Here is a 1,153,433-nt window from a genome sequence, read left to right as displayed (position 1 = left end):
AGAGCTTCTGAAAAGATGCCTTGAGTGAGGAAGGCATTGAGAATGTCAAGGAGGGGTGTGAGTGAATTTACAGGGTGTGCTTTGATATTTTGGTTTTGTGCAGTCAGTGGTCACTGTTATGAGTTGTAAGTGTCAAGCTATCATTTATAAGAAGGATGGCATGGCTCCTTAGTTTTAGAGGGTTTCACACAATTCCCGACAAGTATAGCAAAGGCTTTATTGTAAGCTGTGTAGCTGCTGAGCCTGCATGACTGATCTCTAATGTATTTATCAATACATGTCCTGATAACGTTGCTGAGATAGGGAAGCCTTTAACAATCCATTATCAGAGACCTGAAGGGGAGATGATGAGAATGGAGTATTTAAAAAGCTGAGGAAGTGGTGGATCATGCAGGCAGAAGGATACTAAATGATTGTTTGCACAAGCAACACACTGGCATGTTCTATATTCTATACTTTCATACAGCTAACACCTTCTAAAGCTACCCAGCCCCTCTCATTCTACTTATAAAATATGTGGCAAAAACAAGAATACTTTATCATTATGACGTTTGTGATAAGTGTGGGTTTCCTAATGTCAAATGTGTGCCTTTCTTCCTCTGTTGAGATAGTGTCAAAATTATACAAAAGGACACATGTATTAATAAATAAACAAACAGATAGATAGTCATGTAAAGGTTCATCAAGGCCTTCATGCAGCCACAGTAGTGTAAAATACAGAATTTACCTGCCATGTAGGGAACTGGGTACTCTGTAGGAGATCAAAGTATTCTACAAGCAAAATAAGTGTACAGAGGAGCAACAAACAGACCACATGCACAATCTACAACACGCTTGTTGATATTTGCAAAAGTGAAATAAAGAAAATAATCCAGGCAGAGAGGAATGCATAAAGTGCCAGCTAGCACATGTAATGCTGATGTTGTTGGAAAAATCCATTAAAACGAAACTTCCCGTCAGGAAAACTATTGCCAGCGTTGTTAAGTTCTTCCCTCGGCAAAAACGATTCCCCTTTTCCTTGTACCCACGTTGGTTCCAGCGGCATCCTCACTCCTGGGGGCTTTTGCAGAGGCTGTTCTTAGAACTATCTTCCTCAGGATTAACTGCCACTCAAGATGGTGGCCGCAAATCCTTGTGAGGTCAGCGCTCTAGTGTTTCTACCTTAGTCTCGTGCTGAAGCTTCCCTCCAGCTGTTTCTCTCTCTGGGAGCCCTGCACTTCAACTGTCAGCCTGAGGAGAATGGGCACTCTTCCGGAGGTGCTTCGTTTCATGGAGAATTCTTCCAGTTTTGAGTAATTCATTCTTTTTCTTGTTACTGTGTGTACACTAGCTACTTTTTCCCTTTTGAAGAAGCTGAATTTTTTCCTTCTTCCAACAACTGGCTATCGGCTTTCTGAGGAGAATTCATTTTGGCTAAACAGAACTTTAAGCAACTGCTGTAAGGAATCCTTTGGTATGATTTCCAGACTTGCCAATATATATATATATATACATATATATTCAAGAACTCTTTGCTTTGGAGACTTCTCAGTCTTAGAGATAAACCTCAGTGCTCAGACTAATTCCTAGAGACTGTTATCGAGGAGAAAACTGAACCTTGAGAAGGAGTTTTCATTTCCTGTAAAAGACATTAGTAGTTTGCATTTTTGTGAACCTTTGAACTGTTCTCCAGAGAACCTTGGAAACCTCTAACTCCTGGAGAAAAGAAGATATTAAGTTAACATTGTTCTCTTACAGAGAGGCTAGTCTCTCAAAAGATCCAGGTTAGGAGAACAATGGAATTGGGTGAATGTGAATGGCTGAACAGTTGAATGCACAGTAGGAATATACTTATCTATGCTCTTATCACCTGACTTCAGGTCCTTCCTTTAAAGAAATCCCAATAAGAAGAAAGGTGCAGGTTTTCAGAAACACACACCAAATATCCTATCTTCATGTGGGAAACACAGGCTGGGACTGGATCTGGAGGCACTATTTTCTATTCCCATTCTCCTTTACCCCTAGCGGATGCAGGGTGTAGATAATAAGTTAAAGTCTGACCACGCATCTGTTGGAGAGAGTTGAGTAAAAGGCATCTGCTCCTTTGGAAGTTTGATTTAAAGGATAATCTTCTGACACATCCACCTTAATCTACCTTTCTCATGCAAGTGATTGGCCAGCCAGGTGCAGGTCTACGAGATAATTTGATCTATTTAATTTTCAAGTTCAGCCTTATAGCTCTACAATTCTTATCAAATTCCACAAGGAATTACTTATAATGGAATCGCTGTTAAATAAAAATAAACCCCAGTTGACTGCACATAAGGTAACTGTTTTTTTAGTTTTTCATGAATGGCAATTAGATGAGAAAGTTGTCACACTTAAAGTTTGTCATCTTTAGGCATGCAAGGCAAAATAACTCATTGCTGGAGTAGCAATGATGTAAAAGTTGGTCTGGGGCTGTGCATCAAATGGATAGTAAAATCCAGTGAGGATTGCAGGATAATTAATATGAATTTAATGGAGGTGACGTTACATGCAATGAATATCAGAAGATACTATTTACTGATTTATTCACCTTAATGGAAATCATTTGGCATTTACTGCTCTGTGGGTTGGAAGAGCACATATGCTAAAACTGGTTAATTGTACAACCTAATGCCCTCATTTTAAGTCTGGCAGAACATGTTAGAGTATTTACCACACATGATAAAATACAATTATCCTGGTGAGATATTTGCCATGTATGGTAAATATCTTCTATTACAAGATTTTAACAAGAAAATGAGGGATAAAATGCTGAACCATTTTCTAACAAAACAAATTATGCCTGTTTTTTTTTTCTGGGCCTTTGACCTGAAAGGTTTTCAGAAGAAAACTGAGAGGGAATGAAAAACATCACAAAACATGTACTTCTGAACCCTATACAAACAAGTGTTTGGACAGGGATAGGACTTTAGCCTTTATCTTGTAATGTGGGACATATTCCTTCACTAGGTACGTGACTGAAGTAGACAATTCTCTAAAATCACTGAACATTATATTTAGAAGCCTATGTGGCTGTTAAATATTCTGGCTGATAAGCGGACTTTGAAACCTGCAGGATAGATTACGAAGAGTGGAATGCCAGCTCAATTGTAGAAACAGAAATTATATACAAAGAAGAATTAACTCATCAGGTCTGATTATACTGTTCACTGCATTCATACGCTAGCTCTTAGCCTGACATAGAACCACCGTAAAAAATGATGATTTTATTTCAACATTTCATGTGTCATCATCAAGCACAAGTAAATATATCCATAAAGCAAGACAATATTATAGGATTTATAGTATACTTTGGTACATATATGCTAGCTAGTAGTTAAACATAAAAAATCTTTAAAATAAGTACCCTGTTTTAGTAGATATTCCAGAAACAGAAGGGTGAAGTGAACACATAATAAATGCAATACTTACAAAAATACATTACTTTAAAACTTCATTATACTGGTTCTATGTTATTTTCTTGACCACATAATTATTTAGCCTTGGGAATGACTCCAGCACATCCTGCCACTGTACATACATCTCACCAGTGCTTTCACACTCAATAATTTCGTGTACCATTCTTCTCTGCGTTTGCCAATACCAGCGCTGTTTACTGAAGCCAGGGCAATAAGTGTCGCATTAGAGGCAAAGTGCAAGCTAAACAGCTCAGCAGCCTTCTGCTCAGGAACAAACAATGTGCACTAACGGTATTCCTGCATCCAGTGCCTTCAGCTCCAATTGCAAGACCTCTTCAAGCAGCAGACTGGGATCAAGTCTTCAGGCATGGACCCCAAGTGAGCAGATTCATGCATCACCAACAGTCTCTTCAATTGTAACACCAACTGAATGCAACTGACAAAAGGTCGGGGACAAAGCTCACAATGTGTCTAACAACCAGAGACACTGCGATGATATTTTAGTGGTCCTTCCAGTATCTGCTTGTGTGTGATGTATACGGGACACTGGTATTGCAAACTTTATAGAAGAACAGTGGATCGGGACTTATAGCTCAACATAGTGGCCGTCTTAGTATCGAGTCTGTCCTCTGTTTTTAGAAGGCCATGCTCTTTTCAGAATGACCAAGAAGCCCAAAGGTAGTGCAATGAAGGATGTGAGGGTGCCAGGTTGCACATGTATTTTGACCACAAAATCAATTGCAGGTAAAATGATGGGTATGGGCATTCATGGCTGACATAAGAGTGTAACTGTTAATGAAGCTGCTAACTCCCAACACTGTGAATACTGTGATCTGCAGCAGTGCTGTTGTGCTCAAGGCTTTGGAAGTGCATAAGTATAAACACAAGTAGAGTCAGGATGGTACCCTGCTGCAGAACGTGTTTTAGAAGCCACTTTGACACCAAGAATAAATAAATAAAGAAGTAATTATGCGATGTGTGCAGGGTCTGTGCTGCTTTCTCCAGCCACAGAGTGTTACTCACACTAGTGTTGCCAACTGGCCAGCAAAGAGGGTAAGCTTGATGCACCTCTCCGGGCCAAAGGGCCCCTTTCTATATGTTGTGTTGTACTATGTTATGTTGTGTTATGTATATTTGTTGGGTGCACTATGACCCAGGAGAGTATCCCAGTGGTGAGCAGCTGTGCATCTAGTCAAACAAAGGGCCTAGTAAGACTATTCGAAATGACAGGTCTTCAGCTTCCTGTGTGTAGTGGCAGGTCATTTCACATTTTAGGAGCAATGTAGGAGAAGGCTCAACTGCTGGATCTGGTTTTCTGTATGCGTATGATGTGTGCAAACAGGGGTCCGGATGAGCAGAGGTGCCTGGAAGGCTTGTGAAAGCAGATGTGATTGTTGAGGTATGCTAGACCAGCATTATGTAGTGCCTTGAAAGTGTGGTTGAGAAGTCTGAATTGTGCTTGTTTGTGTTTGTAGAGCCAGTGGAGCTTCTTCAGGTGTGGTGTGGTATGATGCAAGTCCAGCGTGGAAGACTTAGAGTGATTCTGGCCACCGAGTTCTGAATGGTCTGCAGCTTTCTGGTGAATATTTTGCTGATTTTGGTGTAGAGAGACTTTCCGTAGTCCAGTTTGCTTGTGACAAGGGTGGGTGTGACAGTTTTCTGGACGCTGATTGTGAGCCATTTGAAAATCTTCCTCATCATCTTCCAGGTATGGATGCATGAGGCACTGACAGTGCTGACTTGGAAAGTCATATTGAGTTTGCTATCAATGACGATCCTGAAGTTCTTGATGTGGGTGCTGGGGGTGGATGTTGTTCCTAGCTTTATTGGTTACTAAGTGGAGTCTCACACAGGGCTTGAAAGATATACTCAACTACTCACTATGGTCAAGCTATTTTTAGGACTTATTTGCCTCTTCTGGCAAGTTGACAAAGAACAGGTATTCTGTTTAGTCAGAAGGTTGAGGAGCAATACAAGATGTTCAGGTATGTCAAATTTGCACTGTGTTCACAGATAGAGTTCAAAAGTTAGTTTGTCTTACAACTGATTTTCCTTCTGACTGCAGAGTTCCAGGATTTTTAAAGGTGAACTGTCTGACCTGCTGTTTAGTGTGTCAAATAAAAGGCTATAGGGGGTCAGATTTTTCCTAACACACAACATTTAAATGACTAAGTCAACTGTACAAACATTTCATAATGTACTTCAGTAATTGTGAAAGCCCATTTTTTATACTTGTGTGATGAAAATACTTTAATAGGATGAAAACAAATCAGAATACGTTACGTGCTGATATGCAAAGGATATGTTTTTTGAAACCCAATTATCACAGATTGTTAATACACTATGGAGTTTTATCAGTAAAGCTGCAAAATAGTGGAAAGGTTTTTGGACATTTCTTGGAAATGTACTGTGCCTAGATTACACAGTATGCTACCACATCATGGTTTAGTAATATCAAAGTGAGTGTTTAAACAAACTGAGAGACACTCCTGACCTAATGAAATTGCTATTAGTGAACTAAAAGCAAGTCATAGGTCATGTTTCTCCTCTATGGGGGCTAGATTCTTGTGCTACATGGAGCAAACTTTAGTCTAATTAATCAAACACAAGAGGTTTTTTTTGTACTGCAGGAATTTTGAATTCACATATTTGAAGGTCCAGTCATATGTGAGAACGAAGAAAAAGGCGACTCTAAACTATTTGGCTAGTATTTCACAGTCTGAGAGCCATTTACAAGTCAAGTACATTACATTCAAGTTACTTGACCTGCATGTCTAGTAACATTTTATTGATTTTTTGAGGCCCGCTCCCAGTAAAGTGCTCTTGCAGAAGATAACGATTTAGGTCCTGTCAGTGTTCCGCTTTAGGCAACTGGTCTTCATCCCGCAGGCGATTTCAGTCAATGAGCCACTGAACTTGATTTGAGTACTGGGCATGTTGTATGAGGGAGAGAATGAGTTCCTTGACGCCGTAGTAAGAAAGTACATTGATGTTGTGAGAGCAGATGATGCTTGTTAAAAGGATCATGTATGCATTGAAGAGGGCCTATTCAGGGAGGATCCATCAAATGAGGCCACGAGTGTCTGAGGTGTACGGTGCCAGGATGACTGACTGGGTCGTTCTAGTCAAAAAGTGTCCGATCCACTGCAGTGAGTGTCTTTGGAGTCCTCATACCAAATAACTTTATCCTTTTATACAAATCTCTACCTCACCTCTCTGCCCCTACATTTATTACCTAACTTCTCTCTCCTTCTTTCTGTTTCTCCCTCTTTTTCATTCTTTAGATCCATTCCAATATCACCAGCTTTATCCTCCTCACCTCAATCTCCCTATTTCTGGGCTTTGCCTGAGAACTGGTGCTGACTGGTGCTGACAATGTTTGTTATCTCTGACATCCAGGATCCAAGCTCTTAATGAAGGGAGTGTTAAATTCACATAATTTGTTTTACTCAATTAAGTAAACTATATTTTAATGCAAAATGTGTCCTTGCATAAATGTTTTACACAAGGATGCATCTTGTGTTAAAAAATACAGCAACACACCACTGCTAGAACAACAATACTCCTGATCGCCAGTGCTATAATTTTGCCATGAACTGCGGCACAATTACATGATGAAGCCTAATTGTATAACATCGCAAAATTTGCATAACATGAAAAATTCACCAGTATAAACAAATCAGATATTTCTTAGATTATTATATTTTAAAAATCAGGGTTCCATCTAAATTAAAACACCCAAGGTGCAAAGCAAATTTTAAAAATGACCCAACACTAAAACACACTAGAAGAGAGCTAAGATGCTGAATAAACTACAAGTCAGGTTTGCCCTTAACCAGGCCTGCGCTCGTTAGAAATGAGAATAAAAATAATTTAGTGTAAACACAATAGAATTTGCAAAACAGTGTATAGTGCAATAGGTTATGTACATTGTGTTCATCACAGGGACATATCATGATGGTGGAATGATCAAACTGGCTAAGAGGGAAAAAATAAGTGGCTTCTAATAGCCCATAACTTAAGTTTCGTAAGTAGGATCCAGTCCCAGGTACCACACACAGTATCGAAAAATGGCTCTGGGCCCATAGTAATTCATATCCTAGAATAATCAGCATTAGTTGGCTTTGTTAATTTCCTGTCACTTAAGAATGAGGAAATTCACTTGTAGACAACCTTTCACTTTTTCATTTAATTCCTTGCGATTAAAAAGACTGAAGGCATACCTAGTATAGTACAGATCTGTGTAAAAAAAGGAAATCCATGGACTTTGACAGCTCAATCACAGGATAAACAGTCATCCATAATCTCCCTGTTAAATGTAGCATGCAGATTACACCAGATCGAACACCATAACAGAAGGAGCGAAATTAATATGATGTTTGCCAAAGGCATGTACCATCCCCTCCTAGATTGCATAGGCAGGACAGCTAATTGAGAGGCCTAAAATATGTCTACAAAGGCTGTTCTCCATCCCTGTATGGTCCTCACATTTTTATACCCGAGACTCCTGAACCATAAGTTAATACTGGTAAGCACTTTCCCCTATATACTTCTAAAAGTGGGGTGACAAGTTTCCTACCGATTGAGAATGCCAAACTGAACAAAACCCAATGGTATTCAAACATTACTGAATTCTCTTGGCCATGCATGTAGTCCAAGAGCTCTGCGAGTTAAAAGTTGCAACCAAGTAAGTAAACTCAGGGGTTCCTAGAAATCGGTTTACTCCGGCAATGAGACCTGAGATGGGGCCATACCACTGGCCATGTCAGTAATGCTGAATGTGTATGTGGGAGGTAGTGGAGGTGAAGGACCTCACCCGGGACCTACAGGCTATAATGAAAATAGCATGTATGGATGGGCTCCATACTTGCCACCACTTGGTGGCCATTGAGTGGAACCCTCTTCCACCAGCTCTTCAGGGAAGTTGATCATCCAACTCAACCAGGTATGTGTCCCAGGCATCCAGCGAAGGTGTCCCTCCTCTTATCAATGGCAGTGATCACCATGTCACCACCTTGGCGGAGAACCATTTAAGAAGATCCTTCAGCCAGAGTGACAGAGGCAATGATAGGGCTGATTGCCAGGTCACAGCGATACGGCACTTCAGGAAAACAAATGCTGGGTCTAAGAATCTATGCACATTCTCGTTCTTCCACGTTCAGGTAGTTAATCCCAGCAGGCAGTAAAACAGATTGCACTGCAGTGGGTGATCCATAACTTCAGATAATGCCTGAGTTGCTTCACCCCAGAAGTAGGTAATCAAAGGGCATGGGCATAGGATATAAATCGGCCTCTATCTAGGGTGCAGAGGGGGCATCTCGGGTGACACCCAGAAAAAAGCAGTGCAGATGCACTGGGGACAAGTAAGTCTGGTGTACGTAATTAGACAGTATATATTTCAGGTGGGCACTCCTAGAGACGCCCTGAACTTGCTGTAGTGTCTGTGTCCACTGTTTGTCCGTCAACTCCTGGCCCATAGACTGGGCCCATTTGTGTCATTTGTCTCATAATGCCTGAGGGTTGGCGCCTCGTGTTCCAACAATCCGCCACAAAGAATTGTAATCAATACGGCTGCAACAGCCACGACCTAGCAATGTTTGCAGGGCCAAGGATGTGGGTGGTTCAGCATGGTCAGGTCCCCACATAGCTTCAATTACTGCCACCAAAGCATTATAAATCAAGAATTGAGCCCCTGAATCTCATATCTCACTTGGAGATCCTGAAAAGGCATTGGAGATTGTGCTCATAAAGATCCCCTATCGTAACAACACCAACATCCACCCATGCACCCACGTCATAATGTTCAGCAATCCAGGAGAATGTCAGGAGCACTCATAACTGCAAGGGAGGGGCATATGGAACCGGGCTGCACCATGGAACCACATATCAGTTCCAGCAGTACTTAGCCACTCTGACCAAATGTCCCATCCACTTCACGTCCCATCCAGAACCCATAAGCCAACCCAGGGTGTCCTTCCCACCCAAGTGACGGGTTATGCAAGTGAGGGACCCATTTAGAGCCATCTTATCTGCCACTGCAATTGAGCAGCCGCATAGTACATTTCCCAGCATGGTGCACCTAAGCCCCCTTTTCTGGAGGAGTAAACAGCTTCTGAAAAGTCACTCTCTTCCTCCTGAGGTCCCAGATTAAGGTAGTGAGGAACAATTTCATGCCCTTGAAGAAGCGTAGAGACAGGAAGACAGGTAGGGCTGAAAGTGGTAAAGCAACCAGGGCAGTACCAGCATCTTCGAGATGGATACCCTGACCATCAGAAAGGGGGGAAGGGAGTTCCAGAAGGTTAGCAAACGGCGAGCACCAGCTAGAGCCTCACTTAGGTTGCCATCCACCAGATCCCGCTTGGCAAGATAGATTTTGATGCCAAGGTAGTGAAAGGTGTCAAAGTGCTACATCAGTCCTGAGTCATGGGGACCCTCGTGTTCCAAAACCGAAACATCTTCAAGGGGAAAGAGGCAAGACTTGGACCAATTCAGCCATAAGCCTGAGTTCCTACCGAAGACATCCAACAACTCCATCATCACTGGCAAGTCACAATGAAAGTCCAGAAGAAATATTAATGTGTTGTCTGTGTAAAGCAAGATCACCTCCCATGAAACGACACTCCATATGCCCCACTGTGGACCCTGTTGTCCAGAACAAGCCCGCTAATGGCTCTAAAGCCAGGCCGAATAGGATGGGAGACATCGGACACTCCCAGCAGTTGCCCCTCCTGATCCAGAACAGCACCCATATATTCCTACTGGTCTGCACTCTAGCAACTGGATCAATATGCAAGAGGTCTATACACTACAGTATCTCTGGACACATCAACATGCATCACAGCAATCCTTGGAGGTAAGGCTAGCCCAGCAAATCAAATGCCTTGCCAATGTCTAACGAGAGGGTCACCTCTGATGATTGCTCATCCATTAGATGTGTTTCTCCCCGGGATAAAGCTGTACTGGTTGGGGTGCACCAAACCACTAATGCAGGGCAGTAAACAATTTGCCACAATTATTCCCAGGACTTTACAGTCCATGTTAAGGAGCAAAAGTGGGTCCTAGGAGCCCACTTCCAACGGATCTTTGCCTGACTTGGGGACTACCACTATCAGTGCCTCCTGCAATTATGCAAAAGGTCCCCTGCTATCTGGCCAATTGAAACAACTGCAAGAGCTGCTGATATGCCATGCAGAACTCCAGGGGAAGTCTATTTTCCCCTGGTGTCTTATTGTGTGCCATCTGATTCAAGGCCAAACGGATCTCAACAAGTGTCAATGGGGTGTCTAGAGCTTAACAGTGGAGAGGGCCAAAGCAGGGAACTGGTAGGCTGCTCAGGTACTCCGAGAACATGGACTCTGCCACCCCTACATCCTCCTGATGGAGGGCACTGTAGGAATCAAAGAAAGCCTCATTTATGGCCAACTGTGACGTGAGTATGTCACAAGTCAGGGACCTAATGGCCGTCAACTTGGGCCGCTCACTCTCAGAGCACAGTAACCAAGCCAGGACACGTCCAGCAAAATCACCCTCTGCATGCTGTATAGCAGTGTATTATGCATAATCCAGATTCTCCAGTCTGCCAATTAGAGCCCTATGGTCTGCCTCAAGGGAGGTAATTACCACTCTCTGATCCTCCCCTGTACCGACCTAATTTCTGCCACACAAATTGCATTCTCCGTCAGTTCATGCATCAAGGTCACCTTCACTCCATATTCGATCTTGATACAGAGCACTCACATGACAACTTCAAATGCGTCCAATTCCACCCTTATATCTGATGCAATGTTCTTGTTAAACTCAAAGTACTGCAGCACATGTGCCCCCACAGCTACAGGAAACACAATGTCCTGGAGTGCACGCATAGGCAGCCTCCATGTAGGAATCGGAGTCTGTCGCCTTCCCTACTTCAACATGACCAGCTGAGGGCTATAGTCTGTTAACATACACCCCCAGTTTTTCAACAGAGGGAATGATTGTGAGCATCGCCTAAGAGTAGATAAATTCTATTATGGAGCTGTTGGAACTGTGTCAAATGGGACTACTCCCTTGTAAGGGGATTTAGAGAGTGGCAGATATCCAGAAGCCCGCCATGCCTCAGCCAGTCCGCCAAGGAGTGTGCTATTCTGATCACTTGTGTGCTACACAGCAGAGGAGTGGGACTATCTATGTTAACATCATTTATGCAATTAAAGTCTCCCTCCTAAAAGCTTGGGACTTGTAGATCTTGAAGTATTGTTGGTGGGATGGTCTCTAAGAAGTGGGTTTGACCTGTTTTGGGTCCACAGAATGCCACAAGAGCAATGAGTGCAGCATGTAGCTAAGTCTCAACTACAACATCTTGCCCCTCTGGATCTACTCTCTGGCATTCAATCTGGAACAGCACTGTAGGCACCACCCTGATCAGCACCCTACGTGCCCTCCAGCAGCGCTGGCGGCACACCAACTCTACCGATGTCATGGATGTTTCCATGAGCTATGGAATGTGGATGTACCTGCACCTAAGGTATTTTTATACGTGGTGTCGTCTACGAGTCCCCATCCCCAGTATATTCCAGGATAAGCAAATTGCAGAAGGGGGGGAATCAGTAGTTCTAGTTCTCATCACAGAAGTGCCAGAGCACTCACCCCCGTTCATTCCCTCATGCCGCATGCAAATCCACCCACAACCTCTCCCCAGCATCCAACTTGCAATTGTTCACAGACAAAATTAGGAAAGAAAATAAATGTATCTACAAAAACAGTAACCCCAACTCCCCTGCCCAGGTCGAAGCAGAAACAAGCCCCAGACCAGTAACAAATGAACAATGAACATAAGTCAAAAAAAGTCCACCAAGGTTGAGGGGGAATTGAAGCCAGCAGTAATGAAGGCATAGAGAGCTCGGCTCACCCTCCCCGATGGAGGTGTGCGAGATCCCCACTTACTATGGGGCACAGCCACCATTAACCCAACTGTCACAGACAAAGGATATAGGGCTTCCACTCAAATTACCAGGTCAGTCGTCACCGGAGTAACAGCTGATCCATCTCACAACTCTGCGGGATGTCCATCATGGGGCACATCTGGCCCTCTTCCAGAGGGGATAGCAACTGGGAAGGGAAGCCCATGGTGCATATATGGTGGGATTCTAGTTCAGCCACCACCAAAGCACGCTCCCTGTTACTCCGACGGCTTGCTCCTAGGGTGGCTATTGCCCCACTGCCAGCAGAATGGGTGCCATCACCGCCCACCCACAGGGCCCGTCACCCCCAAGCCAACCCATTCGGCTCTAGCCACTCCCAGGCTTTGCCTGGAGTCATGAAGAAGCGAGTAATGTCAGAGTCCAACACTCACAGCTTGGCTGGAAACATTGAGGAGCATCGAAGCCCATTTAGCGAAGCTGATGTTTGACCAGCATGAAGGAGCCTTGTTGGGATTGCAAGTCTGGGTATATGTTCACTGGCCTTTTTTCCACTTGCCAGGAGCCCTTTGTACAAGCAACTTGTAACATGTGGTCCCAGTCACAATAATTAGAAAAGCATGCCACCACAGGCTACTGGGGGACCCAGGCTGGGGCGACCCACCAGGCACCCGGTGTGCTTGTTTCACAGAGAAGAAAAATGACCTCCGTCCCCAGCACCGTGTAAAGCAGAAAGTCTTCCAGGAAAAGGTCCATGTTGGGGCCCTCAGCCCCCTCTGGTAGCCGCACAATTAAAAAATTATTGTTCCTTGATCTGCCCCCAGCATTGTTTGCTTGTTTAAGCAATAAAGTCACCTCTGCCTGAAGGGCCTTCAGCTGGGATTGCATGTCCTGCAAGAAGGGGCACATGCTTGTGCGTGATTTGTTGGTTTCTACTTTGTCTCTTAACTTGGCCTAATAAGCCTGGAGCAGACTAATTTCAACTATTAGTGCATCCAACTTAGGGTCCAGGGTAGCCTTAACATCTCCAATGGCCCAAAGAGATCATCAAATTTGCCCAAAGCCATGAACCCTTCATCCCAGTCGCTGGGCCTCCATCCACCAGGGGTACAGGGCCTTGGGGCGCAGCCCCCGGTTCAGTTCCCCCTTTATGCCATGCTGCTTAATCATAATGGCAGTGCAAGTTCTCAGTGTAGGAAGTCAGCTAGTATGGATCGGGAGCTGCGATCAGGCCCCTGGCACCAGGCCCCCGCCATCTGCTGTCATATCACCACACTTACTGGACACAGAGTTCCTATGTTCGCACCAGGCTGGAAGGCGATTCACAAAGGGGCAGCAACAAAGGCCGGGTATGGGGACCAATGCAGATCCAGCACTCCTGCATGGATTTTGCCACTCCAGTCCGAGAATCAGGAGTACCTGATCCACGACCACTCCATCCACAGGGCTCGTCTTTATGTGCCAGTTTGTGATGGTCACTTTCACCCTGATCATGAGCCAGGGTGATCCATGTAGGGGGTCCCCGAGCAGCGGACCAGTGCAGATGGACGCAGTCTGTCTCCTGAACACCTCTCTTGCACAGGGCACTGATGCAGGAGAAATTCTGGGCCAGGGAGAGGGAGCCAATCACTCCTTCAAAATACACAGAGTCCCCCTCATTTGCCTGAAAGAAAAAAAAGGGGGGGGAGCAGCCTCCCTGCAGGCAGCCCTGTCTGCCCCAGTCCAGTATCTTGAATCATCTTCCACTGTGTTGCTAAGCAAATGACATGTCAAGAACCGAGAGAGGAGGCGGAGCCCCAAATGCACTATCTTCACTCAGTGGCCATCATGCAGCAGTCCACATGGCCCCAGGGCAGGTAAGACCCATGGCACTCAACAACAGGAATGGGGGGATGACCCAATCCCCCCAAGGCCACGTCTTTCCCCCAACTCCCTCTCCCATGTCCTTACTGCTGGCGGTGACCCAATTCCCCCATCTGTCTCACAGGGCTCCCACACCGAGTGGGCCACAACTGATGCAAACTGGCCCAAGGCAGCCTCTCGGCCACCACTCCAGGCAGGGCCTCCGTAGAGACAAATCCTTTGTGCCCGATGTGGGAACTCCAGTGGGGCAATTACAATGTAACAGGCCACAGTGTAGCTGTAGCACACGGCCCAGCTCTCATCCTCCTTCACCACTCTCCAGCTCAGAAGGAAAAGCCATCCTTCCTCCAAGGCCTGCAGAGGCTGCAAGAATAGCGCAGGCTGCAGGTTGGGTGCCGGTGTCACAGGGAGGCACCTCACCTTGCCATCAGGATTGTGGCTCTGCTATTTGAGGGTGAGGCAGAAAGGCAAACACTGATTAATGGAGCAGGATCTCTGATGCAGTTAGATGTCTTGCAGGCGATGCGGGCGGATCTCTTTCTCCGCGGATCCATCCTGTCCGTCATCTTGCCCATGCGCCCCCAATAAGACAATGTTCCACAGTACCTAAGCCAGCTCTGAACCCATACTGTATCCTTGAAAGAACATGGTTGTCACACATCTATGTTGTTAACCTATCTAGGACCACCCGGACCCACGATCTTCACAACATAATCTAAAACAGAAATTGGGGAGCAACAACTGGGGCTTGCACAATTCCCTTTTTTAATTAAGGAGACAACAAGTGCAGAGTGCCAGGATTGAGGGAAATCAGACTTACAAGTAACATTGATATAATTAGTAAACAGTGCCCTCCATATTATAGGTTAGGCTTATAAAGATATATAGTGACCCCATCCAGCCTAGGGGCATTATTACCCAGGCTATTACTGTCAGCCTCAAAAACCTCATCCACAGAAAAAACAGAATCACATAATTTGTTGGGTTATAAATATTACAGAAATGGCCACCCATTGATCTGGGTCTATGTTAGTACAAATAGAACTATTGCTGCTTTTGGACAATTTATTACGATTAACTACATGGAAAAACAAACTGGTGTTTCTAACTTTACATTATAAAACCAGATTATGCTAGATGTCAGACTGCACATCCAATTTTCTTTTACACAGTACCTACTTATACTCCCTTCTGCATTCAGCAAATAATCTCCTATCGTTCAGACTCACATGCAGTGCAGTGCTCTAAGGAGACATTTATTTTTTAACCTGCACATACTATCAAACCACAATGGCTGAGTATCATCCCTGGACCTTTAGGTCTTCAAAAATGCATCCCTGATTAAAAGACCTAGTTGAACATTGGCCATAGCTCAAAACTGAGACAACAGTATATATCAAAGCCTACATAACAAATCATCCATATCTGATGTACAACAAACTAATTTTTGACTGTTGTCCCTAGTAAAGATATTCCCAGCCCCTCCCGTTTTTCTTAGTACTTTCATCAGGCCTACGTAGGGTAACAGACAAGGGGTTGTGATCACTGAAAATGAAACATTGAATCGACCCATCACTGATTAGGTTGAAAAAGTGACATGTATAGTGAATAAAAGAGGCACACTCCATGCTCTTCTCCCTAGCCCTTTCCCCCCATTCCCGATATAGGTAGCAACAGTAGAACAGGAGGGACAAACCATCTCAATATCATTGCAGAGGTCATATTACACCAAAATGAGAGTGATGCACATGGCCCCTACGTTCCACTCCTTGAAATGTACTATCTGAACATGCAATCTCAAATTGTAACCTGATTTATTGGGGAAATGTGCCCCAATTTCACATTAAAGTGCCCCATCACTATCACATTCAGCTCATTTCCCTTGTCAGCATATTTCCAATCAAGTTCACCTATGCAATCAAACAGCAAGTTTAACTTCGGATTATTCTTAATTGTAAAATTGTCATGATAGGAATTAATAATAGCAGCACTAAAATTGCTTGGCCAGCTCTCATAAAAGTCTAGAAAAAGGCCACTCTTATAGGAGATAGGAGATATAGTACAATCTACAGAGGTCTTAAAAAACGCCCGACGCACACAACCTGCATTAAAGACTATAGCAGGGACAGAACAGCAAATAAAACCTTCACAAAATACATCTGTGGTTGCCCACGTTTCCAGGAAGAGGATAATGTCATATACAAAAATGTATCCCAGCCAATTATCCAGCCCCAATGTGTCAGAATACCAGCAATATTCCATCTCAATAATGTATTTGTATTGGAAAGAGATGTTTTAATAATGGAAGTAATTAGAGAAGAGGATAAGAACCAAGACAAAAGAGCTCTATCGCATGCAGCTGTCCCAGTACCCTTGCTTGCACTTGGCTCATTTAAAATAGGCATAATCGAATTATAGGGCTGAACAAACCTGAAAAACTTGTTTTGCAACCAGGCCCCCTGCCAATGATTGTTTCCTGGTAGATCTTATAAAACAGGATACCAATTTTGGACTGGAAAAAGACTATGTATTGGGAGAGGCACAGTAGCTGGCAAAGAGGGAGGTCCAAGGGTAGCGGTTCATGGTGTCTACAGAAATAACCGGAGAAGAAAACCTTAACCTCAGAAACTCTAGTTAGGCCCAGAAGTGAGGCTTATTACAAATCACATGCAAAGAGCGGATTTCTGATGTTGACAACAATACAGTCCCCCTGGAATTCCTTACCCATAGGGCCTACCCATTGCACTATTCGGGCAAACAATATTAATTACACAGTGTGCCCTTACATTTGAGATGAGTGTTACTTGTTTATTACCTGCCCTGTTGGCTCAGTTACATGTTGGGCTAACCTAGGGACATTGCCAAAATCACCACATACAGAGCTATTGGTGGTCGTGGTAAGTGGCACATGATTTTGCTTCTTCCCTCCTAATGACTCCAAACCTTTGATTGGAGAATTTGGCATTGAATGCTGTGAAAGAGTACTCCCTAGCCTCCAAGTTAAAATAATCCTTCAATGGCCAATGATGGGTACTAATTGAATGTACAGTGATAAAAGCACCAGGCCCTAAAGCCACTGGTGTGGACGAGGTGAGGGTCTGGGTAAATAAATAGTTTGAAGGTTTAATGTAAGGACCAGGTCCCTGTCTCCAACTTGGCCCGGTCCCTGGAAGGATAGTTTATCCTCAACTAAGTCCGGCCGGTCATACAGAGGGAAAAAGACAATCACTCAATACCTGTTTAAGCTGATCACTAGTCTGAGAAATTAAGTCACTTTTAAATGTGCCCAAGGAGAGGGGGGGACATAAGGGAAGGCTGACAAGGTGTCCTTTCTGGACCACTAATCAAAATCTTCCAGCTTTTTCCCCACTTTGAAACTTCACTAAAAGTGTTGTGGTTGGTGAAGGAGATACATAATTCACTGTAGTAGGCAAAGGATCCCCACTAATACTAGCATGGGCTGAACTAGGCCAATCATCTTCCACAGTACCTAGAGAGGGGTACTGATCATAGACAGGTCCCCATTGCCTTGAAACAAAGAATAGCATTTTTCAGCAAGCTAGATTTCCTCATTAATGACCCCCCCCACCACCACTGCTCACTTGAAAAAACATCAAAAGTAGCATTTCTAGCACCACGGGGTTTATGTGCAGCTAATTTGCACTTAACAATGCTGCCACCAAAAAAGGAATCAAATCCTGAGGTTAGACACAAATATCTTAACTTCACCAACCGCCGAAGACTAAGGACTAGAAAGTCCCTGGTTGGCTTCTTAGGTAGGCCTTGAAACAGGAACACAAAAGCATACACTTACTGACAAAGGAGATATTAGACTGATGAGGCATGAGGGGGGCCCGACCAGCCTCCTCTGGTCAAAGATAGAAGAAGATGGCCCTGCGCTTAAGGGCCGTAGCTTGGTCAGTAAGATTCGTGGGGGTGAGCTTCAGATTTCCCAACAATCAGGGTGGCATGTCATATAAATTTAGATTATATGATAAACAGGGTGCATGAGGGGGGTAGAGAGGCAGTAGAAAGGGAGAGGAATGCAGATTGATAGGGGTACTATGTGAGGGAAAACAATATTTTGTAAAATAGCCAATAGTTTTGAGGACTTTCCAAACAAAGTTAGAAAGACAAAATGTGTATTTTTGTCTGTGTTTATGTAAAAATTCCAGGTGATATCCGACAGACCCCTCACCATACCTGAATGAAAGTACCCGTACCCAACCACTTACCAGAAAATACATTTATTAGTCAGGTGTAATACCCCAAATACCCCCTAAAGCTACACCCCTGCTGCCCTTGGCCTAGGTTTAGTCCAGGCATGGCCCGCATGTGTCCTGCACAGTAGGTTCAGCGGCAGAGCTTTGTAGTGTGAGTGGACTCCACCCGTCTCTTTCTTGGAAGGCTTGCCCCAGGTCCTCGCTGTCTCCCTGCAGTCCCCTGCAGAAGTGTGCAAGCTCTCCAGTGCAGCGGAGTCAGGAACAGCATTTTGGAGCACAAATTGACTCTGCACCCCCTCCTTCCTGAGTGGCTTGCATTAAGCACCTGTTGTTTCCCGGGACCTGCAGTGCTCTGCAGTCGTGTACAAGATCTCTCACGCAGAGGGGTCAGGGACATAATTTTTAGTGTGAGTTGACTCCACTCCCCCATTCTTCAGGTCTGGCTAGCCTTGGGTGCTTGCTGTCTCTTGGGACTTGAAGGCCCGTCCATAAATACATGAGATCTCCCGTGCAGCAGGATCAGTGGCAGCACTCCGCAGCACAAGTTCACTCAAACCCCTCCTTACTGCATGGATTGTCCTCAGGCACTCTGTCTGCTAGGGCCTGCAATTTCTTTCAGAAGCACAGAAAATATTCATTACAAGAGAGATGGAAAACACCTGCACGTGATATACCATGGCGAAGACCTTACACTTTTGTGAAAGGGAGTCATTTCCCATCATGTATGATGAAGCACTACGAAAGGTATTCACTCTGTGTAATTAAACAACATACTCGCAAGTTCCTGGCATATCTGGTAACAATGCCAAATAACATCCGAAAGATAATTTTACATACATCTGGGTTAAGCATCATAGTTGAGGAAAGCAACTGTGCATCTAAGCAGACCTGTTTGGGAATCATGGAATGAAATGTGGGAAATTGTGTATACTATGTGAAGCCAATAATGAAGACTTTTTGCAAAATTATGGTTTCAAATAAAAAATGTATATGCTTCTAATAATAAGAAATATCTGCGATGGTCATCTAGATGATCTGTTGCCCCATCCTTTTTGACTCCTATTATGTAAATTGCCCCCCAGTGCAGCATAATTCAGTTCTGTTCCTTAGATTTGACTAGTGGTGTGTGAAATGTTCTTGCGATTTCAAGGTCAAAGAAAAACATGCAAAATCCGAGTTTTAGAGTGAAATATAGCTCATTGGTATCTTGTGTATTTTTTTCACTTCAGCAAGCACTTTGAATAACAAAATAATCTAGCAAGATTTTACAGTGGACTGGTTTGAGCAGAAAATTTCTTTCTTCAAGACATCTTTTATGCGATCTAGCCTCCATCACAAGACCTGTTCAGACATGGTGCATGCTTGTTTAAAAACCTTATGCAAAATCGCATAATGAGAGGTTTAAAGAAAATTCTATAATTTTGTCCGGCATTATTAAAATTTTACCCAGGCCTTGATTTAATGCACGCTACTAAGGAGGCCGGATTTAGGATTTGGCAGATTGGTTACTCTGCCACAAAAATGCTAAATATCCCGTCCACTTTATTACAAGTGTCTAAGGATATAATGCATTTGTAATGAGGCGTGCATTATGTCTGCCATAATTGTGAGAGGGTAACCCATTGTCAAACAATTAATAAGGCCCTAAGTGTGTAATGGGAAACACTGGAGTGGATCTGGGGAATTGACCCACTTGCAACTAAAGAATACTAGCCATAAATAACATGAACTTTCAATGTATTGCTATACGTTTCAATCTGTCAAAACAATGCTGAGCAGTGAAAGTTAGAATATTCAGACCAGTGCAATCAAATAAAATGAAAAACTATAGTCATGTGACTGAGTTAAAACACCTCTCACTGACAACAGCAGCTGGAGATCATCAATCAGCAAGAACAGTGGTAAAGTCTGGATGGGGGTATATTGTCTAGGTACTGAAGGGAATGTGACTTCATCCCCGTTTTCTTTGAAATGGAGGGAGTTGACCGACTGGGGGCCCAGACCATAATTGAAAAATCTATCACCGGAGAGGAACAGTGAAGAATATATGATCACATAGCACAGCACAATTACGCTTGACGTTGTGATGTGGGACAATGCCAAACCAACATAATTGAAGTAAAAAAGAAATCTGACCCCTAAATACACGTAACGGAAAACTATCAATGACAAATTCCCTCTGATGAGAGCGGAACATCACCAAGTAAATCTGTCGCGAACTTTAACAGTCAAAATGGGGAGCACCCTGTCTTCCATTCCAGCATTTGTGACCCCAAGGCATCATGGTAAATGCAGTCATTAGCACGAATTTGAACAGAGTTTTAAAAGTTTTTCACCATAAGTTGGTGCGGCGAGTGCCGTATCTTCGGACACGTGTTTCTGGCTATTTGGCCGTCGTCAGCGAAGAGCAACGTGTAGCTGGCGGGGTTGCTTGAAATGCCGCCTTGAAAGTATTCACAGGTTTATGTACCACTCAAGAAGGCGCACAGGTGCTTCACCCGAGCTCGTCAGCTCAGAGGCTCACGGGAGCCTTAATTACAACAGTCAAAATGGGGAGCACCCTGTCTTCCATTCCAGCATTTGTGACCCCAAGGCATCATGGTAAATGCAGTCATTAGCACGAATTTGAACAGAGTTTTAAAAGTTTTTCACCATAAGTTGGTGCGGCGAGTGCCGTATCTTCGGACACGTGTTTCTGGCTATTTGGCCGTCGTCAGCGAAGAGCAACGTGTAGCTGGCGGGGTTGCTTCAAATGCCGCCTTGAAAGTATTCACAGGTTTATGTACCACTCAAGAAGGCGCACAGGTGCTTCACCCGAGCTCGTCAGCTCAGAGGCTCACGGGAGCCTTAATTACAACAGTCAAAATGGGGAGCACCCTGTCTTCCATTCCAGCATTTGTGACCCCAAGGCATCATGGTAAATGCAGTCATTAGCACGAATTTGAACAGAGTTTTAAAAGTTTTTCACCATAAGTTGGTGCGGCGAGTGCCGTATCTTCGGACACGTGTTTCTGGCTATTTGGCCGTCGTCAGCGAAGAGCAACGTGTAGCTGGCGGGGTTGCTTCAAATGCCGCCTTGAAAGTATTCACAGGTTTATGTACCACTCAAGAAGGCGCACAGGTGCTTCACCCGAGCTCGTCAGCTCAGAGGCTCACGGGAGCCTTAATTACAACAGTCAAAATGGGGAGCACCCTGTCTTCCATTCCAGCATTTGTGACCCCAAGGCATCATGGTAAATGCAGTCATTAGCACGAATTTGAACAGAGTTTTAAAAGTTTTTCACCATAAGTTGGTGCGGCGAGTGCCGTATCTTCGGACACGTGTTTCTGGCTATTTGGCCGTCATCAGCGAAGAGCAACGTGTAGCTGGCGGGGTTGCTTGAAATGCCGCCTTGAAAGTATTCACAGGTTTATGTACCACTCAAGAAGGCGCACAGGTGCTTCACCCGAGCTCGTCAGCTCAGAGGCTCACGGGAGCCTTAATTACAACAGTCAAAATGGGGAGCACCCTGTCTTCCATTCCAGCATTTGTGACCCCAAGGCATCATGGTAAATGCAGTCATTAGCACGAATTTGAACAGAGTTTTAAAAGTTTTTCACCATAAGTTGGTGCGGCGAGTGCCGTATCTTCGGACACGTGTTTCTGGCTATTTGGCCGTCGTCAGCGAAGAGCAACGTGTAGCTGGCGGGGTTGCTTGAAATGCCGCCTTGAAAGTATTCACAGGTTTATGTACCACTCAAGAAGGCGCACAGGTGCTTCACCCGAGCTCGTCAGCTCAGAGGCTCACGGGAGCCTTAATTACAACAGTCAAAATGGGGAGCACCCTGTCTTCCATTCCAGCATTTGTGACCCCAAGGCATCATGGTAAATGCAGTCATTAGCACGAATTTGAACAGAGTTTTAAAAGTTTTTCACCATAAGTTGGTGCGGCGAGTGCCGTATCTTCGGACACGTGTTTCTGGCTATTTGGCCGTCATCAGCGAAGAGCAACGTGTAGCTGGCGGGGTTGCTTGAAATGCCGCCTTGAAAGTATTCACAGGTTTATGTACCACTCAAGAAGGCGCACAGGTGCTTCACCCGAGCTCGTCAGCTCAGAGGCTCACGGGAGCCTTAATTACAACAGTCAAAATGGGGAGCACCCTGTCTTCCATTCCAGCATTTGTGACCCCAAGGCATCATGGTAAATGCAGTCATTAGCACGAATTTGAACAGAGTTTTAAAAGTTTTTCACCATAAGTTGGTGCGGCGAGTGCCGTATCTTCGGACACGTGTTTCTGGCTATTTGGCCGTCGTCAGCGAAGAGCAACGTGTAGCTGGCGGGGTTGCTTGAAATGCTGCCTTGAAAGTATTCACAGGTTTATGTACCACTCAAGAAGGCGCACAGGTGCTTCACCCGAGCTCGTCAGCTCAGAGGCTCACGGGAGCCTTAATTACAACAGTCAAAATGGGGAGCACCCTGTCTTCCATTCCAGCATTTGTGACCCCAAGGCATCATGGTAAATGCAGTCATTAGCACGAATTTGAACAGAGTTTTAAAAGTTTTTCACCATAAGTTGGTGCGGCGAGTGCCGTATCTTCGGACACGTGTTTCTGGCTATTTGGCCGTCGTCAGCGAAGAGCAACGTGTAGCTGGCGGGGTTGCTTGAAATGCCGCCTTGAAAGTATTCACAGGTTTATGTACCACTCAAGAAGGCGCACAGGTGCTTCACCCGAGCTCGTCAGCTCAGAGGCTCACGGGAGCCTTAATTACAACAGTCAAAATGGGGAGCACCCTGTCTTCCATTCCAGCATTTGTGACCCCAAGGCATCATGGTAAATGCAGTCATTAGCACGAATTTGAACAGAGTTTTAAAAGTTTTTCACCATAAGTTGGTGCGGTGAGTGCCGTATCTTCGGACACGTGTTTCTGGCTATTTGGCCGTCATCAGCGAAGAGCAACGTGTAGCTGGCGGGTTGCTTGAAATGCCGCCTTGAAAGTATTCACAGGTTTATGTACCACTCAAGAAGGCGCACAGGTGCTTCACCCGAGCTCGTCAGCTCAGAGGCTCACGGGAGCCTTAATTACAACAGTCAAAATGGGGAGCACCCTGTCTTCCATTCCAGCATTTGTGACCCCAAGGCATCATGGTAAATGCAGTCATTAGCACGAATTTGAACAGAGTTTTAAAAGTTTTTCACCATAAGTTGGTGCGGCGAGTGCCGTATCTTCGGACACGTGTTTCTGGCTATTTGGCCGTCGTCAGCGAAGAGCAACGTGTAGCTGGCGGGGTTGCTTGAAATGCCGCCTTGAAAGTATTCACAGGTTTATGTACCACTCAAGAAGGCGCACAGGTGCTTCACCCGAGCTCGTCAGCTCAGAGGCTCACGGGAGCCTTAATTACAACAGTCAAAATGGGGAGCACCCTGTCTTCCATTCCAGCATTTGTGACCCCAAGGCATCATGGTAAATGCAGTCATTAGCACGAATTTGAACAGAGTTTTAAAAGTTTTTCACCATAAGTTGGTGCGGCGAGTGCCGTATCTTCGGACACGTGTTTCTGGCTATTTGGCCGTCGTCAGCGAAGAGCAACGTGTAGCTGGCGGGGTTGCTTGAAATGCCGCCTTGAAAGTATTCACAGGTTTATGTACCACTCAAGAAGGCGCACAGGTGCTTCACCCGAGCTCGTCAGCTCAGAGGCTCACGGGAGCCTTAATTACAACAGTCAAAATGGGGAGCACCCTGTCTTCCATTCCAGCATTTGTGACCCCAAGGCATCATGGTAAATGCAGTCATTAGCACGAATTTGAACAGAGTTTTAAAAGTTTTTCACCATAAGTTGGTGCGGCGAGTGCCGTATCTTCGGACACGTGTTTCTGGCTATTTGGCCGTCGTCAGCGAAGAGCAACGTGTAGCTGGCGGGGTTGCTTCAAATGCCGCCTTGAAAGTATTCACAGGTTTATGTACCACTCAAGAAGGCGCACAGGTGCTTCACCCGAGCTCGTCAGCTCAGAGGCTCACGGGAGCCTTAATTACAACAGTCAAAATGGGGAGCACCCTGTCTTCCATTCCAGCATTTGTGACCCCAAGGCATCATGGTAAATGCAGTCATTAGCACGAATTTGAACAGAGTTTTAAAAGTTTTTCACCATAAGTTGGTGCGGCGAGTGCCGTATCTTCGGACACGTGTTTCTGGCTATTTGGCCGTCGTCAGCGAAGAGCAACGTGTAGCTGGCGGGGTTGCTTCAAATGCCGCCTTGAAAGTATTCACAGGTTTATGTACCACTCAAGAAGGCGCACAGGTGCTTCACCCGAGCTCGTCAGCTCAGAGGCTCACGGGAGCCTTAATTACAACAGTCAAAATGGGGAGCACCCTGTCTTCCATTCCAGCATTTGTGACCCCAAGGCATCATGGTAAATGCAGTCATTAGCACGAATTTGAACAGAGTTTTAAAAGTTTTTCACCATAAGTTGGTGCGGCGAGTGCCGTATCTTCGGACACGTGTTTCTGGCTATTTGGCCGTCATCAGCGAAGAGCAACGTGTAGCTGGCGGGGTTGCTTGAAATGCCGCCTTGAAAGTATTCACAGGTTTATGTACCACTCAAGAAGGCGCACAGGTGCTTCACCCGAGCTCGTCAGCTCAGAGGCTCACGGGAGCCTTAATTACAACAGTCAAAATGGGGAGCACCCTGTCTTCCATTCCAGCATTTGTGACCCCAAGGCATCATGGTAAATGCAGTCATTAGCACGAATTTGAACAGAGTTTTAAAAGTTTTTCACCATAAGTTGGTGCGGCGAGTGCCGTATCTTCGGACACGTGTTTCTGGCTATTTGGCCGTCGTCAGCGAAGAGCAACGTGTAGCTGGCGGGGTTGCTTGAAATGCCGCCTTGAAAGTATTCACAGGTTTATGTACCACTCAAGAAGGCGCACAGGTGCTTCACCCGAGCTCGTCAGCTCAGAGGCTCACGGGAGCCTTAATTACAACAGTCAAAATGGGGAGCACCCTGTCTTCCATTCCAGCATTTGTGACCCCAAGGCATCATGGTAAATGCAGTCATTAGCACGAATTTGAACAGAGTTTTAAAAGTTTTTCACCATAAGTTGGTGCGGCGAGTGCCGTATCTTCGGACACGTGTTTCTGGCTATTTGGCCGTCATCAGCGAAGAGCAACGTGTAGCTGGCGGGGTTGCTTGAAATGCCGCCTTGAAAGTATTCACAGGTTTATGTACCACTCAAGAAGGCGCACAGGTGCTTCACCCGAGCTCGTCAGCTCAGAGGCTCACGGGAGCCTTAATTACAACAGTCAAAATGGGGAGCACCCTGTCTTCCATTCCAGCATTTGTGACCCCAAGGCATCATGGTAAATGCAGTCATTAGCACGAATTTGAACAGAGTTTTAAAAGTTTTTCACCATAAGTTGGTGCGGCGAGTGCCGTATCTTCGGACACGTGTTTCTGGCTATTTGGCCGTCGTCAGCGAAGAGCAACGTGTAGCTGGCGGGGTTGCTTGAAATGCTGCCTTGAAAGTATTCACAGGTTTATGTACCACTCAAGAAGGCGCACAGGTGCTTCACCCGAGCTCGTCAGCTCAGAGGCTCACGGGAGCCTTAATTACAACAGTCAAAATGGGGAGCACCCTGTCTTCCATTCCAGCATTTGTGACCCCAAGGCATCATGGTAAATGCAGTCATTAGCACGAATTTGAACAGAGTTTTAAAAGTTTTTCACCATAAGTTGGTGCGGCGAGTGCCGTATCTTCGGACACGTGTTTCTGGCTATTTGGCCGTCGTCAGCGAAGAGCAACGTGTAGCTGGCGGGGTTGCTTGAAATGCCGCCTTGAAAGTATTCACAGGTTTATGTACCACTCAAGAAGGCGCACAGGTGCTTCACCCGAGCTCGTCAGCTCAGAGGCTCACGGGAGCCTTAATTACAACAGTCAAAATGGGGAGCACCCTGTCTTCCATTCCAGCATTTGTGACCCCAAGGCATCATGGTAAATGCAGTCATTAGCACGAATTTGAACAGAGTTTTAAAAGTTTTTCACCATAAGTTGGTGCGGCGAGTGCCGTATCTTCGGACACGTGTTTCTGGCTATTTGGCCGTCGTCAGCGAAGAGCAACGTGTAGCTGGCGGGGTTGCTTGAAATGCCGCCTTGAAAGTATTCACAGGTTTATGTACCACTCAAGAAGGCGCACAGGTGCTTCACCCGAGCTCGTCAGCTCAGAGGCTCACGGGAGCCTTAATTACAACAGTCAAAATGGGGAGCACCCTGTCTTCCATTCCAGCATTTGTGACCCCAAGGCATCATGGTAAATGCAGTCATTAGCACGAATTTGAACAGAGTTTTAAAAGTTTTTCACCATAAGTTGGTGCGGCGAGTGCCGTATCTTCGGACACGTGTTTCTGGCTATTTGGCCGTCGTCAGCGAAGAGCAACGTGTAGCTGGCGGGGTTGCTTGAAATGCCGCCTTGAAAGTATTCACAGGTTTATGTACCACTCAAGAAGGCGCACAGGTGCTTCACCCGAGCTCGTCAGCTCAGAGGCTCACGGGAGCCTTAATTACAACAGTCAAAATGGGGAGCACCCTGTCTTCCATTCCAGCATTTGTGACCCCAAGGCATTATGGTAAATGCAGTCATTAGCACGAATTTGAACAGAGTTTTAAAAGTTTTTCACCATAAGTTGGTGCGGCGAGTGCCGTATCTTCGGACACGTGTTTCTGGCTATTTGGCCGTCGTCAGCGAAGAGCAACGTGTAGCTGGCGGGGTTGCTTGAAATGCCGCCTTGAAAGTATTCACAGGTTTATGTACCACTCAAGAAGGCGCACAGGTGCTTCACCCGAGCTCGTCAGCTCAGAGGCTCACGGGAGCCTTAATTACAACAGTCAAAATGGGGAGCACCCTGTCTTCCATTCCAGCATTTGTGACCCCAAGGCATCATGGTAAATGCAGTCATTAGCACGAATTTGAACAGAGTTTTAAAAGTTTTTCACCATAAGTTGGTGCGGCGAGTGCCGTATCTTCGGACACGTGTTTCTGGCTATTTGGCCGTCGTCAGCGAAGAGCAACGTGTAGCTGGCGGGGTTGCTTCAAATGCCGCCTTGAAAGTATTCACAGGTTTATGTACCACTCAAGAAGGCGCACAGGTGCTTCACCCGAGCTCGTCAGCTCAGAGGCTCACGGGAGCCTTAATTACAACAGTCAAAATGGGGAGCACCCTGTCTTCCATTCCAGCATTTGTGACCCCAAGGCATCATGGTAAATGCAGTCATTAGCACGAATTTGAACAGAGTTTTAAAAGTTTTTCACCATAAGTTGGTGCGGCGAGTGCCGTATCTTCGGACACGTGTTTCTGGCTATTTGGCCGTCGTCAGCGAAGAGCAACGTGTAGCTGGCGGGGTTGCTTCAAATGCCGCCTTGAAAGTATTCACAGGTTTATGTACCACTCAAGAAGGCGCACAGGTGCTTCACCCGAGCTCGTCAGCTCAGAGGCTCACGGGAGCCTTAATTACAACAGTCAAAATGGGGAGCACCCTGTCTTCCATTCCAGCATTTGTGACCCCAAGGCATCATGGTAAATGCAGTCATTAGCACGAATTTGAACAGAGTTTTAAAAGTTTTTCACCATAAGTTGGTGCGGCGAGTGCCGTATCTTCGGACACGTGTTTCTGGCTATTTGGCCGTCATCAGCGAAGAGCAACGTGTAGCTGGCGGGGTTGCTTGAAATGCCGCCTTGAAAGTATTCACAGGTTTATGTACCACTCAAGAAGGCGCACAGGTGCTTCACCCGAGCTCGTCAGCTCAGAGGCTCACGGGAGCCTTAATTACAACAGTCAAAATGGGGAGCACCCTGTCTTCCATTCCAGCATTTGTGACCCCAAGGCATCATGGTAAATGCAGTCATTAGCACGAATTTGAACAGAGTTTTAAAAGTTTTTCACCATAAGTTGGTGCGGCGAGTGCCGTATCTTCGGACACGTGTTTCTGGCTATTTGGCCGTCGTCAGCGAAGAGCAACGTGTAGCTGGCGGGGTTGCTTGAAATGCCGCCTTGAAAGTATTCACAGGTTTATGTACCACTCAAGAAGGCGCACAGGTGCTTCACCCGAGCTCGTCAGCTCAGAGGCTCACGGGAGCCTTAATTACAACAGTCAAAATGGGGAGCACCCTGTCTTCCATTCCAGCATTTGTGACCCCAAGGCATCATGGTAAATGCAGTCATTAGCACGAATTTGAACAGAGTTTTAAAAGTTTTTCACCATAAGTTGGTGCGGTGAGTGCCGTATCTTCGGACACGTGTTTCTGGCTATTTGGCCGTCATCAGCGAAGAGCAACGTGTAGCTGGCGGGGTTGCTTGAAATGCCGCCTTGAAAGTATTCACAGGTTTATGTACCACTCAAGAAGGCGCACAGGTGCTTCACCCGAGCTCGTCAGCTCAGAGGCTCACGGGAGCCTTAATTACAACAGTCAAAATGGGGAGCACCCTGTCTTCCATTCCAGCATTTGTGACCCCAAGGCATCATGGTAAATGCAGTCATTAGCACGAATTTGAACAGAGTTTTAAAAGTTTTTCACCATAAGTTGGTGCGGCGAGTGCCGTATCTTCGGACACGTGTTTCTGGCTATTTGGCCGTCGTCAGCGAAGAGCAACGTGTAGCTGGCGGGGTTGCTTGAAATGCCGCCTTGAAAGTATTCACAGGTTTATGTACCACTCAAGAAGGCGCACAGGTGCTTCACCCGAGCTCGTCAGCTCAGAGGCTCACGGGAGCCTTAATTACAACAGTCAAAATGGGGAGCACCCTGTCTTCCATTCCAGCATTTGTGACCCCAAGGCATCATGGTAAATGCAGTCATTAGCACGAATTTGAACAGAGTTTTAAAAGTTTTTCACCATAAGTTGGTGCGGCGAGTGCCGTATCTTCGGACACGTGTTTCTGGCTATTTGGCCGTCGTCAGCGAAGAGCAACGTGTAGCTGGCGGGGTTGCTTGAAATGCCGCCTTGAAAGTATTCACAGGTTTATGTACCACTCAAGAAGGCGCACAGGTGCTTCACCCGAGCTCGTCAGCTCAGAGGCTCACGGGAGCCTTAATTACAACAGTCAAAATGGGGAGCACTGTGTCTTCCATTCCAGCATTTGTGACCCCAAGGCATTATGGTAAATGCAGTCATTAGCACGAATTTGAACAGAGTTTTAAAAGTTTTTCACCATAAGTTGGTGCGGCGAGTGCCGTATCTTCGGACACGTGTTTCTGGCTATTTGGCCGTCGTCAGCGAAGAGCAACGTGTAGCTGGCGGGGTTGCTTGAAATGCCGCCTTGAAAGTATTCACAGGTTTATGTACCACTCAAGAAGGCGCACAGGTGCTTCACCCGAGCTCGTCAGCTCAGAGGCTCACGGGAGCCTTAATTACAACAGTCAAAATGGGGAGCACCCTGTCTTCCATTCCAGCATTTGTGACCCCAAGGCATCATGGTAAATGCAGTCATTAGCACGAATTTGAACAGAGTTTTAAAAGTTTTTCACCATAAGTTGGTGCGGCGAGTGCCGTATCTTCGGACACGTGTTTCTGGCTATTTGGCCGTCGTCAGCGAAGAGCAACGTGTAGCTGGCGGGGTTGCTTGAAATGCCGCCTTGAAAGTATTCACAGGTTTATGTACCACTCAAGAAGGCGCACAGGTGCTTCACCCGAGCTCGTCAGCTCAGAGGCTCACGGGAGCCTTAATTACAACAGTCAAAATGGGGAGCACCCTGTCTTCCATTCCAGCATTTGTGACCCCAAGGCATCATGGTAAATGCAGTCATTAGCACGAATTTGAACAGAGTTTTAAAAGTTTTTCACCATAAGTTGGTGCGGCGAGTGCCGTATCTTCGGACACGTGTTTCTGGCTATTTGGCCGTCGTCAGCGAAGAGCAACGTGTAGCTGGCGGGGTTGCTTGAAATGCCGCCTTGAAAGTATTCACAGGTTTATGTACCACTCAAGAAGGCGCACAGGTGCTTCACCCGAGCTCGTCAGCTCAGAGGCTCACGGGAGCCTTAATTACAACAGTCAAAATGGGGAGCACCCTGTCTTCCATTCCAGCATTTGTGACCCCAAGGCATCATGGTAAATGCAGTCATTAGCACGAATTTGAACAGAGTTTTAAAAGTTTTTCACCATAAGTTGGTGCGGCGAGTGCCGTATCTTCGGACACGTGTTTCTGGCTATTTGGCCGTCGTCAGCGAAGAGCAACGTGTAGCTGGCGGGGTTGCTTGAAATGCCGCCTTGAAAGTATTCACAGGTTTATGTACCACTCAAGAAGGCGCACAGGTGCTTCACCCGAGCTCGTCAGCTCAGAGGCTCACGGGAGCCTTAATTACAACAGTCAAAATGGGGAGCACCCTGTCTTCCATTCCAGCATTTGTGACCCCAAGGCATCATGGTAAATGCAGTCATTAGCACGAATTTGAACAGAGTTTTAAAAGTTTTTCACCATAAGTTGGTGCGGCGAGTGCCGTATCTTCGGACACGTGTTTCTGGCTATTTGGCCGTCGTCAGCGAAGAGCAACGTGTAGCTGGCGGGGTTGCTTGAAATGCCGCCTTGAAAGTATTCACAGGTTTATGTACCACTCAAGAAGGCGCACAGGTGCTTCACCCGAGCTCGTCAGCTCAGAGGCTCACGGGAGCCTTAATTACAACAGTCAAAATGGGGAGCACCCTGTCTTCCATTCCAGCATTTGTGACCCCAAGGCATTATGGTAAATGCAGTCATTAGCACGAATTTGAACAGAGTTTTAAAAGTTTTTCACCATAAGTTGGTGCGGCGAGTGCCGTATCTTCGGACACGTGTTTCTGGCTATTTGGCCGTCGTCAGCGAAGAGCAACGTGTAGCTGGCGGGGTTGCTTGAAATGCCGCCTTGAAAGTATTCACAGGTTTATGTACCACTCAAGAAGGCGCACAGGTGCTTCACCCGAGCTCGTCAGCTCAGAGGCTCACGGGAGCCTTAATTACAACAGTCAAAATGGGGAGCACCCTGTCTTCCATTCCAGCATTTGTGACCCCAAGGCATCATGGTAAATGCAGTCATTAGCACGAATTTGAACAGAGTTTTAAAAGTTTTTCACCATAAGTTGGTGCGGCGAGTGCCGTATCTTCGGACACGTGTTTCTGGCTATTTGGCCGTCGTCAGCGAAGAGCAACGTGTAGCTGGCGGGGTTGCTTCAAATGCCGCCTTGAAAGTATTCACAGGTTTATGTACCACTCAAGAAGGCGCACAGGTGCTTCACCCGAGCTCGTCAGCTCAGAGGCTCACGGGAGCCTTAATTACAACAGTCAAAATGGGGAGCACCCTGTCTTCCATTCCAGCATTTGTGACCCCAAGGCATCATGGTAAATGCAGTCATTAGCACGAATTTGAACAGAGTTTTAAAAGTTTTTCACCATAAGTTGGTGCGGCGAGTGCCGTATCTTCGGACACGTGTTTCTGGCTATTTGGCCGTCGTCAGCGAAGAGCAACGTGTAGCTGGCGGGGTTGCTTCAAATGCCGCCTTGAAAGTATTCACAGGTTTATGTACCACTCAAGAAGGCGCACAGGTGCTTCACCCGAGCTCGTCAGCTCAGAGGCTCACGGGAGCCTTAATTACAACAGTCAAAATGGGGAGCACCCTGTCTTCCATTCCAGCATTTGTGACCCCAAGGCATCATGGTAAATGCAGTCATTAGCACGAATTTGAACAGAGTTTTAAAAGTTTTTCACCATAAGTTGGTGCGGCGAGTGCCGTATCTTCGGACACGTGTTTCTGGCTATTTGGCCGTCATCAGCGAAGAGCAACGTGTAGCTGGCGGGGTTGCTTGAAATGCCGCCTTGAAAGTATTCACAGGTTTATGTACCACTCAAGAAGGCGCACAGGTGCTTCACCCGAGCTCGTCAGCTCAGAGGCTCACGGGAGCCTTAATTACAACAGTCAAAATGGGGAGCACCCTGTCTTCCATTCCAGCATTTGTGACCCCAAGGCATCATGGTAAATGCAGTCATTAGCACGAATTTGAACAGAGTTTTAAAAGTTTTTCGCCATAAGTTGGTGCGGCGAGTGCCGTATCTTCGGACACGTGTTTCTGGCTATTTGGCCGTCGTCAGCGAAGAGCAACGTGTAGCTGGCGGGGTTGCTTGAAATGCCGCCTTGAAAGTATTCACAGGTTTATGTACCACTCAAGAAGGCGCACAGGTGCTTCACCCGAGCTCGTCAGCTCAGAGGCTCACGGGAGCCTTAATTACAACAGTCAAAATGGGGAGCACCCTGTCTTCCATTCCAGCATTTGTGACCCCAAGGCATCATGGTAAATGCAGTCATTAGCACGAATTTGAACAGAGTTTTAAAAGTTTTTCACCATAAGTTGGTGCGGCGAGTGCCGTATCTTCGGACACGTGTTTCTGGCTATTTGGCCGTCGTCAGCGAAGAGCAACGTGTAGCTGGCGGGGTTGCTTGAAATGCCGCCTTGAAAGTATTCACAGGTTTATGTACCACTCAAGAAGGCGCACAGGTGCTTCACCCGAGCTCGTCAGCTCAGAGGCTCACGGGAGCCTTAATTACAACAGTCAAAATGGGGAGCACTGTGTCTTCCATTCCAGCATTTGTGACCCCAAGGCATTATGGTAAATGCAGTCATTAGCACGAATTTGAACAGAGTTTTAAAAGTTTTTCACCATAAGTTGGTGCGGCGAGTGCCGTATCTTCGGACACGTGTTTCTGGCTATTTGGCCGTCGTCAGCGAAGAGCAACGTGTAGCTGGCGGGGTTGCTTGAAATGCCGCCTTGAAAGTATTCACAGGTTTATGTACCACTCAAGAAGGCGCACAGGTGCTTCACCCGAGCTCGTCAGCTCAGAGGCTCACGGGAGCCTTAATTACAACAGTCAAAATGGGGAGCACCCTGTCTTCCATTCCAGCATTTGTGACCCCAAGGCATCATGGTAAATGCAGTCATTAGCACGAATTTGAACAGAGTTTTAAAAGTTTTTCACCATAAGTTGGTGCGGCGAGTGCCGTATCTTCGGACACGTGTTTCTGGCTATTTGGCCGTCGTCAGCGAAGAGCAACGTGTAGCTGGCGGGGTTGCTTGAAATGCCGCCTTGAAAGTATTCACAGGTTTATGTACCACTCAAGAAGGCGCACAGGTGCTTCACCCGAGCTCGTCAGCTCAGAGGCTCACGGGAGCCTTAATTACAACAGTCAAAATGGGGAGCACCCTGTCTTCCATTCCAGCATTTGTGACCCCAAGGCATCATGGTAAATGCAGTCATTAGCACGAATTTGAACAGAGTTTTAAAAGTTTTTCACCATAAGTTGGTGCGGCGAGTGCCGTATCTTCGGACACGTGTTTCTGGCTATTTGGCCGTCGTCAGCGAAGAGCAACGTGTAGCTGGCGGGGTTGCTTGAAATGCCGCCTTGAAAGTATTCACAGGTTTATGTACCACTCAAGAAGGCGCACAGGTGCTTCACCCGAGCTCGTCAGCTCAGAGGCTCACGGGAGCCTTAATTACAACAGTCAAAATGGGGAGCACCCTGTCTTCCATTCCAGCATTTGTGACCCCAAGGCATCATGGTAAATGCAGTCATTAGCACAAATTTGAACAGAGTTTTAAAAGTTTTTCACCATAAGTTGGTGCGGCGAGTGCCGTATCTTCGGACACGTGTTTCTGGCTATTTGGCCGTCGTCAGCGAAGAGCAACGTGTAGCTGGCGGGGTTGCTTGAAATGCCGCCTTGAAAGTATTCACAGGTTTATGTACCACTCAAGAAGGCGCACAGGTGCTTCACCCGAGCTCGTCAGCTCAGAGGCTCACGGGAGCCTTAATTACAACAGTCAAAATGGGGAGCACCCTGTCTTCCATTCCAGCATTTGTGACCCCAAGGCATCATGGTAAATGCAGTCATTAGCACGAATTTGAACAGAGTTTTAAAAGTTTTTCACCATAAGTTGGTGCGGCGAGTGCCGTATCTTCGGACACGTGTTTCTGGCTATTTGGCCGTCGTCAGCGAAGAGCAACGTGTAGCTGGCGGGGTTGCTTGAAATGCCGCCTTGAAAGTATTCACAGGTTTATGTACCACTCAAGAAGGCGCACAGGTGCTTCACCCGAGCTCGTCAGCTCAGAGGCTCACGGGAGCCTTAATTACAACAGTCAAAATGGGGAGCAAACTTTGTCAAAAGCCAGAAAGTTTACAATAATTAATATATTTTTCCAGGAAGCTGTGTATGATCGCATCTTTGTAATTTTTATTTTCCCACACATATTATATAATTTATATAATTTATTTTTTCTGCTGAAATTCCTCTCAAGTGCTTTGATGCATTTAATTTTGTCTATTTTACTATTTAATTGTGTGTGTTCAATGCATTGACTTGCATTTCATTTTGTTAAGCATGAAAGGCTTGGGTATCTGAAACAGAAACAGATAATTAATTCTAGACTTTAAGTAAACTCTTATGTCACACCAGAGTTTGATATGTGGTTGATTGGTGCCTGTCAGCTTCCTTAAAACAAGAGACTTTTTACCTAATGAATTTCAATGACATTATGAACAGCTGAGCTCCTCCAAGCTGAACACCAACACTGAAGCAGGGGAAGAACTCAGAAGTTGGTGATAATCACTTTGCAAGGCAATTGTAGGAGGCTTGACTTTCTTCTCACAGGCTATGGAAACTGTAAATTGTTTGCAGATGTCTATACCCCGAACTTGGTACCCTAATGGTATGTGTTCTATAAACACTTCATTCAGCAATACTATTTGTTCATCAACACTCCTGTCAGTATGTTCTCTCCTCAAGTGGTAGCTGCAATCCCACACTAAATAGACCTTTCAATATCAGTGAAGAACACAGAGCACAAATATATGATACATTTTTCACCTTACATAGATTAAATCTGCAGACAAGCTCATATTATAACACTCATCATCATAACAATTAAAACATACAGAGAGTCCTCTTATAGAGATGATTTCGTTTCTAAAAAAATTCTAGAAGAACTTCTTGTCACTGAATCTGTAGACATAAAATAAAATGCATCTTGGTATCATTAGTCCAACTGCATTTCACAACAATTTTACATCTTCATTCCTGAGTTTGAATCAACAATGGCAATCACACATTGGTAGAATATATCAATAATTTGAGTGCCAGTGCCAATATAGCACTGATAAAGAGATTCCAGCATCACACATAAATGAGTTTCTCCCAACTCTTTCAGTTCTAATTTATATGTCAAAAATGATAAAGAAAAGTATCCTAAATGGCACACAGCAATTTAAGATGTTCAGCCATACTCATTCTGGGTAGGACTAGGACATCACTGCAGCTATATAATCCTTAAAGCTCATTATTGAACATCAGTATGCAAATTACATGTTTATTAAAAGAACATCAACCTTATTAAAGCATATCCACAATGTGCCCTATCTTTAATATAAAATCTCTCCCGCACTGCTATATTTCTGCAGAAGGATATCTCTGTTTCACGCAAATATGTGCTCAGACTTGATGTCACAAAGCTTAAGTGGTAAGTGTTCATGGACCATATATACAGGACAGCTGCACCAAACACTGAGCAATGTTAAAAACAGATGTAGTAGAAATCTGGCAAATCTGCCTGATAAATCATGTGAACTGAGATCTACAAATGTGCAATAAATATGGATGGTGGTTAAAAAGATACCAAGTTTTCAGGCATGTTCTATAAATTAATAAGATGTCACAAATGCACACAATTTGTATCTGGTAGGCTGCTCTGCTAAATGTAGGTAGCTGCCCATTGTTAGACCAGTGAAATAAAGTGTTCTACACTAGCTTGCAAACAAAATATGGATTAACCTGAAAGACATTATGAACACCAACAGAAGCTGCCAACAATCAAGGGCCATGAGTGTAAGCAGTCTGGACACGAAGGCTTGCTTTCGTCAAAACAACTCAATACATAAATGCTTCAACAAAAAACAGCCATGGTCGACTAGACAATGAGCAGCCACAATAAGGGTTTTACAAATAGTTGAGACCAGTTTGGCAATACAAAATTCTAATGCAATGGTCTTTAAATTGAATCTAGATATTAGCTGAATTTTCAGATCCAGCACTGGGTACGAAAATACACATCAAATCTGTAAATGTGTAAAAAAGAAATGTAATGAATGGCAAGCTAAAACATGTTCTTTCCTTATCAAACATAGGACATTACTTTGGGGATCTTGCAATGTTTGCCCTGACCCCAAATACTCAAAGTGACTAAATGTCAAGTAATTATCAACCTTTACCCAGTCAGATCTGGATTAGGGTTTCAAAACTGATGAAATATTGAGAAGCTCTGGATGTACTTTTCCAGCTGATAAAAATCATTTGTATCAATTATTGTCTACAAACTATTATTCTTTTTTAATTTCTCAAAGTAAAACATAGAATGTTAACATTTTTAAAAAACCGACACATTTAATACAAAGCAAAGTCTTTTCCAGACAGTAATGTTCCATCATGTAGTAACTTCGCAATATAGTCCCATACATTGTAGAAAGGGGGAAGCTTTTTTTTCTCTTAACAAAATGCGCAATCTCTTTTCACTGATCTCCACCAAGTTGTATGTTAAAATGATTGATACTGGGCCATCCAAAGGTTTTCAATTGCAAACTTTTCTGAGAATTGGATAAAAAGGGGTAAGAAGCGGGCCATAAAAACACTGCAGCAACTGTCTCAATGTTGTAGCACTGAGGAGTCACTATGTTTATCTTTTTTAGCATGATCCTTGTACAAACATGTCCATACAAACAGAACTCTACTTTTGCAAGACTATTACTGGTGAGCTACATTTTGCTTCTCTGTTTGAAAGGTATTATTGATAAAGACAAACTCGAGGTCTAAAAACACAAATGTAAACAGTTAAACTTTGAACAAGTCGGATTACACTATACACAAGAAGTATGGAGTGTTTTTTGAGTACCAAGTGCAAAGAAGTTGCCCTGGAACCTTTGTGTATCTCGAACTACGAGGCTTGTTTGTGTGCTGAATGTAGCTGTCCGGAGGGGAATTTCCCATGTTCCCCCTGTCTGGACGAGCATGGCCACGCCCCACGCTTCCATGCCTGTGCCTTCACGGGCTACAGTCTCCTGTGTCTGTACAATAGCCAAACAGGAGGCTACTTATCATCAGACTCTCGCTGACCCGAATTCACACACAGTCGGGGATGGGATCAGACTAGGTGCGCACAAGAGCGCCACCCTTTGAAGTAGTGAATCCACATGGGGCACTCATTGCAACCCGCACACAACCTTCTACACTGACCCCTGCCCCACCACCCCCCTCCGGGGGTGGGTAAGATCTTATTGCTTGCAATTTCTTTTCTTTACTTGCATTTTTTCTTATTGTCACGTATGTGAACAGCAGCCATCACAATGTTATGTTGTATGTATTGTCTTGAGAGATTAATTTAAAACATGAGTCTCCACAGACATAAACCGCTCTGCATACTGGCTATTTTATGTTTTATGTTTCATGTCGGCATTAATTCTTGCATTTATCTCGTTCCTAGATACATTGCGCTGCCCTTCCCTGCTTACTGCATTGGCGCTAATTAGTCTCCTAGCTATGGACTCACTCTCCATTTTGGCATTTCTCCTGTTTACAATGTGTGACTATAAGGGGACACTCGTCCTCCTCTAGACCCGGGGTGAATTGCCCTGGAGTTATAGGGTAAAAGACCTCCTTTCTTCCTCCCTCCCGCAATCTGGGGCACTATATCCCACATCCAGTGTGATTATTTGTGAAGATGTTGCATGACTATTTGCTTGTTTGAGCATGCTTTTTCACTTCTTTGTGTGCTGTGGTTTGCTGTGTAGCACCTAGTCAGTATGTCTTAATTAAACATCTCTCTCCTTTTCATATATAGGCCTCTGTGGTCAAGTGTTCCACAGGTAGGCCCTTTTTCCCATTACCACTAGTTGGCCGCCTCCTACTGAGGTAGCCATTCTCTCTTTCCCTCTGCACTCGAATCGCTAGTGCTCGAACCTAGGGATCCTAGGCCCTGACCAGTGCCCCCAGACAAGTCCCCCCAGACCTTCTGTGGCTCTAAGTAGTGGGAAGAAACATGTTGGCCAGTGAATAGTAGGTGACCCTTCGAGTCATTACCCTCAATAGGTGTTCCACCACTTGTTTTTAATCTCACCAGCAGTCACCACAAATAAAGGTGTATTATAACACAGGTGACTGATTAGGTGTTTTTATTATTTTTTCTGTAGTACAACTGGATCCCACTTCTATCCAGAGAACCTTAATCTCTGCACTCCCTCCGAGTTCTTTGCAAAATGCAACCGAGTGCTACATTCAGCACACAAACAAGCCCCGTAGTTTGAGATACACAAAGGTTCCAGGGCAACTCCTTTGCACTTGGTACCTAAAAAACACCCCACTACTTGTGTACTTGATTGTGTAACTTGGGGAGACAGTATAGGGTCTTGGTTCCTTCCCTCTCCCCGACTCTCCCTTTGTGTTAAGATGATTACACTATCAACATTTACAATTTAGTTAAAATGCTAAGTACTAACCTCACTGGTGGCAGTCTCGTTATTGACGGTTCCATCCTGTAAAACAATAGGATCCCAATCTTTTTCAGTAAGGTTATTGATAAGAGTACTTGTGCTTATGTTACTGTTTTGTATGCCATTGCTGCAATGATTATTTATAGGTGCTTCACAAGAATAGTTTTGTAGAAAGGCTTTAACACCATCTACACCACTGAAGTTAGAGGTGGTAAGACCATTGCATTCCACTGCTACTGGTCCCAAATATTTAGATTCTTTACGTCTAAATAACTTAATGGTTAACAATACAATTAAACATATGAGAAAGAGGCAAGAGATTAAGACAATGGCAATCACCAGGTAAAATGTGAGGTGGGAAGCAGAATCCTTTGAAGGTTTGATGCTGCTTAGATCAGAGAGTATTTCCGGGATACTGATAGCCAACACTACAGTGAGTCACACTTGCAGACAGAGCAGGCTGCCCATTGTACTTTTACTGAAATAACAAGGGTTTGCTTGGAAGCATCCTTCTCTAGAACGGATCGAGCAGTTCTGATTTCTTCATTATTAATCCCTATTGTGAAAAGTGCAGATCAATATCTCTCTGCATGTGGTAGGAAAGCCAGAATTTCTGCCCAGAGTCAGCATCTACAGCTACTACCTTAGTAATAAGGTAGCCTGGTACAGAGGAGGGAAGAGCCAGTTCCTCTCCACTGGACTCTTCTGTTATAGGAGAGGGATATACAATTTGAAGAATATTGTCATTTTGGTCCACAACAAGAGTCACTGTTGTATTGCTGCTGAGAGGTAGAATACCGCCATCTTGAGCTTTCACTTGAATTTTAAGCTCTTAAAACTGTTCATATTCAAACGAGCGTAATGCATAGATTACACCAGTGTCCAAATTTACTGAAAGATATGAGGAGACGGGTCTTCATAGTTAAAACTGTTCATTAATGAGTATGAAATTCTGCTATCTGCCCCCAGTCAAGGTCTGTAGGCTTCACTGAGAAAATGGAAGCTTTTTTTCGGGTTGTTTTCTTTAACATATGCTGTATAGGATGGGAGGTCAAAAACAGGGTGGTTGTCATTTATGTCAGAAACTTGAGTCCTGAGTAGTTGGGTGGTGGACAGGACAGGAGCACCATGGTCTTCGGCCATGATCGATATGCTGTACTCAAAGGTTTCTTCTCTGTCCAGTAGTTGAACAGTCAACAAACTGTAAAAGTTATCAAATGAACCTTTTAATTCAAATGGGAGGGTGTCCTGGACCGAGCAAGCTACCTGGCCATTTTCTCCAGAATCTTTATCATGCACACTGAATACTGCAAGAACTCTAACAGGCAGAGCATCTTCTGAAACCAGTGGGGAAACAGTTGTGATGGTTATCCAAGGAGGGTTATCATTGTTATCAACTACTTCAACCTGGAGTTTGTTCTCAGCAACTAGTCCTCCATTGTCTTTTGCCTGAATTTTTATTTCATAAAGATTTCTGTCTTCAAAATCCAATTTACCAGTCAAATATATTCCTCCTGTCTTGGAGTTCATGCAAAATAATGAAGCCTCACTCGAGTGGCATCTTAGAGTGTATGCATGATTTCCCCATTTGATCCCTCATCACCATCTGTTGCTGTAACCGTTGTCAGTAAGGTGTCTTCTCCCACATCTTCCTGGACACTTACTTTGTAAACAGAGTGAGTGAATAGGGGTGTGTGGTTGTTCGTTTCAAGAACTACAACTCTTAGTTGCATTGTGTCTGACCTGGCCAGCTCTCCTCCATCTATGACCGTGAGCATTAGGTCAGGAAAAGGCAAATCCTCACGGTCTAGTGGATTTTCTACTAACAGTTCCGGTCCCACCTTGCTGACGTCTTCGCCGACAACAAATATTTTAAAATACTTGTTATGTTGGAGATTATATTCTTGCACGGAACTGATGCTCACGTCTGGATCATTGGCTTTCGTTAAGGAGAAGCATGATCCTGGCGTAATGAATTCCCTGATCTCGAGCACAGCCTTCTCTCTAGGAAATCTTGATGCATTATCATTAATGTCCTGAATTTCCACTTCTGCTCGGTAAAGCTGGACTGGATTCTGTGCAATCATCTGAACGATGAGCAGACACAGGCTTGTCTGCGCACATATCTGCTCTCTGTCAATCTGTTCATTAAAACACAAGATTCCATTCCTCGTACTGAAAACAAAGTGCCGGTCCTTACCTCTGGACACAATCCAGACGCTGCGCGCTGACAGCAACCTCGACGCTCAGCCCTAAATCTTTAGCGACGCTACCCCCAATGGCGCCTTTTTCCATCTCCTCCAGGATGGAATACCGAACCTGCCCGTAACCAGCCATCGATCCAATCAGAAAACGAAACAGCTCCCCCAATGCCCAGCCTGGAGGCCAACGGTGACCTGTGATTTCCATTTTAATGAAAGTCTGTTGCCTTAAATTTCATATAGTGGCATGTGCCCTAATAGGTTGCTGCTGGCAATCTTACAGAGTGGGAGCAGTAAACATCTCTGTGAAACTGACCCACTGTATGCTTTCCAACGTCATCTACTTGGCATTTGTGATTCCGTGAGTGTTTTTTAAAACATTTCATGTTGAATTTGAGTCAAATTGGTGAACCGCTGGATTCCTCTGGCAAAAGAGAAGGGTTTAGAACAGATCTGATCTGATTTTGAATGAGGAATACTGCCATGTTTCTTCAAAGCAACACGAATCTCAGCGGCACTGTAGTTGGGAGGCGGGATACCCCTCTTGAGCTTTGACCTGAACCCCAAGCTCTTCAAACTTTTCATAACCAAACAGGAGCATGACATGAATTTCACCTGTATCCAAAAGTATAGACTTATAGGAGAGTGGGCCATCTGGGTTAAAACATCTAATTAACAAATAGGAGATTCAGGTACTCTGCCACAATCACTGTCTGTTGCCGTCACTGAGAAAATGGCAGCAGTAGTGGAGCAGTTCTCAATATCATGGGCTGTATAGGGTGGGAACCAAACACAATTGACACTAAGGGGCGTATTTATACGTGTTATGTGCCGAATTTGCATCATTGTTTTTTTTTTACGCAAACTCGATGCAAAGCTAACTCCATATTTATACTTTGGCCCTAGACCCGTCTAGCACCAAATTTATGGAGTTAAAGTCATTTCTTGGACATGGAAACCTACTTTGCATCAATGCCATGCAAAGTAGGCATTCCTGTGTAAAAAATGACTATGGCCTTAGTGCTATATTTATCCCCCCGTGCTAAAATCACACACAGGACGGAGCAGTGGTCAAAAAATGGTGCAAAGCTTGCTTTGCACCATTTATTAACGCCTGGGTCAGGGTAGGTGTTAGGGGACCTGTGGGCCTATTTCCATGGTGGAACACCATGGAATAAGCCCACAGGTGCCCTCCCCAGGCCCCAGGGACAACCACACCAGAAGGTCAGTGGAGGATGGGGGACCCCGTCCCAGGTAAGTATAGGTAAGTACAGGTAAGTATCTTTTTTAAAGTGCCATTGAGGGCCCTGAAATGGGCCCCCCTACATGGCATTTGGTGCAATGGTCATGCCCAGGGGACCCTTGTCCCTTGTGCAGGCCATTGGGGTGGTGGGCATGACTCCTGTCTTCTGTAAGACAGGAGTCATGTGGTATGGATGTTTTTTTTTACAGAAAATGGCTCTAGGCAGGTTAGAGTCATTTTTGTTTACTCTAACCTGCCGAATATCATTTTTTGGTGCAAAACCTCCTTCTTCCATACCGCCAGCCCCACCCGACTAACGTCTTTTTTTGTTATACGCTAGCCTACCCTTTGCACTGGCTTGCATCATTCCATACATATGGTGCCTGGCTGGTGCACAGAAATGGTGCAAGCCGGTGCAAAACTGCATTAGTGTTTGGGGTAATGGGAGGGCAGTCATCAGGGAGTAGCTTCAGGGCCCCTAATAAATTAATTTTTGATAGTTGGGTACAGATGCTTTCAGTTGGGTATGGTTAGATGTCCGCCGGATTTCACCAGGAATTTTTACATATATTCAGACTAAAATGCGCACACACACTCTCTAACTCTCAGTTTTTAAAGTCGTGAAAAATATTGGTAATTTTACAAAATATTGCGCATTCCCTCACTTTGTAACCCTACCGTTCCGGTTCCTCTTTCTTTCCACTGCCCCTTAGGCCCCTTCCATGCACTCTGCTTAGCGTATAATGTGGTTAAACATTATATGCCAGTCTGACTGTCCAAAAATCTGAAGCTTCCAACCCCTACCCCTCTGCCTCTCGCCCCTCCAAAGGTACGCCCCTGTCAGTCCACCGAAGTGCTGAGGAAAGCGTTGTGACTGTGATCTTTGGCAGGTTACCATTAACATTGGCCGTTTCCAGCTGAACTGTATTGTGGGAAACCAGAGCAACGGAGTATTTAGACTGAACCTGTAGCTCGTAAATTTCGATGATTTCAAATCATGTTTTCCCCTCTGATATATGAGTCTTGCATCTGACTCTATATCGCGATTCGAGCTGCAGCTTAGTAGATGATTAACAAAAGGGGCTGTTTACGACTGCAAAAATGCATTTCGGTATGTATGTATTCCAATTTGCAATTTGGTTACATGTTACAGACTCACAATTGAGAATTGCGCATACATACCGATTAGGTAGTAGGAAGGGGCATGTCAAGGGCGTCCCTTCCTAATACTGAATCACAGCACTATGTAGGAATGTTTTGTGACAGAAATGCGGTCGCAAAACATTAGCATTTTATCACCTACTTCAAGCAGGAAGTAATCCATTGCACACGGGAAGGGGCCCCCAAGGGACCTCTTCCCCTCTGTGAATGCGTGCAAAAAACATTTTTAGGAGCAGGCAGTGGTCTCTTTTCTGCCCCCGCTCAGGCCCTCTGTGTCCTGCTGTTTTTTTCTGCTCGGCTCCCCTCCTGCCCCGTGCCCCCCACCCCCCAATGCAGGACCTACTTAATGGTGGTTGCCGCATGACCCCATTGAGCAGGCCCCTCTGGCTCCCCCGGCTCTACTGCTAAGTGCTATATAGAGCCTGGAGTATGGTGTCACCCTTGCTTCTTCCCCCTGGTTGCTGCCTCCTGTTGCCCTCCTAGCATGCTCTTCAGGACCACTACCTCCCCTGCACTTTTCCCGCTCATCTCTCCCCCGCTCAAGCCCTCGTGTCCCGCCGTTTTTCCTGATCGGGTCCCCTCCCACCCCCCCACTTAAGAGCAGTCGCTGTGCAACCGTGCAGTGGGCGTGCACAGCAGGTGTGCCACTGGTGCGCTGAAGACACACCAAAGGCGAGTCCGTCTGCTCCCATCCGCACCTGGACCAGTGCCAGGACCCCTGGTTCTGCAACTCAGCACTGGTACTCCTCTGACGAAATCAAAAACCTCAGGCCAAAGACCCGGAACTCTAACTGCAGCATCGCCTCACCTCGTTCCACCAAAGGTTTCTTCTCCTGTCACAACTGATGTTTCTCCTGTGGCGTAGAAACCAATGCAATCTCCACCAAGCAGTCCCCCAGCCACAAACTTCCACTCCACTGCTTACTACTCAATGTCAGATCCCTCTGCAAGCACGCCATAGGAATCTGGGACACCATTACCACCCTTGCACCCTACATAATTTTCTCATCACTGAAACCTGGCTCACCTCCCATTTGCACCAAACATTGCCACTGTGACATAACCCCTCCCCGGGATATAAGATGATCCACCGCAACCACTCTAACAGAGACAGCAGTGCCATCGCCATCATCCACAAGGATTCTCTCTACTGCACTGCCTCAGACGAAAGAACACCAATCATGGAATACCTCAACTTCGAGATGAAACCTGATGCCAAAACCACTATCAGAGAAACCCTTGCCTACAGACCCCCTGTCCCCCACCACAGACTCTGCAACTCCATCCCGGACTTCACTGCCCCCCTGGCAAGCAACTCCAACCACTAGATCTTCCTAGAGGATCTGAACTTCTACCTAGAAGATCCAGACGATTCCAACTCCACCGTATTCCTCAAAAACATAAGCATCATCAGCCACTCTCAGCTGATCACCGCCCCCCCACACAGCACAGAATACACACTGGATCCCCTTTTCTCCACCAGCGACAGATCCAAGTTCTTCCACACCAATGAAGTAACATGGACCGACCACAAAATCATCCACTTCACCATCAATGGACTGCTTGAGCCCCGATGAGACCCACCTACCCTCCCCACCACAACTGGGGCAAAGTCAATGAAACACCCTGGATCACTGCCCACAAAGAAGCTAGACGTATCCCCACTGACATCCTCGAACACTTTGTTCAAAACATCTCCAATTGGTTCTCTTCAGCCAATGGCACTATTACCCCACTGAAGAGTACCACCAGCATTAAGCCTCTGAAACAAGCCAAATGGCTCACCCCAGAACTTCTGATCCTCGAACGTCACTGCAGGAAACTAGAGAGACAGTGGCGCTCCAACAAGACCCCTGCCAACCTCGACTCCTTCAGGTTCGCCCTCAGCAGATACTATCACTGACTTGGGAGACCAAGAAAGATGCACTCACCACCTGCATCGAGGCAAGCACCAACCACACCAATGCACTCTTCAGCATTGTCAGAGAATTCTCCTGCGACTCAGCCCCCCAGCCCACCGACCTTGACCATCTCGCACCCTAAATCACCCTCTCCCCCAAAGGATCACCAAATGGAACCAGCTATGTATCGAAGACACCATCTGCATCATGACCTCCATCCAATCCTGATCCGCCACGGACCACCGCCCTCACCGCTTCTACAATTTAGGAAGAGAAGCAATCAGAGCCTCCCTCACAGAACTCCTCAACACCTCCATCTCCACAGCCACTGCCCCCAGCACCTGGAAGCACGCCAAGGTCAAGCCCGTCCTGAAGAAACCCCAACAAGCTCGAAAACTACCTCCCCATCTTGCTCCTTCCATTCCCTACCAAAGTCTTGGAAAAGGCCATCAACTGCCAGCTCACAGACTACCTCGAAGACAACAACATGCTTGACCCATCCCAATCTGGCTTCTGGCCCAATCACAGCACAAGACTGCATTGATCGCAGCAACTGACAACATCAGATGCCTCCTTAACTTAGGGGGAACAGCAGCCCTCATTCTCCTCAACTTTTCTGCAGCCTTCAACACCGTCTCCCACCACACTCTCATCACCAGACTCCACAGCATTGACATCCAAAACAACACACTAAATTGGATCTCCTCCTTCCTCACCGGCTGAATGCAGAGGATCCTCCTCCCTCCCTATGTCTCAGCACCCAAAGACATAATTTGTGGAGTCCCCCAGGGCTCCTCTCAGTCCCACCCTCTTGAACACCTACATGACTTCACTAGCAAACATCACACGCACCCACAGACTTAACATCGTCTCTTACACCAATGACACCCAGCTCATCCTATCCCTCACAGATGACACCACCACACAAACAACCTCCAAAACACCATGACCAACATTGCCACCTGCATGAGGACCAACTTCCTCAAGCTAAATTCAGACAAAACGGAGATCTTCATCTTTGGGAACAAGCCCTCCCCTTGGGATGTCACGTGGTGGCCTGCCACCCTTGGTCCCCCACCCACACCCACCGACCATACGTACAACCTCAGGATTATCCTGGATACCCAACTGACCATGAAGCAACAGATCAACAATGTTTCATCTGCCTCCTTCCAAATCCTCTGCATGTTCCTCAAGATCTGCCTATGGATCCCCCATCTCTACCAGAAAAAGTCACCTATGCCCTCTCCTCCAGCTTACTCGACTACAGCAACATGCTCTATGCCGGAACCACAAAACAGGTCATGAACCGTCTCCAGACCATCCAGAATGCAGCAGCAAGACTAGTCCTCAACCTCCCCGGAAGAACCAGCATCACCCCCACCTCAGGGCCCTCCACTAGCCCCCCCCTCCAGCAAAGATGCCTCTTCAACTTCCTCACACATGCATACAGGGCCCTCCACAACGCCGGACCAGCCTACATCAACAACCGTCTCACATTCAACTGACCAATCAGAGAAATCTGCTCAGCCTCCCTCGTCCAGGCCCACGTCCCACACATTCAACGCAAACATTTTGTAAGTTGTTACTTTTCCCACCTCACTGCCAGGTCCTGCAACAACCTCTTCCTCCACCTGCGTACCTTCCCTTCTCTGAAGGACTTCAAGAAGCAGCTCAAGACTTGGCTCTTCGACCATCGGCAGCCAGACGAGGCCTGCAGCGTCTCTCCAGCTCCTAGAGACACCCCGGCGTAACAAGTTTGCGATCTACAAGTCCCTTCAATAAATGATTGATTAATTGAACAATGAATTTACTGAAGCAGATAAAAAACTATTCTTTTTCAGTGCAGCTCGGTGCTTTCCCTCATAATTGCTAGGTTTATACAGAAAGGCCCAACATGCTCGCCTTTGGTGCTTTTAGCTATTGAGCACCATTCATTAGCCCATTACATGGTAATGTGTCCATATGGGTCCCAAAAATAAGGAAGAGGTAAATGTTGAACCTTGCTTTGAATGCAGAAATAACCTGAAGTAAAACTGCCTCTCTCATTTCGCCCTGATGCATTTTGTCTTTTATTTCCCCTCAGTCTTTCTTCCCCTTTCATCCTCCTCTCACAAGCCCTTTTATAACCATCACTTTAGCCATTCGCTTTGACTTCTGGGACTTGAAGTGCTCAAGGCTTAAATTAGCATTCGGATGACAGAGAAATGTCCAAGGGGTTTACAGGGGACATCACCTCCGCCATTTCAATGGTACTCTGCCCACCAAATGTAGTGATGGCCACTGACTCTGAGGTTATCTTTGTACATTAAACGGAAAGGCCATCATCGCAGATCCCTTCAAAAGCTTTTCCTCTATCCAGGGTTACTGACAGGGCCTCATCTGGCTACTTATGAGTATGCAACAAATAGTGTGCTGGTGTTTTCAGAGGGTACTGGAGTAATGACCTGGCACAACTCCTACTTGTTATTCATGGGTTAAGGAGGAAACAATCTTGCATTGATGTCCCCCAGTATTATGGTCAGCATTTTGAGTTCTATGCCTATGATAGAAATGGGTAAATAACTGTTTCAATTCCTATGGGTGGTTTCTTTCTTTGCAACAAGTGTGATAATGGTTTTATTAGAAAGGTGTTGTAAGGAACCTCTTTGTGCTGACTTTTTGAAAGCTGTAAATAGCGTAGGAGGAATGTTTCTTGACAGTTTTATAGTTTTCTATAGGGAACTCATCTTCACCTATTGACTTAAATGTAGGGATTGCTGCAGTGGCTACTGAAATCTCTTCTGGGATAATTTCACTAAGGTGACTGCCTTATGGTGAAAAGTATGCTATTTGCCTAAAGAGTTAATCTTCAGCTGCAGTTGAGGATGATGATTTGAGTCCTACAAGGAATCATAGTACAAAGCAAATGCTCCTGTGACTTCTACTGAGTGTGTAAGTAGTCTGATCATTTTGTCTTGCATAGCTTCTACTGCTGTCTGGGAGTCTCTGTGGCACAGTTTCAGTCTCCTGGCATTTTCTCCATGCTCATAGTGTCATTCTTTGGGTTTGACTAATGTGCGCTCTGACTGGACGAGTGTATAGTGAAATAATATAATATTTCTCTGAGACCAGTTGTTGTAAAAGCGAAGATGTCAGGAATGTATTGTTTGGCTGGATTCTGATCAATGTTTCAAATTGTCTTCCTTAATGGAACAGTGCCTGACTCTAGCACAGTCAATTGTCATGTGGCTGATTCATGTCACCTTGCCTGTGGCCCATATTATTTATGCCGAAATGACATAAGGCTTGTTTTCTGACTTACACAGCTCTATGTGTGATGAAGGTCTTCTTAGCCTCAGGTTGCCTATATGTTGTGCTGCAGAATGAAGCACACAAAGATAGAGGAAACAACAAGGAGGAATATAGATATCTCTCTTTGTTACACCTCCACTGGGGAGGCACAGCATTTTGACACGTTCCCAGCTGCACTACTAATGGTAAATCTGGGAATGCAGCAAAATCCACGAGAGGATGCACAGGGATACCCATGGTCCACTCATGGAATGCCTCTTAGGGGCACAGTTACGCAAGACAGAAATTTGTGCTGGATTGCTCTACTGCAGATTTATAAAGCCATGCAGGGCCACGCAAGGTGTCCTTGCATGGCTTTATAAATCTAACTTTAGTGTTGAATCTCCCTTGCGCCGCCACTGCATGGCGCAAGGGAGACGCAACAGTATGATAAATATGAGCAATAGTGCATAAATGGAGCCAGTAATCAGAAGGTGTCAAGAAGTTTGAACTTGGCACACGCAAATCTACCCTCTGACCCATTACATGATGCTGTACAAGTTACTTACCTTTAGTAACAAAAAATCTGGTAGTGACATATTCTAGTTGCAGATTCTTACCTTAGAATTTTCCCCCAGGCATCAGACTGGATCCAGAGATTTTTCTTTGAGTAATACCCTTTGCGCATCTGTAGGTGGCGTTGGTCGACTCCACAGGCATCGTAGGTGTTGTGGTCGCCGTGATGACATCAGGAGTAGTACATAGATGCCGCCCTTGTGCAGTGATGTCAGTTTCTTTTAATGACCTTCCATACCAGAGCGCAGAGTTGCTAACAACACTGAGATTGGTGCGCCAGAGCTAAGGACCTGAAAGGGGGAATCCTTGTCCCTAGAAATCAGTTCGCAAGCGGGGAGGATTGGTGGGCAATAAGGAATCTGCAACTAGAATATGTCTCTACCAGATATTTTGTTACCAAAGGAAAGTAACTTGTACATCTGTTAGAGACTTCTAGTTGCAGATTCCTTACCTTAGAATAGATCCCCAAGCAATGCCATCCTCGGTGGTGTGCTGCAAACCAAGATCATACTAGAAAGTCCTGTAGGACCGAACGACCAAAATAGCTGTCTCTACGGATCTGACTGTCCAAGCAGTAGTGCTTAGCAAATGTGTGCAGGGACGCCCACGTAGCTGCCTGGCAGATATCCAGGACAGGAACTCCGCTTGCTAACGCAGCGGAAGCAGCAGTTGCTCTGGTGGAATGAGCACGCAAGCCTTCAGGAGGTTACTTCTTGGTCAAAGCGTAGCACATTTTGATGCAAAGAAGCACCCATCGAGAGATGGTACGCTTTTGCACCGCCTTCCCTTTTGTCGCACCCACATAGCCAACAAAGAGTTGATCGTCCACCTGGAAATCTTTAGTATGATTGAGGTAGAACGCCAATGCTCTTTTTGGGTCCAGACGGTGGAGTCTCTCCTCCTCATGGGAAGGATGTGGGGGTGCGTAGAAGGTAGGATAAGTGATGGATTTACCTACATGAAATGGTGTTACCACCTTAGGAAGGAAGGAAGCTCTAGTGAATAACACTACTTTGTCGGCATGTAGAGACAAGTATAGAGGTTTTGAGGAAAGGGCCTGATGCTCACTCACTCTGCGAGCAGAACCTACTCACAATAGGAGATTTAAAGAGTGAAGGTTGATCAGGTAGCCTAAGAACGGCGGAAATGGCAGATAAATACCCTTTAAGGGTGCCCAAAGAAGAACCCTGCTAGGCTAAAGAAAGAATGAACAGAAGCACCTCTGACAGAGGAGCAGAAAGGGGATCAACAGATTTGTTGGTACACCATGCCACAAACTTATTCCAAAGACAGGCGTATACAGTTTTAGTCGAGGGACGCCTGGATGCCAAGATAACATTGCAGACTTCGGGTGGAAGGGCAAAAGCCGTCAACTGTTGTCGCTCAATCTCCACACATGAAGGTGGAGGTTGGTCAGGGTTCGGGTGAAGAACCGTCCTCTGTTGCTGCAACAGAAAATCCGCCCGAAGAGGCAGTCTGAGTGAAGGATCGAATCGACATGCTCAATAGCTCTGGATACCACACTCTTTGAGCCCAGTCCGGAGCCACCAATATGACTTGGGCCCGGTCGGTCTTGATTTTCTTGAGAACTCTCGGCAGAAGAGGGATAGGCGGGAAGGCGTAAAGGAGGCCGGAGTTCCACTCAAGACGAAAAGCATCTCTGAGCGAGTGCTGCCTTGGAAACTCCAACGCGCAAAACAGCTGACATTGCACATTCTCTGCTGAGGTGAACAGATGTAACTAAGGCTCTCCCCACTGCTGAAAGAGACCTTGCGCCACCTCCAGATGGAGACGCCATTCGTGATCGGCTGTGCATCGACGGCTGAGTTCATCTGCTCTGGCGTTCAGGGATCCCGCCAGATGTTGAACCATTAGGTAATGCCTTGATGTTCCAGCCATGTCCGGAGGCGTAGTGCCTCCTGACAAAGGGTCCAGGACCCTACTCCGCCATGTTTGTTGGAGTACCACATGGTGGTAGTATTGTCCGTGAACACCTGCACTACTTTCCCTTTGAGAGAGGGAAGAAATGCTTTCAACGCAAGCCTGATCGCCTGGAGCTACAGCAGATTTATATGGAGTCTGGACTCCGCCGGAGGCCAGAGGCCTCTGATCTCTGCCTCTCCCATGTGGCCACTCCAACCCAGAAGGGACACATCTGTCACTATAGAGAGATCTGGTTAGGGGAGGGAGAGGGATTTGCCGTGGACCGAATTTGGATTCAAATACCACCACTGCAGGTCTTTCGCAGTTCCCTCTGAAATCTGGAGCAGGTCGGATAGATTCCCCTGATGCTGCACCCACTGGAACTTCAGGTCCCACTGCAGAGCCCGCATATGACATCTGGCATCTGTTACTAGCAGGATGCAGGAGGCCATGAGGCCCAGCAGCCTCAGAGTCAATCTCACTGAATCCCAAGACCAAGGCCGAAAGATCAGAATCATAGCCTGAATGTCTTGAACTCATTTGTCTGGAGGATAATCCCAATACTGCACTGTGTCCAGAACTGCCAATAAAATGGAGCGACTGAGAGGGAGTCAGGTGTGACTTCGGCACGTTGATAGAGAACCCCAGTGTGTGCAGGAGGTTCGCCGTAGTCTGAAGGTGGGAGACGACATTCCGGGGTGAGTCCGCCTTCAACAGCCAGTCATCGAGGTAGGGGAAGACTGAGACCCCTAACCTGCGCAGATGAGCTGCAACCACCGCCATCACTTTCGAGAACACCCGAGGGGCGCTGGTAAGGCCAAAGGGGAGCATGGTAAACTGAAAGTGCTTGTGACCTACCACTAATCGTAGTAAAGTCTGTGGGCAGGCAGGATGGGGATGTGGAAATAAGTGTCCTGCAAGTCCAACGCTACCATCCAGTCTCCTGGGTCTAAGGCAGACAGAACCTGAGCCAGGGTGAGCATTTTGAATTTCTCCTTCTTGAGGAAGTAGTTCAGGTCCCGAAGGTATAGGATATGACGTAAGCCCTTGTCCTTCTTTGGTATCAGAAAGAAGCGGGAATAACAACCACAACCTACTTCTGGCACAGGGACCTTTTCTATAGCTCCCTTGGCCAAGAGAGCTGTGACTTCTTGGCGGAGAGGCGCCAAATGATCCTCTGGAAGGTGATTGAAGGAGGGTGGCATGTGTGGTGTAGCAGATTCAAAAGGGAGGGAGTAGCCCTTTCGAACGATCTGCAAAACCCACCCGTCCGTGGTGATATGTTCCCAGTGGGGCAGGTGATGGCGAGTCATGCCACCAACTGGGTAGGAGCGAGGGGAGGGACTAGGAGGGTTTGGAGGCTGCAGCTGGGGCAGAGGTGGACTGGGCAGACCTCTGGTTCCCAGTCCCAAGGCCACGTGGGATTCTGCATCTTTGGCCATGCATCGGCTGGCTAGTGTGCGTGGCATGGTGGCTGTGTGGAGGACGCGACAGGGCGCCCCTTCCATGTCCACGAAAGGGGCGAAAAGCGGACAGTGGTAGGCGAGAGGATGAGGAATGACCAAGGGACCGAGCCGTAGCCCAGGAATCCTTGAATCTCATCAAGGCCGAGTCCGCTTTGTCTCCAAAGAGACGTGTGCCATCAAAGGGCATGTCCATGAGTGACTGTTGGACATCCCCCGAGAAACCAGAAGTGCGTAACTAGGCTTGGCGCCGTAAGGCCACTGTCATTACAAATGATCTGCCCAGAGAGTCAGTCATATCCAGCCACAACGGATTGTGAACTTTGCCGTGTCTCTCCCATCGTTCACTGCTTGGGAGACGATAGCACGGGCCTCCTCCGGTATCTGCGGCAGGACTTGCGCAACCGTATCCCACAAGGAGTGGGTATAATGGCCCAAAAGGCATGCTGTGTTCACAGACTGCAGTGCTATACTGGAGGATGAAAACAACTTCTTGTCAAATTGTTCCAGCCTTTTGGATTCCCTATCCAGGAGTGCGGAAGGGAACGCGCCTGAAGAAGAGGAAGCCTGGATAACAAGACTCTCAGGCATGGGGTGTCCAGACAGGAATTTAGGGTAGTTTGGAGCGGGCAGATGGCGGCGTGCGATAGTCCTATTCACAGGAGCCCTGGTGTTGGGTTTGGACCATGTACCCAAAAGGACATCTGTGAGGACTTCATTAAATGGTAAAAGGGGTTCTGAAGTAGAAGTCCCAGGCTGAAGCACCTTTGTCAGGAGATCAGACCTGATCTCTACAGTAGGAAGCTCAAGGCAGAGGACCTCAGCTGCCCTACTGACCACTGTACCATAAGTTGCTCTCTCCGCCATAGCCACGGTAGGAGGAGACAGCATGACAGCATCAGGAGAAGTATCCAGACCACTGGCTTCGCCAAATTCCGGTGCCCAATCCACAGGAGTGTGATCCTGGAAAGGGACCCCTCCAATTCCTCCCCATATTCGTACCTATAGGAAAAAGGGTCCGAATCTGACCTGGGGCAAATAAGCCTCACCGAAGCCGGCTGACGGCGCTCTGACTCTGAGTTGTCGGGGATAAGAATTGGGTCAACGTCGATAGTGGGCACCACCGACGTCGGGAGCGTCGATAATCGACCCGGCACCGGGTAAGGTCTCGAGGGTGCGACCAGCGCTGGTGCGAATCCACGCATGTATCCGGAGGTGTTCTCGGTGACTGGTGCAGAACCCGAAGGCCCCTCAGCCAAACCCCTATGGCCCGAAAGCGCTGTATCGGGGTCGGCCCGCCCAAATAAGAGGCGCATGGCCTTGAAAAACTTTTTTACTTTGGCAGAGGTCGCTCCAAATCCGGGAAACCCGGGGAAGCGTGGAGATGGCCCAGGGACAGGCTCAGAGGACGGAGGACTCGTGCGTGGACGCTCCTCCTGTGTCGCGTCAGCCGAGCAATGGGGCGAAGTCTGAGAGCGATGGGACTTCTTTGACTTCTTCTTCTTCTTACCTTGACCCGAAGATTTAGAAGATGACGAGTGGTGATGACTCTGCAACCGATCTGGAGACCTTCCTCTTGAGCGAGACCAGGATCTATTCGGAGTCGAGTGCCGGGTCGCCATTAGCTTTAGGTACTGCTTCCTCAAAGCCTTTGGGTGTATGGCCCGACACTCGGAGCACGACTTCAGGTCACGGTCGCGCTTGAGGCACCACAGACAAACGCGATGACGATCCATCACCAACATCATTTGATGGCAGTCCTCACAAGGCTTGAACCTGGTCTTCGGGGACATCCTCGAAGCACCAAAGTGGCACACAAAAAACTTCAACAAAACGGTTGAATTCGGCCAAAAAATAGCCTAGGGTAGCTCTGTCCGGATCAGCGCGTGGCGCGGAAAGAAAAGAACTGACGTCACTGTGTGAGGGTGGCATCTATGTACTACTCCCGACGTCATCACGGTGACCACGATGTCTACGACGCCTGCGGAGTCTACCGACGCCACCTACCGACGCGCATGGGTATTGCTTGAAGAAAAGTCTGACATTTGGGGGAAAATTCTAAGGTAAGGAATCTGCAACTAGAAGTCTCTATCAGATATAAGTTTACAGGTGCAAGAAAATGGCTTTTTTGCATAGTCACCCTGCCACTTCTTGTTGATTTTTTTTTGCAGGTGCATAGTGCCTGAACACTATGGTGTTGCCATCTAACACACAGGGTATGTGCTCTGACAACTAAAAGCATGTCGAATTGGCTAATGTCACTGTCATATTTAACTTACCTTTAAGTTCATAGTATATGGTACTCTGGGCAACCAGGACCTGTAAGTTAAATATTACTAATGGCCCACAGAATGTTTTGTGCCACCTCTAATGTGACGATACATAGCATGCCTACAGGCCTGCCACTGCAGCCTAAATATTCAGTTTGAAAGCTGCAAATTTAACATGGCAAAATAATCCATTTGCCAGCTGTAAACATTCCTTTTCAATACTTATAAGTCATCCCTAAGGTAGGCACTATTGCCCTCATTATGACGTAGGCGGTAAATGCTACCTACCGTCCGCCATATTATGACCGTATGTGGAAATCCGCCAGAAGGCTGGTCGAATTCAGGCTACGGTCATGGCGCCGGATGGTGGCAAGGTGGCGCTGCTGCCAGCAGCAGCACCACGCCAGTAGAGCGCCGCCAACCGTATCATGGCACATGATATAGCCTGGCGGTGTTCAGCTGGCGGATGCTGCTGCTGGCAGCAGCGCCGCATCCCGTCTCCTGCCGGAGGAGCCCCTGCAAGCAGGTAAGTTGTTGTGTGTGTGTGTATGGGGGTGTGTGTGACTGTTTTTGTGTGCGTGCATGCGGGTGTAAGGCGTGTGGCTTGCAGGTGTGCATGAATGGGTGTGAGTGTGCGTAATGTTGTGTGAATGCGTGTGTTAGGATTGTGTGAATGCGTGTGTTAGGATGTATGTCAGTGTGTTTTGATGTGTGTGTGTATGAATGTATGCATGCGTGGGTGAATGTGGGTATGCCTGTGTGTATGTGTGTGCGTGTAGGTGTGTGTATATTGGGGGGGTTTGAGGGGGCTTGGGAGGGTGGGCTCTGGGGAGGTGGAGGGGCCGGGGAGATCCCTATCAGTGTCAGGGAAGGAATTCCCTGGCACTGATAGTGCCTACCGCCATGGTTTTTGTGGCGGTAAGATTGCCACGAAAACCATGGCAGTAGGCGGGGTCATAATCCCGAGGGTGGGACTGTGACGGCCACCTGGCTGGAGACCGAAATCTCCAGCCCGGAGGCTCTTACCGCCATGGCAGACGGAGTGGTACATTGGCGGTTTGGCTTGAGCCAAACTGCCAATGTCATATTTTGGGGAAAGGTACTGCCAGCCTGTTGGCAGTACCTTTCTCCAAAATAACACCATCCGCCAGGGTCATGAGGGCCTAAATGCCTGTAGGGCAGGGTGCATAGTACTTGAAAAGCAGGAAATATGTACTTACGTTTTACATGCCCTGATAGTAAACATTTCCAACGTTGTTCTTCAATGTTGCAAGATTGTCTCTTCCATAGAAAAGCATTGGGTTACATTATGTGGGAGTTCTGTATCCCTAAACAAGTTGTACTAGTACTAGTAACTAGAGTATTAACCCAAGGTTCACGAGGCAGTATGTAAAAGAGACAAGGTCTAGTCAATAAAGAAAGGACTGACTCTAAAGTGAGGTCTAGAGTGGAATTTAGAAAAAACATGATGGTTTATTACAAAATGCAAAAGAGTACAATACAGAAAAGATAAAGTGCAAGTGTAGTAAATTTCATTTAGATGTATAAAATCAAGGACATGAAGATTCTTAGTAATAGGAACAATGCCATTAATAGGCAGAATCAGAAATGTGCTGAAGAAAATAAGAAATCGGACAGTATCCACAGTATCATGGAAAAGGTCTCCAAAGAGTTCTAGTTCACCCCCAAATGTTAGGGTTTCTATAGCCATTTTCGCCATAAATAAGCCTTAGGATGCCATAGTCACTGTGGTGTGACTAAAGAAATAGACTATGAACAAATCAAATACAGATTTTAAAAATGTCACATAACCCTACCATCTTAGCACTAAGCTACTACATGAATAATGATTCAGTCCCTTGGATCTGTCATCCACAGGTATCATAATAAACTAGTTACATAAACAACAGCGAAACACAGTTAATGAATACAATACCACAAGCAAATGGGAGGTCCTTGAAAAAGTGATGCAGTAGGCTTAAGGGCTTATCTTCAAAAACAGTGTAATTCAGAAATAAATAAACACATATATGTGCAACAGAAACATTATTAGAAAACATGATACTGTGGCATCCTTTTCGGATAAATGGGTGTAAAGGCCTTATTGAGACATAGTTAGCGTAAGACTGCAAAACACTTCAATAAGACATGGCAAATTTGTTTCTACTGCATTATTTTCATATCAGTATGCGTACATAAATTAATAGCTCTGTATAGTTTTAATAATGCACATTTTGAACAGGACACATAAATGCATCATCAAATATAACACCTTATAATGCATAATGTCAGCCTGGGAATAGCTAGAGACATGATTCAAGGACTACAATTAATAGTAATTTTAAATCCAATCTAATGCTTGAGTCGGATTTTAAATTGCGATTTTGAAAATGCAACTTTTATAAAGTTGTCATTTTCCTGCCTCAAACCTCTAATAGCCTTGTCAGAGTTAATTCCCAATTGTCACCTGGCAGCCTGTTGGCCTCCTGCAAAGAAGTGCGAATAACTCTAAGGAGAGGGAACAAATGGGTCTTGGCTAGGAGAAGGTGTGACATTCTCCTGACAGGGTGGTCTGCTATAAAGGGGCATCCCCTGTCATAGACAGAAGTACCTCACACCTAGGCGTGTTGCTGCCACTGTCCAAGTACCCAGAGTGGCATCAATCCCAGTGGGGGTTGAGGTGGCTGTTACAGAACCAGTTTGCAGGGGCAGTTCCTCATTTTCCTAGTACACACCTCAGGGGTGTGCGTAGAGCTCTGCACAAGGGACGAAAGGTTCTGACATCTTGGTTTCAGGTAGAGTTCATCAATATGGGATTGTTTACAATACAACACAGGGAATGATGCAAAAGTGGGTCAGACAATCCTGGGTACTACTTCCTCATTAGCTAGGGAAGGTGTCAGGAGTTTTCCCCATCCACAGGCTGGCAGCAGGCATAAAAGTGACACCCTCAGTACCATCTTCAAAACATCTCTGGACCGTGGACAGAAGAAGGACTGCACCTGCTGTTTCATAAGTGGAGAGAAACCCATGGACTGGACCTGCTTCCCACTTGTACCCTGGACAGAAGAGTGGACTCCAAGGACTACTTAGCTAGCCTCCTGTTCAGCTCCAGGAACACAAAAGCTGCAAGAAGCTGAAACCTCAGCTGAGCCCAGGAAACCAGTTCCAACTCTATTTGCCCTGTACCCTACTGGTGGCTCCTGAGAGATTGTGACCTACACTCAAGTAGATCTCAAAAGGTCCTGAATCCTTGGCTGGTGTTAGAGTGTACTCTTTCCCACTTCAAATGTATCAAGACTGGATACTTAGAAACTTTTTCTGAGCACCCTGCAAAAAGAACCAGAGGTTACTAGTGGACCGCCGCCAAGCCACCAACGTCGAACTGCAGGTCGGACTCAACCTGGTGGTTTCCCTAGCTGAAAGGATCCTGACTTACAGAAATGTTTTTGTAGTCCGAACATAGAGGATTTTACTGGGGCCAATGTAAAGTAACAAACCAGATGATAACATCTTCCTTGGCCCTGACTTCAGCAACTCTGAGTTTTCCCGCAATTGACAGCCTCAAACCTCCCACCGGAGCCAAGGCTCCCACCAAGGTCCTGCTCTTCCCCTGGCTGCCATCAGCGAGTTCCGCTTCAGATCCAGCTGGCACACCAACCCACTGACAACCTCGTTAATGAGGACTTTTCTCCAGTAAAATGATTATGTCAGAAGGAAAGCTTTTCACCAGTAAGCACTTGGTTCCTGCATCCGACCCGTGCTCCATCGTGGTCAACCATAATTTTTGACATTGACCCAGGACTAGTGCAACCAGATACTTGCGCTTTGTGCTTTTTGGTACTAGAAACACTTAAAAAACATCAGAGATTCCGCAGGTCAAATTTTTGTCATTCTGTTCATTAAAATTTTCTCTGTTTTTATACATAGGAATGGGATTTTTATTTTGTTGTGTTTTCTATTTTTTTACTTGTTTGGAAATGGTAATTGCTTTACACATTTCTCCTATGTTCAGCTTGCCTGCTTTGTGCTACAGCTACCAAGAGTTAATCTCAGGTTTAAATCATTGAGACCTCAGTGTATCTAGTAATGAATCGTGCCATTAATACTTGAAGAAGACTAACATTCACTTTAACTAGTAATCCATTGTTTTCATAACAGGGAAGGGATTTGCAAAGGAGGATCACTACAGCACACTTTCAGAAGTCGAGTCAGACATACAGCTACTACTCAAGATCCTACCCTCTAGTCATGCAAGTTTAGAACACTTTACTATAGCCAATGTCTCCGTCCGTGGCTCTGTGGGTGTGGTCACATGGTTGTGAGTGGTAAAATTCAAAATAGTATCATATTTCCTCTCATTCCGGTCTGCGATTGGTTGGGTTGGGGCCCCAAGGGGGTGGCTAATGGTTGATAAGGTGTTCCTTAAAAGGGTTAGGAGAAATGGACCAAATAAACAAAGTGAAAAAATTGGCAGACGAGCTGAGGATGTTAGGGGGACTGCTCCTTATCAATAGTTGGTAATCTGTTTTTTTCCATAGCCTGTGAGCTGTTCTTCAGTCCTATTTCTGAGCAGTTCTGGGCTGTGTTAAACCAAACAGCAAATTGAAAATGGCAAGGTAATTTGTTGGTGTCTTATTCTGAATTGCTCAAGCAGGTAGCTGTAGAGTTTCCAGGTGGAAGGAGCACTTTGGCACACTAGTAGTTGTCCCAGGGGACCGAAATGTATTGGAAATGCAACTGCATCTAGTCATATGTTAGAGTAGGATGACTAGACATTGTACCAATGGGTCTGACGTGCATGTAGGGATAAGAGATCATATGATTACATTATGTTCTCAACACAGTTCTAAACTTTACAAGTATAATATCCAAGATATTAGTAGAATACGTACAAACATGTTTCAGGATTTCAAGTCAGAAAGAGTTTCATCTGCTTATGCTCTATCAAGTCGCTTTCCAGATCAATAATTATTTGAGTTCAATCTCTTCTTGAGCCAGTGGTTTCTGGTGAATTTATTTACGGTGTCAGTCTTCAGAGGTGAACAGGACTTGTCTGTAACTCATGCCAAGGTGTCTACAGTCCGGATTGCAGCAGGTCAGTTTGGATGAGGTGTCTTCAGGTTCCAGTGGTAGTGACAGTCTTCTCAGGTCTTGGGATCTTATATTTGCTGCAGTCTCTGCAGTGAAATCCTCCATGCAAAAGGATTCAAATAATCTCTACATCCTCTGGATCATCATATTATCTTTTGCTTAATTGTATACCGCACATATCATCCGGGAGGGTTTTCTTTGGGCCAAAGAAGCTTAGAACTGTCCTGGGTAGCACCTATAGGCTGCTTTTCAGTTTCTTGCAAAATGTTTGAGGGAGCTGGTGATCTGATGTTAAATGGGAAGTTGTTCCAGGCTTTGGTAGCAAAAGGCTCAGCCTCTGGCTGGCAGATGCAGTGGACATGACCGAGGAAAATGGTATCTGAGCGGCGGTGTCTGGTTGGTGTGTGGAATTTGATGCAGCCATTAAGGTATGCTCAGTCTTCCTTGTGTAGTGTCTTGTAGTTGTGCATGAGGAGCTTGAAGAAAGCACATTTGTTTATTGGGAGCCAGTGGAGGTTCTTGAGGTGTTTGGATAAGTGCAAGTGGAATGGGAGCCTGGAGATTTGGGAGAAGATGCTGATGTACAGGGAGATTCTGTAGTCCATTCTGCTGGTGATCATGGCTTGTGTGATGGTTCTTCGAGAGGCCAGCGGAAGCCAACGTTAGACTTTCTTCAGGAGCTTAAGCTTGTGGAAGCAGTTGGAATGCGTTTACTTCTGGCCCTAGATCCTTACAATAGTTTCCCCTAAAACATTTTGTTTTGTGTGTGGAGACTCTGCAGTTACTATAGAGAACTCTGCAAGTAAAACATACCTTTTGCAATAAGTTTTGTAGTACTGCAAATCGTATTACAAAGTGCAGTTTGTGAATCAGTCCCTCAATGTGGAACCCATTATGCTTCCCCCCAGGCAGAGCATGTTATGAAGGAACATGCACAGACAGGCCAACTTATGTATTCCGTGTCACACATTGGGGCAGCGCGTCTGGTCTGGTCTGGCATGAAGATCCAGGGCTTCCATGCAGGAAATGTTGCCCTGGAGCTGCCTGAGACAATGTACACACAGGTATTGCGACATGGCAGGTCCTGTTCATGGAAATAGTGTACATCACCCAGCCAGCATCAACTTCTGTCAAACAGTCTGGTAGATTGCGTATTCTCAGGTGTAAGTGCAAAAAAAAAAGAAAATCCCACACTTTGTCCCTCTCTGAACTGCACAAAACAATAACGCACTGATCCCCCAGTCAGCATCTGTTGGCAAAGACTACACGCATGAACTTGAAGTGCCTAATGTATCCAGTCTGTTAAGATCTGTCTCATACAAAAAATCAACCAGAGTAATCTTCAATTGACTTATCTTTCACCCCCAGCTGAAAGTGATGCCAAGCCTCTCTGGAATCATAGCTACTCTCTTGATTAAACTATTTTGAAGCTGCAGTGATGGAGGACTGACAATCATACTCCCTCTTTGTACATTCTTACACAGCAAGAGGATACTAATGGCTAATAGAATCACTGACAATGTTACAATTGACAAACTGGTTGCCTGGAAACATGAATCTGAACCTAGCATATCTTGATATTGGTCTGTGTCGATGAACCTTTCTCTGGTGCATATACTCCACCCCTGGCAATCTCACCCTGCCCAGACTGCTACAATCATATACTGATGCTTTAAGCACAGTGACATCTCTATATATGGTGCCACATACTTACTGGGAGAGGAACAGTTCATGTCATACAACAGTACTGCAACACTCTGGGGATAGACAGCATTATCCTGGACTGACAGCCCATATATCTGCTACTTGGCCCTTATGGCACCTGCTGTTTCTTGAGGCCATTGCGGGCAAAATGCCCTCAAACCAGATAAATATGTCCAGAGCCCTAATGTCACATTAGATACTCAAATGAAGGGACTCTTAAACATCAGCTTCTCTATAGAAAAGATGGTGCCCGAAGTCCCTGAAATGTCAAGAGAAGCCAAATTTATATGCGCAGACCGCAACACATTCCACACTCATCTTGATACAGCCAAATACGGACTGACAGGTGGAAAATAAATTCAACCCTATATCACATTGGGGCTAGGAAGTATAAAATATGCAATGCAAATTGACAATTTGTGCCTGTCCCAGGTGTATTATTTATTTTGAGGTCCTACATAATCCAACAGAAATCTGGACAAGAAAATAAACTGAACTACAAGAAGCCCTTAATTCCTTGAGTGCTGGGTGTCATCTTTCAAGTACCTCTGAAAATTCTAAGAGACGCTGGGCGTCATCTTTCAAGTACCTCTGAAAATTCTAAGAGGTCACTGTATCCTAACAAAGAACCCAAATAATACCACAGTACTAAAATTGATTACCCCTCTGACACCAACATTTGAAAGCAGTATTACAGGGGAAATGGAAGAAGAGTGACCTAGAAGAGTGACCTTTTCTGTATCAGAGGCCTCGTGACCCATGTTTCAGCAGACCACTCACTTGACCAACGTTGATGGAGGAAATGTTTTCTGGCACTGCACTGTTGTTTAAAATACTGGATCATACTACAGAAAATATCACTACAGAAAGCAGAACTCAATGCCTTCAGGAGAACGGAATTTGTGGACCAAGATGCTGATGGATCAGCTCCTTACTCCTAAGATGTACCCACACAGTCAACCTGTACTTGTCTACTGCCTTTAACCTGGTCTTAGTGCAAAGTTCACAGGGCTCCTCTCCACAGATGGTTGCCAGAAGTCTCTATACTGTTGTTCATGAAGGTCTGTAACCCTGTTACGTGTTGGTCAGGGCCCCGGGCTATGGGGATAGACCTGGTGCCATCTTAGTTGAGGAAGCTTCAAAGCAGGTTGGATATTTTTATTCAGGCCAATCCTTGCCTCTCCTTCTGCTAATCTAAGTCTGTATATGATATCTGGATTATGCTCTTCAGATAACATAGGTGTTTAAGACCTAGTTTCAATCTGCTGGACTTGGAATGGTCTTTAGGCTTTCTTAAGGAGTGTTTTGAGATCCTGGGAGAATCCATGAGTGCAGGGTGAGCTCTCAACTCATATTCCCATTTTAAATGGCAACTCTGCTTGATGCCAGTGAGTCCAGAAAAATAAGTCATTTTAAGGTGTGATAGCACATACTGTTATGCCAGCTGTGCCATCTGCATGAATCGAGTCTCAGTCTTTACTTTTCTATTCACAGCATTTGAGGTCTCCACACAGGGATTTTAGTAATGCAGCCATGTGTATCACCTTTTGAGGTTTAGAGGCAATTATGGGTGTATAATGTATGCTGTAGTCCATGATGCCTCCCACATGGTGGCCTATTCTCATTCTCCTTCCGTTCACCATTTTACCAATGCTGTCCTCCTTGCACCCTTCTAACAGCATGTAAATAATTAATAGAGCTACTAAGTTAAGAGGTACTGTTCTCACTTGAAACTAGGCCCAGGTGAACTTTTGTTTACAACAGTGTAATATAATGTAATTTCTGGCATTCCAATTTATGCTTGTAATGCAAAATGCCCAAGCTCTAACCATTATGCCACATCCCATAACTGAGGTTGAATTCTGGTACAAATCCTATCAGAGGAACATGTGGACAATGTAAACAGAACACAAGCGTCTCTTGTTTGAGTCACGGTTTTGTCTTTTTTTTAGTGGAAATGCCATCCTCACATCCAAAATAGGCGCAAGGAGGAAGTATTTATCTATAAAAAAAATATACTAAATGTCAGACTATCATTTTTTGTAATAATGCATACGTTTCAATAATTGAGGAATTTTCACAAAGTAAACTACTCAAATTTGCCCATTTCTACCTTAAACTGTCTTACTATTTAGGGGCTCTCAATAATCTCTGTGTACACCAGACCACAAGCTCCCCTTATGACACTTACCTTGAGCAATTTTAAATGACCACAACTGGCCAACCACCTGGTTGTCAGGCAGAAGTAAATTAAGACCTACTAAAGAAACATGGGGCATAGTAAATAGCCATTGGCATGTTTTGAATAGCACAATAGCCCAGCGCCACGTCCCCTTGCCCCCAGCACTCCCAAACCCCGCAGCACCGCTACGACCCCACCTCCCTCCACGCCCTCAACCCGGGGCGCTCCAGAACCTGCTTCCAAGCCAACCCTAAACGCACCCATGGACCCTTCGCATGCCTCACCTGCAAACTCACCTTCCACAGCGACTCCACCCCGCCCGCCAGCCCACGTGCCAACAACCACCTCAAATGCACCCTGATCAACGCACGCTCCGTCCACAAGCACGCCATTGAACTATGGGACCTCCTAGACTCCACCGCACCGGACGTCGCCTTCATCACTGAGACCTGGATGAACGCCTCTTCGGCCCCGACATCGCCATAGCCATCCCCGACGGCTACAAGATCACCAGGAGAGACCGCACCAACAAAGTCGGTGGAGGAATCGCCATCATCTTCAAGGACTCCATCAACGTCACCACCTCCACCGAAGACACCCCCCTCGCCGCCGAACACCTGCACTTCCAGATCCACACCAACCCCAGGACCACCCTCAGAGGAACTCTCATCTACAGACCCCCTGGACCACGCGCCCTCTTCAGCGAATCTATCACTGACTTCATCTCCCGGCACGCCCTTGCCTCGCCGGACTACATCCTCCTCGGTGACCTCAACTTCCACCTGGAACAGAACAACGACCCCAACACCACCGCCCTGTTCGACAACCTCGCCAACCTCGGTCTCAAGCAACTGGTGAATACCCCCACCCACTTGGCCGGACACACGCTCGACCCCATCTTCTCCGCCAGCAACCACGTATCCTTCAGCCACTCCTCCGTAATACACTGGACTGACCACAGATGTGTCTACTTCACCTTCAGATGGGAGACTCTCCACCTCCGCACACAACCCATCCCACGCAGACATTGGAACAAAATCCCCACGGAACAGCTTCTCTCCACTCTCAGCGACAACCAACCCACCTTCTTCACCAACCCCAACAACGCAGCCCTCAGCCTCACGCATTGGATCACCAACTGCGCGGACAACCTTGCACCCCTCAGACGCCTCCCAAGACATATCAACACCAGGAAACCTCTGTGGTTCACAGACACCCTCAAGGAATCCAAAAAAAACAGCTGCACCCTCGAGAAAGCCTGGCGCAAGGACCACACTGCAGAAAACATGTCTGCCCTCAAAGACGCCACCCGCGAACACCACCAACTGATCCGCGCCACCAAAAGAACTTCCTTCACAGACAGACTGGACAAGAACACTCACAACAGCAAAGAACTCTTCAACATTGTCAAAGAGCTCTCCAATCCTAACGCCAACTCCAATGCCATCACGCCCTCACAAGACCTCTGCAACTCCCTCGTCACCTTCTTCCATTGTAAGATCACCGACCTACACGACAACTTCGGACACCAGACCCAGCCAACCACCACAGAACCTACAACCCCAGCCATCACCCTCAACGCCTGGACTCACATCAGCACGGAGGAGACCAAAGCTACCATGAACTCCATCCACTCCGGTGCCCCCTCGGACCCCTGCCCACACTTCATCTTCAACAAAGCCGACAACATCATCGCCCCGCATCTCCAGACCATCATCCACAGCTCGTTTGCTTCTGCCACCTTCCCCGAGAGCTGGAAACACGCAGAAGTCAACGCCCTACTGAAGAAACCTACGGCGGACCCCAGAGACCTGAAGAACTACCGTCTATCTCGCTCCTCCCCTTCCCTGCCAAAGTCATAGAGAAGACCGTCAACAGGCAACTTACCAACTTCCTTGAAGACAACAACCTACTCGACCTCTCTCAGTCCGGATTCCGAGCCAATCACAGCACAGAAACCGCCCTCATCTCAGTCACAGACGACATCAGAACTCTGATGGACAACGGAGAAACAGTCGCCCTCATCCTCCTCGACCTATCGGCTGCCTTCGACACCGTCTGCCACCGAACCCTAACATCCCGCCTGCGCTCCACCGGTATCCAAGGACATGCCCTGGACTGGATCACCTCTTTCCTCTCCAACCGCTCCCAAATAATCTACCTCCCTCCGTTCCGCTCAGACCCCACCGAGATCATCTGCGGCGTCCCACAAGGCTTCTTGCTCAGCCCGACTCTCTTCAATGTCTACATGAGCCCCCTCGCCGACATCGTACGCAAACACAACATCAACATCACCTCCTACGCCGACGACACTAAGCTGATACTCTCCCTCACCAAGGACCCCACCAGCGCCAAGACCAACCTGCAAGATGGAATGAAAGACGTCAAAGAATGGATGAAACTCAGCCGTCTGAAACTCAACTCAGACAAAACGGAAGTCCTCATCCTCGGAAACACCCCGACCGCCTGGGACGACTGCTGGTGGCCCACGGCCCTTGGCACCGCACCAACCCCCTCAGACCACTCACGCAACCTCGGATTCATCCTGGACCCACTTCTCACCATGACCAAACAAGTCAATGCCGTATCATCTTCCTGCTTCCTCACCCTCCGCATGCTCTGAAAGATCTTCCGTTGGATCCCCGCCAACACCAGAAAGACTGTGACCCACACCCTCGTCACGAGCCGCCTAGACTACGGAAACACCCTATACGCAGGAACCACCGCTAAACTCCAGAAACGTCTGCAGCGAATACAAAACGCCTCCGCCCGCCTCGTCCTCGACATACCCCACAACAGCCACATCTCCGCCCACCTGAGACACCTGCACTGGCTTCCCGTCAACAAAAGGATCACCTTCCGGCTCCTCACCCACGCACACAAAGCCCTCCACAACAAGGGACCCGAATACCTCAACCGTCGCCTCAGTTTCTACACGTCCACCCGTCAACTTCGCTCCGCCAACCTCGCACTCGCTGCCATCCCTCGCATCCGCCGCACCACGGCAGGTGGGAAATCCTTCTCCTACCTGGCGGCCAAGACATGGAATTCCCTCCCCACCAACCTCAGGACCACCCAGGACCACCTCGCATTCCGGAGGCAACTCAAGACCTGGCTCTTCGAGCAGCAGTAACCCCCTCCCCCTAGCGCCTTGAGACCCTCACGGGTGAGTGGCGCGCTTTATAAATGTTTTTGATTTGATAGGGTAGCAGACCCTTGTAGGCCTGACTCCCACTCACAGTATATGGCTGCAGTGCAAAGGCAACACCAGAGAAATTATGTAGGGAATGAATAAAAAACACCAACAGAAAGGCAAGGATTCTCTGGCTTGCTCACTTTAAATTAATACAAGCTATAGAGTGCAGTCGCCATTCAAAAGAGGATGACTCAGTTGGGTGATCAAAACAGGAAATTTCTGTAATTCTATAGTGAATTTCCTTTTAAATGCTGTGAATCATCCTCTGACCCGGTGACCTCCGTCAACTGTGCTACTTTTGCCTATTCCTTCCAACATTAAGGTCAAAAGTCTGTCTAGAGCTCTCTCCTACAGAACAACCGGGTACCTGCCAGGTTCTCCTACAATGCCCACAGCAGCATACACTTAATTTACAGTTCTGGGGAGTAATGCAGCATACAGCACTATCAGTTCTTTTGCAGATAATTGCATCTGAGATCAGACACACATGATCTTGAGTTTGCCAATTCAACCTGACCACTTTCCTCATCCTCCCACTAAGAAGAGGCAATTAATCTAGTCACATGACTCAGAAAGCCTTCTAGCATTGTGGACCAAGCAGTAATAAAGGGATGGTGATAACAGTGGATCTAATGGAAATTGCCTTTTGAACCCTAACTGAAATCTTAAAGGTGACAAAAAAGTGACAATGGATGTAATATTATGTTTGCGAGTGTGAATAAATGCAAATGTATGAATGACGGTCGGCATTAGATGATTATATTTTAGCTAAACAGTAGCAGAAGCACATTTCCCCTTTACAATTGTGGTAGAAATTACTGAGAAATTATACCATATGTAGTACTCTCTAAACCTTGGCCTCCAAGGATATTGTTGAATTTACAGTTTCAGACATATAAGACACACTAAGGGCCTGATTACGACCCTAGCCATCCAATGATGGCCAGGGTTGTGGTAGCAGTCGGACTGTTGCCAATGCGGCAGTTTGACCACCACATACCGCTGCGGTCAGACCGCCAGTGGCACCAGATTATAACTGAATGTCGGTCTGGCGGTGCTGGCAGTCCTAATTGGCCAGGGCAGTGCTGCAAGCAGCATGGGCACTACAGGGGCCCAATGTTCACTGTCTGCTTTGCAGACAATGAACATTATGATGGGTGCTGCTGCACCCTACGCACTACAGCATTTCCGCCAGCTCTATTATGAGCCGGAGACAATGCTGTAGGTCGTTTCCGCTGGGCCAATGGGCAGGAAACTCATAATGGGCCTGACAGGAACGCTGCCGCATTGGGGGTAACCTACCCATCAGGACATGGGCAGACAGGCTTTTCTATCCGCTGAAGTCATGCTAAGGCCCTAAGAGTGTGAAGGTGATCTAAGGAATCTGGTAAATATTATATGGCAATGGACTTATTTTTGGAACAACTGGTAGTTTGGCTTCCTGTTATATGGAGATTTATAAATGCCTGGATAACGTATTCCAGTATAAAAAGGGGTGAGAACATTACCTGGTATCTACGGACTAATATTAATGGATTTTTAGTCACACTTTCACCAGATTACTGCTAAAAAGAGCCCTAACCTAGAAGGGTAAAGGAAAAACACTGTCCGAAAGATAAGCAGGTTTTCAAAAAAGGGTTTGCAATGTGTACTTATGTTTTAGATTATGTGCAATATTTGCACAGTAAACAACGTTTAGAAAGCATCCTACTTATTTAACATTTATATATATGAAGCCAGTATTAGATTTTGCAGCCCAATCAGAACTTTGTGTTATACTACCAAACTGTATGAAAGGGATGACATTCCATCCACCTGAATACATCTTTTAAGGAATTTGCACAGGAGAAATGTAGATAAAATATGGTACAATAACCAGTGGTGTATAACAGCTCTGCTGCAGGCTTAAAAAACCTGACCAGGCTTGCCCAAAAATTCATTCGCCTATATAATGTTATAATTTCTTGGGCCACTTAAAAAAAGCCACAAATAAGCTCATGCACATGCTATTCTGAGCTGCACTGACACTTTAACGGATACTGGCAGCTCAGCATGCTCTACACTTTTACCTTATGGATGACCTGTCACAATTAGCACTTTATCTTAGCATAATCTTGAGCTATGCTTTCAATTTTTGGTACTGTCTCTATTTTAGCCATCCTGCGTAATTGTTTTATTTGCTGAAAGTTTTTTTTGTATCCAAGGCTTATTATGTATACTTTTGTGAAAAGGTTTCAATTAAGTAAGGACTTTAATAAATTTAAAGTGAAACTGAACTGGCTGAGCAAGGGCCATTAACAGAAAAGATCAGAAATGGCTGTGATCTAGACCTTAATTTATTCATCCTATTACTTGGTAAAATGGAGGCCGGTCTTATAATACTTAAAATGAAAAGCACCCCTTAGCCAATTATATTAGTTGTGGACAATCCTGAAATGTTAACTTTTACAGAATTGACAAAGGAAAAATTCTTAGAGGGTTCTATTAATGTTCTAGTAAAACAATGGTAGTGTGCCTGAGAATGGGGCTCAAGAGAGGGTCAATGGCATTTTGTTGGAATGTGGGTCAGCTTTCAATTACTTCGAAGTGCAATGTGAAAGTAGCATCTTCTTCTGTCTCCCCAGATTGACAAGTCATCTGTGTATGATGCAATCTACCAGTGTAATTATGGGTTCAAAGTACTACAGGTTTTTGCAGCCTTAAACAATTTAAATCGCTTTTTGCGAGTGCAAATTTGTACCATTTTTACAACATAGCACAGCATATCAGAAGTCAGTACATTTTTACTGATACCTAAAAGGGCTTTGCAACTCCAAATCAAATTGCCTTTTGGAAGGGGTCTGTTGTAGACATGCTTTATAATAAATGATAAATCATTGAAAGTGAAAAACATAGAGGAGAACTCACATAACTCTAGACAATTAAGGTGCAATTAAGGTAGCAACCGAAAAGATTGGGGTCCAAGAAAGCCAGAGCAGAACCGTGGGAGAAGGCCACTGGCTGAAGTGGGAAACGGATCCAAAAGGAGAATGATGAACCTGTATCACAGGGTCTTAAACATTCCTTAAATAAAGGTCCATACCCTATAAAACTGAAAATAAATGATCCTCAGTCAAACTACAAAATGTCTGTTCACGCTGTTTGGCTTAAAAGGTTACTTCTACCGAAACAATGCATATGAAAGGTTTACTAATAACACAGAACCTTTCCTCGTTGATGGTTTATTAGCTACTGTCACTGCATTGTTCACGTTAGAAAAACATTGCTTAACAGAATGAATTAAAAGAAATGACAAGGAGATCTTAAAACTCCAACTAACACCTTCAAATGAGAAAACAGTTTTTATCATTCATAGGTCATCTAACCAAAACAGATCCGGAAACAGGTGTATCTCCCTAATGCTCATTAATTTTCCTTCTTGCCTTGTTTGGGATGTGTGGGTATGGAAAACACAAAGGTATGCCACACTTAAGTTTGTGTGTGCTCCTCCACCACGTCAGGCTATCTCACATTTCTAGTGACAACAGAATCAGTACTCCAAATGCCTGCTTCACCGGGAACTATGATAAATGTTGTTCAAATGGAGGTGAACAGATGGATATGACCTTTGGGAACAACAAAAACACCGTCTTTATGTGGCCATGATGTTGGGGACCCTAAAGTATTGGAGCATTTTAATTGGCATGGATACATTAAAACTGTATAATCAGTTTGAGTGCCCTGATAATTACATTCTTGCTTCCAGAGATCCTGGGACCATACCACATCATTTTCCTAGCCAAAGTATCATGTGATTTTCCAGCTGGAAAAATTGAGTCATATTTTCCCACTTCAGGAAAAAAAGAAATAGAAAATCTTAACTACTTGGCTTAACTACTTAGCTGAATTTCAAAAGTATATCTTGGAAATCTGTGAGCATAGAAAGTAGACAGTATTCTAGATGGCACTTGTCTGAAATTACCATCAGAAGCATTCTATATTGTAAAAGTTAAATGAGTTGCAAAAATCAGCAATGTATGTCGCTTTAAAAGAGAATGCAGGACTGTGAGACTAAACTACAAATGGCATGTGAATTGTCAAGATCTGTAGTACCCTGTGGCACCACATTCATCTACTCTGTTTTGCTAACAGGCAGTCTTGTCACCACTCATGCAAAGATATAATGTTGACTTTAATGTTTTGCTTTTGATAACTGACAGAAAAAAAGGTTTCAGTGACTATTATGTTATGTATCGGTTTGTGGAGGAGTGTGTTTAATTACTTTCTATAGAAAGAGGCATAGATCTTTGGAAAATACCTGAAGTTTGAGATCAGGGGGTGGAATTATCAAAAAGCCACACAACCCAATGCATCAAGACATATTTCTGCGCTGCATGACAAGGAGAGAGCAGAAATGCCCCATATCTACTAATATATGTTGCAGTTCTGCTCTCTCCCTGCACTGATGCACTGAGCGCTCCCTAGTGCCGGTGCAAGGGTGTCTGAGTTACAGGCAGGATTGTTTTTGTGCAGGAAGGGTTACCTTTGAGACATTTTCCTCTTGAGCACAAGTAGAAAGAGGAAAGAAAGAAGAGGAATAAAGATATTTCTCCCTGTTATGCCTCTTTTGGGAAAGTGTACTATTGTGACGTAATGCCAGGTTTACTTGCCTCAGTAAACTGGGATTGCCTCAAAAATCCATGGGTGTACGCATGGGAACACCCATGCTCCATCCATGGAATGCCTACCCAACGCAGAGTAACGCAAGGCAGCAATCTGCACTACCTTGCATTACTTTGGATTTACTAAGTCATGCAGAGCTATGCAACGTGGCTTTGAGTGGCTTAGTAAATCCCACTAAAGGGCTTGCTTTGCCTTTTGTCACCTTGCATGATGCAAAACCCTTTGAAAATCTTCCCCCCACTTTGTGACTAGAAATAAAACCCATCCAGTGTCAGTCTTTTCTGTTTAGAAATCCTTAAGATTCTCACAGGCGCCAACTTTGGCAGAATACTATGAATATGAACTTCTTATTGGAATGTCTTATATAAAGTCAGAACAGAATTATAGGACTGTATTGGACTGGCATTTGTACACTGCTTTCCTACCTTGTGCAAGGCCTAATGCACTTTGTATTACTAATCAGAAATAATCAGAAATAAACATCATTGATGATACCAGGCAACATAAGTATATTCAAATTAAATATAACATTGACTAAAATTAGATCAAATGCAAAATATGCACGATGATTCCATATTGTGTAAGACAATGAAGCATGAATACATTTAAGCCACTTAAGAATGTATACATTATTCTGTTCTATCTGTATAGCATCAGCATGTGAAAAAAACAACTTGTTTTAAAAAAAGCAGTGTGTGTTCCACATTGGCTCTTTCCAACCTCAGGATATGACTCATATTAAATATTTTAAACATTCAGGCCCTCATTATGACATTGGAGGTAAATCCCGCTTACCGCCGTGCTGACGGCCACCAACTTACCACTGCACTTGTGAATATCCATTCACCATATTATGACACACACACACACCAAACCAACAGAATACAGCCACATACACAAATCCGACAGACCAGGGGTCAGTGATAAAATGGCGATCCCAAAACCCACACAGTTATGCCAACAGAACAACGGCCATCACATTGACCCACAAATCACCACGGCGGACATTCAACGGCGCTAAACCATTGGCGGTACATACCACTTCGCTCACAATGGACACCCACAGACAAAACAACATCACATTGGCCAATTCAAACAACACACACCTGACATTCATACACACACCACACCCACACCACTATAAAACACAAACCCACATTACCCACAACCCTTTACGAATACAAATCATTGCCACCAGACTGACACCAAAACCACTGTGACAACTAGACACACACACCACTCACAACCATACACCCCTCATGCACTCCACAACACACATCCCAACACATTACCAAACACACCCTCACCAACACACATCACATAACACCCATGGCACCACAAATGCACCCCCGTTTCACTGAGGAGGAGTTAAGGGTCATGGTGGAGGAAATTGTCAGGGTAGAGCCACAGCTGTTTGGAGCACAGGTGCAGCAGATACCAATAGCAAGGAAGATGGAGCTATAGCTCAGAATCATGGACAGGAATGGGACAGCACCCAAGAACAAGGGATGACATCAGGAAGAGGTGGAACGACCTACGGCGGAAGGTACGTTCCATTGCAGCAAGACACCAGCTCGCCATCCAGAGGACTGGCGGTGGACCCCTCAACTCCTCCCCTACAACTCACAGCATGGGAGGAGCAAGTCTTGTCAATACTGCATCCTGAGGGACTCGCTGGAGTTGGAGGAGGACTGGACACTAGTAAGTCAACTTTTTACAATTATCACCCCCCCCCATACCTGCATGCCATCACGCACCCACACTCCCATCACTCGATTCCATCCCACACACACCACCATCACAGCACACTTATCCCAATGCCAAGGCCACCATGCTGTACCAATGTATGGACACCCCTCCCAGCCCTGCATGGACACTCATCACCAAAGCATGCACAGCATAGGGAAACTATCATAACCACAATACACCAACACACACAAGCAAAAGCTGGCAGGGGAACAACAACCATAGAGGGGAAGCTGCAGAATTACAAATGTCAGACACCTGAAGCATAATACATCATTTACATCCCCACAGGTAACACAGCGAATGTAACTGGAGAGGAGGTGCCACCTCTATCCAGTCCTCCGTCCTGGACTTCAGGATCTGGACAATCTACCTGGCCCATCAGGAACCACTGGACAGTCGGTCACCCAAGCCCAGTTACAGATCACCACAGAGCCTCCCCCATCAGGAATCAACACCACAGCTCCCACGCAGCATACCAACACCTCTGTCCCCAGGACACGTCAATCAGCAGTGTGCCCACTTGCACAGGGACCCCAGGCCACACCTCGTACACAAGACAATCAGAGACCTGGGGTCAGTGGCAGTGGGCACACCGTTCAGGGGACAGAGGCACAGGCCAACAGGGACACTGGGAGGACTGCTGTGTGCCAGGGGGATGACAGGACCAGGGAACTGACCCTCCAGGAGGCACTCTCTGAAATCCTGGGAGCCTACCAACATTCCCAGGACACGTTGGGCCAGATCCTAGACAATGTGCAGGAGAACAGGGGGCTGCAGGAGGGACAGTATCACGGGATCAGGGAGGACATGTAGGCCAATAACACCACCCTTGTCTCTACAGCAAGGGTGCTGGCAGACATGGCCAACAGCACTAGCCAGTCATCTGAACAGCCCTCCACTTATGCAGCCGCTTGTGGCCAGGAGGCCCCACCACAGGGCCAACAGGCCACCAGCACCCCCTGCAGAAGGTGGACCACCCCGCAAACGTTCCCTGAAAACCAGACACATGCCAAGACCACCACCGGGAAAGTAGACTCTCCTGATTGTCCCCCTTGTGTCCCAGTCAGTCACCTTGTCCACCTTGAATTGCCACTGCTCCCCTTCCTATGCCCCCATGGACACTGCACCTGTGCTACAAACAGACTCGAACAATACCCTGGACTTTCCTCCATCATCACCCCATTCCATTGCACTTTTCCCTAAATTTCATAGCACTACAATGAACACCCTTGGACAAAACACGACTTCTAGTATTACATGTATTGCAAATTTGTATTGATTGAAACCATTCCAAATGACCTGTACATAGAATGAGCATAGAATTTATGACCTGTAGCTGGCTGTTGTGATCACACCAGGAGAATGTGTCATATCATCAACATCTGCAAAATTAATATAGAGAGGTAACAGTAAGTAGGGAAAAAAGTGGGTAACACCAGCATGCCAATGCCACACAGAATACAACAATAGTCATAGAAATGTAAAGTTGCACCGTCTCCCCTGTGTGTCATTGAAAGTACTGACGGATCACAGATGTTCTGTTGTCCTCATCCTCATCCTCTGCCTCCTCATCCCCATTGTCCTCAGGGTCCACTGCTGCCACAGGGGCATTTACAGTCCCCTCCTCCTTCAGAAAAGGTACATGGCGTCTGAGGGCCAGGTTGTGCAACATGCAGCATGCCATTACTATCTGGCAGACCTTCTTGGGTGAGTAGCACAGGGATCCACCTGTTCGATGGAGGCACCGGAACCTGGCCTTCAGGAGGCCAAAGGTCCTTTCAATGATCCTTCTGGTTCGCTTATGTGCCTCATTATAACGTTCTTCTGCCCTTGTCCTGGCATTCCTCACAGGGGTCCGCAGTCATGATAGATTTGGGTAACTAGAGTCACCTGCAAATATTGAGGGACAACATTTAGCTACAAACTATCCTATATGGCCAACATCATAAGCATACACCAACATATATTGGGTGGGAACCAGGGCTCACCTATTAGCCACACTCTGGCCCTCTGTAGTTGGGCCATCATATTTGGGATGCTGCTATTACTCTAAACAAAGGCATCGTGCATCGACCCAGGATACTTAGCAGTGACGTGGGATATGTACTGGTCCGCCAAGCACACCATCTGCACATTCATGGAGTGGAAACTCTTATGATTCCTGAACACCTGTTCATTCTGGCGGGGGCACAAATGCAATATGTCTTCCGTCAATCGCACCAGTTTGATTGGCGATATGTACCATTGCATAGAATCCGGCCTTCACAGTGGCCAAATCCTCAACCTGGGGGAAAGCAATGTAGCTGCACATGTGTTTCATCAGGGCAGACAACACGCTTGTTAGCATGTTTGAGAACACTGGCTGTGACATTCCTGCTGCCAAGCTCACTGTTACTTGGAAAGAACCAGGAAATGGAGCACTGGTAGCACTTGTCCAAGAGGTGGGGTTCCCAGTGGGGTAATGGATAGCAGATATCAGGTCAGGCTCCAATTGAGCACACAGCTCTGTGATTGTGGCCCTGTCCAGTCTATAGGTTAGTATTATGTGCCTGTCCTCCAGTGTAGCCAAGTCCACCAGGGGTCTGTTCATGGGGGTACATCTCCATTTCCTATTTATCTGCAGCGGTATGTATCTAAGGGACACCAGAGTGAATAGGCTTTCAAAAACTGAACAATGGAGCCACAACAGCAGTCCGCAATGTGCAAACATGTTATGGGACAGTGTAATTAATGAAGTATGTGCCTATTTATCCTGTGATCCAGCAATAATTCTATAGGCCTGTTCAACCCCCCTGAAATGGCAACCACCTGTCCTGTGTGTAGGGACAGGTGGAAGTGAGGTAATGCTGCTGATGTCGTGCGCCGTGGCGGTTGGCTGTCTTGAACCGCCGTGCAATTCCTCATTGGTTAATGTTGGGCCCTATGGTGTACAGTGGCCAATGGTGATCCACGCTGGCGGTGACAGTATGCACCGCCGCAGACATGACTGCAATTTTCTATCTGAGTCCTCATTTGTTTTCTGACCTTCCATTGGAGAGGATCTACACTGCATGTGCTGCTGTGACCTGTATCTGGAACCTATCATGGCCCGTGTGCCTGGGGAAAGGGTCCCAGCCTTCACTTCGGAGGAGTTGGACAGACTGGTGGATAGGGTCCTACCCCAGTAAGGACTGCTGTATGGTCTTCCAGACCAACAGGTGAGTACACCTTGCGCACAAAGCATGTGGCATGAATGCATGAAGTTGTGTGTGAAGGACTCGTGTAAGGGGGGTGGGTGGATGTCCTCTTGGCGGTGTACATGTTGTGGGCTGGGCTATGTGTGTGCCAATGGTGATGCAAACGGGTATGGTGGACCGTGTGTGACAGGTTGGACTGTTTGTCTAATGGTGTTCTCCTGTCTGTATCGCCTCTGCAGGTCAGCGCACATCAAAAGAAAGGAATATGGCGTGCCATTGCCAAGGAAGTGCGGACCCAGGGGGTCTATGGCTGGTGAAGCACCCTCTGTCGCAAACGGTGGGAGGAGCTGACACACTGGGTACGAAAGACCACTGAGGCCCAGCTAGGGATGGCCTCCAAACGAGGAAGGGGTGCCTGTCTGACCCTGACCCCCTGATGGCCCGCATACTGGTGGTGGCCTACCATGAGCTGGATGGGCGCTTGAGGGCATCACAGCAGCCACAAGGGAGTGAGTACAGTGGCTATCATTACAACTTACAGCTGGTGTGGTGGTATCCGGATGGTGGTTGTGTGTCCTTGGGTACCCCTAGGCCAGGCCAGACATAGAAGTGTAGGTCCCCTGGTGGCTAAGGGTTGGAATATGAAATACTGTTTATCTAGCTGTTTAGTATTCACTCCTGGGCAGGGCACTGTGGGTCCCAGGTGTGCTGCATTTGGCGGTGTGCCCCTACTCATTCCTTGGTGACTAGCCATTTCACTGGTAGTCCCATGGATAGTGTGTAGGCCTGTTTCCTGTGTGTGAGAGTGCTATGTACGCCAACGGTGGTGATGGTGCAGTCATTGATGCTGTGTATCGTTTGTCTCTCTCCTCCCCTTTCTTGTTTTGTCATCCTGTCCTTATGTGCATTAGCATCATCTGGCAGAGGAGCAGAGGCACCGGCAACAGAGGGAGCTGCATCCCACAGGACCCTGGAGGCAGAGTCCACTGATGCTGAGGGGAACCAGTGGAACGGAGGGAGAGGGGAGCACCACGGCGGAGACTGGAGGGGACAATTTAGACAAGTATACCTCCTCTAATGAGTGCTCCCTGGGGGTGGCGGACACCTCTGTGACCACCCCAGCTACTGGTAGAGCCACCACCCCTGTACCAGCACCACCCTCCCAGTAGCCCCTTAGTGAGTTGCCCGTGACTGCTCACCCAGGAGGGTGGGCATCTCCTTCACCCCAGGCGCCTCAGGCCCTGTCCCAGTGAGCCCTGCTGCCTGAGTGAGGAGGCTATTGACCTCCTGAGATCCGTCTCTGTAGGGCAATCAACCATTGTGAATGGCATTCGGCGGCTGGCAGCCCAGCTGCAGCAATCAAATACTCTCCTGGAGGGCATTCACGGTGGATTGGCAGCCCAACAGAGATCGATTCAGGCTCTATCCTCCTCTCTGATGGCAGCCATTGTCCCTGTTTCAACTGCCCCTCCTCCAACTTCAACTTCCCAGTCCCGTTCTCCTCAACCCCAACCCATCCCAAGCACACAGCCAGATGAGCATGCACACAAGACAACACACAAGAGTGTCACAGGAAAACACAAGCACCTCACTTCATCCCACAGGCACTCACACAAACACCATTCAGTTGCAGACACAAAACATCCACAGGCTCCACAGCATCCAGGCACGCGTCCCCTGTCTCCTCTCCCACCGTGTCTGTCCCCCCCTCACAAGGTACACAAACTCAAGTACTCAGACACCCAACAGCCATCCACCTCACAACATCATACAGCCCATGCACCTGCACCCAAATCCAGCAAACAGCTCCAATAACCACTCCCTCATCCTCCGCTCCCATTACTCTTCCCTCTTCCCACCCTAACATCCCTAAAAAGCTTTTCCTTTCCCAGATTGACCTCTTCCCTACCCCTCCCCCGTCTTGCACGTATGGGCAGGGTGGCAAGGACCCAGCTAAGCACCTCAGCCAAACAGTCCACAGGCCCAGTGGGAGAACCACCTACTTGTGGTGGTAATGATTCCAGGCCAACAATACTGAAGGGGAAGGAGCCTTCACCAGCTGCAAAAAGGGGGAAGGAGCATGCACCAGCGGCAAAGAAGAGGAAGGAGCCTCCACCAGCTGCAAAGAAGGGGAAGGAGCTCGCGCCAGCTGCAAAGAAGGGGAAGGAGCCTGCACCAGCAGGCAGAGGGGGAAGATCCCATCCACCAGTGCCAGGAAGGGTAAAGGACCCCCAACCCATGAGCAGGAGGAGAAGAGTCAATCTACGCCAGCGGAAGCTGCCAGCCAAACACTGCCACCACCACCAGCTGTCACAGGGCCCCAACTGCCAGCCGTGGTTGTGCAGCCATCAGATGGTGCAGAGGCTGAACAGGAGCCTCCCACAACCACCACCACAGTGCAGCCATCAGAGAGTGCAGGAGCTGAACAGCAGCCTCCCACAACCACCACCACAGTGCAGCCATCAGAGGCTGCAGGAACTGAGCAGGAGCCTCCCACAACTACAACCGGAGTGCAGCCATCAGAGGGTGCAGTGGCTGAGCAGGAGCCTCCCACAACCACCATCACAGTGCAGCCATCAGAGGGTGCAAGGGCTGAGCAGGAGCCTCCCACAACCACCACAACAGTGCAGCCATCACCGCCGGCGGACGCAATATAGTCCAGCCTCCAAGGGCAGCTCTGCGGCCTGCCCCCACCAAAACCAGTGGGGTAGACACCCACTTGAGAGACTGTGGCCTTGCACTCCCCAGGACAAAGCACAGGGCGCATTGCCCCCTCCAGAACCAGTGGGCAAGACACCCACTCCAGAGACTGTGGCTTTGCACTCCCAAGGACAAAGAGCACAGGGCATGTTGCCCCCTCCAGAACCAGTGGGCAAGACACCCACTTGAGAGACTGTGGCCTTGCACCCCCCAGAACAAAGAGCATAGGGCATGTTGCCCCCTCCAAAACCGGTGGGCGTGTTCCCACATCTAGCTGATGCGCCCCACCCATCCCCCTGAGGTGACTGCCTATCTGACAACTGATGCCCCTGCAGTGTTCTATCCGGATTGGTTCAGGATTCGAGTGGGGGCTTGGGCCATGCCCTGTGGCCATGTGGGCCCTTTGAACTATGAACTGGGGAGTGTCCCTTTTTCATACAAGTTTACTGTTCTGTTTCATTGCCAAATCAGATTTTTCATTTTTTTGTTGGACTAATTACAAATCATTTTCGTACATTCATGTTGCCTTTGCATTATTCTGCAGATTTTTGTGGTCAAATTGTTTTTGGAATGCATCTGGTTGTGTGTATGGCGTTTGTATGTTGTTTGTATGTCGGGTGTGTGTGATGCGTGTGTGTTTCCTTCTCGTTTTCCTCCCCTCGTCCCTTGTGTGCTTGGCGGCCGTACTCATTGTCATCGTCTTCGCCGGCGTTGGTGTTCCAGGTGGAGCATAAGGTAGAAGATCATCTGAAAGACTTGCAGTTCGGGTTCATTGGCGGTGTGGTTCGTCTCCAGTGGTGAGTCCTTCTCTTCTGTGATGTTTTACCACCAGGCTTTTGATGGTGTTGGAGCCGCACCGGAAAAGGTGGAGGAATCCTGTGTCAAAATATGGTGGGCGGAACTTTGACTTCCGCCTGGCTGTGGGCGGTTACCGCCGTGGTGACTGCTGTTTCTGCCCTGGTGGTCGGTGTGGTACATTGGCTGTCTATGGGCGATATCACCTCCATGGTCATAATTTGGCGGGACTTACCGCCGGCCTGTTGGCGGTATTACCGCCACTTTATCACCCACCGCCAAAGTCATAATGAGGGCCTCAATGTCTAAATTTAATCTCATCATTTTGGATAACAAAGCACTTTTGTTTTCATGTGTTATTTTATATTTGCCTCTTTCTTGTCTGAATTCTTGACCATTAATATCTGCAATACTGTGAATGCCCATGAACCAGGCATGTAGCTAGTAAACTTTCATAAACCTTTTATAAACCAATAAAATCTCTTTTCATTTCATATAGCTTCTGTTGAACTCACACACTAAAATATATCTTGGGTAAGATAAACGTTAATGTGCTTCTGTCTCCGTTTAAACATTTTCTATTACATAATTTTAGTAAATAAAGAATTGGTGATAGATCTTCAGCAAAAGAATTATAGAGCATTTGTAAAGTTGTGTTAATGGGTACATAACTGACTCTGTGTTGAAGAAGTTCTAAGGTTAAACAGATTCAACATAAAATTATAAACATGACAAGATTTTTTAAATCTACAAAATAAAATAAAAATCGAAAATGACGTCAAAGACTGACACGTTGTCAGGTAAGCCAATTTACCAATCCTGTTACATCTCCTTAAACAATATTTAGACGGCACTTGTGCTTACTCTCTCTTCCAAGTAAATTATTTTCTAAAAGTATCAAAAGTGCATCATCAATGTTGACACATCTTGCTCTGATTTATATACATTTCTGTGACACTAATGAGCTTAGTGCACAGGTTTGTGTCTGTCACATGATCAGATCTTGCTTTCACACAGAGCCACCAACTTTTCCTGTACAGGTTAATCTAAATCTAACCTTTCAACTTTCCATCCACTTGCATGGTACCGCTCCGCCTCTATCACACCACCTTCTAGCATTAACATGCTTAGCGGTAGAACCACGTTCACCATAAAATGGATGGAGCCCATAACTAAATATAATACAAGGCACACAATACTCTCCTAACAGGATGCACATAAACCACGCATCTCTTGACCACATCTGCAAGCTCCATCTTGCTCACCAAACACATAAGATCACAGCACTATAAAAACATACACATGGCAGCAGGGTGATATTAAATTCACAAAAGCTGGCAGTGACCCTCTAGAAGAAGCATTATTGTGCATGTGTTGTTCATAATCTTAATTCTCTGCCAGGTCTTTCAATGTCAATTAATTTAACTACTTTGCATTAAAAAACGATGATCTTGTTTGCTTAGCAGTATGGAAAAGCACAAGATTTATTGTTTGTTAGGGATATCCTTGAATCCCTGTAATTCAAATGGTTGTTTAACGGTTTGTCCCACAGTTTGATCGTCAACACTTTTTAAGAGACGGTTTTAAACACAGTGCCATAGGTTGGTAGCTTGTGGGCAACTTAGACATAGTTACTTTTGAAATGGGGCACCATATTTCTCTCACATTTTAAGAATGATAATATGTTGCCAGTATTTTAATCGAGATTGAGGTGGTGTGGGTAATAACTACAAAAGGGAAGAAGCTTAAGAAGACCAGCAATTTGCATTAGTCACTGCCTATGTAACTAAAAGCACAGCATAATACAAATGAAATAGAATCCTGTGCTCAAAGGACCTAAGCACACATCCCAAACTCAGAGGCACCAGGCAGTGTAGACACACACCCTATGCACACAGGGTCCAGGTGCACACTCCACACTCATTGGCACATACATTTTACAATGCAATAAAGTTCACGCCTTGCATTGCTGCTTCCCCTGATTTATCTCTCTTGTAGTTTACTGAAGCTTGGTAAAAAAAAATGAACTATGCGAAGACTAAGGGGGTCATCATTCTGACCTTGGCGGACGGCAGAGGCCGTCCGCCAAGGTACCGCCGTCAGAACACCGCACCGCGGTCAAAAGACCGCGGCGGTGATTCTGAGATTTGCCCTGGGCTGGCGGGCGGCCGCCAAAAGACCGCCCGCCAGCCCAGGGCAAATCAACCTTCCCATTAGGATGCCGGCTCAGAATTGAGCCGGCGGAGTGGGAAGGTGCGACGGGTGCAGTTGCACCCGTCACGTATTTCAGTGTCTGCTACGCAGACACTGAAATACTTTGTGGGGCCCTCTTACGGGGGCCCCTGCCGTGCCCATGCCATTGGCATGGGCATGGCAGGGGCCCCCAGGGGCCCCGCAGCACCCCCTACCGCCATCCTGTTCCTGGCGGGAGAACCGCCATGAACAGGATGGCGGTAGGGGGTGTCAGAATCCCCATGGCGGCGGAGCGTGCTCCGCCGCCATGGAGGATTCTGACGGGCAGCGGAAAGTCAGCGGTACACCGCCGGCTTTCCGCTTCTGGCCGCGGCTGTACCGCCGCGGTCAGAATGCCCGGCGGAGCACCGCCGGCCTGTTGGCGGTGCTACCGCCAACCTCCGCCATGGCGGTAATTACCGCCGGGGTCAGAATGACCCCCTAACTAACAGTCACTGCCAATGTTTGTTGTCATTCATGATGTAAATGAAAGACCGGGCCCCCCAAAATATGTGAATAGGTTTTCATAGTTCCCTGGTAACTCCAAGCTACGCCACATTTTCAGCTAGTTTCAGCTTTTTTTAAACAACATAGGTTTAATGCTGGCATTTGTAGGTCAATATTGTCAACGCTAAAAACGAAACTACAATTACTAGAAGGGAAGGTGTTGTTGGTTAAAAGACCAGAAGTGACTTGACTGAAGGTGCCACAAGTGACGTGAACCCTTTGAACATGGAGTTGTCATATTTGAAATGGACAAGGTGACTTTATAAAATGTCAAAGCAGAAAACGTTACTATGTTTTTAAGATGTCTGTTTTTTCTTGGTGATAATGAAAACCTAATGTAGGAAAAGGTAGTGACTGCTTTCAAGTGTTGATATTCTCGTTAAGGTGCAAATGGGAAACATTTACACTCATTTATTACTATGGAGCCTGCATAGTAAGAAGCAATGTTGCCTAGCACAATGAGAGACCACAGGGGTTTTAAGAGGCTAGAGCATATGGCTAAACAAAGTGAGATTTAGTCTTACTCCTCCTGTGACAATGGGATCCTGCTAGCCAGGACCACAGTGCTCATAGATAAAAACCTATATGTCAGTATGTTTTGCCTGTCTCACTGGGATCCTGCTAGCCAGGACCCCAGTGCTCATAGTTTATGGCCTAATGTGTATGCCTGTGTAGTGCCTAACTGTGTCACTGAGGCTCTGCTAACCAAAACATCAGTGCTTATGCTCTCTCTGCTTTTAAGTTTGTCACTGTAGGCCAGTGACTTCACTTACCAATTTCAATTGGCATACTGGACCCCCCTTATAAGTCCCTAGTATATGGTACCTAGATAACCAGGGCATTGGGGTTCCAGGAGATCCATATGGGCTGCAGCATTTATTTTGCCACCCATAGGGACCTCAGACAAACCCTTACACATGACTGCCACTGCAGCTTGCGTGAAATAGTGCACAGACTATTTCACAGCCAATTTCACTGCACTTAAGTAACGTATAAGTTGCCTATATGTCTAACATTCACTTGCTGAAGGTTAGGTGCAAAGTTACTAAGCGTGAGGGCACGCTTGCACTAGCAAAGGTGCCCCCAGATAGTTCAGGGCCATTTCCCCAGACTTTGTGAGTGCTGGACCGCATTACACGCGTGCACTACATATAGGTCAATATCTATATGTAGCTTAACAATGGTAACTCCGAATATGGCCATGTAACATGTCTAAGATCATGGAATTGTCCCCCCATTCGAAATCTGGTATTGGGGAGCCAATTCCATGCATCCTGGGGACTCCACCATGGACCCCAGTACTGCCAAACCAGCTCTCTGAGGCTTGCACTGCAGCTACAGCTGCTGCCACCTCACAGACAGGGTTCTGCCCTCCTAGGGTCTGGGCAGCCCAGTCCCAGGAAGGCAGAACAAAGCATTTCCTCTGAGAGCAGGGTGTTACATCCTCTCCCTTTGGAAATAGGTGTTACAGGCTGGGGAGGGGTAGCCTCCCTCAGCCTCTGGAAATGCTTTGAAGGGCACAGATTGTGCCCTCCTTGCATAACCCAGTCTACACAGGTTCAGGGAACCCTTCTCCCCTGCAATGGCGGGAAACTGGACAAAGGAAAGGGGAGTGACCACTCCCAATTCCATCAGCACCCCAGGGGTGGTGCCCAGAGCTCCTCCAATGTGTCCCAGACTTCAGCCATCTTACTTTGCAAGGTGTGGGGGCACTCTGGAGGGCTCTGAGTGGCCAGTGCCAGCAGGTGTAGTCAGAGACCCCTCCTGATAGGTCCATATCTGATAAGGTAGCCAATCCCCCTCTCAGGGCTATTTAGGGTTTCTCCTGTGGGTTCTCTTCAGATTCTGCTTGCAAGTTTCCATCATGAATCCTCTGCAACAACTTCAGACTCTTCTGACCTCGTATCAACCGCAGCCTGCTCCAAGAAACGCTGTAACTCCAACACAGTGTCTACAAGAGACACTTTTCTTCAGCAACCTCAGCTCCAAGTCAGCAACTGCAACAGTTTCCATGGTGTGCATGCTCTGAGGACTCCCTGCCTTCATCCTGCACCAGAAGGACCAAAGAAATCTCCCATGGAGTGACAGAGTCACTCTCCTGCTCCAAGCAGGCACCTTCCAAGATGACGACCGGTACCCTGGGACTCCTCTCACAACGACGAGCATGCTCCTAAGGACACAGAGGGTGGACATCATCGACACAGACTTTCCTGAGGTCCTGCTGATGCAATTTGGAAGAGGTAAGACCGTGTTTTGCACCTCCTTTGAACCTGGATCGTGCGGCTTCTGGGGGTGCTGGCTGGCATCCTTAGGGCTCTTTAAAGTGCTGAGTGCCCTCTCTTCTTCCTCAACCAGAGTTGAGGCCCCTAGGTCCCTCCTGGGTCCATCCAGCGCCGTTTTAATGAAAAACACACTTTTTCAAAGCAAAGGCTTGTTGGTGCCTTCCAACGCAAAATCTCATCTGCAATGATCTTCACTCCATGGGACATCTTTTGCATTACGCAGGAACCAGCTGGCATCTTCCTAGGGTGCATTTATGCAGTCTTCGACTAACAGGGGACTCTTCTTTTGCACCCTCTTCTAGGTTGGCAAGGGCTCCTCTCATTCCTGGAACTTATTTCAACTTCTGGACTTGGTCCCCTTCCTTTGCAGGACTTCAGTTCCAATAATCCAACAGTTGTTCTTTGCAGACTTGGTTGGCTGCTGCAAAATCCCAAAAACGAGGTGTAGTGTGTCCTAAGTAAACTTGCAGTACTTTACTTCTGCTTTTCTGGGTGGAGTAATTTACTTACCTTTACTGTATTCTTACTCTCCCAGCGATTCTGCACACACTACACTTGTGTAGGGGGGAATTTGTGATTCACATTCCACTTTTTTAGTATATGGTTTGTGTTGCCCCAAGACTTATTTTCTCCCATTGCAGTCTATAGGATTTCCTACTGTTTACATTGTTCTATGACTATTTACTTGTCTATTTTTGGTGTCTAGTGTATATATTGTGTATAATACTTACCTCCAGAAGGAGTTTTGTCTCTAAGATATTTTTGGTACTTTAGCACCCAAATAAATACCTTTATTTTGGTAACACTGAGTATTGTCTTTACTTGTGTATAAGTACTGTGTAACTATAAGTGGTATTGCATGAGCTTTGCATGTCTCCTAGTTCAGCCTAAGCTGCTCTGCTATAGCTACCTCTATCAGCCTAAGCTTCTAGAACACTACTACTTTACTAATAAGGGATAACTGGACCTGGTATAAGGTGTAAGTACCCAAGGTACCCACTACAAACCAGGCCAGCCTCCTACATGGCGCCAAGCCTCCAAGGATTATCGGCTCTCAGTTTGCCTCTGTGAAAGGCAGTTTTTTTTTTTTTTTTTAACCTCTGCTTGCAGAGAACAGACATACAAGGCCTGGTGGGGCTGTTTCAGGGTTTAATTAAGTGCAATGCTAGGGATCAGCCCTTCGAAGTGTTGACTGACTGCTGATAGAGGATTGTCTGCAATCTATCAGTGTCTGAAAACTATAGGACTATAAAGTACCACTAGCACAAAAACGCCTAACCCTTAACACGGAAATAAATATCTCATAAGGTGTTAAAGAAAAAGCAAGGTAAAAAAAAAAAGAACATTGACACCTCTGCATGCAATATGCAAATTGTAAATTAGAGGTACAAAAAGAGCTTGACTTTCTTGGGTGCTGTTATTTCTAGCAAATACAGAAAATCAATATGTATTTTATCTGATTTGTGTAATAAATTAGGCACTGCAATCAAAAGTATGGATCTGAACATAGCGAATGAAGACCCATTGACTTGAAGATAGTATTAGTTAGTTAGCTTCATCTATCCTCAAAAAATAAACTTAAAATAATTAATTTGTATACAGTAGATGTAAATATATCCACATTTTCCAAGAGTCACCAAAATACTAAAAATATTTTCAAATACAACTAGACAAAGGTGATACAATATATTTGAGTTATTATGCAACAGATACAAAAAGAAAGCATCTGCCAATTGAAACTGTGAATCACCAGACATGTTTTTTTCTGCTCCTCGGTTCTGACTTTGGCTGTGGACCGATGATGATATGTCTCCTCGGTCTTAATTTATTTCTGTATAAATAGCCAATCCTTGTAACAGTATAAACTACACTGGTAACACAGCAAAGCTAACTCAATAAACACCCAGTTGATGTGCACATGAATATATCAGTTAATTAAACATGCACATGGAAAGGTGTCCCGCATGCATGAAGGTAGAACCCTTGCAAATCAATATGCTACATTTAAAGATCAATATGCTACATTTAAAGGCACACAGGGGAAACTTGGTAATTAATTGTGATGCTCAATGACTGACGTTTTACTGGGGGTACAGCCACATTACATTAAGATCTTTCAACATACAGTGCATGGTAATTCAGCATGCAGCTCAAAATACTTTTTAACATTGTTCTTATTGTATGGTATGGTTTTTTAACTTCCCTGAATCTGAAATCATATTAGTAAAATCTAATGCCTAAAGTACATTTGATGACATTTGAAAGTAAAATATCAATTTTGTCAGACAATGTATTTATCCAGTATAAACAACATTCTCCTGGCAGAGGAAGAGCTGAATAAGCTTATATAATATGTTTATTAATATGTCTGGACAGATATAGGTTTAAGTATCAAACTCAGAAGAACACAAATCAATATGATGGCATATATGGTAGACAAAGTATTTAAGAAGAGTCCAACCCAGACCACTGTTTTAGTGGCAGTTAACCCTTGTGCGCTGATGAGAAAAAACATAACTTTGATGTATGCTACAAGGGAAAATATGCCTCCTATGAAGAAGTTGAACACCTGAGTTATATTTGAAGTAAACATACTTATAATAGTGAATTTGTCATGCACAAATCAGGGCATTTGTATGTGTCACACTTTGGTTATAGTGGCTGGTGCTCAGCTTACAGAAAGTCTGGATTGTGTTCTCTCTGGGTTTGAAAACCACAACAGTTAGAGGATTATTCATTTTGGCCCCATATGTCTGGCATAAAACACATACATTCAAGAGGTTTAATTATCTGAAAGCTGTGGGGTCCAGAAAAGCAGAGGAGTCCCACAAACTTGCAAAGATCCCCTTCTATGAAATAGACAAGACTACTTTAAGTGCACTGAGAAAAACACCAGTATCCACTACCAAGGTGGTGTACTGGGGCTCCGTCATCAATCAGGCAACCCAAAGATTCCTCTCTGATCAGTGACGTTAACAAAACATCAAATTCCAGATCCCTGAATGGTGTCTATTCTTGTCAGTGGTACAACTTAATTGCCCAAGAGCAGTGTGTTCTCTGATAAACTCACAGAACGATATGTTGATGCACCAGTACCAGCTCCAATAGTGAAAATATGTACATTTTAATGGCTTTGTAACATATCCATATAGAACATTTTTAGTCTGCAAGTCATATCAACCAGGAGCTCGCCCACAACACATTAAAAAAAAGTGCAGGCCGTATAGGGTTTAGCTTTGACGTGGTCAAAACTGAAGATGATAGTGCTTCGTTTAAATATTAATTATGAAATTAACTTTATTCACCAGGAAAACATGGTAACTGATGAGACTACTGCAAAGGCCAATAGAGACATTTAGATATGTATATTAAATATTCTACAGACACTTGTATGTCTTAAGTATTAATGAGGATCACATTTCAACAAGGACATAAAAGCTGTATCCAAGTGCTTTTTCCACATCAATTAAGTCTATAAACTTTTCATGCTTTAAAGTTAATTATAAAGAGGCTACAAACAAAGAAACATTTCACAATAGACAAGACCGCTACATAACTCAAACATAAAACAAGCATAGCTCTAAACATGCTCACTTTAATTCAGTATTAAAAAATGTGTGCCATAACAAAATTAAGGGAAATTGGCAACCTCATTGTTGATCTGCTCGTTACCAATATTTCCACTGTGTAACCAAATGAGGTCCCAATCATTTGGCACGAGGTTATTGATAATAGTACCAGTGTTGCTATTGTTGTGTCTGTTTCCTGAATCCGTAGTTAAAGTCACCTCTTGTGAGTAGGTCTGTAGAAACGCTCTAACCCCATCAATGCCCACACACTAGGAGGAAGGACGGTCAGCGCGCTTTAAGCTTGTACTTTTAAAATGTTTTGATTCCTTCAGTTTCATGAGCCTTTTTGCTAGAAGCACTATTAGAAGTAGTAAAAACAAGCAGGAGATGAAAACGATTGATATCACCAAGAATAATGTTAGGTTAGTGTTTATTTCTTCCTTTGCACTCTTAGTATTGTTTTCATCAGACAGAATTTCTGGGATACTGTCAGATAGCAGTACAGAGACGGTCACAGAGGTTGAGAGGGAAGGACGGCCGTGGTCCTTGACTAACACAACCACATTCTGTCTCAGAGCATCTTTTTCCTGAAAGGCACGAGCTGTCCTTATTTCTCCATTGTAAAGATTCACTGTAAAGAGCCCATTCTCTGACGCCTTCTGGATTTGATAGGATAGCCAGGCATTTTGCCCAGAGTCTGCATCAACAGCCACTACTTTACTCACAAGTTGTCCTGGAACAGAAGAAGGTGGGGCCAACTCAACACCAGTAGACCCATCTGTGGGCAGTGATGGGTATAAGATTTGAGGGGAGTTATCATTTTGATCTACAATATAAAGTATCACTGTTGTGTTAGCGCTCAGTGGTGGGGAGCCTCTATCCTGGGCTTTAACATGGAGCGTGAATTCACTGCACTGTTCATAATCAAATGAGCGCAAGGCATAGATGATTCCAGTGTCGGCATTAACAGAGACATAAGAGGAAGGGTTATCCTTAAAATCATGAATTAATGAATAGGATATTTGGGAATTGTGGTCCCAGTCAAGGTCTATGGCCTTTACAGAGAAAATTGAGGTAGCTGTAGGATTGTTTTCCTTAACAAATATGGTGTATGAAGGGTTTTCAAACACAGGTGGGTTGTCATTAATATCGGATATCTCAAGTGTTAACACGTGTGTTGCAGAAAGGACAGGCTCACCGCAATCTTCTGCTGTAATCAATATTTGATACTCAGAGGCTTCCTCCCTGTCTAGTGAGTGACCAGTCACTAAAGTGTAGTAATGATCAAAAGACGTTTTCAACTGGAAGGGGAGATTTTCAGAGATGGAGCAAGTTATTTGGCCATTTTCTCTAGAATCGGCATCATAAACATTAAAAATAGCGATTACTGTGCCTGGGGTACAGTCCTCTGATACTGAATTAGAGAAAGACGTGATTGTGATCTGAGGTGGATTATCATTAATATCAACAACTTCTACCAACATTTTGCTTTGACCCACTAGGCCTCCATTACCTTTGGCCTCAATTTCAATCTCATAAAACTTTGTGTCTTCAAAATCCAGTTTTCCATCTAGGAAAATGTTCCCCGTCTGGGAATTCAATTTGAAGATGGGGATGCTGGTCTCTGGGTGACTTCCGAGCAAATGATAGTTGACCTCTGCATTTGATCCTTCGTCTGCATCTGTTGCTCTGACTGTAGTCAGAAGGGTTCCTTGGGCCTCATCCTCTCTAACACTCACTTTATACAGAGACTGGGTGAAGACAGGTGGGTTGTCGTTAATGTCTAGAACTACGACCCTGATTTGCAGTGTGCCTGATCGGGCCGGGTCTCCCCCGTCTGTGGCAGTGAGGATCAAGCGATGTACAGCCACGTCCTCACGGTCCAGAGGCTTTTGAAGAACAAGCTGCGCTTGCTTTTTCTCGTCGGTAACACCTTTTTCCTCGAGTTCGAAATACTCATTTTCACCAAGAGAATATGTGCTAACAGAGAACCACCCCTCGTCAGGATCGCTAGCTCTAGGTAAGGACAGTGCTGTACCTACAGCAGCGATCTCACTGATTTCTAACTCCATTTCATCATTTAGGAAACGTGGATCGTTGTCGTTTATATCCCGAACCTCCACTTCGGCGCGGTAAAGTGCCATGGGACTCTCGGCAATAAGCTCGAAGTGCAGCAGGCACGGGCTCGCGTGTGCACAGATCCGCTCCCTGTCGATCTGATCGTTGATGTACACAAAACCGTTTCTAGAACTGAAAGCGAAGTGCTGACTCTTACCTGTGGAAACCAAACGAACCCTGCGGACTGATATTTCTTCCACGGTCAACCCCAAATCCTTCACAATGTTCCCCACGAACGAGCCTTCCTTCATCTCCTCATGGATGGAATAGCGAATCTGCGCTGCGGCAACTGCCCAAGCAATCGAAAACCAAAACAGCGACCGCCATATAGGAGCCGAATGAGTTTGCGAGCCAACCATCATCTGTTTGGTAAAATGAAATCTTGAAATTCTACAGCTGCAAAGGACGATCTTCCGAGAGTATTTACAAGCCCCAGAACGAGGGAGATCTCAGATCTTCCACCACAGAGGATGTATGGTCTGCATACAGAGGGATATCTCCGTGTTTGTGAGTATCCCATTTCCTGTTCACGTGAAAGGCATGTCAGAGTGCTGCGTAGTGGGCTAAGAATGGCCAACAGCGACGCTTTGTGTCCACAATGAAAACAGCAGCTCATGTTAGCATTTTGTAGTATTAGCTATAATTTAATGGCCCGCGGCAATCTTCCCTTTACATAGTAGATGAAACCAACTCTTTTTTTAAATAAAACTATTTAGTATTTTCACATTTTAATTATCAACTAAATTTACAATTTTAAAGAGGAAATTATTGGGAGAACCTCCGACTGTAATGTGCCCCGAAATTAAAACATGCCCCATAAAACAAACACACACAAACATTGAACGGTTTCATATATTCGGACACTGGTTAATAATGTATGCTGAGCAGCATACTCCAAGTTTTATATTTAAAGAAAACAATGCAAGCGATGTCTATTTTTAGAAGGGGATTGGGATATAATCGAAATAAATGTGCTTGGAAAGATCAAGGCAAATCGTTGTTTTTAAGATTCAGTTTGCCACTCTGCGAATGAGTAAAGGAGAACTGGCCTGGGAGGTGTTTTAGCAGTATTGCTAAGGGCCTTTCTACACCTAACTCACGCAGTAAGACTTATAGGATGAAGGTTGTCTTTCCCAACTAATAGTTTACTTTACATATATATATATATATATATATATATATATATATATATATATATATAAATATGAAAGAAAAGATGTCCTGATCTGCGTGTTACGGCGCACTTAATTCTCCGGTGGTGCTGGTTTGAGGCAGGACAACCATATTTTCAAAAAACAAGATTCTCTTTCTGTTTTAGCAAGAGAAGACCGCACTCTGTCGTTGTGCCAAAAATACCTTAACTTTTAATACATTAGTGATATCATAAACAAACAAACAGGAATCCCCTGACGCGTTTCGGTCTCACCAGACCTTGTTCACAGGTGTTTCCTGTGTGCTAATTTCGGCGCTTAAAATAAAGTACTCCAAAGTAACAGAAAAAATACTCAAGTTACACCACTTATCAAGAGTTACTCCATAACATCACACATGGTAATGAGAATCCTTTGCTGTTGTCCAAAGGGGTGGTCGTGTGTGCACAGGATTTAAATTGAAAAGTGAAGTACATTAGTGGGATCTACAAGCAAAATAGAGTTGTTTTATGCACAATGGAGGAAAGAGAAGCTATACGAACTGCAACAGCTGCAGAGATTTTTAATGAGGCGACAAGTAGCTCAAACTTGAATGGCAAAAGTAGTGGAGTGGCGCAGAATCATGGTGGTGTGAAGATGAAATTACGTGAATGGGAGAAACTATCACGCAAAGAGATTAATAAATGGTGGGAACTTTTTACCCTGAAGAAATATGTTGAAGTGAACAGAATCCCAAGAGGCCTGCGAATTGGTATCATGCCCAGTCACCAAGATGCAAGCAGTGCACTGTTGGAAGAATGGGGTGCACATATCTTGGATTCATCAAAGGGATTAGTTTTGATATTAATCAAACATGTGGAAATAGCATTGAATAAAATTCAGATTGAATTGAAGGCTTTAGAACAAGAAATTGCGGGCATAAAATTAACTGAAGAAGAAAGTAAAATCAGGAGTGAAATGGCTTCAAAAATTCAACAACATGAGGAGACTGTGAAAACACGCAAACAAACTCAATTTCAAAGGGACAAAAGTGACTATGAAGAGGGGAGAATTTCCACCTTTGCAAGGAGATTTCAATATGCAAAGTTGAAGGAACAAATAGATGTATCCCAATTTGAAAAATCGGATAAATCAAGTAATGAATCAAGGTCAACTGATAATGAATCCAGTGAAGGAGAATCAACCTCAATAAATACACAGGGAGTAAAATTAACTTTGTTAAACGAGATGCGCCTCGCCCTCCAACAACAATCCAAAGATCAGCAAGTCAAAACAAGAGGGAGAGGAAGAGGACGAGGCGCAAAAGGAATAAACCCACACGAAGGGGACAAAGAGGGAAGACAAAGAAAAACCAGGGCTCAAACAGCGGCAACTTTCGAGAGCTAAATATTATTAATCTTTCCACCAGAGAAATGTCCCAATCGGAGGAATCTGTCCTAAAAAAGGGGCTACAATTCTGTCCCTCTACAGATTTGGATTTAGTACAAACACGCATAGACTTTTATAAGTATATACGCAAAATCAAACTTGCCAAAACCTTTGCGGAAACTAAAATGAAAGAGAAAAATGATCCACCAACACAGGAGTATGACCTTACTGTGGGAGATAAAGAGACGTTGATGACTCTGGTGAATTTAGATCTGGGAAACAAACCATTGGAAGTTACTGAAATAGTTAAACCCCTTGGGGCGGGCCTGACAGATAAAAGACCACCTTCCAAGTCTTACCCAGCACTACAAGCAGGGAATAAAATAGATTTATTTGCGGAGATGGTCATTCATGATCTTTATAAAAAGAATTGGAATAAGAAAGAGGAGAACTTAACCATACCAGAGAAACAGGCGTTGCACAGACTTCAGATGGAAACAATGGTTGAAATCAAACCTGCGGACAAAGGTGGAAACATTGTAATACAAAATAAACAGGATTATGTGAAAGAAGCGATGCGGCAATTGTCGGATAAAACCTGTTATGCACTTGCTACTGGGAACCCAGTAATAAAACTGAAGGAGGAGATAAATTAGTGTATCTTAAGGTGGGAAGATCAAGGCCTCATTGATCAAGTAGAGGCAAAATATTTGTTAGTGGAACATCCTGTAACTCCAACAATATACTTCCTCCCTAAAATTCATAAAAATTTGCAACATCCACCAGGTAGACCTATAATATCAGCCAAAGCATCTCTATTAGAACCTATGTCAGAATACATAGATTTCTTTCTAGCACCCTTGGCAAGAAATTTGAACTCCTATTTACGTGATACAGGAGACTTACTGTTACAATTGGAAGGGATACCTTGGCAGGACACCTATAAATTAGTAACAATGGATGTAGTTTCGCTGTACACGAACATTGAACATCAAATAGGAATCCAGGCATGCAAACTCTTTCTCAACCAAAGGAATATACGTTTTTATCAACACAATGAGATGCTTCTGGAAATGATTAACATTTGTCTAACAAATAATTATTTTTTGTTTAACCAACAACTGTATCTGCAAATTAAGGGCACAGCAATGGGTTTTTCTTCTTTTTCTCCCAATTTTGCGAATCTGACGATGGGATGGTTTGAACAACGAATAGCTTGGGCAGAAGAAAACGAGATTTACCAACAAAAAGTAGTGACTTGGTTGAGGTTTATTGATGACCTTTTTCTTATCTGGGATGGTACTGAGTCAGAATTTGATGAATACTTTAAGATCTTGAACTCTAATGTAGCCAAACTTAATTTCACCTACGACATCAGTGCAACACGTGTGACATTTCTAGATACAGAAATTTATGTTAAAGAGGGGACAATTCAGACTTCATTGCACAGGAAAATAACAGCTACGAACTCCAGCTACGAACTCCATATTACATGCTAACAGTTTTCACCCACCACGAACAAAGTGGAACATTCCCTATGGTGAATTTCTACGAATAAAGAAAATCTGCTCAGAGCCGGAAGAGTGTGAGAAGCACTTGAAATTAGCGGAGGAGAGATTCCTGGCAAGACAATATCCGAAAAAGTGTTTAGCTATGGCACAGAAACGTGTGAAACAATCATCAAGAGAACAACTAATTCATGGAGGAAACCAAGCCATTAAACATGCCAAACAACAACAGCTGAGGTTCATAACAACATACTCACAGAGTGCTACACAAGTTCGTAAAATCTTGAAAAACCATTGGGCAATTTTACAAATGGACCCAATAGTGGGGGAAATCATGGGACAATACCCATTAATGACTTTCAGAAGAACAGCAAACTTAAGGGATAAATTAACGCACAGCCATTTCCAAACTACAAAAGCAAACTGGTTACAGAAAACTGGCTTTTGGAAGTGCAGCAGCTGTAAGGCATGTAAAATTGGGGTGAATAAGAAAGAGTACTCAACAAATACTGGCATGGAGAGAGTGATACGTAAGTACTTGAACTGTAAAAGTCGATTCACAGTATATGTGATTGAATGTCCTTGTGGGTTGAAATATGTTGGCAGTACCATATGTGAGACTAAAAAGCGAATTTTAGAACATATTCGAGCAACTATCAATATAGATAGGAGCTATGCAACAGCGAGACATATGGAACAGAAACATGATAGCAAGTGGGAACTCATGACATTCTATGTAATTGATCAGGTACTAAAATCAGAACGCGGTGGTGACAGAGAAAAGAAATTGCGTCAACTAGAATCCAGACATATACTTGATATCCGATCTCTCACCCCGCTAGGTTTAAACCAGGATGAGGAGTTATTTGTACACCTATAAGAGTTGTCATAGCTCAGAAGATGTTGCCATTCATTTATTTTATGTCATTTCCACCAATTGATAAGATGCTTTCTTTCCCGTTGTCATTTGTCAGATAGACATACAATTTTGGTGCTATAAATATAAATTGACTGAAGGAATAATACCCAAACATTAATTTTCTTCCATCAGAGGTGCAGGATTTAGCGAGGGCCTTGTTTAAAAGAAACTTTGGGGATTGTGCTATTGTAGGTAACATGCAATACATGAATATGAATCCAATGTGAATATAAATTAAAAACTAATGAGGGCCCCTATATTTTGTTAACACACCTCAGAAATTGTTTTGAAGTCTCCATTAGTCGCTGAAACAAGATTTTATGACATATATTTAAAAATAATTTGATTTAATGAAATGCTATAAACTACATATACCAGAATGCAATGTGGAACTCAGTGAAAAACACCTTGGATTGTAGTCAAAACACTGTTACAATTTGGTAAATATGTATATAGAAAAACGTTTAATTTTTCTTTGTTAAAGTATATATATTTAGTGATGTTATGGAGTAACTCTTGATAAGTGGTGTAACTTGAGTATTTTTTCTGTTACTTTGGAGTACTTTATTTTAAGCGCCGAAATTAGCACACAGGAAACCTCTGTGAACAAGGTCTGGTGAGACCGAAACGCGTCAGGAGATTCCTGTTTGTTTGTTTATGATCTCACTAATGTATTAAAAGTTAAGGTATTTTTGGCACAACGACAGAGTGCGGTTTTCTCTTGCTAAAACAGAAAGAGAATCTTGTTTTTTGAATATATATAAATATATACATACGCGATCCTCTGTGTCAAAACAGGGGGTGTTACCAAAATAAAGGACAGGAGGCTCGGTGGCGGGAGACAGATTCACCACCCTCTGTACTCAGATATTCAAGCTTATCATATTTTTGACCTTTCAGCACCTGTTTTACTCGCATGCGCAGAAATACACTCTCCTACACCTACGCCCCCGTTTTCGCTGCCTCGCTTACATCATATTAACTGTCACTCACAGGCACGAGCACACACACATACACAGGCAAACAAACGCAATACGTATACACACACAAACGCGCCCGTTTGCACACATATGCATAAATCCAGCATCTGTTTTTATAAATATCCACATGAATAGTTGAGCACAAATACACGATTTGTTGACATACCACAAGTTCTACTAGTCGGATGCAACATTCTTTGGTTAATACAAAAACACTAGAGCCTGTTATTTTAAGAGGAGTTTACTTGAGTTTTGCATCAGTACACTTGGATAGATCCCCGATATGAACTACCGACTTAATTTTTGTTATTGTTTTTTCCTTAAGGAAAATTCATAACATGCTCTTAAGAGTTGCTGCCCAAAAATCGTTTTGAATCGTGACGACGGCAAAACGCGAACATCTACTCCAGCATTCCAAAATTCAGCTTGCTTTAGCACTCTGTATTAGCTCAGGTAGCTACTAAAAACTATGATGTTTTGTAATCTGACCGTTCTGCTTATGCTGTTCACAAGCCAACATTCTTTGCATCAAAGGGAGTCTTTAGAAGCATGTTTTATCCGACACCGCCCCCGAATGGACAGCTAAATTGCAGACAGAGTTACAGTGAGAAAGAAGAACGTTGTTGCTAAAGATCACGTTTGCAATTCAAACATGATTTCATACTGCATCAGCATCTGAAAATATTAGAGGGCAAAGCGATCACCGGAACCCGCCATTCGTCACTGAGGCATTCAATAGACACAGAAAGTTTCTCTGTAAAAAGCTGAATAAACAAAATTTAATGGTTTCTGAAATAACTGCAACTTTGTGCTGTTTAAACTTGGACGAAAATCGTAATATGTACAACACATTTCAGTCGTTCATTCCGTTTGCGAACTAGTCCTTCTGCCCTTGGAGTAAAATGTACATTTCCACATTTGCCAATGGCTTTTAAGACAAGGAGAAGTGCGCAGTGTCGGTTTTCACCATGGCTTGTGTATTCGGTAATTTAGGAATAATTATGTAAATTTAACAAGTACGCCGAGTTATCTTTTCAGCACGTTTTCATGCTTATATGAGCTACTGTAATCATTTACATAAGATATGTTTATATTTTCAGACATCCTTGAAAACATGTCTCTTTCCGGTGTGGGGCGACCCTCCTGCCACTTTGCACACGTGTATGTTCTTGTTAGTACTTTAAATAACCAAATAAATGTTATGTGGGTGCTGTGAGCTCAGGCTCAATCTGATATTTGCCATTAAACCTCGGATTTATACCGACACATCAATACCTGTCACATTACAACTCTCGGAAGGACTACAAGGGCTGCTAAATTCACGTATTTACGCAAAAAAAAAAAGTTCTCAAAAACGTATTGAGTTTTTAGTTAGCAGTCCGAATTTGAACAACTAAGAAATTGCCTTTGGATCGGTCGGCGGCCTGAAATGTCATTAGTAACAAACTATTCAATGGGTATTTAGCATTAATTAATATAGGCGGAGACAACAATCACCGGCTGTCTGAACTAGCGGTGCCCTCCAAGCTAGCTTCCAGTAACATGTATTTTTTTTTTTTTTGCAGTTTTATAGCGCGTGAATTCCGAGGAAAGGTATTGGAGCGCTTTACATGAGCCCAAACTACAGTTTGATTTTCGGATGCACGGATTGATTACGTGAGTTGCCCAGCATCTCAGAATAACGATCCGACGTCAAGACTCGAACCTAGTTCGCCACCTCTTTTTTTTTTTACTATATGTGTCTGATTAAGCAACCGCCTGGACACAGACTCCAGTGCAGTAAAGACCAGTAATTGGCTACTGATTAAGAAAGCCAAATACAAACAAATGACACTTGAAAAAAACAGTCTCTTGGGTAAAGCCTCTCAGTCTTACAGGGGGCTACTGGTTGGCGACAGTGAATTGACCCCGTTGGGGATTACGTGATAGATGGACTTCGTGGATTAGGCCAATCCGCCCAACATATACAAACCCGCGACTTTACACAACTCGGGCTTATTTTGCCTGCTCTGATTGTGGTGGGTGAACGTGTGTCTTAAACTGAGATGGCGGCTAACCAGCAGGGCAAAAACACAACCACATGGCCATTTCATCTTTACGACCGTCTATGAGGGAGAAATACGTTAATCTCCCACACAGAATCTCTGGAACATTGGAGGGATGAAGACTTGACAAACCTGCCCAGCATCTGTGGAAGGAACTTCAAACCAGCATTTGTGTTTCGCTTGCCTAGTTCGGGTCCGTGGTGCACATTCGATCATGCCCAGGCCAGCACTGACCCAAATGGCTGATGTCTTCGAAGAGACAGAGAGCCTACCAAGGTGTCATCTCAATTTAACAGCTATTACCGAAACCGGAACTATGCCCCGGACTGCGTAAAAAGTTAAGACTCCACTCCTACACTTCGTGCCCTGCCGCTGGTTATATGTCTGTCTGGCACGCTGGCAAGGAGGAGCCTTTGTCTAGCGTGAGGAGCACACCTAGATCATAATCAACTCATTCAGTGATCATCACGATGTATGGAAGCGGCGGCTAGCGATGGTCGGTTGTACAGACTCCCCGGAAATTGCCACTCAGAACAAAAACATAGGTAACTTGTCAGCAGCCCCGCCCTGCTACGTTAGTACGTCACTACGTGACCTACTTTTGGAGTGGTATGACGATGTACCTGTCCTGTGGTCATTACTGCCTGTACATCCTGCATGCAAGGTCACGGGTGTTCCGACAACACTGTAGCACTGACGAAATAAAATATAGGGGTGCGGATAGACCCCTGTGATGTGGATAGCATACTGGGTGGGTGTGGAGTGTAATTGTCTAATGGCATTGTCAGAATCGCCAACAGAATATGCTGAGTCAACTGTTGCGGATTGTTTTGAGGGGTGAACTACCATTATCCAGGATCACAAAATCGTGTTAGGTCACTGAATGCTTCACACTGATGGTTTGTAAAAACAACAGGACGAACCTTGAGACAAACTGGGATCATTTTATGCCTGGTTTATTTGCTAGCATTTGGCAATGTGTCCTGTATCTTTCTCATAGTCCAGAGTTTCATAAAACTCAAACTTCTAAGTAGTGGTATTTTCATTTTGGTGAAGTTCTTCCACAACATAGACCATTTTGTGTTTTGATTCTATTGAAAGAAGTGACAAAGAGACTCAGTGGGAGGCTATCTTGAAGATCTGACGCAGACCCAGCCCTACCAGCCATCGGGGACCTATGCTGGACAACTCAGTCATAAAATAATGAATGATGACTCTGCAGAAAACATGAATTAAACAAGCACGAGCATTTTCACTTCTATACATAACAAATGGCCCTGTGGGATACAACCTGCAAACCAGAAGATATCTTTGAACTACTTCCTAAAATATAGATTCCAAACTGACACAAGTTTTAGATTTATTTTAACTACTAACAACCATAACTGAAATCACTGAATACAATCTGTCAGCATTGACGTATATTAATATGTCAGCATACAATTACATTTAAATTTTACAGTTACTCTAATACTGACCTTTACTCAAACCAGTGCTCAACAATGAAGAAACAATGAAGAAACAAAATGTGAAAAAGGAGACGCACTAGTCAATTCATTTGCACCACCGAAAATACCAGCAGTTAATTCAATGAGTTCCAACGGGTGGGGTGCAATATAATGCAAATCCTTTCTGCCCCACTGACAAAAGAGTCTCCGAAAATCATCCAACTTTCGCTCCAAAAAACAATCTCTATGTGCTCCTGAGGCCATCCGCATCCTGCACGAGGCAACCAGCTATTCGGGAGTGCTTTGTCTTGATCGAGTCTTCTCAGTCAGATGTGATTTCCTCTTCCTTTTTATGCACACCCACTAGACGTCTGTGACTCACTACAGAGACAGAGGTCGTGGCTTTGGAGGTTTGGATGGATCGCTTTCTTGTGGGGCAAAGGAGCAATCTGCCTAAAGTGGGCCTTCAACTCTAACAACAGAATACAGCTACACATTATTGCCATAGCAATACAAGGAAATACCAGCGTTTCTGCAATGAAAACAGAGACAAAAATCAAAGGTACACGAGTAGACCTATGGCATTCATTATTTCACTGAATACATTGAATACTGTACAGGTAGCACTGTGCAGTATTGAGTGCCAGATACATTTGCAACCTGGCAACAAAAGTGATGGGCAGGGAGGCGGGGAACTGTTGCGAGGGGGTAAGTACCCACCTTAGTTGTAGTCACAGTCTTTGTCAGGGTGAACTGAAAACCACTAAAGTCACTAAATAAACCTGAGCTCAACCTTCTGCACAGAGCAGAGAGGCTCAACTTAGAGACAATGGGCCAGATGTAGCAAAGGTTTTTACCCATTCTGTGTCTATGGGAAAAAGTGTTCGTACATATGGCCCAATGTGTTATGGAATTATGTAGTACTAAAACAGTGTTAAAGTTGAAATGCAAAAAACAATAAAAATCCCCAAACGAATTGAAAAAATAAAACAACATGTAATAAACGAAATTGCACCAAAATGACAAAAATCCCATGGGGGGGAAGCAGATATATGGATTTTCAAAGTTTTAAGCAGATATAGAGCCAAGAAATACAAATTGCCACAGATAGTCAATTGGCTGCAGTAGATCAGGACAAATGTGCAGAACGGGGCTACAATGGCAGACATGAAGGCAGGTTTTACAGTGCTGCTATAGTGGGTGGCATAATGAGTGCTGCTGCCCACTGTAGCATTGACTGTACTGGTCCTAGGTACACTTAGTACTGAATACTAGGGCCTTTTAGGCAAACTAAACAAACCAATCTGGAGTATACCAATTTTACCATGCTGAAAGGTGAAGCATATGCACTTTAATGCTGGGGTAAAAGGCAAATAAGGCTAAAGCCATCAAAAATAGAGCTCAGCAAAAAAGGCAAAACATCTGAGGTGACCATTCAGAAATATTTCATTTCCAATATAAATAAAATCACATAACCCATATTTACAATTGGAGGCACAAAGGGAAAAGTGGTTTGTCCAGAATAATACATTTGTTTGGTTAAGTGCTATTTACTGGCACCAGTGGAAATCTTATTATTTTCCCAGTGTCAGCAAATAAGACATTAGTAGTGAGTTTTTCAGCATACAGAAAAGCACATTATGGAGCTTGGTTTACAGGAGGTACCTCCATTCGCAAATGCAGCTTTAGCGTTCATTTATTAAATTTTCAATTTTTGGGCTGGAGGCACAACAGTTCTGCTACATTAGCTACATATATGTAATGTGACATTCATGCTAGTCTATCTTAGTTTACATTTAGGATTGAGGAGTAACCACAATTTTACATGAGTATAGTAAACAGCCCCTCTTTCATCTGAGATCTTTTGAAGGATTCAGATATGTAAGGTCTCTTGAAAGAAAAATAACGTCAAATCTAGTTAAAGCTTCTTGCCTTGGGGGCAACTTGATTAAAACAGGCATACACAATTTTATAGGCTGCCTGTGATGGCAATATTTGTCAGTCACACCATTTTACATTTTAAGTAAAGTAAATTGCTCATTTTGGTTCAGTCTTCATGGTTGATGTGATTTAAGAATCACCTGAAGGTGATTTGTTACACTTAACAAGAGTGTATTCTCCAAGTTATTCAGCTGCATTTTTTTTAGCATACATAGTTTTAGTTACAATTATATTAAGTTAAGATGGCCTATCACGTTGATTATCCTCTTTGGTTTGTGGTGTGTCCAACAGGATTATTTGGATTTAATTCAACCAATCGGGCCTAGTCTTTCTTTTTGAGTTTTAGGTTTCCTTTGCTCATGCAGTGAAAAAGCAGGTACTTTTGCCTGCACCCTGATTCTGATTTCTACTATCTTGTGGAGGTTCGAAATCTGTAGGTCCAGTTCTTTGTGGCAAATTACATGTCTTTATTTCATTTGATCTTGTTTTACGTGGGATGCACATTTTTGCTGAACCTGGTACAGATAATGTAATTTATGTGCTATTTCTCTATAAACTCACATATTTTGTAAGCATTTTGCAGCACTAGGGTTTGTGTACCTCAGGATTTTGCATGATTGGGCACCCATCTTGATTGTGGCACCTATACTAAAACAACATGTTATCAAAATGCTCTTCACTGAAGGACTTTCTAGAAACTGCTGGTGAAGTTGTATCTGTCCTTGGGACTTTCTGGCCACTTCCCCTGTTGCTGACCATTTGCCTCCTATTCCAGACTTCTTCTAGATTCATGGCAGGGCAATGCAAATTAAGGCTTGTTGATTCACCGCATATGATGGAGTTAAGCACTCCTTAGATTATTTTTGCAGCCTACTATGAAGAATTCAAGAAACACTTTAAGAAATTTCCCTCCAATTTTGCTGGATTACTGCTGCTAAAGGTGAAGCTGTGGCTAACTTTGGGACAGGGGACACAAAAAAAATAAAATGCTCAGGATCACATTGTCCCAAATGTGACTTTCTCTCTGATGTGCTATAATCCTCTGCTGTAGAAACCTCAAGGTGATAGCAGTTCTTTATAATTTTATTGAAAATGGAATGTCCCACTTAGGGTAGACTAGTGGACCCACCTTCATGAAAAAGTGATTACAGCTCAACAAGGGTGTCTTTGAGGATTTATGGGTTCTTATGGGATTAGACATATTATTGGTTTGGTGTTGATGGACTGCATCAATCTCAGTTGTGCCTCTTCATATCATGATTGCTTTTCTGTGTTCATGGAATTTGCGTGGTTAGGTGGCGACGCTCTTGGAAGTCTTGGTAGGTGTGATCATTTGTCAGTTTGTAAAATGATTGTAAAAATGCAAGCCCGATCCGTTCAATAGAGCTTTTTAAAATCTTACACTATCATCAATTAAAACGTCAGTCTATGTTGCACCAAGATAGGGTGTTGTCTGAAGGCCACAAATTAATAGTTTCTGGTATCTTGGCTTAATTTTCTCAGTCTTATCTCCCCAGGCACGCATTCCTCCCCAGATGATACCTACTTGCACCCAGGTGATACCGTCTTGAATGAAAGTTGTTATTACAAAATCTCTATTCAATTACTCTCTTTACAACCATGCAAAATACATCTTGGCTTGGATAAATGCTTATCCAGATGCCTTCCAAACAATTCGAGAATGAGGTTTATTGAATATGGGGCAAATTCATTTTGCAGATTATATTGGTTGGTGTAATTATACATATATTTGTAATGATTGTGTGATGACAAAGGGGGTGATTCTGACCCCGGCGGCGCCAGGGTCGGCGGCAGCCCCGCCGACAGGCCGGCGGTGCCCCGCAGGGCATTCTGACCGCGGCGGTTCGGCCGCGGTCGGATGCGGAAAACCGGCGGTCTCCCGCCGGTTTTCCGCTGCCCTTGTGAATCCTCCATAGCGGCGGGGCGCGCTCCGCCGCCATGGGGATTCTGACACCCCCTACCGCCATCCTGTTCCTGGCGGGTCTCCCGCCAGGAACAGGATGGCGGTAGGGGGTGCTGCGGGGCCCCTGGGGGCCCCTGCAGTGCCCATGCCAATGGCATGGGCACTGCAGGGGCCCCCGTAAGAGGGCCCCACTTTGTATTTCAGTGTCTGCTATGCAGACACTGAAATACGCGACGGGTGCTACTGCACCCGTCGCACCTTCCCACTCCGCCGGCTCAATTCTGAGCCGGCGTCCTCGTGGGAAGGATGATTTGCCCTGGGCTGGCGGGCGGCCTTTTGGCGGTCGCCCGCCAGCCCAGGGCAAATCCCAAAATACCCTCAGCGGTCTTTCGACTGCGGAGCGGTATTTTGGTGGGGGAAGTCTGGCGGGCGGCCTCCGCCGCCCGCCAGACTTAGAATGACCCCCAAAGTCTTCTTGACTTTTGTAAATATTACGCTATCATATTGCATATTCATTTGTGACCTTCCTTCCTTCCTTCAAAAATAATATTTTGCTTGGGTTTGGGTTCTAATGGAGGGAGCAATAGTTACACACTACATCAATAGTTTATGAAAGTGCACTCCAAAACACAGGGAGCATTTTGCTTTAGGTTCGGAGGACCTGATAAACCTACCGACACAAGCACAGCTTTTGCATCCACTGCAGCTTTGCTTCTGGTGTCAGATGGTGAAAAAGGACATCTGCAGCTGTAAAACGCAAACTGCTTGTTTTACCAGGAGCTCTTGTGGGATGGGAAATACAGTTACTTAAACCTCAGCACGGTGGGCCCCTCAGACTCTTTGTTCTATTTTCACAGGGCTACACTGTATATTCAGCTTTTCTTCACCATCCTCCGAGTACGAGAGAGGTGGAGGGACACGAAGGGACGCAACAAGGTTGGTTTTCTGCAGGCAATTCTGCCCAAGCTACTGGCCATCAGCTTTCCAAAACTGATGCAATTTTAAATTGCACATACTCTGTTCCCTCAGCTCTCACACTTCTTCCCAGCCCAGAGTGATCCTGGCATGCCTCCATAGACATACACAGGTGTGAACAATTCTAAAGGCGGCTAGGAAACATGAAAGTCCATTTCTCATGGAGGGAAACAGATACACATAATGGTGGACTTCACATACTAAACAGCCGCGGAGCACAAACAAAAGCCTGGCCCTCTTTGCCCATCTTCGCCATCATATATTTTACAAAACAAGGAAAATCCATGGATTACAAGGAACCAGGGATACATATGAATAGCAAGGAACAGCAGTCCTTCATCAACACATTTGAAAACGGTAACATTGTAGCACAATCATGCCCATATACATAGTACGATCAACATGGAGAAAACTATACTTTAATTTTGAATTGATACAAAAATAGGAAAGAGTGGGAAGAAGACAAGCAACAACCAAGCAGTGTAAATATAAAACTCAGGCATATATATGACAATAATCAAGCAATTGCCACTATCGGAGAAAAACACTACAGTGCTTATTTGCAATAGCAGAAATGGCAAAGGGTCGGAGTGTCAAAGTCGATGATGTTCCTATCCTCCACATAATGCTGGTATCATCATCAGGACATATAAGTAATCATTCCCGAGAAAGAAATGACTGATCGGTAATGTACCACAGAATTAGAAACCGCAATGGGACATCAAAAAGGCTAAATAGCAGTGAGGTCATGGGGCAGTGGATCGCATTTCCCTAGTGAGCTTCACATGCGAATACCGTCCCTGCCCCTTATCCTAAAATGATGCTCTCTCATGCATTGAGACACCACCCACTTCTGGAGGACTCAGGGTTAGAGTTTGGCTCACAGACTATGGTAAAGGCTTGAACCCTACCCCATCTTCCCCTACTCCTTTTAGGCAACAGTACAGATTCAGAGATCCTTCCTTCCGCCCAGCACTGCAGACAAGGATTTGCATCCATATTCATCATATGCTCTGTGATGCCCACTGTTCCACTCTCCCTACCCTTGAATGCATACTTCCAGCCTGGCCATGACTACGCCGCTACCAACTCGGGTCCCGGTGACAATGTTTTCCCTCAATGTGAATGACGGACTGAATAGCTACATCAAGCAACAAAAACCTGAAACATATAAAAACAGGTAACACACTGCTTCAAGAAACCCATCTCTCCCCTACAGAGGCAGACCAACTGAAGAGGAGCTGGGTGGGATGAGTGGTGCATAGTTGTAGAAGAGACCCAGTGGATGTAGCGGGCCACCCCCACTGCTAATATCATAAAGAAGTGTGGCATTGTCATCCTCATCAGCAAAATCTTCCTGTATATTCTACTCTACACTTGGAAAGACCCGAAGGATAGGCCATCATTGTCAAACTCAAATAATAAAATCATAGGGAACACGTTTATAGTTGGCTCAGTCTATGCACCCAGAGTGAGTAAATCATGCTTCGGGACATGCATCTCATGGCTTCTCACAGAGTTTGGGACCGTCCTGGTGGTAATGGGGCAGACTGGAATATCATTATTGACTGCAATCTAGATCTGGCTGTACTGCCGACATTAGAATTGACCATGCTTTCACAGATGTATGGTTGCCTCTTCCATTCAACAGCTAGATATTATACCTGCTGTTTAAGGGTCCATGGCACATTCTCCAGTATTGATTGTTTTCTCACATGGGGCCTTCTACCTCACTATGCGTTCTAAGTGACTATTCTACCTGGAGGGATCTCGGATCATTGCCTGTTCAAACTTGCCATACATCTGGAGCATATGCCCCCCCCATTCCCTCCCTTCGCCGCACTCCCCTGGGGAGAGGTTGGCCAATAAATATGGCCAACTATATGACACCCAAGGATAAATGCTTGCTGCTCTCACATGTCTGGGAGTACCACTCAGAAAGCGTTCTTTATCCTCTGGGTGGCAGGAAAGGCTTCATGACAGGGGCTATTAATGAAGGGCACAGCCATTAAGTGCCACAAAGCCCGGATAGAGAGAAGCCATTTAGATGGGGCTGTGGAATGATACACGACTGCCTATAATGCAGCCCATTGTCCATGAAGAATAATGCGCCTGCAATCTGTGGTGCTTGCTTCACCCCCATGCAACTACTGCAAACATCTTTCCCTGGTTACCATCTGCTGTAAGGAAAAACGTGGTCCAGTCCCTGGTTATAAACTAACTAGATTACGGCAATGCCTTATTCTTGGCTACTAATAACACCTTACTGGTCAAACTTCACGTAGTGCAGAATGTTCACTTGGTTTGCAATCTGTCTGAAGATTCTCCATTGGGGCCAAATTTGAGATCTTTGCACTGGCTGCTCGTCAGAAAACACATTATTTTCAAGATCTGCTGCCTCACTCATAAGGCCATGAAGAGTTAACTGGGGTAGTAATTTATCTCCAAAGTGGATTGGCTCTATCACAAACTGAAGCTAGGTTCAATTGCGGTGTGTTATTTTGTCTTGTAGTATCCCGTACAACTGCGGTACAGCCAAGGGTGCCCTCTCTCGTTGCAGCTGTTTTTGCTGGTCTTAGGAAACCTTGGCCTCAGTCAGAAGAACCTCACCCCAGATTCACAGCATGGAACTGGGTGGTGTCACAGTTAAAGTCCTCTTTTACATGGACAACATTTTAATGACAGTGACTAGGTCAGAGGACTCTCTGCAGGCCCTAACCCGGCTACAGGATACCTCCTCCAAATTTTAGGTTACAAGGTCAAACAGTTCAAAAGTCAGGTGATGTCACATCCCGGTTCACCATCAGAGCCTGTGTTGAGGATTTCAACTATAAATTCGTGCTCAAGGGCATGAAGTATCTTGGGATCTGGCCGAACACGGATTTAGCCCACATAGTAGATGACACACTGCTAGCCTTGCTTACTAGGACTAATTTCACCAGCTGGACACCGCTTCAGCTCTCCCTATGAAGCAGAGTTGAGGCCATGAAAGTGATCATTGCCCCCAGTTGTAGTTGTGACTTCAGAATGCTTCCGCTTCTGGCCCCCAGACATTGCTGTCACTAATTGAGGATACCATCAAGTCCTTTATCTGAGGTGAGATGTGGCTCAACTGAAGTTTGACAAACTTTATGGTCATGCAGAGTCTGGTGGACTCTGCCTACCCCATATGTCCTCATAATATGTGGTGCACCACCTCTTCCAGCTCATGTGTTGCCTAGCCTGAGTTCCTGACCCGTCCATGTGGGCTGCCATTGAAACAAGTCTACTGAACTGTGGCAAGTCCCTTGATGCTTTATAGTGAGAAATCGTAGGCACACTGAAGCTGGCCAATTCAATAATTGGGGCCATGATTGTGACAGGCCTCCTACAATCTTCTATTAACCAACCTGTGGCTCCATACCACTGCCTCTTTCTGGAATAACCATGGGATGTGCAAATGCGACAACTCCATATCCTGGGCCACTTGCAGAGTGCGGGAGTAGGGAATGTTGGCCAGTTTTTGGACGGGGTAGGCTTTAAGCCGTTCCCGGCACTTCAGTCGGAATTTGGTCCCCCGCGTCCAAATAACTGACCCAATGTCCAACTACGTCACTGCCTCAAGAAACACCTGGGTACTGCATCTGAACTCCCCCGTTCTCCATTCAGACAGTACCTGGAAATCTTGGGGTCCCACAGGCGGGTGATCAGCAGCTTCAACAATTTGCTTAAATATCATCAATTTCCCCTGCCTATAAGGGGACAGGTGAAGAGTGAATGGCAGCCATTGCTGGCCAGTCACTATACTGATGATGAATGGTGGAACCTGCATGACACACTCTTGTGAGAAGCCAAATTGAAATTCCACTCTTTTGAATTGCTACATGGATGGCACTGGATGCCCCAACAACTGCACAGGGCAGGCCTCTTACTGCATGCTTATGCTGGAGGTATGGCACTGGGGACATATCCTGTGGCACTGCCCAGCACTCCAGCCACACTGGTCCGCGGTTCGGTCAACATTGTCTATTTGGGGTCTGTCCATACACCCTTCTATACATTTGGCTCTCCCTTATGACAGTCTGTGTAACCCAATCCATACATAAATAACACTGGTTAGCAACGGCCCTTTCTTCAGCCAAAGTGGACATCCTCTGAAATTGGAGGCAATCTTCCCTTCCAACATTATCAAAATAGCTTGTGGAGCTTGCCCGGGCAGTGGACTGAGATCGTCTGATTCACTAACTCAATGATCAGATGGGAGTATTCAAGGCCATATCAGAGCCCTTTCGGCACCCCCAACCCCTGCCCATAGCCTTGGAGGATACTGCTTTAACATTGGTGGGGGACGGCTTATACTGAGGATGCAATCTCCTCCCACCCAGTGTCATGGTCCCTCTTTGTTTCACAGAAGTGACCTCCACAGCCCTCCAAAGCACCACAGAAGTAGTGCCACCCCTAACAACCTCGCCTGGCTTGGTCCATCACAGAACTTGGAAGGGACTACTGTGGATGCATACAGGCCCACCGTTTTCACCCCCTGTGCCAGTTCACCCACCAGTCTGTCACAGTTATTGATTGGTAGTAGGTACACTGCGCTCCTCTTCCTTTGATACTAGGTTGTGCTTTATCTTATGCAATTGATTACTTATGGTATTGTGTTTGTACTTGATGCATATGGCTTTCTGTTATATGGCAATCACATATTCTTCGGGCGGATTATTTATGTTATAATTAGTGAATTTGAAACTGAAACATACAAAAAAGAAATGATTAAAAAAAAAGTAAAATCAACAACTCAATCCAAGGTTGCAAAGTTGGCAAATTCAGCTGTCACTGTGTGATGCACAGAAATAACTTTAGCATATCATCACATCACAGAACAATAGAGTTCTGAAATTGAACACATGGAGGAGCCTTGGGGGTGTGTGCCTATAGATAACATTTTGCCAAAAAAGTCTGCAAAATGATTACACTTTTTACTTTAAAAAGAGTACAATGTTTTTCACCTTATTAAGACACTGAAAGCAGGCAAATATGTTTAGGGTTTAGAGCGTTAAGGGTCTTAGAGAATCTGCATCCTTCCGCTACATAGCTGTATACTGCAGCACCACGTCAGGCCAGGTTACCCTTATCCTAGTCTGAAGAATAATCAGGAATAAAAGATACATTGTGTGTCTTATGTTATGAGTTGGATTAATGCAATAATTTATTTTCCTATATCAAGATTTTATGTAACCTCAATTAACCACTAAATGTAAACCTTCTCTTAGGATCTTATTTAGATTCCAGCAATGCATAAGATAAAGAAGCTATTTTAACAAATCATGTGTTGGCTGACTAAATTATATCCATAATGTAATTTGAGACATATAATGGAATAATCGATCTTTATTAAAATACATTTATTTTAAAAACTAGTACAGCACCCACCCTTGGTTTAACTAGCTAGTCACTAGTTGCCAGTAATGCAATTCATAATCTAAGGCTCAAAAGGTCACTCATTTTCCCTGACTAAATTTCTTGCAAGCAAGAAATTTGTAACACAACATCTATTCATTTTTTGCATGAAACCTCTCCCACCCAGGACTCACTCTCTAGCACCCCCGATGATTTGGTGCCAATTGATGTTCCCAGTAAAACCTGAAACCCTAAAGTTCAGGTATCACCAGGCGAAATAAACAGCACCATTTGCAAGTTTGACTCTAAAAAAGGGAGCACAACATGTAGATTTCAGTGAAGAAAGTACCAAAATTCACATGCCTCAGTACATACCAGACTTATACAGATTCCGAGGATTCAGTTCCTTTTGGAATACAAAGTGAAATCTGATTCCCTAGTGCCTGGAAATCAATAGGGGCAATGAACAGATTAGAAAGAACATAAAATGCAGATGTTGATGCTTTCAGCCCCAAAGCTTGCATGCCCCAGTATGTAGATGAGCCATTTTCTCCCATAAACTTTTGGCAGGTTTAACGTGCCACAACTTAAAGGAGAAAAAGTGTTAAAGGTCTGAACTTCATTGCACCAAGTGCAGGAGCGTAGCTTCAGGGGGGTATTTGGGGAACTACTCTCCCCTAATAAACGTATTTTGTGATAAATAGTTGGCTATTTGTGCTCTCAGTTGGGTATGATGCGATGTCTGTCGGATTTCACCAGGAATTTTTACACACCCAGGCAAAAGTGCACACACATTCTCTCCCTCTCATTGTTTGAAAAAGACTTTTAAAACTGTTGGTTATTTTACAAAATAATATGCTTTCCCTCACTTAGAACCCTTACCAATCTGCATCCTCTTCCCTTCCACTGCCCCTTAAGGCCCTCTCGTGGGCCCTGCTTGTCGTATAATGTATGTTACCATTATGTGCCAGCCTAGTTGTTGGAAAATATGAAGCCCAAAACCCCCACCCCACAATCTTACTGACCAAGCTACACCCCTGACTATGTGCAACTGTAATCTTTTGACAAACAGATGTTTGTGCTGGGGCCTTTATTTAAAACAGACTCGTAATCAAAGCAACAAAATTGTCTTTTGCTGTAAATAGTAGGCAGAAAATCTACTTATGAATTAATGTTTCCCTACATTCTTTTAGAAATCCAATCTTTGTGAAGGGTGCAATATTTGAAATTATTTTACTAAGATTCTTTTTTTTTTTAACACATGCACACCCTTAGGGAAAACCTACAAATAATTGATATTCTGTGCCCTTGTGTTGATGTCAACAAATGAAGAGCATCTGTAACTTTGATCGTTAAAAAACAATTATGAAAATAAAGCAAGCACAGGATGAAATGAATACAGAAAAAAGCAATATACTTCATTTTAACTTTCAATGAAATGTCTATAGTTTATTGCTGACTAGTGATTTAGTGAAACACAGAGACAGTGACATTTTTTTTCTTGATGAGCAACCTTAATCTGGTTAGTTATTGATGTATGGGATAGCTGTTAAGCAGGGAAGCACATCATTCATACACCAGTACAGAAAATAACAAAGAATGCACCATTGAATCATTAAAATATATTAAAGGGGCTTACTTCACTAGTGGCATTATCTGCACTGCCGTTCCCATCTTGCAGCATTAGTAGATCCCGGTCCATCGGAGTCAAATTATTAATGCATTTATTTGTGCTACACGCATTCTGGAACTTGACATCTGAATTTTCAGAATAGGATTTCAATGTCATGTCATGTGAGTAGGCCTCCAGAAATGCCCGCACTCCATCTATTCCCACAAACTGTGAGGCAGGAAGATCAGTGCAATGTATGTTTCCTGGTGCTAGTGGTTTTGAGTTATTCTCTTTGAGAAGTTTGAGGACCATCAATGCTATCAAGAAAGCTAAAAACAAACATGAAACCAAGGCAATTGAAATCACTAAATACAGAGTAGTGCTGGATTCATTGTCACGAAAAGGTTCAGGAATGGAATCGTCTGGAATCATCTCAGGGATGGTTTCTCCTAAAAATACAGTGACAGTGACTGTAGCAGACAGAGATGGGGTGCCATTGTCCTTGGCAGAAATAACAAAGGTCTGCTTAAGGGCATCTTTCTCTAGAATGGCACGTGCTAACCTAATTTCTCCATTGTGCTGTCCAACAGTGAAAAGACCAGAGCTGGTATCTCTCAGCAGGTGGTAGGAGAGCCAAGCATTGGGCCCAGAGTCTGCATCTACCGCCACTACTTTAGAGATCAGAAAATCTGGAACAGAAGAACGGGGAGCGAGCTCGACTCCTGTGGACCCGTCCATAGCAAGTGAAGGGTACAGGATTTGGGGAGCATTGTCGTTCTGATCCACAACACAAAGAAAGACGGTAGCATTACTGCTAAGCGAAGGGGATCCACCATCCTGTGCTTTAACTTGTATAGGAAGCTCCCTGAGCTGTTCGTAATCAAAAGAGCGCAGTGCATAAATTACTCCGGTATCAGAGTTAATAGAGACATATGAAGACATGGGATCAGCTTGCTTGAAACTGATAATTAACGAGTATGAAATTTTGCCATTCTGACCCCAATCTGCATCTGCGGCCTTAGCAGAGAAAATGGAAGCCCCTCTCGGGTTATTTTCCATGATATAAGCTGTGTATGATCGATGAGCAAACAAGGGAGTGTTGTCATTTATATCGGAAATTTGGACCACAACACTTGTTGAAGTGGACAGTACAGGTTTCCCGTGGTCCTCTGCTGTAATAGCAATGGTATACTCGAAGGCTTGCTCTCTGTCAAGGGACTGATCTGTCACCAAACTGTAGTAGTTGTCGAACGATGGCTTCAGCTGAAACGGGATATTATCTTGAATTGAGCATGTTATTTGACAGTTATTGCCCGAGTCTCTGTCTAGCACATGAAAAACAGCAACAACAGTGCCAGGGGCGGAGTCTTCCGACACCGGTGAGGAAAGCATGGTGATGGAAATCACTGGTGGGTTGTCATTTATATCAGTGACCACAATCATAATTTTGCTTTGTGCAACTAGACCTCCAATGTCTCGTGCCTGGACTTTTAGGTCAAAAAAGGGTGTTTCCTCAAAATCCAATTTTTCTTTCAAATAAAGGTCTCCGGTTTTGTAATCAAGCTCAAATAGAGAGATGACACTGGCTGGGACCTTACCAAAAGAGTAGACGACCTCCGCATTAGACCCCTCATCGGCATCTGACGCAGTAACCGTAGTCAGCAGAGTTCCTTCAGGCACATCTTCCATGACATTCACTCTGTAAACGGAATGGCTGAATATCGGCGCATTGTCGTTAGTATCTAAAACGATTACTTTGATTTGTAGCGCACCTGACCTGGCTGGTTTTCCGCCATCTGAAGCAGTAAGAACTAGATGGTGAGTTTCCATGTGCTCACGGTCCAGGGCCTTTTCTAGCACAAGTTCCGGCTCTGCCTCTTCTCCAGCTTCATTTGTAGCGCCTAGTTTAAAATACGCATTCTGCTGCAGAGTATACTTTTGTATGGAATTTACGCCGATGTCTGGATCGCTGGCTTTCAACAGCGACCAATATGCTCCGGGTGCACTTATCTCACTGATCTCCAGCAGCAATTCACTGTCAGGAAAGGTGGGCGCGTTGTCATTTATGTCCTGAATTTCCACTTCAACTTTGTAAAGCGCCACGGGGTTCTGTGAAATAAATTCGACCTTTAACAGGCACGGGCTTATCTGCGCGCATATCTGCTCTCGGTCTGCCTGCTCGTTGAGGTACAAATAGCCATTTGTCTGACTGAAGGCAAAGTACGCGGTCTTACCTCGAGAGACCACTCGGAGCCCTCGCTGGGACAGTTCTTTTATACTCAGCCCCAGGTCCTGAGCTAGGTTTCCCACGAATGACCCCTTCTCCATTTCTTCCGGGATGGAATAGCGAATCTGACCTCGGACAGCAACGGTCGTCCATAAAAAACACAATAAAACTAGCTGTTTAAGATGGCACTGTATGTGCGCCGCAGGCACTTCCATCTCGGGGTTGATGCTGCGACGTATTGCTTTGATGTACTGCGCACCGCGAATTGTTCCACCGATAAGCTCGATTTTGCAGAGAATCTCTGAAGTACATCAACTGAGGAGCAGATTGTGAGAAAGATGTAAAATAGCGTTTATATTAAAGCTGTATATGCTTGTCTGACCCCACGGCATCTATGTTTGAGCATAAGAATGGGTGTGGATGAAGAGATGTCTCGTTGAATCTTTTCAAACTGCTGGTGAACAGCGACACCCAGTGTATTTAACGAGAGCAACACTCTTGTGTAGCATCCAACACTTCTCAAGGCTGCCTCATCTGTAACAACGCTTGTAGCCTATCCTTGGTAAAGAACGCGTAAAACCATAAAGTAGTTGACAATAAAATGGGGCTGCACGCGGTGCAGTCACCAAAAAAACGGCAAAGGCTTTTGCGTGACTTGTATTTCATAGCGTTGATGTATTTTTCGTACTACATTTGCCAATTATGTGCTTAATTATATAAACGGAGATGCATTTCTACCCGCTTAAAACTGGGGTATCTAAATGATAAAACGTATTTAGCTATCAGTAAAAATGCATTTTTTTTTTCTTTTATATGGGCAGAGAATGGGCATTGTTCCAACGGCCACGTGTTCATGAGCGTGAATAGACGCGAACTTTGATAACAATTCAAAGTCCTGTTTAGATGTACTGATTCTCCAAGTCGTACGGTTATATTTATATACTTGTTTGTTTTGCTTTGTATAACAACAACGTTTGTCAGTGCTTAAAGAGCATTTTGTACAGCGCATGCACGATCCGAGGATTTTTAATCCAAGATAAACCTTGTCATTCTGAGCATTTTGGCAATCTGGTGCAGCTGGGAGTTTTACGGGCTAGATTTCAGACTAGGTCACAGCGTTGAAAGCGTTTCCCTCAAATCTCGGAGCAAGGCCATGTTTTAGATTAACCAACATGTATCTGTGGCTAGTGATACAACGGGAATCATTGTCAGAAAAACAAACATGCAGAATTGGAAGATTACGAAAATTTAGTGAACACTAGAAAAGTAATGTTTTAAATGTCAGAAAAATAGGTAAAACAATCCTTGTTTACAGTTATTTGGAGAGGCCCGGTAAACTATGGGAAACGCGGGTGCTGGCTGCATAGGAGAGGTTCATTCCTATGTGGTGAACAGGTTTTAGAGAAGCAAAGATTGGAACTGAGTTGGGTGACAAGAAATGCTAGTCCCCTCGATAAGATCCGGAGTGGTATCATGAAGGTGTGCGTTCCTGCAGGGCACGGACGTCTTCCTGTTTTTCTACATGACACTTTCTAAAGCGCATAGAGGTAAGTTGTTTTTGTTCAGTTTTAGAGTGAGTGCTGAAGAGAGCACTACTTGGGAACGGTGGGCGGGGACTGACTTTCTTTCCAGCTCCGCTGCCTGCTGCACACTCTCCGGGAAATCCCGAGTTGAGTGCTGCTGCTTTAGCAATACATCCACGTAAAAAACCGCACAAACTGTACCATAGTTCGGCCCTGTATTCGTAGAGCAATTATTGACCATTCAATAAAATAAAATGCATTTAATCTAGTCTGGGAGAATTCAGGGACACTGTATCTGGGCTGCCCCGTCTGCTTATGGGTGCATAAAACCCGTATGAGTCTTGTCATGTTCGTCACTCTGCGGTGGCCCTGCCGCATTAATGGCATTCTAGCCCTAGCTCAGTACACTGAATACGAGGGAAACAAACGCATTACAGAACAACTGCCGGCAAACGCTTTACCGTCCAGATGTGGCAGAGATGGCAGGAGTGCAGTGGTCTTCTGCAATTACAGATACTTTGTATTCAAAGGCCCCTTACCTGCCCATGGGACGCCGAGTAACTGCGCCGTAGGAGTTTCCGATGATGCCAGTGATTAGGAAGGGAGACTTTCAGGGAGGAAACGGGCTATTTTCCCATTGTCGCTGGAATCTAAATCCTGGGCTTTGAATCTAGAGATCCCTGTGCCAACGGGGCACGTTCTGTCACTGGTGCCCCGTTTGTGATCACTGGGGAGCTACTACTTACTAAATAATCTCGGCTAAATGCTTACAATGAACTGCTAACCTTAGAGTGTCATTTGCCTGAATTTCTAAATGCTAGAACTCCTCTAATTCAAAAGCAAACCTCGCAACTGAAAATTCACTCCTACTTTTGAATCAGCTTTAAATCATGCATTTGAGCTAAGTGGCCTATTACAAACAGAGTACAAGACCTGAGCACCGGCATCTGTTGCCGTGACTTTAGTTCGCCCCGACACTCACTGTGTGAACTGAGGGACTTAATTTCTCCTTGTTTTTTCCTCTGTGGGCTGCATTCTGCCGCACACATAGAAAGAGGAAAATGCCTCAGGACTTTTTTTGCCCAGGAAGGTGCCCTTTCCTGCACAAAAGCAATCCTGCCAACAGCTTCGGCTCATTTGCACCATGGTGCACAGGTGCCCGAGTTGGCGCTTGGCTGCTGAAAAGGAGCCAGTGCAGGGGGAAAGGGAAGGAATGCCCCATATGGCATAAATACTTTGCACTCCTACCTTTCTTTTTGGTGTAGTGACTTGCTGCGCTGGCATATGCCAAATCCTCATAAATGAAGGCCTGCGTGCACAAGCACTGGCAAGTTGTCATTAAAATCTTAAAACATCTATTTTGATGTACTGGTGTCCTGTTCCTCATTTGTGTCTGTGAGCACCTGGTGATGTACAGCCACCTCTTCGCGGTCTAGTGATTTCTCTAACACAAACTCTGCCTGCTTATCATTGGTGCAGTCACTATACATTTAGGGCCATATTAATGGCCAAGTGACACAGTGCATTATGGTGCAAGGGTGCCTCTATTGTAAGGAGGTTTGTTTTTGTGTAGGTAGGGGCACTTTCCTGGACAAAAACACTCCTCAGGCATATTCCTCTTTCTGTGTGTGCTGCAGAATGCTGCACACAGAGAAAAAGGAAAAAACAAGGAGAACTAAACATATTTCTAATCATTAAGCCTCACCTGGGAAGGAGTAGAATTTTGGAGCATTCCCAGGTGTACCACTTCTGATAAATCTGGGAATGCATAAAAAACCATGGATGTTGCGTGGGAACACCCATTGAACCCCGCCCTAGGCAGAATAGCACAAGAGCAATTTGCACTGTGTTGTTTTACTCAAGATTTATGAAGCCACTCAGGGCCATGCAAGGTGGACTTGCGTGGCTTCATAAATCTCATTTTGGGCTTGCGTCGCTCTGGATACAACAGGGCTCATAAATACTCCCCTAATTTTATACTAGTGCCGTTTCCTTGAACATATTTCTGAATTGAACGGATACTCTTGGTGAACTGCTCACTTTCTGGAGGGGCAGGCTTGTCTGTGGCAAAGGTACCTCACTAATCTCTAAATTCTAAACCATCTCCTTTCTAGGAACATTGGGCGTCTTATCAATAATGCCAAAAGTTTCTATTTGTACTCGGTGACGCTTCAAAGATTCCTCAGCAATAATTTCAAAAGTCAGCAATAATTTCAAAAGTCAGCAATGACCGGTTCGTTTACGCATCGTCCCGGTCCATTCTCACCTTCACGTGAAAATCACCGTTATTTAGAATGAAGGCAAAGTTCTGGGTTTTCCCGCCAGGCACAATCTTGAATGTGTGAGCCCGTATCTGTCAGACCGATCCCTATGTCTTTTGCAACATTATTCACGAATGCCTCTATTTCCACTTCCTCGGGCACAGAGCATCGAATCAACTCAGAAACAGCTACCCACCCGGTTAAAAAAAACACACGACATTCCTTCTGAACTACGGGTGTCAGTTGACCAGAAATGTCCAATATCGTCGAGAACACGCATCATGGTTCCGCTGTGCTCCCAGTCCAGTGCTTGCCGCGGTATGGACTGCCAAAGCTCGCAGTATCTTTTCAGAGTGAATGCATCCACTTTCCAGCCACTGGATTTGTGTAACGCGTGTCCTTATATCGTTCACTCTTAACACAAGCCGGCACCTGCGTCATCTGAAAGGGATGCCATTCATGTCACTGGAAAGGCATGACAATAGCTAGCTGTGTGTGCTTTGTTGGTGATCAGCGACACTCAGTGGAAACCACAGGAATTGCAGGGCTTCGCCGCATTCTGCTAATCGTGATTGTTTTTTTTTTTAACCATTTTAAGTAATGATTGTTTCTTTTGGGGATGCAAGAATGGTCAGCGTATTTCGGAAAATGAGGGGCGCTTGGTTATTTACTTCTTTCGAAATAGCGATGACAGATGCCAAACGCACTCTTGCGCGATTTATCACTTCACAAAGAAAGAGTGTTTCAAAATATTTTCTCCGTGGGGAAAATGTGCACTTTGGTGCGTGTGTAAACTGTACAATCTGTGCTAACATGTCTTCGTTACAGTATAATAACTATCACATTGCATACATTTCTGATCAGTGCCCAAACCGTGCTTTACAAGAATAGCACCTGAACACCAGCGTGATCCTTTTACAGTGGGATTTGAGCGGTACACGATTTTCTTATTCAAGTTCTCACAGTGAATACACCATTTTCCTTCTAAGTACACAAACAGAACCCCGAATACTGAAGGATCAAACAGTTATCAATGTGAATGATTTTGTTGTTTAAAAATATTTTCTGGAATACGCCGTTTGAGATGTGCATTCAGCGACGCGCTGCTCTAATATTGGTACATATTGCATCTACCCGCAACCACTAACCGTTTGTGAGGGCATCATTGCAATTTAGCGATGTCCACATTATAATAAGCAAAGGTTATTGGTGGTTATTTATCTGTTTATATTGCTGCCATATTTAATGTCTGCAAAATGGCAAACTTAACAGAAACTTTATCGCCATATATGTTTCCCTCGTTTTGGCATGCTTTAATAATGGCACGTGTCTAACCATCTCACCTCAATGTGGATCCTTTGGACTAAATGCCATAAGAGACCTCTGAGGAAGACCTTACCTTATCCCTAAGGCCAGCTGTCCTCTCCAGCACAGCCCCAGCCCACTCCCGCTGAAATGTTTTAGGGCCAGTTATCATACACCTAGCTCGCTCTCTCCCGCCACTGTAAACACATGCGGATCCAAAGGAAAACTGAGGACACGGAAATACTTTCTCTGTTTGACTGAGAAAGGTACGACCCTTTTTCTCACACAAATCCAACGACCCCCTCACTCCTCCGGGAACAGGTGTAGCCTAGGATCAAATCCATTTCACAATATGTGCCACCCTATTGACCAAACAGAGATCATAATAAGAGTACTTTAACTCATAGCACCGTAACTACCTCCACCCCCACGGCCCCCACATAACCGAGATTTATACCTTGGCAGTTCATACTGCGAGGTAAACAAATGGGTGTGAGAATTCCCTTGCAACTGGATTCACCCGGAACAAACATACACACTCAAACACACACGCACATTCCGACCTCCCTCTCATTTTCACTTGAAAAACACATACATAATCTGCAGCCATCTTATCACTCCCTTCACATTACTGTACCTCCGATCTACTCGATAAAGGACTTAATCGCCAAGGACCACCTGGGGTCACCGAAAACGGCCTGCTGTTCTACAGACATGCACACACTCAGCGCAAGCAACCACACAATAGATGTCCATTCACATTTAACATTAATATCTGCAGGAAGTTGTTCCCCACCTGGACTCTGAAGCAGCTGGTTCTTCGGTCCAATCTGTAGAGTCCAGCTTGACTCGTTCTAGTGTTTCAGTATCCACTTGGCTGAGAGCTGGCTTTACACACACACCCCACACCAATCCAACACAGGCGTCACCGGTCAGGTGACCCTGCCAATAAAAAGGGCCGGGTGCACGTGCCCGTGGCCAGTTACCAGAACAGTAACCATGTGTCTGCGTCACCTCATTTTAGTAGCATGAGGAGCTAGGACCCCCAACACTACATTGGCAACAAGTGGGTACAGCAACCTCACGTGGCCACAGACAGCAACTTCGACATTGTGCATGGGGGAAAGAATGCCTCTGTATAAGGCACCCGCACGCCTGCCAGCATGACAGCAACCGGTGCAGGGAAAGCAGCATGTGGTTGGGGATCCCTATGATGAAGAGACAGAAAGGTGTGTCGTAGTCCCAGCCCCGTCAGCACATGACGAGATGGTAGGGCCTGGCAACCCACCACAGCATGCATGGTGGCCAGCAGCACTGCGCAGACGGCTGCGGTCGCATAAAGAGATGTGCGACTGTGCTAGAACGCACAAGGTGAAGCGCCCGAGGCAGCCCCCCTCCCCTAGCAAGCACCCACCATGTGGTATAGCGGCCTGCAACGCTGCCAGGATGGCTGGGTCACCGCGAAGGCTAAGGCGCAACGGTGCTGCCTCACTCCTAATTAGGAGCGGAGAGCCCACGGCTGCCCCCCGTCTCAGCAATATGGCCCGCAGCATCAGGGGAACTGTCACAGCAGAGAAGAGGGAGTCGCGATGGTGCTGCTGCGCACCACGGAAGAACAGGCAGAGAAATCCCAAAGGCCGCCCCCTCCCTGAACCACCATGAGACCGGGCAGCCACCTGCTGAAGAAGGTGGTGAAGAGTTACAGTAGACAGGGGGCATCCTCATTGCGCGAGGTAGGCCACACCAACGATGAGGAAAATACCCTCATTCCCCTGGTAGCACCCATGTGGGTGAAGAGACTGTGCACATCTTACACCAATTAAAGTTTGTGTGGAGCTGCTGCGGAATGAGAGCCTGCACACACCGCTTAATGACCCCCGACCTCCACTCACTTTTGCGCAAGGTTTGTCCGAGCACCTCCACAGCCTGAATTTAGGAGGCCCGCATGCGATGGACACCCATAAAGGAGCTCCAACCCCGCCCGCAACACGGGATGCAAGAAAAGGAAGAATGTGCGTGGTAAGGAGGGCAGATGAACGGGGACAACCCGCCTCGAGGGAAAAGAAGCACTCTAACTGCACGCTAATGCTTGCCCCCACCTCCGCATCAAAAGAAGACAGCCCGTGAGGGCTAGCACGGCCCCGATCTTTGGGACGGCTGCCATGGCACAGTAGGAGACTGCTGAGCCCCCACAGCATGGTGCCGGCCTCTTCCCACAAGACTGTGTTTTATATTTGGAAAATAAAGAGATAAATAAAATGACACTTACCTGAAGCCCAGAACATGTGGAACCAAGAGCCCCCACCAGCCTGACAAACTGCTCCCAGGAAGCATGGCTCCTCACCGGCATCTCTTTTGACAAACAAGGCCCGGTAAGAGGAAAGACAGTTTCTGGACTGAAAAGAAGTGCCACAGTGGCATCTAGTGGCCAAAGAAAGGTACTGCACCCCTTTCCTATTTTAAAAGGGAAAACAGGCATTGGGGAAGGCAAGTTGACAGCAGCACCCCCAGAGAGTGACTGCGCAAGACCAGCAGCACGTCCACAGACGGAAACGGCGCAAAAGAGGAATTGACGTGTGCAACCACTGCACAGCGGACAAGACTGCAGCTGCCCCAGCCAAGCTGCAAAAGTAGGAAACGGACACAAGTGCAACGTAAGGTACTAGGAGAGCGCGCATAGCCTGCGCAGCCCCTGGCGGCCATCTGCCGCTGCCAACATGGAAAGAGCACCACATGCCCCAGCAGTGATGGACATCACTGCAAGATAGGAGAGGGATATGCCAGGCGCCAGCAAAGGATGCCCAGATGGAAAAGAGTCAATTTCAGAGGTGCACAGAGAGCAGCGCCACTGAAGTGGACAACACCGGCAGGAGCCAGAGAAGATGGAAAGAGGCCCCAAGAGCATGACAGAATGCCCGGGAGATGAGGCCATGCCAGGCAGCCTTACAGCAACACAAGATGGCCACTATTGGCCCATCTTACAGCAGGTCGAGAGAAGCAACCAACCCTGCAAAGCACGCCCAGGCTCAAGCAGGACCTAGTGCCGCGACAGCGCTGCCTTGAGGCGCAAACACTGCCCTAAGTTGAAGAGGAGGCGGGAAAGGAAGTGACCCACCGTCCTTGCTCTGCAATGGGCCAGAGACTGATCAAGGAGTGTCCTCCCCCACACTGCCTCAAGACGGAGTCGGCAGTGACTCACAACAGGCAAGAAGGGAGTAGCACACCCGAGTGGCACAATGCCACCATGGAAACACTGAGAAAACGCATAGTCCCTGGACAGGACAGGGCCTTCGAAAGGTCCACACAAAAGGAAGATAGGTGGCGGGATGCCGCAGCAAAGGAGAAGAGAGCGTGGCCCGACACCATGCTGTGAAGTAGGAAGAGAGGAGATTGTGTGACAACACCTGTCACAGTGCAACGCCTGACGACCACAGAAGTACAAGAGCGTAAGTCACAGGGTAGAGAGATAGAGGACTCATGCCACAAGGGAAGAGTGCACCCACAGACAAGACACCCACCGGGGTGCAGCGACGCCACTGGAGAGAGCTCAGAGGGAGTACCAAATGTAAGACACCTGCATGGGCGAACCGCGTACTTGCCCTACGCTGCACAGTGCGACCGTCCAAGACACCTGTCACCGGCTGCTTGAAGCATATGGGATCACTGTTAGCATCTGCACATGAGGAAAAGAAAGACTACACTAGCTATGACGAAGTCCCTTCAGTCAACCTCACTATAGCATCAATCACTTGTCGTCCAGGTCTCCGAATGGTAAGCACCATCATTGCCATGTGCATCATGGTATCCATCAAAGGAGCAGTTAAACAACCAGAGTGGAGTCCTACACTGTTGCTGTGACGCTCTGGGGAATCAGTCAAACAAAGACCACCTGCTCACCCTGCCTGTATCCTGCTCTTGGTGGCATGAGCAAGTTGTTACATGGACACATCTAACCATCTGATTGCACAAGCGACTAGGCAGTGGCTCCTTGGAGGTCTTGCAGCTGCCCTGATGTGGCACACAAGCAGCCCCATCGCAGACCACAAGCAGTCCCGTGGCAACCTAAACAAGGGGCCTCCCCAAGCACGAGAGAGGGACTTGACATTGCCCCACCAATGAAGTCGAGGAGAGAGCAAGGCTGTGCAATGGAGACTCCAACAGGTCATAGCACACCTAGACTGTCTTCAGTGAGTTAATACGACACCAACAAGACACCCTCTTGGTAACATGAGAGGCAATTTCCCTGAGACCATCTGAGAGCCCACCTGCACTTGGTCCATGTTGGCAAGCACACTGACTACAAATCATCCACCCTTGCACGAATGACTCGACCTTGGCTCCTGTCGGAGAGCCTGCGGTGGCCCACAGATGGCCCACACACAGCCCAGCACAGTTGACACCGGTCCTGTGGCAAACCCACTGAAAGAGCCTCAAGGAAGTTCCAGAGTGAAGAATCCACACACAAGTGGTTGTCTGGAAGCTGCTCCACCGACAAAGTATCAGGATGTGCCAAGGCTTCAGAGGAGGACTTCACACCATCACAGATGTCGTCAGTCTTCGAGGGATTGGCCGTTCATGAAACCAGGATGTCTCAAGAAGCATATTCACAGCAGACTCTACCAATGCTACTGATTTGAACAAAGTGAACTGTATACACCAACAGCCTCACCACGAGTGCCGCAGGACTGATCCACAGTGCATGAGTGGACACTGAATCAACCATCTGAACGTCACCGAGTCCAGACTTCATCCACACAGTGTTCGTGCTCAGTTGTACCTGGTTAAATCATGGACTTGTGCAGAGGTGTCCGGGTGCTCACATCTGCACCTGTCCACTGCAATACTGTGGCCTGCCTTTTCGAGGCTGAGAGACCGATGGTGGTGTTTAGTTATTGTGTTTTTTTTTTACAGGTTGGACTTTGTTTTGTTCCTCAATAAGGTTTGGGAGGAACGTAGAGTCTGTCTGGACTCGTTCTAATGTTTCACCAGCCACTCAGCTAAGGGCTGGCTTTACCCCCCACCCACCCATCCAACACAGGTGTCACCGGTGAGGTGACCCTGCCAATAAAAAGGGCATGGTGCATGTGCCCAGTTGCCAGAACAGTAACCATGTGTCTGCGTCACCTCATTTTAGTAGCATGAGGGCCTAGGGCCCCCAGCACTACACAATCTGCCATGTGTCCATTGAGTTTGTTGCTTTCCTGAATATTTAAAGTGATGTAAGTTTTTTTTTTTTTTTTTCTGGAAACATCTATGGATCTTGAAGAGTGCTTTAATGCAGATGGTTCTGTCTTAACTACTTTACTGGGATCGTTTGATGAAAGGATATCACTTTGTGCTGCTCTTTTAGGGCGGGTTGTTGCTCAGCACAGAGGGGTTGGTGAGGGGGTCAGCAGACTGTTCATTCTAGCAGCACTATTTCTGCGGAAAATGAGACGTTTATGGAAGAGGGGAGTGAGTAAGAGGAGTGGGTGGAGGAGGTGAAATGGGAGGGGTAGGGTAGGGTGAATGCAGGAATGTGCAACTGAAAAGGAAGAGGGGAGTACATTTGAAGGGACGAAGCACTCCTCCATAATTTGTACCTAGAATTTACCTGTATCAGGCAACCAAGGTTATGAATACAAGAGATTTTCATGCTCATGTAGTTGTAAGTACTAGTACTTATTGCTTCATAAATAAACCATAGAAAGAAAAACATGCAGGAGAACTTTAAAAAAACAAATTCAGAAGATAATAAGATGGTCATGATGATAAAAACACTAAAAGGAAGTTCTTAAAACACAATTAGATGTGCAGCACAATAAAAAAGGGCATTTAAAAATGCTTATACAATAAAGACAAATTGTCCCCATGTTATCAACCATGCAGAACACATGGAGGATGCTACAGGCCTATAGACAGTGTCTGTTTCTGTCCTGTAGCACAGCACCACCATATTCCTGAAATTCTTTTCATCATAAGTGTTAAACAGGGGTACCAGCCAGCACCGGTGCTATTCCATAGTTTTGGTGCAGAATATGATAAAGTGCACAATTGTTTGGAGTCCACCAAACTTACAGTCACAGGAACTTTGGGTGCTCTTAATAGGATTCCATCTTATCATTTAGGCACTAACAAGCAGGACCCCTAAGTCTAAGTCTCATATACCATGTACAGCATGTTTCCAGTGCAATATAGTATGGATATGCTTCAAATCCATGTGTGTCTTGGCTGCTGTACACTTCACTGTTGAATGTCGTCTGCAGCACCTTTAGCACTTTTTAGCACATAATTCTAAGTCTTTCACAGTCATTTTGTAAATTGTGGTTGGATTTACCAAGGAAGAGTTAGACCATACTTCCCCAAACCAACGCTCTTAAAGGTCTTCTGTACACAGTAGAGTCATGGGCAGAACTCACATAGTTTTACTCCACAAAATTCTGTGGAGTTACATAAAAACTCCATGAGACACCATGGAGTTCCGCAAACGGGCGGAATTCGGCACATCACGGTGCCTGCATTCATTTTTAGTACTGAAAGTTTTTTCCGGAATAAGAAATCAGCATGAATGGCACCACATGGATCACTAGAAGGCACTGCTGCTCTAGCTGTAGCTCCAGTAGATTTTCTACTCGAGCAGCAGCTTTCCCAATGTGAATGGTCGCAGCGACCCACAGCTGCCAACTTTGGGTAAATCACATCATGCGCACTCCTAGTCCCAGAAAATTGCATTAGGAGATGCCAATTCTTGCTCACACCTACAAATTTATCATTGGCAAGTCGTGCAGGAGAAAAAACTCCACCATGCCGCCATCAGCAGAATTTGGCCAGAACTCTGTGTTAAATGCGTAACGTGAAGTGGCCAAAACTCCCCTAATTCCACCTGTAGGGTGGAATTTACTGCTCATCCCTAGCATTTCCTTGAGCCTTCCATGCTCCTTAGATCCAGAATATAACTTCATTATACTTAATTGAGTTAATTCATGTGAAGCTTTGCTCAAAACAATGCAGAACGCTAAATTTCATGCCTAATTGTAGCCCTAAGAAGATCAGCGCAGAAGTGATCTCATCTAAGCTTTCTGTCATATGGCTGAAGGTAGCTGGAGTGGTGTGTTGATGGTTAAGTTGGGATGAATGTAAAATGTTAGGAGCCTGTGTGTTGAATGTTTGGAAATGTGTTGAAAAATGTTAGTTGAGAGACACCCATACAGGAGTGGAAGCGTCATTTTCTTATGCTTGAGAAAATATTCGAACTTACCTGTCCTATTCTCCATCTGTATTACACTGGTGACAATGGTGATGAAAGGAGCTAAAGCCGCTGACGTCAAGTGCTGGTGAGCAGCAGCACCAGAGTCTGAGTGTAGCTGAAATTGAGTTCTCTCTTGCTAGGGTGGCAAACTACCCTATTTTCTGCAGGTCTATCATCCTTTTTGTGTGTTGGTCTTGATTCCTCCACTCAGCTTTTTCAGCATGCCAAGTGCCTATCTCTTTGGGGCTAAAGATCAGTGGACCAGCTACTGAAGCCCTCAGTCACATGATAATGAGGTGACCCATCAAGTGTGGAAGTAAGCTCATGGTCAGACTTCTCTCCACATCCTCGTGCACCTTAAAAACAAAACAAAAAAAATGGGCCCCACCAGAGGCCATTAAGACCCACCAGAATCTTGACAATCAGCTCTGCCAATGAATGAGTAAGTCCCACTCAGATGTGAGCCATGCCAGAAGAATTCCCTAAGAAACTGAATGAAACCCTACTGAGAAATGAATTATGAGACCACAACTGGCCCCTGACTCAGACTGCAAATCTATTTACTAGAAAAAGCCACAAGATGGAGCATCCAACTTAGATGTCCAGAAACAGTCACAAAGTGCCAACCCAATCCCTCTGTGAAGAATTAAAGTTCCAAAATCCTGTTGATGAATGTCTAGATGAATGGCCAATTTTAATAATTTTTTGATGGAAGATGCTAAGTTGAACAGCAATATGACTGCCAAATATAAGCCTATCCTACTGCAGGGTGGCCATGGTTCCCCTACCTTTTCCTGCCACCCGGAAGAAATGCTAGGTATTGAGCAGCAAAAGAAAAAAAAATAATAGACAAACAGTTTATTGCGCTTTCGTCACAGATGAACCCCATTAACATGAAAGAACCTGTCCCCTCCAAGAGAACCATGTCGGATGGTCTTCGACACCCAATATTGAGCAGCCGAACATGCATCTGCTCAAGCACTTAACTGAATTATTAACACCTTAAAAGAAACCTTATTACACTAAACTCTCCTATTAATTATATGAAACCTAGCTAGGACTGTTTGTGGAAATATCTGTGTGCCAACCAAGATATATTTGCAAGCAACAGATCAGGTAAGTTACGCCCTCCATGTTGGGCCAAGTCACTGCCACAAGACAATAAGTCCCCAGATTACTGAAAAAATATCGTGGTAAACAATATTGTTGATAAAACTATCATGCCAAAAATATTGTTTACCACAATATTGTGCTCTGATAATTATAATGTTAAGTACAAAAACAGAAACATATATTTTCAGGGGTGTGGAATTTAATAAAACATCTACTTGTCAATGGGACAGGTTGCTTCTTAAATATTCTTGTCCTGGAAAAAATCTACTTGTCCCTTTGGTGCCATGTAGTGTGGCAACAAATTATGACACCAATCTTATAATGTAACAGCTTTGATATTAGCCTCTCCGATTATGCCAGGGCTACTACTATAGTAGGGCTTGAATACTAGCAACTTCAATCTACTATAGCAATTTCCTTATTTTGCCACCATTCTGCAGATCTACATACTGGGGTTGGATGAAGCAGTAAGCAATAGTTCCAGGGCTGGAATGCCTTTGAGCCTGCAAACCTACTAACTTGCGTGTTTTAAGGATTTTCACCAGCTCTTCTCTAATCTTTTCCCATAATGAGAAAAGTTCAAAATTTACTCCTGACAATGACAGCAGTAGAAGTTCTTCCAGGGTTGGGAAAAAAAGTGGTCGGAGGGACAGTGAACTTGTAAACGCTCAATAGATTTTCACATGAACAAATCTACACATGCATATTTGCTCGTGCTAAAATACAGTTCACAAATATTTTCTAGGAGTACAATTTCCTGGTCTTCTTCTGAAAGGTCTTGTGAATTCATGAAAGCCGCTAATTCAAAGACATACACAATGGGTGCACTTTTGTGACTTTCTTTAAGAATTGGGTCCCTAATTAGGTCTGGCAATAACAAATACATTTTGTTTTTATTAAACTTCTATTTCTGTCTCCATCTATGAGCTGGCTTTACTGTGAGTGATCGCATTCTGCTCTTCCACAAGGAGCATATTGGCACACAAAGTAGTTTTGTTCACTGCCAGGAACTACTGTGGCAATCGCTGGTGTAACGAAACTGGAGTGGTGGGCTGCAAAGAACATGGAAGCCCCCCAGACTCACTCATGGCAGGTGCTGTGCTCGGGGACTCCCCTGAAGGGGGTCTACGGGGCCTTTGTTACGCCACCAGTGGCAATGTGTGCTTTTTGAGACCAAAAACCTTTTTTTCTTTTTGCCAGTGTTTGTTACAATGATGGGGGCCTGGCAGCTCTCACAACAATAAAGTGTTAAAAAGCCATGTCAAAAGTCGGATTGGTTAGCTTTGCTAGTGCTTGTTTATTTTCATGCTTCCCATAATCTTGTTGAAAATGGTTACACTGATTTTTCATTCGGAACATTGTTTGGAAATATTTGCACGTATCAACACATTTTACTAAATGATGCTTCAAAGAAATGGCACCTAAAATATCATATTAGCAAAACGTTTTTTTTTCCTGCTTGCATTTTTTTCTGACCATTTTATTTTGAAAGCAAAGAATGATCACTCTTGCTTACAAGCTTCTACAAACATTTACATCTAATCAAAGAGCATTCTGGGAGCATTATACTTAGCCTCATATTGTTAAACTTTTCAAACGTGTGTACACTTTTTTTTTTAAACTGGAGCCACTGTCAGTAGTGCAGTTTCACCTTAAAACGATTCTTTACAGCGCTCACCTTAATAATGAAGGCTTTTCATGAATGAACCATAAATACAAGTTCAAATAACATTAACACACAGACACACATAATACCTCAATTGCAGACAGTGCCCTTCTCTGTAAAATGGTAGCAACAGGGTTTGTGTTGCAAGGGGGTGGACTTACTTGTACCAACAACAAAATAAAGATGAAAACTTGTTGCCCTTGACCCTAAACAATATGTGTCAGACAATAGGAATTCCACATCCATGGTTTGACACTAGTATCTTCCAAAAATAGACAAATATATCATTTTGTAATATAAAAGAGGTTAAAGTAGTAAATGTTAAATATTTTAAGAAATACATTTAATATCATGTAAATTAAATGTATTGCAAAAACATTTATACCTATAAATATAATAATGTATACTTATATAAACACACATATATATGTTTATGTTCAATAAAACATATGTATAGTAACATAATAAAAATACGAATTGTACATCTATTTTTTATATTTTAAATGTATTTGTATATATATATATATATACACACATATATAGAGAGGGGGAGGGAGTAATATAATTCAAAAATTATTTATGCTATGTATTTTATAATATTTTATGAATATATTAAAAGTATCACTTCACAAAACATTTAATATAGTCTTAAAACAATATAATGTAAAATAAATAATTTATTAATTATGTTACAATATCTATCTATTGAGAGAAAGAGAGAGTATAACATAGTTAATAAATTATCTATTTTACATTACATTTCTTTATGACTATATAAAATGTATTCCTAGGAACTGCAAAAAATGTAGTATATTTATAATATATATATATATGCATATATAGATAGATAGAGATCTTCCACAGACAACCTGGCGAATGGAAGAATGCACAAGCACTTGAGCATTCACATGCACTCGAGCAGCGTGCTAATCATCATCATGAGCTCTACCTTTATTACTCTATTAACCCATTGTAAACAGCAGCCTGACGGATGGCAAACCAATTCAATTGGTTAATGAAGTAATAAAGCTGACGATGATTAGTAGGACGCTGCTCGAGTGCATGTGAATTCTTCTGTTCGGAAGGTTGTTTGCACAAGAAAGTGCTGAGAGATAGTGACTCTGCTGCAGCACGGGCCCGAGAGATGCAGTATGTATGAATCTATGTATATATGTATGTGTGTGTGTGTATATATAGATATATATATATATATATATATATATATATATATTCAGCCAAAAACCAAACACATTTATAAAAAAATAGTATAAAAATTAAACTATTTTTTTTAAAAAAAAGACATTTTTGCAATACTAGGGACAGTGTTTGACTTAGCAGGGATTAGATTTACTCATCCTACTCCAGTTACGGCAATAATAGGAAAAATATTGGGCTTCGGAGGAGATACATTTATTATTCCTACTCCAAATGGAGCAACAGTCAGGAAAGCATTGGACTTTGGAGGGGTGAAATTTACCATTCCCACTCCAGTCTAAGCAACAGTAGGGAAAGTATTCGAAGTCGGAGAGCTGAAATTTACTATTTCCACTCTAGTCTACACAATGGTAAGGAAAGTGTTGGAGTTTTCAGAGGGGTGACATTTACTATTCCCAATTCAAACAACACAACAGTAGGGAAACTGTTGATCTTCAGAGAGCTTAACTGTACTAAACTCATTACAAACCGAGCAAAAGCAGGAAACCAGTGGATTTCAGAGGGGTAAAATGTACTCTTCCCACTCCAGTCTCTGCAGACCTGGGTAAAGCATTGTATTTTGGAGTAGTGAAATTTCCTATTCTCACTCCAAGCAGCCAAACTGTAGGGAAAGTGGTGGATTTCGGATAGGTAAAATTTCTTATAACCACTCCAAACTGTGCAACAGTAGGGAAAGCTTTGACTCAGCGGGGTGAAATTTACTATTCACACTCCAACCAACATAACTATAGGGAAACTCTTGAACTTCAGAGGGCCCAAATTTACTATACGGACTACACAAAGAGCAACAGCAGCACAAACATTGGACTTTGGAGGAGTGAAATTTACCATTTCCACTCTAGTCTAAGCAACAGTAGGGATAGCGTTGGATTTCGGAGGGGTGAAATTTATTATTTCCATTCTAGTCTACATAACTGTAGGGAAAATGTTGGAAGGCTCAAATTTACGATTCATACTCCAAACATCACAACAATAGAGGGAAAGTGTGGGATTTCAGAGGGGAAATGGAATTTATTATTTCCATTCTAGTCTACATAACTGTGGGGAAAATGTTGGAGGGTTTAAATTTGCGATTCATACTCCAAACATCACAACAAAGTGTTGGATTTCAGAGGGGAAAATGTACTATTCCCAATGTAAACAGTAAAACAGTAGGAAAAATGGTTGACTATGGTGGGGTAAAATATACTATTCCAGATCCAATCTGTGCAACATTAGAGTAGGTGTCAGACTTCAGAGGGGTTACATGTACTATTCCCACTACAGAGAACACAACAGTAGGGAAACTGTTGAACTTCATATTGGGTAAATTTGATACTTCCTACTCCATTCTCTGCAAGATTAGGGAAAGTGTTGGATTTTAGAGGGGTGAAATTTATGATTCCCACTCCAAACAGTGCAAGAGTAGGGAAAGCATTGGATTTCGGAGAGGTAAAATATATTATTACCACTCCAAACAGCGCAACAGTAGGGAAAGTGTTGGACTTCGGAGGTGTAAAATTTACTATTCCCACTCCAAACTGTGCAACAGTAGGGAAAGTGTTAGACTTCAGAAGGGTGAAATTTACTATTCCCACTCCAAACACCCCAACAGTAGTTAAATTGTTGAACTTCACACTCCAAACAACATAACATTTCGGAGCAGCAAAATGTAATCTTCCCACTCCAGAGTCCACAACAGTAGGGAAAGCATTGGACTTTGGAGGGTGGCTATTTACAACTCCCACTCCCACTCCAAACACCACATTAGTTGGGAAAGAGTTGGACTTTGGAGGGGTAAAATTTACCTTTACCACTCTAGTCTGTGCAACAGTAGGGAGAGAATTGGATTTCGGAGGGGTGAAATTTACTATTTCCACATTAGTCAGCACAACAGTAGGAAAAGTGTTGGACTTTGGAAGGATAAAATGTACTATTCCCACTTAAGATTCCTAGTACAGTATATGTAAGAGTAGGAGAAATAATCCAATTTAAACACATTAAATAAACAAGTAATCACATGAACTATAAAAATATTAAAATCTTAATACAAATATGAATTAACATCATATATCATAAAAAAGTACAACCAATCAATTTACATATTTACTATTCACTAAAATAATCATCAAGTAATACATTATTGGTATTCCCAGTTATTACTGAACATCCTACCCTGTACTTCTACAAACCTAGCAGCATGCACCTAAAAAAATAACTAAAACATAATATTCCATAATGTACATATTTAAAATAAATTACATAATTAACAATTAATAACTGTTAATTATTAATTACTTAATTAACTACCTACCCTGGAAACCCAAGTCAGTAAATAACATATACCAAACATAAATCAGTATTACGTAATTTTCGATAATAAACATCATAAAATAAATCCAATTTATTAAATAATTCCTAACTAATTATTACCTAATTAACTTCCCACCCTATCACCCTACAAACCAAGCAATCCGCTAAGACACCATGGATCCCAATTAAAAATTAATAAGACATTCTAATCACTTATAATTACAAGGTATATTTTAAAAACAAATAATGACATTTATATAAACAGAAGTAACTCATGAAATGATTATATCAACTGAGACATATTAAAACAGTTAACAAACAATATTTGTAACCACTTTATTAGTGTAAAAGATATTAGCATTGTCAATATTATTTATAATGATATTACCTCAAAAACAATATTTTTGCCAACAATATTAGTGCATCACAATATTTGTGTGTGGCAATATTTAATTTCCTAAATTTCTGTCCCTTGAAAATTTTGGAAGTCAGCCTTTTGTCCAAACACCTAACTCACCAAGGCAGGTGACAGGCTTGCTCCACATATTCTGTTTAGCTACCTATGTCATCTTTTAAGATGCAAATGTCTCTGCTGCTGACCCTTCTCATTGAGTGAAACACACTTCCATGGTCCATTTCTTAAAAGCGACTGCCAGGAAAGTCTCCTTGCCTCTGTCCATATAGCAATGCTCAAAGATTAAAGTCACATGAAAACTATTTCACCTAATGCACAACAATATGGCAGGAACATCAATGGATGAGAAACAGTCCAGGTAGCAAACCAAAAATGACAACATCAATATTATTGCAAGGCTAAAGCATCCTCAGGAGCACACAGTACTTGAAAAAGTCACACTTCAATCTACCAATTCTTTGGAGCAGTCCAGCTTTGGAAGCACACTTCACAGTAGATTTGTCTGTCCTAATCCAGAAAGAATGAGAGCTGAACTGAGAGGCAGCAGTCCCAGGGCTTTTGCAAGAACCCTCCTGAACTAAATCCTTGACAGGGGAACCATATTAGTGTAAACAAGGAGTGTGTTAGCATTACCTGCAGGGCAAATCTTAATGTACTCCCTAGGTGCCATCACCAGTCAACAGTTGTGCCTGATTGCCCAAATGAGGACTATGTAGTTTCCCCCTTTCCACTTGGTCAGATTTAGAGAAGGAGAGGGACATGGAGAGTGACTCCTCTGGCCAGCTGATGTTCTCCAAAAGCAAACTAATCTTAAAATCACACTTATACTTACCCACTGGATCACTGAACCTGAATGCCCATAAAAATCAAGACAGCGGACTACGTCAAAGAGAACCACTTTCTGGCATCCTGCTTTATCCCTCTAGTGTCTCTCATTCTCTAAGGACCCCCTTAATATGTAATGAAACAGACAGATCCCAAGACCCAGCCTCTATTTTCTAAAAAGCAAAAGTCCAGACTGCAATGTGTCTCTTAGTAGTAGTAGAAGTAGTACAGGAACTCTCTGGTGACTCTCGTCTATCTAAGCCACCTGATCTTGACTCTAAAAAATGTAATGACTTGGCAATTTTCTTTGAGGATAAAATTGACAAAATCTACGCCGAATTCCACAATTACTCTAATCATCCCAGTACCAGTGCTAAATCCCAATCCACTCACTTTTCACCTTCTCCTATCATTCAAGAAACAATTCAAGCTAATAATTCTAACTTACTTAAGGAATGGCTCCCTATGGACACTGCCTCATTTCTTAATATTCTCACAAGCATTAAGTCTGGTTCCCCTCAAGACCCTATTCCTATTTCGGTACTTCAAAAGTTAGATCCCTCCATACTTCTCTTCATTATGCAGTTTCTTAACATGTCACTTACGGAAGCTTATGTTCCTGCATCGTGGAAGCATGCAATGGTTCTCCCCTTACTTAAGAAAATTAACTCTGATCCTGAAATTTTTTCTAATTTTCGCCCAATTTCTCTTCTGCCTGTTTTTTCAAAAATTTTGGAAAAACATGTTAATCTTCAATTGTCCCAGTTTGTTGAAACCAGTAATATCCTCCACCCTTCTCAATCTGGCTTTCGTGCTGGTTATTCAACTGAGGCAACTTTACTGGGTGTGACTGAAAATATCCGCCAGCAAATTGACAAAGGAGAAACAGTAGCTCTTATCCTATTGGATCTAAGCGCAGCTTTTGATACTGTATCGCACTCATCTCTCCTAAAAACCCTCAATATCAAGGGTATTGGCGGAAAAGCCCTCTTGTGGTTGTCCAGTTTTTTTATCTAATAGGACTTTTCAAGTTTTCTCTCATATAGCCTCTTCTCTGACTCATGCATCCTTTTATGGAGTTCCACAGGGCTCCATTCTCAGTCCACTACTTTTCAATATATATGTCAGTCCTTTGGCGAGCATAGCAGAACAAGCTGGTCTAACTATTTTTTCTTATGCTGATGACACTCAACTTATTTTTTCACTCTCTTCCATAGAAACCTCTAACCCTCCCTCTTTGCAATTAGGACTATCTAAGATAGCCAGTTGGATGCATTTTAATAAACTCAAACTCAATGGAGGAAAGACAGAACTCCTCATATTTGGAAAGAATAAATCTCTTTGGGGCCCCCAACATTGGCCCTCTGAACTGGGCACCCCACCATTCCCTTCTCTTTCTGCACGTAACCTGGGCATCATAATTGATGATCAGCTGACTATGAAACAACAGGTGAGCAAAGTAGCTTCTATCTGCTTTGCTATCCTGAAGTGGCTTCGTAAAATTCTCTGGATGCTTCCTGTGGCTGCCCAAAGAACTGTGGTCCAAGCGCTGATTATTTCCAGACTGGACTACGGAAACGTGCTCTTTCTGGGTGCGAATAAAGGAGCGCTACACAAACTGCAAGTTGTTCAGAATTCGGCGGCCAGGCTTCTTTGCCAACTTCCCAGAATCACTCCAACTTCTGGTGCACTTCGTGAACTTCATTGGCAAAGAATTGAGAATCGTATTAAATTCCAAGCCCTATGCTACATGCATAAAATTAATACGGGCATAGCTCCCAACTACCTTAAAATCTTGGTCCAACATTATCGGCCCTCTCGTCCACTTCGATCCTCTAATCAACAAAAATTCCAGGTGCCCAAATTCCGACGTGCTAAAATGGGGGGACGCTCTTTTGCTTTCCTAGCTCCCTCCCTCTGCAATTCTCTTCCGTCTTACTTACGTCGTGAAAGGGTGTTCATTAGATTTCGTAAGGAGCTGAAGACATAACTCTTTAACCAGTAATCACCCAAGCTGCTCTCCTGAGCTTGCCTTTGTTTTGCAGTGTCTTAAGCGCCGGGAAACCTTAGGGTAGCTGTGCGCTATATAAAATCAATAAATAAATAAATTGTAATTGTAATTGTAATCGTATTTATATAGCGCTTACTACCCCTGACGAGGCGTCGAAGCGCTTTTCGATGAGTAGCACGCTACTCCGGTACCCAACAAGAATTAGTGATGGATTAGTATAATTTAATAAGGAGTACAGTTTTAGTATTATTATGAGTTAATTTGAGTTGCAGATATGAGAGTTTGTTAGTTAGATTGACTGGAGTAATGGAGGGGTGGAGGAGGAAAGAAATCCAGAAGTGTTAATTGGGAGTTTATCCTTCATTTACTCAATCCAAAGGCTTGAGATGAATAATAGGGGAGCGGAGGGAAAAGAGGATGTGGATGGGTTAGGGAGAGCATAGAAGTAGGGTGAGAAGAATGCAGGAGAATTTAGTAGGGTTGTGTGGGAGGTCACAGAGGTAGAGTGAGGTTTGGTGAGTTAGATGTGGAGGTGGAGGGGAAGAGCTTAGGCAGAGATATTTAGGAGATGAAAGTGGTCGAAGGGATTTGGGATGAGTCCGAGTGAGAATGGAGGATAGTTAGATAGAGACATGACATAAGAGTGATGGGTAGATAAGTGTGATAAAAAGAGAGCAGAAATTCATAGATATCAGGAGCCATGCAATGATCAATAAACATGCCAGGCACAGAAACAACATATACACATACATACAAACATAGATATATATTTATACACACACACACATGAATAAAACACACATATGCACATACAATACATAATTAGAATCATGGGTAAAAAATACTTAGTCAGACAGGTTTAAAGAGTGTGTGTGTATTTTATTGTTATTGGTTTAGTTTCTGTAAAATGAGCATCGTGGCCTACCCAACCGGAGTATTTTCTACGAGTATGTCAGTAAGCGTTGCCTAGCATGTTTTATACGCCCCGTTTATATTGTATAGTAAGAGTACGTGATGGGCCATGGGGTAAAAAACGTCTTCAGCAAACCTTGTGTGCCATTGGCAATGTGATTGTTACTAGTGCGTCTTTGTGGATATGTCCTCGTGCTTCTGAGCATCAACAACGCACCACCGGAATCGGTGGTAAACGCAGTGGGGTCGTTTGGAAAGCTGTCCATCATCGTGGTAAAAGGCGGGAATTCCTTTACCTACTTCGAGGGTGGGCGGGGTGTGGCTCAGCGGGCGGAGCTTACAGGTGCTTTATAAAGGGAGAAACTTTCTACTCTGTGTCTCCAGCAGAGGAAGATAGAACCTGCGCGTCACAGTCAGATACAGATTACGCTCTAGTACATCATCAGTTCACCTCCAGGATGGATTCTAGATCTTTTTCTGCTATGGGATCTCTGAGCGCACAGCCTTGCTTTATCTTTGCCAAGCCCAAGAGTTAGGGTGGCTTGTCCTTTCCAGAAGCTGAGCTTCAACTGCGGCACCTGCTACGATTATATTTGTAAGTGCTTCTTTTGAGGTTTAGTTTCTGTAAAAATTGAGCATCGTGGCCTACCCAACCGGAGTATTTTCTACGAGTATGTCAGTAAGCGTAACCTAGCATGTTTTATGCGCCCCGTTTATATTGTACACTAAGGGTACGTGATGGGCCACGGGGTAAAACGTCTCCAGCAACCTTGTGTTCCTTTGGCAATATGATTGTTACTAGTGCGTCTTTGTGGAGATGTCCTCGTGCTTCTGAGCATCAATAACGCACCACCGGAATCGGCGGTAAACGCATTGGGGTCGTTTTGGAAAGCTGTCCATCATCCTGGTAAAAAGGCGGGAGTTCCTTTACCTACTTCGAGGGTGGACGGGGCGTGGCTCAGCGGGCGGAGCTTACAGGTGCTTTATAAAGGGAGAACCTACTACAAAAACGATTTTGTGTTTATATTGTACACTAGGGGTACGTGATGGGCCACGGGGTAAACGTCTCCAGCAACCTTGTGTGCCTTTGGGAATGTTATTGTTACTAGTGCGTCTTTGTGGAGATGTCCTCGTGCTTCTGCGCATCAACAACGCACCACTTGAATCGGCGGTAAAACGCAGTGGGGTCATTTTGGAAAGTTGTCCATCATCCTGGTAAAAAAGGTAAAAGGCGGGAATTCCTTTACCTACTTCGAGGGTGGACGAGGCGTGGCTCAGCGGGCGGAGCTTACAGGTGCTTTATAAAGGGAGAACCTTCAACTCTGTTTCTCCAGGAGAGGAAGATAGAAACCGCGCGTCACAGTCAGTTACAGATTACGCTCCAGTACATCATCAGTTCACCTCCAGGAAGGATTCTAGATTGTTTTCTGCTTTGGAATCTCTGAGCGCACAGCCTTGCTTTATCTTTGCCAAGCCCAGGAGTTAGGGTGGCTTGTCCTTTCCAGAAGCTGAGCTTCAACTGGGGCACCTGCTACGTTTATATTTGTAAGTGCTTCCTGTTGAGGTTTAGTGTCTGTAAAAATGAGCATCGTGGCCTACCCAACCGGATTATTTTCTACGAGTAATTCAGTAAGCGTTACCTAGCATGTTTTATATGCCCCGTTTATGTTGTTACACTGAGGCTACGTGATGTACCAAGGGAGAAAGTCTCTAGCAACCTTGTGTGCCTTTGGCAATGTGATTGTTACTAGTGCGTCTTTGTGGATATGTGCTCCTGCGCATCAACAACGCACCACCGGAATCGTCGGTAAACGCAGTGGGGTCGTTTAGGAAAGCTGTCCATCATCCTGGTAAAAGGCGGGAATTCTTTTACCTACTACGAGTGTAGACGGGGCGTGGCTCAGCGGGCGGAGCTTACAGGTGCTTTATAAAGGGAGAACCTTCAACTCTGTGTCTCCAGGAGAGGAAGATAGAAACCGCGCGTCACAGTCAGATACAGATTACGCTCCAGTACATCATCAATTCACCTCCAGGAAGGATTCTAGATTGTTTTCTGCTTTGGGATCTCTGAGCGCACAGCCTTGCTTTATCTTTGCCAAGCCCAAGACTTAGGGTGGCTTGTCCTTTCCAGAAGCTGAGCTTCAACTGGGGCACCTGCTACGTTTATATTTTTAAGTGCTTCCTGTTGAGGTTTAGTGTCTGTAAAAAGAGTATTGTGGCCTACCCAACCGGAATATTTTCTACGAGTATGTCAGTAAGCGTTACCTAGCATGTTTTATACGCCCCGTTTATATTGTACAATTAAGGGTACGTGATGGGCCACGGGGTAAACTTCTCCAGCAACCTTGTGTGCCTTTGGCAATGTGATTTTTACTAGTGCGTCTTTGTGGAGATGTCCTCGTGCTTCTGAGCATCAACAACGCACCACCGGAATCGGCGGTAAACGCATTGGGGTCGTTTTGGAAAGCTGTCCATCATCCTGGTAAAAAAGGCGGGAATTCCTTTACCTACTTCGAGGGTGGACGGGGCGTGACTCAGCGGGCGGAGCTTACAGGTGCTTTATAAAGGGAGAACCTTCTACTCTGTGTCTCCAGCAGAGGAAGATAGAACCCGCGCATCTCAGTCAGATACAGATTACGCTCCAGTACATCAACAGTTCATCTCCAGGATGGATTCTAGATCTTTTCTGCTATGGGATCTCTGAGCGCACAGCCTTGCTTTAGTTTCCAAAGAAACTATAAATGAATAGAAATATACATATAATCTGAAAAAAATAATTATCCACATAGGCATATGCAGTTCGTAGTTGCTTGAAAAAGGTGGTTATGAAGGAAAGAGCCAACTCTTGAGTAGTTTCCTGAAAACAAGAAAGTTATCTGTGGCTCCTATAGTTGGGGGTAATGAATTCCATAGTTTGGCTGCTTGGACGGAGAAGGATGTACCACCTACAGTCTTTTTCTTGTATGGTGGTGTTCTAAGGCGGGGTGCCAGTCTTGAGCGGAGGGTTCTTTGTTGGATGTATTTGGTAAATTTTTTTCTGATGAAAAGCGGTCCTGTTCCATGTATAGCTTTGTGGGTGATACAAAGCAGCTTGAAAGTGCATCTTCTGGCAACGGGTAACCAGTGTAGTGCTCTCAAGGCAGGGGAGATGTGGGCTTGCGGCTTTATATGTAGTAGTAGCCTGGCTGCGGAATTCTGGATACGTTGTAGTTTTTTCATAACAGATAGAGATGATCCATGGTAGAGGCTATTGGCATAATCCAGTTTGGATAATACAAGTGAGATAGTAGCTTGCACCTTGTGTGGAAATCCGAGGTGAGGGAAAAATGCGTTGTAAAGTCTTTAAGGTGATGAAGCTTGTGCGTGCTAATTTGTCTACTTGGGCATTCATAGTTAGTTTGGAATCCATGGTGATTCCTAGGTTTTTCACTTCCTTGGATGATTGAGGAGGTGGTCCGAGATCGTCAGGCCAGACGCACAGAGGGTCATAATGTTTCCAGTCACCACATATGAGTATTTCTGTTTTGGAGGTATTTAGTTTGAGATGGCTCCAGGTCATCCACTGATCAACGGCTCTGAGGCAACTGAAGATTTGAGAGTTTTCAATGTTTTTGGGGTCTTCTAATTGAAGTAGTATTTGTGTGTCATCAGCATAGTTGTAGCATGTGAGATGGAAATCATTGATCAGTTCTGGTAAAGATATCATGTAGATGTTAAAAAGCAAAGGTGAGATGATTGACCCTTGGGGGACCCCTGTTTTTGTAGGGTAGGGTTCGGATGAGAAGGGGGGTGAGTGGATGATATTCGCTCTTTTTTGGAGATAGGAAGTAATCCAGTCGAGCGCAATCCCTTGTATGCCGGCTTCGTGGAGTTTTTGAGTTAGGGTGTCATGGTCAACCGTATCAAAGGCAGCTGAGAGGTCCAAGAGAAGTAGTGCAGCAACTCCATTTCGGTCAACTGTGTTTTTAAGATCGTCCCAGATTGCCATGAGTGCCGATTCAGTGCTTCTTCCTGGGCGGAATCCAGTTTGGGAGTCTGAAAGTATAGAATTGTCTTCAATGAATTGTGACATCTGGGCGAATGCTGCTCTTTCTATCAATTTGCCCAGGAAAGGTCCATTTGTGATAGGTCTGTAGTTGTTGGGGTCTTGTGGGTCTAGATTTGTTTTCTTTAATAATGGTCGTATGTATGCCTTTTTCAGGTCTGTAGGAAAAGTTCCTGAAGTTGAAAAGTTGTTGATGATTCTTCTTACAGGTGTGGCAGCGGAAGTAGATAGCAGGATGTTCTTGAAGATCTGTGGTGGGCAAGGGTCAGAAGGGCAACCAGAAGGTCTGCTTGCTTTGACCAAATCCATAAATTCATCCTGGGATATTTGTTTGAAGGACTGTAGAGGTTGGGATGTTTTATTCTTAAAGGGTATTTTAGTAAAGGGGTTGGTGCTGATGGTTTTCTTCTGTTTTAAATAGGAGTCCAATGTGTCTGCCTTGGTTGTGTAGTGAGTTGCCAATTTGTTTGTGAAATCTTGAGTGGTGGGATGACTTCCTTCCATGCATGTGGGTTTTCGAAATTCATTGAGAATTTTGAAAAATTCCTTGGTTGTAGATTGAGCATTTAGAATTCTGTCTGAGTAGTATCTTTTTTTAGCTTTTTTGATTGATGATTTGTATATCCTGTTAAGTTTGTGTAGCTGCAGTTTGTCTCGACTGTTGTTTGTTTTGAGCCAGGTCCATTGCAGCTTTCTGATTTGTTTCTTTATCTTTTTAAGTTCTGTGTTTCTCCAAGGTGTTGGTTTTCTTTTGTCATGTTTAGTTTTTCTGAGTGGTATTAGGACATCAAAAGCTTCCTGTAGCCACTCATAAAGTTTAGGTACAGAATTGATTGTATCTAGATCTGTGTTTGCTGTTAGTTGTGTTTCTAAGTGATCCAAATTGAGTTTTCTCCATGGTCGATAGGTGTATGTATGTAAGTGGTTGTGGGGTGTGTTGATTTGTGGAGTTGTCTGTTGGAAAGTTATCAGATGGTGGTCTGACCAGGTGGTTGGTGTGATGCTATGAATAGTAACAAGTTCAGGCTTTGCAAAAATTACATCTAGGATGTGACCAGCGATGTGTGTGGGATTGTGTACAATCTGATGTAGATTCAATGCGAGTAGGCCAGTGGTGATAGCTTTTGGATGGGGCATATTGGGTTTGTCAAACCAAATGTTTAGATCTCCAAGAATGCATAAATTGGAGTATAATGTAATAAGGTTTGAGACTATGTCAAGAAAGGCATCTGGGAAAGTGGAGTTGTTAGGTGGAGGTCTGTAGAGGAGGAGAAAGTTACAGGTGGAAGTTGGAGTAGGGTGGCATCTGGTAAGGAGGGCTTCACAACCTTGTATGGAGATGTTGTCTGTTTTACTGAGGTTTATTGCCTGTTTGAATATAATAGATAGTCCACCTCCTCTCTTGCCTATACGGTTTTGTGTGATGGTTTGATAGCCTGGAGGAAGGGCTTCATGCAATACTGGTGCCATGTTATCTCCCAACCAGGTTTCTGTAATGAATAGTAAGACAGGTTGTGTGTCTGTGAGAAGGTCGTAGATGTGGTGCTTGTTTTTTGAGAGTGATCGAGCATTTATGAGCTGGCAGTTTAGATAGGGTGTGTTAGTGGTGGTGTTGTTTTGTTTAGTAGAAGGGTAAGTAGTATAATGTGAGCTTGAAGCAGGAGTGTTGCTAGTTGTGTTAACTGTTTGAGGCTCCCAATAGTCTTGCTTTTCAACATAGTGTTCCTCTTCCAGCAGGTTAAAGAGGCATTTTGTTGGGTCTGTGTGTGTGGGTGGTGAACTTGGTGGCTGAGAGAGCCATGAGGAGTATAGTGTTTTTTGTAGGGTAGTTTTATTATGAAACAAACAAGGGGATGCGAGGTTGCTATGAGTGGCATGTTTTTTATTTTGTTTGCGTCTGTTTAGTGTGGATGGAGTATGGGTTAGGGGTGGTGGAGGAGCATGTGGATCATGATGTAAGGCTCTAAATTGTGCAATGGAGGAGAGGCGACTGAAAGAAGGTTGCTGGGATGGGGTGCTTGTGGTAGGTGTTTGTGAAGGTTGGGGGGGTAGGGGTGGAGATAGGGTGGAATTTGTATCCTTTGTGTAGTCTTGGGGGTGAGAGTGGGTATGATGATGAGTGTAATGTAAGTTTGTGTTGCTTTGATGTGCTGATGTTTGTGGTTGGTATTGTTTTTGTGGAATAATGAGAGGGGCTATTGGTGTAGTTGTTTTTGGTGAGGGACTTGTATGTGTGTTAGTGCTGTTAAGTGGAATTTGAGTGTTAGATGGGGTGTTGATGTGTTTTGGAGATGAATGTATGAGGTGTATATGAGGTGGTGGATGTGTGTCAGGGAGATGAGTATTAGTTGAGAAGACTGGAAGAGATAATATGTGTGGTGGAGTGAAATGTGGGGATTGTATGGTAGTGTGTAATTGGTGAGCAGAGGGGAAGAGTGTGTGTAGATGATGTGTTTGAATGCAGGGTTTGGGCATTGTTATGAGTTCAGGCGGTCTGTGTGAAGCGAACAGCGGATAGTGTTTTTGGTTAGTATGTGTAGAGAGTGTGTATCTGGGAGACTGAAACTGAGAGAATTGTATGTTGTAGTTTTGTATTGTGTGGGTGGTGGCAGGTAGTGTTAGTGGGAGGGGACAGAGTAGTGTTTGCTGTGAGTATGAAGGTGTTTGACTGTAGTAGTTATGGGGTGTATGTGTATATGTGTTGTATGTAGGGTATTGTGTTGGGTGGTGGGGCAATGTAATATGTCTATGGTCGGTTTGTGATGCATGAGTTGGATATCTTTGCAGATAATGTGTTTGCATGTTGAGGGATGTGTTGGGGCAGAAACCATTCCTGGTGGAATGGGAATTGGGCAGCATTTCTGGCCCTAGACCCTACCTGTCCCGAACAGGCCCAAACAGACAACTGCCCTTTGCCTCGACGCCCGGGCTGAGACGCCCTGAATCCTAGCCTTTTATAGCCCTACTGGCCAATAAGAAGCTGGTCCTAACCCTAGCCAATCCAATTTTAAACCCTGATTTAGCCAATTAATGGGAGGCCCAGCCCTAATCACCAGTCACAGCCCTATTTCCTGACCCCCAATCACAGCCCCAGCCCTAAAACCAACAGCCAATCAGAATCCTAGTCCTATCCTCCAATCACAGCCCTAGAAACCAACAGCCAATCAGAATTCCAGCCCTATCCACCAATCACAGCCCTAGAAACCAACAGCCAATCAGAAATCTAGCCCTATCCACCAATCACAGCCCTAGTACCAACAGCCAATCAGAATTCCAGCCCTATCCACCAATCACAGCCCTAGAAACCAACAGCCAATCAGAATCCTAGCCCTATCCTCCAATCATAAATGCATCCCTGGAGCTAGCAACCAATGAAACACCATCTCCCAGAAACCAATCACAACAGCATATGCAACAGCCACGAGGAACCTATATAAGGAGCAAGTTAACTAAAGTCCAGTCCCTGGGGCCTGGGGGGAGGCTATTGTTGCTCTATTCAGTATCTCCTTGGATACAGACAGGCTGAATCCACACTTTCAAGCTAGCAGAGTCTACTTTTCAGGTAAGGGGGAGATTGTTTAAGAGACAAACACTGCAATAGTTCTGGGCGCACACTCTAAAATCGGGCTTTTTTTAAGGCAAAAAAATACAGGGGGGGCAGACAGCTTTTAAGTACTATTTAGATCACATAAAACAGATTAAAAACAGTCTCCTAAAACCACACTCTTGAAAGATCTAGGTAGTCTTTTTACTAAGAATAGGGGTGAAAAAAAGGGGGGCAGAGGGGGTGAAAAAAAGGGGGGGGGGGAGCCACAAACTAGCAAGGGAATTCACACAGTCACAGCAAAAACGATTTTGAAACAAACACCACTTTAAAAGAGGCCAGGCTGCCTGAAAACACAGAGAGTCCACAGTAAAACAAACACTTTTTGAACAATTAATACTATTTGACTAGAAAAATATCTTTGGGCTCCTTACCTAGGTCTCTTTGCAATCCTTGAACACTGGGCTGTATCAGGACACAGGAGAAGATGCACAGAGGAACACAAAATGGACGAGCCTGTCTTTGGCCTTCCCTCCACAAACTTAAGGAGCCAGAGCAGGTGGGGGGGGCGGGTCTCAGGTGCAGCAAATATAATAATATAAGCAAAATAATAGTAAAGCTACTGACAAAAACCCCTCACCCCTACAGAAGGAATGTGAGAAAAGCAACCATATAGTCCAGTGAGAACACCACAGGCCCACAGGCCCATATAGCACATCCAATTAGTGTTGAAAAGCCCCCTCAAAGGCATTTCTGTTTTTGGAGCGGAGCCTTGTGAGATGATTCCAGAGAGGATAATATACCATGAGTCCAGAAATGCATGGGACATGGGGTGGGCTCTTCTTCTGCCTATGGATGGAACCTCAGGAATTCTTACATCCTACAGCAACATAGAACATTGACAACAATATTCAACACACCACATACATGCTGGGTCATCCTGCATGTGTCATGCTGCTGGTAGATTAACTCCACTACTGTCATATTGTCTGACCAGAACATCACAGACTTATACCAAAATTGACCAGCCCCGATACATAAAGCTGCCATAATGGGGAACAATTACAGAAATGCAACATTCCATGCCAAACCAAACTCAAACCATTCAGTGTAACACTTCTTTGCACACCACTCGGTCGCCATAATTGCTCAAAACATATGATCTGTTCTGCATCTGTGAATAAACACTATTCCTGACTTGACATCATACAGGCTGGCCACAACACACTACCTTTAAACCCCTGAATGAATAAGGACCAACTCTGCAACTCATGCTTAATTTTAGTAGACAGCCTAGTCCAGTGTTTTTTCTCCTGAAGGCCAGACATGGCCTGAGCAACCGATCTGGGGGGAGGGCAGCCAATAGGAAAGATGCATAAAGCAGAATTCAGTTGGCCATCCAACACCTGCAGCTTAAGTAAAGTAACTGTGCCCAGGCATATAGGGATAGATCTCTTGAAAATAGTTACCTTTTCTGAAGCCAGTGTCCACAATCCTAAAACTGACAATTTCAATCCCAAGAAACATTGCAGGTGTTAAAAGGCTGCTCTTCTTTTCTTTCACTAAGGGCACCCTAAATCTGCTCAGCAAATCAATGAAAGCTGCCACAAATTATCTGCAATGCAGACTCAGGGGGACCCAGGAACGAAGGATCATCGAGATAATGCAGAACAAGGTCAGATCAAGACTCCTTGCTAAGCATTCACACTAAAAATGTACTGAAAACGTGACAGCACACTGCATGGACATACATTTGCCAAAAGGCACGCTCAAACTAAATTCACATCAACTGACAGTCAGGGGAGGGCCATGAAAGGGGACTCTCTGTCAGCTTTTGCGAAATGGGCACCAACTCCCCTAGTGCAAAGAGTGGGATCAATTTAATTATCACAGTCTATCTGAGCGTGGAGAGTCCGTGAATAAGGCACATTTGGTTCCTTCTTCCGGACAACCCCTTGAGGGGAGCAGACACACTCTTCACGAGGTTCTGATTCAAAAGGTCTTGCCACCTTACTGAGGTCCCTCTGCTTCTTAATCTTCCTTTTTGCCATCCTTCTGTTTGTCTATAAGGTTTGCTGATTACCACACCCAGCTATCACCCCATGAACAAGGATCCTAAATATAAATTTAAAAAAGTAAAGCTTCTGCACCTCAAGACCATCTTGATAAAGTTCTAACCAAGAAATACACATCTGTATATCAACCGATTCAATCAATTTACTTTATTTGATCACATGAATATGGATCATAGACACATCATAAAAACGCAATACACAATCACCATATCAAAAACAGATAAAAAAATTAATGAATAAAATAACAAATATAAAACGAGTCATACTATCAATTCCACAGGGAATACCTCCACTACCAATGACACTGAGCTCACTGCAACTCAAGTACTCTTTTACCAATTAATAATAATGATTAAAATAGCATTGATTTGCGCATCTGCACAGCTTTTGTTTTAAAAAAGGAACCAACTATATGAAGTGAAGAGTCCCACGAAAGCGCTGGAGTGAAACAGTCTTTAATATTTAGAAAGACAAGCTTTAAGTATTAAGAGTAGTATTACAAAGGGCACAGAGGGAAGAGAAGACGTTCACCTCAGTCCGTTGGTATTATGTGGAATGCCGAGACATCAGCAAGCTGTGTCAGAGGATTCCACATGACACAGCGGCATTCTATGCCACATCACAACATCTTCCCCCTTTCTTTAATTTAACATTGTTCTTAATACATTTAGAATAAAACAATACTATAAATATAAACAAAAGTGTCCTACTGAAATTGAAACAAGAGTAACTTATAAACAGCACCTAATAAACTATGTATAATCAAAGTGAAAAGTAACAACCTACTAAACAAATAATACACATATCTCACTTTCACGACATAATATAATCATGAAATTTAACAGGTTTGCGGCATTCCCGCTTACCCTTCTTCTCAAAAGTTTTGTGTGCATTCTTTCTCATACATTCAGGAAAATGACTGGAATCAACTTCTTTTCCATTGGAATGAATGGACAACTTGTGATTACTTTCAGACTCACTTCTAGAATGAACACTGGGATCTAACGCCAAACGTGAGACACCCCACCAATTCCCATCAGCCAGCCTAGCTGCATTTTTACATACCTCTAGAATTTGCTGTGGTTCTCTAAATTTTGACAAGCCTTTTTGGACTAATAAAGGATCTTTAACTCTTACCCAATCTCCAACCTGGAGATCATGATTTTTTTTCCTTAACGGTATTGCCCTCAATCTTCGCTTTCCCATTACATCAGAATTATCTTTTGCAATTTGCCACTCCTTCTTAAGATCATACCCCTCATGAAATAAATCAATTATCCAAAAAGGACATAATTCTGTCGTCGCGATCCTCCCCCTCATTAACTCAAAAGGAGTCTTACCAGTAGCAACATGAGTTCTGGTGCGATGAGACCAGATCAATTCTTTAATAGCTTGTCCAACAGGCATATTGTTCCTAAGAGTTGCTTGTATACATTCCACAAGTACACGATTGAAACGTTCAACAACACCATTACTCTGGGGATTATAGAGAAGAGTTCTGATGTGTTTAATGCCACATCTGTGCAAGAATTGACACATTTCTGTGGATACAAACTGTACCCCATTATCGGTCATTATTTGTTCAGGCAAACCTTCCCGGCTAAAAACGTCTTTCAGACATTTAATAACACTTTGAGTGGTGGGAACCCTGATAGGCAAAACCTCAACCCACCTGGAAAGGTGATCCACTATAACCATGAAATACCTCATGTCTGGCGGCAGTACATAATATGGTCCAAGAAAATCTAAACCAATTTTCTGCCATGCCCGAGTTGGCGATGGAGCAAAGGAATCAGTCCTTCCCTGGGTAACAAGAACCTTGTCACTTACACAACACCTAGGACACTTTTTAACCAACTCCTCAATTTCCTTATCCATACTAGGCCACCAGAAATTTGATCTCAGTTTCCTTTTGGTAATAGTGGAACCAAGATGTCCTACATGTGCTTTAAGAATCAAATCCTTCCTGAGACACTCTGGAGGAATAAGTTTGTCACATCTAATGAGCATGTCACCTTCAACAGATAATTCTTCCGATACCTTCCAATAAGGTTGTAATTCAGACGACAGAGTTCTTTCTCTTGGCCACCCAGCCTTAACATATTGCATAACTTCACACAACCACTTGTCATCTTGCAATGACTTGATCCAAACATTTTCATCCAAAGTTCCAGTAATACACGCTATTAAGCACTCTTCTACTTCAGTCTCCCATTCTAGTTCTTCCTCATCTAATATGGGAAGACGGGATAAACAATCTGCTCTACTGTTTTTTCCTCCTGGAATATACTCGACAGAAAAATTGAACTCTAATAATTTACCAGACAAACGAGCAATTCGAGCAGTGGAACGTTTAATTTTCTTACCAGATAAGATTTCCACCAGGGGGCGGTGATCGGTTTTTAAGACAAAGGCGGTCATTCTGACCGTGGCGGTCGGCGGTCGCCGCCCACCAAGCGGTTCCCGCCGAAAGACCGCACCGCGGTCAAAAGACCGCGGCGGTCATTCCGGCTTTCCCGCTGGGCCAGCGGGCGACCACCAGAAGACCGCCGGCCGGCCCGGCGGGAAAGCCCCTTCAACAATGAAGCCGGCTCGGAATGGAGCCGGCGGAGTTGAAGGGGTGCGACGGGTACAGTGGCACCCGTCGCGATTTTCACTGTTTCCTAAGCAGACAGTGAAAATCTCTGTGGGGCCCTGTTAGGGGGCCCCTGCACTGCCCATGCCAGCGGCATGTGCAGTGCAGTGGCCCCCAGGGGCCCCACGGCACCCGTTCCCCCCATCCTGGTTCCGGCAGTGGACACCGCCAGAAACAGGCTGGCGGTAAGGGGGTTGGAATCCCCATGGCGGTGCTGCAAGCAGCACCGCCATGGCGGGTTCCCTGGGCCAGCGGGAAACTGGCGGGAAACCGCCGGCTCCCCTTTTCCGACCGCGGCTTTACCGCTGCGGTCAGAATCGCCAAGGAAGCACCGCCAGCCTGTTGCCGGTGCTTCCGCCACACTCCGCCATGGCGGTCATGGACCGCCAAGGTCAGAATGACCCCCAAAGTGTCTACCCCAAAGGTACTGTTTACATTTCTCAGCACTCCAAGCACAAGCAAGAAGTTCCTTTTCAATAACAGAATACTTCCGTTCAACCTCCCGCAAGGTCCTAGAAGCAAACCCAATGGTTCTTTCCTTGCCTCCATCAGAAACTTGTGTCAAGACAGCACCTAATCCATACTCACATGCATCCACTGTTATAATAGTTTTTCTTTCATCAGAAAAAGGTTGTAACACAGGAGAATTGACAATTTGTTGCTTAACCAGCTCAAAAGCGCCATTACACTCTTTAGACCAAAGAAACATTTGTTTATTTTTAAGAATGGCTCGAAAACACTCAGTGGTCTTGGCAAAGTCTTTTAAAAACTTTGCATAAAATTCACATAAACCTAGGAAAGAAAGAAGCTGCTCCTTGGTTTTAGGTGCAGGAGCTTCTAAAATGTTTTTCACTAACTTGGGCCTCGGTTTAACCCCCCTGTTCCGATAAAACATGACCCAAGTACTCGATCTCCCGCGTCTTGAAGAGACATTTGTCTCCTCTCAAAGTGACTCCTCTATCTTCCAAAGTTTTCAAAACTTCTTCCACAACCCTGTCATGTTCCATTTCAGTGTCAGCAAAAATCAGGATATCATCCTGAAATATGACAACATTGGAACTATTAGGAAACATGTCAGTCATTAATCTTTGAAAGACAGCAGCAGCTGACGCCAAACCAAAAGGTAATCTACAAAACTGGAAAGTACCATCAGGTGTCACAAAAGCAGTGAGATAGCGTGAGTCAACATCAAGTTCAACCTGATGGTACGCCGATTTGAGATCTAACTTCGTAAACCAACTGGCTGAACCCGCTTTGGCTATGAGATCATCTATTCTGGGCAACGGGAAACTATCAACCCAAATTGCCTCATTCAGGCTTCTTAAGTCCACACACATCCTAAGGTCTCCAGAGCTTTTCTTCGCTAAGACAATGGGGGATAACCATAGAATTGCCTCAATCTTTTCTATTATCCCCTGTTCGCACATGTCCCTTAATAAATTGGACAATTCTGCCCTCACGCTAAAAGGAACATTCCTCAATTTATGCTTGACCGGGGTTACTCCTTGTTTCAACCTGATTGTGTGTGTGTGTAGTTTGTAATTTTACCTAACTTGTCCTGGAACAAACGTTTGAATTTTTGTTGCCAAAAATGCTTTGAATCATGTAATGTGTTAATACAATTGGTGTTGCTACAGTCAATCGAGACAGGTTTCTCCCTTCCCGGTTTAATGACCAATTTAAAATCCACTTGGTGAATTAAGCCCACCACATTAATGCCTTTTCTTGCTACATACACCTTGCCATGGAGTGTCTTACCAAAAACAGACAATGAAGTAAAAAAAAACAGACTAAATCAATTTTGCTCCCCTCAAAGGCTAATGTAGTGACATCAGGAGGAAAAAGAATACTACCACTCCAAAACTCATTGAATTTTTCTAATGAAACAATAGTAATGCGTGCACCAGTGTCTACTAATAATTTGACAGGCACACCACCCACCAGTACCTCAACATCAGGGTCTATTAACACTTTACTAAGAGAGGGATTGTCATCTTTGATAACCAAAACAAGCTCATTGTCATCCTGTTGTGCATTTTCCTTATCTCCATCTAGTACACAACGGATGCTACTCCTTTTTCCACCTCTACATACACGTGAGAAATGACCCAGTTTATTTCAGTTCCTGCATTGTTGATTAACTGCCGGACAGCTCCTGAAAGATGAAACGGGAGTTAAAGAACCACATCTGTAACACATAGTTTTAAGGTTGCTTTTGAAAGGTAAAGTATTCCTAGCAGGTGGTGAGCAATCTTGGTTTTTTTTAGTACGAAGCAGTCTCTCGTGATCAAGATTTTGTGTATTCATCACCGCACCTGAAATAGAAACGTTAGACATAGACAATTCCAACTGTTTAGCATCCTCCAATGAACATTCAATGCTTTTTGCTATATCAATAGCTTTGTCTAATGACGGGTCTTTACATGTAAATAACTTTTCTTGAATTCTTTTCGAAAAACACCTTGCTACCAGTTGGTCACGTATAAGTTGCGAAGTAAAGTTTTCACATTCACATTTGGCCGCCAGTACTTTTAAAGCAGTAATGAAAGAATCAACACTTTCATTAGGATTTTGTGCTCTGGTAAAGAATTTGTACCTATGGACAACTACATTCTTAATCTTAGTGAAATGTTTGTCCAGCTGCGCAACCGCCATCTCAAATTCATCCAACTCCTCATCCTCACGTAATTCATAAACTGGAAGATGATCAAAAATGTTCTGTCCTTCCACTCCTAAGTGATAGTACATTAAACTTTTTTTTCTTTCTGGCCTGAATTTATGACCGTCTATAGCTCCCAGGTATGCCTTGAATGAACGTAACCATAATTTCCACTCTAAAGAGGATCACCTGGATCTTGCAAAAAAGGTGATGGTGGTAATACATTCTGCATTTTTTTTTTTTTTAAACAGTCTCTACAAAAAACAAAAGAAAAGGGAGAAAAATAAATAAATAAATAAATAAATAAATAATGGATGTTAATACAAATAATATGTATATGTATGATAGACCAAAGAAAGATGGCCGATTTCTATGTAGAAGGGACCAAAGTAAAAAAAAAAATTGTCCCTCATCTGTGTCAATGACAGGTGAAGTGTCCTTCTTCTATTTCCATTACTCAACAAATGACGTGAAAGCCAGGCAGCGTCGTTTCAATATTGATGGTGGCTCGAAGGGAAAAAAAACGTCCCCTAGCTGAAATGCCGATTAACACAAGGTAGGAGACAACCTTATGCCGTGCGCACAGACTGAAGAGCTCGCGTTTTAATATACATGTGTGCTACAATACTCGCGTCTCCGGACACGAGCGAAAACACCTGTGCCTCGCGTCTTCAAACACACGTGCTACAATGCTCGCGTCTCTAGACACGAGCTGAGGCACCTGTGCCTCTCGCAGTTCGCGCGCGCTGTGAAGCACCAACTGGAAATACCGTTATGCTAACGGTATTCTCCTTAGTACCCTCTGTACCTTCTGTGCCCTCAAATACATACAGGATCGCAGCGATGAGGGAAACACCAAAAAACAATCCTGGAGATGCCGTTCCACATAAGTCAGTCAAAGAATAAACGATCCCAGGAACACCAAAGTCTTCACACAGGTGGAAATGGGCTCGTCATGGACCAGAAACTCGTCGCCAAACTTGAAGTGAAGAGTCCCACGAAAGCGGTGGAGTGAAACAGTCTTTAATATTTAGAAAGATAAGCTTTAAGTATTAAGAGTAGTATTACAAAGGGCACAGAGGGAAGAGAAGACGTTCACCTCAGTCCGTTGGTATCATGTGGAATGCCGAGACATCAGCAAGCTGTGTCAGAGGATTCCACATGACACAGCGGCATTCTATGCCACATCACAACACTATGCTACATACCAAAGGCCTTTAGGCTGCTGGACAAAAGTCAGCAAGACTCTGCATCTCCTACGTTTTGGGGGTCGCAGTAGAGGAATTAAATACTGTCTAGTTATGTGGGCACAACATTTACAGAAAAAAACAAAGTGGAGTAGAGTCTGGGTGGACGTTTCATCGTAGGGGCATAACAGAATATCAGTGGGTGCAAATTGCCTCAAGGGGAAGCATAACTGCCACCTAATCATACCATATTGAAACCATGTGAGCAGAGCCTACTCCAGTGAATTCTGAACGAGGACCAAATAGGGGGTTACAGCATCCAATAATTCCACCCTCTTCCGTTGGTCCTTTCTATAGGCCAAAATCTGATCCTTCAGCCACCATTTATCCCTCTTACTGATGCTGCTAACGTTGTCACAAATATGGGGGCAGCCTAGGTCCTGAGTGGCCACACTTATGTACCTAATCCAAGGGATTTTGGACCCATAATGAAACAAGAGGTAGTCCATAATAATAAGATGGTTAACCACTGCCTCTTCATTAAGCATAATGGAGAACCATATTAATAACGGAGTGAGGCTTATTAAATCCTCTACGTACTCTAGGCTAAACTACTGATGGATTTTAAAATGAGAGGTGGATGTAGAAACATTCAACAGCCATCGGCAGACTTTATTTTTCTCCACTTGAACCCTTGTGATATCTTTATAGCCCCAAAAATCAGAGCCATACATCAAGGAAGGAAAACACATCATTCTGTAATCTTCTAGAACTGATCAGATGGACTTATCCCCGGGGGTGGTGGCCAAGGAAAATAATGATCCTACTGTGTGAGCAAACAGGTTAATCCTATTTGCAAGACACGATGACCAGAAGCAAGCCTCATCAAAATTAACCACAAGATATGGAAACTGACTCACTCTAGCAATAGCTCTACCATTTATACAGACTGGGTGTGTTTTCGTGCTCTTGAGACTGCATATCATAATATGCGCCTTCAATAGGTGAGTCTGCAAATCCAGCTCCTCCATGAAATTAAAAAAAGATGTGATTAACAATTTTAGACTATTAGCAGTTCTGGTCAATAGCACAGCATCATCTGCACAGAAAAGCGCCCGCATTGGCTTAGTGCCTGTAACTGGTACATCAGCCCTCACCAAACCTAGAGCTGACTCAATCATATCAATGTACAATAGAAATAGGACTGGGGTGAGCACGCACCCTTTACACATGTCTCACCTAACATCAAAGGTCGGGAAGCACTCATTATTATTACCTAATCTAACAGTGGATTTCAGGTCTCAATGAAGATGACATAGAAAGGCGACAAGTTCAGCCTCCAAGCCGACAGATGTTAGAATGGCCCAAAGTTTTGACCGATTTACGCAGTCAAAGGTGCTAGACAAGTCCATAAACACCAACTTAATGGATGAGCCCTTAGCCGCCTTATATTTTGCAACTAACAAGTGGAGATTAAGGCACTGTTCCACAGTTTCTAAGCCTTTTTAGAACCCATACTAGACTGAGAAGATAATAATATTGCTCGAGACCCAGTCTAACAATCAGTCCAAAACAACTCACCCAATTATTTTCATCACTGAGTCGAGAAGGGAGATGGGACAGTAACAAGCAGGGCCTGTAGACTACCCTTCTTAAAAACAGGAACAATAACTGATTCCTGCCAGGACATGGGGATACGAGCCTTGAATGCGATGTTGAAAACATTAGTAAGTAGAGGGGATCAAAATTCTGGATTGGTCTTAAATAGGTCCATAGGGATCCCATCCAGACCACGGGCATTTTGGCCACGCTTATGGATGGCAGTAAGTTCCTCCCCCTCAGAAAAGGTGATGCCCAATGGCAAGAGGTATGCCTATCAACCCATCACCATCCTGGTTAGAGTCAGATAGATAGATAGTGCTGAAGTACTTTATCCAAGAGTCAGAATTAATGTGAGTGTTACCATGTCAGGAGACTCCCCTTCTGGACTGTGGCGGACCTAACTAACTTCCAATACCTTTGGGTGTCCCTCAGCTGACAAGCAGGCACTAAGCTGTCCCAATTTTTAACCTGCAGCTTGGCCTTTCTTCTCTTTGGGGTGAGTTTATATTTTTTCCTATAGGCTCTGCTAAACCTCTCTTGAGCGGGACTTCAAGGCAGAATGCAGTTTATCCCTAGTGACTCTACTAGCCCTCTCAGCTCAGGACTTCTCCTTCACGGTGGTGGAACAAAGGGGCTTGCAAAACATGCCTTTGATATAATCTGAAGGGCTTTAAAGTTGGCAACAACAGTGGGTGCTCCAATGACTCCTAGCGGCACCCAAGGATAAGTAAGGTGCACTCTCTATTCAAACTTGTCAACAGATTGTCCATGTCAGAGGAGTGCCAAACCAGTCAGAGGCCCCCATCCTTCACAGTTAGAGGCAGTTTATTACCTTTGGAACTTGCAGACTTTTTTTTAAGATTACTAGAGAGTGCAAGGGGTATATGATCATTGCATAGTGTTGGGATTACCCTCCCATCAGTAAATCAACTGGAAAGGGCATCTTGAGCAAAAGTTGCCTAGGTTCACTATTTCTGAGATGCCTTGTGTTTTCTGTTTTTAAAGCACTTAAGACCAGGATGGGCTGGTCGGCCACAAATAGAGCAATTATGTTTGAACTTACAGGTCTCCTTTTTTTTCTCCCTAAAGCTCTGCAGCAACCAACTACCTCCTTCCCCTTTTTAAGTAACATTCACTGCAGCCAGGCATTTAAATTGGTCTGGTCTCCAATCCTATTGGGATTTGAAGCTTTCTTCCATCAAAAAGCCACATCAAACTCTTTCCATCAGTTTTCTCTAAAGTCCTCCTGCATAATAACTGTTCACTTCTGTTGAGAGAATAGCTTTGGGTCCAAATCCTATAAAAAGTCAGCAAAATAGACTGGTAAATACTGAAGCCCTTTGCCCAATTAGCAAGCTTCTCCTCAACCTTGGGCCTGTGCTGCTTATCCTCCCCTGCACCTGGGGTCTAAAATATAAGGTCACAAATGTTCACAAAAGCACCCTTGCAAATCTGTTCCCTAGGCTACATAGAGGTATGTAACTTCAATAAGTCATGGCTGGACAAAATAGAACTTGGTGCTTGTGCTGAAGGGAGCTTTTGCTCATCTTTCATATTCAGGTCCACCTCTCTTGACCTTAGCTCCATGGGGAGCATAGACTACAACTGTTGCAGCTGAACAGTTAGCCCACTAGTGTAGGGCTCCTGAGCTGGAGGTTAAATAATAGTGTGTAAATGAACAGGATGGCCCACTACGCTAGTAGAGAGAACCCTCTGAGTAATGGATTGGCTGACCAATAAATAAATAAATAGGTTGTCCTACTACCCTACTGGCAAACTACCAGCAGGAAGCAGTTCACCCCTTCGGATGCAGAGTTTCGTTAGCCCTATTTGTCCACATCTACAAAGGTAACAAATATCTTGGCTGCAACCAAATTATCCTCCTTTGAACCAGACACCCCAACTCTACAGCAAACAACTACAGACAGACCACCCATGCCCTGTGTGAATAACCATGATAATACATGGACAAGACTTACCACTAGGTCAGTGTATGATTTGCCCATTAGATCACCAATGGGGGCAGGGAAGGTTCTAATCACGAGGCCCTGGGATTGTGCTCACCAGGGAACTACCCACTGGACAAGGGAACCTGCTCAGGTTATGCCAGTGATTATTGGCAGAATAGTTTGACAAACGTGGCACTGCATATCAAAAATGTAACTTCCAATAGACTGGCCACTTTATTTGGTGGACGGTTAGGGTCTTTTATGGAAACAAAGGCATGGGGATTTTGTGAGATCTATTTTCGGGCACCTGGGCAGTGGTCAATTTCTTGGCAATACATGTGGTGCATGCTGGTCTTGACAGTAGTTTTTACACTGGATATTATTAATTTTGGGCTAGATAACTAAGTTATTCCATTTCTATGCTTGACTCTCCAGGGGTAGCAATGAATAACAGTTAAAACTTATTCCAGGAGGAATAAGGGGAGCTTATCCTTATTTTGGAGCATGGGGAAAATGCCCTGTTAAGAACCTGTCTAGTGATGGAGGGTTTGGATATCAATGGCAGCAGTAGAACCATCATCTAGAGGTGTGGTGAGCAATGATTGTGCTTGTACTCGGGCTTGTACTGTGGGTGCTATTTTGAAGACAAGGGTGGTCATTATGAACATGACGGTAAACACTGCCCCGCCGGCGGTGGCGGTAACTACCGCCAACATAATGGCGGTCCGGATCGCCAAATAATGAAGCCAATGAGAAACAAGTAGTGGTCCATCCACACACTGCCATCTTTGTAGTCCCGACGAGGATTGAGGAGGCCGCTCTCAGGCCGGTGGAAAGGTCCTAACCACCCATCAAATAATGAAACACAAGACCACCATCATTTCCGGGGCCCAAACCACCGCCAGGCAAAGCGTGGCGGAAACAAACAATATAGAAGGACACACTCACCGGAGGCACACAGAACTCACCGACGCAGACATGGAGAGAGAGTTGTACATAATGTCAGTGCTGCTCCTTGCCATATACCTCCAGTACCATGACAGAGAACGAAGACAACAAGGGTAAGTACCACAACCTAGTTCACATGGGAAAAAAGGACACAATTACACACCCACCCACCCTGCAACACACTCCAAACCCCTCCCACATCCCAAGCCAACATACCATAACAAAATGTACTTACCAGACACAAGCCAACAAAGACCTGCACCAAAGAACACACATGTGCACACCACACCCCTGCAGTGAAACATGAAAAACGTCACTATATTGTGCCAACAGCACTACTGGGCACTGATATTTATTTGAAAATCCAAAACTAATCTCCAAATAAGACCATTAGCCAGTCCATCAGTAAGTCCTTGAAGGGCCACTATACCCCAAACTTGACTCCCAGGTGTGCAAAGGGTACTCCACTGGAAAGAGGCATCAATGGGGCAGTCAGGCACCTCAAGAAACAGAGGTGGGCATGGGGACTTCTGTCTGGAAGTGCGGGGGCTTGGGCATTAGGTTTGGGAGATGGAGGGGGTTTGGGCTTGCCCTTGGAAGGAGGGGGAGTGCGGCTTGGACCAGGGGTTGGCAGAGGGACCTGGGGCAACAGAGGGCTTCTTCCTCCCTGGGGAAAGGGCACAGGAATGGGAAGGGTGGACTGGGTGGACTTGGACATGGAAAGGGTGGACTGGGGAAGGAGATGGGCATGTTTAGGGACAAGACGGGGTGGGTCAGTGGGTTCTAACAGGTCAATACGGTAGAGGAAAAGCTTCTTAGGGGCAGTTGGAGGGGATTTGGAGGCAGGTCTGGGAGTGGAGGTTGAGGGAGTGCTTGTATCAGGTGTAGATGTGTTGGACATGGTTTCATGTGCCTGTAAAGTATGCTGATGTCTGGTGGATGTGTGTGGTGTGGATGTCTGTGAATGTCTGAGTGTTTTGGGAGGAGAGGGGGGTGGACACAGTAGGATAAGACAGCCTGCCAGTGTACATGGATGTTGTCTGGGTGTCTGCAGGTCTGGTGAGTGTGCTGCAAGTGTCCGTCAATGTAGGTGTGGTGAGTGCAGGTGTGGTGTCCGGGGTGCATGTCTGGATGTCAGATGTTGTGGTGACTGCATGAATGGGGGCAGCCGCAGTGACTGAGGGTGCAGTGCATGTGGGTGTGCATGGTGAAGTGACAGATAGGGTGGCGGGAGAGGTTGACACACTGGAGGAAGTGGATGTTGTTGTGTGTGCTTTTGTATGTTGGGTGTGTGCTTGCCTGTGGTGGGAAGTGTGGTGCTTGTGTTTGGCTGTGTGCTTCTTGTGTGTTGATCTGTGTGCATGGCTGTCCGTACGTGTGCTTGGGATGGGTGAAGGGAGTGGGGTGCTGAAAGGGGTAGAGGTGGTGGGAGGGGAACGGAAAGACCAGGGGCACTGGATGCTGCCAAAGAGGAGACCAGAGCCTGAAAAGATCTCTGTAGGCCAGACATGGCACAGTGAATGCCTTCTAGGTATGCATTGCATTGCTGCATCTGGGATGCTAGACCCTGGATGGCATTCACAATGGTTGTCTGCCCTAAAGAGATGGTTCTCAGGAGGTCAATAGCCTCCTCTGTGAGGGCAGCAGGGCTGACTGGGGCAGGGGATGAGGTGCCTGGGGAAAATGAGACACCCACCCTCCAGGGTGAGCGGGCATGGGCAACTGGGTGGGGAGCAACTGGGAGGGCGGTGATAGCATGGGGGGTGGCAGAAGATGGCATAGAATGGGTGTGCCCAGTAGGGTCCGCCACCATCAGGGAGCTGCCATCGGAGGAGTTATCAGTCACTACCTCCAGTGGTAGTTGCCTCCCCCGTGGTACTCCCCTCGCACTCCAACCCACTGATCCCCTTGGCTTCGCTCGACTCTGCCTCCTTGAACCATGGGCTGCTGCATCTCCACTCGCCAGTGCCACTGCTCCCTCGCCAGATGATGCTGATGTACAAAAAAAGAACACAAGAGCACAGGGGTGGAGAGACAAAACAAGGGAGAACTTTGTAAAAAACTGAATATATGTACATCTCTGGCCCACACACACTTCCATCCAGGTCACACACCTACACGCAGCACCTACAACATACGTCATGTCTGTGCCCCTGTCTAGTGGTCATTACCCCAGAATAAACCACATAACTCACAAAGAGCACGGACCTGATACACTGTATGGAGTACACCCATGAGAGACCATGCCTAGCCAATGCATTTACAAGTCCATGAGACCACAAAGCATACCTGATGACAGAAAGGGGACCCCCCATGGGCCTATAGAGACTGTCCAAACTAGCCCTCACACCATGCCAGGGACTTTCAGGGGGCAGGACTGCAGGAACACACCTGTCCAAGTGCCTGGCTCTAGAATGCATACATACCACAGCACCAACATACATCCATCTCAGCAGTCTCACAACAGTGTAGGTACTCACCCCCTTGTGGCTGCTATGCTGCCTCCAACTTCCCATCCAAATCCAGATAGGCCACCGCCAGAATGCGGGCCATTAGGGGGGTCAGGGTCTGACAGGCACCCCTTCCTCATTGGGAGGCCTTCCCCAGCTGGGCCTCTCTGGTCTTCCTTGCCCAGCGCCTCAGGGCCTTCCACCGCTTCCTGCAGTGGTTGCTCCACCGGTTGTAGACCCCCAGGGTCCGCATCTCCTTGGTGATGGCTTGCCACAGGCCTTTCTTTTGATGTGTGCTGACCTGCATGGGACACACAGAGCAAAAGAAAATGATGTCAGAATGTGAGCACCGAATACAGATAACATGTTGTTCCCTATGGAACGGCCATTGTTGAAAGGCAAGTTATCAACTCACACACAGTACATGCCAGACAGTCTACGACGGGCAGTCACACATCGAACACACATGCATACAGGCATCCGCCACAATCACACACATTTACGGATGACAGATGCCAACTCAACTGCTCCTCTGGTCACCCATACAACTTGGCATACAGGGGTAGGACCCCGTCCACTAGCTTCTCCAGCTCCTCCTCAGTGAAGGCCGGGGCCGGTTCCCCTGTGACCCGCGCCATCTCAGGGACCAGAGTCAGGACATAGCAGCACACGCAGTGGAGTAATAGCCTGCACGGGAATCAGGAGTCAAGTGTCTGACGAAATTGTGTAGGTACCGCAGCGGTGTGCTCCGTCACTGCCGGCGACGATCATGATTGGCCCAGGTTCCCCATTGACATCAATGTAATCCAATGATCGGGTGCACGCCGGTGAACACCCCCTTCTGCCATGACGATTAGCACCAGTGGAATGAAGTCACTTCCACTCTCTCATACCTGGATGGCAGGAGGCTGCCATTTTGCTACCACCACGTCACCATGGCCTGGCCAGGGGCCTCATGCAGGGCCTCAAAATCTCCGACCTTAGTCGCTTGCTAACATGAGTCTAGGATCCTCACATGTACCCATCTTTGGAATTGTGTTCACACTGGGATGCCATTATGACAGGGTTAACTCAGCACAAATATGCCGGATGGTGTAGTTCATACTTTACGTCTGTGTGTGGTACCTACGTGTCGCACTTACAAAGATACAGTGACATCATGTGATGGAAGTGTATGTTTACACTCAATATGTGTTCTTTCCTCCTCCATAGGTACAAACCCATGTGGCGAGGGAGGGACCCATCTGTTTCAGACCCCTGGTTGATTTGGAAACTATGGAGGAAAGTCACATCATTGTCACCTACAGACTCAAGAGAGCTACTGTGCATTAATGGATCCTCTACTGAAACCGGCTAACCAGAATCAGCATGCCATCCCTACAACTGTGCAAGTGCTATCTGTACTCCACTTTTTGGCTACCAGCTCATTTCAGGTGACAGTGGGCATGGGTGTAGGGGTCTCACAGCCAATGTTCAGCCTCATCCTGTCAAAATTCCTGGATGCATTCGTCCAACACCTGCAAACATATGTCCAGTTTCCTCAAGGGCTAAATTCCCCACCATCAAATCTGGATTTTATGCCTTTGCTAACATCCCCCATGTGATAGGTGCGATTGATGGAACCCACACAGCTCTCATACCCCCAAGAGTGAATGAACAGGTGTACAGGAATCGGAAGAACTATCACTCCATGAATATACAATTGGTGTGTACAGCTGACCAGTACATATCACATGTCAATGCCAGGTTCCCAGACTCAGTCCATGATTCCTTTGTCCTGATAAACAGCAGTGTACCGCACTTGATGGAACAACTACGAAGGGACAGAAGATGGCTCATAGGGGAGTGTGTATTACACTGGATCTTTTCATAGCTGGCAGCCAGGCTATGTGCATGTAAAGACAGTTTTTTAAGGTCCTCCTTTGCCCACTTTTGCAGATGATTCTGGCTACCCAAACTTGCAATGGCTCCTGACACCTATGGGGAATCCCAGGACTGATGCAGAGAGGAATTATGAGGCCCATGGACGTATTTGGAGGGTGACTGAGCGCACTATAGGTCTCCTGAAGGCTAGATTTAGTTGCCTCCATCTCTCTGGGGGGTCCCTGGGCTATGTCCCTAACAAGGTGTGTAGGATAGTTGTGGCCTGCTGCATGTCTCCCTTTTAGAAGAGGAGGGTGCTGTACAACCAGCCCAGCAACATCAGAGAGGGGATGAGAGTAATGGTGAGGAAGGAGCGGGGGAAGATATCAACTCCAGGAACCAGCTTATCCACCTATACTTCCAGTGACTATAAGGTACTGTTCAATGATGCTGATGTCTTCACTGCATAGTTTCAGTCTGACTCATGTAATTGGTAATGTGGTGTCTATAGTAAGTGACACTGTTAACTGATGTCTGAAGTGGCATATGCCAGGTAACCCAATATTGTATACAGTGTGTTGGATCCCCTCCTGCAATAGAGGTATGATTATGTTATTGACTGGCTAATGCATACACACTCACAATTGATATCTCATATTGATGAGGACATACGATTTGAGTGCATAGGTGGATTTATTAAATGCTAAAATATACATATTCCGTGGGACAGTGATAGGGAGGGGGCACATGGTGCATATCCATACTCTGGTACATATGCTCAGCTGTTGGTATCACTGGGTTTTGGTCAATGTGGCCATTGGTAGATGGTGTGATGGCAATGGCATGTCAACAAGGGAGCACAGTGGCACACAAGGGAGACAGTGCAGGGCAGAGTCACTTCCTAGCGGTGAGCTTGGTCTTGGTTGGTGTTTCAGTGGCATGTCTGGGTCTGAGGGCACGTTTGCTTGGCTGGAGCTGGGTTGCAATGGGTAGGGGTGTTGTTTCCTGTGTGTCCTCTGGCAGTGGCACCAGTTTAGTAGCTGCTGCAGATGTAGAGGGCAGGGCAGTGTCCTGGCTAGTGGTGGGGGCTTGTAGGAGGGTGGAGGACTCAGGCTGGCTTTGGTACTGGTGCTGCAGCACCCTTGCAATGGAGACCACGGTGGCATTGAGCAGTTTCCATTGCTCCATGACCTCCTGGTGGCGTGCTACCTGCAGCCTCTGATTCAGCTCCAAGGTGGCCATGATCTGGCCCATCCTGTCCCGAGAATGGTGGTATGCTCCTAGGACCTCAGGTATCACCTCCTGGGCTGCTGCATCCATCCTTTGGCCACACCCCTGGTCCATTGATGCCCTCACACTGGCCCTAGCCCCCTATGCCTGTGTCCCCTGCACAGGTCTGGCAGTCCCCCTTGCAGTTGGCCCTTCATCATCCTGCCTGTTGGTGGGTGGAGACTCTGGCCTCTGTACATGTGGGCCACCAGTCAGTGGCCAAGAGACACTGGTGTGGGGTCGTTTGGCCAGAGCTGATGATGGTGGCTGTGTGGTAGGGCTGTCAGTGGTATCCTGGTTTGGGCTGCTGGAGTGTGACTGTCCAGGACTGTGTGATGGGCCAGGGTATTCCTCAATTTCCAGACATCCCTCTGCACTCTCCTGAGTGGGACCTCTGACTTCATCTGGGGCGCTGGCACTCCTTGGCATTTCCGTCTGGGCGGGAATGGACTTGTGCGTGTCAGGTACTTTTTCGGCAATTGATGCACTGCTCTGCCCTATTTTGTGCTAATATTCCCCTGTCGTGGCATGGGAGGTCCCTTCCTGTACATTTCTTTGCATTTTATGTGGGGGGTGGAGGTGCATCGTGGGTGCTGTAGTGCCACTGGGAATCCATGCAGGGGTAGGTGACTGTGCACAGGGGGCAGGATGGAGGTCTCTTTGTGGGATGGTGGGCATGCAGGGTAGTTGGATGTGGGTGTTGTGGACTGGCTGGGGATGGGGTCCTGGTGGGAGTGAGAGGGGTGGGGTGATACATGTATTATAGGTGGGGTGAATTTTAAGGTATAGTAGTTGACTTACCAGTGAGGCCCTCCGGGTGCAGGATAGCCAGGACCTTCTCCTCCCAGTCAGTTTATTCAGGGGGTGTAGGTGGGGACTGCCACCAGTCTTTTGCACAGCGATGCTGTGCCTGAATGCCATTGACTGAACCTTCCCACGCACGTCGTTCCATATCTTTGGGATGTCATCCCTTGTGCGTGGATGGTTTCCCAATGCGTTGACCTTGTTGACTATTGTCTGCAAAAGCTCTATCTTCCTGGCCACGGGTATCTGCTGCACATGTGCCCCGAATAGTTGTGACTCGACCCTGAGTATTTCGTCCACCATGGTCCTTATCTCACGGTCTGTGAAGCGGGGGTGCCATGGTGTGTGTTGTGGGTGGTGTGTTGTGGGTGTATTGGTGAGGGTGCTGTTGTGTGGTTGTGTGTGTGGCTTATAAAGGTGTTTGGGGTTTGTATGTGTTTCGGTGGTGTATTTGTGTATGTGACTTGTGTTATGTTGTGTTCAGTGTATGCGTGTTGTGTTGTCAATCTCAGTCGTGCTATTGGCGATGCAAAGGATTGTGGGGTATGTGTGCAGGTGTTTTATAGTGTTGTGGATGTGTGTCAGCTGTGGGGGTTTCAAGGTTGCCAATGTGTGCATTTGATGTTGATGCGTCCCATTGCTGGCCATGGCGGTCCATACAGCCAATGGTCGTTTAACATCCACTATCCCCCACACAGATTTGTGCTTCATTATTTGGTGGGTGGAAGATTTGTCTGCATGGCGGTGGCGAGGTGGGGGTGTACTGATTTCTGCCATTGTAGGCCCTGGCAGTGGGTGGAGGTTGCATGATTTTTGGAGGTCTGACTTTTTGGCTTTGTTATTCGGTGGTTTCCAGTCTACAGCGACTGGCGGTCTTCTGTTCACCATCGCCACGGCGGTCGGCGGTGATTACTGCCAAGTTCATAATGAGGGCCAAGATGTGCATTTAAAAGAATTAGGCTCTAAGCAGTCTAGAAGTATTGGAAAGGGACTACTTCCAAAAAATCCAACCAGCACAATTAAATAGACATGCCACACATTACCTACTCACTACAGGAACTTCAACATTCAATTTTTCCTCATAATATTTTTTGGTATCATCATATATACATTCATTAATTTGCAGGTATTATAAGTGGGGAGATGATGGGTATGCATGAAGATATTTGCTTGAAGAGATGTTTGTGATGGATTTTATAATGTTAAGTGCATGTGAATGGAACATATGGGTGTGTGTGTTCAAAGGTATCGGTTGAGAAGCACTCAAACATTAGTGGATGAGCTAGCTGGGCACTCCTCTGCAATGTGCCTTTGTCTTTTTTCTTGAATGGAGAAATGAATTTACCTGGACTGGTGCCTGTCTTTATTACACATTTCTATTTCTTCTTATAGCGCTAGTCCAATAGAGGGTGAGTGCCCCATCAATAATAAAAAAAAATGTTGCCAATAAGACCGAATAAAAGATTAATTAGCCTACACAATTCTGTCAGTTTTGGATGATTTGTCAGCCAGGGGAGACTGGTTCATGACAAAAATATGTTGTTCAAGAAAATACTTTTTCCATGAACCAGTGTTCTGACAGTATCTTGTGTGCCTTTTTTATGTGAGATATTCTCCCACTTGAAATTTACACTTAAGAAACAGACAGATCACAGTTTACATAATTTCACATAACTTCGCCTATGTTTTCCCAGATTTTCACAACTTTCATGTAATAAATGATGTGGTTTTGCACACCTTGAACTACCACACAGATAAATCTTGGAAAGTCCACAGCTATGGATGAAATAACTGCTAGCATCACAGGGGAGGACAATGATGTAAGGAATCTTGACATCTATAGCTATTTCTGATCTATAACTGAACAAATACAAAAGAGAATGAGTGAGCTTGGAGTTCCAGATTTTTTATGCTCCAAATGAAATTGTCATCAAGTCTAAGGGGCAGATTTACAAGAAACTGGCGCATCAGCACTGACGCACCAGTTTGCGTGCGTCACCCCTATCCCTCCCAAACAACACCATGTGTGTGCTGTATTTTTAACATGGTCCACCATGGGGCACGTTAGGCCAATAGCATCAACATTTTTGATGCTATTGTGGTGCTTTGCTACCCTAGCATGAAAAATGTCGACACTAGTGGAGCAAAGTGCAAGGAGGCCCCTTGGGTAATATGGGTGTGCCGTTTCAATACCTGTTCTTAGCAGGTGTTACAAATTACGTCATAAATGGTGCAGTGAAATTCTGTAGGTTTCACTGTGCCATTTTTGCGGGCCTCCTAATGCCGGAACTCCCCCCTTGAATACATTATGCCTGGCACAGGCATAATGTGGCGCAAGGGGATGCAAAGTGGTGCAATGCATGCGTTGCACAACTTTGTAAATCTGGCATGGCAAAAACACCTTCCTAACACCACATTAACCTAAAAAATGACCCTAATATAGCACAAGGAAGTGTTAGAGGCCTGTAAATCTGCCCCTACGTTTGTTATTAGCTCCCTTTTTCTAACTCAGAGCGACCTAATGAGGTCTATTAAATCTGAAGGGATGGACACAGTGCGTCACTATAAAGAGATAACCTCCAGTGATCAGAGCGAGCCTTACTTAGCTTGGATTTCCAACCAGGAGCAACGTTTTAAGCTTACCCCCTTTAAGTAGAACAGTGTTCATTTTCTAGTGGCCTTCCCACAACTGGGCGATTGGTTTTCCTCACTGCCATGCTGTCCTTGTGATAATTTGAGTCAGCAATATTGCATGCATTTTATGTATTTTGTAAATTTTATATTATTCCCAGAAATCAATATATTTGCCCTATTTTGTGGTATTTTAACAGCAGATGTGTTGTGATGTGGCATAGAATGACGCTGTGTCATGTGGAATCCTCTGACACAGCTTGCTGATGTCTCGGCATTCCACATGATACCAACGGACTGAGGTGAACGTCTTCTCTTCCCTCTGTGCCCTTTGTAATACTACTCTTAATACTTTAAGCTTGTCTTTCTAAATATTAAAGACTGTTTCACTCCAGCGCTTTCGTGGGACTCTTCACTTCAAGTTTGGCGACGAGTTTCTGGTCCATGACGAGCCTATTTCCAGCTGTGTGAAGACTTTGGTGTTCCTGGGATCGTTTATTCTTTGACTGACTTATGTGGAACGGCATCTCCAGGATTGTTTTTTGGTGTTTCCCTCATCGCTGCGATCCTGTATGTATTTGAGGGCACAGAGGGTACTAAGGAGAATACCGTTAGCATAACGGTATTTCCAGTTGGTGCTTCACAGCGCGCGCGAACTGCGAGAGGCACAGGTGCCTCAGCTCGTGTCTAGAGACGCGAGCATTGTAGCGCGTGTGTTTGAAGACGCGAGGCACAGGTGTTTTCGCTCGTGTCCGGAGACGCGAGTATTGTAGCACACGTGTATATTAAAACGCGAGCTCTTCAGTCTGTGCGCACGGCATAAGGTTGTCTCCTACCTTGTGTTAATCGGCATTTCAGCTAGGGGACGTTTTTTTTTCCCTTCGAGCCACCATCAATATTGAAACGACGCTGCCTGGCTTTCACGTCATTTGTTGAGTAATGGAAATAGAAGAAGGACACTTCACCTGTCATTGACACAGATGAGGGACTATTTTTTTTTAACTTTGGTCCCTTCTACATAGAAATCGTCCATCTTTCTTTGGTCTATCATACATATCCATATTATTTGTATTAACATCCATTATTTATTTATTTATTTTTCTCCCTTTTCTTTTGTGTAGAGACTGTTTAAAAAAAAAAAAAAAATGCAGAATGTATTACCACCATCACCTTTTTTGCAAGATCCAGGTGATCCTCCTTTAGAGTGGAAATTATGGTTACGTTCATTCAAGGCATACCTGGGAGCTATAGAAGGTCATAAATTCAGTCCAGAAAGAAAAAAAAAGTTTAATGTACTATCACTTAGGAGTGGAAGGACAGAACATTTTTGATCATCTTCCAGTTTATGAATTACGTGAGGATGAGGAGTTGGATGAATTTGAGATGGCGGTTGCGCAGCTGGACAAACATTTCACTAAGATTAAGAATGTAGTTGTCCATAGGTTCTAATTCTTTACCAGAGCACAAAATCCTAATGAAAGTGTTGATTCTTGCATTACTGCGTTAAAAGTACTGGCGGCCAAATGTGAATTTGAAAACTTTACTTCGCAACTTATACGTGACCAACTGGTAGCAAGGTGTTTTTCGAAAAGAATTCAAGAAAAGTTATTAGCATGTAAAGACCCGTCATTAGACAAAGCTATTGATATAGCAAAAAGCATTGAATGTTCATTGGAGGATGCTAAACAGTTGGAATTGTCTATGTCTAACGTTTCTATTTCAGGTGCGGTGATGAATACACAAAATCTTGATCACGAGAGACTGCTTCGTACTAAAAAAGAAACAAGATTGCTTACCACCTGCTAGGAATACTTTACCTTTCAAAAGCAACTTTAAAACTATGTGTTACAGATGTGGTTCTTTAACTCACGTTTCATCTTTCAGGAGCTGTCCGGCAGTTAATCAACAATGCAGGAACTGCAATAAACTGGGTCATTTCTCACGTGTATGTAGAGGTGGAAAAAGGAGTAGCATCCGTTGTGTACTAGATGGAGATAAGGAAAATGCACAACAGGATGACAATGAGCTTGTTTTGGTTATCAAAGATGACAATCCCTCTCTTAGTAAAGTGTTAATAGACCCTGATGTTGAGGTACTGGTGGGTGGTGTGCCTGTCAAATTATTAGTAGACACTGGTGCACGCATTACTATTGTTTCATTAGAAAAATTCAATGAGTTTTGGAGTGGTAGTATTCTTTTTCCTCCTGATGTCACTACATTAGCCTTTGAGGGGAGCAAAATTGATTTAGTCGGGTTTTTTTTTTAACTTCATTGTCTGTTTTTGGTAAGACACTCCATGGCAAGGTGTATGTAGCAAGAAAAGGCATTAATGTGTTGGGCTTAATTCACCAAGCGGATTTTAAATTGGTCATTAAACCGGGAAGGGAGAAACCTGTCTCGATTGACTGTAGCAACACCAATTGTATTAACACATTACATGATTCAAAGCATTTTTGGCAACAAAAATTCAAACGTCTGTTCCAGGACAAGTTAGGTAAAATTACAAACTACACACACACAATCAGGTTGAAACAAGGAGTAACCCCGGTCAAGCATAAATTGAGGAATGTTCCTTTTAGCGTGAGGGCAGAATGTCCAATTTATTAAGGGACATGTGCGAACAGGGGATAATAGAAAAGATTGAGGCAATTCTATGGTTATCCCCCATTGTCTTAGCGAAGAAAAGCTCTGGAGACCTTAGGATGAGTGTGGACTTAAGAAGCCTGAATGAGGCAATTTGGGTTGATAGTTTCCCGTTGCCCAGAATAGACAATCTCATAGCCAAAGCGGGTTCAGCCAGTTGGTTTACGAAGTTAGATCTCAAATCGGCGTACCATCAGGTTGAACTTGATGTTGACTCACGCTATCTCACTGCTTTTGTGACACCTGATGGTACTTTCCAGTTTTGTAAATTACCTTTTGGTTTGGTGTCAGCTGCTGCTGTCTTTCAAAGATTAATGACTGACATGTTTCCTAATAGTTCCAATGTTGTCATATTTCAGGATGATATCCTGATTTTTGCTGACACTGAAATGGAACATGACAGGGTTGTGGAAGAAGTTTTGAAAACTTTGGAAGATAGAGGAGTCACTTTGAGAGGAGACAAATGTCTCTTCAATACGCGGGAGATCGAGTACTTGGGTCATGTTTTATCGGAACAGGGGGTTAAACCGAGGCCCAAGTTAGTGAAAAGCATTTTAGAAGCTCCTGCACCTAAAACCAAGGAGCAGCTTCTTTCTTTCCTAGGTTTATGCGAATTTTATGCAAAGTTTTTAAAAGACTTTGCCAAGACCACTGAGTGTTTTCGAGCCATTCTTAAAAAGAAACAAATGTTTCTTTGGTCTAAAGAGTGTAATGATGCTTTTGAGCTGGTTAAGCAACAAATTGTCAATTCTCCTGTGTTACAACCTTTTTCTGATGAAAGAAAAACTATTATAACAGTGGATGCATGTGAGTATGGATTAGGTGCTGTCTTGACACAAGTTTCTGATGGAGGCAAGGAAGGCACCATTGGGTTTGCTTCTAGGACCTTGCGGGAGGTTGAACAGAAGTATTCTGTTATTGAAAAGGAACTTCTTGCTTGTGCGTGGAGTGCTGAGAAATTTAAACAGTACCTTTGGGGTAGACACTTTGTCTTGAAAACCGATCACCGCCCCCTGGTGGAAATCTTATCTGGTAAGAAAATTAAACGTTCCACTGCTCGTATTGCTCGTTTGTCTGCTAAATTATTAGAGTTCAATTTTTCTGTCGAGTATATTCCAGGAGGAAAAAACAGTAGAGCAGATTGTTTATCCCATCTTCCCATATTAGATGAGGAAGAACTAGAATGGGAGACTGAAGTAGAAGAGTGCTTAATAGCGTGTATTACTGAAACTTTGGATGAAAATGTTTGGATCAAGTCATTGCAAGATGACAAGTGGTTGTGTGAAGTTATGCAATATGTTAAGGCTGGGTGGCCAAGAGAAAGAACTCTTCCGCCTGAATTACAACCTTATTGGAAGGTATCGGAAGAATTATCTGTTGAAGGTGACATGCTCATTAGATGTGACAAACTTATTCCTCCAGAGTGTTTCAGGAAGGATTTGATTCTTAAAGCACATGTAGGACATCTTGGTTCCACTATTACCAAAAGGAAACTGAGATAAAATTTCTGGTGGCCTAGTATGGATAAGGAAATTGAGGAGTTGGTTAAAAAGTGTCCTAGGTGTTGTGTAAGTGACAAGGTTCTTGTTACCCAGGGAAGGACTGATTCCTTTGTTCCATCGCCAACTCGGGCATGGCAGAAAATTGGTTTAGATTTTCTTGGACCATATTATGTACTGCCACCAGACATGAGGTATTTCATGGTTATAGTGGATCACCTTTCCAGGTGGGTTGAGGTTTTGCCTATCAGGGTTCCCACCACTCAAAGTGTTATTAACCGCTTTGGTGCGGGCGTCGGCCAGTGGCCGACACCCACACACCCTCCCTGGTGCGGGTCACGACCAGTGGCCGACACCAGGAAGGGCATTAATAAATCCTCAGGTGCGTCGCACCCGAGGATTTTATTTTTTATTTTTTACTCCCCCCGGGAGACACGGAAGCTACCGTGTCTCCCCCCGCCCCCCACCCGCCCCTTTGTGACGTCAGCGTGCCACGAGGCGCGCTGACGTTTCAAAGGTGTTTTCCCCATCAAAGCAGGAAGCAGCCTTGCGGCCGCTTCCTGCTTTGATGGGGAAAACGGCCTTTTCCACGTTCGGGAAGGCCTCGTAAGAAAGGGGAGAGTCTCCCCTTTCTTACGAGGCCTTCCTGAAAGTGTTTCCTGGCCCCCGAGCACAGCACAGCTCCGATCGGGGGCCAGGAAACACTTTCAGGAAGGCCTCGTAAGAAAGGGGAGACACTCCCCTTTCTTACGAGGCCTTCCTGAAAGTGTTTCCTGGCCCCCGGTCGCAGCTGTGCTGCGATCGGGGGCCAGGAAACACTTTCAGGTTTCCTGGCCCCCCGATCGCAGCACAGCTGCGATCGGGGGGCCAGGAAACACTTTGAAAAGGCCTCGTAAGAAAGGGGAGAGTCTCCCCTTTCTTACGAGGCCTTCTGAAACGGTTTCCTGGCCCCCGATCGCAGCACAGCTGCGACCGGGGGCCAGGAAACCCCACTAGACACCAGGGATTTAACTTTTGGGGGGCGGCCCCCCCGGAAAACGCCAGGGGATTTTTTTTTTTTTCAAAAAGAAAAAAGAAAATGAAATGACAGGGGGTCGCCCGTGGGCAGGGTGATCCCCTGTGGGGGCAATTTTTTTTTAGATGTTGTAGGGTTTCCCTGGGGGCCATTTTGGCCCCCAAGGAAACCATACAACAACTAAAAAAAAATATATGTATATATATATCTATATATATCTATGTAGATAGATATATATAGGTACATGGATATATCTATAGATATATCTATGTAGATATATATATATATATATATATATATATATATATATAGGTAGATCTGTATCAAAGAGATTTATAAAGCGCGCTACTCACCTGTGAGGGTCTCAAGGCGCTGGGGGAAGGGGGGACGGGGGGAGGGAAAGGGGCTGGGAGGTTCACTGTTCAAAAAGCCAGGTTTTGAGGCCCTTCCTGAAAAGAAGTAGGTTTTGGGTATTGCGAAGGTGGGTTGTGAGTGCGTTCCAGGTTTTGGGTGCAAGGTAGGAGAAGGATCTGCCCCCGGTGGTGGTGTGTTTGATGCGGGGGACAGAGGCGAGAGAGAGGTCAGCTGAGCTGACGTTTCGTGTGGGGGTGTGGAAGGTGACTCTCGTTGAGGTAGGCAGGGCCTGTGTTGTGGAGTGATTTGTGTGCGAGGATGAAGATCTTGAAGGTGATCCTTTTGTCAATGGGGAGCCAGTGGAGGGATTTGAGGTGTGGAGAGATGTGTTCGTGTCGGCGGAGGTCGAGGATGAGTCGTGCTGCTGAGTTCTGGATGCGTGTAGTTTGCGCTTGAGTTTTAGAGTGGTGCCAGCGTAGAGGGCGTTTCCGTAATCAAGCCTGCTGCTGATGAGTGCGTGAGTGACAGTTTTTCTGGTCTCTGTGGGGATCCATTTGAATGTTTTTCAGTATACGGAGTTTGTTGAAGCATGAGGAGGTAAGAGCATTGATTTGTTGGGTCATCGAGAGGGAGGAGTCTAGGATGATGCTGAGGTTGCGTGCGTGGTTGGCGGGGGTGGGTGCAGGGCCTAGCGTGGTGGGCCACCATGGGGGGTCCCAGGTGTTTTTGTGTGGGCCAAAGAGGATTATTTCGGTTTTGCTTGAGTTGAGTTTCAGGTGGTTGGCTGTCATATATATATCACTTTTGTCAATATGTGTGTGGTTTCCCTGGGGGGAAAAGGGTCCGACTTGTCTAGTGGCAGTTTTAGTGCCATAAAGAAGCGCAGAAGGTTTATATGCCTACTGCAAAGAGCACATCTGTATTTTATGTAAATAGCTGAGTACATTAGTAAAGTCTATGGAGAGATGAAGGGCACTTTTGCTGGGTGGTAATGAGGGAATCCGAGGAGGAGGGAGTGGGAGCACCAATAATGATTGTTGGACTGGGCGCAGGAGGTGCTAAAGACTGTGACGAATGGTATGTGACAAGGTGTTTTTTGAGTGTCTTGAAAGTACGTGCTGATTGAGGGAAGAAGCGCAGGTAAGGTGGCCTCTACTGTTGCACGTATCTCACACACACCATCGATTTTGTGACTGTCTACGTAGGCTAGTGTTTTAGAGCAACAGTTTAGCCAATAGCAGAGATGGCATCTTGATGGATGACTGCTGCCTGCACTCGGGTTATAGAGGACCGCTCTGACATAGGATCAGAGACTGAGACATCAGATACTGAGACAGCATCTGAGGGATAGGACAATGGCGCAGACTCTGGGAGTGATTTTTCAGTCAGAGGAGTCCCATTCGAAAACTCCTCTTCCAGTACATTATGAGGGAGGTGATGAGGACAGTCCTGCTGTCCCTTCGCAAGCTGTTCGTGCAACTGGGTAATAGTGGGTTAGGCCAACCAAGAGAGCAGGTGAATGCGGCGGCAAGCAGAGAGAGAGTGCTCTCTTGGGAGCTCCCCAATTTATCTGCCCCAAATTCCACCACCCAAATCATATTGTGGAGACAACAAAATTGTCTATGGCAAAACAAACTGGTTTTGTAAGGCAGACACCTGTGTTTTTGGTCCTGGATTCGGCGGCCATATAGAGAAACACACTAAACCCAAACATTTCTGGAAACTAGACATTCGGGGGAGTCCACAGAGGTGTGACTTGTGTGGATTCCCCAAAGTTTTCTTACCCAGAATACCCTGCAAAGCTGAAATGTTGAAAAAAAACTAAATTTTTCTCGCATTTCTGTCACGCAAACTACAGGAATATGCTGGGATCCACAACATTCCTACCACCCAGTGACTCCTCACCTGTCCTGATAAAAACACTACCCCACTTGAGTGCCTACACCTAGTGCCTGTGTCAGGAATGGATCACCCCAGGGTCAACAGCTGCCTCAGGTAAGGACCAACATTGACCGTTGTGTGATCTATTCCTGTCGCAGGCACCAGGCCTAACCACACAAGTGACGTATCATATATATCGGGAGACTTGGGGGAACGCTGGGTGGAAGGAAATTTGTGGCTCCTCTCAGATTCCAGAACTTTCTGTCACCGAAATGTGAGGAAAACGTGTTATTTTAGCCACATTTTGAGGTTTGCAAAGGATTCTGGGTAACAGAACCTGGTCCGAGCCCCACAAGTCACCTCATCTTGGATTCCCCTGGGTTTCTAGTTTTCAAAAATGTGCTGGTTTGCTAGGTTTCCCCAGGTGCCGGCTGAGCTAGAGGCCAAAATCCACAGGTAGGCACTGTTTTCTATGAAAAAATGTGATGTGTCCACGTTCTGTTTTGGGGCATTTCCTGTCGCGGGCGCTAGGCCTACCCACACAAGTGAGGTATCATTTTTATCGGGAGACTTGGGGGAACGCCGGGTGGAAGGAAATTTGTGGCTCCTCTCAGATTCCAGAAATTTCTGTCACCGAAATGTGAGGAAAACTTGTTTTTTTAGCCACTTTTTGAGGTTTGCAAAGGATTCTGGGTAACAGAACCTGGTCCGAGCCCCGCAAGTCACCCCTCCTTGGATTCCCCTATGTCTCTAGTTTTCAGAAATGCACAGGTTTGGTAGGTTTCCCTAGGTGCCGGCTGAGCTAGAGGCCAAAATCTACAGGTAGGCACTTCGCAAAAAACACCTCTGTTTTCTTCAAAAAATTTGGATGTGTCAACGTTGCGCTTTGGGGCATTTCCTGTCGCGGGCGCTAGGCCTACCCACACAAGTGAGGTATCATGTTTATCGGGAGACTTGGGGGAACGCTGGGTGGAAGGAAATTTGAGGATTTTCTCAGATTCCAGAACTTTCTGTCACCGAAATGTTAGGAAAACTTGTTTTTTTAGCCACTTTTTGAGGTTTGCAAAGGATTCTGGGTAACAGAACCTGGTCCGAGCCCCGCAAGTCACCCCTCCTTGGATTCCCCTAGGTCTCTAGTTTTCAGAAATGCACAGGTTTGGTAGGTTTCCCTATGTGCCGGCTGAGCTAGAGGCCAAAATCTACAGGTAGGCACTTTGGAAAAAACAGCTGTGTTTTCTATAAAAAAAATAGGATGTGTCCATGTTGTGTTTTGGGGCATTTCCTGTCGCGGGCACTAGGCCTACCCACACAAGTGAGGTATCATTTTTATCGGGAGACTTGGGGGAACATAGAATAGCAAAACAAGTGTTATTGCCCCTTATCTTTCTCTACATTTTTTCCTTCCAAATATAAGAGAGTGTGTAAAAAAGAAGTCTATTTGAGAAATGCCCTGCAATTCACATGCTAGTATGGGCATCTCAGAATTCAGCGATGTACAAATAACCACTGCTCCTCAAAACCTTATCTTGATCCCATTTTGGAAATGCAAAGGTTTTCTTGATACCTCTTTTTCACTCTTCATATTTCAGCAAATGAATTGCTGTATACCCAGTATAGAATGAAAACCAACTGCAGGGTGCAGCTCATTTATTGGCTCTGGGTACCTAGGGTTCTTGATGAACCTACAAGCCCTTTATATCCCCGCAACCAGAAGAGTCCAGCAGACAAAACGGTATATTGCTTTCAGAAATCTGACATCGCAGGAAAAAGTTACAGAGTAAAACATAAAGAAAAATGGCTCTTGTTTTCAGCTCAATTTCAATATTTTTTTATTTCAGCTGTTATTTTCTGTAGGAAAACCTTGTAGGATCTACACAAATGACCCCTTGCTGAATTCAGAATTTTGTCTAGTTTTCAGAAATGTTTAGCATTCCGGGATCCAGCATTGGTTTCACACCCATTCCTGTCACTAACTGGAAGGAGGCTGAAAGCACCAAATATAGTAGAAATGGGGTATGTCCCAGTAAAATGCCAAATTTGTGTTGAAAAATTTGGTTTTCTGATTCAAGTCTGCCCGTTCCTGAAAGGTGGGAAGATAGTGATTTCAGCACCAGAAACCCTTTGTTGATGGCATTTTCAGAGAAAAAACCACAAGCCTTCTTCGGCAGCCCTTTTTTCCCATTTTTTTGGAAAAAACAAAATTTTCACTGTATTTTGGCTATTTTCTTGGTCTCCTCCAGGGGAAACCACCAACTCTGGGTACCATTAGAATCCCTAGGATGTTGGAAAAAAAGGACGCAAATTTGGCGTGGTTAGCTTATGTGGACAAAAAGTTATGAAGCCCTAAGCGCGAACTACCCCAAATAGCCAAAAAAGGGCTCAGCACTGGGGGGGGGAAAGGCCCAGCAGCTAAGTGGTTAAATGTCTGAAAGAAGTTTTTAGCCGGGAAGGTTTGCCTGAACAAATAATGACCGATAATGGGGTACAGTTTGTATCCACAGAAATGTGTCAATTCTTGCACAGATGTGGCATTAAACACATCAGAACTCCTCTCTATAATCCCCAGAGTAATGGTGTTGTTGAACGTTTCAATTGCGTACTTGTGGAATGTATACAAGCAACTCTTAGGAACAATATGCCTGTTGGACAAGCTATTAAAGAATTGATCTGGTCTCATCGCACCACAACTCATGTTGCTACTGGTAAGACTCCTTTTGAGTTAATGAGGGGGAGGATCGTGACAACAGAATTATGTCCTTTTTGGATAATTGATTTATTTCATGAGGGGTGTGATCTTAAGAAGGAGTGGCAAATTGCAAAAGATAATTCTGATGTAATGGGAAAGCGAAGATTGAGGGCAATACCGTTAAGGAAAAAAAATCATGATCTCCAGGTTGGAGATTGGGTAAGAGTTAAAGATCCTTTCTTAGTCAAAAAAGGCTTTTCAAAATTTAGAGAACCACAGCAAATTCTAGAGGTACGTAAAAATGCAGCTAGGCTGGCTGATGGGAATTGGTGGGGTGTCTCACGTTTGGCGTTAGATCCCAGTGTTCATTCTAGAAGTGAGTCTGGAAGTAATCACAAGTTGTCCATTCATTCCAATGGAAAAGAAGTTGATTCCAGTCATTTTCCTGAATGTATGAGAAAGAATGCACACAAAACTTTTGAGAAGAAGGGTAAGCGGGAATGCCGCAAACCTGTTAAATTTCATGATTATATTATGTCGTAAAAGTGATATGTGTATTATATGTTTAGTAGGTTGTTACTTTTCACTTTGATTATACATAGTTTATTAGGTGCTGTTTATAAGTTACTCTTGTTTCAATTTCAGTAGGACACTTTTGTTTATATTTATAGTATTGTTTTATTTATTCTAAATGTATTAAGAACAATGTTAAATTAAAGAAAGGGGGGAAGATGTTGTGATGTGGCATAGAATGCTGCTGTGTCATGTGGAATCCTCCGACACAGCTTGCTGATGTCTCGGCATTCCACAGGATACCAACGGACTGAGGTGAACGTCTTCTCTTCCATCTGTGCCCTTTGTAATACTACTCTTAATACTTAAAGCTTGTCTTTCTAAATATTAAAGACTGTTTCAATCCAGCGCTTTCGTGGGACTCTTCACTTCAAGATGGGCTAGAGAAATCTTTACAATTTTGCAGTCTTTGCCTACTGAATTTGTTTGCCATGCTGCTATCAGCGTTATTTGTAATGCTCTTAGGTTTCAGAAACAAATAAGGATATATAATATTTATCTGTTAAAGTGCAGGTCAAAATGATTAAGATCCAATAAGTATATGTTGAGATATCACTGTAAAAGGGATATAAAGGGGGTGATTCTAATACTGGCGGGCGGCGGAGGCCGCCCGCCAGAATTCCGCCCCCATAATACCGCTCCGCGGTCAGAAGACCGCGGAGGGTATTATGAGTTTTTCCCTGGGCTGGCGGGCGGTCTCCAAAAGACCGCCCGCCAGCCCAGGGAAAAACTCCCTTCCCACGAGGATGCCGGCTCGTAATCGAGCCGGCGGAGTGGGAAGGTGCGACGGGTGCAGTAGCACCCGTCGCGTATTTCAGTGTCTGCAAGGCAGACACTGAAATACCTTGCGGGGCCCTCTTACGGGGGCCCCTGCCGTGCCCATGCCATTGGCATGGGCACGGCAGGGGCCCCCAGGGGCCCCGCGACCCCCCCTACCCCCATCCTGTTCATGGCGGCTTTCCCGCCATGAACAGGATGGCGGTAGGGGGGGTCAGAATCCCCCATGGCGGCGCAGCTTGATTCTGAGGGCAGCGGTAAACCGGCGGGAGACCGCCGGTTTACCCTTTCTGACCGCGGCCAAAGCGCCGCAGTCAGAATGCCCTGCGGGGCACCGCCGGCCTGTCGGCGGTGCTCCCGCCGACCCTCGCCCCGGAGGTCGAAGACCGCCGGGGTTAGAATCATGGCCAAAGTGTCTTTAATATTTTAAATGCAATAAATGTATCTTTCAAGCACAAAGTACCTGGTTTGCATTCAAAATCTCCGCAAAGAACTGCAGAGGAGGAGATGCGTGGAAAACAAGGAGGTGTGTGTTGATTTCTCAGGCCGCACATGGGGATGCATCATTTAGTTTTCACTCAGTATGGCTGTGCTTCGATTTCTAGTCCTCGGTCGTGGATCTTCTTCGGGTTGCAGGGTTTTCGGACGCCCCGGGAACGATGCGTGGATTTCTGGCCCTGACAGGACGAAGTCACAGGCGCTGCGTCGATTCCTCTCTCGAAGTCGGGCTGCGTCGTTCCGGCTTGGCTATGCGTCGATCCAGTGGGCCATGCATCGAATTTCAGTCGCTACGCAGGTGCTGCATCGATCTCCTCTTTGCGAAGTTGGGCTGCGTCGTTCCAGTTCAACGTGCGGTGAATTTTTCACCCCAGTGCAGGCTGTGCATCATTTCTGGCAGGCTGTGCGAGGATTTTCGCCGCACAAGGAGTCCTTCTTGTAGAGATGAAGTCCTTTTGGTCCTGAGACTTCAGGGAACAGGAGGCAATCTCTATCCAAGCCCTTGGAGAGCACTTCTCACCACAGCCAGAGAGCAGCTAGGCAGCAGGGCAACAGCATGGCAGCAGTCCTTCACAGAAAGCAGACAGGTGAGTCCTTTGGGCAGCCAGGCAGTTCTTCTTGGCAGGATGCAGGTTCTGGTTCAGATTCTCTTCTCCAGGAGGCATCTGAGTTGGTAGGGGCAGAGGCCCTGTTTAAATACCCAAATGTGCCTTTGAAGTGGGGGAGACTTCAAAAAGTGGCTTAGAAGTGCACAAGGCCCCCTTTCAGTTCAATCCTGTCCACCAGGGTCCCAGTAGGGGGTGTGGCAGTCCTTTGTGTGAGGACAGGCTACTGTTCTTTGACATGTGTCAGGCCCTCCACCCTCCCAGCTCATGAAGACCCATTTGAAATGCAGATGTATGCAAGTGAGGCTGAGTATCCTGTGTTTGGGGTGCGTCTGAATGAATGCACAAGGGAGCTGTCAACTGAACCCAGCCAGACTTGGTTTGTAAGGCACAGACAGATTTGAGTGCAGAGAAATGCTCACTTTCTAAAAGTGGCATTTCTAAAATAGTAATATTAAATCCAACTTCACCAGTCAGCAGGATGTTGTATCACCATTCTGGCCATACCAAACATGACCTTCCTACTCCTTTCAAATCAGCAGCTACCACTCAAACAGTATATGAGGGCAGTATATGAGCCTATGAAGGGAGCAGGCCTCACAGCAGTGTAAAAACTAATTTAGGGGTTTTACACTACCAGGACATGTAAACTACACAGGTACATGTCCTGCCTTTTGCCTACACAGCACCCTGCCCTATGGGTTACCTAGGGCCTACCTTAGGGATGACATATATGTAGAAAAAGGGGAATTTTAGGCTTGGCAAGAACTTTTAAATGCCAAGTCGAATTGGCAGTGAAACTGCACACACAGGCCTTGCATTGGTAGGCCTGAGACAAGGTTAAGGAGCTACTTAAGTGGGTGGCACAATCAGTGCTGCAGGCCCACTAGTTGTATTTAATCTACAGGACTTGGGCACATATAGTGCACTTTACTAGGGACTTATAAGTAAATTAATTAATCCAATTGGGTATGACCGAATGTTATCATGTTTAAAGGGAGAGAGCATATGCATGTTGGCACTGGATAGCAGTGGTAAAGTGTGCAGAGTCTTAAAACCAGCAAAAACATTATCTAAAAAGTGGAGGGAGGGAGGCAAAATGTAGGGGTGACCACCCTAAGGCTGTCAGGTCTAACATGCATATTGTAAAAAATCTACACAGGAACACTGGGCCTGATTTTACCATCTGGAGAATGTAGCTGGTATAAAAATGCCTTAGGAAAGGGCTGCATTGAAGTCTGTACATCTTCTTCATACCCCAACCCACCCTCAGACAAGACTCACCTCGTCAGCCACCTTTTTCCCCTTCCCTTACCTACCCATGCTCCCATACATTGTGCACAGGAGTCCCCATAGAGCAGGTGGCAAATCCCCTCCACCCAACACTGCTGGTATTGGGAATTTTGAGAGGAATTCCACCTAGTAATTGAGTCTGCAATTCAAGGGGTGGAACTCTTCATTACTGGAATTCTCTCTGGAGATTGTGTCCGGTAACAGAATTTCTGGCCACTCGGAGTCCATGCACATAATCCTTCCAACTTGTAATAAACACCATGAAGCTAAAAGTGAAGAACCTGTCCATGCAGGTATGAAGGGTAAGAAAAGGTCACGCAAAGACACACTGAGCATTCTCCCATGGCAACAGTACACTGTTGTTAGAAAGTGATTTATTAATTGGGTCTCCAATTGGTAGTCCACCACAAGTAACAAAATTACTAACCTCTTAGGTCTAGGCAAAGGTTTCAATAATTTAAACCTGAGACCAACATTGATAATTATGGTCCGGCGCACAGGCTTAACTCAGAGAAAATGTGTGAAGTATTTATAAGTACCAAAACAGTTCTAAAGCCAAAAACACAACACATTAAAAAAATCCACTCTAATTTATAGAAATAAAGAAAATTTATTTAAAATTGACAAAAATCCAGTAAAGGGAACCAGAGATGTGAATTTTTAAAGATGTAAGAGAAAAAGCAAAGTGCCAATAGAAGGTACTGTTAGCATGTGCAATTTCAGGCAGACCATGGTGGAGTGCGGGTCAGATACTTTAAGCAGGTTCGCCCCTGCCAAAGATTTTACCTTCCGACTTAGGGCCTGATTCAGACACCGTCGTACTGGCCTGTCCACCACAATGTCCACGGAGACACTGCCCGTCAAAATCCAAAACCCGTAGAATGTAATGGGACCCAGACCTCAGCGGATAGCACACCTGCCACAGCAGCGACGGAGCAACCTGCCTGCCAACATCCAAACCAGGCCCCCCGTCTTTGAAATGGAAGCAAAAATCCTCCAGTGGGGCAAGGATGCAGGCTGTATCCAAGGAAGTCCTCTCAAAGTTCAGTAGCCATTAGACCTGGTACCACTGAAGCCATTACTTTTGGTGGAGAAGCTCCCAGCTGTAAAAACTGAACCGTTGCACCCAGAGAGATCTCTCATCATCTGGATAATTTTGGAGCCTTTGGCCAGTAAAGGTGTTTACCTTTGGATTTAGTCTCTGGTTTGGAGCTCGGATTGCCCCTGCGGGTCTAGGCAGCACGCTGTATCAATGAAAGTTGCACTGTTGAACTGGACTTTCAGGTGGAAAGAAAGCTCAGAGTAGGACCAACTTGATTTTCTTGCCCAGTGAGGTCACACTTTGACTTGATTGGATGGACTTGATTGGATTGACTTGATTGGTTGGGTTTTAAATTCCAACTTTGCATAGATTGTTGTAGAACTCCAGCTAGACACAGCTAAGAGTCCCTGCACCAAATGGACAACACTTAGAGTCAGAGAACCTTCTGCAGCAGAGAGCAGAGGCCATAGTAGGGTCAGTCCAGGTGCAGCTGCAACTGTTCAGGTGGAAACTTCAGGAAAAGGGCCTCTTGCAGATTGCTTTGTCCTTGTAGCCACACAAAAGGTGAGCCAAATGTCTCTTGGAGTCCACAACTTTGTTGAAGGGGCAAGTGGATTTAGGCCCAGCCCTTCTGGTCTCCTCACAGGTCTCAAACAACATGTGCAGTGCTTCTTCTGTCCATCCACAGGTACAGAATCAGGTTTGTGGTGCTAGTGATGAGAAACACTTTTGTACAGTTCAGTAGCCAGTGGGTGGAGGTGACTTCTGGACACTTGCTTGAAGGGAACTTGTGTGTCAGTCAGGGGTGTGATTACAGTAATGAGCAGTTCCCTCCTATTCAGCTACATCAAACTGATTCTGAGAACAGCCCCCCCCCACTGAGCTGGTGTGCCTAAAGAGCAAAGACTGTACCTTCCTCAGGTCTCCCCTTACACTACGTTATGAATAGACAGACATCACCTCTGCCCCTATCAAGTTAATGTCAAGAGTCAAGAATCTCCAGATTCCCATCTGAACTGATATGTATGACACACTCCAAGCCCAGCATATTTGTTCACCAGGACTAAGCCATTGTCTTTGCTCTGGAAGCAGTTTTCACACCTCATTAAGGTCAAGTACCGGCAGGGCAGCTGCTGTCAGGCTAATACAAATTCACCTGCATGAGCTCCAGGCAGGGGAAAGGTAGCTTTCTAAAAGTTACCTCTCCTAATATTGTATCATACTTAAGTCGTTTCTACTTATTTACTTCCCCAATCACTGCCAGGGTGTAGCCTCTTAATACTACGTTAAATGCTTCCCAGAGGGTGCCTGCGGAGTCTATGGATACTATGTTTTCTTTGAAATTGTTTTCCGCACCCTCTCTAATTTTCCTCTGCAGTGTGCAATCTTTGAGGTGCACATAGCTATCCTGGGAGGCAGGGACATGGTCCCCAAGGAGCCTTTCAGTATGACAACTGCTGGGGATTGGTCTGAGACTCCCCGAGCCAAGTGTCTTGCGTCATGGAATCTACCTGCATTTGCCCCATGTGTGAATAAATAATCCAGGTGGGATAGGCTTCTGTGGGATGCCGAGAGGTGCGTAAATTGTCAGGCTTGGGGATTGTGATCCCTCCACAGATCTACCAATCTCATGGAGTCCACAGAGGATCTCAAATGGGTCATGATAGCCCCAGGCCTAGCACTGGTCAGCCTATCACATTCTGGGTTCATGGTGTCATTCATGTCTCCCCCTAATGATAAGGTGCCTACTGGCATTTCTAGCAGCACTGTTCCCAGCGCTGGAAGCATTTCACCCTGCACCATGGACGGCACATATACAGAGCAAATGTTTAAGGTCTGACCATTCCAGGTGCCAGTCTGTGCCACATAGTGACCTAGAGGGTCAGTCCAGACCAGGCCTGGAATAAATGGTGTGGAAGTTCTGAGAAGAATCCCCCCCCTAGAATTAGTGGTAAATCCAGCGTGCATCAGTAAGGTATATCCCATTCGATTTACAGTCCTATAATTATAGCCTTTTAAGTGAATTTCCTGCAATAGGACTATATCTGGGGCTTGGTGTTCATCAATAAATTGCAGTACTAGCGTAGGTTTAGGCCCTCATTATGACACTGGCGGTAAGTCCCGCTTACCGCCATGCTGACTGCCGCCAACATACCGCAACCGCGGTGGTATACCGCTACCCATATTATGACCCACACATAGCAATCCATCACTATACGGACACACACAAGTCTGCCAGCCCAAAGGTCAGTGATAAAATGGCGGTAGCAAAACCACACCATTACACCAAAAGAACTATGTCCACAGCATTATGACCCACAAATCACTGCGGCGGAGATTCAACCACGGTAAACCATTGGCGGTACATACCGCCACGCTCAAAATATACACACACATACAAAACAACACCACATTGGACAAACTACACACACCTGACACTCACACACACCACACCCACACCCCTTTACGGCTCAAAGAAATTGACAACTGAGAGAGAGACAGACCAGGGCACCCACAGAACCAGATCCACAGAACACCATCACCCATACACCATCCATGCACCTCACAGCACACACCCCAACACATCACCCCACACACATCACACACACTACACCCATGGCACCACAAAGACACCCCAGGTTCTCATAAGAGGAGCTAAGGGTCATGGTGGAGGAAATCATCTGGGTAGAGGCACAGCTATTTGGATCACAGGTGCAGCAGACATTCATTGCAAGGAAGATGGAGCTATGGCGGAGAATAGTGGACAGGGTCAACGCCGTGAGACAGCACCCCAGAACAAGGGATGATATCAGGAAAAGGTGGAATGACCTACGGGGGAAGGTGCGTTTTGTCGTAGCAAGACACCAGCTAGCTGTACAGAGGACTGGCAGAGGACCTCCACCTCCTCCCCCACGACTAACAACATGGGAGGAGCAAGTCTTTGCAATATTGCATCATGAGGGCCTGGCAGGAGTATCAGGCGGACTGGACTCTAGTAGGTCAAACCTTTTTAATACTTTCACCCCCCTACCTGCATGTCATCACATACCCCCACCCTCACCCTCACTCCACCACCTCCCACACACCCCATCATTACAACCCACCCATCCCAGTACCCAGCACTGCATGCACCACCAATGTATGGACACCACTCACAGCCCTGCATGGACACCCATCACCACAGCATGCACACTAGAGAGAATCACCTAGCCCACAAAATACCTACTCACACAAGGCAAAGATGACAAGGCACTCACAACCATAGAGGCCAACATACCCATGCACACGATGTCACACGTCGAAACAATAACACTGCATTTACATCCCCACAGGTCCCCCACACGTCGTCACCGGAGAGGAGGTGCCAGCAACATGCAGTCGCCCCACAGAAGAGGCCCACAGTGATGACAGCAGCTCTGCTCGCCTGAATCAGGATGACCAACCTGGCCCATCAGGGACCTCTGGACAGTCGGTTACCCAGGCACAGTCCCATACCACCACAGAGCCACCTCCCCCTCAGGAAACACCAGCACAGCACCCACCCAGCAGGCCTATTCCTCTGTCCCCAGGACACGTCAATCAGGAGTGTGCCCACCACTACAGGAACCTCAAGCAACCTTACAAACACAGGATGACCAGGGACCGGGGGTCAGTGGCAGTGGGCACACGGTTCAGGGGACATTGGGCACAGGACAACAGGGAAGCTGGGAGGACTGCTGTGTGACAGGGGGAAGACAGGCCCAGGGAACCGACTCTCCACCAGGCACTCACCAACATCCTGGGAGCATACCACCATTCCCAGGAGACGATGGGCCACATACTGTCCAAGTTGCAGGAGACCCAGCGGCTGCAGGAGGGACAGTACCTGAGGATCAGGGAGGACCTGAGGGACATCCACACCACCCTGGTAACCCCTGCAGGGGTGCTGGCAGACATGGCCAACACCATGAGGGAGGCAGTGGCACTCTAACGGGCCCCTGACACTAGCCACACCGATGAACAGCCCTCCACCTCCACTGACGCTAGTGGACAGGACGCCCAGCCACAGGAACAACAGACCACCAGCACCCCTCCCCCTGCAGAAGGAAAACCACCCCGCAAACCATCCCTGCGGTCCAAGTAGAAGCCAGAGAACATTGCCCAGACTCCCACCAGGAAATAAGACTCTCCCGATTGTCACCCTTGTGCCCCACTCTGCCACCCTGCCCACTTGAACTGCCATTGCGCCACTTCCTATGCCCCCTTGGAAAATGCATCTGTGATACAAAGAGACTTGACCCTATCCTGGACTCTCCTCCACCATCACCCAAGCCCACTGCACATCTCCATTAAATTTCCAGCAATTAAATAAACACCCTTTTGAAAAATACAAGTAGGTAGTATGTCAAATGATTTAAGTATGTATTCCTTTAACAATCTGTAGACATTGCAAGTAGACTGTACAGTACTGTATACATAGGTATGACCTGTATTGTGCTGCATTAAATACACCTGGAGCCAGAGTAAGGCACAAATATCTGTGAATAGACATGTCAAAGGGTACAGTAAGTGGCCATAGTAGTGGGAACCGCAGCCTGCCAGTGAAAATTTACAACACATAACTGTCAATGAAGGTGAAGTTACAGTGTCTTACCTGTGTGTCACTGGAAGTACTGTCGAATGATAGATGTTCTGTTGTCCACATCCTCATCCTCTGCCTCCTCTTCGTCACTGTCCACAGGCTCCACCGCTGCCACACGCCTATCTCCAGCCTCATCCCCCTGCAGAAAAGGCACCTGGCGTCTCAATGCAAGGTTGTGCAACATGCAACATGCCACGATGATCTGGCACACCTTCTTGGGTGAGTAGCACAGGGATCCACCTGCTAGATGGAGGCACAGAAACCTGGCCTTCAGGAGGCCAAAGGTTCGCTCTATAATTCGTCTTGTTCGTCCATGTGCCTCATTGTAACGTTCCTCTGCCCTTGTCCTGGGATTCTTCACAGGGGTCAGTACCCATGAGGGGCTGGTGTAACCAGAGTCACCTGTAAATATCGAGGGATACCGGTTAGCCAGACACTCACCCTTAGGGCCAACCCCACACCCATATACCAACATACATTGGGCAGCGACCATGGGCTCACCTATTAGCCACACCCTGTGCCTCTGGAGTTGAGCCATCAAATACGGGATGCTGCTATTCCTCAGGATAGAGGCATCATGCACAGACCCAGGATACGTTGCATTGACAGGGGAGATGTACTTGTCCGCCAGGCACACTATCTGCACATTCATGGAGTGAAAGCTCTTTTGATTTCTGAACATATGTGTACCATCAATTGCCGCAACAATGTTGGGGATATGACCCATTGCATAGAGGTCAGCTTTCACTGTGGCTCAGTCCTCTATCTGGGGGAAAACAATGTAGCTGTGCATGTGTTTCATCAGGGCAGACAACACTCTAGTCAGCACGTTTGAGAACATTGGGTGGGACATTCCTGCTGCCATGGCCACTGTCACTTGGAAGAAGCCACTTGCCAAGAACTGGAGCACAGATAAGACTTGCAGAAGAGGATGGGATCCCAGTGGGGTGACAGATAGTTGAGATCAGCTCTGGCTCCAATTGGGCACACAGATCTTGGATTGTGGGCCTATCAAGTCTGTAGGTGAGGATAATGTGCTTGTCCTTCATTGTTGCCAAGTCCACCAGGGGCCTGTACACAGGAGGATGTCTCCATCTCCTAGTCATCCTCAGCGGTTGTACTCTAGGGGGCAAAACAATAAGCATCTGGTCAGTTTTCAACATTTCCTCAATGTACAATGCATTGCATGTTGTGACAGAAACAGCATGTTTATTTTTATTCCCAAAATGTGCTTATGTTGGCTGTGACTCAGTTAGGTGCCATGGTCTGCCCCACCCCTGAAATGGGGTATGCCTGTCCTGTGTGGAGGGACAGGTGGAAATGAGGTAATGGCGCTGACATTGTGCGCCGTTGCGGAAGGCAGTCGAGTACCACAGTGCAACTCCTCATTGGTTATCATGGGGCCCTATGGGTTACAGTTGCCAATGGTGATGTACACCGGCGGTGACGGTACACACCGCCGGGGACGTGACCGCCATTTTCTATCTGTTCACTCACTTGCTACCTGCCCTTCAACAGGAGAGGACTTACACTGCAAGTGCTGCTGTAACCAGTGTCTGGAAACAACCATGGCTCGAGTCACTGGGGAAAGGGCTGCTGCCTTCACCGCTGCCGAGTTGGAGAAACTGGTGGATGGGGTTCTACCCTAGTACCGATTGCTTTATGGGCCTCCAGACCAACAGGTGAGTACACTGTAGGCACAATGCATGGGGCATGAATGCATGGTGTGATGTGTGTGAAGGCCTCATTTAACGGGGTGCTGGTGGAGGGGTCCTGGGCAGCGTGCAGGATGTATGGTGGGCAACGTATGTGCGTAAGGGGATGGGAGGGATATGGTGGACCAGGGGTGTAAGAGGCCAGACGGTATGACTGATCCCTTTTTCCATTTTTCGGCAGGTCACCACCCATAAGAAAAAGGGTATATGGCGTGCCATTGCCAAGGACGTGTGGACCCTGGGGGTCTACGGCAGGCAGAGCACCCACGGTCACAAACGGTCGGAGGACCTGAGACGCTGGGCAAGGAAGACGGCGGAGGCCCAGCTGGGGATGGCCTCCCAACAAGGAAGGGGTGCCCGTCGAACCCTGACCCCCCTGATGTTCCGCATACTGGGGGTGGCCTATCCGGAGCTGGATGGGCGCTTGAGGGCACCCCTCCTTGCCAGGATGAAGCACACTGGGCACAAGGCCCCCTCCAGAACTAGTGGAGAAGCCATCCACTAGAGAGACTGTGGCTTTGCATTCCCCAAACCACCCACTTGAGAGACTGTGGCCTTGGACTCCCCAGGACCAAGCAGTGGACAAACCACCCTCTTGAGAGACTGTGGCTTTGTGCTCCCCAGGACCAAGCAGTGGGCAAACCACCCACTTGAGAGACTGTGGCCTTGCACTCCCCAGGACTAAGCAGTGGGCAAACCACCTACTTGAGAGACTGTGGCTTTGCACTCCCCAGGACCAAGCAGTGGGCAACCCACCCACTTGAGAGACTGTGGCCTTTCACTCCCCAGGACATCGCAGGGGACATGTAGCCCCCTCCTGGAGCAGTGGTGTTGTACCATCTTCCAGCTGAGGTGCCCCCCTTCCTCCTTAGAAGCCTGTGTATTTTCGACCTGATGCTCCAGCAGTGTTCGCTCTGTATTGAGGCAGGAGTCAAGTGGAGCCTTGGCCTATGTGATATGGCCCACAAACAATATGTACTGGGCAGTGTCCCTTCATTTGTATATCTGTAAATACTGTTTTGATTTTTGAGGGCGTATTTCTACTTATTTATCTTATTACACTCACTTTCTTCAAATCACTTTGTCCTTGCAATATTCCTGAGGGGTAGGGGGTGAATATGTAATGCTGTTGCATCTGTTTGGGTGTATGGTGTTGGGGGTGGCGGTGTTGTGTGTGTGTGTCACTCTCTTTTTCCTCCCCACTCCCCTGTGTGCTAAGCGGCAGGAGGTAGACCAGCATGTGGAACACCTGCAGTTCGGGCTCCAGGGCGTTGTGTTTCTTCCTTGGGTCTCCAGAGGTAAGTCCTTTGCCTTCTGTGTACTATTTCCGCTGTGCTTTTGATGGCATTGGTGCTGCCACGGAAAAGGTGGTGAATAGGCCAGTTGTAATATTGTGGGCGGTACATTGTCTTCCACCTGGCTGTTGGCGGTTACCGCTGCAGTGCTTGTTGCTACCGCCGTGGCAGTCAGTGTGTTAAAGTGGCTGTATGTGTTGGGGGTTTCCGCCATGGTCATAATTCTATTTTTTTTACCGCCAGCAGGTTGGCGGTATTACCGCCGCTTCATCACCGACTGCCAGGGTTGTAATGAGGGCCTTAATCTTGTTGCCCAGGCCATTAACATTCCAGGTCATTGCCTTCAGCTCCCCTTTCTTGGTTGTCTGCATTGCTTTGGTGTCCGTATAATGAGTCCTGTGCTGATATAACAATGGGGCATCTCTTTCCCCTCCCTCCTTCCCCTGCTCTCCTCCCTCCATCTAGCACAGTTGGTCTGAGCAAGAAACAGTATACAATAGCAAAAAGAAACAATTCCCCATAATACTCCCCCCTCCCTGAAAACCAGCATAGTAGGCTCAGAACTACCCACTCTCGCAACTTGCAGAGCACCTGTTGCCCGTTCCTTAACATCAAACTGTATTTTGGGTTTCTTAGCTCTGCCTATAGTAACTATGGGATAGTTACCTGTGTATGAACCCCATAGATGTGGCTGTTAGTTGGCCCCTGATTACGAGTCCTAACATGTGAGATGAACTATTATGCTGAGTACACAAGGAATTGCAGTCTCCTTGACTTAGGGATGTTACAGCTATGTGAGATATACCCAGTTTCCCTCTCCCCACCTACCCCATCTAGTCTTATCTGCATTATGTGACCCCTCAGGATGACTCTCAGCCCTTTTCTGACTCTGTATCCTTTGCACGATGCATTGAGGGATCGTCTGATCTTCGGGTGTCTTGTTCGCTCCTCACCACCTTTCTTTGTTGGGGTTGTCCGGCTTTCCACCAACCCTCGATCCAATCCCACGCCTCCTTTGGCCAAGTGAAGAACCAGGATTTGCCTCTGTGATTATCTGCAGCCTCGCTGGAAACAGCATCATGTATTTGATTTATTTTTTGCACAGGACTTTTTCAACTTCCTCGAAGCTACGCCGCAGATTTTGGACCTGGCGCGTGAAGTCTGGGAAGATTCTAATTTGCGCATTTTCATAAAGTAGGTCTCCATGAGTCCGGCGTGACTTGTAGGATGGTACCCCGGTCTCTGTAATTGAGGATCCGTGCTATAATGGTTTCGGCAGTAGGATCGGCGCCCAATGAGCCCTTTCCACCGAAAAGAAGTTAGGTAGTCGCTTTGGTCGAAGTTTATTGAGAATAAGATCTTCCAGGAAGAGATCGACACTAGGGCCTTCTGCCCCTTTCGGCACCCCAACCACTCTGATGTTGTTCCTTCTTGCTCTTCCCTCTTGGTCTTCAAGCCTGGCCTCCAAGATGTTCTGTTGCTTGGTGAGTAATTGGACATGTTCCTCTAAACGTTTAGACGTGTACTGCAGGGCCTGGATATGGTTTAAGCTTTACTGACTTTGTCTGTAATTTTTTGAAGGTCCGCTCTTAGAAGGGAGACATCTATTGCCACTGCATCGAGTTTTGGTTCCAGTGTCTATTTCAAATCTGAGATGGTCGCCATGATACTGTTTAGTGATGGCTCAGGCGTACCGATGGTGTCTGAGGTCTGGATGTGGCCTGCACCCTCGGTACTGCGTATTTGTCCAGTTTGTTGAATTGTGCCTGAGTTTGGTTCTTCAGTTTGACCATGGCTTACGAGGCTCTCCTGCCTCTTGCGGCGGGATCGAAGGCAGGGGGGGTCCTCCCTTTCACACCCCCCACACCTGGGACTGGGGTCAGGGAGGGGGTTCCAACTCCCAGGTTCCGTGCTACTCTCCTGCAAGGTCACTCCAAAAGCTTCACTGCCCCCTCCATTCATCTGGATGGTCTATGTTTTAGACACTTATTCAGGGCCTTGTCTCAGGTAATCACTCCTTCCCGCCGATTCCCTCTCATCTAGTTCTGGGGGGGCCCAGGAGGGGCCACGTCTCAGTCCTCTTCACCCTATTTCTCCATGTCGGTTTGATTTTTGCCCCCCCCCCCCACTGTGTCGGACGTACCTCCTTGACCTTGCGGGAAATGCCCTAAAGACGCTCTGCTCTTATTTCTGAGGAGGCTCTCCTCGGTTCCTGTCGTGCAGTCTCTCCTGCCTGCTCGCTGTATGCCTCTCTCCTAGCCTCAGCTTGGCCTGGGAGACTCTCTTGGTCTCCTGTCCTCCGGCCTTCCCCACACTTTGCGGCCTGGGCTGGGACTTATCGCACCGCGCTCCCCCTCAGTCCGGTCTCCTCGATCCACAATGGGAGCGGATGCTATGGCGCCTCTCCTATTTCCTGCGTACTTGTCTCTGCCGCAGTGTGCACCACCCTTGAAGCACCCGCTGCCGCGTCTCATTCGTCTCAGATCTTCGGGCTGACTGGGTGGTTTTTCCCTCTAGACTTTTCTGGTAGATCGCTGGTGCGACCGCCAGTGCTGGCTTCCTAATTTCCCTTCAGCTGACCTCCGATTGTGGACGGATGGTGGGGTTTAGAATTTTAGGTTTGTCATGCTCCGCTAATGTGCGGCCATTTTAATTGCATGCTAAGCAATGGCCCTCCAAGTTTTAGTTTTATTGGACAAATTGTGAACATGCGATAAGTAGTTTTAGGAAACCTAACTTAGCAGGACTGCACTGAGAAGAAGACAGCATTTGCCATTTTGCCACTGCATTTGCCCATTTTCTATCTTGCCATTAACACTGCCATTATTTTCTTGAGCGTCTTGAGCGCTTTACTGCTTAAAAGACTTTGCCTTTTCTGAACTTTGATACTGAATCCTGATGCCTTGCTGACCGAACTGATGTCCTGAGGACGAAGACTGATGCTGCTTGCTGATCCATACTGAGGATAGGTATAATGACAATGGTGTTGCTCGCTATGTCTATTTGCTTTTGTTTCTAGGTACCAACCTTAATATTTGATAGAGCCATAGGTGATTTTCCAAATTTGTGTTGACTAAATTGTTTTGCATGAAGCCGAACATGCTAATTCTAATCTGATGATTAGTTAGGGGGGCTCAGTGATAATGTTCGCTATATGGAATAACAATTGAGGTCTTTCTTTGCTGAAACTAAATGTATGTGATATCGTTTGCGCAGTTATTCTTGTTATTAATTTGTACTGTAACTCTAGAATGTGTCGTAGATCAAGCTTTGATTAGATTGTGTTTCTTTCACCGCTTTGGACTGCCAGTGTTGTTTCTGTATGTTTATCATCTGATTTTGAGATTAACTTATGTGACATTTGCATTGTTAATATAGGGAAATAAATAATCTAACTTTTACATAAAGGTGTGGTTATTTATGACTGCAAGGTCATGGAGTGTCAATCACGACTCTAATGACTACTAATGTTATTGATTATTATTGAAAATTGATGTTGATAATTGACAATTGGTTATTGATCAATAGTGGTAAATGGCCTATATGGTGGGAACATCTCAAGCGTTGGTCAAAAGGTTCATTGACCTATTTGCGTTCCCTTGTAAGTTTACATATTAAGGTCTGACGCACTGACATTGGCAACAGATAAAAGATATAGAACAATGTATATCACTGTGAATGTTTGGGGACTAAGGATTGACTTACAGCTAAATTAAGGGGCATTGCCATACCCCAGAGGATAAACATACACACAAAACAGTGAGCAATATGGGATGGCTGTCTCATACAATGGATCAGAAGGATCCACCTCGTTATTTTAAAGATAAAAGGCCATCCACCTTCTGACCCTTGTACCATGATCAAGACAGAAAACAAGACAAATTCTATATACTATTGTTCATTTCACAATCTAGGAAGGGCTATGAGAAAAGAGAGCCACTACCTACCATTAGGAAATATAATTCAAAGACCGCATTCACAAGATTGGGGATAGAAAATTGGGAGAAATGTTCAGGATGCCACATATTGATTACAAATATGAGATTAATACAAAACGAAACAGCATTTAACATGGTTTGCAGGAGTGGGTTGGTGTTCAAGTAAAATTAACAACATTTGGGTGTTCATGACTGGCACTATTAATGTCAACTTAAGTACGACAGTTGGGGAAGGAGAAGAAGATCACTGCTGTATAAGTCTGAGACAATTCACACCTCAGTATTGCAAAGGAAATAGGCTGTGCAACATTCATGTACTAGTGTAAATGATAACCCAGTCTGGACAGTAGATGATCCAAAGGCTCATTCTAAACATGCAACGCTACAGGTTAGGCACTCGAGTCATCCACCACCCAGTGAACATATACTTGCAACTGCACCATCTGTGTGGTATGAAAACAGGAAGCCAGAGTTGTAGAATTTCAGGAGGTATTGCAAGACAGCAAACTCAGTGATTTGAATACAAGTGACTTATTTTAATGTTTTACATACAAAATATGGTGAAATTAATAAGTATTATTTCTGCAAATGAGTGGAGCCGATGTGGACCTCTTCTATAAAAGACAAACATGAACCACTTCAGGCAAAAAGGCAAAGCTTACAGACTATGGGCCCAATTATGGGTTTGGCAGACTCATGACCGTCAGACTCATGGTGGTGCTCAGACTGCCCACGTCAGGTGATCCGACTGCCTAATGAGGACCCTGGCGGTCGGACTGCCAGGGGACCGCCGTCACCATCAGGAATGTAGTTCCCAAAGGGGTGAGGGCAGTAAGACTTGTGGTCAGCCACAGCGGCGCTGAGTTCAGCACCACCGTGCTGATCACTACTCCACTTTCCGCCAGCCTTTTCATGGAGGGAACTGGTGAACACCCAGTTCTGGGGGTCACAGGTGGGCCACTGCAGTGCCCACACCCATGTTGTGGGAGGTGCAGGGGCCCCGCTGCCTAGCACCCTCGGAATACACACTGTCTGCTACTGCAGACAGTGTGTATTCCGAGGGTGCTGGGAGCACCCTCTGTGCAATGGCATTGGCCTCGGCTCACTTAGGAGCAGAGACCATTGCCCTTGCACGGTGTGTACTGAGCTGACCAGCTCAGCCCTCCACAGGGCTTGGTCGCCCCACTCACTGCTGCCGCTCCTGCCTGCCTTTGCCGCCTCCTGCCTGCAGATTCCTTCGCTCGCTGCTCCTGGGATTTCCCGTCGCTGCCTCCCTGCGGCCCCCCCCCCCCTGTGATTCCATTTGCCAGACCGCTCCCGCCACCCAGCTGCTCCTCCCTCCCGGCTCCTTACTTATGACGCCCCCAGAGCGACCGCGCAGTGGACGCGCGCAGCGGGAGCACCGACTGAGCGCCGAAGGTGCGCCAAAGGTAAGCCCGTCTGCGCCCGTCCGCGCCTGGACCGCGCCCAGCGCCAGACCCCCTGGTCCTCGCCCTCGCCAGCACACCCTGCACAGCTACGATGCCAGAACCCTCCACGCACTCAACGCCGGCCGAAACACCGCCTGCTACCGAGCCACCCCGAGACGCACCCACGGACCCTTCACCTGCCTGACCTGCCGCTTCACCAGCCTACGACCCAACACTGCACCTACTAAACCGAGCCCCAGCAACAAACACCTGATGTGCATCCTGCTCAACACCCGCTCCGTTCACAGGCATGCCGTCGAACTCTGGAACCTCCTCGACTCGACAGCACCAGACATCGCCTTCCTGACGGAAACCTGGATGAACGCCTCCTCAGCCCCCGACGTCGCTATCGCCGTCCCAGAAGGCTACAAAATCACCAGGAGGGACCGCGTCAACCAGACAGGAGGAGGCATCGCCATCATCCACAAGAACACCATCCGCATCACGACCAACTCAGATGACACCTTCACCTCCGCCGAACACCTCCACTTCCAGATACACACCAACCCCAAGACCACGCTCAGAGGCACCCTCATCTACAGACCACCGGGACCACGCACACAGTTCAGCGAAGACATCACAGACTTCGTCAGCCCCCACGCCATCAATTCCACCGACTACATCCTCCTGGGGGACCTCAACTTCCACCTGGAGGACGACAAGGACCGCAACACCACTGCTCTACTGGACAACCTGGCCAACCTCGGACTCAAGCAACTGGTAACCACCCCTACCCACCACGCCGGCCACACGCTTGACCCAGTCTTCTCATCCAGCAAATATGTCACCTTCAGCCACTCCACCAATCTCCAGTGGACTGACCACAGCTGCGTCCACTTCAGCTTCAGTAAAACGACGACCCACCACCACCCTCAACAAACCCCCCGCAGGAGCTGGAACAAGATCACCGGCGACCAGCTCACCACCTTCCTCAGCCAGAACCCCCCCACCAGCTCAACGGACCCCAACGAAGCCGCCAACCACCTCACACAGTGGATCACCAACTGCGCAGACGCCCTCGCACCACTGAAGAAGAACCCCCCCAGCAGACGCAGCAGCAAGAAAGCCTCCTGGTTCACCGACGAGCTCATCACCTCCAAGAAGAACTGCCGCTCCCTGGAGAACACCTGGCGCACCAACCAGACCACAGACAACATGACGGCCCTCAAACACGCCACCCGCAAACACCACCAACTGATCCGCGCCACAAAGAAGACAGCCTTCAAGGAACGACTGGACAACAACACCCACAACAGCAAGGAACTCTTCAGCATCGTCAAAGAGCTCTCCAACCCCGACGCCGGAAACAATGACATCACTCCCTCGCAAGACCTCTGCGACTCCCTCGCAGCCTTCTTCCACGACAAGATCGCCAACATTCACAACAGCTTCGGCCCACCAACCACAAACCCCACCACCGAACCGATGCCCCCCACCGCCACCCTCCGCACCTGGACCCCAGTCAGCACCGAAGACACAACACGCACAATGAACACCATCCACTCCGGATCCCCTACGGACCCCTGCCCACACCACATCTTCAACACGGCCGACCACATCATCGCACCCCACCTCCGTGACATCGTCAACGCCTCCTTCAACACCGCCACCTTCCCGGAGTGCTGGAAACACGCCGAGATCAGTGCCCTGCTGAAGAAACCAACTGCAGACCCCTCCGACCTCAAGAACTACCGCCCCATCTCGCTCCTCCCGTTTCCTGCCAAAGTCATCGAGAAGACCGTCAACAGACAGCTAGCTGCCTTCCTCGAGACCAACAGATCCCTCGACCACTCGCAATCCGGCTTCCGAGCCAACCACAGCACGGAGACCGCCCTCATCGCAGCCACAGACGACATCAGATCCCTAATGGACAATGGGGAAACTGCGGCCCTCATCCTCCTGGACCTCTCCGCAGCGTTCGACACTGTCTGCCACCGCACCCTGGTACAGCGCCTGAACAACACCGGCATCCAGGAGAAGGCCCTGGAGTGGATCACCTCATTCCTCGCCGGAAGAACCCAGAGAGTCCGCCTCCCCCCGTTCCGGTCAGCGGCCACCGAAGTCATCTGCGGAGTTCCACAAGGGTCATCGCTCAGCCCCACCCTCTTCAACGTCTATATGAGCCCCCTCGCAACCATCGCACGTCAACACAACCTCAAGATCATCACCTACGCCGACGACACCCAGCTGATCCTCTCCCTCACCAGCGACCCGGACGCCGCCAGAGCCAGCCTACACGAAGGGATGAAAGACGTCGCCGAATGGATGAAGATCAGCCGCCTGAAACTGAACTCAGACAAGACGGAGGTCCTCATCCTGGGATCATCACCATCCGCCTGGGACGACTCCTGGTGGCCCCCCGCCCTGGGAGCCACCCCCAAGCCAACGGACCACGCTCGCAACCTAGGCTTCATCCTGGACTCCTCCCTCTCGATGACCAGACAAGTCAACGCCGTCTCATCTTCATGCTTCAACACCCTGCGCATGCTTCGAAAGATCTTGCGGTGGATCCCCACCGAGACCAGGAAGACGGTCACCCAGGCCCTCGTCACCAGTCGGCTGGACTACGGGAACGCCCTCTACGCCGGCACCGCCGCCAAACTCCAGAAGAAACTCCAACGGATCCAGAACGCCTCAGCACGACTCATCCTGGACATCCCCCGACACAGCCACATCTCCGAACACCTGAGAGACCTGCACTGGCTCCCCGTCAACAAAAGAATCACGTTCCGACTCCTCACCCACGCACACAAGGCCCTCCACGACCTGGGCCCCAAGTTCCTCAACAGCCGCCTGACCTTCCACAAGCCCACCCGCCAGCTCCGCTCCGCCAGCCTCGCTCTCGCCACCGTCCCCCGCATCCGCAGAGCCACCGCCGGAGGAAGATCCTTCTCCTACCTGGCAGCCAAGACATGGAACTCCCTCCCCATCCACCTCCGGACAACGCAAGACCATCTCGCCTTCAGGAAGCAACTCAAGACCTGGCTGTTCGAGCAGTAGCGTTCCCCCCCCCCAGCGCCTTGAGACCCTCCGGGTGAGCAGTGCGCTATACAAATGCCTTTGATTGATTGATTGATTGACCAGCGGAAACCTCCGATTTCTGAGGTTTGCGCTGGTCAGCCCAGTGAAAACCTCATAATAGGGCCTGGAGGGAGACCACCAGTTCCGCAGAAGTCTCCTCTCCCGGCGGTCGGCCCACCAACCTCATAATGAAGCCCTATGTGAATGATTTGTTTTGTTTCACATCAAGACCAGAAGTGTAAAATGTGCCTTAACTAAAGTAGCATGAAGTGCATCACTGGCATAGGCAGCCAGTTTCATGGAGGCCTAAGAAGATCAATGTTCTTATTTCATCACTATGATGTTGAGTTACCTTACAAACTTTATTCCATGAGTTATGAGCTTGGGTTTGCGTTCTATGGAAGTCTGTTCTATCACACTGTCTCAACAACCCATGATGGTTTGCATGCGGTATAGGAAGGGCTATATTTATTAGAAGACCACTGCACAATCTCATGTTTATGAGTTACCTGAAACAACATATTTCCTGTTTACGATAAACACCTATGCTAGCTTTGAACCTTATTTTTGATATTATGTTTGTAAGGAAATTTAGTCAAAAAGAATGATGATCAAAAAAAAAAAAAAAAATTGCATGTATTTGCACTTTAAAAATATCCATACACTGTCAAATTTCTGAGAGTGAAAATGATGCTAGATAGAGTTATATGTATGTGTTGAAATCTATGATCTCCATGTATAGTCCTTGAAATCTGCATGAGTCTGTTGGCATGTGTACATCTATTCAAGTCTTTGTTGCAAAGCTAAAAGTTGTATATTTCGATATGTTGTCTGATTTATTATGATTTTTATTTTTCTATTCACCGTAATTTCCATGTTACCTCTGACATTATTTTCAACTTTTTTGTATTCATCAATTAAAACAGAAAAACTTTGACAAAATAGAACCATATATTTAACTCTCTATAATGAGAAAGTTCAAGCTAATGCATGGTTATTTGTCCACAAACGGCATCAAACAGTTAAGCAAAGTGAAACTGCAACAAAACAACCCGATCTGATATTTGTTTTAGAAAACACCTACTAGATTTAAGTTGTATGCTTCATAAAGGACTTATGCTTGCTAGGATAAAAGTTTAGTGAAATGTTGAATCCAAAATTATCTATCTACAATTCAATCATTACCAAAATGAATGTAAAAGTAATAATGATCTCTACAAAACAACAGAGGTCAAAAATGGAAAAACCGAATGTGCAGTGTTCCTTGATGTACATATTTAGATACTTTTAAAATAACTCTACATACCAAAGATACTATAAGGAACCTGTAAGTAAATGTGAAACTGCTTATGATGCAGTTGTGCATAAAAATAAATAAGAAAAAAATATACCTAATTATGTTGATCTGTTTGAAAATATGCACAAGCATGTACATAGAAACAAAGATTTTCAATATTAATAAAAATAACTCACCCCATTGCTGACTGCTTCATCTGCAACTTGTCCATCTTGCAAGACAATAAGATCCCAATCTCTTGGAGTGAGGCTATTAATAAGAGTGCCTGTGTTGCTATTTGGATGGCTTTTCGTTCCATAACCATTTGTTGAACTCACTTCATGTGAGTAGGTTCTCAGAAAAAAATATAAGAAACAAGCAGGAAATAAGCACAATGGCAATCACCAAATACAAAGTAGGGCTTGTTTCAGAGACCACAGAGTTTGGATGGCTGCTTAGATCTGACAAAATGTCAGGGATGCTGTCAGATAATAAGACAGTGACAGTTACAGTGGAAGACAAAGAAGGCTGACCACTGTCTTTTACTGAAACTACCAACATCTGCCTCAGGGCATCTTTCTCAAGGAAGGAACAAGCTATTCTTATTTCCCCATTGTGAAGCCCAACAGTGAAGATGCCAGGGTCTGTGTTCCTTAGTATCTGATAGGACAGCCATGAGTTTGACCCAGAGTCAGCATCAACCGCCACTACCTTAGTCACAAGGTAACCTGGGTCAGAGGAACGAGGAACAAACTCCACCCCAGTGGACTCATCCATTGAAGGTGAAGGAAATAAGATTTGAGGACGGTTGTCGTTTTCATCCACAACAACAATAGTTAGAGTGTCATTATTGCTGAGTGGTGGGGAGCCTCCATCATGTGCTTTTACCTGGACTTTTAACTCTTTGAATTCTTCATAATCAAATGATCGAAGGGCATAGATGACCCCAGTGCCCGAGTTAATGGAAAGGTATGAAAAGCGAGAAGCATCCTCTTTAAAATTGTTCATTAAAGAATATGTGATTATGGCATTCTGATCCCAATCACTGTCTCTGGCCTTCACCGAGAAAATTGATACTGCTTTTGGATTGTTTTCCATGACATATGCTGTAAAGGACGGGCTATCAAAGACAGGTGCATTGTCGTTTATGTCGGAAATTAGCAGCCTGATCATTTCACTGGTTGTCAAGACAGGTGTTCCATGATCTTCGGCTATAATCGATATGTTGTACTCAAAGGCTTCTTCTCTGTCTAATAACTGAACTGTCACCAGACTGTAGTAATTACTAAACGAATATTCCAAGTGAAAGGGGAGATTTTCAGAGATGAAACAAGTCACTCTGCCATTTTCCTGGGAATCCCTATCATGCACATTCAAGATAGCAATCACTGTGCCAGGCTTCGAATCTTCTGAAATGGGTGTGGAAAGAGATGTGATTGTAATTGTGGGAGAGTTATCATTTCTATCAATAACTTCTATCATAAGTCTGCTTTCACCTACCAAACCTCCGTTATCTTTTGCGTGAATTTTAATTTCATAGAATGCAGTGTCTTCAAAGTCCAGTGTTCCCGTAAGGTAAACGTCTCCTGACTGGGAGTCAATTTGTACTTTTGGAGGGAGCCCCAGTGGAGGAAGGCCGACAGAATAAGTGACCTCGGCATTAATGCCTTGATCAGCATCTGTTGCGGTAACTGTAGTCAGCAGGGTGCCTTCTGCCACATCTTCGTCGACAGTCACTTTGTACACATAGTGGCTGAACACAGGTGGGTTGTCATTATTATCTAAAATAAACACTCGGATTTGCAATGTTCCTGACCTGACTGGGTCTCCCCCATCTGTGGCTACAAGTATCAGGTGATGCACAGATACATTTTCGCGGTCTAGGGCTCTTTCTAATATTAGTTTTGCCTCCTTTTGATCCCTGGTTTCGCTGACTACCGTTTTAAAATGTACATTCTCCATCAGGTGATAGTCTTGAATGGAATTCACACCCACGTCTTGGTCGCTGGCCCTCGGCAGTGACAAAAGTGTTCCTGGAACACTGATCTCACTGATGTCCAGCAACAGCTCCTCTTCTTGGAATCTAGGCGCATTATCATTAATATCCTGAATTTCGACTTCAAACTGGTAAAGTTGCAAAGGATTTTGCGCAATTAGTTCGACAATTAGCAGACAGGGGCTTGTGTGCGCGCATATCTTCTCTCTGTCTATCTTTTCACTAATAGAGAGATAGCCGTTTGTCAAACTGAAGCTGAAGTGCTGCGTCTTACCTCTGGACACAATCCGGACGCTGCGCTTCGACAGGTCTTCAGTTTGAAGCCCGAGATCTCTCGCGATGTTTCCAACGATTGACCCCTTTTCCATTTCCTCGGGAACGGCGTAGCGGATCTGATCCGCAGCTGCAGCCCACGCCATTAAAAAGTAAAATAGCACTCGTCCATCTAAATGCATGCGCCTTGAAATGTCATCAGTCTTCATTTCAAAATCTGGAAATTGATTTTTCACGTCAACGGTATCCGCGAAAGCAGCTCCAAGTGAGTAACATAAAAAATCAACTCAAATGGCAAGCCCTTCTTCCGTATGTGTTATTTTCTTCGTACAAACAATGCATGGTGTACTGTATATGGGCTGCAATTTCTCAATAGCTTGGTTAACAGCGACACCCAGTGTCTTATACCGGAATACAATTCGATTCCAGTAGGGTGAACGTTATTTTTTTTTCTTTTTCGAGACTATCGACCAATTTTGACCTAATAAAAATTATACAGACGCAATCGTCTTTAATCCTTTCAGAATGACATTGATACATCAGCTCTATTACGACAAAGCTAATAGATGCTCAGTAGATTCCGTGGATAAATCCCCACGCATTTACTGTGTAAAATATAGGGCTATATATCATATCTCAACGTTTGAAGAACACGTTTAAAAGCGCGAGCGGTTTCGTTATTGTGAAAAAATGTCTGATTTCGGGACGTTCTTGGGCAATTGTATTTGCTGCAGCCCGTTAACAAAGTTAAAGTCTACTCGGACAGTTCACTATAGAAGTTTAGACGTCACAAACTCCTTTGCACATCAACCTGCGCCAATCACTTCTGTCCTAACACAATTCAGCTCATTAATTTAAGTGCTGTAAATATGTGAACCGTTGGTGTCTCACTGCAATCCATCGAAGAGCCTCTCTCTTTATAGTACAAAGGCTTCACCTTTTGCTGGTGGGAGGGCACATCACAACTGGAGTTTAAACCCTTGGTTAAACTTACTGTTTTCCCGCCGCTTCGGGTAAACCCCTATATTTTACCGGGAATACAACACACAGTATTTCAATATCAATAAAATAAACAGATATGCATGTATCTGCCAGCTTCAATTCAAATAAGTTCTTTAGATCAATAGGAATGAATAGCCATTGGTAAAACTGATTTTAGCAGCCCTGCCAAGTACCACCCATTAGGCGTGAGGCTAACTCATTTCAGTGTGGTGGTCCGCATCACCGCACTGAAATACAAAATCACACATTATTACGCCTCTCACAGTTGTAAAGCTGGAGCACCTATAATGCATGCACCATACTGAAAGCTGTGGCAGTGCGCAATGCACGCTGCTCCCCAGCAGGCTTAGGGGGTTGGCAATCTTCTGCTCACACTAGCAATAACTATGGTACAATGTAACACAACCTGACATCACCACGGTGGCATGATAACTGTGACATCAGAGTCACTGTCAAAGCGCCCAATGGCTATTGTAGATACGGTGTGTGAGTCTCTCACAATTGTAAAACTGTTTTAATTGGTGTGTTGTCCTGCTGCCCCTGAAGCAAGCGGTGCAGTCAGTATTTTGAAGTTAATTATCAGGCTGCTCAGCATTGACAGCGCAGCAGAAGTGAACATGCCACTCGAACTGCCTCTGTATGCTCTGTGCAGTGTGTGCTGTGCTCTGCAGTATGATCATGATTCCGCGGACTAGAGGTCGACAGACTCGGACCCTACCACACCAGCAGGGCCGGTACCTCGATTTGATGTGCAAGACTAAGGGCCTGGTTACGACCTTGGCAGTTGGGATACACAGTCACAAATTTGACTGATATCCTGTCCGCCATATTACAAGTTCCATTATATCCTAGAGAAATTGTAAAACGGCAGGCGGGATATCCGTTACGTTTGTGACAGAGTATCCCATCTGCCAAGGTCATAATCAGACCCTAAGTCTGTCCCTACTACAATAACTGACTTTGGTGAAACTTGCAGAAACTTTACTTTGTTTGAAGTGGCGCTACAAGGAGTGCAGATCTGAGTCCTCATTTTGTTTAACAGCATGATCAGGTTACAAGGGCACTAGGTGCTTCAATTTCTAGTGCTTTGCAGCAGTTTTAAGATCTTCTTAAAATTTCTTGTTGCTCAAATCACTATAATTTCTGATATTTATATTTTCCTGGTCTTTGCGGCTTAATTTTGCTTGTGAGAAAGTGTCACTTATAGTTGTTGAAATGTCACTTATAATTACACTGAGATTATGAAAATGTCATGAATGGCACTCTGCAACCTTGGCAGCTATGTTATAGCTTGCGTGTAGTTCAATTTATACAAGCTGTTATTGTTATTATAAGGTCACTAGACAAGAAAGACTACCCCTGTGCCTAAAATAAGACTACTTGCAACACTTTTAGCAAGCTGAATCTTTGAATGAAGAAAAAGAGGTAAACACATTCCGCTTCGTTGATGTACATTAGGAATGTGTTTAAGTGCTTCAAAGACATGTGTAATATTATAAATATTTTTTAAAACCAAGACATTAGTCATAATTGGAGGTTTATTTTTCAAGTTTAATGATGTTTCAGAGGTGTCAAAACATAACATTACTCAATATCTAAGTGTAACATCTGGCCTTTCAGTTGGACAGTATGCACAGTACATGTTAGGCATCTTTAGTTTGTATGTTTCCTTATGTTTTTTTAAGCATTATTAATCAGCTAAATGTTTTACCACATTTGTAGCATCTAGTGAGTTTCAGACCAGCATGTTGAGTGGCTGTGGATGCATGAATGCAGATTTCCTACTAGAAAGGAAACACACTATCAAACAACACGCAACCACCAATCACCTGAACGGAGTCAACTACACAATACACCACCCCTCCAGGGTCGGATTGGGATCAAAATTAGGCCCAGTCGCTCCTGGGGAAGTGCAACCTTACCAATTATATATTTTATGTTGCCCTTCTACTGAGCCCACTCCTGACAATCAGTTCTTTGTGGTGCTATTTTAGGAGAAATCAGCTTCAATACAAATGCTATTATTAATGAGAGTTTAGGAAAGTTAAATCATTTTATTCAATCTCAAAATAATAAGTTTAGTCAATATAATTACAGAACATTGCATGAAGTGTGTTCTGAATCTGTCCCTACTCTATTCATCTTAGTATATTTAGCAAGAATTCCCTGTTCTCATGAAGGATACAGTAGAAGCTTGTATGAATTAGTCTAGTCAGACTGAAGAAGTAGACAAAATGTTATTGCAAATTTCAGAAAGTAATTATTTATCCTATCTCTAATTCAGTTTTGACAACTATCAGCTAAGTAAGGTTCAGCTATTGCATTATTCTGTAACAGTTTATCCAGTTCCCTCTCTCTTTGTGTCTCTTAGTGTCTACCTCCTTCTGCATCTAAAGCTCTCACTCATTCTTCTCCCATTCACTCTGTCCCGCACTGCTTGTCTCTAGCCTCTTCCTCACTATATCCCCTGGACACCTTATATAATACATTTCATACAATACAATCTTTAAGAATTTGTTATGAATGTTACTCATTCTTCTCGAAGTTGAAACTTCTGAAGCAGAAATCAAGTTGAATTAAAAAAGGAACTGACTACATTGCCCTGTCTTCTCATGCATACTTTGCATCTAAAAAATGAAATACATGCATGATTGTCTGTCGTCATCTCCTTTCTTACAGCTTTCACACTGTAAGTCCATTCATAAGAGAACCAATTTAGTATATAAATTGTGCAGTTCAGCGCATTCCAAAGTAAGTCAGTAAGGCAAAAAGTATAACATAAGGCTGCTTCCAATGTTAAGATGGAAGAAGTTTAATAACATGCATAAGCCATGCAATGTTCGGTAATGAAACATTATTATACTCTAAAGAATGTGTTACCGTTAACAGTTTTTGCAGGTCAGGCAGTATAGGTCAGGCAGAGCTTAAAGCAAGTTTATGACTACAGAAAGCAGCTTCAGTTAGACGAAGCCCTATTCACACACTTAGAAATTCCATATTTTTTTATTTTTATTGAAAGCTTTCACACTACCAAAAAAAGTGTCCCACTTTCCTGGATCATCCCTTACATGGATTGCCATTTGATTAGTCTCATTAGACACATTTGTTTAGAAATGTTTATTAAATTAAGTATTTTAAAGCTTCAAAAACTGCAACACCACTAAAAACTAGAAGAACTGCAGTTTGGCCGGAATACCAAGATGAAATAAAATGGTCCAAATGCCACAACACCTGATCTGGTTAGTGTTGCCACCTGACTGTATTTTTATCAGCTGACCTGTATCTTAATGTCCAGACTGGAAGGAAAATGTGTACTAAAGCTGACATAATGACCCATGACTGATAGTAAAACCAGACAAAGGCAGAAAACCCTTGTTAAAAATGAATAAAGATGTTTATACGAGTCCTCTTCATTTATCATGCTCAGGGCTTTGCAGATTCTCAATCTGGCCAGATATTTTGTGCTTGTCTAGTTTTTTTATAGTGCGAGCCTGCACCAAAGGCACTGGAGCAATTTACATGAGCACTAGTTACATTACACAAGATCAAATTAATTTTTATTTTAGATGTAGGGAGATTGTGATTTGCCCAGGATCACAGGATGCTGAGCCGATGTTGCAACTCTGTCATTTAATCCTCTCTCTTTTTCTCTTTGGGACAAGTGGCCTCAGGGCAAGAGCTATGCAAAGGCACCCCCACCCCACCACCACCAAGGCCTTAAAGACACTGGGGCTGAGGTGACAACACCTGGTCCCAAGCAAGGCTCCTGCATACTCTACCCTTCCCTGCCCACCGTGGCCTGAATGTGGTGGCATGGCTGGGAGGGGTCCGGGGAAAATCATTTGTGCTGGGCCGCATCGGACAGATGGAGGTCGAGGTATGTGTGTTCCAAGGGCCAGAGAAATACCTGGGATTCAGCCAGGCTTGGCTGGCCAGAAGGCTACTATACTCTCACCATCCCACCTCAGTTTGACAGCTTGGCAGGAGAGTGGGACACTAATTCTGAGGGTCTGAGCCATCCCCATGGGGACCAAGATGAAGTCTGCTAGGGCCAGAACAATACTGGTCTAGCACCTGCCCTCTGAGCGCCTACCTGCCCATAATGCTGCCCCACATTACAGTGACCTTCTGACCCCCTTCTATTCCTTCTCAAAGAAGTGCCTAAAAAGTGATATGTGAATCCATCAATATTAATATCCTTGGTGCTAGTTAAAAATGTAACAATGTGTAAATCAAAGAGCAATTACAATGCTTTAAAATGAAGTATACATTTTCTGCGGTAGTGCCTTAAGGCTTTCTGATGGTCAGTAATAATAAATTGACACCAATAATAAAAACAGTAATCAGTAGTATCATTATTTTTAACTGAAGGGGATGTATGGACCTGCATCCTTGTAAAAAGTACAGAAATTCCAAATGGCAATTGAAAAAAACAATAGCCAAAACAATAACTAACCCAGAGTTGATAGGAATAATTCAAAGCCTGTAAAAGGAAGATTAGCAATTTGTTACTCAAAAATTGACACTATGTGTTTAGAAAATATTCAAAGCAACTGAAAACATCAATTTTGTCTCAGAACAGGTTAAATATAATATTATTATACAGTTTGCTATACACATATAACTTTTCTCTTCTACCAAGCCACGGCCATACTGAAGCCCTTTCCACGTGCATCAATAGTTAACTTTATCATTGTACCTTCTCTTTCTCAGCCTATAAATGTTAGACCTAATGTCTTATAATCTTCCTTGTGATAACTAACCTGATCAGTTCTCAACTCCTCTTGGATGCAGAGCATTCTACCCTTAAGACGGAAATAAATTATAATTCAAGTAGTATCTTTCCTCCGGGATTAATTACAGAAGCTTCAAATGCACTTACTAAAATCAGTAGATCTCCTACAGGTTGATTCCCCAATAGACTGTTGTACAGAATTGAATAATGTTTTGCTAAATGACCAGCTAAGATTTATGGAGGAAACTGAAATTGTCAGGGCTCTGTCATTTCTGGGAGTAGCACCCCATTTGACACACCAACCACTATTTTCTGCCACCAGAAACAGACTCATTTGGATTTAGGGCAGAGCTCCCAGAAATATTGAACTATGTATGCCTAATCAAATTGAACACAGTCTCTCCTTAACGTTATAACATAACAACATGGTAAGTGGATTTTCACAGGGCTTTCTCTTAATCTTTTTATTTTAGGTTCATCTGAATGCTCTTGCAAACAGCAACACATATCATAACTGTCTTTAAATACAGCCCTCAATACTCAGATATTATTTAACGTGAAATAACCATCAGTTGAATGAATGTGCTTTATGCAGATGTATAAGCAAGATTTGGTGGGGTATGTGTGAGAACATTTGACAATGAAACTCTAGTAAGATGAAGCCTTATTGTAAGGACAAGGAATCAGGCCAGTACTCCACATCTACGACCACAGCCTCTCTGCCAATGTCTGAAATCGGGCCAATATTCGGCCATTCTTAATAAAAGAGAATTAACCTTACTAAATACATTCCGAATGCAAAGACAGAGACACATTTACCACTTAGGCCCTCATTATGAGTGTGTTTGATCAGAATTCCTACCCCAATATCTGACCCATCTGTTTTTGAATGGCCATGATTTTTCACACCTGGTTGTCCAGAACATTAGACTGATTTGGCGTGGCTGAAAAAAAAAAGAAACAGTAAATTCACCTTAGGCTACAACAGCAGCCAGGCCTTCTCACCTTGCCCTTTCTGGCCTCTTTCTTTGGCAAGAGAGGAAGAGGGGGGCGCATACAATGCTTCCCCTGCCACAAAAGGTCTTTCCTTTCAGTACACTCCGAACACTCCTCTCATCACCACCAGGCACACAAAGACACCTGCTCTGCTCCTATTTGTAACCTGCTCAGAGCAAGTGGCACATAGGAGCGTTAAACCCCAGACAATTGGAAATTCTATGCAGTTTAATGGTTGGTAAAATCAATCTGCTTAGTTATTTACCATTCCATGGGATTTACCGAATAATTTCATGGCACTGGTGCGGTTTTACTGCATAAACCAGTAATTAAGGGAGCAGCGTTTGCACCCCACCAGTACTGTGCAACTCATAATTGAAGCCTTGGGATACTTGTGTTTAGAGACTGTAAGCCTGCTAGTTACTGAAAGAGTCAAAGTAGTCACTTTGTTTGCTTAATCACACCTAGATTATTTCAAGACCCAGTAGCAAAGTTCCAATGGTTTTCTACCCATGTGTCTCCTGAGACTCCAAAACATGGCAGGCAACAATGCCTACTGCAACTCCAAAACGTGGTAGGCAGCAACATCTCCAGAGCATGAAAAAAATGACAGGCAGCAAAGTCTCCTGAGACTCCAAAACATGGCAGGCAGCAAAGTCTCCAGAGATTGCAGAACATGACAGGCAGCAACGTCTCCCATGACTGCAAAACATGGCAGGCAGCAACGTCTCCCATGACTGCAAAACATGGCAGGTAGCAACGTCTCCCTAGAATATCTAGAACATGCATGCAACATCTCCCAAGACTCCAGAACAAACAGGCAGGCACTTTCATTACAACCCTGGCGGACAGTGTTAAAGGTGCAGTAATACCGCAAACAGGCCGGCGGACCAAAAAAGGGAATCATGAACCTGGCGGAAACCGCCAACAAAGACAGCCACTTTAACACACCGCCCGCCACGGCGGTACAGACAAACAGCGCGGCGGTCACCGCCAACAGACAGGCAGAAGACTATGTACCGCCCATAGTATCACAATCCGCCACCTTTTCCGGGGCGGATTCCCCGTGGATAAAAACACGGCGGAAATAGCCATTTCAATGGGAAACCGCTCACCTGAACACATCCCACGAGGAAGGAGGACTCCATGGAGCCGGAACTCCAAATACTCCCTTCGCTTGTCTTTCTGCTCCTCTACGATCACCATCTACGTAGGCACCGAAGACAACGGTGAGTACTGCACCTATGACATGGGGGGGGGGGAGGCAAAAGTCAGGGGGGACTCACGCAACACCCCCACCCTCGCATATTACAATACACACACCAATGCATTCACAAAAATCACAGTAACAACCCACAACCCCCCCGGAAGAATGCAAAGACAAAACGAAATCAGTCCAAACATTGTAATGTATCAATATACATGTCTCAAAAATATACACATATATTAGAAATTCATACAAAAGTATATACATTCCGAGAAGTAGTGCAGATATGCACATATCAATATCCGTGCACCACTAGTCCAAAAATGCATGGGCGAGGCTCACAAAAGATACCTGTCCACACACGGAGAGAACACTGCCGGGGCATCAGATCAAAATACTACAGGCACCTAAGGGGGGAGGCACCTCAGCCGGAGGAGTGCAAAGCCAGATCCACGACGGGGCTCCATGCCCATTGATGTATCCTGGGGAGTGCAAAGCCACAGTCTCTCAAGTCTCTACAGTGGGTGGGTTGCCCACTGTTCCATCCTGGGGAGTGCAAAGCCACAGTCTCTCAAGTCTCACAAGTGGGTGGGTTGCCCACTGTTCCATCCTGGGGAGTGCAAAGCCACAGTCTCTCAAGTCTCACAAGTGGGTGGTTTGCCCACTGTACCATCTTGGGGAGTGCTAAGCCACAGTCTCTCAAGTCTCTACAGTCAGTGGTGTGCCCACTGTACCATCCTGGGGAGTGCAAAGCCACAGTTTCGCAAGTAGATAACAGCCTCCACTGGTTCTGGAGGGGGACTGGTGCCCAGACTGGATTGGTTTCCCCGTGGAAGTTCCTGTCCCGTCACTGTCCCACCTGCACATGGGATAACGATGCTTGAAGTGGCGGCCTTTTCATTCTTCCCCGGTGCATGCCCTGTTCAGCGGTGCTTTGCCATGGCGTTTCTGGACTGTTCAGCGGTGCTTTGCCATGGCGGTGTCTGGACTGTTCAGCAGTGCTTTGCCATGGCGGTGTCTGGACTGTTCAGCGGTGCTTTGCCATGGCGGTTCTGGACTGTTCAGTTGTGCTTTGCCATGGCGGTGTCTGGACTGTTCAGCGGTGCTTTGCCATGGCGGTTCTGGACTGTTCAGCGGTGCTTTGCCATGGCGGTGTCTGGACTGTTCAGCGGTGCTTTGCCATGGCAGTGTCTGGACTGTTCAGCGGTGCTTTGCCATGGTGGTTCTGGACTGTTCAGCGGTGCTTTGCCATGGCGGTGTCTGGACTGTTCAGCTGTGCCTTGCCATGGCGGTTCTGGACTGTTCAGCGGTGCTTTGCCATGGGGGTGTCTGAACTGTTCAGTGGTGCTTTGCCATGGCGGTTCTGGACTGTTCAGCGGCGCTTTACCATGGCGGTGTCTGGACTGGGCATTGGTGTGTGGCATGATGTTCTCTGGACTGGGCATTGGTGTGTGGTATGACGTTCTCTGGACTGGGCATTGGTGTGTGGCATGACGTTCCGTCATTGCCCAGCGGGGCTGTGGCAGCCGGGGCCCTCCTGGGCACTGACTCCGGCGGTGGTCTCCTGACAAGTGACGATACTTGGGCCCTCCTGGGCACTGACTCTGGCGGTGGCGGTGGTCTCCTGACCAGTGACGATACTTGGGCCCTCCTGGGCACTGACTCCGGCGGTGGCAATGGTCTCCTGACCAGTGACGATACTTGGGCCCTCCTGGGCACTGACTCTGGCGGTGGTCTCCTGACCAGTGACGATACTTGGGCCCTCCTGGGCACTGACTCCGGCGGTGGCGGTGGTCTCCTGACCAGTGACGATACTTGGGCCCTCCTGGGCCCTGACTCCAGCGGTGGCGGTAGTCTCCTGACCAGTGATGATACTTGGGCCCTCCTGGGCACTGACTCCAGCGGTGGCGGTGGTCTCCTGACCAGTGACGATACTTGGGCCCTCCGGCGGTGGCCTCCTGACCAGTGAGGACGGTGCTGGCGGTGGCGTCCCGACCGCCGGGAAGGATGCCGCCCTTCTCCGCCGTGCTGCTCACACTAGGCTGTGCAGACTTCCTCTGGCCCTTCCCCACCTTTGGAGGAGTCACAGCTGACTCTGCAATCCCCCTGAAACCCCTGTGAGTTGTTTTGCCTCCAGGAGTCTTCACAGGGTCCCGTCGCCCACTTTCCAATTTCAGAGCCTTTACAGGGGGTGGGCTGCCAGTGCCTTGGCTCCGGGTCGCACTGCCTGCCCTGGTGGCCGGTGCACTCCATACACCTTGAACAGGCACCACTGGTTTTGGAGGCTTTTTGGCTGAGGCGCTACGACGCGACTGATGAATTGGAGGGGGGGGGGCAAAAAGGTCAACTTTACACAGGGACAGTTTCTGACGAACACTGGGGTGGGAAGTTGGAGGGGGTCTGGGAGTGGAGGAAGAGGAGGTGGTTGTAGGAGGTGTCACTTTAGGTGTTTTGGGTGCAGGTTCTGGAGGCTGTGGTGAGGTGGATGGATGTTGGGTGTGTGGGTGGCCGCGTTTGTGTACTTTGGGAGGGGGTATCACAGACACACTGGGAAGGACACAGGGGAGGTGTAAATGGGAGTGGAGGTGGTGAGTGCAGGTGAGCGGGGTGTGGTGCTGGGTGTACTGCTGCGAGTCTTAGGCCTGTAGATGTAGTGCATGCAGGTCAGAGTGTAGACGACACTGGGAGGGAGGAGGGAGATGACGAGGAGGGGGACACAGTGGAGGCAGTGGATGTTGCTGTGTCTACACGTGGGTGATGCTTGTGTGTGTGCCTGTGGGTTGTGTGGTGCCTATGTTTGCCTGAGCTACTTTTGTGTGTTGAGGTGTGTGCATGCTGGTCTGATGGTGTGCTTGGGATAGGCTGCAGTACAGGGGACTGGGTCTGGGTGGAGGAGGTTGGAGGGGGGAGGCTAGACACAGGGACAATGGCTGCCATCAGTGCTGAGGCCAGAGATTGCAGGGTTCGCTGAAGGACAGCCTGACCAGAATGAATGCCCTCCAGGAATGCATTACCATGTTGCAACTCCCTTTCTACACCCTGGATGGCATTCACAATGGTAGACTGCCCAACAGTGAGTGACCTGAGGAGGTCAATGGCCTCCTCACTGAGGGCAGCAGGGGTGACTGGGGCAGGGCCTGAGGTGCCTGGGGCGAAGGTGATGCCCACCCTCCTGGGTGAGCAGGCACGGGGCAAACGCTGAGGGGCTGCTGGGAGGGCGGTGCTGGTAGGGGAGGTGGTGGCTGTACCTGTAGAAGTGGGGCGCACAGATGGTGCCGCCACCACAAGGGAGCTCCCATCGGCGGACGAGTCCGTGTCGCTGCTTGGTGATCCGGTGGCTGACGTGAAGCTCCCCTCGCCCTCCGTCCCACTGGTGCATTCTGAGTCCGTGGTGTGGCCCTCCATGGCCATGTGGGATGCAGCTCCCTCGTGCCCCGGTACCACTGTACCTCCGCCTGATGATGCTGATGCACAAAAGAACTGGGAGAGCACAAAAAGGGGGGGGTTACAGATTGAGTACATGGCATACCGCGACCGTTGGCGGACAATACAGACACAGCAGCCCCCTCCACTACGCCGTGCTCCAGGCCTCTACAGATGCAATTCCTGGGATCTGGCCTACATGGCTATGGTGGACATCTGCACACGTGGATGCCAAAGGGGCATCTATACCTGTACATGGCACTCTACTGCGGTGGGGTAGGGTGCCACATGGCCTGCATTACCGAGGGGCCTAGTCTACCTATTTCTGCCTGGCCTAGGTACACCCACAGGCCTCCTCCCCCACCCAGACCCCTCCACTGCGCGCAAAGTCTGCAGAATGATGTTGTACTCACCCCCTTGTGTCTGCTGTGATGCCCTCAAGCGCCCATCCAACTCAGGGTAGGCCACCGCCAGGATCCTGAACATCAGGGGGGTCATGGGGCGATGGGCACCCCTCCCACGTTGGGAGGCCATCCCCAGCTGAGCCTCCGCCGTCTTCTTGCTCCAGCGGCGAATGTCCTCCCATCTTTTCCGGCAGTGGGTGCCCCGTCTCTGGTGGACCCCCAGGGTCAGGACGTCCTTGGCGATGGCATGCCAAATGTCCTTCTTCTGGTGGGCGCTGACCTACATGACATGCACAAGGGAAGAAGAGAAGTCATTAACAACCGCACCGTCAATGTGCGTGGCCCCCCTCCCTACCCTAGCCATGTGGCACATTCATTCACATGCATTAATGTTCCCTGAACTCTGCCCCCTTCCCTCTTACAACCAGCCCTCTCCACCCAGGCCTAGCCCATACAACGTGCTACCTGTGTAATAACCTGTTGGTCTGGAGGACCGTAGAGTAGCGTGTACTGGGGGAGGACCCCGTCTACCAGTCTCTCCAACTCCTGAGCAGTGAAGGCAGGGGCCCTTTCCCCAGACGCAGCAGCCGTTGTCTCTTCCAGACCGAGGTCACAGCAGCAATTGCAGTGTAGGTCCTCTCCTGTCGAAGATCAGGTATCTAGTGATTCAACAGATAGAAAATGGTGGTGACGTCCGCGGCGGTGCGTATCATCACCACCGGCGCACTTCCTCATTGGCTCGTGGGACCCATAGGGTTCAATGTTAACCAATGCAGCATTGCGCCGCGGTCTACGACCGCCTACCCCAACAGTGTGCAACGGCAACGCAGTTACCCCGCAATCCCATTGTCCCAGTTTAGAGGTCAAGCAGCCGCCATTTCAGGGGCCCACATGTCTTCATTTACTTCTGCGTCACACATAGCTAGGCCTACACTCAACACACATACAGGAAGGGTTTTGTGTTTGGTGTCGTGTTCTGTGTAACAGTGGGTACATACCTGGAAAAAAGTTGACCCGATCCTCGCTGTTGTCCTTCCTAGGCGCCGTCAGCTTGGACATTTGAGAAGATGGAGGAATCCTTCCGTGTACTGACCGCTGGTGGACCTGTTGACAATGGAGGAGCAACATTTAATCGTGACCTACAGGTTTGACTGTGCCACAATCCATGAACTATGTACCCAGTTGCAGCCAGACCTGATGTCACCAATCCGCCATCCCACTGGAATCCCCCCTGACGTGCAGGGGCTGTCAGTGCTCCATTTCCTTGCAAGTGGGTCTTTTCAGACAACAGTGGCCATGGCATCAGGGATGTCCCAGCCTATGTTTTCCAACGTGCTGTAAAGAGTGTTGGCTGCCCTGCTGAAACACGTAAGGAGATACATAATTTTCCCTGAGGTGGAAGATTTGGCTACAGTGAAAGGTGACTTCTATGCCCTTTGACATATCCCCAACGTCATAGGTGCCATTGATGGGAGCCATGTAGCTCTGGTCCCCCCCCACAGGAGTGAACAGGTGTACAGGAACCGTAAGAGTTATCATTCGATGAATGTACAAATGGTCTGTTTGGCAGACCAGTACATCTCCCAGGTAAATGCTATGTTCCCTGGCTCAGTGCATGATGCCTACATCCTGCGGAATAGCAGCATCCCTGATATGATGGGTCAACTCCAGAGGCACCGTGTGTGGCTATTAGGGGACTCTGGTTACCCCAACCTTTCCTGGCTATTGACCCCAGTGAGGAATCCCAGGACCAGGGCAGAGGAACGCTACAATGAGGCCCATGGGCGGACTAGGAGGGTGATCGAGCGGACCTTCGGCCTCCTGAAGGCCAGGTTCAGGTGCCTCCATATGGCAGGTGGTTCCCTATTCTACTCACCGAAGAAGGTGTGCCAGATCATCATCGCCTGCTCGATGCTTCACAATCTTGCTTTGCGATGCCAGGTGCCTTTTCTGCAGGAGGATGGTCCAGATGACGGTGTTGTGGCAGCTGTGGAGCCTGTGGACAGTGATGAGGAGGAAGCTGAGGAAGAAGACAACGACAACAGGGAGTCAGTCATACAGCAATATTTCCAGTGACACACAGGTGAGAACATTTTCATTTTTTACATTACATTCACTGTCACACGTCTTACTCTATCCTGTGTATAATTTACTGGGATTATTTGGTAACTATGTTGTTCCTTTCCATTACGGTTTCACAGGTGTGGTTACCAACGTGTGTCATCTGCATGCATCCTTCAAGGACTTGTGATGTGTGACATTGGTATGTTGCCTTAACAATTATAAATGCATTTTGACAATGTAATTGATAATACATTTTACAATATCATAGACTGACTCCAGAATGTTTTGTGGTTCAACAGTGTTTATTCAAGTGCTCAAAAATGGAGGGGGGTTGTAAAATGGTGATGGGTGATGGGTGATGGTGGAGGAATGTCCATGGCAGAGTCCAGTCTATTAGTCTCACAGGTGCACTGCCCATCTGGGCATAGGAAGTGGAGCTGGGCAGTTTAAGTATGGACAGGGTAACAAAGTGGGTCAGTGGGGTGACAATCAGGGTGGTCTCATTTCCTGGCGGGGGTCTTGCCATCTTGCTCTGTCCTGTTCCTGGATCTCAGGGACCTCTTGCGTGGTGGTTGTCCGTCTGCAGGGGGTGGGGTGTTGGTATGGTGGTCCTGTGGCGGGGCGTCCTGTCCACTATCGCCGGCAGAGGTGGTGGGCAGTTCATCGGCCTGGCTAGTGTCAGGGGCCCCTTGGAGTGCCACGGTGTCCCTCAAGGTCTGCTGTATGTCCTTCAGCACCCCTACGATGGTGCCCAAGGCGGAGCTGATGGTCCTGAGCTCCTCCCTGAACCCCAAATACAGTTCGTCCTGCATGCGCTGGGTCTCCTGAAACTTGTCCAGGACCGTTGCCATCGTCTCCTGGGAGTGGTGGTATGCTCCCATGATGGAGGAGAGGGCCTCGTGGAGAGTGGGTTCCCTTGGCCTGTCCGCCCCCTGTCGCACAGCAGCCCTCCCAGTTCCCCGTGTTCCTGTGCCTCCATCCCCTGGACCGTGTGCCCACTACCACTGTCCCCAGGTCCCTGTTGTTGTTGGGGTGGTGGGTTATCCTGGGTTCCCTGTAGTGGTGGACACACAGCTGATTGACCTGTCCTGGGTACGGAGGTTTGGGCCCGCTGGGTGGGTGCTGGGCTGGTGTTACCAGAGGGTGGAAGGTCAGTGTTGGGCTGTGCCTGTGTGAGGGGAACCGACTGTCCCGAGGCCCACAATGGTCCGGGCTGGTCATCAGGCTCCAGTAGGGCAGAGCTGCTATCATCACTATGGGCCTCTTCTGTGGGTGGAGTGGAGATGTCTGGACCTTCCGGTGTGGTGACGGTCCTTCGTGATCCTGCAGGGGCATAAGAGCATGATTATTGCATGTGTGTGTGTGATGGTGTGCAATAGGTGGGTGTTTGTGTACCCCAGTGCTAGCATTCCTGTGTGGGGGCTTGTGTGATGATGGTTAGGGGGTTGTTCTGGGTATGTGCAGTGAGCATGCTTTGGTGAGGGGTGACCATGCTTAGTTGTGTCATGCAGGGCTTGGTGTTGGGATGAGTGGTTTGTGTTATTAGTACATTATTGAGGATTTGGGGTGATAGGGGAGGGTGTGAGGGTGGGGGTGTGTGATAGCATGCAGGTAGGGTGGGGGATATGATAGTTAAGATTTGTCTTACCAGTGTCCATTCCTCCACCGACTCCTCCGAGGCCCTCTGGATGCATGATGGTCAAGACTTGCTCCTCCAATGTTGTTAGTTGTGGGGGAGGAGGTGGGGGCCCGCCGCCAGTCCGCTGTACCGCAATGTTGTGCCTGGAGACCGCTGAACGCACCTTCCCCCATAGGTCGTTCCACCTCTTCCTGATGTCTTCCCGATTTCTTGGGTGCTGTCCCACTGCGTTGACCCTGTCCACTATTCTGCACCATAGCTCCATCTTCCTGGCTATGGATGTGTTCTGCACCTGTGAGCCAAATAGCTGTGGCTCTACCAGGACGATTTCCTCCACCATGACCCTGAGCTCCTCCTCGGAAAAGCGGGGGTGTCTTTGGCGTGCCATGGGGTGGTGTGTGTGATGTGTGAGGTGGTGTATGTGGTGATGAGTGTAGTGATGTGTAGTGGTGTGTGGTGTTTTGTGCGTGGATGGTGTGTGGGTGATGGTGTTGTGTGCCTCTGTGTGGTGGGATTGTCTAATCAGTGCTGTCTCTCTGGCCTTCGTCTCTAATTATTGGTTGTAGGGGTTTGTGGGTGATGTGGGTGTGTGTTTTATACTGAATTGGGTGTGTGTATGTGTATCAGGTGTGTGTATTTTGATTGTCCAATGTGGCGGTGTTTTGGAGATGTGTGTGTATTTTGAACGCGGCGGTGTGTACCGCCAATGGAATACCGCAGTTGAAAGACTGCTGCGTGGATTCGTGGGTCGTAATAGCATGGGCGTGTTTCTGTTGGCGTGGAGGTGGAGGTTTTGTTTTCGCCAGTTTAACACTGACCTTTGGTGTGGCGGACTTGTGTGGGTGACTGAATTTCTGCGGATTCCGAGATGTGTGTCATAATAGCTGTGGCGGAATTCCGCGGCGGCGGCGGTGTATTGGCGGTCTTCTGCACGGTGGTAAGCACCTTTTACCGCCAATGTTGTAATGACCCCCTTATTGCATCAAAGTTTGGCACATAATTGTGCCAATGATTAAGCAGTTTCTAAATTGTATCTACTTTAAAAATGCTCTCACTCTTCTCTCTTCCATCCTTCTCTCTGTCCAATTCTTAATTTCAGCATGTCACTCCCTGCATTCAACTGTTACTCTCCAGACAACTAAACTGTCTTGTACACTATGATACCCACGTGTCCTGTAACTATTAAACCACTCAATTCATGTCTACTTCATTACCTCTGTATTTTTTCATAGTTAATCTGCTTGCTTTAAAAACTCATTTGTCATAAGCCTCTTAAAATTGTGGCCCATTGTTGTTCTTCAAAAAACTTCAACTTGGGCCTTATCACAGATAGGACACACTGCCCTTGTCTGTTCAAGATGCACCTTCAACTGGGGGAACATGACGGCCGTGTAGCTCCGCGGTCGGGAGCTTACGGTTTCCGGCCGGTGTGCGCGCAGCTTGATACGCCATCGCTACGCACGAATGAACATGAACGCTGTGAGGCCCTGCTGATAAGCCTTCCTCGCGGTTCTAGCCCCCGGCGTGTTGCAGGGCATTCCGTGGAGGTGAATCATCGCATTGAGATGCCGAGGATCGGCGCCTCGAGTATCAAGCCCTGGGCAGAGGCTGCTCGGGTCCTACATCAGGGGAGACGTGGGTTTGCTCTCTGCCACTTCCGGGGCTCCACATCACAACAGTTCTCTGCACTTTGACGAGTGAGGTGGGAAAGTGAACCCAGCTTTGCAGCAAGACCAACCCGGCTAGTACGGTAGGAGATAAGTTGTTTATGACGCCAGTGAAGTTAAGGGCCCACCAGTAGAGGGCCCACCAGTAGAGGCCCACCACTAGCGTGGAAGCAGCAGCAGCATTCTACCGGGGAGGGTAGTGTGCCCCCGCGTGAGGGTGCTACTGGAGGCTCAACAGCACTTGGCCAGGAGGGGCTCTGCAAAAAAAAGGGAAGGGGGCTATAAAAACTAAAAAAGGGAGTTCCTTGGCACCCCCGCAGTCAGAAGCCAAATTACTGAGCAGGCGCAGCAATAAACCGGGTAACCCCTTTAAGGCTCCTAGTGCTCAAGTTCATTTATCAGGAACAGGGAGCTTGGGGCCAGATGTAGCAAAAATTTGCGAGTCGCAAATGGCCCGAATCGCAATTTGCGCCCCCGCATAATCGGAAATGGGATGCAAGAACCCCATTTCCGAATCGCAAATTGCGACGCAAGCCATTACCGACTCGCAAATTCTGCGACCCCATTGTGCGACTCGCAAATAGGGAGACGCAATTTGCGAGTCGCAAACCATATGAAAAAGCCATTCGCAAATTGCGACTAGTCGCAAAAAGCCCATTTTGCACACCCAATTTACCGTTAACTCAGAGCAGGTGGTAACCATAACCAAAGTATAAAAGGAGACCCAGAAGGCATCTGGGTTACTCAAGATGGCGGAGATATATGTGGTAGCAAGGAGGAGGAGAGTCCACGCTGCACAGCAGAGGAGGAGGAGGAGCCAGAGACAGGAGAGGATATACAGAACCAGGCAGACACTTTTCCAACAAACAGAGGAGGAGATATATGATAAATACAGACTCAGCAGTGCAGCAATATTCGAATTAATAGATCTACTCAATCCGCAGCTGCAACGCCAGACTGTGCGCGGCAGCGCCATCCCCACACATGTGCAAGTGCTATGCTCACTGCACCTCTTGGCCTCGGGTAGCTATCAGGGGGTCATTGCTGTGGCAGGTGGGGTATCCCAAAGTGCACTCTCACGGTTCTTCAGATGTTTCTTAGATGCCATACTCACACACATGTCCAGATACATATACCTGCCCAGGAATGAGGCAGAAATCAACAGCACCAAGTTGGAATGCTACAGGATTGCCAACTTCCCTAATGTAATAGGGTGTGTAGACGGGACACATATACAAATATGCCCTCCTGCAAATCTGGAATATCTGTTCCGCAATCGGGAAGTGTACCCACTCACTGAACATCCAGGTGGTATGTGACGCCCATTATGTCATCACTGACATGGTAGCCAAATTTCCAGGGAGTACACATGACTCTTACATTTTCAGGCACAGTGGGATACACCAACGCCTAGAACGTGGGGAGTTTGGAGACTGATATCTCTTAGGTATTGATGCAGACAACCTGAAGACATACACACAGGTCACAGTAGAAACCATCCATGCCCTGCTAACATTGTCCATTTTTGCCAAACAGGTGACAGTGCATATGCGCTACGACCATGGATACTTACCCGTTACCTAACACCCAGCAAAGAGAATGTGAGGCGATATAACAGTGCACATAGGACCACCAGAAATGTCATAGAGAGGACCTTTGGACTGTTAAAGGCAAGATTCCGATGCCTCCACAGAAGTGGAGGTGCGCTCCAGTATGCCCCAATAACAGCATTCCAGATAGTTGGTGCATGCGGTATACTACACAACATTGCCACCAGACGTGGGCTACATCTCACCCCTGAAGACCCAGATTCGGAGGATGACGAGCAAGAGCTACCACATCGCCATCCTGGGGATAGAAGCATTGCAAATCAAGGCAGACAGAGACGGGACCACATTGAAAACCAATACTTTAGAATGTACGTGGTAACTGTCACCACACACACTAATGTCACACACAAAGAGCCCAGTTGTGAAGTGGAACAAACAAGAACTTTTATTGAGTGAACCTAATTAGTGAAGAACTGAACTTTTGTGAAGGGGCTGTAAATGTCCACCTGCAATGAGGACACATTCACTTCATGTGCCTCATGTGTCCTGCAGTGCATGGGCTCAACACCTCTGCCTGGGACTCCCAGCATGGCTAGTGCTCGGTGTGTCAGCAGACCCCTGACGTGCACTGCCACTCCTCAAGACTCGTGTGTCCGTGGCAGATGCACTGCGGACGGTGGACCCCTCCTCACTATCCTGAGGTGTCTCTGCCGTGCCCCTAGCCACCTGTCTAGCCTCCAGCATGTCCACAGCGTGGCTGATGCGACCCAGTCCCCGAGCCACATCCCCTGCAAAGTGGCCCAAGTCCACTTGCAAACTAACAGTACGGTGTGACAGCCCTGTGGTGTTGACTGCCAGGTGGACGATGGATGCAGCCATGCGGTCCAACCTGTGTATGAGTTGCCGCTCACAGCGCCTTGCACTCTGTCTCTCTGACACAAGTGCTGTTACGAGTTGACGTATGGAGAGTGCAAGGTCACTGACTTTCTCGTTCAGACGTGTGAACTGTGTGTTCACCTGTGCCAGCCCTGAGGTGAAATTACGCTCCATCCGTTGCACTGCCCCTGATATTATTCTCATCTGCCTTGTTTGCAGGCGCTGACCAGATATGAGGGCTGCCTCCGCGGCAGACATAGATGAGTCACCTACATCCTCCTGGGACATGGAGTCTGCGATGCGGTGGAGCTTCAGGGTCCTGCTGTATGACACTGTGGCTGGGACCAGGTGCTGTGTCGATTTCCACAATGTCCATTGGTGCAGCTGGAGGGGGCTGTGGTGGTGTGGTGCTGGGCCCTGTAGTGGCTGCTTCGGACTCCTGTGCTGCCTGTTGGCTGCTCTCTGCACCCTGGACGGACTGGCTGGTGGAGGTGTCTTGTGGGAGACCTGTGGGACATAGGAAACACACTGTCAGTATCTAACATCTGTTGTATGCCTCCTAATAAACTGTTGCCTATCAGCTGACTACTGAACTACATTGCCCATAATGCACCATTCTGGTGGTTGCAAGTCTGGAATGGAGCTAGTTTGGTTGTGCATGCTGCTGTGTACTGGGTGGGTGGGTGGGTGGGTGTATGGCAGTTATGGGTGTTCATGCATGTTTCATGGTACTCACTTGTTGATGTCCCTGGCGCTGACGTGTCCAGCACTCCCATTCCAGCCACTGCCTCAGGCTCAAGGGTCTCTTCCACAAGTTCCTCCATGGGTGTGGGTGGTGGGACGGTGGATGGGCCTCCTCCTGTGCCCCTCATCTCCCGGAGGCGCTCTGCCACCCTCTCCTTGGTCCTGGAGCGCAGGTCATACCACCTCTTTTTTATCTCTTCTATACTCCTGTGGCTCACCTCTGTGGCGTTGACCCTCTCCTGGATGTCATTCCAGATCCTCCTTTTTTCCGTGTCTGGAACACTCAGGGCAGCCCTTGCGAAAAGCTGGTCATAGTGCTGGCAGCATTCCTCTGTCAGCACCTCAAGTTCCTTTTAAAAAAACTTCAGTTTTCTCTTCCTGCCTGCACTGCCAGAGTCTTCCATTCTTGCTGCTGTTCCTCCAGGTGGTTGCTCAGCAGTTGGAAAAGGGTGTGGTCCTCCCTCCTCCCAGGTGTATTTGATAACTTCCTGGCTGTGATGTCATCAGCAAGAGCCAGGAAGTGTTTTTCAAACTGTTATGCTGCACCTGCATGCAATTTGCAGCACAATCGCAATTTGTGACACCCACTCGCTATTTGCGAGTCCGTTTTTAGCGAGGTCGCAAAAAGCGACCTCGCAAACAGCGGACTTGCAATCTGCGGTGCGACTTCATTTGCGAGTCGCTTTTTCTTGTTGGATACCGTTTTGCGAGTCGGAAATTGTGAGTTGCAACGACTCGCTATTTCCGACTCGCAATTTTTTAGCTACCTACATCTGGCCCCACGAGTCCCCCCTTATGCCCTTTCTAAGAAGAATCACTTGCAGTTCCAAGATGCAGTCTTCACAAAATCTTGAGATATTTTCGCCCTCCCCGGTCTCTTTGGTTCCCCCCTCTGGGGAGTTGGTTGGTGATAAAGAGGTAACACAAGCTTCATCTGTAGAACACGGTGGAGTACATGGCTCTATAATGATGAAGGCAGTAGAGCCAGGCCCATCCTTCCAGGATTCCGCCGTGCAGAACCTTCTAATATTACTATCAGAGGAGATTAGGGGTAAATTTGAGATATCTGAACATAACCAAGCAAAAATTTGAGAATCCTGTGCTACATTGGAATGTAAACTTAACGTGCTGGCAGAGAGGATGAGTAAGCTGGAGACGGTTGTTTCAGAGCAAGAGGCCCGAGTGCTAACCAACTCCCAAGATATCTCCCAGTTGACACGTAAGGATGAGAGGCTTCAAGAGAAGCTGGAATCTTTGGAGAATGGTCTGCGGAGGAATAATCTCAGGTTGTTGAATGTCCCCAAAGGGCTGGAATGGGATAACATTAAGCTTTATGTAATGACGCTGTTTAAGACATTTTTTCCTACTATGGATCATTTAAAGTTGGAAGAAGATATCCAGAGAATGCACCGCAATCCCTTTAGGAGAAAGCCCGGCAGGAAGACTCCCAAGAAAATTCTTGTTAACTTTGGTACTTATATTATTAAGGAGAAAATCCTATCAGAGGCCCGAAAGGCGGGTAGCTTCTCAATGGGCGATTGGTCGCTTAGGATAGGTTCAGAACTTTCTAAAGTAACGCTTGACAGGCAGTGGGAGTTGGGAAAGTATATGCAGGAGCTCAGGTCTCTTGCTGCCACGGTTCAAATGAGATTGCCTGCATTTCTGAAGATTATGTGGAATAACACTATATTTAATATCAGAGGCCCCGCAGATGTTCAGGGTTTACTTGAAAAGATGAAGTATTCGCGTTGATGGCTTACTCTGTTGGTTTGCTTTATTGACAAGTCAGCTGGAAACCAAGCTCATATGGGTGGTTGTAGTCACCTAATCAGAAGGCAAGGGAAGGTTCCCGTGTGCGGTGGGTGGATGGGGTTTACTTGGTTTTGTAGGTTTGGTGGGCCGTTTGCACTAGGAATGTGGTATGGAGGCGGGGAAATATGCATTTGTTTGAAAAAGTCCTCAATAGTGTGGTGAGCGGCTATGTGAGGGATTTTTGCTATTTTTTACGCTCACTGTCTTTTTTGTTTTATCTGGCCCCTCTTTGATCAATGGCTAGTCGAAACAAGGTGTTGATGAAATTCTTATCTTGGAACGTTAACGGCCTGTATGCTCCAGGGAGGAGGAGGAGAATTTTTGAGTTTTTAAAAGGGATAGAAAAAGAGGTGATTATTTTACAGGAAACTCACCTACTAGAATGGAAAGAGTATCTTAAACATTTGAATTGGGTGGGTTTCTGTGCATGCACTAATCAATCTTGTGTTGTGAAGGGGATGGCAATCCTCATTAAGAAGTCGGTTACTATGAAAGTTGCAAATGTTAAAAAGGATCCTAAAGGTAGGTGGTTGGTTGTGGAGGCCGCCCTACATGGGGTTTGGTTTACCATAGCTGGGTACTATGGGCCTAATATTGACGACCCCTTACCATTTCAAGATCTTTATAGCCATCCTGTGGCTGCTAAGTACCAGCTTTTAGTTGGTGGGGACTTTAACATTTTATTAGACCCAACTTTAGATAAATCTACGATAAGACCCACTGTGAATTCACCCAAAACTCAGTTGTGTATAAAACAAGGAATGTTAGATCTTGGTCTGATAGACATTTGGCATCAGAAAGGTGGGGGAGGTCTGCGGTTTACATTTAATAATAAAAGGTATGGTCATTGCTCCAGGATTGATTTCTTTTTCCTACAGCAACAGTTGAGGGATATGGTGAGATCAGTAACTCATGCTCCAGCACATCTCTCGGACCACTCAGCTGTAAGAATGCAGGTTCTTAATATTTAATATTAATATTTTACCATCTATTCCTAGGTGGTGAGTTAATCGTGCTCTCTTTTTGGCTGCATTGATAGTAGAGGGCTTGAGGAGGGACACTAGAGAATTTTTTTAACTTAATTACCGATATACTACACTTCAGACACAGTGGGATGCTTAAAAAGCATTTATTAGAGGCAGGCTTGTGGCTTCAGCTACTTGTTATTATAGGGAAGATAAGAATCAGCTTAAGCAACTTGAGCTTCGGGTCGCCTCCTTGAAGGAGGCCACCCTAAGAGTTGAAGAGAGCCAGTTGGGCTCTTTGAATACTCAGTTGGAGATGGCTAGAATGGAATTGGGGATATATCTTGAGAAGAAAATTAGAAGGTCGTGGGATTGCAGTAGGTTTGCTCATTATGAGTATGCGGAACATTGTGAGAAGCTTTTAGCTTGGAAGACCAAAACAGATTGCTCTAGGAATTTTGTCTCTTCCATTAGATCAGAGACTACTGAAGCCATAGCTACAACTGAAGTCGAGATAGAGGAGGCTTTTATAGGTTTCTTCCAGAATCTCTATACTGAAGACCTGCATTTTTCCAAATCGTCGGCAAGAGCTTATCTGGATGTCCTTCATCTCCCTCAGTTATCAGATGAGGATCAGAAACAACTGGTTAGGGAGATAGATTGTGAGAAGGTGCAGGCAGCAATTCAGAATTTAAAGAAGAACGAATTATATGGCAAGTTATGTGAGGAGTTAATTCCAATCCTGACAGACTTGTTTAATCTTCTTTTACAGGAAGGGGCTGTTATGCCCAAATCTTGGGATGAGGCAGTTATAAGTCTCCTTCTGAAGCCAGGGAAAGATTCAGTCAATAGGCCAATTTCCCTGTTGAACTCGGATTATAAGCTTTATACCCATATTTTGTCTAAAAGGCTTCAGGACGTGATTTGCAAATTGATACACGCGGATCAGAAGGGATTTGTTAGAGGTAGACAGCTGCATGAGCTAACTCATGATCTGTTGGGTGCGGTGGACCTGTCGGCCTCTAAAAAAGGTTCTCTTATCGGTCCTCACCTTTGACGCGGCCAAAGCTTTTGATCGCGTCAATTGGGGCTTTTTGCAATGTGTTATGGAGAGTTTTAAATTGGGCTCCAAATTCATTGGGGCTATTTAGGCCATACATAAGGACCCGTTCGCTGGTATCTTGATAAATGACAGGCTTTCTTCTAGAATTAGGATTGAGAGAGGGACGCGTCAGGATTGTCCCCTGTCTCCCCTTCTCTTTGACTTATATATTGAGCCTTTGGCTGTGACAATTAGGGCAGACACTGATATGCCCCCCTTTTAAGTGTTTGGGTTGGGGAAAAAAGTAGCTTTGTATGCGGACGACCTTATGATTTACACTGGTCATTTGACACATGTTTTTCCCAGAATTGTACAATGCTCAAAGGACTTTGGTGAATTGTCGGGCTATTCTTTTAACCCTGAGAAAACTGAAATAGTGTGTTGGAATACCACTCATAATAGCACTTTAGTCAAGCAGCAGATTAAGTATTTGGGGGTTCAATTAATTCCTGACCTGAACGATTTAGCAAGGCTTAACTTTGAAAAGCTTTGTAAGGAGACTCGCGCTTTGCTTAAGATCTGGGCAGGGCTTTCTCTATATTTTATAGGAAGAGTTAACATCCTTAAAATGATCATCCTTCCCAAATTTACCTTTCTGTTCAATGCTATCCCTCTGGAATTCAAGAAGAGTTGGTTTAAAAAGATACAAGCAGACCTAACTTTGTTTGTATGGTCCTCCAGAGGGGTCAGGATTGCTTGGCAAAAGTTGTGTAGGCCTAAGGGAAAAGGGGGGATTGCTGCTCCAGACTTTTATAAATATTATCTGGCTTTTCATCTGAAGAATGTTCGGATCCTACTTCATGACAGTTCTGAATATACCTCCTTGTGGGGCGCAATGACTCAAGAGTTTCCAGCGGCCAGGATTTTTTTCTTGTATAAGTTTGGTCATCCTAAATTTTTCAAAAAAAATTGAAGCTTCTTAAGGATGCTGCTAGAGTCTGGTGGCTGGCTCGACAAGTATTAGGTATTCATTATTACAGTTTTTGGGCCCCGATTTGGGTATCTCCGGGTACTCCTGAGTTTCTTTTAGATAAATTAGCTCTTCCATTGAAGGGTGTAATGAGATGGGGACAAATTCTGGAGGAGTCCAGGTTGGTGTCTTGGTTTAGGCTCGGGGAGCCAAGAGACTATAGGCTTTCCAAATTTAAATACCTGCAGTTACTGAGTTGGGTGGCTTCCCTTAAAGAGGAGGGGGGTCTCAAGAACTACTGGGAGGAGAGACTATTAACAGGTTTGGTTCGTAAAGAAATTTCTGTTTGGCATCAGGCGTTACTTGAAGCCTCAGATTCAGAGGTCTCCCTTCCAGAGAAGAAATGGGGAAGTGTCTTGCCATCCCTAGATATAGCACATATTTGGGAGTCTTCATTTACCATGCTTTGGTCCGTAACTAGATCAGCTGCTCTGCAGAAGAATCATTTGTTCACAATACACAGGGTTTACTGGTCACCCCAGAGATTAACTGCTTCGGGGAAAGTAGAAAAGAAGTGTCCACACTCTGCGGAGCCCAATGCTGATGACATACATATGTTTTAGAGTTGTCCTAATCTCTTTTCTTTTTGAACCTTGATTAATAGTTTTCTTAAACAGGTCATTAGCACTGATGTGGAAGTTACCCCTGTATTAGTGTTTTTGGGGGTTTCTCCGGTTACCTCATGGGACTCCAAGCTGTCCAGGTCATATAAGGGTATGATGTTTTTATTGATGCTGCTGGCCAGAAGACAAATATGCTTAAAATGGATTAAGTCTACACCTCCGAACATACGCGATTGGTTTGCATCTGTTAATTAGTTTTGTGGTTTGGAACATATTGTCCCGCTGGGTAAAAGAGATGAACTTTGGGCCATTTGGGAGAACTTTTTGCAAATTGTTACCCCAGATTTATAGTGCAATGATTATTACCACCTCCTCATGTCCTCTTCCTCGCCCCTCTCCTCTCTCTGGGCTGGTTGTTGGTTGGGGCTGTTAAGGTCATGAGTTTTGGTTCTGTCTGGGAGAGGTGAATAGTTGCACCTGCCCAGGCTTGATCCGTTTATATTGTATTACCTCACTAGACGCAGGTTGATGACCCTCACGGAGCAAGGTGGGATTTTTCCTTTCTATGAGGACAAATAATAAAAAAAAGATGCACCTTAGCTGAAGGTGCATCTGCTTGCTTTAAAACTACATTTGTCATAAGCCTCTTAAAATCATGCTCCATTGTAATTCTTCAAAAAATGTCCACTTGGGCCTTATCACAGATAGGACACACTGCCCTTGTCTGTTCAAGATGCACCTTCAACTGTGTGCACCAGGCACAGAATGGGTCTGTGCACACTGTCACATGAATGCACTACCCACAGTACAGCAACAAACGTGTGCTTACCCAGAGGGGAGTGCTTGAATGAAAGGAGAACCAGCTGTTTGAAGCAGCTCGTTCGCCTTTCACTATGCATTTGAAAGAAGTGTCACAGAATGCTCTGCAGGCAAATGCAGTGAGTGACTGAACCCACCTGAATGGGATATCTGAGGGGTTTCTTATCACCTCCTTTCCCCCATTCCAGGAGAAACCTTTGAGGGCACCACTTTTCTGTGGTGCAGTCTATGCACCCGCTAACTGCACCTTTACTTATGCACCTGCATCTGTAACATGAGCAGAAGCAAACTGTTTCCTCACTTGCATGGGGTCCCAGCCCCATAGAAAAGAAGACATTTCTCTTTGCGACAATGGCAGTGCATTACACAGGGGGCTGTGCATGTGCCCAAGGACTTATATGGAATGCCAAAATGACCTGGAGCACAAAAGGTGGGTGTACATGCCTGTGTCTAGAGGCCACTTGTGACAATAGAGCCCTGTTTTTCATACTGTCGTAGATCTACACAATTATTGCACAATTAGATTTAAACTGGTTAAGCTGCCGTTTCTCATTCAATACTGGCATGAGCTCACCTCACAGCTTGGTTTCTACGGTCTTCATGTTACAGAAACATTCTTATGCATGTCTCAAACTTTATTTCAGTGGCCAACTACAGACATTTCTATACCTTCTGATTTGTCTCGACCTTTAGGTCCAGGAACTCTATTTAATGCAATACTGTCCTCGTGAACGTTTGGTTAGCCTTGTGCCTCTTCACTTAGGGGAGATTACCAAGATGTCAATGCCAGTGACCACCTAGAAGGGGTGAAGGGAGAGCCCAGAAACATCATCCTAAATTGTCCCTGGCAGGGTTAAGTTGTTTTTTAACAATTAGGTTCCGTGTTGGTAATGTAAATATTTCTTGGGCTACAGCTACGCTTTTCCTCCAATGACAGAGTCAACCGAGCTCATCTTTAAAATCAAGCAGGCACACAGTAGATGGGACCATCTTTTTACTCTATCCAAAGAGGATGGTGGAGAAAATGTGTGCTCAGTGCAAATGTAATGTTCTGTAGGACATATATGTGGATGTGGGCCTTCCATTTGAGACCATGCTAAATTATAATTTCCCAACCTTAATTGGATGACATTTATCACTCTGCAATTTCATGGAAGTGTAAGTTTCTTAAATTGTTGTTAATTACGCCTCAGTTGACCTTCCGGTATTTTTCTAGAAAAGTTTCACACAAGAAATTAAGTTGTGGGTTGTTTCAGAACTCTGTTCTCAGAAAAATAAAACATTAATGGCCAAGCATCGTTTTTTTTTTTTTTTTTTAACCCGCAAAACCTATTTTGTGGACCTTTTCACACACTATCAAAATCATACACAGTTTGTTGAATCTTCTATGAAGTTTCCCAAAATGTGTAGAAGTGAAATACTACAAGATTGCACACCCATCCTCAAGTTTCGAACATCAAATTCCCCATCAAAAAGTTGTCTGCTTGCTTATTAAGATGTGTTTTCCAAGCACTAGTCGGAAGGTTTAATCGCACATCTGGTCACGCTCTAAAACTGGTTTCCTGCCTCAACTCAAGTAGCAAGCCTTCTAGATGTTCACATTTCCTGAAAATCTACTCAAAAAGTTTAAGGGAAAGTTCTGGTCTCTCTGCAATAGTATATAAAATATTCTTATCATCCTCATGGGACTGCTGTGCTTCTTGAACATTGAGATGCATGCTATGTCTCCGCGAGGCAGAAAATATGTTTGTAGAGTAGTGTTAATGTGCTCAGTACCTATCTCTCTAAATCGTCGCCTGTCTATAAATAGAAACCTATCCAGTGAAAAAAGATCATACAGATTTTTAATCTCCACTTCAATAGAGACAGGGGAAGAGCCACTGATAAACAAATTAAGTGCCTCAAAGCACACCCCTGCCGTACTAGCACTGACAATGCCAGATGAAAAAACTTGTGTGCATTTCAAATAGTTTTTTTTGTTAAAATGGGGTGAGTCCTATCCTGTTATCCCCAGTGCCTTTAGTCTCTCACCAGGTTGGTATTGACCATGGAACACCCCATCACCTTCACCTAGGTGCTGAAATAAATGTCCTTGAGCTAGATGCTTCCCCTGTGAGGCTGAGGAGTTTCACCAATGATCCTGCCCAGGCCCCACACATCTAATTCTCATTATCAGGTGAACAAGGCTCTGTTCATCACACTTGAAGCTGCTGGGGTTCATATTGCAACTTTATGTTTTTGATTTAGCAGACTTTTAATTCCCTATATTTTTAAGAAGATGGTCTAGTTCAACATGTGCACTGGAATATGAAATTGCTCCATACAAACACTCATTTGCATTGGTGAACTCTACTGTAATCAGCAGAAATTATGAAAATTTCACACAACCCTAATTATTATTACTTTGTTACTGTAGAGATACTCAGAGTAGTAGCTAGAAAACCAGCACTGCATGTCTTCTGGAAGCACAGGGACTTTAGCTTAAAGCAGGACTACATACAAACTAACATCTAGAGAGCCAGTCAACAATCTGAGAAAGAACCCTGCCACCCAACATTTGTCCTAAATACAGAGGGAGTCAAATGTCTGATTTTCAAAGAATATGAGATAATAATGCAACCAACAGCCGAAGTCAAAATGGTTACTAATATCTAATTATATTTTGGTGCATTGGGCCAATTTATGTACCTCCCTTCTTCCATGAAGAAGATATGTTTCAAAGTCATTAAATAGAGTTGTTTGAGATAGCCATTCTTGAAATATTGTAAGATGTGTGTAATTATTTAAACTATGGTCCATACCTCAACCATTTGTGTCTTCTCACCAGCACTCACTGACCGCAGCGTTTAAAAGTTAAAACATATTAAATCCCCAATGCACATACAACATTCACTATCATATCAGGAGCAAACCAATTCCACTTAAAAACAATACGAATCTGATTAGAAAAATAATTCTGAATGAAGATGACTAATTGGGTAATGCAATGAAGATGTCTTATGTTTATACCAAATATAGTCATCGAAAACCTGCAAATCCATTTTGAAAACCTGGCCCTGCCTACAACATTCGATTTTTGATGTCTCTTGCCCCAGGAAATACGAGAAAAAACTAGCTGCTCGAGTATAATAACTTATTGCAGCTGAGTTGTGGTGTCATAGTTCCTGCTGCCAGGGTAAAAGGCTGCAGCTGCAGTTTAAATACAGAAAATGGGAACCGGAATTTCATTCTAATAATCTATTTTTATAATGAACAGTGGCAGAAAGAAGAGACATACAGCTAGGTGTTTATTATTTGCACATACGTCAGAATCTCTCTGAATGTAATTACTCATTCTGAGGCACAACACTTCTTTGATATGGTCTACATTAGAGTGATTCTAATATATTATTTGCAACAAAATACTAATTGCTTTTTGGTTTGTTTAATTTTGCACAGCACATTCAACTTTTATTATTCATGACTGCAACCACACTATCTCTTTCATTTAAATAATCATAAACCCGGAGATTTAAGAGGTTTCTGGAAAGAATAACGACGTAACCATGAATTAAAAGTAAGAAAGAGCTCTTTGCCACATGTTTGTATTAAAAGGATATTGCCGGACACAGTAGTGTCCCAAGACCTTACAAAGGAGCTCAGCCTTTGGCTTCTTTACTCTATGTGGGTACACAATATCTCAGTGACTTGCAACACTATTACAATGTTTGAGAGGGGGCACATGTTGCCATATAAATGAGTGTAATAATTTCGAGGCACCATGAGACCATCACAAATTAATGTATTAATAAATAATTGAAGTGTTATGTAACCCCGGAATTAGTCTCATAAATCATATTTTTGATCATTTAGACTTCAGTGTTTCACGTAACTGTTGTGATATGAAACTTTGCAAAATAATGATATTGTTGTATTTAATGTAAGTGGAAATGATTTAAAATAGTTTGTATGTCAAAGAAAAAACTGCTAACAGTGCTGTGTCATCTCTTCTGAGGGGGACTTGGTTTTGTAACATTAGTTTCGAATTAGCCTCCAATTCATGAAACGTGTGTTTTTGTCTTTTGTGGACAGATCTTAAAGCACTAAAAATAACAATTCATGTGACACGGAACTATTTGTCTTGTAAAGAAATAAACCTCCTAAATTTGGCAAGGAACTTCAATGTCTACGTTGAAAAGAAAATATTAAGCGACAAAACTTTTCAAATATCAAACAGTAATCTGTCACAGTGCAAGTGAATATTAGCTTGTACAATTTAATTTAGTTTAAAATATTTAATATAATTGAATTTATTTTAAAGAACTATAACACATATTTAACTAATGAAGTGACAGTACAGAAAATTATATGCTCATACTTTAACACACACTAGTCATAAACAAACACATATGGGTTACAATGTGTAAAAAACAAACATATTAAATGGCACTGAAACTACTGACCTCATTGGTGATTACTTCTTTGCTGGTATAAGATCATGTGGAGTGAGGCTGGGGTGGGGGGGTCGGTTTGCGACCGATGAAGCCGCACGCTTAACGTGGCGCTCCTGGCGGCTGTCAGTGCGCCCTTAACTTAAAATCCTGATGACACAGCGGCCTCAAGAAAAGTTTTGAATGGGAGCTCTGAGAGACTGGGGCACCGACACCTGCCAATGCCGGAACTAGGAGAGGCGACAGAATGCCACGTAGAACCCTCGGGCCCAAGCTGGGGTGAAACAAAATGTCAGCCGCGGTCCGAGCGTAGGAAGAGACCGCGCGGCTCGCACCGAGCAGAGCCAGAGGCGAATCGGATGCATAGGCGGTCGAAAATAAAATAAAACCAGGTACGGCACGAGCGATCACACACCCCTTCCAAGCATCTCAGAGTATTTCTAACAGAAGATAAACAGGGACCGTGCTTCAACTTACTAGAGCAGGAGGCTCGCTCTGTTATTGTATGCCAGTTCATGAGGCTTGGGGGAGATGGCTTGATCCGTCCGCAATGCACCCTCCAGCCCCCCCTCAGTGCTAAGGGATTGGGAGATGTAAGCGCAACCCCTCCGTGCCGCAACTGGCCCTCAACACATAATTCAGTGCAGCGGAGCGCAGCTAGGGACACAGATACCCTGGCACTCGAAAACCCTGAAGAGAGTGGCATGGTGAGCTGAGGTGTCCTCATCATGAGCAGCAGCGGCGAAATAAAGCACAGGAATACAACCCGATAGATCTACAAGGCTGCATCACCACCCAGCAATGGGCACCAGGACTAACCAGGGAATAATTGGCCCATATGAGCTGATCCCCTCCAAAATTACTGGAGATTTGAATGAGCAGGTGCGGGTGCTGGTCGACTTGTCCACTGGATTAAACAAACACTAGCACTCTGCGGTTGCCGACGGCGCTTGATCCTAAAGGAAGTGGGAGAGAGTCTGGCATGATGGGCAAGCCAAAAAGGAGTGAGGGCCAGGAAATGGAGGGTATGGGAGCTGCAAAACCACCTGAGCAAGCTACTAACGCTGGGGCAAGCGGCACTGCACCAACCCCTGAGACAACACTGGACACTATACTCCAGGTGATCCACCACTCCCGAGAGGCCCTTGAACATAAAATAGATACTCTAACTGTGGATCTTTCCTTGTTGAGGCATGGCCATCGCAGGCTAACAGATAGAGTTGCTTCCAATGAAAGGACTCTGGAACAATTGGCCCCAGACCAAAAAGCCCTCTCTGCAGACTTGATAGGGCTTACCTCCCCAGTAATAATGCTGGAAACAAGAGTGGAAGACGCAGAAAACCATGCCCGCAGAAGCAATATCGACTAGTGGGACTTCCTGAAAAGGTGGAACAGAGAGCGGCGAATATGGAGACTTTCCTAGAGAAATGGATAAAGGAAGCAGTGGCTCCAGAGGGCTTGTCCCTCTTCTCTGCCATTGAAAGAGCCCACAGAGTACCAGCTAGACCTACTCCCCCAGGAGCAGGACCTCACCCGGTTGTTGCCAAATGACTCAATTTTAAAGACAGAGATTTTATCCTTACACAGGCAAGACTGAAAGGGGATATAACGCTGAAAAACTAATGGATAATGATATTTCCAGACTTTACCAGGGAAATGCAAAAGCAAAGAGCCTCTTTCAAAGATTCTAAAAGGTGGCTTTGTGACCATGGAATTCAATATGCTATGCTCTTCCCGGCTAAACTGAGAGTATCCTACTGTGATAAGACACACTTCTTCACCTCGCCCCAATTGGTATGGGACTAGTTGGAATCTCTTGACCCATCGACCTCCAGTCCAGAGCAGGGAACCCCAGTGCAACCAACAGGAGGCACAACAGGTCCAGCAGGCGAGGAACGAAAGTGGCGCCTCCGCAACACCAGGCATCGCAGGAAATGGAGAAGCAGTGGATGTTGCAGCAGTTATGAGTGGGGGGAATTCTGCTTTCACTCAGTTCTCCGATGCCCTTTCTGATGATGACTCCAATTTTGGTAGTAATTCCGTCTCATCTCCAGACACATCCGTCAGCATACCTAAAGTAACCCCGAGATCCTCAGAGGATCTTATTTGAACACCATGTACATGGATGCTTAGGATCTTGGAGAATGACCATGCTGTCGGACTGTAACAGTTTATTTTACAGTACAGGGTGGGATATTACACAGTAGATGCATTTGTCCTGCGAGGGGGAGAGGGGAGGTTAACTCAAAGTGGCTCACTGCGGGGTTCTATCTTCTGACTGCACAGCATAATAACCCATGATAGATATAGGGGCAGCTGTGTAATAAGATTGTTGGAACATGATTCAGCCTGATTGGGCCCCAAGACGCGCCGGGACGTGGGCTCTCGGTTTCTGGGGTGTCGCCCTACTCACATGATGTTAGTTACTACTTTAGCAGCTTGGATGGGGATAGTTTCAGATACCAGTCCTGGGGAAAGGGAGTTGGAGTATTGGGGTTTTAGTTATGCGCATTGTAGTAGATTTGCTCCCAGTACAGTGACATTAGCAGTACTTCAAACTAGGAATGCCTTTTTGAGGATAAGTCCTAAGCTGTTGTGTGGGAGTAAATCCAGCATGACGTCTCACACTTTATGGGTTCCCCCTTGAATTATAAAGTTGTTACCTGGAATGTCAGAGGTTTGAATAGTATGTGTCAGAGGTACAAGGTATACAATCAGCTTAAGAGAAGGGGAGTCCACATAGCCTTATTACAGGAAACACACCTCTTAGAACAAGAAGTCAGGGCGCTCGCGAAGAGATGGCGTGACCAAATATTCGCGACAACTTACTCAACCTTTGCAAGAGGTGTCTTAATATGGGTTCGCCCTGGAGTACCTTTCCAAAAGTTGCATGAAATTATAGATAAGGAGGGGCAATATGTTTTAGTGGCTGGGAGACTGGAGGGTAGAAATATCACAATAGGGGGCATATATGCAGCAAATCAAGAACAGGGAGCCTTTCTTAATACGCTTTCACAGGAAGTGGGACCCTACTTTACACGAGCTACTCTGATAGGGGAGACTTTAATTGTATTGCAGACCCTGAATTGGATAGGTCGCACCCCCCCTGCTACAACTTAAGTGGCTAGACTGTTCTCTGAATGGCAGCGACAGTGGAGGTTTAGTGATAGATGGAGACACATTCACCCTGTAGCCCGAGACTATTCTTTTCATTCTACACTACACCAATTGCATGTTCATCTGGATGCATTCCTTGCCTGCCCTGAGATACAAAGAGTAGTAGAAGCAGCGGAATATCTATGCTGCACTATTTCAGATCATAATCCCCTGCTATTATCACCAAAATGTTGGGAAATGGGTTATTGGTAAGGGCAGGTAAGTACCTACACTTAGCAATAGGCCACTAACCTCCACTTAGGTCCAGTTAGGTCTCAGTACATTAAACCTAGCTCAACCCTTGGTAGCTTGTCAACGAGAGACAAGGCTTAATTTAGGAGACAAAGTGTAAAGCATTCAAATATCACAAAACAGTAATTAAATAAAACACAGGAAACAGTTTAAATATTCAAAATCAATTTATAAAAATAGGAAATATTTTAAGCTTTCAAATGACACTAAAATGAATAAAATCAGATAAGAGGAACCAGACATATGATTTTTTTAAGAATTAATGCTTTCTAGCGCATAGAAACAAAAAGCCCCAATCTGGTCATATGGTCGCACCTCGACCGGGGCAAAGTCACAGTTTATGGCCGACCGTGATGGAGCTCGGCTGGGCTACAGCCCGCGGGAGGCCTCGGTCAAAAGTTTACCTTAGGACTTAGTCGATTTTCTGGAGACTATCTTCAGCAGGACGAACCTGCCAGTCCAAGCCGACCTCCTGGATCTCTTCCTCGCATACGCGTCACGGGAGCCCTCAGTGGAGATTTTTACCTTCAGACTTAGTCGTTTTTTCGAGGTGAAAATCCTTCGACCGGGGCAAACCTGAATCTTGATCCGACGTCCCTGGAGCCCTCTTCGGATACACTGCCTGGGAGGTCCCGGTCAACTTCCTACGTTCAGACTTAGTCACTTTTTTGGAGATTTTCTTAACCAGGACGAACCTGTAAGTCAGGTCGGGTCGTGGTTGAGGCAAGCTGGCTAGTGTTGCCACAGCGGGTCAGTCCCTCTATTGTATGGAGCTTTTTTCCAAAAGTTCTCCAAACTTCTGGATCTTCTTCCAGATGTTCTTTTAAGGTTATTTCGATGTCCTCAGTTCACCCCAAGGTTCCAGAAGCTCTGAGATCTCCGTGAGGGTGCGGACTACAACTCCCAGAATGCACCTGTCACAAACTCCTTTTTGGCCACTAGACAGTGGTCAGCTGGTTGGTTTCTTCAGGAGTTGGTGCAGGGGACTCTGCTTAGCAAGTTTTCACCTGTAGCAAACAGGGAGTCCCTCCATGAACCAGTTGAAGCCAGGCAAAGTCCTTCTTGTAGTGAAGCCCAAGTGTGCAGTTGGTGCAGTCCTCCAGAGTGCAGTGTCCAGGTGCAGGCCAGGGGTCCAGCAGGGCAGTCCTTCTCCTTCTTTAGTTCTTCCTGGTAGGGATCTGGTAAGGAACTGAGGTGTGGGTGCAGGTCTGCCAGTTTTATCCTTGCTCCTGGGTGAAAAACAGGGGGGTCCTGGTTCTCCAATCAGGGACAGGGTCCTTCCACCTGTGATGATCACTTCCTGGGAAGTGTGGCAAAAATCAATCCCAGGGAGCAACATTCCTCAAAAAGCCATCATGGCTAAAAGTGATTTTTGGAGGTTACATCTGGCTGAGCCCACCCACTGTTGTGGCTACAAATCCTAAACACACCCCTCTCCTGCCCTCTCCTAATCTAATCAATGGGGCACCTAATTGTCTGGATTTTCAGGATGTGAGGGTGTTGCTGGTTTGCTGCAAATGTCCTTCCCTGCCTTTGAAGACCAGTTTGGCAGCCCTTCCCCCTTCCTGCTTCCCCATCTACTGAGGGGAGATCCCCCCCCCCCCCCACAGGCACATCTCTTTGCGTTGAGGCTGGCCACTTCACACCTCATCAAGGCAGCCTGGCCAGCCTGCCAGAGACTGGCCAATCAGAGCAAATCAGCAAATACACTGCAGGGCTGAAGTTGGCAACTTTTCAGGTAAACTGGAAGTTGTGGGATATATTATAACAATTAATTTGATACCTAACTTGTGGTACATGTTACTTAAGGGGACTTTTAAAATTAAAATAAAGTCTCCCCATTCTAGCCTATGGAGGCCATTCACTACAATAAACGAATTTGGCTGTTTTACCTCACCAGGGCTTATAAAACTATTTTTATAAGGTCCCTGCTTATAATTACATGGCACCCGGCCCCAGGGGCACATAGGGCACACATTAGGGGTGAGTTATATGTACAAATAAGGTAGTTTAAGACTTTGAACTACTTTTAATTCCAAAGTCGAATTTGCATGGAACTTTATTTTAAAAGCAGCCAGCAAGGCAGGCCTGCCTTTAAAATGACACTGGGCACCTCAGCAGTGCACCTGTGGGTGCACTACCTATGCTAGGGTCCCTAAACCTACATGCCCTACCATATACTAGGGACTTATAGGTAGGTTGACTTAGCCAATTATAATTAGCCTAATTTGCATACTGATTTTTCACAGAGCAGGGGCCCTAGGACTGGTTAGCAGCACCCAGGGCACCATCAGAGTCAGGAAAACACCAGGAAAAAGTGAAAAATGGGGCCACAAAGTTAGGGGGTCTCTGCAATCAGCCCTGTTCTCTCACAATAATCCCCTGCTATTATCACTGACCTGGCGCAGAGAAAAACCAAGCATACCAACTTGGCATCTCAAGGCAGAAATGCTTGAGGATGAGGCATTTAAACACTCGATATCGACTGCAACAAAGGATTTTTGTTGCTTACAATACAGGAACCGCGTCCTCCAGAGCGATTGAATGGGAGACATTCAAAACGGTCATTAGGGGAAAGTGTATAGCGGAGAACGTAGGGGTTCATAGGATCTTAGAACTAGATATCCAAAAACATGAAGATTCCCTTAGAGACATTGAGTGTCGCAGGACCAATAACCCAGCTCTGGCCCTCTTCTCTCTGATGTCAAAGAAAAAATTGCAACAGAAAAGTTGAGCCGTTTTGATTACAGAAAGTACTTATCTAGGCAGCACGAAGAGGGAGACAAAGCGGGCTCACTTCTGGCATGGCTTGCGGCTCCACCGAGACCTCAGACCTTGATAATAGAGTTTGAAGACACAGCAGGCTGTTGTCTCTATGGGCAGAATGAAATAAATGCCAGGTTTACTAGCTATTATTCCCAACTATATGCCCCACCTGTGGAGGCTCTGAGCGCCACCCAAGTAAAAGATTTGGACGAACTTGACCTCCCACGGCTGGGGGAGGAGGACAGACAAGCCCTCGCTGAGCCAATCACGAACACGGATATTAAAGCTGCTGTCCAAAATATGGCAAAAGGAAAGATTCCGGGGGCTGATGGACTCTCTGTGGAGTTTTACAGTGTATACCGGGAACAGCTGCCCCCACACTTGTGCACCCTATATGCAGAGGCGAAGGAGATGGGGTCTCTGCCTCAGTCCACAAACAAAGCTGTCATGATACCCCTTCTAAAACCTGGCAGGCCGGAGGGGGATGTGCGCTCCTACCGCCCCTTGTCCATGCTTAACATGGACTATAATATACTTAGTCGAAAACTTGCTGCCTGCCTTCTACCCTATATGACGACACTGATCCACAGGGATCCATCTGGGTTTCTCCCTAACATAGAACAGCACAGAACATAAGACGATTGGTCTCAATACTGCACTCTGCGTCTCCAACCTTGCAGCGGACGGCGATTATTTCAATGGATATTGAAAAGGCTTTTGATAGCCTTAGGTCGAATTTCCTGGAGAAGGTAATGCTGAGATTGGGACTGGGGCAGGACTTTATCCGTTGGATGCAGCTGCTCTATACGAATCCCAGAGCGTGAGTACATACGGGCAGAACAATTTCTGATCCATACCAAATCGGCAGGGGCTCCAGTCAGGGCTGTCCCCTGTCGCCCTTGCTTTTTGCAATTGCGGTGGAACCACTTGCCCGAATGGCAAGATCAGGCACCTATTTTGAAGGGCTCCGGGTGGGAACATAAGAATATCATATTGCATTATATGCGGACGACATGCTGATCTTCATGGGGGACACAGAAACTGGCCTGCTGGGAGCTATGGCTATGTTGGAGTGAATTGCGGGTGCATCGGGTTTGCGGATAAATTTACAGGAATCTTCCATCTTCCCCCTAATAGAGGGGGTCCCGAAGATCAATGACACGCGAAGGCTAACTTGGGCACCCACTACATTTTGTTACCTAGGATTCAACATATACCATAAATCAGAAGACTTATGAGAGGGGAATAGACAACAGGCAATAAGGAAATTGAGAACTGACATGCAGTTCTGGGGAAAGCTTCCACTATCGGTCACAGGGAGAGTGGCATTACTAAAAATGATAATGTTGCCAAGATTGTTGTACTATTTCTCTACTCTCCCGCTGATTGTTCCAAAATCAGTATTCAGAGACATTAACTCTATGATGACTAGTTTCATCTGGGGATCGGGCAGGCACAGAGTGGCATTGGGCACTCTTCAGAAACATACTTCAGAGGGGGGCTGGCTGCACCAGACATGGAGATATATTATTGGGCTGGGCAACTGCAATGGCTGGCAAGATCCCTAGGTGAAGAACCAGCAGAACGGAACTCACAGTATAATTTAGGTGGATCATCTCACTCTCTCCTGAGCATGCTGCTGAGCCCTAGAGGGAAACAGCAGCAGCTACCACAAGAATTGCATACTATACAGGTATGTTGGGAATGCAGTCTGCAGCGCTCACGTACAGCACTCCCATATGCTCTGGAAATACCAATTTCCAGGTCCTGGAAGTTGGGGTGTCATGAACCACCTATACATGAAGGATGCCACATTATTTGCTCACAGGGGGGGAGAAAGGGGTGTGATATCAGCAATTTACAAGGCCTTACACAAAGACACAGCCATTCCTTTGGATAAACTCAGATTGAAGTGGCAGACAGAGTTGGGGATACCTATAGATGAGCAGAGATGGGCCAGGATTACTACACACATATATTCAGCAACTAGGAATGCTCACTTTAAATTAATAAACCTCTACATCTACCACAGAGCTTATCTTACCCCAAAAGAATTACAAAAATGTATGCTACCGGAGGTGGGGATTGCTCCCGCTGCCCAGAACCAGAGGCAGGATGGGAACACATGCTGTGGCACTGTCTGAAAATAGTGCCTTACTGGCAAGAGGTATTCAAGAACTTGGCTGCGGTTACAGACAGGAAACTGAGGCTGTCACACTTGACAGCACTATTAAGAAATGTTCCCTGCCCTTCTCCCAAAAAGACTACTAATAAATATATTGACTGAGCACTAATTTCAGCCAAAAGAGAAATTACGATTCATTGGAAGGACGCTCGGGCCCCCACATTCAGAGGTGGCAGAACACAGTGATAAAATGGGCAGAGGCAGAGGGAAATATATTACATCAAGAGGCAGCGCAGGGGAGAGGAACTCGAGAAACGGCATGACACTGGGACACACTGTTATATTGCCTTAAACACCCAGGTGACACGATATCAGACAACTCATGAGCAACCTCTGAGTATGACACAGACAAAGACTCTACTACATAAAAGTACAATAAATAGTGAAGGATTAGCTTTCTTATTTGGAGAAACTACAATATTTGAGAAATGCCATGTTGTTTACTGGGAGCGAATTTGGGAGGAGGGCATGGGGGAAGTATAATGTTTGTTCTATATGGTAGTTGTACCTTGCTTGCAAAATTAATAAAAGATATTTTTAAAACATGTGACGTGAGGCTGTTGGTAAGAGTGCCTGGGTTGCTACTTGGGTGGTTCTTCATTCAACAGCCATTTGTTAAACTCACCTCATGTGAGTAGTTTTGCAGAAAGGATCTCACACCATCAATACCCATAAACTGGGAGGTAGGAGGGGCAGAGTCATTTACATACTTTGGCCCACAGTGTTTAGATTTTTTCCATTTAAGCAGCTGAAAAGCCATCAAAACTATCAAAACTATGAGGAATAGGCAGGATATGAACACAATTGTGATCACCAAGTAAAACGTTGGGTTGGATTCAGAGTCCAGCAATGTTGAGGTGCTGCTTAAGTCTGACCGAATTTCAGGGATGCTGTCTGATAGCAAGACAGTGACGGTTACACTGGAAGACATAAAAGGCTTTCCATTGTCTTTAACTAAAACTACCAAAATCTGCTTCAGGGTGTCTTTCTCTAGGAAGGCATGAGTGGTTCTAATTTCCCCCTTGTGACTTCCAACAAAGAGCCCGTGGTCTGTGCTCCGTAGTATTTCATAGGCGAGCCAAGAATTCTGCCCAGAGTCAACATCAACAGCCACCACTTTGGGCACAAGATATCCTGTGTCAGAAGAATGGAGTGCAAACTCCAATCCAGTGGACTCTTCTGTAACAGGTACAAGAAATAAAATGTGGGGGGCATTGTCATTTTGATCCATCCCAACAATAGTCAAAGTGATATTACTGCTAAGAGAAGGGGACTCTCCATCATGTGCTTTCACTTTGACTTTCAACTCCTTGAACTGTTCATAATCAAATGACCAAGGTACATATACGACCCCAGTGCCCGAGTTAATGGAAACATATGAACAGATAGGCATCCCCTTTAAAACTGTTCATTAAAGAGTATGTGATTCTAGCATTCTGGCTCCAATCACTGTCTCTGTCCTTTACCGAGAAAATGGAGGCTGCTTTAGGGTTGTTTTCCATGACATAGGCTGTATAGGATGGAGTGTCAAAAACTGGTGCATTGTCATTTATTTCCGAAATTTGTAGCCTGATCATTTCACTTGTTGTTAGAGTAAGTGTTCCATGGTCTTCAGCTATTATTGATATGTTGTATTCAAAGGCCTCTTCTCTGTCTAATGGCTGAACTGTCACCAAACTGTAATAATCAGCAATGGGAGATCTCAATTGAAATGCAGTGTTGTCTGAGATGGAACAAGTTACTCGGCCATCTACTTTAGAATCTTTATCCTGCACACTGAATATGGCAATTACTGTGTCAGTGGGGCAATTTATGGAATTGGTGAGAAAAGAGATGCAATAGTAATAGTGGATGGGTTATCGTTTATATCAACAACCTCAATCACTAATTTGCTTTCAGCAGCTAGGCCACCATTGTTTTTTGCTTGAATCTTCATTTCTAAAAATTCATTTTGTCAATTCAACGTCCAGCTTCCCCCTCAGATATACATCTCCAGTTTTGCAATTCACCTGCAGCTTTCGGGTGTGCTCCACTGGAACGCTGCTGAAAGAGTAGGTGACCTCAGCGTTTGATCCCTCATCTGTATCTGTTGCTGTGACTGTAGCCCAAGGGTACTTCGTCTACATCTTCTCTGACACTGACATTGTACACAGACTGACTAAATACCGGTGGGTTGTCATTAGTATCTAAAATCACAACTTTGACTTGCAGTGAGCCTGTCCTGGCGGGGTCCCCACCATCTATATCTGTCAGGATAAGGTTATGCATGGGCATATCCTCACGGTCAAGTGGATTTTCGAGTATAAATTCGGGCTCTATTAAATCACCACTTTCACTGGTAACTTCTGTTCTGGAATAAGGACTGGGGCTCAGAATATAATTTTTAAGAGCATTGTTAACCACGTCGGGGTCGCTGGCCTTTGGGAAGGACAGGTGAGTTCCAGGTGCACTTATCTCACTGACCTCCAATACCACCTCCTTTTTAGGAAAGCTAGGTGCATTGTCATTTATGTCCGTAATTTCAACTTCAAACTGGTAAAGTTCCAGAGGATTCTGTGCAATCAACTCTGCAATCAATAGGCAGAGACTTGTTTTTGGACATATGTGCTTTCTGTCTATCTGCTCACGGACAGACAAATAGCCGTTACTCAAACTAAAAACAAAATGCTGTGTCTTACCTCTGGAAATAATCTGGACGCTGCGCTCTGACATTTCTGCGAGTTTAAGTCCAGTATCTTTTGCAATGTTTCTCACAAAAGATCCCTTTTCTATTTCTTCAGGAATGGAATAGTGAATCTCTCCGATCGCTGCCGATAACACAATGAAAAGGCACAACAGGAAAAGCCCCGTGAAACAAGGATGGCTGTTTATATGCTGCATTTGCATTCGAATGACGATAAACATTCTCTTCTCTAAATATCCTGTAACATTACTTGTGTAACTAATATTTAAGATTCAATCATTCGAACAAAGGTTGTATTTTCCAAAATATTGCAGGAAAACGATGCACCTCTGTAGCGTTCTGCGCTCAGCCCCGATGACGTAGCTGTATCCTGCATCTAATTATACCTGTAACAAATGTGCTGATTTAATGGAGTTGGTTGTAAATCAGTATGCTGGGCAACAGCGGCACCTAGTGCATCCAATATGAACAGCAACATGACGAATTTGGATTTTCCAAGTCTATATATAATGTTTTTTGATCCACTGCAATGATTCTTCTTATTAGACAATATTAAAAGTTTGTGTACCATCTCATATTAATTAAAAACTGCATTAAGTATGTGTGTGTTTCCAAATCATGCTATTTTATACAGTGAATTGTCATTACAAATAAGCATTTTAGAGGACAACATTATACATTAAAATATAAAAACGACTACAAAACATCCGTATTGCATAATTGTCTGTGGTAACTGAAAGTGGGATAATTTGAAAAAATATTTTTCAGTAGAGTCAGTTAAATAGTTTGGAAACAGGAAACATGGACGGAACTTGAAAAGGCATATTTGCGCTCCCACTAATAATGGTGCATTTTCGTGGCAATACTATTCACGTTAAATTATTTAGTCAGTAGTATCTAACAGCAATGCCATTCTTTTCCAAAAGTACACTTAAACACAAAGCAACGCGCCTTCCATTCTCAGGGAATTTGAAAGAGATGTTTGAGAGCAGAAGCCATCGCATTAATTCTGAACGAGCAGCCTGCAAGCACTGACGCATTAATCACCTTTCCTTGTGGTTGCCGTTCATCATCGTCCGGAAAATAACATGTATTTCAGCAAAGCGACAAATGGAAATATTCTGAATTTGTCTGTATTTTTATTTTTATTAAATCAGCTAATTCTCCTTCTGTCAGAAAAAGCACAAAACAATGCATTCTGTGTTACTCTTGGGCCAGTCAGCTGAAATGACACCAAACCAACACACTGTCACACTCACAGCCTGATTTGGAACTCGGGGGAGGGTGGGTTACTCCATCGCAACGGTGATGGATATCCTTACCGTCACCATAGCAACGAAGTAAACCCTCCGCCGAGATCTAAATCAGGTCCACAATGTATATATGTAGGAGTGTCGAAATGGCAAGTACACACTTTGTGCAAGCCTAATGAATTATAACCTATTACCCCTGTTTTGCATTGTTTGTTGGTTCTACTATAGTTGCAAAAGATGATTTAGGTGAAGACACAATGTTTCAGTTGCAGACACAGTGCATCCTAAACTTTTATTCCAGTGGTGGCATGTTATGAAAGCATCAATGGCAGCAAAGTGCGGAACAACACTGCTCGTTTTATTGGGAGAAGACGGGGGCCCAATTCACAAAGGTAAACTTAGATCAAAAGTCTAAGTTTAGACCAAAAGTCTAAGGTTAGACCTAAAGTCTAACTTTACTATGAGTAACATTAGACTTTTGGCCTAAGTTTACCTGTAAAGTTAGACTTTTGGCCTAAGTTTAGGCTTTTTGCCTAAACATACACCAAAGGTCGAACTTTACTATGAGTAAGGTTAGACTTTAGGTCTAAACTTAGACTTCTGGCCAAAACTTCGACTTTTGGTCTAAGTTTACCTTTTTGAATCAGGCCGAGTTGTTTAACAAGAGGCAGTCCCGGGAGACAGGAAACCAGCATCCAAACTTGATAACTAATATACCTCTAAGATAAAATCAACAAGATTGCACACGGCACACAATAAACACATCCAATTACATATAACATTAAACCTCCCTAACAATGAAATGTTCAGAGTGCAGAGCTTCTTGTGTTGGTCAAACTCAACTGGAGCCTCAGGGAGAAATAGGACCTAATTTGCTTGAAGTGGGCTCTATAGCCCCCACCTTTCCCTAACCGGTAAGACCTCCACGCTCACTGTGAGTGCTGGTTGCGCACCGAAAATGACTTCATTGCTGACTGCTCCAAAAGCAAAAACTGACTGTCCATCTGGAGTAGTGAAAACTATTTTCAGCTTAAGCTAATGCTGGCTGAACAGCAGGACCGCTTTCTAAATTACCTACAAAATGGTTATTGCTCAGATATGCATTGCTAGCAGGGTTGTAAAAGATGCTGCACTAACGTATGTGCACTATCACAAAAAACACACACAAGTTTATTTATCATTAGTGTCTCAGAAGCTCAGGCATCGGGGCTCAAGTGTTTGAAAGCTGACTGCATTACATTTATAGCTGCCTTTAACTGCCCTACTTGGAGGTAGAGCAGCACAGGTTCCTGGTATTCTGGTCAATGACAACTTCACTATGCCAAGGGTAGCACGTGCCAGCAAACCAATAACAACAAGGATTGGCTGATCTCTCCTGCTCTAGATCAGTAATCCATATTTTGAGGGCCAGAAGATTTAGACTACTACTCCAGTGCAGAAGATATCAGCCAATCGGAGGTTTTATGTTATGCTCCCAAGCCACCAAAGGTAAAAATGTGTCCACTATTTCATGGTGTCAATGTTTTAATGAGGAACTACATTACATGGCACTCCATAGATTCAATTTATATACATGCAGATGTACTACTTGTGATACTGCATTTATATATGGGTATTTATAAAGCCTAGACATAGCTGATAAGAAACTGTGAGCTATACAAATTGAAGGGGGGCTGTGAGAGACAGGATGTGTATTAAGTGCACTTTATTTACAAGAATGGACTCTTGTGCTGCATGAGCTTATCTGTGATGGACATTGATTGTGATTACATGACAATGAGTTTGAGAAGACCAGATACAGAATGCTGCAAGTTACAGTGACGTGTTCCTATCGTAAGTTTATTTGTAGATGCTGCGATTGATTGGTCCGATGAGAGGCCTCTATCGCAAGAGAGAGAGTCGAGCAAGGCTACTTGTCAACCAATATCTGTACTTTACATGTGGAATATCAACTTGCCTCACCGTGCAACCAGTGTAGAATGAAGCTCCATGATAGATTTGTTAAAAATGGTAATGCAGCCCTATTAGACTTCGTGGCACATCCACTGGCTCAGGAGCAAAATGCTAAAAAAGCATGTCTTGATCAATTTGATGGCTAGAAGGATGGCTGCTAGAAAGGCACTTAAGAGTGTTCACATTTCAGACATATCTGATAACCAGTGTTATCGTGGTCGAGCATATAGCAATATATACAATATGTCTGTCATTAAAGTGTAGCTTACAAAGAGATGCAAATCCCGTTAGCAATGAGTGATATTACCATATGGGCCCTGACAAAGCATCGCACACTCTCATTTCCGGAATTATGTGTGCATGACCATGCTGCCACCCATGTAGAATGATATAACAAAGCATACCCACAAATGGAGGGTGGTGCAAAGTTTTTACATTGCCCACACAGTTTAGTGAACTGATGGACATTTTTCCAGTGAACATCGGCAAAGCCTCCGACTTTGTCTGATTTCGCCCGATAGAAGTGAGACTTTTCCAGCCTCATTGAAGGCTGGCTTTGCTGACCTACAATCTCCTGTGGGAGGTACATCTTACTAAAGGAAATCTACAGCACCCTGTCAGCTAGCTCTCCCTGTGCAGGTGCAAAGTATGCAGAGGAGCGGAGGGGAGTGAACTGTGTGGAGGACACAAAGCTGAGATTGCCCCGAACAGTCTGGGTGCCAGAGGTACAAGCACGGCTGCCACAGGCAAGCCAGGGACCAACCAATGATGTCTCAAATGCGGAGGGGTAGGTTTCTCTAAGAAAACTGGGCACAAGTGCAGCCAGGGAACCATGTGACAGCAGTGGCATCAATCCTGGTAACGGGAGGTGCAACCACCATGGCCAGTGCCAGGGTGGGGCATGGATCACTGTACAGGGACTGCAATCGATTGGTGGTAGTCAACCGACTGCTCTGAGGAACCCTTCACTGTATCTTCAATTCTTATTCAGCTCAATATGTCTACAACATTTGATGTGTTCGCTTTTAATATCACCAAGTAGGGCATCGTATCAGCTGCTAGTCTTGATGTTCATGAAACCTAAACAAAGTTTGCATGTAAGTCATGAAAGCGGTCATTTTTTTAGTCTCATAGTGATAGTTCGTTCTTTTTTCAAAAATCGTTACAAATGCATTGTGCATTGCTATGCATTTCTAGAAGGATAACATTGTCCTCACAGGGTAAGGTTGACTCGAGAGAAAGAGAAACACCATACACTCCGGAACCTTTAATAAACGTCACTAGATGCCTTGGTAAATCATGATTTCAAATATTGTGATTTACTTTACGTTAAAACATTGCTTTCACACCCTTTCCTATCACTCTTTCTCATTATAATCCTCTAGAACATGCCCGCAGGTATTCAAAGAACCTGATCAGGGTTTGACTCACAATTCATCTTTACCTTAACCACACATTATTATCACAGTTTTCGTTTTTGGTGCCCTAGCACACTTTCAGAGGTGAGTGGCATGAGCACTTCACTTGTTCACTCAACGAAAGACCATGACACAATGGAAGATTGGTTGCATCCCTCTTCATTGGCTAAAAACTCAAACTTTCATTTGACTTTATCATCTTGCCTGTAAGTTGCTGTCAATAACACTTTATACATTTGCTACACATGATAAAATAAATATCTAAGTTACAGAAGAAAATACAGTTTAGGGGCATTTGTAGCCAATATGTGTTTCATATAAATGTCACTTCTACAATGCAAAATACAAATAAATGAGCTTCAATCAAAACTTGAGTAATCTAACTAAATTACTAATTGAGCACATTTGATGATGAATATTAAGCTTCATTTAGACACTTGAGGTCAGTCGGGTGTCCCTCCAAGTATAGAGAGAACATGGTCTTGACTCATCAGGTAAAGGACAACATGCCAATGTTAGAGATCCCTATTAGTCAGGCAGGGATCTCTGTGCCTCAATTAAAGCTGCAGGTGCAACAAGTCAACTCGAGTCCTTACACATTGACAGGAACAAATTCCCAAAGCAGAAATGTTCTCTTGCAGAACAAAATACAATTCCATTGACAGTGTGATTTACCTAGTCAGGAGCAATATTTCTTGAATAGATGTCCCAGATATGGAATTCCAATGATGACTGCTTGCCCAAACATCGCAGTGACCTTTCGGTTCTGTAGGAGATGAAGGTCTGGTCAGAGTTCCTGATGGCATAGTCAGGTGACACCACACCTTTAGGAAAACAACTTCTTCCTTGATTTCAAAAAGAGCAGGAGAATGGCAATTTCGGCAGACAAATAGCATTGTCAGTTTATGGTGATGAAGCCAAACGCTAAGTGACCCCCCACGGTATACACTAATTAAAGGGCATTCACAAGGTGTAGCTACAAAAAAACTGATGGGGAAACAGTTAACTAGTTCTTTGATTAACCGAGTAATATAAAACTGATCACAGAAAAATGGCAGTATTTGTGTTCTACAAGGCTTCGAAGGAAATTAAGTTAGATGGTAAAAAATATGTGAAATGATGTGCTGTTATGCTAAATGTCCCACTGGCATTTTGCTTCATTTTTGGCATGACTGTTGTTCTTGCGTCCATTTTATATGCGAAGGCAAATTTCACACAAAATAGATGTAAAATCATGTGATGCAAACAGTTACTCACAATCTGTTGATTTGCATTGTTCCAGTTTTATCCAAATAAAATCTCAATTACACAACATAGCCAAATGGCATTAAGAATAGGTTTGCGAAATGCCAGAAGTTATGCCAGAATAGACCAGTGTACATTATATTTTGTCAGTCTCATGTACAACTCATTTCTTTGCGAGCACCTTAAATGAGTCTAAATCATCAAGGTGTTTTAAATCAGAATGCATTCGGGTATCTGGGCATCAGCCACTGTGAGATGCCAGTTTTACACTTCTGGTAGTGGTTCTCACTGCACCATTCATGTATTTCCAGTATGTGCTCACTGACTGAACACGTAAAAGTGTGTGTACAGATTTGTAATCTTTCATTTTGTTTCTTGACCATCATATCTGCTGGAAATGCAGAATATTATTAATAAGTAGCACACTAAATCCTAGATGAAATGCAGGTATTGTATGTTTGCAGTTCGTACAGAAGTATTTGCCATGGTCCCTGGAACAAGTCTATATGTATTTTTGTCATTGTCATGCAACTGTAAATACAGTTTGGAAATATGAGAGCCGCCATCCATTTGGAAGAATACACATACGTCACTTTAGGTGCATGATTAAATCTGCATGTTTGCCAATGGGTTGTACTAGGAATTTCAAGGAGGCTTACTCCCTCTTATGATATCTCTTTATGAGTAGATACACAAGGAAAAATGCTAGATGTGCATCAGAATCTACACCACTCATTACATTTTGTGGTGGGTTATTGATGCTATCCGTTTTGTTTGTGGGTGTTCTGAGTCGACCTCAGGAGGTTGACTACAGTGTTCCTGGGCTAGGGGGCAGTTTCTTGTCTTGCTAGAGCAACCAGTGGTCAGAACAGAGCAGACAGGTAGGAAGATGCAGGTCAGACGTCAAAGATAACTATCATGCAGCTTCACAGTCACATGTGCTGGAGAAGGGGGAGTGTGCTATGCTGGTTACCCACTTTTGGATGTCCTTCCAGGTACTGTCGCATCCTCAAGTGCTGCGTTAAGCACTGGGTACAGAAGGAGGCCATTATTGACACAGAGTAATGGGAGACATAGAGAACCACATCTCCAACTCGCATTAGGTTTTACCGTGTACTGTATTGGGAAAACATCCTTCCCAAATCACATACCGTGCCTTTCAGATTAATTTTGTTCTTCATCTCTGAATCCTTAACTTCCTTGGAGCAGTCATGTGATAGTATTTCCACCGTATTTTCCACCGTCTTGTGAATGTGTTTAGAATTAGCTTGCAGGTGCAAAATTCAGGATGTCTAATCTCTGAATTTACTTTTGTTGTGTGTTCTGAAAATGGCGCACTATTTTGAAAATATTAAATACACCTGGGCTAAAAAAGACCCTTAAAGTCTGTGAACATAATTTGCACTAAACTAAAATGTGCAGGGCTGTAAGCACACCTCTTCCTATATAAATATTACATAATCAACAGGTTAGGATGAGATTTGGCTTATGCAGCTCCCAGGTAAGTCGTTCTTGGGAACACAAGTACACAAAATCTCAAGAATGTCAGAGAATCTACTTTCATAGACATACACCTATATTTTGAGTGCATTGCTGATTTTTAAGAATACAAAAAAAAATTCAAAAGCGAGTCAATAAAAAGATATCCAGAAGTTCTCAGGCGTGCAGTTATTTCTGCATTAAGAAGTCTAACAGACACGACTTTGCATATGCAATTATGTAAAATCACATTCACACTATTTATTTTCATTTTTTTTCCAGTGGAAAACTATTTTATCCTCGTTGAGAAACACCTCCCCCAATTATGAGTTGATTTGCTCTCCATTCCGATCTCATGCCATTGACATTAATACAATTGTTTGCGTTACCATGCTGATAAACTAAAAGCAAATAGTTGGTGAATATATGCCAAGCTAACCTACTTTGTGGGTGTTACAATGGAAGCCTCCTATACATTTCCACTAACCCTATGTGCAGTCTCTCGGCAGTGTCAGAACTTATGAATTAGCAAAACAAAATTGTGAAGACAAGGGTATTCCATTCTGTCGACTAGGAATTTAGCAATATCCTTTCAGGCCGCCACCCTTGCTAAACACATATTTCACTTACTAGATCATCACTTTTGGTAACATGAGTGTATATTCTTTTGCCAACATTTATTGTATATTGCATGCTTATGATGGGCTCTACTTCTCTTACTCTGTGGCAAGCTGCTTTCTTTAGAAAACATTTTACTTACTCATTAAAAAAGATAAAATTTAAAGGCATATGTTTTAAAAACATAAAATTTGAAAATGAGATGCAAATTGTCAGGGTCGTTTAAATAAATATGTGTATCTAATTTACTAAAAACAGCATGATCCGCAAAAGAAAAGCACAATTGGGACCAAAACAAGTACCTCTATCCGAGTGGCAGACTGAGGGCCTGATTATGAGCTTTGCAGATGGGATTCCCCGCCACAAACGTGCCCGCAATTTTACAAGTTCCATAGGAAATAATGGAACTTGTAATATGGCGGACAGGCTATCCATCACATTTGTGACGGAGTATCTCATCCGCCAAGGTCGCAATCAGGCCCTGAGTGTCCATGAAATCACTGACTCTGGACATTCGGGTAGGGACCTAAACAGAACAGAGCACAGTTATAGGAGTAAAGGGAACAGCTTTGAATACCTGGTCTGGGAGTCCATAAACCAAGCTCCTAGGTTTTATTGGCTCCATGGTTTTCTCTGAATGTTTTATTGTTACAGGGTATTTTACAGTATGGCGAGGGTACTCATAAATGTGAGTGATATTCTGTCCACTGTATTATAAGTACATTAGGCTATTATGCACTTCAGTAGGGCAACAGGATATCATCACATTTGTGATGGAGACCGGTTTGATGATCTTTAAATCTTGCTCCAAGTGTCCAACCCACATACTTTCAATTTTAAAGCTCAACTGTCCCTAATACCAAACTTCTCTTTGATAATTCTATGAAAAAAGACTCAACTTTCTCAGTGAGATCTTCCTGGAGTGTAATCTTGCCAGAGACCCGGCCAACACTGACACATCTGCATCAAAGTAGAATGGGGAAATTTGCAATATTTCTTCTTGTAGCTAACCACTAGTTACAGATACCTCAAAAATAGAAGTGGGCCAGCCAACAAATTAACAGGGAGAGGCGAGCAAGAGCTGAGCCAAGGGTGGGATGTGTCTCAAAGGGCCCATGAATGAGCTTACCCAAGGGCCGACTGTGGCTTGAAAAGCCTGTGCATGAGCCGAGCCAGTAAACATTTTTGGTATCTACATCATGCAATAAACATCATGCACAAATAAGCTAAAGCCTCTTCAAAATTCAAAAACTTAGTTAGCATCTTTGTGCATCAAAGTAAAACCCTGCACCGGGAGGTAGTTCTAAAAAGTGATAGTTTTTAAACAGAAACTTAGAAAGTTCTTTCTTCTAGCCGCGTGGACTCTGCTATGATGACAATGCCCTTAGTTAAATAAGAGATAAGTCAGTTGGCATGTAAACCTTAAATGTGGCTCCTGTTCTTGTTGTAGGCACAACAGACATTGTAGGTTATTAAGTCAAACATAAGAAGGGCTTTTGTGCAATGCACACCCTGAACTCACATATTTGAAAAGTGCTCTCAGATGTGATAATCAAGAAAAATGAGGCTTGGTGAAATAAATGTATTGCCTGGGATCACACAATGTGGTCAAGCATGAAAGCGGGGATTTGTCCCAGATTTTCCTGTTTCACACTGTACAATTCAGCCACTAGATGAGCATATTTTTCCAACTTCTAAAGTTAATGTTATGTCAGTAACTCTTTATGTATGAGATTGGAGTCTAGCTAACATGAAGAATTCAGAGGTTTTTGGAAGTTTAACACAGCAGCACACTTTATTCGAGTACATAAGAGTGTTTCACAACAGTGACAGGCTACTTTACACTTTTTTTCAGCAGGGAGATTTGCCAGAACTCACAGGATGCTGACACGAGACCTGGATTAAACCTGGTTTACCATGTTGATTGGTCAGCAGCTGTAGCCACTAGGACACACCACCTCTCATGAAAGCTTGGCTCAGTTTGGGCACAAGGTTTGAAGAGGACCTCTAGCTGAGCTACAGCCAGACTTCCGGCTCAAGCTTGGATCGACCTTTCAGTGGCTTGCCCACCTCTCTTCAAACATAGAAAACTGGACTGGGTCAGGCATGATGCTCTGTTTCCAAGACTGCTTGTAGCTATCAGTTCACAGCCCTGCTAAGCCACAGCATGCGGTCAAAGTCTCAGAGAACTAATGGGGAGCACGGATGGAGACAAAATCTTGGTTTTGGGTTACTGTGAGTCCCAAGGCATTCTAACTTAACATCAATTTCCCACAAATAAACTCAGAGAAAACATGAGTCAAGGTTACAGGCTTCCCATTGTCTGTGAAGAGATGTGTTGGTCGATATCCTCCAAACACACAGACATGAACCAGTTTTAACCTGCAGAAAAATAGATTGCCAACAGTCAAATGTGCAATAAGGGTGCTGAACACTGTGCAGTCTGCCATTTCATAACTGCTCACATGTTTAAATGTTGCAGGCTTTGAGAGGAGCACAACTTGTTATATTTGAGAAAGAGAGCGGATGGGTTCCTTGTGAAAGAGTAGAATGCTGTCACTCACAGTGAAGTTACCCGACATGGACAGACGTATTGCTCCATGTTGTATGCTCTAGGAAGAAAAACACGAGTGACACAACAGACCAATGGATGAAAACACTGTCTAAAATTCCCCATAAGCAAGTATATTAAACATGTAATTGAACTAAAATCAAACATTTTTTGGCTAACACTAGACCTATTGTCGCGTGGGCTCTCATTATTCTAAATGAGACTACTGGATTTCTAGGTAGCAGGATCGATAACGGTGTGGGGGACTGAGTCTGACCCACGTGTAAAGAACTCTGTCACCCTAAATCCAGTTTTTGCTCCGGCTAACTAGCAGTGCCTCATTTCTCCCCTGTGGAAGGAATGATTTGGCAGCCGAGCGCATGACATCTTCGGAACTTCTCAGGGAAGTCGTGGTTACTCAGATCCTAACCAACTCTCTTATTTCCAATATGATCTCATATAAAAATGACAAAGACAGTATAAGTTTTATATAATGTTTTAATAAAACGACTGTATTTTAGATATTAAGGCGTGAGCCGCAATAACCAGAACGATACAACACAGTAGGATTGTGATAGTTACCAGGAGAGTAAAACATAAAAACAAAGCTATCATATTGTCAAACAGTTTCTACTCTCCCTCTGCTTGTTCTATCTAGAGCACAGCATGTTAAGCTTCTAGTTTGCCTATTAGAATCACTATGGGGATATCAGCCCTCATACCTGAGCAAAGACCTGTGATCTTGGTTCAGCATCTGCAACGAGGCAGTCAACGTCAAGTTGTGGTTCCCTGGTCGGAATCTCCCTCTTCCGTGTATTGGGACAAGGAAGTGATTTTATAACTAACATGTCATCGTGATCACAAAATGTCCCTACGCAGGAATGCCAAGTCTAAACTCTTACCACGTCTATCGGCAATGTACCAGACTGTATCCTTGACTGAAGCACAGAGTAAATATGTTATGGAGAACTCCAGTGCTGAAGTAGGCAAAACAGTGTGATATGAATAAAAAACAACACCGTAGAACTGGCTATTTGAAAAATAACAGTACGAAGCCTAATAAAAAGCATGTAGAGCAGAGTGCACAGAGGCTTTAAGCTGTCAGCAAATGAATAAAATATATTCAGGGCTAAATGTACAAAGGCCTCAAGCCTGAAGCTAAAGCGCAATGAATACGTAAAACTAACCACACTACACCCTCCCCTTGTCGGTAGCAAGTGGTTCCAATAATATAAAAGGATGCCCTAAATATAAACAATACCTAAAACAAGTGTTTCGACAAGGTGAGAAGACAACAAAGTCATAAATTTAGGTAACATGTGGTCATAAAACCAAATTCAATATAGTGTCAATTTTGTAAAAATCCAATCGTCAGATAGAAGCAATAGAACGCAGGAGTTCCTCCACTTCGATATATGTCAATATCGGAAGATCCACGCCACAAAGTACCATGGAGCAGGTGTGATCCAAAGCCCCAAAACCATTCAGGGCGGCACCCCGTGCAGGTCCTATGAAAGAGACAATACCATCTTCCTCCAGGAAGGGAATCTCATAAACTGCCTCACGAAGCAAGCACATCCGTAGTGCACAAGTCTGGGAATGAGCCCTAATTGGGAACATCAACAGATCAGTATCGACCATTGGAGGGCGCTGCAATGAGAGACAGAGAGCCAGTGCGTGTTCAAACGAGCACCAAAGGCATCGAAACACGGGTTGCACACAATCCAAAACCGGTCTGAATGACAGAGACCAGTCGCACTCCAAATGTCCCAGGAGTGTTGCTCCAAAATGCTGCATCATGCGTTCACGACACAGCTGCGCTGATGGGAGCAGCAGTACAGGATCTCGTCGTGACGGGACAGCCATTTCGAAAAAATAGCAATAACAGCAAGACTCCAGCCAATAAAGCCAAAGTAATCGGGAAACCCCCAAAAATGCTTCCGAAAATAGAATGTATAGCCGAAGGTATCAAACCGAATATGGAAGACAAGGTATGAGCAAAACCAACACCAACGACTTTGAAAAAATGTGCAATACCAGCAGTGCTGGATGCATTAAATATACGTCCCATAAGTTCACCGAAGTGAGTCGGAAAGTTAGTATTCAAAAGGGACTGTATCTCCGCCGATGACCTTGCCACCTGAAGTGCGTAGGTCTCGCTAGCAGATGTAAGAGCCACATGCTTTTGAAACAATAAAGCTTTTAGCCGACTCAACTTGTCGAAATCAACCTTGTAAGTAGCAATATGAGGCCAGATGTCCGCTACCTCCCTAATTTGAGTGGGGGTAAACAACACATTCCCGCAGCACATAACGGCCTTGTTGACAACGACGATGTAAACTATTCCGGCACGCATGCCACAGCAGCGTTCGCCGTTAAGAACAATGTAACTGCCATTAGAAAGCACCTGGAAAGTGTTTTTAATAACCGGGACTGGAACTAATTTGAGTGGGGGGAAACAACACATTCCCGCAGCACGTAACGGCCTTGTTGACAACGACGATGTAAACTATTCTGGCACGCATGCCACAGCAGCGTTCGCCGTTAAGAACAATGTAACTGCCGTTAGAAAGCACCTGGAAAGTGTTTTTAATAACCGGGACTGGAACTCCCTTCAGATAACAAGCTAAGTTAGCAATCGAAGCGTTACACGCCCCGTGCAAGGACAGCTGTTTACAAACCATTGAATGGCTGACAGAAGCTTCGCATTCGCTGCCGCTAAGAAAAACCTCCTTCAAACCATTAACACATCTGTACTGAAAGGGAAGGTCCCACACCTCGTGTATGTAACTGTCTCCCAATAGTTCATATCTACCCACCGGAATGTGCTTCAAACACGAAGTAAATTGCAAAGTAGAGATAGGCAAATTAATAACCCCATGGATCAACCATTCAGCTGACAGGAATCTCAGCTACCGTGAAAGGCAGTTTCTCTAATTTTTCAATATTTAACATAACATATGTCGCTTCCTTTTTAGCCATCAGTTGTTGTTGACGAGTCAAATTAAAAGAGATAAAGATCTCCCTGGCACGAACGTGCTGCCATGGAACGCGACCCGCCTTCAAGGTCTGAAGAGTCCAACCCAGCTGCATGATGGACCGCGTCTGACTCTGCCCATGATATAAAGAAGACATGTCCGATTTAATAATGTCAATGGCAGAGGAAACAATGCTGTCAATCGTGTAAACACGTTCGGAAAGGGTATGCATGCCATTATCAACAACAGACAAAGTCTGCATCAGATTTTCTTGATCAATCTGCCTCAACCGGGCTGCAGCCTCTTGTTGTGAAAGCTTCCAAATCTCATTATAAACCTCGTATAAGAACCTTTTCTTCCGTGGTACTCTGGGACCTGACAAAAAATCTTGTAAATCAGTATTATTAGACAGTAACATGAGATGTGACTTAACTACATCCAGCGTGGATGACTTCAACCATTGCTGACAAAGCTTCCCCACACTGTATGTAGTTATAATATCAGCATGTTCTGGTGAAACGTAACGAGGGTCTGCCCTACTAGTCCTGAACCCCCCTGAAGAGGTGACAAAACGTTGATGACACATATTAGTGTCTACAGGCCATAATAACCACCCGCCTGGATGTAACAATGGAGTGTTAAGTGTACCATTCTGGACCCAATGTGTAAAGTCACTGAAAGTAGCATTCACATAGTGCTGCCAATTTTTTTATTTAGAAGGGACAGGTATACTAGGCAAAGTTAACTCCTTAATCGTCGCTAAGCCCAAACAGCTAGTCTGTTGTACTGTGTCATTGAGGAAAATCATCTGCACAGGGATAATACATGCTCTAAATAACGCGTCCCTGCCTTGCATTTGCCAATCTTTCGTACCCCAAACACTTTTCAAGTCAACAGTTTTGAACCAGTATTCATATCCCTCGACCGACAGTTTAGATACAAACAAATTGGAATACAGTAATTTAGTATCGGTCAATAACATTTGCTTATTAGAATACGGTGTAACTTTAAAATAGTAGGACCTAGCATTACGTGGATCATGGCCAGCAAAATATGCACATTTTTCATAATACGTTTTTGAACTCCCTTGTGGAGGAGTCGAGCAATGTTCCCATTGCACATAATTAAACATGTGCTTAGGGCTACTAGCTTTATGAATAAAGTGGTGTCCATAATAGTTGTAACAAAACATGTCACCATGATTATCTCTAAACTGGTAAGCATCTTCATCGTCATAGACAGTATAATATTGCAAATCCGTTAGCATAGAATCTACTGTCTTCACATCCCAATCATCAGAAACAATGCCAGGTATAACAATATCATTCATTGATAATTTGAGGACATACGGTATTTGAATCAATTCAGTGGGACCATATATATCAAACATTACTTTATCCCACACAATCCCATCCGGAACTGGTATAGCAGAAATGTTCACTGTGGACAAGTCTCTTCGAATCATATGAGACGCAAAATGTGGTTTCAACACAGTCTCCACGTGCTCAATGTCAGATCGATCAGGAAGAAAATGACCATGTATTATCAGAAAAAAAGTAACCACAAATCCCAACCATAATAAAATAGTCATCACGGCCAAAAACAGCCAAAAATAGTTCCAAGGAAAAACAAAATATGTTTGTTTAAGCCATCCCAGCAGCCGTCGTGGACCGTGGACAGAAGACATCGAAGACGAGGAGCCGGACCCATCATTATCAGCGTCGTTGAAGCAGCTAGAAGCAGTTCAAGCAAAAGGTGCAACTGTGAACGAAGAAGCAGACGGAGGCTCTCGCCGTGGCACGCTATAAACCACATGTTCAGAAATGTCAGTAGAACGTACAGCAATTTGATCACAAGATTCCATATAAATCGCCGTCAGTGGAACAATCGCAAGATCATCATCCACCCTCCCCAAGCTCGGAGAGGAAACAGTGTCGGTGAAAATCACCTGCAGCGGGACCTCGTCCCCAGTAGTGAGAGGGATTCCAGAACTACTGGGTGTCCCTCTTGGTCTGCAGTGCAGAATCGGCCACATGTTGTAACTTGACATTATCAATGGAAACAAAGCGATTTCCTTTGGCCCCTCGCAGCGGCGGTAAAATCACAGTTCTCGTGCCGCTTACCCCTAACACAGGGACAGGTTCTCGATAGGAAGGACCAAATTCTTTTTTAACTGCGACCTTTTCACGCACTAGATCCCCAATCCTGGGTATCCAACCAGTAGGTGTTACTGGCCCATCCTTAATTCCTGAGGAGGCAGCATTAGCAGAAGAGTTATCTTCACGGAATTGTTGTAAATCCTGCAAAACAGTGACACAATCATTTATGTCAAAGGGCGTATCTGCCGCCTCCACACCAGGACCATCAAGATCAGGAACATACATTTGTGTTCCAAACAGGCACTCATATGAAGTACGACCCCCCAGTGACCTTCTAGGCAAGTTATTAAGTGCTCTCTGTACTCCATATAGGTGGGCTAGCCAACCACGACCCGTACCTATAACTCTGGCCGTTAAGGACTGCTTTAAATCACGATTTAAACGCTCCACGACAGAATTTCCCTCGGGATGAAATGGAGACGAGAATTGGAGTTGGACCCCCAACGAAGCCATGGTGTCCCTGAATGCCTTAGAGGCAAAAGCAGCGCCCTGGTCCGAATGAAAAGCCGCAACTGCAAATATATCGACAAAGATGCGCAAATCTTTAATAACAGTGCGAGCGTCAGCCGAGCGTTGTGGCCATACCCATACAAATCTGGAGCACGAATCTACAGCAACCAATATATACTTGTATGCACTATCTGGCATCAGCAGACCACAATCATCCAAGTACACACACTGTAATGGTTTGTTTGAAATCAGAAGGGGCGTCTGCTGCGGGCGTCTAGCCGACGATGCCTTAATTTGTTGACAAATGTCACAACAAAGGACATACTGCTTCGTCTCTTTATAGAGACCAGGCCACCAGTAACAAGCCTGTAAAAGTGAAATTGTGGCAGCCACCCCAGCATGTGCAGAAGCCACCCCCTCATGGGCTGCAGAAATCAATCGAGGTCTCTCTATTTTATTCGGAATTTCACGTACACCAATGCCTGGAATTGTAACAGTAGCATTTAGCGCACCATTCAAGCAGTAACTATATTTTGAAGGAAATCCTTTAGGAAAGGGCGTGCCATCAGCAGTAGCTTTTATGGCAGCCGATATTTCTGTGTCTGGTTTGGAACTCGAACGAGTCACTGCGGCCACAGTGGCGACAGCCACTGCCGATTTCGCGGCTTCATCAGCCAAAGTATTCCCAGCAACGTGTATTCCAACGCGCTGGTGTCCAAGTGTATGCACAACATGGACTTTAGGAAGCGTTTCCTTCAGATCCGCAACCTTACCCCACAACATTTTATGCTTAATGGTGTTGCCTTTATAATCTCTGAACCCATTCATCTTCCAATAGTATAAATATTCGTTGAAAGACTGCACACAGTAGTAGGAGTCACAGACCAGCAAGGTTAAAAGTGCCGGATCCGCGTGCTCCAACGCTAACAATAGAGCTTTGAGCTCAGCCAGCTGTGCCGTGCAATCTCCCAAGGTTTTAGTATAAGTATGTCGGGGGCAGAACACTTCCCCCTCCATAGTGCCGCTCACCACCACACATGCAGCAGAATACTGTTGTTTAGTCCCAACCGCTGGTTGCGCAGAGCCATCAGTATACATGACCACTTCATATTGGTCAATAGGCAATGTACCAGCAGGAACAGGGTATTCTATTTCATATTGAAGAAATTCTTGAGTCTGCAGTTTAGGGTCAAATACATAATCTACATCAGTGGCTGTCAAAGACGTAGCCCATTGTATCCATCGCGGGTGTAGAGCCTTCGAATTAGGAACACTCGCTTTTGTAACAGCCTCTAAGGCCGGAACCGGTGAAACGACAACAATGCGTTGACCCTGGGCCAGCGGTCTTTCTTTAATAACAGCCATCTGTACTGCAGTGAGAATTTTCTCAGTTTGTGCAAAACGTTGCTCTGCAGCAGAATACAAGTGAGATTTGTATGCAATTGGGACAGTCTCCCCTTCATTAAAGGTGACATAAGTAAACCCAACAGCCCCAGGTATCACCCTGATCACTAAATGTGTCTTATTGTCCCGAGTGTGTAAGTGTTTAACTGCTAAAAGATCACTCTGTAATTCCCGCAGTATGTGTGTATGTTCAATCGTCCAAAATTTACTCGAAAAATTCGGGCGAATCAACTCGTATAAGGGTTTTATACGCGATGCATATTCAGGAATGTAAGTTCTGCCAAAATTCAGAAACCCCAACATTGACTGGAGCTTCCGAACCGTATTAGGAGGCTGCAATAAAGCACATTTCTCCAAAAAATGTGGCGCTAAGCTCTTGCCCTCACTCGACAACTCATATCCCAGGAAAATGACGCTGAGGAAGGCAATCTTTGATTTCTTAAAATTAAACTTATAGCCAATATTAGCAAACCCCACAACAATGCGCAATACGCGCCTTAGATGTTGCAGAATCTCATCATCTGTCAGATATATGTCATCAACATATGATAATGCTTCAGGGTCGAACTCATGCAGCAGTTCAGTTACACGAGCCGAAAGCAGTCCTGGGCTATTCCTATATCCCTGAGGCAAACTACGAAATTTTTTTCTGAGAGCCAAACGCACTGAAACAGGTATAGTCCCGACTCTCGGGCGCTATATTCTGGCAGAAAAATCCATTCGAGATATCTAATGTTGTCTTGTATTTTTTACGCACTATATTATTCATAAGCGCTGCGCTGTGTGAATTCTGTATTGCATATGTGCGTGTATGACTATTTAAATGTCGGTAATCCACCACTATCCTATATGAATGGTCCGGTTTAGCAACCGGAAACAAGGGATTATTCATCGGCGAGACACAGGGCTCAATTACACCCTGATACTCCAATTCTGTAAGAATTTGTCTAACCGATGCCCTAGCTTCAAATTTGATAGGATATTGCGGTTGTGGCTGAGGTTCGCCCTTTATCGGTATTACATGATAAGGTGATTGTCTGTCCCACCCCACGTTATTTCTATACAAGGCGGGAGCCTGTGCTAGAGCCCATGATTTACTATAGGACTCTGCGAGTTCTCTCGGAACAAGTGGTGAGAAGGAAGGTGTAATAACCTCCTCCCCAACTGGACAGTCGCGAACAAAGTCAGGTGGCCAATCTTGTTCGGCCAACAGAACATCATATGATTTTACCACATGGTCCCAAAAAATGGCGTTTATAATACGGTCAATGTCCCCTTCCAATCGCAGAGTTACTTCATATACTCTATCAGGATCAGAGACTCGCATATCCGCCGTTTCGACTTGTATGAAGTCATCAGTTGCTTTCACCTCCAGATGCTCTAGAAGACTCCGGCGAACTATTGTGACCTCTGCCGCGCTGTCTAACAGTGCTAACGCCCATGTCTTGTTCGTCAAGAGAACTCTCTTCTTGAGCGGCATGTCTAACTGAGACAGCTGCCACCTTCTTCTTTTTGAATTGCTGTTTCTGTTGCAGCGGTTTCTCTTCTTGTTTAATAGAAACCTCCGCTGAGCGTTGTGAATCCTGTCTCGGTTTCACGTACTCCGTTCCCCGCTCTGACCGCCCACCTCTCTCACTTCTCTTTTCCGAGGAGTCCTGAAAGGAACGAGATTGGCGTGTATCAGTATATTGATATCTATCAGGCGTCTTCAAAGTATCCCTATTCCTGAGATTATACTTATTCTGTGGGGTCTCCGGTTGCGGAGACTGCCTATCATCCTTCTTAGGTGTTTGCTGTTTCTTTTCCCAGCGCTTTTTCGAACCCTCAGGTTGTTGCTGTTTAGCATTATCTTTACTATTTTTACCGTGTAACTGGGGTTTTTGTGGTCTAGCCCCTAGGCTATCACGACCAATACTAGAATATGTTTCCGCTATTATTCTCGGAAGCTCCCGCTCCTGTTGAAGCAGCGGAACATCCCGAAGACGCATACGCACTGCTAGTGCTACTGCCTCTCCTTTGAGATTACTCAAAATAATAGAAGAAACTGTGGCAAAATTGCCCAGCAACTGCATGCCCAAATCCAAGGCAGGGGCAGCCCCATATTCATCCTGAATCTGTTTAAGTACGTCCGGTAAATTAGCTAATGTCGGTGTACCGTGTGCCGTAGTGTAGAGCGCGGCAAACACCATGCCCCAGGTATTACAAAGGTCCACCGGAGGAACCATCCCGTACGGCAAACACATCGTCAAAATTCTATGTTTATCCTGAGGTCCCGTATGGGGAAATACTGCTTCCAGCGTATTAATTTTTTGCGCCAGCCAAAACAGAGTCTCCTCTCGTTTAGCCGGTACTTTACCCATAACTGAGTGTACAGTGGCCGGATTAAGACCCGGAACCACCACCTGTGGGTGCGCTGGAGCAGCACGTGCTGCATTCGTGTTTAATGTCTGCATCACAAACTGAACTAATCGTCTATATGTAGCCGTTAATTCCGTATATAAACGACGAACTTCAACCACTGCCAATTGAGCAACCGCAGGATGTGGTGTATATGTAGCCAATAAAGGCCAGGTAGGACCATCATTACTCAGTGGCCCTAACCTTACTTGTGCTATTGTGTGTGGGAGGGCGCCATCAAGCCAATTATGGTGTTCTTGATAAGATAGAGGTATTTCTAAATAAGCGTAAGCCCTGTATTGTCCAGGGACATTCACAACTGTGTATTCGTGAAAAGTATTTGTTCCCCCATCCACGGCTGGAAAAGCGACCCAAGAATAAAAAAGTTCAGTTCTATAGGCTGCATGGGCGTCCACCACAAAAGTGACCGGACCCCCCTGGACTGTCAGTCCATGTGTCAATAGATGTCCCGTGAGCGGATGTCGCATATTAATTGCTATGTTCACTACATTAGGATTCGCCATTTTATTAAAAAACTGCTGCAGGTCAGAGAAGGCACACCAATATCGGGGTTTTTTCCTTTCAAAATTCAAGCTTGAACAACCAACCACTAAGCAATAGGACACCTATGCCGTGGCGGCGGAAACCCTCAGCCCCACGGACGTCTCCGTATACGGAACCGAGGAGTCAAAATATATATGAGACCAAGAGAGTCAGTCAGACCTAATCATTAGAGCCAGACCAAACGTTGGGCGCCATGTCGCGTGGGCTCTCATTATTCTAAATGAGACTACTGGATTTCTAGGTAGCAGGATCGATAACGGTGTGGGGGACTGAGTCTGACCCAGGTGTAAAGAACTCTGTCACCCTAAATCCGGTTTTTGTTCTGGCTAACTAGCAGTGCCTCATTTCTCCCCTGTGGAAGGAATGATTTGGCAGCCGAGCGCATAACATCTTCAGAACTTCTCAGGGAAGTCGTGGTTACTCAGATCCAAACCAACTCTCTTATTTCCAATATGATCTCATATAAAAATGACAAAGACAGTATAAGTTTTATATAATGTTTTAATAAAACGACTGTATTTTAGATATTAAGGCGTGAGCCGCAATAACCAGAACGATACAACACAGTAGGATTGTGATAGTTACCAGGAGAGTAAAACATAAAAACAAAGCTATCATATTGTCAAGCAGTTTCTACTCTCCCTCTGCTTGTTCTATCTAGAGCACAGCATGTTAAGCTTCTAGTTTGCCTATTAGAATCACTATGGGGATATCAGCCCTCATACCTGAGCAAAGACCTGTGATCTTGGTTCAGCATCTGCAACGAGGCAGTCAACGTCAAGTTGTGGTTCCCTGGTCGGAATCTCCCTCTTCCGTGTATTGGGACAAGGAAGTGATTTTATAACTAACATGTCATCGTGATCACAAAATGTCCCTACGCAGGAATGCCAAGTCTAAACTCTTACCACGTCTATCGGCAATGTACCAGACTGTATCCTTGACTGAAGCACAGAGTAAATATGTTATGGAGAACTCCAGTGCTGAAGTAGGCAAAACAGTGTGATATGAATAAAAAACAACACCGTAGAACTGGCTATTTGAAAAATAACAGTACGAAGCCTAATAAAAAGCATGTAGAGCAGAGTGCACAGAGGCTCTAAGCTGTCAGCAAATGAATAAAATATATTCAGGGCAAAATGCACAAAGGCCTAAAGCCTGAAGCTAAAGCGCAATGAATACGTAAAACTAACCACACTACACTATAATGGGGGTGAGGAGAGGAAGTTAGAGAGGGGCTAACTCTAGGGCTAATAAAAGAGCAAGAGCTCAGAGTGAGGCTTAACAGGAGAATTGGGACAGCAGGGAGAGTTGAAAAACTGCGGGTAGGAGAATGGATAGGAGTGGAGACTCAATAAGAGTGGTCCGGCAACTGAAGCTGATGGGTCAGATGAGATGGGCCAGGCAGTGAAGGTAAAATAATTATTTTCTTTACCCACCCTGATATTACTAACATTCAGCACCAGTAAGCATTCCAGAATGTTCCTGTGACCTCTGCTTAGATTTTGAAATATTACATCATCATTCACAGGATGACCCATCACATCTAATACCAAAACAACACATCAATCATTTTTAAGTGGGTAGAAAAGCATATGCACGTGATCATACCCCTGGCAACTACATGTTATAATAAGCACTGTTGTGTTTTCTAAAACATGTTTTTCCGAAGTAGCAGGAATAGTTTACATTTGGCATTAAAATTTGCATAATTTTAAACATCACTTTGAGTAATTGCTTGAGAAAGAACCAGAACAACAAATAGTCCACACTCTGGTCCATCAAAACAGTGTGCCCCTGAAATATCATAGTAGGTAATCTCAATTACTCTAAATATCATGGACACAATATCAGAGGACAAAATATCAAAAGCTACTCAAGTATGTATTTTCTGTGCCTAACTCGACATATATTTAAATTGTGTGTGTGTGAATGTACATATACATATTTTTAGGTATTAGCATTAGTAGGCAACAGTGTTATAATCTAAAATGCTGAAGGTTATAAAATAGTGGGATCATAAGATTTGCCCATTTTAGCTTTACAGAGTACCATTACATTGGGTAATAGTGATACTTGATGTCTACAGTGCTTACAAATCACAGCACTTATAAATCAAATAAGTGGGTTATCAAGTGCTATGTTTAAACCAAGTTATCATTATTAGCTGTTGTATTACTTGTATTACCTCACAAGCATACATGTTTATGTGAATACTGCTTTAAAGATGTGAAAACATAAATGCAAATTAATGTGTATGTGCATAGCTCTTCCTTGTATAATTTGAATGACATCTCTTGTTGCATATCCTTTTCTTGAAAACAGATGAGATATTTTTCCACATGCAATACACACATAAATGTTAGTTGTAATAAGAAGCACTCCTTAGAGGATCAACTTCACTCTTCTCTAACACACCAGATTAGAATCAACATCCCTTCCGGTGCAACCATACTTCAAACAATGCATGATAATTTCAAACAATAAACAAATTAGATAAAACCACTTCAGTTCATTTAGAGAATACAACCCATCACCTTCAGAGTGGAAAGAATAACGGTCCTAGTTCTTACAAACAATGTAAATTAGGTGGAACTTAATGCTCTACTATCTGCCATCATAGGGGGGTTCTCACACTAAAAATGGTTACAGATTTCCTATAGGGGAATGCGCTTCCATGTATCCATCTGTAGAATTTATTTTAATACTTTGTTCTTCATTGATGTTCTGGTAATGATGGAGGTGAAGAAAACTCAAATGAGCCTTCTTTCAATATCTGTTTTGTATTCAGGCACCCATGACAAATGATCACCATTACATATCAGATGTTGTGTTTTGATGAAAAACGTTGATGTTTCCATTACAGGGAAATATGACACTCAATCTGGATAAGTTTCTCAGCTTCTATACCATAAACAAACACAATCCTACTTAAATAACTCAATTTGTTTCCTATGGTTCTAGGATATGTTTCTTATTTTGCATGTACAATTTAAACATTGTCCTCTGGTTTCTTTTTATTGAAGCTCGAAGGCCCTCATTACAACCCTGGCGGTCGGTGTTAAAGCGGCGGTAACACCACCAGCAGGCCGGCAGTGAAAAAAATGGGATTCTGACCACAAAGTTAACAGCCACCTTAACACTCCAACCGCCACAGCGGTAGCAACTAACACCGCAGTGGTCACCGCCAACAGACAGGCGGAAGACAATGTACCGCCCACCCTATCATGAGAGGCCAATCTTCCAGCTTTTCCGGGGCGGTACCAATGACATCAAAAGCATGGCGGAAACAGTACATCGAAGGGGAACCACTCACCTTCCGACACTCCACGAAGAACCAGGACACCATGGAGCCCGAGTTGCAGATCCTCCCCATGTTGGAGTATCTTCTCATACATCAGGAAGTAGAAAGAAGGTGGCAGCGGCGATGACGGTGAGTACTGCACCTAGCCCACAGGGGAGGGGGAGAGGTAAAAGAGAGTGACACAAACACGCTGCACGCAACCCCACAACCCCCCTCCCTCACCCACAACACCATACACACTAACACATCCAACAACATTACTGATACACCCCGTCACCCCCTGGAAGAACGCAAGGACAAAAGGAAATTAGTTTAACCAGTGTTATTTTGGAACATTCAGATATAGCAATAGAATTTTAAATAATCAGTATATACAAATATTTACATTATGTACACAAGCCGTACACTGTCCCTTGTAAATGTCTGTGGACCAGTGGTCCCAAAAAGCATGGGCAAAGCCCACACATGACACCTGCCTCAAAGCGAAGAGAACACTGCAGGGGCATCAGGTCAAAAAAACACAGGCACCTCAGGGGGAAGTGGAAGGAGGGCACCTCAGCCGGAAGATGGTACTACGCCACTGCTCCTCGAGGGGGCTCCATGCCACTGCCTGGTCCTGGGGAGTGCAAAGCCACAGTCTTTCAAGTTGCTCAACTGGGTGGTTTGCCCACTGCTTGGTCCTGGGGAGTGCAAAGCCACAGTCTCTCAAGTCTGTCAAGTGGGTGGGTTGCCCACTGGTTGGTCCTGGGGAGTGCAAAGCCACAGTCTCTCAAGTGGGTGGTTTGCCCATTGCTTGGTCCTGGGGAGTGCAAAGCCACAGTCTCTCAAGTGGATGGCTTCTTCGACTGTTTCTGGAGGGGGCATTGTACCCAGTTTGCTTCATCCTGCCAAGGATTGGGGGAGTGGATGCCTTTCTCCACTGGTTCTGGAGGGGGCATTGTGCCGAGTCTGCTTCATCCTGCCAAGGATTGGGGGAGTGGATGCATATCTTCACTGGTTCTGGAGGGGGCATTGTGCCCAGTCTGCCTCATCCTGCCAAGGATTGGGGGAATGGATGTCTTTCTCCATTGGTTCTGGAGGGGGCACTGTGCCTAGTCTGCTTCATCCTGCCAAGGAGTGGGGGAGTGGATGCATATCTCCACTGGTTATGGAGGGGGCATTATGCCCAGGGATGCTGCACCTGGGGTGTGGCAGTTCACATTCTCTCACCTGGGTGTCTGAGCCACGAGATGTGCATGGAACAGGTAGCATGATGCTCCATGGAGGCGGAGCCACACTGTTTCCTGCAGCAACTTAGGCTGCAAACTGCTGGTAGCGCCAGTGCTGGTGGTGGTGCCTCATGTGTTGTGTCCAGGGTTCAGGACGTCACCTGCAGCCTCGGACGGCTGCCCACTGGTGATGCTGCTGACATCAGATGTAGTGGCACCGGTTAGGCACATGGCGGTGCAGATGGTCGTGCATGTGGCGGTGGCTGTGGCTGCCGCAGAGATGCTGTTGGGGCTGCCCGTGGTGCAGGTGTCTGTAGTGGTGGAGGGAGACACCAGACCATCTCTGGCAGCCTCGGATGGCTGATCACTGGAGAGGATGCTGCTGACTGACGTTGTGGCAGCGGCGGTGCAGGTGGTGGTCGCTGCGGCGGTGGTGACCGTGGTACAGGTCGCTGGCATCTCTGGGGAAATGGTGGTCACCAGCCCCTCACCAGGAGGCTTCGTGCCCTGAGGTGACTTGGCCTTTGTCTTGTGTCCCTTCCCCACCTTGGTAGTCGCTGCTGGGACCTTGGCACTGTCCTCTTTGTGTTTGGTTGAGGCCTTGCTGGGTGGGTGGTGCAACTTTCCCCTGCTGCTTGTTGGCACCTTCTTGACCTTGGCAGGTGGCAGGATCTGGTGGTCTTTCCCATTTGTAGGTGGCACACTGGCAGCTCTGACGGGTGCCCCCTTCGATCCTCCCAGACTTGCAGGGACCACAGCTGATGCAGATTTGGTGGCTGAGATGCTGGGCTGGGATCTAGACATCCTGGCCATAGGGGAAGGACGGGGGAGGTGTAGGGAAGAGGTTAATGTTAGCTAGGAAAAGGTTTTTTGACACACTGGGACTGGAAGATGGAGGGGGTGTGGGATTGGAGGAAGAGGTAATGGTTGTAGGATGTGTACTTCTGCTGAGTTTGGGTGAAGGTGCATGGGCTGGAGGCTGTAGTGAGGTGGATGGCTGTTGAGTGGGTGGGTGCCTGCATTTGTGTACTTTGGGGGAAGGGCTCACATACACACTGGGAGAGGCCACAGGGGATGTGTGAATGGTTGTGGGGGTGGTGATTGCTTGTGAGCGGTGTGCTGTGATGGGCGTGCTGGTGATGGAGGCAGTGGCTGATGGTGTAGTGCATGCAAGTGTGAGTGGAGACGATACTGGGATGGAGGTGGAGGACGTGGAAGAGGTGGACACAGTGGAGAAAGTGGATGTTGGTATGTGTGCATGGGTATGGTGCTTGTGTGAGTGCCTGCGTGATGATGTGTGGTGCTTATGTTTTCCTGATCCACTTTTGTGTGTTGATGTGTGTGCATGCTGGTCTGAAGGTGTGCTTGGGATAGGCTGAGGGAGAGGGGATTGGGTCGGGGTACTGGAAGTTGAAGGGGGGAGGCTGGACACAGGGACAATGGCTGCCATCAGTGCTGAGGCCAGAGCCTGAAATGCTCTCTGTTGGGCTGCCACGCCAGAATGAATGCCCTCCAGGTATGCATTTGTTTGTTGCAAATGCCTCTTGGCACTCTTGATGGCATTCAGAATGGTTGACTGCCCCACAATGAGGGATCTCAGGAGGTCAATAGCCTCCTCACTGAGGGCAGCAGGGCTGACTGGGGCAGGGCCTGAAGTGTCTGGGGCAAAGGAGATGCCCACCCTCCTGGGTGAGCAGGCACGGGAAACACGCTGAGGGGCTGCTGGGATGGCAGTGCTGGTAGGGGGGTGGTGGCTGTACCTGTTGTTGGGGTGGGCACAGAGGTGTCCGCCACCACCAGGGAGCTTCCATCAGAGGAGGAGTTGCTGTCACTGGTATCTTCTCCTGTCCCCGTCGTGGAGCTCCCCTCGCCCTCCGTCCCACTGGTGCCTTCACCCTCTGTGGAGTCACCCTCATGGGACATGTGGGATGCAGCTCACTCCGTCGCCGGTGCCTCTGCTCCTCGGCCAGATGATGCTAATGCACACAAGGATGGGGTGACAAAACAAGAAGGGGGGGGAAACAGAGGACACACATGGTCAATGCCAGCAACACCACTACCGCTGGCAGACACAACACACACTGAGCTGCCCTATGCACTAGGCCTTGCCCAACCACTCACTATGGTAGTCACCAGCCCATGGGGTATAATGCCTAATGCCAGCACCTGCACACCTGACACCCACAGGACCCTGCACACTAGTAGTTGCCCAATTGTACCATTGGGGTAGGGGCGCTTCTGAGACTGCAAACAAGAGACCTACCCTGGCATGATTGCCCTGGCCTAGGGGCACCCACATCCCCCACCCAGTTACTTCTTAAAGCGCGCAAAGTCAGCTTTCTGAAACTGTACTCACCCCCTTGTGGCTGCTGTGATGCCCTCAAGCGCCCATCCAACTCTGGATAGGCCACCGCCAGGATGCGGAACATCAGAGGGGTCATGGTGCGACGGGCACCCCTTCCATGTTGGGAGGCCAGCCCCAGCTGGGCCTCCGCCGTCTTCTTGCTCCAGCGGCGCAGGTCCTCCCATCTCTTACGGCAGCGGGTGCTCCGTCTGTAATAGACCCCCAGGGTCTGCACCTCCTTGGCAATGGCACACCAAATACCCTTCTTCTGTTGGGCGCTGACCTAGAGGGTAAACAGAGTGGAAAAATGTAATTACTCACCCGTCCGGACCGTCATACTCATTGCCCACCAGTTCCCACCAATGCCCTGACGCACAAACACTGACCACCTCACATGCAGCACTCAGGCCACCCCTCAACATGTGGCTTACATCCACACCACTCCAAACAGGCATTGCCCAAGCATCATGCTCACAGTGTACTCACCTGTTTGTCTGGAGGACCGTAGAGTAGCGTTTATTGGGTTAGGACCCCATCCACCAGTTTGTCCAACTCCTCCGCAGTGACGGCAGGGGCCCTTTCCCCAGACACTGTAGCCATTGTCACTTCCAGACTCAGGTCAGGTGTCAAGTAAGTGAATCAGTAGAAAATGGCAGTGACGTCTGTGGCGGGTGTACCGTCACCACCGGCATACATCGCCATTGGCTCCTAGGACCCATAGGGCCCAATGATAACCAATGCAAAGTTGCGCGGCGATCTTCGACCACCTACCGCGACGCTGCACAACACCAGCGCAGTTACCTCATTTCCCCTTGTCCCTCCTCACAAGTCAGGCAGCTGCCATTTCAGGGGAGCACATGGCATGGCACCTAACTGCATCACAGCACATACTGACTCACGATTTAACACACGGCTTCTGTAACGTTAATTCAGACACAGTTGTGCTATCTATGTTGTAAATTACCTTCTGCTCACCGTTCTCCTCCATAGGCTACAACCGCTGAGGCAGCATATGAGATGGCGGCATCCTCCAGTGTACAGACCCATGGTGGACCTGTCGAGAATGGAGGACAGACACATTATAATCACATACAGACTTGATTGTGCCGCAATCCAAGAACTGTGTGCCCAATTGGAGCCAGACCTGATGTCAGCTATCCGCCAGCCCACATGTATCCCCCCTCTTGTGCAGGTATTGTCAGTGCTCCATTTCCTGGCAAGTGGCTCCTTCCAAACTACAGTGGCCATGGTATCAGGGATGTCTCAGCCAATGTTCTCAAACGTTTTGAGCAGGGTGTTGTCTGTGCTGTTGAAACATATGCGCAGCTACATCGTGTTCCCCCAGGTGGAGGATTTGGCCACAGTGAAAGCTGACTTCTATGCCCTGGGACATATCCCCAACATCATTGGTGCCACTGATGGTACCCATGTAGCATTTGTCCCCACCCCGGAGAAATGAACAAGTGTTCAGAAATAGAAAAAGCTACCATTCGATGAATGTGCATATGGTGTGTTTGGCGGACCAGGACATCTCACATGTGAATGCCAAGTATCCTGGCTCTGTGCATGACGCCTATATCTTGCGCAATAGCAGTATCCCTGATGTGATGGCTCAACTCCAGAGGCAACGGGTCTGGCTAATAGGTGAGCCCAAGGTCCCGACACAGTATGAGTAGGTGTCTGGGTATGGGGTTGTCCCTGAGGGTTAGTGTGTGTCTCACAATTGTCCCTCAATATTTGCAGGTGACTCTGGTTACCCCAACCTCTCATGGCTATTGACCTGAGTGAGGAATCCCAGGACAAGGGCAGAGGAACGCTACAATGAGGCACATGGGCGAACTAGGTGGATTATTGAGATGACATTCGACCTCCTGAAAGCCAGATTCCGGTGCCTCCATCTGACAGTTGGCTCCCTGTACTACTCACCGAAGAAGGTGTGCCAGGTCATTGTGGCATGCTGTATTTTGCACAACCTGGCATTGAGACGCCAGGTGCTTTTTCTGCTGGAGGATGAGCCTGGTGATGGTCTTGTGCCAGCGGTGGAGTCTGTGGACAGTGAGGAAGAGGAGGCAGAGGAAGAAGATGTTGACACCAGGACAGACATTATCGTGCAGTACTTCCAGTGACACACAGGTAAGAGACTATAACTCCTCTTGACATTTCAGTTTACTTTAGGACATTTTACATGGCAGCCTCTTAACCTCTGTCTATGGACACTGACTGTTCCCTTTGGATTTCCTTTTTTCAGATCTGTGTACCCCATTCTGGCTTCTGCTATGTGTATTGCTGCCCAACAGCTGTCATACATTGGTATGAGTAAATGAACATATACCTTGCAATGCTTTGCTAATGTTGTAGTAATACATTGGTGAATCATCAGACTGACTCCAGATTGGTGTTTGATTAAAGGGTGTTTATTTAGGTGCTAATGAGTATAGGGGTATGTGCAAGGGGCTAGGGTGATGGTGGAGGAAGGTCCATGGTAGAGTCCAGTCTCATGGCATCACAGGTGCATTATCCAAGGGGGCAAAGAAAGTGGAGCAATGTCAGTTCAAGGTGGACAGGGTAACAGAGTGGGACAGGAAGTTGACATTCAGGAGGGTCCTATTTCCTGGTGGGGGTCTTGGCAATGTTCTTTGTCTTCCGCCTGGATTGCAGGGACCGTTTGCGGGGTGGTTCTCCTTTTGCAGGGGATGGGGTGCTAGTGGCCTGAAGGTCCTGTGGCTATGCCTCCTGTCCACTAGCGCCGGCGGAGGTGGAAGGCTGTTCCTTGGTTTGGCTAGTGTCAGGGGCCCTTTGTTGAGCCACTGCTTCCCTCATGGCCTTGCCCATATCAGCCAGCACCCTTGCTATGGTGAACAGGATGGTGTAGATTTTGGTGAGGTCATCCCTGATCCCCATGTACTGTCCCTCCTGCAGCCGCTGGGTCTCCTGAAACTTGGCCAGTACCGTGCCCATGGTCTCCTGGGAATGGTGGTATGCTCCCATGATGTTGGAGAGTGCCTCACGGAGTGTCGGTTCACTGGGCCTGTCCTCCCCGTCGCACAGCAGTCCACCCAGCTTACCTGTTGTCCTGTGCCTCTGTCCCTGAACCGTGTGCCCACTGCCACTGACGCCAGGTCCTTGATTGTGCTGGGTTAGTGGGGTTGCCTGGGGTCCCTGTAGGGGTGGACACACTGCTGATTGACGTGTCCTGGGAACAGCATTATGGGCCCGCTGGGTGAATGCCGTGGTGGTGTTTCCTGAGGGGGGAGGCTCTGTCGTGGGTTGGGACTATGGCAGGGGATCCGACTGTCCAGAGGTCCCAGATGGGCCAGGCTGGTCATCCTGATCCAGACGTGCAGAGCTGCTGTCATCACTGTGGGCCTCTTCGGGGGGGACTGGATGTAGCTGGCACCTCCTGTCCGGTGACGTTGGGTAGGGGTCCTGTTGGGATGAAAATGCATTGTTATTGTATCTGTGTGTGCCATCTTGTGCAATGGGTGTGTTTCCCTTATAGTATTGTGCTTTCCCTGTCACCTTGGACTTGTGTGATTGCTGATTGTGTGGGATGGGTGAGTCTCTCTAGTGTGCATGCTGTGATGATGGGTGTCCATGCAGGTCTGTGATGGGGGTCCATGCATTGGTGGAGCATTCAGGGCTTGGTATTGGGATGTGTGGGTTGTGATAGGGTATATGTGAGGTGTTGGAGTGATGAGGTGAGATTTGGGGTAGGAGTTAGTGACGGCATGCAGGTAGGGTGGGGGGGATACAGTAGTAAAGATTTGACTTACCAGAGTCCAGTCCTCCTGCTATTCCTGCAAGGCCCTCAGGATGCATGATTGCCAAGACTTGCTCCTCCCATGTTGTTAGTTGTGGGGGAGGAGGTGGAGGTCCACCGCCAGTTCTTTGTAATGCTATCTGGTGTCTTGATACCACAGAACGCACCTTCCCCCGTAGGTTGTTCCACCTCTTCCTGATGTCATCCCCGGTTCTTGGATGCTGTCCCACAGGGTTGACCCTGTCGACGATTCTCCGCCATAGCTCCATCTTCCTTGCAATGGAAATCTGCTGCACCTGTGATCAGAATAGCTGTGGCTCTACCCAGATGATTTCCTCCACCATGACCCTTAGCTCCTCCTCAGAAAAACTGGGGCGTCTTTGAGGTGCCATGATGTGGTGTGAGTGATATGTGTGAGGTGATGTGTTGTGATGTATTATGTGATGTGCGTGGATGGTGTATGAGTGATGGTGTTCTGTCCCTCTAAGTGAAGGTGTGCTCTTTGCTTGTCTCTCTCTGCTTGTTCTATTTTTTTAATTGTAAGGGGTTGTGGGAAATGTGGGTGTGTGTTTTATAGTGTTGTGGGTGTGTGGGTGTGGTGTGTGTATGTGTATCAGGTGTGTGTATTTTGAATTGTCCAATGTGGTGTAGTTTTGTAAGTGTGTGTGTATTTTGAGAGAGGCGGTGTGTACCGCCAATGGTTTACCGTGGTTGAAAGACCGCCACGTTGATTCCTGGGTCGTGATATTGTGGGCGTGTTCCTGTTGGCATGATGGTGTGGGTTTTGCTATCGCCAGTTTATCACTGACCTTTGGTGTGGCGGACTTGCGTGGGTGTCTGTATTGTGGTGGTATTCTCTGTGTGGGTCATAATACCCGTGTCGGTTCACCGCCGCGGTCACGGTATGTTGGCACCCGTCAGCATGGCGGTAGGCGGCATTTACTGCCAAGGTTGTAATGAGGGCCTAAATCTAAACAATTTACTCTGTCAGGTGAAATTGTGGCAGAGTGTGGAACAGTTGGTGATTCTTGAGATGTACGGAAATGTGAAACGTTGTCTCAAAAGAGAGACAAAGAGCTTGCACTGGAGGCACTGGAGAGTGGGGGGTGTTGGAATGGAAAAAAAGTGCTTCTTTGGGGCACCGGAAAGTAATGAAAGTGCATTTGGAGGTTTCAAAAATAGGAGGTCAAGAAAGTATTTGTTCAGAGAGACATAGTTGGGAAGTGTAGTAGTCTGTGCAAAATGAGAGAAAACAAATTAAGCGAAGGAAGGGGGTATTCATGCTGTGATGAGGCAATGCAGTCATGTGTGGAGGAGAAGAATCAATATCAGACTCATCTGAGGCTTAAGACAGAGACAGGGGTTAAGGTTTGGATCTCTCTGTAAAGGAGACTAGTATATTTCTAACAAACTCTGTTTGATTTCCTAAACAGATATCAGGGCCTGGATCTTGTTTTTTTCCATAATAAAAAAAATATTAATGAAATGGTAGATTTGATCAGACAGGGCGGGGAGAAGGAGAATTTATGACAATTTGATATTTTCGCTACACTCCAGAGGTATTCAGACCTCTAGCAAATAGGACCTTCCATATGGAGATACTACGGGGGAAAAACTTGAAGTCCATTTTCAGATTCTCATCCCTCAGACTGAGATATTGGTCTGTAATCAAATTTTTGGGAGTACACTCATCAACTTATTGGCTGTATTTTTCGACTGGATAGGTGTGTATAAGATCTTATGTAAATTCAGATCCTATTTAGCAAAGTAGGGCCTCCGGTCTTGTAATAAAATTGAGATTTTCCTAGCCTTGGTGTCTGAAAGGCTAGATTTTATTAAAGACACGGAGGCGAGTATTATCCCGCCACTAGTTTAACCCTCCCTGTTCTTTATTTCAGTTCCAACTCCCTCTTCCAGCGTTGGCTCTTCATAACCTACCTGAGCAACTTCCATCGACACTGGATGCTGTCATCAGTGGATATCCTCCCCGGACTCCTTTCTACACTCGCCATCTTCAAGATTGCTTTATGGACATTGTGACACTCATTTCTATTTTTTATGTCATCTTGTTGGTTACTTCTCCTCTTTAGTTTTTCGCATTAAGAAAAGAGGACATGTTGCTCACAGTTAAGATATTAGTAGAGGTATTCGACGTCCTATTGGATGGTCCTAATATGATGTCACTTTGTACTTTCTGTTTTATTGGGAAATTTAGTTTTCTTCTTGGCTGCTGTTTAAAATTAAAGCAAGAAAAGACTGCATAATACTCGCCTCCGTGTCTTTAATAAAATCTAGCCTTTCAGACACCAAGGCTAGGAAAATCTCAATTTATCACAAAATGCTACTTACTAACATCATTATTCAGCGATGAGCCACATTAAGACAGAGATGTTCCTCACATGTGCCTGGGCAGCAGATGCCATGGGTACCTCAGTGTGCTACAGGCAAACTGTCTTCTAAATATAAACATTGCCATGCCAAGAGACAACACACACACAAACCAGCACTAATATTCAAACATGTGCATACACACAAGGACACACACAGACAACCAGAACCTACACGTGTAAATAAGCCAGCAAATAGACACAACCCACTGCTGTAGCAATTAATAATTTTTTTATTACCTCTCTCCTTTACTCCACTTTCCGTTTCCCTCCTGGCCCATACTGAACCCCTCATCTCTTAGTTTGACTAGACTTATGGCAGGCCTACACAGTCTCACTTGCAAAACAATGCCTTAACCAATCACAATTCATTGTATCTTTGGCTGCAGGTTTGTTGGTTGTACGGCAGGCCCGGCACTGTCAAGCACAGTGGGACAGTGAGCCGTTGAACGTGCAAGTGGCCAATCACTATGTCACTGGCCTGCATACCCATGGTAAGACATTCCCTGGAAAAGCTACATCCAGAATAAAACAATTAACATTAAATAACATTATCTTCCGCATTTCCGCAACCACAGTTGATCACCATTAACTCCTAGGGGTCTGAAATTGGCCTCTAGTACTCATTCTCTTAAGAGATTGCCTGACCAACCAGTTGTCCAATCCGTTATTGATCTAATTCAGTAAGATGAGTTAGTTATTCGGGGTTAAAAGTTGACAGTAGGCCAAAGAGGATCAGTGCTAAAACTCCATGTATGGTTGCTAGTTTATTGAGGTCATACAATATGGAATTGCGGTGGCCTCAGTGCCTCGGGAATGTCAAAAACAAACTGACTTTATACTTCCCTAGCAGGTTGCGTACATATATAAATTAGGATGGACATAAATTGTTAGGTTATTCTAAGTGACTGCGTACATAACTACTGAAGGCACTCCAACAAACAAAACATAAGAACAACAAAATCTTCATAAAATGGTTTACAACAAGGTACTCCAAAGATTGTTCTACGTGCATCACACTGATAACAGTACAACACAGATTTGCTTCTTGTTGTATGAAAGGCCCCAGCTATAATCATTTGCCACTGCTGCATTTTATCAAAGCCCTGTACTTGAAGTCGAAAAGTAAGGAGAAACCTATCATTATGACCATCAAACCAGAAACGATACCAAGTCATGGCCCTAATTCCAAAACAAAATCTACAGTTTACTAATATTCATATTAATGCACATGGCACAGCATAAATTGAATTGATCATTTGTGCTTGCAAAATAGATGTACATAATATTTCTAATGCAGGGCTTTCACTTTTACTGCAGTTAGAAGCACATCATTCCCAAATGTCCCTGCCTACCATGGCATCTCACTACTTGCTGCAGCCAAGTAAGACTGGTGACATAAAGCACAAGAAAGGAAGAAGTTATATGTTTCGAGCACAAAGTAAACACTGTATCAGTGACTTTTACACAAACCAAATAAAATTGGTAGGATAAGTCTAGTACTAGGAAGCATTAACCCAAATATCCCTCTAAATCAAGTTGAGTAAACTTGAGTCAAGGGACAAAAACTAGCCGATTGAAAGTAATATAGCACTGGCCATATTTAGAGATTGGCAGATGCAGTGCATAATCCCAAACACAGCAGATGCCCTACCAGCCAACCTTGTAGTTCTGCCAGCTGATTTGCAGGGTTTCTACCACCAGAGCCAAATTCCTTCATCAGAAAACATTGACCTGGCAGCTCATCTTCCACCGAGTCACAGTGAGGATTGCCCGGCACTATACAGAACAGGTCAACTGTTACTGGATTTCTTTGCTCGGGATTGCCATGAAAAGCAAGGAATGAGAGTCCTGTGCAGGAAATTCAGTGGTTCTGATTTCCATGAAGAATACTTCCCTCAAGTCAGGGACATTTTGCATTTTGTTTACTGAAACAAACTCCGGATTTAGGAGTGTGGGCAAAAACACCATGCATACTGCTCTACTGAGAATGTATCCACCACATCAGCAGTTGCACTGTAGCAAGGAGACTCCTGCCAGGAACTCATGGATCTCAAAATACAGTAGGTGGTCCATGCCTTCATCAACATCCTCCACATGCTAGGTTCTAATTAAAAGGGCTCCAGGGTTAAGTTCACTGAACCCAATAAGTGGGTACAATTAATTGGACATGGCATAAAGGTACAGTTACGACGTGGACGTAGACCGTGAATAAGAGGAATGGTAAAAAATAAAAAGTTGAGTAGTTAAGCTAGGGAACAAACAACAACATTTTAGAGTAACCCTTTAAGGAAGTGTCCCCAAGTATGTTTACGTTTTCAAAATGTGCATATGAGGATCTCATTATGCCTCATTGGTGTTAGTTTTACCAGTTTTCGTATATTGTGTAAATACCAACCGGAGGCAATTGTTGCATAGGACTGGGGCTCCAACCTGTCTGGAATGTAATGTGCTGTCGTCTGTAGCATGTTGCTTTTTGGGTGTCAGTTGAGATGCATATACAGCCCTGCTTTCAGTTATTCTGCATTTGATGGGCAGACCCAACACAAAATATCTTTCCTCGGATCAACTGAGAGTATCTTCTATTGTATACAGTGTGCAGAAGTTGTATGTTTGTTAACTCATATACATAAAGGTACAATGCAAGTAATTCATCTCTCACCTGTTTTACTGATGTGCTATTGTCCATCAAATTTGGTTCAGCCTGGTGGTCAGGTATGCCCTCGTTGTTCATTGCAGTCACATGGTCAGCAGGCAAACTCGGAATTTAAATTCACTGTTCTTTGACCCCGTTGTCAGACATACCTCATAATGGTACCACTGAGACAGGGTACCAGTGCTTGTGATGTCCAACAGATCGCTTGGAATGTCCGCATAACAACAAACATTTGACAGAGCGTGACAGAAAAGCATCCTCTGACCTTTTTGAATGAAAGACATTTATGGTCATAAAAATCACAGCAGAAAGCAAAAACAACATAGAAATGACAGCCTAAGAAGTCACAGAATATATGGTAACATGCTTTTCTCCTCCTCATCAACAGTTTTTTCATGAGGTTCCAGAACCCATTCGGATACCCCATCAACTAGAAGAATATTGACTGATACAGTGGAGGAGAGAGGTGGTCGACTGTTGTTTCTCACAACAACTAAACGACTTTGCTTGATAGTATCTGCCTCAGTGAAGGTTCTAGCCGTTCTGATCGCCCCATTACTGCTTCCAATCGTGAATAAACCAGTTTATGTTGCCTTTAATAAATGGTAGGAAAGCCAGGACTTCTGGACAGAAACCGAGCCATTGCCACCACTTTGCTAACAAGAACATTGGCAGCTGCTGACTTGAGCATCAGGTCGATGAAGGGGGTCGTATTGTTCTGTACTGGATATAATATGAGGGACATATTATATCCAGTACAGAACAATACGACCCCCTTCATCGACCTGATGCTCAAGTCAGCAGCTGCCAATGTTCTTGTTAGCAAAGTGGTGGCAATGGCTGTGGTCATTTTCATCAGTGATGGAAACACTGATGTTCCCAGTGATGCTTAATGGTGACATGTCGCCATCTTGGGCTTTCACTGTAACATTAAATTGAGTTACCTGTTCATAATCAAAGGGCCTCACAGCATACATGTGTCCTTTTTTCTGGATGTAGAGACACAATAGAAGCTGGGTAGGGAGCTCTCGTTGTCAGAGTCTAGTGAATAGGTTATTTTTCCATGTTGTTTTGAATCTATGTCAAATGATTTGACAAATCCTATTGCTGTGTAGGGCTGGTGTTCTTCTTCACTGCCATAATGTAAGACAGCTGCTCAAAAACTAGGGTATTGTCATTAACATCTGATATCTATACTCTGATGGTTTGCTCGCTGCTTAGCTGAGGATGGCCCGAATCAACTGCCGTGATCATGATACTGTAATCTGATCCGTTTTCGCTATCCACTGGAAGTTCTATTACCAATGAAAAGTAAGTATTTTACCTTGATTTAAAAGCGAGGGGTGTATCGTTTTGAGCAAAACAATCAATTATTCCATTCTCACTGGAGTCCTTGTCTCTGACACATTACCGAGGCCACCACTGTACCTGGCAAAGAGCCCTCGTGTATCTGGCTGGTGATGGACGTACATTTGATCTCTGGGGATTGTCACTGATATCCAGGACCTCAATGTGCACTTTCCAGAGAGCAGACAGACCACCTCCGCCTGTAACCTGAACATGCAGTTCATAAGTTTTCGTTTCCTCAAAAAAAATAGTTCTCCATACCGCGATTTCGCCTGTAACTTGATTTAACTTGAATTTTGTGTGTTGTTCCGATATCTCGCCATAAGAGTATGTTATATCTGCATTCCAACCGTAGTCATGGTCAAACGGTCCAATTTTGCATGTCAGGTAACCCCGGGAGCAGTTTTCAACCACCTGTACTCTGCAGCTGTCTTGGCTGAACTGAGGAGGATTATTATTAACATCCAGAAAAATAACCGTTATCTGAGTGGTTCCCGATTTAGTTGTTATACCACCTTCCGTTGCAGTGAGAATCAAGGTAATTTCCGTTTGTTGTTCACGGTCTAGTTGTATCTCCAGAAATAGAGTTACATATTTCCCGCCGTCACCGCGACTGTTTGCTTCCAACCGGAAACGCTCGTTTTAACTCAGGATGTAATTCTGGATGCCGTTTTTTGCCAGCATTCTCGGGAGACAATTTTGGGTTTCTCAGAATAAGTTATCTTTTAGGGAATTCTTGAGAATTTTAATTAGCGTCTTGTATCAAGCACAATTTCAGTGGGTGAAATACACGGCTGCCCTTCCCCACACAAGCTTTCTCTGCCTAGTGTTCTTTTCCCCAACAAATCTCCTAAATACATGTTCGGCTCAAAATATCGGGCGCCGCTTTCAGTTAGCACCGTGGGTCTACATTCAGAGAGTTTGATGACATCTAGTGGGAATTTCTTTGGAACGTTTGCGACAAAAGAGCCTCTCCTCGTGTCTTCCTGTATGGAACAGCGCACTGCAGGGCCGGACAGGGAACCCAAAGCAGCCCTGGCAATTTTGTCACAGCAGCCCCCCACATGGAGGCTGGGAAAAAGTGTGAGTGGATTATTAAGGGTTGCTGCTTTTGTTACTGGGGGCCGATATTGCAACACGATTTCAAAACCGGCCGCAATAACAAAACCGTCCCTCACCCCTCCAGCCTCCCGGGAAACGCCCGATGCCTGCTTCGGCCAGTCCGGCACTGGCGCATTGTTTCTGATACAGCCCCAGGTAGAAAAAGACACAGGAGAAGACACAGCACTCGCATCGTGATGACGACCTTCCTCACGCTGCCAACTAGTCAGGGATTCCAGACCGACGGCTCCCGTCAGGCAGCGGTAGCGAAATATCAAATAATCCAGAGCCATTGCTTTCCTTCATTTTAATAATATTGCAAAAATGATGAAGGGCACGCCCGTCCAGTTAACTGTTGCGTGTCGTCATTCGATTGTACAATACATTTACCGACGTGATGTATGTTAAATAAACAGAACCGTTTGAGCAGCGCCTTATCGTAGACCACCCCCTAGTGAGTACACGTTTTACTGCAGTTTCAAATCTTTCAGAAAGTGTTTCTGATTTGTCAGTTTTACTTGAAGAGCGTCGGTATATGTATATTTTTATCACGGTTACATGTAACTATACAGCCTGACACTTAAGCCATAGGTATAAACTTACTTGTGAAATAAAGCATGCATTTTTAAAATTATGTTTGATGAGAAAAGGGTATTGCTGTCGTAATTTGCAATGAACATACGAACACAGTAATAATAATGTCACGACTGTATACATTATTTCCACGTGCCCCAAGGTAATAATATCTATGTAATACATACCCATTTTCGAAACAATATTCCACATGAATGCAACGTTTAATTCGAATTCCTTTCATTACCCCAGAATTCTGCTTCTGTCTCATAAAATCTACTTAAAATACAGTAACAATTATTAAAAATTTGAACGTTTACATTTGGTTGTGGGGATCACACGGTTTTTCTGGAAGTCTATGAAAACATTGGGATGGTTAGTCTCTTTCTCGACCAGCCTGTGTGTATGCAATGCCGCAGGATGCTAGCATAATATATCCTTACGTGGCAATACCTTTGAAATTGTGTTCTGGTGGATTTGTCAAATGAAAGGAAAAATATGATACTCTTCTAGTCGACCAAAAGTATTTATTTTCCAAGCATCCACGTAGAGAATGATTATGTGTTCATGCGACCTATCCAGGTTGCAATAAAAACTGGCTGCACCACACACACACACATCCACTCCTGCCCACTGCACTGAAGAGCTTGCCTCAGGCTGTACACTTGAACATAATTTAAGAAACACTGGCAGGGTGGCCTTTCGGATGTAATTGGTTGTTGATGCCTGGGTATGAGTTTCTTGGATGCTGTACTTAGATCCGATTGCAAATAAAATCACACATGTTCCATAAAACAGTTGTGCACTTAGTATTGCTATCCTCTTGTGAATTTGGTGCACTGTACATGTTGTGTATGTTGTCCTAACTGCAAAGGAGGCAAAATAATTCATTGCAGAGCTGCTGGTGCCGAGGTTTCATCATGGTTTTCCCATTGCTCAACTTTGATAGGTTCACCAGAGTTTTAAGTACTGAGATTAGTTTGATTTATTTTCGAGAGTTTAGTGCGAGTTTACATAACACTCCCTGAAATTTGACACAGTGTAATGTTTTATTTATATATTTCCATATTTATACGTTTGTTTGTGCGTCTATTATTTATTAATGTTTGTGTTGACTGTGAGTTTTGTGACACCAGTTAGGTGATCAATGCAGCGCATTAATTTGTCGCTCATTGTTGTAAGTGCAGTTTTGATATTGGTGCCAAACATATAAAGACTAAGGGGACGTGGGCGGTTATGTCCTTATGTAAACGAACAGGTTTATCTAAACTTGCATTACACACATCACACGACCCCGCAGTGAAGGACAAAAAATGCTGATGAATATGTCACCGTCCATAGTTACGTATGGAAAAAAATGTCCATCAGGGTAATACATGTCCTGCTTCTAACCGGTCTCGGGCTTTGAATTTGCACGTCACATAGTGACGCCAGCAATTCTTCTTATCTCTAGGCTAGTATATAGACTGAGGGAAGTGAGAGAAATCTGTTGGCTCAAAACAAGCCCACACAGTTCAAGGCTGCTCTGGATATCCACCATCAACAGCGCGCATCACAATGCCACCTCGGATGGCCGCTAACAACTGGGTGTTTCCTACTTCATCATCTTCACAAATAAATGAGGGATCCTCATGTCCACCGACCTGAAGCTGGAAAGCTCAGATTTGCAAAATCATCATTCAACAGGTATAAAATGGAGATTTTCTTAGCTTTCAGTGAAAGAAAGTCTTGATTTTATTAAAGACACGGAGTGAGTATTATGCTATCTTCTTTTGCTTTAATTCAATAGCAGCCAAGAAAACACTACAACTCCCAGCATTCCTAGCTGGGAAACTACAAAAACATGTCACAATAGAACAAACCAATCAGTACACAATATGAGTATAAACTTCTTGACTGAGAGCAACAGTCCTCTTTTCTTGCTAGAGCAGTTAATAAACTCTGAATCAAGGAAAAATAAGCATCAAAATGGAAAACATTAGAACAATCGTAAAAAAGCCTTCCAGGCGATTGATAACTTTGAAAGTCTTTTCGTTGAAGTCTGGAACAAAGGAAATATCCTCGAACCCATCCAAGAATGATGGCTTGTGAGCAGTTGCAGCCAAACCAGGAAAACGACTGAGGCGAGGATGAAGATCCTTCTCAAGATGTCTGGTTGGGAGTAACGGTTGTACCTGATAAGACAAAGAGAGGGTTAATGATAAGTGGATGGATAATACTCGCCTCCGTGTCTTTAATAAAATCAAGACTTTCTTTCACTGAAAGCTAAGAAAATCTCCATTTTATTACAAGGCATGCAGGCTCCTATTATGGTAGTTCAAAGCATGTAACTAACGAACTGGCTACATGAGAGACTGGTTTTCAATAAAACGTTCCGAAAGTTGCAACATTTGACCAATCAGCCGATTTGAGAATGTCAGCTAAACTCAATCCTGCCCAAAAGGTCTTGGATGCCATAGCTCCTTAGGTAGAATGAACACCAAAAACGGAAATGTCAATTCCCGCCAGATTCATGATCCATTTTACCCAACGGGCCAGAGTGGCAGAAGAAACGGGGTTATGCGGGGTCTTAAATGAGACTAGGAGTTGAGGTTCAGATGACTTTCTCAAATCTTTCGTTCTTGAAATATATTCTCTCAAACAACTTCCCACACATAGGTTTGAATGATCTGGAAAATACGGATAAAATACAGACATCAAATTTGTTTTTTCTTCTTCATACTTGAAAGAAAACACCTGCAGCAGTATACTGTACTAGAGCTCTAACATCTGAAATACGTTTTAGAGGTACTAAGCAGAGGAGCATAGTCAACTTTTCAGAAAGGAATTTCAGGGATAAAAGGGAATTAGGTTGTTCTGTTAGAAAAAACTGTAGAATAGCATTAACATCCCACATAGAACTATACTTAGGTAAAGGAGGTTTAGAAAATTCTACTCCTTTCAAATGACGGCATATTAGTGGATGTTCTCCAACCTGTCTATCATTAACCCGAACATGTTCGGCAGAAATTGCTGACCTATACATATTAACAGTTCTATATGCTCTACCTTGAGCGGCCGCAGAAGCCAACAAATTGACTATCAAAACTACATCTGCTGAAAAGGGATCGGCACACCTGTCCAAACACCAATTATGCCATGTTCCGCAGGCTGACTTGTAAGCATTGGTTGTTCCCGGAGCCCAGGCTTGACGTATGAAGCTTGCAGCTTCCTGTGAAATTCCTGGGGTTCTCCAGGAAGACCTGAAACCATCCATGCTACCAGCCATAGCGAATGGTCAACGATTAGATTGTGAGGGGCACCAAGAGGGTTCAGTAGAAGGGATTGAAATTGAGGAAGAAGAATTGGAAAGTCTATTGACAACTCTGGAGCTGACGGGAACCATGGTTGGCCCTGCCATAATGGGGTGATTAGCAAAATCTTCGTAGCTTGGCATCTGATGTGCGCCAAAACTCTGGAGATCATAATGAAAGGAGGAAAAGCATAATTTGTTTGGTTGGACCAATCTTGTTGAAAAGCGTTGGTAGCTAAAGCTTGAGGGTCCGGTCTCCAGCTGTAAAACCGAGGGAGTCGGGTATTCAAGCAGGAGGCAAAGAGATCGACAGAGAAGGGACCGAATCTGGAAGAAAGGTTTTTGAAGGATGAAGATGCCAATCGCTGAAGCACCAGTCTGCGATCGTCTTCATGTTTCACGGAAGATATTCTGCTTGAAAGGAAATCTGATTCTGGAGACAAAATTCCCAGAGACTCCTTGCTAATTCGGCTAAAGGTTTTGATCTTGTGCCTCCTAAATGATTTATATACCGGACCGCTGATAAGTTGTACATCCGGAGGAGAATAGAACAACTTACCTTGTCTTTGGCAAACATTTGGATCGCAAAGGAACCTGCAAGAATCTCTAAACAATTTATATGCAACAATAACTCCTCTTTAGACCATAGTCCTCCAGTCGACAACTGGCCACATCTTGCGCCCCAACCAGTCCAACTTGAATCGGATTCTAATACAAGATCTGGTGCTGTAGAGAACATTGCTCTCCCGTTCCAGGCATCCAGATGATCCAACCACCACTGGAGTTCGCTACAAGATTTGTGATCTAGGAAGACGAAGTCTTCGTAACCGCAACCCTTGCGAAGATGGAAATATTTTAGCCGTTGAAGAGCTGGATAATAGAGCGGACCCGGAAATATATCCTGAATGGAAGAGGCTAGAAGACCAATTATGCGTGCTAGACACTTGAGTGTGAGGACTGACTTGTTCAAAACCAAAAGGATCTCCTTTTTTATGTGAGAAATCTACTGGGCCGAAAGGTGAAGAATTGCTTTGTCTGAATCTATAAGGAATCCTAGAAATTCCATCTGCCGAGAAGGGTTGAGATCCGACTTCTCTTTGTTTATGAGAAATCTCAGACTCTGTGGGAGGGATATAAAACTGCCCAACTGTTCTGTGAGGACAGACTTGTCCTGGTGCAAAATAAGAACATTTTCTAGGTAAACCAGAAGTCTGACTCCCTGAGCTCTCATGTGTGTTGCCACTGGTTTCAAAACTTTGGTAAAACACCATGGAGCTGAAGAAAGACCGAAGGGAAAGCTTTTGAAATGGAAGAACTGGTCATTCCACTGAAATTAAAGGAACTTTCTGAAAGATTGGTGGATTGGAATAGAAAGATACGCATCCTGGAGGTCTAAGCGAACCATCCAATCATTTTCCAACAACGAGTCTCGGAGATGGAGGATAGTTTCCATCTTGAAATGGTGGTATACTACAAAATTGTTGAACAACTTCAAATTTATCACTAGACGATATTTTTTGTTCTTTTTTTGGATTAGAAATAAAGTACTGACAAAACCTAAAGGATGAGGGGATCATACTAACTTTGCCTGTTTGTGAATTAGGGACAGGATCTCTTGAGAGAGAAGCTTTTCTTGTTCTTTGGAAAACACCAGCAGCTTTGGAAGGCATTGTTGTACCAGAGTGGAATAAAGATCTATGCAATAACCTGAAACTGTTTGCAACACCTTCGGATCTGCAGTTATCTTTTGCCAATTTGCTAGAAACAAACTTGTCTGCCCCCCAACTAACAACGGGCCAGAAAACTGATCTCTTACCTGAATTCTGGAAACCTCTAGCTCTGTAACCACGTTGTCTGAATGAACGATTTCTCTGGGGGTAGAATTGTGTTTTGAAATCTTGCTGCTATACAAAGGAGCCGCTGTTCTGATTGACCACACCTCTTTGGCCAATTCGGCCGGCAACGCGGCTCCTACCTTTGCCAGCCCTGCCAAAAACCCGAGAATGGAAATGTTTTTGCATGGAAGATTGTGCCTTATCAGTGGACGTAAAGGTGGCCACATATTTGCTGAGCTCCTTGATGAAGGAGTCTCCAAAAAGCAATCCATTAGCGTCCTGGCCCATCTCTTTGGATGCAAGGTTGCTTAAATTTGGATACATTTTCAAAAGTAGACTCTTCTGCCTCTCCTGCGCCATAGCAGCATTAGTATTACCTAAAAGACAAATAGCCCTCTGGGCCTAATTTGATAAAATGACAGGGTTGACTTTGGTGCCCTTCATTCTGGCCTCTTCTGCCAAATCTAAAAGTCTCATTAGTAGACCAGAAAGATCCAACAATCTATCTTGATAATTGGTCCAGGCTCTATCCACCCCTTTTTTGGGGTCTTTGCCAAACTTAATAAAGAACAGTAACATATTAGGGTCAATCACAGGAGTGGCTGAAATATTATTAGTTAAGGACGGTCTAGGACATTCTGATTTTAATCTATTACGAGACAATTTGTCTAAGGATTGACGTAATTTATTGGAGACATAAGTGGCGACATGATCACAAGGCGTCCACTCAGTGGAATTTGGGTGACGGATAAGCGCAGGATCAAACATCGGTTTACCTGAAAAGTCTAAAATCGATTCATTGGAATTAGAAACTTTAGAGGACTCTTCCAGTTCAGAAAGAGAACTTTTACGCCACTTCCCCACAGGCCCTGAACAGATCATCATGTCTGGATCATCCTTGTCAGAATTATCCAAATCATCATTGTGTCTCCCAATTGAGTAATATGTATGGGAAAACTAAGGTTTGTGGATGTACCAGGCTCAGAAACAGAAAATTTTGAAGGAGAGTCCATATTTGAAGCCAAATTATCTGCCTCTCTTTTCCTGGACTTTTTAGAAGCCAGACCAGACGTATCTAAAGTTAATAATTTTTTAACAGAGGCCTCAAAAGACTTAGAAAAATCTGAAATAGAGCTTGAAACAGCTTTTTTTGGACTGAGTCCTTAATAAAAGAGTCCAAATTGTCCTTAAGAATTTGAGCTTCCTCATCTTCAGAAAAATTCTCCATATTAAAAATGTATAGAATTAGAAATAATGCATTCTAAACATCAGCTCCAGTTAAATGACGGACCAAAAGTTAACCGGCTCCATTAAATAAAGAAAATAACCCACGGACTATGAAGGGTTAATTTTCTAGCCAGAGAAAGCAAGAAGTATTCCTGTCAGAATTAATTTAAAAAAGGGGGGGTGTGGCCTAGCACTCCGGAGCAGACGGAGGCAAGACGCCTTGAACACTGGTGAAAGAAACGAAAATACCGGTGCCAAACGCTTGCAATATGAAAAAGGAGCCAACCGCTGCCTTCACAACCGCTGTAACTAACAGCCAGTAAGAGCGCTACCGTTGGAAGTGACGGTTTAGAAAGTGCGCACTGCCTGACGAGGACGCTTGTTATAGAACGCTGCGTTCTATAACGAGCAAATATGACTAACATGAACCTTATATCATTTAAACATAACCATATTAATAAAAATACTTATAAAACATTAATACAACTAACGTACTGTAAATATATAAAAATTAATATACGGTAAAAGTGGTACTTATCTTGACTGCGAGCAGCAGGAAAAGAGGATTTGTTGCTCTCAGTCAAGATGTTTATACTCATATTGTGTATTTATTGGTTTGTTCTATTGTGACATTTTTGTAGTTTTCCAGCTAGGACTGCTGGGAGTTGTAGTGTTTTCTTGGCTGCTATTGAATTAAAGCAAGAGAAGATAGCATAATAAGAGCCTCCATGCCTTGTAATAAAATCTAAACTTTTAAACACTAATGCCACCAGCAGCTTTCAAACAGCGACTCCTAGTGGTTTCCAAAACTACTTCAAATAATGAATTATGTCTGGGGTGAAGCCCAAAATGGGCGTTTCTCCATTAAAAGTGGTACATCCTCTACTACATGTATCAGTGTCTAGATTTTGGGGATCCCTCAAGCTCCCCGAAATAGAGCAGTTCGGGACATGGCTAAAGTGCAAATATTCGTGGCAAATGCGCCTTTCATGCGGCAAATTAATGCGGGGGGATTGTTTTTAAATTTGAAATCCTCGTGCGATTGGGCAGTCTTTATAAATTTCTTTAAACTAAGTTTATATATTTATAGCTTAGTGTCCATTTAATTGTGGGGAAGGGGTGGGGTAGGAGGAGTGAAGAAGCCAACACCTAAAACCGAAGCAGTAGCACCGTAAAAATAACAAATACGCTTCTACGTTACCTTTCATAGGCTGCCTGTTACAATGAAATATGTATTGTACGATTTAAAAGTACGTTTCACAAATGCAAATAACTCGTCGAAATTAAAAGAAATATTTCACTAGAATAACATCAACAACGAGAAAGTAGAGGCAACATCTTCGGAAGCTACGCTGATGTTTTACTGCTTTGTAATCCCAGTGAACCATATTTTAATTGAAACAAACAAAACCTATATTCGTGCACTCTCATGTTTATAGTCACACAAACGATACCCCTAAGCCCAACCTACCTAAGGGTTTAGAGTTCGAAATCCAGAAGGGCCAAGGGCCTGATCCGCCATTTTCTAAATCAGTGGTTCCCAACCTTTTGACTTCTGTGGACCCCCATTTTATCAATACTGGAGCCTGGGGTCCCCCACTGAATCATTATCGGAACACGGGGACCCCCACTGAGTCATTACTGATAGCTGGGAGCTAATATTATTACATTTTTTAAGCAGTCGCGGACCCCCTGAGGAGGCTTCGCGGACCCCCAGGGGTCCCCGGCCCACAGGTTGGGAACCACTGTTCTAAATCAAGCCCAAACTCAGCATTTTATCCTTCAGAAGTAAATACATTGAGTACAAATCAAGCAGGCTAAAAGACACACCTGCTATTTACAGCACTTGGAGTTAACAAAAACGTAGTCATTCCACGCTATATAAAAACATAATTATTAATCTCGCTGTGGCACATGCATGGCATTTTATTTCGACTTTGTCAAGCGAGTGGAAAACACATTAGGAACTGTATAGAAGAAATGTCCACTGTTGGGCGAGTTCAGGTCCGTTCTAGTCATTGTCCCACTCTGACATTTCCCCGTTGGGCTGCAGGCCAGAGGGTGTTTTCAGAGCAGAATGAGCACAGCGATCTTCCCTCATGCCATCCCGGTCGGCTCCGTGAACTGTTGGGACCTTTTGCACATTTTCTCTCCTCCAGGTCTGATTCTGGTTTCCGTTCCTGCCCTGAGCTAGTGCTGGCTGCGTGTGCTGCTGCGTGCATTTGCTCCTATTACACTTATAACACCATAGTGAGCGCAGGTGCGAATACATAGTTTAAATGGAATTTCGAATACCTAGGTGTTTCGCACGTTCCAGTGGCCTTAATCGATGTTTCCTGTTCCCATCACATATTGTTATTGTTGTGCCGCAGCACTACCCCCTGTCTTCAGGCCGATGTTTCTCACCTGGAGCTGTGATTCTCCTCAAGCCCCACTGCAATGTGGTGCCACCATTGCCGCCTCCCGTGGCTCCGTGGTCAATGTATCAGTTGGTTACTTTGTTGTAAGACAGTTTGGAATGTGTTTGTAAGCATGTATTTTGTACGCTGCGTTATTAGCAGGTGTGATGCGGCTTATTAACTTATGGAACATTGTTATCTGTGCTGTTTGACTGCTCAAACACATTTTGAAGCAAAACGAGAAAACACTTTATTCAAGTCCTTGGGCAAGTATTTGATAAGTATACACCCGTTTTTGCAGTCCATTTATGTTACCATGAAGGGGGACAATTCCCAAAGAATAATGTCACCAGATTTTTGTTAAACGCAACTGTCTTTGATGCATTCAATATGTAATTGAAGTGTCGAATGACTGAATGAATACATGAATGGATGGGTGAATGCTGAACGAACGAATGAATGAATGAATGAATGAACGAAGAATTTGTAAAAGTGGGACTGCTTCCCAGAAAGGGTACCTCCTTGGCATTGCAAATGAAAAACTGGCTGACGGTGGAAGAAAATGGTAGTGAAAATATTTTTTCAGAGCAGGCAGTGGTCCCACAGACCACTACCTGCTCTGGAAAAATGAAAAGAAAACTTTTCATTTTTGTTTTTGAAAAGCATTCCGTTTTCCTTTAAGGAAAACGGGCTGCATTTAAAAAAAACTGCTTTTAAAAGCAGTCACAGACATGGTGGTCTGCTGTCCCCAGTAGGCCACCATCCCTGTGAGAGTGGCCTTTCCCAATCAGGTCACAAATTGCGACCTACCTCATGAATATTTATGAGGTAGGTCATTTGCGACCCCATTGGGTTTTGCAAACAGTGTCATTGACACTGTTGAACATCCCAAGTCACAAAACCTAATATTCGTACATGTGGCCCTAAGTTTCTTATTAAACACGAGCTCTGAAAAGGAAATGCGTCTGTCTAAGGGCAATGCCTCTAGTGCTAAGGAGCCAAATAAGAAAAGGAATGGCCGCAAGTCGAAATCAACTTGCATGGGAAGTACGAAATTGTTCAGCACCTGTGAATCTCAGTGAGATCCTATTCCACATTTAAAAAGCGTCAGTGTGTCAATATCAAATACCAAAAATATATATAAGCAGAGCACTTAAATCAGGGCAGGTGGGCTTTGAACTGCACTGCAGGCCCCACCCAAGGAACAAAAAAATGTGCCCCGCAGGGCACAAAGCTGTGACAAGAGAGGGGCCTGCAATTTCTTCAGCCACTTCACAAGATCTTCTGAAGACATTCGACATTCTTCAAAGTATTGCAATATTTGAAACATGAACTTGTGGGAAGTATGTGAAGGTGATTTTTTTTGTGTGCAAAATGTAGACAATATTTTCTCTATACACCAGAGTTCCATAGATTGTTCAGCTCCCATGCCTACATAATATATAAAATGCGTATAATAAGTTTATTTTAAGTCAAAATAAACCATTGAATCTATTTTTCGACTTTGGGGGTGTGCCCTCCCAGTGCTCACTTCAAATATTTAGCCCTCTTGAAATTCTTAACATACGGCAGATATATTGTTACAAATTGATACAGTACTGGACAGCAGCTTGTGTTTCTGCAACTCTAAAGGAAAATGCAATCAAGCTCCACTAACATTTTTGACCATGGTCGCAAATTTAACATAACGTGTCATTTTAATGACAATTCTGCAGTGTGATGAGCGTTTCATCTTACGCTGAGAATGTGATATTTTTATATTGAAAGTAGATTGCATGTGATGGCATTGTGAATTACTCATAGTTTGGTTAAAAAAAAGTGACGTGAATTGCATACATTAGTTACTATGTTATTAAATGGAAGGTTATGTTATGTTAATGAATTTAAAAAGCGCATGGCTGCCCAAGGGCCTCCCGGCGCTGGGTGCGAACGTGCAACATAACTTACAGAGTGACACGAAATACAGATTCCGTATTTATTGTGGGTAGAGCCAGGCTCTGATTAACTTTCTAAACCTTAGTTCCTTATCCAAAGACCGCAGACCCGTCAGCACGGAATTCCAAAACCTGAGGACCAGATACACACAGGATCTTCCTCCCGATCTAGCTCTCTGAATCTTTGGAATCTTCAAGAGACGTCTCAGAAGAGCAAGGTGGTCTCCTTGGACAATATGGGGAGATCAGATCTTTAACCCTGGAAGGGCTTTTATTATTCAGTGCTCTTTGTGCTAAACAGAGGGATTTAAATTTAATTCTGACTTCTAGAGGCAGCCAGTGTAACCTTTTCAGCACTTCTTTCACTGGTTCCCATCTGGGAATATTAAGAAGAATTCTGGTGGCTGCGTTCTGAATCACGGGTAACTTTTTTGTTACATATTTTGGTAATCCGAGCTAGAGAGAGATCCCGTAATCCAAGCGGGATAACACCAAAGCCTGGATTACTATTCTTCTGAAATTCTCTGGAATTAGGTTTAGGGCGTTAAGCATGGCCCTTAGTAATCCAAAGCACATCTCAGCAAGCTTTTTTGCTTGGGCATCCATAACCAGGGCTGTGTCCAGCCACATTCCCAGATTTTTCACAGGAGAATTTGGGATCGGAGGAGACACCAAACAGTCAGCCTAACCAATCCTTGGGAACAGACTTGCCTGGTACCCTAAAATCATTAATTCTGTTTTGTTGACATTTAATTTTAGGCAACATTTTGCCATCCAGCTGGACACTTTTTAAGACATGGGGCTAGTTGGTGTAAGTCGTGCCAGGCTGCCAGTGAGAGACTACCAGTTGTGTATCATCCACGTAGGATTGTATAGATAGTCCGAACTCCTGAAAAATGTCTGCCAGAGGACATATGTAAAAAGTGTGGGACAGATAGCGGAGCCCTGTGGTACCCTGCATAAAACAGGCGTGATATCAGATAGACAAGAATCCTCCATAACTTGGAAGGTTCTGTTCTCTATAAAGTATATCACCCACTCCAGTGCCTTGCCATTCAATCTGACCTCCATTAGTCTCTGGATTAATATTGAGTAGACACCAGTGTCGAAGGTGGCACTTAAATCTAATAATATAAATTCAGTAGCACCTCTTTGGTCAACACGTTGTTTAAGTTACTCTGTCACTTTTGCAGGGCTGACTCTGTGCTGTGTTGGGTTTGAAAGCCTATTTGAGTAGGGTGGAGGTAATCATTATCTTCAAGGAATTTCACCAGTGCTTGATTCACATGTTTCTCTAGCAACTTCCCCATTACAGGCAGAAGTGAAATCAGTCGAAAATTACCCATGAGATTATAATCTAGATTGGGTTTCTTCAACAGGGGCCTAATCACTGCATGCTTCCATTTTTTCAGAACTACCCCTAAATCAAGGGACAAATTTAATAGTTCCATATTGGTGCTGAGGCTGCTGATCTCTGTTCTCCCGAAACCGAGGACCAGGAAAATTAAGTATTGCATCCAGAGTAATATCTGTGGTTAAAGGTCATTGCAGGCCTTGCGTGTTGATGTTTGTCACTGATGAGGCTGAGCTCGCTGAGGCGGACATAGTCATGTGCGTCTGTGGGCAAGTTCAATTGAATGCATTGGTAAGAGAACCAGAGCGCAGACAGGTTCAATGAGCAATGACGGCGGCAGTCTGACGTAGTAGAAAATGACACATTATTGGTTCCCATCCTGAAAACACTGCAAGAGCCACTGAATATAAAATACACTTGAAAAGTCCGATGGCAGAGGTTCTAATTCTAAAGATGCCTCCTGAGCATGACACAAATATCATACTGTGCGTTTCCCCCGAATAAAAATACAGATCCCTGGTATAGTAGACCGCTTGTAAGTACCAGCTAAGCTGTGCTATCAACAAAGAGGCTGCACACAAGGGAACACTGTGCTCATGGGGTCTTTGTATTGTCAATGTTTCTCCCCAAATTACCCGATTTGTAATAGCAAACGTCATTTTCATTTACTTCTTCAACAATCTTCACAAATGGTGCTCGTACCAAGACGAAATGACAAACTTCAACTTCAGTTCCATTTATATTCGAAAAACTCATCAGGGGGCTCTGCAGTCCCGAGAAAAGCTTCTGCAATATCACCAGGAGAGGGGGGACAGAAACGTAGCATAGACAACAGTGCCCTCCAGCGCTTATTGCCTAGTATCAAACCTAGTTTTATGGCTAAGGTGGCTTCACATTTTTTTGAGCCGATTGATGTCTGGTAAAATGTTGCTACGGTATAATGCCACGTAACCCCCTTTGCGGTGGAAGAACAGATCATAGACCCGCAGGGTAGATATCTACTCGTCAAAGGGAAACTGGCAGGGCGTACAATCATACTGGGCTCCCTATATGCCCCAAACACAGATCAAACTACCTTTATACACACCCTAACACGCCACCTGGCACACTGGGGCACACTCCCGTGGATACTAGGGGGAGACTTCAACAGCGTGCAAGACATGGAACTAGATCGCTCCTTTCCCCCACTGCCAACATCCCCAGTGGTGGCTGCTTCGCGAGGCCTGGTAAGCTGGACTCAGCACTGGCAACTAATAGATGTATGGCGACAAAAACACAGAGAGGACAGAACCTACTCTTTCTACTCCGCCCGCATTCCCTACACGTACGCCTAGACTACATATTCTGCACCGCGAACCTTGCCTCAGTGGTGGAGAATCCGGTATACATGGGGCACACACACTCAGACCATAACCCTTTGACAGCGCAGCTGTGCTGGGGAACACCCCACTCACCTATCCCCACGTGGAAACTGAGGCCAGAACTCCTAGAAGATGCTGATTTTAGAGCATCATTAAGTGCTGCAATTCTAGAATATTTTGAACAAAATGAAGGCACGGCTACCTCAGGACTAATCGAATGGGATGCATTCAAAGTCTCTATCCGGGGGCACTGCCTGGGAACTCAATGCAACATGTGCAAAACCATCGAACGCGACTTGCCCCGAATAGAGCGGGCCCTACCGCAGTCAGTAAACGAAACCACTCACAACCAAACTGAAAAGGCGAGACTAGCAGCACTACATACAGATCACCAGACATTACTAGAGCGTCTGAGATGCCTAAACTACACCGCACACTCCGCGAGAACTCATGCATCAGTGGACAAGGCAGGTAAATTACTGGCCTGGCTGATACGACAGGGCTCTGAGAGAAAACCGATAATGGAAATCCGCTCACAAACAGGGGAAATAGTATACACACCCGCAGAGATACAAACTGAATTTATAAGACACTATACGACCCTCTATACCACCAGAATAACCCCAGGAGAAGACTCCAGTGTGGAATTTCTTACCAAAGTGAAACTCCCAAACCTATAAACGACCAGATCGAAACTCTTGAGGCACCGCTTGACCTGGAGAAGATCAAAGCCAGTATCAAAGACCTCAATTCCGGTAAGACGCCAGGCCCAGATGGGATACCAGTTGACTTCTATAAAGCATTTGCGGTGCACCTAGCGCCTAAGTTACTCCGGATATACGAGGCAGCTGTGCAAGAGGGCCACCTATTGGATACACAAAGGGAGGCATTACTGGTCTCTCTTCCCAAATCTGGAAGAGACCCAATGGATATGGGCTCATATAGGCCACTGGCAATGCTAAACACTGATTATAAAATACTAGCCAAGATATTAGCGACAAGACTGGCACCAAGCGTACCAGAACTGATACACCCCGACCAAAATAGATTTGTACCAGCCAGAGACACCTCCCAAAATATTAGAAGACTATTCTGGGTTATGGAATATGCTAAGCGAGCCTGGCCTCGGGCGGGCTGCCTAGTCCTTGATCTGGAGAAAGCTTTTGACTCTCTGGAATGGCCTTACTTGTTCAAAGTGCTGCAAAAGTACGGCATGGGACAATTTTTTACCCGCCTAATTAAACTACTATACACCAGACCAACGATAAGGGTGGGTCTAGGCCCCGAGATATCAGAACCAATCAGGGTGGGTAGAGGCACAAGACAGGGCTGCCCCCTCTCGCCGTTACTATTCTCACTCGCAATGGAGCCCCTAGCGGCCGCCCTACGCAAAGAGGGATCCAACTGGGGAATACCTTTGGGAGACGGCTTACACATAGTGTCGCTATACGCTGATGACCTCTTACTAATTTCAGAGATATTACGCAGATTCCACAAAGGGTTGGCTCGCTCCTGCGGCACTTTGCGCAGATGTCAGGTCTTAAGGTCAACTGGTCTAAGTCAAACCTCTTCCCATTCGATCCAGGCCTACCAAATCCAAGACTCACCCTAGCTGAAAGTCCAGTCCTCTGGCAACCAAATACTTTTAGATACTTGGGCATTAAAGTCTACCACAGTGAAGAAGACATATTCGAGGGGAATCTAGTAAAAGCAACATCCTCAGTCAGATCCCAAATGGCTTTTTGGAGAACATTGCCACTATCAGTGGCGGGTAGGATAGCACTCCTAAAATTGGTGATGCTTCCGCGACTCCTATACTTCTTCTCTAACCTACCACATTATGTCCCCCCCGGCTTCTTTAAGGCACTGGAAACAGGGCTGAGAGAATTTATATGGAACAATGGCCGCGGCAGAGTAGCCCTGAAAAAACTGTACCTACCGACTGATAAGGGTGGGCTCGCGGTTCCCAACCTGGAGCACTATTACCTGGCAGCCCAACTTCAGTGGATATCCAGATGGCTGGCTGGTAAATAACTGACAGATATAACAACAGAGACAAGACCATACTCGCTCCAACAAATACAACATTTATTTCACTCTATCACACACCTGCGAACCCCACGACAAATGTCTCTTAAAACAGCTCATAAATGCTATCATAGATCACTTTGCCTTACGAAACCGTCTATTCCATTCGCACCCGCTCTAGCACTGGTGGGCACACCGAGGGGCACTAGGATCACGTCAGACACAGAACTGCACACATGGCACGAGCTAGAATTACACACACTGGGTGACATATACGACGACAACCGACTATTAACGTTTGCCAAGCTCCAAGAAATGGGGCTCCTGCCCGGCCAATTCCTTCTATACTGCTCACTGGTGAGATCTTTGAGTTCCAGGTGGGGTGACATCACAACACCTCCGCCCACCCACCTGCTGATCCAGTACCTACAGGTGGTGGGCTGCGGCCAACATCAGGTCAGCTGGCTAGCGGATGCCTTGAGAATCCAAACTGCCCCTGAAAATGATACACTACGTATGGCATGGGAAACAGACACAGGCGAACCCATCGCAATACCAAAATGGAGATCTGCCATCTCAGGCCACCTCAACATACCACGTAACTCGCGATTCAGACTAATCCAGTATTATATTGTGAACAGAGCCTACCTTACACCTGCACGCGTAAATAAGTACTTTAACCGCCAAGATGCAGCCTGCCCTAGATGTCGTGAGATTGGAGTAGACATGCTACACATGATGTGGTCCTGTCCTAATCTAGGCGCCTACTGGAGAGCGGTGGTTGACAACCTAACCATTTGCATAACACAACAAATACCCTTCAGTGGGAGGCATGCATTTTAGGACTGTTCCCAAGAAGCAAGCAACACAGAGCAGAGACACGCTTCATAGATCTAGGACTAATTGTCGCAAAACGGCTGGTGACCCAAAGGTGGAAGTCTCCAGACCCCCCACTGATACAGGCCTGGAGACGCTCACTCAGGGTATGGGCGGGAGCAGAAAACCTAGCACTCAAACGCGAAGAAACCCTAGGGCTACGACAATTCCCTATTTACATCGACTGGGAGGGCCTCTTAACCCAACTATATAATACGGAATCACACCCAACAGGGGAAAGATCAGACTAACGCTAACCGAAAAACCACAAATAGGAAGACTACATCGCATAGGGGAGTAGAACACATAGCACAATTGAGCAAACTAAGTTATTGAGAACCGAGATGGACATAAAGAACGACTTCCACGAAAGACCCTGAAGAACCAGAACCTTATGGGCCTGGCGGCGCAGGGTACGCCTGAAATCTCCTTGGATTCACCTGCCTCATCTAACAGAGACACGGGACACTCTGTCAGGCGTAAAAGATCAGATTTTATTAGCTGCAGCTAGTACAGTTGTCCAAGAAGTACACAAGGTATGTTCTCAGGAGACTGCCACTTTACTTTGTGGCGCACAATCTTATATACCGTATAAAAACATTTATTAACTACATACACTCCCAGAACACATAGAAAGGAGCCAGTAAGAATGATGTAAAGATAGAACAGAGTCAATAGAAATGTCGGAAAAACAAGACAGAACAAAGTATCAAGTGACTTAAGGTTGCCTCCCCTCCAGCTGTGTTTGTCACCCCTCCTTTGAACTAATTCATTAACCGATCCACAACGAAGTTGCATGTGGTGCGATAAGTTTGTGTGCGTTTGGAAGACAGTTGTGAAATAAGAGAATACTAGCAAAGGACAGCGAAGGCCAGACGATAAGATAAGATCGGCGGAGAATAGTGTGAGCCTACAGATAGTTGAAACAAGGATTAGAAAACCAGACAGGGATTAGTGTACTCGGTCAGACCTTAATACCAGTCTTGTAAAGATAGAGGCAGAAAGCTGTTTTGAACACCATGTTGCAGAATAAGCAGAAAAGGCAGAATGGACTTCGTTCGCTGTGCTGCCTGAGTGAAGGCAACATAAAAATGGCGGCGGGCCACAAAATGACGGGTCGATACGATCGTATTAAAAATCGAATTTCCTCAGACCCTCCTTTTGCCAGAACTCAGGCAAGATACACAAACTCATGTTAATCTGAGTCGATGTCTATGGCCATGAGGTCATCAAGCTGTTGCTGTACCATCATTTTGATATTCTCTGCTCTTTGTGACTTGGGTTTGGGAATACATGCAGTAGCACATAGGTTGCAGACAGCAGGACCGCAGTGCATACAAAGACAACAAGAGAATATAAAAGCTAAAATTACTCCAAAGAATGTCAATACCTTCCAACCCCATTTGGACAGTAATCCCCAAAACCACTCTGAAAAGGACCAATCTCCTTCGTCCTGATGAATCGATTCGGAGATTATGTGTAACTTAGAGATAGCTTGGTATACTGTCGGAGCGTCATTAGGTATGAAAATACAGCAACTTGATCCGATCAATTTGCATACTCCACCACGGTCCGCAAGAACAAAGTCTAATGCAACACGGTTCTGCAAGGTCATAAGACGATCAGCCTGTAGTTCAGCTGTAATGTTACTTAAAGCTCCTACAGTGATGTCTATGGTGGTTTCTACGACACGAACCAATTGCCTTATATTTCTGCTGTTGGCCATTGGACCCCAGAAGGGAAGAAATCCTTTGAGGAAATCTCCTCCCTCTTGTCCTGCTGTGTCTTTCGAATCCACAATCCCTCTGCCATATCTATTTTTATGATGGTTCGCAGGAGCGGTGTATGTAGGGGGAAGAAGAAAGGCTATATAACAAGTACCAGAGAAATCAGCTGGCAACCATGTATAAGCCCTATCGTGGCAAACGAAGTATGTACCTTGAGATGGTACTAACGGCGGTGAATTCAGGGCTGAATAAACATATGTATGGGAACATAAACTTTCTCTTTGTCCGGTGTTTGGAGTTCTACCATTTACTTGCAGACAGAAATTTCCTTGTTGGGGTATGACCCGTATCGGAGGAGATTTTCCTTGCTTAACCTTATCATTGAGGCTGGAAATGTAATTAGTTATGTTCCAATTGGTATATGCTTTTCTTTCATCTATGGAAGCTTCACTTTTTTCCATGATTTTAGCCATAGCTACCATTCCCTTTATCAATAAACTATGACTGAAATCTGAACCAACACTATGTGAACTGACAGGTTGTTTAATTTTACTTTGATATGCATTATTGAAAATGACAAAATAAGCCCAAGCGGAACCTTCATAGGAGAATGGAAGAACTAAATATGGCATTCCTTTTTCTACCGTATGTGGTATGAGTCCACACACCCAACAGTCAGTTGTATTGATCACTAACTGATGTTGATGTAACAACTGGACGAAGGAATTGTTAAAGTATTCAGTTCTTCTGATGAGTTCATGCTGGGGAAGAGTGTGGAATAGGTGCGGAGAGATAGTAGAAGGAGATGTAGAGGTAGGAGAAGAGACAACTTTTTGCTGCAGAGTAATAATGATCCAGTTTACAGATGCCAAAAGAATACACGACAATATAATGACGCATAGAGCAATACTACAACGACTACATATTTCTTTACAATTATTCTTTACATTTTTACTTTCTCTTTTATTTAATGTAGCCTCCATCTTTCTAAGTGGATGCTCACGGCAATCTTCCTCAATCACTGTAGTCACGATTATCTACCGTCCTATGACACTGTGAGGTCCTGCAGGCCTATTGCCACTTACTCAGGTCGTGACTAAGACTCCTACCGTGACCCTGCAACCGGGATAGAGTACTACATAGGAGAGAAATTTACAAGTTCTTTGGTCTTGGTCTCAAATTATAGCGTTCCTGTCCAGAGGCAGTCTGGTTTTGAAACAATGTTCCTGGATTTGTCGTGTTCAAGCGTCGATGCGATGGTATTGCTTCTTGAAGGATGTCGTCGTCCTCTTTCTCAGAAAGTGTTCCAATTAGACGCGCATCACTGAATGGTACAAATTGCGGAACTTTCTCACTTTCAGAGTCACTGATGCCTCTACGGACCCACTGATCGAAAGGCAAAGGCAAAGGCACTTTCTTGCAGTGCACGGCATGCACCCAGTTTTTCTTTCCTTCGACTTTAACTGCTGTTCTTGTGGTCAAAAGAACCAGGCGTGGCTCTCTCCATCGGGGCTCCAAATTTCTCTGTCGTTGGAAATTTTTCGTGCAGACCCAGTCACCTGGTCGGATGGAATGACCTGGGTCTGTGGAAGCCTCTGGTAGAGCACTCTGAACCTGTTGATGAAGAACACGCAATTTAGTTGTAAGGTCATGCAAGTAGTCAATCAACATCGGGTATGGCAAGTCTGAGTATTTCTTAGGGCGAGGAACTCCCCATACATTAGCTGGGCGACCAAATATCACTTCGTAAGGGCTAAGCCCCAAACGAGAGTGTACTGCTGTTCTGGTGGACAGAAGAGCCAATGGTAAAGCATCAGGCCAATTAAGTCCTGTGCTAGCTTGCACCTTAGCAATTTTGAGCTTCAAGGTTCCATTGTAGCATTCTACTAAACCAGCCGACTGTGGGTGATTCGCCGAGTGGAACTTCTGTTTTATGCCAAGACCTGCACAAACTTTTTGCATGACTTGACCCACAAATTCGCTCCCATTGTCACTCCAGACAATGCGCGGCAAACCAAACCTAGGGAAGAATTCTTTCAAAAGTATTTTGGCAGTTGATAAAGCAGTATTGTCCTTCAGAGGGTAGGCTTCTACCCATCTAGAAAAAGCACATACTACCACCAGAACATATTTGAGGTTGTTGCATCGTTCCATGTGAATATAATCGATCTGCAACACCTCAAATGGATATGTCGGAGGAGCAAAATGACCTGCTGGAGTTGGGGTTCCCTTTCCCGGATTGTACATCAAGCAAACAATACAATGTTTTACTACATTATTTGCACACTTTGGGATCCCCTCATTTTGCCACACTGGAGCCAGAAGTTTACATATTCCTTTTGCACTTAGGTGAGCTGGACCATGTGCCATAGTAACTACAGGTAGTACATAAGCATCTGGTAACAGCCAACGTTGATGTTCTGATAATTCAACCCAACATCCCATCTCATCTAACATTCCTGTACTTTCCTTCCACTTTCTCAACTCATTCTCCGTAGCCTCTCCTTGAATTGATTTCACACTCTCTACTGTATTTTCACACATTCCCTTTTCTCTTACGCAGTTTGCGGGACCTACAACATACATTCGACTTGTGTTGTCTCTGGCTGTCTTTTTCGCTACCTCATCTGCAAATGCATTTCCTCGACCAACATCGTCCACAATCTTTTTGTGTGCACTACACTTCACGATCGCTATCTGAGTAGGCATTGTAAGTGACTCAAGAAGTTCAGTCACTAATTGACCATGTTGTATCTTAGTACCATGGGAAGTAAAGAATCCTCTTTCCTTCCATAAGCGCCCAAAGTTAAACGCTACACCAAAAGCGTATTGGCTATCAGTGTACACGTTTACTCTTTTTCCTTTGGATAACACACACGCTCTAGTTAAGGCTATCAATTCAGCTGCCTGAGCTGAATTATGTCTAATGCGTGCTGTCTCCACAATCGTATGCAAAGTGGTAATAGCGTAGGCTGAAACTGTATCTCCATTCGGGAGCTTGAAACAAGAACCATCTACCCATAGTGTTCCATCTGGATTCACTAATGGCGTGTCTTTTAGGTCAATTCTACCCTTAGTCTCTTCTTCAGTACGGAGAAAACAATCATGCTGTTCAGAGACATCTCTCTCTTCTGGAAGAGGTAACAAAGTAGCTGGATTCAGGGTATTACATCGTTTGATGTGTATGTGACTAGCCAAAAGCGTCAGCTCATATCCGGACAACCGAGCACTCGTAAGATGCTGCGTTTTTGTCCTATTTAGTAAAATATCCACTGCATGTGGCACCATAACAATGAGAGTATTATCTAGCACTACTCCAGCAGACTGTCGAATAGAAATTGCTGCTGCCGCTGTCGCCTTAAGACAACTAGGCAATGCTTTAGCTACTGGATCTAACGTAGCTGAGAAATATGCGCATGGTCGCTGTTGGTCTCCAAAACGCTGCGTTAAGACTGACAATGCACAACCCTCTCTTTCGTGGACATAGAGCGTAAAGGGCTTACTGTAATCAGGAGTACCCAATACAGGAGCGGAACACAAAGCAATACGCAAATCAGTAAAACTCTTCTGACACTCGTCAGTCCACGGAAGAGGCTGAGGCGTATCTTTTAAAGTTAGTGCCAACAGCGGTTTAGCCAATAAAGAGAAACTCGGAATCCACTGTCTACAATAAGAAGTAATGCCCAAAAAGGCACGTACCTCTCTTTGTGTGGATGGCACTGACATTTGTGCAATTGCCTGAATTCGTTCGGGGGTCAATCGTCGTCCCTCCTTTGACAAGAGATGACCCAAATAAGTCACCTCGCGACAGACATATTGCAATTTAGAAGGAGAAACCTTGTGATTTAGATCAAACAAATGACGCAACAGTGCAACGGTCACGTTTTTGCAAATCTCCTCTGAATCAGCGGCAACTAACAAGTCATCCATGTACTGAATAAGAGCGGCACCGGACGGTAAGGAAAAGGCATCAAGATGACATTTTAGAGCTTGACTGTAAACAGAGGGACTTTCACAATAACCTTGAGGTGCGCGTTTAAACCGGAAGCTTCGGCCTCCGAGGGAAAAACCAAAAATATCTCTACTCTCTTCGGCGATGGGAATACTAAAGAAAGCATTCTTTAAATCGATAACTGAAAACCAAGTCGCTGTAGAAGGTATCATCGTCAACAGAGCAGTGATATCTGGGACTACAGGAAACTGTGGTACGACAATCTTGTTTACCTCCCGAAGATCAATTACAAAACGATAAACAGGAGGCTGAGAAGGATCAGTGCGTTTAAGAACCGGAAGAACAGGACTGTTACATGTATTTCCTCTCGTTTCCTCAACCACACCCTTCTGAATCAAATCATCGACAATTTCCAGAAGTGCTTTCTCACCTTCAGTAGAGATTCTGTATTGCGGAATACGTGGCATTTCAGCATTGGGCTTAAGAGTAACAACATAAGGTGGGATCTCAAGACAACCAACGTCATTCGGACCCGTAGCCCAAAGCGTTTCGGGAAGAGAAAGCAATTCAGGTGGGAATTGATCTTTTGATAAGTACATTGGACTAGTCATTTTCTGTCCTAGAGTGAGGTATACACCAGAAGGTGAACAATATATCGTAGCATGCATTCTTTTTAATAGATCTAAACCCAACAGATTTTCACCACAACCATTCGTCAGAAGAAGCGAAGCTTCTAAATCATAAGGACCTATTGAAACAGGCAAAGGGCAAGAAACTGGATTGCGAACAGGGGCTCCAGAAAATCCTACAGATACATTCGTTAAGCCAGACAAAGGTGCGCCAGGGAGTTTAGAATGAATGATAGAGCTTCTCATGGCACCAGTATCTAAAAGAAATGGCTCTGAAACACCCATTGTAGTGATATTAACATAAGGTCCATTCTGATCCACTGGAATTGACGTAACCCCCTTACTTTGTCCATGGCTGTCCTATTCAAAATGAAGACTTTCATTCCCTCCTTCAATATACTGATCCTCACTGTAATACTGTGTAGACCTAACATTTTGCTGGTCAAAGTAATTTCCGGAATTTGGAGGAACAAAAGAACGCTGCCCTTGGGTTAACACACCTCGACCTCTACCTCTATTTGCTGACTTAAGACCACCACGACCTCGTGAAGCAGATGTTGCTCCATTACGCTGCAACAATGCCGGACAACTGTTCTTAAAATGACCTTCCTCCCTACAATAAGCACATTGATTGGGACCTAGCAAAGGTCTTGGAATGAATGGTTCAGGCTTTTGATACAACCTCTGAAACTGCGGAGGCTGTTGAAACTGAGGCTGAACATAACGAGGAGGATAAGCCTGTTGCAAGAGAACTTTAGTTTTTAATTCTTTCGTCTTTTTCTCTTGTTTTTCCCTTTCTTCTTTGTCTCTATTTTCATAATATTGTGCAGTAGCCAATATCTGGGCGGAAGAAGAAACTGCCCATGAACTCTCAGAGTCTTTTAGCTTGTGTGATAGTTCAGGAAGCAAGTTATATACGAACTTATCCACAAATAATCGCTGTCCCCCTTCTGTAGCCATATCTTGACCACTGATCAATGAATGTCTCCTCAAATCGGGTAAAGAAATCGGAAACACTTTCATCTTTCTTTTGTTTACATGCTGCTAGCTTATCCCAATTAACTCTCAAAGCAGGCATCATTGTTTTCATTAATGTAATAATCCTACCAGGGAGTTCTGAGATCAAAGCGTCGGGTTTTGCACCACCTACTTGACCTCTATCTGCGGCAATAATAGCGTTCCAATCGCCGCCTAATTCTTGAGCGTGATCCTCTCTACGAATTTTAGCCCATATTGTCTGTGGAACTACATTTCCCATCAACATGTCAATATCTGCTAAATTCATAGTACATGCATCAACTGTTTGCGACAACTCTTTATAGTAACCAGCAGGATTTTTGCGTGAATCTGGTAGTGACTGTTTAAGTGCTAAAACTTCAGACCTTTTCCAGGGGACATGTATCCATATGCGCTGAAAATGCGCAGGAATAGCTGGATTAGCACCTGCTGCTGCAACTTCTTCCTTCCATATTGGAGAAACCTCTCTCATGGGATAGTTTTTCAGTGCTGTCCTAACTGAAGGATCAGAATCAGGAAAAGTCTGTGAGAACAATAGGGATCTGAAAGAAATAAGTGTTCTGACAGCGTTTTCAACCTTAGGACCCACAATAAGTCCTTTGTCAAAGTCAGCCTGAACATCTAACAGATCCTTTGGGACCGAACCCAAATTCATATCCTCCCATTCTTTAGCGAGAGTATCGCACATAACTCTAAAAACATATCTCTGCGTAGGTGCATTCCATTGCAGAAAGGTGGACATAATATCAGACGTACTATATTGGGGACCCTTCTTGATCCATCTACAAGCAAGTGAGTCCAATTTTTCTCGCTCTTCGGAGTCTGGGAATTGACTACGAGACTGTCTTCGAGAAAAAGCTGGAGACACGTTTAAAGCTTCAAAGAAAGGTGATAAGAGACCAGAGACAGTATCGGTAAATCGCTTACGCGTAGATGGAGAATTTGACATAAGGATAGGGGACAAGGTATTAGGTGAATTAACTAAAGGAGCATTAGGAATTGCCAAAGGAGCAGAAGGCAAAGGAGTTAAAGGCAAAGCTGGCATAGGCAATACTTGAGGAGGCAAATGTGGAAAAGCTGGAGCAGGCAGAAGCACAACTGGCGGCTGAACAGGCTGTAACATCGGGGGTGCATTAGCACCTTGTACATAGGGCGGAGGCAATTTCAATAAGTGGGACATTAAGGAATCTTCCTCAAAATCTTTTCTTTTATCAAGGGAAGAGATAGGCAACGTCGGATAGCATTTATCTATTGCCATTCGATGCTGTCTGTCTGAAATTTCCATTGCATTATCTATTTCATCATCTTTGAATTGCTGAGCAGCCTGTATAATCGTCATTCCCTGTGTTTTCCTATCTCGTTTCGCTTGTTTAATTTCTCTCTGTTTGGCTTCCTTACGCCAAAGGCGAAAAGAGTCAAACATTGCCGGCCGGGCTTTTCTTTTAAATAACGTTGCTTCTAAATTATCTAGCACATCAGTTTCGAAACTACCATTTTCTGGCCATTTTAAAACACCATCTTTCTTTGTATATCGGGTCCATGTCTTATTAAAGGCAATAGGACCAACACCATGTTTAGAATAGAGCTCATATGTGGGAGTTCCAACCGAAGGAATCGGACAGGAGTCCTCAAGCTGGGAGTCCCTATTACAACCAAAGCAACAAAGTTTTCCAAACTTAGTCAGACCAGACATCTCACGATTTTTACTGGCTGTTCACAAACATCAAGGGGGTAAAACTTTCAGTTTACACAGCACAAATGCACTTACCCCTCGGCTTTGGCCACTGCAATGGCCAAATCTAAGGACCTAAGGACAAAACAAAGACCAAAATTTGTGGGCGTGACCCACCAAATACTTAACTAAGGATGTCTTCTTACACCAACAGAGGCCCGTCTATCGTCTCGCTTTACCATACATCATCAAAGAAAGGGCCAAGGCAGGGCGGCAGTCAGGGCAGCAGTTGTCAGTAGCCGTCAGGAATGAGTAACCGCGCTGAAAAAGACCTTCGGACCACTTCGACATACAGGGGTCGCTTGACGTGGCTCGCGATTCCTCCAGAATTTTCTTGCGGGGTTCCTCACGACCTTCAGGCAGAACCGGTACCGCTGAAGCCGCCCCACGTTGGGCGCCAGTTGAAGAACCAGAACCTTATGGGCCTGGCGGCGCAGGGTACGCCTGAAATCTCCTTGGATTCACCTGCCTCAACTAACAGAGACACGGGACACTCTGTCAGGCGTAAAAGATCAGATTTTATTAGCTGCAGCTAGTACAGTTGTCCAAGAAGTACACAAGGTATGTTCTCAGGAGACTGCCACTTTACTTTGTGGCGCACAATCTTATATACCGTATAAAAACATTTATTAACTACATACACTCCCAGAACACATAGAAAGGAGCCAGTAAGAATGATGTAAAGATAGAACAGAGTCAATAGAAATGTCGGAAAAACAAGACAGAACAAAGTATCAAGTGACTTAAGGTTGCCTCCCCTCCAGCTGTGTTTGTCACCCCTCCTTTGAACTAATTCATTAAACGATCCACAACGAAGTTGCATGTGGTGCGATAAGTTTGTGTGCGTTTGGAAGACAGTTGTGAAATAAGAGAATACTAGCAAAGGACAGCGAAGGCCAGACGATAAGATAAGATCGGCGGAGAATAGTGTGAGCCTACAGATAGTTGAAACAAGGATTAGAAAACCAGACAGGGATTAGTGTACTCGGTCAGACCTTAATACCAGTCTTGTAAAGATAGAGGCAGAAAGCTGTTTTGAACACCATGTTGCAGAATAAGCAGAAAAGGCAGAATGGACTTCGTTCGCTGTGCTGCCTGAGTGAAGGCAACATAAAAATGGCGGCGGGCCACAAAATGACGGGTCAATACGATCGTATTAAAAATCGAATTTCCTCAACCCCTCCTCCCCCACCTGCTAACAGATTCGTCACTATAAATCCCCAACCTGGCATGAAAACAGCGAAATTTAAATCAATCACATAAGTATGGACATCGCCTAATGTTATTGTTACAAGTGTTTCCTTTTTTCTTTTACTTTCCTATATTTTAAAGTTAATCTATACAAAAATCATACTATCTGCTCCCCCTGTTTTTTCTCAGCAAATGTTACAATCTGACACTTGGGACATAATAATGCCACCCCAACAAGAACCGCAACTGCGATTAGTAACAAAACAATTGCAAAGACACAATGTAGTGAATATCGTATAAAAGAGACACCACTGTATTAAAAATTATGCAATAATATGATCATTAAGCGCTAAAATACACTGTACTGTATTAAACACTAACTGTGATCAGATGAGAAATGTAAACTAACAAAAAATAACAATAAACAGATTTATGGAAAAAAAATAATGCCACGTAACTATCTTTTGTAAAGATGCTCACAATTGTGTCAAACAACATCGTTGAGCGCCTGTTTAGCACAATTTTCATTAGTAGAGTGTCTAAGAAGGAAACTCATCACGAAAGAGGGTTCCTTGTAGCACCCCTCAAACCACCGTTGCTATAGAAAGGCATCATTGTGTGAATATGCGTGAATAGTGCTGTGATCTAATTTTTATCGAAAAGTGAAATATGCTGGATCATAGAAACACTGCAAATGCACAGGAAGGAAGCCAGCAATTAAATCCTCCAGACCCATTCGGTTTGGTTGTATGAAATGTCGGCCTAGTGCCGTTTAAAGGAAAGCCACATCCGACTCCCGCCAAGAGCCTACGCTGGAGCTGGAGGAGACCAGTTTTAGGCAGGACTGCACAGTCCGAGAGTCAGCTAACACAGCCGAGCGGTGATACTTACTGCCACCACAGAAAGCAGGCCAGTGAGAAGAACATAGGCAACGAAGACAGGCGCCGACCACTGCTACTCAACGGGAAACATTTCTAAACTGTTCTTGAGTACAAAGTCTGTCAGAGAGAGAACGAAAACAGCGATGCCACACGCACCACTGTGATTCAATATCCGCTGGTGTTCAGCTGGGTAAGCAGAAATGATCACAAGATCAAGGGTCAATACAATATTGATGGAGATAGGTCATTTTCATAGATACATAGAGTCCCGAGGTACTACACGGCTGGGTTACCATCATCTAATTCATGTGCCCAGACCAGCAAGGGAAAGACCACATCGTACAAGACCCCCGAACCATGCACAAGCGAACAGCACTTTTAGCCTCTCTCCAATAGCCCTGGAATGTCTATTTTTTCATCAGCAACTACGCACAAACATCATTTAGGGTTCGCCACAGGTCACAGAAGCGACCCCTGGCCTGCCCTGTGTGACCCCTGGCCTCAGAGGTGGTAAAATCAGTGCCAGGGACATCAAGGGCAGCTTCATTTTATGGACCTTAGTTGGGGCTCCACTTTCTTTGTTTTGTGTCAACTTTTTTTTATAACAATAACATTGAATAATATTTTATTATTCATTTTTAGTATAATAAAGAATGTATTACAATTAGCTGGACTATGGCCCGCTCTGGTAGCTGAGGTAAGTAAAAATGCATTTTCATGTATGTAGTAAAAGCTAAATGGTCACTAATGCTACCCCTGACATTTTTATGAATTACCGTTCCTGCAAGGCCAGCCTTAGTGCTGGTGGTGCCCTGTGCAACAATGTTTGTTGGCCCTCCTAATGACCACCTTGCCACGGACTCCCTCACTCCCACCATTAAACAGTGTCCTCGAGTCTCAGTCCACTCTCTCAGATGCAGTTGATTAGTTTTATAGCACCACTCATACTAGTGTAGGGTGGCAGAGCACTTTACATTGCACACAGATCACACAGAGACAATCAATCATAGTTGTGTAAATCAGTATATAAGAAATGTTACATAAGACAGAGGACAACAAGGTGAAGGAGTCACATGTCATCCATACTGGTAAGCTGTAAAGTTTAAAAGTGCTTGGTCTGGAGAATCACAAATTCAGAATTTAAAATGTAACAGAGTGGTTGGGGGTTTACTTTAATAATAAGAATTGCTTTCCACCCAAATGAATCCTTTTTTTTTGCAAAATTAGGATAATGAAGGACTGGGGAAAAACTCATAACACTCTAATCTGTACCTTGCAGTATGCATGTAGTTCTTTGATGACATGTAATAGCTTACTGTTCCTTATTAGGATTTTAAATATAAACTGCAAGTAACAAAATGATCTTTCTAACAAAAGCAGTAACCCACTGACATATTTGCATTATTTGAACTTTGTGATCTCAATGGCACACTTTCTTTGCAGCAGGCATATTAACCCTCTGTGTTGCCTTAAAACACCTACTAGAGAAAACTCAGATCTCTCTCAAGGAAGAACATTAATCATCAGAGCTATCTTGACATATTTATTGTTGCCTGAAAATTACTGGAGACATGGAATGCCAGAGCAGGTGCTTTTAAAACCATATTATACCTGCGAACATGGCACCCCATCTGAAATTAGCACCCGGTGCAGTGGCACCAGTCGCACTGCCCTAGAGCTGGCCTTGCGTTCATGCACCTACAGTGCATAAAACACATATAGGGGCAATTGATGGTTTTTGCTTATAAGAAGGCATGACACAGTTGTAACCAACTAAAGTTTAAAACATGCAAATCAAAATTAAAAGCATTAGAGAAAATATCTTTACAATATATAACTTAAAAGCAGAGTACAAGACAAGAGCTTGGCAGGACACGAGAAAACAACAATTCTAACGCTGCTTATCTCCTTAGATCAAGTAATGAAATGTGCAACACAGGACTATAGTAAACATACTAACAAAAATATTTCAGGCACATCACTGTCATGAGGAGCCAGAAGTAATAGCAAAAAAAAGTCAGAATATTGAAATTAGCTAGGCGATCCAAAATGAAGTGAACACGTTCAGTACAATGAGAGTAATCTTTACAGAGACATATCAGCGCTCAAAAAATCTTCTCGAGCTCTCATTTTGGTGAGTCTTATTTGATCAGGTTGAGCTATTTTAACAACTTACTTGCCTCATCTGGCAAGCTAACACTGAACAGGTGTTCTGTTCAATTGAAAAGTGGAGGGGGATAAAAGATGCCTTTAAATCTTGTTCTTATATCACATTTGCTCTGTGTTCACAGACAGAGGTCAAAAGTCAGTTTTTCTTACAATTAATGTTCCTTCTGACTGCAGAGTTCCAGGACTTTGTAAGGTGAACTGTGTGACCTGCTGCTTAGAATGTAAAAATAAAAGGATATAAGGTGTCAGGTTTTTCTTAACACACAACATTTAAATGACTAAGTCAACTGTGCAAACATTTCAAAATATTTTTCAGTAGTTGTGAAAGCCCTTTTTATATTTCTGTGTGATGAAAAAATATTTTAATAGGATGAAAACAAATCAGAATATTTTACTCAATGTGCAAAGGATATGTTTTCTGAAACCCAATTCTCACAGATTTTTAATACACTATGTAGTTTTATCTGTAAAGCTGCAAGTTAGTGGAGAGGTTTTTGGACATTTCTTGGAAAGTTACTGTGTGTAGATGACAATATGTTACCACACCATGTTTTAGTAACATATTTATTAAAACTGAGTGTTTAAACAAACTGAGAAACATTCCTGCCCTGATGGCAATGATGTTAGTAAACTAAAAGAAGTCCTGGGTTATGTGGGCTAGACGTCATGGGTATGTGGGCTAGATTATTGTGATGCATGCAACAAACTTTATTCTGCTTAATCAAACAAAAGAGGTTTTTTTGTACTGCTTGAATGCTGACCTCACATATTTGAAGGTACAATCATATGTGAGAATGAAGAAAAAGGTGACTCTGTAAACTATTTGCCTTGGATCACACAACTTGAGACTCAATGACGGGTCAAATATATTACAGTTAGGTTAAATAGATTATTTAAGTTACTCGACCTGCAGGTCTAGTAACATTTTTGTGATTTTTCGAGGCCTGCATACTTGGAGTGTTGCAAAGTCAGTGAAAACATGCTGTGCATGGTATGGAAGTTATGCTGTAATTGGATAAAAATACATTTGAGAAGAATATTACAATTTTTCCAAGATAGGAATAATTAATCAGCATAGACCTGGAGGCTACAAAATATTCCAAAAACTCTGGTCAGATTTTACCATTGACAAATTATTTCTGTGCAACATATATTTATGCCAATAAAAAATGCATTTCGTAATCCCAGAATTGAGTAAAGTGAATAAGTGCTAAAGTCAACACTTGCTTACATAAGACATCACATGAAATACATGAATGCTCAAACGGCTGGTACGAAAATGCTACTATCCTACAAATAGCATAAATCTAATGGCACCAAAACAGTATGAAAGTACTACTCGCAATCCAACATTAAGTAAAATGTGTGAATACTAAAGAGAGCACATACTTATGTGAACAAATACATGAATAGATAATAAACAGGTACTAAAGTGGCAAGAACATAGACTTATTGACATGAAAACTAGAGGATCCCATAGACTCTCCAAACCGTACCAAACAAAATGAGTTACTTAGTGATTCCAAAGTCTAGAAAGATTAAGAAACCACAACAGGACCCGAAGGAGTCTATCTTTATGCTACTAAAGTGAGCCTGGGCTAAGTGCTGGCAGAATAAAAATAAATAAAACTATGAGACTTCAAGTATTGCTGTTCTCATACAACTCAAATATCCAGAATTTGAAAAAAATACAGCCCGCAGAGATTATAAAAATTTGAAGGGGTGCCATGTAAACAGAAATCTCTTTAGACCCCACCTTCCTAGCAAACGCATCCTCAAACTTTCTTTCTTTCTTTAGACATTTTTTCAAACCAGTCTTGATTAAGGGGACTTGGTCTGTACGCCAAGACTGTAGAATCAACGAGCGGGCTATTGAAAATGCAACTAACAAAAATGTTTGTACCAGTTTACTTGCTAGGCTGCCCTGATCTACTCAATCCGAAGAGAACCAGCAATGGATCACACGCTATACCAACACCCAGAGCCCGACTGAAAGCTGAGGAGAGATGGCTCCAGAAAAGTGCTAATCTGGAGCAGGAATAAAAGGAGTAAAGTCACGCCCCCTCACTTTCCTGCTTACACTGAAAACACTGATCCCCTAGCGAGGGAAACATTCTATGGAGGGCCGCTGGGGAATAGTAGGCCATCCACCATGATAGAAATGACATTCTCTTGTAATTAGCCGCCCTAAGGGACTTGTGACCTAACAAGGAACTCTTTAGCCAATCATCCAGGGATAGCTGACATTGTGCAGCAACACCAATTTTTTAGGAGAAATCAGTGAAAATTCTCTGTGCCCTTAGGTTGTGTAGCAGCCTATACCACTTCCCAATACCCAGGTAATGGGCCCTCAAACAATGAGCGATCCGCTGATAACTGAGAAAGAAGTATTTGCAAGAGTCATCATAGTATGCAGTAATCTCTTGCCAGGACATACATTTACCGCAGAGTAAAAACTGTCCTGGTTCCGTAAACCCAGAATGGGACCAGTATCTACTCTGGAGAGGAGAAAGTAACAGGCCCACATACTTGGCCTCATAAAGACCCAAGAATGCAAACGCCTGATAGAATTTGGTTAGAGCTATAGACCAATAACAAGCGGGCACTCCAGCCCTGTATTAACTTATATCTAGTTTTTTAGGGGAGTTTAGGAATCTTGATGAAAACCGGAAGTTCATTTTTTTTAGGAAGAGTAAGTCAAAGGTTGCTTCCTTGACCAATGATCTGGCCAGGAGAGCTAAATGAGTTGCATCATAGTAAGTCTGCATTTGAGGGAGGCCAACCCACCCTGTGCAGTCTGGAGCTGAAATAATGAATACTTCACCCTGGGTGTTTTATGATTCCACAAAAACTGTCAAAACATAGGGCCTGATTTATATGTTTTTAGCGCTGCATTTGCGTAATTTTTTGACATAAAATGCGGTGCAAACTTACAAAATATAATTGAATTTTTTAAGTTTGCGCTGCTTTTGCATCAAAAAATGACGCAAATGCAGCACTAAAAAAGTGTAAATCAGGCCCATAGTATCCAAATCTCTAAACAAATTCTTATTAATTTTAATGGGAATATTAGAAAATAAAAACAGTAATAGTGGGAGAATAGACATTTTGTTAAGGGCCACCCTGCCTATCAGGGTCAATGAGAGTAGTATCCATCTATCTAAAAGGCTCTTTATTTTATGAAGCATTGGGACATAATTTAATTGAAACAACTGAGTGAAGTTGTTAGTCACATAAATCCCAAGGTAATGGATGGGGACTTGACACTGAGCTTGTTGCTGGAGGAAAGAAGGAAGACTGCTAACGGGGGTATTAAAAAGAAGCATGTCATTTTTTTGTAGATTCATTTTATCACCTCCGATTTCTTGAAACTGTTCAGACTCATCCAAAGCTCTATGGACATTCATGCTGTCAGGCTTAAAATAAAAAAGAACGTTATGGCGGACATTTTTAATTTTGGCATTCCAGCAATAGGTGCTTCAATAGACAGATTGGCCCTGAAATTGACCACAAGAGGTTCCAGAAAGAAAAGTAAAGAAAATAGGGGAACGGGGGCATCCCTGCCGGGCCCCCTATTAATATCAACAGATCCCACTAACTGAGAATTAACCATTACTTTAGCTTGGGCAACCTGTTATAGCTTTGCAAGCATATTAATAGATTGAAGCAGAATTCACATTTCTCAAGAGAGAAAAAAAGAGCATGCCAATTAACCAGATCGAAAGCTTTGTCATCATGGACCATTATGACTGTCTCTTTAGCATTATTAGCTAACAAATAGTTTAATGCTTGAACTAAAAAACAGTATTTGCAGCCATCAGCCAACCAGCCACAAAAAACAGTCTGATCCCTATGGATCAGAGCTTGAGGCAAGAGGGTAATAAGAATATCCTATACCTTAATAAACAACTTATAATTCATATTAAGTAAACTCATTGGACCATATGAATTTATATCACAAGGGTCCTTAGCTTTCATTAGAAAGCTTACTATTGTGAATTCCTTAAATGAACGGACTATCTCCCCACCTTCTACAATTGAATTAAACAAATCAATCAAGAAAGGTAAAAGATCCTTAGCAAAGATTTTGAAAAATTCAGTTGGGAATCCATCATTGCCAGCTGCCTTCCCATTTGGCATGGCAGCGAGGGCTTCCTGGTCTTCCCTAATGGATACAATGGAGATAAGCTATTCACCCTAAGAGCTTGGAGTGGGGGAGGCAGATAGATTGAAAATAATCTGAGACCTGGATCTGAGTAGTCTGATAATTAGACTTATACAAGGCAATAAAGTGCTGCAGGAGCATTTCAGAGACCTTACCAGAAATTATTTCACCCGTAGTCAAGTTTAACAATTCCACAACCAGAGAAGCATATTGCCTAACCTGGGTTGACCAGGCCAGGAATCTACCAATTTGTTGGCTCTCTTTGTACAGTCTCTGCTGATAGGCCCTTGAACTCTGAATTTTCTCTAGGGTAAATAAGTCTTGCAGGTCTTGCTTGGCTTTTGCAAGATTCACATCTGTGGAGAGTGACCCTCAGATCCTCCCATTAGGCAGTGAAGCCAAATGTACTGTCGCTTGAAGCGAGGCAATATGTTCTTTGTGATTCTTGCATTGGCAAGCCTGGTGGACAGCTATATGTCCCCTTGCCGCAGCTTTAAAAGCCTCCCACACAGAGAAAATTGAGGCCTTGCCCCGATTTAACAAAAAAAATCTTGAATAAACGGACACATGTCTACAAGCAAGCCTCATTAAATAGCAGCTACCGATCCAGCAGCCACCTGGAACTCTTATTCCTTGGTGCCTCAACCATAAACGTGACAGAGACTACAGAGTGGTCGGAAAAAGAAATGGCCCAAATATTGGATTCTAACCTCTCAATACAGCAAGAAATCAAGAAAAAAATCAATGCGGGAAGCGGAATGATATTGTCGTAAGAAACACGTGTATTGCGAGAGGATTTAATAAAGCAAAATTGTGCTTAATTTTATCTAGAACCCTTTTAGCTTTTGGTTTCAGTTGTTTTTTAGTTTTTGTCGAGGTGTCTAGAGCTACGTTTTGTATAAAATTAATATCTCCCCAAAACTAGAGGCCCATCAGCACCCATAGCAATCTTATGAATCTGAAGCAATCCATCCAGATCATCTGGAGCATAATAGTTGATCAGACTTAACGGGATGCCATTGGCTTCAACCGTCAGCCATAATCACCTGGCCGGAGGGTCTCTAATCACATCATGATTCTGCCAATAGAGCCCATTCCCGAATAGAGTTGCCACCCTCCTTACAGCAAAACAGAAGAGGCAAAAAAAGCTTGCTTGTACTTTTTGGGTATAAGGATTCTTGGGCAACTGGTCTTTAGATGGGTTTCCTGCAGGAATATGAAATCTGAGCAAAAAGCCAGCTTAGCAATCCCACATATTTCAATCTATATGACATGCCATTTATATTGCAAGACATACATCTAACTTCACATCCCATTGCAAACAGCAAACCTCCTGCTTTTTAACAAAAACCTGACACTGGTCTATCCTCATGAAATTAGTAGCTATATTTCTAGACCTCATTTCATCGCCTCCCCACACTGGTTCTAACCCACACTTAGATCTGCTCTTTTTTATTATGTGTGGATCCCAGCACCCACCCATCCCAAAACATGAATTAAACCTAAAAAAAAAAGAAGACCCCCCCTCCCTCAGCAGAAGGTGAATTGCCTGTGTGATGTCTCACTCTGGGTGCCCTGTGACGTTCGTCCCCACCCCCCTCAATGCCATAAAAAAACAAAATCCAGATTTTTGAAAAAGAGAACAATACTGCTCAAACAAACAACTTCATGACACCAAAAACCCTTATTTACCCAAAATATAATAAGGCCTAGGGACTGGCTAGCACCAATCCCTCCCAAACCTCTACTTGCCTTTGTGAGTAACCTCTACTTGCAACCTCTAGCTGCCTTATAAAGTTAACTGCAGGCCATATTAGGTCTCATTAGGCTTATCAGAAACCTCATGTAGAGGCTGCTGTGCATCTTCAATATGAGTAAAAAGATTAAATTTCCCCCGCCAGAATCTTCAATTTAGATTGTTGCACAATTGAAACCTGCAAGCCCTGGGCCTTAAATAGGTACAACAGTTTTAAAAAATGGCTCCTTCTGCGAGCCTCTGAGGCAGTCATATCAGACAAAATGCGGCATTGGGGGATCTCTGGTGTGGAGAACTGGTTACACTTAATAGCCTCAGTCAACACCTGTGTTATCGCTAGATCCCCAAAATAACCAGGAAGAACATGGGATCTAATGATGGAATTGACCCACTGGGGAGTTTGCTGACCCTCACAGCCCTCGGGGATGACCACAATATGCAGGTTAGAGTGTCTAGAGTGATTTTCCAACTCCTCCAGCTTAACTTCAAGAGATAAATTCTGCATTGTAAGCGGTATACTATGCTTTTGAAATGATGAAGCGTGTTCTTCCAGTTACAACACTCTAGTCTTCGCTTCCCTATGCCTTTCCTGGAACTGGGACATAGCCTTCTCGATTTTTGTGAGCCTGGCATGCAGATCAGCCACTTCAACAGCCTGTGATGCCTTGAGATCTCTAATCTCATAAAGTATCATATTGAGCATGGTTTAGGTGTCTGTTTCTATAGTGGCTGCCTTATCAGTGGAGGCTTGTTGCTGCACTTCCTGCTGGTCAAATCCCATGATTGCTGGCGCAGGCACAGGCACCTGAGGAATTATAACTTGAGAACCCGCCAACCGTTGCCGTGGTGGAGCAGGACTAGGAGTGGAGGCTGATTCAGGCGAGGCTATCTGAGAAGTAGCCAGCTGCACAGAATCTATAGCACCTTTTGAGAACAGGGGATAATCCTTAGCCTTAGCAGGCTTCACCACCAGGCCAGCTTCGCAGGAGAGTGATGGGGCCAAGACTGAAACAGAAGAGGAGACTGAAGAAGAGGCAGGTAGTGCTCTAGAAACATTGAGAGAATCTACAGTTTCAGCTGTTGCTTCTGCAACTAATGGAGCTACAAGGGGAGTCCACACCAAGCTCTGCAGCTCCAGTACCCTTTCTCTCCAACTGATGAGGGTCCAGCAGCTGATGGATGTTGACGGGGGTAGAAGAATTAGAAGACATCCTGGTCTTTTTGCGGGAGTGCAGGCTGCGATTCGCTCTCGCAACGAGCTGCCCTGCTCACTTTTTAATTCCTTGTCTCAGAGCAGAGGATTTCAAAATTTCTGTTGCACCTCCAGACTTAACATGTTTCCTCATCTTCTTTTCTCTGCTCCTCTTCTCTTTTAAATCAACAAAGAGGCCAGCAAGGAGGCCAGCTGTGAAAATTAAGGTTGTGGCAGGTGGCTAGAGCAAAGTCAAAACAAGGTCCAAGGGCCTCAAGCAGGTTCTAAAAAGCAATTAGAAGTCGCCAAATAATATATAAGGAGTAGTAAAGAGGTATCAGAGGCACAAACATCAGGCCCAGCCCACCGGAGACTGACCAAACTGATTGATTGACTAGACTTCAGTCCGCAGTGTTATTTGGCGGCATTTCCCCCATCAGCCATGGGCATCCAACCTCAGCCCCTCTGCTCCACTGCACCTTGCTACAGCAGAATTCGTGCCCAAATTGAAATGGTCTTGCAGCATGTACCACCAGGTGCCTCCCGGTGTACAAAAGCATAAATATAAGCTACCCTGCACGAGCTCTGCCGCCCCTACCTACCGCCTGCTAGCAAACTTTAAACCTTGCGCCACCTGCCTTGTTCCTCCTACCTCCAGCATGCCTGTCCCCGCTGCCTACCGCATTTTTTCCCTCGTTTTGCCCATATGTAAACACGTGGTGTGGCAGGTCTCCACACCTTATCACAGTAGCTTGCACATCAAACAACTTCACGTCGGCCGCAGCATGACTCACGGCTTTAGCGTTGCTGACCCAGAAGCTAACCAGGCATTTCCTGGGGATAGAGCTGACAAACGTCTCAGCAACGGAGCTTGTGGGATACGCTTGCTGCTTGTGACTTTGATCTATCCCACTTTTTTTCTTACCCAGAGTGTCCTGGAAACTTAAAACTTTGGCTAAAATTATATGTATTCCTTATATTTCACAACAGAAAAGTTCTGCAATCTGTGAGAAGCCACGAAAGCCCTACAACCCAACATTTTCACACTTCTCCTGTTAAAAAAAATTATCCCTTTGGTGTGGTTAGGGCTAGCAAAACACATGGAGAGAGTGAGGGAGAAAAAGACAACTAGGAGGAACACAACCGTACTAAGCTCCCTATGTATATAACCAGAAATCGCACAAAGAAGTACGGGGTTCACTAATAAATCAAAGAGCGAAAGTCAGGGGTACAACTTGTGCCCCCGGCTAATAGAAGTCCTTATTAGGAGAATGAGGCCAGTATGATGCTGTGGAGTATTGGAAGGACACTGGGGAATTCCCTTTACAGACTAGGTGGTCTCACACACTATATAGTGTCATGCTTCATCATTTGACCACCGAGCCCCACCCAAGTAGGACAGTGCCACCTGGGCGGACTCAACCTCACTGTTAAAAGAACAGGAGCAAGTGTGTAAATTAATTCTTGGTCTGGAGAGTTTTGGGATCCAGCTAACCTAGGGAAAATAAAAACACCTAACCAGTCACCTGTGCGAAGGTACAGTTTAATAATGGTGTCTGTTTGGTGTTTTTAGATAGGTGACCCTGTGAGTCCTTGTTCTCACGGAGGTGTCCCACTTTATGTTTTTAACCACACCAAACAGACACCATAATCTCTCCAGACCAAGTGGTTCCTTCCAGTGGCCATGGCATCAGGGATGTCTCAGCAAATGGTCTCTAACGTGTTGAAAAGAGTGTTGTCAGCCCTGCTGAAACACATGCCCAGCTACATCGTGTTCCCCCAGGTGGAGGATTTGGCCACAGTGAAAGCTGACTTTTATGCCCTGGGACATATCCCCAACATCATAGGTGCCATTTATGGTACACATGTGGCATTTGTGTCCCCCCTCCACCCTCCCCCTCCACCCAGAGAAATGAGCAAGTTTTCAGGAATAGAAAAAGCTATCACTCTCTGAATGTGCAGATGGTGTGTTTGGCGGACACGTACATCTCCCATGTGAATGCCAAATACCCTGGCTCTGTCCACGACGCCTGTATCTTGAGGAATAGCAGCATCCTATATGTGATGGGCCAACTCCAGAAGCACCGGTGTGGCTAATAGGTGAGCCCAACGTCCCCACACAGTATGAGTAGGTGTCTGGATATGGGGTTGTCCCTAAGGGTTACTGTGTGTCTAACAGGTATCCCTCGATATTTGCAGGTGACTCTGGTTACCCCAACCTCTCATGGCTACTGACCCCAGTGAGGAATGCCAGAACAAGGGCAGAGGAGCATTACAATGAGGCACATGGGCGTACAAGAAGGATTATCGAACGGACCTTCGGCCTCCTGAAGGCCAGATTCCGGTGCCTCCATCTGACTGGTGGATCCCTGTACTACTCACCCAAGAAGGTGTACCAGATCATTGTTGCCTGTTGCATGTTGCACAACCTGGCCTTGAACGCCAGGTGCCTTTTCTGCAGGAGGATGAGCCTGGAGATGGTCTTGTGGCAGTGGTGGGGCCTGTGGACAGTGAGGAAGAGGAGGCAGAGGAAGAAGATGTTGACAACAGGAGCAACATTATTCTGAAATACTTCCAGTGACACACAGGTAAGACATTGTACGTTCAAATTACATTTCAGTTAACTGTTGGACATTGTACAAGACAGCCTCTTACCCTATGTTTCTGGCCACTGACTTTATCCTTTACCATGTCTATTTTCAGATCCATGTGCCCCACTCTGGTTCCTGCTATGTGTACTGCTGCCCAATAAGGTCATACCAATGTATATAAAACTGGACATCTGGATTGAAATGTTTACAGCTTCTTAACCTAAGACATATTGCAATCAATTGACAGGCTTCGTACTTGTATTTGATCCAAGGGTGTTTATTTCAGTGCTCATAAGTAGAGGGGGATGTGCAATGGGCAGCTGTGATGGTGGAGGAATGTCCAGTTAGAGTCCAGTCTCTGGGTTTCAATGTGCATTGTCCAAGGGGGCATAGGAAGGAGAGTAATGGCAGTTCAAGGTGGACAGGGTGACGTAGTGGGACAGAAGGGTGACAATCAGTAGAGTCTTATTTCCTGGCAGGGTCTTGGCAATGTTCTCTGTCTTCTGCCTGGATCGCAGGAACCGTTTGTGGGGTGGTTCTCCTGCTGCAGGGGGTGGGGTGCTTGTGGCCTGTTGTTCCTGTGGCGGTGCCTCCTGTCCACTAGTGCCAGCAGAGGTGGAAGGCTGTTCATCTGTGTTGCTAGAGTCAGGGGCCCATTGTTGTGCCACTGCCTCCCTCATGGCCTTGACCATGTCATCCAGCACCCCTGCAAAGGTGACCAGGATGGTGTAGATGTTTGTTAGGTCATCCCTGATCCCTAGGTACTGTCCTTCCTGCAGCCACTGGGTCTCCTGCAGCTTGGCCAGTATCTGGCCCATGGTCTCCTGGGAATGGTGGTATGCTCCCAGGATGTTGGAGAGAGCCTTGTGGAGAGTTGGTTCCCTGGGCCTGTCCTCCCCCTGTCGCACAGCAGTCCTCCCAGCTTCCCTGTTGTCCTGTGCCTCTGTCCCCTGAACCGTGTGCCCACTGCCACTGACCCCAGGTCCCTGATCATCCTGTGTACAAGGGGTTACCTGGGGTCCCTGTAGTGGTGGACACACTGCTGATTGACATTTCCTGGGGACAGAGGGATGGGACCGCTGGGTGGGTGCTGTGCTGGTGTTTCCTGAGGGGGAGGCTCTGTGGTGGGTTGGGACTGTGGCAGGGGAACCGACTTGTCCAGAGGTCCCTGATGGGCCAGGTTGGTCATCCTGATCCAGGTGTGCAGAGCTGCTGTCATCACTGTGGGCCTCTTCAGGGGGTGGACTGGTTGTAGCTGGCACCTCCTCTCTGGTGACGTTGAGTAGGGGTCATGTGGGGATGCAAATGCAGTGTTAGTGTATCTGTGTGTGCCATCTTGTGCATGGGTGTGTTTCCCTGTATGACTGTAATTTCCCTGTCAGCTTGGCCTTGTGTTCGTGGTGGTTTTGTGGGCTGGGTGAATCTCTGTGATGGACATGCTGCGGTGATGGGTGTCCATGCAGGTCTGTGATGGATGTCCACGTATAGGTGTTGCATGCAGGGCTTGGTATTGGGATGGTTGGGTTGTGATGGTGGGGTATATGTGAGGTGGTGGAGTGATGGGAGTGATGGTAGGGGTAGGAGTTTGTGATGGCCTGCAGGTAGGGTGGGGGATTTAGTAGTAAAGATTTGACTTACCGGAGTCCAGTCCTCCTGCTACTCCTGTGAGACCCTCAGGATGCATGATTACCAAGACTTGCTCCTCCCATGTTGTTAGTTGTGGGGGAGGACGTGGGGGTCCACCGCCAGTCCTCTGTATTTCTACCTGGTGTCTTGCAACCACGGAACACACTTTCCCTTGTAGGTCGTTCCACCTCTTCCTGATGTCATCCGTTGTTCTTGGGTGCTGTCCCACGGCGTTGACCCTGTCCACGATTCTCTGCCATAGCTCCATCTTCCTTGCAATGGACGTCTGCTGCACCTGTGATCCGAATAGCTGTGGCTCTACCCAGATGATTACCTCCACCATGACCCTTAGCTCTTCCTCAGAAAATCTGGGGTGTCTTTGGGATGACATGGATGTGGTGTGAGTGGTAGGTGTGAGGATGTGTGGGGTGATGTGTTGTGGTGTGAGGTGCGTGGATGGTGTATGGGTGATGGTGTTCTGTGCCTCTGATTGGGTGGGTGCTCCTGCCTTGTCGCTCTCTCAGTTTTCAAATCCTTGGGCTCGTAAAGGGTTGTGGGTAATGTGGGTGTGTGTTTTATAGTGGTGTGAGTGTGTGGTGTGTGTATATGTGTCAGGTGTGTGTAGTTTGAATTGTCCAATGTGGTAGTGTTTTGTAAATGTGTGTGTATTTTGAGCGATGCGGTGTGTACCCGCCAATGGTTTACTGCAATTGAAAGACCGCTGTGGTGATTTGTGGGTCATGATACTGTGGCTGTGTTCCTGTTGGCATAACGGTGTGGGCTTTAGTACCGCCAGTTTATCAGTGACCTTTGGTGTGGCGGACTTGTGTAGGTGTCTGTATAGTGGCGGATTTCTCTGTGTAGGTCATAATACCCGTAGCGGATTTCCTCCGCGGTCACGGTATGTTGGCGGCCGTCAGCACGGCGGTAGGCGGCATTTACCGCCAGGTTTCTAATGACGGCCCAAATATCCCTACGACCAGAAGAGTCTAATAGACAGAATAGCGAGTTACTTTTTTTTGTAAATTGTCTACTGGGGCAAAAAATTACAGGTGAAAATGACATCACAAATTAGAATTTGTCCACTACTTTTTAAATTAGTTTTTAGTTCAACAATTAGTTTCTTTGGGAAACCCATGAGCAATTTACATAAGTGACTCATTGCCAAATTTGGAATTTGTATGGGTTTCAGAAATCTATAGCTTTCTGAGTTCATTTATGGGTGTTTTCATGTTTTACCCCTAAAAATTGCAAGTCAATCAATCAGAATTTATAAAGCAGCTAATCACCAAATAGGGTATCCAGGCGCTTGCAGGTCCCGGAGGCTTATTGGAACAACCAGGTCTTGAGGGCCATTCAGATTTCCAAAAGTGAGGTGATGGTCCAGAGGTGCGTGGGGAGGCTGTTACCAGGCTTTTGCTATGATGCGAGAGAAGGAGCCCTCCACTTCTGCTTCAGTAGATGAGGGGAGTATGGGCAAGTGAAAGAGAGGCAGAGCGTAGTCTTCTCGACGATTGGTGGAAGTTCAGGCGGTGGTTAATGTACGCGGGTCCTTGGTTGTGTAGAGCCTTGTGTGTGTGGGTCAGCAGCTTGAATTAGCATCTCTTCTGTATGGGGAGCCTGTGGAGTTGCTAGAGGTGGTGTGTGATGTGGATTCGTTGGTGAAGGCCGAGGATGAGTCTGACTGTGGCATTCTGTATTCTAAAACTATTAAAAAAGTAGAAAAAAATGCACTGCTACTTAGAAAAGCATAACAAATTGTTATAAAACAGTGTTTTTCTTTTACAACTTTGCTTGTTTCTGAAAGCTGGAAAGATGGTGATGTTAGCAAAGCAAAGCTTTTTTTGATGCAGTGCGTGAAAAAAAACACTTTCTAGTACAGCGCTCTTTTCCTATTGCTCAAAATATGCTATCATTGGCAAATTTCTTGATTACCTCTGGGGAAATTCATAAACCTTCAGTACATTTAGAATCCCTAAGATATGGGAAAAATAGGACACACATTTGCATGAATACCTCTAGTTGGGAAAAAGGTTATGAAGGCTTAAACACGAGGTGCCCCACACATAAAAAAGGGCTCAGCTATGGAAGAGTGGCGGGGTGTGTTCCTCTAGCAGTCATGGAGTTAAAATATGAGGAGGATATGTGATACCATTCATTACATTTTTGAGCTTGTATTTATGAAAAGATATTTTTTCATTTAAAAAACATAAGTCTTACGAGACAACAGGCAAAGCTGTGGAAAAATAAACAAGACAGGAGTAATATGAAGACAATGATCTGGAGTGATACAGTAATGTTCAAGAGCCATGTGTTAAGGAAGTAGTGACTGTGTCCAGTGAAGTATAACAGGGTGACTCTTGAGTTATTTTTCTGGCTCTGTATGAGGAAGTAACAAAAGGGTGCCCTAGCATGCAAAGCAAAGACCCTGTACCTGACACTATTTCAAAGAGCGGCATGCAGTTGCTAATAGCTCATCATAACATTGGTAGATATATGATCATGTCTCATAAAGGCAAAGTGGCAGGGCTCTTTATACCTGTGAGATTCCTCCCCTAACCAGTGGGCCCAAGATTGTTTGTGCCTCTAGAGGTTTGTAGTCCAGTGGTGCAGTAAGGGCCTCTTGATGGCCTGCTAGGGCATTTCTGAGCTCTGGGTAACAGTAGAATTAAGTTTTGTGGAGAGAGAACATGGGTAAGAAAGGATTTCATGTGGTCACCCTACCACACATCGCTCAGCTTCAACACGCTTATTCTTTCCCATCCTTTGAAGCCCTCCGGTTGTGGTACCTGGTTCAGCCACTTAACAGTCTGGAAGGGGGTTTCCAGCATCAACTTGTGGTCCCAACCCGTCAAGAGCAGCTCCACCCTCCAGGCTTGGGACACCACCCTGGTCATCTCTAGAAAGGCAGAAGGGATTGGTGTCCCATATAGCATGGCCCTGAGGTAATCAAGACCAATCAGTGAGACCTCTGTTCTAAAGGATGAGTCCTCCCCCTTGTGCACCTAGTCATTCCTCACTATGGTATGCACAGCCCAATAGCAGAGGCAGATGTCGGCCATGACCTGGCCTCCATCAAATGCGGATTGCATACATGTGTCAAAGGAGATTCTGGGAGATTACTGGCCATTATGAATTTATGGGCTTTATCAGTGATGGAATCAAACTATCGTTTGGGACAGAGAAAGGGAAATTCTGGACAAATGGCATGGAAGAATCATCATTTTATATAGAGCTATTCTACCCAACAGGTAGTTTGGTCCGTCTATCCAGCTCCTCATGAACTGCGTAGGTTAGAGGTCTAAGATTAGGGCTCCAGGCCCGGTCAGGCTTCTAGGTCATTTGGATCCCCAGAAATCCGAAGCTCAGGTGTTTTACGGGAATGTTAGGGCATCACCTTTTGTCTCCTCTATCTCCTTGCAGAGGTACCAGAAGCAATTTAGACCAGCTTACCTTTAATCCTGACACAGACCGAAAGGTGTCTAAAATAGAGATTAGATAGGGTCTCATCTCTGCTGGGCGGGACATAAAGAGGAGGACATTGTCTGCAGAAAGAGCTATCCTGTCCTCTAGGGCCATTCCCCAATCGAAACCCCAGACCTGGGTGTCGCATTGTATCCAAGTTGCCAAAAGTTCAATCGACAGGGCAAAGGGAAGGGAGGATAGGGGCTGACCCTGTCTTGGTTCCTGTTGGATCTGAAATATGGGAGAAACCTCCCCATTTACCCATGTTTGCTCATGTTGCCTGGCATTTAAAACATATACATGGGACTGGAAACGCCAATGCCCAGTTAAATCAAGACTTCATGTAAGAAGGCCCAAACTAGCGAATCAAAGACCTTCTCAAAGTCGAGAACCATTAGTGCTTTAGCACAGTGCAGCATCCAGAAGTTGGCTAGGGTGAGTTGAAATCTTCTGAAGCACTGCCTTGTGCTGCAGTGGGGTATAAAGCTGCATTGACCTGAGTGAACTAGCCAATTCAGGACATGGGTGAGCTGTCTCAACAGCATGTTCACAAATAGCTTAACTTTGATATTTGTGAGGGAAATAGGCCAGTAAGAGGTGCATCGGTCAGGTGGCTTACCAGATTTCAGCAATACCACAATCGTGGCTGGATCTATCTCCATAGGGAAGTGACCTCGCTCAATGGCTATGAGGTACATGTTTAAACGTGGCTGTCTAACAAATTGGCACATTTTGTGATAGAATTCAGCTGAAAACCCACCAGAGCCCGGGGTTTTACCTGTGTTGAGCTCCTCAATGGTCAGTGGTTGGTCGGGGGTCTCCTGCTCTATGGAGGTCAGTCTGGGCAAGGGAAAATTAGTAATTACCGGGGCAAAAATTGCTTGCTCATGTCATGTGTTTTCAGCTTATAGGAGGCCTTAGTAATATGCAAATGCAGAGGCTATATCAGGACCAGTCACAGCTCGTATCCTATCTGCATTTGTGATACTGGGAACCACTCTGGATTCTAGTTCTTTAGTTGCAAGCCAGTGAACAGCATTGCCAAATTTATCACCTCATTTATATATACATCTAGTTGTGGTTTTCCACTACCAAAGGGCTACATCCAAGCATAATTGATGCAGGGTTGCTCTCTATGCAACCAGTTGCCGGCCAAGCAGTTTCATCAGATTGCCTCCATTTCTACTCATTAGGGATACAAAAGAGGTCCATGCAAGACAAGGAGCCATGTGCTGCCGAAACATGTGCGTAATCACTATCATCAGGGTTCCATACCCTCCACAGGTCACACAACTAAAGGCCCAGCTCCCAGATGACCAGTCCTTTCCGTCCCTGACATCAGTTCCAGAGGCATGCAGGGAACCGAGGAGGCCCAGAATATCGTTAAAGTCTCCCCCTATAAGTATCTTGCTGGATGGAAGAGATAATATAAGGTCCCTGAGTGTTACCAGTGTGGAGGCACCCAATTGTGGGGGGACATATACACTTATAAGTTATGGAGGACAGGTGACCCAAGAGATCACCTTCTGCAGTGATTTATGGAGCATGATTTCCTCTCTTCTGGATCCGTGGCTAAATCCCCCATGATATAGCCTACTGCAGCCATGTCACACTAGGATGGAACAATTGGCCCCCAGGAGGTGAGTTTCTTGGACCATTACAACCAGGGGAGTGACGGTGCAGGAATTGTAGAACTGCTTCTCTTATGATCAAGTCAAGAAGACCATTCATGTTTCACGTCAGTACTGTATAATCATGGTGGCCTATACAAAAAGACATGTGTGGAGCCATGGGAGACAGGGTGAGTGCTCCCAGGCCCCAACGAACATAGGGCAGTTCCATTTGTGCTGAGTCTCAGCAATATGAACCTAAGGCGTTTAGGGCGGTGTGAATCATGTGTCATGTAATGTGTGCCCTAAAAACTAAACAAACAACATAAGAGTTCAACCATTTCCCTACCCTCCCACTCTATCCTTCCCACCTGCAAAAGCATCTGTTACCCAAACTTGAATCCCCAATCGTAACTAAGCAGTAACATAACCTTCTTGGGGTTGCCCTCATGGCTTCTTGGCCATCAAGGCTATGGTCAGGACACAGTGGTGCTGGTATGCACAAATGTGGTATGGCCAATATAGCCGCTTCTCATAGGAGAATTAATGGTCCATCCCCGTTGGGGGAGTGCCCCCTTTGGTGGCACCAGTCTCTGGTGGGGTTTGTACAACAATCTCCTCCCTCCCTAGGTCCGAAGTTGCCGGTGTCTCCAAGACGCCTGAAATCCTCTGCAAGATTGTTTCCTATGCCTAGGACCCCACTGACCTTCATCAGCTGCAGCCCAGCCCTTTGTGGTCTGGCCACAGCAGTGGCTGGGCCACCCTCAAGGATCCCTGATCTGTTAGCCAGTCCCAGGCTCCCTCCGGGGCATTGAAAAAAGTGTGATTTGCCTTCATGAATCACTTTCAACCTCACGCGGAAATAGGAACATATATTGTAATCCGATAGCTTTAAGTATTTGTTATACATGATTGTACGTTTTTCATTAGTTTTGAACTTGTCAAGTGTAATCCGGAAATATCATCACATGACCAGCTTGGTGCATGGATTGCGCTTTTACCCCTGCTCTTTGCATGATAGCATTCCTATTGCGGTAGTTAAGGATTTTGGTGATCACTGGGCGGGGATGGGCCAGGGACCTGTGTGCTCTTTTAATAATAAAGCAGGCTGAAAAAAGGTTATTGTCAAACCATGATTTCATACACTGCTCCAGCAACAACTCTTTAGTCAACCCTTCCACTACGTCTGGAAACCCAAAGAAGTGAAGGTTGCTTCTGCAGGCCCCGTTTTCACCGTTCTCAGCCCAGACAGGTTTGGAAGTCATAGTCAGGCAGGTCACGTTGGTGTTAAGGTCTTGAACTGCGTCATCCAATTCGGGGATGCACCCCATAGATATGGTTTTGGTATTACGGAGATTTGGGCACAGAAAGGCCATGTCCACTGGTAACTCTTCGATCTTAGATTTGAGGGCATTGGGTGAGTCCTGAATCGCCTGTAGGATCAATGTGGTGTCTCCACGTCCTTGTGTGCAATTGCCCCGGGGGCCTCCCTGCATACGCCATAAATGTATCTAGTAGAAATGGGGTCTCTGGTTGGCAGTCAGTTTGCCCTCTGTCCAAGCAGGGACTCTCACTCTAGTCAGGGTAAAGGAGAAGCACACCTGTGTAACACCCACTTACCCCCTTGGTAGCTTGGCATGAGCAGAAAGGCTTAACCCCAGAAGCAATGTGTAAAGTATTTGTACCAACACACACAGTAATGCAGTAAAACATTACAAAATAGACACCACACCAGTTTAGAAAGATAGACAATATTTTCTTCTAAATCAAACAAGACCATAATGACAAATATCCAACATACATAAGTCAAGATATGAATTTTACAAAGAATATCAGTCTTAGGCCCTCATTATGACCCTGCCGGAAAGTGATAAAGTGGCGGTAATACCGCCAACAGGCTGGAGGTAATTACTGCCAAATTATGACCATGGTGGTGAGAACTCCCACAGATGGCCAATGTACCACACCAACTGCCAGGGCGGAAACAACACTCACCACGGCAGTAGCCGTCAACAGCCAGGCAGTAGACAAAGTACCGCCCACCATATTATGACCCTACAATCCGCCACGTTTTCCAGGGCGGTACCAACACCATCAAAAGCCTGGCAGAAACGCATCACAGAAGAGCAAGGTCTCACCATTGGAGACACAGGGAAGAACAACGCCGCCATGGAACTAGAACTGCAAGTCTTCCCGATGCTCATCTACGTCATGCTCCACCTGGAACACCAATGCCGCTGACGACGGTGAGTACAGCCGCCTAGCACACAAGGGAGGGAGGGAGGAAAATGAGAATGACACACACACACCATACACACAACCAGCTGCAGACAAAAAACAATGGCACACAATACACGGCACAGAAATGCAAGGACAGCAAGAATGCAGTGATGAGAATGTATTGATATAAACAGCTACTAAATAAACCAATTGTACGATAAAGAGATATGTACATATGTACACAAAGGGCCACTGCCCAGTCCAATCTACTAAGGGCCCACATGGCCACAGTCCAAGGCCAAACTCAAATCCTGACTTCATCCAGGTAGAACTCTGCAGGGGCATCAGTTTGCAAGTGGGTAGGCACTTCAGGGAGATGGGGGGTGGGGGTCACCTCAGCCGAAGTCAGGAACAAGCCCACTGGTTCTGGAGGGGTCTCCACGCCCATTACTCTGTGCTGGGGAGTGCAAGGCCACAGTGTCTCAGGTGGGTGATTTTCCCACTGGTTCTGCAGGGGGCTCCATGCCCATTACTCTGTGCTGGGGAGTGCAAGGCCACAGTCTCTGGAGTGGGTGGCTTTCCCACTGGTTCTGGAGGGGGATCCATGCCTATTACTCTGTGCTGGGAAGTGCAAGCCCACAGTCACTCAGGTTGGTGTATTTCCCACTGGTTCTGGAGGGGGCTTCATGCCCATTACTCTGTGCTGGGAGTGCAAGGCCACAGTCTCTGGAGTGGATGTCTTTCCAACTGGTTCTGGAGGGGGCTCCATACCCATTACTCTCTGCTGGGGAGTGCAAGGCCACAGTCTCTCAAGTGGGTGTCTTTCCCAACTGTTCTGGGGGGGCTGAATCCCCATTACTCTGTGCTGGGGAGTGCAAGGCCACAGTCTCTCAGGTGGGTGACTTTCCCACTGGTTCTGGAGGGGACTCCATGTCCATTACTCTGTGCTGGGGAGTGCAAGGCCACAGTCTCTCAGGTGAGGAACATGCCCACTACTCCGGGGGGGGGCACATTGTGCAGCAGGCCCTGGAGGGTGGCCTACATGGCTTCCGCTGGTGGTGATGGCTGCACTGTGTCATCTGGAGGTGAGGGCTGCACAGTGTCAGCAGGTGGAGGTGCCTCCTGGGCAGCCTCTGCTGGTGGTGAGGGCTGAACTGTGGTGGCAGGTGGAGGTGCCTCCTGGGCAGCCTCTGCTGGTTGTGAGGGCTGAACTATGGTGGCAGGTGGAGGTGCCTCCTGGGAAGCCTCTGCTGGTAGTGAGGGATGAACTTCCTCAGCTGGCAGTGGGGGCCCTGTGACCACTGGTGGTGGTGGTGGTGGAGGTGTCACCCTGACAGCCTCTGCTGGAGTCGAGGGCCTCTTCCCCATCATGGCAGGAGGCATGGTATCCTTACCCTTCCTGGAAGGGGTTGAGGGCCTCTTCCCCTTCATGGCAGGTTGTGTGTGTTCCTTAGCCTTCCAGGCAGGAGTCGAGGGCTTCTTCCCCTTCATGGCAGGAAGTGCAGGCTCCTTCCTCCTCGTGGCAGGAGGTGTGGGATCCTCAACCTTCCTGGCTGGTGGAGTGGGATCCTTTACTGACTTGCCACCATGACTAGGTGGTGCCACCACTGTCTGCGTGAACTGTTTGGCTGAGGATCTGGGCTGAGTCGTTGGGACCCTGCTCTTACAGACAGGACGGGGGGAGAAGGAGGGAAGAGGTCAAGTTGGGCAAGGAAATGCTTCTTAGGGACTGTGGGGCAGGCGGATGGAGGAGGGATAGGAGTGGAGTTTGAGGGAGTGGTTGTAGGAGGTGTATGTCTGCTGGATTTGGGAGCAGGTGCATGGGCAGTGTGCTGATGTGAGGTGGATGACTGTTGGGTGTGTGAGTGCTTGCATTTGTGTCCTTTAGGAGGGGAGGACAGACAGGGTGGGAGAGGACACAGAGGACGCATGCATGGATGTTGTGGAAGTGTCTGCTACTGAGGTGTATGCTGCGTGGTGTGGTGATGCTGGTGGTGGATGTTGATGCAGTGCATGCAGGTGTGAATGTAGATGAGATGGTGAGGGAGTTGGAGGAGGAGGATACAGTGGAGGCAGTGGATGTGGTTGTGTCTGCAACTGTCTGGTGTTTGTGTGAGTGCTTGTGGGATGAAGTGTGGTGCCTGAGTTTGACTGGCTGTTGTCTTGTGTGCATGCTCGTCTGTATGTGTGCATGGGATGGGTTGGGGTTGAGGAGACTGGGACTGGGAAGTGATAGTTGGAGTGGGGACAATAGGAACAGGGACAATGGCTGCCATCAGAGAGGAGGCCAGAGCCTGAATCGATCTCTGTTGGGCCGCCAATCCACTATGGATGCCCTCCAGGAATGAATTGCATTGCTGCATCTGGGATGCCAGCCCCTGGATGGCATTCACAATGGTTGACTGCCCTACAGAGATGGATCTCAGGAGGTCAATAGCCTCCTCATTCAGGGCAGCAGGGCTCACTGGGGCTGGGCCTGAGGTGCCTGGGGCGAAGGAGATGCCCACCCTCCTGGGTGAGCGGCATGGGCAACTCGTTGAGGGGCTATTGGGAGTGTGGTGCTGGTATGGGAGTGGTGGCTGTACCTGCAGCTGGGGTGGTCACAGAGGTGTCCACCACCACCAGGGAGCTTCCATCAAAGGAGGTGTCTGAGTAAGTGTTGTCACCTCCTGTCTCCGCCGTGGTGCTTCCCTCCCCCTCCATCCCACTGGTTCCCACGGCATCGGTGGACTCTGCCTCCTGGGTCCTGTGGTGTGCAATTCCCTCTGCCAGATGATGCTAATGCACACATGGACAGGATGACTGATGAAAAAAGTTGGGGAGAGAGAAAAAGGAAACACTGGATCAATTACTGCACCAACACCACAGTTGGCATTCATAGCACCGTCACACACAGGGATCAGGCTTGAGCACTATGCATTGCACTGCCAGTGATTTGGCTAGAAGCCACGGCAAGATGAGGGCCACACACTGCCAACTGCACCCCTCCTGGGACCCACCAAGCCCTAACTGACATAGCATGCTAACAAGCTAGGTTACCTGCATTTTCCATACACACATTACCCTAGAGCTATATCACGCTGCAATGTCTGGCCTGGCGTTAGGGGCACCCACTAACTCACATCCACCACCCAAGTCCCATGCTATCTGCCAATTATTTTAATAATGCCCATTGTACTCACCCCCTTGTGGCTGCTGTGATTCCCTCAAGCGCCCAGCCAGCTCTGGGTAGGCCACCGCTAGTATGTGGGCCATGAGGGGGGTTCAGGTTCCAAAGGGCACACCTTCCTCATTGGGAGGCCATCCCCAGCTGGGCCTCCGCAGTCTTCCATGCCTAGCGTCTCAGTTCCTCCCACAGTTTCCGACAGTTGGTGCTCCGCCTGCCATAGAACCCCAGGGTCTACACGTCCTTGGCGATGGTATGCCATAATCCCTTCTTTTGATGGGCACTGACCTGCAGAGGTAATACAGACAGGAGAACACCATTAACCATACAATCTAGCCTGTCACACATATGGCCCACCAATCCCGTTTCCGTCACCATTGGCACACACATCTTCCAGACCACACCATGTACACCACCACAAGGCACCCCCCGATGACACGATGCTTGCACACATCTCCATGCATCCTTTCCACATGCATCGTGCCCAAGGTTTACTCACCTGTTGGTCTGGAGGCCCATACAGCAGTCAGTACTGGGGTAGGACCCCATCCACCAATCACTCCAACTCCTCTGAAGTGAAGGCAGGGGCCCTTTCCCCAGTCACACAGGCCATGGTAGGTTCCAGACACAGGTCACAGCAGCACATGCAGTGTAGGTGTTCGCCTGTTGAAGGTCAGGAAACAAGTGAGGAATCAGATAGAAAATAGCGGTCACATCCGCGGCGGTGTACACCGTCACCGCCGACGCAGATCCCCATTGGACACTGTACTCCATAGAGCCCCATATTATCCAATGAGAAATTGCACGGCAGTGCAAGATCGCCTTCCGCCATGACGCCCAACGTCAGTGGAGTTACCTCACTTCCACCTGTCCTCCATACAGGACAGGCGGTTGCTATTTCATGGTGGCGGACAACAGTCATATCAACCTTAACTGCATCACAACCTAGATTAGCACATTACTCGCCATTCCCAGTGTCCCATCACATAAATGCACTATGTACACTCAAGTTGTGGTTCCATTGTTCAAATTGTGAAAGCCTACTCACTCTTGTGTCCCTTAGATACCTACTGCTGTGGATAAATAGGAGGAAGAGACATACCCCCGTGTACAGACCCCTTGTGGACTTGGCTACACTAGAGGACAGGCACATTATACTCACCTATAGACTGGACAGGGCCACAATCACTGAGCTGTGTGCACAATTGGAGCCAGACCTGATATCTGCTATCCGTCATCCCACTGGGATTCCCCCGTCTTATGCAAGGTCTTATCAGTGCTCCATTTCCTGGCAACTGGTTCTTTCCAAGTGACAGTGGGCTTGGCAGCAGGAATGTCACAGCTAGTGTTCTCAATCATGCTGGCAAAAGTTTTGTCTTCCCTGGTGAAACACATGTGCAGCTACATAGCTTTCCCCCAGGTGGAAGATTTGGCCACAGTGAAGGCCTGATTCTATGCATTGGGACATATACCCAATATTATTGGGGCGATTGACGGAACACATATTGCGTTTGTGCACCCCCCGCCAGAATGAACAGGTGTTCAGAAATTGGTTTCCACTCACTGAATGTGCAAATGGTGTGCCTGGCGGACCAGTACATCTCCCACATCAATGCTAGGTATCCTGGGTCGGTGAATGGCGCCTTTGTTCTGAGGAATAACAGCATCCCAAATGTGATGGCCCAACTACAGAGGCACAGGGTGTGGCTAATAGGTGAGCCATGGTCCCTACCCACTGTATGTTAGTGTATGCCTTCAGGTGTCATCCCTATAGCATTGTGTGAGGCTAAATGTTGTCCCTCAATACTTGCAGGTGGCTCTGGCTACCCAAACCTGTCGTGGCTGCGGACCCCTGTGAGGAATGCCAGGACAGGGGCTGAGGAATGTTATAATGAGGCACATGGGCGAACCAGAAGGATCATCGAGAGGACCTTTGGCATCCTGAAGGCCAGGTTCAGGTTCAGGTGCTTCCATCTGACAGGTGGATCCCTGTGCTACTCACCTGGGAAGGTCTGCCAGATAGTAGTGGCATGCTGCATGTTGCACAACCTGGCCTGCAGATAGCATGTACCCTTTCTGCAGGAGGAAGAGACTGGAGATGCCCCTGTAGCAGAAGTAGACCCTGAGGACAGTGAGGAGGAAGAGGATGAGGATGAGGACAACAGAACATCAGTTATCCGTCAATACTTCCAATGGCACATAGGTGAGACAGTGCAACTGCCATTCCTCTGACTATTGATGTATTCTGTGTGGACTGTAGTATGATGGCATTAACTTCCTTTGCATCTCAACCTATTGTCACCTAGTGCTTGTCATTTTACAGATGTGGGTGATATAACAACTGTGAACTGATGTGCTGACTACAGACAGCTACAGGTCATTATTTCTATGCTCTCACAGTGTTCAGATCATTTGCACTAGATGTGACTGTTTCCATAAATGCACATTTTCAAAACATAAAATACTAGTTGTCAAGTTGTGTTCAAGGGTGTTTATTGTAGTGCTATGAATCTGAGGGAAAAGTGCAATGGAATGGGGGTGATGATGAAGGAAGGTCCAGGGTATTGTTCCATCCTTTTGTAGAACAGGTCTAGTGTCCAAGGGCCAATAGGAAGGGGAGCAGAGGCAGTTCAAAGTGGACAAGATGACTGTGTGGGACACAAGGGGGACAATCAGGAGAGTCTCATTTCCAGGCGGTGGTCTTGGCAGGTGTCTCTGGCTTGTGTCTGGGTTGCAGGGAATGTTTGTGGGTGGTTCACCTTCTGCACGGGGAGGGGTGATGGTCGGCTGTGGTGGGGCCTCCTGCCCACTAGCTGCAGTGGAGGTGGAGGGCTGGTCAATGGACTGGCTAGTGGTAGGGGCCCGCTGCTGTGCTGTTGCCTCCCTCATGATGTTGGCCATGTCTCCCAGTACCCCTGCTATGGAGATCAAGGGGGTGTTAATGGCCTGCAAGTCCTCCCTGATCCCCTGATACTGTCCTACCTGCAGCCGCCTGTTCTCCTGCACGTTGTCAAGGATCTGGCCCATCCTGTCCTGGGAATGTGGGTAGGCTCCCAAGATCTCGGTGAGAGCCTCCTGGAGAGTCAGTTTCCTGGGCCTGTCCTCCCCCTATTGCACAGCGGTCCTCCCAGTGTCCCTGTTGGCCTGTGCCTCTGTCCCCTGAATGGTGTGCCCACTGCCACTGACCCCAGGTCCCTGATTGTCTTGGGTATGAGGTGTGGCCTGGGGTCCCTGCACAGGTGGGCACACTGCTGATTGATGTGTCCTGGGGACAGAGATGTGGGGATGCTGGGTGGGTGCTGTATTGTTGAAAACTGATGGGGGAGGCTCTGTGGTTGACTGTGTGTAGGCTTGGGTGACGGACTGACCAGTGGTCCCTGATGGGCCAGGTTGTTGGTCCAGATCCAGAAATCCAGAGTTACTGTCATCACTGGGGGCATCTTCTGTTGGGGGGCTGGTTTGTCTTGGTACCTCCTCTCCGCTGACATTGGCTGGGGCACCTGCGGGATGTAAGTAATGTATTATGCTTCATGTCTGTGACATATTGTACATCCCTGGCTTCCCCTCTATTGTTGGTGTTGCCCTGCCACCTTTTGCTTTTGTATGGTGATGTATTGTGTGATTATTAGTTTCCCTTTGCTGCGCATGCTTTGGTGATGAGTGTCCATGCAGAACTGGGAGCGGTGTCCATGCATTGATATGGCATGCAGGATTTGGCTTTGGGGTTAGTCATCTGCGTTGGTGCAGTGAGTGAGGTGGAATGGAGTGATGTGAGTGAGGGTGAGGGTGTGTGATGGCATGCAGGTATGGGGGTGATAAGTGGTAAATGTAGACTTACCAGTGTCCAGTCCTCTGGCTACTCCAGCGAGTCCCTCAGGATGCAGTATTGTCAAGACTTGCTCCTCCCATGTTGTGAGCTGTGGGGGAGGAGGTGGGGGCCCACCATCAATCCTCTGTATGGTGAGCTGGTGCCTTGCTGCCACAGAATGTACCATCCCCCGTAGGTCGTTCCACCTCTTCCTGATGTCGTCCCTTGTTCTTGGGTGCTGTACCACAGAGTTCACCCTGTCCACGATTCTCCGACAAAGCTCAATATTCCTGGCAATGGATATCTGCTGTACCTGTGCTCCAAAGAGCTGTGGCTCTACCCTGACAATTTCCTCCACCATGACCCTTAACTCCTCATCAGTGAAACAGGGGTGCCTTTGTGGGGACATGTGTGCAACTAGCGCACTACCCCACCCCAATCATCCATCTGACGTGCTTTTTGCACTCCAGGCCCCCTAGTTTGGCTGGGGTCCCCCCAATGTCTCTACATCCCCAGGGGGACCCCTCACAGTATGGACCCTTTCAGGGGAGGTTGTCCAAGTAGTGTCCAAGTGAAATGTGAGGCAGTTATCACCAGGCCGATCCACAGGAAGTCTCAGCTCCCTTGCTGACTTCTCAATGCTTGATCCTCATCTCTGCCAGATGGGGGGGTGCAGGTGGTCACACTTTGTTGGCCATTCCCCTCACGGATTGATAAGCAGCCAGGGAGCTGCTGAGTCAGCCTGTCTCCTCCGTAGCCTATGTCAGCCGTTCCCCTCACAGCTCAATGTAGCAGTTGTGATGCAGCTGCAATGGAACATCCTTCTGGAGGGCCTCCAAGGACTGAGGCAACAGGCAGCAGCTATCATTGACTCTTACCACCATGTGGGGCCACAAGTATCAGCCTCGTAGCTGGGTTACAGCAAGAGGCTGCAATCTTGCCTCCAGTGCCGGGTGTTGAGCCTGTGCTGTGACCGACTTAGACTGTCTCGGGGGCCAACAAAGCCCCCCCAATGTGTGTCCCCAGACCAGGCAGTCCTGAGGGGGCTCAGAATGGCTGCGTTGCACGCCAGCACTGTTTCAATATGGTTCAGTCCGGTAGCTGAGCGGGAGCTCAGAAATGAATGGACGAATTGATGAACGTGTGCCACGCACAGCTATTCAGAGAGTGTTGCAACGAAAGTGTGCATACAAAAGAAGAACAGCAATTAGAGGCTGAAAAGGTGTGCTTTCAGCTGTTTACAGAAGACATTCTCATTTGACATGTTTTTGTGATGGACAGGTAGCAGGTTCCAGATCAATGCCACAGAGAGAGAGAGAGAGAGAGAGAGAGAGAGAGAGAGAGAGAGAGAGAGAGAGAGAGAGGGACAAGCCACCTCTCCTAGTTTTCTTAGAACATGGGACTGTGATAAGTTGCGCTTTCCCTGATCGTAGGGCCCTGCCAGAGGAATAGAGTTGGATTCTTCTTTTCAGAAGAGCGACCACCATCCTAGCCATCCTGGCTCTGCACACTGAAGCCCTCATTACGACTTTTGCAGTCTTTTACACAGACTGCCAAAGCCGCGGGTGCCGGAAGACCTCCAGTACTGGTGGTCTTCCAACTGTCATATTACGAGTCCCGAGGGATTTCTGCCACAATTTGGGTGGAAATCCACCAGTAGTCATGCTGGCGGTCGGAGGCGCTTGGGCGGTTCCACCACCAGCTCTGCCCCGCCAAAAGGACTCCACCAGCCATATTAGTAATACAGCCTGGCAGTGTCCTGATGGCAAAGCGCAGCTGGCAGTGGAAGTGCCCATTCCCGTTCCCTGCCGGACGCCCTCCTCCCTGGACAAGGTAAGTCGATCATCCAACAGGAGAGAGGGGTGGGAGGATGGGAGGTGTGGTGTGTGTATGTGTGAGTGGGTGTTGTCTGCATGTGTGAATGTAAGTATGTATGCATGTGTGTATGATTGTGTTCATGGGTGTTTTTGATGCATGTTTGTAAGCGTGTATGAATGCGTGTGTGCATGCGTGTATGGATGCTTGTAAGTGAATTTGTGTATGGATGTTTGTAAGTGAATGTGTGTATGGATTTGTATAAGTGAATGCATGTATGTATGTGTTGGTGAATGAGTGTTTGCGGGGTGCGTGTGGGTGTCTGTGTGCATGTATGTGAGGAGGGGAGGTGAGGGGTGAGGGTTCGGGGGCACTGTACTGGTAGGGAGGAGGGGGAAGGGGGTACTGTACTTGTGGGGGGGAGAGGGGTGCTGTTCTGACAGGGGGTGGAGGATTCTGGTGTGGAAGGGGGGTAGGGTGTATTGGTCTTGCGGGGGTGGGAGTCATCTGCCGGTGACAGGAATGAAAGTTCCTGTCACCTGTAGCCTTTCTGCCAGGGTTTTCGTGGCGGTGCTACAGCCGCAGAAACCCTAGTGGAAATCTGACTCCTAATACCGCCGGGGGATCTTCATTGGTAATCTCCAGCCTGGCGGGTCCAACCACCCTGGCGGTAGGAATGGGTAGGTGGCAGTTTGGCACAGGCTGAACCACCACACTCGTAATCTGGTGGTCTTAACCGCTGGCCCGTCAGCAGTGAGACCGTGAGTCTGGCGGTCAGTGGACCACCAGACTCGTAATGAGGGCGAGTCTGTTCCATTTTATAGTGCCATTAAAGACACACACAAATCCTTGGCTAAAAATGTTACATTACTCCTTCATCTGTTTTCCTCATCCCAGTCCTCATTGCTTGAGGTAAGGCCCCGCGCTCCAGGCAGCTTTACCCATGCCCTTAAAGAAGAATTACTATACATAGGGTAGTCTTTCTTCCAAATGCGTCATGATGACATATAAATAAACTCATCTTTCCCAACAAGGCCTGCTGAGTTCCTGTCTCCCCCAAATTAAGTCACTCTGGTGTAGTTGTGTATGGTATTGCTATTATAATAACGAAAGCTTTGTTTCACCTGGCAGACAAGAGAGATTGTGTAGCCCTCTGAGTTACGCTCCCCACTCATGCTGATGGGGTGGGGAGTTACTCGTTATCTTGCAAGCATGCCATGAGGAAGCTGTGGAGCCAGTGTTCCTGTCTAAGTGGGATGAGAGTTGGTACATGCGTGAACACTGATCATTGGCATGCACAGCGTTGAGATTTGGTTGCTAAGCAATCTATATAAACAGGAAACAGCTGCTCTTAATGCCCCCCATTTGTTAAATGTTGGTGCATGTAGGGCAGGAAATGCCCCAACAAGTCCCACCTGAGCCAGAGGTTGAGGAAGTTCTCATCCTCACAAGAGTTTACTTAGAGACTTTAATAAAGGCACCTCTGAATCCTGCTCTTAATGAGTCTCAGGCAAAAAGGCAGTGTCTAGCTCAAGATACAGATGCTGAGCTGGATGGGGGCCTAAAGGCAAATATGAGCATCTACAAGATCTTTATGTGCACTTAAGAGAGGTGTTGGGTCTTATACAGAAGTCTCAACAAGAGGGTGAGTTATATGCCTAATGAAGTGCACCTTTAGTAGATGACTTAACTCTCCATGATGTTATTAAGAATATACTTGTAAAAGAATGGAACAACATTGATAAGGTGGTCCTTTGCAGAGCTTTAATAAACAGATACCTGTGTGACAGGTGTGACAAGGAACTTCCACAAAGTCCTAAAGTTAATTCTATGGAATCCACCATGAGATCCTCATCGTTCGTCACTTCAGAAGAAACCACATTATCATCTCTGCTAGAAAAAAAAGTAGAGGCATCCTTAAAGATGTCCTTTGCTGCCCCCAACTTTACCATGAGGTCCAGTACATATGCTGCATGTCACTCAAGTTTTTTTCAAGGCCTTCCAAACTTTGATTGACTGTTTACAGGAAAATGCTGACCCTTCTGAGCCATATGGAGCTTCTGGCAGATTTTTTGTCACATGTATCTTTCTATATGTTGGGGTCAGTGGCCTCTTTGGCAGGGACAGCTGTGGGTGGTAGATGTATACTCTATGGATGAAATCATGGAAATTAAATGCCGGGCAAAGGGCTCTTATCCAGCGCCTACCAGCAGTCTATGGCCTGATTATACATTTGTAGGGGGAGACTAAATAATTTCTTCCTTCAGTGAACACAAAGAATTCGAGACAAATGAGTTCTGAGTATCACAAAAAAGGCTATTTTTTAGAGCTGAAACAACATCTGTCAAACCTTTTTCACACAACTCCTTCCCAGAGGGAAGATTTCAAAAGAGAAGCACTCCTCCAAGGAGGTTAGTCCCTGTTGCAAGGCGGAGTTGTGAGTCTACTATCCTACGATCAAAGATGGCGTGGTCCACGAGCCAAACAGCAAACTCCGTCCTGTGTTGGAGCTCAAGCTTCTGATTCAGTTTGTCTTCTATGGACATTTCAGAGTGGTTTCTGTACAGTTAGTGATTTCACTAATTTCTGAGGGAGATTATATGGCAATGTCGGACTTGCGTGGTGCTTAAGTTCCCATGCCAGTCAATCCCAAAAAAATCAATGTTTCCTTCGGTTTGCAGTGGGAATGGATCACTTCCTATTCCTAGTGCTTCAGTTTGGACTCTCTTCTTTGCCATATGTTTTTGAAAATGAACTGGCTCCTGTAGTAGACTCTCTGCAATGGGAGGGAATTCACATAGTTCCATACCTTGATGACTGGCTGATCTGTGTTTCTTCTATTTTAAAGTCAGAAGGAAACATGAAGAGAATCTGCATGGCATTGAAGGAGCTGTGATTCGTCCTAATCATTAGAAGTTTCAGCTGGTACTTGCCCAATAGAGACTTTTCATAGGAGCAACCTTTCGTGAACCAGCTATTGTCTCACTGGGTCTTGGAGGATCAGCATTATAAGAAGCTGATTCCTGTCTCTCCTCAAATAGCTCATGGTTCCCTCTACTGATTCAGTTGGCCATGAGCAACTATCTTCACCGCCCTCTGGATCCCTCTCCTCTTCAGTTTCCTATTCTGAGTCAGTCTCATCTTTCCCACCATCATCTCTTGATGTGAAGTGAAAGGTTTAACCTCCAAGGCTTGAGGTGATGGGAAGAGGTGGCATTAAGGCCTTTAGGAGACCCTCTACATTATCCTGGTATGAAAAACATTGGGGTAAGTTTGCAAAGTGGTATGCACTAAAATATTTGTATCCAGCCACCTGTGATCCTTTGCATATTGGATTTTTTGAGAGAGGAACTTATGGAAAATCTATCTCCAGCTTATTTACAAGCTCAGTGGGCAGCTATTATGGTGCTTATGTAGCGAAGTTATTCTATGTGGCCTTTAGGAGGTTTAAAAGGCCATCAAATCACCAATCCAGTTCCTACTTGGGATCCTGCAAACGTTCTCAGGGGTGTACAGGAAAAGCCTTTTGATCCTTTGGAATCATCTGGTTTTCATTGTTATAGGCTAAAGTAGCTTATTTTACTGCCATAATATCAGCTGGGAGATTGGGGGAGCCTGGAGCACTAGCTTTATCATATCCTTAACTCAGCGTTTTTCAGACTACAAATTTGTCCATACACGAAATTCACTCTAAAAGTGAATTCAAAATTTCATTTGTCAGAAGAGATAAATTTGTCACTTGTTCAGGGCTCTTCAGGTGATGCTTCTGATTCAGCTCTGGGTGCCAAAAAGGTGTTGATTGTTTACTTTGATATAACCAAGGAGTTCCACATTTCAAACCCCTTATTTGTTTCTTGTTTTTTAACAAAGGTAAGAAAGCCTCTACTTTAACTCTGAGTAGATGTGTTCATCAGACCCTGGCTCAAGCCTACACATCTGTTGAAGAGCTTGTTCCAGACACTATCCATAGGTATTCTATAAGGAGTATTTTTACATCATAGGTGGATGCATGTGGTTTTTCATTACAGGAGAGTTGTAGATCAGCCACCTTGTCCACCCCTCATAGTTCTGTTAACTCTCCCTCTGAGAATTTTGGTTCTGGAATCCTGAAGTTGACAATACAGTAATCGCTATTAATAAACGTTACAGGGGCATGATAACAGTGGTCTGTGCCTATTGTAATTGTATTGTATTGTAATAGTATTTATATAGTGCTTACTACCCCTGACGAGGCGTCGAAGCACTTTTCGGTGAGTAGCACGCTACTCTGGAACCCAACAAGAATTAGTGATGGATTAGTATCGGGAAATAATGACTACAGTTTTAGTATTATTATGTGTTAATTTGAGCCGTGGATATGAGATAGCTTAATAGCTTTGGTATATCTTCAAGAAGTGAGAGCTGAGATGAGGATGATGGGCAAAGCCGTAAAGAACGTTTTACTTATTAGTAGCTTTCTGTACCACAAGCCATAGCCCTGCTTGTCCCAGTCCTATACTCTCCTGTAGTGTCCTACCAAACACATTCTAGTGTTTCCTACAGCCACTTTGCTGAGGGCTGGCTTCCACACTCACCCCACACCCATCCATCACAGATGTCACCAGACAGGTGACCCTGTTAATAAAAAGGGCTGGGCGCACGCGCCCGTGGCCAGTGGTATGAACCCTAACCATGTGTCCATGTGATTCATTACTAGTAGCATGAGGGCCTAGGGCCCCCAACACTACAATGGCGATGAGTGGGTCTATCCCGGGTGCGTGCTGACTACCACTTTGCTGTTCCTCATGGGGGAGAGTAGCCTGTGCCTGAGACACCCCGCACCCACTGCCAGCAAGACACTGTCACCGACGTGGTCTGTGTCGTGAGTGAGGATATCAGACCAAGTGTCCAGGCTGCCGTAACCCCAGTGATGCGGTTGCAGACCGGGCGCAGTGCCCACAGACCCATGGGGTATGAGAGAGAGCCCCAGGAGGAAGAAAGATGAAGAGGAGCTCCCCCAAGGAGGCACCCGTACCTGTGGCAGCAGCTGCCTTCTGCCGCGGCCTGCTATCTTGACCGGGTAGGAGCGTGAGCCTCTTGCTGCCCCCACAAAACCCTGCTGCTGTGTTCCAGCCCAGGAGGTCTGTGCTGCGAACAAGAAGAGTCCGTGAGGGCAAAGAGACTGCAGAGCAGTTGTGCCGAGGACAATACACCACTGCCCTCCATCATCACACAACTGATGCCAGTGAGGGGTCAGCTAACCTGAAGAGGTGCTGCCAGCTGCTGAGAGGCATCCCTCTGTGTGGGCGTTTTGCAGGTAGTCAGAGGGGTACTTCTGCACCACCCCGAGTGCTGCTCCCCCCTCTTTTTCCTCACGGGTTGCAATAGCTCTCCTGAGAAAGCCACTGCGAGTCCAGGAAAAGTGGCCAAAATGCCACCTCGACAGGATCAAATTAGGATGCCCGCACTGCTGTTAAATGCCCCCACTCACTTGCGCACCGCACAATGCAGGAAGGTATGGCAGCCCTGCACGAGGCATCTGCAGGCTGTCGTCGGAGTGCCCCTCCAGCAGGGAAGAAGACTGTTCCAGCACCCTTTCTTGGTGCATCACAGTAGCTGGGCCCGCCGTGCCAGAAAGGCTCCCATGGCCACAAAGGATGAGACTGCCCAGCGTACCTGATAGGGAGGAGAGGTCCCGGCCAGGAATGTCTCCAAGAACGATGAGCTGCTCCAGTGCAGCATGGCTCCTCACCAGCATGTCCACCATGTGGAACCATCAGCCATAGAGAAGATGACATGGCTAGCAAGAAGTGCTGCTGCAGCACCATCTAGTGGACATTAGTGGTTACTGCACCCACTTCTAAAATACACTGAGTATTAGCCAAATAAAAGACCGGCAGCGCCAAGGAGGCTGCTGTGCCCACCGTTTAAGTGGCAGCAGCACCCACGGACATTGCCTGCCATGAGGAGAGACTGGGAACCACGCAAAGATTACCACAAGAAGTACAAAGCTGCCAAGCATCCAGAGAAAGCCAACAACCCAGTGCCAAGGACAGCACAAGCACGCAAGGAAGAGCACAGTGTGCTGCGCGCACACCCCCTCGTGGCCGCCCGCTGCAACCGCAGTCAAGAAAATGGCATGCATCCCCCGCAATGGGCACGAAGGGAAAGTATGCTGCACACGCAGTGCCTTAGCGGGAAACAGCCACTACCGCAGGCCCGGAGGACGGGCATGAACAGCGCCAGCAAAAGGGTGCCCATTGAGGAAGAGACAATAAACTTGACAGCACGGGCTGGAGTCCAATAGAGCCCCATAAGATGAGATGAAATGCCAGTGAAAAGAGGCTGCTTCAGTCGGCCAAACCGCAGGACCAGATGGCCACCGTTGACCCATCGTTAAGCAGGTCAGGAGAATGACCAACCCTGCCAAGTAATCGGAGGCAGGAGCATGTGCTGCGACAGCGCAGTCTCAAGGTACAAATGCTGTGTCCTTGAGTGAAGACGGGAAGAACAGAACGATGACCCTCCATTCAGGAAGCGGACCACCAAGAAGATCCAGGAACGGACCAGGAATGTAAGAGGTCTGAAGAGTGAAAGGATCAAGTCCTACTGACAGGACTAGACCTGTGAAAGGCTGCAACAGAACATCATGCACTGGCTGAGGTGCAGCACATGACCAGCAAGTGGTCCATGTGGTGCAACACCACATTAAGATGGAAAAAGAGAGGAGAGAAGAACGTGGCATGACACCACAACATGAATGGTTGAAGAGAGAAAGAGTGTAACAGACCTGTCACACAGAAGATCATGAACACCACAGGTGCTCAAGAGAAAGGGAAAAGAGCGACAGGACTGAGGACTTTAGCCAGTATACGAGAAGGCATCCATCACCCAAGCCAGCCATCGGGTGAGCAGATGTCACTGAAGATAGCTCCGCAGGTGGACCAACTGTAAGCCGCCAGCATGCGCGAACCACTTCCAAGCTCCACGCTTCTCAGTGCGACTGTCCTGCCACCTGTCACCGGCTGCTTGCCATCTATGGCATCCCTGCTGCCAACTGCGCATGCTATGCAAGAACTGCATGTGGCTGCGAAGTCCCTTAAGTCATCCCTTCCCCAAGAATGACACCGTCACTTGTTGATCTACCTACTATACTATTCGTTAAGATCGTCATCCTTACCAGGTGCATCACCCAAACCACCTAAGGAGCACAGCACCACCCGAGTGGAGACAAAGTCAGCAAAGAGACCAGAAGTTGACAAGGCATCCCTGGCACTGTGGGAGGCTAACCACCCAGAAACCTGCTGTGAGCGTCCATTAACCTGAGGACTGCCAAAAAGACCATACTCGACCATTTGGACCATCCACCCTTGAGGTTGCATGAGGCTTGGATGTGGCCCTGGTGGGAGTTCTGCAGTGAGCCCCTGGCTCAGCCTACAAATGGCCTGCATAGCCCAAACAGTCCTGTGGTAATACAGGGGCAAGGGCCTCAAGGCAATTCCAGTGAGAGGGGAATCCTGCCAAGAGAGATGTGTCTGACGCAGTGCCACAACAGGCACCGGGAAGCATTGAGGTCATGGACGGAGACTGGTCATCCAAGGCTACCAGACAACGCCAGTGCACCTGAGTCATGATGGCACAAGCATGCAAACCCTGTGACAACCACCCTTGTGGCTCCATGCGTGACTTAGATGTGGTTCTGTTGGCAGTCCTCAGCAATGCTTTTGCTTGGCCTGCGATAGGCCCGGCACAGTCCACACGGTCCCATGGCTGTCTGCCAAAGGGCCTCGAGGAGACTCCTGTCCGATGGAGTTCTGGCACGAGAGGGAAGCCTGAAGCTGCTCTACCAGCGGATATTAGGACACATCCTCAGTCTTTGGAGGTGTGCTATTCCAGGAGCCCCAGAGATCCTTGAAGTGGACTCCCAGGTGCTCCTGATGCACCCGCGTTGTACTTTTTAAGTAGACTCCCAGACCATGAACCCAGGTGGGACAGGACCTACAGTGCCCAAGTGCATTGTGATGTCATGGACAGGCGATTGAGGCATCCGTTCGTGTCCATTCATGACCATAAGCAATCTGGTTAAACTAAGGAGGTGTGCCATGATACCGAGTGCCCAAGCTGCACCTCTTCCATGCAGCAGGTCCGGTGGACCGCCTGAAGAGACTCAGTGATTGTTTTAGTGTTATGTTTCCCTCCCACAAGTTGGACTTGGTTGTTTGATTTTCAATAATGTTTTGGATGGATGTAGTGTCCTACCGGAGACATTCTAGTGTTTCCACCAGCCACTCTACTGAGGGCTGGCTTCCACACTCACCCCATACTCATCCATTACCGGGGACACCAGTCAGGTGACCCTGCTAATAAAAAAGAGCCAAACGCACGTGCCCGGGGACAGTGGTATGAACCCTAATCACGTGTCTGTGTGACTCCTTACTAGTAGCATGAGGGCCTAGGGTCCCCAGCACTACATCTCCCTCCCTTAGGCACCTTCCTTATCCTGATCAGCTTGTTACTAGCAGGCCATGTTGGGAATAAGCAGATTATGTATACGTTGTCATGGTATGTGTGTTAATAAGACTACTTTATATATAGTAAGTCTTCTATAGGAGCTTGAGTAAAGCTGTCTGGAGGATGGGACTTCACCTCAAACAGGGTTGAGAAGGGCTCCACCTAAGGGGGCTGAAAATTACCTCCAAGGTAAGAAATAAGTTATGTACCTAGGAACTCGAAAGGGTTTTGCTGACACTTACAAACCCCTAAATCGTGCCAAAGGTACATTTTTAAAAATCATAAATCGAGTACAAACTGCAAGCATATTATCCGTTTAAATACTAGATACTTTAAACTCAGTTCATTATTTGTTGCCATAAATCGTTCTATACTAAAAAGTTTTTAAACTGTAACTTGCCCTTAACATAAGAAAATACATTTATTTCAAATTTAAATCCCACAAAAGAACACTGGAGGGCGCAGTTGAGCAAACGAAGTGCATGCTCTGACCAGCGCCTCTCGTGAACAAAGCATCGAATCCCAGCAATGCAGCTTGAGAGGTTTCTAATGAATACGTGCTAATGTATACATTGCACCCCAATCACGTAATTCATTAATCGAGGCCTCCTTTTTGTCTCCGCTATGACACAACAACATTCAAGAATAAACAAACCCTTCTGATCCCAATGGAAAATAGATACTGAGGTGTGAGAGATACATACAAACATACTATAAATGGTTTAAAAAAAACGCCCTCGTATTGCGTGCGCATTTGTATTCCCAGGCTTTGAAATGCAATTATAACTCGCTGCATGGTTTGGCATCACTCGTTGCGCTGTAATGTAGAAAAAATGCTCCCGGCTACACCCAACGCTTGGTGAATGAGCCAATGTTATTTTAGGAAACGTTATTAAAGCGATGACTGCCATGTGTTTCGTATATACGACGCCTTTTCATTCACAAGTTATACCGCACCAGTGGCGTAACGATTATAGAGCGCCCCACCTCCCCCATCACTCAGAAGTACTGAGTACCGGGTACTGTGCTGAGGGGGGCCTTGGAGCTCGTCCCGCCCCACTGCCCGCACCGCGGGGGCTGCGGGAGGCTTTGTTACGCCACTGAACCGCACCCTCTAGCAGACAGTCAGGATTCTTTCGGTGTGAGGTGGATGTTGTTCACGTGTTAGTTGTCGTATGAATTAGACTGAATATAGAAATCGGTGTACTTTCCACGTCGTTTGTTTTTGACAAATTAGAAAAGCGCAGTGTGAAGTGTAACTGTGGGTTCACCTAATTATTGTTCTAAAAAACATGCATACACAGTAAAAAAAAGCCAGTGACCGCGAAATTTACTGATGCCAAGGCGCACTTATATGATACTACAACTAGGCGGTCTGCACTGATAACTCGGGAACTGCGGGTTGCTTCCCTACTAGACAAAGGCGGAAGTACATTTACTTATTGCTGAGGCAGTACACCGGGCTAGCTGTAACCTCAGTATGCGTGTATTATTAATGCAGCGTGACGCACATCAAGCAGGACAGAGCCTCCGCCCTTCTGCCGCCTTTTCCTCGACAGCCTGTAAAATATTGTCTCCTCGTACATCATGCCTGTATTGGTCTTTATTATTGTGCTAATACTGACAGTGCTGCTAGGCGGTTAGGCAACGCAGCAAGGTGCAAATATACCAACTCATTGAATACACGTACAGAGAAGTGCATGTCTTCAGCTCAGTCTCCCTTGGCCGCGTTACTTCAATCCTGGGATTAATTTGTTTGTAATTAAAAGCGCACCCAAGCAAACTAATCAGCGTGAAACGTGTTGACTATGATAACTTTGCTGTGCAATTAAAACGCATGATAACATCATAATAACGTGATAGAAATATTGCTGGTGAACAAATGAAATTCTCACAAACTGAAATGCTAACAAAGGATGATATAAATCAGAGGGCCAGATTTACAAGAGGTGGTGTAGTGCTGCGTCACTTCTAAAACGCTGGGATGTACCGTATTTACAATAATACGGCGCACTCCCGTGTTTGACTGCGCCGGTGCTAAAGCTGCTGCCCAGCGCCAAAGCAGCCACCCTTGCTCCATAGTGCAAGGATGGCTGTTTGAGGGGGAGGTTGTTTTTGTGCAAGAAGGGACACCTACCTGCACAAAACAATCTTCAATGGCGATTTGCTCTTTCTGTGTGTGCAGCAGAATGCAGCATAAATAGAAAGAGCAAAACCTAGGAGAAATGAAAGCATTTCTCCTTGTTGCACCATGCTACCGCCACACCTAGAGTGGCATTAGATTTTGGCACTGCCTCAGATTTACGAAATCTTGTAAATCTGGGCAGCGTCAAAATGCAATGGGTACGGCTGTGGAACGCCAACAGCAACACCTAGTGTATGCCCATTCCACGCAAGGTGCTGCGTGTGAAGGGGCCATATTTACAAGGTAGCGTTAAACCACAAAAGGTGGCTTAACATCACCTTGTAAATATGGCGCACTGCACAGCACCAGCGAGCGTAACAAAAAGTGACGCTCCTGTGGCGCTAGAGCCTTGTAAATCTGTCCCCGAGTGTGCTACTCCTTTCTCATTTAAACCATACATCGTAGGTTCCTGGACCCCTTTGTGTGTCATACGCTCCTCACACTGTCCGCACATGGTAGTAAGGTTCTCCTCACACAGTTGACCCTTCTGATCAAAACTCCCTTACAATGCGTCCCAAGCTTAATACCGTCATATATGTAACTCTTCATACTGTCTACATATGTCTTTCTTTGGTGCTAAGGGCCACATTTTATAACCTTGTATATTAACCTCCTCCAACTGTGTACCCCGGCATGGTAAACTCTCAGTGTATCCTAAGCTCCATACAATCTGTCCAGGTATTACAAGCTTATCATACGAGTAACTCTTGGCACTATCTGCCCATGTACTTTAAGCTCCTCATTGTCTACCCATGTTTTGCAAGGTCTTCACTCTGTTTACCCATGTTTTCCTAGCTCCTCACTCTACTTATACGTACACACATACCACTGGATTATCCTAGACAAAAGGCCAACCTGCATTCTCAAATCAATTTCATGGCCGGAAAACAGCGCTATCAACTACGTCCTTTATTGGGAATTGGCCATTGCATTTCAGAACAAGATATGAACTCTCTTACTCTTACACTGATGTTCTCTAGAATAGACTATTGTAACTCTCTCTTGGCTGGTCTCCCTAGAACCTGTGTCACCCCCCTGAAACACAGTTCGTCTATGGGCAAAAAGGAATGATCACACAGTCTCTCTCCAATGGTTTCCAATTAAAGCCAGCACTATTTACAAGAATGCTTGTGTCACCCTTAAAGCTCTACTCAGATCCACTCCCCATTACCTGGTGGAGAAACTCAAGCTATCAGGTGGCACTAGACCATCGCAAAACACTGATGCAATGCTGCTAGACCACTGTCCAACTCATGGCTCATTCCTAATCGGGTAGCTCAATCAGAATTTGGAACTCTCTACCTCCAAATCTACGCACAACCATCCACAGGAGTGACTTTCAACAAGGATCTCAAAGCCTTCTCTAACAATATTTTAGCTGAGACTGCAATTAATCTTGGCACAGACTCTAACACTGCCTCTGTTCATCAGGCATTTCAACGTCCAAAGGTGTTTTCTAAATTTATCACTAGTGATCAGTACAATTAGGAGACTTTGTGTTTATTCAGTGTGTCTAGTAGAATGTTAGCCTCCAATGGACTATACTCTGGTACATTGGTAAGCTGCTACACATAAGGTGTAAGAGCATGCTGGAGCTGTAAGGACCAAAAGAATTGTGTGTGGTGTAAGTTATATTCTGTTTGAAGGTCCTAAAAGGATTACATAGTATTGCCGGTCAAAACATCACCCAAGTTGTAAATGCAAGTTATGTCCCCTGGTTTGAATCCCTGAAGGTGTGAGACTGTGACATCATGGTCCTGCATCACAGTGGGGTTTCTTTTGTTAGCCCCTCTCTCATCCGAGGGCTTTGTGTTTGTGTCTCCCAGTTTGAAGTGTTACAGATGTGGCAGGCTATCCAGGAGTGCCCCCTATAGAACAAGTACCGTAAAGAGATACCCCGCATTGCAGTTTTTTTGGTCACAAAGGTTAGGTATGCATCGATCCACCATTGATTCACTATAATGAGGTGTGCTGCCCTATAGTACAAGGTTATGTCTGGCATCACAATGCTATTGCCATGTGTTTATTTATAGAGTTTAAAAAGAGCTAGCCTCAGTGTCCGGTGTCCCTGTAGGAAGTCGTACAATAGTGAGTCAAACTTCTTAAATGAGGTCTGGAAAATGGATAGTTATGTAAATGGTAGAGCAGCCTGAGGTAGGCTGTCATTTTGTAAATGGTATAGCACTTATAATGGTTAGTGGTAATGTTGTCCAAAATCCCAGATCTCTATGTAGGCGATCTAATTGGAGTTGGATTTTGCACTTCAAGGCGAAGTGACGGTCCATTGTAACGTACACCCCTAGCTATTGGAAACCATCTTTCAGGACCTGTACCTTGGTTGCACAGCGAAGAGTGGTTGGGGGGCAGGCCATGGGGTATATCGATGATTTAGCCCGGTTGATAGTGAGTCCTGGTAAATTTCCTAAAATGCAGAGAATCTGAAGGACTTGGGGAAAAAAGTCTTGAGGATCCTCTAGAAGTATTAAGACTTCATTGGCATATAGGGTTATTCTGTCAGATGACACAGTTGCTGGGATGGAGAGAGCCTGCACAGGCTCCCAGTGGAGCAATTCTTACCAACACTTTTAGTGCGTTCATTTCTCACAGTTAAGTTGTAACTTGTATGGGTTGCCAGTTCAGTCTTGTCAGTCTTCTCTCTGCCTTCCCTATTTTCTGTTACACAAAAACCACTCTCCCAGTCAAGCATTTGTTTTCTCTGAAATGCCTCTTACAACTGTTTCAGTTTAGCCAGTTGTATTCTGCAGATCAGAGTGAAGAGCATTTAGAGACCTAAGCAAGACACATTCACCAATTGTGACTTCAGAGCATTCATAAGGATCCTCAGATAGATCCTGTAGGAAAGTAGGCTCTTTCTGATATGGTTACCCCCACTTTTGCCTGGTGTCAGTGTGTTTTGCTAACCAGGACCCCGGGTGCATGCACCTTTCACCCCAGTTATAAGGTTATATATATAAAATTAAATATATATCCTGGTCACTGCACTGGGATCATATAAGTCACCCCTAGGGTAGGCCCTTCAGTCCAAGGCCATGGTGCATTGTTCTAAGTGGGAGGGTATTCCTGCATGTGCAGAGGTACCCCTACAAACCCTAGACTCTATTTGCTGAGCTTTCTAAGTGCAGGGAAGCCATTTTAAGGCATGTAGTGGACACTAGTCAACACAAGATGTCCACCTACATAATGACTTCACCAAACCTGGTCATGTCTGGTATCAACCATACTGGAATCATGCAACTACAGTGATTCCAGTGCTAGTTGCATGATACCATGTACTTTGGGGGTTCCTTAGAGGATCCCCTATGTCTGCCTGTGCAACCTTGCAGGGTCTGCGTGCAAGCCATTGCTGCCGCTGACCCCAGAAAGTGTTCTGCCCTCCTGCTGCTGAGCTTAACTCAGGCATGGGAAGGCAGAACAAAGGATTTCCTTTAGAGGAGAAATGTTACCACCTCTCCTTTAGAAATAGGTGTCTCAGAGCTAGGGTGGGGGTGCACCAGAGCACCACCAGATTGCTTTACAGGGCTCAATTGGTGCATTCCTTGCAAAACTGGTGTCTTCCAGTGCAGGAGCCCCTGGCTTCTGCTCTGGCATGAAAACACACAAAGTGACCACCCCCCCTGTCCAGCTCCTACCCTAGGGAGGTGCCCAGAGCTCTGTCAGGTGGCCTCTTGATTCGGCCATCTTGTACATAAGATGAGCAGAAGCCCCTGGTAGCATTTGACTCCTCAGTCCAGCAGAGTAGCATCTCTGCCCCCCCGATAGGTGGGTCACTGCAGAAGATGTATAACCCCCTTCCTGGATTACTTAAGGGCTCCCACTAGGGTGGGACACTAGATTAGTCTGCAAGATTCTTCTTCAAGACACTTCTGTAACCTGGACACAGAATTCTGCACTGGACCCAAGACAAGACTGCAACTTGTAAGAGGGCTCCTACTGCAACGTTTTCCCCGGGTATTGTAAGAACTCTTCAACTTCCATGGCTGTGCATCCTCCAGAGTCACAAGGACTCTGCCTGTACTAAGGGCATGCAGAAGGAAACTCCCTTGGAGTGAAGGAGTCTCTCCCCTGCATCCGTAGACACATCAACGTCAATGACCAGTTTGTGGATCCAGCTGTCCCAAGGACTCTCCAAGACTCTGCAAGACAAGTGGTGGTTCTGTGGCTCTCCAGAGATCTGACCTGTCTTCCTTGTAACTGGAAAGTTGGTGGTCCCCCGCTGGAGCTGCTGGAAGAAATCCTCTGTGCACTGTATCTGTTGGTCATTGCCAAGGCTTTTTGGCCCTCCGTCCAAAGGCCTCCTAGCTCCAAGAAGCCACAGCATCACAGAGCTCCAAGGCTGACGTTCTCCATGCAACTCCTGCAATTTGGACATCTATCTTCTCTATGCTACTGAAGCCTGCCTGCGACTCCCTGTGCCTGCTGCCAGTGGGTCCTCCTGAGATATCCATCTATTCCTGCTGGCTCTCCTTCTTGCTGAGGGCTGGCCTTGACTTACCCACAAAGGTTAAGTCCCTTGGACTTTGCTGTTCCCCACTTCTGCAACTCTACATGGAATGCTTCTCTCGCATTTGCCAAGTTTTGTTGGTGGTCCTGCTGACCAATGACCCTTCTGCAATTTGATGACCGGCGTGGGACAGCTCATGGATGACTCCTGGGATACCGCTGCATTGCCTGGATGCCGCAGCTGCATCTCCGCGACAACCGTCCTCCGGGAAAGCATGCATGAGAAAGGTAGGCATTGCCCTCCGGCACCCCTGGGCGACTCCGGGTGGTCTGGACTCTGTCCCCTCTTTCCACAGGTATTCCTTCTCCATAATCCATGCCAAGGTTCCACCGGCCTGGTTCACGGGTCATGACAGCAGCTGGACAGTCGGGGGTCCTCCCTGACTCCAAAGGGAGGTTCTTTCACAAATTCACCCCTATGCAATTGGGCTCTCTGCTGTAGTTACTCCACTTCTCTCGGTATCCACGGGTGGGGGAATTCTTGACCGAACGGGTTTCCTTGGGGTCCTCTGAGAAGTGTCCTGAAACATAAAAATCTAACCGCGACTTTCCCATGTTATCCTATGGACACCTGACCCGGGGTAACCTCTGTGCACACGGGCGCATGGGGAATCCTAGCTACTTACCACTGGTGTTTTAGTACTTCCCCAGTCCCTAAGAACATTGAGTGCTAGTCTTGGTTAGTTATCCTTGTCTTATCCCATGTTTGTTTTGTATATGGTTTATCCCCCCCCCCCTAATATGGACCCATGCTATTTTATGCTTTTACTTACCTGCTTCTAAGTATATTTTTGTGGGTGTTTATCTCCAGTTAGGAGATATGCTAAAGCTAGTTTAGTGCCTGTGTATTAATAAATATTACATTATTTTTCTTACACTTGTGTGGTTCTTTCTTGTGTGAACATTACTGACTGACTTTCGTGGTATTTGCAATTGCTTTACACCCTCCCTGATCAGCCTTAGCTGCTCTCCACAGCTACCCAATGAGAGCTTTGGTTATCTGGAACCACTAACACTATCACTAAGTGTTGCCTGGACTCAGTGCAGGGTGCCTCACCTATGGGTGCACACCATATACTGAGCCAGCCTCCTACAGACCCATCCTTGCACTTCATGACCCATGGTTCCATGATGTAAAGTATTCATCCTTTCCCTTTTTCCCTTGGCATTGTACCACAGTGAGGTGATATAAAAGAGAAGCAAAAAAAAAACAACCAATATCCAGACCACACTCCACAAGGTGGTTTTCCACCTCACTGACAATACATAGTAGATGCCAGAATCAAAAACATGCCAATTAATTCTATGGCCTCACATGAGGCAGCATTGTCCAATTATGTAGCTAGTGCTGTTATCCATGGTCGCCATGGGCATGGAGACATGGTTTCAGGCTTCAGAGAAATTATCATTGTAATTGTAATTGCATGTGTATACTTCTTACTACCCCTGACAAAGAGTTGAAGCACTTTACAATAAGCAGCACTGCATAGTCCATTGTAATTAGTTATTGTTAGTTATTTGCGCTCAGCAATCCATTCCATGTATTCATTCAAGTTTCTTTGTGGTTACATTAATAGGCGATATGTGTGGTCATTAGTGGAGGGGTTATGTGAGTTCATGCACATGGTTGTGTAGTTAGTAGATGCATTTAAAGAGACAAAGTATTATTATGTTCCAGGGGTATAGCTCTTAATAAATGAGAAGTTGTGATTTTTCAAATGAGTTAGGGACATTTTTCAGAAATACAGTCATAGAGATTAAGGCAAACATGCAAGTGACTTTGAGAAAGTTGTGCCCAGAGAGAGGAGGCATGCAGAGGATGAAAAGAAAGAGGAGGTCCATTTGAAAGAGAAGAGGAGAGATGGCAATCAGAAGTTTTAAGTAAAGATCTGTTGTCATGCCAGATTTAGAAATATTTAGGTTTATTTTGAGACATTAGGCAATTCAAGAAAGCAAGACAATAGAAAGTATCAGCACAATTTGTATGCAAAGACAATGATATAATATGTAATTCTGATACGTTCTAGGGTCAGGCAAACAGTCCATTTACTGAATGACTCCCTCAAGACCGCTGCTCCAGCAAAATCAGCTGATCAGCGCAGAGATTACAAAGCATACCGTAATGGCTGGACACACATAGTAGGAAATATCAAGAGCTTAAGGATGTGCTTGAAGGAAGCAGTAACCCTATTATCATAACAATATTAGAAATTATATGGATAAATATTGCTAACATTGAAAAAGAGATTCTGCAAATGCTGGAGTGGATGTATGGGGATATTTATCCTCAAGTGTGGCTCATGGTATTATAAGAAGGAAGGAGGACCCCTTTGGATTCGCCCTGGTTGTAGCATGGACAACTTCCCCAGATAGGGGAAGTGTATTGCCATAATTACTAATGGTGGAGGCTGGAGGTCCAGACATCTAGCTGAGGCAATGGTAAATGAGGTTCCCTTTGGAACTTAAATGAAGTCTTTTCAACAAGGGACTGCTGACTAAATTTCCTGAAGCACTGCTTTTTGGCAAATGGTAGGGTGGGAGCTGGACTGCAGACTCTGTTGTACAAGGTGAAAGGTATCCCTTAAGGTGAGGCCCAATCATTTATCTTTCTTGATCATAGGCAAATGTAGAGACCTCACACCTCTTTGTGCATGACCCAGGGCGAGACTACCCTGCTGTGAAAGGCATCAGTAGACAAATGCTGTGTCTGGAGAACTGCCAGGAGAGGACATATACATTCTGTCACACACACTTAGTATAGAAGCATGCAATTCAACACACTTTTTGAGGACACCAGTATTGTGTACTTGATTATCATTCAGCCCCCTATGCAAAACTACGATGAGCAATCCATGGGAGTGGTGAAAGGATGGCATACCTGCATAAGCATTTCCCAGACTTCATCATCATAAATAGGCTATTTTGGGGTGTTTACCCAAAAAACATGAAACAATTCATACAATCATAAAATGTACATCAATAAAGTTGTAAAGTAAAATGTACTGCTAAAGAGCAAAACACATACCTCGAGTTCAAAATTTTAAAATCTAAATAACATTTTTAAAATGGTAAAACTAATACATGTTATTACATACGATCCAAAATGCGCACAACAGTCCATAAGTAAGGTGCAGTGCTTTATCTTAAGATTTTGTTTTTCGGGAGTGTATTGACCAAACCCATATAAAAGGAATTTGACATTGCTGATACAATCCTTTCCAAGATTTCTGTCTTCAAAAGACTCTCAGCCTCCCAAATGTACCTTACACTCATTAAACGGCAGAGAGAATAATCAATGTTTTCTTATGTGCACAATAAGCGTGGCAGAAGAATAAAAAAGGGTGTTGTGTTTCCTTTGTTGTTAGACAGACTGGACATATCTCCTTTGCCACTATATATTTTGACTATTTAGCATAGAAGGAATTGACTGGCAAATACCTATTCGGAATTTCATGTATAAATGTCTTCATTATATGGTACAGTTCTATTCATACAGGATTCATACCATGGAGTGCATTTGTAAGATAGAAATTGGTCAGTTAACCCTCCATCTTTCTGTTCAATCCAGGTTTTCTCCCTGACATACTGCCAGTACCAAACCTTCACCCTTAGTCTAAAGCTTCCCTCCACTATTTCTGGATTCCCACATAATTCCCTAAGCCTCGGTAGCCCTGCTCTAACAAAATTAAGCCAAGGGGTAAAGCAATATTTGTCCAGGCAATTCAGATCTTTAATTGGAGCTCTATATCAGTGGTTTCCAACCTGTGGTTCGGGGACCCCTGGGGTCCGCAAAGCCTCCTCAGGTGGTCAGCGACTGTTTAGAAAATTAAATAATATTAACAGATTAGGTCCCTAGCTTTCAGTAGTGACTCAGTAGGGGGTCCCTAGATTCCAATAATGATTCAGTGGGGGTCCCCGGGTTCCAGTAATGATAAAGCGGGGGTCCACAGAAGTCAAAAGATTGGGAACCACTGCTCTATATGATTCCAGTTTGTTTGCAGATCAAATTCTTATCCAACTCAACAGTGGTTCAAGATTGGCCACATGGTCGACCATCTGTTAAGATATAGCAGAACCAATAGGACACTATTAAGAAGATTAAACAATGATCTTATAGAAGAATTTTAACATACACTTAGAGGTGCTATGTCTCCATAGCCCCATATTGCAGCCGATATAAAGCCCCCCTCATGCCTTTGCACTGTAGACCACCACGCCTGGGAAAATTTGCCTACATGATGTAGCATGATGGTATCTTTTGATCTGTGTTGTAATATCATCTTGCTTTTGTGTACTTGAGAGCCCCATGACAGAGTGTCAGTAGGTTTTACTACTAGGTAATCATCTTCACACTTTCCAAAGAAACTCCCTGTGCCAACATCCTTCCTTTATAGAAGCGATGGGGGTTCCAACCATGTGTTTAGTTTTCCCACTGTTAATCTCAAAACCCCAATGCCAAGCAGCAGAATTCATCTAGCAATGCTTGGATCCCCATAGTGGTTCTTGATATCAACAAAGTGTCACCGGCGAACATTAGTGCAGAGATAGATAACTTCCCTGATTTCAGAGTGTCATTTTGACACTTATTCAACCAGTTGACCACCCCAAGGATATAAATACTAAATACAATGGAAGCCAAGACTCCTCCCTGCCTAGCATCCTTGTTTATAGGAATCCTTCTTGTGAGCTCTCCATAATTACCCCACCTTAATTGTGCAAAGGTTCCTGTGTGAAGTTTCATTATGGTTGAAAATCAAGCCTGTGGGATGCCATGGGTGTTTAGCACTTCCCAGAGTAGATTCCTAGGAACTAAATCAAAAGCAGCCCTCATGTCAACAAAAGCCACATAAAGATAACACTGCTTAAGAGGGGTATATTTTCAGCATAGTGTTTGGAAGTGGAAAATCTGATCAAGTGTACTTACATTTGGCCAACATCCTGCCTGTAAATCTGTCAGGTTATTATTTTTCCTCATCCAAGCATTCAGGTTAGTAAAATTTGGCTGGCAGAAAATGTTTTGCAGGTTATCAATCCTGCTTGTAGGTCCATAGTTTGCAGGATTATCTTTACTTCCCTTTTTATGGGTGGGAACAATGTGCACTCCCTTCCAAGATTCAGGAATGTCCTCAAATGTAATCATGGTGTTTCATAAAATGTTTTGTAGGGGAGTGTAGAGTGGGGACGCGAATGACCACAAACTCAGACTTGTAGATAAAGGTAAGTCCGAAGTTTATTTCTAAGTTACAGACCCACAACAAAGCCAGCTGCCTCCAGCCACCGGATCAACGGCTGAAACACCATCGAACCAGAAGCTCGAGCACATTAGCAATCTGAGAGTCTAAGAACAATCCGCAAAAGAATGGTAAGAATGTTAATACATCACCAAAGAATGTTAATACATCACCTATTACATCACCTCCCTCCTTTATACAAAACAAATAAAACAAAACCCAAACAAAACATTTTTGTTTAATGTATATACATTTATACAAGAATAAAATCCTGAAATTTTGCTGGTAATCTGACTGTCCTGGAGCTACGCGTCGTTGTTGTTCCCGAAGTAGACTCAGAGGGGTTCCTAACAACAGCAGAGTTTAAACTACTATGCTGGTAAGTATCAGAAGCATTGTTATCTAAAGAATAGTTAAAATCAGATAACACATCACCCAGAGAAGAAGTCGAGCCTACTTTTGAGTGTGTATTTGACTCCAAATTTAAATATGACTGTACAATATTATGCTTTGATGATTCAGAGCCACTATCAACAGTTGTTAGCATAGAGCCTCCATCATGGATGGAGCGATAAGCATTTTAAAAAATTTGGACTTGCTGAGGATTGAGAGGAATGACACTGTTCTTATTCCACCACCCTTTGCCTTCAAGTAGAATAGATGATTTAGATGTTTTAGATATTCTCACCAGTACAGAACAGTTAGAGTCTCCTTTACACACTCGAAAAGGTTTCTTGACAAAAACCCAATCATTTACTTTTAGGTCAATCGTTTTCACATTGTTTCTCTTGTCATAATACATTTTTTGTTTAAGTTGTTTGTCTGATATTCTACTCCTTAAATTAACAAATTCCTCCTGACCCTCCTCCTGACCATGACACTTCCCAGGTAAAATATCAGATAACCAGTTCGGAGCAAGTTTGGTCCTAGGATTTCTTCCCCTGAGTAATGTGAAAGGAGTAACTCCAGTTGTAGAGTGAGGAGTAGTTAAATAAGCCCAAATCTTGTCTTGTATAAACTCAGCCACATCAGCATTGGATGCTAGTGCCGACTGAATTCCTTCTTTAAAGAAACGATTGACTCTTTCCACCAAGCCATTAGAAGATGGGCTGTATAATGCCACCTTAAGATGTTTAACGTCATGTGAGAGTAAGAAATCAGAAAACTTTGTAGAGACAAAATGCGTACCATTATCAGTAACAATGGTACCAACCGTACCTTCTAATTTGAACAATTTACTTAAAAACGTCAATGGCAACTATAAGCTATCTCATGTCTTTAGGTAATAAGTGAAAAGGTCCTGAAAAATCAAGAGCAATTTTATCCCATGGATTCTGTGGAAGGGGAACTGGAAACATGGGTTTAGTAGATGTCTTCCAGTGTTTGTCTGACACTACGCATTCGGGACACTTATTGATGAAGTTAAGAACTTGCTTGTCAAAACCTGGCCACCAGTAGGACAATTTAAGCCTCTTAGTGGTAGCGGAAATACCAAGATGACCTTCATGAGCTATCTTGATGATTCTGTCTCTGAGATCAACGGGAGGAACCACGAGATCGCCTCTCAAACAAATGTCGCCCTCACATGACAGTTTTTTGGCCACTTGAATAAAACATCTAAGTTGATGTGACAATTTCTTCTCTGGAGGCCATTTAGTTTTCAAGAACAACACCACTTTGGATAAAACTTCATTGCCAGATAATTGAAGTTACCCACTCTTGCTCCGTTATACAATTGTCAGCAACTGCCAAAATATCCAGTAAGCCTACAACACATTCTTGTTCTGAATCAATGTCCCCCGAAGTATCATGTGGTAAAGGTAATCGAGACAAACAATCTGCTTGAAAGTTTCTCCCACCCTGTATATATTTAATGTTTAAATTATATTCTTGAAATTTTGACAGCAAGCGAACCAGGCGTGCAGACACTTTTCCCAGACCATCACCATTCAATAGGAAGATGAGAGGTTTGTGATCCGTATATAGATCACAACAATTTCCCCATATGTATGTCTTAAATGTTTGAACTGCCCATGTGCAAGCCAACGCCTCTCTCTCGATCGTACTGTAGTGTGGCTCCGCCCCTGACAAAGTCCTGGAAGCAAAAGCTACGGTATTCTCTTTACCATCAACCCATTGGCCGAAAACAGCACCTACGCCTTTTAAACTTGCATCAACCATAATAAATGACTTATCCGATGGACTGAAAGGTTGCAAAGCAGAAGCATTTACAACTAAACCCTTCACTTTCTCAAATACTTCATTCAGGTTCTCATTCCAGTCAAATTTGATACCTTTTTTGAGAATAGATCTTAAAGGCTGTACAATCATAGCATATCCAGGAACAAATCTAGCGTAGTATTCACAAAGACCAAGGAATGATCTTAAAGCATCTTTGTCGGTGGGAGGTGACGCTTTCCTAACAGCATCTAAATTGCTACATTTAGGTCTAATACCAGTGCTTGAAATGCTGTGCCCCAAATACTCAACTTCTTCTACCATCAGTTTGCATGTGTTAGGCTTGACTGTCATGCCCCTGTCCTTGAGAATACAAAGAACTTTGTTTAACATTTCTATGTGTTTGGCCTCAGTGTCAGTGTGAATCAATATGTCATCTTGAAATGCTTGCGCTTCAGGTAAATCACCAAAAAGTTGGTCCATGAGCTTCTGGAATACGCTAGCCACCGAGGCAAGGCCAAAGGGTAAGCGTAAGTATTTATACGCACCAAAAGGTGTTACAAAAGTAGTTAAATCTTGAGATGATGCACTCAAGGGAATTTGGTGGTAGGCAGAGTGTAAATCGATGGTTAAAAAAACATTTGACCCTCCGACCTTGGAAGTCATCTCCTGAATATGTGGGAGGGGATGGCAATCAACTATAATGTTTTTATTCACCAATCTTAAATCTACACAAAGTCTTAAACTGTTATCCCTTTGTTTTGTGATTACAAGAGGAGAAACCCATTCTGAGGAATCAGTAGGGGCAATTATACCTTCCTTCTGCAATTTGTGTAGCAAAGCTTTCAAATCTGCCCTGACACTCAATGGAACAGGCCTCACCTTGTGTATTACAGGAACTGCACAATTCTTTAGTTTAATGCAGTGTTCGTAGCCATTCACAGTACCTACATGGTCCTTAAAGACTTCAGGAAATAGACTGATCATTTGGGTCATGGTACCGCTAGAAACGGTGACATTAGCAATGTGGTTAGGTGGCTGAGGAGTTGGTAAATCACCTAAAGCAATGGGAAAGTCATGACCGGGTTTGAGAATGATGCCTAAGTGTGTTAAGTCTTTCCAGCCTATAAGATCTCGCCCTTTGACAGCAACATAAATCTTGGTGTGAATAGTTCTGCCTAAGCATGTTAAATCAGACCAAAAATAGCCAAGCAAATCTATGTCATGACCACCAAATGCTTTCGGGGTGATGTCAGGAGTGAGTAAATTGACAGTACCATGCCAGAACTTGAAGAATGTCTGATCAGCAAGAATGGTAATAGGTGCTCCTGAATCTGCAAGTACAGGAATTTTCTTAGAAGCGACGAAAATGTCACATAAAGCAGCCTTAATGACCTTCTCGGGTTTTCTGCCAATGACGTCCGGGAAGTCAACAGTTAATAAACCATTTGAGAGCTTGTTGGAACATTGAGCAACTTCATCATCAAGTTCTACTGTGCTAATTTTGATTTTGTTGGGGAAGTTTCTTTTAGTGTTTTGAGCAATGCAAACACTGTGGAAATGACCCAACTTGCGACAGAAGTTGCACCTTTTTCCTAGTGCAGGGCAAGAGGGATCATTGCCAATGTGCAGTTTGGAACCACAACGAAAACAAATTAGTGGAGATTTCCCAGTTCGCCCACGAGAATAAAACTTTCCCACTCTGTCTTGCTTGTTAGACACAGCACAAATAGTACCATCATTGACTACACAATCAACAGTAGAACTCTGATTAGCTAAGACTCTTGAAGTAGTTATCGACCTCTTAATACTCTTTGCTAGGTTGATCACTCACTTCCTCAAGAGTAGGATTCCGGCATGCTAAAAGTCTCTCTTGTATTTTCATGTAGAAGCAATAGAAAACAAATTGATCCTGAATATAGACATCAACATTGGGTCCAAATTCGCATTTAGAAGCCAGGACCCGTAAATTGGCGACATATCCCACGACAGGTTCATCAGAAGCTTGTTTGCACATGGCAAAGTTAAACCTCTCCAGTAAGACGCTGGGCTCATCAGAGTACTGCTTCTTCATTCTTGCCAAACCTTCAATGTAGCAGTTCCATGCGTTATCACCTCCGGCAGGGGCAATGAAGGGAGGTAAGTTATCAAAAATGCGTTGGCCTGCAACTCCAAGATGATTAAAAAGTATAGCCATTTTTCTATCTGGAGGATAATCATTCGCAACTATGGCCGTTAGATAATTTTCAAATATGCGGAGCCATTCAATCCATTTGATGTCTGTTTTCCGTGCCTTGTGTAAAAACGCTGGAGGTTGTACTATTCCATAAGTGGTAGCCATTTAATAAAACAGGACAAGTTACAGGTAGAGATGTGAAGCTGAAAATTTGTTCACAAAGTTGTGCAAAATGGCTAGATATATCAATGTAGTAGCTGAATAAAATAAGCGTAGTAACGAACTCGGGCTAGACGCAGCACGTTCCAGGTAAGTGTAGTTCAATAATTGCAGGCAACCATCACAGCATTGATGTTTAATGCTGTTGGACCCGTGAGGAAGGCACGCGTGGTGTCACAGCATTGATATTTGATGCTGATGTGCCCATGAGGAAGGGGCGCGTCGCTAAGCAACCATCACCGCCTTAATGCAAATAGTTTTCATTAACAACAGGGTAGGCGCACGAAGCAGAGACGCGTTGCTAAGCAATCAGCTAAATAAACTGTCTGATGAGTGCGCACCCTCACGAGCGCGAAGGAAATGCGATCCGATGCCAAAGTCGCGTTACTAGGCAACCAGCTGAAAAAATAACTCTCACGCGCACAAAGTAAATGTGATCCAATGCCCAAAATAAGGCTCACCTGGAAGCAAATGATGGCAAAGGAAGAGTTGAGTGTCCTTCCCTCCACTTGACCACCAACAAAGGTCGAGTGTCGTTCCGTTCCCTTCGCTCAATGCAGCAAATCTGTCGGTGGGTCCCAGAAAAGCACAACGGTGGTGGTCACTCCACTCCGGGTACCAAACTGTAGAGTGGGGATGCCAATGACCACAAACTCGGACTTGTAGATAAAGGTAAGTCCGAAGTTTATGTCTAAGTTACAGACCCACAACAGAGCCAGCTGCCTCCAGCCACCGGATCAACGTCCAAATCACCATCGAACCAGAAGCTCGAGCACATTAGCAATCTGAGAGTCTAAGAACAATACGCAAAAGAATGTTAAGAATTGTTAATACATCACCAAAGAATGTTAATACATCACCTATTACAGGGAGCCATACAGTGGGTTCAGATAAATACAAGCCCTTCAGTATCTTATCAGGCCCGGGAGCTTCCCCCTTTTCAGGGAAAATGAGGCGACCTCAGTGTCTTTTAGAGAAAAAGACCAGTGGTTAAAGATATTAGCAGCTTCTACATCAAGGTAAGGAGTCCCTGGCAAACTACTTATTGATTAAGTTGTTGCATAGGTATAGGCATATAAATTTCCAAAGTTATCTTACCAAATTTCTAGCAGATCATAGGTTGACCATTTTAAGATGTATGTCCATTTCCCAAAATTCATGAAAAGGACCCTGTATCTCTAATTTCCAGAGTTTATTTCCTGTCCGTACCTTGTGTGTCCTCCCAGTCTCGTTTGCTATTCCTATGTCTATCCTTATAGATCATTCTCCTCCCCACCACTTCCGACTTTTTTTTTATCTTTTATTGCCTCAACTTATCTTGTCTTTTCACTCCTACATTCCTTGTTCTACAAATATTGATTTGATTGGGTGATTTTTTTATAGTAACTTGTTAAGAGGTCCTTTAGATTGATCAAATAGCTAGTAGTGTATTAGGATAACTGGAATGTCACTTGTCTCAAAATTCTCATCAGCTGCTAGTACAGTTAAAGATGAGTTATAGACACTGGCTGTAGTATTCGGTTCATTTGCTAACTTATTCCATTTTATATTCCTACGAATATGTAAGACTAATAAAGGGGAAATTATCCTCACCATAAATCATACCAACCACATTCTCCTGCACTTTTAAAATGAGGGCAGTATGATCGCTATCATTGTGGTCTAGAACCTCAATGTCTATCATATATGGCCACAACCGAAGGTCTAAAAATGTATAATCAATACTGCTGGTGTAATTGTCCCTTTTCAAAACGTGTTTCGCTATGTGATCTCAGTTTAAGCGACATTACAAGCTTCTAGACCTCTAGTTACAGTAATAATTGTCTTGCCACCTGTATACGTTTCTTAGGACTCACAGTATCTAGTTGGGGTATACCCCACTCTGCATTATCCTGTGCGGAAAGGGATGATAATACATCATGAGCCTCAAAAGCCCTGTTGCAGTCACCTGCTATTAACAATGGGCACTCAGGATCTCAACTAACAAGACATTAAAAGACGTACAGTCTGAGATTCACGTCTTTCCCAAACTGTTTGAATGTACATATTTATCACAAGTACACACCTAAATGTACACCCATGGGTTAATGTCACAACCAACCCCAAAATATATGGTGATCTGATTTTCAACCCTTGATTTCACATGTCAGAGAGGTTCTAAGCCAGACTGACAAACAGTCGGCGGCCCTCCCAGACTCAAATGGGCTGGCTCCAGCAAAGAAAGAGAAATAACACAACGTACACTATGTACATTTCTAATTGCCCAAGTCTATTGAAATAAGCAAAGATAATACTTTTTGACATATTCAGACGATCCAGGGTCATTTAGCTTTTCTTTTATGCCGGACACATTCCATGATCATAACTTTAAAGATACACAAACATTTTTCTGTGCATCAATAATAGGTTTCAAGATCTGTAATTTGTATACATTCTCATCTCTTTGCATAAACACAGTTCAGATGTTCCCACCACTCGTGATTGCATCACAAGTGTTAACATCAATCAGTTCCTTAGTGACCCCAAAACCCTTGTTGTAGTTTGAACCAAGCTGTCGTGAGAATGATTCAATGCTGTCAACTGTACTTGTCAGTCTAACTCTGCCAAGCCTGTTATTGATTCCTACTCATTGACCAATCTAGTTCTTTCTGCAGATGTACGAATTCCCCGAGTGATCCTGTTCTAGAGTTTATTACCTCAACTAGGGAATTGAATTTTAAACGTATGCTAAAGCCATTTTTAGGAAGTGAATGATGGTGCAGAGCCATCATCTATTTTACTAAGGTTTAGTGCTCTAGTTTGAGAGCTAAGCTTTGAAATGTTAATCATATATACGTCCCTCTCACTGCATCTCTTCATAACCTCATTTTGTTGCACTCCGCTCCTATTCAGGTATAGTGTACATGTTCCTAATGTGGATCCACTACTATTATCCCCCAAAACATTTTTTTGCTTGACTGCTTCTCAGAACTGTGGTGTGGTTGTCCCTTGTTTTCCAGCCACTATATGAGTATTCTTTGCTTGTGTATCTATTTTGTCAACCTAGTGGCCATACTTGCATATTATATTTCCTGTAGGTTCGCCATTTTCAAAGAGGGACTCTATTCCTGTTCTTTTCCTACCCATTCATTTTAGAGATTTAAAATTGTCAATTCCTCCTACCACCGAGATGTACTGTTCCCTGTTCGGAAGATGGCCAAGAGGACAAAAAACAAAAAAAAGAATGGGTGTGTGCGTGCATGGGAAAGCATGACAAATCAAGACATTACATTTACAAACATTTTAAAGTTCAATTTGCAGCACAGTACAGGACGTGTTTATTCAAATAAAAATATTGCTTACATCTTAATTCGAATTGGCAGTGTATGTAAACAGAACATTTGCCCATCTAGAATAATGCAACACCCCTTCACACTTTGTTCTGTTAACGCGTCAGACCATAATAAGTAAACTTACAAGGGGACGCGAATAGGTTGATGAACCTTTTGACTCACAATTAAGAAGTTCTTAACATAGCTCCGGTAGGTAATCATTAATCAATACATGATAATGAACAATCATTAGTAATCAAAAAACCAATAATCAATAATCAAGTCAGTAATTGTCGCGCACCATGACCTTTCAGTGATAAATAACCACACCTTTAGTAAAAGAGTGTTTATTTCCCTATATTAACAATGCTAAGGTCATGTAGATTAATCTCAAAATCAAATGAAACACATACAGAAACAATACTGGTTGTCCAAAATGGTGGAAGAAACGCAATCTAATCAAAGCTGGAATTCTAACACATTCTAAGGTTACGGTGTTACAGTGCAAATCAATAGCAGAGTCAGCTGCGTCAATGGGATGTAATACTGTCTCTTTCGCCATAAGTCATAACCTCAATTAACATTTGATAAGCACCAGCATGTTAGGCTACATGCAAAACAATTTGGTAACACCAATTTTGGCAAAACATCTAACTATGGTAGAGTCATAGACAAAACAGCGCAGTTGGTACCTAGAAAGAAAACATATATGCATAATAATCACATTTCTATTTATACCTATCCTCGGTCATGGTCAGCAAAGCAGAATCAGTCTTCGTCCTCAGGACATCAGCTGATCAGCAACGCTTCAGGCTATCAGTCAGGGAGTATGAGCCCAATGTCGGAATGAATGTCTGGAACCTAAAGTCTCCTAAAATCTCTCATCATAATCTGCTAAAGTCTCCTGAAATCTCTCCCTCTCCTAAAGTCTGAAATCTTTTCCCTCTGCGGCATTGTTATATCAAAGTCACCTAACCTATCCCCTAATTCCCTATTGGTCAGTTAATCATATGTTCACACTCTGTCCAATAAAACTACTATACCAAATCTATGGATTCTAATATTTCTCCGTTCTGATATTGTTGATTGGTTCGCCTTGCGATGTCTTCATCATCCAGCTCCTCAGGTAACAATATTGTTGCAGCTTCCACTCTAGTCAGTATCTTCATTGTTCTTGTCCTGGGAAAGTCAGTCTCACACACATTACACATAAAATGTTGCATTAGAAAGATCATAATCTCTTAGCAGTCAATTCTCATGAAAAGCTTCCATTATGAGCACATTTAAACAATACAATAGTCATTTCACAGTTTTAATTCACTTGGTCAGCATTTTTATTAAACACTAGGAAATACAGCTTCCGCAGGAGGCCTGGCAAAATAGGCCAAGACACTTGCTAAGTTAAGGCCTACAATTAATAAAGCTAAAGCATACTTCATAACCCTTAATGTGACATATTACTACATTAGTCTAACATATATTCAATATTTCATAAGTATTAATCATTGATTAGTACATTTCGTTAACATTGGTGATCATTCTTGAAGATCACATTTCAAATGCGTGCATTATTTTTCTATGTTATTTCATTTTCTACATAAACTCATTATTCAAAATACATAAACGCTCATTAATAATTTTTATTAAGACACCTGTGCTAGCAATCCCTCCTCTGATGACTATATATGTCAGCATACTAACTATTACCCACAACATTTCTCATCAGCTAAATTTCTCTTAATTCAATCCCATCATAATTTTGTTTTCCCCGTGAATTTTCCCTGTAAATATTTCCCTTTTCTTTTCTTCCCTCCTCTGATTATTCTTTGACTTTTTCAATTTAATTATTTTGCATAATTTGCTTAATCCCCATATTCCAATTAGACAAACCACAACAATTAATATCCCTGGTAGTATTTTCAATAGAACCCCATTCCAAATGTTGCTGAGCCAATTTTCCACTGAAACCCTTTACCAACCTTTTCCCAAACACCAGGTTCTTTAAATTCTTTCAAATCAGCACTTGCATTAGCCAGATTAGTAAGTAAGGGCCAGATGTAGCAAAGGTTTTTTTCTTCAATCTGTGTCAAAGGGAAAATGCTTTGGTCCATATGGCCCTAAGTCTTTTATCTCTTTACTGTTATCTGGAATATACGAACAACAATGCTTAGAATTAATCATTCTACAGACTCCTCCATCCTTCACTAAAAGAATGTCTAAAGCCAGACGATTTTCAAGAGCCATAGCTCTATCAGCAGCTAATTCAGTATCTATCAGGAGTATGGTCCCTGAAACATTTGTCAGCATGTTATCCACAACTTTCAAATCTTTATCGAGTTCAGAATGACTCCCACTGAAGGAATCACCGCTCCAAATATATCTCCCGCTATCGCAGAAGAGGATTCCCTCCTCTGTCTCTCATGATGTAATTCAGTCACTTTTGGAAACTTTTTCAAATCCTCCATTTGATAAATCTTTGGGAAAACTATCCCCAAAAACCATGTCCCATACCAACCTCTTGGAAGGTGGTAATAAGCATTAAGTTCACAAATATAGTATATCTCTGGAATTGCAGGGTCCTGTCCACTCAACATAAAAGTAAATTTACTCTGAAACAGAAACACATGACTACATTCACTCGTACCCACAAATAAAGAGTCAGTGCACGATTTAGGCCTATATATACACAGCTTCTCTACTTGTTGTGCATCTAAAGCTAATTTCCCTTGCGTCTTAAATGCACTATAAGCATAATCATTCTTGTAAGTCCTTTTCGCTAAGCCTTTTTATAATTTTTCCTTTAATGCTTTTTTTCTGTCATCTGTGTGATCTAAGAAGCTTTTCTTTAAAGGTGTAAGCAAGCATGTCAGTTATTTCTATGCGCATAAGCTGTGCCAAACGTTAATGTAGGTTCAAAGGAACCTCTAACTAATACTATGTCATTATCCTTAGCTACTTTACTAAAATTACTAATTATAAAAACAAATGAAAACACAACATCATGATTTGAGTAGAAGTATTGAATGTACTCCTGGTTATAAAACCTTGTTAGTAACAGACTACAACTTATCCTGTAGGTTAAGGATATGACATGTGACTCCTTCTTCGACTGATGAAGGAATCTCCTTACATACTAAACAATTCTTCACATCCATTGTCTCAACATACTCACTCAATAAGCGATGGAAAACGTTAGAAGAACGTTTTCCGTGCGCATTAGTATACTCATGCTAATACTTCTCATCTAATTTAAACTTCTCTAATGCCGCAAATGCAGTAGTCATTTCAAAAGCAGAAGTATGGATGGCTTTTCTCGTATCAAGAACAGACATCCCTACAATCAACACCACAAACAATATCCCACACATAACTGCTAAATCAGTGCTCATATATTTACAGTGCTTAACATCTCTACCTTGTTGAGTAATGTCAGCCATGATCTGTAAAAAATCAGAAAGCAGAAGAAATCTAGGAAAACTTGCAGCAAAAATCAAAAATAGAGAACTCTTCTTCCAAAAGTTCAGCTTCACTTCCAGGAACCTTGTTAAAATCAAGTTTCAAAAGTCAACTCAGGTTATCAACGTCTCCTCCGTTTACTCTCAACAGTCCCTTTCTCAAAATTTCTCTCAGATTGTTTCAAAAGTTCAGTTCATTGGGTTCTTTCACGTGCCAAAATACTGACCTGGAACTTCTCTATCAAAACAAAAAGACATGAACTCTTGCTGCCATTCTTTAATAGTTGCATACGCCCATTCAGGACCTGCGTATCTTCAACTTGCTATTCTCTTTCTCGTCAATTTTCGATCACCATTCAGCGCTCCTTCACTTAGATCTTCTTTCCTTGTGGTATCTATTTCTTCCTTGATTGTTGGTTCAACAACCACTTCTTTCCCTTTCTCCACTTGCAATTCCAGCCACTTATCTCCTTTCAGTGGACCCTTTGTCAGTATTCTCTTCAGGATTGAACTTGAACCTTTTCCTTGTTCACTGGTGTTTTCTCTTGACAGACATGCAACCTGTTCAGGAGGAGTTGGATCACCTTGACTTTGATCCACCTCAACTCCTTCCCCTTCTTGGTCTGGCAATTGCTCTGTTTGTCTCTCAAGATCATCTACTTCTGGAAAAGCCCTCCCCTGAATAGGCTGTACTGCTACTTCAGTTGAGATAGGCTCTACCACACCCTCCTGGAGGTCTCCTCCCTCGTCTCTCACAGGAGTGACTGAATCGTCCTCAACGAGCTCAGATCCGGTCTCAGTTCCTCTTTGTTCTCCTTCCGGCCCTAAACTTGTCTCTGTTGTTGATACTCTCAAAAACGCTTCTTCATGATCCAGTGGACATGCCACTTTCTTTGTGTGACTTGCGTGAGTCCAGTTCGGAATTCCAGCGCACTTCACAGCTGTGGTAGTCGTCAGGACCACTTGATAGGGTCCCTTCCAACGAGGCTCTAAACACGTCTTTCTCACATGCTTTCGGATGACACCCCAGTCCCCAGCTCTCAGGTTGTGGCCTGGGTCATGGATCGATGGCAGTGTGGTGGCCGCCACCTGCTGAGAAAAAGAGTGGACTACATCAGCCAGACCCTTGTAATAATCCAACACCATATCATCTGTAATGTTGACAAGTGCATTTGCTGGCACCGCTGGTAACCTCATTGCTCTGCCCATGAGGATCTCATGGGGCGACAGTCCTGTCTTCCTGTGAGATGTGTTTCTTATTGACATCAACACTAAATGCAACACGTCAGGCTATTTCAAATTCGTAGCTGCACACATCTTTGCAACGCTTGACTTCAAGGTACCATTCATCTGTTCCACTAGTCCTGATGCTTCAGGGCGGTAACTACAATGCAACTTCTGCTCAATGTTCAATGCTGCACACAGTAATTTAATTACTTCATTGTTGAAGTGACTTCCCCTGTCTGGTTCTAAAGAGATCGGAAATCCGAAATGCAGTATCAGTTCCCTAAGCAGTAGTTTTGCTACTGTGAGACTATCATTTCTTCGCGTAGGGTATGCTTCCATCCAATGACTAAAGATGCATACAATTACCAACACATATCTCAAACCTCCACACACAGGCATCTCAATAAAATCCATTTGTATTCTGCTGAAGGGACCTCCCGATCTCCCAGTGTGGCTCAAATTAACCACTGTCCCTTTCCCTGCATTTAACTGTTGGCAAATGACACAACAATGGCAAACTGCTTCAGCAACTTGTCTAAACTTTGGGTTGAACCAATAATGTTTGAACAGACGATCCATGGCATCCCTCTCAATATGTGCTTGACCATGATAGTACCTTGCCATTTGAGACAACAGGCTATTTGGCAAAACCAATTGACCCTCCTCAGAAACCCACAATTCATATTGTCTTTGCACACATTTCAATTTGCTCCATGAACTTTTCTCTTCCCTGTCAACATTATCCTGCAACGATTTTAATTCCTCCAAGGTGTCAATGATTTTCAATGCATAGCTTGTACAAGTTTCGTCTTCTTCGGGTAACTGTTCCCACTTGTCTTTGAACGATATACAGTTCAATGCACAAAATCTTGCAACTTAATCCGCATATCCATTTCCCAATGACACATAGGGGGTCATTCCGACCCTGGCGGTAAAAACCGCCAGGGCCGTGACCGACGGAAAGCACCGCCAACAGGCTGGTGGTGCTTTCCTGCCCATTCTGACCGTGGCGGTAAATCCGCGGTCAGAAAAGGGGATCCGGCGGTTTCCCGCCGGATTACCCCTGGCTGGGCTGAATCTCCATGGCGGCGCTGCAGCAGCGCCGCCATGGAGATTCTGACCCCCTTCCCGCCATCCTGTTTCTGGCGGTTTTTACCGCCAGGAACAGGATGGCGGGAACGGGTGTCGTAGGGCCCCTGGGGGCCCCAGCATGATTTTCACTGTCTGCTTAGCAGACAGTGAAAATCGCGACGGGTGCAACTGCACCCGTCGCACCCCTGCAACACCGCCGGCTCCATTCGGAGCTGGCTCCTGTATTGCAGGGCCTTTCCCGCTGGGCCAGCGGGCGCTCCCTTGGCGGGTGCCCGCCAGCCCAGCGGGAAAGTCGAAATGGCCCCCGCGGTCTTCTGACCGCGGAGCGGTCTTTTGACGGGGGAAATTTGGCAGACGGCAACCGCCGCCCGCCAAACTTGGAATGACCCCCATAGTCCTGCGACTTCGGATGTGCACTGCATTTCACCATAGCATTCTTTTCAGGCATTTGAATAGCATGCAACAACTCTTTAATTATATCACCATTTCTCACTGGTGAACTAGAAGAGGGCAGAAAACCTCCCAATGACCACAATTGACCATAATCATGAACTATTCCAAATCCATACTGGCTATCTGTATAGATTGGAACTTTTAGCTGAGCAGAAACATGGCACGCTCTAATAAGGTCTACCAATTCCGCTACTTGAGCAGAATACACTCCTCGGAGCCAAGAAGCTTCCAAGGTACCAATTGTTTACACAGCATATCCTGCTGTCAGTGTCCCTGTATTGTCTCTAACCCAAGAACGATCAACAATAATAATTTGGTCATTTTCTTCCAATCTGGTATCTCTAATGTCAAGTCTCGGTTTTGTGCCCAACTCGGTTACTTCGAGACAATCATGTTCAACATCTTCCTCTTTTTCAATATCAGCATTAGTAAGGCAGTAAGGTTGCCGGGTTCAGCGCTGTACATCTTTTCAGTGTTACATTTGGCGACCCTAAAATAATAGTTTCATATCGAGTCAACCTCGCACCAGTGAAGTGTTGGCTTTTCGTCCTTGTCAGTAAAATCTCAATAGAGTGAGGGACAATTACACTCAGGGGATATCCCATCACCATGCCCTCACACTGTGCAAGGCTTGGACCAACTGCGGCAACTGCACGCAAACAAACCAGTAAGGCTGCTGCAACTGGGTCCAAGGTAGCGGAAAAATATGCTACTGGGCAATTTACACCTCTGTGGACCTGTGTCAAGACAGACAAAGAACATGCTTTACGCTCATGACAAAACAATGTGATAGGTTTTGTGTAATCAGGCATACCCAACGCTGGAGCCCTGCACAAACTCTCTCTCAACTCAGTGAATGCTTTCATCTCATCCTGGTCTAACACTATGGGATCAGTGACTTCCTTATGAGTCAGCTTCTGCAATGGTCTTGAAATGACTGTAAAATTTGAAATCCATTGGCGACAATAGCCTACTATTCCCGAAACCATCCTGACATCTCTCTGTGTGGTTGGGGGGTTTATCTGCAATATCATTGCAATCCTCTCTCTGAATATCTTTCTTGAATGCTTCTCGAATTGGTGACCCAAATACTTCACTAGTTTCTGACAGTATTGTAATTTCAGCAGAGACACTTTATGACCATTCTTTCCAAAATGGTTCAATAGGGCAATTGTATCATACTTGCACTCGTCCCTTGTCTTGGACGCAATCAGTAAGTCATCAATATACTGCACCAAAGTCAATCAGAAAGGCAATTCCAACGACTCCAAATTATTTTTCAAAATCTGATTGAATGTGGAAGGTGACTCTGAATACCCTTGAGGAATTCTGCACCAGCAATAGACTTGATCCAGGAATTTGAAACAAAAGAGAAATTGACTATCCTCATTAAGAGGCACATAAAAGAATGTTTGCGACAAATCGATGACAGTGAATCACTCGGCATCACATGGAATCTGGAACATTATCACAGCTGGGTTTGGCACCACCGGACAACATTTGACCACAATCTCATTTATTTTTCTCAAATCCTGAACAATCCGAACCTTTCCACAGGACTTCTTCAAACCCATTATCAGTGAGTTACGTGGACTGCTCAGCACTTCTTTCAGAACCCCTTGCTTTACAAAGTCTGCAATTATCTGAGCCACTTTCATCAGGACATCTTGTGGCATGTGGTACTGCAGAAGTTGGGAAAAAACTGCATTCGGTTTTATGGTGACTTTGACTGGCTACAGTCCCTTATTCAGACCCACTTCTTTTCCTGTCAAATCCCATACCTTCTCTTGTACCGTTCCCTACAAATTAGGATAGAGCTCTTTTACTGTGAACAATGGGAAAAACTCAATCAAAGGGTACTCCTCATTTGTAGTTTCACACTCTATTTCTGGGGCTTGGTCTTCTTCATCATCACTATTCATCTGAATCTCAATTCCGTCATTTGCGCAAGTAATCAAACATTTTTTTTTACACAACAAGTCTCTTCCCAGTAGGGATACCAGACTTGAACCACAGACTAAAAATGTATGCAATACCTGGAAATTGGCAATCTCGACTTGAACTGGATCTGTAATCGGGTTTGTCAAATACTGGTTTGCTATCCCCACAACATGAACTGTCCTACCTGAAAGGAGAAATTCACATCCTCTGCACTTCTCACTGTACAGCGTGCAGCTCCTGTGTCCACCAAGAATGAAACTCTGTGACCCATAACCTTTTCTTTCACATAGTGTCCTCTCTGATCTACTTCTAAAGAAGTGGCAAGCACAAATGGATCCTCACCTGAACTGTCACTCGTTCACTCATCATTTATTCCATTCTCACTGTGTAACGGGAATTGGTGCACTGTATTACTATTTCTGTTATGCTTCTGACCTGTGACCTGTTGAGAAAGCATTATCTGTTGCTGCTCCGTCGGGGCTTGAGGTATTTGAATTTGCTGTTTAGGTACCATGGGAACTTGCTGCTGCATAGGCTGCAACTGTGACATTTGTGCACGGGGCATTTGCACCTGCTGCATGGGCTCAAAATTCTGCATTTGATTCACATTATTCTGAAAATTTGGATTGGGACCTCTCACTCTTGGTCCTCTCACATTCTGGAATGAATTGATGTCATTACTCTGCTGAACAACACCTTCTTGCACCATCATCGGACACTCCAGTTTCCAATGTTCCACAACTCCACAAAATGTGACATGCTTCTTCATTCCCTGCACATCATTCTGAACCACCACAGTATTCAAATCCAGACCACGATTCATATTGCCTCTGCGACCTTTACCTCTCATCTGGGGCTGAATCATCATATTTCCCTGCTGCTGCTGCTGTGGCAACTGCTGTGAAAACTTCCCTTGCACTCCTGTTTGAGCTGCTTTAATCTGCCTTACCATCGCTTTCTCTTTCAACTTTTTCTGCTTCAATTCAGTCTCATCACTACAGTATTTTGCATGCTGTAACACCTCATCAATCGGCTTTGCTTGGCAGCAAATCAAATCTTAATCATCTGGCTAATTTCAGGTCTCAATCCTTTCACAAATCTGAACACAAAATGCAGCATGTCTTTCACCTCAATTGTTTCTGTACCACTGTAATGCCTGCAATAAGCTCCCATATTATGCATGTATTGACTCCTTGCTTCCTGAGCTGTCCTGTCAATGCTCTGCCAATCAATATTTTTGGGTAAAATCCTCAATTTCAGAAACTCAATCACCTTATAGTGATATTTCATTACCTCCGGGGACGGTGCACCTGTATTTTTGTCTCTCTCCGTTTCACTTGTTGGCCAGTCTACACTCCTCTTACACTCGATCCACAAGTCAGCTGGAACCACTATCTCTAGTACTGTGTTCAAGCCTTCCCACAAACACTTCGCAAGTTTCACAAACCTGTCTGCTGATACCACTCAACGGGCTTTTCTCTCAATTTTGGATAATCATTTGTAAATGATAGAATGTCACTTCTGCTCCAAGGGACATGAACAAAATTTCCCCCTGGAATCTCCCTCATTGGTAAAATCTTTACTGGATCTTTATCTGTCTACACACTTTCGGTCAGCTCCAAAGAATCCCTTTTTTGCTCGTCTCTTTTCTTTACCCATTTGCCTTCCCATTTGTCTAATGCTCCCCAGGTCTGAGCACTCTGCAGCAATTCTTTAAGGTGTGCCTTCATTCCGGCCGATCTCATGTGTTCAAAATCTTTTGCCTCAAAATCTAATCTGTAACTCCTTTTAAATGCTTTGATTTCTCTATCTCTAGACGTATTTATCTGCTAAATCTGCTAATCTCTGATGCACCGTCCTCACTTCTCTCGTAATCTTTGAGCACAGGTAACTCAACTCTGCCTCTGTGTAGGGTTCTAACCTATTCGCCCCCATAGTCCCCTCAATGAGTTCACCCGCTTCCATACTTAGCCTAGCACAATTCAAATACTCCTCTCCTTTAGGGGCACTCTGTGGGGTATTCAGCTTGTCTAACCATTCAGTTAATTGCTGAGCTGTCAGTCTTTGTAACAAAATGTTACTCACTTGGACCTGTGGCACCTGCTGTGCAACTGCATTCGGAGTCTGCGGTGTCAATAATTTCAAACTCTGACTAACATTTCGCTCTGTCACTGTATCTGTAAGTGCAACAAATGGACTAAGATCTAGCAATGATCTGGATTCGTCAAAAGTCTGACCCACAGGAGAGACTACCTGAGCAGGTTCATTGTGTCCTCCCCCCATTAGGCTCTGAATCATTGCTCCCTGTTCACTTGCAGTCAGTTTCTTTTGTGCAAATAATGGTACTGCTGGACCAACAGTAATAGGTAGCGAAATAGCATCCGGGGCTGCTCTGGCACCTACACTCTGTGGGAGAGTAACTCCCATGTTCTGATTCATCATCGGAGTCATGTTTGGTTGCGTCCCTGTCACTGGAGTAAATCTTGGCATTACCTGTGGCTGCATTTGGGGCAACAAAATCAGAGTCAGCTCAGTCAGAGCCAGTATTGGTCTCGGGAAGACCAGCTCCGTGGGCACCACTAAGTTCGAGGTCATTTCCAAAATGGGAACATCAGGATAAATTCTCTGAACTTGTGGCGGTTGCATCTGTGTCTGCACTACAGAAGTAGTATTCCCATTAAGACCACTTTGTATTGCATTCTGTGTCAGGAAAGCATTAGCCTGCACCGGACTCGCTGTCCCATTAACCTGTGTCGGGCTGTCGGATCAACACTAGTACTCAGACCCGTCTCATGTTCTGTATATGGTGGTGGTCGATCCCTCAATAACAGTGCAATAAACTCCTCATAGTTCGAGTCCTCATCCACTGTGGAAGGTTTTCGAGCCTCCTTACTCTCAGACGGACTTTTACTAGTTTTCCTATTAGCTTTCCTTCCTTCCTTCTCATCCTCCTGTGCGATTGCTGGAAACAACTTAATCCCTTGCAAAGTCTCTGTTCTCCATACCTTCTGAACACAATCCCACCTAGCCTCTGCTAGAGTCTTTTCTGCCTTTCTCATCATCTGCTCAAATTTCAATTGCTGTTGCTCTCTGGCTACTAGCTCCCAAATCGCTAATGCCTCAAACTGTGCTGGTCTCGGAAAGGGCTTCAATTCATCTAGCGCCATCCGTAAATGCTCCGAAACTCTCAAATTGAATGTCCCATTTGTAGGAAACGCTAAGTTCCCATCTTTTTCTGTCAATTTGCACCATTGCTTTAACCAAAGACATGGCGCAACACCTTTCTCTTCCATTACAATGTAAGCCAGTGTACCTTCCGGCGGTGTAGCGTCACCTATACTCGCTGCAATGTACGTATCTCCCCTTAGGGCACTTTTCAAAACTTTGAAAAACTTCATCCTTTCTGCTTTTTGTTTTTTCAAAATCAAATCAGGAAGTGACTTTTAATCCCAGGATTCCTTTCACCCACATTCTCACTAATTACCTCTCACATCCGGCTGGCAATCCGTGCGTGACTCTTCTCACTAACCGACCTATCCCACTGCGGCTCCAATGACATCACACTCACATGTATTGTGGCTGACAAAGTCTTGCGGCTCGTCCTCCTAAACTTCAATTCACATAAAACTAATGCAAAATATTGCAAGCACTAATCAAAAACAAAAAAAAATAACAAAAATGCTGGTTTACTACAGGAAAGGTAATACAGTCACTTCAGAAACCTTACAGATTTTTCACTGATGGCTCTTTCCGCACTTACAGCTACTCCTTCTTTCTCGGTTTCTCAGATTCGCAAGCAAAATTCGACCCGCAAATTTTACTCTCAACTGATCAATGGGTCTGTCCTGGTGCACATAGGACTCGCCAAATCTCAGTCAAAATTTTCTTCCACTCACTTGACCACGCCCGATCAACCTTCTAAACCAGACAGATTACAACATATAGTCAAGTGCCACATACACTTTTCAATATACTCTGGAGTCTTAGACCACGCAGGGTCCGTACATCAACAACCACGTGGACAATTTTTGAGCACAAAGCGCCGCACACATATGAAGTTCGACGACTTCCCTACTCTCACACTGTGCAGTACGCACACTCCTACTACAACTTCATTTGGAGTACGCAGACTTCCTAAATCTCCTCACAACTCACAATTCACCTGCAATTTGCATAAGCTGTGCAAGCACAACCTATTTCACTCACACTATCACTAGAACGCCGGGAACATCCTCAAACACCCATTAGCAGGATCCAGGATCTGGGAAAGTAATTTCTGGGCTTAAGGGAACATCATTTTCTCGCCAATAATCATAATTAAAAAACAAAACCCAAATCTCAATAATAATGAACTCTCAAAAAGACCAACTCATCAAATTGCTACCACGTCTGTTCGTCTGCTAGTCTATACTGCTCATCTATGATAAACTCTTAAGAAGAATCATCAGTCTCTCACATTCTCTTGTTAGAACCTGTCACACTACCGGACATCTATGGCAAACTCTTAAGGAGACAAACCATCCTCTGCTACCTTGTCTGTTAGTGCATCAGACCTTAATAGGTAAACATACAAGGGGACGCGAATAGGTCGATGAACCTTTTGACTCACAATTTAGATGTTCTTACCATAGCTCCAGTACATAATCAATAATCAATATACCATAATTAATAATCATTATCAATTAATAATCAACGGAGTCTGTACTTTTCACTCACCATGACCTTTCAGTCATGACTAACCACACCTTTAGTAAAAGTTTAGAATATTTATTTCCTTATATTAACAATGCTAGGGTAATGTAAATCAATCTCAAAATCAAATGAAACACATATAGAAACAATAATAGTTGTCCAATGCGGCAGAAGAAATACAATCTGATCAAAGTTTGAACTACAATACATTCTAAGGTTATGGTGCAAATCAATAGCTAAGTTAGCTGCAACTGGTTTTAACATACATAGAATTCAGCAGAGAAATTTGTTGAACATTAGTCCCCGTTATCGTCAGTCATTAGTGAGGATCCTTAACTAATGTCAGATTAGCATAAGCATGTTGGACTTCATGCAAAACAATTTAGTAACACAAATTTGGAAAACGTCTAACTATGGTTCTATCAAAACAGCGCAGATAGTACATAGAATGAAAAAGCAAATATGCCTATATCACATTTCAGAATTATACCTATCCTCGAAATGGGTCAGCAAAGCAGAATCAGTCTTCATCCTCAGGTTACAGTCGATCAGCAAGGCATCAGGCTCTCATTCAGGAAATATGGGCAGAATGACTGCATGAAGGCAAGGGCAGAATGATCAGTCTTCTCTCAGGATTGTGTGTTGTTATATTAAAGTCACCTAAACTATCCCCTAATTCCCTACTGGTCAGTGAATCGTATGTTCACGCTCTGTCCAATAAAACTACTATACAAAATCTATGAATTCTAATATTTCTCCATTCTCATATTGTTGATTGGTTCATCTTGCAATGTTCTCATCATCCGGCTTGTCAGGTAACAATATTGTTTCAGCTTCTACTCTGGTCAGAATCTTCATTGTTCTTGTTCTGGGAAAGTCAGTCTGACACACATTACACATAAATGTTACATTAGCAAGAACATCATCTCCTAGTAGTCAGTTCTCATGAAAAGCTTCCGTTATGAGCACATTTAACCAATACAATAGACATTTCACAGTCTAATTCACTTGGTCAGCATTTTTATTAAATGCTAAGAAATACAGCTTCTACATGAGGCCTGGCAAAATAGGCCAAGACACTTGCTAAGTTAAGGCTTACAATTAATAAAGCTAAAGCATACTTCATAACCCTTAATATGACATATTACTACATTAGTCTGACATATGTTCGACATTTCATAATACTTAATCATTAATTAGTACACTTCGTTAACATTGGTGGCCATTCTTTGCGGTCACATTTTCAAACGTGTGCATTTTTTTTCTACGTTGCTTCATTTTCTACATAAACTTGTTATTCAAAATACATAAACACTCATTAATAATTTTTACTAAAGCACCGGCGCTAGCTGCGCCATTGTGCTATGGTGTGTTAGTGAGTCTAGCATAGGTTTTGTACAGAAAGGGTATCCTTCCTGTACAAAATATTTTGCCTAGACAAGGGGAAATGTTTTTCCTACTTTGTATAAGTTCTGTACAGTGCAGCACACATGCAAAGTCGGAAAAGCAGGGAGAAATAAAAAGCTTTTTCCATTTAATTCCTGCTTTTCTGCTCCCTTAATTTTTGTGGCTAAACCCTTTCTTCTGATGTTTCAGAGTAGGATTTAGTGCCAAAAAGCATGGGTGGTAGCACGCATACACCCATGTACCACCAATGTAACGCCTCCTTGATGCAAAGTAATACAAATAGTCATTTTGCGCTGCTTTGCGTTACTTTGCCACAGAAACCAACACAAATACCAATTTGAGCTGGTTTGGGAATCCCCCAAAAAGTTTAGGACGGTTTAGCGTTACAAAAGTAATGCTAACCCGACGCTAAATCTTTGTGAATCCTGGCCTAAAACTGTTTCAAAGCGCTAACGTACATGCAGCACTACATAACAACAGTAGGTTTAAACAACAGAACTTCACAAATTGTGTAATGCTGTCACCCCTCTCTCATTTCCCCATTCTGTGCCCTTCTTCTGCTGACACCCTTATCTCACGCTAAACAACCTCATCCTCTTTGGGATCTTTCGGCCGGAGTTCGACTCTCCTAATGTATCATGTCTCTATATTCACTACGGCCTTCACTGTTCAGCCTCTTCGCCAGTTACACTTCACTTCTAACCTTTGCCCCTTGACCCTCGCCTTTCCATACCCACAAGCACTTCAGTCGCCAAGCCTTCTCACACGGAACCCCTCCTTTTCGTCCATTACTGTACTTTACCTGCGGCTTGTCTCCAGAACCGGTAGCGTCCCTCTCACAGCACCCCTGCTTCCCTCTCACCCTCTGACTTTTTCCCTTCAAACTCCCTCACCTCCCCAGTATAATTTGACAGTTCTTGAAGCCCCGGTGCCCTCCCTCTGCTGTTCCTCCCACTCTTGCATCCAGGAGCAAGGGGCCCGTGGTGACCACCCTCCCACCACACTGAGCAGCTCCAGCCGGCTTCACGGCACCCTCATCCTGCCCTCCCGTAGGAGTCCGACGGCGGCTCACCCTCGGGGTGTGCCTCTCACTTCTGCTCTTCTTCGCATGTCCGTGCGGAATCCCTCATCACATTGAGGTCACCTTCTCCCACAGCACTCTCTTTGTGAGTGATCTCTATGCTTTTGATGCTGCCACGACTCATTTCAGGGGAGCGGGTGCGTTGGCACTGCCACTATTGTCCTGCATTTAGCTTGCATCACTACGTATCTCGTTCTACGTGCAAGGAGGTGTGGGTGGGTGTGCAGAATGACAACATGGGGGCTCCAATGGCATTCTTTACAGAGGCGCAGCAAAGGTCCCCAGGCACATACACTTTGCAGTGGTCATTAGCTACTCCGATGAGAGGCTAACAGAATCCTGGTCTTTCGCCTGCCCAGCCCCCACTTTTTTCTTATTTACAGTTTTGCAGGGATGCACAACCGTAGCAGAAAAGGTGCTCTATTCTTTCTGAGTCATGTAAATGGGCGGACATTATTATTTGCCCACAACGTGGTGTAATCACAAAGGTGTGGCACTGGCGGATAAGTGAGCTACTACACCCACTCCAGGGATTTGTGTTTGCCCCTCATGGTCACACGTATTCTGGTGAGTCCGCTCAGCCTCTCTTTCTTACGAAGTGTGTGAACTTGCCTTCCACAAACATGAACGTTATTTTTATGGTGGAACAAATAAAGAAAAAGTTCCAAACGTGCTGGAACACAAACTTCCCCCACAAACAGAATATTCGACAGTCGTTCAATTATCCACTACACAGACAAACTCATCAAGGGGCACCACAACAGGCACAGCTTTGCTATAGAGCACCAAATTTAGTGCGAAGCACCGAAGGCTTAAGCAGCCATCATAGAGCCACACAGCTCTAAACTTGCTACCGCCACAGGGTACAGCAGGCCTTCACATCACAGAGTGATGGGCTGCTCTGACCTGTCTATTGACAGCAGGATTGGAAGGCATCCCACAGTTTTAATACTAATAGGTGCGTCAGATGCAGAAATAACTTGCAGTCCGCTTGTAAGAGCCACCATCACATACAAAAGTTGAAGAAATAAATTGTAGGGATCCTCTTGTCTTGGATGTCTGTAGAGAAGACATGTAGGGTGACAGGACAATAATATCACGAGGCCAGTCAGTGTCATGCAGAATGAAGTAAGAGGAGTAGAGAAACTGCTGTCAGAAGAAAGATGAGAATAGAAATAGTCAAAGGTCTGGAGTAGAGTATGGGGGAAATGGTTGAGTCAAGACGTTTGGGGAGGAGAGGTGGATGAGGGTATATGAAGAATTAAAGGAGAAAAAGGGCTTGGGTGCAATTCCTAATTTGTTAAATAAGTGCAGGGGGGCAACATTTTTCTTAGCAGCCCAGCATGGCATTGCTTAATGGCAGGGGTAGTTAATGCCAAAAAAGCTAGGTTTTCATTCCACCTTTTGCCTCTTTCTTCCACCACTGCACACTGTCGCTTTATCACACTCTTCTAGGTTTGTTTCCCTCCTGCCTTCTCCCTTTGGTTTAATATTTGTTTTTCTTCCATTTTATTTTTTTGCCCATCTTTCTGTAGGTCAAAGTCTGCCGATGAAAACGAAATACTGAGCCCCCAAAATGGCCTCATTATTTACCAGTAAGCTTCATTACTATGAGCCCTAGTCTTCCTTGTCACATTCCTACATAAGCTTTTTCCTCCCAGGGCGGGGTTATGATAGAAAAATGAAACAACAAGGAAGAAATCTTTCTTTGCTAAATAAATACATCCATATGAACCAATCACAATCCTTCCTTGTTATGTAAAATATTTTATGTTGTAATGGTCTAACTAGGCTTAAACATTATAAACACACCAGTGACAAAATGTATCAATTATAATTATATCATATAATTGCCTATTCTTAATGAACATCAAGGAGGAAAAATCAGTACATCAAGTCATAATTTGAAATAGTATAACAATTTTCTTGGTACCTCACTAATCTGCATCTTTTGTCTAAATTTGCTTTATCAGTAGTTATAGTACAATCAAGTGAGAGGTAATATAATATTGGATTTAATTGAAACAATTAAAACTAGAAAAAAAGTAATGTTTTTTTATTTTGATAGTGCTGCATTCTACCACTGACATCTTTGCTGTTCCACAACTAATTTTACCAGTAACTAAAGTAAGACAATCTAAATTCCCACTAATCCCCGATTAGGACAAGTTCACTGTCTATTACTGTGCAGCATTCCGGAAGAAAAGTATCTAGTGTCAAATCATGTATTTTATCAAAATATGCCCATCTAAAAGGTCCATAGTGTGTCACTGGAAATACAATTCCTTTTAAATCCTCTGTAATCAATCATTTAAATGGATCAAACCACATACATTTTCCTAAACATAACAAAGCCACGCCAGGCTACCTTTTCTTTTTTTAATCTGCACATTAACATCCAATTTCTATATATCAGACTCTGAAAGAGTGATACTCATGTAGCACGCCCGATGGACAGCCCCAAAGTATGCTAATTGATGTCAGATGTTTACATTACAATGTTTTAAGCATGTTTTTGTCTTTATTTTCAAATATAGGAACAAAAACCACAGTTATGTCAAACGCATAATTTTCTTAGGCTTGCAGTGTCACACAGTCCCACGGGAACAGATGGGGTAGCTCATACAAAGATAAGTGGGAGGGTGGAGCCCACAAATCAACGACAAATACAATTCAGCCAGCATCAACAATGAAACAAGTGAACCCATTCCCTTCGGAAAGCAAGTAGTCAGCCCCAGGTCCCCCTGGCCAGGTGTTAGATTTAACATGTGAATCTCCTACAACACCATGGTCATCATTTCTATTTGACAGTGATACTGTACACATGTCTAAGTTATCAAGGCATCTTTTTAAACATGTTGTAGTTAAACCTACTGCATCTTGTTGTCTTTTGTACTTGCCTCCTCTAACCTTTCTAAACTTTGATTTTCTAGTCTGAGGCTCCAGCTCAACCTTCTGAATGACTTCTAGGTGCAAATAGTGGATGCAAATCGTGGAGGTAATGCAACATTGCACGTACTCGAGATAATAGAGCAGGGTAGAGGTAAAACAGGCTGGAATGCAGAGGGAAATGCAATAGAAGGCAAAATAGCAGTAGCAATGTGGGTAATTGTAATTGTATATATATATATATATATATACATATATATATATATATATATATATATATATATATATATATATATATATATATATAGTTTATATATATATATATATATATATAGTTTACTACCCCTGAAGTGGCATTGAATCGCTTTTTGGCGAGTAGCACGCTACTCCGGAACCCAAGAGGAATTAGTGGTGGATTAGTTTATGGAAATAAGAGTACAGTATTACTATAAGTTTATTTGAGCAGAGGATATGTGAGTTTGTCAGTTGGATTGACTAGAGTAATGGAGGGATAGAGGAGGGGAGGAGGGAAGAATCCAGAAGTGTTAGTTGGGAGTTTATGGTAATAGGATGAGGCTTGGGATGAGTAAAGGAGAGATGGAGGAGGGAAGAGTCTATGGAAAGGGATAAGGGATTTGGGAGATCACAGTGGCAGAAGGGGTTTTGTATGAGTCAATGGTCAGAGTAAAATGAGGGAGAATTCAGTAGGGTTGTTTGGGAGATCATAGTAGTAAACTGAGGTTTGGGATGAGCTAGATGCTGTAGAGGAGGAAAGAGCTTAGGAAGGGTTATTTTGGAGATCAAAGTAGTAGAATGGTTTGGGAGAAGTCAGAGTGGGGATGAAGGACAGATTGATAGAGACATAGGGTGATGGGGAGACTGTAAAGCTTATGAGAGAGTAAAATTTATATTATTTTTTATTTATTTATTTTAATTTAATTGTTTATTTTTAAATTGTATTTATAGATTTAATTTTATTTATTTTTATCATTTTTTTTCTCTAGTACAGTAGGACTAGAGTAATAAATAGATATGTAAATACATAGTAAGGGAATATATGTGCAAGGAATATATTAGTGAGTAAAATAATATGAGAAGTAAAGTTGTATTGTGTAAACACAGACTCAATATTTGCAATTTTGATGATAATTAATAAGTGTACTTTTATAACATTCATTTATCTTTCCTCAGTTTTATCAATAGTGAAATGTTTGCTGTTAAATAGTTAAGATAACATTTGCTCATTGTGATATAAAAAAGAAAGCAGGGATTCATAGGTGTCTAATATAACAACTTATCTAGGAGCTATGCAATGACCTATGAACATGTTAAACATAGAATAAAAAAACATATATGCACACACATGCACACTTGCGCATACACATGCATATATATATATATATATATATATATATATATATATATATATATTTATTTACCCGTGAGTAGATACACATTTGTTAAACAGGCTTAAAGAGTATGTGTATAATTTATTATTATGAAATAGTAGCTATCCATATTTTTTAAATGGCAAGCATGGATCATGTGAGCATGTGTAAGTCTCCCTTAAGGCACACCTTCTGATATTTCGTGTCCTTGCCTGTGGATAAAATATCTCCTCTGCCATAACACAGAGGGTTACTCTCCAATGACAGACTAACAACACCCTTTTACCACAACCACTTCAGATGCCATTTTATGTGCCTTTACTTTATTCTTCACCTCTCGCTTACTCTTGTGTTCTCATTTATTATGTTTGTCCTTTTGTTGTGTACAGCGCTCCTGAATCACAGTGTGAATCGACTTTACCCGAAAGCCAGGTAGCTGTGTGCTTTTAAACTCAGTGATCTTAAAGGGAGTGAGTGTATTGTGAGCCTAAAAACGAAGTGTCACTACTGACACAGCTTCGGAGCACACTCCATTGTTCTTACTTTGACATAAACAGTGCCATCTTGCGACATCTTTAATCATATTTCTCCTATCGGGTGCGCACGTTTCCAGAAAGAAACTAATATCTTAAAGGAAATTGAAAAGGGGCTCTGGCGATATTATCGGTGTTGCAGCTCGCAACATCATAAGCTCACAGTCACTAGCTGTAGCAATAGTCTCAGTTATTATTTTAATGATTAAGTGAAATTGAAAATGTACACTGAAATAGTAGCTCTTATATCCTGTCTTGATGATACCACTAGGACTTTGGTAGCGGAATTTATGGTAAAGTAAATTGTCAACTATTAAACAAGAGGTTTGGCTCATAGAGCTATTTTCTATTGAATGTAACACAACTTCGACAGTGAAAAATCTAGATATAAGTGATCTTGTGACTGGTGGCTAAACCTTAGCATGCTTGCATAGATTGAGACAAAGTTATACCTCTTCTTAAAAATAGAATATCCCCCTGCCTTAAACTCTGTTTTGTATTGTAATTTTAATGTACAGCATGAAGTAAACCTCTAGAAAGTTAGTTAAAAAAGCCCTTGTCAATTTGCCTGAAGAAAAGGTGAGCAATCACGTTGTGTAGAGGACTGCCACACTAAAAGCAGAATCTGTAGTTTTTACGTTAAGACCAACTGTACATTAGGTACATGAGACTAAACACATACAAGAGTGATATAGTAGTTCGTCCAATGAATGAAACACAGGAGATACCTTAGGGAGAAAATAGAGGCACATTAAAGTTCCTCAACATGTCTGCCTCTGAGAAGATTGCTGCTTATATACACCAAAATAAGGCTTGCCTCATAAAAACAATATACACGCAACCAGGGAATTAAAACGAAAATGTGGAATGTGTATCCATGCACGTCAATTCATGAAAATGCCAGGAGTAGCAGAAGTGACGCCCTGCTGGATGTCACCTACACCTGTCATATAAGAACACAGTTGTTGCTGGAGTAAGGACCCAAGGAGAGTATTGTATTCCATTCTCGCCACGTCTATAAAAAATTGAAGCATAGGCTGTCAGGAGAGATTTTTATTTTAGAGTACAGAGGACAAGCTCAGCTCAGCAACTGACCAAAAAGTAACTTTCAGAATCCTGAGTCAATAATAAACAGCAAGCACACGGGCAGGACAGGGGGAAAGGTAAGGCAGGGTAGCAAGTGAAGACAGATGAGGAAATAATATAACACGTATCAGGAGCAGCCAAGATAAAGTTCTTCATGTGTCTTCATTTGGCCATAACTATGGCCATTTGGATGTGCTTTCTTGTTGATTTACCGGTTTCCAGTGGATGTGGAGTTATATTATTATTTGTTGATAAAGTTACTAGCTGTGACATATGATTCATCTACACAGTATCATAACCAAATGACAAGTGGCTATGTCTTTGGTTCAAACATGTTCAGCTTCCATAGATTGACTACAATGAATGCTTCTGATCATGGCGATAGTTTTGAAACTTCTGAATTCATAAATATGAATGTGTCTCCATTAGTCACATGCTTGTAAGGTGATGACAAACAGAGTTACTAACTACTGTGTACTACAGAATCCACAGAGTAAATGGGTTTCACGGAAGTTGAATGGTCAAAATACCTGCCCCATGCTTGGTCCTCTTAACACAATGTTTGGTATTTGGTCACCAAGATTGCTTTTTTGTCAGTAACTATTGTTTGTACTCCATGTTTTTTTGCCTTTATAATGAAGATTATAATGTAACTACCAGTTACAACTTTTTGATCCATCTTGTTTTATGGAATACATCCAATCCATTCTGCACCCTGCAAAGAAGATATCAACAACGCTGATGAGCCCGCATATAATGTAGGCATGGTAAAATTGCCTGTCTACACAACATATTAACATAAGAGCAGTGTCTCTGAAGTTTTGTCTATGTTTTATCTACTATTATCATATTCAATGTATTATTAATACTGTGGTAGTATTACTATTGCTGGTTCTAATCTAAGTATTCATCCATTTTCAATGTGTCCATGTTATGCCTAGTGTCACCAGATGATAAATTTCCACTTCTAATGGCTATCTTTCATTATGCCTCAGCCGGTATTTCTAATGAAGACTTCAAATTGACCTTCATGTTGGATTCACTCTAAAGGCACTGTTGTCTATATTATGTGCTGGATTTGAAAAGCTGTGGTCCTAATCAAAACAGCTCAGAACCTCCTGAGCATGTGTAGGCCACCAGTGAGCAAGATATTTCTTTCTGCTTATCCTATCCTGCATAAAATACTATGGCCCTCATTACAACATTGGTGGTAAATGCCACCTACCTCCGTGCTGACGGCCGCCAACATACCGTGACCGCGGCGGTATACCGCTACGGGAATTATGACCCACACATAGAAATCCACCACTATACAGACACACACACAAGACCGCCAGACCAAAAGTCAGTGATAAATTGGCGGTACCAAAACTCACACCAGTACGCCAACAGAAATACACCCACAGTATCAGGACCCATGAATCACCACGGTGGTCTTTCAACCACGGTAACCCATTGGCGGTACACACCGCTGCGTTCAAAATACACACACACGAACAAAACTACACCACATTGGACAATTCAAACTATACACACCTGACTCACATACACACACTGCACCCACACACCTACACCACTATAAAACACACACACACATTACCCACAACCCTTTTAACAAAAAAAAAGATTGCCATCTGAGAGAGAGAAAAGCCAGGAGCACCCACTCAATCTAAGCCACAGAACACCATCACCCATACACCATCCATGCACCTCACAGCACACACCCCAACACTGCACCCCACACACCCTCACACATACCACTCACACATCCATGGCACCCCAAAGACACCCCAGGTTTTCAGAGGAGGAGCTAAGAGTCATGGTGTAGGAAATCATCCAGGTAGAGCCACAGCTATTCGGATCACAGGTGCAGCAGACGTCCATTCTAAGGAAGATGGAGCTTTGGTGGAGAGTCGTGGACAGGGTCAACGATGTGGGACAGCACCCCAGAACACGGGATGACATCAGGAAGAGGGGGAACGACCTAGAGGGGAAAGTGCGTTCCGTGGTTGCAAGACACCAGGTAGCTGTACAGAGGACTGGCGGTGGATCCCCACCTCCTCCCCCACAACTAACATGGGAGGAGCAAGTCTTGGCGATCATGCACCCTGAGGGCCTTGCAGGAGTAGCAGGAGGACTGGACTCTGGTAAGTCAAATCTTTACTATTATATCCCCCACCCTACCTGCATGCCATCACAGACTCCTACCCCTACCCTCACCCCATCACTCCACCACCTCACATATACCCCACTATCACAATCCACCCATCACAAAACCAAGCCCTGCATGCCACACCAATGCATGGACACCCATCACAGACCTGCATGGACGCCCATCACTAAAGCATGCACATTAGAGAGAATCACCTAGCCCACAAAATCACAACTCACACAAGACAAAGCTGACAGGGCAATCAAAACCATACAGGGAAACACACCCATGCACAAGATAGCACATGCAGATACAATAACAATGCATTTATATCCCCCACAGGACCCCCACTCAACCTCTCCGGGGAGGAGGTGCCACCAACACCCAGTCCCCCCCAGAAGAGGCCCACAGTGATGACAGCAGCTCTGCACGCTTGGATCACGATGACCAACCTGGCCCATCAGGGACCTCTGGACAGTCGGTTACCCTGCCACAGTCCCACTCCCCACTCAGGAAACACCACCATAGCACCCACCCAGTGGGCCCATACCTCTGTCCCCAGGACACGTCAATCAGCAGTGTGTCCACCACTACAGGGACCCCAGGCAACCCCACAAACCCAAGACAATCAGGGACCTGGGGTCAGTGGTAGTGGGCACACGGTTCAGGGGACAGAGGCACAGGACAACAGGGAAGCTGGGAGGACTGCTGTGCGCCGGGGGAGGACAGGCCCAGGGAACCCACTCTCCACGTGGCACTTGCAGGGATCCTGGGAGCATACCACCATTCCCAGGAGACCTTGGGCCAGATACTGGCCAAGTTGCAGGAGACCCAGCGGCTGCAGGAGGGACAGTACCTGGGGATCAGGGAGGACCTCAAACACATCCACACCATCCTGGTCACCATTGCAGGGGTGCTGGCTGACATGACCAACACCATGAGGGACACAGTGGCACACCAACGGGCCCCTGACACAAGCCACACCGAAGAACAGCCCTCCACCTCCGCCGGCGCTAGTGGACAGAAGGCCCCCGCCACAGGACCAACAGGCCACCAGCACCCCATCCCCTGCAGAAGGAGAACCACCACGCAAAAGGTCCCTGGAATTCAGGCAGAAGACAGAGAACATTGCCAAGACCCCTGCCAGGAAATAAGACTCCTCTGAATGTCACCCTTGTGTCCCACTCTGTCACCCTGTCCACCTTGAACTGCCATTGCTCCACTTCCTATGCCCCCTTGGACAATGCACCTGTGATACAATGAGACTGAACTCTATCTGGACATTCCTCCACCATCACCCCAGCCCATTGCACATCCCCCTCCAACTTTTAGCACTTAAATCAACCCCCTTGCAACAAATACAACTACGGAGTCTGTCAATTGATTGAATTCTGTATTAGTTAAACAAGCTGTAAACATTTCAAATCATATGTACAGTAATATATACATTGGTATGACCTGTAGTGGGCAGCACTAAACACACCAGGAGCCAGAGTGGGCCACAGAGATCAGAAAATAGAGATGCCAAAGGGTACAGTAAGTGGCCATAGACATAGGGAAATCAGGCAGCCATGTCCAATGTCTAACACAAAACTGCAATGGAAAGTGAAGTTACAGTGTCTTACCTGTGTGACACTGGAAGTACAGTTGTATGAGTGAGCTTCTGTTGTCCACATCTTCTTCCTCTGCCTCCTCTTCCTCACTGTCCACAGGCTCCACCGCTGCCACACGACCATCTCCAGGCTCATCTTCCTGCAGAAAAGGCACCTGTCGTCTCAAGACCAGGTTGTGCAAATGCAACATGCAACGCTGATCTGGCACACCTTCTTGGGTGAGTAGTACAGGGATTCTCCTGTCAGATGGAGGCACCGGAACCTGGCCTTCAGGAGGCCAAAGGTTCTTTCAATGATCCTCCTTGTTCGCCCATGTGCCTCATTGTAATGTTCCTCTGCCCTTGTCCTGGGATTCCTCACTGGGGTCAATAGCCATGAGAGGTTGGGGTAACCAGAGTCACCTGCAAATATTCAAGGGATACCTGTTAGACATACACTCACCCTTAGGGACAACCCCACACCCATATACCTACATCATCTGGGTGGGGACCATAGGCTCACCTAATAGCCACACCCGGTGCCTCTGGAGTTAGACATCACATATGGAATGCTGCTATTCCTCAAGATTAAGGGATCATGCACAGAGCCAGGATACTTGGCATTCACATGGGAGATGTACTGGTCCGCCAAACACTCCACCATCTGCACATTCAGAGAGTGAAAGCTTTTTCTATTTCTGAACACTTGTTCATTCCTCTGAGGGGGGACATATGCTATATGTGTACCATTAATGGCACCAATGATGTTGGGGATATGTCCCAGGGCATAGAAGTCAGCTTTCACTGTGGCCAAATCCTCCACCTTGAGGAATACAATGTAGCTGCACATGTGTTTCAGCAGGGCAGACAACACTCTGGTCAACACATTTGAGAACATAGGCTGTGACATCCCTGATGCCATGGCCACCGTCGCTTGGAAAGAGCCACTTGCCAGGAAATGGAGCACTGACAGGACCTGCACTAGAGGGGGGATACATGTGGGCTTGTGGATAGCTGACATCAGGTCTGGCTCCAATTGGGCACACAGTTCTTGGATTGTGGCCCTATCATGTCTGTCCTCCATTGTCGCCAGGTCCACGAGGGGTCTGTACACGGGAGGATGTCTCCATCTCATATTACTCCTCAGCGGTTCAAGTCTAGGGAGAAAAACAGTGAGCAGAGGGACATATTCACACATCTATTGAATTAATGATGCATCTCTTCCTTCACAAAAACAGTATGTGAATTTGAGAGTCAGTTGATGTGCCAATGTCTGCTGTGATGTAGTTAAGTGCCATGCCCTGTGCTCACCTGAAATGGCGGCTGCCTGACCTCTGTGGAGAGACAAGTGGAAATTAGGTAATTCCGCTGGCGTTGTGCGCTGTAACGGTCGGCAGTCGACGACCACCGGCAACTTCACATTGGTTAACATTGGGCCCTCTGAATTTCAGGAGCCAATGGGGATGTACGCGGGCGGTGACGGTACGCACTGCCGCGGACGTGACCGCCATTTTCTATCTGTTCACTCACTTGCTACCTGACCTTCAACAGAAGAGGACCTACACTGCAAGTGCTGCTGTGACCTGTGTCTGGAAGCAACAATGGCTCAAGTGTCTGGGGAAAGGGCCCCTGCCTTCACTTCGGAGGAGTTGGAGAGACTGGTGGATGCGGTCCTACCCCATTACACTTTACTCTATGGTCCACCAGACAAACAGGTGAATACACTGTGAACATGATATGTGGGCCATGAATGTATGGAGTGCTGTGTGTGTCAGCCTCATGTAGGAGGGTGGGCTGAGGGGTCCTGGGCAGAGTGCTGCATGTATGGTGGTCAATATCTGTGCGTAAGGGGATGGGAGGGCTATGGTGGGCCATGAGTATAACGGTCCGGACCATATGACTAATCCTTTTTCTGCTGTCTTTTCCCTGCAGGTCAGTCATACCCTGACCCCCCCTGATGTTCCGCATCAGGGGGGGTCAGGCCTATCCGGAGTTGGGTGGGTGCTTGAAGGCATCACAGCAGCCACAAGGGGGTGAGTACAGATTCAGATTCCTGACTTTGCGTGCGTTAAGGTTTTACCTGGGTGGGGGATGGGGGCTGTGGGTGCCCCTAGGCCAGGAGCGAACATGGCAGGGTAGGTCCCTTGTTGGGCAGGCTCTGAAGCACTCCAACCCCAATAGTGTTAGTGGCCATCTACTACTGGGCAGGGTCCTGTGGGTTTCAGGTGTGCAGCTAATGGCGTTAGGCATTGACTAGCTGTGTAACTGGTAGTGCATGGCCTAGTGCATAGGGCTGCTCCCTGTGTGTTGTGTACGCCAACAGTAGTGGTGTTGCTGGCATTGACAAAGTGTATCCTCTGTCTCTCCCCCTCTTTTTGTTTTATCACCCTGTCCTTGTGTGCATTAGCATCATCTGGCGGAGGAGCAGAGGCGACGGAGGGAGCTGCATCCCACATGGGCCTGGAGGCCAAATCCACCAACGGTGAGGGCACCAATGGGACGGAGGGTGAGGGGAGCACCACGAGGGAGACAGGAGGGGACACTACAGACAGCGACTCATTCTCCGATTGAAGCTCCCTGGCGGTGGGTGACACCTCTGTGCCCACCCCAACAACAGGTACAGCTGCCACCCCTGTACCAGCATCGCCCTCCCAGTAGCCCCTCAGTGTGTTTCCTGTGCCCACTCACCCAGGAGGGTGGGCATCTCCTTCACCCCAGGCACCTCAGGCCCTGCCCCAGTCAGCCCTGCTACCCTCAGTGAGGAGGCTATTGACCTCCTGAGATCCCTCACTGTTGGGCAGTCAACCATACTGAATGCCATCCAGGGTGTCGAGAGGCATTTGCAACAAACAAGTGCATACCTGGAGGGCATTCACTCTGGCGTGGCGGCCCAACAGAGAGCATTTCAGGCTCTGGTCTCCACACTGATGGCAGCCATTGTCCCTGTCTCTGGCCTATCCCCACCAACTTCCTCTACCCAGTCCCAATCCCCTCAACCCAGCCTATCCCAAGCACACCTTCAGACCAGCAATCACCCAAATAAACACACAGAAGTGGCTCAGGCAAACACAAGCACCACACTTCATCTCACAGGCACTCACACAAGCACCATCCCCATGCAGACACACCAACATCTACTGTCTCCACTGTGTCCCCCTCCTCCTCCTCATCCACCTCCCTCCCAGTAGCATCTCCACTCACACCTGCATGCACTATATCCTCATCCACTACCTCCATCACCAGCACGCCTATCACTACACACCCCGCACTGGCAGTCACCACTCCCACATCCATGCATATGTCCCCTTTGTCCTCTCCCACTGTGTCTGTGACCCCTCCTCCCAAAGTACACAAACACAAGCACACACCCTCCCAACAGCCATCCACCTCACAACAGCATCCAGCTCATGCACCTGCACCCAAACACAGCAGACTGAGACCTCCTACAACCACTCCCTCTTCCTCCACTCCCAAACATTCACCCTCTTCCCGCCCCAATGTCCCTAAGAAGCTTTTCCTAGCCAACATTGACCTGTTTCCTACCCCTCTCCCCCGTCCTTCACCTCAGGCCAGAGTGGCCAGAACCCAGCCAACTATCTCAGCCACCAAGTCCACGTCTGCTGTGGTTTCTGCAGCTGTCAGAGGCTGTAAGGGGGCACACATCATGCCAGCCAGTGTGCCACCAACTCCTGCCAAGACCAAGAAGATTCTGCCACCTGGCAAGGTAAAGAAGGGGACACCATCCAGCAAGGAGAAGGAGCGACAACCACCCAGCATGGCCACGTCAAAGACTCCAGCTGGCAGACCCAGGTGACACCACCATCTGCCAAGGGCAGGAAGTGGCACAGAACACCAGCCAAGGCACTTCAGCCATCCGAGCTTGCAGGTGAAGGACTGGTGGCTACCAGCACAGCCGCCAGCACCACCACCTGCACAGCCGCCAGTACCGCCACCTGCACCGACACAAGCACCGCCACCTGCACCGCTGAAAGTAGCACCACTACTGTCAGAAGCAGCAGCCCCAGTGGGCAGCCGTCTCAGGCTGCAGGGGAAGGGCTGGAGCCTCCCCTCACGACTGGCAGCACCTGCACCACAGCCAGCACCGCCACCAGCACCACCGCAAGCACCGCCACCTGCACCGCTGAAAGTAGCACCACTGCCAGCAACAGCAGCCCCAGTGGGCAGCCGTCCGAGGCTGCAGGGGAAGGGCTGGAGCCTCCCCTCACCACTGGCAGCACCGGCACCTGCACTGCAGCCAGCACCGCCACCAGCACCGCTGAAAGTAGCACCACTGCCAGCAGCAGCAGCCCCAGTGGGCAGCCGTCTGAGTCTGTAGGGGAAGGGCTGGAGCCTCCCCCCACCACTGGCAGCACCCCCACCAGCACCAGCACTACCACCACTGTGCAGACGTAGCCGCCGGCGGATGGACTGTAGTCCTGCCTCCATGGAGTGTCATGCATCCTGTCCACTGCAAATCTCGTGGCTCTGACACCCAGGTGAGGGACTGTGACCTGGCACCCCCCAAGTGCTGCATCACTGGGCAGAAAGCCCCCACCAGAACCTGTGGAAGAAGGCATCCACTCTCCCTATCCTTGGAAGGATGAAGCACACTGGGCACCAAGCCCCCTCCAGAACCAGTGGAAGAAGGCATCCACTCACCCTATCCTTGGCAGGATGTGTTTTGGCCCAGTGGGCCACGGACATTTTGAGTGGACATTGTCCCGCCTTGTGTAAATATTGTATATTTTGTAAATACTGTTTTTGAGTTCTAAAAGTATTTATAACTATTTCTAATATAACACTTATTTGACTCAATTCCTTTTGTCCTTGCGTTATTCCTGAGGGCTACGGGGTGTATATGTAATGTTATTGCATCTGTTTGTGTGTATGGTGTTGGGGGTGAGGATGGGGGTAGGGGTGTTGCGTGTTGCGTGTGTGTGTCACCCTCTTCCCCCCGTGTGCTAGGTGCAGTACTCACCGTGGTCGTCATCACCGGCATTGGTACTCCTGGTATATGAGCAGATACACCAGCATGGAAAAGACGCGCAGCTCGGGCTCCATGGTGTCCTGGTTCTTCCTTGAGTGTCGAGAGGTGAGTCGATTCCCTTCAGAATACTGTTTCCGCCGTGCTTTTGATGGCGTTGGTACCGCCCCGGAAAAGGTTCCCAGATTGGCCTCTCAAAACGCAGTGGGCAGTACATTGTCTTCCGCCTGGCTGTTGGTGGTTACCGCTGTGGTTCTTGTTGCTACCGCCGTGGTGGTCAGAGTGTTAAAGTGGCTGTCTGTGTTGGCGGTTTCCGCCATGGTCATGATTCTTTTTTTTTACCGCCGGCCTGTTGGCGGTGTTACCGCCGCTTTACCACCGACCACCAGGGTTGTAATGAGGGCCTATGTGATTACATAGAGTTACTTACTCCAGGTCCCTCACACTTAGGGTTTGGGATTCTCGTGCACATTCTGGATTTACACAGAGTGGTCTTCGTGGTCAGATAAGGAACCAAAATCCAACAATGTGCATTTAAACATAAGTTCCCATGGAAGAGGCGTGGATACTTAGTGGTTCACAGATCTTGGGACTTAGGACAGTGGCAACTCCTCCTTTACCTCATTCTAAACATTCCAACATGGACTCTGGGGACACAAATGGCCACATAGCTTATCAACACCTGCCTGAGACAGAAGAATTCAACAGCACATGCTAAGTTTATCATAATACAGTGTACATATAATGACTATTTCTTCTTACACAATAGAAGACACTATTTACCAATGTAAGATGGCAGACAGTATTGCTAATAATTGGGTAGCACCAAGGAGGACTTCCTAGACAATAGGCAGGATCTTCTAAACCAAAACAGTAGTAAGTATCTCCCATTGCAGATGGAATATTGAATGGTGAGTGAGGAACAGTTTTCCCAATCTCACCCAAGAAGAGAAGCTACTTATAAAAAACATTTTCTTCTGAGTGTCCGTTATCTCTCCATACTTGTATTTCAGTAAAAATCGGTTTGCTTATTTTTCCTGCCTATGTGACACCTCTTAGTGTAACCTGGATCTTAGGTGCACAGCCTCAGTTATCAGGTATTCAGTAACAATAACATTGTCTGCAAAAGTATATGAATATTCTACCTGAAAACATGAAAATGTAATAAAGAACAGGTATCATGTTATTAACACAAATAAGATAGCTTGTAAGATTATGCATCAAGCAATGGCAATGCCAACAGGCCTGGCTTATAAATGAAAGTGCCTCTTCCACCATTGATGGCTTTGATCACTGAGTCATTATCCATGCACACCTTCACTTATCATTGCACTCATCCATCCATCCATGGACTGACTCATTCTTACATTCACCCACTTTCGGAACCACACACACAAACTCACCACATATTGATCATGACCTAAAAAATAAATGCAGAAAAAAGACAACTTGCTGCAGATATACAGGAGTATCCAAGCAGAATGCAGCACACTGCAGATGAAATGAGCACCAAGCAAGAAGCTTATTAGCGCTGTCTGTGGAACTGTAGAAGGTGCTAAAAATATAAAGAAAAAAGGAGGCACAAATAAGTGATAAGGGACCATCAAAAACTGAAAATGAAAAACTAAAGGACTGGCTCATCAGCCCTGGCACTGAAGCATACTCTCATTTTCAGGCAGTTGCAATTTTAACTTATGTTAAAAAAAGCATTCAGAATTCACTGATAATGTGGAGTTAAACTTATGTCTTCTAATAATTAAAAGGGAAGTGTCTATTTACCTGACCACAGGCCATATAGTACAATATCTGTGCTATTTACCCACCAGCCAGCAGAATAGTACATAATGGGCCTGATTACACCTTGGAGGAAGGTGTTAATTCGTCCCAAATGTGACGGATATACCACCAGCCGTATTACGAGTCCATTATATCCTATGGAACTCGTAATACGGGTGGTGGTATATCCGTCACATTTGGGACGGATTAACACCTCCTCCAAAGTTGTAATCAGGCCCAATGTCTGCTGTTTAGCCAGCCATAGACTAAATGGTAGAGATGATGCACAATTTGACCAGCAGCTGGATAAATAGTGTGAAGGAGGTCTTTAATTAGCTGGTCATAACGAAAACAGGGATTACAGGCAATGGTAGTGTGGTGGCCATCTTTTAATGGGGATGCAAGATGAGTGAAGTATTTGCAAGTAAGTGCATACACAAATGTACAATAGTTTGTGAAATAGTAAGTGCATGAATTAAGTCAATCTGCTTGCAGATGAAAATAACATAAAATCAATTCTGAATAAAAACATTTATGCGATTTTAATATTCAAGGAAGACATGTAGAATTCAAATGGAAACTTCAGAATATGGCACACAGCTAGTTTGCAGTTCAGTCGGGTAGTATTAAGCTGCCAACAACAAATAGAGTATAGTTTTAAAGCATGTAACACTGTTTTTTTCACTCATGAGAATATGTTTTTTTTTTTACGTTCATGATTCTCCTTTTGATGATTTTTTAGGGCTGGGGTTATTTGGGTCTTTTTATGGAAGTGAAGGAGCATGGAGAGTTCTATATGAATAAGATGCTCCACACCTCTTGCCCCTCTGAGGTAATCTTTGGAGGGGGTATATGTATAAGTAGCTTCAATTTCTCATCAAATCAATTTGAAATTAAACATCTATAATTTACCTTGATTCAGAATCAATAATGAGAGGTGATTTTAGTTCAAAGATTTTATTTTCTCATGTTGTTCTCAAGCTTTATTAATCAATTCAAAGTTACAGAACATTGCATGAAGCATGTCAAAAATGTATCCCAATTCGAACATTCTATTCCAGTGAAACATTTAGTCAACAAAATGACTGCACAGAAATAAGATTGTTATGAAGCAGTCTAGTCAGAAAGTTGTCAGCACTCATAAAGAATACTGTAATGGAAAGAGACAATGCAGAAAACAATTTAATGTATCAAGAGTTCAAATTCGTCTAAGACTAAGAGCGAGAGAGTAAGCTGTTCTGAGTCTCTCACCTCCTGTCTGCTAATGATGTCACTGCAACTTCTCTGTTCTTTCCCTGGGACACGTTTATACATTGCAGTGAGCATTTACAAACTAACAACCACGTAACACAAACATCAGCTCATAACCAATCCGCTGTCAGGTATGTTCATGTGAAAGGGTCATTTTCAGCTTGAGACAGAAGCCGAACAATAGCTTCATATAAAAGTTTCACAATTTGTTTCTTAAGTGATTACTCTGGTAACTTTGATGTATTTTCCCGCACATTGTTACTCTCCAGAAAACAAAACACTGGTATGAATTTCTAATGCATTCCAGTTTAACACTTCCCTTCCCAAACATCTCCACACTATGAGCTTATTCATAAAAAAGCAAATTTGTACATCTAGCAAAGTTGACATTCCAAGGCAAGTTCGTTTTGATAGGAAAGAAGTAAATAATATATCTTTCATTGTTATAACAGTAAATAAGTGTTATGCAAAGGGAATGTTAAGTTTATGATAGAAAGGGGCATAGTCTGGCCACGAACACAGATGGCCGCTTGAACTGCAGGCCCGTAGTGGAGGCAGGGCCCCCCCTTTTCTGTCCCTTAGAACCAGTGGTAGTGCCCTACCTGACTCTGATGCCGCCTTGAGTTGCCAGCCTGGGGGAGAGTCGGCATCTCCCCGGTAATGGTGAGCTTACGCCGAATATGAGACGGCACTTGGACTTGGCCCTGAGCGGGGACAGAGCCGTGGCCTGTGGTGAGCGCCAGCACCGCCCGTCTACTCCCGGGGCCACACATCCGACTACTGTGGGCCCGGTGGCTCTCCTCAACACGGAGGAAGCCTGAATCTGGGTCCAGATAACTGCCCAGGGTCACCCCTCAGCTCATCACAGGACTGGCAGCATACTGTTTCGAGAAGGGAGCCTAAACGATTCACCGGAGGGCAGCTTCAAGGCCTTAGCCTGACAGAAAGATTCACCATGGGGGTAGCCTGAATGAACATTTGGAGGACTGCCCCAGGGGCTCCACTGCTACGACAGACCAGGCAGCATTGCACAACACGGGGGAAGCCTGCTTTACCCCCTGAAGGACTGTTCTTGGGACTTTTCTAGCTGCTCACAGGCCCAGCAGGATAGTAGGACGCGGGGTGCCAGCTCTACATCCCTTGGATTGACTGGGGGCACCTGTGATCAACCACATGCCCAGCAGCATAATACCATGCAGGGGGAGCCTGACTAAAAAGCTGAAAGACTGCCCCTGGGACACCTTCATCTATCACAGGACCTCACACCCCTCCTACAGGGATTGTCATTACTTCAGCCCAGTACCCCGCTCCAGCTACATGGCAGTGCCGGCCCTCGGGCTGTTACTCAGTTATGTCACCCACGGTCCCTCCCCATGGAGGCACTGACCTGATCAGAAAACAGTATTCTGAAGCTAACCAATGTTGGGGCACAGGTAGCCCTCCTCAAACACAGAGACCATCCTGTTAGACAAGACCTCTTAAATGGTCATGGGGCCTCCCACAGCGAACCAGTTACCAGCCACATGCTCTCTTGGTTGGGACCATGCCCCCTCCTCTCCCCGGATAACCGCAGAAACTGATATACCTACCTGTGCCCCCACTTGACCCAACAAAGCTGTCACACTCGCCACTGATGCACACCTGGCTGGCGGAGGAATCCAATCATGTTGTTCCCTCACACCTTCTTTACGCCTAAAGGGGGGCCCGGACCATCTGGCAGCAGAGTCACACCACAGAACATTCACCCCGCCTGCATTTTGGGACCGGAGCACTATCTGTAATATCTGCCTTGGCCACGGCCTCACCTCACAGAGCGCCGATCTGAGTTCATGCACTACTAAATTGGACTATGTGACCCTTGCTTCTGCTCCCCAGCTGCTGCTCACCGGTCCATGCTGGAGATGCCCTCTGTCAAACCCAGCATCAAACCTTCCAGCAAACCTGTACGACAACCGCTCTTCATGGAAGATCTCCTACAGGCCAGTCCTATGACCACCACAAAGGGACTGCCGGTGTCCGGCCAGGCTGATAACCCTGCTGGTTCAGCACCAGACACTAAAATTGACTGTATCCTCCAGGAAACCAAGGCACTGGGGCGTCGGCTGGAAGGCAGGGAATCCAACATCTCTGCGATCACGGCTGAGACAAAACCCATCTGCATGAATATTGTGGGATTCCAGAACTGTGTGACGGATCTGGAGCATTGTATTTCAGTGGTGGTGGATTGTCTCAATACTTTACCAGAAAGAGATCAGGAACTCATCTTCTTCCGAAGCAAAGTCATTGACTTGGAAGACAGGGGTCGCAGGGACAATGTCCATTTCTTCGGTTTTTCAGAACGTACTGAAGGATCAGTCATCAAAGTATTTCTTAAGACCATCCTACCCGCATGCACTGGCCTCACTTCTGAGCCACCCCTGGGGCTTCAGAGGGCACACCGTATGGGTCCATTGTGGAAGGACAGCTCATCACGTCCTCACTCTTATCATTGCCTGCTTTCTGATCCACGAGCAGGCTAGACAGCTCCTTACTGAGGCTCGCTCCCATGGACCATACCATTGTGAAGGGAACGAGATACGCATTGCTGCAGACTTCTCCAGGGAAACTAATGAATGCCGTAAAGCCTTCTTTTCCCACCGCCCATGACTCCACCAAATGGACATAAAATAGGGCCTCTTTGAGCCAGCCCGAATGTTGGTCACAAAGGACAGCAAATCGAGGGACGTCTTTGACCTGGAGGATCTGCTCCTCTCCTTGTAGATGAACTCACACCTCCTAAAATGGACACTGCGCCCTCGAGCCCCTCCCTCATGTGGTACAGGGAACCCATGGCCCTCCAGTCTCATTCCACTCAGGACGGCGACATCACACTGACGGTGGATCCCATCCCAGAGGCAGGGACATGGAGTGAGCCACTAGGCCACCCTGTGAGAGAGACCTGGCACTGCAAGCAGTGGCGCACCTCCCTCAAACTCACGACAGGGATAAATCATGTTCATCACTGAAGCCTACCCCTCACCCAGACTGAGATGTCTCCATTGCACTGTGTGCTCCTGACTCAGCGTGGCTGCTGTGACCAGCTTACTGCATTCATCGGACAGTTGAAAACCCTAATGCATGACTACTTATGCTTTGACTGTACTGGGACACACCATGTCATGGCTGCATCCCTCCTGGGACTGGCACTGTGATTCGCTCTCTAACCTGCCTTCTCATTTCTACCCCGATATGGTCCTGCACAATCCTCCTTACCTCCCTCCTGCCCCTGTTCTCGCTCACGTTCAGGCGAGTTCGCTGAATAACAATACTCAATGTCCTGCTTAGTAATGAAGATGTTTGAATTGTTACGTGATACCTGACTATTTCAAATGTTTCACCTGTTTCATTGTTCAAGTAGTTAATGGTTTGCATTGTAACATATGTTTATGGTACCCTATAGGCAGACCTAGAGGCCAACCTCCGGCATCATTGATCTTCCCCAATATCTCGAACGCAAAGAGCGACACAGAAGGCGGGCCTTACCCTCTGCTAGAGCCCTAGTGACTCATCCCGCCACAGCATGCAATTCTGGCTGGCCTACATCCCCCTAGCCCCTCCCCACTGCTTTATCCCCCCCTTATCCCTCACTACCCCCCGCCACATAGCACCACATAGACCTGCAGGTGCCTCCTCACAAACTGCAGGACGCAGCCAAGACTCTGACCTACCACCACATAATGGTGAGATCCTGCGGCTCCTGGTAGCCCTCCTGGCTAGCCCTCTGACAACATCAGACCCCCTCCTCACCTCCCCGCTAGTGTTCTCGATAGCCTTCAGCCCTCTTCACCCACCCTGCCTTCCAGGGGACCCCTTTTGGCGCACAGGATCCGCGGTTCACAGACCAAGACCCTTAGAGCTCTCCCTGGCCTTGATCCGGGTTCTCCACCACCCTTACTGTATGTCCTTTCTTTCTTTTCTCCTTTCTCCTGCTCTACAACCTCCCACCTCTCCACCCTCTCCCGGCACTCTGTCTTTTTCCCCCCATCCTCTTGCTTTCCTTTCAACCGCCACATTTCATACCCTTCTCCTTCTACACCCATGCCGAGACCCTACCCCCCACCCCTCATTACTGGGCCAGTGGGAAATCATACCCTCGTCCCCTCCCTAACTAAACACTCTACCCCCTCCACCTTCCCTCCTTTTTATCTACACCCCCAGCACATCCCCATACCACGGATATGGCTAGCTCAGCATCTCCTACCTTCCACTCCCTCCGGGTGCTATCTTGGAATGTTAATGGGCTGACACACTATGTGAAACAAAAGATGGTGTTTTCCTATCTCCAATCAAAGCGGGCAGATGTGGCCCTACTGCCGGAGACACACCTTGACAACCTTGAATCTGATAAAGTATGCTGTGACTGGGTGGGGAAAGTGATGCATAGCAGTTGTCCAGACCTATCAACATCAGGAAAAGGGGTAGCCAGGAAATGCGGTGTGGCGATCTTGCTCCGAAAATCGCTGCCTGTCACAATTGTCACGTCCTTGTCTGTCCCGGATGGCAGATATACCTTTGCAAAACTAAGAGTTTTGCTTTGCATTGGCTCAGTATATGTTCCCATGGGCACCAAATGCCCTTTTTTCCTTCAACTCACGTGTTTCCTCATTGAGGTTGGAGCCTCCCAGTATTTAATTTGGGGGCAACTGGAATTTTATCAGAGATGTAGTGCTAGATGGAATGGGCCCACTGAATGCGACTAACAATCAGGACAGGGCCCTGCTGGGTGATCTGCTCTCAGACCACTGCTTGGTGGACCACTGGAAACTTGCTCACCTGGCGGACAGGGAATATACCTTTCTGTCATCGGTACACAGTACTCAATCACAGTTAGATTATTTCCTCATCTCGCAGAGCCTGGTAGCTGAAGTCTGGAACTTCCAGATCTTCACCCCTGCCCTCTCCGATCACGCTCCAATCCTACTGTCTGTAGACCTAGGTCTAACCACCCTGGATCGTAAAGCTTGGTGCCTGCCAGTCCAGTGCTACCGTACCCCCCAGGGCAAATCACAGCAGAAAACGCACATCTCCACCTATCTAGGGGAAAATAAGGGTTCAGTCCCAACTAAGGTTGTGGGCAGCTGCGAAGGCAACTGTACGGGGGCAAATGATGTAATATGCAGTGCTGGCTAACAAACAAAGAGTGGCACACCAAAAAGAATTAGAAACTGATATTGCCTCCCTCACCTGTCAATACACAGCCAAACCCACACTGTCTGTCCACAGTCTGCTAGAACAGGCGCAAATAGCTGTCAATGAACTGTTCACATCTAAAGCAGAGCATGTGCTGCTATGCCTGAAAGGTCGCCAATACAAATGGGGAAAAAGCTGGTCGTCTGCTGGCGGCCCAACTGTGCCAAATGGAAGCTGCGCCGGCTGTCCCAGCCATCCACTCATCGAGCAGCGCCATCCTCACTCACCCCCAAAACACTGTTAATGAATTTGCTGCCTTTTGCTGCATGCTTTACACGCCAGAAATTATAATTAACGTGACCGGGTAGAGGCTTTCCTGGAGAGCACACAGCTACCTAGCCTTTCTGAGGAAGGTAGGGCCCTCCTTGAGGATGAGATTAGCAAAACAGAGATAGCACAACCCATAACCAAACTCCCATACCACAAGGATCTGCACTTTCCCTCGATGCCAAAAAGCCATTTGATCACATTGACTGGGGATTCCTATTTGCTACCTTGCGCCGATTCAGTCTCAGAGATCACTTCATAACTAAAATCCATTTGCTATATGACCATTCACGGCCCAGGTCAACTGTGGTGGCTTTCTGTCTGATCCTTTCCTAATCCAGAGGGGAACGCACCAAGTCAACCTGATCTCGCCACTTTTGTTCTTGCTGGTTCTGTAACCCTTAGAGGCAACCATTTGCCAATCACCCCTCTTCAGTGGCATACCCCTCCTGGGCGGGCCATCTAACCTATACCTATATGCAGATGATATCCTACTGACCCTGTATGATTTACACAATTCCCTGCTGGCGCTTCTGCAACTCATAGGTGACTTTGCAACCCTGTCTGGATACTGGGTGAACTGGGACAAGAGTGAAGCCTTGCCCCTCTCCACCATCACTACAAGGGCGGCCATCTTTCCTTTCCGATGGACGCTGTCTTGTCTTAAGTATTTGGGTATTCTTGTTAACAGGGGGCTTGACCATATGGTCATGGATAATCGAGACCCCTGATCACTCGCATGAAACAAGACTTTGAGAATTGGTTGCACCTGGGGCAATCAATATGGGGCAGGGTACAGGCAGTAAGGATGGTCACACTGCTGTGATTTATATATGTGCTGGGCATGCTCCCTCTATTGGTGCCTCTGGGGACCCTCTGACTTATAGACGTGGATATCCGAGCCTTCACATGGGGATCCTCCTGCCCCTGCTTAGCATCTACAATGGGGACATGGGACTGCCCTCGATAAAACAATACGCCTGGCCCTCCATCTTTTGCAACTGGCATACATGCTTCCTGAGCAATGGGTCTCCACTGAATGACTGCTACTTTCTGGCCATGGTGGTCTTCATCCCCTGTACAAGGTTACTCCCCCTCATCCACACTGAACCAACCCGATACTCAAGGCCATGCACAAATCTTGGCTTATGCCCCATCGCTTCCTCTGTATACACCCCTAACTTCACTTGCGGGCCCCTCTCTGTGGCAACGACCACCTACGTATTGATGGAAAGACCCTTTGCTGGACATAGTGGCACACAGTGGGCATCCATAGTCTGGATCAGGTCCTCACTGAAGAAACCTAAAGCCGTTCGGAAACCTCCAAGAGGAATATAGCCTCCCCGTGCACCAGGTATGGCAGCACTTTCAATTGTTGCACTGCCTACGGCATAGTATGGGACCCCAACCTTGGACCCTCCCTGTTTCACCTATGGTATCATACCTGAGAATTTGGGGCTGCTTCCTGGGGAAGTAATGTCAGCCCTATATGAAGTCCTCATGCGTCATCTCTTCTCACAGTCCCTCCTCAACACTCTCCATACCAAATGGCAAATTCACCTGCAGATTGAAATCGAGGAGGAGGACTGGCTGCATATTATGGGAGCTATGGGCAGGGGCACATTTGAAGCCTGCCTAAAGTTCTTCCTCTTCAAAACCTTGCATGAGTGGCACTGGATGCCAGTGAAACTCCACAGGGCGAGGTATATTTCCTCATACAAATTTCCAGGGATGCCCCGCTAACTATTGCGACCTCACCCATATCCTCTGTGAATGCCCCTTGGTCCAGCCCTTCTGGACAGCAATTAGTGACACCATGGGTACCTCTATGTCGCTCACGGAGCCCTTCTTTCCTTCACTGATCCTCCTACATGACACAAAGGATTCCCCAGATTTAACCCGCCCACAATGCCCCCTTTTACACACGGCCCTCGCGACCACCAAGATTTGCATAGACAGTAGCGATGGTCCAGACAGTGGCCCACAGATGCGCCATTTATCACCTACAGGATCAATCAGCGTTATTCCAACAGACATGGCCCCACGAACGCTTGACAGCCTGCATCAATCCATGGACAAACCACATGGTTGGTATTTTAACACCCTGCCAACTCTGCCTCCTCCTGAAACCCCCTAACACCTCCCCCAAGCTCCTACCTCCTGTTCCCCTCAACTGTGCCACCCGTCCCCTTCTGTCTTTTTCCTCCCCTTCCTCCTCCCGTCTTCTTCCCTTCCCCCACTGCCCCTCCTCTCCTTCCCCCCCCACCACTGGACCCACCCAGAGGCCCTGCCTGTATACGAATCACCTACGCTTTATCCCCAATACAGTCACAGGGCTCGCGTATCCTCCTTCATCATCCTACCCCCACACTGCCATGCACACCACTAACAGCATACTAGACCATTGCTACCTATCAACCCCACCGCGGCTCCCCCCTCAGCCCCTCCCACCAATCACCTCTGGGCTTACCTCCCCTGATTACAAGGCATACAAGGTCCTTTTAACACACAACCTAGGTTCACACACGATCCTCCCCCCCACCAAGGATGACTCTTGACAAGGTTAGGCCTAGTCATCACTCATAGAGGTCAATAATACATTTGAATCTGATTTGAATAAATCATCACATCAGAAGGTCTTGTGCTAGCTTTAAGCTTCTGTTTAGGTGGGACTGTGCTTGTTCAGTTGATCAAATCTGGCAACACAGCAGCAGTCACCAAACAGCAGCAAATAGATGGAGGAAAACCTGCAGTAGGTAACTGGTGATTAGTGATTGGTGTTTGGGGGCACAGTGCTTTAGGGGCCCTGCAGAAGATAGATTGAGTGAGACACTTCAATGGAACTTCCGTTGTATGGCAAAGTGAAAGCAGGAGACCAGTAGTTCATAGAAGGAGTTCACTTTGCTACCTGTGAATAAACACATTTTTCATGCTATTCACCCAGCAGAGTAGGTTTAGGGCATTGATGCCTATTGCTCCCGTGTCATGAGCAACCCCTTACGCCACACTGACATTTTAGTCACCTGCACAATGCATTATGGAAATGGTAGTTTTGATTTCTTAACATGTTGAGCAGTGCTTTAAGTAGGCTAAGTTCTGTCTCTACTGGACCCTCGTTTCAAAAGAAATCTGAAACCTGTATCTGCCTAAATTGATTGTGGAGGGGGTGCTGGGGAAAGAATCAGTAGTAAGAGGATAAGGCACATGAGGTGAACCCCTAGGAGGGCTAGGATGACCAGAGCCATGGAGACCAGAACAATAACAACCAGGCCCAGGGAAACCTAATCTATGAGGACCATTGTTACAAATGCCAGAGGAGACCCGGTAATAGATAGACAATGAGAAACAGGACTATGAAAAACAGGACTAGGGGGCACCGGGATCAAGGTGAAAGGCATCACGAGGGCAAGGAGGATGTGAAACCGGGGGATCTGGGCCTAGTGGACATGGGCCAGAAGGAATCGAAGGACCAGAGGTAAAAGGAACAGACAGCCCTGGACCATACCAACAAGAAGGGCTACAAGGACCTGTGTGCACTGACCAGGAGCAAAGGGAAGAGGACAGTCAGGTCTAGATGTAGCAGACCCAAGAAAATAGACCAAAGAGGATCACTATCAGGAGACCAATGGAGAAGTGGACCAGTGACAGGAGGGTCAATATCACAGACATCAGATCAAGAAGGACCAAGAGGCCAGAAGCAAATGGACCAGGTAAACCACAACCTGAAAGGATCAGGGCTAGCAGGACCTGGAGACCCGAGAATATAATGACTGTGGGTTACAAAGCACAAGAAAGTCTAGGTCTAGCGGGACTAGGATCAGAAGGTCTAGGAGTGTCAGTCTCAGGGGGATCCTAAACTAGGGCAACAAGAAATACATGAACCAGGGTGACCCACAACATAGGAACTAAGCAGACCACTGATAGAGGGATGAGGAAGACCAGGCTCAAAAGGACCATTTCTAGAAGGGTTATGATAAAGGACCATATCAATAGATAAGAACAAAGTAGAATAGGCAAACCCGGAGACCAGGAGGACTGGTAGGAGCAGGATGGGGTAGGAGGACCGGGCACCAGTAGACCTAAGAAAACCAAGGCCAGTGAAACTAACATCAGAAGACCTGATACATGATGGCCAGACAAAGGATAAGCAGGGATCAGGAAGAATGAGGTGGGCAGTACCAAGGGCACCCAGAAGACCAGAGCAAGAAGACTAAGTAAACTAAATGAATCATGACCAGGAGGACCACAAACAGGGCTAAGAGGGTCATGAAGATAAAGACCTAGGACACCAATGCTAGGATTACAAAGGGGATGGAACAATCATTGCAAGTAGGAGGGCCAGGGTGAGGATGACCGAAGGTAAGAAGGCCAACTAGCATCTGAAAGTGAGATGGACAGTGGTGAAAAGGAGGACCAGGACAAAAATGACCAAGCTCACGAGGACCTGAACAAGGAGAACATGGATCAACAGGATCTGGATCAGTCACTTCAGTACCAGAAGGACTAAAAGGACAAGGAACACATCAAGGAGAAGAAGGTTAACCCAAATCAGGAGGACAAAGACTTAGAGTGCCTGGACAGGAGAAGCCAGATGGACCAGGACCTGAGGTACCAGGGCTAGGAGGTTGACTGTGAAGAGAACTAGGCTAAGGGGACTAGTACCAAAAGGACCACAAAGGAACAGGGCTAGATGGGTCAAAACTGGGGAAACCATGAAGAGGCATGATGACCAAAAATCAAAGTTTATGATGAGCACAATAGCACAGCACCAGAAGGAACAGAATTACCAGGACAAAGGGGACCAAGACTAAGATAGCAGGAGGGTCAGATGCATGAGAATGATGTCCAGAAGAATCCGAACTATAAGGAACAGGTCCAAGCAGACAATGGGCACAGAATCTCAAGAAGGACTATGAAAAACAAGAATAGCATAACCTTGGCCAGGAGTGCCAGGTAGGTGGGACCAGGGACATAGGCAGCCAGAATCAGAAGGAAACGTTCCAAGAGGGCCAAGCAACAAAAAATAAGGGGATAAAAAGAGCAGGACCTTGAGTGACAGGACTAGTAGGGTCAGGCTGAGGAGCAAAAGGAGGAACAGTCCACGGATATCAGACCCAGGATGATCACAGCCTGGATGTCCGGGCCACAAGGCTAGGAAAAGGAATACCAGGAAGATGAGCAACAGGATGTTCAAGGCCAGGAGGGCCGGATAAAGGAGGACCATGATGAGTTTATGTAGCACCACAAGAAGAAGCAGCAGGAAGACCAGGGCCAATAGGATCAGGACCAGATCCAGGAAGACAAGATCTATGTCAATAGGGCTGGGGCCAGAATAAGCAAGGAAAGAGAGGCGGTCAGATCTAAGAATACAAGGAGGACCAGAGCCAGGAGGACTAGGACCAGAGCAAGGATAATTAGAAGGATCATAACAGATGGGACCAGGAGCAGGCCTAGGAGTGCCGGGGGGGCATGGCCATAGGACACAGCACCCTCAGTAGTAAGTGGAGCAGAAAGACAGGACTTGGGGGTAGCAGGACCAGGGGGAGGAAGATCAGGAGTAACAGAACAGCCAGAGCCAGGAAAACTAAGAGCACTGGACTTGGATGTCCAGGAGGACCATGCCCAAAATGACAAGGCTCAGTAGGACCCAAACATAGACCACAAAGACCAAGAGAGCCCAAACCATTGGGAGCAATGCCAGAAGGACTATAAGGACAAGGCAAAGGGCCAGGAGGACAAAACAATCCAAAGGAGGAAGGCAAGAGCTAAGAGGGAAAGGCAGAAGAGAGTCAGGATAAAAGAGGCCAGGTAGCCCAAGCGGACCAGCAGGACCAGAAACTGATGCATGGGGAATCAGATGAGCAGGGTGAGAACAATCTGAAGGACCAGGTTAAATGGATGAGGGTTAAGAGGTTCAGGGAAGAAAATTAATAGCTAGGGGGAGGGGGCCTGAAAGGACCAGAATAGCCACAAAGACCAAAACCAAGTGGATTAGTCATACAAAGACCCAAACAAAGAGGAACAGAAATAAAAGGATCAAGTCTATTTGACACAAAACCAAGAAGAGAGCACAGACTGTAAGGGCCAGGAGCAGAAAAGAAAGACCATTGCAAGGAAATCCAGGCTGAGAGTGAGGAAGACTATGAGAAGAGGACCTGAAGAATAAAGAGGAGTTGGACTGGCAACCGGAGCCAACGGGACAAGAGTAAGAGAACCAGTGGCACCAAAACCAAGGGGAAAAAGAAGCTCAATTCACAGACGCCCAGTGTATCAGGATATGGCATACCAGGACAAGCAGGGCCAGGATGAGGAGGAAAACGAGGCTCAGGACATGGAAGGCTAGGATTACAGGAGCCATGATCACCAAGCTGTGTGGCCAATAACAGCTAAGAACAGAATTACCTGAACAATAAGGATCAGGATAAAGTGTAAAAGTTAGTCCAGGATGACAACGAGCAGGATGTTGAAAGAGGACCCGGACATCTAGTCAGTATAGGAGTAGGTGGAGTAGGGCCATTATGACCAGGGGCCAGTTGGGGAGGATTAGGTGGACTAGAAAAATCTGAATAAGCAGGACTGACCAAGAACATGGCTAGGGGACCAGAGAGATCAGAACCAAGTGATTAGGACATGAAGTTTCAAGTGGAGCAGGAGGACTAGGAACTAGGGTACTAGGACTTATTTTTACAAGGTTTGGGGAACCAGGACAACCAGAGCCATGAGGACCAATGGGACAAACCAGGAGCAAAATGACTACACCCAGTCCAAGAGGAAGAGGACCTAATAAGGAGGACTAGGACCAGGGGAGGCAGTACCAGGAGGGCTGCAAGGAAAAGGAACAAGGTAAGGAGAATTAGGATGACCCAAACCAAGAAGAATCGGAGTGCCAGCCCTAGGAAAACCAGGTCAACAGAGCTAGGTGGATATTGACCCAGCAGGCCAGCAGGATCAGGATCAGTAGCACAAGGATCAGGAGGCCCAGGAAAGACTAGCAGAAGGATGAGCCAGGGCCAGAGTCAGGAAGACAAGGTTCATGAAGGACTTCAACCAGTACCCACAGATTCAGAAAATGAGTACGAGGTGACAAAAAATAATTTGTCCAGGACCAGGATGATAATCAGGAGAACTTTGAACTACCCAGAATGTGAGGACGTGTGATAGGACTCGGAGGAGGGCCAATGCCTAAAGGCACAGAAGGACTTGGAAGTGAAGGAACAAGACCAGGAACAGAAGGACAAATGTGTGAGTCTAGGTCACATGTATTATGATATCCCTTTTGTAAATGGTTCTTACTCATGCTTCTTATACTGCCAACTCCTGGAAATACCTACATCTTCAGCCCATGCATAGAACTGGTAAGTATTTTCTGAATAATCAGGCCATGCAAAGTGAATAAAAAGACAGGACTGTTACACACTGGCCTCTGAGTACAGAACACGTAGTTTGATGCTGGCACAATAGTCTGAGGGTGGATCGGAGGGCATAAGGACTGCAAAGTGGCAGAAGAGTTCAAAGGTAGATGGGTGAAAATAGGTGTGGTGTGGAGGATGACAGAAAATGTTTGAGAAACTCAGATGGCTAAAGTCAGGAAAAATGCTGAACTAAAGAGGGGGTGATGGAGACTCCAATGTAGATCATCTCCAATGGCCCAAGGTGTGATTCTGTGTGACCCCCAGATCTTTATGCTGGCATTCTGTGTGTGTGCTACATACCTGCCTCACATACAATGGACAGATCTGCTAGGAAGTAATGTAACTCAAAGCAGCAAGGCAACTTGCTGTACAGCATTATGTGACCAGATGAGAGCCCAATGCGCCATATCTACTAAGATATGACATATTTCTGATCTCTCCCTGCACTGGTGTACTGTGTGCTGCCTAGCACCAACATAATGTGTCACAAGTAGGATTGTTTTGTGAAGGAATGGGCATCTTCTTTAAGGAATCCTTTAAGGAATGTTCCTCTTTCTATGAGTGCTGCACAATGCAGCATGCATAGAAAGAGGAAGTAATGAGAAGCAATACATATATTTCTACTCATTATGCCTCACTTGGGAAGGTGTACCATTTAGATGCAATCCTAGGTTTACTCACCTTAGTAAATATCAGACCGCATCAAAGTCCATGGGTGGATGCATGAGAACAGCCATGCTTCACCTATGGTACACCTTCTCAACACAGGGTAATGCAAGGCAGTGATTTGCACCGTTATTTGTGCTGCCTTGTGTTACTCTCAATTTACTAAACCACACAAAGCCACACAAGGTGGCTTTGTGTGGCTTAGTAAATCCCATTTAAGGGCTTATGTTGCCTTGCCTCACATTGCTTGACACGTGGGCAACTCAAGTCTGACTCTAAGTGTGTAGTAGTAAGACTCCTTGTGTATTGATAGACTTAGTGCATGGACCAGTGAGATGCATTTTGTATGACGTGATGGAGAGTATATACAGCTTCCCTACACAGTGGGAGTGTATTGACTGCATCCCTGTGGCTGGAGACTCAAGTAAGGGAGAATGGAAAAATGGTACCCAAACATTCTGTGAGGTCTTTTTTAGCAAATGGCAGCTGATGAGTTCTTCCTGAGTGACAACATAGGGTAGATGGTAGAAGTAAGGGATCAATCATAGGTTTCTCTTGTTAAAGGTGTCAACGTTTCGAAGCAGGGATGCCCTTTTGTCTGTGCCTGATGACTACTCAGAAAGGTTGATGACAGCCATGTGACGAGATCCCAGGCTTCACTGTATCCTTGTTTTGGATTCTTTTCTTTGGAGCCAGCACTATTGCTGCTGCAGTGAGAGCCATCACCTAGCACAAAATCCAGCCATAAAAGGATATTTGAAAGAGAAGCACAGCAAACCAGTCATTACATGTCCAAGGCCAGTCTCAGCCCCCCAAAGTATGGCAGAGTCCCCCAGCAGATAAGGAGGGACCAGAAAGCTAGGTAGAATGGACCTTCCAGGCATCAGCGCATGCCCCTGGGGTGCATCGATCAGAGTGCAAATAAGGGGCCCTTGCAGGGAACATTCTATGGCCTCCAGGGCAATCCCCAAGTCCAAACAACAATCCTAGTCTGGTCCGTGCAGGAAGTTGTCTGGGAAAATCAAGGGCTAGGCTGAAGGGCAAGAGGAAGTGATGCCGCTGACCATCTGAGCACTCTCTGTTACCCTCGCAGCCTGACGCACTGCCTCTCAAGTCTCAAAGGCACCAGTGCTTAATTTGTGCTTGTTGTTTCCAGTGCGGAGCAACTTCACTTATTTTTGAGGGCTGGCACTTATTTTTCTGCCTCAAGCATTTACTGCGAGCAAAAGACACATATGGGAAAGACAGAGGAAGAGAAAAACGAAAAAGCATCACAATGGGAGAAAGCAGAACGCTGCAAGAGTGAGCTGAAGGGGCAGGGAGTGGCTGTAAATGGATTAAAAAGGCCAGAGATGGCTTCAGGATTACCCCGCCTCAGTATTCAGTGTTCACATATTTAAATGCAGCAGCCACGTGTTTAAGAGAAGCGCTTTGGGTACAGGCATGTTTTTATTTACAAATTAAGCACTGACAGGCAGCATGCAGTTCATGCAAGGTCCATGGCTTCACAGGCTGCACCCAGCTACAAAAGGAGGGCCTCGTCATCTCAATTGCATGCCTACATCAGGGTGGCATGTACAGACCCTGGAGGAAGCCCTGCATCCCCTGCACTGTGCTGGCTCCCACGACAGGAGTAGGGAGCCCGGAGCCGATTGATAGCTGCTATCGAGCATCTGGGGCCCAGGAGCTCTAACGGGAGCTGGCCAACTTGCATTGTGGTCATGCCCTATCTTCCAAACCAGTTCTGAAGCATCAATAGTGGATCCACATCCCTTACTGGAAAATTAATGTTAAATTACAGCTGTGAAAAGACTGATGAGTAGGTCATAAAAATGTTAACCATAATGTCTCGGCTTATTTGGTGTCTTATTTTTTACAATATTTGTCATAAAACCAATTATTAATAATCACTGTGAGTTTCTTTTCTTCTATGTCTTTGATGCCTATACGTCTCACTCTAATTTAATGGGAAAATACATTCATATTCCAATGACATTCAGTTCAATTAAATATAGTCCCATTCCTGTGCTTGTGGCTTATCTTCTAAACATTTCCTCTGATGGCCCGTCAAAGTACAGGCTGCCAAAGGAAGGACTTTATATAATCTACTTTATTTAAGTAAAACCTGGTTACAAGGGACAGGAAAATAAATAATGACCCCATCACCCTACGAAAAAACTCCTAGTATTTGGGACTGTTAGTTTTTTTTGTTTTTCAAAAACAAACTCAAGCCTTGGGAGTTTGCTTTTGAAAAACAAACATTTTTAAAGAACGTTTTTTAGCTGGCCATCATCTCGTACTGTACTGTCCTTCAAATGTTTCATGCACAGACAGAAACCGCCATGACAGAAGTTCCTGTCAATGTAGAGAGCTGTCCACAGGGCCCTTGGACTACTCTAAATTTGGCAGGCGAAGGCCCCTCAGGATATTGGAGATATAGTCCTCAGCCATCCTGACAGAGTTTAATTTGTACTCAAAACTCTATATCAGGCCCATAGTTTTCCTTACCTCCCTCATGAGATTTGAATGAAACCTTTCAATTGTACTCTGTAGATCACTTCATATGGGGCCCTATGCAATTGTTTATATTTTGAGAAAATCACCCTAAATATTAGAAGGTTCTGTGTTACCAGGATACAACATTTCTATTTCTTTTTTTTTTGCTTTACAAACCATTGTTTTCAGTTGTGTTAAACTTATTTGTTTAATTGAACTGAAAACAATTAATAATTCCAGAATGCACTGATTTGCTGCAGAAAAGGAGATGTTCTTATAACATTGAGCCTTTTGGTAATATTATATCTAGCCCTTGTACATTCCCATGTCTTTTTGCATAAGAGTAAGTATATATCTTTAGAAGAATAAACAACCTTAACTGGTCTTGCAAAGGTTCTAGCCATATTTATCATTAGTCACATCTGCAGGTAAGTGTAACGGAGTAGGAGCTTTGTAGAGCACAAGGCAGGTCCATAAAGGGCGTCCCAAGTCTCTACGTCTTGGCCCACAGTGTAACTGATTAGCTTTCTGTGCCCTGTCTGCCAAAATTATTCAGGGACCTTTAAACCTATACACTAGTGCTTACATCTAAGCCAGTTTAAGGACTAAGGGCCTCCTGTTGCAAATTTGCAGGTTTTGTGACCACAAACATACTTATAATTCTGCACAAAACACTTTTTATGAGATGGAAATTTCTTTAGACTAGTGAATGGACTTTTGTGATTGTTTCTAAATTGCAAACAGGAGGGTTCGTGGAAGAGGTTTCCTACTCTCCCTTTTCCAATTCAGAAAGGAATATATTGATAGTATGTGACTGCAATTGCTGTAGCAAATCATTGATGAGCTAACGACCCCCAAGTTGAGGTGGTAACTAATTTGCAAATCGGAAGAGGTAGTGGTAGGACAGGATGTTGGCAATCTCAAGTGGGGGAAGTTTTCTAAAAAGTGCCAGCCAAACAGTACACAATCGCTACTATTTAGAGAGCAACCGGGTAAATAGTGACTTTTTCTGCTATTTGCATGGCTGACGGCAAACCAAGCACAACCTCTACTGTTTAGCCAGCGGCAGGGTAAACAGTGACATTTTTCACTATTTGCACGGCTCTCGACCGAGCAGCGTAAAATCTCTAGTGTTCAGCCAGCAGCCAGGTAAATATTTACTTTTTACTGCTATTTGCACAGCCGGAGGACAAACATTGCAGAATCACTACTATTTACCAGCAGCTGAATAAATAACTACGTTTCTCTGCTGTTTGCATAACATTCAGCCAATCAGTGCAGAATCTCTACTAACTAGGCAGTAGGGGTAAATAGTGAAGGTTTTCTGCTATTTTCAAAGCCACCCCTTGATTAGTGCAGAATCTCTACTACTATGCCCTTGGCCAGATAAATAATGGTGTTTTTTCTGTTATCTGCATGGCATTCAGCAAAACAGTGCAGAATCTCTATCACTTAGACACTGGGCGGGTAAATTGTGAAGTATCTCTACTATTTTCAAGGCTGCTGGACAAATAGTAAATAATTTATACTATTTAGCCATTGACTGTAAATAGTGGGAAAAAATTACTATTTCCTGACGGCTGGGTAAATAGCTGCAACCTAATAACAAAACTTACCATTTTAAAATTAAAAAAATACTGAAATCCATCAAGTACCCATGTCTGACATAAGTATGACACCACCGTAGATTTCAGATGTCATCTGTGATGTTGTATGTGCAGTGATGAGCAGTGATTTATATGGTGCAAATTATACTTATGTCAGTTTTACATACAACTGGGAATTTTAGTATTTTTTTTATATTCTTTTTTTATTACACACACATGCACACTTATAAGAGATTTTAGCAAGAGTTATTGCAGTACAAATAATCTATCCTTGGGTTTGTCAAAAGTAGTAATCAAGACCAGCACCTTGCCTACAACAAGAATGTGTGAGATTTCATGTAAGAAAATACCTAACTGTGGGCTTTAACATGTTGCAACCACAATCCATCCTTAAGGACCCGTCACCCTTAACATATGCATTTTATGTAAAACAGGCCTTCTGCATTTATCTGAACTTTACAAAATAAACAGACCACATCTAGGGTATCTGAAATAACGTTTTCCAGAGAAACCAATCAGCTCTACAGTCTTTGGTGTTGGCTTGTCGTCATAATCAGCTCAGGCCTTGGGCCTGAATTAGAGTCTGGCAGATGAGATACTTCCTCACAAATGTGATGGATATCCTGTTCCGTTCGCTGTATTGCAGATGTAATATATCTTATGGCACATGCAATACAGAGGACGGAATATACATTATATTTGAACTCTAAATCAGGTTACTACTATACTGACCATAGGTTTTCTCACACAGCAACTACCAGGTATACTGCAACAAAACTGCAAGTATATACAAAATTACAATTGTTAAAATAATATAAAATTCCTCATAGTTCAAAACTTCTATTTCCATAGATTTATTCGAATGGTTCGCCAGTGCCACCTTTCCCAGTGAACCAATCGGACCCATAGCTTTTACCAATGGGTTGTCATCATAACCAACTGAGGTCTATTCTACTGAGGCTAAGCCTTCACACAAGGCAACCCTCAGACATGGAGTTATAAAATTACAAATGTATCCAAATTTACAATTGGCAAAGCAAAATACTGTCTCTCCTAAGTGGGCCTAACAAAGATTAGCATCTTCTATCCACACAGTTAACCAGAGATGGTAACCACCACCAAAACTCCTACTTACTAAGGTAATATGTGAAATTCCACATAACAAAACACCCTTATCTCCATAAGCTTTAATAAAGAGTAATAACATCACACCCCCACCCCCTAAAATGCCTACTGAGACTTCAACATCCAGAATTCCACTTGTGATGTTTACCTTGTTCTTGTACCCCATCTATATACTACTGTTTAGAAATATTCAGTTGTCCAGGGATTCATTGAGAACATTGATATAAGCAGCTCTTACCCTAAAATAAGCCAGACAAATTATATACAATATTCTGTGCACAGGTCAACATATAGCAGTGGTTGTTAATGACTTCTGTGGACCCACTCTCAAAACATACTGGACTACGGGGTGCAGTGATATTTGTGTTTTGACCACTGACTTTGTGTCACACCATATTGCACTTGGCTTAGCCGTCCACACATTAGTGGTCACCAGTTACAGACTCCATTTTGTATTCAGCTCACCCGTTACAGACTCCATTTTGTATTCAGCTTAGCCTTAGCTTCACTGCCACGTTAAAGGTGAAAGTAGTTTTCTGTGCAAAACATGTTATGCAACGTGTCATTAATGGAAGCCAGGTGATCTTCAAAACATTACACAAAAATACAGAAACAAGTATACAACAAACAGATATACAAATGATGAAATATATTTAGTTTGCATGAAAATACAGAAAAATAGAAATGTCAATTTAAATGAGAAGTTTGGAGCTTTTGTAAATTTGTTATTTCAGTCTAAAAGTCAAAAGATATGCTAAACTGTAGTGTATCACTTTGCATTTTTTGCTCCTAATGCATACTGTCTGTTGCCACTGCAAATGAGGCCACCTATCGTCCATACTATATTGTGTTTCCTATACTTCTGCTGCTCCTACGAACCAAGAAAAGGATATCAATTTAAATTTGGTCTCCAATTTCAAATTCCTTCACATTTACATAATATATAAAATGTTTCTATTTTACAGGTTTTTTATTTATATACACTTTACTAGTCTGCTAATTTAATTTACATGTCTATACAGTTGCCCCTCTCCACCCCACGACTAAGTGTTGCATGCCCCTGGAGGGTCCACAGGCCACAGGTTAAGAACCACTGACACATAGAATTAAACAAGGAATTCCCCTTTTTTCACCCACAAAACTGCCCAGTGTAAATAAATGTATTCATTACATTGCCCTGTTTTCAGTATAGCGTCCTCTACTTTTGATAAAAGAGAGGTTAAATTTAATCAAGTAAAAATGTCTTTCTTCCCTTTAAGTTCCTGCTCCCCTATCTATGGAAGAATATATCATGTGATCTGAAGTTCAGCTAACTTGTTACATGTTCATTATTTTTTAATGTATTTGTTACTTTTCTAGAGCTGTAATCAAACCCAAATAGGGTTCTTGCCCATGGGTGGACTGAACAATCCAAATTCCCTAAATAAAGACTAATTAGTTGAGCATTAATAACAGTTTTCTAAAAGAGACATGCACTTACTTAACTTGAAAGTGTTCCAGGTACAGGCAGAAAAAGAGAAAGGTCCGCCATCTAGCTTGAATTTCTTAATGAGAAAATATATGCCGAGTTGATGACAGAAGGCCATGGTGAGAACTGGCAAAACTTTTTTTATCAGAAAATGGGATGCCTTTAAATAGATGTTTCGATGTAAGTATTTATACAGGTGGTTTACATATTATGAACCTTAGCACAAAGCAATAGAGCAATGCCTAAAGGAGAACAGAGTGCTGGAAGGTATTGGGGAAAGAGAGGCATTGGTGTATGTATTTTAAAAGGGATTTGAGCATAAACAGGAAGACAATGGACAAGGCATAGCAGAATTTAGATGCCTCCATCACTGAATCAGCTGAGGATTTGTGCATGGTCTTTAAGTGAGCCATCACATTTTACCAAGGCCTACATAGAGGAAATTACTGCAGAAAGAATCATATGGCTGCTGAAATAGTTGACTGGTTTCCTTGTAAGGTGATGAAATTGAAAATTATGTAATGCTATTTTAGGTGAAAAAGAGGGCTTACATTACTTTGGCCAATAAAGCCCAGATCATTTAGGGACAGAACTCTTCTAGCATCATCATCTAGAAGAGGGGGTCTATAGTCACAGGTTACTTGGGAGCAAAGGCTGTTGACATCTGTGAGGCAGGGGAAAAGATTCCCTGTGTTGCCTAAAGGGCTTCATGTGTCTCAGTAAAGAAGCTTACTAGGAGCGACATCTGTCACATTGGCTCTCATTGTACCAATGAGGCTGCTGGATTTGGGCGGCAGCATCACCTGAGTTGTGGGGAACTGAGTCTTATCCCACACCATGTGACAGCTATCGGCCTACTCTATTTTCAGCAAGCTAGCAGCGCCTCACCTCTGCCCAAGAGCAGGGATGATTTGTGGCAACCGGGCGCGCAACATTGTGACTTCTCAGGGAAATCGTGGTGGATCAGATCTCATCCTTTTCTCTCAGTTACATTTGTCTCACACATGCAAAGAGCAACAGAAGCACGGAATGGTTCAATAAGAATTATTGAATCAACTGTGTCCTAGAAAAAATAACATGAACTGCAATAATTAGGATGATGAAAAATATTAGAAGCAAAATGATGACAAGAAAAGTGAAACACATGAAAAGTCCCACCATACTGTCAATATACAAGATGTATGGTTCCTACCTATGCCACTAATGTTCTATGTTAGAGCACAGCAAAATAAGCCCTAATCCACCTTTTAGGACCCCCCCAGGAAGACATCATCCCCCATACCTGTGTATGACAGTAGGTATGACAGTAGTGAAGGAGCCTGTCATCTATAGAGAAACTATCCCCATATAGGCCAGGGGACCGGTGGTCTCAGCGAGCAGTGAAGTCAGGCAGCATGCGGTCACGGTCATCTGGCTGGAACCTCCCTCTATCGTGCAGGGGACAGAGAGATGTTTTTATATTAAAATAGCTGGTGTTCTGAAAAAACTGTCCCATGTAAAAATACGAATGTTTCTATGAAACGTTAAAGATGCGGTGTACCACTTATGCCGGCAATCCTATCTGGTCGCAGCCTTGAAGAAAGCACAGAGTAAAAGAATGTCATGCTAAGAAAAGGTAAATGCTTTTCTAAGCAAAAGGACAGCAAGATAAAGGAAAATAAAACCTCACTACTAATGTGATCGTTTCTAAATGAATAAAATAAAATGAAATGTTACTAGGCTAAAGGGCACAGGCAGCAGGCCTAGTTGCTAAAATAACGTGACCACAAACATCACTAAAGTGGCTCCACAACACATCTTACCCAGCTTTCAAAATTCAAATCAAGATCCCCATTACAAAAAAATCTGACTCTCCTTTGGAAATGGACTAAGGGAGCCAGATGTGCATCACATAAATGCTCTGGTAGTGAAGTACAGATTACTTCAATTTTAGTCAGGTAAACATACAGCAAAATGTAAAACAGCATACATTCATTAGGAAATGGTCATTTGAAAAATTGCACTGGAAATCATAAGTTGTAGTGTCTCTCCACTTGACTACCATGTTTGACCCAGATGACAAACTGTTTAGTTTATCTAGAGTCCAATTTAATGCCACATGCAAAATGGACAATCAACCCTAATGACACCTGTGCTACCGGATAAAGAGCACAGTGCAATTTCTGTGATTTTCACAACATACAGCTTTACTTAGGGATTAGTGGCAGCCTGCTGTCCTACCACAGTGCCGGAGTACTGTCCAACATGGGTGGCGAGCTTCACTTGCCTAGTGAAGATCTCTGTGCCATCAAAGCAGCCTCCATAACTGTGGTACCTGAGACGGCACTGTAGCATTGCCGAACAGCTGCCATGTTTATTGCAAATTCTCAAAAAGGAGTTTGTTCTTGAAAACCGAATATCTAATATTCCTCCCCACCCTGGCAGTTTTCTCCAGCATGTCTGTTCACAACTGCCAGGCTTTTCTTCACTACACCAAACAGGAATAAAGGAATGTCAGAATATCCGCCCTAAATTGGGTGGAGGGTATGACGTGCTTCGGCGAGCCGCATGATGTCTAGGTGACCATCAGTGTTATGGTTTCCACCAGTAGGTTATGCTGGGGGAAGCATGGCACTTTTCCCACTGCTAAATAAAGCAGGCAAACCTAGAATTTGGCAGACTGGGATCTTTGCCACTATTGTCACCTTCCAAAGATAACAACACTTTGTAAATTTTACAACTTACAACTCAGGAATCACAAACTGAGCTGAAGGCACTGTTTATCTCGATTGCACAGCATGGTATCTCTGGACTACAAGGAACTTAAAACCAAGAGTTGAAGTTGGCAGCCACTATTTGCAAGTCTTGTACGAGTCCTGTGGCTCCTGGTAATGTGTATACTTTCTTTACTGCACTTGTGTCTCTTGTAGAGCATCCATCAGTAACATGAAGCTTAATACCAGGCGGTGCTCACACTGCACATACGGCCAGACTCCCCTGCTTCTGAAACTGCATACATAGAGGCAGTTTGGAGTATCCGGCCTTAGTGCAAGACCAGTGTGAGTAGGTAAGCACTGCCCACTGATCATGACAGCAGTGCAAAGAGTGCCATAAGTGCCTGGTCTGGGTATTCACAACATTTCAAGGGTGTTCTATCATAGTTATCTATAAATGAGTATAGTTTCCCAGCATCCATGGATCAGTTTCTTTTCTGTTTGAACTTCTTAGTCAATTCATAGCCAACTCCAGCTGTCAATTACAGGATACTAGTTCCTTAGACCTCAATTGCTCGGAATATGCCAGCTTTGTTCTCTGCCTGATGTTTGCACCCATTAAGGAAAGGATCTATTGTCAATGTTTCTACTTGTTGCTACCTTTGGCAGAATTGGAGAGGCGGAGATACACTCTCTGAAAAAAGCCTGTTTGGTCCTAATGCTCTCCATCATGGCACTGTACATCATCTCACCTCAAGAGTATATTCCTAGTGGTCTTTGTAGTTTGTTACAGTTGCAGTTGTATGCACCTCAAAAGCCCACACAGCCCATCATGAAGAACATTGAAATTGACCCACAGAAGGCAAAGCGCGTAGCATAGGCCATGCTTTGCTGGCCACTGCCACTTTCAATATTTGCAATATGTAAGCAATGACCACTTGGGAGATCAGTTCCCCTTTGAAGTTACAATACCCCAACCATCAAGAGCCTGTAGGTTTAGTGACACAGAAATGGGGGGGAGGCATGTTGCAGTAAATACCAACATTTTAACCAGGACAGAGATGCACACAACCACTTTGAATCTGTCAGTCAGTAGCAGGTCAAGCAGATCATTAGAGTGCATTAGGTGAATGCAATGAAATTGTAATTGTCTGTTTGCTTTTCCTTTCTAGGTACCAACTGTTCTTTTGACAGAGACCAAAGCTAGATGTTTTTCTAAATTGGTGTTACTAATTTGTTTTGCATGAAGCCCAACATGCCAATGCTAATTCGTGGTTAGTTAGGGAGTTCACTAAACTGACGCAAATAGACAAATGACCAAATCTATGCTTCGTTGAATAACGTGATGATGATACTCTGCTCAAAATAACCTATGCTGACGCCGTGTTATATTCTAATGTTTGTGATTCTTGCTTTGATTAAATCTTATCAGAATTGCCATATTGTGACTATGCTAATGTGTTTCTTGGTTTTGAGACTAATAAACTTGCTAGTAGAATTGTAATCAATAGGGAATAAACTTCACAAAATCATACTAAAACTGGTGTGGTTATTCATGACTGCAAGGTCATGGTGGTTTTCGAGTTTATTAAATGTCTTTGACTAATTTGAATTGTCGCATTACTGTGAACTTTGATGACATTATTGACATATTGATTGACATGCTGATTAGCTATCTCGTCCTAAGGTGTCTTCAATCAGGGTCAAAAGATTCATTGGCCTAAAACGAGTCCCAAAGTGAGTAAATTAGTCATAAAGGGACGCGTTAACAGTTCGGGTAGCAGAGGACGGTTTAAGTCCTTTGGGCCCTAGGACAGAGAACTATTGTTTAAATTGTTTTTTTCGAGATAATTCAAATTGGAGGTATGATGCGTTTCTAAATTCCCCATGACTTTCCCGGAATCTCGGAGCTCGCCTAAGTGAGTTGGGTATGTTCTCGGTGTTTTAGCATGTGTGGTGTAGAATTTGCGCTTGCTCAGCTTAAGCATATTGCAGGTGTTTTGTGACGTTTGTGTGGATTTAGGTCAGGTAATGTTCTTTTAGTAGGAGTGGGCGTACTCCACAGTATGAGAGTAGGGAAGTCGACGAACTTCATGTGAGTGTGGCGCTTTGTGCTCAAAATTATCCACGTGGTTGTTGGGGATGTACGGACCCGTCATGGTCTAAGACTCCAGAGTATATTGACAAGTGTAGGAGACACTTGGGTTTATGTTGTAATTTGTGCGGTTTAATAGGTCAATCGGGCGTGGTTGACAAGTCGAGTTTGAGTCAAATTGTGTGAGTGAAACCTTCGATGGAGATTTGGCAAGTTCTAAAGTGCACTAGAACGAACCATTGACAAGCTGGGAGTAGGATTTGCGGGTTGAATTCTGCTTGCGAGTGCGGGAGCTGAGAAGGAGAGAGTAGCGGCTGAGGCTTCAAGTGGAATCTCTGAAAGTTCTGAAGCGATTGTGTTAATCTTCCGGTAGTAAACCGGCAAATTTGGGTTTTTGTTGTTAAAAGGTGCTCGCAATATATTGCATTAGTTTTGTGTGAGGAGGAGAAGCTGCAAGACTTTGTCAGCTGCAGTGTGTGTGAGTGTGACGTCAGTGGTGCCGTGCTGGAATAGGTCAGTTGCTGTGAGGGGTGGCGCACGCATTGGCAGCCGTCCGTGAGAGGCAATTGGTTGAGAAAGGTGGGTGAGAGTGTTCTGGGAATTAAAGTCACTTTCTGATCAGATTCTAAACAAAATAAAAGACGCAAAAAATGAAGTTTTTCAAGCCTCTAAAGAGTGCTTTGAAGGGAGACGTATATATTAGAGCAAGTGAAGGGGACCCTACACCGCCTGAGGGTACTCCAGCTTATATCGTAATGGAGGAAAAGGGAGTCGCGCCATGTCTTTGGATGAAACAGTGGCACAAATTAACAGAGAAGGAGGGATGTTTAGTGTTTCCAGAGTACGGAACGTTTAATACAAGAATTTTGGAGAACTTGCGAATGATGTTAAGTGTGCAAAAACCGCCTCTGAGACCAGCTCAATATGATGCGTTAGCAATTTGGGATTTAATGGGCATACAACAAAGACAGCAGAAATTTGAAAGGAGAATGAAAAGAGCAGAAAAGACTTTAGCTGAGGCTAGATGGGACAATGAGACCAAGATGTGGAGAAGGGGAATAGTTGACAGACTTAAATTGTTCCCGGCAATAACACAAGAAGATGAGACACAGGGAAGGAAAGCCACCTGTAAGACAGACAAGGGCTCTAGTAAGCCAGAGGAGACTCAGAGGTCTTGGGTAGATGAAGATGATTCAGACGATGAAGAGTTTCTTAACCAGTTGTTACATGATCGCCCACCACCATATGCTATAAATGATAACGCGCAGAGCACTAGTGTAAGTTCTGAAGAGCCAGCACAGAGTAAGGGCTTCTCAAGTACAGTGCAGACAAGCGATACAGTTCTGATACAGAATGGTGTCAGTGTACCCACTGCGCCAGGGACACAGATACAGTTGCAGCCACCACAGATTCAAAGGATTTATCCAGACGTCCCAGTACTATAGACAAATACGAGTCTGATGGTGCCACCTGATCCGATATATACGAGATCAAAATTAGTGCAGATTTAGCCAACTCCGCAATTGCTGCCCCAGCCGCAGCAACAGCTGGTTCCGAGTTAAACTTCAGTTGCAGGACCGCAGTCAGTAGCTACAGCACCAAAGATGAATCAAGCTATGGGAGTTAATGCTGCACAGGGTTTGGGACCAGGTCAGACACCAGCTGCCATATCATTGCCAATTACTGTTGGTCTACCAGTACCGCTGTATGCCCAGGGTAAGCCTGGCATATGTGATCAGGGAGTAATGACCCAAGAGGCAATAAGAGGAGGGTCCATAGGACACCTGCAGGGAGAACTGACAGTCGAAAGGTCCAGGTCTTTGTTAGACTTTAGTCCAATTGGGGTTCCTTTGGAGACAATGAGGCAAGCAGGGTTGGGAATGCTAACCCCACAGGTAATGAGTACAAATACGACACTGACACCAATGGTGCAGTCTGGAAATATTTTGTTGCAAGGCTTAACAGAGCAACAATTGAACAAGTGGTTAGACAAACTCAACACTCCGCAGACTACTACAGTGACCGCAGAGAGTTCAGAAAGGGAAGAATACCTGAATTTTGTGAGACTGGGTGTAGAAGCTATGGAATTAGTGGAAGTAACAATAAGGGTAAACAGACTAGAGTCACATACGGAAGCAGAGTTGAGGTATCTGTGCCCAAAAATAACTAGAGAAGTGAGCAAGGTGCATCAGAGGTTGGCAAACCTGGCGGATAAATACAACATAGACATTGAGAGTACTAAACATTTGAAAAGAAGCTACAGATTAGACTTCGAGCCAAAAGACTTTGAGCACATGAGGTCTACCGGAATGAAAACACACCTCAAAGAAATACTGCAGTGTGCTCAAATTTGGGGAGCCTTAGAGAAATGGGAAGGCAGATGGACAAAGAAAAGAGATAAAGAGAAAGGTGATGGTCCGAAACCAAAGCAGGCTAAAGCCGCACCGGACACGGGGACAATAAAAATGTTACCGATGAGAGAGACAGCCGGAAGGGTGCTAATCCATGTACCGTGGTCTAGAGGTGACATTCTGTCATTCACAAATGACTATCCCAGGTTGAGGGAGAAGCCGATAGAATGGTATCAGCAGACGGACAGGTTTGTGAAGGTTGCGAAATGTCTCTGGGAGGACTTGAATACCCTGTTTGAGATTATAGTTCCACCTGATTTATGGCTTGAGTGCAAGAGGGGTGTGGATTGGCCGACAGAGGAGCCAGCAAGGGATAAGGTTACCAGAGCACCGTCTGAAGAGGTGATGAAATATTATCATAAAGTGACTGAGTTTTTGAAGCAGAAAGTGTCGCCGAAAGTGACTGATTGGCAGAAAATCGATCGAACCTCACAGGAAGCCAAAGAGTCGATTCATGCTTACTACGAGAGATTGTTGAAAGCGTTCAAACATTACAGTGGCACTGAAGTCATTTTGAGCCGAAAGGCATGAATCATCTTGTGTTCAGGTTTGTTGAAGGGCTGAGACCAGAAATTAGTTAGATGATTAAGAATCATTTGATCTGTTGGCAAGCAAAACCGACTGTTGAGGTATTGCAGTATGCGAAATACTGTAGTGATGAGATTAAGTTGAAGCAGAGAAAGTTGAAGGAGAAAGTGATAGTGATGCAGATTAAGGTAGAGCAAGGAGGGATACAGGGGAACGGAATACAACAGGTGGTGCAACAGCAACCGCAAGGGAATGGCATGTTTCAGGCACAACCGAGAGGTCGAGGTCGAGGAGGTTTTGTGAACCGTGGTCCAGACTTGAATACTGTTGTGGTTCAAAATGATGTGCAGGGGATGAAAAAGATGTCACCATGTCACGCGTGCGGGGGCATGGGGCATTGGAAGTGGGAATGCCCAATGGTGGTGCAGGATGGTGTTGTTCAACAAAGCAATGATGTCGGTACATTCCAAAATGTGAGGGGTCCAAAGTTGAGGGGCCAAAATCAGAACTTTCAGAATAACATGATTCAGATGCAGGGGTTACAGCCCATGCAGCAAATGCAAATGCCGCGTGTTCAACCAGCACAAATGCAACAGGTACAACAGCAGGTTCCCATGGTACCTAGACAGCAAATGCAAATACCATTGGCTCCAATGGGACAGCAACAGGTGATGCTTCCTCAACAGGTCACAGGCCAAACGATGAGTCAAAATAACACAGTACAACAGTTTCCATTGCGTGGTGAGGATGGAATAAACTATGAATGGTCGGATGATTGCTCAGACAGTGAGGAGTGCAGGCATGCAGCGTCCCTAGAAGTAGATCAGAGGGTACCCTATGTAGAGGGGAGGGTGATGGGTCATAAGGTTTCGTTCCTAGTTGATACAGGAGCTACACGCTCTACAGTCAGAAGTGCAGAGGTTCCGAAATTGCCACTTTCAGGGCGTACCATAAGAGTGGTAGGAGTAGCAAATCAGTTCCTGACAAATCCAATTACAGATCCGGTCCAAGATGAGATTGGCAACTTCCAGGGACTACACAAATTTGTAGTCTGTGATTCTAGTCCCGTATCCCTACTAGGAAGAGACTTAGGCCCTCTGTAAAGAAATGCCTCCTTGGCATGGTTACCCCCTGACTTTTTGCCTGTGCTGATGCCAAGTTATGATTTGAAAGTGTGCTGAGGCCTGCTAACCAGGCCCCAGCACCAGTGTTCTTTCCCTAAAACTGTACCTTTGTCTCCACAATTGGCACACCCTGGCCTGGCATCCAGGTAAATCCCTTATAACTGGCACCCCTGGTACTAAGGGTCCTGATGCCAGGGAAGGTCTTTAAGGGCTGCAGCATGTCTTATGCCACTCTGGGGACCCCTCACTCAGCACAGACACACTGCTTGCCAGCTTGTGTGTGCTGGTGGGGAGAAAATGACTAAGTTGACATGGCACTCCCCTCAGGGTGCCATGCCAACCTCACACTGTCCATGGCATAGATAAGTCACCCCTCTAGCAGGCCTAACAGCCCTAAGGCAGGGTGCACTATACCATAGGTGAGGGCATAGGTGCATGAGCACTATGCCCTTACAGTGTTTAAGCAAAATCTTAGGCATTGTAAGTGCAGGGTAGCCATAGGAGTATATGGTCTGGGAGTCTGTCAAACACAAACTACACAGCACCATAATGGCTACACTGAAAACTGGGAAGTTTGGTATCAAACTTCTCAGCACAATAACTGCACACTGATGCCAGTGTACATTTTATTGTGAAATACACCCCAGAGGGCATCTTAGAGATGCCCCCTGAAAACATACCCGACTTCCAGTGTGGGCTGACTAGTTTTGCAAGCCTGCCACACACCAGACATGTTGCTGGCCACATGGGGAGAGTGCCTTTGTCACTCTGTGGCCAGGAACAAAGCCTGTACTGGGTGGAGGTGCTTCTCACCTCCCCCTGCAGGAACTGTAACACCTGGCGGTGAGCCTCAAAGGCTCACCCCCTTTGTTACAGTACCACAGGGCATCCCAGCTAGTGGAGATGCCCGCCCCCTCCAGCCACGGACCCACTTTTGGCGGCAAGGCCGGAGGAGATAATGAGAAAAACAAGGAGGAGTCACTGGCCAGTCAGGACAACCCCTAAGGTGTCCTGAGCTGAGGTGACTCTGACTTTTAGAAATCCTCCATCTTGCAGATGGAGAATTCCCCCAATAGGATTAGGGATGTGCCCCCCTCCCCTCAGGGAGCAGGCACAAAGAGGGTGTAGCCACCCTCAGGGCTAGTAGCCATTGGCTACTAACCCCCCCGACCTAAACACACCCCTAAATTGAGTATTTATGGGCCCCCAGAACCTAGGAAAACAGATTCCTGCAACCTGAAGATGAAGAAGGACTGCTGACCTGGAAGCCCTGCAGAGAAGACGGAGACACCAACTGCTTTGGCCCCAGCCCTACTTCAAGAAAAGCTGCAACAGCGACGCGTCCCCCAGGGTCCAGTGACCTCTGAAACCTCAGAGGACTACCCTGCATCTAAAAGGACCAAGAACTCCAGAGGACATCGGCCCTGTTCCAAAGAAACTACAACTTTGCAAAAAAGAAACAACTTTTAAAGGACTGCACGTTTTCCGCTGGAAGCGTGAGACTTTCCACTCTGCACCCGACGCCCCCGGCTCGACCTGCGGAGAAACAACACTACAGGGAGGCCTCCCCGGCGACTGCGACCCTGTGAGTAGCCAGAGTTGACCCCCCCGGAGCCCCCCCAGCGACGCCTGCAGAGGGAATCCAGAGGCTCCCCCTGACCGCGACTGCCTGCTTTAAAGAACCCGACGCCTGGTAAAGACACTGCACCCGCAGCCCCCAGGACCTGAAGGAGCCGGCCTCCAGTGCAGAAGCGACCCCCAGGTGGCCCTCTCCCTTGCCCAGGTGGTGTCTACCCTGAGGAGCCCCCTACTTGCCTCCCTGCTTCGCTGAAGAGACCCCTGGGTCTCCCATTGAAAACTATTGCAAACCCGACAACTGTTTGCACTCTGCACCCGGCCGCCCCTGTGCCGCTCAGGGTGTACTTTTTGTGCTGACTTGTGTCCCCCCCAGTGCCCTACAAAACCCCCCTGGTCTGCCCTCCGAAGTCACGGGTACTTACCTGCTGGCAGACTGGAACCGGGGCACCCCCTTCTCCATTGAAGCCTCTGCGTTTTGGGCACCACTTTGACCTCTGCACCTGACCGGCCCTGAGCTGCTGGTGTGGTAACTTTGGGGTTGCCCTGAACCCCCAACGGTGGGCTACCTTGGACCCAACTTTGAACCCTGTAGGTCTTTTTACTTACCTGCAAAACTAACCAGTACTTACTTCCCCCAGGAACTGTTGAAAATTGCACTGTGTCTAGTTTTAAAATAGCTTTTTGCCATTTGTGCTAAAACTGTACATGATATTGTGTTGATTCAAAATTCCTAAGATACCTGAGTGAAATACCTTTCATTTGAAGTATTACTTGTAAATCTTGAACCTGTGGTTCTTAAAATAAACTAAGAAAATATATTATTCTATATAAAAACCTATTGGCCTGGAATTGTCTTTGAGTGTGTGTTCCTCATTTATTGCCTGTGTGTGTACAACAAATGCTTAACATTACCCTCTGATAAGCCTACTGCTCGACCACACTACCACAAAATAGAGCATTGGAATTATCTCTTTTTGACACTATCTTACCCCTAAGGGGAACCCTTGGACTCTGTGCATGCTATTTCTTACTGTGAAATAGTACATACAGAGCCAACTTCCTACACCCTCATTACAACATTGGCGGTAAATCCCGCTTACCGCCGTGCAGAAGCCCGCCAACACACCGCCGTGGCTGCAGAATTCCGCCACAGCAATTATGACCCACAGTTCTGAATCCACCAAAATCTAGACATCCACACAAGTCCGCCACACCAAAGGTCAGTGATAAACTGGCGTAAACAAAACCTCCACCGTCACGCCAACAGAAATACGCCCACACTATCACGACCCACGAATCCACACAGCGGTCTTTCCACCGTGGTATTCCATTGGCGGTACACACCGCCACGCTCAAAATACATACACATTTACAAAACACTACCACATTGGACAAATCGAAATACACACACCTGATACACATACACACACCACTCCCACACACCCAATACAATATAAAACACACAACCACATCACCCACAAACCCTTACAACAACAATTCACGAACGAAAGCCAGAGAGAGACAGCACCAGCAAGAACAACAGCATCCACAGGCACACAACACCATCACCCACAGAACTTCCACGCACCTCATACAACACCCCACTACATATCAGCACACTTATCACCCCACACTCCACCCTACACATCACCTACACCACCCCATGGCACAGCAAAGACATCCCAGGTTCTCGGAGGAGGAGCTCAGGGTCATGGTGGAGGAAATCGTCTGGGTAAAGCCACAGATATTCGGATCACAGGTGCAGTACACCTCCATTGCAAGGAAGATGGAGCTATGGCGAAGAATAGTGGACAGGGTCAACGCAGTGGGACAGCACCCAAGAAATAGGGATGACATCAGGAAGAGGTGGAATGACCTACGGGGGAAGGTGCGTTCCGTGGTCTCAAGACACCACCTGGCGGTTCAGCGTACTGGCGGCGGACCCCCACCTCCTCCCCCACAACTAACAACATGGGAGGAGCAGGTCTTGGCGATTCTACATCCCGAGGGCCTCGCAGGAGTACGTGGAGGAATGGACTCTGGTAAGACGAATCTTAACTATTACATCCCCCAACCTACCTGCATGCCAGCACATACCCCCACCCTCACCCACACCCCCAGCACTCCAACTCCTCACATATGTCCCAACATCACAAACCACACATCCCAACACCAAGCCCTGCATGCAACAACAAAGCATGAACACCCATCACTAAAGCATGCCCACTGCACATACTCAGACACCCCCCTAAACCATCATCACACGATGTCCCACAGAGGAATGCTAGCACTGGGGTACACGGTCACCCACCGATTGCACACCATGACACACACAGATGTAATAAACATCCTTTTATACCCCTGCAGGACCCCTACCCAACGTCACTGGACAGGAGGGTCCACATATGTCCACACCACCATCAGAAGAGGCCCACAGTGATGACAGCACCTCTGTCCAACTGGATCTAGATGACCAGCCTGGCCCATCGGGGACCTCGGGACAGTCGGTTCCCCTGACACAGTCACAGGCCACTACAGAGCTTCCCCCCTCTGAAAACACCAGCACAGCACCCACCCAGCGGGCCCATACCTCCGTCCCCAGGACACGCCAATCAGCTGTGTGTCCACCACTACAGGGAACCTAGGCTAACCCACCACCCCAACAACAGGCACCTGAGGGCAGTGGCAGTGGCAGTGGCAGTGGACACACGGTCCAGGGGACGGAGGCACAGGAACACAGGGGAACTGGGAGGGCTGCTGTGCGACAGGGGGCGGACAGGCCAAGGGAACCCACTCTCCACAAGGCCCTCTCCTCCATCCTGGGAGCCTACCACCACTCCCAGGAGACGATGGCAACGGTACTGGCCAAGTTTCAGGAGACCCAGCACCTGCAGGAGGAACAGTATATGGGCTTCAGGGAGGAACTCATAACCATCAACTCCACCCTGGGCACCATCGTAGGGGTGCTGAAGGAAGTCCTCAACACCAGGAGGGACACTGTGGCACTACAAGGGGCCCCTGACACTAGCATGGACGATGAACTGCCCACCACCTCTGCCGGCGCTAGTGGACAGGACGCCCCGCCACAGGACCACCACACCAGCACCCCACCCTCTGCAGAGGGAGAACCACCTCGCAAACGGTCCCTGAGATCCAGGAACAAGACAGAGCACGATGCCAAGACCCCCGCCAAGAAATGAGACCACCCTGATTGTCATCCTACTGTCCCACTTTGTCACCCTGTCCATCCTTAAACTGCACCAGCTCCACTTCCTATGCCCCTTTGAACAATGCACCTGTGAGACTAATAGACTGGACTCTGCCATGGGTCTCCCTCCACCATCACCCCTCACCATTTTACTACCCCCCCCCCAATATTGAGCACTTAAATAAACACACTTAAAGCACAAAACAATCTGGAGTCCGTCTGTGATTTTGAAATAGTGTATTGGCAATTACAGTGGCAAAATGTTCATTCAAATGTAATGTCAACATACCTATGTCACACAGCTCTAGTCCATGAGGAATCAAAGCAGATGTCACACAGTGGGACCCACATCTGTGAAATCGTAAGGTAAGGTGACAACTAAGTGACCATACACTGGGTGAAAACGACAGACAGTAGAGAGGCAGTAGTGTATAAGTACATGTAGTAGGCAGGTCTGTACTCTTACCTGTGTCTCACTGGAAGTATTGCTGGATCACTGAGTCACTGTTGTTCATGTCTTCTTCCTCTGCTTCCTCGTCTTCACTGTCCACAGGCTCCACAGCTGCCACAACACCTCCATCTGTACCATCCTCCTGCAGAAAAGGCACCTGTCGTCGCAAAGCCAAGTTGTGAAGCATACAGCAGGCCACGATGATCTGGCACACCTTCTTTGGTGAGTAGAATAGGGATCCACCTGTCATATGGAGGCACCGGAACCTGGCCTTCAGGAGGCCGAAGGTCCGCTTGATCACCCTCCTAGTTCGCCCATGGGCCTCATTGTAGCGTTCCTCTGCCCTTGTCCTGGGATTCCTCACTGGGGTCAGTAGCCATGACAGGTTGGGGTAACCAGAGTCACCTGCAAATGGCGAGGGACAACTGTTAGACACGCACTAACATGTAGGGATATCCCCAGACAACCATTCCCACTGACTAGCTTCCAGGTGCTCACCTAATAGCCACACACGGTGCCTCTGGAGTTGACCCATCACATAAGGGATGCTGCTATTCCGCAGGATGTAGGCGTCATGCACTGAGCCAGGGAACATGGCATTCACATGGGAGATGTACTGGTCTACCAAACATACCATCTGTACATTCATCGAATGATAACTCTTCTGGTTTCTGTACACCTGTTCACTCATGTGGGGGGGACCAAAGCCACATGGGTCCCATCAATGACACCTATGATGTTGGGGATATGTCCCAGGGCATAGAAATCACCTTTCACTGTAGGCAAATCCTCCACCTGAGGGAAAACGATGTAGCTCCGCATGTGTTTCAGAAGGGCAGACAAAACTCTGGACAACACGTTGGAAAACATAGGCTGGTACATCCCTGATGCTATGGCCACTGTTGTTTGAAATGACCCACTTGCAAGGAAATGGAGCACTGACAGCACCTGCACTTGAGGGGGGATTCCTGTGGGATGGCGGATAGCTGACATCAGGTCTGGCTCCAACTGGGTGCACAGTTCCTGGATTGTGGCACGGTCAAGCCTGTATGTGATAATCACATGTCTTTCCTCCATTGTCGACAGGTCCACCAACAGTCGGTACACTGGAGGATGCTGCCATCTCCTCACATGTCCCAGCGGACGGTGCCTATGAAGGACAACAGTGAGCACAGACTCAAACAACTCAGAGGTACGTACCCACAGTTTACACAGAACACCATTCATACACAAAAAGTGGCCTGTATGTGTGTTGAGTCTAGGCCTAGGTATGTGTGATGCAGTTGAAAATGAAGCCATGTGGGCCCTGAAATGGCGGCTGCCTGACCTCTAAAGTGGGACAATGGGATGCGAGGTAACTGCGCTGGCGTTGTACACCGTCGCGGTAGGTGGTCGAAGACCGCGGCCCAATGCTGCATTGGTTAACATTGGACCCTATGGGTCCCAAGAGCCAATGACGATGTACGCCGGTGGTGACGGTATGCACCGCCGCGGACGTGAGCGCCATTTTCTATCTGTTCAATCACTCGATACCTGATCTTCGACAGGAGAGGACCTACACTGCAAGTGCTGCTGTGACCTCGGTCTGGAAGAAACAATGGCTCGAGTGTCTGGGGAAAGGGCCCCTGCCTTCACATCAGAGGAGTTGGAGAAAATCATGGATGGGGTCCTCCCCCAGTACACGCTACTCTACGGTCCTCCAGACAAACAGGTAAGTACACTGGGAGCATGGTGTATGGGCTATGCCTGTGTGGAGAGGGCTGGATGTAAGAAGGAAGGGGGGAGAGTGCGGCATGCATGAAACAACGGTGAATGCATGTGCCACATGGCAAGGGTAGGGATGGGGGCCAATCACTTTTCTTCCCCCTGTACAATTCATGTAGGTCAGCGCCCACCAGAAAATACATATTTGGCGTGTCATCGCCAAGGACGTCCGGACACTGGGGGTCTACCACAGACAGAGCACCCACTGCCGGAAAAGATGGGAGGACATTCGCCACTGGAGCAATAAGACAGCGGAGGCTCAGATGGGGATGGCCTCCCAACGTGGGAGGGGTGCCCGTCGCACCATGACCCCCCTGATGTTCGGGATCCTGGCGGTGGCCTACCTGGAGTTGGATGGGCGCTTGAGGGCATCACAGCAGCAACAAGGGGGTGAGTACACTCTCATTCTGCTGACTTTGCGCGCAGTGGAGGGGTCTGGGTGGGAGAGGTGGGCTGTGGGTTTCCCTAGGCCAGTACGAGTTCCGTAGGCAAGGTCCCTCCGTAAGGCAGGCCATGTGGCACCCCCTCCCCACCTCTGTAGAGTGCCAAGTACACCTAGTCATGCCCCTGTGTCATCTATGTGTGCAGATGTCGTCCATAGCATTGTAGGCCATTTCCCAGGAATTGAACAGTGGAGCCAGAGAGCGTGGCGTAGTGCAGGGGGCTTCTGTGTCTGTCGTGTCCGTCAACGGTAGCGGAAATGCATGCACTCAACATGTCTTTCTTCTGTCCCCCCCTCCCTTTTTGTGGTCTCCCTGTTCTTGTGTGCATTAGCATCATCAGGTGGAGGAGCAGTGGCACCGGAGCACCAGGGGGCTGCATCCCACATGGCCATGGAGGGCCACACTACGGACTCGGACTACAGCAGTGGGATGGAGTGCGAGGGGAGCTCCACGGCGGGGACAGGAGCTGAGACCAGTGACACAGACTCGTCCTCTGATGGGAGCTCCCTTGTGGTGGCGGCAACATCTGTGCCACCCCCATCTACAGGTACAGCCGCCACCACTCCTTCCAGCACCGCCCTCCCAGCAGCCCCTCAGCCTTCGCCCCGTGCCAGCTCACCCGGGAGGGTGGGCATCACCTTCGCCCCAGGCACCTCAGGCCCTGCCCCAGACACCCCTGCTGCCCTCAGTGAGGAGGCCATTGACCTCCTCAGGTCCCTCACTGTTGGGCAGTCTACCATTTTGAATGCTATCCAGGGTGTAGAAAGGCAGTTGCAACAAACAAATGCATTCCTGGAGGGCATTCATTCTGGTCAGGCGGCCCTTCAGCGAGCTTTTCAGACTCTGGCCTCAGCACTGATGGCAGCCATTGTCCCTGTGTCTAGCCTCCGCCCTCCAACTTCCATCACCTAGACCCAATCCCCTGTACCTCAGCCTATCCCAAGCACACCTACAGACCAGCATGCACACACGTCAACACACAACGGAAGCTCAGGCAAACATAAGCACCACACATCCCACAGGCACTCACGCAAGCATCACACACATGCAGACACACCAACATCCACTGCCTCCACTGTGTCCCCCTCCTCCTTGTCTCCCTCCTCCCTCCCTATCTCGTCTATACTCACACCTGCATGCACTACCTCTACAGCCACTACATCACTCTCCAGCACACCCACCACCACACCCCGCTCACGTGCAGTCACCACCCCACTACCATTCACACGTCCCCTGTGTCCTCTCCCAGTGTGTCTGTGACGCCCTCTCCCAAGATACACAAACGCAGGCACACACCCACCCAACATCCATCCACCTCACGACAGGCTCCAGCGCATGCACCTTCACCCAAAGTCACCAAACGAACACCTCCTACAACCACCACCTCTTCCTCCACTCCCAAACCCCCTCCAGCTACCCATTCCAGTGTGTCCAAACAACTTTTCCTGTCCAACCTTAACCTCTTTCCCACACCTCCCCCACCCCGTCCGTCTCATAGGTCCCAAACTAGCACCTCAGTCACAACATCTCCGGGACCAGTGGTGCCTGTAAACACCGGAATCTGGAGTGCACCGGCCACAAGGGCAGCCAGTGTGGCACGGAACCCACAGCACAGACAGTCCCCCGCCTGTGAAGCATCAGAAGTTGGCCAGTGCCCGGCAGGAGAGGGGGAAGACTCCAGCCACCAAAGCCACTCCCAGGGGTCCCGGTGGGAGTGTGGAGTCAGCTGTGACACCTTCCAAGGTGGGGAAGGGCCACAAGAAACCCGGCAAGTCTGGGAAGAGCAGCACGGTGGAGAAGATCACCATCATCCCCGCTGCCCAGGAGGCCACCTCCAACACCATCCCAGCTGCCAAGGACAGGACCGCCAGCACCAGCCCACCTGCCCAGGACAGGACCACCAGCACCAGCCCAGCTGCCCAAGACAGGACCGCCAGCACAAGCCCACCTGCCCAGGACAGGACCGCCAGCACAAGCCCAGCTGCCCAGGGACGGACCGTCAGCACAAGCCCACCTGCCCAGGACAGGACCGCCAGCACAAGCCCAGCGGCCCAGGACAGGACCGCAAGCACAAGTCCACCTGCCCAGGACAGGACCGCCAGCACAAGCCCAGCGGCCCAGGACAGGACCGCAAGCACAAGTCCACCTGCCCAGGACAGGACCGCCAGCACAAGCCCAGCTGCCCAGGACCGGACCGCCAGCACCAGCCCACCTGCCCAGGAGGCCACCGCCAGCACAAGCCCAGCTGCCCAGGAGGCCACTGCCAGCACCAGCCCCGCTGGGCCATGAAGGACTGCCAGCAAAAGCCTCGCTGGGCCATGAAGGACCGCCAGCAAAAGCCCCACTGGGCCATGAAGGACCGCCAGCACAAGCCCACCTGCCCAGGACAGGACCGCCAGCACAAGCCCAGCTGCCCAGGACCGGACCGGCAGCACAAGCCCACCTGCCCAGGACAGGACCGCCAGCACAAGCCCAGCGGCCCAGGACAGGACCGCAAGCACAAGTCCACTTGCCCAGGACAGGACCGCCAGCACAAGCCCAGCTGCCCAGGACCGGACCGCCAGCACCAGCCCACCTGCCCAGGAGGCCACCGCCAGCACAAGCCCAGCTGCCCAGGAGGCCACCGCCAGCACCAGCCCCGCTGGGCCATGAAGGACCGCCAGCAAAAGCCCTGCTGGGCCATGAAGGACCGCCAGCAAAAGCCCCACTGGGCCATGAAGGATCGCCAGCAAAAGCCCTGCTGGGCCATGAAGGACCGCCAGCAGCTGAGTCCCTGTAATGGAGACCGCCACCTCAAGCACCGCTGAACAGGGCACCGCCGTCTCAAGCACTGCTGAACAGGGCACCGCCATCTCAAGCACCACTGTACAGGGCACCGCTGTCTCAAGCACTGCTGAACAGGGCACCGCTGGCCCATGAGCAGCAAGGGCACTAACGCTACTGAGTCCGTCATGGGGTGAATGAAGCACTGTGGGCACCATGCCCCCTCCAGAACCAGTGGAGAATGTCATCCACTACCTCTGTCCTTAGCAGGATGAAGCACTCTGGGCACAAGGCCCCCTCCAGAACCAGTGGAGAGATCCATCCACTACCTCTGTCCTTAGCAGGATGAAGCACTCTGGGCACCATGCCCCCTCCAGAACCAGTGGAGAGATCCATCCACTACCTCTGTCCTTAGCAGGATGAAGCACTCTGGGCACCATGCCCCCTCCAGAACCAGTGGATAGATCCATCCACTACCTCTGTCCTTAGCAGGATGAAGCACTCTGGGCACCATGCCCCCTCCAGAACCAGTGGAGAATGTCATCCACTACCTCTGTCCTTAGCAGGATGAAACACTCTGGGCACAAGGCCCCCTCCAGAACCAGTGGAGAGATCCATCCACTACCTCTGTCCCTAGCAGGATGAAGCACTCTGGGCACCATGCCCCCTCCAGAACCAGTGGATAGATCCATCCACTACCTCTGTCCTTAGCAGGATGAAGCACCTTGGGCACCATGCCCCCTCTAGAACCAGTGGAGAGATCCATCCACTACCTCTGTCCTTAGCAGGACGAAGCACTCTGGGCACAAGGCCCCCTCCAGAACCAGTGGAGAGATCCATCCACTACCTCTGTCCTTAGCAGGATGAAGCACTCTGGGCACCATGCCCCCTCCAGAGCCAGTGGAGAATGTCATCCACTACCTCAGTCCTTAGCAGGATGAAGCACTCTGGGCACAAGGCCCCCTCCAGAACCAGTGGAGAGAGCCATCCACTACCTCTGTCCTTAGCAGGATGAAGCACTCTGGGCACTCCAGAACCAGTGGAGAATGTCATCCACTACCTCTGTCCTTAGCAGGTTGAAGCACTCTGGGCATAAGGCCCCTTCCAGAACCAGTGGGGAAATCCATCCACTACCTCTGTCCTTAGCAGGATGAAGCACTCTGGGCACCATGCGCCCCTCCAGAACCAGTGGAGAATGTCATCCACTACCTCTGTCCTTAGCAGGATGAAGCACTCTGGGCACAAGGTCCCTCCAGAACCAGTGGAGAGATCCATCCACTACCTCTGTCCTTAGCAGGATGAAGCACTCTGGGCACAAGGCCCCCTCCAGAACCAGTGGAGAGATCCACCCACTACCTCTGTCCTTAGCAGGATGAAGCACTCTGGGCACAAGGCCCCCTCCAAAACCAGTGGAGAGATCCATCCACTACCTCTGTCCTTAGCAGGATTAAGCACTCTGGGCACCATGCCCCCTCCAGAACCAGTGGAGACTGTCATCCACTTGAGAGACTGTGGCTTTGCACTCCCCAGGATGGAACAGTGGGCAAACCACCCACTGTAGAGACTTGAGAGACTGTGGCTTTGCACTCCGTAGGATGGAACAGTGGGAAAACCACCCACTGTAGAGACTTGAGAGACTGTGGCTTTGCACTCCCCAGGATTGCACAGTGGGCAACCCACCCACTGTAGAGACTTGAGAGACTGTGGCTTTACACTCCCCAGGATGGAACAGTGGGCATGTGGCCCCATCGTGGATTTGGCGTTGTGCACTCAAGTGGCTGAGGTGCCCCCCTTTCCCTCCCCCTGAGGTGCCTGTTTTGTTGCTCTCTGATGCCCCTGCAGTGTTCTCTCCTTCATGGTCGGGGATCTTGTGTGGGCCTCGCCCATACCGTGTGGTCCCAGTGTTCCACGGACTTAATTAGAGCCCTACCTGGACTACTATGCTTGGTATATATTTTGTACATGGTGTATATACATATTTCTGCCTACTTGCTTTTAATATATTACAATGGTTACACTCATTATCTATTGTCTTTGCATTCTTCCAGGGGGTTTGGTGGGGTGTAACTGTGATGTATTGATATGCATTAGTGTGTGTGATGTAGTGGGTGGGTGTGGGGGTGTTGCATGCTGCATGTGAGTGTCACTCTCTTTTCCCTCCCTGCTCCCCCGTGGCGTAGGTGCAGTACTCACGTGGTCTTTGCCGCCGGCGTTCGTGCTCCTGGTAGAGGAGCAGGAAGACTATTGTAGGTAGAATTCGGAGTTCCGGATCCATGGCGTCCTCTTTCCTCGTGAGGTGTGTAGAGGTGAGCATTTTTCCTTCGGTATTCCTGTTTCCACCGTGTTTTTATCCGCGGTGAATCCACCCCGGAAAAGGTGGCGGACTGGCCTGTCATAAAAGTGTGAGCGGTACTTTGTCCTCCGCCTGTCTGTTGGCGGTGACCGCCATGCTGTTTGTTTGTACCGCCGTGGCTGTCGGAGTGTTAAAGTGGCTGTCTTTGTTGGCGGTTTCCGCCATGGGCGTAATTGCACATTTTGTTCCGCCGGCCTGTTGCCGGTCTTACCTCCGCTTTATCACCATCCGCCAGGGTTGTAATGACCACCATAGTGTGTAAAACTAGATGTTCGATTACCTGTTCCAATGAAGGGATTGAGGTGCAGACAAACAGTGATGACGAAGGGGAAGAGGGTCAGTTTCCAGAGTTAGAGATGGATACCGCAAATGAGGAATACCCTTTGATAACCTTATTCCCAATGCTTACAGTAACAGACTTACCACCTGAGTTGCAGGGAACAGTGACAGAGAAAGTGTGGGACCTGACAGGAAAAGAAATGGGATGAATAAAGGGAGTAGAACCGGTTAAGGCACAGGTAAAGCCGAATGCAGTGTTTCCTCAGGTATTGCAGTACCACATGGCACAAGATGTCCTCATTCAGGTAGCACAGATAATTGCGAACTTTGTGAAGCAAGGGGTTCTGAAGGAAGTGCTGAGTAGCCCGTGTAATTCACCAATAATGGGTTTGAAGAAGCCTTGTGGGAAAGTTCGAATTGTGCAAGACTTGAGGAAAATAAACAAGATTGTGGTAAAATGCTGCCCCGTAGTACCAAATCCAGAAGTGATTATGTTTCAGGTTCCATGTGATGCAGAGTGGTTCACAGTTGTGGACCTGTCTCAAGCATTCTTATCGGTGCCTCTTCATGAGGACAGCCAATTTCTCTTCAGTTTCAAATTCCTGGATAAGGTGTATAGTTGGTCCAGAATTCCTCAAGGGTTTTCTGAGTCACCTTCCATGTTCAATCAGATATTGAAGAAGAATTTGGAGTCATTAGAACTGCCTTTCAGTTCGACTCTAGTACAGTACATTGATGATTTGTTGATTGCATCCAGAACAAAAGATGACTGCAGGTATGACACAATTGCCTTACTGAACCATTTGGGAAAGAATGGACATAAAGGTGGTCATTACAACCCTGGCGGTCGGTGTTAAAGCGGCGGTAAAACCGCCAACAGGCCGGCAGAAAAAAAATTGGAATTATGACCGTGGCGGAAACCGCCAACAAAGACAGCCACTTTAACACTCCGACCGCCACGGCGGTACAGACAAACAGCGCGGCGGTCACCGCCAACAGACAGGCGGAGGACAATGTACCGCCCACAGTATCACAACCAACCAATCCACCACCTTTTCCGGGGCGGATTCACCGCAGATAAAAACACGGCGGAAACAGCCATTTCAAAGGGAAAACGCTCACCTCTACACACCCCACGAGGAATCCGGACGCCATGGAGCCGGAACTCCATATTCTCCCTGCGATAGTCTTCCTGCTCCTATACGAGGATCAACAACGCCGTCGGCGAAGAACACGGTGAGTACTGCACCTACGACACAGGGGTGGGGGAGGGAAAAACACAGGGACACACACAACCAACATCACAACCCCCACCCTGACCCTCACCCACTACAACACACACACCAATGCATAACCAAACATTACAGTAACAACCCCCAACCCCCCCGGAAGAATGCAAAGACAAAAGGAAATGAGTTGAGCCATTGTAATATATCAAAATACAGTAACCAAATATATACATATATGTATATATATACACATTAAGCAAAATATACACAACGATTAGTAGTGCAGGTAATGCACCATTCATTGTCCGTGGACCACTGGGCCCAAAATGCATGGGCAAGGCCCACACTAGATACCTGATCAAAACGCAGAGAACACTGCAGGGGCATCAGATAGAAATACAACAGGCACCTCAGGGGGAAGGGAAGGGGGGGCACCTCAGCCGGATGAGTGCACCACGCTAGATCCACGAGGGGGCTCCATGCCCATTGATGTATCCTGGGGAGTGCAAAGCCACAGTCTCTCAAGTCTCTAGAGTGGGTGGGTTGCCCACTGTACCATCCTGGGGAGTGCAAAGCCACAGTCTCTCAATTCTCTACAGTGGGTGGGTTGCCCACTGTACCATTCTGGGGAGTGCAAAGCCACAGTCTCTCAAGTGGATTACAGGCTCCACTGGTTCTGGAGGGGGACTGGTGCCCAGAGTGCTTTATCCTGTGCAGGACAGACGGAGTGGATGCATGTCTCCACTGGTTCCGGAGGGGGACTGGTGCCCAGAGTGCTTCATCCTGTGCAGGACAGACAGAGTGGATGCATGTCTCCACTGGTTCTGGAGGGGGACTGGTGCCCAGAGTGCTTCATCCTGTCCAGGACAGACTAGGTGGATGCATGTCTCCACTGGTTCTGGAGGGGGACTGGTGCCCAGAGTGCAGCACTCACCCCGTGACGGTCCCTGTTGCGTCACTGCCCCTGCCGCTAATGGGCTAGCGGTGTTTTCCATGGCGCTCTTTGCTTTGTTCAGCGGTGCTTGAGTTGGCAGTTTCTGACCTGTTCAGCGGTGCTTGCCCTGTTCAGCGGTGCATTCCATGGCGGTCTTTGCCTTGTTCAGCGGTGCTTGAGTTTGCAGTTTCTGACCTGTTCAGCGGTGCATTCCATGGCGGTCTTTGCCTTGTTCAGCGGTGCTTGAGTTGGCAATTTCTGACCTGTTCAGCGGTGCATTCCATGGCGGTCTTTGCCTTGTTCAGCGGTGCTTGAGTTGGCAGTTTCTGACCTGTTCAGCGGTGCTTGCCCTGTTCAGCGGTGCATTCCATGGCGGTCTTTGCCTTGTTCAGCGGTGCTTGAGTTGGCAGTTTCTGACCTGTTCAGCGGTGCTTGCCCTGTTCAGCAGTGCATTCCATGGTGGTCTTTGCCTTGTTCAGCAGTGCTTGAGTTTGCAGTTTCTGACCTGTTCAGCGGTGCATTCCTTGGCGGTCTTTGCCTTGTTCAGCGGTGCTTGAGTTTGCAGTTTCTGACCTGTTCAGCGGTGCTTGCCCTGTTCAGCGGTGCATTCCATGGCGGTCTTTGCCTTGTTCAGCGGTGCTCGAGTTTGCAGTTTATGACCTGTTCAGCAGTGCATTCCATGGCGGTCTTTGCCTTGTTCAGCGGTGCTTGAGTTGGCAGTTTCTGACATGTTCAGCGGTGCTTGCCAAGGCAGTCTTTCATTGCCCAGCAGGCCTTTGGCTGGCGGTCCTTCATGGGTCAGCTGGGCTGTGGCTTGCGGGGCCCTCCTGGCCAGTGATGATTGGGCTGGCCTCCTGGGGAGAGACTCTGGCGGTGGCCTCCTGGTCAGTGACGATTAGGCTGGCCTCCTGGGCAGTGACTCTGGCGGTGGCCTAATGGTCAGTGACGATTAGGCTGGCCTCCTGGGCAGTGACTCTGGCGGTGGCCTCCTGGCCAGTGACAATTGGGCTGGCCTCCTGGGTAGTGACTCCAGTGGTGGCCTCCTGGCCAGTGACGATTGGGCTGGCGGTGGCCTCCTGGGCAGCGGGGATGATGGTGGTCTTCTCCGCCGTGCTGCCCCTCCCAGACTTTGGAGATTTCTTCTGCCCCTTCCCCACCTTGGGAGGAGTCACAGCTGAGTCGACACTACCCCGGGACCCTTGTGAGCAGCTTTGCTGGCTGGAGTCTTCCCCCTCTCCCGCCGGGCACTGTCCAACTTCTGGTGCTTCACGGGGGGGACTGGCTGTGCTGTGGCTCCGTGCCACACTGGCTGGCCTGGTGGCCGGTGCACTCCACATACCTGTAACAGGCACCACTGGTCCCGGCGATTTTTTGGCTGAGGTGCTAGTACGGGACCTATGAGTTGAAGGGGGGGTGGGAAAGAGGTCAAGGTTGGCCAGGAAAAGTTTCTTAGGAACACTGGGACGAGTAGCTGGAGGGGGTTTGGGAGTGGAGGAAGAGGTAGTGGTTGTAGGAGGTGTACGTTTGGTGATTTTGGGTGAAGGTGCATGCGCTGGAGGCTGTCGTGAGGTGGATGGCTGTTGGGTGGGTGTGTGCCTGCGTTTGTGTATCTTCGGAGGGAGCATCAGACACACACTGGGAGAGGACACAGGGGATGTGTAAATGGGAGTGGGGGTGGTGAGTGCACGTGAGCGGGGTGTGGTGGTGGGTGTGCTGGTGCGGGACGTAGTGGCTGTAGAAGTAGTGCATGCAGGTGAGAGTGTAGACGAGACTGGGAGGGAGGAGGGAGATGAGGAGGAGGGGCACACAGTGGAGGCAGTGGATGTTGCTGTGTCTGTATGTGTGTGATGCTTGCGTGAGTGCCTGTGGGATGTGTGGTGCTTATGTTTGCCTGAGCTTCCCTTGTGTGGTGAGGTGTGTGCAGGCTGGTCTGATGGTGTGCTTGGGATAGGCTGGGGTACAGGGGATTGGGTCTGGGTGGAGGAAGTTGGAGGGGGGAGGCTAGACGCAGGGACAATGGCTGCCATCAGTGCTGAGGCCAGAGTTTGCAGGGTTCGATGAAGGGCAGCCTGACCAGAATGAATGCCCTCCAGGAATGCATTTGTGTGTTGCAATTCCCTCTCTACACCCTTGATGGCATTCAAAATGGTAGACTGCCCAACAGTGAGGGACCTGAAGAGGTCAATGGCCTCCTCACTGAGGGCAGCAGAGGTGACAGGGGCAGGGGCTGAGGTGCCTGGGGCGAAGGTGATGTCCACCCTCCTGGGTGAGCGGGCACGGGGCGAAGGCTGAGGGGCTGCTGGGAGGGCGGTGCTGGTAGGGGGGGTGGCGGCTGTACCTGTAGAAGTGGGGGGCACAGATTTTGCCGCCACCACAAGGGAGCTCCCATCGGAGGACGAGTCTGTGTCGCTGGTTGCTGATCCTGTCCCCGCCGTGAAGCTCCCCTCACCCTCCGTCCCACTGGTGTATTCCGAGTCCATGGTGTGGCCCTCCATGGCCATGTGGGATGCAGCTCCCTCGTGCTCCGGTGCCACTGTAACTCCGCCTGATGATGCTGATGCACACAAGAACAGGGAGACCACAAAAAGGGCGGGGGACGACAGAAGAAAGACAGGTTGAGTGCATGGCTTACTGCTACCGTTGGCGGACAAGACCGACACAGCAGCCCCCTGCACTACGTCGCGCTGTTGGGCTCTACAGATGCAATTCCTGGGATATGTCCTACATGGCTATGGTCGACATCTGCACACATAGATGACACAGGGGCATGTATACCTGTACTTGGCACTCTACAGAGGTGGGGTGGGGTGCCACATGGCCTGCATTATGGAGGGGCCTAGCCTACGGAACTCGCCCTGGCCTAGGGAAACCCACAGCCCTCCTCCCCCACCCAGACACCTTCACTGCGCGCAAAGTCCGCTGAATGATGTTGTACTCACCCCCTTGTGTCTGCTGTGATGCCCTCAAGCGCCCATCCAACTCAGGGTAGGCCACCGCCAGGATCCGGAACATCAGGGGGGGTCATGGTTCGACGGGCACCCCTCCCACGTTGGGAGGCCATCCCCAGCTGAGCCTCCGCCGTCTTCTTGCTCCAGCGGCGAATGTCCTCCCATCTTTTACGGCAGTGGGTGCTCCGTCTGTGGTGGACCCCCATGGTCCGGACGTCCTTGGTGATGGCACGCCAAATGTCCTTCTTCTGGTGGGCGCTGACCTACATGACATGTACAGGGGAAGAAGAGAAGTCATTACCAACTGCACCGTCGAAGTAAGTGGCCCACATCCCTACCCTTGCCATGTGGCACATGCATTCACAGCCCTTCATGCACACAGAACTGTGCCCCCTTCATTCTTACAACCAGCCCTCTCCACACAGGCATAGCCCATACAATGTGCTCCCTGTGTACTTACCTGTTCGTCTGGAGGACCGTAGAGTAGTGTGTACTGAGGGGAGGACCCCGTCCACGAGCTTCTCCAACTCCTCTGCAGTGAAGGCAGGGGCCCTTTCCCTAGACGCACAAGCCATTGTCTCTTCCAGACCGAGGTCACAGCAGCACTTGCAGTGTAGGTCCTCTCCTGTCGAAGATCAGGTATCGAGTGATTGAACAGATAGAAAATGGCGGTCACGTCCGCGGCAGTCACGTCCAAGGCGGTGCGTATCATCACCGCCGGCGTACATCGTCATTGGCTCCTGGGACCCATAGGGTCCAATGTTAACCAATGCAGCATTGCGCCGCGGTCTTCGACCGCCTACCGCGACGATGTACAACACCAGCGTAGTTACCTCACATCCCATTGTCCCACTTTAGAGGTCAGGCAGCCGCCATTTCAGGGGCCCACATGGCCTCATTACCAACTGCGTCACACAGACCTAGGCCTTGTCGCGCAACACAAATACAGGCCAGATTTTGTGTATGAATGGTGTTCTGTGTAGACTGTGGGTACATACCTCTGAGTTGTTTGACTCTGTGGTCGCTGTTGTCATTCCTAGGCACCGTCCGCTGGGACATGTGAGGAGATGGCGGAATCCTCCGGTGTACCGACCGCTGGTGGACCTGTCGACAATGGAGGAAAGACATTTGATCCTCAACTACAGGTTTGACCTTGCCACAATCCAGGAACTGTGTGCCCAGTTGGAGCCAGACCTGATGTCAGCAATCTGCCATCCCACAGGGATCCCCTCTCAAGTGCAGCTGCTATCAGTGCTCCATTTCCTTGCAAGTGGATCATTTCAAACAACAGTGGCCATTACATCAGGGATGTCCCAGCCTATGTTTTCCAACGTGTTGTCCAGAGTGTTGTCTGCCCTGCTGAAACACATGCGGAGCTACATCGTTTTCCCTCAGGAGAGGATTTGCCTACAGTTAAAGGTGACTTCTATGCCCTTGGACATATCCCCAACATCATAGGTGCCATTGATGGGACCCATGTAGCTCTGGTCCCCCCCCCACAGGAGTGAACAGGTGTACAGGAACCGGAAGAGTTATCATTCCATGAATGTGCAGATGGTGTGTTTGGCAGACCAGTACATCTCCCAGGTAAATGCTATGTTCCCTGGCTCTGTGCATGATGCCTACATCCTGCGGAATAGCAGCATCCCTTATGTGATGGGTCAACTCCAGAGGCACCGGGTGTGGCTATTAGGGGACTCTGGTTACCCCAACCTGTCATGGCTACTGACCCCAGTGAGGAATCCCAGGACCAGGGCAGAGGAACGCTACAATGAGGCTCATGGGCGGACTAGGAGGGTGATCGATCGCACCTTCGGCCTCCTGAAGGCCAGGTTCAGGTGCCTCCATATGACAGGTGGTTCCCTATTCTACTCGCCAAAGAAGGTGTGCCAGATCATCGTGGCCTGCTGTATGCTTCACAACTTGGCTTTGCGACGACAGGTGCCTTTTCTGCAGGAGGATGGTCCAGATGACGGTGTTGTAGCAGCTGTGGAACCTGTGGACAGTGATGAGGAGGAAGCAGAGGAAGAAGACATTGACAACAGGGACTCAGTTATCCAGCAATATTTCCAGTGACACACAGGTGAGAACACATTCCTGCCTACTACAAGTACTTTCACACTTCTACCTCTATCCTTTCTGTCGATTTCACCCAGTATATGGTAACTAAGTTGTACATTTCCCTTACGGTTTCACAGGTGTGGTTTACAACGTGTGTCATCTGCTTAGATTCCTCATGGACTTGAGATGTGTGACATAGGTATGTTGACATTACATTTGAAAACGCATTTTGTCACTGTCATTGCTAATACACATTTTCGAAATCACAGACTGACTCCAGATTGTTTTGTGGTTCAAGGGTGTTTATTGAAGTGCTCAATATTGGAGGGGGGTTGTAAAATGGTGAGGGGTGATGGAGGAGGAATGTCCATGGCAGAGTCCAGTCTATTAGTCTCACAGGTGCATTGCCCAGATGGGCATAGGAAGTGGAGCTGGGGCAGTTCCAAGATGGACAGGGTTACAAAGTGGGACAGTAGGATGACAATCTGGGTGGTCTCATTTCTTGGCGGGGGTCTTGGCATCGTGCTCTGTCTTGTTCCTGTATCTCAGGGACCGTTTGCGGGGTGGTTCTCCGTCTGCAGGGGGTGGGGTGCTGGTGTGGTGGTCCTGTGGCGGGGCGTCCTGTCCACTAGCGCCGGTGGAGGTGGTGGGCAGTTCATCGTCCATGCTAGTGTCAGGGGCCCCTTGCAGTGCCACAGTGTCTTTCCTGGTGTTAAGTATCTCCTTCAGCACCCCTACAATGGTGCCCAGGGCGGAGCTGATGGTTCTGAGTTCCTCCCTGAAGCCCAAATACTGTTCTACCTGCAGCCGCTGGGTCTCCTGAAACTTGGCCAGTACCGTTGCCATCGTCTCCTGGGAGTGGTGGTAGACTCCCATGATGGAGGAGAGGGCCTCGTGGAGAGTGGGTTCCCTAGGCCTGTCCGCCCCATGTCGCACAGCAGCCCTCCCAGTTCCCCTGTGTTCCTGTGCCTCCGTCCCCTGGACCGTGTGCCTACTACCACTGCCCCCAGGTCCCTGTTGTTGTTGGGGTGGTGGGTTATCCTGGGTTCCCTGTAGTGGTGGACACACAGCTGATTGACGTGTCCTGGGGACGGGGGTATGGGCCCGCTGGGTGGGTGCTGTGCTGGTGTTACCAGAGGGTGGAACGTCTGTGGTGGCCTGTGACTGGGTGTGGGGAACCGACTGTCCCGAGGGCCACGATGGTCCGGGCTGGTCATCTGGATCCAGTTGAACAGAGCTGCTGTCATCACTGTGGGCCTCTTCTGTGGGTGGGGTGGAGATGTCTGGACCCTCCTGTCTGGTGACGATGGGTAGTGTTCCTGCAGGGGTATAAAAGCATTATTATTGCATCTATGTGTGTTATGGTGGGCAATGGGTGGGTGAGCGTGTACCACAGTGCTAGCATTCCTGTGTGTGGGCTTGTGTGATGATGGTTGAGGGGGGTGTTATGGGTATGTGCAGTGGGCATGCTTTAGTGATGGGTGTCCATGCTTTGTTGTGTCATGCAGGGCTTGGTGTTGGGATGGGTGGTTTGTGTTATTAGTACATTTGTGAGGAGTTGGAGTAATAGGGGGGGGGCGAGGGTGGGGGTCTGTGATAGCATGCAGGTAGGGTGGGGGATATGATAGTTAAGATTTGACTTACCAGAGTCCATTCCTCCACCGAATCCTGCGAGGCCCTCAGGATGCCGAATAGTCAAGACCTGCTCCTCCCATGTTGTTAGTTGTGGGGGAGGAGGTGGGGGTCCGCCACCAGTCCGCTGTACCGCGATGTTGTGTCTTGAGACCACGGAACGCACCTTCCCCCGTAGGTCGTTCCACCTCTTCCTGATGTCGTCCCGATTTCTTGGGTGCTGTCCCACTGCGTTGACCCTGTCGACTATTCTTCGCCAATGCTCCATCTTCCTAGCTATGGAGGTGTGCTGCACCTGTGCTCCAAATAGCTGTGGCTCTACCCATACGATTTCCTCCACCATGACCCTGAGCTCCTCCTCCAAGAACCTGGGGTGTCTTTGACGTGCCATGGGGTGGTGTAGGTGATGTGTGGGGTGGTGTATGTGGTGATAAGTGTGGTGATATGTAGTGGTGTGTGGTGTTTTGTGCGTGGAAGTAGTGTGGGTGATGGTGTTGTGTGCCTGTGGATGCTAGTGTTCTTGCTGGTGCTGTCTCTCTCTGGCTTTCGTTCGTGATTTGTTATCGTAAGGGTTTGTGGGTGTGTTTTTTATATTGTATTGGGAGTGTGGGAGTGGTGTGTGTATGTGTATCAGGTGTGTGTATTTCGAATTGTCCAATGTGGCGGTGTTTTGTAGAAGTGTGTGTATTTTGAGCGCGGCGGTGTGTACCGCCAATGGAATACCGTGGTTGAAAGACCGCTGCGTGGATTCATGGCTCGTGATAGCATGGGCGTATTTCTGTTGGCGTGAAAGTGGAGGTTTTGTTTTCGCCAGTTTATCACTGACCTTTGGTGTGGCAGACTTGTGTGGGTACCTGAATTTTGTCGGATTTCGAGATGTGGGTCGTAATAGCTGTGTCGGAATTCCGCGGCCGCGGCGGTGTGTTGGCGGTGTTCTGCACGGCGGTAAGCGGCTTTTACCGCCAATGTTGTAATGACCCCCAAAGTGTCCCCAATGAAACTGCAATATTGTCAGAGAGAGGTGAAGTACTTAGGTCACCTAATTGAAAAGGGATCGAGAAAAATATCCAAAGAAAGAGTGACAGCCGTACTACAGATGAATCCCCGACAACCAAGAGAGATGTCAGAATGTTTTGGGGAATATCGGGCCATTGTCGTCAGTGGATTCCCAACTTCTCGATTATCTCTAAACCATTGGTGAAACTGACAGTTAAGGAAGTCCAGGATGACCTGGGTACCATAACCATGTCCGAGAAAGAGATGGAGGCATTCATGGAATTGAGGGAAAGCATGTGCAGGGCACCAGCTTTAGGTATGCTTGATTACACGAAGCCTTTTCTACTGTTCTGTCATGAACGTGATGCTTGTTCTTTGTCTGTTTTAACACAGGTCCATGGAGGTGCAAACCGCCCAGTAGCATATTTTTCAGCTACTTTGGACCCAGTCGCAGCAGCCTTACCGGGTTGTTTGCGTGCAGTTGCAGCAGTTGGTCAAAGCCTCATCCAATGTGAGGGCACAGTGATGGGACATCCTTTAACAGTAATAGTCCCCCATTCAGTTGAAATTCTGTTAACCCGAACCAAGAATCAGCACATGACAAATGCACGCCTTACAAAGTATGAGATCATTATACTGGGGTCTCCTAATGTTTCCCTTAAGAGATGTACTGTATTGAACCCGGCAACTTTACTTCCTATTGATAATGCAGACATTGACGGTACTGAGGAAGTACAACATGATTGTCTTGAGGTAACAGAACTATGCACCAAACCAAGACCTGACATTGAAGATACCCAATTAGAAGAAAATTATTACATTATGTTTGTTGATGGTTCATGCTTGAGAGACTCAGTAGGAGTACTGAGTGCTGGATATGCCGTGTGTACAATCACTGGTATTTTTGAAGCTTCCTGGCTCGAAAGAGTGTACTCTGCTCAAGTGGCTGAATTAATTGCCTTTACTAAGGCATGCAACGCAGCTGAAAACTTGAAAGTCACTATCTATACTGACAGCAGATACAGATTTGGAAGTGTACATGACTTTGGCCAGTTATGGTCACAGAGGGGTTTCATGAACTCTTCTGGTTCACCAGTGAAAAATGGCGAAAAGATTAAGGATTTGTTGCACGCGATTCAGTTACCTCTTGAAATTGCTGTGGTGAAATGCAATGCTCATGTTAAGTCACAAGACTTTTGTGGTCATTACAACCCTGGCGGACGGTGTTAAAGCGGCGGTAAGACCGCCAACAGGCCGACGGTGAAAAATTTGAATTATGACCGTGGCGGAAACCGCCAACAAAGACAGCCACTTAAACACTCCGACCGCCACGTCGGTACAAACAAACAGTTTGGCGGTCACCGCCAACAGACAGCGGAGGAGAAAGTACCACCCACAGTATTACAACAGTCCAATCCGCCACCTATTCCGGGGCGGATTCACCGTGGACAAAAACACGGCGGAAACAGGATCTCGAAGGGAAAACGCTCACCACACCCCACAAGGAATCCGGACGCCATGGAACCAGAGCTGCAGATCCTGCCAGCCCTTATCTTCTTGCTCCTCTTCCAGGAGCATGAACGCCGGCGGCGAAGACCACAGTGAGTACTGCACCTACACCACAGGGGAGGGAAAAAACAGGGACACACACACGCAACACCCCCACCCCCACCCTCACCCAGGACAACACATACACTAATACAGCATGATACATTATAGTTACACCCACAACCCCCTCCCCCCCGGAAGAATGCAAAGACCAAAGAAAATGAGTGGAACCATTGTAATATATTAAAATCAAGTACGCAAAAACATGTATATACACTATAAGCAAAATATACACCAAGCTTAGTAGTCCAGGTAGTGCTCCAATGAAGTCCATGGAACACTGGGCCCACACGGTATGGGCGAGGCCCACACAAGATCCCCGACCATGATGGAGAGAACACTGCAGGGGCATCAGATAGCAATGAAACAGGCACCTCAGGGGGAGGGAAAGAGGGGGCACCTCAGCCGGTTGAGTGCACGACGCCAAATCCACAAGGGGGCCACATGCCCACTGTTCAATCCTGGAGAGTGCAAAGCCACAGCCTCTCAAGTCTCTACAGTGGGTGGGTTGCCCACTGTTCAATCCTGGGGAGTGCAAAGCCATAGTCTCTCAAGTCTCTACTGTGGGTGGTTTGCCCACTGTTCAATCCTGGGGAGTGCAAAACCACAGCCTCTCATGTCTCTACAGTGGGTGGGTTGCCCACTGTTCCATCCTGGGGAGTGCAGAGCCACAGTCTCACAAGTCTCTACAGTGGGTGGGTTGCCCACTGTTCCATCCTGGGGAGTGCAAAGCCACAGTCTCACACGTCTCTACAGTGGGTGGGCTGCCCACTGTTCAATCCTGGGGAGTGCAAAGCCACAGTCTCACAAGTCTCTACAGTGGGTGGTTTTCCCACTGTTCCACCCTGGGGAGTGCAAAGCAACAGTCTCACAAGTCTCTACAGTGGGTGGTTTGCCCACTGTTCAATCCTGGGGAGTGCAAAGCCACAGTCTCTCAAGTCTCTACAGTGGGTGGTTTTCCCACTGTTCCACCCTGGGGAGTGCAAAGCAACAGTCTCACAAGTCTCTACAGTGGGTGGTTTGCCCACTGTTCAATCCTGGGGAGTGCAAAGCCACAGTCTCTCAAGTGGGTGACAGTCTCCACTGGTTCTGGAGGGGGCATGGTGCCCAGAGTGCTTCATCCTGCCAAGGACTGAGGTAGTGGATGGATCTCGCCACTGGTTCTGGAGGGGGCCTTGCGCCCAGAGTGCTTCATCCTGCCAAGGACCGAGGTAGTGGATGGATCTCTCCACTGGTTCTGGAGGGAGCATGGTGCCCAGAGTGCTTCATCCTGCCACGGACTGAGGTAGTGGATGTCAATCTCCACTGGTTCTGGAGGGGTCATGGTGCCCAGAGTGCTTCATCCTGCTTGTGACACACTCAGTAGCGTCAGTGCCCTTGGCGCTCATGGGCCAGCGGTGCTTGTGGCATCAGTGCCCAGTTCAGCGGTTATGTGGCGGCGGTGTCCTGTTCAGCGGTGCTTGTGGCGCTGGTGCCCTGTTCAGCGGTGCTTGTAGCGGCGGTGCCCTGTTCAGCAGTGCTTGTGGCGGCGGTGTCCTTTGCAGTGACTCAGTTGCTGGCAGTCCTTCATGGCCCAGCGGGGCTGGTGCTGGCGGTCCTCTCTGGCCCAGCGGGGCTGGTGCTGGCGGTGGCCTCTTGGGCAGCAGGGCAGGTGCTGGTGGTGGCCTCTTGGGCAGCGGGGATAATGGCGGTGGGCTCCTGGGCAGCAGGGCAGGTGCTGGCGGTGGCCTCTTGGGCAGCGGAGATGATGGCGGTGGGCTCCTGGGCAGCAGGGCAGGTGCTGGCCTCTTGGGCAGCGGGGATGATGGCGGTGGGCTCCTTGGCAGCAGGGCAGGTGCTAGCGGTGGCCTCTTGGGCAGCGGGGATGATGGCGGTGGGCTCCTGGGCAGCAGGGCAGGTGCTGGCGGTGGCCTCTTGGGCAGCGGGTATGATGGTGGTGGGCTCCTGGGCAGCGGGGATGATGGCAGTCTTCTCCGCCGTGCTGCTTTTCCCAGACCTGCTGACTTTCTTGTGGCCCTTCCCCACCTTGGAAGGTGTCGCAGCTGACTCCACACTCCCACCTGTACCTCTGGGAGCGGCTTTGGTGGCTGGAGTCTTCCCCCTCTCCCGCCGGGCACTGGCCAACTTTTGATGCTTCACAGGTGGGGGACTGTCCGTGCTGTGGCTCTGTGCCACACTGGCTGCCCTGGTGGCTGGTGCACTCCAGATTTCGGTGACTACAGGCATCACTGGTCCCGGAGATGTTGTGGCTGAGGTGCTAGGTTGGGACCTGGAGAGTCGGGCCCTAGGAGGCAGACGGGGTGGGGGAGGTGTGGGAAAGAGGTCAAGGTTGGACAGGAAATGTTTTTTGGAAACACTGGGACGGGTAGCTGGAGGGGGTTTGGGAGTGGAGGAATAGGTTGTGGTTGTAGGACGTGTTCGTTTGGTGACTTTGGGTGAAGGTGCATGCGCTGGAGGCTGTCGTGAGGTGGATGGCTGTTGGGTGGGTGTGTGCCTGCGTTTGTGTATCTTGGGAGGTGGCGTCACAGACACACTGGGAGAGGACACAGGGGAAGTGTGACTGGCAGTGGGAGTGGTGACTGCATGTGAGCGGGGTGTGGTGGTGGGTGTGCTGGTGATGGCAGTAGTGGCTGCAGATGTAGTGCATGCAGGAGTGAGTGGAGACGAGACTGGGAGGGAAGAGGGAGACGAGGAGGAGGGGGACACAGTGGAGGCAGTGGATGTTGGTGTGTCTGCATCTGTGTGATGCTTGCATGAGTGCCTGTGGGATGTGTGGTGCTTATGTTTGCCTGAGCTTCCCTTGTGTGTTGAGGTGTGTGCATGCTGGTCTGAAGGTGTGCTTGGGATAGGCTGAGGTACAGGGGATTGGATCTGGGTGGAGGAAGTTGGAGGGGGGAGGCTAGACACAGGGACAATGGCTGCCATCAGTGCTGACGCCAGAGTCTGAAAAGCTCGCTGAAGGGCCGCCTGACCAGAATGAATGCTCTCCAGGAATGCATTTGTTTGTTGCAACTGCCTTTCTACACCCTGGATGGCATTCAAAATGGTAGACTGCCCAACAGTGAGGGACCTGAGGATGTCAATGGCCTCCTCACTGAGGGCAGCAGGGGTGACTGGGGCAGGGCCTGAGGTGCCTGGGGCAAAGGTGATGCCCACCCTCCTGGGTGAGCGGGCACGGGGCAAAGGCTGTGGGGCTGCTGGGAGGGCAGAGCTGGTAGGGGGGGTGGCGGCTGTACCTGTAGATGCGGGGGGCACAGATGTTGCCGCCACCACAAGGGAGCTCCCATCAGAGGATGAGTCCGTGTCACTGGTGTCAGCTCCTGTCCCCACCGTGGAGCTCCCCTTGACCTCTGTCCCACTGGTGTACTCCGAATCCGTTGTCTCGCCCTCCAGGGCCATGTGGGATGCAGCTCCCTCCTGCTCTGTTGCCACTGCTCCTCCGCCTGATGAAGCTAATGCACACAAGAACAGGGAGACCACAAAAAGGGGGGGGAACGACATGTTGAGTGTATGCATTACCGCTACCGTTGGCGGACACGACAGACACAGAAGCCCCCTGCACTATGCCGCGCACTTGGCCTCCACTGTTCAATCCTTGGGACATGGCCTTCAAGGCTATGGACGACATCTGCGCACATCGATGTCACAGGAGCCTGACTAGGTGTACTTGGCACTGTACACAGGTGGGTGCCACAGGCTCTGCCAGCACAAGGGGACCTTGCCTCCTAAACTCGGCCTGGCTTAGGGAAACCCACAGCCCACCTCCCCCACCCAGACACCTCCACTGCACGCCAAATCAGCAGAATGAGAGTGTACTCACCCCCTTGTGGCTGCTGTGATGCCCCCAAGCGCCCATCCAACTCCGGGTACGCCACTGCCAGGATCCTGAACATAAGGGGGATAATGGTGCGACGGGCACCCCTCCCACATTGGGAGGCCATCCCCAGCTGGGCCTCCGCCATCTTCTTGCTCCAGCGGCGAATGTCCTCCCATCTTGTACGGCAGTGGGTGCTCCGTCTGTGGTAGATCCCCACTGTCCGGACATCCTTGGCGATGGCAAGCCAAATATCTTTTTTCTGGTGGGCGCTGACCTACATGAATTGTACACGGGAAAAAGAAAAGTTATTACCAAATGCACTGTCACAGTCATTGGCCCCCATCCCTACCCTTGCCATGATGCACATGCACTCACCGTTGTTTCATGCACGCCTCAATCTCCCCCCCATCTTTCATTCACCCCACTCCACACAGACATAGCCCATACAGCATGCTCCCAGTGTATTTACCTGTTTGTCTGGAGGACAGTAGAGTAGCGTGTACTGGGGGAGGACCCCATCCACGAGTTTCTCCAACTCCTTCGATGTGAAGGCAGGGGCCCTTTCCGCAGTCGCACGAGCCATTGTCTCTTCCAGACCGAGGACACAGCAGTACTTGCAGTGTAGGTCCTCTCCTGTCGAAGATCAGGTATCGAGTGATTGAACAGATAGAAAATGGCGCTCACGTCCGCAGCGGTGCGTACCGTCACCACCGGCGTACATTGTCATTGGCTCCTGGGACCCATAGGTTCCAATGTTAACCAATGCAGTATTGGGCCGCGGTCTTCGACCGCCTACCGCGACAGTGTACAACGCCAGCGCAGTTACCTCACATCCCATTGTCCCACTTTACAGGTCAGGCAGCTGCAATTCCAGGGGCCCACATGGCTTAATTTTTAACTGCGTCACACATACCTAGGCCTAGCCTCAACACACATACAGGCCAAATATCGGATTATGATTCGTGTTCTGTGTAAGCTGTGTATACGTACCTCTGAGTTGTTTGACTCTGTGCTCGCTGTTGTCCTTGATAGGCACCGTCCGCTGGGACATGTGAGGAGATGGCAGCATCCTCCTGTGTACAGAACACTGGTGGACCTGTCGACAATGGAAGTAAGAAATGTGATCATCACCTACAGGCTTGACCGTGCCACAATCCAGGAACTGTGTGCCCTGCTGGAGCCAGACCTGATGTCAGCTATCCTCCATCCCACAGGAATTCAAGTGCAGGTGCTCTCAGTACTCCATTTCCTTGCAAGTGGGTCTTTTCAAACAACAGTGGCCATAGCATCAGGGATGTCCCAGCCTATGTTTTCCAATGTGTTGTCCAGAGTGTTGTCTGCCCTGCTGAAACACATGCGGAGCTACATCGTTTTCCCTCAGGTGGAGGATTTGCCTACAGTTAAAGGAGACTTCTATGCCCTGGGACATCCCCAGCATCATAGGTGCCATTGATGGGACACATGTGTCTTTGGTCCCCCCCCTGCAAGAGTGAACAGGTGTACAGAAACCGGAAAGGTTATCATTCCATGAATGTGCAGATGGTGTGTTTGACAGACCAGTATATCTCCCATGTGAATGCCAAGTTCCCTGGCTCAGTGCATGACGCCTACATCCTGCGGAATAGCAGCATTCCTTATGTGATGGGGCAACTCCAGAGGCACCGTGTGTGGCTATTAGGTGAGCACCTGGAAGGAAGTCAGTGGGAATGGTTGTCTGGGGATATCCCTCCAGGTTACTGTGTGTCTAACAGTTGTCCCTCGCAATTTGCAGGTGACTCTGGTTACCCCAACCTGTCATGGCTACTGACCCCAGTGAGGAATCCCAGGACAAGGGCAGAGTACACTACAATGAGGCCCCTGGGTGAACTCTGCGGATAACAGAGCAGACCTTCGGCCTCCTGAAGGCCAGGTTAAGGTGCCTCCATATGACAGGTGGATCCCTATTCTACTCACCAAAGAAGGTGTGCCAGATCATCGTGACCTGCTGTATGCTTCACAACTTAGCTTTGCGATGACAGGTGCCTTTTCTGCAGGAGGATGGTCCAGATGGCGGTGTTGTTGTAGCTGCGGAACCTGTGGACAGTGAAGACGAGGAAGCAGAAGAAGAGGACATGGACAACAGGAACTCGGTGATCCTGCAATATTTCAAGTGAGACACAGGTAAGAATACAAACCTGCCTACTACATGTACTTTAACACTACTACCTCTCTACTGTCTGTCGTTTTAACCCAGTGTATGGTCACTGAGTTGTCACTTTCCCTTACGATTTCACAGATGTGGGTACCACTGTGTGATATCAGCTTTGTTTTCTCATGGACTAGAGCTGTGTGACATAGGTATGTTGACATTAGAATTGAAAGAGCATTTTGCCACAGTAATAGCTAATACACATTCCGAAATCACAGACAGAGTCCAGATTGTTTTGTGCTTCAAGAGTGTTTATTTAAGTGCTCAATATTGGAGGGGGTTGTAAAATGGTGAGGGGTGATGGTGGAGGAATGTCCATGGCAGAGTCCAGTCTATTAGTCTCACAGGTGCATTGCCCAGATGGGTATAGGAAGTGGAGCTGGGGCAGTTTGAGGATGGACAGGGTGACTAAGTGGGACAGAAGGATGACATTCAGGGTGGTCTCATTTCTTGGTAGGGGTCTTGGCATCGTTCTCTGTCTTTGTCCTGGATCTCAGGGACCGTTTGTGGGGTGGTTCTCCCTCTGCAGGGGGTGGGGTGCTGGTGTGGTGGTCCTGTGGTGGTGCCTCCTGTCCACTAGCGCTGGCAGAGGTGGTGGGCAGTCCATCGTCCATGCTAATGTCAGGGGCCCCTTGTTGTGCCACATTGTCCCTCCTGGTGTTGAGTACTTCCTTCAGCACCCCTACGATGGTGCCCAGGGTGGAATTGATGGCTCTGAGTTCCTCCCTGAGGCCCAAATACTGTTCCTCCTGCAGGCGCTGGGTCTCCTGAAACTTGGCCAGTACTGTTGCCATCGTCTCCTGGGAGTGGTGGTAGGCTCCCATGATGGAGGAGAGGGCCTTGTGGAGAGTGGGTTCCCTTGGCCTGTCCTCCCCCTGTCACACAGCAGCCCTCCCAGTTCCCATGTGTTCCTGGGACTGCTATAAAGACACAGGGCAAATTAGCTATAGATGCATTACATGTAAGTAGACTTTGCATATATAGGCCGAAATCTGAGCATGACACTTTATTTGTGGGAACGAGTGAATGCAGGCATGTGTTTTTGTTTCAGAGTAAATGGACATTCATGATAAATGGACAGGATCCAGTGATCCCTGGGATCTATTATATATGTGGGCTTAGTGCTTATTACCGTCTTCCAAAGGGATGCTATGGGACATGTTATTTGGGAATAGTTTTACCAAAGATCTACCAGATTGATGACTTAAAGCAAATTCCTAAAATGTCTGAATTACAACATACTAGACAAAAGCGAGAGACAGCGGCTGCTGTCATGGGTGATATATTTGGAGCCATAATTACTTCAGTAGGGGTTATCTTAAACTCCATAAAGATTCAAAAGTTGTCTACTATTGTGGATAACATGCTAACAAACTTCACAGGGGCTATACTCCTGATGGATACTGAACTTGCTGCGGAAAGAGCTATGACTCTTCAAAACCGGCTTGCTTTAGACATTCTTTTAGCAAAGAGTGGCGGAGTCTGTAAAATGCTTAATGAGCGCCATTGCATGAACTTGCAGCAGCTTGCTCTGATTCTTTGTGCAAGAGGTGCTGTTCTGGTGCGAGCGGGCCCATTTGTGGTCACAAAGAGCATTAAAGCTTGATTTCAGGAGCCACAAAGCCACTGTCAAGGGCCCAAGACTGGAGGGATGCCTCTTGGGAGTCAGGAACTGGCTGAAGATGGATCCAGGAGCTGTAGCAGATATGTTGGTAGTCTTTTGTGTCCCTGAGACTTCAGAAAAACAGAAGACAAACTAGTAAGTCCTTGGAGTCACTCCGGTCCTTCTCACTACCAGGCAAGGAGGTCAGCAGGTCAGCACTGCAGAGCAGGAGTCCAGTAGAGTCACGAAAAATCCAGCAAAGTGTCAGTTCATTCAGCAGCATAGCAGTCCTTTTTCCTAGCAGACTATTCACAGACCCAGATGTGCACTGACTTGGTAGGGTCAGACATTCAGATCTTTTAACCAGTGGTGCATTTGAAGTGGGGGAGAGTTCAAATAGAGGCCTTCAAAGAGTGCAGAGTAACTGCCCTGGCTCCAAAATAACTGCAGGGGTTTATACAACCATTTTAGATGTGTCAGCTCCTACCTCCCATCCTTCCAAGAGTGGCCCATCAGGATGTGGATGGTCCATCAGTCACACCTACGCTCCCTTTGTGTGTGACTGTCTGGAGGGAATGCACAAGAGCCCAGCTGTCACCTACCCAGATGTGTATTCAGAGTCAGGTAGAAGGTTATGGTAGAAGGTCATGGTTAAAGTAACAAAAGCCAAATTTTCTAAAGGTGGTGTTTTCAGAATTATAGTTTAAAATCTGACTTTACCATAAATTGTGATTTTAAATTGTGATTCCAGAGTCACAAAACTTGGGGGTCCCATTGCTTCGCAATTGGAAATTACACTTATAACAGGTAATAAGGCAATCCCAATGTTATCCTATGGGACAGAAAGGCCTTGCAGTGGTGAAAAACACATTTAAGAGTTTGTCACTACTAGGACATGTAAAACTTGAAAGTACATGTCCTACCTTTTAAGTACACTGCACCCTGCCCTTGGTTCTGCCCTAGGGGTGACTTGTATGTATAAAAAAGGAAGGTTTTGGCCCAGCAAGAGAGTTAATTTGCCAGGTCGAATTGGCAGTTTAAAACTGCACACACAGGCTCTGTAATGTCAGGCTTTAGGACTACTTGACAGCTACCGATGTGTGTGGCACAGTCAGTGTTGCAGGCCCACCGGTAGCAGTTAACTTACTGGCCCTAGGCACATGAAGTACACTTTACTAGGGACATAAAAGTATATTAAATATGCCAATTGTGGATTAGCCAGTGTTACCATGTTTAAAGCAGAGACCACATGCACTTTAACACTGCTTAGCCGTGGTAAAGTGCCCAGAGTCCTAAAGCCTGCAAAAACAAGGTCGGCAAAACAGGTCATAAAGCAAAAAAGTTAGGGGAAACCACGCCAAAGAAGCCAGGTTTAACACTAATGTGTTGGAATACATGTTGCAGGGAATTCACCTTCTGGTGAAGCCACAAAAGCAGCAGTTCAGACTGCTTTTGTAGCTGCAATTACACATTCTCATATGAGGATGGGTGACAACATCATGGCTGCAGTAACTGCTTCATGCAGTGGTGCACTTGTATCTAAAAAATATAGAGCAAAATATTCCCATGTGTTGAGTTCACCAAACATTGCCTTTGCTTGCATTCCCGGGGTGGGTGATCGAGTAATACACAATGAGGACCACAGACTAGAGCTAGTAATAGTTGCATATGAGGGGTTGACGTCTTCACATGCTGCTGTGGCAGGAACGGTTTCATTACTTCAGAAACACAACTGGTTGCATGGCCTGTACAAGCAGGCAAAACAATATGGGGATCATTACGACCCTGGCGGTCGGTGGTAAAGCGGCGGTAAGACCGCGAACAGGCCGGCAGCAAAAAAATTGAATTATGACCGCGGCGGTCATCCGCCACTTCACCATTCCGACCGCCATGGCAATGAAGACTGCTGGGCTGGAGATTGCGGTCTTCAGCCCGGCGGTCGTCACTAGACCGCCGACGGTATCAGGACCCTGCATACCGCCATGGATCTCGGGTGGTTGGGAACCACCATGAGTTCCATGGCGGTAGGCACTATCAGTGCCAGGGAATTCATTCCCTGGCACTGATAGGGGTCTCCACCACCCCCTCTACCCCCATGAATCCTCCCCCCCTCCACCATCCCCCCAAAGGTGGCACAACCCCCTCCCCACCCCGACCCCGAACATGCACATATACACACCCCTACACGCACACACCCCCAACATGCACATATACACACCCCTTCACGCACACATACACCGGACAACACATACCTGCACACATACAAACAGACATGCACACCGTCCGACCCGCACACATTTCCCATACACACAACACCCCCCGCATGCATACACTCACTCACTCACCCCCTCTACACTCTCACACGTACACCCCCATGCGCGCACACAACACACAACACCCCCCCAGCCCCTTCCCTAACGGACGATCAACTTACCTTGTCCGTTGATCCTCCAGGAGGGGACGGAATCCATGGGGGTAGCTCCACCACCAGAACACCGTCACCAGAACACCGCCACACCGAATCATGGGACGTGATTCAGTGGGCGGTGTTCTGTTGACGTGGCGGTGGAGGGTGAGCAACCTCCACTTTCCTGCCATCCGCCAGTATAGCTGCTGGCGGCTTTCCGTATGAAAAAGGACGGCGGGCTGCCAGCGGTCATAATACGCGGCGCGGAAGACCGCCACCACTGGCGGTCTTCAGCACAGCGGTACCTCGGCGGTAATGACCCCCTATGTCCTTATAGGTGACACTTGCCAACAAATTAAAGATTCCACAACTGCACCATTTGCCCACACAAATACCCCTCATGGTTTCAAATAAATGTCCCCGGTGCATATACTTAGTTCATTGCAGACCCTTAAACTCCTTAAATTCTGATGGCTTATTTATATCCATTCTCCTAGCTGTAGATTAATGTTCTAGGTTCCTATGGATGTGGCCAAAGCAATCAGCTGACGCTCAAACTGTTATTAAAGATTTGAAAGTCTTTGTAGCGACATATGCAGTAGCAACATTCTACTCGGCCCAGTGCCTTAGATTTGCCTCTAACACAGGATGCCATCGGAACCCTGGGTGTTGCTGTGCATTACTCTTCTCACCCTGAATTAAATTTGGTAGCAGAAAGGAAGAACCATGACTTAAAGCAGTCATCAACAGCTAAATGATTAGGTTCAGGTCAAATGTGGATCCATCACTTGGATCCAGAGAGCTTTACATAATCTGCCTAGAAGACCTTTGGGAGGCTGGATCCCCTATGAGGTCCTTTTCAGCATCCAGATGTACTTTCCAGATCTTGATAATCCTGGTACCGTGTCAGTGGGCACTCCATTCGACAGAATGAATGTTTCGCCATCTCACAGATGAGCTGTCTTCTGTGACGAGCACTTAAATGAAATCACCAAAGGGTCTGCCACTGATGAAGTAAAGGAGCAATCAAAATCTCCTGGCTGGATGCCAAAGTTTGTGGATCTAATCCACAAGAAGATTGTCAACAAGAAAGAGGTCAGCCCATCATACCTAGCACTGGCACCAGTCTTAGGCATTCAAGCTACAGGAACTGTGGTATTGCCTCTGCTTGTCGGTTGTAAAAGTATTCGCTTTGTCTCAACAGATCAGATTAAGCTACACCATGTAACCAGTCCTACACAGTAGGCCTCAAGGGCTCCTGAGTAGTTACCTGCCTCCTCTTACTACGTTGCATAAAATCCCTCTACAAGAATTAGGTAATACAAGTAATGCTGCTACCCAGCTTGGGACTACAGATGTTCAATTTCCATTGGTTCCTCTCACAACTGCTAGTACAGGACAATCTCCAGATGTCCTGTACGAGCATTAGCAACTGGAACCAATGGCCTCAAATGCTGTTTCCAACAACTTAATTGTGTATTACCAACCACCTTTTGGAGAGGCAATCAGTTCTCCTTCGCCACATGCCTCAGGTTACTTTATCAACATTTATGATTTTTCTTCAAATTCTTCACACTCTTCTTTGCATGGAGTATGTGTCTTTCTTGCCCAGCTAAAAAATACTTACCTCATTCCTCCATGGTCCTACATTTGGAATGCCATTTCTTTGTTTTTTTCTCTTAATTTGGATTGGGTTTGTTACAATGTTCTGCTTTATTTTAAATGGACATTGCCTTCCAGAATGCATTGTTCCTGAACTGGTAGCTGAAGTGTTGAAGCCTCATTCTTCCTCACAGAGGGTGCAAAAAAACCTGTCTCTTGTGACCATTTGTGCATTTTCTGTCTCTGATGGAATTGTGTGGGATAAGATTCTGTTTGATGTTTTTGGCTGTACAGAAACTTTACAGATACCATATGTTTTTTAGATTTCAATGTACAATGTTATTGTCCCTGGTGCTATCTCTGATGAATAGGATGTGACGATGGTGAGAAGTATGCTGTCCAAATTGGAAAGCCATTCTGTATATGAAACTGAGAATTTGTATTTGAATTCTACTAATTCTGGTGAAATGTTTTGCTACCATCATTATTTACGTAGGGCTAGTTCTCCCTGTGCAATTTTTACTGGGAAGATTTAGGAAAAAATGTGGCTGTTGTGGACAACGGTATGACTACGCTGTCAACTCACATTTATTCTTTGAATACTATTATGTCATCTGTATTCAATATCATATAAAATGACATGCCTTTATTACAGCGTGGACAGAATCAGCTGAGATTGATTATGCAATTGAGTTGTACATAACAAAAAAAGGGGGCAAACCCTGTAATCTGTGGACCTGGGTGAATAAGTCTGTGAACGAAAAAGGAGTCCGTGTATTAGCCTCGACTTCCACAGCATAGGTACAACCTCCCAAAAGGTAAGGTTTTTATTGTAGATTGATTTTTATTTGAAAACGTTCCTCCTTTTATTATGAAAATCAAATTCCTTTGTAAAAAGATTTTTGCAAAATAAAATATTACAGATCGAAAACAAACTCAAATCAGAACATCCAAAGTAATGATAACATTCTTACAGAAAAAGAGTGAGGAACTCCTACAAAGTGAGGGCACAGTGAAAGGTGAATAAGTGAACGTAAAGTGCACCATTGTTATTTACATGTATATGCACGAAAAATGTGTAATCTACCATGTCAAAGCCAGTAGATATGTTTTAGAGGAATGATAGCTGTGTGATGGAGGTTCAATACAAAATGGAAGCTCAAGGGGGACAGCTTTTGACCACTAACAATAGGATCACGTGACCACAGGGACCAAGCCATAATGAACATTGTGCTGGAGAACTAATGGAACAAAGAGTTGATTAATTATCTCTGTATATGTTTACACAACTACAATATACACGTGTGTACCAAAGTAAAAGCTGTCTGCAACACATACTGATGCTGATGTGCATAGTTCCACTTCCTATTCAGTTTCTTCCAAAAATCCATTATGTGAAGCAACTATAAAGACTATTCAAAAACTGCACTGTGTAGTATGTTTGAGTTCTGCAATAGTATTAAAAATGTACTATGAAATGCTATTCTCAAAACCTACATGCATAGTTTCTGCCTCTATTTCTTCTATCTTTTTCAGTGCAGAGATTGCCACCCCGTATAAGGAGTCTCCACACATATAGATATGCATTTATTTTAGTAGTAAATTTGAGAAGGACAGATGGGTGTGAGCTGAAAATTTGGGAATACATATGAATAAAGGGGTGAGGATTCAAGAGCAGTAATGAGGAGTTTAGAGAGGGTCAGAGACGGTCAGGAACTATTTAGGGAGAGATGTCCACCCACGAAAGAGTAAGCCTATTGCTATTCACAAACTGAACTTCAGAGCTGAAGTAAGTCCAGCACCACACATGGCCAAATTCAACACCTCTGATAGAAAATATTGAAGGTTGGGTTTTAAACCCCATCTGAAATAAATGATAAATGCAATTACATTTTTTAAATTAGAAAAAAATATAAATAGCTATAATTTAATGTTTAGAAATCATACACATATAAAATAGTTATAATTTATTAATTTATAAAATATTAAATAAAATACAAAATATGTTAATAAACCTTACTTTTTTAATTTTAAAATAAAGTTATGATACATGTTATAAAAATATAATTAATGTATTTTTAATGAATTCCATGTGTCACTTTTAATAACCATTAATACATAATAAAAGAATATATTTTTTTTAACTTAGGTGGATTTTTTTTTTTTTTATTAAAAGTAAGAAAAATATATTTAATATAATATTTTTACATTAATTGGAGACTTAGTTCCAAATTAAGTTAATACTGTTGTTGCATTCTTGTCTTTAGTTCTACATTTCAAATAAATACATAAATTTAATTTACATTGTTAATTAGCATAAAAATATTTTTACTCTTTTCTTTTTCGAGTTAAATTTTCCCTATACTATACCATAGGGAGACTCACAGTATAGATGGAGATCTCCACTTGAAAGAAGGTGGCTCACATTGGTTTGGAAGATATTGAAGGTGCCCCATGGAACAAATCTATCTAGAAGAAAAGCCACAGAGTCGAGCTGCCTGATGACTATTGAACTATGTAAGGACAATAGTACGTCAATACAAGATGAGGATCAGTACTACAAGGATCTCTCTTGTGACCTCCAATGTCCCTCAACCTTTAGCGTCCTTTACTGACCTCCAAACAGACCCTAAGATTGCCTTCTTCCTTTCTGACCAGAAGACAATTGTTGGGATTTTTTGATGAGACCAGGTGCATAGCTTAGTCAGTATGATTAGGGGGGTGTGAGCTTCAGATTTCCCAACAATCAGGCTGGGACATCTTGTTAACACATTATAAGAGCAGCAGGACGTGAGGGAGCTTAAGAGGCAGTGGAATGAGAGAGGAGTGTGGATTGTTAGGGACACCTAATAAAGCAATATTTTCAAACTAATCAACATTTTTAAGGTCTTCCAAACATAGATGAAAGAGTATGTGTTTTTGTCAGTGTGGGCATATAAAAATCCCAAGTGAAATCCAACAAACATTTCATATTACCCGATTGAAAGCACTTTAACTCAGCTATTTACTACAGAATACATTTTTTAAGGTGGGGTGTAACACCCAAAAACACCACCTCCCCGGAGATACCCCACTAGTTACCTAACTTTCTTAGTATGCCTCCTCAGACCGCATGCCAATCTCTGCAGTGGTCACAAAGATGTTTCACTTAGAAGCCCATTTTGTGTGTGTACTTTTGAGCACATTTTGTTTCCCAAGGTGGCCTCATTTTGGCGACGAGAGTGGTGAGGACCTCACAGACCTGAAGCCTCAACTGGACGCTGCCTTACAGCCTGTTTCCACTTCAAAATTGTTCCCGCTCCAGCTTCGAATTGAGACTGAAGCCAACTGCAGCCCAGCACATCTTTTTATCGACAAGTGAGTCTGGGGGCCAGGAACGCGGGCCAGGGAGCAGGAAAAACTCTCTCTTTCCACCTCACGCACCTGATACAAGACACGAGGCGTAAACGCTTTAGAGTGCCACGCGTGCACAGTGTCCCTGCGTGCCGGCAGCACAACGAGGTGACGCTTAGCAGCATAAAGCCGCATGCACACAGTACCTTCGCACGCCTCCTAGGCAACATAGAAACGCTTCCTTCAATGCTGCAGCACGTGCATAAAGCTGTGTGCACACAGCGTCTTCGCACGTCTCCTAGGCAACAAGAGACGCTTCCTCCTGTGTTTCTGCGTCCATCGAAGGCAACGAGGGCACGCCTAACAACACAGCTGCTTGAACCTGAAGCCGTGTGTGCACAGTGTCTTCGCACAATACAAAGAAACAAATAAATACTTAGTTACTAAGAACTTGAAGTGCATCTTTGTTTAACAACGTGGGAAACAAACATAAATATATGAAATTGGAACTTCGCAAGTCTCAGTATCTTTGATGTGACTTCAAAAGCTTCTATTAATAAGACTGTGTACTAACTAATAGTATCTTTCCTAAGGTGATGTGCTGTACTAAATAGGAAAAATTCTTGCAAACAACAAGTGGAAAACTAGTGGTTTCATTATTAATTTGTGCAAAATAATAATTTAAATCTGGTGTATGATTACGTTGTACCATCTTTAGAGTATATATAACTGTTTAAGGGAAGGTTACCTTGCCATGAGGTAGCTCCTGGATGGGTGAAACCAAGAAGAGACTGTGTGCTCCGTTACCTCATTTTGACAGTCTCTTCTTGGTTTCACCAAGTTTATTGAAGTATAAGTCCAGTGTGTAGAAGCCTAATCCTGTCAGCAAGACGTTCAAAGCCAACTGCCACACGAACCTTGCTAGATCCCTGCTATTCCATATTCCATGTCCTTAGAACTGTCTTGCTCACAAGAATGAGTGTTTCCAATAACAACAAGAGAATACATACATAGTGCTCAGCAAAAGATTACCTAATACAAAAGTCAGTGTACAATACCACACACCGCCTCCCCAGAGTTACCCCACTAGTTGAGGCTTTTCTTAGTATGCCTCCTCAGACCGCATGCCAATCTCTGAAGTGGTCACAAAGATGTTTCACTTAGAAGCCCATTTTGTGTGTGTACTTTTGAGAACATTTTGTTTCCCAAAGTACCGTACTTTTGAGCCCCTGTTGTTTCCCAAAGTGCCCTTGAAAGAAGACTATGTCAGTTCTCTTCAGCAGTTTCTTATATTCAAATATCCGAAGTGGTGTGGCATAAAATAATTCTAACCATATTCAGCAGTTTAAAATATATTTCCACATTCCCTTTCTCACTGTTCCAGGGATTGGAGTGCAGAGTCACTGGAGACCATCTTTAGCTCCTACTTGGAATCCTGCTCCGCCCATTGTGGCCACTCCACCTAACGATCATCCCATTGCATAGCAAGGTGAGCTCTTCTATCCATTTAAGCGTGGTGGTTTTATTGAGCAAGAGAAGACGTCCCAATACTTTGGTGGCATTGTGGAAATCTGAGCCAGGGAGGTTTGGCTGTGCATGGGTGAATACCCTCTGCAGCACAGCACCCTTGAGGAGCCTCAATGCCATTTTCCACATCTGACCCGCATGATTGCGCTACAATCTCCCACAAAACCAGAAAGCTTGCTGACTCAACCTTTACAACACAAAAACATTGTGTACTCTTACAACGAGCAAGCTAAGTGGGTCTGTCTGTCTCTAGGGCATTGCCACAGCACCTAGAGTCTTTTCCTAAACTATATTGCCAAATAAAAAAAAAATGTTAAGTATAGTAGGCAGGGTCTGCTTGTTATGAAGCTATTCTGTCAAAGACGATAGGCCACTACTGTATTGACTATAGCCTGTTTTACATTGCCTATTGTTATGTACCTTTATAATGCAAGGCTGGGCTGACTTTTTAATCTCATTGGCCATTTCCTCGGTGGGCTGATGCCTTTGGAGGCTGGTTTTATAAGACCCAGGGCTGCTGCTGGTACCGTGGTCACTTCATCGCAAAAGGGACTGGGGAAGGCATAAGCAAAACAAGTAAGAGGAGGAAAAAGAGAGATTGAGGAGAGATCAGAGAGAGTAAGAAGAGAGAGAGGAGGGAGAGAGAAATGGAAGATGGATAGATGGAAAGTGAGGGGGTGCAGGAGGGGGATGATTTGAACATTTTTGACAGTGCTGTTGTTGGTGCCCAATCTGGCCCTGTTGTAATGTTATATGTGGTATTTACTTGTGGGTGTAGATTAACGTACTTGGTAATGTACAAGCACAGACTGGATTGGTAGTGCTATTGAGTGTCCTTGCTTGCTCTGTTTTTTATTTTATTTTAAGGCCACGCCACTTCACTGAGTGAGCCCTGCACTGTTCTGTCTCGCTACATCGAATGCAAGGTGTTTACTTAGTTTTCAATGTTATTGTTCAATAACCCAATAAGTGGTTTTATGACACCGGAGGTGAAAGACTTTAGCAGACATATTTGGAGCTCAGTAACACCTTTTAGGTTGTGTTGTCCCTAATTCTGACGATGAAGCTTACTTGTTAGAATATGTCTTGAAACTAATGTGCAGAGAGGAGAAACTCCCTTCATTGCAGGGTAAGAGGGGTGAGAATGGGGTTGAGAGGGCCTGTTACACTGTATTCTTAGTCAGAACCAGAAAGAGAAGAAAGGGGAGAAAGTTTCCACCACTCCAAAGGTGGTGCCACCAGGAAGGGCATTATAAAATGAAATACACAGATGATGATCCTTTGGTTGCTGTTCCCATGTTAGACTGCATGTTATCGGTGGATATAGGTGCAAGTTAGGATCTGTAGTACGCGAGGTGGTACCTCTGTGAAGTACAACTGTCAAGCCAGTGCCTACAGCTCTCCTTGAGATCTTCTGCAGGGTTAGATTCCCCAAGGCTGCTATGTCTGGCCAAGAGACAAATTTAATCTTTCCCAGTGTACGAAAGACGTATAAGCAAGCTGTTGTCATTTATCACTTCTCCACAGCATATGACTGTAAACAATGGGTTGGTGGGATGCTTCAACCAGATACTTAATAGTATAATGGGAATTCCAGTGGAGGGTCTCAGGAGGTACCAGGATCTCCTGATGCCATGTTTTGTTTCGCCTACAGTTAAATTGCACAAAAAGCAGTAGGGTTTAGTACCTTCATGCTTCAGGTTGATCGTCTTGTTTGCATTCACCTGACTTTCGTCAGAGACAGCTGGGAAGGTACCCTTGAGTTACCTACTAGGGATGTCGTAGACAATATGTCTGAGGAAGTTGATGACACAACACGTGAATAAGGTGAAAATATCCCTTCAGTCTAGCTTCTAGGGTACAAGGAGAGAAGTATTTGTTCTGAAACTGATTTATCCTCACACTTTTAAAGGATACATGATGTGGCCCTTACAGTGTGGTAAGGAAAGTTTCTGGAGTATAATGCTTAGATGAGACTTGTGAAACCCAGGACCCCAGAGGCTAAGACACCTTAAAATCTACGTCTGTTAAGATTACATAGTGAACACCATCAAAATATAGAATAGGTTCAGAAGGTGAGTGATCCCCTCCCAGACCAGTTGCACGTTGAACAGAAGGATGACTCAATGAAGGTGGGTAGATGCCTCTGATCTGGCCCCTGCCTACAGCAATAGTGCACAGGTTTTAGGACAGTTTTCCCATTTTTTATCACTCGCCCCTCATCAGGACACTTGACCATGCAAAGCAAGATATAACTGATTTTGGACCAGGTCCAGGAGTGCATCAAGGCATAGATGGCTAAAATATTGGAACTAGGTGTGACTGAGAGTACATGTAGTCCATGGTCAAGTCTTTCAGTACCAGGGCTTAAGCAAGGGTCAATGGCCCTGTGCTTTTGCTTTGACAATCAGCTTCTTAACAAGCTGATGAGCTAGTGGACAATTTGGGTGCTCCATAGTACTTGAATATTTATGACCTGACCAGTGTGCCCTTGGCAATCACTTTGGCAGCTGGTGCTAAAGAAAGGAGCACATTCCCTTTAGTGCCTCTGTCAATTTCAGGTTATGTCACTTTTCTCGCCTTGATAAACTACTTGTTGTGAGGGCTGTAACAGCTCTCTATGACTTACCTCTATGACATACTATGCTCACTAGTTCATGACAGGACCACTTAAGACACCCGCAGAAGGTATTATTAAAGACTTAGGGAGTAAAACAATCAAAGCCACACAGTACTAGATGAGTACTTCTTCTGTGGTACACCTTTCACATCGGGTGCCGAACAGGAAGATGTGCTCATTGGATTTAAAGTTTGATGACTGGTAGACTCCCATCACCGAGATTCAAGAGAGAGCCTTCTTAGGCCTCACTGGGTTAGACCATTACTTTGTGGCATCAACAAACTACAGTTGCAAATCTGGAAGCCCAGACCTCCAGGAAGGAGCACAGGAAACTGGTCCAGGGAGAGGGACCTTCATAACATCTTTGAGTATCTAGAGACTGCCTGGTACAAAACACTGTTTTGAATGTCTCTTTCATCAGTCATCCCTTCATTGTACATACAGATACTTCTGACAAGGGACTCGGGACTGTGCTTGCCCAGTTCCTTGAGAAGGGCAGAGAGCATCCAGTTGATTTTGTCCATCACATATTTCTTCTGAGTTCACAGAACTGGACTGCCTTTGAAAAAGTAATTTGGCATTGTTTGATTCCTTTGAGGATCCAGACCTATTTGTTAGGTACTATGGTAGAAGTTCAGACAGGTTGCAAACTCCCTAGGGGCTGGAGGCAATGAAAGTAGAAAACTCAGACTGGTCAGGTTCTCAACATTTTTGCAAGGTGTGAAATTCACTCTTAAGCACAAGACAGGGTTGTGGCATCACTTTCCCCGGCCTGGTGACTGGGCTTGTCCAACTGAGAAGAGAATGCATGACAGTTCGATCTGGGAGCAGCACCAACTGTCATGAGACTGCCTCTAGCATGACTTAGTGGAGCATGCACCCCTGCCCTAAGTGCTCCACGGCATGTTTCTATATTTCATGCTGAATTTGTGCCACTGCTCAGATGAGAATATTATGTGTACACTGATGACTTGTGGAATGGATTGAGCCCGGTGTGGAGGGCTCTCTGGTCTGGATGAGCCTGCCAGGGAGAGCTGTGAATGGTAGGTAGTACTAAGCAGTGCTTAATTTGTGCTTGTTGTTTCTGGTGCTGAGCACCGGCACTTATTTTTGAGGGCCAGGGTTTATTCTTCTGCCTCAAGCATTTGCTGCGAGCAAAAGACACATATGGGAAAAACAGATGAAGGGAAAAACGAAAAAGCGTCACAAAGGGAGAAAGTAGAAAGCTACAAGAGTGAGCTGGAGGGGCACGGAGTGGGTGTAAATGGATTGAAGAGGCCCGAGATGGCTTCAGGATTATGCTGCCTCAGTATTCCGTGTTCGCACATTTAAATGCAGCAGCTGCGTGTTAAGAGGAGCCATTTGGGCACCAGCACCTTTTTATTTACAAATTAAGCACTGGTACTAGGACATTATGAGAGCCCTTTGAAATGGGCAACTCTATTCTCTCATAAGACTTCCATAAAACTTCACATGTTTACCTTCTTTGGATACCTGACTTGTTATGGTGGGATCCTTGATTCCTTGGGTGGTGGATTGGGCCTGCGTGACCTCCACAGAGTCCACACACAGAAGATTCCTGTATGGAGTGGGACAACAGTGGCAGGCATTTCTCCAGAGAGTGTGGCAATCACTTCCTACTCCCAGTATATGTCAATTTTGTGGATTACTGGACCACTGGCCGAGCACAACCCACCAACTAGCTCCAACCACTAGCCAGTTTCCCCTCTGGTCTGAAAAATTATTAGCACGATTCTAAGGGTGTGGGGAGTAGTATTACTATTGAACACAACCAACAAGGTCAGGGAACCCTGTGGAAATCCAGAAACTAGGTATGATTAATCTTGAAAACTTGGCATACCTGTAATCCTGAGTGGGGTTTTTAGAACTTGGAGTGATTGTGAGCACCTTCATAGCTACATGGTGTTGAGTGGGTAGATGTGGAGATGACTAGATTTTAAAATGTGGGCTTGGGGTAAACTGTAGCCAGGGATGTGCAGATATAATTGTGGATCTTACTGGGTATAACACAGTTGACCTTCTACTCACTGTTTATTAATGATGAACAATTGTACCATCATAGATCATTTTAGAACACTGAAGAAGTGGTGTTTTTGCCGTGAAACGTGCATTGCTTGTACTTGTGCTGTTTTATTATGAACTATGAAAAACAAAAATGATGTTGTTACATGGTGCTTATGAACCATTTGTGATAAATTGTGTTTTATGAGTTTTTTGAAATGTGAATTAATGTCATTTGGGTCAAAAGAGTTTCTCTTATTAAATAAGAATAAATGTTAATTCAGGTTAAGAGGATTTGCCCTGTTAGTTGTGTTGAATATAATACTATTCACCACACCTATATAATTGTGCTACTCACAGTACAGACCACGTCAAACAATTCTGAGTGGCCTGAACTTGTGGTGCAGCCAGGTACTGAAGGTTGAGACATCGAACCAAGATCCAAATACTTTAGTATAACTGTGAATGTTAACGGCTGCATTGCAACTGAGCAGGGACACTTCTGAGAGAGTATCATTAAGGAGGGTGAGACAAAGTATTTAGAGTGTGGTCAATAGACTTCAAACCCCATGGTAAACCTGCAAAACTTACAAAACTAGCACAGAAAGGCTGTAAGAGATGGGACCTATTCACCAGAAGCATCGATTTCCAGAATTCTCTTGTAGAAGAACTGCTTTCATTAGCTTCAGACTTTCATTGTCTCCAGATCACTGTGTAGCTACGTCATTATTTAAGTAGTTGGCACTATTCCATTTCAAGCACCAGCACAAATTAAGGACTGTGCAGGGTAGTAGAATAGTAGAGCATCTAAAAACATTGACAAGTATTCAATTTCTATAGGCGTTCAAGCTCAATGACTGTGGAAAAATATTATTGCATGGAGTCAGCAAGTAGACCAAACAGCTCCATAACCACTGACCGAATGCAATTAATTAAGGTTTCCCAGCATTCTCTTTCTTAGGTAACTCTGTGAACTGAGATTGGTTGATAGGAGTAGCTATCCACATCATGGAGGTAGGGATGTGTAAAATTTGCATCATTTGCTTTTCTGTAGTTATACGAAATTCAGCAAAAATTATTTGAAATTACACGAATTGCAAAACTGGCATTTAGTGCAATATGTTGGAACGAAAAACGCCCTCACGTCCATCTTTGGATGTAAGAACGCAGTTAGCTTGAAAAAAACGTGTGTGTGAACAAGACACTCTCATTCTCACCATTTGCATTTACCCCATTTTCCTGCATTAACATTTTGCAGAGGACCCACCACATGGCATAATGGTGTAATTTCTGAACTTTTGCACAACAGACATAAAGCAAAATTCACGAATTTATGTGGTGTAATGGAAATGTCACCCAAGCCTATGTAGAAGAATAACACCTGAGAGTCGTTATAAATTTTCAGCAAAGCAGTAACTCAAGGACCTCTCTACATAAAACAGAAAACATTGACCTGAATTGTACACATCCGCTTGCTGCAGGCACAATAACCCTCTATGCTTGTGTGAGTCTAACATGTGACAGGATTGCATACACATTTCTCCTGCAAGTACATTAACTATCAGAGTTATCTTACTTCCACTGGGAACTGTTGGGCACCCAAATATCTCTGCAGCAGGTGTCTTAACCTGCCAGTCTCAGCTCCTCATGATTTCACTCCTTTTTTGCTGATAAACCTGAACCCCCAATGTATGGAATCCCAGTGTATTTTTTTTCAAGTTTCCATTTCAACACTGAAAAGTCTGCTCTATTCTGGAGTGGTAATGTCTTGCCCATTAGGTATATAGACCCTCATTACGACCTTCGCGGTCGGTGGTAAAGCAGCGGTAAGACTGCAAACAGGCTGGCGGAAAAAAAATGCCACTTCACCATTCCGACCGCCATGGCGGTGAAGACCGCTGGGCTGGAGATTGCGGTCTCCAGCCTGGCGGTCGTCACTAGACCGCCGATGGTATAAGGACCCTGCATACCGCCATGGATCTCGGGTGGTTGGCAACCGCCATGAGATCCATGGCGGTAGGCACTATCAGTGCCAGGGAATTCCTTCCCTGGCACTGATAGAGGTCTCCCCCAGCCCCCGCTAACCCCCCACGAATCCTCCCCCAACACCCCCCTGCCACCCCCCAAAGGTGGCACAGCCCCCCTCCCCACCCCGACCCCGAACATGCACATATACACACCCCTACACGCACACACCCCCAACATGCACATATACACACCCCTACACGCACACATACACCCCGACAACACATACCCGCACACATACAAACAGACATGAACACCGTCCGACCCGCACACATTTCCCATACACCCAGCATCCCCTGCATGCATACACTCACTCACTCACCCCCTCTACACTCTCCCACGCACACCCCCATGCATGCACACAACACACAACACCCCCGCCCCCTTACCTAACAGACGATCAACTTACCTTGTCCGTTGATCCTCCGGGAGGGGACGCGATCCATAGGGGCAGCTCTGCCACCAGAACACCATCACCAGAACACCACCACGCCGAATCATGGGGCGTGATTCAGTGGGCGGTGTTCTGTTGACGTGGCGGTAGAGGTTGAGCAACCTCCACTTTCCCGCCGTCCACCTGTATGGCTGCTGGCGGCTTTCCATACGAAAAAGGACGGCGGCCTGCCAGCGGTCATAATACGCGGCGCGGAAGACCGCCACCACTGGCGGTCTTCAGCACGGCGGTACCTCGGCGGTCTTGCGAAAAGACCGCTGAGGTCGTAATGACCCCCATAATCCTAATTTGGAATTAGTAGCCTTAGGTGATGAGTGGAGAACTAGATTTGCATGGAGGGATTTGCATTCAAGTGAGGGATCTCCCATTCTTTTAATGAAGGGAGGGTTCCATTTGGGGTCTTTTCTACCCAAGTGAGTTGCCACCCATTGAACAATGGGCAGTTCATACAGCCTGGTGGCAGTTACACATACTTACAGGTTGCATAAATCGTCCACTTGCCTATTAACAGCCCACATTCTCTTCCATAGTTAATTATCTCTACCCCACACTTTTCTTAGGTGCACAACTCCAAAGTGGGGTGGCTAAACGCATAACAAATCTAGGAACTATCATACATATAGGCTACCAATAGCACCATGATGCCTTACAAATGGCAGATTCTGTGCTCTACGAATGCCAATAACAATTTGCATCGTCATGTGAGGTAATTTCATAATAAGAACATCGCTCCAAGTTAGCACAGATGTAATTTGCTTAGCAAGACAGTGACATTATGCTTCGGAGATACAGTAGTGCAGATGACTGCTTGAATTAAGAAGATGAAACACGGTAACATCACATTAGACCTATAATAGGAGTTCCCGTAATGTCTGCTCAGCACCGCATTATAAAAGGCTTATCTTTGACTTAGTATGTTTAAATAGGTGCCCCTCCAGCCCATTTGAGCACAATTAGCAGAGAAGATAAAAGAAGCAACGTCAGGAACGGGTTTTCCTAATGCAGTCCTATGGCCTGTATGTCCACATCCAACCTGCATTTGCAGTTACTTTGTAGACTAACAACAATCTGTCTGGTGGATGTTAAATTATGCATCGCTCGCGGTTTGTCAGCAAAGCTTCACTTTGTTTTTTGTGCTAAATGACCAACACAAACAGTGATACAGAGAAAACCACAAGTACCACAAGGCGGGGAACAGCACTAGAGCATACCCTTCCACGTAAAAAACATTCGTGATTTTTTTCAATTCAAATGTCTGAGTTTGATGTGACATCCTTTAAAAAATGAGATACGAAAACAGTTACATACATCAACAGCATTAAGGAAACATGCATGCACATTCCACTCAAGATTGCACAAGAGATCTCACACTAGCACCGCATTGAAACGTCAATAGTAAAGATAGGAAACAGTCAATCACAAGCCATTGCCGTACAAATCGTGTTAGTAAGAACAACGGGTAATGGTTCGCAACAATTATAAATCCATTTACAGATCAAATCCGACTTCCTCGACAAATTAGTATGCATTAGAGGATTGTGGTGGGCGGCAAGGGTGTCAGTGGCGAGGAGAGGCATATAACAAAACACATGTATGTCAGGGTTCATAAACTTGCCACAGCTCCTTAAACCAACGCCTTACATACGTAATTAGACAAAATAGAATAACATTGTATATACCGTTCATAACTATGCCTCACATAAAAGCTAAGGCACCACTGCACTTTGCACAGGGATAACTAACTCTGGAATGCAGACAAAACTATACAGATTTCCAGTTTCGTTGTGCAAACATCATTACACTTCATACATAACAGATTGCCATTGGGGCCACTTCCTCGTCCCATTCGTTATTCTATAACGTATCTCCCAACCATACAGGCACCTCCAATCATTTTTTCTTAAATATGCCTTCGCCTACTACTTCTCCCTGCTGCTTCAGAGGAGCCATAAAATGAGTGTACACCCATCTCACTGCTTCACCCATCTCCTTGGAAGGCATATAGGAACAGGGCCGGTTTTAGCACTGGTGGTGCCCTGTGCGACAATCTTTTTTGCCACCCCCACCTCATGGCCTCCCTTTTGGCTTCCATCACAACCCTACTGCAAAAGTGCCCCTCATCTTTCCATAGCCCCCCTCCCACATACATGTCATTTGTTTAATTCTCTGGTAAGGGTTAGCTTTATTAATCCACCCAGCTTTCCACATAAAATACAGATCTGTTCTTTGCAGCAGGCATATTATCTCTCTGCTTACTTTATGGTGAGTCAAAACTGCCACTGGACAAAACTCTGATCTCTCTCTGTCAGAAACATTAATCACAAGAGTTATCTTGACATTTTTATTGTTGCCTGACCGCTGGCGCTCATAGAACTTTACTTTAGGTACTTTTAAATTGTAAGTTATTACTAAACACAGCGACTCCTCCTCTGAGGTCAGCGCCTCCCATCCAGGACAGCGACCAGTGCGGCTGCACCAGTCGCACCCTACTAAAGCCCACCCTGTATGGAAATGCCTGCAGATATAGGAGATGTGTCGGCTCCCATCCCCGCAAATTTGGAGATGTGTCTGGAATGGAGACAAAGTGTGGCGCAGGTCTGCAATGCGGTGCTCCTCTCATCAGCGGCGATGCAGCAGCATCAACAGCGATGCAGTGTCCTCGTTCCTCTCAGCAGCAGCAATGCGTCGGCATAAATGGAGATGTGCCAGTCCTGAACAGCATCGATGTGCAGGTTCTGGCAGTTGCAGCACTTTACACCCACTTCCACAGACCCAGTACTTGATTTGGCACAACTTGGCAGGGCAAGATTTGCAGCAAGCAAAGGCCAGGTGCTGTTGCAGGATGAAGAGAAGTCTTAGATGTCCCTGAGACTTCAGAAGACCAGGAGGCAAGCAAGCCCTTGGAGTCACTTTGGTTCTGGGTTGAAGAGATTCAGGCCCAATCTTTCCCACTACCAGGCAAGGAGGGCAATAGGTCAGCAGAGCAGGAGGCCAGCAGAGTGACATTCCTTTCAGCAGCACAGCAGTCCTTCTTTCTGACAGAGTATCCACAGGTTCAGAAGTGTACTGAGTTGGTGGTGTCTGAGGTCCAGTTCCAATACCCAGTGGTGTCTTTCAAGTGGGGGAGACTTCAAAGAGAGGCCATTGAATTGCACAGAGTCCCTGCCCTTCCAACCATGCCTCCAGACTCACGACAGGGAGGTATGCATGCCTTTGTGTGGGATCACGACACAGCCCACTCAGGTGTGTCAGCTCCTCCATGCCATCCTGCCCAAGCTGGCCCATCAAGCTGTGGATGGTGCATTAGTCACACCTAAGCTGACTTGTGGGGCTGCCTGGAGAGGATGCATAAAAGCCCAATTGTCACCCACCCAGTAATGAGAAAAGCAGAAGGCATCAGATGGTTAAAGTAAGAGAACGCAAACTTTCTATAATTACCATTTTCAGAATTACAATTTAAAATCGACTGTACCATGAGTTGGGATTTTAAACTGTAAATCTAGAGACACCAAACTTGGGGGTTGTTGGAAATGGCCCTATTTGCAGAGTCATCCCAAAACCTTTTGCCTCCTTCTTCTTATTTTTTTCTGACCTGTTTTTGCTGGCTTTAGAACTCTGTGAACTTTACCACTGCTAACTAGTGCTAAAGTGCATATGCTGTCTGTGTAAATTGTATTGTTGATTGGTTCATCCATTATTGGCATATTTGATTCACTAGTAAGGCCCTAATAAAGTGCACTAGACCAGCACTGGGCGTGTAAATCAAATGCTACTAGTGGGCCTATAGCACTGGTTGTGCTAACCATATTAGTCGCCCTGTAAACATGTCACAGACCTGCCACTGCAGTGACTGTGTGTGCAGTTCAACTGCCAATTCGACTTGCCAGGCTTAAAAATTCCCCTTTTGGTACATGTAAGGCACTCTAAGGTAGGCCTAAGGGAGCTCCATAGGCAGGGTGCAGTGCATGTTAAAGGTGGGACATGTACCGATGTGTGTTACATGTCCTAACAGTGAAATACTGCTAAATACAGTCTTAACTGTTGCAAGGCCTAGCTCTCTCATAGGTTAACATCAGGGCTGCCTTTAAATATTATTAAAGTGCAAATTCCCTTTCAGAGCAGATAGAAATATGGAGTTTGGGGTCTATGAACTCACACTTTAACACACTAATACATCGTTTAGTGAAGTTGGTTTTTAGATTGTTAGTTTGAATATGTCACTTTTAGAAAGTAGGCATTTTCTTGCTTAAACTATTCTGTGACTCTGCCTGTTTGTTGATTGCCTGTCTTAGTCATTTGACAGTTGGGCTGTTTGTGAATCGCCTCTAGACAGTGAGACAAAGGGAGCTGGGGTGTTGCCTGCATATCCTGATGAGCCATCTGTGCTAGAGTGGAGGGAGGAGTGGTCACTTACACCTGAATGGGGTGTGCCTTCCCTCTCACCACTTAGTCTCAGGCAGAAAGGGGTATAAGTATTCGACCCAAAAACCCTGAAAATCGTATCACTTCTGGTTTCAAGAGGAACCTCTGCCAAGGAGAAGAGCTGAAGAGCTAAGGATAAGTGCTGCCCCTGCCTGTGACTGTGCTTTGTTGAGCTATCCTGCAGTTGCTGCTTCTTACCTGAGAAAGGGGATAAAGACTTGACTTTGTGGTATATTCCTGTTTGTGAAGAATCTCCAAGATCTTGAACTGAGCTTGCCTCCTGTTTTGAAGTCTCAAGGCCATCAAAGAATTCCTCTGCCAGCACCCGGAGTCTCTGCTGAGACTCCTGCCTGGCTAAGTGGTGCCCTATCCAGTCCCTGAGGCCTTGAAAGGTGAAGTTGGCAGAACAAGAGCTGAAAATCCATGCACAGAAAGCTGTGCAGGGAAATTTTGATGCACCATCTGCAATGCGGCTGATAAACGACACGCCGCCGGCTTTGCGGCTAAAAGCGATGCGCCACCTGCTTCGCAGCTGAGAGGTCGACGCATTGTGGCTGGAGAAATGACGCGCCACATCCGCTTGTGGCTGCTGATAACGCAAACCCCACGCAGCGCAGTTTTCTAACACTTTGCAACAGGATTTTCCACACATCATCCCTGGGCGTCAAAGTCAACCCGACTCTGCGTGGATTGGAGGTGCCCCGTCAGGAAATTGACGCATTGCTCTCTTGCAAGGAAGAAAAATGACGCATCGCCACCCCGGCTGTAGAAGAAACGACGCATGGCCTCCCCTGCGAGGAAGGAATTGACGCATTGCTGCCTTTTCCGATGCACGCTAGCCCATGCAGCTTTATTTTTTACGCTAACCGGGTACTTTGTGCAAAATCATTGTTTCCATTGTTTTCTATGGAGTAAGACTCTTAGGACCTCATTATGACATTGGCAGTAAATCCCACTTACCGCCACGCTGACGGCCGCCAACTTACCACTGCGGCTGCGAATATCCGTTCACCATATTATGACACACACACACCAATCCGTCAGTATTCAGCCACATACATAAAACCACCAGCCCAAAGTTCAGTGATAAACTGGCGGTTTCAAAACCCACACCGTTACGCCAACAGAACAACACCCACCACATTATGACCCACGAATTACCACGGCGGAGATTCAACGGCAGTAAACCATTGGCGGTACATACCTTCGTGCACAGAATGGACACCCACATACAAAACAACACCACATTGGACAATTCAAACAACACACACCTGACACACATACACACACCACACCCACACACCCACAGCACTATAAAACACACTCCCACATTACCCACAACCCCTTGCAAACAACAATTACTGGCAGGAGATTAACAACTAGACCACTGACACAACTAGAGGCACATACTATTCACACCTATACACCACTCACGCACTCCACATCACACACCCCAACACATTACCCAACACAACCTCACCAACACAAATCATACAACAACCATGAGACCACAAAGACACCCCCGTTTCACAGAGGAGGAGCTAAGGGTCATGGTGGAGGAAATCGTCAGGGTAGAGCCACAGCTATTTGGAGCACAGATGCAGCAGATGTCAATAGCTAGGAAGATGGAGCTATGGCGGAGAATCATGGACAGGGTCAACACCGTGGAACAGCACCCAAGAACTAGGGATGACATCAGGAAGAGGTGGAACGATCTATGGGGGAAGGTACGTTCCATAGCAGCAAGACACCAGAGGACTGGCGGTGGACCCCCACCCCCTCCCCCATAGCTCACAGCATGGGAGCAGCAAGTGTTGGCAACACTGCATCCTGAGGGCTTGGCCAGAGTCGGAGGAGGACTGGACTCTGGTAAGTCAACTCTCTACTGTTATCACCCCTATACCTGCATGCATCACATACCCTCACTGTCACCCTCACCCTCATCACTCCACAGCATCCCACACACCCCACCATCACAACCCACTCATCCCAATTCCAAGCCCTGCATGCTGTACCAATGCATGGACACCCCTCACAGCCCTGCATGGGCACTCATCACTAAAGCATGCACACCATAGAGAATTAACTATCCCACTATACATTAACATACACAAGTGAAAGCTGGCAGGGCAAATCCAACCATAGAGGGGAAGCCACGGATGTACAATATGTCAGACACATTAACCATAATACATCATTGACATCCCCACAGGTACACCAGTCAATGTCACCGGAGAGGAGGTGCCAGCACTATCCAGTCCCCCAAATGAAGAGGCCCACAGTGATGACAGAAACTCTGGTCTTCAGGATCTGGATGACCTACCTGGCCCATCAGGGACCACTGGACAGCTGGTTCCCCAAGCCCAGTCACATACCACCACAGAGACTCCCCCATCAGGAAACACCACCACAGCACCCACCCAGCGTACCCATACCTATGTCCCCAGGACTTGTCAATCAGCAGTGTGTCCACATCTACAGGTACCCCAGGCCACACCCCACACACAAGACAATCAGGGCACACAGTTCAGGGGACAGAGGCACAGGCCAACAGGGACAATGGGAGGACTGCTGTGCGCCAGGGGGAGGAGAGGCCCAGGGAACCAACTCTCCAGGAGGCACTCTCCGAGATCCTGGGAGCCTATCAACATTCCCAAGACACAATAGGCCAGATCCTGGACAATGTGCAGGAGAACAGGCGGCTGCAGGAGGGACAGTACCAGGGGATCAGGGAGGACTTGCAGGCATTCAACAACACCCTGAGCTCCATAGCAGGGGTGCTGGCAGACATTGCCAACATTATGAGGGAGGCAGTCTCACAACAGCAGGCCCCTGCCACTAGCCAGACATCTGAACAGCCTTCCACCTCCGCTACCGCTCATGGCCAGGAGGCCCCGCCACAGGACTCACAGGCCACCAGCACCCCTCCCCCTGCAGAAGGTGAACCACCCCGCAAACATTTCCTGCAATCCAGACAGAAGCCAGAGACACTTGCCAAGTCCTTCGCCAGGAAATTAGACTCTCCTGATTGTCACCCTTGTGTTCCACTCTGTCACCCTGTCCACCTTGAACTGCCATTACTCCCCTTCCTATGTCCCCTTGGATGCACCTGTGCTACAAACAGACCGGAACAATACCCTGGACTTTCCTCCATCATCACCCCATCTCTTTGCACTTGCCCCTCTATATAGTAGCACTTCAATAAACACACTTTGAAAAAAAAACATTTGGAGTATGTCATGTATATCAGATATATATTCATTGAAACAGGTACAAACATTGCAAATCAACTGTACAGAGAATGAGCATAGATTAATGACCTGTAGCTGGCTGTGGTGACCACACCAGGTGTATATGTCAGGTCACCAACATCTGCAAAATGATTTGCCTGAGGGAACAGTAAGTGGGCATAGAAGTGGAAAATATCAGCATGCCATTGCCTCACAAATTACAACCAAAGTCATTGAAATGTGGAGTTAGATTGTCCTACCTGTGTGCGATTGGAAGTATTGCCGGATTACAGATGTTCTGTTGTCCTCATCCTCATCCTCTGCCTCCTCACTGTCCACAGGGTCTACTGATGGCACAGGGGCATCTCCAGCCTCCTCCTCCTGCAGGAATGGGACATGGCGTCTGAGGGCCAGGTTATGTAACATGCAGCATGCCACCACTATCTGGCAGACCTTTTTGGGTGAATAGCATAGGGAACCACCTGTTAGATGGAGGCACCAGAACCTGGCCTTCAGGAGGCCAAAGGTCCTTTCAATGATCCTTCTGGTTCACCCATGTGCCTCATTATAATGTTCTTCTGCCCTTGTCCTGGCATTCCTAACAGAGGTCAGCAGCCATGATAGGTTTGGGTAACTTGAGTCACCTGCAAATTTTGAGGGACAACATTTAGCCACACACTATCCTATATGGCCCACACCATACCCATACACCAACATACAGGGCCCACCTATTAGCCACACCCTGTGCCTCTGTAGTTGGCCCATCATATTTGGGATGCTGCTATTGCTCAGGACAAAGGGATCATGCACCGACCCAGGATACTTAGCATTGACGTGGGAGATGTACTGGTCCGCCAAGCACACCATCTGAACATTCATGGAGTGGAAACTCTTATGATTCCTGAACACCTGTTCATTCTGCCGGTGGAGGCGGGGGGACAAATGCAATATGTGTTCCATCAATCGCACCAATTATGTTGGGGATATGTCCCATTGCATACAACTCGGCCTTCACTGTGGCCAAATCCTCAACCTGGGGAAAACAATGTAGCTGCACATGTGTTTTATCAGGGCAGACAACACTCTTGTCAGCACGTTTGAGAACAATGGCTGTGACATTCCTGCTGCCAAGCCCACTGTCACCTGGAAAGAACCAGTTGCCAGAAAATGGAGTACAGATAGCACTTGCACAAGAGGGGGTTTCCCAGTGGGGTGAAGGATAGCAGATATCAGGTCAGGCTCCACACAGCTCTGTGATTGTGACCCTGTCAAGTCTATATATGTGAGGATAATGTGCCTCTCCTCCAGTGTTGCCAAGTCCACCAAGGGTCTGTACACAGGGGTATTTCTCCACCTCCTATTCATCTGCAGCGGTAGGAATCTAAGGGACAAAAGAGTGACTAGCCGGTCACAAACTGAACAATGGAGCTACAACAGTAGTTTGCATCCTGTAAACATGTAATGTGTCAGTGTTATTTGTCCAGTATGTGCTAATATCTCTTGTGACGCAGCATTATTCCAGGCCCTGTCACCCCCCTGAAATGGCATCTGCTTGTTCTGTGTGGAGGGACAGGTGGAAGTGAGGTAATTCTGCTGACGTTGTGCGCCATTGCGGTAGGCGGTCGGGAACCGCCATGCAACTCCTCATTGGTTAACATTAGGCCCTATGGGGTACAGTGGCCAATGGTGATCTATGCTGGTGGTGACGGTATGCACCGCCGCAGACGTGACCGCCATTTTCTATCTGATTCCTCACTTGCTACCTGACCTTCCATAGGAGAGGACCTACACTGCATGTGCTGCTGTGATTTGTGTCTGGAACCTACCATGGCCTGTGTGACCGGGGAAAGGGCCCCAGCCTTAACGTCGGAGGAGTTGGAGAGACTGGTGAATGGGGTCCTACCCCAGTAAGGACTGCTGTATGGGCCTCCAGACCAACAGGTGAGTACACTGTGGGCACGATGCATGAATGCATGGAGGTGTGTGTCAAGGCCTTGTGTAAGGGGGCCAGGTGTATGTCCTCTTGGCGGTGTACAGGTTGTGTGCTGGGCCATGTGTGTGGCAATGGTGATGGGAACGGGTATGGTGGGCCAAATGTGTAACAGACTGGACTGTTTGTCTAATAGTATTTTCCTGTGTGTATTGCCTCTGCTGGTCAGCGCACATCAAAAGAAGGGTATATGGTGTGCCATCGCCAAGGCGGTGCGGACCCTGGGGTGCTATGGCAGGCAGAGCACACACTGTTGCAAACGGTGGGAGGACCTGAGACGCTGTGCACGGAAGGCAGCAGAGGCCCAGCTGGGGATGGCCTCCCAATGAGGAAGGGGTGCCCGTCGAACCCTGACCCCCCTGATGGCCTGCATACTGGCAGTGGTCTATCCAGAGGTGGATGGGCGCTTGAGGGCATCACAGCAGCCACATGGAGGTGTGTATAGTGCCCATCATTACAACTTATGCATGGTAGAGTAGTATCCGGGTGGTGTATGTGTGTCAGTGGGTACCCCAGGCCAGGCCTGACATTGCAGCATAGGTCCCCTGGTCGCTAGGGTTCTCAAGGCATAATCCTACTACCTAGCTCGTAGACACCCACTACTGGTCAGGGCTGCGTGGGTTCCAGGTGTGGTGCATTTGGAGGTGTTAGCCCCTCTCCATGCCTTGGTGGCAAGCTATTTCTCTGGTAGTGCAATGCATAGTGCGTAGGGCTGTTCCCTGTGTATGAGTGTGCTGTGCACGCCAACGGTAGTGTAGGTTTAGCCACTGACCCAGTGTATCCTGTCTCCCTCCCTTCTTGTTTTGTCATCCTGTCCTTATATGCATTAGCATCATTTGGCAGAGGAGCAGAGGAACCGGCGACGGAGGGAACTGCATCCCACAGGACCCAGGAGGCAGAGTCCACCAACAGTGAGGGCACCAGTGGGATGGACGGCGAGGGAAGCACCACGGCGGAGACTGGAGGGGACACTTCAGACACAGATACCTCCTCTGATGGAAGCTCCCTGGTGGTGACGGACGCTTCTGTGACCACCCCAGCTACAGGTACAGCCGCCACCGCCATACCAGCATCGCCCTCCCAGCAGCCCCTCATCGAGTTGCCCGTGCCCGCTCACCCAGGAGGGTGGGCATCTCATTCTCCCAAGGCACCTCAGCCCCTGCCCCAGTTAGCCCTCCTGCCCTGAGTGAGAAGGCTATTGACCTCCTGAGATCCATCTCTGTAGCACAGCCAACCATTGTGAATGGCATCCAGGGGCTGGCAGCCCAGATGCAACAATCTAATGTATTCCTGGAGGGCATTCACACTGGATTGGCGGCCCAACATGATCGATTCAGGCTCTGGCCTCCTCTCTGATGGCAGCCATTGTCCCTGTTTCTACCCTCCCCCTCCAACTTCCACTGCCCAGTCCCATTCTCCTCAACCCCAGCCTATCCCAGGCATTTATACAGACAAGCATGCACACAAGACAACACCCAAGAGTGTCACAGGCAAACACAAGCACCAAATTTCTTCGCACAGACACTCACACGAACACCATCCAGTTGCAGATACAACAACAACCACTATTTCCACTGTCTCCCCCTTCTTTCTCCTCCTCCTCCTCCCATCTAGTTGTGTCCACACTCACAACCGCATGCACTACATCCACCAGCAGCTGTGACGGAGCCCCCACTACTAACCATGGTTGTGCATCCGTCCGACGGTGCATGGGATGTGCAGGAGCCTCCCCCCACCAGCAGCACCACCACTGTGCAGCCCTCACCACCGACGGACGTAATGTAATCCTGCCTCCCTGGGCTGCTGTGCGAGCTGCCCCCTCCAGAACTAGTGGGCAAGACAGCCACTCGACAAACTGTGGCCCATCACTCCCTAGGATCAAGCACAGGGCATGTTGCCCCCACCAGAACTAGTGGTCTTGTTTCATATCCCAGCTGAGGTGACCCCCTAAACCCCATGAGGTGCCTGCCTATTTACCAACTGATGCCCCTGTAGTGTTCTCTCGGTGTTGAAGCAGGTGACAAGTGGGGCCTTGGACTTTGGCCTGTGGCCATGTGGCCCATGCAAATTGAGGACTGGGCTGTGTCCCTTTTTCTGTAGATTTGTATATATCTGTTATATTGCCTAACTTCTTATTTCTACTATGTTGATCTAATAACAAACACTTTGGAGAAATCGTTTTGTCCTTGCATTTTTCTGCCGATTTAGGGGAGTAACTTGTTTTCTTGGGCAGCTGGTTGTGTGTATGGGGTGTGTGTGTTGCATGTGTGTATCACTGTCATTTTCCTCCCCCCATCCCTTGTGTGCTAGGCGGCTGTACTCACCGTCATTGTCTTCGCCAGTGCTGATGTTCGTGGTGGAGCATAACGTAGAATATCATTGGAAAAACATGCAGTTCTGGTTCCATGACGGTGTGGTTCTTCCCTGTGTCTCCAATGGTGAGTCCTTTCACTTCTGTGCATTGTTTTCGCCAGGCTTTTGATGTTGTTGGTACCACCTCGGAAAAGATGGCGGCTTGTAGGGTCATAGTATGTTGGGTGGATCATTTACTTCTGCCTGGCTGTAGGTGGCTACCGCCGTGGTGGCTGTTGTATCTGCTCTGGCGGTCGGTGTGGTACATTGGATGTCTTTCGGAGATCTTTCTGCCATGGTTATAATTTGGCAGTAGTTACCTTCAGCCTGTTGGCGGTATTACCGCCACTTTACCACTGACTGCCAGAGTCGCAACGAGGGCCTTATTCTTTTGAAAATCCATATTTTAACTTGCGTATGTAGGATTTTCGTTGTTTTGGTCTTGTTTGATTCAGATAAATATTGCCTATTGTTCTAAACTGGTGTGGTGTCCATTTTTGAAGTGTTTTCACTGTATTACTGTGTGTGTTGTTCCTAATACTTTACCCATTGCTTCTGAAGTTAAGCCTGCCTGCTTTTGCCAACCTACCAAGGGGGTGAGCGAGAGTTAATTGAGTGTGCTTCTCCTTTACCCTGACTAGAGTGAGGGTCCTTGCTTGGACAGGGGGTAACCTGACTGCCAACCAAAGAACCCATTTCTCACAGGGGTCCAATCTCGTTCCAATTGGAAATTACACTTATAGAATGTAGTAAGGTAATCCCAATGTTATCCATTTGGAGAGATAGCAACGAAAAACAGATTTAAAAGTTTTTTACCACCAGGCCATGTAAAAAAGAAAAGTATATGTCCTCCTTTTTAAATACATTGCACCCTACCCCTGGGCTGTCCAGGGCCTATCCTAGAGGTGTCTTAAATGTATTAAAAAAGGTTTGGGCCTGGCAATAGTGTTAACCTGTCAGGTCGACATGGAAGTTTAAAACTGCATACACAGGCTCTGCAATGGCAGCCTTGAGGCATGTTTGTAGGGCTACTGAAGTGGGTGGCACAATCAGTGCTGCAGGTCCACTAGTAACATATAATTTTCAGGCTCTGGGCACGGGTATTGCACTTAAGTAGGCACTTATAGGTAAATTAAATATGCTGATTGTTGATAAGCCAATGTTACCATGTTTTAAGCAGAAAGCACATGCACTTTGGCACTGGTTAGCAGTGGGAAATTGCCCAGAGTTGCAGAGCCAACAAAAACGAAGTTAGCAAATAAGTGGAGGGAAAAGGTAAAAGGTTTGGGAGTGATCCGGCAGAAAGGGCCAGGTCCAACATGTACTATGAAACCATGCTTTGATAGAAACTCATTAGCATCTTGTACACGAATATATAACACTTTTAGCTGTTTCCCCCTGCCTGACTCAGCACTCACACAAGAAAGGTACACCAAATTACCCTTGAGTACCACATGTTGTAAATGGACAGTATGGCATATGAAAGCCCTAATTTACCTGCAAAAGTCAAACGCTTGTAAAATTTTGTGACTTTCACATTTAATTTGTAGTTTTTCCTAAATGTTCCAGCAGGTTGGAAGATAAAACTTTGCACATCTCTTCAAATACGTTTAAGAAAGAAGTAGGCAGATCAGAGGAAAAGCTAGAGTGTACATGGTTATCAAGGGCCACATGTACATAGCTTTTTTTGGTTAGCTTTTTTGGTTCGCAAACTGCCAAATTCACTGAATCGAGCGTTTGCGACCAAAAAAAGGCATTTTTCTATGTACAAAACCCTATTTTGCATTTGAGTAAACTATTACTGAATTGCAAAATGGCTTTGCAACTCCCTTTTAGGAATGATGCGTGTCAAGGGCGTACCTTCCTAATAGTGACTCGCAGGCAGATGTATGATTGTTTTGCGACCAGGAATGTGGCTGCAAAACAATTGCAGTTACCACCAATTTCAAACTGGTGGTAAACCATTCACAAAGGGGAAGGGATCACCTTCCCTTTTGTGAATGGGGGCGGGAACATGTTTTCAGGGCAGGCAGTGGTCCCAAGGACCACTGCCTACTCTGAAAAAATGAAACAGAAACTTTTCTTTCTTTTTTTGTAAAGTATTCCGTTTTCCTTTAAGGAAAATGGAATGCATTATAAAAAATAACTGCTTTATTTAAAAAGCAGTCACAGACATGGTGTTCTGCTGACCCCAGCAGGGCACCATCCCTGTGAGTGCGGTCATTACCAAATGGGTCACAAATTATGACCTGCCTCATGAATATTAATGAGGCGGGTCACTTGCAACCCATTTGCAATCGCAGGGTCTGAAACACTGTTGTACATCAGATTTTTCGACTCGCAAATTGCGAGTCACTAAATCTCCCAATTTGCGAATCGCAAAACCTGATGTTTGTACATGTGGCCTCTAGTTTCTAGATCAGATTTCTAGGGATGAGTTGAGTGAATGGATATAGTTGCTCATCTTTCAGTGCATCTTTGCCTCTACTTGGCCTTTAGGAAGGTGAAGATTACCTAAACGTGAGTTATGCTGAGTTCCCTGACTTGTTTATCTATGAGATAGAATGCTGAAGGGAAAAACTGAGTGCTTTAAGTCAATCAAGTTGTGGGTGAGTAGCACCCAATCACCCCCCCCAAACCACCGTATTTAGTGCTTGACCAATCATCGCATACTGGTATTCCAGATTAAAGCTACTGAGGTTGGTGAAAGAACCCTAGGACTATAGTTGGTACACCCTTTTATCTATTGAGTGAACACTATGCATTGCTAGATTGTAGATGGTGGAGCCTCTTTGAGTACATATGTGAAAGAGTGTGCTCTTGCAAATGTCAATGTCAGTGTTGTTGTTAGCGTCAGCATGTGTGCCCACATGAGGGAGTTTGTGGGTGAGAGCGGGCATATGATGCCAAATGGGTGTACAGGTACATTGTTGCTTCAGATTCCAAGTAGTGGCTACAGGTGAGTCTGCATAAGTATTGATGTGTGTGGTGTTGTAATAGGTATAGAAGTGGAACCTCGGGAGGTTCCAGAATGTGGGGGCGCGAGGTGGAACGGAGGTTGAGACGGGGGCTGAGAGGGAGGAGTGACGGTTGGCTATGGAGAGGAGGCTGGGATGTATTACGGAGATTTACTAGCAATAAATATAAGAAATATAACTTACCCGATTTGGATCTTCATTACGACACTGGTGACGAAGGTGGTCAACTTCGTGTGTGTGACATCCCAACTCCTTTTGTTGAGTTCGGTGTTTCTGTGAGCAGCTATCTATCAGGACCTGGAGAACGGCTCTTCCGGTTCAGGAGGCAGAGACGAGTTCAGATTTTCCGGCTCAGACGTGGTTGGCTGCATTTCACGGTTTGTGTTTCTGCTTCTTGGAGATGCGCAGCGAGGACGGCGTGCTGTTTCCTAGCAACGCCGGCACGGCGTCGGCTCGGCGTCTTCTTCTTGGAAATTCAGACGTCGTTGGCTGCATTTCACAGTTTCTCCGCGCTCAACGTGGTCAGCGTGTTGTTACCTAGCAACGCTGGCACAAAGTCAACTCAGTGGTTTTTTTTCTCAATTATTCAGACATCTTTGGCTGCAATTCACACTTTCTCTGAGAAATCTGGAGATGTTTTTTTTCTGCAATTCATCACCAAACAGAATTAGTTCTTCATATTTCATTGGGAAACTCTTCCAGAACATTTTCTCGAGATTTATAGTATTCATGTGATTAATCTTAGTTTTTTTGTTGTTATTTATATATATATGTTGAGATAGTTTTATTCAAACAATTTTAAACGTATCACAAAGGCGTCTTTAAGCAACTCTAGGTATAAACTTTTATTTTTTGTCACTTCTGTATTTATATATATACAGTGTGATTTAAATACTTTATTTGTGTCTACTCATTCTATCAATATGCAGAATGTTTCCTCTCCGCCTTTCTTTCTTTCCACTCCTGGTGAACCCCCAATTAAGTGGGCTAAATGGAAGAAAGTTTTTGAAAGATACTCTAGAGTGTGTGGTACATCGTTGAGCAATGAGAGAAGGACTGCTTTACTTCTTCATTGTTTAGGAACAGAAGGTCAGGAGGTTTTTGACCATCTTCCTGATCTTCCAGACAATGAAGCGATCAATTTGAATGAGTATGAAATATGTATTAGAAAGTTGGATCTGCATTATCTTCCTAAAGTTAGTACAATTCTAGAGAGGTATTATTTTGGAAAGCGTTTTCAATTGGAAGGTGAATCTATTGAAAATTATATCACGAATTTGAGACGTTTAGCTTCATCATGTAAATTTGGGTCCACAGTAGATGAAAGAATTCGTGACCAATTCATGTTGGGGTGCAACGTTGAAAAAGTAAGAAGTGAACTATGGCTTTTAGATGATCCTCAGATTGACCAAGTCATTTCTTTAGCTAAGAGGGTTGAACATTCCCTTAAGTGTGTTGATGTTGTGAAACACTGTGATTCCAAAGATGTCAATGTTGTTGGTGATGCTAAACTCAAAGTAATCAAAACTTTTGATAAAGAATTACCCTCCAGCGTTGCTAGCAAGAAATGTTTTAGATGTGGGAGAGGGGGACATCTATCCAATAGTAAACTTTGCCCGGCTATTAATAATTCTTGTTTGTTCTGCAAAAAGAAGGGTCATTTTGCAGTTGTGTGTAATCTGAAAAGAACAAAACAGCATGTGAGAGTGGTGGATAATGATGTTGATGTCTTTAAGGTTAAACCTATTTTTGACTGTGGTCAAATAATACTTCAAGTTGGTGACGGATTATCTGGCCCTCAAGATTTTATTACTGTGGAGGGTAAAAGAACCAAAGTTCTTTTTGACTCAGGGGCAAAAATTTCCATTGTGTCTAATGAGTTTTATCAGAATGAGTTAAAGGGTAAGGTTAATCTATTGGAACCTGATATCAAACCTTGTGGTTATGGTGGTGAGCCCATTGATTTACATGGTTATTTTGTTGGTTTGATAGAATATGATCAACGTTTTACTTCTGGAAAAGTCTACGTTTCTAAAAAAGGAGACAGCATCATAAGTTGGTGGCATCAGAAAGATCTTGGAGTGATGCTTGATCCCAACAGTTCACCTCCTATTATAATAAAACATTCAGGAGACGTAGATGGAGTGGATATAATGTCTACAACTAATCTCACTGAGAAATTATGTAAAGAATTTCTGAATGTTTTCAGTGACAGAATAGGTTGTATGAAAGGTTATTCTCATAAAATCAAATTGCTTCCTGATGCTATACCGTTCTGTAGTAAAGTACGGAATGTTCCGTTTGCGGTAAGAGATGAGTTACAATTGGAACTCAAAAAATTAAAAGATCAAGGGATAATTGAAGAGGTGGAGGGAACTGATTGGTTGTCTCCCATAGTTGTAGCTAAAAATCCTAATGGTAAAATCAGACTTTGTGTTGATCTTCGCAAACTTAATAGATGTGTAATGGTTGACAGATATCCACTTCCCAACATTTCTGATTTACTAACCATGGTTTCGGGTGCTAAGGTTTTCTCTACTATTGACTTAACTTCAGCTTATCATCAGATTATCTTAGATGAATCTTCAAGAGATCTAACCTCCTTTGTTACACCTTTTGGTACGTTCAGATTCATTAGATTGCCTTTTGGCTTAATCTCGGCTGCGTCTGTTTTTCAAAGGGCAATGGAACGCATTTTAAAAGGGATCAATGGTGTGTGTATATATCAGGATGATATTCTAATTTATGGGGAGAACAGTTATGCCCATGATGAAATCCTCAGAAAGGTGTTAATGAAAATTTCTGAACATGGTTTGACTATTAAGGTGGAGAAATGCAAATTTGCAGTGGAGAACATTGACTACCTTGGACACACCATATCTTGTGGTGGTTTGGTTCCCAAGAAAGATCTGGTTGACACGATTAAAAGTTTGGCTTCTCCAACCTCCAAGGAAGAGCTAATGAGATTTTTGGGGATGGCTGAATACTATAGTAAATTCGTTCAAGATTTTGCTAGCTCATGCTTTAATATGAGACAGTTATTAAAGAAAGGTAAAGAATTTCTGTGGGATGAGGTGTGTGGGAAGGAATTCATCAAATTAAAAGATTGTTTGTGTAATGCTCCCAAACTGAAGAATTTTAATCCTAAATTGCAGTCTATACTGACAACTGAAGCCAGTAGTAAAGGGTTGGGTGCTGTTCTGCAACAAGGTTTGCGTAGTGCTGAGAATACCATAGCATTCATCTCTAGAAGTCTGAAAGATACGGAGACAAATTACTCTGTTATAGAGAGAGAGGCTCTTGCGGTTTATTGGGCAATAAAGAAATTTAAAAAGTTTTTGTGGGGAAGGCCTTTTGTTGTGAAAACTGATCACAAACCATTGGTTGAAGTTTTTAAGTCCAAAGGTGTTGATGCAATCTCAAGCAGAATTACCAAATGGATCATAGCGTTACAAGAGTATGATTTTCTTGTTGAGAATGTTCCTGGGATTGATAATTACTCTGCAGATGTGTTATCAAGATTAGTATCTCCTAAAATGGCAGATTTTGAAGATGTTGAAGACTTTGAACAACTTGATAAAGTTTGTACAGTGGATTTCGAAATAATAACTGAGGAAAAGTGGCGTGAAGATACTAAGTCTGACAAAGTTTTACAAGAAATAAGTAAGTTAGTGTGTTCTGGTTGGATGAGCAAGAATCAAGGCAGTGTGGAGTGCAGAGAATTCTGGAATGTGAGGGATCAATTAAGTGTTGATGGAGATTTATTACTTAGAGGTATGAGGTTAATTCCACCATCTAGTGTAAGAGGTCTACTTATTGGTCAGGCACATGACAGTCACATGGGAATATCTAAAACGAAAGAGAGGTTAAGATCTTCGTATTGGTGGCCTGGGATGGATACTCAAGTTGAGAGAGTTGTTCGCGACTGTATGCAGTGTGCTCTTAATGAGAAGACTATGAAGTCAAGAGTTCAACCGATGATAATTAGAGATAAACCGAAGGGACCTTGGGAAGATATTTCTCTAGATATTTTGGGTCCCATATATGGTGATGGGTCTATTGACTATGTTATTGTAGTCATGGATATGTATTCAAGATGGCCTGAAGTTTTTTTTACTAAAGGGATAGATACACGAACTGTAATAGAGTGTCTTAAACCTCTCTTTACTAGAGAAGGCATCCCTTCCACTTTACTTACTGACAATGGGGTACAATTGATTTCGAGAGAGATGGAGGAATTTCTTAAGAAATGTGGCATAAAACATAAGTTATGTGCGTTATATCATCCCGAGTGTAATGGATTAGTTGAGAGGTTCAACCGAGTTTTAAAGGAAACTATATCTTTGGCTAAAGATAATCGTCTTAACTGGAAACAAGAAGTAATTAAAAAAGTTGCAGTATATAGACATACTCCACATTCCACAACAGGACAGATTCCTTTTGTTTTGTTTCGAGGAAGACGAGGGAATACTATACTTGAGCCACATTGGGTCAATGAATTTTTGGAGGAGAAAGGAAGAAAGAGTTTTAATAAGGATTGGGAATTCAGGGAACAAAAGAAAGTTTCTAAGAGTAAAAGTTATTTTGATAGAAGGAATGCTGTGAAGAAGACTTTTGTAAATATTGGTGATTGGGTTTTAGTCAAGAATCCGGTGTTGAAGACTAGTAGTAAGAAATCTTATTCTCCTTTAAAAGTTGTGAAACTTTTCACTAATGCTGTAAAACTGAGTGATGGCCGAATTTGGAACTTAAATAGAATAAGTAAGTTCAATGCTGATGCTACGAGTTTGGAAGCCTCAAAGTGTCAACATGAGGAGAACGTCTGTCCTGATGATAATATGAGAATGAGGAAATCTGAAAGGAACGTCAAGGCACCTTCACACTTGAAGGACTACATCTTATATGGATGAAGAGAATGTTTTTTTCTTCTCGTTTCTCAAATTTGGTGGATGAAAGAACAATGATATGTATCAAGACTCCTTTTCATCTCAAAAAACTTTGTTATGAAATAATATGTTTCATTGTCTTGCTTGCAATTTTGGGACTTTGAAGTTTGTGTTCTCTTTGTTATTGTAATTTAAAAAAAAAAAAAAAAAAAAAAAAAAAAATTCATGCTATTTTTTGGGTTATGTTGCAAAGGGGGGAGGTGTGTTGTAATAGGTATAGAAGTGGAACCTCGGGAGGTTCCAGAATGTGGGGGCGCGAGGTGGAACGGAGGTTGAGACGGGGGCTGAGAGGGAGGAGTGACGGTTGGCTATGGAGAGGAGGCTGGGATGTATTACGGAGATTTACTAGCAATAAATATAAGAAATATAACTTACCCGATTTGGATCTTCATTACGACATGTGGCAGTCACAATACCTTTTTAAAACTAAAACATGTATCCTTGCAGATGTGGTTGAGTCCATTTTGTGTATTTAAAAACTGAAACATTGCCCTAACAGGTTAGATGTTGTCGACATGATTGTCAGCTCACTTGTCGGCTTAGATCTCAAAGAGATCATCTAAGTGTGCATGAATGTGTATGTGTGTGTGTGTGCATACACATAGGTGTGTGGGTGTGTGTGTGTGTGTGTGCGAGAATTACTGTTGGTGTTAGGTAGGTCACTCCCCCTGCCGCTGCAGCTCCACCAGCCCATGCTCCTGAGACCTCCTAGCAAGCCCAGCGAAATCACAGTAAGTACCCCCCCACTGCCCAGCCCCTCGCCCTGCCCCGCGCTACTCACCTCCTCTCCTGCTTCTTTCCTTCATCTTTGATCTTCCTCTGTGCTCTTCATCTGTACTCTTCATCTGTGTTCTTCTTTCTTCCCTGCACCCCGTCCTGCGTGTTCTTTCGTCTGTCTTCATCTGTGTTCTTCTTCTGTGTACTTCATCTGTGCTTCTTTCTCTCTCTTCTGCACCGCGACCTGCGTGTGCTTTCTTCTTCTGTGTCCTTCTTCTAGGCTCTTCTCTCCTCTGCTCCTCTTCTTCTTCACCGTCTTCTTGGCTCTTCTCTCTGCTGCTCGTCGCTCCTCTTCTTCTTTTTCCTTCTCCTTGGCTCTTCTCTCTTCGACTCTTCGCTCCTCTTCTTCTCCACCGTCTTCTTGGCTCTTCTCTCGCCTGCTCTTCTGCTCCTCTTCTTCTTTACCTTCTTCTTGGATCTTCTCTCTTCTGCTCCTCTTCTTCTTTACCTTCTTCTTGGATCTTCTCTCGTCTGCCCTCCCGCTCCTGACTCTTCTCTCTGACCTCCCTCACTCGCCACCCCCTCTGTAACCCCCCTATCTTCCTATCTTTCTATCCTTCTATCTCTCTCCCTCATTCGCCTCCACCTCTGTAACCCCCCCTCCCCTATCTTCCTATTTTTCTTCCTAACTCCCCGCCACCCTTAACCCCCTCCCCTATCTTTTCTCCCCTCTACCTGACCCCCCTCCCTCCGCTTTCCCGCCGCCACCTCCTGCACGGCCCCCGCCCCCCAGCTCCCATTCGTCGCCCCACTCCCATCCCCCGCCCCCAGCTGACCCCTCCCCCCCTCCTCCCTCTTATGGCAGTGGCTGCGCGACAGAGTTAGTGACCCTTGACCCAAGGGTAGGTCACTCCCCCTGCCGCTGCAGCTCCACCAGCCCAGGCTCCTGAGACCTCCTAGCAAGCCCAGCGAAATCACAGTAAGTTCCCCCCCACCGCCCAGCCCCTCGCCCTGCCCCGCGCTACTCACCTCCTCTCCTGCTTCTTTCCTTCATCTTTGATCTTCCTCTGTGCTCTTCATCTGTACTCTTCATCTGTGTTCTTCTTTCTTCTCTGTACCCCGTCTTGCGTGTTCTTTCATCTGTCTTCATCTGTGTTCTTCTTCTGTGTACTTCATCTGTGCTTCTTTCTCTCTCTTCTGCACCGCGACCTGCGTGTGCTTTCTTCTTCTGTGTCCTTCTTCTAGGCTCTTCTCTCCTCTGCTCCTCTTCTTCTTCACCGTCTTCTTGGCTCTTCTCTCTGCTGCTCGTCGCTCCTCTTCTTCTTTTTCCTTCTCCTTGGCTCTTCTCTCTTCGACTCTTCGCTCCTCTTCTTCTCCACCGTCTTCTTGGATCTTCTCTCGTCTGCTCTCCTGCTCCTCTTCTTCTTTACCTTCTTCTTCGATCTTCTCTCTTCTGCTCCTCTTCTTCTTTACCTTCTTCTTTGATCTTCTCTTGTCTGCTCTCCCGCTCCTGACTCTTCTCTCTGACCTCCCTCACTCGCCACCCCCTCTGTAACCCCCCTATCTTCCTATCTTTCTATCTTTCTCCCTCACTCGCCACCTCCTCTGTAACCCCCCTATCTTCCTATCTTTCTATCCTTCTATCTCTTTCCCTCACTCGCCTCCACCTCTGTAACCCCCCCTCCCCTATCTTCCTATTTTTTTTCCTAACTCCCCGCCACCCTTAACCCCCCCTCCCCTATCTTTTCTCCCCTCTACCTGACCCCCTTCCCTCCGCTTTCCCGCCGCCACCTCCTGCACGCCCCGCCCCCCCAGCTCCCATTCGTCACCCCACTCCCGTCCCCCGCCCCCAGCTGACCCCTCCCCCCCTCCTCCCTCTTATGGCGGCCGCTGCGCGACAGAGTTAGCGACCCTTGACCCACGGGTAGGTCGCTCCCCCTGCCGCTGCAGCTCCACCAGCCCAGGCTCCGGAGACCTCCTAGCAAGCCCAGCGAAATCACAGTAAGTACCCCCCCCCAACGCCCAGCCCCTCGCCCTGCCCCGCGCTACTCACCTCCTCTCCTGCTTCTTTCCTTCATCTTTGATCTTCCTCTGTGCTCTTCATCTGTACTCTTCATCTGTGTTCTTCTTTCTTCCCTGCACCCCGTCCTGCGTGTTCTTTCGTCTGTCTTCATCTGTGTTCTTCTTCTGTGTACTTCATCTGTGCTTCTTTCTCTCTCTTCTGCACCGCGACCTGCGTGTGCTTTCTTCTTCTGTGTCCTTCTTCTAGGCTCTTCTCTCCTCTGCTCCTCTTCTTCTTCACCGTCTTCTTGGCTCTTCTCTCTGCTGCTCGTCGCGCCTCTTCTTCTTTTTCCTTCTCCTTGGCTCTTCTCTCTTCGACTCTTCGCTCCTCTTCTTCTCCACCGTCTTCTTGGCTCTTCTCTCGTCTGCTCTTCTGCTCCTCTTCTTCTTTACCTTCTTCTTGGATCTTCTCTCTTCTGCTCCTCTTCTTCTTTACCTTCTTCTTGGATCTTCTCTCGTCTGCCCTCCCGCTCCTGACTCTTCTCTCTGACCTCCCTCACTCGCCAACCCCTCTGTAAGCCCCCTATCTTCCTATCTTTCTATCTTTCTCCCTCACTCGCCACCTCCTCTGTAACCCCCCTATCTTCCTATCTTTCTATCCTTCTATCTCTCTCCCTCACTCGCCTCCACCTCTGTAACCCCCTTCCCCTATCTTCCTATTTTTCTTCCTAACTCCCCGCCACCCTTAACCCCATCTCCCCTATCTTTTCTCCCCTCTACCTGACCCCCCTCCCTCCGCTTTCCCGCCGCCACCTCCTGCACGCCCCCGCCCCCCCAGCTCCCATTCGTCGCCCCACTCCCGTCCCCAGCTGACCCCTCCCACCCCCTCCTCCATCTTATGGCGCCCGCTGCGCGACAGAGTTAGCGACCCTTGACCCAAGGGTAGGTCGCTCCCCCTGCCGCTGCAGCTCCACCAGCCCAGGCTCCTGAGACCTCTTAGCAAGCCCAGCGAAATCACAGTAAGTACCCCCCCCACCGCCCAGCCCCTCGCCCTGCCCCGCGCTACTCACCTCCTCTCCTGCTTCTTTCCTTCATCTTTGATCTTCCTCTGTGCTCTTCATCTGTACACTTCATCTGTGTTCTTCTTTCTTCCCTGCACCCCGTCCTGCGTGTTCTTTCGTCTGTCTTCATCTGTGTTCTTCTTCTGTGTACTTCAACTTCACTTCTTTCTCTCTCTTCTGCACCGCGACCTGCGTGTGCTTTCTTCTTCTGTGTCCTTCTTCTAGGCTCTTCTCTCCTCTGCTCCTCTTCTTCTTCACCGTCTTCTCGGCTCTTCTCTCTGCTGCTCGTCGCTCCTCTTCTTCTTTTTCCTTCTCCTTGGCTCTTCTCTCTTCGACTCTTCGCTCCTCTTCTTCTCCACCGTCTTCTTGACTCTTTTCTCGTCTGCTCTTCTGCTCCTCTTCTTCTTTACCTTCTTCTTGGATCTTCTCTCTTCTGCTCCTCTTCTTCTTTACCTTCTTCTTGGATCTTCTCTCGTCTGCCCTCCCGCTCCTGACTCTTCTCTCTGACCGCCCTCACTCGCCACCCCCTCTGTAACCCCTTTATCTTCCTATCTTTCTATCCTTCTATCTCTCTCCCTCACTCGCCTCCACCTCTGTAACCCCCCCCTCCCCTATCTTCCTATTTTTCTTCCTAACTCCCCGCCACCCTTAACCACCCCTCCCCTATCTTTTCTCCCCTCTACCTGACCCCCCTCCCTCTGCTTTCCCGCCGCCACCTCCTGCATGCCCCGCCTCCCCAGCTCCCATTCGTCGCCCCACTCCCCCTCCCCGCTCCCAGGTGACCCCCTCCCCCCCCTCTTCCCTCTTATGGTAGCTGCGCCGCTGGCGCGCCAAAGGCGCGCCAATGGCAAGCCCGTCTGCGCCTGGCCCGCGCCCAGCGCCACGACCCCTGGCCCCCAGCACTCCCAAACCCCGCTGCACCGCTACGACCCCATCACCTTCCACGCCCTCAACCCGGGGCGCTCCAGCACCTGCTTTCAAGCCAACCCGAAACGTACCCACAGACCCTTTGTATGTCAGACCTGCAAACTTACCTTCCACCACGAAACCACCACGTCCGCCAGCCCACGCGCCATCAACCGCCTCAAATGCATCCTGATCAACGGACGCTCCGTCCACAAGCACGCCGTTGAACTCTGGGACCTCCTGGACTCCACCGCACCAGACGTCGCCTTCATCACTGAGACCTGGATGAACGCCTCCTCGGCCCCCGACATCGCCATGGCCATCCCCGAAGGCTACAAGATTTCCTGGAAAGACCGCACCAACCAAGTAGGAGGAGGAATCGCCATTGTCTTCAAGGACTCCATCAACGTCACCACCTCCACCGAAGACACCCCCCTCGCCGCCGAACACCTGCACTTCCAGATCCGCACAGACCCCAGGACCACCCTCAGAGGATCTCTCATCTACTGTCCCCCCGGACCGCACGCCCTCTTCAGCGACTCCATCACCGACTTCATCTCCCCGCACGCCCTTGCCTCGCCGGACTACATCCTCCTCGGCGACCTCAACTTCCATCTGGAACAGAACAACGACCCCAACACCACCGCCCTGCTCGACAACCTCGCCAACCTCGGTCTCAAGCAACTGGTGAACACCCACATCGCCGGACACACGCTCGACCCCATCTTCTCCGCCAGCAACCACGTATCCTTCAGCCACTCCTCCGCTCTACATTGGACTGACCACAGATGTGTCCACTTCACCTTCCGACGCGAGACTCGCCACCTCCGCACACAACCCATCCCATGTTGACAGTGGAACAAAATCCCCGAAGAACAGCTTCTCTCCACTATCATCGACAACCAACCCATCTTCTCCTCTGACCTCAACGACGCAGCCCTCAGCCTCACGAACTGGATCACCAACTGCGCAGACAACCTCGCTCCCCTCAGACGCCTCCCAAGACAGACCAACACCAAAAAACCTCTCTGGTTCACTGACACCCTTAAGGAATCAAAGAAAACCTGCCGCACTCTCGAGAAAGCCTGGCGTAAGGACCACACAGCAGATAACATGACTGCCCTCAAGAACGCTACCCGCGAACACCACCACCTGATCCGCGCCGCCAAAAGGAATTTCTTCACAGACAGACTGGACAAAAACAGCCACAACAGCAGAGAACTCTTCAACATCGTAAAAGAGCTCTCCAACCCCAACGCCAACCCCAACGCCATCACACCCTCACAAGACCTTTGCAACTCCCTCGCCACCTTCTTCCATTTTAAGATCACCGACCTACACGACAGCTTCGGACACCAGACCCAGCCGACCACCACAGAACCCACAACCCCAGCCATCACCCTCAACGCCTGGACCCACATCAACACAGAAGAGACCAAAGCCACCATGAACTCCATCCACTCCGGTGCCCCCTCGGACCCCTGCCCACACTTTATCTTCAACAAAGCCGACGACATCATCGCCCCGCACCTTCAGACCATCATCAACAGCTCCTTTTCATCTGCTACCTTCCCCGAGAGCTGGAAACACGCTGAAGTCAACGCCCTACTAAAGAAACCTACGGCTGACCCAAGCGACCTGAAGAACTTCCGCCCCATCTCACTCCTCCCCTTCCCTGCCAAAGTCATAGAGAAGACCGTCAACAAGCAGCTTACCAACTTCCTTGAAGACAACAACCTTCTTGACCCCTCTCAGTCCGGATTCCGAGCCAACCACAGCACAGAAACCGCCCTCATCTCAGTCACAGACGACATCAGAACCCTGATGGACAACGGAGAAACAGCCGCCCTCATCCTCCTCGACCTCTCGGCTGCCTTCGACACCGTCTGCCACCGCACCCTAATATCCCGCCTCCGCTCCACCGGGATCCAAGGACAGGCCCTAGACTGGATCACCTCCTTCCTTTCCAACCGCTCCCAAAGAGTCTACCTCCCACCTTTCCGCTCAAACCCCACCGAGATCATCTGCGGCGTCCCACAAGGCTCCTCGCTCAGCCCGGCTCTCTTCAATGTCTACATGAGCCCCCTCGCTGACATCGTACGCAAACACAGCATCATCATCACCTCCTACGCCGACGACACCCAGCTGATACTTTCCCTCACCAAGGACCCCACCAGCACCAAGACCAACCTGCAAAACGGAATGAAAGACGTCGCAGACTGGATGAAACTAAGCCGTCTGAAACTGAACTCAGACAAAACCGAAGTCCTCATCCTCGGAAACACCCCGACCTCCTTGGACGACTCCTGGTGGCCCACGGCCCTTGGCACCGCACCGACGCCCTCAGACCACGCACGCAACCTCGGTTTCACCCTGGACCCACTTCTCACCATGACCAAACAAGTCAACGCCGTATCATCCTCCTGCTTCCTCACCCTCCACATGCTCCGGAAGATCTTCCGTTGGATCCCCGCCGACACCAGAAAGACCGTGACCCACGCCCTCGTCACGAGCCGCCTGGACTACGGCAACACCCTATATGCAGGAACCACCGCTAAACTCCAGAAACATCTGCAACGAATTCAAAACGCCTCCGCCCGCCTCATCCTCAACATACCCCGCAACAGCCACATCTACGCACACCTGAGACACCTGCACTGGCTTCCCGCCAGCAAAAGGATCACTTTCCGACTCCTCACCCACGCACACAAAGCCCTCCACAACAAGGGACCCGAATACCTCAACCGCCGCCTCAGCTTCTACGCTCCCACCCGTCTTCTCCGCTCCACCAGCCTCGCTCTCGCCGCCGTCCCTCGAATCCACCGCTCCACGGCGGGTGGGAGGTCCTTCTCCTACCTGGCAGCCAAGACTTGGAACACCCTCCCCACCATCCTCAGGACCACCCAGGACCACTCCCCATTCCGGAGACTACTCAAGACCTGGCTTTTCGAGCAGCAGTAACCCCTTCCCCGTAGCGCCTTGAGACCCGCACGGGTGAGTAGCGCGCTTTATAAATGTTTATGATTTGATATGATTTGAATGTGGGTGTCAGTCAGCATTAATGCCAGTTTATGTACGTGTGTTAGTGGGATTGCTAGTCATAGCAGGTTTAGATTGAGATGTGTGGTAAAACGATGAATTGGTTTGCCCATTTGTGTATCAGTAAGCATAGGTTTCCATGTGAGAGTGTGGGTGTTAGTTGCTTGTGGCAGGTCTTCAGTCTGTTGGTTGTTGTTATCTATTGCAGTTCATTGAGTCAATGTAGGTGTCGGGCGGTATAGATGTAAGCCTATAGAGACATTGTTATGTATGAGCCAAATCACGCTGTGTTATGCTAAGGCTCCTATGAAAGGATAGATTCTGTGTTTATTAAGACCTTGCTTACAAGGGTTACGCAGATAGCTATATGGCTATAAGGAATACTTCATCTCTGTTGAGTGCATGAACGGTGTTGTGTTTATTGAGCTCTGTTGTAGAATTATGTATGTAATCTCTTAGTGGTCAGTTTTGTACATAAACAGCTAAGATATGACCAGCTGTAGGCACATCTCTGCAATTTTAGATGCATGCAATATATTCTATCTAATTTGCTTTATTGGATGTTGGCGAAAAACAGAGGAAAGCATTGGGTGGTTGAGGGGGGCTAAAGTTAAAATAAATAGCTTACCATGACTTTCGGTAACAATGGAGGGTTGAGCAGAAATAAAGGCTATGGAAGGGCTGAAAAGAGGGGACCCAGGGAGAGGTGAATCAGGTTGTGGCACAGATATGAAGGTCGAAGATGGTAGAAACTCTCACCACCATGGCGATGGAAAGGCTTTTTGATACCAGGAAATGCACTGCTTATGATGGCGGAAGGGCAAGGGAGGAAATAGATGCCAGCAGCATCATCGGGATGAAATACTAGCCTATCAGTTTATGAGTGTCTCTCTATTCCTCGGGCATGTCAGCAAATCTAAGATAGCATGGAATGTATGCCACTGGAAAAGGGAACCATAATGGAGCCTTCAACCTTGCAAGTCTTCTCCGTAGGAGACCGCCAGATTCATGCACCATGTTGTAGTGGGCCATGAGGTCAGAACCCTTGCTTTGTCTTGTTTGGAGGTGGGAATGGAAAGGGGAAGTGATATTTCTGAAGAATCTTTCAGTGATGTTAGGTTGATTACTGAAGATAATAACTGCTTGAAGGCAGCTATGGTGCTGCAATTGATAGCTGTTGTACCTATCAATTGTAACCAAATCCAAATCAATGTCTAATATATCTCAAAAGCATACACATTCTTTCTGAGTGGAGAGATTATTTATATGTACAACAACATTTCTTTGTGTGATATATCTTGCACTGTAAGGAGAATGCATAACTAGTGGGCGTACATGTAGCAGTACTGGAACAGCACAATAAAAACTTATTGGTAGACTTGTAAGCTTTAGGGTGGTCTTGCCACAAACATTTCACCTTACTCCTTCATTTTTGCTGAGATCCCTTTTGTTGGACTTATGCACTTTACCACTGCTAACCAGTGCTAAAGTGTGTGTGCTGTCTTCTATAAACATGGTAAAACTGGCTTAGATCCAATTGGCACATTTAATTTATTTGAAAGTCCCTAGTATAGTGGTAGTACATGCACAGAGGGCCTGTAAATCAAATGCTACTAGTGAGCCTGTGGCACTTATTGTGCCACCCTCTTAAGTCACCCTTAAAACATGTCTCAGGCCTGCCATTTTAGCCAGGGTGGGCAGTTTAAACAGCCATTTTGACCTGGCAAAAGCCCAAATCTTTCTTTTAAAACATATAAAATACACCTAGGCTAGGCCCTAACTAGCCGATAGGGCAGGATGCGGTGTATTTAAAAAGTTGGGCATTTACTTTGAACTTTTACATGTCCTAATAGTGAAAAATCTAAAATTCGTTATTCACTACTGCAAGATCTGCCTCTCCCATACGATAACAATAGGTTAACTTATTGCATTTAATAAGTGATAACCTTCACTTGGGAATATGTGGGCATATTGAGTTTAGTATGTAAAGAATTGTAATTTAAAGCCCTTTTTAATGGTAAAGTCAGATTTTAAGTCACAATTCTGAAAATGCCACTTTCAGAAAGTTGCCATTTTCTTGTCCCAACCATTTGGTGCCTACAGCCTGTCTCACGGGTCACATGACTAGGTGTGGCTGGCAGATGGGTCTTTGTGTATTGCTCCCTGGTAGTAAGACAAAGGGGAAATAGGTTGACAGGATGGGCCATCCCGGAATTGATGAGGGGGAGGATCTGTCACCTACCACACTTGCACATTCACAAAACTTTGTCTGGGCACACTCACAAAGGGTTTGATGCTGGTCTTTTGTGACCTCAGAGAAGCTGGGGCCAGGGCAGGGAGGCAGGAAATTCCAAACACCTCTGGGGTGAAAAGTTCCAGAGCCTTCTCCAGTTTTAAAGTGCTCATCAGGTATAACTATTGAACCCTCAGACCCAACTCTTCTTCAGTACACCTCTGGACCTGTGTTAGACTCAGAAGGATTACTGTGCTGCTCTGCAAGGAAAACTGCTTATCTGCTGCCTCAGTGAAAATGATTGGACCTGCACCATGAACCCAGGACCCCCAGAGTGATTCCAAGGGTTAGTTGGCTGGTTTCCTGATCAGAGCCTCAAGGCCAAAAAAGGCTCCAGCCACTTTGAGCCCAGCACCTGAACTATGCATACTGTGAGCCTCCAAGTGGTGCCACCCTGGTCCTGGACCCTTGGAAGTGGGCCAGCCCAGCTGTGGTCCTGTGATCAGAACCGAAGAACCGATGCGCATGGCACATCTCTCCGCAGCAGTATCGGAACCTCCACTGTGCAATGCATCCCTGATGCAGCACTTCACGTTGCAGCCCGCAATCTCCTTGAAACCGCAGAGGCATGACTTGGGCTTTTGCATCCCAAACTCTTTGTCAACGGAATCCTCAATAAAAATGCAGGACTCCGCATTGCAGCCCCGCAGCTTCCTCGGTACTGCCACTACCCAATGCATCCTCGGTGCCAGACTTCGCATTGCAAGTGGGTTGCCGTATGCAATCCTCAGTGATGATGCAGGACTGCATCACAGCCCCACAGCTCCTCAGAACCGCCACTGTGCACTGCATCTTTGTTACAGGATCTTCCAGTACTTCAAAAACCCAGATTTAAGGTATTTTGTTCAGCAGGTCGAACCAGGTCCCTGTACTTGGCTGCACTCCATGTCGGTTGGCCTCAACTTGTACCTTTGGCCCAGTCTGGGGCGACCAAATAACCACATTTGGTGCTTTGTGCTTCTAAGCACTGTTTTCACTTAAATCTTTAAAATTACACACAAGCAAACCCCAAATTAAACTGTGCTTAGCTCTCTGGTAGCTTGACACAAAGCAGTTAGCCTTAACCTAGAGGCAATGTGTAAAGTAGTTATGCAGCAACAGTAATAAAATGAAAAGACAACACAAGAAAACTCCCACACCCATTTAAAAAAATACGTAAACTGTATTAAACTATTTGAGACCAAAAAGACAAAAATCTTCTGCTGATTAGATTTTTGTCTTTTTGGTCTCAAATAGTTTAATACAGTTTACGTATTTTTTAAAATGGGTGTGGGAGTTTTCTTGTGTTGTCTTTTCATTTTATTACTGTTGCTGCATAACTACTTTACACATTGCCTCTAGGTTAAGGCTAACTGCTTTGTGTCAAGCTACCAGAGAGCTAAGCACAGTTTAATTTGGGGTTTGCTTGTGTTTTACTGAGACAGGAATTGTGACTTCTGCATGATTGGGGTTTATCCCACCCCCCTCCAATGAGTAGACACATTTTCAGCACTTCTTATATCCCTTACAAGAAAATGCAGTGATGGCATGTTTTCTTGCTATATATCACAATTTGATGTGATGTGTCACCACTGATATTAGCCTGCCAAATTTGAAGAAAAAAAACAAAAACTAATATAAGAGTGTATTGTTTCCTAAAGCAATCTTTGTATGTCGTATTTTGTTTCTTAATTGCTTGGAGGGCATAATTAAATGATTATTATGCATGCATTGCATTATTTTCTATTTAATGCCTCTTCACATGACAAGCGCACCAATCCCTGATTCCAGTGTTCAGTCCATCAGCAGCCCCAAAAGCAGACAAAGAGAATACCTGGCAGGGAGGAAGATTGAATATCAGAAAGGAAAAATAGCTCAAGTTGGTTGGTTGTGAAAGAATCATGTTACTTTGGTCCACAATGAGGGAAGCAATACATTGGGAGCAGAGGTCACAGCCGCTTACCTATTCAACAATTTGGAATTGTAACCATGCCATCATGGGAAACAAGGGGAACCACAGTAATGCATGACTTTTAGGCCTGAGGACTCTTCACACGCTATTCAGGTTACATGTGCCATAAATTAGGTGACCATCCAATCGCCATGGAGAAGTTGACCAAATGTCCATGCAACATGGACACTCACCTCTCACTGGAACTGTTCACCTCAAGAGCACCAGTAAACACAACCTGCCCATCCACCAATGAGTCATGTCATCACTTGACCCATGATACCATAGATACATCTCCCCAGCACTGAACGTTCACCCAAAAATAAATGGATCCCAGTAGCTCTTGTCGGTTTATCTGACATTTGAAAATGGTGATTTGTAGGTGCACATGTGGATATACAGTTATGTGTGTTACATTGTATGTAACAAAGTGTCATGCAAGTTGTTGTTAGGTCTGGTTAGAAACAGCTATAGCTCTATGTTAGAGTTCATGCCTTACCAAAAAAAGAGAAAAGGGCACATAGAGAAAAGGGCTTGTTCTTCCTTTGTCGCAGCTTATATTTGATTAGTCAATAGTTTTGAAATCCAGTATACAGTGGAAAGTGTACTTACAAAACAGTCTTTCTCTTGGGGACTTTTGGCTGAGGCCCCTTCTATCATTGCTTTGTTAGAGTGTCATTCAGATTTTGAATCAAGCCATTGGTCTACTTTCGCAAGGTTGAGGTGATCATAAGAAGTGAACAGAAGGACCCTGCCAAACAGACAGATCAGCATAGAACCAATATGATGTATTGCAGTTTAACTAGAATGTTGGTCATCCAAGGCACTTCCTGTTGGATTGTGAGGGGGCTACCCTAATTTAAGACGTTCTCTCCATGCCAATGTTATAACAAGGAAGCCATCTTAGGAGAATGGATTCGGCTTACAACACAATGGGGTCTTTAATGTATTCTTTCAGACTTCTCCTTCACTCAGCAGCTTAGCAGTACAAATTGCACCACTGAGTGCTTGATGTCCTACTGCTGATCCAAGGACCACGTAGGTAATCCACAGGAGAGTATGGCTTTGCTGTGAGTAGTTGATCGGAATGTCCCGATAGCCCATTGTGGTTGCATTCTGTCTACTTCAAGGTGCCTCACAAGGAGGCCCTTGGTGTCCAGAAGGCAGTAGTGGATGGATGCTTATAGTGGCCATGGCTCTTAGAGCTGAACTAATCCACCTGCTTTTGGCTGCCACACATTTAACATCTCCCCACCGTCCCTTTTGCTGACCTTGGGTACTCCCCTCACATCCATTATACCTCCCTTGTAGGGCCGTGCACATGCAGAGAGTATACTGCTGCAGTAGCCTGAGAACTGAAATATGACACAGGCGAAGAACTGCTCATGCACACGCAGGAGGCTGGTGTCAGAATATGCATACTGTCCTGGCAGGTACCCAAGCAGCAGGCAATGGACAGCAGCCCAATCATGAACAATGCTTTACACATATTATCCACATACATTCCTTGCTTCAGGTGTTCTTAGGAAGTAGTGTTTCCATGCCAGTAGTTGACATTATGATTTAAAGCTTGAACCACCGATGTCTATCACTAAGAGTTACTGTCCTTTTGCACGATAGCTACATGGTTTTTATTCAATCTTAGAAATAAAGTGAATATTGTATGGTGTTCAAGTTGTGCAGTTTCTCAGAGCAGTTGTTTTTCCTACCTGCCAGGCTCACTTAACCAGGACCCTGAAGAGACGTCTTCTCCTTTGGACCAAAAGCGGGCACCAAATCTCTCAGCATGGTTCGGAAACTGAGAACCAGATTAAGTTCAAGGCTTTCTGTACTCTAGAGCCCGCTCTTTTGTTTCACCTTGCACTCTTGCAGGTACCTTTACGTTACTCTTTGAAGCAATACGAGTTTCTCACATGTGGCAGTGTGCATATGTGTACTCACTTGGATGCATGCTCGCAGACTTCAGTTGCTCCACACAGAACCAGCTTCACATAATTCAGGTAGTGGCTTAAGTCCTACGGATTTTACTTTTCCTATGAACTACTTTTAGAAACTGCAAATCAGGCAAGATTTCCTGTACAGCACTTTCAGTAATCGATCGAATCAACACTTAGACCGGTTTCAACCCAAGCCCGTCCTGATATGATTGATGAAATGCTGGAATAATTACTTTTACACACTTTCCCTGTGTAATTTTTATTTTCCTCCCCGCCTCATTCCCTATATCGGTTGGAAGTGGCCTGGTGGCATAATAGACAACTTACAAAAATATAAGTATTTGGGTTAATGATCAAAAATACAGACTGCTACATCGGACAGGAAGTCTTGTTTTAGATAAAAGACTTCCCCAACACTGGATCTGCATGTATCACTGTTTCCTCGGAGTCCTCTTATCCGTGTAAATACTGAGTCAACAAAATACCTCCAGACTCCAAATGCTGAAGAAAACCTTTTCTCTGGCCCAAGCAACTTTGTAACCTCTCTATACAGAGTGCCTGTTCTTAACTGGGTCAAACCTGCTGGTTGCTCTATTTCTGAGTCCAAGTACTCTAATATTCTTCCTACAATGAATGGTCCTGGTTCTCTTAATGTCTATGTGACAGGTAACAAGGATTAGATTTACTTTGTTTAGATTGTAAATGATAAGTGGCTAAGGTAGGAAACAAAATTCTGTCTGTGAATATGTATGTTTTATCACTGATTGTGACTGCCATGTAGAGATATGGAGAATGTAATGGGGCATTACAATGCTTGTTTTAAGTATTCCAGTAGATAGCTTGTTTATTCCAAATAATAGTTCACATTTATTGCACTGTTTGAACCTAAGGAGCATGACCTCATCTAGAATCCAATTTATGCATGTGAGGCTGAGTGGGTGGTCCAGGTGTTTAAGGAAAAGCTTCACAAATCAAGAGGATGGAGGAGGAAAGGGAGTTAAGGGATATGGAACAAGTGCCAGGACATAACTGGGAAGGGCAGAGGGAAGAGAAAGGTCCAAGTTCCTCTCCAATCCCAAAAAATGTACAACCTGGAGTAGGAGAGGGTCGGGGAAAAGAGAAATTAGAATGGGGACAATTAGGAATGTGACGTTTTTGCAAAAGCAAAATTTATGAATACACTTTTGAGATAAAACACTTCATCAAGCTGAGTTTAAAAACGTGTTAAAACACAGTTTGTTCTAGAGTATTTGAGGAAACAGGGTTCTGACTACTAAAGGCCACGTCCAATGCTATTGGTATTCAGCGGCATTGTCGGAATATTTGTTGTGAATAATATTGTCTGACATAAATATTGAGTACTAAATATCTTACAAAAATATCATCCATCTTGGTGTAGATTTTCTATTTGTTAACTCCAGTGAAGTGATATTTTTGTAAATGATATTTAGGATATTATATTTTTGTCAGATTTTTCCCGTGCTTCCCATGCCACTGGATTCAAGCTAGCCTGGCTGATGAGGGGTGAAACCCCGAAACCGGTCCCAGGATGCTTGTTTCCAGTCCAGGGAAGACCTGGCCTAGGAGTTCGGGCTGGACTGTTCCCATGGGGAACAGGGTCAAGACTGATTTGCCTATGGCTGGGTCCAAACTGGAATGGTGTGGGCAGGAAAAAAACGATGGATTTAGGCCCAGATCACTGTACTGGGGGTGAATGTTTGACAATGTTCAGCATTCCGTCCATCACTTTGAATTATATTATAGCACCATTTTTGCACACTGGCAGGATTGCAGCCTAGAATTAATTTTATAATGTCGCTCGTGTACCAATCAATTGCACCAAAATGTGGATTTGCAGAATGTTACTGAACCACCTATGTAATAAATATTAAATAGGCAGGACGCATTCTGTGACTGTTGCAAATGTCGACAAATTGAAAGGACTAAAGACATGCAAGGGATTACCAGTGGGAACGATGTACATAGCAAATCGGGTATCTCTTTATGAATCAGTTACCATCCCAATTATTTGCTAGAGAAAAGATTAATGGTTTGCAACAGCAATTGCACTTGCAAATTATTGGCACATCAAATCGCAATTCACAAAGAGGAGGTGGGCCTCCTCACACCGACTCTTATTTACGACTACAACTAATAAAAGCCCTTCTGCAAGTCACAAACACACTTCCGACTGGCTGATGGCGTTTGTTACATTATAAAACAGGTGTTTCAGTAGAATGTGTTTAACAGGGCCTCTTTTATTGAACTTCTTTTTTCAAAAAGATCACTTAGACCCATTTCATCCTTGCCTTGTACGTGTACCTGCTCGCGCAGCAGTGGAAATCAGATCCTGTATTATGGTCTGGGTATCTTCGTGCCTTTACTGTCCCCTGCAGCAAAAAAGCCGATCCTTTTTACATTTCCCTTAGATTGGCAAAACAACATTAATATTATTTGTTTTTTTTCGTTTAGAATCATTTGTTTAGGCAGTTTACAATTAGAAATCTTTTTCCGCTGAAGAGTTTCTATGCTAATGGTGAGTTCGAAAGTCTGTGCAGCATCATCAGAACATACATAAGGTAATAAGGTTTTAGAAAACTAATAAAGGAAATTCACAGCGTTACACAGCAAGGTTGTGCAGGTAATGTATTTGATGGATTTTTAAGCATGGAGTATAGGCAAATACATCCATCATTACACTAAAGTTCAATATATGAATGTGGTGCAGAAATCTGTAATATGTGGATTTTGTATGCATCTTTAAATGGAGCATATTGGATTGCACTTAAGTATGGCTTGGTTTTATTATACTTGCAGGTCTTCTCATAAAGATCAGAATTTCCTTCGTTTTGACTATACGTTACTTTCTCACTCCTATAATTTCAATTTTGAACACCTAAATTCTCGGTCGCACCCATGCTTTCCCTGCCTTAGGGAAGTTTGATAAATCTTTTCCTCATTTATTTATGGTTTCTTTCGTTTCTTTTAAGTCCAATATTCATCTCGGTTCCTAGCAAACTAGGAGAATCTACAGAGCTAAATATGACCTTGCAAAAAAGAATGGAAATGTATTAGTCACAATGAATGGGTGGCCCTGTGCCACTGACAGTGATTACTTTGTAAAAGAAGTAAGTGCCAGGGCCCTTCTCAGGAGGCCTCTGCACTGTGCAGCACCTATTGCCACCTACCAGAACTGTCAATGACAGCACCAACAGAACTAATACCCACTACACTCCTACAGTGTGTGACAATTCTGGAGAAGTGTGGCTCAATGGTTAGAGCGGCAGACCCTGAAGCAGAGATCTGGCTCAAGACCAGGGTTCAAGTCCTGCTTCGGCAGGTCTTGGGCTCAATTCCCCTTGACCAGATAATTCTCGCCTCGGTGCCTAATCTAATTCATGGGTCCCACTCTGCAACTCTGGGCAATAGCTTGCTTAATCTCCACAATGGCCCCAACAGCGCTTGGATGCCTGGCTTCACCCTGGGGGTGCTCAGGAGTGGGTGCCTCACAGGGAAAAGCCAGGAGGGGTTCCATAGCGGTATGAGTACAGCGCCTTGAGACCCTAACGGGTGAGTAGTGCGCTATACAAGTGCTAATTTACATTTACGTCTCCAAAGGTATAAAAATGGTGTGGGCAGCAGATTTTTTTTTTAATTATATTGAATGATTAAACATGCTCAGTATTAGACAAAAAATGTCACCATGTGGTAGGCAGCCTGTCACGAGAGCTGGTGTTGAGAATTAAGTGCTGGTGCTGAACACCAGAAATCACAGGCTCAAATTAAGCACTACACACATCAAAAGATGGATTCACTTGAGAACATTTTAAGATTAATGAAAAAATGAAGAAAAGGAAAAGAAGTTAGTTAAGCCTAAATTTGACGAATACAATGTATGAATAGCTAAATGCACAAAGAGGCTAGTTAATGGAAAATATTTAAGTGCACTAATCACATTCACAATTAAATACTACGAAATGTGAAAAAATATAAAGACAAAAAATGTTGCTGAAGTTCAGGTGCAATCAAGAATAACACAAATATGAGAATAATCGGCTGTATTTAGAAAACAATAAATGTAGAAGTCTGTCAATCAACTTATTTGTTTCAAATCTGAAAAACGTCTTCTAGCAGTTAATATAGTTTATATTATAATGATTTCAGTGGATGTTTCAACCGTATTGGTTAAATTGACCAGGGCCATCATCAGGGAAAATTGTCAGAAGACATTTGCAGAGAAGCAACCTAAAGAATACACATAAAAAGCACAAAGCAAATGAAGAATAATTTTGCCATGACCAAAAACACCTGGGACTGAGCTGAAGGATTCAGATTAAAGGACAACCAACTAGAGCAAGGATGATGTTTTGGGCACAGCTAGATGACATGTCAGTCATCCAAACACAAGAACCAGTACAAAAAAGTTTGCTTGAGGGAAGACAAAAACAGACTCCTTGGTCAATGTAAAAAATCCATGCGAATATCTTACTCAGGGTATGCCAACTATGGTGAAGGATATTTTCTCTGTAACAACATAAAATATAATTTGCTACTTGGTACAATTAGTCTCCAAGGTCCACCATGCGTGACACCATTAGTGGGAGACGGCATTTCTTACCCAAGAATTGTTTTTTCTTATATGGTGCCTTGGTTTGTTTTTCATCAAACGTTTGCATACGGTATAGGCTATTACCTCTTGCATCCTTTGTTTGATATATATATCATCAGATCACCACCGGATTTCTCACATCATTACTGAGACTAGCCCACTAGAAATCTCTTCAGCCTTCCCGGTGCTCTCCAATGCACCAAAGCAGACATGGCACTGCGCAGACCCATTACTGAACTACCTGTCTGAATACACTGCTTATTTGGGATAGTTGACACCATCTATCAATTTTATCCTTCTTGGGGAATCGCTAGAGCCAGATTCTGGGTTGCCTGCCACCCTTTGCCAGTCACCGTAGCCACCCTTTGATTTTGTTCAGATCCTCAAGATCGCCACTGGAGGGACTCGTTAGAGTAGGCAAGTGTGCCCCCATATGTACCTTGGAATAAGATGGATCAGACTCAAACTTAACACCTTAGTCGGGAATCCTGCTGAACATTGGCCCACATCCCACCGCAACCTCTGGGGAATAGGGGTTTTGGGTTGCCACTGCACGGCAGGAGACTCTTAATCACAACTCGGGCTGAGTCTTTTCCATGCTGGCCCTTCCTCCCTCCATTGGTGAAGCATGTTACTGGTCTGTTTTGTGTTTGCCAGCAATTTCTCCTATGCCAATCATCACCTAGGAAGCACAGTTGAAGGGGTGACTTATCCTGTCAGATCACCAACACTTATGTGGCTCTATCCCTTTCCTCACCCTGGCTTACTTACTTCTGTTCTCTGGTTGATCATCATTTCACAATGCCAACGGGCAAGTCCTCCTGGCAACTCCTCTTCATGGAGGTGATCAGCAGTGGCAACGCTGCTTCTTATCCTGCTCTACAGGCAGTCGTGGCTGGTAATCCTTAAAAGTGGTGGGGTGCAATACTTGCTATGGATCTACCTCATTGTTTTCAAAATTTGCCTTGGGTGCCCTCACACACAAATGTACCCATACACCCACACTAACTGTTTCTTACTCACAAATGCACTTGAACACACTAACTCTTTTATAATCACGGACCCTCACTCACAACAACCAATGCACAGGGCCTCTAAATTGAACTCTTGGGGAACAGATGTTGTGCTTTAATAGAGCAGCAGGTGCAAGTGCAACAGGGCTTCCATGCCCTAGTGCAACTGCACCAGTCGCACCATTGATAGAGACACCACTCAATACCTCTCCTTTCTCAATCTCCCCTCACTCACTCAATCTAACTCACTTACACTGCTTTATTCACTCCTTTACTTTCCCTTATTTATACTCACTTTCACCCAATTGATTCACACTCATTCTTAATGATACTCTAAAACACATTCAACTAACACACACTCCAACTCAATCCCATTCTTTCTCAGTCACACACAAACATACTTTCACTCATACATACATAGAGAAACAACGCTGTTTTTTTCAACCTACTTTTCTTCCTTTGCTGGCAACTCAGAGGCTCCATGGTGGTAGCAGAGCAAGAATCTGGTGCTGGACATAGCAACCAGCAAGCCATGATTCCTAACAAGGAGCCAGACAGAGCAACCAGGCTATGTTTCAGAGGAATACCCACCTCAACTCTCAGATTCGTGATAGGGCTCTAAGCACGGCTCTATAAGAAGCTGGGACAGTGGTGTGGATCCTGCCCTTGCTGCTCTTTGTGGCTTTTCATTGGCTTCAGAGATGCATTAATGTGCATTCAACAACATGTCTGAGGTATGCACAGTATGTCTGCTAAATAAAAAATATTGTGCCTGTGTTAGAGGATTGTAGTTGAACTTAGGCCCCTCAGCCATGCTCAATCCAGACATCCATCTACAGAGCGCTGTGTTTTTAAACAACACTCTAGCTGGACCATTCACCAGTCCCTTCAGCCCCCTCCTCCTCTTGTTATCAGGAGCCTGGTGGAGAGGGAGGGAGGGCTCCTCTGCTGACTGCGGAGTTCGTGTAAACATTAATAGAGATGACTACTCAGGCTAGATGGTCCATTTCAGGGGGTGACTGTAAGGGCTCTTGGACATTTTAGGCCTGTAATGCATCACCTAGGAGTGAGATTAAAGTACACAGACCAATAGTTTGAGTGATTCTCTACAAGTTTTTTGGGTTTCTAGCACTTCGGTAGGAGATTTAAGCTTATCAAGACCATCTGTTTTTGTCTTCCACCTGCCGCACAGGCCTGGACAAAGTCTTGGCAGATCTGAATAAGCAGTATCAGTATTTTCCCCAGCACTAATGAAAATAAGTAGCAGGGAGCAACAAGGTCAGTGTATGGGGGACAATGTGCCTACAGAAGGGGCAGAAGCAGAGATTGGTTATTAAAATGAACAGCATTGTCCATTTTTAAAATTGATAGAATTCCTGATAGTTCACAAGTCTGTAAACATGCTGTTCATCTGCTGTTCCCAATTTACAGTCAAATTGGAGTCATCTTTCAGGAAAATTGGGCCGAGGATAAAACCAGTATAGATGAGTTTCTTTCATTTAGTATCTCAGCTCAACCTTCAGAGAAGGGTCTAGACCGTGCCAAAGGAGGCCTATTAGTACTTTTAAACAAGAAGTTGCAATGCAACCATATGATATTAAACATTGATTCTGTTGACCTAATGGGTATACAAGTTACCTTTCAACAGAATCTTATGATTATTCTTATCAATGTTTATGCTCGGTCTATTTCACGAGGTTCTGAGTCTCAGACCTTAGTCTTATTGTCTGAATTATTGGATACCTTGCATCCTTCGACCCTTTTAATTATAGCAGGTGACTTGAACTGTACTTTTGAACCTTCCATTTTGATTAGTGGATTAATGGTTGAAGAGGATGAATTCTGGGGAATCCCACGGATAACCAATTCTCGGTATTGGACTCTTTCTCGTGTGGCTTCTCAGTTGGCTTTTTTATGTTTAAAGTATGGCCTTAGGGCTTGTAATGGTCATACGCCATCTGACTTGAACATCGCGCCCACATTTAAACGAGGTATGTTCACAAGTGTTATCGATTAATTTTTGGTGGATGTCAGGTTGTGGCCCTTGTTGAGGGACATAAGGGTGGAACCCCGATGTGAGAGTTACCATTACCCCTTGCTTCTCACTCTCTCTGGGGCTGTATTTAGGAGACCACTTAACAATCAACATACAGTGGTCCCATCTCTATTTTTGAATAACAATCATACACAGTTGGCTGGCCAAGGGTGATATCCAACCCCTATTTGATAGGTGGGATCTACCAATTGTTTGTAGATTAATTGGTAGTTTATGAGGAGCAGGATGTTAACAATATCCCTATTCTTAGTATGCATGATAATATGTTTAAGAAATTACAGAGTTTCTTTTATAAAAAGGCTGGCCTTAGGCCCAGTGATGATTATATGAATAGCAATAGATGGTTTAATGAAGCTTGCTCTAGGGCGAAGTCTGCACTAAAAACTGCCATCATGATTGGTTCCATAGGGGAGATCCAACAAGCCAGACATACTTACAAGGAGTCTATATTGCAAGCAGAAGGTTATGCAAAGATTCTATCTGGCGGGAATTATTGGGTGCCTCAAAATCTAATAATAATATGTTGTTTTGGGAATTATTGTCTAAAAGGCAAAGAGGGGGCAGGAGCAATATTAGGAATCACATACAACCAGAATGCTGGGTGGATCATTTCATCCATCTCAATGCTACACCCGATAACTCCTTGCCTTGTAATTCCCAAATTTACGATTCTGTCCCCCCACTGATGGCTAGTGTGAATACTATCCTTGATTTATTAGGGGCGGGTATCCATACCGCTGAGGACTGTATTTTCTTTTCTGTAGAGGAAACTATTGATGCAATCAATTCACTAAAATCAGGTAAAGCTCCTAGTCCGGATAAGCTTCTGGGAGGTCTTTATAAATCAGAGCCGATTATATGGTCAAGTTATATAAATCAGACCTCAAACAAAATTGCTGCAGACGGTGCAATCCCTAGTATGTGGAAAGGGGCCGAAATCATCCCTATCTATAAAAAGGGTAATGCAAATTTACCAATTAATTACAGACCTATTAGCCTCATTGATCATTTACAAACATTTTTTGCCAAACAACTAGTAGGGAGGCTAATAAGTTGCGTTCAAGATCATCAGGTCCTTTCTCCATTACAGACGGGTTTTCACCCAAAGACCAGCACGGTAGATCATGTTTTTAGGTTGGTCCTCTTACACTGGAAATATGTAGTCCTTGCCAAGCAACTTTTATTTGTTGTTTTTGTGGATCTTCGATCCGCTTTTGGCTTGGTCCCAAAAGAAAAACTGTGGGAAGTACTACATAGATTGGGAACTCCAGCTAATATAATTCAATTGTTACAGCGGTTGCATGAAAACAGATATGCGCAAGTGTGATGGGGCAATCAAGGTGAGCTGACTGAAAATATTCCTATTCAGAAGGGAGTTCGTCAGGGCTCTGTGTTGGCTCTGATTTTATTCACTTTATTTATTAATGAGGTGGTACAGGTCCTGACTTCTTGCCAGAACAATGCTCCTTCACTGAATGCACAGAAAATCCCTATCCTTCTTTTTGCTGACGATTCGCTTCTTATCTCTAAGACACCCATGGGCCTCCAAACCCTTGTTGATAGATTTAAATTATTCTGCACAGACTATGGGTTGGAGTTGAATGTCAATAAAACTAAATTGATGGTGTTTAATTCTGGACCTTGCAGGAGATCCACCATTAAATTGGATGGGGTTTCTCTAAGTAAGGTTAGTTCAACAGACTACCTGGGTGTGAGGTTAACAAGTAAATTACATTGGGAGGATCAAATCAGCAAAAGCGTGGGGCTTCTTCAGCATAGAGCGGCACCTATCCTGTGCTTTTACAAAAGTTCAGTGACAAAAGCTGTATCTCCAGCTATTACGATTTTTTTGGCAAAGGCGCAGGGAACGGCCACCTATGGTGCTGAGATATGGGGATTCTCTAAGAGTAAAAGATTAACTGTGGGTGAAAATAATGTTGCCAGGGCCCTGATTGCGTGTCCTCGCTGTACACCTTTGATCCCAATGTTTCTTGATCTGGGGCTAAATCGTGTAGCTGATCTGATAGCTTTAAGACCCTTGCTCTATTGGATAAGGATTTGGACTGTTCCCGAATTGGATATATATAGGGCCTCACTTCTTGATTTATTAAAGAGTCCGAATGTGGCTACCATTCCTTGGGTTAGACACATGTCTAATTGGTTTCGTACTTTGGGTCTGGAAAGCTTTTGGGAAAACCCACACAAGTTGGAGAAATCCCATAAAATTGTTTTGAAATCTGCATATTGGTCCCATGTAAGAAACTATTATATTTGTTGCAAATCACACGGTCGACTAACTGACCTATTTATTGATTTTAAGTGGTACCCACAGTATGAACCATGCTTAGATATAATACCAGATTTATTGGGCAAAGGTTTATACGCCTGTTTTGGTTTTGGGAGCTTACCGTTCATGCCTCTAATAAGTAGTTGGGGATCAACTGCTACCTCTGATTTATGTCCAGTATGTCGTGGTGGATCGGAAACTGTTGAACATTTTATGTTTCTCTGCCCCGCTTATTCCTCTCCTCTGTCAAAATGGGTCCGCAGAAACTGACGAGAAATGGGTCTGAAAAAATGTTGTACAGCGATAAGGGTTTTAAAAAGTAATAGTTCCTATTATTTAATTCTTGCAGTTAGCAAGTTTTTAGTGGCAGCATGGCATATACACAACTGTTTTTTAAATAAGATTTTATGATGGAGTACTAGGTGGAAGTATTTAGACATGAGAAGTTTAAGATTTTATGTATTTACTAGTTTTATTTTTATACCTGTATATGTGTAAAAAAAAAATATAATTTGATTTTAAATTGTACTGTGATGCTTTGATGGTTATTTGACCAAATAAAGCTTTGATTTATGATGCTGATGGAGTCATATGACCCAGGCCCCACCAATAAGTATCTGAACCTGGCTTCCTTGTTCTCTCGCAGGCCTCTCACTTTGTATGTTGATATTTTGACCCTCTACTTCCAGTACTAAACAAGCATGTGTAATGCAATGGGTCTCACATTTGCTTGAGTAGAGATACTGGCGTTGTAAATTTATAACTGGACTTTTGTTACCACATAGATTGGTCACCCTGCCTCATAATTTGGTATTTTCTTGCCACATAATTCCAGTGGGCCTGCATACAACTAAAGTGCACAGGTATAAATGTATGCATCTGGAGTTTTTTGCGGGAGCCGCACTGTCAGTGGGATTTTCAAAAGTGCCTCACTGATGCAAGATCTCATGTTAGTCGGTGTCAGTTCCTAGCAACCCCATGGGAGAGATAGGCTGTGGCTTTCCCAGTCCAATATCCAGAGGTGCAGAAGTGGGCATAGAAAATACACTACTTTCTCTGAAACATCAGCTTCGGGTAGTTCAGATAGTGAATTACAAGGGCCTAGTCCAGCACTTAACCTAGAAGGCTCTGAGCCTTTTTTAGGTAGGGGCAGAGGAGAAGGGGACACGCCGAGAGGGAGGAGGGGGAGAGGCAGAGGGAGAAACAGGGGCATTGCTTACTTTCAGGAACCCCATGGGGAAAGACAAACAAGGCAACAACTATACTCCTGGTAAAAGAAGTTGGACTTAATAATTAATCTAAGAGACGGATATAGAGATGATTGCCCCAGTAACGTCAGATCCCCCACTCTTAAGTGTGAAACCGACTACAGACGGTCTAGGTACCCCAATCCTAGATAACCCTGAAAACATGGCATCTATTTTCAAGCTCTCATGATTTAGACTAACAGCAGATGAATTGTCAGTGCTTAGCAAGGGCCTTTCTTTTGTGCCCACTGCCCATCCAAACTTTTTTGAGGTGAAATTAGAGCTACAAAGATTTTTTAGAAGAATACGACTGAATAACTTCTATAAGGAACTCCCGAGTGGAAACCAAACGGATGTGACAGGTCTGCGACCTCTTTCATACCTCCGTCACATACAATGCCTATTGAAATACTGACTTTTGAAAAGATGGTTTTGAAGGATATTGACACTCTAAGAAAAACGTGCAAATATGTTAAATATAACCTTACATACAACGAGAGCATAGCGCTTAAAGGGTTGAAAGATAAATATGATCTAGTAATAAAAGCAGTGGATAAAGGATGAGGGATAGTCCTACAAGATATAGGGCCTCATTACAACGCTGGTGGTCGGTGTTAAAGTGGCGGTAATACCGCAAACAGGCCAGCGGAAAAAAATGGGATTACAACCGTGGCAGAAACCGCCAACATAGACAGCAACTTTAACACTCCGACCGCCACGGCGGTAGAAACAAATAGCGCAACGGTCACCGCCAACAGACAGGCGGAACACAATGTACCGCCCACCTTATCACAACACGGCTATCCGCCACCTTTTCCGGGGCGGAACCAACGCGAATAAAAACACGGCGGAAACAGTACACAGAAGGGAAAACACTGACCTCTCCACACCCCACGAGGAACCAGGACGCCCTGGAGCCCGAACTGCAGATCCTGTCGGCGATGGTCTTCCTGCTCCTCTATCATGAGCTCCAATGAAGGCAGCGACGACCACAGTGAGTACTGCACCTACAACACAGGGGGAGGGAAAAGAGAGTGCTGCAACATTACACATACACCATCCCCACCCTCCCTTGAATAACGCAAGGACAAAAGGAAATTATTTGAACGATTGTAATCAAAAGAAATCCATCAGTCAAAACTCAAAATCCAGTATATACAATTATGTACACCAACTACACAAGTCCGGATAGTGCACCAATCATTGTCCGTGGACCACTGGGCCCAAAATGCATGGGCGAGGCCCACACTAGATACCTGACTCCAAATGGAGAGAACACTGGAGGGGCATCACATAGAAAATATACAGACACCTCAGGGGAAGGGGGAGAAGTGGGTACCTCAGCCTGATGAATGCACTACGCCTTTGCTCCACGAGGGGGCTCCATGCCCATTGATGTATCCTGGGGAGTGCAAAGCCACAGTCTCTCAAGTCTCTCCAGTAGGTGGTTTGCCCACTGCTTTATCCTGGGGAGTGCAAAGACACCGTCTCTCAAGTGGATACCAGTCTCCACTGGTTCTGGAGGGGGTTTTGTGCCCAGAGTGCTTCATCCTGCCAAGGACTGAGGTAGTGGATGCCTTTCTCCACTGGTTCTGGAGGGGGCTTTGTGCCCAGACTGCTTCATCCTGCCAAGGACTGAGATAGTGGATGCCTTTCTCCACTGGTTCTGGAGGGGGCTTTGTGCCCAGACTGCTTCATCCTGACAAGGACTGAGGTAGTGGATGTGAATCTCCACTGGTTCTGGAAGGGGCTTTGTGCCCAGAGTGCTTCATCCTGCCTAGGACTGAGGTAGTTGATGCCTTTCTCCACTGGTGCTGGAGGGGGCTTTGTGCCCAGAGTGCTTCATCCTGCTAAGGACTGAGGTAGTGGATGTGAATCTCCAATGGTTCTGGAGGGGGCTGTGTGCCCAGAGTGCTTCATCCTGCCAAGGACTGAGGTAGTGGATGCCTTTCTCCACTGGTTCTGGAGGGGGCTTTGTGCCCGGAGTGCTTCATCCTGCCTAGGACTGAGGTAGTGGATGCCTTTCTCCATTGGTTCTGGAGTGAGCTTTGTGCCCAGAGGGATCCACGTGCATTGTGGCCGCAACAATACACTCGCCTGGGTGTGTGTGCCACGAGATTGCCGAGGTACAGGTAGGTTGATACGCCATGGAGGCAGAGACAAACCCCACACTGCTGCAGGTGACAACTGTGATGACAGTGATGCTTCATGGAAGATGCCCAGGCTCCTGGAACTCACCACCAACCTCGGACGACTGATCACTGGGGATGGCAGCCATGTCTGTGATGGTGCCACTGGCTCAGGATGTCACAGGCCGCTGGCGGTGCTTGCAGCGGTGTCAGTCGCGGCAGTGCTGGAGGCGGGCTCTGTGGCAGCGGTGCTGGCGGCAGGGTTTGTAGCAGCGGTGCTGGCGGAGGGCTCTGTGGCAGCGGTGCTTGTGGCGGGCTCTGTGGAAGTGCAGGTGGCGGTCTTTTCTGCCGTACAGGTTGGTGTTGATGTGGGCAGAAGGTGTGACACTGGTCCCTCAGTCGGCGCCACCATGCCTTCTCCTGACCTGCCCTTCAGTTTCTGGCCCTTCCCCACCTTTGATGGTGGCGCAGCTGTCTTGCCACTATCCCCTTTCGTTTTCCCTGACCCCTTGGTGGCAGGTGTTTTCGGCTTCTCCCTCTGGGATGTGGGCCTCTTTTTCACCTTGGCAGGTGGCGGAATGTCCTTGCCCTCGCTCTGTGGCACACTGGCAGCCCTGATGGTTGCCGCACTCCATGACCCCGCAGATGCTAGCACCACTGTGCCTGGGGATGTGGTGGCTGAGGTGCTGGGCTGTGACCTGGAAAGCCTGGCCCTAGGGGAAGGACGGGGGGAGGTGTAGGGAAGCGGTCAATATTAGCCAAGAAAAGTTTTTTAGACAAACTGGGATGGGTAGATGGGGGGGGGTTGGGAGTGGAGGTAGGGGTAGTGGTTGTAGGAGGTGTACGTCTGCTGAATTTGGGTGAAGGTGCATGGGCGGGAGGCTGTTGTGAGGTGGATGGCTATTGGGTGGGTGTGTGCCCGCGTTTGTGTACTTTGGGAAGAGGGCTCACAGACACACTGGGTGAGGACACTGGGGATGTGTGAATGGCAGTGGGGGTGGTGAGTGCATGTGAGCGGTGTGTGGTGATGGGCGTCCTGGTGATGGAGGTAGTGGCTGAGGATGTAGTGCATGCAGGTGTGAGTGGAGACGAGACTGGGAGGGAGGAGGGAGACGTGTAGGAGGGGGACACAGTGGAGGCAGTGGATGTTGGTATGTGTGCATGGGTATGGTGCTTGTGTGAGTGGCTGTGGGCTGTGTGGTGCTTGCCTGAGCCACCCTTGTGTGTTGAGGTGTTTGCATGCTGGTCTGATGTGTGCTTGGGATAGGCTGAGGTACAGGGAATTGGGTCTGGGTGGAGGAAGTTGGAGGGGGGAGGATGGACACAGGGACAATGGCTGCCATCAGTGCTGAGGCCAGAGCCTGAAATGCTCTCTGTTGGGCTGCCTGGCCAGAATGAATGCCCTCCAGGTATGCATTTGTTTGTTGCAAATGCCTCTCAACACCCTGGATGGCATTCAGAATAGTAGACTGCCCAACAGTGAGGGATCTCAGGAGGTCAATAGCCTCCTCAATGAGGGCAGCAGGGCTGACTGGGGCAGGGCCTGAGGTGCCTGGGGCGAAGGAGATGCCCACCCTCCGGGGGTGAGCGGGCACGGGACACATGCTGAGGGGCTGCTGGGAGGGTGGTGCAGGTAGGGGGGGTGGCGGTTGTACCTGTTGATGCGGGGGCACAGAGGGTCCCGCCACCGCAAGGGAGCTCCCATCAGAGGGAGAGTCGCTGTCACTGCTGTCTGCTCCTGTCCCCGCCGTGGAGCTCCCCTCGCCCTCCGTCCCACTGGTGGCTTCAGACTCCTTTGTTTCGCCCTCCAGGGCTAAGTGGGATGCAGCTCCCTCCTGCTCCGGTGCCACTGCTCCTCTGCCTGATGATGCTATTGCACACAAGAACAGGGAGACCACAAAAAGGTGGGGGAGGGAAGACAGAAGAAAGACATGTTCAGTGGATGCAACACCACTACCTTTGGCAGACTCAACAGAAATAGCGGCCCTCTGCACTACGCCATGCACTTATAGTTCCTAGATTTATCACATGCCTATGGGGTACAAGGCCTAAGCCCGATCGCTGCACACCTTGAAGTCACAGGAGCCTGACTATGTGTAGATGGCACTAACCACTAGTGGGGTTGGGGTGCCACAGAGCCTGCCTCACAAGGGACCTTGCCTACAAAGCTCGCCCTGGCCTATAGGGGAACCCACTGCCCACCTCCCCCATCCAGACACCTTGTAATGCGCACAAAGTCAGCAGAATGATAGTGTACTCACTCCCTTGTGGCTGCTGTGATGCCCTCAAGTGCCCATCCAACTCCGGATACGCCACCGCCAGGATCCGGAACATCACGGGGGTCATGGTGCGACGGGCACCCCTCCCACGCTGGGAGGCCATCCCCAGCTGGGCCTCCGCCGTCTTCTTGCTCCAGCGGCGAAGGTCCTCCCATCTTTTCAGGCAGTGGGTGCTCCGTCTGTGGTGGACCCCCAGGGTCTGGACGTCCTTGGCGATGGCACGCCAAATATCCTTCTTCTGGTGGGCGCTGACCTAGAGGAATAGTACAGGGGAAAAGGAAAATCTTTACCTGTCCAGACCGTCATCCTCTTTCACCCACGTTCCCACCCTTGCCCTGACGCACATACACTCACCATCCGCACATGCAGGCCTCAGTCCCCCCCCCCATTTTTCTTCCATCCACACCACTCCAAACAGGCATTGCCCATGCAGCATTCTCACAGTGTACTCACCTGTTTGTCTGGAGGACCGTACAGATGTGTGTACTGGGGGAGGACCCCATCCACTAGTTTCTCCAACTCCTCCGAAGTGAAGGCAGCAGCCCTTTCCCCAGACACTTGAGCCATCGTCGCTTCCAGACTGAGGTCACAGCAGCACTTGCAGTGTAGGTCCTCTCCTGTTGAAGGTCAGGTATCAAGTGAGGGAACAGACAGAAAATGGCAGTCACGTCCGCGGCGATGCATGCCGTCACCGCCGGCGTACATCGTCATTGGCTCCTGGGACCCATAGGGTCCAATGTTAACAAATGCAAGATTGCGTCACGGTCTTCGACCGCCTACCGCGACGGTGTACAATGCCAGCGCAGTTACCTCATATCCCTTGTCCCACCTTACAGGTCAGGCAGCCGCCATTTCAGGTGGCCACATGGCATTAATTTTGACTGCGTCACACATATGTAGGCCTTGCATACACACAGTAACAGGCACATTGCGGATTAATAAATGTGTGCAAATGACCTTTTCTGATACCTCTGTGTTGGCTGACTCTCTGCTCACTGTTCTCGTCCATAGGGCACGTCCGCTGGGGCAGGTGATGAGATGGCGGCATCCTCCGGTGTTCAGACCGCTGGTGGACCTGTCGACAATGGAAGAGAGACACGTAATAGACACCTACAGACTTGATTGTGCAACAATCCATGAACTGTGTGCCCAGTTGGAGCCAGACTTGATGTCAACTATCCACCATCCCACAGGGACCCCCCCTCTAGTGCAGGTCCTGTCAGTACTCCATTTCCTGGCAAGTGGTTCCTTTCAAACAACAGTGGCCATTGCATCAGGGATGTCCCAGCAATGTTCTCTAACGTGTTGTCCAGAGTGTTGTCTGCTCTGCTGAAACACATGCGCAGCTACATCATGTTCCCTCAGGTGGAGGATTGGCCCACAGTGAAAGGTGACTTTTATGCCCTGGGAGATGTCCCCAACATCATAAGTGCCATTGATGGGACACATGTGGCCTTGGTACCCCCCCCCGCAGGATTGAACAGGTGTACAGAAGCCGGAAGAGCTACCATTCTATGAATGTGCAGATGGTGTGTTTGGCCGACCAGTACATCTCCCATGTGAATGCCAAATTTCCTGGCTCAGTGCATGACGCTTACATTCTGAGGAATAGCAGCATCCCTTATGTGATGGGGCAACTCCAGAGGCACAGTGTGTGGCCAATAGGTGAGGACAAGGACCCTATACAGTGTGAATAGTTGTCTGGGTATGGGTTTGTCCCTACCGGTTAGTGTGTGTCTAACAGTTGTCCCTCGAAATTTGCAGGTGACTCTGGTTACCCCAACCTGTCATGGCTACTGACCCCAGTGAGAAATCCCAGGACAAGGGCAGAGGAACACTACAATGAGGCACATGGGTGAACTAGAAGGGTGATTGAACGGCCCTCCGGCCTCCTGAAGGCCAGGTTCCGGTGCCTTCATATGACAGGTGGTTCTCTCTACTACTCACCAAAGAAGGTGTGCCAGATCATCGTGGCCTGCTGTATGCTGCACAACCTGGCTTTGCGACGGCAGGTGCCTTTGCTGCAGGAGGATGGTCCAGCTGGTGGTCTTGTGGCAGCTGTGGAGCCTGTGGACAGGGAAGAAGAGGATATTGACAACAGAAACAACATTATCCAGTCAGCAGAATGATAGTGAGACACAGGTAAGAAGATGTCACTGCCTCACACATCTCATACTATTGTTGGAGCTAGCATAAGTCTGTCATTTTCACTCAGTGTATGGACCCTGACTTGTCACTTTGCCTTTCCATTTAACAGATGTGGGTCCCACTTTGTGCCTCTGCTATATTTCCTCCAGCCCTACAGCTGTTTTTCATTGGTATGTGAACAATTACATTGACATTGCTTTATTCAATAGTTATTGCAATTACACATTTGTGAAAGCACAGACTGACTCCAGATTGTTTTGTGATTGAAGTGTGTTTATTTGTGTGCAAATAAGTGGAGGGGGTTGAATGTCCATGGCAGAGCCCAGTCTATTTGTTTCACACGTGCATTGTCCAAAGGGGCATAGGAAGTGCAGCAAGGGCAGTTGATGGATGGACAGGGTGACAAAGTGGGACAGAAGGGTGACATTCAGGGGGGTCTCATTTTCTGGTGGGGACCTTGGCAATGTTCTCTGTCTTGTTCCTGGATCTCAGGGACCGTTTGTGGGGTGGCTCTCCATCTGCAGGGGGTGGGGTGCTGGTGTCGTGTTCCTGTGGCGGTGCCTCCTGTCCACTAGCGCCGGCTGAGGTGGAGGGCTGTTCATTGTCCAGGCTAGTGTCAGGGGCCCCTTGTTGTGCCACAGTGTCCCTCCTGGTGTTGACAAGGTCTTGCAGCACCCCTGCTATGGTGACCAGGGTGGTGTTAATGGACTTCAGTTCCTCCCTGATACCCAGATAGTGTTCCTCCTGCAGCCGCTGGGTCTCCTGAAACTTGGCCTAGTACCGTTGCCATCGTCTCCTGGGAATGATGGTACTCTCCAATGATGTTAGAGAGGGCCTCGTGAAGAGTGGGTTCCCTGGGCCTGTCCTTCCCCTGTCGTACAGCAGTCCTCCCAGTTCACCTGTTTTCCTGTTCCTCTGTCCTGTGAACCGAGTGCACACAGCCCCTGCCCCCAGGTCCCTGATTGTCTTGGGTTGGTGGGTTTGCCTGGGTTCCCTGTAGTGGTGGACACACTGCTGATTGACGTGTCCTGGGGACAGAGGGATGGGCCCGCTGGGTGGGTGCTGTGCTGGTGTTTCCTGAGGGGGGAGGCTCTGTGGTGGCTTGTGCCAGTGTCAGGGGAACTGGTCATCTTGATCCAGTTGTGCAGAGCTGCTGTCATCACTCTGGGTCTCTTCTGTGGGGGGACTGGATATGTCTGGTACCTCCTGTCCGGTGACGTTGGGTAGGGGTCCTGCAGGGGTGTAAAGGCATGATTATTGCATCCTTGTGTGCCATTGTGTGCAATGGGTGAGTGACCCTGTACTCCAGTGCTTGCATTCTTGTCTAGGTCCTTGTGTGATAATTGGTTTGGGGTCTGTGTGGGTATTTGTAGTGGACATGCTTGGGTGATGGCTGTCCATGCATTGGTGTTACATGCAGGGCTTGGTTTTGGGATGTGTGGGTTGTGTTGGTGGGGTATCTGCGGGGTTGTTGATGTGATGGGTGTGAGGGTAAGTGTGGGAGTATGTGATGGCATGCAGGTGGGGTCGGGGGGGATAAGGTAGTAAAGATTTGTCTTACCAGAGTCCAGTCCTCCTCCTACTCCTGCAAGGCCCTCAAGATGCAGTATTGCCAAGACTTACTCCTCCCATGTTGTTAGTTGTGGGGGAGGAAGTGGGGGTCCACCACCAGTCCTCTGTACAGCAATCTGGTGTCTGGAGGCCACGGAACACACCTTCCCCCGTAGGTCGTTCCACCTCTTCCGGATGTCATCCCTAGTTCTTGGATGCTGTCCCATTGCGTTTACCCTGTCGACGATTCTGCGCCATAGCTCCATCTTCCTAGCAATGGAGGTGTGCTGCTCCTGTGATCCGAATAGGAGTGGCTCTACCTGGACGATTTCCTCCACCATGACCCTGAGCTCCTCCTCAGAGAATCTGGAGTGTTATTGAGTGTGGGTGGGTGATGTGTGAGGTGGTGTGTGTTGTGTTGTTTGAGGTGCGGGGATGTTGTGTGAGTGATGATGTTGTGTATCTGTGGATGCTGGTGTTGTTTCTGGTGGTGTCCCTCTCTGGCGTGGTATCAGAATTCTGGTAGTAAGGGTTTGTGGGTGATGTGGGTGTGTGTTTTATATTGGATTTGGTGTGTGGGTGTGGCGTGTGTATGTGTATCAGGTGTGTGTATTTTGATTTGTCCAATGTGGTTGTGTTTTGTAAATGTGTGTGTATTTTGAGCGCGTCGGTGGGTACCGCCAATTGAATTATTAAAAATACAGATATTTTGGTTACAAGCATTCCTCAACAGGAGGCTCTTAGAGTCATAACAGATGTATTATGTTCCCGTCCGCCACCAACACTGGTACTCACTGGATTTTTAGTTGCCTTGATGGAAATAGCTATGGGAAGAGATTACTTTAAATGTGACAATGTTTTTTATTACCAATTGAAAAGTGAAGCGATGGGAGCAAGTTTTGCACCGGATCTAGCAAATATTTTTATGGCTGATTATGGGTCCCAAAATATCTTCAATCAGACAAATTCTTTTTTAAACAAATAAAGAAATGGTCCAGATACATTGAAGATGTTTTCCTTATCTGGCGAGGCTCAATTGAGGAACTGCAGGCATTTCAGACTTGGCTCAATAATAGGTCAGTCGATATACAATTTACTATGGAATACAACAAAGAAAGTATCCCTTTTTTAGACCTATTGATACGAGTAGATGAGAATAAGTTATTTGTCTCTCTATATAGAAAACCAACTGAAAGGAATACACTGTTACATTACAATAGTAGTCATCCAAGAAACTTGGGAGATAATCTCCCTTTTGGGCAGGTTCTTCGGATGCGGAGAAATTGCACAAGAAAGACAGATTACTTCAAAGAATCTGACATCCTTATAGAGAAACTGATTGAAAGAGGTTATCCTAAGAGATTGGTAAAGAGAGCAAGAAAAAGAGCATGGTATAACCATAGAGAAAGGCAATTGGAGCCGAAACCTTATAAGAAGGACAATAAGAGACTAGCTTGTGTTACTACTTTCAGTCCAGCCAGTAATGAAATCAAGAAAATTGTTATGGGGACTAGTGAAGGAGCACCTTTCTACACAGGATCCCCCCCTTTTCTCCTTTAAAAGAGGGTGGAATATAAAAGATATGTTGATAAGAGCATCTTTTCCTCAAACATTTAAAATAGTACACAACACACTTTGGGGTCTTCCAGCTGTACTGGGTCACTATACATGTAGATGTTGTTCAGCATATAAATTCAGTTTTAACACAGCTGACTTTTGTTATGGGGACAATGTTTTTACGTTGATTTCATTTACACATTGTAATACACAAGATGTCATCTATTTGGTGTCCATGCAATTTTATGTACATAGGACAAATGACACAGAGAGTAAAATGCAGGATTCTACAACATAAAATTTGAATTAAATTTAAAACTGTGGGGACACCGCTGGTGGATCACTACCTTAAACATCAACATAACAACGACGATATCAGATGGCAAGTCATCGAACAAGTGAGTCTGGCACCTAGAGGAGGTGACAAGAATAATCTTCTTTCCAAACTTGAACTTTATTGGGTGGAGAAATATGGAACAATAAGTAATGGACTAAATGATCTGGAGGATTGGAAACAAGCTTCGACATTTTAAATGGACTGAGTCAGTTGAAACTACATATATAAGAATCCTAAATATTACTCTTAGAATATGTGACTAAAGAAGATACTTTTGTTTTTGCTGATATAATAGCATATGCAACAAGATTATAATTTGAAAATGTCTCATAGTTGAATAGGTCGAAATAACTAATCAATTAATTTCCAAGAGGTCAAGTCAAAATAGATAAAATAACTCTGGATTTTCCGTTTTTTGAGAAAATGAGTAAAGCAATCTATTTCCTCAAGTAATATAAGTGGATTGCTTTTATAGAATTACTACACAATATGACCAGGTTCTCAATTGTTTTATACAATTCAGTGAGCGAGTGGTTATACTGATTGGATCCTTTAAAAATTAGTTTTTCGGTCCGTGTGTATAAAAAGTTTTCTGTTTCACAAGACAGACCAGCTAAAGAAAAACGAGGTCTTCGGTTGATGAGAGAGGGCGCTGGTAATTTGATGGATGTACAACATGCATGCTCGTAGTTTACTTAAACAGTCTGTTTTGACGCGCTAGTGAGATGCAAGCACCGTCCTCCAAAGAGTCCAAACAGAGGAATTCAAATAAGTAAGTCATGCTGAATGATACTTTCTGGATACTTTTAGATTTTTTACAGAGCGATATGCTATGCTTGTAACCTATTTAATCAGTTGGTTTTCGGTGTGCTCGGAGGTTGCAGGCTGGCCTTTCCCGAGTGTCTACATAGTGTTATGTAAACAAAACAAATCGTGTTGAAGGATACCTGCTTGATTTATAGAGCGAAATGGTACGCTTTTAACTTATTTAATTAGTCAGTTTTCGGCGTACTTGGAGGATGCAGGTTGGCGTCTCCTGATCGTCCACATAGAGTTATTTAAGTAAACAAATCATGTTAAAGGATACTTTCTGGTTTGTTCGATAATTTCGGACACATTATTTCATAAAAGAATTGCCCTGCTATACAGAGTGATATAAAACAAAGTCATGGCCGTTTTATCTCTGCGAAAGCTGAAGGTTGAGACTAAATAGATGAAATTCATGTGAGTAGTGATAAATAATAATACCCGAGTTTACGTGACAATAAACAAGCTTAATAGTTAAGGCTTTAAGCTATTCATAGCCATAAAATAAAAGAAAGGGGAATTAGGCTGACACCTGGAAAAGGATTATTTACCTCACCTTGGCGGGGTGTCTTGTAAGATTTTTCTAACTTATTATAACAAAACCTTTTTCCAACAAACTATAAAATATGTTAATTATATACATTATAAAACTTTACAGTGAGACACTCAGTAATTGGTAAATTGCTTAAAGGGTATTTATCAATTTTGTTTCAGGAAAACGATCAGAAGTGTTTTTGTTAATCATTAAGAAATACTTGTGAAAATCAATGTTTAAAATCTTGGAACAATAGGTGAGTGATTTTTTAAGGTTGGTTGCCGTTTATTAAGAAGAGACTGAGATGAGGATTAGATCCTTCACGAATAGTTTATAAAATAAATATTTATTTCATTTTTATTTAGGTGCTTCCGACAGAAATAACTTTTCAGTCCTTAAGATGACCCGTTATTGATTTGTGTCTTTACATAGGCTCAAAACGTTGACTAAATTAGATGTGGATTAAAAATACAAGGTGAGTTCAAGACACCTGGAATAAAGAGGTCTTCTTGAAGTTCACTGCCCTCCTTTGCTTTTAACCATATTTTGTATATAATGTATATAACACTCTGGCACTTTAATTATCACATTACTCACTTTCACTGCACTGTCACTTTAGGAGCACCTATAAATTCAAAATGTTCAAGTTTTTTTATTAATATATAAACCTGTTTGGAATGAAAAAGATGAAATGTTTTTAAAGGAATAAAAAATAAAAAATCTGAACTAATTTAAGGACACTATACCTAGATAAAATAATTTTTTTCTAGAATTTAAAATTGCTGTGGAAGTCAAGGCATACACTTCCCCCTGGCGGCCAAGTTTGTATTCATTATTTAATTACCCAGGGCTAAGGGTTATTGGGTTTTGCCTCATGTTGTAGAGCACACTCCAATATCCTGACATGCCTCTGCAAAATCATGCATAAGGCTTTTAATCCAAATGCCTCTTCTGTTTGGATGGCACTGCAGCCTCCCCTACTGCAGACTCTCTTGCATCCTTGGTGGGATTAGAACATGCTCTTCGACCTGAAAACCTCAGCACAGGAACTCCAACATGCTGTGGAAGAAGAGTGACCGCTCTAGTGCCTGACTTCTGTTTTACGACTACCGACATCTGTGATGCATTCAGAGAAAGCCCACGTGAGACAATAAAGTGGCACGGGCTTGGTGCACTTACTTTCTGGACTCTACATTACATTTACCAGGTACCTCACACATATGCTATTTAGCTCATTGAACCAGGACTGTGTAGAGCCACAAAACACACATTAATACTGTTCAGCAACTACACTCTAACCACAGAAGCCGTTCAGAGAGAAATCAAACACAGTGTTTCCAGAGTAGGCATGCCATGTGAATTTTAAAAAGCATGTGCGCGACTATTAGGTCACATCTCCATCTGTATACATTAACAGTCGGCTGCCATGAAGCACCAAGGGGAGAGACAAAAGAAAAAAGAAGTTTGTGACATTGAAGTGTATCAGCAATTATAAGAGTCCAGTGGCAGTTTTGTATTGGCTAACTATGTGAAGTTTGCTCATGCCTACAAGGTTCATGATTACAATATTTGCAAGATAAAAGCACCACATTACATTTCAGATTAGCTCATCCCATAAAAACACTGTGGACGTAAGCTTTCACCACAGTGGTCCACATGCAAGGTCCATTGAGAAATACAGAAGACATCAGATAAATATTTTCACCCTTCTGAGTTCCATATACATTTTGCTGATTTAGAGAGAAGCCAAAGGCTGAGGCGAATACTTTACCACTACTTTTTATAATGTTTTCACAGGCTGATCTCTCAAAATTCACACACCGGAGTGTGAGTTGTTCACACCGACAATACCTTTGCTTTGCATTCATGTCCTGGAACATGAACTACTGCCCCATCAGATGCCAGGATTTTGCTGGAGGTGGCCCCTCCTCTATCCTGACTTCTGATAGAAAATAGGGATAAAGAGACAAGCCCCACTAAAACCTCATTGGCAGCCATGCTGCACTGCCCGAGGCAAGTGCTTCATATTGTCTATCTATTGTGAATGTATGAGGTGGGCTGAAGAAGCCAGCAACTGACACATGCACAGTTCCAAGGGTAGAGTGCAGCCCACTTTGTTGCTGCAAGATGTTGCACCTTAATCGGAAACAAACATTGTTTTACTGTGAAAGTGTAACATTATGTCAGTAGCGTGTTGGAGATGAGGCAGGCCTGGGCCATTGTTTCCCTTATCAAACTCCCCACCTGTTGCAATAGGATAGATGGTGCCTGCATAGGGTATTCTTTGTTTCAGCTTGCCTAGCCACTGGGAGAGTACCTTTCTACTCCTGTTGCTCTCAGCTGGGACAGATGGTTTTCATTATCCCTCTCCTAATTTAGGAACCACCCCATAAGGCCTAGTGGCTCTTGGTGGTTCCCTAATTACCAGTACTGGCCAGTCCTACTTGAGACTGCCCGATACATTTGGACTCCCTTCTAGCTATATACCTTTCTCGCTATCTTCACTTCCTCCTACAGGTCACTAGATAACCTGTCTGGTAGCTTCAGATACACTATTGCCTACAGATATAACTCTCTTGCGTAATGAGGGACATTGATTTACTCCCACTCAGATTACATGTTCAAAGTACTCACAGATAAAACACCCTATCCCTCTCTACTGGCTTAACCGCCCCCCCTACTCTCCAGACAGTGTAATTTCCCCACCCTTGCCCTTGTGAACTTACAGACTTGCACTATACTACCTCTGCTGCTTTCTCTCACCTTGTTCTTTGAGTTATACAAGACACTACTCCCTTCATCATGGAGCACCGAACCTTCACTATTATCATGCCCAGTGTTAATGGACTGATGAACTATGTGAAGCGTAAAAAGATACTAACCTACCTAGCCTCAAAAACGCAGATACTTCCTTCATACAGGAGACACATCTCAAAGTGAGAGGAAAAGAGAAACGTAAGAGGGGCTGGTAAGAAAGGTCATCTATTGCTGCAGAGCACATAAATAAACTTCCCTTTATTATTCCCCACTCTGCTGCATCAAACCCCTTGCTCAGTCCTCTGTACCTCCATTTATATTTTTTGATAGGAGGCAGTGGTCTGTGGGTGTCTAGTTTTCAGAAATGTCTGGGTATGGTAGGTTTCTCTGAATGGCAACCAAGCACAGGCTAAATACTGGAGGTGCCCCAACATCAAAACAAGTCATTTTTGTACAAGTATATTGAGGTCTCAATGTTGCAATTTGGGACTTTTATGTTTCAAGTGCTAGGGCCAGCTACAGAGGTGGAGTAGCATTTTTATTGTGCAAAGTGTGGGAATGCTGGGTGGTAGGAAATCCTCCATATTCCAAACTTTCCTTCACAGAAATATAAAGATATGCATTATTTTTGACAGTGTTTAAGATTTGCAGGGCATTTAGGGTAGGAAAATGAGTAGAATCCATGCAAAGCATATCATTCTGGACTCTTCTGGGTGTCTAGTTTTCATTAATGTCTGAGTTAACAGGGTTCCATGGGCCTCTATCAAGCGCATGACCAAATACAGCAGCTAGGCCAATTATCAAAACAGGTAGTTTTTTGACAGGAATTGCTAATGTCTCTACATTGGGTTTTGGGCCTTTTGTTTCATGGGTGCAAACCATAACCACACAAGTAGGGTAGCATTTGTATCATGAGAAGTGTGAGAACACAGAATTATATAACACATGAGTTGAATTTCTCGCCATTATTGGCTTCCATGTGTAAGCCAGTGTGCGAGGAAAGGTACTAGAAAGATCACAATTTCCAGATTTTTCTCTGAATGTCAGGATAGTATGGTAACCGCAAATTCAAAGTTGCACAAATAGCCACTAAGTCTAAAATCAGAAATGCATGGATTTCCTTGATGTCCATTTTCATTCATTTCATTTTACCTTATGTGTTGGTGCATGATCAGTACACAATAAAAGATCATTGTATGCTACAGCTCAGGCATCATTTCTGAGTAGCTTTTATTTTTGGACCAACAAAAACCACTATGGCCTTATTATGACTTCGGTGGATGGAAAAGTCTGTCCTCCGAAGTCCTGACTGGTAGGTTGCTGTTAGTGTGGCAGCCTCCCCGGCGGGCCCATTACGAGTTTTTCACCCAATGGCCTAGCAGGAAACAGCCTACAGCATTGTCTCCGACTCGTAATAGAGCCGGCGGCCATGCTGCAGTGGGTAGGGTGCACCAGCACCCTTTGCAATGTTCACTGTCTTTAAAGCAGACAGTGAACATTGGGACAGGGCTGGCCAGGGTGAGCCCTGCACTGCCCTGGCGGATTAGGACTGCCAGCACAAAGTTAAACCGTAATCTGGCAGTCTGACCAAGGCGCTACAGCTGTGGTAATAATATGGCGCTCGGACCGCCTCATTGGCGGCGGTCCAACCACCACTGTGACCCTGGGGTAGTAATGAGGCCCTATGTATCCATGCTGCCACAAGGTTCTGATGGACGGAACGATATGTTAGATTTGTGAATCAGCCATTAGGGCAAAATATTACTGCTATTTCATTTGTCCTCATTTTTTCCATGATTTTTTTAGTTTAACAACTGGTTTCTTTGGGGAAGCATTAAACTAGCTACAAAAATTACCCTTTGCTGAATTGGGGAACCTTGTCTAATTTTCAGAAACGTAAAGCTTTATGGGTTCACCCATGAAGTTCACACCTATTTTCACCATAAACTAAAAGTAGGTTAAAAACACCAAACATTTTTTACAACTCTAGTTGCTCCTGAAAGCTGGGAAATTAGTGATCTTAGTACTGCAGGCCTTTCGTTAATTTCAATTTTAGAAACAAAAATATACACCTCTATGCCCAACACTTTTCCCCCGTTTTTTCAAACAACATATATTAATATTTTAGCTTTTTTCTCCTGTTTCCTGCAGGGAAATTCACAATTCCTGGGTATCTCGAGAATCCCTAGGATGTGGGAACAAAAAGATGCATATGTGGCATGGCTACCTCTTAAGGTTATGAAAGAAACCTAAAAGGCTTAAGCACGATGTGTCCTAAATATTAAAAAAAGAGCTTAGCATTAGAGCTGGAAAAGCCTAAGCAGCTAAGGGGTTAGACACACAACACATGCACAGCATTGCATCATGCATATAAACAGATAATGATGCCTCCCAAAAGAACAGCATTCCCATTCACATCAATGGACAACGTGAACAGAGTGGAATGAAACAAGAGCTAAAACCCTTTCCACACACATTCATGTAAATATTGTGCTACAAAGATCCCTGATTCGATTGGACACATCCCATTTACTCCATTATCAAAGACAAGCCATTACTTAATAATTGTCGGTAAGTAAAACATTTTCACTGTAGTGCAATCAAAATATCACTTCTAGTTGTGAAACATCAGGGGCCATCCAGGATGCAACAGGCATTTGTACCTTATTTTAGTACCCCCAGGTCCTAGTAGAGGGCCCGGATAAGGATAGAGTTGACAATATTGGACCCATTTGCGATATGTAGAGGCACGAGATAGGGCTGTCCGTTCATCTCTGCTCACTGTCACTGGAACAGAGCCACTGGCAGATGAGGAGGGAAGACAGATGGCTATATATGCCAACAACATATTAATATTTCTATGAAAACCGGAATGGTTAGGTCCAAAGATGTTGCCAATATTACACATTTTACACAGGTTTTCAGGGCTACATATTAATAGCTCTAAATCACCTGTGTTCCCAAATGGTGAATTATACAGTGGGCACAGGATCTACGAGTGGTAGCAGATGGCTTTAAATATTTGGGAATGTATGTGACACCAAATATCCCACAAGCTTTGGATAAAAATATTCAGCGGCTAATTGATAGGTTGAATGGTGAGGTAAATTTCTGGGCAACTCCGTCACATTTCTTGTTGGGGCATTCTGCAATCTTCAAAATGGTGGCATTGCCACAACTGCCCAACCAATCACAAAACTATTGTGAAACATGTTGTGCCCAATTGCATAAGTACCTGGAACTCCTGATTGGAGGTCCTTCCTGACGTCAATCCACTCACAGCTAAAATGTTCCAAGGAGAAATACAAACGTACACAATATCACAGATCTACAAGTCCCTGGTGGTCAGTCCCTCAGATTCATTCTGCCACCTGCGAGAGGCCTGGGAGGCAGATCTGGGTCCTCTGGCAGAGGATTGCTGGAGAGAGGCTAGGGCTTCCTACCAAATAACATGCTCTTGCATTGCAGTATAGACTCGTCCAGTTGAAATACCTGCACCGTACATACCTTACTTATAAGAAACTGTAGAAAAATTAAGCTGATGAGTTCACCGTTATGTGTTCAACGCTCCTCCTGCAATGAGGATTTGATCCTTACGGTCAGGAGTTGCAGGGTGAATGTAGATTTCTGAATGGGGTACTCTCTGTGCTTGGAGTGGTGTTGGGGTGGCAGCTTCACGGAGACCCTAAAATAACTCTTTATTTATAACCATTGACTTGTACAGTAACTGGTATAAGTGACACAGCTCTTGAATGGTCTTCTAATAGCCAAAAGAGACATAGCCCAGAGGTGGAAAGACCCAAATCCCTTGAGGGTTGGAAGCAAGGTCTAGAGCACTGCATGAGCTGTGAGAGGCCAGATTTCATGGCTAGGGGGTGTCCAAAAAAACATTAAAAAATATGGAAAGACTAAGCTCAATACATGGGAATAAAGCTGGAACCCCGGGTATAACGGACTTGGTCCTTCTAAGTGGAAAGTCACAAATTCATCCTAAAAAATGAATTGTCTTAGGTTCTTAGGATGTTAACGTGTGAGGGGGTGGGAATGGAAAGAGGCTGCTGTTCCCATTTTATAACTGTGCAGACTGTCAAAGAATGATGAAAAACATTTCCGTTTTTGTTATTGAAAAACGAATAAAATGTTTGATAAAAGAGAAGCAGAACATGTAAAGAGGTCGTGAGTGAATCCTATTTGAGACTTGACAGTGCGGATGAGCGTGCCATGGTGGACAGTAGAGAGGGTTTCTGAGATACAGAATTATGAGGTGGCAGGGGACTGTGGGCACCAGGGTGTTGTTTATGATTTGTAAGGTAGATGTCTCTGTGCTGCAGTATGATGCCATATTGATGGTCATTCCAGAGATGGTTGGAATGTGAGTTGTACATAGACTGTTCATTTGAATATATTGTTGATGATTGGTTAGGTGAGCGAGAGGTTGGTAACTGGCAAGGTTATGAGGGTCTAGTGTGTGTTTCTTCGCAGGTGGCTGTCTTGAGAGCTTCTGGTTTGCTTCATAGCGAAGAGTATGCCCACTAGAAGCATTGAACGGCCTGTCGTCTGCACTATAATTCACTTTGCACCACTTTGGAAAATCAACATATTGAAATGCATTCATTACGTGAGTGGTCCCCCTTGTTTATGTTACATATTTTTACATTTGTCTGTTTTCCAACTAGTATGCAAATTTAGTCTAAATAATTGCTATGTTCCAAGAAGTGAGACCTACGGAACCTTTGCATTCTGTATGTCTTGAGTGAGTGAGGAGGGCATTAACAAATGGCAAGTAAAAGTGATAGTATTCATCAAAGGCCTCTCTGGAGACACTTTAAGTATAAGACATCATCTTCATAGCTAACTTTGACGGAGTTTAGGATGTTGGAGAGGCCTGCACGAGCCAGGGGACTGAATGATCAACGTTGATGGATGCGATGCTTATTCTTTAAAAAAATCAGAACTCAAGTTCCATTTATTGGAGTTTTGTTACTTTGGGCCTGTTGTATGTAATAAATGAAGTTATATTTTTCTAACCTGTTGTGGGATCCTTTTTGTGTGGATTTTCACCGTTTTTTTTTTGCTTGAAGTGTTGCACAAATACTTTACACAATGCCTTCAGGTTAAGCCTGCCAGCTCTCTGACAAGCTACCAGGGGGTGAGCACAGGTTAATTTGAGGTTTTCTTGTGCCTTACCCTGACATGAATTGTGGTTGCTGCTTGACCAGGGCTCTTACTTCAGTCAACTGACAACCCAATTTCTCACAGTGGCATATTCAGTATTGCAGGCCCACTAGAAGCATTTAATTTACAGGCCCTAGGCATAAGTAGTGCCACTTTACTAGGGACGTACAAGTAAATTAAATATGCCAATTGGGTATAAGCCAGACCTACAGTGTAGAGAAGAAGAGAGCAAATCACTTTGGCACTGGTTAGCAGTGGTAAAGTGTGCAGAGTCTAAGGCCAGCTAACACGAAGTAAGCAAAACAGGAGGGTTGAAGGCAAAAGGTTAAGGAGGATGCCAGGTCTAACGAATAGCATTCTGCTTTGTTCACATCTTCATTTATAGTGTTGTTATACTACTAGTTTTGACTGGTTTAGTGAGGTGTCTGTGTCTTGCAGAGAGGGACTTCATCATCATGGGTTCTATATTTCTTCTATTTGTTAAGTAGATGTATGGAACTTTTGTTATCAGAGGGGTTTTTGAAGAACCAGGATGCTGAATGGTTTGAATTACTCTTGCATGTTTTAGTTAGGGCAATGGTGTTTATATTGTTTTCCAGACACTTTTCAAAGTCATTTTGAAGGGGGTTGATGTCAAGCACTACGAATGCAGGGCATGGATGAGTTTGAGCTCTAGATTGTTGATTGAGAGGTCTTTGAAGGCTCTGAAGGTTTGTTTATATTTTCGGTTGAGTTTATTGTGTACCCTTGACAAAGAGCAGGCTGATAGTGGTGGTGAGGTGATCAGTCCAGTCCCTGCTATTAAAGGTTTGCATTGGATTGTTGGTGATGCCCAGAAGACACTCTCAAGGATTTTGCTATAGCAATGTGTTGGCTGGACAGCATGGGGTTACCATGCTGAGTCTGGCAATAATGTTGAGGAGGGTGTCTCCTGTTTTGTTTTAATCATGCTTGAGGTTTCTCTGAAATAGGTGTGGAGTTGGTATGGCAAACTGGATGGACGAGGTGATCAGGTGGTCTATTAATGATTTTTGTTTTGTTAGGGGAGGCCTTTTTGCTAGGTAGAATGTGTCGAACTAAGTTGCAGAGGTTGTGAAGTGGTTTCTGAAGAGCTCCATGGATTTGTCGCTACAACAGCCTGGTGGACTGTGTCAACTCACAAAATAATTTGAAAACAAATGGGTATTTGGTATTTTGTGAAAGTGCCTAATCAGGGATGCCTGTCTGATCCCAAATAAAAACAACTAGGAGGAACGTTTGGAGCCATTAGTTCCAAAAGGAAAACTTTTGCAGACAAAAATGTATGTCCCACCCTACAAGCAAAACCTTCCTGGGCTGTGGGGGCTTCTACAAAGTAAGGATATGATACAAATCCTTACCATGTGCTACCAGTAGCATTATCTTACAGTATGCTTTCTATTGCTTTGTTCTGTTTAGGTACAATTACATTTCAAACAAATTCCTATTTCCCAAATCCCAACTTGAAAATGTATGTGCATCCACAGAGGGGGGGTCTTAAAAGCATCTTGTTTCAGACACATTTAGGCACACACCACGGTTATCCAAACAGATTAAAGCTGCAGACCCACGTTTCAAAGACACCTTACTACTCTCAGTGACATGCCAAATAAATTAAAAGATGTTTAGATCTTCTGCTATTCCCTTGCCACTGTAATATGTTGAATATGCTTCAGATGTAATGAGTAGGGGTGGGTGAAAGTAGATGACATTTCCCTATTTTTCGTCTGTTCTTATGAGAATCACCCACATTTGTTCTGATGGAGTATCTGAGAATTGGGTTATGCTATACTTCAGAATGTTCTTCTGAATCACTCCAGAAAAGCAATGAGAATCACATGAAATTTTGAAAGCTCCAGCAGAAGGAGTAGTTCTCATGATTCTTGGGTGTGTCACTGGAACTCCTTTCTCTCATCAGAGCAAAATGAATTAACCTCAAACTGCTTAAAAACGGTCACTTTTCCTGTACCTTTTTATTCTATTCTACTCAGGAGTAAATTTTGCAGAATGTTTGGGGAATTTGCTTCCATACATCACGAAATAAAAAACAGGATTAGAACAGTGCTCGGATGATATAGTCTTACAGTGTGCTTGTGTGCTGATGCATGTACACGCTCAGGCTGTATGTACATTTTACAAAGTAAAAGTAATTTTCATCATGTCAATTGCACTCCTTTCTTATTCGAAGAATAAACATCAATTAATAAAAGACTTTCATCCGGAGATTTCTTGTTTTAAAAAGATTTTTTACTGTGTGTTTCATAAACAAAAATTAATAAACAGTGATTTAAAAAAATCAACACTACTCCACTTTTTCACAAGTGTACAAAAAGGAAATGCAATATGAATTTTACATTCAACAGTAAAGCTTAAAGACAACTATGGGTAATAGTTGCAATTGCATTCACATACACGAGCACAGAATAAATATGTTTGGGGTTTCATAAGAGCATAGAGCATACATACGTTATTTGCACATAATGTGTGTTAGTAGGGTCAACAGTTCATATTCTCATTAAAAAAAAAAATTAAACCGCGAGGGACTGTGGGGAGGTGATACAAGGTTACTGCACATAGTTAAAAGTTAGTAGATTGTATGATGTGTACGGGAATTACTGCTTATCCTGCACCTGTAACAATTAGATGCCATTTAATAAGATCTTGTGTATTCAAAGTGCAGAATGATGCAAACTTGTGGTTCTTGTTTATATTAGTAATACATGCAAAAGGCAGCCACTTTGTGACTACACAGGACAAAGGTGTGATTGGCAGGTGGTTGATATAATACAGATGTTTCAGGCAATTATTCTAAAGCACTTTAATAGCAGCAAGTATACATTGTAATGGCTGTAGATGTGTGTCTGTTGGATTTAGTGGGACAGCATGTGTTTATTGAAATTACTCTCCCTCCCCACTAATGAACACGTATCTTAGGCAATAGTTGTCTCCCCTGGGTTTACATACGTTGAGGGAAATACCTGATCTTTACAAAGGCATACTACATTTAGGTGTTACATGAGGTGGGACTTGGAAGTTAGAAGGTAAACATACCACATCCTGTCACATTTATTGTCAGACAGGCCATCCCTTTTATACCACAAGAAATATATTACTTGACAACAGTCAGCATTTTGTTTTTACTTAGCGCCAGCACATTTCTATTTGGCACCAGCCCTAAGTTAATATGTTATAAGAGCACCAGGCCATTGGCTGTATGTTAAAATACACCTGCTAAAGAGTTTAAATGGTCTTTTGCCTATGCTTCAATGCATTAAAATATATAAACTAAAATTTAGGAAAAAGTGTATCACTCCCACATCCCGCTATATCCGCCCACCAAACGCCAAGATACTTTGAGCATCTTGCTCATTAGTTCATCGCTTCTTATTGTTTACATATTATATTTGCTCCCTGATTTTCATGCTCTCCTCCTACCAGAATAAATTTCCAGTTCGATACAATCTCCTTCTCATCAAACAAAACCAAACACGAACCAGCCAAACATACACACATCCCACATCTAAAACAGTGACAGGATAGCAACACCCAAAGATGGCAATCCCAACCTCCCTTGAATATGCATCCCTTTTACTGCAGTGGTAGCAAAACTGTTAGTTTTATTTTGGATACTAATAATAAAGTGAAGGAAAATGGCTGGCACCAGGCTCAACATACCTTTGAAGACAAAATAACCCGTTTAGAACATAGATAGACATGGCAAATGTCCTGGCCTTATTGTATAAATATGTGTACAGGAGAGCTGTACTAAGAGTAGGAAGAATTTGGGATTTGCTACATACGAAATATCGGCCATTGTTACAAAAAAATCTGATAATTGAATTTCCCTTCATTGGTCACTGTTGTCAGTAGTGCTGTTTCCTTTTTCCTTTTTGTCAGTTGTCTTGGTGGTTCCCTTCTTCTTTTTCTTCTTTTTCTTGGTCTCCTCTTTCTTTCCAAAAGTTATGAAGTTACCTTTCTCAGCAGTTTGGCTGGGTGGCTGGTCCTGTCGAATGGAAATAATGGCAGGAGAACCTGGGATGATGAAATTGTCGGGGAAGTCAGGCGGGATAACTGGTGCAGGTTGTTTTGGGTTTCCAGGTCCATATTTGAAGGTCCAGCTGTTGCTGTTCACACCCGCTCCCACTGGGGGGGAAACTTCTCCTCCTCCTTCAGGTTCTAAAAGTGTAAAACATTAACAGTTAGAACAACAAAGATTGACATACTGCATTTTTCAACTCAATATGAATTTTTACATTTTAAAAAGCTATTACAATGTTGCCAAATAAAATGTGCATCATTCATATCTCTGCCAATGGGAATATGTCAACACAGATAAAAGCAGGTTACATTGTGCTCCCATAAAATAAAATGCTGCCATATTAACAATAATTTTGTTCTGTTGATTTTAGAAAAACATATTTTTGTATTCCATTTCAGTGTAAGGCACACTGTGCCTTCATCGGAACTGAGGTGCTATTTATCGCAGCTCATAAATAACTATATTTATTAGGCACAATAAATAACACCTATCACAATTTGTTTATGGTGCTTACTGCACCAAAATCCATTTAGAATGGTAAATACTGTACACTTTTCCAGTCACGGCTCGCTGACCTGTAAAGGGGCAGGTGGGTGCATCTCTTGGGGGAGGGGGTAACATTTAATTTTTTTTTTTTTATAAAAACACCTCTATTGCCGTGTTGCTCCTCTCTCCCTCGTCATCGCTGTAGGCAGGCTCCCAGCCTGCCCTGCAGCCAATCCTGTCGCTGCTCAGAACAGCGGCAGGATTGGCTGGGAGCACCCTGCCTGGGCACTCACAGGCAGACTGGGAGCCTGTGCAGGCTCTATCCAGACCGGCAACCCAATGCTGGGCTGGAGAGAGCCTACTGCTCATCTGTGTTTGTCCGGCACGAGATGGCTGGCCAAACACACATGCGCTCTGAGGGGAGTGCTCTGTGCACTCCCCTCACTGTCCGTCACCTCCATGACCCCATCCCTTTCACCACAAAGGAATAATAAACTCGGTTCATTAATCCCTTTGTGGTGAAACGTTTGTAGCTTCTGCTGCTGGTGGGGAGGATGAGGGGGGGTGACGCTTCTCCACCCTAATGGAGGAGCCACCCCTGCACTTTTCCCCAGTTAAATTCCAACACATTTGACTTGCCAATATTTAACAAAACTGTGAAACATTTCAAGCAACTGGTAATTACCAGATGCAGTAAATACCACCCAACTTGGAATTCCGAGCCCAGAGCAAACAGGGGTTTGTTTACACACCGGATAACAAATTCCAGCCAACTTGTAATCAGGTCCTGACAACTCAGTAGGCATGGAGTCCATATTAGTTGTCCCTAGAAATCTGGCATTGCCCAGCCTCGAATTCAAGAGAGGTTGACTTAACTTTTATTCACTTGAGGACTTGAAGTGAGTACCATTATGCTAGGTGATAACAGGAGTTAGCAAGAGTTTTTAAAACACTGTAATGTTTACAGCTTCATTAAAGACAATGGAGTACCAATAATCGCTGGTAAAGACCTTCTGCAACAACATTTGAATGCTTTCGTTTTTTGCTTCTCACTGTTTAATGTAAAACATTCTACCCTCAGCGGGTGAAATGTTTTAGAAGTATTACAGCTTTTCTGTCTCAGGCTATACCAGTTGTTAAAGACTCCCTCGTTGCAGGCCCTTGCTAGCTGCCCTGGTCTATCAGATGGGTTTGGGGGTCTGCAGCAACTGTTATAGACCTCAGCAGTGGGCAATAGCACTTTTCTGTTATTTTCATTATTATTAATATCAATTGTAATAGCATTATGATTATTATTATTATTATTATCATTAATAATAATAATATTTCCCCCTGTTTTTTAATTACTCACTCTAAATAAGAAGTATATTTTGATACGGGTAACCAATCACATTTAGAATAACACCACAAAGAATATTATAAAAGTAAAATTGAGGGGATGAAAATAAAACATCACCTAACCAAGCATCTTGACCCCCTCCTTAAATAGTAAACAATCATATGTGTCTGGTAGTAGTTTTATAGATGTTCTGGGAGGACATGTTAAAAGGTAAAGATTTAGAGGGACTAAAATGGAGCGCTCAGAGCCTGATTGAGATTTTTGTTGTCTCTGACCTGGACGCTACTGCTTCTAAGGAGAGACGTGGTCAGATCGACACGTAGGCTCTTTTTCTAAGGGACAAAGAAAAAACAGTGAAAGGTTGCCTTTTGAACTAATAAGCTGTATGTTTTTTGCAAAAACACCACTATCAAGATAACACTCAAAGGTCGAGAGGGGTGGGATGGGCCAAACAAAAAAACCTTAATAATTTCACCCACATGTTCTCTGAAGAGAAGCAAGGAAAAAAAAAAACGTGTTCACACCAGAGGGAAATGGGCACTGAGCAGATACGATATATAGATATTCAAAATTCAAATCCTAATAAAACAAAGAGGAGAAATATTTTCAACAAACTCTCATTGAGCTGGAGGCTGCGATATAAGGTTAGACGTAGGGAGGTTATGAAGTTAAAGAAACTGTAGTTAATTCATGAAGTGAATTGTCAGATAAAGTTGGCAGGAAGAAATAGCATTAATTCATAAAGTTCTTGGTTGCGTATATGGGTGCAAAAGAACAAGATACAGCAAATGTCTAAATACCATGTAGGATTTGCGAATGAAGAGACATTCGCAAGAGGCAGACAGAGTGCGCCTTACATTTTCCATGGTATTCTATATATGTATCAATTTATATGTATTATTTTATTAAAAAGTGCAGAATAACATAGGAAGTTCATGGTGTGCACAGCAGACATGCTAGCTTCCTGAAATGTTTTGTTGCATTGGAAGGTTTAATTTTACCACTTTCTCAAACTTTAGCTTTAATGTGTATTCTGTGTGACAGGTTGTTCTACAGTATGGGTGCCTGTATTGTGAAGGCTCCACCTGCTGTATATTGACCGTTTATGCTAGTGACTCCTCGTTGATTGGACTGAGCTTTTTTACTGGATAGGAAGTTTTGTACTTCAGTAGCAGTAATGCTACCTTTAAAGAACTGTCTGTATTTGTAGACTGCAGGTAGATTCAAGAAACGTTCCTTGGCCCACCAGCAAGGTTAAAAGGCTAATAGAAGATGTAAGCATGGTTCACTTCACACAATTGTCCTTGCTGTGTTCTAGACTGGAACTATCCGTTGCAGTAGTGTAGTAGACCTAAATATAGGGAGCTACCAAAAGAGTGAGTGATCCAGCCATTGCCTAGATGGATCCTCATGACTGAGGGCAGCTGTCAGTTCATGCAGGGATTTAAGGTGGTGGAATAAGGCACCAGGTTCATGCGTAATGAAACCTAAGATTAGAATGTAGCACTTGATAGACCGTAGTGAGGCAAACTCTAAGCTCTATTGTTAGGAACTCCTCAATGGTTACCACATTAATCTCCTCCATCCTGTACGCATTCAAATTCAAGTAAAACCTGGCCACACACATGGACAGCATTACACAGGCACAAATAAATGTGGGCTTCTAGATCCACATCTGTCCCAGGCCTAAGGACCTGGTTCTTCCACACATCTCTTAAAAGTGCTTTCAAAACACCTCCAGTACCTTTTTGATGACATAATCAGTTAAGGCAAAATGAACACTTTGAAGGGATAAGAGAACACCTCTTTACGGTTTATGGGAGAATCACATGATCTTCCAGGTGCAAACTGGGGCAGATGTCTAACAAGAGGTAAGGGAATGCATTGATACAAAGCTGAATCCTTTGGAATCTTGCGTTTTTGTTAAGCTTCATCTTAGCAGCATAAAGTGCAAATGGGCAAAATTAATTAAGGTGATAAAATAGAACCCTGTGTAACACTGGGAAAATATTCTTGATGCTGCATAGGATTGTCCGTTTCCGCTGCCACTCTGCTACTATGCATTTCCAAATCCCGGCCTGTCAGAAGTCCCATTCCTTAAGAAGGGACATATGGAATGTGGTGAATTGATAAGGCATGGCCTGCATTCCCTCCACTATGATGTGGAACGTTCAGGAGGTGTTAAATGGATAGTAAACAGCTGTTTGTTATTTCCCTGCTGCCACTTAGGGTTAAACACAACCCTGAGTGGTAGTGGGGAACACTCTACAGCCATTGTCCTGCTGTCTGATGTCCACCCCCGTTTGAGCATGAGATCTGGCTGCAGGGAATTCCTGCAGGCACGCTAGACTTTGCCTCAAGTGACGTCAGGAACGTTTGCCTGCTTTCACAAAGAGTGTTAGCTCCCAACTTCACAGTCGAAGATTAACTTTCCACACAGCCATTATAAATGAATGAGTTTGATCACCAAATTTTCTTTCCAGTGTAGAAAACAAGAGACGCTTTAAACACTACACATCTTTGGCTGGTTTTGACATGCACGGTTGTGACTGGAGAGCTATGGTTTTGTGAAATCAGCAGCATCATTCACAGTTCACTTTTGGCTGGCTGTTAAAGAGGTGTTGAAGCATTAACTAAGGCTTATGTTTTGCACTAATAGCGGGTAACTATCATTAAAATCAAGAACGTCCTCCTGGAGATCCCCAAAATGTTTGCAAATAAAAATCATAATAATAAAAATCATGACATGGCTTATTGAGGAGAGTAAGGTTAAACACGTTTTTGAAGTCCTGGAATTAATTTTAATAGATATTTTGAAACACAAATAAAATGAATAGTGTATTTGTAGGAAAGCATTAACGAAGTTAAAGAATGTACTTTTATGTTAGGTACTAAAACACATTTTTCCTATGGTCAACATGCACTCTAGCTTCCTATTTTCTGCTGTGCCTGTCATACCTCTAATTTTTTAAAACAAAGGATGGCTATAGTCAATGGTAAACATTCCTGTTTTGGATTCTTAAGTCTCTTTCTCTCTGAGAAAGTTACTTTTTTAAAGTTGTTCCATTCATGTTCTACATAAAAATTATTCATATTAGTAAACTTCAGAAAGTTGGCAGTTTAAACAATCCCGAAGATATTTAATGGATGAAGTGATAAAATAAATCTAAGAATGTTGTTCTTTAAAAAGATGCAACCAAGGCCAAACATCTCTGCACAGCTGTAGTTATTATATTTGCATTTTAATGGAAATTCCACAAAGTGCCTAATATATGAAGCTTTTTGTTCCTTTAAAGCAAACGGTCTATCGACAATTGACAAAATGCACTTTGGTTATTAGAGCAGTTGTAAACACGAAACAAAGATTCAAACTAAACATTTCAGGGGTGTTTTTTCATACAACAGAATCTCATTGCAACACTAACTGATTCTTTTTTCCTTGCCTCAGAGGCCTTCTCCTCTTCAGAAGAAAACCTGAAGCTTCCAGTTAGTAATGAAGTGTCTGACTATCCTGAAACTTTGGGTGGAACATTGCAGACTCAAACTAAACTGTGTCAAAACTGAGATTGTCTTCCTCGTTCCCTGGAACTCTCTCCAAAACCAACAGTCTTTGTCTAAAGACCCAAGTGAGCATCAGCATCAAAAGATCAGACTATCACCTGAGAGTGCTTAGAAGGATCCACAATGTTTGCCTATGCACTGGTTAATGCCAAAAACACCATGCCAATGCTATTAACTCAATAATTAATGCCAAACATTCATACATTCAAATACCAAATGGACAGGGGCCACAAAATAAAAATCACAGCTGCCAAATGGACACAGAATTGAATATAGGAGACTGACTCAGCCCTATGCTCTGAACCTCCCCAATGACCCTCCAGGGTACAGGTCATATTTATGACCTTGTGTGGCTCTCAGATTCACTGCAAACACCGCCAGCTATGTCTCCACAATAGGATATTTCGCTCCCTCTTCTAAACTCCACCAGCTATTAATGTCTGGGAACCGTCATCCAAACAGGCCAACGGTGGGTATAGATGTTTCACAGCAAATGGCTTAACTATGCAACAGTCTGTCTACGTACACCAGCAAAGACTACACCCTTAAGTCATTCAAAGAAAACTCAGCCCTTCCTCTTCTCAAAGAACCACACCGTCTCAGGCTTCTCAGATCCGGTGCAAATGCCTTGTGATGTTGGAGTCTTTCTGATCTGTGTCCCTGCCGTACACCCATTTATTTCCTTTCCCCGCAGCCCTTGGGTGAGTTCTTCCATTCTACAGTGCCACATGTAACTAAAATAATAAGTCAATAAATAAATACATTATGCGCTCTATAAGTTGTCAGCAAAATAGTAAACAATTGTAATTATTCAAGTTACTGGCTCTATAAAGCAGCTCCAGCTAAAGAGAACGCTACATCACCATGTCAGCTTTCATCAGTTCAAATTATTATTCATTTGAGCTCTACACTGGAACCATATTTCGCTAAACGTTTTTTTCTGCTTGTTTACAAAAGACAATAGCCCTCAGCCGCCAGTGTGCCACATCTCTATTTGCATCGAGCATTAAGTACACGGGATTTCAATTTGGAGACTGAAATTTTGAATTGGTACCAGGCGCCGAGTGAAAAACGTCATACTTATGATTCATTGGTTAGAGGGACCGAGCAAAAAACATGCGTCTTTGTAACACTATCCTTTATGAAGCATGAAAACAGAAACAAAGGAACTGAAGGGTGAATGCAGTGATCTGAACCCCCCCATTTTCACCCCACTCAGGTGTCTGCAATTACTGCATGCTTGAGTGTTGGTCTCCAGGAAACTGACTATCTAGGTAATGCTTCCTTTGAAATGCAAAAATAAAAGGTGTTGTGCTTGGAGGAGCGCAGCGAGCACACAGGAGGGGGCGAGAGGAGAAATGTCTGTTTGAAAAGAAGCCTAGCGCTAATATGGTGCATTTTCTCGAGAGAGAATCTCATAAAAGCTTTTGATGCAAACGCCAGAAACCATGGCACAACAGACGTCTGGGAGAACAGTGTTCACGCACATTTTCCTTTAAATCAATGGTACAGAGACACATGATTTCACACAATTATACGCCAGCAGGTGAACCTCACTATTTATTTCTGGTTTATATTAGAAATATTTTGTATCAATTTGACTCGTCTTGAAAACACATCCTCATGCTCCTCCTTCCTATACGGTCAGTCTTTGGTCCTGTGCAATGGCATATTGTAGAAAATATGCCACCGAAAACTAATATGTTTCTGATATATCATTTTCCATTAACAGAACACAGACAAAAAATGGAATAATATATCGGAGTAATTGGCAATTCACCTACTGACGAAGAATTACCAATAATCCGACATTATGGCCCTAACTAAGACAATGGAGGTAAATGCCACCTACTGCCGTGGCGACGGCTGCCAAAAGACCATCGCCGCAGCTAGGAGCCGTCTGCCAAATTATGACCACAGCTGGATTTCCGCCACCAGAAGGGTGGAAATCCGGCTGTGGCCATACTGGCGGATGGTGTTAAGATAGTGCTGCTACCACCACCAGAAGACCGCCACCAGCTGTATTATGAAAAATAATATGGCCTGGCGGTGTTCAGCTGGTGGGCGCTGCTGGCCGTAGCAGCACCCCGTCCCCTGCCCGAAGACCCCCTGGATGCAGATAAATTGGGTTTCCGACAGGGGAGTGGGGTGGGGGACTGTTGTTTGTGTGCATGAATGTGTGAGTGTGTGCGTGAATGCAAATGTGTGTGTAGTGTTGTTTGCGAGTGTGTATGCATGTGTGAAAATGCGTGTATGAATGGAAATGTGAATGCGTGTCTGCGTGTCAGTGTGAATGTGTGTTCTGATGCATGCGTGAATGAATGCGGGTTTGCCTGTGTGAGTGAGTGTGTGTATGCGTGGTGCATGTCTGCGTGTATGCGTGTAACGGGGGTAGGGGATGAGAAGGGGGGCGTGGGAGGGGGTGGGGAGCATCTGCGGAGTGTTTGGGGGGGTGGGTGAGCCTCCTATCAGTGACAGGGAAGGAAAAGAATTCCCTGTCACTGGTAGGGCCTACCGCCATGGTTTTTGTGACGTTGCGAACACCAAGAAAACCATAGCGGTAGGCAGGGTCATGACGCCGGCGGTACAATAGCGGCCACTGGGCTGGAGATTCTTATCTCCGGCCCGGTTGCTGCTACCGCCATGGCGGTCGGTATGGTAAATTGGTGGGTTGGCTGCAGCCAACCCTCCAATGTCATAATGTGGCGGTATGTACCCCCAGCCTGTTGGCGGTACTACCGCCACATTATCTCTGACCGCCAGGGTCATAATGACCCCCCTATATGTTCTGTGGTTTAACTTATTTCCCAAAAATCTGTTTTTTACACATGTATGAGACATTTTACAATGCATTATTAGTCTAAATCACCCATGGTGCTATATACACACTGGACAATGTACAGAACCAGACCATAGATTTCCCAGCTGCTGGGTAATGGACATCCTCCAGTGAGTTAAAAAGCCACAATCTTGTTTACCGTTTAAACCTCTATCAATCTGCCCTTAGACTGGATTTCCGCTAATAGTTGAGCCAGGTTCAAGCATGGCCATGTGCTTATCCTACAAAGTAAATCACCATCCAATTACTACTTTGGAGCAAGCAAGGTCACCCAAAACATTACAAGTCACTATCTGAGACCTGCCTTCTGTTAGTCCCTTGTCCTGGAAGTGAGCATATTCAGACACTTTCTGTTCTCTTGAGCAATTACTTCTTAGCATCTTGCTGGTTTATGACCAAAGCATGTTTATATAACATCACAAACTGTCTCTTTCACAAATGTTTTCGACATGGCATTTGGATTGAGAATTTTAAGGTCTGATAGTTTTCAACATGCTGGAGCGACCATGAACATATGCTATATTCAGCAAGAAGACTCACACAAACCCACAAGAGGCAGTGCTGTGCTGAGGAAGATCCCAGAGTTGGCCTTTTCTCAGTGCTTGGGTGAAAGCAAACTTAGTGCCTCCTCCTACTCGTTGTCTTTAAGTGCCTGTGTCAAAAAATTTGAGAGTATTAGGAGAAGGTGAAGGGACAAAAATTAAGAAGTGCCATGGAAGAAAAACAGGCAAAAATGCAGACATGGGTGCCAGCAGCCTTGACAAACAGTGTTTAAACACACTTTTCAATGGACCCAGGTTGGAGCGCAACTGCTGCAGTCAACTCCTGTGCCCTTCTGGAGGTTGGTGCGTTGGGCACAGGCCCATTTCACACGTGCTAAAGGCTGGCCATGCACAGAACAAATTTTCTCCTTCCCAAAAAATGCCAACTTCTCAGCAGATCTCAATAGGGATTATATATTTTAACAATATTATAAATAAAGGAGTGATATGAGGTGACAGAGACTTTTTTTATTACAAACTTAAGATTCAGTTCAATTATGAGTAGAAAAGAGTTCCTTAAAATAGGTGATTTGTGTAAGTTTCTAAATACCTACAATGAAAGCCAAACGTTCAGTTGTTTCCTGAAGGGTGTCTTGCAGTTAGGCAACAAAAGAAGAAAAGATTATAATTTAATCTCGTTCACCATGGTGTGCTTTTCGTAAACAAAGCGGCAAAGGCCATTAAAGCCTTGGTCATTTACATGTAGAGCATTGTTGCCTGACAATTGCCTTGTTGTGGAAACCAGTTGTTTGGCTCTGTCCGAGAGGGAGACCCAGACTTAACTGTTTAGTTGCTGTTTTCCTCAAATAAATGGGTCTGATGTCATGAGTGAACTTGAACAACGAAGTATGTGTGTTGACAGAATTGTTTGATGTGCAGTCATCTGGCAGAGGTATTAGAAGGCGGCAGTGATTTAATCTTTTCTTCACCACCTTCCCATTTGGAATAAAGAGCTAGTTATATTGCCTCTACGGCCAACTAAAGGGCACAGCGATAGTCCATTGTTTAGAGAGCGGTAACTCAATAATTCAACCTACTCATGAGAACCATCTTATTTAAAGCAACCTATCACCTATCTACAAGACAATACATCAACACCAGGTTCAATATAGAGGCTTTAGTTTGTCCTCTGAGTAAATGTAGTGTGATACTATCACTGAAGTGAAAGCATTGCTCCTTGGGTTCCATATTTGTAAAACTACAAGCTACATGAGGACAATAAAATGTAATAATCATTGTGAAACATTTCCTGCTATTAAAAATACTAATTTGTGATCCCATTTAAGCCCAAACATCTAAATTTACGACTTTGGGAATTCACAAAGGGAATTTACAAGTAGTATCTTTATATCCACACTCGGGTGGAGTGTGGACGTAAAGGTATTACTCATTAATGACCTTTGTGAGCTCCCAAAGTGGTAAACTTGGATGCTTGGTCTAAGTTTAGACCAAACGTCTCAGTAAACCTTTGTGAATCGGGCCCAGAGAATTTCGACATGTGATTGGTAGCTTCTGCAGGTTCAACATTCTGTGAACAATATTGGAGCTGGGGAAATAGATTCTCTCCTAGCACAACCAGTCTTGCCATTTCAATTGGTTTCTGATCTGTTTGTTCCAGCAAACAGATAAACAGAGAGAAATATAAGGGCGGGTGGGGGAGGGGGTGGAAAAGCAGAGAGAGGGAGAGAGAAACAGAAAGTTTATCTCACAATAGTTCAGACTAAGCACAGCCCAGTGATACTTGCTCTGTTCTAGGAACGTTCCTAGGCATTACTTAGGTGCTGCATTTGACAACTGGACGGCCCTGGGTTTCGCATTACTTTACCTACTCAGACATAAAATAAATAATTGGAGAAGATGATTTGCAACTCTACCCGAGTGGTGCCTTTCTTTCAAAGGAGGGATTTGGGATTAGTGAGCCATCAGTGCACAGAGCTTGGTTCTCGAAAAATATGCAACAGGGTTTGTACTTGGATACAAATATGCTGCCTTTCAATGCTATCTAAAAATTCTTAAACTGGCTATTTCCTTTTTTATGTGTGTTGCATATTGTTGCTTTGCACAAGGTACAGCTATTTGAAACAGAACTTGGGCTAAAATTATGCCCTCAACACAAGAAGGCAGACCTCAAGTAGCCGGGGAAATAACTCCAGACAAGCACCAATAAGTCAACATCATTTGACATTCTCAGGTATGTACAACTAATAGTATCTTCCTTTCATGTTCAAATGTATCATTTAATAAATAACAAGTGGACACCTTTTTATAGCGTCCGTGTTCAAACCAAGAGAAAACTAACCTAAATATTTAAAAAAAAAAAAAAAATGTCCATTTCTCTGTTATATCTGAAAGTCTAAAGTCCTTTACTTTAGTGCCATTGTTTGACAATTCATAATAACACGGCAAAATGAAGGACAAAAACCATAATTTAAGGTCTTCATCTTGTATTACGCACAGACATACTTTCATATAATGTGATATTCTCCTAAACTGGGTGAAAGAATTAGGCTTGAAAAAAAATAGAAATTCTCATTTGAGTTTGAAATCTTTAAAGAGAGAATTTTTAAAAATGTGCTTTGATATTTTATGTTGTATGAATGTGCAAAAATAGAGAATTATACAACATCTTTAGATTGATTAAATTAAGTTACTAGCAGCAAAAGACCCACCTACTTTACTGTGGTTTCTTGACCTGTTGTGCTGAAGTGGGCATTTGAGTATATTCACATGTAAATACAAATGTACATTGGAAGGCTAGATTTGAACAGGTTTGAGCAATCCAAATAATTATTTAAAAAAAGGGCAGACAGGAAACAAGCCAAAAGACCAATCAGTGTATCAGGGAAGAGGCAGCAGGTAGGGCTATATGAAAACGGTAGCAAGGAATCCCAAAGGAACTGCAGAAGTGAAGTCAATCCGCACCTTCATAGTCCAAACCAAGCAATGCAACTGATAAGTGATCAGGAATAGGTGGTGAACCACACACCGAATGACATGAAAATAAACCATTTGAGATCCGGCTCATTAAAAACATCCACCTAGAGACAATATCAGGGTAGTTGCTATGATTTGGTTGCATGCGTACAGGAAGTACCGCACCCACCAGCCTCCTCCAATGGGCTCTGTTGAGGTGAAACTGATTAAGCCATGCAGCTGGAGTAGTGGCACTGATCCTGGAGTTCAGTAACTGATGATAAGAAAGGAGAGTGAGACATACGTGGTAGGAAGGAATTCAGTTATGTGGCACAAGTACTAAGATTTGTATTGAGAACAGGACACCAGCAAAATAAGTGATGCAGATGCCATGTCTCGGTTTTTGTCAGCCGTATATTTATCCATAGACTCGAAAATGAAATACCTATGTACTGAAAATATACAGGCAACTTAGCACAAGAGAACCCTTGCTGAAATAACTATGAATATACCATTACTATTTGGGGTATAAAACCTAACGGTGTACACATCTTTTCAACAGAAATATCCGTAGGCAAGATAAGACACTAAAAACCACTCCTTATAGCTGCTTAAAAGAACTGATGGATGTAACTAATAATCTGGAACGACATTCAGTTGCATATATTGTGAGGAATGTAATGGATGGAGCAAGAGGGATGCTTCATATAGCTGCTTTGGTATGGACTGATTTATTTGGGAATGTGAATACATTGCAGAATAAAGGACTTGTATAAAGCAGCTCTGCAAACTGAAACACTAATAGGTCGAAATGGTGCAAATAATATGCACCACCACCTGTGCCCCAGCTAACAGTCCATGCATGTCACTCTTCTCATGGACGGCTGCCCTGTTAATACTCGCTTTCTGAGGGAACCATGCATAATGGATTAAAAGGTATGAGTTACTTTAAAGTTGGGAGGAGGGGTACCACAAGGTAGACCTTGGTGCTGATAGTGTTAGGGGGCACTCTCCATGGACTGAATCCTTAGTGAAGCACCTGACAACTATTGAGCAGGTTTTGATCAAATAAAAGCAGAAATCATCCACCGTAAATTGCTGTATTAGTTGGTAAATGATCTGGGGAGAATTCTGTGAACGCTTGTGAGCAAGAGACAGATGGTTGGGAAGACGACTCAGGCACTGCCAGGAAGCAAAGCTAGGAAGATGAATTTCTATGACTTCTTACTAGCGATCTTTCAAACTGATGTGTTCTGGGCCAGTTAGAGGTGGGAGACATCATGTTTATGAACACCAACTTGGAACGAGTTTGAAGAGTCCAGATGAGAATTTAAGCCCAATTTGGTGAAAAATAAGCACAGGGGCCCAAATGTTTTCGTCTGTGCTGCAGATTGCCGGGGTTGAACTATACCAAGGCTGCCTGGCTTCGATTCCCTTAATGCCACTTTCTTTGATCACTGTACACTTCCCATCTCTTTATTTCACTGTTATGCCCTTCTTTTTTATCTCTGCTTCCTCCCTTTTGACAGCTTTCATTCTTTACTGCCTTTCTCTCTCTTGTTCTCGGCCAAAGTGTGAAGATGAAACATAAGTGCTGGTCCCCAAAAATGAGTGCTGCTGCCCCGCACCTTCAACCACGGACACAAATTAAGCACTGGTTGAGAGCTGATTACAGCTCTCCCCTCAGCAGCGCGGTCATGCAAGGCATGAGGGAAGGATACTAATGAGAAGGCCGAGGTTGTGGTCGGAGGTACTGCTGACCATAACTGGACAAGGAGAGTCCTCTCGGAGTTGAAGGTGCCTCGAAGGCTTTTTGCCTTGGTGATGGAGTTAATGGATGTGCATATGTTGAGTGGTGGCTTCAGGACTAAGAGGGACGTGTCATGTGATAAAAACCTATCATTGAATAGACTGTAGCGGACATCTGAGAAACACGCCACTCAGGTTTATAATTGAGTTGCTGTATTAATTACACAACTGCTACTTTCCCATCTCACACATAGGACACAATCACTCTACGAATAAACAAGTTGAAGATCCGGTTTCCTCAGTATAATGGTGAAAAATGTGGGATAAACGCAATCTGCACCCAGTTACCCCAACGTTGACTCATTTGTGTAATTGCGGCCTGGGGTTCACAGTGTAAAGCGGGACTGGGGGTGTCAGTGATCGACATTTTACTGGTGCCACTATGTTTTATATTTCTAAGCTCGTCTTTCCTTTGACACTGCTCCTTTAACTGGAGCACACTGACGTATCCTAATTGGCACCGCGTTCTGTGCTACTAGCAAAGCCATTAAGCTGCACATACTTTCCTGCTTGTGGGTTTTGCTCATGAATGTGCTATATTAAGAACCGCAACCCCCATGGGAAGGCGGTAGCGCTCAGCAGGCCAGGTGCAGCACAGCAAGGACTGCCATACTCCATTCCTCTATACCTACGGCAGTATGAGCTACAGAGCCCCACCGTGAAGAAATACAAGCTATTTACCCGATGTACTTGGTGGCATCAGGTTTTTATACATTCTAAATATTGTGTGCCATCGTATGCTTGTTTCCCTTTTTTCAGGCAGCATTTCTGGAGAAAATAATGATTATGTGAAAGCACTGATGAGGACCTAACCCGTGCGCTTGGGCCACTCTAGGTCAAGGACCCCATTTACCAGCAGCATCGTTGCTGAGACAAGTTGTGAGCATGCATGGTTGCAGATTTATTGAGCAAACAATTCGGAGGACCCCACACAGGTGGTTAAACGTTGTTAATCGCATCCAATAAAATATAATGAGAATGCAACATGTATTAGTAATAATTATTGCTTTCCATTGTGACCGCCTGTTGTGAGTGTCTTTGCCTGTAATTTTCTTTTTGAACAATCAGCTTGTCCTTGTTCACCGGCTTCCAGGCAGGCTTTGACTGCTTCTGCCATGGCTGATTCGAGAGGTAGCCCACTCTTTTCTTTTGTAGTTGGCGCTGCCGTTTGGCATCCCAAGGCCTGCAGTGTGAACTCACGCCCTACTCTTGGCCAGTTTGTGTGGAGGGGTCTTTATTTTGAAGAGTTTGTTCTCAAGCCAGTTATTACGTCATAGATCATGCATTTTATGCTCATTATCTTGGCGGCTGCGAAATTCTGAGGATTCTTACCTGCCCAGCAGAGGGGTGGGGGACCATTTAGAAGTACTTTTCGTTTTTTTCAATGGCCTGATTGGGCCATTAATTTGAAACTTTTCAGCTGATCAATCAGTGGTGCCATGTCCTTTTTGGAGCTCTTTCAACTTGGTGCCCTAGATCCCTTTCCGCACTTCTGATATATCTGCTGTAATTTTGTGTAACTACGCTACAGCAAATTGTGTCAGTTACACCAACCTCTAAAATATGTGCATCTTTGTGTATATATATATATATATATATATATATATATATATATATATATATATATATATTATCTACCAGTAGATACTTATAGTTGAGTCTGCTTTTTCATAGGCAGAGCGTTTTTTGGTTTGCTAATAACTTTGACCTGGTTTGACTAATCTTCATGAAAAAGTCCAAAAGAAATGTTCATCCACCTCAGCTCCTTCCTGGAAAATTTTAGGGTGACTCATCAAGTGGGGTGTTGTGTAATGTAGTTCTTACTTAGAATGTAGAGTTAGTGGAATGTTTGTAGTTGAAAGAATGGAATGGGGAGGATGTGTAGAACTGGAGTAAGAGGCAGTTGGAGTTGACCAGGGTGGAGAACAGGCAGACACTGGTGTTGGCGTGCTTTCTTATTTGAATAAACTACAAGGAAACTCAATGCTGTTTGATGAGTTATACTACATGGGGGCTGAGGAAAAAAGTGGGGGTGTCCCAAAATGTAAAATCCCAAGACTGTTCCATAGACTACTTAGACACAGCAATAACTGCTGATTGGAATCACACCTAATTCAGCGGGTCACTAAATACTAGGCTGCAGATTACGCTTTTTTGTGATTTGGTGTAAATCCATTTGGTAGTTTTTGATAAATTAAGGGTCAGAAATGATTATATATTTGGAAAGCTGGGGTCATGAGAGCCCAGCGAACCTCCCACGAGAAGGCATATTAAAAAATGGAGCCCTGTGATTGGTTGGAAGGCCCGGTTTCCCCATGCGCCTTCATGCTCTCGCGGGAGCAGGAGGCTCTTGTAAGTCTCGCGAGAGCGAACACTCTGATTGGCTGGCTGTTGGAATCTTAGAAATAAAATGGGGGCCATTGTGGTTTATTGTGAAAAATTCAAGTTGTTTTGGAAATGAAGTAAAAAAACTTTATAAGAGGGCATCAGAAAGGTATGCTATCCCCCTAGATTTAGCGAGGAGGACTCTCATGGATAACTACTGTGATAAAAAATAAATCTATATTGACGTCAACTAATTTTTACTGTCTCGTGGGACTCTCACCCAATCGTGAAGAATAAAAAGGGGTGGATGAGTCCTGAATACACTTCATTAGTGGAATGCATATAGTGGTCATTGTTTTTGAGAGGAAGTGTGTATGAGATAAATACTGTGATGAGTAGATGGTTAATTCCTGTTTTCCAAAATAAGTATGATCTTGCAAGACTCTTGCAGGATTGTGAACAGTAGAAAGGAGTGGGTGATCTTTGCCTACACAGTAGTATGCACACTTACTACTGTAGTAAGGAGTGTTACTGCAGATGGTGTTTGAGTGTATTATTTACACCCATCAGCTTTGTAAGAGTTGTGAGTAGGGTATAGTCTCTTCCCATACCTTACTATGAACACCCATTACCAGAGAAAGGGGTGTTAGCAGGGAGGACAGTCCATAGAGAGAGCATACTGAACACAAATGTAATGCAAGAGAGAATTCTCAGAGGAGAGGCCAGGCTTTCTCTACACAGCCTACTATGCACACCCATCATCTGAGACAGAGGTCTGGAATGGGAAGATAGCTCATAAACACCCCCTACTATGCACAACCATCATCTGAGACAGAGTTCTGACAGAAGAGGCCAGTTCATCTACACACCCAAAATACGTACACCCATCATCTAAGAGAGAGTACTACACAAACCTGTCATTAGAGAGAGATGTCTGGAAGTAGATGGTAGTCCATGTACACACCTTACTATGCACTCTTGTTATCTGAGAAAGAGGTTTGGAAAGAGCAGGCAGTCCGTGCAGACACCCTACTATGCGCACCTCTCATGTGAGAGAGGGGTCTCAGTGGAGAGGCCAGTCCTTCCATACACACTACTACATAAACCTGCCATCTGATATAGAGGTCTGTGTGGAGAGGCTAGTCTACCCCCACATCCTACTACACACACCTGTCATGTAAGAGACAGGTCTCAGTGGAGAGGATACTCAGTACCACATATTACTATTTTCTTCCAATGTTGTTGCAATTCCGCAAGGCTATCACAAGAGTAGCTCACATGCTTCAGGGAGTGAAGCTTACTGCATGGACACGTGCAATCTTGTGAAAGGGTCGCAAGACTCGAGGGAAATTACTGATACGGCCACAAGGTGTTTTATGATCCCGTGAGCCTCTCGCAAGACCTGCATGGAAAATTACTAGGCCTGCCACAAGGTGTTTTTTCAATCCTGCAAGAGTCTCATGAGGTCTTATGGGAGGGGGTTAAAAAAGTGTCCAAAGCACAGACAATAATTACCATTTTTATCACATGGTTGAAGAAATTATGTGATGTGACTGGATGTACAACTATAGACAGTTCACATTGTTCTTGGTGACTTGGAGGAGAAGGAAGCCTGTTGGAGTTGTGCTGAATTGAAGTGACTGAATTTGGAACTGAGACAGACTGTTGTATTCAACTGCTTAAAAAACACTGCTCTAAGTATATGTAGTTACAAATATAGTTTATCAACTATGTTGAGAAGTGTCAGTAAGTGCCCTTCTGTTGGTAACCTAATCCTATATAAGGTTTAGTAAGTAAAAAGCTGTTTGTGGAGGTGCGTGTTTTTTTAATATATGTTTTGAGAGGTAAAGTTTAGAATGTAGAGAGATATCACCAAGTGTTGGACATTGTGTTAAAAAATGAAATGTTGAATCTGTATGTATGTATGTAACCTTACTGTACACATATTTTATCCCTATGAGATGAATGAGTAGAAATATTGCTATTTCTAGAATAATACAATGTCCTCACTGTGAGGAAAGGTGAGTCTAGAGGAATGTGTCATGGAACAAAATGTGATGATATGTTATAATTTTATTGAGAAACAATGTAGTGGTTAAGAGTGTTGAATTCTTCAAGAGAAAGGAATATAAGGACAGTGGTATAGTATACATAACTATGTGATTGTGGGTGCAAAATGTAAATACGCCTTAGAGTACAGAGTGAGGTATCACTGTTATCAAACATTGATCAATATGCAACTTCAAATGTTTTGGTTTTCTTGTATTTTTTGTTGGAAAAGGAAAAACAGAAGTTTTGAATACTAGAAGTTTCATGTCACAAAATATATGGAGACGTAAAACACAAATTTGGAAGAAAGAGGGAATAGTAACAGTGTGGAAAGCAGATTTTGTTTGGCAGGCTAAGGTGGCTGAATCAAAGAAAAAGAAGATCTACATACATCAACATCCAGTACCAAATGAAGCAAAAGGGAAGGATGTGTTTGTGCCGGAATGAAGAAAAAATTGTTATGGATTAGTTAAGTTTGTTGTTTTGTTTGTTTTATAGTTGTTGTTGTAGTTTTTTAATGTAATCATTGTTTGCAATGCTGGTAACTTGTTTTGTGATAGGAGGTTTAAAGCTACAACTGATTTATTTCCTTAAAAGCTTTTAAAAGTTTTAATATTATTACAGCCTTGCAATGTTGAGTTAAAGTGGCAGTTCCATCTTCAGAACTGTAACTGTGTTGTTTGAAGTATATGTATCTATCAGGTACTATAGAGAGATTAGTGCTTCTTCCAACTATAGTATACAGATTGTGATACAAGAGAAATGTTTGGGCACAAAGGCGAATGCTTCTTCAAAGTATACTATGCACTGCTGTCAGCTGGGGGAAATGGCAGTTCTTTTATTTGTTACTCTGGAGCGAGGTGTCAGAACAGAGATCTGTCTTTGCATACATCTTACTCCACATGCCTTTCCTCTTAAGGAGGCATCTGAGAGAGACATTCAAATGTCCTTACATTCAAATATGCACACTTGTTGTCCAAGACACAGTTGTCAATAGAGAGGATACTCCATTTTATACTCTACTAATGACATTCATTATCATAAAGAGAGGTATTAGCAGAGAGAGCAATCTCTACCCACATCGTATTTTGCACATGTTACTCTGGGGAGATGTCTGAGATGACCTAGCAGTCTATGTATACCTTAGTCTGTATGCTTGTCATCCAAGAGACACTTCTCTGTATACATCTTAATTTCTCTCTGCACCACAGTTGTACCTCTGTCCTTTAACAGATATGTCTCAGCAGAGAGGCCTGCCCACACCAAAACACTACTACGCATACTCATCGTCCAAGACAGAGATCTAAGGATAGGGGCCAGTCCCTCCCCACACCCTATTACACACACCCATCATCCCTGAAAGAGGTCTTAGTGGAGAGGCCAGTACCTCTTCACAGTTTACTGCACCCACCTGTGATCTGACAGAGGTCTCAGTGTAGAGGCCAGTTTATTCCTACACCTTAGTACACACACTCTTCATCCACAAGAGAGTTCTCAGTGTTGAGGCCAGTCCTCCCCCACACTGTATTGCATATCCTTACTGTCCTCGGGAGAGGTCTTAGTGTAATGACCCTGACCCTATTATGAACTACTATGTGGAGTGGTTATCCTTTAGTAAGGTGTTTTTGAAGAGCCCAGTCTGTCCTCACGCTCTACTATATACTGCTGCCTTACTGTGGAAAGGTAGGACTGGAGTGGTGACTTTTTCCTAATCTCCTAGAAGAAGGAAGTAAAAATTGTAAGTACTGTAAGAAGGAAAGTGTACATTATGGAATCTAAACAAACTTTATGATCTCACAGGAGCCTTGCAAGATTGTGGAAAAAGGAGGGTGGTAGAGAAAACTCTTTATAGAACAGTGTCAGTGCAGAGGCTTATGTGTTTGAATCCTCTATTATCCACAATCAAGGATACAGACCTGTTGTCCATGAGAAATACACAAGAATGTTCTAGCTCGCGGGACATGGAGAAATAAACAATTGAAGGCAGGCGTTTTGACTTCTCCCATACTCTCAACAGACTTGTGGAACCGTGATTAGTAAAAATGCGTAGATGAATGCACAATACATTATATTAGTAGGAATGGATATTGTGGTGCTTGTTTTTGAAATAAACTGTGTAGGAGTCATCAGTGATGTCACCAATGATGTAGAATACATCATGAGTGATGTCATTTGTGAGGTCATACACAGTGCATGGCGTGGTGCAAGTTATAGTTACTGCTACTAACTATTACTGGTAAACCTCTGTGTTTCTTTAGTTCAAAACATTAATGTTGTCACTGACAAATTCACCTAACTGTAATGTTAATTTAACCTTTGCTTAATAATGCATCAGCAGTAAATGAATGAAACCTAAGACATGGCTCAGTCAGCAAGCAAGCTTAAACTAACATGGATGGTTTTCTCCAGAGACCACCATACCTGTCAGTTAATGATGTGTATGTCTCTATTTTTGAATTTACTGGCCAGTATTGCTCTTTAAATCTTTGTTAGATGTGTATTGCCACATTTTATGCATTTCCTGATTACACACATGCGCACTGGTCAAGTGGCTAATTTCATGATGATGGACGTACAGCAGCTCTCTGACCCGCATTCTATTTGTACTATATTATGTGCACGTTTTGTTTCAAAATGTACATATATATGGGTCTCTTTGTACCATCTCATGGGAGCGTACATTACACACCTTTATGTCCTTACATGTTGCCAGTTTCAGTATGTCTATTTATTTTCCATGAACTATGTACAGACTTTCTGTATATTTCTCCCCTCAAATGTGGCCGTTGTTTGACCTGTAATGTTTGTTTAATTGTTTGAATGCTTTTTTGAGGAACTGTGTATCATAAATTCAAAACACCTACTATAAACATCAAAAACTCAATAAAGTAGCCTTGTCCAAGGAACAGTATATCTCAATAATTTGGCAATAGAATCTGAGCAGAAAAGTAGCATGATAACTCATAATAATCCAGCATGATTTCTACAGCTGGAGAAGAACAGACAAACTGTAATTGATTTCTTAGTCGCAAAATACATGTTGACCAAGTCCTTTGTCTACCCATTCCTTTAATTTTGAATAAAAAACATTGACTTTTAAATGTAAAGAATAATTTGAAATATTTTCGATTGAAACCTCTTGAGCTCAATAACGTATCCTTCTAAATTAAACCACTGATTGTTATGGGGTGAGGTGACGCACTTTTCATTTGAGGTCCCTTCTGGATCAAATATACCTCTTTCCCCTCATTCTTTACGAATATAAACAAAGGTTAAATTGACATTATAGTTAGGTATAGTAATGAGATCCTAGCTTACATCTGAAAAACCTTGAAATTAACTGAAAACAACACAAAGGTTAAAGTGACAATATTATTACGTGTTGAGATAAGACAAAACTAATGTTTAAAAAACAAACAAAAAAACACTGAAATTCTTAAGTTATTGTTTACTGAGCTAAATATTACTTTCACCTGCATCATGCACTGCTTATGACCTTACATATTACATTACTCATGACACGTTAAGCTAGATCACTAAAGACCTGAACCCAACCTCAGGATGACTGCCTGACCCCTGTGCTTTCTTTCCATATCCACTTTATATTCACATCTCCAGCCAGAAAGCACCATGAGGGAATTTAGGGCCTGATTTGGACTTTGAAAGACAGCTACTCCACCGCAAATGCAACAGATATCCTGTCTGCCTTATTACAAGTATATTATATCCTAATGCACTCGTAATTAGGTAGAGTGGATATCCATCACATTTATATTGTAGTAACTTGCCAACCTCTAAATCAGGCCCTGATTTTGAAGAATCACGCCCTAGACGTATCAAATCAATCAATAGTTTATCCTGTCGGATCAAATGCTTTTGTTGGAATGTTGTTACTGATGGTAAGTGCCATATAATATATTGCACTTGATCACATTCCATCCAAGACCACCAATTCCCCCAATGTGAACAGAGGGAATTTCAGTTCTCAGTCTACATTCTTGTGAGAAAGTGTCAGGGAAGATACATGTAGATGAAAAGAGTGAATATTTTTTATGTGCTACAACTAAGCTAACGAAACCCAAACTTAGCTTAACACAAACAGAAGTCAGTCAAACCTTCTCTAATGCCCCTTGGCTCTACATTTCATAGAATGGCAGAGCTTCGAATGTGCACTTGGACAAGGTATTCAACTTGTAAGAAACACAAGCTAAATTAAAATCAGGTGAGAGGTGTGAGGTAATGCTGTGCTGAATGTAATTACAAGGTGGATGTTTCCATAGTGGGTATTTTTGCAGGAGAGCACACAGGTTAGTCATTTGTGATGAAGAAAATGTTCTTAGCAGGTGCTAGTGTTGTCAGAATTCAAATCAGAATGCAAAATGCTCGGATTGATGCTGCAGTTGCTCTCGTCTGTTCTTAGCATTTGCAGAGTCAAAGAGTCTCAGGGAATTTGATTGTCTTGGAGTAGCCTGAAAAACACAACTTCACTGCTGGAAAGGGGGCCACATATTACTCTCAGCAGCCATGAAGAAAAGAAGATTTTAATTTCCATGTTATTCTGGGACAGAATAAAATGACAATTTCAGCCCACTCCATGAAGCTCAGGGCGAGGTACGGGGCAAGAGCTTATGCAGCTTGAAAAAGCATTAAAGAGAACCACAAAATATGAAGTCCCCAGTGGGTGTTGCCCTAGGGTCATCAAAAATAGCAGCAACTTAACATCCCTGGTTTTCACTCCTCTCATTTCCTCCAGTTTTCAGACACAGAAAAATGGTTGTTGATAACATAGGACCGGGACGCATTGCTAGATAGAGTTTCACAGGGGAAGATGTGTAGTTCGGATAAAAAAAGTAAAAAATCTTACGGAATTCTTGGGCGCTTTAGAAGAAAACACCATCTTCACCCGCTTCAGCTTATTTTTCTTTTTTGTTTTGTGGCTGGCAAATACAGGTTTTTCTCTAAACACACACTTTATTAAAATTAACGATTTTTTGTAGTTGCTTCGTAACAACTGTACAGGGCCACAAAACAAAACATATTTTTCCCATGACCTCCCTCCTAGATTCAGTGAATTGGTATCTCTGGGAGAAAGACAGGCAGCCACGCTGCCAGGTGAAGTCTTCTAGGAACATATGCGTACGAAACGCCTACAAGCACTGATTATGTGAAAATCACATTTTAGAAGTGAACCTAGCAACTCTTCATATAAGACAAGGGAACACAGCTTTGAATATCCCAATAATCAGAAGCCTTCATCTGACTGTCAAGCACCTAATTACTATTTTTTTTATTAAAGCCTCCTCAATTGTCAAACCTAAAACTACAAAAAATAAGTACAGGTATGCTTATTTTACAAGGGACTTTTTCCCAGTGTGTCTCTTAACTTGAGCAATGAGACATGTCAACACTTTCCACGGTGCAGTGTATTATTATGCAGTGCGTCACTGTGCCCTCCAGCTATACCCATGAGCAATGCAGTATCTCCACGATGTTTGGATTTGTCTTCTGCACGGTACAGCAAAGGTTATAAAAATAAAATAGTATATTTTACATAATGTGTGATACAGTGCTTCTGCGGCTCTGCAAATACCAGTTCTTACTACTGACAACATTTTTGCACTCAATTTATTAAATTATACGGAGTGCTGTTGCCTTTCCACAACACTCAACTTGCCAACCTATATGAGTGTGTGTCATGGGCATCGTGAGCAACTTTCACTGGGTGATTTGGTATTCGTATAAATAGACTGAGCTGGTGCCTTGCTTGTCTCTTACAGGAGAGTTCAAATCCCACATGCAGATTTCATTCCATTGAACACCAGTGTATATAACTGCAGCAAACCCCACCATTCTCACGAGGATAATACATATATATGTGTTCACACACCCTTAGTGTCCAACGAATTGTAGGTTGCTTCTGATTCTCAAAACAAAGAGCAAGTGCCTTTCCGGCATGGGAAGTGAGGCGTCTCTCATCCGTATTTTAGGATAATGCTGAGGAAGATATATCCGGGTAGAAAAACATCACCCCGTCAATAAAAATATGCAAATGCATATTTGCTTCCAATATGAGCTTGTAGAATTATTAGATGTAATACGGAAGTCAATTTATACATGCAGACATTTTGCACATAGGAGTACTTAATAGTACCGATTTCAGTACTCTTTCGAATTTGTTAACACCCGCGAAAGAAGGAGAAATGTACTCAAAACATAGAAATAGTTCTATGGAAGCAAATTTCTGACTTCCTTCCCCTGGCTATTGCGAAAGTTTAACCTACAGTGTTTTCAACCCATCCCTTTCATGCACTAATACTTAAGCATCTCCATGCGAACTAGCCCATGATATGTACTCTATGAAATAAATATTCTCCTATTGCCATATGCGGCCGGTGCATTATGTGAACCCTACAACTGTTAGCAGTACGGTATGAAAACAACAGAAAGATACTAACTGAAAAGGCATGCTAGGTGCTAGTGTGCAAACTAGACCGAAAGCGAGTCCTGGTATGTGCTGTGGGAGTTATAGCACTGAAACATAATGATCTTGCCGAATCGAAAGAAGCCGGGAACAATAACAAGCATAACAGAAGCTTCCTTGTCACCACAAAGAAAATCTAAAATAAATAAAACAATACATAAACAATTATGACCAAACCTTGTTGATTTAGAATTTGGTCTGTCCCTATAATGTTTGTCTGCCATCTCGACTTCTAGAGGAAAAGGTTAACGATTTCTGGACATTGAAGCCTGAAGGGCATGATGGAATGCCTTATTTTATTTAAATTGATTTTATATTGCGTTTCCTTTTACCTGCCCCTCGGTAATCGAACTACGTCTGTAATTCATATCCCAGTTCAGTTACTGTCAGACAGGCGGGAACCACAATCTTACAAACTGCCTTACCCAAGTAGGATTTAATTAGCTGAAACTGCGAGGTCACCCTGAGGGGACATTTTGTTTGCCAACAAGTCTGGATTAGCTCTTCAAATCTAGGGCGACTAAAAAACATCACCCGTTTCATACAGATTAGGCCGAAATGATTGCATTCGTAGGATAATCTTCATTGAGCCTATTACAAGGGCATCCGAGTTTGTTTCCTTAAAAGGAACGTGTTCTCAATTTTTGACTCTGAAAAATATGGGAGCTCTTAAACTGAGGTAAAATGCCAACTGATTTTCTATTGACGGCCAGTTTGACACCATTTCATAATTCATATGTATTTTGTCATTTTTTTCATTTTTTTGTAGCAGCATGTGCTGATGTGTCCAGAAATGTGGATATCATTGTGTTCGCTGAAGCCTGATAACCAAATGAAGCCCTCGGAAATGTCGTAGAGCGCGTTTCATGCTGCAGAGGCAGCTCCATGCTGTTCGGAAATGTTGCTTTATTAGTTTCATGTAGCTGAGCGAGTGCGTCCAAACGTTTGCAGGTCACAAGTCTGAAAACATGCAAGGCTGACCCAGCCTTCCATTTTCTGTGCTCATTAAATTAAGTACAATTTAACTGAATAACACACTATTATAAATATGACAGAAAAGGGGTGAGGAGTTTTTCAGAAGTGGGGCTTCTCCAAGAAGCACATTTTGTAAAAACTAAGCAGTATCAGCAGTTGATTACAGTGCCCATGTTCTGCAGCATCAACATTGGCCCACAATATAGCAGCCCACGAGGAAAGCTCCCTCCTGCATCCACACCTCTCCAGCCCAACTGTATTTCTATTGGGCCTGAGGACTCCGAGAAATGGTCTACAGTATAAGTAACGCTGTTTAAAGGTGAAAGATGCATCGGCAGCATAAAGGTGGCCTGTCTTAAGCATGCTAACATAAACAATACGGTTCCTTTCACACCTAAGGTGCTAGTTTCAATATGTAAAATATCAAAACCTCAAAGAAACATGCTTAATTGATGGCATAATTACAACACAGTCTAAAGGGACAGCTACCAAAGACCTTAAAAAGGTAAAGGCGAAAAATAGTTTGTTTGCCAAATACATAAAAACATAACATATGTGCTTGTGAGAAATTAGGAGATTCATTTGGAAGGGGATGACACCTGCCAGCTTAACCTACAGAATATGGTTGGGTCAAAACACAGTTCTGAGAGAATATCTGCTTACAAACTATTAGGTAAAATGTAAGCAGGAGGTAATCCCCAGAGAATTATGTGTTAATGTAAAGTAGTCCCAACAATATTAAAGCAAAGAACACAATGCAATAAACTTTCTAAACCAATTTAGAAAACTAAATGACACTGTAGTAAGTGAAAAGACTATAACAACATTATCATTGGATAGGGTAAGCACGGGATATACATTTTTACGGGTTTAAGACTAAAAAGTGCATAGAAAAAGGTATGCTACAGTGAAAAACACAAGTTAACAGTTGACCAGGACCTAGGAGCAATCTCAAGCTCACTGTGACAGAACAAAGGGAAGATACACCAACAGGCTCATCAACGATTTTACTTTCTGACTTAAACCCTAAAACAGAATTCAAAATCTTCCAGTGGGCATGATCTAAGACTGGGCCCAGAAAGGGTCCCTCAAAGTCAAATATGACCATTAAATCAGATTTTGAAAAGTTAGTGGGAAATAGTTTTGAATGACTTTTCTCGCATTTTCCTAGGAGAATGTAGAATTAAATATTATTGTGACAGCACACTTTTCAAATATACAGCATATATATATATATATATATATATATATATATATATATATATATATATATATATATATATATCCCTACCCTATGGGAATACAACATACAGTACACTTTAGGAGTGACTTATTAATGGATTTTCCATGGTGAAGGCACATTTCCTTGCAAATTGTAAATAGGCCTAAGAGGGTATATAAGAAAGTACAACAAATGTATTTGGGGGAGGGGTGGGTCAGAGACACATTACTACTGATTAACAATGGGAAAGCACACAGACTTCTAAAATCAGAAAGAGTCAGACTGAAAACAATCAGGGACCATAACAAAAATGATATTATTCCTCATAATGTTCAACTGAAATAAATCACAGTGGGCTTTCATACATCATGAAAAGAAAATACCATTGCTTTCTTATGCCTATGTTTAACAATTTTTTGGAGACGCCCGTTTGTGCCGAAGGGAGACGCGCGTTTGTGCAGAAGCAAGAAGTCAGCTGAGGAGTCCCTGGAGCCTGGGGGCGGGTCTGAGAGCCCGTTAAACTTGAAGAGAGCGCGCCCGCTTTGCGGGACGTGCGTTTGTGCCGAAGCAAGAAGTCAGCTGAGGAGTCCCTGGAGCCTGGGGGCGGGGCTGAGAGCCCTTTAAACTTGAAGAGAGCGCGCCCGCTTCGCGGAACGCGCCCGGGCAAAGCCCGGGCCAAGGGCGGGCCCGTCCTTTGCCCGTCAAGTGCCCGGAAGAGGCTGGGCTGGGCCACCCCCCTTGGTTTTCTCTTCCAAATTCTTTGTATATGCCTCTCACAAGAGTGTAGTGAGTGCCTTTTTCTTTTTTTCCCTGCCTTACCTATCCTACTTCCCTTGCTAGGCATGGGGAAGCGTAAGGCGCGCACCAGTCCTGATGCTGCAGGTGCTAAATCTAAAAACCTAAAACTTAATAGAGTAGCGCAAGTCCACTCAAACTGTGTCTCAAGAGAAATTGATAACTTGATTGAGGAGGTGGAATCTATTCTTAAGGAAAAGGAGAGCAAGGCCTGCAAGAGACTGAAATCGGGGACTTTACTCCCGTTCCTAACAGCAGCCCCTAACCTTTCTATTGATCTCCAGCCCTTGAATTCCCCTGTGCAAGTTTCTGTATCGCCTAGTCAGTTGGGTTTGCTTAAACCTCTGACTCCCCCCAGGTCTAATGGACAACTTTGATGCCACCTCTTACGATCTCATTCTCAGTGGCATCCTTTGCGCTAATCGGTTCTCTACGCTAGACCAGGCTGACTCGGTGGGTGCTAACCAACTTTCGATATCTTCAAACGTTGTCACTCCCTGTGACCCTCCAGGAGAAGACGTACTAACAATAGTCTCTAGCTTAAAACGTGAAGTCGGGGAGCTAAAGGGCATATTGTTTGAGGTTCTCAATCTCTTTTAAAAAAATTATTTACCTCCTCACCGTACTTTGATTCCTGTGCCGGTTCAATCTTCTTGTCCTTTGGGCCCGGTTGCACTGCCTGCTATTTCTTCAACAAGTGAGGACCACAATAAGGGCCCCTCTAATAAGCCAGGCCATAGGATCCAGCCGGCCACTTCAGCAGTACGTTCAGCACCCTCCTCTTTTGACTTTGGCCAAGTTGTGGCCCCTTCTACTCATGTGGCTAATTCAAATTGTATTTATTTGTGCAATGTTCCTGCTCTTACATCCCATAGTAGAGAAGATACCTCCTCCCTTGTCAACAAGGTGGCATATTGGATTCGTCATACCAGGGGCTGTGCTTCTATTATTCATTCTGACATTGTTTTTGCTTCTCGAGTACGTGGTTGTCCCGGTAGCAGTGATACCATCAAAATTAACCTCACTAACCCCGAATTAGTTAGGGGACTTTTACAGATGGAAGCCCGCAATACGTTAAGAACTGATTTTGATATACATTTCCGCGAACGCTTGCCTGCTACTGGCCACAAGATCTTGCCCGCACATCCTTTTAGGCCTAAGGGAAGCCCCTGCAGTGTTCCAGTTCCTGCTCCTAAGTCTGGCTTGTTGCCTTTCCCTGTTGATGGGGCTGCTTTGGTTCACAATCCTAAACATAGTGGTACTCATGATCCCGCTACTACAGGGGATACAACTGATGTGGACTGACTACTCTTCCCTAACTATTGCATACCCTGTGGTTCACTTGTACTGTCCCAAAGACCTTTAATCAGCCCAGGTGGCCCCAGCACAAGTGCTTCTTTCTGTACTCCTATAGTTAATTCTAAACTAATTACGGATACTGATCTTGGTACGCTCACTTGCAACACTCCAACTTCTGAAGGGTACTTGCTGTCCTGGAATGTGGCGGGTATTAAGAGTAAACTGCTTGATCCGGAGTGGGGGGCTTTTGTGGAATCTTACTCTATCTGCATGTTCCAGGAAACTTGGGCAATGGGTGGTATGTACAGGCAAGGTTATCGTTCTTTCATAAAAAAGGCAACTCAATCCCCCAGGGGAAGGGCGGTTGGGGGTCTATGTATCTGGGTCAAGATGTCTGAGATGGTTAGGGTCAAGGAAATTGCTGTTGATTCTTGTGATATTTTAGCCATAGTAATACAGCCTAGGTCTAGTACCCCTGTGCTGTGTATTAATATCTATAGGTCCAGATGTGTCTGATTTGGTGGGAGTCAGAGACCCAGTTTATATACCCAAAATAGCTTTGAAGTGGGGGAAACTTCAAAGAGTGGTTTTGAAGTGCATAAGTTCCCCTTTCAGCCCATTCCAGTCTGCCAGGGTCCCTGTGGGGGGTTATCAGTCCTTTGTGTAAGGGCAGGCCACTGGCCTTTCCAATGAAAGTGTGAGCCCCTCCACCCTTCCTGCCCAGGAAGACTCATTCAGTATGCAGATGAATGCAGATGTGACTGAGTGTCCCGTGTTTGTTGTTGTGTGGGTGGAATGCAAAAGGGGAGCTGTCAACCAGCACAGACCAGATGTGGATTGGAGACAGGCTATAAGGCACAGATGGCAGTAAGTGCAGAGAAATGCCCATTTTCTAAAAGCGGCATTTCTAAATTAAGAATATTAAATCCAACTTCACAAATAAGCAGGACTTTCTATTACCATTCTGAGAATACTAAGTATGACAGGGCTACTCCTTCCAGATCGGATTCTACCATATAGAGGATAGTTCTAATGCTATTCTATGAGAGGAGCAGGCCTCACAGTAGTGGAAATGAATTTATGAGTTTTTCACTACCAGGACATGTAAAACACATACGTACATTTCCTGCCTTTACCTACATAGCACCCTGCCCTATGAGTTACCTAGGCCCTACCTTAGGGGAGACTTATATGTATAAAAGTGGGGGTTTAAGCCTTGGCCGGCAGTTTTAAATACCAAGTCTAAGTGGCAGTGAAACTGCACATACAGGCCTTGCAATGGCAGGCCTAAGATATGGTTAAAGGGCTGCATATGTGGGTGGCACAATCAGTGCTGCAGGCCCACTAGTAGCATTTAACTTACAGGCCCTGGGCACTTATAGTGCACTTTACTAGGGACTTACAATTACATTAAACATGCCAGTTAGCTAGGAGCCAATGGTATCATGTTTAGTGGAGACAGCATATGCACTTTAGCACTGATCAGCAGTGGTAAAGTGTGAAGAGTCCTAACCCCAGCAAAAACAGGGTCAGAAAAATGGAGGGAGGCAGGCAAAACATTGGGGGATGACCACCATAAGGCTGTCAGGTCTAACAGGACAGTATTTTGTAAATGATAAATAGGAGACAATACTGACGATAGGCTATATTCCTGCCTTCAGTGTTCTGATACATCATAATTACAGGCTATTCATTATTTGTACTTTAACCCAACGACTTCACTTCTGTTCAATGGCCTTCGTTCTAACTCTTTTGGAAAAATAAGGGGTAGGCAGATTTGCATTTCACCTTATTTGTTTGATATTTTAATCAAACATTTGGACCAATTAGGACCTCATAGTACATAATTTCATACAGCTTGCTGCAAGATGGAGATCGTATGCAAAAGTGATGGTACTGATGCTGTGGGAGGGAAAACTTACTTACCCTAACTAGAGTGGTGGGTTCTGCCTGGCTTAAATGCATACCATTACCAACTAGAAACCCATTTCTAACACAAGCATAATGTTTTGAATGTAATTCTTGAGTCAATGGGGAGCCTTGCTGTCTCGTGTCCCTGACCCCCGCCCACGCTGCTGCTAGCGTGTTCGAGGCCCTCCTCCACCCGCAGGCATCCTCCTGCGCCTCATCCCTGGTGTCTAGTGGGCTTCTGGTAAGCGTCGCTAGACCCGTGTGCACTGTGCCGCTTTCGCCGTATCTGCGAGTGTTTTCATTCTTTCTGCGCCTTGCCTCCTTGCTCGCTTGCCCCCATTTGTGCCCCTTTCTGATTGCTGTACTCCGCTTGTGCATTGTGCCGTTTACCGTATTTTGTTAAGTGCCTTTTATTTTCAGCGCCTGCCTCCTTGCGCTCTTGCCCCCATTTGTGCCTTTTTCTGACTGCTGTATTCCGCTTGTGTTGTGCCATTTACCGCATTTGTGACTGTATTCCGTAATTTGTGATTGCCTTGTGCTTTTTTTCACTTTTTTGCCTTTTTCCGCTTGTTTTCGCCCATTGGGCACTCCCCCTTGCCGTTTCTCCCTGCCGCTGCCTCCCTGCGGCCTGCCCCCCTCGCGCCCCCATTCGCCGCTCCCTCCCGCCTCCAGCTGCTCCTCCCTCCCCCCTCCCTTCTTAATGGCTGGTGCTGCGCGTCGAGGGTGAGCGACCTCTGACCTGTTTTTGGTCTAGAGCTCACCCCCCACGTCCGCAGCACCACCTTGCTGTCTCGTGTCCCTGACCCCCGCCCACGCTGCTACTAGCGTGTTCGAGGCCCTCCTCCACCCGCAGGCATCCTCCTGCGCCTCATCCCTGGTGTCTAGTGGGCTTCTGGTAAGCGTCGCTAGACCTGTGTGCACTGTGCCGCTTTCGCCGTATCTGCGAGTGTTTTCATTCTTTCTGCGCCTTGCCTCCTTGCTCGCTTGCCCCCATTTGTGCCCCTTTCTGATTGCTGTACTCCGCTTGTGCATTGTGCCGTTTACCGTATTTTGTTAAGTGCCTTTTATTTTCAGCGCCTGCCTCCTTGCGCTCTTGCCCCCATTTGTGCCTTTTTCTGACTGCTGTATTCCGCTTGTGTTGTGCCATTTACCGCATTTGTGACTGTATTCCGTAATTTGTGATTGCCTTGTGCTTTTTTTCACTCTTTTGCCTTTTTCCGCTTGTTTTCGTCCATTGGGCGCTCCCCCTTGCCGTTTCTCCCTGCTGCTGCCTCCCGCCTCCCAACTGCTCCTCCCTTCCCCCTCCCCCTCCCTTCTTAATGGCTGGCGCTGCGTGTCTGCGCAGCGGACACGCGCAGTGGTGAGGCCGCTGGCGCGCCAGAGGCAAGCCCATCTGCGCCCGTCCGCGTCTGGACCGCGCCCAGCGCCACCCCCCCTGGTCCGCACGCACCCCGCACCACCAGACTTCGCTACTCTGCCAGCGAACTCTGTGCCCTCAACCCCGGCTCCTCCACAGCCTGCTTCCAGGCCACTCCAAAACACACCAAAGGCCCCTTCTCCTGCCGCACCTGCAACTTCACCTGCAACAGAACAAGGAACCCTGCAACAACCAACACCAACCACCTCCACTGCATTCTCCTCAACACACGCTCCGCACGAAAGCACGCCATCGAGCTCTGGGACCTGCTCGACACCAGCGCCCCAGACGTAGCCTTTCTGACCGAAACCTGGTGGAACGACTCCTCGGCCCTGACATCGCCATCGCCATCCCTGACGGCTACAAGATCACCAGAAGAGACCGCACCAACGGAATCGGAGGAGGAATAGCCATCGTCCACAAATCCACCCTCAAGATCCACACGGACGACACCCTCAAGACAGCTGAACACCTTCACTTCCGGATCCACACGGACCCCAACACCACCCTCAGAGGGACACTCATCTACCGACCACCAGGACCAAGAGCCCCCTTCAGTGACACCATTGCCGACCTCGTGAGCACCCACGCCCTCGCCTCCATGGACTACATCCTCCTTGGAGACCTCAACTTCCACCTGGAGAACAACAACAACGGCAACACCGCATCACTGACCCTCAACCTCGGACTCAGACAACTGGTCAACACACCCACCCACATCGCCGGCCACACGCTCGATCCGGTCTTCTCCGCAAGCAACCACGTCACCTTCAGCCACACCTCCGAACTCCCCTGGACTGACCACCACTGCGTCCACTTCACATTCAAGAAACACACCGAGCACCACCGCACCCCACTACTTCCTCACCGCCGCTGGAGCAAAGTCTCCAAAGACCAACTAACCAGCACCCTCGCCCAGAACCCGCCCACCGACCCTAACGACCCGGACACCGCCGCCGTCAACCTCCATCAGTGGATCCTCAACTGCGCAAACACCCTCGCACCACTCAAGAGGCCCACCGTCAACCAAGAAAAGAAAAAAGCAGCCTGGTTCACAGACAAACTCATCACCTCCAAACGCACCTGCCAGAAACTTAAGAAGAAATGGCTCCTCGAACGCTCACACGGCAGCCTGGCAACCCACAAGGAAGCCACCCGCAAGCACCACCATCTAATCCGACTCGCCAAACGATCCCACTTCACAGAACGCCTAAACAACAACGCACACGACAGCAAGGAGCTCTTCTGCATCGTGAAGGAGCTCTCCAACCCCAGTGCCAACGTCAACGACGTCCCACCATCCCAGAAACTCTGCGACGCACTCTCCACCTTCTTCTATCAGAAGATCGCCATCATCCACGACAGCCTCAACACCACACCGCCGCCAGACCCAACCCCGACAACTCCGCCTACGCCAACCGCCTCACCACCTAGACCAACGTAAACAACGCCGAAACTCGCAAGATCATGAACTCCATCCACTCAGGATCCCCATCAGACCCTTGCCCACACCACGTCTACAACAAAGCCGACTCCACCATCGCCCCCCAACTTCGAAAGATCATCAACCTATCTTTCGAAACCGCGACTTTCCTGGACAGCTGGAAGCACGCCGACATCCAAGCCCTCCTCAAGAAACCCAAGGCGGACCCCAACGACCTCAAAAACTTCCGCCCGATCTCCCTCCTCCCCTTCCCAGCGAAGGTCATCGAGAAGATCGTCAACACCCAGCTCACCCACTACCTCAAGGACAACTCCATCCTGGACCCCTCCCAATCTGGCTTCAGACGCAACCACAGCACCGAGACGGCGCTCCTCGCCGCCACAGATGACATCAGACAGCAAATGGACAACGGCGAAACCTCAGCCCTCATCCTCCTGGACCTTTCCGCTGCCTTCGACACAGTCTGCCACCGCACCCTACTAACACGCCTTCACGAAGCCGGAATACAAGACAAAGCCCTCAACTGGATCTCCTCATTCCTCTCCGGCAGAACCCAGAGAGTCCGACTCTCACCCTTCCGCACCAAAGCCACTAACCTCATCTGCGGCGTCCCCCAAGGCTCCTCTCTAAGCCCGACGCTGTTCAACGTCTACATGGCCCCCCTCGCACAACTGGCCCGTCAGCAAAATCTCAACATTCTCTCCTACGCCGACGACACCTAGCTCATCCTCTCCCTCACTAAAGATCCACACACCGCCAAAGCCAACCTCCATGAGGGATTGAAATCCATCGCCGAGTGGATGAGAATCAGCCGCCTGAAATTGAATTCCGACAAGACGGAGGTCCTCATCCTCGGACGCACCCCCTCGGCCTGGGACGACTCCTGGTGGCCCACCGCGCTGGGACCACCCCCAACACCAGCCAACCATGCACGCAACCTCTGCGTCATCCTCGACTCCGCCCTCACCATGTCCAAACAGGTCAACGTAGTTTCATCCTCCTGCTACAACACCCTCCGCATGCAACGTAGAATCTACAAATGGATCCCGACGGAAGCCAGAAAAACGATAACCCAGGCCCTCGTCAGTAGCAGACTTGACTACGGCAACGCACTCTACACAGGCATCCCAACAAAAGACATCCAACGACTCCAACGCATCCAGAACGCCTCCGCCCGCCTGGTCCTCGACGTACCCCGCTGATGCCACATCTCCCACCACCTGAAGGACCTCCACTGGCTCCCCGTGGACAAGAGGATCACCTTTAAGCTCCTCACCCACGCGCACAAGGCACTCCACAACGCCGGACCCACCTACCTGAACAACAGAATCAACTTCTACGTCCCCTCCCGCCAACTCACGCAGAACCATTTCATCTTAGTACATACGGTTATAACAGTGCATGGAGAAGTGTTTTTTTAGAACGATAGATTTCAAACATACATTCAGAAACATTCATTCTTACCACCACCTTGATAACAATGCCAATAGTGGACTAAGAAGCAAGTCAGTTGTTATCTGCACTCTTTGATTGGCCTGATTCGCTATTGTAGATGAACAACTTCATAGTTTATTAAATCAAACATAGGACAAGGGTTTGCACAGCACACATACCGAAGTCATGCATTGTGAGGTCCTCCAACATACAATAATGAAGAAAAAGAAGGGAATGTGAAATAAAACCATTGCCTAGGATAACACAATTTGGTACAGTGGGGAAGCTGAGATTAATGCCAGGTTTTCTAGTTTCACATTGTGAGATTCAGCCACTAGATCTATATGCCTTGCTGCCCCCTATACCCCATAATGCCACAACCCTCCCCACCCACAGCCTTGCCTCCCCTTGATCGCTACGCTGCTAGCATCAATGCGGCCCTCGGTCACACCACAGACCAAACTTTGTGGCCCCTGGGAAAATGTTTGCGAGTACCCATGGTCTAGAGTGTTTGGCAGAGACATCCAGAAATGGAGGCAGGGCCACTTAGGACCCATTTCTATTTACCATATCAGTAAAGCATTCACTTGGTGTCAATATTGCACTTCACACAGCTATATATAGGACAAGACAGAACAAGAGGCTCCCAAGCGCTACAAGTAAGCCAATAAGAATAAAGTATTCACAAGGTGCTCAATATTGTGTAATCAGTTGAAAATGTCTTCAAATTTGTATGTGTTTTGTTGTTGATTGAATTTCCCATCGACTTCTTCAGAGCAATATTTTGTTGCTAAGAAATGACATGTCAAACCATCAAAGGCATAATAAGGTCAGTCAAAGACTCACTCAGACCCTAAATCCTCAACAGCATTCACAGACGCATTGAGAACCCAAAAACAAAATCCTTAGGTGTCAAAACACTAGTAAATACATGTTGGCAGCTAGAACTGTGATAACACTGTGAACTGATTACACAATATTTACTTCGACTTTTTGACTTATTTGTAGAACTTAGGGGCTTCTTGTGTTGTTTCTGACTTTGTTCCAGCTGAGGTTTTTTTCGGAGGCTTTCCCTTCCACCTTCTGAGCACCCATTTGCTTGAATAATATTCATGTTTTCACTGTTGGTACTTTATTGAGTGTGCCACTTACTAGCCAGCCATCTTATATGTGTGTATCCATTGCACAAACATGAGAGAAATAAACTGATATAGTCAAATTGTAATTAAAAATTAATAGTAAAGCATTGTTTTAAAAATATTTCCAGAAAACATGGTTTCCTCAGCACTTAGAGGGTTTTTGTGGGTGAGAAAAATCTATTTAATGAACTTCGAGAGGTGGGTAATAAGGAAGTTGTCATGGTTGCAGGGTAACAGATGTTACAAACACAGGCCCAATATCACACTCTTCTTTATTGATTGTTCAACTCTCTTTCATTTGTTTCACTGCTAGTGGGGGTGTATCACCTCTGAAGCTGTCCCAACACTATTCCTGTACACTGCATGGGTACTTGCAAACACATTACAAGGGGCCAAAAAGCTTGGTCTGAGGGGTGACCAGGGGCCACAGGGTTGGGTCAGGGGAGGGCGGCTATGTAAGGTGGATGTAGGGGACGTGAAGCTTGTACATCTAATGGCTGAATCGCACAATGTAAAACCAGAAAACCTGGCATCGATCCTGTATTCCCCACTTGATGAAATTGTTTGATCCTAGGCAATTGTTTGATTTCACTTTCATATAAGAAGATGTATAAAAACATGACTTCAGGATCTGTGGCGGCGAAAAATGTATCATGTGTTTGATTTAATAAACTATATTGTTGTCCATGTATAACAGCAACCTAGGCCACCCAGAGGGTGCACATAAAATCTGACTTACCTCTGAGTTAACTATAGGCATTGTGTCAGGGTGGCATGGACATGTCTATTCCTGTTTGAAACAGCGGAGTAACAAAGGCCCCCACAACCCCTGCTGTGCGAGGTGGCCCCGAGTTTCAGGGGGGCCCTCAGCACAATACTGAACACTGAGCTCCTGGGTGAGACTGGAGGGAGAGGGCTCCATGTATTGTGCAGATAGGACACCTCAAGCTTTGTTACACCCCTGGTTTGAAACATCATTTTAAAAAACATCCTTGTCAATGACCCAATATTATCTGATGTACTAAGGTGAAACACTTCCATAATGTGAATAAAATACACTTTTTGAATTTTGAAGAGACTTTATCCTATTTTAACCTGTTTGTTGCAAGAAACAAAGGTGTTCCTAAAGTTAGGTGGTGCAGGACACCCTAGTGCAGTGGTTCCCAAACTGTGGTCCGCGACTGCTTAGAAAATTAAGGAATATTAACAGATTAGGTCCCCAGCTTTCAGTAATGACTTAGTGCGGGGTCCCAGGACTCCAATAATGATTCAGAGGGGGTCCCCGGGTTCCAGTAATCATGACGTGTGGGTCCATAGAAGTCAAAAGGTTGGGAACCACTGTCCTGGTGTACAAGAATGCCCTTTGTTCCCATCTCCAGTGAGTGGTGCCCAGCCTGAAGATTGGAGAGCTTTACATGAGCACCAGTTAAATTCCACAAGGTGACATTCACTTTTAGGCACAGAGAGATTAAGTGATGTTCCAGAAACACAGGATGCTGAGCGGACGCTGGGACTCGAACCCCAGTCCCAAAGTCGGCTGCCCTGGCCGTAAGGACGTATCCTCTCATTGCTTCTTTTTCAAACCTCGCCGGTGCAAATAACAACCTAGTGTGGGGCCAGAAAAGAATGGCGGGGTGCACGGAAAGGAGAAGGAATGAACTTCAAACACAAATTCTGAATTTAAACAGTAAACTCGTATTTATGAGCAGTGAGCTCGCTGAGGCAGTCGTTTTCAGGAAATTAAACTACTGTCAGACTGGCTTATCAAAGGACATTGCTTTTCTTATCTAGCTAAAAAAATAAACGTGGTATTAATTTATACCCACACCGGGTAGTCAGCCCTCCCTGGCACCATTTACGTCACTGACTCAGAGACAAGGATGCAGGAGCCAGACCTCACCCCCCACCTGAAATGACAAAATATGAATTCGGTGATTGGGAGGCTGCGGTTCCTTTGCCCGTGAGGAGTGGTATGTATTATTTGTATTGGATTAATGTCGCCAGTGGGTGGCGCCTATGCCCTGCTCAAAAGCGCTCACATTTTTTCTTTTTCTTTCATGTTAGTAGGGCGAATTTTTATTGTCTCCTTGAATGCGTTTTTGTGAATGTGACTGCTGCTGGCTAGCTTCCCGTTCAGAGGGCGACAGAGTGACATCGCGTCTACGTTCTGCCCATGCACGTGAATGTCGCAGTTCTATATATGGCTTCCTAATAGCAGGGGGAGCGTGGAGCTTCCTGTTCTCAGACACTGCCTGCCTCGCTCACACCCATGGTGAAATCTGCCTTGCTTTTCCTCGCTGCAGAATGATAATTTTGTAATTTCGTAGAGTGCTGTTGTATTAGGAGCACTGGCTGTTAAAGGCGCAATGTGGCGTTTATTGGGCGCGGGCTTTGATGAGAAGCGTGGTATAAGGGTGCAACGTTGCTTTCTGCAAATCCCCCGCCCCCACGCTAGATTTCTAGAAACTGTTGTCAAGCAGAAGGAGGGGAGACAGCCTGCTGTAGTGAGCAGATGTGCTTTTGCCACATGAGGTCCAACTGTTTGTCCCACTTCTCTCCCTGAAAAGGCTGCTATGTGGACATGACATGCAGCGATTTGCGTCTATGTGCCTCCCTTCCTTTCAGGCTATTGTTCGCTTTCTGCCAGATTTCAGCCTCCCTCTGCATCTCAGGAAAGATGCATAGAGGGGTAGCTAATGCTAATTCACTAAAAGCTTGTTTTACGTCACAATTGAGTTAAGATGAAGGATGTCTGGGAGAAAAGCCTTCGAAAGATTATTTAAAAAGTGGGGCACCTGGGTGAGCTATTTGTTACAGCAGCACATCAGTACAAGCATTTTCACTAAACAGGCTTCTCTTTTTTTGTTGGGGGGGGGGCGGGTAGGCTGTAGTGCTGGGAAGCCTGCCCTTAATCTGATTGTTCCTCTTGTTTCTTCGCACTGCTGCTTCCCCGTTGACATTGCAGCTGCCTCTGGCTGGAGGGGAAGGAAAGAGCCAGAGCTTTAAAGGGTATGACATTCGGAACAAGCAATGCGCGGAGAGCCGCAGACCCAGAGGGCAGGAGCGGCAGCATTGAGACGCTGTGCGCGCGCTGATGACGGCAAACGCAGTCCTTATTTTACATTTCGTGGGAGAAGGACTGGGCGTTTGTGTAGCAGCTGAAAATAATCACGTTTATTAAAAAACAAATACAGGTGGAAAAATCTAACTATTAATACCAATATCTGCAGTTGTTTTCGATCAGCACTGGAACGGAAATAGAAACTTCTCCAAAAACAGATTCATTATATTAGAGGGGGTATTTACATTTAACAAACTCCAGCCTCAAATTCATATGGTTTACTTAATTATGTTGTGTTTTTTTGTCTACAAAGCTTGCTACAAATCTTCTGGTTGTATAGGTTGTAATGAAGGGACTTTGATTCCATCCAGCACAGTGAATCTCATGGCACCCACCTCTTAAAATACGGACCTTAGACCTTCCGTCACTAGAAAATGTCTGCAGCATATGCATTAATCTACTAAATACGCCCTCAAACGTCCACTCGTTTACGTGTTCCAAACGAAAGGATTGAGCAAGTAGATAATCTTATGAAGCGACAGAAAGACGTATTTTCCACTTTCAATATACTGTGTTAAAAAGCCTCGTTTACAAAGGTGAACATCAATTTAAGTGCTTATATAAGCGTCTGTACAAAGAAAAGGCCACTCCAGCACTTTACAGGCGCTGGCTTCGCAGGGGCTTGCATTCAGCAACCAACCAGAAAACCCCTCCATACGGCCCATACCCGCAAATGATAACACCAGAGTTGGTATGTGTTTTGGAAAATTCTTTGGCCGCAGTTTATTGAACAGTTCGTTTACAGCATGCCCGCCCTGCTTTTATGAGGGCCATAAATCATTCTGTCAAGTTATTGCGAGCGATACATTGCCATGTTTGTGGTTCAGCTTGGTACATTTGTGTCATACCTCGCTTTGCCTTTCCGCTTAACAATGACTTCTTTGTTACATGCCGTCGTTCCTTTGTTTTCAATCAATCTCCCGTTTGGTCTTTAGCCGTTATTCCTTTTTCCAGTAGGAAGGTACTCGTTTCTTTAGGCTTAACTCGCTACCTTTGTTTAGTCCTTGTGTCCCGCTCTCTGGCGGACCCGGGCTGCGAGTGCCGTGTTTTCGAGTACCTCCGCTGGCTTCCTTACCCTGCCGTGAGGCATCCCAAGGTAAGTAGCCCTGCCACCCCGCTGCGTTGGGTGTGGCCTTTGTAGTTCTTGTTTATCTCTCCTTTCCGCCGTACACTGCTACTGTCCGTTGCCCCTTTTCCCAGTCTGCGACGCTCTGGGAGCCTGATGTTTAGGTGTGGGTGGGTGGGTGTCGTCTTCTCTCCTGCTGCCCGGTCTCCTGCAACTTTTGTGGGTGCTTGGAGCCGGGCAGCCTTTTATCCCCCATTTCTGCCCTCCGAGCCCATGGGGGTGGGGGGGGCGCGATTCAAAAAATGCTTGCGCCCCCCATTGGCTTAAGTGTTCATTTCCTGTCCCCCCCTTTCCGTTTCCGCCAGAACGTCCTGTTTGCGTTCTTGGCCGGAAATGGTGGGGTGATTGTTTTGCTTTGTGCGGGGCCCTTCCGGTACCCCTATTTTCTTTTTGACTTTCCGCGCCATTTTTGGCGCTTTGTTAGCTCAGGGCCGCGGTGGGGTTTCCGCTCCGGCCCTCCTGAGCTCCCTTCGGTCGCGGGCCTTTGCCCAAAACCCCTCCATACGGCCCATACCCGCAAATGATAACACCAGAGTTGGTATGTGTTTTGGAAAATTCTTTGGCCGCAGTTTATTGAACAGTTCGTTTACAGCATGCCCGCCCTGCTTTTATGAGGGCCATAAATCATTCTGTCAAGTTATTGCGAGCGATACATTGCCATGTTTGTGGTTCAGCTTGGTACATTTGTGTCATACCTCGCTTTGCCTTTCCGCTTAACAATGACTTCTTTGTTACATGCCGTCGTTCCTTTGTTTTCAATCAATCTCCCGTTTGGTCTTTAGCCGTTATTCCTTTTTCCAGTAGGAAGGTACTCGTTTCTTTAGGCTTAACTCGCTACCTTTGTTTAGTCCTTGTGTCCCGCTCTCTGGCGGACCCGGGCTGCGAGTGCCGTGTTTTCGAGTACCTCCGCTGGCTTCCTTACCCTGCCGTGAGGCATCCCAAGGTAAGTAGCCCTGCCACCCCGCTGCGTTGGGTGTGGCCTTTGTAGTTCTTGTTTATCTCTCCTTTCCGCCACGCCGACCCTCGGGTTACCGCTCGAGGGTGGCTCCCCCCATTTCATCTGAGTTTATTCGCATCCGGCCAGCTGCAGGGCAGCCCATAAGTTGTTCCAGAACACCTCAGTCCCCTGGCGGGACAGGTGTACCCCATCTTTCGCAAAGTATTCCGGCCTTTGTAGGTTGATGAGCCCATGCCTGACGCATTCCCATCCATTTTGTATGCAGAATTTTTTAACAGCCACGTTCAATTTTTTCCTTGATCTGTCCAGGGCGCCTGCTGATATGGCTCCTCTCCATTCCCTTCTCGGGATGATTTCTGACCACACCAAGGATACTTCTCCTAAGGCTCTGGCCGCTGACACGAGGTTCGCCCTAATGCTTGCCAATAGTTCCCTCCTGCCGAGATGTGCCAGGTCATTGCCCCCCAGGTGGATGATCATTACGTCGGGTTCTCGATGTCGTGAGGCCAGGAGCTCTCTGAGCCTGTCTTGGAAGTGTTCCCATTTCATGCCTGGGAAGCCGAACCATTTCACCTCTGTACAACGGGGGCGTTGCTCGTTTGTGGGGTCGCCCGATTCCCACCATGTCTGTGTTCTGTGCACGAAAGAGTGTCCGATTATCCATACCGTTCTGTGTTGACCTTAGTGTAAAAGGGGGAAAAATGAGGGTCTGGCTTTGGCTAGTGTTTTCCCTCTTTGTGCTGTCCCCTGATGTAGCCTTTGTAGGCGTTGGAGCTCCATCTCCCGATTGCTTTGATGCCGAGCTCTGGTATGCCGTAGCACGCCGCCGTGGTTGCTGCCCCTATTCTGAATGAGTGGGTGCCAAATTTGTCGGCGGGGAGCCCTACGTTGGTCAGGGCCCTCCTCAGGACTGCCTTGAACTGGTAAATGCTCAGGAAGTCTCCATTTGCGTGTTTCAGTAGAGCTCCCTGCCCTTCGGTGCTTAGTTTCATGTATTCCCGTGTGCTGCAAACTGGGCATGATTCGTGGTCGTCTAGGCACTTCAAATCTATTCTTTTGCCTTTTCCCAGCTGGTCAGTCTTGGATTTCCGTAGCATGATTTGCATGTCTCTCTCCCTTATCTGCGCATCTTGTCTCTGTATGCATGTATCTGCCCGCCCGCACTTTGCTGGGGCCACCAGCTCACTTATTCTAAAGGCTCCAAAAAAGGCCAGTGTGAATGCTGCCCTGAATAGGGTATACTCAAAGCTTTCGCGGCAGATGTGCCTGAGGGCACCGACCAGCTGCTTCAGGGTGCTGAATTCGATTGGGCGCCGTTGGTCCCGTGATGGCCCCTCCAACCGGCGCCACCCTTTCATTGCGGATTTTATGTAATGGGAGTTTGCCGGGTCTCTGCCTGTTGTCAGTTTGCTGTAATGGGCCACTGCTGTTACATGTGCTTGCGCCCAAGACTTGGTTTTCTTCTGTGTGTAAGCCCATTGTATGAAATGCTCGATAGCTCTTTGAGATTCCTCGTGGTCCTTAAAAGACTGCAGGCCTGTCACTGTTAGCACTCTGTTTGCGTAAGTAGCATAGCGTTTTGCTGTCTTGGGTGCTAGGGCGTGCTCTATTAATGCCATTAGGTCCCCTCTACCAGGCCCCATAAACTTGTGGGAAATGGTGTCATCTCTTTCTCCGCGCCTGGGGCCAGGCTCCTGAACTTCCCCATCTGGAAACGAGAGAGGGCATCAGCTTTAGTGTTTACTGCGCCCTGCACGTGTCTTGCTCTTATGTCTAGGTTGTTCTCCAGCTGTAAAAACACCATGTATCTCAGCAGTTTTAGAACGGCTGCGCACTGGGATGCCCCCCTATTGATGGCGTGCACGACCGCTTGGTTGTCAGACCATAAGGTGAGTTTCATGTTCTTTAGTTGTTCCCTCCATATGGTCAGGGACACTGCGATGGGAAATAGCTCTAAAAGTGTGATGTTCTTTGTGAGGCCTCGGGCAGCCCAGGACTCTGGCCATTTTTTGGCGCACCATTTGTCCTTTAGCAGGGCCCCGAACCCCAAGCTGCCTGCCGCATCAGTGTACAATTCGATCTGCCTGGCGGACACCCAGCCCTCTCTCCAGATCAATGTGCCATTGAAGTCTGTCAGGAATGCCTGCCATGTCTGCAGGTCCTGTTTTACCCCTGATGTCAGCCTGACGTGGTGGTGTTTCTTCTCTAAACCCTTGGTGAGCTGGGTTAGTCGCCTGGCGAATACCCTTCCCACTGGGATGACTCTTGTGGCAAAGTTGAGTTTGCCTATAAGCTCTTGTAGTTCCCCGAGGGTGGCCTTCTGCTTGCCCAATAGCCTCTTGATGTTTCTTTGGAGGTCCTTGACCTTGTCCAGTGGTATGCTGGAAGTGCCTGCTAAGGAATCCAGTTCTATACCTAGGAATACTAGCCTAGTGGTTGGGCCCGTGGTTTTATCTCCTGCCAATGGGATGGCCAGTTCGGCTGCCAGGTTTTGGAAGGCATTTAGTAGGTCTTGGCATTCGGGGCCGCTGGGTTCCCCTATGAATAGGAAGTCGTCCAGGTAGTGTAGCTTGCCGCCCCTGGGGTGTTGTTTGTGTAGAGCCCACTCCAAGAATGTGCTGAATATCTCGAAATAGGCGCAGGCAATTGAACACCCCATGGGCATTGATTTGTCGAAGTAGGTATTTCCCTCGAAACTGAACCCCAGTAAGTGATAGCTCTCTGGGTGTACTGGCAGAAGTCTAAAGGCTGCCTCTATGTCAGCCTTTGCCATCAGCGCTCCCCGCCCCTTTGTGCGTACTAAATCAACTGCATCATCCACTGAGGTGTAACCCACCGCGCAGTGGTCTGGGTCTATGCCATTGTTAACTGAACTGCCTTCTGGGTAGGATAGGTGATGAATGAGTCTGAATTTGCCTGCCTCTTTTTTGGGAACAATCCCCAGTGGGGAGACTAGGAGCTCGGGTGGGATGGGAGGTGCTAGGGGGCCCTCCGCTCTCTCTAGCTCAATTTCTTTGTCAATTTTTTCTCTTATGATTGAGGGGAACTCACTTGCTGATCGCAGGTTTTTTGGTGTTGTGTTGCGTGGCTGTGCCCGGGACGGTATTTTAAAACCTTGCTCAAAGCCTTCGCATATTAATTTAGCATTTTGTTTGTTGCCGTATTCGTTAGCCAATTGTCTCAGTCTGGCTGTATTAATGGGGGAAGCTGCTAATTCCACCTTTCTTCCCAGCCATGGAACCATGCTGGTGTGCCTACTTCTTTTTGTCTTTTTCCCTCTTGACGCTGCTTCCTTCCCCTCTTTTGCATTCTGTTGCGGGGTGACCGCCCCCGCATGTCGAGCACACGTGCCTAAATTTGCATGCTGAGCCCCATGTGCACTCGTCTTTCTCAAATTTGTAGCATACTGCTGTGGTTGCTCTGCCTGCCTGCTGCCCTTTCCATTGTGTGAACTGTTGTTTCTTGTGATAGGGCTTCGCTTTGTCATATTTGCTTTTTTGGTAGCTCCCGCGAAAGGGCTGCTCGCCTTTGTTTGCCCATGAACTAGCTTCTCTCGCTATCATCATTTTATGCATGTACCCTGCCACGTCCTCTTCATCCCATTCCATATCTGGGTGTGCCTGCATCTTTAGCCTAAAGCCTTTGTCGTAGTCTAGCCATGCCTCTCCAGCGAATTGCCTCTGCGCCTCGTGTATCTTTGACTCGTAGAGCCACAGATCTTTTGCACAATGTGGGAACTTCTCGACTATTATACAGGCCATGATTCTAAAGGCGTCTAGCCAGTTATCGAAATTCCTTTCCTTTCTGACTCTGTTACGCTCTCTCCTCTCCTCTTCTTTTTTGTCAACTGTAGTTAGGTCAAGGCCCTCTACTTGGATTTCTAGCAGCGTGAAGATGTCTATGAACTCTCTGCGCCATATCCTTTCTTTTACCGCTAGTGGGATCAGGCTTGCCAGCCCTGGCGCCCTTGCTACCATGTAAGGTCTCCCCAGGGTTCCCCTTTTGTATGTTTCTGGGGCCCGCCCGCTTGCAGATGGGCTGCGCCGCCTGCGTGTGCTCCTATCCGTGTCCCATGCCTGTGTTGGGTTAGCTGTGGGGTTTAAAGGAGCTGTCTCCTCCTCCCCACTGTCGGGTGATGGGGTACGCTCGCGCGCTGTGTCTGATCTAGGGGCCCTGGACCCTCTCCCTTTTTCTATGCTGGGGCCTGGTTTGATCCTGCTTTCTGTGTCCCCCGATTTCCTTGCCTCTGGCGTCCCCCCTGCTTTTACAAATAATAGCGGTGCCATTGATTTCAAACATTCTTGGACAATCATGCTGATCTGCTCACCATTGTTCGCCTTTGCTCTCTTGCTGGGACCCGGGGTTGCTGCTTCGGTGTGGTCGGCCGCTTCCCTTTTGTCTCCCTTTTTCGTGCTCCTGCTCGTGTTGCGCTGTCGCTTCTTTGCCTCCGCCTGCGGTTCCTCGCCTTCCGGTGCTGCGCCACCTGTTGCGTTGTCGTTGCGCTCGTCCTGCGCCATCCCTCCTTCTGTGCTTATTCCTTTTAGGATCCAGTCCTTGCTGCGTGTTGTTGCTGCTTCCCTTGCGGCTTTGATGATCTCCTCGATGTCAAGCTCTACCATTGGTCCGTTCTCCATGGTGCCTCGTTGGTCAGCCAGCTAACAGGGTCGCGTCACCCCGACTGGGCTGTCCCCTGCTGCTGTCAGATGCTCAACACGGGTCGCGTCGCCTCAAGGGCTGTCCCCGGTTGTTGCTGATGGTGGGGTTGTAGGAGTTGCAGCCAGGTCGCGTCGCCCTTTGGGCTGTCCCTGGCTGCTGGCCTTTTTTGTTTGTTGCTTGCCTGTTGTGTGGCCCTTGGTGCTCTGTTGCCCTGTTGTTGGGCCCTTGCTTCTTCCGCCAGGTGAGGGAGGGGCTTGTCTCCCCCCTACAGTTGTTTTAAAAAGTTTCCCCTCCTCTTGCTTCGTTTTTTTTTTTTTTCTTTTTTCCCAAGTTCGTATGTCCCGGCTAATCAACGGCGTTCCGGGTAGCTGCTGGATTCAAACCCCTGTCCCGGGGCGGCTTCCCGCACCGACGGTATCAGTCTTTGCCACTGAGCTACGGGCTATTGATGCCCGGGTGTTTTGCTGCAGGAGCTTGCGGCACGGAGGCTAGAGTTGAAGCACTCGCCTCCCGGAACTGGTAGAGGGCTGGGTCCTTGCCGCGGGGGCAGTGCGGTGTCTGCCGCCTGCGCGAGTGTTCGCTACGGTGATGCCAGGCACCGTTTTAGGGGAGGACAGCGCCCAGCTTTCGAGGAGGGTGCACACGGGCGTACGCACCTCCGACCTTCAGAGGGCGGGGGCAGTGCTTACCGGATCGGCGAGTTCTGGCGAGCTCCGCCCGGATGGATCCCGGGTCACTGGTTGCGGCGCAGCTGGTGAGTGTCTTCTGTCTTTTTGTGTCTCCGCCGAGCTGTTGTGCTGGACGCGTGGTTCCCGGTCGGTCCTTCTGTGGTGCCGCTGCTTGTGGTGTCGGGCTGCTTGAAAAGGTGGTCGTGCTCCGAAAAAGGTCCCAAAAGTGTCCCACGCTGGCTGGTCCAGTAAGACGTCGTCTTCTCTCCTGCTGCCCGGTCTCCTGCAACTTTTGTGGGTGCTTGGAGCCGGGCAGCCTTTTATCCCCCATTTCTGCACTCCGAGCCCATGGGGGTGGGGGGGGCGCGATTCAAAAAATGCTTGCGCCCCCTATTGGCTTAAGTGTTCATTTCCTGACCCCCCTTTCCGTTTCCGCCAGAACGTCCTGTTTGCGTTCTTGGCCGGAAATGGTGGGGTGATTGTTTTGCTTTGTGCGGGGCCCTTCCGGTACCCCTATTTTCTTTTTGACTTTCCGCGCCATTTTTGGCGCTTTGTTAGCTCAGGGCCGCGGTGGGGTTTCCGCTCCGGCCCTCCTGAGCTCCCTTCGGTCGCGGGCCTTTGCCCAGATTACTCGTACACGGTCTGCAGTAACCTCGCAGATGGGCAGTTTTTTTCAAAACACCGCAAGTATTAAACAATGGCAGTTTCTAGCAGCGTAGTGTAGAATTGGCCATGTATTTTTCAGCAAATATAAACACATTTCACTAGAGAGGACGTTTGACGATCTAACACATACGAATCGCCCGAGTTTGCGACACCTTTAGAAACACACTTTAATCAGGAACTACTTGTTTGTGCTTTCAGAAACTCTCGGGTTGATCTGCGTCACGTGAGCATGTTTATCCCGTCGTTGTTTTCTCCAGCGAATTCTGGTACTTGTAGTTCAGCTCTTGGAGCCATATTCCAGCAGAGATGCCCAGCAGACCCATTAACTTATTACAACCGCCCATGGCAGCCATGCATTACTTCTTAGTAAACAACACCTCGCTTCCGGGAATATGTATGGTCACACAGAAGATGAACTTTGAAAAACTAAATTTCCCACAATACATTGTGTTGGCTAGAAAGCCACCACAGTAGGAACACATCACAAATGATTTAACGGAATAGAACCAGGAGAACATTGAAGCCATCTGCAGCAATAGCACTTGCAAAAAACAGGGGGCTCATTTTGTGCACAACCCTGCCACGTTTCCCTTGTTCACGTGTAACTAGTTGCTCTAGTCGAGGTTTTTGCTTTGTATTCTGTGACTTGTAATCTTGTCTATATCTTTATAGAACCAGGACTACAAGTCCCACAATTCAAAGAAGAAAAATCCTGTATTGGAGGAGATCATGACGTATTACTCACTGACCTAGTAAGCTTGCCATCTATGTGTAGGGTGTCCATGCGTCCCGGATTTGCCGAGACAGTTCTGGGTTTTCGGTAGTTGTCCCGGCATATTTAAGCAAATTTGGCTTATGCCCCCTTTTTTAGGGGGATGTACTGAAACTAGTGAGAGGCTCTTTTTAGGTGTTCCAAAGCAGGGCTATTTAGCACTTGTGACAAGTATGAGATTTATGTAACAGGTATGACATTGGTTTAAAAAAAATACTCCATCCTCTTCTCCATCCCAACATTGAATCGAGTTGTCATACCGCGATGCTCTGTTAATGTAAAAATGTAGTCCCTTTTCTGTTTTTGCAAAATGTCTCAGTTTTTGGTGGTCAAGATCTGGTCACCCTATCCAGTGCTTTAAATGGAAAAATAGAAGTGCGGGTACTCTGTACCAGAGTACCTGCTTGTTTCTGAGAAGTGCCGGTACTCTCCCTCTCAAAATAAAAAAGTGCCGGTACTCAGTAACGGAGAGTACCGGCCCATTTAAAGCACTGAGTCCCTATCTATGTGTGCACCCACTACCTCTTTCCAACAAGTCCTCAAATATCTCTGCTCCCAGAAAACAATCCTGTAAAAAATCACGTTAGTTGCGCATGGCTGCCACCTCGAGATTTTAAACCAGTCGGTTTCTTACGCAGCCGCCCGACGCATGGGAGGTCATGTATATGAGGGTCGCCTGATGCCAGCGTGCTAAACGACTTTGGTTCAAAAAGGAAGGCAGGCTGAAAGTCCCCATTGTGGCACGGGGAGGTTGACAGCTAGGTGGAAGCCCGATTTGTAGACAGTGGTAGGACACCTTGAGTATTTTAGAGAGAGTGAGGCAGAGGCCAGTAAAGTGGCTGAGAATAGTTCTTAGATTGGAACAGGGACAGGAAAAGAGGGTGCAAAATGAGCAGTTATTCTGCATCCCCGGAAATATTTTTGAAATATACCTTTTTTGGTTTCACTTCAAAAGGATCCATTACATTAGAATACTTTTGTTCTTGTTGCCTGGGATCGAGAATACCTGTATGCTGTCAAACGTTGTTTCTAAGGAAAACGAAATACTTTTGAAATGCTGAAGTGGGCCGATCATTGCCTCATTCTGTACACTGTGGTGGGCAGAATTATATGAGACTGGTCAGACTCCAAAAATAGCCCCTCTGCTAGTGTTTGTGTTAGAAATGGGGTCTCTAGTTGACAGTTAATTTACACCCTGTCCAGGTAGGGACCCTAACTCTAGCCAGGATAAAATAGTCACACACATATGATAACCCCTGCTCACCCCCTTGGTAGCTTGGCTCAAGGAGTCAGGCTTATCTCAGACTTATCTCAGAGACAATGTGCAAAGTATTTGCACAGACACACACACACACATACACACACAAACAACGCACACACACACACACACACACACACACAGAAACAGTGAAAACACCGCAGAAGCAATCAACACCAGTTTAGAAAAATAGCCAATATTTATCTGAGTTAGACAAGACCAAAATGACAAAAATCCAACATACAGAAGCAAATAAATCACTTTAAAAAAGTTGCACAGTTTTAATCCAGAGGAAACAATAGTTGTCTCTTTTTAACACAGTAACTGGGATGCATCAGAACCCAAGACGATGTGGAAGGTAGAGGAGGTGAGGCACCGGAAAATGAAGCGATGCGTTGGCTTCTTACTGCACGGGGAGGTGATGCGTTGGTTCCTTACTGACACGAGTGGTGATGCACGATTCTATCCTCGCAGGAGAGGTGATGCATTGGTTCCTTACTGGCAGGGGAGATGATGTGTCGGTTCTCTCCCTGCAGGAGAGATGATGTATCGGTTTCTGGTCGCGCAGCCTCTGTTCCTTGCTGCCATGCCGGGTAGATGCGAGAATGACGTCCAGGGATGATGCCTGGAAAAATCCAGACACATGATGATGACAGAACTGCGGTGGAATAGGTGCTGCGTCAGTCCTACAGATGCTGCGTCAATCCTTCCACTTAAAGGCAGGCGCTGCATCGATCTAAAGTGTGGATTTTCTTCCTCAGGACACCAGTTTCCACTTCCAAGAGCCCAGGGACTGAATTTGGCACCAATTGGCAAGTCAGGACTCTCAGCAGAAGAGTCCAGGCACTGGCTAATGAAGTCTTTCATGTCCCTGAGACTTCCTAACAGAAGGCAAGCTCAGTTTAAGCCCTTGGAAAACCTTGGAAAACAGGATGTAGAAGGCAAAGTCCACTCCTTTCACTCCCAGGACAGAAGCAACCAGCAGCAGGCCAGCACAACAGAGCAACAGGCAGAATGGCAGTTCCTCCTACAGCATCCAGCTCTTCTTGCCGTCAGAATGTCCTCAGTCAGACGTGTTCTGAAGTTGTGGTCTCAGAGGCCCAATACGTATACTCATTTCTGTCTTTCAAGCAGGCAAACTTCAAAGGAAAGTCTTTGTAGTGCACAAGACCCTGCCTTTCCTGCCTTGGCCCAGACACACTCCAGGGGGTTGGAGACTGCTTTATGTGAGGACAGGCACAGCCCTTTTTCAGGTGTAAGTGTCAGCTCCTCCCTCCACTCTAGCACCGGAAGGCCCATCAGGATATGCAAGGCACACCTCAGCTCCCTTTGTGTGACTATCTAGAGTGAATTCACAAACAGCCCAACTGTCATCCTGGCCCAGACATGCATTCTACAGCCTAGCAGAGGCACAGAATGGTTAAGCAAGAAAATGCCCACTTTCTAAAAGTGGCATTTTCATACTTACAATTTAAAAAATAACGTCATCAAAAAATGTATTTTTAAATTGTGAGTTCAGAGACCCCAAACTCCAGGTCTCTATCGGCTCCCAATTAGAAATTACAGTTAAAAGATATTTTAAGGCAGTCCCCATGTTAACCTATGGGAGAGATAGGTCTTGCAATAGTGAAAACCCAATTTAGCAGTATTCCACTACAGGACATGTAAAACACACCAGTAAATGTCCTACCTTTTAAATACACTGCATCCTGCCCATGGGACTGCCTTGGACCTACCTTAAGGGTGACTTACATGTAGTAAAAGGGATGATTTGGGCCTGGCAAGTGGGTGCAGTTGCCAAGTCGAACTGGCACTGCAGTGGCAGAACTGAGACATGTTTACAGGGCTACTCATGTGGGTAGCACAATCAGTGCTTCAGGCCTACTAGTAGCATTTGATGTACAGGCCCTGGGCACACATCGTGGATGTTACTAGGGACTAGACAGAGAGCACTTTAGCACTGGTCAGAAATAGTAAAGTGCCCAGAGTCCTAAAGCCAGCAAAAACACATCAGGAAAGATAGGAGGAAGGCAAAACGTTTGGGGATGCCTCTGCAAAAGTGGCCAGGTCCCACAGTTTGTATTATGCACAAAGAACAAAATAATCTTTACAATGCTGACTGAGCTGAAGGTTGACTGCCAACCCTACTGTCTTTCCAAATGATCCACCTGAGCCTGGGTCTCAGAAAGCTTTTAAGCTTACAAAAAATGTCTGCCAGTGCCTTCTTCTGCACCAAGGTTGCAGCCCTCCCGTGGCATTTGGAATGGAACAATAAACCAATGTATCCCTTCCTTTCTACTACACTGAATGGCGTTACCCATCCACATCCACACTTAGCCACTAAACACCCATTCTTGCTCTTCACCTTACCTCTGGAGAGGCCAGAAAAATTATGGAGCCCCCATAGAGGCATAACAATCCCACCCACCCCTTCTCCTGGCCCCCAAAGAGGCTGAACAGTCCTTCATACCCACTTTCTCTCCCAGGGAGTGCTAATAAGGAATCTCTGGCTGTCTGCCCACTTCGGTTATCCCCAGCAGCACAGGTTGCCTGGCTTTATACTGTCTGTTAGCATTCAAGTCCACGCCCCAGAGGTGGAAAAGCTTAGGTAGCCTGGAACAGGAGACCGTACACCTGTGGAAGGTAACTATAAAAAAATCTAGGCTGCTGTATTTGTGCATATATGTGTGCCAGTGTGTCGGCGAATTTTGTGCCCATTGCAAAATGATCAATCTTGGCACAATGTTTGCCTTGGCATGATGTTGGTAATTCCTGCCAACTTGCGGGCATGCGATGTTTAACACTTATTCTCCAGTCCCAACAGTCAAACTCCCCACCATTCTCTTTCTTTTAATGTCCATCCTCCTCATCATTAACCTGCTCCTAACCCCCGCCTCCTCAAACCCTCCTAACCCCTCAGCATCATATTTAACCTGTCCACTGCTACCTAACTTGCTACCCACCTCCCTTTCTCTCAGACAATTATCCACCAACACCATGCCCCCATACCACCATTTCCACCTACATCCCTATACCTTACAGTCAACACCCTTCAACACCAGCTACTCCTTCCAGCTCTTATCATACGCATTCTGTTACCATTTTTGACACCTTATGTTTTTAGACTGCCCACAAGCCCCTGATCTACCTATCACCTCTATATCACAATTACTTCCTCCTCATTTCACACATCTTAAAGCAGGCACACCTCTTAACTTCTCTCTACCTTCCTATAACACCTCTTACCCAATACCCACACTAATCCCAGCCACTGCCCCCGTCTCATCCACAACCTACATACTCAGTGACAACTCTTCCTACCTGCTTAACTACCCCCCTCCACCACTTCTACCCACTCTAGCTTGCATCACGTTGCTCCTCATACTTTTCTCTTTCCTCTCCATTTCACACCTCTGCCCCTCCTCTACTCTTAGTTCTCCCACCACTCCCCCTTCCTTCTGTAACTAACCTGTTATCTTCTTTCACTTTCCTCCTATACACCCCTTCACAAGTGTCATGCATCACATTATTCACCTTCTTTTCAGTATTTCCACCAACATCAACCTCTAAGTCCAGCTACTTTAAGTCCACATCTCTATACTTAAGCTTACAGCAGGAGGCACTGTCACCTCATTCAGACTACCCTTCCTTTACTAGCCTTCTCCAATACCTGTCCTTCTCTTCTCTAGGATTACTATATTCCAACTAATTCATCTATCACCTCTCACCTGCCTCTCCCCAACATGCACACACTATTCACTTTTTCCCCCACCAACACTAACCCTGTAAAGGCATTCCCCGACCTCTTAAGAGTCTGATGATAAGCCACGTCTACCTCAACCCTGATCACATTCTCCCCCTTTTCTGCTCACCCCTCTCTTAGCACTAACTACTCCAAATAATAATGTCTCCTTCACCCCAGCAGTGCTTCCTTCTTAGCAATACACAACCAAAGAACAAGATCACTTTAACACCTATGACCAGATCTCAGACTAAAAACCTAACCTCCTGTTCATCATAGAAACATGTCTAGGTAAAACACACTGCTGATCTACTATGAGTCATTCCATTTGGATGAGAACTCCCAAAGCTTATAGCAAAACTGAATGTAAATTTCTTCTGATATGTTGCTTCTCCACTCTTAATTTCTGTTGACCTATAGACCTCTACTAATCAACAGAGCAAGCACGTATGCCTTGCTGCATACTGTCTTGCAGATTACAGTGAACCACAACCTCTCTGGTCTGGATAAACTGGGCTTTAAATGTATCCCAGCTTGTTTCTTGACGGACACATGCAGCTGAGCAGCTACTGGAAGCTAAAATGAGGTAGCAGGACAGTTCCTACAACTGTGCCCATATGGACACATCACACGAGTGCTCCAGGCTCTTCTTAGGCTAAATATAACAAAATACTTTGCCTTCTAACCTCTTTGTATTACCCATAAAGCCGTAAGAAATGATCCCTATTTTTCATCCAAGCTAAAATCCAAACATAGTCATAGCGTGGAACACTGAATTCAATGTCTGTATCTCACCTGATCATCCCCTCCTACAAGAAGAAACACATCAGTGGAAAGAACTTCTATGTACATGCAGAAAAATAGGGATCATACAAGATCAAACAACATCACTTGACATTTAAGAAGAAAGTAATTAACTGGATTTTTCCTAACTAGGTAGAGTGGCACTAACGAATGAATACATTCTGATGTCAAAAGGAAAATACAGAAATCAGGTGATGACAGAAAACCTGAAAATATCACGATGAAGGACGGTAGACATCATTGTCCATCAATCTTTCAAAATAATTAGATTCCACAAATAAGTACAGTCACATGTTCACAGTGACACAAGAGCTGAAAGCCTTCATTCAACATAAAGAACACCAAAATATTGCTACATAGGCCACACTCATTTCCCACATGCTTTTAACCAAACACAATAATAAAATAACTTTAAAATAACATACAAGACTAACAGTCTAGATCTCAACCATCATCGCCCCAAGACTTGTCTAAATGAAGCAACCTGTGTCACAATAAGAGAACTACTCTGGTCAACAACACAGCAGCAAAGTTATTCTCCCATGGACCACATTACAAAGTAACACACTTTCAACCGAGCACTCCCCTACAATGTGGAGTGCAAGGCATCCCCTAACACATATATGCTGATTTGCAGAGTGGGTTGAGCAAGGACAAATGTGTGTAAATTAGGGGTGGGTGGAACACACGGAATTTGACTCTTTGGAGTTACATGAAAACTCTGTGAGATTCTGTAGAGTTCCGCTGAAGAGCAGAAATAGGCACATCGCCCTGCTCACTCTGCGATTTAGCGACAAAAGTGAGTTCCACACTGACAAAACACTACAAACAGTACCATGTCTCATCCCAGAGGGCACAACTACTCAAGTTGATTTTGCTGCCACTTGAGTAGATGCTCTACTTGAGTGGCAACCTTCTGGCATGAACAGTTGTGACCACCCATGTTGGAAAAACCTCACAGGATGTCCTCCTAGCGACCAAAAGTCACATTAGGGGATTCAAAATATCTCTGGTATTGGCCAACATACCAATCTGGAGCCTCATGTGATAACAAATTCTGCCACGCTGTGATTATTGGAATTTTGCTGAAACTCCACATTACAAACGTAACGGAGTTGGCAAAATTCTTCCAAATTTGCCAGCAGAATAGAAGTTCACCCACCCCTATTTTAAATGCTTTTTTGAAGGAAATCACCATTTAGCTTACCTCAAAAAGTTGATATTCTTCAACGTTTTCACACTTTTAATTTCTTAAGTGGACTTTACTTGTCTTTTCTATCTGTCCTTGGACCTCTCTTTCATCCATGCTCTCTGCTCAAAGGCCTTCACTTTTCAAATCATGCTCCACTCTTAGCCCTTCTTATTCCCTGCAGTGCTTTGATGCAGTCGTAGGGAGGGACAATAGCTGTGCAGGTAAACAGTGTGGCTGACAAGCCAGGGCATTTCTTTTTTTGTTTGGCCTAGAGTTATCTTAACTGTCTGGCTGCCTTATAAATCATATTAAAATACAAATACATATATACATGAAATAAAGGGGGACTAGGTTAGTGCTCACCATCCACTGGTCTCTTTAAGGGTCATTCACATTTTGCTTCCACCTACCGCTGCAAAGAGAATGTGACAGTCCACTTAATCCATTGGCTGTCTTGCATTGTGAGTGACTGAGTCACTTGTGTACAACTGTTTGAAAAGAAGTGCACTTCACTGACAGGACTGGTGTCCCTACGCTGCTGGAACACACCCTTATTCATTTTTTCATATTGCTTATGCTTCTAAAAATATAAATAACTAAGCCATTGCAGGCTTGCCTTATTGGCTTCTCAAAACCTTGCCTATTTATAATTCTTTCCACAAATCAGTAGATCCAATGCATTCTTGGGAGTGTAACGGCTCCAGGTACCACAGTGCACGGGCAAGATATTAGAACACAGACCTAGGATCTGCTTTTAGCACTGGCTCATCTGTGGGCTTCAGAGGTGAGCAAGTCCTTCCTTCATGTTCCTATAAGGTACAAGTGGTGTTTCGATTAATGAGTTAGGCTGACAGAACTGTGAGTAAAGGTGACATAAAGGTATAAAGTTAAAATCAAGCTAGTGTTTTAAAAAGAAATACGTGAGGATGGCTTAATTTAATTTTCCTAACATCGAATTGGGTGATTTGTGCGAAAAAAAAGTGTTTAGCAATAGATTGCAAGTCATAAATATATATGTCCAAAATCCACTCTAAGAAAGTAACAACAACGTTTTTGTTACACAAATAATGCACTCATAAAATGAACCATATTATTGTATTGTATAATATAAGCTATTCTTTAAAAAAGAAAACCGTTTTTCAAAAAAAGCTAATCTGTTTATTAAAAGACGTAATTTATTCTTTATAAAAAAAAATAATTTGCCAATAATTAGCATAATTCGCTTTTTGAAATTCAGTATTCGTCAGGACCTCACATCGCCACACCTGCCCCCACCTTCCATTTCGCAGTGTAGCAAATACAATGATTTTAAAATCCCTTTACAGTTATGCGATGAAACACCTCTCTTCCTACTTCAGTTCTCGCCTGTCCCTGTGCATTACAAAAGCCGATTTCGCGTCTGTTAATAGGAGTTGCGAACTGCTTCATTTATGAAGGACTGGCTGTTTTATGGGTGCAGCAGGGAGAGGGGAAGGCGCCGTCGCATCTCCACTTCCACCCACACAAAACATGGTTCATATATTGATGGTGAGCAGCCAGGCAGAAAGGGTGATGCCATATTTCATAATGCACTGCGGCTGCTCACTCAGAGGCCAAGCTGTGACTCTCCTCACTAGAGAAAAATACTCGGATCTAAAAGAAGACCTCCCCCCCCCCCACCCCCGCCAGAATGTCTCCATTTGTGAGGCATTTCTGTATATTTCTATAAATAGGTTTCGCATCTGAAGACTAAGAAATACTGTCAAGAAGTAAACCCATCGTTGAACATAGATGAACATACTGGCACGCTATTATAGGGATAGGGTCATCCCTTGGTAAACTGGCATTCACTTCGCTTTTAGTAAAAGAAAGGACATGAAAGAGAGTAATACAAAGCCCACATGTATTATAAAATAAACCCGTGATTACAAAAAAATAATTAGGAAAACCAATGAAAACATCATACATAGATGAGGAAAAACTAGAATGTTCCTTAGCCCTTAGAAGGAATAAAAACGCGTGGTTATGGATCAGAATATTTTTTAAAAATATTCCCCCATTGTTGATAATAATATTAAATCTACACCCAATGAATACATATTTTTGTAAACAATATATAGACCACGATGTTCATTTCAGATGATTTGTTTGTTTTTATTATTCTGACATATAACTATAAGCCTGATTTGGAACTTGGCGGATGGGGTTACCCCATCACACAGTGACAGATGTCCCATCCGCCAAACTCTAAATCTTATTATATCCAATGGGATTTAAGATTTTGGTGAATGGGACATCCGTCACCGGGGCGACAGAGTAACCCGTCCACCAAGTTTTAAATCAGGCCCTAAGTCTCTAGGCAAAAGAAAAACACTGAATAAGGTTCTATGTGGTCACTTATGCAGAACATCAGAATAAGACATTTCGAAATTGGCTTGAATAGAGAACAGTGTCTTCCAAAAAATTGGAAGGTAACCTAAATATCACCTCAACAACAGATTAATAATCTCTAGTCCTTAAAATGGAGTTGGTAAATCAGCTCATAGGATTCTCTGAAGGCTTCTTTTCTGCTATATTAGATGTTTCTATTTTCTGTAGACTGATGGGTGTGGGTGATGGTGGCATTGGTTGGTATCGCTTGAGCTGTATGATTATTATTTTTCCATTGTGGTCTGACTTTTTTCCATCTATTGTATAAAATATTTGTGTATGTATGTTGTTCTGGTGACTGTGCTGGATAATTATCTTGCCTGTAAAGTATGGTGAATGACATTTAGGAAGGAGACTGTAGTGAGCAACTCTATATACATAGTAACCAGACAGTACAAACCTGACTCAACAACATGAACGTCGATGGCTGGGAACACCAACTCTGACAAAATGACAAATCATTCGGATTCACTCTGGACACCAACCTCTCCCTAAAGGAACACACTCCCAAAAAAAAAAAAAAAATGCAGCCAGGTGCCAGTTCTCTTTTCTAAAAAAAAAAGCAAACTGTTTCTTCAGGAAAGTAACATCAGGACTGCTGTTCAAGCCCTTGTAGTCTCCCATGACTAAAGTGGTAATGCTCTACTTCATGGCCTACCAGACTCTACAAGCCACAGCATGTCTCATCCAGGGCTTGAAGACGTATGAACATATCACCCACATGGTGATGGAACTCCACTGGCTCCCTTTGCCAGCCGCAAGCCAGCTGCATCATTTACAAAGCCATCACAACCAGCACATAAACTCACTATCTCTGGTGCTTCTTGGCACACGTGCACCTAGAACACCAATATTAAAGTGTCAAGAAGAAAATATAAGAGAACAGGCCTTCTGTAACTATGCACTGAGGCTCTGGAACAACATCCCTGAATCCATCAAGCCAACTACAACGCTGCTCCAATTTAGGAGACAGTTGAAGACTCCCTTCTTTAAAGAAAACTACATCACAATGCAATAACCACCAACAACTCAGCTTCTTCTCCTATTACTCTTTGACTCCAAGTGTGCATTTGACCATGTACTGCTACATTTTGGTTACGGCAGCATTATAGAAACGCTATATACATACATACATTCTGTTACTACCAGCTCAATATGTAATCGTAAATGTTACTTAATATTGTGTGTGGAAGCAGATTAGGGTCTGTAACTTTCTAGTCATTGTGAAACCAGCAGTCCTCACCCATCCTAATTCCTCTGATCCTACTTATTCGAAAGACAGCTTGGCATATATAAATGAGCAATTCTTTCCATGCCTGATTTGCTATAGTAAAGTCAGGGTTCCTATGCGACCATTTTATAAACCACAAAATGTAGGCAAGTGTTCACCAATTACATTAATTCAACATTTGAGGATTTGGTGACAATTACCTTGGTATTCTGAATTCGCACTAGCAGTATAATAGTTAACATTAGTCTGCTAGTGACCGTGAAAATGTGGGAAGAGCATCTTGCATGTTAAAATAGAAGTTAAATACTGTAGTCACATGCCAAAGAACTACATTTACATGAAGCTTCATTAGAATGGTTATTAAATGCACGCACATGGTAGGCACAACTTACTGTCAGCATACCCTTCAGCATTTTTATGTTACACATTTACCAAATGTTCTGCTCTGGATCAAGTATAGGTACATTTGTAATGACATATTTAGACTTTAGAGTTATCAAATTAATGAGAATCTAGAACAGAACAGTAAAAAACAGAATAGAACAAAATAGAATTTTGATCTACAGGAATATTCAACTGACTTGCAGGAAGAAGCCATCTTGAAGTACCTGTCTGCCAACCAGGCACAACAACCAATGCATTTAAGGCAATAAATGTATGTAGAGGCACATGATGGTTGTCTTGTAATGTGTGCTGGATTTGGAAATTATTCCATTGGAAAGGAATCAAATGGATCTGTAATCCACTTCCTTTACAGCGCCACCCTGAGGACTAGACATTAGTATAGTTAAATATTACCATTGTTCTGTAATAATCTTCCCTCAAAATAATCACATTTTTTCACCAGGATCCAGTTTACTAAACACTTGTGTAGTCAAAATACTGGGTGTGCTGCTGCATTTCACGCAGAATACATTTGGAATCAATGCACTGCTACTGCATTTTGTGTACACCATACCTGCATGTTCCATATGCTATTGATGGGATGAAAACAAAGTCCTGTTCTCACTAAATATCGTCAGTTTATGACAGATATCTAAACAGTATGGAAAACAGTTGAATAATCAGGTAGATTAGCCACAATCATGGTATCAGATGAGACTCATATATGCCAATAATGGTAGTGTGATGCTGGATACATTTATTTCCTCAGTCAATACCAGCGAATCCATCCCTGGATTCAAGGTGTTTACATTTTTAGTAGCAAGTATGTGGATTGGGATGCCCTTAAAAGGCCACTGCACTCATTTGTGGCTGATGTTAGGTTACCATACTAACTTCTGCATACATATCTAAATATATATATACAATGTGGTCAAAAGTATTTGGGCCGCGCACTCCACTACGATTGTTGCTTGCAATAAATACACATTCATTTTGGATTCCATGGAGTGCGGTGAAATTATTTGCTTTAATCTATCTATCTATCTATCTATCTATCTATCTATCTATCTATCTATCTATCTATCTATCTATCTATCTATCCATCCCTATATATATATATATATATATATATATATATATATATATATATATATATATATATATATATATAAGAAAAATGTTACTTACCCTGTAAGCATCTGTTTATGGCAGGTAGTGCTGTAGATTCACATTCTGTGCATACTTCAGCCATCTTGCATTGGTATTGGATGTGTATAACTAGTGTTTCTTTGAGTATTTTTGGGTCATGAGGTCTAGAGATTCCACCTATTAGTGGTATTGAGTATGGGCATGTGCTCCATTGTTAATTGTCTTTTCCACTTGTAGGGTGAAACCGAAGAGGAAGCATAGAGAATACAATAAAGATGACCATGCAAAGGAAATAAAATAAAAATGACAAGTAAAGAACAGGATCTGCAACAACCTGTCAACCTGTCAACCGGGGAGGATGGTGGGCACATGTGAATCTACAGCACTACATGCCATGAACAGATGCTTACAGGGTAAGTAACATGTTCCGCTCGTGGTATGTAGATACATCTGCTATGCATCTACTGTAAAGCAGTCCTCCTAAAAGTGGTGGCTGAGCCAGAGGATGTTGCATAAGACTGGAAAAGGGTACGTTGGACAGGCTGGTCAACTCTACCTTGCTGTCTGGCTAGAGTGTTCACACAGTTATGTTTAGAGAAGGTATATGGGGTAGACCAGGTAGCTGCACTGTAGATATCAGCTAAGGGTATGTTACCCAAGGAAGCCCCTTTCTTACAAGTGGAATGAGGTATTGGAAGTACAAGAATGGTTCTCTTAGCTTTGGCATAACACGTTTGCGTGCATTTGACTAACCAACCTGCCATGCCTGCTTTGGAAAGAGCACATCCCTTGTGAGGCTTGAAGTATGACACAAATAATTGTTGGGTCTTAAAAAATGATTTTGTTTTATCAATATAGTACATAAGTGCTCTTTTAACATCAGGAGTATGCAGAGAGTGTTTTGCTACAGATGGTGGTTTCGGAGTGAAGGCTGGCAGTTTAATCATCTAATTAATTTGTAAACTGGATACCACCAAAGGAAGGAATTTTTTGGTTTGTGCTGAGGACCACTCCAGCTTCATGTACCTGAAAAAAGGGCTCTTTTAAAGCAGGAGTGTGTATATCACTGCCTCGTCCTAAGGAAGTGATTGCCACAAGGAAGGCCACCTTCCAATATGGGAATTGCAGTGGGCAAGAGTGAAAAGGTTCAACGGGAGGACCCATGAGCCCAGTGAGGACAATGTTTAAGTTCCAACCCGGAACTAGGGGTGTCCTGGGTGGAATAACTCTTTTAAGGCCTTTCAGGAGTGTTTCATTAACAGGTATTCTCAATAAGGAAACCTGTTGTCTGTTCTCCAGATAGGCAGCTGTGGCAGCCAAGTGCAATCTGATCAAGGTATAGGTTAGGCCTGACTTCTGCAAGTGTAGAAGGTAACAAACACTATCATGTGCTAGTGCTGATTAATATGTTTTGGGATGCGTTAGTGTATAAAAAGTTTCCATTTGGCTGTGTACCAGGCCCTGGTGGTGGGTCTGCCTGGTTCTTTAAGAACAGATATACACTCTTCTGGTAGGTTTAGGCAACCAAATTCCAAGACCTCAGAAGCCAGACCACAAAGTTGAGATCCTGAAGGTTGGGATGCCTGAGAGTTCTGTGGTTTTGTGTGGGATGTTATTACTGTGGTGGCTGGTCTGACTAGCTTTGTTATAATCAGTCCCTGGAGGCGCCTTCCCCCTCCTCAGTGGAATGGTGTTTCTATCTAAATAATTGTCGGTCTTTGGCAGCTCATAAGCTAGATCTATTTACTCTTCTATCGGCTTATAGCCCAGATGTTTTGTTTCTTAATGAGACATGGTTGTCAGAGGATTCTGGTCCTGATTTGTGTCAGTTGCTCCTCATGGCTACCGTATCCGTAGACTTGAATAACAGGGAAAATTCAGTGGTGGACTTGAGATTATAGATAGTCGCTCAAATGTTCTTCATCATCAGTCACCATTCGTAATTGTGAGAGTCTGGCCTTTTCCCTAACGCTATGAATGACTTTTTTCCTTCACTGAGTCCTCTTGTACAGACCCCCTGGTCCGTTCATGCCCTTCCTTTAAGTTCATCCGGAGGTAATTTGTGGCCTAGCCATGGAAAGGCTGAATTTCACTGTACTTGTTGATTTTAATCTTCATTTGGTTGTTCTTTGCAATAATGCTTCCAAAATCTTACTCTACAACGTGGCTTCCATACATCTGCCCCAACTAGTAATAGGTCCAACCCATGACAAGGGTCACACCATTGATTTGGTTTTTGGCAATATCAAGAACTTACAGGTCTCAACCTCCCTCCCCTTAATCTTGTCTGATCACTTTCTTATCTCTTTTACTCTGCCTCTGCCCCCTCTGGTGCCTTTGGCTAAACGTTTGGTGCAATCTTGGCCTAAAATAATTATAAAGAGTTGGCAAAAGGTTTTGGAAACTAATAAACCTCACTTGCAGGTTACTGTTGATTCAGACACCCATTTCCTTAATGAATGGCTGACAAAGTCACTAGATGTTGTGCTTCTGGTAAAGTGGCAAAAAGATGCTCCGTGAGCCCACAAATCCCCCTGGTTCTCCGCTGGTCTTTTACCTTTAAAGAAATAATGTAGGTGCCTAGAAAGGAGATGGAGGCAAACTTACGATGCTTCATGTAGAGCAGCATATAGGAGCTCCATTCAGTGCTATCATACAAAGATTACAGAATCCCAAGCTGCCTTTACTCTACAAAAATCACTGATTCCTCCAGCTCCCCCAAATAAATGTTTAAGATTTTGAAAAATATTATTGAGCCTCCTTATTGGCTTCAATTGAACACTGCAATGAGTTGGCTTTTTTTTCCCTCCTTCTCCACTGCTCCCAGTTTGGCCTACCCCTGTCTCAGCAATACCTCTGGTGATCCTCCAGAGCCCACCCTTTGGGCTTGTTCACCTCTTTCTGTGTGTATGGTCAAGGATCTGCTAAACTCTGGCCCTCCATTGGACCCTGCACCTTTACATTTTCTTCGTCAAGAATCCAATATCATCACCCCAGTACTGATAGAATTACTTAATTTTTCACTTTCCCTAGGGCTTGTTCCCAAACTATGGAAACATGCTTTTGTCAAGCCTCTTTTGAAGAAACCGAACCTAGACCCTTCAAACCTGAGTAATTTTAGGCCTGTCTCTCTAGTACCTGGAGTCTCCTAACGTCTGTAAAAATATGTCAACAAGTATCTTTCAGGCTTTCTCAAATCGAATGTGCTGCTACATCCCACTAAGATAGGTTTTCGCCCTTTTCTCAGCACAGGAACTGTCTTATTGGTGGTGGTTTAGAACCTTAGAAGCATTCTTGATCAAGGAGATTCAGCAGCCATTATCCAGCTGGACCCGAGTGCTGCCTTTGACACTGTAGACCATCCTACTCTCTTACAGAGGGTCTCTAAAATCGGTGTCACGGGCAGAGCACTTGACTGGCTCTCCTCCTTTCTACAGAATCGCTCTTGCCAGGTTCAGACTTTTCTTTCGACTAGCCTCCCGTCATGTGTTGGGGTGCCAAAATATATTCAATATCTATTTACATTCTCTGTCTGAGATAGTCCAATCCCTAGGGCTATTATTGGAGTCCTACACTGATGACACCCAGCTGGTGATGTCAGTGTCTCCTGACATAAAATCTGGTCATCTATCTTTGACCTCCTGCCTTCAGGATGTTGCCAGTTGGATGTCTGATTGTAAGCTGAAACTAAATGAGAACAAAACGGAGATTATCTTGTTGAGCAATAATCTAACCATCCGATTTCGAGCCCCTCCTCAGAATATTTTAGTAAACAGCTGAGCCCTAAAGATTCAATTAGGCAACTAAGGTTCTGGCTGGATAACAGCTTGACTATGGATAATAATGCAAAAAATCTTGCCGCCAGTTGTAATTGCATTTTGAAACTATTGCAGAAGGTCCTTTACCTTCATCCTGTCACTGACAGACAAAGTGTCACCTAGGCTCTTCTGCTATCCCGTCTTAGTTCGGGGAATGCTTTGTTCCTAGGCTCAACACGCTATTTCGTCAGGAAGTTGCAGAATGTACAAAATGCACTGCACACCTGTTGACCAACACTCCTAAACATATCTCAGCCTCTAAAGCTTTGAGAGAATTGCACTGGCTCCGGGACGAATGTCGAGTAGAGTTTAAGGCCCTCTGTATTTTACATAGGGCTGTCAACAATGAAGGTCCCCTTCTGCTAAAATCTTTACCCTGACTTTATCTTCAGGGGAGAACTCTTCACTCCTCATTTGTTGAAGGTTCCTAGGTTCCATAGATTGCTCTGAGGTGGTCAGTCTATTTCCCATTTGGCCCCCAGACTCTGGAACACTTTGCCATTGGAATTGCACCTTCTAGAGTACAAGTTAGCCTTCCATAAAGCCATGAAGACCTGGATTTTTTATATCTAATTTCCTGCAACCACATCTGACCATGTCAGTGTGGGAGAAGTGGTGACAAACAGATCTATTTGTGGGAACCCCCAGATATAAAGTATTGGAATAGTATGTGGGGGTTGTTATTTATGTACTTGTTGATGCTTCTTGCTGAGCAGGTCCTCTACATCATTATCCAACCCAGGAATATGTTGTATGAGTAGGTGTATTCTGTAATGTACTGTCCACCCCCAGATCTTCTGTGTTACACTGGATAGACGTGGTGAATATGAGCCCCCTTTTTTCAGTAGGTAGAACATGGCAGCTGTATTGTCAATCCGTATCAAGACTGTCATTCTAAATGCAGGAGTCAAAAGTGCACAGAGCAAGCTGGATCACTAGCAACTCAAGTGATTGATGTGAAGAACTTACTAGGTAGGGGACCAATAACCCTGAACAGTAAAATATTTGGCATAAGGTGCCTAACCTGAGCTCGATCTTGGCTCCGATTGCTTAGAGTCCATGGGTCTTGATGCTGTATTGGGCCTTGACTCTGAATGTCTTGGCGCAAGATATCTTAGTACTAAAGATTTCAGTTCCAATCCTTTCAACGATGGTGGAAGATGCACCTTTGGGTCGGGAGCTGAAGCTGCGCTTGAGACTTGAAGTGGAACTTCAGTGCTGAATGTGTCTTGGGTGCTGGGTCGATCTCTGAAAGCTGGTGTCGACCATGGCCAGATGGCAGCGGTGCACCGGAGGCCTCATAAGCAACCTGGGAGCTAAAGGCTTGTGTCTCTGAGTGGTGATTTATGTGAAAATCCATACTCACTGCGACCTTCTGAGGGTGTTGGGCTGGCATAGGCTGTTTGGACTTGACATCCGCCTCAGAACCGACACTCCCCAGTGAAAAGGCCGACTTCATTTCTAAGCCTGAAGCATCCACCTCTTCAACATCTGACTCTTCCTGCTCTCTGTAGATGTTCGGAGTCTCCTCTACCTCTTGTCTTTGTGTCATGGCGGTGGATGCGATCTGACATGAGCATTGGTTCCGAAGAGTTTTCTTTTTTCAGAATGCAAGGCAGGTGAAGCAGGTATACTCACAGTGGTCTGGTGACAAACAGTGGTTGCACACTTCATGGATGTCGGATCTTGGATACTTGGCCCGACAACTAGTAGAGAATCGGAATGGAGGCCTTTCCTTCAGCGGAACATTCTCAACCCAAGCAACTGAGAGTCAATGGTTTTAGTTTGACACAGAGATAAAGGTACGCAACAGTGGAAAACCAATGAGAATGTGAGTTGTTTGTAGATACTGATGAGAGCACTGATCCTTGAACCAGAGCTGTGGATGACACCTCTGAACTTGATGGTGGAGGTAAAACAATCTAACAATGAAGCCAATATCCATGTGTAATATCACTAATAGGTGAAGTCGATAGACATCGTGACCCAAAAAGACTTACTCAAAGAAAAAGAAGATGTACATGTCTGAGCCCAACACTAGATGGTGAAAGTATGCACAGCATGTGTATCTACAGCTACACATGCCACGAACATATATATTCTAGACCATTTTCCTGTGTGCTATCCCTGGCGCAGTCGCTCAGCACCCCCATGAAGTAGGTCGTTGGGGGTGAGGGGGGGGAAGCTTGCTGAGCTGCAAGATGGCCACAGATGCATTCTGCTCCTGGTGTCACTGTGCAATCCTGAATAATCCTGTAGTCCCAGTATGTTATATTGCCTTATCACCCTCGGCCCGCGTCTAAGGTGATGGTAGTGGTGGCGGAGCGCCGTTTAGGACTCTGTTAGGCACTTGGCTGCTCTGCGGATTTTGCGGCTTACCCTGGTGAGCGCAGGCCAATGGTTGTGGCCAGTGATCCTGGATGAGAGTCAGAGACTCGAGGCCTGCCAGAACAATCCTGGAGGTGGGACCCCCTGCACTGCTGCTGCTGCTGGGCACGGTGGAGGAAGCAGAGCGCCTGGTGGGGAGAGCTGCCGGCTTCATTGGCCTGGTGCTTGGAGATGAAGACTGTGGCAGGATCCACAGCAGGTGGGGCCACTGGACTTTGTGGCCCAGTGGTGAGGACTCGCAGGAAGTGGGGGCCAACAGAGGAGCGACCCTACAGACGCGCTCCTGAAGTCTGAACTCAAGCAGCAAATTGGGGATCCTGTTTGAAGGTGTGGCTGGACGTGCCAAGCTCAGTGGGCAAACACCTCCCACACCACCAGGTCTGATTCAACATTGCTGGACCTGCCGAGGGCACTGATTGTATGAGGGGAGAACCCAGTGGCCCGCAGTGAGTACCTGAGATCAACCTGGGTGTGTGAGGTGGCCGGCAGCCCCATCGTTTCTTGGACAATTGACTGATGCTGTGGCGTTTGACGACGGAGGAGCCCCCCTTGGTCTGCCGGGCTGGTGATTGCCCAAATATCAAGTGGGGGCCTGGTGGATCGTCCATTGCTGAGTGAGGTGCAATCTTGGGTCTCTAGTTACTGGCCCTTCACTATAATAAAATGGGCAAAACAGACAAGCTGCAGGCAAGGTTGCATTTTGAAGTGAGCAAGACTCCAAGGAGCAGGGAGGAGTGCGCAGACGATGAGGGAGCCACTTCATGGGACTTTGGGCCCAATACGGAGGCCAAGTTGGAACATAACCTTGCAGCAATGCAGCGCAGCCTGGCCACAACAGATGGCAAAATAGACTCCCTGTCTCACAGGGTGGACAGGATGTCTTAACGATTAGATAAGCAAGCAGAGCGCATCGACGCAGCGGAGTGCAGAATCTCCGCGGTGGAAGACGACCATCACACTGATGCCCTGGCACAATGTAAAACGGATAAGACGGTGCCAGCGATGCAGGCCAAGATCGAGAACTTTGAGGCCCACTTGCTCAGGAACAACATATGAGTGGTGGGCAGTGCTGAACCAACGGCTGTTGATAACATGGAGCGCTATATTAAACAACTCCTCATTATGCTACTGGGACAAGAATCTTTTTCAGATATATTAGTGGTGGAGCGTGCTCATCACTCGTTGGCATTGCGGCCACCTCCGGGGCCGCAGCCTCACCCTATAGTAGCAAAACTCCTTAATTATAGGGATTGCAGTGTTGCCCTGAGGAAGGTGCAGGAACTTAAGACATTGAGACATAATGACTCGGATATCTCTCTATATACCAATTTCACCCAACACGTCCAGGAGGCCAGGAAGCTATTTTTGCCAGCCAAACATCAACTTCAAGAACTTAACCTGGAATATTGCATGCTTTACCCAGCCAATCTCAGAGTGATGGTGGATGTCAAACTTGCTATTTACTGACCACGAACAACTACAACAATTTAAAAAACGCAGGGTTGCGGCCATTGGGCAGAGTCTGTCACCCACATTATCTCCTTAGGGCAGGTAACACAAGATGATTCAACAGCCTATACTCCTTTAACAATCACGGTTGGAGCCCTTTGTGCATGAAGTGGTGTGGATAGCATGGTGTGGGTTTGCTGTTGGTACAAAAAAAGGGGAAAAAAAGACAGTGATGTAAAGTGTATGGGTTCTGGATGTCCACATGGTCGCTGTACTCTACCTCAGTCCATTGAACTATATTTGTCACAGAAATGATTCATAAATGCTACTACACTGACTGTATAGTGGTCTCACGCAATACACTCCAATCCTTCCTTTAAGGGCTAAAGTCAACATTGATTAGTGACCAATGGGGGTGACTATGCTTTGGCGGCTGGTAACATCTGCCCCCATTTGTGAGCCACAGAATTTTTTAATTGTTCTTACTGTGATGGAATGTGGATAGACTGGGATGGCACTTAAAGATACCGAAAAGCCAGTTGTGTGTTTGGTCTGTCGTGGGAGGGGGTGGGTTGAAGGGAATGTTCTGTTTGAAGTTTTTGTTTGCACATACGACATCTAATATCATAAAGCTGGTCTGCACTTCTTCATTCACAATACATGAACAGCAACACTTCACAGAGGTTAGCACAGGGCTCAAAGGCCCTACATGCCATGCAACTAATAAACTACTAACTTGGAATGTCAGGGGCCTCAATGACTATAGGAAGGTGAGGAAATGTATTGCATACTTGAAGCAACACCATATATTAATTCAATACTCCAAGAAACACACCTAGCCCAGAATAGTCTGGTACTGACTCGCGTGGGGTGCAGGGTCAATTTGTAGCTGCAGGATATACCTCACATTCGCAAGGGGTGCTAATATGGGCTGGTAAGACTTCAGGGGTCCAGATCCAGGAACTTGCATGCGACCCGAATGGGAGATATACTATTGTATGTTGTGAAAAAGACGTCCTATATGGTCCCAAATACTAGTAACTCACAATTCTACTATGACTTATCAGCAACATTGCCATATATGCCACAGATAAGGTGGGTGGGGGCGACTTCAATTGTGTGCTAGACCCGATGTTGGATCGCTCCTCGGGCCTCCTACATGCCCCTCAGCTGCGGCCCGCGCCATCACTGGGATTGTGACTAATCTTGGGCTAGTTGATATATGAAGGCGTAGGTCACCCACAGGGGAAGGCTACACTCACTATTTTGCAGTATATGATTTATACACACGCTGGTTTCCAGAAGTCTAGTGACACGAGTAATAGATTGTGAAACCCTACCCAGGACATACTCCGAGCATTCACCTGTTCTCCTGACTTTGGGGACCCAGAAACACAGGGCTGCCTCATTCTCATGGCGGTTTTCACCCTACCCCTTTCTAGATAAGGCATTTAAAAGTGACCTACAAAAGGCCATAGAAGAATTTTTTAGCAATAACATCGGGACGGTTTCCAAATTTAGTGTGGTATAGGAGGCGTTTAAAATATACATATGAGGATTAACCATCAGTAAGCATGCAGGTGTCTTGAAATCCATACAGGGCCGTTTGGCCCAGTTGGAGAAAGAGACAGCTGAGCTGGAGAGAGTGCACCTAACCTCAGGGGAAGATAACTTGATGGGACAGATCAAAGAGAAATCATCAAAATTTCATGACACTCCCAAGATAAAGTGCAGCACTTGGGTAAATACACAGTAGCCTGCTCCTATGAGGAGAGAGAGCATCCTAGTGCAACATTGGCAGCATTGATGGGACCCAACAAGGAATTGGATGTGGTCTTGGAAGTATTAACGGATTAGGGGGGTTCAACCTGTGACTCGCTAGGAGTTGCAAAAAGATTTAAAGACTACTACGCAGACTTATACACATCTAGGCTCGCAGGCAACAAGTCCGACACTAAATACTATCTGGAACATATTGCCATGACCTGGCTCACAAAAGACGATGGGGAATACCTCATGTCTCCATTGCAACCAGCAGAGATATGAAAGGCCCTTAAAGGTATGGCTGCAGGGAAAGCCACGGCTCAGATGGGCTTTCGGTGGCCTTTTGCAAGGCCTACTCAGAAATACTAATACCACACTTGCAGACACTGCTGAGATTGCTAGCGTCTCTCTCATGCCAGCATCTATGAGAGAGGCCATATTAATCACATTAATCCTGGCAAACCCCTGCAACAATGCTCCTCGTACAGGCCTCTACTCAATGTAGATACAAAACTGTATGCCAAAATCCATGCTAATGGATTACCGCCACTCCTGCCTAAATTGTTCAGAACAGAACAGGCAGGTTTCATACAGGGGCGTAGTTTGACAATGAATCTCAGAACCTTATTTGGCACTGTACAACAGATTGCCCCCCGCAGTACGTGCAGCAGTGGTCTTTTTAGATTCGAAAAAGGCCTTTGTTTCAGTTGAACGGAGCTTTATGCGGTAGGCATTGCATTGTCTCGGTGTGGGAGAGGTATTCCTCCAGCTAATGCGGACCCTTTACTCCAACCCAACGGCGAGAGTGAGGGTTAACAATACAGTTTTTGACAGTATAGGCTTCACCAGGGGCACCAGGCGGGGTGCTCATTGTCGCCCCTTCTTTACGCCCTTGTGGTGGAGCCATTAGATTGTGCCATACGGGAATATCATAGACAGAGGGGTATTTGCTTTCCTGGATGCACATTGACAATATCCACTTATGCTGATGACACACTGTTGTATGTTCACAATCCAGAGTGCAACCTCTCACCGTTGATTCGTGAGGTGGTGCGATTCGGAGGCCTTCTGGCTTGAAGATTAACTGGAACAAAACTATCATTTTTCCTCTCACCCCTGACACAGCCCCAGTGCCGCTGGACTTTCCCCTCACATAGGCAACAGAATCCGTCCTCTGTCTGGGGGTCCAGATACACTCAGACCCGTCAGTTGTCCTGCTCGACAATTATGGTAGAGCGATGCAAACGTTATCTGAAGCTATAGACGTAAAAGGGGAGATGGATCAGACTTCCCCTCTCCTTGATGGGGCGCATTGCCCTTATGAAAATGGTGGTCCTTCCGAGATTTTTTTTTCTGTTTCAAAACATCCCAATGCTACTCCCCCGGTCGCATTTTGGTACATTGAGATCTCTGCTGGTTAGAATTGCCTGGGTGGGGAAACAACCTAGTGTCCGATGGAATGTACTCACATCACCCTAGGATATGGGGGGGCTGAACGTCCCGGACCTTGCAGCCTATTAAAGGGCTGCACGCAACATGCTCGCGCGCAGTTAGATCCACACTGTCCATGACGCTCCCCACACTAATACTGAGCAAGATATCTCGCTCCCACACACACGGTACAGCAACAAATCTTTATACCCCCAAGACTACGATTTGGTATGCTCAACTCCCTGAATACCACAACGCTGCATGCTTAGCATGGCTTCATGACCCAGCAGGCACTCCCCCTGATGTACTCCCTGCATGTGTGGGTCGATTGCTGCACTTGGTTCCCACTGGGCCGAGATAGAGGCGCAGCCTCTGCGTTCAGTAAGCTAGGCATCAGTACCGTGGGTGATTTCTTCCAGAATGGCAATATGTGCGCGTGGGATACTTATGCTGAGCACTCTGAAACATTTACTCCACTCAGGAAATATCACTACTACAGGGCCCAACACGCCTTGTGCGATTTAGTTGGAGCTGAACTTTTAGAGCCACCTGAATTACAAACCTTCTCATGGTTAATACAAGAGACACCACAGCTGAAATTGATTACCAGATGATATGGCTTTGCACAAGACTCGCAGGTACGATTTACTAAAAGCCAGGCTCGACTGGCAGAGGGACTTAGGTACTGCACTAACAGACGCTCAATGGGCATACTGATGTACCATGACATGATCAACATAATTAAACAGGAGACACAGACTGATGCACTTCAAATACCTTTATCAGGTTTATCATACCCCTGTTATACTCCAAAGGTTTGGGCTGCGTGACACTGCTGATTGCCCAAGATGAGGGGGATGTGTCGACAATTTCTCCATATGGTATGAACCTGCCCGGGTGTCCATAAATTCTGGATGGCAATATTTCTAGAGTTGGAACAAATAGTAGGTACTAGATTGACAGCTACACCATTGTTTGCTCCTCTAGGATTTGACAATGATGTGGAGAAGGGCACTAGAAGACTGGTGGCCATGGGTCTTTTATTAGCTAAACGTCAGGTGGCAATGAGCTGGGACCGAGGGCCACTGCCTACACTAAGAGACTGACACACAGACATGACATGCTGCAACTTTCAGATTGATATGTACAATGAGATGGCTCCCCCACAAACTCGCCCTAAAAATTATTGGGGTCCATATCAGGCGTATCTGATAGATAAGGAGACTAGGGAGGCAGAGAGAGAATAACTGCACCTTCCAGAGTCAGTCATAACTTTGTTACTCTTCACCCATACCTCAGTTCCTTCTGTGTATGTCTGGGGCACCTGAAGCACTAACCCAATATATATCTCACTGCAGGCTCCCTGGGATGGAGGATAGGGCGGCTGGGGTCATGCTTTATAATAATCTGTACCCCTTTTGCATATTCTCTATACCCGAGTGTGGCGCTGTAACACAGGTAATATGCCCACTGTAACAATTATGGATCTATGTGTTGTGTAAGAAGGGTTATCTGCAGCCTTCCACTTATGTTTGGAAAGTAAATGTTGAAAAGTATTAAAAAAACAATTTAAAAAAGTAGGTTGTGGGAGGAGAAAGAAGCACCAACGGGCAGCGCTAGAACAGGCACGAATATGCGGTAAAAAGCAAGACCCAAGATACAGGTAAAGGACGAGGGGAAATGGCGAGAGAAGAGTTTGGGAGGAGGGGGGCTGATGGGGCCCAAAAGTGCAAGTAAGACAAGAGGAAGAGGAGTAGCACAAAAGGAACAAATGCAGAGCATGAAAGAAAGGCACATGAGGGGGAAAGGCCTAGAGAGAGGTACAGGGATGGAGAAAGGGGGGTGAAAAGAAAAGAACAGAAGGCTAAAAGGCACTTAGCAGGCGAGAACAGAGAGGCACTAAAACGAATAAGAGATCAGAAAGCACAAAGAGTTGAGAAAAAGAAAGAGCCACTAAAGTTGGAAACGTTGATGAAATAGAGCAGGAAAAGTGTGAGGAAGCAGGCCCAAGGCACACAAACAGCCAAAAGAGAGAAAGATGCCCCGAGGAGAGAAGGTACAGAAAGTCGAGAACAGGGATAGAGAGAGAGAGAAAAAAAAAAAAATGCAGGAAGAGCAAGGCAGAGGCCTCGAAGCGTGAGGTCGGGCGTGAGAATGGTCGGAGAACCAGTCCCAGGTAAGTGGTTGTTAAATCTTACTTCTGGCTTTTTGTGTAGCCTGGCCATCATAAATGATGCAGCAAGAACAACACATATAAGAAATTGCAAGAGAGGAATTTATAAAATGATATTGAAAGTTCTGTGACTGTGTATCAAGGTTTTTGTATTTATAGTAAAGTCACATATGCTACAGTTGCCACATCTGTAATGTCCAAGATTAAGTCGTAAACTCCATTAGGCAGTGATACAAATAAGCCTGCCTTGTGAGAGGGGTCTCTCCTGAAAGAAATGTTTACCTGGGATCTATACCATGCCATTTTGCCCTGCACTGCGTCTCTGATGACACATTTTGGATAGCCACATGTATGTCACTTTCCCCAAGATAGTTTGCTTCTGTAAAATAACTAACTTTTACTTTATGGTTCCACAGGATCCTGAAGAACTGTCCATAATGCAGGTTCTTTCTCATGCTAGGGAGTGATGACTATGACACTGTCAAAGTGATTTGTTTCTAGTTGACTTACCCTACAATGTGTAATGTACTGTTTACTAATTATAAATGTAAAGTAGGCTTTAAGTAGTTGACCATATATGGGTTTGCTGCGTGAGGTAAAGAGTAGGTCATTATCACAAAGAATCAGCCAATTTTAATGAATTTATCAAGGTCAGACATACTGCATTTCGAGATTAGAAAAATCACACCAGTATAGCAGAACCAGCAACAGATCTGATGGAAGAATAGTTCAGTGTGTGGATAGCCGCAGAAAAGAGACCCCTGCAGGAGTCATGAAATACACAGATTTACCAATCGTGGCTGTAACAGCGGCAAACACAGTTGCTGAAAAGAATTACATTACTATTAATAAGGTATGTATCAGCATGCCTTAGCGCAATACCTACCAATGGTATATTGCGAATGGAATATATTTTGCTTACTTTTCATCTCAGTTGTCAAATAAAACAGACAATAAATAATATTTTTCTCGCTATATTTTGTTTGGTTAATATTATTTCGAGCAGTCTATTTTCCCATCTTCTAACATTGGACTGTAGCCGATGGCTACCAGAGACCTACCTAAGTAACATAACAGCATGTGGCAGCTGACCTGGTTATGCTTCTGTCGATTAGGCAAGAAGAAACTCATACGGAAAAAGCATGTGTAAATCAGATGATACCACACTAAGAGCACAGTGCTCCTTCAAGCTTCTTATCGTTCTGATTTCATATCTTTTTTGCTTGGGCTGAGTTGATACGACTGCAAAGGGCCAGCTTAGCAACGCATATTATGAGGCCTTCAGATTCCTCACGGCAGCCTACCGAGCAAGAAGGTTACAGAGAGCCTTGTGGAGGACCAGGGAATAATGGTTTTGGTATTCTCGAAAAATATGCTCTGATACTCTCTGACAAGGGGAGGTAAAATACAAATCTCTTGCATTAAAGAAATTTCACTGGATGTCTGTCTGGTGCATGACCACTTAAAAAAGGCTGACGTTGATTCACAGGGACGTTCACTGCACTTAACCAGCCTATATGGAAAATATAAATGTTTTTTTTTATTGCCAGTAAACAAATCTCCATTTAAAATAAACGTTCCAGCATTTGGACATACTTGAGCTCAGTGGAAGCGCCAGTGCTTACAAGGATACATTTCTCAGCGACCGTTGGGTGTGACCTTTGAGATTCAAGTGATCTAATCGAAAAAATAGCCAACTTTGAGGCATTTCAGCCTTCCCTTTCTAGTGATTATCTTCCACTCAACAAATTTAAGCATCTCAAAATGTTTAGTACCTACAGCCAAATGGTACAAATACGTGCATGCATTTACCGATTTGTCCAATGGGAAACGTATTCTACCAATATGAGCATTAATTAGGTAGGGTTGTATCTAAGTATATAAAACCGTGTTAATAGCAAAGGTGGTTATGCAGGGCTGAGGCAGCACCAGGTTTTCTATGAACACAGACCACAGACAGGAAACCAACCTTTTAACTCATTCAGTCTATAACCACGTCCTCATCTTAGGCAGCATTTGGAGATTTTAATGAACGGGGTCTCTCCACAGTCATGTTTTCTGCCCATAATTAGATTGTGCAGTTCATAAACCTCTCTGGATATAGATGGTTGACTGCAGCTGCATCCTCTCCAAGGCAGTGTCATGTTCATAATCAGGTTACGTGCTAGCTTCAGCAAACAAACGCTGCTGTGCACGGAAGCATACAGAAGCACGCGACGCTTCCGGGGTACCTTTCACATGGAGTTAGCAGTACGCTCGACGACACGCCTTCTGCACCGAACTTGTATTTTATAAAGCCTACTTTCACATACAAATAAACATCTCCTTAACCCCTCTCTTCAGCACACAGTGGACTTGCACAGAGCCAGATTTTTGTTGGAAAGTAAAATTCACTCAATAGCCTCCTTATATGCCTGCAATAAAAGAAGAGGTCTGTTAACCTCTTCCGGATGGAACTGAATGCTATTTTATGCAGGGAGCTTCTGTTATCGGATTATATTGTGTAACTGTGCGGTGATTTGTTGGTATACTGTACACCATTTTCTAATCTTGTTTATTTATTTATCATTTATCTATGTAATAGGATGTTCTTGCTAAAAAAGGAAAACATGTATATTTCAACAAGGGAACACTAAAATTATCTCAACGGGTGCAGTAAAAACCCACAAATATGGGAAAGGGTTTGTCAGCTGCCAGACATGTCCCAATGTCAAATCAATGCAAACAGATAAAGGGACAGTCCAGCAACTGGAAGAAGTGCAAGTTGATAACTAAATGGTGACCAATGTCCCACAGGGGGCACGGAATTCCGGAGGAGCAACATAGTCCTCCTTACCAATTTTACAGAAACAAGGTATGACCAGCGCTGTCTGAGATCTCACAAAGCCAACCGGACGTATTGGTGACATTTGGCTTAAGGGTATCATCAAACACAAGGGAGCCCGCAATGCAGTCTGTTGTTCCTTTCTCTGTCTGGCAAATGTACTTGTTTTACCTTCTTTCTTATTTGAAAAGTAATTCAGAATCTAGGAGGAAATTCTATACAGACGTGTTGTTTGAAAAGGCAGATGAGCACAACACTACTCATGAAATGTTATTTTGCTTAGGGACTTTACCACAGATGGCTTTAGGAATTTTTATTTGGTTCCTAATTATGGGTGGATGATTGATACACATCCACATAGGATATATAATGTTCAGGGAAACATTCAACCCAAGTTGTGAGGAGTCTACTTGCATCCAGGTGTTTAGTCTGGGGAAAACACTTGTGGAAAAACAGTTTAAGAGTTTAGTGTATGTAAGATCATGGGATGTAGAAAAAAGGCGAGCCAAAAAGGGGTACTGGAATACCGTACAAAATGGAGAAACACTGATATCATAACAATATGTGATGCTCACATTATGTAATTTGTTTTGGGTACTATTCACTGTGTTATTATGTCTCATTGTGTACTTGGAATGAAGTAAAAACTAGGGAGTTCATTTTTAATCCAGGGTTTAATCGTGGCCAATAGAATTTATGTTATTTCTTTTATTCAAGTGCATGCTCAGTTAGTGTAAGAGGTTCCCACGCCAACCAAGACCATCAGTTTTTGAAGCTGTGACTTATCCATTTTCATAAAGCTGGGTATCATTAACCTAGAGATGGGAAACCATGGTAAATGAGTCCACTGGATTAAACTGAATGTAGCCATAATAAAAGAACTGAGCCCTCAGGCACTCTGCTTTTATGAAAAGACAAATAAATGTGGGTATTTCAAAAAGACACCTTGAATTATGGCTCTGTTTAAATGGAGTCATATGATCCCTCTGCATCCTCCAATGCCAGGGCAACAGAACAGAATTATCTGATAGTCACTGTAAGGAAATGCCTCCTTGCATGGTTACCCCCTAACTTTTTGCCTTTGCTGATGCTAAGTTTAGACTGAAAGTGTGCTGGGACCCTGCTAACCAGGCCCCAGCACCAGTGTTCTTTCCCTAAACTGTACCTTTGCTTCCCCAATCGGCACAGCCCTGGCACTCAGATAAGTCCCTTGTAACCGGTACCCCTGGTACCAAGGGCCCTGATGCCAGAGAAGGTCTCTAAGGGCTGCAGCATGTCTGATGACACTCTGGGGACCCCTCACTCAGCACATGCACACTGCCTCACAGCTTGTGTGTGCGGATGGGGAGAAAATTACTAAGTCGACATGGCACTCCCCTCAGAGTGTCATGCCAACCTCACACTGCCTGTGGCATAGGTAAGTCACCCCTCTAGCAGGCCTTAAAACCCTAAGGCAGGGTGCACTATACCACAGGCGAGGGCATATGTGCATGAGCACTATGCCCCTACAGTGTCTAAGCAAAACCTTAGACATTGTAAGTGCAGGGTAGCCATAAGAGTATATGATCTGGGAGTTTGTCAAACACGAACTCCACAGTTCCATAATGGCTCCACTGAAATCTGGGAAGTTTGGTATCAAACTTCTCAGCACAATAAATGCACACTGATATCAGTGTGCAACTTATTGTAACATGCACCCAGAGGGCATCTTAGAGAGGCCCCCTAAATACCAACCGGAGTTCTAGTGTGGGGCTGACCAGTTTCTGCCAGCCTGCCACAACCAGACGAGTTGCTGGCCACATGGGGAGAGTGCCTATGTCACTCTGTGGCCAGGAACAAAAGCCTGCACTGGGTGGAGGTGCTTCACATCTCCCCCTGCAGGAACTGTAACACCTGGCCGTGAGCCTCAAAGACACACCCCCTTTGTTACAGCGCCCCAGGGCATCCCAGCTAGTGGAGATGCCTGTCCCTCCGGCCACCGCCCCCACTTTTGGCGGCAAGGCTGGAGGAGATAATTAGGGTACAAGGAGGAGTCAATCACCAGTCAGGACAGCCCCTAAGGTGCCCTGAGCTGAGGTGACTCCTGCCTTTAGAAATCCTCCATCTTAGTTTTGGAGGATTCCCCCAATAGGATTAGGGATGTTCCCCCCTCCCCACATGGAGGAGGCACAAAGAGGGTGTAGCCACCCTCCAGGACAGTAGCCATTGGCTACTGCCCTCCCAGTCCTAAACACACCCCTAAATCTAGTATTTAGGGGCACCCCAGAACCCAGGAAATCAGATTCCTGCAACCTGAAACAAGAAGAAGGACTGCTGACCTACAAGCCTGCAGAGAGGAAGGACAACGACAACTGCTTTGGCCCCAGCCCTACCGGCCTGTCTCCAGAGTCGAAAACCTGCAACCAGCGACGCATCCAACAGGGACCAGCGACCTCTGAAGCCTCAGAGGACTGCCCTGACCCCCAGGACCAAGAAACTCCTGTGAGCAGCGGCTCTGCTCAACATCCTGCAACAAACTTGCAACTTTCCTTCAACTTTAAAGACTTCACGTTTCCCCCCAGAAGCGTGAGACTTCCCACTCTGCACCCGACGCCCCCGGCTCGAGATCCAGAGAACAAACACCACACGGAGGACTTCCTGGCGACTGTGACCACTTGAGTAGCCCGAGATGACCCCCCTGGACCACCACAGCAACTCCTGCAGAGAGAATCCAGAAGCTCCCCCTGACCGCGACTGCCTGTAACAAGGGACCCGACACCTGGACCAAGCACTGCAACCACAGCCCCCAGGACCTGAAGGAACCGAGCCTCAGTGCAGGAGTGACCCCCAAGCGACCCTCTGCCTAGCCCAGGTGGTGGCTGTCCTGAGAAGCCCCCCGCCTTGTGCCTGCCTGCACTGCTAGAGTGACACCCGTGTCCCTCCATTGTTTGCAATCTAAAACCCGACGCCTGCTTTGCACACTGCACCCGGCCACCCATGTGCCACTAAGGGAGTGTTTTGTATGCCTACTTGTGTCACCCCCAGTGCTCTACAAAACCTCCCTGTTCTGCCCCCGAGGACACGGGTACTTACCTGCTGGCAGACTGGAACCGGAGCACCCCTGTTCTCCATAGGCGCCTATGTGTTTTGGGCACCTCTTTGACCTCTGCACCTGACCGGCCCTGAGCTGCTGGTGTGGTAACTTTGGGGTTGCCTTGAACCCTTAACGGTGGGCTACCTATGCCCAGGAACTGAGACTTGTAAGTGTCTTACTTACCTCACAATCTAACCTTTACTTACCTCCCCCAGGAACTGTTGATTTTTGCACTGTATCCACTTTTAAAATAGCTTATTGCCATTTTAACAAAGACTGTATATGATATTGCTTTTATTCAAAGTTCCTAACTTATCTGTGTGGAGTACCTTGCATTTTATGTATTTATTCAAATCCTGAACCCGTGGTTCTTCAAATAAACTAAGAAAATATATTTTTCTATATAAAAACCAATTGGCCTGGAGTAAGTCTTTGAGTGTGTGTTCCTCATTTATTGCCTGTGTGTGTACAACAAATGCTTAACTCTACCCTCTGATAAGCCTACTGCTCGACCACACTACCACAAAATAGAGCATTAGAATGATCTAATTTTGCCACTATCTTACCTCTTACTTTGAAATAGTATATACAGAGCCAACTTTCTTCAGTCACTCCTAAATCTAAGATGCCAAAATCAATGGAATGGTTGAACAAAAGTAATCCACCATTGTTCACACAACCAACAACGAAGCTGACTTGAGACACAGTAGGGCATTTTCGTGCTGTTTCCCCGGCCTACACTTGTGAGAGAATTTATTGAGAAAATAATTACGTTTCTATTGTGAACTTGGACAGGACAGCAGTTGTTTGATACAGGACAAAATCTCCCTTAGCTATCTGGGTTCAAGATAATTGTCTTTCGAAATACAAGCATTCACGTAAATGCACTGAATTTGGAAATGATGAGTTCGAGAGGTTAAGAGTTTCAAGTAGCCTGAGTCAGCACTGGCATTGTGGTGGATGAGGGAAAGAAAGCCACAGTCCCTTAAACAGGGTGCGTATTTAAAGCCAACAGTGGTAAAACTGCCATGTCATCTGTGAATGGCATATAGTGATAGGTTAAGCAGGCAGGACAAGCAATATGGGGAGTAACAGCTAGTGCAATTTATTAATGTTAGTGATAAATTAGCTTTATTTTATACAACACTGGAGAGCCAAACCACTGAAGTAACACGTTTATTTTGCATACGCCAATAGTAATCATTGTATTGACTTCAAAAAATGAAAAACTGATTCATCCATTCCAGAAATGTTCCAAATTATTTTTTGCAATAGATAACTAGCACACTCAATTTTCATACCATCTGGCATGGTTTGAGATGGTGGTGTGTAAGGTAATGATTGTTCGTGAACTGTTTGTCATTGTTTTGAAAAATATCCTGAAAGAATAGAAATTACTTGTTTCAACAGGTAGTACAAATATAGAAGCAAGGAGTTCACCCCTTTCTTATGTTAAAGGTAATAACAAATGCAAACATGGGGTGATACGTGTGGAAAAATAATGTTTACTTCCAAAACAACTGAATTCTTGTTTTCAAAGTTAGTGTACTTGTTTGGTGAGAGAGAAGTTAACATGTGTCTTTAAGCTATCACTTACTGATTTCAGCACAGCATAGGTAAACTTAAACCCAGATTAATATAAAAATGTATTGACGAGTTTTCCTTTATAACAAAGAAAGTTATCTGAGGAGAAGCAAGTACTTAAGACATGAAAATGAATAGTGTCTGACCAAATGATAGGAGCTGACATCTGGTAATCTGGGATAACCTAGGCTGTAGCACCAAATCAAGGGATTACATTTTGGAAGACATGGGCTCTAACGTATGTGAAGATCAATGATCCATCAGTGATGGCAACGGAGTATATGCCAGGTGAATGTGCTAAGTACTGAATGTAGATTGTCTCACTGTGTCGCTTCTAGTGAGGAAATGACCCATCTCAAAAACAACTAATATTATATTCCCCGGTCCAGAGGGGTTGTTTTTTCACCAGAAGGGGCCTCTTTGACGATGTCCTCACCCGATTCATTTTCACTCAGTTTCCTGTCAGGTCTTTTCTATCAAGAGGAATACACAGATATGTGGACTGGGATAGATATAAAAAATTGATTTTGTTTGGTTGCATCCTATGTGCACAAATGCACCTAATCCAACATATTCTCTGGTACATGTCAAAAGGAGGAGGAAGCCCAACAGTAATTCAAGCAACTAAGCTAGCAGGAGAATCAGAGTGGTGCAGCTTCTCCTTTCGCAATATGGCTATCTACTTTACCAGACGGAACACCGTCAGACATACAACATACAAACAGGTGGATATTATCCCTTACTATGAGTATGGAATATTGTTGTGTCGGTGAAGGAATCGTGTTATGCAGGATGAAATGCTGTGGATCCATCATGAATAACATGTCATATGAAATGCGCAGCTCCTATAAATAGATGGGGAAAGAGTGCACATAATTCTGGCTCTGATGAGTTTCCATAGAATTACAGTCTGGGAACAAAACACATATTGGCAAGAGCATTTTAAAGTCTTTGTACGATCAATAAAATTTGGAAGTGAAAAATCTACATGAAATATGAACGTGTCATGATCAGTCTAAGAAAAGTATGTGAAACTAACCCATACTAAATGACTGGAATTTAGAGGTGTGCAGACACAATGGTGTATGAAAAGAAATTTGCATCTGAGGCCACCAAGGCCCAGAGTTTTCCAGAGAGGAGTTGTTCCTTCAGGATTCAAGATATGACAGGCTTTTCCCACAAATAGCTTTGGGTTGCACTTTGGAGTAGATGCATGGAAGTGCCAGCTTTATCAGATCTGTTATCATACACTCTTTATTCCCTAGTGATGTCATATAGTTTACCATTTTCCTCACCATTAGCTCCTTTGCAACTTCTTATGTGATCTTGAGAGGCAGGAGAGGGGCAAGGAGTGGAAACTGCACACCATTCAACTTGGCTCCTTGAACCCCGATTACTTGCTGTTCCTGTCCATGGCTTCAAGGCCCCGGGGGCTAGGGTAGAAGGAACAGTGCCACGGTTGCCAAAGAGTAAGCCAATGGCATCAGCAGCTACCTGTGATTACCCGTTGTTGACGTCTATCGAGTGGTATTTATACCAGGGGACGTAAGAGGAACACAAGCTTGTCAATTGGTTCACTCCTAGGGATGTAAAACCTGCATAGGGACAGTGCTGTTTGCCATCGGGGAACCACTGGTGTAATGTTGGAAGAAGAAGAATTTGCGTAATTTGGCAGAATGTGAAGTGGAGTAAGTCTGTGACACATGTAAATCACCCCCTGAACACTAAGGCCACAGCATCGGGCAAACATTTCGGACAAAGGCTTTAGGTATTCCAAAATAGCTAAAATCATTCAGAGGGTGAGCCTTCACCTTTTCTGAGGCTGTGCCTTTTTGGGAGGCAGTACTGACTTGTGAAACGAGCAACTGTCTGGTGGCCGAATTGAGACACCAGTAGACTCAAAGTAAAGACTACAGTTGTAATCCCTTCTATAACTGACCAAGTTATGTGTCCTTAGCAACTTGCTTTACCTCTGCACATTTGAGTTCCATTTTGTATCAATAAAAGGCTGGCTCACGGATAGCCTAACCCACATTATTAAGTCATTCCTTCCATTTATGTACATCAGAAAACGTTCATTGATGTTTTTCGTTTCTCTGCATGTCTCATTCTCCTCCTTGAGCACAAACAGATGATTCACGCACGCCTGAACCCCGCTAGCAGAGGGGGTAACACGTCCTCAGTTGAAACTGTGCCCTGCTCTATATCTGTCAATCCCTTCCCAGAAGAAATATAGTCAGCGCACCTCGTGAACACTGTTATTTTTCACCCGGCTCTGCACCATGTAATCATACTGCAGGCCTCCCGCGTAGAAAAATGGCAAGCAGCTGCAAACACAAGGTCATCGGGACAGGATGTGTTGGCACATTTTAATATGTTTGCAGCTCGAGGGAAATCACTTTTGGTTCTCCACGTTTGACGGGGAACAGTTTCCGGCGCTTCATTCCTGCAGCTCGTCAAAATTCATGATTCCACCAACATCAGTTACAATAATGTAAATATCTCAAAATCAGCCAACTTTAAGCAAAATATTTCTGAGTCCCTGGCTTAGCACAGGAGAACTTGTGCGTTTACTAACTGTGCCCATCAGCTATTTTATTATAACAAGAAGGCCCAATGAAAACAACCCCACAAAAATGGTTATCACCCAATAAATCTACGCTGGGACATGCAAATGCCAAGCAGAGTTCATTTATGTACAGTCACGTCGACACAAAAGAGTTGTAAGTTACACCACTAAAATCAGCGATGACAAGCAGAGTCAGAAACCTTGAAGAGTATCACAGTTGGTTGTGAAGGCTGACATTCCAACCGTGCTAAGGCTGCGTAAAACAAGCGGGGACCAGTGGTGGTGCTGCCAATAAAAAGTGGTGGGGCAGCGGGGAGGCTGCCGGCCACCATATCTGTACTCCTCTGCACCGAACATTCCATGGGCCACATTGCACAGGCTTCAAGATTCCCCCACACAATCCAGATGCTTCTCTCATGCTGGTAATGCTATTACTCAGCATTAGAGAGAAGCATTTGGACTGGTCTGAGTGGGCTGGTTTGACGCTCGCTGAGGTACAGGGAGCCTGAGCCTCTCTTGCTTTGGAGAAATATAAGTGTGCATGTCGGTTTGACAGTCCTAAGACAGCCGGCAAACCGACATGAGCCTTTGCAGTTACCAACACTCCTCCTCCTCCATGCTGCTGTCCTTAAAGGATTGCCCCACCCTAGACTACGCTCAGACTCGACTCAGTCAGCAAAAGATAAAATGCTAATAAAATTGTTTTATTATCATTTTATTTCTTTTCATCTGCTGGCTCTCGGGCAGTGGGGCTACGCACTTCCACCACAACAGAGGAGCCTCCACTGGCATGTCATGTCACAGAACAAAGCACCCTTGAATTTCACCTTCACGAGCTAACTGCTCACTTCTTGAGAGCACTTTTGTGGCTATTAGTGGCGAGAAGGGTATGCTGGAGGTTAAAGTACTCTACATGGTCACCCATGACTTCGAGGAGCAAGGATGTCCATTTCTCCAGGGAAAAGCGCGAAAGCATGCTTTCTCCGCTGGTCTGGGATGTACTTCTGTCTTCTTGCTAATTCCTCGCTCTCACCGAATAAGGAATTGAGGTCATGCCTTATTTGCTTCTGGGCTACTGTTCTGAACTTTTCATCATTATTAATGTACAAAATTGACAACCACCACCAATTTTGATGAGTAATAAAAGTCTGGCTCATTTCCCAGTAAGGGGACATGACTACTTTCAATTAAGCAGTGGTGAAGTATCCAAGCTGTACCAGACATTGCTCTCAACTTGGATGCTATTTTTTCCGTAAGGGAGAAGAAGAAATAAGGAAAGAGGAGAGGAGCAGCATGTGGGTGACAAGTGCAAATTGTAAGCTAGCATGTTTTTCGACACAGCATCCTTGTATCAACTGCCTATAATCATAATGATTATTATATAAGGCCCTTTACAGATATTGTTAAAGATTATGAAGACAAATGGCTATAGCGCAGCCCCATATACGTCCCCAAATAAATTCAGTACCGCAGTCACGCAGGGATCTCTATTCTAACATTTGTCTCACCCATACCCATCTTTTACTGCTTGGCCTGTAGTGGAATCCCGTTTCAATTCACGAGGAGGCTTTTCTTTGCATGCCAGTACCCTTCCCTAATCCTCAAATTATGAGTTTGAGTTCAACTCATTTATTATTAAAGTCCATTCTGAAAGTCTCAAAGAGTGAATTTAAGTATGCTGTGGAAAAAAGACACCTCAAATTATGAGCCTTCGACAGAGTAGAGGCCACCCTTAAACTTTATGAAACATTTGCATCCTGAACTATGTTGCACATGTTCATGGGAGTCAGTATCTGAGCGTAGCTTTCATAATGGAAGTAGTCACCACTATGTCCCTGCTGGCAGATTATACCCTGATGGTCTAAGAAAACCATTATCGCTGTGTACTATATCTTGACTATCTGCATATAAATTGCTATTGCTTCTCTCCAAGAGCCCAACAGCATCATTCTTAATTCCGCACAACTGGCAGAGGAAGAAGAGCAGCACTAGTCCATATAATGGGACCAGCTTTACTTATAAGTGGGTAGAACGCAAGTCATTCTTAGCGACAGATGAACCTGAATGTTCCAAGCCTGATACTCCATCTAGCATCACTATAACTCAGAATTATTCTTTTTCTCCGCATCTTCTTGCTTTCCAGATAGAAGGCCTCATTGGGTGCTGTAGGCTGCGCTCACCTGTCAAGCACGAGTGTTTTGCTAGATCTCTATCATACTTGAACATTAACTATACCAGAACGTGTATTTATAAAGCGCAGGTTCACCCTTAAAGTTGTAATTGAATAACAGATGTTAAATGACAACCAACTCAATGCTACTCATTGTATTCACCTCAGAAAGATAGAAGGTTGTGTGGACCCACATGGACCATGTTTCATCTTATGGTCAAATGTGTGACCATGCGGTGAAACATATCCCAGCAGTGAATCAGTCTGTCCACTGAGCCACCAGGCCCAACTCTTTTAAACAAAGCCTAAAAATCAACTCAGGCTCTTGTGTCCTGTCTCACTTCCTTTGTATGTCTCCTAAAATATTTTCCAACAATCAGCTGGTTGCCCCATTAAGCAAATATATTTCTCATTATTGGAACTACATGTGCTACAAAGCTACAGAGAGGAATGCAACTGTGTCATTGGAATGCCTTAAATAACAGCATTCTTCATTGTGGCGGGCAACATTTTCCACATTGTTCAAGTGAGCGTGACTCATATTATAGAGACTAAACTTTGATCCCCTATTCTTCAAAATATTCAAGCTTTGCTTGGGGTGTCGTAGTTTGGACTCTTGCTCTGGGCAAGACTACTGGTTTAAGGATGACAGTACTTATGTTTGTAGGCGACTATGCCTTTCCTACAACAAGTCGCAACTGTCGTCCCAACCCTTCCGGCTCACTAGCAGTACCTCACCAAAAACCCAAATAGTAAAAGATGATTTGTGGCAGCCTTTACGCATGGACTCGAGAATAAGACATCTCAGGGAGTGTCGTGGTTAAACTGAGATTACCCCTTTCTCACAGATACATCATGTCTCAACCAAACAAAGGCAATAACGAAGATGCCGTAAAGTTTCAATAATTTTTATTTAACACAACTGCAATCTGCGATATGTTGCATGGGCTGCAATGATTAGGATAATGAACAGTGCAAGAAACAGAATTGTGAATACAAGAGTCATTATTACAAAGACTCCCACCATCTTGCAATAGCATATAGAAGACATAAGATGTGTAATATGTCCTAGTACCATAATACCATAGGCCTAACCTCCTACCTAAAGGAGAGCTGGGTTTGCTAAACCTAATCTGCCAATGCCATGTCCATGAGAGGAGCCCCCAACCCTCGTTACCTTGGAATAAGGTCTCTATTTTAGACTCTGTAGGGACCGAAGACTGGATCAGCGTCAAGACAACGTGCAGCATTGATATCAGCGATGGTGGCGATGCCCTCTGGTCGGAATCCCTCTGATTATCTGTCTAAAGTGTTATGTATTTATACAGATCTATCAGGACCCCTGACATAGGTGTGTTCCCAAACAATAGATAACAGACATGCTTGGGGCGGCAATTATTCTAAACAAATCCCTCGAAAGTATAGAGAGGGAAAGTCCCTAAGTGTGAACACCTACTGTTTGTTTGTCTTTGTCACTTGATCTTGACGCCTTTGCGCGGTGGCACTGATAATGCAAAGCATAACAAGTAGCCTAACTATAAACAAGGCAGCCATCTTAGATTAATTAAATAATTAAATGGGCCAAGACAGAGCAAGCTAAGTAGGTTAAAAGTCACTAGGTTACGGGGGCACAAGTCTGCAAGCCAAAGGCTAAGCTAACTCCTGTTATCCCATTAAAATAAACTAGGATTCACTACAGGGGCATACATAATTTTGTAAGATCATGGCTCCCCAATCATTTGCAATGATTTGTTAAGCTAGTAATACATCATCCCAACAGAACTAGCTTTTGTAATAAAAAAGGTAATTTAAGCAGTGTAAGGATGCACATTTACCATTTTTTGTTATTAAAGCCCACTCAAGGAAAAAAGCAAACCTATCAAAACATGATTATGACATGGAGCAGTCCAGAGCTCCAACTTAAAATCAGTTCCTTGCAAGTAAAGTACTAATGGTAGAAGCTGCAGGAGTGAGCAAATAAGTGCCCAAGTGTAGACAGAATATGTGTTGTTTTCTAATTACACCTCAATGGAGCTAACCTCACAAGCACATTTACCTAACTAAGTAGAATACTCAAGAATTCTTCCTGCGTAACCATTCATTTTGGATGTTTGTGTTACTACTCCAACAATTGACTCATCCACTATGTGGAGACTGTACTCAGGGAAGGAATAAGGACATTTCCTCATCAATTTGTTCAAGAATTTATCTTGAACTTACCATCTCTCTGCCTTGTACTTCTGATGAATTTGATGTATGGACACACTCTGAGTATGAAGATTGTGACTCTGCTAACAGAATTGAAACAATTACTAAAATCATTCAGATAGTCAGTGCCTTCCATAGAACATGCTGGTACTAGTGAAATTCACCTCTCTGACCTAACTGGTAAATTAACTTTTTCAGTGTTTAGTCGGGGTGCTCTTTTCCTTACTGTTCCTAGTTTTCTGTGGTTCCTTTTTGTTACACTATGATGAGGATCGGTTTTTGCTTGTAGCTTGGATAGGCATGGTGAATCCTACATGTATTGCTCTTCACTCCTCCTCTGTTCCTATAAATTCCATCTGTTTTCCAGCTGTTTTCCATTAAAATGAATACAAAGTGTTCCTTTTTGAATGGGCACTTGGCATTCTTAAAGACAAATCGGATGGCAAGCACATTTCTCTGTATCAAAATACAACTTCATGCAACTGTACTAGTACTAGACAGCGAAGTAACAGTTATGAATGGGGCAAAAATCCAACAAAAGAGACAAGATAGTGGAGTAAGGATCTGGAGACAAGTTGGGCAAGAACAGCAAAGAGGTCCTGTAGGAATAGTACAAGTAAAGTCTGCTTCGTCTTCAAAGTAAAAGAGAAGTACAAATCTGTTCAAGTTCAAAGGACAGCTAAAATCCTCAAAGCTACAGCTAGGTGTACCATGTGGCAATCACTTATCTACATATTAGTTTAAATGCAAAGCTGAGAACACAGATGGATCTGAAGTTGGTGATATCGGTAGGGTCTAGTAGTTGAGGATTTTCTATTAGCTACTAACTCTATAACGGGCTATACGTTTTCAAACTCTATCATAATTATTTCACTTTGCTTGAATAAGTTAATGGCGTGGATTCTTCAGGTTAAAACAATACTCTTTTTCAGACTGTTGTAGTTGGAAGCAGAAAAAACACCTGGTGCTAGTGACAATAAGTAGCTTAGCGGTCTCTCTGTTGAGAACTGGAACCAATTCATAATGGGATCTTGGCAGGGCTAGGGTTAAAAAGGAACTTCTGTAGACGTGTTATCACACAGTGAATTGTGAAACTGGACCTAGAGCAAAGCTCGCATGAGAAGACAACCTATGTGGTCTCAAACACTCTGGTAAGAGGTGCATGAATCCCGATTGGAAGACCTTAGAATGACTAAGACATGCCATAAACGTTTTCGTAGATTTTGCGATTGTGACTAGGGATAGATGGCTGAAAAACAATCAAGATAGAATTCTGAACAAGTGATGAACGTTTTGTAAAACATCTTCAAACTCGAAAATGTTTTTCAGGGATGGAGAAAACAATGTTTTTTAAGGTTAGTTTTCTTTGTTACTTGTTGCTTTGTAATATTTGTATTTCATGTATTTCTCTGCCTCACAATTTTCATCATTTGCCTGCTTTCATATGGAGATGATTCCTAATAATAGTTTAAGAGCAATTCAGCCATTGCGCTTTCAAGTTAAGGTGCTTACTGCACGCCAGAATCTCATTCCAATGCCAAACCTCCCTCACACCCTTCATCATTATGTTTGCTGATATCTCAGTTGAGCAGTGGAATGTCTCTATGCAACTCATGCATTCATGGGAGCACACTGTGGAAGACGCACAGGTTGAGTCAGGTTTATAAAGCCAACATGCTCAAGATTGTGGTAAATACACATTTTGTTGCTCACATGCCATAAAACAACATATTTAGCAACTTGTAATTGGAGTTCTGCCCTTGTTGAGTCAGGGAGACCCCCATAGGAATCACTCAGAAACTACTTCTCAAGACACTGGAACAGAGCTAGGTATAGCTGTTCATCCCTTTCCACTTCTTCACAGCAATCAGTACTGTTGACCACAAAGTACCTGTGAAAGGCTAGAAAGAATTTGCATCAATTACATGTACAGCATTACCAGCCAAAGGAATTCTTTCAAATAAGTTTCAACAGGTAAAACTGTCCTGCACCTCCTTCAGTGCACCAACAACTTCTATAGGATCTTAGAGGCAATAGTACTGTAATCCACTCTCCTAAATGCCTACATTGTACCAGTTTAAAAAAAAAAAATCAATAGCTTCAACCTGGGCTACCATATTTTTGCTGATGATAATCAGTTTCACTATAGGATATTCAATGAATCTCGGGACTGTCAGCGAGTCACATATGGCCTAAAATCCATAAAAAAATAAAGGTACCAGAACTCATATTGCCTCAATGCCTCAAAGAGTACAGTCCTGGTCCAAGGTTTAGCAGACAACCTTTTCCTATTTCCATTACACCACCTTCCATGGGCCCTGTGCCATCGCTTTCTCAAAATGTCTGCATATTGGGAGCCACCTAGACTATTTTTTTCACTGAAAAAAAACAAAGATTAAAGGTATGTTAAAGTGAAACCGTACCATTTTAAACAAACAAAAAAACTTAAATTAACCAGTTATAGATATTTTAATAACTATACTGCGTGCCCTAAAGTAACTATATCTTGTGCCCTGACCATATACGGTGTTGTCCTCAATGATGTCATTTGAGATGTTGCAGTGATTTTATCAATGATATCATCGAACACATCATGAGTAATGTAATATGTGAGGAAATTAACAGTGTATGTCAAGGGCGCAAGTAATAGTTACTTAAGGGCACAAGTTATAGTTATGTCAGAAAACTATAATAGGTGAATTTCACTGGGTTTGTTCATTTAAAAGTATGTATTAACTGATGACTCTCCAAAGATTCTGGGTCATACAGCTTAACTTTCCAAGCAGCAACTGCCAAAGGTGTAACCATTACTTAGGTGGCAAACGATTTGGAGGTAATCCAAAATGTCTGCTGACCTTATAGCAGGCGAAATGAATTATTGCTTGCAGAGGTTTCAGTGATTAATAAAGAGACTATGGCCCTCATTCTGACCTTGGCGGGCGGCGGAGGCCGCCCGCCAAAGTCCCGCCGTCAGGTTACCGTTCCGCGGTCGAAAGACCGCGGCGGTAATTCTGACTTTCCCGCTGGGCTGGCGGGCGGTCTCGTTCAGACCGCCAGCCAGCCCAGCGGGAAAGACGCTTCCACGATGAAGCCGGCTCGGAATCGAGCCGGCGGAGTGGAAGCTGTGCGACGGGTGCAGTTGCACCCGTCGCGTATTTCACTGTCTGCGCAGCAGACAGTGAAATACATGTAGGGGCCCTCTTACGGGGGCCCCTGCAATGCCCATGCCAGTGGCATGGGCACTGCAGGGGCCCCCAGGGGCCCCGCGACCCCCCCTACCGCCATCCGGATCTCGGCGGTCCGACCGCCGGGATCTGGATGGCGGTAGGGGGGGTCAGAATCCCCGCGGCGGTGCAGCAAGCTGCGCCGCCGCGGAGGATTCAATGGGGCCGCGGTACACTGGCGGGACCCCGCCAGTGGTGCCGGTCCGACCGCGGCTTTACCGCCGCGGTCGGAATCCCCATTGAAGCACCGCCGGCTTGTCGGCGGTGCTCCCGCGGTCCTCCGCCCTGGCGGTCAAAGACCGCCAGGGTCAGAATGAGGGCCTATGTCATTTTTTTGTGAAATCTATTCCCACTGCATTTGTCATCTAGATCAAAACCAAAAGTGTGCACACAATGACTATTTATCAACAATCCCTACAGGACAGACGTTTTTTTAGGATGGATTGTTGTACCATAAAATAAGATAAGATAACCTATTTTGAGTTGAATAGTAACACAACAAAATCAGCTCCCTGGAAGAAGTGCTGCATTGGGAGAAAATCGCTGGAGGAATTTCCTTCTTTATAGGGTCACCATGGTGAAAAATTGTGTTTATTACTCCATCAGACATTTAGGATTTCCTAGTAGCCTCCAAATTTAAATTAGAGCTTAAATTCCCATATTCTATTTCATATGTATTGCACCTCTCTTGGTTTTGAAAGCTAGATGACCATTAATATGCTAAGTTAGTGCCCAAAGAATCTTCCGCCTGGAAAAAATCATTTCAACAATGTGACGTGTGCCTAAAATACATTAATTTTTACTTAACAGATGCAACTTTGTTGTTTCGATACTTATTCAGCGAGGTTGCTTCATATGTTATGGGATTGTCTGAGCTTTTCAGTGAGGACGAGGAACAGCTGGTAAGGGAGAGATTGCAGGAGCTGCCCTAAATAAAGCTATTTTTTGCGAGAATTGCTGAATTATATGAGTGAAGTGTACATCTGCCTAAATACTCCAGCATGTGATCTCGAGGGACCAGTTCAGAGGGTAACATTCTTCTCTTACATACTGCCCGAAGCCAGCCACTAAGCAGTCGAAATCCCCCTTTAGAAGAGTTGACAGATTATGGTACTTAGCACTGCAATCCCTTTGCCTGGCCCAGTCGCCAGGTCAGTTTAGATGAGATTGAAAAATAGAGCTATTTTTAGCAAGCTGTGAACTATTTGCCTTGACTTATTGGGCTCTGCTTTTAACACACTCCAGTGAGGAATGTCGCATTGCATCTACAATATTTAATCCATCGTGGTTCTCTTTAGAGGCATGGTTTTTGCTATTTTTAGCTATTTACTCAGGCTGAATTCTTGGTAACATCCAAAACAGAAACACAAGTTCATTTCTCTGTCGATAACGCTTTGCATAGGATTCTTTCATAAGTAATGTCGTTCTTTCTGAAGATAAAGTGATAACTATATATGGTCTGGGTCAGTGTCCTTCAAGAACATTTGATCTAAAACTAGAAATTGAAAATACATGTTCATGCAAAGAATTGCTGAAATGTGCACAACAAATTTTGCCCTTCTAAAACTAGCAAAAAATGAATATAGACAAGTATGCAAATATTGAAAATCCTGTATGCAGCAATTCATACAGGCACAGGTACAGACGTTTTAGATTTTTATTTACATTCCCTTGAGAATCAGGTGTTACGTGAGTACATTATAATGTATGTGCATGACACAAACCCTCAATGTGAATGGTAAGTGTGAGAAAGTCATCCTTTTAGCATGTTCACTACCCATTTTTTTCTGACTGATACTGGTGGTAACTGACCCCGACTGTGCCCTGGGCCTGGTTACTAAGCCCAGGGCCAGTGCTCTGATCAAAAGGTATATGGTAATCAGGTACAGTTACAACTGGCAATGTCAGACTCCTGCAAGTCCCTAGTATATAACTGGGCAAGGGGAATTCAAACTAACTATAAGTACTTAGTATATAATAGAGCAGGGAGGTTTTGAGGCCCAGTAGATTTCCTGCACTGAAATGTGCACCGCTTTGTTGCCTGCTGCCATTTTAAAGACAGCTCTGCCTTGCAAACTGTCTTTAAAAAGTAAAATGTGTGCAAATTTGACTTTGAAATTAAAGGTACTTCCAAACTAATAATCTACCTTAGTTTTTCATAAAGTCACCCCTGAGGTCTCCCTAGGTGCCCCAGTGGTGGGGTGCCGCGTAACTATAAGCAGGGACAATATAAATGGTGCTTTATATGTCCCGGTGAAAGAAAAACTGCCCTTTATTTTCTCCCCCTTGTGAATACTTAGCTCCATATGAATGGAATATTTCATATATGCATAAATATTGCTAGGAAGTTCCTAAACGTATCCTGAAACGACTCAAAAATGGTAATGATAAGTCCAACAACTTGCCACTGTTGAATTCATAACTAATACAAAAAAGATGTCATAGGACTTTAATTTCTGTTAGCGAAATTCCAGCCTGCTGGTGGCCTCTCTTGAATAGCCAGCCTTGACAGGATTAGCCAGACTACTTTGATAAGATGATAAGGGGCCTCCACTGAGCAGAGATCATCTGATGGGGGATGTTCTGCAGCTGCACAGGCCAGGCCAGAAAGGGAGCTGTGTAAATCAAACTGGGCTTCAAAGATAAAAGGGCAGAAAGCAATACCAGCCAGGCCTACTCTCTCACCCTGTACCCAAAAGACAGATAGCAGGCCCAGGAGTGGAATTTGCAGATGGGCTAGAGGAGGAGTGTTAATGGAAATGGAACACACCAGTAGGTTCGTTTAGCCAGGTCCTACTGCTCTGGAGAGAAATAGTCCCTCTTCGATTTTAAAGTGCATTGCTTTGCGAGAGAAGAAAATGCCACACATTGGAGGAAGTTGTCATGCTTTTGGGTCGCACCCTGCATCTCACTGGACAGGGGTAGCCCCTGCCTGTCTCCCAAGATGATTGGATAAATATCTGGGAGCTGCATTGCGATTCAGATCTGCTGCCTGAAAGCACAAAAAGACAGACTGCTCTGCTGGAACCCTGGTCTGCAGCCCAAAGGGCTGTACTCTGAAGTACTGCTCCTGTTGCACACAGTAACAACAGTCCTGAGGACTTTGCCTTGCATTGCTTGACTCCCTGAAAGCAACAGGCTAACAGAGCTTGCCTGCACCAACTGTCACCAAAGTCCCCAGCCTACAGTGTGTCCTGTGGACTTTTAAGGATTTGGCCAGGTGCATTGAGGGATTTGTCTCCTTAATGTCCTAGGGCCATCTCAGAGCTTCTATACCCTTGGATGTGTGTTTTGGACACTTTGAACCCTCAAGAGGAGCTTCAGGAAGAAGCGCCATAAGTTTGGAGCAACTTTATGAAACAGCTCCATAAGTGGACCAACTCAACATTGTGAGTCAAGCTGACTACCTTCAACAGCGTCCTAAAATGAATTTCAGGTTCATCCCGCTGAAAGCTCCGGACTTCCAGGATTTGACTGGGGCCTCGCGGAAAAGCAATCCAATGACATCACACCAAAATTGGCTTGCTGGAGAAGATCACACAATGTCAAGAGAGAAAAGCTCTGGAAATGTTTCAAAGTGCTAAGGTAAAATTTTCATCTGAGGAGGCCTATATCAGAGTTGGCCACAAATTGTGACTTGGTCCTGGTTGGCGCTACTGATTTATAAGAACTAGAAAGCATTTTTTTCTAATTTAGTCTTTACAAATTTATAAATCAGTTTCCCTATACTGGATTTTTATCATGGTGGCGTCATTTTGAAGATAAAAATATTTCCTATGTTTATAAAGTGGTGTGGGATCTTTATTGTGAGTTGTGTCTTACTTATTTACTGTATCAGTGTATTTAAATGCTTTACATACCCGTCTCCTAAGTTAAGCCTGCTTGCTCATAGCCAAGCTACCAGGGATTGAGCCACGGGCTAATGTTTTGAGATCTTGACCAAACCTAACATTGAATTGGTGGCCTTATTGCTAAGGGTAGGTGTGTACTTACCCTCGCAAATAACCTGCTTTCAACATTAAACCTGATCCTGTTCCAGCAACAAAAAATGGGGATGATTTAAACAGGCCTGTATTGCATGATTCCAGAAAGGAAGATTTTGAAATAGAAATATGGATAATCATATTTCCCTTCTTACTGGTTTTTGTGTGACAGAAATTTTATAAGAGGAAAAAGTTATGATTCTCATTTATTTCAAAGGTAAAAAATATCAACAATTTTGGCAAAAAAAGTATTTTCCTTTTAAATTAAGTGAGCTAGCATATATATTTGGTGCAGTTACAGATAATTTTGAACTACTATAAATAGTTTAGCCACCAATAACAATTCTAATAAAAAAATATGGAGAAGTGAATAACTTATGTATAAAACCTATGCTATCTATTACCACAATTAATCTTGAATCAAGTCGATCAAGACTCTTTCCTGTAGGGCAATCACCACCTAGGCATCAGGTTGCTCATCTTCAATACCTTTACTGCTGTACCTTTCGATGACCACTGCCTCACTGCCAGATCCCCACAACATTGCCCCAGAATTAAACTATTGCCAACTCCCTCATCTTGAACCCTTGTCTCAGTTCCTCAGCAATGCTCCTGACTTTCTGTGATCCAATTCAAATACCATCCCCTATCCCAAACCTACCACTCACTGCAAAAGCTGTGGCACTTCTATCCACACAACTCATCTCCCTGTTGGTTTTGAAGGATTCACTGAGTATGCTGTCTGAAACACTCTCCTTGCCACCTTCTACCCCACATCCTGTTCTGTTGTCATTCACAGAGGTGACTCAAATGGAACCACAGCATTTCACCCTTCAGAACACAAGGAAACACTAATGGGAAACATCAATAATACCCTACAACCAAGCGCCCACCACTCTCCCTCATTTCATGCCTAAAGTAGGGTTGGTAATTCTCACTGTCACCCTGATGACTACTCACCATCATAACACTTTGAGTCACATTGATTTGAAGCCTATCTCCAACCATTCAGAAGAACCACCTGCCACCTCTTATTTTCCATTGTATTGTCCTTGACCATGAGTTTAAGCCTCCCAAAGGCAGGCATAAATACCAATGAAATTCGGTAGCTACAGTAAACAATACCAGAAGAAAATTAAAGCGTAATCATCTTTATCACCAATTAGGGTGGTCATTGTAGATCACACATGTTAGGAACTGGGTTTCTGATTGACTGAGTTGTGAGCCCGGGTCAAGTAGCAACTACAATCTGTTGGAAAGTGGGTTATTAGTAAGGGCAGGTAGTTACCTACACCTAGCAATAGTCCACTAACCTCCACTTAGGTCCAGTTAGGTCTCAGTAAATTAAACCCAGCTCAACCCTTGGTAGCTTGGCAACGAGCGTCAAGGCTTAACTTAGGAGACAGAGTGTAAAGCATTCAAATATCACAAAACAGTAATTAAATAAAACACAGGAAACAGTTTAAAAATCCAAAACCAATTTATAAAAATAGTTTATATTTTCATCTTTGAAATGACAGAAAAACTAATAAAATCGGATAAGGGGAACCGGAGATATGAATTTTTAAAGAATTATTGTTTTTTAGCACCTTGAAACGAAAAGCGCCAATTGGGTCATCTGGTTGCACCTCGACCGTGGCAAAGTCAAAGTTTAAGGCTGACCGAGATGGAGCCCTGCTCGGCTACAGGCCGCGAGAGGCCTCGGTTAAAAGGTTACCTTCACACTTACTCTCTTTTTCGAAGATTTTCTTCAGCGGGACGAACCTGCCAGTCCAATCCGACCTCCTGGAGCCCTTCTCTGGATACGCATCGCGGGAATCCTCGGTGGAGACTTTTACCTTCGGACTTAGTCGTTTTTTCGAGGTGAAAATCCTTCGACCGGGGTAAACCTGGATCTTGATCCGACGTCCCTGGAGCCCTCCTCGGATATGCTGGCTGGGAGGTCCCGGTCAACATTTTACCTTCGGACTTAGGGGGTTATTCCAACTTTGGAGGAAGTGGTAATCCGTCCCAAAAGTGACGGTAAAGTGACGGATATACCACCATCCGTATTACGAGTCCATTATATCCTATGGAACTCGTAATACGGCTGGTGGTAAATCCGTCACATTTGGGACGGATTACCACCTCCTCCAAAGTTGGAATAACCCCCTTAGTCTCTTTTTCAGAGATTTTCTTTACCGGGACGAACCAGCAAATCAGGCCGGGTCGCGGTTGAGGCAAGCCAGCTAGAGTTGCTGCGGCAGGTCGGTCCCTCTATGGAGCTTTTTTTCAAAAGTTCTCCAAACTTCTCCAAACTTCTGGGGGCTTCTCTCAGATGTCCTTTTAAGGTTCTTTTGGGATCCACAGCTCACCCCAAGGGTCCAGAAGTTCTTAGATGGTCCTTGGGTGTGCAGACTACAACTCCCAGAATGCACATGGCACAAACTCCTTTTTGGCCACTGGGCAGTGGTCAGCTGGTTGATTTCTTCAGGAGTTGGTGCAGGGGGCTCTGGTTAGCAATTTTTCACCTGTAGCAAACAGGGAGTCCCTCCTTGAACTAGTTGAAGCCAGGCAAAGTCCTTCTTGTGGTGAAGCCAAAGTGTGCAGCTGGTGCAGTCCTTCTGAGTGCAGGTTCCCGGTGCAGGCCAGGAGTCCAGCAGGGCAGTCCTTCTTTTCCTTTGGTTCTTCCTTGTTGGAATCTGATGGGGATCTAAGGTGTGGGTACATGTCTGCCAGTTTTTTTCCTTGCTCCTACGTGAAAAGCAGGGGGGTCCTGGTTCTTCAATCGGGTGCAGGGGTCCTTTCCACTTCATGGGAAGTGTGGCAAAAATCAATCCCAGGAGGCAACATTCTCCAAAAATCCATCATGGCTGAATCTGATTTTTGGAGGTTACATCTGGCTGAGCCCACCCACTGGTCTGGCTAAAAATCATAAACACATCCCTCTCCTGCCCTCTCCTAATCTAATCAAGGGGACACCTAGTTGTCTGGGGTTGCAGGATGTGGGGGTGTTGCAGGTTGGTCCAAATGTCCTTCTCTGCCCTTGAAGACCAGTTTGGCGGCCCTCCCCCTTCCCGCCTCACCATCTGCTGAGGGGAGATTCCCTCCCACAGGCACATTCCGTTGTGTGAAGCCAGGCCACTTCACACCCCATCAAGGCTAGGCTGCCAGAGGCTGACCAATCAGAGCACAGCAGCAAAAACAATGCAGGGCTGAAATTGGCAACTTTTCAGGAAAAGTTTAAAACTCTTTACCTGAACAAGTTATATAAAATCCAACAACTGGAAGTTGTGGGATTTATTATAACAATTAATTTGATACCAGACTCTTGGTATCCATCATTTAAGGGGACTTTAAAAATTAAAATAAAGTCTCCCCATTCTAGCCTATGAAGGCCATTTACTACAATGAGGGAAAAACGAATTTGGCTGTTTTTACCTCACCAGGGCTTATAAAACAATTTTTATAAGGTCCCTGCTTATAGTTACATGACATCCAGCCCTAGGGGCACATAGGGCACACCTTAGGGGTGACTTATATGTACAAATAAGGTAGTTTAAGACTTTGGAACTACTTTTAATTCCAAAGTCGAATTTGCATATAACTTTAATTTAAAAGCCGCCAGCAGGGCAGGCCTGCCTTTAAAATGACACTGGCCACCTCAGCAGTGCACCTATGGGTGCACTACCTATGCTGGGGTCCCTAAACCTACATGCCCTACCATATACTATGGACTTATAGGTAGATTAACTTAGCCAATTATAATTAGTCTAACTTGCATATCCAGTTTACACAGAGCACTGGCACTGGGACTGGTAAGCAGTACCCAGGGCACAGCCAAGAGTCAGTAACCACCAGTACCTGTCCAAAAAGTGTGAGGGTGAACAGGGCAAAAAGGAGGACTTCCCTACACAATCCTAGTCAGGTTAAGGTACAAGAAACCCCTTAATTAACCTGTGCTCAACCCTAGGTAGTTTGGCACAGAACATTCAGGCTTAACATAGAGACAATTCTTGAAGTATTTGTGCAACACTTCAAACAGTAAAACAGTGAAAATACCACATAAAAAGGATCTAAAACCAGACTAGAAAAATAGAGTGTATTTTAATAAATAAAACAAGCCCAACATAACAAAAATACAATCAGAATTGTGGAGAGCAACAAGAGCTTTGCAGGCGGGTGTTGGCTTGGCAAAGAACAGGCTGGGCATTGCATATGGTGAGACTGGTGTTTTGTGTTGGCAGTTCCCTGCGGGCTGTCAAATCTGTTTTGCAAAGTGGCAGGTTGGCGGGAGCTTATGCTGGATTTCGAAACAGTCGGGAAGACACCATTAGCTTGATTTAAGAGCCTGTGAGCAACACCAAAGGTCCAGGACCTGAGAGGCACTACTTGATGTAAGGAATGTGCTGCAGATGGGTCCAGGAGCTGGGTGAAGAGCCTTTTATGTCCCTTAGGCTTAAGTTAGCAGGGCGGGAGAATAGCCTTTGGAGTCACTCTGGGGCCTTGGGTTCCACATGAAGTTGGAGTTCCAGTTCTTCTTCCCAAGGCTAAAGGGCAGCAGGAGGGAGGTCAGCACAGAAGGGCAGCAGTTCCTCGTAGTATGCACAGGTCCAGAAGTGTACTGTTTGGCTGGTGTCTAAGGTCCTACTTTTATAAACGGTTGTGCCTTTGACGTGGGGAGAAGTTTCTAAATGCATGCCTTTTAAGTGCACAGATGCCCTGCCTTCCTGGCCCTGGGTCCGACTAACTACAGGGGGTATGCAGGCTTTTGTGTGGAGATATGACACAGCCTACGAAAACTGTAAGTGGAACTGGGCCCAGTTCCTCCCACTAATCCTGCCAGTGATGGCCCATCTATTCACACTAAAACTCCTGTTGTGTGTGGCTATCTAGGAGGAACACACAAAGCTCAACTGTCAGCTACAACCAGTCATGTGACCATAGACAGACTGCAGGCTAAAGCAAGACAATGCTAAAGTTCTAAAAGTGTCATTTTCAGATTTGCAATTTATAATCTGACCGCACCATAAATTAGGACTTTAAATTGTGAATACAGATATACCGAACATGAACTGGCTATCTCTTATCATTTGAGAATTACACTTACAAAAGGTAATAAGGCAACTCCATTGTTATCCTAAGGAAGAGATATACCTTGCAGTAGTACAAAACGAGTTTAAGAGGTTTTTACTACTAGGACATGTAACAGTACATATTCTACTTTTCAAATAAATTGCACACTGCCCTCTTTAAAATGAAGGTCTCAACCTACTAAAATAATTGTTCTGCAAGGTTGAAATGGCAGTTTAACCATGCAACCACAGGCTCCGCAATGACAGGCCTGAGACATGTTTAAAGTTCTACTTAAGTTGGTGGCACAATCAGTGCTGCAGGTCCACTAGTAGCAATTAATTACAGGCCCTGGGTAGCTGTAGTACCACCTCACTAGGGACTTATAATTAAATTAAATATGCAACTTGGGGATAAGCCAATGTTACGATGTTTAGAGGAGATAGCACAAGCACCTTAGCACAGGGTAGCAGTGGTAAAGTGCACAGTTATTAGGCCAGCAAAAACGATATCAGCACAAAAATGGAGGAGGAAGGCAAAACATTGGGGGGAAGACCACCCTAAGGCTGACAAGCCTAACAACACACTTAACTGGAGAACAGATAATCTCACCAACATTTTATTCTTACTCAATCCAGATTACAGACACTGTTGTCTGTCCTTGTTTTTTAATCTGAAAATCATTTAAAGTGTGATAGTCTAATTGGTTCAGTGAACACAAGCAAGACTAGGGCACCCTGAATGCACAAAAGTCCAGGAATAGTGTTCTTGGTGACTTGAATAGTGGTGGTGGCAATCGTAAAGAATCCCAGAAAGGTATATACTACTAGCAAATCTGTGCTTCACAGCACTCTAACCATCAATCATTTAATAATTGAACTTTTGGAACTTTCATTAACAAAACAAATAAAAAATGGAACACTAAGTTAGGTACATCAACCTTGTGAAAGGTAGCCTTGTAACCAAGTGCCTCCACCCTGAAATCCCCCTCTCATTGGAGTGACACAACTGGCGTTCACTCCATGCCTTCAGTGACTTCAATGCACCCTGTAAAGCAATAAACAGAAACCACTGCCAAAAACCGATTAGCATACCAGCGCAGTTGTCATTTCTCACTCGTCCCAGCATCAAGTGGCCCACCCACATGATTTCGCAAACCACCTGTGTACTGCGGCCCTAAGAACTGCCTTCTATCTAAAGGGGCACCCTACCAATGGGGCAGAACAACACAGGCCACAAATTAGCATAATGACGCGACCCTGCTCCCACTAACTGGCGCATCCAGGCACCCAAGCCACTGTCAGTCAAAATATTGTGTATTCCACGGTGTTCTATTACATTGTCATATTTTTACATTTTCTGTTTGGCATATTCCCTGTTTGTTTGCTCTGGCTATCTTGTCTTTTGAACTGTACGGTGGCTCTAGCAGGATAGGTCCAACTACAGTGAAACCAAAACACTTATTCCAAAAGTAAAAAACCTGGAGATCTGGTTTGATGCTGATCACTATTCATTGCAAATCAATACTCAATTCAAAAACAACTCCCTCCTGCACATAATGCTCGGAATGATCCGCTCTCCCTTGAAATTGAGTATCTAGAAAGAACTCACCAGAGTAACGCTCCTGAAGAGCCATTCCTATGAGGAATGATTACAAAATGGTGACAGGCTGCCATTTGCAGATTATTAAAACAATTAAGCCTTTATGAAAGCGAGCTTTGAAACATTTTGTTTAAGTAATGGACAGGTTGAAACATGTATAAATTACTTGCTTATGGGAGGTAATGGCTCTTAAAAAGCTGATGCTTAGTGCACCAGTTAGGAGGTAGCGTAACTTGTGAATATTTGTGCATTTCAAACTTTAAAACTTCCACCTAATAATCTAACTCTTCCAGTCGCAACATACATCTCTCGACATACAGAGGCCGATCAAAGGCGTAACACAAAATGGCTGGGCCTGGGCAGAATCGAGTCTCCCGTGTCTCAAAAATTATTAATTGCCCTAATGGTATAATGATTTTAAAATGTCATTAGAAAAGTTGTAGTCCTTTTACAGAAAGACACTACATGGACTTTTTGTACATATTTTCTGCCATCTGACATGACAAATTATGCATTTTTCTCTGAAGTATCAGATAGTGATATCTCAGACAATAAGCAATTCACAAAATAAACAAACACCATGAATATTCATATATTTTTATTTACAAGCCTCGGCCTTACGCTGCAAGGATGATACCAGCCAACTATCATCTATCACTGAAAAATACAAAGGAACAGGACATCTATGAGGCAAGAATACCTCCCTATTTTTACATATTGCATATTGACAGCTTCATTCCAACAAAAAAGAGCTGTGCAAAACCTATTTCAATTCCAAACCTGCTACACTTCTGAAAGAAAGATCCAAAATAACGTTAGAATTCTAAGCATCCTGCAGTGATTCTAAAAAACCATGATTCGACTATCTTTTCTGTACCTTCATTGTTGTTGCTTCCTTTCCTGCACAACAATACATTCATAGCCAATCTACATAAATCTATACTATGAAATTCTAGTCGTCTCCATCATGGGCACAACATTAAATGTTGTCACTTTTCTTTTCCTTTAAATCTGTATGGATCATTTAGTAAATTATTATAAAGTCCAAGGTGCTCATTATGAGGCTGGCGGTCTTTGGACCGCCAGCCCCGTGGTGGTGGTCAGGACTGCCGCTGCTGTGGCAGTCTGACCTCCACTGAAAGACCCTGGCAGTCGGACCACCAGGGTTCCGCCAGCACCTCCGGGATCCCTGATCCCAACAGCCTGGTGGTGGTGGAAATCGTAATCTGCCAGGGCAGAGGATTATGACCTTGTTCTCCTCCAGCCTTTTTATGGCAGTGAATAGGTGCAGGGGTCCCCCTGCCCAGCACCTTCGCAATGTTCACTGTCTGCTGTGCAGTGAACATTGCGAGGGTGCTGGTGCATCTTGCGGGCTACAGCACTGCCGTCGTCTCTATTACGAGCTAGAGCTAATGCTGTGGCCTAGTTCCCGCTAGCCTAGCGGAAAACTCCTAATAGGTCCGGCAGGGTGGTCACCACTACGGCGGTGGCCACCCTGTCGGGAGTTTGGCGGACAGGCTTTCCCGTCTGCTAAACTCAAAATGCGGGCCCAAGTCTGTTTGACCTGGCATCTTCCAGATCGTGCACACCTTAAACCTTTCATCTCTTTACCTCACTTGCTTCATATCCCTTCAACTCCGTGGTTCTAGTTCTAGTTATTCTTCAGGTTATCTTTCCACTTCACTTCTCCTAAACCATCTCATGACGTCCTCTGGTGACCAACTGCTTGCATATTCTCGATTTTCTATCTTATCACTTGCCACTGAAAGCCTCTAACAGCACGTATTAAACCAATAACCAATAAAACCCAGCCAATAAGGGGCCTATGTCTAACTTTTTAATCAAAACTATTGTGAAGCTAATGATATATCAGAGCCTCTGAAGGATTTGTGGTAGTTGCTGGCATTAAGCCAATTAATGATATCTTGTTGACTGGTGCGATTGGACTGCTCGGCAGTACTCAACATAGGCAATCATGCTTTCTAAACTTGAATAAAAATCAACAGCTCTATTTTTAAAAGATACAGTTATCTTGAGCTTTGTGGATTGGTATCGCAAATGATTGTTGGAGCTTTACGGAGCCCTTCTTACGCTTGGATGTAAACGATGTTACAATGTTCTAGCTGAGATTTAACTAGGGTGACCACTAAAGTGATCCTAGGGAATGAGTTACATAGAGGAGAGAGCTGTAAGAAGTTGGCTTATGTGGTGGAAGACGTTTTCAATGGTGGCATTTATGTTTATTATGAAGTAGCTGCCGCTATCAATCACTCCTCAATTGTTGCATTCTTTCTGCACTAGCTTCAGATAGGTTCCCATTAATTAGATGAGGTGAATCCTCTACCATGCTAATGCACCAAATTTATGTTTTCAGACTTATAATACAAAGCATATCATCTACATCCAATTCTGAATGTCTTCCATGCAGTATGCAATTTGGTTTTGCACCTTCATATGAATCTTTGAACTTGAGATAGATCTGAGTGCCATCTAAATACATGTTATGTGAGCTAATGGGGTCTCTTACTTTGTCAGTCCAGTGAAATGGATAAACAGCAGGGCTGACCCTTGTGTTGTTGCAAAGCTGATAGAAAAGACGCTAGAAGGAAAGTATCCCCGTTTAACCTGCTGGGTTAAACTGCTTTGGAAAGATGAAGGATGAAAATGAGGCTGGTACTGTTCCCCTCACCTCTGCAGCTACTTGCTGAATATTGAACGCTGGCTGATGGCCAATACTGGGAAATTTGTCAGACAGACCTATAAATATCAAAATGCATGCTCGACCATTAACACAGGCTTTGAGTACCTTTTCTCTGATAGCCAGAATTGTGGTTTCTGCACAAAAGCGAGGATGGAACTCACACTGGAAGGCACTAAACAATGAGTTTGCTCTCAAGTTTGTTCAAATACACTGGGAAGCAATTAGCAATGAGTTTGCTCTCAAGTTTGTTCAAAGTTTGACTCATACAACAGTTTTGAATGCCTTTTCAATTCAAGCGTGCCAGGAGATAAATCAATAGTGCCCTTGTTTAGATGTGCCTTTGAGAGAGCGTAGCTTATATAATTAATATTAACATGAAATGTTTATGAACTAATGTACAATAATGCTGCATAGAAACTGTAATATATTTTGCTAAAACGTGCGCTTGAAATGTGCCCACGGGAGTGGCCACCAATGTATACGGGGACTAATTAAAATGACTAATGTTGATGAATTATTACATTAAAAGATGGTTTTACAATAATTATTAATGGTTATGTTACTAAAGTATTGCTAATAAATCATTAGGCCTTAGTTAGCATGAGTCGAGGCCTAGCTTCCTGACTCTCATATTAAATGTGTTTTTCTAAACGTGCAGTGTGCTGACATGCTAAAGGACATGAACTCTTGTTTTTTTCTTTGAAACTGGAAGCTGAATGTAATGATAGTAGATCCGTTCTCATGTAGTTCATCTTGCTTGTAGAAATATTTTAGCCGAATGCAACAGTGTAGATTAATGTTAGGTACAAGGTCGCCTAAACCGGTACAGACAATGGAGCCAATGACTGAAGATGTGCAAAGAATTACAAGAGGATGAAATCATACCGGACATTCTACCTCTAAAGACGTCAATCATATGGACCAATAAAATGCATGAGAACTGTTATGGGGTGACAAATTCGATAACCTAATTTGAAGTTAATTGGTTAAAGATAGTGGGGTGCAACCCCTTGTCCAATCACATTTTAGGGGAATGTACAATGAAAAGGGGATAAAAACCCTTGACACCAGGAGGTAAATCAGAACAGAACAGGAGGGATAGGAAAGACTAGGGGAGATGCTGATGCGATTTGCTATGACCCAGACACTTTGTCACTTTGACTAGTGACTTGCTGATTTTACTTTGAACCATCCTTGTTCTTAGATTGCCCATTTACACTTTACCTCCTTATGAGGGAAGTGCCCCTTTTCCTGAGCTGAGTTCCTGACAGATGACAAGCCAGCTGATGTCCTGAAGACGAAGACCGAACCTGAGTGCTGACCCAAACTTGGAGGGTAACTATATGACAATTAAATTGTGATTGTCTGTTTGCTTTTTCTTTATAGGTACCAACTGCTTTTCTTTTGACAGAGACCGTAGCTAGATGTTTTCCAAATTGGTGTTACTAAATTGTTTTGCATGAAGCCCAACATACCAATGCTAATTCGAGGCAAAGGGGCACAAAGGGACAAATGACTGAATCTATGCTTTGTTGAATAACGTGCTAGTGATACTTTGCTAAGGATAGCCTATGTTCACGCCTTGTTATGTTCTGATGTTTGTGATTCTTGCTTTGAGAGTTGCCATATTGTGACTATGCTATTGTGTGTCTTGGTTTTGAGACTAATAAACTTACTAGTAGAATTGTAATCAATAGGGAATAAATATCACAAAATTCATACTAAACTGGTGTGGTTATTCATGACTGAAAGGTCATGGTGGTGTCTTGTGTTTAATTAAATGTCATTGATTAAGGTGAAATGCATTTTTATAATAAATATTGATGACATTATTGACGTATTGATTGACATGTTGATTAGCTATCTCGTCCTAAGGTGTTTTCAATCAGGGTCAAAAGATTCATTGGCCTAAAATGAGTCCCAAAGTGAGTAAATTAATCATAAAGGGACGCATTAGCAGTTCTGGTAGCAGAGCGACGGTTTAGGCCCTTTGGGGGGGCCCTAGGACGGAGAATTATTGTTTAATTTTGTTTTTCGAGATAATGCAAATTAGAGGTATGATGTGTTTCTAAATTCTCCATGACTTTCCCGGAATCTCAGAGCCTGCCTAAGTGAGTTGGGAATGTTCTCGGCATTTTAGCATGTGTGGTGTAGAATTTGCGCTTGCTCAGCTTGTGCATATTGCAGGTGTTTTGTGAAGTCTGTGTGTTTAGGCCAGGTAATTATGTTTTAGTAGGAGTGGGCATACTCCGCAGTATGAGAGTAGGGAAGTGGGCGAACTTCATGTGAATGTGGCCCTTTGTGCTCAAAAATATTATCCACATGGTTGGTTGGTAATGTACGGACCTGTCGTGGTCTAAGACTCAGGAGTATACTGACAAGTGTAGGAGACACTTGGGTTTATGTTGTAATTTGTGCGGTTTATTAGGTCAATCGAGCTTGATTGACAAGTCGAGTTTGAGTCAAATTGTGTGACTGAAACCTTCGATGGAGATTTGGCAAGTTCTAAAGTGAACTAGGACAAACCATTGACAAGTCGAGAGTAGGATTTGCGGGTTGAATTCTGCTTGCGAGTGCGGGAGCTGAGAAGGAGAGAGTAGCGGCCGAGGCTTCAAGTGAAATCTCTGTAAAGTTCTGAAGCGATTGTGTTACCCTTCCTGTAGTAAACCGGCAAATTTGGGTTTTTGTTGTTAAAGGTGCTTGCAATATATTGCATTAGCTGGTGTGAGAAAAGGACAAGCCACAAGACTTTGTCAGCTGCAGTGTGTGTGATTGTGACGTCAGTGGTGCAGCGCTGTGATAGGTCAGTTGCCGAGAGGGGTTGCGCACGGATTGGCAGCCGTCCGTGAGAGGCAATAGGTTGAGAAAGGTGGGTGAAGAGTGTTCTGGGAATTAAAGTCACTTCCTGATTAGATTCAAAACAAAATAAAAGACGCAAAGAGGAAGTTTTTCAAGGCGCTAAAGAGTGCTTTGAAGGGAGACGTATATATTAGGGCGAGTGAAGGGGAGCCTACACCGCCTGAGGGTACTCCAGCTTATATTGTAATGGAGGAAAAGGGAGTCACGCCATGTCTTTGGATGAAGCAGTGTTACAAATTAACAGAGTAAGAGGGATGTTTAGCGTTTCCAGAGCATGGAACGTTCAATACAAGAATCTTAGAAAACTTGAGGTGGATGTTAAGTGTGCAAAAACCGCCTCCGAGACCAGCTCAGTATGAGGCATTAGCAGTTTGGGATTTAATGGCCATACGACAAAGACAGCAAAGACTTGAGAGGAGAATGAAAAGGGCAGAAAAGACTTTAGCTGAGGCTAGATGGGACTATGAGAGCAGAATGTGGAGAAGGGGAATAGTTGACGGGCTTAAACTGTTTCCAGCAATATCCCAGGAAGACGAGACACAGGGAAAGAAAGCCACCTGTAAGACAGACAAGGGCTCTAGCAAGCCAAAGGAGACTCAGAGATCTTGGGTAGGAGAGGATGATTCCGACGATGAAGAGTTTCTTAATCAGTTGTTACATGATCGTCCGCCACCATATGCTATAAGTGACACTGCTCCGAGCACTAGTGCGGGTCCTGAGAATCCGGCACCAAGTAAGGGAATTACAAATACAGTGCAGACAAGTGAAACAGTTTTGATACAAAATGGTGTCAGTGTACCCATTGCACCAGACGCGCAGATACACTTGCAACCACTGCCGATACAGAGGCTCTATCCAGACGTCCCAGTCTTAGAGACAAGTATGAGTCTGATGGTGCTGCCTGATCTGATATACACAAGATCAAAGTTAGTGCAGATTGAGCCAACTCCGCAATTACTGCCCCAGCCGCAGCAACAGTTGATTCCGGGTTACAATCCAGTGGCAGGGCCGCAGTCAGTACCTGCAGCAACCACGATGAGTCAAGCTTTGGGAGTTAGTGCTCCACGGAGTTTGGGACCAGGTCAGACACCAGCTGCCATATTGTTACCAATTACTGTTGGTCCACCAGTACCGCTGTATGCACAAGGTAAGCCTGGCACATGCGATCAGGGAGTGAGGACCCAAGAGATGATAAGAGGAGGGTTCACAGGAACTCCCCAACCAATGACACCAAGAGAGCAGGCAGTAGAAGGACTCAGATCTCTGTTAGACCTTAGTCCGATTGGGGCTCCTTTAGAGGCAATGAGACAAGCAGGGCTAAGTGTGCTAGCCCCACAGGCACTGAGTATAGATACAACACAATCATCATTGATGCAGTCAGGAAACATTTCGTTGCAAGGCTTTTCCGTGCAATAATTAAATGAGTGGTTAGAAAAGACCAATGCTTCACAAACTACTGCAGCGACCGCAGAGAGGTCAGAGAAGGATGAATACTTAAACTTTGTAAGACTGGGTATGGAAGCTGCTCAACTGGTGGAAGGAACAATGGGGGTGAGCAGAATAGAGTCATACACAGAAGCAGAATTGAGGTATTTGTGCCCCAAAATAACTAGGGAATTGGGCAAGGTGCATCAGAGGTTGGCAAACCTGGCAGACAAATATGACATAGACATTGAGAATACTAAACATTTGAAAAGAAGCTACAGATTAGACTTTGATTCTAAAGATTTTGACCACATGAGGTCTACCAGAATGAAAGCGCATCTTAAAGAAATACTGCAAAGTGCGCAAATCTGGGGATCCTTAGAGAAATGGAAAGGCAGATGGGCAAAGAAAAGAGATAAAGAAAAGGGTGATAGTCCGGAACCAAAGCAGGATAAAGCCACACCGGACACGGGGACAGTAAAAATTTTACCAATGAGAGAAACAGCTGGAGGGGTGCTAGTCCATGGACCGTGGTCTAGGGGTGATATTTTGTCCTTTACAAATGACTATCCCAGGTTGAGTGGTACCAGCAGACGGGTAGATTTGTAAAGCTTGCTAAATGTCTCTGGGAGGACTTGAATACCCTGTTTGAGATTATCATTCCACCAGACTTATGGCTTGAGTGCAAGAGAGGTGTGGATTGGCCGACACAAGAACCGGCAAGGGATAAGGTGACTGGAGCACCATCTGAGGAAGTGATGAAGTATTATCATAAGGTGATTGAATTTTTGAAACAGAAAGTGTCGCTGAAAGTGACTGATTTGCAGAAAATCGATCGAACCTCACAGGAGGCTAAAGAGTCGATTCATGCTTACTATGAGAGATTGTTGAAGCGTTCAAACACTACAGTGTCACTGAGACCATAGAACCGAAAGACATGAATCATCTTGTGTTCAGGTTTGTTGAAGGGCTGAGCCCAGAGATTAGTCAGATGATTCAGAATCATTTAATATGTTTGCAAGCAAAGCCGATTGATGAGGTGTTACAGTATGCGAAATACTGTAGTGACGAGATTGAGCTGAAGCAGAGAAAGATGAAGGAGAAAGTGATGGTGATGCAGATTAAGTCAGCGCAGGCAGGTATGCAGGGAAATGGAATCCAGCAGATGGTACAGCAGCAACCACAAGGGAATGGCATGTTTCAGGCGCAACCAAGAGGGCGAGGTCGAGGTTTTGTGAACCGTGGTCCAGACTTGAATACTGTTGTGGTTCAAAATGACGTGCAGGGAATGAAAAGGGTGTCACCATGTCACGTGTGCGGGGCGTGGGGCATTGGAAGCGGGAATGCCCAATGGTGGTGCAGTATGGTGCTGTTCAACAAAGCAATGATGTCTGAACTTTTCAAAATGTGAGGGGTCCAAAGATGAGGGGCCAAAATCAAAACTTCCAGAATAACATGGTTCAGATGCAGGGATTACAGCACGTGCAGCAAATGCAAACACCGCATGTTCAACCAGCACAAATGCAGCAAGTACAACAGCAGGTTCCCATGGTACCTAGACAGCAAATGCAAATGCCATTGGCTCCAATGGGACAGCAACAGGTGATGCTTCCTCAACAGGTCACAGGCCAAATGATGAGTCAAAATAACACAGTGCAACAGTTCCCATTGCGTGGTGAGGATGGAATAAACGATGAATGGTCGGATGATTGTTCAGACAGTGAGGAGTGCAGGCTTGCATCGTCCCTAGAAGTACATCAGAGGGGTCCTTATGTAGAAGGAAAGGTGATGGGTCACAAGGTTTAATTCCTGGTTGACACAGGAGCTACACGCTCTACAGTCAGAAGTGCAGAGGTTCCGAAGTTGCCACTTTCAGGACGTACCATAAGAGTGGTAGGAGTAGCAAATCAGTATTTGACAAATCCGATTACAGACCCGGTACAAGTTGAGATTGGCAACTTCCAGGGATTACATAAATTTGTAGTCTGTGATTCTAGTCCAGTGTCCCTACTGGGAAGAGACTTACTGTGCAAAACGAGGTGTTCAATTACCGGTTCCAATGAAGGGATTGAGGTGCAGACAAACAGCGATGACGAAGGGGACGGTGGTCAGTTTCTAGAATAAGAAACGGAGACTGATAAAGAGGAATACCCTTTGATAACTCTATTCCCATTGCTTACAGTGACTGACTTACCAGCTGAGCTGCAGGGAACAGTGACAGAGAAAGTGTGGGACCTGACAGGAAAAGAAGCAGGACTGATAAAAGGAGTAGAACCGGTTAAAGTACAGGTAAAGCCGAATGCAGTGTTTCCCCAGGTGCCGCAGTACCACATGACACAAGATGTCCTCATTCAGGTATCACAGATAATCGCGGACTTTGTGAAGCAAGGGGTTCTGAAGGAGGTATTGAGCAGCCCATGTAATTCACCAATAATGGATTTGAAAAAGCCTTATGGGAAGGTTCGAATTGTGCAAGATTTGAGGAAAATAAATAAAATTGTGGTAAAATGCTGCCCCATAGTGCCAAACCCAGCAGTAATCATGTTTCAGGTTCCGTGTGATGCAGAGTAGTTCACAGTTGTGGACCTGTCTCAAGCATTCTTTTCGGTGCCTCTTCATGAGGACAGCCAATTTCTTTTCAGTTTCAAATTCCTGGATAAGGTGTACAGATGGTGCAGAATTCCTCAAGGGTTTCCTGAGTCACCTTCCATCTTCAATCAGATATTGAAGAAGGACTTGGTTGCTGATTGCATCTAGAACAAAAGACAACTGCAGATATGACACAATTGCCTTACTGAACCATTTGGGAAAGAACAGATCTAAGGTGTCCCCCAAAGAAGTTGCAGTACTGTCAGAAAGAGGTGAAGTACTTAGGCTACTTGATTGAGAAGGGCTCCACTAGAATATCAAAAGAAAGTGTGACAGCCATATTGCAGATAAACCCCCTGACAACAAAGAGAGATGTCAGAATGTTTTTGGGACTGGTGGACTACTGTCGTCAGTGGATTCCCAACTTCTCGATTATCTCTAAACCATTAGTGAAACCGACAGGTAAAGAGGTTCAGGATGACCCGGGTACCATAATCTTGTCCGAGAAAGAGATGGAGGCATTCATGGAGTTGAGAGAATGCATGTGCAGGGCACCAGCTTTAGGTATGCTTGACTACACAAAGCATTTCCTACTGTTTTGCCATGACGTAATGCTTGTTCTTTGTCTGTCTTAACACAGGTCCATGGAGGTGCAAACCGCCCAGTAGCATATTTTTCAGCTACTTTGGACCCAGTCACAGCAGCCTTACTGGGTTGTTTGCGCGCAGTTGCAGCTGTTGGTCATAGCCTCACACAGTGTGAAGGCATTGTGATGGGACATTCCTTAACAGTAATGGTTCCACATTCAGTTGAAATTCTGTTAACCCGAACCAAGACTCAGCATATGACAAATGCTAGGCTAACCAAATAAGAAACAATCATTCTGGGGTCGCCAAACGTTTCCCTCAAGAGATGTACTGTATTGAACCCAGCAACTTTACTTCCTGTTGAAAATGCTGAGATTATTAATGCTGAGGAAGTAGAACATGATTGTCTTGAGGTAACAGAACTATGCACCCAACCCAGACCTGATATCAAAGATACCCAATTAGAAGAAAATGACTACATTATGTTTGTTGATGGTTCATGCTTGAGAGACTCATTAGGAGTACTGAGAGCTGGGTATGCCGTGTGTACAATCACTAGTATTTTAGAAGCTTCCTGGCTCGAAAGAGTGTACTCTGCACAAGTGGCTGAATTAATTGCCCCTACTAACGCATGCCACGCAGCTGAAAACCTGAAAGTCACTATCTCTACTGACAGCAGATACAGATTCGGAATTGTGCATGATTTTGGCCAATTGTGGTCACAGAGGGGTTTCATGACCTCTTCTGGTTCACCAGTGAAAAATGACGAAAAGATTAAGGATTTGTTGCATGCGATTCAGTTACCTCTTGAAATTGCCGTGGTGAAATGCAATGCTCATGTTAAGTCACAAGACTCTGTGTCAATGGGAAACGGCTATGCAGATCAAGTTGCAAGGTTTTGTGCATTGAACTGTATATGGTTCAAGGATCAGTGGGAATTGTTACCTGAAACTGAAAATTAAACCTGCCTAAACTTTGCATTAAGAGTGGTTGATGCATTAGATGAGTTAAGATCACTGCAGGGTCGTGCTAGCAGAGAGGAAAAACGTTCCTGGCAGAGAATGCAATGTATACAGAGGTCTGACGACTTGTGGGTTTCAGAGGAGGGGAAAATGGTTCTGCCAAACAGTCTTTTGTCACAGTTTGCAAGGTTTTACCATGGTCAAGCACATCTTGGCAGAGACGCAATGATCAGGTTGTTCAAAATTGTTTGGTTCAATCCGAAATTCAGACAAGCTACAGAGGTTATCTGTCACAGGTGCATCATCTGTCAGCAGATGAATGCAGGAAAAGGGACTGTGGTGACTTTGAGCCACATAGGGAGAGCTGGAGGTCCGTTTAGCAAGATGCAAATGGATTTTATTGAACTGCCTGTGTGTGGAGGCTTGACGTATATGTTGGTGATTGTGTGTGTTTTCAGTCATTGGATTGAAGCATTCCCTACACGTAGAAATGACAGCCTCACAGTAGCAAAGCTGTTGCTTATGGAGCTAATACCACGTTTTGGATTCCCGATCTCTTTAGAATCAGATGGGGCAGACACTTCGACAATGAGGTGATTAACCTCTTGTGTGCTGCATTGGATATTGAGCAGAAGCTGCATTGTAGCTATCACCCTGAAGCATCGGAAATAGTGGAACAGATGAATGGTACCTTGAAGTCGAGAATGGCAAAAATGTGCGCAGCTACCAATCTGAAGTGGCCAGATGCACTATCCTTAGTACTGATGTCAATGAGAAACACACCTGACAAGAAAACAGGACTATCTCCGCATGAAATTCTGATGGGTCGAGTTATGCGATTGCCCACAGTGCCTGCAAATGCTCTTGTGAATATCACGGATGATATGGTGTTGGACTACTGCAAGGGTCTGGCTGATGTGGTCCGCTCTTTTTCTCACCAGGTAGAGGCTACCACATTGCCACCGATCAGTGATCCAGGCCACACCCTGAAGGCTGGTGACTGGGTGGTTGTCAAGAAACACGTGAGGAAGTCGTGTTTCGAGCCGCGTTGGAAGGGGCCTTATCAAGTAATACTGACAACAACCACTGCTGTGAAATGTGCAGGCGTTCCAAACTGAATTCAGGCCAGTCACACAAAGAAGGTGACGTGTCCAAGTGATGAGGAACTTGAAGTGTCAAAAACAACTGCAGAAAAAGAAGTCTCAGGGCCGGAGAGTATTCAAAGGGGAACTGAGACTGAAGGAGAGCCCACTGAGGACGGCTTAGTCCCTCAGAGAGTAAACGAGTTTGAGAGAGGTGACAGTGAGCCTATCTCAGCGGAGGCAGCAGGGGAACCGAGACAAAGAGAGGTTCTCCCAGAAGTAGACGGTTACGGATTTGAAGTTGAGCCCGCAAGAGACCCTGAAGACAAGGGGGAAGAAGCAGAGGGAGGCCAAAGTGCATCAACTCCCCCTGAACCACTTGCAGGTCAGTCAAGAGAAAACACCATAACACAAGAGGGTGCTGTTCAACGTTCTGAAAGGCCAAGCAGGAAGAAGACACATAAAGGAGATAACTGGCCGGAGCCACAAGCTGCAATAGAGAAAGTGGTCCAGGGAGATACAATAGATGAAGAAGTTGATACAACTAGAAAAGAGGATATAAGTGAAGGAGAGTTGCAAAGTGAATGCAGACTGAAGAGAAAAAGGGTCGCAAACAGAAGGTACGCAGGGTCCTGAATGGGCGTACGCAACATCAGCTGAATGGCAACAAGAATTCTTGGCGTTCTGTTTTGATTGAGAGGTACCAGGTCAATACTACGGCACCTGAACTCAACTTTAGAAAGAGACTGTGTTAAATTGAAATTAAAATTGAAAGCTAAAAAGCTGAGAAAAGAGACTGATAAATTACCGGATGTGACACTTAAAACCTGAATTGACTTTGAAAAAACGATTATGACAAACTGCTAAACCTGATTTGACAAAAAGGGTCCTGGAGTGAGTGAAACGCTGTAAATATTCACAGAGAGAGAGAGACTTTGCATTGAAAAAAACAAAAAAGAGCTTTTATATCGTCCTCAAATTGATTGTTTGCTTTGTATTTTTCTGCTATCTGATTCTTTACAGATCATGGGTTATACTAAGAGTAGAAAGGGTAGGATGTGTGGTTGGTTGAGTGTTATCTTAGGTATTGTATGTGCAATAATAATTGTAGGTGTGATTGTGGGAATGCCATGGATAGACAAGAAAGTGACTAACAATGCTTCAAAAACTGAGACTGCTACACTAATACCGTGGGAGAAGTTTGAGCAGGATGCAAAATACTTACATGCAGGAACTAATTCAAAGGGGGAACTGTCTACTAATGTCTTCTATTGTTTGCTGAATGAGTATGTTGATACAATGGATGCGAGAAACTGTTATGTGTGCACAAATATTCCTTCGTCAGTAAAAGAAGGGGTTACTTATCATAGCCTGCCTCTAACATACAGGATAAGCTGTAGCTTATTACTAACAAGATTCTATCATCAAGAACAAGTGCAATATTTCTACTCTAATTTAGATGTAGTGTTTTCTTTTGTGCCTGTGATTGAGTTTCTGAACAAGTTAGCTAATGAGCATAGCATAAAATTAGTTAGGGGTTTCTTTGAGCCAACACTGACATTTGTGACAGCTTATGCGCACTGCAATAATTTAACCTGCTTACTAATGCCTGTAGAGAAGAGCTTCTTAGATCACACTGATGATAGACGCAAGGCATTAAAAGAAAGGCTAGAAAAGGGGCTAGAAAAGCACACACTTGCAAATGATTATGCTTACACCGCTATAAAGACACAAGGCAAATTAGCTATAGATGCATTACATGTAGGTAGGCTTTGTATACATAGGCCGAAATCTGAGCATGACACTTTATTTGTAGGAACGAGTGAGTGCAGACATGTGTTTTTGTTTCAGAGTAAATGGACATTCATGTTAAATGGACAGGATCCAGCGATCCCTGGGATCTACTATATTTGTGGGCTTAATGCTTATTACCGTCTTCCCAGAGCATGGTATGGGACATGTTATTTGGGGATAGTGTTCCCAAAGATTTACCAGATTGATGACTTAAAGCAAATTCCTAAAATGTCTGAATTACAACATAGTATACAAAAGAGAGAGACAGCGGCTGCTGTCGTTGGTGACATATTTGGAGCCATAATTCCTTCAGTAGGGGTTATCTTAAACTCCATAAAGATTCGAAAGTTGTCTACTAGTGTGGATAACATGCTGAAAAACTTCACAGGGGCGATACTCCTGATGGATACTGAACTTGCTGCGGAAAGAGCTATGACTCTTCAAAACTGGCTTGCTTTAGACATTCTTCTAGCGAAGTGCGGGGGAGTCTGTAAGATGCTTAATGAGCGCCATTGTTGTGCGTTCATTCCGGATAATAGCAAAAGATTGGAAGTATGCTTACTAACCTAACAAGATATAGTGCAGATTTGAAGGACTTGAAGGAACCTAGAGTTTGGGAGAAAGTTGGGAAAGGAATTACCAGAGTAGGGAATTGGTTTAGTATTATTTGAAATGGGGTTCTTGCAAAAATATTAGGGGGTCTGTTGATTGTTCTAATTTGTTTATTGGGCTTATGGTTATCATGTAAAGTTAATGAAAGAATCAAGAGAAATTTGACAAAACGAAACAAAAGAAATGAAGAAAATGAAAGGGAGAAAATGTTTAATGAAATTTGGGAAAGCTCACACAAAGGACAGGATGTTGAGATGTGCGTAATGAGGAAAGTGAGAGGTTGAAAAGGGAAAGGTTTGTGTGATGACAAAGGTCATCAGAGGAGGGACTGAGAGAGCGTAGCTTATATAATTAATATTAACATGAAATGTTTATGAACTAATGTACAATAATGCTGTATAGAAACTGTATTAATATGTTTTGCTAAAACGTGCGCTTGAAATTAAAATGACTAATGTTGATGAATTATTACATTAAAAGATGGTTTTACACTAATTATTAATGGTTATGTTACTAATGTTTTGCTAATAAATCATTAGGCCTTAGTTAGCATGAGTCGAGGCCTAGCTTTCTGACTCTCATATTAAATGTGTTTTTCTAAACGTGCAGTGTGCTGACTTGCTAAAGGACATGAACTCTTGTTTTTTTCTTTCAAACTAGAAGCTGAATGTAACTATAGTAGATCCGTTCTCATGTAGTTCATCTTGCTTGTAGAAATATTTTAGCCAAAAGCAACATTGTAGATTAATGTTAGGTACAAGGTCACCTAAACCGGTATAGACAATGGAGCCACTGACTGAATATGTGCAAAGAATTACAAGAGGATGAAATCATACCTCTAAAGACGTCAATCATATGGACCAATAAAATGCATGAGAACTGTTATGGGGTGACAAATTTGATGACCTAATTTGAAGTTAATTGTTTAAAGTTAGTGGGGTGCAACCTCTTGTCCAATCAAATTTTAGGGGAATGTACAACGAAAAGGGGATAAAAACCCTTGACACCAGGAAGTAAATCAGAACAGAACAGGAGGGATAGGAGAGACTAGGGGAGATGCTGATGCGATATGCTATGACCCAGACACTTTGTCACTTTGACTAGTGACTTGCTGATTTTAATTAGAACCATCCTTGTCCTTAGATTGCCCATTTACACTTTACCTCCTTATGAGGGAAGTGCCCCTTTTCCTGAGCTGAGTTCCTGACAGATGACGAGCCAACTGATGTCCTGAAGACAAAGACCGAACCTGAGTGCTGACCAAAACTTGGAGGGTAACTATATGACAATGATATTGTGATTGTCTGTTTGCTTTTCCTTTCTAGGTACCAACTGCTTTTCTTTTGACAGAGACCATAGCTAGATGTTTTCCAAATTGGTGTTACTAAATTGTTTTGCATGAAGCCCAACATGCCAATGCTAATTTGAGGGTAGTAAAGGGGTTCACTAAACTGACGCAAAGGGACAAATGACTGAATCTATGCTTTGTTGAATAACGTGCTAGTGATACTCTGCTAAGGATAGCCTATGTTCAGGCCTTGTTATGTTCTGATGTTCGTGATTCTTGCTTTGATTAAATCTTATCAGAGTTGCCATATTGTGACTATGCTATTGTGTTTCTTGGTTTTGAGACTAATAAACTTGCTAGTAGAATAGTAATCAATAGGGAATAAATATCACAAAATTCATACTAAACTGGTGTGGTTATTCATGACTGAAAGGTCATGGTGGTGTCTTGAGTTTAATGAAATGTCATTGTCTAAGGTGAAATGCATTGTTATAATAAATATTGATGACATTATTGATGTATTGATTGACATGTTGCTTAGCTATCTCGTCCTAAGGTGTCTTCAATCAGGGTCAAAAGATTCATTGGCCTAAAACGAGTTCCAAAGTGAGTAAATTAATCATAAAGGGACGCGTTAGCACCTTCATTGGTTTTACAAGTGGTGTTATGTCACCATTGGGTGTAGTTTCTTTGGTAGAGATTGAGGCACTGATAAGGCTTGTGCAATGGTGAAACCATGATGTGCAACCTTTGCGCATCAGATGTCTGGATATGGAGGAGGTGAAGCTCACTGATGTGAGATCAAGTAATCTTGCAGACAGTTGCGCTGTACTGCTTGGGCATCATTAGAATTTAAGGCTTTTGCATAATTGTGCAACAAAGAAGTGATTTTTCCTTTAATAAAATGTTTAGAGGTTGTTGCTGAGTTTCTTTTGATTTAACTGTTCTTACGGAAGGCATTTGCAATATATGAACATAAAAATATAACACCACGGAAACATCTTTCACGCATGCATTTATTAGTCACAGTCCGTGAAAGGGTACGTTTCTCCAAAGAGCTACTTTTTCTTTAGAGTACAGCTTGTATATTTAGTATCCTCAGAAGCCTCAACCCTACATGCTTTACAATACATGTTTTGCTCACGTTGAAAGAAACATTTTCAGTCACACATTTCCTAGATTAACATAGTCCGAACGAGATTTTTGAATTTGGGAATGTTGACTTTAAAGACAGATACCCCCGTGACCGTCAAGGTTTCTTCATCAACCTTCTTTAGAGATATGGGTGGGCCTGCTAAAAGCATCAAGACATCACTAACAAACACATGCCCATAATAGTTTACAGGAGCAGTACAACTAAACCAATACTGGAATTTAAAATCATTCTATTACTAATTTATCAAAAGTTTTAAAAAAATGGCAAAAGTAAGTTCACAATTTTTTGGTTAAAGGAATGATTAAAGGTGTGGTAGCACATTAGCACCTCCATGCATCAATGAACTTTGGGCAACAACATTGTTTCACGTTTAATACGTTGTTGTTGACATGCAACATCCTTATTAGGGAAGAGGAGATGCAACTACAGATTGTGTCCTGCAAATGCTTATAGCATTGCATATTGCTCTGCAGATATGTAGTACATTGGATAACCACAGCACCACCACACACTGATGCAGTATGATTTCTGAAGAAAGTTTGGGAAACGGGATGGTGGCAGAATGTTTGAATCTGAATAGTGAATGCTTGAAACACTTAACAACCTCCTTCTGTAGTAAGCATTGGCTGCCCACTGGATTTTGCATACAAGTCTAAGGGCCTGATTACAAGCAGGCAGATACATAGGAACACATACTGAGTGGCTGGAAGTTTTATCTGTGGCTGGTACAGTGGCACGTATTTTCCCCAATTATGAGTTAAACACCCACAGATTGTGGAATGGCGGCCCAGTCCCAGATTTAGTAGGCACAGTTCTGCACAGAATGTCCAGTTTTGTGAGGTTCCACAAGATTTCATATCCTATAGAAAAGCTAGTCAACAACATATGAGATAATTTTGAACTTAGCCTTGTGACTCCATAATCTAAGTGGGAGATGTTAATAAACCTGCTCAATGAGTGTCAGTCTGATGCTGAAAGGCCTTGATTTAACTTTTCATGTCTTCCACATAGAAATGATAGGACTGGTGACTGTAATGTCAGAATTTAATGACAGTCTACAATCCATAAAAACACCGATCTCCTTGATTATCTCCATCATGCTGGGTACTCTTCTACAAAGAAAGCTTCAGAAATGGAATGGCATTAGGTAAGAATAGTCACACTTATCTCAGTTTACGTCCCATTCAACACATGCCTGCTTGTCTACATTCAGTCCTATAAGACCTATAGACAGCCATGAACTGTCAATGGGGAGGTGGTTGACCACAGGGACCCTCCTTGAGTTATTGTTATAATTTACGATGATCTCAGCCAGCATTCTTTGGCATCTCAACTTCCAATCATTCATCTCAGAATAAAAACCACAACCTATTATTGCATAGACTCTGTGGTATACTGTACCTTCACAGAATTGTTGCATCGAAAAGCCATAACTGCCTTACAAATTTCTAGATATTCAAAAATAAATGAATACAAACATTGATAATAGGAATACTATCTTTAAGGGGCCACTAGTAGGGGTGTGTACTGAGTATGTATGCCAATAGTGTCTGAATTTCTAGAAAAACATCAATCTTATCCAAATCTACGATTTCATATAACCAACAGCAAGGCATTAATAACACTGTTACACTGCAAGCAGTGGATAGCGAGGTGCCAATCTCAGCCTTTTCTACACATTTATACCCTGGCCCCTTACTCAGTGTCCTACCACCAAGGTTAACACAAAAGAGAAGACCAAACCTTCAGATCTTTCAAAGGCTTCTCCATATGCAATATAATGCTTGAACTCATCTCACCCTATTAACTCTTTGTCTGCTGTCAATATTCTTCTAAACAACTTCAACAGTGTTTTGGAAAACTATGTGGACATCCACACCCCAATTAACACACACAAGCGTAAGCCAAAGCATTCAATACCCTAGTATTCTAAAGACTATGCTGGCAATGAATGATCCATTCCCAGACAGGAAAGAAAACAGAAGAAAAATTGAACTCCTAATGGCCTCATGATATACAGGGCTCTCAGTGCAATGCGCAGACAGCTCATCATAGCCAAAACAAAGCACTATACCAACACCATCAACGAAGTCACCAACAGGTACAGAATACTTTTCAATACAATCAAGCACTGCAACAACCCCCTGCCAGCCCCATCAATTTCCCACTCCACAGAAAAGTGCAACACCATCAAACTTTTTATTTGGTGAAATCATACAGAAGATTTGATAGCACATCGACTCTTATTAAGCCAACTTCATCTCATGGTCATCCCTTCATGTAGAATCCCATAATGGTCAGTCTTCAAAGCCTAAACTCTTGCAGATCTCATCAGAGCAGTTATCACCCTCAAAGCTGTTGCAGGTGAAGCTGTCTCACCCCTACTCACCATTGTGAATGCCTCATTCACTCAAGACATCTTTCCACAAGCTCTCAACACATGGTAGATTCTCCCACTCCTAAGGAAACCTACACTAAACCCTGATGACCTCACCAAATACCAGTCCATCACCCACCTCCCATTCATCAGTAAGGTCATAGAAAAAGCCTACCATTCATCAGTAAGATCATAGAAAAAAACTACCATTCATCAGTAAATTCATAGAAAACGTTTATGTTCAGGTGTAAGATGACATTAATGCTAACCATCTTCTGCACACAACCAGTCTGGTTTCAGATCATGTTGCAGCTCAGTGACAGCTATGTTACACATGGTAGATGGTGACCACAGATGAAGATGACCCCAATCTCCAGATATTTCTGGACCTCTCAATTGTCAATGAGACAGTCTACCATCCAACCTTCATAAACACAATAGAGACTTCAATGGTATTCACTGGCAGTATCCTTCACTGAGTCTACTCTTACCTTTCTAACTGCCAGCAGGTTGTTCACATGGGCATGCTATGGTACCAAAAGATTCCTACCACCTTAGGAGTGCCCCAGGGTTGCATATTGTCTCCTGTCATCTTCAACCTCTACATGGAGACACCTTGTGCTCTATTCACAGATTGCAGCATCAGAACTCACCAATATGCTGATTATCCATGACTCTACTTGAAACTCTCCTCTGCTTCAGACATCCAGTGCCTGAAGCCCAAACCTGCACATCATCCAGACCTGGATGTGGAGAACCAACCTGAAACTCAACCCAACCAAGACAGAATTCCTGTTATTTGTCATGAACAACACACAAGAAACAATACAAATCTAACTCAAGGACATGAACATTGGCAGTTTCAAACCACAACACTCACCAAATGCCAAGTCTCTAGAATTCACTCTGAACACCTACCACACCTTCACGGAATGTACTGCCAAAAACCAAAGACAGCCTAATTCTAGCTCTCTCTTCTAAAGAAAGTGAAACTGTTTCTTTCAGAAAGTGACTCCATGACTGATTTTCAGGCCCCATACTCTTGCCCTGCTCCATGGACTCCCAGACTCTACACTGGAACTCCTTTAAGGGTATCATACATTCCACAGCATGTCTTATCTAGGGTGTGAAGAAATATGATCACATCACTCCCATCTTGATAGAACTCCATTGGCTCTCTTGATGGCCCGTACCATCTTCAAAACCAGCTGCATCATTTACAAAGCCATCATGACCAGCACACCAATTATTGTGGAATTAAGCTCACCATCTGTGGTGGATCTCAACACAGCCATAGCCAGGACGCCATCAGGCTGCAGACTAAGAAGTGTAAAAGAACAACAAGGCAGCAGGTCATTTCCATATATGCACCTAGGATCTGTAACAACATCCCAGTTTCTAGCAGGCAAAGCTGAAGTCACACATTTCTAAAGAACACTATGTCACAAGTTATTAACCATCCACAACCCACCTACCTCTCCTACCACTTTTTGGCATTAAGCCTGTCTTTGACCCTGTACAGCGCTCCTCTGTCTTTCGCTAGGTATGTGTCCGCAGTACATAAATAAAGAACATGTACTGACCGAAGGAAGGTAAAATATGCAAACAGGATCATGGATTTGTGCTAAAGCACACAGCTGTGCTGCATTCTTGTTATAAGATGCTGCACTATCCGAAGCACATACAGTCTGTTAATTCAGGACCTACAGATAGACTACTCAGGAAAAGGAGCAGAAATTGTCCCCCCTAAATCCCAGATATGCTGTCTGCAACTCATAAACCGATGCAGAGCATTTCTGAGCTAAATGAATTTGCATTAGCTAGTGGAATGTGTTAAAAACAGGTTCACTGTCCTCCTCTGAAGCAGCAAATTCATTCATGTAATGGAATCAGTTTTAAAACAATCATGCCATGAAGAAGATAGCACTCACAGTTTTACAATCTGTATGCATGTACTACCAAAATGCATGCATAGAATCAGACACTCGCCAGGCACAAAGAAAGACAACATATTCCGAAGTCCGAGGGTGGAAAAAAGGTAAACACACAGGCCAACAGCTGAAAGTTTCATTCACTGCACAAGAATCATAAACAGCAGAGCAACGAGCTGGCAGGGGTGAGCCTGCTGGCATCGCTGAAACAATTATGTTAAAAGAGAGGGACACTGCAATGCTCCCACCGTTTTAAGAACAAAGGGCAGTTGCGTTCTTGTGAAAAAAAATAAAATAAAAAAAAAAAGAGCACCCTGTGGTGTATAGTAGATGGTAAGCTCCGGTACAGCTCAGGCTCCCAAGCTCCAGGCCCCTCCCCCTTTCTGGACCCTCAAAACAGCATCCGACACTAAGTAAATCTGTGCGGTCACTTCTTGCCTCCTGGCTTTGATCACTGCATGAAATATCAAAGGAAGCCTTTCAGACAACACTTAGCATTCAGCTAATGAAAACAGTGACGAACATTAAGGTTTTTCCACCTAAGACAGCTCCACTGAGCACGTCAATATTCCCAAAGCAGAAAGGTGTCTATCAGACAAGCTTTTTGTCTGATAGACACCATCAAACTGCAACCACTGTTGAAAGGATATAAATCAAATAAACCACATATACAAGAAAAACAGATGCTCTTTTCCGAAGAAGATTGTTTTAGTTAACATTACCAACTTGGCATCCTCCCCTCAGGCTGTAAATGATATTAAAGCATCAACAATTAGCCTGTTAAAAATATGCCTTATTAGTAACAACCAGACTACAGTTATTACAGAGATAGCCGTAAAAAATCATATCCTTCGCTTAAAACTCATTATATTACCCTAACTGCATGTTTGCATATCAATGACATACCCCAATTAGTCAGAACTCAGTTGTAGATTAGATTCAAGCCAATCTGCAAATTGCCTCACACTTCCTTCTGATTGACATGATTTTCTCAGCAAACGACATGGTCGTAAATCTTTTTCGAAACTACCATCTCATGCCGACTATCAACGATTGAACTTCCTCAGTGAGTTTTACCTCACTATGGGCCAGATGTACAAAGCATTTTTTCTGGTAGTAAACATCCCCATCCACAGAATCGGGCTGTTTGTGACCGAACAAATGCTTTTTAAAATTTACAAAATGCGATTTGGTATCTTGTTACCAAATCGCATTTTGCACTTGCGATTCGGTATTTGGAAGGGGCATGTTTAGGGTGTCCCTTCCAAATGCCGGATCAGTATGATATGTATTACTATTTTCCGATTGGATTTCAGTCGCAAAACAGTAACGCTTTATCACCAGTTTAAAACTGGTGGTAACCCATTCTCAAAAGGGAAGGGTCCCAAAAGGATCCTTACCCGTAGAGAATGTAAATAATAATATTTTTTTAGAGCAGGCAGTGGTCCCACAAATCACTGAATGCTCTTAAAAAATGAAATTTTAAGATTCAATTTTTTTCTTTTTAAACGCATCCCATTACCTTTAAGGAAAACGGGCTGCTTTAAATTAAAGACTGCTTTATTAAAAAGCCATCATAGACATGGTAGTTTGCTGACATAGCAGGCCTCCATCCATCTGATGGCTGTGATTCCTGATGGGCCACAAACTGCGACCTACCATTAATATTCATGAGGCTAGTGGATTTGCGACCACAAGGAATCCCTAAATGAAACTCAATGAGTTTCATGCATTAGGAATACTGATTTCCTAATTACAATTCAGAGAGAATTGTAATTAGGAAATCGGTCTTCCTATTGTTTGTACATCTGGCCCTATATTTTTATATGATGGCCTGAGATGGATGCCTCACATGTGTCTGTGACAGCAAGGCTGAGCAGTCCTGTAGAGGCACATTCCACCTGGCACACTATAAGACTGACAAATATATTTATAATTGTAATCAGAAGTCAATTCATCTATACCTGCCCATGCAATGATACCAAATCTTTCTGTCACTGGCCTAAAAAAAGTAAACAATGCATTACACTGTACAAAATTGCAGAGCCAATTAACTCCCGAAAAGGAGGGAGGAGTACTCTTCTTGACCCTATGTAGGACAGTTGGGTCAATTCTTCTAATGGACATTTCCATTTACACTCAGAGAACTATTCTTCAATTTTGGGTATAATAAAGTTTCAGTGGTTGTTCTGCAGAGTTAAACTTACTGACTGTAAAATACTGGAGTGATTAAGTATGAAGGAGGGAGGCTGCTGCCTATGTCGTGTAGCTAGAAACAGATGTACGCTTTGAAAAGGATCCAAAGAACTGCCTTTCTACCCCATTTGAGGGTCACTACTCACCAGAATCCCAGACTAGACAGCAAGGGGTCACTCCAAGGGTAGGGAAACAGAGAACATTAATATCAAGGAAGATGAAACAAGACAAGATGAAAGTTGGTAAGGCCAATAATCTTTAGTATTTCCTTATCAAACAATCCGAGTTTATGTTCTAGGTTATTAGCCCACACTGCCAGGCTTCTCAAGTGAACGTCCCGACCCAGAATGCACTGCTGCTGATAATCTGTGTCCTCAGGAGCAGCTTCAGAGAAAAAGTGATCTATCTATGTGGAGGGGGATTCACACAAGGATAGCTCCCACTTGATGAGGAGTGTAATGAGTTAAAACAAGAAGAGTTAGGAAAGGGCTATAAAGCAGTGAGCAACATACACCAGTGGAGCTCTTCTTATAGAGAAAGGAAATTAAGGTAGAATCAAGGAAACGTTCTCTAAATATCGAAGCAGTCAAAGCAGGATTCGCGAGCAGGACTCGGCAACAGGACCACACTAGTAGATCGTATCTCTTACTGTGGAAGTTGCTGCAATACTTACTTTTTGTGGCTGTTCATTTTTATTGGCCTTTCTCACATTTCTAATTAGTGTCAGGCCCACTGGCTGGGTATATGGGAAAGAGGAAAGGTCCCACCAGCATGCACTATTTAAGCAGGACTTGTTTGCCAGCGACCTCCAGCTCTCTGCGTGGTGTTGGTGTAGTCAGCAGCATGAGTGTCTGAGGGGGAGAGAACAGGTGGGAGACTTGTCTCCCCCACGGATTTAGGTACAGCCTGGTGTACAGGCTTACAGTTCAGCGAAACACTACGACCCCGTAGTGTTACCCTGCATGCACTAGTATGGCCTCAGCCCCATTAAAAGTATGCCCCCCCTGCCCTGAAAAAATTTCTGTGGACACCCATGGTCAGCAGCCCTTTGCCATGTGCAGTGTCAGCCCCCACAAAGGTCACAGTCTCCTTTGCACTTTTCCCTATTGTTGTCACATCCAAATGGCACCTCTTTTTATGTGAGAATGCTGCAAGAGTGAGTGTGTACATGCAGGCTGTAATCGGGAGGGGGGGGCAGGGGTGATTAAACAAGTGCAACTGCTCAGAGGCCAGGCACGTGACTCAGTCATTTGTTATTGCCCTGGCCCCAGCTAGCACCCATCATGAATGATGGCATTGCTGAGACCTAGGAGCTGGGTCATAGACCTACCGAGCGGCTGGCCGACAAAAGTATGAGTACTGAGGTACCTGAGACTCCCTGTCCGACAGTGTGGTCCTTGCCCCTGCTACATCAGCCTGTAAGTGATGGCAGGCAGCGGTCTGAGATGTATGATCATTCAACAGCTCCTCTCAGACCCGTTTCCACAATGGAAATGATAAGGTATTTACATCACTCAATTACAGGGGTAAGCTTCCTTTTCACAGAGTGGGAACGGGAACTTTACGAATTGTTGTGATTATGCAACAGAAAGAGTTTCTTCCAGTTCAAAAATGTTCTCCCTGTGGCAAAAAAAGGAAAAAATGTACAGCTGCAAAGTGATGCTGCCTTTGTTCACTGCATAATTGTATTGTGTGTAGAATTGTGTCTTGTGGAAATGGTACTGCAGAAACCATCACATGACTGTCTCAGCTGTATGCCTGGAAACTGTCACTAGTGTAGCTTTCCAGATGCACTGTGGGAGAGTTTTTCTGGAGAGTTTTTCTTGTAATTAAAAAAAGATGTAAAAGTAGTTTTAGGGGGACAGTAAATCTCCGAACATACTATTGCAAACATTTGCTTTTGGTGAATCGGGTCAAAAATGTGTAATGTCTTACTCTAGGAAGAAACAGCATAGTACCACAGATGAACCATACTAAAATTAAATGTTACATACTTTAGTGGCTTGGTATCAAATAACTGTTGCTTCTTTAATCTCATTTAGTTATGTAGCAAACGGATCTCAATTATATTCTGAACTTCATCGTGTTTATTAACGTAGACGCGATTATATCTTAATATAAATAACTGCTCAATTAAATCTATTTTTGTTTACTTTACATTATTTAAAGTATTTCTAATTCTGCCTAATAAACCTGAACTAAAAATTTGACTTTTCAGTGTGTTTTCCTGATGGGGAAGAGTTAACTTGCATATTTGTGTGATTGACATTGTGGGTTAGAAAAGCAAGAAGAAATTAATTAGCCATGCAAAAGTCACTTGCAAATCGTGTTTATTATCCCCGTTCCCATGGTAACTACATGGAATCCTGATGCTCGTTCCAAGAATATTGTCTTTGTTATTATTGTACTGATTTCAACCAAACATGATTCACTGTTTAAACGTAGCAAATGCAGTCGGCTTTGCTCGTTGTCTTTCATAGCTCAGCGCTTCGGACTGCAGATGCTGGATTTACCACAATGCCTACCCCATCTTGTCTGTTAGTTCAAACTGACAACCTCCCCAGCAAAAACACATACAAGTGCCACACCTAAGGGGGTAAAATAGGTGAGGATCTTCAGAGTGCACGAGCTCAGTCACCGCATCATATATTGCACATGCAGGAAGTGCCAGTTAATCCATCCATGCAGCACGAACGTGATAGATGCTAATGTTTTTATGACTATGAACCATTGGGAAAGGCTCTGGGTCCATTCAACTCCATCGTTTTAGCTCGGTTGTGTAGAGAGCCACCCGGCCTCTCCTATGATTTGTAACCAGTTCCGCGTGTCCGGACGAAACGCGGAACCGAGATGGTTAAATAAATGAGGGACTGCGCTGACGCAGATTCCCTGCAGACCAGATACCGAGTGCACGCGTATTCTTTAGGTGAAGGGCTGGACGTGGCCTGGTCACCTACCTTACAGGTTGTGCCACTTCAGGAAATGCATAAACAAAACGTCAGTCCAGCCAGAAATACTAGTCAATTCTACCGATGTTTCAGCTTTGTTGAATCTCACTAGTCCATTTCAACTTGGGTTCCATGGCAGAGGACGCTCGGGACTCTTGTTGTAGCATATCCGTGCTAGGTAACACTATGAGGATTTTCTAGAGAGTGATCTAATGATTCCTAAGCTAGCACCTCCAGGGACAAATGAGGGCTAAATCTTTCACGTCCGCGTAAAAGAGGGGAGTTCATTTTTGAAACTGCACTTCTAAGAACATTTCTAAAGTGGAAAATTGTCCCTATAAATGAACAAACTGCTGTTATTATTCTCAACCACTTCAGACTTCATAAACCTTTGAATTCAGATCTTTATGTGGTGCTTACTTCATATTATCTGTTATGTGAAAATTTGCATTGATTAATGGACAACTTTTATTTTTCTCTTTCCCCTATCTGTGGATTGAAGCCGGAACACAATGATAAGCTATAATTCGCCGCCTCTTGTATTTCTCAGTCTTGCCTTACAAGCACACAGGGTTACTTGATAGAGAGAAAAGGGCTTGATGTTGCCTCTATGTGGGTTCAAGATGAGCTAGATGTTTGGAGAGTTTGCTACAATTATTTATACCAAGTAATTCTAAGCCTGCTTAGCTTTAAACACAAACAAAATAATATATGCAATACTTTGCATCTGTTTCAGTGCCATCACCATTTACTTGTTCTTAGGCAGCAAGAAAGCTTAAATTGTAGTAACTTTTTGTCCACAGGCTGATTTTCCAAACATTTACAAATGGGGTTATCTATTATTACTTTATTAATCCGGTGAACGTTCTTGTCTCATTCTGAGGTTTTAGCTGTTGACTTAAAGACTCCTTGTGAGTCAGGCTCCAGGGATAATGTACTAGCTGTATTCTTTTTTCATAATGCCAATTGGACATTTCTGGTGATGAAGAAAGCCATAGTCTGCCTGTGTGCTAGCTAGTCATTATGCTGATCACTGATTCAGTTATTTGAACCTACATGAGAATGGGAAGTAAGAGACCAATCTATGTATGCATGCGCACAGGTTCTATTGACGGTTTGGTACTGGACTAAGTTGTGTAAAAAGATTTGCAAAAGAGGACAAGGAAACTTGGTCACTCAACAACCAGGGATCAGTACTGTATAAGCGGGATCTAATTTATCATAACATGCCATGGAATTACTCTTTTAGCTAAGGAACCTGGATTGTGCTCTTAGGTGACTATAACTCGCGCCCCCACCATGCACAATTATCTGATCAATAATTTTACTGCAGATGTTACAGTGACATTATCAAAGATGTTATCAATAATGTCATGAGTGCTGTAATTTGTGTGGTAATTAGCAGTGCATGGCGAGGGCATGAGTTAGAGTTACCTTAGGGCAGGAGTTAAAGTTATTTGAGATAACTCTAACTATAACTGGTGAATTTCTATGGTTTGGTACATTTAAAATGTGAGCCTAACTATAATGTCCCTGTAACCTCTGGTTTTTAGGTGAATTTCCATTTTTTTTTCTTCTATTTTTGAACTATAACGTCCTTGCAACCATTGTTTTTTTCAGTTAATTTCTATGTTTTTTTTTAACATAAAGTAATTTTCATTATTATATGTTAATCCAACCACTGCTGTGCTCAACCTCAGGCTGTGCGCAGTGGTGCTGGGCTGTGGGGCCTGGCCTGTGGCCACCGCCCCCAACCACCCATACCCACTCTGTGCACAGCCCTTTGCCCATGCGTGGCGGGAGATGGCCGGGGCTTGTCTCTCTGGGTGTGAGAATAGTCTTGAGAGGGTGTCTCTGGGGGTAAGAGTGGCTGTGAGAGTGTCTGGGTGACTGAGAGTGGGTGCATTAGCGTCTTAATGCGTGCTTCAATTTCTGTGTGGGTCTGTGAGTGGGTGTGTGAGGAGTCTGTAAGTGAGTGTGTGAGTGGTTGTGTGAGTGTCTGAGTGGGGCTGTGAATGGGTGCACAAGGGTCTGAGTGAGTGTGTAAGTGGGTGTGTGAGTTTCTCAGTGGGTCTATGAGTGGGTGTGTAAGGGTTTAAGTGGGAGAAGAAGAATGAAAAATAGAAATTGAGAGAGTGAGAAAGAGCGATAGAGAGATTTTTAGGGGTTGGTGAATGATACACTTTGAATGAGATATCTCTGAACACATTGAAAAGAAAATGTATTTGTCTATTAAAAAGAGTGAGATCACCCTTCATTATGAAGCTTACATTTTCAAAGTAGAAAAAAATGAAGGTAGGGAAATCACCACAGACACATCTGGATTATAACCCTCAACTGTGCGCGTTAGGGTCTGTGGCTTTAACCATTATGCCACAGTATAGTGGGATGGAAGAGAGAGGGAGAATAGGGGCAGAGATAATGAACTGCAGGGACAGCCTGAAGGCCCTTGTGGTCCTAGCTGGCTCCCCATGTCCTGCGGAAGCCAGCATTGTTACTAGAAGCAGGGAGCTGTTTCAAATAGAAGATCCCTGCTTCTAGAAGCAATGTTTTCATCTGTCTTCCCTGCACCCATAGCTGCGCTAGATTAGTTTAGTGCCCTTTGGAGGTGGTGGTCCCCGGGGCTGCGAGGGGGGAGGGCCCTGAGGGGGCGGCAGATCCCAGGGGCATCAGTGGCTCCCCATGGGTGTAGGAGGCTGGCCCTGTATGTAGTGTGCAAAGCTAGGCACACTGTGCAGGTAGTCCAGGCAACCACATGTTGGCTTACAGGGGTAAAAACTAGATCACCTAATGCTCTAATTTTTAAGGTAGCTTGGTCGAGCCGTTATGCCAATCTCGGAGAAGTGCAAAGCATTTGTTGTATCCACAGCATCAATCTTGCAACTCACACACTCAAAGGAATACGTCGAGGCCAATTTATAAAAACAGCTCAGATTTGTATATAAATTCTAAGACCAAGATCATCAAAATTGGGTAAGTACTTTTAGAGATACTAATTTTTGAAGTTTAATAAAAATAGTCTTTTTATGAGTAATTACGAACCATAGGAATCAATGGAGGATCACCTTTAAAAATACATATAAAATCGTACAGTTGGTTTACCAAGTTCTTCTTTTGCAGGTTGGTTGATGTTGTGGGTGGGCACACTGTGCTGGAGAAGTTTGGCCGTTCCCCAGTTCCAGCAGGAGCAGCAGAAGATCTCTGGAACTGGTGCAGGGTCACTGCAGGGAACCACTTGGAAAAGTGCTGCCCAGCTAAGTTTAAAGATGGATCTTTGGGGTCCACTTGGAGTGTTGTGGTTGCAAAGGGGGGGAGGACCCTTAGGACACAGCAAGTTCTTTGGTGTAGGGCACAGGGCGGCCGAGTGCAGAGAGAATCTGTGAGCCAGAAGCTGTGCGCAAGGATGCCCTCAGGAAGTTGGTTCCGTGGTCATTCACAGGACAACAGGGGCACCCTGGTGGGAGGGCCAAGATTGCTTCTGGAGTCCCTCGACTGTGGCTTCCTCCTAGTCCTTTTTCAGCCAAGGACAGATTGTCTTTCCTGATGTCCGATGAGGGCTAACCAATACCCAGGTATTGGCACGGTTTGACCTCTGGAGGGCACAATGCCATCAACCTTGACACACTGGTAGGGTTGCATGCATGGTCACTGGGATGCAGTTTGGACCAAGTGTGGGGTCCAGTTCAGGAGTTAGTGGCTGGTCAGTGAAGTGACCATCAATGACTTGATGGTTTCTTGTAGTTTTAGAGTGGTACCTTCACTCTGGAGGGAGTTCTCTGGTGATTGGCCAAGCCTGGCAGTCCTCTGGAGTTTTTGTAGAGTTGTTCAGTTGTACAGCAGCTTCTCAGCAGTGATTGTCGGGTCCTGGGTGCAGCAGTCAGAGTCTGGCACCTTTTCTTTGAAGCAGCAGGTCCACAGTTTTTGTGCTTCGTTCTTCTTTGTGCTGGTCTTCTTTTTGTCCAATGAATCTGATTTCTTGGTCTAGGGATGCCCATTAAATACTGTATTTATTGGGAGTTTTAGGGGGAACCTGGTAGTGACCAATGGGTCATCTACCTTAGTGTGGCTTCACCCACTAAGAGACTACTTGCAGTGGGCAGGGGTCACATCCCTACACCTGATTGACTATTTTCCTTTCATCCAAGATGGAGGAAAATGACCTGGAGTGTCCACCACGCAAGTAACACCTTAGGGGTGCTGCATGCCAGTTGGGGCCACTCCTCCTACCCTTTGCGAATTTTCCCACCATTTCTCCCACCAAAGGTGAGCATTTGCAATGGGGCAGGCCATCTGCTGTTAGCAGTAGGCTTGGGGGTCAGGTTTCAAGGGTGGTAAGCCCTTTGAAGCTCTTAGACAGGGTTATGCACATTCCTGGGGAGGTGGGATAGCACCTCTTCCTAGGTCAGGCTTTCTTCTCTGGCCCCAGAGAGCAATGGCTCTCTCCCTAGGGTTTGATAATCCTGACCGGTGGTAGCAGGTTGGCTAGGGCTGGCCAGCATCCATGCCAGGGTAGTTAGCTTTTGCAGAGGGCACCTCAAATTCGATCCCTTGGTAAAGTTTATAATAAATCAAACACTGGTACCAGTTTGGATTTATCACTCTTGATACCAAACAACCCAGGGTTCAGATTGGCCATCACGTAGCTGTGAAACTTGTACTGGACAGAGTCCAGCACATGCATTTAAAAAGGCTGCCCTGTTCACTCACGATGTCCCAGGTTTGCCAAGTATACAGTTCATACAGCTATGCCCTCACACACAGTATAATGCACCCTGCCTTAGGTCTAAAAGGCCTGACAAAGGGGTGAATTATCTATATTGTATGCAGTGTGTAGTGGATAGGGCACAAAGGCAGTGTGTCATGTTGAGTTTGCATTTTAGGATTCGCCCAGGACACTCAGCCTGCAATGGCAGTGCTAGGTGCATCTGGTTGCGTGGCCCCTAGAGGTTGGCACAATCAGTGTTGCTGGCCTCAGGGGCTTACCCTTAGTGGCTTCTTGGGGGTGGTTACCATAGCCCCGAGGAGGTGGTGCAAAGGGGAGGGCCAGGTGCACCCCCCACATTGATTTGACCAAAGCCCTGGGGAGGTGGCAGTCCCGAGGCAGTGGAGGGGGGAGGGGGGAGCAGGTAGCCCCGCGCATATATAAATGAATGCCCCTGGGACCTGGCCTACCAAGGGGCGCTATTGAAAATAAGCACGATAGCATCTATATATATATATATGTATTTTATTTTTTTACACCATTCCCGGATCTACCGCGAATTGCTGTTAAAATTTCGAAAAAATGCTTTTTAGCTCGGGGGAGGGGGTAACACCAGAGCAAGGGGTCAGGGTGACTCTACCCTGGCCCCCCCTTTTTTTTTTTAACCAAACCCAAAATGGCTCTCAACACTTCGTTGTTGAAGTGTTGACAGCCAATCAGATCTCAACACGAGATCAGGAGGATTTGTGAAGCCTTTGCATCGCTATATATACACACACATTTCTCTAAAACTGCTGAACAGATTTACACCAAATAACAAAAAGGCCTCTTTCTTGACCAAGAGCTACCCTTCTGCCAAATTTGGTGTTATTCTGTCCAGTGGTTTTGGCGCTATCACTGATCAAAATCCCTATGTAAAAATAAATGGGGAAAACATATTTTAGTACCCCTCCTTTTTCTCGGCCCCTGCTTTGTGGATCCCCCCGAAATTTTCCAGACAGCAGCTGAAGTGAGCATAGAATGTTTCTGGGAAAATCTTGTGAAGATTTATCAAACGGCGCCAAAGTTAAAGTTATTACCAAAACAAAAAACACTTTTTCAATAGAAAGTAGGTCCTAACTATAACTACCTAGTGGTGACCAATATATGTGTGTGTATATATATATATATATATATATATATATATATATATATATATATATATATATAAAAAAAAATCCTACTGGCATTTGCCAATAGGTAGTTATAGTTAGGACCATGTTTCCATTGGAGAGCATTTTTGCCTATATATTTGGCATCGTTTGACGAACCTTCACAGATTTTCCCCCCAAAAAGTGTGCTGTGGATTCTTGTTGCGCATGGAAAGTTCTGGGGTGATCTGTCAAGCAAGGGCCGAAAAGAAGGGGTAGGGAGAGATTAAAAGATGTGCATTTCTCATGGAAACCCCCATAGGAGTTTTGAAAATGACTACAGCCCAAATCTCTGGACGGAATTACAGCAAATTTGGCAGGAAGCTAGATTTTGTTCCACAGATTGTGGGTTTGTTATTTGGGGTAAATTAGTTCAGTAGTTTTTGAGATATTGAAGAGGAATGTAATTTGTATATCTGGGTGAAGCACAAGTCTCATGGTGGATCTGGTTCGCTGTCAGCACTTCAACCAGAAGGTGATGGCAGCCATCGTGGACCAATATACATTATAGCACCCCACTGAAATGAACTATGGTGAATGGCATGTTTGGAGGGTCACAAGAAGGAGAACGTATAAAGGCTGATAACAAACTTTAGTTACAATATAAATCATTTGTTGATGGTACCATGCTAATTTTAGGAATTATGTTGTGTTCTAAGGTGATCTTACCCTTCTGTGATTTCATGAATCACGTTTGAGAGAAAACTGTTTTCTCATGATTTTCCCATAGAGGTTATGGATGGTGCTCCATAAGCAAAAATGACAGCATTTATTCTGTAAATTTGCACTATCTTCCTCAGCCGTATGAGAATGAAGTCTGACATTCTCAGTAAAACGTCTGCTTCCAACAAGAGCAGCATGTCAGTTGATTCTCCTGAGTTCTACTGCAGCCTCCCAGAGTGTTCTAAAGATCAACTAGAGAGCTAACAGTCTTAATTATGACAAAAGTGTGGCACACCTGAAGCCATCTTGATTGAATCAAAATACTAAAACTTAAAACCATTAGACCAAAATGTAAGAAAAATGGCACTGCATTATATGCAGCACCACTTTTCTTCAGCCCCTTAGCACCCCCCTCATGCCACCATGTGTGCGCCGTATTAAACATAAGACACACAATGGTGCAAGTTAGGGACAATAGCATCAAACTTTTTGACGCTTTTGTTGTACTTAAGGAAATTAGGGAGCCAGGCCCTCCGTCCAACCCCTCTACTGTGCATTGTGATGGTCATCTTACTTAACGTTAAAAAAAAAAAATAGAAATTCACTGAAAAAAATAAAAGTTCAGGGACGTTATAGTTAGGAAATAGAATTTTTTTTAAACTTAGAAATTCACTAAAAACACAAAGGTTACAGGCATGTTATAGTTAGGTTCAGATTGGGCATATTTAGATCATACATCCCTTAAGATTCACTGTAAGAACTTGTTGCTTGTTTCATGCTTGGAACCTTAGCTGTATGGTTTACATAACGTGTTATGATTATAACTTCTACTAGGTGTTGTTTAACAGATGATTGGCAGCACTGGTATATCACTGAACTTTTAAATATGGAAAAGTGTTCTGATCCTACTTACCCAAGAAATCGTTCATTAAAGAACATAAGTCTTGCTTAATTCTGATTAAACCCTCTTAGTGTTGCCTTCTAACTGTCAGCGCTGTCCTTGTTATCCATGTTGCTCTATCAACTGTAACCAAGATGAGACCTCACCCAGTTCCCTGTTTGGTGTCTTTCACCCTTAAAACTAAGGCGGTCATTCTGACCGCGGCGGACGGCGGTAGCCGCCCACCATGCGGTCACCGCCATTTGGCCGCTCCGCGTTCAAAAGACCGCGGAGGCCATCCTGGCTTTCCCGCTGGGCCGGCGGGCGCCCGCCAAAGCGGGAAAGGCCCTGCAACACAGAGGCCGGCTCCGAATGGAGCCGGCGGTGTTGCAGGGGTGCGACGGGTGCAGTTGCACCCGTCGCGATTTTCACTGTCTGCTATGCAGACAGTGAAAATCATGCTGGGGCCCTGTTAGGGGGCCCTTGCACTGCCCATGCCAGTTGCATGGGCAGTGCAGGGGCCCCATGACACCCGTTCCCGCCATCCTGTTCCTGGCGGTAAAAACCACCAGAAACAGGATGGCGGGAAGGGGGTCGGAATCTCCATGGCGGCGCTGCAAGCAGCGCCGCCATGGAGATTCAGCCCAGCCAGGGGTAATACGGCGGGAAACCGCCGGATCCCCTTTTCTGACTGCGGCTTTACCGCCGCGGTCAGAATGGGCACTGAAGCACCGCCAGCCTGTTGGCGGTGCTTCCGTGTCCATCCACCCTGGCGGTCCATGACCGCCAGGGTTGGAATGAGGGCCTAAGTGTCTATTTTGGTTGCCTACACTGCATACATGTTGTAGGCAACCACATTAGACAATAAGGTTTACTTGTGAAATGCAGTGAGTCGACCTGATGGAGACCAATGACTTCTAAAAAGTACAAAAGCAGATAAAGGAGAAAAAGCATTAGAAACTAGGGGAAAATGGAGAGACCGTGTAAAGAGAAGCAGGGACTGGTGGATTGGGAGTGCCTGGCATCAAAGACTGGCATCAAATTCTACTTGATGGTATTTCTAGTCCACTGTGATCGATAAACATTCCCTGCCCTAGTACACGCTGCATCTAAAATTCACGTTTAATAAAAGTGAGCATTAGCAAAAGGTCTCTTACAATAACCCATCCGTTACTTAGCTAGAACCAAAGGGTGCTGTTTACAGCAATGCAGCAAATTTGTTGCCACTTCATCATTTTGTAGCTCTTCGTTGTCATAGAATGTTCAACTCTTTAGATTCAAAAGTGGGAGCTGTGCTGGTCTATGACATGTGATTGTGTACCTATATCACAGAAATATAACAAAAGAGGACAGGGTTCAGTTTTAATAAACTAATGGACTGAAGACCAACAACTCGTACAATACACAAGCCTTTCACAGCTGCACTTCCACAAATGCATTTGATCTGGAATATACTAATATCTACAAATATAGTGGATGATTCAAACAGGAAATTTGCAAAAGGGGATAATCATTTTAATATGATCCTCTTAGAGATGTTCGGAGATTATTCTTAATACCGCACTGCTTGACATCAGATTCTGTATTTGCTGTCTAGGGCGATCAGCTCTTTCTCTAATAACAGTATTCTGTTTGCGAGTGTGCAAAAATGCAAAACCTAAACCATTTCTGCCTCCCCACTGTACATGAAAGTGTGACATTGAACATTTCAGTAAATCACTCAGATGAATCCAATTACTCCGAGGCATACCATCTGCCGTTCAGATGGAGGGAGGAAGAAGGAGGCAGTGAATGTTTTATTGCCATTTTCACACCATGCATATTCAGGGACATCTTGTGCATTAAGACCAGCCTTAAAAAACAAGGATGGTGGAGGGCTATTGTATTCATTGTAGCTGCAATCGATGTGATTCACAAATAGAATGGAGTCATGTAAACCTGGAATCCATGCAACCGAGTTGAGTGTAGCAATAAAATACATCAAGTTGGTTGCCCTTTTTTGGTTGCTCCTTTTTGACAAAGTGTTGCAATGGTCCTGATCGATAAAATACACTTGGCAGCACTAGTGCCAATCTAATATAAATGCGCGGGCTGACTTTTTATTGATCCTGAAAATACTTGCATTCCTGTAAGACCTGCTTTCATCTCATCTCACAGGAAGGGTTGGTGGTTAAACTGTGGTTAGTTTAAATGTCAACAATGCAACTTTTGCAAGACTTATCGAAATGTCAAAGTTTCACCATTGTTGTTGAAATTCGTACACCAAAAATATACTGCAAAAAAATGTTTTATATCTGCTATAAAATTCTAATATTAAAAGTTAATTTTGGTCTTTTCCCTTCTTTTTAGGACATTCATCTCACAATTTTCTTTTAAAAACGCAATTCATTTTAATGAAGCTACACAGATTTTAACAAACCTTTATACAGTGAGCACAGGAAACCGTTTTCAATCTGTACATGTGTTTAGAGGAAGGATATGGGAACATGCAACTGCACTATTGTTTTCCACAGTACAGGCTGAAAAAACGATACATAGATATTTGGAAACATACACAGTACAATTCAGCATATCATGGACTCTAAAATGGAATTTATATATTAAAACATGGGAAAAAACATACCCTCACTTTATAAGAGGAGTTTTCCACCACCACCATAGTGTTTGCAGTGATTATTCCGGTTACATGCTGGGGCACCAAGAGTGCATGCAAACAACATTAAAATCCATGATCTGCTGAATTTTACTTTGTCTATCTCCATATATGTTTATGTGTAAATGTGTTATAGTTTTTGCCTCAACAGGTCTGAGAGGGTATAAAACGACCCTATTGTGAGCAATATCTCTTTTCAAAGATTCCTGTATACTCCTTTATACAGTTAAGGGCATTTAAAAAAAATGTTTAATACACTTTAACCCTGTGTAGATTGGGGGAAAACATTTTGGTCCTGAAGAATTGCTGCTGACCCTCCGAGGGCACACCAGGCAAGAAACGTGTTGACCTTCACTTGAACCTAGTGTTCATTGCCGTCCCTATTGGTTCACATTATTTTATAACCTTAATGAGGGCAGTTTCTGGGAATAAAATAGACAATGAATTGCCCATAGCCAATTTTAACACACCACCCAATCTACCACTTCCCCCATACCTCAAAAAAGGGCACTGTCCCTCTGTTTGGCAAAAGCCAGACACTGAGATTAGAAGATTTCTGCTAAAAAGAGCCCCCTCGAGAGGCCCACTGAGTATTGCAAGAGAGAAGCTTAGCCCAATAATGACGCATGCCACTCCGGTGGGTGAGGGCCAGTGCATCCTATAAAGGATGCCCTTTATAGCCAGTTTAAGCTCATTTACCTCAGTGCAGAGCTGATGAAGCACCAGAATATCACACTACTGTATTAATAATTGTTTTTGTTTGGGGAGGACGTCAGCTGGACTGTACAGTTCTTCTCTATCCCCTCTTATTATTATAGACAATGTGGTAAATGCTCTTAATCTCTGAAAGAGCCACCACTCCTCAGAAGATGACAATATAGAAGCTTAGGAATTGGAATGAAATGTCCTAAAACTTTTCACCAGTCCATTACCAATCCAGGCTATTGTCTTTACTCACCAGTTGTAGCACTAGACACTGTTGGCCACTGTTGCTCAAGTCCTGCTGGAACTCCACGCAAAACTGCAGACTCTTCCATGTGCACAGAGCTGTGAAAGAGATTATGTGTACAGGATGGGAATGTGTACATTAGAATTAATCAAGTGATTTATCATTTGGACAATATTTAATAATTTTATGTGCATGCTGAGAAGAAAAAAAAACATATCTCTAAAATATACATTTTGAAAATAAATACACCAATTCGATCTATTTAAAAAAATAAAAATAACACTTGATCAAATAAAGAATAGAATTGCACATGTATCACAATAACGAAGAGCTGAAATATAGCAACAATTTCCTCTGATGCATCTAAAACATAAGGACCTCATTTTGGGAAGGACAGAAGCTTCACTAATTAAGGCAAATGTCAAATATCACCAACAGTATCATAACTTATATTCTAGAAATTAAAAAAACACTTGCTCCTTAACTCTGTGCCTTGTTGCCAATAGATTCGACCGATGGCAAAATGAGCTTCTTTCGTAAGTAATTCATCACAGCCTTGCTCACCTTTAGAGAAAGTATGACATTGGTAAGATTCATCATCAAAAATAAGGTCATGTCTAGATTGGTCTTACGTTATACCCAATGCATAACCCTCATACAGACTAGGTATGACCTTTCCACTCACAACTGCAGTTGCAACAGGACAGTTTTTAACATTGGTTTTACGTCTCTGCCATGCCAATTCACACTATTTGCTGGAAAGTGCTGTTCATTCGTGGAGGGTAAATATTAAATGCCAGTGGGTAAAAAATACCGCTATTTTCAATGGTGGTCAGAAAGTAAATTGTGTTTTGCAGGTTGTACTTTACTTTTTCTAATGGTTGTAATGACGATGATGCTAACGTGAAATGCAAGTACCACTTACAATGCCACCTTGGCTGTGGTAATTTAAAATAGTGGGTATTTCTTCCGATCCCAGTAAGCCAGTAAGGATTATTCATAATTAATTAAAAGGCATGTGAAATACACTTTTCACTGCCCCCTTAGCCCTACAATTCTCTATTACCATACCATAAGATTGCATAGCATAGCAACCATGACAGAGGGCTATTAAATCAAGTTACAGACAGATGCTCGGTTATGTAGTGGCATATCCCGATCTTTTATCTGCACCTTCATTCTAAAATGGAGTTCTTCAATTACTGCAGGGGCGTGTCTGTGGTTTGTACATTTTCATGGCAAAGGGATCTTTGTATGGCAAAGTACTGGGTTTTTAAACTACTATTGTTTGCTCATTAGGGTGATTGGTGTAAAGCCAAAGAGGCCCATACTCAGAAATGCTGCTGCCTCTCATGGGGCCTTATCATAGCCCTGCATGGAGCAAAGCATTGCAGACTGGAGTCCGCAAATACTCTTGGATGATCTACGGGGGTAATCGATCCTACACTAAAGTATTTTATGTCTGCTGAAGGGGCAGCGGCTTACTCAAATCATGTCACACGCACTGCGGTTACGCTACTGGGTCGTTGTGTGGCCAGTGTCACAGAAAACGTTGTTAGATGGAAGAGACATCCCGCATTATATAGATGTTTTGTCCTAAAGTTAGCAGGCAATAGATTATATGCTTGGTAGAAAATACATGGGTGATCTGTACACTTAGCTCAGAGGTTTTGTTTGTTGTGCATGGAAGCCCAATGTATACTCTGGTCGTTTTTCAGCAAACCTGGTGCACCAACTATGAAAGTCATGGATAACAAAATATGTTTTATCATGATCAGACATCATGCATTTTGTACATCCAGTGGCATGGCACAAAAGTTCACAGTAACCTCTAAATACTGATGTGAAGGCCGTTTTGTGCCAAAGCTTTTTTGTTGATATTTCATTAATCTTACATTTGTTTGAAGGGTTCCTTTAGTGCATTCTTGCTGTTTTATATCCTGGGAGCAGAGCCCTAAACTGACTTGTTAAACCGAGGAATTACAAACCTGTCAGGGACGCCTAAAGCCTATCTAACGTTAGATGGCCTAGCATCCATGAGATGAATTCAGATTAGACATCAAATGATGGCACCAGTTGGATGTGGATGACGAGTATCCTACATTAACTCTGTTTAAAAAGTGAGCACAGGTAGTGGTCTCTAAATTTCATTTCTTTAATTTGATTTTGAATGTTTCGTCTCTGCTAATTTAGGAGCCAGTTTGGCAAAATCAAAGAAAAAAAAGTACATAAAGGAATTAATACATTTTAAAGGAAAATCTCGCTGAACAATGGAATATACAACAGCTTTTATAAAAACAAAGTTTGAGCTAGTAAAATGCCCAGAAATATTGTCAAAAACCTTAGACCCAATTAAAGAAAACACCCTGTTCAATTATGAATGTATGGCTCGATTCTCAACTCAAAGTAAAAAATAATTAGACATCTAGGACAAAAAATGATAGCCCTGTGAGTTTCGAAGCGATTGTTCAAGCTTTGCCATTGAGCCTCTCTAGGTCGAGTGAGTATTTCTAGACACAGCACTGTGCCATTATAAAAGGGTTACCATTTACTAGTGATGCACAGAGAAGCAGAAATGTGTCCGGGGCTCCCCTGGAATCTGAAGAAAGGACATGGCATGGTAGTTTACACAGAGTTCTCCTTATGGACACGATAGGGTGATTGCACACAATGTCTTCCCTTTCCTTGTGGAATGCTGCTCCGGCAGCAATGAAGTTAGGCACACGTTCATAACTATGTTCAAGCAATCTACATACTTCTGTTATACTTTATGGACTATATGACAGGTAAGGTAGATCTGCAATCCCTCCACTGGCTTGCAGTCCATTAGTACATGGTATTTATGACTATGTGGGATGTGACACAGCAATACGAGGTAGCTCTTAGTAAACCTAGTAGCTACTTGATGGTACCTACCAACAAGTTAGACAATCCCAGAAATTACTTGTCAGATGGTTTTACTCAATTTGTCTTGAGGTCCAGCCAAGCAGGACAGGCTTCCTTTTCATCAGGTCGTGCCTTGTGTACATGAGGTGCATCCCATTTTACCACCAAATAGTGGTTGATCTGAGTTGTTACTGAGGATGGAGGGTGCACACCACGCAAACACCTGCATATTTTCTCGCCTGCTGTTTCCCACTTACATGGGTTCATCAGGAGAGAAAGCACTGCAGCTAAAAATAGCAAACAGTCTTCTCTCAGGGAGGTGCAATAAGATTTCTGTATGGTTGGTAAATATTGACTGCTTTAAAAATGCAAAGCTAGGGTGAAAAATCCCTAGTTTCCGTACCAACCCATCATGCACGAACAAGAACTGTCCGACTTTCATTTTTGTTGAGGTTTTGATTGGAGTTGGTGCAGCTTCCAACACTCAAAGTCTGTCTAAGGTTCTGTCCTTCAGACTCTGCCTCTCCATCACCAAACTCTGGGGTGGCATAACCACTCAACTCTGGGGTGGCATAACCACTCAAATAAGTTTATTCAATGCCTGATCTGTAGCTCTGCATAATATCTTATGTATTAATCTCTTGTAACGTAATGCTCTGAACTACTGCTAAATCTCTCAGCAAGAGTGAGCATTTCTTCCTTTTGATGCAGGTTAACACTACATCGCGTCCGGAGGTATGTCCCTACTGAAAACAACGTGGGCAGATGTGGTCAGATCAGTGAACTCTAGCCTTGGGCTTAGTCAAGAGAAGAATTATAACAAAGGATCTATGAACCCCAACAAGGACGTCATGTGCAGGTAGCACCAAGAAATGTAATAGCCTACTTCTAGAGACTAGAATGAACTTGTTAAAAAGCATAAAATAAGCATTTTTGCTTTTTCATTATTTGGGTTGATCACTCAGTGTTGAAAATGGAAGAAATTAGTTATACACATTCTGATACCATACTGTACCATACCATACCATATCTGCCCCAACCATACCATACCATGACATTAGCTTAGCACTTGACATAATAAACACAATATCTAATTAAAGGTTAATAGGTACATCTGCCAGCCTGTGTGTAAGGCAGTTTAAAAATGTTGTTTGAAAGAGCTCAACAACTGTTGTTACACCCTGTAGGAGAGAGAATTATATGGTCATTCAGATTCTGATGGGTGACCTACCACCCTCCAGATGTCCGTGCACTCTATTAAGATTGGCACCACTTGCAATGGAGCAGATTACTTTGAATTGTGTCTTTCATGTTGCTGTGACCTCACATTATAAAGTGTTTTGTTTTTCTAAAGCAAATTCCCAAAGTGCATGGTTGTTTTCTCCATGGCCCCCAAGGCCTCCATTTGATGTCCAAGCTCCGGACTGCTGTGAATAACAAGCAGGAAAATCTAGGGATGGTCAACCACCTTAACACCTGGCGGCCCAGTGGTGGATGGCGTATCAGATCAAGGGTTTGAACTGGCGGAGGAAACCCAGCAGTTCCTCACCTCAGAGTCCCTCCTTAGGAATGATCAAACAATTTTTGATGTGTGTGGTAAGTCCTGTTACTACACATATCAGGATTATGACTTTTGTTACGTTTTGGCATGCCAACCTGACAGATTTTAAAGGGAAAAAGGCCTGAAAAATACTGGTACATGTGGATTTTGGTGTAGTAAGAGCCACAATATGCATATTAAACCCTACTTTAGGGGAAAACTTCTATAATGTACTATTTATCACCTCCGATAAGTATCTTACCCCTCGGTATCCTTATTCTTTAAAGGCTATTAGGATATTGGCATGTTGAGTGCTCCATTGCAGACAATGGAGTAGCTACGGGCTTCCAACGGCTGGTAGAAGCCCGGAACTCCAACATTCCAATGTTTTCCTTTCACAGCAGTTGCTGTGAACAAAGGCCTCACAGAGCCTGAGGGGATTTTACCCCCTCAGGCTCCTAGGGGTCTCTGTTTTACTAATTAGAACATTCTGTCCTCTAGGGGCGGGATTTCTAATAGCCTTATAACCCTCCTTAGCTGGGCTATACCGGCCATTAAAGGCCCGCTCCCTTGTCACAGGACTTTAACGCTGGAACGGGCCTTTAATGGCGGGCTACAGGGCTTTATAAATTATCAGCTAACACCAAGCCACTCCTAATATAATGGCTTTATGGGATGGAGAAATAGTGATTTTGCGGGGGCGGAAGACCTGCTAAACTATAGCAGTACACGTGCTACATCAAACTCTAAACAATCTCCTAGGTGCTTATGATTATTAATGTTGCTGAACCACAGAGTTCCTAGCTTTGACTGGGGAACAGCTATCAAATTTGTCTTATGTTCAATCCCACTGACTGTGTGACAAACTCAATCCATATTTTGTTGGTACAGTCTTCTTAACTGGAAGCCTATTTCAGTCTATGTCAATGTATCACTTTCAAACATCCTTAAATATTGTCCTGATGTTGATGATTTACGATTTTTAAACTTTATATCCATATCGTTGGAAGGCACTTTCCCACTTATGAAAACAAAGTGGGGCAGAAGCTCTACCCTGCATGTACTGAATACTAAATCCCTAAAGATAATGTCGAAAAATGCTGTCCCATTGCTCATATCTTTTTATTTGCTCGGTGAAGTCTTGTGACACACACTCAGATAATATATGTGTACTATTTATTCCTTTTCAAAAGCCTCCTCAAAGGACCTGAGCAAATTCCATCCTCTCTCTAAATTAAAATCCAACAAAACCGCTGAATGTCACTAACGGCTTAATAGAGGAACTCAATTTGTTAAGATTATTTCAAGTTGGATTTATACCTGGGGAGGTAGTAGATACAGACAGTTCTGTGCCTACTGATGACTCAGGTCAGGTGGCAGATATCAACAGTGTATGGATTTATTGGAAGCTTTTCTTTTATGCTATCTTACCATCCTGAATCAGCATCCGATTGTGGTTGAGGAGAAAGGACAAACTTTTATTTGGGTAGCATATCTCCTTCCTGGAACCTTATTCGCGAGGTCAGCTTTCTCCATTCACCTACATGCCACCAGGGATGGTGGCTTTGCCCAGCTCTCTTTAATGTCTACATAACACAACAACATAACATACACTACTTAATGTGCATTGATGCCACCAACAGTCTCCAAGGATCAACCCAATTAAGCCCTCTGCGCTCCCTGTATTGAAAAACTGACTTCTAGAAATACAGATGTCAAGGAGCTTTCATTTTTCTGTTACCTTGGTAGCTCACAACTAACTCTGTTCTAAAATGGTTGTCACAATTTCTCCTCGAGTGCAGTGCCAGATATGCTAATGTCAGGCAGATTGTTATGGACTCTTTATGGACCTACCACTGGCCGAGCTGGGCGCAAATACTGCAAACATCAGCCACTATGGTAGCCACCAATGCTCTCAGACTGCAGTAGATCTCCAGCTCCTGCTCTTTCCAGCAGAGAATACAATTTAAGTCTCATGGTGTTGTAAACCCATATACACTACGCACGGAGCCTGCTTTCCTGTATTATCTGATTCTGCCGTACTTTCCTTGCCATGGACTGTGCTTTTCCCAAGCACTCAATAAGACACGAATAGGTGGAAAAATATCTAGTGGTCAGGCCTCTCAACTTTGGTACTTTTTTCCCTCTAATAAAAGCAAACAAAACAACCGGCCTACATTTTGTTGCGGGTTTCCTCGGAATAATGCATCACCATCATTGTCAACATTATCTCTTCTATCTGTCCTTCAGCACTACACTGCTTTACAAAATAAATAAATATCAATGAAACCTTGAGTTTAATCTTTGTATCCTCAATTTATCAAAGTGGTGATCCTCTGCAGATCACTTTATCTTCCTGCGCCTCGTGCCCTACGCTCCGACATGAAGAGGGTACAAAACAAACTAAATATTAGTCTACTTGTACAATACATTATAAAAATACATTTTACATTAGCTATTTCACAGTGTTAGCAGATTGCATGTAAAATGCAATCAGTGGGCTAAAGGCTGGTTTGATAGCTGCTTCTGTTGATAAAGAGGAAAGCAACAAAAAACACTAAACAGCACATTTGTAACTCTTACTGTTTAGCTATAAATCCATGACTGTTCCAGAATTTAACCAGTCATGCTACTTCCATCGGACTATACAACTGAGATAAACCTAGTACAAGTATGCACCGCTACCATGAACCTCAGGGATCAAGCCCAATTATGTTATCATTAATGGAACTGTGACGCTCCTGGGCGGTGCTAGATTTACAACACTGGAAGATATGTCCTTCATGTGTCTACAGGACAGGAGGAATGTAAAGAGCGGCAGAGTAATCGCCCTAAACGCTCCCAGTGCTATCCAACACTTCCCTGTGCACCATCGCTGGTACCATGGAGAATGAGGAGCCATGCCTCTATCCATTTCGTTTGATTCAGACACCTTAAGTTGTCTGACAATCAAATTTCGATGGGACTGTGAATTATGGACACCAAAAATACTCTCTATGCATTATTTATCAATGGAAAAACAATTCTAATTGTTCTGCTAGTGTTTAGGCATAATAGTATATGTGTGAATGCAAACAAGACAGAACCGTAAAGACTGAACTTACTTAATTACCAACAAACTGAAAGTACTGTGCTGAAGTCATGGACTCACAGATGGGGTGTGGACGGTGATACACATTCTGCACCTCTAATGGTTGTATTTGCAACCTTTGATGACGTGTAGCGTGGTGACCCCACAAGCTGTTCACAGGTCGGTGCAACAAATGAAAAGATAAAACCAATTCATTTTCACGGCAACCACATTTATATCTGACTGTCTCTACCCCCAATCCGACCACGACACGCTCTGGATGAGATCTCGAGCCGCACATACATACTGCAGTTCCAAAATAAAACAGTCCATCTCACCGCACTGAAACTGTCGCCTGTAACGTTGAAGGTATTACTCTCTGAGTGACGGGGGTGGTCTAGGACATATGGGCGCACTATGGTATGCCCTCAGTTACCCACCAGCCGTGTGTCATGTTGTCATTGCTGTATACCTCCCCAAAAATGCCTGGACTGTTAAAACTGATTTCAAGTGCTTAGAATCAGCGTTTTTGTGGCTTTCGGCCCATGAAACCAACGTTGGGCATATGAAGCGCGGGGAACCTCCCCATTCCAGTCTTATGTGAGAATTTAACGGCTGACCTTGTGGTAAATTGTAAAATCTATTTCATTCATACTGGTAGGCACCTGCGCCCGTAAACCTGATCAGATTTCACAGATGTTCAACGAACTTGACCTCCATTATTTCGTGTTCATGTTTTCTGCAGCGCCGCTCCCTTGCCTGTCAGAGCGGCGTTTGGTAGCGGAATATGCTACGTATTTAACAGGCGTGTTAAGGGTGTGTTTCTATGGCAATCTCTGGGTGATGTGTGAAATGGGAAAAAAATGGTGTTTCGTTCTATCGTCATTATAATTTATCGCAGACGCCGATAACAGCTTCACTGCAAGCGTAAAATGTGTAATCAGAGCTTAATACGCATTCAGCTATGCGGCAATTAACCAGTCAACTGGGAAGCAACATTATTCATGCATATTAAGGGCACCAGCGCCATAAATGTGTTTACAATGTAATTACAACTGAGAATCTTTACAATAGTAATCTCATGATATGTGATGAGAAGCAAGACATTGGGTAACAGAAGGGCCTGTTGTGAACAGCGCTCAGAAATGTCAAAAACCGTGACATAAGGCGCTATATACAAACAATAAATTACCACTAAACCTACAACAAAAAGAGAATGCATATTACTAATATACTGTGCATTTACTTCTAACCTTGGGTTTAGGAGTACCGTGCTAATCGCCAAATACACCTTCATTGCCTCGCCAGGGGTAGTAATAACTATATAAATACAATTTACAATTAAAATGTAATTATTGTTATTTGACACGTGGTTCCAATTCCATGCACAATCGCCACAAAAGGAAGCATAGTTAGCAAATGGTCACCAGCTTCAAAGAAGAGAGTAAGTTTACAGAATGGGAAAGTTGGGTCATATGGCTGTATACAAATCGCTCTGATGCCAAATGGTTTCCAGATGCTCAAAGCAAAATACGCTGCACCAGCAGCACACACAGAGAGGTGTCCTGGAGCCTAAGGGAAGGAATAAGCCAAGAATTTAAGAAATTCAAGAAATTGAGGTAGTCCAAGATGAAGGCCTCCAGGTGTTGGGGTTAGAGCCGGCTACTAAAATCAGCCCTTTAGGGGCTCTGATTCCATCCAGTGTGGCCTGCTGAGTGATTTAGCCCAAAGAATAGCTGGTAGAAGTCACAAATGTCAAGATTATAGATGAACAATGGTGGAGTCAGATCACAGGACATGTGGGTTCTGTTTTTGATCAAGGATCGCACATTTAGAATAAATTAAATTAGAGTGCAGAAAATATGCTTCAGGGAGTAAGCCACTGTTTGTGCATTATCTGGTGAACTGGGTGGTGTCTGGGAATACTCGGGTCTGTAGGCTGCTGGAGTCTGGGTGAGCACATTGCAGTCGTTTTCCAGACTGAAGAGTCGCATGTTTGAGTTCATCTGATAACGTCTCTGGCTGGATATCTCTCTGAGTGATAGTGTAGGATTACTGTACTTGATGGTTCTGGGGACTACAATGCATGTTCAGGCCCGTTGGTGTGGGGTCAGGCTGAGAGATAGGGATGGTTGTTCACACCAGCATTTAGACTGGCAAATACTCTGGTCAGTAAGGTCCTAGAGTATGTGTGATTAGGGACATCTCTTGCTAGGCAGCCTGGGCCTGGAAGGCTGGTTTAAATGAGCCTCAGGCGTTGCTACAATAATTGGTAGCTACATGATCACTTATCAGATGATCATTCTTGTTCCAGTGATTTTTCAGGCTGAGTGGTAAGACAGCCCATGTGAACCGTGCACTGGCTTCTTTGGGTTGGTTAAGGCGGTTTAGACTTGACAAGGTTGGGATGCGTAGTAGATGGCTGAGAAGACACAAGGCAAAGTGAAGAGGTATGTAGAATGAGGACAGGTAAGGAGCCACTTTAGGTCATAAAGTCTTTCATGATGATCACTAATTTTGCGAAGGTGGCAGGTGGAAAAGAGATAAGGTGGAGTTGTGGCCCCAGGTCAGAGGTTTGTCCTAAATGAATTGTGCATAGGCAAGAAAATAGTTTTAGTTGTGATACTCTCTCTAGGTGCCCCCAGAGTTCCAGGGGGTCAAATGTCTAACCCCTTGCATTCATGAGTTAATTAATGTGTCAACCAGAATGGAAATTCAGTTGGACTGCAACATATATGCAACCCACTGAGCAATACTGCATAGGCAGGAATGATCAGTCCCATGAGTTCAGTGACACAGTGGAATTCTAAACCCTCTTCCGTTTATGAAAAGGCATATTCATATAACACTAAGAAAAAGGATCTTTAGTTTAAAGTGCACATTTTAAAATCCCGTTGTAGTGCATAAAACATGAATGGTATCCACACAGAATGTGAACAGCATTGCAATGACGCATGTTATGGAAAATGAAAACAAGAAAAATGCTAGCACTGTTTTAAATTCTCCAGTTCTAACACCCTCACTCTTCTACTTCTAGTTACTAAGCTAGTTTTCAACCTCCTAGGTATAAAATGAGGTTGTATTCAAATATTGCGCACAGCATATTTTATTTTCTGGCCAAAACTAACTGTTGTATCATTCTGGGATAGGACCGTGGCTATCTCAGATCTTGCTTTTGCAGAGCTGGAACATCAAGAGTGACAGGGAAAGGTCACTCTTCTCACTGCCACCTTCAGCTAATGCTGGTGCTGCCATCTTGTGTGTTCTGGTCGGTGATACCCTCATCTGTGCCAAGCTCCTCTCTCACGACGAGGCTCCATAGGACCGAGTTAGAGATCTTGGTTGAAAGACTTTAATTCAAACAATAAAAACAAAGTGGTCTCGTTGGAAAGTCTTTAGATCAAACAATAATTGCTATGAGGCATAGTTCTTATGTCGCTTTTCATAACAGAAAACGATGAAAATCGTAGACGTGAAAGGTGGAATCAAGATCTTAGAATAAACTCGACATGTGGGATAAATAATGCGTGTGAATGTGTCAGCTTGATTATCATGTTTGTTTGATACATTTATCATGATAAACATTCCTGAAAAACTAATTCACTCGATGCATGCCTTTCTAAAAATGTCCTAATTATGTATTTATACGCATATCAAACAAGAATTAGAGGCAACTGAAAGGGAAAAGCGCAGTGTTTACGACAGATGGTGGACGTGGAAGATATGGAGGTGGGCGCTCAGGGGATAGTGGAAAGGGAATGGGTGATAAAGTGGAGGGAAACAGCAAAGGGTGATATAAAAGAATGAGTTGCACTGTGAGAGAGTCGGTGTTTTGATTGATGGAGTAAAGAAAGGGAAAGGGAGGTGGAATGGGGTAAGGACTATGGTGTAACAGAAGGTGTGTAAAGGTGGATGGAAGGGGAGTGTGTAAAGCAGGTGTAGGCTTAGGCATGCAGCTAGGGAAGGATGGTCCACAGGGAAGGATAGGTAGGCAAAAAAGAAGTAGTTCCTGTTCTGGAATATTATGGGTTTAGTGTGGATAGGTCTGGAAAAGCCAAGGTTCAGCTGGCAGAACTACTTAGGCATTCCCTGACAAGAAGTCCAAAGGAGGCTTAAGCATTTGAGCTTAAAAATGGTGCAGGGTCCGGAGGAGCAGCAGCTAGATTACTACTTAGTAAGGCAATGGTTTGGACTCGCAGAGTAAGAGGTAGGATACCCAAAGCAATTGCACTACTTCCTGAATTAGATGGATGCAGTAGAATCTGGAGCAGTGGAAGATAGGCTATTGGGGACATTTGAATACCTTTTGATTCAAAGTCAGAAGGATATTACCAGGTTTTGCGGGCGTAGTGGTGTAAAGTCTGGTGCAGCAAAAACAGTCATTCATAAGCCATAAGGATATTTATTGATTTAGGCAGTAGTGTGTCAGCTGATCGGTGACTTGAACTACTTGAATACTTCTTGTTAGGAAGATTGAGTAGGATTTGGGGGTGCAAAGGAAAGCTCACCAGGACTACCTGGTTATTCTTTGATAATACAACACTGTATAATACCAAGCTGTGCACTTTGATGCACTGGTTTCACGCCACAGTCATGTGATAGAACTGTGAAGTGGGTGATACCACAAGGTCCTTGTAAGATGACCTGAGGTCCCTCACACATTAAAGGTTGGTCTTCAACACAAACAGACCTTCATGCACCCATAACCCAGCAAGCGTCTGGAAAATTAGTATTTTAACAGAAACTATGCATGTGTCAATAGGCACGTCTAGGCTCTGCTTCTAGGCTGTCTGCAGCAAACGGGCAGAAGACACTTGAGGGTTTCAGCATCTGAAATGGATCTCTTGTGGTATGCCTAAAGGTATGTGTGGGTCCTGGTTAATGTGTATCTCTGGCTCCATTTGCAGTGTAAACCACTCTTGGTGTTGTCTCTTAAGTGAACTCCACACGAGAGGAGTATGGTTGCTGAATTATTGACTATCACTGGAAATGCATGCAGTAAAAGGGGTTAAACAGTTACTACAAGTTATTTAACAATTACGTACACATAAAACACAATCCAGCACAATCCAGGGATAATGCAGCCCAATGATTTTATTATTGAAACTAAGAATTACTCCAGATTTATCATGCTCCTCTAAATGAGCATTGTGTGATAGGCTTGCACCCGCTTGTATAATGGCAGACAAGGAATAAGTACCCCAACAGTAAGTTTTTTTATTGTTTGAATTTTTTTTAGAACAATGCAGCTAAAATAGCCTTCACTTTTACTTTGGACACAACCTCAGGATCAGTACATACCTGATGCAGACAAGTGGAAGGGTACAGGCATGGTGTGCTGCACCCTCCACACAAGAAGAGACAAAGCAAAACCAGGAGAGTCAAAAAATCTTAAATTAACCCAGCTGGATTCCTAGATTCAACCTCAGAATAAGCATACGCTTTGACCTTTTGTTTGCTACACAAATCACCAGGGTAGTTTCCAAGGGCTTGGTGATGCTCTGGTCTATTTCTAAAATCTTCTGTTATTTGCCCGCTTCTGCATCTAAAATTACAATTAAGGTCCTTATTTCTTCTCCCCTAGACCATGCTAATGCTCTTTACCTAGGCTTACCATTGTACCTCAATCGTAGGCTCCAAACTGTATAGAATGAGACGATTCATGTCATTGTGATTCTCTCTCACAGGGCCTCAGTTAAATGTCTTATTCCTAAATTTCACTGGCTACCTATCCAACAGAGGTGCACTTGAAAGTCTTTCTGTCTGGCCTTTAAAGCCATAACAGGCATTGTCCCTACTTATCTGTCCAGAAGGACCTGTTTGTATTTGTCGGTGTGCACAATTCGGTTGGCAGGAGCCAGCCTTCTGCAGGCCCCCAAATTCAGACGCTGCCGCAAGGAAGGGTGTTCTTAATTCCACCTCATTGCTAAGATGTGGAATTTCTTGCCTGACTCTTTGAGGCTGCCTCTGATCATCCCTCTTTCAGAAAGTCTTTGCAAATGTTTAAACAGCCAGGTTTTTAATGTGTCTCCTTGACATGTTTAGGTTTAGCACCAGGACACCCCTTTTTTTGTTTTAACAGCATGCTTTATAAATGTAATTCATTCATTCATGTAACTTTTTTTTAAGGCAAAGCTGGCCTCAGGATATATGTGATCTCCGATAAAAGAACTTCCTTCTTGGCAACAGTGGGACATTCCATGTATGGGTGGGTACCTGATGATCCAACGAGGAGACCCACTGCATACAATGACGTTGATTGAGATTCAAGGTATTACTTCTTGGTTTGCAACTGCTGCGCCAAGTACATTTGCCAACACCATCATGAGTAGATAAAATTCAAAGTGGATTCATACCCACCTTAAAGACCAGGTTGTGTGCAGGAGACTACAACTTATCCTTCTATGAATGATGTGGAACCAACCGGACTTCAGAGAAAAACTGGATTTACTTTAGGAACAAAGGGGTAGGAATACTGTTAAAAAACGTGAATCAGAATTAGTGGCTAATGACTGGTTTATCCACAGTTCACTTTGTGGAATCACTTCAGGAGTGAGAGACCAAGGGCCAGATGTAGGAAACGTTTTGCATGGCGCAAACTGTGACATTCGCAGTTTGCGCCATGCAAAATGCGCATTGCGATGCGCATTCCCATTTTGCAAGTCTGGAATGCGACTTGCAAATAGGAAGGGGTGTTCCCCTTCCTATTTGCGATTCGCACTGTGATGCAGAATTGCTTTGTGACCGCGAACGCGGTCGCAAAGCAATTCGCAGTTAGCACCTATGTGAAGTGGGTGCTAACTCATTCGCAAAAGGGAAGGGGTCCAATGGGACCCCTTCCCCTTTGTGAATGGCTCTGAAAAAATTAAACCAAATGGTTTCATTTTCCTGAGTGTATTGCAGCTCGTTTTCCTTTAAGGAAAACGGGCTGCAATACAAAAAAAAACCCAGCTTGATTAAAAAAGCAGTCACAGACATGGTGGTCTGCTGTCTCCAGCAGGCCACCATCCCTGTGAGTGCAGGGAATTGCAAGGGGGTCGCAAATTGCGACCCACCTCATTCATATTAATGAGGTGGGTCTTTGTGACCCCCTTGCGATTCGCAGATGGTGTCAGGGACATTATCCTGCATATGGGATTGCGACTCGCAAATTTTGAGTTGCTCTGATTCGCAATTTGTGAGTCGCAATCCCGTACTTACCTACATCCGGCCCCTAGTGCTCTATGCTAGAGAAAAAAGTGTTTTATTTACTTTTTAACTCAACATTGTTTTTTTTTACTATGAATGCAGTTGGTATTCAGTGACTAACACATAATTTAGTCGAAATTAATTAATTAAATAAAAAGCAAGCAGGCACAGCATAATAAACAGGGCAATATGTACCCTTGTAAAGTGTAGAATGCCTGGTAAACATTTGGAGCCGCCGTCTATCTCAAAGTGAATGGAATGGATGGACGGTGATTCATATCTACAATCCAGCAGATGGAAGGGGCTGAGTAAATGAGATCCTCAGTTAGACGGACACCAGCTGCAGATAAAGATCAGGATAAGGACTAATTTAATTACATCAGAAATGTGTCCATGAGGGAGGGAGATGTGCTGCAGTAAACGGATCAAGATGATTAAAACAACATGTCGGTTGAAATATGTTTTTTTTTAAAAAATCAAACATGTATTCCACTTTTACCATTGAAGGACAGATATCATTAGTGCAGCAGGTGCAGTGGCATTGGGGCCATAAGGTCTGAGAGACAAACTGCACCCTAATTAAATCTGCTTTTACTGTCAAGCTAAGAGATGGGGCCCAATTTCCTTGACTGCAATGTGGCCTTTGGCACCCTTTCTACAGCACTGTTACAATTTCTAACATGAATATGAAAATATAAAGAATATAAATTACAATGTTATGTAATTTATACATAATATATTCCATTGTTAAATAAATGTAAGTTTTTGTAAATGTGGTGGCAGCAAGATGGAGTACGAATGAGATGCTGGTGAGGTAAGATGTAACATTATGGGGGCTATTCACAAAGGTAACTTACACTTGAGAGTAATTGACACAAGCAATTTAGTCGTACACTTTTAAGTAATCTTACTACATTGGGCTATTCACAAATTCTGAGTGTAAACTTACTTAAAAGTGTAGACTTAAAAAGGGGTGGAGCCAAATATACAAGAATAAGTAACTACTGAAAAACAGACAGTATTAAGTCCAGCATCACACATGGCCAATCATCAGTAGTGCAACACCATCCAATGAAAAACAATGGAGACAGGGATTTGATTTAAACTCATCCTTTTACTCCCCCAAAGGGCCTGTTATCCGAAGGGGTGGAGCGTAAGCCGGCCTTGATCAAGGCTGCGGGGTTGACTGAAATGCATAATTTTGAGTAAAATCCTTGATGTCTCTTTCCTCCTGAGTGAGAGTATTTTCTTTGTTTGCGTTGTATGTATATATATATATATATATATATATATATATATATATATATATATATATATATATATATATATATACACACACATATATACACATATATCAGAAATCTGACTCATAAAGCTACAGTCAAGCACAGTGAAATATGAAACAACCAGAAAGTTGTACAAGGACCAGATAATGATACAGTTGTTCACAAAATGTATCAGCACAAGCTGTTAAATCAAAACTCATAAAGGGAGGTCCTGCACAAACTGGGGAATGTGCATATAAATTAATGAAGTTTCAATAGACAACTACATTGACTGGGTGACAAGTGACAGGTATGAGTGAAAACCTAAAACACTATGCGGGTAACCCCTTACTTTGAACCTCATGTTAATCTCACTATGTTGAATATTGAAATCAGATCCAATTAGTAATATATTGTATCACTTAAGAACTATTGAGATGTGAACTTAAAATGTCCACCAGAAAATTATCGGGGATAAATCTTTTGCAGATTCTTAGCTATGACTTACTGAGTGCAAAAGACATGACGAAAACACCAGAGAGACGACAGACTAACATGTTTATACATTTTTTATTAAATGTAACATATATCTTTGGGATGTTCTGCTAAAACAGATAAACCAGAAAAGGACCGTCATATTGTTTCTGGAGGATTACCTGAAGCACATAGGGCAGTGAGTAAAAGAGTAGCTTTGTTTTTTGCCAAAATAATCAGAATTCTCAGCAATACGGTAATGTTTTTTTTGGTTACAAAACTCCTTTTCTAATTGGTTTGCTAAACACGTGTGAGCAAATGTAACATGATCTACGTGAATGTACTATATTATTTTCAGGGCAGAACAGGTGACATTGGTTGAAATATATTTAACATGCAAAATAAAGTGTTAGTTTTGTTAAGCAAAAACATATATGGTGAATATATAAACTTTAATATTGTACTTCAACATAGGAAGTTAAATTAGGGATGTTCTGATCCTCAAAATACAATGCATATTTTCTCCTTTTTCTAAACTCTGGTTTTATTTGTATTAAGACTCAGTGCTCAGCCACAATGCAATTAAGAGTTACAGTACATTTACTTTATCCCTAACATTGTACTGTAAAAGTTGCTCCACTCGAAGTGGTTTATTTAACTGTCCAGTACAGCCATTGTATGTTGTTGCAGAAAGGGGACAAATGGCATGGACGTTTACTGTCATATATATGGGCTGCATTGTATAAATTAACAATTGTTCAAAAGCGGATTTCAATGTGTAGGTAAAGCTGTACTTTAAAGGAGCATGCTTAGCTTTTATTCATATCTCCACCTCAGACAATACTGGAATGATGATCAAAAGTTATTTTCACTTAGTTTCCGAAATGTAAGTCAATGATGAAAGTAGATTTTTGATAAATTCAGTGGAAAAGTAATTTCAAGAAGTACACTTTGTGCTGTTTGAGAGACAACCTGTTTAGAAATGGTTTTCCTCCTAGCCCCACACTAGCGGTCCAATAAACGTTCATGGGTGTCTTCTACCCACACTCCTGTAGGACAGTGGCCTGGGTCCTGGACACGGAAATGCAGGAGTGTAGTCAACAAGCAGTCAGTTAGCATGGATCTGTGATCTGGGAGAAGGACAGGGACAGTCAGCAGAATAAAAGGCAGCTTTAACATTTCTTCCTTTCACTTTTAGATGGCAAATGGGGATTGCAAAAACTGTTACAATTGTATGTATGCATGTATGCATGTGGTATATGTATAGTGCAAACTTAGTCAAAAGGAGGTAAACTGTTGTATAGGATCCAATGCAAGCACAGTCAGTGCATGAGAGGGGAAGTAGCTTGGATCTGGGAGGAGAAGTGTAGTGCTCCTCCATTGTGATGTAGTGTTCTTTAAAGGGGTCTGTCTTCAACTTTTTCCTAAACTGAATCAGAGATGAGGTGTCTTGATGGGTACAAGATTTTGTTCCTGATCCAGGGATCATAAATAGTGAAGGCCTGTTGCCTTGATTTTTCTTCATTACACTTGTAAATGATACAGCAGGCTTTGCAGATGGTGCGGGTCAGGAACAGGAGCCAAAAGACTTCCAGCAGGATGAAGGTGATGTGATTATATTTCCTAATACCCTGAATAAGATGTAATACCATGCATTCTCCAAGCCCTTCCAGACTTTTGTGGTTCGAAACACAGCAGGAGGTAGAATAGGATAGGCTCTGACAGATGGAGGATATCTCATTTTCATTGGGTAGTGGCTACGGAAAAGGATCCACGCTCTTTCAGGTGGAAGTTAGCAGGAGTTGTCTTGTTTTAGGGCTGATGGGAAGGGTTTCGGTAAACAAATGAAGCATGTGTTTCAAAAGGCGTGGGTTATTTACAAGAGAATAGTTTGAATTTTGCGGGCAGTAGTCTCTCACCACTGTATAGTGCTAAATTACATCTTGAGACTAGCACCACACTGCTACTTCCACAAAAAAACTCCTAGACCTCAGTAGAAACATCCTAAAGAGAGAAGATTCTGTCTAAAAACTGAAAGAAAAAACCTCTAAGGACTTTGGACTCTAGCTGGTACCCAGGGACTGGACCTGCTACCAAAAGGTTAACTGATAAGCTTTCTGTTTGCTTGCTCCACAGACACACAAAGCAGAAGGACTTGGCAAGGGCCAGATGGCCACTGAGAACCGGCCCACGCAGGATCTCAGGCTGGAGAAACTCTTGGTGCCTAAAAGCCTGCTCTGAGGACCTGTGGGCTGCTGGAGAGACCAAGAGGAACCTCCGTAGGAGTTGGAGAAAAGTAAGACTCAGCAATGTTTTCCACCTCCGCAGGAAAAGGACAAGGTGCAGAGGATTTGGCAGGGTATTTCCTTGTTCAATGGATAATTAAAGTAGGTTTGTTCCCCGTAGAGCTTTCTGCTGTGCTGAAAACTGGATCAGATGGATCACACAGTAAAGGTAGCTGGTCTTGTGGAGCCCTACCCAGCTACAGCTTCAGGCCTTGTCGTCTGGTATATTTGAGGAACTAAAAACACAACTAAATCCAAATGTAAAACATTGGACTGGGTGAGGCAGAAAGTCTATTGTTGGCTATGAAATCCAGCTTTTCCCAGCTCAGATCTCTTGGTGCTAAAACCAAATGCTTCAGTGTGAGATCGATGAAAATGTACCATATTTCAAGGAATTCTCATCTTCTTCAGCTCTAGACCTGTGAACTAGTCTCCTAGTGGTATCTTGCAAAACATTTATTGCAAGATGCATGCTCAGGTAAAAAAATGATGTGTCATTAAGTTTAGAGTTATTTCAAGAAAATTCATGAATTTTGCGTATCACGAAATTTTGGAATTTTGCAGATTTTATCATCATAATTAGCATTTCTCTCAGGTCTCATTAATGTCCCTTTTTTGGGGAAATTACTTTCTGCTTCTTCCACAGCTACAAGGTTTGAGCAAAGTGTCATTGAAAACCGGTTTGAGTTTGGTTCAGTTGGGTTTATTTTTACATTGGCAAGAAGACGATGGGCCAAAAATACAAATGTTTTCTGAGGTCACATACGAATCGGGCAATTTGTGACTGCCAAAAAGCATGTACATGTGTAAAAGCCAAATTGCGATTCCTTAACTGGTTACTGAATCACAATTTGGTTTTGCGATTCAGTATTTGGAAGGGGTGTGTTTAGGGCTTCTCTTCCAATACCGACAGAATTATGGTCGCAAAACCATAATTTTTTACTGACTACTGAAAAATAGTGGTAACCATTTGGAAATTCCCTATGGGGGATATTCAGAATAGTTAAAGTATTTCTTAAGAACAGGCACTGTCCGATTGACCACTGCCTACTCTTAAAAAATTAAACTTAAACATTTCATCATTTATTTTTTAAATGCATCCCATTTTCCTTTAAGGAAAACGAGCTTCATTTAAAAAAAAAAAAAAAGGATTTATTTAAAGGCAGTCACAGACATGGTGGTCTGCTGACCCCAGAAGGATCCCTGTAATGGCTATCATTCCTAATGGTTCGCAAACTGCGACCTACCCTTTAATAATCATGAGGTAGGGCGATCTGTGACACACTAGGATTTGCTAATTAAAAGTTTCTTACAGGTTTCTTACATTAAGAATTGCTATTTACTAATTGGGATTCTGTATGAATCGCAATTTGGAAATCACAGTGCCTAATTTTTGTACATCTGATCCCTAGTTCTCAAATTAATAATTCACTTTCTGTCACAATTTCCCTAGTTGCACTGAAGATAGCATTGTGCCAAATTAAGATAATCACTTTATCAAATGAATATTATGATGCAGTAAAACACAGAACATATACATTTAAGAATTGACCAATGGAAGTGTGTAGTTTGAACTTTTAAAAGACTGCGTCTAATTACATGATGTGTGTTTTCCTCTACAAGAATGATCACATCACTTAAAAGTTGTTTTAAGGAAAGCACAACGGCGGCAAAAGTCTTGGTATAAGTTTTGGATTTTCCCTGTTACACTACATGTCCACAGAGACATTTTTTCAGACAACAGATTCTCCATTATTTTTTTTTCAAGCTGTGAATAACTGCAGCCAGGAGAGTCTTGACCAGGAAGCCTGTATTTGAGAAGCATTGTGAACAGTTCCTTACAAGTTACAGGATTGATGTAGTGTTCTTATTTCTGATGGAGCAGATGTTTTAGGCTAATAGTATTCTGACAAGTCAGACAATTCAGTATTACGCCCACACAAGACATTGAAGGTCAACTATCTTATATTATCTACTTTATTAGGTACACTAACACTGTGTGATCGAACAGGTAGGTGGGTCTCATTTCAGACAACTGAAGTGGGAACAAGTTAGCATATTTTATACAAGTAAAGAACGATTTGCACACCTAAGCACTTGATTGATTGACTGATTTATTTATTGATGCAAAGGTGTTATTATGCTGTGTTACAGAAGCTAAGTTAGAGAAGGTTTTCACACGCTTTCAGAAAGTGAGAGTTTTAGTGACCTAGCTAATCGCAGAGGAAGAAAGCTCCAAGTGGTAGATGAACAACAGAACAGCCATGCTGCAGAACTCGATAAATGTGAGGAACAGCCAGAGAAAAGCCTCTAAGTGTGTGAATGGGACTTTGATACCATTGTGTTCCGATTATATTCATACCATTGCCACGGAACACGTAAGGGATGAAGCCTAAACCTTTGTTCTTCATTTGTTTGTCCACTGTCGCCTGCTGGAACTTGACAAACTGCTTTAAACAGCATCAGGGTTCTGGCGACATAAGATAAACTGGTCTGCTGCAGTCAGAACAGTCAGCAATGTGCAGGACTCGTCAGAACAGCATATTACCTTAATCTGGGTGAAAAGAGACTCCTGCTTAAACAACGAGTCAGCGGTCTTCAGGGTGAAGAAAGGATGGATATTACTCATGACTGTGAGAAGCAAGAAGAAAATGGGAGCTATTTATTAATGTGGGATGCAATGCACAACTTCTAGCCAAAATGACCCCCAAGCTACGAACTCGGGTGGGAGAAAATGGAAGGTGGCCAAGACTGGAAAGCCAGCAAATTGAAATCCAAATTGTAGGCTGGCACTCAGAATAAAGGCTTCGTTTTATCAGAGTATCAATGAACAGGTGGACAAAAATGTAGGAGCGTTTAATTATTACATCAAAATGTCAATAAAAATATTTAACTAAACAATGTGGTTAATGGATGCCTCAGGGGGACCTGATAATGATTGACTCTCCATGAGAGCAATAACCTTATGCATATGGTCAGAAGCAGCACCCAGAAAGGAGGGTTGTATTAGTATTTAAAACCTAGGTATGCTTCACCTGAAATTACGGTCTGGGGAGCATCTGGAGGAGGTCAGTTCTGCCAATACTCACCGTCTCAGATAGCAACCATTTGTTTTGTGTTGTTTATCACGCCTTCTCTGCTCTCCATTTACCTCTGGATAAACTCATACAACCTTCTGGTATTCTGACAGGTACCTCTACCAGATTGATTGTGTTGTAGTGCTTTTTATGTAGGATTTGAGGCTCTCCCATCTGGCCTAAACCTTGTCTTGCTTGATTGTTCTATCTATGGTGCTCATGTTGGTGGTGGGGGAGGCTACTTATAAAGCTGGACATACCACTGACCTAATCATATCACCATCTCATTTAATCATTGCCTCTCGGGGTGCATGGCTTGATGCAGTGGTGAAATGGCTGCACTTCACTGAGGCTCTCAAGGAGGTACTGGGCCCTGGGCTCACAAGGGTGTTTGGCCAGGCATCTCTGCACCCATAATTTCATGGCTGCAGCAAACAAGACCTGCAGCCGTTTGATCCTGCTGCCAATACTGCTAATCACAGACCTCCAGGCTCCAGAGGTAATGCAGCTCAGCTCGCCGATATCCCTCCCAGCTACATGCAGTAAGAGGGCATTTCCATTGTTGACAACGGACATCACCCAGGCCCAAAGGCCTGATCTGAGGGTTTGTGACACCCCCACCCACACTGACCTCTACACCTTCGTAATCACGATGTGGGCGGACTTTGAATTGCCTTACCACAGACGGGCTATGTGACGTTGTCTGACTCTCTCTGGCTTGATGGAGAGGGCTGGACTTTCTCTTCAAAGGCGCCTTCGTCACCTACTGCTGCTCTTGAGACCACCTGCTGCTGCTCTTCAAACCGAGGTGGTAGTTTGGTGCACTCTGCCACACTGAGAGTCTCACCGGGAATAGGCCCAGACAGTGCCCACAGAAAAAGGACTCCACCCAAGGATCACAGGCAGCCATCTCAGAATGGGTTCAGACCACTGAACATAAGATTGACCCAGTGTTGAAAGCTTCCTGTGACTGCTACTTTTGCTCTTTACTCTGGATGACATGACTGTCTCTGAAGTGTAGTTGATGAATGTTTTGGCCTCCATTACCGCATGGGTCAGTAGCTGGAGTGCAGACAGGGGACTACTGCTTGTCCTTTATAGCAGATGGTGGCGGCTGCTACCCTCCCTTTAGACTGCCCCACGGACATCTGGATCTACTCTGTATTGCTTTAAACTCCTACACCCCCCCTCTAACCTCATCTGCACCACAATTAACCCACCCCACTTCCTCTTGCTTCCTTGCACATGTTTAAGAATAAGCAAGTGTGCCAACTCCTCTTCTCAAAAGCGGTGGCCAATTGCCCCAATAGAAAACCTCCCCCAGCTGGGGCAGACACCCCAGAAATCCAAGATACTGCAGTAGCAACCCTGCTGAAAGAATTGGTGGATATTAAGCTCTCAATCAACACTGTCAATGCAGTAGTGCTCGACAACATGTTGGTGGTCCAATCCTACAATGAGACATTACTAATTTTCAGGCGCTGGTGGCATCACTGGAAGGCAGAGTGGAGGGAGACAGAATGACATCTTGATGTGCAACCCAACGGGGTCCTGACCTATGGAGGCTACACAAGAACGTTGTTGACTTGGAGGACCGCAGCAGGAGGGAAAATGCATGCATACCTGAAATCCCAAAACATGCAGAGAAGGACAATATGCAACTCCTTTTGAGTATTCTGATTACCACAATGTTGAATATTACTTTTGACCCACCACTGGAATTCCACCAAGCACACAGGTTAAGATCCCTGTGAGAAAACAGGGCTGATTGCAGAGGCCCCATAACTTTTTGCCCCCATTTTCCTCTTTTTGATGGTGTTTTCCTGACTTTGATGGTGCCCTGGGTACTGCTAACCAGTCCGAGGGCCTGTGCTCTGTGTAAAATGAATATGCAAATTAGGCTAATTATAATTGGCTAAGTTAACCTACCTATAAGTCCCTAGTATATGGTAGGGCATGTAGGTTTAGGGACCACAGCATAGGTGGTGCACACCTAGGTGCACTGCTGAGGTGCCCCGTGTCATTTTAAAAGCAAGCCTGCCTTGCTGGCTGCTTTTAAATTAAAGTTATGTGCAAATTCGACTTTGGAATTAAAGGTACTTCCAAAGTCTTAAACTACCTTATTTTTACATATAAGTCACCCCTAAGGTGTGCCCTATGGGCCCCTAGGGCTGGGTGCCATGTAACTATAAGCAGGGACTTTATAAAAATAGATGTATAAGCCCTGGTGAGGTAAAAACAGCCAAATTCGTTTTTCCCTCATTGAAGTAAATGGCCTTCATAGGCTAGAATGGGCAGACTTTATTTTAAATTTTAAAGTCTCCTTAAATGTTACATACCAAGAATTTGGTATCAAATTAATTGTTGTAATAAATCCCACAACTTCCAGTTGTTGGATTTAATATAACTTGTTCAGGTAAAAAGTTTAGACTTTACCTAAAAAGTTGCCAATTTCAGCTCTGCATTGTTTTTGCTGCTGTGCTCTGATTGGCCAGCCTGCAGCAGCTTCTGCCAGGCTACCTTGATGAGGTGTGAAGTGGCCTGACTTCACACAAAGGAATGTGCTTGGGGGAGAGAATCTCCCCTCAGCAGATGGTGAGGCAGGAAGGGGGAGGGCTGCCAAACTGGTCTTCAAAGGCAGAGAAGGACATTTGGAGCACCCAGCAACACCCCCACATCCTGCAACCCCAGACAATTAGGTGCCCCCTTGATTAGATTAGGAGAGGGCAGGAGAGGGGTGTGTTTATGATTTTTAGCTACACCAGTGGGTGGGCTCAGCCAGATGTAACCTCCAAAAATCAGATTCATCCATGTTGGATTTTTGGAGACTGTTGCCTTCTGGGATGGATTTTTGCCACACTTCCCAGGAAGTGGTCATCACAGGGGGACGACCCTGTCCCTGATTGGAGAACCAGGGCCCCCCTACTTTTCACCCAGGAGCAAGGATAAAACTGGCAGACCTGCACCCACGCCTCAGATCCCCTCCAGAATTCAACAAGAAAGGAACTAAAGAAGAAGAAGGACTGCCCTGCTGGACCCCTGGCCTGCACCTGGAACCTGCACTCAGAAGGACTGCACCAGCTGCACACTTGGGCTTCACCACAAGAAGGACTTTGCCTGGCTTCAACTGGTTCAAGGAGGGACTCCCTGTTTGCTACAGGTGAAAAATTGCTAACCAGAATCCCCTGCACCAACTCCTGAAGAAAGCGACCAGCTGACCACTGTCCAGTGGCCAAAAAGGAGTTTGCGCCAGGTGCATTCTGGGAGTTGAAGTCTGCACCCCTCAAGGACCATCACAGAACTTCTGGACCCTTGGGGTGAGCTGTGGACCCCAAAAGAACCTTAAAAGAACATCTGGGTGAAGCCCCAGAAGTTTGGAAAAGATTTGAGAATTTTTGGAAAAAAGCTCCAGAGAGGGACCGACCCGCCGCAGAAATTCTAGCCGGCTTGCCTCAACCACGACCCGGCCTGACTTCGTGGTTCGTCCTGGTAAAGAAAAACATCCAAAAAAGAGACTAAGGGGGTTATTCCAACTTTGGAGGAGGTGGTAATCTGTCCCAAATGTGACGGATTTACCACCAGACGTATTACGAGTTCCATAGGATATAATGGACTCGTAATACGGTTGGTGGTATATCCGTCACTTTACCGTCACTTTTGGGACGGATTACCACTTCCTCCAAAGTTGGAATAACCCCCTAAATCCGAACGTAAAAAGTTGACCGGGACCTCCCAGCCATCGTATCCGAGAAGGGCTCCATGGACGTCGGATCAAGATCCAGGTTTACCCCGGTCGAAGGATTTTCATCTCGAAAAAACGACTAAGTCCGAAGGTAAAAGTCTCCACCGAGGAAACCCACATCGCGTATCCGGACAAGGGCTCCAGGAGGTCGGATTCAACTGGCAGGTTCGTCCCGGTGAAGAAAAACTTCAAAATAAAGACTAAGTCAGAAGGTAACTTTTTAACCGAGGCCTCCCGCGACCTGTAGCCGAGCAGGGCTCCATCGCGGTCGGCCTGAAAGTTTGACTTTGCCCCGGTCGAGGTGCAACCAGATGACCCGATTGGCGCTTTTTGTTTCTAAGCGCTAGGAAAGTAATAATTCTTTAAAAATTCATATCTCCGGTTCCCCTGAACCGATTTTAATCGTTTTTGTGTCATTTTAAAGATAAAAATATAAACTATTTTTATAAATTGGTTTTGGATTTTTAAACTGTTTCCTGTGTTTTATTTAATTACTGTTTTGTGATATTTGAATGCTTTACACTTTGTCTCCTAAATTAAGCCTTGACGCTCGTTGCCAAGCTACCGAGGGTTGAGCTGGGATTAATTTACTGAGACCTAACTGTACCTAGGTGGAGGTTAGTGGCTTGTTGCTAGGTGTAGGTACCTACCTGCCCTACCAATAACCCATTTTCCAACATAATTGGAAGCAGCGACGGGATCCTGTACTTGTGTTCAATATCACGTTACAGTTTTAGGTAAAACAAATTAAAAATCCTTTAAATTGTCCTAGTGCAAATTTTTTTTTAATTTTTTTGGATTAATTTCAATTATTGAATTTTTGTAATTTTTCTAAATTCTTGTTTCCAATTTTTGCAAAAAGTTTTTGTTGACACAAAACTAGGGAACCATGGAGCTTGATCTGGCTAGCCTACCCACACTGACAGTAGTCCAGCTTAGGGGGTTGTGTATTGAAAGAGGGTTGCCTGCAACCACTGATCTCAGGAAGCAAATCCTGATCACATCCCTGACAGCATGGGCTGAGGCCCAAGAGGTAGAGTCAGAGGAAGCTCCAGAGGAGGGAGAAAGAAGGGAGGATGCAAGCTCTAACCACTCAGGGGAGGGAAGGCATCTGAGCCCAAGGGAGGATGAGGAAGAACGGTCCTCAGTAAATACAGTCACTAGGGGCAGACCCAAAGCTAGTGGTGGGAAGGGGGTCCTTTCAGGAGGAGAGAACCCATCCATCAGAGAAAGAGAGCTGGAGGCCCAGCTAGCATACATAGCTTTGGAAGCAGAGAAGCTGGCCCTAGAAAAGAAAAAGTGGGCATACAAAGAGAAAAGAGATGGAAGCAGCGATAAAGAAGCTGAGGTGTCCATGGGTGGGGGAGTTTGCCCCAGATTACCCAAGGGGGTAGTTCCTGCTTATGTAGAGGGGGATGACATAGATAAGTGGCTGGGGGCCTTTGAGAGGGCACTCCAAATGAGAAGGGTTAGGCCTCAATACTGGGGTTCCCTTTTGTGGGAGTTGGTCCCCAACTCAGGGAGGGATAGGCTTCTGACCTTAAGGGGGGAGGAGGCAGATTCATACCCTAGTATGAAGAGGTGCTTAGCCAAGAAGTTTGGTCTGACCCCAGAGCAATATAGAATGAAGTTCAGGGACACCCAGAAGGTCAGTACCCAGTCTTGGGTTGACTTTGTGGACATTTCACTAAAGGCACTAGAGGGCTGGATTATTGGTAACAAAGTAGATACTTATGAGGGGTTATACAATCTGATCATGAGAGAGCACATCTTGACCAATTGTACCCAAGAAAGGTTAAGCCAGCATCTAGTGGACTCTAAGCAGACCAACCCTAGAGAGCTAGGGGAGGCAGCTGATGAGTGGTTGAGAACCAGGGTGGTTGTCAAGTCCCAGGGGGGAGACTCCAAGAAGGGGGGGACAGGTCCCCAAAAACCTAAGGAGGGAGGTGGTAAGCCCACCACAGAGACTCCCTCTGTACCCCAGAACCCTAAGAAGGAGGAGAGTAAATCCCACTCTGACCAGCAGAGACAGTTAGACCCAGGGTTAAAAAAGCTCTTGGACAGTAGGGCTTGCTTTGACTGTCAGCAGACAGGTCACTTCAGAGGAGATGCAGCCTGTCCAAAGAAGGTGGTTAGCACTGGGCTGTCCAGTGTAGCCATAGAGGAGGATTCCTCAGATGATGAAGTCCTCCTAGCATTGAGCTGGGAGACAGGACCAGATGGTAAGCTGGTGATCCCTGAGGGTGGGAGTAGGCACTTCCACCACATTCAAGTGAATGGGATCCCTACCACTGGCCTGAGAGACACCTGTGCCAGTCACACTATAGTGAGTGACCGGTTAGTGACCCCAGACATGTATGTCCCAGGAAAGACAAAGAAAGTCAGGATAGCCACAGGGGAGGTCACCTCCAAACCTGTAGCCATAGTGCCCCTAGAGGGAGGGTATCCTTGACTGGATTAGGGTGGTAGTCAGTGCTGACCTTCCCCTAGATTGTATCCTGGGCAATGACCTCCCAGAGGTGAGTCTGGTCACAGATGGGGTGGTCGCCCAGGGCGCCCCCCCCCCACCCAAAGTCCTGGGGAGTCAGTCCCTACAGTTAGGAGACAGGGGTCCCCAAGAAAAGGAAAGAAGAAAAGGAAGGGTAGGCCACTCTTAAAGAGAGTTCCAGGGAGCCAAGGGCCTTCTGCCACAGTAAGGGGGGAGCCCAGAGTTGGCACTGGTGAGGCCTCACCTGACCCCAAGGAAGTCCTGAGTAGTCAGGCAGCTGTCCAGATGCAAGGTGTTGCCCCTGCACTGACAGAAGAGAGAGTGGAAGGAGGGTGTCTGCCACAGGAGGTGGTAGCCCCCCACTCTAGACAGCAAGAGGGGTGCCAGGACCCCAAAGATGCCCCTAAAGCAGCTCAGCCACCTGTCAGTGGAGAGCTTAGGGTGTGGTTCTGGGTACTGACAGCTGTCAGTAGCCTCTGCTGGGTGCTAGCCTTCCTGGCAGCACTGTACTTGGCCTGGGAGGCAGACCCCAGGGCCAATGGCAAAGTAGGCCCCCTGACCCTATTGGTCATGGTGGGGTTGCTCAAGTGTTGGGTGACCTCTTTGGGTAAGCTAGGTGTTGCCCTAGCAAAGTTTGGAGTAGGGGAGGTGGGCACCTCACTACCCAAGTTGGCAGAGAGAAAGGAGGAAGACCCCCCTAGAGGAAAGTTTCAGTTTGAGTTGGGTCCTTTTACTGTTGGGATGGCTTCACTACCCATAGGGAGTGACCCTGACAGGAGGATATAAGGCAGAGTAGGCCCTGCAAAGGGACAGCCAGTTTTCTTCACTGTCTTCCTCGCCTAACAAGCCAGGAAGACTCTCCCAGGGTTGGGCTGAGTCTCCTGGGCGTGTGGGCTGGGGGGGGGTTGTGTGAGAAAACAGGGCTGATTGCAGAGGCCCCATAACTTTTTACCCCCATTTTCCTCTTTTTGATGGTGTTTTCCTGACTTTGATGGTGCCCTGGGTACTGCTAACCAGCCCCAGGGCCTGTGCTCTGTGTAAAATGGATATGCAAATTAGGCTAATTATAACTGGCTAAGTTAACCTACCTATAAGTCCCTAGTATATGGTAGGGCATGTAGGTTTAGGGACCACAGCATAGGTGGTGCACACCTAGGTGCACTGCTGAGGTGCCCAGTGTCATTTTAAAAGCAAGCCTGCCTTGCTGGCTGCTTTTAAATTAAAGTTATATGCAAATTCGACTTTGGAATTAAAGGTACTTCCAAAGTCTTAAACTACCTTATTTTTACATATAAGTCACCCCTAAGGTGTGCCCTATGTGCCCCTAGGGCTGGGTGCCATGTAACTATAAGCAGGGACTTTATAAAAATAGATTTATAAGCCCTGGTGAGGTAAAAACAGCCAAATTCGTTTTTCCCTCATTGAAGTAAATGGCCTTCATAGGCTAGAATGGGCAGACTTTATTTTAAATTTTAAAGTCTCCTTAAATGTTACATACCAAGAATTTGGTATCAAATTAATTGTTGTAATAAATCCCACAACTTCCAGTTGTTGGATTTAATATAACTTGTTCAGGTAAAAAGTTTAGACTTTACCTAAAAAGTTGCCAATTTCAGCTCTGCATTGTTTTTGCTGCTGTGCTCTGATTGGCCAGCCTGCAGCAGCTTCTGCCAGGCTACCTTGATGAGGTGTGAAGTGGCCTGACTTCACACAAAGGAATGTGCTTGGGGGAGAGAATCTCCCCTCAGCAGATGGTGAGGCAGGAAGGGGGAGGGCTGCCAAACTATTCTTCAAAGGCAGAGAAGGACATTTGGAGCACCCAGCAACACCCCCACATCCTGCAACCCCAGACAATTAGGTGCCCCCTTGATTAGATTAGGAGAGGGCAGGAGAGGGGTGTGTTTATGATTTTTAGCTACACCAGTGGGTGGGCTCAGCCAGATGTAACCTCCAAAAATCAGATTCATCCATGTTGGATTTTTGGAGACTGTTGCCTTCTGGGATGGATTTTTGCCACACTTCCCAGGAAGTGGTCATCACAGGGGGACGACCCTGTCCCTGATTGGAGAACCAGGGCCCCCCTGCTTTTCACCCAGGAGCAAGGATAAAACTGGCAGACCTGCACCCAGGCCTCAGATCCCCTCCAGAATTCAACAAGAAAGGAACTAAAGAAGAAGGACTGCCCTGCTGGACCCCTGGCCTGCACCTGGAACCTGCACTCAGAAGGACTGCACCAGCTGCACACTTGGGCTTCACCACAAGAAGGACTTTGCCTGGCTTCAACTGGTTCAAGGAGGGACTCCCTGTTTGCTACAGGTGAAAAATTGCTAACCAGAGTCCCCTGCACCAACTCCTGAAGAAAGCGACCAGCTGACCACTGTCCAGTGGCCAAAAAGGAGTTTGCGCCAGGTGCATTCTGGGAGTTGAAGTCCGCACCCCTCAAGGACCATCACAGAACTTCTGGACCCTTGGGGTGAGCTGTGGACCCCAAAAGAACCTTAAAAGAACATCTGGGTGAAGCCCCAGAAGTTTGGAAAAGATTTGAGGATTTTTGGAAAAAAGCTCCAGAGAGGGACCGACCCGCCGCGGAAATTCTAGCAGGCTTGCCTCAACCGCAACCCGGCCTGACTTCGTGGTTCGTCCCGGTAAAGAAAAACATCCAAAAAAGAGACTAAGTCCGAACGTAAAAAGTTGACCGGGACCTCCCAGCCATCGTATCCGAGAAGGGCTCCATGGACGTCGGATCAAGATCCAGGTTTACCCCGGTCGAAGGATTTTCATCTCGAAAAAACGACTAAGTCCGAAGGTAAAAGTCTCCACCGAGGAAACCCACATCGTGTATCCGGACAAGGGCTCCAGGAGGTCGGATTCAACTGGCAGGTTCGTCCCGGTGAAGAAAAACTTCAAAATAAAGACTAAGTCAGAAGGTAACTTTTTAACCGAGGCCTCCCGCGACCTGTAGCCGAGCAGGGCTCCATCGCGGTCGGCCTGAAAGTTTGACTTTGCCCCGGTCGAGGTGCAACCAGATGACCCGATTGGCGCTTTTTGTTTCTAAGCGCTAGGAAAGTAATAATTCTTTAAAAATTCATATCTCCGGTTCCCCTGAACCGATTTTAATCGTTTTTGTGTCATTTTAAAGATAAAAATATAAACTATTTTTATAAATTGGTTTTGGATTTTTAAACTGTTTCCTGTGTTTTATTTAATTACTGTTTTGTGATATTTGAATGCTTTACACTTTGTCTCCTAAGTTAAGCCTTGACGCTCGTTGCCAAGCTACCGAGGGTTGAGCTGGGATTAATTTACTGAGACCTAACTGTACCTAGGTGGAAGTTAGTGGCTTGTTGCTAGGTGTAGGTACCTACCTGCCCTACCAATAACCCATTTTCCAACAATCCCACAACACTAAAGTTGACAGCCTGCACATCACATAATACTTTGTTGTGTAAGACACAAACAAGCCCAGAGAATCATCACAACCGTGAAATCTCCTTGTCTATGCCAATTTGAGAACAATCAAGCCTACTTCTTGGCAAATTCCTCTGCTGATGCGAATGCCAAAAGAAAACGCTTCCTGGCTCTACAACCATGTCACCATAAAAACGAAATAAAATATGGCTTGCTTTAACCAGGTACAATGCTAATTACTTTCCAGGGGCTCACCTCAGAATACAATGAACTGTAAAATCTGAAGAGGTTTCTCCATCCAGTGGGCCGCCTGGACATGGAAATAATGCCCTCCAAACAAGGGCCTATGATTATCTCAGTAAAGCTCTCAGATGCTCCATCCTGTTCTGACCAGGAAGAGAGACTTTGGTGGGAGACAGTAAAACACACGTGGGCACAGGGAGGAAAACCAAGAAAAGGAACACAAACTAAACCCGTAGACAAACTGAGATACCGTATTAAGATGTGACTTGCTTCGTTCATGTAAGGACCTTTCACCTTCTTCTGCTGCTTCCCTATTTTTCCCCCTAGCATGGATACATTGTTTTACCCCCACCCCCCACCTCGGAAGCCCTGCTGCATTAGAGGGTGGTGATCGCCCTGTGTTTGCCACCCCAGCCCCTTTTTCTTTGGACTGCAGGTGGGACCAGGACATGCTCTGGTTGTACAAGGGTGGGGGATTTAAGAGTTGATCTTGTTGACTTTTCTTCCTAATTGATATTCTGAATTCTGATATGGCCTTTTTGAGAGATGGGCGGCCAGGGAAAGTGGATGTTGGGCAGAGACTGTGGTGAAATTGCACTCTCCCACCCTACACCCCTTGGTATAAACCTTCTGCCACATACCCATAAATGCCTAAGGCTGGTAAAGCTACTCCTGTTTTTTGAACGTGCCAGGTGCCACAGACCTCCTTTCCCTCAGTTTGGTTCCCAACCCTCCCCCAGCCTACAGTTGCAGCAGGTAGACAAGCTACTTTCCTCAGTAGCTGCCTTTGTGATCTCCCCTCTTGTTCTCACTGGACAGTTATCCTCCCCACTCCCTTGCTGCTGCTCATCTGTGGTTTCGTAGGTCATTTGCTGTGATCACATTTCCTTAACATCCCCTAGTATGCACAGCTTCTTCTCCCATGAACAGTCTATTCCCTACACAAATTTCATCTCAAGCTGGCTATTTCCCGTACCCAGACCGATCAAGGAGACATCACGATGTTGAGACCTACCATACCAAAGCTGACATTGATATCACGCAACGTCAGTAGCCTTACGCATTAGATAAAGCGTAAATAAAAATCCTCACCTTTATCGGTCGACATCACCCTGACATTGCCCTTCTCTAAGAAACACATCTGAAATCTGAGGGAGGAGCAAAACTATGTAGAGATTGGGTGGGTAAATCACTACATGCTAGTTTTAGCTCTCAAGGCCCTCTGCCGACACTACCCTATCAATGCACCTTAAGAGGGGTGTGGAGACTTTACTGCTTAAATTTCTTCCGGTTAGTGTATTACAGACCTGGACGGACTTGGATGGCCATTACATATCTGCCACACTCAGCATATAGGTTCTGTGTATACTCCTTTGGAAGACAAATCTACCTTCCTGTCCAAATTGAACAGACTTCTCACCTACTTTGGCAAGACTAAAGTCATACTGGGGGGAGATTGGAATTTCACCATAGACCCCGTTCTGGACAGATCTGGGAATCCAGATGTCTGACACAATCGAGTCCGGACCATACTGCAAGATCTAGTACATATAGGGGGTCACTACGACCCGCCGCCCGCCAAGATCTGACCGCCAATGCGGGCGCACCCCCGCCACGGCCATTTGGAGATCCCCGCTGGGCCGGCGGGCGGAAACCTGGTTTCTGCCTGCGGCCCAGCAGGGATCACGGCCACAACATATGAGGAGAAGTGTAGTCCAAATGGAGCCGGCGGTGTTGCGGCCGTGCAACAGGTGCAGTTGCACCCGTCGCGCTTTTCACTGTCTGCATAGCAGACAGTGAAAAGCTGCATGGGGCCCTGTCAGGGGGCCCTTCACTGCCCATGCCAGTGGCATGGACAGTGCAGGGCCCCCCAGGGGCCCCACGACTCCCCGTTCCGCCAGCCTTTTCCTGGCGGTGCAAACCGCCAGAAAAAGGCTGGCGGTCGGGGACTCGTAATCCCCTGGGCAGCGCTGCAAGCAGCGCTGCCCTGGCGGATTATCACCGCCAGGGCAAAAGTGGCGGCAAAGGGGAATTTGCGTATCAACAGATTATTACTGGAATTGCAGGAGCAGGAATTGATTTTGGCATAGTCTGCAACACCAACATTGCTATGACGCTTACTTCAAATGAAAATGTTGCTGAATGAACAGCAAATAGCAGTGGTGGAAAAGTCACTGTTTTACAAACACAGAGAAAAAGCAGACAGGCTATTAGCTGCTCAGCTTTGTTAACTGTAGTCTAGTAGAACTACGCCAGTGATATGTGACAAAAAAGGGGGCTTACTGGCTAACCCAGCAGATGTTTTGGCAGAATTCCAGTCTTTCTATGAATCCCTCTATAATATGGATGGCTGCCTAGATGAAACTTCTGAAACAGAGTTTCCCTGCTGCTTACCTGCCCCCACATTGTCAAGGGACCAATTGAAAAAGGCTAGACAGACAAATTACTGATGAGGTGATTGTTGAGGCTATTGATGAAATGGCCTATAATAAAGCTCCAAGGGATGATGGATTCCACACTGAATTTTTAACAGCAGACAATTATACTACTATCTTCAATGTTTCGGGTGGCACTGGAGGAAGAATACCTGAAGGACAAATTTACCAGAGCCAAGATATCTGTTATTCCCAAACAAGGAAGGGTCCCCTGGAATATTCTAAAAATAGACCAATTTCACTCATTTACACCGATATGAAGAAGGTCCTGGCTAATCGTCATGAAATGGCTGTCCCCAAATTAGTCCGCTCTGCTAGGGTATGATTTATAACAGGTCACTCATCCACTAATCATCCCCATACTCTTTCACTGTACTCTGGCAAGTGTAAGATGACCTTGGCAAACGGGTACTTCTCTCCCTAGATGGTGAAAAGGCCTCTGACAGAGGAGAATGGGGTTATATGTTTAGAACTCTGGAAAGGATTAGCATAGGTGGTGACTGCTCTGTTTGCATTGGTCAATCTCTTCTCAAGTTTCTCAGGCTATAAAATATACTGGTCAAAATGTGAAGCCATGCCACTCACCACTTCCATACTGCGAGCTTCAATAGTCTCTCTTCCTTTTCGTTGGAAGACTGAAAAACTGAACTACCTTGGCATTCTACTTAATAAGGGCCTACAGGAACAATTGAAAACTGACAGAGTCCTCTACTACCAAGCATGGTTAGAGGATATGTTTGAAATGGTACCTTTCAAAAAATTGATATATAAAATTAATGGCAGACTTCCACAATTTGAGGAGGTCTGGGGAAGTTACTCGTCATAAGGACTCGCTAGAATGGTAAAGGCCTTCACGTCGTTACACCGTCCTTTAAAATGTACGGATCAATAACAGCTTTGCACTTCACCAGGGTCTTATAATGGGCACCCCTAGAGTGTTCTCCCTCCCCCACTTCCACTGAAAGATGCTGATTTATTGTTTGCTGTGGTCCCACAGGTAATATGACAGCCACCCCAGGATTGTTCACTTTCTGTTTTTCTGTGGGTGCATTCTGTATACTTACTGTTCCTTTCGAACAGTCTTCACTGAGATTGCACGTTGTGCGAAGTTAGCCATTAATGCTTGAATCTGTATGCTGTTCCTTGAAACCTAGCAACGAAACTGCTACTAGGCTGTTGAATATTGTTTAGTCATGGCAGAACAGTCATTATTTCTACATTTATGGATGCACCCATTACTCCATTCTCCTTCCCCTCCTCACTTCTACAGCTTAATGTTTTACTACTTAACTTCATGTATGTATATATGATATACTGCTTAATCATTGTGGTACGTACATATTGTTGTTTACTCTTCACATTGAAACCAATAAAGAAATGTGAGCCAAAAAAATCATGAGCTCTCTTTGCTCCTTCCAGTTAGGGATCTAAACCCAAGTCGATAAGAAGAATTTTGGAAGGGTTTGCCTAACAGGAGTTAATGTATAACACCTAATAGTTCAATCTGATGGAATGGCTGCATATAAAACCTTTTCTACAGATGAGTAAAGTTTGTGCAGTGACATCAGAAACAATGGACAAAAAATCTGATGCAGAACTCTGCAAAATAAAGGAGAAGTACTCTCACATGTCTATATTTATAAAAAACACTTTTTTCAAAATCTATACTCCTAGCAGCGCTAATATTAATTTAACGTTTTAACAAGGTAACTTTTATCAAACGTAATTTAATTTGCACTTGTAGCTCAATAAAAAGGGAGGGATCTAGTTACAAAGAGATTGAGGTGCTGCCTCAAGGATGACATCATGATGCACTGTAGCCCAAAGAGCCAGTTTCTCAAGGGAAGCCTTGGCTGGATAATACATCCATCAATAAAAGAGTGGGATGACGGTTTCCATCTCTGACCTGTGGTACACCCCCAAATCAATAGAAATTTACTTTATCTGCAAAAGCAACATTACATTGTCTTTCTGTTAAATTGTGGGTTTGAAGTATGTTTGCTCCTTTGCATCCATAGGTCATGTTGAATATTTATTGGTGTAGCGCACTACCTATAATACTGGTTACGAATTACTTAAATACAAGATAAACAACCCTCTATTGTGTATGATAAAAATATTTTAAGTCACAGAGACGTTCCATGGCCACATAGAGGAACGAGCCCAAAGGCCAAGTTCATTTATAAGGTCATGCAACACCGAGGTGACTTGCCTTATCCTGTTAACCCTCTCCCCCTCGCCTCCCCTCCTTAGCTTTTTTTTGCTATTTGGGATAGTTCACGCTTAGGCCCCATAATGTTTTGTGCACATAAGCTATACATGCCAAATCGGTGTCCTTTTTTCTGACATCCCGGAGATTCTAAAGGTGCCCAGGGTTTGCCCAGGAGGGGACTGGCAAGATAGCCTAAATATAAAAATACAGAAAAAGTGCTCCAGATAAAAGTGTCTGTTTTTTTCCCTAAAAATGGCATCAACGAACGGTTTGCTATTCTAATCTCACCATCTTCCCAGGTTTCAGGAATGTGCAGAGCTGAATAAAAAAAACAAATTTTGTACCACAGTTTTAGCATTTTTCTAAGATGTTACCCATTTGCCCTATTTTTTATGCTCACAGCTTACTTTCAATTTGTGGTGGAAATCAGTGGAAAAACCAGGGGTGATCCAGAAAAGCTATACATTTCTGAAAAATAGACAACATTCAGAATTCAACAAGGGGTCCTATTTGTAGATCCCGCAATGTTTTCCCAAGGAAAATGACTGTTGAAACAAAGAAATATTGAAAATGAATAGGAAAAACAGGGATTTGTGACAACATTTTCACCTGTAACTTTTTATCACAGTGGCTGATTGACAAAAACAATATACCATTACGTCCCCTAGACCCTTCTGGTTGCAGGGATATATAGGGTTTGCAGGTTCTTCAAGAAGCCAAGGTACCCAGAGCCAACAACTGAGCTGCACTGTACAATGTTTTTTAATTGAGTACTAAGTACAGACATATTCTTATAGTGAAATAGGCAGAATGAAAAATGGGTATCAGCGAAACATATGTATTTCTGAAATGGGCACATGATACAGAGTTTAGGAGCAGTGTTTATTTCTACAACACTGAATTTGTGGGTACCCGTATTAGCGTATGCTTTGGAGGGTATTTTTAAAAATATCATCTTTGCTATCCACTGGCTTACAACTGGAAGGCACAAATGCAGCAAAATCCAATTGGTGATAACAAATGTTCTACAAATCTCCCCATTAAAATGGCACCTCACTTGGTGAGTAGCCCTAGTGCCCACGACAGGAAACTGCCCAAAACGCAGCATGTATGCAGCTCATTTTTCCACCAAACACGGACCCTCTTTTTTCTGATGTGGGTAGCTCTAATTTTTGGACCCTAGTTCAGCTGCCACCTAGGGAAAGCTTGCCAACCTGTACATTTTTGGAAATTATATACATAGGGGTATCCAGGGTGGGCTGACTTGCGTTGCTCTCACTACAATTTTTTATCCAGAATCCCTTGCAAACCTCAAACTGAAACAAAAAAATAACTTTTCTCACATTTCTGTCCTGGAAAGTTTTGGAATCTGTGGGGAGCCACAAATTTCCTCCCACCTGGTATTCCCCCAAGTCTCCTGATAAAACCGGTACCTCACCTCTGTGGTTAGACCTAATGCCCTTGACAGGAAACAACCCAGAACACAACAGTATGCAGCACATTTTTCCACCAAAAACTGACCCTCTTTTTTCTGACATAGGTAGCTCCAGATTATGGACCCAAGCTCAGCTGGCACCTAGGAAAACCTAGCAGACCCATACATTCTTGAATACTAGACACCTTGGGGTATCCATAGTGTGGTGACTTGTGTTACTCTTACCATGTTTCTTACCCAGAATCCCTTGCAAACCTCAAACTGTGACAAAAAAAGGAAAATGTTACCTACCCAGTAAGCATCTGTTTGTGACATGTAGTGCTATAGAGTCACATGCTCTGCATACTTCTGGCTATCTAGTTTTGGGTTCAGAGTGGTGCAAGATGTTTTTCTTCAAAGAAGCGTTTTGAGTCACAGGATCGAATGACTCCGCCTCTTGGTGATAGTGCGCATGGGCATCAACGCCTTTGTTAAATTGTTTTTCCGCAGGCGGGGGAGAAAAGGAGTGTAGAAGAAGTATAGAGAAAGAGGTGCCCACGCAAACGTAACTACGTATGTACAAATATATACAAATATAATCTACCTGGATGGCTACAGGTGTTCGGGCATGTGCATCTACAGCACTACATGTCATGAACAAATGCTAACTGGGTAAGTAACATTTTCCGTTCAATGGCATGTTTGAATGTAGATATTCATGCGCAGCATAGACTATAAAGCAGTCCCTCCATCAAAAAGGTGGCTAGCATGTGGGAGTTGCAGTTGATTGAACATGTGTTCGTAGCACAGCTTGACCTACATTGGCTTGCTGACATCCAAACCGTAATGTTTTGTGAATGTTTGTGGTCCAAGCAAAGTCATAGTGGCACCTCTTTTTTCCTAGTAGAATGTGCTCTAAGAGTAACAGGTAACTGTCTCTTTGCTTTAGCATAGCAAATCTGTAAACACTTAACTAAACATCTAGATATGTAGTTTTTGGATATTTGACTGTCCTTGTTAGGTAGTGATAAGGCTACAGAGATCTGTTTAGTTTTCCTAAACTCTTTGGTTCTGTTAATGTAAACCATGATTGCTTTTTCTAACATCTAGAGTGCGGTGAGCTCTTTCCGCAACAGAGTTGGCTGCGGAAAGAAGACTGATAGTTCAATGGATTCATGGAATCGTGAAATTACTTCAGGAAGGAACTTTGGGTTTGTGCAGAGGACCACCTTGTCTCCATGAATTTGGAACAAAAATGTCTTCCAAGGTTAGGATCTGGAGCTCACTGGCACGCCTAAGTGATGTGATGGCAACTAAAAAAGCCACCTTCCAAGAAAGGTATTGAAAAGCAAATTAATGAAATGACTCAAAAGGATGGCCCATGAGCCTTATAGGTATAATATTGAGGTTTCAGGGTGGTGCAGGAGGCACTCTGGTTGGAATGACCATTAAAGCTTTAATGACTGGGGTTCTGAACAAAGAGATATGTTGTCTGTTCCACAGATATACAGCTATACCTGCAGGATTAAAGTGAATGGAAGTGTAAGCTAAATTAAAATTTTGTAAATGGAGAAAATAAACGATGTCTTGAACAGCAGCTTTGATGGGGTCAATATGTTAGGGTTTGGAGTAGTAAACAAAATGTTTCCATTTAGCAGCATAACATGCTCTCATTGTGGGTCTACGAGCTTCCCTGAGAATGTCCATGCATTCTGCAGGCAATCCTAGGTAACCAAACTCTATGACCTCAGGAGCCATATCACTAGGTTGAGTGACCAGGGGTCTAGATGTCTGGTCTGTCCTTGATTTTGAGTGAGAAGGTGTTGGGAAGCTTCTCGTGGGGAACTACTGATAGGTCCAGAAGTGTGGTGAACCACTGATGTCTGATCCTCTGAACCAGAAATGGAATGAGAGGGAGAGGTGAAAAAGCGTAAGCAAATATCTCTGACTGGTTCATCCATACAGTCTTGCCCTTGGATAGAGGGTGCGGATACCTGAAGGCAAAGCTTAGGCCTTTCGCGTTTTCTGCTGTGGCAAAAAGGTCTATCTGAGGAGTTCCCCACTTTGCAAAGTATGTTTGAAAGATTTGTGGGTGGAGTTCCCATTTGTGGACTTGTTGTTGCATCCTGCTGAGCAGGTCTGCAAAGTGGTTGTCTGTCCCTGGGAGATACTCTGCCACCAGGTGAATGTGGTGGTAGAGAGACCACTTCCATATTGTCTGAGAGAGCTGTAACAATTGGGACAACCGTGTCCCCCCCGTTCCTGTAGATAATATATGGCTGTCATGTTGTCCTTGCGGACTAAGCCAATCTTGTGAGACTGGTGATGAAGAAATGCTTTCAGATACAGAAATACTGCCTGACGCTCTAGGTACTTGATATGTAGGAATTGGCCATTGTGATCTTAGAGGCCCTGTACTGGGAGGTCTTGAAGGTGAGCGCCCCAACTAATCAGTGATGCATCTGTGGTCAGAATGACTGGAGGCACAGGGTACAGAAAAGGCTGCCCTTTCAACAGGTTGGTGGTGTTCTACCATTGCAGAGTGGTGTGTATGGTGGTCTAACAACACTAGATCTTCCAGGTGACCCTGTGTCTACTTCCGAGACAGACACGGCTGTAGGGAATGCATGTGGAGTCTATCATTGGTAACAATGGCAATGCAGGGCGCCATCATCCCTACAGGTGCATAATAGCCCTGACTGTGTATGCGTGATTCTCCTGAAGCTGGTGGAGAAGACACTGAAAACTGTAAATGCAGGCCTGGTTGGGGAATGCTAGCTCCAGCTCTGCATTGAAAATAGCTCCTAGATAGGGCTGTACCTGAAGGGGTCGGAGGTGGGATTTGGAAAAGTTGATTGTGAAGCCCAGAGTGTGAAGGAGATCCACTGTCCACTGAGTGTGGCTTTGATGAGCCAGTCATCTAGGTAAGGAAACCCATGAATATTCTGTCTTTTGAGATGTTCGGCAACTACTGCTAAATACTTCAATCGCAATTTTGGCCCATTAAGAATTACAAAACAGCCTTTTACTATGTACAAAGGCCTTTAGGCAATCCCCAAATGTGATTTCTACCCTGTAGAAAACACATTTTGTTATTCCCTAAATAGGAAATTGCAAATAGGGATTTCCTATTTACAATTTCTTGGCACATGTATAAATCATTTCCTAAATGCAAAATTAGCATTTAGGAAATGCAATTACCATTGACTTCACGTCGATGGTAACAAGGTACAGTTTAAAAAAAGCACCCCAAGTGCAATAGAACAGACACATGGGCCTTGGGCATATGTGTGCTCTACATGTGCACCACTATTTTTGAGGTGCAACAAGGGTGGACTTTTGTCACCCTTGCCATCCTTGGTTTGCATTTCCCAGATAGCGATTTCTATGACGTCGCTATTTAGGAAATGCAAAATTGCATTTTAGTACATTTGGCCCTTAGTGAAGATTCTGGGAGCGGTTGTGACCGTGAAGGGCAGGACTTTGAACAGATAAGTTTTGCCTGCAATAATGAATCTTAGGTAATTTTGGTGTGCAGGGTGGATGGGACTATGAAAGTAGGCGTCATTTAGATCGAGAGCTGTCATAAAGTCACCTTGTTGCAGAAGTGGAATAACATGGAGTAACCATGTGAAAGTGTTCTGACAAACTGTTTTAATGGGCTGAGGTTCAGAATATGCCTGAGAGAGCCATCCTTTTTGGGAAAGAAGGAAGTATAGGGAGTATACCACTGACCCTTGGTGTTGTAAGGGAACAGGCTCAATGGCCCCTTTGAGAAGATGGGATTAAACTTCTTGTTTCGGAAGGGAGTGGTGGTTGTGGGATAGCTTGTGAGTGTGAGGGTCAATATTTGGAGGAGTGGTAATGCACTCCAGACAGTAACCATGTTGGAGAATGGAAACGACCCATTGGTCTTTTGTGATTTTGACCCATTCTGGATGAAAATGTTGGAGCCGTCCCCTGACAGGTGTGGAGTGAGCGGGGGAAGGCAGAGGTAGTTACTGCCTTGCAGTGGAGGAACAGCCTTGGGAGGCAGTGCTCTTACCTCTGCCCATGTTGTTGTTGCTTCTGTAGGATACCCAATAGAAACCCCTAGAATAGGAGGATATAGGCTGTCTTGTTTGGGAAGTACAGGCTTTGGAGGTCATGGATCTGTAGGCACCTCTGAAAGTGAGGTGACGGAAAGTGCCCCTTTGTGTGAGGGGACTGTAAAGCACCCCTGACCTTTGCTGTGTCTGTGTCCTTTTTAAGTTTCTCCAGGGTAGATCCACTTGAGGGCCAAGAGGATGCTCCTTATCAAAGGTCATGTTAAGAACCACTTGCTGTACTTCGTTTTTGAAACCAGAGCAGCAGAGCCACACATGCCTTCTCATTAGAACACTTCTATTGATGCTGCAAGCAGCTGTATCTGTAGCGTCCAGGACACAGTGAAATGAAGTATTAGATATTGTTTGCCCCTCAGCAATAATTTGTTGTCCTCGCTTGCGCTGCTCATCTGGGACAAACTGGAGGAGCTCCGAGCTTCTCGATTTCATCCCAGTGAGCCAAGTCAGGTCTAGCCAGTAACGCCTGGGAATTGGCAATGCCCCAGTTGTTATTTGCCTGGGCACTCTTTTTCTGGCAGCATCAATTTTCCTGCTCTCCTTCTCAGGAAGAGGAGAGTCACCTGTGGCCTGACTATTGGCACATTTTCATGTAGTGGAGGCTACTATGGAATCTGGCGGGACATGTGACCTAATGAATAATGGGTCAGAAGGATCAAGCTTATATTTTGCGTCTACTCTAGGGGTGATCACCATAGAGCAGACAGCTCCTGGAAAATTTCATCAGCATGACGGAGCATGCCAGGGAGCATTGGGAAAAACTGGATATCCCAGTGAGTAGATGTGAGCATATCAAACAGAAAATCCTATTTGATAAGGTCCCTGTGTAGTCTCAAATTGTGGAAAGTGGCCACTCTTGCCACTACTTGCTGGTAAGATGTAGTATCGGGGGAGTGCAGGGTATAGGTCAGGATCATTGGACAGGATGGGGTCAGGGTCATAAGTGTCACATGGATCCGGGTCCAGCTGTGTCCCACCCAAATCTTTGCTAACATATAAAGAAAATCCTTGATGGATGTAGTCTCCTGGAGTAGGTGAAGCAGGAGAATGAGGAGGGGAGGCAGGCAGAGGAGAAGAAGGGGGTGGAGGAGGAGGAAAAGGTGGATCAGGAGGAGGAGGAGGTGGAGAAGGCTTGTGAGGTGGGCTGCAGGCTTTTGTCTTGCTACTTTTCTTTGGAGGTGGAGAAGTGTGTCCAGAGCTTCTTGAAAAGACAGCTTCCTTTTGATCAGTGCAGTGGGAGAAGCAATAATGCGTCCTGCACCCCCCTGAATATGGAGGTGGTGCTGACAAGTGCCCATAGTCTCCAGAATAGGTTCCATGGGAGAAGGTGTTGCTAAAGACTGACTGCAGTCTCTCTGTTCCAAGGTTTTCAGATCCATTGATTTTGGAATCAAAGTCTTCGGTCAGTGCAACTCCATTGGCACTGAGGTGGAGCTAGTAGGAGTCCGAAACTTGGACTGAGATGGAATCGATGTCGGGGGCCGAAGTGCTGGAGGTCAAAGCCAAAGACAAGAGTTTTGTCCTGGCTGTTTTCGGAGCCGAGCAGGTGGGTGGGGCAGCCAAAATGGATATTAGGATCTGGCCATGGCCTGGTGGCAATGGCGGTCCAGCGACTTCTGAAAGGGGCTTTTACACTGTCTTGGGGTGGTTAGGAGGGGCCTCGGTACTCAGAGGTTGTGTGGATGTCACCTCGTGGCTTTTGATGTCTAACTGCACGTCAGAGTCCTGGATAAAGAAGGCCTTCTCTTGTTGTTCAGGTTTGTCCTGGGCATGTTCCTTCCCAAAGATATCTGGTGTGTCATTTGAAATCTTGTGCGCCATTCACAGTCAAGGCGCCATTACATCCTGAAGCGTCTTCTTCTACCAGAAAGACCTGCAGCCATCACAGGTAGCTTCCTGTTGACTGGGGGAGAGGCACAGGTTATACACCAGATGTTGGTGGTGTGGGGAAATTTAGTGTGGCACCGAGGACAGAATCAAAATAGCGTTTGTTCCATCAGCTTAGAATAGTGGTCGGTGCCACATGGTTAAGTACACCCCAGAAGGACGCAGACGCCTTGGAGGGCGTACGGTTGGTGCCCGCACCGACGATTCAAAATGAGTGCTGAGACAGGCATGCATGATTGACAAAATACCATTTAAGAAGAGAAGACGGAATGAAAGATTTCGAACCAGAGAGTCGAAAGAAGGAGCAAAGACACACATCACAACCCGACGGCAGAGAGAAAACAATCTAACAAAATAGTTGATGCCCATGCCCACTATCACCGAGAGGAGGAGTCACTCAATCCCATGACTTGAAATGCTTTGTGAAATAAAAATAACTTGCACCACGCCGGACCCAATACTAGAATGGCAGGAATATGCAGAGCATGTGTATCTACAGCCACACATGCCATCAAACACACATTTTCCTCATATTTCTGTTATCAAAAGTCCTGGAATCTGTGGGGAGCACAAACTTCCTTCTACCTGGCATTCCCCCAAGTTTCCCACCAAAAAGGGTACCTCACTTGTGTGGGTGGACCTAATGCCCGTGACAGGAAACGGCCCAAAACACAAAACGTACGCAGCACATTTTTCCATCGAAAAATTACTCTACTTTTTCGATGAGGGTAGCTCTTTTTGGACCCTAGCTCAGCTGAAACCTAAGGAAACCTAGACACCTAGGGGTATCCAGGGTGGGCTGACTTTGCGTGGCTCTCACCATTTGTTTTTTACTCTAAATCCCTTGCAAAACTCAAACTGTGATGAAAAATCACATTTTCCTCACATTTCTGTGATTGAAAGTTCTGGAAACTGTGGGGAGCTACAAGCTTCATTTCACCAGGCATTCCCCAAGCCTCCTCATAAAAATGGTACCTCACTTGTGTGGGCAAACCTAGTGTCAGCGACAGGAAATGGCCCAAAACACAAAATGTATGCAGCACATTTTTCCACTGAAAAACTAGCCCTCTTTTTACGGTGTGGGTAGTTCTAGTTTTTGGACCCTAGCTCAGCTGGCAGCTAAGGAAACCTGGCCAACCCATAACATTTTTTAAAGTATACACCTAGGGAAATCCAGCATGGTGTGACTTGTGTGGACCTCATTAGGTTTTCTTACTCACAATGCCCTGTAAACCGTTTCCTGAAATTACACATTTTTCTTATATTTCTGTGATGGAAACTTCTGTAATTTGCAGGAATTCACAAAATTCCTACCACCCAGCATTGTCCCACTTGTGCCAATAACAACGCTGCCCCACTTGGTGGCTAGGCCTAGTGCCACAACAGAAATGGATCAAACCAAGGACAATGGGAGTGCTTGCGTGGGGACTCCTATTGACCTCAGCTAGATCCGTTCCTGTCTCTGGCACTAGTTCCTGCCACACAAGTGGGGCAGAGATTTAATCGGCAATGCTGGGTGGTAAAGATTTTGTAGATTCCAGCAGATTTAGGAAGTTTCCCTCACAGAAATGTAGGGGAAAATATGTGACTTCAGGCAAAGTTGGAGGTTTGCAGGGCATTTTGGGTACGAAAATGGTGCAGATGCATTTGAAGCACACCTCCCTTGACTTCTCCAGATGTCTACTTTTCAGAAGTGACTGGGTCTGGTGGGTTTTTAACAGGTAGCAGCTTACCCAAGCCAAAAAGTGCAGCCATTCACCACTACAAGTGGGGCGATATTGGGAGTTAGCCAAGATCTGCTAGCCCATATGTGACATCAACACCCAAAAGAGTAAAATCTCCTTTGCTTGCCATTGGGATATGATGCTTTAGTCGCCAGGGTGGCTGGGGGGAAGACTCAGCCCATTTTGAGGGGTGGGGGCATTGCCATGCCCATTCTGAGCAGCTCCCAATCCTAATAGTCCCTGGTGCCTAGTGGGCTTTCTATCACCCTAGTGGGAAGATCAGGGTTGTTACCCCATCTGCCCCAAAGGGGAGCAGAAAGACTGTGCCCATTTTTTAGGGAGAGTGGGGACACTGTCATGCCTATTCTTTGCAGCCACCAACCCTACGCTAATAAAAAAAAATCCCTGGTGCCTAGCGGGCTTTCTGTCCGCCTGGGGGGCAGATGGTGTAGACTATTGTCCCTGGGGGCAGAAAGACTGTGCCCATTTGTTGGGGATGGGGGTAATGAAAGGCCAATCCTGGGGCTTGATTTCCTTGGGTGATCCCCAAGCAGGGACATACTTGGGAAAGGTAGAATTGGAAAGGGGAGATTCTCCCCCTTCCAACAATACCTTTCTCGTCTGGGTCAGTGCTTCGGGGGTGCTGAGATAGCCCCACGAGCATAGATGCAGAGAAAGTGAAATGAGCCGCTCGGCTCACTTAACAGAAACAAAAAAAAACAGCCGCAGTAGATGGGGAAGCTTTTCCCCATCTCCAGAGACTGTTTCTTTCAGAAAGGAATCCCTCTGGTGCCACCATCAGAGTAATTTCCAGTGCCATGTGCACAGACAGACAGGAGCCATTCAACGCACATGAGCACTGTAGCGTAGGACAGCTCCCGGCCGTCCGACGCATGGAACGAGTTAATGTATGGCAGAGGGTATTTTTTACCTATAATACTGATCACCCCATTACCCTTCCCACAAACTGCTTACATTTTTGGTGCCTTGCTCTTTCATGTTTATTGCAGGCATGAAGCATAAATGCAGAATCTGTACTGCGAAATTAAACACAATAAAAAGCAGTCAGTACTTTTTGCATATAGATACTTAAATCAGTTGATTGTTCAGGTTAAAAATGCTGTGGTTCAGATTGTATAGAAACTTGCAGATATGTAATCTTTTCTGCAATTAAATTTAGTTTGGAAAACAATGAACTCTTTGCCATAAATATCTAATTTATTATGATTCCTTTTTTTTCAAGGAAAAAATATCAGAAGAGGAAACGTAAGCCTCCGTTTTTATTATTTAAACTGCAGCTTTAACTGTGCTCCGTTGCCAGCCCTTCACCCAGGCTCCTAACTCTCATAGAAAGCACTATGAATAGTAATTTCTTTATTACAAGTGACTAGAATCGTCACAAACCGACAGTACTAAGCAGTGGTGGATGGAAATTTTACAAGGGACGGGTGGGGGCATGCTGGCACATATACACACCACTCACACCCATTCACATGTGCGAAAACACCCATTCACAAGACTCACTAACAAATACACATGCATTCATACATGAATGCGTGCACCAAACATAAATAAAAACATAAAACATACCTCAACTGCAGCAGGTCCGACAGGGAAGCCTAGGAGGTCCCAGGGAGGTTGAGACTGCTGCCTTCCTTCACTGACTGACCTTAGGTCAGCCAACGAGGGAAGAGAGAAGTCCCAATCATGTTACAGAGTGGGATGGAGTTATTGAGACTGCTGACCCCACTCCAGTCTGTGGTGAGGTGTCACTGATTGACACTCAGCCCTGGGCATAAAGTTGCTTAAAACTGAAGTGCCCAGGTCCGAGGCAATCTGTGATGCTTCCCCCCATCACGAGGGGGAGGGCCTAGAGGTGCTTTGCCAGGCTGAAGATGTCACACTCACCGGAGCTATGACTTCTTTAACTTGGCAAAGTTCAGCTGAGGCAGCCTGGAGTTTGCACATTTAGTACATGTTAAGCTCCTGGCTGCCTAACCTGAAACATAAGAGTGTCTGTTAGGCTGACTTTTTTTTCGGCCTGACAGACACCCTTCTTGCCTGGAATAAGGTGGGGTGGCGTGGCCCATCAACCCATAAGGAGAGGTCCGCTGTTGGTACTAAGAAAATTATATACAGGTTTTTATACATGGATTGCTGGATCCAATCATTGCACAACTGCATCCATGTGCCTGCTGCCCGCATTTGATTCCTTTCCGACTCTCCCACCAACCTTTCGCAGACCAATTCCCTCTGTTCTCCTAGCTCTCCAATTTGAACACTTACCAGCAGCATGTGAGTAGCTTTAACACTCTGCATCATCCCAAGATCGATGTGTTTTTTTTCAACGCGTCGCCCCTTTACATGAATACACTCAAACTCGACCTAATAACTGTCCCCACTTTGAGATCCTTCAGAAGATTCCTCATTCCTTACTTTCTTACGTAAAAGCCCATATTTCAACCTACTAATCTATAAAAAACCAACTTGGGCATCCTGTCCGTCTATTTTCTCTGCACACTTCAGGCAGCAATTGTTAGTTTTCACAAGTTTTCTATATCACTTTTTTATATCTTTTTTATCCGTGCCTTCTGCCAGTAACCAGAAACAAATACCAAATTTCCCTTAAATATACTGTAGACGTGGTTTCAAAAGGAGTCATACCTTTGTACTCCAGCTCTTAGGGACGCTGAGTAACGCCAGTCTGGATTGGGATGTTTTGGCTGCTGAAAGAACAAAAAACGTATATTTGTGTTAATGCCAGAGTACAGTTTCTGAATATATGCTAAATGGTGTGTGGCATGTTTAGTCTGTTCCAAAATCTATAAACATCATAAACAACAATTTCCAGAGCAATACACAAATAATCTAGTTATACATCCACCCACAGCTGACGAAACATATATTTTCATACACCAGAACATACCTTCTAGACATTTGAATGTATGATTAAACAAAAGATAAAGATGCTGTGACATTTTTGTTCTGGAGCAAATGTCCCGCCTTTTTGAAATTCATCACAAATAATGCCAGATTCGTAGTTTCTGACAGCTAATCACATGAGTAAACACTCATTCATTTGAAAATGCAGCAAGTGTACATTTTATGCATGCATATATAATGCATCGGTGTGCGTGCACTGAAGCATTTTTTTCTGTTTTTCCAAAGAAAATATTTCCCCATGGAAAAATAACTTCAGCTACCCCCACCAACAGTTACTGGGATGTCCCCTCTTTTTTATGATACTGGATTAAGATCTTCTCTTGAGAACAGTACATTTATTGTTGTTTTATGCTGGGAAACTACCTGCAAAAGGTTTGTGAATGCCAAAACTGTTTGTGAATACAGACAAGGTTGTGAGTTTGTTACTTTTCACTTATTTGTGATGGTGCTTCTGCTCTTGAATGATCCTAAAAAAAACCATAAAACAATATTATGTTGACTTATATTGGATGCCACCTTGAGTCTGGACAAAGTTATACCTCTCTGAAGAGCTCTAACTAGTACAAAATATATCAAGGGATGCTTTTATTCACTCAAGTTGGGCTTGGACGATGGTATACCAATACCTGTAGAGGTGACAGGCGTTTATCTTTTTTTACTTCCGTGTGGATGGCCCTTGCTAATTCCATGATTCAAACCTTTGCTGTAAAAATGGCAAAATGTTTTATCACTCTCTAGCTCCATGTGGATGGCACTGTGCTAAACCTATCCTTAAAAACTCTGATAGAGAAACTGGCATTAAGGTGAGCAAATTCAGAGTGTTGCTCATGTTGTAGGGGGCTCTATATAAAGGAGCTGCTCTCTGCCTACACTTGGGAACTACCCAGCGTTCCAGTCTTCCTTGTTAGCATATATATATATATATATATATATATGTATATATATATATATAAACGTGAACTACACAAACATTATAAATTGTGAAGTTATAGTTATAACTTAAACGTATAATTTATGCCCCAGGCCAAACTTATTATGACTTGCAGACCTCCGTACACACTCTTGTTAACTTGCTAGCCAGACTACATAACTCAACCCTCTACCATGCACAGCTTATACCCTTTCATATTACATTCCTTATACCACGTTCAATCATAGCATTTGTAGCAACACTCATGATGTCTGAAATGACATCATTTATGAGAACACTGTGCATGGTAGAGGGGGAAATTATAGTTATTGTGGTTTGTTTATTTATGTGTTAGTACACCCAACGTTCTCGACCAGGGCATATCTCTGCTGCAGTTTTACATGAATAGGTCAAGGGTTCATCTGAGAGGTTGAGGAATACTGGTGCAAGGAGGAGAAACTATTTAACGTGGAGCAGGTAGTGCAAAGATCAGTAGTAGTGCAACATTTGTAATTGTCAAACACAACAAACACAACAAATACAAAACTCCCACATGCTGAAGGAGGTTGTTCATTATTTACAAAACATTTGCAACAATTTTACAGTTTATTTATATATTAGTCTGTCTCTATGTACTATAGTTCATGTAGCATTTCTGCCAGGTCAGCTAAAACATAATTCAGCTGATAAGCACAGATATGCTGTGCAACTTTGAAACATTGATGACTACATCTTTAGCTGGAGTAGTGCTTTTTTGCCCACTTATTTAAGTATAATGTCCTTAATACAGAAGATTACAGCATTCTCAGTCTATCAGGATCATGAAGCAATCACACCATGTCAAAAAAACCTATCCTGATAAACGTCAAGATTATTTAGTTAAGGCAAAAGCTACTCTAACCAGCCACGCTTGCAACGAATGGCGAAAAGGCGGAGGTTACTACAATAATATATAGTCTGAGAGGGCTGGCATGTTTTTCTGGACAGCACACAAAGAGCTATTGTGGAGTACCACTTCAGGGTCCATTACAAAATGCACGTCCCCAGCTGCATAAACCTGCATGTATTAGTGCCAGGGCCTTGGATTTGCAGCGCTCCTTGACAGAGAGTCAATGACAAAATGTCATCACTGGTATGATAAGTTGCCTATTATTTACTTCGGTAATATGGTGAGTCACTGCACTCTGAAGAATCCGGCATACCATTAGGAAGATGACAAGCACACTCTCTTATAAATCACTGTGTAATATTCAAAGTTCTAAATCTTGTACTGAGCTGTTGTTCACATTGTCTCTTTGGAGATGACCTTTCAAATCCCCTTTGGCGAGTAGTAACATTTTGGTTTAAAACTCCTCTGCCTGGAAGATAACATTTGAAAAACTAGAGTGCCATTAGTGACCCATGGTTGGGGACTTTATGTTCCTTACAGAAAATCTAAGACCCATATTTATGGTTTTTGCCACCAAACTGTGCCAACGCAGATTTGTGTCAAAAATATTAGCGCCGGCATGCGTCATTCTACAGTGCCAGCCTGGCACCATATTTAAGGATTGGCGCAAGCCAGCGTTAAGAATAGGCTGGCATCACAAAAAATTACACTAGCAGGGTGGCGGGATGGGAAATGGAGGTAGTGCACCAGAAAATGACGGTAGGCTGGTTAGCGCCAACATTTTTGCAGCTAATCAGCCTAGCGTCATTTTCTGACACACAAGCAGCCACATACATGACTCCTGTCTAAGTGAAGGCAAGAGTCATATCCACCACCCAAATGGCCAGCACAGGGGACCAGTGTCCCTTGGGCATGGCCATTAGACCCAGTGCCAGGCAGGGTGCCCCATGTTAGGGCACCCAATGGCACTTTACAGAAAAATAAAAAATGCTTACCTTACTCACCTGGGATGGAGTCCCCCGTCCTATGGTGTCGCTCTGGTGTGGGTGGGGTGTTCCTGGGGCTTGGGGCGGGCACCTGTGGGCCCATTCCATGGTGTTTGGCCATGGAAATAGGTCCACAGGTACCTTAATGCCTGCTGTGACCCAGGTGTTAAATAATGGCGCTAAGCAGGCTTAGTGCCATTATTTAGGCCTGCTTCCCACCTGTGCGCCATTTTTGCACAGGTGGATAAATATGGCTCTACGGACGTATTTTTTGGACGGGTACACCCACCTTGCATCTCATTGATGCAAGGTGGGTTCACACATCCAAAAAATGGCGCTAACTCCAATATTTTGACACTAGACATGTCTAGCGTCAAAATATAAATATGGAGTTAAGTTTGCTCTGTTTTAGCGTAAAAAAACATGGTGCTAAAACGGCGCAGAGTATAAATATGTTGCTTAGTCTGTTGCACCTAAATGAAATAGCAATTTCCATCACAAGAGCACAAGATGTCAAGTATCACTTTATTCGATTTGAGCAATGCAAATCATAAAAGTACTTAAGAACATACAATTCGTTATGGCATACCAAGAAACGAACATATTAAAATTAAACTGTAGATAAAACATAGCATATCAAAGGCTTGAATTTCAGATAAGAACCAAGATACATAATAACATACATTTGGGGTGGATAAGAATTGCAAATATAATAAAGCTGGCCGCACTTGACTAAAATTCATCAGCAGCAAAAGCGGGCGGATAAAACTATATTGCAGTGCAGTATGTTTAGGACAAATAGAAGCAATATGCAGATTGCCTGGAATAGAGACTAAATCATAAGTGCATACGGGAAACTTAGAAGTCTTGTGCCATCCCAACATAAACCGAAAGAACATATTTAATCTGAAGTAGGTCAGAAGCCTTCTATGATGACATGACATATTTACGGTCAGATAAAAATCAATATTGCTCATAGATTTGGCCATGCAATAATGTGTCAGTGAGCACAAGATGACCAGGCGTCTACATGCTTTACACTCAAGTAGCCTAGTAGAGCAGGGGCATGCAACATGGAGTCTGTGAATATAAAAACATACACCAGTAATTCATAGTTGATCACAAGGCACAGATGTAGTCCAACACGACTGAGGCCAGAAGAAGAGCCTGACAGATTCCTCATTTTATTATAACTGTAGAAGCCATTGATCACTCATGTTTAAAATATAAAATCAGCAGTCTGTCTGATAATGACTGACCCCATGTCACCACAGAGTCTGATATGATGGCCAAGTGTCACTATGTCTTGCTCCAAATGGATATTTGGAGAGTTTTACTCTCTCACGTGATATGAGTCAGACTGAAGAAGGGAGTGCATCACTGCTGGAAAGCTCAACTTTATGGAAACCCATAGAGACCGAAGTAATAAGAACCTGTTGGAAATTTTGGGTCTGGTGCTGGACGGTAAGTACCATACAGGACATGAAGACTAGGGGTGTTGTTATTTTTGCTTGTGGCAAAGTATGTAACTTTAGATGCTATTCTGCAAACAAACATGGTAGATTGGCAACAATAAAATGTTGGTATAGCACAGGGTCTTTCACTTTATGCTCACTGTATGGTTCATTTTCAGATCAGCCAGATGTCTTAGATTTTGTATCAGTAGAGCTCGTAGCCTGGCCCGCTCTCTTTATTGTATGTGGAGATGTTAATTTTAATGGATTAAGGGGTACTCCTTGGGGTGCAACTGGCCCTTATTTTGGCTTCTATCCACACCATAAACCACCTCTGTGGAGAGCTCTTGGTAGTTTTGAAAAAGAGAAAGGTATAAAGTCCTCTATTAGCGGAATAAACGCATTGACAACTTGTAGCTCAGTGAGTAGGTTTATTCATAGCTCCTCACCCATGCACCAGCCCACAACTCTGTTTTCCTTCAAATCCCAACCATCCACCTCAATGTTCCCTCGTTCCTTCATTCTACATTCTAGGTTGCATGTGATTCACCAGACTGCCATTCTTCTACGTCGAAGCTTCCTCTTCTGTGAATGATAACCATGCAGCAATAAGTGATCTCGCTTCAAAATAACTGCCGTCTTGAGGTGCTTCGCTCCGCATTGCTCGTCGCCAATGTAGAGTCCGCTATTAGCGGAATAAACGCATCAACCTGTAGCTCAGTGAATAGGTTTATTCGTAGCACCTCACCCATGAACCAGCCACCAACTCTGTTTTCCTTCAATGAAATAACAGCTAAAAAGATAGAAGAGAAATTCCTCAACAGATAGCAGGAATGTCATGATTATAACAACAAGGTAGGGCACCTTTAAGTGGTACGTACATGCCAGAAGGTGGCGGCAGGCTATATTAGTGAAGTAAGATGTGGTGGTCTACTTCCGGATCCTGAAGGTATTGTAGAAGTTTCAGGAGAAATTATGAAAAACGTTATCAAGCTCAGCCTTTGGGGGTGGTGGGAGCAGAATATGGAGCAATTTATGGATAGTGTGATTTGGGTTAGCATTACTCAGGATAAGCAGGACCTCCTGGGATGAACTTCACCTCTGATGATATACAAGCAGCTCTTCAAGAACCTCCATTGGGGAAGGCCGTGGGGGCAATCAAATTCCACTGGAATTTGATAAGGCCTTTTGTATATAATTTCTCCCTATTATGCTGTAGCTCTTCCAGCAAGTGCAACAGGGCCAAAGGCCTCCTGAGTCCTGGTCGGCCGCTAACATTTTTTTTTTTTTTTTTAAAGAAAGGCCCCCTGTGACCCAGAAACTTACTGACCCATACCTTTAATAAATAGCTATGCAAAGATTTATTCTGAAGTCTTGGCCACCCAGTTGGGTCGCATTATCGCCAAATTGGTCTCTACTAAGCAGCATGCTTCATCCCCGGGAGAGACACGACGGATCATATCCACTGGGTTACAATGCTTTTTGATGCAACTGATGTTGCCAATGAGCCCATGGCTGTGGCCCTGTTGAATGCACAAAAAAAGCATTCAACAGTGTCAATTGGGAATATCTGTGGACAGTCATTGGCTATCTTGGATTAGGATTGCTCTATATTAAGGCAGTGCAGGCTATTATAAACCTGTGGCTGGTTGCAGTTGATGGGAGGTCAGTCTGGGCCTATATTTATATTGAAAGAGGATGTAGGCAGGGCTGCCCTTGCTCCCCCTCACTCTTCGCGCTATACATCAACCCTTTTATTAGTAATTTAGAGGCTAATCCAGTCATACCACCAGTAGGACGGTACGGCTGGGAAATGAACATTTTAGCCTATGCTGACGATGTGGCACCAACCCAGATGTAGCATTGCGGGCAATAAAGGAGGAAGCCACCAAGTTCAACAGGTTTTCAGGTTATTCGCTGAATAGTAATAAAACACAGTTGGTGATGAACAGACAAATTATTACCCAAGATGCTCGGGTGGTTGAGAAGGTGGTTTTTCTAGGGATCTGTATTAGCGCTAAGATCGATCAGATGATTAAGCTTAAAATTGCCCCGATAATTGGGAAAGCAAAGCAGGGCTTCAGGAGATGGAACAACCTAAATGTGTCTATTGTGGGTCACTGTAAGTTGTAAAAATGTTAGCCCTCTATCTTTTCCATGCTAACCCATTGGAGTTTGAAATCTGTGGTTTATAACAATGGATACCATGCACTCCAGATGTATTTGGTCAAATAGCAAAACTAAGAAGATGATTGGGTATTTGTCCTTACCCAGGGAAAGGGGTTGATGGGCTCTTGCGAATTTAAAATTGTATCAGTTGGCCACCACCCTTCAATATATGGGACTTCTCATAGAAAGTAAGGATGGGGTGCAAGGGCTCAAAGAGCATAAATGCATTGCTAACATGACCAAAGGCTGAGGAATGTTTGTTAAGGTTGGTAGAACATACTTACTTAAAGTGCTAGCGGCAGCTTTTAAGAGCTGGGCTACTTGGCAGAAAAAGCTGGATTATGCCGACTTAATTGGTATACTCCAGTCCACAAGAATCTGTTACTATCAGACATATTTCAGGATGTCTGCCTGCTAAAATGAGTGAGGCTGGGGCTGCTAAAATTAGGGAATCTCTTCCAAGGACCCAGCTTGGCATCATTTAAGGGCCCTTCAGGGCAGATTCGATTTATATCACAGAGACCTTTTTAAATGTTTGCAAATGTGTGATTTTTTGCATAAGAAAAACTTTTGCTGGGTTTTCTAAGATCTCGCTTTTTGAGGTATTGTTAGGGCCTGAGGAGTGTTTGATCAGTCTGATGTATTTAATCCTCAGCGCTGGTTTACCGGATGAGCTTGAGAAACATAATAACAAGTGGCAGCACAGACTTGATTCTTGTGATCTCAGCTTTTATGAGTCCCGGAGCTCATCTGTACTATACTTTGTTCCTGGGGCTTCAGGCACAGCATTACAAAACATTTTTTATGTATATGTTATTCCTGCAAAGATAGCTAAGTGGGGGGTACAGAGGGGATATGCTGTCCACGTTGTCAAAGTCAAGCTATTGAAGCAGATCTGGTTCATATATTTTCAACATACCCTTAGCTAGATCGGCTTAAATTAGAGATCTCCAAATATTTGAAGGATGTCTTCAATATTAATTTGGTATTGACTCCACAAATCATGCTTTTGGGGGTACTGGAGGCAACGGACGTTACTGATGGGGAGTCGTTATTTTTTACTGCTATAGCGGTGTGTCATATCTGTATTGCTGCAGCATGGTTCATTCCCCAATCCCTATCCTTCCATCAATGGCAATGGCGTTTTCTATCAGTTTTTTAATCTAGAGATTGCACTTTATGAGCACAAGGGAAGGGAGACTAGGTGGAAAGGAAAGACAATGTGGGAATCACTTGTAGATTGAGTAAATTCCCACAGGCTGGAGGCTGCCTACCTGGATGACATATGTCTACTTAAGTGCCTTTTTAAGATACTGTATAAAAGGTCATATGACGGTTACCTGTTATTTTGAAGTACTTTATGCCTCAGGCAAATGCAGACTCTTAGCACTTTAGGCACATAAAGCACTTTAAGCATTTCAAGCATTTCAAGGTATGAAGACCTGGAAACTGACCTTGAGTAGCATAGGTATTGCACTTTCTCCTGTTGTTGGATCTATACGGTTATAAATCATTTATGCTTTATCTGAAATGTTTGCATCAAATCTTGTGTTTATGAATGTTTTAATACAATTAATTCCTTGGTGAGGGTCCCCCTATGTACTTTAGTAGTCACGCAATCAGAAAATCCCCTATGTACGTATCTGGCACTTTAAGACTGTTACGATTTTGAAGCCTGTTTATTGTACTGTGTGGCTTAACTTAGTGCACACTAAATATATAGACATTAGCGCCTGTAAAAAAAATTATACATGAATTAAGTAATCATGATTTGTTCACTTGCATTGGCTGGATTCCCGGTTACTCATGTGGATATGAATTGTTGATGTACTGCCATGTATATTTAATTTAGGTGTGTCTGTTTTTATTTAGGGCTAGTACTGTCACCTAAGGGTGAGATAATGTGGGTTCTTCTGTTAGTATAGTGCCTCTGACCATGCTTTCTTGAAGCATTCAATATCGAGATTCATATGCTCTGGTAATCATATCAGTAGCACATCAGGGTAGCTTTTTTTTCACTGACAGGAGCAAAGCTGATTTAATCGAGGTGCAACTTGTGCAGAAATGGGTGAATTCAATTTTAAGGCGCTATATGTAGTACTGGCTGGATATTATGAAGTTGTTTATTGTGGTTTGACTGTAAGTGCCAAGTCTACTGTTGATACTTGAGGTTTCACTCTGTCAGGATCGGGTCGTCCCGGACTGTGGTGTAATTGTAGCTGGAGATGAGGGTTTTTATCTGATCTTTAAAAGCCATGAGGCCCAGGGCCAGAATCCAAAATCAGCCTTAGGAAGTATGTTCAACATAACCCCACAGTGCAGGAGGTTGCAATTAGAATGGCGCTACGTGAGAACGGCTGATGGGTTTGTGTATTTGTACAGCACAACAAATGCACAAATGTTTTTCCGCTGCAGAATGGCCACCCATGAAGTGCAGGACAGCTCGTGAGTGGAAAATACCAGAGAGTGCCAAGAGAGGGAAGGAGCAGTAGAGAGGGCCCGGGTGTCTGAGGTGAAGATTTCGGATTGTGCATGGGGGGGAGGGGTCGGGGCGGCGGGGGGCAAGAGACCTAACCCACCAGGACCTTTTAGGGGACAAAGTGATGCGGGTAAATGTGCAGGGGAAGGTGCCAGTGACTGGAGAGGGGGAAGGAGGTTTGCTATATGTCCGGTAAAGGCTGTCAAGAATTACCAGTCCACGAACTGCCCTTCCTGACTCCTTGTGACAACGGGAACGTTTCCCGCCCTCAGGAAAGCCACCTAAAGCCGCCCTAGTGTTATGTTTGCAAGATTTGTATTTCATGAAACTTGCAAATTTAAAAAAAAATCTAATGCGTTGTAAAATACGTTGCAGATCCCAATAGTCCTTACTTTTTACACCCTATCTGAAGTAGTAAAAGACATACTTTTAGACAAAAGGATGGGCATAATAGTTACATAACAGGGGTGCCAAAGCAGTCTACAGTGGTTGCAAGCAGCATCTAGCGATTGCAATTGCATCGGGCAGCCAGCCCCAGAAGAGACCCTTGCCACGTGCAGTGGACGGTGATCAGCTTTAAACCGATACTGAATCCGAGTCTGGTGGGAGTGCAGATGGACGTGATAGTGTTTCACTCCATCCTTCTTAACCCTAGTACTGACTATGAACCATTTCAAGAATTAGCCATCAATAAGTAACAATATCGAATTCATATCTAACATCCCCAGGTCTCAGTGGGCGGCCGGGGCACAACATGTGCCGCCAGTACTTATGCTTTTGACTCTTCCGCTGGCAAGGTTGTTTTGGTAAAAAATCCTGCATGTTTACGCTTCCACAAATGACCCCAGTTTGACTCCTCTTTCTGACAGGGTTTCAGTGCATAACGCTCCACGCACCATCAGCTCCCATACGCCCTGTTCTTCTCGATCGGATGTGACATGCAGACATGTACCCATCCTTTCATCATTTGCTTTACAATACTGAATATTAAATAACATAAACCCTTCATGAGCTCGAATGAAATCTTTTCTAGGCCATGCACAACTTTGTATTTTTTTCTTGATAATGAGATTGCTGTAAACTGAAAAGACGGGAAGCAATGCGGGCATGCATAACCCAGATTCCGCAAGGGAAACTAATCACTGATGCAAGTCGTGCTTGTAGCTGACGCAGTTCAAAGGCAGGTTGGGCCGCGGTGGCACGAGAGACTTACATTTCAGGAAGGAAGCTCATGATTATTTTACCTCGGTGGCACATTTTTTTTTCAAACCACAATCTTACATTCTCTGCTTTATACGATCTATATTGAGTCGAGCATTTTTTCTTGCTGCTGTTAAATGTGCCTGATCAATTCTTCCTTAGGACTCTTAAAAACTGCTTGGCCTTGCTTAATGTCAAATAAAGATTTCTGCCAGCACAGCAATTAAATTCACATTAACAGTTTCACTTCTCTCCAGCATATATCCTCACACAGCCCGAGAGTAGAGCTTTAGGCTTGCAGCTGGAAACAAAAGTGTGAAACAGGTAGGATTTCATTTGATGCTAAACTTAGAAAGAGTTCTGAAAAGATATAAAGGCGCTTTAAGGCAAGGGCAAAGTAGGCAATTGCCTAAGACCCCTACCTTCCATAGGCCACCTGGAAAAGTAAACGTTTTCCCTCTCGCGCTCTAGTTCACCTCTCTCTATTTCTGTATCTTAACCTCTTTTCCTCTCTATGCCTACTTCTACTGCTGACTCGGTATCCCTCTGCCCGATTTCATCCTACGGGTTTTTGGGGCACCCAGATTTTTTTTTTCCCAATGCTTTTGTTTGAACCCCATTCTTGAACGTGTCACTGGGCCTTCAATTTGCAGAAAATGGGTAATAAAATTCAAAGTTGTTAAGAGTAGGGTGAAACCAAAAGATGTCTTTCCCGGAGCTCTGAAAATCCTTAAAACTTTAAAGGATACAAAATTATCCTTGCAGTATTTTTCGGACGTGAACGCTGTCATGCTAACTAAGGGGCAGTTGGCTAAAGACCCACGTGCGCTTTGTAAATGCCTCGGGCTTACCACTTTATATTACCATTTGCTGTAAAGGTTCATGCGATGACATCATTTGGTCTGCTTACAATTATCTGTTTATTTGTTTTTCGATAGTCTGTGAAAACCTGTAGCGCCAGGAAGCTGCAGCCGGGTGCAGATCTTAAACTGGGATATACACTGCTATAATGGCAGAGTAGTGGCATGGGAGTAATCCTGCTTCTGCAGAAGTACAGCTGCAGGACTGCTCATGCCACAGGCAACAGCCTATACGGATTGCGGTGTACGTTAAAGTCAGTTCGATTGAGATATATATATATATATATAACAAATGTATTCTTTCATCATTCTTTTATAATAGATTTTTTCCTTAAGCGTATTATTCCCATTATTTTGTGTTTGCTTTTTGAGCACTTCGCTATGGACCTTCTGGGTAGTGGTGTTTTGATATTTTATTATTTCCAAGCATCGGATGTTACCCTATTGTCAACACATTATTGGGTTATAAAAGTAATGCATTATACTTAATTATTGTATAGGTGATGTCACGTGAAAGGGCCCTTAAACTCTAGTTCTTAGAAAATGCATGTATAATTACTGATTTAATTTGTCTATAAGTATCTCTAAAGGACAAATTCATCATTTCTTGTTTCTAGAGAGAAAGAAGTGCCAACAGCACGGGAATGAACCAGCATTTCCAATGCAATGGGTCTCGCGTTTGCTAGAGTTAGAGCTATTAGCGTTGTAAACTTCTAACCGGACTTTTCTTGTCACATAAACTGAAAATGAAAAGATAAACAGTTTCACTTAAGTGAGCCGACGGCCGCCATGAGCAAGAAGCAAACACCCAAACCAAAACAGAAGTTCGCTTGCAGTGAAACGTATCGGCAAAAGTGCAATTATCCACGTTACAGGCAAAAGTGCATTTATCCATGTAACCGGCAAAAGTGTAGTTATCTATGTAAAAGGATAGATGTCAGGCAAAGTGTGCGACTACTGCCCAGCGAGATTGCGCTGCCTGCGAAACAAAGAGAAAAAGTAGTCAAGAAACCATACATAAAACATGCAGCCTTGTATGGTTTCAGTAGTTAGCCGGTGCGCTCGAGGAGAGCTAAACACTGCAAAAGGCATGACTTATGCATGCCTTTCACTAATCAAACCAAGCCAATTTCAAAAGGCAAGCCCACAAACCAACCAAAATGATGGGCGTGGTTACAAGCCGTAGGGAGATAACAACAGGGACAGAGAGCTTTGCGCGCTCGACCCTGAAAATGGGTCCAAAAGGTTGGTTGAGTAGACTCAATAGCTTTGTCTCCAGATCCGTTTGCAGGGCAAGATGTCCAACAACAGATCTAAGAGCAAGGGAAAGCAAATTCCTCAAGGAGAGATCAGGCAGCTTAAAGCTCTCTCACCTCGTTCTGCCTTAGAAGAGCAAAGAATTGGAAGAGGTAGACAAGGATAGAATGTAAATTTATCCTGAGCTTTCAATTGAGAATATTTTTCTGAATGGTGCTGCATACGCTAGACCTTGAGCCTCATTCTTCGTTTCACTGGTAGCCAGAGATGGACACAATGATGAGGAAGATGTGGCCAAATTTCACGACTGTATAAGAAAAGCTGCAGTGTTCTAGACAGATAACATTGTTAGATCCAAGTAAATGGAAATCCACATACCCAATCAAGAGGAATTATTGCTACCATAATAAAAACAGAATGGAAGGTGTTAAAATGGGACAGCATGATCTTTTGATTTTAGAACACAAAGCTGAAAAAAGCAAGAAGCGTCAACAGCATTGTCTATAAGAGGTAACAAACTGTCCCAGCTCGAAGTTAAAAATACAAAGGAGAGGCTCCAAAGCAGTGTTCCAAACGACAAGTTCAGCATTAACACTGTTGATCTCCAGCTAGTTACTATCATCATCATCAAAATAGGTTTATTTTAGGGTAGAACCCCATTAAACACATAGATAAAATTACAGTTTATTGTACATAAAATATTTTAAAACAATTTACAAGCTTAAATACACATAGGGATAAGAACATTACATAGCTCTATAAAAAAAAACATTTTGGGGTTCAGATAACAATATACACTACCTTTGACAAGTAATAATTTACCCAGTCGGTAGAACAGACAGGTTAAAATACAATTCACTAAATGAGTGTCACAGAGCACCAGTTGAGGCAAAATATATGTACATAGCTGAAACAGTACTTGAACCTTAAAACCGCTTAGGGCAATTACATAGTATGTATATTTTCCTCAAATTCCTAGGGCAAAATAAGTATTTGCTTAACCTGAATATAACAAGTCTACTAGTATCAGATCTAAAATTCCTAAGCGCAACCTGATAGTTTTTTACACCAAGTTTCAAGCGTAGTGGACAAATCCGTTTGTGTCTATGTTTAAAATAAAGAGGGCAAAAAATAAAAAGTGTTCAGTGTTCTCAATAGTGTTAGTATAATATTTACAAAACGAAGTGTCACCAAAGCTAGTGTACCATTTAGAAGTAAAGTCTTCGACAGGTATTGTACCAAATCAGAATTTTAGATAAAGGCTCTCCACAAAAAGGGGATACATCTCATCTAAGAAGTCTTCGAAGTTGGGCGTAAACTTGTGACTCAAGAACTGGTCAGTAAGAGACCCAATCTCTGTGGATCGATGTTACTTTTCCATAACAAAGTCCTAATTAGGTATTAATAAGGGTGCTTGTCATCGCTTGCAAATATGATGTGTCGTGTCACAATGCCTGCAATCCTAATGTGTAAAAGCAAGATTTCACATAATGAAGCCAACTGACAGTAAAGTTAACATCCAATTCCTTGGCCTCTTGCAACTCAGCTCTAAAAGGTTCCAGTTAGTAATAGGACCAGAACCTTACCCAAGAGAACAGGTCCCAAAGCTGCAAGATTATCACTGTTTTTCAACCCAGTATCAAGGGGAAAATTGGTAAACTTTGAGGAAGATTTAATAAAGATGTAAAAAATAGATATAGTCTCCCTTGTAGTTAGACTATTTACATGGGTGATTCTCCATATTTCTGCTCAACAGACAGCTACAGATTGGGTGTTAACCTTGTACACTTGAAAGGCTGGGTAGACTGGTCTGCGCTAAGTATTTTATGCATTTTCAGAATCACAACTTCTCTATGATGTACTACACTGTTGCTAATTTGGCTTTGTGGTCGCCATGATAGAGAATTAGCCACCCTTAGGCCCAGGCAAACAAATGTCTGCAGGATTTCAAGAAAAGTGTTACCAAGTCATTGTTTGCCACTGCTTGTTTTATGTAAATTGTATGCCAAAAAAATGGGCTTTTGGGTGTCTATCTCCAATCATATGTGTTTAGAGAATTCATCAAACTTCTTCAAATGATTGTGCAGGGCCAGAGGTGAAGGGGGCGTTGTTCTAGACAAAAGTAGAATATCATTAGCAAAATGAAGCGGTGGAACTTTTTGTCATTCTGTTTATAAGAAACATTTGTGCAGCTGCTGAGAAACTGTACAACATGATTTATGTACTAAGAAAATAGGGTGGATGTCAGGCCACAGCCCTGGTGTACCCCTGACAAATTGGTATAGGTCTACCAATCTACCTCATCTAACTTGGCCATAATTAGATCAAAGTAGCCTAATTATGGTGTCTAGTATGTGGGTAGGTACCCCTATTGATCTAAGAACCTCCCATAGTCTATTTCTGTGTACCAGATCGAACACAGCCCTTAGAGCAGCAAAGGCCACATACATATGAACTTTAAACAGTGGAATATATTTCCAGGAAATAAGTGAAAAATGGAAGACTAGTTCAATAGTACCAATCTTTGTACGAAACCAGCTTGAAAAGGAGAAAGAATATGACCATCACCCATCCATTCCTGCAATTTATCAAAGAGAACTCTACACAATTTTTTCTGTAGACTATCAATGAGGTCTTTGGGTCTGTAATTCCGTGGCTTGCGCTTGTGGCTTTAAAAAAAATATTATATGATCCCCTACTCAAGACGCAGGTAAATCGATACCAACGAGTATCGCGTTGGATAGCAGATTAGTATGAGGGGCCCAAATTTCAATCTCAGATTTATATAGATCCCGTGGAACCGTGTCAGGGCTTAAAGCTTTCCCCATATGAACAGGTGTTCAATAATGAGAACACAATATGATCAGCCTCACAAACTGCACTGGATCTTAAAATCAATGTAGAGTTTGATATCTCAATAGAGTCACATTCAGAATAACGATTAGAAAAATGCTTAATCTAGAGATCCGGTTGCAAAAACTGATCTGTTGATATGCTCGCAACAAGGCTACCATAGGCTATAATTTTCCAAAATACAATATTATTACTGTTCCACCTCTAGTAAATCCTTTCAATTGCCCTCGTCCCAATCTTGTTTCTTAGTGGCCAGAATATGTTTAGTGGATGACCTACCATCTCTTGATTATGAGAATTGAAGGCTGAAATAATTTGGGATTTAGCCCAACTAAACACTTTGCAAAACCTTAGCGTAACTTTAGGGTTCAGGCTGGGTGCTCATACATTAGTCTTATAAAAGATACCTTTTAGGGAGCTAAATGATTGAGTATATAGATCAATTCATGGTATATTCTGCATAGGTAAATTTTCAGAGGGGGTGAAAGTTGTATAAAAAATACCATAGGTATTTGCTAATAAGGTAGAATTCCCTATAACACATGGCCATTTAATTCCTCCTCTATTGTTAGAAATACTGGACTCTCACATGTTACAGGAGTTCGAGGTGACTAGACCTTGAAATGTGTCAACATTAAGGGTTAAATCAAGAGCCTTATGATCACTGTCCCACCCGGGGACAATCTTGAAATCAGAAAACCACCAGGAGATCCTAATATCAATTGTACAGTAGTCAGTTCTGCTTCTGTAATCACCTTTTCCAAATGCATAAGCTCTCACCCTATCTGACGTAGACATCCCAATACATGACCACAAACCATGAGTGAAAATTAATGTAGCTAATTGGAGTGCAGCTGGAGAACAAGTTTTAATAGGTTCTGCCTCCAGTGGTGGAACACCTACTATCTCATCCTCATATTGAGTTAAATGCAAACAAGTGGTCTGTAGGTGATATTGAAATCTCCAGCAAGAATTATTGTGGGTTGGTTTGTTGCACAGGAGATACAATTATCAAATATTTTAGAGTGAAGGCATCTTTGTTCTCGAGGACCGTACAATTGTAAACAATTAATTTTTGAAAATATTAACACACAAGCCTTAATAATCAAATCCTAGAATATCAAGAAAAGGAATGCCTCAAATATTAACCGAGCAGTTTAATGAAATTTTAAGACAACTTTTTAGCCCACCCAACCTTCTGCCAGAATTCGATGACACAGCATCTAGGCAGTATGAGCACAACTTGGCCAGTACTGGTGAGTCATCATCTAAGACTCCTGTATCAGGCAGACATGATAGCTGTCCATGAACTAATTCCAGGCAGGGTCAGTTATTTTATGGCGTATGCCAGGCTACTTTCAATGATAGTGGACGGGTATTATAAAAAATGTTGGCATCATTCCCGTTAGAGGGGCCATTTGAGAGTGTTAAATTAACAGTAAAATCATTGTTAGGTTTGGGCACAGAACATATTGATTGGGTAGTCATATGAATGAATATTGTGCTTCCCGCAATGAATTGTATGAGAGAAGTCAAAATATGACTGGGGGGAGGGAAACCTAATTTTGATAATCTCTCAGTGGTGGCATCACCCACACCCAAAGATTTCCTGGGAAGGCCAAACGGCCCTTGTGAATTAGGATTTTGTGTTTCACCATCAATGTGTTGGAAGCTGGACCTGCAGACTGAGAGCTGTCACTGCATACCATATTAGATTCTACATTTTCATCCATGTATCCCTCTGATGTAGAGGCAAAAGTGTATCTGTGCTGCACACAGTTGTTAAATGGCCCTTTAGACATGCTAAGTTTTCCATCCACTTGTGGCTGTGAGATGTTGGCTATGGTGGTATGTTTAGCATGGGAATTGCTGGCAATGTCACAGCCTCTACACAAGGAGCCAAAGCTAATAGCGTGTGAACCATTTGGGTCAGCCTATAATCCATATATTTTAAGTGTTGGATCTCCTCTGTTAGCTGTTTAGGCAAAGGTGAACTGTTGTCAGTTGGGAAGTCAGATCATTACACACAGAAACACTGTTAGGAGAAAAGGTGGGGGAAGCGTTATCATTTTGAAAAAGATTCACAAGGCAGTTTGGTTTCCACCATGTGCTGTTCAAGTGGAGAAGAGGCAATTTTCTGTTCCGTAAATAAGCTAGTAGTGGACAGAGGTGTAAGGGGATCAATAATCGAAGATAAAAGCAGCTTATCTGGTTTTCTAACAAACTTAGTGATCTTAGGAGCAACTGCTGGGCCCTTCTGTGTCTTCTTGACATTAATAATTGACTCAAACTCCTCAATGATGTTGTCAATTTCCTTTAACGTACAATTATCTGAAGCATGCCAGAGGGTTTTTTCATCTTGTTGGGTCCATGTGGAACCTCCTTTGCATTCCTCTTCCGCATAATAATGACATGTTAATTCATACAGGCCCCTGCTAAGCTAGAGCTGTATGGTGTAGCAGAGGACCCTTGTTATGGCAGGTTGAGGAAGTGCACATAAAGCTAATTGTATACGAATAACAACAGAAGAAAACAGACAGGTGTTGAAAATAGTAACAATAAATACTAAGACAAAATAAATATTATAAAAAACAATCCTCCTGGAGTCAACTAAAGTCCATTAAAGACATAATAGATGGATTCAACAGTAATGATGGTGTCCTTTGACAGTTCCCGCTTTTTGGCAGGGAAACAAAATAATTCCCCTGCGATATAATACTCGGAGCAATGTTAAATAAGCTCTGAGTAGGAAGATGTTTAAAGTAAGAACCTGATGAAAGGAGGACAAATGTATCTGGATTATTGGGCCAAGAGGTGTGGCCCATCCCAGTCTCTGCCAATGGAGGTCTGGGTGCACTTTGTAGCGCTGGGGGGTCCTGGGTCCTTCTCCTTCCTGCCCTATAAATCCTGTAAAACAGGGCTTAATCAGGAGAGGTATTAAAAAGATCCATTAAAGATCCATTAAGTTAGTCAAATTCGCGTCTGAAGACAGCCAACTGTTAAAAAGACTAAGAAGAGTGAAAAATTAGGGCCTCAGTTGCAGGCTTGTAGATCATGGGACGGAAGAGTGATCAAGATAAGAATCCATTTAAACCCATCCACCAATAAGAAACTTTCAGAAGGAGGCCTATAGATCATGCACAGTGAAGCACAAAACCTGGGAAAAACTGGAAACGGGCAGTGCATCCTGGGAACGTAGTCCTGCTGTCAAACTGCAGGACACTGGTCTGTCGACAATATGTATTTGGGGCAGCTACAGCATGCACAAGGTGTATAACCAGTTTGCCGTATTACGATCCCATTACATCCTACGGAGATCGTAATATCTGTCATGTGTGACACAGAGTATTTCATCCGCCGAGATCTAAATCCGGCCCTATAGTGCTTCCCAAGACATTCTCTGACGTATTCGAAGTCCATTGCCCTTGCTAATAAACCACTACTTGTGAACACAAGCTAATCATTTTGACTCACACTAGAGTTAATAACTGAGGCAGTTCATAAGTAGCAGACTATATTCTGGTGTTTATCTTGCAAAAACACAAATTCTTCAGGGAAAAATAAAAAGTGAGCAAATTTTGCTAAGCAAAATCAGGGCCTTTCTTATGGATGGTAACACAGACATCGTATCACTGACATTTACTGTACAATTCTCAGACCATGATCTGACACGTAATAAATAATGCAACATTATTAACGTTTTCACCGAGTTTTGAATGTGTGGAATGTCTGAGAAATGTTAATCGTCTTCCAAAAAGACTAATGCAATTTCATGGGACTTGTAAAATACAGTGTGCCAAAAATAGGTTTTTTGAATGCTACTGACATGATCATGAAGATAAAAACGAGCGAACGTTTGAAAAATAGATGCAAATATGTCACTACTTAATGAGAAATAATGTGCACCTTCTGCATGTCTCGGAATACAAGCACAAACATCCACTGTGTTTCTTCAAGCACACTCAAGGACGTGCTTGTGTGCTCACGCGTGAATGTGTGCATCTGTGTGTGTGTCTGTACCTGCATGGGTGTGTCCATGTTGCAGTTTCTTTTTGTCTACCGGACAATGATGACATTTGCCCAGGACTCAATATAGCGTATCCTCAGAGGTGGGACAGGTTATTTAAAAAATAGTTAGATGACCACTTCTGCAGAAAATATCGCAGTTTACCACACGGTGTACACAGTGGAGCTCGCTGCCACTAAATGGAATGTCAGAACATTTATGGGAGTTGGGCAGAGAAACCCCAAACTAAACTCTTCTTTAAAGAAGCAGATAGGAATACAAAAAGCATTGGCACAGCCAATTGGTCTAGCATTGGCTGCTGACCTTTTGGCTTTACCAATGCTTATTTTGTTTGTCAGAGGTTCTTGAATGGGGCACGCATAGTCAGAAAAAAGAAATGTCTAAAAGGTAAAATGTGTAATTTTTTCACATAACACCACACATTGCACAAGTAGTTCTTGGCATTGAAATGGACTACTTAATGTGCTGAAGTGCACACTCTGCAGGAGCGGAGTGCCGTCACTCACTGTCTGGTAAGCCATCCCTGAAATGTGCTTACCCTTTACCCCATGCGATATACTCTAGCAGGCAGAATTAAATTGCTAATGACACGACACCAGGCCAATTGATGAAGATGGCTAACTGAAAGCCCCTGTAAGTATATATGCACAGTACATATTTTTTATTAAATACAAAGATATTGCCTAACCCAAGACCTAACAAGCACAGGCAAACTCAATTAGTCTAGTATTGACTACCAGCCTTTTGACTCTGCAGTGTTTTGTCATGGTTTTAGCAAACCTCTATTGCAGGGGAGACTGCTAGGCCCTCAACCTATAAAACAAAGAAGAATGAAAACATAAAACATTAAAGAGCACATTGACATAGTACTCCTCAGGACTTAAGGGAACTACTTTGACTGTAGATGTGCTCCTTATGAAAGGGCAGCATCCTGTCAGTCATAGCGAAGCTAGCCAATGGCTGGGGTTGACTAACAAATTACCCCTTTCTATGTGCTGTAGTAGGTTGAAGAAAAATGTGAATGATACAATAACCGACCACTGAATGAAGAGGGATGTCTAAAAGTTCCTAAAGGTAAGTACATACATATCACTTTAATCAAATCAATAGGTCTTGCCTAACAGCAGACCAACAAATGAAATCCTGCCTACAATGAATGATTTATTAATCGTCGCTAGTCTTTCTAAGTTCTTTTCAGAGATATTTCAAGTGGCAAGGAACTTTGTCTATAGCACCAACTGTCACAATGTCCTCTACACTTCTGTCTCTCACAAAATTAACAGAGACTCGCTGAACTGGAAATAATACACCGCCATCAAACCAAACAAATAAAACAGATATCTATAACTATCTCCTGTGTCAATCAGCCTCCTCTTACTACACATTCTGTTAGATATTTGGATAAAATGATGGTGGTGGCCACTAAAAAAAGCCTAACATGGATGTCTAGGCCCAAGACTAAAGATTCCTCTCAAGCAATTCTAAATAGCTTAAATACCATCCTCATTAGCAACTTGTTTGTAAGCGTGATTTGGAACCTGAAGCAATCTATGGTGAACATCCCATTCCAATGCATGCTCACCATGGATCACTCAGCTACACTTCCTTAGACCTACAATGTAACCTATGTTGCTGGAGTAAATGAAATCCTAGTTCTTAATTATTTATGAAATCACATTGAAATATGTGTTCCACTTGATTTCTTATTACAGATTAGTGTGGAAACTGCGCTATTTTGATGTACGAATTATTCCAATTTACTGGCTGTTAATTGTAGGTAAGAAATCCTTAGTCTGAAAAATATTCCCTCATTATTTACTACTTCTGATAGTCTATTTGCTCAATTCACAAAGTTTTGTGAGTAATCGTGCCTTACTTCTGTTTTATACGACAATTATAACCGAATAGCCATGATTAATTCACACATATTTTTCCGTAAGTAGCTATGTCTTTCTTCAGGCCTACAGGTGACTTACTCATGCATTTCCAGGAATTAGACATGCTTAATCACATAAAAATATTTTCTGAATCACGTTTTCTCTGAGTGAATCTGGATTACCACTAATTCATGAGTTAGGGCCTGATTTAGAGTTTGGCCGTGGGGATTAATCCGTCACAAATGTGACGGATATCCCGTCTGCTGTATTACAATTCCATTATAGCCAATGGAAATTGTAATACAGCTGATGGGATATCCGTCATGTCTGTAACAGAGCAACACCTCCACCAAATTCTAAATCAGGCCCTACGTTATTCCTAAACCCAGAGTAAGACAGAACTCCTAGAGCAAATGCAAGATGAAACAGGACTGGACATTCAGGTGCAATCTGAAATTAAAAACAAGAGAAAGACTCAAGTCCTCATAGAAAAAATGCTATGAACTGAGCCTTACAAATACAGTTAGAGATTACCGCCCATCACTCCTCTGCACCATCTCATTCCTACATTCCTATATTATGGTAGACCGGTATGAGCACTGGGATGCAGTAGTGCATACAGGCCGACTTTAGAAAAAGGAGCTAAGCATAAAATGAAGAGTTGGTATTATCCTGTCAATTGAATTACAAGTGCAGTAGAATATAATGTAAATGCAATGAAATGGAGAGATTATCCAACACGACGGAAGTAAGGAGGTGACTGTCTGGTGGAAAGATTCAAGAATGGGGTGGCAGCTCATCCCCAAACCATACAGACTGTGGCAGAAATGGAGGATGACACTGAGTAGACTAAAGCTGGAGCAGAGGTGCTCAGACATTTCTAGATTCAAACTGGATCTGGCAGTGTGATATTGGGCCTTGGTGCGGTGGGCTCATCACCCCCATTCCAGCCCAGCCCCTTTCCTACTCACACTGAGGGTATATATGGGTTAGTGATCTTACAGTTGGAGAAATGTAGGGACCCTTTGAAAGCCGTTTTATGCCTTCACTTGCACCACAACCTCAGAAATGGCTAAAACAAACTAGCCCAGCAACCCCACTAAACTCAGAATTACTAAGTTTAAGAAACCTACCAGAGCAGCTAAAAAATCCTCGTGGTGGTGGGGGCAGCAAATGGATCAGCGATTGGGGTCAGGCCCAGCTGGGCTACAATACTACAATTATTCTCCATGCTTTCGACAACCCCGGCCAGATCCTGGAAAATAGAATTGGAGACGTGTGATCTTGTGTAGTACATCTCAGGCAAGATCTTAGTAATATCGTTGATAGGGTCACCTAGGAGGATGGGCGTATCTCTGAGCAGAAGAATATGGTCCAGAATCTGACAGCAGTGGTGAGCAGACTTTTGGCTTCATCCAGACCTCTCTTGGAGCGTGTGAAAGATATAGATGGGACAACTTACTGCAACAGCAATTGGCTGATGGATTTCCTGAAGGGGGCAGAAGGCTCCCAGATGAAGCATTTTCTAGATGGCTAGATTTACTCCTCGGTCCCTGTTACCAACCTCGCTCTTTGTTTCTTAAATAAAAGAGGCACCGCACCCTGGCCCAACTCCTCCAAACCAAAGCTCCACCTCCCGAACCCCACCGACCCCTCACTGCCAGGATACTGAACTACAGAGACCACAATGCTGTCCTCCATGCTGCCTTGAAAAAAAGAATCATAAACTGTAACCTAACCAAATTCCTCATCTTTCCGGAATACAGCAGGCTTGTGCAATAACAGTCTAAGGGGCTCATTATGAGTTTGGGGTTCGGATGAGCCGACCACCAAACTCGCGGGGATGAGGTGGCCGTAACCTGGCTGCCTAACCCCCCATGGTATTACAATGTTCCCACCGGGCTGACCAGCGGAAACAACAGTGCTACGGTATCTGTCTCAGCTCCCTTAAGGGAGTCAAAGCCAATACCATAGCACAACAGCACCCTCGGAATGTGCACTCTCTACACAGCAGACAGTGCGCATTCTGAGGATGCTGGGCAGAGGGTCTCCATGGTTGTGGGCAGTGCAGGGGCCCCCTGTGGCCCCCTGCACTGTGTTTCTGCCAGCCTTCTCATGGCAGGGACCCCGCCATGAAAAGGCTGGTAAAAACTGGACTTGTGATCATTGTGGTGGCACTGAACTCAGCACCGCCGTGGCTGACCATGACTCCAGCTGCCGTCAGCCTGTCGGGAACCATGTTCCTGGCAGGGACGGCGGTCCCCTGGCATTCCGACCACCAGGGTTGTAATGTGACGGTCAGACTTCCTGGAGTGTGGTGGTCTGACTGCCACAGCGGCCTTGGTGGACCTAGTACCACCAATATTGTACTGGAGCCCAAAGTCTTTTGAAGGAGTAAAAGAAAACCTGACAGAAATTAAACTTGAATATAGGCTGAAAGTGCTCTAAGACATATTTTGTCAACATTCTGAAAGAGTCGTGGGACTGGGCAATCGAAAGAAAACACTTACAGTGGACTGACCACTCTGTGCGCTGCTCAGCAGACCAGACAGGTTTCATCATGACAAAATGGAGATGGTTGATGGGAGACGACAAAAAGAATGCAGTTCAGGGGAGATGAAATGGGGAAGATGCTGAGTCATAAATCTTAATCTGACTGCCTCCAAGAAAGCTCTGATCTACATAAGAACCTCTTCATTCTGATCCTGCAGCAACATGAACTAAAAAAAGTAGGCATTGCAACTCTTCAGATGGTCCAAAACTGGAGGCCATCCAGGTCAGAACTGGTGACCCTTGAGGGCATGGCCCACAAAACCTTACTCCGTGTATGAAGATGTGGATTAATCATGTAGAGGAATATGTGACAGAACAACTAGGTCCTAAACAACTATAGCCTAAACCACTACTGCTAAATAATTAAAAAGGCTCTACAACTAAGTACTGAACAACTACTGTCTAAACAACAATTGTGTCTGAATAACAATTGCCTGAACAACTAATATATATATATCTATTCTAAACAACTAATAAACCATAAAAAAACAAAAAGAAAACCTATAGTGCACTTTACTAGGGGCTTACTAGTAAATCAACCATGCCAATCAGGAATAAATCAATCGACAATACAATTTACACAAAGAACGTATGCACTTTAGAACTGATTAGCAGTGGTAAAGTGCCCAGAGTCCTAAAGCCAACAAAAACTGGTCAGAAAAATTAGGAGGAAGGAGGCAAAAAGATTGGGGATGACCCTGCCAAAAGGGACAGGTGCAACACTCGCATTTCTCTCTGTCTCTCCCATCCGTATGTATATCGCCTATTACTGCCTCTCACTTCTCTCTCTCTGCCTCACCTCTCTCTGCCTAACCACTCTCTACCCCACACCTCTCTCTACCTCATTTGGCTCTGCCTAACTTACCTCTTGTTACCTCATTTTTCTCTATCCTGCCTTTCACACTTATCATACCTCTTAATTAATCTTATCTCTTATTTGCTAACTCTACCTCTGCTTCCTCTACCACATATCTCTCAATACTTTATTCCTTTCTCAATACTTTTCTTTCTCTCCCTGTACCCTTTTCTCCACCTTTCATGATCTCTCATCTCTCTCGACTTCTCTGACTCCTTCTCTAGGTCAATTCACCCTGACTACCTCACCATCTCTCTATATATAACTTGTCCTATCTCCATTCCACTGTATCAACCTCATCTCCAATTCTTTACCTTTTTCAATCAACACTTTATCTCTTTCAACTTTCTCACTGCTTTCTCTATTCCTTGTATCGCTCTCTATAGCACTATTCTCCATTTCTGTCTACCTCTATCTGCTTGTACCTCTCTTTAATTCACCTATCTTCCTACCTAACCTCTCGACTGTTTGGTGTACACTATTTATCTATCTATCTGCATTTTCTTCTTCCTGTCTCTAGCTCTTACAGCCTCTCTATTTCTTTTTAAACCCATCTTTCTAACTCTCTTTCTCTACCTACTTCTTCCGCCTTCTATTTACCTGCATCCTTCTTCCAGGTTACCTGGCCTTTCTTTCTTTTCTCTCTCCCTACCCCATTTCTATTCCTACCCTATTCCCCCCTTTCTGGTTACTAGACGCCTGGTAGCTTGAGCCTTCTACTATTTTAATGTGCTCTTGTTTGTAGAAGATTGAGACATAATTCACTGCTATTTGCATTATGAAGGATAGCTTATTGGGAAATGAGCAAATAGGGGCCTTAAAATATGTTTTACTCAGGGCTCCAAAAATCCATAATATGGCACTGCTATTATGCATAACTACTTGAAGACCAACATGATAGTTTTTTCGTTTTATATAGAATGACAAGTTAGACACATACATAATATTTGTATGTATTTCTTAATCTTTAGTACATTGTAACTTTTGTCATTTGCAACATACACTTTCTTCATTCTAGACAGATTACTTCTCAACCTTCCTCCTTTTTTCCTTTCAAAATGATCCATTATTCACATCTTGGATAACAATTAGTACCTTGTGAAACCAGCATGGTTCATCGTGATGTCTAGTATTATGAAACATGATATTATTTGTGAAAATATTTACATCACTTTTCAAATTAGCATGTTTTCCTGTCAATCCGTTTGCTACATATGTCAGTTAGCCACATCCTCCTTAGTTTTTCTGGGGTTGATAAACCTTTGAACCACATTTTTTTTAACAGATGATGGAATAAAATGAAATTCGCCCCACGATGAAGGAACCATGCAAGGTCTAAAATGCGCATGGATTATGAAAGCTCTGTGACGAACAAAAGTGGATCAACCAATTGAAATAAGTGAAAACCACCAATGATGCTAGTCCATAACACCTTAAATAAATCATACAACATTCTTCATCACTACTAAAGGGAACAAAAAACTACTTTGAAGTGGCTTGAATAGCCTCAAGACAGCCATATCCAAGTCAAGAGGTTTATTATTTAAATTAAAGTCTTGATAAAATAATCCAAGCGCAGCGCAGTGCAGCCTGTCGCTTCCCCGCCTCAACCGCCGTCGACCACGACTTTCGGTTCTCTCGTCGCGCAAGCCCGCGCGGCAGAGAACCAAACCTCGGAGGAAGAGCCATGAGCAACCGAGGCTTTCCACTCCACTGTGCGTGCAGAAAAACATGCATGTTTCTGCACACATAATGGAGTTCAAGATACTACATTTAGTTTTCCCTTTTTTTAAACAGGAAACATCAAACATTTTGCTTTACAACAATACACTGGTAACTGAAAGCACAAGGTTTGCATGCACATAATGTCTTATTCTTACCACAACAAAACCAAAACAATAATTCTCATTAACAGTACCTCAGAGGTAAGTTCTAAGTTCTAAGACTTTTCCTATTAGGCAAAAGATTCGACCTCGTGTCCACCACCTTGCCGGAATTATGTACACTGGGGGATTTCTTCACTTTTATATTCTGTCCTACCTCAATCAGTGGGTCGCCAGGTGGCACAACACTATCATCTGCTGAGACTTTCACCACTTTTCCCACGTTCCACCAAACACGTCCATTCACACAAACAGCATTACCACATACTTTAACAACCCTTAATGGTTCTGAGAACTTTGAGTCACCCTTCTTGACAAAACTAGGCACTTTGACCAGCACCCAATCACCAATCGTGAATTGAACTTTTTTCACAAATCTATTCTTGTCATAATATGTTTTTTGTTTAGCCTGAGCTTTCCCCATATTAGAACGAACCTTAAGGCCAATGTCTTCCTTACATGTAGAATGTTTCAAAAATGTGGATAACCACGCTGGTCTAAATAGAGTGGCAGGTTTCCTCCCTCTAAGTGCTTCAAAAGGAGACAACCCCATGCTTGAGTGGGGCGTTGTTCTGTAGAACCAGAGCATACTTTTCACAGCTGCATCAATCACACACCCATTAGCCAAAGCCCATTGCACACATTCACCAACCACAAAGTTAAAACGCTCAACTAAACCATTGGTTTGTGGTTGGTAAAGAGAGCTCTTCAAGTGTTTGATTTCACATTCATTCAGAAAGCACTCAACTTCAGTTGACACAAACTGCACTCCATTATGAGAGTCAAGCTCCTTGGGAAAACCGTCCTCCAAAAAAATATCTTTTAGGAAAGACACCACCAACTTAGATTAGCACCACCTACAAACTTCACATGATGCCACTTGGAAAAGTAATCAACTACTACATAAGCATATCGTAATTTTGGTGGAAGCGAATTGAAAGGCCCTATTAGATCAATACCAATATTCTCCCATGGACCCAATGGACACTCAATAGGTTTTAGCGGAGGCATTGAAGTCTTCAGTGTTTTATCACTGCCCGAACAGATATGACAACATATGACTAACGTTTCAATGTATTTGTCCATTTGCAGCCACCAATAGTATTCTCTCATCCTTTTCTTGGTAACTGTACAGCCCAAATGACTTTCATGTGCTTTTTCCAAAATAAGAGATCTAATAACTTCAGAAGGCACAATTTTGTCATTCTTCAAAAGAACTCCATCTTCAATAGATAGTTCTTCTGACACCTTGAAATAAAATTGAGCAGACAATTCCAAACTTTTCTCATGAGACCAACCTTCCTCAACATACGTCAAGACTTTAGTGAGCAAGTGATCATTCCTAGATGCTTCTTTCCAATCCACTTCAGAAAAGGACCCAACATGTTCCGATTCAATTGTAGCAATAAACAATTTTCATCTTGAATGTCATCTTTTTCACCAATTTCTCCAATAATCAGATTCCTACAGAGATAATCTGCCCTCACATTTTTCCCCCAGAAATGTGTAAAACAGAAAAATCTAATTGCAATAACCTGGCCACAAACCTTGCGATTCTTGGTGTGCTACTCTTGACATTATTACCATTTAAAATAGTAACCAACAGTTTATGGTCTGTTTGGAGTAAAACATGTCTTCCCCACAGATAAGATTTGAATTTCTCAATTGCCCACCAACAATCTAACAATTCTGTTTTCTATTACAGAATAGTGTACTTCATTCGGTCTGAGAACCCTTGACACAAAGTCAATAGTATATTCCTGTTTCCCACTGAGCTGCGTGAAGACAGCCCCAACACCAAATTTGCTTGCATCAACGGTCAAACAACACTTTAAATTATGATCATAAGATCGTAGAACACTTACGCTTCCCAACTTTTTATTTGATAGCGTTGAAAGCTTCTGCACACTCAGCATCCCACACAAAGTCTGCTTTTGTTTTCAGTAAATTCTAAATGGATCTTGCTGACGTAGCAAATTTTTCAATAAACCTAGAATATAACTCACACAGTCCTAAAAATGATTTGACCCCCACTTTGTCCTGCAGTGCAGGGACTTCTATGATCGCTTCCACAAGACCAGGTTTAGGATACACACCTTTTGCCATCATGACATGCCCCAAATACTCTACAGACGTTTGCAAAAATTGACACTTTTCTCTTTTCAATACAACACCCGCATTATCAAACAATTACAAAACCTGTCTCAAAATCTCATCATGTTCATGACGATCACATGCATGAATTAACATGTCATCTTGAAAAACACATACTTTTTATGTCTGTAAGTAGAGTAGACATTTTTCTTTGAAATACTGACACCGCCAATGCCAGACCAAACTGCATTCGGAATTATTGATAAGTCCCCCAAGGAGAAAAAAAAGTAGTGAAATGCCGAAAATCTGGTGTCAATTCTACCTGGTGGTAAGCGGCGGCCAAATGGAGTTTTGTAAATAATTTCGCTCCAGTTATGCAAGAAAGCATCTCACCAATCTTTGGCAGTGGATGAGAGTCTACCCAAATCTCTCTGTTAAGGACCCTCAAGTCAATGCATACTCTCAGTTCACCATTTTTTTTCTTAGCTACTACCAAAGAGGACAACCATAAAGAAGAATCAACAGGTTTGATGATTCCCTTCATTCGTAGACTCTCCAATTCTCTTTACAATTCATCTCTGACACTAAATGGTACACCTCTCAAACTATGCTTTATAGGAATGGCATTGTCTCTGACTTTAATTTTATGTTTAAATCCTCTTATCTTGCCAAGGTCTTCAGAAAAAACTTTGAGAAATTCATTAAGCAAATCTTCCACGTCAGAGGAATCCCTTATAACAGTTACCTGGTCTCCAGTGTCTGGACGCAAAACCATACCAAACAAGCCTTGGTGAAACCAACCTAAAATGTTCAATCCTTTGACAGCCACGTGACCTTCCCAAAAATCCGTCACCACTTAAAAGCTAGGACATCCTCAAAGAAACCCACTAAGTCAATCCTCCTCCCTTCATATGATACCGGTGACCTGTCTGGTGGGTCCAATTTCCATGTACCCCAATTTTGTTCAAATAACTCCTGGGTAATTAATCGTAGTGATCCTGGCATCTGAATCAGCTAACAATCTCAAGTGTTTATAACCTACTTGAACTAAAACGTACGGGTCAATACAGTGATCAGGATTACCATTTCTTATGTCATGTTCACCCACTGCCACAATCATTTCCTGGATTTCACACATCAATTCATCCACTCTGTCATCACTCTCATCTACAACAACATTGACATTGGTGTTACTACTTTTGACACTTTGACAAACTTTTTCAAAATATCCAGATCTGCATCGAACACTCTTCGCTGGACAACTCTTCCCTCCTTTCAGATGTGGTGGATAACCACACCGGAAACATATGTTTGTTTGAAAAAACTTTTTTGAATGGCACCAACTCCTTTGCTAGATGAAGAATTGCTCATTTTTCATTGTCGTCTGTTCTCTGAAACACATTAATTTGATCCACCTAAGGATGTTCCAACTCCTTAGCTGACTTAATCGCCGTTTCAATACTTTTGGCAATCCTAATAGAATCTGATAAAGATGGATCTCCCATGGACAAGAACTTTTGTTTGATGGATTTATCTGAACAGTGACAAATTAAATGATCACGTATTTACTGATCAGCAAAAGCTTCAAAATGACACTCTGAAGAAAGTTTCCTTAAGGCAGATATGTAAGTATTGACGTCTTCTCTGCTTTTCTGTTCCCTCTCAAAAATCTTGGGCCTCGCTACAACCAAACTTGGTGGGGCATCAACTCTGGTGACTAATTTCTTGAGAGCTTCTCCATATTTGTCATGTTCTTTGCCGTCCTCCAACTGAATATCAGCTAAATGTTTATACACAGATCTTCCTTCGAATCCTAAGGAATGCAACAACAAGCATTTTTTCCCTTCAGGTCTAAACCTTGATGCACCAATAGCACCCAAATACATTTCAAAGGCATCAAACCACTGTTTACATGGTATAGCTGGCTCCCCAGGTGTTTCCAAAAATGGCAGCGGGGGTTAACAGACTGCATGACAGCTTCAATGAGTAAGCTTAGAACTGTGCCACAAGTACAATTTTCAATGTCCTTTCCAATATAAGAAGATTACAGTAAGCACTTTCCTGTAAAAAGCCATTGAAACTTTAGAAAGTCTTCCTGTTTAAAGATGGCTGCCACTTTTCCCTAAAAACAAAGTCTTTTGTGGCCACACCCTCTGACAAGTTCCTCATGGGACAAAAAAAAAACAGCAGGGAGCAAGAAAAACTTCCGTTTTGCCTCACCATCAATCAGGTCGTCCAGAAGCTCCTCAAGATTGGTGAGGACAACCAGTAACAACAGCGTGTGGGTAATTTTAAAGGTGAGCGCATGTGGTGATGATAAAATCAGCTCATCGCCAAAATTAAGTGGCTTGAATAACCTCAAGATAACCTAAAGACAGCCAGATGCAATTCAAGAGGTTTAATATTTAAATTAAAGTCTCAATAAAATCACCCCAGCACAGCGCAGTACGTCCTGTCGCTCCCCTGCCTCAACCGACGTCGACCACGATGTTCGGTTCTCTCATCGCGCAAGCCCGCGCAGCAGAGAACCGAACCTTGGAGGAAGAGCTTCGAGGGAGCAAGGCTTTCCGCTCCACTGCGCGTGCAGAAAAACATGCATGTTCATGCACACGCAATGGAGTTCAAGATACTACATACTTACACAAGTAACATTTATTTTGAATGCACTAAAGGGTAAGAAAACGTGAATATTTCACTCGAAACAGCAATGTGTACAAGGGGACTCTACCCATCACAAGATCGGCTTGGATTACAAAGAAAAACAAGCACACCTGGTAATACCACACACTGGCAACCTTCTTTTTATTCTTATTTTCCTACTTTTTGAACGAGCATTGCTCTGTACCTCACACATTGCCTTTTGCTATTTGGGTTCTAACACTTCTTCTTGTTATTCCATTTCCCTTTACACTTTGCCATCCCAATTCCCGCCTTGTCCATTCCTTCGCTCTCTCCACATCCTCTGCCATTTTCACCGGAAGTGCGTATGTCTGATTAAGAACAATGCAAATACACAACTACAAAAACACACAAGTAAATGTTGCTGAGAAGAGTAAAGTTCAGACATTAGCACATTCAACTGTGAAGTGAGATTTTAGTTAAGGTGCTTTTTATACCCCAATAATGGCGAACAGCCCTTGCTGGTTAAGGCACATGGCTTTGAACTTAGGCCCATATTTATACTTTCTTTGCACCGCATTTACGCTGCTTTTGCCTCAAAAAGTGACACCAAAGCTGCACAGAAAAGTATAAATATGGGCCTTAATGTCTGCAGCACTTTTTAAAGACAGTGCATATTGGTGCGTGGAAGTTGGTTAAAGCAGGAATGCCAAATGTTGTTAGAACTGGCCCCTGATCGTGGGAAGAAGAGCCATTTAATATCTTATGGTGAGAAAGTATGAAAATGAGATAATGATGTTTATATAATTTTCGAATTTTCAGATGTCTGTGTATTTTCAAGGACTTTGTGGTTCATTTTTGGAGCCAGATTAAATGTTTGCTTCCGCCATGTAGTCAAAAGGACAACGCTGGGACAGCAAGGCTCTGTTGTAACAATAATGTATCTAGCTTTTGTGCTACGGAGGCCACGGACCATAATATGATGGGCCTTCTGCCTTTGGGCAGAGCTGAGCACCTGTTTTATGCGCCTGAAGGGCGTAAAGTGTATTCACTTAACCCGTTATCTGAGTTAGTGTTTTACTTTCAGACAGTACAGCTTGGAAACTGTGAACAAATTATGTTTCATTCTGTTTCTGAGCAATGCTGTGTGAAAATAAAGAACTAGCTCAATTAAATATTCAGTCTGGAGCATAAGACAGGCACTTGGCTCTGACTTGAGCCCATCGTGATACGGACCAAAAAATGGAGATACTGGACAAGGAAGGTTGCACACCTCAACTCCCTAAGGTCTCAATAAATGTTGTGAAGGTACAGTATCAAGTTGTGAGGAATCCATCTGTTATCTGCTGGCAAGCAATATATACAACAGAAAAGGTCCAAACTGACAATCCAGATAAGTTAACTCAATTAACGTATCCTAAACATAGTACAATTCCAACCGTCCACAAGAAATAAACAGGTCTCATTTCACAGAAGGGAAGCATAAACACAAACACACATCACAAAAAGTGAAATGCAAACTGAATGCAAAATCTTTAAATTGTATTAGAAATCGATAATATATATACATTACTCACATATAGAAGTTTGCTCCATTCAGTATAACAAAGTGCTCTGAAAAAGTGCACGTGTAGAGATTAAAGAAGAAAACAAACATTTGCAATGCAATGAGTCTCGTGTTTGCTCGAGTTAAAGCTATTAGTGTTGTTAATCCCTAACTGGACTTTTTCATGCCACATAAATTGAAAATGAAAAGTAAAACAGTTGACATAAGCAGGCCAATTCAAAGCGCCATGGCCGCCATGAGTGTGATCGCGAAGGAGAAACACAAGAGGAAAAATAAGTTTGCTCGCATTCAAACGTATCAGCAAACATGCAATTATCCATTAACAGGGTTGATGGCCAAGGCGGTAACAAAACTGCCCCAAGGAGGGACAAACGTAAAGCATTTACCAACGATAACAAAGGATTTTTGAAAGGAAAGGGAGAAACCCATAACATAATCAGTCTTTCTTCGAAACAGCACTTGTACGTATATCCAATTAAACACTTCAATTCTGTTCCACACTTAAGAGGTAACTGCTTGGGTCAATGTTGTCTCCCTGGGGATAGTTACTCAATCCAGGCTCTAAAAGCAGGAAATTGTTGACATTATGACCTGGAAAAAGAACAGAAGACCATTTAGGACCGTAAACACGGGTCTTCATCAGGACAAGATAAAATAATGAAACGGGTGAACAACCTGGAGCCATATAGCTTCCACTATGGAGATAGATGGATGAGTTATTACAACAAAAGCCAGCCAGCTCCTCATCTAGTGGGAGAACTCTCCTACCTCTTACATACTGAGTCTCCGAAATTCTGGAAAGCAGCCTTTAGTACATAAATCATGGTCCGCACAAACAACCAGCGCTACTCTATTACATAGATGATGTAAGGCCCCTCTTGAATGTATCGATTGATCTACCCTTCCAAGTTACAAAGTAACCAAATCTCACACTCGGCCGCAGCAAGTTTGCTTTAGATATTTTGTAACTAGAGAAAGTGGATCAGTTTGCATTTCTATTTTTGTGATGTGTGTTTATATTTACTCTTCCTTTCTGAGAAATGAGACTTGTCTATTTCTTGTGGACTGTTGGAATTGTACTGTGTTAGGATACGTTATTTGAGTTAACCTATCCCGATTGCCATTTAGACCATTTCTATTGTATGCATCACACTATACCCAGGTCCTTCGGCTTTAAGGGTAACCTGAATAACAGCAATATAGCTTTTCTTTGGCAGATTTTCTGTAATTAGGTATGATTCTGTCCTTGTATGGTGTAACTAAAGCCTTCTGCGATGAGTTGGAGGATGAAGTTCAGAATCCTCCATGAAATCAGTAAATTCTCTGGACAACATTTCAGCTGCATAAATACCTCAGTTAGTGTTAGGTAGGTTGCAAATATTCAGCTAGTATCATTTATTCTGCCACTGAATGGTAATTTTACATCAGCAAACTGCTAGGGTTATGGCTCCAACATGCATGCGCCTTCTTTGCAGATAACTGTCAATCCTAAGAAACCTAGGTGTGCCTCTCTGGTGTACCCTCTTGTAGGGATACTGGAGGTGGGAGAAAGGGAAGTCAAGAAGGGGGAACAAAACACCTCTCCAGACTCGACCAGCCTGAAGTAAGACTAACTTCCTGCTCTGACGTCAATCAGGTCTGACTGTGCCCAAGACAAGATCTTATTACTGCTTGCTTGTATTTGTCATATGTAGAACAAAATAACCTAACCAGATGTCACTGGAACAAAACTGGATTTTTATGGTACAATGTATGATCCACAAATTAGCAACAGAAAGTCCAGATGAATCACCCCTTAATGAAGGAGCTTTGTTAGGTCTGAAATGCGTAAGGGCTCCACTGAGACATGGTGAAGTCAAAATATAGACACTGTAGGATACAAACTATATGATCACAAGTATGTCGAAAATATTGATTGGTATTCAACATTCAGCAAAAGAAGACATAGGGGGTCATTCTGACTTTGGCGGGCGGCAGAGGCCGCCCGCCAAAGTCCCGCCGTCAGAATACCGCTGCGCGGTCAAAAGACCGCCGCGGTAATTCTGAGTTTCCCGCTGGGCTGGCGGGCGACCGCCAGAAGGCCGCCCGCCAGCCCAGCGGGAAACCCCCTTCCATGAGGATGCCGGCTCCGAATGGAGCCGGCGGAGTGGAAGGGGTGCGACGGGTGCAGTTGCACCCTTCGCGATTTTCAGTGTCTGCTTGCCAGACACTGAAAATCTTGGTGGGGCCCTGTTAGGGGGCCCCACGACACCCGTTACCGCCAGCCAGGTTCTGGCGGTCAAAACCGCCAGAACCAGGCTGGCGGTAAGGGGGTCGGAATCCCATGGAGGATTCCCTAGGGCAGCGGGAAACCGGCGGGACCCCGCCAGTTTCCCGTTTCTGACCGCGGCTGTACCGCCGCGGTCAGAATGCCCATGGATGCACCGCCAGCCTGTTGGCGGTGCATCTGCGGTCCATAATGTTATGATTTGTGAATGAAAATCACATATGAATGGACAAATGATCAGGGAGACTCCATCAAGTGTACACCAGTACTTAGTAAGACTATCTATTGCTTGCAAGGTTTAGACGCTTTCCTTGCAGTAAATCAACAATAGAACTTGGGGAGGTAGATCCCCTACCATATCTGGCAGGATAATGCATGTAAAGGCCCCTCTGGGGTGAAGGTGGTAGACTTTCACAGAAAGGTACGTATTGTGTTTTACATGAAATAAATACCCAGATCTGTTAGGAAGTCTGGATATGTGAGCCCTGATAATGCAATGAGTTGCAAAGGTAGATTTTCAACCGGAGATATTTCCCTGTATGACTCTGCCAATGACAAATTCAATTACTTTGGCGGAAAAACCCTGCCTACTTAGTTTGAAAGTCTGACTATGGAAATATTTTCTCTATTGCCTTAGTGAAGGGGGTACAGTAAATCCACGAACATGGCAGAGGCAAAATCTGCCAAAATGATAGAGGCAAAACCAGAGGGGGTGATGTAGACTAGCAGTTCCTACTGGAACGTCCCCTTTGTGGTCAATGCCAAGCCTGCGTTGTCCGTAGTTTGCCCCTTGATGCACTGGTAACACATAACAATTGCCAGTGATTATGATTCCCTGAAAGGCATTTTATCTATCATTTTTTACCTTTCCCCGTTATAAGTTGTAACTTCAAGCAAACGTAAGTAATATTGTAAATGCAGCCCAGAGTACTGTTGCCTATCACCAAAACTTAATAGCCAAATTAAGTATGTTTTACTTTTAGGTTTGGTGCTATCAAGACGAAGGTTCTAAACCCAGCACCCTTAAACTTTGAGCACTGGCGAAATTCATAATTCCTGGAGAGTTCATACTTATAATTATGAAACTAAAGTATCATAAAACTACACTGTAGCAGAATATAAAATAGAAATGCTTAAGTTGTAGAGGCCAGCACAGTTCTTTCTGAGCACAGGACAGTGTAAACCTGTTGAGGAACAATAGGTAGAACCCGACGTGGAACCACAAATGTTTTGGATCAAGGCCATTAAGTGGTTTGAACAACTTTTGCTCAGACAGAACATCATTTGTTGCCGCAAGTGAGTAATGAGGAACTTGAAAACACTATGGCTCCCATAATGCAGAGAGGCACATTTTAGGAATTCTTAAAGACTAACTCAGCTGTTCGAGTGAGGCAGTTTTTATTTGAACTACTTTAGTGTTCCTGTTCATGAACTGTCTCTCCATGTCAACTAAGAGCCACAATGCTAAACATATGTTCACTACCGACAGGAGCTGTCCTTCCCAAAGACTCATTTTCAGTGCTAGAAAGGCCTTCAAGAACTCTAAAGAAGGAATCACGAAAACCACATGAACCTTCAAGTTTATAACCACAGGACTGATCTATATGATTTGCCTAGAAGCCTTTAAAGTAGTGCCTCCATACTGTGGTGGACCCTCCTCTGTGGTTGAAAGTATGAAGATTATAGAGCAGGATTCTCATAGGAAGACCAGGCGGAGGAAATCTACTGCCTAAGTACTGGCCTAAGGGTACTGTTAAATGAAGACAAAGAGAAACAGCAAATTTTTTCCATATGTGTTGGAGGTAGGTCATTGGGTGGTAGTGTTCCTAGAAAGCACCACTATCTGTCAAGCCTCCTTGGAACACTATCCTGTAGCTATATTATCGTTAAAAAAAACTTTGGTTAGGAAAATAGTGAGCTCTGGAGTTTTTACCAGTAAGTATCAGTGGAAAACTCTCAAGGGTATTAAATCCCCATTTAAATTCATCCTCATTTAGCACCCAATGGAGAGCCTCTCTTTTGAAAACAATAACATCTTTAGCAATATTTTTCGAGCTGTGTGTATGTTTGGTGAACCTTGAATATATATCCATGGGTGAAAACTAGAAATGTGTGTTTATCGTGCTATTTTATTATCTGGAAAATTGTTGCACTAAGACAAAAAGTCAAATTAGGTTGCGAAGACGGTTTAAAAGTAGAATTTGGTCTGATTTGGCTCCACAGCCGTCGCTTATTAAGGCCGGGCAAATGAAGTTATGTCTGAAACTGAAGCAAATCTGCTTAAAATATTGTAGGGTGATTTTTCTGCTTTTTATTGTTTTTAAATGTGTTCACGTTTGCCCCTATGTATTACCAAATGGTCTTGAAACAATAGCACCAAACATGAGAAACATTTTCGTTTGCAATGGCAACTCTCCAACATTTATTCTGCATTTTAAACATTGTGCATCATTAGATAGATATCAAATATGTCAAGTGAATTAAAATGAAGGATCTAAAAACATAAATTGTGAATGCTACTGGTCATGAATACTATTTTACAGCAGTATATCTATAATTTATAATATTAATATTGTATCAGCACGGCATAAAATATGTATGTTTCACTTTTATCATATTTATGTGCGAATTGCAGCTGGGAAAAACTGCAGAATCAATAGACCTGCACTCTCTGCTCAGTTTACCATAATGAAAGATCAGGTACAGTGCAAGCACTGCAAAGTCATTGTCAATCTTATTATTGTTATTTATTGTAAGAAATGGCCTCTTTTCATATGTTCACCCCATTTTGTTTGGACTGATACTATTGTTTCTTGGACTCTGTACACTGAGGCCGCGATAGCCAGGTCTTGGTGTGTGTGCTCTGACCCCTAAAAAATGATAAAATGGCTAACCTTCTTGACTGCCACATTAGATTTCCTATATGTCCCTACTATATGGTACTCTATGTACCAAGGGCCTGTAAGTTAAATGGCACTGTAGACTGCAGCGCTTATTGTACCTCCACTAAAGTGACTATGTCAAGCATGACTCTAGAACTGACACTGCTCATGTTTTAATGGGACATCCCCTGTTGCAGGAAAATGTAACCCATACATAGACCTGCCCCTTCTGTTGTCCGTGTAGTCAGGATGGCAACAATCACAGTGGGGGGAAATCTGTTTCTGAACTGTTTGTAAAGGGGGTTTCTCATTTTCCTAGACATACCTCAGAAGTGTGTGCCTAGAGCTCTGGCCAGGGAGAGAAAAGTTCTGGCATGTTCGATTGTGGCAGAACAGAGCACTGTGGGATTGTTTAGGGCAAAACACCCAGGAAATGATGTCAAAGTGTGCACAGTTACTCCAGGGAACTATTTATCTATTGGTCAGAGAGCCTGATTCGCCTGCAAGCTAGTGACAGACATAAATGTGGCACTCCCTGATACCTTCTCGGAACACATCTGGACCGCTGGAAGACAGAAGAATGACTGTATCTGCTGTTGAAACTGTAGAGGGTGACCCTAAGAGCTGGATCAGCTCTCAAATGTACACTGGACAACTAAGTGGACTCCAAGGGTCAGTTGGCTGACCTCCTGTTCAGCTAAAGAGCCACAAAAGCTGCAGCAAGGCTACTTTTTCCAAGAGCCCAGCTGAATGGTTCTAGCCGAGTTTGCCCTGGAGCCTGCTGGAGGTTTCTGAGAGAGTGGGTCCTAACTCGCAAGTAATGCCCACAATTACCTGGACCCTTAGCTGGTGTTAATGTGTACTACCCTGACCCTAAAAGCTGCAAAAATGGACACTTAGAAACTTTTTCAGAACTCTTCCTCCAAAGAAGCAGTGGAGAACAAACTGATACCAAATTTGCAGCCACTGATGTTGAATCACAGGTCTGAATCAAACCACTGGTTCCCCCATTGAAAGGATTTTGACTTCCAGAAAAGTTTCAAAGCTTGAATATAGAGGGATTTCACCGAGGCTGACTTCAAATAGCATCCAATCGTCGACAAGACCTGCTTGGGTATGGATTCCAGACTTCATCCAATCGGAGCTTCTCACTGTCAAAATCGACTGCGTCAAGTTTCCCACCACAAACAAGGCTCCCACCTAGGTCCTGTGCAACACAGCATTGTTTATTTTCTAGTAAAGACCTTTAATTGGCATCCACCCAAAGATAATCCAGTACAACAGGTTAAAATACTCCTCTCCTCTAGTTCTTGCTCAACGGTCCCACATGGAATCCCCCACTATGTTCCATTCCACCTTTGACATCATAACTTAACGAAACACCAATTTGCATATAACCATAACACATCCCTCCTTCGTAAATCACAACTAATATAACAAACACAACAATAGAGAAATTATCATAATAGAAATGATCTAAAATGTATAGAAACAGAAAGAACAAGGAAAACTATGCACATGAAGAAATTACATAATAATTACAGTATAATTCCACTACAGAACTTATGCAAAAATCGATAAACTGTGTGTATAACATGTTACATTATTTAATTCACAAAATCCTCAAAATGTTTAGGATTTGTCCTATTCCTCACACTTCTCCTCAATCCTTTACTCTCACATAAACTGGACGAACTACCACCCAGTTTCCCTTCATGCCTAGTCTGTTGCACAGTCTCCTTATTAGTACATTTAGCTACAAAAGACATACTCCAAACTTCACCACCCTTAAGAACCAACACATTCTTCTTCACTCCTATAACCTTCTTTGGTCCCACATATTTGGATTCTCCTTTGGGACACCATACTGGTTTCTTGACAAACACCAAATCACCTTAACACCAATTCCTTTGACTCACACATCGTCTTTCATCAAATCTTCTCTTATATTTAGCTTGGTTTGCAATTACTCTGGCATAGACAAATGTATAACTATCTGATACTGCGTTATCTCTAGTTCTAAAATGTAACCACAAAAGGTTCATCTTAGAGCCCGTCAATCTGCCTTTGAATATACCGAAAGGAGACATCCCAGAAATAGCATTTGGTGCATTTCTATGGGTCCACAATTTTTCTCTCAGCACAACTTTTAAAGGCACCTTATTTTCAAGAGCTGTCTGAACACTTGCTTTCACTAACTGATTCATTTTCTGAACAAAACCATTGGCCGGAGGAGCATTTAGTGCTAAGTCTTTAAGAAAAGTTCTCATTTCTAGTGAAGTGAATTGAACACCATTGTCAGTCACTATCACCTTTGGGACACCTTCACAAGCGAACACATCAGTCAAAAACTCTATCACAGTTTTAGTGGTGATAGAATGTACACAACTAGTAGTGCCCCATTTAGAAGTGTAATCAACTAAAACAATAACAAATCTTTCACTTGGTGGTAAGTATTCAAATGGCCCAACCAAATCGAATCCTAATTTAAGCCACGGTTCATCTGGAACAGAAACAGGGGACAAAGGGCCAGTCTGTATGAATTTAGACTTTTCATTACTGGCACATTGTATACAATCCTTTACAATCGCCTCCACTTGATTGTCTAAACCTGGCCACCAATAACACTCTCTGATGCTGGCTTTGGTAAAGTTCCAACTCAAATGTCCCTCATGGGCCAAAGTGATCAATTTCTCATACAACCCTATAGGCAGAACCAATCTGCTATCCCTATACAAATTGCCTTCTATGATGCTTAATTCATCTTTAACACACCAAAATGCTTTAGTACCTTCCTTCCTGACAGTTGTTTAAACAAGGCCATCCTTGTATTACATAATCCAAGATTAATCTGAGAACTGTGTCTTTTCCACATTCCTCATTCCATTCTCCTTTGTTAACAGCAGATTCTTTAACCCACAATATAGGAATTTGTTCATCCGGACTGCAATATGTTAATGATGTCCTGGAAAGGAAATAAGCTGGAATATTCTTCTTTCCTGGCTAATACTCCACAAAAAAATTGAAATCCAACAAACTTTCTACCCAGCGTTTAATCCGTGGCGTAGTATTCTCAATATTCCAGCACACAAACATCTGTACAAGAGGCCTATGATCACTCCTGAGCACAAATTGTAAACCCCACAGATAATACTTTAAATGATATATGGCCCAAGTGCAGGCTAATGCCTCACGTCCTATCACTGAATAGCGCTCTTCCGATCCCTTAAGAGAACGTGATGCAAAAGCTACTACTTTCTCTTCTCCATCCACCACTTGTGAGAGAACTGCCCTAAGACCCTTTAAACTGGCATCAGTGGACAATACTGTTTTGCGTCTTACATCAAAATGGCCTAAAGTGGGCATTCTCCCAATATCACCTTTCACTGCATTAAAAGCTTCTCACACTCTGGAGACCATTCAAACTTCATGCCTTTCTTCAAAATCACTCTTAAGGGCTGAACCACAAATTTTTTATCAACTTAGAGTAATACTCGGCAAGTCCAAGGAATGATTGTACTTGATCCTTATCAACAGGTGTCGTTACTGACATAATTGATTTAGCCAACTCTAATTTGGGCTTAATACCATTTGCAGAGATGGTGAGACCTAGAAATGAAACAGTACCAACACTAAATTTATATTTTTCCCTCTTTAAAGTCAATCCATTTTCCTTCAACCTCTTGAGTACTGCTCTTAAAATTGCATCATGCTTGTCAATATTTTCACCAGTCACAAGTATGTCATCCTGAAAAAACAAAACAAAATTGAGGCCATTGAGTACTTCTCTCATTACCATTTGGAAACATGTAGCAACAGAAGCTAATCCAAAAGGTATTCTAATAAAACTGAATGCCCCCAAAGGAGTAACAAAAGAGGTAAGGTGCCTCAAATCTTCATGAAGTAAAATTTGATGATACGCTGCTGACAGGTCCATCACACTGAACACATTGGCTCCAGTCAGCATAGTCAGAGTCTCATTGATATTAGGTAACGGTTGACGGTCTACCCATATACACTGGTTGAGACCCCTAAGTAGAACACACAACCTTACTTTTGACCCATTATCCTTGGGAGCCAAAACTATAGGAGCAAACCACTCTGAGGCTTCAATCTCCTCAATGATTCCCAACTCCAATAATCTGTTGAGTTCTACTTGTAACGGGTACAACATTAAATGTAGTACTTTCCTCACCTTGTATACAACTGGGTTGAATATTAGACTTCAAGATAATCTTGTGTTTCAAATTCTTCAACAGCCTCAGTTTATCACTAAAAACTTCTGGGAAGTCATTTACAATCTTAACATCATCACTTAAATTTGAAATAGAAAGGACTTGATCAGGAGCACAATGCCCAAATCTCATCCTCATCGCCAATTAACGTGGAGTTGTTTCTTTTCTAGTAAATACCTTTAATTGGCATCCACCCGAAGATAATCCAGTACAGCCAGTTCAGATACTCCTCTCCTCTAATTCTTGCTCAATCCTCCCACATGGAATTCCCACAATGTTCCATTCCACCCTTGACATCATCACTTACAGAAACACCAATTTACATATAACCATAACACTGTGCTTCTTCAGTCTTTCTTTGGAGCCAGCCTGCAGCATGACCCACCGACGACCCATTGATGAGAACTTTTCTCTAGAAAAACTTCTCCATCAGGAACATAAACTTTCCACAAGACAAACTTGGTCTCTGTACCCAACCAGCAGTAGCTCATGGTCGGCCTTAATGTTTTACTTGGACATGGTCTTGCATGATCAGATAACAGCGAAAGGCACTTTGCACCTTTAGGTTCTATTTTAATGTAAAACTTCTAAAAATCTAATTTCTGGTTCCCTACATCTGATGTTTGATGTCCATTTGTTCATAATATTTTATTCTATTTTTTAAATTGGAGGGGGGTTATTCTGTTGTGTTTTCTACTTTTTAACTGTTTTGGGACTGATAAATTCTTTACACATTTCATCTAAGTTTAGCCTGTCTGATCTGTTCTACAGCTACCAAAGGTTGGGGCTCAACTTTAAATTATTATGACCTAGGTGGACCCGGTATGGAAATGTGACCATCCTACTTGGCGATGGCTTACAACCTCTCTAAATAATAATCCACTTTCTCAATGTTCTCATAATGATAATTGTTATTATAACTAATATTTCTAGTACATAACTATAAAATATTGTTCTTCTGGCATTTCAAGAGTCATGGGGTTTCCTCTGTAAACTTGTCTGAGTAAATTCTGAAAACAAAGGTTTTATTTTAAGGTGTGAAGTGACTCCATAGTTGGACAAGAGCAGTTTATTGAAATGCTTTCAGGAGGGAAGGTAGAAGTAGAATTTCTCAGGAGGTATGGGTAAAGCTGTAAAAATGTTTTCAAAAGTCAAGAGTATATTATAAGTTGATTTATTCTACATTCCTGATCAAAATACAGGGAGTGCAGAATTATTAGGCAAGTTGTATTTTTGAGGATTAATTTTATTATTGAACAACAACCATGTTCTCAATGAACCCAAAAAACTCATTAATATCAAAACTGAATATTTTTGGAAGTAGTTTTTAGTTTGTTTTTAGTTTTAGCTATGTTAGGGGGATATCTGTGTGTGCAGGTGACTATCACTGTGCATAATTATTAGGCAACGTAACAAAAAAAAATATATACCCATTTCAATTATTTATCATTACCAGTGAAACCAATATAACATCTCAACATTCACAAATATACATTTCTGACATTCAAAAACAAAACAAAAACAAATCAGTGACCAATATAGCCACCTTTCTTTGCAAGGACACTCAAAAGCCTGCCATCCATGGATTCTGTCAGTGTTTTGATCTGTTCACCATCAACATTGCGTGCAGCAGCAACCACAGCCTCCCAGACACTGTTCAGAGAGGTGTACTGTTTTCCCTCCTTGTAAATCTCACATTTGATGATGGACCACAGGTTCTCAATGGGGTTCAGATCAGGTGAACAAGGAGGCCATGTCATTAGATTTCCTTCATTTATACCCTTTCTTGCCAGCCACGCTGTGGAGTACTTGGACGCGTGTGATGGAGCATTGTCCTGCATGAAAATCATGTTTTTCTTGAAGGATGCAGACTTCTTCCTGTACCACTGCTTGAAGAAGGTGTCTTCCAGGAACTGGCAGTAGGACTGGGAGTTGAGCTTGACTCCATCCTCAACCCGAAAAGGCCCCACAAGCTCATCTTTGATGATACCAGCCCAAACCAGTACTCCACCTCCACCTTGCTGGCGTCTGAGTCGGACTGGAGCTCTCTGCCCTTTACCAATCCAGCCACGGGCCCATCCATCTGGCCCATCAAGACTCACTCTCATTTCATCAGTCCATAAAACCTTAGAAAAATCAGTCTTGAGATATTTCTTGGCCCAGTCTTGACGTTTCAGCTTGTGTGTCTTGTTCAGTGGTGGTCGTCTTTCAGCCTTTCTTACCTTGGCCATGTCTCTGAGTATTGCACACCTTGTGCTTTTGGGCACTCCAGTGATGTTGCAGCTCTGAAATATGGCCAAACTGGTGGCAAGTGGCATCGTGGCAGCTGCACGCTTGACTTTTCTCAGTTCATGGGCAGTTATTTTGCGCCTTGGTTTTTCCACACGCTTCTTGCGACCCTGTTGACTATTTTGAATGAAACGCTTGATTGTTCGATGATCACGCTTCAGAAGCTTTGCAATTTTAAGAGTGCTGCATCCCTCTGCAAGATATCTCACTATTTTTTACTTTTCTGAGCCTGTCAAGTCCTTCTTTTGACCCATTTTGCCAAAGGAAAGGAAGTTGCCTAATAATTATGCACACCTGATATAGGGTGTTGATGTCATTAGACCACACCCCCTCTCATTACAGAGATGCACATCACCTAATATGCTTAATTGGTAGTAGGCTTTCGAGCCTATACAGCTTGGAGTAAGACAACATGCATAAAGAGGATGATGTGGTCAAAATACTCATTTGCCTAATAATTCTGCACTCCCTGTAATCAGATCATTTTAAACAGACATATGTTTCACATGTACTATGTGCTTTTCAAGTTTGGGATTTTGTGATTTGAAGTTGAAGAGTTATTTAAATATATCCTTCTGGGTAGCATGTTCTACTTGTACATCTCCTCTATCAACTTTGAGGCAGAAATGTTGACAGGAAGCAATGTAGAGGCTGCACAGAAACCTTCACACCTTGTGAGCTTTTACAGTTGACTATAACATTATAACAGTGTAATGTTATAATGTACATTTCTGCATGCAAATATCAGCAGAACAAATCAGGATTTTGTATGCAGAGTATCTCTTTTTTCACGAATACATCTTAGTTATGTGCATAAACGTTATTGTGATTTGAATCAATGGTTTGCAAATTTAAGTAGGCAACATTTAGCTGTACCAGGACCACAAACCATTTAACTACAAACCCCCAGATTTTGATAATGCCATAGTCTTTTCACTCAGCCGCTGTACACAGTAGGATACTGTATTGCTTTTTTTGTAATAAAGTTGCAAGAGTGGGTGAGACATCTCACAAAACAGCTGATTTAAAAAAAAGAGACATATTGATTATAAAGGAGGAAAAATTGTGAATTATTTTTTTTCTACGAGAAATTAGCAAGCAGAAAACGTATTACCTGAAAATTTTCAGTCGTACTTGCATGACAAGCGGGTGGAATTATAATTTTGCATATTCATATGAATTCCCATCTTCCTCATGCATGTTGCACTTCACACAATATAGTTTCAGTAGAAGATAAACTGAATGCTTTAATTTACATTTACCAATGCCCACTATATCAGGCTTAAAAAATAGTGTATTCATTTACAAAACATCGTCTGTGGCATGAAAACATAATTTTGCTTACAGATTCCTTCTTCAAATCAGCCACAATGAGGGCTTAATATATCGCTTTTCTTTATTTGGTAAGCTTAGCAAGCATTCTGCTTGAACTTTTGACAAAGTGTTAAACAAATCCCCTGAGGAAGAATCATAGATAAAAGTGACAGTACACGTCTTTCTGCGTAGTTATACAATTTGATGTACCGTGAAACGCTTCCGCATGTTAAAGACATGCACTTTACTGAAATTTGTAATGTTTGTTGCACGATTTACACTGGCAAATATGTTCAAGGTTCGGTTTGTACACAGGCTCTTAAACCTAGAGCCGACCCTTGGCTCGGGCCGGCTCGGCTCTCACTGTTAATTAGTTTGCTTGTCCACCTCTGCATTATTTCGTCTATTAGTAAATTTAGCAAGAGATGGAAAGAGTGGCATGCATCAAATCTATTTTTTTCATTTTTTGTATTTTACTGGACGTGATATTCTGGAATCTTAAAATCCAAGATTGGTATGTTGTGGTGAATGCATATATTATACCCTGTAAGAAAGAGATAATATAGAACTCAATTTTGAACATTTTTCATTTTTGGACACCCACAATGAATGTACACATGCTACTGCTATACCTCTATTTACCAGGGATCACACTGGGCTGTAGGTCGATTCAGGCAGTATCCGACAAACTGGTCAGACAGGACAGTATGTGAGCTGGTAGATATTTTGCAGTCTCGGAGCGTGTATAGTCAGATGTGCCAGCTTTTGCTCTTGATTTTCCAGATACTGAAACAAACATTGCTTGCAACAAGCTCAAACATGCGTAGTGTTGAATATCTAGCAACAGTGGTGGCTTCTCCGCTATGGCAGAGGAGCGTCGCCCCGCCGCCAGCATTAACCACTGCAAATCCTTTCACAAGGAAAGGATAATAAAACATTATTATTATCTTTTCTTTGTGAAAGGGGTGGGGCCTTGTGGGATGACCTGGACGAGGGGAGTGCACTGTGCACTCCCCTCAGAGCGCATGTGTGTTTGGCCGGTCGTCTCGGGGCCCTCCAAACACACATACGCAATAGGCTGTCTCCCACGCAATAGGCTGTCTCCAGCCCAGCAACTATGTTGCTGGGCTGGAGAGAGCCTGCACAGGTTCCCAGTCTGTCTGGGTGCGCCCTGGCAGGATGCTCCCAGCCAAACCTGATGCTGCTATAAGCAGCGTCAGGATTGCCGCAGGGCAGACTGGGAGCCTGTTCCTGCAGCGACGCTGAGGGAGAGAAGCAGCGCATCACGGCAATGGAGGAGGTAAGTGTCATTATTTTTATTTTATTTTATTAATTCACCCATGCACCCTCTTGTGCCGTCCCACCCCCAGTTACACCTGCAAGACTAGCAAAGCACATATACAGCATGACTCTACAAGTTTAAAACTACCCTAATTTGCTAATATGGGCCATTTTTTAGCTATCTAATTCACTAATGTGGTCCACTTTTATTTTGGTATCTGGGTGTATGTTTTGTCCCATCCGACCCTGCTGTTTACATAGTTATACTCTTCTGAAATCTAGCAGGTCTTGCTCCGAAGGCATACCAAGGGCATTTGCACCTCAATCTTAATCCATAAATGCAAAAGAAAGCTCCTTCACTGCACATCAGTCAACTGCTGATAAGCAAATGGGCCTTGATGTGATAACAACAATGAGCTCTCTCGTTTGCGGTACAATGCATTAATGGACGGTGCCACAACTGCAGCAGTAATACTCGTCGCATGCTCACAACATAAAAAAATCAACCTCAAGAAGCTTTTCAAGTGTTTCTGAAGAGTGGACTTCCACGACGAAGTACATTTAATGTGCTCAGCATGTTTATGCAGCTGTAAAATGTCAATCCCCAGCAGACACATTACCTGCACAAATGGCTGGTATCCACATGTCTCATCTCCACACAAGTCTACGAGTAATTGAGTGTTCTTTTGTCTCTGGAAATTGTTATCCCTTCCCTCAGTAGGGCCAGAGTTCTTACTATTTTGACTTTAAGTTATTAACATGTTGTTTATGTCATGCTTTAATCAATTGCATTGATAGTTTGTTAGCTCCATATATGTTACTCTCTGAGACGTTTGCAATACTATTATATCAGTACCTGTATAGTGCATTCCTACCGTCTGTAAAGAGTTATACAGCTTTTCACCAAAGAATATTCCTTGATACAGATTCATTTTCCTAAGTGGTGGTCCTACTGCTCTTACTAGTGTCAACTGTTGACTAAAGTGTGCATTTTAATCTACCCATCACATTAAATGATTTATCACTTGTTTTCTACCATCACTAAAAATGCCAGATTTGTCAGTGGATAGACAGGGGTGGATGTACAAGGCTCTCAATAATAACATTGAGCACCTCCAGTATATTTAGCATGAACCCCAAACTCCATTCGTAATTCATCTTTTTCCTGCCAGTCATGACTCTGGCACCCAGGAGGCCTCTCCAGGGCCCTAAATGATGACACTGCCTGATTGTGAAAAATGTTAATTACATATGATCTTATCTTCATCAAGTATAATGAGAATGCAGTTGACAGAACCCTTCTCCCAGTTCTGGCAAAGGGAACCAGGGCCCTGTTTGAGCACATCATATCTATTAATATAAGCAATGAAGAAATGTTTATGTTCATTTGACACAATTATATTAAAACCCACTAAACTCCATATTCCATTATTCTTTGTATATTATGAACTTCTAGTGACTACGCTATCAACATGGCAATCGGTGCATGCGTGCACAGAGTCAAAAATAACTTCAACTTCAGTCCAAAAGTTCAGTGAATTGATTGCCTACAGCAAGTAACAAGTCAAAATCCCCAGTGCAATATCAGTCTTTTATACTTCAAAGCATGAAAACTCGAGTTTGGTAATCATGGTAGTTTTTATTAATACGCAAGAATGTGGTCTTGTGTGGTACTCGCTATGTAAATTATGATTTACTATATAATTGTATGATTATTTTGAACCTCTGAAGCATCTGGAGTCAAACCTGGACCAAAGTGATGAGATGCCTCACTAGTGGCTTTGTAGGGTATTCCTGACAAATTCAAATGAAAGCAACAATAAACCATTGGACTATATTTGCATGATGTTCACTTGAAACCTGAAGCCTGTCTGTACCTTACATGGTTTGTTTGAAATTTACGTTTTAGATATTTGACCTTTCAGACAAAAAAGTGAACCACTTATTAGTCTTTATTTTCTTTGGTCACAAGGGATTCTGAGTTTGCATATAATCTACTACATGATACAGAATGCAGGATTCCCCACTTTCACCCATGTTGTTCAGTGTACATCTGGCTACTGGATTGATATTTTTCCTAAAAACATGCAAACTATTTGTGATTCTATGATAACCTTCTGAGAGATATATAACACCACAGAGTGACTGTGAGAAAGTTATACTTTTAGGATGTTCACCCCCATTTGTTTCTGACTAATATTGGTGGTAACTGACCCTGACTGTGCCCTGGGCTATGCTAACCAGGCCCAGGGCCAGTGCTCTGAACAAAAGGTATAAAGTAAAGTAGTACAATTACAATTGGCAATGACAGACTCCTGTAAGTCCCTAGAATATAATAGGGCAAGGGGGATTCAAACTACCTGTAAGTCCCTAGTATATAATAGGGCAGTGATGTTTAAAGGCCCAATAGATTTCCTGCACTAGAGTGTGCACTGCTGTGTTGCTTGTTGTCATTTTTAAAGGTAAGCCCTGCCTTGCAGACGGTCTTTAAAAACTAAACTATGTGCAAATTCACCTTATATTTACATATGTCACCTCTAAGGTCTCCCCTAGGTGCCCCAAGGGTGGGGTGCCATGTAACTATAAGCAGGGACATTATAAAATATGTTTCATATGCCCTGGTGAAGGAAAAAGTGCCCATTTAATCTTTCCTCATTGTAGATACTCAGCTCTACAGGATAACATGGGAATATTTCATATAAGCATAAGTGTTGCTAGAAAGGAGCTATATGTGTCATGAAAGGACTCAAAAGATGGTAATGATAAATCCAACGACTAGCCACTGGTAAATTTATCATAACTAAAATGAAAAATAAGTTATAAGACGTTCTTTTCTGTAAACCAAAATCCAGCCTGCTTGTGGCCTCTCCTAATTGGTCAGCCTTAACAGGATTAGCCAGGCTGCTTTGATGAGGTGATAAGTGACCTGCACTGAGCAGAGTTTATTTGATGAGGGGAGTTCTGCAGCTGCAGAGGCCAGAATAGGAAGGGGGCTGGGTAAATCAAACTGGGTTTCAAAGGAAGCAGGACGGTAAGGAATGCCAGACAGGCCTGCCCTCTCACTCTGTACCCCACAGATAGATAGTAGGCCCAGGAGAGGAATTTGCAGATGGTCAGGAGTGGGTGTGTTACTGGAATTGAGACACACCAGTAAGCTGATTTAATCAGGTCTTGCTCCTCTGGAGAAAAATCAACCATCTTTGATTTTAAAGTGCAGTGCTTTGTGGGACAAAAAAATGACACACTTTGGAAGAAGCGGTCATGCTATTGGGTGGCACCCTGCATCTCACTGGACAGAGGTGCCCTCCTGCTTGTCCCCTAAGATGATTGAATAAATATGGCTGAGCTGCAATGCAACTAAGATCTGCTGCCTGAAACCACAAGAACCCTGTGGAACCCTGAACTGCAACCCAGAGGACTGCACTCTGAAGGACTATACTGCTGAACACTGGAACAACAGCCCTAAGGACTTTGCCTTGCTTCAAAATGAACTAAGGAGTGGACTCCCTGAAAGCATCAGGTTAACAGAGCTTGTCTGCACCAACTGTCACAAAAGTCCCCAGCCTGGAGTGCATTCAGTGGACTTTTAAGGATTTTGCCAGGCGCACTGTGGGAATGGTACTTCTAAACTTCCAAGGGCCATCATAGAACTTCTAAACCCTTGGATTGTGTTTTGGACAACTTAAACCCTAAAGAGAATATTTAGGAAGCAGTTCAAGAAGTTTAGAGAAGTTTAAAGCAATTTGGGGAAATAGCTACATAAGTGGACCGATCTGATGTTGTGACTCAAGCCAACTACCTTCAACCACGACCATGCGTGAGTTTCAGTTTTTGCTGCTAAAAGCTCTGGAGTTCCTGACTTCCAAGATTTGACCGGGGCCTTACGGAAAAGCAATCTGACAATCAAAGTCAGCTTGCTGGAGAGGACCACACAATGTCGAGAGAGAAAAGCTCCTGAAAAGTTTCTAAGTGCAAAGGTAACATTTTGACCGTGGCCTCCCACTTAGTGTATACAAGTAGGGCTCCATCGCAGTTGGACTCAAATTGTGACTTGTTCCTAGTCTAGCGTGACTAGATGTCCCCTGCTGGCACTATTGATTTCTTAGCCCTAGACAGCTGTTTTTAAAAAATTTAATCTTTAAAAAGGTATATCTACAGTTCCCTATATTGGATTTTTGTTGTTTTAGTGTCATTTTAAAGATACAAATATTTCCTATTTTTTATAAATTGGTGTGGGATTTTTTATTGTGTGTTGTGTCTTATTTACTGTTTTGGTGTATTTAAATGCTTTACATACCTGTCTCCTAAGATAAGACTGCCTATTTGTTACAAAGCTACCAGGGGTTGAGCCAGGGACTGATATTTTGAGACCTTGACTCCAACTAATATTGGCTTGGGGCCATTACTGCTAGTGGTAGGTGTATACTTACCTCTACTAATAACCAGCCTCCAGCAGTGACTATATTAAAAAAGCATTCATTCTGGGTGGGATGAGTATATTTTAATTTACAAAAGACACACAACCCATCCAAACATGATCACAGGGCTCTTCTTCCAAACCTATCAAGTGGACTGAATGAAAGAAACATGTACGCAACCTCCCACACAGTGCCTAGTGAAGGAACACACATGGCACACCATGGAATATCCGTTTACTCTAACTGTTGGTGTCTAATAAACAGGATCTGTGTTGGCCATGCGTGTTTAGAGGTAACCATGAATTCTCCAGGATTTTAATTAGTTGATCGGTATCATAAGCCCAACAAATAAAATGTTTCAAACTACCAGTTTGTAGTAGAATTAGTAAAATGAAAAATTGCAAAAATAAATGAATAAGACATAAATAACTATGAATGCCAAATGCTATTAAAAAGAAAGCATAAAGGAAAGGGATCAAATATTTTACATTGGTGCATTCTAAGTGTTTCTTATGGCTCAGGTTTGACTTACTTCCTAAAAACAAGCAAGTGACGTCCTGTGGGGAACATTATCACTTCAATTACTTACATGTACTCCAGCAACATTGTTGAATTTACAGAAGATAGGAGAGAAGAAGTCCTTTCAAATAAACATAAACTAATAACTGAATAAACACATGTTTAGCTTAGATATCATTGGAGTAATTAGCAAGAGAGAACTTTATACAATCCCACAATTTAAGGACTTGAACACACAAATCCTATCTCCTTTTGTAAATTATGTGTTTAAGACATATTGTGAAGCACCAAATATGTGATCTTCTGGCAAATTTGGAGAACTTCATGGATCATTTTTGCTCAGGTACAGTGATAAACAGTATCTAAGAAGATTATGATGGCCAACACTATTTGCTAGTATTAGAAATTGGGTTTCTGGTTGGCAGAGGTATGCACATTTTTCCAAGGATGAACCACAATCCTAGTCAGGGTAAGTCACCAACACGCCCTAAATGAACCTGTGCTTACCCTCAGTAGCTTGGCACAGACCAGTCAAGCTTTACTTAAGATGCAATGTTTAAAGTACTTGTGCAACACTTCAAAGAGTAAAACAGTGAAAACACCTCACAAAAAGTCATCACACCTGATTAGAAAAATAGGAGATAATTTACCAAATACAACAAGACCAAAACAACAACACTCCAATAAGGAGAATGTGAGTTCTGAATTTTGAAAAAATAAATTGTAGAAAAGTGCATAGAAGTAAGAAGCGGGAATCAGGGATATCTCATTGCACCGGACCGGGACAAATTCAAAGGATCGGGCCAACTGTGCTTGAGCACAGGCTGGAACCAGGGATACACTTAGGCCCCCTGAACAAAAGTAACTTGATTCTGACTGCGTCAAAAAAGAAGCAAGATGCAGTTCAGGCTATATGTCAGCTCTGATCCCTCAACAGGAGATGTGTTGGGTGTCTCCGAGCAAAGTCGGCAATGCATCAGTTCCGAGGGCAATGCACTGGTCCCGAATGTGATGTGTCAGTTCTGCTCCTGTAGCAGAGGATGCATTGATTCTGAGGGTGATGCGCTGGTTCCAAAGGGGATGCGCTGGGCCCTCTCTATGAAGAAACGCAGATGCGCCTGTTTCAATCCATGCAATGGTGAAGCTGCAACGGTTCTGATGTGGATGCGTAGTTTGACTGCAGGAGCACCTTAGGCCTCACTTCCAAGGGTCCAGGACTGAAGGGACACCACTTGGCAGGGCAGGCTTACAGATGGCAGAGTCCAGATGCAGGTAAGTTGGAAGTCTTTTATGTTTCTGAGACCAGGAGCTGGCCGTTGGTTACTCTGGGTTCTGGGTGGAGAGATGCAGGTCCAGTCCTCACTCCCAGACAATAGGCAGAAGGCAACAAGTAAGTACAGCAAAGCAGGAGTACAGTAGAGTAGCAGGTCAGCATAGTGGCATTCCTTGTAGCAGCACAGCAGTCTTTCTTCCAGGCAGAGCATCAGGAGGTTCAGAATTGTACTGAAGTAGTGGTGTCAGAGGTCCAGTATTTATACCCAGTTATGCCTCTGAAGTGGGAGAGACTTCAAAGAAAGGTATTTCAAGTGCACAGAGGCCATCCCTTACTGCCCTGGCTCCAGACTCACTACAGAGGGGTATGCTGCCCGTTGTCTGGGGACAGGACACAGTCTATTCAGGTGTAAGAGTCAGCTCCTCCCTCCCATCCTGTCCAGGAGGGGCCATCAGGATATGGATGGCCCATCAGTCACACCTAGGCTCCCTTTGTGTGTGGCTGTCTAGAAGGCATGCACAAGGCCCAGTTGTCAACCACTCCATGAGTGTGTTCAGAGACAAGCAGAAGCACCAAATGGTTAAAGTAAGAAAATGGCAACTTTCTAAAAGTAGCATTTCCAGAACTGCATGTTAAAACCTGACTTCACCCTAAGCTGTGACTTTAAACTGTGAGTCCAGAAAAAGCAAACTAGAAAAACCTATCTCTTCCAGATTGTAAATTACACTTATAAGAAGTATTACGGTAATCCCAGTGTTATTGAGAAGAGACAGGCCTTGTTGTAGTAAAAACGACTGTGGGTGCTCTCCACTACAGGACATATAAAACTTAAAAGTACATGTCCTGCCTGTTAAACATATTGCAGCCTGCCCTCTGGGTTGTCCGGGGCCTACCTTAGGGGTGACTTATATGTCAAAATAAGGATGTTTGGGCTGACAAAAGATTTATTTTCCCAGGTCGAAATTGCAATGTAAATCTTCACAAACGGAGATATGGTTAGAGGGCTACTTAAGTGGGTGGAACAATCAGTGCTACAGGCTCACAAGTAGAATTTAATTTATTTGCCCTGGGTGCCTGTAGTACGCTTTGCTAGGGAGTTAAAAGTAAATTAAATATGCCAAATGGGGTTAAGACAATGTTACCATGCTTTAGGTGAAGGGCACAAGCATTTAAGCACTGGTCAGCAGTGGGAAAGTGCACAGAGTTTTAAAGCCAGCAAAAACGCTGTCACAAAAGTGGATGGGGTAGGCAAAAGGTTTTGGGGAAGTCCACCCTAAGGATGTCAGGTCTAACAGCTTGTAGGAATAAATAAGTCAGATTGCAGTCAATCAGCACAGACCAGGTTCATTGTGGATTGATTACAATTATTAAGCACACTTTACACAATGTATTTACAAACTTGCCTCTTTAGTAGTAAAGTATAAGCATTAGCCTCAACAGTTTAGTTTTTTTCTCTGGTCAACTCTGGAATGGGATACCCTCTGACAGCTCAGGATCCAAAGATCTGCATCATCAAAGATGGTTAAGCCTCAATGCTACTCAATAATAAATTACAATGACAATATCTATTTCAGCCTCTTTCTATTGGGTCTTGACAGCACTAAGAAAACAATATCATAACATAGCATTTCATAGACTTTAATTGGGTATTCATGGAAGGTAAGTCTGCAACTAAAATCCTAAAACTAATATTAGAGGTTGTATGTCGGAACGCCGCCTGCCTAAACAACGAGTGCCTGAACAACGAGGTCGGAACACCGACCTCGTTGATACCACTAATGCCTTTACCATGAATGCCTTAACAACGATATTTTGTTGTAAAAGCATTCCTGGTAAAGGCATTAGTAATAGGCACCCATTGATCCTGCATGCGTCACCCCGACCCCCCAACCCTGCCCCAAAACCTAAAACGCCCCGCCCCCCCACCCCACCCCAAAACCTAAACCCCCCTGACTCCCCACCCCCGCCACAAAACCTAAAACGGCCACCCCCAACCCCACCCCAAAACCTAAAACCCCCTGATCCCTACCCCAAAACCTAAAACGCCCCGCCACCCCAACCCAAAAACCTATAACCCCTCGACCCTCCACCCCAAAACCTAAAACCCCACGACCCACCACCCCGCCCCAAAACCTAAAACCCCCCTGACCCCCCACCCCAAAACCTAAAACACCCCAATCCCCAACCCCAAAACCTAAAACACCCCGACCCCCCACCCCACCCCAAAACGTAAAACGCCCACCCCCCCAACCCCACCCCAAAACCTAAAACACCCCCGACCCACCCCAAAACCTAAAACACCCCCGACCCTCCACCCCGACCCAAAACCTAAAACCCCCCAACCCCGCCCCCGACTTACCTGAGTCGTCGCCTCGTCATCCGCGTCGTCCTCCTCAGCCGACTCCCTTGTTTGTGCCTTAACAATGCATGTTCGTTGTTTAGGCACAAAATAACGAAGTCGTGATTAAAGAAAGCGGTGTTCCGCTTTCGTTAACCAGGACATCGTTATTAAAGAGTCGGCGTAGAGGACGTTTTCCAATATTAGATATACCACAGGCATCATGCACAATGTTTAGATGTTTTTCAATTAATGAGACTTTCATGTTGCTGACCTAGAAAAAGGTGTACTCCCAGAGCAAACAATTAGGCTTCTTGTAATTCCAGTGTGTAAAATGTTAGTATTAAGGAAAGGGCAGCATGATCTCCACTAAAGCACTGGTTTCTTGGCCACTCATCCAAAATAGGTAATAACTATATTTCCACTGGCCATGACCCATGCACGGAATGAATTTCTTGCTAACCTGGTGCATTTTACCATTATGTGTTATGAATCAGGCCAGACCCCATCTGAAGGAAGCATAAAATGATAAAGGTGGGTGAGCTGCTGAAAGCCAGATGCTTGCCTCTGACACAGCACGAGGTCCTCTTAGGAACTCGATCCCATACGAGCCGAGGGTTAAGGAAGGCAATGTGGCTGCAGTTATATAGCTGCCAACCATGTGTGTTGGAGAACTGGGTTCATATCTAGCCTTGGCTCAGCATCCTGTGAATCCCAAACTCCTTGTTCACCAACAGCACTGTCTTCAGGAGGGGAGCAGAAATGTTTCTCAGTGCATGGTTAAAAATTCTCACTTTTAATAAATCATTTTCAAATAATGTGATGAACTAAAGTGAAAAGCTTCTGTGTGTTAAAGAAGAACACTTTAATACATCTTGAAGTCAACTTATCTAATTCTAAGATGATGTTTGTGGCACAATCTGCATGCCAGCTATTTTTAGAGTTTCGCTTGTGCATTGGCATTTAGAGCCAAGCCAGACTCTTGGCTCGTCTCTGGCTTGGCTCTTCTATTATCTGTTGGCTCGTCCACCTGTAAAAAAATGTAGACCATCATGGGGTGGTGTACAAGGAGCATGCAAACAGGTGGGTAAAATCCAACAATGTAACTGATCCTCCCAATGACCCTAAAGTGCACCATCCTTGTGGGTGTAATTCAAGAGTGCTCATCTGTGACAATGATTCAATCTCAAGGTTAGGCAAAGGATCCATAACCAGACAGTCCAGCTAGGACCAGGCAGCCTAGTGTTGTACCAAATAACCCTGCATGACTTCTTTGAAGGGGAACCTTGGGCACCAAGCAGGATGGATGCGGTCAGGAACTGCACTTACGTTGTAGGTTTTCTCAGGCAACTCCTGTCAAAGAACAGGGGAGTCTATTCACACAATGAAAAAACAATGCTCTTATGGAGTACTGGGAGCTATATATGGCACCTGCAAATATAGCGGTGCAGCTTACAATGTATTATTCCATTCATCACAGAGATGTGCTTGGGCACAAATTAATCAGCAGTTCCTAGCACACATTTCTGTACAAGATAAGTATTAAGGACTGTAGACTGTAGACTTTTCTGTGGATCCCTAAATTAATACAGTCTTCAATGGATAAAATATTACTTTTTATTTGAATGGGCAGACTTTTTGTAAATGTGCTCCCCATTAAACAGAAATCCTGCTCTTAAACAGATATCCATGATGTTCACCCAGAAAAACATATTGTAGATAAAAGTTTAAGTGTAAGGTATGTGAGAAAAACATAAAGAGTAGAGATCCATATGCATACAAAGTGCTCCATTGGTGAGCTCTATTACTCCCTCTAGAAGAGTACAAGGCATGAATACTGAAGATTAACATGTTATTCACAAATCTTTCAAAGGCTGGCCAGATGTACTAGGAGTTAGAACAAGGGGTTAAATTTATGTATTAAAAGTGTGAATCTTATACGTACTAAAGGAGTTTGCACATTTGCACCTTACTCTTAACATCTTCAGCAGCTGCAATTGCCTCATAGACATGAAGTCTACCACGCTATAGACACTTGCCTCCAGGGTTTGTTTAGGTCATCACACATTGAAGGTGAATGCAGCTCATCTCTATCCCACTTTGAAAGCACAAAATTATTTTACAATATTTCTGGACTGCTCAATTATTTTTTAACTTGCGTTTCCCTTCAAATCGATTTACAGCTATGCAGATATTAAATTGGCCTTACTTTCTGAATCAAACTTTGCTGCAGTAACTTCAAGGCGGCTTTTAGTGCGGCATAAATATTTAAAATGCAACGTATCTTGTTTAGAATGTGTTCATCTCACAACCTGTGCTTTGAGCTGTTAGATCATCTCAGTTTGAAAGGCTTCGGAGCCTGTTTGCAGCGTCGTTTTCCGCGCTCTACAGCTAACGCAGGGTGATTGGCAGTTTCTTGCCATCCACAGTGCCAGGAGATTGTATTAGGACTCGTGTGCTTCGCTTTAATTTCCTAGAGTGTCAACCTAGTGACCCTCATCTGTGACTGCGACTCATTTACATAATTTCCAGTCGGGCATTTCATGGCTACTGCATAGTCCACCAGAATTCAGATTCGTATTATCAGCTTAACATACTAAACTGTGAGAATGACGCCTATGCCCCGAAGGAACCTCCATAATCGTATTTGATAAATTAATATGCAACGATCAATTATGGCAAAATCATGTCGTTATTTCAATCGGTCGTGAACTTTTGTCTTATAATCAAGCAGAAACTTTTTACACTAAATAGCTATCATATCAATGCACAATATAATTATATTTTGTAATTATATTTTAGATCATTTACCAAACGTTCATTGCAGTTGCCTTTGACCCAAACATGAAACAAGTGGCATGTCCCCTGTCCCAAAAAGCGTTTTCCTTAGTTTTAAGAGATTTATCTTTTAATTATCATCCCTGACCACTGTGACCATGAAGGCATTTTACTTTCATTAATAAGAAGGTCACCAAATGCCCTAGATATTTTGATGGATGAAGGAAAATACTCCCATGATAAAAGGGTATGTTAAAAGTTAAGATCTTTTCCTTGTCTAGTTTTCTGGATATGGCGTTTGTGTAACAAAGGCTCAAATACAAAAAGGAAATTAATTTCTTGGTTCAATGTGACAAATATCAATACGATCTGCCACAGGAAATTACTGAAACAGTTCATTCCAATGTTATGTACAATTAAATTCATAAGAGCACAGGATATGTCGGGTGGGGAGTCTCAGTGTTGCTCAAAGACATATTTTTTAAAGATTTGAGAGTTGCTTTTTGCAAGGGTTTTAGAAAAATAAAGACTACGATAATGTACATTTGATCTTCCCTTATACAAAATATATATTCTATATAAAATTAGCACTATAAAAACTTTAGATCACAGTAATCCATATACATACAAATAGACCAATAAGTCAAGAAATGTGAAATGTTCCGCATTCATGCAAATACAAAAAAATTGACAGATTCCAATTTTCCCAGTAAGACAACGCCACTGAAATCGAAATGTGCACAAGCACAACAACAGGTATCTCCAAAGACTCTGGGTCTTTTTGAAATTTGCAGAGTGGTTGAACCACCATAACTTGGCAGTTTACCCGTCCTGCCAAACTCACAGTTCTCCAACCCAATTTAGTGGTGGGAAACTGAAAGGTTCAGTTGCTTGTGCCAATGGAAATTATTGACCCAGCAAACTCGGTGCCACTGGGCCTCTTTAGAACGTGCACACTGTCACTAAATATTTCTGCCTAGCATAGCCAAAGCATTGATGTCCCATGGTGGGAAATCACTCACTGGAGCTTAGGCACAGAGACAAAAAACTCCCAGTGTGTCTAGGCCATAATTGTTTGCTTAAAACAAAGTACCACTTCAGGATCTTTTTAAATACATAGAAATGCTGAGTGGGCCAAAACTAAAATAGAGACCACTCATCAATAAACTGAGCCTACTGAGGGTGCCTTCTGGCTAGTCTAATGAGCAGCCGCTGCTCCTGCTCAGCAGCCGATTTCTTCCATATGGTCTGGTCATGCCCCCTCATAGTACACTACTCGGAGATGGTCTTGGCTGAGCTTTCCATGGCGTTGGGTCTAACACTGGACCTCTCCCCACTTGTAGTCCTCTTAGGGGCGGATGAGGGGTTGGTGGATTCTCGGGAAGACAAGCTATTGATAGGCACCACCCTGATTTTTTCTAAAAGTGATATTGCGGCACATGGAGGCTGGGGGTTGACTGGTGTGCCCAGATGGAACAGCCGGTGTAGGTGGCACCGGGATGTCCTACAAAACATGCCAAGATTTGGAATATTTGGTTCAATGTTACAGGACTCGATACTGCACTGTCGTAACAGTGGGGCTGATTGTCTTATTCTTGTTGTCTTATTCTTGTAGTGCTGACTACTGTATTGTATGTGTCCCTGATACACTGGGTATGCACAAACCAGGGGCGGGCTAGAATCTACTTGGCCTTTAATTGTGACTTGCGGTTTTGTTGACAAACAACAGCCTACTGTGCTACTGCTGGTGTAGAAGCTCCACATTTGGCTTACAGAACAGGCTAAATAGGTGTATGGATCCCTGCAAAGGTAGCTGAGGTGGGCAGATAAACCAGCCGAACTACTGACATACTCTTAATGAGAGCCCCTAACCTTCAGGATGTTGGATGGAGATAGCTTAGTGTTTGTAGTTAAACTATGACACTGAACTCCTGAAAAAAACAAATAATTCATGCAGCATGACTACTACACAAAACTCAGAAAAGTCAAAAGCAATGCCCTACTTTTATCAGACCTTTGTATTTCTATTTTGATCAATTATTACTCATATGTATATGTTTCCTTATTTTTTAATGGTATTCTCCATGTGCTGGAGTGTGATACAGTAGCAGAAAAAGAGAAAAATGAAACATGCCTAGTTACCTTCCTCAACTAGGTGTGCACAGTTGCAACATTTATTTCTCTGCAAAATATGTGAACACTTTTCCAACGCTTTCTAAGCATTGGAAACTTCAGTAATGCTGCAATGCTTACGCAGGAAGAAAAAATACCATAAAAGTAGAATTTGCATTAAAAAATCCCAGCACAATTTTGAGAAGCTTACGAATATACCTTGGCAGTAGCCTCAGTGAGACTGCACCCAAACTGAAACAACACCCACTTTGAGTTGAAAGTTGAACATAGGAGTGATTTTTGTCAACTTGCATAGATGAACATACACACATGTGGTTACCAAGCGTACTTGGATAGTAAAGGAGAAGGCATGGTCAAACATATACCTCTAATTTCAAGCTTATTAGCAGAGTCAGGGGATTGTCCAATGATGGGCAGTTCTAATGGTAGTTGGCTTGAGCTGATGTTCCGAAAGACTAGTATTTCTATCTTTGATCCACTGAGGCCCAGGATGTGTTACCGTAACAATTTATGGATGAGGCAGGTGGAGAACCCTGGGTAAACCCGAATGCCCCCACCCACTCAAACATAAATTTTACATTACATTGTGCAATTTTTATATAGCACATACACTAGACTTGTAATACTACTGCAAGTCATTTGTTCTATTACAGTGAATTCGCATCTACATAATATGCTTATCATCCACGAATTTCACGTATTTGGATGTGCATCTGTCACATGTTATTAGAACTGGCCAAGTGAGGCAAGTGGGTGCTGAACAATCGTGGTAGAAGAACAAACCTTCACAATCCTTCAGAATATTTCTTTAGCATATGACATGGCAGTGTTGGGTAATAAAAAAAGAGGTTGATGATTACGTGGAAACATTCACTTTCTGATTGTACAGGAAATGTACACTGAGCCATTTCTTGGTGGCTTGATTTTTGGAAAATGTCTTCCTGTTTGTTTCCTTGTATGCTGGCAATGTTTCAACGCTTAGTTTGAATACACCAGACAATCAATCCAGAGATTATTGAAAGTTAAACACTAAATTGATCCATCAGTAAGACTATGTTGGGGAAGCTTCCTTGCTGTGTCGGACAGTAAACAACGTTAATCATCTTTAAATTATATTTGTCTCCATAGTTTAGTTCTGAGGGATTGTACTGTTGAAAATTGAGCACAAGAATATTGTGTCACCCTAATATTGCGGACAAAATATTGAGGGATCAAATATTGAGGGTAAGTGCATATAGGGAATATATATATATATATATATATATCGTAAAAAATACACATATGACGAGTTGGGTAAAGAACATCTATACATACTAACCTTTCAACATTTTGTCCCTCGATATTTGTCCACAATATAATTGTACAATGTTATCCAGAACTCGACATGCAGGAGCCACACTGTTCTGATGTTTGTTTTCCTGGCAGAATTCAAGTTAAACAACTATAATGTGCTAGAGGTGCGCACCTAAATTTAAACTTTTCGTGGCAGTTTTAGAACCAGTTAAGTGGCCTACCAATTTATATGTAGTTCTCAAATTAGAAGACTATGGTGGTCATTACAACTCTGGCGGTCGGTGTTAAAGAGGCGGTAAGACCGCCAACAGGCCGGCGGTAAAACAAATTGCAATTACGGCCGTGGCGGGAACCGCCAACAAAGACAGCCACTTTAACACTCAGACCACCACGGCGGTACAAACAAACAACGCGGCGGTCACCGCCAACAGACAGGTGGGAGACAATGTACCGCCCACACTATTATGACAGGCCAATCCGCCACCTTTTCCGGGGCGGATTCACCGCGGATAAAAACACTGCGAAAACAGGAATTTCGAAGGGAAAACGCTCACCTCTACACACCCACAAGGAACAAGGACACCATGGACCCGGAACTCCAAATTCTACTTGCGATAGTCTTCCTTCTCCTCTACCAGGAGCACGAACACCGGCGGCGAAGACCACAGTGAGTACTGCACCTACGACACAGGGGAGGGGGGAGGCAAAAAACAGGGACACGCCACACGCAACACCCCCACCCTCACCCACACACAAATGCATATCAATACATCACAGTTACACCCCCCAAACCACCCGGAAGAATGCAAAGACAATAGAAAATGAGTGTAACCACTGTAATATATTAAAAACAAGTAGGCAGAAATATATATATACACCATGTACAAAATATATACCAAGCATAGTAGTCCAGGTAGTGCACTAAGAAAGTCAGTGGAACACTGGGACCACACGGTATGGGCGAGGCCCACACAAGATCCCCGACCATGACGGAGAGAACACTGCAGGGGCATCAGATACCAATAAAATAGGCACCTCAGGGGGAGGGAAAGGGGGGGCACCTCAGCCGCTTGAGTGCACAACGCCAAATCCACGAGGGGGCCACATGCCCACTGTTCCATCCTGGGGAGTACAAAGCCACAGTCTCTCAAGTCTCTACAGTGGGTGGTTTGTCCACTATTCAATCCTGGGGAGTGCAAAGCCCCAGTCTCACAAGTGGATGACAGTCTCCACTGGTTCTGGAGGGGGCATGGTGCCCAGAGTTCTTCATCCTGTTTAGGACAGAGGTAGAGGATGACAGTCTCCACTAGTTCTGGAGGGGGCATGGTGTCCAGAGTGCTTCATCCTGTTAAGGACAGAGGTAGAGGATGACAGTCTCCACTGGTTCTGGAGGGGGCACGGTGCCCAGAGTGCTTCATCCTGTTAAGGACTGAGGTAGTGGATGTATCTCTCCACTGCTTCTGGAGGGGGCATGGTGCCCAGAGTGCATCATTCACCCTGTGACAGACTCAGTGCATCAGTGCCCCTGCCGCTCATGGGCTAGCGGTGCTTGAGATGCCGGTGCCCTGTTCAGCGGTGCTTGAGATGGTGGTGCCCTGTTCAGCGGTGTTTGAGATGGCGGTGCCCTGTTCAGCGGTGCTTGAGATGGCGGTGCCCTGTGCAGCGGTGCTTGAGATGGCGGTGCCCTGTGCAGCGGTGTTTGAGATGGCGGTGCCCTGTTCAGCGGTGCTTGAGATGGCGGTACCCTGTTCAGCGGTGTTTGAGATGGTGGTGCCCTGTTCAGCGGCGCTTGAGATGGCGGTGCCCTGTTCAGCGGTGTTTGAGATGGTGGTGCCCTGTTCAGCGGTGCTTGAGATGGCTGTCCCCATTGCATGGTCTCAGCTGCTGGCGGTCCTTCATGGCCCAGCGGGGCTGGTGCTGGCGGTGGCCTCCTGGGCAGCTGGGCTGGTGCTGGCGGTGGCTTCCTGGGCAGCTGGGCTGGTGCTGGTGGTGGCCTCCTGGGCAGCTGGGCTGGTGCTGGCCTCCTGGGCAGCTGGGCTGATGGCAGTCTTCTCTGCCGTGCTGCCGTTCCCAGACTTGCTGGGTTTCTTGTGGCCCTTCCCCACCTTGGAAGGTGTCACAGCTGACTCCACACTCCCAACGGGACCCCTGGGAGCAGCTTTGGCAGCTGGAGTCTTCCCCCTCTCCCGTCGGGCACTGGCCAACTTCTGATGCTTCACAGGTGGGGGACTGTCCGTGCTGTGGCTCCGTGCCACACTGGCTGCCCTGGAGGCCGGTGCATTCCAGATTCCGGTGACTACAGGCACCACTGGTCCCGGAGATGTGGTGGCTGAGGTGCTAGTTCGGGATCTAGGAGACGAACGGGGTGGGGGAGGTGTGGGAAAGAGGTCAAGGTTGGACAGGAAACGTTTTTGGACACACTGGGACGGGTAGCTGGAGGGGGTTTGGGAGTGGAGGAAGAGGTGGTGGTTGTAGGAGGTGTACGTTTGGTGACTTTGGGTGAAGGTGCATGCGCTGGAGGCTGTCGTGAGGTGGATGACTGTTGGGTGGGTGTGTGCCTGCATTTGTGTATCTTGGGAGGGGGCGTCACAGACACACTGGGAGATGACACAGGGGACGTGTGAATGGTAGTGGGGGTGGTGACTGCACGTGAGCGGGGTGTGGTGGTGGGTGTGCTGGAGAGGGACGTAGTGGCTGTAGAGGTAGTGCATGCAGGTGTGAGTGTAGACGAGACTGGGAGGGAGGAGGGAGACGAGGAGGAGGGGGACACAGTGGAGGCAGTGGATGTTGTTGTGTCTGCATGTGTGTGATTTTTGCGTGAGTGCCTGTGGGATGTGTGGTGTTTATGTTTGCCTGAGCTCCCCTTGGGTGTTGAGGTGTGTGCATGTTGGTCTGTAGGTGTGCTTGGGATAGGCTGAGGTACAGGGGATTGGGTTGGGGTGGAGGAAGTTGGAGGGGGGAGGCTAGAGATGGGGACAATGGCTGCCATCAGTGTTGAGGCCAGAGTCTGAAAAGCTTGCTGAAGGGCCGCCTGACCAGAATGAATGCCCTCCAGGAATGCATTTGTTTGTTGCAACTGCCTCTCTACACCCTGGATGGCATTCAAAATGGTAGACTGCCCAACAGTGAGGGACCTGAGGAGGTCAATGGCCTCCTCACTGAGGACAGCAGGGGTGACTGGAGCAGGGTCTGAGGTGCCTGGGGCAAAGGTGATGCCCACCGTCCTGGGTGAGCGGGCATGGGGCAAAGGCTGAGGGGCTGCTGGGAGGGCGGTGCTGGTAGTAGGGGTGGCGGCTGTACCTGTAGATGCGGGGGGCACAGATGTTGCCGCCACCACAAGGGAGCTCCCATCAGAGGACGAGTCCATGTCGCTGGTGTCAGCTCCTGTCCCCACTGTGGAGCTCCCCTCGCCCTCCGTCCCACTGGTGAATTCAGACTCCGTAGTGTCGCCCTCCAGGGCCATGTGGGGATGCAGCTCCCTCGTGCTCCGGTGCCACTGCTCCTACGCCTGATGATGCTAATGCACACAAGAACAGGGAGACCACAAAAAGGGGGGAGGAATACAGAAGAAAGACATGTTGAGTGCATGCATTACCGCTACCTTTGGTGGACACGATAGACACAGAAGCCCCCTGCACTACGCTGCGCTCTTGGGCTCCACTGTTCAATTTCTGGGAAATGGCCTACAAGGCTATGGACGACATCTGCACACACAGATGACACAGGGGCATGACTAGGTGTACTTGGCACTCTACAGAGGTGGGCTGGGGTGCCACATTGCCTGCCTTACGGAGGGGCCTTGCCTATGGAAATCGCCCTGGCCTAGGGAAACCCAAAGCCCACCTTCCCCACCCAGACACCTCCACTGCGCGCAAAGTCAGCAGAATGAGAGTGTGCTCACCCCCTTGTGGCTGCTGTGATGCCCTCAAGCGCCCATCCAACTCCGGGTAGGCCACCGCCAGGATCCTGAACATCAGGGGGGTCATGGTGCGATGGGCATCCCTCCCACATTGGGAGGCCATCCCCAGCTGAGCCTCCGCCGTCTTCTTGCTCCAGCGGCGAATGTCCTCCCATCTTTTCCGGCAGTGGGTGCTCCATCTGTGGTAGACCCCCAGGGTCCGGACGTCCTTGGCGATGGCACGCCAAATATCTTTCTTCTGGTGGGCACTGACCTATAATGTACAAGGGAAAAAGAGAAGTTATTACCAACTGCACCGTCAAAGTGATTGGCCCCCATCCCTACCCTTGCCATGTGACACATGCATTCACCGTCTTTCATGCACGCAGCACTCTCCCCCCTTCCTTCTTACATCCAGCCCTCTCCACACAGGCATAGCCCATACAACATGCACCCTGTGTACTTACCTGTTTGTCTGGAGGACCGTAGAGTAGCGTGTACTGGGGGAGGAGCCCATCCACAAGCTTCTCCAACTCCTCCGATGTGAAGGCAGGGGCCCTTTCCCCAGACACTCGAGCCATTGTCTCTTCCAGACCCAGGTCACAGCAGCACTTGCAGTGTAGGTCCTCTCCTTCGAAGATCAGGTATCGAGTGATTGAACAGATAGAAAATGGCGGTCACGTCTGCGGCGGTGCGTACCGTCACCGCCGGCGTACATCGCCATTTGCTCCTGGGACCCATAGGGTCCAATGTTAATCAATGCAGCATTGCGCCGCGGTCTTCGACCGCCTACCGCGACGGTGTACAACGCCAGCGCAGTTACCTCACATCCCATTGTCCCACTTTACAGGTCAGGCCGCCATTTCAGGGGCCCACATGGCTTCATTTCCAACTGCGTCACACATACCTAGGCCTAGACTCAACACACATACAGGCCACATTTTGTGTATGATTGGTGTTCTGTGTAAACTGTGGGTACGTACCTCTGAGTTGTATGACTCTGTGCTCGCTGTTGTCCTTCATAGGCACCGTCCGCTGGGACATGTGAGGAGATGGCGGCATCCTCCGGTGTACTGAACTTTGGTGGACCTGTCGACAATGGAGGAGCGACATTTGATTATCACATACAGGCTTGACCGTGCCACAATCCAGGAACTGTGTACCCAGTTGGAGCCAGACTTGATGTCAGCAATCCGCCATCCCACAGGAATGTCCCCTCAAGTGCAGGTGCTGTCAGTGCTCCATTTCCTTGCAAGTGGGTCATTTCAAACAACAGTGGCCATAGCATCAGGGATGTCCCAGCCTATGTTTTCAAACGTATTGTCCAGAGTGTTGTCTGCCCTTCTGAAACACATGCAGAGCTACATCGTTTTCCCTCAGGTGGAGGATTTGCCTACAGTGAAAGGGGATTTCTATGGCCTGGGACACATCCCCAACATCATAGGTGCCATTGATGGGGCACATGTGGCTTTGGTACCCCCCCACAGGAGTGAACAGGTGTACAGAAACCGGAAGAGTTATCATTCTATGAACGTACAGATGGTATGTTTGGCAGACCAGTACATCTCCCATGTGAATGCCAAGTTCCCTGGCTCAGTGCTTGACGCCTACATCCTGCGGAATAGCAGCATCCCTTATGTGATGGGTCAACTCCAGAGGCACCGTGTGTGGCTATTAGATGAGCACCTGGAAGCAAGTCAGTGGGAATGGTTGTCTGTGTCTGGGGATCTCTCTCCAGGTTAGTGCGTGTCTAACAGTTGTCCCTCACCATTTGCAGGTGACTCTGGTTACCCCAACCTGTCATGGCTACTGACCCCAGTGAAGAATCCCAGGACAAGGGCAGAGGAACGCTACGATGAGGCCCATGGGCCAACTAGGAGGGTGATCGAGCGGACCTTTGGCCTCCTGAAGGCCAGGTTCAGGTGCTTCCATATGACAGGTGGATCCCTATTCTACTCACCAAAGAAGGTGTGCCAGATCATCGTGGCCTGCTGTATGCTTCACAACTTGGCTTTGCGACGACAGGTGCCTTTTCTGCAGGAGGATGGTCCAGATGGCGGTGTTGTTGCAGCTGTGGAGCCTGTGGACAATGAAGATGAGGAAGCAGAGGAAGAAGACATGCACAACAGGGACTCAGTGATCCAGCAATATTTCCAGTGAGACATAGGTAAGAGTACAGACCTGCCTACTACATGTACTTTAACACTACTACCTCTCTACTGTGTGTCTTTTTCACCCAGTGTATGGTCACTGAGTTGTCACTTTCCCTTACGATTTCACAGATGTGGGTCCCACTGTGTGACATCTGCTTAGATTCCTCATGGACTAGAGCTGTGTGACATAGGAATGTTGACATTAAACTTGAAATAGCATTTTGTCACTGTAATTGGTAATACACTATTTCGAAATCACAGACAGACTCCAGATTGTTTTGTGCTTTAAGGGTGTTTATTTAAGTGCTCAATATTGGAGGGGGTAATGAAATGGTGAGGGGTGATGGCGGAGGAATGTCAATGGCAGAGTCCAGTCTATTAGTCTCACAGGTGCATTGCCCAAATGGGCATAGGAAGTGGAGCTGGGGCAGTTTAAGTATGGACAGGGTGACAAAGTGGGACAGTAGGATGACAATCAGGGTGGTCTCATTTCTTGGCGGGGGTCTTGGCATCATGCTGTGTCTTTGTCCTAGATCTCAGGGGCCATTTGTGGGGTGGTTCTCCCTCTGCAGGTGGTGGGGTGCTGGTGTGGTGGTCCTGTGGCGGTGCCTCCTGTCCACTAGTGCCGGCGGAGGTGGTGGGCAGTTCATCGTTCATGCTAGTGTCAGGGGCCCCTTGTAGTGCCACAGTGTCCCTCCTGGTGTTGAGTACTTCCTTCAGCACCCCTACGATGGTGCCCAGGTTGGAGCTGATGGTTCTGAGTTCCTCCCTGAAGCCCATATACTGTTCCTCCTGCAGGCGCTGGGTCTCCTGAAACTTGGCCAGTACCATTGCCATCGTCTCATCGGAATGGTGGTATGCTCCAATGATGGAGGAGAGGGCCTTGTGGAGAGTGGGTTTCCTTGGCCTGTCTGCCCCCTGTCGCACAGCAGCCCTCCCAGTTCCATTGTGTTCCTGGGCCTCCGTCCCCTGGACCGTGTGCCCACTACCACTGCCCCCAGGTGCCTGTTGTTGTTGGGGGGGTGGGTTATCCTGGGTTCCCTGTAGTGGTGGACACACTGCTGATTGACGTGTCCTGGACACTGAGGTATGGGCCCGCTGGGTGGGTGCTGTGCTGGTGTTTCCAGAGGGTGGAAGGTCTGTAGTGGCCTGTGACTGTGTGATGGGAACCGACTATCGCAAGGTCCCCGATGGGCCGGGCTGGTCATCTAGATCCAGTTGGACAGAGCTGCTGTCATCACTGTGGGCCTCTTCTGTTGGTGGTGTGGACATGTGTGGACCCTCCTGTCCAGTGACGTTGGGTAGGGGTTCTGCAGGGGTATAAAAGGATGGTTATTACATCTGTGTGTGTCATGGTGTGCAATGGGTGGGTGACCGTGTACCCCAGTGTTTTCATTCCTGTGTGGGACCTTGTGTGAGGATGGTTTAGGGGGTTGTATGGGTATGTGCAGTGGTCATGCTTTAGTGATGGGTGTCCATGCTTTGTTGTTGCATGCAGGGCTTGGTGTTAGGATGGGTGGTTTGTGATGTTGGGACATATTTGAGGAGTTGGGGTGCTGGGGGTGAGCATGCAGGTAGGGTGGGGGTTGTAATAGTTAAGATTTGTCTTACCAGAGTCCATTCCTCCAGCTACTCCTGCGAGGTCCTCAGGATGCAGAATCACCAAGACCTGCTCCTCCCATGTTGTTAGTTGTGGGTGAGGAGGTGGGGGTCTGCCACCTTTCCTCTGAACCGCCAGGTGGTGTCTTGAGACCACGGAACGCACCTTCCCCCGTAGGTCATTCCACCACTTCCTGATGCCTCCCGATTTCTTGGGTGCTGTCCCACTGCGTTGACCCTGTCCACTATTCTTCACCATAGCTCCATCTTCCTTGCAATTGAGGTGTGCTGCACTTGTGCTCCGAATAGCTGTGGCTCTACACGGACGGTTTCCTCCACCATGACCCTGAGCTCCTCCTCCGAGAACCTGGGGTGTCTTTGCCGTGCCATGGGGTGGTGTAGGTGATGTGTGGGGTGGAGTGTGTGGTGATATGTGGGGTGATATGTAGTAGTGTGTTGTGTGAGGTGCGTGGAAGTTCTGTGGGTGATGGTGTTGTGTGCCTGTGGATGCTGTTGTTCTTGCTGATGCTCTCTCTCTGGCCTTCTTTCTGAATTTTTTGTTGTGGGGGTTAGAGGGTGATGTGGGTGGGTGTTTTATAATGTATTGGGTGTGTGTAAGTGGTGTGTGTATGTGTATCAGGTGGTTTTGAGCGCGGCGGTGTGTACCGCCAATGAAATACCGCGGTTGAAAGACCGCCGCGTTGATTTGTGTGTCGTGATAGTGTGGGCGTATTTCTGTTGGTGTGACAGTGGGGGTTTTGTTTTCGCCAGTTTATCACTGACCTTTGGTGTAGCAGACTTGTGTGGGTGTCTGAATTTTGGCGGATTCCGACATGTGGGTCATAATCGATGTGGCGGAATTCCGCGGCGGGGTGTTGGCGGTCTTCTGCACGGCGGTAATCGGCTTTTAACGCCAATGTTGTAATGAGGGCCTATGTGTTTAATTTTCTCCTCCTACTGCTTTGCTTTTACAGTTATGCTCCACCGCACTGTAATAATTATTACTGATGTCTGACAATAAAGGGGTAAATATTTAAAAATTTAAAAAATATTGATGGCTTAATCCAAACGTATGTTCGTTCTGTTTATAAATTGACTAAACAGGCATATTTTGTAAAGAAATCACTACAGTGTTCTGAAACTTTTGAAAAGTAGCAGATGTGCAAATCTAAATGCAGCACAGATAGACGTGAAATGTTTAAACAACCACTAGTATTACATGCACAAATACTAAACTGCGAAACGCACTTCCGTACACATGAGATATTGCAAATTAAGCAAGCATTGATAAAATCAAAATGTCTGAAAGTTAGCCACTATGGAACTGGCTTTGCTAATGCTTGTTTACGTGCTGGTGAACAAGTGAACCTAAAAGTGCAAAAGAAGTTTATCGGGCCACTCATAGACAATGAAATAGTTTCATGCATCCCGGAGGGGAAGGGGGGGTGGGGGGGGGGGGGGGCGCAATTGTACCTTCACCAGTGCACGCTATATATTTAGCAATAATCACTAAAAAATGGTAACTGCAAAACTGAAGTCGGTGTACTTAGACCCATGTTTCAGAAAGTATTCAATCCAGCACAGACCTCTGGGTGGACGCGATGTAAAGGGCATCCAGCGCTGTTAAAATCAGCTTGTACACGAGGCCCACTCCCCTTTTATAAACAAAGAAACACTTTCCGTGAAAATGAATATCAATCTTCAAACTGATAAAATGTTTCAAAATAATGTTGCTGGTTTCAGTCTGCCTTGTTCTGAATGTTTCTGTCTGAAGGCACATGTGGGAGGCCAGCCTGTGTCCAATATTGGGCCTCAATTAGTGTGATAACATATTTGTGCGTGCTTCGAAAATACACATTAAATACACGAAGTTCAATGTAGTGGATCCTGATATTTAGCATTTCTTGCAAAATGGTTACATCTTTAGCGCATGCATCCATCCACCCCGTCTCTATTATCCCAGAGATGCAGGCATTTTTAGAAACTTTCACACCAAGAGCTTCTATGATAAGGAAATGCATTCTGCAGCGAAGAGGAAAGGGAGTGAAGGATTTTGCAACAGCAGCACTGCACACACACAGGCCTTGAAACTGGTGAGTCAGCAGAGAGACTCAGAGGGTCACCTTGTTTGACTGAATATCAAAACTCAGTTATTTGCGTGTGGCGAAATCAAAATCATATTCAAAAAAGTTCTTTAATATCTGTCTCAGTGACTCAAGTGGTACACAGTGGGTAGTCTACAATAAACCAGGTATACAGTGGTTACTTACAAAACTAGTCAACAATACACCAGGTATACAGTGGCTACCTACAACACTAGTCCAGTGTGCACCAGGTATACAAAGGGGACCTACGAAGCTAGTCCACAATACGCAAGGTATACAGTGGTTACCTACAAAACTAGTCAACAATACACCAGGTATACAGTGGCTACCCACAACACTAGTCCACAGTGCACCAGGTATACAAATGCGACCTAAAAAGCTAGTTCACAATACACGAGGTATACAGTGGTTACCTACAAAACTAGTCAACAATTCACCAGGTATACAGTGGCTACGTACAACACTAGTTCACTGTGCACCAGGTATACAAAGGCTACCTAAAAAGCTAGTCCACAATACACGAGGTATACAGTGGTTACCTACAAAACTAGCCAACAATACACCAGGTATACAGTGGCTACCCACAACACTAGTCCACAGTGCACCAGGTATACAAGGGCGACCTACAAAGCTAGTCCACAATACACCAGGTATGCAGATCCAACCTACAAAACTAGTCCACAATACGCAAGGTATACAGTGGTTACCTACAAAACTAGTCAACAATACACCAGGTATACAGTGGCTACCCACAACACTAGTCCACAGTGCACCAGGTATACAAATGCGACCTAAAAAGCTAGTTCACAATACACGAGGTATACAGTGGTTACCTACAAAACTAGTCAACAATTCACCAGGTATACAGTGGCTACGTACAACACTAGTTCACTGTGCACCAGGTATACAAAGGCTACCTAAAAAGCTAGTCCACAATACACGAGGTATACAGTGGTTACCTACAAAACTAGCCAACAATACACCAGGTATACAGTGGCTACCCACAACACTAGTCCACAGTGCACCAGGTATACAAGGGTGACCTACAAAGCTAGTCCACAATACACCAGGTATGCAGATCCAACCTACAAAACTAGTCCACAATACACAAGGTATACAGTGGTTACCTACAAAACTAGTCCACATTACATCCTGTATACAATGGCTACCTACAACACTAGTCCACAGTGCACCTGGTATACAAAGGCGACATACAAAGCTAGTCCACAGTACACCAGGTATACAGATCTAACCTATAAAACTAGTCCATAGTACACAGTTGAAAACCAAGACAGGCTTGACTACCTGCATAGCAAAGTAAAGACAATGATAAAGCCAATAGATTTATCTTTCGTATAAAGCGTGCACTGAAAGGCTCACAACAGATAGGTGCTCATGCACATAGGATAAGTGTGCTTGTGCACACAGTATGCACATGTGCATACCGTCCAACACATCTAAGGAAACCTGTATCCTAAAGTGCAATATCCGTACAGACACCCATGGACACAGACCAAGAAATAGACCAACAGTCATGTGCGAAGCCTAACAGTCATACATATCCCTGTGCAGCCGCAAGCATATAGAAAGGTGGATTTGAGAGCAGAAAGAAGCACCTGGTGTGCATAATCAGGGGGTACCCTTTGATGTGCAGCAGAGGAGAAAAGGGGAAAGGTGTGCCCTGGGGCACTGTAAATACTGGTGTGGGGGGAGGTGCAGTACCCCCATATATCCTTTATTGAGCTCAGATGTATAATTAACAATGAAAAAGTATTTGTTTATTAGTCCTGAAACATTTACTGTGCTTTTAAGTACTGACTGTCTCATGGCATACAACCTTGTTTGACAAAGTGCTGCTATTTTTTTTACCACACTATTCCTTTCTCTGGCTGCATGTTTAGGATAATTTGTAATACTCTTGCTCGGGTACAGTGGAACGAAGAAGAGTGAAGCATTTACGAGGTTTCTAATGCATACTTAAATAAAGACATGCACTTGCTTTACATCGGGGTATCCAACCTTTTCTGTAGTGAGAGATACTTCTGATCACTGAAAAAAATTGTGAGCTACTGAAGGCTAAACTCATGCATTGTTATCAGACACCCCATGCCCTGTTTCATTGTCTTTAAGCCTAATGTTCATAGAGCCAGATACTATGGTTTGAACAAAATACAGGGCTGCTATGTGTGCCAGGTCTTTGGGTATGCGTGGACCTGGATGCATATGAATGGGATTTATGTGTATGGGTGACTGAGAGCCTGAGTCGTATGTATTTGTGGCATAGTACATACCTTTCACCATATGTTGCACTTTTACATGTATAACACAAACATACAGCCATTTGTTTAAATAGGAACATTTTAAAGTGTTTCATTCATAATATGGAACATTTTTCTGCACTATAAATTTCACCCATTTAAAAAGGGACTATTTTGTAGTTCTAAATATGGCATTGTGTTCTAATAGCCATTGGGAGCAAGAGGCCTGCTGTTTGTAAATGCAACATTTTGAAAAGAATGAGAAAATTTAAATGAGAAGTTAACTTAATCATTAAGGTAACTTTTCATGTTCATTTTCTCTGATTAAAAGCATTGAGAAAAATGAGTTTGTTTTCACCTCCAATAGTGAGTTGACAAATACTTTTATTTAAGAGTTAAATACCTTGAGCTTGATGTATGAAGGTTTTGCAACTCGCAAATTGCGAGATTTAGCAACTCACAATTTGCAAAACCTGAGGTACAACAGTGTCTCAGACACTGTTAGCAATTCCAAAATGGGTTGCCAGAGACCTGCCTCATAATGTTCATGAGGTAGGTCGCAAATTGCGACTCATTTGGGAATGGCCTCACTCACAGGGATGGAGGCCTGCTGGAGCCAGCAGACCATCATGTCTGTGACTGCTTTTCAAATAAAGCTGTTTTTTTTTGTGTAAAGCAGCATGTTTTCCTTAAAGGATAATGTGATGCATTACAAAAACATTTTTTTGTTTGGTGCCCCATTCTAAAAGGGAAGGGGGTCCTTGGAGGACCCCTTCCCGTTTGCAAATGGGTTACCACCAATTTGACATCGGTGGTAACTGCGACTATTTTGCGACTGCATTCACAGTCGCAAAACAATCATATATACCACTGCAACTCGCTATTAGGAAGAGACACCCTTGGCACGTCGGTTCCTAATAGCAACTCGCAAACCCATTTTACGATTCAGTAAACAGTTTTCACAGAATCGGACTGTCTGCATCCAAAAAAAAGTTATGTACAACTGGCCCTAAGTGTTCCACTTCTTCACATCTGTGCCGCACCATGGGTCGGAAATCTGACTCCAGCACTGCTCATGAGCAGGCCATACTATCTCCAGCCTGATGATAATAAAGTAAAATAAACACAGACTCCCCATAACTTTAAAAGGAAAAATGTGACCCTGTGCTCATCTATAATTGAACGCAAGGCTGTGAGCTACTCTGAAGATGTCTGGGACCTATTGGCAGCTCACAATTGACTGGTAGGAGACACCTGCTTTACATAATAAAATACCAATATCTCAAAATATATATCAGCATCAGGATGGAAAGTACAATTATATGCTTTAGCCGATTATTGCCTTGGGGAAGCACAGAGTACTGTATCCCTCCTAGGAGTACTGAGCAACGTGCATCAATTCTAAATTAGCATTAAGTAATGTTTTTTGTAGGAACACTGAGTGATGTTCCTCAAAGGAGCACTGAGTGCTGTTGGTCAGGGAAACAGGGTGTTGTGCATTAGGTGAATATTGAAAATTTTGTATCAGGGTAGCACAGGAAGATGTAAAATTCCTAGGCATTGGCCTGTGGTAATGTGCAGCAGGAGACAGTGTGTGATGTATAACCAAGATAAATATTTATGTAAAATAGCAGGCATAAATGGGGAGTAGTAGGTGGATACAGGATAATGTCAGAGAGGTACTACACTGTCCTATATTGGATGTGAGCGATTCATCCTTTTTCAGTTTTGCTTTTATGTCTCCATTTAGTGACTTTTTGTATTGCAATTGGCAGACTAACAGTACAAAAATGCTAAATCAAAATTATTGGGACCGAAAAAACTAGTCATAAACTAGTCATGCTAAGAGATTTGGAAGGAAAAAAAGTCAGTTCAAATTTTGTTTCTTGTGCTGCTGAGAGAGACCGAGAGGACCTATGTAAAATGGCTTGAATCTTACAGGCACCAATGTAAACAAAGAGCAAAGAGACGGAGGCGCACACACAGACTCTGAAGACTCAAATACCAGCAACCCTTCATATCTGTACCAGACACCTTGTCATAAGCAGCAACTTAATCCAATCCTAAGTGTTAGCTAGGAACATTTTAAATGTTGAGATTTAATGCCTCTAATAATTGTAATTCCAAAGTCTCAGAAAGTTGCAATTTTTGGATAAATTTTCAATAGCTGAATAAAGGTATCTCACACTGACATCTCAAATGACATCACTGATGACATCATTGATGATATCACTGCTAACATCATGCTCATATGTGCAATAGAGTTACTTAAAATCCATGGAAGATGTTAATTGTTTTGGGGGTCACAGTCATTGGAGAAGTTTGTTGACCCATGTGAAAAGTACATCAGAAGGGATGCTATTGGGGTATCTATAGACTGACCCAGGTGTGGCAGGAAGAGATACGGTAGAGCTTGTAAAGGAGAGCTATTATGAACTAAGGTGGGAGACAAAGTTCGCCCAAATAAACCCAGACAGACTACTGGGAGATGTTTTCGAAGGTAGACTGTGTTCAGGTAGAAAATACTATTTGGATTTGCTTCACCCTGAACAGAAATGTATTTTATACACCAAATTCAGACTGGGACTCTTGCCCACTAGAGAGTACATTGTCAAGTGTGCAAGGCTTGAGAAAGAAAGTGAAGTTTGAGACTGTCTGTCTGAGAGCAAGGATAGCATATTGCATGTACAGCTTTTTTTGCACAAAATATGTACATGCATGCAAAAGATGGCTTCCGCCCTTGTTCGGATTGGATGTGATTAGATCAACTAGGTTTGTATTACTGTAGTGATTTAGGATAGATGATGAACTCATTTTTAATTCAATTGCCTCGTTTTTATGTTCTACTTAGCCTTGCATGAAAGAGCAGTTAGCCATCGCTAATAACTGACCTTCAGGATGATGACTGATCAAGTTGTATAGAAGATGCCATATCGTCACCAACAGTACTCGCTTAGCAGCATGAGCGCAGTCTGCATAAACTGCCTGGCACTGCATTGTTATCTAGTCGTATATTAGGCCAGTCAGAAAGTACTTCTCATCTTGGTAAATTCAGCATTAAGCCCTGCTGTGTTCATTATTGCACCAAGGTTATATCTTTGGTTTTATTGCATGTGATGTAATATACAGCAATGCCATGTTAGGGGAACTATGTTTTATAATTTTATGTGATGACTATAGTAGAACCACCCTTTTTATGTAATTAAATGATGTAGTCTCTTCAACATAATTGTGAAGCACTTGCACTTTGATAGTGTTTTGAGTTATATGGAATGTAGGGGGGTCCCACTTTGATGTGGTTAATCTGAGGTTGTAAATATGGCTCTAAGACTGAATGCCATTGTACCCATCTCAGGAATGCGTGTAGTTTATTTTAGCAAACTATGGAGGGGTGGCCATAGCGCCTTGAAGAAGGTGTCTTTTAGAGGCAAATGCATACCTGTTACGCTCTTGGCTTAATACTACAGGCCATGCTAGATCTTTAAGAAGATAATCCTGCTAAGGTGAATAAAGTATAAATTCTTTGTCAAAGGGTGTTCAAGGTTTAAAAAGAGGGTAACTCTATTAATGTCCTCTCGGGCATTTAGCTTGTTAGGAGCGTGAAAAAACAGTAAAAAGAGGGTAACATTCAACAAATATGGCTGGAGTTCCCCAGTTACTTACTGGAATGTTGCACTGGGTCCCACTGGAGTACTGCGGTACTGGCTGCCTAAATTGCTTTTTTTTTTATTTTACTTTATCCGTTGGAGAGAAGTGATGTGTGAGTCATGGTGTCCCTATCCTGACCCTTAGATCCTTTTTCTAAAACTCTTTTACAGGGACTGAATCTCTGGGTCCTGTAATAGTAGCTGCAACATTTTCTTTTCAATTGCATCCTGCCAATCAGATCACTCGGTATCAAGGGACTGGGACCACTCCAACAGTACCGAAATGGCTAACTGGAGAAAATGTTTCCTTGGCCTATCAGAAGGACATATTTTTATTTTTATTTCTGGTACTGAAGTACGCCTGTGGGACCAACTTTCTAGATATACTTAACACACATGGCGTTGAATTAAATGCATTTCAAGAAAGGAAGCCAATGTAGAGAGTGGAGGTGCTTGGAGACTGAGATTGATTTAGGCACATGGCAAAACAATGTCACTGCTGCATTTTGGATCATTTGCAATCAGTTCCTGATATACTTGGCAATAACGAAATAAAGGGTACTGCAGTAATCCAGGTGAGGGATGATCATGGCCTGCACAATGGCCTTTTGGATAGATAAATTCTTCAATCTCCTTAGAAGGCAAAAGCAAGAGGACATAACAGCCCTTATTTGGTGATCATAAGATAATGTTATTGATCCAGATTCCCAAACTCTTTACAGCAGGCTAAGGGCTTGGGGGTGACCCAGCCATCAGTAAGGGCCCCTGCTAGTAGACTATTTATCAATGATTAACATCTCAGTTCTATTTCCATTACATTTTAAACAGTTCATACTCATTCAATCGGCCAAAAATAGCATTAAATCCTAATATTCATTAGCAGACAGTCAAAGAAGAGGCTGAGCAATGTTAGCATGTGACACCAGTCAAAAAACAAGTAATTCAGCAATGTCTGCCAATGATCGGACAGAGATATTAAAGAGGATGGAACGCAGAGAAGAACCCTGAGCGACCACACACTTGATTTGCAATTTCCTGGAGGAAAACGGAGGGGATATCACTTGAATTGAATGTCCATTCTGGAATGAGGAAAACCAAGTGAGTCCCAGGGGCACGGAGGAGCAGGTGAATGGTCAGCAAAGGGGTCACCACAGGGTGAGCACAGCATTTACAGCTCAGGCTAGACACAAGGGCCGCCCATGGCTCTTGCACTCATCCTAGCTGTTCTTTTGTGCTGTATTCACCCGTGCCCCCTCTGGGCCGTGGCTGTGACGCCCAAGTATCTGATGTGGGTGAGTGGAATTTCACCTGGGCCAGCTTTTCTATACCTTGTGGTATCTTTTATTCTGTGATTAAAACATATTTGGACTAAGAATGCTTTTAAAACCATTGGGGTGGGGCAGGGTCGATAATGAGCAAGCGTATGGTTCACACCATGCCATAGGAGATCGCCAATGTTTCCATTTTGATTAGCTTTCAACGGAGGTCAGTTAGCATGAGAGACAGCTTCGTATTAATGCGCTGGGTATGCCTAAAAGCCCATCTATATCTCGCCAGAGCTGTAGTATTGAGTATTGCCTGGCCTGCAACAAGTACTCCTCGGAGCCGTGCGAATTATTGGTGCTAATGCACAAGCTGGCCTCGTGCCTGCTCCTTCCCCATCCACTGGCAATGGAGTATAAAGTGCACAGAAAATCAACCCACTCCATCAAGAATCGAACGCCCTCAGCCAGGCAATTATTAACTCTTCCCCTCTATGAGAAACTTAATATATTATGGCTGTGCGTGCTGTGACATTATGTACTCGTCGCACGTGCAGTTATAGCCCTGTAGCTGATTTTAAGACGTCTGCTAGTAAACTCGTGGACGACAGGTAGACGGCCTGGTCCAAATTACTGTGAAGGAGGGAGATGGACATAGTACACTGCTGCTTGTGATCATAAGAGCGCGACGCTGCCCACTGACGAAGTCACCGGGGGGCTGTGTGTTGAACTGTAAAACAATTAGTAAAGCAGGCCGAATGTCCTTATAGCGTGTTAGTGGGTCGATGCACACAGGGAAGAACTGCTTAGAAAAGAATGCACACATGTTCTGTTTTATAACAGCTACGCAGTGACACTGCTGGAAAACAGAAAGCCAGCTTCAATTGCTGCCCGAGAATGGATGCTTCTCGACGTGGGACTCGTTAAATATATTTACCCTTGCAAACCACATCTAAAATGGAAATGGATCCAAAACGAAGCTCGCGCTCGTAGTTGGCGGTCATGCTAAGCCCAAAAAGTAGAATTTAAATTAGAATTTTTACGCAGCGATGTTTTAGTCACATCAGAGCAGTGGGTGGAGCACAGAAGATGAAATGCAGGACGGGGGTGTTTCAAGGCTAATCTACGACGGAGGGGTGGGGGGGGGGGGAGAGAGACTCTAGAGGAGCGGATTCAGGGCTATTGTTTTCAATGCTGCTCCTAAGGTGTGAGTTTAATTGGAGGACCACTGAAACAGTTCACTTTTTGGGGCCTTTCTAGAAACAGAGGCAGTTTGGTCCTCCGTGGGCATGGGTTAATAGGTAGGGTTCGTAGTGACTTTTCTGTGTAGTAGGTGAACGTCAAACACTGGAGCTTTGGGGGTGTTAAGCACCCCACCTGGAAGGCTCTTGAGGCCTCTGGTTGCTGGTTGACATTTTGCAGTATATTTGACCACTTCAGCACAGCTTCCTTGACATGTTTGCACCAACAGAGCTGCACACCCTGTCCTTGGTCACAGCACAGCAGCCCAAAACGTAAACTCAATATCATGCTGCGGGCTGTGAAGTGTATATCTGCTCCTTGCAGAGAAGACATAATCCGAGCATCCCAATCCCCCAGGCTCAGGATTAAGAACCATTCACGTCTCCACATGTGTAAGAACAATTAACCTGATTTAAGAGCAGTAATCCTTAAAGAAGGAGCTCTAAAGTGCCTGGAGTGAAGGGCCCCTTTCTGATGATGTCATACACATAAGCCAGTTCTGTATGTTTCTTTACAAAACCCTTCACAATGCTGCACCTTGTGCTTGTCCGATAGACATTATTCCAGAGACCCTTGTGGACTTCAATCAATCAATCAGGATTTATAAAGTGCGGCTAATCACCCGATAGGGTAGCCAGGCGCTTGAACAGAAATTTGAACACAATCTGTGAAACAAATGTGTTATATTTATCGTACAAGCACAATTATGTGTTTGCTTTCAATTTTCATTACCAATCCCTAAGTAAAACATATTGTGTGGATTGAACTATTTGGCTATTATGTTTATTCTGTTTGCTTAGTGTCCACTACAAAACATAATGGTTTCAAGGCATGTTTTGAGCAGTAAAGGCATTAGACGTGTTATGGTGATACAGGTAACAGAATAAAGAGCTAATGTGTGTGTTGTATTTTTGTATTGATTTTTTATTGAATAACATAGCATTTATATAGCACTTAATACACCTGACAAGGCACCAAAGTACTTTTGTGGAATTGGAGCCCCGCTACTCCTTAGATTTTGGACCTTTTATTGCAATCTAAGTGAGGGCATGCATTGCACTGCCCACTTTAATACAGTGTGTCTCTGGTCCTGATGGTAAACAGACCATTGACATCATCCTACGCGGATTACTTTACAATTAACTGTCTTTTCATAAGGCACATATATACTATATACACAAGTTTTAATGATGGTAAGTGTTAATAGGCCCAACATCTCATGTCTGTTAGAGATGTAGACTGAGCAGTTAGGTTTAAGTTTTGCCTTTAAGATCAGGAGTTTGTGGGAGGCACAGATGCAGCCTTGTACTGGCAATAGGTCACAGATGGAAGAAATTGCTCAAAGTGTGAAGACAGGCTGTTTTGAACAATATTTTCTGGTTCTGTGGCCAAGAAAGTCTAGTGCATTACTTCTGTAATGCATGTCCAGGGCAATATTATACCATTAATCTTTAGTTCCTCCTCCATTACAATAATACCTACTTCACCACTTCCGTACGTTGTTGCTGGTGAAATGTGCTTGAGAATGGAAAACTTGGCACAAATGTTCCCAAAATGTGTCTCATTCCTGTCTACTGACTCAGTCCACCGACTTCCACTGGCCACTGTTCTTCTGGTATGAAGGCTACAGTTTTTTAGGAGCTTGGTTTGGAAGAATGCACATTTGACTACTGCCTCTAAGTGTTGAGATAAGGGTCTGTATTCTCATGTTTATGTCTCCTGAGATGCATTATATGCAGGTAGGAATTGTGTGCCTTCAAAAGAGATAGAATTATGAGCATTATACTGTGACATTTTATGGCAAGATTAGAGGCTAGTGCTATGACTAAACCTCTTTAATGCCAAACGGCAGTAGCTACACTCCCGAAAACCAGAAAGCCCAAACACAGAAAAAAGTCGAACACAACATCTCGAGAAGATGCACCCTTACAAAAGATGCCCCACTATTATAGTCATTAATGATATGATATATGGGTGCTTGAGTCAAGTTAAGCTCTGGGTTTGAGGCTTCAAACTGCAACTGACTGAAATCGTCTGAGCCGGAGACACTTCATAATGGTGCCAGATTTTCATGCAGGGCTCCATTGTGCATCATGTATGCTCAGGCAGATGAAAAGGAAGTTTATACTTGATCTACACAAAATACTTCGCCTTTCTCCTAAGGCCATTGAGAGGGGGCAAAGTCATCAGACTCTTCCCTCAGAGACTGTCAACTTAGAAGTCAATTAGTGTCAACTGTAAAAAAAAAAAAAAAGTGTGCAAAAGACAGTGTTAGAAATGGGGTCTTTGGTTGACAGTCAGGTTACCCCCAGTGAAAGCAAGGACCCTCACTCTAGTCAGGGCAAAAGAGAATCATCCTCAGCTAACCCCCCACTCACCCCCTTGGTAGCTTGGCACAAGCAGTAGGCTTAACTTCAGAGTGCTAGGTGTAAAGTATTTGTGCCAACACACACAGTAACTTAATGAAAACACTACAAAATGACACAACACAGGTTTAGAAAAATAGAAAATATTTATAAAAACAAAACAAGACCAAAATGACAAAAATCCACAATATACTAGTCAGGTTATCACAAAAAATGCAAAAAGAGTCTTCATATAATTTTAAACACAACGCTAATGCTGTCAGTGTGAAAATGTGCCTTAGGTGCGTCAAAAATAACCCCGCACGGGTGAGTGTGAGTCAAAAAGGGCTTGCGCAGCATCGATTTCACTGACAAGCGAGACCTTGCATTGTTTCACCTTTTGTCCAGTTGGCGCGTGTCGTTTCTTCTCTCCGGAGGAGAGGAATGCGTCGATCCGGTCAGCACTCTTGGGTCCGGGCAGGCCTTGTGTCATTTTTACATGCCCAGCAGTGTTTGAGTCAGAAATTCAGCCGCACAATGGTCCGAAAACCACGCAGCGCGGATTGCAATTTCACTGGTCTCCGTCAGCGATGCTGCATGTTGTTTTTCCAGCCGCGGGCGTCAATCTGCCGGTCGCGTTGCAGGCAAGCATTGATTTTCAGCTGCGAAGCCAGCGGCGTGTTGATTTTTCAGCCGCAGATCGGAGTTGTGTTGATCTTTTCCCCGCACAGCGGTCTGTGTGTGGATTTCTCACTCTTGGGCTGCCAGCTTCTCTTCTCAGGGTCCCCGGAACTGGATGGGCACCACTTGGCAGAGTAGGAGTCTCTCCCAAGGCTCCAGGTGCTGGCAGAGAGAAGTCTTTGCTGTCCCTGAGACTTCAAACAACAGGAGACAAGCTCTCACTCAAGCCCTTGGAGAGTTCTTCACAAGCAGGAAAGCAACACAAAGTCTAGTTTTTGTCCTCTAGCACAGGCAGAACCAACAACTGCAGGATAGCTCCACAAAGCACAGTCACAGGCAGGGCAGCTCCTCTTCCTCAGCTCTTCTCCAGGCAGAGGTTCCTCTTGGTTTCTGGAAGTGTTCTAAAGTCTGTGGTTTTAGGGGCCCTTCTTATACCCAATTTCTCCTTTGAAGTAGGCCTACTTCAAAGTAAAGTCTCTTTTGAATGTGAAATCCTGCCTTTCCCAGGCCAGGCCCCAGACACTCACCAGGGGGTCGGAGATGGCATTGTGTGAGGACAGGCGCAGCCCTTTCAGGTGTAAGTGACCACTCCTCCCCTCCCTCCTAGCACAGATGGCTCATCGGGAAATGCAGACTACACCCCAGCTCCCTTTGTGTCACTGTCTAGTGTGAGGTGCAACCAGCCCAACTGTCAAACTGACCCAGACAGGGAATCCACAAACAGGCAGAGTCGCAGAAATGGTATAAGCAAGAAAATGCTCACTTTCTAAAAGTGGCATTTTCAAACACACAATCTTAAAATCAACTTTACTAAAAGATGTATTTTTAAATTGTGAGCTCAGAGACCCCAAACTCCACATGTCCATCCACTCCCACGGGGAATCTACACTTTAATCAGATTTAAGGTAGCTCCCATATGAACCTATGAGAGGGACAGGCCTTGCAACAGTGAAAAACGTATTTAGCAATATTTCACTGTCAGGACATATAAAACACATTACTATATGCCCTACCTGAACCATACACTGCACCCTGCCCTTGGGGTTACCTAGGGCCAACCTTAGGGGTGCCTTACATGTAGGAAAATGGGAAGGTTTAGGCCTGGCAAGTGGGTACACTTGCCAGGTCGAATTTACAGTTAGAAACTGCACACACAGACAATGCAGTGGCAGGTTTGAGACATGATTACAGGGCTACTAATGTGGGTGGCACAACCAGTGCTGCAGGCCCACTAGTAGCATTTGATTTACAGGCCCTGGGCACCTCTAGTGTACTTTACTAGGGACTTACTAGTAAATCAAATATGCCAATCATGGATAAACTAATCAACAATACAATTTACACAGAGAGCATATGCACTTTAGCACTGGTCAGCAGTGGTCAAAAGTAGGAGGGAGGAGGCAAAAAGATTGGGGAAGACCCTGCATAAGGAAAAAAAGTCCAAGAGACAGCTTATCTCTTCTGACTGCTAAATGAAAACACTCACCTGTAGCTTTGCCTCGTAGGTCCCAAGAGAGCTGGGACTGCTGCCGTTCCTCATTCATTGACCTTAGGTCAGACAATGAAGGAAGGCAGCAGTCCCAACCTCGTCACAGAGTGGGATAGGGTCACTGACTGCCACTTGGCCCTAGATTCACTAGGGCTTAAAACTGATGTGCCCAGGTTCGAGGCAATGAGTGATGCTACTCCGGGTCATCGAGGGGAAGGGCCTCCAGGACCTATGCTAAGCTGAGGAGGTCACATCCACAGGAGCAGTGACGTCCACAGCCCAGTAAAGATCAGCTCAGGCAGCCAGGAGCCTGTGCATTTAATGCATATCTAGCTCCTGGCTGCTAGACCTGAAAGTGAGGAGTGTTGGTCGGACTGTCTCAGCCGGACAGACACTGTTCTTGAGGGGCAGAATGTGAGGGGCTACACCAATGGACCGAAGGCGGCTGAACCAAATACTAAAAAAGCATGTGAACTGATTGCTGACTGGCTGGAGAGCACATTGCCCTGTCTGCACCGTCCAGTATGTTTTACTGATTGCTGGACCCTGCTGTGGTGCAACTGTCCAACACCCAGGTGGCCTGCACACTAATAGAACCATAAAGTGCACGGGTAGCCCTATGGGGTTCACTTCTTATCCTACTGCGCTCATGCATTGGTGCCTCTGTTACTCCGACTGAGGTCTACTGCCCTTCATTATCAAGTCAGTCTCCTCTAGTGCGTGAAGCCACCATCTTGGAGTGTCTAAGACCGCTGGATCATGAGATATTCACATTTTTTTTAAAGAGCAAGAGTATTCTGGCTAGTGGTGCACACCTGCATCCAACGTTAGCCTTCCTTAGTTGTCCCTCAAAAGACAAGGAACAGGGGAAAAACGGACAAAGAAGTTGCATAAATATGTTCTTGAAAAAGCCGGTGTTTAAACTTGAAAACATTAACTAACCTGTACAAATGTAGCCCAGTGCAGTTATGGTAGGACATCCCGTCATTCAGAAAGTGGGGTCAGTGCGGAGTTCACCTGTTGTAAACCTCATTCTGAAAAAGCTAGTGATCTCACAACCGTGTGAGAGAATACTCATCGGTTACGAGTGTGTGGGGACAGAGTGGGGGTGTTTAACCTCGATTATCACGTTCATATACACACGGGAGAAACGGCATGGTAACCACGCCACGGCGATAAATATTACATCCCACCTGCCCACTCCTATGAGAACCATGACTGTAACGTATTGCTTTCTGTTGCATCAGCTCTAGGCACTGGCGTCTGGGAATGTCTTTTAGGCAAGACAGCGCTGCCATTTTGTGACTCTAAGCTCAATTACCCAAAAGACATTCATGGATGTGGTGATGCAGGGACAAAATGTAACTTACTAATCAGTCCTGTAGTCACAGAAAATATTTTAAAGTGATCATTGCCAGTGAGGAAAACTCAGCTCCTCTGTTTTCAAGTCGGTGGTGCTTACACACAGGCATATGTATAATTGTCTTTCGCATTTCCAGATGGAAGGTGTTTTGTGCAGGCAGTGTGAAACCACATAGTTGCTGTGTGCTGTGGGAACTGATCACTATGCATTATTTGCAGCTTTTAGGGTGCCAATACCTTCTAGGAGCTTCACTTTGAGCTAAGGTGTAGGTGGGCCTTCATAGAGTCCCACTCCACCCCTACAATCAGGCCGTGACCCGAGAACGGCTCTGTTGCAGAAAGTGCCCCGAAAGCTCATAGAATCTATTCGTACATCACAAAATTAGAAATGCGCATTTGTGGTCTACCTAAGGAGGCTTCAATTTAAGGAGTCCACAAATAATTCAATCTGTGTTTTGACTCAGAAACCCCTTGTGCAACCATACTTGCCTCCCTTCCAGTAACATAACATAGCACGTGATTGCCCATCATAACATAAGGAGGCATAATGTACAGTAATAGAATATATAATCACTTAATGTAGCATAAGGCAGTATAACATACTAAAGCAATGCCTAATACGACAGACTGTGTCAATGAACATAATTCCCCTCTATACACAATATCATATCATATGTACGACAGCAAATCCTGTGTGACACAGAATGGACATAGCACGATGTTAGGAATAGGCCAACTCCTGTCCTAGGCACTCGCCATCATGTAATGAATGAGACCCTTATCTGACAAGAAACCTAAGTACCTGGCTGCCGCAGAGCTCGGCATGTCTCACATCGCTACAAGGCCACAGGAATGGCAGGTGTTCGCCACAGAAATATAGCATACCACAACATACCAAAACAGATACTACAGAGCAAAACACAGCATAGCACAGTAGATGAAATAAAGAGAACACCGCCACATGTTCCTACGACGACTCTGGTCTATTGTAACGTAAAACGTAACACAAACAAATAAATAACTCCACGAAAGAATAAATGAACAAACAAACCAAAAAATGTTTAAACTGCTGCATCCACTTGCATTCGAAGCACTCGTCAGCACAGAAAGCCTTATTCAACAATATTCCCGCTTCCGGGAGTGCTTTCCTGTCCAGGCAGCGCTATGAGGCAGGCCTTGTCGGAGGTAAATAGGCACAAAGTTAGAACAAATAACTAAACAAATTAGAAACAGCGAATCATGGTACGGGGCGGGTAAAGAAAGCTGTGGGGTGGGAGAGGTATCGCGGGCCCGAACAAAAACATGGACAGTAGTTACTGCCGCTGGATATGTAGTGAAAGACGGACACAACCGTGAGCAACAGAAGCCGCCCACCACAGGGCCCTGGTGTCACTGCACCTGTTCCGCTATCGGTAAATCAGCCCCTGAAATAGACAAGGTGCTACCAGTAACCGGAAGAACGCTTCTCTGTTATGCTCACCTCGTTGGGAGTGGTAGTCTCACTTTTAAAAATGATAAGGTTCTGGGCACTCTGCTCGCTCTGGCCCGTCAGGTGCCTCTCTGCGATGACGGCGTGCGGGCCTGTCCCTCCCGGGACCCCCGTGTTGTAAAACATGAAGGTGTCACTGCCCGAGCCGGCCGTCAGGCAGGCCTTGTAGCAATATGTCTTGGTGAGGGAGCCGTTACCCCTCACCTCGATGAAGTGCGGCTGCACCTTCAGGCCGTGAGGGATCCGGGTCTCGATGTTGTTGTTGGCCTGCTTGTACATCTCGGTAGGCCCCCTTGGCTTGAGTCCGCAGAGCCCTGCACAGCAGGACTGGCCGTAGGCGCTGTACCTGTAGCACTTGATAACCGCCAGCACGACCACCGTCAGGAGGAAGATGAAGGAGATGGCACTCAGGGCGATGATGAGGTACAGAGTGATCTCCGAATAGTTCTTTGTGCTTTTCACGTGCCGCCTCGTGTCCGGCAGGATCTTGGAGACCCGGTCCACGACGGCCACGGTGATGGCCGCCGAGGAGGTGAGGGCGGGCTGCCCATTGTCCCTCACCAGAAAAGTCAGGTTGTAGGAGCTAGTGCTGTCCTCCCCCACTTTCCGGGTAGTCCGGATCTGCCCTGTATGCAGCTCCATTTTGAAGAGGTGCGGGTCAGAGGCCTGGGAGATGTAGTAAAAGAGCCAGGCGTTCTGCCCAGAGTCGGCATCGATGGCTATCACTTTCGTGACCAGGTAGCCCGCGTTGGCAGTCCGTGGGATCATTTCCATGGCGTTGGAGCCGTTGGCAGGAGAGGGGTACAGGATTTTTGGGGCGTGGTCGTTCTGATCCACCACATACAGATTGACGGTCACCGTGCTGCTCAGAGGGGGGCTCCCCGCATCCTGCGCCTGCACAACAAACTCAAATTCCCTCAACTTTTCATGGTCGAAGGAGCTGACCGCGTAGATGTTACCATTATCCGATTTGATGGAGACATAGGAAGTGACCGGAAGTCCCTGGATGTCCCCCTTGAGCAAGGAGTAGGACACGTAAGCGTTCTCCTTGTCATCCGGGTCTGTGGCCCTCACCATGCACAGAGACACCCCGGGGGCGTTGTTTTCATTCACATACACCTCGTAGGAGGTCTCTTCGAACCGAGGCGGGTTGTCGTTGACGTCCGAGACCTCCACCATGATGGTCTTCTGGGAGGAGAGCGGTGGCGTTCCGCCATCTGTGGCCGTCAGAGTGATGTTGTATGCGGGGGTCTGCTCCCTGTCCAGCGGCCCATCGGTCACTAGAGTGTAGGAGTTTCTGAATGAGTTGAGTTTGAAGGGGAGACCAGGAGGGATTGTGAGGCTGACGTGGCGGTTCAGGCCCGAGTCCAGGTCGGCCACACTCATCAAGGCCACCACCGTCTCTGCCTGGGCGCTCTCGGGCACAGGGGAGTACAATGAGGTTACCACCACTTCGGGCACGTTGTCATTAGAGTCCGTGATCTCCACCAGCACCTTGCAGTGCCCGGCCATGGACACAGGGCCCTTGTCCGTTGCCTTGACATAGATCTCGTAGGAGGAGGCCTCCTCGTAGTCCACACTTCCGTTAACCCTCACCTCCCCCGTCCTGCTGTCGATGCTGAACAGCTGTCGGACTTTCTCGGGGGTGTAGCTGCTGAAAGAGTAGACCACCTCCCCATTGGACCCTTCATCCGGGTCAGTGGCGTTCAGCTTGACCACCAGGGTGCCCCTAGCTGCGTTCTCCAGCAGGCTCACCTTGTAGGTGGATCTGTCAAATACCGGTGGGTTGTCGTTGGTGTCCACCACTCTCACCGAAATCTGGGCCGTCCCAGACCTGGCGGGACTGCCCCCATCCTCTGCAGTGAGCACCAGCTGGTGGAGGCCCCTCTGCTCCCTATCCAGGGCCTTCTTGAGCACTATCTCGATGAGCTTGCTGTTCCCGTTGAAGGGTTTGAGGTCCAAAGCAAAGTGGTCGCTTTGGCTCAGCTTGTAGGTCTGGATGGAGTTGGAGCCTACATCGGGGTCCTGCGCGCTCTCGATGGGGAAGCGCGCCCCCGGTACGGCCGACTCACTGATCTCCAAGTAGTAGTCCTTTCTAGGGAACGTGGGCGCGTTGTCGTTGATGTCCAGGACCTCCACCTCCACGTTGTGCACCTCCACCGGGTTCCCGATGACCACCTCCAGGGTCAGGGCGCAGGTAGGGCGCCCATCGCAGAGCGCCTCCCGGTCCACCCGGTCGTTGACGAAGAGCACCCCGTTGCCTTGGTTGACGTCGAAGTACTGGCGGCTGCTGCCCGAGGTGAGACGAAAGCCCCGGGCAGAGAGCTGCGCCAGGTCCAGCCGCAGGTCCCGCACAAGGTTACCCACGAAGGCCCCGTGGTTGAGCTCTTCCCGCATCGAGTACCGGATCTGCTCAGCAGCGAGGCGCAGAGCAAGGAGGCTCAGGGTGGTGATGAACAGCAGCCACCCGTGCCTCGGGGGGAAAGCCATCTCCTCCCCGAGCAGACCCCCGCGCATCCTCCGAGGTCCCGCGGCACCAGGTCACCGTCCATGACCGGACCACCGGTGTGTCTTCGTGGGCGCGGTCGGAGGCTGTCTCCCTAGTAAATCCATGTCTTTGCCTGCCTCCTGTGCGCGCCTCCTCCTCCTCCTCGATTAGGCCTGCTATTCCCAGCTCACGCTGCAGCTCCGCTCCTTCTGCAGCCGCGGAGAGGATCCTGCAGAGGAGGGAGGGGCGCCGCTCAAGCCTGCTGCATGTTCAGCACCTCGGACAGGGGCAGCCAGGCGGAGGTGGACCCGTGAGGGTCGGGCGCAGGCCGAGCCACCCGCCGGAGATAATCACATGCTGCCGCGAGCCAGGCGCTCAACCAGCCAAGTAGTAACAGCAACACGGCTGTGCATTTTTTATGAATCGCCGAAAAGAGGGCTGCTCGTGGAGCATGCGTTGTCACTTCTGCCCGTCCAGTGTGCTTCTGCCCCGAAGAGAGGTTTCCGTGTCACACATCACACCTAGACTTCAGGAGCACATGTCCACAAGGAGCCATTGATACATGTGGTCGACACGCCCCTCTTCCACAGATGCACGCACTCTTTTATCCATATTGTGTCCATAGAAACAGAGAATCGCGTACAAATACAGCCTTCCCAATGCATCCGGCGCAGATGTACACAAATCGCAGACACGTGAAACATGCATATCAATACGCTCTCGTTCACCGAGGTGTCGTCAGAAATTTTAGCAAGGACCTGTTCACATATATACACTCTTGAACACATGCACATGCGCCAACCACACAAAGACATGCGCGAAAGAACTCTTAAGCAGATAGCGACATCAAAAATTGCAAACAGAAACGTAAACATAAAGCATGTCCATGCACAAATACGCATGCACAATTACAGGTGTAAACACAATCACACAGACATCTCTTGCATCCATATTCACACGAGTGCCTTTAGGTTTTTAATTGTATCGCCTGGGAGTATACAGCAGGGGATAATTGATGTGCAGTGGTAAACAGCAGCTGTATGAGGGCGAAGGCGCCATTCGATGGGCGTGGTTAATACAACCCAGGTGGGGCACAGATATCAGACTGGATGTTTTCATAAAAAACACGCTTCAAAGCATGTATTCACCAATCATTCGAGGGGCTTCTGTTGAGCCCACGTACTCGGCGAGGTAAGGGATTGCTCAAACAACTAATGCACTAGCTGCTGTCACACGCCTTCATCCTTCGAGGTCGATATAACGAGTATAGTTGCGTATGCCAGTAATACTACTCGTGTAAAGGCCAAACTCAGTGGCGTATATTATTATAGATGGTCCTTACTGTGCAATCACCAGTTGTTACAATTCTATATTTATGAATATTTGTAATTGTGTGTCTTCTAAAATATAATTACTATTATCGGTATTATTGTTATTTTTATCAACAATTGGCCGTGGAAAAGGATGCAAAAAGAAGCAGCGGAGTGAAAAACACCGCAGGCTAGAGCTAGGTAGGCAGGTTTTGGATACTTTCCAGAGCTAATCTTCCTAAGAGGCTTTGGTAAACAGCCATGTTTGTTCTCCCCTTCCTGGACTTTAGCTAATCTACAGTCTTGGGGGCGGCATTTCCACGGAGCAGCTCCAAGTCCCGCCAGAGAACGGTCTACAAACCTTGCAGTCGGACGCTCAGGCCTGTAATAAGTTTTTAATGTGGCTGGCATCGAGAGAACGGCGTCTGGACAAGTGCCAGGTTTTCAGTAGTTCTCGTATTGAGCGTTAGCACGCGCCAATATATGACTATACATTACGTTTTTGTTAAATAAGCAGTTCGAGAACATAATGGGCCTGAAAGTTCACAAACCTGTTTTTTTCTGTCAGTTTGATTGATCCCTGTTTCCCCCTAAAAATAAACTGTCCCTATCCCGTTTCAGCACAGACTTGAAGTGTTCGAAACAGGATCATAGCTATCAGTGTTGCAGCGGGGCAGTGGCATCGGGTCCAGTGGCCACCCAGGACCACTGACCCGTTGTTATTGGTGTAATGTACTACCAGCGCTCAGGATGGCACTTTTCCTGCTTGCTCTAGGTCCCTGACACACTTACTACGCCACTGCGTCTACAGCAGTGTTTGCATGGCATGACTGATCGCTCATGCCTTTGACCACACTGCGTTTCTGTGGAAAAACTGAGAATTTGTGGATATTGCACTTAGGGCCACAGCAACGCTGCAGCCTCTTGCTGAGGATGGTGAGCGGGGTTATCAAGACAGATTCTCTCTCTAGCCAGTTTTAGCCAACTGATTGCCACCCCCACCTTCTCCATCTGTTGTTGTACCTTTTGCACTAGGGGTTTGGTGTCCCCCATAGCCCTATAGTCCCTGAGAGTTAATAATTTAATGCTGTCAAAGGATAGCAGGACGAGGCCTAACAGCATCTGAGGATAATGGGGGTGTCTATATTTTTTCAAATGGGGACTTGAAGATGTTAATGTGGGCATAGACATAATGGGCGGGAGTAAGCAGGACATGCCACCGCCTTTTACCCCAACACGCGACTGCTCCACGCTTTCTTCTGCGAGTCCACAGTTTTTTAAAAGTAATTAACAAAAAAAAATTGTAGAGCAGGTACAAAGCCCGAAGGCCGTTCTAGGCCTTTAGAAAGGAGGCAAACACAAACACAGGTATAAGTATAATTACAAAATAAAGTGGCAGCAAAAGGACTAGTCTTGTTTCCAACACTACACTTAAAAAGGCAGCTGGCCGTCCTCACCCGTCTGATGTTACAATGACATTAGGGTAGTATGAGTATTGTTGCGCTTGTTGACTGGTCACAGCGTGAATTCTTGCATTAGTGTCTGTTATGTACTCCTCTATTGGCAATGACTGGTGTTTTGATACTGTATTTTGCCATGGGTCATCTTTTGAAATAAACAAATGTAACAAAAAACGGATGTTGAGAAGAGAGGTGATAAACATGCAGAGTATATATAAAGTGGTTTGGCTAGGAGTATAGTTTTGGGATGTCAGCTTTTTCCCTAGAAATTCGGAGCTGTTGCTGGGCACAGTACACTCGTGCTTCTCATTGCATGCATTTCATGGTGTGCTGGCGCTGTGCTGCCAGGCAGGCAGCACTCGAGGAGGGCTACTTTTAAGACAACATTTTCTCTCTGTTTTTTTGTAATGCGAATTAAAAGTCATTGTTAGAAATGGGGTTTCTGGTTGGCTAGGGTATGCACCTAAGCCAGGCAGAACCCACCCACTCTAGTCAGGGCAAGGTTACATGTCCAAGATAACCCCTCCTCACCCCCTTGGTAACTTGGAACGAGCAGTCAGGCCTATCCCAAAGGCAATGTGTAAAACATTTGCACAACACACACAACACACGTGACACAATATCCCCACCACAAAGTAAACACAACACCAAGTTATATGAAAATATATTTGTATTGTACACAACACAATTATTAGACCAAACACCACATCTCAGTAATACCTTAGCAGTTGTCAGAACGTTACACATTAGTTACTCTGCACAGGTTACTTAGTATTCTGCAACATAAGCAGCAGTCAAGAAACACATTACTACACCAAAGTACTTGTCATAGAAATATCATAAATGCCCATATTAGGAACAATACAAAACTTATGGCAAGTCAGGAAACATATTAGCATGTCATGCCCATAAAAGGAACATTAGCATACATATATGAAACATTATAAAACAACCAGGTTAGCTTAAGGATATATTATGTCCATATCAGGAACATTCTATACTGTATGTCTGTCCAAAGTACCTGTTTGTGATGAAGGCACCTCCAGTGCCAGGAGAACAAAAATGCCCCCGCGCACCTCTACACCAAACGGGGACCTCCCAATAGTTCTGGAGTTGAGGGGGGCGGCACACACACCCTTTGGATTTTAGGACAGGCCCTCTTGGGGCCTGCATTCGCTGGGGCCCCCCGTGGCCTCAACCAACCCTCAGGAGGGGGGGGGGGGGGGCAAAGTCCAGAAAACAATTAGGGAAGGAGGTGGGCGTCACGCTCCCCCTCCAGTTCATAACAGGCCCCTTCAGGGGCCCTCCATCTCTAAGGGCCACCTGGGTCTCAACCGGCCCTCACGATGGGGGGACAATAACAATGCCACCAAAGCAACAGTAGAGGACCCGGTAGCGCAGGAGCCTCCGATGTGGATTCCACCCCGCCCCCCAAGATATCTGTATTGGGTCCCTCCCGAGACCTGTGATCACTGGGGCCAAGAACGAAGACTGGCAGTATGGGGAGAGCCTCCGATGAGGCTTCCTTTCCTCCGCCCGGCTGCTCTCTCCACGCGATGGCCCGCCGGCAGTCACAGAGGGCAGGCACCAGAGGAGGTGCCTGCCTGTGCCCCGGGGGCACGATAGGAGTGCACTCGCTCATTTTCTTCTTTTGATGGTGCCGCAGGGGCGCTTCCTGAGAGGAACCCGCCCAGGCTGCGTCAGTGATTTCCACAGCGGCAGAGCGCTGCTAAAGCACTTGAGGGCATAAAAAGAAACCATCCACAAGGCGCTTAGAACAAAGCTCTCTGAAAGCGCTACAAGGCATGCATAAGGCGTGAAATTGAAGCGCTCCTCCTGCGCTTCCAACAGTTGCAGGGGTCAGGGGCCACAGCACCCTGCCCCTGGGGGACAATGTCCATGGAAAAGTCACACAGATGAGAGGGCCCAGCAACAGGTCAGCACAAAGAGGATGCAAGCACGTGGCAGTTCCTTACAGTGACCAAGCAGGTCACAGGTCAGCACAACAGCAGCAGTCCATGGTGGTTCCTGGTGAGTCCCTCCAGGAGCATTGTGTCCAGTTCCAAGTGAGCTCCAAAGTGTCTCCAAATTGTGGGGACAACTCCCCTGTACTTATACTCAGTTTTTACAGTGTTTTACAAAGGAAGAGGAGAGGAGGTTCCAACCAGTTACAACTTGTTCTGGGAGTGCCCCTCTCTCCACCAGCACAGGCTCCAAACATAAGTTGGGGGTAAGCAACCCTATTGTGTGAGGCCAGGGCACAGCCTTTACAAATGCAGGCGTGCCCCGCCTTTCCCTTCTCTCAGCCCAGGAAGACTATTCAGTATGCAGATGCACCACTGTGACACCTCCACCCTCCCTGTGTACAGGCTGTCTGAAAAGTAAGCACAAAGCCCAACTGTCACTCTGCCCAGACGTGGACTGGATCAAGCTGCAAAACACCAGTCATAAGCACAGAGAAATGCTCACTTTCTAGACATAGCATTTCTGTAATAGTAATACAAAATCAATTTACACCAGTAAACAGCATTTCTCATCACCATTACAACCATACCAAGCATGCCTACGCTACCCTTTGTAAATCAGACAATACCCCTTACAAATAAGGCAAGGCATTTCTAATGCAATCCTATGAGAAGGCAGCACTTACAGCAATGAGGCACCAAGTTAGGCTGTTTGTCACTACCAGGCAAGCCACGCAACCTGGCACATGTCCTGCCTTCCACATACATAGCACCCTGTGCATAGGGCTAGCTAGGGCCTACCTTAGTGGTGACATACATGTAGTAACAGGGGAGTTCTGGGCCTGGCAAGTAAATTTAGATGCCCGGTCCCTGTGGCAGAAAACTGCGCACACAGGCCCTGCGCTAGCAGGCCTGAGACAGGTTTGAAAGGCTACTTTATTGGGTGGCGCAAGCAGCGCTGCAGGCCCACTAGCGGCATTTAATTTACAGGCTCTGGGTATAGAGATACCACTATACAAGGGACTTATAGGTAAATTAAATATGCTGATTAGGTATAAGCTACTCATACCAATGTTAGATGGGGAGCACCTGCACTTTAGCACTGATCAGCAGTGATAAAGTGCACAGAGTCCAACAGCGAGAGGTCAGAAAAAATAGGAGGATTTAGGCAAAAAGTCAGGGGGTGAACCTGCCACAAGGGCCAGGTCCAACAGTCATACAGATAAGCGTGCCTTTACAAAGCATTAGGATGGATATGTCCCTTTCATAGCTATGGACAGTGTGTGCTCCCTTCTGTATGCTAGATTGCTTGGAAAGTTACGTGGACCCCTGCAGGCTTTTGCGTTCTACCTCAGTGAACACAGCAGTGATTTTTGATCAGTGATGGCTCCTTGGTAATGGCTTGGGACCTCCGAACGTGGCTCTTATGACAGAAAGGACACTCAAACTGCATCCCTTTTGAAAGTATTATTTTCTCATAAAGCTGAAAAAGACTTGCAGTGGTGGAAGATTCCCCTTTCCTTTCACCTGCTGGCCTCTTATGTTAACATGGTTGCCTCAGCCCCCTCAACCAGGCCCTTCCATCCATCCATCCATCCATGAGTGTCATGGATAGAGAATGATAGTTTATTTGTCATGATGAGATCTTTGGTGTCAAGAGCTGACAAAATGAACACTGGCAGTGAGTCTGCTCAGGTGTTCTGTATGACAAGGGAAGACACTGGATCATTCCTTTGTTTTGAAGTGAGTCATGCCATGGTGGATTGACGATTATAACCTGTTTTTAACGAGAAAGGGCATCCTCTGGAACTTTCCTGCTTCCTTTTCCCCAGAAGTGTCACCACAGGCAGATTTCTGTAGTGGCTGAGTGGAGATGCCTCTCCCTCTTTTGTGCTTTTGTTTCACATCTCTGTAAAGGCACACCTAACTCCATCCTCTTACTGCTGATTAGTCAAACCAAAAGACTCTGCTAGAGACAGCTTGTGTGAATCACACCAACACCACAAAAACCCAGAACAGAGATGATCTGGAATTCAAATCTGTGTCTGCCAACCACGGCTACGTACTGGGTAGAATTCCATGGTTAGGTGTCAGAATACCTTTTACCAAGAGAAGAACTCCATGCTTGTGTGCAGGAGCTATCTACTGAGCTCCAGGGTTAAAGTGTATGACTGCCATCTGGATGGAGAAGAGCCACCGCAAACTCAACTCGGACAAGACAGAGATCCTCATCCTCAGTGCCAACCGCTCTGTGTGGGATGACTCCTGGTGGCCAGCCACCCTAGGAACTGCACCAGCACCCGCCACCCACGCACTTCATCCTCGACTCATCACTCACCATGACCCAGCAGGTCAACGCCGTCTCCTCTTCCTGCTTCAACACCCTCTGCATGCTTCGCAAGGTCTTTAGATGGATCCACACCGAAACAAGAAAAGCGGTCACCCATGCCCTCGTCAGCAGCAGACTGGACTACGGCAACGCACTCTACGCAGGAACCACAGCCAAGCTCCAGAGCAAACTACAACGTATACAGAACACCTCTGCATGCCTCATTCTTAACATCCCTTGCCGAGACCACATCTCAGCCCACCTCAGAGACCTGCAGTGGCTTCCTGTCACCAAGTGGATCACCTTCAAACTCCTCATCCACGTTCACAAAGCTCTTCACAACACAGGCCCGGCCTACCTCGACAAGCAACTCACCTTCCACACTCCCACCCGACAACTCCGCTCCGCCAACCTTACCCTCGCCGCGGTCCCTCGCATCCATTGAACTACAGCCGGCGGCAGATCCTTCTCCCACCTCGCCGCCAAGACCTGGAACACCTTCCCCGCCCACCTTCGACAGACCCAGGACCTCCTGACCTTCAGGAAACGCCTCAAGACCTGGTTATTTGAGCAGTAGCAGTCCTTCCCTCCCCCCTTCTCTCAGCGCCTTGAGATCCTAGCGGTGAGTAGAGCACTTTACAAATGTTTGATTGATCGATTGCCAGCAACCTAGCAAAGCAACTCTATATGTTCGCCTTTTAAGTCTGCTTGGTCCTCCTCAATGGTTGCAGAGTGTGCAGTGGGTTGCCAGCATGGATGGGGCCCCTAAACCTCACAATCTGCATTCAAACATTTCCAGAAGTTGCAGAGCTACTTCTATTTCAAACCCTGCTTCATGGACCCTGCGTGAGAGGCTTTTGCACCGCCTCTGCGGGTGTTCTGAGAAGGGGAAACTCTGGTTGAGTTTTGCAGGTTCAAAGAAGTGGTCTCTCACATGCAATTGTGGCTTAGAAAAGTAACTGCAATTGTATGATTAAAAGCTACAGTCTTTTTTTTTTTTTTACTTGTGTGGCTTTGTAATCTCCTCAACCTGTTGAATACTTTTGATATTGGCCCCTTTCTCCACCTGGCCCGGGAATCCTGGCACATGGGCACCAAGGCTCATCATTGACTCACCTACAAGGATTGCCATTGTGTGACCTATCAACCCCTGAGAAACTTCCTGTGTAACATGGTGAGCTCTTTCTTTTCTTTGGGCGGGGTTGGAGGCCCTCAGATAAGCAAACATTCTAGGTAATGTGGCACAGCAAAGCAGGAGAGGCTGCCATATGCATGCGAATGTGATTCTGCCTAACAGTGCAACACAGTCAGAGAAGCCTCCCTCCCCAAACTGTGGCCGCTTGGCTTCCCGCCTCAGACACTCTGAGCTCTTAGCCAGTGTCAGTGCAGACCCGAAGTGTGCTCCCATTATCTTTTTTGTTTTTACAGGAATATCATCTAGTTAATGTTAATGTTTAAAAAAAAAAAAAAAAAAAGCTCCATCAGAGCCTGTGGGTGGTTTGTTGTGAAATTACCTTTAGTATATATGTGGGATGGATCTGTTTGGTGTCAAAAGCTGATCTTAAAGCTAACAGGAAGTGCCCTATTGATTGTTGTAGACTCTATGTAAAGTCAGTAGGTAGGTTTTTATTAGGTGACAAAGTCAATAGACAGCGCCAGCTTATTGTTCAATGCATGCTTCATATTGCTTATAGTTTCTCAATGTATATTCATGTCTTCGTGGATAGCATTTAGCTGTTTGTACGATGTTGTGTGTTTTAGTTTTAACACAAAGTACTGGATGGACATTTATTTATTACCTGTTATTGAGTGTACCACTGAAATCTGGATCTTTTGCCAACAGCACACCCTATGAGTAAGACGTAGACAGTTCGTCTACCGACCTTGAGGGTCACTTGCCAAAGAAACATGATTAGTGCTCAGTTTGGCAGTGCTTAGTTTGTAAAAGAAAGAGTTCCTGAAGCTCTGCTCAAAAGCCTGTGAAAGGTGCTAATAAAGGTCAGTTCACCAGATACTAAGGCTGCATAGTCCTGAATTCACATCAGGCCTTTTTAATCCAATGCCAGATTCTCCATGTCCCTTTATCTCACTCTTGCTAGTACCTGCTTTCTCCCTTTGTGATGGATTTTCCGTCTTTCTCTTGTTGCATCTTTCCACGTTGTTTTTACCTCTTTTTCTCTTGGAAAATATATGGTGCAGAAAAATAAGTGCCGGTCCCCAAAACTAAGTGCAGGTGGTACTCACCAGCAACAACAGGCTCAAATTAAGCACTGTAGTATAGAGTTCAAGAGTAAGGTGGTCTCAGGGATTCACTGGTACAACACCTCTGCCAACTCTCGAGCCAAGTAATCATCTGATCCCTATAAAAAGGCATTTTTCCACGCTCAGTGTAAATTAGCATAATACATCTTCTTATAAGAAACCATAGGCAGATTCCTCTTGTCTTGTCAACTACAGATCAGTCACCGAATTCCCAAGCCTGGGTACAGTTATCAACAAGAGTATATAGATAAACTTCACATTTTACAGATATAAAAAATCTATTAACTTTCCATCAGACTGGATTCTGCAGGTGCTGCAGCACCGAAACAGCCCATATTAAAAATACTTGACAACATTTATTGTACTTCGGACAAAAGGTGACGCCTTCCTGCTGATCTTACTCAACCTCTCGGTGGACTTTGACACCACAGATCTTCAGATGTCCTTTTAAATCCTTGAGAACTGCATGTGCTTCAGAGTAATAGTTCTTAGCAATTTCAAAACGTTCTTAGCTCAACACGAACAACTAGTTACTCGAAAACATTTCTTCTAACTCAGGTTCCACCAATAGCTGCGATCATGTACTTCTCTTCATGGATTAACTCTTTTAATCCTGCCCCTTCGGTTAATCATTTGTCTTCCTATTCCTTCTTTTTTCCCTCCTGCAACCTTATACACCAGATCCTAGTCATACACTAACCTGTAGCCTTATTCCTGTTCCACATTTCCTGAAGTTTTACTTTTTCATCTTCCCTGCCACATCTCCCAACATTTCCACTCCACATCACTTTTACCCACTTTACTCTCATGACTTCCTTTCATTATTTGCTCTTAATTATCACTCCTAGTCCAAACCTGTCTCCACTGCTAATTCACTGCTTCCACACGTCACTGTTCCCATGCATCTTCCTTTCCTTCCATTCACAATCTTCTTGGATATTTTCACAAAACTCTTCCTACAGAAAATTAGTTTAGCTAAGGTCTTAGGGCCAGATGTAGGAAGATTCCAAATTGCGAGTTGCAATTTGCGAGTCCCAGTGACTCGCAAATTGCAACTCGCAATTTGGAATGCCGAAAGGTGTCTCAGACACCTTCTGCAAGTCGCTATGGGGTCGCAAAGACCCACCTCATTAATATTAATGAGGTGGGTCGCAATTTGCGACAACATAGAGAGTCAGGACACTCACGGGATGGTGGCCTGCTGGAGACAGCAGACCACCATGTCCGTGACTGCTTTTTAATAAAGCAGTTTTTTTTTTCAAAGTGCAACCCGTTTTCCTTAAAGGAAAACGAGTTGCACTTTGGAAAAAAAAACCGAAACCTTTGGTTTCGGTATTTTTCAGGGCAGGTAGTGGTCCATTGGACCACTGCCTGCTCTGAAATTTTTTTTTTTATGCCAGACACAAAGGGGAAGGGGTCTCACGGGGACCCCTTCCCGTTTGCGCCTGGGTTACCATCCACTTCAAGTGGATGGTAACTGCGCTTTCATTTGCGATCGCGGTCGCAAATGAAAATGAATAGCATTGCGAGTCGCAAATAGGAAGGGAACACCCCTTCCTATTTGCGAGTCGGAAATGCATTTTGCGAGTCGGTTCCGACTCGCAAAATGCATTTCTACATTGCAAGGAGGCTTTTGCGACTCGCAAAACCCTTGCCACATCTGGCCCTTAGTTCCTAGTGATTTTATGTTGTTTAGTAGGAGACATGTTAATGGTTTTATGGTAAAGCTCAAAGACACCTAGCTAGGTAGAGTCGGGCTATTTTTTAAAAAAAGTCAATAAGCATTGCTATCACAAGCTGGTAGATGGTACAGATCTGGCTGCACCTTTCTTAATAAGTCTCATCATCATGAGGTTGGTGCATCTAGATCTGTTTCCTGTTGAAGCCTTGGCAGCGTTGCTCCTTAAATTAAGACTAGGTCCGATTTAGAGTTTGGCATATGGGTTACTCCATCACAAAATTATCTCTCTATCCAGTAAAAGACACAGCTCATGCCCTGTGCTTAATTTGAAAAATAATAAATTATTGTGCCCAAAATTTTTATCTGAAGCCCACCAGAACTGCTGGCGCATAACGTGGTTGTCGAACACCAAGGCTGCGAGGTCTCGGTTTCACCTCATGCCTCTTGCGTTGACTGCCAGCCTCTGCCTGCCCTTTTATATCATTCTTGCATGCTCTTTTTCATCAATGCTTTCCCTCTTTCTCACTACTTTTCCATATTTCCCTTAAACCTTCTTTCCCACTTTGCTGCCTTTCTCTCGATTGTTCTAGGACAAAGTCTGATGAGAAAAATAAGTCCTAGTCCCCATAATAGAGTGCCTTTGGCGCCCGTCTGCAATCACCAGCTCAAATATAGTGCAGATACACCACAGCACATACCATTTCAATCCGAGCCAAGGGGCAAGCATACCAACCAGGTGGTTGTTCAACCGGCTAAAAGTATTATTCTCATTGTTAACGCTAAACATCAAACATCAATGCAGCTTATGCTGCTGTAGTCACCCTGCCACACACTAACCTACCACAAGGTCAGGATTTACGCTGATACATTGAACCCTACAGGCTACCGTGTTAGACGAAAATTGTCAGAGAATGGTCAGTGGGTGCCTCCTACCGGAGGGCCATCTGCCATTTGATACTTTCCTAATATAGGAAACAAAAGAAACCAAGTTTATATTAAGGTTGCAACATGTGAAGAAATGGAGGCTGACGTTGACCCTGACAGTTCTTGTCGTGCTCAAAATGTGAGACTTGCGGGTAGGTGGACTAACCTTGGTGCAAGATGCCCAACGATTGTTGTACTCAGGATTAACTATACTCATAACGACCCCACCCTGATTGATTGTACTCATGTACCACCCAGCTCCGAGGGAACTCTACGCCTCAGAAGCAGGTGACTTAGGCCCATTTTCTTGCTTTGTGCTGCACAGTCAGCGTTGAGCACTCAGTTAGGCAAACGCCAAGCAATCCAAAGGTCTTTGACAGAGAAGGGTGCCTTTAGACATTGTTGCCACTATGCCACAACCTGAAAGGCTGGAGAAGTCCATCTTACACCCTTTATTCCAGACGCGCTCTCAATGGCAGCTCACAATGTGTAACAAGTGTATTGTAGATTTGTAAATGTCCAAAACAAGAGGCCACACTACTCTATACCTGACCCCTTCTTTGGTTACCTTACTGGACAGGACTGAGGGCAGTCTCAGGTTTGGGGTTGCATTAGTCTGCGGACAATCCTATTCTGCCTGGCCTGATAGGAAGCATCTTCCGTAGATGTGACATGTCCTCCAATTTCTCTGATTTTATTTAACAGACCCTATCTCATACATTTTAATAAGGCCCGGGCAGTCCCTTGTGGAATCTAGAAAAGGACAGACACAGACTCGCTCCCGCAGCTGTGGCTCTCTCCAGGGACAACAAGTACACGGATGGCCTGTCTGTCTTTTCTTTTTAAAATCACTGCGACATTGTTAAACACGTCAAACGCAGTCAACCTGCTGGGTCATACCGTTTACAAAGACACGGAGTAACATGTGGTTTGGGCTGCGGTGCATTAGTGAGAGTCAGGTGGCGTGATATATTGCAAGACATTAGTGTAGGAAATTGATTGCACTGCACGGCCCAGTCACATTACCAGACTGCAGTGGTTACCCACACCTCACGTCTCCCTCTCTGCATGCTGAGACGGTGGGAGAATGTGCCTTTTGTTACCGCCAAGACGATCTTTTTAATGCTTTAAATAAAAAAAGCGGGAAATACCTCACTAAAATGCAACACCCTGAGGTAAAACCAATCAGGGCGTGATAGCATGAAGGGAGGTGAGGTTTGGAATCGAGAACGTACTGTTTGCCATTGTGGGTGTAGTCTGACAGCACCAGGGGTTTAGCTTGGTCAGTCAGATGAGGGGGTGTGAGCTTCATATTTCTCAACCATCACGCTGACATATAATGTTAAACTACATTAAAAACAAGCAGGGCTTACGGGGCAGTAGAAAGGGAGACGAATGCGGATTGGTAGGGGCACTAAGTGAGAGAAACACACAATATTTTGCAAAATAACCAACATATTTTAAGGTTATCGAAACAGAAAGGGAGACAGAGTATGTGCAATTTTTGGGCTTTAATACAGCGGGAAATGACTATAGTGCATGACAGGTGCACGAAATGGTGAAACCGAGAGTACTTTTTTAAAGCCCCCGGCCCTACGATTTCCTGACGTTTAATATTGTATTTGCAGGCCTAAATTAGCTACTGTAAACAATGGTTCACAGTCTGCAAATAGCAGCGCGCGGTGCTGCAGCCTATTCCCAGCCTCAGAAAGGTGTCTTCACACACACGGCACACATTCAGTAGCCTCGCTCGAGCTGCGCCAACATGTAAGTGACAAGGAGATTGGTAAATCACTTTTTAAACTAGGAACACATGCAGAACCGCACGGAAGAGACAGAATGTATGTCCAACTTTTAATTTGAGCCCCTGAGATCCAATCTAACTGTGTGTATTCTGCAGACGTGTAAAATAAATCCTAACAACACTTTTCATATCTAAAAGATGCAACTTGGAGTCTGATTCCATGACAGGATCTGAAAATAACACTGGAAGAACAACCCCCATCTGGATTTTTTTTGGGGTACAAAATCTAGTCCTAGCCTCACAACAATTCTGTCTGCAGATATTCTTAAATATACATGATCACACAGAAAATAACCCAATTCTCCAAGTTTGCCCTATAAAATGACACATTCTCTTTTGCTTCACTTAATAGTTCAAAAGTACAACGTGATCAAAAGTAATAATATTAAAGGATGGTCCCATGATGGATATAAATCCCTAGCTGTTGGCCTTAATTCAAAGGGACTCAACTTCAGACAAAACAACCTTTGGAGACCTGGGGACTCTAATGGCTTACAACTGAGATCTTTGGATAGGCAACAATTATAATTGAAACCTTCCTGAGAAAACTGTGAAATATTTCCAGGGGAACAGCTGACACGACAAAAACAATAAGCCTGGCACCATCTGCTCAAAAAAGCTGAGTTATGGTTTTAGGGATTCCCGGTGGATTTGTTTATATGAATAAAAACAGTGTCAACTAACTTTCCTTGCTATTGTCAATTCCACTCAACATGCCTCCTCGTCAACCCCAAACTAGAAATACGTGATCAGGCAGGTCCTGTGACCCAGGCCTGAAGCAACTGATTGACAGATCACAGGTGGGGTGGCACGTAGCCCATAGACAATCGCTCAAAACACAAAAGCCCCAGATTGATTCCCCACATAGACAGCAACACCACTAAGGTCCTAGGAAACTGGCGCCCCAAAAAACACATTTGGCTGGAGAGATACATCTTCCCAAAACACCATAAAGTTAGATGCCACTTGAGCTTAGGAACACACAGCCAATCAGAACACAGCACACGCACTACACGCAGTGATCACATGCTCTCTGTGCCAGACATGTTACCTACTGGACCACACTATGTCACGCAAAGTCAAGGATCACTTGCACACTTTGTTAGATGGTGAGATATATGGCCCTGGACTAGGCCTGAATACCTTTTTTCAAAGAATGTACTCAATCGTTTTATTGCACCTCAAAACAATGTATAAAAAGACACTCAAAACTCTAACTCTGAGAGACCATCATTAGACCCTGACTCTGTACTGTGCTCTTCCAGCCGTTGCATTTAATTAAACAGTCTTTTCCTGCTTTCACCAAATGCCTCTTGTCTTTCATTTAATGTAAATCCACTCAAGCAACATTTTCTCTTCTGAAAGTTTGAACTGAAAGAGAGACAATAAGGAAGACCACAATTTAAAACACTTCTCCTATCATCCTCTAAACTGACATATGGAGCCAAAGGTAGGAGGCTGTTTGAAGAATAGAAGGATCAGGACTAGAGCAAAATCAATTCTGTTGATACTGCCGCAAGATAGATAAAAGGAAATCATGGTCATCTTTGTCAACTGGAGAGAATCCTGATCCCTTTCACCCCCTTCCTCTCAATCTTTAGCAAAACTATGGGAGTGAGGGGAATCGGGACAAAGGCAGAAAGGCAGAGAGTAGAGACTTTTGCCAGCTGCTGACCAGAGTATCTATTCCTTCCTCCACTGGAACATGGAACCTTCAAAAAAACTGAGGAAGAACAGCTTTGTTGTGATCTACATTTGAGATCTCAAACCTGTGACAAATCTACTGAATTAGAGATGGCTAAGAGAAAATCTCTGCAAAGAAGAGAACAACATACTCCAATGGTCTGCCTGGTAATTGTGCACCCCTCAAATGTGAATTGCCCTGAAAAAGAGAAAGAGGATTCTTCCCCACCCAGCAGCAAATCTGGTAGGTCAGGGGTTTCGCTGCACACGGTTCCATCCCAAACTAAGGATTTAAATAACACTTTGTGACCATAAAGTCTTTGTGAATCATCACTGCTGACTCCCTGTGCTTGTCGTAAAAACTCAAAGGGCTAACCAAACCACCATGTTTTCCTTTCTATTGGAAACAGAGCCTTCTTTTTGCACCAAAGACCCTGAGCTGAATTGGGACACAGAACTGCTCTGTAGGAAAGTACCATCTTGCCTGGCATGTTACCCCCATTTTTACTGTATATATGTTGTTTTTGCCTATGTGTCACTGGGAGTCTGCTAGTGAGCATAAAGTATGCCCTGTAATTATTCCCTGCGTGGTGCCTAACTATCACTGAGGCTCTGCTAACCAGAACCTCAGTGTTTATGTGTTTATGCTCTCTCTGCTTTTACAATTGTCACTGCAGACTAGTGACTAATTTTACCAATTCTCATTGGCACACTGGAACACCCTTATAATTCCCTTGTATATGGTACCTAGGTACCCAGGGTATTGGGGTTCCAGGAGATCCCTATGGGCTGCAGCATTTCTTTTGCCACCCATAGGGAGCTCAGACAATTCTTACACAGGACTGCCACTGCAGCCTGAGTGAAATAACGTCCACGTTATTTCACAGCCATTTTACACTGCACTTAAGTAACTTATAAGTCACTTATATGTCTAACCGTCACTTGGTGAACGTTAGGTGCAAAGTTACTTAGTGTGTGGGAACCCTGGCACTAGCCAAAGTGCCCCCACATTGTTCAGGGCAAATTCCCCGGACTTTGTGAGTGCGGGAACACCATTACACCTGTGCACTACATATAGGTTAATACCTATAGGTAGAGTCACAATGGTAACTCCGAACATGGCCATGTAACATGTCTAGGATCATGGAATTGTCCCCCCAATACCAGAGGTATTGGGGGGACAATTCCATGCATCCCCGGGTCTCCAGCATAGAGCCCGGGTACTGCCAAACTAACTTTCCGGGGTCTCCACTGCAGCTACCGCTGCTGTCAACCCCTTAAACAGGTTTCTGCCCCCTGGGGCCTGGGCAGCCTGGTCCCATGAAGGCAGAACAAAGGATTTCCTCTGGGAGAGGGTGTTACACCCTCTCCCTTTGGAAATAGGTGTGAAGGGCCTGGGAGAAGTAGCCTCTCCTGGCCTCTGGAAATGCTTTGAAGGGCACAGATGGTGCCCTCCTTGCATAGGCCAGTATACACCGGTTCAGGGATCCCCCAGCCCTGCTCCGGCACGAAACTGGACAAAGGAAAGGGGAGTGACCACTCCCCTGACTAGCACCTCCCAGGGGAGGTGCCCAGAACTCCTCCAGTGTGTCCCAGACCTCTGCCATCTTGGATGCAGAGGTGTGAGGGCACAATGGACAGCTCTGAGTGGCCAGTGCCAGCAGGTGACATCAGAGACCCCTACTGATAGGTGCTTACCTCTCTCTGTAGCCAATCCTCCTCTGTGGGCTATTTAGGATCTCTCCTGTGGGTATCTCACCAGATGACGAATGCAAGGGCTCACCAGAGTTCCTCTGCACTTCCCTCTTTGATTTCTGCCAATGATCGACCATTGACTGCTCTGGGACGCCTGCATAACCGCAACAAAGTAGCAAGAAGACTACCAGCAACATTGTAGCGCCTCATCCTGCAGGCTTACTCAACTGGCAGCACCCCAAATCCTCAACCGCGACTTTTGCAGCTAGCAAGGCTTGTTTGCAGTCTTTCTGCGTGGAAACAACTCTGCACCTGTCAGCACGCCATGGGACATCTTCTGACCAAAAGAGAAGTTCCTGGCATCTTCCGTTGTTGCAGAATCTTCGGCTTCTTCCACCCGGAGGCAGCCCTTTTGCACCTTCATCCGGGGTTTAGTGGGCTCCTGCCCCCCCTGGACACTCTTGTGACTCTTGGACTTGGGCCCCTTCCTTTACAGGTCTTCAGGTCCAGGAATCCGTCTTCAGTGTTTTGGAGTCAGTTGTTGTCCTTGCAGAATCCCCTATCTCGACTTTACTGTCTTTCTGGGGTAGTAGGGTAACTTTACTCCTACTTTTCAGGGTTTTGGGGTGGGGTATCTTGGACACCCTTAGTGTTTTCTTACACTCCCAGCGATCCTCTACACACTACAGTAGGCCTGGGGTCCATTTATGGTTTGCATTCCACTTTTGGAGTATATGGTTCGTGTTGCCCCTAGGCCTATTTTCCCTATTGCATTCCATTGTGTTCTACAATGTTTGCACTACTTTTCTAACTGTTACTTACCTGATTTTGGTTTGTGTGTATATATTTGGTGTATATTACTTACCTCCAAAGGGAGTATGTCCTCTGAGATACTTTTGGCATATTGTCACTAAAATAAAGTACCTTTATTTTTAGTAACTCTGAGTATTGTGTTTTCTTATGATATAGTGCTTTATGATATAAGTGGTATAGTAGGAGCTTTGCATGACTCCTAGTTCAGCTTAAGCTGCTCTGCTATAGCTACCTCTATCAGCCTAAGCTGCTAGAACACCTCTAACCTACTAATAAGGGAGAACTGGACCTGGCACAAGGTGTAAGTACCACAAGGTACCCACTATAAGCCAGGCCAGCCTCCTACATGCTCACCAACCCAAACTCCTGGCATCAGCAGTTTCTTTGAGTACAAAAAGGAAAAGCCTGATCCTGTCCCCAGAGTTGTAGGTGGTAACAAACAGTGGAGATGATTGAGGATGCTCCAGGAAGCCAAGATGAGAATCTCATTTTCCTTTGAAGGACACCAAAGATTACAAATATGGGAAATTCATTTTGCTCAGGTGAATCCATGTCCAAGGATTCACAACCTGCTGAAAGAGAAAGATGCAGAACATTAGCGAAATACCTATCCCCCTAAAAAAACGAAGTAAAGTCAGGATACATGCCTAGACATTCACCATATCTTTGTGAATGCAAAGCATTTCCTTGGTTGAAGATTCCCTCCTCACTAGGAGTGTGTTCAGGTGTTGCAACAACTAAGTTCTTCAGCTGGGAGAAAGGCCTTGCCTCAGTCCTTCCTGACCCATGCACCTAAATATTCTAGGTTTTGGGAAAGAATAAGCTTAAAAGAAAGAAAGTTATGTTCAAGTCAAACCTGTACAATATACCTAAATCTGTGAGTCACCATGTTCAGGATGGCCCTGTGCACCACTGTACTTATGCTGGCCACATTCTCCGAAGTGTAAGCCTCAGCCCTGCTCAATGTCAGTGAGTGGTTCTGCACCTCTGTTTTACAGAGTGAGCACCTGCAATGCTCTGCTCAAGTGTAGCTCCTTTCACTACAGTATCTTAATGTGGCCGCTGCACAAGTCATTTTCCAACTGTTGGAAATGGCCCTTTCTGCAGGGTCATCCCCCAAATTTTTGTCTTCCTTCTCACCTTTTTTGCTGACTCTGTTTTAGTTGACTTTAGGACTCAGTGCACTTTACCATTGCTAACGAGTGCTAAAGTGCTTGTACTCTCTGCTGAGAACATGGTAAGATTGGTTTATGATCAATTGGCATATTTAATTTACTTATAAGTCCCCACACTATGTGTGCCTAGGGCCTGTAAATGAAATACTACTAATTGTACTGCAGCCCTAATTGTGCCACCGAATTAAGAGGCCCTCTAAACATGCATCAGGCCTGCCACTGCAGAGCCTGTGTGTGCAGTTTTAAACTGCCACCTATGCCTGGCAAAATAAGCCTTTTATCAGGTCTAAACCTTCCTTTTCAATCCACATCTCACCCCATGGTAGGTCCTATACAACCCAGAGGGCAGGGAGCAATAAATTTGAAAAGTAGGACATGTATGTTTAAGTTTTACATGTCCTTGTAGTGAAAAAATCTGAAATTTCTTTTTACTACTGTAAGGCCTATCTCTCCCAGAGGAAAACATTGAAGTTGCCTTATTACATTTTATGAGTGTAATTACCAAATGGGAAGAGATCATCGATTCAAGTTTGGTGTCTCTGGAATCCTAATTTAAAATCCCCACCTATGGTGAAGTGAGATTGCTAAATTACAATTCTGAAAATGGCAATTTCAGAAAGTTGGCATTTTCTTGTCTTAGCCATTTGGTGCCTGCCGCATGCCTGGGTCCCCCACATGAATGGGTGTAGTTGGCAGATAGTTTTTGTGCATTTCTCTTAGACAGCCACACACAATGACAGCTTAGGTGTAACTTAATGAACCATTACATGCAGGATGGGAGGGAGGAGTTGGGCCCAGTCTCACTTACACCTGAATAGGCTGTGTCCTGTTTCCGCACTAAGGGGTGCGCGTATCCCTGTGGTTAGTTTGCAGCCAGGGCAGGGAAGGCAGGAGCTCTGTGTGCTTCAAAGGCATTCTTGTAGAAGTTTCTTCCCACTTCAAAGAAACAAATGTTATGAAAGAAGGAGCTCAGAGACCACCACTTCTTTACACCTTTGGACTTATGGATACTCTGCCACGAAGGATTGCTGTGTTGCTGAAAGGACTACCCCTCTGCTCAACCACTACTCTGAAGAAGCTGCTGCCTTGCCGTGCTGACCTGCTGCCTGCTACTCTCTTGTTTGGGGTGTCGGGCCACGGCGCACGGCACGGAGACATGCTGCGCCCCCAGTCTATTGTGCAGCATACGAACCCCCAAATTGGGCATGGGGCCACGTTTCTTCATAGCGCGGCACGCATTCGGGCATGTTCAACCCTCCCTCACTCACCTGCTATTGTTGTCCTTTTCTTTCTGTCACCCTCATTTGTGCCTCCCTTTATGTTGTTCCTTCTTTCCCATTATTCCCCTCTCTTCCCAGCATGCTTTGGTTCCCTACTCTCTATGGCTCCTTGTCCATTACTTTCTAAGTGTTTTTCCCTATCTAATATGGTGTTCTTGCACTTCCTGTTGGTCGCTTCCTGTTTTTGGGTATTTAAGGGCTGTGATTCTTTCCCTCCTTGCGCTGCAACACTTTCTGTTTGGATGGTGTCTTCGCTCCTTCTTCCTTGTGTCAGATACTGGTTCACGTCAGTTCCAGTGTTTTCCTATTCTTTTTGATCTTGTATTTACTTATTGATTGTTGCTCCTGTTCCAGGAAATTTCCTTTTTGGAGTTTTTTTCCCCTATTTAGTTTTTTTTTCCCCCTTTGGCACTACTTCTGAAGGACACGGCCTGCCCTTGGCGTTCCTATCGCCTGCAGCACCGTGGCTACCAGAAAGAGTCGCCCCTACCTGGGCAAAGGCCGAACATTCAGGAACAAGAACCTCCCCACTCGTTCAGCGGACTCCAGGTTAAAGCAGCGCGTAAGCCATGACATGGCGAGGAAGAACTGGAAATGCAATTTCATCTTGAGCCCAGTACCCGAGAGTGACTTAAAGGGCTAGTCTGCAGCCCTCCTGATCTGAGCCTCAAGTACATAACAGGTTCCCCACAGCTTCTGTACCCATCTTCAACGAGTTCCTGACCCCCATGAGGAACTTCTCAGGTCCTGGGCGAGTGGTGTGGCCCTCGAGCTCTTAAATTCAAGCTTTTGGGCTCTTCGAGACCGCAAACAGACCCGCATGGAAAATCAACACAAGCTGCTGCAAGTCCATCTCTTTGCACAGCAATAATTGTCCGCTCGCATGGATCACCAACTTGAGGCCCCAGCCTGCTCCTGGCACCATGCTAACCCTCATGTTCTTACTGATCCTGGCAAACTTCTTCCACACGAACGGGACTCTTGGCACAAAGTTTGAGAAGGTAAACTTCATCTGGACCAATCTAGGACTTTATCTGACCCACACTCCATCGTAGTGGGCTGGGACATTTGAATTTGACCTGGTCCAGTGTGACCAGTTATACCCAGTTCAGTGTCAAGACTTATTTGCATATGGCTGGGTCCAAACTGGGGTGGCATGGTGGGTAAAAAAAAAATGATGAATTGGGATGCGGCCCGAGCGATTGTCAATGGCTGAGTTTAATTCAAGTATTCCATGCATCACCTTGTTGTTTTTGCATTAGCTGCCCTAAGTACGCTGGGTAGAACCAGACATGGGTCCTAGGCTCACTGTGGCATTGGAATCAAGATAGCCTGGCTGATGGAGGTTGATACCCCAAAACCAGTCTCAGGATGCTTGTGTCTGGTCCAGGGAGGACCTGGTCTAGCAGTTTGGGTTTAATCATTCCCATATGGAAAAGGGTCAAGATTGGTTTGCACATGACTGAGTCTAAAAAGGGGTGACATGGTAGGCAAAAAAAACAATGGATTGGGATATTGCCCAGCAATTGCCAGTGCAGTTCAAGGATTTCATCAATGATCTTGTTTCTGCAGATATCCCCAGTTGGCGCTTTATGCTTTTAGGCACTATAACAGTTTATTCTTTAAAAATTAATCACTCTGGTTCTACTGATTGGATGTTTGTTGTTTAGGTTTTGTTTTGTTAATTACATTACACGATATTTGTATAACTTGGTGTGTGTGGTGTTTTCACTGTTTTACTGTTTGAAGTGTTGCATAAATAAGTTACACATTGCCTCTAAGTTAAGCCTGACTGCTCCGTGCCAAGCTACCAGGGGGATGAGCACAGGTTAATGCAGGTTTGCATGTGCCTTACCCTGACTAAGATTGCTGTTGATGCTTGACCAGTGCTAACACCTCAGTCAACCAGCAACCCAATTTCTAACATAGACCAAGGGGAGTAAAACACAAATTCAAATCCTGAAACTTTGCAACTCCTGGGGGAAAATAAAATAAAAGGGCGCCCAATAGCAGGAAGTGTGGGGGGTGAGAACTACTCATATGGGAAGAAATCAGAATACTTGAGGCATTCAGGAACCCAAAAAGAGGGTTTGGTACTTGGTGCCATTGAAAGCAGCTGGAACCTTAATTTAATTAGTAAACAATGGGAGGCGAGGAGCTAGAGATCTCAACAGCACAAAGCGGAGGATTGTTTTCTTCCCCCAAGTACAATGGCCCAGTGGCATAGATTAACAGTGTACCATTCACAGAGTTTTAAAGCGAATTCACTTATCCAGTAACAATTGTGGATAACACCAGAGTAAAGAAATATTATCAAATTACAGAACTTTTAACAGAGTGTGAACAGCAGCATTGTACAATCTTTGTAATTGGCAATGTTTTGTCAAGTTAATCTGTCCCACTACTGTGGCAGTGGTAAAAACTCCTCCAATGCAAAATGACTTCTTCAACTGCACTGTGTTAGAAATATGCCCCCGCGTTCCAATGTACTAATAATATATGATGCAGGACAGGTGCTGGAGCAAGTATTGCTTTTCCGTATGTCTCAGAAGAAGTACCTAGCCCAGCAGTACACTGGGGCACCAGAAGTTCTATTTAGTTGTTTCTGCAACTCGCTTAATGATCTATATCAAAGTGATAATGGGCATCCTTCCAGGTCTCAACACCTAGTGTATGGGATTCACATGTACGGGTGAGTGAGCCTGAATGTTTTAAGAGAGTTCACCTATATGATGGTCACCTAATCAATGGAAAGTCAACTATTCACACAATTTTATAATAATTATAAATGTTCACCTATGTAATCCAGACAGGTAATATCTCTATTCATTTAATAACTGAAATATAGCGAAAGCAGGGCAGAAATATTTATGACATTACCAAGGATAGGAAAATATGTTTTTACCACAGAACCAACATCCTGGTAGGGTGTGATTCACAAATGGTCCTTTTCTGTAAATTTGATCTTTGTGCAAGGTTACCCCTGATTTTTGCCTTCTTTTTGCCGAACCCATATTTGTTGGCCTTATAACTTTGTCCACTTTAACTCTGCAAACCAGTGGTAAAGTGCTTATTCTTTACATTTTAAACATTTATCATATAACTAACTGGCACATTTAATTTACAGATAAGTCCCTATCTACAAGTGGGGTGTGACACACATTGTAGCATCATCTAAGGTAGCACTGAAAAACATATCTCAAGCTGGCTATTACTGCATGTAGTGCAGTGTAAAAACTGCCACCTAGCCTGCCTTGTTTTCTGTTCGGCTGCAGCCAAACCCAGGGAAGAGGGAAGAAATAACCTGAAACAATTTAGGTAGTAGACAAAGGATTTGTCACCCACAGGCTGGCACTGCGTATAAAAGTGGCACCCTCAAAACCTAGAATCAGAACACTCCTGGACTAGATTTAGAAGAAGGAAGATTGGATCTTCTTACAGTACACCCAGTACCACAGAAGTGACTCCAAGTGTCAGTTGTCTGACCTTCTGTTTGAGCTACAGGGACACAACAAGCTTCCAGAGGCCCTTCCTACTTTTAAGCTTACTAGTCCCAACTGGACCTGACCTTTTCCCTTTTGCTAACCTAGGTGGGAGTGAGCCCTAACTCCTAAGTTCTGGACCCTTGGCTGGAGTCAAAGTGTACTTCTCCATGCTTAATCAAAGGTATCACAGGACCCGATGTAGAGCAGTGTAGACTGACATAAAGCCCTGCACCGCAGCACCTTGCAGTTTCTTAGTGGCAGCTTCGCCAACCTGACACAGAGTGATGCAGAGCCTAACACTACAGCACTGCGCAGCTCTTGGTCGCAGACTTCAATGGCCCTGATGTAGAGCAACACAGAGTCTCACATCGAACCACTGCACAATCCTCATATCAAAGTCAGAAGGTAAAACTCCAGCAGGAGAAACCTGGTCCTGAACCCAGCCTGAGCTCCATCACAGTTGGCCTGAACTTATGACTTTGTGCCAGTCAGGCACAACCAGATACCTACGGTTGTCATTTTGAAAAATATATTTATTCAAATATTCTCTAGTTTTCTAACTTGGTCTGTGATACTTGCATTGTGTTTATACTTTATTACAGTCTGTTGCAAAAATACTTTAGACATTGCCTTCAAGTTAAATGTAACTGCTTTGTGCCAAACTACCAGAGAGTTAAGCCCAGGTTTATTTAATGGCATTTGTGGTTCATCCTGATAAAGATTGTGATAATTTCTTGAAGTAGCTTCTCACCCCTTCAACAAACAACCCAATTTCCCACTGTCTTTAAAAAACTGAAGAGAACTGTGCAAAGCTGTTAGGACATGAGACTTGCAAATTTGCATATTTTTAACAGTGCAAACTTCGGCTAAGAATGTGAAGCTTTTAGAGTTTTTCTTAAAAAGCTGTTTGAGTGGCCCTTTGTGGCAGTGTGCCTTACGCTGCTGCGAGGGTCTACAAGTATACTGTGCAAAAAAGGATACACTTCAAAGCGCTCTGCCTGGTGCATAGAGCTATCCACAATAAAGGATCTAAACTTATCCAGAGATTACTGACATCCTACCTTCCGTTAAGACTGCCGCGATCAGCAAGGATGCACTTACTAACTGTCTCAAGGATCATGAAAGCTAGAGCGGATGGTTGCTCATGTTCCTATATTGTTTCTAAGGCCAGGAATCCTCTTCAACTGCAAATTAGGAGCCTGAATCAGATCTCAAATTTAGAATTTTTTAAAAAACTTTTCAAGTAGTGATATTTATTAGTACAAGTCACCCGATGTCCGTAGCGCTCGGAAGCCCTGGGGAAGCCATGCACTTTATAAATCATCAATACTAAACTAAACTACCACTGCCGTGGCAGCTATCTACAATGAGAATTCGCCCCTGTGGCATGTTTCACTATAACAGCCTGACCCCCAGTCCCCACACTGTTCTCTGTCTTTGTGCCCCCTCTCTTCCCTCAACAAATTTCCTGACTCTTGAGCCACCACCAGCATTCTGAGCCTTCTCAATGCAGCCTCTACCTCCTGTAACATTCGTAATCACTGCATCACCTCACCTAACATGCCCAGCTTATAATGTCTTGTTCACCAGCTGTCTTTCACGCATTTTGAAATCAGACCACTGGGTGGGAGATGTGTGGGTCAATTTTTTTCCTCAGCGAAGTTGAAGAAAGTTTCTCAACTTTGCCCTACTTTCCAGGCAAAGGCTGCACATTTGCTTGTCCTTAGTCCTATAACCCAGTATGCAGCGCCTCAGTGGTATACAGTGATATTTGATCAGTAGAGGCGCAACATATTCCATCTTTATTGCTCGAAAGATTGGATATTCCTGCTGTATTTTTGATTTTAGAGAGCTCCAGCAGCGATAAGTAGTGAATCGTCGTACATTGCATTGGAAAAGAGACTCTTAGCAGGATAAGTAAAGAATTCAAATCTCTAGGTGTAAACAGTGACGTAATACAGCTGGGACAGAAATCTATCTGTTATCAGGAAAGTGATGGAATTACAATTTGTTTTCTCTTTTGCATGACCACAGTGGCACAAGCCCAACCTTTATTCATAGCCAAATCTAAAGCAGCATAATCTGCTGAAAGATTTCACCTTATGTGAAAATATAGGAGTAAAGAAATGCACTTGTCATACCTGTACTCTGAGAACCTCAGTGGATGCAACCAGAGAATACAATAGTTTAGAAACTCCTGTGAATATTTCAAATTCTGTCTACAACAGATTAAGGCCCTCATTTCGAGTTGGCCTCATTTATGCCAGGGATAGCAGGGGGCAAGAATGTCCAATTCAGGCTTGTATCCAGTGCTTAATGGTTGCTGTTGGGGGCCACCACGATTTACTTTCGGGGACTGAAATTTATTTTTCCACTTCAAACATTTACCGAGAGCAAAAGAGGGAAGACACACAAGAAATTAAAATGGAAAAACTGTCATTAAAGGAGAAAGCAGGAACCAGCAGGAGTGAGATAAAGGAGCAGAAAGTATTTGGCAGTGTATTAAAGATGCATGAGGTGGATTTAAGACTACAGAGCCCTGGTATTCAGCTCACCAGTGGCTGCAGTGGGCTTCTAAGGAGAGCTTTGGGCACTGGAACTCATTAATTTACAAATCAAGTGCTGTATGTATCTCCACACCTAAATACGGCCATTTTGAGATGCTGTCTCGCAAAAGGGGAATAAAGATTCAGACCCAGTAATATCAAGTCTTTTTCTTCATGTAATACCAAATGTTGAGACAAAACCTCTGATATCCTCTGTGCTGGCCGAAATATCAGTGTTGGGTGCGGGCGGAGGGGATGTCTAGGTCAAGTGGAGGCTTTGGTCACTCTAGTGTTGCATTTCTGTTCCCCTGGACTGCAGGAGTGGGGTGGGTGTGGATAGACTGTGCCTTACGTACAGGCACTGCCCTTTCCCTCTAGGGGTTTAGTAAATGTTGACCAACATCTAATGCTCAATTTGAGATGGCTGTTGTTGGTAAGACACCCTGGCACCCATTTCTGGGGACCGGAATTTACTTTTTCTCATATGGCTTTGACCCAGAGCAAGAGCGAGAAGTACAAATGGGGGTAAGAAGGAGGAAAAGAAAGTCGGAAAAACAATGACAAGGATAGAAAAACAGGGGCAAAAAACCCAAGTGAGAGAGATAAATGTGAAGTGAGTTTTTGATGGTGAATGAAAGAGGCACAGTCGAATCAAGACTAAGCAGCTTTAGTATTTGGCACCCCTGACACTTGAGAGTGCCGGCAGCCAACTTCTAAGCTAAACTTTGGTCGCTGGTAGTTATTGTTTTACAAATTAAGCAATGTCCACATCCAGTAAACCCAAATCAGATGTTTCTGCACAGAATAATCATGGGTGCAGAAACCACAAATCATTTAGAATCTTCTGGAGTGGTATACCCCCTGAGGCAAGCTCTGGCAAACTTGTAGCTCAGGCCTAGAAGGCTGATTTAGAAGAGGTGTTTGGAAAAGGTACAGTTGTCAAAAAAGAGCACAAATCCTTTCCACCGCTAATTGGCATCCTACCTCCTTAGTATGAGGTTTGGGAAAGGCTGACATCCACAATGGGAAAGGATCTATTTTTAGACGTGGTGTGAGTAATAGCAGACTTGGTGTTACTGCATTCCACCTTAGCATGAAGTCATACAATCATGTTATATAGTGGTAGAATGTTATTCTTAGTTGACTTGTGAGGAGAATTCTAAAGGTAGTTAATAACTATAAGATGTCTTTGACAGGTTGCCTTGTAAAAACTGGAGAATTTACATGTTTTATCTTCTAATGAATGTGAAGTACTTTAGTGAAAATCCGTAATGGTGGTACTAAATTTTACAGTGACTGTGGAAAATAGTATTGTTTTAGCCTCTCAATTTAAGCGGACGATCTGTCCATGTTTTCGGCTCTGTCACTATTGTATAATCAATGACGATCTTCCATTGAAAGCACTGAACGTGTCCCCGACTTGCTAGGAGAAATCTCCAACCACCAAAGACACATGTAACATTGATACTGGAAATGTACCCCACTTTGGGACATATATTTGTTGGTGGCAAGTTCACCATGATGTAAGATGGAACTGTCTTCAGAGAGCTTCTTCCCAAAGGCATTCTGCACCATGGAAGTTCAAGGCACCAAGAGGAGGGTGATGGGGTAAGCCTTGCTTAGGTGATCCACATGTCTAAATTGGGCAGACCTTTCTCTATCAGAGGTGCTTCATCTGACCCTAAGATTCTGGCCAATCAAGCCATAAGAGGGACAGGGAGATTGAAAAGGTCCAGTGTACAACCTTCCTAAACGTAATATAAATCAATAGTGTACACTGTTCCACAGAAAAAAGAAAGAGTGAGAGCACAGGTCCTAGAGGCACTTGTAAAATTAAAATCAAGCGCCCTCACACATCCACTGGATGTCATGCTTCATCATAGGGCTAGCTCCTTGCCAGGCTGGTGCTGCAATGCCTGAAGGGCTCCAGTGTGGGGCTCTTTGCCTGAGATCTTAATTTGAAGTGTGTGGCGTGATTTTGAAGTAGGGATCAATTTAAACCTACAGTCAAGAAAGAGCAGGAAAGGGGAAAAGTTAAAACTGGCTTGAGAGCCCCAAAACAGTGTGTTTAGTTAAGCGTTGAGGATCTTGGTCAAAATTAAAAACTCAGGGGAGTGGGATGGAAGTAATGTTCCACCACTCTATCAACACAAAGGAACCGATAATTCAGCTGTTATATGAGGTCAACATGTTTCACGCCTAAGAAGTCCCTATGGATCAAGTGGCGTTTCATCAGGACCAAAAATATCTCCTACGCTACACTACAAGCCCTAATTAAATTTAGGAGTCTGAAGGGCAAAAGTTACTTACATAGAGCGCTACACAACTCGTGACCTAAATAGGTGAGGACCCTCCTATACTAGGGACCGGGTTTCTTGGGAAAGTGCAATCCAATGGACTGACGTTGTTACACTGGACGTAGTCTGACGTTGGGACTTCCTGACGGCCGCAATCCCGGAAGTGAAATTTCAGCTTCTGGTTGTTGCTTACTATTTGATGAAAAGGATAATAAGCTGAACCTTCCCCATGCAATGCAGTCAATGGAGTGGAGCTCGTTCAGCAGTCACTTACACATCAAGTCCAATCATCTGTGCTTTCAGCCAACCAAGGACCTGCACAATGTGAAAATCCTTGATACTAGCTACTAAAGATAACTTAAGGTACACCTGAATGCCACCAAGACTCACAGCTCCAGAACACCTTACGCGTTATGAACATTTGATTGAACTGCAGTGATCTGCAGCTGTAAGACTGAACCCTGAATTTATGTCATGCTTCAAGCAAAATAAAACAGTAGATAGAATAGCAAACAACAACATTAAGGCCCTCATTTTGACCTCGGCGGTCTTTTTTAAAGACTGCTGAGGTACCGCCGTGCTGAAGACCGCCAGTGCAGGCGGTTTTCCGCGCAGCGTATTACGCCTGCTGGCAGCCCTCTGTCCTTTTTCGGATGGAGAGCCTTCAGCAGCCATACTGGCAGTCAGCGGGGAAGTGGAGGCTGCTCCACCGCCCCGTCATCAGAACACCGCCCACCGAATCACGTCCCATGATTCGGTGAGGCGATGTTCTGGTGACGGGGAGCTGGCGGCGGAGCAGCCCCCATGGATCGCGTACCCTCCTGGAGGATCAACAGACAAGGTTAGTTGATTGTCCATTAGGGGAGGGGGGTGGAGGGGTGTTGTGTGCGTGCATGGGGGTGTGCGTGTGCGTGTGAGTATGTAGAGGAGGTGTGTGAGGGCGTGTATGCATGAGGGGGTGTGTTGTGTGTATGGGAAATGTGTGCGGGTCGGTCTGTGTGCGGGTATGTGTTGTTGTCGTGTATGTGTGCGTGTAGGGGTGTGTGTATGTGCATGTCGGGGTGAGGGTGGGGAGGGGCTGTGTGTATGTGCATGTTGGGGGTGGAGGTGGGGAGGGAGGGTCCTGCCACCTTTGGGGGATGTGGGGGGAGGACTTGGGGTGGGGAAGGTGGGTGGGGGAGACCCCTATCAGTGCCAGGGAAGGAATTCCCTGGCACTGATAGTGCCTACCGCCATGGTTTTCGTGGCGTTTCCAAACCACCCAAAATCCATGGCGGTATACAGGGTCCTGATACCGCCGGTGGTATGGTGACAGCAGCCGGGTTGGAGATCGAAGTCTCCAGCTGAGCGGTCGTCACCGCCCTGGCAGTCGAAGTGGAGAAGTGGTGGATGACACCGCCATGGTCATAATTCCTTTTTTCCACTGGTCTGTTGCCGGTTTTACCGCCACTTCTCCCCCGTCTGCCAGGGTCGTAATGAGGGCCTAAATCTCTTTTTTCTACTTAGAGCAGGAATTTTATCTGACAATGCTTTCTCTTATGATGGGCAAACAGTAGTATAGTGACTTCTCGAATGTGGAGCAATATGCAGTTGCTGAATATGTCAAAATAATTAAGCGTAACTAAATGTACAGTCATTATATGGATTTTTTTCCCAACCCGAAAGAGAAGAGAGAAGGTGGTTTTGACTTCAAGCAAATGCAGTGGCTCTGTTACTTAGTAAATCAATAAGTGCATTTTCAGAGCACTCGCACCAAAGAGCCAGCTGCGCAGGGAAGAGGGAAGTTCATAGATAAAGTATTGTTTCGCATTTTCCTGAGACTCTGGTGAGTTTTGATTGAGTACAAATCTTTGTCAAAAAGACTAGTCAAACCTTATACAATTCTAGAGTAATGCAGCAGCCATTCATGGAGGGAGTTAAGTTCTACATAGCTAACGTACATATATTTCTAATTATTTGTGTTTAGAAACTTAAAGTTGGGTGGTAATAGCAAATCTTCCGATTTCTAAAGAAAGTGCTAAATAAAGAAACTCCACTAGTGACATTTTCATAAAGTATGCTATTGTTCTGGAGGGGGAAAATCCATAGAAAATCTCCAAGTGACTTTCCCTCTAGATTTAGCACCTTCTCTTGAAAGTGCAAGTTTTTTCCATTATCAGACAACTCTATGTCCCATGTTAGTGATTAAAGAAGTGTTGTTAATGGGGGGTTTGGATCATTGCTAAAAACGCACACTGTGATCAGACTCGTTGGTCGAAGAGGCTTCTCTTGCAAGACCTTAGAGAACTGCTTTGTCTTTGGGACATTTTAAAACTTTGCAAAGAGCAGTTGCATGCCGTAATGCTGCAGGATTTAAAAACCTGCACCGATCCCAATACGATGACAACGTTTATTTCTGTGACTGTGGGCAACCCACTGTTTTGCCGTAACAAAATATTATCAATTGAATCAAATAAGAAGAGAAGGTCTGCAGGGCCCAGAAAGACTTTAGAACATAGTGAAAGCGATCACATACAGGACGTGACAACGCATGAAAAGCCATAGAGGTGTTATGGAATGTGATATAAATTGTCCTTGCGTCTTTCACATTTCAACAGATAATTAACAAAATATTTACAAGTTCCGTGAAAACAAAGAGGGATTTTGCCTCCTTTGTGTTTCGAGTGTACGTGCTCATTTTTTGCGGCGGCTGCAGGTTTTCTGCAGCCAGTTCCACAGTACTTATTCTGCTGCCACACCTTTTTCATCTGCTCGTTCTGAGGCGTGAGTTACCTCACTTGCATGTGGTGTGAACCCATAAAGGCAATGGAACGCCTTCATGTGTCATCATGTGACTCCTTATCAGTTGGCAGATGCAAATTCACTGGGAACAAGCATTTGCAATGCAATAGGTTTTGCATTTTCGTAAAGTCTTAACTGGACTTTTCTTGCCACATAAATTTGTCAACCCTCACTCATGATTTCGTCTTTTCCTGCTATATAATTCCAGTGGCTCCGCATTTAACTAAAGCACTTCCATTTACCTTCTTCCTCTATCATAAAACATATAAAATTATCATATAAACCTTTAACAGAAATAAACTTTTGGCATTAGAGTGTAATAGTCAAGACAACATAGCAAAAATATAATTAGGGATGGTTTGGAGGGTGAAAGGAAAGAGGGAGTCTGGGGTAAAGATAGAGAGGACAAGTGGCGTGATAACGGAGTCATGGGCCTTGAAGTAAGAAAGGAAAATGGTTGACTGCAATTTTGGTAGGAAAATATAGCAGTAATTAGAGTTAAGTGAGGTCCATAGGTCTCTAGGCCCCGGTGCCACTACACCCATTGCTTCATTGATAACTAGGCCTCAGGAGAGAAAGCAGATGCGGCAGAAACAGAGAAGCAAAATAAATACAACAGACAAAAGGAGAAAAGAGAAGGGGGTCACAAAGAAATAAAAGAAAGAAGGGAAAGAAAGAACGAGAAAATAAAAACAACGATGAGAAAAAATAGAGCAAACGTGTGAGACAAAAGAAAAAAGGGAAGGAAGCTGGCGTACAAAAGATAAAGAGGTAAAATAATTGAAGAAGTGTGAAAAGAAATGGAAACATGAACATTAGAGAAAAAAAGAGAGATGGTGAGAGAAACAAGCAGCGAAAGAACTAGGGCATGTATGTACTGACACATTTCCCACAGACACAGAATGGGAAAACCACTGACACTTCGGGTCCTGACAAGTAACTTGTGGCTTCCAAAAACAGATCGGAAAAAGGGGAATTTAGAGTAAAACCTGAGTTGACAAAAAAAGATAAGAAAAACACCAGAGAAAGGAAAGAAGAAAGATCTAAAAAAGAAAAGTGAAAGGACGCATACCGAGTCAAAGGAAAGAGCAAACAAAAAAACAGAAAGTATGAAGGGAAGAGGAAAAAATAGTGAAAGAATAAACACCTGATGAATAAAAAAGAGAAGAACGAAACAAGGAAAGAAATAATCACATTTTTGCGAGTTTGAGGGAGGAGGTAGCAAGAGGAAGAGGGTTCAAAGGGAGAGGAGTACAAATAAACAGTTGAAAGAAAGAGCAAAACTGTTAATGTGTGGATTTTAAGAGCTGGAAAGAGAAAAGTGGAGGAGAAAGAAAATATTGAGAGCAAACAGAGTAAAGGAAATAACTGAGTGAGATAGGTGAAACAGACCCTCCCGCATAAAGATGGCAGCTTAGAATAGATTTAATTGGCTCCAACACCTCCTCAAACAGACGTCAGAGTGTGGAACAGCAGGGGTCATTGCAGAACAGCAGGAGGTGCATTAGCAGAGTTGTATATGAAACCCAAATACAGCAATATTGGGGCGTCTCAGATTAGGATTTGGGGTATAGACAGAGCTGTGTCCCGGCCTAGTGCTGGAATAACAGAAAGGCAACAGGTAAGGAATGAGAAACGCAGCGCTGTGTAATTCCTTGTATTGGAATAATGGGGCACTGCAGGTTAGAGTTGAGGTGCACTGACAGAGTTGTATGTGACTGCAGTACTGGAAAAGTAAGGGGCACACAAGGTCAGAAGTGAGGTATGTTAATGGAGCTATGTATTGAACCTAGTATTGGCGTGCCAGTGTTAGAGAGTGTTAGCCTGGAGGGGCCCTGGTAAAGCTGTGGGTGAGGCCCAGTATGGGAGTGGCATTGTCTCTGGAAAAATAGATACAGGGGTCCTGAAGGGTGTGTGTAAGCCTTAGTACTGAGAAGAAATGTGCATTCAATGTTAGAATTGATGGATTCTGGCTGAGCTGTGATGTTTGCCATCAACAACGGTGCTGGATGTTAGGCTTGAGGTGTGGTGGCTGAGCTATGTTTTGCTCTTTTGGGTCCAGTATTGGCTTGGCAGTGCACTGATGGAGTTGCATCCGATATCCCAGTACTGGAGCAGCAGACTGTAGTGACTGCAAGGACTGAAGTGCTCTGGCAGAGAGTGTGTGGGGGGTTCCTGACACTGGCACAGCTGAGGGCTTGGAGTGTGTGAGCTATGGTGCACTGATGGAGCTGCACCCAAAGTCCCAGTACTGGAGCAGCAGAGTGTATTGACTGCAAGAACTGAGGTGCTCTGGCAGACAGTGTGTGTGGGGTTCCTGGCACTGGCGCGGATGGGGCTTGGAGTGTGTGAACTGAGGTGCACTGATGAAGCTGCGAGTGGGATCCCAGTATGTAGCAGAAGTGGGCACTGTCTCTAAGGATTGGGGAGCTCTAATAGAGATGGGTGCCTAAGCTATAACTAATTACATGTGATCCTCAGCCCTTGCTCTCAGCACACAAGCAGGCACACTTTGTAAAGAAAATCCAAGCCAAGGAAGGGCGGCAGCCAGGCAGCTGAGAGATAGTTCAGAGAGCCACAAAGACCAAATGTGACCAACATAAAAGCCTGATTTATAGCCTTGTTTACAGCTAAGTGCAGGGTAAGATAGCCATGCAAATGAAAAGGGACGCTTCCCTGGGCAGGAACAGGAAACAAAGTAAAAAAAAGTCTCAGACAGACCAGATTAACAGGACAATGCATAATAATACAGTAGTTGGTCCATGCTCCCACACAGAAGAAGGAGGGACAAAGAGGCATGACTGATCACTAGCAAGCAAGGATTTTTAAATTACACTGAAACTAACAAATGAAATAACTGGCACTAGTCCTCAGAAGAAGTATACTTAAAAGTATACAATAAGTCGTACGCTTACGCTAGACCTAAAAAGGTTTTAAACATTTTCAAATTGTCAGAAATCAATAAGATTAGTAGGACATTTCAACATTTCCATATTGTTTTTTGTTCATCACAGAGAATGGCAAGGTTTAATAAAGTGCATAAGGAACGTGAGCATGGTTCCTCTAAATTGTGTATCTTTGTTGCAGAATAGAAAAAAATCCCATGCCATGTTGCGCTTGAAAGAAAAACAGGGTCAAATAAGCAATTTGACCTAAAGAGATGATTTAATAGAAGCCATTGCAATAATCATGGAATCGAGGTATGTCGTTGTCTGTCTGTCATAAAGCAAAGGTAGTCAAAAAGTCTGTTCTTCAAATGCATAACAATTTTAACTAGACCAGGGCACAATTTTAATTATGCCAGAGTAATCTGCATTATTTCAGTAATTTTGCATTATACTTGTTACATGAAATTCCTAAAATTATGCCATTATGCCACATCATGTGATTACTTGCCGGTCACTTCAAAATGTTATCTCAAAGGACTGGAAAAAGCACGAACGGCTAGAATGCAGGGGCTGTTGCTCCTTGCACTTCCGTTTATGTGCTATATTTTTTTAAACAGGAAATGCAGACATGCGTAAAAAAATGACAATAGGACAGATTCCTCTGTAAAATGTAGCACTATATGACGATTTGCATTACAAATAATTACTTGATTTCACATAATTTTGCCAACATTTGGCGTAGCTATGTGATATCAAATTATGCAGCCTTCACAGACCCCTGATTCTAACCTAGTGTACATCCAAGAGGAGACTGCTGTGCATTCTTATAAACCAATGCTCAAAAAATCAATTTCCAAGAGAACGTGGAGGTCATTAAGCTTTAGTTATTGTCTAGGAATACAAGACAATAGACAATAATCGAGGCTTAGCTCAATAGAGCTGGTGTTGATGAGTCGAAGAACAGTGAAACAATAAGTACAGTTGAACAAAGTATGAACGTTTAGACAAAGTTATGTGTTTCAAAACACTTTTAGTAATAATGTATTACATATTAAAACATTTATAGTATAAATAGTATTCAGAAGATGGAAAGTACACAAAAAATACACAACTGCAACACAGTGATGAAACAGTGAAACTGGTAATCACAAACTGCAAAAACAAATCTCATGTACAAACAGGTATCACTACTGCGATTAAACCAAATGCCACTGTCTAAAACCTAGGTATAGTAATGTTTGCTGAGCTTTGGAAATCAATGCATAGCTCTAATGTTTGCAACTTCTAACGTTCACAAAGTTCAGAACATGCTTATAACTGAGCCAACACAATGCAATATAGAAGTGATGATACCACAAGAGGGTTCCCAAAATCACTGTGGAGCCTGATCAATACATGAAATTGTACCAAATAACAATTTCCTGTAAACAAGATTACATTGTATGGATTAAAAAATGGCGATTGTGCGCTACCTTAGAGGCCTTTGAACATCTTAATAGCTCAAGAAACACTCAACAGTAATAGCACTTTGAGTTAAAGTATAGCTGTTATCCGTAAAGAAAGGGGAAATGTCTCTGAATTCATGTTTGCCTTCGCTGAAGAAAAGTGCAGTACCAGACTAGGAGCACCCATTGCTTGCTACAGACAACAAAGGTCTCTTAGTCTGGTTACTTGGCTAGTCAACTGGATGCTAGGCCACCACTCTTGGCAAACTCAGATTCCGACTGGAACATACCTGTGCATGTCTCAAAATATGCAAATATTGACAGAGCTGACCACCAACTGCTGTCAACACTCGGAGCAATGGGTCTAAGTGCGCAGAATGGAAAGTTTGACTCAGACAGCATAATGGCGATGACTCAGAAATCCAAGTCAACAGAGTCAGTGCAGGACTACTTGTTTGTCTCCTTCCACCTATTCCATAGGGTCATAGCTTTCTTATTAGAATGCTGTTGAGAAAGCGACCACCATCCTTTAATGGTAGGGATCACAAACAACAGTGATTATGCTGCCCAGAGGTGCAACTAGGCTTCCAAGACCCAGGAGCAATGTGGCATCAAATGAGATGGACGGAAGTCACTCATGAAAAATAAGACCGATGGAAAACGACCAATCTACTAGACAAATTGGAATTACAGAACACAGTGGCAAGCTTGGCAAATATGCTAGTAGATTTAAAAAAACGTTCTCGGAGCAAACAACTTGCAATGTCTATTCCACCAACGAACATCCAATAACAGATGGTGCAATAGTGCTCTTAAGCAACAGAAGCAGGCCCTAAAAGCAGCAACAGCAAAGCAAAATTGGCACACACTCGATGCCCTTTCTCCTACATTTACAGAAATTAGGAAAGACTATAAGAAAGCTATTTGGGAGTCAAAGTGTGCAAGGAACAATGAAGACTGGATTGAAATTGTGAAAGTATGTAAATAAAATAACAGCAAACCGTGTGGGCCCTGATCAACCAGTTAGAACATGGAAATAATGCCCTTGGCTTGCTCATATTGGATCATTATATCACAGCAATTGATCTGTCCTGCTATGTATAAACAACAAAATGGACACTCGAGCTCTTGCTTTCCCCCAAGCAGATATTGTGGTGCAAATAAGGAAAATAAGGGGAAACAGGGCGTCGGGCCTAAACGGGGTGCTGGCTTCAATCGACAGGCATGACCCGGACTTATGGAGCAAAATACTGTGCCAAATAATCACCTATTGCCTCTGTGAAAATTCCATACCAGATTCATAGTGAGGGTCAATCCTCTACCCAATCTACAAAAAGGGCCCTTAATCGGTCCCAGCCAGTTATCGCATGATTGCATTACTAGACACTGATACAAAGATCTTTGCTGGCATTCTACTGCAAGAATTGGCAAAATGGTTGGAGGAATCAGGCTTGCTTTCATGCAATCAAACATGCTTTCGTCTGAACCAAGCACCACAGATGATCTTGTAGCCTTTTGAATGCTAATTGTTGGACGGTGGGTCATTAGTTGAGTGGCCTGCACAAGTAATGGGTCCACACTCGGCCACCACTGGGAACCCAACACCCCATTGTCGCCTTGACTCTCATAGGGTAGTGTTGCAATACAGTCCAAGGCTTACTCAAGGAAGGTGGTGTGGGCTAGTAATCACCATTCATGAGCACACACAAATAACACTCAATAAATAATTGTTCAGTCTGTGCTTTTGCTTTTGATAAAGCAACAGTGCATTTATTACACACGCACACAACTACTCAATACTATGCAACAATTTACAAATATACACAAGTTGATGGAATTACTTTTGGATGAAATTGCATAATGCTTCTGGTCTCCCCGAGGGGAAAACATTTACTTATATTTGATGGTAACTTGGAGAGAGAGCACCTAAATCTTATAATAAAGCACAACAACTATGATAACAGGTGACTGCCTGTCTCATTACTCAAATAAGCATGAGCAAGAACCTGTAAAGGAATGTTAGAATACTTTGTGCTGTCGGGATTACTTTCAGATTACTCTTGACAACAACCTATAACACCATCCTCCACCTCTAGAGGGTGCTTTGTCATATGACCCTTCACAAGCCATTCTAGGGGTCTCCCTATTAGGACACACATTCCCAGACTACATTTAGCATAGCATCCTATCATTATAACAAAGGATGTAAGACTAGTTGCAGTTACACCTTTTGCCCCTAGAGAATGCAGTTCCACAAGCAAATAACAAAAGTTCCAACAAGCTTGTGCTTCACATTGCTTTGGAACCCTTGAGGGTTATAATTCTTTTGTCCCGCCCAACCTAGGGTAGGAACACAAACTTTGCATGGGGGAAGGCTGTTCTGCTCCTGCAGCTTCCCTGTCCATGGGCACTTAGTTGGTGGTGGCACCATGTTCCTGGGGCCACCACAAGCTGACGAGGAGCCACAACAACTTGTGGAGCCTCACAAGGCATTGTGGGCCAGTTTGCATATATGATGAACAGCTCTCCTGTTGTGCCTGGGAGAGACGATTCGCTTTGCTTTGCCTTTGTTTATGTGGCCTCGCGCCACATTCTTCTTTGTATGGGGGGTATCCGGTCCCACCCAGGCACACCCTGCATGGCTGCCTCATTGGAGGGCAGCGTGGGGAGCTTAACGCCGGCTGCCCTCTTATTTGGTAGGGTGTCCTGTCTCCATGTGATGTTGTCTCATTGGAGTGCAGCTCAAGGAAGCCACCCCCAGCTGCCTTTGCTGGCTGCCCCACCTGCTGTGGGAACCGGCATCCACTCTTTGGTCTGCCCACTCCCACGGGCAGACATGCATTGTGGGCCTGTCCTCCCTGCTTCCACTAATGACACAGCACTGGGAGTGAGGGTAATGGCCACCCAGGGAAGTGCGGCGGCACTACCCCCGCATTCCTGTTGCTGCGGGGCCCAAGGATTGGTCATGGGCTTCCACCTCCGCAGGGATCGTCACGGAAGCACAACGCCACTCCTCGGCTTTTCCTTTATTGTGCGACGCCTGAACAATCTTCACCGTGGGCGCAACAGTGCCCCTGCAAGTTCAACTTCTGCGTGGGGTCCCAGGAGGGAGTCCAGGGCCCCACTGGGCATTCTTCACAGGGGATGCGGTGGCATCCCCCAGCTTCCTTCCTTTGCAGGGACCAGGGATGGGATCCAGGGCCCCTGCTGTCATCTTCACAGGGAGTGCGGCAGCACTCCCTTACTTTACTTCACCCACATGGGGCCCCAGGATGGGGACCCGGGCCACCTTCACCATCGAGGCAAAGGTGGGTTTGGGTGTGATGTCACCCTCCTGTCACCAATAGGCAGTCAGGGGGTTCTTCTTTCCAGTTGTACATGATGCCCGTCTTCAGTCCTAGTGTCCTGCAGTTCGGCACAGCAAAGAGAGCAAACACTCCCCTGTACATGACCTTTTAAGTGGGAGCGGAAGTGACCAGCAGGCTTGCACCTCTGGCCTTAACCAGATGTGTCACATCACTTCCTTGGCTCTGACCCCTGCTTTCTGCAGTTTTCTGGGATAGCTCAATATGGCATCGTCCAGGAGTTAGTTGCCACATGTGCTCTGAAAGTCTCAGCCCCTCCTCCCTGACATTCTTTCCAGGGCCTATCAGGCCAGTTCCTGGCACAGGATGACGGCTGGCTGACTGATGCAAGGCCCTGATCAGGCAGCTGGACAGAGCAGTAATTGACCCTAATCTTGAGCAGAATCAGAGAAAGATGACATTCCTGGATGACCCATAAGTTGCTTTTTTAACCTACTGCACTAGGCTTTTCATATAGATTACAGTGTACACTGATGTGGCTCTGGACTTGTTGGACCCCATGGTACATGAGTTGTGTCCTAGGCCATCCTTCCCAATGACATTTAATGGAGTATCCCTACAGTGAAAAGACAGTAAGCACACTGATGTTGACATTTAATGGAGTGTCCCTACAGTGAAAAGAAAGTAAGCACACTATCCCTCACATATGTACACCGATATCAGGAGGCCTACTCCAAGTCACCAACGACTCTGCGTAGTTCCTTCTGCACCAGGCTACCTAAGAAGCTCAGTTCTGCACAAAGCAAGAATCCTCCCCGCGCAGCCCTCACACTGGTGCACATGCGTGCACAGGTGATCATGTGTAACCAGCCCTGGACCTCCTACTCTGGCTGTGTCATATCGGCCCTTCTTTAGCCAGGTGGCACCGGCGGTAAACATGCGCAGTCCATTTTACCATAAGTTTACTGTCGATGAGTCCCCATCTATGAGGCACTCTCACAATACAAGGTTAAAAACCAGGGGATCCAAAATCCAGGAGGACCAGATAACCGTCCTCTCACACTAATATCGGAACATACTCAGAAAAAACAACTGCTTATATGTGCTTTATTGATTTTTCAAAGGCCTTCAACTGTATTGGCAGGAATTTGCTGTGGCATAAATTGGCATCATGGAACATCCCAGCCGACCTCCTGCAAGCACTACAGCTTCTGTACTCTGAAACTTGGGCAAAGGTTGTCCTGGGCACAAACAAGGGCCTAACTACAACAATACCAACAAGACATGGCCTAAAACAAGACTGTGTCCTTGCCCCAACACTATTTAATCTTTTAATTTCAGATATGAGTACAGATCTGGATGAGGCACACTCATGTCCCCCAAAAAACTGCTGACGTCACTTCAGTATGCAGATCATATAGTCCTCATGAATTTAATGCCCATTGGCCTGCAAATTTGCTTAACACAAAAGCTCCTTACTGTGCAACAAACCGGATGACAGTTAATTTAGACAAAACTAAAATAGTCATCTTTGGAAATGGCCGCAAAAAGTAAGGCAAATGGTTCCCGGGAAGCAGCATCGTAGAAAGGATCCCCAGCTAATAATACCTAGGAGTTTGTCTACACAAGCGCCATTCTCCCAGGCTTCATCGAATCTCATTAAAGCCTTGTCTTGCCTCACTAATTGCTTCCCTTCAAAAACTACGCCAACTTGGAAACCAACTCTGGCAGCAATCAAAGCAAAAGTGATCCCAATGTTGTCTTATGGATCAGCAGCCTTCCCAGGAAAACTAAGTCTATTTCTGAACAATGCCCAGAGTAAAGTCTACCGTCTGCTATTCCATCTCCCACATTGCATGTCACCTGCAATGATCCGGTTGGAATTTGAACTTCACGAGCAAGGTCTTGTACAGCAAAGAGCCCTCCTCAAGTACCTGTTATCCTTAGGACCAGGCCCTCTGAACACTCTAAAAGCACTGATCTGGAAAGAGACTGAGGGCAACAGTGTAACAAACCGCTGGGCCCTGGCGAGAAGTGAGGCTTTAGTAATGCTGGCCTTGCTACATTTGTGGAAAGCACAATTACCACATCATACCTTCGTTCTCGCAGTGAGCAAACAAACAAGGCTTTTATCTTGGGCTAAGAGAAAGAGAATCTACAGGGAAAATTACTGAAGAGTCCCTGCACTAGTACTTTACTGTGTGTAGATTTGTAATAATTAGGACATTTACTGAACTGACTTCATGTGTTACTATGCCCTTGTTCTTTTAATCTGATTCTACGCTACGAAGAATAATATGATATCATACAATGGTGTTGAGTATCTGTCGAAACAACCTCTTACAGTTTAAATTCCAACATCATGCATTTTCCCCACATAAGTTCTTAGAAAAATGTAAGCTACACACACAGATGACTGTCTGCGATACAATCAAACTGTGGCTGATCTGGACATGCCCTGTTATTAATGAATACTGGAGGTTGGTGCTGGAGACCCTAGGTAGGATACCAGAGCTAAAGATCGAAAACTCATTGCTACACTACATACTGGCTCACACCCTATAAAACCAGTAGAAAAATACAATATAGGTCCTCATCACTGGTGCTAATACTGGCCAAGGTAGGATTATAATCCCCTGGACCCAACCCCAAGGCTCCTTGTTACCGTTATAGTAAAAAGATCTTCAAGGATTGCTGCTAGCGCAGGAAATATGAATGTAACTGGTGCACACTAATGAGAGAGTTCACGAGAACGGTTCCGATTGCCTTTAAAGGACAGACACACTACTGTAGGATGCCATACCATCTCCAGACTTGTCCCCGAACACGACATTGTCCTAGCGGTCTTTCATTGCCTTCGCTAAATGCATATTTTTCATATGTGTGGTTGATGGTGAAATGCTACTAACCAGACACATAACCTGTGTGCGACCTCGTTTCAATATCGCACTCCCTTTGACAAACTACTTGTATGAAAAGTAATAATTCTTGTCATTGTTGCAAAAAGACGACTAAAATTACTTTAAAAAAAATCCCAGTCACGTCACTTAATTTTATTTAACGAAGTTGTCAGCAAACATTATTTTTTTAATTTATATGCCTATAGTATGCATAGTCTTCATTTAAATATAAAGAGCGGTAATATAACTGCTTTCTGCGACATAAATGCTTTTTGCTAGTTTCTAAATTGTGTGTTTAGTCTGTTTAAACTGATCACATTGTTTTGAATAAAGGAATGGTGTCATTGCTCTCACAACCATATTTATCAAGCTACTTCCAAGCACATGTTGTTGCAAGGAGTCCGCTGAGAAATGACATTGGCTTGAATCCGGACACACAGCTGGAATGCACGATCGGCTTATTACCCAAAGTGCTGCTTAGAATGCAATGTCATGCTCTTCCCACAGAAGGCCAGATGGGCCGGGATCAGTCTGTCCTCAAGGGGAGAGGCATTCCACCGCCAGGATCTGTTCACAGCTCGCCCTTCCTCCACAGCCTGTTATGCAGCCAAAGACATATATTCTGCACTCCAACCGGATGCCTCCTTATTGCTGATAAGTGTCTGTGAAAGTCACAAAGGAGCTCTCCACCGCTTGGAGGAAAAACACACAAGGATGTCTAACTCGTGTATGCAAGATCTTGGCATTTGCATCAAACAGAGCTGGCCAGGCGCTGGGAGAATCCTGAAAGGAATTGAGTTCGGTCTACAGTACTCCACCAGGATCAATAGAGGAGTCTCGGCTACAGAAAGGAATCTAGGATTATCCCGTTTTAAAGAGAAAAAGGCATAAAAGAAACAAACGAACATTTTGTATAATCTTCACGAAATCTGAATCATATTGCTGCACAAATCAGACAGGAGAAACAGAATGTGGTGTTTTTTACTTGGCGAAATACAGCAGGAGAGGGAAAGTAGCTAAGGTTGCACGTGACCCTAACACTACAGGAACCAGTCAAAGAGAGAGTACTCTGTTAGACAAGGGGAAACACACTAAACAGAAGAGGCCGGGGACAGACATGCAGCCCTTGGGCCCGTTCTTAAAAGATAACACCTCAAGAAAATGAGACCAGATCCTTTTTCTATCTCCCCATTCCCAAAGTTGAGTTGAAAATAGCTGCATTTTCAAATCCCTGTTAAAAAACGACATCCTCCATGTTAGTTTTCATCACGATAACCTAGGTGTGAGAATCTTTGCACTGCGGATAATAATAACTTATTTTTATATAGGACATGACACCAGAGCCTTAACATTATGTGGCACTGTAACCAACCAGTCGAACTGCTACCCAGCTCATTGTATTCACCTCAGATACAGGGTTACGGCCTGGAACAATGATGGCATAAGGGAAGTGCCATACTGTCATCCCTTCTCCTGAAATGAGGCTTTGTTTGCTACTTGTAACATCTGAGTAGATAGTGCTTACATGAAGCGATAATGTCTTAAAGAATGAACTGGACCAAAGGGGTGACAGCATTGCAGAGGATAAAGAGTGGTTAGTTGGAAAAGCTAGTGCTGTTATCTGGTACCTGTCACTCTTTACACTTGGTGCTGGATCCTAGCACTGTGATATACAGGGATGGCACTCTACGATCTAGTGAGTGGCACCTGAACATTTAAAGAGGGAGTTTTGGTACCACCTCAGCAGGCGATCCTGTCTGCGAGCCTTCCAGACTTGAAAGAGGTTCATAGATAATTCCAACCCAAAAATAAAATTGTATTTTGTTTTTTTGATCCTTCCAAAAATAATATGCACAGGCGTGGGCCTTCAGAAGTTATGTCAATAGGCAATATTAAACGTTCTCAAATCTTCTTTTTGTGTAAGTGCATTTGAAGCAGTAAAACAATTGTCACTTTTTAAGCCCGGTACACTCGTCTAGGCAGCTTTTGTGAGTAGAAGTTACATTTTACAATTGCTGGTTCATGTTACCCATGGCTGGCAAGTTTTACACTTGATCCTTGTTCTGCTAAAAGTGAGTCTGGAACAAGATGAGTTGCAATTACGCAATCGCTGTAGGTCAGTAACACATCCTTAGCTTAGAACATTGGTGAACTTATCAGAAATTGTCACTGGTGTCACCACTGTAACGGCGACAGAAGGAGCGTCACACATACTTCGTGTTCCCTGATGCCAAGGAAAGCGGCTGAATCTGTGAATACAATCACGTCACACGAACATTCATAAATATAACGAAATCACAAGACACAACATCACTCTATGTCGATCCCGATGAAATTAAAGGAAGTGGAAATATTTTATATATATATTCTAAAAATAACAATATATTTGTCTGACCGGGGCAGTCGAAAGAAAGACGCGTGGTCTCACGCCTTGAAACAAATTGGCAACCCAGGTGACCGGTAAAAATGTAACCCCTTCAGTTACTGCATTAGATATGCACAGACGTATGCTCCTGGCTACTCCCTGTTTGTGACTGATGGTGCGCATTGCACCGGTATCTCTTCTCCCGTGGGTGGCAGAGGCACAGTATGCCTAGGCTCGATTACAAGTTGTGCGGAGTGGAGTTCTAGGGTGGAGCGCTGTTCTTCACTGCAGTCATGGTATTCCTACACCCATACATGCCAGGTGCGGAAACACGGAATCTAATTTTGTCAACCAGAAAAAATGGTGAGTAAAACTGTGTTGGAAATGGTTGTTGCAGCCCAGATATACTCTCCAGCCCCCACCCTAAGCCCAGCCAGACGACATGTTCCCCTTCTCTCGATCTTTATCCGATGTTTTGATTCTCCAACCCCTTGCAGATATTTAGCAACTGCTCAGAGGAGATGATAAATATATTTTTTTTAAGGAACATGGAATTCACATTTTCTTGTGGAACATCTGTCAGTAGATCCAGTTCCACACATTTATTTCCCATTTTGTGGAGTTCAACTTGTACTTGCAATAATTCAGTGCGTACATTACCAACCACACAGAATCTCATGGCATTCTGCAATACTCATAATCATGCCTTAGAGTCCCATGAAGAGAGAGAGTACATTTATCACCGAGGCTAACTCCTGAATTAAATCCATGTGAGTTGCTTAGATCATTTAAGCAGCACACACACACATATAGTTAATAATTCACATTTATATCTTGCTTAAAGCTGAATGTCTATCTCTTTACGCAGACCCATACATAAAACACGCCGTCACTGAGGCAAACACATCATTAGTAGTGCAGTGATAGTGCCGTGATAACGATATAAAACCATTAATATGAGCATGGTTCATCCTTAGTCTTTGTTACAGCTTTATTGTGGTTTTAAAAGAAAAACACGGCTTTACAAGTTCACAATAAACAAGCATTAACAAAGTCAACAGACCTGCTAGTAGCCCTTTAAGTGTTGAGATATCGCCCCCTCACTCACACACACCCAGTGATGAGCCCTATTTTGATATTTTGGGCAGTGTGTGCTTAAGCCTTAATATCCTTCTTACAATAAGAGTTATCTAGGCCAAAACTATATCCTTATGTCTACATGATGTGGATTCTTATTTTTTTTTTATTCCCATTGAAGGAAATGACAGTGACAAATGTCTTTGTGTGTGTGTTTTGGATGGGGGTACTGTTCGAGTGTTTTCTTTTTCTGAAAATGGTACGAGGGAAAGGTCTGCTGTGTTAAGATCACACTCTTTGCAGCTTTGAAGAAAAGCCACAATTGTTTTCACAACAGTTTTTGCAATTTTCTAAGCGGTAGTCAATAATTCCTGAATTAGCAGTTTGTATCTACTTGCAGTTTTTTTGAGAAACATATGTGAAACCCAAAGGCTATACATTTCCGTAAATCATTTATAATTGTCCTACAGGAACTAATTGTTGAAATACAAAACATTTTAAAGTAGGAAAAAAAGAGGTGACAAAGTTTCCATCTACAGGGAGTGCAGAATTATTAGGCAAATGAGTATTTTGACCACATTATCCTCTTTATGCATGTTGTCTTACTCCAAGCTGTATAGGCTCGAAAGCCTACTACCAATTAAGCATATTAGGTGATGTGCATCTCTGTAATGAGAAGGGGTGTGGTCTAATGACATCAACACCCTATATCAGGTGTGCATAATTATTAGGCAACTTCCTTTCCTTTGGCAAAATGGGTCAAAAGAAGGACTTGACAGGCTCAGAAAAGTCAAAAATAGTGAGATATCTTGCAGAGGGATGCAGCACTCTTAAAATTGCAAAGCTTCTGAAGCGTGATCATCGAACAATCAAGCGTTTCATTCAAAATAGTCAACAGGGTCGCAAGAAGCGTGTGGAAAAACCAAGGCGCAAAATAACTGCCCATGAACTGAGAAAAGTCAAGCGTGCAGCTGCCACGATGCCACTTGCCACCATTTTGGCCATATTTCAGAGCTGCAACATCACTGGAGTGCCCAAAAGCACAAGGTGTGCAATACTCAGAGACATGGCCAAGGTAAGAAAGGCTGAAAGACGACCACCACTGAACAAGACACACAAGCTGAAACGTCAAGACTGGGCCAAGAAATATCTCAAGACTGATTTTTCTAAGGTTTTATGGACTGATGAAATGAGAGTGAGTCTTGATGGGCCAGATGGATGGGCCCGTGGCTGGATTGGTAAAGGGCAGAGAGCTCCAGTCCGACTCAGACGCCAGCAAGGTGGAGGTGGAGTACTGGTTTGGGCTGGTATCATCAAAGATGAGCTTGTGGGGCCTTTTCGGGTTGAGGATGGAGTCAAGCTCAACTCCCAGTCCTACTGCCAGTTCCTGGAAGGCACCTTCTTTAAGCAGTGGTACAGGAAGAAGTCTGCATCCTTCAAGAAAAACATGATTTTCATGCAGGACAATGCTCCATCACACGCGTCCAAGTACTCCACAGCGTGGCTGGCAAGAAAGGGTATAAAAGAAGGAAATCTAATGACATGGCCTCCTTGTTCACCTGATCTGAACCCCATTGAGAACCTGTGGTCCATCATCAAATGTGAGATTTACAAGGAGGGAAAACAGTACACCTCTCTGAACAGTGTCTGGGAGGCTGTGGTTGCTGCTGCACGCAATGTTGATGGTGAACAGATCAAAACACTGACAGAATCCATGGATGGCAGGCTTTTGAGTGTCCTTGCAAAGAAAGGTGGCTATATTGGTCACTGATTTGTTTTTGTTTTGTTTTTGAATGTCAGAAATGTATATTTGTGAATGTTGAGATGTTATATTGGTTTCACTGGTAATAATAAATAATTGAAATGGGTATATATTTGTTTTTAGTTAAGTTGCCTAATAATTATGCACAGTAATAGTCACCTGCACACACAGATATCCCCCTAACATAGCTAAAACTAAAAACAAACTAAAAACTACTTCCAAAAATATTCAGCTTTGATATTAATGAGTTTTTTGGGTTCATTGAGAACATGGTTGTTGTTCAATAATAAAATTAATCCTCAAAAATACAACTTGCCTAATAATTCTGCACTCCCTGTATATTTGTTAATGTGTGATTGACAAAAGTAATATTCAGTTATATTCATCAGGCTCTTCAGGTCGCAAGGATACTCAGGCCCTCCTCACAAGTGTGGCAGTCTTAAGACTGCCACCCTCGCACTGGTGGTCTTACCGCCACGGCCCGGCAGTAAAGACCGCCGTACTACAAGTTCAGCGGTTTGGCCGATGCCAAACCTCCACACCACCGCCACTCCCGCTGGTGCTGTCAGACTGGCGTGGCTGGCAGTCAGCTCATCTGGTCCGGCGGCATGCCTGAGACCACCAGCTGTATTACAAGGCAGCAAACCGCCAGGCTTTTCGCAGTAGTTGCCCTGCTACAAAAACTCTGGCAGTAATGCACCTGGCGACAGTAATCCCCATTCCTGTCGCTGACACACACACCTCCACCTGACCACACACTTGAACACACACCCCCCACACATTTGCAGACACATGCCCTCAACCGACCATACTTGCAGAACCCCACCCCATCCGGCTGCACGCATACATCAAAACCCCCAACCAACCACACGCATACATACACATCCCCAACCAACTGCACGCATACATCCAAACACCCCCACCGAACCGCAAACATATATACAGACACCCCCACCCAAGTGCACGGATAAATCCAAACACCCCCACCCAACCGAACACAGACAGACACGCATCCCCCCCAACTGAACACAGACACGCACCCCCACTCACTCACACACAGACGCTCACCCACACTCGCTCGCACACATACGCAACCCCCTCCACATACATTCACACACACTCCCCTCTGCATACATTCACACACACCCTTCCGCATACATTCACATACACACCATCACACATGCATACAGTCACACACATGCACCACACCCATTCCGACACAAGCTGCACACATACACGCATACACCAGACACATGCACCTACCATGCCCAACCACCTCCCCTCCATTCCCCCCCATTCCAGTTGGTCCACCTACCTGTCTGGGCTGCTCAGCAGCCCATGTCTAGGTGGTCGTCTGGAAGGGGGTGGATGTCGGAGGTTCCACCACCTATGCTGCTCCACCGTGCCATATTACTGCTCATAATATGGCAGGTGGTGTACTTCCAGCGTGGCGGTGCTGGCGTTGGAACTGCCTCTTACCCACCATCGGTAAGGCTGATGGTGTCGGATTTCCGCCTGTTTATGGGCAGAAATCCATTGGTGACACGTAATAGGGTGGTCTTCGGACTGCCAACACTGTGGTCTTTTGGCACCCACTTCGACAGCGGTCTTCGCAAAAGACTGCCAAAGTCGAAATGAGGGCCTTAGTGTTTGCTGGAGTCCACAAAACATGTAATACCCCAAGCATCAATTGAGCTGTAGCAGATGATTTTTCATTGTGTACTGACCATGCACCAGTTCATATGGTAAAATCTGATGATTGCAAAATGGGCAAAACTATGCATTTTGTTTTATATCTGCTCACAGTTCTGACTTTAAGAATAGTGGTTATTTTTCCAATTCTGAATGTAGGTTACCTGTACTGTCATGTTCATCAGAGGCATTTAACAAATTATGATATATCTTGCGCACTGCTTTATATTCAGAAGCCAAAATTTGAGATATACGTTCTCTTTATAATAGCAAATGTTCTATAACTCTGTGTTCTCAAGCCTTTCCTGATAAAAAGAGTACTTCACTTGTGTGGCTGAACTTATCACCTTGTGATGCTATGTGGATTTAACCACCGACACCATGGTTGACCATCAACTCCATTTTGTGTGACTGATTCCATTTAGTGCCTTACTATAGTTGCAGGGCACTGCACATCTTTTTCCACACAGAACTTTTTTTTACTCTTTACGAGAACAGGGTTGGACTTTATCATGTGGGATGCAGACTCACAAGGTTGAGACTGTCTTATCAGAAGAATGTACGGCTCTGCCTTAAAACAAGCAGGGGAGCCTGGCCAGCTCTTTTGCGTGTTTTCGACGCAGATGAAGTACAGCAAGCGTTTAATTTCATAACAGGGGAGATGGGGTTTAGAATTTTCCCCTTGAGCTTGTTTTCAGGTATAAAAGACGGGGAGGCTTGGCGCTAAGACAGGAACTTGCCTGTGGAGCGGACACGCTGCCCAGGATCCCTTGATCTCAACTGGGGGTCTCCTGCCTTGGCTGATCGAGGGTTCCTCAGTCTGGCTGGCGAGGATGTTGATGTCAACCCCCATGTTGATGCATTTTAAATCTCGATTATTTAGCTTATGTATACATGCTCTGTTGCTATATTGCATATTTCTTTATAAATCTTCACCACTTGATATATTTGTATATCTTTGTATATATACACACACGTTCTGCTGCATTTGAGTTATATGCTTATTCTCATATATTTGTGTGACCTTTATTTGAAATTAGGGAAGTGCCTTAAGAAATTCATTATTTAGACTAAGAGTGCTGCATTCTTTTGGCAGTGTGTCCTCTACTACGTTCAAGTGAGAGCAACACACACCTGCAACCAGAAAGGGCCCAAAATACACCATGGTGACATCAAGAGTTTTCCTTTGACTTTCAGTTTTTCCCAGGGATAGAAAAAGCTGAGATATTTGGGCCCTGAGCTGGCTGGCATCTGGGGTAATCTACAAACCTGTGAATTTTCTGAAATCAAGAAAATCTTGGGAAGTCCAGGGTGGTGTGGCCTATATAGAGTCAAACACTTGTTCCTACTCAGTGTGACCTACAAAAATCATACTTTGCAGAGAACACAGCAGCCCGCTGAGACACACAGACCACGGTCTCAGCCCTCCGCTCGCTGCATTGGCGGCTCCCCTGCTGTGGGGACGAGCCTCGGTTTGCTTTTTTTTTTTTTACCTACCTGGTACCCGCGGAGGATGGGCGCTCCATGTTTAGGTGCCCCCTTCGAGCCGCCGCTCCCTCCACCCTGGATCCAAGCAGCCTAGTCGCTTCGCCGACATAGAGGGGTGGCGGCCAGGCTTTACCTCCAGGGCAGCAGGGACAGAGTCAGCACAGGCTTGTGCTCAGCTCTGCCTTGGCTGAATCAGGATCTTCAGGGGGAGCAGGCCTTGGTGCTCCCTCGCAACAAGGATGTTTGCCAGCACCATTTTACGCCCCAGGTCTTCCACCACCAGCCCTCCTCCATGACCCCCAGGCGTCCATCTGGTCCGGGGGCCAGAACTTGGTTACAGGGGCAGAAGCTGCCATCTTCAAAGCCTGGGTTGGACCCCCCAGCTTCTCTTCCAGCTTCATCAGAGCTGTATGTACCGGGTCCTGGGGTAAGGAGCAAGTGCGCTAACAAAGGTAAAGCCTCTTTACTATTTTTGCCTCCTCATCCATGAGCTGAGGGGGGGGGGGGTTCTCATCTAGAGTATCAAGCCCCACCAGCTAAAATCACTGCAAGCCTTACCACTGGGTGGCTCAAAGTTACTCTATCTCTTAGGTCCTTCTTTAAAGTAATAGACCAGTCCAGTGCTCTACAAACTGCGCCCACTTCCTTGGCAGATACGGCTAGGAATTTGGCTAATATGGTTGCAGTTCCCCCTCCTCATCCGGTTTATCACATATCCCATCTATGTAGGAGGCAGAACAAGATACATTCGGGGGGGCGTCTGCGTTTCCGCATGAGGTAGAGTCTGAACGAACTAGTGCATCCCACACAGACTCCCTTCTTCAGTCCTTACTACATGCAATGAGAGACAAATTTGCTGTCTCCGAATCCAATCAAGTTAAAATCCAGGGGCTTTGTGATGGTCTCGATGCGAAAATCACAAATTTAACAGAGAGGCTAGGGGTTATGGAGTCCTCTATCTGTACACTACAGGCAGATGTGGAGTCGAACAGCCATGAGGTCCAAACGCTGAAGCGACCTGAGAAGGAGCTGAGAGAGAAACTAGAATCCTTGGAAAATCACTACAGGAGGAACAACCTCAGATTCTTGAATATTCCAGAAGGGGCAGAAGGAGACAATATTAAAGACTTTATAATATCTTTGATTAATGACCATATCCCGATGGTGACCTAGATTTGGCCTTGGAAATTCAGAGAGTCAACCGGGACCCTTTCAAGAGAAACCCTAACAAAGTGAAACCTAGGAAGGTTCTGGTTACTTTCACCTCTTATCGAGTAAAATAACTGATTCTTGCAGAAGCTCTCAAAGTCCAGGGCTTTCGGCATGAAGGTTGGTCATTCCTAATAAGATCTGATATGTCCAGGCCAACGCTAGTTCGATGCTGGGAGCTGGGGAAGGTTATGCAGGATTTTAAGTCTCTGGGTGCCACTCCACAATTGACGCTCTCTGCCACCTTGCGGGTAATGTGGAAAAACATAATGTATAATTTCCGTGATCCCCAAGAAGCTAGGGTTTTGATTGATCAGTTAAAAGGGGAGAGCCAGAGAAGTGCGGAGGGCTGATGCCCAATGGGTAGTATGAGCCACCCAATATGGTTTCAAGGAGGGTTCCCCAGGGAGGGTATTGGGAAGGGTAGTGTGTCACATGTTTTAACGACTCAACTAAGGTCACACTGGGTTGGGAGCAGATGGGGAAAAATGAAAAAAATTGAGTTCTCGCACGGTTGTACAACTGTTGGGGTTAGACAAGAGATCTCCATCTGGATAAATACATGAGGATGGGACCCGGCGATACATTTAAACTTAAAATTCTGACTTGGAATGTAAACTGCCTTAGAGTGAGCAGCAGAAGGAGGAGAATTCTGGAGTTCCTAAGACTATCTGATAGCCAGATTATTCTCCTGCAGGAGACTTATCTAAGACATGAGGAGTGGATGAGTATTCTTAAGTCACAAAAATGTATCACCGACTTTGCTTGAACTAATCAATCCTGCAATGTGAAAGGGGTAGCAATTATTGTAAGAAGTAAAGTTCAAAGTCAGCTGACAGATATCAGTGCTGATCCCAGGGGGAGATGGATTTAGGCAAATATCAAGTTAGGAAGAGTTCAACACACCCTGGTTTCTTATTATGACCCCAACCCAGACGACTTGGGCCCACTCAGAGATCTATACGAGCAACTGATTGGAAGAGCTCAATCTTGATAGTAGGCGGCGGGGAATTTAATGTTTTGCTTAATCCCTCCTTAGATAGGTCTACCCCCAGACCGACCGTCAGTACACCTAAAATGAGAACCTGCCTGCATAACATAATGGAAAATTTTGGTCTGATTGACCCTTGGCGTAACAGAATGGGTCAGACTAAGGAATTCACTTTTCGTAATAAGAAACTTGGGCATGCTTCCAGAATTGACTTTTTTCTTATAGATACAAAACTTTGCAATTATTTAATAGGAATTTCCCACCAGTCTAGTCATATCTCAGACCATTCAGCTGTTCATAAATTTTGCTGACTCTCGTACATGCACTAGATGGACACTGGATCGTTCTCTTTTGGGGGAAGAAGAGATTGTTTTAAAGTTGAAAAGGGACTCTAAGGAATTCTTTGAGATTCATTTGGGTTCCGTGTCAATAGCCACGGCCTGGGAAGCGTATAAGGCTTTTATTTGCGGAAAATTGATTAGCTATGCTGCTTTCAGAGCTAAGAGAACCAGAATAGAGTCTTTTGAGGATAAACTCTGTACTCTGCAAATCCAAAGTCAATCCTCCCAGGATGCAACAATGCACACAGACTTACAGCACCAAATCCAGGAAGTTTAAAATTCACTTGAGGTCTTTTTAGAATAAATTGTGAAGAGCAAATGGGAAACTAGTAAACTGGCGCATTTTGAATATGGCGAAGGCTGCAGCAAGTTATTAGCATGGAAGACGAGGTCCGAAAAGGTCAGGAATAAGATTAAAGGAATAATACTAGCTGAAACGGGCAGAACCTCCTCAGAAGATTACGATATCGCAGGAGTATTTGTCAAGTTTTTCTCTACACTACACAGAGATGACTTGGAGACCTCAGTGGAGGCAATTGAAAATTGGCTAAAGGGGGATACACTCCCTAGATTAGAACCAGCTAAGAATTTGAGCCTTAATCAATGCTTTCTCCTTAGTGAGGTAGATAGTGTTATTGCTGGCCCGAAAAATGGGAAGGCACCCGGGCCAGATGGGATACCGGCAGAAGTATATAAACTCTTGAGAGAAGAGCTTGCACCAGTTCTGACGCAGTTCGATCTTTATAGATTCCCTTCCGGTTCCGCCCTCTTGAAATGAAGCTACCATAACCTTAATATTAAAACCCCAGAAAGACGGGAGAAGATGTGAGTTTTATAGACCCATTTCATTGATCAATAATGATTATAAAATGTTTGCACAAATACTTGCTAGGAGGTTGGATAAGGTGATTGGGGACTTAGTGCATATCAATCAGAAAGGATTCATGAGAAATCAATATATAGGAGACTTGACTCATGACTTAGTTGCTGCAATCGATTTGGCAACTACTATGAATATGCCTCTAACCATATTAACAATTGACACTGTCAAGGCGTTCTATAGAGAGAGTTGGCACTTTCTGGCACTTTCTGCAGGCGGTAATGTACCGCAACTATTTGGGAGATAACTTTCTTAATGCAATTAAAGCTATCCATAAGATTCCCTCTGCTCGGGTTCTGGTTAACGACATTCTATCCTCACAGGTTAAGATTGAACGGGGCACTCAACAGGGCTGTCCTCTCTCTCCTCTTTTCTTTAATCTTTATATTGAACCCCTGGTTTGGAGAATCAGGGCAGATCAGAGAATTACACCTTTTCAGTATCATGATTGGGTCCTGAAGGAAGCCCTTTATGCAGATGACCTCCTGATATATACACATAACCCCCCAATGTGCTTTCCCGGCACTCTGGGAAATTATTGCTAGCTTTGGAGAGATCTCTGGATATTCAGTTAATATAGATAAATCTGAACTAATGACTTGGAATGGCCCTCAAGATAACCCATTAGAAAAAGACGAAATTCGATATCTAGGGGTTCAAGTGGTTAAGAACCTGGCAGAGATGGCCCAAGTGAATTTTGTACAGCGCCCTAGGGAAACTAAGAAGCTACTCGTTTAATGGTCACATTTACATCTTTATATATTAGGCAGAACACATCTAATAAAAATGGTGGTACTGCCAAAATTCTCATTTATCTTTAATGCTATACCACTGTCTTTTAAAACTGAATGGCAAAGGAAACTGCAGGGGGAACTAGTTAGTTTTATCTGGTCTTATAAAAACCATAGAATAGCTTGGAAAAAATTGAGGAAGAAAAAGCTAGATGGCAGAACTACACTTCTGGATTTTCAGCTTTACTATTGGGCATTCCAGCTGAAAAATATCAGATCACTCCTCTCTAAGGAACATTTAGCCCCTCAACTTCAGGCACTGACAGGGTGTTTCTGGGACCAGGGTACAGAGTTTCTTTATACATTTGGCCACCCCAAATTCTACAAAAAAGCTAGGCTAAAAGTTCTCTATAATGCTTGCAGCATCTGGTATACAATAAGACTGAGATTGGACATTCCGTATTATAGTGAGTTGGCCCCAATCTGGAACTCTCCCGGTACCCTAATATGTCTCCAGGATGTATTAGCTAAGCCACTGGTAGAAGGAGGAATCATTTATTGGGGACAGTTAGTTAGTGGGGGTTCCATTAGTTGCTGGGAATCTCTATCTGAAGCAACTAATGCTAAATTGTCCAGATTTAAATATGTGCAGACTAAAGGCTGGGTGCATGGGGAACCGGAGGCCGGGTGTTCAACGGCTTGGGAGAGGGAAGTCACTGGTCTGCAGAGCCAAAAAAAGAGGTCACAAAGTGGTACTGTGTACTCATACAAGCTGAAGATTTATCTTCTTCCCCCTCTACAGAGGGATGGGATCTCGTTTTTCCTGCCCTAGACCTTCTTTATTACTGGCGGGCCTCTATGAAGGTTCTTTGGTCTGTGGTTAAACCTGCCCCCTTGCGGCGGAACCACTTGTTTACTGTATACCGGGCATACTGGACCCCTCAAAAGTTTACTAAAATAGATGTCTAAGGAAAGAGCAACTGCCCGAAGTGTGATCTAGAGGGAGCTGATGATATTCATCTTTGGTGGCAGTGCCCAGGGATACATATTTTTTGGGAACAAGTGGGCAAGTCGATTTTGTCTATTATAAATAGGCGTAATGAGATAACTCTACCAATGGTTATATTTGGGCTACATAAGGCTGCAGAGAGGAGTTTGCTCAACAGATTGGAGAGACCTCTGAGGCATCTCTTTTTTCATTTGGTTTTGACAGCTTGGCAGGAAATATGCATTAAGTGGATCTCTAGCTTCCCCCCTACCCACAGGGATTGGCATTTGGCAGCTAAGAAAATCTCAGACTTAGATTGTAGTAATGGTTCGGATAGGTGCCTTAGAATGTGGGAACCCTTTTTGGCTTTCTATAGAACCATCTCCTCCAGGCGTTCAGGATAGTGTGAATTAATTAGAGTCCACCTGATTTAACTCTTGAGATCTGATTCTGGTAAGAGTCCAATGATTAAGTCTTAAGACCGAACAACTAGGAGGATGGGGGTGGACTAAGGCTGATGGGGGCCATTTGTTCCTTTAGTGTCCCTGGAGCACAGGAGCAATGACCAAGGCTGGGGTATGTTGCGCCTCTTGTCTGTCTTTTGCTACATATGAGGACTCAAACAAAAAAAAAAACATACTTTAGTAAAATCACTGATGTCCCTTACAATTCAGCGTATTCTCTGCTACCCGGAGTACTCCCACTTTTCCTGGTAAACACAATATTCCACTTGTGTGGGTGTGCCTATCACCTGTGACAAGAAAGGCCCAAAAATGCAACATAGAAACATTACGATTTCTCCTTTGAAATTCAATTATTTTGGCAATGTTAGTAGCTGTAGTATGTGGACACAGGATGTGCCAAAACTCAAACTAACCTATCAACCCCAGATATTTTTGAAAACTAGGTTCCAAGAGGGGCATTAGGTTTGTGGCCTTCTTGGGTCTCACTAGATTTGTTATTACTGTGAGGAAATCTCACACAGTATCATAGAATCTGTGGGATAGATACTAACACTCAGCCTTTGCACACTTCCCTCGATAAAAATGATACCTCACTTATGTGGATGGGCTTATGTCCCACAACTGCAAGTGGTTGAAAGTTGGACCATGTGAAGTCAATGTGGTGTCATTGAGGTCTTCTCATGGGTAAATTCTAGTCCGTTCCTATGACATGTGATAGATGTTAGGTCCACCTACAATAATCAGCAGTCTTTCAGTTGGGACAAGTGTGGGATCGCAGTGCAGTAAGTTTGTGCTCCCTGGCTGGAAGTGCCTAATTGTCCTCACAAAAATATGGGAAACATAGGGGGTTATTCTGACTCCCGCGGGCGGCGGAAGCCGCCCGCCTGGCGGGAACCGCCAGAAGACCGTACCGCGGTCAAATGACCGCGGCAGTCATTCTGACTTTCCCGCTGGGCCGGCGGGCGACCGCCAGAAGGCCGCCCGCTGGCCCAGCGGGAAAGCCCCTTCAACAATGAAGCCGGCTCCGAATGGAGCCGGCGGAGTTGAAGGGGTGCGACGGGTGCAGTGGCACCCGTCGCGATTTTCAGTGTCTGCAAAGAAGACACTGAAAATCTTTATGGGGCCCTGTTAGGGGGCCCCTGCACTGCCCATGCCAGTGGCATGGGCAGTGCAGGGGGCCCCAGGGGCCCCATGACACCCGTTCCCGCCATCCTGTTCCTGGCGGTAAGAACCGCCAGGAACAGGATGGCGGGAAGGGGGTCGGAATCCCCATGGCGGCGCTGCTTGCAGCGCCGCCATGGAGGATTCCTATGGCCAGGGGAAAACCGCTGGTTTCCCTTTTCTGACCGCGGCTTTACCGCCGCGGTCAGAATTGGCCAGGAAGCACCGCCAGCCTGTTGGCGGTGCTTCCGCGGTCGTTGGCCCTGGCGGTCCATGACCGCCAGGGTCAGAATGACCCCCATAATAGTGTTATAATATTTGTACATTTGCAGGGCATTCTGGGTAAGAATACATGTGCAAGTCATACCACCATGGACTAACTTGGGTCACTAAATTTAAAAAATGGACATGGCAGCCTTATCGGAGTGCCGACGGGGCTCAAGCCAAAATATTGCTGCCATCCTCTATGAAACGAGAGAGGAAATTAAGTGTTTAGGCATATTTCTTACAGCTTGCTGAGCATTTTAGGTAAATAAACGTGATTTGATCAATGTATCTACACTACCTTGAATTACCTTGGATCTCTAGGTTTCATTAAAGTGCAGGGTTGATGGGGCACCTTGTTGCCAGCTGACTCAGAGCCCCAATACTGCAGCCATTTCCCATGGCAAGTAAGAGAAATTAGGATTTATTTGTGCTTAGTCTTGAAATATGGGCTGACGGAGGATAAGTAAGCTCCCTATTCTGCCTCCTGTTGCACAGAAATACAATCTGATGCCCGACTGTGTAGCCCCATGCCAAGATGGTCCAGCGACACATCACATTCATTTTTATGCTTTTTTCCACTTTTGTCTGCACCAGGACACGCAGCCTGAAATAGCAGTCTGCCATGTGCTTGGTGAGGGGCCCCTTAGAGTGGCACAAGTTGTGCTGCAGCCCTTAGGGACCTTCTTAGTATCTCTGGCCCTAGGTACCAGGGGAATTATTTACTAGGGACTACCAGAGGGTGCTAAAGGTTTTGCCAATTGGACAGTTTTGGGGGGAAGAACACTGGCACCGGGGACCTGGTTGGCAGGAACCCAGTGTATTTCAGTCAAAGTTGCATCAAATACCAGGCAAAAGGTGTGTGTGTGTGTATGGGGGGGGTGGGGGGGAGGCATTTCACAACATTTCATGTTAGCAAAGATTCTAGGAATCCTGTGACAAATACCATGTGGCTGTCCTCCATCAATAGCCTATTGTTAGACTTTTCATCCTTGTCGTGGTCTCCCTTAACCTTTTGCCTCTGTTCCCGATGTTGTTGATGTGTGCTGGACTCTGATTTTGCAGTTTTTGTTACTTTACCAATGCTAACCAGTGCTAAAGTGCAAGTGCTCCTTTACAAAATGTGTATATAATTGGCTTATCCATGAATGGCATATTTGATTTACTAGTAGGTCCCTAGTAAAGTGCACTAGAGGTGCCAGGGCCTGTAAATCAAAAGCTACTAGTGGGCCAGCAGCACTGGTTGTGCCACCCACATAAGTAGCTCTGTAATCATGTCTCAGACCTGCCATTGCAGTGTCTGTGTGTGCAGTTTTACCTGTAAATCCGACTTGGCAAGTGTACCCACTTGCCAGGCGTAAACTCTCCCTTTTCTTACATGTCAGGCACCCCTAAGGTAGGCCCTAGGTAGCCCCAAGGGCAGGGTGCAGTGTATAGTTAAGGTAGGACATATAGGGGGGCGATTCCAACCCTGGCGGGCGGCGGTAGCCGCCCGCCAGGCGGAAACCGCCATTTGGCCGCCATGCGGCCAAAATACTGCTGCCCCCATTTCAACATTCCCGTTGGGCCGGCGGGAATGAGGCCTGCAACACAGGAGCCGGCGGTGTTGCGGCCGTGCGACGGGTGCAGTTGCACCCGTCGCGCTTTTCACTGTCTGCTAGGCAGACAGTGAAAAGCTGGCCGGGGCCCTGTTAGGGGACCCCTGCACTGCCCATGCCCAGTGGCATTGGGCAGTGCAGGGGCCCCTAGGGGCCCCAGGACACCCCTTACCGCCAGCCTCTTCCTGGGGATGAAAACCGTAAGAAACAGGCTGGCGGTAAGGGGGTCAGAATCCCCAGGGCAGCGCTGCTTGCAGCGCTGCCCTGGTGGATTCTCCCAGCCGGGGCAAAAACGGCGGAAAACCGCCTGCGGCCAAAATACTGCTGCCCCCATTTCAACATTCCCGTTGGGCCGGCGGGAATGAGGCCTGCAACACAGGAGCCGGCGGTGTTGCGGCCGTGCGACGGGTGCAGTTGCACCCGTCGCGCTTTTCACTGTCTGCTAGGCAGACAGTGAAAAGCTGGCCGGGGCCCTGTTAGGGGACCCCTGCACTGCCCATGCCCAGTGGCATTGGGCAGTGCAGGGGCCCCAGGACACCCCTTACCGCCAGCCTCTTCCTGGCGATGAAAACCGTAAGAAACAGGCTGGCGGTAAGGGGGTCAGAATCCCCAGGGCAGCGCTGCTTGCAGCGCTGCCCTGGTGGATTCTCCCAGCCGGGGCAAAAACGGCGGAAAACCGCCTGCCCCGTCAGAATGGCATGTGAAGCACCGCCAGCCTGTTGGCGGTGCTTCCGTCATTCGTGACCCTGGCGGTCCAAGACTGCCAGGGTCAGAATGACCCCCATAGTAATGTGTTTTATTTGTCCTGACAGTGAAATATTGCTAAATTCGTTTTTCACTGTTGCAAGGCCTGTCCCTCTCATAGGTTAACATGGGGGCCACCTTTTAATATGATTAAAGTGTAGATTCCCTTTGGCAGCGGATGGACATGTGGAGTTTGGGGGCTCTGAGCTCACAATTTCAAAATACATCTTTTAGTAAAGTTGATTTTAAGATGGTGTGTTTGAAAATGCCACTTTTAGAAAGTGAGCATTTTCTTGCTTATACCGTTTCTGTGACTCTGCCTGTTTGTGGATTCCTTGTCTGGGTCAGTTTGACAGTTGGGCTGATTGCACCTAACACTAGACAGTGACACAAAGGGAGCTGGGGTGTAGTCTGCATTTCCTGATGAGACATCTGTGCTAGGAGGGAGGAGAGGAGTGGTCACTCACACCTTAAATGGCTGTGCCTGTCCTCACACAATGCAGTCTCTAGCCCCCTGGTGAGTGTCTGGTGCATGGCCTGGGCAAGGCAGGATTTTACATTCAAAAGAGACTTTACTTTGAAGTAAGCCTACTTCAAAGGAGAAATTGGGTATAAGAAGGGCACCAAAAACCACAGACTTTAGAACACTTCTGGAAACCAATAGGAACCTCTGCCTGGAGAAGAGCTGAAGAGCTGAGGAAGAAGACCTGCCCTGCCTGTGACTGTGCTTTGTAGAGCTATCCTGCAGTTGCTGCTTCTGCCAGAGTGAGAGGGCAAAGACTGGACTTTGTGTGCCTTCCATCTTGTGAAGATCTCCAATGGCTTGATTTAGAGCTTGCCTCCTGTAGTTTGAAGTCTCATGGACAGCAAACACTTATCTCTGCCAGCACCTGGAGTCTCTGGAGAGACTCCTACTCTGCCAAGTGGTGCCCATCCAGTTCCTAGGACCCTGAAAGGAGAAGCTGGCAGCCTAAGAGGAAGAAATCCACGCCCAGAGTGCCATGCAGTGGTAAGATCGACGCAACTCCAATCTGCGGCTGAAGAAACGACGCGCTGCCGGCTCTGTGGCTGAAAATCAACGCTCGCCGGATACGCGACTAAAAATTGACGCACAGAGCTGGAGAGACGACGTGCAGCATCACTGACGAAGGCAGGGAGATCGCAAACCCACGCTGCGTGGTTTTTGGATCATCGTGCAGCTGGATTTCTGAAGCAAACACCACTGGGCCTATAAAAACAATGCAAGGCCTGCCCGGACCCGAGAGTGCTGACCGGATCGACGCATTGCTCTCCTGTGGAGAGAAGAAACGACGAGCCCCAACCCGACGAATTGAGAAACAACGCAAGGTCTCGCTTGTGAGTGAAATCGATGCATCGCAAGCCCTTTTTGATGCACATTCGCCCGTTCGGGGTTATTTTTGACGCACTCAAGGTACATTTTCACGCTAACCATGTTAGTGTGTGTTTTAGAGTACATAAAGACTCTTTTTGCTTTTTAATTGATAACTTAACTTGTGTTTTGTGGATTTTTTTAGTTTTGGTCTTGTTTTGTTTAGATAAATATTTCCTATTTTTCTAAACCTGTGTTGTGTCATTTTGTAGTGTTTTCATTAAGTTACTGTGTGTCTTGGTACAAATACTTTACACCTAGCACTCTGAAGTTAATCCTACTGCTCGTGCCAAGCTACCAAGGGGGTAAGCAGGGGTTAGCTGAGGGTGATTCTCTTTTACACTGACTAGAGTGAGGGTCCTTGCTTGGACAGGGGGTAACCTGCCTGCCAACCAAAGACCCCATTTCTAACACCTATATATTAAACTAGAGTATCCGTGAGTGACAATCTTTTCCATTCATTCTAAGAGTCTGCCATTCTGCAGGTTATGAATGGACGCTTCACATTTACTAAGCACTTAACCTACAAAATTAGCTTTTAAACCAAAAAGGAAAGGTTGTTACTAGAAACATAAATTCCCCTTTGCCCTTGACCAAAACTAGTGATGGTTTTGACTTACGGAACTCCGCTGTTCTTTCCTTATGAATTCAAAGAGCCCACTGCATATTAAGATTGTGTAACATAATGCTGTTTGGCGGTTTAGGTTCAGAGAAAATACACAGAGAGGACACTGATCATGTGATAACTCAACACTACAATGGAAAAAAGGATGGTTCTCAAAATCCCTTTCTCAGAAAAGAAGTTCATACAAGGTAGCAACATTAATAAAGACCCTAGATCCCTTAACCTCACAACTAGCATTAGACCTGTTTCAAATAATATTTTTGGATGCAATACCTTAAATGAAAGAACATCCGCAGTTCAAATCGTGGAGGATAAAGACTGTGCAAAGCTGATCAAAAGAAAGAACAAGGAGGGTGTTCTCAGGACCCTGGTCAATTAATATGAGGACCAGGCAGTGTTGCTCCTTCTCCCTTCTCCTATTCAGCCTTGTGATGGGACCAATGGCTGCCATATTCAAAGAGTACAGCAAGCAATGGGAACTGCAAATTACACATGTATGTATATGATATCACCCTGCATGGATGATGTTCAATTATAACTCAATGGTACATAGAGAAACTTGGAACAAGTACTAGGAGTTCTGTCACAGTTTTAAAACATATCCGGGTTGAGGGTAAACACAAGAAAATCATGTCTGTACCCTTAGAGGTCAGCTGAGAATCAGGAGAGGATAGACTTTTCTGAGTTGCATATTATGTGGGAAACTCTCACCTTCCGGTACCTAGGTATAAACGCTGTTATATTGAAGCAGAGCTAATTGCAGGAATACACAAGAATCAGTGACGATACTGGGAGAATTGCCACTAGCCAAATGGGAAAATGTCCATGATTCATTTAAATCTTTGTGACGCTACCTAAGCATTGTGAGTTTGGAGTACCACAAGGGCAGTTTGATGGGGACACTCAGGAACCATTGGGAGTTGACTAATCGGCCCACCATGGGCACAAACAATCCTATCGCTGTTGTAGAAGATGGAAGGGAGTAGAAGAGCGTTGACACAAAATTACTCGTCACTAAGAGTTTATGACTAAAAAACATATTTGCTTTGAAAGAAGTGTAGCCAAGGGATGTAGATGCGGCACTCTCATTCTTTGGGTGAAAGTAATGGGATAACTAAAGAGAGAATCTTGAAATGCCAGAATTTAACTTTTCCACTTTAATATATTCCATGGATCATAACTGATGCCCAAAAGAGTACACAATTTTTTAAGCATGCCAGATATGTGGCCAAAGTGTCAGCCACAAGCAACATAAATATTGCTAATGTTTTGGCCCGGACATGTGATAGAACCATGCTGGTTTCATGTCCTAATCTTCAGTGACATAACTGCCAACTGGAAATTTTTCATATAAAAACATAAAAGAAACTTGACATTAAATCTACGTTTTTCAGTTGCTACTATCAAAGAGTTTATGACTAAAAAACATATTTGCTTTGAAAGAAGTGTAGCCAAGGGATGTAGATGCGGCACTCTCATTCTTTGGGTGAAGGTAATGGGATAACTAAAGAGAGAATCTTGAAATGCCAGAATTTAACTTTTCCACTTTAATATATTCCATGGATCATAACTGATGCCCAAAAGAGTACACAATTTTTTAAGCATGCCAGATATGTGGCCAAAGTGTCAGCCACAAGCAACATAAATATTGCTAATGTTTTGGCCCGGACATGTGATAGAACAATGCTGGTTTCATGTCCTAATCTTCAGTGACATAACTGCCAACTGGAAATTTTTCATATAAAAACATAAAAGAAACTTGACATTAAATCTACGTTTTTCAGTTGCTACTATCAACCAATTTGCACCTGCAGATTTCCATTCTCAATAGTCATTAAAAAATATAGCATTCTTTAAACTTTGGTACCCTGTCTGTGAATGCCAGAGCAGTTTCAGCGTGTTATCCCTTTGTTTGTCTCTTTACGTTGGAGCCAGTTGGGGCAGTAATTGGAATCCTTTCGAACTATGTTCAGTCTCTCTCTTTTTTGCTGACCAAATCCATTTAGTCGGGTACTGTGAATTAGGACCGTTTCTTTACCACCTTATAATATCAAACCATAAATTTTCCATGGGTAAAGGCCCAGTTAGTTTGTTTTTCCTTTTGCCACTCTTGTTAGACTTGAAGCTGTCATGGCTCCCAGTCAGTGAGATGCCCTCCAAGAAAGGAGGGTTCCTGAGAAATTCAGATAAAAGACAGATGCATTAGTTGCACTTGAAACGGAATTCCAAGTTGGGCAGTATTTGATCCTGCACGAATTGCACCAATGCTGTTTGCATTTATTTGAACTGTCTAGCCGCGCTATGTTACCACATCTTTATGGTGTGTATATAATAAGGTGAATGTCTTTTTGGCAAATAGAATGCATTCAAGAATGCGCAAAATTTGAACTGTTGAATTCTTGTGAGCAAATAACTGGAAAAACACAATTTGCAAGCACATGTGCAATTACCGTTTGGCTAAATACCTCCCAATTTGAAACGTCATTTAGGCATAAATAGGAGGTGCTCCCAAAATGGAATTAATTTCGATAGTTGGAATCATCTATCTTAGCATCCATATCGATATGAAGCTATCTCAAGATTTAGCTAAATCACATTTCATAGGGCCTGGTGAAATTAACAATAACACTGGCATATTCACATAACTTCAGTAATTTACCAATACACACCAATTACGCCACTTTACATAACTGCATGATATTCATAGAAAACTTCTACTGCAAATGTGCCATTCATGGTAAATATTTACTCCAAAGGTGCAATTCAAGGTGAACATTTTCAGAGAACATGAGCAACTGTTCTTCGAGGTGGTTTTGTTCTTTTGCACTCTTTTTTTCCCCACGAACAGTGTACTTGCATCATGAATTGACAGTCCCATTTCACGCTGTAATATGGCAGTCAGGTATGCAGGGGATGAGATAGGCTGGAACCGGGTACTGCCCCTTTGAAGAAGTAAGTAGGGAAGGGGGGCAGCTTACATTACCTGATACATCAGTGTAGAAACAGTTTCTCCAGTAAGGTTCAGAACTACTAGGACAAAGTAATTGAGGCCGCAGGCTGCCTCACATCACCTTTACAAACAGCGTAAAAACGGTTCCCGCCAAAAATCCCCACAGAGGCAACAGATTGATATTTAACAAGAAATAATGTGCGCACACATTAGGTATTATGAATAGCGCACTACAAACGTTCAGCAATGAGGCTATGTGAAATGCATTCTATTATCACTTGAAGGAAGTAGTCCACTTGTCAACATGTGCACCACATACCAACAGCCAGCAAACGTTCAGCAATGAGGCTATGTGAAATGCATTCTATTATCACTTGAAGGAAGTAGTCCACTTGTAAACATGTGCACCACATACCAACAGCCAGCAAACGTTCAGCAATGAGGCTATGTGAAATGCATTCTATTATCACTTGAAGGAAGTAGTCCACTTGTAAACATGTGCACCACATACCAACAGCCAGAAAAAGGTAAATTGCTCCCTATACAAAAAACGGGATTAACCGACTTCCTCCGATAAATGAAATCTTTTATTCTTTGTAAGTGTGTGACTCCTGAAGCATACCTCCCTGATTGTGCCACATGATTCCTGAATCACCCTAAAATAGGAGTAAGATGTATGACTGGACATCTTACACGAATGGAAACAATAATGCATGCTCACTTGTGATGTGTATGGTCGCAGTGGTTTTCCGTGTTGCACTGTTTGCTGCATATGAACATTCAAACCGTTTTTTGAATGTCTGACACTGAGACAATATAGTTGTCATTTGGGGGAGGCTGGAAATCAGCAACCTTCCTTGCGGATCATAATCTCTTATATAAAATGACATTGATTTGCGGTTGTATGTTCCCTAACCATTACTTCAATTAAGTGGGAGCCTTAGGGCTCATTTTTATGCACGGTATGAATGCGCAGTTAAACAGACATGCTCACAATTCTGATGAAGGCCTTAAACATGAATGGGCTTTAAAAGAAGGTCAAAACACCTTGCCATTTTTACAAGGGCGGTTGAATCATTCGTACTCATAAACAACCTGGAGAGTTTTCAAATCATGTCTATGGTACTCAAGCAATAAAAAGGATATTTTCTTGGGTTCATAATAAGACATTTTTAATTTTCTGGATCCCTGCTCCAAATTCAATAGTGATTTAGCTAAGAACTCCCACACATGGTTGAGTCCCTCATGGTGATATTTACCAACCATGACGTGGATAGGCACCTATGATGAAGTATGCCATGATAAGTAGTGGGTGGGTGGGATGTCTACTCCAAATTCCTTTTTGATTTAGTTCATGGGAAAGACCATACAAATTAAATCTGGTTGCATTTGTGTGTTTAGTATCTTGTTAGGACGCCCTTCCTCATGACGGCCAATAAAGAGCCAAGTGCAATATGCTACACATGCTTTTGGGGACCACTTAGTATCCTCTGAGTTCAGCATAACTGGGATATCACTGTTTTTCTGGCTAACTGTGGAATCTAATTTTACATTGTCTCCATTATTGGGCCTACTAGGCCCTGTGATACTCAGTGATAACAAGGCCTGTTTGTTGAACAGCTCATGACTTGGCTGAACTCGGTTTTCTGTTCTTTTCTGTTTGTTCCAAATGCATAGTGATGGAAGGCTTGCTATCAAGACAGCCCTAATGAAATTTTGTTGCAGGCTAAAGCAATATATATGAAGAAATATACAATTCTGGGAACATGTCGTCTCTGTTAAATGGAAGATTCCATTTTGCTATGTGAGACACGTGAACCATATTCTGTAACTTCCTTGCTGTACTGTACCTTACCTTATTTGGTGCAATATAAAGCATTAACAGTAATACCTTCGTCAATGTCCGAGAAATGGTCATATGCTAATGTTCACAATTAATGAGATGCATGAACATGCCATGTGGTTTGTAGAAATAAAAGATCATGTATGAGTTCCTTAATTTGAACTGTTTGAACTTGGCCTCTCCAGACTTCAGTTCCTGTGCATGTAATAAATTGTCTTTTTCCATGCTCTAAGACTGGCTTGTCTTTGCTTTTGTTCCTAAGAAAGAGGCTGCAACACAACTACCCCTGTTATTAGAATGTTAACCCCTTAGCTGCTGGGCCGTTTCCCCCACCAGTGCATGCTGAGCCCTTTTTGGCTATTTGGGGTAGTTCGTGCTTAGGCCTTCATAACTTTTTGTCCACATAAGCTATCCACGCCAAATTTCCGTCCTTTTTTTCCAACATCCAAGGAATTCTATTGGTACCCAGAGTTTGTGGTTTTCCCTGGAGGAGACCAAGAAATTAGCCAAAATACAGTGAAAATTTCTTTTTTTCCAAAAAAATGGGAAAAAAGGGCTGCCGAAGAAGGCTTGTGTTTTTTTCCCTGAAAATGGCATCAACAAAGGGTTTCTGGGGCTAAAATCACCATCTTCCCACCTTTCAGGAACGGGCAGACTTGAATCAGAAAACCAAATTTTTCAACACAAATTTGGCATTTTACTGGGACATACCCCATTTTTACTATTTTTGGTGCTTTCAGCCTCCTTCCAGTTAGTGACAGGAATGGGTGTGAAACCAATGCTGGATCCTGGAAAGCTAAACATTTCTGAAAACTAGACAAAATTCTGAATTCAGCAAGGGGTCATTTGTGTAGATCCTACAAGCTTTTCCTACAGAAAATAACAGCTGAAATAAAAAAATATTGAAATTGAGCTGGAAACAACAGCCATTTTTCTTTATGTTTTACTCTGTAACTTTTTCCTGCGATGTCAGATGTTTGAAAGCAATATATCAATATTTCTGCTGGACTCTTCTTGTTGCGGGGATATAAAGGGCTTGTGGGTTCATCAAGAACCCTAGGTACCCAGAGCCAATAAATGAGCTGCACCCTGCAGTTGGTTTTCATTCTATACTGGGTATACAGTAATTCATTTGCTGAAATATGAAGAGTGAAAAATAGGTATCAAGAAAACCTTTGCATTTCCAAAATGGGCTTAAGATAAGGTTTTGAGGAGCAGTGGTTATTTGCACACCTCTGAATTGCAGGGTGCCCATACTAGCATGTGAATTGCAGGGCATTTCTCAAATAGACGTCTTTTTTACACACTCTCTTATATTTGGAAGGAAAAAATGTAGAGAAAGATAAGGGGCAATAACACTTGTTTTGCTATTCTATGTTCCCCCAAGTCTCCCGATAAAAATGATACCTCACTTGTGTGGGTAGGCATAGCACCCGCGACAGGAAATGCCCCAAAACACAACGTGGACACATCCCATTTTTTGACAGAATTATAGAGCTGTTTTTTGCAAAGTGCCTACCTGTAGATTTTGGCCTCTAGCTCAGCCGGCACCTAGGGAAACCTACCAACCCTGTGCATTTTTGAAAACTAGAGACCTAGAGGAATCCAAGATGGCGTGACTTGTGGGGCTCTGACCAGGTTCTTTTACCCTGAATCCTTGTCAAACATCAAAAGTTGGCCCAAAAAACACTTTTTCCTCTCATTTCGGTGACAGAAGGTTCTGGAATCTGAGAGGAGCCACAAATTTCCTTCCACCCAGCATTCCCCTAAGTCTCCCGATAAAAATGGTACCTCACTTGTGTGGGTAGGGCTGGTGCCCGCGACAGGAATAGATCACACAACGGTCAGTGTTGGTCCTTACATGAGGCAGCTGTTGACCCTGGGGTGATCCATTCCCGACGCAGGCACTAGGTGTAGGCACTCAAGTGGGGTAGTGTTTTTATCAGGACAGGTGATGAATCAATGGGTAGTAGGAATTTTGTGGATCCCAGCATATTCCTGTAGTTTGTGTGACCGAAATGCGAGAAAAATAGAGTTTTTATTCAACATTTCAACTTTGCAGGGTATTCTGGGTAAGAAAACTTTGGGGAATCCACACAAGTCTCACCTCTGTGGACTCCCCCGAATGTCTAGTTTCCAGAAATGTTTGGGTTTAGTGTGTTTCTCCATATGGCCGCCGAACTCAGGACCAAAAACACAGGTGCCTGCCTTACAAAGCCAGTTTGTTTTGCGATAGATAATTTTGATGTCTCCACAATACGATTTGGGCGGTGGAATTTGGGGCTGAACTAAATTGGGGAGCTCCCAAGAGAGCACTCTCTCTCTCACTTTCTCTCTGCTTGCCGCCGCATTCACCTGCTCTCTGGGTTGGGCTAACCCACTATTACCCAGTTGCACAGACTGCTTGCGAAAGGGACAGCAGGACTGTCCTCATCACCTCCCTCATAATGTACTGGAAGAGGAGTTATCAAGTGGGACTCCTCTGACTGAAAAATCACTCCCAGAGTCTGCGCCATTGTCCTATCCCTCAGATGCTGTCTGAGTATCTGATTTCTCAGTCTCTGATCCTATGTCAGAGCTGTCCTCTATAACCCAAGTGACTGCAGCAGTCATCCATCAAGATGCCATCTCTGCTATTGGCTAAACTGTTGCTCTAAAACACTAGCCTACGGAGACAGTCACAAAATCGATGGTGTGTGTAAGATACGTGCAACAGTAGAGGCCACCTTACCTGCGCTTCTTCCCTCAATCAGCATGTTCTTTCAAGACACTCAAAAAACACCTTGTCACATACCATTCGTCACAGTCTTTAGCACCTCCTGCGCCCAGTCCAACAATCATTATTGGTGCTCCCACTCCCTCTTCCTCGGATTCCCTCATTACCACCCAGCAAAAGTGCCCTTCATCTCTCCATATCCGCCCTCCACCCGGCACATACATTTCATTTGTATTATAGCGCAGGTAATGGCTGACTTTACTAATGTACTCAGCTATTTACATAAAATACAGATTTGCTCTTTGCAGTAGGCATATAAACCTTCTGCGCTTCATTATGGCACTAAAACTGCCACTAGACAAGTCTGACCCCTTTGTAGCAGAAACATAATCACAATACTTACTTGACTTTTTTATTGCTGCCTAAAAGCTACAGTTGAAAAGCATCAGTTGAAGTATGTGCATTGCTTTGAAGACACAAGCTGCAACTGCAAGATAACTGGTGGCAAATCTATATGTAGATATATGTATATCACTTTTATATGTGGGTCTGGTTTTCCTGGGGGCCGATTGCAGCCCCCAGGGAAAACACACACGTATTGACAAAAGTGATATATATATATATAAATATATGTGTTAATAAACACTTTATTTTTGTGAATTCCTGAGCGAGCGTCTTACTGTGGAAGTTTTTGTATTGTTTATATTACTAACCGGAGTGGTCTGCCGGTTTATGACGCTCCTCCCCTCTTGGGCCTCCAGGAGCCCGATAGTGAGCGCTTTCTCTGTTTATATATATAGCTATATATATATATCTATCTACATAGATTTATCTATAGATAGATCTATATATATATATATATATATATATATATATATATATATATATATATAAAAATATATATATATATATATATATATACACATATATCTATAGATCTATCTATAGATATATCCATGTAGATAGATATATCTACATAGATATATCTATATAGATCTATATAGATATATATATATATTTTTTTAGTTGTTGTAGGGTTTCCTTGGTGGCCAAAATGGCCCCCAGGGAAACCCTAGAACAACTAAAAAAAAATATTGCCCCCACAGGGGGTCGCCCTGGCCCCGGGCTACCCCCTGTCCATTTATTTTCTTTTTGTTTAAAAAAAAAAAAAAAACAATTGCCCCTGGGAGGGGGGGTGTGCAATCACGCCCCCCCCCCCCCCCCCCCGGGGGCACCTACCTTTTTTTTAAAAAATATGCCCCCGGATGGGGGGGCCGGCCCGTTTTCCGAGGGGGCCAACCCCCCCAAGTGAAATCCCTGGCGTCTAGTGGTGTTTCCTGGCCCCCGATTGCAGCTGTGCTGCGATCGGGGGCCAGGAAACACTTTCAGAAGGCCTCGTAAGAAAGGGGAGACTCTCCCCTTTCTTACGAGGCCTTCCTGAAACTGTTTCCAAATCAATGTTTAAAACAAACTAACTTTCTTAATCCACCCTAAAAAAAGACAGTTTAAAGCAGTGCCAAATATTATTGAATTCAAGAAATATCACAACAAATATTCCAAAACTATTTAGAAAAGTCATGAACAATGCAATTACCAAATGATACACATATTTTACGTATTTGATTAAGTGAAGCCCAGAAAATAATTTACTAGGGATTAGGCAAGACAAAATACAAAGTGCCAATTAAAGTATAAGGTTTGATTGACCTGGGCCTAGGTGCAATTGCAGGCTGACTGTGCAAAACTATGTTATTCTACATGTATCTAATGGGTGTTCCGTAGTCCTGTAATATGTGTTGTTGTTTGTAGGTAAATTCACGTTTTAAAGCGTGTTGGAATTCTAATCAAGAATCTTGAGCACGAATTACAAATACATACCAACTGTCCTGAAGAATGTGGTTCTAAAAAGGTTTTTTTCACTGAAATGCACCAACAGGCAAAACAGGCATATTCCTCGCAATACTGGATTTTAGAAAGTCTCATCAATATATCCGGATCCAATTTTTGATAATGTATGATAGCAAATGCATTGGAGTTTTAGTTGGGTCTATTGTTTATGTTGTGTTTCATGATGTGCGTACGAATTCTGGTCTGATATGTGTGTTATAATTTTTTTATTATTTTTTGTGTTTATATTTAACAAATAATGTATTTTTGTATATTTATTTGTTGTGTAAATGTTTTTGCACAGTATGCACTTCTATACATTTAGAATGTCTAGGTTTTTTTTCTGTTTGCCTGCAATGTAACAATAGTCAGCCTGGACTGCAGCAGGTTGCCATGTATCTGCACCCATGGCTAAGGACTGCCTGCTTTTTTATAATAGACTAGCCTGCCCCGAGGACCTCTTACTGCCTTCAGCGCATCCTCTGATTTAGCTATGGCATAGAAGTCAAAGATGACTGCTTAGTGGGCGCAATAATGTTTTTACCCTGCATAGTACATTTTTCTCCAAAGAGCGGAAATGGCCTTTACACAATGGGAATGTTGATGTACTGCTTTGCAGTCATGTATGTTGGTTTCCCGTTAAGGACTGCAAGGCTTTTTCTAATAGTCCCGAAAGAAAAAGTACTTTGGAAGAGCTACCTTAAATAAGACATATCTTCTAAAGTACACTGACTGACTGACCTGTTGTGTACAGGCTCGTGGACAGATGTTTTCACTCATGGAGTCAATTGAGAATTCAGCTCCTTAAAGCGGGTTCTTCACCACTTTTCTATATCAAGGACACAGGCCTGGAAAATTATTTATGGTCAACTCATCCTCACTAGCAGGATGACCACCACTAGGACCCAGTGGTTCTATAGCAGACAGAATACTGGGCTCGTGGTTACTGTCAGTAGAGCCAGCAGACACTCTAGTGAAGGTACCCCAGAACTTCCCTGACTTTAAATAGAGTGAGTGAGCAGCAGGTTTGGTGAGGGTGGAAGACTACTGTTTATAACATTCTTTCCAAGGTCCAGGCCACAAATCAGCAGTGGGAGGCAGGGTCAAACACTCATAATAGCCAGGGGTCCATTACAGGCCCTAATGCCATTCAGTCTTCTGGTCCTACTTACATGATGTCCTTCGTTTCTATAGCTGAGGGCCCAGGAAGTCAACCATTCTGACCCTAAGTGCATTTCGAAAACAAAAGTACAAGGAAAAGTAGGTCCAAAGCCACAGTCTCTCTAGAGGGAGGCTGAAGGCACTAAGTAATTGTCCTATTGTTGTCCCTGTGGTCTCTCCCAGTTCCATCTTGTTCTGCACAAAATGGTGGTACGAAGGTTCACCTATATACATTTCTAGCCAGTGACTGGTGATTACTTCTAATCCAATCGTAAGGAAATTCTGACAGATAAACACTCTTTTACAGCATTGCTTTTTTTGCATTATTGCAAATAATCCTTGCAAATGCTGTTCTGGGGACTTTGAGAAATGTCAGGAACTCTGACTCAGTATGCAGGGTACTCAACCCAGGAGCTGTACTAGGGGGAAATAAGGGGAACTCTCCTTGAGAACCAAACCTGGATGGTTCCGAGTCCAGGTTCCCCTCTTTTGTATTAGAAGAAAGGATAGCTAGAAGTAGAGGTGCTTCAGGGCTACCCCTGACAATATAGCATTGTCTATCATAAAGATCCTGCTCTGGAAGGTTCCATTAAGTAGTCTGTGAGAGTCATCTATTGATGCTCTCCACTGCTTCCCCTACATTCCCAGAAAAGAAGAGATGAATGTCCTATAATTTGGTCACTCCCTACCATCCTGCCAGACTCGGATGGCTGGCCATTTACTTCAAGAAAGAATATTTCAGATCAAAACAAGGCCTAATTACTGCCACTGGAGAAGTGTGAAAAATGGGGAAGTAATTATTTTCCAAGCTTTCTGAAAGATCATTTTTACGGTATATTTAATACAAATCTGTGTTTATCACCAAATTAATCTTTTGATAAATATTATTATGGTGCACAGATTATCCCTGTATCATTTTACTGTGCTGACTTGTGGAGCTCTGACATATTTATAAGTAGGTTTTTGCCATAGGAAGTGGCTATCACAGCCTATGCCAAGAAAAATAGCATTTGTATATTTTCAATTAAGTAACTTATCATAGGCAGACACAGGGCATGCAAGGTTCATTGTATAACTCATAGGTAACTTCGATATTATCAAAGTTAGACTTTTAGACATGTAAAAATCTGTTTTTTAATATGTATCTGCAGCAGCCGTACTCACAGAAATAAGGGCTGCAAAGGAAGTCCTGAAGACATAATATTATAGTCATTTGTTTAGCTGGTGACACCTAGCTGCATCCAATGGGACAGTTTACTAAATGTCAAACAAGCCAATTAGGCTATTCCTTTATCAAGCTTAGGTGCATATCCAATGAACTGGGGACTGGTTAGTATTTTCTGAGTTCCCAAGTCAACACTACATCTGTAACCCATTGTGATTAAAACAAAGATTCTGGGGACACCACACGAGAAAGAATTTCCTACTTATACAGTGAGCACTCATGGACAGGCCAGTGGATTATATTGTGTTAACTGCAGACATCTGTGTGTAACATGCAAGTTACAGTTTCAAGTATCAGCAAATTCATACATGAAAAATCTTCAGTAAAATGCATGTCTTCAATAAAGAAAGGCTAGTGAGTACTGGGGTAAGAGGCAGATGATTAGTTTATGACCAAGAGAACAAACTAAAGACCGTAGAACACATAGGTAGGCATTTCAATGATATATTACAGTGCAAACATACCTCTTGGTACTCTTTGGCCGTACAGTCCTATACTGAGCTTGTTACCTATGGATTACAGCTACTTTCTAAGAGGTAGATAACAATTAGATTCTATAGCAAATCTCTTTCTCATTGTCGCTAAATATTAAATCATTTATATTCAGTGTATTAAAATGTCTTCGTAGATGAAAGTTTTGGATTTGTTATACAATATCACTGAGATGAATATGGACCGCATCATTTCTGCAATGTTATGCGAACCAGAAGGCCCTCCTAAGCAGTTAATGACTGGGGTAAATTCAGAAGACCCGAGGCAAAGCCAATAACTATCTGAGACAGTCCCTACCCTTGAAGATCGTTGCTTTTGAAGGTCAGACACTTGAACTGGGGATATAATTTTCTTTTAGATGGTGTGTTTTTATCATGATAATGTATAGGTGGAACTTTACATATGGTGAAGTGAATTTGCCGTTTTTTCCTATTGAAATCCACTGGTATTAATGTTTGTTTTTGAGGGTCATAAAAAGTAATGTATAAAAGATTGTAGTCATAATTTAAATCGTATATTAATGGTGGCAGAATAATTTTAGTCATTTTGGAGGATTTTCATTTGATTTCACTATGTGAAAAATATTGCTCCCCAACTAAGATGTGGGAACCATTCTTGACAGAAAACCATTTCTCTAATGTTCTTCCAACACAAATTATTATGGTTAACGTCATTTCCCAGAAAGGTAAAGTGAAAAAAATCTAGTGCTCATCCTGGTGAGAAAGAAAGTCAGACATGATTGATTGAAATGTGTACTTCCATTGGCAGGAGCAGGATCTCGCTTGATCTATAGTTAGTATTGTAGCTTCACCAAGCAGTTCAAATGCACAGCTGGATCACCATGAATTTTGTGGAAGTAGCAGATTATGTTATAATGATTTCTGGTTTTACCTCATACATATGATTTGAAGGTGTACTTGAAAATGTTTAGTAACACTGTAAATTGTATTTTAGTTAGCTCACAGCTGATAATTTTTGTCCTTCACAATAAAGTACTGGCAAAATATATAGCTCCCTAAGCACTGTAATGGTGAAATATATGGCTATCTAAGCCTGAACAATAAACGCTGTACATTCTTTGGTTGTTAAATACTAAAGATACTTTTAATTGACTGGTTACAGTGTTACATACTAACCCTTGCCCTATCTGTAGTCTGTTTAATCCAGCTAAGGAACATATGTCTTAATAAGCAAGCAATATTCAGTTTCAGGAGTTCATAAAAATCAAGCATTTTGTTTATTTCAGCTGTCTGATTTAAAATTAACACTACAATCTAAAGGTTCTCACACTATCCTCCAAAGACCAACCATTACCAATGTCATCCGATTTTAATCTACTCTGACTACTGACGTAGTGCTCAAAATATTATGTAGCTGCTGCAATTTACTAGTTTATTATTTTTTCTGCTCTTCCCATGTGGTAAAAATAAAGTGCTTTAAGTCTCTGGGGAATGCAGTAAAATCATAACTATGTTAAAGAAGTCCAGTGTACAAATGTTAACATTCATTTAACATTTTCAAATATGTACAGAGTGTGAAAATGTCAAGAGATAAATCACTTAAACAAAGTTGTTTAGATATATAGGTCACAAACCTCTCTTAAAAGACAGAAAGCTAATATAGCCACCAAGCTACCATAGGCTGTCTTTTAATAAATTTGCAAAATCCCCATACATTGGTATGGAAGTCTCTGAAAATCATAGGAATCCATTAGTAGTCCTAATTCCTCACAGTTTACTTGTGTGGATCTTGAAAGCAGGGGACAATTCTCAGAAGCAGGTAATGCACACATGTCCTTCAGCATGTTAAATTTATTTCCTTGCTGGAAATATTATTCCTAGTAACTATATTATGTCTTCCTTTCCCTACCTACACTGCCTGCAAATATAGTACCTGTTTGTGTTCAAAGCTTATTTGTCTAAGTTTGAAAATTCGGGGTGAAGCCTGCTAGGTACATTTTTAATACCTAGAGACATACAAATGCGTAGGGGTTCACCGTTGTTCTAATGGTCACACCAACCACCTCTTCTGTAACAGAGATATTCTACATAAGATGTACTATAATGGATAATACATTATAGTGGTTGTTTTATCAGTTTGAGATTTGAAACCATAAATCAACATTTTTGTAATCATGAATGCAATTGAAGAGTGAAATTTCAAATTGTTTCTTTGCAGTCTCCCTTTCAGCTAATTTGATGTTGATCAGGCTATGGTGTAAGCACATTTATGCAGTGACTATGCTGTGAGCACATGAATGCAGTTGGCTTGCAGTACTGACTCAGCCTTTCCATTATCTCAACATGACTGTCTGCTTGTCCAATTGATTTGTTAATTTACATTAGTCGTCTTGCGTTCACATTGTTCTCACCCCAGTGATGGAAAGCTCAACCACTGAAACCTCTGACATCAGTCTGACCAGATCAATTGCTGGGATCTAGCATGTTGTAAATATCTTTGTAATTTGGAACCCGATAGCATTCTCATTGATTATGCTATCCTGATTCCCACTGATGGATTCATGTAGCTACAGCAGCCTAAAAGAAGACACTGTGTGTAAAGTAAATGTACTGGATGCTAAGTTGTATATATATATATATATATATATATATATATGTGCATTATGCTCTATATCTGTTTATGCACGTGTAGATGCAAAAACCGCTAGACAGATACATGAATGAGTTCACCAACTTGAATATAAAATGACATTTTATGCTAGTATCTAATCTACATTAGGTTCTCTTAAATTTCTTATCAAACCGGTTAGAGCACGAATATTATAACAGAATAATTTGCCATTTGCTATATGTGCCCTACAATCTTTGCAGACTTATTAGCTAAAACAAAACTGAACTTCATTGCTGCAAATCTTCCCTTGCCACAGTATTTCTAGCTACATTCATTTGAATATTTTAAAAGTAAAAAACATGTGTTTTGCCCTATCCAAACATCCAGCATTAGCATATGGCACAAATATCAACATAGGCCATGTGATACACTCATATTAGCAAAAAGAAATTTGAACAACAAAATAGTTTAACAGTTTTGTAATAGGGAATGGGCCAGAATGTGAGCGAATTATTAAATCTAAAAGGAAATATTTAACTCAAGATATTACTGCTACATAGGGTGTCACACATAATTGAATCAAAGGATGTACTTCCTATTTCACACAAGGATATTAAATGTTGGCTGTTTTTTGTTTACTGACAACAGAGTAGCTTATTTACATGTAATAATTCAGGCACAACTGTGAGCTTAAAAATCAGTAGGTAGTTACCGCTGAAAAGTAAGAAGATTCCTTATAGAAATAGCTGCACAAAACCTCCAGGAGATCAATAATGAAGATGTTATTTTTAATATTATTTACATTTGTGAAGCACAAATTTCACCTTACAGGTATCCTGTCGGTATGTCAACCTTATCGAAGCCGGGTCATCAACAGAGACCCTTCCCTCACTCTATATGGTACATCTTAATGTCCTTCTTCCTGATGTGGAGCTGGCTATTTTTGGAAAAGCCAGGTTTTCAGATCTTTCCTAAATAATGTAAATCTCTTATTGGCTCAAAGAGGGGTTGGCAGTGTGTTCCAAGGCTAAGCTGCCTTCATTATGAAGGCTCTGTATCCATATCTCAGTTTCTGAAATTTTGGGAGATGTAATAGGTTGGCTGAGGAGGTGAGCTGGTTCCTTGCTGGAATGGAACATTTGAATTTTTTGCAGCAGTTTGGGTCCTGTTTCCTTTAATGCCTTATGAACCATACATAATGATTTTAAAGCAACCCTCTCTTTCACTGGGAGCCGGTGGAGTTCCTCCAGGGTGCCACAGAAACTGGGTTTATCTAGTGCCACAACTTGCACTCTGTATAATCTTTTTATTATAAAGTCTGGGGTCCCAGTAGCAATGTATTAGAATAGTCTATTCTGCTGAGGACTGCACTCTGAACCACTAGCTTTCTTGCTGACTGTGGCAGCAGTGGTACGAATTTCATAAGGTTCCAAAGTAACCCGAAGCATATGACTACTGTTTCGTTGACATGTAGAGCTTATCATCAACATATACTCCAAGATTATGCATTGTCTGTGATATCACCAAGTTGTCAGTGATTGCTTACAGACAGAAATTGTTCAGGAGTGTATGAGGAACTTTGAGGGACGAGCAACACAGAAATGACAGTTTTTCTCCACTGGATTTTAATTTTACCATCTCTCTAAGACAATTATGGAATCCTACCAGTGACATGTGCGTAATATTGGCTAATGAGAGAATTAGTTACATATCATCAGCATAGTTCACAAAACTAAAGTCAATAGTGGATGCAGGTATACATCAAAGAAGTTAGGGCTGAAGGCTGAGCCCTGTGGTACACTGTGGTCTATTTTTTAAAAATGTTAACAGAAGGGAGAAAGTGAGGTTGCTTGGTTTCTATTTGAAAGGTAGGATTTGATAAACTTTAATAGTGTCTCATCTACACCTATATCTATTAATCTGACTAGCAATATTTGATGGTTGAGAGTGTCAAACGCTGCTGACAAGTTGAGTAATATCAGGACTGCTGATTAACCTCTGTCAACCATCATTTGGAGCTCATCCATGGCTAGGATCAATGTAGATTCTGTGCCATGTGCATGTGTAAAACCCGCTTGTTTGTTTAGTAAGAGGTTATGGTTTTCTAGATATATTGATTACTGACATATTTGTCCACCATTTTACAGAGTGAGGGATAATGGTCGGTAATTATTTAGGGCCTCATTACGAGACTGGCAGGTCGACTGTCGGCTCGCCAGCCCCATGGAGAGTAGATCGCTGTGGAGCTGGAAGGCTCCCCCCTTTCCTCACCCACCCAGCCCTATTACGATGTTTCCACTAGGCTGACTGGCAGAAACTTCTATATTAGGAGGTTTCTGCTGGTCAGCCCATCCCAGCCAAGGCCAATGCCATTGCACAGAGGGGACCTCCAGTGCACATTCCAAGGGTGCTATGCAGGGGGTCCCTGCACTGCCCATGACATGGTGGTGGGTAATGCAGGAGGCCCCTTGTGGCCCCAAGCATTACCTTTCCACCCGCTTTTTAATGGTGGAGACCTCGCCATGAAAAGGCTGTCGGAAAGGGGTTTCGTGATCAGCAAGGCGGTGCTGAATTCAGAACAGCCATGGCTGACCATGACTCTGACTGCCACCACCCCGCCAGTATCCATGATCCTGGTGGTGGTCCCCTGCGGTCCGACAGAAAGGGTTGTAATCTGGTGGTTGGACCACCAGGAGTCCTTTCACCACCTAACTCATAATGGGGGCCTAAGTATTTATGAGTTTGCTGTTGGTTTCTTCAGTAATGGGATTATTAGAGCTTTCTTCCAAATCAGTGGAACTATGCCTGTCATTAAGGACTGACTGCAGATTTTCAGTAGGCACGGGTGCTATAGCCTGTTCTGAGTGGTTTTCAGATCCATTAGAGATCCCAAAGAGATAGTCAGTGCTAATGCTCTAAGCTCTCTCTTGTTCACTGGTTTCATGCTTTCAAGTCTACTAGCCGCTTGGTCTGTTATTTTGTCTGTGGTAGTACTCTCTTGTAGTCTGGTGTCTCTTGGATGGGTCTATGTTTATATCAGCTATGATCTTTTCAAGTCATCACATAATTTTTGCAAATGTTTTATTATTTTTGAAGCATTCCACATTTGTTAGTTCTCTTACAATATCAAATACCTTTATTGGCCCATTCAATGCTTCTACAATTGTTTTGGTATAGAATTTTTCTTTAGCCTTTCTTACATCATTTCTCTAGTTGTTTAATCCATTCTTTAGTTGAGCTTGTCGATTTCAGACAGAGCTTTCACCATTGTCCCTCTAGTTTCTTACATTTAGTTTTGGTTTCCTTCAGGGTTTCTGTCTACCACAGTGCTGATGGTTTACGTCAATGTATCAACTGTCTTATGGGTGGTATTTTCTCTAATGCTCTAGTGATCTTTCTTTGAGATTGTCATAATTCTCACTGAAGCACTTGTTTGCTTATCTCGCTTAGTTTACCCTCCTGAGGTTTCTTTAATTTGTCCCATGTTCTACCTTGTGTCACCTTTCTTGACTCACTATCTTCAGCTGTTATTGTAGTCTTTTTATTTCAATGACTATCAGTGTGTGATCTGACCAACTTAGCGGGATCATGTCAGTGACTTCGATTGGGTCTTTTGAAGAAAGAAATAGTTCAAGGCTATGTTCCCCTGGAACATTTATTAGTTGTTCCAGTCCTAATATTTTACAGGAGACTAAGAGCTCTTCACACTGGGAGAGTGTCTTTTCCTCTGCCCAGATGTTGAAGTCATAACACAAGGAAATTGCAATGTGTAGGGGTGAGGTTTGCAATAATTTTCAACAATGGTTGTATAAAAATGTTCATTGGCCCTGAGGGTCCATAGCACAACACTCCTAAGAATGCCTTACCTTTAGGGAGAAGCCTAACATCTCTACCCCCAATATTTACCATGTGTAGAATGGTGATTTCCCTGTGTTTTTAAAGCTTACCGCCACTCTCCCTCCCCTTTTGTCCAGTCTTGGTTGATGGATGACTTTCGAGCCTGGGGGACATGTTGTTCCACAATCAACATTAGACTCTAGGGGAATCCAGGTCCCAGGGACAAAAAGAATGTCCCACTCATTAGTTTCCAATAGCATATAAAGTTCAAGCAAATGCTTTACTGCTTATTGTGTGTTTACTAAGCCGCATCTGATCAGCTCTGTTCCTATCTTAGTATTTAACTTGAGTGACTGCTATTTCTTCACCACGCTCAAGATTCTCTCCTTTTACACTGTCTTTGGTATTGGCGAGTCTTAATTGTTTTAATTCCTTACTTGAATAAGTGGTCTTTTCTGTTTGCCTTGGCCCCTCTGTTTTCAAACCGGCAGCATTGCTGGCACTGTGCCCAGTTGGTGCATAAAAGTGCGCAGACAGGCGCAGATGGGCTTGCCTTTGGCATGCCATTGTTGTGCCATTGCCACACCCGTTGTACACGCCCGCTGCACAGTCACGTCAGATTCCTTCCTTTAATGCCCCTCCTTCCATTGGAACACTAGACTGCTCAAAAAACAACAGCGGCAGACTCAATTTGCCTCCCTTTGTAAGCTTTATCAGTAAAACAGTTTTAAAACATGATGAACAAAACAATTTTCTTTAAAAAACAATGTCCCCTATCCTCTGTGCAAAAGTGCCTATTAGCAAAATGGAAGAATGGAGTACATATTCCAAGATCAGAGGAATCAAGAAGTCCTGCTGATGAGAATATAGACATGAACTCCTCTTAATTTACATATAAAGAAGAGGAATTAAAAGTAACTTTTTTTATTACATCTTAGTGACTTAGAACGTGTATAAATTGCATTAGTGAAAAGAACCTTTCTGGTTTGGTGACTGTCTTCATCTGTCAGTTTCTAACCATGTGCTAGTGGATGGCTGTCTTAGGAAAGAATGAGGCAGGGAGCAGTGGCATGATTTCATTAACCACAGTAACAGAAACATCAAATGAAACGACTGAGGGCAGATATTTTTATATATATTTGTGCAAAGAAGTGCTTTATACGTCTCTTCAATCTTCAAGTATGAATTCTAACAGAGAAAGAATGTTTATGCCTTTTCTCTTTCAAAACCTACAGAAGAAACAACATTGAAAACAAAAAACATTTCTGTGAAAAGGGAGAAAGAACAATGACTGACTAAAGGCAAGGGTGGCAAGATTCTAGCAAGCGAGTGAACTTAACTCATTTGAATGCAGTTACAGAATAGACAGAGTCACTGGTAGTACCCAAATCACTCTATCACTGAGATGGTACTTTCATCAAACATGCCAACTTTTGGATGCACTCAGACGAAAGGCTCTGGTAAGAAAGAGGACTACATTTTTATTTTGAAAAGAATACTAATATTTCAGGAGTGGCGATAGCGATCTCATTCCTATTCAGGAGGGTTGTTGGCCTGTGTTCCTCATTTGGAAAGTCCAATATTTTTATTTTTTTCTAATTTTCAGTTTAAAAAATCAAGACTTTAAAGTATTTATTCAATCCAGTGCAATCCAATGCACCATTATTAATGTAGGTAGACAGAGTAACCACTGTGTATGCAAAGTATTCCCATTAGATTCATAGTATGCAAATGCATCCTATTCAGAAGTCCTGACATTCTGGCATGGAGCTTGCATTGAGGGACCTAATATTGACTTCCCTAATAGAGGTCGGTGCATTTCAAAGAAATGGTCAAAATGTAAAGGCTAGTATCCTTATGCACTATTTCTTATCTTAAAGATTGTGTGGTGCTGTAGTACCTATGTAGTGGTTTAAACAGTGTATGCAATAGCAGGGTTAAGTTAGGGCTGATGAACAAAGCCAGACAAAGGGCCAAGGAGAGTCAGAGATAACAGTATATTAAGAAATGGAGGCATAAGGGATAGAGCCCTACAGAGAGAGAGATCGGGAGAGGAAACAGAGATTCGCCAGTATAAATTGGTTCAGTATGCTAAGGTGCTGGCATCATTTATTACGAGGCAACCATGTTAGCAGGTTAAACAACAGTTACGAATTGTAGGTGAAACTAATTCAAAGTGGAGGACTGGGGATTAAAATATCTGGCACCCCATTAGGAATCATGGAACGTAATGATTTGGAACACCAGATAAACCTTTCTCTGCAACAAAACATTTCCTCCAGGCGGCATCAAATGAAATAATGATAATTAGATAAAATACACAGCTTTTATCATTGGACCACTAGCATAGGATGAATGTAGAACAAGACATAACAGACTTGCAGTTCTACAATACAGTCATTGAAACATTGCATACCACATTTGGACTGTGCGTATCGAAGATCCCACATGGATGCAGCTTTTCCTTGAATTCACCATTAGACTTTTAAAAAATGAAAATGTGATGATATTTTTCTAGAATCAGAATAAGGAAGAGCTTAGCAAAGAATCTGATTTAATTATTAAGGACAAGCCAATAAAACACAATTGAAGTTTAGCAGGAAAGGCCTCACTTTTTACACATATCAAACAAAAGCCTCACTACACCATGATACAAATCTTAATATCCAAATTAATTATTTCCAATACTATGACCTGGCTACATGAACTTCTTAGAACCATAAGAACATTGACAGAGAACGCCAGCTCCTGTGTGTTGTACACCATCCCCTACATAACACAGTTAATGGTAGATACACAAAAACAAAGTTAGTCACACCAAAGGATGATAACTCCCCTGCTTGTACGCTATCTCCCACATTATTAGAAACATCTCTCACACAAGGCATGGAACTGACAAAAATCAAAACAACTTAGAAAACTTGAAAGAAATCCCATAAACACCAAGGGTGTTCCATTCAGTGTAATTTGTCACATAAAACATGGTAAATTGTGCAAAATGGAATTTGTCAGTCCCTCAAATGAACATCTCCCAGAGAAAGTCATGTGAGATACTGGTTTAAGACTGATTCGTGCAGAAATTGTCCTTCAGATGTACCCTCATACCATCTTCTTGAACTAGTCTCCCACAAGGTGAAAATTATGTGAACTGGCATATTGCAAAATTTGAAGCGATTTGTAAACGTCACTTATAGTTTCCCAAATCTCACACATTTCCTCAGCAAAACTAAATTATGCACAGACTTAAAAACAACACTCAACCCTTCAAACCGATTCAGAGTCACTGAACTTAGTCCAAATAATTGTGTCTACCACCAACAAACTTAGGTAAATCCATGGGATGGTTTCCTCGACAGCACAAGATTAATTCCAATAACTATTTCTAACCAATAAGCACTGGACTAACCACTAACACAGAGTTCCCAGAGCAGAATGCTGTCAGATATAAAGCCTTGCATATTTGGCTCACATTTGGCTTGAACAACAACTACAGTGATTCAAGAGGATATACTATACTTACACTCGTCTATTCACCATATCACCGTTTCTTCAAGTGAACAAATAGACCTGGTGCTATTATCTTCTTCATTGCCAAAGCCATTTCACTGCAAGGATAAATATACTCCCAAACCAATTAATGTCTTGCAAGTAGAAAAATGTAGCTACTCGGAAAGCGCAATACCATAATAAATATTCCGAAGCCCACAAAAATTAATGCTGACAGGTTCTTACGCCACTTAGCAGAGCAGACATGGAATACATGCAAAACTTGAAACCCTACATGAAACCAAAAGAGGATGACCAAAACAAACATCATGTAAAGTTAAATTGGTATGATTTAATGAACACAAATATCCCTAGAAACAATGCATAAATGGGTTAGGCTAAACAACTAGACAGATATCCTAATACATGAACTTAAACTTGCCCATGACATGACCAAAGATAACTAAATGACCCAAAAGAAAAAGCACAGGCCAACACGGATGTCATGCTTACTTTTGAAGAAGGTACAGCTCCAATTCAGTTATCATTCAGTCGTCTGATTACAAAGTGATTTTTACTTTTAAATACTCAGCAAAGGTAATATTGTATATTTCTCACAGGATTATGGGATTTTATTGGCATTTAAGAATTATTAATAGGTAGACATATTTCCCACAGATAAAAAAGAGGAAAAGAGGAAGAAGACTTGGAGAGAGAATAATTAGGATCTTAACTCATGCAATTAAGTTAGAGTTCCAAGTTTGTATAGCTATGTTCATACTTATACTGTGAATAGAGTAAACATGCAGCTTCAGTTTAGAAGAATGAGCTTGATTTCTAGCAAGGGCTTTCAACATATTTATTCTCAAATGTACTACGCACGAATTGTATACCTTGTTTGTTAGTGCAGCCCATGTTGTATAGCATTCCCAATCTGGAATGCAATTGATAATTTTGAAATGCACGCTTCATATTTATAACCTACATGTAAAAGAAAGTGAAACTTTCCTAATATTATTCCCTAACATTGCCCATGTCGTTTTGTTTCTGAAACGTAAACTGACAGCACACTGGTGTGCGATCGGAGTCAGATGCTTGAATTTAAGACTTGGTCTATGGTGAATACATCATACCCTTTCCTTCTCTTGTTCATTTCATTTTATTAAATGAAAATCTGCTACCAAATCATACTGTCAGTTTTTATTGGTGGTGCTAGTGTCCTTCTGCTCAATGAAGAAACCAGTAGGCTAGAAACTCCAAACGTGATCATTTTATCTAATTGATCAATTTGCAACAATTTTAAAACTTAAGGAAACCACAAATAGAATATGTGACATGTTTAATTACAAGCCAAGTGTTCTATTAAATACATTAAAGGAAAACACTTTTATGAGGAAACATTTATGGACGAGGACATCTTTTCACATTGAAATACATGCTTACATTATTCACCTCTAAAGCTGTGAACAACCTGCTTGAGTTTATGTTAGAAATAATCGCAATGTTATACAAGATCAAAGCCCATCTTTTGTCCCTCAACATAAAAGTAAACTTCTGTACTGCTGTCTCATTTGTTTTGAGCTAATGATTTTCATTAATGACTCCACTTCAATTTGACATGCTAAAAGCACAGTATTCAGTTGTCTGAAGAATATAGTGACAAGCATTCTGAGAGGAACCTTTTTCATGTTCGATGACCAGTTAGCACCAACAGTATAACAAGCATTTCTTCTGACTGCGTCCATCTGAACTAACAGAAAATTAAAATGGGTATGTATGATTTGTTGAACACTGTCATTTGGGCCCAGAAGAAACACTTTTTAGGTCTCTTCTAGAGCTGACTCACCAGACTCATGTAATACCAAAATAATACATAATAGTGATGGATGCATACATGCAGGGGTTCATGGTCACCCCCTTCATCAATTGGTCTGTTCAACTGTCATCACATGTTGCTTTTGCTCATCCCCACATACAGCTCGCGGCAATGGCACTGCCCAATTCAGTCACTGACTCTCTTGCATGAGTGACTGCATTTTACCTGTTCACATGTGCACATTTGTCCAGGGACAGCTCCTCTGCAGTGGCGGAAGGGCGTTGCTCCCCTGGATAAGCCAGCAGATGAAAAATAAAATGATAGCTTGCTATTGTTTTATTTGACATTTTTCATCTGCTGGCTCAGCCACCAGGTGCAGGTTGGGGAGGGGCAGAAAGAGATGGCGACAGGAGACAGGTAGCACACTGTTTTTTTTTTTTATGTTTCCCCCGTCCTTCGGCCTCATCCCTAGCCCACCTCCTTGACATATGTGGCAGCCGCCACTGTATTTGTTTAAAAGGAAATGCACGTCAGTGCCAGAGTTGTAGCCACAAAAAATTACTTTGTCAGTGATTTTTAGATTCCATTCTTAATCTTTTTATCCATCTTAGTGTTTAAACTGTGGTAAGAATAATTCAAAGCCAAGAGTACCCTTTCTTTGTTCCAACAACAATCAGATTTCCCTGTGATGTGAAGTAAAACTATGATGTTTTCTAAAGCACTTCTAAGTACAGCTTCCTGTTTAAGACTGACCTATGTGTAGTAAAAGGTAGGTTACCAATATGTCATAAACACAGGTTCAGGTAGCGAAGGGTTAGGGTGGTGTCAGAAGGGAAGGTATTCTTTTTGTTTAGTTGGGGAGAGTATATTCAGCTCCCCCTGTGCTGAAATACGTGGGCTGGGGTTGGGGGGTTGGGGGGTGGGGGGGAGGGGGGGGGGGCTCGCGCACAGCAGCTGCCTTCAAACCCTGCAGCTCCATTGATGTTCCAGGTCCTTTGTCTCTATGATCACAATTATCAGGTCTGAAATTTGAGGATTAGATAATTATGGGCACAGAAACCTTGCAATACTTGTAGTTGTCAAGAGTGGTATCATTTGCCCATGGGGATACAGCTCCAGGCAACTTGTAATGAGGGCTTAGGGGCCTGACTGATTACAGGTGGCCCAATAAATTGATATGATGTATATCACATCTGAAAAGTACAGTGGAGTGTAGTAAACAAAGGCTGTATTTTCCCTATTTGCACTACAGTGCACCTCTAACTAGATAGTGACTGAAAATGCCTGGGGGGTGCCTGAGGCGCCAATGGAACCCTCGGTCCCCCTCATACTAAGGCGTGAACATAAAGGTAGGCTCTACCCTTAATCACAAACATATCTGAATAATGTGCAGCCTTACATGCTGGTTAGTCCAAATAGTACAGGATTATTTTCATTTTTCACAAAAGATCAATAATAGGAATATTTTTTAATTTCACTTTTTTTGTTCTTTATGATATTGATTCATAGTTTGATCAGTTCTGTAAAGATATCGTACAAACACTGGAAGAGAGACAGAAACAAAGGACAGCTACCATGTTTTGTCCCCTATAGCACACAGATCAGGGAATTCTTCAAGACTAAGAACTCTGTGCCATGTTTGGCAGTAGCACTGCAAGGGAGGAATATCTATGGTGGCTGAATAGAAAAAACAAGGTCTACACAGGGTTTTCTTGTGTAGAACCTGTAAGAATTGGCTAGGTTATAAGCATGAGGCAACATTCTGGTCTTGTCTGACAAACTTAAGTCGAGAAAATAGTTACTAAAGTCATAGAAAGGAATATCACTGCTATTGGTCAAATTGAGGTCCTCAGACTGCAAATCCGGTCAAGATTCTGGTGTTTGGAAAAAACAATGATGTAAAATATTGGGAGACAGATATATCGGAAAATTAATATTGTAATAATTAACAATTAATTATTAATTGTTAAGTTATTATTCCATTGATTTTTAATTATGTAATTTATGAAATAATTATTTAATTTACTTGTATGTTAGTTGTGTGCTTACAGGTTTGTAGTGGCCTAGAGTGGGAAGTTAATTAAGTAATAAATAATTAACAATTAATCAAACATTTATAATGAATTACTGAATAATGTTTAATTATGTAACATATGGGATACTGATATATTTTACTGATATCTTAGTAGTGACATGCTAGGTTTGTAGGGGGACAGGGTGGGAAGATAAGTAATTATGAAGTGATTATTATTATTTGTAAGTTAATTATTTAATTGCCTTATAAATATTTAAATTATGGAATACTTATTTTTTATATTGTAGTTCTAGGCTGCTAGCTTTGCAATGGTCTAGGCTGGGAAGTTCAGTAATAATTATTTAGCAATTAATTGTTAGTTATTTAATTTATTTTAAATATGCAAATTATGGAATAGTTATTTTTTAAGTTATATTTTGGGTGCAAATGGCTATGTTCTAGGGGTATAGGGTAGGAAGTTAATGAATTAGTAAATTAATAACAGTTATTTATTAATTGATAATCAATTATTTATTGAATAGTAACTATGTAATTTGATTGTTTTTTGTTTGTATTGCATATATTTGTGTTGATTCATATTTTTATACTAATGGTTTATTATGTTTTAACATTCGGGGGTTACAAGTATATGTAATATGTTTGAAGTAAAGTACTTTTCCTACTCTTGTTTAGACTGCAGTTGGAATAGTAAAACGAATCTCTTTGCAGTTCAACACTGTCCCTACTGTTGCACTGTTTCGAGTGGGAATAGTAAATCTCACCTGTCTGAAATCCAATGTTTTCCTTACTTTTTTCACAGACTGGAGCAGGAATAGCAAATTTCACCCCTTTGAAGCCATCATTATCTCTACTGTTGCACTGTTAGGAGTGGGTTTACCCCTCTAAAATCCAATAGTTTCTTGAGTAGGAATAGTAAATGTTACCCCTCTGAAGTCCAACACTTCCCCTTACCTTTGCATAAACCAGAGTGAGAATAGAATATTTCATATTTTTAGATACCAACTTTTTTCATAATGCTGGTTAAATAAAATTTGCAGCATTCATGGTTTATTTTTTTATGTTATATTATTTGTTTTTATTTTTAAATGTATTTTACTGTTTATAGTACTTTTTGTAAATGTGTTGCTTGGATTTGTAATGTTTTAATACTTTTTTCATTGTCTTTATTAACTCATTTTCTTTTTCTTATTCACTTTTTAGGGTTTTATCGTGTATGTATGATCTATCGATCAATCATATGTATGGTAACAATTTATATAAATATTTAATAGACATTATATTAATAGTAATCATATTTTAATTGTACTAGTAATAGTATACATATGTATATATATATATATATATATATATTTATATATATATGCACACATATTATCATATTCATACAATTAAAATATAAAAAAATAACATCATGTTGAATTAAAAAAAATTATTAGATAGATAGATAGATAGATAGATAGTAAGAACTTTATGTGGTTACAATTAGAACCATAAAGTTAAAACAGACATATCATATATATATTGCAGTAATAAAAATAATATACTAAAACCATGTATGACATAATTAATCAATCAGAGTATACCTCAATCTCATAGCAGGTTTTCAAAAAACATGCAACATTAAAAATGACAAATTTGTCAGATAAAAGCTGCAAAAACAGAACAACAGATCAAACTTGTGAGAACTTCAAACCTTTCAATAGTAGGATAATGAACATTCCCCTACGTAATTTAAAATAACGAAAAAACATTGTAAAGTTTAAGGCATCTTGTGTAGACACTTTGGGCCTAATTAGGAGTTTGGTGGATGGGATAACCCATCCATTAACCTCCAGACAGGGTGGACGCTGCCACAGTGCGACCACCCCACTGGACCTAATAGGAGTTTCCCGCTAGGCAGAAACAGAGGTTTCCACCCATCAGCCTAGCAAGAAACAGGCAGCAGCATTGTCTCTGGAGTGAAATCAAGCCGGCAGCAATGCTGTTGCCTGCAGGGGGCACTAGCACCCTCACAATGTTCACAGTCTGCACAGCACATCAGACAGTGAACATTGCGAGGATGCAGGACAGGGGGACCTCCACACTGCCCAGGCCAACTGCATGGGCAGTGCAGGGGGCCCCCTGTGGTATGCAGCGCTGTCCTGGCAGATCGTGACCTCCAGCTGCTGTGAACCCGTCAGGATCACTGATCCCGGGGAGAAAGCAGAACCCTGACGGTCTGACCGCCAGGGTCTTAATGTGGCGGTCAGACCGCCACAGCAGCAGCGCTCCTGACCGCCACCGTGAGGGTGGCAGTCTTAAGACCGCCAGTCTCATAATGAAGCCCTTTGTCATAGCCATAAGTGCTCAAAGACCCAGACTCATGCCATACCCTCGGGAAGGCAAGTAACCAATGTAGCACATTACACCTGAATTGAGTCAGCAGGAATTTCTCCCTATAATTTTTTTTTTTTACAATAACCAGATAGGGTTCCATAATAGAGTCATTTGTAACAGCATATACCCTTATACAGATGGTTTCAACACTTTGGTCTGATCTCCATCTAACATTTTTCAATCCATGAAATGATCCCCGACCCGTTTTAGCTCTGTATTTACCATTTTCTGGGGACTAAGAAATAATTCCACCCTCCTCAAACTTTTAAACACCTCCTTAATATAGGTAAAACATGGAATATTGGATGCAAGCTCAAGTGATAAACAATCCTTATAGATCAATCTATTCATGTGTGATTCAGCCCTAGTCCGGACCTTAATCCAACAAAGCAAAGGGCACAGGGCTATCAAATCACTGAGGTACATAACTCCCAATTCTTCATGTCACAGACTGATGGAGTACTAAGGGGAGCAAAATATATGTATCATAGTGATACATTTAAAGTATAAACAATGTTAGGTAAAATTAATATTATTATGTTACACTTTATGGTATATGTATGTGCATATGTATAAAGAATAAATATTTCCTGTAATGTCAGTTACTGGTTAAATTATGTAGAAGGAATGCAGTCACAACAAAAAGATACATCACAATATATTCCCCTCGTTTCATTCCATTTATCACACATTTTTACTACATATTTGTCCAGGATTCTTGCCTTTTGCAACATAGTTGCACTTGTATTTTTCTCCTGGATTCTTTAGCAGGACTATTCTTGCTTCCTGATGTCAGGGGGATTTGGGTGCCTGCTTATCTACTACACCATAACTCTCCATCTTCAAGCAAGCTTTGATAGATTGCTGAGAAGGTTTTTTACCACAATGATTTTTCCTCCTATCTGTGACCAGTTTCCGGAGACATCTGACACCTTTAACAAGTGATAAATGGTGCAGGGCGACACAATATCTGTTGGGAGGAATTCCCATTTTCTCTGACAACCAAGAAAGAACTGAACAGACTTTCACTGAAACATGAAGACTGACTCATCACCTGGCACCTCTGCCCTGTCTGAGACAATCCGTTTGTATTTTGAACATGTTACCTAACTGATGAGCAGGAAATAAATTTCACAAGAAAATGATAACTTGAAATGTTTTGCAGAATTCAAGAAAAGTATATAGATGTGTCTAAGGGCCAGATGTAGCAAAGGGTTTTACCCATTCTGTGTCTATGGGAAAATGTGTTTGTACATATGGCCCTAATTCCTATTTTAGTATAGTATATTTTAGAAAATATATATATAAAACCATCTATAAGTTTACAAGACATTTCATTGATTGGTTTATTAGACTGAGAAACTGCAAAACCAAATCAGGTGACAAGGTGACTGACACTAATAAAATTAATCCTGATTTGGAACAAAACCATTTTGAAGACTACCTTCCCTCTATGATCCACCAGCACATCTTGTGTAATACCTGGTAGTATACTTGTTCCAAAAACTAGAGGCAGATTTTGTCATTCTTATGTGATAATGAGAAAGTATTGTTGCTGGCTCTAAACTCTGTTTTACAAGACACACTCTCTACCTTCTAAAAACAAACAATAACACAACTGTTACAAATATCCATCAAACATTGCATCTCAATTCCCTTTTTACAATCAATTACAACAGTTACATATAGAGAATGAAACTGTGGGATGGAACCTGATTCTAAAAAAAAAAAATCAAACCAAAACTAGACAAACCTAGGGTATTTTCTCTTACCTCATTTTGGACCTTCATAACTTGTTCCATCCCAAGGAGGTTCTGAACGAGAACTGCTGTATGTCCTTCCATTCCTTTGTTATTGTTCAACACTTGGGTATCTGTGCAAGAATTTGGAGTTTTACAGTCACCTTGCAAAGACTCCACAGTTGAATACAAGTTATACTGGTGACTTTGGGAATAAGACCAATTTCCTCCGACATCAGGGCCTGGTTCTGTTTTCTTGCATCCTTCGGCGTATCTCTTAGCTTTAAGAAATCTTGAAAACATGTAGAGCACTACAAAGAGCAGGAAAATGCTCAAAATTGAGGCTATCGAAATAATCAAGTACACATTCAGATCAGTCAGGACTCTATCACTGGTGGCCACCTGCTTCTGATCCGAAATTTTTTCCTGGTTATTGTCAGCCAGAGAAATATAAAGAGTTGCAGTTGTAGATAAAGGTGGCTTTCCATTGTCCGTAATGAGGAATATTAGTCTGTGCTCATCTCTATCACTTTCTGAAAATGGCCGGGTAGTTCTAATTTCTCCAGTATGAAGGCCAATTCTAAAAGCGGCTGTGTTCAGTGGTTCTTTTAAAGTGTAGGAGAGCCACGCGTTGTATCCTGAATCTGCATCCACTGCTCTGATTTTACATATGAGGTGTCCTGTATTCGCTGACCTTGGGACCAAGGCTTTTACAGAATTTCCATCATCTACAGTGGGTGATAAGATTGTGGGTGCGTTGTCATTTTGATCCTCAATGAACAGTGTTATGTTGACATTGCTTTTCAAAGGAGGGGTGCCAGAATCTCTTGCTTCCACCCAAAACTCAATAGCTTGGATTTTTTCATAATCAAAGGACTGAAGTGCAAACACTTGACCTGTGTCAGGGTGAACAGAGAGGAGGTTGGAAACAGAAATACCCCCCACACGTGTCCCTAAAAGAGAATACCTGATCTGGGCGTTTTCTTTTAAATCAGAGTCTGTTGCGGACACTTGAAAAATAGGAGATCCAGGTATGATGTTTTCAAGGCTAGAAGCAATATAAGGGAATTGCAAAAATGTTGGTGGGTTGTCATTGACGTCAGAAACCAAAATGACAATAGTCTTAACGGTGGATAAAGGAGGGGATCCGCCATCTGTTGCACGGATGCTAACATTGTACTCAGAAATTACCTCGTGGTCCAGTTGTTTCTTGAGGACCAAAGAGTAATAGCTATCAAACTTTGACTCAATCTGGAAAGGGAGAGCAGGGGACACCTCACAGTGCACCTGTCCATTCACACCTGTGTCCCTGTCGGTCACAGTAAATAGTGCTATCACAAGACCTGGCTTGGCGTCTTCTCTCACTGGACTTGATATAGAGGTTACTCTAATTTCAGGGGTATTGTCATTAAGGTCAATCAATTCAACCAGTACCTTGCAGTGCCCGGCCATGAAGGTCGACCCCTTGTCCTGAGCTTGCACTTGTATTTCATACATGCTCATGTCTTCAAAGTCCATCTTCCCAAGGACTCGAATTTCCCCACTGTCTGGGTTAATGCTAAACAGCTGGTTCATGTTCAAAGAAGCCAGGCCATAAAAGGAATAGTGAATGTACCCATTCTGCCCATCATCTGCATCAGTAGCATTTAGGCGAATGACCAAAGTATCAACAGGGACGTTTTCTGGCAGCCTCACTGTATACAGTTCTTTATCAAATACAGGAGGGTTGTCGTTAGTATCTTGGATGTCTATAATGATCTGCGTGCTCCCTGATCTCTCTGGTCTCCCGTCATCAAAAGCTGTTAGAGTCAGCTGCATTTGAGACTGCTGCTCCCGATCCAGGGCTTTGGTTAAGACCAACCCTAGAGAACTCCTCTTTGTATCAGACACCGAGGCGTCCAACGAGAAAAACTCAGTGGGACTGAGATCATAGGACCGGACAGAATTGGTGCCAACATCTGGGTCAATGGCGCCCTCTAGCGGGAAACGTGCACCAGGCAGTGTGGATTCGGAAATAGATAAATGCATTCGAGTCACTGTGAAAATGGGCGCATTGTCATTTATATCCACAATTTCAATCTGTACACGGTATAACTCTAGGGGATTGTCCATAACAGCTTCAAATTTTACAAAACATGTAATACTTTTGCCACAGAGCTCTTCTCTGTCTATCTTTCGTTTTACAAAAATGACGCCGTTCTCTAAATTGATTTCGAAATACTGGACTGCAGTGTCAGAACTCAACCTAAACCTGCGGCGGGGCAGATCTGCTACGTCTACCCCCAGATCGGAAGCGACGTTCCCCACCTGCGCCCCCTCCTCCAATTCTTCTAAAACCGAGTATCGGATCTGCCCACCCACCAGTCCCCAAACACAGAGGTGCAGCAGCAGCAGACCAGTCCGCCATCGATGACTCCAGCTCCAGTCTATGAAATACATACCTGGGACAACGTGCTAATTTCAGAAGAAGGTCTCTTGATTCATACAGATGATATAATCCTGCGGTGCAGTAATAATGGCTGCCATAATCCACTGACTCTTGTATGTCCAGAAAAACGCCTTCAGGTTCCGCGGCAGAAATGGCGCATTCGCAGCTGAATCAGAATAAAATGACACAGAAAAGGTGGAATCTCGCCCCGGCGAAGCGTGGCTTTATATTTAAAGGGAGCTGATGCAGTCGTCTTTCTCCAGTTCCTTGATAGTCTACAGCGACACCTTGTGTTCTTATTGGGATACTACAATTACACATTACAGTTAAGGTACAGATGAAGTTTGCTTTACTAAAAGAACAGTACATTTTAAAAGTTAAAAAATATGTACATCAGGTACTTAAAGCACGGGCAATTACATAAAGTGTTATTTATCATTTGTATCAAGTTTCAAGCATTTAAGGAGTTCGTGCTACAGGATAACATCAAGCACAATACCAAACACATATGTACTCTTCGCTAAGTGGCAACATTGCAACTTGGAGCAGTGATGCCGCACACGGTAGACCGATGCACCCTTTAATTAGTCCAGCACATATAGCGACATGTAAGAGTATGCTGGGGCACCATTTAGGGCAAAAAGTTACGGATATTAAAGCATGTTAAGGTGTAAAATAATTTTAATTTACGTTTGAGTAACATTCTGCACAGAATGTTGTTGCGCTGAAGTTTACCAAAGAGGATGTTGTCTCCTAAGTGCAACCACAAATTAGCTTTCCTTTCTGCCTTGAATGATTTTTAGGGGCTGTGCCCCTGCTTTCGCATCTTTGTCTTTTCATGCATATTACGTTAACATGATGAATGCTTAATGCTTGCAGTAAGTCTTCTGCCTCTTTCTAACTGGTCAAAGCCAGAGTTAGAAAATGATGTATAAAGAGAGTTTTGGTTATATATCTGCAGATGAAATGTGCTAGAAATTTGCAGTGTGTGTTGTTTTTCCACAAGTTGTGTGAATATAATCCCCCTTTGTGATGGGTGTCATACAGTCATACACCTTTTAAAAAATATATTTTCTCTCAAAAGGTATCCATTGAGCCCCCCTCTCGCACGCCTATGCTGAGACGGGTCTGTTTTTCTTCTCTCTTTTGTTTTCTCCCTGATGCTTTCGATCTCTTTTTCTCTGTCCTTCGACCTCTCCTTCTTTATCATCTCCCCACCCCGGGGCCTCTCTGTAACCATTGCTCTTAAACGTAAGATTCGACTTGACATCGAGATAAAGACATGCATCTAGCCACATGTCCACATGGGCTTCCGGGGGACAGCTTGGTTCTCGCTCCATTCTGCTAGTTTCTTGGGATCCATAACTTGGGAGCTTGAGGAGCACGGACCCAACAATTCCCCACTGGAACCTGCTCCAGCTTTGCAATTCAGTCAGCCAGACAGTCGCACTTACATACTGAGCCCAGTCTACTGATGGAAGCAGAACGTCGGTAGGGAGTGCTGAATGTGCATCCGGTCACTGGAAGGCGTCACATCCCTTCGAGCTCTGCACAGACTGTCATTGGAGCTATCTCTCGGCTCGTGAGTCATTGAGAGAGATACAGATCCAGCCAGTAGCTGGGGAAATGTCACAGCGTTCCGGATATGACGATGCCCAGTGGACTGCATATTGGCCAATGCATCTAGTATGTCATCTCCGTTTCATGAGCACTTGCTTTAGACTGGAAAACTGAATTGTGCCACTAACATTTTGCAGGGCGACAGCAGGGGGAGCTATTTCATTATTAACCTCCAGTAACCGACTGAAACCTGCTCCCCAAACTCCAAAACATCACAATCAACTGGAATACCTTTCTGCGGGAGCTTCCTTTTGTAATGTTTGACACAGCCATCAAGCTCCGCTCAGATATAATGCCATGGTCCCTGATTTAAGGTGGACTTTAGCTGGATATCACCAAATGTGGCGTCTAGCCATGTAGACGCAGGAACAACACGCCCAGCAGCTCTGATAGATACCTGAGAACAAGGAGAGCGGATCTGAAAGCAGCAGCCTTCTCAAGAGATAATGTGATAGGTAATAACACAATCAAAAGTACATGTACACCAGTGACTCACGGTTCGTGGCTCGCCAGAGGCGGGTTTTAAATGACTTGAAGCTTAAGATCCGGAACTCAGTGGCAAGAGGATACCTATGACACAGCAGCGAATGGATGCTGAGAAGAGCAGCTGTCAATGATCCTGAGGTGTGACCGGCTGGTCTAACACCCGCAGTGGCTGCGAATCACTACACCTAAGTGTACTCACCACTGGCTGTGTCCTGTGCATCACCACCGCAACAACTCCTGGTGTGAGCCACACAGCTCACGTCCACGATCACCACGGTTACATGTGCCTGCCAATGAAGTCACACAAGCCCCCAGACAGCTCAAAAAAGCTACACTGTGCACCAAACATTTATTATGTATTTCAAGCAACTGTGAAAGAAACTCTTACAAAAGGCCATAATGATGTACGTTTTAGGAATAGAACTCAACGTGGCCCCTCTAGTGCCAGGATCCACCTTTCTATATTTGTACCCAAGATCCCTGTTGAATAACAGCTTCTGTAAATTGCTTTATTGTGTTGCTTCCTTTGATAATTACGGAACACAGTTGTAATTCCCTTTAAACCCTTTATTTTCTGCACAACAGTGGACACTGTGTATATCAGACTTAACTGCATTTAACAGTTTTAAGAAGTTTCATTTAGAAAAAAAAAAATCACAGGAAAAAGATGTTGCTTGGCCCTCTTTTTCACCACAATATCTTTGCAAAGCATCCCAGCTGTGTCAAACACAGGCACGAACAAAGGATACAATGCAAATTACCTAGTATGGAATATGGGTTAAGTAGTCTATATTTTAACAGACTTAAACCACGGAGCTTACAACACTGCAACAATTTTAAAAGTGTTGTGTCGAAAATGAAAACGGTGACATCAAACATCTTCTTTACACTGAGAGAAAACTAGTAAAACAATTCACATGGAATTCGGAAGTATGGTACGTTTTATGTTTTTACAAAAAACAACTCTGATAAGGGAACTACTCTGAGAAGAAATATATACCACAACTATATACCACAACAGAACACAATCAATATCCTTGTTATTGTAAATGAATCAAACATGGATCTACCAAAGAACCCACCTGGGTACGTGCATTCAATCTTGAACAATTAGTCTAGTTCGCAGGTTGACTGGTTAGCTTGAAAACTGTTTTTAATAGGATTCGTGTGTCATGCACTCCTCTTACCTCAATAAATGACTGCGTGGCATTTCCTTCTGCACTGCTGTATGCCAGCATCAGATCTCCAACTATTTCTCCACTTGCTGTGGTATTACCCGGAGCCTGAGTGATCAGCTTTGATTTTCGAATAGTGAGATTACATTCCGACTGGGCAGCCAGGTACAGGTTATACTGCTGGGGATGAGGCTGGGAATATGAAACATGTCCTGCTCCATCGTGACAGAAATCGTGTTCCTCTCTTGCTACCTTCTCATCTCTAGCTTTAATGCAGCGTAAAGTTGTGAACAGTACTATGCAGAACACAAATATACCCGAAATAAAAGCTATAGAGATAATTAAGTAGGAGTTGAGATGTGTGACGTCGTTCTCGCTTTTGTCGACTTGTTTGTAGCCCGATTTCACTTCCGGGTTCATTTCTACCAGCAACACTGTAAGGGTTGCTGTTGCTGAAAGGGGTGGGGTCCCATGATCCCTCACCAGGATAATAAGCTCGTTTATTTCCGGGTAACTTTCTCCCAGAGTTTGTTTGAGGCTGATTTCCCCTGTGTGGCGACCAATCCTGAAAGGTGTCCCCATTATGGAGTCTTTAAATTCATAAGACAGCCAGGCATTGTGTCCCGAGTCTGCGTCAATTGCTCTAACTTTGGTTGCAATGTGACCACTGCTCGCAGACCGTGGGACCAGGATGGTGGCTTCTGATCCAGCACTTCCAGATCCTGTCTGAAATATGGTTGGTGGATTGTCATTTAGATCTTGAATAAATACGGTCACGTTGGTGATACCACTCAGAGAGGGTGATCCGTGATCCTTTGCTTCAACCCGGAAGTGCAACACCTGGAGCTTCTCAAAATCAAAAGGCTGCAGAGCATTAATGACCCCAGTTTCTGGGTGAACTGAGAAGAGACTGAGAATAGACACAATATCCACACTGTTTTCCAACAAGGAATATCTAACCTGAGCATTGTCACCTGTGTCCGGGTCTAGAGCAGAGACTTGGATAACGTGAGATCCGGGCACATTATTTTCCGGAACACTAGTCACATAAGACGACTCTGAGAAGGTGGGAGGGTTGTCATTTACATCAGACACAGAAACCACAATTGTCTTCATGACCGACAGAGAGGGTGAACCCCCGTCTGTGGCCAGAACAGTGACATTATACTCAGAAGCTGCCTCACGGTCCAGAGGTTCCTTCACAAACAGTGAGTAAAAGTTCTGGTATTTGGACTCTATTGCAAACGGCAGAACATTAGTAACGTGGCAGCGGACCTCTCCATTCACTCCAGAATCCTTATCAGTCACTGTGAAGAGGGCAATGACCAATCCAGGCTGTGCGTCCTCTTTCACTTGACTAGACATGGAAGTCACTTCTACTTCCGGGGCGTTGTCATTGAGATCAATAACTTCCACCAGTATCTTGCAGTGAGCATTCATAGACGGGGAGCCCCTATCCTGAGCCTGTACGTAAAGTTCATGCATATTTGATTCTTCAAAGTCCAGGAACCCAATAATTCGAATTTCTCCATTCTCAGCATCAATGATAAACAGATGTTTGACGCTGGAAAGGGTACGACTGCTGAAAGAGTAGAAGATTTGTCCATTGGCCCCTTCGTCTAAATCTGTGGCATTTACTCGTATTAACAGCGTTCCTACTGCTGTATTCTCCGGCACCTTTACCGTGTGCTCCTCTCTGTCAAATACCGGCGGGTTGTCATTCGCATCCTGAACATTAATGATTATTTCTGACGTACCTGACCTCTTCGGGGTTCCCCCGTCCGCGGCTGTAATGGTCACGTGATGCTCAGCCTGCTGCTCTCTGTCCAGCGGTTTCTTCAACACCAGCTCTATAGACTTACCTTTACAGTCGCTGCTTTCAGTCTTTAAACCGATAAAGTCATTACTGTTGACACTGTAAGTGCAAACACTGTTTGTACCGATGTCCGCATCAAATGCTCCCTCTACTGGAAAACGAGTTCCCGGTAGAGTCGTTTCAGCGACAGTAAACCGGCTTTCACTCGCTGGGAAAAGAGGCGCATTGTCATTAATATCCACGATTTCTACCTCCAGGCGGTGAAATTCCAACGGATTGTCCATCACGACCTCCAGGTTCATCACACAGACAGCGATGCTGCCGCACAGGGCTTCCCTGTCCAGTATTTCTTTAGTCAGTAAAGCCCCGCTCTCCATACTTACCGTGAAATACTGCATCTTGGTTTTATAAGTCAGACTGAATTTCCGTCCGTCCATATCCCTCACGTCCACGCCCAGGTCCCGCGCCACATTCCCCACCTCGGTGCCGGCTTCCGACTCTTCCAGCACCGAGTAGCGAATCGGTCCCTCAGTCCGTCCTCGGCAGCCAAAAAGCAAAACTATGAAAATTAAAATCCAGCCAAAAATCCAGTGACTGGCTGCAAAACCCATTCCAGGGAGCCGGGGATTCGGCCAGCGTCCTCTCCTCCTCAGGATGCTGCAAATATCAGCTGCAAAATCTTACTGACGTCCTCACGCCGAGCATATCCCAATCATATCAACCTCTGGCTGCTCTGATACGGCAGCAAGCTCGAAGAGCAATAGAATTACAGAGGAACATTTAAAGCCATCAATGAACAGCGACATCTAGCGTCCTATTTGTAAATTGCAGGGGTTACTTTAGTTTCAAATACTTCGAATTCATTTATCTTTCTTTGATAATCTCTTCCCAACAGATATGAATTCACTGTATTTTTCTCTTTTGCAATTATGTTTTGCAAAAATAGACACATAAACAAGCACCCAGGCACGCATACTCCTTTTAAACATAGTTAGCTCTACGATATTAAATCTTCTTGATTATATAAGGATGTATTTTACGTTGCGAGGTTTTAAATTGAAGTTAAGTACATGAGAAGTTGAATCTGGACTTAACAAGCACTAACTAGGGCCTCTCACCAAACCAAGTCAATGCAATACTACCCAAAGGGTGGCACGTTGGTTCCAGACTGTCTCATTGCGGTTTCTGGTAGCAAATTGAGGGCACGGTGCCTGTTCTGGCCAGGGTGGTGGGCGGAAAATTTAAACCCTCAGTCTGAAAAACTACCAAAATCATTCGAACAGTGCGCTACCGTTATTTCCAAGATTTTGGCCCTTGACCTGCTTGCCTCGCTGACAGACTAACCGCTGCAGATAGCATTCATACATTGAAGGTGTTGGACGTGTCTTGTCTAACGCGTGAAGTGTCGGATGCTGTCAGTCATGACCAGCCATGTTCTCCAATCATGTTAGGCGAGCTTTGAAACTGCCTCTGTGCTAGTCAGCTAACACTGATTTATATCGAGGAGGCTCCAGGGGGAGAAGGGGTACATTTGTTGCTTTTCAACAGGAATGCTGGTTGAAAGTTGCATCACCTTCTTATGTCATAGAAGTAAAGTTGTGCGTGTTATGGATCCGCGCAAGAGATGAGGTCCGCCCATGCTGTTGTGAAAGTGACCTTAAATAGGACACATCCACCATCCAAGCCACAGTCAGACAAAAATACTGTGGGCGCATCACACATTTTACATACATACATTAATAAGCCCTTACGTAATTTGTGGAGTGTCACCAATGAACTCCATTGCAGATGTGAGAATTACCCAGGTGAAATATAGAGCGGTAGAGAGAGGTAGCTTAGAACTATTAACAACATCCAGCCCCCCGCGGGCCACCAAATGAAGCATGCACAGCAACCAGATGCAAATTGTTCAGAACACATTGATGAGGTCAATCTTGATAAGTCAACACATAGCCACGATTTGCAGATTATATATATAGAGAGATTAGAAGTAAAAATCGCTAAAAATGTTAAGCGCAGGAGGGCCTAAAAGTGGTTGTACTTTGGTCTGCAGTGCTGAGAAGCCCTGTTTGGGCAGCTATGCGCTATATGACTAATAATAATAAACAAACGAGAGAAAACATGCACTTTTTGTTATGCACACCTAGATGAGGTACACCCAGATTCCAAACCCTTTATGTAACGCACTCAGATGAGGTACACAGGAGTAGCTGGGAATCTGTCTGATCACATCCAGAGTGGTCGAAGGAGACCTGTTCTGGGGCAGGCCGACGCCCTAGAACTAAATTGACTAAACAAATAAAATAATAATGATTTGAGCAATGTAATTAAAATAGAACAATAATGACTGTTAACACAAAAACATATAGTAAACTTACAACCCCCATATTTTGTATGAAATTGTAATGTATACTTATAATAATAATACCAAAAGATGAAGTCTGGGTATCCTGTAAACATACGAAAAGTTATGGAAATCAAACAGGGCTATGCAGAACCCTCTATAATACATACTGAAAACCAACAAATGTGACATCTGCAAAAAAAGAATAACTGAAAAGCTTGATCAAAATGTATGAGAGAGGGCCAGGGACGCAACCATGCTGGCTGGGGAGATGAAAGTGACGCCTGATGCATTCATGAAGATGGCACTCCAGTACAGATTTTTTTCATCAATGCTGAAACTTTAAAGTAAAAGGTCACCGACAACTAGGAATTCTCATTTCCTGCATGAATGGAAGCTACTCCTACAGACATCAGGTGCCTTCACACTTGATGAGCAGTTTAATCTGCAAGGGACTAAGGCACTAAGCTAGAGAGGGTGATATGTTTTACTCTGGAAAGCTGTGGGAATACAATTTGTTCTATATTGTAATTTTCAAAAGAAGACTTTTCATAAAAGGAAACTCTACTACTGCATAGCAGCATGCAATAGAAATCCATCTGGCGAGAGTCATGTTGGAAGTACCAAACTGAGTGGGGCCTAGTATTAAGGCATATGTCCACATCAAGTCCTCACACACTGTACTGTCACTAAATCATTAGAGGGTTTGTTACATGTGTAATGTATATTGTAAATTAAATGTAAGAATGGTGGCTCGTGTTGGCACGCAGGAATCCTTTCGCATGGAAGATTCGAAGCGACGGTTCCTTGAGATAGTTGCTTCAAAACTCTCATGCTTAAGGATGCATTCCAGTGGGCTCCTCCTGTAAGCCACTCTATAAACTAATTTAGACTCACCACGAATTTATGGATCATATTTAACAACGAGGGTGGTTCATGAGTAGAAGCTCACCAGCGGATTTCAGCAGTCCTTTATGAGGCTCTGAGAGGTCCAGAAGGAGTGCCGTCTGTTTGTGCCAAGGTTGAGGATAGCGCTGTCTGTCAAGGTTTCCTATCCAGTCTAGCCTTGTGCTGATTCTCTGCATACTGTCACCTTGGAACCAGTGTTGTTTTGAAGGTGCATGGCGTTGCAGTTGCCCACTCTGATTTTGGGTCGTTACGCTTGTCTGTTAGTGGCCTCACCGCTCGAGAGCATTCATTGATTGACAGGCAGATTTCGGACAGCCAATCAGAGCATTTCAAGGTCAGGCACTGTTGCTGTTTTGAAGAGACCTGATATCAGAAAGGCCACGCGCATCAGCACGCTGTTGATGCTGTGGCGGCCATCTTTGAATCTGCACTTTTCTGTGAGATTTATTCTTATATGCTAGTGAACTATGGTAACAGGAACACCTGTTTTTTAAATATTTGGTGTATAACTTTAATATATGTTGGCAGCAGATAGCTAAAAAACTTACTTTATTTGGGGCTGTTGGAGTGCAGCAGACCTGTTGTTCAAGTGGAACAATTTTTCATAATAGTTAGAAACTTTTATATTTTATTGCTTCGTCATACGTACTTCTGCGGTTGTAAGATATTAATAGTAGTGGTTGTATTCATCTTTTATAACATTGCTTCAAATCAATATTTAGTTTAGATCACACCTTTCTTACAACATCTGGGTAAACCACCCATGAAATGGAAGCATTGGTTACAGTGTTTTGAGATCTACTTGGTGGCAGTTGATGCCACTAAATTCGAACCTAAAAGAAAGCTAGACTTACTTTTCATCCATTTGGGACAATAAGGCTAACAAATTTTTGATAATTTACCTGAATTCGAGGCCCCATTGGATCGTTTTGGTCAATGGGATGAGTACCCAGAGGCCATTAATAGGTTAGAAAAACAATTTTCAGAGGAATCCAGTGTTTTATTAAAGAGATTCAACTTTTTCAAGAGGAAACAGATGGACAGCGAATCTATTGAGGAGTTTGTATCTGCTCTTAGGCAATTAGCCTCTTCTTGTAATTTTGGTGAAATACTATATATGTATGTAAGAGACCAGGTGGCTTATGGCTGTTTTGAAAAAAAAAATACAAGATCACTTGTTAGCTTGCAGAGATTCCACGTTAGGAGAGGTTGCAGACATTGCTCAAAGTACTGAGCGTTCATTAATCTCTAATAAACTCATATCTCAAGAACAAATTTAAATAAGAATAAAGAAAGAGAAACTTTAAACCTGGTGCAGCTAAAGGATAAGAAACTAAGTGTTCCAAAAATGTCATTTATCTTCTTTTCATTGTGGTTCAAAATCACATCTGGGAAATAATGAAATCTGTCCTGATGTTGGAAAACAATGTAAAAACAGGACATTTTCAAGGAATATGTAAAGGAGGAAAGAAACAACTCAGAATAAATAATTTAGATGTTGAAATGAATGATGATATACTGCATGATTTTACTAAAGTATTGTTAAATGTAGATGTAAAAAAAAAGTCAAGAAATTAAAGGATGGCCCTTTATGTGAATTGCTAGTTGGGGATGCTCCCGTTTCTATGAAGGCAGATTCTGGAGCTCCCATTACAATTTGATCTGATTCTCTGTTCTTTGATGTGTGGGGGTATAATAAGAAATTGCAACCTCCAGTTATTAATTCAAAAGCCTTTGGAGAACAACATATTCATGTGCCTGGCTATTTCATTGACAGTTTGGCATGTCTGGGTCAAAAGATTACCACTAAAATGTATGTTGCATTGAAAGGCCGCAATCTGGTGGGATGGCAGGATTTGGTCAAACTTAGTCTAAAGTTAGTACCTTGAGCTAATATAGCAGTAAAGGTAGCACCCAAGAATATTTCGTACATTGAAAGTTCACAAGAAAATGAGGCTAGTTCACTTATAAAAGAATTCCCTGAAGTATTTTGCACCAAGATTGGTTATTTAAGAAATTTGAACAGCACATCAGATTGAAACAGGATGCGTATCCAGTTGTTCATAAGGTGAGACCAGTTCCTTTAAGTGCTGAGAGGATTTAAAAGAAATGTTAAAGAATTTGTGTGAAGAGGGTATTATTGCTGAAACCGATTCCTCTGAATGGGTTAGTCCAACTGTTCCTGTAAAAAAAAAAAAAAAAAAAAAAAAAAACAGGAGAGTTCCGCTTATGCGTAGATTTATAGTCTTTGAACAAAAATATTAAAATTGATTGTCATCCACTTCCAAAAATTCAAGACCTTTTAGTCAATTTAGGTCAGGTGAAATGTTTCTGCATCCTGGATTTCAAGTCTGCATATCATCAAATTCCCTTAGATTCTGATTCACAAGAATTAACAACCTTTATTACACCTTTTGGTGCCTATAAGTTTTTGAGAGTGCCATTCGGGCTAGCTTTAGCTTATGGATACCATCTTAAAGGATATATTTGGGAGTTCAGGCGTTTCAAGATGATGTCCTAATTTTTTGCAGGCAACAGGCAAGAACACAATGGTATTTTACAACAGGTATTAAGGTCTGATAAATGTAAAATTATGGCAAATGAAATAGATTATTTGGGACATAGTATAACATCAGAAGGCATCAAACCAATACGTAGTCTTACTAAGGCCATCAAAGATGCACCTGTTCCTAAAGCCAAAGATTCACTTAGATAATTTTTAGAACTCTGTATTATTCAAGATTTTTAAATGGCTATACTTTTGCAGTACAACAATTTAGAGCAATACTCAAGAAAGGGGTAACATTTACATGGAACACAGAAGAAATAGAAACGTTTAACAAAGTTAAAGACCTGATCATTTTAGCTCCAGCTATTACACCATTTACTGCTGGAAAATAATGTATGCTTACAGTTAATGCAAGCCTAATACGCTTTGGGGCAGTATTATTTCAGTGGATTAATGGGAAAGAGGTTACTGTAGCCTTTGCTTCTTGGTGCTTAAAAGGATCAGAATGCAATTATAGCACCATTGAGAGAGAAACTCTTGCTTGTGTATGGGCTGTAGAGAAATTTAAAACCTTTTTATGGGGTAACAGATTTACAATATACACTGATCACAAGCCACTAGCTTATCTTCTCAATGGTACTGGAGCAGGTAAAGCATCTGCTCTTCTTGTAAGATTATTGTCACATTTTCAAGAGTACAGTTTTGACATTAAGTACATTTCTGGGGGTAAAAATGTACGTGCTGACTGCTTGTGAAGAATGCCACTAGTAGATAGTGATGAAAATGACTACCCGGAGGATGCTGAATATGTTATAGCCATTGTGGAAGATGTAGTGAAAGGTAATGTTAGTGTATCATACCAAGAATGGGAGGAAGATCTTAAGGAACGTAAAGTCTTAAAAAAACTCTTACAACTTGTGAAAATTGGTTGGCCAAGAGAAAAACAAATGTAAGAAGAGAGGTTAAAAAATTCTCTCAGGTGGCACATTAATTGTCCATCGTGGAGAGAATCCACACGTGTAATGATAAATGCCTTCCTCCATCTAAAATTAGAAACACATTAAGTGAGCTTGTTCATGAGAGTCATTTAGGAATAACCTGTACAACTAAAAACCTGAAACTATTTTATTGGTGGCCAGGTTTAGACTCTCAAGTAGCTGAATGTATCAATTACTGTACCACATGTCTGCTTTCTAATAAGCATTGAAAAACTTCAGAAACACCTCTGAATGTAGTACCTTTGCCTGAAGCTGTATGGACAAAGTGGTACTGGATTTTGATGGTCCATTTGAGTGTTTGCATTTGGAAAAAAATATACAATTGTACTAGTTGATTACTTTACTAGATGGGTGTATATGGATTTTGTAACATCTCCTAGTACTAAAAGTGTACTCAGATTTTTAAAGAAAATGTTTAGTATTGAGGGCCCACCTAAATACTTAGTCACGGATAATGGAACACATTTTACTTCTAAAAGCATGAACCATTTTGTAAATTCGTTGGACATTAAGCATCTTCAAGTTGCATTATATTCACCATCTTCAAATGGTTTAGTAGAAAGGGTTAGTAGGATTCTAAAAGAATGAGTGCAAACAGCAGTGGCCACCCATTTAGTTGTGTAATGTTTTGTAAGGCAAAAACTATGGAATTATCTCATAATACCACATACTACTACAGGTGTTTCACCATTTGAACTCATCAGGAGCAGAACTCCTAAGTTGTTAGTGAATCCTGAGTGGGTGCAAGTTTAAAAAGAGTTGATAAAAAATAATTCAAAGTAATGGAAGTGTTGTATAATATTGGTGGCTGGGTGCTAATTAAAAAACCTTATAGAGTTAGAAAAGAAGAATTAAATACATGTCTACTGCAAAAATTGTGAGGCTATCCAAGAACTCAGGGTTACTATCTGATAAGGGTTGGTGGAGTAAAAGGGACTTGGTTAAACTGACCGATTTACAGGCTAAAATAATCTAGAAGGAAACAGAGAGGATAATAATTATTTTGGTTTGATAATTTAACAGTTCAAGGTGCGGTAAGATATGGTAATAATTTAAGTCAAAAAATCTCCAACCGTTTCTTCTCTTCCAGGGTCATCGATAAATGAGGAAGCTGTAAATGAGAATTCTACTGATATTGATATAGACTATTATCTTAATTAAATGCTAGAATGTTGGCACTTTGGCATGCTTGAATCCTTTGGAATGGAGGAATCCAAGCAACAGTTCCTTGAGACAGTTGCTTCAAGACTCTCAGGCAAAAGGATGCATTTCAGTGGACTCCTTTTGTAAGTCACACAATAACTTGTTTTGACTCGCCTCGAGTTTATGGATCATATTTAACAGGGTTGGTGTGGTATTAAAGTTCTCTCTCCATGGCGTGCCACTACTTTCTCATCTGCCTTGCCACATTCCCGCTGATGTTGGTTCTTGTCACTCTCTAGGCCGTTTGGCCTGCTGCTCTAGTCTTCGGACCTGCCACTCCAATAAGTTATTCCCTAGCAGTCATTCTGCTGTGAAGAGTCAGGGAAGGGCCAGCCCCATGTCTTCACTGATGTCACCCAGACACAGCTCCCGGAGGTTATATTATCTTCCTGAGTTAGACACTGAATGTCCACAAACTACATATCAGCCAGCTCCCTGTGGGCCTGATGTGGACGACACAAGCTTATGTGGTGATACGTCACCCCTACTCTATCTCTTCGTAGTGTTCCCCTCACTCCCAGGCTGCCATCCATGCTCATGTCTCACCTGTACCCATACAACAAGCACTTCACCTACACACGTTCTCCTTTGCTGGGCAGCTGCAAAGGGTTTGCATGGGAAGAAGAATCATGGAAAAAGTGTGGGGGTGGGAGGAAGGAAGGGTGTAGGTTTGCCTCCTACAACCTAAAATGTGAGGTGGTGCTGCAAGAAGGAGAAATCAAGCAGGTTTGGACTTAGCTCACAGTTATCTGTTCATCCACCTCTTGCAAAAGTACCAGATGACCTTTAATTCAGTCTGCCTCAAACTGGAAGGGGCAGCTGCATTAAATTATTAGATGCAAATGTCCTCCTGTGATGGACTGGCCCTAACTCTGTAGGGATGGACCCCTGATGATTTAGAGCTAGTAGAGAATACACATTCATTTTTATTAGCATTTCTAAAGGTGTAAAGATGTGCTGATTATACTTCTGTGCACGGCTCCTCCTTTCAATTATAAAGGGAGCAAACAGTCCTCTTACAGGCACACTGCAGATCCCACATCCAGAGTATGCAATGCTACAAGGGAGACCCTCCCCTGGGCAGCTCAACACACCTTGCTGGGCTACCTGAGGCTTCCTAGTCCACATTTGTCTTGCAGTGATCCCCAATGCCTGCAGCTCAGAGACCTATCTGTATAAGTCCATGCCACGAATTCTGCCAGTGCTGGTCACGTGAGCCTGCATTTTTTTTCTATTTGCCTATTTTGTTATTATCATTAATCAATTAATTCTGTTATTCCTGTTATTCTCACAGGATTTTGTACTGATGGTATTTCAAACTATGATGTATTCACCATATGAAGATTCAGATTAGAGACTTTAAATGGTAAACATTTGGATCTTCGGAATTATTTCAGTGTAGCATATTTGATCATGGAGGATGGTCTGTCTACCTTTCTGGAACATTTGTAAAATAATGACTACTAGGCCAAAAGTCTCTGCATATTGTTTTTTTTAGTTAATGAGTGTGAGCTGAGCACGTGGGTATGAATGAGAATTGAAAGATAGTTTGTGTGTTATGCCCATGAAGTTTTATAGTAAGATATGGTAATTATGAATGAATAATACAATTTTGACATCAAATGTATTCATTTATATTTCTCATATTATTATGTATATATGTACACTTTGCTTCTCTCTTCTTCAGGCATTTCGAAGTATGACCCGCTTATTGGATCCAGAGTGTACTGCTGCTGGAGATCAACCAACTAAACTTTCCTATTGATTTTGTCTCTTTTGTAAATCGATGAAAGATGTGCCCATTTCGAGCACTACCACCTGAAGCTGCATTCGCTGGGTAAGCTGTAGGACTGCAGCATTCGTCGACAACTCTGATTTGCATCTAATTGAGGTTATACCATTTGTTTAGGCGAAAGTGACAAAAACCCAACAACAATGATTGAATGGTAATAACACCCACTACTGTTATCACCTGTGATTTTTAAACATTATCTACATTTTAGTCATAATACTGATGCATATTTTTGCAGGCACATTCACGGGCAGAATGTGCTTTGTCTTCTTTACCAACATATGTTTTTCTGTACAATATGCAGAAAGCGTGCCCACTGAGCTATGTATGTGCCCAGCCCCCATTCTATGTTCTCTCTTTGAAAAACTATAGAGAAATCATTAAAAAAAAACTCTGAAGCAAACAAACTAGGACCATAAGCCAAGCTTAAGTTGAACAGACAGCCTACCCCTTCCAAATTCTAAAGTAGGTCTCTTGAACTGACGGCATCAATCATCTAAACGTTGCCACCAATCTTTTGGATATAATACAGTCACACAACCATCCAAACAAGACTGAAATAACCATAAATCTCAATAAACTGGCATTGTTGTCCTGCTTCAATGCCACATAAACCACTCGAAGCATATTTATCTTGCTACTGCTTCTGGGTACATGCATCCTGGCACTCCAGTGGGAACACTTTCAGTGGGATCTCTGTATCAGCACCGTGAGCTTTGAAGGGATTTTAGTATCTTTGCACTGGGTGTAGTACTGTGATGACACTATATCTAATATAATTTGCTGTAGCGTCAATGCCCATGATTTTAAACCCTTAGGTGCCCCTTCCCGCTTTGTCACCTGTTCAAAGTCCAAAAGATCGCACTTTTCTCCCATGAAAATGTTGTCAATCGACGCTGGTCATATCGCACTGGAGAACTATAATCTTAATAACAGTACTAAAATAACGTAAGGGAGTTTTAATCAATTACTTCCTGTTCTGCAAGTGTTTTAAGTGAAAAAAAAACAACAACAAAAAATGATGCTGTATTTCATTTGAAAAAATAAGTGGATACTTAAAGACTACACTCTAAAAGTAATATAAATTAATTTTCATGTCAAATTAAGAGTCAGTGCTTGGTGGATTGCACAGTAAACATCCAGCGTTCATTATTTAATTATGGCAGATATTATGACTTAAAGTTGTGATCTTTGCTTTAAACGTTAATGGCTGTAAACATAAAAGTGACATCTAAGTAAATTATCTTACCTCACTGGGTGTGGAAGTATCATTTCCATCAGTAATACTGTATCTTTGCATCAGAGCTCCAGTCACCCCTCCATTTATTATAAAATGTGTCCATCCCTGATTAGACAGGTTAGAGTTTGGAGCTTCATGGTCACCTTCCATTGACCTTGTAGTCAAGTACTGTTGGTTTTGAGAATATGCCCAATTGCCTCCTCCAATGAGGCAACAGTTTGGTTTCTCTGACCTTTCTCTGTCATTTCGAACTTTGATGTAATGCAAGGCACTGAAAATTATAACGCAGAAGATAAATATACCCGATATAAAAGATATAGAGATAATTAGATAGGAATTCAGGTTGGTGCGGTCGATGTCATTCCTATCTGTGAGCTTGTGGTCCGATTTTAGTTCAGGATTATTTTCTAACAGTGACACTGTAAGGGTTGCTGTTGCTGAAAGGGGCGGGGTCCCATTGTCCTTCACCAGGATGATAACCTCATGTCTTTCCAGATAACTCTCTCCCAGAGGGTGTCTGAGGCTGATTTCCCCCGTGTAGCGGCCAATCCTGAAAAGTGCACCCATTGTGGAGTCTTTAAACTCATAAGACATCCAGGCATTGTGTCCAGAGTCTGCATCAATTGCTCTTATTTTGGCTAAAATGTGACCACTCTTCGCAGACCGTGGCACCAGTACTGCGTCTGCTGATCCAGAACCTCCGTATCCTGTCTGGAAAATGATTGGTGGGTTGTCATTTGCATCCTGAATGAATACGGTTACATTGGCAACGCCACTCAAGGAAGGAGATCCATAATCCTTTGCTTCCACCCGGAAACGCAAAACCTGCGTCTTCTCATAATCAAAAGGCTGCAGAGAAGAAATGACCCCAGTCTCTGGGTGAATTGAGAACAGACTGAGAACAGACATGGCATCCACGCTGTTTTCTAGCAAGGAGTATCTAACCCGAGCATTGTCACCTGCATCCGGATCTAGAGCCGAGACCTGGAGAACATGAGATCCGGGCACATTATTTTCTTGAACACTGATCACATAAGACGACTCTGAGAAGGAGGGAGGGTTGTCATTCACATCAGACACAGAAACCACAACAGTCTTCAGAGAAGATAGCTGGGGAGAGCCCCTGTCTGTGCATAGGACCGTGACATTGTACTCAGAAGCTGCCTCACGGTCCAGAGGGCCCTTCACTGTCAGTGAGTAGAAGTTCTGGTATTTAGATTCTATGAGGAATGGGAGATGATTGGGAATCTGGCATCTAGTTTGTCCATTCAGTCCAGAATCTTTGTCTGCTACTGCTAACAGAGCAATAACCATCCCAGGCTTAGCGTCCTCTTTCACTGGGCTAGAAAACGAGTTAACTTCTACTTCCGGGGCATTGTCGTTGACATCAACAACTTCCACCAATACCTTGCAACGAGCAGTGAGAGACAAAAGACCCTTATCTTGCGCTTGCACATTAATCTCATAAAAATGTGATTCTTCGTAATCAAGCAGTCCCTGGACATGTATTTCGCCCGTCTCTGCATTAATAGCAAATAAGTGTTTTATGCTAGACATACCACGACTGCTGAAAGAGTATATGATTTGTCCATTTGCCCCTTCGTCCAGATCGGTGGCATTTACTCTTAACAGCGCGCCTAGTGCTGTATCCTCCGGTACCTTTACCGTGTACACGGATTTATCAAATACTGGCGGGTTATCATTCGCATCCTGGACAGTAACTATAATTTCTGTCGTACCTGACCTCTTCGGGGTTCCCCCGTCCATGGCTGTAATGGTCACGTGATGCTCAGCCTTCTGCTCCCTGTCCAGCGCTTTTTTTAAAACCAGCTCCACCGACTTCCCCATGCACTCACTTCTATCAGTCTCCAGAGCGAAAAAATCATTCATGCTCAGATTATAAGTGCAAAGAGCGTTTGTACCAACATCCGGATCAAAGGCTCCCTCTAGCGGAAAATGTATTCCGAGCGGTGTTGACTCAGAGACTGTAAATCTGCTTTCACTCACAGGGAAAACAGGGGAATTGTCATTAATATCCACGATTTCTACCTCGATGCGGTGAAATTCCAAAGGATTGTTCATTGAAATCTCCAGGTTCACCACACAGACCGCGATGCTGCCGCACAGGGCTTCCCTGTCCAGTATTTCTTTAGTCAGTAAAGCCCCGCTCTTCATACTTACCGTGAAATACTGCACCTTGGTTTTATAATTCAGACGGAATTTTCGTCCGTCCAGATCCCTCACGTCCACGCCCAGGTCCCGCGCCACATTCCCCACCTCGGTGCCGGCTTCCGACTCCTCCAGCACCGAGTAGCGAATCGGTCCCTCAGCCCGTCCTCGGCAGCAAAGGAGCGAAACCGTGAAAACAGAAATCCAGGGGAGAATCCAGTGCCCGACTGCAAACCCCATTCCACGGAGCGGGAGGTCCGGCCACCGTATTCTTTTCTGAAGGAAGGCGAAATTCGCGAGCGCAGAGTCACAGACGCCCTCTCCTCACACATATTCCAACCATCTGACAGTGAGCTCGATTAAATGAAATGTAGCGACCCACTGGTAAAAAAACGACATTCAACAGTGACATCTAGTGTCTTTAGTAGCAAATTGCATTAAATGTATCGAACAACACAGTCATACACAGGAATAACTGTTTTCAGGCTTTTCGCATTACTTGAAATGTTTATTTAAGTTTTCTCAGGGATTTTCCAACATGCATGAGTATAAGGTCTCGCGTTATGAATAGGGTGCCCACTAAGAGTCGCAGGCGTTTATTCTTGTCCCCTGCATTATTGAGGCAAAACAAAGTCAGTTGTCTGTAAGCCATTTAGACTATTATGTTTACTTCACTGCTCTTGAAAAGGAGCTTCTATCAAGGTTTGGAGGAAGCGGTGTATGTTAGAAATGGGCGTTTTCCCTTCATGCTCCTTCTCTTGGTAGTCCATGTGATAAGTCAGTTTGAGAGAGCGTGAATAATTTGGTCACCAGTGAAGAGGGAATCCGTCGAAGGCTGTCCGGCCACTCTATGGGGACATCTCATTAAGTACTTCTTAACAGTAACGGCAGCGCTCACTAATATCACAGTTTTCATTAGTTTGTTATAATACAGAACGCAGAAACGTATATAGTGCAAAATGGTAAAGCATCCCACAAAGCGACACGATTTCATTTTCTAAACGTGGAGCAAAGGCAGCAACAGTAGTTATCCAAGCTTATTTAACTAACTGACAAGGGCGTAGGAGACCCCAAATTTCTTCGGGGGGAGGGGCAAGGGCTAGTCATGGACGACCTTGGGGACATCCGAACCAGGGGTGGGACTTGGCTCGAAGATCCAAAGCACAAACTGAGCTATCAAAAGATGTAAAACGAACAAGTATCATGAAAAAATACGACGAAGACTTTACAATTAAGAAAAATAAATATAAACATTTCTCATTGTCGCCAGCATTAGCAAATATTTCGCTGACACGAGTACTTGTTATTGGAAGTAACTTTTTTTTAAAAAAACATGAAACATTCAGGAATACTCCCATACCCTGTAGACGTTGCTACGATTTACCCAAAATGTTTGTCATGTTTTCTAAATAGCGTATATTGTTAATAAATGCGAAACAAGGCTTTATATTAACGATATGTACATGACAATTCTGTGGAACACATATACTGTAATGATTATTTATTGTGCTCTCAAACTGAGTGGCTAATATGAAACACAGTAAAGTAATGTGAAAGCCATAAGGCGTGCATAACTCAATCTGATCAAATAGCGAAGCCAAGATTTGAGTCCAGGCCTGCTAACTGCGCAGCTCTAGATTATAAAAGTTACATCTTTATCTCTTCTACTTAATACCTAAGGCCAGTGATTTATATTCAGTTATTCAATAATGTTAATTCAATTAGTGTCACAATAAAAATCTGCTTATCACACCTTAAATCAAACTGACACTATACACACACACACACACACATATATAGGGGTGTAGTTGTTAGATTTAAATGGATTGCTTGTGTGTTTGGATTGTTTTTGCAGACACCGATGAACTAACTCAGTCACAGAACATGTCTGTGTTCCCGCGCTTTGCAGGAGTTTTTTTATCTACACACCAAACTGTTCCGGGGCTCTGAGACCACTTAATTTTAGTAATTATTTAACTGTTGTCATTGAGATATTGACCCTCCCAAAATCAGGTTTCTCGAGTTTGCCAAGTCTGCAATAACATGAAACTGCATTTCCTGCACCTCCCCCCTCCCCCCCCCCCCAAACTCGGCTGGCAAGCCTCGCTTTATAAACAGAACAGTATTAGGAGAGGTTCAACATCTTGATGCCTGCCATAAATAATTAACAAAAATAGGTCTAGAGACCCACAGAGTTTGTTTCTTCAAGTTACAGTTCTTCAAGGAGACGTGGGTGAGGAACAGCATGGCTTCAGAGTCATGCTCTGTTTGCCATTGTTTATACACCTGCTTATATCTCAAAATATTGGGGGTAGTGTCCAATGAGCCCACGTGCTCCAAAATGAGTGTGGGGGTAATGTCCGCCCCACCCCCACAGTTCCTACACCCATGCCAAGTGTCAGAATGCATGCAGCGCTCACTCACTGACACTCAAGTTAAACTGACAGACCCAAAACACTTCTACATTATACACAATATATTGTAATAAAAATATCCGACAGACAGCAGTAGCCATCAAACAAAATCCCTATATTTTAACTACTTTCACTTTCCTTTGCACAGAATTTCACCATACATGTGCAAGCCTGACCCATCCACACCCTGCCCTCCAAAAAGACCTGCACTGTGACTGGCACCTTTAGCTGTGCCATGCAGCATTATTATTCTTTATTTAATTTCCAAAGCACACGATTGCCTAAAAAGTGTCCTGGCACTAAACAGACTATTACAGTCAATCACATTATCACCCACAAGTACCTAATAAATAGCCATGTTTTGAGAGAGTTGACAAACTGGCCAAGATCCAGTGAGTTTTTCATAGAAATTGCTATGTCGTTTCACAAGCGGACAGCTTGAACTGAGAAAGCTCTACCTCCGGCCTGAGAGAGTCTGTATTTACTCTGCATTAGAAAGCTAGCTTCTGTTGCGCTCAGCAGGCAACCAGGGCAGTAGCTTCTAAACTGCCTCTATAAATAAACAGACCTCATCATGTGAGCCCTGTAGACCATGCAGAGAGATGCAATAAGAATCCTCTTTCCTACTGGTAACCATGCAACATCTTCAGTGCTGGAGAGGCTGATGAAGTTTGAGAAAGAGAGGAAGCCAAACGTGCCACCACATATTGTATACAAGCCAACTGTTTGATCAGCATGATGTGTGGAAGTCTGTACTCTCTATGTCATGTGAAGTTGAAGTTATGTTGTTTTTAATATGATAAGTCACATCAATGAGTCATTAAACAGGAAAGTCTAGTGTCAGCTCCTGGCTCCAACGCACTTTGTGCTACGTGGCATGGAAGACACCGTATTTTCAAGTGATTAATGCAAAGAATTAACAAAAAATCACTATCTCTGCAAGCAAAGATTGATGAATGGCACCTTCAAATTCATTAAGCCACCAGAGGCCTAAACAAGACTGTTCAATAAGTCATAGCCCATGATGGGTTAAGGCAGATATGGATGACAGGGCTGCAATAAGTTCCCAGATGAATTAGTACCTCACACTATGTAATGTGTATGAATTATATGCATACTAAATATTGAAGGCAGGATATTGAAGGTACAAAACACAGAGAAAAAATTATCAACTGGTAAATCAGTCTAGAATTTCTATACTAACCTCCACATATATTTACCTACATAGTGCATATGTCTTCAAGATATCAGATTTGGAAATAGGAATAGTAAATCTAAACGTCCCTAGATGCACTTACTTTTCAATACGATGTCACTCATTATTCGGTCTTTCATACTCTTGTATGTTGATATTCTTCACGTCGATATTTAGTAGTACAATCATTGAGGTCATGTTTCACTGTATCTGGTGATGACATATTCCTCTGTATCCCTGATGAGGAAGCCACTCCCGTTATGACTATATCCAACAAGACAATTATGGCTGCTTTTAAGTGTTATGCATGGAATTTTATACACTGTTTGTTATGATACATTATGTAAAGTGTGTTGGTAGTTTAATCTCAATTTAGAAATAATGAATTTCCTGCGATGTCAGATCGAACACAGGGGTAATCAATAATGCCTTCATTCCCTCTTTGGTCCATCACACAATAGTTGATTACATTAATTGCATAAAACTGAACACAGCATCATAAAAAGTGTGCTGTTTGGTATCCAGATATCCATGTCTTCCAATCCACAGTCAATCTGCAATTAGATATGTTAACTAGCCAGTTTACAATCCATGTCAACTAACATTCAAGGCCCTAAGAGACATCTTTGTAGGACTAACCATTCCTCATGACATTAATCTGTGGAGACGCATATGCGCACATTAACACATGTGAATGCTTCCATGCACACACATAGTCATGCACATGCAGGCACTGGTCTTTTAAATATAATCTTCTCATTGCCACAGAAGGTTTTCGGGGAGAGACATGACATACATACCTAATGGAATTTATATTGCATATGTAAGTCCGTATGCAAATTATCAATTCCAAATGTCTTTTATGAATAAGCTGCAAGATTCCAAAATATTTTCACACCTCAGGTTTACCATCATTTCCCAATTATCCGATTTAAGCAATACGTACAACAACATACGAACACTGATAAATTATGTACATATTGGCCCTCATTACAACCCTGGCGGTCCAAGACCACCAGGGCTGTTCTGGAGGAAGCACTGCCAACAGGCTGGTGGTGCTTCCCAGGGCATTACGACCGCGGCGGAAGCGCCGCTGTTGCACTGCCGGGGCCGGTGGTTTCCCGCCACAATGGCCCCGGCGGTTGTTATCCGCCAGGGCAGCGCTGCTCGCCGCGCTGCACAGGGGATTACGAGTCCCCGTACAGCCAGCCTTTTCCTGCCAGTTTGAACCGCCAGGAAAAGGCTGTTGGTACGGGGAATAGTGGGGCCCCTGGGGGCCCCTGCACTGCCCATGCCAGCCCCCTGACAGGGCCCGTGCAGCTTTTCAGCAGACAGTGAAAAGCGCGACGGGTGCCACTGCACCCGTCGCACGGCCGCAACACCGCCGGCTCCATTTGGAGCCGGCTCCTGTGTTGCGGCCGAGATTTCCGCTGGGCCGGCGGGCGGAAACTAGGTTTCCACCGACCGGCCCAGCGGGGATCTCCAAATGGCCGCGGCAGGGGTGCGGCTGCATTGGCGGCCGCCCAGCGGTCAGATCTCAGCAGGCGGCTTCAGCTGCCCGCCAAGGTCGTAATGAGGGCCATTATGTTGTAACTGCCAGTTTCGCACCTCAAATTAATATAGCACACTGACTCTCATAAGGGATCGCAGCAACACATCATCTCGAAAATGGCAATGTTTTCCTGCTTTTACAAACCATGAATCTTTAGACCAATTTAATTTCTTTGGCATTGTATTTATGTGATCTTGGCAATCTATGTGAGAAAGGTTTTATTATGATTTAGATATGCCTGCTAATCTGCTACAGTAAGCTTTAGATGCGTTGTCAGTAATGTTACAATGAAGGCCTCCTTTAAGGACTTGACGTGAAGGCCCCATCCATGGTATTGCTTTCTGCATCCTCACTTATCTTGAAATTAATTCCTTTAGTACGAGTTTCTGTTATGTCACTTGTGAAAGCCACATTATGGTATTTCCGTCACCTTTACTTTTGACATTAGTGATAAAATGTCAGAGAACAGTCAATTTTAGAACAGTTCTTATGAAAAGAAGAGAATGCCATTTCAAGTAAATTGTAGGTTCAGCAAGTGCCTCTAAAGTGGATGAAGAACAATGTGATTCAGCAGATTGACGATCTAAGCAAATATTTGAACACATAATTTGCCAATATTTTGAGTTATGGGTTTCACTTTGGCACTGAATTAAAAATTCATACAAAGTACATTGATAAAACAGACCTATAAACATTTATAAGTAATTCACGGATGCCTCATTTAGTTGATAATAGTAAACACATAATATAAATGTATTTTTTAGCTTAGACATGTCAGATTTGTATGTTGAGTCCTTCAAATTAAAATGAACACGATCTATACATTAATGCACATCCTCTTACCTCAGGGGAAGCCCGGATAACATTTTCTTCAACAATGTTGTACCTCTCCATCAGATCTCCTGTTATTCCTCCATTGACTATAAAGTGTGTCCAACCTTGGTTAGACAGATTGGATTTTGGGGTTTCTTGATCACATTTTGTGGATTCTGCAGTCAAGTACAAATTGTGCTGCTGCCTTTGGCAATATAAAACTTCACCTCCTCCATCCGGGCAACAGTTTGGATTCTCTGCTTTTCCTCTGTCATTTCTAACTTTTATGTAATGTAACGAAGTGAAAAGTACAATGCAGAAGATAAATATACTCGAAATGAAAGCTATGGAGATAATTAAATAGGAATCCAGGTTGGTGTGGTAGTATTCATCCTTATTTGCACCCCTGTAGTCCAATTTCACTTCCGGGTTATTTTCTGAAAGTGAAACTGTAACAGTTGCTGTTGTTGAAAGGGGCGGGTTCCCATGATCCTTCACCAGGATAATAAGCTTTTGTATTTCCGGATAACTCTCTCCTAGTGGGTGTCTGAGACTAATTTCCCCTGTGTAGCGACCAACTCTGAAAGGAATCTCCATTGTTGATCCCTTAAATTCGTAGGTGAGCCAGGCGTTGTTTCCAGCGTCTGCATCAATTGCTCTTATTTTGGTCACCATATAGCCAGTGTTTGCAAACCTTGGAACTAGTACCATCTCTGCAGAGTTAACAGCTCTGGATACTGTATAAAATATGGTTGGTGGATTGTCATTTGCATCTTGGATAAATACGGTCACGTTGGTCAAAGCACTAAGGGAAGGAGATCCATAATCCTTCGCTTCAGCCTGGAACCATAAGACTTGCACCTTCTCATAATCAAAAGGCTGCAGAGCAGAAATGACCCCCGTCTCTGGGTGAACAGAGAAGAGACTGAGAACAGGCATGACATCCACGTTGTTTTCTAACAAGGAATATCTAACACGTGCATTGTCACCTGTGTCGGGGTCAAGGGCGAAGACCTGGAGAACATGAGATCCGGGTATGTTATTTTCTGGAACACTGATCACATAGGATGACTCTGAGAAGGTGGGAGGGTTATCGTTCACATCAGATACAGAAACCACAATAGTCTTCATGGCCGACAGTGGGGGCGAGCCCCCATCTGTGGCAACAACCGTGATTTTGTACTCAGAGGCTGCCTCACGGTCTAGAGGTTCCTTCACTGCTAGTGAGTAGTAGTTCTGGTATTTTGACTCTAATACAAATGGAAGATGATTGGGGAGCTGGCAGCTGACCTGTCCATTCACCCCCGAATCCTTATCGGTCACTGTGAAAAGGCCAATGACCAGTCCAGGCTGAGCGTCTTCTTTCACTGGACTGGAAAAAGAAGTCACTTCCACTTCCGGGGCATTGTCATTGATATCAACAAGTTCCACCACTACCTTGCAGTGAGCGATCACAGACAATGGGCCCTTGTCTTGCGCTTGCACATTAATCTCATGCACATGGGATTCTTCGTAATCAAGCAGTCCCTGGACATGTATTTCGCCCGTCTCTGCATTAATAGTAAATAAGTGTTTTATGCTAGACATACCACGACGGCTGAAAGAGTATATGATTTGTCCATTATCCGCTACGTCCAGATCGGAGGCATTTACTCGAATTAACAGGGTCCCTACTGCTGTATCCTCCGGTACCTTTACCGTGTACACAGATTTATCAAATAATGGCGGATTATCATTCACATCCTGAACATCAATTATAATTTCTGACGTACCTGACCTCTTCGGGGTTCCCCCGTCCGCGGCTGTAATGGTCACGTGATGCTCAGCCTGCTGCTCCCGGTCCAGGGGTTTCTTCAACACCAGCTCTACAGACTTACCTTTACAGTCGCTGCTTTCAGTCTTTAGAGCAAAAAAGTCATTATTGCCAAGGTGATAAGTGCAAAGAGCGTTTGTACCAACGTCTGGATCAAAGGCTCCCTCTAGCGGAACTTGAAAGTTAGGTGGCGTTGACTCAATGATTGTAAAGCGGCTTTCACTCGCTGGGAAAAGAGGCGCATTGTCATTAATATCCACGATTTCTACCTCCAGGCGGTGAAATTCCAACGGATTGTCCATCACGACCTCCAGGTTCATCACACAGACGGCGATGCTGCCGCACAGGGCTTCCCTGTCCAGTATTTCTTTAGTCAGTAAAGCCCCGCTCTCCATACTTACCGTGAAATACTGCACCTTGGTTTTATAATTCAGACTAAATTTCCGTCCGTCCAGATCCCTCACGTCCACGCCCAGGTCCCGCGCCACATTCCCCACCTCGGTGCCGGCTTCCGACTCCTCCAGCACCGAGTAGCGAATCGGTCCCTCAGCCCGTCCTCGGCAGCAAAGGAGCACAACCGTGAAATATAAAAAATCGGGAACAATCCACTCTCTGGATGCAAACCCCATTCCAGGATGAAAGAGGCTCGACCAGCGCTGTCTCCGTTGAAAGGATGCTCAAATTATCAGCTGTGAAATGCAACTGACGGCCCTCACACCAAATGTATCCTAACCATATCAACCTCACCCTGCTCCGATCTGATTTGAGGCCCGATGAAACCGAAGAAAGAATACGAAAAAATAATAAGCTGTTTTAATTTCTTGGCCAACGAACAGCGGCATCTAGTGTCCGTATTTATAAATTGCATGACTACATCCAGCTAGAAGTTGAGAAACAACAGTTACATTTATATCTCATTTATCTCAGCGTCTTACTTTCTTTTGTTTGATACGTGTCAGTGCAATGACCCACTTTAAGGCTAAACTTTTTATTATAACACCTATGAAAACCCCTCAGTATTACGAGTAGTATGTTCCCTAACAGGAGGAGGTTTAAGCCTGACCTTCATATCCTTTAAGTATAACAAAAGCCACTGACTACGAGGAACTGACACTACTGCGACTTATCTGTAACTTGACACCTGTGCTAGCTTTGACGGTTCATACGTATGCGGAATGCTGCACTTCCTGTTCGCTCTTCGGTAAACCTCTTGCGATTTATCAAACAGGGCTTAATTTAAGATAGTTTTGCTGACTTGCGTACCAGTGAAAACGTATTCTCCAGAGTCTGATATTTCACTGTACACAGGCCCCTGCATTTCAATAACTGACAAATGTTACAGCTGCTCTGAAACACCCTTTACAATATTTATTGTTAAATAAATATATCATAATAGATCATCAGCACAAGTTGGTCAACTCTAAAAATACCAAACCAATCGACTCTTCTTCTCTAGGGAAAAGTTGTGCAGCCACTCTTCTTGCACATTAGAGACTAAACATATTTCTAACACATTAGTACAACCCAATTATGACAGTAACCCTACATTACCTGCATCATTCATGCACATAGGAAGGAAAGATAAACAACCAGCGACACAGTGCTCACAACAACTAAAAGACGAAAGACCAGAGAACACAAAATGACATGACAACAAAACCCCTCAGAACCAAATGATATCGTCCCCAAAACAACGTAACTTACAGAAATAATATAGTAAACATTAAAGCCATCTCTTTCAAAACAAATGTGATGCCACCAGAAGAAGCAAAATACTATTAGATAGAGTTAAATTTAGCTTCAAAGCTTAACAAACCCCGTTTCCCTAGATGACAGAATAGAACATTTAGCTGATTATGTTTAAGCAAACCTATAAAGTCAGTACTATTCGTCAAAAGTAAGGTTTTGGCTTCACCTCACAAACCATTCAACAGAAATAAACTTACACAGGGGACACCTTTCCTTCATTTAGGCCAACCCACTATTAAACTCTCTAAAGAATGTAATGAGACATTCTATGGTAGATGATCCGATTTGTGCCTCACCAACCACATACTGACTTCATAACATTTACCCCTCCTATGGAGAAATGTCTTTGCCTGATTGTCTCAAGGCAGGACAGATCAAGAGCATTTTTAAACACAAAGAAAACAAATTGAAGATCTCAACAACTTCATTGACATCTTTCCATCCTCAGGCAATATCCTAGAAAACCAGCTGTGGGTTTCATCTATGGTTGGAAGGTGTATGGGTTTAGCGTGCTCTAAATGTAAAGAGGTAGGTGTCATCAGCGAAAGCCTGTAATACAGTGCACGCATGCTGGGCAAGCACGAGGCAGCATCTTTACAAGCTGGTCTGAGAGTAAACTGAGTTAAGTACACCAAATTGAGGAGGGCACCGTCTTTTTTAAAACGAACGTTGGCCGTAGCCTGCATGTATGACTGGAGATAGATCAATACCTTTTGTCTTAAAAGTAAGGGGCAGGTTGTTAGCCATGAAGGGGGTTGATGCTCTGCTATAATGGTGCAGCTAACAGGACACTGCCTTTAGGTGATCCACTGTCATTCAAGGGCGTGTAAATATATAAATGTAATACACATTTTTAAGAATATAGGTTGACGAGCTGTTGCTTGAGGGATAAGTGACACCTACGAAACCCAGAGCAGACAAAGAAAAGAGAGATAAAAAAGAGTTCGCTGAGATTTACTTCGACACAGCCCTCTGAGGTCACCGAAAAGCAGGAAAGCACATATACACATTGGCTGCTGAGAACTACTGGCACATTTATTCATCTATTTACGTTTTGTTATTCCCGGTCATTCACAGGATTTTTTTTTTACCACAAATGGCGCCATGCTCTGTAACTTTTTGCCACAAATGGTATTTAATTCCATGAAGAGGACTAGTACCATAATTTCAGAAGTTTCATGTAACAAGCATGATGTAAAATTCCTCCTCAAATTATGTCAATTGTGCCTACGTAAGTCAATTTCACCAGCTCATAGTTGAGGCCTCCCAATTAGATCCTTTTGGTTCTGAAGATCCATCACCAGATCCACAGATCTGAAATGGCTAATGGCAGAGAAAACTCCTTTACCGTCACTTTGGTCGGATCACTTGGCAGTCCCATTTTTCGATCTCAGTTGCTTGCAGTTGTAACCATACGTCTAGGACTTTCTCAGCCCAGCCTTGGCATCGGGGAAGAGAGTTCGATTTTAATTCTTATCTCTCAGCCCATTCTACTTCCTTTTCAGGTGATGAACCAGTAGATTGCAATCTCTTCCAAACATGGATAACATCAACTGTAGATCGTTCAGCCACTTTAAAATCAAATTATACAACTACTTAAAGTCATCCTGCCCTTTGGTTCACCCCTAGCCTTTTAATATAAAGGAGTCATAGTCTCCAGCTTGGAGGGAAATGGCGTATGTCTTTAACAGCTACAGAAAAAGGCGCCTTTGCCGCTTGTGTAAACTCATACCGTAGAGAGATTAGTTCGGCCAAATCCGACTATTAGCACCTATACCTTGCAACACTATCTGTGACAGCCCGCACCTGAGAGAACTTTCTCTCATTTTGGAGCAGGAATTGCTTAAACTATAGAATGAATGTTCAGGATTACCAATGATCCCTGTGCTACTCATGCCTACAATTAGGAGCGTCTGATGCAGTGCCCTTTCTTTGCACCTAATTAAATTCAACAGTTGAATCTGTATTGTTTGCTGCGCCCTAGAAACAAGCATTCTTAAAAAACCTAATGTTGATCCATACACCTGCTAATTTCGGGCAATTTCTTTGTTGCTACCCTTGGCTAATTTGCTAGAATCACATATCAACTCTTTACTCACTAAATTGTAAGACACTAACATTCTCTTGCTTGCCACACAATGTGGTTTAGTCAGCCAATAGTACAGAATGATTACTCTTCATGGTGACTGAAAGTCTGAAACATCTGTTAGATAAGAAAGACACGGCTGCCTTCATATTACTGGATCTTTCTGCAGCCTTCAACACAATTTCCCATACGATTTTTATGTGTCTTTGGGGTGAAACTGGTGTTGAAGGTCCCGATTTAGAGTGGCTTTCAGATTTTTTGAATTAGCAACATCAATCTGTGAGTCTCCTCCCTTACTCTTCCACCCCTGATCCGAGTGGATGTGGGATGCCACAGGGCTTTGCACTAAGCACAACGCTCCTTAATGTTTATATGGCCCCTTTGGCCAAACTCATTAAAGACTTTGTCATTAAGGTGTTGTCCTTATCAGATGGCCCATTACAAATTGCCCCTATGTGTATGGAGGATGGGCAAACCCGTTACAAATTTAAACAATATTTGATGTCAGTTGCCATTTGGAAGTCACAAAAACACCTACAATTAAACTAAGATAAAACCGAGGGCCAGATGTAGGAAAGGATTTGCAACTCGCAAACGGCAAAAACTGCCGTTTGCGAGTTGCAAATCGCATTTTCCTATGCAGAAATGCATTCTGCGAGTCGGACCGACTCGCAAAATGCATTTCAGAATTGCAAATAGGAAGGGGTGTTCCCTTCCTATTTGCGATTCCTAGTGGTATGCAATACCATTTGCGACCGCATATGCGGTCGCAAATGGTGTTGCAGTTACCATCCACTTAAAGTGGATGGTAACCCACTCGCAAATTGGAAGGGGTCCCCATGGGACCCCTTCCAGTTTGTGACTGGACCCAAAAACATTTTTTCAGGGCAGGGAGTGATCCAAGGGACCACTCCCTGCCCTGAAAAAATACCGAAACTAAAGGTTTCGGTTTTTTTTTGAAGTGCAGCTCGTTTTCCTTTAAGGAAAACGGGCTACACTTAAAAAAAAAAAACTGCTTTATTTAAAGCAGTCACGAACACGGAGGTCTGCTGACTACAGCAGGCCTCCATGTTTGCGAGTGCCCATAGTCGGTATGGGGCCGCAATTTGCAACCCACCTCATTAATATTAATGAGGTGGGTCATTGCGACCCCATACCGACTCGCAGACGGTGTCTGTGACACCGTTCTGCATAACATTTTGCGAGTTGCAAATAGCGAGTCGCTAAGACTCGCTATTTGCAACTCGCAAAATGCTTCTTTACTACATCTGGCCCTGAATCTCTAATTATTCATTACAGTCATCAAATCTTGACAAACAAGTGGTGGCCAGGTGAGCTGGGCTCTCCTCTGTGTCTGGTTTAATCCGTATGCAACATGGAAGTCAGATTTGATTCTCAATTATCATTTTGGCAGCAGATCCAGTCTATAACTGGTACTTGCTTTGGCTAAAAACACTCAGTGAAGTCCTTCCTTTTTCATTTCCATAGCCAGGGAAACCAGGTTCAGGCGTTAGTCACTTCTGTTCTAGACAATTTGAAAAACTCAGACTTCAGATTGTCCAGAATGCAGCAGCAAGACTGCTATTTCATGTCCCAAGGCATAGTTCAGTTATTTAGGACTAAAGGATCTTCACTGGCTGCCACTGTCTAAATGAATTAAATTTACAAAGTTATCTCATATCTAAAGAGCTGTTAATAAAGCTGGGCCGAATAGTCTGCAGAATATTTCTTTTCTTCTACACTCCTTCAAGACCCTTAACGTCAGCTAAGACTTATGTCCTACAACCAAGCAGGCTTTGACGGTTAGTCAGGTGGAAGCTATGTGGTGGTTTTGGTTAGGGAACAGCTTGCCGCTCGCACTCTGTTCCACCTCAGATAGATATTTCTTTTTAAAACAAATCTCAAAACCTGTCTTTTTAGGCAGGCTTTTAATCAGAGCTCGCTTTGGCTCATTGGGGTCTTCGTCCATTTAGGTTCTTGGTTGAGTCAGTATTAATCAAGTAATAGCGTCTAGAAACTTTTTTCTGAGCATTCACTCGAGCTTTAGAAGCCCGTATTTTCATTTAATTTTCCTTGGCCAAACAGAAGCAAGTATTTCTCTTTATGCCCAACATGAGCACCTTTTAAAATGCCAGTTTCTCAAAAAACCCTGAATGGATTAGCACCAAGAGAAGGCACTTCCTTGAGTATAGCCTTTGTACCAAATGTGGTGTAATTCCTTTCAGCTGTTTTTTTCTGTATGAAGAGCAAAGAATCCTGTGAAAAATAAAATGGGAAATGCCACTCAAGAGCCTTTTTTTCTTTGCACCGCTTGACAGATCTGTATAAAACTTGCCATGAAGGATCCAAGGTGTATGTGTTTTTTTTTTCATTTTCATGGAGAGTCACCAAATGGTGGCAAAGTTATTAAGAAAATCTAAACTGCCTTTCCCATAAAAAATCTCTCTCTAACATATGTACACATACACATACAGGGTATTTTGTTGCTGTTAAATATATTTGAATATAAGCCTTACTGTCTGAGAAATAGTGCCTGTAACTGCTTGACGGGACCGCGGATGGACAGTGCATCTAGACAAATTGACTAATTGGTGGATATGAGAGGGTTGCTACCGCATTGTGGCCTACAGCGTTGAAGCAAGGGATTACAGTGGTAATTCTTCTGGATATATACACACAAATATATATTTATTACCTAGTGATGGTCGAAACTAGGTAGTTACAGTTAGGACCTAGTTTCTATAGAAAAAGCATTTTCTAACTTGCCTAAATCTTTGGCACCGGTTGATGAATCTTCACCAAATTTTCCAAAACAAATTACCAATTATGTCAGATGCTGTCTGGAAGGTTTTGGGATGATCTGTCAAGTGGGAGCTGAGAAAAAGGGGCGGTCCAAAACGCTTTTACCCCATTCATTTTTCCATAAGGATTTTGAAAAGCGATAGCATAGAAACCACTAGACGTAATTACACTATATTTGGCAGAAAGTTAGGGCCTGGTTCAAAAACCAACCTTTTTGTGATTTGGTGCAAATCCGTTCAGTAGTTTTAGTGAAATTAAAGAAAATCAAAATTTGTATACATATGTACACAAAGGAATCACAACCTCTTCTGGGGTGCTAACCCCCGGGACATAGCTGTTTGCTGTGGCTTGGCAGCAGCTTTGATAGCTGCTGCCAAGCCATAGCAACAACTCTGCTCTGATGAAGGAAGAGCTGTCAAACAGCTCTCCTTTCACATTGGAGCAGAGGTTTCCTCTGTGTGCCTGCCCTTGGAGATGCGGGCAGGCACACAGAGGAAATTACTCTCACAGAGAGCAATCTCTGTGACAGCAATGCAGGCTCCAGTAGGGGGCGGGGGCAGCTGGGACTGTAGGGCCTTAAGGCTCCCCCACAGTCCCCAGGTGACATAGTGGGGCCCAGGAAATGGGGTGCCTGGGGCCGAGATCGGCCTAGGAGGGGGGATGCATGGCGCGCCCTCCACCATAAAAAAAAAAATTAGGCCAGGCCTCAGGGGATGGGGTCCCCAAGGCTGAGATCAGCCTGGGGAGGGGAGGCCGCAGATCTCCCCTGCTCCCCCAGAAATTAAATGATTGGCTGCAGGGACTAGTCAAAAGCCAGGCCCTGCACACAATCCACACTGTGCGTTGCTGAAAGCGGGCTGGGTGGTTATAGTGGTTGGCCACAGGGCTGGCCGCAGGCCAGTCCCTGTGGCCAACTCCAGCTGCACACGGCCAAAGGCTGTGCGTGGCTGTGGTTGGATTAACATATAAGAATGAAAATTACTATACGTTAAACATACCATAGAAATTAACTGAGACAATGCAGTGCTAATTACCTCTCAAATTACGGCACTCATACCATCTTTGATAACATCATTGATAATTTCAATGTAATATTTTCAGTAACATTTCTGACGAAAAAAACTGCATGGTGGTGGCCATGGTTACCTTGGGGTAGGAGTTATAGTTTCTTGAGATAACTCTAACCATAGCAGGTGAATTTCTACAGTTTTGTACGTTTAAGATGGGGGAATAACTATAACATCTGTGTAACCTTTGCTTTAAAAAAAATATATATATATATACATATATATATATATATATATACACATATATATCTATATATATCTATATATATATATATATCTATATATATATATATATATATATAGATGTATATATATATAGATATATATATATGTGGCCCCTGTCAGTGCGTGCTCCATTAAGTCAGTGCTCATGTCAGGGATGGGCCAGCCCTGTAAACACTTCTCCACCAAATGACACAAAGTCAAACACGGCACAGACAGGAATCCTTGTGCTTGAAATTTATTCTTCCAACTTAGATGAAATACCCAAACACCACCGACACGTTTCAACCACAAAGTTCTTGATTATATATATATATATATATATATATATATATATATATATATATATGTGGAGGCAAGTATAGTAAAGCTGTATTTAATATTAGCTGTTAGTGGCAACATTATTAATGAAGATACATCTTTCTAGAACTAGAGCATAACTACTGTGTTGCTATCTTTTAACTACAATACTAGCAATACCTGTTTCTCTTAGGGAAATGTAATAAGCACATAACATGATTGAGCAGTTAGCAGTGTTTATATTTTCTTTTAACAGTTTACTGTGTTTTATGAATACAATGCTTGTAGTCCTTGTTTTATCTTTATTGTTACTATCTTCAGTCAGATACCAGGGTTTGAATGCTACCGTCTTACCACATATCTTTATTGTTACTATCTTCAGTCAGATACCAGGGTTTGAATGCTACCGTCTTACCACATATCTTTATTGTTACTATCTTCAGTCAGATACCAGGGTTTGAATGCTACCGTCTTACCACATATCTTTATTGTTACTATCTTCAGTCAGATACCAGGGTTTGAATGCTACCGGTCTTACCACATATCGAAAATATGTAGGATGATCATGAGAATCATATAACATTATATACGCCATGCTATCAAAGTCCAGGGCTACCTTTGGGAGGATGTTTCCAAGAATCCTGAAAGGACTCAGCCTCACCACCCCTACGTAATGTGTGATGTGAGCAAATGTTTTATAATATCTGCCCGTGTCTTTGATTACATAATGCTGCTGAACCTGCGTAATAATCCTCTCCCATCTTCCTATGGTAGAGGTTGTACCCTCCCACTATGCATAGCTACATTGAATTTTTTAAAATATATTCTATCAATTGTTTTAGAGTATATTTCATGCAATTTACTAATTAGACACAAAAACAAATACTTCTGTGCCTTACAGACACAAGTCTGAGTGTTTGTACATACAGCATTATGAGAACGACAGGGGAAAATGCTACAGCTCAATTTTTCTGTCAATTGTTTAAGAATTTTTTTTTTCACATTAATACTCAACAGTTCCTGCATTGTCCCAATTTTGCCCCTCAAGCCAGCGTACTATTTATGTATGAAAGAACTACTGAAATATGTGTTATGTGGTAGTATTTAATTAGTGCCTATGGACATTTGCTACTGTATTCTAGATTACCCATGCACAGAATCAAGCACCAGCTCTGGGTTCTGGTACAGTTGCAGGGGCTGCACACAGCCTGCATGTACACCATAAAGCCGTCCTGTGAGGTAGCTATTGCGCCATAGAATCTACCCAAACACCATAAAGCAGCACACCGCATGTCCAGTTGACTGAAGTATTGCATTTCCAAGAACTCCTTTGCAGTAGTGGGGCGCGGAAGGGCGGGGCAGGGAGTTGGGCGAGGGGTGGGAATGAACATTAATTTAATTTAAAAAATAACCACTTATCTTCACTCCCCGCCACTCCTCTCCTCCGCCGCAGGATACAGGCACAGGCTCCCAGTCTGCCCTGCGGCCAATCCTGAAGCTGCTCAGGACAGTGTCAGGATTGGCTGGGAGCGCCCAGCCAGGGTGCTCCCAGACAGACTGGAAGCCTGTGCAGGCTCTCTCCAGCCCGCAACTGTGTTGCTGGGCTAAAGAGAGACTTCTGCGCACGTGTGTTTGGCCGGCCCGAGATGGCCAGCCAAACATACATGCACAGTAAGGGGGAGTGCTGTGCACTCTCCTTCACTGCTCGTCACCCCTGTAGCCCCGCCCCTTTACCAGAAAACAATAATAATCTCAGTTTATTATTGTTTTCTGGTAAAGGTTTTACAGCTGCCATTGCTGCCGGAGGAGAGGCTCCTCTACACTAATGGAGGAGCTGCCTCTGCTCCTTTGTCTATGACAGTCAACACTGAGGCAGTGTGCAATACCGCAGTGCATGATACAAATGTCATAGAAAACTGAATGAAGCACTAGCTGAAGGGAAGGTGAAACAATGCAACCAAATTCTAATTGGGGCTCACAAGAAGCACGATGAAACAAGCTCCTACATGCAACAAAAGCTGAGAGCAGCCACACTTAAATTATTTAGTCAATGCGGTTCTATAGGAACCGTATTTTTTTTTATAAAATCAAAAACCCAGTGGGGGAAACAAAGACACCCCAAAATCCATAATCATTATTTGCTCCAATATTAACTTATGCAGGCATTTTGAATAGCCAGTGCAAGTATTTAAGTCAAGGAAACTGGAAACATGACAATGCAAAGAGCTCCAAACATTTAATTAACATGTAAGTTCAACACTAACCCCAAGTGGGCTATCTGGAATAATATTTCAATCGAACATCTGAGTCAAGAAGTATGTGAAAGGACAGAGGGGTTAAGGAGATGCATGTAGTGTATTAATGGTATTGGTATCTTGGTGAGAATTTTCAAAAGGGCTGACTATTTACAGTGCCTTTTTAGGGTGTTAAAATCACCAAAACCGTGGAGCTCTCACCCCCTTCGCCCCCCAAAATGCCCCCAGAATGGCTATTCATGGAGGTTGATGCTGTAGACTCTATTTACAGTCACCAGTGGCTACTTGGTGAGAAATTTTACACATGAAAGGTTAAAGGCATAAATCAGTGAAGTCTGGTAATATGTATTTTTATTTTTTATTAAGTGGTAATGTAATTTTCTCTTTGAGAATAGTTTGCAACAGGGGATTCTCTGCTAGAGAAATTACCACCATCATGGTTTATCATGGCAAAGATTGTCCTCCAGCGGAGAGTACAGGGTTACATGTGTATTTGTTTCTGGCATAGCTAGAGGATGCAAATGGGTGCTTCCAGTGCTTTGCCTCAATGCATAAAGATATTATTGGCATCATGCACACTGCATGTGAACAATATCACCTGGGGCTCATTAGATATTTAAACCCATTCTCAATAACTTTGATCAATTTTTATCACATCTGTCTAACTTTTCTAGTGGCACACTATTATAACTTTATCTCCAAGCCTACCTCTGCCCCTCTCCCTTATTCTACCTGCACAGTTAGCGCCAAACCATAATCCTTTCTTCATTAAGGCAGCTCCAGCGCAATTCATAGATGTTATATTATTATAGTCAGGCAGAAAATGTGGAAAAAAATCAATGTGACAGGCAGCACTTGACATCCTTTCTCTTAGCTTGCTCCACACGCTTGTACTGTGATGCAGAAGTGTTTTGTCTGTCTACAGCCTAACCCCTAATCTGTCACTTCTCAGTGCAACTTTTAAGCCAGCCTCTCAACCCTTCTTCTTGCCGGGGTAACTACAGGCATGGTTAAACCTCTTACAAAAAAGCAGATGCTCCTAAGCTCCTAGATGTCTGTAGCTATCTTTATCAGGATCTCATGTCCAGGCAACGGATTTTCCTTGTCACTTACCCTAGGCTGCAAGGGTAAACTGCCAATGAATTCTATCAGTTAAAGTTAGAAGGATGTTCTAAATTGAAGGCTATCATGAAGGTCCTCTGCTGGTTTAGGGATGGTCTTCTTCTAGTTTGAGGTGATGTTATTGCAAGTGTTTACATTCTTCCTTATTAGCATGTTTAGCGGTTAACAGAATTCTGAAGGTGTGTTGTGCATTACACTTTTATGCTGCAACTCCTTCCTCCCATTTATCATTTAAACATCTACAGGACCCTCACAGGAAGCCTGGCGTCGTTCATGTTCACTGCCCACAGGACTATGAGATAGGCCTCCAAGACTTCCACATCTGCCATTGTTCTGCCGTGAACCTCTGCTGTTGCCACCCAGAACCCATCTCCATAAGTCCAGGACCCACATTGCACCTGTCTTTTATGTGTTTTGCTGAACTATGAATTGTCTTTGGTGTCTTACATTTGCTTGTTTTTATGGTTCAGCTCATTTATTCTAACTTTGCTCCGTACTGAAAGGATTCCAAAATGTGACCAGGAGTGGAGACACCGAGAGCCTGATTCACAAAGAGATTACGCATAGTAAAGTTACGAGTGCACAGACTCCGCCCAGCGGACTCTCTGTAGTGCGTTGTGCAGAGATTCTGCCATGAGTGCACAGGCTCTGCACTCATAACTTTACTACATATAAGTTCCTTTGTGAAATGGGCCCACAGCATATGGCTGCAGATGCGCAACCCACTGATCTTTTTTAATGAACTTATTTCTGGACTGGTAAAAGAGGCTATTTCCAGCATTGTTGTGTAGAGTACCTTTCAGTTGCTAAGCTGCTGGGTTATTGCATGTTTCTATAATTCAACTTTGATTTTCATTTAATGTTCACAATTTATTTTGGAAAATGTTTAACCAGCCCAAGAATATATTGACTGAATTTCGATTTAAAAAGCAGTTGTCATTAATGGCTCGCACAAAGTATCTACTGTTCCTCAGTGCCATCGATGCACAATCTTTGTTTGCACAATCAAATCAATCACATCATCAGAACATACATGTGATCAATACTATGAGTATGCAAAATTACATATAATTATGTGAAATGCAAAGCTGTCATTTTGACCTATATTGTAGTGTGAAGTGCTTCCTCGCTCAATTTTTTGATGTAAGGATGAATTTAGCGCTAAAAAAGTGCAAAAATGACATCCCGTTGCTCCTATGTGTTCATATGAAATGTTTACCACAAATGGTGTGTAATTATGCAGAGTGGCATAATTTCTGGAATTTTGCATAAGAAACATAACATGAAATTGCCCAAATTGCCCAAATTATCCCAACTTAATTTAAATTCCACATCAGGCCTAATCAATGCAGTATCCTAATGCCTGTCCTACAGTTTGTCCTCTGTACTGCATGTGTGTTCTCCACCCACATGATAGTTTCTTCATTAACAGTAATAGAGTGGGCAATTATAGAAACTTTGGAGTGTATGTAAGCTTGCATAATAGGCACCACATAAATTCAGCCCGAATCTCCATGAACCAGAGTGAGCCTCCTGCTTTAATTAGCAGTCTGCAAGATACATTACTGGTCTGTTTGAAATTCGTATAACTAGACACAATGTTCCATAAAAGATTGACAATAGTTTTCTACCTTTATGCTATATTAATCTTTGGATGCACATTTATCTTAACATTTCATCCAGGGAAATTGATTCTGTCACTATTCACAGGACCAATGTCAGGGGCATTTGGAGTGAGCTGTGGATCTTTGTACAGTACACTGGCTGTGGTTTCAAAGACTCGAAGTTATGTCATTTTTTGTTATGTGGCTTTCTACGGCATCACTTCTTGTTAGGTTAGAATGTTTGTCATTTTTTTTTATTGAAATGTCTACTTGTAGATGTAGTGTGATTTTTTTTTTGCTAGAATAGTTTCTTGGTCATCTATCAGACACTGTAAAGCAAAGTATGACCCCCTTTCTGATAGGCTTGAAGCTTCCCTGAATGAAACGATCAGGATTGGTAAGATAGCCTATGGATGGCACAAAAAAGACTATGCCTCTTGCATATGTGCGTGATAACCTGCACACTCCCACTACATCAGAGAAGCAGCGCTTAGTTTGTAAAAGAATAAGTGTCAGGGCAGAACTTTTTTCTCAGAAGCCAGACATCAGCACTGTAGAATGTTAGGGTTACTGAATACCAAGGTTATCTAGTTTTGATTCCACCTTATGCACTTTCATCCGCCATCCTACACTCACCCTGTACCTCACTCTTTCATATTTTGTGATTCCTATTTTTCCATTTGATGCGGATTTCCAAGTTTCTCTTCCTCCTTCTTTCCCACCTTTCTGCCGTCTTCTCTCTGGTTCTGGGTCAGTGTCTAATGATGACAAATAAGCTGCGGTCCCCAAAAATGAGTACTGGTAGTCCCCACCTGCCACCTTTAGCTCAAATTAAGCACTGGGAGAGCTATTTCCTTTTTCTAATGTATTCATGAGCATTTTAACCAGGCCCTCCTACAGCGTTATTTGGCCACTGTGCTTCCTTGTTTAACACTGACATCTAGGAGCCCCTTCCGCTGTGTGAAGTGGCACCAGAATGCAATTTCCAAATTATCATCTATCATATTTAGAGTGTCCTCATTAGTGTTTACAGAAATATCACATTATTTAAGTTAATAATAGAAAATCTACAATGTCCTAATTAGTGTTTACAGAAATATTACACTACTGAAGTTAATAATAGATAATCCGCAATAAGTTCTAATTATTTACAAAAATATCACACTATTAAAGTTAATAATAGAAAATCTACAAACAATGCAAAAATATTTTGTATAATGATAATTAGGACACAAATATTTATTTCAGATAATATTTAGGGAAAAAGACACCCTGGCACACCCTCTCAGTGTATTAAGCAAATAATGCAAGGTCTTTTCACATCCTGTGGACCAGCATTGTGTGTTGTTACTCTAGTACTCTAAGAGATGAATGAGTGAGTTCTCATAAATATATGCTGCCTGTTGTAATCTTACTTTACATATCGTGTCTTTTCATTCAAGTGCACTTGACTGATGATTGTGTGTGGCAAAGGCAGAATTAGTCTGTTAGCAGTTTTGCTCTTATATCTCTTGTGACTTGCTCCGACTAGTGTCTTGTTGAAGGGTGTAGCCTGGTTTTGTTCCAAAGCAAGCCAGTCTCAGTGTTTAGGCCTAGCCTGCTGACAGCTTTTTCTATCTGTCGATAAAAGCCTATTAAGAACAATCTAATACATGGCTCAGCCACTTATTCATATTTTGGAGATTTCTTCTATATCTCCATTTCTTACTTAGGACTTGATGGGTATTGGATATATGCATGTGTTTTTCCCACTCAGAAGCATTTCAAGTCTCACCAACTGGCGTGTATCCTTCCCATTGACTTCCACTGCAGTATTCATGAGGGACAATTTATTCAACCTTCCTCTATCCCTGCTTTTGTTTCCATCGCTTTTGTGTGGTAAATTCTTCTCTTTCCTCTCCAATCGATCTTTATTAATCACTCCATTGTTGCTTGTGTCATCATTCCCCTTGCACTTTCAACACCGCCTGCCCCTCTATCAATTGCTGGCCATTGCGATCTAGTGTGATAGATTTCAAGAACTACCATCAGAAAATGGGCACCACAGATGCACGTGCATCCACTGTAACCATGGTTGTCTTACGTTTCTTAAAATATTAAAAACGGATTCAGGCATAGCAACGCGTGAGCGCATGTATCTGTGGCAGCCATTTTTGAATGACTATAAAGTTTAGAGAGCTTCATCCAGACATGGAAACCACTGATGCACAGATGCCCACTATGGCCAGTTTTTAATGGAGTTTCATATATTTTACAATTTTTACAAATCACCGATGATAATATCATGTTTGAGAACAATGTTAATGTCAGAACAACCCTTACAAAAAAAAACTGAAAAATGTAATTTCAAGAAAGCATTTTCAGGTCTGAAAAGTGTTTCAAAGTAAAAAGGCTACACAGTAATTTGGATTATTGCAATAGTAAGTGGATTTAAAAGAAATGTCATTTGTAAGCTTTATGTAGATTTTTAATTAAAAGACCAATCAGGGTGAACTGATGAATATTATCAATAAACTTTCATTAGACACATTAATGATAGTTCATGATAGTTAACATGTAGTAGTAACATTTATTTTCTGCGGCATTATGAAAGAAAAATGTGGTACATTTTAAAGGCTATAAGCATAATAATTACAGTTATGTGCATCCTCTTACCTCAGTGGATGTATGAGTAACATTTCCTTCAGCAATGCTGTATCTCTGCATCAGATCTCCAGTTAGTCCTCCATTGACTATAAAATGGGTCCACCCTTGATTAGACAGGTTAGATTTTGGGGTTTCCTGGTCACATTCCGTGGATTTTGTAGTCAAATACAGATTATAGTGTTTGCTTTGAGAAAATGTTGATTTGCCTCCTCTTTCGAGACAACAGTTGTCTTTTTCTGTTTTTTCTTTCTCCGTTCGAACTTTTATGTAATGTAAAGCACTGGAAAGAATAATGCACAATATGAATATACTGGAAATGAAAGCTATGGAGATTATTAAATAAGAATTCAGGCTGGTAATGTCTCTATCATCCTTATTTACATCCTTATAGTCTGACTTCATCTCCAGGTTATTCTCTAGTAGTGACACTGTAAGTGTTGTTGTTGTAGAAAGGGGTGGGCTCCCATGATCCTTCACCAGGATGATAAGCTCATGTCTTTCCAGGTAACTTTCTCCCATAGGCTGTTTTAGGGTTATTTCCCCTGTATATTGACCAATCCTGAATGGAACCCCTATTGAAGATCCTTTAAATTCATAGGACAGCCAGGCGTTGTGTCCAGAGTCTGCATCAATTGCTCTTATTTTTGTCACAATATGACCAGCATTTGCTGACCGTGGCACCAGTACTGTGTCCGATGCGTGAACGCTCCCAGGCAATATATGGAATATAGTTGGTGAATTGTCATTTGCATCTTGAATAAATACTGTCACATTGGCCACTCGACTCAGGGAGGGAGAACCATAATCCTTTGCTTCAACTCGGAAATGCAAAACCTGGAGTTTTTCATAATCAAAAGGCTGCAGAGTAGAAATAACTCCAGTTTCTGAGTGAACTGAGAACAGACTGAGAGCAGACATGGCTTCCACGCTGTTTTCTAACAAGGAATACCTAACACGAGCATTGTCACCTGCATCCGGGTCTGTAGCCGAGACCTGGAGAACATGAGATCCAGGCATATGATTTTCCGGAACACTGATCACATAAGACGACTCTGAGAAGGTGGGAGGATTGTCATTCACATCAGACACAGAAACCACAATAGTCTTCACGGAAGATAGAGGGGGTGAACCCCCGTCTGTGGCAAGGACCGTGATGTTGTACTCAGAAGATGCCTCACGGTCTAGAGATTCCTTCACAGACAGTGAGTAGAAGTTCTGGTATTTTGACTCTAATCGAAATGGAAGATTATTGGGAATTTGGCAGCGGACGTGCCCATGTAATCCAGAATCTCTGTCAGTCACTGTGAACAGAGCAATGACCTGTCCAGGCTGAGCGTCCTCTTTTACTGGACTAGAAAAAGAAGTTACTTTTATCTCTGGGGCATTATCATTGATATCAACAAGTTCCACCACTACCTTGCAGTGAGCAGTCATAGACACTACGCCCTTGTCTTGCGCTTGCACACTGATCTCATGCACATGGGATTCTTCGTAATCGAGATGTCCCTGGACATGTATTTCGCCCGTCTCTGCATTAATAGTAAATAGGTGTTTTATGCTAGACATACCACGACTGCTGAAAGAGTATATGATTTGTCCATTAGCCCCTTCGTCCAAATCGGAGGCATTTACTCGAATTAACAGGGTGCCTACTGTTGTATCCTCCGGTACCTTTACTGTGTACACGGATTTATCAAATACTGGCGGATTATCATTCACATCCTGAACATCAATTATAATTTCTGACGTACCTGACCTCTTCGGGGTTCCCCCGTCCGCGGCTGTAATGGTCACGTGATGCTCAGCCTGCTGCTCCCTGTCCAGCGGTTTCTTCAACACCAGCTCTATAGACTTACCTTTACAGTCGCTGCTTTCTGTCTTTAGAGCAAAAAAATCATTATTTCCAAGGTGATAAGTGCAAAGAGCGTTTGTACCAACGTCTGGATCAAGTGCTCCCTCTAGTGGAAAATGTATGCCGGGGGGCGTAGACTCAGCGACAGTAAACCGGCTTTCACTCGCTGGGAAAAGAGGCGCATTGTCATTAATATCCACGATTTCTACCTCCAGGCGGTGAAATTCCAACGGATTGTCCATCACGACCTCCAGGTTCATCACACAGACGGCGATGCTGCCGCACAGGGCTTCCCTGTCCAGTATTTCTTTCGTCAGTAAAGCCCCGCTCTTCATACTTACCTCGAAATACGGCACCTCAGTTGCATGTGTCAGACTGAATTTCCGTCCGTCCAGATCCCTCACGTCCACGCCCAGGTCCCGCGCCACATTCCCCACCTCGGTGCCGGCTTCCGACTCCTCCAGCACCGAGTAGCGAATCGGTCCCTCGGCCCGTCCTCGGCAGCAAAGGAGCACAACCGTGAAAACAGAAATCCCAGGGACATTCCAGTGCCCGACTGCAAACCCCATTCCAGTGAGCCGGAGACTCGGCTAACGTTCTCTACTCCAAGGAATGCTTACATTAACAGATGGAAAATCTTGCTTTCATCCTCGGCCAACACATATTCCAAGACTATCAACCCCTGACTGGTCTCATTTGACAGGAAACTCGAGCAGCAAAACACATTAAAAACCGGAAGTTTCTATATTGCATAGACAGTGTACAGCGACATCATGTGTCCTTGCTGGTAAACTGCAGAAATATATTTAAGGAAAGTTAAAGCGAGTAAAATCTTTCATTTCATATGGTTCACATTTTCTAAAGTTATAATTTAGCTTTTTTAAGTGATATTATATTATATATATTTATAAAATTACACCAGTTTCTACATGAACCTCCCGGGAGTAGTGGCAATTTGTTAAATATAATAATTATATTCAATCATTGTTCATTCTATTGTTCAGACCTGTGTCATTTGGAGAACAATGACTAATATGATGGGACTTCATTATTTACTTAACAGGTGAATATTGAATTACTCAAAGGCGGATGAGTCACTCTATATGGGGGGCATTTCATTAGTTGAAGAATGTAGATGAGGAACACTTGCTTGCTTTATTAGAAAACCATAAGCACGAGTGTAAAGTGTCATGCTAAAGCAAAGCCAGGATCTTTTCCAAATTCAGTGCTACGGAAACAATCGACAGCAGTTAAACAATAGTTAAAAAGGTGGTTTTACTGCATTGCTGAGTGGAAAATCACACCAACTACTGACGTTAAATTTTAAGTAACAACTCTCGGGTTGCTGCTCTGATCCCTACATGTCAAATTAATCCGTAGAGAAACTTCTAACCATCAATCCTAACCACCTAAACCTCAAATTCATAATCATTGTGTAACTCTTTCTGGGTAGGTGAAATGATATTTTTCCGCACAACCCCCGGGAGATTCGTGTTATGCGTGTTAAATGTAAGCGAACATCTGAGTGAAATCTGTATGTGTTGTATACCCTCCCGGACTAACGGCACGAGAAGACAGCTTAATGCACTGTCCATAATCCAAAGTCAAGCAGTGAATACATCCTATTCCGCCGCAGTACACATCCAGTTCCATTGTTCCCACAACACCTTTTTTGATCAAACCAGAAAAGGGTCCATACATCAGATGGGCGCACTTTCCATGTTTGCATCATGGTGCACCTTAAAGCAGGTGTGCCGGGTGCAAACAGGGTAAGTGCACCCTATCAGGAAGAATGCAGTGCCCACGAGGCAGCCACAAACCTGCTCTGCCTCCAGGGCACGTTTTAAAGAGAAATACAGAGCAGCTCTTTAAAAGGTGCTCCATGTTTCTTTGTGCAGTGGGAATCTGCCTGCACTTTTAAACAGGATTAGAGATCCCCTGGCAGGCAGGTGCAGTTCATTGGCACTATATGTGTGCTAGTGGTATCTATATTACAGAAGGCGCTGCATAAGCATTTGGAGCCTTTTCTGTGATACCAAAGTGCCCCAGGGGCGCACAAAGTGGGTGCAAACACCCCCGGGACACTTGTGTAATATGAACCCAGCAGCTCCCCTACAGTCAAAAATTGCATGATCAGTGTAAGCATAGTGAAAACAGGAACTGCGTGGGTACACAAAGCCCAATAATTGGGGTTTACACAAGATTGTACTTTTATAAAAAATATTAAGCACATCCCTAATTCTCACATCTTAAGTGAGAATGTTATCCCGCCATGTAATGTGGGAGTTAGCATTCATTATGTACAAAGACATAAAATATACACAAAGCTATAGGCTATGTTGTGACAAGAACCACAACTATGTCATGTTAAAAATAAACTATCAAACTCAGTAACATGTTATATGGAAGTCTTCCAACTTTAATGCCGTGTTATATAAGAACCGTATATTTTACTGACGGACAGAGAGGCAATCGTTCTTTGGAATATGTGACGTAAGAGACATCTTTATATGGGCCAACGTCTCCGTACAACAGTTAGATTTGTTACATCTATCTCGGTCACACGGCATAGAACTTATTCAAGTGATGTCACATTGTAAGAGCCTCTTTTTCTAATTTCAAATAATGACTATTGAAACAACAATATGGGCCTGATTTAGAACTTGGCAGATTGAATACTCCATCACAAACGTGACAGAAATCCCTTCCATCGTATTACGATCCCCATGGGATATAACGGGATTATAATACAGCAGGCAGGATATCCATCACGTTTGTGATGGAGTATTCCCCTCTGCCAAGTACTAAATCAGGTCCTATGTCCTGAGAATTGAGGTAACTTTCAACTGGCTCTTACAGTGTGGATGGCATATTCCCATGTCACATAGAAAACACATTCCTCACTTGGTGGAGCAGCTATCCACTATTTTCCAATTAGTAACTAAGGGCCAGATGTAGTAAGCTGTTTGCATGGTGCAAACTGCGAAAATCGCAGTTTGCGCCATGCAAACAGCCTTCTACGATGCACATTCACAATTTGCGAGTCGGTACCGACTTGCAAATTGTGAATGCGACTCGCAAATAGGAAGGGGTGTTCCCTTCCTATTTGCGACTCGCATCGCAATGCAGAATGGCCTTGTGACCACGAAGCAACAGCAATTTGCAGTTACCACCAGTGTCACACTGGTGGTAACTCATTCGCAAAAGGGAAGGGGTCCCCATGGGACCCCTTCCCCTTTATGAATGTTGCCCAAACGTTTTTTTCAGAGCAGGCAGTGGTCCAATGGACCACTGCCTACACTGAAAAAACGAAACCAAATGGTTTCGTTATTTTTTTTATTTTGCAACTCGTTTTCCTTTAAGGAAAACGGCCTGCAAAAAAAAAAAAAAAAAAAAAACCTGCTTTATTGAAAAAGCAGTCACAGACATGGAGGTCTGCTGACTTCAGCAGGCCACCATCCCTGTGAGTGCAGGGACTCGCTATGGGGTCACAAAATGTGACCCACCTCTTTAATATTTATGAGGTGGGTCTTTGCGACCCCATAGCGAGTCGTAGATGGTGTCTGAGACACCGTTCTGCATCAGGATTTGCGATTCTGAAATTGCGAGTCGACCTTGCTACATCTGGCCCTAAATCACTGCTGCTTCTTCTGCCACTTGGGATGAACAGGGAGAGCAATTTGTTGCAGCTGCTTGCATTGCTTTGTGAGGTCTGCATTTATAACAAGCCTACTAAAGTAATGTTATACACATCAAGACTGGCAGTTTTTATTTCTTTCATTTCTTTTTCGCTAACCCGTGCAACAGTTCATGACATCGGTTGCACATTAATGAATCAAGTGTTGTTTAAAATACAGATTTTCTATTGATAAATCATTAGTAATTTTTAATACAGAATAGCTATGTCTGGCCTTAAAATGCTGATCAGATCATAGCATCCTATTAAGAGACAGATTTGCGCAAAACAGAATAGATTGAATGTTTCATGCCCATCATTCAATGACTGTCCTTCCTCAAACAATTTTACATGCAGTGCCCCCACACACTGCACACACACTACTGCACAGTTATACACACACAAAAGGTCACCTACAGATATAAGTAGCACACACACAGCACATACCATACACGCTTCAACACTTAGATATGTTCACAAATAAATGAACCAACACAAACAGACTTTAAAGTAGATATGCTCATTATTGACACTTTTTGGGACAGCAAGAAACATGTTTTTCAGATTAGTGTTGGATCACAGATTATTCCTGAATCCAAACTCCAGTTCTTGATATCTTCACAAAAAGATGTCTGAGTGTCTGCAAGGATCAGAGGTGTATTTACTTCACTGGCAAAGTCAGGCAAAATTGGTATCTTCACATTTGAAGGAGTTGTGTGACGTTTTCTAACTCTATGTAACTTAATTTACAGCCAGTTGCAGTACAACAGCTCTGTAGCAGTGATCATTTCCTGTTATAGGACGTCTCATGGATAGGACATGCTGCAGCAGAAGATCCTTTACAAGCAAATCCTAAATTTGACACCCATCCTTGTGTACTGTATCCAACTGTCATACTTGAAATTCCTTCCTCACATATCTCACAAACATCACCATTTCTATTAAAGTTAACTCCTCTGAAGCTGATATTATACTTGTCATCAAAGTCCTCTCCAGGGCTGCGCTATGACCCCCTACTCAACAGCGTCAACATTTCCCTCGCTCAAAGCCTCTTCCTAGAATCTCTAAAGGCAGACTAGATCACTCATAAAGAAACACACAGGAGACCCTTGTGACCGTATTCATCAACAAGAGAATGACAATGCACTAGTATACTACTGATAAAAAAAACTCCAATTGAAAGTCTTTCCCACTCTAACAATATAATGCTTCAAACATCTCTTCCTGACATGGATGAATAGCTTCTACCTGATACTCAATCCCACAGAGAATTCATCACAAGAACGAAGAAATAACTTGTCTAAACCTGTCCCAACAACATGAACCTGGATAGATTAAAGAACTAATTTTGACCCAATGGAGTCATGCAGATTCATCACAAACATAAACGTCATTGTCAACCAATACATTGCAAGACAGCTAAAAAAGCATAGCACAGCTCTCTTTCCTAAAGAAAGTGGAATACATTCCTCCCAGAAAGTGACTTCAAACTACTGTTGAAATCCTAGTGCTTTCACAACTGTATGGAGGCAACCTGCAGCCTACAGGGCGCCACACAGACCAGCCTTCAAGGTATCCTCCACACTGTAACATGGCTCACCAAGGACCTGAAGAAATATGACAATACTACCCCCTTCTTGAAAATATTCCACTGACTCTCCTTGCTGACCTGCACTTTCTTAAAAACTAGCTGCATCATCGACAAAACATGAACGATCTGGTGATGGTATCTCCAATTAAAGGAGTTTTCCCCACTCTGGGACGTCATTTGATGATCAATATATAAGAACCTTTACACTGCATGTTTTTCGTTTTGTTGAACACAGTCAGAGTGCTGTAAATATGGACACTGTAAAAGCTACCATATGATTTGTTTTTATGTATGTGTTGTGTTGATTTATGAGTATCTTCTTATATGTGGTTCAATTATTTGCAATCATTCGTTGTGTGGAAAGTTATTACACTGGTAAATATTTTTGTTTATATGTCAAATACATATCTAAAGTGCTTCTAAGTACTCTAAAACTTTAAAAACATATAACAATAATATTGATATTGATATAATATTGATTAAAATTGCTCTTGTGCTATTTTGCTACTAACACTGAATTTTATGGCAGGCCCAAAGGATCATGTTATGCTGTCTATTAACTTGCTTTATTAAATAGCAGCAGTCAAGAAACTTAAAAAAAACTACAAATTCCATGAAGCCAACAAACATAGGCCAATAGGAACAAAGAAAACCAGAGTATCACGGACAAATCTGTGACAAGGCACTATTATACCTAACTTGACTGCAAACTGCCCTCTTTTCTTGATGCTCGCAGTCAAGATAAGTATACTTTCATTAACTTATCCAATTAGTCTATATATACTATTATTTATGCATTTTCACACATATTACCATTATATAGTGCTTATTCTTTATTAGTGTTGCAATACTTTGGTCCAAATATTGATACTTTTTTACGCCACATTTGTGTCATTTTTTGATGCAAAAGCAGTGCAAACTTACAAAATATGATTGTATTTTGCAAGTTTGCGCCGCTTTTGCATCACAAAATGACGCAAATGCAGCACAAAAAAAGTATAAATATGGGCCTTTGTTTTTCTCCTCACCACATGCTTGCGCGCATCTCTCTCTTTCTCCCCGTTCTTGGCTTCGCGTCTGTTACTGTTAGTGGCGCACTACAATATCTTCCTCAACGTCTTGCTTAGCGTGCTCTGCTTAGTCACTTACCCCTCCTAGGACCAATTTTCCTGCCTTCTCAGCAGCCGCTAGCTCTGTCGAGCCCTCATCAATGAAGACACGCGCCTCTGGGGCGCATCCTTCTCTCCAGCTCCACCTTGCTCTGGACTTCTCTTCGATGTGTCCCCTCCTTTCGGGAGGTTCATAATGAACTCTCACTCATAAGGACAAGCCTTAGGGGTGCGGCCTACTACCTTTAGCCGCTACTTCCTGAACTCTTCATCACTGGGTTTCCTCCTACGGGGAGGTTTCAATTGGCAACTTTTGAACAGTTAACCCTTCCCTACAATTTCTTCAGTATGTCATACTCTAAATTGTCACTATTTAAATGTTTTCATATTTTGCAAATTCTACATAACATTTTGAAATGGATTCAAACATTTTTTTTCTTTTGAGGAACATAATGATAATGAAGAGGATTTTAAAAACGATTTGAATGATTTTATTCAATCTTCAGTGCCACAAGCTGTTTCGGCTTCCATGATTAAAGCTATTAAAACATTTGAAAGATCTGTTCTGAGCTGGATGTCACAATCCAAAATGGCCCTATCTGTAGGGGAAAGTAGAAAGTGCAGGGCTAGAGGCTAATACATCAGCTTAATCATTAAAGAGCAATTCTAAAAAGATTTCTGCACTTGTGACTGGTGAGGATTCCTCACATGTGGTTAGGGATGATGTTCCTCCAAGGCCTCCTGCTAAGGAGGGAAATTCTTCGTCTTCTATTTGTGGTGTCTACCGTCCTCCCGGACCTCGCGCCTCTTTCAGCGACGCCATCGCCGACTTCATCTCCCCGCACGCCCTCGCCTCACCGGACTACATCCTCCTAGGCGACCTCAACTTCCATCTGGAACAAAACAACGACCCCAACACCACCACCCTGCTCGACAACCTCGCCAACCTCGGCCTCAAACAACTGGTGAACACCGCCACCCACATCGCCGGACACACGCTCGACCCTATCTTCTCCGCCAGCAAACACGTCTTCTTCAGCCACACCTCTGCCCTACACTGGACCGACCACAGCTGCGTCCACTTCACATTCCGACGCGAGACCTCCCACCTCCGCACTCAACCCATCCCTCATCGACAGTGGAACAAGATCCCTGAAGAGCAACTCTTCTCCGCTCTCGCCGCCAACCAACCCACCCTCACCACCGACCCCAACGACGCAGCTCTCAACCTCACAAACTGGATCTCCAACTGCGCTGACAACCTTGCTCCCCTCAAACGCACGCATCGACAGACCAACACCAAAAAACCTCTCTGGTTCTCTGACACCCTCAAAGAATCAAAGAAAACTTGTCGTGCCCTTGAGAAGGCCTGGCGCAAGGACCACACCGCTGACAACATGACCGCCCTCAAGAACGCTACACGCGAACACCACCACCTGATCCGCACTGCCAAAAGGAACTTTTTCACCGACAGACTAGACAAAAACAGCCACAACAGCAGAGAACTCTTCAGCATCGTCAAAGAGTTCTCCAACCCCAGCGCCAGCGCCAACGCCGTCACGCCCTCACAGGATTTGTGCGAATCCCTCGCCACTTTCTTCCATCGCAAGATCAGCGACCTCCACGACAGCTTCGGACACCAGACCCAACCATACACCACTGAACCCGCTTCTCCGGACATCACCCTCAACAACTGGACCCACATCAACACGGAAGAAACCAAATCCATCATGAACTCTATCCACTCCGGCGCCCCTTCGGACCCCTGCCCGCACTTCATCTTTAACAAAGCCGACGACATCATCACCCCGCACCTCCAGACCGTCATCAACTCTTCTTTTTCTTCTGCTACCTTCCCCGAATGCTGGAAGCACGCTGAAGTCAACGCCCTACTAAAGAAACCTACGGCTGACCCAAGCGACCTGAAGAACTTCCGCCCCATCTCTCTTCTACCTTTCCCAGCCAAGGTAATAGAAAAGACCGTCAACAAACAGCTGACCACCTTCCTGGAAGACAACAACCTGCTCGACCCTTCACAAACCGGATTCCGAACCAACCACAGCACGGAAACCGCCCTCATCTCAGTCACAGACGACATCAGAGCCCTGATGGACAGCGGTGAAACAGTCGCCCTCATTCTCCTCGACCTCCCGGCTGCCTTTGACACCGTCTGTCACCGCACCCTAATCACCCGCCTACGCTCCACCGGGATCCAAGGCCAGGCCCTGGACTGGATCGCCTCCTTCTTCGCTAACCGCTCCCAAAGAGTTTACCTCCCTCCGTTTCGCTCAGAACCCACCAAGATCATCTGCGGCGTACCTCAAGGCTCATCGCTCAGCCCGACACTCTTCAATGTCTACATGAGCCCCCTCGCCGACATCGTACGCAAGCACGACATCATCATCACCTCCTACGCCGACGACACCCAACTTGTACTCTCCCTCACCAAGGACCCCGCCAGCGCCAAGACCAACCTACAAGAGGGTATGAAGGACGTCGCAGATTGGATGAGGCTCAGCCGCCTAAAGCTGAACTCTGAAAAAACGGAAGTCCTCATCCTCGGCAACACCCCGTCCGCCTGGGACGACTCCTGGTGGCCCACGGCCCTCGGCACCGCACCGACCCCCGCAGACCACGCCCGCAACCTCGGCTTCATCTTGGACCCTCTTCTCACCATGACCAAGCAAGTCAACGCCGTGTCCTCCGCCTGCTTCCTCACTCTCCGCATGCTCCGTAAGATCTTCCGCTGGATCCCCGCCGACACCAGAAAAACCGTGACCCACGCCCTCGTCACGAGCCGCCTGGACTACGGCAACACCCTCTACGCCGGGACCACAGCCAAACTCCAAAACCGCCTGCAACGCATCCAAAACGCCTCGGCCCGCCTCATCCTCGACGTACCCCGCAACAGCCACATCTCCGCACACCTGAGACACCTGCATTGGCTCCCAGTCAGCAAAAGGATCACCTTCCGTCTTCTCACCCACGCACACAAAGCCCTCCACAACAAGGGACCGGAATACCTCAACAGACGCCTCAGCTTCTACGTCCCCACCCGCCCCCTCCGCTCCGCTGGCCTCGCACTTGCTGCCGTCCCTCGCACCCGCCGCTCCACGGCGGGTGGGAGATCTTTCTCCTTCCTGGCGGCCAAGACCTGGAACTCCCTCCCCACCAGCCTCAGGACCACCCAGGACCACTCCGCTTTCCGGAGACTCCTAAAGACTTGGCTGTTCGAGCAGCGATAACCCCCCCTTTCCCCCCTAGCGCCTTGAGACCCGCACGGGTGAGTAGCGCGCTTTATAAATGTTAATGATTTGATTTGATTTGATTTGTTAAAGATAAAACTAAAACAAAAAATACAGGGAACAGTTATTACAAAATTGTAATTTCCAACATCCAAAAAAAACAATGACTTGGGGGTTATAGACACCGCCAATGACCCCGACACAAGAGACAAATTGGACTTTTGGTCTGGTCCCCAAGCAAAGAAGCCTAACAGCTCCTCTTCTCTCCATGATCCCTTTTTCTCCAAACCAACTTTGGACACTGATAGATTCGGTCCTAAGCTCATTCATCATCCTAATTTGGTGGAGTGGCTCCCTTCAGATCATGTAGTGTGAATATATAGATGCCAAACTCTGTCCCCCTCTGGATAAACAGACAAGAGTGAAACTGAGATCAGAATGCCCCAGACCTTCCTTACCGTTACATATCACCTCTACCCTCTATATTGATTCAAACATGTTGACTTTTTTCTCCAAGCTTGGCAGGGATTTGCGAAAAGGTGTGGGCAAAGCCTGGACCACTAGTCAAGACAAACTATTGGACATTGTTGGTTATTTGGTTCACATTTTCAATACTGCAGAGTTGGCCAAGCTGAACATAGCAGATAATGCTGAAAAACTTTTCACGTGGGTCCAGAGACATTTCTGTCTTCTGGGGAATGCTAATTCCACTATTACCCGCAAACGTTGTAAAGGACTATTATTAAACATAGACCCCAAACTGGTAAGTATGCAATTTATGGCTATCGGACTCAAGGCAGATGGTCTTTTATTTAGTGGCTCTTTTATTAAAGAGCTGAGCAAGTACATAATAGCTTTCTCTTCACTGGACAAAGCACAACAATCCCTCAAAAACGTATTTCCCAGCTGGGTTTTTACTAGGGCAGGGAGAGGCAGAAACCACTTTACCAGCTGCTCTCCCACAAACCAGGGATACAAAGGTTCCTACTTGACAAATATCAAGATTTCCGACCACAGTTCAATCCTCAATGCTCAAGAGGCATCAGAGGTCACAACCAGAGAAATGCCAGGTCTTTATATCCAGCAAGTAAGTCTTCCTTCTTGCCTACCCTCTGTACAGGGGTCGCTTAAAGTTTTCTCTAACCAAATGTCAGACTATTACCTCGGATCTTTGGGAATTAGACACCATCCAAGGTTACTCCATAGAACTTTACAAAACTCCTTACTAATCCGTTCCTCCTCTCCCTCTCAAGTTCTCAGCCGAGACGTCTTCACTCATTTCCCAAGAAACTTACAAAAAAGAGCAATTTGAATCACTTTTTAACATCCTTCAGGTTTCTTAAGCATGCTTTTCTTGGTGCAAAATAAAAATAAAAAATGTCAATCACTTTGTCATTTATCACCATTTCAAAATGGAAATCATCCTTCATCTTTAGGATGCTCTCCGACAGTTTGACTGGATGGTTCATTTGTGTCTTCAAGATGCCTTCCTTACCATTCCTATCTATCACATCCACAGGAAGTTTCTCCTATTCCAATGGCAGGAGAAAATGTATCCGTTTTTTCCCCACCTTTCGGTCTATCTTCCACACATTGGTGTTTTACCAAACTCATGAACCCAGTTGTTTCCTCTCTCAGATCCCAAGGTATAAGGTTGATCATAGATCTAGACGACATTCTCCAGATGTGTTAAAATCTACAAACAATTCACTTTCAGATTCACATCACACACTCTCTCATTACAAAACTCAGCTTCCTCATAAACAAATACAAATAAATTCTAGTTCCTGTTCAACAAATATAATTTTTCAGTTTCCTCATACACTCCATAGATGCAACTCTTCATTTACCTCGAGCCAAAGTTCATGCAATAAAATCAGAAATCCTTCACACTTTAAGACTCTCTGATATTTCCTTCAGATCTCTTCAGATCTCTTGCAAGATTGTTGGGCTGCTTTCCTCATCGATTCATGCCATTTTCCTGGGACCCCTTCATTATCTCCAGAGACTCAAAATTTCCCACCTCAGCAAAGGTCATGTTTATTTAGGATCCGTTCCTCTAGATCAGGAGTTCAAGACTAGAACTTCAATGGTGGCTAGACCATTTACATGCATGGAACTGCAGAACTCTTGTCGCTTCGGCCCCAGATCTTGTATTAGAATCAAATGCAAGCCTGACAGGTTGGGGTGCCCGATGTGGTAAAATATTGACTGGAGGTACATGGTCTCCACAGAAGTCTTCATTGTATATCAATTGTTTAGAGATGCTGACAGGCTCTTTTGTGATACAAAGTGTCACAAACAATAGGATTCAGGCCTCCATTCTACTCAGAATGGACAACTTGTCACCAGTCCATTACATAAATCATCTGATGGTGCCAAATTAAAACCTCTGACGGAACTAGCAAAACATTTCTGGGTGTTTTGCCTCCTTCACAAACTGTCAGTTCGAGCAGAATAGTTACCAGGCAATCTCAATTCTGTTGCAGATTGGCACTCTTGTCACCTTTATGACTACATCGATTAGAGACTACATCCTTCAGTCTTCGATATACTACTTCACAAATGGGGGCCTTTCCAAATAGATCTCTTTGCATCCTGCCTCAATTCCCAGCTTTCCCTATGTTTCAGTTGGTGCCCAGATCCATTAACTCTAGTTACAGATGTTTTTCGTCAGGACTGGTCCCAGGCCCTCAATTATGCCTACTCCTATTCATAATGATCAACAGGGTTCTGGCTCATGTTCATTGTTGAAAGATTTCGGTGTTTCTGATTGTCCCATTCTGGCAGTCTCAGGTATGGCATCCTCCCCTTCTGGACTTAGCAACAGACTTTCCTCTACTCCTTCCCTCTATCCAGGACCTCCTCCTCAGTCCAGGGGGACACAGTCACAATTTGGTCCTCAACAATACTCTAGTCCTAACAGCCTGGAGAGTTTCAGGTTTTCCCAATGTTATCCAGATTTTTTGGCTGAAGCTTCTAACTATATCACCAAATCAAGATTTGTGATATAGCTGGAAGCCTACCAAGGCCTAAAAATCTGCCTGGTCTCTTTGGGCTAGCTGGTGCGTGGGGAAATCTGAAAATCCCTTTTCAACAGATATCTCCTTCATAGCTAATTTCCCCGCATCTCAGGCAGGAGCAGGTAAGACAATTCGTACTGTAAACCTTTAGCACTCTGCAATTTCCATGAATCACAAGTATACCAATGGAAAGCCAGTTGGCGAACATCCGCTCATTTGTTGTCTGTTGAAGGGAGTAAAGTTTTCCAACTCTCTTATTCCAAAATACAGGGAAGTATGGGATGTTAACCTGGTTTTACAACTTTTTATTTCTTAGTCGGAAAATAATTCTCTTTTGCTAAAAATGCTATCAGCCAACTTGACAATGTTCTTGTGTTTAATTTCAATTAAACGTTTATCAGATGTGAAAGTTTTAGACATTTTTTCACACATTTTTACTACCACAGGCGTTCTATACAACATTAACAGACATACCAAAACCAATGTTAACCTCTGTATTTCACCCTTATTTTCACACTCAACTAAACCTTTGTATTGAGAATTGTCTTTGTGTGTATGAACAATAAACAGCTTATCCCAAAATGTTCTCTGATACTCAGCTTCTCATTTCCTTCTGGAAACCTCACAGATCCGTTTCTTCTCCTACCCAAGCCTGTTGAGTTAAATGGATTATGGCCCTTAATGGCGCTGATACCTCCTTTTATGGAGCCTACTCCTTTCGGGAGCTCTGGCCTCCAAATCCTTCTGGGTGGGTTCTCGGTTTTAACACATTCTGAAATCTGCTGACTGGTCTAATGATATGACCTTTCGAACTTTTTGTTGGAAACCTGTTACATATGCATTCTCCTTAGTAGTTATTATCCTTTAAACAAGTATAATATGAGCCTCCTGTCTTGCCATAAAATGTAGATTTTCCTAATAACTTATGAAAGACACAGAGGTGAGTATCATCCCTCTGCAACACTGTATTAATTCTATGTTTTTTCCTGCCATAAAAATCTCTTCTACACCAGCTTCTACATCCACCTGAAAAAGTCAGGCTTCCCAAGGCTGCCTCATCGGCAACTTTCACTAACATGACAACTCCTTCCTGCTCCAGTTCTTTTATGGTCTCCGCTTCCCTTTCTGGTTCTTTTTGGTTGGACATTCTTCAGGACAAATGTGAGTTTATGTTAACTTTTGCTATTGTATGTTTGATTTTCCAATGTTTTCTACTTACTCTTAATTCATCACACATGAAAACAGGGCTGCTTGCAGTCAAATTAGGTATATAAGTCTGTGCCTGGTTACTGATTGTTCCCATTGGCCTGTGTTCCTTGGACTCATGGGATTTGTAATTTTTTTCAAGTTTCTTGACTGCTACTATTTAATAAAGCAAGTTGAGAGACAACATAGTACTCGCCTCCGTGTCTTTAATAAAATTAAGACTTTCAGTCATAAGTTAATAGGAAAATCTACATTTATGGTGGTCTGGGGCCTTTTTGATCATATTCATCTACAAAACCATCACAACATGAACCCCGTCTACATGCCTGATAATCGCACCATATCTGATGGCCCTTCCCACATTCTCCACTAGCACACCATCAGAGTTGAGACAAAGAAGTGTAAACAAGAAAAAACACTACAAACATTCTCTTTCTACACACCCAGGATCCCGGATGATGTGTCGATCAGGATCACTACAAAGTTGCTCCAATTTAAGAAAATGTAAAGACTCACCTGTTCAAAAAACATTACATTATGACCAGTAACATTCCATGTTCACTATTAGAAGTTAGCTGCGACTAATATCACTTACTGAATATTCGATTAGCTTTCCCTGTATGTTGTGCTCTGTTGCCTTTCAGCTACATTTTTACTATTCAATTATAACATCATACATTATGCATACGTTGGACTGAAGACCCATACCTACAAGTACATTGCTGTGCAAACCATCCACTTCTACCATTAACAGATATTAAATTGCACCATGGACAACCCTAATCATTTGGTTGCTTTATGTTGTGTATAAGAGCTGAAAGGTTTCTTTCAAAGCATGGTAGGTGGTGCAGACTGGCACAAGAGTTAGTCTTTGCTCTTGTTACTACAACTGTGTTGTATTATCTGACATAGTGTTGACTCTGAAGTTATTATTGACCCACTGTATAAATCCTCAGTCAAGGTAGAAACATATATGACATTGCAGCTGACCCTAATAGTATTTTCTATAGAAGCAAAGACTCTACAGGGCCAGCTGGTCCATTTCAAGCACAATATCACGTATGTATACATGTTTAGGCTTATGCACATTGCCCTTTCTGTTCACATCAACATTTTTGTTTACTTTTCAGAGCAAATGCGAAATTCATCACTTAGTTTCCCCTGTTTGTCTCATTAGTCTGACAGCCAACTTGTGAATTGAGGCTACTGAATATTTCTTTGAGTTCTTTGACCCACTGGGGCTAGCAGGACGGTGGCAAGATGGTAAGTAACTGCATCCAGCTGTGATCACTCTGGTCTGACAAAACATTCAACTAGTAAAATGTCACTATGTAAAACTCTACTAATAATATATTTACTGACTTCCTTTAACTACTGTGAATGTAGTAAGATCTTAAATTATTAGTCTATTATTTGCACGTTAAAGGTCTTCAGATATTTTACGTAGATGAATTCCAAAACAGAGACAGGGCAAAGAGCCTAAATCATTTCCATGGCCAGCAGTAATATAAGCACAGTCATTCTGAAAAAAATGAATTAGTTGTCAACTCAACATCAAGCAAAAAACTCAAACTCAAAGTAAGAGAAAGAAATAGAAGCATTTTCAAGGTAAGACAACAAGTAGGTAGGTGCCTAAAGGTGGTTGTTGAAGTGCAATACTTCCACATTTGACCAGTCTTTTTACAGCACCCCTAGCAAAAAGCTGGTAATTCCCTTTCCCTCAGTGCCTTAAACTGAGTATGCAAATGGTCCATAAATCCTGAAATGCAACTTCTACATTTAAACTTTCAACTGCAGACCAGGAACTTTGGAATAATCATTGATAGGAAACTCACAAATCAACACCATCACTGCATCCTGCTTCCACATCCTGTAGATGCTGAAGATTTTCAAATGACTCCCATGCAACACTAGAAAAACTGTTACTCGCATTCTAGTCACCAGCAAGTTGGACTATGAGAACACCCTCTATACCAGGATTACCAAGCAACTCACTAGAAGATTGTGAACCATCCAGAACTGCAGCAAGACTCATGCTCAACCTATGACACAGAACTCACATCACATCACACCTCAGGGAACTACACTGTCTCCTGATACACAAATGTGCTCAAATCAAACTCCTCACACACACATTGAAGGCACTACACAACTCAAGCCCCACCACCTACCTGAACAGCTGTATCACCTTCCACCAACCACCCAGATACTTCTGATCTGAAGGAATCCTATTCGCACACATCCCACGCATATACAGAACCAGATCCGGAGGATGGACCTTCTCTTACATTGCTCCTAAAGCATGGATCGACCTCCCACTCCGTATCAGAGTCTCCTCCTCTCTTCTTGAATTCCACAGGAAGCTGAAGACCTGGCTTTTCAATTAAACCTAACGTTGGCAGGGCAAAGCACACACTCCTGCTCAGCACCAGGATATCCTCGTGGGTGACAGTGGTCTTTACAAATACGCACACGATAACATAACAGCACAACATGAATAACGCAACATAGGTGGACTTGCTCAGAAATGGGGATTGTATCTTTCACACAAACCAGTAACAAGAAGACAACCACAGAGTAATAAATGTGCCTGAATCCTCACTTGCCATTTACTGGCCAAGCCACAAGGGATACACGCCTTGAAAAGATCCCTCATAACGATAAAGGAAATAATAATGGAACAAACTCTTTGGAGTGCAAACTGATCAGAGGAGTCCACGGTAACCTAAACCCTTGCAAACAACTATGAGGTTACTCGGATACCAATAAACACCTCCTTACATTTAAATGAAGCAATAACATTAAAAAGAGACACCCATGGGGTTTGGGACTATGTCTACAGTAAAAGAAAAGCATATCATTTGCTCTTGAACGGTGTTGTATTAGAAATATTTCAAATATGAATTTGAATATGAAATACAAGTGTGTGCTCCTACCGTGCAAGGCGCCTCGATATCGTTTCCATCAACAATGCTGTATCTCTGCATCAGATCTCCAGTCTCTCCTCCGTTTATTATAAAATGAGTCCATCCCTGACTAGACAGCTTAGAATTTAGGGTTTCGTTGCCACATTCTGTGGATTGTGCTGTCAAATACAGATTATACTGCCGATTTTGAGAATGTGGCCAATTTTCTGGTCCATCCAGGCAGCAGTTAGTTGTTTCTGGTGTTTTTTTCTCGTTTCGAGCTTTCATGTAATGTAAAACACCAACAAACACAACACAGAATATAAATACAATGGAAATTAAAGCAATAGCAATGATTAAATGAGAATTCAAGTTGGTGAGGTCGTTTGCATTCTTGTCCACGTGCCGGTAATTCAATTTACCTTCTGGTTTGGTCTCAATCAATGACAAGGTAAGTGTTGCGGTTGCTGAAAGAGTCGGGTTTCCATGATCCTTCACCAGGATGATAAGCTGAAGTCTTTCCGGGTAACTCTCTCCCAGTGGACTTCTGAGACTGATTTCCCCTGTGTAGCGAGCAACACTGAAAGCTGTCCCCACTGTGGATTCTTTAAATTCGTAGGTGAGCCAGGCATTGTGTCCGGAGTCTGCATCAATTGCTCTTATTTTGGTCACCATATAACCAGTGTTCGCGAACCGTGGAACTAGTACAGTCTCTGCAGAGTTAACAGCTCTGGATACTGTATAAAATATGGTTGGTGGATTGTCATTTGCATCTTGGATAAATACGGTCACGTTGGTCAAAGCACTAAGGGAAGGAGATCCATAATCCTTCGCTTCAACCTGGAACCATAAGACTTGCACCTTCTCATAATCAAAAGGCTGCAGAGCACAAATGACCCCAGTCTCTGGGTGAACAGAGAAGAGACTGAGAACAGACATGACATCCACGCTATTTTCTAACAAGGAATATCTAACCCGAGCATTATCACCTGCATCTGGGTCTACAGCCGAGACCTGGAGAACGTGACTTCCAGGCACATTATTTTCTGGAACACTGGTCACATAAGATGACTCTGAGAAGGCGGGAGGGTTGTCATTCACGTCAGAAACAGAAACCACAATGGTCTTCATGGAAGACAGTGGGGGTGAACCCCCATCTGTGGCAACAACTGTGATGTTGTACTCAGAAGCTGCCTCACGGTCTAGAGGTTCCTTCAAAGAAAGTGAGTAGTAGTTCTGGTATTTGGACTCTATCACAAATGGGATGTCACTGGGAATCTGGCAGTGAACCTGACCATTCACTCCAGCATCCTTATCAGTCACTGTGAAGAGGGCAATGACCAGTCCAGGCCGAGCGTCCTCTTTCACTGGGCTAGACATGGAAGTTACTTCTACTTCCGGGGCGTTGTCATTGAGATCAACAATTTCTACCAATACCTTGCAATTGGCGGTCATTGAAAGGTGGCCCTTGTCCCGAGCTTGCACGTTGAGTTCATGCAAAATTGACTCCTCATAATCGAGAGGACGCCAAACCCGTATTTCCCCATTCTCTCCATCAATGGAGAAAAGTTCTTTTGATTTCGAGAGTGCAATATTGCTGAAAGAGTACATTATATCGGCATTATCCCCTTCATCCAAATCAGTGGCATTGATTTTGATTACCAGGCTGCCTGCTGCTGTATCCTCGAGAACCTTTACCGTGTACACGGCCTTATCAAATACCGGCGGGTTGTCATTCGCGTCCTGAACATTAATTATTATTTCTGTCGTACCTGACCTCTTCGGGGTTCCCCCGTCCGCGGCTGTAATGGTCACGTGATGCTCAGTCCGCTGCTCCCTGTCCAGCGGTTTCTTTAACACCAGCCCCACAGACTTACTCTTACAATCAGTCGTTCCGCCCTCTAGAACGAAAAAGGCATTGTTGCTGACATGATAAGTGCAAAGTGCGTTTGTACCGACATCCGGGTCGAAGGCTCCATTTAGTGGGAAACGAGTTCCCGGGAGAGTCGTTTCAGCGATTGTAAACCTGCTTACGAGAGCCGGGAAAAGAGGCGCATTGTCATTAATATCCACGATTTCTACCTCCAGGCGGTGAAATTCCAACGGATTGTCCATCACGACCTCCAGGTTCATCACACAGACGGCGATGCTGCCGCACAGGGCTTCCCTGTCCAGTATTTCTTTAGTCAGTAAAGCCCCGCTCTCCATACTTACCGTGAAATACTGCACCTTGGTTTTATAATTCAGACTGAATTTCCGTCCGTCCAGATCCCTCACGTCCACGCCCAGGTCCCGCGCCACATTCCCCACCTCGGTGCCGGCTTCCGACTCCTCCAGCACCGAGTAGCGAATCGGTCCCTCAGTCCGTCCTCGGCAGCAAAGGAGCGAGAACGTGAAAACAGAAATCCAAGGGAGAATCCAGTGCCCGACTGCAAACCCCATTCCACTCGGCCAGGGTCCTCTCCAACAAATGATCTGCTACAATATGAAAGTGGCGCAGCTGACGGTGCAAATCCTCTCTTCAACCGCATACGTCCCGATGTCCCTATCTAATAATCTCACGGCTGCTGATTTCACACTGCCAGCTGCACGAAATGACAGTCAAGGAAATTACGGTTTCTCTGTGCAAAGTGTTGATGGTAAAGATCGCCACCGTGTGTTCACAGTAAGAAACAACAAGAAGGAACGCAGTAGTATTCAAGGCTCGCGTTTTCAAGATTTTTTGAGCACTGTAAATTTTAGGCGTGTTTGTCCATATTCCGTTATCATAGAGTCTATAGAAATTAAAGATTCGCCCGACCAACTTTGCATGGGCTCTGGAATTAAAACTCTCTTCGTTAATCCCTAATAAGATTTGTGACGTGTTTATAAGGCAGACTGCTAACTTGTGCTGAAATCGTTTAACTTGTAGTGAAAGTGATCCACCTGCGACCTTGAATCCACCCACTGGCAATTACTGACTGGTGTCAATTATGAAGGATCATAGCTTTCTTGAGAAAGTTATTTTTTCCACTGCTGCCCTTTTTATCCCAACACTTTCTATTATCAGCGAATGCAAATCGTAAAATATGCGTTAGAAAGCGCTGAGTCAAACAAGCTGTTTTCACTTCAACTGGAGCACCGCCGGTAATTGTCAAGAAGAAAAACCTGGTGAGTAGTTAATGTGTCTTAAACACAAATCAGAGAATTCGCTGCCCCGGGGGATCCCATGCACATCCCGCAGTGACAGTACCTGTAAGGCATGTTAATGGTTACACAGGGACGGTTTTTGCATTTGCGAGCAGGGCCCACGCCCAGGGCGCCGCCCTCAAGTGGGGCGCTGGAGTTCCATGCAGCAATCCTCCACCCAGCTAGGTTCAAAGAAGCGTTTAAAACACTTTTTCTGAAGGTTGGTGGCGCCCTGTGCCCTATTTTTTGTGTGTTCTTTGTATGGTGCTCTTTATCCTGGCCCCTGTCACATTTCTTCAACTCCTCTTTTATTTCCAACTCATAGAAAACTATAGAGGATTATTGGGTGGGGGGGGGGGGGGGGCACCAAATTTGGTTTCGAGCAGGTCACTCTCTGAGCAATGGCTAGCTCGCACTATAGAACACGACAAACATACATTACGTTAGTTAGCTCTGCTCCTTCTAAAAAAATTACAGCATATTCACTGGGGTCAACATTAAACATGAGTCTAACACTGAGGATGCGCCGTTGAAAATTTCCCAACAATTCACGAGCGACAGAACCAGGCGAGTGAATTAAGCCGGGTTCATTAGTTTGGATGGGCCTGTAGCGCCCCTTGGGGTGAAGCCACACAGACAAGGGCAGGTTCCGCTCTCTCCCAGCCTATCGAAAATAAACATGGTGTGTGGACAGGGTCGGATTGGGGCAACAAATAGGCCCAGGCACCAAAATAAAACTGATACCGTTAGTGAACCAGGTAGTTAGGAAAGTTGCCAACATTTGCAAATCGGGCCAGTTTTGAAACTGTAAAGGCACACTGCATCAGTATTTTACTAGATATGGGAGCTTGCGTGCATTTGTGTTAGCTGCAGGCATCCTGTGAGGTAATATTAGGAAAATTAGCAGTAAAAAAACGGTCCACATGGCTATAAAACGGTCCCACAAACTGCTAAAACGCTGGCCCCAATCCTGCTCTGTCAAACCAGTCCATTGGACACTGCCTGACTGTCCTATAGGCCAGTCCGACCCTGCGTGTGGGGTCGTTAATTTGGGATCGATAAGGAGAACCTGATCGAGCAGCCAAGACACAAACGTTCTCCAATTAATAATTCGCATCACAATTTCCCCCTGATGTCAAAAGGAATCCTCTGGCCATTAGGAATCCCACCCAGTAACATATCTGCGAGGAAGGCGCATGGGCTACAAAGGTTTACAATGAGGAGTAAGTGATGCTATATGCAAATTTATGTCCATGATAAAGAGAATCTCAGACCCTCTCTTATCCCAAGGACTGTACACTAGATCTGCGCACTTTCTTTCAGATGTGCTCTCTTCAATATAAAATAAAAACATAGAAACATATATTTATTGTCAATTGGTTTACCAACAAATGGTGCATAAAATATATTCACCCTTTCTTGAGTATTGTTTTGACTCTATTCTACATGATGTTTTATTTTTCTGCTCCAGTATTTGTTTTTACAGTTTTATCGTGGGAAAGTATGAAATCCTTGATTTAAATTTATTTTTTACAGTTAATGATGTTTACGCCTAAACACGTAAATAAAAAGGTTCCTGTTTTTGTTCCATTTCTACCCTTTGTTCTTATATCACTGTTTATTTATGACTTTGTAATAAGTCTATAATTTTAAACTTTTTCAGCGATTGTTTTCTCTTTAAAAAAAAGTTTGTGACTTTCACGTGATGATCGTCTGTATTTTATTTTATTTTTTTAAATCAGAAATAGTTCTGAGTAGAGAGCGGACTCCAGACACCTGACATCTTCCTGCAGAGGACCCGTGATGCTCAGATGAGATGACTAATCTTCCACGGGTATGTTCAAGAACGCTCCCTCTGCAACGCCTAAAGTTCCACATCTGCATGACGATATCTGATTTATGCTCACAGAGGAAGATAGATTTTCTGGAGAAATCTCAAACATGCAAATTAAAACACAGCGCTCAAGGTGCTAAAAAAGAGTTGAGTCTACCAGAGGGTCGCAAGCTCCAGTCACAGCCAGTGAGTATTCGTTTGGTATCTGGGATCCATTTCTAAATGTAAATCATTGATGACCTCAAATCGAACATCTGCATTCCGCTCTATGTCCTTATCTGTCACGTGATGCCATATCCCACCAAGCCTGAACATACCTATTCATAGGGTCCGAAATCCCAACCACTCTATTTAGGGGCCGTTGCTGTGGCGATCAGAAGTTCTCTAAAACGACTGGCAGTCAGTGGCCACTAGAGGGCTCTCGTCCTACAGTTTGGGGTGAAGATCGGTAACGCCGGAAGAGGCCTATATCTCGTATTCTACAGTTTCACTGTTTGTTGGCATGTTATTTTATGAAGCTATGAACAGGACCTGGATCTAATGAAATGTGACATGTTTGAGTGACAACAGTTGTGACGTGGCACTGTACGGGCCAATAACCAGCGGATAGCTTTTTCAAACAACTGTAAGGTATACCTCAGTATGAGAGAGCAGGCTGTAAGAGCCTCCCTATACTCCCTGAATATCGCCTTTCTCCCCCGGGCTTGAGTGGCCTCGGTAGTGCATGGGCAACCACGCAACATGACTTTATAAGAAGTCCCCCAATAGCACCGTGCTCTCCTCCTTTACGTCAGCCATTCATTACCACTGACTCCTCCAGATACGCCCAACAGAGGAGGGCTGTTAGCGGATACCAGGCCACCTCCCAGGTGTAACTGCACTTCATAAGCAAGGAGCCACTGAGCACAGAGAATCAACTGCTCGGTTTGATCACCGAGTGTGGCAGAGCAGGGTGCAGAGAGCGCACTTTCATGCCCATGGAAAGATAATGTTCTTATAAACCGAATAACTCCGGACTTTGCTTCCATTCAGCTAAAGCGAGGTTGATTCACAAGCAAGGGACCAGAGGCCGTTGTATTAAAGGACCCTGCCTCTTATAATTATCACTACTATAGGCAGGGGTGTAGCTTGGTCAGTAAGGTTGTGGGATGGGGGTGGGGGGGGGGGGTGTAGGGGGGATGTGGGGTGAGCTTCAGATTTTCCAACAATCACAATGGCATATAATGTTAAAATACATTTTATGACGAGCAAGGCACATGTGAAGGGCTTAAGAGGCAGTGGAAAGGGAGAGGAATGCAGGTTGATGGGGTACTCAATGAAGGCAAGTTTTGTAAACTTAGCAACATTTTTGAAGACGTTCAAAACAGAGAAATGGAGTGTGTGTGCACGCATTTTTGTCTATGTGTATGTAAAAATTCCTGGTTAAAACCGACACAGACCTCACAATACTCGACCGAAAGCACCTGTACCCAACTGTTTACCAAAAAATAAATTTATTGGGGGAGGGGTGTAATGCCCAAACCTCTCCCCCCCCCCCGAAGCTACGCCCCTGACTACAGGGCGACTAGTGGTGTGAAACTACACACTATACTCAAGAGCAAGCACTCCAATGTCCACGGGAAAAGTTGGCAGTGACATGTGGAGACTCCCTCAAATGATGCTCAGTTTTCTTTTCAAGCTGTGGGTTTTAGTTATTATTACTATTCCTATTATTAAGACTTGTTCTATAAAACACACCACATGCCTTAAAAACAATGTTTGATTATTTTCCCCCTTGCAACACCTAGTCTAAGAGTATACAAAAAGACACGTTTGGCAACAGGCGACAAGGAATAAGGGGACATTTCTGTGATTACGAATGCCAGCAAGGGGGAGCCATCACCCAATGTAAAGACTAAAATCTGCCATTGAAAAATTTGTGCCTGCAACTTTGTGTGTGAGGGATTATATTCTTGCCTAGAAAGCAATGCTCAACAGAGGTCAGTCCAGAACAACTTGCAGATGCAAAATATAAATTAAATCACATGTTGCTACGCCGGCACTTTGTGGTACTTTAAGTCAAAAACAAAAGCTTCTTTGGAAATGTAACCTTATTTTCAATTGATATGCCCACGCGAATTTCACATCAAATTTAACATTAATTACCAGCTAATAGTAAATATACAGATATTTAAGCAAGGCAAAGACAGGTAGTATAGTAGGTAGTTAGTAACAATGTGTAGACATTACCCATATATTTGTTACCTTAAAATGTGTGTTTATTTCGAATACAACGAATTAAGTATTTTAATTATTACCATGACTCTTACATCCAACCATACCTTCTTACCTCATTAGGCGTCTGGCTGGCATTTCCTTCGGTAATGCTGTATCTTTGCATCAGATCCCGAGTCATTCCTCCACTGACTATAAGATGTGTCCAACCCTGATTAGACAAATTAGATCTTAGTGTTTCGTGGCCACTTTCCGTGGGTTGTGCAGTTAAATAAAGATTATACTGCTGGCTCTGTGAATATGAAAATTTGCCTGCTTCATCGTGGCAAAAGTCCAGTTTTTCTGCCATTTCTTTCTTGTTTTGAACTTTAAGGTAATGCAGGACAGTGAAAAGTATAATGCAGACTATAAAAATACCCAAAATAAAAGCTATGGAGATAATTAAATAAGAATTTAGGTTGTTGGGGTAGTTTTTATCCTGCTTTATGTGCTTGTAATTCGAATTCACTTCCGGGTTCTTTTCTAACAGTGACACTGTGAGAGTTAATGTTGCTGAAAGGGGCGGGGTCCCATTATCTTTCACTAGGACTATAAGTTCATATCTTTCCATATAACTCTCTCCCAGCGGGTGTCTGAGGCTGATTTCTCCCGTGTAGCGGCCAATCCTGAAAGGCGTTCCAGTTGTCAATTCTTTAAATTCGTAGTTGAGCCAGGCGTTGTGTCCAGAGTCTGAGTCAATTGCTCTTATTTTGGTCACAACATACCCAGTGTTCGCGGCCTGAGGAACCTGGAGTGTATTTGCTGAGTTACCAGTACCCGACACTGTATGGAATATGGTTGGTGGATTGTCATTTGCATCTTGAATAAATACTGTTACATTGGACATACCACTCAGTGAAGGAGACCCATAATCCTTTGCTTTAACCCGGAACTGTACCACCTGAAGTTTCTCATAATCAAAAGACTGGAGAGCAGAAATGGCCCCAGTCTCTGGGTGAATCGAAAAGAGACCGAGAATGGAAGCAGCGTCCACGCTGTTTTCTATCAGGGAATATCTAACCCGAGCGTTGTCACCTGTGTCCGGGTCTAGAGCCGAGACTTGGAGAACGTGAGATCCGGGCACGTTATTCTCTGGAACACTTGTCACGTAGGACAATTCTGTAAAGGATGGAGGGTTGTCATTCACATCTGACACAGAAACTGTAATTGTTTTTAATGTAGACAGTGAGGGAGATCCCCCGTCTGTGGCAACGACTGTGACGTTGTACTCAGAAGCTACCTCACGGTCTAGAGGTTCCTTCACAGACAGTGAGTAGAAGTTCTTATATTTGGACTCTAGAGTGAATGGGAGAACACTGGGAATCTGGCAGCGGACTTCCCCATTCACTCCAGAATCCTTATCTGTCACTGTGAAGAGGGCAATGACCAGTCCAGGCTGGGCGTCCTCTTTCACTGGGCTAGAAAAGGAAGTCACTTCTACTTCCGGGGCGTTGTCATTGGCATCAATAATTTCCAATAGTACCTTGCAGTGACGTGCCATGGACGGGGATCCATTGTCCTGCGCTTGCACGTTGATTTCATACAAATGTGAGTCTTCAAAATCAAGGTGACCCCGAATTCTAATCTCACCATTATCGGCATCAATTGAAAATAGACGTTCATGGTCAGGGAATTCGGGATTGCTGAGTGAATACACAACCTCTCCATTCGACCCCACATCGGGATCGGTAGCGTTGACCTTTATAAGAAGATTACCTAATGGTATATTCTCCAATACATTAAGGCTGTACACGTCTTTCTCAAATACAGGTGCGTTATCATTAACATCCTGAACGTAAACAATAATTATTTGTGTCCCAGATTTCTTTGGATTTCCGTCATCCTCCGCTGTGAGGGTCAGCTCGTGCACAGTCTGTTGTTCACGATCTACAGAGTTAGTCAACACCAGCTCCACGGAAGCACTTTTAAGTTTGCCGAGTTTAGTACCAAGCGTAAAAAAATGACTCGGGCTCAGGCTGTACGAGCACTGAGAGTTCGGACCCACATCCGGGTCAGACGCTCTCTTCAGTGGAAAATGAGTGCCGGGGACTGTTGACTCTGAAATCGCAAAATTGCTCTCAGTGCTAGGAAAGTTAGGGGCATTGTCATTAATATCTACGATTTCTACCTCCAGGCGGTGAAATTCCAACGGATTGTCCATCACGACCTCCAGGTTCATCACACAGACGGCGATGCTGCCGCACAGGGCTTCCCTGTCCAGTATTTCTTTAGTCAGTAAAGCCCCGCTCTTCATACTTACCGTGAAATACTGCACCTTGGTTTTATAATTCAGACGGAATTTCCGTCCGACCAGATCCCTCACGTCCACGCCCAGGTCCCGCGCCACATTCCCCACCTCGGTGCCGGCTTCCGACTCCTCCAGCACCGAGTAGCGAATCGGTCCCTCAGCCCGTCCTCGGCAGCAAAGGAGCACAACCGCGAAAACAGAAATCCATGGAAGAAGCCAGCGTCTGACTGCAAAACCCATTCCAGGAAACAGGAGTCTCTCCACGCGTCCTCTCTGGCACAATGAGCGTAGAAATTAGGAGATGCAAAACAAAACTGGACCTTCTCCTCTAAATTGCTGCTGCAAAGTATCAGCTGCAAATGGAAGCAGCGCAATGGCTGCCGCACCTGCTCTCCAGCCTCAAAATAATTCATGGCATCACAGAGAGGTAATAAAAAGAGAACGCTTTGTTTATATTGCTTATCCTCTGGTGAAGTTCGCCATCTTGTGTCTTTATTAGGTAACTGCATCGAATTGTGTTTGAGCCAGCCTCTTCTAATGGCATTCGGTCGACCACTTAATGTGCTTAAATTTACATTTTCTTCTGAAATGTAGTTTATTTTACGATTCGAGTACACTTTAAATACCGCATTATACTTTCTATTATGTGATGAGTCTTCGAGCTCTCGCACAAAGACGCATAAAATAAATAGCAATATTCAATTACGCGTTACCCCTACATATACAGAATAAAAACACTCCAAGATTGCTCCAGCCAATTTTGTGTATTCAGTACTCATGCACCAGTTGTTTAATGCGAACTGACTGCTAAACAACTTTCCCCTGCGGCTCTATATGAGGATGATTTTTATTATTTGAAACATAGACAGGATATTTTTTTCCGTTTGGTCATTGCAACGCTTAGAGAGGTCTAGATGTGAACACAGTTAAAGTACACTGAAAATACTCTGAACATGGCCGCATATGCTACATTTGCGCACTGAGTATGGAGCACGCTAAAGAGACGGTTCTTCCAGGAGTTTCACTGGAAGACGGATTATAAATTTAACCCTGAACTGAGTTTAATGTGTCACTAGAAATTACAACACGTTGGTAAAGCTGTATATTCAAACTTCTCAGTAAATCAGTTTCGTAGTCATGCGCGCACATTTAAAGGCCCCCGTACAATTACGTCATTGGATTTGTTTGTGACCCGTTCCCTTCACGGTGAGAATCTGCAATAGACTTTTTCAAGGGGCGCGATATCATGTCTATCTCTAAGATTTGAAGGGCGGCCTTAAGTATTGTTGACGTTTTGACGGTTTGAAATGCGGCTGGTATGATGAAATCCGAGAAATACAATTGGCGGAGCAGTGCCACTGGTTGGACATCAGAGTAGCCAAAGTCTCGTTATCTTACGACTCAGAACGGAAAAAACATAACTGTGAGTGGATACAAAGCTGCAAGCAAGAAAGTCCAGCGCTCCAGATGCAGTTGTGCACCTGAGACTGTTTGCCTTTTCTGTTTTTAATATCTTCCACTGGGTGCTCGGTGGCCAAGAGTCAACCCAAGTGCCTCAGCTGTGATGCTCTTGAGTGAAGGTAAACCCGATATGGAAGAATGGCATTCAAACTTTTCCACTTTTTATCACCTTAGGTACTCTCTGCCTGAGAGGGAAAGGGCTGGAATGTGCCCTGTCTAAGGAGGTACGGCACATTCCTATCCTTTCCCCTACGCTGGCACACAATGGCCTGCCTAGCGCAGAAACAGGAACCCTTGGACCATGGTACAAGGCTGCCTGCTTCGCATTCAGCAGGATTGTTTTTGTGCAGGAAGGGGCACCTTCCAGCACAAAAAAATTCTCTGTGGCTTTTTCCTCTTTCTATGTGTGCTGAAAGAGGAAAAATTGAGGAGAAATAAAGATATTTCTCCTTGTTACACCTCACCTGGAGAGGCATATCTTTCTGGCACATTCCAAGGTTTACCTCTTCTTGTAAACCTGGGAATGCATTAAAATCCATGGATATTGCATGGGAACAGCCATGAAAGCACCTCCCTGGAGCACAGTAATACAACACAGTGATTAGCGTTGCATTACATTACTCAAGATTTATAAAGCCATGCAGGGCCATGCAAGGTGTCAGTTCAAAATGTAAAAGTATTTTTATGCGGCAAGAAAGCTACAGCAAGGTTTAATTTCTTGTTAGACATTTCTTTGCATTAAACAGAATAACTATACCATTCTTTCACCTAAACATGTTGCGGCATGTACAGTTAAGAGGCTGTTTTGGAAAAGGGAGTAAAGCAGCAGTTTAATGAAATTCCACAGAGCAGTCTATTAAACAATTAAAAATTCTTGCTTAAGACAAAATTGTAATGAAACCAAAATAAACATGAAAACATTCATTAGACAGTAAAGAGTTCTGGTAAATTATGAACTCTAAGCATTCAAATTTTTTGTAACGGTAAGAAAGTGCAGTCACATTATAGACAAACTGATTTATTTCCATCTCAAGTATACATTTTCTCTCCTAATTACAATATATGGGCTTGTGCCTGTAAAAACTTGAGCAATACTTATATCACTGTTAAAGAAGGAACACATCACATATTCATTGTTTGGAAGACCCAATTCTATACTAAATTCGAACTTAAAAAGAAGTATGGATAATGAAGAAGTTACAAATCCATCTTGCAGAATGCACCTTACTTATAGGCCGTGCATGAATATTACATCAAACAAGCACTTTTTAAAACTATTTTTGTTCCTATGCTGATCAACCCCCTTGTCTATAGGTTGGTCTGAGCCTTGTGTCTTCAATCTTGAAGTTTCAAACACCAGTTTTTGACACATATCATGAAGTCCTAGTTGACTACATAAAAACTAGGAAGGGATCCATCATTCTCGTGGGCTAAGAAGCCAACTCTAGTGGCTTTCTATCTGAGAGTTCACAGGGTTCAAAAGGTGTCTATTTCGACTGGAGCACGACGTTGAGAACAGCACATTCTGCTGTGAAATGCTCACTAACAACATTCATGATCTTGCTCACAAACCCACTATGGTCCAAGTGGAAACAATGGAATTATGTGGTGCTACACGAGGAAATGTAATTAAATGAAAGACAAAAGACAATTAGCTATTACTGAATCTTGCCGTGAGGCACATTCTTTCTGGGAGTTGTAACTCGGCACATATCATAACTGAAAGATCAATATTACTGGGAGTCAACACTATCTAGCTGAAGGAATACAGAACCAGAGGGTTGTAATTTCTTAAGGAATCATAAGAACAGAATGATAGCATAAGAAAGTACCGAACTGCTGCTATTAGAACTTCTTGAAAAACTTCATTTTACAGCAGAAGCAACATTGCATGTCACTAATTTAGAGTGTATCATTATGTATGTTTCAACAAGGCAATAGAGTGCTTTTATCTCTTCTGCTTAAGCATATTTTCAGTACTTTAAAAGAGACCACTGGAAATAATCATTCCTAACAAGTCATCCACTAACATATGTGAAAATCTGGACTTTTAGTACCAGATGAGCACTTGTTGAAGGTCTGATAATATAACAACAGGTACAACAAACTGCAAGTACCAGATGAGGACACTTTAACTAGTATAATGGGGGGCAGACTCACAGATATGTTTCTATGAGCTTGAAAGTTTGCACTTCCAAGTGTCCTGGCTCATACAAGCTTTCCCATTGACAGTGTATCAGGAAGCTAAGGTAGCATCAGTTCGCAATAAACAAAAAGGCCGGGTAAAAAGAGGGTTAGTGGTTAATTCTTGATGGGATTCATTAGACACTGAGCTTAACATGCTTGGCATACCAGGAGTGAAACTGAAGAGCCCCTTGTCCACTATTCTTTCTTTAGTTGCTGGTGTATGCCAGAGGAGTATACCTGGAAGCTGCATACCTAGGTTCCAAGCGATCATAGAACAAAGTACCTATTACCTATCTAGCATGGACATGTACTAACAGCTTTGGAAGATCACTTAATCCAGACATCAGGCACTCTCAGATAGCCACTGAAAGACATGCTGTTTTAGACTACATATCTTTCTCCTTATCTCTCTTTCACACTTGCTCAACCCTTCCTGTCTCACAAAGGCCTGAGAATGATCATGCAGTGCCCGTTGCTGAAACATGACAGCCATCATAAGTAAGGTGGGAAAAGTGTAATGCTTGGAAATTGAAAACAAAAAGCAAAAAGGAACCCCTTGAATATTTGCTCAAAGATTCCGGGGTTAGGAAAGGTAGTGACTTAGCTCGCTACATATATATTGTCAGGTCATGTAAGAGGTAAAAATGATGTAAGTAGGGATATGTAATTCCATCCCTAGATCAACTAGGGATCTTAAAAATAGGTCACAATTGGTAGTTAAAAGCACAAAGGAAAGAGGAAGGACAAGTCAATGGCAACACTACAGAGCGAGTACGTTGAAAATAAAATACAAAATTTAAGAGTGGGAGGTAATTAGGCCATACATGGGAAGAAAAGTCTGTTTAGGATTGCAAAGGATAGGGATTCCAAACAATTTTTAGCCCACGTTAATAGCATAGGCCATAATAACATCATCACAAAGAAGTGAGGTCTCGGAGTCTGATTGGTCGGACAGATGTCAACAAATTACAGTATAGTGCATGCCAAATAAAGATAATCAGGTAATTTAATCTGGACAATGCTGGGATTTAGCCAAACGGGAAGTGGTACATTTTATAACCTTCACTTTGAGTGTGAGACAGCCATAAGCCATATGGTTGTTCAGCTACCATCTTAAAGTCAGATGTCGATCATTTAGTTGCAACGTTTTTTTTCCAGGTTGTTTACCTCATAAGTAACCCAAGAGTTTTGGAAGTGATTGTTATTCACCCAGTTAAAAAAAGAACCCTGGTTTTCTATCAGGTAATCCACTGTGATTTGGAGGCTAAAGCCTATGGATTGATCTTTGCAACAGTGTACTGAAACCAGTGACGTAACTGCACTCTGCAATATTGTCTTTAGTCCAAACTGTGACATGCCTGATAAAATTCTTGCTTTATCTTTGCTGATTCCTCAATATATGAACACAAACAATGCTAAATTGTACATTTGTTTACTGGATTACAAAGAGGTGTCTAGTGGGATGGAGTGAGGTCATCAATGGAAGAAACTGATTTCTTAGGGTATTCCGCTTTCTTTTTTGAGAGCTAGGCAAACGCTTTGTAGCAGGACATGATAGAAATTTAAAATATCAAAACAATGCATACCATTCAGGATTAAGGCTGAGGTGTGTTCTTACAACCCTGTTGTTTATTCTATACAGTGTAGACATGGGAGATCACCTCAAAAAGACAAATTCTTTCCACCACTGTCAGCTTGACATGTATGCAGATCTTAAACCACAGAGAAGAAACTGTGCTCCTATATAACTGTGCTATAGGACTCCAGGGATCATTGCCTTCCCATAAATCTTGGGAAATCTAATGTACTGGTTTTTGGCACTGAAATCAAAGAAAGAATAAATGATAAGCAGAGAAGTGCATAGTTGAGTAGAAACCCGAAGATAACCACTTCAGAAATGTGTTTAATGATCAATGCAGTAGTAAAACATATCATGACACCCTTAAGATCAAATGTAGCATCCTTATATATGCTCTGAGTCTTTTATATGAGGTGCTAGCCTCTCCAACAGTGGGTTGTCTAATGACTGCAATGAAAGCCAAGTTAATGCCAACCCTTTTATGAAGGCATGTGACTTTTCCAAGTAAGTTGTCTTTGCACACAGTAATACTGTGACAGCTCTTTTGATGCTCCCACAATCGGTGCATTGACTCAAATGTACCTTGAATGTAATCTTTTGTAGCAGGACTTAGCAGTCAAATCACGATCTGTGGTGTATGTCACAAATTATGTACACACTATTATGGTCTTTTAAGTGTCTGATATGGAATAAGGTATCTGGGAATGTTCACGAATCAGGGAGCCCCTGGATAAATTATCTGAAAAAATCATTGAAGGAACTGGGTTTAGAGAGTGAATAGCGGCTTACAGGCCATTTGTAGCATTTAAATTACAAGATAAGGGCCTGATTCTTTTTTTTTTGGAGATCAGCTCATCCTCCTCCAGGGCGATTAGGTAAATTACTCTCTCACCCTTGCAAAAGTGCTGGCAGCTAAATTTAGAATGGTCCATTGGCCCAGCGGACATTTTTAGCAATGACACAAACAGCCATCATTGATGGGTCCTGTCAAAGCATTGTAACCCTGCCATATGGCTCTGTCAACATGATGGAGCCATAGGGCAAACTTACCAAGTTTTTTTTTTCTTCAAAAAAACAAATCCCAAAGCAGGATTTCAAAAAGTCCGCCAAGCCATGGGAGCTTCCTTCCACGGCTAGCAGGGCATTGAGCACTTTTCCGTGCCCTTGATGGTGATGGACACTGAAAAACAGCCATACATTCCACCCATTTAAATTAGGTGGGTGGACACTCAGCTAAAACTCTGATGCCCCTTACTCTAATGGACTATCTGAGAACTTTGACCACGTGGAGATGGGGTAGCCTCCACTGTTGTAAAACTATGGTTTGCCTGCATTCAAATTGGGCAGGTGGACCATAGTCTTAGTGGGGGGAACTGCATAACCTTTGCAACGGAGTGCCCATTCCACAAAATTATACATTTAGCCCTTAGTCTGGAGTGGCTAACATTTCCAGTCAAAGTTCCCAGAATAATGTAAGGTTAAAAGCAATACATTATATTGAAGGAGGCTCTGAGCCACAAGCATCTGCAGCCCATTCCCTGCTGCTCTTGATTAGGGAAAGGTGTAGGAGCTGGATAATGGACATAAATCAGGGCTTGGTCACTATGTTATGTGGCAATAGGGTGGAGACTGTGTTAAACAGTTTTTATGTGTTTGAAAATGTAAACAAGCTCTAAGGTGCCCACTGAGCAGCCAGCACCACAAAATAACTTCCAAGGAAGCAAAATGTATCAACATATTTACTTTTCACTGAGGATGTCAGCAACAGTGAGTTGAATTGAGGCACCCAATAAGTCTGAATCCTCATGATTAAAATATTTTAGCTTTTGTAGTGAGGCTAGGAATAAGCATAGGCTTTACTAAGGATCAGATGATGGAGTTCACGAGAAAGATGCATGTCTGGGAGAAACATTTTATACAGAGAGGGTTGAGTGGGACACATAACAGAATACTCTCTTTTATTGCTATAAAACCTTATGGGTGCATTGCTATAATTTATGGTCTCAGTACTATTTAAAATGTTTAATACTATCAAGTGAAATGATGTATACTTCTGGAAATTTAGTAATTGTTTAAATTAATCATGAAATAAAAATACAAGGTACTGCTACTACACCTGGGAGAGGAACGGAATGAGCTCCCACAAAGGTAAACTATACATTGCCTCGAGAATAAAAGGTACTCTGAATGAGGAATCCTACAAATACCGCTGGTACCTGTAGTTGAAACTGTCAAGCTTCTATCACAGATAATACAAGTGAAGTAATTAAGCAGCACCAAATAACCAGTAAAGTTGAGGGGGAAAACAGATCAAGGGCCATATGTACGAACACATTTTCCCATTGACACAGAATGGGAAAAACCCTTTGCTACATCTGGCCCTAAATTAGCAAGGCTTCTTGGCAAAAGATAATAAAATGTAATGATTAAAATGCCGCCAAATGACATTCAGAGATTAAAGGCATCATGTGTTATGACATATTATAAAGAATGACAAATAACTTTGGAAACTCAAATGTTTGCCTACTAGACAAGGATAAGGAAGTCCAAGTTGGCGTTTCAGAATGACTGTGGTGGAGCAAGGGTGGGATAAATCCAAGTAGTTTACGCAAAGAGCTTTACCTTCAGACTTTAAGATTTACTTAGAGCCTGCTGGGTAGCTCATCAGCCTGCCATGTCAGCAGAGGCTATGACCTTTGCTCCCCTAGCAGAGGGTCGCTCACACTCTTGTGAGATCCCCACCTGCCTAACAGGGATCTCAGTGCCTTCAAAGCAACTGCCGGTGTGGAGGTTGCTCTGAAGGCAGAACACTTTATAAAGTTCGAAATCAGGTGTCATGAGATACTGGCTCTGCCAGGAATTGTTTTTGTGTTTGTCAAAAAACAAACTCCTAAACCGACAGTTTGTTCTTGAAAACCTAAAGAAAACGGTGGTTATGTTCGGGTTTTTTTCCCCCAAAGCACTTCTTTTGGAGTTCATAATCCTTCAGATGAGCAAGCCTAGGAGCAGCAGGCAGGGAATGTGCCAATAGTTTTAGCATCTGGTTCCAAACTTCATTGTAAAAACATTTGAATGGGGTGAACCTGGAACTCCTGCCAGCCGAGGTTGTGATTTCTCTGGGTAGCTATCAGAGTTGAAAATGTTCTAAGTCTCAACTTAATGTCATTTGTTTCTTTATTTATTTAGTTGGTGATTTATGATGCATGGACTACATAATTGTGACAACACACAACTTTAAAATTTAAGGAATGTTAAACAGAAATGAACATTAAATTATGCATTTACTTTGCAAAACTATATTATGTTAGAATACATAAAGGAACCCAATTTATGTAATCCTGAAATCATGCAAAATTATACCTAATTTCTCAAAATGCAAATCTGTTACTTTGCTCTATATTTTAACACAAAAAGTGTCTGTGCGTTATTTTTTTGGTGCAAAGATGGATTTTAAACAGCCATTTGTGTTATTGTTGTAACATTTTACAGTGAATGGCACATTTTGTTGTAATTAGCATCTAATTATGCAAAGTAGTGTAATGGCATAATTCCAGGAATTTTGCATAAAAGGCATAACATATATTTCCAACAATAAAATGCTGATGTAATTTAAATTTCATTCATGCCTAGCTTAAATTTTACACTATCTGATATTCTAAAATCAATAGCCCACAATTCTTGATACTAAATTGTTAGGGACCTTCATAACAGTTATTGCTACTTTTTTGTTAACTGAAAAAGAAGTTGCCAAACAATTTCTCGTATTTTAAGGTGCCTAAAAAATGATAAAGAATAAAGTGTTCTATGACTGAACAACTTAAAAAAAAAAAAAAATAATATGAAAAATATATCAGCTTAGATGTCTTACAAATGACTGTGAAGTTGCTGAATACAAGCATTATTGAAGCCAAAAACACTGGTGTCTATGTTGTAATGGATGTAAACACAAGAATGCATAAATGCTATTGAGATGCAAAGGCAAGCCCTTTTGTTGTTACCAATGTGGGCTTACGTAAATATTCACAAATAAACCCACAATACAGTCAGGGTATTGAAACCACAAAGTCTGGGACATTAAAAATAAACCACACCACTAGGAACACATTTAGAACACATGAATTACACTCAGTGCTTCATTTGTAAAATAATTAGTGCTGGCACGCAAACGCTGCTCAGACACTCACGGCTGGCTTTATAAAAAGTCAACCTGCCGAATACCAAGGCACCGTTTCATGAAACCACCTCAGTCCAGTCCAGAAACCTGTTTTGGTTAGAGATAAACAATCTCAAGCCGTATTTAATTAGTAAACAAACACCACGCCTTTTTGGAAAGATATGCACTAGACAATCCATCATGCCTATTTACTTTTTTTTTTTTTTTTTTTTTATTGGAAGGAAACACATAACACATATATTCTTATGTCATTATACACTGAAGGCTTAAATAAAAAAAAAAGAGAAAAGAAAATATTACCAAATTACAACATACGTACTACAAAACACAAAACCTAGCCACCCCTCACACTCTATCTAAAAGTGATACCCATTAATTCATTCAAAAGGGAGTGGCCCGATCATTATGGGCCTGTATCCAAGCCTGAAACAGACCCCATATTATCTTCCCTTTCCTCCTGGCTTGTCTCCCCTTCCATTCATACAGTGACATCTCCAAGTGATATACAGACAGCAACCTAGCCAGCCATTGTTGCCAGGACGGGGGTCGTAAATCCAGCCATGCTGTTGATAAACAGATTCGAAACACCGCCATAGCTACAAAGATAAACGCTCTGTGAGATCCAGCGATTTCGCCATCAGTACCAAAGACCATAATCTCAGGCGTAAGGACAAGATCATAGCCCACTATCTCCTTCAACACAGATTGAATATCTTCCCTTGAGGCTTTTAACTCCCCACATGTAGCCATCATATGTATAATATCTGCACCATGCATCCCACATCTTGGACAGTTTGTTCCTGATACACATCCCCATTTGGCGAGATGGGCTGGTGTATGATACAGATCAAGCAAGGTCTTGTAATGCTGTGCTTGTAGGGAAGATGATAATAGGATAGTATATCCCAATTCCAGTGATCTCAAAAAATTATTGCTACCATCCGCCAGCTTCTTACTCCACCTCTCCTTGTTCTTTTCTAGATCATCTGCTTCTTCTACCATTAAAGTAGGGTAAATTGACCTAATAGTTATGCTGGGCTTAGCCAGAATCTCATTCAACAGTTGATTACTTTTAAATCCCTGGGCCCCCCCTGTTTTTTTCACTAAAAAGTTCCTTATCTGTAGATATTTGAAAAAATCCCTTTTCTGTAAACCATATTGCTCCTGTAGATCTCGAAACGTCTTGACCCCCGAGTTGTCGAAAAGGTTTCCTAGCCTGGTAATACCTGATGTACACCACTTTACCATATATCTATCATGAAATATTTCAGGAAGTAATGGATTCTTCTCGATCATGGTATAATAGTTGTATCTACCAAATCCTTTCTTTTTATACCATAATCGGCAGCACTTGTGAGCCGCTCCTAGGACTTTATATCTAGTTTTCTTATAATATCCCGGCTCATGGAATGTTACCAAACACCCATTGGCTGCAGCTCCTATCTGCAGCTCATATATATTGGGGCTATCTGCCTTTAAAACACCTTCTGTGTCAGATCCCAGTAGCGGACGCATATGCTGAAAAGCTGCTGCCATTTGATATAGTTTTACATTCGGCAGGGACCACCCACCCCTTTCACGGGGAAGAGACATATATTTGCTCGATCTCCTACACTTGCCATACGCCCATATAAATCTCATAATTATTCTATCAATCTCTTTAAATTTTGCGTTAGCAAAGTTCAATGGTATAGCACGAAATAGATACAACAACTTTGGGAGGAAGATCATCTTTATCATATTACATCGCCCTACAATGGTTAAATGTAGATTATTCCATCTGCATGTATCTTCTCTAAATTTGGCGAGTATAGGATCTAAATTTAGATTTACCACTTCGTCTACATTTGGTGTAATATTAATACCTAAATATACTGCATGGTCCACCCTCCGTGAATCTTTAATATTTGTATATTGATTAGCCAACAGCTGTGTCTTAGCTCCATTTAACAGATACCCGGAAAACCTTCCGAATTTTTTCGTCACCACTTCAATCTCTCTCAGTGCTGAATCAGGAGAGGGTGTTAGTATGGCTATATCATCTGCATATGCTAAGACTTTGGTGTCCCATCCCTGCCTATGGATTGGTGGAATCTTACTATTTTCTTCCAATTTTCTCAGCAGAGGATCTATATACAAAGCGAACAGAAGAGGAGAGCAGGGGCACCCCTGCCTGGTGCCTCTCCTAATTAGTATAGTCTCAGATTGTCCTCCCATTAGTTGTATTCGCGCAATCGGGGATCTATATAAAGCCCTTACTGCTGTAATAAATTTCTTCCCTAGCCCATAATATTCCATAACATACCATAAATACTTCCAATTCACCCGATCAAATGCCTTCTCTGCATCCAAAAAGACAGCCGCCATAGGCTCTTTTGCTACTTCCGTAGAATCAAAGAGTGCTAGTACTCTCTGGATGTGATTGGTTGTATCTCTTCCTGGGATAAACCCATGTTGCCGTGGAGAGACCAGTTTTTTAATCACCAATGCCAATCGGACTGCCAAGATCTTTGAATATATCTTGGCATCACTATTTATTAATGTGATCGGGCGATATGAGGCTGGATTTAACGGGGGTTTTCCCTTCTTATGAAATATAACTATATTAGCTAGATCCCAAGATGGGGGAATTTTCCCTCCATTTTGTACCTGAATATACAATTCCAACATAACCGGAAGCAGAGGTAGTTTGAAAACTTTATAAAATTCTAGAGGGATCAAATCAGGACCAGTAGCCTTCGCTGTGGGCAGATTGCTTATTGCCGTTTCTATTACTGAGATATCTATCTGTTCTCCCAGACGTGCCTTATCTTCCTTATCTAGCTTTCCCAACTTAATGGGATACAAGAATTCTATAACATCTTCATCCGAATATACTGATGTTTCATCATAAAGTTCCTGATAATATCCGTGGAACACCTTTCTAATCCCGCCCACTTCTGACGTTACCCGTCCTTGCCGATCTGTGATCTCCCTAATTACCCCTTCCGCTGTTTTCTGGGTTGCCCGGATCGCTAGCAGCCGTCCAGCTTTTTCTCCAAACTCAAACCCTTGCGCGCGCTGCGTTAAATATTTCTCTGCTATTTTTTGGGCTATAACCTCATTTGCTGTTGCTTTTATTATGGCAACCTCTTCCTGTGCTTTCATTATATCTACTCCAGTTTCTATAGCTATAGCCAGCTGTCTTTCTGCAGACCGCAACTTTGCTTGAGACTCAATTATTTTCCCTTGAGCCTCCTTCTGTCTTTTGATACTAAAGCTTAATGTTTCTCCACGAATACCAGCTTTCAGAGTGTCCCAGACAATCTCTACTGGGGCTGAACCCTGATTAAACCCCAAGAATTCAGTTATCCACTTACTCATATGCTCACAATATTCTGGATTTTTTTAAAGTCCCCTTTCAAATGTCCATCTGCTGACTTTTGGTTCTAACCCATCCAATTCCACTTCAAGTACTAAAGGATTATGATCTGACACCATCCGTGAGTATAACTCCATCCTGGCTTGTTTTAAGAATACAGGGGAAATTAGAAAATAATCAAGCCGTCCTAATTTCACATGAGGAGCCGATTAATAAGTATATCCGGGATCGGGTTTGCACAGCTTAACCCAAGCATCCACTAGCCCTAATTCTTGCTGAATAGCACCCATTGCCTTGTACACCCGAGGTTTACGCCCTTGATACTTCTCAGTTGTGGGTGCTAATAAATCCTGTAGTCCCTCCCACGAGCCATTAAAGTTAAAATCACCACAAATGATATAGGGAGGGGCCCATCCTGTAAGCTCAATAGCGAGGGTGTCAATTACAATCGGGTCATCCGTAACTACCCCATATATGGAACATAATGTAAAGCGATTATGGCCATAGCTACATTCTACTATTACCCATCTTCCACCGGTATCGGCCTTTTGCCGAGTAAATTCTAGTTTACCAGTCTGATCTAAAATCGCCACTCCTTTAGTTCTAGCTTCTTGTTTAGACCAGGCAATTGCCTTCAAACCAAGTGAGCCGAAGATCCCGGAGTTTTTATATTCCACGTGAGTTTCCTGCAGGCAGAAAATATCTGCTTTAAAAGTTTTAAGTTCTTCGGCCACTCTCCTTCTTTTATGAGGATCGTTCAAACCACATATATTGATTGACACAATTCTGAGTCTAGCCATACCCCTTCCTTTTTGTAAATTCAAATCTTTTCTCTTTGCGATCCCTCGAATTACCATTTCTGACTACACCGTCTCTTGAGTTCCCTTTCCTTCCTTTTCTACTTCTATGCCCCCTATCTCTTACCTCCATTGATCGTTTCCTTTCCATTTTCTCCCCCTGATTTATCCCTATCGCTCCACCCCCAACCCCTCCTACTTTCCCCTTCCCCTTCACACCCCCCCTTCCCTCCCCCAGGACCAGTAGCCCCTTACCCCCTCCCTGGTCCCCTCCCTCCTCCCCTAATGCTGGCCCCCCATTTTGTTGAGCAATCAGACCCCAAATGGCCTGAATGTTGGTGTCGTGCATGCATCGGCCTACCCCACCCCCGGTGCCCCGAGTGCCTATGTCTTCACGAGTTCTTCTATACTCTATATATTCACCCCCATTAAGTATTCTTTTGCCTTAATTTCTGATGTAAAGATTCTTACTTGTCCACTCATTATTGTTTTTAGCCTAGCGGGGGCCAACAAATAAGCCTCACCTCCTTTCTCAAAGAACGGTTTAATAAGCTGCTGAAGCCGCCATCTCCGCTCAACTGTAGCATGACAGAAGTCGGGGCGGGTAAAGAAGGTAACCCCATTGCAGGAGCGTGGGGTATTGGGAGTAGTCTTATTGGCTACCTCTTGACGTACCAAATAGCTCCCGAAATATACCAAAATCGCTCTTGGATATTTAGAGTCTGCCCGATGTCCCCCCTCCCGTCGGTTTATCGGGAACCTGTGAGCCCTCTGCACCTCATTGTCCCAATCCTGATTCCCCAGTTCTGGAAAGGCCCCACGCAAAAGAACAACCATATATGCCTGTATATTGTCCCCTTCTAGTCCTTCTGGTATACCCAGATATCGTAGATTGTTCCTTCTTTGTCTGTTTTCCAAATCTTCTATCTTCCACATCACGTCCGTCAGTTGTCCTTCTCGGGCAGCGTTCTGCTCTTTGAGAGTATCAATATCATCCTCGACTGCCACTATCCGATCTTCCATAGAGCATAGTTTGGCTTCAATTTCCATGCATGATTTCACTACCTTACGAACAGATCCTTGCAGCCGCTTTGTGGCGACCCTAGCCCGACGGCTTTCGATCCTAGTCTCCGTTTGTAGCTCTTTGATTGAAGTATAAATTGACTGTAGGATCCCCGCCTCGGTGCCCATCGCGTGAGCATCACCAGAGTTACCAATACTCCCGGCTGCGGCTCCTGGATCAGTATTATCTTTGGTGGGGCTTTGGTTGCCACCGGTAAAGGTATCTGCCAGGCTTATCCCTGAATAGTCCCATCTTAAAGTCCTACCACTCATAGGTGCCGTAGTTTCTGAGCCCTCTTGCAAACCAGAACGTGATTTAACAGATTTCCGTTGACGAGCCTTACGTACTGTGTGTTCCCCACTTGGGGATTTGTTGCCCGTTTCAGAGGTCTCACTCTCATCAGTTTCACTGAAACTGCAGTCGGCGCTGCCAAGATCAGACTCCTCTGTCAGAGAGTAAAACTTGTCACTACTTTCTCTGCCCCAGTCAGTTAATTGGGGATTTCCCCCCCCCCATAATGTTATCCCGTTTTTTAGGGCTGCCTAAAGGGTTAGTATAGTTGTTCTCCTCCACTGTGTATCCTGATGGACTTCTAATTCTCCCCTCATTCTGAAGATCCAGCTGTTCGCCTTGCACCATTTGTTGGGTTTGCAGCTGTTCATTTCCGGGGGGACCGTCCACTTTTCTGATTGCTTCCCGGTTGTTGTCTTGATTGCCTGATGGGCTTATTATGGGTTTATCACATTGATCCTGGTTTCCCATACTTGAGTCTAGAGGAGTTGATCCTATTCCTGGCCAGTTATGTTTCAAGGGGGGGGTTGCATTTGCAACAGAGGCATCTTGTACTCCACTGGCCAGAAAAGCCATTATAGTTGATTGATTTTTATCTTTCAATTTGTTTTCCAACAGGGAGATAGTGCTGTCGCTTATCTTAGCACTCATCTTGGAGTCTTTCATCAATCCTGGGGCAGAGGTATTTCCCCCCCCCACTTTACCGGTTGTAGACATTAAGCGCTTATTTACTCCTGCTGACTCTCCTTTTCCCCTGCCAGAGCGTGCGAGCTTAGCGCCCTCGCTTTTATTCCCCAGATACCTATTGACTTTGGGTGCCATATTTATTGTTATAGTCTGAGATAATAATCGAATAAGTCTTATTATGCCCACCGCTGCAGACAGTACCTCTGTTATTGTCTGTTTAATCACGCTCTTTAATGGCCGTGCGGGGGTAGACACATACCATAATATATTACTGTGCGTGGTCGGAAGCATTGACACTTCCTAGGGTTCTTCCTCTTCCTTCCCCTAAAAATAGAATCTTTCAACACTTTGCCAGATCATTTCGCGTCTATTTCCTTCCACGTCCTTAATCGCTGTCATGTTATTGACAAAAAATGGCAGCTAAAACGAGTGCAGGTATGCGCAGAGCCCTTAACAGTGGCTATTGCGGCATGAGAAAGCGTGACTACTTAGTGAATAGCAGACAATTGTCACTGAAACGCTGGTGTCCGGAGGAGATACAGTCAGCGCTGCTTGTAGCTATCTTAATGTATACTGCAGCTACAACAGCAGTCAGACACGGCGCGAAGCTCCAATAAACACAAACTGTAGTCCTTGCATTTTGCGCCGTCACCTTATTGCAAAGAAACCAACCCCCTCGTGTTGTGTCTTCATTGTTTTGGGCCCGGCCGTCAGTTAGTAAAATTTCAGCCTACGATCAGGCTTGAGCCGCCCTACTCCGTAACGGCTCATTAATTCGCGCTGTTACCTGCGGATGCCGTTTATTAAAAGACCACCGCCTCTGCCTCTGCCGCAACTCTCTCCTCCTTCCACGAGAGAATCCCTTGGGACGCCGGAGGTTTGCCGGCGATTCTTCTCCGCTTTGATCCGACCCGGCAGCTAACGCGGCACCAACTGCTGCGGCTTCGGGATCCCAAGTGGGCGGGGCAAGAAGCCTCGCAATTACACGTCCACCATGTTACTTCCAGCTCCCATCATGCCTATTTACAAGGAATAAATATAACTGTCCTTGGATTAGAGAGTATGCTAGACATTGAGTCACCTACAACCCAATACCTCCCAAGCGCATCAACAAACATAAGCATCCTGTGAACTCACACATAGACCTTCAATCTGGTTCCCTTGACATCCTCGACTTTAGAAGAGCTCTCTAAGGTCCCCTTCCCACAGCGTAAACTGGAAAAACTCCCTTAAGAAAAATCCTTGCTGCTCTGAAGAAATCATGCAGGAGGCCCGCTCATGCACAATAACCCTACCTGAGGCACCCCAAAAGCCATTGGAGAACCAGTCTGGGCAATCTGACATGCCTTGGTCCTCTGGCGCAGACCGCATCTTCCAACCCCCAAAGGGCCCATGCTTTGGAAGAAATGTGTAGATGTATAAAAGGTGGGTAAAGGGCTACGGAGAGCAACCGCCCTGGCCCTGGACATCCTAACAAATGCTGCAAGCACCAGCAATTGCCGCAACCACCCCTCCAAGAATACTGCAAGCACTGGCAATTCCTGCCCGCAGCGCTCCTGATGGTTGCTGCAGGCCTGTGTTCGGGCAGCAAAGCGATGCTGCAGTGTTTGTAGTGAGGTGGGCAGGAACAAAAAGTCTGAGCCCAGTTTTGTAGCACTTTTTGAGGATGTGCCCATTGGCCAAGCTCGCTGCCTCCACACAACATAGCGAGAACTCCCCACTTATGTCCAGGAACAGTGTTCCAACCATTCTGCAGGTCATGCTCCAACATCATTGTGGGAAAAGCTTAGTGGCCTGCCATATGGAAGGAGGGACAGGATCTGCTGCGCTCTTCATAAACATCAGTCCCCCACCGGTGGGTTGGGGATTATCCATTGACACATTCTTAAGAATATGCAGAAGTTCTGGAATTATGTGATTCTGCTGCCTCTACATTTCTGTATAATTTTGGATTTGGAGCACTTGCCACTCAATCAACCATCTTCTGCATAATTGGGAGATTTTAACAAAATAGTAGTTTCTAGTTCATATGGATCAAAAGTTAATAAAAACTCTACTGCACATGTTGCCACACAGCAGCGGTCCTTTGTTCTGTGCGCAGGTAGGTCATCTTTCCATTAATGGTGTCTGTATTTAGATGTTGAAAAGATACTATGGGGGTTAACCCTTTGCCCATTCAGTGTTTGTAGTAATGGCAAAAACAGTGAATACTGCTTCAAAATGTACCACTTTACATAATAGAGTTTGCCTTTTTTTGTTGCATAATTTAGTCATCCTGCTGCATACGTTGGTCCTCCCCTGCCACACAACTGCAGTGCCCAGAGTACTGGGTGCAGAGGCACACACTGACTAGTCACTCCCAGTGCCCTGTGGGCTACTAAGGTCCTGTAGAGAGCATGACGAGACAAAATTCGGCTCTGCCTCTGCCCTTCCAAATCGGAGCATGGAGATGACCCTGGCCATATAAGCATCTGAGAGATGGCATCATGGGTTCATTACATTCAGGTCAATAAGTCCTTGAAGAGACCCTGGAGTGGCACACAGAGGCATGTGGACAGTCTGATGAGTCAGTTAGTGGAGAATCTCAATAGCAAGCGTGAAACGTCATGAAGGAGATCCTACTGCCATTGCTCATAATGAGGCACGCAGTGGGAGCATAGGCCCGATAGACCATGTTGACCATGATATCAATGCAACAAAGAGTACAGTCTCCCTCAGTGCAGTGCCTGGACAACCTCCACAAGGACAGGATACAAATAGCTCCCAAACACAAAACAGCACGATGGTATAGAGGTAATATACTTCTAGGCTGATACACAATGTAAATGATTATTTTAACAAGAAAGGACTGGATGGGGTCTGTTGCAAAACATTCAATAGCTGAAGTGCGGTGAACCGAGGCTCCTCAATGCGTACATATGTTTTCATTACAAAAAGTCTGTAAAACAACAAAACGGTCTCTAGCTGGTCATAAATATGACTGAGAGTTAACAAAATAAATATTAATTTAAAATAATGAGCATGCCTTGTTCTGTATACAGCTGGTCTGAATTTAATTGCAAGTCTGCATTTAAAAATCAAGATAGATTTTAGATAGTATGTTATAGCCTTAAATGACACATTTGCATCCACGTTTACTCTCTTACCTCACTAGGTGCCTGGCTGTTGTTTCCCACTGTAATGCTGTATCTCTGTATCAGGTCTCCAGGTTTACCCCCGTTGAAAATAACATGGGTCCAGCCTTCATGTGGCGGGTTAGATTTCAGTGTTCCATTGTCACAGTGCGCGGGCTGTGCAGTCAGATAAGAACTGTCCTGCTGTGTTTGTGAATATAACCAATTTCCTTCACCATCAGGACAAAGCTCTGTTTTTTCTTTCATTCCATATTCATTTCGAACTTCTAAGTAACGTAAAGCAACAAAAAGTATAATGCAAAATATGAAAATGCCAGAAATGAAGGCAATAGAGATAATTAAATACGAGTTCAGGTTAGTAAGGTAGCCATCCTTCTTGTCCACGTGCTTGTAGTCTGATATCACTTCTGGTGCAGTTTCTACCAGTGATATTGTAAGAGTCGCTGTTGCTGAAAGAGGCGGGGTCCCATGATCCTTCACCAGAATGAAAAGCTCTCGTCTTTCAAGGTAACTCTCTCCCAGCGGGTGTCTCAGACTGATTTCTCCAGTATGAAGACCGATCTTGAAAAGCACCCCCATTGTGGAGTCAATAAATTCGTAGGAGAGCCAGGCATTGTGTCCAGAGTCTGAATCAACTGCTCTGATTTTAGACACAATGTGACCAGCGTTCGATGAGCGAGGCACCAGCACATCACCTGATCCAGCGCTCCTGGATCCAGTCTGGATTATGGTTGGTGGATTGTCATTTGCATCTTGAATAAACACTGTCATGTTTGCAATTCCACTCATGGTAGGAGACCCACAATCCTTTGCTTCAATCCAGAACTGCACTACCTGGAACTTCTCATGATCAAAAGGCTGCAAAGCAGAAATGACCCCAGTCTCTGGGTGAACAGAGAAGAGGCTGAGAATAGAAACAGTGTCCACGCTGTTTTCTATCAGGGAATATCTAACCCGAGCATTGTCACCGGTGTCTGGGTCCAGAGCCAAGACTTGGAGAACGTGAGATCCGGGCACGTTATTTTCCGGAACACTAGTCACATAAGACAACTCTGAAAAGGCTGGAGCGTTGTCATTCACATCTGACACAGAAACCACAATTGTCTTCATGGTAGACAATGAAGGCGATCCCCCATCCGTGGCAAGAACAGTGACATTGTACATAGAAGTTGCCTCACGGTCTAGAGGTTTTTTCACAGACAGTGAATAGAAGTTTTGATATTTGGAATTAATCACAAATGGAAGCTCATTTCCAATTTGGCAACGTACCTGTGCATTCACTCCAGAATCTTTATCTGTGACTGTAAAGAGGGCAATGACCTGTCCGGGCTGAGCGTCCTCTTTTACTGGGCTGGAAAAAGAAGTAACTCTTATCTCCGGGGCGTTGTCGTTGACATCAATTATTTCTACCAATACCTTGGAGTGAGCGGTCATGGGCAGGGGGGCCTTGTCCTGCGCCTGCACGTGGAGCTCATACACATTAGACTCCTCATAGTCCAGGTATCCAACTGCTCGAATTTCACCATTCTCTGTATCAACAGAAAACATCTTTCTTACCTCGAGGAATTCGTGGCTGCCAAAGGAATACACAATTTCTCCGTTTGCGCCTTCGTCTATGTCGGTAGCATTTAGCTTCATCAGCACAGTACCTGCAGCTGTATTTTCCAGCACACTGATCCTGTAACCGTCTTTATCAAACACAGGAGGGTTGTCATTCGCATCCAGAACCCTGATAGTTATGTGAGAAGTCCCCGACCTCGTTGGGGTTCCCCCGTCCACAGCTGTGAGGGTCAGCTCGTGCACTGCCTGTTGCTCCCGATCCAAGGGTTTGTTCAGCACCAAATCCACAGACGCGCTTTTATAATCACTGACCTTCGTATTCAGAGTGAAAAAATCACTGCGGCTTAGTCTGTACGAGCACTGAGAGTTCGTACCGACATCAGGGTCATTCGCTCTCCTCAGTGGAAAATGAGTCCCCGGAAGGGTTAACTCGGTAATCGTAAACCGGGTTTCACTAGTTGGGAAAAAGGGCGCATTGTCATTAATATCCACGATTTCTATCTCCAGGCGGTGAAATTCCAAAGGATTGTCCATCACGACCTCCAGGTTCATCACACAGACGCCGATGCTGCCGCACAGGGCTTCCCTGTCCAGTATTTCTTTAGTCAGTAAAGTCCCGCTCTCCATACTTACCGTGAAATACTGCACATCAGATTCATATGTCAGCCGCACGTTCCTTAAGTGCAGATCCCTCACGTCCACACCCAGGTCCCGCGCCACATTCCCCACCTCGGCGCCGGCTTCCGACTCCTCCAGCGCCGTGTAGCGAATCGGTCCCTCGGCCCGTCCTCGGCACCAAAGGAGCGAACACGTGAAAACAGAAATCCAGGGAAGAAACCAGCGTCTGACTGCAAAACCCATTCCACTGAGCAGAAGAATCGTTCATCTGCCTCTCCCCAAAGGATGCTGAACGTAAGAGACGCAAAATGTTGGTGACGTCACCCAGATCTAAAATATCTTCATCCGATGAATTTCGATGCTGTCAACCCCGGACTGCCCAGAAGAGATCCTCAGAGCGAACACAGCGAAAGAGACGACGCCCGCTTGGATTGCCTTTAATTTAATATACGGTGGAGAGCGACACCGTGTGTCACCAACCGTTAACAGCAGGGTGAATTTAACACTAATCAGAAAGAACAATGTATATATAGCCAGTTAGCTTTTTTGTTTTTTACCAAGCTCTGTGTGAGAGATGTGCATGCACTATAAGAATGTTACGCTATTTCTGTTCATAAGCATCTGCCTGCTTGTGCGCACTGTTTATAAGCACTAATTGGAAATGCAGTCTGTTACCAATTAAGTACTCTAGACCAGATTTACCGTCACATTTGACTTTGTTAGTAATTTATTTGGAGAGGAGTCCTTAAAAAACGAATGCGTATGTTGGCCGTCAGACTCGCTCCTTAAAACAACACCTCTCGTGAATCTGACCCCTTGCCACCGCAACCCCTCGAGGCCTAATTTGAAGGGTCGCAAGTATTTTGCCCTTTTCCAGCAATTCATACACCTGCTGATATATATCTATATATATATATATTTGGTGGTCAACAATCAATCACTAAAACTATAATAATGCTCCTTTTTCTTGCAATGTCAGTGTCTGCGGTATTTTAACTGTTTCTGTGCTTTGCACTTAACATCGGCGAATGCTTAAACTATGCACCACATTCCCAGTAGTTCCTGCCTTGTTTAGGGTGAAAGGACTATATGGACATCATGTTATAAAAGTACTCTCTAGATATCTAGCTGACTCTGTTTTATGCGAATATGTCTGCTAAGAAGATAAGAATCTCTTCTCCCCACTTCGACTGTAACAAGTGTTATTTATGGAGCTAAGAAAACGAAAACTGGCGGTTTCAAGCACTCTATAAACACAAGGTGCGGCTAGTGTCGCTGTACGAATACCTCATCCAACCACGAGTTCTGATGTTGCGTCAGCCCTAAATGAACTACGTCAATCAATACAAACGGTTTTTTTTGTCTCTGGGCGCAGTGTAGAATAGAAACTTGCAGATGCGACCTCCCTAACCATGGTCTAGGTCGGCCGATGCCAAACTAAAGGGCCATTTCAGTCCCTGTTCTTCAACAATTCACCGGTCCCTGATATAAGAAGAAACAGGTAGTTTAAATTAGAGGTGGACGGACCATACAAGTTTCCATGGGGCTGAATACTAAAACCATGAAAACCTCCGGTCCTGCGTCGTCACTAGGCTCTGTGCCAGACAAAGATCCATCTCATATTTATGTAGGAAGGGGAACAGCCCCAGGTGAGGCCCAGTAACAGAGGCTCATTGACTGTTGGAAGCTCATCCGGACTGACCATAGCAGCTGATCCGACGGCTGAAGGGGTGAGCCCAAGGGCAGCAGCAGGTATATTTGGGAATGCCTGGCAGGCTGGACAGAGGGAATCTGACGAGGTGGGGTCTCCCGCCCCTGAATCCAGGGGAATCCAAGGATCAGATGGAAACCGCCTGAGGTGGTTGAGGAATGAAGCCACCATGTGAAGATGAAATAGGGCCAAACAGGGGAACAGTCCCTCTGTGTTCATCTCCCCGCCACGACCTGTCTGTGCAGGTCACAGTATTTTGGAGTTTTTGGTCCCACCTACCTAAACCTTTAGACGTGGGCGAGGTGGTCCTTTCCAGTTCCAGTAATATGTTTGCCATGTTGTCATATATATACTGTGGAGCAGAGATGGCCTTGTGGTTGGCCCGAAGGCAGCTAGATCCGTGTAGCATCAAGCCTCACATTATGTCATATCTATTACTCCAAGTGTGGGCTCTAGAGTACTGGCAGTGATAGGGGTGTGTAAGAAACATTTACTCAGCTGTTAGTAGCCTTTTGCTGGTTGTCCATAAGGTCCCTGGGGGACGCTTGTGCCTGGGGGCCACGTTTGGTCCAGCTGCCCAGACACACCTCCCAGAGGGTGTTGGTGAGGTTTCCAATGGAATGTCCCTGGCATGGTTTGGGTCAGTGTCTGAGATGTCAACGGAGCTAAGAATCAAAAAAGGACCCCAAGTGTAGCTGGGGCCATTATGTAAGTCAACCAGGAGGAGCCAGATGGTGGTCACTTTTGGGTTCAGTATGACAGTAGGGTGGTTTCTGAGAGCAATTTCTTTCTTTAGCTTTTCTGTTCTCCACCAGGATGTTAACAAAGGATGCAAACAATGTAATATTGTAAATATTGTGTCATTTATGCATATTTCGTGTTTGTGCGAAACCAAGATTTTTTTCTGGTTTGATAAAACACAGCCTGAGATTTATTTTCTCAGAGAGTCAAACTATCATGGTTATGAATCGGTTATTTTGTGATACCTTGTCTATGGGGCCTCTAATCAGCTGAGTGGATCCCCTCCTATATAACAGACTGTTAACTCACAATGTTTTCTTTAAAGTGTCTGTCCCAAGATGGATAGTCAATTCACCAGACTTAGTAATTCAAAGATGCTTGTAAAAAATTATACAAAGCAAATCTCATAAGTGAACCAGATACCTTCAAATCAAACACAGGGGCCTTCAAACATATATGTTGCTGATGCATAGCCGAGTAGAAAAAAAATGGTGAGGCAATTAAAAAAACGAGTAGTCCAATGTCTCCGAGGAAGGGCAGGGACCCAAGAATCAATATATATATATATATATATATATATATATATATATATATATATATATATATATATATATATATATATATAGCTGGAAATCCACATTTCTTGGACATTAGCATGACCCCTGCCCTCACAATGTTTTCGCTATCTGAGAAATCACATTCCACCCTCTTGCTTCAGTATTCCTTATAATGCAGCACTGTGATATGGTGTGTCCTCGGATATGTTTTTGGTATACTGAGAAATCATTAACTATTTGCAACCAATGGGACACATGAGGTACGCTAAATGCTTGAAGTGCTCATGACAACGGACAGTGATGTAGGCTATTTTGGCTTTATGTTTTATTTACCTTTTCTGAGCTCAAATTATTCTGTGTTCACACACACATGCACACGCTCTCTCTCTCTCCCATGCACTCAGCCGCATAGTGTGACTTTGGTGAATTTACATGGCAGAGAAACGAATTATAGCTGAATAACTTTTTAGAGCAACTGTACTGTGGTGAGTTTATTACCACAGTACAGCACAATTCCTACTGGAAAAACACATTTTACTGCCCCACAGATTGGATGTAAAATTACTTTACGCTAGGTGTGAGAGAGAGAAAGAGAGAAAGAGAGAGAGAGAGAGAGAGAGAGTTTGTGTGTGTAAGTATTTCATTTTACTTTTTCCTATCACTGGTATTTTCTTGTAGTGGGGTGGGGGAGCAAGGGCATTTACAAAAAACATGTTTTGTTTATGTTTAACTTTTATTTAAAACTTCACTTTTTTACTACGGACAACGTGTTTGACAAAGCTCGTCACCCTGATAGTTATGTATGACGTCTCCAACCTATGTGGGTTTTCCCCACTTCACACCTGAGGGTCAGCTCATGCACTGCCTACTGCTCTCAGCCCCTGCGTTTGCTCAGCACCAAATCCACATCACTGAACTTCATATCCAAAGTCAAAAACCATCAGTGCAGCTTGTCTTTACGAGCAAGTAGAATTCGGACCTACATCCGGTTATTGGCTCTCCTCAATGGAAAAGGAGCACCCAGCAGAGTTTCATGGATTGTAAACAGGCTTTCAGTCGCTGGAAAGAGGCGTATTGTCATTCCCCACCTCTGTGCCGGCTTTCGATGCCTCCAGCATCTAATAGCAAATCGGTCCCTCGGCTCGGCCTTTGGCAGCAGAGAAGCAAAACCATGAAAACAGAAATCCAGAGGCGAACCCAAAGCCTGGCTGCAAAACCTAATCCAGGTAACAGGAGACGGCCAGCGTCCAACAAAAATGCTGTAAGATATAACTGGAGTAACTGAGAGCGAAACGATCTTTAAAAAGATATCTCCTGTGTCAACCTTCTCTGTCTGTACGCCCCACCGAGAAAAAATGAACTCATAGCACAAAAAAAATAATTAACGTTTGACACGCCTGACTGCAGCTCTGTGGTGAAGGGCGACACCTACGTCTTTAACAGCTAATTGCAGGAAGGTACTTTCCAACAAAGGGGATCATAATTCTTAAAATTAATAATTAATATACTTTTTTGGTGCAAACAATTTAATGATTGCAAGCTAACATGAATGTGCTATCATGTACAGTTTAATATGACTAAGAGTTTGGGAATTTGCTTTTGTTTAAATTATGTTAGAATGCGTGTTACAACGCCATCAATAGTCTCAAATTTCCTCAGTAGAAGGAATCTCAGTTTCCTTAGTAAGGGCCTGATTTACAGTTTGGCGGATGGGTTACCCCGTTACAAAAGTGATGGATACCTTGTCCACCCTATTACAAGTTCCATTGCCTATAATGGAATTGTAATAACGAGGATGGATATCTGTCACGTTTGTGATTGAGTAACCCCCTCCGTCAAACTCTAAATCAGACCCTTAAGGTGACGACCTATGCAGTTAATTCTCTCAGTATCTTAGCCATGCCTGTACCCCCGCCTAACAATGGATTTTAAATAGTATTTGTCTTTAGTTCTGTATCCAACAAAGGATGTATTCAGCATCCAGGTTATCACCTGATAGAATTCTATGGGAACTTTCAGAATACATCACAACAACCAATTAATGTAAACCTGTGCACTCTATCTTACACATCTAACAACAATACACAGGTAAGTGGTGAGAGCAAAGATAAGACTGCCACTCTGTTCACTCAAGCATGAACAACACTCCTGATACCACCAAAATACAAAATACAACACCGTTCCAACAAGTACTCCACCATGGTGTACCATGCTACCTGTCCAACAGCAGCTGGATCCCTTGCCTGTCTGAAAAGCTTTACAAAGGTAAATATAAATCAATGCAACATGGCGACTGATATATCTTCATATGTAAACTTGGAATGAGCCTTTCATGTGCTGTTTGTAAGGCACAGACCATAAGCTCCACAACAATGACTAACAAGATCTTTGCAGGTAAGCAACAACCAAAACAACATAGCATCCAATTAAATGAAGACGATCTAAGGGCCCTATTATGAGTCAGGCGGATGTGCATATCCTTCTGCCAAACTCCAGATGGGGTGGTGGCCGCCATGCTGGTGACCTCTCCGCCGGCCCCATTAACACTTTCTCAGAGGACTGACTGGTGGAAACCAGCATTTCCACAGGTCAGCCCAGTGGGAAAGAAGTGGCAGCATTGTTGCTGGCTCGTAATTGAGCCAACGGAACTGCTGCTGCATGCCTAGCAGAGAGTCTGCATTTTGAGGATGCTGGGCAGGGGGACCCCTACACTGCCCATGCCACGGTCATGGGCAGTGCTGGGAACCCCGTGGGGCCCCCTGCACTTGTTCTCTGCCAGCCTTTTCATGGCAGTGAAGCCTGTTAAGGCCAATGGAGAACAAGGCTGTAATTAGCAGGGTGGCGCTTAGTTCAGCACCGGACTAGCTGATTGCAACCTGCACTGCCGTCAGCCCGTCAGGATCTAAGATCCTGGCGGGGATGGTATGAGGTTGGTGGGTCTGCCTGCCAACCTCGTAATGTGGCGGTCAGACAACCACAACCGCGGTGGTCTGACAGACACCACAACATTGTCTGTCTTGGGACAGTCAATGTTGTAATCGGGCCCTTAGTCATTATTACCCTAGCTACACTTTTCCCTCAGCTGCAGGTAAATAACTATGCTACTTGATACTCAGAACACTCAAATTCAAACATTTTATAGCATAAATGCAGGTCTGCAAGTGAACACTAAAAAAGTAGAGTGAACATAATTTAAGAATTAAGGTGACTGTCTAACTTTAAATGTGGGCATCGTGCATGCTGCACAAGATGCCTGCCACCATTCTGAAGCTCTTATGTGGGAAATGAGCCCAATGGAGCATGACAAGAATAATATTAAAAAATATCAAGTTGTGTGAATAGTGTGTCAAAACTATCACCAGTACAAAAATATCAAGGCAAGAATATATAGAAGGTAAGAATATTTTTTAGTTATGTATCAGTTTTAAAAGTAACATTGTTTAATATTGTTTTACTTTGATATACTTTTATTTAATATGTTTTCCTAAAAAAATAATATATCAGTTATTACGTTCATTATAAAGCTTAATTATAAACTAGTATAATCGATTTAAATGTATTCTAGTATCATTTTTAATATGAATGTGTGATTAAAATGTATTTACATTTCATTAGTAATTTATAATTTAGTAGTTGGTTGTTGGGTTGGGAGCGGGGTAGGGTTGGAATTTATTCAAATTATAAATTAATGTTTTGTGTATTTGAATTATTTGTGTATTTTGTGATTTTTAATGTGCAATTATTTCTAAATTTTTAATGTATTATTTGGTAGCAGGTGAATTACACCTTTTAATACAAAGTAACTTTTATGTTAATTACATTTTAAAGTTCACATTATTTATGAAAATTATTTAGTATTTAGTTATGAAAATTATGTGTTGTATTTTATTTGTTAATTTAATGATATGTGAATTTATGGACAAACTTTGTAAATAGTACTTTGTATTTATTATTGTTTCTAATTTTATGCATTTTTTTCGTTTCTATTTAATATTATTATTGTTTTATTTATAATTTATTTTACATTTCTGGGGCTTGATGTTTTTGAGTAGTAGGAAGGGAATGGTATTTCTTTTTTTTTTATTTGTTAAATTATTGTTGTATTATTAGTAAATTTTTTCAATTACTTTGAATGTGAGTAATTCATAAATCATATATATTTTATTTTCAATGTGTTTTAATATTAATAATTTATGTTGATATGTATTCATTTTTTTAATTACTAGGAATTTGAATGGTATATCTAACATTTCCTAACTCCAACAGTTTCCCAGCTTTGCATATGTTGAAGTCGTAATAGTGAATCTAACCTCTCCAAAGTCCAACCCTTCCTTACAGTTGCTTACAGTGGAGAAGGAACAGTAAATATAACACTTATAAAGTGCAACACTTTCCATATCTTTGCTTAGATTGGGGTTAGAATAGTACTTCCAACCACTTCAAAGTCCAATAGATTCCCTGGTTTGGCATAAGTGGAAGTAGGAATAGTAAATCTAACCCCTCCAAGTCCATCACTTTCTGTACTGTTCTTTAGGTTGACGCTGAAATAGTAACTCCTAGCACTCTAAAACACAACAATTTACACGATGTTCCTTATGTTGGAGTGGGAATAATAAATGTAACCCCTCCAAAGTCAAGCGTTTCTACCGATTATGTTCACATGGGAGTAGAAATATTAAATATGCCCCTCCAAAGTGCAACATTTTCCCTACTGTTGCATGGACTGGAGTGGGAATAGTATATTTAACCCCCAAAGTCCAACACTTTCACACCACTTCAACTCTTTGCCCATTAGAGTTGGAATAATAAATCTAACCACACCAGTATAAAACACCTTACACGCTGTTGCATGCAATGAAGTGTGAATGGTAAATCTAACCCTTCCATAGTCAAATGCTTTCCTTGATTTTGCTTACGTTGCACTCAGAATAGTAATTCTATCTTTTAAAAGGCCAACATATTCCCTACTGATAATTATGATGGAGGGTGAATAGTAAATCTACCCACTCCGAACTCCAACATTAATTCTACTTTTGTTTAAATTGGAGATAGAATACTCAATATGCCCCCTTCTGCTAGTTGTGTTTATTTTTCATTGTTACTTTTTTTCTTTAATGTTCATATTTATAAAAAATAATTTTAATTTAAAAGTTTTTGTTTACCAAAGTCAAACACTCTCTATGAGTTTTCTTATTTTGAAGTGGGAATAGTAAATCTAGCCCCTCCAATGTTCACCACTTTCCGTACTGTTGCTAAGACTGGAGCAGGAATAGTATAACTAGCCCCTGAAAAGTCCAACACTTTTCCTACTGTTGCTTAGATTGGAGTGGGAATAGAAAGTTTAACCCCTTCAAAGCCCAACAGTTTCCCTATTTCGGGCCTGATTACAAGACTGGCGGTCCGAAGACTACCTGCCTCGTTGTGGCTTGTTGGACCAGTGTGGCTGTGGCGTTCCGAATGCCACACTACGAGGTTGGCTGGCGGACCCATCAACCGACAGCCGTCTCCACCGGGATCCAAGATCCAGATGGGCTGACGCTGGTCTTAGCTGTAATCAGCCACGGCGGGGCTAAATTCAGTGCTGCCCTGCTGATTGCAACCTTGTTTGCTGCCAGCTTTTTCATGGTGGTTTCACTCCATGAAAATGCTGGGGGAGAACAGGTGCAGGGGCCACAGGGGGACACCTGTGCTGCCCATGACATGGGCAGCGCAGGGGTCCCGCCGCTGCGCAGAGAGTGTGCATTTCAAGGGTGCTGGTGACTTCTGCATGGACAGTGGCAATGCTGCCACAGCTTTACCACTGGCCCAATGGGGCAACCTTGGTTCCCGCCCATCAGCCCATTCGGACAGTGGCATGTGGCAGGTGGGGAGACTGCCAGTACGGTGGTGGTCACGTCGTTGGGAGTTTGGTGGTCAGATGTTTCTGACCGGCAAACTCGTAATGACTCCCTTTGTCTTAAATTGTGAATAGATCACCCAGTATAACCAGCTTCGATGTCCAACACATTTGCTAGTTTGGTTTACTTTGATTGCTATATTTTTTTTTTATGTTTTCTCTCATTTAGTGTTTATATAACATATATGTTTTGGTTACATATATAATTGCTACTTTTAACTTTCTTGGTAATTTCTTATTGGAAATGCTTTGTATATATATATATATATATATATATGTAAATATGTATTAAGCAGTCCTTATAGGAGCTAAAGGCGCTATTCAAATTCTGCAGCACGGTGCTATGTTCCTCTGCAGCAGGCCTCTGCTGTAATTTATTCTCAACTTCCCTCTCCATGTGGCGAAAGAAAGAAGAAAGAGAGGTCAAACTCCCAAGTAGTAAAATTTCTGTTTATTCCGGGGATGGAGTTGGCTTTCAAACACACCAGACACGTTTTGGTCACCAGCCTGTGATCAAGGTCCTGGCCACCAAAACACGTTTTTACATTATAAAGCTGTAGCCCAAGCACATCCAAGAGCACCAAGGGCTCATGGTGAATCAACTTTTAAAATATACCCAAGAAATGATAGTGTTCAAAAATTTAAGTACTTCAAATTAAATAAGCGATTAAATAAATAACTGCAGTGACACTTTGTAAAAAGTCTAGGAGTGAGAAAGGCATGCTAAACATTTTAGGAAGAATTACTGTGGCTATCTGACATGAGAAAGGCAACCAGTTACCTTACAAGTTTGATTATTTTCTGAGACTCAAATGTCATAGGCCTTGAAAGGAGAAAATAGGAATTTGAATACTGTTTGCATAGGTACACTCAGTACAACTAAAGGAACATTTTAGCCATTTACAAAAGGATACAAATAATAAATATGGGCAGTGATGGATTTCTTAGTGATACGGTAAGGTACGTCAGGGACTGGAATGGAAATGCTATTATTTTTTCGGGTTATCTCAGTCAGGAGTTACTTTTATCAAGATATCTAATTGTGAATGGCCTCTGTTTGGAGAGGATGAGGGAAAATGTCATGGCCAGAGGTGCTTGAAGGCCTTTGAATGACCAAATAGATGAAGGGCCATTAATATGTTTAGGGAGATCTAAATTAAATGGACTGGATGGTCAACTTTGAAACTGATTAGCCCTCTTTAAATTAATTCTCTTTTTCAGGGATAGGAAAGAAGCTTTACTATCTTTGAAGTAGGATTTGTATATAGAAACAACCACTTCAAATATTCGTCTAGCAATTTCACAAAAGACTGGTTTGATCCCACATCCTCTGGTGTCTCATCTCATCAGCACCAACAAAGGAGAAGGGTATCAAATCATTTTGGTTTTTGAAGCAAGTGCCATCAGCTGCAGGATTCAAGAATACAGGGTCAGTGGTCTTGGTCAGTGGGCTGGTGCACCTTCGGCGGAAATCTATCAGCAACCTGTATGTCATAAATTGCAAGTTCTGAGTAGTTGACCTTTCACTATTCAGAACGGAAAATGTAAATATTTAAATGAATTTGTTAATTACTGCATAAAAACTGAAATATTTATATCGGGGGTGCTACATGAAGATAGATGTAATACTACTACTAATAATAATAGTAATATTAATAACAATAATAATAATAATGATTGAAATAGTATCACTAGTGATATAGTAGAAGGAGAAATAGAATTAAAAATAATAGCAATACTAATAACAGTATGACTCCCTGGGGAGTACTTGTAATACATCGGAAACGTTTTAAGTACTTATACCTTGTCGTGGCTTAGTCATGAACATCTTTAGGGTCTATGGCAAAATCACTAAAATAAAATGCACAGGTGATAATTAAGCATGTTGAACAGCCAGTTATATGTAAGCTGATTCTTTTAATGCTGTGTGAGAATAAACTGTCTGAAACATTGACTCACATCCAACATAGGTGTAAGGGACTGTGCAAAATTTGTGCAATTTGCTTTTGTGTAATTGCACGAAATTTCGGTAAAATTACACAGAATCCCTCACAATTACGCAAAATGCAAACTCATGCTACATTTTAGTGGGAAATGTGTCCTCACCTCAATTTTTTGGCTTACGGATGCACCTAAACAAAAAAACTGCTAACAGAAATTTGCATTGTTTGGTTTCTGTGCTTTCACTTTACATTTCTACCCATATGGGGCATTTGCTGGAAAATGTTCCCATAAATGGCACATAATTACATGGAGTGGCACAATGGTATAATGTGGAGAACATTTTACTAGTCAAACGTGAATTTCCCAAAACGATGCTGGTGTAATGAAAATTTTGCCAAGGCCTTGTGTTAATGCTAAACTCTTCAAAAACAAGAGTCATAAAGAAAATCTAAGATATGAGACATATTGAACAATCACTATCTAGCAGTGGCGGCTCCTCCGCTATGATGGAGGAGCGTCGCTCCCCTCAGCCAGCAGCAGAAGCTGCAAGGAATTCACAATGAAGGGATAATAGACTATGTTTATTATCCCTTCATTGTGAAAGGGGCTGGCCATGAGGTGACAAGCACCGAGAGGAGTGCACTGTGCTCTGCCCTTAGAGCACGTGTGTTTGGCCGACTGTCTTGGGCCGGCCAAACACACATGCACAGTTGGGTCTCTCAGGGCCAGGGCGCTCCCAGCCAATCCTGACTCTGCTCTGAGCAGTGTTAGGATTGGCCGCAGGGAACGCTTGGGAGCCTGTGCCTGCACTGCAAGACTGAGGAGTGACGGCAAGGGAGAAGCGGAGCGGAGGTTAGTTTATTTGTTCATTTTTAAAGTTTATTAAAATTATCCCCCCGCGCACCCCGCCCAGCCCCCTGTAACCCTGGCCAGCGTGACTGCTATCTAGATGATTATTCCTTTGTGCCACCTAATGTGACAGTTACCACAGAGGCTTACAGATCAAGCCAACTATTCAGCCATATTCACCAGAGATCAGGATTCGTGCCATCACTCCTTTCTGTTAGCTGGTTGGGAGGGATGGGGTGAAAATCTGGGAAGAGGCAATAGTGAGCACCTTGTGAGCATTATTCAGGGATGGAGTATTTCTCCCCTTTGATCAACTACAAACTGAGAACGAACTGCCAGTGGGTCATTTTTTGGCCCATGCTGCATTAGTATTGGAGATGGGTCTCCTGTGGCACACAGTTGATACAGAACCCGACTAGGATCCATTAATACACACACTTCCTGTCATGGGGAGTTGATGTAGACTTATTACATGACGTATAAAAGCACTGGGTTATACAGCCTGAGACTCCTTACTACCAACAAGGCGGTATTGGGAGAGAGATTTAGGCCATGTCCTGATACCCAAGGAATAGGATAGAGCACTCTGCTATGCGCAAAAGGTGTCATGTACGGCCAAGTCTCAATATATTCAACACCATATTCTTCGTAAGGCATTCCGTACCCCAGCAAGCTTACACAAACTCTTTGGCTCACCTCTTTGTGCCCTAGGGGTCAAGCGCTGAATGCTCATGTCCCCCTGTGGCCCCAGCACTGGCTTTCTGACAGCCTTTTCAAGGCCGGCTCTCTGCCGTGCAAAGGTTGGCGGAAAGAAGGGTTGTAATGAGCCAGGCAGCACTGAGTTCAGTGCCGCCCTGGCTGGTTACAAGCCGACTGCCGTCACCCTATCTGGATCTAAGATCCTGGTGGGGACAGCTGTCCCCTGGTGGGTCTGCCCACCAGGGTTGTAACTGGGCAGACAGACTGCCAAAGTTGTGGTGGTGCAACTGTCAACGCGAGTGTGGCAGTCCTCAGAGTGCCACACTCGCAGTGAGGCGCTAGGTAGTGTTCTGTTTTGCACAGACAAAAATCAATAAAATTAAAAAAATAAAACAAGATGATTATTCCTTGGTAAATACAAAGAATATCAGAGCAGTGCTGATGGGAAATAAATGCATGCCAATTAAAACTCATTTGTATGATACGGTTTTAACGTCACTTCCTATTTCATCATTGGACGTTGTCTAGGATAACTATTCCCCTCATCTTAATTCTGAATGAATTGTGCCCTCAGTGCCACTATGGACTCTATACAGTCACACTAGCAGATTCCACAAAATGTATTCTTCTAATAAGGAACTAACAGAAAGCACTTTAAAAATTCAAGATACATCATAAAACTCTCTTACCTTGTTCTCCTCTATCATTAAAAGGTCATCGACGCTTGGCTGCATTTGCCCTTCGGCTGTCAGGTTTCTACTTTTAGTGATAGTGTCTTTGAACTGTTGGGGGCTCTGGTTTTTCAATAGTAAAAGGGTGTGTGCTGCATTCCCTATACACATCGTATAACTGCTGTTTTGTGTATAATACCAGCTTCCACGGTTATCTGCAGCTGACGACTGATCATATTCTGCCAAGCTGGATCCTGATCCATGGAACCTCATGGCAACAAAGATGATAATTGTTACCAAAAAAATAAATGAAATAAAGGCAATTGAAATCACCAAATATAGATTCAAGTTAGAAATCGGGTCTTTGCTTTCTTGGTGTCTCATCAATTGGTTTTGCATTTTTTTGTCTTTGTATGTGAATGTGATGCTCAGGCTGACTGTACTGGACAGTGATGGTTCTCCATGATCCCTCACACGGATAAGCAGTCTGTGGTAGCTTCCATCATGGTCCCTGATGGCACGAGATGTTCGAACTTCCCCGGTTGAAAGTCCAACTTTAAACAAAGAGGCCTCCTTTGGTGTTATGGCTTCATAAGCCAACCAAGCATTGTAACCGCTATCCGCATCGACTGCTCCTATTTTAGAGACCAGATAACCCGCATCCACAGACTGAGAGGGAACCTCAATATCAAAGGAAGAGGTTTGGGGCTGCAGTTGTAAAATGGTCGGTGCGTTGTCATTGAGGTCTTGAATAAAGAGGTGGATGGTCACACTGCTGCTAAGTGATGGAACACCTGCGTCTTTTGCGTGCACTTCAAATTGCAAATGTTGAATTTCTTCATAATCAAATGACTTCAAGACATGAACTTTACCGTTCTCTGAGTTTATAGAGACAAAACTGTCAACAGTTGTATTTGCGGAGATTGAGTAAGTGAGGTATCCGTTTTCTTTAGCATCGAGGTCTGTAGCGGATATTGTAAACACGTGGGTCCCTGGGACATTGTTCTCCATCACATACAGTTCATAGGCTGGCTGTGTGAATTTCGGTTTATTGTCATTGATATCTGAAACTCGCACTTTAAGGGTTGTAGAGGTGGTGAGCTGAGGGGATCCTTTGTCCACAGCAGTGACTGTGACTTTGTACTCCTCAGTAGATTCACGATCCAGTGGATCTTTGACAATCAAGGAGTAGTGATTGTTGTATGGGTTTTGGAGGGTAAATGGAAGGTCAGCGGGCACACTGCACACGACTTGTCCATTGATGCTCGAATCCCTATCAGACACAATCATCAGAGCTATCACAGTCCCTGGTCTAGCATCCTCCGGAACTGAGGTGGAGACCGAGGTAAGTGTTATATCCGGAGCGTTGTCGTTCTCATCCATTATTTCTACAAGAACCTGACAACGTCCGGCCAGGGGGAACGGTCCTTTATCCAGAGCCTCCACTGAGAACTTATACACTTTCGTATCTTCGAAATCGATGTTTCCCAGAATGCTTATTACACCCGTTGACTCGTCGAGGTTGAACATATTCTGTATGTTCAGAGGCACTAGGTTATGGAAGAAATACCCAACTTCTCCATTCGGACCTTCGTCCAAGTCTGTGGCATTCAGCTGTATCACGCTGGCACCTATGGGCACATTCTCGTACAGTTTCACATTATACAGCGCCCTGTCAAATGTGGGAATGTTATCATTCGTATCCATAACATTAATGATAATGTTCATAGATCCCGATCTCCTGGGATCCCCTCCATCAAAAGCTGTCAGAATAAGAGTATGACTAGGCCGACGTTCTCGATCCAAAGCTTGTTTCAAATTGAGTTCAGTTACTCTGTCTTTTTCGGTAGTGATTTCAGCTACAACTTCAAAATATTCCGTATGGCTCAGTTTGTAACCCTGGATGGCATTTGTACCTATATCAGGATCGATGGCGTTTCCGACTGAAAAAACACTGCCCGGCAACGCAGACTCGAAGATGTTAAGGATGATCTCATTTTCGGTAAAAGAGGGCGCGTTGTCATTCACATCGAGTATCTCTATTTCAAGGCGGTGCATTTCCAACGGATGTTCGATAACCAGCTCTACATTCAGTTTACACGAGGGGCTCTCTGCACACAGCTCTTCTCTGTCAATCCTTTCACTCGTCAGTAAGACGCCATTGTTCATATTTACCTGGAAGTGCTGCTTCTGGGCTCTCGACATTAGCTTCAGTCCCCGGGAGTTCAGACCGATGACGTCAATGCCCAGATCCTTGGCGAGGTTTCCCACAAAGGTGCCCCGGTCCTGCTCCTCGAGGACGGAATATCTGGTCTGCCCACGAGCGAGATCACAGCAAGTGCAGAGCAGGAAAAGCAGGCGCCAGCTCACCGAGCACCGTTTGCTGGAAATTGGCATTTTTTTTAAAATAATCCAGTCACGTTTGTCGGAATAACAATTCCAATTTAATTTTACTGATCAGCAAATGTGGTGCATGGTTTCAGTTCCGATCCATAGCCAGCAGCTACCTTCGTACTGAAGAAGGGAAATGTGTTTTCATTCCCTCAATTCCGAAAGTGGAATGAGCAGATAGGTGGAGCGTCAGAAACAAAGCCAACTTTGCAATTCCACTAGCCAGCAGCGCCACCTTCCGGATTTGCGCATTCATTGACGTAAAAGGTCTGCCATCTGCAGCAAATAACTGTTTTATTGCACGTCGCACACCTTTCAATAATACAACTAACAAGAAAATAGGGGCATCAATTACACCAACACATATTTTTTTTTGCAATGCAACATCAACAGCATGCATTGCTCTTCGATATATAATTATGCATGCATATACAACCTCCGTGTGCAAGTGAGTCTTGCTTCTGCTGTTAGTACCTCTACTTACTAAACGTAAACAATGCTGTACACCGACAAGATTAGTACCGGGCATAACATGATTAAAACCCATGCTTAGCAACTGTTGAAAACTATTCCCAGATGCATCTTTCCCACGAGTTACAGTACTTGCTAAAGTGGGTCGGGTGGTGTAATTTATTCTTACTCATCTGAGCCTCATATCTGCTCGGAAAATGGGAACACAGTCAATGCATTCGATCCCCGTCGCTGCTAAATCACTCCAATATTATATTTTAAATGTATATCACATTAAAATACGCAAGATATTTTGAAATGTTTACAATTTTCTAATGTACTTGCCATACGTTTTATGTTTATTACACGATTATTATTATTCCTATTTATCCCCAAAACCAAAAAACCTTGTAAACACCACATGGCAATTCTTTATGCGACAATAATAGGATGGCTTTCTTGACCCCTAGTACTGAAGCGGAAATAAATAGTTAACCAATTAGGGATCAATGCATCTTATACTTCGTTTAGTTGGTCACAGAATCAGCTGCTTTGTAGAAAGAACCAGCCCTAAAGCGAGTAGTGCGCCCTAGTCCCAGGAACAGTTATGCACTCTCGAGAAGTGGTTGAGCTTCAAAAGATGACATCATGAGAAGGGCCAGACAGGATTAAGAAGCGGAGCAGTAACCAAAAGAGGGGCACGTGCTCGTGGGTTCCAGATTATTTAGTTCTCAGGAGTCGAATATGCTATGCCCTTTCTGAGACTAGCAGAGACCAAAATGGAAAACAATTTCCACTGATGACTCCAGAATTGGTGACGGGAGTGCTGAAGATAAGGAGCAAAGTCCTGGGGGTAGCGCCTGGAAGAGCACAAGCATTATCTTTGACAAATTCCTCTGCTAAATAAATTGTCAACAAGGAAAAATGTGACAACAAACCTGTTCTGCCTTACCTAATTCGTCCCATGAAGATTATGTAGTAAAACAGCACAAGGAGTTAAGCAGTGCTCCAAATATTCTGAAACAGTCAGGTATTTCTAAAGGGTGACGATCCTAGAAGCATAAGCAGTATCTTATTACACAGAAAGAAAGACCCCCCCCCCTCTATGCGGCCAGGCTAACCCATGCAGAGATGCGCCACCACGTTTCATGCTTTGATGCTGGGTGCTACGCTATATGTTTATCATCTGGGGGCTACTTTTTTCCTTTTCTCTCCCCTCCCTCTTCCCCTCCTTCCCCTCTGCTACTTACGGACACCCTATACTCGCATCGCCTCCGTGGTTTCGTCTCCTTTGCTGTGGTTTTGGTGTGGTCATGCTTCTTCTTGCTGTGCCATGTACCAGTCCTTCCCCAATGCACACACTCCCCTCCCTACCCCCAAACCTGCGGAGCGATGTCGCTCTGGCTTCTGCTGCATGCCCTCGCGCTGCCCCCCCGGTGCCCGCACCCTGGTGGGAGGACTGGGATTGTGGGACTGAGGTGCCCCGCGCTCGTCGTCTCCCCCGGCCGGGGGCCCGCCGGTCAGACGATTGGGCTCTAGAGGCTTAGGTTTAGACTCGCAGGTTACAGATCGGGATAGTCGGGACTTTTTGTTCCTATCTCTGTTTTCCTTTTTTTTTCTTTCTTTCTCCTTTTCTTCTTTCTCTCTCTTTCTTCCTCTTCTCTTTTCTCTTTCCTCTCTTCCCTCCCTCATCTTCTCCCCTCCTCTTTTCTCTTTTTTCCCTTTCTTTTCTTTTTTCCCTTTCTCTTCCCTGTTCTCCACTCCTGAGGACAGCACCAGGCTCTCTCTACTCTTTTGGTCCATCCCTCGTGTCTTTACCCCTTCCTTTCCTCATACCTAATCTACCTCCCTGCCGCCTCCCCCTTCTCTATCCTTTCCATCGGGCTCTAAGATGGCAGGGCCTTGCTTATCTCCCCCGGTGCCATTGCGGATTATATCGTGGAACGTAAACGGTCTCACCCACTTTATAAAATGGAAAAAGGTTTGTCCTACCTTAACTCCAAGCAGGCTGCTTTACTTCAGGAGACACACTTAGACAGAGAGGAGTCTAGCAAGCTGCACAGGGATTGGGTAGGGACTGCACTGTTCAGTTGCAGCCCTACCTCACCTGATTCCTACAGAGACCAAGGCACTCGTGAATTGCAAGTGTAAAGTCAATAATTCACAAATATTATATTAACAGATCAATAGTAATATTCAGAAAGAACGGGTAAATGAACAAAATTTCCAATGGAGTCCTTTGGATGAAGAGTTCATCTCTCGTTCATGGGAAATAATTGCAATCCCCAATCCCTATCACGAACGGGGTTTAGCGGGCGAAGGGTAGACACACGCTGATCCGTTCAGTGTAGCGCGCGCGCAGCCCGGACATCTAAGGGCATCACAGACCTGTTATTGCTCGATCTCGTGTGGCTGAACGCCACTTGTCCCTCTAAGACACGGAAAGGATTGACAGATTGATAGCTCTTTCTCGATTCTGTGGGTGGTGGTGCATGGCCGTTCTTAGTTGGTGGAGCGATTTGTCTGGTTAATTCCGATAACAAACAAGACTCCTCCATGCTAACTAGTTACGCGACCCCCAGTGGTCGGCGTCCAACTCCTTAGGGGGACAGGTGGCGTTCATTTACACGTTCTATCTGAATATTACTATTGATCTGTTAATATAATATTTGTGAATTATTGACTTTACACTTGCAATTCACGAGTGCCTTGGTCTCTGTAGGAATTTGATTTGTGTCTCTGTTGATACATTATTGGAGGAAGGGGAAGATCCTCCCAGGCTATGAGCACCGTGCCTTAAATTGGTTATATTGTTTACTACTAAAGAGGGGAACGTCGGGAGCGCTTTCTTTCCCTTAATTTTTCTTCCCATTGTGTTTATCCTACCTCACCTGATACGGGAGGCAGTGGCCCCTGGAAATGTGGTGTTGCACTATTACTGTGCAAAACCCTCCCCCTCGCAGTTATTAAGTCATGGACTGACCCTGAGGGACGCTATGTGTTCGCTAAGTTAAAGATGGGTGACTCCTCACTGTGTGTGGGCTCCATATACTCACCCATCGGCTCAAAGCGCATGTTCTTCCTGAAAATCAACTGCCTCCTGGCGGAGATAGGGGCGACCCGCTATGTAATAGGGAGCGATTGGAATCTGGCCAGGGACACAGTATTGGATAGAACGGGAACCCTGGACGTTAACAACAATGCTGAAAGAGCACTACAGTCTGATATATTGTTGGACAACGGCCTGGTGGACCACTGGAGGCTGCTACATCCGTCTGACAGAGAGTATACCTTTATATCACCGGTGCCCGGCACCCAATCTCGTCTTGATTGCTTCCTTATGTCACATAACCTAGTGGCTCATGCCCAAGATGCCTACATACTCAAATGTGGTCTCTCGGACCACTCTCCAATCCTCATCGCTATTCGAGTGGGCCTGGTATCCCCGGGCCGCAAACCATGGAGATTTGCCATTCACCGTTACCACTCCCCCCAGGGCAAGATGCAGTTGAAAGCCCATGCGTCCACCTTTGCTCAAGAAAACCTGGACACTGTCGAATCCAGGTGAACTCTGTGGGCTGCAGCCAAGGCAACGTTATGGGGCAGCTCATGCAGGATGCGGCATTAGCGAATAAAGAGAGAAAATCGTGACAAGGGGCACTGGAACTTGACATCCGTTGTCTTACACATCAATACACTGACCACCCTTCTCTCCCGTATGGCCCTTAATGAGTTATACACCTCCAAGGCCGAATACGCCCTACAGCGTCTGCAGGGGAGGCACTACGAACAAGGCGAGAAAGCCGGTCGGTTGCTGGCAGCTCAGCTTTGTCAGAGGACCACTGCTCTCGCTATACCGGACATTCGTGCCCATACAGGAGACGTGCTCATGCACCCTCAGGCAATAGCCAACGAGTTTGCGCCCCACCTCTAGCCCTGTGCAGATTGAGGCTTTTCGTGCTGATCTTGACTTACCCTCTTTATCCGACGATGGGTGCAGCCTCCTGGATGGAGAAATTAGCAAACTGGAAATAGAGAGTCATCTCCGACCTCCCCTACCATAAATCACCCGGGGAAGATGGATTCCCTGCTGAATTTTATAAATGGGTGGGGGAAGAGGTGATCAACATTCTGCATGAGGCCTTGAGCGAAGCCTGCAGGGTGAAGACTTTGGGAGCCATCTCCAACAATGCCACAATAGCGATTATACCAAAACCTGGGAGGGACCCCCTGCTTTGCAGCAGCTATTGGCCCATCTCTCTCCTGAACGGCAATATCAAAATTTTAGCCAGTATCTTAGCAAATTGGCTACGTAAAGTCATACCGTCCCTGAACGATCGTACTCAGGTGGGGTTTGTACCGGGCTGAACCTCCCAAAACCACCTGCGTACTCTGTGCCATAACCTATGGGCCTCCAGGGAACTTCTGGAAGCTGCGCTGGCCTTGTCTCTGGATGTCGAGAAGGCGTTCGATCGCATAGAGTGGCCCTATCTGTTTGCGACACTGGCAAGGTTTGGTCTGGGCGACCAATTTATCTCTATGATACGAGTGCTGTATGATCAACCCACGGCACAAGTTAACTGTGGAGGTCTCCTCTCGGATCCTTTTCCCATCCACAGAGGGATGCGTCAGGGATGCCCTCTCTCACCCCTTTTGTTCCTATTGGCGATGGAACCCCTTGCCGCTGCCATCCACTCCTCTCCCTCAATAAAGGGTCTGACTTTGTCGAACGACATCTCCAAAATATACCTGTACGCCGACAATGCTTTTTAGCCATTACGGACCTAGAGCGCTCTCTGCCAGCCTTGCTGGAGATTATCGATGGGTTCGAACCCCTCTCTGGCTATCGTATTAACTGGGACAAGAGTGAGCCGCTGCCTCTTTCGCGTGTGACCACAAAAGCCGCGCTTTTCGGCTTCTCATTTTGATGGACTCCGAGAAATCTCAAATATTTGGGGGTGTTGGTCAATCAGGGCCTGGTGCACATGGTGGCAGACAACTTGGAGCCCCTTGTTGCGCGAATGAAACTTGATTTTGAAAAGTGAAACCATCTGGGCCTCTCCATGTGGGGTAAGGTACAGGTGGTCAGGATGGTCACAGTGCCTCGTTTTACCTATGTCCTGTGGCTCTTCCCCTTGCAGGTGCCTCTCTCTACTCTGCGGAACATCAACGCTCTCATCAGAGCTTTTGTGTGGGGTTCCATGCGACCACGCTTGGCACCAGCTAAGATGCTAGCACACCGCTCCCATGGGGGAATGGGTCTCCCCTTGGTGGAACATTATGCGCTGGCACTACATGTATCGCAACTGGCCCACACACTGCCCGGAGTGTGGGACCCGTCACAGTGGGTAGCTTTGGAGAGGGTGCTGCTTTCCACTGACAGGGGACTTGGAAGGCTCTACTGTGACGACCTTTTGTCTTCCGGTAGGGCCAACCCGATCCTAAGGGTGATCCGAGCGGCCTGGCGCTGGGCCCTCCACCTGTTTGGGGTTCACCCTCTCTTAAATGCCCAGGCCCCCTTTTGGAACAACAATGGTCTACGGATAGGCGGTAAGGTGCTCAACTGGCCACAATGGAGCAGGTTCGGTATCCTTGATCTTGCTCAGGTTCTACACGGTGGATCGCTTAAATCCTTCGCCAGAATGCAGGAGGAATTTAATCTTCATTCGCGGCAAGAATGGCAATACTTGCAACTTAAACATTGCTTGCAACAGGGCGCTGACACCATCCAATGGGGTCTCCAGACATCACCTGTGGTAACAGACCTGAAAACATGGGGACAGCACACAGGCATCATGGCAGGCCTCTATGAGACCATCACCCAACAGCTATACTCACAACCTCTTCTGGACAAACTACACTTACAATGGCAAGACCGCCTGCAACGGGCGATTGATACAGAGGACTTGGTGGACATCCTAGAGGCCTTGGATAAGGGCACCTGGGAGGTCCGACTAAAGTTCTGTCTATTCAAGGTGCTGCATGACTGGTATTGGTCCCCAGCGGAGCTGCACAGGACGGGACTCTTCCCGCATGCAAAGTGTTGGCGTTGTGCAGAGGCGCACTGTGATCTGATACATATTTTAATTGACTGCCCAACGGTCCGGCCTCTGTGGGCAGCTGTGGGCTACACTCTCGCTGAGTCTATACTGCTCCCTATGCCGCTTGCCCCATCCCTCATCATATTGCATGATATGACCTCTCTCTCTTGGCCCTACCCAGACCGCATAGACAACTGTTAACCACGACATTAGCAACCGCGAAAAATCTGCATCCCCCGCCATTGGCGATCAACGACCTCCCCAACCCTGGAGGAATGGATTGTGTCAATGACCCGTACAGCCACGCATGAGAGAATCATTTACAACCTACAGGTCCAGGCTCAGATATTTAGTCAACGGTGGTCCCCCTTCCTTACTGCCGGACCGCCGTAGGTTGTCTGACTCCACCCATACTAGCTGCGGGCCACCCCTTGTCTCTCAATCACACTTCTGTCCCTACCAGATCCTCACTGAGATCACAACTATAAGCAGCATCAGACCCACAACCAAAGTCGAAGCCTTAGATACTGTATTTCGGTTCTCCCACAAGCCTCTAACTTTCTGCCGCCTCCTCTCCCTCCTATCCAATAGCTTCACCTTGACAGGCATCCTCCCCACCCCCCCCCCCCCATTTGTATGTCGGCCTCTCCGCCCCTTAGCCCTCCCCCTTCCAAACAGCATTCTCCGCTGTACTCCTGCCAATACTACTCCTGTCCCCCCTTTCTCTCTTTCTCTTTTTTTCTTCTCCTTTTTCTATTTTTCCCTTTCTCCCCCCTTTTTTCCTTCTCCTTCTTTCCCTCTTTTTTCTCTTTCTCTCTCTCTCTTTCTTATTGCCTTTTCTTCTCCTCCTATATCACCATTTTCTATCAATGCTAGGTGGCCGTGCAGTGAAGCCCGAGCAGGCCTTCGTGGGCCTTATAAACGCTCTTAATTTAAGAGATTTGACCTCGGCCCTCTACTCCCCCTCCTGCAAGATCCCTTCATAGTTGCCTCTTACTGAGCCATAGCTGTTGTACCAGACGCCAACTATTACCTACGACGGGTGATCGCCTCGGTGGAAACGGCCCCAGTTATTTTGTTATTGCAAAATTATGATATTTCGACATTCTGACATTCTGATTTATGACATGAAGGAATAGGATTTATTTTGGCATCGTAGGTTGAACAGATGATACAGTATGATGCAGTCCTGCGCCTCACTCCAGTGAGACTTGACATTTTCGACACTGCGTTATCAGGCTACTATGTATCACCCTCGCCCTATCGCCTCCCCTCCCCCCTATTTTTCTCCCTCTTTGAGTTCCCTCTCTCTTTTCCTCTTATTTTTGATATGTTGATTTCGATTTCTTCTTCTGTTTTATTGCAATTGTCCCTTTATAGCGATCTGATATATGGTTGACTGTGTCTTACTCAATCTATTTTCTATGTGATCCATAATGTGTCATTTCTTGTTCATAAAGGGACCTCGGTCCTTCTTTGGTTCTGTATCATCTTGCAGTGTTAATAAAAAATTGCAACACAAAAAGAAAGAAAGTGGAATTTGTAACTAATAGACTTGGCCTGGAACTATACTCGCTTCTTCTCCTTCATTTTTCCTTCCTCATCATCATCCTCTGAACCTCATTTTAGTCATTCTCCTCCTCATCAGCCTCTTTTTCGGTGTCCTTCTCCTGCTCCTCCTCCTCTTTATTGTCACTGTCATTCTTCATTTTTTTCTCCTGCTGGTCCTGTCCCCCTCCACTTAGAGGGCTTGCAGTAGCAACTTCTCATGGCCCTTGTCTTCTTCTGGGTCCCATCCTTGTTTAGGCCCTCTTGCTTCTTTGGGTCATGATGATCTTGTGCTCTTTGGTTTCTAGTCTTGAATCTATTCCTTCTGGTTCTGATTCTCCAGGTTCAAGACTTCATAGCCCAGAGCTTCCTGATCTTCCAGGTTCTGGTCCTCTTTGTCCTGTTCCTGATCTTTGTCCTCCTAATTCTTGTCCCCATGGCCCTGGGCCTCTGGTTTTAGTAATTTTTATCTGCCCTGGCCCCCTCTTCCTGCTTTCCTACTTCTCTTGACCCTTGTGCTGTGACCTCTGGGCACTTGGGAACTGTTTTGTTTGCTTCTTTTCTTCCTAATCTCCATGGCCCTGATTCTCCTGGTTTGGGTACTCAATTTCCTGGCCCTGCTCCTGGTGTTTCCTGTTATTTTAGTTGATCAAAATTGGCATTACTGTATATAAGTTGTGTGGATTTACAATGGACACATGCAACTCTCACCCACTCAATGTCGTCTACTTCATTAAAGAGTCCAATCTTGTTTGTGTTTTTATATCCACAGTCATGCTGTATGTTTTTTTTTTAAATACACTTACATCAAACATGACTTGTTATGTACTGTATTGATAGACAACAGTAGTTTTGTTGAGAAAACTGTATAGTAGTTAGTGACTGGATATTTATTTTTACTTCCATAGCACAAGATTAAGGGGGGGGGGGGCTAAAAGAGATAATTCTCAATTTGACATGTTTCTGTCTTTATCATTAGCCTGTCAGAGTCTTATGGAGTTCTTAGGACAAACAGACCACTATGTTGTTCAAACTAAGGGCCGGATTACAAGTATGGTGGTCTCGCCGTACCAGCGGTGGTGGTCCAAGTGCTCCAACCTTGGCGGTTCAACCGCCAGATTACGATGCTGGTGGTCGGACCGACATAAGGCTGCCGCCTCTGCCAGGATCGTTGATCGTGATGAGTTAGTGGCGGTAAAAGCTGTGTTCAAGCACAGCAATGCCAACATCCACACCGCTGTGCTGATCACAACTTGCCTTTCCGCCAGCTTTTTCTTGGAGGGAACCCTGCCATGAAAAGGCCGGTGGACATGCAAAGATGTGGCCACAGGGGGGGCCCCTGCACTGCCCATGTTATGGGGAATGCAGAGACCCCGGTCAGCACACTCAGTGCAGCTGGAATTGGTCTCTGCTCTTTGTTAGAGCCAAGGCCAATTCCATCGCACTGGCTGTCCCGCCAGCCCCACAGGAACATCATAATACAGCGGTCTGGAGGCCACCAGCTCAGACCGCCAAACTTATAATCAGGCTGTAAGTATCTGAACCTAATCTGTTGCAATGAGCATCTAATGAATAAATTGAAAATACAACCTAGTAATAAACTCTGATTGTAGTTCTGCCTAGGTTTCATAACAAAGGATAGCTTAAAAACATACCTCCTGGAAACAGGGGAGTTGACCAGATGCAAGAGCTACATTGTCTAAATACATAGTAATTGTGCATTAAACTGGAATCCTGGAAAGGGAGAGACAATAGATCCCCTGCATGATTAGTATCACAAAAGGATGACGGACGGAGTGCTGAAACTTTTCAAACACTCACCTCCAGTCACAGATCTTGGCTTAATCCAATGTTTTTTTGCTCACCATGCAACCCCAATTCGGAGCTAGCCATATGAAAACCATTCTTGACCCTGTTCCCCCATGGTGACAGTATGAGAAAAGGCCTCTTTTTGACCTGGTTACCCCCCACTTTTTGCCTGGTATGTGATGTAGCTTAGACGTAGTTAGTACCCAAGGCCTTTGCTAACCAGGTGCCTTGGGTCACAGCTCTTTCCCTCTTGTGCTCTTGTGATGCATTGGCACAGCTGGCAACCACATTAGGTGCCACTGTAAGTCCCTAGTAAATGGTACCTAGGTACCCAGGACATTGGGGAACTAAGGTTAGGCCCCTGAAGGCATTAGCACTGATTGTGCCACTCTCTAGGGCCATGCATCTAGATGCACCCAGTCATACCATTGTAGACTGAGTGCTCTGGTAAAACACAAACTTGACATGGCACACTGCCTGAGTGCCCTATCCATTAATCACTGCATGCCCTATGGGTAAGACACCCCTCTGGCAGGCCTTTAAGCCCTAAGGCAGGGTGTACTATACTGTATCTGCGGGCATAGCTGCATGAGCAATATGCCCCCACTGTGTCCCTGCCAAAACTGGGACATAGTGAGTAAACAGAGCAGCCATTTTCTTGCATGTGCTGGGCACCGGGCAATACGAGTTTCAGAGCTAAATGATGGCCACTCTGAACCCTGGGTTGTTTGGGATCAAACAACTCAGAATGATAAAAACAAACTGATAACAGTATTACATTTATTACCAAATGTACCCAGGGGTCACCTTAGAGGTGCCCCCTGCAAAAGCTAACTACCCTGGCATGCTTGCTGACTGGTTCTGACCAGCCAGCCACCACCATACACAAATCTGCATCCCTGGGGTGAAAGACCCTGCTCTCTGGGATGCAGAACTTAGCCCTTCCTGGATGGAGGTGCCAACAGCCCCTCCCTCAGGAATGTGCACTGACCTGGTGGTGAGCTTCAAATGGCCTGCCTCCTTTGAAACTCAACCTCCAGGCAGGCTGGTAGCAGAAGATGGCCTTCCCCATTGCAACCCCCACTTTTGATTGGAGCAAAAACTGGAAACTCAAACAAAGGACAGGAGGTGTGGCCCCACCTAACATGCACCGCCCCAAGGTGTTGCATACGAGGTGACCTCTCTATTTCATTGTCCTCCATCTTGGATGGATGGAAAATAGACAATAAGGTGTAGGGAAGTGACCTCTGCACACAGGAAGTGGTCACTTAGTGGGTGTAGCCATCCTTAGGTAAATGACCCATTGGTCACTACCAGGTTCCCCCTAAAACACCCATTAAATACAGTATTTAGTGGGCATCCCTAGACCAAGAAATCAGATTCAATGGACAGAGGAAGACCAGCACCAAGAAGATCCTAGGCACGAAAACTGTGGACTTGCTGCACCAAGAAAAGGCACCAAACCCTGCCTGCTATATCCAGGACTAACAATCACTGCTGAGGAGCTGCTGGACAACTGGAAAATCTCTAAAGAAACCCAGAGTACCTTTGGGCTTCGCAAATCGCCAGAATGGAGGTACCACTCTAAACCAACAAGCCAGTGTGGTCCACTTCACTCACCGGTCACTAAATCTGGAATCAGATGCTGCAGCCAGACTAAGCATCAAACAGAAGACCGCGAGGACAAACACTGTCGGTGTGCCAAGCTTGGTGGCACTGTGCCCTCTAGCAGCTGAACCATGCTAATACCCAGGGTATTGGTCACTAGTTTTGGGCATCCCGAAAAACAGCCTACCCCGGACTGCAAAATGACCAGGAGGAAGCCCTTTCAAGGGACCACCGAAACAACCCAGGCCTCCCGCTAGAGTGCTCCAGTTGTCCTGCAACCAACCCTTGAACCAACCTACCTGCTGCTTCTAAAGGCTCCTTAACGCGCAGCTCTTAGATCACCAATTTGTGCTGGACCCTGCCATCCTGTGGCGTGCATAGTAGAACTAGCTGTGTGCTAAGGGTCCCCCACCACTTGGGAACGTGACACTCCAAGGGGAACACTAGGATCTATCTTTAAAATCGACTGTGTGGACCATTTCCAAGTGGTCCCCTGCAGTGGCCAAAGACTAGCTCCAGAGACCTGCTCCCACTGCTCCCGCCAGAACTGGGAGCTGCCTGAACTTCTGCAGCTATCCCCAGGTGACAATCAACAACCTCAACCAACCTGCAGAAGTAGAACTTGGTAACTGCTCTGCCTGATTTTATATGTATTTTTAAAGGTAATCCACCATTGATTCCTATGGTACGTAATTACGCACAGAAAGACTATTTTATTAAGCTTCAAAAACTCATATCTCGAAAAGTACTTGACCAATTTTGATGATCTTGGTCTTAAACTTTTCATAAAAATCTGAAGTATGTTTATAAATTGATCTCTTTGAGTGTGTGAGTTGCAAGGCTGATACAGTGAGTACAACAAATGCTTTGCACTTCTCCAAGATTGGCCTAACTGCTCGTCCAAGCTGCCATAAAAATTAGAGCATTAGATGGTCTAGCTTTTACCCCTGTAAACCAACGTGTGGTTGCCCATACCTCCTGCACAGTGTGCCTAGATTTGCACACTGTTTATAGAGGGCCAAACAGTCCGGTCCAAACTGCCAGACCCGGTCCTCCCCGGGAAGGAAACAAGCATCTTGGGACCGGTTTAGAGGGGTCACCCCTTGTCAGCCAGACTAGCTTGAATCCAGTGACACAGTGAGCAAGGAACCAACATCTGGGCATACCCTTGTCACTTAGGGCAACTTTAGCAACACAAAAGGATGATGGGAGGAATGCTAAAACTTTTCAAACACTAACCCCCAGTCACAGATCTGGGTTTAATCCACTGTTCATTTGCTCTCCATGCCACCCCAGTTTGGAGCCAGCCATATGAAAATCAGTCGGGACCCTGCTCCCCATGGTAACAGTCCAGCCCGAACTACCAGGCCAGATCCTCCCTGGACCGGACACAAGCATCCTAGTACCGGTTTCAGGGTATCACCCCTCATAAGTCAGCCTAGCTTGAATCCGGTGGCACAGTGAGCAAGAGACCCATGTCAGGGTATACCCTATACCACTGTGGGTGACTTTAGCAACACAAAAGAATGATGGATGGAGTGCTGAAACTTTTCAAACACTCACCCCAGTCACAGATTTGGGTTTAGTCCATTGTTCTTTTGATCAACATGCCACCCCACTTTGGACTAAGCCACACACACATCAGTCTTGACCCTGTTCCCATGGGAACAGTCCAGCCCAAACTGAGAGGCCAGGTCCTCCCTGGACCTGAAACAAGCATCCTAGGACCAATTTCGGGGGATCACCTCTCATCAGCCAGTCTAGCTTGAATCCAGTGGCACAGTGATCAAGGGACCAATGACTAGGCATACCCTAGCCACTTAGAGCGAATTTAGCAACACAAAAGGATGATGGACGAAGTGCTGACACTTTTCAAACACTCACCCTGAGTCACAGATCTGGTTCTAATCCATTGTTCTTTTGCTCACCATACCACCCCAGTCTGGACCCAGCCATATGCAAATCAATACTTACCATGTCCCCAATGGGACAGTCCAGCCCGAACCGCCAGGCCAGGTCCTTCCTGGACTGGAAACAAGCATCCTGGGACCGGTTTCGGGGTGTCACCCCTCATCAGCCACGCTAGCTTGAATCCAGTGGTGCAGTGAACAAGGGACCCACGTCTGGGCATAATCTGGCTACATAGGGTGACTTTAGCAACCCAAAAGGATGATGGAAGAGTGCTGAAACTTTTCAAACACTCAACCCCAGTTGCAGATCTGGGTTAAATCCTTTGTTCTTTTGCCCACCTTGACACCTCAGTTTGGAACCAGCCATATGGAAATCAGTCTTGACCCTGCTCCCTATGAGAACAGACCAGTCCGAACTGCCAGGCCAGGACCTCCTTAGACCAGCTCATAGCAGCCAGGCTAGCTTGAATCCAGTGGCACAGTGGCCAAGAGACCCATGTCTGGGCATACCCTGGCCACTTAGGGTGAAAGGATGATGGACGGAGTGCTGAAGCTTTTCAAACACTCACGTCCATTAGCCATACATATTGCACAAAATGTGGCTCTCACTTTTTTTATTTAAATATTTAATTTTACATTTTGCTTTTGTAATAATTATTAATCTCTAGAAGATTTAAGATGTTTTATGGATTGGGTAGGTAATGTTTTAGTGTTAGAAAATTATAATTTAGTAACAAAAAAAGTGAGATTCTTGTAATTAATATGACTGTGGGCTGTTTACATTAGTTATGAGGTTGTGTATATTTTAACTGAATGTGTTTTTTAGAAATTTCAGAGCATATTTTATTTTAGCGATAAGGGATCATTATTTTACCATGTATATAATGTTTATATTATTTAATTCTATGTTGCCCCGGGGGTCATATTAGCTGTATATACATAATATTGTATAAATTCACCAGTTATAGTTACCTCAATTAGCTTTACCTTGTATCTCAAAATAAATATAGCTCACTGTCTTGCCATATTACTTGAGACCCTCAGGATTCAGCAATATGATTGACTGGTTGCAACATTAACATTAAGTTCAGGGTCCTGAAATTAGAGCTGAAATCTATCAAGAATAAAGACGAAATATCCCCAAGAGGAGCACCTGTCTTTTGGTACCGCAGTTCCACTGAAGGATTATCACTCCAAACAGATGCAGTGTAATTCCTCTGTCCCTGAAACACTCAGTGAATGCACCTGATTACTATCAAAGGGCACTGAGCTTGCTCTGTCCTTCTCCCTCATGTGGGATTTTTCTGTGGGTTTGCTAGTGATGTTGGAAGCTTTCAAATTACACAAATCACACCCAATATTGCAGAACAGTTGTGGAGATATTTCAGTTTGAGGGGAGTTCAGGGGACCCTCTGTGTGCCTGCTTTCAGGAAGTATTTCAGGAAATAAAACACTAACCTTTCATTTGACTGGTGCACCACCTAAACTCTGTCGTCAAAGTCCACAGGTAGTGGGGAATACATAGTGAAAATCACTTTGATCAAATCAAAAGACAGTGGTCTGTTGCTTGTGAAAATCCCTCTGCCACAATATGCAAGCAGAGGTTTATAGTGATACATTGTTGCTCAAGTCAATAGTCAATGACTTCTTAATTCTGCAAATATTTTTGCCAAGGCCAAAAAGGCATTAGTTTATTGGTTGTGATGGTGTGTTGTCAACACCTATTGGCAGTAGCTTCTAGAAAAAAACATGTTCAAAGCCAGTAGTTAGAAGTCTATGTGTTGTGTATTACATTGTTAGATGTTTCTGTCTGTTTTTTCATTTATATTTTCACATGTAGCATTTCACTTTGAATAAAATAAAGGATGTTGTTCTTATCAAATTAAAGCATTGGTTGGAGAGGTAGTCTTGTAGTGAGTTAATATGGTGCTTGGAGAACTCTGGGATGCTAGACCAGACCACCTCCATGAGTAAGCCTTGGACCATTCTGTCTAGTTACCTTGAAGTCAAAAGGGTAAAAGGGTTTTGGTATTCAATTGTGGGAGCTTTAGCAAAGTGACTCCAGGGTACACTAGAGGCAAAAGTCTTTTTATTGACACAAATGAAACCCAGCAACCCCTGATCATGCTGGGATCCCCCATATCAGTGTCCACAGTGTGCATCAGACTGTAGCAGTTGAGCCTTGTGATGCTTTGCTTGTTTCATTTAAGAAGGGTCATTCATTATGCTCCTTTACAATTATTAAATACATTGAATACAGCAAGTGGTCAAAGATAGAATGGAAACAGAGATGTGGTTCTGTTCGTAGTCTTGAGAATGAGCAACACAACACAAGGCCATTAATTACACTAGATTAAAGATTAAACTCCACATTGACATATAATTTAGTTATGTGTACAGTGTGAACTGCCACAGAGACAGACAGGTATCCTGGTACTGTAATAGTGATGAAGAGAAATATAAATGCTTACACTTCCTGTTTCAAGACATTGTTCAATTGTGGGAGCTTTAGCAAGGTGACTCCAGGGCACACTGGAGTGGAGCTCTTCAAGGTGCAAGGTGATGTGAGTGAGGGATGAGAGGTTGAGTGTGAGCCTTCCTGTATGGATTTATGTGAACTGGAGTATTCAGGTCAGTTCAGCATTGTTTCAGGCACAAAGTGCTTTGTCCAACTTACTGGTGATGACAGCTTGGGTGACGATTCTCTGAGTGGTGGTAGGGAAGCATTTGAAGTGTGTTCACTTGACTGGTCATTGTGAGTTCGTTGTCAGCTACTATTTTGAGGTTTTCTGCATGGGTTGTTGGAAAAGGTGTAGGAATGAGTTTGGCAGCCCTTCAAGTGGAGTCTCAGAACGAGGTATCTTTGCTGATTATTACTACTTCTGTTTTGTCTGAATTGAGCTTGAGTCAGCTGGTTTTCATCCATCTGGTTCTTTGGTCATGCTGGTAGAGAAAGTGGTCCAGGTGTTTGTCATCTTGTTGGAGAGGAGAATATGGGCAGGGTGTCATCAGAGTACCACCTGATGTTGATTCTGTGGGCATGGATGATATTGGCGATTGGGGTCATGTAGGCACTGAACAGGGAGCGGTCTGAGTGCGGATCCTTGTGTTACATTTCAGATGAGTTGAAAGGTGTCTGAGGTTAAGGGGGTCACACTGATCGACTGGGTGAAGCCTGTCAGGAAGAAACAAATCCTGTGAAGTGCAAGTCCATGGATGCTGGGGTTGTGCAGTTGTTGGATAATGATAGGGTGGGAGAGGATGTTGAAGGCTGCGGAAAGCTCCAGTAGTACAAGGGCCGCAAGGTCACCCCTGTCCATGATCATCCGGATATTGTCAGAAGTGGCAAGAAGGAAGGTCTCTTTACTGTGGTCGGGCCTGAATATGGATATACTGTAGAGGTAACAATGAGGTGGTTGTCAGGGAGGTGGGTGGCTAGGCATTTGTTTATCATCTTTTCCCATGATTTTTGCCAGGTAGAGTAGCAGGGAGATAGGCAAGTAGGGGGCTAGCATCTTCGGGTCTACTGAAGGTTTCATGAGGAGACAGGGTACCGCAGAGTGTTTTCAGGCATACAGGTAGGTGGCTGCAATGAATGAGCTGTTCACGATTGAAGTGAGGGCTGTGCTGAGGGGTCTCATCCTTTCATGAAGATGTAATGAGGGAAGGAGGTCAAGGGAGCTCCGGAGTGTATAGACTGCATGGTCATTGCAGTTTCTTGAGTGGTGAAGATGGGTCAGGCGATCTGGGTGTTGGTTGAGATGGGCACGAGACTGCGAGGTTGGAAGGGTCTGGCTTGAACTCATAGTTGTCATAGGTGCTCTTAATCTTGTTGCTGAGGTATAGGGACAGCTGGGTGCATAGGCTCTGAGAGGCGTTTATGCTTGTGGAGTTTGCTGCCAGAGAGGTGAAGTCATTCACTATGGCACAGACTTCCTTTACATTGTTGGTGATGATTTCAATGTGGTTGGTGTGCACAGAGCGTGTTATGGATCTGATTTCTGATGGTTAGTCTGAGGGCAGATTTATAGGTGCTTTTGTCTGTGTCATCCTGCTTTTGCCTCCATCTGCATTCATGTTGCTTGCAGTGGTGTGTGGAGAGCATGAGTTCTTCTTTGTACAAGCTTGCTTGTGGCTTTATTGGTTTTGAGAGGAGTCACGTTGTCTGTGTAGGCAGTGATCGAGGCTCTGAATTTGGAGATGGATTCCAGGTGGTTGTTGTTGTGTCATAGCCAGTGTTGTAGGAGGTTGGAAGACCAGGATGCTTCTGAGATCTTGTTCCGGTCCTCACTGCAATTAAGGTCATGGTGTTTTTGGGTGGTGTGGGATGAGTATACTGAAGCTGACATGGGAGTGGTCTGACCAGATGATCAGTGTGGGGTTGTCTACTGTGATGTTGCTGAAAATGGTAAAGATAGGGTCCAGTAGGGGGTCTGGTGGTGTGTGGGTAAGTGCAAGGTTGCACAGGTCCTTGAGCAGGTTGGTCAAGTTGGGATCAGTGAGGTCCTCCAGGTGGTAGTTGAGCTCACTGGGGAGGATGAAGGTGCTGGAGTCAAGAAGGTATGTATGGGGGGGGGGGGTGATGAAGCCTGTGATGATACTGCCAAAGATAGTCCATGGTCCATGGGAAGGGGGGGGCTGGTGGTTGATGTAGTTGGCAGTGATGAGAAATTTGAAGGTCAAATGTTCCATGTTGCAAATGGTGCTTTCCCAGGTGGTTGAGCATTAAGTGGGCAATAACTAGCTTCGGTTAACTAACACATCTTTGATGTAAATCTATTGAATGCACCAATTGTAACACAGGTTTCATTAAGGCTCTGAAGATCTGGTCTTTCATCTTTCAGAGGTAAGAAGATTGCGAGAATTGAATTAAGTTTCCCTAGCACGTTATTTGGAACACATGCTAGTTTAATTTGTAGCAGCATACAAAATCAAATTGTCAATATTATGGTTATTTTTGTCAAAAGAATCATGACTTAACATTGATGGTAGTAATAATAATAATACATTTCTAGGAGAGAGACCCTAAATGGATAAGCTTGTAACTGAGGCTGTGCACACTTAAGAAGCCTGATGGTTCACAACGTTGTGTAGTTAAACATGCTTAATTTATAAAGCTATAAAATGCAAAAGCCATACAATCTGCAAATCATTGCTCCCCTCCCCTTTCTTCCTGCCACACAGGACCCAGAGCAGCAGCTGCTGCATAGCTTGTTTCAATTGTGCCAGGATCTTTCTCTTTTCACTATCCCCTAACGTCCCAGGCAAATTCCGAGATTTGGGGAGTTGCTAGTGGAGTGAGGGAGGGGTAGCTAGCAAGTTCCTTAGCACCAGGCAATTTATAAAGGCAAAAAACGGCCAAAACAAGACTTTGTTGAACAGGACATCATGCCATATGGAAATGGTGAATTTTAAGAATGACAACTAGGACAAACTAGGGAAGGTTTAGACTTCCATGTGAAATGCGAAATTCCTTGGATTCACCCACCAGTACGGACAAATTAGCAATTCACCCAGCCCTTCTATCAATCTTATTGTCTTGAACGTATGTATTAAGCCAATTTCGAAAAAAAAAAGATTTTTGAAGAATAGGTGTGCTTTACCCTTTGGAGTTCAGGAACAAAGGACGACTAAGTAAGATGTATGTTCTAGCTACTCACAGAAAACTTTTTTGTGGTCCAGTCCCATTCCCTTCCTACGGTGATAGCTTTCCAATGGTGAGTATGATTTCTTTCAATCCACTGGCGCCATCTTTAAAAACAAGGCGCAGACTTGTCAGCTTCCGCACTTCATTGATGTTCAGCTAGCACTATAGCATTTACTAAAGTGCAAGGGCCACCTCTAATATCACAAAAAGACAAAATATGCACTCCCTTCACTTGCACTAACTAGTTCTTTCAATTGTATGTCAATAACAAACTGTCAGACGTCACAATAAAGATGTAAGATACACAATAAAAACATCTTACCTTGTTCTCCTCCATCATTAAAAGGTCGTCGACGCTCTGCGGTGTTTGCTCTTTGGACATCATTGTTCTCCTTTTACTGATGCTGTCTTCTGAGCGTTGTGAGCACTGGTTGCTAACTAATAAAATATTGTGTGTTGCATTCCCCAGGCACACCTTATAGCTACTGTTCTGTGTATAATACCAGCTACCACGGTTATCAGCATTTGAAGACTGGTCGCATTCTACCATGCTGGTACTTGATCTATGGATCCTCAAGGCAACAAAGATGATAACTATTACCAAAAAAATAAACGAAATGAAAGCTATTGAAATCACCAAATACAGATTAACATCTGAAATTGGGTCTTCGTCTTCTGTGTGTTTCATAAATTCGTTTTGCATTTCTTTGTCTTTATCCGTGAAGGCGATGCTCAGCGTGACAGTACTTGACAGCACTGGTTCTCCGTGATCCCTCACACGAATGACCAACTTGTGGTGACTTGCATCGTGATTTCTGATGGGACGAGATATTCGAACTTCCCCAGTTGAAAGTCCAACTTTAAACAAAGAGGCCTCCTTTGGTGTTATGGCTTCATAAGCCAACCAAGCATTGTAACCACTATCCGCATCGACTGCTCCTATTTTTGAGACCAGATAACCCGCATCCACAGACTGAGAGGGAACCTCAATCCCAAAGGAAGAGGTTTGTGGCTGTAATTGTAAAATGGTCGGTGCGTTGTCATTGAGGTCTTGTATAAAGAGGTGGATGGTCACACTGCTGCTAAGTGATGGAACACCTGCGTCTTTTGCGTGCACTTCAAACTGCAAATGTTGAATTTCTTCATAATCAAATGACTTCAAGGCATAGACTTTACCGTTCTCTGAGTTTATAGAGACAAAACTGTCAAGAGTTGAATTTGCTGAAATTGAGTAAGTGAGGTATCCGTTTTCTTTAGCATCGAGGTCTGTAGCGGATATCGTAAACACGTGGGTCCCTGGGACATTGTTCTCCATCACATACAGTTCATAGGATGGCTGTGTGAATTTCGGTTTATTGTCATTGATATCTGAAACTCGCACTTTAAGGGTTGTAGAGGAGGTGAGCTGAGGGGATCCTTTGTCCACAGCAGTGACTGTGACTTTGTACTCCTCGGTAGATTCTCGATCCAGTGGATCTTTGACAATCAAGGAGTAATGATTGTTGTATGGGTTTTCGAGGGTAAATGGAAGGGCAGAGGGCACACTGCACACGACTTGTCCATTGATGCTCGAATCCCTATCAGACACAATCATCAGAGCTATCACAGTCCCTGGTCTAGCATCCTCTGGAATTGAGGTGGAGATGGAGGTTAGTGTTATATCCGGAGCGTTGTCGTTCTCATCCATTATTTCTATAAGAACCTGACAACGGCCGGCCACAGAGTACGGCCCTTTATCCAAAGCATCTACTGAAAACTCGTAAACGTTGGTGTCTTCAAAATCCATATTTTGCCGGACAGTTATCACACCGGTTGTCTCTTCTATGTGAAATAGATTCTGTAAACTGATGGGAACCCGCTTGTTGAAGAAATACCCAACTTCTCCATTCGGACCTTCGTCCAAGTCTGTGGCATTCAGCTGAATCACCCTAGTACCTATGGGCACATTTTCGTACAGTTTGACATTATACACCGCCCTGTCAAATGTGGGGACGTTATCGTTCGTATCCATCACATTGATCACAATATTCATGGATCCTGATCTATTGGGATCTCCGCCGTCAAAAGCTGTCAGAGTGAGTGTATGAATCGGCTGACTTTCTCGATCTAAAACTTGTTTTAAAGCCAATTCTGTAGTTTTTCCTTTGTCAGAATTGGCTTGAGTTAATATGTCAAAATATTCCGTATGGCTCAGTCTGTAACCCTGGATGGCATTTGTACCAATATCAGGATCGGTGGCGCTTCCGACTGAAAACGCACTGCCCGGCAACGCCGACTCGAAGATGTTAAGGATGATCTCATTTTCGGTAAAAGAGGGCGCGTTGTCATTCACATCGAGTATCTCTATTTCAAGGCGGTGCATTTCCAACGGATGTTCGATAACCAGCTCTACATTCAGTTTACAGGAGGGGCTCTCTGCACACAGCTCTTCTCTGTCAATCCTTTCACTCGTCAGTAAGACGCCATTGTTCATATTTACCTGGAAGTGCTGCTTCTGGGCTCTCGACATTAGCTTCAGTCCCCGGGAGTTCAGACCGATGACGTCAATGCCCAGATCCTTGGCGAGGTTTCCCACAAAGGTGCCCCGGTCCTGCTCCTCGAGGACGGAATATCTGATCTGCCCACGAGCGAGATCAGAGCAAGTGCAGAGCAGGAAAAGCAGGCGCCAGCTCACCGAACACCGTTTGCTGGAAATTGGCATGTCGTGAATAATCCACGGGGGTTGTCTGCATGAAAATTCCAATATAATGTTGCTGATTATAATGGGAGCTGCTGGTGATCAGTTCCGATCCATCGTAATCACAAACCTCGCTGTTTTCTCGAGAGTAGAAATTCAAAATCAGCTGAGGAGGGCGGGGTGCTGAAGAAGTGCAGATTTCAGTTAAGCGGGCTTCTATCGCCACCTTGTGGAATTATTATTTGCTATTATTTCATTTGAGCTCCCTTGTTATATGATCTATCTGCCTGAGCATCTGTGCCTTCACAAGCCTCGACCAAAATGCAACAACTTCCCACTCATTTACAACACAGTCCATTATACACTTCAAATATTTTTTCTCCACAAAATGGTTACATGTTTTACACTGGGAAGAAACTCGGATGGGCGATAACGAAGACGACCTTGGCATCACGGCATACATTTTACATTGAAGTCTGGGGAATTGTTCACGCGTGTTTGGAAAACGTGTACGTTTGCTTTTTGGACCTACCTTGTCAAAAGGTACGTATATACTTTGTGTCCGTAAATACTTCAGCAGGCCCTGCCTTTACTTCCAAGGAGATGGCGAAGTTCAAAGAAACTGCCAAACACGTGTACTCCTCTTACATGAGTACTTTATATTCTGGACACGTGGCAAGGCTCGTGCGGTTTATGCACGCGGCATTCAGTGGCGCCCTTTCCTTGGTGACGTCCATGTACTGACCAGCAGCCTCACCTGTCTGCGGCTGCTAAAAGGGCTACGGTGGGCAGACCACCAACAGCAAGGGTCTCTGAGCTCTGACACCCCAGGGCATCCAATGTGAGTAATTCCTTTAGCAAATGCATGGAATGTTGTAGTCTTTAAAGAGAACCCATTTTTATTTCATGTTGGCTTAGAGTGTGTGGGTACATTTGGCACAGGGTTTAAAACGTTACATAACTCATTCGTTTTTCGCTGATCTTCAGCCGTCCTTCGAACCACCCCGAGGTGCAAACCATGAGAGAGGGTGAATGTGATAACGTTCTCGCTCGTTTGCGTTTATTCTAAATAGCAGATTGCGAGAACGAGTGCACATTGATTAAGAAAAGCTACTTAAAGGGCAGTGGAACCGATGAGAACAATTTCGCTTGCTTTGATTGTTTCTGAGAACACTGCCTTTGAGAATCGAGTGACAACTGTCCTCCAGAAATCTTGGTAATACCACCAGAAATAGAAAGGCCTTCGCGAAGGCCTGAACCCAGCGGGCTCTCAACCCATAATTGATTACATCCTGACTCGAAGATGCACACCTCACTTGATACAAAGGACATACTATGGAGTTGCGTCCATGTTGATATTTTTTGTTTTCAAAGCCAGTTTAGTGCTTTGCTGGTCCTACAACATGTTATGGACTTGAAGCATGTGATCATGTCGACATAAAAGACAACTATATCATAGAGGTAGTCTACGGTCAATCCCCTCAAGCCAGCTAGTGCACAATTGGCCAACACGAAGAAGCTAGGTGCTGTTTTTTTCTGTTTACAAATTGGCTTTGCCTTAAACTGATAATGGCCTTCTGGCTAAGGACAAGTGATCTCATACTGTTACTTCAGTTAGGCTACCCACCAGTTGCTGCGTATCAGATCCAGTGCCCTGCACCATAATAGCCTTCTGTTTGTCATTTAGCTCATTAGCTTTGAGAATAGGGTGGCGTCTGATTTGGTGATAATTTACAACCCTCAGTAATTTACGTATAGACTTAGGGGGTCATTTTGAGTTTGTTGGGTGGAAGAGGCCGCCCACCAAACTCCTGCGGTCCAGTTGCCACCAGTGCGGCTGCCTTCCAGTGGGCCACATTACAAGTTCCCCGTTGTGTCAGCTAATTTCCGCCCCCTGGGCCAGCGGGGAACAGCCCTCAACATTGATGCTGGCTTATCTTGGAGCGGGTGGCAATGTTGGGTGCGTAGGGTGCCACAGCACCCTTTGCTCAGAAAAGCTCAACGGGGCTGTACATGGGGGTCCCTGCACTGCCCATGCCAAGTGCATGGACATGTGCAGGGACCTCCATGGGGCCCCTGCACCCTATCTCTGCTAGAATTTACATAGCAGTGCAACCACTATGTAAAAGCTGACAGAGAGGGGGCTCATAATCCCCAGGGTGGTGCAGCATGCAGCGCTGCCCTAGTGGATTAGGGCCGCCAGCACCTCCATTTCCTCCAGTGAAGGGAAATTGGCAGTGCTGGCGGTCTGACTGTGGCCGAACCCCCACAGTCATAATGTGGGGGTGTGACTGCCGCCAAAGAGGTCAGACCACCGCTTTGGCGGCAGTCAGAGCACCACCGCGGCCCTGGCAGTCTATAAACCGCCAGGGTCATAATGACGGGCTTAATTTTCAGTTTCAGAAATAAGCACCTTAACCACAGAAAAACTCATGGGGTTGTTGCAAGGTTCAACCACCTCAAGGATTACTTTTTTGTCTACCTCACCATTGATGCTGTCTTCAATGTTACCTGAAATTCTGTAAATAATTGGTCTGATAAGAAGTCCACCAACATAGCTGCTAAAGAAGGCCTCAGTATTACAACCTGAGGTCAAACCATGCACACTAAAGGTTTTTGCACACCTAATTTTTTCTATTTTAAAACCTCTGCAACTCAGCATGGGAAACAGTGAACATGTGCTTTTTGCTCACTTTAAAACAGAGAATAGCATACATTATAAGTACATTACCCCACATCTGGAGGATTGCAAAATAGAACGAAACACATGGTGCACCCACTAACTGATATACACTGCACGTTTGGTAATTCTTGAATGTGTCATTTTCACCTGAGAAGAATCACCATTTATAGGCTTGTTATAAGAGGCCTAAGAATGATTAACACACAAAAGATGTCAAAATAATTCTATGGCATCAAAAGAATTGTATCTTAATTTGGCTTTGGAAATATTAAGAAGCACCCTTTCCCGTGTGACTCCAATGCAGTATTTCTCCACCAATTATTAAATATATTATTTAGCTGGAAGCTCTATTTTCCAGAGTTTCACGTTTCAGCATGAAAATCATCTTCACTTTGTGCGTCAGCCTTAACTGAATTATAATCATTTTTTAATGTAATTCTCTGCAGCCACGCCCACCTAACACTTGGCATGTAATTCATCCAGAGGATACAGAACGCTGCAACCAGGCTCATCCTCAATCTTCCCTGATGAACCCACATCACACCCCATCTCAGGCAACTCCACTGGCTCACCATACTGAAGGGATGCCAATTCAAGCCACTGACCCACACACAAAAGGCTCTACACAACCAAGGACCTGCCTACAATTACCACTGCCTGAAATGCCACCAATCGTTGACAAGACTCTGCTCCACCTTCTTATCACTCGCCCATAGTCCCTGCACCAACCAAAGCAGAAGTGGAGGTTGCACCTTTTCCCACATTCCAGCAAAGACCTAGAATAGCCTCCCCCACAAGTCCGGACAATCACCTCACTTCCGCAATTCAGAAAGCCCCTCAAGACCTGGCTGTTCGAAAGAGCCACAGGACCTGCTAGCGCCTGGATACCCTACCGAGTGATAAGCTGCGGTTTAAAAATCTTGATTGATTGATGATGCTCTTCTGTTTTCTTTAAAATTAGTTATTATTTTCCTTTTCTGGTTATGTAGCAAGGCACTTTGAGAGTATTTCTTGTTAGTTAGCCAAGCAAAACATCCCCTTGCCTTGTTGTTCATGTTAAAATGAATATCTACAATATACAATATAATTATCCACTACTACTTTCTAATGCTCAAGATAACCTTTTAAAATACTGTTTATTAGTGTTCCATTTTCTGACTTGCAAACAAGGTTTTAATATTTATTAGTGGCATCCTGAAAAAAAAGACCATTTAGCCGTGCAATCAGCTGTGACATTATTTATTTTGATAAACACAACACGTTGGTTTGTCTGCACTTAAATCTCAGCATGTTATATTTAAGAAATCCGCAAACACATAGAGTACACTCTTTAAACTTAAAAGCAGTAATTGTCATTCACATTTGAGAATAACAAAGAACTGGTCCTTTGTAATAGGTGGTTTTATGAATTTGCACTTTAGGAACTCAGTAAAGCATGCAGTATGCTGGGAGTTCCCAACATCCCAAAAATTACACTGGCGTTTCCATAGTCACTCCCACAAGTTTTATTCTCTCACTCACTTTTTGAAATTCTATGTCACTCTTCTAGCAGACGTCTTTTTTTGGGTTTGGGAAAGCGCAGCAGACAACATAGACAGGGTTAATTTGGTTGGGCTCTGCAAACAAAGAGGTAGAGCGAAGCTGTGAGTGGTTTTACTAGCCCACCTCCATGTGTGGTTCTTTTTCCTGCACTTTTTATTTAATTATTCTAAACATAGGCAGTCACCATGCCTACAGCGTTGATCTTTTATGGGTTTGCCCCATTCTCACTACAAGAACACTCTTGATGGTTGTTTCTGGGCATTGGAGGAGGTGGGCTGAGGGACTTTTTGCAGTCTGATCACAATTGGTGACTTTGCAGCAGTGACACAGCTACTTGCCACAATGAGCATCTGTAACCTCTTCCACTAGTACCTCCAGTTAAGTGACGAATCATTGCTCTTTGAGATTTTTGTCCTGATAGAACATTTGGTTATTTAGACTGACCTTAACAATTACAACAGCACACCTATGAGTAGAACATATTTAGGAATGAAGGCTCCCCTAAATTCTAACAAATTATAAAGGGGAGTGTAGCCACTGAGAGCAGTATGGATTTTTTCAAGCAGGAGAATAGTATTGCTACTTCTCACATATATATTGTTCAATCTGCCCACATTCCCATTTATACATTATAACTAGGATCCCCTAGAAACATTGAGGATGAATAGAAGGTGTATTTCCTCTTACAAAAAATCATTATGTAACCAACTATGGGAATAACACACACAGTTTCCATAAAGATACATAAGTAGGATGGTACTGTGAACTGCTCTGCCTCCCGTAGCTCCACTGGCAAGTACAGCACTCGTCCCTCTGAATTCCTGACCTCTGTCAGGAGTTTGAGGCCCTCCTACATCCGCAGGCTTCTGCCTGCCCCTCATCCCTGGTGTCTAGTGAGAGAGCTCTGCTCTTCCACTAGGCTGCTCTCTGCCTCTCGTCTCCTTTTTCCTGCTTTGCTCTTCGTGTGCTTTTTCTTCCGTGTTCTGTCCCTTTTGTTCTCCTTTTGCCTTTCACTTCTGCATTTCACTCTTTCCTTGTTTCTTTCTCATCTCACTCCACTCTCTCTCTCTCACTCTCGTTCCCCCCTCTCCTCCACCGCTGCTGCCCTGCGCCCTCATCTCTCTAGCGCTGCATTCCCGCCGTTGGGTCCTGTGGCCCCACCCCCTTTTTTTCACGCTGTTTTCCGCCCCTGCTCCCACCTCCCAGCTGTCCTCTTCTCCCCCTCCCTACTTATTGGCGGCTGCTGCATGGTAGGACGAGCAATATCACTGACCCAGTCAGTGAACTGTTCTGCCTCCCATAGCTCAAACGGCAAGTAGAACCCTCGTTCCTCTGAACTCGTGACCTCTGTCAGGAGTTTGAGGCCCTCTTCCACTCGCAGGCTTCTGCCTGTGCCTCATCCCTAGTGTCTAGTGGGAGAGCTCTGCTCTTCTAGTAGGCTGCCCTCTGCCTCACTTCTCCTTGTTCCTGCTTTGCTCTTTGTGTGCATTTTCTTCCGTGTTCTGTCCCTTTTGTGCTCCTTTTGTCTTTCGCTTCTGTGTTTCACTCTTCCCTCATTTCTTTCTCCTCTCACTCCGCTCTCTCTCTCACTCTCTCTCTCCCTCCCCCGCCGCTGCTGCCCCTGCATCCCCGTCCCCTCCCTCGTGCTGCATTCCCGCTGCCGCTGGCCCACGGCCCGCCCCCTTTATTCATGCCGTTTCCCACCCCCGCTCCCACTTCCCAGCTTTCCTCTCCCCCCTACTTATTGGCGGCTGCTGCGCGGTAGCACAAGCAATATCACTGACCCAGTCAGTAAACTTCTCTGCATCCCGTAGGTCTGCCGGCAAGTAGAGCCTTCATTCCTCTGAACTCCTGACCTCTGTTAGGAGTTCGAGGATCTCCTCCACCTGCAGGCTTCTGCCTGCGCCTCATCCCTGGTGTCTAGTGGGAGAGCTCTGCTCTTCTACTAAGCTGGCCTCTGTCTCTCTTCTCCTTTTTCCTGCTTTGCTCTTTGTGTGCTTTTACTTCTGTGTTCTGTCCCTTTTGTGCTACTTTTGCCTTTCGCTTCTGCGTTTCACTCTTTCCTAGTTTCTTTCTCCTCTCACTCTGCTCTCTCTCTCCCTCACTCTCCCACCCTCCGTCCCCCGCCGCTGCTGCCCTTGCATCCCCACCCTACCCCCTCCACTCTCTCTCGCTGCATTCCCACCACTGCGGCCCGCCCCCTTTTTTGGTGCCGTTTTCCACTGCTGCTCTCAGCTGTCTTCTCCTCCCCCCTCCCTACTTAATTGTGACCGCGCCAAAGGTGCACCTAAGGCAAGCCCGTCTGTGCCCGTCTGCACATGGACAGTGCCCAGCCCGGGAACCACTGGTTCTCGCTTCCCCCACCGCCGTGACACATGACTCCGCTACGATGCCATCACCCTCCACAAGCTCAATGCTGGCCGCTCATCCACCTGCCATCAGGCCACCCCGCAGCTCACCCACGAACCCTTCTCCTGCCGGAACTGCACCTTCACCAGCCTCCACACCAGCGACCCACCCGCCAAGACAGGACGCAACTATCTCAGATGCATCCTTCTCAACACCCGCTCCGTCCACAAACATGTCATCGAACTCTGGAACATACTCGACTCAGCCTCCCCAGATGTTGCCTTCCTCAACGAGACCTGGATTAACCCCTTCTCAGCGCCCAACATCACCATAGCCATCCCAGACGGATACAAGATCACCCGTAGGGACTGCACCAACAGACCAGGAGGAGGCATTGACATCGTCCACAGGAATACCCTCAGAATCACGACCAGCTCCTAAGACACCCTCAGCGCCGCCGAAAACCTGCACTTCCAGATTCACACCGATCCAAAAACCACCCTCAGAGAGACCCTTGTTTACAGACCCCCCGGAACCCGACAGCAGTTCAGAGACTCTATCTCTGATGTCATCAGCATGGACGCCCTTGCATCCACAGGCTACATACTCCTCTGGGACCTGAACTTCCACCTCAAGAACACCGACAACTCAGCCACCCTGCTCGCCAACCTCGGCCTCAAGCAGGTTGTCACAACACCCATCCATTCCACAGCACAGAAGCTCGACCCCCATCTTCTCTGCCAGCAAACACGTCTTCTTCAGCCACACCACCGAACTCCACTGGACCGACCACCGCTGCATCCACTTCACCTTCGGGAAACCCATAATGCACTGCCACCCGCAGTGGATTCTCCACCGCAGAAGGAACAAGGTCACCGAAAACCAGCTGATCACCACCCTCTCCAGGAACCCACAAATCGACACCACCGACACAGCCCCCCGCAACCTCAGGCAATGGATCGACGACTGTGCCAACACTCTTCCCCGATCAAGAAACCTTCAAACAGGCGCAGCAACAGAAACGCTTTCTGGTTCACCCCGACCTCCAAGAATCCAAGTAAACATGACGAAGACTCGAGAAAAAGCAGCGCCAAGAACAGACACTGGACAACCACAGAGCCTTCAAGAACACCATCCGCTGCCACCACTAACTCATCCGAACCGTCAAATGAACTGCCTTCAAAGAACGCATTGACAACAACGCACACAGCTATAAGGTTCTCTTCAACATGGTGAAGGAACTCTTCAACCCCGGTTCCAACATCAACGACATCCCTCCATCGCAAGACCTCTGCGACTCCCTAGCCACCTTCTTCTACTGCAAGATCGCAGACATCCATGACAGCTTCAATACCCAAACCCCCCATCAACCACGACACCACAGACTCACAACCCCCCAGCCACGCCAACCTCCTGCTCTCCTGGACCAACGTCAACGACTCCATCAAAATCATGAACACCATCCACTCTTGCTCACCATCCGACCCCTGCCCTCAACACATCTTCAACAAAGCGAGCTCCGACATCGCACCCCAGCTCCGGAAGATCATCAACAGCTCCTTTGAGACCACCACCTTCCTGGTGAGCTGGAAACAGGCTGAGATCAACGCCCTCCTCAAGAAACCCAAGGCAGACCCAAAGGACCTCAAGAACTTCCGGCCCATCTCCCTGCTCCCCTTCCCGGCAAAACTAATCGAGAAAATTGTCAACAAACAACTGACCCGCTTCCTCGAGGAGAACAACACTCTGGACTTGTCCCAATCTGGATTCCGCAGCAACCACAGCACAGAAACCTCCCTCATCGCTACCACCGACAACATCAGGACCCTACTTGACATCAACGAAACCACCACCCTCATCCTCCTGGACCTCTCGGCTGCCTTCAACACCGTCTGCCACCACACCCTACGCACACAATTCAATGACGTAGGGATCCGCGACAAAGCCGTGGACTGGATCACCTCCTTCCTCACCGGCACAACCCAGAGAATCCACCTCTCTCTGAAGCCACCAAGATCATCTGCGGCGTACTCCAGGGGTCGTCCCTCAGTCCCACCCTCTTTAACACTTACATGGCTTCGCTCACAAACATCGTCCAATCACACAACCTCAACATCGCCTCATACGCCAATGACACCCAGCTGATCCTCTCCATAACCAAGGACCCCGCCACCGCCAAAACCAACCTACACGAAGGAATTAAGGCCATCGTTGAAGGGATGAAGAACAGCTGCCTTAACCTGAATTCTGACAAAACTGAGGTCCTCATCCTTGGCTCCACTCCCTCCTCCTGGGATGACACCTGGTGGCCTGCCACACTGGGAACCACACCGACACCCACCGACCATGCACGCAATCTGGGGTTCATCCTGGACTCATCCCTATCAATGACCCAGCAAGTCAACGGCCTCTTTCCCCCTTCTTCAACACCCTCTGCATGCTTCGGAAGAACTACAAATGGATCCTTACCGGAACCAGAAGAACGGTCACCCAAGCCCTCGTAAACAGCAAACAGGACTATGGCAACGTCCTCTACGCAGGAACCACGGGCAAGCACCAGAAAAGACTGCAACGCATACAGAACGCCTCTGCACGCCTCACCCAGGATATCCCCCACCAGAGCAACATCACAGCCCACATGAGAAACCTGCACTGGCTCCCCGTCAACAAGACAATCACGTTCATGCTCCTCATCCACGCTCACAAAGCACTGCACAACACCGGACCAGAATACCTCAACAAATGGCTCTCCTTCTACACCCCGACCCGACAGCTCCGCTCCGCTGACCTTGCCCTCGCCACCGTTCCACGCATCCACAGAACGACCGCCCGTGGCAGATCGTTCTCCCACCTCGCCGCCAAGACATGGAACACTCTTCCTATCCACCTGCGACAGACACAGGACCTGCTAACCTTCAGGAGATGCCTCTAGTCACGGCTGTTCGAGCAGTAGCAGCAACCCCCCAGTGCTTTGCGACCCTCATGGGTGAGTAGTGCACTTTACAAATGCTATGATTGATTGATTGAAACAGCAGCTGTATTGAGAAGCAGAAAAGGCACGACTTACCAGTAAAATAATGTCTTGCCGAAGTACAAAAATGCTCTGGAAGTGGTAATAATAGTATAATAGCAAAGGGAGCAGACAAAAAAGGAAAGCAAAGGAGGAAAAGAAAGAGAAAGGGAAGCCAGAGAACAAAAGGACTACAGAAAGAAGAGAAGCAGAAAAATTCACTGGGGTGGTCGGTGAAGAAGAAGGTGGGGAAGACAGACAGAACAATCGCCTCTAATTTAAAAATCAAGCATAGATGTGCTAAATAATTTGTAACACTAGAACATAAGTGATATTTATTTAATAAAAACACACAGGTGATATGCGAGAGCAAGGTTCAAACAGAAACTGAGAATGGCCAAGCTACCACACCAGTTCAGATAGTGTCTGGGGTTGTTAGATGAAATATCACAGACAATAATATTGGTGACAAAAATATCACCAAAAATACTTGGGAACAAAAATATTGACCTGACATACTTTCTTTGTAAAGTCAAAGGTGTTTGTATTAAAAAAAGATTAAAAAGTATAACATAATTAACAAATTATAAAGTACAAATATAAATGAAAACATATGTACTGTAAAATCATTGCAAAAAAATAAATATTTAGAAATAGCAGTTTTTTTTTTTTTTTAATGACCACAATTATGATATCCACCTGAAGATATTGAAAGCTAAACAAATGTACAATTGCATGAATGATAAAGAAAATAATAAAAAATTAAATGTAAAAATTAAATCACAAAAATGTATTAAAACAACTGTAAAAAATCAAATAGAAACATTTGAGTTGAAGAGGTAAACTTCCCAACTCTAAATCCAACTTGAGTGACAGTAGGAAAAGTGGTGGACTTTGAAGAGGATTTACTATTCCCACTCGAACATCGAAGTACAGAAAGGGTTGCACTTTGGAGGGATCAGATTAACTATTCCCACTCCACCCTGAACAGCAGTAGGGAAAGTATTGGACTTTGGAAGAGTCGTATTTACTATATCCACTCCAAAGTAAGCAAAATTAAAGAACATGTTGCACTTTGAAGGGTTCAGTAATATTGTTTGAAATTCAATCTGATTACCAGTAGGAATAGTGTTGGATTTTGAAAGGGATAGATTCACTATTCCTACTGCAACTGCACCAGTAGGGAAAACATTGTACTTTGGATTGGTCAGATATACTCTTCCTACTCCAATCTGACCAACAGTATGGAATGTGTTGGACTTTGGTGGGGTCAGATTTACCATCCCCACTTCAATTCAACATATGCAAAGATAGGGAAAGTGTTGGACTTTGAGGAGTTCAGATTTACGATTCCCTTTCCAATGTAACATATACATCTATCGCTTTATCACAAGCAACAGTATTGAAAATGTTGAACTTTGAAGGGATCAGATTTACTATTCCAACTCCTAAACTGTTTAAATGAAACATTTAAGAAAAGACCAAACAAATGTAAAATATAACTAAGTGTATTCACCAAAAATGGCAAAGAAAATAAATTAAAATATAAAAATGTTACATTACAAATAAGACAAAGTTTAAAAAAATATATATCAGTACTTTTTGCAGTCAAAACACTTATTTCCCTACTACTCTAAAGAGTGAACACTGACAAACAAACATACTACAAAATAATGTGTTATAAAAATGAAAAATTAATCCAATTAATGTAATTATTAAGTAAAACAGACAGAATTAAAACAATGACTAAATATATAATTAATTGACACAACTTAATAATTAAAGCTGCTCAAACAAATAATAATAATTTTAAAATCAACATGTATTTAAAATTACAATTAATCAAATCAATTATTGGTTGAATAATAAATTACATATAAAATAAAAACACTAAATTACATTTAAAAAATCCCATCCCAATCCAGTACAAAACCAAAAACCAGCTACCAAATAAAAAAATTCTAAATAAATATTAGAAAAATACATTTAATATAAAAACTTAGAAACGAATACTAAAACAAATTTAACACAAAGAGAAAATATAATACTAATAACATTCTAAAAAACTACATTTGTCATACTAACTAAAAATAATATTTTATACAACTATGTTAAAGAAAAGATATTTTATACAACTATATATTTTTTTAAAGTATTAAATACCTAAATAATAACATTATTTCCTTTTATGTTCTATCCCGCTATGCTTTTGACATCATGAAATTTTGTACACAGTATGTGTGAGCGACGGTATTTGTTACAAAATATTTTTTCTGAATACCAGCAACATTTTGACCAGAATGTCTTCTCTAAAATCGGTAAAAATTTATAAAATGGCATTAGCTCTACACTACATCATCATTCGCTCAGTTTTAGGCTTTTAAGCCATTTTTCACTTAGTAAACTATTGTATATCTATTGTTAAAGTGTTTTATGTTGTCCTGTATTTTCCAACAGAGAAGTGATGTGTGGGGTATAATACATGCAGAAGCCTTATGAAAACACAGATCTTATTTCTGTTCTCTGTCAAAGAAAATAACAAACCCGGTAAATACTTATAACTGAGGGGCCTAACCCTCCTCACTACATATACACTTAAGATATAATCTTGGGTGAATAGGATTATTAGGATTTTAGAACGCTTTTTTCTGATTATTTAGGATCAAGGTTGCAATCACATACTAGGAATAATCCTTAAAGTTACTATGGCACATATGACTTAGAAAAATAAATATTTAATCTTGTTTATGGCATACCATGGTGAAGACAGAAAATATTACAGAATTTTAATAGCTGCTGCTATTTGCATTGTGGCAGGAGGATTTTATTCAATCAAAAAAGAGATTGAGGTAAGTTTAAGTGTTCAGAAGTATGTAGTGACGTGTGTCCACTGAACATATGACATATATATGTTTTGGTACCTCAAATCTTAATACATACCAAAATAATGATCTTGAAGAACACAGTAAAGGCTTTTTCTCATGCAAAACATGACTAAACACATTTAGTCAAAAAATAATATGAAATATAGCCAGCAGGTCAAAAAATATTGTTATCCCTATATAATATATTTTGTGACTCAAACTATCTAAGTCATTATATGCAAACTGCTGTGAGACAAATAACATTTAGGTACACGTCACATTCATTAACAGAATACAACTATACACCTCTTTGTCCATTTTCTGTATCTGATTTTCAAGCACCTGCAAGAGCTCCAAGGTTGAAGGTAACATATAAATTATTCAGGAATACTTACAAATAAATCCATAGATATTTTAGCAAGCCATGTAGGAATTGTAATTAGACACAAATGATACTACTGATGCACCCAATAATTGAAAATAACAACTATAAGAGGTCCGGTGTCCTACTACAATTCAAAGATATGATGGAGAAAGTGAACCAAAAGTGTCAGACAGCACAAAATTGGGGGCACTGAAAGCTAAAATAAATTAGACAAGATAAACAATTTGTGAGGAAGGATGCTGGGCAATGTAGAAGGGGAACGTCAAACATATATAGCTTCAGTATAAAACTGGTAGCAGCATGATGGATTTGTATACAAGGCAAACTGAGAACTGATGTATTGTGAAAGCACATTTTCTATAATTATTATCCTGGGGGAAATCACTTAAATACTGAGGCCCTCATCTAGAGTTTGGCGGTCCCAGGACCGCTAGACTCACAGTGGCGGGCGGACCGCTGCCAATGCGGCGGTCCGACAGCCACATTATGACTGAGGTAAAAGCGCCACAGTCTGACCACCGGCACCGCCACTTTTTCGATGGCCGGCAGCTTGGAGGTTCCGGCAGTCTTAATACACCAGGGCAGCACTGCAAGTAGCACTGCCTTTGGGATTACAGCTCCACTATCCGCCAGATTTTGCAAGGCGATTCCATCGCCATGCAAAGTTTGGAAGAGTTGGGAGCTGGGGGCCCCATCGGGGCTCCTGCACTGCCCATGCACTTGGCAGAGTCAGTGCAGGGGCCCCAATGGGCAGCCCTGTCACGCTTTTCACTGCCTGAATTCGAGGCAGTGAAAAGCGCGATGGTTGCTGTCACACTGACACACCACAGTATTGCCACCGGCTCAATTACGAGATGGTATCAGTGTTGTGGGTAGTTTGCCGCTGGGCCAGTGAGCAGAAACTCTGTTTCCGCCCAGTGGGAAACTCACTATAGAGCCAGCAGGCAGAAAACCGAACTGGCAGTTTTCCGGCATAACAAGTTTGGCGGGCGGCCTCCTGGTCAGTTCAATCAAGAATTTTCTAGTATGAGAGCATTTAAAGAGCTTTTACCTTATTTACAAAATTAGTCCAATACATGAAGAAAGTGATTTATGAACATTGGATTCATAAGAAAAGGGGTGGAAGCACTGTGATGAGTCTCTAGTGTCATCAGTATGTGAGACCATCTTCACGACTTTTTTAGCTACAGGAAAATAGTATGGGCCCTAATAGGAAGGGGCATATTCAAACTGGTCATTTCAATCAGGAATTATTCAGTATGAGAGCTTGGAAGTATGTGTACACTTTAAAACAACTCTTACCTCACATGTTGCACTTCAGATTCTGACTCGGCCAGGTAAGCCAGGTACATGAGACTTAAAAGTTACTTAAAATCTCTCATATTGAATAATTTCTGATTGTACTGACCAGTGTGAGTCCACTTCTTCCTATTAGGGACCAATGTACGATTGTTCTGCTGACCATGTAACCCATGTGTTCCTTTCTTATCATATAAATACTTATTAATTTCATTGCATATGCTGGGTCTTTTTTCATGATTTAGGGCCTAATTAAGAGTTTTGTGGATAGGAAAGACAGTATGCCAAACTCCTGACAGGGTGGCCGCAGCCTTTGGGGCGACCACCCCGTTGGAGTTATTAAGAGTTTCCGATGAGGTTGGCGGGCAGAAACCTCAGTTTCCGCCCGCCAGCCTAGCGGGAAACAGGCTACAGCATTGTCTCCAGCTCGTCACAGAGCTGTCGGCAATGCTGTTGCCCACAGTGTGCACCAGCACCCTTGCAAGGTTCACTGTCTGCAAAGCCCTAGTGGATAACAATCTTTGCCACCACCAGGCTGCCGGGATCATGGATCCTGGTGGTGCTGGCGGTTCCCTGGCAGTCTTACTGACAGAGTTTTAATGTGGTGGTCGGACCGCTGCAACAGTGGCGGTTCTGACCGCCACCATGAATGTGGCGGACAGAAGACCGCCACACTCATAATGAGGCCCTTAATCTCCAGATATGTTTCTGTTCTTTTGAATTATTTATTCATTTTCATTGTTTGGCTTCATATGGTTGGTTCTATATGTCATTGTTTAGGGAATAAAATTGCATTGAAGAAATTCTTAATCTTTTTACAAATGATCCCCTTCCGAGTCATTTACCTGCATTTTACCCCTGGGAATCACTAGTCATGTGAAAGTAAGGACAAAGCCCTTCCTCTTTGGCTCATCATACCTGTATACTGATGCTCCTCTACATCCTCACTGATGTGTCTTGCTCACAACTATGCAGCAAGGTTATGTTTTGACCATTTATTCCTCTTTCCTCACTATGGAGAGCAGTCTAATTTTAAAATATATTGGCTATCATTTCGAGTGTGCCGGTCTTAAGAGCCAAACCGTCACAATGCCGCCAGTACTGCCAGAATGGACAGACTGTTCGTAGTATTACGACTCTGTAAACCACCAGGCTTTCCTTGGCGGTCACCCCGCCATGAAAACCCTGGCTGTAACGCACCTGGTGACAGAAATCTCAATTCCTCTTGCCGGCACACGCACCCACACATGTCCACACACCTGCAAACACCCCCCACACCCATCCACACACTTTCAGATACCCCCACACATCCACCCACTTGCAGGTGCACACCCGCAGCAATCCACACACTTGCAGACACACCACCCAACCATCCACACACTAGCAGACACAACCCCACCCATGCACACACTTGCAGACACCCCCCAACCACATGCATACATCCAGATACCCCTACTCACTCGCACACAAACAGACATGCACACCCACTCATCAACACACCTTCATATAGGCACCCACGCTCATCAACACACCTTCATACACGCAACCCCACTCATCAACACACCTTCATACACGCACCCCCACTCATCAACACACCTTCATATGTGCACGCCCACTCATCAACACACCTTCATGCATGCACCCCCACTCATCAACACACTCCCTGACATACACCCCCACTCTCTCTCAAGCACCCGTACAAACACCCCTACTTGCAAGCATCCCAATACACACACCTACTCACTCTTACCCCGACACCCTCTCCCCTCTGCTTCCATTCAGACACACACACCCTCCACGCACACAAAGATACACACATGCACGCCCATACCGCTACACATACACGCACACATCACACACATGTACACAACACCCCCCTCCCTTTCAGACAATCCACCTACCGGTCTGAGTAAGGTGGTCATCTGGGAGGGGATGGATGTCCTCCACCAGTGCCACACCTCTGTGCAGGAACCGCCATGCCTTATTACGTCGGAGTCCTTTTGCTGTGGAGGTGCTGGCAGTGGAACTGCCTCTCATCCGCCGTCGGGCAGGCTGACAGTGTCAGATTTCCTTAAATGGGCGGTAATCCTGGGGTGTGTCGTGATACGGCAGTCTTCGGACCGCCAACACTGGAGCTCTTTTGTGGCCCGCGACTTCGGTGGTAAAGACCACCCAAGTCGTAATGAGGGCCCTAGTCTTTTGGATACGACTTTGTAGCTGAATACACACAAGTCCTTCTCTGCACTCTTAAACCCCTGCCATTATGCCCACTTCAAAATGTGTGACAAGTTCACTGACATCCTCAATGAGACGGCCCTAAAAGTTTAATACTCAACTCACATGAAAGAGAAATAAACTCCTTCTCATCGTACAAAGCTAATCTCTGGCCTTGATTGCTTTCATTGCCTTTCTCCTGAAGATCCCAAAGCCCAGATCCTTTGTACTTGGCATGTGGCCTTATAAGAACTTTGATAGCTACATACAGTAGAACCACATGCAGTTGTCCAGCTTCATTTCATTAACTCTCACCTCCATACATTTTTACTCTCACAACAATCATACGATCCAACCTGTCTCTTCAGTTGCATGAATGTCAAGCATATGACTTGTAACAACAGTTTACAGGCTGATCACCAGAAACATTCCTTCATCTCTTTTGACAAGGTTGCAATCTTTGTCAGATTCTTAATTCAACCCTAACATTATACCCCCACCACATCCTGTCATCATCATTTAAAAAGACGCTCCCATAAAATGAGGCTGGTCTTAAAATTCCTATCCTCAGTTTTTAATAATTTCAAATCAGCTTTCTTCAATAGAGAAAAAGCTATCTTTCTCTAAAGGCACCCCGATGTCTGCACTACAATATTCAGGTGTAATAACCAAGATCCTTGAGAAACTGTCAAAACTGTGTTAACATCACAGGCAAATGAAAACATATAAGCAAAGTGAACAGTGATCTGAGAGTCCCAGCTCTAAAGTTGAATATACAATTCTATATTTTTAGAGATCAATGTAAGCACTAAGAGAATAAGTTAGCTTGCTAATACTAAGCCACCTTAGCCAAACAATATAATGCTCGTGTCTTATGTTTTACTGTAAATTGAGTATCTGTTATGCATGGTTCACAGCACTGCTATGCTATGGTCCTAACGAGATCAGAATGTGTTAGATAAAAATGCTGCTTACCTAACCTAATGAAATGTGTTAAAAGGTATATTTAATGACAAATATTAGCAGATATATGGAGATTGTGTTCAAAGTTTGTGGCTGGTCAGAAGGTTCCAACTAGAATACTTCTGGAAGGAAAGTTTAATGAACTGTAACTACAGAATCTGTACCGGAAGTCAAAGATTATCTTTTGACTGCGATTTGAGGCCAAGGTGACAATGACACAGAGAACTAGCAGGTAAGTGGAGGTAAATGCATTCATTTGGAAATGTGCTGAACTGAGTCAATCAGGCGTGCGAAACAACAGAAAACGGCACTAGGAGCCAACACGTTATATTATCAGTCAGTCATTGGGCCAACAAACACACTACACAAATGACTCGTGAAAACAATATATGAATTGCTACATTTGCAGTTTTTGACAAATCAACAGAAAGGAATATGAACTCACAAACCTGTATGTATTCTTATGTTTCAAACATGTTATTAAAGACCCTTTGGCTACACTAAAGGAATTGCAAGTAAGTGATTCTAGTTCTTGACAGACGACCTCTCACTTACAGAAGAGTTCAATTCTAGAGCAAAGTATGCAGTGAGGTTAACCGACAATTTAAACACCCTAGTGAAGTGAACGATCAGGATTCTTGTTACTACATGAGACTACTAACGAATATTAAAAGCATATCTAAAATGTGGTCACTTCTAAACGTCCATAAGCAAAGCTGAACTAACAATAAGTCCTGCCATCTTCATGTGTGTATCGTTTGTCTGAAATCACAGAAAGGTTAGGTGTCATGAGCTGAACATAAAAATACTTCTCTTACCTGGTTCTCTCCTAACATTAACAAATCATCGATGCTCTGCTGCGTCTTCCCCTCAAGTGACGTCATGTTGCCCCTGCTCTCGTCCGTCTGCGGAGGACATGCGCTGTTGAACAGTAAGACGCTGTTACATGGGTCCCCCAAACACACCTTGTAGCTGTTGCTTTGCGTGTAAAACCAGCTCTGGTTCGAACATGGTGGCTGTCCGTATTCAGCTTTGTCCGCACTGGCTTTGTGAATCCTCAAAGCAACAAAGATGATAACAGTCAACAGGAAAACAAAGGAAATAAATGCGATTGAGATAACCAAGTAGAGGTTAACCTCTGGGACGCTGTGTCCGCTTTCCTGGTTCTCTTTGAATTGCTTATGCATATCATTGGTTGCGTCCATGACAGTGATGCCGAGGGAGACGGTGCTTGAAAGGGCCGGTTCCCCATGATCCTTCACGATGACAAACAAACTCTGCTGACTTCCCTCAAGTTCTTTAACACCACGGGACGTTCTTACCTCGCCAGTGTAAAGCCCCACTTTAAAAAATGAGGTGCCTTTAGTTTGAGCGATGTGATAACTCAACCACGCATTGTATCCGCTGTCCCTGTCAAATGCTCGGATCTTTGTCACAAGGTGTCCGCGGTCCACTGAGGGAGGGATCGTGTGTGCGCCAAAATAATCTTTCTGCGGGTGAGGAGACAAGATGGAGGGGGCGTTGTCATTTTGGTCGAGAATGAACACTTCCACGGACACCTTGCTGCTGAGGGAGGGGACCCCAGAATCCTTGGCCTGCACTTGAAATTGAAGCCGCCTTGTGTCTTCAAAATCAAACGACTTCAGGCCGTAGATTTTGCCGTTCTCAGAGTTTATAGAGACAAAGCTGTCGACGCTGGTGTTTGCTAGGAGGGAATATGTGAGGTATCCGTTTTCCTTCAGGTCCGCATCGATGGCGGATACTGTAAATATATGGGTCCCGGGGACATTGTTCTCTTTTACAAACACGGCGTAAGATGCTTGTGAAAACACCGGGATGTTGTCGTTGACATCTGAAGCTCGCACGGTCAGGGCAGTGCTGGTGGACAAAGGCGGGGAGCCCCCGTCCGTGGCCGTGATGCTGATGTTGTACTCCTCGGCCGTTTCACGGTCCAGCCAGTCCTTTAAAATCAAAGAATAATGGTTGTTGAAAGGGTTTAGTAACTGGAATGGGAGTGTTGTGGGCACAGTGCACACCACCTGCCCATTGTCACCCGAGTCGCGGTCTGACACAGTCAGGAGGGCTATCACTGTCCCGGGTTTAGCATCCTCCGGGACGGAAGAGGACAGGGACGTTATCGATATGACCGGGGGGTTGTCGTTAACGTCGATTATTTCAACAACTATCTCACAGAGTCCTGCCACGGCCTGTGGACCTTTATCTAAAGCTTCTACTGAGAACATATACATTGTAGTGTCTTCAAAATCAACACGTGATTTTAGAGTTACTACTCCGCTTATCTCATCTATGTTAAAAGTATTTTTAATATTTCTTGGGACGCGTTTGTTAAATGAATATCTCACTTCCGCATTCTTCCCTTCATCCAAATCTGTAGCATTGAGCCTGATGACAGTGGCCCCTATAGGCGCATCCTCCAATAATTTAACGTGATACACTGGCCTGTCAAACGTCGGCACATTATCATTTGAATCAGTAACCCTGATTAATATGCGGGTCGATCCCGATCTTTTTGGGTCTCCGCCGTCAAAGGCTGTTACCACAAGATCGTGCACGGGCTGAATCTCCCGGTCTAGGGCGTGTGTTAAAGTCAGCTCTGCAGATTTACGACCTCCGGAATTAGTGTTTGTTTTAAGCTCGAAGTGAGAGTTGGGACTCAGGGCGTAACCCTGGAGAGAGTTTACCCCAGTGTCTAAATCCAGAGCCCTTGGTAGTGAGAACCGGGTCCCTGGCGCTGCAGTTTCCGAGATGTTAAGGATGTCTTCCTTCTCAATAAAATACGGCGCATTGTCATTGACATCGAGAATCTCGACTTCCAGTCGATGCATCTCTAAGGGGTTCTCAATCACCAGCTCGTAATGTAGCGTGCACGCGCTGCTCTGCCCACACACCTGCTCCCGGTCCACCCGCTCCGCAATGAATAACGCGCCATTGCTCATATTCACCTGGAAGGGCTGCTTCCTGTCCCCGGACACGAGCTTCAGCCCCCGGGAGTTCAGCTGCACGGGGTGGAGTCCAAGGTCCTTGGCGATGTTTCCCACAGTGGTGCCGGGGGCAAGCTCCTCGAAGACCGAGTACTTGAGGTGCCCCCTCACGGAATTAAAACACCATAAAACCCAAACCAGGTACAACGTTCGCCATTTTCCCGACCGTCTGTCAAAAGACACAGCCATTTCGGTATGAAAATAGTCTATTTTCACAATGCATACTACACCATGAAACCAAATAAAGTTGCCGTATATTGTTGACTATCGATGAAAATCCATCACGAGAGCATGTACGTCCACAGCAAGCCGATGTGTTTTTATGGTCCTCGTTCTCTAAATAGAGATCTTCGGTGAACTGAAGGAGGAGATACGTCACAGGCAGTACAGCATTTTAATTTCACGAGCTCCTAGCACCACCGTGTGGAATGGAAAGGAAACTGTTCCAGCTATTTAAGTAGTCCTTTTCGAAATATTGAGCTTTTTCCTTCCAATAATTTCAGTCAGAGTGATACATTCACATCTAGGTGTGACAAAGGCCTTTGTGTTTTTATGTTTCAGTGTCAAACACCCTGAAATGCAACCCGACACTAAAGACATGCAGTGCCCGACTTAGTCATCTTAAATATATATTACCTGAATTCATGGATTCCACGTTTGTTTGCATGCATTGGTCTATTCCCATTTTAAAATCTGATCCTTGCTATCTTGTGTTCCAGTACGATTTTAGTTTCTTGCTGTGTACGAACGCATGCATTTTTGAAAAATTATAAGGCAGTTCCCGTTCTGTTACTAGAAAGAGAATTCAATACGTTCGCCATGAATGGCGTAAACAGCAAACCTATCAAACCTGAAAATGAAATCTGGCACCCAAAAAAGTAAGTTGTGGCCATGCACCCGCAATGAAAAGATTACATTAATTTACAGAAGGACTAACAGATCTCATAAAGGAAATGCCGAGCCAAAATCCAGTAACATTGGAATATGAAGTTTTACGTGCAGCCCGTAATATAAGGTTCTGTAAACATGCAGAGAAAACAGAAACACAATTTCAGGTCAACGAACTGAAAGAAAAGACAGGCTGTCTACGGAATCTTTGACTGCGAATATGTAGAATGGCATTCTAACTTCCTGTCCCGTTGTTAGAGTGGATTCTATATTTACTTTATAGGGTTTTATGCCAGCTTACCTCAGCCATTGGCTTCATTTGTTCCACGATCTCTGGCATTTCGCTAGAAGCATTGCAAGTCACATCTTAGATCTGCCCCCGGAAGATTCTAAGTCTGACCATTTTCTATTTCCTTTTCCGATGCGTCCTTGTGGCTGATATGGAATGCACGAGGGACTATGGGCCATATGTACAAACACATTTTCCCATTGACACAGAATGGGAAAAACCCTTTGCTACATCTGGCCCTATGTAACATAACCTATCACTGTTAAAGGTTTAGTTGCATTTTTTGCATCTGCCATTCTTGCAGTGATCAGTCACCACACATGTCTTCTCACCCCTTTACCTAAAGATGCATGCATGGGATAATACTTGTTACAGTCCAAATCCACAGTGGGATTTTGTATTGTTAGTGGAAGAGCAGTTCGCCCTGTAAGTTCTTTATCTTTCCTTGCTGGTAAGGCTCCCCTTGGTCCATGAGGGGAGCTTGGAGAGGACCTTGCTTACGATCGTCCTCGAGGCTCTCAGCAGAGTGGGCTGGGCCTCACGGTCAGCCTGCTCTGGTGGAACCCAATGGGGAGACCATCTGAGGGGCCCAATGTCCCCGCACATTGATTTTATTCATACGGGAACATCGGGACAGGTTTCACAGGCGGAGTTTCTCACCTGGTAGAAAACATGGGATCTACCTGTCCGAGCAGGAGGAAACTTTCAAGAAATGGCCCCGAAATCAGGATTCCACATGCTGTAACATACAGTGTTCCTGTGTTCCCATGTTGTGCCCATTTAAGCCTCATTCATATGCATGGATGCATGGGTGGGAATACCAGACAAATCAATCATTTTGGCCCTGATGTCTCGCCCCTTAATTCTGAGTAATTCACAAGGATGCAAAGTGAAAACCTTAAGGTGCTTTCTCTATTATTTCTCCTGTGGCATTTTGTAGACTCAAGGCTCCGCCCCACTAATGCCCATGTCAACCACTTTACCACAAAGAATTGTGGACAGTACCTCTCTTGTCTGCTGCTCCCACACCAGACCCAGCCTCTTGCTCTCGGAGGCAGGCTGTTCTGCTTCTGTTTCCCTGTCTCCTCTTATGGTTACAGCAGAATCAGACTCCGATGCTCCTCTGGTATGGACTGGAGCCCCTGTAACATCATGTGCAACATCATGACACCTCTTGGTCTTTAAATCTCTGCCACTGCTCTTGTTACTCCTCTGATGGATGGGCTTATAGGACTCTACTGACTGTCTCTCCGAGGCCATGCAGACAAAGGCAGTTCAGCAAGAAGTGCTGAAAAAAGGAAAGAAAAAAACAATATTTCTGGAACCCAGATTTGGGGTGGAACAGGAAAGAGGACCAGTCATAAGACCAGGGTCATGATGAAAATCAGCATCACAAGTAGGAGCAAAGTCCCTGTAAGTTTCCCTATGACCTCTTCATACATATACACTATGTTTACCAACTCTGTCCCATAGACATTAAAATGGAAAGCTGCTTATTTAATAGGTTACATATTACATTTTAAGATGGCAGAGGCGTCTGAAGCATTTGTTGAAGAAATCCCTGGATATCTAGAAAGTGTCTGGGACATTAATGAATATGTAGCTAATGTACTTGCTACAGAGCTTTCTGTGTAATCTCTGGTCACAGGCTTGAATCATCAAAAAGCAGCTTGGAGAGCTAACATACCTGTAGCAGAGCACTGGATGTGACAAAAAAAAGCCACATATTTGCATTCTCTTTACAATAGCTCAGTTTTGCTTAGGAGTTTAGTTTTACATGCTGCCAACAGATCTAGTAGCATTTACATCCTCAAGTGTTACTTGCTGAATGGCTGCTTTAAGGCTTCAACCTGTCCTTAGACCTAACTGAAAGAAGCCCAGGGGGTTATTTTGTTGGTGACTATTTAATTGATTACCCAGGGAACTACAGAGGACTTTGGTGAGTAGGAAGTGACCTGAATCTGAACAGACTTTCTTACCATCATAAGGATCTGTACAGGATTTTTTTAAACAGTGGTGATACTTTGGCACAGATTTATCAAGGTTATGCATCGCGCTTGCACCACGCAAGATAACACAAGGGCAATGCAAAACCTAGATGAGATTTACCAAGCCACGCAAGGCCACCATCCATGGTCCTGCTGTGCTTGGTAAATGTGGAGTCATGCAAGGCAGCATGAGTCACTGCCTTGTGTTATTCTGCACCAGGGAGGTGTTCCAAGAATGGAGCATGTATGTTTCCCTCGCATTCACCCATGGATTTTAGCACATTCCCAGGGTTATCATGAGTGGTAGATTTGGGAATACATCAAAATGCTACCCCTTTCCAGAAGAGGTGTAACAAGGAGAATTAGCTTTATCTTACCTGTTGTTTCCTCTTTCTACGTGTGCTGCATTCTGCAGCAAACATAGAAAGAGGAAAACGCCTCAGAGGATGTTTCCTTCCCTTCACAAAATCAATCCTACCTGTAAAACAGGCACCTTTGCACAATGGTGCAAAGGTGCCTGCATTGGTGCTAGGCAGCAGTTTGTGCGCCATCGCAGGCAGAGTGCAGGAATGTGCCATACCTTGATAGATATGGCACATTCCTGCTTTCTCCCTTTTACGCAGAGCAGCAAGGCGTCTTGCTGCATTGTGTTACATGTAATAATAATAAATATGGCCCTTGGTCTACATTCAGACAGCCAGGGCATCTCCTATAAGAAGAGATAGAGAGGTTACATTGGTCTATGAATGTTACAGATGCAAATGAACACATTTGGTTAGGGTTGCAAGTATATGGGCAAAGGAATGATTAGATGGTTTCAGACTGAAATGAGAGCTTATGGAAGTGTGAGGTTTCGTCTATGAAATCTCGTTCACTGGGATCAGTAGTTTGGAAATGTTCTGCATATGGTGGGAGGTGGTGAATTGTTTGGGGGATGGTCAAGAGACTTTTCAATGGTTATGACTTTGTGCCAAAAAAACTCTTTATTGTTTAGGCAAATCTTGTACTGCTCTGATCTCAGTCTAAACCAACAGGCTCCGTTGAAGGTCCTATGTTGTTTGGGACTGAGACAGAATGCAAGTTGTTTTGCACTTTTTTCTAGCAAAATATTTCCAGACCATAGATACCTGAATTTGGACAAAGGCGGCACATTTGACATTTAAGGGATTTGCAAACAAGTATATATTTTACAAAGCAGGAATGGGGTCGAAATCTTTAACCACAAAAGCTCCAGAGCCAAGACTCATTTCCAGTAGCAGATGTTCCACTACTCAGTCAATGAGTAGGATGCTCTATCAACACAGAGATATCTGCAGAAGCTGGGGATGGGCTTGAGTGAGATTCACACCCACAGTTTGAGCGCCCAATAGCCAGTCATGGCCCAATATCTCAAGAGCTCTTTTGTTACAACTGCACATCTTCTATACAGATTGGTTCTGTGTCTTTAATAATGGTATTTCTGATACCACTAAGATTCGTACTAAACTAAAAAAAAAAAAAATTCTCCAGATCACTCTCCAGTGTTGCTAGGATTTAAAATTCTTATCTAGTCAAATGTACAAAGAAGCAGAAAAGAGACCTCTTCTCAAAAAGTTCAGAGCCTTAGGACTATAGGCCTGTTCTGGCATTTTGTAAAGGCAAGTTTTCTGTTGTTTCTCTCCTTTTAAATGATCTCCTGCACATAACTGTAACAGCACTATGAATGAATTAATTTCATCAGATGTTAAATCTCCATCTTGAGGAGGTTTGCTTATCAGTGTTGTCTCCATTAGTTTTTACCTTACACATGGTCCAACCGTCCACTATTATTCAGTTTTTTTATCTTGGGTAGATAATCTGCAAAATTGAAAGTGACCTTAGTCAGACAGTAACTACTTTGTATACCTGCCCCCAAAACACATTAATGGTTAATAGTGGTATAATTAAAGTCTCTTCCCTGTTTACACTTTCTAGCTGGATGAACCTTTTGGACTACATGTTTGGGGGATAAACCTATCCAAAACCAATGTGTTTGAAGTTTGTGTATTAAGATTGCCAGATTATGATGGCTAGCTGTAAATTTAAACTGAAAGAAGAAAAAACAGAAGTCATGCTGTTGGGTAATTATGGCCCACTCAAATCCCCTACTCTGCTCCCTGATGGGTTGAAAGGCCTGCCTCCACCAAGAGACAATATAATATCCTTGGAATTGTGGCTGGACTCCCACCTGACTGTGGACTATAAATTTGAACAACTGGAAGACATCTGTTTTAGTTTATTAAGACTTCTTAGAAAAGTCTTTAAGATACTTCCTTTTCAAGATAAAAGACTAATCACTCAGGTTCTCATAATCTCACGCCTGGACTATGTAAATATCCTCTATCTGAGTTCACCTCGATATGTACTAAGAAGACTTCGGTTGGTGCAGAATGCTGCTGAATGCCTACTTATGAAAATTTCCATATACATGTCCACAAAATCTGCTTTAGTTTCCCTTCACTGTCTGCCTGTGGAACAACGGATCAACTTCAAGGCCCCCTTCACTTTGCACAGAGCTCTGCATAATAAGAGTCCGACCTTCCTTAAACTGATTGCAACGCCCTACATCCCTCAAAGGGCTCTTAGATCCTCGACAGCCTTCCTAATTAACATTCCACGGATTAAGAAAGCAAGATGGGGAGGTCGATCTTTAGCATTTAGAGCCTCAAATCTGTGGAATTCTCTTCCTTGGGAGCTCTGCCAGGATAGTCAAGAAATTTCCTTTTGTAAGACTTTGAAGACCCTTCTGTTCACAGCATAAGTTGCATCCTTGTTGTTCGCCTTCCGCTCTAGCGCTGGGAGGCCTTCAAGTAGCCATGCTCTTTACAAATTCATAAACTAAACTAAACTAAAATTAATTCAGAGCTATCATTCAACAACCAGGTCAAATTGATAGAACATATTTTCCATCTATGCACACCAAATGTATTCAATCATTGTTTACATTTTCAAATCAGTTACAAATTATGAACGCTTCTATATAACCTCAAGAGTAAACTAATTCAAAGCCTTCTCACTGGATCCCCCCGACAAGACTGTAATCACACTTTAGCTGGTGAAGAAAGCAGGAGTAAGATAGATTTGTCATTTAAAAGGGAATTACCCAATTTCTTCATCCCTTGAATCACTGCATTATCCTACAGTTGAACAGAAGATGTTGCTTAAGGCCCTCTGCTTAGTTCAGAATGCTTTGTACATTCCTAACCAGAACTTGTTATCACACAGGTTTGTGCACTATTTACAGAGACCCAAACTGTGATATGAGACAGTGATCTAGGTCAGGGTCACAAAATGTAGATACTCGACAGTGTGTGGTTGTGGGTTCTCAGTGGCATGCGCAATCGATCCTCTTTAATGAAATTTAGAAAATTGCTTAAAATTTGACTATTCCTTAAATCAGTTTAATGTGGAATGACTTTCTCTCATTTTCAGAACTATCTGTCTCCCCTGCAAATTATTTTTTAATTGGAAGTTTTATTTCCGAGATACCTGCAAAGTGAATGCTGCACTTTACAAACCACAAATACTTAAGAGAACTTTAATTCTGCAATAGCAGTATATTAGAAATAAAGGAGGTTTTTAAGATAAAAACAAAGACATCCGAGGAACCATGATATCAGGTGGTGTATGTCCACACCATCCAAATGATAAAAGACAGATGTCTTTGCATTTTGGCTTTGCCACTTTTTTAGCACAGCCATGACGCAAAATGTTAGCACCGATTTACAAAGCCACACAAGGGCTGATTTCAGCACCTTGGGTAGCTTTGTAAAAAAAGAAAAGGTAACACAACTGCAATACCTTGCAACTGGAAAGGCGTTCCATGGGTGGCTCTGTTATGTGGGAATTACACAATGAAGTACAGTTGTGTGTGCCAGAAATAGAAAAATTGGCTAAAGTGAGGAATCTGAATATGTAGAATGCAGGCAATCTTGTTAGTTCCTGTAGGATGGGGCTCTGCTTGTAGGCTCTGCCAAAAAGATGTTCTGACATTTAAGGCTCTTTATTAACCTTCAATAAAAGGTGCTGTCAATTATCAGGATTTCTTAGGCACACAGCTGGCTCAGTGAGCCCAGAAGAAAGAGGGAGAAATTGTTCTAATCTGATTGGCCTTGCTCTCTGTATTTTTGCAAGACAATATTGAATTGTTTCATGAAAAAACATGGACAGGCATAATTTTGCAATCAACTCAAGTGAATGAAGCATAGAATTATTGTGCATTGCACATACTATCCGGTTTAAAATAAAACTAGGAATTTAATTCAGACTAGCACTTAGGGCAAGATGTAGGCTCTGCTCAACATATTGCCATAGGTTAGAGTTGTGGAGCACTTAACACCTGCTACCCTGATGGATGATTAAGTGTCCTGTATAAAGGGGACCACCAGCCTCGTGGTCTTCCATATCCATTGAAAGCAATTGCCATCACAGAGATTTCCTTCAAGGTAAAACATTGTTGGTGGGAAGCAGCCTTAGGTATTGCAGCTGTTCACCAAACCTTTAACATTTTTTTGTTTTTCAGAAACAAACCTCCAACGTTGGAGTTTGTTCGTGAAAAACACAAAAACCTGTTTTTTTTGCCCCTCATAGCCAGGTTTCTCCTCATGGGGATGGAACAAAAAAAGAACATCACACCATCCACTTTTAATAGATTGGGCGGCGTGATGCCTTTATTCCAATGAGTCTACTCTATCTGGCTGTCTGAGGTAGTTTTGTGTAGACTGAGCAAACAGGGGCTTCATCAAAGGACAGCTGATATCTCTCTGTTGCCAACTCAGATACGCGGAACGTTAGTATGATGGAGAGGTTACTCTTACATTTATGATGGAGTTCTCTGTCCACCAAACACTAAATCAACGGCTTAAAAAATGGACTTAAAACTAGTATCATAAACTCAGTGGAAAAGTTTAGGATGCAGCACAGGAGAGCAACTATCACTGAATCATGGGGTAAGATTGAATGGAAAAAGATAAATAGTACAAGGAGAAGGAATGGGCTGACCAAGACTGTAGTTGGGGAAAATTCAAAGGATGGGAGCCTAGGTGGAAAATGCTTTACAGTGATTCTGAAACAGACTTGTTGGTGAAGCAATGAGGTATGTGGTGACGTGATCATGGTCAGGAGCGCTCGAGCTAGATATGCTCCATCCTGGATTCTGGGGGAACACCACATATTATAATGGTTGAATCATTATGTCTTTCAATATTATACAGCTTTTTGAGATTCTCTACTTTTTCCTTGGCTATTTCCAGGTACTGAGCAAGTTCAATTGGCTGAGCAAATTCCAATATCTAGGTACTGAGCAAATTCCAATGGCTTCCCTTTGTGGGTATCTATTTTTTTAGGGCGATTGATGAGGGAATAGTCTTTCATGAGGAGCTATCAAAATCAACTGGCTCTGGTGGTTACAGCACCTCAACTGAGAAGGACAAACTTACAGAGAAATCAGATATTTGGAAGAAGCCTAGTGCCTCTGAAAGGCCAAGACAAAATTGCAATTTTGTAGTGTCCCTATTTCAGAACAATCCAAATTACCTGTCTTCAAATGTAACTCTACAGGCATCAGAAGGAAAGCAAATGCTCTTCAAATATATTCAATACCCTACCTGCCTTAACTTACAGCAACTTTCGAAAATGCAAAATACTATGTAAACGTCAGTTGAAAAGAGGAACAGAAACCTAATTTTTAAGTCACAAACTAATTGAAATAGACATCCGATTTATTTTAAATCAGGAAATCTTGAAAATGTGGTTGTTTTCTCAGATGCATGAATCATTCCTTGTTAGTGTTCTGTATCCGGTTGCTTGATTTATAGCGCCATGATGCCCCACAGGGGAATGCTGCACTACAATTTCACTGCAACATATAACATCAGGCCTTATGTCATAAGTGAGTCAAAGTCTGCTACATTTGCTACTAGTACACTACTCGTGTTTATAAAAAAAAAAACACAGTTTCGAAGCATTGGTGGACTCCTTCATCCCAGACAGAGCGATATATATGAATGTTCCCCTTCAACTTCAAACATATCCTGAGCCCTTCAGGGCATCACTGGGCTATTCAATGTGTCTCATTCTTTCTACCGTTGCCATATACCTTACTTGATTTAATTACCGCTTCTAGTCTGCTCTAATTTACTCTTGATGATGATAATTAAATATGTCTCAGATTGGAAAGGACCAGTGCCCATCTGAAACCTGACTTTGTTCCAGTCAACAACAAAAAATGTGGTTTTGTCATTGGAAAAAACCCAGGGGAAGAAAAGTGAAATCCTGGTTATCATAGAGAGCACATTTTTGGTCTTCCAAACTCTGTTTCTGACAGAAAACAATCAGTCTTTAATTCAGAAAGATATGGTTTCCAATGTTTACATTTACACGAGTCAGCCTCTTACTGCTGCACTGTGACTGGCTTTCAGATTTCAGCAGCCCAGCAGGCTCCCGCCCAATAAAAAGAACATATATTTAAATTACTTGCAAGTCTACTGTGACAACCAATTGACCAAATAATATGGTTCAAGAGGACCTTGAGTAATCTATGCCAGTTCTGCAGCAGACTGTTTCCTGGTGGGGTACAGAAATCTGTGCTATTCCATCTCCAATGAACTAAGAACCTACTTCTCCATTTCCTTGCAGCATCAATTCTGATAGTTTTCCAAGTAACCAAACTACCTAATCAGTATTTTATTATAAAATAATCGTTTAACTTACAAAAGATGGGCAAACTCACTAAGATAAAATCAAACACCTTTTTTCCAGAAGTAGAAATAACAATAAAATGGTCACTATTGGTTCAAGTTCCAAAAGTAGTTTCTTAAGGTAAAATGTACAAAAATCCAGAATTGTGATTTACGAATTGCGATACTTACAGAATCGCAATTAGAAAAATTGCAATCCCTGATGTAAGAGAAATTACATCTTTTTTTGAATGGCGATTCCTAGTGGGTTGCAAATCGAGCTGCTGCATGAATATTAATGATGTGCATTACAATTTGTGACCCATTATGAATCACAGCCATCACAGGGATGGTGGCCTGCTGAGGTCAGCAGACCAAGGACCTTATTTACAACCATTTGGCATAGGGCAGCACTGCAAGCCTTTTAGCTGCGTTTCCCTACGCCAAATGGAAAGGGCAGGAATGCACTGTATCTACAAGAAATGCTGCAATCCTATCCTTTCAGACAGTGCCGGCGCAGAAATTGCTGCAAAGCCCCAATGCAGGCAACCTCGCACCAGTGCGAGGGTGTCTGTGTTGCTGGCACGATTGTTTTTGTGCAGGAAGTAACACCTTCCTGCACAAAAACATTTGAGAGAGGCATTTCCCTTTTTCTATGTGTGCTACACGCATAGAAAAAGGAAAAACGAGGAGAAACAAAGATATTTTTCATTGTTACACCTCCCTTATGCTTCCCCTGGGGAGGTGTAGGGTTTTGACACATTCCCAGCTTTACAAAATCTCTTAAAGCTGGGAATGTGTCAAATGCCGTGGGCGTTACATGGGAACATCCACTGTAACACCCATAGCACACCTCCCTGTTACAGGGTGAGTCAATGCAGCGCATGTTGCTGCGTTGACTCTATCCATATTTACAAGGCCTTGAACAGCAACACAGGGTGGCTTCTGATGGCCTTGTAGATATGGCCCTGAAGTGTATGCTACTGGTCCGTCACTAGAAGTGATGTTCCGGCAGCGCAAAAGGCCTAGTAAATATAGCCCCAAATGTCTGTGTTTGCTTTTTAATGAAGCATTTTTAAGTGCATCCCGCTTTCCTTGAAGGAAAAATGGATGCATTCAAAAAGAAAAAAAAAAAAGACAACTTTGAAGTTTCAAAGCCCTGTCTGCTCGTAAAACTTATTTTTTAAACATTCTCAATTTGTGAATGGTGTTCCACAACTTTCAAAATGGTGGTAAAGTATTACTATTTTGTGACCTGAATTTGGTCCAGTAATGCATACCATATTGATTCGGCATTTGAAAGAGACACGCAAAAGATGCACCTTCCAAATATCGGATCACCACTGCAAATTGCGATTCGGTAACAAGTTATCAAATCGCATTTTGCATTTTGTGCATTTGAAAAAAGCATTTTTTCCAGTTGCAAACAGTTTGCGACCAGAAAAAAGCTCTGCGCATCTTGCCTGCCATAGTCATGTGTGCATAAGACTTCAATTATAAGATTTAGGGCCAGATTTACAAACTGTAGAATGACATCCTGTCTGCTGTATTCCCAATGGATTATGACCCAGGGTAACTGTAATACGGCAGATAGGATGTGAGTCACATTTTAATGTATTCCATCCACCAAACCCTAAATAAGGCCCTCAGTACGCAGAGATCAAAATTCAAGTGCCATCCATCTGAACTGGACTCTTGTAGCACACATCTTTTACATTAAATGTAAACACACAGTGCCTTAAAATTTCCAACCACCATAGTATTTATTTTGCTATTGGTTGTCTATTTAACATTGTCGCATGATGCTTGGTTCAGAATTAAAAGATTTTATGTTAGGTTGTGCCATTTGTGTGGCATAGCTCCGACACAAAATCCATGTCGGGAATATGAAGCCACACTAAAGACACTAAAGACTTGTGTGGCTTTGCGTGGGAGATAATCACAAAAGAAACGCCACACAGCGTGTAGCTCTGCCTTGCATTACCTTGCATCAGGGAAGCATTACATGTGTAGAGCATGAGTGTTCCCTGGCATGTATGGTGAGCAATCCCATATTTACTAAAGTCAGTAAACATGGGTTTGTGCCAAAATGGCACGCATACCTAAGGCTGGCACATCAATCCCTGGTACTTCCTCTTTGCATGTGTGCTTTCTTTTGCAATAGTCATGCAAAACTAAACAAGCCTTTAAGAGCAGTTTATGTGCAGGAAGGTATGCCTTCCTGCACAAAAACTATTATTTTCACAATGCAGGCACCCTTGTATTATAGAGCAAGGTTGGCTGCATTGGTGCTAAACAGCCAGAACTACGTCAGTGCTATGACAGAGCAGAACCGTGCCATATCTTAGCTTATATGGTGCATTTCTAATCTCTGTGCTTGATGCAATGCACCATGGAAATTTCTCTTGATGTGCTGTGTTGCGTCAAATTTTAGTAATTCTGTGCTTTGGTGACCAAGGGGAAATCTGCATTATTCATGTTTAGTAACAGGATAAAAATGTTCAAAATAAACTAGCTCAACATTTTCTAAGCTCCAGTAATAATTACAACTAATCAAAATCACAATACCTACCACTTAAAGATAATTTGGCTGTTTAAATTACTAGAGATCTATGCTGAGGAGAACTTTCAAGTGTAATATTGATAACCTCAAAGATCTTCTGAATGTGGTCTCAATTATGCAGTTTAATGCAGATCACAGAAAGTTTAGGTCTCATGAGCTGAACATAAAAAGACTTCTCTTACCTGGTTCTCTCCTATCATTAACAAATCATCGATGCTCTGCTGCGTCTTCCCCTCAAGTGACGTCATGTTGCCCCTGCTCTCGTCCGTCTGCGGAGGACATGCGCTGTTGAACAGTAAGACGCTGTTACATGGGTCCCCCAAACACACCTTGTAGCTGTTGCTTTGCGTGTAAAACCAGCTCTGGTTCGAACATGGTGGCTGTCCGTATTCAGCTTTGTCCGCACTGGCTTTGTGAATCCTCAAAGCAACAAAGATGATAACAGTCAACAGGAAAACAAAGGAAATAAATGCGATTGAGATAACCAAGTAGAGGTTAACCTCTGGGACGCTGTGTCCGCTTTCCTGGTTCTCTTTGAATTGCTTATGCATATCATTGGTTGCGTCCATGACAGTGATGCTGAGGGAGACGGTGCTTGAAAGGGCCGGTTCCCCATGATCCTTCACGATGACAAACAAACTCTGCTGACTTCCCTCAAGTTCTTTAACACCACGGGACGTTCTTACCTCGCCAGTGTAAAGCCCCACTTTAAAAAATGAGGTGCCTTTAGTTTGAGCGATGTGATAACTCAACCACGCATTGTATCCGCTGTCCCTGTCAAATGCTCGGATCTTTGTCACAAGGTGTCCGCGGTCCACTGAGGGAGGGATCGTGTGTGCGCCAAAATAATCTTTCTGCGGGTGAGGAGACAAGATGGAGGGGGCGTTGTCATTTTGGTCGAGAATGAACACTTCCACGGACACCTTGCTGCTGAGGGAGGGGACCCCCGAATCCTTGGCCTGCACTTGAAATTGAAGCCGCCTTGTCTCTTCAAAATCAAACGACTTCAGGCCGTAGATTTTGCCGTTCTCAGAGTTTATAGAGACAAAGCTGTCGACGCTGGTGTTTGCTAGGAGGGAATATGTGAGGTATCCGTTTTCCTTCAGGTCCGCATCGATGGCGGATACTGTAAATATATGGGTCCCGGGGACATTGTTCTCTTTTACAAACACGGCGTAAGATGCTTGTGAAAACACCGGGATGTTGTCGTTGACATCTGAAGCTCGCACGGTCAGGGCAGTGCTGGTGGACAAAGGCGGGGAGCCCCCGTCCGTGGCCGTGATGCTGATGTTGTACTCCTCGGCCGTTTCACGGTCCAGCCAGTCCTTTAAAATCAAAGAATAATGGTTGTTGAAAGGGTTTAGTAACTGGAATGGGAGTGTTGTGGGCACACTGCACACCACCTGCCCATTGTCACCCGAGTCGCGGTCTGACACAGTCAGGAGGGCTATCACTGTCCCGGGTTTAGCATCCTCCGGGACGGAAGAGGACAGGGACGTTATCGATATGACCGGGGGGTTGTCGTTAACGTCGATTATTTTCACAACAACCTCGCACTGCCCTGTCATGGGCAGAGATCCTTTATCAAAAGCTTGTACTGAGAACATATACACTCTATTGGATTCAAAGTCAACTTGTGATTGCAGTGTTATCACACCGCTTGTCTCGTCTATACGGAAAACAGCTGCAATGCTTCTATGAACGTGTTTGTCAAAGGAAAACCTCACTTCCGCATTATTTCCTTCATCCGCATCTGTAGCATTGAGTTTAATGACGGTAGTCCCTCTGGGCGCGTCTTCCAATAATCTAACATGATAAACCGAACGATCGAAAGTCGGTACATTATCGTTTGCATCAATAACAGTAACTATTATGCGGATCGATCCTGATGTTTTTGGGTCTCCGCCGTCAAAGGCTGTTACCACAAGATCGTGCACGGGCTGAATCTCCCGGTCTAGGGCGTGTGTTAAAGTCAGCTCTGCAGATTTACGACCTCCGGAATTAGTGTTTGTTTTAAGCTCGAAGTGAGAGTTGGGACTCAGGGCGTAACCCTGGAGAGAGTTTACTCCAGTGTCTAAATCCAGAGCCCTTGGTAGTGAGAACCGGGTCCCTGGCGCTGCAGTTTCCGAGATGTTAAGGATGTCTTCCTTCTCAATAAAATACGGCGCATTGTCATTGACATCGAGAATCTCGACTTCCAGTCGATGCATCTCTAAGGGGTTCTCAATCACCAGCTCGTAATGTAGCGTGCACGCGCTGCTCTGCCCACACACCTGCTCCCGGTCCACCCGCTCCGCAATGAATAACGCGCCATTGCTCATATTCACCTGGAAGGGCTGCTTCCTGTCCCCGGACACGAGCTTCAGCCCCCGGGAGTTCAGCTGCACGGGGTGGAGTCCAAGGTCCTTGGCGATGTTTCCCACAGTGGTGCCGGGGGCAAGCTCCTCGAAGACCGAGTACTTGAGGTGCCCCCTCACGGAATTAAAACACCATAAAACCCAAACCAGGTACAACGTTCGCCATTTTCCCGTCAGTCTGTCCAAAGAAACAGCCATTTCTGTATCAAAATAATTCTGTTTCCGCAGTGGGTGCCACACCATGAAAGCAAATAAAGTTGCCGTATATTGCTGATTATCGAAGCAAATCCATCACGAGAGCTTATATCCCCACTGCAAAGGTTTAACGGCCCTCATTCTCTAAGTAGATATCTTCGGTGAACTGAAGGAGGAGATGCGTCACAGGCTGTGCAGAATTTTAGTTTCACTAGTTCCTGGCACCACCGTGTGGAATTAATAGGGAATCGTTCCAACTATGTAAGTAGTCTTTTTCGAAATATTGAGCCTTTTCCGTCGAACTCTTTCAGTAAATTTGATAAATTAGATAGGTGTGACGACAGCGTTTCTGTTTGGTGCTTCAGTGCTAAACAATAAATGCAACCCCACACTAATAATATGTGGTGCTCGAATAAGTGGTTTTAAATATTAACTGTATTTATGGATTCCATGGTTATTTGCATGTATTGGCCTATATTCATTTTTAAATATGTCGTTTGCTATTTTGTGTTCGACTATGATTTCAGTTTCTCGTGAGTATGCAAAGACGCAGGGTAAACATTTATCAGGGGAAGATCCTGTTTTTCCAGTACCAAAATGAAACACATTAACCCCTTAGCTGCTGGGCCTCCCCCCATCCTGTGCTGAGTCCTTTCTTGGCTATTTGGGGTAGTTCGCACTTAGGTCTTGATAACTTTTTGTCCACATAAGGTATCCCTGCCAAAGTTGCGTCCTTTTTTTCCAACATCCTAGGGCAGAGGTCTTCAAACTGGGGGACGGGCCCCCCTTAGGGGGCCTTAAGTGATCCTAGGGGGGGCGCCAAACTCTGGCCAAAAGAAATGTTATACAGATAGCATGCCTTTGTTTTAAGCAGAAGCATGTTATTGCAGTTTTAAAAAGGTAACAGTACTTAACTGCAATGTTTAAATAGGTTTAGACATATTTAAACATTGCCATCTTTCTAAAATAATTTTGAAAAATTCTGAGGGGGGGCCCAATGATTTTTATTTTTCAACTGAGGGGGGGCGCGGCATTAAAAAGTTTGAAGACCACTGTCCTAGGGACTCTAAAGGTACCCAGAGTTTGTGGGTTCCCCTGGAGGAGACCAAGAAATTAGCCAAAATACAGCTAACATTTTGTTTTTTTTAGAAAAATGGTGAGAAAGGGCTGTAGAAGAAAGCATGTGGTTTCTTCCCTACAAATGGCATCAGCAAAGGGTTTGCAGTGCTAAAATCACCATCTTCCCAGCGTTCAGGAACAGGCAGACTTGAATCAGAAAACCATATTTTTCAACACAATTCTGGCATTTTACCAGGACATACCCCATGTTTACTATTTTTTGTGCTTTTAGCCTCCTTCCAGTTAGTGACAGAAATGGGTGTTCAACCAATGCTGGATCCAGGATAGCTAAACATTTCTGAAAATTAGAAAACATTCTGAATACAGTAAGGGGTCATTTGTATAGATCCTACAAGGTTTTCCTACAGAAAATAACAGCTGAAATAAAAAATATTGAAATTGAGGTAATAAAAACAGCCATTTTTCTCCACATTTTACTCTGTAACTTTTTGCTGCGAATGTCATATTTTCAAAATTAATATACCGTTACGTCTGCTGGACTCTTCTGGTTGCAGGGATATATAGGGCTTATAGGTTCATTAAGAACCCTAGGTACCCAGAGCCAAGAAAGAGCTGCACCTTGCAATGGGTTTTCATTGTATACCGGGTGCACAGCAATTCATTTGGTGAAATATAAAGAGTGAAAAAGAGGTATCAAGAAAACCTTTGTATTTCCACAATGGGCACAAGATAAGGTGTTGAGAAGCAGTGGTTATTTGCACATCTCTGAATTCTGGGGTGCCCATACGAGCATGTGAACTACAGGACATTTCTCAAATAGACGTCTTTTTTACACACTGTCTTACATTTGGAAGGAAAAAATGTAGCGAAAGACAAGGGATAATAACACTTGTTCTACTATTTCGTGTTCCCCCAAGTCTTCTGATAAAAATGGTACCTCACTTGCGTGGGTAGGCCTAATGCCAGCAACAGGAAATGCAACATGGACACATCACAATTTTACATTGAAATCTGAAATGTTTTTTGGAAAGTGCCTAGCTGTGGATTTTGGCCTATAGCTCAGCTGCTACCCAGGAAAACCTACCAAACCTGTGCATGTTTGAAAACTAGACACTGGGTGGAATCCAGGATGGGGCGACCTGTGGGGCTCTCACCAGGTTCTGTTACCCAGAATCCTTTGCAAACCTCAAAATTTCGCAAAAAAAGCCATAATTCCCTCAGATTTTGGTGCTGCAAAGTTCTGGAATCTGAGAGGAGCTGCAAACTTCCTTCCACCCAGCATTACTCCAAGTCTCCTGATAAAAATGGTACCTCACTTCTGTGGGTAGGCCTAGTGCCCGCGACAGGAAATGCTCCAAAACACAACATGGACACATCACATTTTCCCAAAGAAAACAAACCTGTTTTTTTGCATAGTGCCTAGCTGTGGTCTTTGGCCTCTAGCTCAGCCGGCACCTAGGGAAACCTACCAAATCTATACATTTTTTAACACTAGACATCTAGGGGAATTCAGAATGGGGGGACTTGTGGGACTCTCACCAGGTTATGTTACCCAGAATCCTTTGCAAACCTCAAAATTTGGCAACAAAAACACCTTTTCCTCAAATTTCGGTGATAGAAGGTTCTGGAATCTGAGATGAGCCACAAACTTCCTTCCACCCAGCATTCTCCCTAATCTCCCGATAAAAATGGTACCTCACTTGTGTGGGTAGGCCTAGTGCCCACGACAGGAAACGCCCCAGAACACAACATGGACACATGAAATGTTTACATTGAAAAGTGCTCTGTTTTTTGGAAAGTGCCTAGCCGTGGATTTTGGTCTCTAGCTCAGCCGGTACCTAGGGAAACCTACCAAACCAGTGCATTTTTGAAAACTAGACACCTAGAGGAACCCAGGATTGGGTAACTTGTTGCACTCTCACCAGGTTCTGCTACCCAGAATCCTTTGCAAACCTCAATATTTGGCTAAAAAAAAACACTTTTCTCTCACATTTTGGTTATAGAAAGGTCTGGAATCTGAGAGGAGCCACACATTTCCTTCCACTCAGCATTCCCCCAAGTCTCCTGATAAAAATGGTACCTCACTTCTGTGGGTAGGCCTAGTGCCCACAACAGGAAATGCTCCAAAACACAACATGGACACATCACATTTTCCCAAAGAAAACTAACCTGTTTTTTTGCAAAGTGCCTAGCTGTGGTCTTTGGCCTCTAGCTCAGCCAGCACCTAAGGAAACCTGCCAAACCTATACATTTTTAACACTAGACATCTAGGTGAATTCAGACTAAGGTGACTTGTGGGGCTCTCACCAGATTCTGTTATCCAGAATCCTTTGCAAACCTCAAAATTTGGCAACAAAACCCCTTTTCCTCACATTTCGGTGATAGAAAGTTCTGGAATCTGAGATGAGCCACAAACTTCCTTCCACCCAGCATTCCCCCAAATCTCCCGATAAAAATGGTACCTCACTTGTGTGGGTAGGCCTAGTGCCCGCGACAGGAAACAACTCAATATCCAACATGGACACATGACATTTTTACATTGAAAACTGCAGTGTTTTTTGGAAAGTGCCTAGCTGTGGATTTTGGTTTCTAGCTCAGCCGCTACCTAGGGAAACCTACCAAACCAGTGCATTTTTGAAAACTAGACACCTAGAGGAACCCAGGATGGGGTAACTTGTGGCACTCTCACCAGGTTCCGTTACCCAGAATCATTTGCAAACCTCAATATTTGGCTAAAAAAATGCTTTCCCCTCACATTTTGGTGATAGAAAGTTCTGGAATGTGAGAGGAGCCACACATTTCCTTCCACCCAGCATTCCCCCAAGTCTCCTGATAAAAATGGTACCCCACTTGTGTGGGTCGGCCTAGTGCCTGCGACAGCAGTAGATCACACAACAGTCAACGTTGATCCTTACATGAGGCCAACTGTTGACCCTGGGGTGATCCATTCCTGACGCAGGCACTAGGTACAGGCACTCAAGTGGGGTAGCATTTTTATCAGGACAGGTGGGGAAACACTGGGTGGTAGGAATTTTGTGGATCCCAGTATATTCCTCTAGTTTGTGTGACAGAAATACAGGAAAAAATTGAGTTTTTATTCAACAATTAACATTTGCAGGGTATTTTGGGTAAGGAAACTTTGGGGAATCCACACAAGTCACACCTCTGTGGACTCCCCTAGATGTGTAGTTTCCAGAAATGTCTGGGTTTGGTAGGATTCCTTATAAGGCCACCGATCCCAGGACCAAAAACACAGGTGCCTGCCTTACAAAACCAGTTTGTTTTGTGATAGATAATTTTTATGTCTCCACAATACGATTTGGGCCGTGGAATTTGGGGCTGAACTAAACTGGGGAGCTCGCAAGAGAGCACTCTCTCTGTGCTTCACACCGCATGCACCAGCTCTCTGGGTTGGGCTAGCCCGCTATTGTCTCGCTGCACAGACTGTGCTTGCTCAGGGACAGCAGGACTGTCCTCATCAATGACCTCATAATCAATGGAAGAGGAGTTATCGAATAGGACTCCTCCGACTGAAAGATCACTCCCAGAGTCTGCGCCATTGTCCTATCCCTCAGATGCTGTCTCAGTGTCTGTTGCCTCAGTCTCTGATCCTACATCAGAACTGTCCTCTATAACCCGAGTTAGGGCTTGAGCAGCAGTCATCCAACGAGATGCCATCTCTGCTACTGGCTAAACTGTTGCTCTAAAACACTAGCCTACATAGACAGTTACAAAATTGCTGGTGGGTGTGTGTGTGTGTGAAACGTGCAACAGTAGAGGTCACCTTACCTTCACTTCTTCCCTCAATCAGCACGTTTTTTCAAGACACTCAAAAAAAGACATACTATTACTTCAAGCTGTCACATACCAATTGTCACAGTCTTTAACGCCTCTAGCGCCCAGTCCAACAATCATTATTGGTGTTCCCACTCCCATGACCTCCTCCTCGGATTCCCTCACTACCACCCAGCAAAAGTGCCCTTCATCTCTCCATAGCCCCCCGCACATACATTTCATTTGTATTATAGCGCAGGTAATGGCTGACTTTACTAATGTACTCAGCTATTTACATAAAATACAGATTTGATCTTTGCAGTAGGCATTTAAACCTTCTGCGCTACATAATGGCATCAAAACTGCCACTAGACAAAAGTTTGATCCTTTTGTAGCAGAAACATAATCACAAGACTTACTTGACTTTTTTATAGCTGCCTAAAAGCTACAGTTGAAATGCCTTAGTTGAAGTATGTGCATTGCTTTGAAGATGCAAGCTGCAACTTCAGGACAACTGGTGGCGAATATATATCTATATATATATATATATATATATATATATATATATATATATATATATAGATATATATATATACAGATCCCTTTTATATGTAGGTGTGGTTTTCCTGGGCCCCCAGGGAAACCACACAAGCGTTGCCAAAAGTGATTGCTATATATATATATATGTTAATGTATATATATATATACATATCTATATATATAGATATATCTATCTATGTAGATAGATAGATATATCTATTTACATAGATCTATATATATATATATATATATAGATCTATATATTTTTTTTAATAGCTGTATGTTTCCTTGGGGGCCATAGTGGCCCCCAGGAAACCATACAACTATTTAAAAAAATGATTGCCCCCACAGGGGGTCGCCCTGCTCATGGGCGACCCCCTGTCAATTTCTTTTTTTTTTTTTTTATTGGCTTTTTCTTTTTTTTTAAAGATCTTCTGTGCCTCCTGGGGTATTTGCACATAAAAAAAAAATCCTCAGGCGCAATGCACCCAGAGATTTTTTAACCCCCTCCCTAGTGCCAGCCACTGTCCGTGACCCGCACCAAGGAGGTAGTGTGGGGGTTGCACTAAAGCGGTTAACACAACGGAGCAGGATGTTAGAATGTTATTCTACAGATGTACAGTCAAAGATTTAGCAGACAGTCCGTCTTCTCTTTCCCTCGGTTGACTTGCAGTTGTGATACTGTATTTTCTGCATGTTCACAGAATCATGGGTCAAGGGGAGGCTGCGAGTAAATCTGCATATTCTCATGTTACTGGACTTTAGCTTGACACTTCATCTATGAGGTCTGTTCTTCCTTTAATTGTTCTGCCTTCCTTAAATTATTCAGTTCTTTTCATTTAACCTACTTTTCCGGGTGCCAGATTTTACTTTTAAGTTTGACATGTTTGGTGCTTATTCCATCCTTAGCGAAATTATTGAATTCTATACTTACTTTAAAGAGCTTTATGTCAGCCTCCTTCTGCCATTGGCTTCTTTTACTCCACGACCTTCATCACTTTACTAAAGATATTGCCAATCACATCTAAGATCTTCCCAAAGATGCTTTTCAACCTCACCATTTTCTATTTCATTTTTCTGTGTCTTTCTGGCTGCATTGCAATGCATGAGGGACTATTTAACATCTGGAGTCACTCGCAAGCAGCCAGATATCCCTGGGAAGCAAGCGCTGAACAAGGCACCTATTATTGAAAGAAAGCAGACTGGTTGGTTCTGCAGCATTAATTGTTAAAAGCCATTCTCTGTGTCAGCTCAGTCGAGCTACATTGTAAGCAAGCTTGTGCAATGTCATCAGGTTAGATGTTCTGGTGTTCTTGTGGTTTTCAAAAGCACGATCTACAAGCCGTACATCTTTCAAAACAATTGAGTTTATTGACAACTGTGGATGTCGCTGTCTGGCCCTTTAGGATGAAGTGCCCCAGTACTGCTCAAGAGAAGAACACCTTTGGGTCAACAGGTTTCCCCTTTTGGATTCATTCAGCACTTGCATATGACATGCAACAGTATGGTCATCTTCTCTCTGTTTTCTTCATTTATTATTACAAGTGCACACGTCATATCAGTGACAGGACTTCATTTATTATTACAACTGAAGTCCTGTCACTGATATGACGTGTGCAGGTTTTTGGATCTGGATTACATTCTTTAAATCAACACCACAGCCATTCAGCATCTGCTGCTTAGCAATTCTGTAAAAGAATTTGCACGTAAAAAGTTTAGTGGCATTTTTTCCATATGACATGCTTGCATTGATCAGTCAGCACAAATGTCTTCTTGCTTATGCTGGTTTATGCTGATGCTAGTGCAATATTGCCTGGGCGCCAATGCACATTTGCTGAACAATCGGCGTGGCCCCCCTAATGTGGACCTTCTGTGGATAACTGTAATTCTCTCAAAAGAGTGGTCTACATCTTCATTTTACTTCAATTTTTGTTATTCATAACATAAAGATGCATAAATGTGATAAAATTTGGTAGAGTATAAATCCACAGTAGGATTTTTTTATTTATTAGTGGAAGAGCATTCACCCAGTAAGTTCCTTGTTTTTCTTTGCAGATTGGGTTCCCCGAGTCCACGAGTGAGGCTGTGGCCAGGACCTTAGTTTCGATTGTGATGGTCTTTGTGGCACAGTGGACTGGTCATCTTTATCAACCTGCCAGAGTGGAACCCAATGGGAAGAACCATCTGAGGGGCCCAAAGTCCCTGCACTTGAATTTTACTCATATGGGAACACCAGGACAGGTTTACCCGGCGGATTTTCTCCCCTGATAGAAACAAATGGGATCCACCTGCCCGAGCCGGTGAAATCTGTCCACAAACGGCTCTGAAATCAGGATTCCACATGTTGTAAAACACATTGTTTCTGTGTATGCATGTTGTGCCCATTTGGGCCTCATTCATATGACTGGATTTAAGGGTGGAGATACCAGTCTGAATCATTACTTTTGGCCTTGATGTCTCATTCCCTGAGTACTGAGTAATTCATGACAAGGCACAGCGAAAATGCTAAGGCACACTCTGTATTCTTTCTCCTGTGGCAGTGAGGAGGCTCAAGGCCCCACCAGTACCCATGTCGACCACTTTGCCCCAAAGCAGGTGTGGCCACTATCTCTCTTGTCTGCTGCTCCCACGCCAGACCCATCCTCTTGCTCTTGGATGCAGGCAGGTCTGCTTCTGCTGCCTGTCTCCTCTTATGGTTACAACAAATTCAAGCTCTGATGCTCCTCTGGCATGGACTGGAGCCCCTGTGCCATGGCCAAGGTCCCTATGGGCAGTTCTAACATCATGCACAACACCATGACATCTCTTGGTCTTTGGATCTCTGCCACTACTCTTGTTACTCCTATTATGGATGGGCTTGTAGGACTCTACAACCTGTCTTTCTGAGGTCGTGCAGACAAAGGCAGTTCAGCAAGAAGTGCTGAAAAAGGGAGGAAAAAAATATTTATGGTCCCAAATTGGGGGAAGGGCAGAAAAGGGGTAGAGTCATAAGGCTAAGGTCATGTCAATGATCAGAAGCACAAGTAAGAGCAGAGTTATTCAAAATCTTCCTATTACCTCTCTGTACATATTCATTGTTTACATACTCTGTATCACAGATATTGATATGGAAAATGTTAATAACGTTGTGCACTTAACAATTCAAAGACTGCATTTTAAGATAGCATAGATACTTAACACACTTGTTGCAGAGATATCTGGATATCTAGAAAGTGTCAGGATGATAATTTAGCTAATGCACTTGTTATAGTGTTTTGTGTAATCTCTGGCCACAGATTTTAACAATCATAAAGCAGACTGTAGGGGTAAGGCGCCTATTGCAGAATGTGACATATAACTCACATATTTGCATTCTGTTCACAATACCTCAGTAGGTTTAGGACTTTGGTGTCAAATGTTGCCAACAGATCTAGTACAATTTTCCATCTTATAGTGTTATTTGAAGAATGGCTGCTTTATTGCTAAAATCTGCCCTACATCCCGACTGAAAGCTGGCCAGGTGGATATTTTGATGGTAATTGTTAAACTGATTGCCTAAACATCTTTTCTGGACTTTGGTGAGGAAGAAGTGACCTGAATCTGGACAGAAATTGTTGACATCATCAGGATCCAGAAGAGATTTTGTTTTAGAAGCGGAGAGACAGTTTATATTTAGACACACAAGGGAAACATTAGAGGAAGAGATAGGTCAGTTAAATTGGTCCATCATTTGGTACAGATGCATATGAAAACGTTAGGCCTACGTGTTGAGTATAGCGTTGAAATAATGATCAGATGATTATAGACTGAAAAAAAAGCATCTGAAAGTGTGAGGTTTGGTTAATGAAATCTCATATCGTGGGACCAGCAGTTTGGAAATGGTCCACATATGGTGGGAGGTGGTGGATTGTTGGAAGGAAAATCAAGGAAACCTTCAATGGTTGTGAATTTGTGTCAAAAAGGTTCTTCATTGCTTGGGTAACACCAATCCTAACCGTGTCTCAACCTAAACCAATAGACTCAGTTAACGGCCATAGAGAGGCAGAATGCAAGTTGTGTTGCACTCTTTCCTAGCAAAACGTTTGTAGGACAGAGATACTTGCATCTGGATAAAGAAGTCACACTTGACATTTAAGAGGTTTGTAAACAGGTATATGTTTTCCAAAGCTGGGACAAGGACTACATCTTTAACCACAAAAGCTACAGTGCAAGGCCTCATCTCCAGAAGCAGATTGATTTATCTCCAGTCAAGGAGTAGGAGGCTCTATAAACACCAAGATATATTCAGAAGCAGATGGTGGTCTTGAATGAGATTCACACCCACAACATGAGCTCCCATTCCACTGGGTCGGTCATGACCCAATAACTCAAGAGCTCTTTTGTTACTATTGGAATGTGCACATGTTTTATAGAGAGTGGTCCTGCATCTTCAATAATAGTATTTCTAAAACCAACAGGATGGGTAGCAATCTAAATATATAAGTATTTCTCCAGCCCCCTATCGGGTGTTGCTTGGTTTTAAAATTCTTATCTAGCCGAACGTACAAACAAGCAGCAAAGATGCCTGTTCTCTTTACAAAATATCAAAGTCTAAGCCTTAGGACTTTAGGGCTGCTCTGAAGTTCTGTAAAGGAAAGCATTCTGTTGTCTCTTTCCTTTTTATCATATTCTGAATCTAATTGTAACAGCACTATGGACAAGTTCCATTATGTAAATGTTGCTCTTGTGGAACCATAGCTCAATGTAGAGATAACTTGGTATCATCAAGAAATCAAAAGCTGTGATAATAAAACCTACCACGGACACATACAAAATATAAGAGCATAGCTCTCTGGCATGTTTTACTACTTGCAGGATAATAGCACACTTGCTGCAGAGGCCCCCAAGGATCCTCACTCAGCCCTATGCTTTTCAAGGTCTACATGGCCCTACTTGCTAAGATCACCAAATAACATGAGATAAACATAGTCTCCTACGCCAACGACACCCAACTGATCCTCTCTCTGTCTGAGGACTCTGTGCAAGCCAAAAGGAATTTCCACAACGGGATGAGAGCAGTCACCACCTGGATGGAAGCCAGCTGCCTCAAGCTCAACTTGGACAAGACAGATATCCTTGTGATCGGCTCCACCCCTTTAGCCTGGAACGACTCCTGGTGGCCCACTCCTCTGGGTAATGCCCCGCCCCCAATGACCATGCGCAAAACCTTGGCATCATCTGGGACTCCTCTCTGTCGATGACCCACCAAGTTAATGCCGTCTCCTCCACAAGCTTCCACACCCTCCATCTCCTGTGGAATATTTTCAAATGGATTCCCCCCCAACATGAGGAAGACAGTCACCCACACACTCATCACCTGAAAACTGGACTACAGCAAAGCACTCTATGCTGGCATTACCAAGAATATTCAATCAAGGCTACAAAGAGTCCAGAATTCAGCAGCCAGACTCATCCTGGACATCCCCTGTCACAGCCAAATCTCCTCCCACCTCAGAGACCTACACTGGCTCCCAGTTAACAAGCGCATCACATACAAACTCCTGATCCACACCTTCAAGGCACTGCACAACATAAGACAGGCATGCCTCAACCACTGCCTTGCCTTCAATGTACCCAACAGACATCTCTGTTCCTCTCAGCTCGCCCTTGCAGCCATCCCCAAGATCTGGAGAAGTACAGCAGGAGGAAGATCCTTCTCCTACCTCGCAGCCTGGACATGGAACACACTTCCCCTCAAGTTCAGGCAGACCGCATCACTGAAGCAGTTCATGAAGGACCTCAAGACCTGGCTTTTCGGCGGAGCAGCACACCTGCTTTCAGCATCGTGAAACCCTATGGGTGATTAGCTGCGCTGTACAAATCCATAATTGATTGACGTAGGGGATGGTGGATAAACAAAAAGCAACTACTTGGATTCCATCTTGAGATTGTAGAAATACTGCATTGTGCCCTTATTTACTCACGTAGACTATGAACAATCGACCCCAAAGTCACGTCTTCCAAAGGACTGCAATGTAGAGGTTTTGGAAGATACTGAGAGCTATCAAGAAGCAAGGTGTTCCACTGACCAAAATTTTATAATACTAACAGAACAAGCCTGTGACCTTTTCAACAAGTATCCCCCTTAGAAGCTTATACTGACTTAAAATTTTGGAAGCATCATGTCTAAAAGTTAATGTTTTCTAAAGGTTCATTTATTTTAGTCATATCCCCAGATGATTTTCATTTTTATTGTGATTAAAGTGCTTGCATAATTCTGTATGTGGTTGAAGCTATACATCAATTCAAAGTTCTGTCAGAAAGGTATAATCTTCATAACTTTGGGCCTAATTATGAGTGTGGTTGTCCTTGGACCACCACGCTTGCAGTGGCTGTTGGACTGCCACGGTTGTGGTGGTCCAACTGCCATATTACGAGGTTGGTGGGCAGCCCTGCCAACCGACCACTGTCTCTGTCGGGATCAGAGATACAGATGGGCTGATGTCAGTGCAGGTTGTAATCAGCCAGGGCAGCCCTGAAGTCAGTGCCACCCTGCTGATTACAACCTGGTTCTTTGCCAGCAAGGGGCCACAGGGGGACCCCTACACTGCCCATGCCCATGGCATGGAGAGTGCAGTGGTCCCCCTACCCAGTGCCGTCATAATGCACACTGTCTCCCATGCAGACAGTGTGCATTACGAGGGTGCTGGTGCCCCCGGCGATTACGAGCCAGCAACAATGCTGCTGCCACTTTCCCGCTGGGTTGACTGGTGGAAACCTTGGTTTCCACCGGTCAGCCCAGTGGGAAGGTCTTAATGGGGCCTATGGGGAGGTAGCCAGCATGGTCGCAACCCCCCTGTCTTGAGTTTGGCGGACGAGTGATCCTGTCCGCCAAACTCATAATCAAGCCCTAAGTTTGGATCTGTCCAAAATATCAGTGAATATAGGGATATGTAGTGAAAGAGGAAAATTGATTGCCGTAGGAGACGGTAGGAGTGTCTGTATCATTGGGCTTCAAACTGCTTCTTGCCAAGCCCCCACTGAATTACAAAAAAAATTGCACAGGTCACCATATGATGTAACCCAATAACATCACAAGTTTCTAGGCCTTTTTCTGTCAGATGTTAAATCTTTGTCTTGTGGAGTGACCCAGGGGTAACTGATGTCTCCAATATTTTTTTTGCTTATACATGGTTCCGCCGGCAGCTAATATTCAGTTGTTTGTCTTAGTGGTGCCTCTGTATGCAGATGATGCTCAAATAAGCTGTAAAACTTAGAGGGACCCTAATCAGACAGTAATAACTTTGTATATATCAAAGGGCAGAGTCCTCAATATATGTAAACAAATTAAAGCCTAATAGTGGTAAAACTGAAGTTGCTTCCCTGTTTATAACTTCACCTATTTGGGATGAACCTTTTGGACCGTGTGTTTTGTAGGTGATAAACCTATCTGCAGCCAATGTGTTTGAAGTTTTGGTATCAAACTCAATGCTGAGCTATCATTACAAAAACAGGTTAATTCAATAGTACATGTTTTTCCGTCTGTGCATACTGAAATGTATTCTATATTCGTTCGCCTTCTTGCATCAGTTACATATTATGAATGATTCTATATATACGTAAGAGTTGACAATTGTAATGTTTTCACTTTCTTAATGTATTAGTGGCCTTTCCTCAGGACACTGATTGGCGTACAGCCTCGGCAAATTGCCTTTGTGATGATTCATGAAAGCAAAGCACCATGCACTTTATTGTATTTTGTCATTTATATTCTCAACCCCGAAAGCACTTCCTAAGACCAGTGCTTTGTTTATCCAAGATTAGATCTCATAGGGAAAGGTTGCTTTATTTGCAAAAAGCTGAGTGAGTTTGATCTGCGTGTGGCGGTGTTAAACTTTGTTCGCTATGCAATAAGGATCAGAAACTTATATGGGGCTGTGTGATGTATGTTTCTGATGTATGAACTTTTGTGACTCCATGAAATGGAATCAATTCATTTGTAACCTTGCTTTTATTATTCTTTTTATGTAGTTTTAGGACCGTACTGTTTTATTCTGTGTTTTTATGGCTTGAAATTATTAGCCAAATAAAGATCATCTGACTGACTATTATAATGCCTTCCATCTTGATCCCCTCGACAAGAATGTAAAAAAGCTTCAGTTGGTGCACAAAGCAGCAGCAAGATAGATTTTTAATTTAACATGGAAAGACTCGATTGTGTCAGGCCTTACATCACTATATTAGTTTAGGGTTAACTAGAGGATCCTGGTAAAATCCTCCAACTTTCTTGATGACATTTAGGAAAGTGCTGAAAATGTAACTTTTTCCTAAGTCATTTTAAAATGGAATACCTTCCTGCCATTTGTAGAACCATCCTTCTCTCCCTGCAATTTATTTCTTAATTGGCAGTCTCAGTGACCCTTGTGGTGAATCCTGCGCTTTACAAACCACAAATACATATAAGCAGTGAACCATTCATTCTGAAAAATAGCACTTTAGAAGTAAAGGAGAGTTGGAATATAAAAATAAAGACATACGAGGAACCATGATATCAAGCGTGCATGTTCCTCCAAACACTAAACGTGAAGTATGCCCAACAGTGCATACAGTACAGGTGGCAACAGCATAACTAGCTTACAGGAAACAGGAAGAACATGTGCAGCAGACACCATCAGCAGAATCTTTCCCTCAAATGAAACAGGTTAAAGAGGAAACTGCAAGGAAGCATCCTTCACACATTGAGCAGTGATACCATAGGTAGTAGTAAAGAAATCTTGCTGAACCTGGGTAAAATTTGCACCATTGGCTTTGAGGAAATTACACAAACTGGTGAAAGATTTATGTGAAATGACTTGATCTATTCCAGAAAATCATTTTACACTAGTTTTTTGGTATAAAAAACATATGCACATCCATTTTTGAAAAATGTAACATGACACAAACAACTGCCACTCGCATTCAGTTCATCTGCATTGTTCCCATGCTCCTGTCATAAGAGTTTTATCCAGACGGAAGCTAAATTACATGATGTGTCATAATGGTCATAATGGTGTAATCTTAAGCATTTTGCATAACAAGACCAAAACAAAATATTGAAAACCACATGATATTTCACTGATGTAAACAAAATTTCACCCAGGCCTACATCTTACCCCTCAGGCAGCACCATATATCAGATATGGGCTGGCTGCATAGGTTTTCCTTCTCTGATAGTGACCCTGATGTCCTTCTACTCCAGCAGCACACAATGCTAGCAGAAGGGCACAGGATCCTTTTAGTAGTGATGGGGCAAGGATCTGATGGTGTGGCTTCTGTCTCCCCCAAGAGTTTCGATGACATGCTGCAGGACACAGCTGCAGGCTGTCTGTCCCCTTAGACTACATCTTCTTGACCCTAGGAGTAAATCAGGATGCTCTCAGTGATCTCTGGACAGTTATTAATAGGCCCTCAGTGTACCCTCACAAGTAATCTGTTGGCTGTCCCGGCCCTTAGTTGGCTCTCATAAGACCTCCTCAAGCCCCAGCTGAGCCTTTTCTCTCCCTCACAGACATATAACAACCCTTAAAGAGCCACTGTCAATCATGAAAGATCCCTAGGTAGACAACAGACAATGGTGAACTAGTCCTCTGCCACCAACAGAGACATCCTGCCTGCCGTGAAGACCCATTTGTCGATGTTCAAAAAATCCTCAGGGACCACCTATCAACCATAAGAAATCATTTGATAGACAGATCCTTCACTAACCCTCTGTCATCCTCAGTTGCTCATCTGACACACTCCTCTGGTGCCCAGAGTCTATGAATCCCCCTCTACTTGGTCTCTGCTTTTCCACTGATAAATTCAACTAATCCCAACCCATCCTATATCGCCTTCTGTTGTCCCCCAGAAGCTTTTCACCACAAATCCTTACAAATGTAAGCCCTTAGGAGGCCCTCACATCCCCTCACTCAGAAATCAAAGATCTTCAGATGACCCCTCGGTGCTCGAGCTGGTGCAACAGGCCCTCCAACACTCTCACCACCAGTGGCAGAGTCCTGAGACCTAATCAGTTGCTACTTAGAGACCAACACCCAGCCCTAATAAGCACCTCAGTTTTCAGTAAGAACCAGACAGTAAGCCATAAGAGAACCTCAGTCCCTCCGCTTTGACCCATGGACCCTTTTAAACTCCCTCTATTATATCCCAGAGCCAATTCCCATCTTTCTTATTCCAAGCAAATCCTTTTCAGACAGCTTTCCATGGCCCAGCCACCGAGTCTGCAGGAACCTGCAAGCATTGTGCAGCCCATTACTATTTTGTAGCAATCTACAGATTCCATTCTAAGTTCTGGAACAAGAAAGTGTATTTCCCCTTTTAGGAATCCTGTATTACATACAGTATCTAGATACCTATTGTCATACACATGCATTGTTGCTTTTCTCTTTCATGTGCAATTTGTTACTACAATGTTAGGATTTAATAACAAAGGTAATGTGCCTTCTATATTGTAAGGAAATGCCTCCTTGGCATGGTTACCCCCTGACTTTTTGCCCTTGCTGATGCTATGTTTTGAATTGAAAGTGTGCTGAGGTCTGCTAACCAGGCCCCAGCACCAGTGTTCTTTCCCTAACCTGTACTTTTGATTCCACAATTGGCACACCCTGGCATCCAGGTAAGTCCCTTGTAACTGGTACCCCAGGTACCAAGGGCCCTGATGCCAGGGAAGGTCTCTAAGGGCTGCAGCATATCTTATGCCACCCTGGGGACCCCTTACTCAGCACAGACACACTGCTTGCCAGCTTGTGTGTGCTGGTGAGAACAAAACTAGTAAGATACAGTATCTAGATACCTATTGTCATACACATGCATTGTTGCTTTTCTCTTTCATGTGCAATTTGTTACTACAATGTTAGGATTTAATAACAAAGGTAATGTGCCTTCTATATGAAACTGCTTCTAACCTATAGGTTACTGGCTCATAGTCTGGTACTACAGTTTATCGGTTTCAAGCGGTTGTTCCAGAGATTCTCGGGTAACCCACATGTCACACCAGCTGTAGCACTGAAAAACTCAGTGAGTTATGTGTGTTCTGCAAACATCTGTGTGTGATCTGCTTGGCAAGAATTGTAATTCTTGCTTTGCTTCATTCTTTTGAAATGGATTCAAAAATACTATTGAGTTTGGGAGTATTTTTTAAGGTTTATTTAAAAATCAGTTTCTCTTGTGTGCTACTTAAATTGTTGTTTATGCCCTGTATTCATGATAAATGACATCCTGCCTGGAAACCCAGCTTGTTTGCTTATAATGATAATAAAGGCAGGGTGCAACATACTTGCTTTCTCTCTTGTTCATCTTAAAAATACCTTTTTCTTAAAGACCTTAACCAAATGATTTTACTTGTATGTCAATCTCTTGTCCACCTGGTGAAGAGAGGAGGAAGAAGGAATCTTTGTTTCCACTGATGGCCCGCTGAGTCTAGCAGCCAGGAGTTACTATCCATTGGTCCTTTTGACTTCTAACAATTACTTCAAGCCATTTATGTACTGTGAATAATAAGAGAATGAGTGGTAATGATGGTCTCTTTTTTCAATAATCTGTGCTCGCCTTAAGAGCCCCAAGCAGTGTCGGCTCAGAAGATGGAGCCTCAGGCAGCATGCACAGGTAGTATTTTCAGATTTTCATGTTTGCTTGCCCCCACTGTCATGGTGAAAACTCAAACAGTTTGGAGACCATGTTGTGTCTGCTGGTGTTAATTTATTGAAAAACCAGGAGAGAATTCCATGCATTTGCATATTGATTGTTGTACAAAACAGAGACTGGGTTGATTTAATATTTAACTGTCTTGAAGAAAGTCTTTCTCTACTAATTGCCCTGTATCATGATGTTAAGCGAAAAGGCAGACTAGGGTTTTTTGATGTTGTGTTTGTTTGTCAAATTGGCTTTTATATCCTTGAGTGGTATTCAAGCTTCTGAAACTACATAGTTTCTTGATTTTGCCTTTTTTGGCATTTAGCACTTTTGCACACCATTGAGTATTTTTGTGTTTAGTAGGGTGTCAGCTGCATGCATGGTCGAATGTTTGATGGGACCATACTAGTTGGAGCCCACAATAGAGTTTCTTGGGTTCCAAATGTTATTTTGGGAACAAGTGAAGGTAAAGCATCACTGCTAGCTGAACACTCAGATGCAGCTAGTGGATTTCTCTGTGCTGTTCATGGTATTTGCAATAGAGAATCAAACTCAGCCTTATCTCGCCTGGCACACTGTCACTGGACACAAGTGTGGAGCATAACATGGCTAGTAGACTGGTAACATCAGACTTATTCAGAGAGAACATCGAAATAACATCAAGATGAACCGTTCAGTAGTACAACACACAACTGCCCCTTCTTCAGCCTCAAATTCACAGCATCTTATTTTTTATAAAGGACAGACTTTCATATAGTTGAGCTCCAATAAAATGGAGGACTGTTAGGCGGATAAGTCCTAAACTAGGCGTTGGTAAAATATATAGTAAGAATTTTTGCTGCACTTTAAACATTCTTTCTCCATAATTTAAAAAATGTTCGAGGGATGGGTGTGAAGCGATGAGCACTGACTTACCTGATCGTCGCCAATCATTAAAAGGTCATCAATATTCCGTGGCTTAGCTCCTTCAACTGGAAGCCTGTTCATCTCGCTGGTGCTATTTTCAGACAGCACTGGATACACCCCAGTAGCAACCAAAGTGCCATTCCCTGAATTCCTCATGCACACCTTATAGCTGTTTTCAAAGTAACACAGACTTCCCACTCCGGCTGCACAATGTTGTAGGCTGTCGCTGGCCAGCATGTTGTTTGCTTTGTGAATTTTAAGAGCCACAAATGTGATAACAATTGCCAAAAAAATAAAAGAAACAAATGCGATGGAAATTACCAAATACAGGTTGGTATCCGATGTATAAAAAGTGTTGTCTGTTTCCTTACTGAGTTTAGAATTAATGTCTATAGTGCTGCTGTCTGATAACGAGATCATGACGCTGACAGTAATGGAAAGGGCAGGCTCTCCATGATCCTTCACAACAACAATGAACCTGTGATTGGCCGCATCACTTTCTCTAATAGGTCGTGATGTCCTAATCTCTCCTGTGTATAGTCCAACCTTGAAAAGGGAACTATCTTTGGAAGGCTGGGTCTGATAAAGTAACCAGGCATTGTACCCGCTATCTGCGTCAACAGCTCTGATTTTTGATACCAGATACCCCGGCTCAACTGATCGAGGGATGACTTCTCCACCAAGAGAGTGTGTCTGATGATAAGAAGGTAGGATCTCTGGGGCGTTGTCATTTTGGTCGAGTATAAAGACGTCCACAGACACATTACTGCTGAGGGGTGGAACGCCTGCGTCTTTTCCCTGCACTTGAAACCTAAAATGTTTTATTTCTTCATAATCGAAAGATTTCATGGCAAAGATTTTACCATTCTCTGAATTTATTGAGACAAAGCCACCACGTACTATGTCTCCCACGAGAGAATATGTTATGTGTCCGTTTTCCTTAAGATCAGGGTCTGCGGCAGAAATGGCGAACACCTGGGCCCCAGGGACATTGTTTTCCCACAGATGAAGCGAGTACGATGGTTGTGTGAATTTGGGACAGTTATCATTCACGTCAGAAACTCGCACACTAATGACTGTGGAGGCGGACAGTGGAGGTGACCCTCCATCCACAGCTGACAGGGTGACCTCGTAGTGCTGCACAGACTCACGGTCCAGGTACCCCCTCAACACCAAAGAGTGGTGGTTGTTGAACGTGTTTTCAAGGACAAATGGGAGCCCAGGCGGAAGAGAGCAGGATGTGTTCCCATTCTCGCCCGAATCCTTATCTGAAACAATCAAGAGGGCTATCACTGTCCCGGGTTTGGCATCTTCTGCGACAGAGAGAGTCTGAGAAGTTATGGTTATACAAGGGGTGTTATCATTGACGTCAATAATTTCCACCAGAACTTTGCAGTGGCCTGGAATAGCGAACGAACCTCTGTCTTGAGCTTCGGCAAGAATCTCGAACTCTCTAGTTTCCTCAAAGTCTATCGCGGCCTGCACTGTTATCACGCCGCTGTCAGCATCGATGCTGAATGTCCTCCTCACACCTTCAGGGACAGGTTTGCTAAAATAGTACATGACGTCACCATTCGGGCCTTCGTCGAGATCTGTGGCATGTAGCTGTACCACGGTTGTCCCAACTGATACATTTTCCAACAGTGTCACGTGGTACACGAGCTGATCAAACGTGGGGGCGTTGTCATTAGCATCTTGCACTATAAGGTGTATTTGAAGGGTCCCCGATCTCCTCGGGTCACCTCCGTCAAACGCAGTTAAAATGAGGTTATGAGTAGGGGCGCGCTCTCTATCCAAGGCAGCTTTCAAAACCAGCTCTGGGGATTTTCTATTGTCAGAATCTGTTAGGACGTTCAGGTGGAAATGATCATTGGCACTTAACGTGTAACCCTTAAGAGCACTGGTTCCCGAGTCCGGGTCCACAGCTTTCTGTACCGGGAACCGAGACGCCGGTGAAGCCGACTCAAAGATACTCAGTGTGATCTCACTGTCCACAAAGGAGGGGGCGTTATCATTCACATCCACAATGTCCACCTCCAGGCGATGCATTTCTAGGGGGTTATCAATGACTATTTCTGAAACGAGTTTACAGGAGGGGCTCTGCGCACACATCTCCTCCCTGTCAATGCGGGCATTAGTCAGTAATAGACCGCTGTTCATATTCACCTGGAAGGGCTGCTTCGCGGCGCCTGACACGAGCTTCAGTCCTCGCGAATTCAGAAGGACCAGATCGAGCCCCAGGTCCTTAGCGATGTTTCCCACAAAGGTTCCCGGCTCCACCTCCTCGGAGACGGAGTACCGGAGCTGTCCAAGCGCGAGATCCCAGAGAGACACCAGGAGGAGAAGAGGGAGGCACCGCCGGCGACACTTCCGCATGAAGAATCCACACGGGACGATCATTTCAGGGAACCACCCGTCAAAACAACCACAGCGAGTGCAATATGTAGTTCTAAAACGTTACACTCAAAGCAGATAATCAATGGGGCTCGATGTTCCATAAACGCCCTGCAGTCTCCCAGAGTGCAGCCCGATTACCGTTGCCCTTTCTTATCCAGTCGGTGAATAGAGATGTGTTTCTGTCATTCTAAGTTGGAACCAAATAATAATTAAAAAAAAAAAAAAAAAAAAAGACTCGCCGTTGACTAAACAAGCGGACACCGCCATCTCGTGGTTATATTAGTAAACTACGGCTCAACATTTTTTTTAATTGGTTCAAACTGCTAGAATAAACTACAATGAAAAAGTTTTTTTTTTTGCAACAATACGAATTCGTGCATTTTCACTTATGTACAGTGGCCCAGGGCATTCTTCCAAATGGTGCATTACACCATTCAAAATCCATTTTGGAATTTTCACATACATTGTAACGCAAGACATTTCACTTGTAAAATACGTGATCGAAAGTTTGCTGAAAAATATTTTAGAACATGGCCTAATCCTCATTTCAGTTGACGTGCCCGTGTGATTTAAAGCAATAAGTAATGAATGAAAGTCAGAGTGCGGGACATTACAATAAATCAAGAAAAGGTAAAATTATTTATTTATCTTTAAGTTTATTCAAAGTACTTTACAAACCATTAAACGTGCAGCAAAGGCAAAAAAAAATCGTCAAAACACTAAACCAAGGTCATCATAATTTATTTTTGTCTCCAAGTTTATTTAAAAATATTAACTTTGAGACAGGTGCCTAAAACCATTACAGAAACATATTAAATCAGTAGAAATACACAAACAATCACAGAAGTGGCACAAAATGAAAAGCTTCAAGTGTAATGCAAAAATTATAGAAGTTCAAGGAATAACATATTTGCCTTTGTGGCCTCTTGCATAAAATATTGTTCGGAAAAAAACCGAGCCCCTGCTAACTTTCCCCACAAACTAATTAAGTGTAAATACATCTACCATTATTGTTTCTGAAAGATGTGATGGAGTTCCCTTGACCCACCTGTTCTCACCACGTCGGTCAATCTGATGTCAACTATAAATGCATCTATCTGTAGATTAATACAATAACACCCACCCTCCAGGGTGGGGTGGGCACTCACATTGGGATTCTAATGAGCCCTCGAACACTACATGGGCCCTTTACGAACTTATAAAACCCATTTTAATAACACATCGTAATGTGCATATTATTCTTTTAATGTTAGGAATGAGGCACGCTGATTTCAAATCCTCCTTGACTTAATTTTAAAGAAACTAGTCGGAGATTTTGTTTAAGAAGCAACATCCTTCCGTGGTGGGAATTAGCAGAAGTGTCGATTCTCTGAAACGCCACTGCAACATACATGCTTCAATCTAAGTAGCTTTTGAGTACTAGAAATAAATCCTCCCAAGCAATGTGTGTCACTACCTAAGCAGGTTTCCATAGCAAAGTTGCACAGACAAGGATATGTAATGCCAACGTCATAACATGAAGCGGTACAGAACTGCTTATCCCAATAGTATATCTGGCTGTTAAATCGCTTCAACCTCTCTCCTAATCAACCTCATGGAAACGTATTAAGATAGGAGCAACATCGATCAGGCAACTGACCTGCTACGGGAAACTGGCAAAATTATACTTGGCTTTTCCCCCCTTCGCAGTCCAACTGTACTTATTTATAAACTTACATATTCGAACAACCATTGGCAAAGCCAATGGGTTTCGTCTTTGGGACCTAGTGGCTTTGCCAATGGTTCATAGCAATCCTGTACAGCATATCCGATGCAACATGTCTAAAGAAAAAGCAACAAGAAAGGTGCTATGACACAGCCACATAATTACGGAGGCGTGCACACAACACATATGGGCCCGTATTTATACTTTTTTTGCGCCGCATTTGCGTCGTTTTTTGACGCAAAAACGGCGCAAACTTGCAAAATTCCATTGTATTTTGTAGGTTTGCGCCGTTTTGCGTCAAAAAGCGGCGCAAATGCGGCGCTAAAAAAAGTATAAATACGGGCCATGGTGCCTACAAAATGACGGAGGTGCTTTTATCTTTTTATTTATGAATCCTATTTGGATCGCTAACTAAAAAAAAATTAACATAAAAAAACAGTAGTTAGGGGGAGCGAAACGAAGGATACAGGTGCGGGGAAGCACCATGAAGGGCACGTGCGAGGGGAAGAAACACAGAGGGCACAAGTGGGGGAAACAAAACGGAATGTGCGGGTGGGGGTGAACAACACAGAGGGTACAGGCGGGGGAAGCAATGCAGAGAAAGGAAGCAACACAGAGGGCTTGGGAGAGAAAGCACCACAGAGGATGTAGGTAGTGGAAGCAACAGAGGTTGTGGGGAAGCAAAACAGGTGAAAGAGAGGAACGTGGAGCGTGAGGGGAAAAGCGCAAGGGATGGAGAGAGGAACATGGAGTTGGAGGAAGAAGCATATGGGTGAGAAAGCAGCACGGGGGAGAAGTGCATAGAGTGCGAGCTCAGCGCAGAGCAGTTGGGGGAGAAGCATTTGTGCAAGAGAGCACAAAAGAACATAGAAGGAAGAGAAGTACGCGAGGGAGACAGCTGAAAAACAAATGCACTCTCTACCTTACCAAAAAGAAAAAAGTAGTGGCTGAAAAGTGAGGAGTGAAAGGATACAAGTGATGTAGAAGGAAAGGCCATACAAACTGACAAATAAAAAGGAAGCAAGGGAATGAGAGTGACAATAAAACTATCTAATAGTAAGAAACTGTGAGCTGACATTGGTGTTTTTTCAGAGACATTCAGGTTGCGCTGTATGGCATGAGAGAAAAATGTGGAAGTACCCTCAGAGCCAAGTGTTTCTGCAAAGATCATGAGATGGAAACACAAAATACTTCATTATTAAACACAGAGAAAGGATGCGATTTAGAAGAGAAAGAGTGAGAGCCATGACATCTTATGATCTAATACAGATATACACAGGTTTTGCGCTTGTAAGAATATGAAATACTGTTGCAGTAATAACACAGGCACACTGGGAAAGCACTGCAGAGCAATGGAGCATCCTTGCTAGAGATACAGATAAACACAGGATTGTTTTATAACATAAATATAATTCCCTTTTATCGACCATTTTACCAGAAGTACCAGAAGGCATCATAACCTAAGTCCCTTGCACAGCCCCTAGCTACCAGAAAAATGTACTGTATATCCTTACATGGTAGCTCTCCACAGGGAATGCAGTCCAACAATCCTGCTTCCATCAGCTCTCCTCACATAGGCCTTCTTCAGGTGTGTGCCCATCCTGATAAGGAAGAGAGCAATTAAGGATCTTGGCTGTGGCACATTGTTGTATTCTCAGTTACAACGCTATGGACCTCCTATCCCTGGTTATTAGAATCCCTGACACCCTTGACAGAGCAACTGCTCAATACATTTATTCTCCATTTGGCCAATCTGTTCCTTGCGATGTTCCAATTTTGCGAGGCTTCTCTAATCAGATCTTGCTGATATGATTTCCATAGCCCCTGTCTGGAACTGGTTTCAAAGACGCCCATACTTTTTACTTATTGGAATCAGACTGGTCCGGCCACATTCTTTGTCATGGAAATGCAGCAAGAACAGGGGGTGGAGTTGGCAGGAAAAAAGAAGGCTACACTTCAAAAGGAAGTCTGTGGGACCCCTACTTCTGCATAGCTACTGAAAAATGATTCGAGGTGCAAGAAGATCTCAGAGCTCACTCCCAACTTAGACAAAGGAATAGGTATTTAATTCTGCCACCAGAGCCCAGTTATGGTAACATCTACTGGGGAAGGCTCAGAAATCATAAATTACCTGCCGCTCATGTGAGACAGCCTTGCCGCATGTTCTCTACTGTGTGTAGCCATCCACACAAAAGACCGAAGCTTTGGGCTCTTGAGCCCAGAAACTAAAACACACACAGAGCTCTCTCCCTGCCCCACATATGCATAGTTAGATTTACTCTCCATCCATTTCCCACAAGGATGAAAAGACTTATCCAGTTGAGTGGGACCAGCAGATCTTTTAACGCGAGGCAAGGGGAGACCTCTTTAGCTAAGACGAAGGGCAAAAATATTTTTTTTCCTTTCCTCTGAAAATTGTTACTGGCACAATTGCCAGTCTATCTCAGCTAGTAAGACAGTAGTCACTCTCCAAAGGAGGGCTTTCCTTTGGTACACCTCAACTTCAAAAACACATTCTGAAGTCTCAGTCGTTTAACATAGATGGCTTTCTTTGAACATCTGTGATTGTCAAGCTCACTAAGGCAAGAATCAAACCCTGCAGAGGAATGTCATAAATTTAACAGCCGCAGGACATAGGTGAAGGGATAGAGAAAATAAACATGCTCTTTAGAGCTTTGCAAGAGACACGTCCATCTTAATAAGTATGCTTTTGGCGTTCAAATACTTTTAACTTCTTTGACCTTTAACTAGAAGTAACATCACCACGTAAACAAAAAACAAAGATGATGCAGCACGTTTTAGAATTCAAGTGAGATCATTCATGTGGCACAAAAAAAATGAATGTCCAGGTTCCATCCCGAACCTTGCAGCATCGAATATCGGAAAAAAACTAAAAAGCAAGGTTCCAAGGCTTTTTTCTGAACTTATTAATGTAAATGTATGTTCTTAACTCTAGATGAAAATCATTCTACCACTTATCTCACATGGAGCTCTACTGTTCTGCCTGCCTGCAGTTTACTTTTGTCCGAAATGCCACAGCAGTTTATTGTACTGTGATATAAGAAGACATATTGGGACATCTAACTTCCGCATGTGGCTCCGAAGGGCAGGCGTTGTAAGATTGGTTAGGTTTCTGAATCACTGCTATAATACAAAGTCTTACGATTCTCCAAAGAAAGCCAACGGACTGAGTGACAAATGCATAAAGAGACCAAATAGAGCACAGATAATATTCTGCTCCACCACATTAAACATGTGGCATGTATGCAACAAAGGTAACATCTGTGTCATCTAAACTGGACTAGGGAGAGAGACAAGATGGTTGAAAATCCTTCACTCGATCGCAAGTGAATAATGAGTTCGATTTTTGTATGTTTTCACTGGGACACACTTCATGCCCAGACCCTTGTCCTAACTGTGAGCTGGATCTATACTCCTGGGTTTCATTGCATTCAGTGGAATACAGATGGAGAGATTATTCTAGTGAATCCCATGACATGAGGTTGTAGTACCTGCCACAGGGAATGGCCTGGTCATTGTGTCTGCATGGACCCCCTGAGACGTCAACCCAATTCATGTAAAACAAATATATTTTAATAAATTATTACGAATAGAGCTATGTAAAAGCTTACCAGATGAAAGCATGCTTCTAAGATCTAAGGCTTTTAAAGGCATGTGTTTAAGTTCATACAAAGGGGACATGTGTGGAATTGTGATACACACAGATGCGCGACTGGAGGGTTTGTAGGGTTTGTAATAGGTATTCAGCAGAACTGGGGTGTCTGCATGTCTTTCATGTCTACACAGTCCCATGGAATGTATGTCGGAACAGCACATGCTGGAACCACGCATGCCTGAATAATGTGGTCGGAACAACGACTACGTTGTTACCACTAATGCCTTTACCACGAATGCCTTAACAACCACCTTGGCCCCACCCCTAAAAATTACCGCGACCCCCCACCCCAGCCCCTAAAACCTAAAACCCCCCCAACCCCCACCCCTAAAACCACCCGAACCCCCACCCCTAAAACCTAAACTACCCCAACCCCCCAGCCCGCCCCTAAAACCTAAAACCACCCCAACCCCCCACCCCGGCCATAAAAAACCTAAACTACCCCAACCCCCACCCCTGCCCCTAAAATCTAAACTACCCCAACCCCCACCTCTGCCCCTAAAATTACCCCGAACCCCCACCCCACCCCTAAAACCAAAAACCACCCCAACATCCCACCCCTGCCCCTAAAATTACCACAACCCCGACCCCTGCCCCTAAAACCTAAAACCACCCCAACCCCCCACCCGCCCCTAAAACTTAAACTACACCAACCCTCCACCCCCCAAAAGTAAAAATACCCCAGACCCCCACCCCCAAAACTAAAAATACCCCAACCCCCCACCCCCACCCCTAAAACTAAAAATGCCCTGACCCCCCGGCCCCACCCCTAAATCTAACAATGCCCCAACACCCCTTACCCGCCCCTAAACCTAAACCACCCGACTCCCCACCCCCAAAAACTAAAAATACCCGACCCCCCACTCCCACCCCTAAAACTAAAAATACCAGATCCCCCACCCCTGCCCCTAAAACAGCCCCAGTCCCAGCCCCACTTACCTGATCACGTCCTCCTCCTCAGCCGACTCCCTTCTGTGCCTTAACCATGCATGTGCGTGGTTCACCACATGCATGGTTAAGCCACCGAACAAGGAAGTCGTGGTTTACGAAAGCGTTGTTCTGCTTTCATTGTCCACGACTTTGTTGTTTGGGAGTCGTGGTTCAGGCTGCTTCCCAGTCCCATGTGGTGGCAAAGTCCCCTGGTTAAAAAATAGCACACATAAGCATCAATACCTGTATGTATGTCTCCTAAGTAAGTTGCATTATTGTAGCCACTGCTTATCTAGTAGGTCTGAATGGAATATCAACATTACGCTCTGTAGTAACTACAAGAAATGTGAAAACATTCCGTATTCCAAGAAAGTGATTTGAATAAGAAAGTGTCCCAAAGCTGTCCTTTTGGCATTTCCAGAGTGAAATTCGGAAAAAACACAAAAATATTGATTTCAGATAGCGAATGGTTAAAATTGTCAGACATTTGGAACTTTCCCTGAACTTTTCATCAACACAGTATTTTTTCTTCCAGTGCACTTTGGCCCAAGGCAGCTTTATGGTACTTATGTCATATTTCAGACAATGAGACAAATGTATGTGTCATGCAAACATCTCACTCCACTGCCTTACTCACAGCTTACTTCAATATTTAATAAATGAATGCAGCAAAATACATTTTCAGAACTATTTTGTAAATCCTTGACACCATGACTGAAACACGTGCTTGACATATTAATTAGGATCCCTGTAGTGGCAGGGGTACCATTGTTTTGCACATCCGTTGATGAAAAGATAATCTTACACTCATTTTTGTTAACAATGAATATTCCACAGGAAAAGAACAGCTGGTTTTACACTTCCAAAGTACTTTTCACAAAGTGCACCAAAAAGCCTTTATATGATAATGAAATCCCCCTGTAACTTCTTGTACTGAATTTCACACTCTCTGTACCAGTTGCTTTTCATACCCAGGGGAGATATTTTAAAGCAAACAATATCACTAACTTTCCGGATTTTCAGCAGTCATTAGCAGGTCACAGATGCTCTTTCACTTGTATTCTCCATTTGGCAATCCATGCATCTCACTTGTGTTGTTTTCTGATAACCATTGACATCCAAAGTTCCATTCCCATAGTTACTCTAGCATGCTTTCTAAAAGCTTTTGAACTAACACACACTTTCAAATGCTGATGCATAATGTTGTTGGTTGTTTTAAAGGCAATATAGAATGCTCTGACTCTTTTATAAACTCAGAGTTGATTTATGTCTGGCTCTACGACTTGGGCATGATGAATACATAATACATAGGAGAATGAAATCCCTTTAAAAAAAATGTTTGTGTGTAGTTTCCCTATTACAGGGAACTTATGATAACTAGGTGTCTGTAATAAAGTAGTGAAGTAGCTGCTCAACTGCAATACGTTGTTACAACTGAGTTGAGGCATCACAATGCCTTCTGCGAGAGCAAGTAGTCAATGGGAAAGACATGTCACAGAGCATAACTGAAGCATAATTATAACCCTAGTTTAAACAAAAAAAAGCACAAACTGACTGTTCATTCTTCTGATTTTTTTTCGAAAAAGAAAAAATGAACAGTGAAAGGAAATATTTGTGGCAGTATTTGTTTTTTTCACACTATAGGTGATTACAGGTAAGCTCTTTCTACATAATCTGACCCATAGCGTTTCGACATGAGTTACATTAAACTGATTCTAATGTATTTTTCTGAGAATTACCAGCTCTTGTGATGTGTTTAATTTCACATTAGAGGTTCTGCTTTTATTCTTCTTGTCTGCAGTGAACATGAAAGAGCATAATGTCAAAAATATAAGCAGTTTGTGGGAGGGGTGATGGTATTAGTGTGTATTATAAGGAATCAAGTTTCCCCTCCACACAGTATAAGACTATTTCAAGCAATCTTGTAGTTCTGTGACCTTACAAAGGAACTCAAACTACAGCTTACATCCTGTATATAGTCATGGAACTCCTTGGTGACTTTCAATATCCTCAAAGTGTATGGCAGGAGGCGCTTTATCACACATATCTGTCCTCTAAAGAACTGCCTCGCCATGATCTTTCACAATAACAATGGTCCTGTTAGTAGTTCCTTGACTTCTTCAAATACATGTGGTGTTCTAATCACTGCTGTGTACATTCAAACCTTAATAAGAGAAGTGTTTTTAGATTGACACTTTCGTACAAAGTAACCAGGCATTGTGCTAGCTATCCCAATAAACCCCTCTTATTTTGGATACAAGAGGATCTTTCTCATCTGATAGGCAGCCCGTTAAAAAGTGCCAATTAATTAACAATTGTGATTTGTGGTTTATGTTTTAAATGGGTACACCAATCCCCACACCTATGAAGACTGAAATCTCAGAACTAATTTGGAAAGTACATTAATGCCTTCTGTAATCCTACCTTCAACCAGAAAAACCATGCCATATTAAAAAGACAAACTAATGAGCCCTCAAATTACCAAGCTTAGAACACCCTGTACTGCATTTGTGTAGCAAAATATTGCATTTCTATTGTATTTCTTTCAAGCATTTGAAGAAATCATTTTGTAGTCTTAAATGCGAACCGTAAACCAGAGACTGGTAAAGCATGAAACGTGCATTTGTGCTGCACTTTGACCTTTCATTATCAGTTCTGTTATAATTATCAGGGAGACGTGAAAGGAATACTAAGGCTGACTTACCTGATCCTCGCCAATCATTAACAGGTCATCTACGTTTTGTGGTTTGTCCCAGGCAACTAGAAATCTGTTCACCTCATTGGTGCTCTCTTTCGGCAACACTGGATACACCCCATTCAAATCCAAAGTACCATTCCCAGAATTGCTCAGGCACACGTTATAGCTGTTTTCAAAGTAACACAGATGTCCCAATGCAGGTGCACACTGTTTTTGGTTGCAGCTGGATAGGCTCTTGTTTGCCTTGAGAATTCTTATAGCCACAAAAATGATAACAGTAACCAAAAAAATAAAAGAGATTACTGCAATGCAAATAACCAAATAGAGATTTATATCCGAAATAGAATGCTCTGTTTCTGTCTCTTTTCTAAACTCTGTGAGGATTTCTGCATTGCTATTCGATAAAGAAATCGTGACAGTGACAGTACTGGAAAGGGCAGGTTCACCATGATCCTTCACAACAACAATGAACCTGTGATCGGCAGCGTCACTTTCTCTAATAGGCCGTGATGTCCTAATCTCTCCTGTGTATAGTCCAACCTTAAAAGGAGAATTATCTCTGGAATAACCAGTTTGATAAAGTAACCAGGCATTGTACCCGCTATCTGCGTCAACAGCTCTGATTTTTGATACCAGATACCCCGGCTCAACTGATCGAGGGATGACTTCTCCACCAAGAGAGTGTGTCTGATGATAAGAAGGTAGGATCTCTGGGGCGTTGTCATTTTGGTCGAGTATAAAGACGTCCACAGACACATTACTGCTGAGGGGTGGAACGCCTGCGTCTTTTGTCTGCACTTGAAACCTAAAATGTTTTATTTCTTCATAATCGAAAGATTTCATGGCATAGATTTTACCATTCTCTGAATTTATTGAGACAAAGCCACCACGTACTATGTCTCCCACGAGAGAATATGTTAGGTGTCCATTTTCCTTAAGATCGGGATCTGCGGCAGAAATGGCGAACACCTGGGCCCCAGGGACATTGTTCTCCACCAGATGAAGCGAGTACGATGGTTGTGTGAATTTGGGACAGTTATCATTCACGTCAGAAACTCGCACACTAATGACTGTGGAGGCGGACAGTGGAGGTGACCCTCCATCCACAGCTGTCAGGGTGACCTCGTAGTGCTCCACAGACTCGCGGTCCAGGGACCCCCTCAACACCAAAGAGTGGTGGTTGTTGAACGTGTTTTCAAGGACAAATGGGAGCCCAGGCGGAAGAGAGCAGGATGTGTTCCCATTCTCGCCCGAATCCTTATCTGAAACAATCAAGAGGGCTATCACTGTCCCGGGTTTGGCATCTTCTGCGACAGAGAGAGTCTGAGAAGTTATGGTTATACAAGGGGTGTTATCATTGACGTCAAGAATCTCCACCACAACCTTACATTGGCCAGGAACAGCGAATGGACCTTTGTCTACAGCTTCTACAAAGAGCTCGAACTCTCTGGTTTCTTCAAAGTCGATCTCCCCTTGCACTGTTATCGCACCGCTGTGTGCATCTATACTGAACGCTCTCTTCACAACTTCAGGAACAGGTTTGCTGAAGTAGTACATGACGTCACCATTGGGACCCTCGTCACGGTCTGTGGCATGCAGCTGTACTGCAGTTGTCCCAGGTGCCACATTCTCCGACAACTGTACGTGATAAATGAGTTGATCGAAGGAGGGGGCGTTGTCATTGGCGTCTTGCACCAGGATATTTATTTGAAGAGTGCCCGATCTTCTCGGTTCTCCTCCGTCAAAAGCAGTTAACAATAGATTGTGCAGGGACGCGCGCTCTCTGTCTAAAACATTTTTTAAAACAAGCTGTGGCGATTTGTTTCTATCAGAATCGGCTATCACGCTCAGTTCAAAATTAGGATTGGCGTTTAACGTGTAACCCTTTAGAGCATTGGTTCCCGAGTCCGGGTCCACAGCTTTCTGTACCGGGAACCGAGACCCCGGCGAGGTTGTCTCTAAAATACTCAGTGTGATCTCACTGTCCACAAAGGAGGGGGCGTTATCATTCACATCCACAATGTCCACCTCCAGGCGATGCATTTCTAGGGGGTTATCAATGACTATTTCTGAAACGAGTTTACAGGAGGGGCTCTGCGCACACATCTCCTCCCTGTCAATGCGGGCATTAGTCAGTAATAGACCGCTGTTCATATTCACCTGGAAGGGCTGCTTCGCGGCGCCTGACACGAGCTTCAGTCCTCGCGAATTCAGAAGCACCAGATCGAGCCCCAGGTCCTTAGCGATGTTTCCCACAAAAGTTCCCGGCTCCACCTCCTCGGAGACGGCGTACCGGAGCTGTCCAAGCGCGAGATCCCCGAGAGACCCCAGGAGGAGAAGAGAGAGCCACCGCTGGCGACATTTCCACAAGAAGCTTTCACACGGGGCCACCATTGCACGGAAACACCAGGCAAACTCTGCACGGCAAATGTAAACTATACTTCTGCTCCTAATGCAGATTTTCAGCGAGTCTCAATGCTTAATTTCTTCTCCAGCCCTTCAGAATGCAGCCCGAGTTCCAGGGTCCACCGCCTCTTTGCAGAGGGAGGGAGGTTATGTCATATACGCGGTTGTTTCCAGTAAAATGACTGCAGTACCAAGGAACAAGCCCACATCGCCATCTAGTGGTTTTATAGGTGAACTATTGACAAACTGTACGTGACAATCACGTGTTTGTAATCAATTTCTAGACGTTGTGTGGTTTGAAGTAATCCATGAGAAATGAATGGCAGGGCACAGATTAGTCTAAAAGCAAAACCCACACAGCTACTCAGGTATTGAGGAATATGTTTTTATCAAGCACTTGTATACTTTAATGAAGTTTAAAACTCACATATAAGTACCCTTCTTATATATATATATATATATATATATATATATATATATATATATATATATATACTAACGTTGGCTTTTTTAGAACTGTAAACCGTTTAGTGCATCACGACCTCAAGAGAATGAATATAAAAGACTAAAACAAACATTTAGTCAGTTAGCATCTATTCCAACGCTTAACTAAAAGCGGCAAGTGTCGTTCCTATCAACCTTCAGGTATAATCAAAATGTGTTCGAGTTACATACGGTTATTATTGGCTCGTGAATAAACACTGCATCACCAGGCAACCAAATGTAAAACCATAAACTCGAGCAGACAATGAAAAATAGCGTTTGTCTCTGAAAAATAACTGCTCATGTGGATTTTGAGTTAATTGAAAATACGAGGCCATAGAGCTTGCGCCTTTTTTTTTATAGAACATAATAGTTATTAAATTAAATTTTTACAATGAAAATACGAACACTTGAGCAATCCCATACACTTATCAAATACAATAGTTAAGTAGTGAAAATTACTCCAGCAAGTTCCATACTTTTAATTTGACTATCTGTCCTTCACTGACACCTCTGTGTGAATCCACTTTCTTCTGAGCATTGATTTCCAAAATATTCTGTTAAGTTTTAACGTCACCGATTAAATGTAAGGTCTTAATTCCTTTTTATTGAGTTTATAATCTTTGAAGTTAATTTTTAAAGAGACAAATATGAATACAAATTTAAACTACCAAAATGTCAGCTGGCTTTAAAACTACACAAATGCAACTGGGAAAATGTCAGCTACTTTTTAGCTCCAATGCAGGAAACACAATCACATTTTACAAGCACCGGTAAAGCCAATTCGCCTGAGTTTAATGTGTTAAATCAGCCAACATTAGCATATTAAAGTGGGGCACGGGGAAAGGAGACACCCAAAGAGGACAGAAAGGGCTTTGGTTGCAAAGTTGTTCCTTGTGCAGTTCAATGAAGCACTTAAGTGGATGCAGCAGTGGCATAACGCAGAATGATGGACTCCCTTGCAGAATGTGATGGGAGCTCCCTCGGCCCCCCATATCCCACAGACATTAATTGCCCTTGTGCTGAATGGGGCCCCTTTGGAGGCCTAGTAGCTTCCTGGAGGGTTGGGACCCCCTTGGGCCACAGAGGCCCGAGTTACACCCCTGGGTGGCAGGACACACCCAGTCAAAACATTAAAACATTAGATAAGAGATGAATTCTCCAATGGGATGAGTCAGCACGTGATTGACAAAGTAAAAAAAAAAACAATGAGTGAAAGAGGCTGATGGAAAAGGCAATGTTTTAAGGGGGCAAATCGAAAGCTCATTCCATGTATATTGTTAGCAGCAGGTCTTTTTGACAACTATCCTTTCAGAACCTCAACCTAAAATGAGGAGTATGACAGAGGACTCAAGCCACATGCTGTTTGCATAGAAATGTTTTGTATAATATTTTCAGTCAAGTGCATTCATTTATTTAAAAAAAAAACCTTTATACCTTAGTCCAGAAACTCTACGGGACTCCTTAATAACAAAAAGACACTTACTCCGGTAGACGGGATAAGAAAACCGAAAGAAAACACAACGATGATGACCACGCCTATTCAAAGAGCTGCTTTTCCATATCAAATGACACTTTTCTTGTACCTGTGAAAGACAAACTCGGAAACACTGATCTTTACTTTCAACCTGAGAAGTTTTACCCCCATCTCTACCTTTTTGTGCTCCAGTTTAGCATTATTTGCTACTGTTGATCTGATAATCACATACACATACTGACAGCTTTCAGCTCTGTGTGATCTATATACATGTTGGTCCTTTCAAATGCAGCTTGTAACCCGGGCTACACTGTCTAACAAAGGGTTAATACTAGCATGATGTAATCGGCCCCGCAAGCACGTGCCTCATCACAACTTCCAAGGAGAGGATCAGGCTTGACAGCTTCCATTATATTGGGTTAGGTGAGGAAATGACCAGGGACTCTCATTTAAACAAGCTATGTTTGCTGTCTCATCTTTCTACCACATAATTTATTTGTTTTTTTTGCTTGTACCCGAAAATCATTTATTGTCTGCTTATGCGTTTCAGAAAGAATGTGGCAGTTATGTCATACTTAAACAAAGACATACGGTCCCACTATGTACCTAACACAGTGGTATGTGCCGTTGGAAAAAAGCTCTGTCTCCAGAGTCGCAGGCAGACATGAAATGCTCCATTGTAGGAGGCTAGGTAGTGTGTGTGGGAGGGTCTCTCTAACAGACCTCTGAGTAAAACTGAAGAGAATGGAGCAAACCAGGCACAGCTTAAGAAAGGATTTCCAATAAGTGCGACAGGAAAGAGAAGAGAGTAAAATACCAAGATAAGAACGCGTGTTGGCAGTAAACAGATGTCAATTATACTGAAAACAGTGAAATGCGTCTTTGACTCTCTTTCTCTCTCTCTTTGCACGCCTCTGTTTCGAGATTAATTTCTAGCACAATTTCAACATGCGTTTTCCCCTCAAATTCTCTAATTAATGCATAATACAAAGCCTCCGATCTTGACGTAAAATTCCTCACACATCTAATTTGTAGCCTGCTTAATGGCCATGTGCCTTCCCCCTCAAAAACCATATTTCCAGCCCTCCTCCCAACCCCGGGCATCTGTTTGTATTTCACAGGTGAACCAGTAGCTTGGTTTGTTTAAGATACTAGGCTCTTTCATGTCATAAAATTCAAAATTTAGAGTGATAGTTTTAAGAAATAGTGCAGAGGCCTGCCTCTAGCATTAGAGCTCTTCACCATGCTATCCCTCAACCTACCCTGTGGTGCATGACGTAGGAGTGTCTGCACGCCATAATACACTGTATACTGATGCTCACTCTTGAGCAGATAAAAGTATTCCATGTGCCCTCCTGGGTCTGCTGCAGCCAGTGGCCAAGCAGCTATCTGTGCTTAGCCTTCTCTGAGGTCTCTGATGTGAGCTGAATCTTGGGCATACTTCTCACAGAAAGAAGGATCACCATTTGGCCACTGGATGGACTGGAACCCACAGGCTATGTGCTACATCAGTTTCAATGTCTTCTGGTTAAGTCTCTTCCTAGATTCACTTCTGATATGTGCATGATCTCGTTATTGATATTTTATGGGTGAGGCATGCTTTGGTCAAACATCTGGGCTTCACAGGTTCAATGGAGCGGGTAATATGAGCCCCCCGCTCCCCATCATAAGTAACGACTCAAATATACCACCCAATCTGCTCAGAGGGTTTCAACTTCTGTATTCAGACAACTGGGCCAGAGTTACCCTTGGAAAAAACATGGGTTTTACACCCAGAATCCTAATCGAGGGGGCATTAAACAAGGGAGTATTTTGGCTCCTACTCTATTCTATATCTGGCAGATCTGAGCACACAACTAGATTCCTCTTCATCACACCCGCCAAATCTGGACAACAACACAACACAGCATTACTACATGCCAGCAACATTGTTATACTGAATTTATCAGGTATCGGCCTACAAACTTTAATGAACTCTCCATTCCAGTAATGTACCTCTAATGAAATGATTATAAACCTCGAGAAAACAAAGGTAGTGGTATTTTCAAATAAGGTAATCTGGAAAAGGTCATGGTATTGCGGAGGAAGCCCCGTCACTAAAGGGGGGAGTTACAAGCACCTGGCATCTGCCGCCAAGAGCGCTGGTCCCTCCGCTTGCATCTGAGCACTTTAAAGCAAGACTGGTATCACAAATAACAGCTCTTCAAACCCTGACAAACAAACTACAAAGCCCCTCATGGCACCCCTTGGTACCTGCAATAAAGCCCAACTTTTTGCCCTCATTGACATATGGGTTGGAAATCTTTCCAGGGAAGTTTGCTAGTTTCCTGAACAAGGCCCAAAGCAACGCTTATCGCCTCATTTTTAGTTTACCGCAAAGGGCAACACCAGTGCAGATTAGATTGGAATTCAAACTTCAGGAATGTGCCCAAGATGGGGCACTTCTCAGTACTAAAGCAGGACAGAGCAAATACACTAAGAGGGCTAAGGTGGCAGGAAATTGCGTTTAACTCAATACAGCACACAAACAACTGGTCAGCAAAAATATTGGCTGAATAAAACATCTGGAAGCAGAGCAGCTATGGAACTCAAATCTGCTGCACAAGCTGTTTAAACATATGCTGAAGACACAACTAAGACGGATCTTTTGGTGTAAAGACAAAGAAAAATTCACACAGCACAAACATGCTTGAATGCTAATCAACACCTACAAAGCTCCGACTACACAACCGTAACTGAATACTATTTTAAGAAATCATCTAAAAATTAAAGTCTTTCAAGCGAGGGTCTGAATTCTTCCATCAATCAATGTTGTACCAAAATGACAGCCATCAAAGGAGAACAAGGCTTGTAGGTTGTGTCACTATCCGCTGGAAGATTTCACGCAAATACTATGAAGCTGTCCTGCCCTACTTCCTGGCGCAGAAAGTTGAAATAAGTTTAATTCAAACAATATCAAGTCCTGTCGCCAAGCTGTACTGTTCTGCTTGAACGGGTCCTTTCTACAACCAAAGGCTTGTTTCATGAAATTCCTCTGCATAGTGGAGCAGGAACTAAAATACAATTTGGTTTTCAAAGGAAACGCTATGTACAGAGCCAAAGTCAAAAATATTGCAAAGAAGTCATAACCATCAGACACCCTTTACACTAAGATTGGTATGTCACAATCCTATGTAATTGAGGCTTAAAGAACAATTGGAGCAAATAGCATTGTCTGAAAAATGCATTAGAGTTTTGGTCGCCGTAGTCTGAACTGGCCATTAAAGTGTTGTGGTTAGATGGTGTATTAAGAGTAATTAAAATAAATTGTGAACATTTGAAATGTGATATTGTGCTGTAAGGTTTCTCAAGAAATGTTCTCATATTTTTGAGTTGTATAAAAATTGGATATGTTGGGTGTTCAGCAAAAATGTTTTACGTGGTTAGTCAGCACTTGTAGGTTTGAATACAATTGGTCATCCTGCGTGACAACAGGACATTCTGAAGCTAAGTACTTCAAGAAATATGAAGAAAAAAGGGTCCAAAAGGTGTTGGGCGACGAGTTAGATTCAAAAGCCTTCTCACCCTTGGTGTTATAGGCTGTTCTCCCTTTTCTACATTCCTATCCTAACTCAGATTCACCATACCAGCTTTACTGTGGCTTCCAATACTGTTTCAAAATTCAAGCTCCAGGACTAATGGGCTCCATGTTTTGTAAGAATTGGGAATCCTTGGTGATCAACAGGAAGTTGCAAAGAAGAATGAGAATGAAAGATGGGAGGAGAGTATAGCTGACCCTTTCGAATAACCCCCCTTTGATAAATTTGTGGTCTCAAAAATATAGAAGAGATCAGGCTCATACGTAACTTGTTAGCACTAATGGGGTATGTGTGAATCATGCCACTGAGCTCATCCTGTGCTTTGTAGGATATACCTCTTTTGACCAGGCCCTGTCCAAATTGAGGTGTCTGGGATGAAGGGCACTAATGACAAAGGTCAACATTGAGTCAGTCTTTCACTTATTGCAGCTCCACCCAGAACATTTCCACTTGCTTAGTTTACAGTCTGAGGGAACTTCCTTTTTTTTACAAATGCATGCCCCTGTGGTTCTCTCTGTCCTATATTGAGCAATTCAGTTCATTCCTTAAGTAGGGATTCAGGCAGGTAGTGTCCACTGATATGGTCATACATTTCCTGGATGATTTCCTTTCCTTGTGTCCAGGAGAATCAAGTAGGTGGTTCTGTTTTACCAAGCTGAAAGAAAAATTAAATTTACCCTTAGTGTATGAAAAAAAAATCAGTCTCAGCAACTTCTCTGGTAATTTTGGTTAATTCATAGCAAGGAGAATGCAGGTTACCTCAGTAGAAGATGTTGTTGTTCAAAGAGATTATTACATTCTGCCCATGGCCTCCAAAAGTAACAGTGCACCAACTCCAAAATGTACTTGGAAGGCTCATCTTTGCCCTTCAGATTAGGCCCATGGGCCACACATTCTCTAATTCCACTGTGCAGGCAATATCTGGGCTAAAAGTAAAGCACCAGAGAACATGCTAATCATTTGACCTATACTAGGATCTTAGTATCTGGTTATCTTTCCTCGGGAAATTTGACAGCACATTGTTATGGCCTGCCCTTATTAGGTCACATCAAGATGCTGAAGGCAGTGTTGGCTTTGGGGGCATTCTGGAGAGGAAGTGGCTTGTACAGTGATGGCCTCAGTGATGGACTTATTGAGGTCTTGTCAGGAACATTGCCTTTCTAGAATGGTTGTACTTTGGTCTGCTAGTCAGTAGTTAAGTCAATTAACCTACAGCATGCCAAGTGCATGATGATTTTTAGATTGCTTAAAGATGCTGTACTCATTTGCTTGAAAAATAATGAGTTGTTTGGAGCCAAGCATGTTGCTGATAACTTGAATAATGCAGCTGATGATTTAACTAACTTTAAGATTGAGTAATTCCAACATTTCCGTCCTACGGCAGCAGACCAAGCTACCCCCTTTCCAGACCAACTTTGGAGCCTTGGTGATCAATCCTACCTGACTCAGAGTAAGGTAGCCTAACGCCCAAAGCAAAAAGGGTCAATCAGGCATTTCAGTCATATTTGTCATTTTTTGGGAATTGCACACAGGGGACTGTTCTGTTTCTTGTTAGGCAGGCGGTTGGGTTATCTTGACTGCTTGTGTCAAGAAGGTAGGTCAGCAGCATTCTCAAGAAAACACTTATCAGTTCTAGCATTTTTCTCCAAGGCTTCTTGAGCTCCCAAGCATTCTCAGTTCTTCCTCAACAAGAAGGCCCTAAAGAGGATGGGAAAGATTAAATGGAACAAGGGTACAAAATTTGATAAAAATGTGTCCAACTAATATGGACAAGTTAGGGAAGGGCCTTGGGGTATTGTTCATGGTCTGTAGGTCAGACTCTGGGTGTGTTGTTTTGTTGCTTTCTACAGCCTTTTCCCTAGTATTCTAAGGGCCCCTATGGATACCTGAACTGCTAGCAAAACGTAAAATGGACATCCATGATGGGATGCTCCTTCAAAGCATTTAATGTGTGGGAATAGACCTCATGATCACCCTCCCCTTTTCTAAGAAAGAACAACAAGGCAGGGGTGACCAGGTAGTCCTGAGGCCTGCAGAAGGTGTTGAGGTTGCCTGTAGCCACCCTACAAAATTTACAGGAGCATCCATCCTGATTACCAGGTTACTTTATTCCTAGTACCCAGTAGAGGTGTTCCATCGACCAGGTTTCAAATCAGTAGGGCTTTGTCAATGGCACTAAGAACACTGGAAATAAAAGGGTTCGAACATCACTGTACACTCCTTCAGAATTGGGGCCACCCCTTCTGTAAAATGTCTGTGTCCTGCCAGGTGCACATTTACAAGGATAAGGAGATGGAAGTCTGATGTTACCAGAAATGCCCAATGCCTGCTCCTGGACCCCCCCCCCCCAACTTTCAGGCAAAAATTATACATGAATACGTCCTTCTCTGGCAGCACCACTAGAATCTGGGACTCTCTGCCTCCCTCACTCCATCTAACCACCTGCCTAGCAACCTTCAAAAAGGACCTCAAGCTCCTCCTATTTGATAGACATCTTGATTAATTCACCCTCAACCAGACTTGTTTACTTTCTCCAATGCACCTTGATCTGCTTTGTTTAACTGTTCATGTCCTCCGCTCTATTGTTGTAATTCCTGAATACATACATTGACGTAAATGTCCGAGTTCATCTGCTAGTAATATAACCCGATGTAACTCTGTATTTTGTGTGTTGTAACGTGCTCTGATGCCTTCAGGCCATGTCCGCACTACAAAAAATTGCAAAAATAAATAAATAATCTATTTTCACCTCATTTTAATCTAATCCATTGCATCTGACTTGTGTTTCTGATGGCTGTTTTTTTTCCCTGTTCAGTTCTTTGCATTAGGTGTGCGTGGCTGCAGCAAGTGCATTATAAGAGTTGAGGAGGTATTTGACTATGGTGTTTTCTAAAGAAGGGCACTGAGACAGGGCTGCACATGAACTATACTGGTGTTGGTGGACTTTGCCTTCACAGTCTGCAATATTTGCTAGAGAAGGCAGCAAGCAAGGGGCTACAGCCATCTCTTCCTGTCATCCTTCATGTTGGAGCAATGATTTGGTTGTTTTTGCAGCCAGGAGTGTGTATTTGAGCTTTTCATGATTAAGATTTCATGCACTGCAATGATGTTCCCAGGTGAAATCATTGCTTGGTCACATATCACATCTTAATGAGTGTGGAGGATAGGTTCCTTCTCTAGCGAGACGGGTACCTTTGCTCACCCAGGGTAGCCTGGTATTTCTGAAATGTCCGGTGGCATTTGTGGTTCATCATCTTTCTTCAATCTAAAAAGGAATCTTTAAGGGGTTCCACAGAAGGTCAGAAAACCTCTTGAGCAATGTACGGGGTACACTTATTGTTATCCAAATGACAGGGAAGCACATTCAAAAAGTCATGCAAATACTGAATTCAACTTAATTTGTTTACTCCAGGCAAGGAAAGTGGAAATTCAACAGTCAGGCAGGTTGAGGGTGGGCATGAAAGCGACAGACTTTAGCCCTTTCAAGAATACTCCATAGCATTGCCCTGGGTAGGTCCGAAAGATGATGCTTGCATTTAGGGACTAAGTTATGGCCCTGTTGCCCAGACCCATCTCCCAAAGTGTGCCAGTTGAGATCCATTTTTATGGTTGGCACTGGCATGGTCTTAGTTAGGGCTCTGCTCACTAGTTGGCTCAGACTGTCCTTATATTGAGGATGTAGGTACATTTGTCCTGCTAGAAAATCCAGTGAGGTCCCTGGCATGTGGTGACAGGTGTTCACAGTCAAATTAACTTATGTTGGAAGAACTGGCTGGTTGTTCAACAATGACTCTTCTAATTATAGTAATTATGCAGGATAGATGATTTGATATCTACTTTTATGAACACCACTCTAAATAATGATATTTTTACATATGTTATGATCACTTAAACTTGTTTGTGAATTAATACAGCCTGATAACTTGATTCCTTTGATATATGCTTTTGAGTTTTAGGCTGGATTTCTTGAGGGTGTGGGCAGCAATGTCAGTATCATGATTTGACACTTGGGTCTCCCCACCATGCCTTAGGGGCCCCTTTTCCATGAAGCAGGAGAATGCACTAACATGCCAATTGTGGAGGTGGGAACGATACTGATGGAGAACTGACCAGGGGTGGCTCAGTATGAGCTCTCGCCCACCCCCTATCTTGCACCTCTTTTTTGCTATGATTTTTTGCATTCCTGAAATGTTCTGAAGAAAATCAATCCACTGTTTATTTGTAACTCTTGAAGAAATTCCTAAAGCCAAGGGTGACTGATCTCTCAACACACAGAGATGTTTTACAGACAGAATGTGGCCATAGAAAACGTCAAGATATTGAGAAGGTGTTTGTACCTGTTCAAGAGGATTATATGTTCTCCTTGACAGTCAGATTTTCAGAGAACTTTCGAACTTACAGACCTGAATAACCATGGCACCATTTTCACTAATGTGCATTCATTTCCCTAGAAAGCTATAAACAGTATTGAAGCTTTTTGTTAGGAGGCTAATACAAGAAGCATTGTTCCAAATTGGTTTCTTTGCTCTCATATAAGCCTACATCACGAAAAGCCTTTTGAAAGCCTACAGTATCAGTTTAACTATAAATAGATGACAAATTGGGCAAGAGTTAATCATAAGTGAAGCTCTTACAGGTGTCCTAGATATGGGCTTTTTCTTTACTTCTGCAACGCCATTATTTTAGAAGCGCTTTTCTCGATCAGCATAAACCTGGCATTCCGCCCAATTCAAATGGGCAGGGAGACCTAGATTTTGGTAGACAGGCTTCCGTGTCACCATTGCGACACAGTTCCCTGTAATCCAAAGTCTAAACTGGGCCCTGTGTTTGCTATGCAATTTTACATCATTTTTAAAAAGAAAATGCAACCCTCACATGAAAAAAACCTCCAAGAAAGGTTCAAACAGAAGATGTCTAGCTGAGAGACATTTTCTACTTGAACCAGTAGTCTCTCAGTATCTCATGAGGTGTTTTTACACAAGTTGAATGCTCATTTTAAAAAAAGGTACATGGGATACTGGCAAATCACATTTCTCATTGAAAGCACAAATATTTGGACTTTTTATAGAATTTCGTAAAATTTCACAAAAAAAGATGCAATTCTCCTAATCTGAGACCTGCGTGTTTGTTCACGTCAGTCCTTCCTCCAGCAGTCACAGGACACTTGCAGTTACTAGTTACCTTAATAAACCAATTAGATCACTTCTTTTCAAATTTAGCATTTAAAGCTCACCCAAGCGAGATACATAACTTACATACCTAAGCAAGATACATAACCTATGTATGTGTCATCTAATTAGGTTTTGATGGACTGTCACAATTATGCCCTGTATTATATGCACAGAATTCACAGAACTAGTTGTGAATGGACAAAGGATCCCCAAAAAATATGCGTTTAAAAATTGCAGCGTCTGTTTCAGAACTGTCAGAACTGAGGACCTGCATAGTGATTTCAGAAATCAACAACTGGGACTCTGGGAACATTTCAGAAATAATGCTCAACTTATGAAAACATCCCATATTTTTCTACAATATATGTTTTCCCTGGGGAGCTCTTTCCATAGCATTTGTCACATAAGCAGGAATGCATTCAATTAGACAATGCCACCAGTATGCAATTCATGCACGCCGTTTACCTCCAATCAGTAGCCACATCCTGCTGTACTGTAAGTCAACACTTTTCTGAAGCACTGTTGGCAAAGTATTTTATGATGATTTGACCAGAAGGAAAACAAATGGTGAATCGACATAAGATAAATGGCCTTCTAGCCCAAATTGAACTCTTATCAATAATAGGAATTCTAGAAAATGTCCTGATTGATGATGTCTACTTTGGTTATGAAGAACACTGTGGCATAATTCCCTAAATGTAAATGACGACATACATTGGAAAACAAAAATTATTTTTTAGTCACTTTCTCCAGTTATGAGGCACACGGATCTTATAACAAATATGTTTTTCTGAAAATGAGTATTGACATAAAAGAGAACAGTCTGCTTTAAAAGGCTGTGCTCCAGGATTAAGTATTTAAAATGTAATTCGAATAGTTATTGACTTATGACATGCAGATAATCAACAGTATAAAAAAACAGGAAAATAACTTATTGGTGCACAATACTATATGTTTGTTGCTTTTTTCAGTGTATTTGCTCTTACTCCAATAGAATACTGTGGTACATAAAAGAGGAGACAAGGTCTAGTAAAATATGATGTTCCTTCATTTTAATTGTTTGTTTGGAAAGCAGCAGAATGTGCCGTCTTACAATGTTTGAACGTTGTTTCTTTGGTCATTTGGGCCAGGGGTCACGACAAAGACTGCATAACTCATTTAGTGTTGTTGACATGGGAAGCAGAGAGGCTACTGGCCCAGAATGTGACATTTATTTAATATATAATTGTGATTTGTGGTTGTCTATTTGGATTGTAGACTGGAGCATCTAGAGGGCACATTGGCTGTTCTGACGCTTTCAAAATGCTTTCACAAATCGCACCAAACATCATCTAGTTGAAATCAATTAATGGTATCTAGTCTGTGTTTTAGACAAAAACATTCTCACTCCAGACAAACAGACTGAACTAACGAGCTCCACAACCACACCAAGCCCATAGATCATCTTGCTTCAATGAGGACATACTGGCCTGTAAATGGTTAAATACAACAACATTTATTTTCTTATATGAGTGACTGGTAAACATAATAGGTAAGCACTAGTTCAGAACTTTATCCATCCATCCATTCACTGTTCCTTTTTCTGTTCTGGGAAGACATTTCAATACAATCGAAAATCTGTTCTTACCTGATCTTCGCCAATCATTAACAGGTCATCGATGCTCTGTTGCTTATGTCCTGGAGCTGGTGGTACGCTACTCCTCTCACTGGTGTTATTTTCAGACAGCATTGGATAAACTCCATTAACCTCAAAAGTACCATTTCCAGAATTCCTGAGGCAAACTTTATAGTTGTTTTCAAAGTAACACAAACTTCCTATTGTGGCTGCACAGTGTTGTTGGTTGTAGCCAGTCTGGCTACCATTTACTCTGTAAATTCTTAGAGCCACAAAAATGATAACAAGAACCAAAAAAATAAAAGATATGACAGCAATACAAATAACCAAATACAGATTTATATCTGAAATAGAATGTTCAGTTTCAGAGTCTTTTCTAAACTCTGTGAGGATTTCTGCATTGCTATTCGATAAAGAAATCGTGACAGTGACAGTACTGGAAAGGGCAGGCTCTCCATGATCCTTCACAACAACAACGAACCTGTGATCGGCCGCGTCACTTTCTCTAATAGGCCGTGATGTCCTAATCTCTCCTGTGTATAGTCCAACCTTAAAAGGAGAATTATCTCTGGAATAACCAGTTTGATAAAGTAACCAGGCATTGTACCCGCTATCTGCGTCAACAGCTCTGATTTTTGATACCAGATACCCCGGCTCAACTGATCGAGGGATGACTTCTCCACCAAGAGAGTGTATCTGATGATAAGAAGGTAGGATCTCTGGGGCGTTGTCATTTTGGTCGAGTATAAAGACGTCCACAGACACATTACTGCTGAGGGGTGGAACGCCTGCGTCTTTTCCCTGCACTTGAAACCTAAAATATTTTATTTCTTCATAATCAAAAGATTTCATGGCATAGATTTTACCATTCTCTGAATTTATTGAGACAAAGCCACCACGTACTATGTCTCCCACGAGAGAATATGTTAGGTGTCCATTTTCCTTAAGATCGGGATCTGCGGCAGAAATGGCGAACACCTGGGCCCCAGGGACATTGTTCTCCGCCAGATGAAGCGAGTACGATGGTTGTGTGAATTTGGGACAGTTATCATTCACGTCAGAAACTCGCACACTAATGACTGTGGAGGCGGACAGTGGAGGTGACCCTCCATCCACAGCTGTCAGGGTGACCTCGTAGTGCTCCACAGACTCGCGGTCCAGGGACCCCCTCAACACCAAAGAGTGGTGGTTGTTGAACGTGTTTTCAAGGACAAATGGGAGCCCAGGCGGAAGAGAGCAGGATGTGTTCCCATTCTCGCCCGAATCCTTATCTGAAACAATCAAGAGGGCTATCACTGTCCCGGGTTTGGCATCTTCGGCAATGGAGTGAACCTGAGACGTTATAGTTAAATCTGGTGCGTTGTCATTGACGTCGCTAATTTCCACCAGAACCTTACAATGGCCAGGAACCGAGAAGGATCCTCGATCTGTAGCTGCCACTGAAATCGTGTAAGCCGTGGCTTCTTCAAAATCGATCATTCCGTGCACGGTTATCACACCAGTGCGTTCATCTAGAGAGAATGTTCTCTGTACACTTTCAGGGACAGGTTTGTTGAAGTAGTACGTGACGTCACCATTCGGGCCTTCGTCGGGGTCTGTGGCATGTAGCTGTACCACAGTTGTACCCACTGGCACATTCTCCATCAATTTTACGTGATACACGAGCTGATCAAACGTGGGGGCGTTGTCATTAGCATCTTGCACTATAATGTGTATTTGAAGAGTTCCAGATCTCCTCGGGTCACCGCCGTCAAACGCAGTTAAAATGAGGTTATGAGTAGGGGCGCGCTCTCTATCCAAGGCAGCTTTCAAAACCAGCTCTGCGGCCCTGCTGCGATCGGGGTCAGTTAATATGTTGAGATCGAAATTAGGATTGACGTTTAACGTGTAACCCTTAAGAGCATTGGTTCCCGAGTCCGGGTCCACAGCTTTCTGTACCGGGAACCGAGACCCCGGTGAAGCCGACTCAAAGATACTCAGTGTGATCTCACTGTCCACAAAGGAGGGGGCGTTATCATTCACATCCACAATGTCCACCTCCAGGCGATGCATTTCTAGGGGGTTATCAATGACTATTTCTGAAACGAGTTTACAGGCGGGGCTCTGCGCACACATCTCCTCCCTGTCAATGCGGGCATTAGTCAGTAATAGACCGCTGTTCATATTCACCTGGAAGGGCTGCTTCGCGGCGCCTGACACGAGCTTCAGTCCTCGCGAATTCAGAAGGACCAGATCGAGCCCCAGGTCCTTAGCGATGTTTCCCACAAAGGTTCCCGGCTCCACCTCCTCGGAGACGGAGTACCGGAGCTGTCCAAGCGCGAGATCCCAGAGAGACATCAGGAGAAGAGGGAGGCACCGCCGGCGACACTTCCGCATGAAGAATCCACACAGGCCAACCATTCCACACTCCCAAGACTTCAGGCAGCGACTATCAACTATTCCCAAATATTTTATCGAAAGGGGATCGCCAATACAACTAGATTAATGATAATGAATGCGTCCGCCGCATCAATGCGCCCAGCGAGATAGGTGTGTCTGCGTAGAATGCAGACGATAAGCAGTGCCACAATATACGAGTGAACACCGCCACCTCGTGGTAGCAACCTGAGCTACATGTCACTGATTGACTTGCTCACATCTGCGGGATTGTTGAAGCACCCATTCCTTCAAACGTGAAAAGTATAGCCATTTTGGAGTTATGCATATGTACGTTTTTTGAGAATTTTACATTCACGGACAGGATTCACACCCAATAAACTGTAAGGTTTAAATGTTGTTTCTCAAATGTGTTTTATAATGAATACGTATGCATTATCCAACGCTCTACTGGCACATTCTTTGTTGGTAAAACGCCTGTGTAAACAAATGTTTCTGCAATGGTCCATAAGATGTAGTAGGTATTTATTGTCCGTGTGCATGATGGACTCCAGTATAAGGGGTGCTTTAAACGGCCCGCTATTATATGCTACTGAGTGCCCGCACTTCTTTATTTTGAGAGGGAGATTACCTGCACTTCTTAGCGGGGGTGCTATATTTTTCAATGGAAAATAACGGCACTTCTCAGAAACAACTAGGTTTCAAGCACTGAGTGCAAGTAAAAAAAAAACTAGTAGGAACATACAATCCGTTTAAAGTACAGCATGTGAAGATCACGTGCCGGCGTGGATATTGGAGGGGCCCGCGGGAAGCAAGAGCAACGCTCTAGTCTTCCCGCGGGTCAATTCGGGAAAGGAAGTGACGGCGAGGGACAGGGATTGGGAAAGGTAAGTGGGGGCGGGTCTAGGGGGAGGAAATAAAAGGGGTTGGGGGTGGAGGGACCGGCCTCTTTTCCGCGCTTACATCGCACGTTTTAATTTGGAGCGGCCGGTCCCTGGGGATCCTTCATAGTGGGAGTTTGTGGTGCAGGTAGGCTGGGGTTTAGGGCAGGGAAGCGATATGGGAGTTTTGGTGTCCTTTGGTTTTAATACTAGGGGGCCGGGGCACGCTTGCAGCCCGCGCGGCCCCCTTTCACAATTACTGGGGGTGGCCATGCGCTCCTTTCGAGCACGCCCCCCCACCCCCATTTCAGGAACAAGACACACGTTTGCTGGCCAGCAGGCCTGCATTCGCAGCTCCACCACCGCAGTAGCAAGTGGCTGTTTTGAGCCACTGCGGCCCCCTGGGGGCCCCGACAGCAGGCCCCCTCCCCCTTTTTTCCGGGGGGCCCAACATTTTCAATTCATTCAGCGGCGGTCCAGATTGCCTGGCTCCGACCGCGTGGGGGCTCTCAAAAAAACAAAAAAAAAAAAAAAACATTATTATCAGTAAGTAGACAAGGGTAAGTTTAAATTAGAGCATTATGTTTTCAGGCACAGGCTGGTTAACTATAATTAATAGGTGGGGGGAGATCACACATTAAGGCGTGGGGCCCTCGCCACAGGCTTTCAGGGCCCAATTAAGCGAGTTAGGGCCAATACAGGCGCCCCCCCCCAAAAAGAAATTAAAAAAAAAAAAAAATATATATATATATATATATATATTATGAAAGTAATAGATACAATTTTATACAGGGAGGCTATTGCGCAGGGAAAAATTAACGCGCTCACAGGCCCCCTCCCCTTTGTCCAGGCCCCACGGCAAGACCCTGGGGGGCGGCAGGTTACGCAAAGGCCACGTATCCCTTATCAACACTCCCTCTGTGGGCCGCAGCAAGGGGGCACAGGCAGGCAAGTGTAGGAGGGACCCCCGCCCCGGACATGTCCGTGCCATGCGGCCGGCAGCCGGAGAGGCCAGCAGACAGTACAGGCAACGTAGGAACCATGCCCCAAGACAGAGGAAGGGGCAGATGGGTACGGGTCCCGAGCGGAAGGGGACAGGAAGTCGGGGAGGATAGTGTTTTAGGTAGCAAGATGGGAGCCAGTGGCGCATACGGCCATGTGGCGCGCGGAAGGTCAATGCCAACGCAAGAGGTTGGTAGAAAGAAGGCGATACCAACGGGGCGCAATACGGCCCCGGCACGTTGGTCAGAAGCGCTAGAGGGGTTCTCGGCGGCCTTCTCTACATCGCAGGATCGGGGACAACACAGAATGGCGGACGCCATGTGGGGCAAGATGACATGTCTAATAAATGCATGAGGATGAGTGGGAGTGTTTGACAAACGGATGTGTGCGAATAGGAAGTGCTAGAACTGGACTATGAATAGGTTTCTGGAAGAATGGGAAAAGGGGGAGATCTGGGAAACAGAGGTACACAGCATAAGGGGGAGGGGAAGAGGACGCAGGAGCGGCGCAACCCCTCTCTCTGTTTCTATTTTTAGGAGCGGGACAAAAGCATGGGTCCACAGGAAAGAAGGCAGGACCAAGCACGGGGCCGAGGGGCCCGGAAAGTTTTCGCGGCTTTCGACCACACGTGGAAGAGGTAAAGGGCAATGGTGGTAGGTTTGGGGGTCGGCGAAAAGGGGATGTCATTTCAACTTACAAGTCCGTTGGGGTGGGGGAAGTTTCGACAGTTGACACACTGCTGCGAGCCAGAGCTACAACTGAGGGAGAGGGCGGGGACAAGATAGCAGGAGAGAAGTCAGGCACAGGAGAGTAGGAAGGGGGAGGACACAAGAAGAGGCTACCCTATATGGGTCTGGCTATGCCATTGTGCTCACACGTAGCGGAAAAAGCGAAGGCAAGAATATGGAGACCTGATTATGTAGACGTTTTTAAACTCTTTCATAAGGGCATACAAGCCAAAGGAGGGTCTAAGGAAGAAGAGTAGGAGTTGGCCCGTAGGCCGAGGGTGCCAATTAATATGGACGTCAGCGTTTTTAATTTTGCAAGCATTTATTGTGAGAAATACCCTGACATAGGCTATAGCGCTATTTAAATACATGGACATCATTAAGCCATGGGGGGGATGTAGACCCAGAATCATGGATGCAGGGGATGACATCATCACAATCCGCAGTAGCGACACATACGGCCAGTGGGTTACCGGTGGTATATAAGCCTTTTCAGGCACGTCCAGCCCCGGGGGGGGGGGGAGACAAAGAACAACATTTAACACGACAGGAGCGTGCAGGATTTTCACCAAAGGTTTCTGATCCAGACATCCTTGTAAAAAGGAAACAGGACTGCTCCAAGTGCGGGGCCGTCATCAGGTTACTCGATGTTTTTCACCTTCAGTCCCTCCGTACAATGGAGGGCGGCAAAAGGCAGAGGGACACAGGGCGCTATCTGCTCCAAAAGGGGGCCTACGCCAGTTAGGTTAGTCTTTATCTTACCAGGGCTGCGTATATACACGGATAGGGCAGCTGCTTTGAGTTAGCAGAAGGGATTCAAGAAGGTTTGAGGGTCAGTGACCACGGCTCACAGGTGAGACACTGGGCAGACAAAGTGCGGTCTGCAAGGGAATTACCACAGGTGGTAAGGAAAAGCTGGACAAGGAACGGGCATTGGGCAGAATTGCGGGCCCATTTTTTATGGGCGGCCAAGTCAGATTTTGATGATATCCCCGCTGGGAGTCGTGCCGAAGAAGGCCCCGGGTGAAATCAGGTTGATACATCACCTCTCATGGCCGGAGGGCACATCTGTTAACGATTTCATGGCAGCAGAAGACACCAGACTGGTGTATGCATATGTGGATGATGCCGTAAAATTGGTCAGGGCGTGCGGCCATGGGGCAGAACTGGAAAAATGCAATATACAATCAGCTTTCAGGTTATTGCCGATACACACAAGGGATTTTTGAATTGCTGGGGAATGCAGCTTGAAGGGGCAATCTATGTGGACAGGGTCCTGCCCAGGGGTCGCGCGATTTCATGCGCGTTGTTCGAAGCTTTTAGCACCTTCATGCAGTGGGTCTTTGTCAAGAGTAGTGGGCATTATGCGGTGACCCATTATTTGGATGACTTCTTTTGTAGGAAGGAAGGGTTCGCGGGGAGTGCCGGACGGCTCTGGAAGGTTTTCAGGATATGGCACAGCAGATGGGAGTGCCGTTGGCACCCAGAAAGACCAAAGGCCCCTCATAGTTTCTTACCTTTCTGGGTAGGGATTTAAGACTCCAGTATAATGACGGACAGATTACCGGCACCGACAGTAACGGAGATGCTGTTTTTCTTGGACACGGTGATAGGAAGCACGGAAAATCGATTCGAGACAGCCCAGAAGCGGTTGGGGTACCTTAACCCTGCTTGTAGGACAGTTAAAGGGGGGAGGATGTTTTTGCAGGTGATTAGGGTCGTGCATGTCAGGCGCAGTTTTGCCACACCAAAGAATAAGAGGGTCAAGGGGACTCGGAAGATGTTAAGGTGGGAAATATTTCTGGAACAATTAATTGGGGTACCCAGGTGGTTCTGGGAAGAAGAGACAGCATGGCAGGTGCAGATATTTTCGGATGCGGCAGGAGCGCATGGTTTTAGAGATTTTCGGGGATGGCAGATGGTGCTCGGAGGCGAGGCCAGCATTTTGGTGACAACTTAGGAGGAGCATTGCTGTTCTGGAAATTATTTTCCTTGCTGGTGGCCATGGCAGTATGGGGGCGCGAGTTAGCATATAGGGCAGTTTTCTTCAGAACCAACAACATGGCTGTCGTGGATTGAGGAACAGACAGGAAGCGAGGGATGTGAAGGTTTTTTTGCGCTGGTTGCGCCGATTCATGTTGCAGGGCTTATCTCGGAATTGTGATCTTTAAAGCTGTCCATATACCAGGAGTTCTCAACGAGATTGCGGTTTCCCTGTCCCTTTCACAGGGGCAGCGTTTCAGCAACCTGGGGTCAGGAACGGAGCGGACCAAGACAGCGGTCACGGCAGACAATTGGGAATGGGGGGTATGATGATCACGGGTGGGTGGTGATGTTTTTAGCGGACTCCAATCGGCGAAGTTACCGGCTGGCCTGGTTGGGGTTTTTTTCAGTTTTTGAGCGGTTACAGGAAAGTTTGGGGGCAGAGTGACAAACAGTTAGAGCATCAGGAGTTTTGAGTTCTTGTACGGTGCATGTTTCAGAGAGGGTATCAGCGGCCACTATTTGGGGGTAAACTGGCAGGTGGACCTTTTTTATGGCAATTGTTTTTGATCACGACCCAGCAAGAAAGGATCGGTGGGAAGAATGTTAAAAGGTTGGGGCAGAATTAGAGCGGTGGGGGGTAGAACGGCCAGGGAACCTAATTTTTGAGTCGTTACTAGATTTGTTACACGAATTGCCGGTATGTTGCGCAGATGAATACGAGCTAGCAATTTTTCCGCTTAGGCAGGGTGGATGTTTTTTGGAGCTTTCAGCCAATCCTCACGGTTGTCAAACAAGGAAGCCGGGGTTTTTGTGCACAGATCAAGGTCCAAGCTCACTAGTTTTCAGCTCTCACGAGTGTTGAGGATGGCGTTGGGTCGTGTGGGCCGCCGGGCCATGGTTTTTTCGGTACACCTTAGTTTAGGTTTGGGGCTGCTACGGCCGCAGCGCAGTTGGGTTGGGACTGGGCAAAAGGTCAAGGCGAGAGTCCGCTAGCGATCAAGGTGTTGTGAACTTTAAGTTAAGACCCTGAAAGGTGGGGCGATACAGTTGGAGCGGGTTTTAAAAGGGGGGGGGGGTTTGTTCTGTTAAAAAAAAAAAAAAAAACAGAAAAAACAACACAGGTTACAGTTATTTTTCCATTGCAGGAGATGCGTTTGGTCCATCACAGAGCAAGATGGTTACATGGCTGGTCGGCCATTCATTTGTCCACTGGGCAGCGAAGTTCGTGGAGAAAACAGATATATGGTCGGGGCCTGGGACTATCCAGCAGGCGGCACGAGGTGCTATGGTGGGGAAAGAGCAGAAGGCGGTGGGGTAACCTGCTTCTTTTCATCACTGCTAATTTATGGAATTGGGGATGTGGCGGAATTGTTAATCATACATTTGGGAGAGGATGGCCTTGTGAAATTGTCAGAACTCACGTTACTGCAACACGTGCAGAGGGATTTGGAGATTCTCAAGCAAAAAATGGCATGGTACATACTTGGGTGGACAGAATTTGTTCCGCATAGAGGGTGGAGAGGGGCAGTAAAGTATGGAGCCATGGAGCGGGCTCGAAGGAGTAAAGGTTTTGCTGGGCGCAAGGGCAAAAATTTAATGAAACACGAGAACATTACAGAGCAGGAGGTGGCACTGTTCAGAAACGATGGTGTTCACCTGTACACAATGGGAAACGCATAATATCTGACAAATCTGAGACTGCTGGTGGAAGATTTGTGGGGAGAAAATTGGTGGATTACAAACAAGAAATGAGAAGTACTGGGTCGCAGTAACGTGGCCTTCGGGGGGGTGGGGCAGCAAAACGCCAAATGGGTTTGTGCTGGTTGGCAGTAGATGGGGGAGGGTGGTGAGTCAGATGCGGGCTTGGCCACCCTTCTAGGGAATAAACAAGCAGGTGAAGGCTCTGAGTGGGGGTACGCACGAACCAAATGGGGCATGAAAGGAAAAGGGGAGTGCGTAGGGGAATGGAAACGAGATAAGGGTTTGAAGAAGAAGGATGAGCGAGGAGATGTTAATAGGAGGGCGTTATTAAAGTTACGGTTACCTTTGAAAGTTAATGGTTATGTTATTTATGCAATCCTGTCCTAATAAATGACCTTTTACACTAAAACAGCTGTCACTGAATTATTTCCCGATGGAGGGGCCCGCGGGAAGCAAGAGCAACGTTCTAGTCTTCCCGCGGGTCAATTCGGGAAAGGAAGTGACGGCGAGGGACAGGGATTGGGAAAGGTAAGTGGGGGCGGGTCTAGGGGGAGGAAATAAAAGGGGTTGGGGGTGGAGGGACCGGCCTCTTTTCCGCGCTTACATCGCGCGTTTTAATTTGGCCTCCCACCCACCCGGCAATTGGAAGAGCGATTGGAGGGACGGAAGTTAGAGTCGAATAGCAAGGAGGGGAGGGAAATTGTCAGTTAGGGCAGGTTGCAGGGGTGAGCGAGCAGTAGATGGGGGAGGGTGGTGAGTCAGATGCGGGCTTGGCCACCCTTCTAGGGAATAAACAAGCAGGTGAAGGCTCTGAGTGGGGGTACGCACGAACCAAATGGGGCATGAAAGGAAAAGGGGAGTGCGTAGGGGAATGGAAACGAGATAAGGGTTTGAAGAAGAAGGATGAGCGAGGAGATGTTAATAGGAGGGCGTTATTAAAGTTACGGTTACCTTTGAAAGTTAATGGTTATGTTATTTATGCAATCCTGTCCTAATAAATGACCTTTTACACTAAAACAGCTGTCACTGAATTATTTCCCGAATATTTAAGCAGCGATCGAGCGCATGTTCATCTCCCACGTACCTGAAGAAACATATTGTAGGAAACGCCAGCCTCACATGCGAAATAACCGTCTTGCAGTATTTACGAGCTAGTTGTTAAGAAATAAGTGGGCCTGCAACTGCTTGTGACTTCTTGTTGTTTGCATATACTTAGAAAATAATTATCACTCCCTCTCTTTCACTGTTAATTGTTATGCATATTCATATCCCGCATCATCTTACCCTAAGTGCAATACTTGGTTAGCTGATCCAATTACAATATAAAGCGCTTGAGTTTTAAACATCGAATGTTTCTGACCTGCTGTGGATGCAGAATTCCTACTGTTTGAAATTCACAAACCTTCTCCAGGTTATACCTTGAAAACTGCCTGGTGCAGCTTTCTATGTATAATCCCGAATACAGTCTTATAAATTATTCTTCTGTATGCTTTAATATTGGTATATATATTTTTTTACGTAACAAAAAGAGTAAGTACAAAGGCATTTGCTAACGTTTATCATTTTTCCTTCACTGGAAAAATATTTTCCTCACGAAAAAAACTCTCTTCCCAACACCCAACCCATATTTAGGGTGTGTCCTAATACTTTCCTGCCTCAAAGGAGATATACATCTGGTTGGAGTAAATATCTGTACATTATGAGGGTAAGTGGGTTGGAAACATTTTTGTGAATATCTAGAAATGAGTACGTTTTTGGCCGTTCACACACTTTTCTGCTGTGGAATCAAACGCTGCGTAAAAAGAGGTATTTGCACATACAAGTCACACTTAACATGGCTGGCTTTAGGGCTGAGCGACGGGCGCCGCCACTCCAGGGACTGACCTGAGGGGGGCGCTGTGCTAAAAATAACTTATGTGTTTAAAAGTACTTCTTTAGAGTTCACTGAAAGTCCAGCAGTATTCAGGCAAGACTAAAAATGTCATGACAACTCTGGTGATTAATGTTCCTGCTGGAGAGAGATCAGAGTTTTATCTAGTGGCAGTTTTGACTCATCCGAAAGTAGTGCAGTGGGTTAATGTGCCTGCTACAAAGAATGAGTGCCATGCAGAAAACAGAACGCAGTGTGAGTGAACAATGTGTAGCGTTAGAAAAAAATACATTTATGTCAGATAGGGGCTACGGTGATATGAGGGGCAGTGTTGAAGGGTGGTAGTGAGGGAATTTGTGGGGAAGGAGGCCAATGGTAGGGTGCCAAAAAGAGTGTCGCAACGTGTGCCACCAGCACTAAAGCCGGTCCTGCTTACGTATGGAAATATATAAAGAAAATGAGGCAAACCCAGTAACTCTAGGACCTGGGTATGTAAATGTAATAAGACATTTCTTACCCCAAAGGGGAAGTGTAGCCTTCGACTCCCACAGCAAACAATTTATTTTTAAGAGACCTTGTGAACATACAAGGCTGAAAGAACTTATTAAAGTACCATTTTATTCAATTATTAACATGAATTAGCATTGTCGCTTGTTGGCTGTCCCCCAAAATATTGTACATTTTATCTCACATGAGAAAGTGGGTCTAACTTTTGTGGAAGACCAGATGAAAATTGCTGCTCTTTTATTATGAGTCAAATGCTGGTTGAAACCGGAAGGGACAATTGTGAGAGAATGCATTGCAGGCAGCTTAGCCTTACAAAATATGGGGGAAATGCCATGGCTCTGTTATGTACAATCACTTCTGGTTAATTTGGGACTCCCGGAAATGTTCTCTGATCCACAGTCAATGTGACGCAACACCGAAGCCTTGGTTAAAAAAACAAAGACATCGCTATGCAGAATTTGTAAGGAATGAAAGAGGGTAATAAGGGATTCCGTTCAATCTCTGCCTGACAAAGGGAAAGCCACTCTTTGCATCCCCACTCCCAAGAAGAATTATCTCATTCACAGATTCACACAAAGGATTTCATGAACACTCCAGGAAAAAGCCTGCACCCAAAGATAGTTGTCAGGTATCCTTAGTACCCAAGAACACCCATCCATCCAGCAGAAGTGTTGTACCCCTGCCATGAGCTGCCACCCTCCACGTTTCAAGGTGAGCCTCAAGCAGCACATGATGGTCAGCATGACAGTCTTTCAGTATTTTGTTCTTGTGAAAGAATATCAGGGCCATCTGAACGGAGGGTACTGCAGCCATGCCCTCAAAGACTGCTCTGCACTAGTCTCCACAGATCTGATTGGAACATCACAGTGTGGTTGAGAGCACCGTTCCCTTTGATTCATTGGTTCCCAAACATTTTCAACCCTCGGCTCCCTTAACCTATTGGCCGTTGGTTGCAGCTCCCCCCTATGCTATGCTTTTTTTTGGCTGGTAGGGGGATGTAAGCCCGGCCTAGGTAGTACTTCAATTTTTCTCCCTGAAAATAATTGGGATGAAGTGGATGAAGGTATTCTAATTATAGATATAACAAAAAATATATATAACAGTTGTTTAATAGAAAACCTTAATTGTCCAAGTCAGAAACAGCACTCTTCAGCACTGGGGTCTGCATGCCATAAATAATTTTTTTTAACTGTTTTTTGTTTTAAAAAAATACTTTTGATGCACCGCAGAGTATATAATTTACAGGAAGCCACTCCATTTTAAATAGCTGTCACCCCACCCTCTGTTACTACAAAGCATATTCTGTTGTGTTTCTGTAATAAATACAAAAAAATAATTGATTGGCAAACCAGTCTTCTCTTTTGCTTTGAAGAATTGTTAAGCCATTTACTGCCACTATTTGCTTTTCTGTTTCCCCCCACTACAGCATTACTTACTCCATCAAATGTTTCACACTACTGATGCACCATTCCCAGAAAACTCGACTTCTTGTGTTTTGCCTTCTCAGACTCCATTTTGCTTTCTTTCAAAGAAACCAAGGCCAGTTTTCCCTTTTCACCAATAAATCACATGTATTATGGTTCTATGAACATGTTAACACTGCAGTTTGGTATATCAAATAGCAGAGGCCAGATAAAAAGAATTCTAAATCCATTTCCAATATAAGCAATTTCGAATCATTCATTTTTTAGCCAGTGTGCCTTTATCATAATAAAGTTTAGTTTTTCATTTTCTCTCTCAGTTGACATCCCTGGTCACCTCATGTTAGCTCAAATTCTGCATTGCTTCTTCTTCTTCTTCTAGTCGCTCATTTTCCAACTCTCCCTCTCTTTTTTTCAACTAGTGTGATTTACTGTCATTTCCTCCCACAACAACCCCTTCTCTGCCTCACCTTTCCTCTTCCAGTGTTACATTGTATTGCAAAACACTTGCGCTCCAACTCGCAATCCCCTTAACCCCTCAAATAGAATGCATTGGCGCTTAGAAACTGAGGCCTGTAACATGTAGGGCAATAACTTATTTGGAGACAATTATAACACAGCTACTGTTTCTTCATGAAATGTACAGGTTTTATGTAATTTTCGAAGACACTTATATAAAGTATTAATCAGCGCCTAAACAAGGCACAGCAACATTATACAAATATCACCCGAGCAGTACAAAGCGCTGTGTGCACTGCAAAGCACTCCTCACCGAAAGGCGGCGGCCACATATTGTGCATCAAAAAGGCCAGATCATAGGCAGAGATTGGTCACGGCTCTCTGAATACAGGAGGTGAGCATCTGATTCTCTGGACAACTCGCAAGCTCCGTACAACGCAAAGAAGAGGGGCTCATTCCTCTAGCTCATTCATAAAATCCACACTATGCTGCAGCATGAAAGAACTCTGACGTCAGCCAGGTCCACTTGTACCACCTACGGTAGGGTAAAGGGAGCAGGAAGGAAGGAGCGCTGCACCATCCCCTGGTAAGGCAGTACTTACGGCTGCCACTTGTAGCTCAATGACTGAGCACCGCAGAGCTGGGCAGAGGGTCAGATCAGCTGAGACTTCACTATCTCCCATTCCTTTTACTATTCTACCTAGCAGGAACGTACCCTTTCCATCTGTTTTTCTGCAATCAGAGCACTATATAAGGCAGTGGTTTCCAAACTGTGTGCAGTGCCCCTGGCTCGCTTTGACGCGCACTAGGGAGCTGCGCGCACAGATTAGGAACCACTGCTTCTCATTCTTTTTGTCTGTGCACAGGGGTAGAATGTTTGTGTGACCATCGTCACACTGACTGTGCATCAGCATGTTGAGCAAAGCTGCTATAAGAGCAAATGAATGAGGATTTCTAAGGGAAATATTGTGAGGATTGGCCCCAAAGAACTTTTCTTTTACAAAAATTGGGCCAAGTTGTATATTTTAACGCATATTTTTGTTCAGCAAGTGATTACAACCTCTCAAGATTATCTCCGAAGAATCATGCCTCTGCAACAAAAAATAAATTACTTCTTAACAGCCACTTGTTTGTCTGATGCACTCATTACATATTTGTAACACCGCAGTAGAAGTTGCAGCCATCTTAACAAACAGTACAAATAGTGACAGTCTGGCCTCATGTGCTAGAAGAAACAACACCCCCTGCACTCTCTCTAAGGGGATACACAAGAGTCATAATATTAACTATGTCAGATGCGCCCAACTAAATGCATGTAGTTGGAAAATAGGTCTGTCAGAATCACCATGTCACTCATCATGTTAAACTGAGTTCCTTTGTGTCTCCTGTGTCAATCAGGTAATGTGGCAACTGATTATACTGCCAGTTATTTTTTTGGTCCATCTATTACTGTACCACTAAATGTCTGCCCAATGGGGTACTAAAGAATACCTGTCATTACATTTTATCTAGAAGCTGCAAGGTGTGCCGGGTTTCACAGATGTCACACAGATATGTCTGACCCATTGGTCAATGTGCAGTAAAATACATGTCTATCACTTACTATGCTGTACATCACCTGTTCCCTTTCTCACGTTTTACTGCCAGTTATCCCACTTTCATTCTCTCATTCCCTCCCACTTTGACTTCATTTCCATACCCTATAAATGTTCTTTCTTCATCATTCACTCTATCATATTAACTTTCAGTCTTCCATACTTAACATATTATTGCACACATTATTACTCACTTTTTCCATCACAGTCTCACCTACTCTTTCTTGCGCTCTGACTTTCTATAGTCTCCTCTATTAGTGTTTATTCTATTAACTCTCTCAGTACTCCCTGACAAACTCATCATCTCAATGTATCAGTCCCGCTAGCTTTTTGTTTACCCTTCCCCTCGTGTTTCTGCTTTCTCTTACACTGACTCATATTCACTCCCTCAGTCCTCTGCTTCTAACTTTAATGTTATTTGAAATGTTTATGCACATATGGCAGGAGCTTGCAGTGTGGGGAATAAAAGGGGATGCCACTTTAGTATCTATAACTTTGAACTCATGCTCTGAAAATGTTTTGATGTTTCCAATGCTGCAACATCACATTTTATGGTGAAAGTAGAAGCCATCACGACCAGCAGCCCTGCTCATCTTGCACACAAGCTCACCACGCCTCGTTGTTCTCTGCACACCCTCAGCTAGGACACAATTAGATTGCAGAATAAGAAGTGTAACTAAGGGCAAAATAAAGTATCAGAGGTTTACCATCTATGCACCCTGGCTCTGCGACAACGTCCTTTATCCATCAGGCCCACCACAACGCTGTTCTAATTCAGGAAGAGTTGGATATGCAGCACATTGCATTAACAGGCCACAAACCAGCTACCTCTCCTAACACTCACTGACGTTATGCTTGGCTTGGACCCTGTACAGTGTACCATTGCCTTTTGGCTGGATTTCCTCTACAGAAATACCACTTGCATACTATATAAAGAATCTCTAATATTTTTCCCACTGCAAACACGTTGATTTTCAGAACAACGTGCCCTGCTGGCATTAGGTTTACAAAGGGACCAAAATAAATCCAAGAGACACGAGGCTGGTGGTGGGACTGTGAAGAGTTTAGTGCTGCAGAGTGATTACAAAAGTTCACTATATCACCTTAAGATGATAGGAGCCAGAAATTCACTTAAAATTCGAGCAATGACAACCAAAAGGTTAATTCATTTTCTATGGTCTGAATGATATTGCTCCTTTTTGTAGTTTCTATTTGGGTTTTTTTCCAGATTCCCATAAAGCTCTTAAAAATCCTTTCTTCTGATTAACATTTTATGACACAGAAAGAAGCATTGGTAATGTGTTCCCTTAGTGAGTTCCGCTGTGGTGAGAAATGTACTCTGCATTGGTGCACAATTTAAAGGGAATACAAGCTGCACGGTGCCTACCACTCAAAATGAAACCTCATGGTTTAGAGCGCTGTGTCATCCACAGGGATACACCACTGCTGCTCTTGAGTGGTTCCTAGTCACCTTCCCTCTCTAAGGCTATCTTCAAGTAACTACTGCTATTAGGTTGTTTCTCCTGTATGGCATCATCTCTCCCACCATTAGCAGAAACTTCGAATCTTCGAATTTCTTGACAATTACTTATAATATCAAGTGGTTTTAGGAAGTTGTCTCTTTTATAGGGTTGCACTTTTGCTGTTTGGGTGTACCCTCCGATTCCAAACCTTTGGTGGTTTACGGAAGCTTCCCATTCCATAGGGTTTCACCACCACATATCAGTTTGGACTCAGAGGCTCTTACTATTTAATTTAGGAAGCTTTGCCTTTCTTGATGCTGATCTTGTAACTACAGTGGGTGGACCCTCCTGCTCATATGAAGAGATTGCATGCCAATAAGGCTGCACCTCTGCTGCCTTTGATCAGGCATCTGTTCTAACATCTGATGGATTGCAAAACTGTGTCTTTTTTTATTTGAGGGGACCGCACAGCCCCCTCCCTAAGCCTTAGTATGCCTTGGGTGTCCCATCCCCTTTTTTTGCTGATTCTGGTCCCATGGTTGGCTCCCTGGGGCCTATGGTGGCTCGGGGAGAGGGGGCAAGCAGCCCCCTTTCCTTAACGAAAGAAAGTAGTACTGGCCGTAAAAAAAATTCTGATCCAGTGGGAGCCCCATGGGATTGTGGCAGAAATCACTGATTTTGTTTTTGGTTTTAGCCCTGGGGGGTCCTTCTGGGTCCCTCCGCCCCATGAGGTTTAGGTGGCAAGGTATCCCTACCCTACTTCCTTACATTTTTTTATTTAACACTTCAGGACACGGGACTAAGTCCCTGACTCCTGTAATGGCTGTCAGCAACATTTTTCTCATGTTGGGAAAAAAATCTCCCTGTTTCGATCAAAACACTATGGGGTCATTATGACCCGGCAGTGAGTGGTAATGTGGAGGCAGTACCGCCAACAGGCTGGCGGTATATACCACCACATTATGAGAATGGCGGGTTGGCTGCAGTCAACCTGCCGCTTCTCCACTCAGACTGCAATGGCGGTAGCAGCCGCCAGGCTGGAGATGCCAATCTCCAGCCCGGTGGCCACTATAGTACCACCGGCGGCATTATGAGCCAGTCTATCACCATTGTTTTTGTGGCATTAGCAATGCCACGAAAACCATGGCGGTAGGCCCTACCAGTGACAGGGAATTCCTTCCCAGTCACTGATAGGCAGCTCACCCCCCCAAACACTCTCCAGATACCCCCCTCTGTCCATGCTCCCCCCTTCCAATTCCCCACCCTCCCCATACATGCACTACCCCCAGACAAGCACCACGCATACACACACTCACTCACACTGGCATACGCGCATTCATACACTCATACATCCAGTCGTGCTAGCACACATACGTCCACACATTCACACTGACATGCAGACGCACACTCACATTACCATTCATACACGCATTCAAACAGAAGCATACACCCACGCAAACAACACTACACACACAGACACATTCACGCACACACTCACACATCCATGCACACATCCCCACACACACACACAACACCCCCCACCCCCTACCCTGTCGGAAGCCCAACTTAGCTTCTTCCAGGTGGTCTTCCGGCAGGGAAAAGGAAGGGGCGCTGCTACCGCCAGCAGCATCCGCCAGCAGAACACCGCCAGGCTGTATCACAGGTCATGATATGGCTGGCAGCGGTTTATTGGCGTGGCGGTGCTGGTGGTAGCAGCGCCACCTTACCACCATCGACCAGAATGATCACAGCTGGATTTCAGTCCTTCTTGTGGCGGAATTCTGGCTGTGGTCATAATCTGGTGGACGGATGGTAGCTGCGGTGACAGTCTTTTGGTGGCCGTCACCGTGGCGGTAGGCGGTTTTTACCACCAGGGACATAATCAGGGCCTATATTTTTTAATTGGTGCTCCGGCAACAGCCTCTCAAGCCTCTCTCAAATCCAACCTTCCAGACATACAAAAATGTTTGCCCCTTAATTTCTAAAAAGCTACTGAACAGATTTAAACCAAATCACAAAAAGCACATCTTCAGACTAAGATCTAGATTACTGCCAAATTTGATGTAATTCTGTTCAGAAGTTTTTACTCTAGCCCTTCATAAAGAAGTCTATGGAAAATGCATGGAGATTTGGGGGTTTGAGAACTCCCTTTTTCCTCAGCCCACGCTTGACAGATCACCCTGAAACTCTCCATGCGCAAACTAGGTGAAAAGAGCACTATTTTGGAAAGATTCTCAGAGATTCTTCAAACAGTGGCAAAGTTATTGGCAACACAAAAAATGCATTTCCTATGGAAACACTGACCTAACTATAACTACCCATATGTAACCGAAAAAACACTAATATATGCCACCTATAGTTTAGTCAAAAAATGATGACTTGCACTCCATCATGCACTGCTTATGACCTCACTTATTACATCACTCATGACATAAATACCCAATCCTCCACATGCACTAATTTCTCTTCAATTCCCCATCATCTCTTTTATTTTATTTTTTGGGGGGGTCAGTACTCCTTAGTTATTTGGACAATGCTGTTCTTTAAATTTAATGGGTGATGGCATCTATTATGTCATTTAACATGCCATAAGTAATGTAAAGCATAGAGGCTGGCAAAAGATCTAAAGCTGTCTAAGGCCAGGACTAAAAATGAAGTGCAAATTGTTAAACATACACACGACCGATAGGTCTTTTATGCCACTCAACACTTCCAAAGCACTCATTAACGCATTCGTTTTGAGCAGGTTTTACTACAGCAATAGTTACTAGTGATCGTTGCCTAACACTATTTTACACCACTCAACAAATTCCCATACTTCACACACAGAACTATGCTATGTACTGTCTATCCAGGCAAACTGCCACCTCGTGATACAATCAGACTGACTCATCACCAGAAATAGCTGTCTACAAGCTGTCAGCACTTGCAGTGAAGGCAATAAATAGTATGGTTGCTTATGGGGTTGGACTTTCCTATTGGGCAATCTGGCGGTGCCCGAAAGGCCAGGTGTGACAGGTCAGTGTGTGGGCCTTTTATTTGCTGTTTCCTGGCCTATTTTATGGTCTGGTTTGCCAGTGTTTAGTATAGATTTTTCGATGTTACCACAATCAATGGCTGCGTCAAGCATAAATGTGTGCAGTCACCCATTTCTTGCAAAACATTTATACAATGTATCTTTACAAGTACAAATAGAGCCTGACTTGCAAATGTTTGTCACTTTTTTAGCTGTTTGATTCACTAAGGTTTGAAGGTGGCACTGTTATTTAGTGTACGTCCTATTTTCTGTCTCAGTTCGACCATGGGCCATTACTACCTCTTTGGCGTTCTTTCTTGACACATACACAGAATCTGTGATTTACTAATTGTAATATTCTTGTCACATCCAAACCACCATATTCCTCCTTCGAATTCTGATTCATCCATCTCGTGACCCTTGTTACAGCACTTTCCTACCATCAAGCATTCTTGCAACAACATCCCTCCATGAGTTCAAAACTGCAATGAAAAGTCCTCTACTGCAACTGATAAAGCTAACATGACAACGACTTCAAAAAAAACAAATGTGTAGTGTTCTCACCTCACACTCCTGGCCCACAAACATAGTGACCATGAGGATTTGAATAACAAACATGTATGCCCAACAAAGACCAACTAAAGACTCAAAAAAATCACCGTCATCTTACCTTTACACATGGAATTTGATCATCTTGAAAATCTGTCAGTATGATGACATTTCAGTTAGACCACATTTAGTTCTAGGGTCAAAATTGGTGAAGTTGCTCTGCGCACTTTCCTCTAAGTGTTGATGAACATTGTCAAAGTGCTGGCTTGTGGGTTTTCAGCAATATTTGCAAGCAGTTTCTAACTCTGACAACATTTGTTTATTTGCTCCTATGAAGAGCAGGAGTAAATGTACTTGTATCGTATTTAATGAAAGGTCACAGCCCAGAGTTGCTCGGTAGTAGGATAACAATCCCTTTTTGTGAAGAAACACGATAAATCGATTATGTCAAATTTTCATTTTAAGGAATGAACATATGCTACGTAAAAAGAAATAATGACGCAACTGAACACTCCTCTCAGCCAGCAACAGTTGCAGGCATCTGACCTCAACACAAAGGCAAAAAGTTACCCCAACCACAGTAAACGCCCAGGTTTTTAAGTTTTGTGTTTTTTGCCAACCAGCTGTGACTGAGGAGAATGCCACAAAAAAAATTATATGAAAACTTAAAAACGTAAATTCAACCACAATCAATGCCGTTATCAAGAAATAAATATCGATGCTCAATTACACCACAATCATAAATTGGTTATCCATAAGTACGAATGTATTTACTTGGCTTAAGCACTATTGTCAACATGATTGAATAAACACCATAATAATCGTTATAAGTACATTAAATATATTGGTGAAGCTTCCATACTAAAGTATTTAAAAGTTAAAAGCACTCTTACCGTGCCATCGTCCATACACACGAGATCCGCTGTGTACGGCCCTCTGGTCCCCTCCACCGCCAGCAGATCCCCGGTGGTGGAATGGCTCCCCAGGGACAGGAGGCAGGCGCCAGTGACGTCCAAGAAGTCAATCTTAGAATTCCTCAGACACACGTTGTAACTATTGCTCTGAGTGGAGGGCAGACTTCCCTCGGCAATCAAGCAGGAGGGCTGAGCACATCTCGCAGTGTCACCGCCGCTTCCATAAACTTTCAGGGCCACACATATAATTACTGTTAACAGAAAAATAAAGGAAATGAACGCAATTGCGATAACTAAATACAGGTTTAGATCCGGCATGGAGTCCCCTGCGCCGCGGCGCTCTATGAATTCGGACACCATCTCGCTGTTATTGTCAATGAAACTGACGCGGAGTGTGACTGTGCTTGAACGCGCGGGTTCTCCCTGGTCCTTCACGCGCAGGATCAGGCGCTGGTGACTCCCGTCTCTCTCTTCAATGGACCGAGATGTTCTTATCTCCCCCGTGCACAGTCCGACTCTGAAAAGAGAATCTCCTTTTCCTTGCACTAAGTGATATTGTAACCAGGCGTTGTATCCGCTGTCCGCATCCACGGCTGTTATCTTTGACACGAGGTAACCGGGCTCCACAGTCCGAGGGATGTACTCGGGGCCAAATGAGCCGTTCCAGGATCAGGGAGCAGGACTACTGGAGAATTGTCGTTCTGATCGAGTATGAATACATCGACGGATACATTACTGCTGAGGGAGGGAGTCCCAGCATCCTTTGCGTGGACATGGAATTGAAAATGCCGCATTTCCTCGTAATCAAACGATTTTAGTGCATAGATTTTGCCATTTTCTGCGTTTATTGAAACGAGGTTATTATAAATTGTGTTTGGTGTTAGAGAATATGTGAGGTAGCCATTTTCTTTCAGATCCGAGTCCGCTGCAGAGATTGTAAACAGGTGGGTCCCCGGAACATTGTTCTCCGTTAAGTGCTTAGAATAAGAAGGCTGAGCAAACCGGGGGCTGTTGTCGTTTGCATCAGACACTCGCACTGTGAGGGTTGTGGTGGAGGACAGAGCGGGGGCGCCTCTGTCTGTGGCGGTGACGGGGATGCTGTGCTCCTCTGTAGATTCACGGTCCAGGGGCATCTTTAGGACCAGTGAATAGTGGTTGGTGAAAGTATTCCGTACAGCAAACGGAAGAGCTGCAGGAATGGTGCAATCCACCTTCCCGTTATCCCCGGAATCCTTGTCTGAAACTATCAACAGCGCGATGACGGCTCCGGGAGGAGCATCTTCAGGGACAGAGCTGGACAGAGAAGTCGCGGTTATTTCAGGAGCGTTGTCGTTCTCGTCAATAATTTCCACCACTACCTTGCAGTGGCCAGCTATAGGGTGCGGTCCTTTATCCGTGGCTTCCAATAACAGCTCATATACATTGGAGTCTTCGAAATCCAGCAGTCCCTGCACTGTGATCACACCTGTGAGTTCATCTATGCTGAACACCTGGCGCACACCTGAAGGGACCCGCTTGTTAAAGCCATAAGTGACTTCACTGTTTGGTCCTTCGTCTATGTCAGTGGCAGTCACCTGTGCAACCATTGTGCCCATGGGTGCGTTCTCTAATAGTTGTATCCTGTAAACAGCCTGGTCAAATATGGGAGCGTTGTCGTTTGCGTCACTAATGTGAACGTGTATTTGCACAGTTCCAGACTTCTTTGGATTCCCGTCATCAAATGCAGTGAGAATCAATTCGTAAAGTGCCCTTTCCTCCCGATCCAGGAGCTTGTTTAGTATCAGTTCCACAGACCTGCTGTTTTCAGAACTTCGGATAATGTTTAGGTCGAAGTTGGAGTTAGGGCTCAGCATGTAATTTTGGACAGAATTGGAGCCAATATCAAGGTCGATGGCCTGTTCTACCGGAAACTTTGTCCCTACGAAAGAAGACTCAACAATACTAAGGATGAATTCCTCCTCGTGAAAGGAAGGGGCGTTGTCATTTACATCCACAATCTCGATTTCAAGGCGATGCATTTCCAATGGATTATCGATTACCAGTTCCACGTGCAGTGTACACGCAGCGCTCTGCACGCACAACCCCTCTCTATCGATCCGTTCGGCGATCACCAAATCACCGCTGTTTGTATCCACCCGGAAGAACTGTTTCTTATCCTTAGACACGACTCGGGGTCCACGGGCTTTTAAATGAACTGTGCTGATCCCCAACTCCTTAGCGATGTTTCCGACAGCGGCCCCTCGCTCGAGCTCCTCTGGAACTGAATACCTGATCTGACCCAGGACAGAATCCCCGAGACAGAAAATCAGAAAGCACCGCAGCCGCAATGGCTGCCCGGGCCTGTCTTTTGATTCTGCCATCCTAAGCGATGGGTGCCCGTCAGCGCCGCTGTTTTTCCAACCACCTCTTCAGCAACCACCCGCTGATTATCAGATGGAATCAACCGTATCCCAGGGCGCCCTACTCCAGAGTACGAGGCGGTGATTCAATTGCCAGACTCGACGTATGTGTCTAATACAGCTGAGCAAAATACCGGTATCTTGTAGCACCTTTTTGATGCGTTTTTCCAAGTAGTCGATATGTACTGCCATCTTGTGGTTGAAGGTTTGAATTACAATAAAGTTAAATGCTTTTCAAAATGTATTGTGCAGCTTTTTTTTCTTGAATCGATGTTGCTTTCCGATACTGCCGCAACCAGTGGGTTTCACTTGGTGTAGATCTCAGTACACACACGTGCTTCCAAGATAAAAAGCCTTGCTAACTTTCCTGAGACTGACATTCGTTCCCATGTGTGCAAACAGCGCTGTTCCGGGGTTGAACAATGCTGAGTGGGCAGAGTGTGACTTTATTACTATTGACAGGTTCGTCAAATATTTAGCCTAGCTTGAACTTTTCTGTGTCTTGACAGCGTAAAGCTTTATTGTGGCACTCCTGAGGTCGGCTTAGAGTATCTTTGATCAGAAAGGCTGGATGTGCACCAACCAGAAGAGAAATCCGAGGACCTTTGGCTTGGAGCGGCCGCTATTAAAAAGGCAGCAACAGGTCTGTCGATATAGTGAAGAGCCTGAGTGCAACAGAAGCACGTGCACCGACAGTGCACTGACATGCCGTCCGCACGAGGGTTACTTGACTTCTCAGCCTTACCAGGGGGTTTAGAAGCAACAACACATTAATGCTTACTGCTTTTCCCACACATGTTCAACTACTCCCACAACCTCCGTGCTTGTTGTTTTTTTGTTCTTGAAGTTTTATATCGCCAGAAAATGGCTTAAGTGTATTAGCCAGCTTTACCGAGTAGTAGATTAAATTACTCAAGGTCAGTTTCATATTGTTTAGTCATGGGGAGAGTAAATCATTTGCGCAGAATCACACGATATAGAGTCAGACGCCAGGACTCTTATCGCGTTCCCCTGTTGGAAAGACGGCAGCTGCCGTAGTTAGGCCCTAAGCCCTCCTGGTTGTTACAGAGAGAAAACATTCGTGTTCATTTCAATTCCTACCTTGAATAAATGTACCCTCAGAGTCCAAGCCGTCCCCCCTGCCCCCTCATGTAGCCTGGCACACCGGTGCAGGCATCTCTACCAAGAGGAACATAGACATCCCTCGAAACGCCTTTTTTGCGTCGTCTTCCAAGCACAATATTCATGACAGCGGCACCGGAGTCGTTTTGTTTCATTTTACTTCAGCAGCGTCGGCAGTCGTGCCTTTTCAGTAAGAACAGTATGTAGTAAAACCAAGAGGCGTGCAGTCTTAGCACTAAAAGGGAACAGGCATGAGATTTAAATCATGGGGAAAAAGTAAACAGAGATCAAAAAAATGCCATACAGCTTTGGAATATGAGTTGTTCGTGCAGCGAACTGTGCTGTTCATCTCATTCCACGTGGATCTGCTGTGATGAGTTAATGGTGGGCCTTGTAGGTTCCATTCATCCTCTATGAAAGCAGAATTCATTGGTTATTTTCGGTTTGCACGTCTCACTGTTTGTGGCTGTCTGGGGTGACTTGGGCCTTCCATGTCCTTATGTTCGCTGTTTCTATGATAAACTCTACAACAAGGACCCTTACTTGTGCCACTTAAAGGCGCCGCCCGGTGAATGGTGTCAATAGAGTCTGTTTCCTCTACTGCTGGTGCCTGGCGATGCAGGGCAGAAGACAGCTGTATTTTATCTCCCTTGGATGGTCCCTTGATACGACGAAGTTTTCTTCATTTTCCCACTAAGAGCCCTTCCGCCCTCAGTACTGCGTTTCTACGCCTCGGTCGTCTGGCGCACTGTGAGGGGAAGGGTGTGTTGTCAGTGGTCGTGCCACGGTGGGGGCAGCTTTCTGTTCATGATCTGCTCCAGGCTGCCTTACACCACCTGCTTCCTGCGGGCCACTTACGGGCTTCCCGGCTTAACGACCTCCTTCCAGGGGTAGATGTGCCAGAAAGGTCTCATATTAGCTCCTTGGTGAAAAAAACAAAAAATGCAATGACGTCAGAATTCGCTCCCTTCGCATTTTCTTTGTCATATTTGAACTGCGCTCCTGGAGTTGCTCTAATAATTACCTAGTGGAATGACAAAAATAAATACATCCCCAGCTCTCCCTGTTAGACCTTCATAAACAAACAGACTTTAATTGGACAAAGGGGTAGGGCATGGCCATTCTGTGGAGCCCAGGTACCCAACACACAGGCCAGCACTGCCTCCTCTGTGGGGGTCCTGTCTTTCGTGGAAGGTACATGCAAGGGGCACATGAACAAACGGCGCCGCGTCTTGCTTAAAATTCACACATCTTATACGTGTCCTGGGTGGAATACTTATCTTCGCTCGGTTTATCTCCACCAGTAGGCGGCGTCTTAGTTGCAGAGTTCAATACAGCCATCCTCGTGAACTACGCGACATACTGTCCTGTAGTCATCGAGCTAGCGTGCTTGCATGGGTTAGAGGTGAGCAGGGCCCCTGGATGTATGCGATAGTGCGACTGCAGCAATGTTCGCATTATTATAGATATGCCGTATTTGCCACATAACCCATCGTCTCCCGCATAATATGCAGATGTTAACAAAACATAATTTTGTTTCTAGCTCAAACGGTTCTAAAGTTAAGAAAAATTCAATGACACGTGTTGCCGCACGGTGCAAGGCCCTTTGAAAAAAATTACGGGTCACCTTTCTAACGCCTATTGCTATATTTGGGTGTTAATCTGGTATTAAGGAGGTGCAGACAATCCCCACACAGTGTTCCTAAATTTAGAAATTAAGTAATACTATTACATAATCTACAGCGTTATACCGCATAATTTGTCGTTCTTGCCACATAGTGTACTGAACCCTGCCGCATAATTCTAGTGACCCTGGAAGTGAGCCACAATGGATCGCTGGTAACACCAGGAAGGGGAAAGGCTGTCCCGCTGCACACGGTGGAGGCCGAGGCCAGAGTCTTTCCGGTTCCGCACAGTCTCCGATGGGAAAGCTGCTGGCACCGGGTTTAGGATGAAGATGTGTCTGTTCACGTGCGTGCTGCCCTCCAGTAGCAATGTTTACAGTTCCACAGAGAAAAGACGAAAAGCACAGCATGCAGGCGTGTATGCGCAACAGGTGGCACGATCGGCACAAGCGCATGCCTCCTGAACACAATTTATTTTGATCTCATGAAGCATGCATATAATTTAAAGGTTTGTGCGCTCCTGAGTGTGTACACAATACTAAGGCTAACAACGCAATCACATGTTCCACACTTACATCCTTATAAAAGTTATCAAATGAAAGAGGGTAAAACATGCCGTGTAGGCCGCGCTCTGCATGTGACATTTACAGCCTCCTTCACGGTGTGACCCAGCCTCAGTCAAACCGAATCGCCACCAAAAAGGCCAAACCCTGCCTCTTTACTTAATGTTATTCACTCTCCGCAGGCCTTGTGAGAGAACATACAATGTCATGTCCGGCACGTGTCTCAATATATCATTCTAATTTACTACTTGGCCGCCATTGCTCTTAAATGACATGTCCCCTTCCTAAAAATCTCTGTCGGAACTAAAGTCTCCTCAAATGTAGATCGGCTCCGTGAAGTACGGACCACTCTAGTACTGCAGGTCCCTGGTGCAAATCCACATTTCCACGAAGAGACGCCCCAGGTGGTGTCTATGGTCGTCCCAGACCTGCAGGAGGATTAAAAGACTGCTTCCTTAGAAATGTTGACTACATACATGTGTATTAATTATTGGGATGCACCATTTTAATGATATCCTTGTGGATTAAGGAAAGGACAGTCACAGGCAAGTGAAACAACACAAACTGGAAGCCGAGGATAAAGCACTGACTTTTGAGAGAAATAACGCAATTCATCATCAACATCAGCGCGAGGTTTATTGGAGTTTTATAGAATCACCGGGGCTGCCTGCTAGGTGGGTGTGTGCACAGTGGCATCTCTCTTTATCAGCTATCATTTTCTTAACTATCCGGTCCCTTCATTGCACGCTCTGCTGTGTTTATCTCCTTATCACAAGAGCAAGCAAGGGGATGTAAGGATGAATGTGTCATCGAGGCCAACAGGGCGCGGGGTCTGTATATCTCCCATCCAGAGGGCGCAGTTTGATTAAGAAAGAGTCACTTATGATAGGCGAGGAGAGTGAAAGTCAGTCTGCAGAGTGATGCACAAGTGACACGAATATGACCCCCCCTGCTTGAGGGTCGCTGCAAAACATACAGGTGCATTCTGAATAGGTAGTTGCACCCGGGAGCTTGGTTCAATGATTCTCTCTCAGAGCTCAAGACAGCAGGCTGGTGATTGGCTCTTGCCCAGAACATGTAGGACAGAGTCTAGTGAATACTGGGGGTGATACAAGGGACCCCATTAGTCACAAAGGCCTCCTCGGTGGTCTGGAATTTAAGTGGGATGAAAAAAGTGAGCGTTGGGGGGGGTCTCTAAAAGTGGCGAGCCATGTCCTAATTAGAGGTGTGGCTTAAACACCTAAACTAAATTCTTCTGAGTTGTATAGTGTGTCACCACATCAGTATGCACTTCTACACATCCCCTTCACTTCACTACCCGAAACACACATCATGCCAACTCACCTTTGGAAGTGCAGTTATTTTAGTTTCACTTTGTCAATATTTTGATAACTGTTGTGAGAGAACAGGGCTGATTGCAGAGGCCCCCTAACTTTTTGCCCCCATTTCCACTTTTTGCTGGTGTTTCGCAGACTCTGATGGTGCCCTGGGTACTGTGTAAAATCAGTATGCAAATTAGGCTAATTATAATTGGCTAAGTCAACCTACCTATAAGTCCCTAGTATATGGTAGGGCATGTAGGTTTAGGGACCCCAGCATAGGTAGTGCACCCATAGGTGCACTGCTGAGGTGCCCAGTGTCATTTTAAAGCCAGACCTGCCTTGCTGGCAGCTTTTAAATTAAAGTTATATGCAAATTCGACTTTGGAATTAAAAGTAGTTCCAAAGTCTTAAACTACCTTATTTTTACATATAAGTCACCCCTAAGGTGTGCCCTATGTGCCCCTGGGGCTGGATGCCATGTATCTATAAGCAGGGACCTTATAAAAATAGTTTTATAAGCCCTGGTGAAGTAAAACATCCACATTTGTTTTCCCTCATTGTAGTGAATGGCCTCCATAGGCTAGAATGGGGAGACTTTATTTTAATGTTTAAAGTCCCCTTAAGTAACAGATACCAGAAGTTTGGTATCAAATAAATTGTTATAATAAATCCCACAACTTCCAGTTGTGGGATTTAATATAACTTGTTCAGGTAAAGAGTTTTAAACTGTACCTGAAAAGTTGCCAACTTCAGCCCTGCAGTGTTTTTGCTGCTGTGCTCTGATTGGCCAGCCTCTGGCAGCCTGGCCAGGCTGCATTGATGAGTTGTGAAGTGGCCTGGCTCCACACAAAGAAATGTGCCTGTGGGAGGAGATCTCCCCTCAGCAGATGGTGAAGCAGGAAGGGGGAGGGCTGCCAAACTGGTCTTCAAAGGCAGAGAAGGACATTTGGAGCAACCCAACAACACCCTCACATCCTGCAAACCCATACAATAACACAATATAGCACCAGGAAAATACACCACACAGTGTTTAGAAAAATATATGATATTTATCTGGGTATTTGCAGGTCAAAAACGATAAAAGATGCAATAAGAAATTGTAGAGATATCACTGAAAAGTGATATGAAGTGTCTTAAGTCTTTAAAAA

At 44.5% G+C, this 1,153,433-nt stretch overlaps 9 protein-coding genes across 18 annotated transcripts; all 9 read right to left on the bottom strand.

The window, feature by feature from the left end:
* Positions 1-88,856: 88,856 nt before the first annotated feature.
* On the bottom strand, positions 88,857-91,271 carry LOC138246976 (protocadherin gamma-A6-like). Its single transcript, XM_069201724.1, is given in 1 exon segment — positions 88,857-91,271. A coding segment is annotated over 1 exon segment (2,415 nt).
* Positions 91,272-112,165: 20,894 nt separating this feature from the next.
* Positions 112,166-114,761, bottom strand: LOC138246975 (protocadherin gamma-A8-like). The gene has a single exon (XM_069201723.1). It carries the CDS (start codon positions 114,602-114,604, stop codon positions 112,166-112,168), a length of 2,439 nt encoding a protein of 812 aa, XP_069057824.1. The 5' UTR covers positions 114,605-114,761.
* Positions 114,762-198,908: 84,147 nt separating this feature from the next.
* On the bottom strand, positions 198,909-201,535 carry LOC138246973 (protocadherin gamma-A12-like). The gene is made up of 2 exons (XM_069201722.1): positions 199,385-201,535; positions 198,909-198,936 (listed from the first exon to the last, which is right to left on the bottom strand). The coding sequence occupies exons 1-2, from the start codon at positions 201,493-201,495 to the stop codon at positions 198,909-198,911; spliced, it is 2,139 nt and encodes a 712-aa protein (XP_069057823.1). The 5' UTR covers positions 201,496-201,535.
* A 342,462-nt stretch (positions 201,536-543,997) lies between these two features.
* Positions 543,998-1,101,247, bottom strand: LOC138245659 (protocadherin alpha-C2-like). Of its 10 annotated transcripts, none has more exons than XM_069199413.1 (4): positions 1,098,660-1,101,247; positions 733,159-733,220; positions 685,063-685,151; positions 543,998-546,218 (listed from the first exon to the last, which is right to left on the bottom strand). In XM_069199413.1, the coding sequence occupies exons 1-4, from the start codon at positions 1,101,048-1,101,050 to the stop codon at positions 545,890-545,892; spliced, it is 2,871 nt and encodes a 956-aa protein (XP_069055514.1). In that variant the 5' UTR covers positions 1,101,051-1,101,247; the 3' UTR covers positions 543,998-545,889. The 10 variants fall into 10 exon arrangements, with proteins under 10 accessions (XP_069055514.1, XP_069055508.1, XP_069055517.1 ...); XM_069199407.1 differs by lacking the exon at positions 1,098,660-1,101,247 and adding an exon at positions 1,078,356-1,080,889; XM_069199416.1 differs by lacking the exon at positions 1,098,660-1,101,247 and adding an exon at positions 1,063,567-1,066,110.
* On the bottom strand, positions 927,884-935,966 carry LOC138245741 (protocadherin alpha-10-like). The gene is made up of 2 exons (XM_069199609.1): positions 933,468-935,966; positions 927,884-927,898 (listed from the first exon to the last, which is right to left on the bottom strand). Exons 1-2 carry the CDS (start codon positions 935,865-935,867, stop codon positions 927,884-927,886), a joined length of 2,415 nt encoding a protein of 804 aa, XP_069055710.1. The 5' UTR covers positions 935,868-935,966.
* Positions 936,207-961,784, bottom strand: LOC138245732 (uncharacterized). The gene is made up of 3 exons (XM_069199595.1): positions 959,277-961,784; positions 941,632-944,070; positions 936,207-936,236 (listed from the first exon to the last, which is right to left on the bottom strand). The coding sequence occupies exons 1-3, from the start codon at positions 961,686-961,688 to the stop codon at positions 936,207-936,209; spliced, it is 4,881 nt and encodes a 1,626-aa protein (XP_069055696.1). The 5' UTR covers positions 961,689-961,784.
* Positions 1,006,113-1,008,587, bottom strand: LOC138245719 (protocadherin alpha-13-like). Its single transcript, XM_069199567.1, has one exon. The coding sequence runs from the start codon at positions 1,008,531-1,008,533 to the stop codon at positions 1,006,113-1,006,115; it is 2,421 nt and encodes an 806-aa protein (XP_069055668.1). The 5' UTR covers positions 1,008,534-1,008,587.
* Positions 1,101,248-1,109,120: 7,873 nt separating the features above from the next.
* LOC138246972 (protocadherin alpha-8-like) lies at positions 1,109,121-1,112,573 on the bottom strand. The gene is made up of 2 exons (XM_069201721.1): positions 1,110,063-1,112,573; positions 1,109,121-1,109,153 (listed from the first exon to the last, which is right to left on the bottom strand). Exons 1-2 carry the CDS (start codon positions 1,112,448-1,112,450, stop codon positions 1,109,121-1,109,123), a joined length of 2,421 nt encoding a protein of 806 aa, XP_069057822.1. The 5' UTR covers positions 1,112,451-1,112,573.
* A 12,198-nt stretch (positions 1,112,574-1,124,771) lies between these two features.
* Positions 1,124,772-1,127,183, bottom strand: LOC138246971 (protocadherin alpha-8-like). Its single transcript, XM_069201720.1, has one exon. The coding sequence runs from the start codon at positions 1,127,160-1,127,162 to the stop codon at positions 1,124,772-1,124,774; it is 2,391 nt and encodes a 796-aa protein (XP_069057821.1). The 5' UTR covers positions 1,127,163-1,127,183.
* Positions 1,127,184-1,153,433: the final 26,250 nt, after the last annotated feature.

This window comes from Pleurodeles waltl, chromosome 7 (assembly GCF_031143425.1).
Source record: "Pleurodeles waltl isolate 20211129_DDA chromosome 7, aPleWal1.hap1.20221129, whole genome shotgun sequence".
Lineage (NCBI taxonomy): Eukaryota > Metazoa > Chordata > Amphibia > Caudata > Salamandridae > Pleurodeles > Pleurodeles waltl.
The sequence above is the reverse complement of the archived record's forward strand: the minus strand, read 5'-3'. Positions and strand labels throughout refer to the sequence as shown.

Excerpts from the sequence above, each read along its gene's own strand:
- LOC138246975 (XM_069201723.1), bottom strand. The coding sequence starts at position 114,604 with ATGGAAGTGCCTGCGGCGCACATACAGTGCCATCTTAAACAGCTAGTT.
- LOC138246973 (XM_069201722.1), bottom strand. The coding sequence starts at position 201,495 with ATGAAGACTGATGACATTTCAAGGCGCATGCATTTAGATGGACGAGTG. Across the intron at positions 198,937-199,384 it reads ATTTCCTGCTTGTTTCTTAT|ATTCATTTTGGTAATGATTG; the intron begins ATTTTTTTCTGA and ends TATTACTTTTAC.
- LOC138245659 (XM_069199406.1), bottom strand. The coding sequence starts at position 823,036 with ATGCGCGGGGGTCTGCTCGGGGAGGAGATGGCTTTCCCCCCGAGGCAC. Across the intron at positions 733,221-820,510 it reads AGACTACCACTCCCAACGAG|CAGCCAAAACATCCCAATCC; the intron begins GTGAGCATAACA and ends TTGTTCTTTCAG. Across the intron at positions 685,152-733,158 it reads CTAAGAGCTGGAGTACAAAG|CTCTGTGCACATGGAAGAGT; the intron begins GTATGACTCCTT and ends TCTCTTTCACAG.
- LOC138245741 (XM_069199609.1), bottom strand. The coding sequence starts at position 935,867 with ATGGGGTTTGCAGTCGGGCACTGGATTCTCCCCTGGATTTCTGTTTTC.
- LOC138245732 (XM_069199595.1), bottom strand. The coding sequence starts at position 961,688 with ATGGGGTTTGCAGTCGGGCACTGGAATGTCCCTGGGATTTCTGTTTTC. Across the intron at positions 944,071-959,276 it reads TTACTCATACATCCACTGAG|CGCTGGTCGAGCCTCTTTCA; the intron begins GTAAGAGGATGC and ends CAACGGAGACAG. Across the intron at positions 936,237-941,631 it reads TTATCCGGGCTTCCCCTGAG|GGGACAAGAATAAACGCCTG; the intron begins GTAAGAGGATGT and ends TCAATAATGCAG.
- LOC138245719 (XM_069199567.1), bottom strand. The coding sequence starts at position 1,008,533 with ATGGGTTTTGCAGTCAGACGCTGGTTTCTTCCCTGGATTTCTGTTTTC.
- LOC138246972 (XM_069201721.1), bottom strand. The coding sequence starts at position 1,112,450 with ATGGTGGCCCCGTGTGAAAGCTTCTTGTGGAAATGTCGCCAGCGGTGG. Across the intron at positions 1,109,154-1,110,062 it reads TAATGATTGGCGAGGATCAG|ACAAGAAGAATAAAAGCAGA; the intron begins GTAAGTCAGCCT and ends TGTTCACTGCAG.
- LOC138246971 (XM_069201720.1), bottom strand. The coding sequence starts at position 1,127,162 with ATGCGGAAGTGTCGCCGGCGGTGCCTCCCTCTTCTCCTGATGTCTCTC.